Source organism: Ambystoma mexicanum, chromosome 6p (genome assembly GCF_040938575.1).
Source record: "Ambystoma mexicanum isolate Mex_15411 chromosome 6p, UKY_AmexF1_1, whole genome shotgun sequence".
Lineage (NCBI taxonomy): Eukaryota > Metazoa > Chordata > Amphibia > Caudata > Ambystomatidae > Ambystoma > Ambystoma mexicanum.
Window position 1 is genome coordinate 785,624,547 of NC_090935.1, and position 1,055,223 is coordinate 786,679,769.

Below are 1,055,223 nucleotides of genomic sequence, written 5' to 3' on the forward strand. Positions count from 1 at the left end.
ATTATATAAGAGTGACTCATGTCTGGGAAACAGGCAACTGTGCTTCGCATTAAAATGTGAAAACATGTCAATACTCTCGTCTTGCCATGGGTGTGAGGCACCTGACCAATCTGAAGCCCAATCGGTGCTGCAACAGTGCAGGACAAACGTCACAGGGATGAGGTGGGGGGACGCGGGATCCAGAGGGAATCCAACACTGTGACGAGGAAGAGTTGGCAGCAGTGTAGAGAAGATTACCAGTAGGTTATCAAAGCATTACCACTTCATCCCTCTTCCTCGTCACTGTCCTTATCCTATGAAGGTATAGGATGCAGCGTGTCCTCCACCGAAACTCTTCAGAATTCCAACATGAGCTATTGAACAGCCGTGATCCACCAGGAAAGCCAAGATTCCTCACCACTAACATGGTCAGGGGGGGACTGAGGGACCAGCCCATCAATTAATGGCGAAGGAAGAACTGTTAACACAACACAGCTTCTAACAAAGCAACAGTGTCCCTAGCACGCTGATGCAAAATGAGGTGTCAAAGAAATAGTTAAACAACTGAAGAGAGATGAGGCATTTGGAGAGGTCTGAATCATGTCAAAACAGCCAAAGCCCCTCTAAAGAAGCCCAGGGAAGGTAGCAATTCAGACACACAAACCCCTCTTAGATATGAAAACTGGGGTACTCCAGGAAATAAATGGGGAGGGAACGCCACAAAACGCTAATAAAAATCAAAACATTGTAAGAACCTCAGAGGAAGACACGTTGAACTTCTGGAACACACGCACAGAATAAACCTCTCAGTGGATCATGATGCACAAGCCCAGCGGGCGCTGGCCTCTGCGTTCCGAGAAATGTCATCCATTTAAACAATTCTGTTTGAACATGGCGCATATGCCGGATACTGCGTGTGATCTTGGGTGCAATAGTCAGGTATCTCTGTACTGTATGGTGGCGGATACGCTGTCCCTCCTCTTGTGTCTTGCCAATTCTGTTGCATCCCTACCCTGCTTCTGCATTCCCATTTTCCTGCATTTCCAACATTGCTGCCTTGGTCCTGCGACCCTAGGCTGTCCCCCATTGTACCCCCCTCGCCTTGCAGAGCTTGAAATCCCACCCTTCATCCTCTGGGTGCAACCCCTCTCTCATGTGGCCAATAGTTATACTCACCCCCCCATCCTGCAAAGCTCCCTCCTGCCATTGGCTGCACACCTTGTGTAATCACTCCCTCTCCACTTGTCAACATAGTGTTGGGAAGGAGAGAGGGCCTTCCCACCCCCTAGGTGATACTGAACGAGAAATAGATGCTAGAGAGCACATCCAGAGAGTAGGGGGTGCACACAAAAGAGGGTGCACAATCACAGTAATATATGCATTCTCCAGCATGGGGTCTGGCATGGATTCACATGCTCATGAATATTCCCTGTCGTCAGGCTGGGAATCCTCGGTAAAGAAAAATTCAGTATCAGTTTCGTTTCTGATCTGTCTTTCTTAGTAGTAACAAATCACTGGTCTCTGGGTCATACTGCCCCTAGCCAATGACTGCACTCTCCCTAAGCCCCGCCCCTGGCAGCCATCCTCAGATTTTTACTGCACGTTCAAGTGTTGGGAGTCCTCGTGCTTTAGCTCTCGAGCTTTTACTGCGTTTTGCGTTTTTTCAAAGAGTTTTATCTCATTTTTTTCGGTCAATCGAGCCTCAAGCTCCACCGTTTCTACTTCCGATCAACGAGGATTCCAGAAGTTTCTGAGGCCTACCTCCTGGACATGGCCCAGGAAAAAGGCTCCACATCCGGATCCAAGCTGTTTAGGAACTGCCCTGGATGCGGGTTACAGAATGTGTTCAAGGAGGACGAGCATTCTAGATGCCTCTAATGCCTTCATGAAGACAAAACGCACATGGAGAAGGACTGTGCATTTGCATGAACATGACGGATCGGACTATGAGGGATCGTCGGACCCGACTCACCAATTGGCTGGAAGGAAAGAGCCCAGCAGGTGAGAAGAAGAAGAAGTCCGAGCGGTCTTCTAAGTCCTGTGAGGGCGCTCCCGCGACGGGGGCCCAACAAATAGCAAAGCACCGCGAGTCCGCGGGCACGGGGAGTGCCGAACGGTCGGGCTCCTCGGCTGCCAGGCAGGGCGCACCTTCACCGGCGCCATCAACCACGAGCCAACGCTCTGGCTCGGGGAAGAGAAAATCCGAGAACCCGGCTAAACTTCTGGAGAGGCCACCTTGTGCGCGCTTGAGGCGACGAGGTTCCCTTGGAGGAGGAGCAACCATCGCGCCCGTCGCAACCCGAGCCACAGGACAGCTCTGTGGCCATTTTGATGGCAATCCAAACCTTATGCACGGAGATAAGGACGAGATTGCCCCTACCCCCAACGGACGACCCAGCAGAACCGGGCCCGTCGGGGAGTCCTCCAAACAAGAGGAGGAGAGTTCATACACCCCCGCCCTTCCAGCCCTCATGGCCCTCTCAGCCTTTATCTCCTTCCCCTGTCCCTGGGGATGACACGGGAACAGATATGGCCACGACAGGGACGGATGATGACGGTGGTGATAACGGGATGGGCCTTACATCACCACCTCCTCGGGCCTCCCCGCCCAACGAAATTGGCTCCTTCCACGCCATGATTGCCAGGGTATCCAAGCTTTTCCAGCTCTGCCCCGAAGAGCAGAAGAAGGAAGGCTTCCTCTACCAATGGCGCGAGGCCAAGAGGAAGACGGTCCTCGCGGTGCCATTGCTGGATGACATCTGGGACGAGGGACTTGCTCTTCTGAAGAACCCATCCACGATGCCTGCCAAGAGGGACCGGTATGAGAAGAAGTACCGGGTCCCCTATGCCGCCCCTTTGTGCCTTAGGACACAGCCAACCCTGGATTCCGTCGTCTCGGCGGCGGCCAAGAAGAAAGCGGCAGGGGCGTCGGCTTCAACTTCAACTTCCCCACCGGACGGCGAGGGAAACAAACTGTACGCCTTGGGACGACGAGTGATCTCGTCTGCGGCGACGACGATTAAGGCGGCCAACGCCCTAGCGATTGTGGCCCACTACGACAGGGAGTTGTGGTACAAGATCGCCCCCCTGTTGGACTTCCTACCGGACAAGAGGGCAGAGGCCCTGGCGATCCTACAGGAAGGTGAGGTGGCGTCGGACCACGTCATAATGGTGGCCACGGACATTGCCGACAGCGGTTTCTTCCAGTTGGGCAACGGCGTTTGCCTTCGGCAGAGGGGATGGCTCAAGGCAACAGATTTCCGCCAGGACGTGCAAACCAGAGTTTTGGACATGCCCTTTGACGGGAACAACCTGTTTGTAAAAACAGTGGATGAGTCACTTCAGGCCATCAAGACCGACACAGCGACAGCTTGGGCCTTGGGAGTTTTGCAACGACGACAGTCGCCCTTTTGGAACTCTGGAGGCAAGCAAGTTGCCTCCAAAGGATTTGGCGGTGGCTCCTCGACGTACCGGCAGGCGGCCTGCTCCTCGTTGCAAGAGGCCTACAGAGGATGAGGCAAGTCAGGTGGATCTCGCCGTCATCGCCAGGGAGGCCAAGGCGGCAAGGCCGCTGCCAAGCAAGATTGAACCGGCCGTAGTGTCGGGCCCCCACCTGAGCACCCAAGTGGGAGGCCGGCTGGCGAAGTTCGTCAGCGTGTGGGAGTCCATCTCCACCGACCGTTGGGTGCTGGATGCCCTGGCCCATGGGCACACTCTCGAATTTCTAAAAAAGTGCCCCCGCATTCCTCCCACGGCCAAGAAGGAAAACCACGTCCCTCAACTGCTATTAGAAGTAAGGGCGATGCTTAAGAAAAGAGCCATCGAGCTTGTCCCAAACAGGGGCGCCTCCAAGGGGTGGCCAGGGGGGGCCATGGCCACCCTTATAAAAATGCTGGCCCCCCCCATCGGCCACCCCATGAAAAAGCAAAAAAATACACTTTTTTTTCTTCCCCTCTGAACTGTGCATGTACAATAATCACATGTGCAGTTCAGTGTGAACACATTTTTTTGTTTGTTGCCGCAGCTCACCACCCGCGATGGACTGGATCAAGCCACGTATGATGGTGGCCCTACCCCCATTGATCGCACAATAAACACAGCCTGAGTGCACGCATTTCTGTTTTGGCTTGCACTTGCAGGCTTTGTTCACTTCCAGGCACTGAAAAGGAGACCTGGGCTGCGGCGCTGAGGGATCGAGTGGTTGTCCTAGGTAAGCACTTCAGAGTTGAGGTATGTGGCACCAGGGGTGGTGCCAGGCATGGGCGTGGGAGGGCTAAAGTCCCCCCCTTCTGCAGCTGCCTATTTGCCATGCACAGGCCTGCTCGCTTGACCTCAAGCCGGCGCTCTCCACACCGCTTTATTTTCTCCTCACAAAACTGATTGTGGGGGAGGGAGGAGGCGTTAAAATGTAACAAGCCCATTATTATTAAATAGAACAATTGTGGAGGTGAGACGCCCCTGGAAGAAGAGAGTACCTGCTGGCTGCGAGATGCATGCTGGCCACCTTAGCAGGATAATCGGTGTCTCTTTCAGTGAGGCCATTCTCCTTGTACCCATCGTGAAGAGTACACCCTTTGTCAAAAACGTGTTGCTGCGGTGCCTGCCAACTGAAAGAGCAGCTCTTTAAATTGTATCTGGCCTACGTGGCCAGACCATGTCGTATGCGAACCCTGCCACGTCGTCATTTGCCAATCGGCAAAGAGCAGTGCTGCCATCATTGCTGCCTATCCAAAAACAGGGCCCCTCCTGTCACAGCCGTCCCCTGGACTAGAGGCCCATGTTCGGTGACCTTTACTTTCTACCCCCAAATACCTTTGCCCTTCTACCTGCCCATTCGACAGGTGGGAGGCATTTCACTGCCCTACTCTCCACACAAGACACATGATTGCTGCCCACCTTCACCCCACCCTTGACCGAGGCCAGCACTGCACTGCCCTGATCTCCCTACACAATTCTGCTCTCCTCACACACGCAATTTCTTTATACTTACACCTCCTTACGCAATCCCGACCATTCTGTCACCACCCAGAACAAATGAGCTCCTAGGCCTGTTGTGCACAGCTAGATTTGGTCCCTCTATATAGGACTTCTAGAAACATTTAAATTAAATAACTATCAACTTTCCCACTAACAGATGTGACTCCCCTCATTCTTGTGTGCACTTCAGAATGCTGCATTAAAATAGAAACGAGCACCCCTCTCTAATGCTTCAGAGGATGACAGTGTCCATATTACTTGCCAATATGCTTCAATACACCAAGTCCTTCCCTTCCTTGACATAGTCCTTACAACTTGCGGCACTTTCACCTCTCGAGTCATCTTATATAAGCAAATAGCTTTCAAATAATACTTTAGTTTAATTCAAATGCGGACTCCAAATAGCACTCCTCCCACTCCCAGAATGCTCTCTTTGGCTAGAAAGCTCCTAAGCATGTGCACAGGCTGGCAGCATTACTTGGCAGGGTAGCAGGAGCATTGAGAGTGACAAGAAAGAGTAGGATTTGGAGTAACGCGAATCCCCTGTGGACACTATAGCACCTTCCTCGCCCCAGTTGTAGATATATGAGGCTATAGCAAGCACCATTAAACACACACACTGGAAATGCTGACACGTTTGCTGAAGACCAGATCCTTAATGAGCAATGCTTTCTGAGCTAAAATGAAGTCCAACAAAGTCTACAACATGAAATGTGTAATGCTTAATGAATGTTAAGGGACACATGCTTACATTGTGGTCCAGCAGATTTTGGGCACTGATACACACCTCCTTTCTGCCCATAAAGCTGCAATGCCACCCGAGTAATGAAATTGGATCACATTAAGTAGTAGAACTTTCTGGTGTCCTTAGTCCAACACAATCATTTGCTTTGCCCATCTGCCTTTGATAGTAGTTGCATGTTTCCAGCTCCATTTCCCTGGAACAAAAGCTACTAACAGTGTGCCAACAGAGCGAAAAGGAGCAACCCTGTGTAAATAGATGGCCCTCCCTAGGTAAAACATATGAGGCAGCCCATCAGGGCAGTTTTACAGACTGAAAGTAGGGAGAATATGCTTCAGTGATATATGAAAGGGCATTTACTTACGAACAAACCCAGAGTAGAAGTCATTTCAGATGAGGCTCAGAGGAAAGAAGGGCCCCCCAATTTCCCTAAGCAGTGAGTTGAAGTAATAGCCACTAAATAAAAAGTGCCATAAATGACAAAAGCTGCAGGTGCACCTTTTGCAGAAGGGTCTAGTCGGGAGACTCACACTCTAAGTGCATGGCATGTTTTACTGCCATTTTTGGGCAATGGAAAGCCTACTTGAGTGTTTGTATGTGATGGTGGGGTTGGAGTGGGGATGGGTGGGGGAGAATACTACAGTGGGGCTGGCCTGGCAGGGTCTTACTGTGGCATGGAATGTTGTACTCGCATTAAGGCCAAAGGCAACATGAGTGTTCTTACATTGGGAGCACATGCTTCCTTATCTTGACTTGGGTCTTTATTATTTTACTGGTGTTTAAGGTCAAAGGCAACATACATATTGTTACATGGGGGAATATAACATGATGTGTGCAACATAAATGTTCTTATATGGGGGGATTTGTGTGATGGTATGCTATTTATATAGCGCTTTCACCAAAGCGATTTTCAGAGAACATATTTACATCAAATGTATCACCCAGCCGAAGTTTGCACTCATTTAATGAGCTTTATTTATTTATTGCATTTATTGACATTGCGCAAACCCATACGTATCACGGCGGTGGTACAACTTGGTGAGCAGGGAAAACAGTACAGTACAGAGTAAGAGAGGTAACAAGTTGCAAAAGCAACATAATAGTACGAGGTCCATATAGGAGGGTAGAGATCACAGAGATCACATTGAAGTATGAAAGACAGAGTTGGCCTTGCCTGGATTTGAACCTGCGAATCACACCCGGTGAGCTATTTTACCGGCTTGCCAGCAAGAGCATGTTTTCTTTCTGTGGCATTGCAGTGTATTACTGGTGTTAAGGCCAAAGGCAACATACGTATTCTAACATTGGGGTGGGGGCAATCGTGCTGCCTGCAAGGCTATATGTTTTTTTACTGTGGCATGACATTTTTTATTGCCGTTAGGGAGCAAATACAACATGATGAGTGTTATTATATGTGGAGTGGGGGATTTTTGTAGCCAGCAAGGATATATTTTCTTAATGTGGCATGGCTCTTTTTTCACTGGCATTAAGGCAAAGCCAACAGGAGTATGTTCTTACATGGGGATTCTGGCGCGTATTGGGAGAGCTAGCATACACATGCTTTGTTATAGTATCGTTACTGGCATTATGGACAAAGCAAACATGATTATTGTCATATATGGACATATTGGCATATATAGGTGCACCAGAAAGGACATGTGTGAGCACAATCAATATGAAAATGCTTTTTTACACTTGCAGAGTACTGGCATATAGCGGACAAAGGCATTATGAAAATGTGTTTGAAAATGCTCCGGTGCATTGTTGGTGGCTTGGAATCTAACATACTTTTCATGTCTTACCCTACAAAATCGATTGTAAACTGGGTGGTTTTTACCTAATTTATCACAAAGTGTACTGTAAAATGCACTATATTTTAACACATTATTTAAAACCTTTTCTCAAGGGGACAAACCCCCTTTGATTGGTTCGCCCTCCCTCAATACTCTGTCACTCCTATGTATTTGGCTGGGGGCAGAACAAGTGCCCTTCCTTCTGCAGGCTCTTCTTAATGTGGGCCCTACTACATTAGCTCCAGGCCCCACTTGTTACAGAATAACGGCTACGCCTCTGGTGAGTTGGGGTGAAAGATGGATCTAATGGGCCAAAGGAAGGCGTGATATCTACTCAGCCTACTGGGCTTGCAAAGCGGATGTTAGGACGAGGGTGGTTCAGTAGCCCAATAGGTTTAATGTCCCGGCTCACTAACAGTTTTCAAAACTGCCATCCAGCCCCGCCAAAATGTTGAGGCTGGATCCGCCCCTGTTTGGCACCCTGTGTGCCACCCCAAGATTTCCTGTGGCCTCATCAGGCCACCCCTATGAAAAATTTCTGGAGGCGCCACTGGTCCCAAAGAGGCTCCAGGGCTCCGGAGTGTACTCAAGATACTTCCTCGTCAGAAAGAAGACAGGAGGATGGCGTCCCATCCCTGACCTGCGTCGATTAAACAAATACAGAAAGGCACAGAAGTTCCGGATGGTCACCCTCCAGCACGTGCAGGGCCAGCTGGAAGAGGGCGACTTCCTATCGTTGTTGTATTTGGAGGATGCGTACTTTCACATCCCCATTCTAAAAGGACACCGAAAGTTTCTCAGGTTCGTCGTCCAAGGACGACACTACCAATTCAAGGCTCTCCCATTCGGATTGAAGTCGGCGCCCAGGGTATTCACCAAGTGCCTAGCACCAGTGGCGGCACGGTTCTGCCTGCAAGGGATCCACGTCTACCCCTACCTGGACGATTGGCTGATCCGAGCAAGAACAAGGGAACTCGCTGCCGAGCACACAGCGAAGACCGTCCAGCTGCTCACAGACCTGGAATTCTCCATTAACTTTCCCAAATCCCACCTGGTTCCGTCGCAGGTCGCACTGTTTCTGGGAGGCAGGCTCCACACAGTAGCGCGATTGGCCTCGCCGTCGGAGGAAAGGACAAAAGCCATCCTGGGCAAGGTGCAGCATCTGCTGGCCACGGACGTGGCCAGGGTGAGGTCCATCAAGTCCCTTTTCGGGATGATGTCCTCATGCATCTACCTGGTGCGCCTATGCAGGCTTCTGATGCGTCCACTACATGAGTTCCTCGACGCCCGTTGGATGCAAGCGGCGGGCAGTTTTGAGGACAAGATCCCGCTCAATGAAGTTTTCCGCCAAGCAATTCGGTGGTGGGGCACCCGCGTGCATCTCCCGGCGGGCACGGACTTTCAGACCCCAGCACACCAGGTGGCGGTGACAACGGATGCCTCCCTGGAAGGGTGGGGAGCGCACACAGAAGATCTTCACGCTAGAGGCCTTTGGCTCCCGGAGGAGAGGCCAATCCACATCAACATCCTGGAACTCCGAGCAGTGTTCTGGGCCCTCAGGTCATTTCTCCCGTCCCTCAGGGGCAAGGTGGTGAGGATCTTCACCGACAACACCACCACGATGTTCTACATCCGGAAGCAGGGAGGTACCAGATCCCCAGCCCTATCCAAGGAAGCCCAGGGTATGTGGAGTTGGGCCGTTGCCCAGGGGATGTTTCTGGTACCCTTTCATCTAGCAGGGATAAAGAACACCATCGCCAACTCACTCAGCAGGGAGCTGCGTTTGTGCCACGAGTGGGAACTACGTCAGGACCAAGTGGATCGACTCTTCCAACGATGGGGCAAACCCCAGATCGACCTGTTCGCGGCGGCGACGAACTCCAAGTGCCAGAGGTTCGCCATCAGGTTTCCCCAGCCGAGGAGCATGGGCGATGCTTTCTCGTTCCCTTGGGACGGCCTGTTCCTGTATGCGTTCCCTCCGTTGCCGTTGCTACTGCGACTCGTCAACCAACTCAAAAGGTCCCGGTGCAGGATGATCCTTGTCGCACCGGCGTGGCCGAGACAGATCTGGTTCCGGACCTTCTGGACTTGTCAACGTCCCCACCAGTCAAACTGTTGATGGACGCAGATCTTCTCTCCAGAGAAGGAGGTGCCATCCTTCATCACGACCCTGAGTCGCTGAACTTGCAGATCTGGCTCCTGCAGCACTAGAGTTTGGAGGGTACGATATCCCGGCAGACTGCAGAGAGGTTCTTGCAAATGCCAGGGCGTCCTCAACTCTCAAGTGCTACGGACACAAGTGGAAGAGGTTCTCTGGCTGGTGCCGTGCACAGAAGATTAACCCACTACGGATTATGGCCCCTCAAGTGCTACCGTACCTACTGTCGCTGGCCAAGGCTGGACTGGCTCACACCTCCATCAAGATACATCTGGCAGCGATTTCCCGATACACCAGGACTGCAGGACGGTCATCCCTGTGATCTCATCGCCTGGTGAAGGAATTTATGAAAGGATTGTTCCGATCGTTCCCACCGGTGAAGGCTCCAGCCCCGGCGTGGGAGCTCAACGTGGTGCTGACCAGGCTCATGGGGCCTCCATTTGTGCCTCTGAATTCGGCACCATTGAAGTTCCTGTCGTGGAAAACAGCGTTCCTGGTGGCAATCACCTCCACACGATAGGTGGGAGAGATCCAGGCCCTTTCCTGCAAGCCTCCATACTTGACTTTCCAGGAGGCGAAGGTGGTGCTGAGGACACACCCCTCCTTCATGCCCAAGGTACCGTCCGACTTCCACCTCAACAAGCCCTTGGTGTTGCCAGTTTTCTTCCCGTCACCTTCGTCGCCAGCCGAGAGGACTTTGCACTCGCTGGATGTAGCTAGAGCGCTGAAGTTCTACGTGGACCGCACGAAGAGTTTTCGGAAGACATCACACCTTTTTGTGAACTTTGGACCTGTGAACCAAGGGAAGGCCCTCTTGAAGGCTTCCATTTCCAGATGGCTCTCTGGCTGCATCATGCACTGTCACCGGTTGGCAAACCGACCGTTGCCCGGCCGTCCGAGAGCCCATTCGACCAGAGCGATCGCTGCTACCACAGCGTTCTTGTCTGGTGTGCCTCTGCTGGATATATGCAGGGCTGCTACGTGGAGGTCGACGCACACCTTCATGAGATTCTACTGCGTCGACTGGGATTCCAGGGAGGAGTCCAAGGTCGGCCAAGCAGTGCTGCGCAACCTGTTCGCCTGAAGGTGGGCCTGGTGAGGTGGTAAGAGTTGCTTAATGTTGAGTTTATGTAATGCTTAATGTTGAGCCTTTGCCACCTCCCGTGGTTGTGCATGTGTGTACTGCTATGTATTCTTATATTCATGAGCATGTGAATCCATGCCAGACCCCATGCTGGAGAAGGAACACGTTACTTACCTGCAACTGTTGTTCTCCAGCATGGGTCTGGCATGGATTCACATGTGAACCCTCCCTCCTACCCCTCTGCGGCTCTTCACTTGGTCATACTGCCACTTTACGTGCTACCAGATCTGAGGATGGCTGCCAGGGGTGGGGCTTAGGGAGAGGGCAGTCATTGGCTGGGGGCAGTATGATTGGTTACTACTAAGAAACACAGATCAGAAATCAAACTGATACTGAATTTTTCTTTACCAAGGATTCCCAGCCTGACGACGGGGAATATTCATGAGCATGTGAATCTATGCCAGACCCATGCTGGAGAACAACAGTTAAAGGTAAGTAACTTGTTCCTTAGAGGCTATGCAAGTATGAACGCCATCTTAGTTAGTGGCTGCCATATTGCAACGCAGGCCCAAGCCCGGCAAAAAGCACTAACTAGATTAGCATTAGATCCACTGCCTGAATGCGGACATCATCACCACTCTGGGTGGGTCTCAGAGATTTAGAAACACTTCAATGTCTTAGGAGTTACAGGCCTTTGTGCTCTGGGAAGAATGTGCTCTGTAAGCTCATGAGAAGGGAGCAGAGTGCATCTTGGCAGTTACCATCCCACGGAACAGATAGCAAGGTCCTGCTGCACCTAACGACCCCCACACAAGAAAAACAGTTTTACAATGTTTTTAATCCTTAAACCCCCACATACCACCGTATCAACCAAACCCAGACCACCGACCATAAAACTGTCAACCCCTCGATCGATCACTAAGATCAGAAAGCAAGGCTATCTTGGGTCACGTGATTTGTGCAGCAAGGATCAGGGTGGTTTCAAATTATAGTCTAAAATGAAGGTGGAAGACCTTGGAAGTTGCTGACTTGTCTGGGAGTGAGTTAAGTGTGTGAGTTGGCGTGACCTCAGCTCTCCCTCGGGCCCATCTCTGTGCCTGCCAGGTGCACTGTTACAATGATAAAATAACATTGTTTTTCCAAGTAGCAAATTTATTGTTAGGCCAACCTCACCGCGGATGACGAGCCCAATAGCACCCACGTGGACGAACATAGACAGATGAAGATGGACCAATGGCCTGGCATCCCATATGGAGCAGGCCCTACATGTATAGGGATCCTCCTTCTGTTGTAGTAGAATTGTACTGTATGTAATTACATTATCAGTGACATCGTTTGAGCTTATAACATGCTAGACATGTCTACGGAGCCCAGAATATTCGTGGTAGCAGAGTTCTTTGCTGATGCACTTTTATTTTGTAGAAATAAATACCCGTTATCCTTGCAAGACGTAACTTGGTCCTTTTCCCCTAGCGGGTCTTATTTTTTCCGGTGTGAGCATGCAGGGGCGGGCCTTCATTTGGTGACCCCGGCGTGATCCGAGTGACCCCGTGCTGGCAGAGGCTTCCAGGACACTTCCTCAGAGGGGCCGGACCCACCTGCAGCAACCAGTCCCAAAACATGCATACTACCAAGTGCTGTGCAGGAGCCACCTTTGCAAAATTCCTGTCTGCTCTTTGGAGCGGGGCGCAGCTACGGGGAGAGTGGAGGCCAGTATTGGGAGTTCGGGAAAACACGCACATGTGAGTATACCCGTACAAGTGATAACAGTATTTGGGGAAAAGTGTGCTGTGCGAGTGAGTGGAGGACGAGATTGTTTGTATGACATAGGTGGGTTTTTATTTTCATTATTATTGTTTTTTAAGGAAGATATTACAGAAAGGAAAATAGGAGTGTAGGTAGCCTCCCCGAGTGAGGGGAGAAGGTGGTACCACTTATTTTGTGTTACAGAGAAGAAATGGAAATGAGTAGAAGCCCTGCATAATTAGTGGGCTTGGACACACTAGTGAGTGGTTGTGGTTTTAGCTTGTTATTTTAGCTTGTTGTTTTAGTGTCTTGCTATTTCTGGATACAGTGAAGGCCCAAGGAGGGGCGTTGTTAATAGAGTGGTTTCCTGGAGTGAATGGAGTTTGACATTAGGTGTGCTTGAAAGGGAGGCGAGGGAAATTGACTTGGGCTGACAGGGAGGAGGGGACAGTGGACTGATTTTTTGACTGTGACAACTGCAGCATGCGCAGCACACGATTAGAAGCACGATTAGAAGCCCAGGGGCATTTTAGAGCATGCACATTTTTAGAGCATGCACATTGCTATAATGGGAGGAGAGAACCCTCTAGAATGCATGTATGAGGGGGGATGCCCCGTTCCTGGCCAGAGCACGGCAAGCCTAATAAATGAATTTAGGAACATATGACTACATTCTTTGCAGCTAACTATAAAGGCAATCAACTGCAGAACCGAAAGGACATTTTAGAGTTGTGGAAAATGGTGGAGGATGTGGAAGACCCCGATGGGGGAGGGTGCAGAATACCCATGAAGGGGATACATCAGTATAGGGGGGTGGGACACAGGCAGAATATAAGGGATTATATCCATTGGCAGCTTGCCCTGCAACAGGGTAAACTAACACAACCTATGTGCCTACACCAGCCACAGCCCCTCCACCCCCATACTACCCACCACAGTAATCACCTGCCCCAAGATTCCAAAGGGCAGAAGGAGTTAGAGAAGCAAAGAATCAGTGCGGGTAGAGTTTGCGTAGCTATGAGCAGCACTGAATGAAGGGAAAGCAAAGGAGAGTGGGTTAGACAGTTGGAAGACGGGGACATTTTGTTTAGATTGGAGAGTACAGCAATACATTATATGCATATTGAGAAGAAGGAAGGCGAGGGAAGGAATGCAGGCAGCACAGGTTATTGGACAGTGAGGTCCAATAGAGGTCCAGAGATGGATCTGGGGGAAAATGGGTGGAGTACCGTCTATGAGTATGAGGATGATGATGAGGAGGAGGAGGCACAACAGGCAAAGGAAATAACACCTAAGGTGGAGAGTTTGTGGGGTGAGGGAATACGGAGCAGGTTTGGCAGATTGTCAGTAGCGAGGAAAAACTGAAGCACCGGAAGGAAGGAGGGAAAGCAAACAGGCTTGCAAATGCCCCTGATACACAAGTTCATGGGTAGGGTGCAGTATGTGCCTTGTGTAAAATTGGATTAAAAAAATGTGATTAAAGCACTCCCACCTTTAGCAGTCGGGGCGGGGAAGTGGATATACGCATTATAGAAACAGACAGCGGGCGTACCCAGTGATCTCAAAAGCTTGTTGGTGGACATCGAGGGAGATCAGGCTGGGGTTGTGTGGATTAAAGCGGGGTACCCGGGAGTGAGGTTGGACGACAATGCGCGCAATGGTGTGGCATTCACCAACATCAGGGCGGAGGTGTGGGATGCTCTTTGGATGACATATCCTGATACCTCAGACTTATAATCCATCATGCAATACAGTATGAGTGATGATGAGGACCTCTCACAGTAGGACCTGAAAGTAAGCCCCTAAATGCTCACACCAGAGAAAATACAACCTACTAGGGAAGAAAGGCCCAAGTCGATCTTGTAAGGATAACAAATTTTAATCTCATACGCATATGATAACAACAGCAAAGAACTCTGCTGCTAAGAACGTTCTGCCAAAGAGAGATACAAGCAAAAACATTTAAAGTAAAACATTGTCATAAGTGACGCAATGCATACAGTGACAACCTGTGCGGCTGATTGGATGGACCCTATACAGGTGCTGCCTTTATCCATATGGGTGACAGTTTATTGGTCCCTGCCCAGTCCGTCCATCTTCCATCACGTGGGCGCTGCAGGGCTCATCTTCTACTCTCCGCGATAGTCAGACAACAAATTAATTATACTCCTACTATACAGTTTGTTTATCACTGCTACTGTGCACTTGGCAGGCTTCAAGACGGACACACGGGAGGTTCTATGGCACGCTAACCTTCACACACACATTTCACTCACTCCCTCTGCGCCATGCGGCCCCAAGGTGTCTGCCCTCATTTTGAACTATAATGTATCCCTCCCAGCACCTCGTAAAACAAATCACATGATTCTTGCTTCACTGAAATTTGGGGATCTTAGGGTTCAATCAATTATATGGGCTATAACTCGTGGTCACTTTGAAATGGGCCAGGTCATGCTTTGGTTCAAAGTGCGATAACATGCACACCAGGCGCCAGCCTCTGATTGCGGCCCTGTCAGGCACATTCCTTTTGGGTGAACGACACATCTTCGCAACACTTTCAAGAACAATGACCCAACAGTGTGGCGGGTGGGGGTGCGACATACCCTCATGGGAGCTCGGGCATGACTGGAGATTTGTTGCCTCGTGGATCTGTGCCTTTACCACACAAGCCTTCTCTTCCACCTATAATTGTTAATATCTATGCAAAATAGCGATGCTGCCCGTGCCTTAGGCCATACCATATGAATAAACTATAACTGGTTATATTAGCATATGGTCCTGCTGATGGGGAAGGCTGCCCTTTCACTGTCCCCCCTTCTCCCTGGCTCATCACGGTGCCTCAAATGCATCTTGCTAACTTTAAAGTGCCTATGGGGGGATTCGGCTGCCCCTTCCCAACATTCCCCCCCTTTCTTTACTTCTACAGTAAAAAATTCTGGAATAGTTCTGTGCTCCCACTCCTCAGTTTCTACATCCACATATGGCGTACTCCTTTTTACTGGCACCCACGCCATGCACACTGATTGCAAACTGATTGCAAAAAGGTGCAGCTTGGTTCCCTATGGCACAGAGGGTATGCCCAGACGTGGGTCCCTTGCTCGCTGCGCCATAGGGAACCAAGCTGCACCTCACTGAGGAGGCCCAACAAGGCCGAAACATGTCTGGGATTGCTTGTGTTTCCGTGCATAGGGAACCTGGCCTAGCAGTTCGGGCTGGGCTGCTACCATTGGTGGCACTACCTGACTGATTTGCGTATGGCTGGACCCCTTTTGCAATGGCGCAGACGGGCTACAAAACGGTGGTGTGGAAGGTTGCCCAGAGCAATGCCAGTGATTCAGATTCATTCAAAACCTTCCACCCATCACTTTTGTGGTCACATACCATCTATCGGCCACCTGGTCAGATCTCCTCCTTCCTCTTTGAGTGGGTGGACCGCTCCTCTTCCCTCGTTGTCTCAACCACTCAACTACTCCTTCTTGGAGATTTCAACATCCAGGCTTCACGTCCTTCCACTGTAATCTTTTGCGACCTCTGCGACTCTCTTTCACTCTCTATTCTCCCCTCTGGTCTTACTCACTCTGCAGGACACACTCTGGATGTTCTGATCTATTCAGATTGTCCCCTTTCGAACCCTCTCACCACTCCTCTCTCCTGGAGTGATCACTTTCTCCTTTCCTCCCATCTCACCCTCTCTACCCCTCAAGCCAAACCAACGTCAGCACTTCCACCTACCTTCTCGGTTATCCGACCCATGACGCGTGTGTCAGTTGAGGCTTTCACCGCCACGTTCTCCCCCCTATCTCCCCTTGGCTGACTCACACCCTGACACAGCCCTTTACATGCTCCACTCTGCTGTATCTGATACCCACAATGTTCTTGCCCCCGTCATGAGGATCCATTTGAAGCCTAAAGCCAAGTGCAACTCTTGGTACGACTCAGACCTCATCACCCTTAAATGGAAGTTGAGGGTGGCTGAGAGGAAATGGCGTGCTTCTGGTACATCCTCTGACAAACTGGCCTACCGCCTGCTCCAAAGGCAATACCGGCTCTCCGTCCGCACCAAGAAGAGAGCCCACATCCAAGCCTGCGCTTCCATGGCATCTAACAACTTGGCCAAACTCTTTAAAATCTGCAAGGAGCTGGCCAATCCTGCTGCAGCCGCTACCTCTCCGGTACCTCCCAGGCCCTCTGCACGGCCCTGGCTTCTCATTTCAACTCTAAAACTCAGGACATCCTGTCCTTTCTCTCTTCTTCTCCGCCTCCTCCCTCTACTCCCTGCTCTTCCTCTGCCCCTTCTTCAGCCACCGCTCCTCCCTCCTTCTCCGCCTTTGCCCTGTTCTCCTCAGACAAAGTTTTTAGACAAGTACGATCTTTGAAAGTCTCATCAAACAGGTTCACCCCTGTTCCTCCAAAACTATCAAGGACCACATTGACACCCTGGCTCCTGCTCTGGCTGATTTCTCCAACCACTCGTTATCCACTGGAGTCTTCCCCTCCCCCTGAAGCACTCCCTTGTGCACCCTCTTCTTAAGAAACCCTCTGCTGACCCTTCCTGCCAAGGCTAACTATCGTCCAATCTCCATCACTTCTTTCCAGGGCAAACTCCTGCAAAAGCTGGCCATCTCCCAGCTGAATCTTCACTCTGAATCTGTTGGTTGTCTCCATGAGCATCAGTCTGGATACAGAGCTTCCAGAAGCACAGAAACCGCTCTCCCGAACATCCGTGAAGACCTGCTCTCCAACCTCGATTCCAACACCCCTGTGTCCTCATCTTACTTGATCTCTCTCTGCCTTTCACACGGTCAACCATGCCATACTGCTCAACCATCTCTGTGATAACCTGGGTATCACCTATCAGGCCTTGGCTTGGCTGACCTCCTTCCTCTCCGATCGACCCTCCCAGGTCCACCTTGGGTCCTTCCTCTCCTCCATCTCTATTTCTACCTGTGGTGTTCCCCAAGGGTCTAACCTCTCTCCCTGGCATTTCAACCAATACATGGCACTTCTTGCCCACCTCATTGCCGCTCTCGGCCCCAACTTTCAGTGCTATGCGGATGACACTCAACTAATGTTCAGGCTCCCTTCTGCTACCACTTCATCTTCTCTCATCTCTGACTGTCCGCCATCCAGGAGTGGTGTGCCGCCAATGATCTCTGCCTTAATGCCAGTAAGACCGAGATTCTCCACATCGGCACACTGGCTCCCTCCTTTCCTGTCACTCTCTGGTCGGCCTCTCTTGACCCTCTTCCTGCTCCCACCTATGAGGCTAAAAACCTTGGGGTCATCTACGACTCCACACTTTCCTTTCTCCTCACATGTCTGATGTCTCTAAGAAGTCACACTACCAGCTGCACCTCCTCAGAGGTATTCTTCCTTTCCTCACCTTCTCCCAGAGCTCACTGTTTCCAGAGCTCTGATTTTCTCTAGGCTGGACTACTGCAACAGCCTCTTCCTAAATCTACCTGCCTCTACTCTCCGCCCTCTACAACTCATCCAAAACAGGACTGCAACACTTGTCCTTGGCCTCAAGCCCAGGGATCGTATCTCTGCAGGGCTGAAATCTCTGCAATGGCTCCCAGTGTCGGTGAGGATCAAGTTCAAAACCCTCTGCATTGTCCACAAGGTCTTCTGGGGCCTGGGACCTCAAAACCTTCACCTCTCTCTTCCTAAATATCTTCCTTTTCGAGCTCTTTGCTCATCCGCCTCCAACTCCCTCAGGGTTAGTCGCTTATCCAAGCAGCGAGTTGGTGGTAGATCTCTTTCTTCTGCTGGGACCTCCCTCTGGAACAGCCTCCCTGCCTCTCTGAAACTTGAGGAGAACCATCTCCAGTTAGTTCCAGAAGCACCTCAAGACCTTCCTCTTTGCTTCTGCTTTCTCTCCTCCTCTCCCCTGCTGATCTTCAGGCTGAATCTGAAACTGCACTGGTTACCGGGCTACCCTCTGATCTCAGGCCCAGGTCCCCTCCCAGCCAATTACACAAACACTGCCCTCCTGGCAACCCTTGCACTCTGGGACTGTTTCTGTATCCCTCAACCCCTACTAGCACTTGACACCTGATGTCTGCATTTGCCACCAGCTGACTGCACTTGTATTTATTGTCTTCATTTATTTTACTGTTATCCTATGCACTGCACTGCCCCCTCCCCTTTCCCCCTGCATTTTTTCCCTTCCCCCTCCCCTGCACTTGCGCGATCTCAAGGTCACCTGGCCTAGTAGGATCATTGTCTCTGTCTTCCCTCTGTTTCCCCTCCCTTGCCTCGTTGTGCCTTGAAACACTTGTGTATAGGTGCGTTATATATGCCATATCATATCATAACCCCCTCTTTACAATAAAATAAAATAATGGTATTGATTGATCCCACAGCCTCTCGTCTTAGCTCTCCATTTCTCTTGCATTTTAAGAATAAATCCAGCTGGATCCTCATCATCACCCATGGTATACTGCATCAAGGACTTTAAATCGGGAGTATCCAGAAAGGCCATGCATAATGCACCCCATACCAATGCTCTAACTCCATTAAACAATGCCCCATCAAGTGCATCATCCCCCTGTCATGATGCCTACCTCCAAGGAGCCAGGTCCGACCCAGCAACCCCAGAGGCAGGCATCATTCCCCCCAGGGAAGTGCCAGCGGGCCCAAGCTGGGGCCCTTTGGACACAGTCCTGGCGCCTTAGGCGCCAGGCTCATGTTGGACCCCTGTCCTGGCGCCCTAGGCGCCAGGCTTATAAAGCTAGACATGTGTTCAAGTGTTTTAATGTGCACTTACCTGATGCAGACCATGCTGCTACATCCAGGCCCTCTTGAGGCCTGAATGGAACTACTTTGCCTGTGGGACTACTTTCCACCTGGGTGTGGTCGGGGAAGGATACATACCTGATCGGTGGAAGTATACATGCCTGGAACTTCTTCCAAAGCTATTTAAACCACGCCCGATCAGCAACTCACGCTTCGCGTTGTTCTGCTCCTCGCAGCTGGACGCTCACCGTGTCAGCTCCTGCATCTGGACTTCAGCCATGCCTGTCAGCATCCTGGGTTGCCTGCAAAGGGAGATAAGAGAGAATTGGAGAGAAAGAAGACCTTACCTGCTAAAGCTGCATCACGGGGACATCACACCGACGATCCTGAAAGGGAAGACATCATTTTAAAAGCATTTCGCTTCGATCGCTGCAGCGCTGCATTTCACTCACCTTTCCTGGGCGCCTCCATCTTCAGCAGCGAACATCCGGATCCGCATCCACTTCCCAGAGCCTAGAGAGAAAAGACAAGAAAACAAGGTGAGAGAAGGAAGGGAAATAGGAAAAGCTCAGTTTCCTTCTAAGACTTACCTGTTGGGTCATTCCCATTTCATTTCGGGTCCTGCCGCTTCCTGGCATTCCGGCCCCCGGCCCCAATGGGGAAAAAAGACAAAGACGTTGAATGAGCGAATGCAAAGACATTACCTGAACGCTCATCCAGAACTTACACTTCGGGTCGGCGCCATATCTCCGGCATTCCGAACCCCAGCCCCTAAGGGGAAAAGACATAAGCATTAGCGCTTGCTGCAATAAGACAATGAACATTATTATTAAGCTTGAACTTTTGAACTTGCAACAGAACTCTTACAGCGCCTCACCTGAATAGTCAAGCTTATTTTGAACTCCCATCAAACCTCAATCCAGTGAAGTAACTGGGTTTCAACGCGCCCCTGCATCAGAAGCAGGATGGAGAACTCATCCTTCCAGACCCTAAGGTGAGACTTCACAGGGAATCGTGGAAGGGTATCGAGGAGGGTTGGAAGGGAGTGGGAGGCTTGAGCATTATTCCGTCAGTAGGTAATACTCCCTTTTCACGCACAGGGGATTATTCCTGCGAGCCAGAAAAGCCAGAGTAGAGGGGCCCTTCCTGTCCATCATCAGAGTCCTGCGCTTCACCATTGAAGAAGCATCAGCACTCGAAGCCAGACCTGCGCCTCCGTGGGAATCAGGTGAGCGTGACAGAACGCGAAGCCTACCCACAATTTCCCACCCGGGCGCTATGGAGACTTCCGAGACATATCAGCTGGCCCAGCTTTGGGGGGAATTACGGGCAGAAGTGCACTCAGCCCGCCAGGAGACCAACGCTCTCAAAAGAGAACTGATCCTATCCAAGGAAAGAACTGATGACCTGGCCAAAAGGTTATTGCAGGCCCAGGCAGGGCACACTCCTTTACCTAATTCCGGAGGTACTTCCACATCAATGGGTTTGAATAACCCGGTACAAATCAATCTACCTGGACACATGCCTTTGGCCCCGCCTGAACGTTTTGTGGGGGATCCCAAGAAATATGCCGTCTTTATGAACCAATGTCGTTTACACTTTCTATGCAGACCCGGGGCCTTCCCTAACGACCAGACCAAGGTAGCCTTTATACTATCTTACCTCAGTGGCAGTGCTGCCGATTGGTCTATTCCATTGGTAAATCAGGATGATCCCATTCTCCAGGATTTTCAGGGCTTCCAGGCCAGCATGGACAGATTGTTTGCTCGACACTCTCAAGGACAGGCCCTTGATAACGAACTGCTATCCTTACGACAAGGTAATCAGGATCTCCTGTCCTACGTTGCCACCTTTAATAGACTGGTTGTGGAAACTGGATGGCCAGAAAACAAAAGGATCACATTGTTTCATCGAGGCCTGCGCGGAGAGCTTAAGGATGTTCTAGCTCAGATAGTAGATCCACCCCAGGTCTGCGCAGACTACATAGACTTGGTGGTTCAACTTGATCACAGACTTCAAAATAGAAAAGCAGATCGGTTCAAGTACGAAACCCGAGTACCGATCAAAACCCACGCTAACTCCAAGAGTACCGACGTATCCGAACCTATGCAAATCGGCGGTGTTAAAGGACCATTAACGCAGAAGGAACGAGAGAGAAGGCGGCAAATGCAACTTTGTCTGTATTGCGGGACTTGCGGTCACTTTCTTCGAAATTGTCGGGTTAAACCACCTAAGAAGGTAGTTGGAGCCACTGATAACGATTTATTGACACCTGATTCGGGAAACGACCTAGCCCGACAAGCGTAGGGGTCCGCTTGCCGAGCTTGAAAACAAACTCTTTGACCTCGCATTTTGTCATGCCAATGGTGCTCGTGGACCCAAAACAGCCTCAGCAGTTGCATGCTGTAAAAGCATACATCGACAGTGGAGCTATTGGAAACTACATAGACCGTGAATTGGCTTCCAGGATTAAGCTCCCTCTCCGCCCGAAAGTAACCTAAGATGTCATTACTACAGTAGATGGAACCGAAATAGCCTCAGGGCCTGTAACGCATTCCACTGTTGAATTGACACTGGTGGGTCAGGATGGACATCGGGAAGCAATCGTGTTTGATGTGATCAAGGCCCCACAATTTCAAGTAATTCTTGGAATTCCTTGGTTAGAAACACATAATCCCAGAATCTACTGGCGAGCAAAGAAGATAAGTTTTCCTGATTGTGAACCAACTTGTTATCCAAGAAATCCAGTTATGGGTCTAGCCTCAGCAACTTCCACCCCTGTACAGCTACCGTCAGAATACCAAGAATTCCAAGACGTTTTTCAGAAGGAACAGGCTAACACATTACCTCCCCATCGGTCTTATGATTGCCAAATCGATCTGGTACCCAATGCTCAACTACCTTGTAGTAGGATTTATGCTCTTACCGAACCTGAGAACCTGCATTTGCGTCAGTATTTAGATCAGTACCTAGACAATGGTTTTATTCGCCCGTCCAAGTCTCCTGTCTCCTCAGCTCTGTTCTTCGTGCCGAAAAAAGAGGGCGACCTTAGAACATGTATAGACTATCGCGCCCTAAATCAAATAACGATTAAGAATCGTTATCCTCTGCCCCTGATCCCTGAGCTTATCGACAAGGTGAAAGACGCTTGTGTGTACACCAAGTTAGATCTCCGAGGAGCTTATCACCTGGTGCGTATAAAAGAAGGCGACGAATGGAAGACTGCATTCCGCACCAAATTTGGGCTCTTCGAATATCAGGTGATGCCCTTCGGTTTGTGCAATGCACCTGCCGCCTTTCAGTACTTTATGAATGATGTTCTTCGGGAACTTATCGATGTCTGTGTCATTGTTTATATTGACGACATCCTGGTGTACTCTTCTTCAGAATCCGATCACAGAAAACATGTTAGGGCAGTTCTTGAGAAATTGCGCCAGCACAGACTATTTGCAAAGCTCGAAAAATGCGTTTTTCATACCACAGAAGTTCAGTTTCTCGGATTCATCCTGACACCTCAAGGAGTCCGAATGGACTCGCGAAAGGTGGACGCCATCCTCAAATGGCCATCTCCTAGCTCGGTGAAGGGAGTTCAGAGCATGCTCGGCTTCGCCAATTTCTATCGAAGATTCATTCCGGAATTTTCCCGAATAGTCCAACCCATCACAGCTCTCCTAAAGAAAAACAAACGCTTTGAATGGACTCTTGAGGCCGAACAAGCCTTTCAGGACCTGAAAACCAAATTCACCTCTGCACCTGTATTGAAGCACCCGCACCCAGATCTCCCTTACATTGTGGAAACCGACGCATCCAGTTCGGCCATGGGAGCTGTCCTGTCGCAAAGAGACCCAGAAACTAACCAACTACACCCTGTGGCCTTTTGGTCCAGGAAATGTTCTCCTCCTGAAATCAACTACGCAAATACCGACAAGGAGTTACTGGCTATTAAATCTGCTTTCAAGGCTTGGCGTCACTACCTTCTCGGGGCAAGACACACCATCACCGTAATTACAGACCACAGAAATTTACAATATTTAAAGACGACCAAAGCTCAATCTTCACGACAACTCCGATGGGCTCTATTCTTTGCGGAATTTGATTTCCTAATTACCTATCGCCCTGGCTGCAAGAATGGTAAAGCGGACGCCTTATCCCAGATTGGCATGGAAGAACCCAATTCGAGTTTAGAACCTGTGCCAATCATACCTGAACAAAGAATCTTAGGCCTAACTTCATTGCAAACTATTGAGGACATCCAAACGCAAGTAAAACAACTTCTAGACTCTTCAGCCTTACTGGAATGGAGTCAAAAGGGTCCTCATTACACCGTTAAGGATGATTTACCCTACTTCCAGGAGCGGTTGTTTCTGCCAAGTAAAGAATTGCAAGAACTTGTTATTGCCCATCATCATGAATCATTAATGGAAGGACACCCTGGTATCGCTAAAACGGAGGAAAAAATCAAACGCCACTGCTGGTGGCCTTCTTGGAGAAAAGACATAAAGTCTTTTGTATTGTCTTGCGGAATTTGTGCCCAAAACAAGGGTCAAAAGAAAAGGCCAGCCGGCCTACTTCAACCCTTGGATATTCCACCGGCACCATGGCACACCTTGTCAATGGACTTTATAACTGACCTGCCTCCTTGTGCTGGTTACAACACTATCCTTGTAATTGTGGATCTATTCTCCAAAATGGCCCACTTTATCCCTTTAAAAGGTTTGCCTTCAGCTTCCACCTTGGCCAAGGAATTTCTGGAGAATATAGTTTGCATACATGGTTTTCCTTCCATATTAGTCTCGGATCGTGGAAGTCAATCTATCTCCCATTTTTGGAAGAAATGTTGCCAACTAGCACAAATAGATGTGCGGTTATCCACCAGCCACCACCCCCAGACCGACGGACAAACCGAGAGAACCAATCAGACTCTCGAGCAATATCTTCGGTGCATGTTACACCAATCCGAGTTCAATTGGGAAGACATCCTTTGGATCGCAGAATATGCATACAACAATTCAGTGCATTCTGGAACCGGCCAAACTTTTTTTATACTTTGTATGGTCACCATCCTCGGACCTCTGACCTAGATACACCTCTGACCCTGGAAATGCCCGCAGTAAATCATCTGCATTCCACAATAACCCGTGCCTTCAAAGAAGCTGTAACTCATTTACAGCAAGCCAAGAAAAAGTATGAAGAAAATGCTGATTTGCACCGAAGTAAAACTCCTCCTTACCAAGTAGGAGACCAGGTATGGCTAGCAACGAAACATTTACCCCTCAAGGGCCCGCGAACCTTCAATCCCAAATTCATAGGACCTTATACCATCAAGGCTATAATCAATCCCGTGGCCTTTAAACTGGATTTACCGTCTAACATGCGTATTCATCCAGTTTTTCATGCATCACTTTTGAAGCCAGTACAACCAGGGACCCGACTGTCCAAGCCTCCAGACCCAGTTCAAATTGAAGGGGAATTAGAATTCGAAGTTAAAGACATTTTAGACTCCAAGGTGTTAAAGTCGAAACTCTTCTATCTTGTTGACTGGAAGGGATATGGACCTCAGGAGAGATCGTGGGAGCCTAGTAACCATGTTCACGCACCTCGATTAATACAAAGGTTCCACCGGAGATTTCCGAACAAGCCAAAACCCCCGGAGGGAACAACCTTGGGAGGGGCCTTGAGGGGGGGTACTGTCATGATGCCTCCCTCCAAGGAGCCAGGTCCGACCCAGCAACCCCAGAGGCAGGCATCATTCCCCCCACGGAAGTGCCAGCGGGACCAAGCTGGGGCCCTTTGGACACAGTCCTGGCGCCCTAGGCGCCAGGCTCATGTTGGACCCCTGTCCTGGCGCCTTAGGCGCCAGGCTCATAAAGCTAGACATGTGTTCAAGTGTTTTAATGTGCACTTACCTGATGCAGACCATGCTGCTACATCCAGGCCCTCTTGAGGCCTGAATGGAACTACTTTACCTGTGGGACTACTTTCCACCTGGGTGTGGTCGAGGAAGAATACATACCTGATCGGTGGAAGGATACATGCCTGGAACTTCTTCCAAAGCTATTTAAACCACGCCCGATCAGCAACTCACGCTTCGCGTAGTTCTGCTCCTCACAGCTGGACGCTCACTGTGTCAGCTCCTGCATCTGGACTTCAGCCACGCCTGTCAGCATCCTGGGTTGCCTGCAAAGGGAGATAAGAGAGAATTGGAGAGAAAGAAGACCTTACCTGCTAAAGCTGCATCACGGGGACATCACACCGACGATCCTGAAAGGGAAGACATCATTTTAAAAGCATTTCGCTTCGATCGCTGCAGCGCTGCATTTTACTCACCTTTCCCGGGCGCCTCCATCTTCAGCAGCGATCATCCGGATCCGCATCCACTTCCCAGAGCCTAGAGAGAAAAGACAAGAAAACAAGGTGAGAGAAGGAAGGGAAATAGGAAAAGCTCAGTTTCCTTCTAAGACTTACCTGTTGGGTCATTCCCATTTCATTTCGGGTCCTGCCACTTCCTGGCATTCCGGCCCCCGGCCCCAATGGGGAAAAAAGACAAAGACATTGAATGAGCGAATGCAAAGACATTACCTGAACGCTCATCCAGAACTTACACTTCGGGTCGGCGCCATATCTCCGGCATTCCGAACCCCGGCCCCTAAGGGGAAAAGACATAAGCATTAGCGCTTGCTGCAATAAGACAATGAACATTATTATTAGGCTTGAACTTTTGAACTTGCAACAGAACTCTTACACCGCCTCACCTGAATAGTCAAGCTTATTTTGAACTCCCATCAAACCTCAATCCAGTGAAGTAACTGGGTTTCAACGCGCCCCTGCATCAGAAGCAGGATGGAGAACTCATCCTTCCAGACCCTAAGGTGAGACTTCACGGGGAATCGTGGAAGGGTATCGAGGAGGGTTGGAAGGGAGTGGGAGGCTTGAGCATTATTCCGTCAGTAGGTAATACTCCCTTTTCACGCACAGGGGAATATTCCTGCAAGCCAGAAAAGCCAGAGTAGAGGGGCCCTTCCTGTCCATCATCAGAGTCCTGCGCTTCACCATTGAAGAAGCATCAGCACTTGAAGCCAGACCTGCGCCTCCGTGGGAATCAGGTGAGCGTGACACCCCCAAGGTTATTCCTGGGTATCCAACCTTAACCCATACGTCTCGAGCCTGATCCCGAATTACGGCAACCAATAGGCTCTTAAGATCCCCTATTGCCAGAGACACCCCCGTCGTTTGTTTTTCGAATTTGTATATCCATTTGCTCGCCCCTGCTGTGAGCTGTGGGAGGGCTTTAATTAAATTATTCTAATCCATTTGGGGCCAAGGCATATACTGTGTCCTCCCTTCCCCTTATGTATGAGGGGCATCTGCATTTTTGCTCTACTTCCCAACACCCTTCTTCACACCTCTCTGTTTTACCAATGCCATCTGGCCAGCCCTGTTCCTCAACCTGCCCCTACCCATATATCTTCTACTTGGGGGGTGTGTTCAGCCGCCTCTTCAACCCTCCCCTTCCTCCACATTTGCTCCCAACACAGTATTCTCCTCTCCCAAAATGATCCACCCACCCGGGCCCCTTTCCTTTTCGATGCCTACACGTCATTTACCTTCAATATCCATTTTAAGCAATATTTCCCCTGACTTCCACTCTCCCGATCCTTCTCTCACTGCACTTATATCCCTTTCTGTTCCTGGGGATGTCTGTAGATGTTTCAGTTCTGCTAGTGAACCTGTCAACCTGTCCTCGAACTCCCTAGACATGTACTCCGTTGATGTCGGTACTTTGTATGGACAAGCATACAGGGGAGGGGGAGCGATAGCCTGTGGTACTACTGACACTGTGGGGGACCCTACTGCAGCAGAAGGGGTCCCTATCACAGCAGGAACATAACTTGGATTGGAGTATCCTTCTGCAGGATATGGTCTTAAGGGATATAATCCCCTAGCCCCCACTGGTGCCCCACCTTCTCCTTCTCCCTTTCTGCACTTCTCATTTTTCTTTCTCTGCACCTCGCTAAATTTCCTTGATCCTCTGTATCTTCAAACATACACCAAAGATCGATGATCTCTTTTCTCTTGTGTAGCTACTGCCCCTTATATTGCGCTACAAAACATTTAGACATGTGTTCCAAAATACTCTTATTGTGCGAGCCCTGCCGTGGCCATGGGCAGGGCATCCCCCTTCCTCCTGTCTCCATGATCCACTGCTTATGATACTTCTCCACCCTGTCATGATACAGTGGCAGCGGCTTATACATATGCTCTCTTGGTGATCCTCCCCTCATGCCAGGGACGTCTATCTCATGCTAACCCTGCAAAGCCCACCTAATGCACCGCGCACGTTGCCTCTTGCTTGTAACAAAAAACAAGAGAATCAACTCCCACCCTTTCTCTCACCCTTCCATATGCACACACGCCGCTCCAAAAGATCGGGCGGCACCACACCACACTGCAACTCACACAATTACTGCCCCTTCTAGGGCCTACTTTTTCACCCACAAAACACAACTCCCATAAACTAAAGCAACGAACTACCCTAACAACCACTACTTTTTCCAGGCCTGCTACTTATATGAGACCACTACTTTGTATTTCCATAGACCTCCTTTAAGTATTATTCTGCCTCATGGTACCATATTCCCTCCCGTTCCAAAGAGGGGATCCCTGCCTTACCTTTGCCTTACCTTATAATGTACTTGTGTACTATAATGTACTGATTATTTTATACTACTTTACCAAACCACTCATTCACTAATACAAATTCTATCAACAATAACCCTACCCTCATCCATGTCACATCAATGAGCTCGCTTTCCAAGTGCTCACACCTCTCACACTTCCCCATGCATCTTTCCCCTACTTGTTATCACTTACAAGAGTTTACTCACATGTGCATGCTCACCACAACTCCTCCATCACAGGGTTCCAAACCCGGCCTGCACTCTCCTCTAGCTGTGCCCCACTTCAAAGAGCACAGAGGACTTTTCTTAAAATGGCTCCTACTAAACCACTCAAAACACGTGTTTTTTCGGGGCTGGTCGCTGTAGGTGGGCACAGCTCCCTGTGGAGAAGCGGCCTGGAAGCCTATGCAAGTACGGAGGGGGAGCTGGGATCACATCGGGGGTCACCAATTGAAAGTAAGCCCTTAAACGATCACACAAGGGATAATAAAACCTGCGAAGGAAGAAAGGCCCAAGTCGATCTTGTAAGGATAACAAGTTTTAAATCTCACATGCAGATGAGAGCAACAGCAAAGAACTCTGCTGCTAAGAACGTTCTGCCAATGAGAGGTACAAGCAGAAACATTTAAAGCAAAACATCATCATAAGTGACGCAATACATACAGTGAGAACCTGTGTGGCTGATTGGACCCTATAAAGATGCTGCCTTTATCCATATGGGATGACAATTTATTGGTCCCAGCCCAATCTGTCCGTCTTCCATCAAATAGGCGCGCTGCAGGGCTCATCTTCTTCTCTCATCGAAGGTCAGACAACAAATGAAGTATACTTCTACTATACAGCTTGTTTATCACTTATACCCGGCACTTGGCAGGCCTCAAGACGGACACACGAGAGGTTTTAGGGCACTCTAACCTTCACATGCAAATTTCACTCACTGCCTCCGTGCCATCCAGCCCCAAGGTCTCCGCCGTCGTTTTGAACTATAATTTATCCCTCCCAGCACCTCGCAAAACAAATCACATGATTGTCTCTTCAACGACGCACCCTGTCCATCCTCTTTGAACATTTCAGGACTTGTTACTTTCGGGTTGATGTTCAAAGGGCACCTGGTGTCATGGAATTCGGGGATCATAGGGTTCAGTCAGTGTACAGGCTATAACTCATGGTCACTCGGGAATGTACCGGGTCACAAAGTGAGATAACATGCACCCCAGGCGCCGGCCTCTGATCGTGGCCTTATCGGGCACATTGCTTTTGGGTGAAAGATACATCTTCGCAACCCTTTCAAGAACAATGAACCAACAGTGTGGCGGGTGGGGGTGTAATCTGCCCTCAGCGGAGCTCGGACATGACTGGAGATTTCTGTTGCCTCGTGGATCTGGGCCTAATGCATGCAATGCCGCCTTTTCCGCGCAAGCCTTCTCTTCTACCTATAATTGTTAATATCTATGCAAAATAGTGCTGCCGTCCATGCCTTGGGCCACACCATATGAATACACTATAACGGATTATATTAGCATACGGTCCTGCTGAATGGGAAGGCAGCCCTTTCCCTGTTCCCCTACCCCCTGTCTCATCACAGTGCCTCAAATGCATATTGCCTTACTTTAAAGCACCTGGGGGGGACGGGACTGCCCCCTTCCCAACAGACCGCTCACAGTAAATTTTTAAGGTCCAGGAGATGTGAAGGGCAGAGACAGGGGACCAGTGGCACCGATAAGTTCCCCTTTTTTTGCTATTAAAAGGGGCTTACCGAAGGAAGTGCAGAAGGCACTAGATAAAATAGTGGGTATTGAAGCGAAAAGGTGGGTGGAAATTCAGACAATAATAATACATCACTGCAAAGTAATAAAATAACATGAAAAGGAAACAGTGCAACGACTGCAGGAAGACCAAGCTAAACTGGTACAAAGAAAGTTACCTAAAATAGCTGTAGACGGCACCCACACCTGCACTGACAGAGACAACAGGGAGAATGCAAGCACCCGTGGATGTCAGAATAGTGGCTAGGGGGAGGAGGACAAGGACAGTTAGGAGGGGGGCCTCAACACCCTGGCAATTTCTGGCAGCAAGGAGGTCAGCAGCAGGGAAGCGGTGGGTACAGAGGGGGAAAGGGGAATTTGGATGGTTTGGAGGGATGGGACCACGAGAGGGTGGTATGGGGCCCCCGCATTGTTGGAGCTTTGGGAAATGGGGACTTTTTGTGAGAGAATGGGGTGGGATCTAGCTCATACAGCAACTATTACCCACCACCCTGTCGCAGCAACAAGGGCAACTTACAATACCAAATTCTGTACCCTATGAGATACATCAGGCGTACAAGCAGGTATCCCCTCAGCCCCCAGGTGCACAAATGCAAAACACACAAGCTGTTCATCCTCAGATTGGCAAACGTTGTTGACGAGTGCCCACAGACTTCATATTCTGTCCTGTGGTGTCCCCCGAGTTGGCAGCAGGCACAATACTGTCTCTAGACTTGCATGGTCTGGTGGGTTCTAGGAAGAGAATTGTTGTGATAGGAACTGACCAGGATGGGTGCGAGTGGCGTACAGTGCTTTGCATTGAAACCACGGTACCTCTGAGGGAGGTGACTGATTCTGAATTGTTTAAAGACAGGCCAGACGACAGTGAGATCAACTTGGTAATTTGTATAACTTGTGAAATAATGTTACAGTACCAAAAGGTCCAATGTCCCCCGATGGCCCTTGAGGCCTGACCCCCTTCATTGAGGCAGATTTGGAACAGGTGCCTGAATGGCTGTGGACCACTAACCCACATGATGTAGGGCTCCTACAGGGAATGACTCCACTACACATAACAGTGAAACCAGGAGCAGTACTGCCACAAGTGAAACAGTGTCCACTCGCCAGAGAGGCGGAAGAGGGAATTCAGGATGCAATCAATGCCCTACTGAACCAAGGAATAATAGTACCATGTACTTCCCCATGCAACACTGCCATCTACCCGGTGAAAAAGGCAAAAGAGGGCAGTTGGAGGATGATACAGGATTTGCACCCTCTTAATGATGTAATACAGCAGGATTTTCCTGTGGTCCCTAACCCTGCCACAATCTTGTGTAACATCCCCAAAGAGGTGACACACTTGACAGTAGTGGACCTGAAAAACGCATTTTTCCCAATACCATTGCATCCAGACTCACAATACCTCACGGCCTTTACACAAGGGGGGAGGAGATTTGAACACATGAGATCACCTCAAGGGTACTGTGAGAGCCCCAGCACTTTCAACAGAATACCCCATTCATATTTGGGAAATATCAAGGTGTTCAGCACAATCATTCAGTACGTGGACGATCTGCTGGTGTGCAGCGACAATGAACAACCTTGCAGTCCGGATTCCTTTACTCGTTTGCAGCTCCTGGTCCGCAAAGGGTAGAAAGTTGACAAAGCTAAACTGCAGTACTGCCTACAGGAGGTGTTGTATCTAGGGCAGGTAATATCAGGCAATAGTAAAATAATAATACCAGACAGCACCGCATTTGTGCGCGCCACTCTTCACAGCCCGAGACAGTGAAAGAAATGTATGAATTCCTAGGGAGGTGTAATTACTGCAGGACATGGATCCTTGACTATGCAGCATACACCAGGCCGCTCTTACAGGGCCTCAAGGAGGCACAAAAAACTGACAATAAAATTGTGTGGGGCAGAAGAAATGTAACAAAACTTTGATGACCTCAAGGTGTTGATGTCGACTGTCCCTGAGTTAGCTACCCCAGATTACACACAGGAATATTACCTATTCTCACACTCGAATGGCCAACTCATGACTGCGTCGTTGACACAGAAAAGCACTATGGGCCGCAATCCATTGGGCTATTACAGCGATATGCTAGACTCAGTGATGCAGGGGCAGTTAGCATGTGAGCAGGCACTTGCGGCTGCTACATTTGCAGTTGAGAAATGTTCCACCATGGTAATGGGTTGCTCCGTCACACTCTATGTGGGACATGCAGTCTTTGCCATTTTGGAAGGGTCAAAATCTACCTTCACTACCCAGAAAGCATCGGCAGATGCAGTTATTCTCTTCAGCCCAAATATTGATATTGTATGGTGCAAAATACTTAACGCGGCCACGTTTCAGACAAAAATGTGCACTAATGAGGACCTGGCCAGACATAACTGCGTCATGTAGGAGTGGGAGGAAGATGACATTCCCAAAGCAAAAGACAGCCCACTCGAGGGGGGTAGGTCCTTCTCATCGACGGTTCAGCAACAATTGACCAGGACATGGGTCTGAGACATAATGGCGCAGCATTGGTGAATATGAAACATAGATCCAAAATAGACTACCCATGCATTATTTGGCTCAAGAAGCAGAGCTCATAGCACTTATTGAGGCACTGCAAGCATCACATGGATGCCACATGACCATTTATTCTGCTTCAGCATACGTCACCACAACGGTGCACGCAGGTCTCTCACGGTGGAAGTGGACGGGCTTTAGGAGGGCAGGCAGGTCCCCAGTACAGCACACAGAGCTATTGGGCAGACATATTTTAGCGCTATTGCAACCTTCTGTAGTAGCGGTTGTCAAATGTGCCACCCATACTAACAATGCTGATGAAGTGTCGCTTGGGAAGGCTGCCAGAGACGCAGCAGCCAAAATTGCAGTATACCTTCCAGTACCCACACCAAGTGAATGTGTTGTAACAACAGCCACCGCTGAACAGCCACCTCTTTCGTACAATGCATTGCCCATAGCGCAGGTCACCGAATTACATGGGAGGGCCCCCGAAGAGGAGAAGGAGCTGTGGGTCAGGAGAGGGTGCAAACAGTCCCCTACTGCCCCATTATGGAGACAGGAATGCACAGGGGAAAGTATTAATGCCCTATTAGCACTAGTTTTTGATCATCTTCATCAACCCTCCCACAGCTCGAAACACATTGCTGCTGACATCCAGGAAATTGGTTTATTCCAAACCTCCAGGGACATTTGACCAACATGGTTATTCACTGCACCACATTTCAGAGCTTTAGGACAGGCATGACTGTACGAACACTGAGAGGAACCCTGCCCCGCCCTACTGGGCCATTCTGCGAGTTGCACATCAACTACGCAGACATGGGAGAAAGAAGCAATGGGTCCCTTTGTGTCCCTTCTCATGATGGGTGGAAGCGGGATCTTGTGCATGCCCAGATGCCAAATGCGCAGCCACATTTTTGGTACGCAAGGTTTTAGCTCGATGGGGAGCATGTGATGTGTTAAGGTCGGATAATGGCACACACTTTTACACTGAGATATTTGAAGAGATCAACGCATTACCCGGCATTAGGTACCAGTTGTGCACAATTTATCCCCCCCAGGCCAATGACATTGTGGAGAGGGTAAACAGACTCCTTAAACTTAAACTGTCTAAGCTTTGCACCACGTTGGAGATAAACTGGGTACACTTCTTGCCCTTGGCACTATTTAGTTTGCACCCACAGCCCTGCAAGGACCACCATTTTTCACCCCATGAGGTGGTTACTGGTCACTACAGCCCTGTCTCCTAAGAAAAGGGCATCAGATGCCCATCGGGCAGCAGCTACTTTAGGAGAGGAATTTAAAGATTACTTCACAACCCTAACACCAGCCATTAAATGTGCTTCCCGACAGATTGCTCCACCCCGATTAGAAGACATACCGGGTGCCGCAGCTGCCACAGCAACTGATTCCCCGCCCACTCAACCACTGCTGTCAGGAGAACTCATCTACGTGCGGAGCTTCGTCCACAGGTGGAACAACCTCAGGTTCAATGGACCCTACGAGGTAGCGTTTTCTACTCCTCTTGCTGTTAAGGTCAAGGAACTGCGTTATTGAATCCACCTGTCTGACGTTCGGAGAGCACCCCTGGATATTATCCATGTACCCTGAAAAACGGATACTTCTGACCTACCTCACCCCATTCTAGTATCAGCATTGCAGCTTTCACCTGCCCAAACCTGTGCACACGCACAGCTGCTATACATTACACTTGCACAAGGGGTGCTCTCTTGCCCCCTCTGTCTCTCTCTCTCTGTCTCTCTCTCTCTCTCTCTCTCTGTCTCTCTCTCTTTCTCACCCTTTTGTGTGCATTCGTTTTTGCCTTTCAGACAAAGAAGAAAATGGAACCAGCACTCTCAAACCACTCATTGTTTATTTAAAAAGTGATCATTGTAGCATAATATATATAGGTTTTCTTATTCATACATATGTGCCATGCATTTTATTGCAGGAATTGTTTCAATATCAATGTTTATGTTAGGAGTTGACATATACAAGAGGGGGTGTGGGACAGACATCAAAACCTCACTGTATATAATATATCAAATGTATACACAAATTAAACTAGGTATTTACCTTCCCTAGTGCACAACACTGAGCCTTAACACGATAACAATTCTATCCATGATACAACTGCACCCCCTCATACTTGATTGTTAAAATACATTACTAAATCCCTACTGTTTTCAAGATTCCCTAATGCTTTCCGTAATACAAGTTTTACTGATGTCAATAGTATTAGTAGTATTATTAATTTATATATAGGTGGACCCAAAAGTACAAAGAGACAAGCATGAGGGTGAAATATGAGACCTACCACGGGCTCGGTCTCAACGTCATAGAAGATGTGCGTCACCCAGAACTGTCCAATAGTTGGTATACGGTGGGGCAGAGAAATTTAATGGCAGCTGTTACGTCTGTTCATTAAATCGGCATGCATTAGGGGCCCACAAGGTCTTAATGCCACAAGAAGTACCAATTCTAGAGGCACAGTGCCTAGTCCATCTTGCGCTATGTAGGCTCAAGGGCACCTTCAAGGCACAAAACGTGAGACTAGAAGTAGTTGATTCAGATCATCTACAATGCAACAGCAATCCAAAAAGCAACCAATGCCTAAAACAACCATGCCTAGTAATACAAGGACTTAAATATGTGAACAACAAATGGCAAGATACTACAATCAGCTGCATGGTGGAGGGTCTCATATGATATGAAGAAGGGATCCTGGATCGAGTGGAAGCAACCTGCTCACTGTTCTGGACTGAGCATATCAAAAAACTGACATGGATTGAAGCAATGGAGAAACCAGTGAAAGTGCACAGAGAAGAAATGTACAAACTTTACTTTTATAGTACTGGAACTACCTTTGTGGGGGCTAATGAACATTGCAACAAGACCCTGCTTATTCCTGATATTAATAAAGGCACAGTCGCTGTGATGGATTACTATTGGGTGTGCAGCCAGCAAGCGTACTTGTACCTCCAACCATCGTGGGGGGGCTGCTGTTCGCTAGCAACGCTGCACTCAGCCTTACTCGTGATACAAGTTGAACATTTGCAAGGGTTTTGCCCCGACCACCTTTCCGACTTCTGAAGAACAAACAAAAAACCCTTTGCCAGCACCAGAGTTTCCCATCCTCCCTGGGAAAGAGAAATATGAAAATTTGCGCAAGAAGAAAAGAGCTAACTACCTGTCAAAAGACTCATCTGAACTGCTCAATGAAATACCCAATGAGTATAGACTTTTCAGCAAGGCAGAGACATTCTTCGCCTCACTATTGCTACCTGGTGTGCAAGCAACAGCCAATGCCAAATGGCTGCAAATAGTATGCTGGGAGCTGATACAGGTGGCAAATGACACCGAACAAGGGTTCAATGTCATAAAGGTGGAATTCCGTGCCCTGAGATTGATAACAATCCAAAACAGGTACCTCCTCGACCTGCTGACGGTGTTGGAAAGAGGCATGTGCAAAAAGATCAGGGACTCATTATACACCTTCGTGCCTACCTAAGATGTGGAAAACGGCTGCCTCTTACAAATAATAGGAGCGGTACACAACTTAGGAGTGCACATGAAGAAGGAAGCTGGCATACAAAGTGACGACTGGTTTGACACCATTTTTTCCCGGGCACCATACTGGTTGGGGGCCATGTTGAAGATGTTAGTACCGATCATCATCTTCATGTTGGTCATCTTTTGCACCTGCCAAATGGGTCTCCGATGTTGTACCTAATAGCGCAATGATGATGGTTTATATTGGGGTATCAACCAAAACACCTTGCAGCACCACAGAGAGCAATACCCAGACAAGAGATGCAAGTAAGCCCTTTGTGGTACAGATTGAACACATTGCTTCACGCTCCTTAGTACAACTACCCCCTCTCCCCTGGATACTGGATACTGAGAATTATACTGAACACTGGGTCGATTTAGCTGGAGATGGGGGATGCATTTACATGACCAGGGTGCAGAGTGGGGAAAAGAACAGATGCGCTGCAGGGCAATTAGTTAATTTGGGATTAACAAAAGGGTGGAATGTTGGGAAGGAGAGAGGGTCTTCCCACCACCCCCTAGGTGATACCAAAAGAGAAACAGACGATAAAGAGCACATCCAGGGAGTGGGGGGCAGTGCACATAAAAGAGGGTGCACAATCACGGTAATACATGCATTATAGGCGATGTGAGTGTGAACCCCATCTTAGTTAGTGGCTACCATTTTGCAACGCAGGCCCAAGCGCTGCAAAAAGCACTAAATGGGTGAGCATTAGATCCCCTGTCTGAACGCGGACATCACCCCAACTCTGTGTAGGTCTCAGAGATTCATACACCCTTCATTGTCTTAGGAGTTAAAGTACTTCATGCTCTGGGAAGAATATGCTCTGCAAGGTCAGGAAACGTGAGCAGAGTGCATCTTGGCAGTTACCATCCCACGGAACAGATAGCAAGGCCCTCCTGCCCCCAAAGACCCCCACATGAGAAATACAGCTTTACAAGGCTTGTATCCTAAGACCCCCATATACCACTGTACCATCCAAACCCAGACCACCGACCATAAAGCTGTCACACCCCTCGATCCATCACTATTGAGTCATTTGATATGTGTAGCAAGGTGCAGGGTGGTTTCAAATTATAGCCTAAAACGAAGGTGGAAGACCTTGAAAGTTGCTGACTTGTCTGGGAGTGAGTGACGTGTGTGAGTTAGCGTGACCTCGGCTCTCCCCCAGGCACATCTCTGTGGCTGCCAGGTGCATTGTTACAATGATAAAATAGCATTGTTTTTCCAAGTAGCTAATTAATTGTTAGGCCAACCTCGCTGCAGAGGATGAGCCCAGTAGCACCCACGTGGACGAAGATAGACAGATGAAGATGGACCAATAACCTGGCATCCCTTGTGGAGCAGGCCCTACATGTATATGGATCCTCCAATTAGAGTTGTAGAATTATACTGTATGTAATAACATCATCAGTGACATCGGGTGTGCTTATAATGTGCTGCACATGTCTACCAAGTCCAGAATGTTTGGCTGCAGCAGAGTTCTTTGCTGATGCCCTTCTATTTTGTAGAAATAAATACCTGTTATCCTTACAAGCAGTGACTTGGCCTTTTTCCCTAGCAGGTTGTATTTTTTTGGTGTGAGCGTACAGGGGCTTGCCTTCATTGTCCCCTTCCATTGAACATTTAGACTGTTTTTTCTGAACTAAATTCGCTTTTTCTAGCATTCTTTCCTCAGGTTTCTTTCTATTTTTCTCTTGTAACAATCGACAATGGTGAACTATAGTCAACTGTATCTCTGGCCAGGTTTTCTCTTCCATCACCACTAGTTTCTTCAATTGTCTCTGTACTGCCTCGGGTAATACCTGACATAATATGTGATACAACAGAGCTACTGTCTTGCCTCATAGTTCACGAGTCTCAAGGTGCCAGCACTCTTGAAGCTCTTGAATGTAAACAACAGAGTCTTCGTCTTCAGGCATTTTGCATGTCATAATCAAACTCATGTTTGATGTGTTGCGATATTATACTCTGAGCAGCCTCCACCTGGCTTCCCTACATTTATTAAAAAGTGCTCCATCATAGGCTGTGTTCTATGCAGTCACCACAGGGTACCCCGCTCGTTTCCAAATGTCATCAGCCATCTCCCCAATAATGGCAGCAAGTAAGCTTTTTATGTCACCACTGCAAACGCCTTTCCTGCTGATAATTTGGGGGATTAATCAGTGTTGTGGGGAGGAGGGGCAGTGGGCGCTTCACCCTCTCCTTCATGCAGATTAAGCATCCACTCCATCTGGGACGGATCCTCCAACTTGTCCCTAAACATCTTCCATAACTCTAAAATTGACAATCTGGTGCGTAGTTTCTTCCCTTGTATGTAGTATGTAATTATGTGGTGATGTGGTGCAGCACAGATTTCGAAAAAAAAAAAGACTTCCCTTCTGGGGCCAGGCTTTAATAATTTTTCCTGTGGTTTCATCAGCCCATTCCACATTATACTTGCAAATGTTGACCTTATACCGCAGAAAGGACTTGCAACAAATGCATAAGGGGAGTGTCTCCCATGATGGCACGTCACTCTCTTGACTGCCGATACTTACCCGACCTTTAAAAGATTGACCTGACTCAATATGCGCCACTCTATCTTGACAATATGCTGATAAACAATATGCTCTTCAGTTCTTAACACTTTTTGAATTTCTTCTCAAGCCTCTCCAGCTTCAACACCACCAAAATGGGTGCGCGCCACAAACACTGCCCATACCACAACTCCATCCCTTGGGCCTAAACCAAAAATCCACATGCTCCTATGACACAGATCAATATTGACAGAACCTTGTGTTCACAATTGCAACCACACTTTTCACCTCAGCACTATTACCAAACAATGCTGATAACCACAACTTCCAACTTCTTCTGTCACTTTTCCACAATCTCCTACTGGTGGACACCCATTCCGCCAATGTTACAATCCCCCTCACAACCTCCTATTGGAGGACACCCCCCCACCAACATTACAATCCCCCTCATACCCATATGACAAGGCATCTTTTATAAATAATCTTCCTTTCCTAACTTCCTCTCCTGACTGCGACATGATATCCTTCATAAATAATGGCCCCCAGGGCGTGGCGCCCCCTTCGGTGTCCTAGACACACGATAACTCTTTCATGTTTTGTGTTTATTCTTTTTTTTTCTTTTCAAAGTATTCAGTACCCCTTCTCTGGGTTTAAGGCGCCACCTTCCGTAACCCTGGCTACAGATAAACTTCTCACAAATAACTCTTATCTCTCTTTTCAAAACTTATAACAACATCTTCAATACACACAAACAAATCCCTCCCCTTGTCATTTGTCAAATCAATGTTCTCATACTTACATCTGTGGATCGGCCGAAGCCTTCGGAATCACTCCTCCCTCAATTCACCACTCTGCCTTTCGGCTCGCACAGCGTCCCACGGGGAGCAGACAGGATTTGCTCAAAGAGTACTCCTGACGACCGTCTCAGTTTGGTTCAACCATGATTATCTGGTCCTCACGGGTCTCACCGCAGACTTCAGGCTAACGGCAGGGAAAAAGTGATAATGTTCCGAGGACATTGGCCAACCATCCTCTGCTACCACATGAAAAGGAGGGGTGGAACGCTTGGGTAAGCAAACAAGACAGGCCAGCAAAATCCCATGCCCAGAAACCAAAAAAGGGAAGAGCCCAAAGAATTTGACAAAACCTGTTTTATTAACAAACACCATAAGACAGGGACGGCTCTGGATATCATGAATAATTCTGAGCTCTCAACAGGCTTCACTCATGACAATGGCTTAAAAGTAAGAGTGACATCACAATGGACGTTTCATAGTAAGAAACCTACAAGGGGATGGGATTGGTTAAGGGAATGAACTACATATAGGTTCCATATGGGTTAATGCATTCATTGGATACTGTCTATGTGATGGCTCTGCCTGAGACCACCTACAAAAACTTTACAGGTGAAAACATGTCATCATAGTGCAGTACTACTGGCCGATGCAACATAGTGCAACATAGTGTGGGGCAATGCTGTTGGTGAGTAGGGATTGGTAAACAGTGTCTTTCTCAGCCTTGGCAATTTCGACAGTTGTGAGCACATGAGGAACAATAGGGGCTGGTGAGAATAGTACCAAGGTGCTACTTTCACAATTTGGATACCTTTCTCTGATTCTCTAGTGCACAAGCCAGGACAGGACATAGTATTTTTGTCTTGAGCTTCTCTTGGGAATGAAGGCATCAGCCTGTCTGTACCTGAATGTAATGAATAGTCCCTATTCTCTAGCTATGGATCACATGTGCGATGACCACAGTTTTAATTATTTCTCAGTATTTACTAGGATTTTAGCTCTTATTAACGCAAGTGTCATGCTCTTCTTAGCCTCTAGAGACTTGGTCACGCTACTGTCTCCTAAATATTGAACCTTAGTTACTGGGAATCTGACCTTGCACCATAATTTGTTTCTTTTGCTTACTCTAAGCAAAATGTGTGTCATGCCTGGGAACTGTTACTGTCTGGTCTCTTAGGTGCTGATCCACGCCTTGCCTGCTCACGATATACTTGGCTAAGGCTGCATGATTGTTGTCGGGCCTTGGTCAAATCTGCGTTTTCTGCTAACTCAGTGAGCCAGGTCCCCCTGCAGCCTCGAGGCTCCCCGACGTCCCCCATTCGCTTGAACGTGGCTGCACCTTCCATTTTGTTTAACATGGCCATTTATTCCTACTGCGTTTCTGCATCAAGCATTCTTTATGTGTGTTCTTATGTGTCTTGCATTTCAGCATATATGTGAAACATGTTTTTTCTAGCCTATTGGATGCAAGCATGTTCTCCATGTCTAAGTGGAGTTTGATCTATTGGTCGTGTACCTTCATGATGGATGCATATGTGCTTCGTGTCTAATGCACCTACATGTCAGTTTCAGTGGTAATATCATTGGTCTGTAGGTTACAGCATATCCATATCCTCCATAGCTTGCAGGTTTATCTCCTGTTCGACTGATCCAGGAAAGGGCCAGTAGGGTTACCTCAGTGAGTAACGTCTCTCGCACCTGCAATATGGTGGTGGTGAAGAACCTGTCGTTATAAGTGATGTGCACCTGCCATTTCTATGGCATCGAGACAGGGAGGGGCTGACATAATGAATGACACATTAATTTGCCTCTCAACAAGTTCCTTAGTCAGAATCACTGCCTGTCTCTCCTGGAAGTGGGTGGGAGGGTTAGCATGACAATGGTCTGAAATATATGCCATAGAAATCGGGGGTTCGCAATAACAACGTCCAAATTAGCAAAATAACCTAGGCCCATCAAAACTCCCCAATGCAAAAACAGAAGAGTTTACTGTCTCTATTTCTCCAATAGACAGGGATCATATGGTGAAACAGAATTCTCCAGCAAACTCAGCTCCTGGACCTGTGTCACAAGGGATCATGTCATAATGACTTCACAAAACCCAGGTCCACCCAAAAACCTATGAGGTATCCCCATTGGTTAGTTGTACTAATCACCTATTATTGTAGAGGTCCCATATATTAATCTATCCCATTGGTTAGCCATGGCAAGGTAGCTCCAGCTGAGACTACCCCAAAATGTGCCCACTACATTGTGGCAGGGTCGCAGGAACACCATTGGCGTGTACAACATTTTATATCACCTTACAAATGGAGCTTCTGGATTGACTAGAGTGGGTCCTCCCAGGCCTGGTACCCTTTTATCTTCACAGAGCTCAGTGTACCTTTTCAAGGCAATGGGAATTCCTATGGAGTGCTGTGTGTTCCAGATTGTTGCTACTGGTCTGATCACCTAGCCTGAGAGAGTGCCTGTAGGTTGCAGTTTCGATGGGTAACACTTGTATCATTTCACTCTGCTTCATTGGGAACAGCTTCTCTTCTCACCACAAGCCAATGGGCATTGTCTTGTTCTGCTGGGTCACGTGTGAAGAGACCACAAAACCAAACTCTTCGGTCTGTAATTATGAGGATTTTATTCTGAATTCTTGTAGGCGGCTGGCTGCCTCGGGAACCAGGAATCTTCCACCCGCCCTTGTCCTTGGCTGTGAACACCAGCTATGCGCCTCATGCTGCAGGGCCCATGCCTCCCCTTCCATGCAACTGAGCCCTGTGTTTCCAGCCTCATTCACTTTAGTCACCTAACAGGTTCCCTATATGTTTCTATAGCTTCCTAAGGTTAGTTGCAATAAAGTATGTGCAAGCTCGGTCCATGTATAGTTTTCTGTCTTGTGTTCCTGCTTTGGTGAAAGAAAGAAAGGTTCAAAGCATTATGTAAATGTATCCATCCTCTACCTACAGGAGTCATAAGTATGTTTTTCATGTTTACAAGTAATAGAACCTAGTGTATGTCTGTGTTACTTTATGCATGAGTGCAGATTTGCTTCATGACTAACGCTGCTATGTCATGATGTCTCTAGTGATAGCATCACTGCTTGCTTTTGCTGACAGTCGACCTGGTCCATTGATGAGACCCCTGTCTCCTCGAACCAATCAACTGGATACAGTTAAAATGGCTGTCTGAGAGAATATCTCTTGTCATTTCTTTGATATATTGGTGCACTTGGTGGCTGCCCAAACAATGAGTTACACCTTTCATTCTTCATTCTGCGGGTTGACATTTGCCTAGGGGACATGAGGACCATTCCAGGGACCATCTGTTCAATCCCTCCTCTGGTCGACCAGTGGACCACTCCTCCAACCTTATTTAGCTTCAACTTCGGGAGCCATATCTTTGTCACTCCCCCTAGGTGTCCATAGAATCTTGCATGATCATCCAAACTTCATGTCACATAACTGCAGTCTCCTCCAGGAATGCACCAAACCCATTTTCCCCAATATTCTTTGGTGTCATAGCAATACACCAGCTGGTAACAGAGGACAATCTGTTATCTGGGCTCTGAATGTATCTGAAGCTTTTATTATCTTGTTGTCTTCCGAGTCTATGTCCACCAGTACTTTCATCCCTACAGTCTTTTCAGTTGTCTTTCGGCATTGTGTAATACATTTCCTCTACCTTGATAGCATTCTGGGGTATGACCAGTGCTGGTATGTTGAGGTGCACCAATGAGCACATCCCTCCCCAATCAGATGGTGGCTTCACATACGCTTTGGATCTGCAGGCCCAGTATTGATTAATCAGTACAGTTGTTCCACCTTTCATACCTGGAACGTTTACCGTCTGCTTATATTTTTTGTTTTCGCCAACTTTTACTGGACCATCACTCTGGAAACATAATGCTCTCCTTTGCTTGGTATCATGGGCAATGGTCCAGCTTCATTCTCTACCCATTTCAGTAACTCCGCACTTGCTTCCCATTCTTTTAGACATTTGTCATTTTCTTCTGGCACTATTCATACTGGAACTGTTAGGAGTGCATGTGCCTTGCTCCCCACCATACCTTCTTTCCAGCTGTCAGCTGTGTATATTTGACAATACACCAGCATCTGGGGTCTTTCCCAGCATCCTGGTTCTCCTCCTATCTCCACTGGACCTCTCTTGGGACATGGTAACTCCTTTAGTGTCATCGCTCTTGTTTCTCCATTTTGTGGACCTTCGGTTATGTATTCTATGGCCTGATCTTTTTTTCAATTAAACTTCCATCATGTCTAGAGTCTTTATATGGTGGTCTTCATATGGAAAAGTCTTTTTGGTCATCCATCTTAGAGTAGCACTTTTCCCTTGATATATTCCCCTTGTGGTGCACAACGATAGGCACATAAGGCATTGTGCTCTCGTTGCTGGAATTTCAGTTGCCCCAAAGTTTTGGAGGCACTCATGGCATAGGGGAGGAGAGAGCAGACATAACAGCTCTCTCCAGTGGTTTGTTTGCCTACCTTGGTCATATGCTTGTAGCACATATTATTAGATACCCGGGCTGAATCATTTAGGTATGAATCAACTCCACCTAAATCTAGATCAGCATTGCACCTACTTATTTTTAATGATTTGGCAGTGCTTATCGCCTGACCTGACATGGTGGCCATTCCTACCTGGACTGGGATTACCTTAATATGGGTCACAGCCTTTGCATCTACAAAAAGTAGTCTCTGAAAAACAATGAGGGTAAAGAGGTAGAGAAAACAAAAGACACGAAATACTGCAATTACGTTTTTAATAATGATGCCCATCACCTACTCCACTTCAGACTCTTGTGTAGCTCCAAAGGTTATGTAGAACATGCCTGAAATTCATCAAAAATGCGTGGGTGTAGTATTATGCAAGTGCATTGAAGAATAGTCGCTCCCACACAACACGGATTCTGGGATCCCAAAGTAATTCTATGACAGAGGGACTTCCTTGGCAAAGTTGTGGATACGTTTGGCCCAAATGAATCAGAAAGGCACGAACAAATAAACTAGAAGGTAGTCTTCTCTCTCATTCAGAACGTTTGAAAAATAAGACAAATTGGCCCTGAAAGGTGGGAGGCCTAGTGTCCTGGGAAATCATAGGGCATGGGGAAATCATGGGACACAGAAATAACAGTTGCCACTTTCACGATTAATAGTTATGTGTAAGAAAAAGACTATGGGCCTCAGTACGACCTTGCCAGCCCGGAGACAAGGGTACAGATAAGCTTGCCGGCACCCATTGTTTCCGGACCGGCAAATTACAAGTTAGCCTGCCGGAGCCGCTGCGCCTGACAGGTCTGACCCTGCTGGGTGCATCGGCCCCGGTAGGCATACTTGTCACAGGAGCAGCGGTCCATTGACAACGGTGCCCATGCGCCCATGTTCCCATAGAGTCATGTGTGGCGCAGTCAATGTGTGGTGAATTATTTTTCAACTTTTATTCAGGGTTGCCTTAATCTTGGCTATCCTCTCTTTAAGCAGGCTGTTAAGGTGTTCACACACCCTGTTCGCCTGTGGGTGATAAGCACAGGAAAATGTATGCTGGATCCCCAGTACAGCTGCGATATGCTGGACCATTTCGTTAACAAAGTGAGGTCCATTGTCAGACCACAGGACCTCACACACACCCAGCATGGGAAAATCTCCCTAACCTGGAATTTTGCTGCTCTACGGGCAGAAGTGTGTGTACATGAACCGGCTTCGATCTATCTTGAAAATGGGCATACACCACTATCATATAGCGGTAGCCTTGACATACCTGAAGCATGTCTACATAATCAACGTGGAGATGTTAGAATGGACCCAACGGGTGAGGTATTCTCCTCTCAATACCTTTAATGTATGCCCCGCAGTGAATCATTTACATGTCACACCGGTTTCTATAAACACAGCCACATGTTCCATTAAATTGGGACAGAACAAGTCTTCTCCAATGTGAGCAGCAATTACATCCTTGCCCTTGTGGGTAGGATGGTGAAGTTGTGTAGGTGCAGTCTGTAATAATGACAGTGGCATCACCAGTTTACCTGTGCTCTCCTGTCGCCATAGGGTGGCTGAATGAGATAAAGAGCATCCCCTTTTCACCCATAATTCTCTTTCTTCCCTTGGCACACTTCCCTGTAACTCCATAATTTGTGTCACTGATAACACGCTCTACCTTCTTGTAGCACCCTTGTGCGCACACGAGTATGTGTTTGAGATGCGTTATCGACATCTAAAATGTTACCCAGGTATGCTGTAGGCTTTGCTTCTGGTCTGCCGTCTCGTTGCCCCTGGAGACATGGTCCTCCCCTCTCATGTGGGCTTGGCACTTCACGACTGCTATGCCAATTGGGAATTGAAGCGTCTCTATTAGTCTGCCCAATAGGGGCGCATGCTGCACCGGCCTGCCATCAGCATGTCGGAAGCCTCTCCTTTGCCAACGTGACCATCCAGAGTGGACTGCAGACGTTGTTGCCTGCACCAAAAAATGTGACGCTAATCGTGCTCTTGCTACCACTTCAGCTGTCCCATCTGCCTTTATTTTCACTACCGCTGTCCCCATATGTCTCTCCCCGGTGGTCTGGTCTATCATTGAAGACTTGTCAATGTAAAGCACCTCTCCCCCTCAAGTAGCTTTTCCCTTACTCTTGGAATGTCATCATGTTGCTGCGTGTTTGCGGTGCAATCATGTACATAGTCTCCCTCATCTATTGGTTCTGCGACAAATGTCGCTGGTTTCAAAGTCCTGCATCTCACTACCTTTATTGCTGGATTTGATAATTTCACTTCATACCCTAAAGCCCTCAGTGTAGTCAGTGTACTCTTGGGCCTTTCTAGTATTGCAAAGAGAGCACGCTCCATGAAGAGAGTGGTGCTGCTTCCGATTGTGATTCTCACTGATTTCTCCACTGCAAAAGCAGCAGCAGCCAGTGCTTGTTCACAAGAGTAATGTCCCCTCATTACTGGATCTAATTTTGCACTATAGTATGCCAATTGCTTATGTCCTAGAGTTGTCTTCTTTGTGAGCACTACAGTCATCATTACTCCATTGGAGTTTGAGAACAAAAAGAATTAATCTTGATAGTCTGGGATCCCTAGTACAGGAGCTGTGCATATTGCTTCCTTCAGTTCCTAAAATGCACCTGTAATTTCTTCTGTCCATTATGTTCCCTCCTCTCTTTGTGGCTCCTGAAGTGCACTTAAAAGAGGCCTTGCGTATGTGCTGTAGTCGAATACCCATACTATGCAATAATTACAGCAACCTAAAACTTCCTGCATTTGTCTCACTATCGTAGGCTTGGACGTCCTGTGGATTGCCTCTGCCTTTTCTGGTGTCACCCTCCACAGCTCCTGTGATATTAACTGTCCATATACTGCACCTCTTTCTGACAAAACTGTATTTTAGCCTTGTCTACCTTGTACCCTTTCTCTGCTAATGCTATGTACTGAGTCATTTCTGCACTGTATCTCTGACATGCTGCAGATCAAAATGTCGTCAATGTACTGTCCATCTGTAGGACCCTATTAAATATGGAAGGGGACTCACAGTATACCTGTGGGAGCCGAGTGTGTTCCCAATTTTTATTTCTTTATAGAAGTGATGTTAAGTCCTGTGACTCTGGGTGAAGTGGTATAGAGAGGAAAGCATTCTTCAAGTCTAATACCGTGAAGTGGGTAGCTTCCGTGGGAATGCTACATAAAATTGTCACTGGATTTGGAACTGAAGGAAATTCTGTCTGTACAATCTGGTTCAAAAAGTGCAAATCCTGTAGAAAACGCCATGACCCACCTGTTGCCTTTTTCACAGGGTACACTGCGGTATTGCACTTGCAATTCTGATGGTACTAGAATGCCCTGTGTAACTAAGGCTGCAATCGTCTCATAAATACCCTCATCTACCTCTCTCGACAAGGGATATTGTTTTTCCCTTGGTAAGGATGCTACTGGTTTAAGCTTTATCTTCACTGCCCCTATCCTCTTCAGTGGCCCCACGTCATTTGTTAGGTTATGAGAATTTATAACACGCATGTTCACCATAGATATCTTGGTACGAGGAAATCACCGGCAAAAACAGTAAGCAACCAAACTAGGAGTTAAAACAACCAGGTTTTGAGAAGGTGGCAAAAAAGAAGATGATTAGGTGTATACCTAAGATCAACTGGAATAGAATTCCACAATTTGCTCACCGCTACTGAGAAAGCACAACCTCCAACTCTAATCAACCGAACCTTGGGTACCACAAAGACGCAGTTGTTCCAGAAGGACCTAGTAGGTACATAAGGAACAAACATCTCCTTAAGAAAGCTAGCACCGAATCCATAATAGGCATGGTGAACCAAGCAAAGTGACTTGAAAGCTGTCCTTTTCTCCACTGGAAGCCAGTGGAGAGCTCTCAGAACTGGACTGATGTGTGCCCTACAGAGAGTAGCAGTAGCTGCTAAATTCTGCAACAGTTGGAGCTGATGGATAAGGCCCTTTGGCTGTGCAAGATAAAGCACATTACAGTAGTCGAGCTGACTCGGAACCAGAGAGGACACAACTATAGGATGGAGGTGAATTGGAAGAAATGGGAGGATTTTATGTAGGACCTTCAAGGTAAAGTGACCAGCCTTGCAGACAGCGCTGACCTGAGGTGCCATAGACAGGGAAGAGGAAAGGTAGACTCCCAGATTCTTCACAACTGATACTGGGACAGGAGTGGTGCAAAATGAGGCCGGCCAGAAGGAAGAAGGCCAGGGAGCAGTATCCTGAGAAGAAGATGGAGCGCCCACTATAAGGACCTCGGTCTTGTCCCCATTAAGTTTAAGCCAATTGAGGCCCATCCACTCCCTAACACCGTCCAATGGTTGGATGTACAAACTAAATAACAGCGGGGACAAGGCAGAGCCTTGAGGTACGCTGAGGTATGCTGCATGACAGAGGAAAGGAGACAGAGTAGAATGGAGGTAGAGAAAGAGTTTGGCTTCTATTTCTCAAGAAAGATGTAAACAAATCCAGCATGGGTCCTGAGAGACCCGCCAGTTACAGGCATGTGAGGAGGATGGCATGGTCCATGGTGTCAAACGCTGCTGGCAAATCAAGCAGGATTAAGGCCCCAGTGCCACCCCCATCAACTAGACGGACAAGATCCTCCATCACAGAGACTAGGACACTCTCAGTGCCCGTGCCTGGCCGAAATCCCGACTGAAATGAATCAAGTCTACCAGACGATTCAATAAAGGAAGAGAGAAGAGGAGAGACCAAAGATTCAAGAAGCTTCATAGAGAAAGGAAGCAAGGTGATTGGGCAGAAATTAGACAGGTCAGATTCATCTAACAAGGTTTTTTATAAAGTGGGATCACTGTAGCCTGTTTTAGTATAGAAGGAATAACACCTGATTGGCAGGACACATTCACTGCTTGGGTGATTTGGAATTAGGCCAGGAAGAATGTTTTTGAGAATGCCAATAGGAATAGCATCAGAGGGAGATGCTAATTCCAGGTGCATAGCGTCTGAAAGAACATCATCTTCTGAGAACACTGGGAAACTAGACCATTCGGTGGAAGACTGCAAACCAGCTTGCCACATTCTTGCTGACATGGCACTTTGATCCAACTGGATTCCATTACGAATGTTCTCAATTTTTGTGTGGAAAAAATGTGCCCTAGCATCACAGTGTGACTGGGAGGATGGAACCGTAGGCAGAAAACATGATGAAGAGGAAAAGGACTTTACCACAGAGAAAAACTATTTAGAACTATTAAGATAGGACGTAATTTTCATAGTGAAAAATATTGCTTTGCCACTTTTATAGTTGCATAATAATTTTTAGATAGAGCTGCAAAATGCACCTTCGAAACAGTTGCGTAGGTGTTGCTCCAATTGCACTACGCCTGCCGTAATTCATAGTTCTCAGGTGCTCAGAGAACCAAGGCTGGGAGGGAGATTTCTGAAGTACCATTGATTTAATGGGTGCGAGTTAATTTGCTGTTTGCAGCATGGCATTAGAAAGAGTTTCAAAAACAACAGGTTGTATCAACCCACAGTTGGATTTAATCATGGCTGTCATGTCTGTTAAATTAGCAGTCTTAAACAAAGAAAAAGTGGAACCCACAATGAAAAACAGCCCAGTTATCTGTCACTGTTTATTAGAATTCCTCAAGAACTGATCCGTGCCGAAAGGGAGTCAATAGCAAGAAAAACATAGAAAATGTCCAGAGTTTAACAACATTTAATAATGCAGAAATTAACAACAAGTTACTTCATTGACAACAATCAAAAGATAGAAACTAAAAAGAGAAGAAAACGTATCGACTTATAACAATTACATATATATCCAAAGAAATTGTGAATACACAAATAATCAGAATTATTTTGAAAAATGGAGGATGCATAAACACAAGTAACACACAAACATTAATGTGCCTAAGTAATAGACTTTTCTTACTATTTTTAGCAATCTCAGAGACCCTATTTCTTGTGTTTCTGATTTGCTTGTCTATTCAACTCCAGGATCAATACATGATCATGCTTCTAATCTGCCAACGTGCAAGTTCATGAATCTAGACATTCTTGATCAGTGCTCATGTAAGCTTGTTCAGGAGAGTGGGCACTAAATACACGTTTTGGCTTGCCAGAAGTTAGCGGCATCTATGGTGCGCCTTCCTCAGGGCGAATGAACTTCATAGTCCTAAAAGGAGGAGGGAGGCAGATACATGTATATATCAGTATTTCATTAGGACATATTCATACATTATCTCACAGAGAACATTCTTAACAAACAAAACTGCTGCTGAATTTGTAAACAAATTTCCACTTAGTACTCATCCTGTGCCTTGGACAGGGGTACAATAAACGTGTGGCTTTTGTTTCCAGAAACAAAAGGTCCTGTGGGGTGGGTGGACTGAACCTTATTGTCACTTAATGGTTGTTCAAGCACTTGGGCTGACCACTGTGGGGCTAAAGATAGAGGCAATCTTTAGGTTTGCTATAGTTTATTTAGCCTGCTATAGTTTTTTTTTTATTAAAGATAGTCAGGAATAGGCGTACTACATGTACAATACCTTATTGTTGGTCTGAATTCTGGGTGTTCAGTGGTAGGTCTGTAATCAGATCTCATCTGTTGGTTTTTACTTTGCGGGCTCTTATTTCAAGTTTTGTTGTGTCAGCAATGGCGCTGAAGGAACCACTTTCAGATTCCAGATTTCTAAAGAAGCCAAAAAAGATATTTTTGTAACTGGATTGTTTTGGAAAAAGTTATTAAGAATATACAGGACTGCTGTTCAACATTATTCTGTTATTTGGGTCGTGAGCATGTACAGTGAGTGAAAACCCAACAGTTTTTGCTTTTATTGCCATAAGGCACGGTATCTAGATTGTTTTTGAAAAGCTTATTCCTAAATAATATATAGCACTGCTGCTAAGCATTCTTCTATCATTTAGGTCATGATCATATACAGTGAGTGAAGAAAGAGCCCAGCTGTTTTTTCTTTTCTTGCCGAGAGGCATCTTACCTCATATTGTTGCAGAAAGGCGCGAAAAGCACGTAAATCTCATTAGGTAAACAGAGTTAAGGCTTTGGCTGGAGCTTTTGTTTAAGGCTATGCGTTAAAAAGTAAATCACATACCTGAGTGGTATTGCAGAAGTAGAGTGTTGTTCAAGAACATGCTGTCATGTTGGGACAGCGGGTGTGGCACCAGTTCACACAGGGTGGCATGTACATTAAGTGCGCACAAGGCTGTGGATACAAGTGTAAAGAGGTTGCGTAATGTGAACACCTCGCTTTTACATTGTTCAAAGAAATTTAAGAATCGAAGCCATGCGGCTTGCTTACGGTTTAGGTCGGGCTCTAGAAGCTGCAAAAGTTCAACAATCTTCACAAAATCAGAGTCAGCCTAAGAAAAAATTGGTTTCTTTTTCCAACACAAGCAGCAGTGGTCAGACGACCAGAACCGTCAAAACAGGTTCCAAGGATATGGAAACTATATAAAACCTGAATAACCTCTACAACATTTTTTAGGAGGCAGTGGAATGATGGGGGGACCAGGATGGGGCCCTCCATGGTTCTACCAATTTACCCCAATGAAGCAGGCACGAGTTTGCAGACGGGGAACTCGTTAAAAGAGTCCCCTATCCCGATCTTTAACTTGGCAAACATTGTTTTAACTCTAGCACAGACATCTCTATTATCCAAAGGTTTGTCATGCGTCCCAACTCACAAAACAGACTGGTTCAATACATAGATGGAAATTAGAAAGTTCTTCAGAACAGTACATCTGAAAGTATTCTTCGAGGACCAAATCCCCAAGGAGAATGAACCTGACTAGGGACTGCATGTTCCCTTCACTTTCTGCCCAAAGGACAATCAAATCCCTCCAGAAATTGTTGCCTTTGAAAAATGTGTGATGGCAGACCTTAAGAAACTAAAAACAAGTAAACAACATCATACTCATAATATCACCAGAGAGGAAAATAAAGCCATCACTGAACTCGCAAAAATAGGGCTTTAGTAATAAAACCGGAAGATAAGGGTGGAGGCATCATTCTGATGATCTCAACACAATACAAAGCTATGGTCCAGGCACTATTAGCAGATGGAGTAAGTTATAAGAAAATCAAACAGGACCCTATGAAAGGTATCTCTCTAGAAATTACTGAGATGGCGTCATATGCCAGAGACCGCAAGTGGATCACTGTAAAAGAATTCAATTTTTTGACTACAAATCAAGGAATAATACCGTCTATATACGCACTTCCCAAAATCCATAAAGATATGGAGAACCCACCTGTACGACCAATTGTCTCTGTGTGCGGTTCAGTTCTGGAACCCATATGTAGATTCATTGTTTCCTTTCTGAAACCGATGAGTATCAAAACACCCACATACCTCTGAGATACAACATAAACTATCCAGGTCTTTGAAGGAATAAGATTTGATGAAAACATTCATCTACTTGTAACCTTAGACATTTGTTCTTTGTATACAAGTATACCACAAACCGCAGCAATGGAATGTATGCGCAAACATTTGGCACACTTTAATTTACAAGACAGAGTCCCAGAAAACTTGATAATTGAAATGTTGAATCTGGCCCTCTCTAAGAACTATTTTGAATTTGATGGCCAATTCTACTTCCAGATTAACGGCACTGCAATGGGAGCCACTTTTGCACACAGCCTGCCAATATTGTTCATGGCCGATTTTGAAGAGACCAACATTCTGTCAGAGACAAGCCCTTTCAGGAATCAGATCAAACAATGGAAATGATACATTGACGACATTTTGTGTATCTAGGATGGTTCAAAAGCAGACCTTGAATCTTTTTTTCTATGGTTAAACAATGTAGACAAGAACAGCCAGCTCACCATGGAGTACAGTAATACAGTCAACTTCCTGGATTTAAAAATACAAACGATAATGGTTTCTTAAAATGCAATCTTTTCCGAAAACCGAGCAGCAGGAATACTTTATTACATTTTCTGAGTGACCATCCCAAACATCTACGGGAAAACCTCCCGTATGGTCAATACCTTCAGATCAGAAGGAACTGTACAGACATATGTGATTTCTATTACCATGCTTCAGACCTAGGCAACAGACTAGCAGAAAGAGGATACCCATACCGCATTATCTCACATTCAAAGAAAAGGGCTAGATTCTGTAACAGGGAAGCCCTCTTGATCGAAAGAGAGATTGAAAAGGAAAAAGAACCAAGAACCACTTGTGTAATCACACATGGGACACGTGTTGCCCAAATTCAGAAATCAATAACAAAACACTGGTCACTTATGAGGCTCAGTTTACCCAATGAACCACTACCACGGTTCGCCTATAAATGAGCAAAAAGCCTGAAGGACCAACTGGTCCACTCTATATTCACCAGACCAGCCCCAATGTTGGCCTGTGGAATTTGAGGACTACCATTGTACACTTTCCCTGTGGAAACTGCATGTCATGCAGATTCTCAAAAAAAATAAAAGAATTCACCATTAAGGACAAAACATGGACACTGCGCAGTCTGACCAACCGCAAGACAAAACAGGCAGTGTATGTAATTGAATACCCATGTGGCCTGAGATACATGGCCAAACACTAAGACCGATACACATAAGAATATGCAAGCATAGATCTAGGATCAGGTGTAAAAACCTCAGTGCCCCACTTGTAAATCACTACATCGAGACCCAACAAACAGCGGATGATCTACTCTGGTGGATTGTGGATACTGTTGAAAACTCAGCCAACACTACCGGGAGCCTATTACAAAAAGAGGCCAGATGGATCCATAGATTGAATTCTTTTCATCATGGTCTCAATGAAGAGTTCATTTATTCTACTTAAAGGGTCTCCCCCAGAGCCAAACTAGGTTATGGCTAATGCAGACGGATCTCCCTCAACCAGTAAAAAATGACCGCCCTAATGTCAAGGTAAACTTTTTACCTATTAACCAGGGTACATTTTCAATTTTCCACACCAGATTTACACCCATAGGCAATACGGCACATACCCCTAAAAAAGTCATGGATGTAGATACTGGCCTGGGTGACTAACATACATTTTCCTGTCACCCCACAAAAAACCATTTAACAACTCACACCTGCCACAGTGAGACCTTATCTGTATACCAGAGCATACTCAGAGCATACTCCCTCTGCATACGGCATTCTGCCCCTGCGCATAACTGTCGCCAGTCCAAGACCCAGGACATTACACAATACATCGGGAATACAAAAAAACACCACAATCCTGCCTGGATCTTAACTTTGGCAGGTTCGTCGAATACACATTGTTCTCACTCATGTCAACAACTGATAATCTCACACCTGCCGTCATGAGATTTTCTCAGTGAGACTCTTTAGGCACACAATAATCTACCGCTGTCAGAAGCCCCTTTAATAAGTCTACACGCAACGATTTAAGATGAGACGCTCCCCTGGTCACCTAGGAAACGTCAGGCACATCCCATTGTGAACTCACAACGGGAATCACACCCAACAACTCTACTATCTCACTGCATGTCTCGATGCGACCCTCACATAGGTCCACCGACATGCAGTCATTTAATATTTGTTTTCTTTGTTGCTCCAAATCCAAAGCTCAAACAATTCCCACTCCACGGTCCATACGTTCTGAAACACAGACTCACTTCACCCCCATCACGTCCGCCTAGGTGTTGTCCCGTTACCATAACAACAAGCTAAACCAGACGCTTGTAAGATTGTGCTGCAGCTATTCAGCTCCAGGACGCAAGCTGCCACTGTGTTCTAGACGCCCGGCCTAAATTGTAAGCAAGCCGCATGGCTTCAAATCTTACATTTTTTTTAACAATGTAAAACCGAGGCGTTCACATTATGCAACCTATTTACACTGGTATCCACCGCCTTGTGCGCACGTAACGTACATGCCACCCTGTGTGAACTGGTAATACACCCGCTGTCCCAACATGACAGCGTGTTCTTGAGCAACACTCTACTTCTGCAATACCATCTTCACTGTTGCAGTCAGGATTTCTCTTAAAGATATGTGACTTACTTTTTAACGCATAGCCTTAAATAAAAGCTCCAGCCAAAGCCTTAACTCTGTTTACCTAATGAGATGTATGTGCTTTTCGCGCCTTTCTACAACATTATGAGGTAACATGCCTCTTGCAAGAAAAGAATAAACAGCTGGGCTCTTCCTTCACTCACTGTATATGCCCATGGCCTAAATGATAGAAGAATGCTTAGCAGCAGTGCTATATATTTTTTCTGAATAAGCTTTTCAAAAACAATCTAGATATCATGCCTTATGGCAATAAAAGCAAAAACAGTCTGGTTTTCACTCACTGTACATGCTCATGACCCAAATAACAGAATAATGTTGAACAGCAGTCCTGTATATTCTTAATAACTTTTTTCCAAAGCAATCCAGTTACAAAAATATCTTTTTTGGCTTCTTTAGAAATCTGGAATCTGAAAGTGGTTCCTTTAGCGCCATTGCTGACACAACAAAACTCGACATAAGAGCCTGCAAAGTAAAAACCAACAGATGAGATCTGGTTACAGACCTACCACCGGACACCCGGAATTTAGACCAACAATAAGGTATTGTACATGTAGTATGCCTATTCCTGCCTACCTTTTATAAAAAATAACTATAGTAGCCTAAATAGGGCTCCACGCTCCCACAACCTAAAGATTGCCTCTATCTTTAACCCCACAGTGGTCAGCCCAAGTGCTTGAACAACCTTTAAGTGACAATAAGGTTCAGTCCACCCGCCCCACACGACCTTTTGTTTCTCCAAACAAAAGCCACACATTTATTGTAACTCTGTCCAAGGCACAGGGGGAGTACTACATGGAAATTTGTTTACAAATTCAGCAGCAGTTTTGTTTCTTACGAATGTTCTCTGTGAGATAATGTATGAATATGTCCTAATGAAATACTGGTATATACATGTATCTGCCTCCCTCCTCCTTTTAGGACTATGAAGTCCATTCAGCCTGAGTAAGACGCAACATAGATGCCGCTAGCTTCCGGCAAACCGAAACATGTCTTTAGTGCCCACTCTCCTGAACAAGCGCACATGAGCACTGATCAAGAATCTGTAGATTCATGAACTTGCACGTTGGCAGATTAGAAGCATGATCATGTATTGTTCATGGATTTAAATATACAAGCAAATCAGAAGCACAAGAAATAGGGTCTCTGAGATTGCTAAAAATAGTAAGAAAAGTCTATTACTTAGGCACATTAATGTTTGTGTTTTACATCAGTCTCTGATAGCCCCCTGAAAACCCCTCTGTGCCTTGCTGCATCTGATGTCCATACCCTCTTCATCTGGGTGCTCCTCTCTCTCTCTAAAACCCTAATGCATGTCTCCCTGCCCCCCTCGGGTAGCAGCCTGTACTATGCATGCAGCGCACCTGCTCCTTCTGCACTGGTCAACATTACACCTTCAATTGGATGCTTTGATAACTTCTTCTGAACTAGCTTTGCTTCCTCCTGTTTTCTGTCCTCACGCTTCCTTCTTGCATTCTCTTGCCTTAGCCTACAGTGGTGTAATATAGTAAGTAGAATAGCAGTATAAAATTTCAGACCACGATTTGGCCTCCATCCCCACACATTTTTTGAGCTGCCTTTGCAGTGGTTCAGTTAACCCTTGACACAATATATGATAAAATAATCCTACTGTTTTGTCCCACAGTTCAAGTGTCTCCAGCCTCAATTTCTCTTGAATAGCCTGAATATATTGAATCAGATCTTCATGTTCCCCCAAACTGATTGCCATAATCGTGCTAATATCCGGGGTATCCTGATATTGCACCCTCAGAGCGTGCCACACAGCAGCTCGACAATTATTGAACGGTGAACCATTGTGCACCATGTTTTGTACTGTTACTCCGGGGTAACCTGCTCTTTTCTATACATCGTCTGAAACCTCCCCAAGAATTTCAGAAAGCAAGCTCTTCATGTCACCCACTGCTAATATCGTCCCTGCTGTCCGTCTCTCTAGCTCATACATCCACTTCCCAACTCCTGCAGTCAACAATGGTAGCTCACACCTTAGGTTGTCTTTGTCCATCTGCTGCCATGGTATGTATTGAGGTCGCCCTCCTCCTTTCAGTAATAATGGGCGCTGAGTCCCCCCATGTCTTTGGTGGCAGTGAAATTTCTCCCTTCCCTCGCCCCGACAGATCTCTAAGCATCTGTGTATATGGGGTGATATTTTCTGCACTGTGCGATGTGTCTCTAGAATGCGGCAGCCATCCCCCTCTGTCTCCCCTTAGTCCATTCATTGCTTTATCATCTCCCCACACTGTCCCCCTATCTGGGATTATCCGGCGGAAGCAGTGAGAGGTCCTCTCCCTTTGTTGTCCTCGCTTCCCAATAAATCGTCATCGGACCCTGTATACCCTTCAGTACTGTCAATATTTTCCTGGAAGCTAAACCTCCTCTATACTGTGCTTCCCCGCTGCTTTGGCCCTCATGGGTAGATCAATCTCATCTTTGTCTATCCCCAGGGTAACCCTGCAGCTCTTCCCGCTTTTGTCTCATTTCCCTCTCCCTTGTGTCTCCCTTTCCTCATCATCACAAAAATGTGCTAAACCCATATTTACTTACGCTTCCTTTTGAGCGTGTCCTTCTCCTTCCTTGCGTCGTTGCTCCCTAAGGAGCCACTCTACTTCTAACTTCCTCTTCTCCTTCTTTATCTGCACTTGCCTTTCCCTCTCTTCTTCCGCCTTTCTCCTTGCTATGTCCTCAAGCTCTCTCTGTCTTCTCGTCTCCTGCCCTTTCGCTCTTGTGTTTCTGCCTTCTGTTTATGTTTCTCTCTGCGCACTCTTTCATTCTCTTCCTTCTCTTCCCTTTCCCGTCTTTCTGCTTCTTCCATTATAGCTGGTCATTCTCTTGCCTTCTCTGTGTCTTTGTTGCCTACAACTTCTTTGTTTGCACCTACTGCCTCTCCTGTGACCTTCCCATCTAGTTTAAGCAATATCTGTCCACATACCCATTTGTTCGGGAGTATGGGCTCCTGCCCCTCAAGGCTTCCCCCTTTTCCCAAGTAATTTCCCTTTATCCTCACCTGAATGTCACTGCGCTCCTTCTTTTTACCGCCTGTGCTCTGTGTTCCCTTAGTTGCCTGCTCTGCCTCGCTTTGCCCCTCCCTCTTACTATACGCTGGAGGTGCAAAAGGGGGATTGTGTACCCTGCCGCTGCTCTTGTGGGTGTCCCCGCTGCTGCTTCTTCACTCTCTATTTGAGGAGGAGGAGGAAGAGCCAATGGCAATTCACCTTCTGCCTCTCGCTGGCTCAGCATCCACTGCTGCCGCAGCAGGTCTCCTTCCTCATCCTGAAACATCTTCCATAACTCTAATATGGCCCGTTGTTTGCTTAATTCTTCCCCTTGTAAGCCTTGTGTACATACGTGTGTAATTGTTGCTGCGCATATTTGGAGAAGCTCCCTTCTTTTGGCCAGGGCTTCACCAATTTGCCCTTTGTGCCGCGAGTCCATTCTGCGCTATAGACGGATTTTGTCCTTATATTGCGGGAGGGACTTGCACATGTGCGGTAAGGCGGGTCCCTCATGATTTTACCTGAGTACATTATATATCAATACTTACTTGATCCCAAATTGGGATTTCGACACATCCACAATTCAAATAAACAGTTAACAAATATCTCTTATTGACCATAAAAATGCCACATTAATCTCAGCCTCTCCGGCTATCCACTAATACCAGGGGTGTTCTCTGTGCACCGCCCTTCTGCAGCTCTCTGCCCCAAAGGCTCAACTGACACCTCTGCTCATGCGCTGTCCACGCTCTCTGCCCCAAAGGAGCGACCACTGTTTAAAAGCCCCATTATTATTCACAGACCACCGAAAAACACTCTGCACCGCTCGAGTACCATATGTCCTATACAGCAACCTGACTGGTGATGTCATCTCTAAAGTAAGGAATTAAAAGAAATCACTGATATCTGTTCCTCCAATATGTTCACTTAAACACTCCCTGACCACAACGACAAACTTGGCTAAACAAAAGCATAGCCATCGTCCTGCCCTCCAACAGGGAATACCAATAATTCACGTGATTTACCTTACCTACAGCATCACGTTGTAGATAAAACGCCTACACTAGCCTTAACGAGGAGAACACTTTCCGTGACACAAGCTACCCTCACCTGCTAAGCCCTTTACACAGGGATACCTTCATCCATGACCCGTGCTACAACGCTCAACACACAGGAAATCCAATATTTACATAACTTCTGTCATCCATACCCTTAAGTCAATCGTCTAAGCTGACTGCCAAAACTGATCGCCCCAAGACTGAATATTCCGTAACCACAAGCAAAAGTCAACCAACAACACTCCTTGCCACCCCTAATATTACAACACGAACACCAATCAACACTGATCCACCACTACCCGGTTTGCTTTATAGAGTTTATACTTAGACTCTGTGATCCGCAGATTTAGTTTGGACACCGACTCTTCCCCGAACCTGCCACACTGCCTTTCCGGTCTGCTGACCGTCCCACAGAAAGCAGGCAGGAATTTCTCAAGGCGGTTCCTGAGGACCTCTTCAAGGTGTACACTCTCCGTGTAACTCTCGACTTCCGTGGGTCACCTCACAGCCTTCCAGTCATGCTGCGGGACGTGGCAGCCTCTTTCCAAGAAAACTGTCCTCTGCTACCAATTGAAGTATGCCAGAGGAATCGGGGGTTTGCAGTAACAATGTCCAAATCAACAGAGTAACTTAGGCCCATGGGCCATTGTTTACAATCTTTATTTCTCCAATAGACAGGGATCATACAGGAAAACAAAATTCTCTGCCAATCACAGCTCCCGGACCTGTGTCACAAGGTTTTATGTCCTAACGACATCACAAAAACCAGGTCGCCACAAAAAACTACAAGGTATTCCCATTGGTTAGTTTGTATCAATCACCTTTAGAGGTCCCATACATTAATCTATCGCATTGGTTTGCCATGTCAGTGGCTCCGTCTGACACTACCCCAAAAGATGCCCACTACATTGTTTCAGGGCCGCAGGAAGACCATTGGCCCTGCAACATTTTATATCACCTTACACCTATTTAAAGCCAGTTTTGAATGTACGGGCTGTGAGTCCATTCAATTAAAACTGACCTATACACCCAACAATTGTCTGAATATTGTTGTGGTTTATAGGCCCCCAGCGCTAACCTCAGACTTTCAAAATGAGGTAGTCAGTCAAATCAATAAATTAACCTCGGCAAACTCCGCCACCATACTAGTAGGCGACATGAATAGGTGGAGGGGGGACCCGGTGGACAAAGAGGCATTGGCACTAGAAAAAGCCCTGAATAACACAGGTTTCTACGTTGTTAACAATGACCCGACTACACCACAAGGGAACCAGCTGGACTGGGTGTGTACCAATAATGTACAATCAGAACATGTCTCTACTGAGCCATGCATCTGGTCCGATCACAGTCTAGTTACCCTGGAACTAAAATTAGACCCCCCACCCCAAAGACAAGAAAACCCACATATAGGAATTCAGAGTAGAAATTTCAAGAATCTAGGGCCAGAAGTTCTGGCACCGTGCCTACAGCAAGTCCTGAAATCTTTTTTCAGAAAATGATAGCTGTGAGACCATGCTAGAGAAATAAACCTCCGGCTTGCAAAAATTAGCGGACAAGCACGCCCCACTAACAAATAAGCTAGTCAGGAAAAATAACAATCACGGCAAATGGTACAATGATGAAATAAATAAATTGAAACAAGAGAAACGGGCCAAAGAAAGAACATGGCTGCAGAACCAATCACTAGAGAATAGAATTGACTGGAAACGCAAGGACCTAGAGTACAGAAAGGCAGTCAAAAATGCCAAACTCAATTATTACAACAGAGAAATAGAGTCAGCCGTTAACTCAACGAGTAAACTTTTCGATATCCTTAAGTCAATTGAAAAGCCAAAAGCACTCTCAGTACCACATAATCCATCTAAAGAAGATTGTGAGAAAGTACAAGAAGCCTTTGCAGCTAAAATTCTAAAAGCCAGAACTAATATAATTCAAGCAAGGGAATCCGCTAGTATTGAAATTTGTTCCACAGCAGAGCCTAAACCAGGTAATAGGGACAGTTTCCAGTTCAAAGCCATAACAGAGGAAGATTTCTGCCAGGTATTAGCTAAAATGAAACCTACATCATGTGCTGAGAACATCCTGCCCACAAAAATTATTCTGGACAATAAAGAAATATTTGCACCAACTCTCACTAAAATAATTAACACCTCGTTTTCCGAAGGGAAAATTCCCAACAGCATTAAAAAAGTTACAATAACCCCTCTGGTCAAAAAACCGGGCTTAGATCCGAAAGACCCTAGCAATTTACGGCCAATAACAAACTCCAATTTTGTTTTGAAGATTCTGGACAAAATCGCCACTAATCAGCTACAACAGCACGTGGAAGCACAGGTGATGCTACACACACAGCAATCGGGCTTTAGAACAGCCCACAGTACAGAGTCAGCTATGCTTGACCTACAAACCCACATGTTAGAGCTGATAGAACGGGGCAAGTCTGGGATGTTCATGCTACTAGATCTTAGTGCAGCGTTCGACCTAGTGGACCATCAACTACTACAAAAGGCCCTAGATAAAATCATAGGCTGCTCTCCAACAGCACTGGCCTGGATAGTTTCCTTCTTAAGTGACAGGAGGGCACGCATTCATTGGGGAGACACTTTCTCAGAAGCAGCTCTCATCCTATTTGGAGTACCGCAGGGAGCCAGTCTGTCCCCTCTGCTTTTCAACGTCTACATGCGTAGTTTGTGTGAATTATTGGAAAACATCGGTGTGTTTTTCACCAACTATGCCGATGATACGCAGCTGGTCATTGAAATGACGGGAGACTACACACTAGATAGTGCGAAAGTAGAAGAGGTATACAAAACCATCGATATCTGGATGCAGAAGCATTGGATGTGCCTCAACAACAGCAAGACTGAGCTCATGATCTTTGGAGCTCAGCATGCCAGAACCAAACTAGGCGATCAATACAAGGTTTTCAGTATAAAAGATGCCAACATTTCAGTCCTACCCCAAGTTAAAACACTTGGGATGTTGGTAGAAGCCTCAGTAGGGGCCGAAGCGCAAGTAAACCATTTACACAAAAACAACATTTATTACTTGCGCTTGCTGAGAGCCATAAGACCCTACATAAGTGAAGCAAACGCGGCTAACATCGCAAGAGCGATCATACTATCCCGTCTCGATTATGGCAATGCACTATTGGTGGGGGCCACCAAGAAAGAGCTGCATCGCTGCCAGGTCATGCAAAATGAGGCAGTCCGTATTGTTAAGGAAATTAAATTTGGAAACCACATATCGGCTGCAAGGAAAGATCTTCACTGGCTCAGAATCGAAGAAAGAGTCCATTTTAAGGCCATGACGATCATGCACAGATGCCTATATGGCACGGTGCCAGGATACCTCAAAGAGAAATTCGCACTTTACACACCTAGAAGAAACCTGAGATCAGCCGACTCAGGCCTCCTGGTTATCCCCAGGGTGAAACGAGCAGCAGGGGGGGGCCGAGCCTTCCCATTCATAGCAGCCAAATTTTGGAACAACCTCCCAGGGATTCTTAGATTAGAAGGTAATTATGGTAACTTCAGGAAACTTCTGAAAACATACCTCTTCCAATAACCTCCAGATATGTCAGGACCTCCCACTAGTATCTAGACGACCACCTGTTCTTTCCCCGAACTGTTTTTTTTCTTATGGCGATCTACAAGACTCTTCTCTCAGATGTTCTCCGCGCCCTGATGCCCGCGGGCTGTCGGCGCGTTACAAACACATAGACATAGACATAGACATAGACAAATGGAGCTCCTGGATTAGCTAGAGCGGTCCTCGCAGGCTGTAATGATCTGAGTTTTTTTGTTTATATGCGCTCGTGTTCCAGTTTCACGAACTACATTGGAAGTTCTGTGGGGCTCGTGAAACTGGAACGCGGCATTGAAGAGTTGACGGCTGGGCATCACAGTTCTGGTGGCCCGCTTTGAATAAAGACTTACTTAAGCATATCTCTCTGCGTTGCGTAATTCTTTACATTGGCGACGAGGTGCTGAGGTGGGCCCTCCACTCATTGATACTGCTGCTCCAACCGCATAGCCTGCGTCGGCAGGGAGCCGACAAGAGGTTCATGAAGGCGAGGCTGCAACGGCTGTATCTGAGTGGCCTGGGCCCATTGAAGAGAGCAGGCTCATCTCGAATGGACCCCGTGCCGTGCGAACTGGCGAACTGCTGACCACAGATAAGCCGCTCCGCCCTTCCCCTGGGTGTTGCAGTGGCCAACAGAGCACAGTAACACTGCTGCTAGCCCCTTTCCTTTTGATTCCAGCCGCGAATATCGCCCCACCCACTTCTTGGCACCAGGCTGCCTCCTCCTACCATAAAGCCTGGTAGTGAGGCGCAGGGACTTTTTGTTGGGCTTTTCTGCTCTGACTGCGAGCGTGGAAGGGGGCAGTGTGTCTTCCCAGGAGAAAGTTCTGGTCATGGGGCCCAAAGCCAGCTTGTTGCAGCTGAGGGGCGCTTAGCCTTCCTGATTACATCCACATTGAGGAAAAAGGCTCAATCTGAGAAGTATCTTAACAAGAAGGACAGTGTACTTAATACAGGGAGCACAACAGTAAGTGAAGTTACAGACAGAGTGCACCTTTGCAGCAGTAACCTGAATTATCACAGGTTAAATCTAATAGTTCAACGTAAAAAATATTTAGTTCAACAAGCAAGAATGTCGGCTGCCAGCATGTCTCCCCCTCCACATTTTCGGACAGAGCCTGGTACACCACTCATTAGATGGGACAGATGGAAGAAGTTATTTGACACTTACTTGATTGCTTTAGGGGGGATAAGTTTGCCCCTGCCAGGAAGGAGGTTGTAATATTGCACGATTTGGGAGCTGAAGGACGCAGTGTCTTTGATGGCTTGTCAGAACCTACAGAGGTAGGACAAGGAGATGAAGATCAGTTTTCAGTAGCGATCAGGAAACTACAACTGCACTTTGAGCCGAGGAAGAACGTCACCTTCGAGAGGCATAAATTCTTTTCAAGGGGCCAAGAGCTTCAAGAACCAGTTGAAACATTTATTGCTGCACTTCGGACCCTGAGCCACTCGTGTGAATTTAGGCCTTTGGCAGATTTGCTCATTCGTGATCAGCTGGTATGCTGCACAAACAACAGTAAGGTGCAAGAAAAGCTGCTATCAAAGGACTTACCTCTTGAACAAGCAGCAGAAGTAGCGAGAGGTATGGAAGAAACATCCAGGTATATGGTGAGTATGAAGCCAGACAAGTCAATGAAGTTGCAGCAGTCAGAAGTGGCAAAGAGTTTAACACTGGGAGAAGTTTAAAGTGTTTTAAGTGTGGCAGTAATCGACATGTTTCTTGAAATCCATTTTGCCCTGCCCGGAATGCCAATTGTCTTAAGTGCAAAAAGAAGGGGCATTTTGCCAGAGTTTGCAGGGAAAATTCTTCAGTAGAAAACAGAGACAAATGCTAGATGTCCTGAACAGGAAGAAAATGTGGGAGTGTTTCAAAAAGTTAAACATGTCCTGGAAATTGGAGACGTGTCAAATGGTGAAAAGGGGCCTACTGATGTCTTTATGGTAAATGGCAGAGTAGTCACCATGAAAGTGGACAGTTGTTCCCATGGACAATAATGTCTAGACAGACCTTCGAGAACTGTGCAAATGGCAATATGGAGCAACTGAAGCAACCCGATATTGAACCCTATGCATATGGCAACGTCAAGATAGACGTACTAGGAAAGTGTCCTGCTACTATCAACTTTAAGGGAAGGAGTTGTGAAGCTGAAATATTTGTTACCAGAGAAGGGTCATTGCTGTTAGGATGGAGCGGACAGAAGAAGCTGGAAATACGAATACAAGCCAATGCTGAGTTCACAGTTACGATTGCAAAAGTGAGAGACCAGTGGGAAAAGGAGTTCCCGAATGTGTTTACAGAGGATCTAGGGAGATTGAGAGGCTATGAGCATGAAATCAAGTTAAAGAAAAGTGCTGTCCCAAAAGTACATAGGGTCACACTAGTTCCACAGAACCTCAAAGACAAGGTAAAAGAGGAGATTGAAGCTTTACTCTAGCTGCAAAATCCAGTGGGGACATAAGACTATGTGTGGACTTGACGGATCTGAATAAGAACATTTTGGTAAACCGTCATCCCCTACCCATAATCAGTGAAAAGCTGGCTACATTGAGCAAGGCGAATAACTTTTCAGTAATTGACTTGTCGCAAGCATATCATCAAGTCCCACTCTCAGAGGGGTGTCAACATCTGACTGCTTTCATCACCACTGAAGTCACATTCAAATATTGCAGGATGCCGTTTGGCTAGGCATCGGCGGCTGCCGTTTTTCAGAGAGTGATGAAGATGGTGATGGATGGTGTTCCGAATGTGATCATTTTCCAAGATGATATTTTAGTATATGCAGAGTCTAGTGAGGAACATGACAAGCTGTTGAGAGTTGTACTGTCAAGGTTGGGTGAGGCTGGACTAACAGTAGGGAGGAGCAAATGTAAACTGTCAGTAAATAGTGATGAGTACCTAGGTTGTGTTGTGTCGAGTCAAGGTATCAAACCCAAGTTGAGTCTTGTGGATGCCATTGAGAGAGCTCCATGTCCTTCTGATAAGGATCAAGTTAGGTCATTCCTTGAGTTAGCAGAGTATTACCACAAGTTCGTGAAATATTTTGCTAGCATTTCCACTCCTATAAGGGCTTTATTAAAAAAAAAGGAGTGAACTTTCAGTGGTCCACTTAATGTGAGAAAACATTTAAAAAGATTAAACAAGGAATTGTACGGGCTCCCTCCATTGGGAAATTTGATGCCAATGACCGGACTGTACTAGTGGTTGATGCCAGTATGTTAGGTTTAGGAGCTATGTTAATACAGTATGACGCCAATAAGGTTGAGAGCGTTATAGCATTTGCCTCCAGGACCCTCGGAGGAGCTGAGGAGAATTATTTGGTAATAGAGCGTGAAGCGTTGGCCATGTTCTGGGCTATCAATCATTTTAAATACTTTCTGTGGGGAAGAAGGTTTATCGTGCGGTCGGACCACAAGCCTTTGGTACAGTTGTTTGATAGTGGTAGATGGGCTGTGGGATCTCCAATGATAAGCAGGTGGGGTCTCAGTCTTCAGTTGTACAATTCTGATGTTAGCTATCTGCCGGGGAAAAAGAATTTGGTGGCAGATTGTCTTTCAAGATTGCCTGTACAACCGGGTCAACCAGCACAACCTCAGGATTGTGAAGAGTGTATTGTTGCCGATCTAGCAAGTGTGGACCGTGAGGAGTGGGAACAGGCAGAGCTTGTAGATCAAGATTTTAAACTTATTAAGCAGTGGACTGTGGATGGGTGGCCTGACAAGGAGGTTCTTGAAAAGAGGTTTGAGGCCTGGTGGGAAATAAGAGAAGAGTTGAGTTTGGTAGGAAACAGTTTGAGAAGGGGGAGCTGCATTGTTCCACCAGAAGGAATGAGAAGAAGTTTGTTGGAGTTGGCACATCAGGGACATCTGGGTGAGGGAGCTACCAAGAGGAGAGTGAGACATAATTACTGGGGGCCCAGTATGGATAGAATGGCTGAAGAATTTGTAAAACAGTGTAACGCATGTCAACTGAGTGATAAAAATAAGGTTGTGGGAGAAGTGCCTTTTATTCCTAATTCTGTGCCAGTTCAACCGTGGTACAAATTGGCTGTGGATATTTTGGGACCTGTGGCGGGTTTAGGAGATGGATTCAAATAAATGTTTGTTCTTGTTGATTTTCATTCCAAATGGGTGGAGTGGGAAGCAAAAAGAGAAGTGACGGCTACAGAATTGGTTCCTTTCTTAGAAAGAGTTTTTCTCAGGGAGGGTTGTCCTTCTGAATTAGTTTCTGACAATGGTGTTCAATTTGTTTCCCAGTTTATGAGGAAATTCTTAGAGGGATATGGCATTAAACACATTAGAAGAGGGATTTATCATCCAAGGGCAAATGGATTGGTTGAGAGGGTCAACAGGTATATCAAGGGAGGTATTCAGCCTGCAAAGCATACGGGTCAGTCATGGAGAGATGTATTAAATCACATGATGTGGTGTTATACAACTACTCCTCATTCCTCCACTAAGGTGTCTCCCTTTGTGTCACTCAAGGGTAGGGAGCCAGGAACTAAGCTTTGTCCCGGTTGGTTAGAATTGGCTGGGGCAGCTGTAGTAGATAGAAACGATATTATGAGATTTATAGAACAAGGGCAGAGAATCAATAAAGAGTTGTTTGACAGGGGAGAGTGTGTGAAGAGTAGAGAGTGGGAAGTTGGGGACTGGGTGTTAGTGAAAACCCCAGGTCTTCACAAAAGTGTGTGGATAGTAAATTCATTGGACCAAAGAAGATTGCTGCGGTGCGTGAAAGTGTTGTCATCTTGAAAGGAGGTGAAGTGTGGTCTCAGGGCAGGTTGGCAATAGCTGAGACTGTGAGGGGTGAAGATTGTGAGGAAGCTCAGGGTGAGAGTGATGAGCAAATTACATGTGAGGAGGGGGAAAGTGATGCCTCAAGCACATGTTCTAAAGTGATCAACAGTAATGCTGCAAAGAGACTTACACGTAAACCGATTTGGATGAAGGATTTTGTTCAGTAAAAATTTCATATTTGTATTTCCGTTATTCTGGTTACTCAGTATTTGTTAAATTTTGTTATCCTGATTTTGTTGGGTTTTTACTTTCTGTTCTGGGGAAGGAGATGTGTAACGATCTGAGTTTTGTTTATATGCGCTCGCGTTCCAGTTTCACGAGCTACATTGGAAGTTCTGTGGGGCTCTTGAAACTGGAACGCGGCATTCAAGAGTTGATGGTTGGGCATCACAGTTCTGGTGGACCCGCTTTGAATAAAGACTTACTTAAGCATATCTCTCTGCGTTGCGGAATTCTTCACACAGGCCTGGGACCCTTTTCTGTTCACAGAGCTCAGTGAACCTTTTCAAGGTAATGGGAATCGCTATGGAGTGCTGTGTGTTCCAGATTGTTGCTAGCCTGAGAGAGTGCCTGCATGTTGCAGTTTTGGTGGGCAACGCTTGTATCATTTCACTCTGCCAGCTGGCAACAGCTTCTCTTCTCACCACAAGTCAATGGGCATTGTCTTTTTCATCTGCTGGGTCATGTGTGAAGAGACTGCAAACCGAGTTCTTCTGTCTGTATGAGGGTTTTATTCTGAATTTTTGCAGGTGGCTGGCTGCCTTGGGAACCAGGAATTTTCCACCCGCCCTTGTCCTTGGCTGTGAAAACCAGCTCTGCGCCTCACGCTGCAGGACCCGTATCTGCCCCTCCATGGATCTGAGGCCTGTGTTTCCAGCCTCATTCACTTTAGTCACCCTACAGGTTCAGATATTTTTTAATTTTTTACATGTGTTAAATGTTTCTATAGCTTTCTAAGGTTAGTTGCAATAAAACATATCCATGCTTGGTCCCCGTATACTTTGTTGTCTTGCATTTCTGCTTTGGGGAAAGAAAGGTCCTTAGCATTATGTAAATGTATCGGTCCTCTACCGACGGGAGTCATAAGCATGTTTTTCATGTCTACAAGTAATAGAAACTAGTGCATGCCTGTGTTACTTCATGCATGAGTGCAGATTTGCTTCATGACTAATTATGATACATTGTGATGTCTCTAGTGACGACATCACTGCTTGATTTTGCTGTCAGTCGACCTGGTCCATTGATGAGACCCCTGTCTCCTCGAACCCATAAACTGGATACGGTTTAAATGGCTGTCTGAGAGAATATCTCTTGTCATATCTTTGATATATTGGTGCACCTCGTGGCTGGCCAAAGACTTACACCTTTCAATCTTCATTCTGTGGGTTGACATTCATACAGGGGCCATGAGGGCCATTCCAGGAACCCTCTCTTCAGGTCAGATAAAGAATCGCCCCCAAGCAAAAAAGAATAAAAAGAATAGTCCAAGAAGGGGGTGGGTGAACCGGCAAAACACAGTCACATGCCCCAACTAAAAAAAACAAAGATACTCTATCCAGTGGGAGCTTAGTCTACAGCGACTAACAAGCTGTAGGCCCACCAAGACTAGGATTTTTAAATGGGGGATAAGGGACTTCACAGGAAGGCTTTCATTCCAATGCAAACCGAGGGGTTTGATAATTCATCTCCAAGATTTCATAAGGGGCAGTGCCAAATAAAAGCAAGCACTGAGGCCTCGTCTTTTCAGAAGTGAACAAAAAGAGGTTGGGTCTACAGCTCCTCATTAACAGCAACCCCCTCCCATTCTCTTTCAACTCAATGCAAATAGAGAAGGGAAATGGAAAGATATCCTGCATTGCAGACCCAGACACAGAAGGTTGTTAGTCTGGAAACATGCTCTATCAGAACCTTTCCCAGTCGCTGGAGTGCCAGGCCCTGTATGTCTCACAAGCACTCAGAGGGACAGCCCTCCAGGAAATCAACCTTCAGGCCAGGGCAACCCTGTAAAATAAAACTACTCAAACCAAAAGGCCTTCTGGATGTCCATTTGAGAGGACGGCATAGGCAGAACTCTCGAAAGCACATCAACAACTAACCCCAAGACCAGAGAGCAGCTGGTCATGGTATTCAAAACAGGTATAGCATACTTGATCGTGGCCCATTTTACCACATTTTTTTTGTTCAAATGTTTTAGTAATTTCGGTCAATTTGAATTAAATATATATGTGAGGTGGGGTAAGGGAATACGTTAAGGTGGGGCAAAGTGGGGGACGGCGGGGGAGTGTCCCCCCGCATTTTAAAACAAAAAACGAATAAAAGAAATTCGGTCAAATCGGCAAAGGTCAATTTATTTCGATCAAATAGACCTAAACCCTCAAAACAACGCTAGTGAAGGTGGGAGGTCAGCAATCAGTCCCTTAAGAACCAAAAATGGACTCATCTTAGAAGCAATGGCGCAGAACCACATGTAAGAAAGATGCCAGGCTGCCTGACCTGCAAGGTCTTGGTATCTGAAGTCCTTGCGAACCTTCCCAACTTGACAATCTACAAGATGCAGCAATCCTGTTTGTGTACCTGCAGTCAAATGAAAATATATAATATAAGGGAGAAGGAAACTAGACACCTTTATTTTGAGAGGCAAACCCGGGTATATCCACCTGCACGTGGCAGTCTGTTCCAAACTCCTAGGGAACAAGACCTGAACAGACAGGCTTGGACTGAACTCTACGGCTATAGGGCAATGCCCGAAGGGCCGGCCCATCTCGCAAGTGGGAGCCACTTCTCTAGAATGATACCTCGTAGTTTTGAGCAATTCAATTGGCCCAATATGCGTTAAAAGTCACTATTTTCTCTAAATGTTACACTTGCACAAAATGCCCCAACAAGTTCTACTCGAACAGATTGCAGCAAAGAGAAATGAAAAGTGGTTTGCAATTGTGGGCCACTCTTTCATTGATTCTTGTGTCTATTTCCTGTCCCAATCCAGCCCTGTGAACAGATGAAGAGAAGCTCTGAGTCCTGCAGTAGAAGACAGTGAATCTAATGCAAAATGGAATGGCTGCCTGAAGTGCATCAGCTGGACATGAATGGCTGCCTGAAGTGCATCAGCTGGAAATGATTGGCTTGTCCAAAGAATCACGGCGCAGAAGAAAGCTTTGTCAGGCACTTATAAATGGAGTCACTACATTAAAAAGAGCAGGGTCCATCAATCAACGGCAGACTGCATCCTAGTACAGTATTAAAGTTTTAAATGTTGTCCCTACTGTGTTCAGAATCAATACACAGTATTAGGATCCCCTGCCTTAAGTTTTATTCTGACTTGGGTCAAGCACGCAACCCTCTGGTTACAGATTCACTGGTTTACAAGGGTCCCAGCCCACCTCACCAGCATACGCCCTACTCCGGAAGCCTCATTACAGAAACTTTGCACCAGTCCAAGAGCAATTTTCCACAGTATTAACATTAAGGCAACAAATGCCCTAATACAAAAAAACATACTTTAAGCTACTTGTTGCACCAGGCCACTGTTTGCCCTAGTGCTAATACAGGACATTATTAGCACCAGGGCAAACATTGCCCTGCTGCCATAACACATTGAAAGAAAATGGCGCCATATTGCAGAAACTTTGCATATACATTCTTTCACTACGTTTTTGCACAAGCTCGAATTCTGTCATAGTGCTAGAACTAGGGCAGAAATAGATCGGGTGGGAAGATGCATGGAAAGAATACGTTATTGCACTAATGCAAATTATGCCCCAAAACTAATTGCACTTCCACCCAGTCAACATTACTGCAATATGACTCTATGGGCAGTATCACAGCCATTTCATACCAGTGCAACATGATTTAACACTAAGGCACACATTGCCACAGTGCGAATAACATATTATTTCAGTGCATTTTTGCACCAGGTAAAACCTTTGCCTGAATGCAAAAATGAAATGAAAGAAAAGGTTTTTTGCACTGTTTCAAACATCCTCTCTTCTGAACCAAAAGCTCTTGACTCCCATAACCCAGAGCAGGTAGCCTATGGTAACTTTTAGACTGTCCCTTTCCTCAACTGCAAACTCGCAGATGCTTTTTCTGTTCATCATAAGACACAATCGGGGTTATCAGAAGTTGGGCGGGATCCCGGCGGTAAATCCGTCGGGATACTGCCCGATGCTAATAGCATTACTGCAACTCGGTCTGGCGCAATTAGCGCTGGATCCAGAGTTCCGTGGGGTGGGGAGGTAGTCCCCATTACCACTGGGTCCATTGGACCCAATAGGTCATATTGGGCGCAATTACCACAGCGTAATTACCGCAGTGCAATTTGCGCTGCAGAAGTAGGGCCGCAAATGGACAGAAACTCACAAAATTTACCTCCAGCTCAAAGCCGGAGGTAAAGCTGGGTGACTTTCCGCTCAACTCACAGTTGGGCAGAGCAGTATTGCCGAAGTAATAGCGTTACCACCGCATTTTTACTCCTACGCCCAACTTATGATGAGGCCCAATGTGTCTATTTGAGAGAGAGAGAGAGAGAGAGAAATAAAGAGAAAGAGAGAGAGAGAGAAAGAGAGAGAGAGAGAGAGAAAGAGAGTTAGTGGGATTGACAGGTGGCATTGTGATCTAGCAAAATGGGACCGTCCTGCAAATGACCTGGGGTAGGAGTGCAGGGCTGCAGGTTGTTTTGACTTATAAGGCCTACTCCTCCGCATCCCCCGACTAACTGATTCCCCTGTACGATCTTTTACCACCTTACATCAAACACGCATCCCCCACAAACAGCCACTACTTGCCTTGCCACTACTATATTAACACTAAACGAGCCACGACTAAGCTCTCGTTTTTAGCCCCATCACACTATACCACATCAGCTAACCAGGCCCAAAGTGCTGTATGCTATCAGATCATGGGCTCTTCACCATGGATAGGATACTGCCATGGTTCTCCGTCAAACTCCTAGAAAGCTGGTTGGCATTCAGGAACCGGGTACTTCCGACCTGCACCCATCAACACTACAGGTTTTGCATCTGCCTCTCCAACTGCCCCACTAAAGAACCCCACCCTTGTTTTGTTCTTACAGGGCCATGCGCAGCATAGCCACCAATAGTGGCAGACAGGTGCTATACAAGACCACTTACATTACATTACACTAGAACAATTTCTGGCTTAATGCATTTGCAAAATTTCTGTAATATGGCCCTATTGTTTTGTACATGGGGCATTTTTTCGTTCAAAATTACACTTGTACCCATACAAGGTTTTATAATACACCTGTGGTATATTAATGCCACTGTAGACAAAGCCAAACTCAACACTCGGTCATTTGGAAAACAAGGGAAAAAGTGGAGCAAACAACGCTAGGACATGCATGTTCCAATGATATTCAGGCTTTTACACATTGAAAAAAACCTTTTCACTGAAATTGTAAAATTGTATTGTATTGTATTGTACTTGTAAATCATAGAAAATGCCACACTTAGATAGAACTGCGAAGGTTAGCAAATGCCACACTTAGATAGATTTGTGAATGTTAACAAAGGCTACATTTGGTTAGAATTGTTAATTTTAGCCTGCGTCCCTTCCGGACAGAATTGTGAGTGTTGGCAAATGCCCCATTTAGTTAGAGTTGTGAAGATTGGCCCGCGCCGCATCCAGACAGAGTTGTGAATGTTAGCAAATGCCACATTTAGTTAGAATTGTGAATGATAGTAAAAGCTACACTTGGATAGAATTGTGAACTCTAGCCTGCATCACATCCAGACAGAATTGTGAATATTAGCAAGTGCCATATATATTAGCAAGTGCAGGGCTGGGACTGCCCCCGTATTATGTTATGCGCCAATAAATGTGACCTTTTGTTTCCAAATGTATAACATTTGTCTGTGTTTTATTAGTAGAATAGTAATGGTATGGTATGTTGCCTCACTTCCCTCCCTGAAAGGGAGAAGGGGGGCAACGGAGGATGGCACTGCTAAGGGGATATCCTGCCCCCACAGGGGGCACTTGAGGGACAGCCCACTTGCCCCCTCAGGGGAAAAGGGGGCATCCACCGGGGCAAGCACATCCGGCACGTGCCCCTGTGGGACGGGAATATAAGGCGGGGGGACTGGTGGCCAGCCTCTTTCCAGTGCCCCAGGCCTGAAATCCCTGCCACCCTCATCTTTTGGTTTGGTTTTTGTCACATACAGGTAGCCATTTCATGGGATAAGAATTGATAAGTTTCTTTCTCCACTATAGCACAAAGTTACCAGGATGCTCAGCTATGTTAATATTTGGTTTTCAGCGGATTTGTGGTTGCAAGTCAACATGTGCATGTGTGGATTTTGCCTGATACACAAGTGATTGAAGTGATGGGGTATGTAATTGGTCGAGGTTTCTTCTATCATAAGTGATCAACTTTATCAGGGCATACAGCTATTACATTTTGTTGCAGAGGATTTCGAGGTGTAAGTTTCTGATGACTGTGTTACTTGTTTTACTGTTTGTTTGTACCAGCTATTCGTTGTTCCATTTCTGTCACATGTGGAGTTACGGGGCAGTCCTAACCAGGGAGGAGAAGCATGCAGCGGTTTCAGCCGTGGGCAGTTTGCCGATGGCTGCACTCGAGCCATATTCGGACAATGGGCACTGAGTCCCTTACGGGACAGTTGAGACTCCTTGTCCACAAGATTCAGTGGCCCGAGGAAGAATTGCTGCGTGCAGTACAATCTGGAGCGTATGTCCGATGCCTTGCTAAAGCCGTGGGCAGCAAGGGGACACCGTGAACATTCAGAAATTGGACATTGCCCTGCTTATGGGCATGCAGTACAATCTGGAGCGTATGTTCGGTGCCTTGCTAAAGCCGTGTGCGGCAAGGGGACACCAGAACATTCAGAACTTTTACATTGCTCTGCTTATGGTCTACCCTAGAAGTCTAAGGCTGTGAACTGTGATGTTGCTCAGGGCTGGGACTGCCCCCTGTATTATGCTAGCAAGGCAGCGGACATACGCTCCAGATTGTCTTCCATGCAGTACTTCTTCCTCGAGCCACTGAATGTTGTTGGTGAGGAATCTCAACTGTCCCTAAGGGACTCAGTGCCCATCATCCGGATTAGGCTCGGGTGCGGCCATCGGGAAACTGCCCACAGTTGAAACAGATGTGTCACACTCCTCCCCGGCTAGGACTGCCCCGAACTCCGCCTGTGCCAGAAATGGAACAATACATGATAAAAGAAAAACAAGCAAAACAGCACCTTCAAACTTACACCTCGAAATGGATATTAGCAAGTGCAACATTTGTTTTTAGAATTGTGAAGATTGGCCTGCGTCGCATCCTGAGAGAATTGGGAATGTTAGCAAAGGCCACATTTAGTTAGAATTATGAAGATTAGCATGTGTCGCATCCAGACAGAATTGCAAGTGATAGCAATGCTGCACTTAGATAGAATTGTGAATGATAGCAAATGCCACACTTGGTCAAAATTGTGAATGTCAGCAAATGCCACATTTAGTTAGAATTGTGAACTTTAGCCTGTGTTGCATCCTGACAGAATTGCGAATGATAACAATGCCACACTTAGGTAGAATTGCAAATGACAGCAAATGCCACACTTAGATAGAATTGTGAATTTTAGCAAAGGCTACATTTGGTTAGAATTTTTAACTTTAGCCTGTGTCAGCTCCAGACAGAATTGTGAATATTGGCAAATGCCACACTTAGAATTGTGAATGTTAACAAGTGCCACATTTAGGTCCCTGGCAAGGCAGGTGAGTGTTGTGCAGCTGTCACTCAACAGTAGCAATCAACCCATCATAAATTTACTCTCAAGTATAGATATATCAAACCTTTGGTATATGCTATAAACTAAACCCACTGTATTATATCCTGAAACCTGCTGCATTATGATGCCTAGGCCTTCTCCGACTATACAGGACTCTCATACCTAGACGTAGCCCCAACCTTTATATATGGTTATTATACCATTGACCATTAGCCTGCGTCACACCGAGACAAAATTGTGAATGTTGACAGGTGCCACACTTAGATAGAATTGTGAATGTAAGCAAATGTCACACTGAGATAGAATTGTGAGTGGTGGCAGGTGCCACTTGTGGGATGTTTTTACCCATGCATTCCAGCACTACCATAAAACTGTGCGTACTGGCATTGAAAACCTCATGATGGCCAGAACTCCCCAGAGAGTGCACAGGGAAAACATGAAGAATAGGCTGCCACCCATTTTTGCCAATGTTGTGAGCACAGGAGGGCACTGCCTAAAACCACCATTGGGCTACACACACACTAGCCTGAAAACATTGGGAATGGCAATGCTGATTGCCAAAAGCAACCCAGAACTGTGGGGAATTCATTTTCTTAATGTCAAAAATGGATGCAGTACGGGTGCTCACCACTATCAGAAAGCCGACATTTTAAAACCACCAGACTTTTGTGTAAAACTGAACAAATTAACCCAAACCAGGCCAAAGAAAGACTTGCTAAGAGGTGGATACAATGTAAAACTATATTCTGAAATGACTTGAAGGAAGTAATTATTTAATGTATATGTAAAAAATAGCTGCATGTAAGTTGGATTTGAATGTAGAAAACTGGGAACTAACAGGACATTTAGCTGAAGCTGGGCTTAAAGAAATTGAATTCTGCCTGACAACTACCCCCGACAGGAGTTGAACTGGCTCAACAACTCTTCCCAGGCCTGGCTGCATCTTGCCCCCACCAAAAGGAGATCACACCTCTCTGATTGAATTAAGGGAGGGGTACCTGCAGACTGCAGGAGGTTGAACAAAGCCCTGTCCTGGGCTCAGGCAAATGTTATATTGGGGGGGGGTCATAAAATGGCTGCCTCTCGGGAGAAACTGGGAGGGGCAGTGCCTGTGAGAGCCAGCTGAGCTTGGGGGAAGTGGATAAACCAGTTATTCCACCATGTGATGTGGGGAGCCACACCCCTTTTTGACCAGGGCATACTTTTTGATGACACTTCATCAATTAATGTCCATACTCCTTGCGCACATTTGTGTAATTTTTGGTAAATGTCCGATATTGGTAAACCGACCAAAAAGCGCAAAATGTTGTCATTTCTGAATCCCAGCTCGCAGGAACATGGGGCTTGAACAGAGACCTGTCTTAATTCATCTGTAATATATACATGTAATGTCAACCACTTGTGTATCTGGGAAATATGTATTTGAATCAAATATAGATTTGTGGGCAAATTGACCAGAGGAGGATCCTCTGACCCATAAACAGACCTCATCATGATGACAATCCATTTCCTTCCGCAATCATGGGAGAGGGGAGAATTGGGCCAATGACAAGTAGAGAGGGGCAGGCTCAGTTATGCCACGCACACACCCACTTTCTAAACACATAAAAGCAGACAGTGCAGGACAGGCAGGACATTCACTTTCCACTTTCTTGCGGGACGATTTGCTGGGATACTCCAGACTTCAAACCCATCATCCTCCAGAGACCAGAGATCCAGAGAGACCAGAGATCCAGAGAGACCAGAACTGTGCAGTTTTGTGAGCAGAACCGGTGCTTGACAGACCCAGAGAGCAGAGCTGACCCAGGTAGCCGGGACTTCAGAACCACCCGCCGGAAGTCCCGTCCAATCTGACCAAACCTTGATGGCTTATTTCAAAAAGATAGTGTGAGTACTCTAGGACTGTGCCAGACTAATCTCTTAGTTTAAAATAATCTAATTAAAACTATTTTAACCTATTTAGAACTACCTCATAGGAATCGTGTGTCATTCTGTCCTTTTTAAAGCTGAAAACTGTCACCTGTCATTTTGAACTTTTAAATTTCAAATCCGAAAATCTACTTTCACAAAATCGTCCGTATCTCCGGAACCGTTTGTGCTAGGAACGAGAATTAACTTTCATCTTAAACTTAAAGCTAAGATTCTAGGCTTTCCTACTCCATATAGTGCCTCTGTAATTACGCTCGACGTACGCGATAAAATTTGCTGGAATTTGACATTTTGCACAATTTCAGCCACGTGTAAAAATCAGCAGCTCCTTGCTTTCCTTTGCTAAAATTTGTTTTAACCTGCTAGTTACTCATAGAGCATTGCTAAAGTGAGCCTGAACTAATATAAACTAGATATCACCCACCCTGAACCTCTAGAGGGAATTAAAAGCATTTTTAGCACATTTCTCACTTCATTGTCATCACATTCAAAGCATTTTGGGGCCTGTGTTTCAAACTTCTACCTGTTTTTCTCTAAGCTTGCTGGGGGGGAACTGAATTTTGTATTGTATTTGATTGCATTCCTGAGAACTGTGTGCTCCTCCTTCCATTTCTTACATTGCATAGGGGGGGTGAATTGCCAGAGAAAAAGTGATTATATTATCTTTTGCTAAATCATATCAAGTTATTTCTGTACTGCAATTTCATTCCTCATTGCTTTTCCCTTGAAACCATAAAAGTATTTTCGCTGCCTTATCCATCCTATACCAACTCCTCATTGATTGTAAAGAGGTGTGCTAGTGTCAGGTTACACATTGTTGATCAACATTATATTCATAAGTGTGATATCAATTATTAATTTATTATAAAAGTGTGATATATATATATTGTTTAATTTTTCAAATAAACCTTTTAATTTGCGAAACAAACCTACTTCTTGGCTCAGTGGGGTCAGGGGGATTCTAAGAGAGGGGTGTGACATAAGGGTTGTCATCCAGAGTACATGAACTGGACATAAAAATATATCAATAAGGGTTTCCATCAGCATCCCAGACTAGGCATTGACTTAGCTGTAGTGTTGAATTGAATCCGCTTACAGAGTGGGGGCTCGTCCGGGATATTCTGGATTAGATTTACCACTTGTGCAGCTTAATACAGTGTGTCAACTGACCGGTTACACATATCCGGTTAGATCACCACGCTGTTTTACACTTTGAAAGCACTCCTCAAAGGAACCCTCTAAGGAAACGGTCTGTTTTGCAAAATAAAATACACACTTCTGTAAATCAGGAAGGAACTCAAATTCCAGAATGACGACCTTGGTAGATATGAAGATAGCTAGGGAGCACCTCTTACATAAACTGTTTGTGAGAGGTGAATGGTCTGAACAGGACCAAAATGTATGGTTGCAGGCGATCACACAACAGGTCACTACAACTGGGTCAGATACGTGGAGAGATCAGGGTCCCTTACATGTGGCCCTGAGTGAACTATATATGGCCCCTAAGGCCAAGGATGAGCACAACAAGATTGCCAGGGTAGCAGCATATTTATATTTACATATGGGAGCCATGCAGGACAAATGTGCTGAAGGGCAAGAACTGGCAAATAGGCAACAGATGGCGTTAGGAAAGGCCCAACCTGACCTGGTCTCTTCTGAGCAGAGGCTGCACAGAAGCCAGGAGTCAGAAAACGAGAGTAGACAATACATCATTAAAATGAAGGAGGAGATGGATATCCTGCAAGAGGAAAAGGCTGACCAGGATACCAGAATTCTGGCTTTGCAGAAGGAGCACCAAGACAGTTTGGACTTCTTACTGCAGAGCCAGAAAAAGCTGGAGCAACAGATAGATTTCAACAGGGCATTCACGAAGCAGGTAGCCACCCTGCAAAGCCAATTGGATAGAGAAAAAGAGGAGAGCAATAAACTGATTCTCTCACATGGGGCAGGACCTCGGCCAATACTTGAAGGGGTGTCTTGTGTGTGCACAATATTTCAGCCATCATCCCTCACACACCGTGCACCTCTCCAAAAGAGGGGGATGACACTGCCATGGTCAGATTTGCAAATCGACTTTGTAGGCCCTGTAATTCGCTCGTCTAGAGGAAACAAGTACATGTTGACCATCACATGCTTGTTTACCAAGTGGGTGGAATGTCTCCCAGCCCCAAACTGCAAGGCAGAAACAGCAGCTGCCCTGATGATTAACCACATCTTTTCCCGTTTTGGTCTACCTCAAAGGATTGAGTCAGACAGAGGTAGCCACTTCACCAGTGAAGTAATGACAAAGATGTGGGAGATACTGGGGGTCAAAAGGAAGCTACATATTGTTTATAGGCCAGCTTCTTCTGGAGCAGTGGAGAGATACAACCGAACCACTGTGAGCATCTTAAAAAAGTTTGTGGCAGATTCTGGGCCAAGTTGGGATATCCGACTACCTCTGGTGCTAATGGCCATCAGATGTACCCCTTCATCTGCAACTAAAATGTCACCATTTGAGTTGATGACCGGGCGCAAGATGGTGCTTCCCCAGCATTTGCTCTACAGGACCCAAGAAGTAGAAAACTGGGAACAAACAGGACATTTAGCTGAAGCTGGGCTTAAAGAAATTGAATTCTGCCTGACAACTACCCCCGATAGGAGTTGAACTGGCTCAACAACTCTTCCCAGGCCTGGCTGCATCCTGCTACCCCCACCAAAAGGAGATCACACCTCTCTGATTGAATTAAGGGAGGGGTACCTGCAGACTGCAGGAGGTTGAACAAAGCCCTGTCCTGGGCTCAGGCAAATGTTATATTGGGGGTGTCGTAAAATGGCTTCCTCTTGGGAGAAACTGGGAGGGGCAGTGCCTGTGAGAGCCAGCTGAGCTTGGGTGAAGTGGATAAACCAGTTATTCCACCATGTGATGTGGGAAGCCACACCCCTTTTTGACCAGGGCATAATTTTAAAAAGATAGATAACTCATAGTGCGGACTGGTCAAAATTATATAAATAATATCATTATTCTTGTGATTTTTCCGTGCACATTTTAAGAGGTGTTAGGACCCTGTGGTGTATTCTGGGGGGTTGCTAGCGGAAAATAGGGTCTTACTCCAAATGTCTGCATGTTAAAAATCTGACACTTCATCAATTAATGTCATACTCCTTGCGCACATTTGTGTAATTTTTGGTAAATGTCCGATATTGGTAAACCGACCAAAAAGCGCAAAATGTTGTCATTTCTGAATCCCAGCTCGCAGGAACATGGGGCTTGAACAGAGACCTGCCTTAATTCATCTGTAATATGTACATGTAATGTCAACCACTTGTGTATCTGGGAAATATGTATTTGAATCAAATATAGATTTGTGGGCAAATTGACCAGGGGAGGATCCTCTGACCCATAAACAGACCTCATCATGATGACAATCCATTTCCTTCCCCCAATCATGGGAGAGGGGAGAATTGAGCCAATGACAAGTAGAGAGGGGCAGGCTCAGTTATGCCACGCACACACCCACTTTCTAAACACATAAAAGAAGACAGTGCAGGACAGGCAGGACATTCACTTTCCACTTTCTTGCGGGACGATTTGCTGGGAGACTCCAGACTTCAAATCCATCAACCTCCAGAGACCAGAGATCCAGAGAGACCAGAGATCCAGAGAGACCAGAGATCCAGAGAGACCAGAACTGTGCAGTGTTGTGAGCAGAACCGGTGCTTGACAGACCCAGAGAGCAGAGCTGACCCAGGTAGCCGGGACTTCAGAACCACCCGCCGGAAGTCCCGTCCAATCTGACCAAACCTTGACGGCTTATTTCAAAAAGATAGTGTGAGTACTCTAGGACTGTGCCAGACTAATCTCTTAGTTTAAAATAATCTAATTAAAACTATTTTAACCTATTTAGAACTACCTCATAGGAATCGTGTGTCATTCTGTCCTTTTTAAAGCTGAAAACTGTCACCTGTCATTTTGAACTTTTAAATTTCAAATCCGAAAATCTACTTTCACAAAATCGTCCGTATCTCCGGAACCGTTTGTGCTAGGAACGAGATTTAACTTTAATCTTAATCTTAAAGCTAAGATTCTAGGCTTTCCTACTCCATATAGTGCCTCTGTAATTACTCTCGACGTACGCGATTAAATTTGCCGCAATTTGACATTTTGCACAATTTCAGCCACGTGTAAAAATCAGCAGCTCCTTGCTTTCCTTTGCTAAAATTCGTTTTACCCTGCTAGTTACTCATAGAGCATTGCTAAAGTGAGCCTGAACTAATATAAACTAGATATCACCCACCCTGAACCTCTAGAGGGAATTAAAAGCATTTTTAGCACATTTCTTACTTCATTGTCATCACATTCAAAGCATTTTGGGGCCTGTGTTTCAAACTTCTACCTGTTTTTCTCTAAGCTTGCTGGGGGGGAACTGAATTTTGTATTGTATTCGATTGCATTCCTGAGAACTGTGTGCTCCTCCTTCCATTTCTTACATTGCATAGGGGGGTGAATTGCCAGAGAAAAAGTGATTATATTATCTTTTGCTAAATCATATCAAGTTATTTCTGTACTGCAATGTCATTCCTCATTGCTTTTCCCTTGAAACCATAAAAGTATTTTCGCTGCCTTATCCATCCTATACCAACTCCTCATTGATTGTAAAGAGGTGTGCTAGTGTCAGGTTACACATTGTTGATCAACATTATATTCATAAGTGTGATATCAATTATTAATTTATTATAAAAGTGTGATATATATATATTGTTTAGTTTTTCAAATAAACCTTTTAATTTGCGAAACAAACCTACTTCTTGGCTCAGTGGGGTCAGGGGGATTCTAAGAGAGGGGTGTGACATAAGGCTTGTCATCCAGAGTACATGAACTGGACATAAAAATATATCAATAAGGGTTTCCATCAGCATCCCAGACTAGGCATTGACTTAGCTGTAATGTTGAATTGAATCCGCTTACAGAGTGGGGGCTCGTCCGGGATATTCTGGATTAGATTTACCACTTGTGCAGCTTAATACAGTGTGTCAACTGACCGGATACAAATATCCGGTTAGATCACCACGCTGTTTTACACTGTGAAAGCACTCCTCAAAGGAACGCTCTAAGGAAAGGGTCTGTTTTGCAAAATAAAATACAAACTTCTGTAAGTCAGGAAGGAAATCAAATTCCAGAATGACGACCTTGGTAGATATGAAGATAGCTAGGGAGCACCTCTTACATAAACTGTTTGTGAGAGGTGAATGGTCTGAACAGGACCAAAATGTATGGTTGCAGGCGATCACACAACAGGTCACTACAACTGGGTCAGATACGTGGAGAGATCAGGGTCCCTTACATGTGGCCCTGAGTGAACTATATATGGCCCCTAAGGCCAAGGATGAGCACAACAAGATTGCCAGGGTAGCGGCATATTTATATTTACATATGGGAGCCATGCAGGACAAATGTGCTGAAGGCCAAGAACTGGCAAATAGGCAACAGATGGCATTAGAAAAGGCCCAATCTGACCTGGTCTCTTCTGAGCAGAGGCTGCACAGAAGCCAGGAGTCAGAAAACGAGAGTAGACAATACATCATTAAAATGAAGGAGGAGATGGATATCCTGCAACAGGAAAAGGCTGACCAGGATACCAGAATTCTGGCTTTGCAGAAGGAGCAACAAGACATTTTGGACTCCTTACTGCAGAGCCAGAAAAAGCTGGAGCAACAGATAGATTTCAACAGGGCATGCACGAAGCAGGTAGCCACCCTGCAAAGCCAATTGGATAGAGAAAAAGAGGAGAGCAATAAACTGATTCTGAAAGACCTGGACACCCAGACAGAATTTCAGGAAGAGCGCCAGAAAGCTGGTGCCTTTCAAAGGCAGAGGGAGGACCTGGCGGCACAGATGCAGGCTCTTAGTCAGGAAAGGGACACCTTAGGCCAGGAAGTCTGCCATTTAAAAAGGAAAACTGCAGAAAATCACGTGGCCCTCCAGGGGCTGGGTGACCTCCAAAAAGAGCATCAGAACTTGTTAGAGCACACCAGGAGGGTGGAAGAGGCTCTGGCAAGACAGGAGCAGGCCAGTTGGGATGGGACTCAGGAGGAAACCCTCCTGCAGCAAAGACTGGCCCAGTACTCCAGGACCAATCAGGAGGCACAGAGAGAGAATGAGGCTCTCTGCCAGCACAATGATAGGCTCCAGACACAGGTAGCGATGCAGGAGAGACTGATAGAGTCTAGTAAGGCCTTAACTGAGGAACTGAAAGCGCAGGCTCTTGCAATGCAACAGGGAACAGGGGCTGACAGAGATGAAGTTCGCTGGGAAAGGGAAAAACCTGAGCATAACCTCAGAAGCCCTAGTACCAGAGGCCTTCGTCTCTCTCAGTCCCTGGACTCTGCCACTCCCATGTCCCCTGGCGCGCATGAGCACAGGGCCACAGGAATGGCAGATTACTATCCAGCCAAAAGTATGGGGCTCATAGGCCAGTACCACCCAGGAATGGAGGGGCGGGCATCCGGGTATGGGCACCCAAACACAGTGCAATTTAGTGGGGAACCCCAGGAGAGCAGGCCCATTAAGGGCATCCTGAAAACCTCTGCCCAGTTAGGTCAGTGGGGGGGGTACCCATCAAATCCTGGCAGCAAGGAGGGATCTGAAGACTCCTCTGAGCGTTACAGTACACAGGAGACCAGGTCCCCACATTCTGCCAGCCATTCCCAGGCTCGCAGAATCCAGGACAACCTGGAAGATCAGACGGGCACCTCTGGGAGCAGTGCTTCGGAGTCAGAGGATGAATGGACCAGGGTTACCCGAACCAAAAAGGCCAATAAGGCAAAAAAGGGCCTTGCTTAAGGACCCATTGAAACAAATAAAGGCAATAAGGAGTGTCATCACGCCTTATCATAAGAACGCCAAGTATTCTGTTTGGGAACACTTGGAGCTCTATGAGCAAATGATGGAGACTTTCCATTTGAAGAACAGCAATAGCTGCATCCAGTACGTCAAATGGACATTCTCCCCAGAATACTCCAGTTGGAGAACCAAAACCATTCAAGATGGTCCGCATATAGGGCGGCCATCTTGAAACATTTTTCTGTTCATAGAAATCCTCAAGAGGCTCGCAAGGCAGCCTACAATTTGCAATGTGGGGAGGATCAGGCCCCACAAGAATTCGTACAAGAATTGAAGCGTGCATTTGCGTAGACCACCAGAAGGGTGCGCACGGATAGCAGAGAATTTGTCAATACTTTTTTCCATGCCTTGCCCAAATACATCATGACCCAGCTAGTGAGAGATTTTCACGAGAAGAGGTCACTAGACTGGGTCATTGAACAGGCTACCTAGACCTATGAGGTGCAGAAGCCCATAGAAAATAAAAGTAATGCGCAGAAAAACCCCAAAACCAACAGCACCCCTGCTGCTGCCAAGGTGGCGGAGGTAAAGGTTGCCCCCATTTTAGATTTGGAGATGGGGGGGCATAAAAACCTGCCTGCACCAAATAATTCACAGCCCAGAAGGCCCTCGGGCCAGTCACAGACAGGGAGTCGAGGAGGTAGTCCCACAAATGGGGTCCCCCGCTCCCCTGATTATGTAAGTCCCCGCTACAAGGGAAACCGACCCATCCTGGGTTATGTGTGGACTCCTCCAGCCCAAGGGGGGGATCCAGCCAAGCACCTAACCCAGGGAACTTCCCTCATAACTTCTCCCAGGAGGGCAGAAATTCACCAAATCCTGGGCAGAACTTTTTTCCCAGGTATCCACCCAATTTCCAACCCCAAAACCATCCATCCTTCTTTCCCCAATTCCCTGAGCCCAGACCACCTAATCCGGGAGAGGGGAGGCCAAGGGTGGAGGGGTACCCAAACCTTCCCAATCTGGGGTATTACCAGAGAAGGGATAGCTACCCTTCCCGGAATCAGCCCAGGGGAGAAAATAGAGCCCCGTATCAACCTGAGCGGGTTTCACAACTTGAGCGCCAGGTCCAAAATATGGCACGGGATCTGGGTCACATACTGAGGGCTCAACAGAACCCTCAGATAAGCATGCCACTGCAGAATGCCCCAAACTCTGGACCTGGTGCTCCAGAACAATGACGGGGGCAGCACCCCGATAACCCACCGGTTCCCAGGGAGGAGGCACAAGGGGAAGGGGGGGTGTAAAGCCTTGGAGAAAGCTTCCTTCCCAACTTGTAAACAGCCCCTGGAAAACCAGGAACCGGAAACAAAATCTCCTGCCCCTGAAAGCCTGCCTCCCAAGGAGCAGAGGGGGGTAGGAGAAACAAAGGACCCAAACAGACCCATTTTGTGGAGGAGGCACAGGTCTTCCAATTTGAGGGAGAGGGATCCTCAGAGGATCCTGGGGAAAGGATCTTCTCCTTCAGAGATGGGGGAACTCCTCCCAAGGAAAAATGGGTCCCAAGAGATTCCAATCCCGACTGGGTAGATGTGGGGATTGAGCTGTCGCTGCACATCAACCTATCCTAGAACCAACAAAACCAAAAACCCCTGGTTCAAACCCATCCTGGCGACTGCCTCCAAAAAGGCAGGGGCGGCCCAGAACCGGAACCAGGGGAACCTAAAACCGAATCAACCGACTGGGGAGATGTGGAGACTGAGCTACCACCGCCCATCATGTCATCCCAGAACCAACAATACCAAAACCCCATGGGTCCAACCCATCCTTATGACTGCCTCCAAAAAGGGGGGGGCAGCCCAGAACCCGAAACCATTTCCAGTTGCCAACTTTCAGATTCCCCAGGCTCTCCACAGAATTCTGCCCAAATCTCTTCGCTAGCAATGTCCAAAACCAGAAAATTAGCCCACCAGTTGTCCAAAAATGTGCATTATCTGTGCCTGTCATGATGCCCGCTCCCGGGGAGCCGGTTCAAGCCCGGCGTCCCCGAAGGCGGTCATCCAGTCCCCAAGGAAGGACCCAGCAACCCCATATAGGGGCCCTTTGGACAGTGTCCTGGCGCCTATGGCGCCAGGCTCATTATGGGAATGCTTGGGTGCACTTACCTGATGCAGACCATGCTGCAGGATCCCGGCCTCATTGAGGCCTGAAAGGAACTACTTTACCTGTGGGACTAATTTACCATCCGGGTGTGGTCGGGGAAGGATACATACCGGATTGGAGGAAGCATACATACCTGGAACTTCTTCCAAGGCTATTTAAACCCCACCCGAACAGCCACACGTGCTTCGCGTTGTTCTGCATCTAGCAGCTGGACGCTCACCGTGTCTGCTCCTGCATCCTGACTTCTGCCACGCTTACCAGCATCCTGGATCACCTGCAAAGGAAGAGAAGAAGAGAACAGAAGAAGGAAAAGTCCTTACCTGCTAAATCTGCATCCCGGAGACATCTTGCCGACAATCCTGAAAAGGAAGACTTTAATTCAAAAGCTCATCGCGTCGATCCCTGCAGCGCAGCATTCCACTCACCTTTGCAGGGCGCCTCCATGTTCAGCAGCGATCATCCGGATTCGCAGTCACGCCCCAGCGCCTAGGGAGAAAAACACCAGAACAAAAGGTGAGAGAGAGAAGGGAATAAGGAAAGCTAAATCTCCATGTTAAGACTTACCTGTTGATTCATTCCCTCTTCATTTCGGGTCTGCGCCGCATCCTGGCATTTCCGGACCCCGGCCCCTATGGGGAAAAAGAGACATCAGCATTAATGAGCGAATGAAAAGACATTACCAAAAAACGCTCATTAAAGACTTACCTGATTTCTACAAGGATTTCACCTCTCATCTCGGGTCGGTGCCTGTTCCCCGGCATTCCGTACCTCGGCCCCTATGGGGAAAAAGACACCAGCATTAGTACATTAATGCATGGACACAAGGGGAACCTCTTATCAAAAAAAAACTTACCTGGAAGCCAAGCAAGTTTGGTTCTCACCAATCCGAAAATCCAGTGAAGTAACTGGATACCAACACGCCCCTGCATCAGAAGCAGGATGGAGAGCTCGTCCTTCCAGACCCTAAGGTGAGACGCTACGAGAAATCACAGAAGGGTTTCAAGGAGGGTGAGAGGTGAAAGTGGGAGGCCGATTGCATTACCCCGCAGACAGTTAATCCCCTATTTTCGCCTACAGAAGGATACTTCTGCGAGTCAGACAAGCCAAATTTGGGGGCCCGGTCCAGTCCGTCTTCCGGACCCTGCGCATCACCTTAGAAGAGGTCACAGCAGCGCGAACCAGGCCAGCGCCTCCGTGGGAGTCAGGTGAGCGTAACAGAACGCGAAGCCTTCCTACAAATTCCCACCCAGGCGCTATGGAAAGTTCTGAGACTGATCAGTTGGCCCAATTACTGGGGGAATTACGGGCCGAAGTACATGCCGCTCGTCAAGAGACTAATGCCCTCAGGAGGGAATTAATAATATCAAAGGAAAGAACTGATGACCTGGCCAGACAGCTTTTGCAAGGTCAAGCTGGGCAAACTCCTCTACCCGGTTCCGGAGGGAACCCCGCTCCTGTGGGTTCCAGTAACCCTGTGCAGATTAATCTACCTGGAAACATGCCGCTGGCCCCACCCGAATGCTTTGCTGGGGACCCCAAACGATTCGCCGTATTCATGAATCAGTGTCGTTTGCGCTTCCTATGCAGACCTGGGGCCTTCCCTAATGATCAGACCAAGGTAGCCTTTGTATTGTCATATCTCAGCGGCCGCACTGCCGATTGGTCAGTTCCACTGGTTACTCAAGATGACCTGATTCTCCGTGATTTTCAAAGGTTTCAAGCAAGCATGGAAAGGTTATTTGCTCGACACTCTCAAGGGCAGGCTCTGGATGACGAACTTCTATCCCTGCGACAGGGCAATCAGGACCTCCTATCTTATATTGCAACCTTTAATAGACTAATTGTGGAAACGGGATGGCCAGAGGATAAAAGAGTCACGTTGTTTTATCGAGGCCTTTGCGGAGAACTTAAAGATGTCTTGGCCCAAGTTGTAAGTCCGCCCCAAGAATGCACAGAGTATATAGACTTAGTGGTCCAATTGGATCACAGACTTCAAAACAGAAAAGCAGATCGGTCCAGTTTTGAGACCCGGGTGTTGGTCAAGACCCATGCTAATCCCAAGGGAGTTGATGTCTCTGAGCCTATGCAAATTGGAGGGGTTAAAGGACCCTTAACTCAAAAGGAACGTGAAAGGAGGCGGCAGTTAAAATTATGTCTTTATTGTGGGAATTCTGGACACTTTCTACGAGATTGCCCGGCAAAACCACCCCGAAAGGCGGTAGGAGCTGCTGATAAAAACCATGAAGACTCTGTTTCGGGAAACGACTCCGCCCGACAAGTGTAGGGGTCCGCTTGCCGAGCTTGAAAACTAACTCTCAGATCTCGCATTTCATTGTGCCAATGGTTCTCGTAGATCCAGAACAGTCTAAGCGGTTGCATGCAATAAAGGCATACATCGATAGTGGGGCTATTGGAAACTATGTGGATCGTGAATTGGTCTCTAGGATTAACCTCCCTCTCCGTCCTAAAACCAGCAAAGATGTCATCACCACAGTCGATGGAACTGAAATTGCCTCTGGACCGGTAGCACATTCCACTACTGAGCTGACTCTTATTGGTCCCGACGGCCATCGGGAGGGTGTTGTGTTTGATGTAATCAAGGCTCCACAGTTTCAGGTTATTCTTAGAATCCCTTGGTTAGAGACACATAATCCTCGAATTGATTGGCGAGCTAAGAGAATAACCTTCCCGGATTGTACACAAACCTGCTACCCAGAAAACCTGAAGATTAATCTAGCATCTGTAACCTCTGCCTCCATGCAACTACCTCCGGAATACCAAGACTTTCAGGACGTCTTCCAAAAGGAACAGGCCAACACGTTACCTCCTCACAGATCGTACAATTGCCAAATCGATCTGGTGCCCGGTGCACAACCCCCTTGTAGCAGGATTTATGCCCTTACCGAACCTGAGAATCTGCATTTGAGACAATATTTGGATCAATACCTAGCTAATGGTTTTATTCGCCCGTCAAAGTCCCCGGCATCCTCGGCTTTGTTCTTCATGCCCAAAAAAGAAGGCGACCTTAGAACTTGTATCGATTACCGCGCATTGAACTAGATAACAGTTAAAAACCGTTATCCTCTGCCTCTGATCCCTGAACTCCTTGACCAGGTGAAGGACGCTTGCATATACACCAAGTTAGATCTCCGGGGGGCTTATCATCTGGTACGAGTTAAAGAAGGCGACAAATGGAAAACTGCCTTCCGTACTAAATACGGATTATTCGAGTACCAGGTGATGCCTTTCGGATTGTGTAACGCGCCGGCTGCCTTCCAATACTTCATGAATGATGTCCTTCGGGAACTCATCGATGTTTGTGTTGTCGTATATATCAATGACATTCTGGTGTACTCCTCTTCGGAATCTGATCACAGAAAACACGTCAGGGCAGTACTTGAAAAGCTGCGCCAACACAAACTATTTGCTAAATTGGAGAAATGTGTTTTCCATACCACAGAAGTCGAGTTTCTAGGTTTCATCCTGACAACCAAAGGAGTCCGAATGGACTCAAGAAAAGTGGATGCCATCCTCAAATGGCCATCACCTAGCTCTGTAAAAGGGGTTCAAAGCATGCTCGGCTTTGCCAATTTCTATCGCAGGTTTATCCCGGAATTTTCACGCGTGGTACAACCCATTACTGCACTCTTGAGGAAAAATAAACATTTTGAATGGTCTGAAGAAGCCGAGCAGGCCTTTCAGGATTTAAAAGCTAAGTTTACCTCCGCAACTATATTGAAACACCCGCGTCCAGATCTCCCTTATGTCGTCGAGACTGACGCATCCAGCCTAGCCATGGGAGCTGTCCTGTCCCAAAGAGATCCCGAAACCAACCAACTGCATCCGTAGCATTTTGGTCCAGAAAATTCTCGGCACCCGAGGTTAATTATGCAATCACGGACAAAGAACTGTTAGCCATTAAGTCCGCTTTTAAAGCCTGGTGGCATTATCTGCTTGGCGCTCGACATACCATCACAGTGATCACTGATCACCGGAATTTACAGTATTTGAAAACCGCCAAGGCTCAGTCATCTCGGCAGCTCCGATGGGCTTTGTTTTTCGCTGAATTTGATTTCGTGATTACCTATCGACCTGGCTGCAAGAATGGCAAAGCAGACGCCTTATCCCGAATTGGAATGGGAGAATCTGATACAAACTCAGAACCAGTACCAATAATTCCCGAACAGAGGATTCTAGGCATGACTTTGTTACAGACGCTTGAAGACATTCAAGCCAGAGTGAAACAACTCCTGGACCCTACAACCTTACAGGAATGGATACAAAAGGGATCAGACTTTACCATAGATAATGGTTTACCTTATTTCCAAGGACGCTTATTCCTGCCACATAAGGAATTACACAAACGAGTTATTTCCGGTTATCATGATACATTAATAGAGGGACACCCCGGTATTGCCAAGACAGAGGAAAAGGTGAAACGACAATTTTGGTGGCCCTCTTGGCGAAAAGATGTTAAATCTTTTGTGATGTCCTGTGGTGTTTGCGCCCAAAATAAAAGTCAAAAGAAAAGACCAGCCGGTCTCCTTCAACCTCTAGACATACCAACAGCACCCTGGCACACCCTATCAATGGATTTTATTACGGACCTGCCTCCTTGTTCGGGGTACAATACTATTCTGGTAATTGTGGATTTGTTTTCCAAAATGGCCCACTTTATTCCTTTGAAAGGTTTACCTTCAGCTTCTGTCCTAGCCAAAGAATTCCTCGAATATATTGTTCGGCTACATGGATTCCCATCTATACTAATCTCTGACCGGGGAAGCCAATTCATTTCCCACTTCTGGCGCAAATGTTGTCAAATGGCGCAGATCGACGTAAGATTATCGACCAGTCACCACCCTCAGGCCGATGGTCAGACCGAGAGGACAAATCAGACCCTTGAACAGTACTTACGGTGCATGTTACAGCAATCTGAAAGCAACTGGAAAGACATTCTTTGGATAGCCGAATACGCATATAATAATTCAGTACACTCTGGAACTGGCCACAGTCCTTTTTATACTTTGTTTGGGCATCACCGTCGAACCTCAAACCTTGACTCACCTCAGAACCTCGGAATGCCTGCAGTAGAACATCTGCATTCTACAATTACCCAAGCCTTCAAAGAGACAACTACGCATTTACAACAAGCCAAGAGAAAATACAAGGAGAATGCTGATCTACATCGGAGTGAAGCACCTCCGTATCAGATTGGGGATCAAGTGTGGTTAGCTACCAGACATTTACCACTCAAAGGGCCTCGAACTTTTAACCCAAAATATCTGGGACCTTATTCTATTACGGCAATAATTAACCCAGTGGCTGTTAAACTTGATTTATCAGCTAGTATGCGAATTCACCCTGTTTTTCATGTGTCACTTCTGAAACCAGTGGTACCCGGAACCCGACTACTCAAACCTCCAGAACCTATTCTAATAGATGGGGAGCCCGAATTCGAAGTGAAGAACATTTTAGACTCAAAACTGTTTAGGTCAAAACTGTTCTACCTAATTGATTGGAAGGGGTACGGACCTCAGGAGAGGTCGTGGGAACCCAGCGACCATGTGCATGCACCTCGATTAGTCAGGAAATTCCACCGACTCTTCCCAGACAAACCAAAACCCCCGGAGGGAACAACCTTGGGAGGGGCCTTGGGGGGGAGTGCTGTCATGATGCCCGCTCCCGGGGAGCCGGTTCAAGCCCGGCGTCCCCGAAGGCGGACATCCAGTCCCCAAGGAAGGACCCAGCAACCCCATATAGGGGCCCTTTGGACAGTGTCCTGGCGCCTATGGCGCCAGGCTCATAAAAAACATCAGTCCTGGCGCCATAGGCGCCAGGCTCATTATGGGAATGCTTGGGTGCACTTACCTGATGCAGACCATGCTGCAGGATCCCGGCATCCTTGAGGCCTGAAAGGAACTACTTTACCTGTGGGACTAATTTACCATCCGGGCGTGGTCGGGGAAGGATACATACCTGATTGGAGGAAGGATACATACCTGGAACTTCTTCCAAGGCTATTTAAACCCCACCCGAACAGCCACACGTGCTTCGCGTTGTTCTGCATCTAGCAGCTGGACGCTCACTGTGTCTGCTCCTGCATCCTGACTTCTGCCACGCTTGCCAGCATCCTGGATCACCTGCAAAGGAAGAGAAAAAGAGAACAGAAGAAGGAAAAGTCCTTACCTGCTAAATCCCAATCCCGGAAACATCTCGCCGACAATCCTGAAAAGGAAAACTTTAATTTAAAAGCTCATCGCGTCGATCGCTGCAGCGCAGCATTCCACTCACCTTTACAGGGCGCCTCCATGTTCAGCAGCGATCATCCGGATTCGCAGTCACGCCCCAGCGTCTAGGGAGAAAAACACCAGAACAAAAGGTGAGAGAGAGAAGGGAATAGGGAAAGCTAAATCTCCATGTTAAGACTTACCTGTTGATTCATTCCCTCTTCATTTCGGGTCCGCGCCGCATCCTGGCATTTCCGGACCCCGGCCCCTATGGGGAAAAAGAGACATCAGCATTAATGAGCGAATGAAAAGACATTACCAAAAAACGCTCATTAAAGACTTACCTGATTTCTACAAGGATTTCACCTCTCATCTCGGGTCGGTGCCTGTTCCCCGGCATTCCGTACCCCGGCCCCTATGGGGAAAAAGACACTAGCATTAGTACATTAATGCATGGACACAAGGGGAACCTCTTATCAAAAAAAACTTACCTGGAAGCCAAGCAAGTTTGGTTCTCACCAATCCGAAAATCCAGTGAAGTAACTGGATACCAACGCGCCCCTGCATCAGAAGCAGGATGCAGAGCTCGTCCTTCCAGACCCTAAGGTGAGACGCTACGAGAAATCACAGAAGGGTTTCAAGGAGGGTGAGAGGGGAAAGTGGGGGGCCGATTGCATTACCCCACAGACAGTTAATCCCCTATTTTCGCCTACAGAAGGATACTTCTGCGAGCCAGACAAGCCAGATTTGGGGGCCCGGTCCAGTCCGTCTTCTGAACCCTGCGCATCACCTTAGAAGAGGTCACAGCAGCGCGAACCAGGCCAGCGCCTCCGTGGGAGTCAGGTGAGCGTAACAGGGCCCCCTTGAGGAGAAGGAGGGAAGATACTATGCCCCGGTACAAGTACAGGGGCAGGGTACAATTTTGGCACTGGTGGACACTGGCTCTCAAGCTACCCTTCTGTCCAAAAGGGCCTTTGATGAACTAAATGCAGGAAGGGGGGAGAATTACCGTATTCCTCTCACCTCTCTTCCTGGACAACTGCAGAACTTTGACGGGAAGGAAATTCCTGTCGAGGGGACTGCAGATTTGGACATCAAAATTAGGCGACACAAGGTGAAACACCCGGTCATAGTAGTGACTCCAGAGGGCACCCCTTGTTTACTAGGGAATGACCTCCTGAGAAGGTTGTCACCCCTAATAGATTGTGTAAACAAGGTCCTCTGGACCCAGACTAACCGACCAATAAAATTAAGACAGCGTGTCAACCATGTTAGTTTAAACGGCACGTGCCACATGGTTGAACAAAAATCTGACCAAGTAGAATTTCACTTCCAGAACAACCAAATTCCAGATGTGACAGTAATAGCTGTAGGACAACAGACTGGTGATGGGGGGTCCTCTCTATTTCTGAAAATCAACCTTCCTTCCAGTTTAAGGTGGTATTCCAAACTGGAAGGAAACACTCTGAAATTCTTTACCAATCCACAATCAGACACTCCCACTTCTATAGTCCAGAAAGATGTGAAATCGGCTCAGAGCCTAGCTGATATTCAGCAAATGGGAGATCAGTTGTTCATCCCTGTTCTGTTAAATGATGGGAAGGACTCTGTTCTCGCTCGAGTGTGTGTGAACAACGGTAAGAGCTTCATCAGCGAAGCCATGTTCTGCCAACTCCCAAAAGATCCAGCCATTCCCACATTCAAACTGATAGACAAATGGGAAATGGATCTGGAAACACCCAATTCCAAACATCTCCTGCCAAGCAGGTGTATGCTCAAAATCTCCATTGGCAACAAGAGCATAGTCCATAATTGTTGGGTCGTGCGAGACGTCACTGCCGCCTTTTACTTAGGCAGTGACATTCTCAATCGCTTCGCCATTAGTTTGGACCTAATAAACTTCAAACCTTGGTCCTGATTAGTGGATAATCCCTTGGGTTTTGATGATCAAGAAAAAGCATTTAGGTCAGCTCAATTGCTACCTTATGCAGTTGAAATTCAGCTTAAAGAGGAAGTCACCATCCCAGAAAGGACCCGACAATTCTCCCTGGAAGTGAAAGTTAAAAGAGGACAAAATGATGCTTATATTCATCTAAATGCTTCTCTCCAACAGCAAGGATTAGGGGTAAACCCAACACCATTAGTCAACATAGAACATGACACCATTCCAATAGAGGTGGATAACAGCGACTTACAGAGTATTACTCTAGCCGCAGGCACCATTATTGGAATGGCGGTTGATGACCGACATTTCTCCATTGATTTAGGAAATGAACTGTTAGGACAATACAACACCAGACAGGATTTTCACCCGGCATGGGGGGAACTTCCTGGTGTACACTTCTTGCCCTTATGGTAAGGAAGATGTGACTTGTGACTTCAGAGGGGATGAGGTGATTTTCTAGGTCCATGAGGGCTGCCTTTCCCACCTGAAGCCTCCGGTCCAAATCAGCACTCTGACCAGGGACTTCTCCACCCAGCTGGAGGAGGCCGCTGAGATAGCAAAACCAGAAGTCTTTCCAGGCTTCAGGCAGATGGTGGAAGAGAGAGTCAACCTAGCTGATGCCTTCCAAGATCTCTTTGCGGTAGACTCGTATGACTGTGGTCGCACCAACATCCACACAACAACAATTCCCACGGACCCTGGAATGACTCCAGTGTTTGTGAAGCAATATCGTTTGCCTCTCGCATCCATGGAGTCCCTTACTGAAACAATTAAGAACCTTGAGTCCCGGGGAATAATCCGTCCAGTCCACAGCACTTTCAATAATCCGGTGCTGGGAATATTGAAGCCAAACGGCCAGTGGAGACTCTGCGCCGACCTTAGGGAGCTCAACAAACGGGTCCATACTTCCCGATGGCCTCTACCCTACATTGACCAAGGGCTGGCCCAGATTCAGGGGTCACAGGTATTCACTGCAATAGACCTGACCAATGGATACTGGACCGTGCCTGTCAGTAGGGAGGACCAATACAAACTGGCTTTTACATTTGGGGGCCAGCAATACACATGGACCCGGACTCCCTTCGGATACCTCAACTCCGGCAATGATTTCAACATTTTCCTACATAAGGCCATGCCCGACCTGGGTGCGAGGGGTAACCTGGCTTATGTAGATGATGTCCTCATCAAAAGTTCATCTGTGGAAGAACACATAGCGGAGATACGTTATGTTCTGACACAGTTGAGGGCTGCCGGAGCAAAACTTTCCTTTCAGAAAGCACAGTGGTGCAGAACCCGCGTTAATTTCTTGGGGCATGAGATTACTCCTCAGGGTCTCTGTCCCCAAGAAAAGAAAGTGGAAGCACTTCAGAAACTGAAGGATCCCACAACTCTGCGGGAACTAAGGAGCCTCCTTGGACTGACTAATTACAGCAGAAAGTTCATTGAGGGCTACGCAGAGATCACCAGACCCCTGATTCATCTCTTGAAGGGGGGGGTCCAGTGGGAATGGGGTCCAGAACAATCCGAGGCAGTAAGACAACTCAAGAGAAGCCTCTCACAAGCGCCTTGCCTAGCGTACCCTGTCAGAAACAAGGAGTTCTTCCTGGAGACAGGGTTCTCTAATACGTGCTGTATTATACCAAAAGCATGACAAGGTCAATAAAGTAATCTCCTATGCGAGCAAAACTTTATCCTCTGTGGAGGAAAAATTCAACGATTGTGAGAAGGCACTCCTGGCAACGGTGTGGGCATTGAAGAATTACCACCCGTTTATCCAGGGTGAACACATCATAGTGGAGACTCTACACCAGCCTCTGCAATATCTCCAAAGTGACAGAACCCGGGCCGGAAATGTGCGTAATTCCCGAATTACTTCCTGGATTCTGTCAATGCAAGGCTTTCCTGTGGAAGTCAGATATGGCCAAAACAAGAAGAGTCTCCTTGCGCAAGGTTTGGCTGACTTGCATGATTGTGCCAGAGAAAACTGTCTCGAGGACGAAAGTCTAAAAATCAAGGACAACATGGAGGCATACCTTAATAACCCACACAAAGTCTTTGAAGAAGACAAGTGTGAGAGAATGCCCACTGTCTATGTGGATGGATGCTCTTACCATGTTGACAACAACGGGGAGAAAGAACTGGTGGCCGGCGTAGGGAATGCATGGGTGAAGGAGTTTCCAGAACCCTCCGCTGGATACAAAATTGGTCCCCGAAGTAGTCAGGTGGCAGAAATGATGGCTGTGCATCAAGCCATCCTCACTGCTGTCCAACATCAACTCCTCGAACTGGTCATAATCACAGATTCGGATTATGTACGGAACGGGTTCGTGGAGCACCTGGTTAACTGGAAAACCAGAGGGATGTTATGTGCTAATAACAAACCCCGGAAACATGGGAAGTTAATCCAAAATATTGATGACCTGGTCACCTCGAATGGGATGACTATCTACTGGAAAAAGATCAAGGGTCATTCCAAAGTAGAGGGACCAGACAAAACTGGAAATGACTTAGCTGATCAGCTGGACAAAACCGGGGCCATCCAAGGGGATCTAATAGAAATAGAGTCCCTGTTGGGGGAAATCCAGGTCACTGCTATCACTAGGTCCCAGACAAATGCTCACAATGATCTTTCAACTGCACAATGGAGTAAGGAGACCCCTGATGCTGATTTGATTACAGCTCAGAAGGGGGATCCAATAACTGGTAAGTTTTAGCAACACATTGAGGACCGTGAGAACTTTCCCCTGACGGATACCGATTACATTGGGAAAGAGGACCTAAGAGTGTTTATGAAATGTCCAAAAAGGTTCCGAATCCAAGACGGTTTGTTGGTAAGGAAATCCCAAGCTGGCCATGATCAGTGGGTGGTCCCTACCTCATTCCGAAGCCTGATGTTAAGTCACGCCCATGATGCGGCCACCGCCGGTCATAGGGGGTTTCACACAACACTGGAAATCTTAAGAGAGGTTGCATACTGGCCACACATGGGGCAGGACCTCGACCAATACTTGAAGGGGTGTCTTGTGTGTGCACAATATTTCAGCCATCATCCCTCACACACCGTGCACCTCTCCAAAAGAGGGGGATGACACTGCCATGGTCAGATTTGCAAATTGACTTTGTAGGCCCTGTAATTCGCTCGTCTAGAGGAAACAAGTACATGTTGACCGTCACATGCTTGTTTACCAAGTGGGTGGAATGTCTCCCAGCCCCAAACTGCAAGGCAGAAACAGCAGCTGCCCTGATGATTAACCACATCTTTTCCCGTTTTGGTCTACCTCAAAGGATTGAGTCAGACAGAGGTAGCCACTTCACCAGTGAAGTAATGACAAAGATGTGGGAGATACTGGGGGTCAAAAGGAAGCTACATATTGCTTATAGGCCAGCTTCTTCTGGAGCAGTGGAGAGATACAACCGAACCATTGTGAGCTTCTTAAACACGTTTGAGGCAGATTCTGGGCCAAGTTAGGATATCCGACTACCTCTGGTCCTAATGGCCATCATATCTACCCCTTCATCTGCAACTAAAATGTCACCATTTGAGTTGATGACCGGGCGCAAGATGGTGCTTCCCCAGCAGTTGCTCTACAGGACCCAAGAGCAGACGTTGATAAATGCCTCCACAACTCATGAGTATGTGGAGAATTTAAGGAAACACCTTCAACAGGCTTTTGCCTATGCTCAGCGGAATCTAGAAAGATCAGCTGATAGCATGAAAACCCACTACGACCTGAAAACCACCAGGAAAGTATACGAGGTGGGGGACCGGGTCTATCTATACAATTTCCAAAGGAACCAGGCCAAACAGCGAAAATTTTTGCCTAAATGGAAGGGACCGTTTGAAATTATAGACAAAATCTCCCCTGTAGCCTATAAGATCCGTATCCCCAAAGGTAGTCTGGCGGAAGGGGAAGACAAGTGGGTACATATAAATCAGCTAAAGTGTTGCCATCCCAGGCACACTCTGCAGCAACTGGAGGAGTCCTCTGCAATACCAGAGGGGACCGCTCCAGATTAATTCAGTTCCCATCCTAAAATATCCCACATATAGTCTCTAAAATATCATGATTGAAAAAAAAAATGTTTCATGATGATATCTTGTTTTTCAAAATAAGAATGCTATGATCTATTCTCGTGATTTATAAAATGTGTATGTCGCCCCACTATATCAATAGTGGTGGAAAAAGGTCTAGGAATGTGTGTTGCCGCTTTGCTTTGTCGTCCTAGGAGAAAGAAAACCCGGAGACTGACCACGGAAGGCGACCTGGGGACCGGGAGCGAAGATCCAAGGGGCCCGGGGTACCGCCCAATCCTCCCATCAGGACCAGCAAGGAGAACTGATTGATCGACTGGAGGGAGGAAAAGATGCTGAACTGTGCCATCTACGGAATTGGAAGAAGATGAGGCGAACATCCCAGATCTTGCGAATTCCATCAGTGAAAGATCAGAATGGCCATCGCAAGAGGGGGTGCTTGTGGGATGTTTTTACCCATGCATCCAAGCCCTACCATAAAACTGTGCGTACTGGCATTGAAAACATCATGATGGCCAGAACTCCCCAGAGAGTGCCCAGGGAAAACATGAAGAATAAGCTGCCACCCATTTTTACCTATGTTGTGAGCACAGAAGGGCACTGCCTAAAACCACCATTGGGCTACACACACACTAGCCTGAAACCATTGGGAATGGCAATGCTGATTGCCAAAAGCAACCCAGAACTGTGGGGAATTCATTTTTTTAATGTCAAAAATTGATGCAGTACGGGTGCTCACCACTATCAGAAAGCCTGCGTTTTAAAACCACCAGACTTTTGTGTAAAATTGAACAAATTAACCAAAACTAGGCCAAGGAAAGACTTGCTAAGAGGTGGATACAATGTAAAACTATATTCTGAAATGACTTGAAGGAAGTCATTATTTAATGTATATATAAAAAATAGCTGCATGTAAGTTGGATTTGAATGTAGAAAACTGGGAACAAACAGGACATTTAGCTGAAGCTGGGCTTAAAGAAATTGAATTCTGCCTGACAACTACCCCCGACAGGAGTTGAACTGGCTCAACAACTCTTCCCAGGCCTGGCTGCATCTTGCTGCCCCCACCAAAAGGAGATCACACCTCTCTGATTGAATTAAGGCAGGGGTACCTGCAGACTGCAGGAGGTTGAACAAAGCCCTATCCTGGGCTCAGGCAAATGTTATATTGGGGGGGTCGTAAAATGGTTTCCTCTTGGGAGAAACTGGGAGGGGCAGTGCCTGTGAGAGCCAGCTGAGCTTGGGGGAAGTGGATAAACCAGTTATTCCACCATGTGATGTGGGAAGCCACACCCCTTTTTGACCAGGGCATAATTTTAAAAAGATAGATAACTCATAGTGCGGACTGGTCAAAATTATATAAATAATATAATTATTCTTGTGATTTTTCCGTGCACATTTTAGGAGGTGTTAGGACCCTGTGGTGTATTCTGGGGGTTGCTAGCGGAAAATAGGGTCTCACTCCAAATGTCTGCATGTTAAAAATCTGACACTTCATCAATTAATGTCATACTCCTTGCGCACATTTGTGTAATTTTTGGTAAATGTCCGATATTGGTAAACCGACCAAAAAGCGCAAAATGTTGTCATTTCTAAATCCCAGCTCACAGGAACATGGGGCTTGAACAGAGACCTGTCTTAATTCATCTGTAATATGTACATGTAATGTCAACCACTTGTGTATCTGGGAAATATGTATTTGAATCAAATATAGATTTGTGGGCAAATTGACCAGGGGAGGATCCTCTGACCCATAAACAGACTTCATCATGATGACAATCCATTTCCTTCCCCCAATCATGGGAGAGGGGAGAATTGGGCCAATGACAAGTAGAGAGGGGCAGGCTCAGTTATGCCACGCACACACCCACTTTCTAAACACATAAAAGCAGACAGTGCAGGACAGGCAGGACATTCACTTTCCACTTTCTTGTGGAACGCTTTGCCGGGAGACTCCAGACTTCAAATCCATCAACCTCCAGAGACCAGAGATCCAGAGATCCAGAGAGACCAGAGATCCAGAGAGACCAGAGATCCATAGAGACCAGAACTGTGCAGTGTTGTGAGCAGAACCAGTGCTTGACAGACCCAGAGAGCAGAGCTGACCCAGGTAGCCGGGACTTCAGATCCACCCGCCGGAAGTCCCGTCCAACCTGACCAGACCTTGACGGCTTATTTCAAAAAGATAGTGTGAGTACTCTAGGACTGTGCCAGACTAATCTCTTAGTTTAAAATAATCTAATTAAAACTATTTTAACCTATTTAGAACTACCTCATAGGAATCGTGTGTGTCATTCTGTCCTTTTTAAAGCTGAAAACTGTCACCTGTCATTTTGAACTTTTAAATTTCAAATCCGAAAAACTACTTTCACAAAATCGTCTGTATCTCTGGAACCGTTTGTGCTAGGAACGAGATTTAACTTTCATCTTAAAGCTAATATTCTAGGCTTTCCGACGAACCTAGAACCAACTTCCTACTCCTTATATTGCCTCTGTAATTATGCTTGACGCACGCGATTAAATTTGCCGCGATTTGACATTTTGCACAATTTCAGCCACGTGTAAAAATCAGCAGCTCCTTGCTTTCCTTTGCTAAAATTCGTTTTAACCTGCTAGTTACTCATAGAGCATTGCTAAAGTGAGCCTGAACTAATATAAACTAGATATCACCCACCCTGAACCTCTAGAGGGAATTAAAAGCATTTTCACACATTTCTCACTTCATTGTCATCACATTCAAAGCATTTTGGTGCCTGTGTTTCAAACTTCTACCTGTTTTCCTCTAAGCTTGCTGGGGGGAACTGAATTTCGTATTGCATTTGATTGCATTCCTGAGAACTGTGTGCTCCTCCTTCCATTTCTTACATTGCATAGGAGGGGGGGGTGAATTGCCAGAGAAAAAGTGATTATATTATCTTTTGCTAAATCATATCAAGTTATTTCTGTACTGCAATTTCATTCCTCATTGCTTTTCCCTTGAAACCATAAAAGTATTTTCGCTGCCTTATCCATCCTATACCAACTCCTCATTGATTGTAAAGAGGTGTGCTAGTGTCAGTTTACACTGATCATTGTTGATCAACATTATATTCATAAGTGTGATATCAATTATTAATTTATTATAAAAGTGTGATATATATATATTGTTTATTTTTTCAAATAAAACCTTTTAATTTGCAAAACAAACCTGCTTCTTAGCTCAGTGGGGTCAGGGGGGATTCTAAGAGAGGGGTGTGATATAAGGGTTGTCATCTAGAGTACATGAACTGGACATAACAATATATCAATAAGGGTTTCCATCAGCATCCCAGACTAGGCATTGACTTAGCTGCATTGTTGAATTGAATCCACTTACACACTCTTAGAATTGTGGATGTAAGTAAATGCCACACTGAGATAGAATTGTGAGTGTTGGCAGGCGCCACAATTAGATAGAATTATGAATATTAGCAAATGCCACACTGAGATAGAATTGTGGATATAAGCAAATGCTACACTTAGAATTGAGAATGTTAGCAAATGTCACACTTAGATGGAATTGTGAATGTTAGCAAATGCCACACTTAGATAGATTAGTGAATGTTGGCAAGTACCACACTTGGATAGAACTGTGAACATTGGCCTGTGCCAGACCCAGATATCAGTGAGAATGATAACTATGCCCACACTTAGATAGAATTTATGAACATTTACCTGCGCCACATCGTGCAGGATTGTAAACGTTGCCTTGCATCACATCTAGATAGATTTGTGAATGTAAGCAGGCGCCACATTTGGCTGGAACTATGAACATTAGCTTGTGTCACATCCAGACAGATTTGTAGAAGCTGCCTTCAAATACATCCAGATGGATTTGTGAATTTATTGATTTATTTTAATTCTTCATAAAGCGCCAAATCCCCCGCAGGTCTCACGGCACACAAAAAACAGGAATGGACACACAAAGACAGAAGAAACTCAGGGATCAGAGAGTGTGTAGAAACTAAGGGGCCGTGAAAAGAAAGGTGTTAAGTTTCTTTTTGAAGTCAACCAGAGAGATGGAAGACTTAAGGTGGAGTGGAATGGAGTTCCACATTACTCGGGCAATAACATCAAACCTGGTTTTCCCAAATTTGGCAAGGCGGAAACGAGGCTGGCAAAGCCTAGCCTGTTCCACTGACCTGAGAGGTCCTCCCGAGACGCATCCCTGAATACGTTCCATGAGGTAACTGGGTGCAACAGCGTTCAAACACTTGAATGTGAGTGTAAGGATATTAAAAGAGATCCTGTGCCTGATGGGCAACCAGTGCAATTTCGTCGAGCTTCAGTGACAGGATGCCACCTTGGAAGACCCAGCACGACTCTGACCGTGCCATTTTGTGTGATGTGAAGGGCGGAAATGTTGGATTCAGCCGTGCCTGCCAAAAGACTGTTACAATAGTATAGCCTTGAGTTGACAAGAGCAGAGGCAAGAGTAGACATATTATTATCAGACAGGAACGGGCACAAATAGCAGAGCTGCTTGTTGATCCAACCGAATGAGGCATGAGTTTTGGCCACATGAGATCTCATGGTGAGTTCAGCATCAATGGTGACACTCAGAGTTTTTACGTCCTGGACAACAGAAATATAGATATTAGCAATCAGAAATTAAGCATAATCAGAAGAGAGATTCTTTAGCATATGGCTGGAGGCGGCAATGAGAATCTCTATTTTTGTCCATATTCAAGGCCATGGAGTTCTGAGTCATCCAGAAGTGAATAAGAGAATAGATGGCAGTAATAGCCTGCGAATCAACAGGGTAAGAACCAGAGAGTTCAAGGATGATCTGGGTGTCATCGGCATAGTTCATAAACAAGACACCCAGGTCCATCAAGCAGCAGAAGAAGAGTGAGAATATAAATGTTCAAGAGTTTAGGAGATAATGAGGATCCCTGAGGAACACCTCGTGTCAACAGGGAGGGACTGAAACAGGAGGCATGGATAACAACACAAGCATTACGGGGCCCAAAAAAAGAGGCCAGCCATTTTGTGGTTAAATCAGTTCAGCCAACAAGGGATTGCAGCTTGGATGCCAAGAGCTTGTGATCGACCAAATCGAAAGCGGCCGAAAGATCCAGCAACATAAGAAGTGCTGGATGGCCGCAATCGACAATGGGTGCCAAATTTGATTTTAAATGTTGGCAAGTGCCACATTTGGTTAGAATTGCAACCACTGGCCTGCGTCGCACCCATTCTATGTGACTGTCAAATCTAGGTATAGCTTCCTTCCCTGTCGTTGGTAAGGTGAAATGTAATGTATTATAAAACCAAGGCCTCTCTCCCACCTTACAAGACTCTGAAATCTAGGTATAGCTTCCATTTTTGTCTACTATAAGTTTAAATGTAATGTATCATGAAATCTAGGTGGGGCCTACATCCCTGCCTACTGTAAATTGGAATGCAGTGTATTTGAGACCCAGACCCCTCCCCACCATACAGGACTCTCAAATCTAGGTCAGCTTCAAGACATACAACCCACTAACCAAAAATCTCAAAATATCTGCATACTTAACTAACACAAAAACTCACAAAACCACCTCTCGCACACCAATTTGCACGCACTTCACCACACCACAACAACAAAGAAACAACACATAAATGGCACCAACAGCACACAAGGACTACAAGGATGTCATTTAGGGGTCACCAGAGGTCGCACTTGTGACCCCTGAGGGCTCCCTTGCTACCCCTAAAAAACAAATGTTAAAAAAAGATTATTTTCTTTTTACAAATTTGAAGCTCCTGGACTGTGGCTAATGCCATGTGCCTCTTTGTTTCTGGAGTGGCTGACTTTCTTGTTCAGGCTTCTTTAAAAAAAAAACAGGGGGTTCCACAAGTGTAACACTTTGAGTAGTGACCCTAAATAAGAAAGAATAGACATAACAAATCATTTGTCTTTCTGGAATTCAAAAACCTAATTGCTAGACCCATTAAAGGTTTATTTCAGGCACACACTTCAGGGGGTCACCGATTAGTCTGTTCTTAAACATCTCAAATTTACAATGCAGACAAAACCTTCCAAAAAGCATTTAGAGTAGAATACGCATCCATTTCGGTCTCTATATTTTGCTTTTCGCAATTTGCAGTTATAGCATGGTTTTAATGTTATCCAGTTTAATGGTATCCAGTACAGAGTGTAATTTGCTTTCTGACTCTGAGAACATTCAGATATGTAATTGCTCATTTTACTATAGCCAGTAAGATAGCTTAGTGGGTCGAGCTCTCGCTGCTGCGATGTATGTGTGTGTGTGTGATATGCAGGTTGCAAGTTCAAATCCCAGTAAGGCTATCTCAGCCTTTCATCCTGCTGAGGTTGACAAATGAGTACCAACACAGGTTTGGTGATATTGTATGTATATTTGTTCTATATAAAGCACTTAAGTGTAGTGTAGAGAAGGAGCCAAGTACCACTACTCCAACTGCCCCTCATGTATTACCTATAGAGTGGAAACCAGAGTAGGAGACATCCACAGAACAGTTGAACAGACAAAGAACAGAGCGTGGACTCTGTGTAGTACCAATAAGAGTACCTATACCTAAGAAGACGTGGGAGGCAAGGTACCCATTGAGAAAACCGTACCTGCATACAAGGCAATATGATGGCCATTTAAATTAGATTCCTGAAGAAGCCGAGAAGATGAAAGGCAAAGATGAATGGTGACGTAACATCTAAACTGAGATGACGCACACAGAAGAGATGCAGAGACCAGAGAATGCAGATATTCTATAAGGCATCAAGAAAGTACCATGGATAAGTGACATCTTGGGATCAAGGTGAAGAAGCTTTTGCCACAGAAACAGATGAAAATATTAAGCTAGTTTAAATGTGTACAGTTTCAACAGAAATGCAAGCAGCAAAGTAATCTTAAAAGCTAGCTTCAAGATTTATAGTAAATGAATTGCGGCAAGCGGCAATATATATAGATGCATAAGGATTAGTAAAAGATGATTGTTTCCATTACACATTATAAGCAGTGCTGAACGTTAACAAGAAGGCCTCATTTCAGGGTGTCGTCGTTAAAAAGTTAATTGAATTTGCAAATGAATCTCAGCAGAAGGAGTTAAATGAGCCAAGAAGCCAAGGTCTTATCAGAACTGGAATTGACTGACATTGGATACAAATCGTGTGAAAGAACAGAGAATCCTGTTCGGAAGGCGTGAGCAAAACAAAAGACGTCAGAGGGCTATTAGAAAATAATATTAAATACACTAAAAGGTTCAATTTCATGGTGTCCAGTCACGTGGAAGAAGGAAGTTGGCCCATCGAGGTGGTCACACCTACGCACAAGGGCAGGATGTTCCCGCACTCCTTATCAGAGCACCATACAAACTCAAGGCCAAACTTCAAAGCACTCATTGACACGGGACCATTGAGGTGATGATGGATTGATACATTCATTGGTAGGAAGCTAGTGTTCAGTCGAGCCCACCAGCACCTGGACGTTCAATCTGCATGCTGCTAGACGTAGGTGGAAAAGTACTGACAGGGGTTAGAAGCCAGCCAATTGTAAAGGACCGCGTAATTAAGGGTCCTATAGTTTGTGTAGCCAATGGAGCACTGTGTATATAGTGACGTTCATAGTGGCCATTTTAAGAGGAGGGCTTTGTTGCCCCACCTGATGTCAAGTACCCTATCACTCTCCTTCACGGTTCTATACTGATATGGAACTTATACTTAGATATTCACTTAGAGCCAATCACTCCCTCCGATAGTTTTTGTAGTTTGCCACATAGGATGACGTTGGTAATGACACAGGTCAGCACGTCACTGATGATGATTTTGCATGATATAACCTCAGTTTTTACTAAAGATAAGTTGAGTAAGAGGATCAAGCGAATGCTGATGTTCGTTGTACTCCCTGTTTTAGATACTTGATATTAAAACGGACATCCTTTTGACAAATTACCTGATTCGTCTTGATTATTGATGTATGAATAAAAGCTGCATACCCATCCATCTCCAGGGTATTGCCACTCATCTTAAAGGGCTGGTCAACCCAGTTCACTTGGTAGCAGAGAGAGGATAGTTTATTAAAAAAATCCATCGACCATCGACAAAAGTAAACTTTAGAGTCTTGGTATTATCGCACGACCTTTGCCATTCGGCTGACAGGACGTGAAGCTCCCCATAGATAGTGGTTAGTCTAATTGAAAAAACCCTTGCAAGGAGGGTGTGACGGGTCCCCTTAGTTTCCAAGAGAATCCCCTCCCACGTCTATGTGAAGCGGATCGGACAACAGTTTGAAGAGGCGGTAAACGGAGGCATAAGATCCTGAGGGTCCGAAGAAGAAAATATGCAAATGGTGAGTAGAAACTAAGGAGTATGGCAAATTGATGCGTGGTAAAATAAAGGAGAGTAACAGAGCGAGGTGGGATAAACATGACGAAAGAGTGTAATATATATATGGGGAATGAAATATTGACTTGAGTGTGGTCGAGCAATATAATAAGCAATATCATATGAGAGGTCACAACAAAGAGGATACGTCCATACCTAAGTTTTAAAGAACGTTAGAAGAAATTTGAACCCAGAGTCCCATAGTGGAACAACGTAGGAAATGGATCTGATTAAAGGCAGATCCAAAGGGGTTAATTTACACTTCGTATGAAGTACTTTTAGAGGGCAAGACGAGTCTTAAAGAGAAGATTGTAGGAGATGTATGTGACTGGTCAAGTTTGTCTGTTTGTTTTATGTGGTCTTGAAAAAATGATGACGTCATAGTTAAGAAAAAATTGACGATAAATAGAGAACTGTGAAGTTGAAAAAGAAATTGAATTGTTTTTTAATTTTAGTACCCGGCGAGGGCGCAATCGGAAGGAAACAACCATTCTGATTGGCCCTCGCCGAGGCATTACCCACCCAGGAATCCCTCAGTCAGGATTCCACGGCCATTGTACCCGGCAGGGGCGTGGCAGCCCCTCAGCCAATGAGGAGGCTCAAAGCAGGGCCATCCCCGCTCCGAGCCTCCCCACGGCTGAGAGGCTGCCTTTGCCCCCCCACCAGGGACTCAGGTAAGGCTTTTTTTGTTTTGTTTTCCCTTTCCTCCCTCCTCCCTGCCCTCCCCACCCAACTTACCTCCTGCCTCCTTTGTCCCTGGTGGGGGACGATGGCAGCCTCCAGCAGTGTGGAGGCTCAGAGCGGGGCCATCCCTGCTTCGTGCCTCCATACGGCTGGAGGCTTCCATCGTCCCCTGCCGGGGACGCAGGTACGTTTTTATTTTTTCATTTTTTTTCCCCTCCCTCTCTTGCTCCCTCCCAACCCACTTACCTTCTTCTCCTTTTTTTTGGGAGCAGACACCCTTGGAACACTTCTGTTTCTAGCGCCTCCACTCCCGATGGCCGCCATGGAAAGGGAAAACTGACTCTGTTTTCCCTTTTCCGGCGGCCATTTTCTTGGTCTTTTTTTTTTTCTGTCCCGAAATGTTTTGGGACAGAAAAAAATGCTTTAAGTGCCCCGGTCACGCAAATTTTGCAGGTGGAGGTACTAAAAGCAATATGACCCCTGTGGCGGGGGCATTACCGACTCAGGTAATGCCCCAGGGCCTTCGTTAAGGCCCTCCCTTCGCTCGGGCCTATAACTATCGTTCTGGGGCATTACCTGAGTCGGTAATGCCCCCGCCACTCGGGTCAAATTGCTTAAGTATTTGATGGTTGTTTTTTTAGCAAGATTAAAGTAAAACTGTGATTAATGGGATTGGAGCTTGCGAAGGTTGGTGCTCGCTCATATTTTGGTATTTTCTTGAAATCTGTTTCTAAACCTGTGATTAAAGCAAGCGAGTGTTAACAAGCTAAGAGTGAAGGGTTAAGAATGGAGGATGTTACTCCATTAGCGCATCTCTGCAAGCAATTGCCAAAACTTGGAGCTAAGCTTAGATAGTGCAGTGTGGAATGGGTTAAAGGAACTGCAGATAAAATGTTTATGCCATGGCCGCAAGGAGGGTCACCATCGAAGGCAGTCTTGCAGCATATGATGACATATTTGCATGCAGCATATACTGGGAAGAAGCTAGACAAGCGCCTAGCGAGCTTAGAGCTCTGGAAAATGTACCAGGAGGAGCGAGATGAGCCGTCTCCTTTACTTTGGATACTTAATGTATGCAAAGAGGGGGGTGAGGAGTCCTCTGCTCCCCCCATCCTAGCTGAAATAGAAGACGAGAGTAAGAAAGACGATGGGTTATACCCATAGAGGGAACGTAAAGCAGCGTATAGCAATCCGGCATGTGAGTCACCTACGCAAATTAGTGACGAGGGTCCAGAGAAAAATACTGAGAAAGATGTAATCTAAGGTCCAGAGCGACAAGGAGAGACGCGATAAGGAGAGAAGGGAGCGAGCAAGCACATGTCTAGATATAGGAAGAGAGATAAAGAGATCGAACGGAGAAAGAGATAAATAGATCTAAGGCGTCGGAGCCATTGACACAGTCACACCGACCTAGGGGGCAACTCCATGGTGAGAGGGGGAAACGGATTCACCACCTTATGTAGTCACCACCTTATGTAAGCAGGTTAAGATCATTGCCAGGTAGAAGGCGATGCAGGAGTATCGTCCCGCCGGTGGATAGACAAATGATGAGAGGTGAGAACGAGTTTGGAGTTTCACAGTTTCCCTTGCTAAAGAAAGGAGGAACGAGACCACAGTGTATACCATGGCCTCAAATGGGTAGAGGTAATCTAAGGTGTATACTCCCGAGTTTAACTTCTGGTCCTGGGAAATGGATACATGAATTAGAGAAAATGACAGGAGAAAATATATTGGCCATAGGGGACATTAATGATCTTTTAATCGCCATACTTGGTGAGAGAGCTGATGACGTGTGGACAAGGGCAGGGTACTCACACTACTCACGATGGAGCATCATTCAATAACTGCAGGGCGGCAATCTGGAAAGTGCTTAGACTACTGTATCCGGACACATCCGAGATGGGAGCTATAATGACGAAAAAGATGCAGGAAGGAGCTGATCCGTTGGTTTACATTCAAACTTTCCAGTAGGCTTGGGCCTTGGAAACACGTGAATCTTGGGGAAAATCTATACCGGTATTCTATCATATGTTATGCCAAGGGCTGCCAGAGCCAGTAGAGAAGCAGCTCAAGAAATTAGTGAGTATAGAAGCTAAACTGTGGTCAGAGATTCAGCTGACCATTGCCCATTAATGTAGACTAATGCAGGAAAAGAATTGCAAAAAGGACAATGCTTGCAAACGTCGAGGAGGCAAAGTTAGTGCAGAAAAAAATATCCAAGTATGCCATTGAAAGGGCGATGTTGACCAGCATAGACGGATCAAATTCACTGCAGATAGTGAACATACCACAGGTGAATAATCAAAGGAAGTTCGATCGAAACAATAGTGGATATGCTCCATGAGGAAGAGGATTTCGAGGAAGGGGTTGACAAGGTAATCAAGGGAATTGGCAGAATAATCAGGGATACTTTCAGAATAACCAAGATGGGTTTCAAAATATGCAGAATGATAACCAGAGTATGCAAAATGGGCAGGTTGGGAGACCACCGCCTATATGTTGGATGTGTGGAATGACGGGGCATTTTTCTCGCATGTGTAGAAGTCAAGGGTTGGTGCAAAATGGCCAGTTTTCAAGAGGGTGATGTCAAATCCACAGAGAGTAGCAAGGCTTGCAACCACAGCAGGTGGCAGTTAATCCGCCACAAGGGCAGTCGCAGCAATTGCCTATACAACTACAGCAAAACACAAACACAGGTCAGATAATGACTCCTGGGACAGGGGATGTCACTGCCAATGGAGGGAATCATTTCATAAGTAACGGGATGAGACTGTACCCGCAATAGGACAGCTCACTGGGATACCTGATGTGTTCCATACTATCCATGATGGTAAACCCTCATGAGGAACCAAGGGTGGGCGTCAGTATAGAAGGCAAAGGTTTTTCGTTTTCAGTAGACAAGGGTGCAACACGCTCATGTATACAAGAGGGAAAGTTTTCAATGTCTGGCAATGCCATGAATACTCAGGGGTTCACAGGAGCTACAAGCAGAGTTCCTTTCAGTGAAGAATTACCAGCTTCTATAGGAGAAAGTGACATGAAGGTGTCACTGCTATATTTGAGGCAAACACCTGTCAATATATTGGGACTAAGTTAAATATGACAATCTTGTTCACTGATGAAGGTATAGTGTGTTCAACACCAGGAATGCATTACTTAAACGTATGCAAAATGATTATGGCATTCGCAGGACAACTAGCTATGAGAGCAATTCCATTAGAACCAGAGGTTTTCCAGTATGGAGTACGCATTCTGTTGTCATGGCTACCAGGCCTAGCAGGCAGAACAATGAGAACTCCAGATGATTTTTTGTTTAGACCAAGAATACCTATGTTCGAAGAAAAGGGACACGTTTTTCCCTTAGAGATACAAGCAGCCATAGTGCCAGGGGAAATGGTTTTGCTTGATGGACACAATGATGAAGGAAAACAATGGTGCGCAGTAATCGCCATTGGGGAAGGTTACAGATTGACCGACGTCACTGATGAAGATCTGTTTGGAGATCATGCATCTGATGATGAAATGATATTTGAGATGTGCATCACTTACTGGGTAACAGTAATTAAAAGAGAAGTTCCTCGGAAAATGACGATAGCACAAAAACATCCCAAGTATTTTGATGAAGACATGGCAAAAGTGCCAGTTTCATTATGGGCCAACGGCCCCTATGACGTAGGCCTATTGAAGGGGGTTGGAGAAGTGAAGATTAAATTGAAACCAGGAGCAATTTTACCTCAAGCATGACAATATCCTATGTACCGAAAGGCAGATGAAGGTATTTTTAAGATGATTTCCGCCATGATGGATAAGGGCATCTTAGTGATGTCAGAGTCACTGTGTAATACATCAGTTTACCCTGTGAACAAAGTAAGGGGGGTTGTGGCATCTAGTGCAGGACCTTCGACCAATAAACCAGATCGTATAGGCTGAGTTCCCTCTAGTACCTAACCTGTCTGCGTTCCTATGTAATGTACCAGTTGAAGCACAATATTTCACGGTGATTGACTTGAAAATTTCATTTTTCTCAATCCTTTTGCACAAAGAGTCGCAGGATCTGACATCGTTTACGTTCAGACAAACTCGCCTGAAAAGCACTCATTTACCACAGGGGTATTGTGAGTCTCCATCGATTTTCAATATTGCTTTAGAAAGCGTTGTGTTGCAATACGTAGACAACATTTTAGTTTGCAGCACCTCAGAGGAAGAGTGCAGGCAGGATTCTGTCCAGCTGATGATTATACTCACTGAGAAAGGTTATAAAGTTGTCAAAGAAAAGTTACAATATTGTCAACAAGAAATGTTGTTTATTGGCCAATTGATTTCACATGAGGGAAAGAAAGTTACTCCTGAGAGAGCTGAGGTTATTTTAAAAACAGCCAAGCCACACATGATAAAGCACATGCAGCGATTTTTGGGACTATGTAATTATGTCAGAGCATGGGTCTTTGACTAAAGCTCATATATAAGGCCTTTTTGCAGGCTCTAAAGAAAGCACAGGCAACGCAGGAAAACATCATGTGGATTGAAGAGATGGAAGAAGGGTTTGATGAATTGAAAAAGCAATTTGCACGGCTCCAGTTTTAGTGATTCCTAATTATGCAGAGGAATTCTTTTTGTTTTCACATAGAGATGGCACTGTTATGACAGCAGTACTCACGCAAAGAATCATGTTGGGGTACAATCTCCTTGCATATTACAGTGGAATCTTAGACACAGTGATGAGGGGTCATTTTCCGTGCGAACAAAGTTTAGCAGCCGCCGCGTTTGCCATAGAGAAAACTGCAAGCATAGTGATGGGATGCTCCATGACGTTATTTGTTGAGCACGCACTATTTGCCCCTTTAGAAAAACCAAAAGGCACATTGACTTCTCAAAGGGCTTCTGCCTATTAGGTAGTCATATCAAACCCAGCGATTAAAATAGTTCAATGTAAAATAGTGAATCCTGCCATGTTTGTAGCTGAGCCAATGACAGAAGGAGAACCTGTACACAATTTCTCAAACTATGAAGAGTTCTATGATGAACAAAAAAAAAAAAAGAGAATGCATTAGCAGGAGGAGAGATTGCTTTTATTGACGGTTCTTCACGGGTCGATCAAAATGATGGACAGAGGTATACAGGTGTCGCTATGGTGCAGCACACAGCAAATGGGGAATTTCAGGTGCTTATTAGTACTCGATTGCCGTCTCATTATTCAGCACAGGCTGCAGAATTATTGGCTTTGATACTTGCAATCGAGAATCACGCAGACCAGGAAGTAACAGTGTACAGTGACTTCATCCATGTGATGTCAACGGTGCATGCAGGGTTAGCAAGTTGGAAAAGGAGGGGATACCTCAGAGCGGACGGCATGCCAGTGCAGCACATCGCCGTATTGGGTAGGCTTATTAGAGCACTACAACTCCCAGTAGGCATAGCAGTCGTTAAATGCGCAGCCCATACTAAAAGGGCAGATTTGATCTCACGTGGAAATCAAGCAGCAGACGCTGAGACCAGGCGCGTAGCAATTACAGATAAAGAGATGATGAATGTTGAAATTCCTAATGTGAATGAAAAAATTATTGTTCTGATGACTGTTTCTGAAGGATACAACCACTTGTCAAAAATGGAGTTAATAGAGGTCCAGGGTGAAGCACCTCAAGAGGAAAAGAATTTGTGGACGTGAATAGGGTGTTCTTTAAACCCCTCTGAAGCATTGTGGCAACAGGACAGCACTGGTAAACCGGTGATGCCTACAGCCTTATTAAGGGTGGCACTGGAACAGCAACACTACCACGCACTTACGACTAGGGAGGATCTCGCTGCAACTATTGCTGAAGAATGGTTTGTGCCAAATTTAGCAGAATATGTTACATTCTTTGTAGTGAACTGTATTGTTTGCCAACAATTCACGGCTGGGCATACACTGCGCACAGTTAGGGGAGTCATTCCGAAACCTAATGGCCCTTTTCAGCACTTCCATATCGACTATGTCAACATGAAACAGGTATGTAATGGATATAGATACTTGATCGTAGTGGTGTGTCCTTTACTGAGATGGATAGAGGCAGGTCCATGTACACACCCAGATTCCACTTGTGCAGCACAATTTCTAGTGCGTGAAGTATTTCCTAGATGGAGAGTATGTGAAATTATGAGGTCAGATAATGGCCCACATTTTGTAAATCAGACATTTGAACAGATCAGCTTCTTGCTTGGTATTCAGCTTATCATCCATAAGGAAATGGGATCTGTGAGAGGCTCAACGAACTGCTAAAAGAAAGAATAGCTAAATTGAAGCTTACCTTGAAAAAAGGGTGATTGCATTGCCTCCCACTGGCATTATATGCTTTAAGGAACCAACCGGGTTCTGACCACCATCTCACGCCCCACGAAATAGTGATGGGGGGGCAAATGAGAACACCTCTACTGCCTTCATCCAGAGTTAGAAGTGATGCTCAGCCAACTGCAGAACTGTTAGGAATGGAATTGTATGATTATTTGAACTGTATCAACAGAACAGTATTTCTGTCTTTTCAGGACATCTGCAGCGACACGAGTGTAGGGCAGTACAGAACACAGAAGGAGATGCTTCAACAGACCAATCTCAGAAACTTTGTGTTCCCCAAGTATTCCCTGGAGATGCAGTTCTAGTCCGCAACCACGTAAGGAAAAAGTGGGACGAACCCCATTTTAATGGTTCGTTCATTGTGGAAGACGTTACGCCATCTGCTGTCAACTTTCAGGGCAGGCGTGCTTGGGTCTTTCTTGGAGACATTAAAATCTTTGCTGGACAAACTCCTCTGCCCGCACCCCTACACAAAGCAAGTACAAGCATCGGGAAAGAACCACAGCACGTGCAGACAAGATCGATGACGAGGAAGAAGGACGCAGAAGCTGACAAGTAGAAAGACAAAGAATTTATCGGACTGTGGCTTGGTTCGGGACACTCCTATTAAGCCATTTATAAAAAGGTGAAGGAAAGTAAATTTGAACACTCTGTGCATATCAGTTGCAGGGTCAAGGGAAGACCTGTATTCGTGAAGCCACAGTAGCGTATTGACTTTGGACTGAGGCATGCTTAAGCCTTGATAAGAAGAGAATTATGCCAGATTTTGATTGTGAATACAGCAAATGGAAAAGGGTACAGTACCCAGATTCATTTGACACTGAGTTCCTGTTTGGATCTACCTATGGTGTCACCCAGTGATGACCTTCCTAAGCACCTTCTTACTTATTTCGAGTTGGTGTTGCGCTCTTTCCCTTCATTGGTGGGGAGAACTACTCACATACCAGGTTTCTTGCGAGATCCTAAGAATGGCCCAATTATAAGAAGATTGCTCATAGTCATCATTGAACAATTCTTGCAACTACCTGAGTACAGTGAGGAGAGTACAAAAGCCCCAATTAACTGATGCAGCTCATAGACTAGTCAGTTTGGTGTTTTTTCGTCTGATTGAGGAGTACTTGCTTCTTGTTGGAAGGCACACTGATATGCTCACCATTCTAAGAGATCCGAGAAACACTGCAAATCTGAATGTGATCTTGGAAGGCATTATTACAATACTATGCCGCCATCTTAAATGAGTATTAGGTCATATCATTAGTGTGCGCAAATAAGAAGATGCATGCTGTACATAATAGAAAATAATTACTGTCCTAAAATAAAACTTCTAGAGTTTAGATAAACAGAAAATATTCCAAACAGCTCACAGGACTCAATTCACTGTGTATTTGTTTATGTCAGTAATTGGTTAGTTCAATATCCTTTATACTTCGAGATTTCAAGATTTCCACACTGAGAGAATATTTTCTGTTTGTCTAAACTCTAGAAGTTTTGTTTTAAGACAGTAATTATTTTGTGTTATTTTCTATTATGTACAGCATGCATCTTCTTATTTGCGCACACTAATGATATGACCTAATACTCATTCAAGATGGCGGCGTAGTATTGCCGTCTTTTACATGCGCAAATCACGGACTAGTCAGACTTTTTCTTATACTTGAGAGTGTGAGCGGCTCGGCACTAGTGTGGAGATTACAATCCTGTCTGAGACGACCATCAAGGTAAGATCCTTGGCACACGGTCCCTAAGACCACCGCCCGTATGCAGGTTGAGCGCTTTGCTTAGAATTAGATGTGAGGTGCCAACGAGAAGTTCACCTATCTTTATATTTGTCTTTTACTTTTTCTCCCGTTCTCTCATCGGATCACTAATTGTTTCCTTCTACGATGCTTGACCGCGTACTCAAATCATTTTGGTTTAATGCACATGCAGTAATATGCCGCAACTGCAAAGCTAAAGAGATATGTCCATGCTAGTTCATTGGGTATTTCATTGTAAATGTAATAATGAATCAGGCACTTTTCAAATCAACGACTATACAGACCAAGTTTTATCAATGCCTATTACTTAAAGCAACCCTTGAGTTTTTGGGTTTTTTGTTTCGTTGTCACAGCACAACGCACACTTGACAGGTCTCTCAGGGTGTCATACCTGTCTCGCCCGACAAATGATCTGAAAAGAGCCTCTCCACATACAAGGTATTTTCATATACAATGATCTGCCCATCTGTATCTTACCCATGCACCAGTGGCGTAACACAAAATGTGGGGGCCCCCCTGCGAGCCATGCTGAGGGCCCCCCCCCCAACTCAGCAACAAATCACGGGTCGCGCCATACTCTGGACCGGCCTAGATTGTCATGCTTGCGCAATATGCACCAACGTGCTGCTGAAGGGGTATGCCTCACACTGCACTAGGAGAAAGATATAAATATGTATTTTAATACAATATACAGCACACTTTCTGAGAACAATTGGCTATAAAGCCACAGTGTTTGCAATTGTTTTGTAGGGTAACACCAATCCAATACATGTAAGTCACCAACAGTGCACAGGAACATTAATGCGTTGCTATTAAAAATGCCATGCCACAATGAAAACATGTCTAACTGGCTGCACAATGTAGACCAGTGTAGACACATAATAAGGTTACAGTAAAGCATGCCACATTTATACATACCTATACTGGTTGCACCAAAATGCCAGTGGAAGCAATAACACTCATCAAGAAGAGAACACACATTCGAGCATGTGGCCTCTAACAACACAGCCAAACTCTTTAAAATCTGCAAGGAACTGGTCAATCCTGTTGCAGTCTGTACCGTTCCTGTTCCCTCCCAGGCCCTCTGTATGGCTCTGTCATCTCACTCTCCATTAAAACTCAGGACATCCTGTCCTCCATCTCCTCTTCCTCTCCCTCTTCCTCTCTCAGCCCCCCTTTGGCCATCTCTACCTCTCTTCCTCCTTTCTCCTCTTTCTCTCTGACAACACCTGATGAGGTTTCTAGACAAGTCCGATCTATGAAAGTGTCACCCAAACAGGTGCTCCCCTGTTCCTACAGAACCATCAAGGACCATATTGACACCCTCGCTCCAGGCTTGGCCGATTTCTGTAATCACTCTTTCGCCACTGGAGCGTTCCATTCTCCCTTTAAGCACTCCCTTATGCACCCACTCCTTAAGAAGCCGTCTGCCGATCCTGCCTGCCCTGCAAACTATCGCCCAATCCCCATCACCCTTTTCCTGGGCTAACTGTTGGAAAGCTGGCCATCTCCCAGCTTAATCTCCACACAGAATCTGTTGGTTGTCTCCATGACCTTCACTACACCCAACGCTCTCTTCCAAAATGTCTTCCTTCTTGAGCCCTTTGCTCAGCTACCTTCAACTCTCTATGGGTTAGACGCTTCTCCAGGCAAAGAGTGAGGGATAGATCTCTCGCCTCTGCAGGTGCCTCTCTCTGGAATAGCCTCCCTGCCCCTCTCAAACTTGAGCCGGACCACCTGAAGTTCCGTAATCAGCTCAAAACTTTCCTCTTCTCCTCTGTTTCTCTCTCTCCCTCCCCTGCTGACCTACCTGACCTACCTGTCTTCTGCTGTACCGTCTGGTTGCTTGGCTACCCTCAGAGTCTCACTGAGTCCAGACTCTTTCTTGATCAGTCACCCTTGCACTGCTTCCGTGCCTACCATGCACTTAGGGGATGTAACTGTCACCCTGCAGCCCCTTGTTTGCCTTGCACTAACCATAGCCCACTGCCCTGGCTGCACTAACACAGAGCATTGCAGCCCTGTTTTCCCCTCCCTCTCCCTTGCACTTCCACCCTCCCTTTCCTCTTGCACCTCTCGTTCTCACAATGACACAAGGTCTAGTGAGATTGTTTGTCTTGTCCTCCCTCTATCTTCCCTCTCTTGTCTTGTCGCGCATAGAAACACTTGGGTACAGCCACATTATAAGTGACTTTTATCATATCATTTTATCACAGATGCCCAGAAAAATATACAATGCCGCAGTAAGAAATGGCTAGACTGGCAGCACCCAAATGCCAATCTAGCCAGGAAATTACACTTAGCAGGACTGCTTTATCAGAAACTCCCAGTTAAAAGGAAGTCATACCAGGAATGACTAGACTGGCTGCACCAAAATGCCTCTCTACCCACTAATACCACATATCATGCCTGCTAAGCCTGGACATGGACAACCATTATGATTTATCGCACAATCCCGCCCCCCCACACATCCACTCTCCCTCCCACCACTTAGCACAAACCTCCAGAATCAGCCCTTGGCCAGGAATTGCCTCCACGTCCCTCTTCCTTATCCCTGAGCTTTTGTATGACTCTCCTTGCCTCATAGGTAAGTACTGGGATGAGGAAGAGTGGGACTAGGAGTAATGAAGATTACAGGTAGCTAAGTCCGGCATTACCTCCATGTACCTCTACCTCATCCCAATACTTGTGTATGAGGCAGAGTACACAAGTACTGCCTCATACATAAGTACTGGGACGAGGAAGAATAGGGCTAGGAGTAATCAAGGCATTAACACAAGTAGTGGCGCAACACCATTGAGTTGGCTGTGCTTCTGCACTCTCCCCCCCTGACATTTTGGTCTATGTTGACTCTACCTGGCTGACCTTTAGAGCATTTGCTGGACAGAACAGGACACAGATGTTAAATGGCACCTGGGTTTTGCTGTTAATAAGGGCCCACCAATTACCAACGTAAAACATTTCACTGCTAGTACCTGTATTCAAATGCCACATTTTTAGGCGATTGAAATCGCGATGTGGGTCTAGTACTTGCATGCCAGGGGAGTGATTGGAAAGGTAGAGAGGGAATAGGAGACTTAAAGGAGAGAGTTAACTGCTTGTAACATTGAAGCTGCACTAGAATAGTCTCAATAAAACCTGTAAAGAAGTTAGATGCCCCCACACAAATAAGTTTGCGTCCCCCCACCACCCGTGAAGTTAGCGCCTCTCCCAACATTTGAAGGCTTAGCCCCCGAAATGTAGGTTTTGTTGTGCCCCTGTAGACAAGCACACACACCATTCACCATCTACACACGAGCCATCCATACATTTAAGTGTGCACCCTTTCACCATACAGGCACACTTAGGCTGCCACCCATACATTTAAGTGTGCACCCTTTCACTATACAGGCACACCCAAGCAGCCACCCATATATTTAAGTGTGCACCCTTTCACCGTACACGCACACACAGCGACCCATACATTTGTGTGCACCCTTTCACCATACACTCACACACGCACACGTCATGGGGTTGAGGGAAGCCCTATCACTTCATAAAGTGATTGGGTCTCATTACGGGTCTGGCAGTAACCGTGCTGGTGCTACCTCTGGTTGCCGCCAGACCCATAAAAGATGACCGCTGCCTGACTTCCCGGTGCCACTGGGCTCTTCCAAGTCCAGCAGCCGGAATGTCAGGCGCCTGTAATTTCTGTAATCCCCATTCCCATGGAGTCCGATAGGATTGGGGACACGGAAGCACCGGCACCGTTGTTAACAGTGCTGGTGCTTCCATGACGGGTCTGCCTACCGTAGATGCTGTGCCCGGTAGGGTCAGACCTGTCGGGCACAGCGGCCCCAGCAGGTAGACCTGTAATATGCCGGTCTGGAAAACAACGGTGTCGGTAAGATTACCAGCACCATTGTTTCTGGGGCGGCATGGTCAGAATGAGCACCATTGTTTCTTTTTGAAGTCACTCTAACTTCATTAAGAAATTATTCAGTTAAGGACCGAACCATAATGGAAATAATGGCCCTCATTCCGACCTTGGCGCAAAGGGATTACCGGCACCGGTAAGGACACCGGTGCTGGTAATCCCTTTGCGCCCTATTCCGAGGTCCCTTAGCGGGAGCCGCAAAGGGACCAGGAGTCATATAACGGTACCGCAAATTGGGGTACCGTTATTTGCACCTTCCCCATTCCCTATGGGGGCTCAAATGGGAATGGGGAATGGTTTGGTGAATGAGGACTTACCGGTCCCGCCAAGGTCGGACTGGACTGGTAAGTCCCCCTTTCACCAAACCAGAGTCGGAACCGGTATTGGAGGTAGTCATGGTGCTAATAGCGCCATGACTACCTCCAAACTCGGAATGAGGGCCAATGTCTTTATGAAGTCCGAGTGACTTCAAAAATAAAGGGCTACCCCCAGCCCATGACATGGATCCCGCCAGCCTGGGGTCTTCCATGTCATGGGTTGGGGGGAAGCCCTCAGCCTTCAAAAAGAAAGTTTCTTTTTGTAGTCACTCTGCCTTCATAAAGAATATCTGTTACAGAAATAATGTCTTTATTAATGCAGAGTGAATTCAAAACGATACTTTTTTTTGTGAGAAAAAAAAAAAATTTTTTTTCAAGTGGGTCCGCCTCCCAGGACATGTGCTGGCAGGGCCCCCCGCACTGCGGGGGCTGCGGGGCCCCTTTTAAGCCAGTGCCATGCACCTTAAATAGAACTAAACGAATATATACCTTTTTGTCTCTCCCTTCTAGTCGGATTCTTTTGTTTTTCTTATATATGATATAATTTTGCATTACTGTTTTTGTTAATCTATTTGCAATTCCATCAGTTTTATGTACTTTGAATCGATTTTGGTAATGATTTCTGTATGCTTATCTACTCTATTTTGTTGGTGCATTTTGGCAACCTTTTACAATGGAATGTCATGAACATGGTTGGCGATATTTGATGTGCTTGTCCACCCAGCCAATCTCTCTGCTGGCCTGTGACCATTGTAATTGGATATCATTTTGCTTTTCTAACTGTTTCTATATTCTATCAGCCTTAGAAGAAAAGCTTGTTTACGCTCGAAACACGTGGAAGCCTGTACATGTTCAATACACACTGCTGCAACCTTAGCAGTTTAAAAATCCAACTATTGGCGCTGTGTAACTCGAATTCTTGTCTAAACTTGGTACTTCTGTGGTGTACACTGGCAATGTACCCGCACCTGCCAGTCACCTGTAGCCTGGGTTACTCTTTCTAATTACTTGCAAGCGGATTGGACTTTATTGCCACTTGTGTTGTTGTAGTGTTAAGACGAGCCCACCAGCACCTGCACGTTCAGTCTGCATGCTGCTAGACGTAGGTGGAAAAGTACTGACGGGGGTTAGAAGCCAACCAATTGTAGAGGACCGGGTAATTAAGGGTCCTATAGTTTGTGTAGCCAATGGAACGTTGTGTATTTAGTGACGTTCATAGTGGCCATGTTAAGGGGAGGGCTTAGTTGGGCCACCTGATGTTAAGTACCCCATCACTCTCGTTCACGGTTCTATACTGATATGGACCGTATACTTAGATATTCACTTAGAGCCAATCACTCCCTCCAATAGTTTTTGTAGTTTGCCACATAGGATGACGTTGGTAATGACACAGGTCAGCACGTCACTGATGATGATTTTGCATGATATAACCTCAGTTTTTACTAAAGACAAGTGGAGAAAGAGGATCGAGCGAATGCTGATGTTCGTTGTACTCCCTGTTTTAGATACTTGATATTAAAACAGACTTCCTTTTACCAAATTACCTGAGTCGTTTTGATTATTGAAGTATGAATAAAATCTGCATCCCCATCCATCTCCAGGGTATTGCTACTGAACTTCAAGGGCTGGGCAACCCAGTTCAGTAAGTTCCATATAATAACAAATCATTATCATTTAGTCTTGGACGACTGCTTGCATTCACAGTAGTTTGGTAATATGGGCCTATACACAATAATATTAATGATACATATGGGGATCCATTCGTGTATGAAATGTATATCACATTGCAGTGATATCGTAACCATATTTTTCCTAGTGTACTTAGGAACAATGCTTCACGACATGAGCAGCATACTCAATTAGTGAGTCTTTGATCTGAGATCCGGCCCACTCACTGAGTGCGTCTGTGGTCCAAGGTGTTACCAAATGAGTAAAGAGTAGTCCCAGGTGTGAGGCCCACGACCAATGAGTAATACTTTACTAGAAGAAGTCCAGTAACATTTGTTAAAATGTTCATATCCATTGAGGGAGATAATAGTCGCAGGTTTGAGGCCCACAAACAGTTGGTCAGGTTGTGTTCCAAAATAAGACTCCTACCTTGTGAGTGAGGATGTGCTCCCAGTGGATCCAGTTTTGAGATTTCTACAATGAGCGAGACGCTCCTCCAAGTTGTGAGAGCCATGCACAACCAGCGAAACTGTGCTTTAAGTTGTGCAACTCTAGCATAACGGTTTAGACTGTGACAAGACTCACGCCACATGATTGCAATGTGCTCCCATGAGTAAGACTTGGCCAGTGCGGGAGACCGGCTTCTGATGGGGGTGTCTTGCACCCAAGAAGGCAGAGCGTTCTAAAGTATGGCCCTCATATTCTAAAGTGGCACTGCCATCAATGGCTGGCAACACACCAAGAAGAGGAGGGACTGCAGTGAGAGACTTTCACTCAATAGGTGTGACTGTTTCGCACATTATGAGATGTGAGTGAGACTGTGCTGCCAAGGGCGAGTCACACATCCAGTATTTTGAGACAGTACTCCCACAAGCAAGACTAATACCCAGTGGTTGAGACTGTGCTGTGAAGTGTGAGTTACTCCCAACAAGAGGCATAGCTCCATGGTTTGTTATCAATATGTGTGAATGACGCCCAATGTGCTTGACTGCTACATTTTGCAAGTCTCACACTCAATCAGACTGCACTGGCAGGAGACAGCCTTACATCCATTGAGCCAGACTGTGCTCTCACTTGTGATGCACATGTAAAGCTGTTGCTCATTGGCTGCCATGACTGATGGAGTTTACTATGTGGCGCTAAGCTTGAAACCTCATTTACTCCCAACCTTTACGTTTGCCACACAGTGATGGGCTCTCTCCAGCCAGACCAATTATAGGGTGTGGTTTCCTATGAAGAGAACATGATGGGAAGACACGAAGTTCACTGATGTGCAGGCGTCATGCGGCAGAGTTACCTTTGCCAGGACCTTCTGAGGCACTCTAGCAGTTAGAAAGCATAGTAAATGATGCACACGCATGCCACGGAAAGTATCTGGTGAGCAGTCATTCTGTAGCAGAGTAATACATTAGGGTGAAGCAGAAAAGGGAGGGATCATGGATTGCTGCCAAGCTGAATGAAGGTGCCGCGACGGAGCAGACCAAGATGGAGCCGCCTGCCATGTATGCTTTTAAAACCTTGCCAATGTCAAGTCTTAACCAATAAAACTATAATGTGGGTAAAGCCAAACGGCGAATAACCAATCAGAAAGCCCCTTAAAAATCCACCCTACCTACAGTGCATCAAACAGGTGGGGGGAAACGCAGAAAGAGAGGGAATCGTGGACAAAACAGACGTGTCAATCTGTGCTCCCTCGATCAGTGGAAGACTCCAGCAGAGAGAAACACTGGATGCCTCAACACTTGAAAGGTGAAACAACTAAACCGAGAAGTCGTTGAGAAGGCAGGCAGGAGGTCCTGGAAGCCTGCAAGCCTTGGGAGGAGAAAGTAATCAAGGGGATTGGGAAATACCTCGCAAATCTGTGGGCGGAACAGGAGGCTAAAGCCAATAGGCCTTCCACCCCTGACACCGCTGGGGGATATGACTCAGGGATCCCTGGCCCGTGGCAGGCGGACATTACAATATTGGCTGCCTGAAAAGGACCCCAATAGAACAATACCTTTTGAACTTCAATTTCGAAGCTGGAACAGAACCAAGATCCAAGAGGTACCTTTTGAAAATAAGGAATAGAACCACAGTCCATAAGAGACCTGTTGAGAATCCTGAACAGAGAAAAGGTCCGGGGGCACTAGCGGTAAATCTTGAACAGAGCCAAGGTCCAGGAAGAACTCTCTGAGAATCCTGAGGGAAACTAAGGTCCGGGAAGGACAACATGTTAATGCTCAAGATAACCCAAGATCCAGGAAAGGCCTGTTGTGAATCCTACCAGAACCTACGGAGAAGGAACCTGGTACAAAGGAGCATTGTCTTGGATCTTGGGACATTCCTTCCAGAAGTGGGAAGAAAGCAGGAAAACTGAGGGGCCTCTGGTCTGCGAGTGACCCAATGAAGAGCCTTCCCAGATGGTATTGTTGGATTATTCGTTTGATAGATTAGGGGTGGAGTTTCAAGAATAGGTTTTGAACTCTTGGGTTGGCCAAACCTTAAGAGATTACATTTATAAGATTAGGGTAGCATGGGGGCAGAGGACCTGTAAAGATTAGGGATTTTGAGACTTGACTTTGTATTAGCTATTGCCTTCTAGAGCACAGTGTTTCAAGGAAGAGACAAGGATTTATAAGACTAGGGTTTGAACCTTAATATTTAGAAAATACATTGGGCTGAAATGCCTGGTAGAATTCTTACTTTGTGTTGACCCACCCGACAAATGTTTTTTCGGATGTATCCTTATATGGTTGTAGGTAGGAATTACGCTAGGCATTCATGCAATACTTTCCCCAGAAAAATCAGTTAAAAAAAAGAAGTTTACATACAAACCGCCTGTTTTTAGTGTGTGATTGCTCATCCCTAAATATAACAAATATAAATGGGTACCACCCTTTAGATAGTACTGAATATTATTTAGCAATCAATACAAATGCTATATATGGTGCTAGCCAATACCTGAATCGCACAATCCAGAGAAACAATATGTATTGAAAGCTGTGCGATTTCCACCAGCATTTGGCTGAGCCCTTGTAGTAATCACTACGAACAAGTCCTTTCATTCAGCAAATGTCATCCAATCTTAAGAGAGCACAGACTCTCCGTCCTCCCTAAGAAGAAAGCCTACATCCAAGCCCGCATCTCTGCGGCATCTAACAATTTGGCTGAACATTTGTAAAATCTGCAAGGAGCTGGCCAATCCTGCTGCAGTCTCTACCTCTCCTGTTCCTGCCCAGGCCCTCTGCACATCCTTGTCTTCTCATTTCACAACTAAAACTCAGGACATCCTGTCCAACCTCTCCTCCTCTACTTCGTATACCTCCACTTCTACCAATCCTGGCCAGTCTGAGGCTGTCTCTCCTGCTCCTTTCTCTTACTTTCCCCTGTTCACCCCCGACAATGTTTCTAGACAAGTCCGATCTATGAAAGTCTCATCAAAGCAGGTTCTCCCCTGCTCATCCGGAACCATCAAGGACCACATCGACACCCTTGCTCCAGCCTTGGCCGATTTCTGCAATCACTCTTTTGCCACTGGAACTTTCCCCTTCCTGCTTAAGCACTCCCTTGTGCATGCCATGGCAAACTCTTGGAAAAGCTGGCCATCTCCCAGCTTAATCTGCATACTGAATCTGTTGGTTGCCTCCACGACAACCATTCTGGCTTCAGAGCTGCCAGAAGCACGTAAACTGCTCTCCTGAATACCCATGAAGCCCTGCTCTCCAATCTCGACTCTAATCTCCCTTCTGTTCTTATTCTCCTCGATCTATCCTCTACTTTTGACATGGTCAACCATGCCATCCTGCTCAAATGCCTCTGTGACAACCTGGGTATCACTGATCAGGCCCTGGCCTGGTTGACCTTCTTTCTCACTGACCGACCCTCTCAGGTCCAACTGGGGTCTTTGCTCTCTTCTATCTCTCTCTCTACTTGGGGTATTCCCCAGGGGTCTAACCTATCTCCCTAGCTGTTCAACCTGGCACCTCCTGTCCACTGCATCGCTACTTTCTGCTCCAATTTTCAGTGTTATAGGGATGACACCAAGCTCTCTTTCAGGCTCCCCTCAGCTGTCTCTTCCCCTTCTCTCATACAAGACTGTCTGGCCACAATTTGGGAATGGTGCGCCCCCAACGATCTCTGCTTTAATGCCAGTTAGACAGAGATCCATCTCATTTGGGACACCTGCTCCCTCCTTTCCTCTCTCTCTGGCCGCCCACTCTAGGTCCTCTTCCTGCTCCTTCCTGTGAGGCTAAGAACCTTGGTGTCATCTTCGACTCCACCCTCCCCTTCTCTCCTCACATTTCTGACAACTCTAAGAAGTCAAACTATCAGCTGCACCTCCTCAAAGGTATTCTTCCTTTTCTCAATTTCCCCCAGAAGCTCACTGTCTCCAGAGCTCTGGTCCTATCTAGGCTGGACTACTGCTACAGCTTCTTTCTAAATCTGCCTGCCTCAACTCTTTGACCTTTACAACTTACCCAGAACACGACTGCGAGACTTGACCTTGAACTCAAGCCCAGGTATTGTATCTCTCCAGCACTGAAATCTCTTCACTGGCTCCCTGTCACTGCAAGGATCAAGTTCAAGACCCTCTGCATCGTCCACAAGGATTTATGGGGCCTGGGACCACTCTACCTCCAACTTTCTCTTCCAAAACATCTTCCTTCTCGAGCTCTCCACTCTTCCACCTCCAACTCTCTGAGGGTCAGACACTTCTCCAAGCAGAGAGTTGGGGGCAGATCTCTCTCCTCGGCTGAGTCCTCCCTCTGGAACAGCCTCCCTGCTTCTATCAAACTTGAGCAGTACCGCCTTCGGTTCCGGAACCAACTCAAGACCTTCCTTTTTACTTCCACTTTCTCTCTTCCTCTCCCCTGCTGATGTACCCGACTGCTCCGGGGACTGGTCACCTGGATACCCTCCGAACTCGAGCCCAGGCTCCTGCTTGTCCAGTTGCCCTTGCACTGCCTCTGGGCTCCCCCAGCACTTAAGGGTCTGTTCCTGAAACCCTGCAGTCCCTTCTCGCTGCACCTATGAGTCACCTGCTGACTGAACTTATTGATTACCTGCACTTCTCCCTCCCCCTCCCCCTCTGGTACTTCTCCCCTCCCCTCTTCCTCGCACTTGCGCAATCTGAATGACAAAAGGCCTAGTAAGTTCATTGTTTTGTCCTCGCTTTGTTTCCCCCCTCCTTATCTTGTTGCGCCTAGAAACACTTGTGTACAGGCGCGTTATAAATGCCACATCATATCATATCATAATTATTTTTGCATCACATCCTTTATTGTTGTGGTTGCTGCATTTTCATAATTGTGTCAGTGGCAGAGACATTGGCATATGCATTTTGGACATTCAGTCCTTCGTCAGGGCAGTCTCTTAAAACAACATAGAATACGTACTTATCAATATTGTTCCTTTTTGTCAAAGTACGTGTGGCTATTAGCATACCAGATACAGTGCAATGAAAATCATACCTGTCGCCATGTGCATCAAAATTGTATACCTTAATGATATTAACTAAACAGAACATTCAGAGAAATTCAGAACATAGATACAATGTAACAACACTCAGGGAGTTTGGATACCATAATCATGAATTGATTGCATCTAGTTTGTTCTGTACCTTGTCTTAAAAGTGTGAATGTCCAATTTGATGGAAAATCACTGCTGCACTGCACAAGTGACTAAGCTGGACAAAAACTCAAACTCAAGTTACTCGAAAACATTCTCTCCTTCTTCCCCAAGGAGAACCACTGTACAGTAGTTGGGGGATCCTGATCAACCCATGACTTTGCTAAGTAGATGCTCTCTGTGCCAAGCTCCCAGACTACACAAATGCAGAGTCTATCGAGTACAGAATGCCACTGGACACCACATCCTTGTCTTGAAGAAACACATGTTGTCCAAACGAATAAGCCTCCATTGGCTCCCAAGTCATGCAAAGACTACCTTTAAAGTAATTTGCCTTGTCGTAAAGATTATCAATGACACAGCGCTTGCCTACTTCCAAAACGAAAGCCACAGATACTCCTGTGGACCACAAATGCTAATTCACTTGCAATTCTCAGAGAGAAATATCAAATCGGAGGCAGTAGAATATTGTGCATCAAGACCTCCTCTTTAACAGCCACCCACAAGCGTTCAGAGCTGCACAAACCCTCATGCAGTTGATAGCAGCTCCAAAACAGACCTCTCTTGAAACTGTCTCGGAGGATAGCACAGGGGCAACGTACTTGCCTTGGAAGCAAGACGACAATGAGCAACACAGGTTTGATCCCCAGGTCCGCGCTTAGAAACCTCTGGGTATTAAGCGTGTTATAAATAACCTATCATATCATATCATTCCTGACTTCCAAACACAGACCCGTTGAAATTCTACACCTCCTCTTCTCGTTAATGGATTGGCCATCGGCCATGCAAAGGCCGGTTGTTGTTGGAGCCCTGGCTCCCTCAGTGGGTCCCAGATTTTGAAAATAGCACTGCATCCTTTGACAGTTCCAGCTACTGTATTGCCCTGGCCACAACTCTATATGAACCCCAGATCTCCTGGTAAGCTCTTAGGCCAGGCATGATGGCAAGTGACCTCACAGTTTGAGTAGATCCCCATCACCATGCTCAAAGCTGAGGTAACGTTCCAGGTAAGGTTTGCAGGATTTCCTTAGTCATTGTGCTCGAGATATTATTGTGAGTTCACCAATGTCTGCATCCAGGTTGGCCAGTTGTGCCCTAGTGATACGTCCAGTTACTTTTTCTAGGTGTCTCAAATGGTCACTAAGAGGCTTGTCCAGTGAGGCACAGCTGTAAGGTCACTACTTGTCCCATCCCACTCCCTATCACCCAAATCTTGCTTACTTCTCTGAGACACCATCATTTCTTTCTGCTGTGCTAGACTTATTGCTGGACCTCAGGAACAGTTGGGAAATTTAGACATAGCCTGAAAGATAGACAAAGTCAGTAAAAAGGTGATTTCACAAATCTGTACCTATAATCTGACCTGATCTTTAGTCTGGTTGATATATCATAACACGCTTAGCTACGTTGGCCCCCTCATTCCTAAACTGTTTTGGATTCACAGGGTTACAGTTGTAGAGGAACACTGCAAAATAAGAAAAATGTTATCTTGCATATATTTGAAATTTGCTATGCATATAAATGGAAAATATAAATGAAACAATGTGGTAATCGCAAGAAAATGTATCATTTTATTTGGAAGATGCATGGTATATTTACCATTTAAAGATGGCCTTGGAGACAGCCATCCAAGATGGTCCCCACCATGGAAGAGTTTGAAGAGTTCCTGTGCTAAATAGTGTTTGGAGGCAAGATGGGTGGGAATGGGAGGAAAATCCAATAGCTTTCACTTAGAGATGGAAACATATCTAAACTACATAATTCCATTCTCATATGTCATCTGCATTGAAAATCATTATAAACCTACATTCAAAGACCCTGTTTCAAGCTCTCATTTTAATGACAATAGTTTCGGCTTTAAAGGTAGAGCTTTCATCGTCACCTAATAGCCAAAACTAAAAATGTATACCATGTGGCACCCTATTGTATCATAAAACTAAATTGCATGATATAGGAACGTATTTCGAAAGAGGTCTTAAAGGAGAAATTAATTTCAGTTGGAACTAAACCTGATTAGCATTTTAATTCATTTGAGTTTACTTGAGTTTATTTCATGGGTTCAGTGCGTTATTACTAAAATCACTATAAATGAATACACTGACAAAGAGCCCAAGCCTCGAAACACATGCTGACAGGTCTTGTAACAAAGGCAGGTTTTGTAATAAGAAAAATAAGGACATTTTTGTAATAATAAAAAAATATATAATCTTAAATCATGTCTTTTTGTCAGGAATCTAGCATACAAGCTTGTGCTTATAGAAAAACAATGACACTATTGAAGCTTGGATATTATTTTTGATAACGCAAAGTTCTAAAGAATCCAAGAACGATTTATTATTTTATTTTTTTATACTTGAAATCCTATTTCTCAGTTAAGGGTCGCTTCATTAAATGCCTGAACAGTGCACCCCCTTCAGTAGAAATCTCAGGGAAGGATGGGAGAGTAGGAGAGTTGAATCCTTACTCGGTATATCATGAAAACACAAAACTGACCTTTTCATAGCAGTGCATTTTGGGACACTTGAGCACCTTTGCTGCCTTAAAGGGACAGTGTATTTTTATTTATTAACCGCCTATTCGTTTCATTGCTGAAAATGTATTATTTAAAAGGCAGATAGGCATTTATTTATCTATTACGAAAATATGTTTCCTTGTTAAAAAGTGTTAAAAGGCCCCTCACATGGAGCGAGATATTCCATCTTGATTAAATGCAAATGGCTACAAGTAAGAAACATTTCCTGTCAGAGCTTAAAGTCAAAACAGATGCTGTTGAGAGCTTCGGCATACCACTTAAAGGGCAATCAGTACATGAGTGAATGAATGGGTGGGTTAGTGAATGAATGAATTCATGAATGAATACACTCGTATGGAGTCATGCTGCAAACTGAATCACCCCATGGCCCTTCCAAGTAAAGGGAGGACGTGTGCTGAAGGGATCGTTGCCAAGCAGAACCAATGGAGACCAATCCACTTCAATTGAAATTCACAAGGTACCGACCAGCCAACTGTTACACTGGGATGATGAATGAACATATACACTAGCGTAGCATGGTTCTGTAAACGGGGTCACGCCAAGGCGCTGCCCGATTAAACAGTGGAAGTGAAGGATGGAACAGGGGAGACAAAACTAGTGGCTCAATTCAGACAGACCTAGAGGACAGAGAACAAGCACAACACTGGAGCTAAGGTATGGCTGGCGGCATCAAGAGGAGACAAGTGCAGGCTTGCCGTCCACTCCCATATTATGGTTATATGTTGATCAACTTACAAATCGATCTGAACACAGAAGCACCCAACCAACTCTGGCCACACGCCACAAGGCTTCAGTTTGCATTAGTCTCCAGTATTGCTGTCGCCCGCTTTCCAGCACTGCTGTCGCCCGCTTAACTGCTACAAGCATCTCTCTGTGGTGCAGGACGGAGCGTACCCGTGTTGCTTTGAATATGAACTAGAAATGCTAGGTCTAATATAAACAACCTGGTGCAAGTGATGTGATGGCTGTGGGACCTTACAATTCTGAACAAAGGGAAAGGTACCACAATTGCTGAGAAGAGGGAACATGGTTTCCTATTCCAAGAATAAACAGTCAAGTTTACAGAGTTAAACACGTTTTTGCACCAATGAATCTGCGAATAACCACTGCAACAGGCCCAACAATGCCAACTAGTTGAATGTGAACTGTGCGAGGATAGATTGTGATTGGCCACAGTAAGAGGCTGCACGTGCTAATCACTAAGTTCCCTGTTGAGTGTGATTAGCTGGGATTCAGGCAGGGGTCTGCAACCTTTGGATCTCCAGCTGTTTTGTACTGCACTCACATCGGTCCTAAACTGCATAGTCAATGAAGAGGCATCATGGTACAGTACGCCAAACCAGCAGCAGGCTCGCAGGTTTAAACCCCTTGGATTCGAGCATATTTTAGTTCAAATCACTTAGCTGTCGCGGTGCAAGGGCCACAAATTAGCAGATGGCATGTGAACTTTGACGTCCTCCTCAGTTGAGAAAGATTATTTTGAGGACACACACGTCCTCCTCAATAACGCGTTTACAGCAATGTGGGCTACCTCTGGGTAGGCAAGACTATTGCAAACTCATTATTACATTTTTTGTCTCATGTTAGAGGTTTTGTGCCACAATACAATAGCAATCAAATGTAAGAATTCCAAAAATTCACAAACAGTGGTATGCTGTCTTTGTTTGCCATCATGAATTTGACATGACAACAAATAAAGGAAATTAACTAAAAAGATAAAGGACTGGTTGCAGCAACATCCCCCACGAGGGCCCGAGTCCTGAAAAACGTAATGTGTACCCCCCCATAGCTCTACCACTCCATAGCTCTACTTCCCCATAGCTACACCACCCCATAGCTCTACAACCCCATAGCTCTTCTACCCACAGCTCTACCACCCACAGCTCTACCACCCCATATTTCTTCCACCTATAGCTCTAGCACCAATAGCTCTTCTGCACACACCTCTACCACCCTATAGACCTACCACCCCATACCTCTACCACTCAAAGCTCCACCATCCCATATCTCTACCACCTCACAGCTCTACCACCCCTTAGCTCTTCCACACATAGCTCTGCCACCCCATAGCTCTTCTACCCATAGCTCTACCACCCATAGCTCTACCACCCCATAGCTCTACCACCCCATAGCTCTTTCACCCGTAGCGCTACCACCCCACTGCACTTCCACCTAATAGCTCAACCACCCCATAGCTCTTCCACCCGTAGCTCTTATACCCGTAGCGCTACTACCCCACAGCTCTACCACCCCTTAGCTCTTCCACACATAGCTCTGCCACCCCATAGCTCTTCTACCCATAGCTCTACCACTCCATAGCTCTACCATCCCATAGCTCTACCACCCATTATACTTCAGCCTAAAGTTCTACCAACCATAGCTCTACCACCCCATAGCTCTACCACCTGTAGCTCTACCACCCGTAGCTCTTACACCCATAGCGCTACCACCCCACTGCACTTCCACATAATAGCTCAACCACCCCATAGCTCTTCTACCCGTAGCTCTTATACCCATAGCGCTACTACCCCACAGCTCTTCCACACATAGCTCTGCCACCCCATAGCTCTTCTACCCATAGCTCTACCACCCCATAGCTCTACCATCCCATAGCTCTACCACCCCATTGTACTTCCGCCTCAAAGTTCTACCATCCATAGCTCCACCACCCATAGCTCTACCACTCCATAGCTCTTATACCCATAGCTCTACCACCCCATTATACTTCTGCCTCAAAGTTCTACCACCCATAGTTCCACCACCCATAGCTCTACCAACCCATAGCTCTACCACCTGTAGCTCTTTCACCCATAGCGCTACCACCCCACTGCACTTCCACCTAATAACTCAACCACTCCATAGCTCTTCCACCTGTAGCTCTTATACCCATAGCACTACTACCCCACAGCTCTTACACACATAGCTCTGCCACCCCATAGCTCTTCTACCCATAGCTCTACCACCCCATAGCTCTACCATCCCATAGCTCTACCACCCCATAGCTCTTATACCCATAGCTCTACCACCCCATTATACTTCTGCCTCAAAGTTCTACCACCCATAGCTCCACCACCCATAGCTCTACCACCCCATAGCTCTACCACCTGTAGCTCTTTCACCCATAGCGCTACCACCCCACTGCACTTCCACCTAATAACTCAACCACTCCATAGCTCTTCCACCTGTAGCTCTTATACCCATAGCTCTACCACCCATAGCTCTACCACCCATAGCTCTACCACCCGTAGCTCTGCCACCCCATAGCTCCACCACCCATAGCTCTACCACCCCATAGCTCTACCACCTGTAGCTCTTTCACCCATAGCGCTACCACCCAACTGCACTTCCACCTAATAACTCAACCACTCCATAGCTCTTCCACCTGTAGCTCGTATACCCATAGCTCTACCACCTCATTATACTTCTGCCTCAAAGTTCTACCACCCATAGCTCTACCACCCATAGCTCTACCACCCATAGCTCTACCACCCATAGCTCTACCACCCATAGCTCTACCACCCGTAGCTCTGCCACCCCATAGCTCTACCACCCCATAGCTCTACTCTGTGTATAGGTTCCCATTCTTCCAACTTACTACACGCTTTCCTTCATGTTCCTCTTTCATGTTATCACGGTTCCTTCAGTTGCAGCACTTTAAAGGTGTTGGCCTTCCCTTGGGGATTTACGGTCTGCTCCAATTTCCACTGGCTTGTTTTGAGATTCCAATGTGTAATATTGCTAACACGCAAAAAATACAACCTTCTACGTATGCCGTATGAACATATACTGATTTAACATAATCGCATGTACTTGTTATCTTCTTTTTCTTGTGCTTACTCTTGCAGAACATTCTAGTGTTTCGATAGAGCGAACAGTGCGTTTTCCGGTTTGGCTGTTGCTACTATTATAAGTGAGATATGAAACAACAAATATGGCGTCGATATGATGCCATTTGCAAGCTCGCCACAGACGACACTGCGTAGTCGTCGAAAATACTACATGGTACAAACATGGCACACACGCGCTACTTCGGGCTTGAAAAATGTACGCCTCTGTTTACTTTCCAGTTGTCCAGTTATTTTAATGGCTGTAGTTTTACTATACACTGGTACTTCATACACAAAAATTTAGTGGGAAAACGTCGATTGGAATCCCAGTAGTCCAAAAATGCGATGTGTTTCAACATTCACTCTTTATCTGGACTACTTATTGTGTGTCTTTTTACAATACAGCTCTACCACCAACGGCAAAGGGCTTCTGAAATGAAAATAATGAGCAATGCTATGAAAGAGTTAAGCTAGACAAGGGCCTCGCCCTGTACATTCCATGCATTGTGACTATCTGCTCAAAGGAGTGGCTTTGATTGCGGTAGATAAGGTCTATGAAAAGCTGTTTCACAGAAGGACACATGCTGAAATGACATATACACACAACTTTTGCACACTGTGCTTTATTATACATACCCCTGTGACGAATCATCTTCTGGGTCACCAGTGGTCCTGGGATGAATATCAGTTTCTAAACCATCAATTTGCCCCACACCTCTAGTACACCAGAAGGGATCCGAACAGATTGGCACACAAGTCAATTATAAAACTCCTTGTCCAATTTTGGTAACGTGGACGGAACAGCAGGCTTATCTCCGCAAGGTCGTGGATTCTTGGTTAGTTGCAACAAAGCAAAAATCCAATTATTACCAAATAATAAAAGGAACTGTCCAGTCAAGGTTGTATACAAATATCTACTTTATTATTACTACAACAGAAAGTTCTAGCACACTACATAATACAACCCATCCTGTAAAGGAACACAGAGGACAGACAGTTTCACAAAGGAAAGGGATACACTCTGGATACTGCCAGGAGGGTACCTGGTAAAGCAATTAGTCTTAATTGTTCAAGGTCATTTGTTTTCAGCACTAAGGGAGCAAGGGGTCGTAAATGTCATTAGGGGCCTTCGGAAAAGGGCCTGGTGGACAGAACCACAATGTACCTGGTGCTTGAGATGTTCTTCATGATCGACAGCGGCAAGTCGGTTCCATAATGTTTTGGAGCCCCTGCGACAGAGTTCGAGATGCGAGACAGCTGCGGGTATCAGGCGGCAGGCAGTTTGGCAAGTGAGGCTGGACGGAGAGCTACACGCTGGCCTAGGCAGCGGCTCTGGGTCAAGAATTGTTGTCTCTGTGCTGCTTGGTGGATCTGGAAAGCTGGTCGAGGCGTCTCGGGCAGCTTTAGTGACTGCATGATGACAACAGTCAGTGGTGCAGCTGGTCGCGGTGTGAGGGCTTGACTGCCTAGAAAATGTCCTTAAAAGATGGAGGCTGGATGATGAAATAAAAGGAAATTAAATTATATTTAATTTATATTGCACTCGTACACAAGTGTTTCAGATGCTTATTGTGGCCCTCCTAGCTTCTTCGCAGGGCTCGTGTCATCCTTTAAGGCGGACGGGCCAAAGCTTGGGAGAATGTTTAAACACAACAGCCTTGTCCTTTGTTCAGAGACTCTCTGGTACTTCCCACCTAGGAAGCTTGCTGGCAGAACCTAGCAGGCCGTGCTGTGGCCTAGCTGGGGAACAGTTCCAGAGCTGCTGGACGGCACCTCTGTGTCCGGTATCTCCCTCTGTTCCCTGGGAGATGTTTACGGGAGAGTCTTGCTTGCCTCTTGGAAATCCTGGCCTTCCTTCACTGGCGGAAGCTAGAAGGCAGACTGTACCTTCAGCCAGGAGCCAAATGAGTCCTTCTTCTTACTCCTTTCGAAGTCGTTGAATTTACGGGAGAGTCTTGCTTGCCTCTTGGAAATCCTGGCCTTCCTTCACTGGCGGAAGCTAGAAGGCAGACTGTACCTTCAGCCAGGAGTCAAATGAGTCCTTCGTCTTACTCCTTTCGAAGTCGTTGAATGATCTGCTAAGTGAGAGGCTCAGCCCTCTTTTAAAGCCAAATGGGCTCCAGTGATTGGTGCAGGCTAAACCACTCTTAAGGAACAAATCCGGGGTCCCCACCAACAATCTTTGGTCATGCCTGAGGTCAGGACCAGAGTGCTTTGCAACAGGAAAGATAAGAGGTGACAACATGTACTCCTAAATCCCACCCATCTTCCTGTTTGTTGTAGATCAAAGTGTTTCTCTGGTTAACTGATCCCTCTGTGGCACTTGATCAAAGCGCACGTCTCCCTTCAGGTTTGTGGTGAGAACAGACTTCTGTCTCGCGCAAATCACATACTTTGTCCCTCTGAAAGGAAGTTTTTCCTACTGTAAACAGTCGTCCCAGACATGACATTCCCTGCCCTCCGTAAAGAGGGATGGGAGCTAGCTTCAAGGTGACACAGTTCATATTAAAGAGGAGTTTGTTTTCCTGCCCATTGTTCAGCTCTGTGACCAGGCCTATTCGCAGGCCTGCTTCAATTAACTCTCATCAGTATGCGTGACCACCACACAGATCTTAGACAATAGTACAAAGCAGATCCATGGGGCCTTCGATATTTAATTAGGCTGGACATGGGAGGAGGAACGTGTTGCTCTTCTCCTCTGGATGTTTTTGTGCACCCCTAGTTGGCACCTGTCAAATAAATATAACAGCGAGGACTGTGCCTATAGGCTGTGTCCCCCAGAGTAAACTGGACTATGTGTTTGTTGTGTGGCGAGCATTAGAAAATGGGTGTGGATTAGCCCCACACATTTTTGGTGATTGATCTCCCATAATTCCATTTTCTAATCATTCAAAAAAGCCTAGGCGAGTGCACACTCCCCGTGACGGTAGTCGAATCCCTCACATGCCCCACAGCCTCAACATGTAAACCACCACCCTACTGAGGGTCTGGTTTGTCATCAAGGCGAAGGTACCGACTGGGCCATCTGCATTTCCATAATGGGAGCTTGGCTTGTGCTGGATGTCCACATCTATTCCCTGTAGGGTTATGGCCCAATGCAAAAGCTTAGGGTTCTCCGATTGTATAGCCATTAACCATCGCAGAGGCTTGTGGTCCGTCTGGATTGTAAAGAGGGACCCAAAGATGTAGGGTTTCAGCTTCTTTATGGCCCACACAACAGCATACGCCTCTTTTTCTATGACAGCCCAGTTCCTTTCCTGTTTTATCAACCACCTGCTAGCGTTAGGGAAAGTTTGCTCTACCCCTTCAGAGTTCAGCTGCGCTAACACTGCTCCAATCCCAAAGTCACAGGTGCTTGTCTGGATAATGAACTCCTGACCATAGTCTAGCACTTTCAGAACTGGGGCCCTGCACAATCCCTCCTTTAAACTCTGAAAGGAGATTTGACAAGTGGGTGTCGAAGTTACCTTCTTCGGCATCTTCTTGGAAGTTACATCATTCAGGGGCATGGCAATGGTCCCATACCCTCTGATGAATGACCCGTAGTACCCGGTGAGACCCAGGAAGGCTCTCATCTGCGTCTGTGTGGTGGGGATGTCCCACGCCTTCACAGCCTGTACCTTCGCTTCGAAAGGGTTGTTTCTTACGTCTATGTAAGTAATGGTACCCTGCGCTATCTGGGACTTCCTGCCCTTGATAGCCAGACCTGCATTCTGCAGCGCCTAAAGCATTTGTTTCAGGTGGGATACATTATCCTCCCAGGTGTGGCTGAACACAGCAATGCCATCTAAATAGGCAACACTGACGTTTTCCAGACCAGACAAAACCTGGTCAATCATCCGCTGAAAAGTGACAGGGGCATTCTTCAATCCAAAGGGCATCACAGTGAACTGATAATGTCCTTCTCTCTCGCTCCATCTGTCAAGCCAACCTACCAATACCCCACTGTGAGGTCGAAGGTACTCATGTATTTGGCAGCGCCAAGCTTGTCAATGAGCTCATCTGCCCGAGGAATGGGGTGAGCATCTGTCTTCGTGACAGAATTGAGCCCCCTGTAGTCCACACAAAAGCAAACTTGCGTCTTCCCACTGCTGGTATTTTTAGGGACCAGTACCACTGGGCTAGCCAGGGGCTGCAGAATGGCTCTATCACTCCAATGGACAGCATCTTGGAAACTTCCTCCTTGATGGTGCCCCTGATCTTATCGGATATCCTGAGAATCCTACTCTTCACTGGCTTATGGTCTCCAGTGTCCATATTATGGGTGCACCGATCTGCGTGACCTGGAGCCAGATAAAACAGACTGGAAAACTGTCCCAGTAACTGGCGACAGTCTGTCAGTTGCTGTTCTGACAGGTCAGTTGCAAGGTTGACACCTTCAACTGACCCATCTGTGGCTTCCGTCAGGGCCATTTGAAGCTTTTTTGGGGCCCTGGGCATGGAAATCTTTGGGGGCCCCCCTCAATCAAACCAAAGGAATTAAGTGATCAAGTCTATCTGGTGGCACCTCCTCTCCCCCACTGTGAGCAAAACCACACCTCGCAGCATTCAAAATAAGCATGTTTACTCCCTTTAAGTCCCCTTACCCTCTTCATTCTTGCTCTAATCAGATTGATAAACAAGTAGCATTTGAAGGCCAACATTAGCAATCTACAAGAGGTTACTTGTGTTCTAGTATAGAAACAGGATACTTTTTATCAATAGGATCCGGGAAGGTATGTAGCCTGTAGTATTAATGCAGGACTGTATCTAAACGGTATATGTAACACAGAATAGGCAGAGAACTCAATTTAGCTGCCTCAGAGAATGCAAAGGTGTTCAAGCATGGATAGAGTAGACCAATTGTAAGGAAGGAGAAAGCTACTTATACAAAGAATGGATAGTGGAGGCAGATTAGAAGCTACAGGAAGGTGCCTCTATCCAGACAGACTGAGATTAGAAGTGGGACATGGTTTTCAAGTAGCGTTGCCATTAGAGATCAAGGGAACAAGTGCCTGTGGTGTGCAGTATATCAATGCTCACTATTATAGTGGAAGCAACCCTATAACCAGTGAAACCATGAGTGAGGCTTTTATGAAGATCATACCCTGAGAAGGAAATCACACTGAGGGGCTTACAATTTTGAAAGGTTTAGGGACTGGCAACACTGAGAGGTTAGGCAATACAAGATTAAATGAGATGCCCAGGATCACATATTGCTTAAGGGGTGAAGCTGGGATTTGTGCCAACTCTGCAATTTCTGCATTTGAACACTTTCTTTCCCAGCTCTTACCATGTACTAAAACAATCTCATTTTATAAAACTGACTTGCAAAGTACACAATTCACATTTCCAAACCTGACCATTTTTAAAACCAAAATATTACACAAGGGTGTTACGGAAAATGGGAATGATTGTAGCTATATTCTATCCATCAACAAGGGAAGTATATAAGTACCAGCATACCAATAGATGTGATTTAACAGATTTAATCTAGGTATGTCTTTTGTACTTTTAAGCAATAAATACTTCCAAAACAATGGCTTGTGAAATTGTCATTCATAAACGTGCAGAAAAACCTTTCACTTTTATACAAAAAGCAAAAAGTTGTTTGTGTCAAACAAACAGACCTTAAAATATGCTTGCCCAATGCCTACACCATCTGGTCTGCTCTCTCCTGTTTACCACCCCTTCCTCTCAAATGGCCTACATAAGAAGAAAGATAAAGTAATGAGCTAAACGATGCCACCAGCATGCAAGAAGGCACACCTCACAGAAGACAACACAGTAATGCAAGATATATATGATTTAACCAGGATCACTGTATCGTCTGCTGGGAAAGCCAGGATACAAGCATGAACATTTTGGATCCACAGTCTTTTATTCACCTTTTGGAATAATCGTTTATGCTCATATTTGGAGGGGATTGCCTAGGTTTTAGAACGCCCCATCTGAACAAACCAATTTCTAGACCTTCACCATACGAATGACATGTTAGTTTCTATAGCACCCTCTATCTGGTGCAGGAACATTGATGATAATAGCACCTCTTATGCTGCAAAACCAAGTATATATACAGGTAGGTTTATAAACTTCAGACATAGGAAAGGTTCAGCCAGCCTTGCTGCAATGTGCTCTTCTAATCTTTCATATGAACACACATCTCTGCAATGCGTGCTTAACACACTGAGCGAACGTCTGAACCATTGTGGCACTTAATTTATCAATATCGATTTCAACTTTGGCTATTGCACATGATCAACATAATTCCCACAAGAAGGAAAGAATGCTACAGAAGTTGTGCAGTACGGAACACACAAACTATGTATTCCACAGTGAAGCATTACATGATTAATTGATCAAGGCAGAATGTACTTGTCAAAACAGACAGACAATAGGTTTAGTGCCTTGGGAGCATGCCATAAAATCTCCTGGCGTGTGCTATTTAAGTCTGGTGAACAATTCAGGCAGCCTTGTGGGGGCCCCCCTCCAAGGTGGGGGCCCTGGGCAAGTGCCCCTTTTGCCCTCCCATAAAGATGTCTCTGGCTTCAGTGTGCAAGAGGTCTGGGACAGAATCGATCTTCTCCTCAGTCTCTACGTCTGTCACTAATGCCATGAACAAGTCATCCTGGCCATAATGGGTTTTAGCCGGTTGATGTGAAAGACCCTGCACATCTGTTTAGGTCCTTTCACATCAATGAGATAATTCACTTCACTGACCTTTTCTAGGACACAGTATGGTCCAGTCCACTTGTCCTGAAGTGCACTGGGTTTGACAGGTTCCATAATCCACACCCACTGGCCTGAAGAACAGACTGTCGCAGTGACAATGGCCTTCTGGTCGTGCCAGTGCTCCATCATCTCCTGACTGACCGTTAGGTTCTTTGTCAACTGTTCCATGCACTTGGCCATTCTAGACAGAAGGCTGAGTACATAGTCCCAAATAACAAGGGGGGTCCTGGGAGGCCCTCTGCCAGACATTATTCCTGGTTACGAGAGCCTTACCGAGAGTCTTTAGCTTTTATTTGCGAGTACACAGTCCACTACATTTCGTGTAGGGAATGAGGATTTGCCTTCCCATCCCTCTTTCACTAGACTGAGGGGCCCTTGTACAGGGTGTCCAAAGAGAAGCTCAAACGGGCTTAACCCTACTCCGTTCTGTGGCACCTCCCTGTAGGTGAACAGAAGGCATGGGAGGAGAATATCCCATTTTCTCAGGGTCTTGTTGAATAGCTCAACAAGACAATTTGTTTGTGGATGGAAGGATGTAGAGAACCTATAGGTGACTCCACATGGCCTTCATATACACGGATATGAAGTTTGATCCCCTGTCAGAAATGACTTTCTTGGGGAATGCAACACATGAGAATATCCCAATCAGAGCCTTTGCAACCACAGGGGCTTTGATGCTACTCAGAGGGACAGCCTCAGGGTATCTTGTGGCGTGGTCTACCACCACCAAAATATATCTGTTCCCTGAGCTGGTTTGAGGATCCAAAGGACCCACAATATCTATGGCTATTCTCTCAAAAGGCAGCCCAACCACGGGTATTGGAACTAAGGGGGCTTTTGTGCCACTACCTGACTTGCCAGAAGCTTGACAAGTTGAGCAAGACCGGACAAATTCCTTAACTTTTACGCAAAACTGCAGCCAGTAAAAGTGCACAAACGACTGGTCTGATGTCTTAGTCAATCACAAGTGACCCGTTAAAGGAATCTGGTGCGCCAAATCCAAAAAGGAACTTTCTGTGGCATTGGGGAATCACCAACCTCCTGGTGTCCTCGCCCTCAGAGTCTTTTGGCTCACTGTACAGGAGTCCATCCTCCCAGTATACTTTGAATAGTCAAGTGGCCTCGCCCTTAGACTGCTCCTCTGCCTGCTTCCACAGAACCGCCAGAGTGGCACACCCTTTCTGGGCTGTGAAGAAGTCAGTCTGAACTGGGACCCCAGCTGATGTGAACTCATCCAGCTTGGGCAGACCCTTCAGATCTGTGCCCGCTTGGTCCTCCACCTCAGGTTCCTGCCCTGCGCCAGGCAACTCTGGGGTCACTGAGTCCCCTGCTACCAAAATAGGGTCCTTAGTGGCTACTAGCCCCTCTCCAGCAGGAGTAGGTGACTCAGTAGTGTGTGGAACTGGACTAGGGGCTACCGGCCACGCCAGTACTTCCAAAAAGCCCTCTGGAAGCACCCCAGGCCCTAAGATTCTGAGAGTGATCAATATGGTGATCTATTTGGGCCTTGATCGGGTAGCCGCTGCAACTATCTCGAGATTTGGAAGATCATTACCCAACAAACATGGGACAGGGATGGAGTCTTTCACCGCTACACGGTGCTGGGTCATTTCACCTTGCCAGCTGAACTCTACTATCGCAAATGGGCACTTACTCTGTCCATCAAACCCACTTACGCTACAATCAGGCCCATCAATATACTGGCCTGGCTGCACCTGCTGCTGGGTGACAGCAGTGATGCTAGCCGCGGTGTCCCGGACCGTAGGAGTTTTGTGTCCATTGATATACACATGTTCTAGATAGAGTTGAGTATTATTGCGAACTGGGATCTCTTCTGGAGACCCAGTACCGTTCCCACTCAGTGTAACCAATCCACATTCGGCTACTCCCTGGCCTAGTGGGAAGTCCTCCTCTAAGAGGCCCACACTAATGATGGCCTTTTCCACGAGTCCAACATTCACTATGGCTTGCTTGGGTAAGCCCTTGCAAGCAGGATCCCTTTTCCTATGGCCCAGCTCTTTACACACGAAAAAACCATTGGGTGGTGAGAACGCAGGTGTCCCATTGCTAGGGGTGCTTGTGCTTTTCTTTTCGCTGTGCATGGATGAACTAGAGTTTTGTGATTTCCCTTTGTTCTTTTGGGGACCTGACTTCAAATAGGATTGGGTTGGACCTTTGTCGTTCCCATGCTTGTTTACTTTTTTGTCTGCCGATTTCTCTTCCGGTTTGGGTGTGCGCGCCTGAGCTTTTTTCTGGATTCGAGTGCTCACAAACCTATCGACAGCCTTTTGAAAGCTACGTAGGGTCTGTGATAGTCTTTCCCACAAGATGTTGCATGGCCACATATAGACAGGAGCTCACAGGCTACGCAGCACACACTGGTGCCATCCAAATGACTTAAACAAAAAATCACCACGCTGGCTCTTCATGATGTCTGGCAAGCACTAAAGGGTTACAACAAATGTTTCACACACTACTCCCATGTTCACTTATCTATGACAAGGATCCATTACATATGGGTCTCCACTCGTATAGCGGGATGGGTAAAAGATGTAGAACTGGGAAATATTTTCCTCTCGGATCATGCCTTATTAACAATGCAGTTAGAGGTAGAGGGTGTTAGTAAATGGCAGTTCCTGAAACATTTGGTGCAGAACCCGATACTGGCCACCGCGATTCAGGATAAAATTAACACCTACTTTTCAGAAAATGACACCCAAGATATGGCACCCGAATCGGTGTGGGATGCATTTAAGGCAGTATTGAGGGGACATTTAATAGCTATAAAGTCGAACCGGGACAGGCAACAGAGAGGTTGAGAAGAGGAACTAGAAGCTAAAATGCGAGATATAATAGCAGAAATAGCAAAAGGCTCCACTAGGAGTCTACAACGGGCACTGAAACATGTGCAAGGCAAACTTGAGACACATCACACTAGTACATGGAAAAAACGTTACTTTTCACAAAGTAATTCTAGTATGTAAAAGCTAACAGTGAAGTAAAAAAAAATAAACACCACTATACACGGATATCCAGTCAAGGTGATTGACTGCTTGCAAGACAACTAAAGGATAGAATAAGATCTCAGACAATATTGAAATTAAAAAATAATTCCGGGGGCTTTGAAACTACTAACATGGGGATCCGTGGGATCCTTAGCGATTATTATATAGCGCTGTATACCTCTGATGACCCAGACAGGGAAAAACAGGAGATATATTTACATAGGGCCTCCTTATCGACTATTACACAGGGAAAGACGGATAGGGTGGAGGAGGAAATACCAGAGGAAAAGGTGAAAAAAAGCGATATTGTCTCTACCTCGAAACAAAGCTCCAGGGCCAGATGGTTACCCAGCAAGCTTTTACAAACGATACCGGGACGTCATAGCACCACGTCTTACTAAATTGTTCAACTCATTTAGCGAGAAAGATAGGATTACTTACTCAATGAATGAGGCAAAACTGGTGATGTTTCCCAAAACACGTAAAGACCCATTCTCCCCGAGTTCTTATAGACTAATAGCATTAATCAACACTGATGCGAAAATCTACACCAAAACCTTAGCTGCCAGAATGGGTGACCTCATGCCGAGATTGATTGGCCTGGATCAGTCAGGATTTATTTTACAAAGACAGACATATGACAACACTCACAGGGTCTGCCATTTGTTGGAAAAGATAGCCATAACACTCACACCAGCGCTCTTGGTATCGCTAGATTCTGAGAAGGCGTTTGACAGGGTGGAATGGCCCTTGCTGTTTAGAACCATGGAACATATGGGATTTGGGAGGGGATTCCTTCGTATGGTGCAGGCCAATGATCACTCCCCGAAGATGAGAATAGCGGTAAATGGGAATCTCTCAAATAGCACAGCAATAACATGGGGAACTAAGCAAGGGTGCCCCTTATCCTCATTACTATACGCCATATATTTGGAGCCTCTGCTCGCTAGACTCCATAACACGCAACATATCTGAGGCATTGGTATGGCAGGATGGAACACAGGACAATCAAATTCGCAGATGGCATGCTAATAGCAATTACTCAGTCAGAGACATCCATGCCAGCATTAATGGCCAAATTGGATGAATTTGGTGCAGTTTCTGGGATACAAATCAACAGGTCAAAATCAGAAATATTAAACTTCTTGGCCAACCCTGAAGCAGTAAAACGTATACGGACCCCTACTCAACTGGCACTGGCAGAATTCGGGTATCACATATTTGGGAGTTCTTCTTACAAAAATGTCGGAACAACTGTATGGATTTACTTAGATGGAATCCACTTGCTATATCCTGGTTAGGGAGAATGACGGTCATTAAGATGGTGCTCCTTCCAGGAATTCTTTACTATTTTCAAGCCCTTTCGATTCATGTTCCTAAAACATTCTTTAGCTCACTCACAAAACGTATATCGGCTTACATCTGGCAAAACAAACCGGCTAGAATAGCAATGGCCACCCTTATGGTGGCAAGAGATCGGGGGGGTCGGGGCCTCCCTCATTTCCATAAATATTACAAAGCTGCACAATTGTGGGTCATCAAGGAGTCGTTTGCGTGTGAGGGTCAGAAGATATGGGTTCGCCAAGATAGAGTGGTTGCAGGTACACACCTCTCAGGATTATTGTGGAAAGACCGGAATCATAGACCTCCTAATATTAGGATTAGTAACGTTGTAGGCATAGTGACGGATGTGTAGAACACTGTTATCAAAGGAGGCCTTTTATCTACATCCCCCTCCCCGTTCTCTCCGATATTTCAAAAACCCAGGGAGGCGGGGTGCATGAAAATACGAGATATGTTACAGGGCCATACCTGTAAAACATTTGAAGAATGTAAAAGGAACATGGGAGTCAGAGAGGGGGACAAATATCGCTTTCACCAAACACGACACTGGGTGAATAGCCCAGAGATAAAGGCAACGACCATGCGAGATCTCACTCAGTTGGAGAAATACATTACCACCCAAACTGGCTCCCGGAAACTAATTTCAAATTTATATAGATTACTACAGGAAGGTGCAACAGTAGTACAATGGCACTATATTAAGAAATGGGAATTTACACTAAAAACACTACATCGAGGGCACATTGGGAGCATCTTTGGAGGGCAATACCCAGACTCATCGGCTCCATTTAAACGAGGGAAATGTGGTAAAAGATAATGCTTCAATGGCATTACACTCTGGAATTACTACATTTAATGTATCTGACAATGTCAACTCTTTGTTGGAAGGGGATTGGCGGGAAAGGAGATTGGAAACACATATGGTGGGACTGCCCTATAATAAGACCATTTTGGGAAGAGATCTAAGAACACCTAGAAAGGATATTCCTGCATATTGGATCCAACGGTCTGGGGATTTGGCTATGCGGAATATGGGATCCAAAACAGAAAACACTTTCCAAAAGACACTAAAAAGCGTTATGCTTTTACTTATAGCGGCATGGCTGGTAGTCACCCATGAATGGAAACAAAAACAAGGCTCCACAAACTTAGATTGGCTTCAGAAAGTTTGGAACTTCATAGCACTGGAATGGGCTACCCATGTGGCACAAAAAGACCAAGCCACCTTAAAACGCAACTGGGAGGACGCACTGGGGTACCTTCAAAGTGACTATATGCCTCAATGGTGCCCTCACAAAAAACGAATTTTGGAGATTACGTGACTTTTCACAGAATACAATAAAGGAATCAACAGAGATCCTCTCCGGTGCGGCAGCGGGGGGGGGTCAGGAGTGGGGAGGGCTGGACATGTTGGAATGTTTGTGTTTTTCTATTATGTGAAAAGTAATAAAAACAGTATTAATAAAAAATAACAAACAGTTCCTTTTGCAAGCTTTCTGGGGTTCCCTTCTCCACGCTTCAATCCTCTGTACCAGTTTAACAAAACGTAACAAGTCTCTTACTTGGTTTAACCTCCTAGCGTTGCCTTCCCCAAGCTCAGGCCCCTTTCAACTTTGAAACACAAAACTCCGTTTTTTATATTGGGATGTACTTTGATTTCTTAAATAGGACTCTCACAGTCTCCTTCCCAGGCTCTAGGCCTCTTTCAGCTTTGAAACACAACACCTGATGTATTACAGTTCTGTCTTGAATTCATAAACCATTCTTTCCTGGGGTAGAATCAGAGGCTTTCGAAATAACACCAGGGTTTTTGCTTTTCCTAGGCGCGACCACTCTGGCCCTCTTGCCCCGCTCTTTGCTGTCACGTTCTTCTGTTACCTTTTTATTTCCTTTACATGTTCTTTGCATTCCTTTTCTTCTGCTTTCCTTTACGTGCACACTTGCACCCTTTTTAACATGCCCCTGGCACTTTGCTTTCTTCTGTTTTCCTTTACGTGTACACTTGCACCTTCTTTATTAATTTGCTGTCTTTTCCATGCACCCTTGCACCCTCTTTTGGTTATGTGCACACTTGCTACTTCCTTTGCATTCCCCAGGCACTCTTCTTTACCTTTCTCATGCCCCTCTTTTATACCGACTGTTTACTGTTTCTTTTCCACTTTCTCTCATCTTTCACTTGGATTGGGCTTTTCTTTACATTTCGCCCCAATCTGCTTTTCTCGCTGCTTTTCTTTTGCTTTCTGTCTCCTTGCTGCACTTTCAGACTTTTCACTTTTCTTTCACTTTTAACTTTCACACTTTTCTTTCTTTCCGATTCTATGCTGCTTTTCTTGTTTGTGCCTTTCTCCCGCTCTGCTCTCATTCCCGGGATTCTATTACATTCTTTCATGAAACTCAACGGGCAGTGTCCAAGGGTGGACTGGCCTATAGGGAACTCTGGAGATTTCCCGGTAGGCCCCTGCACCCTGGGCCTCTTTTGTGTCGTATTTCTACATTTCCCCATCGGAAAAGGGTTGGGGTTGCTGAGAATGTGTCTGATATTGGTGAATCCATGTGTTAAAATCGAGGCAAAAATGGCTGTGAACACAAAATATTGCTGCAAAAAGGCTGTGGTTTTGACACTGCAATCCATGTAAAGGATGCAGGGGACACCCCTGCAACCCCTGGACCCATTATAACATTTAAGGGGAGCGGGAGAGACCCCCACAATCCCAGCTCCACTTAAATGGTGTAATGGGGTACACCTTTAATGGGTCAAACCCCAGCATTTCTGCCACAATATCTTTTACAGGCAATATTTTTGCTGCAATTTTATCACTGCATACCATATGGGTCCACATTTCCAGGGCCTCTTTTGGTTCCAAGTCCACCCATGGCAGTGTCGTGTCGAGAGGTGGCTCCTTCAGGCAATGCAGGATGAAGGTCTCACATCCTTCCCCTCAAACACCCTTGGGGTCGGCACTGGCACCAAAGGAATAAGGACTTTGCTGGTCCTCGCCTGTGGAATGCAGGCAGCGCTTCTCAGGCTCCCTGAAGGCACAGCTCCCTCGCCACATTGCAGCCCACACACACCGGACCAGCGTCTCTGTGTGCTGTCTTTCTACTGCCTGCAGCTCTTGCTTCTCTCCACTTCTGGGCTTCAATGGACCAAACTGCATCCCCAGCTCGCTCATGTTTCTGTGACTGACTACACCTTTTATAGCTGAACACATAGTCAAGTGGAGTCAGATGTGAACGGTTACCTACCCATGCGTGTCTCTGTCTGACTCTATTAGTGGGACAGTGATTCTCTCTAAAGTCGGTTGCCCTTACTTTCCCCATGTTATTTTTATGGGTAATCCTCATTGATCTTAGTGGCCTCCTCCTCATCTCAATATTTCTTGGAAATGGGGAGGGGGAGATGAGGTGAGAGCGTAAACACCCCACGAAGGCTGAGGGAAAGTAGGTTAAGCTGTTTTTAGGATTGGGAAAATACCATGTCTCGCCCTCAGGCATTCTCCTCCCAATCCCCCATGACCCTCCACTCAGGTGATCCTCCCTCGCTTGTCCACCCCCAGGGTCGGGATCCAAAAGGGATGGCCCTAGGAGGCCACCAGGGGGCGCAGGAAATATGGGCGTCTGAGCTGATAGCTCTGTACCCAACCCCGGGAAACCTACGGAGTTGAGAAGGAAGAAGGAGCCCATTCCTCACAAGATCCTTGAAAAAGGCTGTGTGAACCCGTGGCCCCCCAGGGGGTCCAAACCAGGAGACTCTACGACACCCCTGAGCAGAGTTGACTGCCGGGAGCCATCGCGGCCCCTCCCCCCGTGGCCCCGAGCAACACGCAGGCGGCACTCACCAAGGCCGCAACAGAGAGCTGGAACGGGGAGGCACCGCGTCTGCCTGCGAGAGGCGCGTCTGCCTGGAGCGAGGAGAAGCTGTGGGCTGAGGACCTTGGAGGCTCTGCCCGCCGGACTGTGAGCGCCCGAGCCGTGCTTAGGAGTGCCTGGCGGTCCGGAGTGCCGCCCGCGGGAGCTCATCGGAGTGGTCCTCCGGGCCAGAGCGCGGTGCCCCCTCCCCTGGCCCACCGCCTCGTGGGCCTAGCTGCTCCTCTGGCTCACCGCTCCCAGGCACGGTGAAGCGGTGTGGGGCCGATGCGATGGCGCGCCCAGCACTGAACGGCAGTGCTTGAAGGGCTGAGCACGGGCCCTCACCGCACCAGCAAGAATAGAGGCACCCCATCACGCCATCTGTCCACAAGCGAAGTTGGACGGACCCACCCACCTCCACACCAGAGCGCCCCAGTCTGGGCCGTCGCGGGAGCGTGCCCATATTACATCCAACTGGGGGGCATAGGAGACGGCACGCTCCAGGTGAGGGGCCCCTGGGCCTGGAACTTTTGAATTAGCCCCCACGAGCGCTGCCTGGGCAAAGGGCCCCTCCCGCACCCCACCACAGAGGCCATTCTCTCCCCAATTACCGCGCTGCGGCCGCCACTGAACGGCGGCACTCGAAGGGCGGAGCTTGGGCCCTCACCGCATCTGCAAGAACCGAGGCACCCCAACGCGCCATCTGTCCACAAGCGGAGTAGGACGGACCCGCCCGCCTCCACACCAGAGCTCCCCAGTCCAGGCGTCGCGGGAGCTCACCCATATTACATCCGACTGGGGGGCATAGGAGACGGCACGCTCCAGGTGAGGGGCCCCTGGGCCTGGGCCTTCTTGAATTAGCCCCCACGAGCGCCGCCTGGGCAAAGGGCTCCCCAGTCTGGGCCGTCGCGGGAGCGCGCTCATATTACATCCGACTGGGGGGCATAGGAGACGGCACGTTCCAGGTGAGAGGCCCTTGGGCCAGGACCTTTTGACTTACCCCCCACAAGCGCTGCCTGGACAAAGGGCCCCCCCACGCCCCACCACAGAGGACATTTGCTCCCCAACAACCACAGCCAGCCACCTAGTGGTTTCCCTAACCACGTGGGGGAGATAAATCCGCCCATCCACTGGCACTGAAGCGCTAGAGTTACTTGGCCTGCGCATCCATAGACAGTCATTCCGAGGGTGCCTCCCTGCCTTAAATAACTCCGGTTCCTCCTCTTACACGAGTCCTACCGCGGCTGCAGGTCACAGTGGACAGGTGTCACACCCTGCCGCAACCAACACCCCATGAGCTGGAAGGAGGCCCTTTCCAAGTACCAATTTGTGGCCGGAGAGGACAAAATGGCCACCGGGAGCCCATCTATATCGCCCCCCGACCTGGGAGCCATTCAAAACAACATCCAGATGATTCTGGAGGAGATTCGTGGGATTCGGACCGACATGGGAGCTAAGCTGGCTGACCTTACTACCAAAGTCACCACCCTGGAGGACCGTGTGGAGGGAGTTGAGAACAACCAGCTCTCTACGGCGCTCCTGGAGACTCAAATGGAGGCCAGGTTTCAAGAAGTGCACCGTCGTGAGGAAGAATTACGGTTCAAGGTGGATGACATGGAAAACAGGGCAAGGAGGAAAAATCTGTGCATTTTTGGCCTAGTAGAATCAGAAGGGGAGAGCCCACAGGGGCTGGAAGGCAAGGTTCACGATATCAAAAGAATTGTCCTGGGGTGGAGGCCAAGACCGAGATTAAACTTGACAGGGTGCACCGCGCTGGAGGAGGGGGCAGGGGTCCGCGGTCGGTGCTGGCCCGACTGCATTACTACAAGGACAAAGCCAGGATCCTGGAGAAAGCAAGGAACAAGGATATTCAATATGGAGACTCCAAGGTGGCAATCTATCAAGACCTCTCAGCCCTTACCCTTGCAATGAGGAAGAACTGCGGCAGCCTTACCAGATGGCTGCAGGGAAAGGGGGTCAGGTATCGCTGGAGGCACCCCTTCTATTTCGCATTCAAGTGGTCGGGGGAAAGACACCATCCGGTGACTGAAGAGGACATTCAACGGGCCACTAATGACCTGGTGGGTGACCGCGCCGGTCACTCCGGTGGACAAGGAGGAGAGACCAGGAACCCCCCACGGGGCCCCGACAGACTGGGACAACTCAGTGGCAAGTCCAAGGTTAAGGGGGCTCGCAAGTTCCAAAAAAACAGGCACCCATCATCGACTTCTGAGGACCATCTGAAGTGACAGCAACATCACTTCATCACATGAGCATGAGATTTCCCAGTGACTAAGGCCACTGGGGGTTACATCAGTGGCTCCGTAGGGCCGGAGACCGGGGGTCATACGGAGGAGCACCACGTTGGCGTCAAGTTGGGCCCGCAGGGACTTGGGTCTGGTTATTGTTCTTTCACAATGTTTATTATCTTGTTCGACGGACCTGCACAGGGGGTCCGTGCCTGAGGACACAGTGGGAGGCGGGGGGCCTTGGATGCAAGGTCACGCCCCACATATTTGTTCAAAGGTTTAACACGTATACACTGAAAAGAAGGGAATGGGATATTCACATGCTTATACTACCCGGGGCTGGGGTAGAGTCCTTGGTGGTTCGTTGATCATCCCCGTAGGAAATCGGGCGACATAGATGAACGCCTCATGATGGAGGGGAAGGGGGGAATGAACAGGGGGGGTGGGGGGGAACGACCACTACAAAGGCCAAAACGGTATCACCTAGAGGGGTCTGTGGGGGGAGGGGGACTAGCCAGATCGAACGAGAATCTTTTATTTTACAGCAGGCCGCACATCAGCATTACATTAAGGTGCAGATAGAGATGGACTCCCTAGACGAAAATGGTTGAAGGCAAGATAGGCACACTCAATGTCAAGGGCCTCAACTCTCAAAACAAGAGGTCATTGACCAGTAACATGTTCCGCAAACAACAGCTAAAGGTGCTTTTTCTCCAAGAAACCCACTACAAACAGGGGAGGGAATCGCCCATCAGGGGGAGGGAAATTGGATCCGATTTCTGGGCCTCCCACAGAAGTTCGAAAAAGGAAGGGGTGGTGATCCTCTTGAGTAAAACATTCCACCTCGCAAACATTGAAACCAAAAGAGGCTTTGGGGGGAGGTTCCTGGGGATCAAGGGTACCTACAAAGGGGAGCGTATAACTCTGGCCACCCTCTATGCTCCCATTTCAGGCCAGATAGGGTTTCTGACCCAAATCCTGGGGGTAATGGACGAATGAGCGGAAGGGGCCATGATACTGGGGGGCGATTTCAATCTTATAAAAGACCCCAAACTAGACTGGTGGACGGCAAGAGGGGTTGAACTGAAGGGGATAGCTAAAGATAACCTAGCGCTGCAGACCCTTTTGAGTGAACACTACTGGGAGGACGTCTGGCGAGTGGTGCAGCCTGAACCGGGAGGATACACATTCTTCTCCCCCCACACCACACCTACACCAGAATCGATTTCCTTTTAACTTCCAAGGAGGGGAGTGGGGTGGTTACAGCCCCAATGGTTGAGGCAATAACGTGGTCCGACCACAAGCTCCTGGTGGCGGATTGGTTGCTCCCCCTGTCCTCCAGATCAACCCGTTGGCGGTGCAATGACACGCTTTTGAGGGATCCAGTCTTCGGGGACTTCCTAAGAGGCGAAATGGTGGCGTACTTCGAGACGAATGACAATGGGGAAACAGATATGGTGACAGTGTGGGAGGCGGCGAAGGCCACCTTTCGTGGTCTTCTCATAGGTGAGGGTTCCAGGCGCAAGCGGGAAAGAGGGCTCATTGAGGCCAGGATATGAACGGAGCTTAAGAGTCTGCGGGGCAGGCTTACCCAGGAGGGGGCAGACAGGGAGTCCCTCCTATCGGAAATGCGAGAGAAGCGCCGGGCCCTACATACGGTCCTCATAGGGGAGGTGGTCAAAGAAACTGAGATATACACGACAAAGGTACTACGAAAAAGGAGACAGGGTGGGGACATTATTGGCACGTAGAGCCAGGGGTTGTAGATTGGAGAGGAGGGTTGGGCCTATTAAGGACAGGGAAGGTAAGGTGCTCAACAAAAAGGCAGAGATAGTAGGCTCCTTTGCAGACTTCAATAGGGACCAGTACGCAAAACAGGGGGGGAATCATTGGGGAGATCCGGGCATTCCTGGAGGAACACCAGCTACCCCGTTTAACAGAGGCCAAATTGCAAGATCTTGAGGGGGACATAGCTGTGGAGGAGGTGGAGGCAGCCATCAAGAGACTGAAAGTAGGGAAGGCCCCGGGGGGAGATGGGTACATGGCTGATTTCTACAAACAATTCCGACCCACATTGATGGAGCCCTTGGCCAAACTGTTTAACCAAATCCGAAATAGAGAGATGATCCCCCCCACATTTCTACAGGCCCTCATCAAGGTAATACCCAAGCCAGGAAAGGATCTGACGGAGTGTGGTTCCTATAGACCCATCTCCCTCTTGAACCTCGATGCCAAAATCTTTACCAGGATCCTGGCCACTCGCCTGGAGAGATGTCTGCCCCGCCTGGTTCACCCAGACCAGACGGGCTTCATACTAAAAGGACAAACCTCGGACAGCATGCGCAAAACCCTCCATGTGATACATTCAAGGGAAACTCGGGACGAGGTGGCCCTACTGCTGTCCCTGGATACAGAGAAGGCCTTTGATAGGGTGAGCCGGGCTTTCATGGGAGAGGTTCTCTCGGCAATAGGGATGGGCCAGAGGTGGTTGGGATGGATGGCAGCACTATACTCCGCCCCCACGGCCGGGGTGGTCGCCAATGGGATGGAATCGGAGACCTTCCCTCTGGGGCGAGGAACAAGGCAGGGCTGCCCACTATCCCCCTTGATATACGCCCTCGTCATGGAACCCTGGGCGATCTCGGTGCGCAACAATGAGGCTATCACTGGAGTTCAGATGGGTGGCTCCCATTGTAAGATCAGCTTGTTCGCCGACGATGCTCTCCTCTATGTCACTAAACCGTCACAAATGATCCCCCACATGTTGCAGGCCTTGGAGTGTTATGGGGACCTCTCGGGGTATAAGGTTAACGTAAGCAAATCGGTGCCATTCATAGGGGGTCGACTGCCGGAAACCAAGATGAAGTACATGGAGGATCTCCCCTTCCAGTTGCAGAAAGAGGGGTTCCGACACCTGGGAATCCAAATCACATCTAACCTGACGGACCTCTTCCCAAGCAACTTCACCCCATTGTGGACAGAGGTCAAGAGAGATATAGAGAGGTGGGCGGTCTCGGGGTTCTCATGGGTGGCACGACTCAACCTGATCAAAATGGTGGTACTTCCTAAATTTCTGTTTCTCTTCCAGATGCTCCCCACTCAGGTCCCTAACATTCCTACATTCAATGAAGCGCACCCTGCTCAGGTTCCTTTGGGCGGGAAAGAAACCTAGGATTTCCTATGATGTCCTAACGAGATCTAAGGAAGACGGAGGGGTGGGATTTCCAGATTTTGACACGTACTACAGGGCTTCCCAGTTGAGGATTCCGGTCGATCATTTCAACCCTGGGTCAGAAAAGCAGTGTGTGGCCCTGGATAATAGGCTACTCACCCCGGTCACGCTCGACGAGTGGTTATGGGTTCCGAGAGCACGTATCCCCAGGTGGGTTGTGGACCACCCGGTGCTGGAAGTTCTATGGTCCGTCTGGAAGGAAGGGAGCTACTACAGATGGCTCACAACCTGGCCCTCCCCGCTGAGTTGCATTTGGGCTCTGCCGTTCCTGGCTAAAGTGGCAGAGCCCGCCACCTACCAGAAGTGGTACGAGGCGGGCCTCATTAGGGCCTGCCACCTGTGGGTGGGGGGGTCCTTTATGCCCCTTCTAGATCATGAGGAGGCTCTGGGGCTGGGCAAGCTATCAACTTTCTGCTACCTTCAACTGAAGGGAGTTCTCTCTGAACACTCATGGGGGGACACCCTCAGGAGGGACCTCACGGACTTCGAGAAAATGATCATCTCCACTCGAGATTCCAAGGGGGTCATATCCCGTTTGTACAGGCTCCTCTTGTTCTCAATACCAAGGGACCCCCCACCGGCACTGACACAATGGGAAAAAGACCTGGGTATGGCAATAGATGACAAGAGGTGGACAAAGATGTGCATCCGGGCCCACCACTCCACAACCTCCCCCCAGTATAGACACCAAGCTCTAAAGGTCCTACACAGATGGCACTACCCTCCACAGTTGATAGCCAGAATGAGCCCGGGCTACGACCCTCACTGTTGGAAATGCCGAAAGGTAAAAGGGGACTATATGCACATTTGGTGGTCTTGTCTAAGGGTGCAGTCATATTGGGGAAAGGTCCTGTCCTGGATCAGGGGGGTGGATGGAGTCAGTAGACCCCTGTGCCCCTGGTTGCTTCTCTTTGGCATCGAGATATGAGACGATCAGGAGGACACCCAGGGTCACATGCTACAGGTTATGCTGGTGGCAACCAGGAGCTGCCTGGCCCAGAAATGGAAGAACCCGCACATGCCTGAGGAGAAGCAATGGGTTGCAAAGGTTTGGGCGATATACGACATGGAGTTTCTAACCCATGTCCTGGATGAATCCAGATGTAACATTGAGGAACTCTGGCTCCCCTTCTTTGAAAAATATGAGCGTCCGGCCTGAGGGGTGAACCTTTGACCCGCCGACTTGTCCAAGTTCCAGGGCAGGACGACCTTGGGGTCATCATAGGTACCAATTGAACAAGGCACGCGCCCCCTCATGGGGCGCCATTAAGTCGGGCCCAAGACTATGTGTGCAAAAGACTATTTGACAGTCCGAACTTGAAAATGCATGATGCGAGCCAAATTTGAAATCGATACCTGTTCACTGGCTATGGGGGGTGGTGGGGGTAGGGGGGGGAAGGATTATTGTTAGAATGTTCTTCATGGGAATGGAATCGAATTGAAACGATATGTTGTAATAACCTAAAAATGCCAATAAAAATTATATTTAAAAAAAAAAAAAGCGGATGGCCCTTCCCATGCCACCTGAATAGAAGATCCAGAGGGAGGGAGTGGAAGAATACTGTCAGGTTTCTCACAGCAGCCATTTTGAACATATACTTTAACCGCACTTTCTGACTTGGCAATGGTGTGACATTCTTTTGCATTGCTACCCTATCTTACCACTTCTTGAGGCTTTAGGGGCTTTTTCGCCAATGACCACAAAACGCCATTTACCCCAACACTAAGCAGCGACAAGCGCTTGAGACAATTCATGCCTAAAAGGAATAGCATCTCCTCAATTGGAGTGACCACCAATTCTTGTCTTAATTTATGTTTCCCTACCTTAATGTTAATCTCGGTAGCACCTTCCGCAGGTATTTCCTCACCATTGAAATGATGCACAGTGCCCTCAATCGGTCTTAATTTTAAAGTGTTTTGTTGCTGTTTTCCTTCATTTATGCTATCCAGCAGTTTCCTTGATATTACAGTAGCCTGTGCTCCTCTATCCAACATTGGAAAACCATTGCTTCTTCTACTGTGATAGTGGCATCATATCGATCCTCACATTCCTCTAGTATACATAAGAAATGAGAGTTGTTACTGATTATAGGACTGATCTTTCTTGAGACTTCTTGCTAAACAAAGGGGCATGTGGAATGATGCCTTACCCCCTTTGTGACCATCTCATTTTCTACTTTCCTGTCTTCTTTGCTTATGTTTCCATCTGAAGCTTTGCTATTGACTGGCCTCCCTGCATAATGGGTCTGCTTGAATTCTCACCCAGTTCCTTATCTGCTTTCTCCACATTGTTTTCAGTGTCATCCCATACCTCCTCTATTGTCCACGATTTATCTGTGTTTTCATTTACTTCTTTTTCATTTGTTAACACCTGTTGTGCTTGGAACATACCATGCACTTGTACTTTACCTGTTAACTGCACCTCATTGAATATCTGTGACAATGAAATAATCCTCTGGGGACTCACCTGCCTGTGTCCTTTGCAGAGGTTTTACTTCTGTGGAGATATGAACAGTATTAGATTCATCGGACAATGGAACCCCATCTCCCTTTTTGTGTTTACCCTCTCCTTACTAGTCATTTAACTGACTTCGATTTCACTTGTTTCTGACGTTTTCTGTGCTCCCACTTGTGCTTTTTGGAATGAATCATTCAAAGCATTAAACATGTGATGGCCCTTTTCCTCATCACACATTTGAACACTTTCTTTTTCACCCCCTTGTCATGAGTGTCCTGCACCCTTAACACTGGGGGGGTATTTGTTTATTGGAACTCCCCTCATTCTTTCCATTTGCAATGTACATTTTTTTAGTTTGTTTTCTTTTCCAGTGTTCGTTGGGTTCACCATTAAAACTAGTGTAATCATGTGTATTTTTCTTTTGTCCTTCACTGTCCTCACCCATGTGAATGGCGTCATCAGTTTGGTTTAACTGCAGGTTAAACCACACCCCTTTCTTGTGTGTGTTTCTATTTCCAATGTCACTGCATATCTTATTCTCAAAATCGAAAATACAGTGCATCCTGTGTGTTTATCCAATACTGTGACATTTTGTACCTGTTCTCCAGTCCTGGGTGTTCGCCTGACTAGTCACTTACTGGTTCCTTGGGCAGTGTCACTCTAATGCTCTTCATTCTGATTTGTCATCTGTTGGTGATTTCTTTGGCTATCATACAGTCTTCCTATCTACTCAGAGAGCATCTTCACTTGTGCGTCTAGGCTCTTAAATCTTTCCTGATCCCTAAAGTCATCTCTCAGTGCTCTATGTCTGTGCTGATTTGACTCAAACTGACCTGGCCTGTTTTGGTCAACATGGTTATGTGGGAAACCAAAGGGTATCTCACCTGTTAGTCCCCAGGAATCCCTCTCTCAGATGGCCAGGGCACGGTCATAGCTTTTGGATTCAGACCCTGGGTTTGGACCAGTGTGGGAGGATCACCTGGGTGAGGGGTGTTCGGGGAGTTGGGGTGAGGTGACCGATGGTGAGATGCTGTATTCCCCACTTTGCCATACACATGACCCATCCTATTTTATAGGATTCTCTACTGTCACAGCCCCCCCCTTTTCACACAAACACTGGGCCAAGGAAGAGGGCGACTGAAAGTTAAGAGGCTAACCCTTACATATCTCATTGGACATGTCCTGTTAATCAGATCTGGCAAAGTCAGGCACTAGAATTTAAGTGCATACTTCTGATACCAATTAGCTCTCCTCCAACAGATAAAAGGCGGAACATAGAGACACACTCTGAGCAAGGTGGAACACGAGCAAAAGCAGAACTTCCAGGGTGAAGGCGTACCTACTGGAGCAGAGCGATGGACCGAGGGATGAGAGCAAAGAGTAGAGAATTCCCAGGAGTTCCCTGCAGGAGGATGTTGCCTCCAAAAGGCTGTGAAAGACACGTGGAGAAGGACAAATCCCAGACAAGACTGCATTGTGTTTCAAGGACGCCAGCGACCCTCCCATGTGAACGGCAGAGTTTGGGAGGCGAGGCCAAGCCTGTGGTATAAACCTAGACTCTTGAATTAAAAACTGCAAAGACAAGAAAGAAATGCACAAAGCCGGTGAGATGGCAAGCACCATGAAAGAACAGTATGTGTTAAAGGAAGATTGAAGTTGCAACATTATATCGAGCAATTGAAGGCTGCACACGTGTGGATGAGACGCAAAGGAAGGCAGACCTGTGATGAATTTTGAATTACAGATAGCTGTAAAACCAGCAATACTGAGTAGCGGAGTGGTCCGGCGAAAGGAAGTGTCCAGTCGAAAGTCTCCACGAAAGGTAAAATATAAAAAGCAAAGTGATCAAAATTAACCCCGGGAAAAAGGGCTGGGGGTGAAAATGTGAACGTTGAACTTTTGTGTTTATGACATCGAACTACCCAGACCAAGAGACACTGGGGCAAATAACACAAGAGTATGAGCTGAAGGGAAAGTTGAAGTGGTCCTCCGGAGGTCTATGGTAAAAGCCACACACATTCAAAAATGTACGACATCAGGGAAAGGTCTGACTGAGTGAGACCGGAAGTGTGATAAGTTAGGGGAAGGGAACCCCTACAGGATGTGAATTAAGCTTGGGGAAGTGAATCCCTGCAACTGTTTTGTACATTTGAAAGGTCCGAGCCCGACTGAGGGAGACCTACATGAAACTTTGCTTTGAAAGGTCCAAACCCGACTGATGGAGACTGGCATGGACTTTTTGTTGAACTGTGTTTTGAAAGCTTCACAGAGAGACTTTAACGTGGAAGGCCAGTCGGGCTTCGATACATGATAGATTTTGAACTGACTTTGTTTTGAGAACCTGAGCCAGAGTGTATCATCCTGTCTACGGGGAACGCCTTACTCTGTGCTGTCTAACGTGGGGAGGAGAGCTGACTCAGCCACATTTATTCTTTATCTTCTAACACTGATTTTCATTTGCATACATATTGTCATTTACACATTTTTTGAACAGGAAATAGGGCAAGCATTAGGTTTTGTTAGTGTAGGCCATTCTGATTTGATGGACTCAACTAGGACTGTTTTATACTACTCCCATTCTAGCTATAGGGCAAATTAGGAGTTTTTCCAAATTGTACCTTTTGTTTCAGTGTCATACTTGTGATACCATGCCTCTCTTACACCTACCATCAGGTGACTGCATACCAGCTGGTGTCATCTTATGGGCAGTGCGAGAAACCTGAAGGTGTCCCACCCACTAGTCCCCTGGGATCTGTCATCCAGGTGGCCAGGACACGGCCATCATTTTTGGATCCAGTTCCTGAGGGTGGACCAGTGCGGGAGGATCACCTGGGTGAGGGGTCTTTGGGGAGTGGGAGTGGGACACCGGATCATGAGATGCAGTATCCCCTTCCCTGTAACACCTTTACCCCATCCTACTGGTAGGATACTTAGGAACTCTACCCCCCCTTTCATAACACAAACACTTTCTCATGGACATCTCGCTATGAGAGAAAACGGACTAACGCCTGAGCTGTATACCTAACATGTCCTAATACAATGTTCCGGTAGGGTCAGGCAATTACTGACCATCACACACACCTGATATCCATTACACTTCCCCACATGGATAAAAGGCGGAGCATGGGAGTACACTCTGAGTGAGGCAAAGCACACAAGGAAACAGCAGTTCCGAGATGGCAGTTTAACACAAGGAGAAAGAGGATCACGAGGAGGGAAGTGCCCTTCACCTTTTTCACAATAAACTGATACTTTCAGGAAACCTCGAGAATAGAACACGTAAGACCGGGAAACCAGGCTGAAGAAACGTGCATTGTGTGTCGGAGGTACCCAGCCCTCCAGTGTCGATAATCAAGGTGGGGAGAATCGCCTGCTGACATGGTATTGTCATTGGCTCCCACAACAAAGCAGCGGCAGTGAAAACAACACAGCCTGTGAGTTGGGGAGGCCAATACCAGACTGGTCTGTGTTGAAGCCAAGGTTGCAAGTGGCAACATTGTATGGTGAGAGCTGAAGTGAACAGTGTCTGAAATGCATGTGATAACCAACCTTAGTAAAATTGAACAACAGATGAGTGATTGAACTTTGAAACCAAGATACAATACCTTCAACAGAGTGGTCCGGCACCATGTGCATGCTCATTCGAGGGTCTTGTAAGGTATCCAAAGGAGATGTGGCAAAAGTGAAAGAGTGGCAAAGAATTGTGAATCAAAGTGGTCCTGCAGCAGGTCAAGCAAAATCCTGTGCACTATCCTTAAGTCATTGATGTTGATACTGTCAATAGATTTGAAAACAAAAGAGAAAAGGTTGGTCTGAGCCTGAACCAGGGATCAATCGAAAGATTTGGGGTAAAGCAAATTTGTGGTAAAGTGAATTAAATTGGTCCTAGCCCGGCGGAGGGAGACTGATTGAACATTGTGTTGAAATGGATGTAAGCCCAGCTCAATGGGATTCAATGAATCACCTGAGAAATTGAATACATGGAAATCCTACAAGCCTTGTGTTGAAAGGGATCTGAGCCCAGCTGAGGAAATCCAGGGTGAACCATGAATCATGTGAGAAATTGGATACATGGAAATCCTACAAGCATTGTGTTGAAGGGGATCTGAGCCCGACTGAGGGGGATCCGAGGTGAATAGGGAATCACCTGAGAAATTGAGTATTTGCAAAGTCCTAAGAGGAAATGAACCTATTGTTTGTTTGTCGCATCAGGCCCTCTGAAAGAAGAGACTTTGAAAGACAAAGAGACTTGGGCATACAAGGCCCCGACGCTAATGTTTGAACTGCACCCTTGTGCTAAAGAAGCCAGAGTCTGTGCCAAGCATGAGTGTGTCGCCTTGTCCTGTGCTGAAAATGTGGGAAAGGGAGGCAAACGCCCTGAATATCCTGACGTATAATTTATTGAACACTTCTTTCTATTAAAAAACATTGTTTCCTACACTATTTGTATTTAGAGGTAAGGATTGGTAATATGTTTTAAAGTATAGGCCCTTTCATTTTGACAAGACACCACTAGGACTGCGTTATTATTATTTGATGGGCGTAGCTTGCTCCCATCTTTAGATTTAGGATTAGATGGCTGTTTTTCAAACCCTTTTTGAAGTTCAATAAACACCCTTGAACTGTGGTCATTTGTGTCTGTCTTTCTGTTGATACCATGCCTTCCTTACAACAGGTACTGCCATAATAGGTGCAGGGCCTAACACCATTTGTCATCTGTTGTCATTTCGTGGACAGTTATTGCCATTATGGCAATGCCTGGAAAATGCCAATTCCAAGCAGTGTTGTCGTTCACTTGTTAGCTCACCTGTTCCAAAAGCACACTATTCATTCTTGCATACAATCTACATGAATGGGGTGTGGCCATGCAACACACCATGTAGGAAATGCCTACTTCTGGCTCACATTAGTGAGGGCGTTTCAGAGGACACTTCCCCAGAGGAACTGGCGCCCACGTTATGGTGGCGTTATGGTGCGGATGTTTGAGGAACCACCTCCATTTGTTACTGTTGAAGAGATGGCGCGGCCTGCAGCAGCCAGAGCTGAAAATGGTGGGGGCACTGGAGCGTCCAAGGATGTGATCTGGATTGTCATCCAAGTGCTGCCCTGAGATGCCACATTCAAACAAGCAAAGCACCCGAATGATACAGAACCTGCAAGACCAAGTGATTGCTTATTAGTACCCGGTGAGGGTCAATCATAATGTTACAAACAATCTGATTGGCCCTCACCGGGGCTTTACCTGACTGGGAATCCCTCACCCGGGATTCCTTTCCTTTGTTCCCCCTGGGGGGCGTGGCAGCCCCTCAGCCAATGAGGAGGCTCGAATGGGGCAATCCCTGCTCCGAGCCTCCACACGGCTGGAGGCTGCTATCCCCCCTGTCAGGGATTCAGGTAAGTTTTTTTTTCATCCTCCCCCTCCCCTGCAAACAATCCACTCCCCGCCTTCCCAACCCCACTTACCTTCTTTTTTCTCGTTTTCCGGGAGCGAACAAGCTGGGAACACTTCTGTGCTCAGCGTGTCCGCTCCCGATGGCCGCCACAGAAAGGGAAAATGGAGTCTGTTTTCCCTTTCGATGGTGGGTATTTGTTTTTGCTTGCCATGGAAGACTGGCAGACCTCGCTTACTGTAAGGACATTCCCCATTTATTGGTCCTGAGGATGCTGATTGAGCCTGTTCAGAAGCAAAGCAATATATCATTTGAGTAAAACAGCAAAAACATCAGAAAGGGTAACATCATGTCCCTCATGAACAAGAAGGAAAAACATAAAATGTATGAGATAGAGACAACAGTGGTAAAGAGTTATACAGATCAATCCTCTAATGTAGACTTAACTGCCCTTCAAAGACAAATGGGACATTCAGGGCAGTGTCATGGGAATTTTGGGAATTATTTCAGAAAGTCTCAAGGCTGGGCTCACAGATATTAGCGGCTGAGAAAGGTTTTGACAAGGTTGAGAAATGGGCAAGCGGACAAGGATATGAACTTTCGGAATTGGCAAACAGAGTTGAATTTCTGGAATCACAATGATTGGCGAAGCTACTGAAGCCAGAAGATCTGGCAAATAGGCGAAGGTGTAACAGCAAGGAAGAGAGTTTAAATCCTCTTCGAGCTCTGTACCTCTTTGACTAAAGATCACAAAACCTATATAACAAATCTACTCAAAAAAGAGTCTGGGTGGCTGATCTGCAAGCAATGGTCGTCGGAATATGATCCTAACCCTAAATCACCAAGTAAAGTAAATAGTAATCCATCAACCGTTTTCTTGCTGCAATCAATGCTGGCATTTGAAATTCTATTTTTATTCAATGAATTGTGATGGATGTAACTACTCAATTGGATCATATACTCTATGTGATACTGTATATATTCATGTTTCATTTTTGATATTATTGTCTTCATTTTATTATTGACTTCATGTGGTAATCTACATGTTCTTGTTATATTTTGATACTATTGTCTATATTTGATTATTGTGTTGTTTACTTTCAAAATGTATGGTATAGCAAAGCCCTAAAGACAACCTGTGTCAAAGTGTTGAACCACGTGTCGGCAGCATACCAGACTAATATGACATGTTTGAAGATACTACGCTGGAACAATGAGATATTTACTTTTGAAAAACTGATTTTGAGTTGTGTCCGTTTTTGATGAACACGTTATTGGTAGTGTATTGATGTTGCAGGGTGTAGCGCACATGGTCAATGGATTACTATTTACTTTATTACAAAGGTGTAACAGCATTCAGATTCATGAAATTCCAAAACACTTTCCAGATGCTGAATTCAAGGGTTTTGTCCAGGAATTGCTCCATCATGTCCTACTGTGCCAAAATGGTCCTGGATAGAATATACTCAATATAGTCCTCATTTTAACGGCAGTCGGACCGTACTCCTGACGGTCTCAGCAGGGTGCATTACTACAGAATAAAAGAAGACATCCTGACTGTAGCCCACACAGCAGCTGCCATTCTTTTCAGAGGAGGGCAAATTAAGTTGTTTCAAGACTTGTCTCCTATTACGTCACCTAGATACAGGGCTTTGTGTAACGTCAGAACTTGATTGAGGAACAAGGAGGTGGATTATTGATGAGTCTATAGTTATCCATTTCTACAGCAATTGAGGCCAAGTCCCATTACATCTGGCAGATCAGTGAGAGAGTAGCCTACCACCGACCTCTGGGAGAATCTACTGGGATTCATGGAACCACTCACTGGGTTGGTCTAGGGTGGGTAGATCAAGAGGGAAACGCTGGCCTCGTAATGCTGCACCTACAAAAGGATGTTCAAATAGGACTTCACAAATAGAGATTATGATTGTACGAGGAGGGGTGGCCTCAAGGTGCGTATGGCGACAAGGGCTTAGTATAGCTACCGGGTTGGAACAGGAAGAGTTCCCCTTATTTTTGTCTGTTGGATACATAGTTTAATTTTTCTTTGGTAACATTCACAGGGGGTAGGTCGTGTGGGGGCTACCGAGGGCCCCTGGTTGTTTTGGATAGTATTGCAGTCATGAATAATATGTTGCTCAGAAGAGGGTTCTGACACTTAAGGTTACCATGTATAGGGGTTGTAGTGTGGGGGGTTGTAAAGACTGGTAGGGGGTGTCTGTACTTCCACTCTCTATATGGTAGAGGAGAGGCACAGAAGACCCCAGCCAAGATTCTCTATAAGGTAGCAATGGACGAGCAATCAAGGCCTAGCTTCTCAAGAGGTGATGCATGCTGGTTCTTAAGTACAGTGTAGTCCCCGAACCCCCACAAAGGAATGTCCGCACACTGTATTACTGAAAACACAGTCTTTATATAATTAATATTCAAAGGTATGTACACGATCACAACAACGCACTTTGTACTCGGAAGTCCAGAATAATAAATATATACAATTCTAAAGTGGTACCACTAATGTTATCAAATCTCATTAAAGTGCATCAACTGTACGGTTAAAATGTCACACAGATCAATAACGAGGAAACCAGCAATAGAGATAGGAAGGAACGCAAGATGGTTAAACAGTAGGCAGAATACTGACCCCTACCACGAGGCACAGTTCTGAGTGGAGATCCCCCCATCTGGGCAACCTGTAAATAAGATATATCGCACAAGGCCAGTCCATATGTTCAATAGTCTCACTTCTTCCTATTAAGGTTTTACCCCCCCAATGTACCTGGTGGAGTAGAGTTCTCCGACGATGCGTCGACCGATCCTTCTGGAGGGCCTCCCTTTCAGGCGGGAGCCACGGATCGTCGAGAGGTGTCGGGGAACTTGGCGTTCGGTATCAGGGAATCGACGGCCCTTCTTGAGTGCCCTACCTTTAAGGCAGGATTAACGGGTCGTCGAATGTCCGACGGTGAACAGGGTGAACTACGGCAGGAAAGTGGCAACTTTGTTCCTAGCGGTGCTCGTTGACGACAGAGCATTGGTGTCCTGCAAGGAAGAGGCGTGCGGGGCACCTCAGTGACGATAGTTCTGGACCACAAAGAGATGATGAAGAACTGTGGCCCAGCAAAGGCTTCGAGTCGTCGGCGTCTCTGGGGTCTTTAGGTGGCGGGAAACCCACCAGTGGATGCTCCTCGGCGTGTCGACGGTTGGGCCTTCTCCAGCAGGAGACAAGCGGATGACGATGCAGACGAGAGCGTCCGATGAGCAATTAAAATTCTTAGGCAAACGGGAGCATGGCGGCTCCGGTCAGCGATGGCGGTCGTCGACAGTGGCGGACAACAGTCCGAGGGCTTCTCCTTGGAGTTCCGCTGCAGTCCCTGTATCGGGTCGGCAGCCTGTCGAAGGTCTGTCTACCAGGGAGCGTTGGCAAAGATCAGCTGTGCATGATGGTCCCTCGTAGCTCGGGAAGAGGGCGCCTTACCAGGTCCTCTCTGGGTCAGTCCTTGGAAACACAGCAGCCTTCAGATTGCGAGGGAGAGCCACAGCACTCCTTCTCGTTCAGCGGGGGTTTCAAGGTCAAGCGTCAGTTACTCCAGTTACTCGTCGTAGTGGACTTCAGCTTCTGAACATGATTCCTAGCAGTGAGAGGTCCCCAGATGTACTGTTGATCTCCCATTCATTCCGCTGGGTCACACTCAAGCATCCAATCACGACTACGGGCATTCATGCAGGCAGGCAGCCAATCAGGCACACGAGGTATTCAGGCCATTCACTTCTCTCCAGACACTCACAACAAGTTATGTGTATTGGGACAAGTACCGAGCCATTCAACACTCCAAGCTGCATTCATACCGGTTTCGGGCAGGGTTGTCTCAGTCATTGTGTCAACCACCAGATACTAGACACCCACAACACAGAATGCATATTCGTCACACACTCCATTCACCCAGGTCCCACCCACAGGAGGTACCCACAACATACATCACCGGGAAGGCTCCAGCTAGTCTGGCCGGGCCTTCACAACAACACCATATATGGCATTTCCACCCAACAGCCAGTCAGGGGGAAGGGACAGAGTCAGGGCTTCCCAGGACTTTGGGAAAACAAGGTAATGGGTAATAGAAAGCAAGAGGCCACCGGGGCCATCTTGTTTTCCATCAGGAATCAACTGATCCCAATGGCAGGGCCGGGGTATCCCAAAATGGAGGATACTCCGCACACCTGTCAAACTCAGCATGGAGCTGCCACCAGACCCTACCCTGCTCTGCGGGCCACCCACAGGTGCCCAAAAACATACACTAGGTGCACAGGGTTGTACCCCCACCAATGGGTGCCATAAGGGTATCCCACAGGTCCGTTCACCAAACCAAAAGAGTGCTGCACCGCCAGGAGTCCCACATGAACTCCTGCGCGGAAAACACCACAGAACACACGATGAAAAGCATCGACAAGGATACGGGGGCCCTGTCCCTCCGATGCATTTCCAGCATCACAGTCGCCCCCCCAGACTGAGGTGGAGGGTGCCTAATCTCCCACGGGATAGACACCCTCATCCAGACGGTCAACATACCTTCTGGAAAGGCCATCTGCATTATCGTGACTCTTCCCTGGTCTGTGCTCTATGGTGAAGTCTAGCCCTTGCAGGCTAATGGACCACCTGAGCAGTTTCGGGTTCTCACCCTTCATCTGCATAAGCCACTTCAGGGGCTTATGATCTGTTTGGACCTTGAAGGTAGACCCCATAAGGTAGGGCCTAAAATGCCTAAGGCTCCAAACTATACTAAAACATTCCTTTTCAACAGTAGCCCACCTAAGTTCTCTACCCTTGAGTTGTCTACTGATGAATATGATAGGATGTTCTCTCCCCTTGTCATCTAACTGGGACAAAACAGCTCCAATTCCGGTGTCGTAGGCATCCGTCTGGACGATGAAGGGTCGGCTGTAGTCAGGCGCACACAACACGGGTGCCAGACACAGACTTTCTTTCAAGCCATCAAAGGCCCTCTGACAGTCTTCAGTCGAATTGACCTTCCTAGGCTGCTTGGGTGAAGTCAGAGCTGTCAGTGGTGCAGCTATTGTTCCATAGTCCGCCATGAAATTGCGATAGTACCCGGTGAGGCCCAAAAAGGCTCTCACCTGGGTTTGAGTAGTGGGAGTCTCCCAGTCCTGTACATCCTGTACCTTACTGGGGAGAGGTTGGATTTGACCCCCTCCTACCTCATGACCAAGATACGTGACTTTCCCCTGAGCTATCTGGCACTTGGTGGCCTTGATAGTGAGGTTAGCCCTTTTTAAGGCCTGCAACTCTCTACCCAGATGTGTCAAGTGCTCTTCCCAAGTGGAACTGTAGACGGCAATGTCGTATAGATAAGCCACACAAAGGGCGTCCAGCCCACTGAGAGCATGATTGACCAATCTCTGGAAGGTGGCAGGGGCATTCTTCAACCCAAAAGGCATGACCCTAAACTGGTAGAGTCCCTCTGGTGTTGAGAACGCCGTCTTTTCCTTGGCATGGTCCGTCAGAGCTATTTGCCAATAGCCTGAGGTGAGGTCAAAGGTGCTCACAAATTTGGCAGCACCTATGGTGTCCACGAGCTCATCAGCCCTGGGCAATGGGTGCGCGCCGGTTTTGGTGACGCATTGACTCCTCGGTAGTCCACACATAACCTCCAATCCTTGGTACCTGCCTGGGAACTTGCCTTGGGGACCAGGACCACGGGACTGGACCACGGACTGGTTGAGGGTTCAATAACACCCAGATCCAACATCTTGGCGACCTCAGCCTGGATGTGGTTCTTAACCGTATCTGACATTCGGTAGCTCCTGCTCTTGACAGGCACGCTGTCACCAGTGTCAATCTCGTGCTTACACCACGGTGTAAGGCCTGGCGTCAGCGAAAACAGAGAGGCATACTGCTGGAGCAAAGTCCTGCAGGCCCTCTGCTGCTCGGTTGTCAAATCTGGAGAGAGCTGCACTCCCTCCACTGAGCCATCCTGAGGGTTGCTATGCAGCAAATCAGGAAGGGGCTCACTCTCATCCTCTTCTTGCTCTAAAGCTAGCAAGAGACATGAGACTTCTGCTCTCCGGTGGAAAGGCTTGAGCCTATTGACATGGAATACCTGAGGGGCTACCCCTGGGACTCCCATGTCAACCAGATAGTTGACCTCACCCATCTTGGAGATTATCTGGAAGGGTCCAGTCCATTTATCTGCCAATGCCCGAGGCTTGGTAGGCTCCATCACGAGGACCTCCTGTCCCGGAGTCCAATCCACTTGCGATGCTTTAAGGTCATGCCAGTATTTGTTCAATTCTTGGCTGGCCTTGAGATTCGCCGTTGCTTGACCCATCATCTGTGTCATCCTCCGTCTGAGGTCTAACACATAGTCCCCCACTTGCTTGGCGGGACCGGGAGGGGTGGCTTCCAAACCTTCTCTGATCAAGGCGAGGGGCCCCCTCACAGGATGTCCAAATAGTAACTCAAAGGGGCTGAAACCAATGCCTTCTTGAGGTACCTCTCTGTAAGCAAACAGCAGGCATGGCAGGAGGAGATCCCATTTCCTCCTTAGGGGCTCTCCAAAGCACCTAGCATGCCCTTGAGAGTTTTATTAAATCTCTCAACCAGACCATTGGTCTGGGGCTGATAAGAAGTGGAGAACTTGTAGGTTACCCTGCACTCTTTCCACATGGTTTTCATGTAACTAGACATGAAGTTGTACCCTCAATCGGAGACAACCTCCTTGGGGAATCCAACACGGGTGAAAAAGCCCAGGAGAGCCCGGGCAACCGCCTTGGCCGTAACAGTCCAAAGGGGTATAGCCTCAGGGTACCTGGTGGCATGATCTACCAAAACCAGGATGAACCGGTGCCCACTGGACATGGGAGGGTCAAGGGGACCGACAATGTCGATGCCCACCCTCTCAAACGGTGTGCCAACCACTGGCAATGGCTGCAGTGGGGCAATGATACTGCCTCCAGTTCTGCTAGACAACTGACAAGTTGGGCAGGTCCTGTAGCAGGACCCCACTTCTACTCCCATCCGAGGCCAGTAGAAATGGGCAGAGAGCCTCTGCTTAGTCTTCTTGGTACCAAGATGACCAGCCAAGGGCACCTCATGCGCCAACTGCAGTACGAAGGGCCTGTAAACCTGGGGTACCACCAACCTCTTGAGGGCACCAGGTTCAGGCTAAGTGGGCTCACTAACAAGGAGCTCACCCTGCCAATAAATCCGGAAAGTCCTAGGCACCTCTCCTTGTGCCTGGGACAGGGCCTGTTTCCTCAGACCCTCGCGAGAGGGACACTCTCTCTGTCTTTTACAGAAGTCTGCCCGGCAAGGTCCCCCTTCAGCTAACAAGCATTGAAGATCGGGAGGATCCTCCGGGTTGAGAACCTCTCCCACAGGAGAGTCTTCTGGCTCTCCTCCCACAGGAGTTGAGACGGGGTTTACCACTGGACCCAGCCCATCCAGAGCATGGATCCCAATGGGTGCTGGAGGAACAGCAGGGAGAGAAGGAGCTCCCTCCACAGAGGTGGCCTTCTTGCTCTTCCTTCGTCGTGCCTTAGGCCGCGCCTTAGGCTCGGGTACCTGACTCACAGCCAGACCCGGTGTCACCTGTGATCTAGTGACCGCAGCAGCAGTCATGGGAAGACCATCCGCGATCAATCCCAACTCGACTAGATTGTTACCTAACAGAATGTTGGCAGGGACATTGTCCTGAACCAGGACAGGAAGCTTTGCTGACTTGTCTCCAATTACGAGTGTGACTCAGGCTACAGGCGTTAATTTGGGAGGCCCACCAGCTAACCTGGTGGTTCTTAGAGGAGCATCTACCTAGTCCTCTGGCTTGAGCAGGGTCCTGTCCACCACTGTCATGCTTTCCCCAGTGTCTCTCAAACCAGTAGAAGGCTGGCCATTCAGGAGGACACTTCTCAAAAATCTACGGGTGGTCTGTGGGATAGTCGCCAGCACTTCCACGTACTGGTCCCAGGCCCCAAGGGACACTAAGTAAATCTCTATGGGAGCACCAAAGGTGATCCCTGTAGAGGAGGGGAGGACAGTGGCCTCCACCTCAGACAGGGGGTAAGGGTAGGTCAGGCTGACAGCCTGTACTCCGAATGCCTTACCGTTACACTTGGAGTCACCCCTTTTGTGATCCAGAGCCCCACAGTCCCAACAAGTGCCGGGAGTGCGGGGTACGGTACTGGAACCACCGGGAGCCTGCTTTGCAGCAGGTGGACCGCTACTCTTATTCCCACCCACAGATGACTTATCCCCACTAGATTTTTGGGTTTTAGGAGAGAAGGGTTTAGGTTTATTCGACTGTGACTGCTTTTGGGACTCCTCAGCTTTCTGAGAGGCCCCTTTTTCTTTGTCCTTGTCCTTCCCACTGGAGTCCTTAGGGGACACCCAGTGGGAGACCCACTTGTCAGCCAACCTAGCAAGCTTAAAGGGATCCAAAATGTTCTGGTCAGCAACATACTGACGCAGCTCCGGTGAACAGGCTTCAGAAAAATGCTCAAAAAAACAATAGGTGGGACAATTCAACGAAAGTTTTCACCTTGTAGCCATCAATCCACCCCATCATATTCATGTGCGCAGCACTCACCGAGTCAACCCAAGACACATTCTCTCTTTTCTTAAAATCCCTGAACCTTTTAAGGTATTGGGTAAGCGTCTTGCCAAACTTGGCAATCAAAGCAGATTTCATACACTCATACTGACCCCTTTCTTCCACACTCAGCTTCAGAATACAGTCATATCCAGTTTGAGGCACTCTGCTTAGCAAACACTTAGCCTAATCTCTTTTGTCAACATCATGAATTGCACACGCCATTTCAAACGCTTCAATCCATTGGAGGATATCAGAACCCTCCGAAAACACACCAACCAAATCCTTCATAAATTTAGTTGCTGGGGACCTGACACTCTCACTGGGTTTCGCTGAAGTCTCCACTCAAGCTTTCTCTAGCTGGATTCTCTGACATTCAGTGTCCTTGTCTTTGAGTTCAAGATCCCTATTCTTGAGTTCAACTTGTTGAGCCAGCTCCTCCTTCTTAAGTTCAGCATCTGTTTCCAACTTGCGATATTCAAAGGCCAATTTCATCCTTAATAACTCAAGTTCCAAGGAATTGCTGGGGTTCGGAACAGAGGCAGCAGGAATGGCAGCATTCCCAGAAACAGATTCAGTAGAAACCCCAGGGACAGAGTCCTCATTGGTTGTATTCCCCCCCCCTCATCAAGAGTTTCACCATCGGTCTGGTAGTCCACCAGGGCAGCTATCAGCTCAGCCCTAGACATATCCACAAAGTCTAACTCCCTGGCTTCACAAGCACTCTGGAGAGCCTCTAAGCTCATCCGAGTCAATTTACCATTTGCAATAGACTCCATTGCTTGTAATGCAGTTATTTTGTACACACCCAAACCTTAATCTAATAAAGTGCAGATATTTTATAAGTGGCAAGGTTATACACTGATTCTTAAAACCATAAGCATCCCACCGCTGCCACCAGTGTAAAGACTGGTAGGGGGTGTCTGTACTTCGGCTCTCTATATGGTAGAGGAAAGGCACAGAAGACCCCAGCCAAGATTCTCTATAAGGTAGCAATGGACGAGCAATCAAGGCCTAGCTTCTCAGGAGTCGATGCAGGCTGGTTCTTAAGTACAGTGTAGTCCCCAAACCCCCACAAAGGAATGTCCACACACTGTATTACTGAAAACACAGTCTTTATATAATTAATATTCAAAGGTATGTACACGATCACAACAACGCACTTTGTACTTGGAAGTCCAGAATAATAAATATATACAATTCTAAAGTGGTACCACTAATGTTATCAAATCTCATTAAAGTGCATCAACTGTACGGTTAAAATGTCACACAGATCAATAACGAGGAAACCAGCAATGGAGATAGGAAGGAACGCAAGATGGTTGAAACAGTAGGCAGAATACTGACCCCTACCACGAGGCACAGTTCTGAGTGGAGATCCCCCCACCTGGGCAACCTGTAAATAAGATACATTGCACAAGCCCAGTTCATATGTTCAATAGTCTCACTTCTTCCTATTAAGGTTTTACCCCCCCCAAAGTACCTGGTGGAGTAGAGTTCTCCGACGATGCGTCGACCGATCCTTCTTGAGTGCCTACCTTTCAGGCGGGAGCCACAGATCGTCGAGAGGTGTCGGGGATCTTGGCATTCGGTGTCGGGGAATCGAAGGCCCTTCTTGAGTGCCCTCCCTTTAAGGAGGGAGTAATGGGTCATCGAAAGTCCGACGGTGAACAGGGTGAATTACGGCAAGGAAGTGGCAACTTCGTTCCTAGCGGTGCTCGTTGACGACAGAGCGTTGGCGTCCTGCAAGGAAGAGGCGTGCGGGGCACCTCGGTGACGATAGTTCTGGACCGCAAAGAGATGATGAAGAACTGTGGCCCAGCCAGGGCGTTGAGTCGTCGGCGTCTCTGGGGTCTTTAGGTGGCGGGAAACCCACCAGTGGATGCTCCTCGGCGCGTCGACGGTCGGGCCTTCTCCAGCGGGAAACAAGCAGATGACGATGCAGACGAGCGCGTCCGATGATCAATTAAAGTTCTTAGGCAAACGGGAGCACGGCGGCTCCGGTCGGCGATGGCGGTCGTCGACAGTGGCGGACAACAGTCCGAGGGATTCTCCTTGGAGTTCCGCAGCCGTCCCCGTATCGGGGGGCAGCCTGTCGAAGGTCTGTCTACCAGGGAGAGTTGGCAAAGATCAGCTGTGCACGATGGTCCCCCGTAGCTCGGGAAAAGGGCACCTTACCAGGTCCTCTCTGGGCCAGTCCTTGGAAACACAGCAGCCTTCAGATTGCGAGGGAGAGCCACAGCACTCCTTCTCGTCCAGCGGGGGTTTCAAGGTCAAGCGTCAGTTACTCCAGTTACTCGTCGTAGTGGACTTCAGCTTCTGAACACGATTCCTGGCAGTGAGAGGTCCCCAGATATACTGTTGATCTCCCATTTATTCCGCTGGGTCACACTCAAGCATTCAATCACGACTACGGGCATTCATGCAGACAGGCAGGCAATCAGGCACACGAGGTATTCAGGCCATTCACTTCTCTCCAGACACTCACAACAAGTTATGTGTATTGGGACAAGTACCGAGCCATTCAACACTCCAAGCTGCATTCATACCGGTTTCGGGCAGGGTTGTCTCAGTCATTGTGTCAACCACCAGATACTAGACACCCACAACACAGAATGCATATTCGTCACCCACTCCATTCACACAGGTCCCACCCACAGGAGGTATCCACAACATACATCACCGGGAAGGCTCCAGCTAGTCTGGCCGGGCCTTCATAACAACACTGTATATGGCATTTCCACCCAACAGCCAGTCAGGGGGAAGGGACAGAGTCAGGGCTTCCCAGGACTTTGGGAAAACAAGGTAATGGGTAATAGAAAGCAAGAGGCCACCGGGGCCATCTTGCTTTCCATCAGGAATCAACTGATCCCAATGGCAGGGCCGGGGCATCCCAAAATGGAGGATACTCCGCACACCTGTCACACTCAGCATGGAGCTGCCACCAGCCCCTACCCTGCTCTGCGGGCCGCCCACAGGTGCCCAGAAACATACACTAGAGGCACAGGGTTGTACCCCCACCCATGGGTGTCATAAGGGTATCCCACGGGTCCGTTCACCAAACCAAAAGAGAGCTGCACCGCCAGGAGTCCCTCATGAACTCCTGCGCGGAAAACACGACAGAACACACGATAAAAAGCAGTAAAGGACAAGGATACAGAGGCTCTGTCCCTCCGATGCATTTCCAGCATCACAGGGGTTAATGGTCATAATGGATATTAAAGGTTCAAAACTATGATTGAAACAGGTTGTTGTCATTCAATTGATTTGATTTGATTTTTATTTATATAGCGCTATACGCCAAAGCGCTTTACAGGTAACAAAACAAATGGTACAACTCATGGGAAGAAAACTGAAAAACACAATTTGACTGGAAAACAGGTGAGTTTTTAGACGTGAGCTGAAAACAGATAAAGAGGAGAATGATCGAAGAGGTAGAGGAAGCACGTTCCAGTGTTTGGTGGCCAAGAAAGAGAAAGAACAGAAGCAGGAGTTAGCACAAGGTGGACAAAGACCAATAAGAAGAAAGAGAGATTCAGAGTAGAGAGAGCAATGTGGGACATATAAAAAGAAATGAGGAGAAAGATAAGGAGGGGCAAGATTTTAAAGACATTTAAAGACCAAACAGAGGGAATTAAAGAGTAAACGTGATTCAAATGGAAGCTAGTGAAGTGAGGCAAGAACAAGAGTGATAGAGTTGTTGGAGGGTAGAAAAAAATGAAGACATATAGTGTAGCATAGAGAAGGAAGAGGAGTAGCAGGGAGGCCAACAAGAAGCAAGGAACAGTAGAAGAGACAGGAAAAAATAAGAGATGAAACAAGAATGTTCGTGGCGGTAAAAGAAAGAAAATGACTAGCCATTTGAATATAAAAAAGCTGCAACTGACATGAGCAGGAAAAAATAGTAATATGAGACGAGAAAGAAAGTGAAGAGTCGAGATAACACCAATATTCCAGGCAGAGAGAGTATAGGAAGAGTGGAAGGGGGAAAAGAGATGAAAGGGAGAGATCAGGGAATGGGTACGGCAATGGCAGTGAACAAGAGAACTTCAGCCCTGGAGAGATTAAGTTGGAAGAAGTGGGGCAACATCCAAGACTGAATAACAAGAAGGCAAGTGGTGAGAGTAGAGTGAACAGACAGAAAGAATGAAGAAAAAGAAAGAGCTGGGTATCGTCATAAAGATGGAGGGAAAGGGTATTGTCATAAAGATGGTGGGAAAGGCCAAAGCAGGATATGAGAGAGGTGAGAGGAATGGCATAAAGGGAGAAGAGCGGGGGGCCCAGGACAGAGCCCTGGGTTACACCATACTGGAGAGGAAGGGTAGAAGAGGTAAGGCCAGCCCAGGATACAGAGTAGGTGTGATTAGATAGGAGTAAAACCAATTTAGAACAAAACCACAGAGACCAAGAGTCGGAAGGGATTGGCGCAGGAGGGAGTGATTATTGCTATCAAGAGCTTCTGATAGATCAAGTAGGATCAGGAGAGATGGTTACTTGGAGTGAAGAGCAGAAAGAAGTGTGTCATAGGCATAGAGAAAAGAAGAGAGGTTTTGGTGGAATGCTCTGGTTTATGAGGGCTCTGTGTTCTGCGACAATCCCGCCTCCTTCCGCTCTGCCTTCCACTCTGCTACGTACTAGGGAGGTGAGCCTGCTGTGCAAAACCGTCCCTCGGGGTTTGGGCAAGTGGGACCTCACTTGGAGTGACTCCCCTTTAGGGAACAAGGATTCCCATTCCCATGGGGAACACCCTATACCCAAAGTACTCTCTGCCTGTATGGGAGTAAGAAAAAAGGACAAGACATTTATGTGTTTGGTTAAAGATCATGATGAACTTTCCTCTTACTTGACAAACTGTAATGAACAGCATGCACCATCTCATTACAGGAGTGAGAATAAAGGATCACAACCCTTGAATGGAGGAGGAGAAACCCAAAGCCAAGGTGAGACTCAGATGTGAGATTATTGGCAATGGGCAGAGCGGCACAGACAAGTCGCATGGACGCAGGCAGATGTCCGAGGGAGACGCTGTCGGCCAGAAAAGGACGCACTCGGTCTTAGAGGTAGAGACTGTGTGAAACAAGCTGGACTTGGAGGTGCGACCATGTATAGGACATGGCGGGACAGGAGCCAGCAAACAGCTACCATATCCAGGGATGCAGGGATGACTGGGTCCTCTGCTCTCAGACCGAGAGCCATCAAGAGAGAGAGAAACGAGATGAGCGGAACGCAAAGTCGGCTAGCATCCAGTGCGGAAGAGAGGCAAGCAATGTAGAATGCTGCCGTCGCTGATGAGACGGACTCCCACTGGAGCAAGCATTGTAACATAGCAAGTATCAGTTTGCCAGAGTGAAGGATTACCCTAGCCCCGTCTGAGGGTCACAGAGCCCTGAGAGAATAGAAAGCATGACACAATGAATAGGGTTGCAGGAAACCAAGAAACCCGAGCAGCAAAAGCCTTGAAGAGGGTCACAGTGATCTGGGAAAACTAATAGAGCCAGAAGGAGACAGGGGTCATAAGAACCTTAAATAACTGCCTAAGACATTTTGTCAAGGGAACTTAAATGAGCCACAGGGGCACAATAGACAGAGTGAAAAGCAGATAAAATGGGAGCACAGAGGCACCTGAAAGTTGGTTGAAGTGTGGCGAGAATGATCAGGTTGGTGGAAACAGATCAGGGAAATATCCATGCACCTAAATAATTTTGTCATTTATTTTTTCCAGGAACTTGAAACTTCTTGTTTCAACTATGGGAAACTTTGTGGAACGTTTGATAGACTGACAAGAACAGTTTTCTTCTAGAAGAACTGCTGCTTACCTCTAACCATTAGATTCAGACCCAGGAGGGATTCCTAGGACAACCAGAGAACCTTTGGAGAACACCAAGAGTGCAAGGCACACCACTTATTTTCTTTTATGTTTTGCTAAGTGATAGGGCCAGTTTAGTGGATAGGTTTGGACTGAGCACTACTTTTAATTTTGAGTATAAATGAGCACCTTAGTTTAGTTTTGTTAGGAATGGAACTTCCTTTAAGTAGTAGGGGCAGGGAGGTGTTTTCTTTTAATTTAAATAAGAACTTCGTACAAATATGTCCTATGGACCGAGTCCTTCTTCTGGCTTGCCGCAGAAAAAACATCTTCTATCTCCAACAAGTTCTCTTCTTTCTCAAATGTGATTGTCATATGTTTGTCTTCACTGAACTTCACTTTCTTGATTTTCTCTCACTTAGTATAGAGGGGGCCTATAGGCCTTTACCTGTCATTCCAATTAAGAAATCTCTTCCCCACCCTCCTGTCTGAGTGATGGTCTTTGGCCATACCTCTGACCCTCCTTTGAAACATATTTGTTTCTTCTAGGGGAGTAATTCTGATAATTCTGCTAACTGTTGTATCTATTGCTCGGTCTCCACTCATCCTGATAATGGGATCTAAATTCCTGGAACGTAGGAGGAGGAGGAGAAAATGTGTCTTGGTAATTGGTTCTAGGAGGAGATGATTGGTTTCTTTCCTGAGAGAAAGTCTGTTTCGGATTCCTCTTTGAACATGATCCTGAGTTCTAAGTCATCTACCTTTGGTGGGAGAGTATATTTGTAGCCCAGGATAAGCCTAGAACCTACGTATTGTGGTACAATGAAGGAGTACTCTTTACCTCAGCTACATTAATGGTGGCTGGTGCGGGTGACTGGTTGGGGTTCTTGTCTTTGTTTTTCAGGGGTTGTTGGGCTCTGTACCTCATAGATTTTTGTAGCTTGGGTCATAATCCATTCAAGTGATCTTCAATCAGAAAACTCATGGTCTAGCAACGTGTCGAGAAATGTGGTCAAAGGCATGCTTGAGTTCTTGAGCAAACCTTCTAGTATAGTGATTCTTAGCACACTGTAAATTATAGGCTCTTGGGTGGTTCTTGGGAGTTTTGATGTGTTGAAAAGAAAATATAAATAGCCACCTTGCCTTGGAAGGGGCCCATTTATACTGATGTTGGTCTTCCAGTCCAGCAAAGAGACTAGAAAACTCTGGGGGGGGGGGAATCAATTTTATGTATTCAATATTGTTTTGCTAATCTTTCAATCTAAATAATGAAGTCATCTGTTCGATCAATTAGAAATGTTCCCAAACTGAATATTTTACATTTTTATGAAAGGGGGTCATAAAGCTTTTATGACCTTAACCTGTTTGATTGGGCCTTTCACAAAATATGATTGTAGCTTTCTTTACTCAAATGTCCTTCATCAGAGTGCGAACAACTATTTGAACCCCTCTCTCTATTTACATATTTACTCTCCCAGTCATAATGACCGTAGGAAGGTTTCCTATGTGTACAGTACAGGGTGATCCTCCCTATTCTCCATTGTCATTTTGGGTTATGGGCCCCATATCTTTTCTGAGAGATTGGATAATATGGTGTGTCTTCCGGTTGTTGCTCTAAATCAGTGTTTCTCTGTCTACCTAGAGGTTCTGGGGGCCCTCAGAATCAGTGGTGGGCTAAGAAGTGGGCTAAGAGGCGCTAGGATGACCTTCTTTCTCAAGATTATCCAGATCGGCTAAATTGTTGCTCTGTTTGTTCATACATTGTAATTCTTGTTCTCTAAAATCATTTTATTACATTTCTTCATTGATTTGCTGTTTGAGAGAACTCTCATTTCCTCTCCTGTACACTCCTGACATACTAAGTGGATAACTTCCCCATCCTCTCGTACGAAATTCTGAATATTTAACCTATCATATCAAATAAAAAAAAGAACAACATTTTAAAAATGTTCGTTAATCTTTAACTAAACTCAAAATGTATCTTGCCAGTTTTGTATGATCCCCCAAAAGGAGGACAATTTCTACTAAAAAGGCTACTAGTGCAATATAATGGGAAATAAAAACATTACTCATCAGGGCCGACCATAGATTTTCAACAAACACATTTGGGATAGAACCAAAAATGTGTTGATGTGAAACAATCTCCTGGGCAATAAACTCTCACATTTTAACACAAAACGGAATAAAGATTCCTTCACATTTTATTTACATAGTTGACAAGAATAGTCCACCAAACCAGGGACCAATTACTTCCATGGTTGGATAACAGTTAATTCGGAACCTTATAAGTTGATCTCTAAAGGACCATGAAGGGATTTCAATATGTATGTTTGGGGAGAACCTACAACTTTGTTTGTTTCCATATTAAACACAAACTCTTTAAACAGTTAAGGTGCATTAAAGCATTGTTTCTGTCTAAAGCACAAAGCCTACGTTTCACTGAAGTACGATTAACTTCCATTGTTGCCTCAATCTCCCTTAGGTAATGTTCACAGTCGGTGACAAAGGAAGTAAATGCCAAGTTTGATCTGACCATAACCGCCTCCCTTACTTTGGTAAGAACATTCACAAAACCATTATCCCGCAATTTATAGTAAAGACCCAATGAAAACCATTTATAATAGAACCACCAGGAACAGAGACCAAGCTCTAATCTAATGGCCCCAATCGGAATATGCAGTGGCAGGTTAAAAACCCTTTGCCAAATGATCCCCTCCTTTATACCAAGCCACCTCTTAATCGAAGCCAGGAGCAATTAACACCAATATAGAATTGATATGATATGATATGATAAGTAATTTATAATGCGCCTGTACACAAGTGTTTCTAGGCGCGACAAGACAAGGGGGGGGCAGAAGGAGGACAAAGCAGCAATATTATTAAGCCTTGTGTCATTCAGATTGTGCAAGTACGGGGAGGTGGGAGGGGAGAAGGGCCAGGGGTGGGGGGGGGCAGGTAACTCAATAAGTGCTGTCGCAGGTTGGCTCATAAGTGCAGAGAGGAAAGGGACTGTAGGGTTACAAATACAGACCCTTAAATCCTAGGGGAGCCCAGAGGCAGTGCAAGGGCAACTGGACATGCAGGAGCCTGGACCCAAGTTTCAGTGGGTGGCCCGGTGAACAGTGTGCGGAGCAGTCAAGGACATCAGTAAGGGAGAGGAAGAGAGAAAGCTGAAGCGTAAAGGAAGGTCTTGAGTTGCTTCCAGAACCGGAGTCACCTTTGCTTTAAAAACTGAAACTGGGTAGTAGTGAATAAAAACACAATTTCTGGTGTATAACCTCGCCTTCCTAATATGGGCTTCCACTTTAATTTTTAGCCTATTTTTCACCAAACATAATTGATTTCGAGGAGCAAACAAATATCCCAACTATATAAATGAAGATGATAAGGGAATAACATTCCCCAAGGCTGTTCAAACAAAACTTCTACACTTCTTAGTAGCATTGTAACACAGAATATTCAATTTCTTGGGATTGATCTTCGCCCATTTTCTATTATGTAACAGGAAGTAAGAGTTTCCTTTCTCTGTAAACCTATATGGGTAACATCCATGAGCAGAAGATCATCCGCATAGGCTAGCCATCCCATTGCAAGTGTACCTATTCTAGGGGGAAAGAGCACAGTTGTCAAAAATACCTGGGAAAGATCAGAGATGTATAGATTAAATAATACTGAGACCAAAACACAACCCTAACGTAAACCGTTATTAACTGGAACTTCACGGGAGAGGAGACCCTCGGAATTGATCCTCACTCTCACTGAGTTATTCGTATGAAATGCAATTAACATGAATAACAGGCCCTCTGGTATCCCCCAACTACCAAGTTGTTTCCACAACCTGCATCTATCAACCTTATCAAAGGCGGAGGAGAGTGCTAAACTGGCCATTTACAGGGGAAGTTCTTTACTGCTTTAAGCCATCAACTGTAACCAGTGCTGGACTGGCCTATAGGGAACTCTTGAAAGTTCCCAGTAGGCCTCTGCACTCTGGGCCTCGTGTATGTGGTATTTCCAAACATTCCCATACAAAAATGGTTGGGCTTGCTGAAAATGTGTAATGGGGGGCCACTTTGTAAATTATTTAAAGGGCCTCTTTTGGTTCCCAGCCCACCCCTGGCTGTAACAAGGACACAATGAAATCATTAGAAATTGGTCTATCATTTGTCGGGGACATACAGTCTCCCTTTTTACATATTGAAACAACTATGGCTTCAGACAATGAAGGAGTAAATTCCAATGATTTCACCACCTGTGGAAACGGGCACTCTAAAATGTTTGGCCAAACCACCGGGTTACTTCACAGACAGAAATTAGACAAGCTGTCAGGGCCGCAAGCTCTAGACTGTTTAGATTTAGCAATAGCCATTTCTAAGTCCTGCCGGTCAAAATTAATCAGCCAATGTGTCATACCATAACAAGCCATGTGATCCAAAGGGGCTGCATCATCCACAGTGAATTGATTTGCATAACATTCAGCCCAAGTTGCTTCTTCAATACAGTTTGTCTGTACAGCTCTTTGGTGAGCGTCCATACTTTTAATAACCACCAGTCTTTAGTAATCTCGATCAATTTGTTTTCTTAACACAACCTGATTTTGGGTATGCTACTGATGAACTTTATATGACTTAAGCCACTTTTTAAAGCATAACCTCTCTTTATTATTGGCACTAATTGTCCATTCTGGATCCCCCGTCCCCTGTATTTTTATGGCTCTAAGAAACTGTCTCAGGCGGCGTTTGCGACATCAAAGGAGACCTTACACTACGTGGTGAAAGGTCTCTGCTTCCACTGCACCGAAGAAACCACTTTCTCCTTCCAAAGTGGCAGTGTTTTCCAAAAATGACTCTGAGCAGAAGAAATTTGCTCCTCCTCATTAGACCATTCTTCCCAGTCTAATAGCACCTTTGCTTGGAAACGCGCAAGAGTCTTAACCCAAAGTCTCCTTGTATTATTGTTTTGTTAGCTATCATGGCAGCACAATTAGAGGTGGAACTGGATCTTACAAGATTGGGAAGACAGAGTGCAAGAACTGAATACGCATGATCACTGGGGTTTTACGGGTTGACCGTTAATGAGACAACCTGGTCAAAAAATTATTTAGAAATATAAATAAAATCAATGGTTGATGAGGAAAAGGGTCCAGTCCACGCATGATGCATGTGGATGCACCCTTTTACCTTCCCATTCACTCTACCCAGACCCCATTTTAACATTAATAAAGGCCGCCCCACCCCGCTTGGAATCTTCCCCTTTTCTGTCTTGGCTTTCTGATACTGGCATCTGGCTTGCCAGTAACCCAAGCAGGTCGAGATCCACCTAATTCCACCCATATTGCATTGTCCTTGAACGGCAAGTGGATTGCAGTACAAATTAATTAATAGGAGATAATGCAATTCAGAATACATGCTTTCACCACAATAACGCCTCTGTATCTGTATGTAGTTCCTCACTATGTACACAAACAACAGTTTGAATGACAATAAGGAGCCCGCCAAACGGTCTGCCCATCATTACCTTCTTGGTATTTGTGGCGAATACCTGGAAGTCATCCAAAAAGGGTGGATCCACTATCCACGTTTCCTGAGAAAATAGAATATCATTATTCTTACATGTGTCAAACATGCCCTAATTCAAAACATTATTGAAACCTTGAGTGTTCCAGCAAACAAGTCTGAATGTTTTACATATAGAAACCTGGTCGGTTACCCCTAAAGGTGGAAAAGGAACCAGGTAACCAACCCCAGGTCCCTTTTAAATCATTACCCTCTTTTACATAAAAAAAAAAACCTGCCTAAAACCAGTGTTCTCTACTGACTGTACAATGAATATTCAGGGACCCTTGCCCCACCTCCAATGTTTTCACAGGAAGAGAGGCAATGAATTCAACACTAGTCATATAATCCAGGTCAACAGAAACAATGTCATAACTTCTCATAATGAGCTCCTAGGGGCTTTCACCACCAAATTACAAATTAAAACTGAGTAATAATGAACAGTGCAGAAATCAATTCAATCATCCTCATCCAACCCAACCCATCTTAAATCCTTAGAGGTAATCTCAGACAATGATGGCGTCCCTTTCAATAGGACCAGAACTCTGCCTCTATTCATAGAGGCCTTCACTTTGTCTCTAAAAATTGTATTCCTCTTAATTGATAACTCGTGTTTGCACTGCCAACCTGACCCTCATCTTCAGGCCAGGCCTGGGATTTTTTGTCAGATTGCTCTGCGATAGGGTGGCCTGGCAAGGACTACTAATATCCTGATAGAGAGATGGTTTGCTCCTTTGCCTAATGTCTATATCACCCCAATGTCCCCTTATGGGAGGGGGAACCTAGCAAAACCAACCACCCCACATTTTTCATATTTTATGGTAACTGATCCAACTCTGCTTTCAAACCACATCCTTTATGGCAGGATTTACAGCTATTTCTTGGCTTTCTTTGATTTCCATTTTTATAGTCAGAATGTAATTTAGTAGACTATTGCCATAAGCAGTATGGTCCATTAATTCACGCTTTAATTTGTCATGTGTCTGTAATCACGGTCTATGAGTCTAATTCATATTTAAAATGTCTCTTACTAAGTATTGTTTGGATTTTTTGCACACGTTCAATTTGTCTTGTGTTGCCTCAAAGAGTCTGTGTTATTTTTGTATTAACACCTAGTTGTTATCCAGGCCCTCTTTCAATTGTTTTATTTTCCTGTTCTTGTTGACCTCTAACTTATTGAGTTACTGTTAAATATGTTGATGTCTTTTGAGTAATGTCTGTAATAGAGCTCATGCGAGTTTCCCGTTCATCTAGTCTGTCTTCATCCATCTTAAGGTAGTAAAAAAGAGATCAACTGAATGGTTCACAAAAGCATAAGTCACTCTTCTTTCTTAGGAGAAGTTATGTACAGCTTCTACAATTGCTGGTCTAATAGATTCTGTTCTTCTCAAATGTTTGCACCTACTTTCTCCACGTTTTCCCTCATTTTGCATTTCCATGATTTTAGAACTTGCATCACTCATTGCCCATGCAGAAAATATCTAGATTAGCTATGCTCCTGGGTCATTTTAAAATTAATTGCTACCCTTTGAGACATTTTTAGACTGGCTGTTTGAACCAAATAACAATTGATAATTACTGGGAAATGGTCAACCTACCAGAATTATATTTATCACTTTCAAAATACCAAAGTTTTATCAAATCACAACTCCACAAATATACAACTCAATTCTCGTTTCAGCTATCTACGTCTTATTCTAAAAACAACCTTTATTCTTTGGGAGATTATCCAGCATTGACCATCCAATTCAGAATATCAATGTAACATCACATATATCTGTGATCTTAAGCACACTCTGTGTTACAAAATGCATCTATGTGTTGACATCAGTGTCCTTGTAATTTCCACATCCCAGCCAAAGCCCCCATTTTAGTATTACACCACGCCAAACCCATCCTAAAATCTGGGACAAGAAACATGATGTTTTAAATCTGAATATTCTGTTTTATTTACAATACTAGCTGATATACCCGGCATTGCCTGGGCTTTAATTCCCTCATAGATACAGTTAACTGTACGGCAAAATGTGAGGCAGATTGATGAAACTGTGTGGAATTGTATAAGAAACAAAGCTTTGCAGGCCACAAACCCACAAACAAATGTTGACTATCGCTGAAATCCAGGGAAAGGGGGGGGGTGGTGTCCAAATGTCATGTGGTCAGTAATGGTGACTGTGCAATATTTGGTGCAGATTGGTGAAACGGTGTGAAATTGTATAGAGAACATACACAGAGCGAAAAACCCACACACACATTTTACCTTTTGCTGAATTGTATAGGGAATATGTGCTTTGCTACAAACCCACAAACCCACACATTTTCACTTCTATATATTTGTCTTTTTTATGGGTATTATTGTGCACATTAGGTGTCACAGGTGTGGGTATGCTTTAATTATTGTAAACTGACATTACTGTAGGCAATTGACAAATAAGATCCCTTGTTTGTATAAGATACAATTGTTAAATTACAGGGTATTCTCGGGAGAGATATGTACCATTTGAAGTATTTGAAGCTTCAAGCACTAGGCACTTTAAGTAGAGTGGAGGTTGGTTACAACCTCAGCACTGGCACTTTAATCAGTTGCAGGCACTATGCACTTTATGGATAATGTCCAGATTGAATGTTAATGCACAATGCACTTTATGCATGAAGCAAAGGCACATAGCACTTTAAATAAATGGTACTAGGAGAATTAACCTTAAGGTTTATGGTATTGCCGAAATTGGGTCACGTACATAGTGAATGGGAGATGGAATGGAGAACAGTAATATGAAATAAGGATGCACGCGGGGCAGCCATACTGAAAGTAAATGAATAGTGAGCAGTACATGTATAAAAGCATTAGATATGATGTGAGTCTGACATGATCATTGAATCAAGGACCATACATAGACTGTACAATAATACATTGCAGGAACTAAGCCTGTTATAAGATGGCCGCCGGCGTGATGAGTGACTTTGAGTCCTTTCTCCATGTCTATCTCCATGTCCCATTTTGATGTCTAAAGTCATGCCTCTTTGTATTTTAAGCACAGTGGTGGCAGTATGTCGGTGTTGTGAGCCAGCGGCAAGTTATGCCACGAAACATGTCAACTTTTCTGGGAAAGGCCGAGATGAAAGACGGCTGTATGTTATGGAGCCAAGGTTTTTAACCAATAAAGAAGTTGAAGAATATATGCTGGTGTCGTCTATATATATATATTAACACATGGAGGATGGAAAAAACCTGCACTCCATGCACGAGGTCAATAAATCCCAACAAAATGAGAAAAACCGAGTTTAATGGGAGGTAAAAAATACAAGGCAAAAACACACAGCAAACAATACAGGACGCCTAAACAGTGTCCTTAACGACGCGTTTCGCGCTGCCCTGAGCGCTTGATCACGTTAGGAGGACGTGTAGAAAATGAAGGTAGATATTACAGATTGGTCCTTCTTCCATGTTACCAACAAACCTAAGCTCACAACCTTGCATGACACCATGGCGGCCATTTTAGAATGTGGTCAAAAGCTGCATTAACCATAAAGAGTGCAAGTTTAGACACAGCAGTAAAATGCAAAGCACATTAAAAGCCCACATTAGAAATGTGGAAATGTAAAGTAAATAAATGAAAGGGGCAGGCAATATAATGAATGTCAATAACATTTGCTGTACAGAAATGAGTGCACATAAGCAAAAATTAAAATTCATATAAAGTCCGCAGCTGTGACATGAAGTACAAATATCTTCCTATGGAAGCTTAGAAGCTAGTCGTACTGGTAGCTAACAAATATAGATACAACAATGTAGATGTATGGAATGCAAGTGCATATCTTTGCTAACCATGGCAGTATATAATATATAGTACATGATAAGAACACAGCTCGGACAAACCTATATGGAACCTTCAAGATAAAAACATATAACAAACTACAATATAAAGTGCAAGTGCATTAGGCCGTGAGCATATCACTCTAACCAAGTAGCCTGGTCAACAAGGTTAACATAAGCATATCAATGAGGATTTAAAAATAATCTATGAATACAGCCTCAGTAATAAAACATGTAGCAAACTACAATGTAAAGTGCAAGTGCAGTGGATAGTAAACCTGTCACTCTAGCAACATGGCCTAGTTAGAAAGGTTGAATGATCATAAAGTGCAAGTGCACTATTCATTGAGAGTTTATATATATATATATAGATTAAATCAAAATATTAAGGTTTGTCTTCTAATTTTCAATGCTGAGGAAGTCACCTTCAATGCACAATATTCCACACAAAGAAAGGCAGCTTGTCTACAGAATACAATGCAACCTGCCTGCTATTGATTCGTTAATGTTTACATTCGCAATACATGCTAACATCATATGTATGAAAGCAAATCTGAGTAATTATTTTATACAGGAATATAATCCTCTCCAACATAAAACATTTACATTGTCATTTGTTGTCAGATTGAAAAAGACAAAACTATTTTTAGAGTACATTGTACAATACAATGCACTTTGTTTTCTCTGAAACCATCAGCGAGTTTTGGAATCAGAGAAAAATATTGACTTTGCTTTTCTAGGGCTGATTCAATTCTAACATGTTGGGCACCATTGGTTTCCAGCTTGGTCAGAGATACAATAATGTTTGGTAGGGCTTACTTGGTTACACTTATTCTAAAGGTTTGGATTCAAGGTAGAAGCTTTTACTTTAGAGAGTAAAATACCATGATGTAAAAAAGGGCCACAGAAACATGAGATTATAAAATTGAAATAGAAGAGGGATCATTTTAATTGGCGTGAAGGCAGAATACTTCTATTTCTGTGCAATGTCCCTTGGAAAAATGGCTTTGGTTATTTAAAATGATATTTTGGGGGTGGGGGAGTGAAGTGGGGAACTAACCTCATTCCTATTCCATTTTAAAGAGTTGAAAACTCGCTTCAGAACCTTTCTTTTATGTTAACTAAGGTTTTCACAGGTCAATAAATGTATCAATCCCCGAAAATCTGTGAGTCACATTGTACACCATGTTCACAAACAAAGATATATTTTGCCACTGTAAAAACTCAGAGAATTAATACTTTGCTTTTGTCAGGGACTAATATATGTGAGTGGTCTGAAATGCGAGACAGACACATAAGTAGAGTTTTCTGATATGCTGCCATTAAATGATAGGGGATGAGACAAACACCCATCTTTCCCTAGCCTAACAAGGATTTCCCCACCTGGCAAACTAAGGCTAAAGGAAAATGACATAATGTCCAAATGTATCTTTCCCTCACACTAATACATACAACAAACTCATGCAGGAATTATTTGGCTGTTTAAACTTCACTAAATAACATATAAATTCAAACACAAAGGTTATAAACAGACATCCTTGTGACCAGGCTTGTATCTCCTTCCCCTGGATCCATTCAGGATGGTTCAAACCAAAGTTTAATTTCAAGAAAGTTCTTTTCACTGGCCAAGTTCCACTCTGGGTAGAATATAATGTTTTTGCATTCAATGTGTTCTTCACTTGGCAAAGTGACTATCTTAGTTCAAAAACGTTTGCTCACACTTAAAGACAATTGTTAAATGTCAACAACTTTCTGCTTGGCAAGCCAAAAAGATTTTCTCTTCACATATCAAGTCAGAAGTCAATACAAATGTTCTTTTCTGTGAAGAACAATCACTTTTTATCACATCGTATTTCTCCTTCATAAGCAACACCTTTGTCAGGATGGTTCAACACCTTAGTCAGAATGATACAACACCTCAGTATTTTTCCATCATAAGCAACACCTTAGTTAGGATGGTTATTCGAAAAGATATACTTTAGTCAGGATGGTTATACAACAGTTCGTCAAAACACTGCAGTGGAATTGCCACTTCTTATCCACCACAACCTTCTACCACATTTACAGTACTTCCAATTATCTTCTTGCTGGTCCACTCGCCTGCCAGGACTAACCACTATTTGTCCCTTTCCTAGTTTACTCGCCTGCCAGGATACAACACCTACTTGAATCCTCAGTGCGGAAAATTGAATCCATACTCTGGCGAGAACTGGCCTCCCCCCTCATTTACCTGAATGGGGAGGAACAGCTGTTCACCCTTTTTCTGAATGTCAGCCAAACTTTGACCTGGTTTTTCATTATCTTTTATCATGGGATTTGGGTTTTCTTCAAATTGTCCATCGGTATAACATTTCAGGGTATTTCCTTCCAGTGTGGAATGCCACTTAAAACTGGGAGGAAGGTTGATTTTCAAAAATGAACCAGTTTGTTCTCCTACAGAGATGACAGTAATGTCAGGGACTTGATTGTTCCTAAAGTGAAATTCGATTTGGTCTGACCGTTGTTCAATCATATGGCATGTGCCATTTAGATTCACATAATTTGTGCTTTGTTTCAATTTTATTGTCCGGTTAGTCCGTGTCCAAAGGACCTTGTTCACACAGTTAATCAGGGATGATAACCTCTGGAGGATGTCATTCCCCAGGAGACAAGGTGTGGGTGTGCCCTCTGGAGTGATGACTATTACCGGGTGTTTCACCCTATGTCACCCAATTTTAATCTGCAGATCCGCAGTCCCCTCGACAGAAATGTAATTTCCATCGATGTTTTGGAGTTGTCAAGGAAGAGGTGTGAGGGGAATTTGGTGACTCTCCGCCCCCTCCTGAATTCATTTGGTCAAATCCCTTTTTGGACAGAATAGTGGCTTGGGATCCTGTATCCACCAGCGCAGAAAATGCACCTTGGCCCTGTACCTTGATGGAGGCATAAAATCTGCCTTCCCTCTCCTCAAGAGGGCAAAGAAAATGTGCATTTTTAGCCAGCTTGGCAGTCAATTTCTTTATTTTGAACTCCAACACTGTGCGATCTTGGGCAATTTTCTGCGTCAGAGTCCAGGAATCTGCAAAGAAGATTTGGCACCCAGATATTTGTGGTATTTGGGAATCCCCCTTTTCCCCTGATTCTTTGCTGCCCCCCTTTTCCTGGAGACAGTCACTGGAACCGGTTTGGGGGAGGATCCCTCATTTATTTCAGAGTCATCTGGGTGACATGGTTGGAGTTCAGGAATTGGTGGTTCTTGGTCAGTCCCCATACTTACACAGTCTAAGTTAGGGTATTTTGCTACCCATTTTTCCTTGGTAGGAATCCCCCCATCCCTGAAAGAGAAGATTTTCTTCCCTGAATGCTTGATGGATTCTTCCCCTTCAAACTTGATGATGCGGACTCCCTCCACGGAATGGGTTTTCTATGTCGCTTGGTTTCTCCTACGTACCCTCTGTTCTCTAGGTTGCAGCCTTTCGACGCTAGGTGATTTGGGTTCAGGTTCAGAGGTTTCTAGGGGTTTTTCTCGGGTGAGAAAGGAAGTTTCATCGAGCTCTTCTGGACATCCATGATATGATGTGATATGGCATTTATAACGCACCTATACACAAGTGTTTCAAGGCCATGTCCATTTGAGGGCTCTACAGGACCCTGAACATACGACCCAGGTCTTGTGTCAGACTTTGGACCTGGCGCTCCAGTTGCAACATGCTTTCTGGTTGGTATGGGGGTCTAGAGTCATACCTTTGCTGCTCTCGGAAAGGGTAGCTGTCCCTTCTCCCAGAGTAGCTCGGGTATTGAGGGTTTTCCTGATAGCCCTCCATCCTGGGTCACCCTTCTCCCTGATTTGGGGGTCTAGAATCCTGAAAGCGGGCAGAGAGCGAGAGAGGAGGATTGTTCTGGAAGTTGGGGTTTGGAGGGTACCTGGGAAAGAAACTTAAGTTGGAGGGTGGAATATTTCTTCCCTCCTGAAGGAGGTTTTGTGGGAAGTTGTGTGGGAGGTTTGGAGGGAAGTTTTGAGGGAGGTTTCCTGGGGCCTTACTTACCTGATTGGACCCCCTCATGTGCCGGGGGAGTCCATACATACCCCAAGATGGGTCTGTTACCCTTGTATCTAGGGCTAATATAGGTGGCAGAGTCAGGTGGTGCATTTGTTGGATACCCTGCCTGGCTACCACCCAATTGTGATGCATCGGGGGTCTCCTCTGCCTCTTGTTTGGCTTATTACAGGGAGGAGTATTTTTAGACCCCCCATTTCTAAGTCCAAAATGGTGTTATTCTTCACCTCCGCCACCTTTGCAGCAGCGGGAGTGATTGATGGCTTTGAATTTTTGGGATTATTTTTGTTTTCCTCTGGCTTTTGGACCTCATAGATCCGGGTAGCCTGTTCTGTTACCCAATCCAGGGTCCTTTGCTCATGGAAGTCCCTTACCAATTAGGTAATTATATACTTAAGGAGGGCATGAAAATAAGTATTAATGAACTCGCTACTATTGGTGCACACCCATCTAGAGGTCTGGGCAAATGCCCGCTTCAGTTCTTGCACAAACTCTGTAGGTGCCTGGTCCTCTCTGCACTGCAGGTTGTAGGCTGCCTTGCGAGCCTCCTGAGGGTTCCTGTGAACAGAGAAGTGTTTCTAGATGACCGCCTTGTAGGTAAGTAAGACATTTAGAACTGAAACATGTCGAGATGAGCTATCTCTGTGGAAGAACAGAGCGAAAATAGAGACATCAATTGTGAAAAGTGATTTATGATCGTGAAATATGATGTATCATTCTTTTTGCCTTCTTTCCATGCTCCAAATTGAGTTCTAGCCTATGAATAGGCTTTATATTGGAACATTGTATTCTGAATTTATTTGATTTAATATTGGTTTCATATATGTGATTGTATTATTAAACTATAAAACAGTTTTATTTCACTGACCTGCCCTGTTAGTTCTATTTTCTTATATTTAATACGTTATTCTACCCAGAATAGATAGAACAGACACTTTTAGCAGGCACTTATATAGTGTCTACTGGGTTTCCTTCTCCATTTTCACACACCTTGTAGGTAGGCCATGTTTGATGGTGTTGATCCTCCAGCCCAGCAAAGAAGCTGGAGTATTCCGGGGAGAATCTCCACTTGACAAACTCCATGGAATTGTGATCATTTGTGATGCCAAATAACGTTGTCATCTGGTCATACAGCTCCAGATGCTCCCAGACTGAGTATTTTGCATGTTTGTGGTAGGCAGTCATGAAGCTTCTGAACCTGTGTACCCAACACAAGGCTCTTTCAGACGAGGTAGCAATACTCTGAGGTAGATGGGGATGCAGAATATACTGAAACATCAAAAATCAGACCGGCTCAGGAAGTTGGCAAAGTAAATCGGTTTTATTTTCAATTGTCTAAAACAGGGAGTACAACAAACATCAACGAAAACGCTCACGCTTCTCACTCAGCGAGTTTCCGAAAAAAACACATTATACAGTAAAAACTCGTCATCATTTACGTCAATCTACGTGGCAAACTATAAAAACTTACTTGGGAAAGTGATTGGCTTAACGGGAACATCTAGGTATACGTTCCATACTAGTCAGGAAAGTGATTGGGTTTCTAACATCAGTTGGGAAGCTAAGACATCCCCTAGTGCAAGTCACTATGAACGTCATCAAGTAAACAACGTCGTATTGGTTATACAACTATAAGGCTCTCTTTTACGTGGTACTCTATGATTGGTTGGCACCCTCATACCACTTAATAATATTCCACACAGGCTAGCAGCACGCAGGATGCCACCCAGGTGCTGGTGGGCTGGTCTTGACCATAGCTTCCCACCTAATTAGCCTGCCACCTATCATCACCCTTGCTGTCTGCCAGTCAATTAGTCTTTGAACACTGACCATGTGAATGTTCTCTCTATCTGGGAATAAAAGTATAGGCACACTTGTCTCTTAGTTTCGATACAGCTCAACTTCAGTATCTATTTTCATCTGAGCATGTGACTGGAGACCATGTTTCAGAACCTTTTGCTGTATTAAACCCTATTAAATGAAAACCCTCTGATGTCTTAAATGTTCTTGAACCTCACTTCAAACAGGAGTTTGTTCTTTTTTTTTGTAGCTTCTGCATGAATATCCAGGCTCACAGTGTCCTTGACTTCCTGGTGCTGAGCCAGCCAAGCCTTTCTTGAATTCATCATCGCTCATTAGCTAATTTCCAACTGCACCACACTGAAAAAAAGTCTTCCTGTTCATGGGGTCCAGACTCTGCTAAATTGCGCTGTGGAATCATCCATAGTCCATACATTCCTATACATATACATTGGTGCATCGCTGTAATCTATTTTACTACGTACTCAGCCTCAAGAATACATTGTCTGCTTGCGTTACTGTGTCTCTACAATTGTAAAATGACTTGATATCTTCTTCATTATTTCTATAGCATGAGCATCTTCATATCGAGCCCGAAATGTTGCTCGCCTTCTATACTTCATCTTCAGTTTCTTTAGAATATCTATACTTGTCAGCTTCGTCTGGGTGCGTCAGCTTCACTCCGCATGACGTCACCAGTCTTCTTCTTTGTTCACTTTTCCCCCTTCCTCCGGGATTTTATTCAAATGGCTACCATAGATTCGCGTATGCATATATGGTTTTCTTAATGGGCACCTTGCTTCCATTATCCTTTGCGGTACTGGTATGTTCACTGGCACTGCATGTGTTTTCACACTCTGGCTCGCAACGTATAGGCAGCATGGGGGCAGATCTTTTAGTGGGGGTACTTGGCTCCACCTCTACACTTCGGATGGCTTTGATTTGTCGAATTGGGTCTTTTACAAGAGCGCTCTTTTGTTTGGCAGTCTTCTTTTTCGCTGCACCTAAGTCCATTTGCACTCATACTCATAGCTTCTACTATTTGTGGTGAACTCCCTGTCCTCTAGGTGCTCCCTGCCTCCCCGGGACTGGGAATCCCTCCCAGAATGATAGGGTCTGGTCTCTTCTCCCCTGTGGTGCTGTGGGCTCCCCGGGTCAATTCCCTTGGGCCCCCTCCCTTAGGCACAGGGGAGTACTCATCTTCCTCCTCCCTTCTTCTGGGTGTGGTGGAGAACTCCCTCTACCCCCGACTGGGTGAAGGTTTTCAAGATGCTATTTTGAGGCATGGACTCTGATCCTTCTATGTATGCAAAGCAGACCAAGTGGTCCCTTTGTAGTTTATGTTTCTGCCCAGTTCAACTCCCTAATCCTCTCATCATAGGAGCCCTCCTGGTCAGAAGCGTCTGCTAGTGTATTTTTAAATCTGGATAAAGATGAATATCCATCAATATCTACTAGGGACTGGCCTTCCAGTTCAGTTGTACTAGGCCTTATTGAGTCCAGCTGCCTCATGTTTCCCTGTTCTTGTAAGCTAATAGGCATGAGGTTAGCAGCGCCATGTGCATATAATGTGGTAAGTTGGCTTGAGGCTCCTGTTAAAGATGACATCACCCTGTGGTCAGGGGTTGCCCTTCCATACCCTAAGTGTTTCGGGGGTTCCTCAAGGCCTGATTGTATCCAGCCATTTCCTTCTCCAGTCCCTCTGATTTATCTTTTTCAGCTCCTATCGCTTGGTAGTATTCAGAGGCCTGAGATTTGAGCTCTGCTACGAGGGCTTGAATAGCTTCTATGACCTTTCTTTGTGCCACTACTTGGCCATTGAGTCCCTTGTTCTCCTCACAGAGGGTTTAATGTTCCCGCTGTGCGGCCTGTATTATCTGGGTATACTCAGACCTCTTCTTTTGCAGGAGACTAATCTCCTCACTTTGTGCACTTTTGGTCTGTGTTGTCTGCTCTAGTTCCAATTCTACTTGTCTCACATGTCCCATTAATTTTTCATTTTCTACCCTCATGTCAGTCAGTTCCTGAAAATATTACTCGCTTTTCTCCATGTCTGTCTTTAACTGGCACACTTCCTGACACAGGGCACTTTTCTGCTGACGCAATTTGCTATTCTGTTTGCTGAGGTGATCCCTCTGACATTTCATAGCACTCAAGTTCTGGCGCTCCTGATCGAATTACGCCTGGGAATGGACCTCCCTTATGGTCATCTAGCTATTCTCCTCTTTCAATTGCTTAATCTGCATTTGAAATGCACACATGTCCTCTAAGCAGACCCTATTGTGAGCCACTTGTTGACTCAATTTTAGTTGACTCCCTCTCAGGTTCTCAACACCTTCTTGACATTCTTCTCTCGGTGCAGAAAATTAGGACTCTCTCTCTAAATTAATTTGTTGCTGTGCCGGTAACTCATACTTTAGCTGCTGAATCATGTTTTCTAATTTTAACTCAGCCTTTTGTCTCTGTTGCCCTTTCTCCTCTATTTGCTTTAACTCTCTCTGTGCTTGATCCAAAAGCTCAGATTGATTTTGAGGCTACGCTCTACTGGTATCTTTCTTCCATGATCATCATATGGAAGTACATATATGCTGTGAGCTGAGCCATTTTAATTTGCTCATCTCTGGTGGTCTGCGTCTTATCAAAATCTGTCAGGGTTTGATGTAAGAGGCCATTATCCTGCCACACACCCATATTTATAGAGTTAACATCCTGTTTTATTCTAGATTGCCATACTCCATGCTCTTGTTCTACCCATTCACCTTTAATGAACAATTTGGATAGAAGATGCTTACTAGCCATATTCATTTTTAGGGTGCTCATTATGAAATGTGTTCTGCACCTGATAGGTTCTCTATGCAAGGGCAAAATCTCAACCCTGCTCCTGCTTAGCTTGTATTCACAATATTTTATTTACACACACAGCCCTGAAACCCAGGGTACAAGTTTGGATGGCGCCTTCACAATGCGACCCAGCTTTTTACCCACTAAATGTATCAAAAGCTTCAATGACTAGTCTGCTCTGTTGCACTGTCACGGGTGAAAAGACTTTTCTCAATCCCGGACCAGCACCCAATCGGTCACAATTTATTCTATGCTCACAAGCAAGTAAGGGATCTCCGTCCCCAACAATGAATGTGTCACACAATAAAAACACTTTTATTTCTACAATTTTGGATTCTTTCTTAAGAAGGCCTCCAACGCGTCTCGCACCCAACCTCTACAGACACCCTGTGTCACAATGGACTAGGAACCAGGCCGGTGTGTATCGATAAGATATTTATTAATATATTATTTAATGTCAAATTAGTATAAACAGATTACATCAGCCAACAATGTTGTGGGAACACACAATAAAATATCCTTTTTGATGAAGCAGTACACTGAGATAACTCAAAATATTCAGTGACAAGAATTTCCTTTTACTTCTTTCACCACTACAATCAGAGAACAGTTCAAAACATACCGAGAAATTGAATACAAACAAACAGGAAAGTGCATGCCTGGAGTCATAAAGGCTGAGAAACAGATCTCCTTTATCTGGTTTACCACTGCAAATTTGATCTCTAATGGAATTTAAAGTTGTATTTTTAAAGGAAGGCACTAAGGTTTGAAGTGAGCCAGACCTAAGTCCCCATGACAACAGGGGCCTTGGAATCCAGTTTCACATCTTGGAGAAATAAGCAGCCCACGGCCTTCCCCCACTTAACCCAAAATTGTCTTTTAACTCACATGTCTCTTTAAAATGAACTCTTGAAAGGCACACAATTTTAACATGTATAAGTGTCACTGCAAAGTTGTTCCCTGCATACAGTGGTTAAAGAAGACATCATAATTATATTTATGGGGACTTTGGTGCATATCTGGCTTTGCAGATTGTCACTTTAGAGGCAACATCGAAATGTCATTTTGTTGCTTTCCCCCTCAAATGAATCCATCTTAAACCCGTTCAGCTTCCCATTACAGATTCTGTATACTGCTGTTTCCTCTGTGATGGACTCATGATAGACAGAAACCAAGTTCATATTTAAAAGTTTTGCACACATTTTGATGAGCATATTTTTTTAGTTTAAAGGGAGAAATGGAATTACTCATTTTATTTAATGTTCACACAATGCTGACATCCCATTGAGGTGAACTGAATAACCTCAGCCCCTTTACGAGTAGCAATTAGCCTGGAGATGGATGGGGATGAAGATGTTATTCATACATCAATAATCAAAACAACTCAGGTAGTTGCCAAAAAAGGATAACTGTTTTAATATCAATTATCTAAAACAGGGAGTACAACGAACATCAACGAATTTGCTCGATCCTCTTACTCAACGAGTTTCATAAAAAACAGTTTACATATCAAAAACTCGTCATCATTGACGTTGACCTACGTTACTACCAACGACATCCGATGTGGCAAACTACAAAAACCTACGAGTAACTGTGATAGGCTCTTGGACGATCCATAATAACCTAAAAAGTATGAATATGTGATTGGTTACTTATCATTAGCTGTGGCAACTAAGCCCTCCCTCTAAAATGACCACTTATGAACGTCACTAAATACACAATGTCCCATTGGCTACACAAACTATAGGACCCTTAATTACGTGGTTCCCTACAATTGGTTGGCACGCTAACCTCCATCAGAACTTTTCAATCTATGTCTAACAGCACGCAGGCCGGCCTTTCAGGTGCTGGTGAGCTTGCCTTTACCATAGCTTCCCACCAATTAGCATATCAATCCTTCATCACCTCAGTGGTCTGCTTAGTCAATTAGGCTTTGCAGCTCGGCCTTGAGTTTGTTCTGTACTGTGGAGAATTCAGGGGAGTGAAGGCACGCTCTGCCCTCATGCGTAGGCGTGAGCATCTTGTTTGTCCAACTTCATCCTTCCACGTGACTGAAGACCATGTAATTGAGCTTTCACTGTTTTTAAAATACTATATTTTAATAGACCTCTGTCGTCTTCCTTGTTTTGTTCATGCTTTCTGACCAGGGGCTGTTCTTTCACACGATTTTGAATATCAGTTCACTCCAGCCTGATAAGACCTTGGTTTTTTGGCTTGGCTTCATGGCTCATACAGCCTCGCCTTTACGAGATTTACTTGGTAATTCATTTGTTTTCTTACTGCGACACACTAGAAATGAGGCCTTCTTTCTAGAGTCCAGCACTTCTATAACAGGTAGTGGAAACATCCAGCCTTTACTCTTTATGCATATATGTATATATATTGGCGCATGCCGCAATCTATTCACTATAAAGCTAGCCTCGGGATTACTTAGTCTGCTTGTGTTTCTTTTGCATCTGTACAGGTGTAAAATTACTTGATGACTATCAGTTCTGTAGCATACGTTTCTTCACCTTGATCCCAAGATGTCACTTATCTTTGATTCTTTCTTGATGCCGTATAGAATATCTGCATTCTCTGGTCTCTGCATCCTTTCTAGGCACGTCAGCTCAGCTCTGTGTGTTGTCACCATTCATCTTTGCCATTCATTTGCTCTGCTTCTTCTGGGAATTTCATTCAAATGGCCATCATATTTTCTTGTATGCAGGTATGGTTTTCTCAATGGGAACCTTGCCTCCAGGATCCTCCTAGGTATCGGTATACCCACTGGTACTGCACGGTTTTCACATTCGGGCTCCCAACATATAGACAATATGGGTGAGGTGGTTGAGGTGGGGGTAGTTGGCTCCTCCTCTACAGAGTGTTCTGTGGACTTCTGTTTCGTGGAAAAATCAGTGCAGATGTCCATGTGTGTTTTAGTATCTTCAGATGTTAGGCCCACTTTCTCTCCTTTTTGGCTTTGATGTTATAGGCCTTATGTTCCACATTAGTTCAGGGCAGGCCTTTCATTTATGGGGAGCCCTCATAACTGATTCTGGTCTTTAATTATGGCATCCAGGGCTATTTCACCCCATAGTGCGGGAGCAGGGAAATGGATCGATGAGATGGAGAAGATGGCAGCTGCTCATAGGCTAGCAATGGGTGATGCAAAGGGACTATTTGTATCGATACTAGGGGACGCAGCTGATGAAATATGGAAAAGGGTGGAGTTCCCAGCGGTGACGACACAGAACACAGATCAGGGCGGGCCACCATTCGCAAACTGCAGGGCAGCAGTAGGGCAAGCATTACAAACACAATACCCAAACATGTCAGTCATTGGGGTGATTACGTTACGCAAAATGAGGGAAGATCAAGATCCTGTGCAGTATATTCAAGAAATTCAAGAGCTTTGGTGCCTCTGAAACTTGAGAGCCTTGGGACAAACCCATAGCTATATTTTGACATATTTTAGTGCAGGGTCTACCAGAGCCAGCACAGAAGAGTTTGAAGAAATTGGTTGGGATGGAAGCGAAGGGTTGGCCAAAAATACAGCTCACAATAGTGCACCATTGTAGATTGTGGCAGGAGAAGGTTAAGAAAAAGGCAGAAGATAGGAAGACAGATGAGGTCTAACTAGTACAGCGGAAGCTATCAAAGTATGCAATGAAAGCGGTGGTTATAACCAGCCCCACCCCACAAGCACTGCAGCATTATCAACAACCACAACAATTTGCACCGCACATGGGAGGTGGGTACATGGGGCGGAGCAGTCCACAGCAGGGATTCTGAGGATGGAGAGGCTTATCAAGTGGCTTCGGGCCACATATGCATCATAACCAAGGGGGATTTTCAGGAGGTTTTCGATGGTATGGGCAGCAGACACAGCAGAAGCCAGGGGAGTTTTCAGGGGGTTTTCCAGGATAGGGGAGGGAATCACCACACTGCAGGCAGCTAGGACACATTTCAAGAGTATTCCAATTTAGAGGGACGCAACAGAATTGGGGAGAGCAGGGCCAGCAGCCATATCAAGGGAGACAAGGGGATTATTATCTACAGGATCAATAGCCACAAGGGCAGATGCAAGGCACATATCAGCAGATGCCACAGGCACAAACACAAGCACAACCAGATGCACAAGAGCAGCCACAGGTGCAGGTGCAAGCACCACACATGGCAGCACCAACACTGCAGTATTTGCAAGCACCACAAATTAGAGGGAATAGCACAACAGTACAGATACAGGACGATGACACACCAGAACATGTGGACAAGGAGGAACCTCGCATAGGGGTGGCGATAGGTGACAAAACGATTTCCTTTCTTGTTGACATTGGGGGCAAATAGGTCATGTATTAGGGAAGGAACATTTAAGTTGTCAGGCGATGACATGAACACTCAAGGATTCGCTGGGGCTCGAGAAGTGGTTCCTTTTACTGATAAAATCTCGCTATCTATAGGAGGTCACGACTTGTCACTACCTTTACTTTACTCTCGATAGACACCTGTAAATATATTTGGACGAGACATCATGAGCAGACTAAACATGACCATTTCATTCACAGACAAACTCATAGTGTGCTCAACACCAGACATACACATGTTAAATGTAAAACAGATCGTCCAAGCATACTGTGGATGTACGGTACAGAGGGGGGTGCCATTGGATTACAAGATGTTTAAATATAGGACTTACATTGCCATAGCATGGCTGCCAGGCATTGCAGTGAAAGTGTGCGAATACCAAACAAATATCTGTTCAGGTCAGAGACACCATTGGATGAGCCAGAAGAAACGATAGTGTCCACAGAGATCGAGGCAGTTTTGGCAAGGGAGGAATGGATTGCAGTACATGCAATGAATGATACAGGAAGGACACGGTAAGCAATAATTGCAGTTACAGAAGGGTGCAGGCTAACCACAGTGACAAATGAGGAGCTGTCCAAGGAAGAGAGATTGGAATTGGAGACAGTGTTCAAAATGAGTGTAACATTTTGGTTACAGATTCATTACAGAGAGGTGCCACAGAGAATTGTGATGGCGCTGGAAGTGCCACCCTCATTCTGGGAGGAGGACGTGGCCAAGCCACCAGACATTTTATGGACCACAAGTCCTTATGACATGGGGTACATAAAGAGCATAGGGGGAGTGAATATTAAACTGAAACCAAGAGCAATTTTGCCAAGAGTAAAACAGTATCCACTCACCAAGGAGGCAGACAACGGCATTTAAGAGACAATCAATGCCCTCATTGAATGAGGCATTCTGGTACCATCAGAATCTCCATGCAACACAAAAGTGTACCTCGTGCGCAAGGCCAACAGTGGGTCATGGTATTTTATTCAGGATTTAAGACATTTTAACCACATTGTATGAGCAGAGTATCCTGTAGCACCAACCCCAGAAACAGTTGTGTGTGGCATTCTAGAAGAAGCTAACTTTCAGTGCCACTGCACCCAGACACACAAGATCTAACAAGCTTTATGTACCAAAACCAGAAGTGGAAAAATACTTCTTTGCCACAGGGGTACTGCGAGTCACCACCCATCTTTAACAGAGTGATACAGATGGATCTCAGTAACATACAGACAGATAGCACAATTTTGCATTATGTGGATGATATTTTGATTTGCAGCGAGACAGAAGAGCAGTGCAGAAACAACTCAGCACACATGCTGACAATGTTAGCTGAGAAGGGGTACAAGGTCGACAAGGCCAAATTACAGTACTGTCAGAAGGAGGTACTTTACATTGAACATGTGATATCTAAGGATGGCCGACATATTGCTCCAAAGAGAGAAGAGACAATAAGCAACACACCCCAGACCAAGACAGTAAGGGAAATGCCACAGTTCCTGGGGTTGTGCACTTATTGCAGAGCATGGGCATTTAGCTACAGCACATAAACAATGCCATGATTGGGTACACTGAAAGAATTAAAGAAACACAAAAAGGAACAAAGACACTGACATGGACCACAGACATGACTGAGGCCTTTGATAAATTAAGGAAGCCATAAGTACAGCTCCAGTGTTAGGGCCCCAGACCACAATAAGGAGTTTTTCTTGTTCACACAGAATACGATGTAGTGATGAAGGCGGTATTGACACAGAAGACAAGCATGGGCCATAAGCCAATTGCTTATTACAGTGGACAACTTGACCCAGTGATGAGAGGACATTATCCGTGTGAACAATCATTGGCAGCTGCAGCCTTTGTGGTGGAGAAATCATCAACAGTGACAATGGGGTGCACCACCACTCTTTACGTGGAGCTCACCCTCTTTGTGATACTGCATAAGCCAAGGAGCACACTGACCACACATAGAGCACCAGGGTATGAGGTGACAGTATCAACTATAGGACTGAAGATTTTAAGGTGCAAGACTGGAAACCCAGCACTATTTCTGGCAGACGTTCTCAAGGTAGGGGACTATGCATACAACTGCACAAAGAAAATAGAGATGTTCAGTGAGACATGTAAAGTGGAGGAAGATGCACTTGAATGGGGAGACTTGCTCTAAGTTGATGGTTCGTCGACAATTGATCAAACTGATGGGATCAGGTGTACTGGGGCTGCAGTGGTGAGACTGAAAGAGGACTGAACAAGTGAGGTGGTTGTAAGTGCATGACTACCATCCCATTACTTAGCACAGGCAACAGAATTAGTGGCTCTTATACTAGCACTAGAACATGGCGTAGATAAGTATGTGACAATTTATTCTGATTCAGTATACATGATGTCGACAGTACACTTAGGACTGGTGCATTGGCTAAGGAGAGGGTTCAGGAAGCAGATGGGACCCCAGTGCAACATGTGCCTTTATTGGGCATAATAATTGATGTGATCACATATCCAAAACAAGTAGCACTAGAGAAGTGCCAGGCCCACAGGAAAGGGGAAATCCCTATCTCAAGAGGGAACAAAGCAGCAGATGATGAGGCAAAGTGTGCAGTGTGTTTAGGGAAACTGTGAGAGCTGGAGGAGAGACCAAAGGCTCAGGGTGGAGTAAGGATCATGGTGATGAGGGAGGGTTACAATGCACTTCCAGAGACACAGATTATGGAACTGCAGGGAGCTGCACCACAGGAGGAAAAGTAGCTATAGATAAAGAGAGGATCACCATGTCTCCAACAGATGCCTTATGGTGACAGAGCAACACAGGGAAAGTGGTCATGCCATACAGCATTAGCACAATTGCATTATCCAACACACGCAGGGAAGGAGGTCATTTCTACACACATTTGAATAATGTGTTTTTTTCCGAATTTGAATGAACATGTAGCTGATTTTATTAGCAACTGCTTGACCTGCCAGCAGCGTACTTGAGTTGTGAGAGGGCCATACCAAGACCCATAGGCCCATTTCTGCATCTGTACGTGGACTACGTGGACATGATTCAAGTTTGCCACGGTTACCGCTACATGATAATGGTTGTCTGCCCATTCTCCAGATGGATAGAGGCTGTGCCCTGTTTCCACGCTGATGCCCTCAGAGTGCCTACGTTTCTGGTCAGGGAGGTTTTTCCAAGATGGGTTATATGTGAGGTCATACGGTCTGACAATGGCCCTTACTTTGCCATTGGGTTGTTTTAGCACACCAAGACCCTGCTAGGCATCAAACACAAATGTGCCTGTGCGTACCACCTGCAAGCAAATGGGTTGTGTGAATGCCTGAATGGACTCCTAATGGAGTGCGTAGCCAAATCTCAGCAGAGCACCAAGAAAACCTGGCCCCACTGCCTAACATTGGCCTTATTCGAATTGCACAACAAGCAAGGGTCCGACCACCATTTAACGCCCCACGAGCTGGTGACAGGACGGCGCATGCATCTTCCCCTGGCTCCTCCCACAAGGGCACTGAAAGATTGTGAGAACAGAGCATATGTGTTAGGACAAGAAATCTATGAATATATCACTTCTCTGGTTTCTAGTGCTTCTTTTATCTCTCGCCAGATACAGCAGATTCAGGGAGGGTCTGAAGGCAACAAAGGGATTGACTGCAATGACACAGTACAGGATAGTGAACAAAGACATTTAGTGAAAGTGGGAGACATTGTCCTCCTGCGTAACTTTCTCAGGCGCTGGAATGTGCCTCGGTTCACCAGCCCTCACATGGTTGAGACCATAGCGGACAAAGCCATCAAACTCGTAGGCAAGTCCATTTGAAATCATCTTAATGATGTCAAGAACTACAAAGCAGTGGTCTCACCTGGCAACAGAGTTCTAGTGACCGACAGGGCCAACATTCAGGACCTCGATGAACTATAAATGTGAGCGGACCTCACTGAGTTAGGGAGACCAGGTCATCCCATGGTTCGACGATCCCAAGCAGCAACAGCAACTGAAACACTTGTACAGATTGATGAATGAAACACTATTTGTTATTTTTCTTTTTGCACATCCTGGTCTACGTGAATGTAGAGAGGGTTGTATAGATTTTTGTCCTGATGTTACCTCCCATCCATCACCCTGAAGGTTTCTTTAACCAGTTTCTGCATTATATAAGAAGACCCAGACGATTTAGAGCACTATCCCCTGAAGTATATTTCCTTGTTCTTGTAGAATATTTGGCCCAAGCATTCCCACAACTTGAACACAGCGAATTCCCCGTTCTGCCCACATCGAGAGACCCCTCAGTAAGAGAGGTCTGGGAGGAGGTATTTGCCTTCGCTATCAGTCACTATTTCGTTCACAGGGCTTGAGGGTTATCACAAATACTAATACAATAACGCCATTCTTTGCAAATGTTTTGCTGCAACTTTATCATCAGGCTGCAAGGATCAAGCAGAAACCGCAAGAAGCAAGAGATCCTAAATAAAGCTTGCAGTGCTTATGTGCAATTAACCTTATGGAACTACAGGAGCACCTATGGGACCTGACAGAACCATGCGTGACTAACATATGGAGAATATAGAATAGCATGGACACTGTATGAACCTTTCACAAGCCTCTCAGCAAGAGCTGAGCTGAGGCGAGTTCAGGCTGGACAAGAGCAAACATGTGAGACAGGACCCACTGCCAAGGCCACCAGATACGAACGACATTCCATTCCCTGAACGACAGTAACACCAGCTGCAGTAAATGTGAATAATTCCTCATAATTCAGAGTAATTCAGAGCTACAAAAGCCCCAAATCACGGTCTCCGAACACGTAACCCAGCCGACTCAGATGATGAATCGAAACCAGAGCTGGGAAAGAGAGTTGATCTCACGCCGCCAGACAGAAGCTTGCATAAAAAATGTTACAATGAGAGACAGGTGTTGTACGATGTGAACAATCACTCCCAGAGTCTATGGTGATGAACACAAGATACAATGCAGACACATTGTCATTCTTATTACCTTGAGAAGGTACTCCAAGACCCGCACACTACAACATAGTGTGGCGTTAGTAATTTGGGGATGGGCTAGGCTAGCCACCTGACATACGAGAGCCAGTATACTAACATGTATAGTGTCCACTATGGATGGACTATTACTTAATATCCAATCCAATAGTGCGATATGTTTTCTGGAGAGGGACCTAGATTGTAGCGTCATTCTGACGTAATTTGGGTACAAAACTGGCCTGCAAGCCAAAGAATGTTGCAACGTCTTAGGATTTCTTCGATCCTTGTACTTATCCCTTTTGGGTTCGGCTGTAATAAACCACAGTTTGAACTTGCTGTCTGACTGGGCTTACGTTCCTTTTGAGGGAAGGTGTTGGGCCCTTCGAAGAGTCTGAGTCTTCCAAGAGTCTGCAAACTCCTAGTATCCCTCGGACCTACCTGGGAGTTTGTCCCCAAAGGCGTATGAAAATCTGCCACCTGAGTGGGGAGGAGTTTGCTCATTGGTACACATCAACATGACTTTGTTGGTTGTACCCAAGAAGGATAGTTCCCAAAAATGAACAATAAGAGAAGGAAGAGATCAGTTGGGGTGACAGCAACAGCCCAGGCGGAGAAGCTGGAAGGATTGAGCATAGTGAAAAGAGGGGGGAATTACTTCTCAGAGGCATCAGAAACCGCTGCACTTCCCTGGAATTCCATTATCTGTGTGGCTGGTAAGGTATTATAGCCTTCCTTTAAAATCATATTTCGCACAAGGATACGTGTGTTTGGTGGGTTGTCAAAGTCTGTTAATTCAGAGAAATATGCTGCGCGCCTCTGCAGTTCTGGGCCTGCAGCTTCATTGCCCAGGGAAGCTAAATCCTCCCCCCTCCTGTGGGCCTGGCACTTCACGACCGCTATGGCTGATGGGAGTTGGAGCGCGTCTATGAGCCTGCCCAAAAGGGGCGCCTGCTGCACTGGTGTACCGTCAGCATGTCGGAAACCCCTCCTCTGCCATCGTGACAGCCCAGAGTGTACTGTAGATGTCACATAGGCCGCATCCAAATACACTGTGACTTCCTGGTCACTGCACACTTGTATTGTAATTATGAGAGCCACTAATTCTACTGCTTGCACTGAAAGATTTGAAGGCAATCTCGCGCTGGCTTAGACTTCAGCTGTCCTGTCTGACTTTATTCTCACCACTGCCATCCCTGTATGTCTTTCCCCTGTTGTCTTGTTGGAACAAACTCCCAGGTATGCCGGAGGGCCACTAGGAGTTTGCGGACTCTCGGTATGCCCAACACCTTCCACAGGACAAACAGATGACTCATTCAAAAAGCAAGTTCAAACTGCGGTTTATTACAGCAAAAACCAACAAGGATCAGTAGAGGAACAGAAAAAAATCCATGGACGTCTCAACATCTCCTGGCTCGCAGGCCAGCTTTGACCTAACATTGCATCAGAGGGACATCACAACCTGGGCCCCTCTCCTGAAAACCTACTGGATTGGTCGTCAGGAGCCTAATAACCTATATAATCACCTATATGTATTATTCTACTTGCTCTTGCATCTCAGGTGGCTGGCCTGGTCTATCCCCAAGTCACTATATCTATAACAATTTTGCAGTGTGGGGGTCTTACCATTGGTTCTTGCCCGTTGATTCGCACCCCTAGGATACTAAACTGTGATTGGCTAGCACGGACGTCCCCAGGCCTGGGATCCGCAAAGGTTCTCAGCTCTTGGTGTACCTTCTCAAGGTAATAAGAACGACTATGTGTCTACATTGTAACTTGTGTGTACCACCTTAGTCAATGAGAGTGCTTTTGTGCTCAGTACAACACTTGTCTCACATTGTAACATCTTTGTTGGGAGCTCCTGTCTAGCGGCGTGATATCGGTTCCCTTTCCCATCGCTGGTTGCTGTCCATTGTCTGAGTCGGCTGGGTCACGTGTGCAGAGACCATGATTTGGAGCTCTGCAGCCCTGAATTATGAATAATTATTTGCATTTACTGCAGCTGGGGCTACTGTTGTTCAGGGAATGGAATTTGTATCTGGTGACCTTGGCAGCGGGTTCTGTCTCACACGTTTGCTCTTTTCTCGCTTGAATTCAACTCAGCTCAACTCTCACTGGGAGGCTTGTGGCCTGCTTTAATTTTCCTAAAACATTATGTGGGTTCTACAGTCCATGCTATTCTAAATTTTCCATAGGTTAGTCACACTTGGTTCTGTCAGGTCTGTTGGGTGTTCTGACCCACGTTTGGACTATTATGCTACAACATTTGGTGCTGTGGGCTTAGGAAATCCAAGATGGCCGAAAAAGCCCACATGTGCGCCAGAATCTATGAAAACCGCGCAGTTTGTGCGCACACCAAAATGGTCGCCTGACTTGCCACCCCCCGGTGCGGGTGTGCTGGGTCAGAAGAGCCATGAGTGAAATGGGGTGCCAAAGAGAAAAACAGCAGTGCCTGTTCGCTAGAAAGCACTTTAAAAATCACCCTTTGTTTCTCTGAAGGCAAGCTCAGAATGCCCATTTCAAACATTGCAGAATATCCAACAATCTCACTGAACAACAGCAGACATTTGACAGAATAAAGTCTTGTGGGCATACAAAATCTGGAAAGAGGATGAGCCTAAAATAATGTTCATAGCAAAACTGGCTGAGCTGTGGATTTCAGCAGTTTAAGTAAATTTGGACTGAACTACAGACACTAAAAATCCAAATGTTAAAATAAATGAGTGACCTACTTTTGAATGTCACATAGTCTGTAACTGTTGAAATGTCATAGTTTTGCACTTAGAATCAGCATTGTAGCTACATGTGTAAAAATTGTATGTTTGATTTAAACTGGGAACAGAAATGACATGTAGCTAAAAACTGGCTTAAAGAGATTCCAATTTTGCCTGGCAACTACCCCCATCAGGAGTGAAACTTGATTCACAGTAACTTCCCAGGCCTGGCTGTTTCCTGATGGCCACACTAAGGATATGCCATCTCTCTGATAATTGAATTAAGGGGAGCCCCTACAGACTGCTTGAATAATGGGCCTTCTAGGACCCAAGCACATGGTTTATTGGGGGTGTCATAAAAATGGCTTCCTCTGAACAATGCAACCCCCTTCACCCAGGCAGATGGTTTATTGCAGGGGTCATAAAAGTGGCTTCCTCTTGGCAGAAACTGGGAGGGGGAGAAACTGGAGACAGAGGCTGAGCTTGAAGAAAGTGGAAAGACTGGTTTCTGTACCATGTGACCTGAAAAGACACACCCCTGTAGCCAGAATATGGTTTCAGAAAAAGATGAATAACTCATAGTACGGACTTGTCATAATTATTTAAATGATACCATAATTCTTGTGATTTTTCTGCCCACATTTTAAGAGGTTTTTAGAACCGGTGGTATGATCTGGGGGCAAAATAGCAGTTAAGAGGGTATTACTTAAAATGTCTGCATGTGAAAAGTCTGATACTTCATCAATTAATGCCTGCATGCTTTGGGAACATTTGTGTAAATGCGGGGACAAATCCAATATTGGTAACCCGACCAAAAAGTTAATTATGTTGCCATTTTTTAACCCAAGCTCCTACAAACGACAGAATTGGAACAGGGGCTACCATCAGTAAATGCATGATGTGTGTATGAAATGCCAAACAACTGTCTATCGGGGAAATATGTCTTTAGGTCAGATATAGATTGTGTGTAAAGTTGACAGGGGTGGGTTCTCTGTATCATAAACAGACCTCATCATGATGACACTTCATTTCATTCCCCCAATCAAGGGGAAGAGGAGGAAGTGGCCAATGACAAGTGGAGAGGGGTAGGGCCTAGAAAGCTAGCCTCTTCACCCACTTTCAAAACACATAAAAGCAGACAGTCAGGACAGATAGGGGGATTCTATTCCATCTGCTGCGGGACGCTCTGCCGGGAAAATCCATACTTTACCTCCATCAACCTCCAGAGAGCCAACATAGAGACTTCAATCTATCCACCGTCAGAGACCAAGACTTTACTTCAGAATTTGTAGCAGAGAGGTCAACTACAAGCTAAATCCCTCCTTAGCAGGCCTCAAATCATTGCCACTATTCACAGCAAGGCAAGCTGTTTGAATTCTTTGCAAGAACTCTGGCCATTTGCCAGGGAGCAGTGTTGTATCCAGAGAGAGACCAGCTGAACCAGAGACCGCTGTATCCGGACCCACAGACCTGATCAGAACCAAAGACCCAGACCAGCAGAGTAGAGCTGACCCAGACGCTGTGCGCAGAAACCGTCCGTGGCGAGTGCAGAAAACCTGTTGACCAGATCCGTGGCGAGGCCCATTCCTTTTAAAATTATATTGTGAGTACCTAGCAGAACTGTGCAGAACCAATCTCTTAGTTAAAATAATATAATTCAATCTATTTTAATCTAACCAGAACTGCCTCCTAACTGTCACCTGTCATTTGCAAAGCTGTCACCTGTCATTTTCTAGCTGCAAGCTGTAACCTGTCGCTTTGAACTTTTAAAATTTCAAATCCGAAAAACTACCTTTATTTAATCGTCCGTATCTCTGGAACCGTTTGGGCTAGGAACCTGGTTTAACTTTCCTCTGAAAGCTTAGAATGTTAGCTTTTCAACAAGCCTAGAACCGACTCCCTACTCCTTATACATTCTCTGTAATCACGATTCTCGCACTCGCGAATTTTACCACGATTTGCAATTTGGTTAAAAATCCAGCCACGTGTGAAAACATCAGCTTCATTGCTTTCCTTTGCCAAAAATTTGTTTAACCTGCTAGTTACTCCTAGATCATTGCTAAAGTGAGCCTGAACTCATCCCAAGTATATTTCACTCACCCTGAACCTCCTAAAGGGAATTAAAACCATTTTCAGCATATTTCTCACTGCATTGTCACCATATTCAAAGCATTTTGCCTGTGTTTCAAAACTCCTATCTGTTGTATAAGCTGCTGTGGGGGAATTGAACTGAATTCTAGTTGATTGCATTCCTAAGAACTGTGTCATCTTCATCTCCTTACAGTGCATAAAAGGGGGGGTGAACTGTCCAAGAAAGTGATTACATTGTCTTTTGCTGAAATCCTATCAAGTTATTTTCTGTACTGCATTTCATTCCACATTGCATCCATTTGAAACCATAAAAGTATTGTTGCTATCGTATCCATCCTATAACCACTCATCATTGATTATAAAGAAGTGTGCTAGTGCCGGACTATCCATTATCGATTACTGCTCAGATTAAGTGTGATATTCAATTATTAATTTATTATAAATTGTGATATATATATATATATTGTTTAAATTATCAAATAAACTGTTTAAACTTGCAAAACAGAACTACTTCGTGGCTCAGTGGGGTCAGGGGGATTCCAAGAGAGGGGTGTTATATAGGGGTAGTCATCCAGAACGCATGAACTGGACGTAAAGATATATCAATAAGGGTTTCCATTCAGTATCCCAGACTAGGCATTGACTTAGCTGTAGTGTTGAATTGAATCCTCTTACAGGTCCCATAGGTGCTCCTGCAGTTCCATAAGGTTATTTCCGTACAAGCATCTGCAAGCTTTACTCAGGATCGCTTGCGGTTTCTGCATTGCTGCGTTTAGCTAATGGCAAAATAATAAACTAATGATAGTATGTATATGTATCTGTCCTCTATCTATAGAACTGTATGCTTGTGCTCTCCATGTATTCAAGTGTATGTTTATGTCCCAAAGTGCGGATGGCACGTGTGCTTCATGTCTAACTGTGGTATCCTGGTATGACTGTGATAATGGCTGGTATCCTGGTATGACTGTATTGAATGGCTGAGTGTGAGCAAGGGCCTCCTAGAATGTTTAAGTGGAGCTTGGAGTGTGGGGGGGCCTGAGGATTCTAGAGAGTGACGGTTGGGACTGGGAGATGGACTAGGAACCAGGGCAGAGGCTTATCACCTACTCTCCCACCTCTTATGACTATGCTATGTAACTAAGAAGAATAAAGCCTGTTTCCTTTTACACTTACCTGAGTCAGCCTGGTTCCTGCTCCCTGTCATCACTAGCTCAGGGATACATCACTAACGCGGTTAAGTCATGGTGTCTCTAAGGACATCAGTAACTTGGCTTCTTGGTGCTTTAGTCAATACTGTCAATTGAGGTGTCTTTGGTTGCAGCCTGGGGCTCCTCATCCACTCTGGGGTAGATATGTACTGTATCTGGCCTGTAGGGCTGGCTGCAGGGGTACCTTTCAACATACTTGTCTATCATTGGCTCACTAGGAATCGGTCTGAAATAGTATGGGCGCTCGCTGTGTCTTCTGGCCTTTCACGTCATGTATTTTATAGGAGGGGAAGGAGGGTGTGAACTTACCCATCCCTCTTCAGTCCCCACTCTGGTCCATTTGCGCTGGGCTGCCATATCTTTGTCATTCCTCCGAGGTGTCCGTAATAGTCTGGGTGGTCATCGAATGCACGCGTATTCATGGAATTTACAGCGCAAAGTAGCCGTATTCGCAAGTCGGACCATGAACGCCCCCGGCACGCCCACATGCAAAGCATGAACATCCAGAACAGCTACCTTTGAGTGCTCCCTTGGGCACGAATACATGCACCCTTCAAACAATGCGTGGTTCCCCGTAAGCAGGCCTGCAAATCTGGGACCCTGCGCTGGGTCCCCCATAACTGTATCTGGCACCCCGACAACATGCGTATGAAAAATCATAACTTGGCAATAACTCAGTAAATCTGCATGTGAACCGCCGTAAAATGTTCCTGCACCCCGCTACACTGCTTACGCGCACTTCAAAGTTACATCGGAACCCCAATTGAGTACACACACCTCAAATCAGATATGAGACCCCACTTGTGTGCTGCAAATCCTAAGCAAACATGTGCTTACGCCTGCCTTCGGGTGGCGGATCGTATGAAGGACTTGCATGGTCACTACCTAGCTGAAACATTGCGTGATCTAATCCATTAATAAGTCTTGTGCCGCTCAATTGTGGTCGTCCCTTGGAACACCAACTTTTTCACAAGTTCATCCCCATTTTTGGTGTTCCGCCCCTACCCAGCCCTCTGTGCAAGCCACGGCCACACTCTGCTTGGAGTTTTGTGAAAGGCCCTCGACGGCTCGCACAGACGTGCCATGACTGTGTGAACTACACACAAGTCCAGGAAAAGTACAGCACATTCGATTCCATGAATCGACAAAGGCAGATTTTCCTGCAGTTTCGCACGCAAGTACCCTGTTTTCCGGGCAGATAATTCCATGAATCGGTCCCACAGTCCGCAGTGGATGCTTATTCTACTCTAAACGCTTTTTGGAAGTTTTTGTCTCTTCTTAAACAACTAAAATTCACAATGCAGACTACATCAGTGACTCACCCCCTGAAGTGTGCCTGAAATAAACCATTAATGAGTCTTGCAATTATTGTATAGAATTCCAGAAAGACAAATTATTTGTTATCCTTATTCTTTCTCATTTAGGGTCACTGCTCAAAGTGTTACACATGTGGAATCCCCTGTTTATTTAAGAGTCCTGTACAAGAAAGCCACCCACTCAAGAAACAAAGAGACATATGGCGCTGGCCACAGCTAAGAAGCTCTCATTTGTAAAAAAAAACACTTTAAAAAAAATATTTAGGGATAGCAAGGGAGACCTCAGGACTCGCAACTGCAACCCCCAAATGCAGTGAGTTAATCACTAGAATAGGGCTCTCATGCTAATGCATGAGCGCCCTATTCTAATGAAAACCACTGCGCTTGCGCGTTGGAGTTGGTGGGTAATCATCTAAATAGGGTGCTGATACTTCCATGCTTCACGGCGGCGGGTGAAATTTTATAACAAAGACTCCCCCAAGCTGGCATGGCGGGGGGCTAAAGGTGCCCGGGGGGACTAATGGTGCCCCGGGCGGTCGTCCGGCCTGCCCTGCCCTAAGGTCAGCCCTGCATGGCGAGTTTGAGCGGACCACTGTGCCCCTCTCACACTGTGCTTCCTTCACTGCCACACCAGCTGCGTTTGCTTAATGCAGGTCCCTCGCTGAATCTCTATTTCCGCATGGGCAGTCTTAAGCACGGGTGCGGAATGTCCGCCTCGTTGCCAATATTATCTCATTACCCCCGTGGGAGCGCCATGGGGGCCCATTTGTATTCCCCACACGACACCACCTGCCATAAGAAAGATGAGTGGCCTGGAGTCAGGTTGCCCCATACTTTATTCCTGGATGCTCACTGGAACTCCCTGCGCCCCATGTCATTTCCCTTGATCCCCCGCCCGTGAGCCCCGCCCCTTCCCTCACAACCAGACCATCCATCACGATACCCCAGATTCTCACTTCATATGGTAGAAGGGTTTTTCTTTGTATGTTTTAAACACACCATAACATTGGTGGTTGTTAGATCTGCCTTACGTCCTGCTACGTGGTGACGTAAGGCGTCTTGAATAAAAGCCTCACCCCCGCTCCACCTGGGCAGTTCCGGGGCAAGACAGCAACACTGCGGTGTCCGTGTCATCATTGCTCCCACTGGAGCTGCGCAGCAGGGCCTTGCAGCCCGAGGCCCTCATCTCCTGTTTCCTGCCGACGCATCGGCTGTGGAACTGTACATAACACTGGCGACGAGGGAAGCAGTAAGAACGGCACACACGACGCCGCCTGGCGAATACAGCCCTCTGCAAGGGCAACATTTTTGGAATCACGGTGGGGGCCCAAATTTTCTCCAAACATCAATAAACAAATATTGGATCACTCCAGATTTCCCCACAACTACAACTACCTCAGCACCGGGAGGCCCAATACCAACGTGCAGACATTTGGGGGCCCACCAGGCACTGAAAAAGTGGAGACAAGTATAAGCCTCATGGCCAACACCCTGACACACGACGTTGCCAAGGTGAGGGGGGGATCGCATCACGTGCGCACAAACAGGCACCAGATCCACGCACCATGGCCACTGGCACATCCACGCCCAGGCCCGGCACTCCCTTGAGAATGGCCACCAACTTGCCACCATCCACGCCACACACACGCCCACAAGGAGGGACAACAATCGCACTCAGCCCTTTCAACCCATACACCGACCCATCCTCGGTTGGTCCTCGGTGGAAGCTGTGGATACAAAAATTTGAGATGGCCATGGATTGCAAAGACATTACCACGTCAAGGAAAATGAGGTTGCACCTCCTACTGAATGTCGGGGATGAGGGTCTACGCATATTCAACTCGCTGGTGATCACAGACGGCCTCGACGTCTACCAACAAACCAAGGACGCTCTGACGGCCCACTTCATGCCCCAGCTAAATCCAGACTATGAAATGTTCATCTTCTGCACCACCATCCAGCTGGAGGACGAGACACTGGATGCCTATCACACCAGACTCCGGAAACTCGCGATCTTATGTGAATTCACCGACATTGAAAAGGAGATACAACGCCAGATTATCAATGCGATACACTCAGAGAAGCTAAGGAGAATGGTGCTAAGCGAAAAAGGCATATCTCTGACCAGAATCCTGGAACTTGGCCGCCAGAGGGAGTTGGCACATGCCAGAGCAGCACACATGGGCACGACCCTGCAGAAACTCCAGCCGGCACTTATGATGGCGACTGTGGCCCAAATCACGAACCGCCAATACACGAGGGACGAGGCCAGCGGAAACAGCACGCACCCCAGATGGCAACAAAGGATCCCAGGACCTACGGAATGTGGTGCATGTGGCAGAAAAGACCACTATGCAAAGGTATGCAGGTCGTCGGGGCTGCCACAACAACCCCAAACACCACAAGACAAAACCTAGGGAAAGAAGAAGAAACAAGCCAGTGCTCGCTGAGTTGACACCGCCAATTCGTCGACCGAAGAGGAAGGGGATGACGTGACACACACCCAGCAAGAAGCTGCAAGCGATCAATGGAAAAAAGGAAAGAAAGTGTACCTGGTTTCAGCACTAAACTACAGAGACACGACACCCAAAAGGAAACTGAGAAGATGGAAATGCCAAGTAGCAATCCAAGGACAGGACACACAAATGACCATAGACACTGGGGTGTCCATTAATGTCATGCCACTAACCGCATTCAGAAGATTACGGCCCCAACCAGTCCTGAAAACAACAGACACACTATTGTTTGCGTATGGGTGAAAAACTCCACTGTCCATAGTAGGAAGATTCCGGACCACACTCAGCAGGGGTGATAAATCACTGCAGTCCAAAATCTACGTTGTGAATGCAGGAATTGAGTGTCTACTGAGTGGAAACGTGGCAGAGGATCTGGGGCTCATAAGTTTCATATGTGAGGTGACCGAGTCACAAGACATCGACAGCATCCTCGGAAAGTACCCAAACCTTCTCAGGGGATTGGATGCCTCAAAGGAAAGTCCATCAAGCTTCATATCGATGAGTCCGTCCAACCACGAGCAGTGCGACACCGGAGAACGCCATTCCACATACGAAACCAGGTGGAGATAGAGCTCCGGCACTTGAAAAAGCAGGCATCATTGAGGAAGGGACCGGACAAACACCGTGGGTGTCACCCATGGTCGTCAACAAGAAACCCAAACAACCTGGAAAAGTGAGAATATGCATTGACATGCGCCTCCCCAATGCGGCAATAAAACGGGAGCGACACATCACCCCAACCCTCAATGAACTCCACCGGGATGCCAGGTACATCACAACGTTCTCCACTCACATAGGCCTACGCAGATACAAGCGGCTCAGCTTCGGAATCTCCTCTGCGGCCGAAGTATTTCAGCAAACTATCCAGAAGGTGATAAGCAGCATCCCAGGGGTACTCAACATCAGTGATGACATTCTTATCCACGCAGACAGCAAGGAAGAGCACGTACGACGGCTCCACATGCTACTCAGCAGGCTAGAGAGTGCAGGTCTAACAATCCACAAGGACAAGTGTGAGTTCCTAAAGGAAGAGATTTCATTCTTTGGATACACTTTCAACAGCGCAGGCATCTCGGCAGATCCCCAAAAAGTAGCGGACATCCAGGCTGCCTCGCCCCCTACCACACCAAAAGAGGTACGCAGTTTTCTAGGAATGGCAACCTACTGCGGAAGGTTCACCCCCAACCTGGCCACACTATCGGAAACCCCTAAGAGAACTCACGAAGGCCAGCACGAAATGGGTTTGGGGCCCCACCTGCCAAGAAGCGTTCGAACAAATCAAGGCATCACTCTCGGCAGACACCACCATGGCATATTACGATCCCACATTATCGACCGAACTGTACGTTGACGCCAGCCCAGTGGGTCTAGGAGCTATCCTCATACAAGTGGCCAACACAGGAGAGTCAATGCCGATCACATATGCCTCCCGTGCACTGACACCGACGGAGCAACGGTACTCCCATATTGAAAAGGAAGCGATCGCAGTGCTGTGGGGCTGCCGCCATTTTCATCTATATCTGTACGGCCGAAAGTTAAAGGCCTACACGGACCATAAACCACTCCTCCCCATATTCACTGGCTCTTCATCACACCCCCCAGCAAGGATCGGAAAGTGACTACTACACCTACAACAATATGACTTTGAGTTGGCATACCAACCAGGCAATGGAAACCCGGCAGATTTCCTGTCCAGGCACCCAAGAGCGGCCACGCTGGGGGAGATACACGTGGCGGAAGAATACATCTGTCAGGTGGTCCACACAATGAAACCAAGAGCCATCGGCATTGAAGACATTGTAGAGGCCATGCAAGCTGACCCATTCTGTGACCAAGTAAAAGACACAATCATCTCTGGGGAATGGAAATCTTTCCTACGGAATATCCACAATCGAACGGCTGAAGCAAACGAATTCCTCGCTGACATCTTCTCAGTAAGACAAGATCAATCGAGCACAGAGAAGGGCTCATCCTAAGAGGGACACGAATCATCATCCCCACAAGCATGCAGGACAGAGTCGTGGCATTGGTGCACGAAGGTCACCAGGGAATGGTAAGGAGCAAGGCCCGGATCGGACACTGTGTCTGGTTCCCACACATTGATGAAAAAGTGGAGCAGCTCATCACAACATGCCTCTAATGCCAAATAACGGGGGCCCGCCCAATCCCGAGTCCATACTATCGGCTGCGCCGGGGTCCTCTAGATGGGACACCATCAGCGTAGATTTCTGCAAGATACAGGAGGGCACGTACCTATTGGTGGCGATCGACGACCACTCCAGGTACCCTGAGGTTGAAATCGTAACCTCCACGGCAGCAGAGACATACTGCAATGGAGAAAATGTTCGCCACTCACGTCCTTCCAAGGCGGATTAGGAGTGACAATGGTCAACCGTTCCAAGGAGAGGAATTCAAGAAGTACCTCACCAACCTCAACATTCACTACCACCACATAATGCCCAACGGCGACGTGGAACGTTTTATGCGAACAATCCACAAAGTTCTGCGCCTGTCTCACGTCAACTCAAGCCCCTGGAGTGTGGACTTGTACAGATTCCTGAGGAATTACAAAGTAACACCCCAAGCACAACGGGGATACCTCCGGCGGACATTATGTACGGAGCCATAATCAACTGGTCCATCCGACACCACCCGAGCAGGGGTACGGACATGTATAACAGGGCACGCACGGAACAAAGAAGGACCGTAGCGAACGAACACATGAGCATCAAGAGAAATGCCAGGAGGTCCCATCGCCGAGTTGGTGACCAGGTGGTAATGGTGAGAAACCCATCCAAGTCAAAGTTGGACACTCAGTACGACTCCGTCCCATGGACCATAACCCAAAGGCACGGTACCATGATAACAGCCAAGAGGGGACAAAGACAAGTCACAAGAAATGCGTCTTGGTTCAAGACAGTACCGAAAGACCTGTGGACTGACGGTGAGCTGCAACCAGTGGAAGAGTGGAAGAAGAGGACCCGCAAAATGAGGAGGAGCGCTATCATCAGCAAGACGACGCACCCGTGGACGGCAGAGTGGAAGAGCCGCTGAGAGAACCAGGAGGTGGACGAGGCAGACAATGAAGGTGAGCGACCCAGTGGGAGTCAGGGAATAGCACCCAGGGGTGGACGGTATGCCCTGAGAACTGCACACAGACCCCCTGAAAGACTCAAAGACTGTGAGTGGTAAAAGACCAGCCCACAAGGCTATCAAACTCTGTTTAAAATCAGATGTTAAAATAACTATTGTTTGTTAATGTTTTGTTTGGGAAATAAGGAGGAATGTTAGATCGCCTTAAGTCCCGCTACGCGGTGAAGTAAGGAGTCTTGAAAAAAAGCCCATCCCCCGCTCCGCGTGGGCAGTTCCGGGGCAGGACAGCAACACCTCGGTGTCCGTGTCATCATTGCTCCCGCTGGAGCTGCGCAGCAGGGCCTTGCAGCAGAGGCGTTGCTAGGGGGTGGCTAAGGGGGCTATAGCCCCTGATCTTTTGGTTGTAGCCCCGGATAGAATCTCAGGAGCTACAACCAAAAGGCTGGCTAGCCCCCAGTCCCGACAGTTCTGACATCAGCATAGCCCCGGGTCTTTTCCAGACCTAGCAACACCCCCGCCTTGCAGCCCTCATCGCTGTTTCCGGGACGCATCAACCGGGGAACAGGACATAACAGTGGTGTTTGGCACACCACTGATAAACCTTCATTTCAAAGTACAAACCAAGTTCAATGCATGCGTTCCAATGGCCCTTCCTCCTGCAACCATGCCAACTATAAACCCCCAACAAGACAGAGGGAGTGGCGGGAGGGGCGAGGGAGTTGCCCGGGCACTGCACTGGACAGGAATGCTGCACGTTCTGCTAGACCTGTCGCTCTGTGAAATCGCAAGGCACTGACTGCGGCGGAAAAACACACATGACTTTACAGAGCGAGCAACGCCTAGCCCCTTTGGCAATATGAGCAAATATGCCTCGACAAGCATACAGTAATCCCCCAATCGCGGGACACGTCAAGGCGCAGTGAGGCCGGGGAGAGTGTGCGGAAGCTCTGACAGATCCTGGCACTCGGGCGGCAGCAGGCGGAGGAGGAACGTGTGCAGCGCTGGCCAGCCTCTGTGTCGGAAAAGTTGCTTCATGCGTGGGAAGCTGCGTCGTAACTTGATTCTGTGACTTCCCTGCTCCCAGCGTACCCCCCCCCCCGAAAGGATACTTTGTAATAATACAGCAGAAAGGCATCATGTCTAAGCCACATAAGGGGAGAAAGCGAAGCACCGGGGGTGGCAAGGCATCCAAAGAGGTAAGGGCGCTGGCGACGGCAAGCTGCAAACACTGCGCACTCATTTCTGTGTTTAGCCCTAAGCATCACAATAATAAGTCAACTCAGGGCGTTGTGTCACTCCAGCCCTTCGCTCTGCGCCGCCACTCGTCCCTCGGGGTGGGCACGGTTTGCTTTGAAGGTGCCGTGAAAAACTTGCACGGCAAGCGGGACCTGCGCGATGGCATGGCGGCGGGGGCTGACTCACTTGAACTTGGCACGGGCTGCGAGAAGGGAAATCACAGCAGACCGAAGATGCAACCAGGCCTCGGGCTAAAAAAGGGAAACAGCCCGAGAGCGGGTCAAAGGGGGGGGGGGCGGGGCGGGGAGAGTCCGCGGAGTGAAGTTAGGGGTGAAGCCGCGATGTGTGGGAGCGGGGCAGGCAGACACTGTAGTACCCGTGCCACCCCCAAGAGGCGGGCGCTATGCCAGGTCCAAGGAGCCAGCTCGGGCCCACAGGTGACTCCCAGTTTCACAGGAGACAAGACAGTGAGGACGGTGTGAGGAATTCCGTTCCAGACAATTAAAAAGGGAGGGACGGCGTGTGCAGGTTGGGAGTCTGCAGCGAATAGACGCCTCTCCACCCTGTGTAGATAAGACACAGGGAGCGGCCGCGGGAAGCGAGAGGCACGGCGCTCTCTTCAGTGCTCCTCCCAGCCGCAGCGCGCACCACAGCCCGAGCCGCCGCCGCCGCAAAGTGCGCACTCAAAGCAACCGCCGCCCCTCACCAAAGAAGCTTCAGCATGGCCTTTGCAAGTTGGTGGTACGCCACGGTAAATGCTCCTTTTCTCTCTGTGTGTATTTTGTTATTTACTTCGAGCTTGTTCTTCAGCAAGTTCTCTGCTTATGTTCGTGGGGGAGGAGGGGGTTGGAGTCAGTGGGCAGCACGCCTGGAATGTGTGCTGCTCTGCCTGGAATGCCTCGACTTTGTGCTGAAGGTTATGTGTGCTCTACCTGCAGAAGCCAGTCCCGTTTTTGGCATGCGCGCGAGCCCAGCTGGGCTCTAGCGTGCTCCCCTCCCCACCCTCCACCCCCTGTGCATCTGCAGGACGATTTATCATATGCGCGAGCGAGTTCAGGCAGAGCCAAGTATCAGAGCAAGTTTAGCAGGACTGGAGTCGAGGCTGGGGTATTCTTCATAACTCGCTCTCTGGTGTATGACCAGTCTGCACACGTTGAGACGTGCATTCACTAAATTAAGGAAATCGAACAGTGAAATCATATTAAGTAGTGCAAAAAAGTGTGCCATGATAATCATTGCTTCCGTATACTAGGGCAAAAAAGTGTGCCATGATAATCATTGCTTCCGTATACTAGGGCAAAAAAGTGTGCCATGATCATCATTGCTTCCATATACTAGGGCAAAAAAGTGTGCCATGATAATCATTGCTTCCGTATACTAGGGCAAAAAAGATACTACGGCAAAAAAGTGTGCCATGATAATCCTTGCTTCCATATACTAGTGCAAAAAAGTGTGCCATGATAATCATTGCTTCCATATACTAGGGCAAAAAAGTGTGCCATGATAATCATTGTGTGCCATGATAATCATTGCTTCATATACTAGGGCAAAAAAGTGTGCCATGATAATCATTGCTTCCGTATACTAGGGCAAAAAAGTGTGCCATGATCATCATTGCTTCCATATACTAGGGCAAAAAAGTGTGCCATGATAATCATTGCTTCCGTATACTAGGGCAAAAAAGTGTGCCATGTTAATCATTGCTTCATATACTAGGGCAAAAAAGTGTGCCATGATCATCATTGCTTCCATATACTAGGGCAAAAAAGTGTGCCATGATAATCATTGCTTCCATATACTAGGGCAAAAAAGTGTGCCATGTTAATCATTGCTTCATATACTAGGGCAAAAAAGTGTGCCATGATAATCATTGCTTCCGTATACTAGGGCAAAAAAGTGTGCCATGATCATCATTGCTTCCATATACTAGGGCAAAAAAGTGTGCCATGATAATCCTTGCTTCCATATACTAGGGCAAAAAAGTGTGCCATGATAATCATTGCTTCCGTATACTAGGGCAAAAAAGATACTAGGGCACAAAAGTGTGCCATGATAATCATTGCTTCCGTATACTAGGGAAAAAAAGTGTGCCATGATAATCATTGCTTCCGTATACTAGGGCAAAAAAGTGTGCCATGATAATCATTGCTTCCGTATGCTAGGGCAAAAAAGTGTGCCATGATAATCATTGCTTCCGTATACTAGGGCAAAAAAGTGTGCCATGATCATCATTGCTTCATATACTAGGGCAAAAAAGTGTGCCATGATAATCATTGCTTCCGTATACTAGGGCAAAAAAAGTGTGCAATGATAATCGTTGCTTCATATACTAGGGCAAAAAAGTGTGCCGTGATAATCATTGCTTCCGTATACTAGGGCAAAAAAGTGTGCCATGATAATCATTGCTTCCGTATACTAGGGCAAAAAAGTGTGCCATGATCATCATTGCTTCCATATACTAGGGCAAAAAAGTGTGCCATGTTAATCATTGCTTCATATACTAGGGCAAAAAAGTGTGCCATGATAATCATTGCTTCCGTATACTAGGGCAAAAAAGTGTGCCATGATAATCATTGCTTCCGTATACTAGGGCAAAAAAGTGTGCCATGATAATCATTGCTTCCGTACACTAGGGCAAAAAAGTGTGCCATGATAATCATTGCTTCCGTATACTAGGGCAAAAAAGTGTGCCATGATCATCATTGCTTCATATACTAGGGCAAAAAAGTGTGCCATGATAATCATTGCTTCATATACTAGGGCAAAAAAGTGTGCCATGATAATCATTGCTTCCGTATATTAGGGCAAAAAAGTGTGCCATGATAATCATTGCTTCCGTATACTAGGGCAAAAAAGATACTAGGGCACAAAAGTGTACCATGATAATCATTGCTTCCATATACTAGGGCAAAAAAGTGTGCCATGATAATCATTGCTTCCATATACTAGGGCAAAAAAGTGTGCCATGTTAATCATTGCTTCATATACTAGGGCAAAAAAGTGTGCCATGATAATCATTGCTTCCGTATACTAGGGCAAAAAAAGTGTGCAATGATAATCCTTGCTTCATATACTAGGGCAAAAAAGTGTGCCATGATAATCATTGCTTCCGTATACTAGGGCAAAAAAGTGTGCCATGATAATCATTGCTTCCGTATACTAGGGCAAAAAAGATACTAGGGCACAAAAGTGTACCATGATAATCATTGCTTCCATATACTAGGGCAAAAAAGTGTGCCATGTTAATCATTGCTTCATATACTAGGGCAAAAAAGTGTGCCATAATCATCATTGCTTCATATACTAGGGCAAAAAAGTGTGCCATGATAATCATTGCTTCCGTATACTAGGGCAAAAAAGTGTGCCATGATCATCATTGCTTCATATACTAGGGCAAAAAAGTGTGCCATGATAATCATTGCTTCCGTATACTAGGGCAAAAAAGTGTGCCATGATAATCATTGCTTCCATATACTAGGGCAAAAAGTGTGCCATGATAATCATTGCTTCCATATACTAGGGCAAAAAAGTGTGCCATGATAATCATTGCTTCCGTATACTAGGGCAAAAAGAGTGTGCCATGATAATCATTGCTTCCATATACTAGGGCAAAAAAGTGTGCCATGATAATCCTTGCTTCCATATACTAGGGCAAAAAAGTGTGCCATGATAATCATTGCTTCCGTATACTAGGGCAAAAAAGATACTAGGGCACAAAAGTGTACCATGATAATCATTGCTTCCGTATACTAGGGCAAAAAAGTGTGCCATGATAATCATTGCTTCCGTATACTAGGGCAAAAAAGTGTGCCATGATAATCATTGCTTCCATATACTAGGGCAAAAAAGTGTGCCATGATAATCATTGCTTCCATATACTAGGGCAAAAAAGTGTGCCATGTTAATCATTGCTTCATATACTAGGGCAAAAAAGTGTGCCATGATAATCATTGCTTCCGTATACTAGGGCAAAAAAAGTGTGCAATGATAATCCTTGCTTCATATACTAGGGCAAAAAAGTGTGCCATGATAATCATTGCTTCCGTATACTAGGGCAAAAAAGTGTGCCATGATAATCATTGCTTCCGTATACTAGGGCAAAAAAGATACTAGGGCACAAAAGTGTACCATGATAATCATTGCTTCCATATACTAGGGCAAAAAAGTGTGCCATGTTAATCATTGCTTCATATACTAGGGCAAAAAAGTGTGCCATAATCATCATTGCTTCATATACTAGGGCAAAAAAGTGTGCCATGATAATCATTGCTTCCGTATACTAGGGCAAAAAAGTGTGCCATGATCATCATTGCTTCATATACTAGGGCAAAAAAGTGTGCCATGATAATCATTGCTTCCGTATACTAGGGCAAAAAAGTGTGCCATGATAATCATTGCTTCCATATACTAGGGCAAAAAGTGTGCCATGATAATCATTGCTTCCATATACTAGGGCAAAAAAGTGTGCCATGATAATCATTGCTTCCGTATACTAGGGCAAAAAGAGTGTGCCATGATAATCATTGCTTCCATATACTAGGGCAAAAAAGTGTGCCATGATAATCCTTGCTTCCATATACTAGGGCAAAAAAGTGTGCCATGATAATCATTGCTTCCGTATACTAGGGCAAAAAAGATACTAGGGCACAAAAGTGTACCATGATAATCATTGCTTCCGTATACTAGGGCAAAAAAGTGTGCCAAGATAATCATTGCTTCCGTATGCTAGGGCAAAAAAGTGTGCCATGATCATCATTGCTTCATATACTAGGGCAAAAAAGTGTGCCATGATGATCATTGCTTCCGTATACTAGGGCAAAAAAGTGTGCCATGATCATCATTGCTTCATATACTAGGGCAAAAAAGTGTGCCATGATAATCATTGCTTCCGTATACTAGGGCAAAAAAGATACTAGGGCACAAAAGTGTACCATGATAATCATTGCTTCCATATACTAGGGCAAAAAAGTGTGCCATGATAATCATTGCTTCCGTATACTAGGGCAAAAAAGTGTGCCATGATCATCATTGCTTCATATACTAGGGCAAAAAAGTGTGCCATGATAATCATTGCTTCCGTATACTAGGGCAAAAAAGTGTGCCATGATAATCATTGCTTCCGTATACTAGGGCAAAAAAGTGTGCCATGATAATCATTGCTTCCGTATACTAGGGCAAAAAAGTGTGCCATGATAATCATTGCTTCCGTATACTAGGGCAAAAAAGTGTGCCATGATCATCATTGCTTCATATACTAGGGCAAAAAAGTGTGCCATGATAATCATTGCTTCCGTATACTAGGGCAAAAAAAGTGTGCAATGATAATCATTGCTTCATATACTAGGGCAAAAAAGTGTGCCATGATAATCATTGCTTCCGTATACTAGGGCAAAAAAGTGTGCCATGATAATCATTGCTTCCATATACTAGGGCAAAAAAGTGTGCTTCCATATACTAGGGCAAAAAAGTGTGCCATGTTAATCATTGCTTCATATACTAGGGAAAAAAAGTGTGCCATGATAATCATTGCTTCCGTATACTAGGGCAAAAAAGTGTGCCATGATAATCATTGCTTCCGTATACTAGGGCAAAAAAGTGTGCCATGATAATCATTGCTTCCGTATACTAGGGTAAAAAAGTGTGCCATGATAATCATTGCTTCCGTATACTAGGGCAAAAAAGTGTGCCATGATAATCATTGCTTCCGTATACTAGGGCAAAAAAGTGTGCCATGATAATCATTGCTTCATATACTAGGGCAAAAAAGTGTGCCATGATAATCATTGCTTCATATACTAGGGCAAAAAAGTGTGCCATGATAATCATTGCTTCATATACTAGGGCAAAAAAGATACTAGGGCACAAAAGTGTACCATGATAATCATTGCTTCCATATACTAGGGCAAAAAAGTGTGCCATGATAATCATTGCTTCCATATACTAGGGCAAAAAAGTGTGCCATGTTAATCATTGCTTCATATACTAGGGCAAAAAAGTGTGCCATGATAATCATTGCTTCCGTATACTAGGGCAAAAAAAGTGTGCAATGATAATCCTTGCTTCATATACTAGGGCAAAAAAGTGTGCCATGATAATCATTGCTTCCGTATACTAGGGCAAAAAAGTGTGCCATGATAATCATTGCTTCCGTATACTAGGGCAAAAAAGATACTAGGGCACAAAAGTGTACCATGATAATCATTGCTTCCATATACTAGGGCAAAAAAGTGTGCCATGATAATCATTGCTTCCATATACTAGGGCAAAAAAGTGTGCCATGTTAATCATTGCTTCATATACTAGGGCAAAAAAGTGTGCCATGATAATCATTGCTTCCGTATACTAGGGCAAAAAAAGTGTGCAATGATAATCCTTGCTTCATATACTAGGGCAAAAAAGTGTGCCATAATAATCATTGCTTCCGTATACTAGGGCAAAAAAGTGTACCATGATAATCATTGCTTCCATATACTAGGGCAAAAAAGTGTGCCATGTTAATCATTGCTTCATATACTAGGGCAAAAAAGTGTGCCATGATAATCATTGCTTCATATACTAGGGCAAAAAAGTGTGCCATGATAATCATTGCTTCCGTATACTAGGGCAAAAAAGTGTGCCATGATCATCATTGCTTCATATACTAGGGCAAAAAAGTGTGCCATGATAATCATTGCTTCCGTATACTAGGGCAAAAAAGTGTGCCATGATAATCATTGCTTCCATATACTAGGGCAAAAAAGTGTGCCATGATAATCATTGCTTCCGTATACTAGGGCAAAAAAGTGTGCCATGATAATCATTGCTTCCGTATACTAGGGCAAAAAAGTGTGCCATGATCATCATTGCTTCATATACTAGGGTAAAAAAAGTGTGCAATGATAATCATTGCTTCATATACTAGGGCAAAAAAGTGTGCCATGATAATCATTGCTTCCGTATACTAGGGCAAAAAAGTGTGCCATGTTAATCATTGCTTCATATACTAGGGCAAAAAAAGTGTGGAAGGATAATCATTGCTTCATATACTAGGGCAAAAAAGTGTGCCATGATAATCATTGCTTCCGTATACTAGGGCAAAAAAGTGTGCCATGATAATCATTGCTTCCGTATACTAGGGCAAAAAAGTGTGCCATGATCATCATTGCTTCATATACTAGGGCAAAAAGGTGTGCCATGATAATCATTGCTTCCGTATAGTAGGGCAAAAAAGTGTGCCATGATAATCATTGCTTCCATATACTAGGGCAAAAAAGTGTGTCATGTTAATCATTGCTTCATATGCTAGGGCAAAAAAGTGTGCCATGATAATCATTGCTTCCGTATACTAGGGCAAAAAAGTGTGCCATGATAATCATTGCTTCCGTATACTAGGGCAAAAAAGTGTGCCATGATAATCATTGCTTCCGTATACTAGGGCAAAAAAGTGTGCCATGATAATCATTGCTTCCATATACTAGGGCAAAAAAGTGTGCCATGATAATCATTGCTTCCATATACTAGGGCAAAAAAGTGTGCCATGATAATCATTGCTTCCGTATACTAGGGCAAAAAAGTGTGCCATGATCATCATTGCTTCATATACTAGGGCAGAAAAGTGTGCCATGATAATCATTGCTTCCGTATACTAGGGCAAAAAAAGTGTGCAATGATAATCATTGCTTCATATACTAGGGCAAAAAAGTGTGCCATGATAATCATTGCTTCCGTATACTAGGGCAAAAAAGTGTGCCATGATCATCATTGCTTCCATATACTAGGGCAAAAAAGTGTGCCATGATAATCATTGCTTCATATACTAGGGCAAAAAAGTGTGCCATGATAATCATTGCTTCCGTATACTAGGGCAAAAAAGTGTGCCATGATAATCATTGCTTCCGTATACTAGGGCAAAAAAGTGTGCCGTGATAATCATTGCTTCCGTATACTAGGGCAAAAAAGATACTAGGGCACAAAAGTGTACCATGATAATCATTGCTTCCATATACCAGGGCAAAAAAGTGTGCCATGATAATCATTGCTTCCATATACTAGGGCAAAAAAGTGTGCCATGTTAATCATTGCTTCATATACTAGGGCAAAAAAGTGTGCCATGATAATCATTGCTTCCGTATACTAGGGCAAAAAAAGTGTGCAATGATAATCCTTGCTTCATATACTAGGGCAAAAAAGTGTGCCATGATAATCATTGCTTCCGTATACTAGGGCAAAAAAGTGTGCCATGATAATCATTGCTTCCGTATACTAGGGCAAAAAAGATACTAGGGCACAAAAGTGTACCATGATAATCATTGCTTCCATATACTAGGGCAAAAAGTGTGCCATGATAATCATTGCTTCCATATACTAGGGCAAAAAAGTGTGCCATGTTAATCATTGCTTCATATACTAGGGCAAAAAAGTGTGCCATGATCATCATTGCTTCCATATACTAGGGCAAAAAAGTGTGCCATGATAATCATTGCTTCCGTATACTAGGGCAAAAAAGTGTGCCATGATAATCATTGCTTCCGTATACTAGGGCAAAAAAGTGTGCCATGATAATCATTGCTTCCGTATACTAGGGCAAAAAAGTGTGCCGTGATAATCATTGCTTCCGTATACTAGGGCAAAAAAGATACTAGGGCACAAAAGTGTACCATGATAATCATTGCTTCCATATACCAGGGCAAAAAAGTGTGCCATGATAATCATTGCTTCCATATACTAGGGCAAAAAAGTGTGCCATGTTAATCATTGCTTCATATACTAGGGCAAAAAAGTGTGCCATGATAATCATTGCTTCCGTATACTAGGGCAAAAAAAGTGTGCAATGATAATCCTTGCTTCATATACTAGGGCAAAAAAGTGTGCCATGATAATCATTGCTTCCGTATACTAGGGCAAAAAAGTGTGCCATGATAATCATTGCTTCCGTATACTAGGGCAAAAAAGATACTAGGGCACAAAAGTGTACCATGATAATCATTGCTTCCATATACTAGGGCAAAAAGTGTGCCATGATAATCATTGCTTCCATATACTAGGGCAAAAAAGTGTGCCATGTTAATCATTGCTTCATATACTAGGGCAAAAAAGTGTGCCATGATAATCATTGCTTCCGTATACTAGGGCAAAAAAAGTGTGCAATGATAATCCTTGCTTCATATACTAGGGCAAAAAAGTGTGCCATGATAATCATTGCTTCCGTATACTAGGGCAAAAAAGTGTGCCATGATAATCATTGCTTCCGTATACTAGGGCAAAAAAGATACTAGGGCAAAAAAGTGTGCCATGATCATCATTGCTTCATATACTAGGGCAAAAAAGTGTGCCATGATAATCATTGCTTCCGTATACTAGGGCAAAAAAGTGTGCCATGATCATCATTGCTTCATATACTAGGGCAAAAAAGTGTGCCATGATAATCATTGCTTCCGTATACTAGGGCAAAAAAGTGTGCCATGAGAATCATTGCTTCCGTATACTAGGGCAAAAAAGTGTGCCATGATAATCATTGCTTCCGTATACTAGGGCAAAAAAGTGTGCCATGATCATCATTGCTTCATATACTAGGGCAAAAAAGTGTGCTTCCATATACTAGGGCAAAAAAGTGTGCCATGTTAATCATTGCTTCATATACTAGGGAAAAAAAGTGTGCCATGATAATCATTGCTTCCGTATACTAGGGCAAAAAAGTGTGCCATGATAATCATTGCTTCCGTATACTAGGGCAAAAAAGTGTGCCATGATAATCATTGCTTCCGTATACTAGGGTAAAAAAGTGTGCCATGATAATCATTGCTTCCGTATACTAGGGCAAAAAAGTGTGCCATGATAATCATTGCTTCCGTATACTAGGGCAAAAAAGTGTGCCATGATAATCATTGCTTCATATACTAGGGCAAAAAAGTGTGCCATGATAATCATTGCTTCATATACTAGGGCAAAAAAGTGTGCCATGATAATCATTGCTTCATATACTAGGGCAAAAAAGATACTAGGGCACAAAAGTGTACCATGATAATCATTGCTTCCATATACTAGGGCAAAAAAGTGTGCCATGTTAATCATTGCTTCATATACTAGGGCAAAAAAGTGTGCCATGATAATCATTGCTTCCGTATACTAGGGCAAAAAAAGTGTGCAATGATAATCCTTGCTTCATATACTAGGGCAAAAAAGTGTGCCATGATAATCATTGCTTCCGTATACTAGGGCAAAAAAGTGTGCCATGATAATCATTGCTTCCGTATACTAGGGCAAAAAAGATACTAGGGCACAAAAGTGTACCATGATAATCATTGCTTCCATATACTAGGGCAAAAAAGTGTGCCATGATAATCATTGCTTCCATATACTAGGGCAAAAAAGTGTGCCATGTTAATCATTGCTTCATATACTAGGGCAAAAAAGTGTGCCATGATAATCATTGCTTCCGTATACTAGGGCAAAAAAAGTGTGCAATGATAATCCTTGCTTCATATACTAGGGCAAAAAAGTGTGCCATAATAATCATTGCTTCCGTATACTAGGGCAAAAAAGTGTACCATGATAATCATTGCTTCCATATACTAGGGCAAAAAAGTGTGCCATGTTAATCATTGCTTCATATACTAGGGCAAAAAAGTGTGCCATGATAATCATTGCTTCATATACTAGGGCAAAAAAGTGTGCCATGATAATCATTGCTTCCGTATACTAGGGCAAAAAAGTGTGCCATGATCATCATTGCTTCATATACTAGGGCAAAAAAGTGTGCCATGATAATCATTGCTTCCGTATACTAGGGCAAAAAAGTGTGCCATGATAATCATTGCTTCCATATACTAGGGCAAAAAAGTGTGCCATGATAATCATTGCTTCCGTATACTAGGGCAAAAAAGTGTGCCATGATAATCATTGCTTCCGTATACTAGGGCAAAAAAGTGTGCCATGATCATCATTGCTTCATATACTAGGGTAAAAAAAGTGTGCAATGATAATCATTGCTTCATATACTAGGGCAAAAAAGTGTGCCATGATAATCATTGCTTCCGTATACTAGGGCAAAAAAGTGTGCCATGTTAATCATTGCTTCATATACTAGGGCAAAAAAAGTGTGGAAGGATAATCATTGCTTCATATACTAGGGCAAAAAAGTGTGCCATGATAATCATTGCTTCCGTATACTAGGGCAAAAAAGTGTGCCATGATAATCATTGCTTCCGTATACTAGGGCAAAAAAGTGTGCCATGATCATCATTGCTTCATATACTAGGGCAAAAAGGTGTGCCATGATAATCATTGCTTCCGTATAGTAGGGCAAAAAAGTGTGCCATGATAATCATTGCTTCCATATACTAGGGCAAAAAAGTGTGCCATGTTAATCATTGCTTCATATGCTAGGGCAAAAAAGTGTGCCATGATAATCATTGCTTCCGTATACTAGGGCAAAAAAGTGTGCCATGATAATCATTGCTTCCGTATACTAGGGCAAAAAAGTGTGCCATGATAATCATTGCTTCCGTATACTAGGGCAAAAAAGTGTGCCATGATAATCATTGCTTCCATATACTAGGGCAAAAAAGTGTGCCATGATAATCATTGCTTCCATATACTAGGGCAAAAAAGTGTGCCATGATAATCATTGCTTCCGTATACTAGGGCAAAAAAGTGTGCCATGATCATCATTGCTTCATATACTAGGGCAGAAAAGTGTGCCATGATAATCATTGCTTCCGTATACTAGGGCAAAAAAAGTGTGCAATGATAATCATTGCTTCATATTACTAGGGCAAAAAAGTGTGCCATGATAATCATTGCTTCCGTATACTGGGGCAAAAAAGTGTGCCATGATCATCATTGCTTCCATATACTAGGGCAAAAAAGTGTGCCATGATAATCATTGCTTCCGTATACTAGGGCAAAAAAGTGTGCCATGATAATCATTGCTTCCGTATACTAGGGCAAAAAAGTGTGCCATGATAATCATTGCTTCCGTATACTAGGGCAAAAAAGTGTGCCGTGATAATCATTGCTTCCGTATACTAGGGCAAAAAAGATACTAGGGCACAAAAGTGTACCATGATAATCATTGCTTCCATATACCAGGGCAAAAAAGTGTGCCATGATAATCATTGCTTCCATATACTAGGGCAAAAAAGTGTGCCATGTTAATCATTGCTTCATATACTAGGGCAAAAAAGTGTGCCATGATAATCATCGCTTCCGTATACTAGGGCAAAAAAAGTGTGCAATGATAATCCTTGCTTCATATACTAGGGCAAAAAAGTGTGCCATGATAATCATTGCTTCCGTATACTAGGGCAAAAAAGTGTGCCATGATAATCATTGCTTCCGTATACTAGGGCAAAAAAGATACTAGGGCACAAAAGTGTACCATGATAATCATTGCTTCCATATACTAGGGCAAAAAGTGTGCCATGATAATCATTGCTTCCATATACTAGGGCAAAAAAGTGTGCCATGTTAATCATTGCTTCATATACTAGGGCAAAAAAGTGTGCCATGATAATCATTGCTTCCGTATACTAGGGCAAAAAAAGTGTGCAATGATAATCCTTGCTTCATATACTAGGGCAAAAAAGTGTGCCATGATAATCATTGCTTCCGTATACTAGGGCAAAAAAGTGTGCCATGATAATCATTGCTTCCGTATACTAGGGCAAAAAAGATACTAGGGCAAAAAAGTGTGCCATGATCATCATTGCTTCATATACTAGGGCAAAAAAGTGTGCCATGATAATCATTGCTTCCGTATACTAGGGCAAAAAAGTGTGCCATGATCATCATTGCTTCATATACTAGGGCAAAAAAGTGTGCCATGATAATCATTGCTTCCGTATACTAGGGCAAAAAAGTGTGCCATGAGAATCATTGCTTCCGTATACTAGGGCAAAAAAGTGTGCCATGATAATCATTGCTTCCGTATACTAGGGCAAAAAAGTGTGCCATGATCATCATTGCTTCATATACTAGGGCAAAAAAGTCTGCCATGATAATCATTGCTTCCGTATACTAGGGCAAAAAAGTGTGCCATGATCATCATTGCTTCATATACTAGGGCAAAAAAGTGTGCCATGATCATCATTGCTTCATATACTAGGGCAAAAAAGTGTGCCATGATCATCATTGCTTCATATACTAGGGCAAAAAAGTGTGCCATGATAATCATTGCTTCCGTATACTAGGGCAAAAAAGTGTGCCATGATAATCATTGCTTCCGTATACTAGGGCAAAAAAGTGTGCCATGATAATCATTGCTTCATATACTAGGGCAAAAAAGTGTGCCATGATAATCATTGCTTCCGTATACTAGGGCAAAAAAGTGTGCCATGATAATCATTGCTTCCGTATACTAGGGCAAAAAAGTGTGCCATGATAATCATTGCTTCCGTATACTAGGGCAAAAAAGTGTGCCATGATAATCATTGCTTCCATATACTAGGGCAAAAAAGTGTGCCATGATAATCATTGCTTCATATACTAGGGCAAAAAAGTGTGCCATGTTAATCATTGCTTCATATACTAGGGCAAAAAAGTGTGCCATGATAATCATTGCTTCCGTATACTAGGGCAAAAAAGTGTGCCATGATAATCATTGCTTCCGTATACTAGGGCAAAAAAGTGTGCCATGATAATCCTTGCTTCATATACTAGGGCAAAAAAGTGTGCCATGATAATCATTGCTTCCGTATACTAGGGCAAAAAAGTGTGCCATGATAATCATTGCTTCCGTATACTAGGGCAAAAAAGATACTAGGGCACAAAAGTGTACCATGATAATCATTGCTTCCGTATACTAGGGCAAAAAAGTGTGCCATGATAATCATTGCTTCCGTATACTAGGGCAAAAAAGTGTGCCATGATCATCATTGCTTCATATACTAGGGCAAAAAAAGTGTGCAATGATAATCATTGCTTCATATACTAGGGCAAAAAAGTGTGCCATGATAATCATTGCTTCCGTATACTAGGGCAAAAAATTGTGCCATGATAATCATTGCTTCTGTATACTAGGGCAAAAAAGTGTGCCATGATCATCATTGCTTCATATACTAGGGCAAAAAAGTGTGCCATGATAATCATTGCTTCCGTATACTAGGGCAAAAAAATGTGCCATGATAATCATTGCTTCCGTATACTAGGGCAAAAAAGATACTAGGGCACAAAAGTGTACCATGATAATCATTGCTTCCATATACTAGGGCAAAAAAGTGTGCCATGTTAATCATTGCTTCATATACTAGGGCAAAAAAGTGTGCCATGATAATCATTGCTTCCGTATACTAGGGCAAAAAAGTGTGCCATGATAATCATTGCTTCCGTATACTAGGGCAAAAAAGATACTAGGGCACAAAAGTGTACCATGATAATCATTGCTTCCATATACTAGGGCAAAAAAGTGTGCCATGATAATCATTGCTTCGGTATACTAGGGCAAAAAAGTGTGCCATGTTAATCATTGCTTCATATACTAGGGCAAAAAAGTGTGCCATGTTAATCATTGCTTCATATACTAGGGCAAAAAAAGTGTGCCATGATAATCATTGCTTCCGTATACTAGGGCAAAAAGAGTGTGCCATGATAATCATTGCTTCGGTATCCATTGGTTCCAAAAAGACTAGCAGGAAAGCCAAACTCCCCGGGACTTATTCGCAGATCTCTCGGCCAAACCAGAAGGGAGCCAGCAGCAACGAAGCCCTTACCGCGGGCATCCCATGTTTGCCACGCCCTGAAGATGCCGTGCTGTTAACGTAGGCCTGCGATAACACATGGGGACGGATATTCATCATAGCTGTTGTTGGTCTGTGGTCTTCAAACTGTGGGGCTGGTCCTCTGGGGGGCATGGGGGGCCTGAAGGAGTACTCTAGGGAGGGACCTGAAGGATATCGGGAGAGTTGGATTATAGTTTGAGGGGGAGTGGAAACAAAATAAATGTACTCAACTGCAAGTTCAGTATAAACACGTGTGAAGACCACTGCTGTAGGCATTGAATGCTGGGCTTCAGCCAGCGTGGGCCCCTTTCCTAGACTATAAAGTACCCAGCTTAGACTCCCATGCTTTTAATAAGTGCCATGTTGTTATTATAAGCGTGGCTTGTCCCATAGGAACATGCATTCATGGCCCCAGCCCCCCTGCTGTAGACACTGCATGTCGGAGCTCAGTCAAGGAACCACTGACCTGGCGGCTGACGTACATTCTGAGTGGCAAGCGGCATCAGACATGAATAATTGCCATCATTAAGAAATCACCCAGCCGCCCGTGGGGCACAATTATGCCACTGCACCTCGCCCATCACATCAGGGTGCAGGGACACGTCCAGGCGCTCTTTTCAGGTACTGATGTGTCCTCGTCCCTCCATTCTGTGTGTTTCCGGCATTGTGATGTGCTGATTCGGCGGTAGTTGCAAATGGTTGCCTCTGCTAACAGTTTAATAGAACGTGCCCCAGACGTCCCAGGATCCGCAGAACTATTGGTTTGTTCTGGTCTACTGTTTTGTGTTTGCCTGTTTTGTGTTAGGTCCTTTTACGCTGTGAACTTCATTGATGGGGTGCAGGCATACTATAACTTTCCTGGGCCATTTGCTGCTGCTCTTGAAACGTGAAAACCCAAACCTATTGACTTTGTCAGTGTTTGCTTCATCATGAGGCTACTGTACAGTCCGTGCTATAGGTGACTTCAGAGAACATTGGCAGCACCCAACCGCTGACGAACAACAGCAAAGATTCACTGGCGACACACCATTGCTCATGGGTGCACTGGGAACCAAAAGAAGCCCTGGCAATATTATTCAAAGTGGCCCCATATTACACACAATCAACAAGCCCAGTCCTTTTCCTATGAGAACATTTGGGAATAAAATAGGTCATCACATAAAAGAGGCCCAGGGTGCAGAGGCCTACCGGGAATTTCCAGAGCTCCCTATTGGCCAGTCCACCCCTGATTTGAATTCCCAGCAGCCCGCGAGTGTCGCTAGATATCGCACTATCAGAGCGAGTGTTTGCCTGGCACGCTGCTGTGGCGTGAAGGAGCTGTTTTGGAGGACTTCCCCTTGCTCCCCCAACTGTTTTATAGGATTCTAGGCACATTTAACAGGGCCCATGGCTGACAGTTTCACAATCTCACACAGGGACGTGTTCATGATACACACTGGACCTGCGATAGTACACACGTTGCAGGAGGCGCCCTATGACTGAAGTATTGCGTGGGCATGGATGCGCGAGAACATGAATCCGTTATTATTCATGTACTTAGCATAGTATCATTAATCAAACACACATATTCAAAAAGAAAGGAAGAGACACACTCTTTACATTCAACTTACCTGCTACTGCTGAACACATGGCAGGCAGATGTAGACGTAGGAACTATAGCGGATGCCTGAGGCTTTGCAAGTGTTTTGTGTGTAAATGTCCTGGGCGTGCCTACCACAGGATACCCCCATATGCAAATGATGTGGTGTGATGCACGGTGCCACCAGATAAAGTGAACTGCCTCCCCAACTATGAGACTTGATGTGCCAGGGGTTGGATGAGGTTTATGAAAATGGTCCTCACGGCACACAAAGAGACATGTCCCTGGGAAGGGCGTTCAGCAGTGTAACTCCATTGCAGACTCTATTTAATGGCGTAACTGTCCACTCGCTTAGTTATCCACCCATAAACCTTTAATAATAGGGATGGGTATATAGGTCCACGTACAAAGGAGAAATGGTAATGTTCAAGAAATCATAAATCCATGTTTTTAATGTTCAGACTTTTAGGGCTGTGTGTTACATATAAATAAATAAGTGATGTTCAATAAACCATCGGTAGGTAGAGTGGAACTATGTGGCGGTGCCTTGACTAAGCCATGACTAGTTGGAATCTGCTCACATCAATGCCCTCACTGGCGTTTGTTGTGGGAGGTGTCTCGGATGTGAACGAGGGCAGAGGGTTGGTGTTGGATGGATGAGTCATGCTCACTGCAATATTCAGTCTGAGCAGCTGGGGATATTTGGAAGGAAGGCCTGAACACCCACCACCTGAAGTAATGGGGCAGTCCAGGCTCTTGAGATGCCACATGCAACTTGACCGTCCAGTAAGTGGGAACAGCCATCAGAGCGGTCTGCGGTCAGGCAGGAACCTGACCTGATCATCAGGAAGCAGAATGTTGGAGATTTGTGATGCGCTAAACTCCTACCAAGGGCCCAACTGTCCTTGACCAAGCTTCACGAGTCCCTTGGGCAGAGCCACCTCCTTCAGGGGCAGATGCAGGCCTCTAGAGAGCCTGAGTGTCAGAGTGTGTCTGATAGCACCCATGTGTGTGCGTGCTTGCTTTTCACTGTGCTCGGAGACTCGCCACTTGAGCATGGGACCGAACATGGAACTTTGTCACAGCAGTGATACTGCGGTAGATTCCAGGCTCTTGTAGCGGCCAGAAGGGTGGCATTCCCTTTCTCCTTAACTCACGCTCTCAATGGTTCTGTGCAGACCACACCCCGCTTCATCTACAGTAGGGCACACAGACCACCACAGAAACATCCTCTCGTCCAGGTAGTTCAAAAGTTGCAAGTACTGCTGGCATTCAACCCCAGCTCCTCCTATTAACCAACAAGGCATAGCAGAGGAAGGGTCCAGGTTTGGTTAGACCGCTAATTTGAAAGTACTGCCAAGCAGAAGAATGCTTGCTTGGTAAAGACTTTATGGAGAAATGTATAGCTAAATCTATGGGCCTTATTCCGAGTGTTGCAGTCTAGAAACAAGGGTGCAGGTAAGCTTACTGGCACCCTTGTTTCCGGACCGCCAAACTATGAGTCTACCTGCAGGGGCCATAGCGCCTGGCAAGTCTGACCCTGCCGGGTGCATTGGAAGCACCGGCACTGTTAGCAACGGTGCCAGTGCTTCTGTCTCCCCACTCCCATGGAGTCCCATGGGACTCGATGGGAATGGGGTGGGGGAGTTACTGAACCTGCCACCTAACTTCCCCCTCTGCCGGGACTTGTAATATCCTGGTGGCACCGGGAAGTCAGACGGCAGATTCGCGGTTGCGGCAACTCACCGATGGTACCAGCGGTTTACCGCCGACCTCGTAAGAGGCCATATGTCTCTTAGCAGTACTAGGTCTACATATAAGCAATCATAAGCACCCGGCTAAAGATCCACCAGCAGGGGGCACTGTTAGGGAGACTGATCAGTTTTATGCTTAATCCCCTCTCCTAGTGAGACCCTCCACCACTTTTTGCTGACCTTCTGGACCCTTTTCTACTCCTGAATGAGGGGAGCCTTTTTCCCCTCTTTCATTCTTATTTGCTCTGACTTTGGGAGCTCTGTTCTTTTGGTTTTAAAATGATTATTTTATAACAGGCTTTATAAGCGCGGGATCAAGATTCAAACCTATGTTCCGGTGCATTGTCTTGCTTCCAAGACAAACGCGTTGCCCCTGAGCCATCCCCTTGCACCAAACATTATTTACATTATTCTATGCAGTCTGCTTTCCTCGATGTCTCTTTAAAGGCATCTGTGTTTAACTTTTGCAGCACACAACACCCTATCTGCAGTGTTGCTGGGCATCCTTTGGGTTCTCCTTTGAGATTCTTTCATTTTCCCTTAGAACTACTATTCTTAAGGAAAGAGGGATACTTTGTATCTCCCAAAAACTTTATGAAACATTAGCACACACAACCTTACAGTGAGTGCTGAGGGGACACCTAGTATCCCCCTTCTCTCTGCTCCTGTGACATTTTGGTCACAGTAACAACTCTCTAGCTATGGCTGGTGGCAGTGGACGTGTTCTACGAACTTTTGTGCTATTTTCTACCGCAGACTGTAGTCACAGCATGCACAAAAGGGTCACCTATGTTCTAACATGGTGGCTCCTTTATTTTCTCACAATTTCTACGGTTGTCCTTTGTTAGCCCTTCGTCTACCATTCCGGGAAGGGGAGGTCTGAATGTGTGTTTTGCCTTTGACTGGAACCCTCTGGGTAGCCCGCCCAGGCTCCAGTGAGTCTGTGAGGACAGGAAGCAGGGGATGAGATTGACACTCCCTTGTCCTTTGTCTGCTGATGTGCCTGAATTGATCCAGTTCCCACTAGGGGGCTGGCTGCCCTGATTGGACAGCCACCCACCCCTTTCTGTAAACTGCAGGGTGAGTTTGCAGAGAAATGAATGGGAATTCTGAATCAAAGGTGAGGTTACTGAGGCAGAATGCAAGTCGACCACTGGACGACCAGAGATGCCTGCAGACCCTTCCAGTAACTGTGAAGCGACCACTGCTGTCCTGACCCCGTTTTCTTATCGACCTAGGAACTCTGAAGAGGACGACTCCTTCCCTTTAGCTGGCGGGACCAACCAGCCCTAAGACGATCTACAGATCGAGCCATCCCCTGAGGTGCTATGCCCTTGCAGGGCTGCAAACCGCGAATACCAGGGGAGCTCTGACACATTTGCAGTGCAACGTCTTTTTGCGTGGACAAATCCTCCCAGAACTTTGGTGAGCTCCAGTTGGACATCCAGAGGTACGATTCCACTCATCAAAGTGCCCTTAGCAGAGTGCAGGACTGCAGAATCGAGGCAGATAGACCGAGCTGTAACCGTTCATTTTTGCAGCTGATAAAAAGGCACCAGAACCGCAGACCGACGTGGGAGACCGAAGAAATCCTTGCAGCAGGTCTTTTCTCACGACTGCTGCTATAACATCCCATTCAGAGTCATCCTTTCGTCACCAGACCAAGGAATCAGTGGACCGGGTCTGTTGCTACTGAACAGGAAAGAATCCAGCTGCATTTTCTTCAACCACCCTAAAGTACTTTGGGGCTCAAGGTAAAACTTACCTCAAGCCAAATAGTCACTCCAGTTTGACTGGGGTGCGATACCAGGTGTTTGGGTGTACACCCATACCTCTTACCCAGGCTTTACAGCTTGTGCGCTTTTAGGGAGTCCTTTGCAGGACCCTTATAACTCGTGTTATTCTTCAAAGGATTTTTATTTAAGTAACTGAAAGTTCTGAGGAACTTTACCTTTTCTGCTGCTGTATAAGACCTTTGCTCCTATCCTACACTGACTTTGATGAACTTTTGAATTGTTACGGATTGGACTGCCAAAGCATTAGAAGCCTATAAGGTGTTGCTAAGAAGTGTTGAATATCCCTTCTTTTCCTTCCTACAGACTTTGTCTGAGTGACCATAGCAAATTAATGAAACTTTAATTTCTCTGAAACAAATGCGGGTGAGCGCCACTATCATTAATACGGTAAAACTGCCATTACTGTCATTTTCTGTAACAATTGTTAAGTGCAAGCAACTACATTTGAAGCAGTCACCTAGGAAAAGTATTGTTGATAATTCCTATGTGTGTTGGTTAGTCTAAATAAGTATGTACCTACCTTGCCTTGTGTATATAAAAATACATGTATATTTTAATATAACTTTCAGTGTGTAAGAGTTTCTTTGGACTATTGTGCTGACTGGGTTCATTGCAGCTCACATTCCCATAAGATAAGCCTGGCTGCTCAGCCATTGTACCAATATTTTGGGTAGTTCAGATCTATATTAGTAGTTGGGGACCTGTATCCAAAGGGATAGGTTTTATAGAGTCTTATCTCCAGGTGGACCTTAGGAAAACTCCCCTAACAGGCACCATGGGGCACTGGATAGGAATTGCAAACTTCAAATCTGGCCCAATTCCAAGGGCATGGATGCCAGCCTAGGATTTTTCCTGAGGCAGCATGAATTCTTACACCAACACTGACTCTCAGTGATATCTGGGTAGGACTGATCTTATCCGTGAAGTAGGAAACATCAAACATATGTGCTGCCTTCTGCTGAGGTGCCCGCCACATGGGGCGTGGTTTCCTCCAGCTCTAAAGATGGTTCCAAAGATGGCATGCGTGCAGTCATTACCCTGACAGATGGGAGCTCTATGCTGCAACTCTTTTTAAACTCTTAAATCATTTAGATCCGACTAGGTGGTTGAGCAAGAAAATGGAGGAACATCATAAAAGTTGTACGTAACCTAACAATGCCAGGAAATGTGGGATCAAGCAGTCAAGCTTGAGGCCATGCTTAAACCGTGTCTTTGCTCCAGTGATAGTATATTGATTAGAGCCCTGCACGTTTGAGGGAGGGAAGTATCACAATTCAGTTTTACCAAAAAGCATAATGACTAGGCAGTACAGATGATAAGGCCCAGGATGCATAAAGGCTCCAAAAAGCAAAATTATGAATATGTATTTAGCTTTTCTATTAAGATCTGTGTATGTGAAGCCTTTCATAAAAAGGTGCAAATGTAAACTCAGTTCTTAATGCCGTCATGAGATTATTTCAATGCATAGGGCCTACTCGAATTTTACAGCCTTTTTTAGTGTCGCTTTATAGACAAAGTGAACTCTATCTAACAATATAATAAAAGGCCAGATGTATGTTTGTCCAATGCAGTAGCTTTGCCTGTTGTCACCGCTAGAGGGAGCTGTTGGCTTAGGATATAAAGTGCTTCTACTGTATCAATGAAAACCTGCACTTTTGCAGTGTACACGGCCTGTGCACTAGTTTATATATAATCCCTCAGTATTTGATAGATTCAATGAATTTTTCCATTTGCCAACGTGTATTTCTGATAGCTGGTGTGCAGCGCTTTACGATTTAAACATAGATATTAAATAAGCACCACTAGTTTGAATGGAAACAGTGTAGATTTTCATTAGACTTGTGATTGATCACATTTCGTTAAATGGGCGCTGCAGTGCAACATGGCCGAGAGGATAGCTCAGAGGCAACGCGCCTGTCTTGGAAACAAGAAAATGCTGAGTAGCACAGGTTCGAAATCGGTCCTACGCTTAGAGGCTGGACTCTAGCATGAAGCGCGATATAAGAACCCAATTTAATATATTTTTTCACGCAGCTTTGTTAGTGTTGTCTCGTCGATTTCAAAAAGCAAAAACTAGTGTTGCCAAAATGGAATGGTATGAGTCTGACTAGAGAGGATCGGATTTGTGGATGAATGCTTATATGACAGTGCTATCGAGGGGGGGGGGGCATGTCCTCATCTGGCCAACACTGATGCTATGCACACATTGGTGGCCCCCGTCACAATAAGAAATGGTGATCGTTTGCAATTTGCCTGTGCATGCTTATGCTGCATTCAGACTTTGCAAGTGCAAGCTCTTGACAAAAGCCAGAGGGCTAACATTCACCTTCTATCTGAATCCTGGACTCATTATGTTGGTTCATGTTAAGCGAATGTGCTGTAGAAGTAAGACAAGTGTGTGTTGCTGGGTCACCTAATACCCCTGCAAAGCAATACTTCCATCTTTTATTGCTTGTGTGTGGGTGCTTTACTTTAGTTGCCTGTTCTAGTCAGTGTTCAATTAAAATAAAATGTATAAAGAGTTCAAATGTTCCCTATTCATTTTATGTTTAGTAGAATGGTTGGTTTTGCCAATTTCATGTTAAATGTTGTTCATGGTTCTGCTTGGATAATGCATTTGACCTAGTTTGTTATAGTGTAGTATCATGTTCGCTGGGCCGGCTTATATGGCATAATAAGTGGGCTGGCTTATCAGGACATTATTCTACAACATTTTATCTAATTAGATCGTAATTTAGCTTGAAATATTGTCTGTGTTTATTAAAATGTGCACTTGCCACGATCCACTTGCTAGTGATAATTGACTCTTGGCAAGTAAGAAATGGTGTCCTTGGGTCTATGTGGAGGGCAAGTGACTTTCTATGCCTGCCTAGTAGCTTAAAACGCTACATTTATACGGCAAAGGACTCTAGGCAGACTGTAGACCAATAAAGTTCCTGATCTTCTTCTTCTGATGTCCAAAGAGAATTCAATTGAGGGGGGGAAATCCCTCTGTAGTTAGTCAATAACAACAGGGTTCTGTTCCATTTTAAGCCTTCTGTAGTGGTCCAATCCGGGCCACTGTGACAGGAGTTTTTATTTCCTGGTGATGCCATTCCCAAAGTGCATTGTCCGTGGAAGTGGGGAGGGGTAAGAGGAAGTATGAGTGGCCTAAGAAATCTCAAGATGTTGGAACCCCTCTTTTTGCTGCACTTACTCCCCTGGGCTACTCTAATTCCTCCCTCTCCCCTGCCTGCCCTTCATCAAAGAGACTCCAATAATTACCACCCTGCTGTGATCCTCCCTTTGTCCTTTGAAACGCTTGTATATTGCCGACCCCCGCCGGGTATATCCTATCCTCTGTGGAGTGCAATACGCCTTCCCAGAGGGAACAAATGCAGCTTCTAGGGCTGGACCGACATGGATTTTTTGGGTAAAACTCAGACCAAGAGGGCTAATCCACAAATGGCAGGACAGCTGAATGAGTCATAAGAAACTAGGTTGGCAATAAAATGACATCATCTGGGTTTGGCCAGTGTTACTGCATATTCCCATAGACCTTCATTTCAAACCGGATATGGTTTATATTTATTCATCCGCCACCAGGTCTTGGAGGCAAACAATTGTATGTAATTTGGTTTTGGGTTGACCACAGTTAAAGGCAGGTCCTGGTTGTTGAACGTTTGCTTCCAGCAAGCTGTTTGCTGGAAAGCACATGCTTCTCTGTAACTGCCATGTTGCCAAACAATAGGCCAATTGCTGGGCGTGTCAGTAGATAGTCATAGCAGGGATACATGTGTTCACTCTACTGTTGAGCACGGAGCATTATGAAAGTGAGATTTGATTAGGAGATAAAATATCCAGCATATTATTTTTATTAAAAATCAAAAAAGCTCAGGCTACCGTGTCCTCACAGATGGCATTCTGTCACCAGTACCTCCGTTCCCTGGACTAGCTGGCTTGACACTCAGGTGACCACTTTCTTCCTTTGAGGTACCAACAAACAGGCCACGTGGCCTCATTTACTACTGCTCACGGGTGCCTGACCAAACCCTACACATGCTCCAGGTACACATGGGGCACCTTTACTAATGCTGAATGACTGGGTCCAACATTCACTCAACTTGTGGTCCCATTCTTTTCTTATGCCCTCCACTGGCTTGGGTGACTAGGGTGATCACTCATATCTAAACATCTTTGCCTCCACAACCTTCACAACTAAGCTCAGTTTTCGTTATGTTCCCACTTTGGACATTATACTACTAGGACTTTTCCCCCATCTGCAGAAACTCGACTTTTTACTGTGATAACATCCATGTTCATTTACTTTGCTAGGCACTTGCCTATTGCATCACTGGCTGCACATGTATAGCCGTATATATCGACCTGGTGTCGCTGGCTCGTCTATCACAATTCACCCGATTCTGAATTTGACTCCAACTTCCTCTCGTAGACATAACATGTACAATCACACAAGTGCTATCGAAATGTGATACAAACACACACACAGCCAGTTTAATTGCAGCTGCTGGCATGCTGAGGTCACACAGACTTCTCATCCTACCTTTGTTCCCATCTAGCCAATCATTAACTCTGTTCTTCCCTTTATTTGCATGCAACATTATCAGAACCTTCTGTGTGGGAATCACAGAGCTTGATATGCATGGACGCTGGGCTGATACATATTTGCTAAATGCCCCTGTATGGACGCCTTCGATGTATTTACCTTCACTGAGATTAGAACCGAAAAATATTCTGCACAAAATGACCAGCCGCACCCAGGACACACTGCAGTGGCCATACACGGGCAGTAAGGCGGGAGGGACAAAAGAAGAAGTAGACCATAAGCGAATTCAGAAACATTTAGCAAAGGTAAATATGCGGGGAAATGCGCAAGATGGTCAGTCGCACCCAATGGGCAGTAGGGGTTGTTGTGCATCTTCAGTAGGGCTGGACAGACCAAACTAAATGAGAAATTCAAATGTCCCACAAATTACACATGTTCCACGAAATACACAGATGATTGGCGGCTGAACAAGCAGCAGGGTCATCATGCATATGCAGTAGGCTCGAGGGATAAAACGAAATGAAAAACAGACTGCATAATAAAAAAACAAAACAGACATTGATCAATATTCCTAGAAAACATAGAAGATGTTACATCTCACCCAGCATGCATGGGGTTGCTCTGCATGCATAGAAGATTTACATGGATAAAACAATGTGACAAACATACAGTGACATGAAAAGAAGGATGGCAAACATACAAGATGATTTGCCACGCCCAAGACACAGTTTGGCCACCGTTCATGTGCTATAGGGTCAGAGGGACGAAATGTAATAAAAAATATATAACAAAATTAAATATATGCACCTGGAAATGAAAAACATATCAACAAAAAGAAAAATGTAATCGACAACTTCAAATAAAATATACCACGAAATTAAGTGCACAAGATAAGATGCTCTGTCGCACCGAACACAAATCGGTCAACATAACTCACAAGCAAATCATACAATACTATATTTTTAAAAATGCAATCAAGGGGAATATGTTTTAAAAAAGTTGCACTCATATATTATAAAATATTAAATGTCTACACACATTGGGAATGCTAACATTAGGGTTTAATCCATTATTAAACACTAAACCTAAAATAAAATCAACATTGTTTGAGCCTTCACTCACACATTATACACATTACATGAAAGAATTAAAAGCATACACCCATGCCTACACAAAAAAGCTCCCCCACAAATATCCTTCTACCGTCCTCATACTACATTTCACACCAAACAATAACTAACAACCACATGCTATTGACAAGCAACAACACAAACAACAGAACTATCCAGACACAACACGATTAACATATTAACAACAATACAAAGCAAAAGCTTGAGTTAAGTTGTATGCACTATTTTATGTTGTGCTTAGTGTTTATTAAACCTTAATATTGGCATTCCCAAAGTTTTTAGACTTGAACTTTTTATAGGTAGCAACCTTAACTTGTCTCTCACTGCACATATTTTCTTAAAGGTATGTCGAGATTGCAACACAAAAAATCCACACTTCACAAATAAACCACCCAGTTGGTAAATGAACCTTAACCCGACCATCGCTATGCACTGCACCTGCATATCATTGCAGAGATGTTACGGTTCAAAGGCAAACCAAACGCTGCACAGATCTGGCAGTTATGGTATCAAGGCAACATTTCATCGCCATCCAGCGCCCGTGACTTCACACATGGCTTCATAAATGGCCTACATGTACCCACATGGCATGAGGAACAAAAGCAGCTAAGGAGAAACAGTACGATCTCATAATGCCTTTTTTGAGTTTTACTTTTGTTTTGAGGGCTAAATAAAAAACCTAGCATACACGAGTCACATAGTTTATTTTCCATGTCAATTAAAACCAACGTGTGATGTCATGAGAATTGAATGGTTTGACTGAATTGTGAAACCTTCGTAACAATAATTGATGACTTTCTGTCGTTTCATATTTTGAGCTGCATCATAGAATCCCTTCAGATAAAGATTGTGGGCCTCATTGTGAATTTGGTGTTATTCTGGCAGTAAATCCGCTGAAATGCCACCCCATTCAGTGACTCTTCCCGTCACTTGTTCCCGTGGAGTTACCATGGCACTGCAAGTGGTGGTAATTCCCCATTTGTGTAGTCCGCAGCACTCCATGGGGATGTTTGGCAGATTTACCATGGGCAGAGTTACTGCACAGGAAATTGAAAGGAAGCGCCCCCAATTTCAGCACGATCCTCCCCGCAATGAGAGACAATAAGGGACTCTCCCGTAGTGGGAATAAGACCAAGACAGAGTGCGGGTGAGCGTAAGTAGGAGTTTATCCAAAGATTAGGGCATGCAAAGAACTCTGCAACCTCCGAGAGCGCTCTGTCTGACAATAGCAAAGACAGGCGTATTTCTAATACAAAAAACGTCATCAGAACCTACACACTATAGGGGGCACAAGTTAATTGGGATTGGGTGGCGTCGACTAACTATAGGTGTTGCTGCAGCGTGGTTGGTCTCGGCGTGAGGACGTCACTGGTCAGCCTCGTAGGTTGGGTTGGGCCTGGCAGGCCAGCTTGAGGTTATCCGAGCGGTGTTGGTATGCTGGGGCAGCCTGTGACAAAGATGAATACCTTTCCTGACTCGTTTGCCCTAGGCCATGCACACTACAGTTATTCAAGAAACGACATCTAAGTTCATCAATAAATCGCTCAGTAGTTTGTCTTATAAAATAAACGCAACACATGAGGAATGCACCTCGTGAGAGGTCCGGTGGTTGTCGGTTGGGGTGAGATTTACCTGTGTCTTATTGACCGGTATTTTAGGTCGAGGGGCTGGGCTCTGGGGCCTGGGCCGAATGGTACATGTCTGTCTGCCGTGTTAGAAGTTATTATATAAATGGGTCTCTGTGTCTTGTCCTAGTGATGGGGGTCGTCTTTGCTTGGGGTGGTCTAGGGGGAGGGTTGTGGAATTTACGAGAGGGTGCTGGTAGATCAGTGGATTCAAACGTGGGTTTATTACCGTGCTGTAAATAACACAGGTGGCGGGCTGTGGCCTTGGGTGCGGTACCGGGGCCTCTAACTCTCTGAAGCGGCTCCAGCTTGGTTGGGGGAGGTGAGGGAGCGCGGCACATGCCTTAGCTTCTTTATTTGGCAGGCTTGGTAGGGTGGGAGGTTGAATGGCCTTGCATGTATTCACAAAGGTTTTTTCCTCGTGCGTTGCTAACTTTTGAATGCAGAACTTTTATAATGTTCCGCCTTATTTTGATGTTATTTAAACACACATATATATTTCAATTTCGTTACACATTTCTTTAATACAGTCGGTCCGAGTACCTTTTCGTTACCTAACATTATATTTACTACATGGTGTGATTATTTTATGTACATTAGACGTTACACGAGGTAGTTCTAGGTTATGGCCTACAGAGATTAATGCTCGCTGCTTTAGGTGATTAAGAAAACATATATGAGTTCAGGTTTCTACATAAAGTTGTAAGAACACTTATACAGATAAAGGCTACACATTTGGTCGACATCTTTCTCTGTGGTTATAGCAGCACTAGTCCAGACCTGGAGTGGTATCATGTAACGTTGCATCTTTATAGTTCATTCACAGTTTACAGGATCTGTTTAAACAGAGGTAGTTCGTTAATACCAATACTTGAATTATTTTCTACTTTCTTCAGCTAGTAATGCTTCAGCTTTTTTTTTCCGTCACCCTGGCCTCGCGGACCAGGTCGTGCGGGGTGCAATATTACATTGTGAACGATGAAATGTTACAGTGTTAACATCTCGGGTTAGCTCATACCCGGCTTTCTCATGGGAACGCGCTCGCAGCGGATCTACCAGGGCTACTGCGGCGGCTGAGATGCATGAAAGGCCCTCCAAAGGTGGGGGCCTCGTTACAGTGTGCTGAACTCACGCCATGTTTGCTAAACAAGATGGCTTCTAGGCCTAACTGAATTTTGGTATATGCAGGGAACGGATATGTGTGGGCAATGTCGTCGGCGGGTGACCCCTCCTCCACCTGGGCCCGGGTGGCATGAGGGGACGGCCACCGAGTCATGGTCCTCACCTGGGGAGAAGGCTGCAGGTGAGGAGGGCCTCGCGGCCAGTCCTCCCCTACATTTCCCCCCTTTCGTTACTAAAGTAACGAATTCTTTAGCTCTTCTAATCTTCTACATTCTTGCTCCTCCATCACTGCGTCATCCCATGCAGGTGTTCCTTTTCTAGGCATCCAGGCTCTGCATACCCCCCTCAAGCTCTCACCTCTTCTAGCATACTCATCTGGGGTACAGGTTAAATATATACAGTCACCAGTCCCTTCCAAGTCTACCCAGACCTCCTCATACCATTCCAGTTCCACATCTCGGGGCTCTTTGATAGTGGTGTGCCATAGTTTATCTACTATGTACTTATCACGGCACATAGGCACTAACTGGTATCTGGGAGTGTTATCTGTTCCTGTCTGTACATGTGCCTCTTGTGTCGCCTTAATTGTACCACCAGAGTTGCCCATTGTCACCATCATCATCGCACCGTTAGGGACTGCATTAGCACAACATCGGAGGCCCACCTGGCATAGGCAGAACACCACGAGGAGGACCACCACAACTGGTATCAAGAACTTCATCGCCAGTCCAAGCCATGAGGGAACCCAGGAGAAGATATTGTCGAACCATGAGCTATCTTTAGCCCCACCTTCCAGCTTCATCTTCTCTCCCAGGTTATGTACCGCTTCAATGACGTGGGACAGGGACCCATTTTCTGCGTCTTCAGAAGGTACGAACGTGCAGCACGCACTTCCTATTTTTCGGCAAACACCTCCATCGATCGCTGTTAGCAGGTCCAGAACATACCTGTTCTGCATGGTCATTAGTCGCAGAGCTCGTAGTTCCACCTTTATTATGTTGAACCCCTCTTCAGTGTCATTGGCCAGCTGAATCAGTTCCCACCGTGTGATCTGGAGCCATTTTGCATTTGCTCTTGCTTGGACACTTGAAACTAGTGAGGCAAAAAATGTTTCCACGGAGCTAAACAGGCGATACCTGTCTGGGATTTGTGCCAATAAATCGGATGATGCTTGTGATATGTAGTTTGATGCTCGCTTGTTCCGTGATAGCTCCTCTTCTTTCCCTCCGGAGGACAGGACATAGAGGTGCGCTTCTGCAGTGGGAGACGTCGCATCCTTGTTCACGTTTCCTTGCGTCCTCTTATTTTCGTCGACGTGACTTTCTGGAATCACCATTAAGGCCGAATGCAAAGTGGCCATTGAGCAGCTGCCACTCCATGCCTGGGGAAGGTGCAAGTAAGCCTGATTCCCGCATACCCAGTATGTGTCCATTAGTGCTGCTGTTCCTTTTTTCATGTCTGGGATGGTAAGAGTTTTGTTACAGTTTTTGTTCGCTCCCATTGCCACTTTTCCTTCTCCCTTGAAACATAGTTCGTTTTGTATTTCACTTTGTAGCTTGAAGGGTTTCTCCATCGCTGTTACCCATGTTAGTTTAGAGATGTGTCCTTTCCATATTGGTAAGCACGTTTTTTCCATCCACCGCAGCTTGTCTGGTTGGACACCTCTCAGTGCTTCCGCTTTGCACAGTACTTCTTCATCTTTCCATTTGTTTTCGGAAAACAGCGTCCCTTGTATTGCAAAGAAAGGTTCTTTAAGACAGACCACTCCAGACGCTTTTGAATAGCACGTTTTGTTGTCCTGTATCATTTTGAAAGAGACATCGTGTGCTTGAAAGGTGTTCTTTATTCTACACAGTGTGAGATGAAGGAGACACTGGGCATCCACAATGGGCAATTCTCTTGGCAACAACACTTTGGGCGTACCTGATGCATGGGGAATGAGCGAACAGACATAGCAGCTTTCATTGGTTGTCTGTTTAGCTGTTGTACTCATATCTGCATACCATTTATTTGCTTGGTGGGGGTGTCGTGGGTCTTCCATCTTATCTAATCCTAACCCATAATACTCATCATACCCCTTCCTGCTTGTCTCTCTTCTTCGCCTACTTCTCTCCCCCCTCCTATACCTTTTAGTTTCGATAGGTGAAAGAATAGGCCCCCCTTTCTCATTCCCTCCCCCCTTTTCCAATTCCTCATATATGAACTTGTGTTCTGTCATCGTAATTACTTTTCCATTTTCCTCAATAAACAACAAATCGCTGTTCTGTATCGGGGCGGGAAGGGTAGTGGGGCTGTTATATATTTCAGGTAGGACCATTGTGTCATTTTTCATATCTTTATCTCTTGATTGTAACGGGGCAGCAGTGGGTGGTGTAGTGTAGTAACCCCAAACAAGACGTGATCCATCCCAGACCAAAAAATCACCTTCTTTGATATTCATACTTGTAATTGAATTCGTGTCAGGGGCAAGGGTGGTGTTACTCCCCCCTCCCCCCTCGTTCATCTCGGTAGAGATGAACGCTATGACCCAATATGTCACTAGGCAAAACATTGAGATGAAGAACACAATAACACACATTGATAAACCACATTCGTATGAATATGTCAATCTATCTGCTAACATTTCTCTAAACCTAACAAATCTATTAGTTGCAGGCTGCCCATTCGATGCCATAGTAAATCCTGTTTGAAACATAAAAGTGCATTAAGTACAAGCATGTAAACATTTATAACGTTGTGACATTTTTTTTTTTTTTTTTTTCGACAAAGTATGGGAGTGGGTGAGGGAGGGGGTGTGTCCACAGACAAGGTAGCTTTGCAATCATTATTATCCGTACATTATTTCTCATATGAAGAGGAAAGTTGAGAGAAAAAACTTTTCTAAAAAAAAAACCCCTACAAAAACCTTTAAAAAGTTGTAAAAAATTATATATATATATATACACATATTTATTTCAGTACACTTGTTGTGCGCCAGTCGCGGTCAATGTTCATCACTTAATGCACACAAAATTCCCATCATTCATTCTGCACCACTTCATTGTCCGCAGTTGCCTGTGCCTCGTCCTGTACCTCACCTTCCACGGCGCTATAGGCTCTGCGTACGTCTGTCAAATGTACCCAGTATCGTAGGCCCTTCACCTTTACTGCTGTGGGTGTGCAAAACACTACCTCGTAAGGGCCATGGAAACGTGGCGCATTCCACCTTCGCACAAAACTTCTGACATATATGAGGTCACCAGGCATTAGTTGTAATGGGTTTTCAGGCAGTGTCTCTGTTTCTGTTGTGTTCCCCTCCTCTCTTGTAGAGGGGGGGGCTAGTTGCTTTGCAATTACGCGCGCTGCCCGTGTCAGTTTTTTCAAATACTCTGTGAACTCCTCTCCCAATAACGCTGCACTTCTGTGTGCATCAGAACGTTCACGGAGAGGCGAATGCGCTGTGTGCATTCTCCTTCCCGTGACGATCTCATGCGGGGACAAATGGTGGTCTTTACTTGGCTGGTTTCGTAACTCGAACAGGGCCAAAGGCAGGCAGTACATCCAGGTCTTTTTAAGGGAAAAACACAGTTTTGACAATCTGCTTTTTAACAGACCGTTCATCTTTTCCACTACGCCATTACTTTGAGGATGATAAATCGAACATAATTTGTGCTTTATTCCCAATAGCGTAGTCACTTCCTTGAATAGTTCATTAACAAAATGTGTGCCGTTGTCTGAGCGAATAACGTCGCAAATCCCCCAGCGCGGGAACACTTCCCGCACTAGGAACTTCGCGGCGCCCTTCGCGTCTGGGCGCGCACAGGGGCCTGCCTCCACCCACCTCGAAAATGGACATACAACCACAATCATGTAGCGAGCATCGTTGCATCTTTCTCCCATGTCTACATAATCAATGTGGAGCTCCCTAAATGGACCATTTGGTTTTGGTATCGTTCCTCTCAGTGTGCGCAATGTCATACCTGAGTTGTAAATCTGACATGTCGTGCATTCTAAAGCCAGCCTTGTGATGTGTTCATGGAGGCAAGGTGCAAACCAATCTTCTTGTATGTCTGCCATTATGTGTTGCTTTGCGTTATGTGCAGGAAAGTGTAGTTGTTGAAATGCTATTTCTAACAGTTTAACTGGCATTACCGCTTTTCCTGAACTTTTTTGTCGCCACAATAAATCAGTCGGCGATTTGCTGCATCCCCTCTTAGTCCACAGCAATTTTTCTTCTGCACTAGCTCCCTCTTGCAGCTCTATTATTTCCTGCGTGGGCATCATGTTGTATCCTGTGGGGACCTCTTGGCTTGCTGTGTGGTGCAACATGTACTCTCCTACTGCACCTTTCTGTAAATACGAAGCTTCTTTGGCAGCGGCGTCTGCTGCCGCGTTCCCCAAAGATATAAAATCTGTATTTGTGGTGTGGGCTTGGCATTTTACGATGGCCACTGCCGTGGGCTCTTGCAGGGCCTCAATCAGTTCTTTTAATAATTCTGCATGTTGAACTGGTGTTCCATCTGCTCGTCGAAACCCTCTCCGCCCCCACCGTGCCAACCCGCCGTGTACTGTTGTTGTCATGTATGCTGAGTCGGTATATATTGTCACTGCGCACCCCTTGGCGGCATGCAAGGCTTCTATTAGCGCTATTAGTTCTGCTGCTTGGGCTGAATAGTGTGATGGGAGGCGGTGTTGCACTAGTGTCTCGTATTCATCTTCTTCTAATCGTACAACTGCCATACCCACATGTTTCTCTCCTGTCTCCATGTCTATTGATGCTGACCCGTCCACGAAATACACCTCTCCCTCGTTCAGGGCATTCTCAGAAATCACTTGATCCTGACCTTCGTCACCTGTGTATGTAGCGCAATTGTGGTTCTGCATGTCCTCTACGGTGCACGCCTCTGTGATGAATGTGGCCGGGTTCACTGTTTTACATCTTACTATATGGATGTTTGCGCTGGACAGTATTATTTCATATGCTGTGGCTCGTTGTGTCGTCAATGTGCTCTTTGATCGCTCTAATATTGCAAATAGTGAGTGTTCCACAAACAGTGTCACAGGACAGCCCATCACTATTGTGGCACTTTTCTCAATTGCGAACGCGGCTGCAGCTAGGGATTGCTCGCACGCGAAATGACCTTGCATAACTGCGTCTAGGGTGCCACTATAGTAAGCCAGTGGTTTGTGCCCTAACGATGTCTTTTGTGTCAGTACTGCCGTCATCAGTGTTCCTTTGCAGTGTGAAAATAGGAAGAATTCGTGCCCATAATCTGGGTTTGCCAGTACTGGGGCACTTGATATCAGTTCCTTTAGTGAGTTAAATGCTGTGTTCATCTCTCCTGTCCATTCTATGTGTTTGTTGTCCTGCTGTGCCTCTTTTAGAGCCTGTAACAAGGGCCTTGTGTATGCTGCATAATCCAATATCCATGCTCGGCAATAGTTGCACATACCCAGAAATTTCTGCATCTCTTTTACTGTTTTGGGTTCCCCCACTGCTCTAATCGCCTGTGCCCTGTCTGGTATGATCCGCTTGCCATCCTTTGATATCAACTGTCCCAAGTATAGGACCTCTGTTAGACAGTATTGTAACTTCCCCTTGTCCACCTTGTACCCTTTATTGGCCAATAATGTCAGGAGTGTTATTGAGTCCTTTCTGCACTCTTCCTCAGTTTGTGCACAAATCAATAAATCATCAACATATTGAATCACTGTGCTTTCTACAGACAAATTCCCCAGATCTTCGTGTAGTACCCTGTTGAATATGCTTGGGCTCTCGCAATATCCTTGTGGTAGTCTGCAGTGTTCGAACCTCCTCCCCCCTAGTGTAAACGCTGTTAAGTACCTGCTCTCCTCTGCTAAGGGAATCGAGAAAAATGCATTTTTTAAGTCAATGACTGTGAAGTGGGATGCCGTTTTCGGAATGTTGCACAGTATTGTCGCCGGGTTCGGGACTAAAGGGAACTCCTTCTGAATCACATCATTGAGTGGGCGTAAATCTTGTATCATCCTCCATGACCCTCCCTTCGCCTTTTTAATCGGGTAAATGCATGTGTTGCATGGGGAGTTTGAGGGCACTATTATTCCTTGTGCTAGCAGTGCATCTAGTGTCTCTCTGATCCCTTCTTCTGCTTCGCGTGACAATGGATATTGTTTTACCCGGGGTAGAATTGCTCCCGGCTTCAGTTTTATTACCACAGGAATAACCCCACATCATGGGGGCCATTTGTCCATATGTTAGTGGGTACTAACCTCATGTCGTCATCAAAAAAGGCATGTGGTGCTTCTACTACTGCCATCAATTCAACTTGAGTTTTTCTGGCTGTAACTACAATGTCACACGGCATTGCCAGTTCCATCACTATTTCGCCATCTGTCTCAGTGTCAGAAAATAGCTCCTCGTCCGAGAGCTCCCTCAGTGGGATATTTGCATTTATACACAGTACTGTCCGCCACTCACATCCTTCCATGTCAACGCCAATCACACATATTCTGTTTGCTGACACGTGTACTGCGTGTAAATCCAACGATAGCACTGACCCGGGAGCAGTGTCGGGGCTTGCTATGGGGCGGAAGAGGAACTCGGCTGGAATCCTCCAATCCATCCTTTTTAGTTCTGGTACTATGAGAGCCAATGTTCTCATGCCCTCAACAAACATCTCCTCGTTTCTTGGTAACCCTCTGATCTCTTGCATGATTGTGTGGCCGTGTATTACTGCTAATATGCGGAGGGGGCATATGCCTGGCGTCGAACATACGATACCGCTCCCTGTGAATGATATTGTCATATTTAGTTTGCTTAAGAGATCTCTCCCCAGCAAATTAATGGGAGAGTGTTCATAGTACAGTAAGGGTGCTTTCACTGTTTTACCCCCCACTGTCACATCCAATGCCTCTGTGTAAGGAACTTCAATTACAGCCCCAGAGAAACCCTGCGTCTCTAACGTTCTATTAGATAACGGGAACCGGCCCTCTCTAATGCATGATTTCTCCGCTCCCGAATCCACCATGAATATGAACTGCTTGTCTCCTATCTGCGCTCCTATCAATGGTTCCTCTGATGCATTGTGGGTCGTAGATAGTACTGGACACGCAAGTGCTCTCTGTGGGCTGTCCTATGCGGGGTGTCTCATTGCCCCCCCTTGATCAAAAATGTTCCCCGAAACTACTGACACCCCGCTGTAAGGTGCGGGAGCAGGAGCTCCGTTAGCTACTGTGGCGAAAGTGTTACCTGGCGTGTATTGCACATTGTCATTGTTCTGTGGATGATTTTGTGTTCTGTACTGATGTCCGTGTAGTTGTGTGTTACTTCTTTGTCCTACATTTTCCGGTTGTTGGTATTGTCCCATGGGGAGGCCATAGGGGCTTCCTGGGTGGGGGTGACCGTACTGTTCTACCTCCTGGAACCCGTTGTTTTGTCTGCTCCTGCACTCTCTTGAGTAGTGCCCCCATCTCCCACAATTCCAGCAGCTCCCCTGTGGACCTCTGGGACCCTGCCACCCATTTCCTCCCATTCCTCCATACCCTTGTCCTCCTCTTCGGCCCCTGTACCCACCTCTTCCCCCTCTTGGGGCCCACTCTTGCCACGTTGGACCTCCGTTCTGCTCCTGCTCAGTCCACTGTCGTTGTCCTTGTCCTGCCCAATTTGCTGCTATTCTTCCTTGTATTGCTATTTGCCCCTCCTCTCCTTCGTCTCCCTCCCTCATGAGTGGGAGCCCTGCTACCGCTGCTGCAACCTTCACCAGTTTTGATTGTACCAACTTTGCCTCGTCTGCCAACCTTTTCTGTGCTACTTCCTTCTCTCTCTCTTTGATCCTTTTGCAATGGTGCACTATTATACTTTGGATCTCTGGCCACCCCTTTGCCTCAATGCCCGCTATTTTATCGAGTGCCTTCTGCACCTCTTTTGGGAGCCCTCTCTTAATGATGAAATAGAATAGAGATGTGGATTGGTGCCAGGGCGTGCCCGTTTCCGCTCTCCACATCTCCTGCACCCGGAGAATGTAATCCATAGCATCTTCCCCGTCATTCATGGTACATTGCATCACTGACTGTAAGTCAGGGGTATCTGGGAATGTCTCCCTCAGTGCGTCCCACACCCTTGCTCGTACTGTATTAAAGGAAGCCCCATCATGGCGATCACAGTCCAACGTCACTGCCGGGAAACCAGCCTTAGCCCATACTCTGTCCGCTTGATCTCCTACTGCCGTTACTAGTAGGCTTTTCACATCGCCTACTGCCAACGGTATGCCGGCGGTATGTTTCTCAAATGCATATATCCACTTGCTCGCCCCTCCTGACAGCTGGGGCAATAATTTCATTAAATTAGCCTTATCCATCTGAGCCCATGGTATATAGTTTGGTCTTCCCCCCCCCTATGTATCAATGGAAGTTGTAGCTTCCCTTTTGAGGTTGCACCCTCCCTTTCCTTAGTCGCTGCGGACTCCAACGACGCCATCTTCCCCACCCTATTTCTTAGTCGTCCCATCCATTCGTCGTCTATAGTCCCTAGCGAACATGCACCGTCCACCTCCTCGCTTTCCCCCCCTACTGCCATACTCAACCTATCACTCTCATCCAATCCTCCTCTGACATCACATAACAAGTCCTCTCTGATCCCTCTCTCTCGTGATACATCACCAATGCTCCCTTCTACTGCTCCTATCTCTATTATTCGTGTCGGCTCTTCCTCAATTCTGAACAGTATTTCTCCCTTTTTCCATCCTTCCTCAATGTGTCTACTTTCGCTCGACGCTCTAGACGTGCGTCCCGATTGTATAGGGGTGCACGCCGTGCGCTCACATATGTCTTTTATTCTTGAGAGTTCATCCCTTGCCACAGTAAGCCTTGACTCTAAGTCACTTGTTAGCTTCTCTATATCCACCCTCTGTGTGCTTCCCTGGGCGCGCTCTCTGGTGCTTTCGTATGGCGGGGGGGCTGTTGGTCTTTGTAGTGTACCAGTTGTGGGGGGAGGCACATAAGTAGGGTCGCTATATCCTGCTGCGGGGGCTGGTTTAGGTAATATCGGGTACAAACTAATCACCTCTGTAGGTTGTTCCGTACTTAGCTGTTCCTTTTCCTCTCTTGGAATCATCAGTGGATTATCTGTGGTGGGAGGGAGATCACTATTTGGTGCCGGAGCTTTGGGTGGTGGTACTTCCTCAAACAATCTCCAGAGGTCTAATATCTCCTTCCTATTTTGCCACTGCTTCCCCTTATACTTGAGGCTGATGCATGCTCGTACCATGTCAAGAACGCTTTTGTCAAAAGACCCTCCCTCGGGCCAAATCTGGGGCAGACCCTCCCCTTTCAATTCTGTCACCCATTGATCGTGATATTTATTTATTCGTTCAGCGTATCCCGGTAAGCTTTTACAAATATGTGACAAGGGAGTTTCGGCCCCCATATTCTAAATCTCTAACACAGTCGTGTCCACCTTTTTTACTTTTAGTTAGGTGTAGATATGCGTATGTATACCTGGATGGCACAGACAAGAGCGGACGTCTCAAAAATTATCACCCAATTTTATTCACTGCGCAAGTCCTTTCTCACTTACCATAGCTCATCTCCTTCCCATTCCCATATACTCTCATGGGATTTCACTCGCAACTGATCAAATACCAGTTTTGGTCAACACTCTCTGGCGCCACCTCGCGGTCAACCGTTCGTCTCCAACACTCACACGGTGCGCGCACCCTTCACAATGCTTTTCCACTCACACCTCGTCTTTTTTCCTCCCTTTCCTCCCTGGCCAGCTGTCCCTGTTTTCCTGCTAAGGTTACTATGTTCACGTCTGTACGTGCTACTACTTAATCCCCACTCCTAAAAATGTGCTCCCTATTTTATAGTTCTTCTACAAGTATGTTTACCTTATACCCTTTTCGCTTTCTCCCCCTGCCCCGTGGAATGGAAAAAAAAGAAATAGAGAGAGTAGCAATCACTAAAAAATATTCCCGGTGTCTCCTTTTGCCAGACACCAATAACTTATTTCTTACTTCTTCATATATTCCCAGTACTAGTTTAGATAGCACTATGCGGCGCCGCCTTCCACCCCCTTTCGGAGCTAGGTTTCCGTCACTTCTACCACTTCACTTATTTCTTACTCCTAATGGCCATATGCAAAGAAAAGATAAAGAAAGTTTCAAGACCCGTCTTTAGTAGACCCCCGTTATTCTTCTCCTCTACCTGTCCCCGTTCCTCTGTTCACAATTTCCCCTCCCTTCCCCTTTACGATCGCTCGCACTCAGTACTCACGTGCCCGTCTTGAACCGATAGTCTCCGAAACTGGGTCCGTCCAGGCGGTGTCACCGGTAACTCAACGGTCAGCCCCTGGCTCCGGCGAGCGGCACTCAAAGGGGATTTTTTTCCAATCGGGATCCCGTACCCTTTCTCATTGAGTGCGCACTTCTTATTGTGCCAGTCGCCGTTGGCGGGCAGCCTCCCGGAGCCGGCTCACCGTGCGTATCCCTTCTCGACCGGAGATTCTCGTGCTACAAGGGGGTCGTTAAAAGGGAGTTAGGAAAAATAATTTGGAGATATCACGCTATCGGGGTCACCACTGAAAGGAAGCGCCCCCAATTTCAGCACGATCCTCCCCGCAATGAGAGACAATAAGGGACTCTCCCGTAGTGGGAATAAGACCAAGACAGAGTGCGGGTGAGCGTAAGTAGGAGTTTATCCAAAGATTAGGGCATGCAAAGAACTCTGCAACCTCCGAGAGCGCTCTGTCTGACAATAGCAAAGACAGGCGTATTTCTAATACAAAAAACGTCATCAGAACCTACACACTATAGGGGGCACAAGTTAATTGGGATTGGGTGGCGTCGACTAACTATAGGTGTTGCTGCAGCGTGGTTGGTCTCGGCGTGAGGACGTCACTGGTCAGCCTCGTAGGTTGGGTTGGGCCTGGCAGGCCAGCTTGAGGTTATCCGAGCGGTGTTGGTATGCTGGGGCAGCCTGTGACAAAGATGAATACCTTTCCTGACTCGTTTGCCCTAGGCCATGCACACTACAGTTATTCAAGAAACGACATCTAAGTTCATCAATAAATCGCTCAGTAGTTTGTCTTATAAAATAAACGCAACACATGAGGAATGCACCTTGTGAGAGGTCCGGTGGTTGTCGGTTGGGGTGAGATTTACCTGTGTCTTATTGACCGGTATTTTAGGTCGAGGGGCTGGGCTCTGGGGCCTGGGCCGAATGGTACATGTCTGTCTGCCGTGTTAGAAGTTATTATATAAATGGGTCTCTGTGTCTTGTCCTAGTGATGGGGGTCGTCTTTGCTTGGGGTGGTCTAGGGGGAGGGTTGTGGAATTTACGAGAGGGTGCTGGTAGATCAGTGGATTCAAACGTGGGTTTATTACCGTGCTGTAAATAACACAGGTGGCGGGCTGTGGCCTTGGGTGCGGTACCGGGGCCTCTAACTCTCTGAAGCGGCTCCAGCTTGGTTGGGGGAGGTGAGGGAGCGCGGCACATGCCTTAGCTTCTTTATTTGGCAGGCTTGGTAGGGTGGGAGGTTGAATGGCCTTGCATGTATTCACAAAGGTTTTTTCCTCGTGCGTTGCTAACTTTTGAATGCAGAACTTTTATAATGTTCCGCCTTATTTTGATGTTATTTAAACACACATATATATTTCAATTTCGTTACACATTTCTTTAATACAGTCGGTCCGAGTACCTTTTCGTTACCTAACATTATATTTACTACATGGTGTGATTATTTTATGTACATTAGACGTTACACGAGGTAGTTCTAGGTTATGGCCTACAGAGATTAATGCTCGCTGCTTTAGGTGATTAAGAAAACATATATGAGTTCAGGTTTCTACATAAAGTTGTAAGAACACTTATACAGATAAAGGCTACACATTTGGTCGACATCTTTCTCTGTGGTTATAGCAGCACTAGTCCAGACCTGGAGTGGTATCATGTAACGTTGCATCTTTATAGTTCATTCACAGTTTACAGGATCTGTTTAAACAGAGGTAGTTCGTTAATACCAATACTTGAATTATTTTCTACTTTCTTCAGCTAGTAATGCTTCAGCTTTTTTTTTCCGTCACCCTGGCCTCGCGGACCAGGTCGTGCGGGGTGCAATATTACATTGTGAACGATGAAATGTTACAGTGTTAACATCTCGGGTTAGCTCATACCCGGCTTTCTCATGGGAACGCGCTCGCAGCGGATCTACCAGGGCTACTGCGGCGGCTGAGATGCATGAAAGGCCCTCCAAAGGTGGGGGCCTCGTTACAGTGTGCTGAACTCACGCCATGTTTGCTAAACAAGATGGCTTCTAGGCCTAACTGAATTTTGGTATATGCAGGGAACGGATATGTGTGGGCAATGTCGTCGGCGGGTGACCCCTCCTCCACCTGGGCCCGGGTGGCATGAGGGGACGGCCACCGAGTCATGGTCCTCACCTGGGGAGAAGGCTGCAGGTGAGGAGGGCCTCGCGGCCAGTCCTCCCCTACAAAATCTACCGATTTTTGGTGGTAAAACTGCCAAAAAGTATAATTTGGCAGTGCAGGAAAAGCGGCGGCCACGGAATTACTGCCACTTTTTTCCTGCACCGCCAAACTTGTAATGAGACTCTTTCAGAAAAATTCTAAAGGTTTGTTTGACAGAAGGCCAGAAGGTTACCCATAATTGTCTCATAGCTTATCTAAAGTATATAGTGATAAAGTCCTGTGCCTGATTCTAGGGACATCTAGTGGGGCGACCAAGGGGGCCGGCTACCTCCTCCAGCTAGCCCAAAAGCGGTACAGAGGGATCCCCTTCACACTATCTCTTAGTCCCCTTCATGGGGCAGCAGGCAGTCACTTGATGCCAACTGGGGAGAGGGACCCTTTATTGAAATAGCCCTTATAAATAAGGAGCAGAGACCACCTTGGATCAAGGAAATCAGGATTTCACTAACGCCCAAGCACATTGCTTTTGTTTTCACTGAAGGGGGGATTGCCTGAAAGGAAGGACAAGCACATCCCAAGTACCTGCTATAGACCATCAATGGTGGTGGAGCCCAACAGCAAAGCGCTATCTAAGCTAAAACAACTCAATCCCCTTTCACCAGAGAGAGGCTGTGTTCTAGGTGGGAACACAGCACTTGAAAAGCAGACAGCTTTGGTCTGTCAATGTAGGTTTGGAGAAGGAGCTGGATCCTAGGGACAGAAGCTGTTTTGAACATGGCTGGAAGAAGGAGCGGGAGGAGTGTGAACATGAGCTGGAAGGAGTTATGAAAGTAGACTGAAAGGAGCAGAGAAGAGGTGTCCATAGGTAGAACACATCAGTTATATGAGAGAGGTTTTTATCAGAAGGTGGGGAGAAAGAGATAAGGGAAGATCAGTGAAGATTGCAAAAAAAGGGTAGTGAGATTGATAAGGCAGCGTTTAAACACAAATGGAGGCTGTTGATTTGGCCAAAAAGGAGATTGGTGCAGAAAGACAGGAGGACATTGGTGAAGGTTTTCACAGAGAGGTTGGAAGATTTGGTAAGGTAGCGAAACCTCATGAGGAGGTTGGTGATATTGATATGGAAGATAATCTTATATGTCAGGAGGAGATTATTGAGGTTATTAAGGAGGCAGAGATTAAACAACATGATGAAGTTGTTCAGACTAAGGTGGAAGGGGTTAAAGCTGAGGAGGTTGGGCATCGGTAAGTGGTTGGTAAGGTAGACAAGGTTGGTGAAGTTGATGAGGAGGAGGTTGCGGGTGAACATCAGAAAGATTTTGTTGAAGTTGAAAAAGAGGAGCTGGTGGATCGTCAGAAAAAGACTGTTGCTAAAATTCAGAAGACGGTGGAGAGCTAAAAGTGAAAGAAGTGGAGACCAGTGGAAGGAGGTTGTTGAGTATCAGGAGGATGAAGGTAGAAAACATCAGACGTAGGAATAGTTAGTGAAAGTAGCCATCCAGATTAGGATGGTTGCAGTGGGCCAGGTCAGCCCTAGAACGCCACAGAAGATGGAAGGAGGAATGAGAATGAGACAGGGACATTATTGGAGGCACAGACAGTGGGACATAGAGTTTGTAGACCAAAGGTGGTTAGAGAGGCAAAGAGCTTTTGAGGAGAGAAACAGAAAATTGGTTCTGGAGCTGATTGCAGAGGTTGACCGCTTGAATTCAGGAGTAAGGACTGCCAAGCAGATCTGACATCAGACACCACTGAGGAGTAAGAGAGGCCAGTTTATCAAGCCAGAGGGTTTATTGAATCCGAGCGAGCGCAGCTGAGAAAACCCCCATTTTGCCAACCTTCCCTGGTCCACACACTATACTCTGGGAGCTGCCATGCATGACAGCCAAGGGTCTCCATCCCTGGATTCTCGAGACAGAAGACTGTCTGGATAGGACCTCCCTCAGGAAGAAGATTGTTGGAATCCCCAATGACAGTAAGAAACAGCAGGCCTGTAAGAAACAGATCAAAACAAGGAAAAGAAGAAAAGGGGAAACATCTCCATTTCCTCCTCCTAAAACCAAGGCATCTGGGGAAAAGGAAAGTCTCAGAGATTCGAAAACTACAGGGATTTTGATGTTTTGAAGTTCTCTTTTTTGTGCGCCCCACACTTCTGAGAGGAGTACCACGGAACCACCCGAACCTCAAGAGATATGGTGAACTTTGAATTTCTCAGAATGTTCATTACAGATCAGCAAAGTATCCTGATACCTAAGTTGCTATTAATGCCTTCTCTGTTTATTATTTAGGCCTTGCACTGTAACTGTTCACATTTAAACCACGCCAGCCTTAAATTGTCTAGTGCATCTGGTCTGCTGATCTCCGTCACCTAGGTGACAGACATGTATATATGGAGGAAGGTGCATGTCCTTAAACCATAAACTCGAACTGGATCCAATAGAACCTATTTCTAGATGCCAATTGGAAGTCACTCTAGCATGAGCTACTCACAGCTGACTTGGAAACACTGGAGGTTTACCCTGTTCCTACAACCAGCCTTTGCTGCCTCAGGTGTTTCATTTGAGGGCAAGTGCCCCAGTGAAACTTCCACTTGACCACTGCCAGATTTAGTGGTGTTTTCTCTGCATCCCTATGCACTGCACCACGCTGCCCCTGCCTGTGTAGCCATCTGCGAGAGGGTGCCTGTGAGTCCCACACTTTCCCTTTGACCTTGCTGCATTTTCCCTTGCTTCTAAATGTCCCCTCTTACCCTTACTCCTCATTTCATATTGAGGCAGGATGCAGCTCCCTTGAGGGCTCTATTTATTATATTTATTTATTTGTATTTGTAAAGCGCACGAGCAGCCCGCAGGCATCGAGGTGCTGTTGCAAAGATTGTCTTATATGAACATATTTATCTTAGTTACGCAGATATAATTCGCTCTTGGTTACATTGAGCTTGAAAAACAGTGTTGCCTTAGTTACAAGTGGAAAAATTGGTACAGGAGAATGCAATAGCTATGACGTCATGCCCCTACAGAAATGTAAAGCGATAATAGCAAGGTTGTTAAAAACACACACACACACCACACAAGCCACACACAAAACACACCATTTAATTCGCAGTTTGGTCGTCAAAAAGGAGATTTGTTTCTTCCTCTGACTCAGTGGGGTAAAAAAAACATATTGATTTACAAGAAAGGAAAATTTAAAAGCAAACTGAAAAAATGTGTTTCGTCATATAGTGACAAGATATTGTGAGGTAACAATGCAACAGTAGATTTCCTGAGAAAGGGACCCTTGTGTAACTCAGCGTACGCAAGGATTTTCTGTATGACTACTTATGTTTTTATTTTTGTCTTGTCTTTGAAAGTTGTATAGTGTACATTATTGGGGCGGCCTTTAAGGCTGGACATGTCATGTGAAGGCAGCAGCTGCACATGTGGTGTTATACCTTACCCTATGGCAGCAATGCCAGGAAGATGATGGTATCATTGGGGCATCTGTGGCTTCCAAAATGTCTTGGCTTTGCCAATGCTAGGTATCATTCTATCTCTCTGCGTCACTGGTTTTTATGGATAGCGAGTGCGTGGTGAACTGATAACACAGATAAGAAATGAATGAAGGCCCGAAAGTGGATGTATATATCTGACATGGCATATTTCAATTTGTGACTTTTGGCATGCTAGGCAATTATTGGCTTCCTGATACTTCATGCCTGCTTGCAGCCTACTGTTGGGTGTTTGGCATCGTGGCCTCCAGCCGGGATCGAAGCGAAACATGAAAGCTGGAGCGTGCAAGTATTGGTTACTTATATATATCTATACTTTACTCCTTCTCCCCTCTCCTAACCTCACAAGAATGTAAATGGGGCATTTCTTTCCTGCCTGAATTTCCACAATAGTCTCCCTTCAGCCCTTCAAAGAGGACACCGCCGCGCAGGCGCATTGTCTTAAACATTGGCACCGCCACATCGAGTGCGGTGCCAAGTCTGTACTTTAATGCTGGGACTTGGCATTTCCGTTTCGGGGAGCCTTCAGTTGAGTGTTTCCTTGTGCATTGGCATTTTTACAGCTGGAGATCAGAATACGGGTCTCTGGATAAGTTCCTATGTTAGCTGATGACGCATCAATCACAGCAACACCACACTGTTTCACCAACTGAAAGTTCCGAGCTCGAGGGAGAGCGGGACACACATAAGAAGGGGCTTCTGGTCCATTTTATGAATTCAAAAGCTGTTATACTATATGTTTCCTGGAATGATAAATAGCCAGGGATGATCATTTGGAATGATTGTCTAGGATCCCAGATCCCTCCCCCGTCTCGGATCCTGGGAAAGTAGGTGTGTTTATCTCGAGCTACTTTTGTTTCCGAAGCTAGGATTCGAACCTGCGTTACAAGGACCAAAGTCGTGTGACTTACCCAACAGACTACTGGAAGATCTAACTAGAAAATATGTGAATATTCATGATAGGATTGTATTCTTCAGAAAATATACAAGTACAGCTTTGTAAAGATGTGCTCCTTTTCTAATTTGCTTGCAACATTACAGGAAATGCTCCTCCTTTCTTTAATTATGTATTAAAATGTAATCCATCCTGAAATGTAAATGTCTATTTGGGGGCTGAGAAGAACCTCCTGTCCCCCACCCTTGTAACCACCCCCCACCCATTCCCCTGTGGGTAGTGGGAGCCCACAGTTAATAATTTCCATTTCCAGCAATGTCAATTGCTGTGCTGTTTTCTGTCTTGCATTGGCTACCACTTGCTTACAAACTTTGCCAGAATGAAGACATTTGAGTGAATACAATAGGTTGGTGCTGCCGTGACTGCTGCAGTTCATTGGAAACGCTCTGTGTTTGAAAGGGCAACATAACCAGGGTGGTGCCCATTTGCCTTCTGCATAACTTATGCATCACTCCAAACCTCCGAACTATTTTCTGGATATAAAGTTGAGCAGAAATGCTGTAATGTCACATTCACAAATTGTCTTCGATTTGCTCAACTATGAGTGGGCGATCAATGGTATTTTTATGTGATTTTCAAAGATGCCCAGAAAGGGAATTGTTTTTTGGGCTGCCACAGCTGATAAATATCAGTCACACCTATGAGTATGTGGGCGTATTAAACACATGCTAATCAGAATAATTGCAGCTATTTGTAGACCACTTAAGTACTGACAGTAGGTGAAAAGGGGCCTTCATTTCACATGAATCTAGAAGTCTTTGGTTGGGGTTTTACATTAAAGGTTTGGCTATAAAGCTATGCTGATAAAGGCTGGTTAGGAAAAAACCCACACCCCACCAAATTGTAAAGTATATGGATTAATGTGTATTTGCATGAATACCTCTTTCTTTTACACGTAATCTCAATTTGTTAGTACATTAGTGCACTACTACTTTGAGAGAAGACAGTAGATCCTATAAGAAAATTGCTTTTGAGCGACTCATAATTTATTCAAGGATTCCAGGTATGACTACACACACACATTTGTCCTCCAAGCCGATAGCTCATGAGTCAAGTGCTGGCCACTGACATGACATGCTTGTACTGCACACGTTCAAATACCATTGCAGGGCCCACTCAGACTTTCATCCTTCCCAGGCTGAGAGATTGAGTACCATTAATATGGGTAATTATGATTGCAGTGCTTCACAGTAAGAGGAATTCAGCTTGAAGCCCCATATAAGAGCACTCATTATTATGAATCAACTGTCCAGTAACACATGCCATCTAAATAATAGTTGTGTGTAAGCCAATAAAGTAGCTCAGTCGGCTAATGCACCCATTGCAGAGGTGTATTTGTAACTTTACAGTCACAGGTTACAATCTTAAAGGATCCACTCAGCCTTTCACCCTTCTTGGGTCAATAAAGCGAGCACCATTGAATCGGGTAACAAGATACACTGTTATTTGTCTAGGAAGCGCTAATATACTGCCAGTAGGGGGAATGTATCACACTATGCAAACATGCTATTCACAAATGTTCTCATATATATTTAACTTGAATACATGAAAAAATTAAATGCACAGCTAAAAAAAGTAATAGTTGTTGAAGCTTTAAGGGCACCTCCTCCATGATGTGAGTATTAAGAGGTAGATGCCTGACGTCTGGGGACTTCAAACTGAAGTTTAAAAGAAGACAGTTCATTCCAATTTGTAGGATAACAGATCGACCCTACAGAGGTCACAGGCTACTTACGTTTCAGTGTGCATGTGTTCGCACAATGTAACAAACAAATATGTATGTTGATGCATATTCAATTATTAATTCCGGCTCCGGACAAAAAAAGTTACTTTGTAGAAAATTCCAACTTTCTTTTTAATATCCTTTTAGTAAAGCTTAATAAAAAGTGGGCCATGAAGCAAAGGCAAATTGTTTTCCCCCTGACGGTGGTTTGCAAGGCTTAATGTCCAAGACAACAGTAACAGTCCCCATTGTGATAACTGAGGTTTCCAGATACAGTATATAGCAACTTTGTCAAATGGTGGCCATGACTGTTTGGGAAGCGGGTGACGTGCTGTGTCTGCCAGCTCATGGGCCGAGCAACAGTGGATCCTGATGCTGAGACATTTGCAATGGGGGTATAGGCATCACCGGCACTCTTGATTGTGGGCTCCGGCATAGCCGCTGGCTGCTGTATCCCTCCCGGTCAGGTTCTCACAATCCTTTTGTGAGAGTCAACCCCTCGAAAGAAGGTTTTGGGTGAACAGACCTTTTTCAGTGGCGTTTCATTTTGGTGACACCTCATTGTGAAGGAACCTGGGCTTTTCTTGCGGTGCTAGCTACCATGTATTAGGCCTTGGGTAGGTTTAGGGATTCAGATGATATTCTAGTGGATCCCAGAGTGGTGTTTTGCATCAGAATCAACTGCAAGTGGCTCTGTCTGGGAATTGGGAGCAGCTGCAAGACACTTCTGAAACCGAAGTATGTTATATGGAGCATTCTAGTCCAGCAGTGGCGCAGCCCCAAGGATGGGGGGTTGCAGATGGGCACCGGGAATGGCAAGCATGTGACTAGTTACTTATGAAAGTGTGGTCCCACGGGAGAGTGGAAATCATTATTGTTCCAGATTGTAAAAAAATCTGATCCTGTCAAGAGAGAATGGGGACCCCCCTCATCCTGGGGCGTTAGGCCCACCAGGATCTTTGCTAGAGCCAGACCTGCCCCAGAGGCAGAGTGTGAGAGTTGGGAGGGCCGCAGTCTCTTTCCCTTCTACCTGCGCATGGCTGAGCCAACTGTCTAGCACATTTTCTTGCCCCATGCCTGTTGTGCCCCATGCTGGGCAGATCCTTTCTATTTGTCTTATTGGCCTGCATCACCCAGAAGGCATGTTGGTGGAGGAGATAGCGAGCAACCCAACCGGGAGAGAGGCAGCGATGAACTTCAGGACATCAAACCAGCAATTCCTATGCTCTATGCTACATGTATCGTGGCATTGATCCTATCATCAACCAGACCGCAGAGTGGTCTGCATATCAAGCCAGCACTCCAGATGCTCAGAGCCACGTGAACTGTGACATTGTTGCTACCTTCAGCATGCTCTGTTTGGTCCTGAGACGAACGTTGACACTGATTGTGATCTGAACAGGCCGCCATTACCACAGGGGGCGTGGGAGCTTAATCTCATTATATGTGTTTGCTTACCTGTAACCCAACCCTTGGGCAAAAGTGAGACAGTAGTTGGCCCAGGGAACCAGCTGAGGGAAGGAACCAATGGAAGGGAAGCATAAAAGGGGACGTGTCAAGACAGTGGGGGGTTGTTCAGTGGGGTCAAGGAAGGAGAAGGAGGACCAAAAGACCAATTAGAACCAGGACAGTGCAGAGGAGCGTGGAGGAGGATTAATGAAAGCATGTGCAAGGTGAAGTGTTGGTTGGTGCGAGAAAGTGGTGCTTGGGTCTGAGAGGCCGTGTAAGGAGAGTGAGTGAGACTATCAGAGGGAGAGTAGACAGTAAATGAGAGTGAATGAAAAGGTGACTGGCGAAGTGAAAGGGAAGGTGACTCGGTACGCAGGTGTGGGTAGAGTGTAGAGTAGTAGTTTGGAGTGGGGAGAGCAGTATTGCAGAACAAGTGCTTTGGTATTTGTTGAATTTCCTCTGGAAGTCTACATCCAGCTTTCCATGCCACAGTGAACAAGTGTCACACAAGCTGGCTTGTGGACACACTCCTCCTATTGTGCTTTATGGAGCAGACAAGCAGCTCACAAATCAGCCTGCACACCTCAGCGGCATCCACCCCACATATCCCCAAAGAGCAGATCCAAGCAGCTTGTGAGTAGGAAGAGAGCAGAGAGCTGCCTGGTCTGCAGACCTGCAGAGGTGGCATATACGTTCTGTCTGACCTCATGATGGGAAATTCGTGTGCTCACCATCTTCCAAAGAATCAGGAAATTGCTAAGCACAGCAAAGAGGTGGAGTTAGAACACACAAGGGGAATAGGTGAGCCAATCATCCTCTGCCCGAGAGCTAATGAGGAACTAGTTCCACCAATCACAGACCTTATTGGGGCAATTATCCTCAGCCCCACAGTACAAAAAGAGGCAGAAGCAGACAGCAGCATGGGAATTAAGATGGCATTCTGGAGAGCTGGTGCTGTGTGAGAAGGGAAGCAGGATTTGGTAGAGAGAATGAGCGTAGACGAGAAGAAGCGTTTGATGAGCTGGATTGTTCAGTCCTTGACCCTGGAAGAGGAGGACATTGCACAAAGCCTGCTGTTGGTGCTAGCCCAAATGCTGGTGGAGGCCAGAGCCTACTGAAGTACAATTCTGTCAACCTGTTGGTGGCCACATTCTAGACCCTGGGGCAAGACCCAGACAACCAAGAAGGAAATATGTCAGCCTGTTGGGGCCATGCATATCAGGAACTTAGTGTAAGACCTAAAAACCCAAAAGGAATTTTGTCAGCCTTATGGGGTACGTGTTTCTATACCCCTGAAATACCCAGAGACCAAATTCTGAGTTTTAGCCAGGCTGCAGGGGACCATGGTGAGGAGATCTAATGCAAAAACTGAAGGAAGTAAGAAAGAAAGGTGCACATAGCATGCTTCTGCAGCAACGTAGGAGCGCCAAGAACCAAAGATTTCTGCAAAAGAGCAACTTGATGTTCTTGCAGGGGGGTTATAGCCCAAATCATGGTGCGGCTCCTGAGTCAAAAAAACACAAAGGAAAACCAGAGTTCGAAAGAAGGAGAGACGGACAGAGAGTGTGTCCCTTGACTTGGAGGGGTAGAGGGTAGGGGCAGGTGGTAAACATTACGCAGGTGGGATTTGGGCAAAATCCTTCCCAGAACCATTGAAGATATCCCCATGACAAGGGATAGAAGAAGCATAAGGGTTTGCCATGAGAGGTGAGTGGGGGACCAATTGAAGCGATCCCCAGTGGGAGGAAGCACAAGGTCTTGCCCTGGTAGGATATTTTCGAAACTTCAGGAGACTGATGCAACCAAGAGAGAAGTGTCTGGGGAGCTTTAAACACCCTAAGACTCTAGTTGACAAAAAAGAAAGCCATAGAGAATGCTTTGTCTGTTAGACTAGAGAAGAGACATTGGTACTCAGATACTAGGGCAGCTTAGACTAGGCCCTCTCCAACTGTTCTTGTTTGCACCCCACCCCCCTGACTCATCGATATCCTGCCTTTGTGTTTTAGTTTATACCTGTAAGTGTTCACTCAAGCCACATCCGGAAGATCATAACCAAAGGGTTACATTGACCTTTAGGACGAGGGGTAGTAATCCCCACCAGGGAGTGACCGGAACCTCCCAGGAATTGTTGCGCAAGAACATTCCCCACACTGGCTCTTTTCCATCCCTTCCGGTTCACTCCTTTCTTCTGTCAGCCAGTTAGGACTTTTTGTTTTGTTTTTCCCTTGTTCTATAGTCCTTTATCCAGTTGTCCCAGTTGTGAATATGAGATAAGAGTTTTTAACCTTACCTTTTTTGTGTCCTGTGTATTCTGTATACTCGCGTCTTCGTGACAATACCCACGTAACATGTACATTTCCAGCTGGTGAGTCAAGCCCCTGACCTGCGTTGTATGGGGAAGTACTGAAGCTTCAACTGTTAGGTCTTGAGTAGTCAGGCAGCATGTAAGAGCCGAGGAGTGTCCTGTAGGGGACCCTAAAGGAAGACACTGGCTGAATAAGTGCGTGTGGTGCTGGGAAGTGCATGTTTATTCATGTACAAAGCACCCAGGGTTCTACTGAACTTTCAAATAACAGCAACGCCTATTACTGAATTTGCATGTGTGAACGTGAGGAGAAATATGACATAACTGGTGTCTGTTTCCAGATATTATGCAAGAAACGTTGCCATGTACATAAATAGAACCCAGTTTGTACCATCAAAATGTATTTTAAATGTATTCAACAAGCCAAGTCATGTCATCTTTTAATTTCGTAATCCAACATGCCGTGTTTTAAAATGAAGCAAAGCTGTACGTTAAACAGGAAGAAAATTACTTTTCTTCAAAATCCTAAACATCCGAGGCTACGGAAAGCTTTGTGCTGCAAACTCGGTCCCTATGCACCCCTTCAACTCCCAAATTTCATTCAGTGCCCTCTGGCCATCCTCCCACCTCTTCCCTGACGACAATTATATGTTCTTGACCTACAAATAGCTTTTTTACTGCATTTCATTTTCCCATAACCTCGGCTATAGCTGCGAATATCTCTTGCATCGAGAGAAAAACGATATTACCCAAATTGACCTTTTACAATTGACCTTTTGCACAATTGACCTAATTATAGTGGGCTTAATTGACCTTCTGCACAATTGACCTTTATATTATTTTAGTTATTTCATGTATGTATTGGGTTGGTTTTAGATTATAAATAATATAAGGGGATTGGGTGGGGAATTGTGGGCGGTTTTGGATTGGGTGGGGGTTGCGGGGGGTTCCCCCCCACATATATGTCCTTATTGACCTTCTAAATTAGGTCAATTCCCCCAAGGTCAATTGTGAAAAGGTCAATTAGTATACAACCAGAAAAACAAGATGGCGGTCGTTTCATGCACCATGGGAGATATAAGTATAATTTTTGTGGGGACAGGGGCAGCCCCTTCTCTGTTAAATAGCCACTGCACGGAATAACCCCAAACCACAAAACGATTGCGAGTCAATGCTTTGTGCCCAAGTTGTTTTTCGGACCTGGTCCAAATCCATCCAGCAATTTAGGCTGTGTGGTTTGGCATAAATTTACCTTTTTTGCCTATGGGAAAATGAATGAGAAGTAGGTTGCTCTTTTGGAGACAAAAAAAATTTGACGTTTAATAACTTTTGCATTTTTTAGCGAATCTTTATGAAACTTTGCAGTCTGGGGGCGGGCGGGGAGAGGGTGGGGGGTCTGCAGACTTTTAATCACTTTCAAAATTCCGGCCAAATCTGTTACTCCAATAAAGTTATTAACAATAGAATCTTGAGGGGTTCCTATGTGTCTCCGACTCATCAACTTAATCATATATATATATATATATATATATATATATATATATATATATATATATATATATATATATGGCTAATACAATATACAGATACTTATTATTGTACATTTTAAACCAACTGCAATCTGTGATTGCTTGTACACTGTATGACCAGCACGTGTTTCATGCTATGGTCTGTAGTAGCAACCTTAACGCCTTTTCGGAAGGTCTGTGCAAAACACAGAATTAAATATATTGCGAAATGTATCACTAAGTAAATTGGATAACAGCATTGGTGATCGTTAAGACCATCATTCTATGGATATGATCAACGGTCGGACCTGGCAGGCAGAAAGGCACCCGCGAGCACAGCATGTCGGATGTGTACTTTCAGGTGAATGTAGTGGTCCAGCTGGGTAGGTGGTGGGGACCATTGTATTCCCGGGCCATACCGTCACCCCCATAATTGGAAAAGAGGAGTACAGAAATGACGTTGAAAGCACCCAGTTTGTGTTTGACTGGACAAATACTGTGGGCCTCATTACACGGTAGCCGGTAAGGGTTAACGGTCACCGGTAAGGGTACCGGTGACCGTTAACCCTTACCGCCTTATTACGAGGTCCCTTTGCGGGCTGGTAAAGCAGGCGTTAAAAAACAAACCCGCAAAGGGACCTTGGTGCTAATTAGGGTACCGCAATTTGCTGTACCGTAATTAGCGCCTTCCCCATTCCCATTATGCCCTATGGGGGCAAAAATGGGAATGGGGAAGGGCCTTGGTGAATGGGGAATTACCGCCCCTGCTCACCTTGGAGTAGGGCGGTAATTCTGCCATCCACTAAGGCAGACATGGTAAAATACCGGCGGCAACCATGTCGCTAATAGCGCCATGGTTACCGCCTACCGTGTAATGAAGCCCTGTATGTTTGGCCTGTCAGGTGGGTGGCTTGCCACAATTATTACAACATGAAAGATAATACAGTCATACAATAGAAAATGGAATAGTTCATAAGGCCTGAGAGCATCCCACAAGACTTCATCGCATTGGCAATAACCACAACTGATAACAGGAGCAACTGAGAGGACCCAAGACAGATTATGTGGAAGGAGTTTATTGACAAAATGGATGCATTGATGTAGTGACGCAGGTCTCAAAATATGCACTTGCCACTAGAAATTGGTGAGTGATAACGGACTAGCCAATAAGAAATTGCGTGCTGTGTGTGTATATGGGGAGTATATGGGGCAAGCAGCTTTTTCTGCCTGGGTAGGTTGGAGGCTTTCAACTTGAAATTGTTACCCTTGGTGATGTCACGACGCAAGCAAGTATCAGTGAGGTCGTTTTTTCCACAGTATGGGAAAGGTTGAACCTGGAACTCTGGAAGACTTGATCCTGCAAACAGTAAACCCTATACAAATACTTGCAATAAGTCTTGTTTAGGTATACAGCGATTATTGAGGATCTAGAGAGCCAGCACATGTGCATTCCTCTTTGAATGCCATATCTTCCATAGGCAATGAGCAGTGCAAGGTGATGTTTTCATCAAACCTCTACCCTGGGTCCTGTGTAATCTTCAAGCCGCAACCTTTCTATGCTGGGAAAGAAGGTTTTTGCTGTACCCCTCTCTGAACAATCAGTGCACGTTTCCTGGATCACATAGTTAGGAATATTTTTCTTTCAGTGACTGGAGTGGATTAGGACAACTCTCATGAGAATGCCATTGTTTCCTTCTTTCCTGTTTTCATGGTGGCATTACAGCAAGGTATACAACTCCTTGATCTTATCACGCAAGAGTTGTATGTGGAGAACCCTGAATTATAACATGATGCCCTCATCTGCACAGGAGATTCTAGCTGGCCGAATGGCCTTATCCGTCATCATTCTAACAGAGGAGATGGCCTATGCTGCATCCATTGGTGGAACTCAATTTGAGGTTCCACTCGGCTAGCGTAAGGTTGTCATAGGTGCAGGGTAGCTGAATATTGTTGATTAAATGGACCTGTGCACTGCGATGGATAGAGTATCACAGGTTCTGATGTGTGATTCACTGTTGCGCTTGTGTAAGGAATGTTCACTTGCAGTTGAGTATACAATAGTAAAAGTGGGAGAAGGATGGGGGAGTGATAATTGGAGTTAGATGAAATTCACAAAAAATAGAATTGTAGAAGCGGATGAAGAGATTCGGAGGATATACAGCTTCCACTAGCCACCTCTGCTGTGTTGTTTGGTTGAATTTCCAGTTCTTTTTTGGAATGAAAACAGGATGTGCATTCCTAAACCCTGTGAAATATACAAATTCAAGAAGTGCGTGTGGAGTCGAGGTGCAATAACTGTCTCAACACTGCAGTGATCTGGACTGGTGATGCCATACCAGCCCACTCAAGACAAAACCAAGCAGGCATTGTGGCAACCTCAATCACCCCGACTGTTCAATGGGCTGCAAGAGTATTACTACTTGGGTGGAGGAGGATATGGGTACGCAAATATGACAGTTCCTTTTACCAAACCCTCCATGATCTCTTGCCTCATATTGAATTAAAGTTCTTATCTGGAGGAGATCTTGGGCCTTGTCAGGAGTTGGGGTGCGGTGCAGTAGAAATGCCGCGCATTACCGCACAGCCCAACAACAGGTTTGGGGGACAATTGGAGGATTCACCTCCAGCTGTGTGCTGCAGGTGAATTTGCTGACTTTCTGCCCATTATCGGTGCAATTACTGCAGCGCAACTACTGCTGCAGTAATTGTGGCGGAAATGCCCCATTGAGTCCTATGGACTCAAATAAAATGGAGATTTACACCACCACCGCCACTGGTAACCTGACGATAATACCGCCGGACCAAGTGGCAGTAATTGCGCTGGCCGGTATTCCGGTGGATTTACCGCTGGGATACCGCTCAACTCCTGATGTGGCCCCTTGATTAACCCTGCCACTTGAAGAATCGATGCTTTGTCCAGTGTCTCCCATAAAGACCTGAGACCGCAGGAGATGGAGGGATTGCTCTGCATTGGCCTTGTGTGAGTATTCATGAATTCTGATGAAGCGAGAGTTCACCTAAAAGCCAAGTCCATTGTCCTGCAGGCTTCCAGAGGGGTTGGTTCTCTCACTATTGCTTTTCAATGTGCATCTCTATTCAGTGACCAGCTGGAAAGGATCTTTTTGCTTTACATCCTTTGACTACGCAGATGATACCCAAGTCCTACTTTTAGTACAACCACACATTTCTGTTGATGCAGTATCTTTCCCCATCCATCTCCTGACACTCCAAAAGTGAATGAACAGGACTTCCGAACCTATGTTAAAACAGACATTGGGCCTCCTTACATGTTTGGTAGTATTTCTGTGGTAAATCTGCCAGATTACCACCAAACAGAATTACCATTACTGCCACTTGGTCCGGGGGGAATACAGCTGGATTACAAGTGGTGGTTTGGCGGCATTAGGCCCCATTTGTTGGATTCTGGTGGGATTACCGTTGGCTGTATTTCCTCCCATTTGGTCATTTTTTGGTGGTAAGGCGGAATTACCTACGGCATTTTGCTGGATGTTTTTCTCCATCTCACCACCAAAGTTGTAGTATGGCGGTGCATTTATGCAGCGGAAATGCAGTTTCCACTGCATTACTGCCGGTTATTTTAGTGCACTGCCGTACTTGCAATGAAGCCCATTATGTTTGTAGGCAAAACAAGGAACATCTCCATAGAATAGTCATTGCTGGTGGAACAATGGTACATTCAAGAACCTGGTCATCTAGATGAAGTCAAACATGTCACTGCAGTCTCAAATTGTGAATATCTAGAAAACTGTTTTATTCCACTTAAAATCCCAGAAACTGTCTTTCCTGACTTAACATTTTGGCACCAAGTACAAGCAAAACTGGTATTACGCCAGACTCGATTGAACTATGCCAACAGTCTTTGCATGTTACTATTGATTTGCTAAATCTGCAGAGTGTAGCAGTGATCTATAGCCCAATTTCTCCAGTTGTGACTTCCATGCACTGGCTCTCGGTTGCAAAATTCCACTACGTATTCATCATACACCGTTTCAACTCTTTGGATAGTTCTATGGAGGAGCTACTTGACTCCCTAAAACACTGGTCTTGTCCTGAGTAATGACATAGCATGAGGATCCAGCCCCTCATGATTCTCTTAATCGCTTTACAGATGGCACACACTCTTTTGAAATGATGTACACTTCTAAAAATGAATATCTAAATCAATAAACCACTATTCAACAAATGTAGGCTTTAGTGCCTAGAATCCAGACTAGTGGTAACAGCTGCAGATTGGAAGTCTACATAACACACCATACCAAGTCTGGTAATTGGCATTCCACTGGAAAAGGCTGGATTGAATGGACTCTTCATCACTTTCACCACACATACAACTCCAGAGCTATTCACACTTTAATCTCAAAGTCCTGGGGATATTCACCAAATAAAAAGAAAGTTGTTGAAAAGGATAGGCTTGTGGTTAAGATAAACTGGAAGAGAAAGAGTAAGTGCCTGCGATGTCTATGCACCACACAAGGTCACCTCACACTTTTCCAGTGAACTTCTTTTGGTCATCCTGCAAGTAAACTGTGACAATATCATCTTAGCTGCTAACTTTAATCTAGTATTGAACACAAACTTGGCCAAGTCCTCAACAGGGAGATCCCATAACCCTACCTACAGAACAGCAGTACTGAAAGGGATGCAAGAACATGACCTTCAGGCTGCCTCAAGGCTTTGGACCCACACTGCAAAGGGCTACTCAATTTTTACGCAGAAAAGGCCCTCCATCCTATACTTCAGGAAGTAACTCAAGACCACCTCTTCAAAGAACATCTCACCAATCACTCCGTTCATCCCGCTCGCCGACCTGTGGAGCTCCCCGCTCCCATTCTCCCCCTCTCCATGCCATCTCCTCTGCAACTCCTGCACCTTTACTTGGAACCCCTTGGTTACCCTCCTACGTACACTGCCATGTTGCTCCCCAGCTAGCTTTGTGCTTTCATATATACATGCATTTATGTGTGTCCACGTGGTATTCTCAAAGATAGAAAACACCATGCTGTCTAAATCCCTGCTCCCTGATCGTACCAATACGTTCACCTCAATTTTACTTCATCGGACAATGCAGTGGTCTCTGAAATGTTATCCCCGGAGGAATGTACATGGAGCATAGTCACGGCGGAGATTTCACATAATGCTACTCTCCAACCAGGTGGGTGTATAAATAATGAACCAACCCCGCCAACAACATGCCAGCATTGGCCAATGGACAGCTGAAAGTAGCCCCGTCACTACCCTTCCTCCCCTCGACATTCGCTAAACCCACCAGCAGAAAACTGCTGTTCAATTGAGTCAACGGCAGAGTGTTCGCTGGCAGGTGGATATAGCAAAGCTACGGCCCAATCTCCCACCAGGCATCTCCAGTTGCAAAGGGATTCCCTCCATTCAACCATAAATGCAGGTTATCCACCTGGATGATGTGTTTCAGCCACATGGGTAACTGCCATTGGTTCATTGCTGGCAGCCGATAGAAAAATCGCGCAGCAGCTCTGTCTCCCGGCTAAGTGAGCATGAGGCAGACAGAGACATGGAGGAAGCACGGCTCCCACCATGCCTCCTAAATAGAGGCATATAAAATAGCCATGATAAGTTGATTGCTGGATGATAAGGCTGATTAACAGACAACATTTGTGCGAAGGCACTGAATGAATAGAATGATCTCAGTCCCACTGTCTGGTGCTATCTTACCTCACCAGGAAGATAGCCTTGTGCCTAATGCAAGACCTTCCTCATGCACTCTAGAAGGATGTCCAGAAAATTGAAATGTTACCTCCCAATTCCACAGCAAGGTAGCAAAGCGGTAAATGCTTGTTTCCACTGACATCCAGAATTTTCTTCATGCTCAACTTTCTTACAAAATATTGGTAAAAGACATTGCAGAATACGTTCCCTTGATTTAGCCTATTGTTATTTAGGGGAGTAAAAATTGGACATTGGGGAAATACCTTTTTCACTACATAGCACTTGGCCGCATATCGATCCTCGTTACAAGTTTGGTGGTGCAATAAAAAAATGGCAGGAAATCTGTTACCACCAATTTTATTTTTGGCAGTAACAGATTTACTGCCAATTTTTACTGCTTCGGCCAATTCCAAGAATTGAGGATTTACGACAGGAGGAATTATCACCCCTTATATATCCTCTAGAATCCAAACGAAGCCCGTTGGACTAAAGAAATGGGGATTAACAGTGCTTTACTGCCACTCATAACCTGGCAGATCCGACAGATTGTGAGTGGTAGTAATGGTCATCAAGTTTGGCGGTATTCCTGTAGAAATATTGCAGGTCTACCGCCAAACTTGCAGGCCTATTACACTGTGGGAAATGAAAGCATTTCTGTTTGAAATTATTTTTTGTATGCCACTAAAGAGTACTTTGGGATCCATTCAAAGCCCTAGGTTGTTAATGTTTAAACGGCTTTGCCACTCGTCCCATAAACGGTGGCAATTACAATGGCAAAGCCGCATTGATGATTATGACTGTGGGACTGGAATGAGTTCATAAAGTGTAACTGTGAGATAAACATATTTAGAAGATATTTTAAATCACTGCGACAGAAGGGGTCTATTATTCATCTAGTCTTTATTCGTTAGAAGGGCGATTGCAGGCCTTAATTGGACTCCTAAGCATCTTGTCTGTGGAGTTGTATTTGTCCTATGATTATAAGTTGGTGGATTTTTGAACGTAGTTCCCTTTAAGATACCAGCCTTTAAAACAGTCTTCTTTTCATATACAGAGGCAAAGGCTACTGTACATGAGGAGCCTGCTCTTAACATTTAAATATCAGCTAGACCTCGCTGAGAGAAGAATAAAGGAAACACCCCCTTGTTCGAGGCATAGATGGCCAGTAATGGCCCACCTGCCCGGGCCTAGGCATGACCGTACGAAGCGAGGGCCTCGGCGAGTGCTGTGGGTCGTTACTGGCCATTTTACATCTCCCGACAAGGGGGTGATTGCTGTTCACTCCCTGTGGTTCGCCCGGAGTGCAAATCGTTTATTTAAATTTGTATGTATTGCACAAGCCTAAACTCCCTTAAAAATCAAGCTGGCTGTCGCCATAAGAAAAGGACCATAGTCCCTTTTCCATTTACATGGTGACTGCAGATGGGAGGAGCACCAAGACCAGTGCACAAAGTTCCGCTTCAGCAAGTAAGTGGGGGGATGAAGGGAGTGGGAAAAGGGAGCATGGCGTCTTTGGGGGTGGGTTGCCTCCCAATAATCAAGTTTCTGCCACCCGGGAAACAGCCTTGATGGCTGGAAATAAGGCAGTAAACTATGTGTTCTTGCCTGCATTTCCAACCACCTGATTGGCTGAGCACCCGTCCCTGTGTGACAATGTCCCTTTGTTATGCATTGGAGGGGTAGTGATAGGATAACCTACCATTCTTAAAATACCAAGCAACCGAGATAGGAGCAAGTTCATCAATTACAATGACAAGTGGGAGGCATCTTTCATGTAAACCCATTTGTGCTAAATTCATCCAAGAAGGCGATTTGATCAATTTCTGTGGCATCCATGCTCACTTCAGTTAATTGTTTGAAACGTCACCACTGCTGGGTTGTCCTTTACCTTTTGTGGGTCAGTCTTGTTGAACAGAAACTGATATCTTAAATCTTTTGACTTCACTCTTTCTCAAGTGCTCACAAAGACTGTTGGCACACGATTCCTGGATGGTGTTTCAGCTTTTCAGTGTCATAAAGGAGACGTCTGGGCACCAGGGCATGGTCAGACTGGTGCTCCAGAAACCCTGAATCTGTAAGTGCAAGCTCTAAGTCAGAGTTTCACCGCAGATGCTAAGGCTAAGAAATCCTCATTACAGAATTTGCATATTGACTACAGCAGAACAAAAATGCATTCCTATGTTTGCGTCCAAGAGTAAATGTTGTCAGTAGGCCAGCAAGAAGCCTATATGGGGATGTCACACCTTAATTAATGCCCTCAGCACTAGTCTCCACTCTGAAGACATGGAACCTCTGCACTCTCAGCCAACAAGTCTAGGAGCATTCGGGGGCAATCTCAAGATATCGCACCATCATTCGATATCCTCAGTTGCCAGCTACCACGCACGAGAGCAACAACACCCAAAATGCCAACGTTCCAACGTAGCACTTACCAATGCCTAACCTTTGCTGCCAGGCAGCTCAGCCACAGTGCTTTAATTGCCACCCTAATACTTCCAAACAGCAACTTTGAGATTTGTACACTGGCCAATGACTTTATCAGCCTCTCCATCTTCATCCCCTGAAGTAGTCAAAGCTTGCTTGTGGCCAGTCTACCAAAAAAGTGAGTTAAGGGCAGGGCCTTGCAACTGAAATCTGTGTTCAACCAGACTGGTTTGAAGGACCAACGTAGCCTTATGACAATAGGGATTGATACATTGGGTATGGTCTGTTTCTATCCAGCAGTCAGTAATGGCAAAGCTGCAGTGGGAGGACCTACATTCAAAAATAGTTATTATAAGCGAACATTGTCTTTTATCTCGGTCTATAAGCCAGCTGAGTCCTAATGCTTCCAGATCCAGCACCATAGGCCTTTCTCTCCCTTCCCGGCGAGCATGCCAGTGAGATACTCATACACACAACCAAAACAATGACAAACCTTCAAAGTGACTATCGAAGAAAGCGTCTCTCCGTTGTAAATACAGTTAATTTAACAGATGCACAGCCAAAAGACCACAGTCCTTGAATTCTAAGAAGCGAAGAGAAATGCATGAACTGCAAAATGTGCCATCAAATTTATGAATGATCCAAACAAAGCATTTATCGAAGGTAATACCAAAATGAAAAACTGGCAAGAACCTGCATCAAATCCTACCACAAGGTTTTCCAGGTGGTTCAGTGCACAAACTATGATCGAAAGAAAGTAGCCCAAATAAATTGCCAGATAAAGGTTAGCAGATAACTCCATCTCACCAGGACTCCAGGGCCCAGACCTAGGCTTTCATTTCACTATCAGCAGCATTCTGAGAGATGTAGTCTTGGTTTTCTTCAATTGGCTGCTACAGAGTAGCCAGCACCAACGGAAAAGCAAAAACCATGGCTGGAGCATACTGTCGCCAGTGGCTAATAGTTGAGATAAACACCTGTCCTTTATTTGCAGTTAACTAATACAAAAAGGTGCAGAAAACTATACGAAAAGTTATAAGGTGGATATATTGGGAGCCGTCAGTTGTACTTCTTGGTATGGGAAAAGAGCTTGGATGTTAGAAGAGGTCGGTGATCTTTTCCAGGCGCAGATTCCTTTTTTTAGACCTTCCATGTCATTACCAACGTGAAAAACTGCATTCAAATGAGTCATGGGCCCAACATGGGAGAGACTGGGCCTTACAGTTGTTATAATGATTTCTAAGCTTTCTACCCATTTTATTTTTCTGTTTTCAGCCAGTCGCCCTAAGTGGCATGATTATTGCTGTGCCTCTGGCCCCAGGTTCCTGGCACTGATGATGCCCTACATGGCTGAGACGTGCCTAGGAGATTTCCCAGTTGATAAAATGACTGCATCTATCCCTTTTTGTGGGTTTTTGCTGACTTCTGGGCCTCACAAGCAGACCTTCAAGGTAGCAAAAGAAGTGTATTTATTGATCGCAGCAGATATAGCTGGCTAGATGTTAGCTTTTCTTGGGCGTTTTCCTCTACGCATGGCAGATGGAAGCATATCTTGACAGATTTCTAGGTGCTGTACAAACTCAGAGGAAAGAGGAGTGCCCTTTTCAATGTTTTGTTTGAGTACCTGCAATTAAACAGATTGTGATAAGTGGGCTTCTTAGTGTTCAAGGGTCAAACTCTTAGGAATAAGTTACTAAGCTTCTGCCGGTGCTCCTCCTGTTTACTCTAGTGGGCTGGCCTTCTTTTTGCCGTGGTTGTACATTGCATTTACCCCTAACACTGTTCCTCTTGGGCTGGAATGCAGGAAAGGACTGCCTGAAACAGGTAGCAGTCAGCTGCGCATGCTCTGAAGTGGGAATTGCCCTAAGCCTTTTTATGTCGCATCTGAAATTAACATATAAGAAGGAATATTCCAGAAGCCGAGGGCAATGCAGAATGTTGTCTCATACTGAACGACATGCATGAACAGAGTTTAGCATTTAAAAATGCTGTTATTCTGATGCACAACGTTGTTTTACTTTCCCCAAAAATAGTTTGTTTGTTTTATTAAGGTGTGCAATTTGTATTTTATGTCAGAATTCACTATCTTCGGAGTTAAAGAGCACAACGAAATATTGCATTGCTTTCGTGAGTTTTTACAGGCTCTGTATAAGAAAAAGACTATGAAATTGTGGGCGCTTACTTTTTAACATTAACATATTTAAACATTTTCGTTTTAGTTTAGTTTGTTTATTTGTATAGCGCAGCCAAACCTTGGGGTAACTGGGCGCATTAGACTTATAGAACAACATAGGTTACAGACAGGTGAACATATAGTACAGAGCAGATGACAATAATAAATACAATAATAGCATGAAGGACCAGGTTACAAGATGGCCCCATTCAATGGATAGCGCCAGACTTACAGGATGGGCCAAATTACAGAGTGGTCCGTGTCTGTGGATAGCGCAGCTACAATATGCCAGCGTATAACAAATTATTGCTGAGTTGTGAGCAAAGCCTTCATCTTGGCTCTGAACGACCAAAACAGGGAGTCAGATCTGATTGCACAGGGAAGCTTGCTCCCCCTGCTGTTTTCAGGTTGAACTTAGGGATGTTACATTGGTGCAGATATGGGGATCTCGTCGGTCTGGATGTATTTTGTCTGATGAATTTGTCTGATAAGTAACGTGGGGCTATCATGGATAGGCATTTGTGTGTAATGACAAGAGAGCGTAATTCGATCCTGTCACGAATAGGGAGCCAATGAGCTTCCTTTCTGAAGGTGGAGATGTGGGCCTTGCGGGGAAGATTGAGGGCACATCTGAGGGTGTTATTCTGGAGAACCTGTAATCTATTCAGATTGTGATTAGAGGAACCAACAAATAAGAGTGTGTTGCAATAATCCAATCTGGACAGAACCAGTGCTAAATGGTTTACAGGCGTTGATCAGATTATTAGTGTAGGCAGTGGATGAGATAGTGGCATTAATTTGTTTTTTAAGCGAAAGTGTGGAGTCAAGATACACACCCAGCATTTTGACTTCTTTTGAGACTCTTATAACATTTCCATCAATGGTGAAAGACTGGTACCAGGATTCGAGTTTGTTGAGACGGACCTGGGAGCCCACAATCAGCAGTTCCGTCTTGTCATCATTTAAACAAAGGCTATGGGTTGCCACCCATGCTTGGATTTCAAAACCTTGTTTTATTTAATTCCCCTAAAAGTCTATAAAACATATCTACTTTTGTGCCACTTTATTAGGCATACGCCCCACTTATCTCAGACCCACTTCACTTTAAGCCCTAAGCATGTGCTTTTTCCCCCACCCGGGAAATGCCCCCAAACACCCAGGTAACCGCTGTCTCCTGCCCCCAGTCCTTGCGATGGTGGTTAGCCTGGTCATCTTCAATTAACTTGGAGCCCATCCCTCATAAATCAATATACTTTTATTCATTGTGCTATCTAGTAGGTGAACCGATTTGTTTGCAAGTCTTTTCATCAGCGATCTTTCCTGTGCTGGTCTGACTTTTCTTTGTTTTGTTTTTTAGTTCTTGTTGCCAGTTCTTTCCCAAGAAACTTGTTCAAGTATGTTGCAGACATGTTGCTATTGATTTCAACCGGTGTAGATTATTCACTGCATGTTGTGATAGCTCATATGCATGCCCATGGTTTGGGGAACTGTGATTGGCTCATACGTCTTCAAATAACTTCTGCCAGAGAGATAACACACGCTCAGCTAGAATTACATGATGAGAGCTTGGAGGCATACATGAAGCACCACTGTGTCAGTAATCTATTAGGATCATGAAAGAGAAAGCAGTTGTTGAATAAAACATCTACATTTGCCAATGTGCTTCCTTCTTCGTTTTACCAATAATAACATTCTGACTCACACTCTGGGTCCAGAGCAGATAAGATGCATGTTGGTTGTGAATTGTGTATTACAGAAAGCAGACAGTCAACTGAACATGTTCAGAGTGTGGAGCAACCCATTGTTTATTACCCTGTGGATTGTGGCAATTCCCTTTTTGCAGTCTTCCTAAATATCCGCTCCTTTACTTTAAGTCAGAAATCAAAAGTTATGTTGATTATAAAGCGAAGCATATATTGTCATATCACAACAACACTTACACAGTTAGCTTGGACTGGCAGAAGAATGCATCAATAGTAACATGCCAACAACAAATAATAAAACAGCAGATAATATTGCTTGGAAGACGACAGCATCATTGGAGGGCATGCCAACAAAACAAATAGCTTGGACCAAGAAAAGACAGCATCAAGAGGTGCACGGCAAAAACAATTAAAAATCAAATGCCTTGTTACAAATAAGGTTGTATGGGCAAGGTTTTATGTCCGAGAGGGTGCCCATCTAAGTTATGTTATCTTATTAGGCATTTGTGCAGTGCCCTTCACCACTGCAGTGGTCGTTCAGCGCCTACACCTTGTCAGAGAATAGAGTGTATTGTGATCCCACATGGGTGTAACTTACCCTTGGTCTGAGGGCAAAGAAGGGTGAAAGCAGAATCCGATGGACTAAGAGATATGACTGGCGAGATTAGCAAGAATGGCAATAGGAAGACCAAAAACAGAAACACATTCCAAGGGGAAAGACACAAAGGGAGAGAGAGGGTGGTGGGATATGGTTGTGGATCTGTGTGAGATATCCAAAGGTAGTTATCATTAATACGTGAATAGAGGATTCTGGTATGTGCAGTTCAAATTACTCTGATGGCATACTCTAGGCCATTATCAACCTTTCCCAACTCCTCCTCACCTGAATCCTCGCTGGAGATGGAATCCAGAGATTCTTCTGGTATTAAATCTGTTCCTCTTCTCCTGGCAGATTTCCAATACTTATAGAGTTAGGGTCTGTTTTGAGAGGTAGCCACCATGCCTGTCGGTAAACAGCTATGGCTAAGAGGCCCGCCGCCAGAAACAACTGGAATGGTAAGGGAAAAAGCTGGTATGGCAGAACAAACCCTTACAAGGAAATACAACCCGTAGGTAACAGGAGTCTTCACAGCGTATGGTATGTAGTGAGCATGTTGGAGGTCAAATGTAGCAGACAATAACTGGATAGCAAGACAGAGGCTCGAAAGCCCCAACAGGAAGACAGGCAGAGGCAAAGGAAAAAGATCCAACGGTAGGCTGAGTGGCAGAAGTCAGAAACAAGAGGGAGTCAGCGAGAGCGAGCAAAGAGTCCATAGCAGAAGAGCTGAGCAAGGAGTAGTAAAACAGGGTGACGCAGGTAAGCAAAGTAGGAAAAAGCAAAGGAAACTTTGTTCGAAACACAGTGTTTTACCCAAAGAGAACAGAGCAGGGTTGCAAAAACAACTTGACCAGCAAAAGAAGGAACGCAGAAGACGTGTCGGCACACTAATGGCTGCGTATGCGCCACCTATTCCACAGCCTGCAGGCAGGGCGAACGCTGGCAGCCAGTTAGGCCTGGTTGCAAGACCAAGTTGGTGATTGGTTGAGTGATGGTCTTGAGAGGTACTCAAGTGGACCCTAGTATATGAAGGTTAAAGACAGGGGTGTGTCTTGGCCCCCTACCCTTTTAATCTTTATATATCTGATCTAGAAGAGCTCCTGGGTAAGGATAATTCATTTTCCTCTAGATGGGGGTACCCTAAGATTACACTGGCTGGCATATGCAGAATATTTGGTGCTTATGGACCGGACACCTGTTGGCCTCCAGAGGTGTTTGGTGGCCTTGGAGAACTAATGACTATCAATAATTTGACGATTAATACTGAGAGAACAAAAATCTTGATCTTCTCAGGTCATAACAATACGCACCAATTAATGTGGAAGTTAGGTAATACGTTATTTCACCTCTCGGGCCTGGAAGGAAATAAATACTTATTGAAATCTCCCTTCAAGCTAATGCTTAATTCTTTCATGAGGATTAGAATTAATGTTTGCCGCAGCAATGAAGTAATAGGGCCCAGAACCCACCTCCTTAGGGTAAATATATTTTGTACGAATTCTAGTGTGATGGAAAACCGGAAAAAATGTGTTTTTGAGTGCCAAGCATTGAGAATGGTTAGAGGTCACTTTTTTAATTGCTTTGTCCATAATGATATTTGTACTTATTGTGAACGTTTTTGGTTGCGGCTTTTAGAAGGTAATCAAATTACACTCATCATTGCTACTATTAGATATATAAATTGTGTTTTGTCTTGTATTGCAATGAGAGGTGTGACCTTTCTATTATAGAAAGTTTACTTTTGTCTGCTCTGATGTTTGTGTCTGCATGTGTGAAAAGATTGTTTTAAACTGATACACACAATATAAAAATAAAAGGCAAATAGCTTGGACTGGGAGAAGATATCATGAATGGAGTGAAGCCAACAACAAGTAATATCAAAATAGCAGATACCTCGGACTGTGAGAATATACCATTGATTGAGCACGCCAACAACAAACAATAACAGATGGCAAATAGCTTGGACTGGGAGAAGATATCATGAATGGAGTGAAGCCAACAACAAGTAATATCAAAATAGCAGATACCTCGGACTGGGAGAATATACCATTGATTGAGCACGCCAACAACAAACAATAACAGATGGCAAATAGCTTGGACTGGGAGAAGATATCATGAATGGAGTGAAGCCAACAACAAGTAATATCAAAATAGCAGATACCTCGGACTGGGAGAATATACCATTGATTGAGCACGCCAACAACAAACAATAACAGATGGCAAATAGCTTGGACTGGGGAAGGACATCATCAGTAGGAGCAGGCTACCAAACAGATTATAACAAAATAACAAAAAGCTTGGACTCAAAGAATATGGCATCAATGAGGGCATACAAGCAACAAATAATAAACAAATGGCAGATAGCTTGGATTGGGGAAGGACAGCATCAGTAGGAGCAGGCTACCAAACAGATTATAACAAAATAACAAAAAGCTTGGACTCAGAGAATATGGCATTAATGAGGGCATACAAGCAACACATAATAAACAAATGGCAGATAGCTTGGATTGGGGACGACAGCATCAGTGGGGACACAACAACAAGACATTATTACAAAATGGAAGATAGCTTGCATTGGGAGAATAGAACACCAATGGCAGCACGCGAACAAAAAATAATACTAAATGTCCGGTAACTATGTTGCAGTAATGCGAGTCAAGGGTTGCGGGAATGCGAGTGAGGGGTTGCGGGGGTGTACATTATAGTAAGCGGGTGAACAGGAAAAAGAAAACCCTTTTTTTTAAAAAGGACCCTGCGGCGTCAGCACCGCCCCACGTAAGTGGGAGGAACTGATGCTGCAGGGGTACAAGGGAGTTTGCGGTGCACACAGAAGTGTGCTGTGGTAAAGGTAAGTGGGGTGGGGGAGTTGCATTATTAGGGGGAGTGCTCTATCTGATCACTGTGCTGCAGTGTAAATGGTGTCAACATTTTCATTGGCGCAGTTACGGGCAGCGTAGTGATGATATAGATTCGAAGTCGTTATCGACGCTTTTTGGGGAAGACAGATGGCGAGCCATGATTCAATGGAGAATTCAGAAGCAGCTGATTGACACCCCTACAGCTACCACTCCACTTCTTTAGGTGTAGGGGGCTAATTCTGTTATAGAGCCATATTAAAAATTGTGCCAGTCTGTCTCATTGTGTGTATGGTTCTGTGTTTAATCACTCAAGCCAAACCAGATGTCTCATGCAGTGTTGGGTTAAATGAAGCATGTATTTATGAATGTGTACCTGGGGAAGGGCACTCAGCCAATTAGGTGGCTGGAACAGCAGTTGAGCATAGGCATTCTCCACCCACTGTCTTAGCCACCCAAGGCCCTTGCCTGGGTGGCAACATTTTTGCTTTTGTTTTGTTAATGTGGAGGCAACAGGGAGCCTTAGTCCCTTTACCATATGGCGGTGGACCTCATTTTTTCACTTTTTTCCTCAGGCGATTGCCTATGCAAATTTTCCAATGAAAAATAATGAAAGCCATTTGCACCCTGGATGAACTGCGGGGTTCAAATGGCTTTCATGGCCGCTCAGGAGGGCAAGCATGGCCAGTAACGGCCCACAGCCCAAGCTGAAGCCCTCGCTGCGCACTTAGCTCAGGCTGGCAGGACGTTACAATCCAAGTCAACCCTCCTGAGTGGACATGAAAGCCACATTCTACAAAGGAATCATTAGCTCATAACACTATCAGGAAGGAGGGGCCAGCACAAAGCGAGTTTCAAATCTAACTTCCACATGAGATGCTCCCTGTAACCATTTGTCCAATGTATAACATTTTGTAGAGATTATTTCAGCAATTTGGTTGAGGATCAAACGTGGCTCCGTGGGAGTGCAATCCCGATCGTGTCTTATTACGCTTTTTCATACATATATATGACCTGATATGGTTTAAATGTATTCTACATTTGTTCTAATACTCCTTTATACGCATTCTCAAATGTACAGAGTAAATGTCAGGGAGGTATGTGTGTGCAGCTCCAGTTAGACGTAGCCTGGGGAGCCAAACGTAGCTCCTGGTTGCCGTTTCTGTTAATCTAGCCAGGCTCTTCTGGGCTACAACATGAGCTAAATAGCTTCCGGCTCCTGGCAATTTAAAACCCTGCCATTGTTCAGTTGCAATGTTATCAGTCTATATGTCAATATGTGCACATATTTAGTGTATTTTTAACCTCGCCTGACAGGTCATCCCTGTGCTTACTTGAGTGAAGGGTCTGTCCGGGGGAGTACACCCTATAGGGTTTTGTGTAAATAGTGCACCAAGGCGATAGTTTAAAAAGACTGATTTTTAACAGGCTAATTGGCATTTCATGTTTTTTATGTACAGTCCTCATGACAGTCTGGAATTTTCGGTTTTGGGCAAGGGGCGTCAGGGTTCATAACGTGGAGCTCCTATCATGAATTGCCACCAATCCGGTAGTTTATGTCTTGTACATGGTAATGAAGGGAGGCAGTGGCACTTGAAAGCGTTAGTTGTCATTCTATTTCATCGTTATTGGTGTTTGCTGCATGTTCTTATCTAGTCATCTGAACGTGCAAGTTTCTATAGAAGAAAAGAGTGTGGCGAGAGGTTTTCTTTTTACCATTCACCCCCGGCCTTTACCCATTGCTGCAAGTACTGCTGACTAAAAGGAGGGAGGCCGTCGGTTTTATCACGCATGAGTGAGGTGAGTGCATGTGGTATGGTGTTCTGTTGTCTCACTGCTACGCCATGCCTTTTGCACAGTGTTGCTGCATGTGACTGAGTGACAGCTCAGAGAATGTCGGGTCAGATTGTTGTGCACATGGTTCTAAGAATCACAGGTAGACTCAAATTGTAACTGCCAGAGGACAGACCGTTGGGGGTCTCCGCTGTCTTACCGTCTTCTTCAAGAGTACTTTGAAGTAATTATTGTCCCTGGATCTGCTGACTCCTGAGTGGGCGAAAATGGCTAATTCCGTTCCGCTGGAAAATTGTCAGATTCCTGGCAAATTCTGCCCAATCTGCCAATTAAAACCGGTGCAGCAGAATTGACGGTTTGGGGCATTTTCCTGGCCGAAATTTCGGATTTTTTTGCAATTTCGTTTTTTCTTGAGATCTCATTTTTGTCTATGTTTCGGGCCAGGCAAAAAAACGAATTTTGGCAAAACTCAAAATTTCCACTGGAAAAAAGCTCGTCCAAAAGCATAGGAAATTCGCCCAGCCGATGGAACCGGTGGGATTTTTGCCCACCCCTACACTTGAGCCTTTTTACGTGTGGAGAGACTTTCTTCGGTATAACACTCGCAAAGGGTTCTGAGATAAACAAGCCTAACTGTGCTGTGGTGGGGGCACAGTGAAGTGTGACACCCACCATCCCCCACAAGATGCTCACCTATCCTCAGGCAAGCAAGCTGTTTGACTATCTTGCCTTATTCTGCCTAACACCCTCAAGTAATCCTGGTGCACCAAAAGCCTGTATGAAAACTATTTTAAAAGAAGTTGCGCATTGAACCTTCTTTTAAGGCTAAACTGTGAAGCTAAGAGGTTTTTTCAAGGTGGCACTGAGGTGGACCGCTCTGAAGTGATAAACTTCGGACATGGCCATTGCAGAGGGCGCTATGAAGTTAATGACACTTTGTGACGAATCAACTTCCGGGGCACCAGTGGTCCAGGGATGAACATCGTCAGCCCCACACCTCTAGTACACCAGAAGGGATCCGAACAGATTGGAAACACAAGTCAATTATACACCTCTTTGTCCAATTTTGGCAATGTGGACGTAACGGCAGGCTTATTTCCGCAAAGGTCGTGGATCGTTGGTTAGTTGCAACACAGCGAAAATACAATTATTACCCAAGGATGAAAGGGACTGTCCAGTCAAGGTCGTACACAAATATCTACTTTATTATTATCACGACAGACAGTTCTACCACACTACGAAATACAACCCACCCTGTAAAGGAATGCAGGGGACATACAGTTTCAAAGAAGGAAAACGGATGCACTCTGAATACTGACAGGAGGGTAGTCGGTATAGTAATGAATCACAATAGTTCACAGATACTTGGTTACAACACAAAGGGAGCAATGGGTCGTAAAATGTCACTAGGGACCTATGGAGAAGGACCAGGGGGACAGAACCACAATGTACCTGGTGCTTGTAGAGGATCTTAGTGCTAGACAGAGTTCAAGACGGGAGACAGCTGTGGGTATCAGGTGGCAGGCAGTTTGGTGAGCGAGGCTGGACGGACGACTGTAGGCTACACTACACGGCGGCTCAGGGTCAGGAATCGTTGTTGCAGTGCTAGCTGGTGGTCCTGAAGCACTGGCTGAAGCATCTCGGATGGCTTTAGTGACTGCCGCCTATCAACAGTCAGCGGTGCTGTCGGTTGCAGCTCAAAGGGCTCGACTGGTTCGAAAATGTCCTTTAAGGCGGTCGTTGGTAGATGCTTGTTGATGCATGTCTCCTAGCTTCTTCACTGGGCTTGGGCCGTCCTTTAAGGCAGACGTCCCATAGCTGAGGAGAGTGTTGCAGGCAGCTACCTTGTCCTTGGTTTGGTTCAGAGACTCTTTGGCACTTACCACCTGGGAAGCTTGCTGCAGAGCCTAGCAGGGCACACTATTTGCTGACTGGGTACCGGTTCTGGAGCTGCTGGAAGGTCTTCTGGATTCAGTATCTCCCTCTATTCCCTGGGAGACATTTAGGGGAGGGATATTGCTTCCCTCTTGGAAGTCCTGACCTTCCTTAAATGGCTGAGGATGTAAGGCAAACTGTACCTTCAGCCAGGGTCCAATGCAGAGTTCTTTTTGCTACTCTTTGCAAAGTCTTCAGATGATCTGCCCAAAAGAGGGACTCGGCCCTCTTTTAATACCAAATGGGCCACAGCGATTGGTGTTGGCTAAGCCTACCTTAATTAACCAATCCTGGCTTCCCTCCAACAATCTCCTGTATGCATTAGGTTATAACCAGAGTGCTTTGCAACAGAAAAGGTAAAAGGGGTGAACACGTGATACTAAGTCCCACCCATCTTCATGTCTGTTGTGGATCAATTGAGCTCTCTTTGGTTCCTGATTATAACAGCAGGTCTCCCTTGAAGCTGCAACAAGACCAGACTTCCTGACTTCTGCAAACCACATTCTCGTACCTTCTGAATGGGGTCCTGCTGCAGAGATTAGTATTGTGAACAGCTGTGTCAGACATGACAGTTCACTGCCCTTGATACTGAGAGGTGAGAGCTGGCTTCAGATTGACACAGATGCATATCAAAGGTTGTTCGGGTTTCCTGTCTCCTTTGTTAACCTCTGCAGCCAGGCCCCATGTGGGCCTGTTTGCAGTATACTCTATTAGTATGTTAATTGCTGCCACCATCTGCAGAGGGTAAACAAACTGACAGGGCGGATCCATGGAGCATTTGATAGTTAATTAGGCTGGCCATGGCATGAGCTACCCCTTCTGAGATACATCATGTACTCCACCTGTCAGATCCCAGCTAAATATGACAGGCAGGGCTGCGCCTGTAGGCTGTGTCCACACAGAGTACACAGGTCTATCTGTATTTTGTGCAGTGGGAATAGGAAAATGTTTGCGGATTAGCCCCTCACATTTTTCAGAGGTTGATGTACCATCATTCAATTTCATACAAAATTTCAAAAAAGCCCAGGTGAACCGCACACCCACCATGTGGATGGTCGAATTCCTCACACACTTGGTGCTGCTTTCTATATGCAGTTGTATCTCCACAACAGTTAAGCTTTAAACGTTCTGCCCGTGCCCTTATTTATAGCGTCTATCAAACTGGTGTTTAAGAAAGACAGCTTCTTGGTTTGTGGGTCGTAATTTAGCGGCTTCCCCCTGGATTGCACTGCCACTTTTCTGACGCTTCTTGAGGAGGCCCGACTTTCAGCGTATTAAGGCACCTGGCCAGCTTTATTTACATGACTCTTTACGATGATCAACAAAAAAAGATGTACCATGGCCCTGTTTGTGATTAAATGACTTCTCTTCTGTACGAGTACCAGTGATCCCAATAAAAGGGAAAACCGACACAGTTAATAGATATACGTCCTTTGCCTTTTGTAGTAGCGTGGGCTGAGGTAAGTCTATACTCTCAGGAGAGATGTATGATTGGTAGTTATTCTCTTCTATCCTGCAACCAGGAATGCTTCAGGTAAGGTGTGAGAAAAGGCAATATGTGCCTTGCTGGTGCCCGGGGATAGTTCAGGTGTAGTGTGATAAGCGATAGATACCTTTTGCTATGCTGTCAATATGGGATTGTTACCTAGGGTGGCTCTGGTAAGGTGAGACTAGTCTGCCAAACTCCTGTGATTCACAGAGTGTTAGTGTCATGACAAATACCTGAGCTTAGGGCCCTTTTGGAAGGTGCATATGTAATGGATGGGATCACACAGAATACATTCTGAGTCCAAATAACCGAACCAATTCAGGAAGATGGCAAAGTACTATTTTATTAACAATTATCTAAAACAGGGAGTTTACAACGAACATCAACGGACGGACGCTCAGTCTCTCAGCGATCTTTTCACAAAGCATAGGCTTTATTCCAAAAATATGTTAGAGGTGACGTCATACTACGTGGCAATAATGAAAAACCTATCAAGGGTTGGGATTGGCTAAGGGGAACATCTAAGTATAGTTTTCTATAGAAGCTAGGATTGTGATTGGCTGCCCACTATCAGGTGGACAACATATGCCTACCTCTAAAACATGTAGTCTTCAGAAACATTAGATATGCTCTTCAAACTATAAGGTCCTTCATTATATGGACGAATATAATTGGTTGCCACGCTTGTACCATGTCTGGAACATTCAGTTAATTTAGCAGCACATAAGCCCAGACCCAGGTCCAAGAAGATGGGGCATGACACTACCTCCACACCCAATTAGCCCAGCATCTCTCATCGCCCATGCCTTCTGCCATGAACATTGTCTTTAAACTTGGCCTTCTAGAATACATGGGAGTGAGAGCACTCACTATCGTGTACTGGGACTCCATGTTCGAACTCTATTTTCACCCTAGGCTCACGTGACAAGAGACCACGATTTGGTCCATTTTGCAGGTTTTAAATGTTTTAAATGAATTAAACTTGGTACTCCTGGTGTTCTTTCTTTGCACCTTAACAAGGGGTGGTTTGTCCTCTGCATGTTCGCTCCTTCCCAGAATAGATAGCTGACCTTGGCTGCTACAGTCTTGACTCCAGGCCAGACAACCTCGTCTTGCAGCTCCACGATTCTGCTTTTTCTTACTGCAATACAGTTTTCCCTTCCCGCTTCATGGGTCCTGGCTTCATGATACTGATGTACAGCTTTTATATAATGGCAGCTTTGCCTGCGTTCTATTCACTATGTATAGCCAGCTTCTATGACGCCGCTTATTTGGAGGCAAGGTACTACGACTGTGATTTTTGTGTGACACTGAGACGGGCGTGGGGTCAGTGTTTTAAGAGGCTAGGGAATCGAGGGCCGCCTAACAGGTCACCAAAACAATATTTGACATGGGGAGAAGCAGAGGAGACGGTCGGTTTGGAGAATCTACAGTCTATGGTGATTGGAGAGAGGTAATAATGACTGTTTATGTAACACAAACCAGGGGTAACAAATTCGAGTACAAAGCTGTAAGCCAGGCATAAAAATTCACTTGCCCCCACAGGTCTTTACATACACCCAACACAACATTACTTACTCGCCAAGAATCATTTATCATTATCCAATGGCTAGTGGCGAGTGCACATTTTGAATCTTTGCGCATACCACAAACTAAATTGTTTCTTAGGTATTGGAATAGGCATAATTAAGCCTTATTGACCGGCATGAGAGACAGACATGTGATATGTGTGTACACTGGGTAAAAAGTTTGTGCATCAAATGTATTGCTTTTGGTGTGTAGAGTTGAAAACATTTGATAGAGACCTCTACAAACTGATGTGCCGAAAACCCTATTTATATTTCCTATGATTGTTGGTACTCCATATTTGTACACATGGCTTTGGGTTGGGGAGTAGGATGAAGTGGTCTACCGGATGGGGGGAGGGGTTGCAAGAAGGAGTTGAAGCTCCCGTTGGAGGGAAATGCTATGCTGGAGACATGGTAGGAGAGGTGCAGCTACATGAAATGTCTATAGGGGAATACTAGAGGTATGCAACATTTATTTTATTGGTAGGAAAGTTGAGATGCCAATGAAAGAGATTAACAAAAGAAATCCAGGAGAATAGTCCTGCCTTTTAAAGTCTTTACTCACCGCTGCAGCTTTTCTATGTTACTCTTGGACCACTGACCATGGTGTATGTAGAGGAGCAGCTGCATAGCTCTGCAGAAAATCCTGCCCCCCTTTCTCCCATATGTTGGAGACATGAGACCGTGCCGTGTTTGACAACAGCCATTGTGCCAATAACGCAGCGTGTGTTTGAAAGAAGATACCCGTTGAGACAACCCTACCGAATGTATCCCTGAAGTGATGGCAACCTAAGGGACAAACTCCCTGAAGGAATATGAAAAAGAGCAGAGGAAAGAAGCTAGTGACATCATAAAAAGAGAGGTAGACATTGGAACCTGCATTGGTGAAGGCAAATAGGCAACTAGTTAGTGCAAGTCTGAACAGGAGGTGGCCTAGCCAGTTTGGCCACACTTTAGATCAGGACATATTTAGTTGAGTGTCTAGATTCAAGAGCCTGCCGAAAGCCTGGGCCAAGAGACTGGTTGGAGCAGGGCCTTGAAGGAGAATTCCCGGCTGGGGTTGTTAACCCAGATCTTGGTGGAAGGTGCAGGGCAATTCAAAGTTTGAGAACCGAGGGGTCAGTGGGGAGGTCAAAATCCTATCGGAAAGTTTCCAGACAAGTGGTGGGAAGGTGGATTCCAACCTAAAAGCTCAGTAGAGAACCACTAGGGCAAGAGGAGTGCATTACAGGGCTTGCACAGCTCTAGCAGATTCCCAGCCAGCACTGCTTCCAGGAGATGGCGTACGGAAAGACTTATACCAAGTAATGACAAGGCCAAGACAAAGTAGCGTGCCGGGGCACTCAAAACATCCCTGTAACTGCGAGTGAGTTGGTGAACTCTGTCCTGGGCAGACGCGCAGGGGTTTCATGCTTAGAATAGAGATTGGACGCTATCAACTGGAAAACTGCACAAAAATTGTCTTACAATCTATGGTGGAATTCCATTTGCTCATTTCACAGAATTGAGAAAATGTATGCACAATCCTGTAGAAATCTACCTAAATGTAAGAACAAATTGAATATTTTTACTACATATTTGATGCCGAGTTTTTTTTAACTTGATTTTGGATTTTGCAATATACCTGCTCCCCCTTCTTCCCTATTATGTTTCTCAGTTTGTGTAGTTTGTCTTCCACTGTAGGCCTCATTACGACCCAGGCGGTAAGTTACCGCCTGGGCCGTGACTTTACCACCATGGCGTAAACTACGTTTACGCCATGGTGGTTGGCGGACTTACCGCCCCATTCCGACCTTGGCGGGGCGGTAAGTCCCCAATCCCCATTTACCCTTCCCCATTCCCATTTTTGCCCCATAGGGCATAATGGGAGTGGGGAAGGCGTTAATTACGCCACCGTAAATTACGGTGGCGTAATTAACTCCATGGTCCCTTAGCGCCATGGATTTTAACACCTGCTAAAAGCAGGTGTTAAAAGCGCCATGGCGCTAAGGGACCTCGTACTCAGGCGGTAAGGGTCGGCGCTGTTAACGCTGCCGTAAACCCCTTACCGCCTGGGTCGTGAGTCTTAACTCAAATCTAACATTTTCAAATAGATCATTGTATGTTAGTAATATAATGGTTTGTTTCTGAAATATACTTGGTACTAAGAATTACTTTCAACTATTATACCATACTCTATGAAACCTTCTGTGTGATTAACTTAATTGTGCACCAATTTTTTAAACCCGTTTATGACATTTTCAACAACAAAATCATTTAAAAGAACAGAGATTGGACTTGTGACACTAGATTCTTTTAGAATAGGCTGTCTACTGAGTTTTCTTTTCCCCACGTCCCTTTATTACCTTAGAAGCTCCCTTTTATTTGTGTCCCCTACCCTAAAAGTCGTTCATCCAACCAGTCATCCAGACCTGTGAAAATAAAGGTATTCTCCTTTATTTGTACTGTGTGTTTGGTGGCATTCACCTATGACAGTATGTGTAGCTGTACGTCAGATCATCCTGTGAAAACGTGCTCGTTTTGTCCAGGTTAAGAATATTTATATATTTCTCTTCTAGATTTATTTATTTTTAAATAGATAAAATGCTCAATCGATAGATGATTAATGCATGGTTGTTGGACAGGTTGCCATTCTTGCATAGGATACATAATAAAAGGTATTATTAAATAATAATAATAATAATAATCACAATAATAACTAATGTATATAGTTATTCATGCAGATCTGCTTCTAAGTGCTGTAATAATCGGTAACACAATTATTACTCGCTTGCGGTACTCAAGAAGTTATACATAAAGAACTAAAAACATGCTTACACACAATCCTCTCAGAGCCTCTTGTATGGGTCTAGGAGCTTGTGGTTGTACTAGTATCTTAAGGCCATAGAGGTTAAGGTGGATGAAGTATACTGGTTACAAGCCAGCCACAATTATTCATCAAATTATTTTCAACATGCTCATTTTGTTTAATAATCTTGAGGGATCGGAACGCCTGACTAAGGACTAATTACAATGGATGCACAAGCCTCCACTCACACTACTGTGCTACTGTTAAAAGATGCCAGGCAAAATGCTAGCTGCCCACACTCAGTAGAACTCGAAATCAATGTTGGCTACTTGTATGACTTTTGAGTTACTTGCAAACACACTTCCCCTCTATTGTCAACAATGTAACCCACGCCATCAATTCATTGCACCATACAGAGCCAGCAGTTTCCTTTGCATTCTCTGTGTAAGCCTGAAATGGATAGCTGTGTGCTGCAGGAAAACTAGCATAGTTAATCTGAGCGTTTTATGGGCAGATGCAACTACGCGAATATGCATAAACCTATTTCGAATTATTTTAATCCAATGCATCAATAACATGGTTGCTTCCTTTATTTCTAGCATGGCGATAAAAAGGCAAGTGGAGCCACTGCAGCAGCGGATAAGAAAGCGCCTGATGCAACAGAGGTAAGTGGAATTCAACTTGTTGCATTTTGCGTGAGCACTGTTGTTAATGATGGAATAGAGAGGAACTATTGCCCTAGCTGAAAAATTAAGAGCCCTCTTACTCTTGGCTAATGATACTCCTTGGATAAAATCCATAATTAACATTCTTAGAGTCCCTCATATTTTCCATCTATACATTTTCTCATAAGAGGTTGTCAGCTGAGAAATGTTTCACTTAATTAGCCCTTCTTCAGGGCTATTTCATGAATTTCATGTATTGCAGCTGGGTTCCTTTGAAGATGTGAATCTATGACATTTCCTGACAGCGAATATTCCCCTGCATTTTGAGGCAGCATTTTTATGGGGTCATCCCCCAAGTCCTACCGTGCCCCTCCTTAATCCCCTACCCCTGTATTCCCTATTTCCCTACCCTGATCCTTACCCTGTAAAAATAGAGCTGTAAAATGCGAGGAAATGACCGTTTCAGAAATGCGGTAAACGGTGCAGTTAATGGTGGGCGCGGGGGCGGAGAGGGAGCAGAAGACGTCTCCTGTCCGGCTTTCTTGATAACCATGGAATATATCTATAGCCTCAGGGATCTGTGGATCCAGCCCAGTGTTTAAACACCAAGAAACTGAAAATGGTATTCTGCAAAGCCGTGCACTGCTCCATCCCGTGCATCCAGTGCAGTCCCTGTGCCGTGCACTGCTTCTCCACCAAAGCAAGGCTGCTCCTTCTGCTTTCCGCATATTTTTTCTTCCTGGCATGGTGCCACTTTCCATGTCATGTGACCCTGAAAAGGTAGTTCAGACCCACTATTTGATCCCTCTGTATTTCTTCTGGTTCAAACAATGAGGAAAGTGCCCTGGACATGGAAGGACTGAACTAAACAGACTGTGGTGGAGACGAGGAATCAGAACCAGCACGGGCTAGAAGGTGGAGGGCGTGGGAACGAGAAGATTCCTGTCTTGAGTTTCAAGACTTTCTTGCTGATCAACAGTAAGATGACCGGTTGACTCCATGTCCTCAGTGACGCGATCCCCCGGTCCTGAAATTTCGCTTATCCATGAAATGCATTCTGGGAGTGTAATCTTGAGTCACTTTAAATGATTAGGCGGATTTCAGTTAAACTAAATTAAAACTAAAGGGTGCGCTTGGTGACCTGGAGTCATGTGATAATCGGAGTCATTTGGAGATATCTCACATCTTCTTCTGTTTCATTTCTTGTGTGTAGTGGAGGTTTGTGTGGTGTTATTTGTAAATAGTGCAGGATTCTATGTGCTGAATGAGTGAATAGGATCATTGATATTTTCTGCACCCCAATAAACGTTCCCTCTTGGTAATTAATTATGGGCGTCATTACAGATTTGCCGGTATCCTGGCAGTAAATCTGCCACGATACAGGCTAACTGAAATATTTATACCGGCGGTCTTATTGCTGGATTGCGAGTGCCGGTGTCAGATGTAAATCCCCATTCCATGGAGCCCCATTGGACTCCATAGGGGAATTTGCCGGTATTACCATCACTGGTAATAGCAGTGGTGATAATACCAGTGATTTTTGCCGGTAAGGTGCCTGAGATACTTCTGGAACCTCACCTGCAAACTTGTAGTTGGCCGGTGCAGAAACATGCCGGCATATGCTAATACTGGCATGCTAATTCCGCACCGACCAACTTATAATAAGGCCCTATCAAACGTAAATGGCAGGGTTATTGGTTTTCCTAAACTCAAGGTGAAAGGGCAGGCTTGCTCTTAGCAGAACAGCCAGCATTATCTCTTAGAAGGTCAGCTGGAGCGAGTAGTAAAGAAAATGCTGTCTGTGAGATGCACGTTCTTTTTTTGTGTGGATCTCTGTATTCTCAGCACAGTATAAAGATATGACTCCATGTTGCTTTCTGCAGGTGCTTGTTCTAATAATAAAGGACCTTTATACAGGTTTTTGTGGCTGCCCAGGAAAAGGGAAACATGGTTCTCTTTGATGAGCCTCTGGAGTGCACTTGGGCAGAATGTGGAGTTCCTCCCCTCCCAGCAGCCCTTTATTAAATCTACACATATACTGTTTCTTATATGTAAACATTATTTTCATTGTACAGTCAGTGGAAGTGAATTTTTCGTTTTATATCTGCCTAGATTTATTTATTTATTTATATACAGGAGGAACAATGCTCGTTAAATCACTAAAGAACATACAATAGATAAGAAATCAGATGTGATCGGAAGCAGTAAGATTCTTACAATGGGGTGAATTGGAGGGACATTCTGACCAGGTTGTGGAGGGGTGTAAATGGAACAGCCACCGGGGACAATACATACGTAGGCATACATAGAAGAAGGACAACCAACAATGTAAATTTTTAGTGCAGGTAGGCGGTACGGCCAGCTGTGCTCACGATGAGACCAAGATGAGTGAAGGGCTAGAGTGGAGGCAGAGGAAGTGAGGGACAGAGGCAGGTTAGAGGCGAGGGAAACATTTGAGCTCACAGGCAGTTGAGAGGTAGGTTAACTCAGAGGCAAGGAGGTGGACGTTTAGTATGGTTTTGAACAAATCAGTGTGGACTGTTTCTCGGATGTCCGGCGGAAGAGAATTCCATGCAAGTGAAGCAATAAGAGAAAAGGAGTGGAAAAGAGAGGAAGCCCAGGGAGGGTGAGGAGCCAAAGGGTAGTTGAGGAGCCAGAGCAGAGATTACGAGAAGGCTTGTTGAGTTGTACAGAGGAGGATAGATACAGTGGTACCTTAGCGTGGATAGATTTGTGAACCAGCAGAACACATTTTAATCTGGACCTGCTTTTCATTGGCTGCCAACCAGCTTAGTGACGGTACAAGGACATAGGTGTGAAGTGAGAGAGTTCAAAGAGAGTCCTGTTATCGAAGTTGAGAGGACAGAAAGCATAGTTGGGGAGAACAAACAGGATGCTGGCACTTTAGTCCAGTTTAGAGATGGCAAGAGTGGTTAAGAGATGCTTGGCAGTGTTGAAAGGAAGGAGGTGCCTGATTTTCCTAATATTTAGGAGGTTGAGGCGAGCTGCTGTACCAGTTTTGGAGATGAACGTAGAGAAGTTGTGAGAAGGGTCATAGATAATGCTGAGGATTCTCGCTGAAGAAGAGTAGGTGGAGTGTCAGGTGGCAACTGGATAGGCAGCGAAGAGATGAGAGAGAGCTTTTGGCAGAGAAGAGGAGCACCTCTGTTTCGGTAGAGTTTAACAGAGTGTGTGAAGCCATCCAATATTTAATGGCAGAGAGACAGTTGGAAATGTTGATAGATCACAGGAGAATTCAGTAAAAGATAAGAAGATTTGTGTGTCGTCCGTGAAGGGTTGGTACAAGAACTCAAAGGAGGAGATTAGTGCTCCAAGAGCAGAGGTTTAGAGTGTAAGGAGGAGTGGACCCACGACAAAGCCTTCTTTGTAGAACACCAACAGATAGAGGAGTGAGCTGAGATGTGGTGTTGCTCCAGGAGACAGAGAATTGACGCGGTGCAAGGTAGGATTCAATCCAGGCAAGGGCTCCATCATGAATCCCAGGAAGAAAGAGTATTAAGGAGATCAGAGTCACCAACATTGTCAAAGGCAGCAGACAGGTCAAGGAGAATTAGGATACATTGGCATGCTTAGCAGAGGCGATGAAGTTGGACACATTCATGAGAGCAGTTTCCGTGAAGTGACAGAAGCAGAAATCTGCTTGTAGGAGTTGTCGAAGTTTGTGGATGACTAAGAAATTAGTAAGACAGTTGAACACAATCCTTTTGTGCACTTTAGAGTAGTGTGGAAGGAGAGAAACAGGGCTAAAGTTAGCTGGTAGGTTCAGGTCAGTCCCTTGCTTTTTAGGAGAGGGATGACTGTGGCTGTTTTGAAAACAGAGGGAAAGTAAGCAGAGTTGAAGGACAGGTTGAAGAGTTCAGCGAGGTAAGAGGCCACTAAAGGGGCAATAGGCTTGACGAGCTGAAGAGCAAAAGGGTCTGATGGGGCACACGAGGAGTTGGCCTTCATCAGTTGAGATAGCACTTTGTCATTATTAGTGTGAGTAAAGTGGGAGATAGAGGCAGAGGATGGTGGTAGAGTAGGCAGAGTGTAAAATGTAGGTGGATGGAGTGGAAGGAAGGTCAGGAGAGAGTCTCTAGTTTTAGAGGTTTTTGCAGCAAAGTATTCAGCGAGTTCATTAGATGTGAGAGTGGAATTGATAGTCATAGACTTAGGAGGAGTGAGGAGTGAGTTTAGGGCGCCCTGTAGCCAGCGAGAATAGTCGGAGTGAGAGTCAATGAGGGTTAGGTAGAATTCCTTTTTTGCTCTATCAAGAGAGAACTTGAGAGAGTTCAGGCAAGAGAGGTAGAGATGCAGGTCCTCATGCAAGTGGGTACGCTCCATTTGCACAGCAGCCGATGCATGTCTGTGCAGAGAGAGTGTATGCATGGGGTGGCCCCTGGCTGAGGATGCTGAGATTTAGGGGTGAAAGTAAGCAGTGGGAAGTGAGAGGAGAATTATTAATTCAGTAGGGATTGGAAGCAGGAGAAGGCAGTGTTGGTGACAGTTGCATCGGGTGTGAAGGAGGAGAGCGAGAACTGTAGGTTGGAGAAAAAGGGAGAAATAGAAGGATTGCATTTCCTTTTAGTAATGGGTGAAGCAAGCGGTGAGTAAAGCTCAGAGGGTGAAAGGAAATGGTGGTGGAAACAATTGAGTGATAAGATATGGACGGTGTGACAGTAGTATTTGTGGCTGAGAGAGAGGTGGCAATGAATAAGAGATCCAAAGAGTTCCCTCCTCTGTGGGTAAGTAGGTTATGGATAGAGTGGAGAGCATGGTCACTAAGAAAAGACTGAAATTGAGATTTCTCAGAAGCGGTTGGAGAGAGAAGGTTAAAGTCACCTAAGAGAATGAGGTGATGTTTAGTGGAAAGAGAATCAAGGAGTTGCCCAAGATCATCAAAGAATGGTCCAGTGGGACCAGGAGGACGATAGGTGGAGATGATGTGAACCAAGTAAGGCAGAGCGATAGAAGAGATGGTGAATTCAAAAGAGGTAGGAGAGGATGCGGCACTGGAGGTTTGTGAGGCATTGAGGAGAGAAGAGAGTAGGTGTCTGACATCTCCACCTCAGTTGAGGAGAGTGAATGAAGGATAGTTTGGAGTCGTATAGGGCCACAAGAGTGGCAGTGTCATGAAGACGTGAGAGGCGGCATTTAAGTCATGGTATGGATCTAATGTTAAATTACGCCATTAAAGCCGACTCGTCAGTGCGTGAAGAGGGAAGACGGGCCTTCCCAGGTAAGTGAAGGAAGAGCAGCGGTCACGTTCCTGTGGTAGAGATGCAGCAAACACATGGATCTTGGAGGAGATGACTTAATTGCTGCCTTTCATGTCTTTAGGTCACTTCTGAATGACACTCAGTGCCCCTGTAATACCATTCTAGTGCGCCCAGCATTGGCCAGAATGTTGCAAGGGGCGCAAAATTACAACCTAACAACGAAGACAAATGTGTATAATAGCTAGATACATGACTAGTTAAACTATGACATGCAACACTGCTGGATTGTTGTCCACACCTTGCAATAGTTTCAGTTTCCATAAACCGATGTGCGAGATCCCGGCACGCCGTGAGCTTATTGTATCGTCCTGATGTTTGCATCAGCATGTGCAGTGTGGACAGATGTTAATACTTCGAGCGGCTTCTGTGTTCTGTTATTCTTTATTCGTATTTGAAGTGCACGGCACATTTCTTTGCATGCTGTGTGCGTACTTTGACATGTTTTACCTGCTACAAAGAACAGAGTAATTCCTGTAATACGTGTGTTTCGGACATTTGTTCCCTGAGAGAAATAATAACGAAATTGTCTCTTTGGAATTACGATGTGGTCATTTATTCATTGTCATATGCAATCTTAGCACACAGGGCGGGTGTGGCAGCCAATCAGATTGCTCCAACTTTAGGCTGAATCTACCTAACTTAGCCCGGGTTCGGAGCACGCTGCGTACTGCTCACAACCGCCCTGCCATCTTCCCACCCGCATCCCACTAGCCCGTATTAACCCCTACCCTCACTGACTCCCATCCGCTCCCCCTCTCGCTTACTTGTCAGTTTTGCAGCACCACTTCTCTGATGCTCAGAAGGGCTCCGCACGGCGCCCCACCTTCCGTTTCCCTTGTGTCCATGTTGGGTTAGTATTTATCTGCAAGGACGGGAGGTGGTGAGAACGCAACCTGTTCTTTAAAAATAAATAAATTGCTTTCAGCACCCGGGATGAAAACCTGGTGTGCTCAGTAATCACTGGGCATGCGAGCTTCACGGCCCGGTAACAGGGCCGGGCCGGGCCGTGTGTTCGTGACCTCGCTTCGCCCAGGCCCGAGTGACTATTGCTGCAATTAAAGTAATATATTACATGGCAGCCTGTAATGCCAATCTAAAAGTCTGTAAATAATGTTCTTATTACAGGCGAGTTGCGACACCACTTCTGGCCTGTCATAAGAAAATGGCATGACTACCACACTGTAATCAGTTACTACAGTTGTGTTACTCACCTCCTTGGTGACTTTCGATATACTTAGAACGTATGATTGGGGCTTATTTTTGTGATACATTCGGGGGTCAAGTCCTAAAAGAAAAGTGGGGGGGGGGCTCATTAACATACCAATTGAATGTGGTGTCACTAGAAATTAGCATATCAAGAGGCCCTCTGAAAAAAGTGGGGGGACTTCTGAAACAAGTGGTGGTGACTCTGTCCACCCGCATCTACCCTCGACTTGAGCCCAGCATATATTATATTTTTATTTAACCTCTCGTGCCACATTCCTCCCACTTCTAAGCACTGTATTCTAATGGGTAAATATTACCCAACTTAATGTTAACCCTGTAGAGTGCCATTTGATCCACAAAGCAATTAATATCAGTAACTCTCACTACTGACTAACCCGGAGGAAGTCAGGAGGAAGCAAGAGTTACTGCTTTGTGAACTGCGCTCACAATCTATCTTACAGGGGCAAAATACATATAAGCTGAATTTAAATTTGACCTCCAAAGTAGCTTTTCTTAAACATGATGTCTGCCTACTTAAGTAACGTAAAATATTAAATGTCAAAAAGGTTCTAATCAATTTTGGGACGAAGGCTACCTTCATGAGCACCTTCATGTGATGACTGTACCTTGAAGGCCCCATCTCGGCGTGATATGTTTCATCCTCTTGAAAGTGGTAGTTCCACGGTAGGTTCTTCTTGGAATGACCAATCAATGTCTTCAATCAAACAAAAAGCATCAGAAGGCGACAACGCTAAACCTTTCAGGCTCGCAACCATGCGTGCAATCTATTAGGTCCCGGTCAAGTCACCGTACAAATAGACATAAATAGATGGGGGCTTTCGTACAATCCCCTAATGTGTTGCCAAACATGAGCAATAGTGGTGTGGTGTATGGTTATTTGGAAAGGTTGCTTTTTTCATAAACATGATATGATATATATGATATGGTAGTTTATTTATATAGTGCCTATACACAATGTGTTTCAAAGCGCTTCAACATGTCATATACAATCTGCAGTCGCAAGGACCACAGTGTCAAACAACCTCAGAGGTCTCCACTTCCTTCCCTCGACACAAATGGGTTCACTGACCCCGCTCTCAGTTGCTTACACAAAAGAACAGGTGTGACATTGTCACTGAAGTTAGACTATCACATATGCATGGACCTCCACTAATGTCGGGCTCCTGGTTGCAACATGTCTGGTTTTCTTTCTACCTCCTTTAAATGACACTGTGCACTCATCTAGCTGTTCATCCCCTGGTCTTTTTCGCCTCCCTTTAAACATGCTTTTACTGAATCAGGTCCTCTTTGCAAACCAGAGACTTAGTGGCTTGTTAGGTGGAGTCTTGGTTGCTTCTGAGTTTTGGGGTGATCTGTATGTTGAAAACTGGATGACGTTTTGTTGGCTCCACTTAAATCATGGAAACATGAAGTAGCACTTCCATCCTCCTTGTCCAATAACTGGGAATTATGGACGGCTTCTCCTTAGAGGTGACACTCACATTGCACCCCCTAAGGATCCATGCTGAGCACAGCCAAACATGTCACCATGGTCATCTGTCCCGTGACATGTATCTGCCTGTGCTTAAATGACGCCCCATGCCCATCTATTCCCAGGTTTTGCCCCCCTCTGCCAGGTCAGTGGGGCCACCCTTTATCTTGGTCCATTGAGAGGATAATTTACGACCCCCATCTAAATCAATGTAGCGAGGACAATGACTGGTTTCTGAAAAGTAGGTCAGCGTCACTCACATCATAATGCGTGGTCCCTGCTGGCCTGCGTTACATGGGCCAACCAATCCCAAGACGATGGCTGCGTTCTTTAGAACCCTTCCCAGATTGGGCCTCTCCTATAGGAGACTGTCGCCAGTGCAACTTCCTGCCACTCTTCACACCACTCCGGGAACGTGTACCGCCCTTCAGTGCGAATTCAACCAAGTGTTCTCAGACTGGTAGACTGTCTTGCGTCCTAGTGGTGTAGGCTTGCCCTCCATAATCCCCCGTTGTCGGTGTTGCTATGTCTATCTTGGTGTGTTGTTATGCTGTTCTCCAGAAGGTTCTGATGCCTGCCCCTCTTGAAAGAAGAGATACTAAAAAAAAGAAAGAAATCAGGTACGCACACGGGTCCAGAGGCCATTTTGTGGTGCCAACGCAGCTCTGTTGCCCTTGCGGTTGGAAGGTGGCAGGAGGCCACTTCAGTAGGGGGGAGGACTATGTGAATGGCACTACATGTTATTTAGAAAGCCATTGTGTCAAAAAACGTATTTACTACCGCAGAACACATAAGGTGTGTGATATACATGCAGAGTCAGGAATATCAGCACATGTGCCCCAAATTATGGGATGGAATCACCTCACATTACAACCAGAAAGAACCAAAATATACTTACTTGCTATGTCGTGCAGGCAGTGGTGAATACATTGCCACAAGAGGGTTCATTACAAAAGCAGTCAGGGCAGATGTGTGCCTGAGCCACACCTAAGCGAGGAATCACGGCGTGCAGCGGCACTTCCTGACTCTTCCCCCACACTGCTGGATTTTGAAATTCATGCTTTTGTAAAACACTGTCAGTACAGTTTGACAGTGCTCACAGTGCCTCGTGATCGAGGGCGAATCGGGGGTCCCGCTCTTGCGTTGGATGTAAATGATGGTGTTGCTTTCGTTTCTCACATGCTCTTATCTGCCTCCTTAATTTAAGACCTCTGTGCTGGAACTGATATTCGTTGTCAGGGAGCGGGTTGTCTACATAGTCCTAAATATGTTTACATTGCGTTGTTAGTGCAAACCTTTGAATTCTATTTGTCAGGAGATTGGCTTGGAAACCAATCTAGCCAAAACCAAGACCAAGGACTTCCATCCAACGTAGAAGAAAGCACCAAAGATGTTAATTAAAATAGGGCACACACTGCTTGAGCTCAGGTTCATGAGTAAAGGCCCCTAGGCCAGGCAAATAGAGAGAGCAAAGTCTACACTGGGGAGAATTGGTAATGCACTATGTAAATTTGCTAGAGGAAATTGTGCTGTGCGGTCTTCTTTTCAAGTTTATCATGCTAAGGCCGGGTCAGTTACTGTGTTTATTGCGGAGTCACAGGATCATATCCAAAATCATGAACTGCCCAACATGGATAACTTGCTTCTAAAGAAACTCCTATGTCTTCCAAAGAGAACTCCAAATGTACTGCTCAAACTAAAGCTAGATTGGAAAGATGTATCGCAAGATTTGGCGCTTAGACCGATATTATTTTGGATTAGATTTTAGTCATACACATCCCTCTCTAAGTATCGGGAAGGCCTACTGGATGTGTTGCACAAAGATGGGGGTCCAGCTTTGCCCTGGCGTAGTCACATTAAGAGTGTGTTGGGCAGATTGGAACAAACTGATCTTTGGAAGACTCAGGCTAGTAATAATGGCAAAACAAAATACTTGATCAAATGACTTCACAGGGAGAAGGCTTCTCAGCACATTATTGCAGGTTGCCATCAGTCACGGTACAGCCGTGCATATTGGTTAACAAAAACCACCCTGGTTTTCAGCCTTGCCTAGGCCTCATAAATCCACATTATGCAAGGTCACCACATATAAGATTCAGGATAGGGTCCTTTCCTCTGGGATGTGTACAGAACACCTGGAACATGCATTCAGTGCTCCCTGCTTGATTTGTGTGGCTGTTCCAGTCATTTTATACATTCTTGTTAAGGATTTTACAGCTGGTTATTTGATTCCACTGTTGGAAATGCATGCTGCTAGGAGCATTAGCGAGGCACTACTGCTTTGCAAAACATCAACTGAAGCCCAGCCAAGTTCATCCTACCCGTTGCTAACTGTATACAAAAAGCAGCGCTATGTAGAGGTAAGCAGACTATAGCCCCTCCTTCATAGTGATGAACGAATGCTATTGATTTTATCAATTGTTCATGTGGCTTTCATCTGTATCTTAATAAATGATATTTTAACACTTATTGTGTTGTTAGTGCTGTGTTACTTGAATGATGGTTGTCGAAGTAAAGCTACGTTAGATTAAATGATATTCCTTTTTTGGGAGGGGTTTGCAGAACGTTTTAAATAATGACCGGAAGTATGTCGATATCAGACGCTAGAGCAGCACTAAGCACTTGCACCTTGTGGCTAATGGCACCCAGTGATTTATAGTCTGGAGGGCAGCAAACCCTCTCGCAGGCAAAAGTGACTGCAGTGGCAAAGCACTTGATAGCGGGCAATCACGCACAGTCTACTCAACCATGGACATTATCGGTAAGAATAAAAAAGCCAACACCGGGCAGAGAGACTCGGAACTTAAAATGAAAAATAAAGGATTACAGGCTACATTACCACCCTGTGCCGTCAAGGTTTAGGGAACATAGGTTTTATTCACTGATATAACACCTGCGTTCCATGACTAGACGGCTGCCTGAATGTCATGTCACCACCGTTCTCCCACTACCTGCCACTTTCCCCACTGCCGTTATGAATTCCAGCAATTACCGCCTGCCCCGTTACCCCCTCCACACCCAAATGGCCGCCCCTTACAGTGCAAAGGGCCTAATACTCTAGCGCTCTTTCCTTCTGTCTTTGTGGCCATCTTACATTGGGCTACATTTCCCTATCGTGTTATGCCATTAGCCGGTGTGATCAAGCCCGCTGGGCTGCACTGGCATGATACCAACCTGACACCCACAGTTACAGCCCGCGCTTCACTCACGCTATTAGCTCAGTTCAGCAGACCATTACCAGCCAGTAGTGCCCAGCTGAAAGGCCAATATCACCACATTCCAAGAATGCTTTGGCATTGTGGTTCTTGCCGATTGGTAAACCACGGCAAGCCTAGGAAGGGGATAGTGTAGCTGAGGGTCGCAGTGCCTATAGTGTGAAATGGAGGAATAGGTGTGGGCGGGATGACAGGCCAACAAGAAATGGAGAGGTTCACTACAAGGCATTAATTAGTTTTCAAAAATTGATTAGCAGAATCCGCTAATTTAAATTTTCTTGAGTAGCAAACACACTTAATTGATGAGCAACGTTGTACTAATATTATTTAAATATCACCAGAAGGTATTTGTACTCAGACACAAAATTACCAGCAATACAGCATGTATGTGTACCGCAGAAGTAAGACATTAGTGAGAGGAGTGTCTGTAAAATGTAAAAGATTAGGTGCAAGAATGGACACAAAAATAAATAAATATGATAAAAAAGGCTTTGAAATTATTTTTCAGTGCAAGGCTCTGCTGCTGGGTGCAGTCAGTGTTGCACAGGGCAGTGTCCTTGATTTTGTATGCTTGACCCATCATTTGCTGTACAAGGTGAAGTTCCGAAATTTCATAAAGCTAATGTTAAAGGAAAGCCATAGTCTGGGAATAAGTACATAGTATGGTTTTATGGCAGGCAGGGTAATTGTCAACTTTAGGTGGACAAGATAGCCCTTGCCTGTCATTGATATCAACTGTTTTTAATATAGTGTTAATTGACACTTTCAGGGGGAGGGCAGAGGACCACTAGCGGTCCTCAAGCCCGAGTCAGGTAAGTACAAGTACAGCAGTCCCGCCCTTTTCAACCATGAAAGCGGTATTTATTCGCTATTGGCACTTAGAGTTGGCATCTGAGGTTCTGATACTTTCTTTGGGATGTTTTTAAGGGAACCAGGCTTTGCACAACTCATGCTTGCCTTAAAGAGAAACTCCCCATGACTGATGATAAGTATTTCCAGGATATAAATTTGAGAAAGGTGGTGTGCAGGTGAATGCAGGTGAGTGGGCAGTTGGTTGAGGCGTGCCGCCCCACCCCGCCTGGCCCCCCAGTAGATACTGGGCCTGCTGCACCGTCTTCAAGGACAGGGGGACGTTTAGTTTACACTGTGAGATTTAGATACACTAACTTAAACTTTACTGAATAACAATGCAGTGTTTTACTGCAGCAATACTTAATTATTTTATGCCCTGTGCTGTATGGCTGGGGTTTTCTGAGTTTGATGATTTAAAGGTGTGTATGTGTACAATAAACAGAACTCACAAGTGTGCCAGGCTATACGCCTCTATACGAAGGCACAGCTGAGAAATTCCTACTACCCGGCCTTGCACCCTCCTTCAGTTTCTGGGTGTACCGAATAGCACATTTAACATTCTAACAAATCAAAAACCTTCACGGAGCTAATCAGGCGGGTATTTCTTTTTCAAGACTGGTGTTCATACTTGATGAACACACTTGATAAAAATGGTGCGACATATTTGGTATTTTTTCCCATTGGATGTGGCATTTGCTTTAGAGATTTTCAAAATGAACTCTCACAGGATTATTTTTCCCAGTAGGGAAGGCTTTCTACGTTGTTTTCGTCCATACGCAAATTCTTTGAGGTTCACATGCCAGCCGCATTGTGCCCACGCGATCACGCCAAGTCTGCAATGGAATCCACACGTGGCCGCTCTGATGGGCGGCAGCTATCCACCCCGCACCCGCCCGACTCCTGTCTCCATTCCGGGCCACGTGCTCCACCTGTTCCTCTGGAAAGGCGCGCCGCGAGGCCAGGCGCGAGGTCCCTAGGCACCAACAATGGGCGGCTTGAGAACAGAAGCGGTCGCAGGTTCTCTGGGTTGGAATGCGAGGCTTGGCTTGTGCTGGCCGCTTTCACTCCACGCCCCCGAGTGATCCTGTTTATCAGCATTGCTTACGGTGGCCCAGCCCCTTTGACAGGTCTGCTGTCAAACCAGTGTATTGAGATCCAAGACAGGATTGTGTTGGCGGGGTTGGGTGTGAACGGGGGGCGGGGGGTTGTGTGTGTGTGTCTTTTATTTTTTTAACTTTGCATTGCCCAATGGTACTTTACACGTAGATTGGGCATTCATGTCTACAAAGTAGGATGGCAACGGTCTATGTGGCATACAGAGTCACCTTTCTTTCCACATTCTGAAATTTGCAATGAGCCTAGACATGTTCCAGGTTTTTCACATGAGCAGATAAAGCATCCCCTTATAATATGGGGGTGCCCTGCAACACCGGCCCATACAAGCACTGTTCTGTCCTATGAGGTTTTAGAGAACCCCCGAACTTCTCGAGACAGGACATGGTCCAGGGCCTAGGAGCCACACTATGCAACGCTTCTGGGCAGAGGCGACGAGGGTCATAAAGTTACACAACATGTGTAATTTGATTGGGGTTGCCCCCGTCTTGCCCCTAATCACCTATGAGACAGTTTGTCTATTCACCCTCCCTACGAGTCAGATGACCAAGACCAGACTGAACACAAGTTCCCCTTCGTGTCCAAAAGCTTTATCAACCAACACACACGCGCAAAGAATGCCATCACTGGCAGAATACAGCACACCATACCCAACTTCTGAGGAAGTGACCGTCTGATGATTTTCATGGTGGACTACCGTACTCACCTTATACTGTTGGCTGGATATTGTGTCGGAAGCAGCTGAAATGATTTGCATCAGTGCGGCTTGATACCTTGTGTGCAAGGACATTCGAAGGTCCTTAGTGGTGGTAGGACTGGGTCACGGAGGCCTCGGGATCTCCTGGGTGGGCCTTTTGGTCGGCTGCCAGTGTGCCGCTGAGTTTTGGCTCTCCTCAAACCCCTGTTGATCCAGAACCTTGGGGTGTCTCTCTAGCCAGCCTCTCTGTTCCTCGCCCGGCAGGCTGTCTCACTAGCCCGCCCTCCATTCCTTGCCTGACAGAAGCGGTTATTAAGTTGCCGGAGCTGTCACAGCTGTTCAGGTGAAGTGGTTGCTCATTACTCGTACTATTACTTTAATTTCAGCCCCTGTTGACTCTTTGTGTGCCTTCACTTCTCCCAAGCGATCTCGCCCTTCCTTCTTTTTCCTTGCCACCCTCTCCTTTCTCCCCGTAGCGTTGCCGCCTTGGGGGGGTCTGGTATAATAGACTGTTTGATAGTTATTGATACAGTGGAGTAGTTCCGCAGAGGTCTGCAGTCCTTGGAAGCATCTACTCCCTCTGAGTGAAGCTGTGAGAGGACTGTGTGAGGAGTAACATCGGTTATGGTTAAAAACTCCCTGTGTAAGCCACAGAGTCCTGCAGGGGTCTGCAGTTTTCAGCAATACTCAGCAATTTGTAGCTCGTGGACTCATGCTGGTGCAAGGGAGATTGTTTCTGACGGAAGATGGCAGGTAAGGGTTTGTACAATTTACGCAGCAATTTTGAACCCATACACCACTTTGAAGTAGGCTCACAAATAAGTTTGGTTATGGACATCCCGGTGAAGAGTGAGTTGGGCGTGCAAACTATTCAGCCAAATCAGTCCTCTGCTCAATGTGGAAACAACTATTGCCTCTAATCCATCCCTACTGCCTCCTGCACCTCCCCCAAAATTGAAAAATGTTGCTCAAAAGGTCAAGGAGAAATTGAAGAATGTAGAAATGATTCCCATCATGCCGATAGCAGGCCAAACAATCACAGACTTCTTTCCTCCCCTTAGGCAGTAGTACTGAGATTCGGTCTGTCCATCCTCGGCCCTCAAATACATCTTATGAGCAGGTGAGTATAAGCGATTCAAGTCTGCTTGTGGTGAATTAAGCTGTTGATTGCCACTCTTATATTTTTGAATATATTGAGCAGGGTCGCGTTTATTCGGACATGGTTCAGAAAGCTCTGTAATTCTCACTCAATGAGAATTACTGTCGTGCACACCTTTGATGCTGACTGACTGTTGACGTCTAATAGCTCCTGTACCTCAACCTTTGGACTCAATGAGGAACATGCTCCTCTAGACCCTACCCTATGAGATGCCGATGAAAGGATAAAACTGTCTGCTCCAACTATATCGACCCTAAACTCGGATTTAAGTGCCTTTGTAAAACTTAATGACAATATTTGCGATGAAGTAAGAGCACATACCATCACGTTAAGTGAAATTAATTTAAAATCAGAAATTATGAGTAATTCATCTCAAAGAGCTTTCCCAAACAAATTGTGTAATAAGGAATCAAGGCTGGCCAAAGAGAACATTGAACTTTCTGTGGCGCCTGAGGCGGAGTCTTCGGCCCCTGATCTGATCGTGTTTGCTGTCTCACTAACGGGCCTAAGGAAGAAGCCTGTGATGTAAAGGGGAAAATCAGGATTAATTGCAGTATTAAGAGCACAAAAGGTAACAAGCAGTTGGAAAGGATGGGGTGCCTAGGAAAACAAAAAATCTAGAAAGGAAATGTTTTAATAAAAGGAATTCTCGTGGATGTCTTTGCTCTTTACATTTAACTGAGGCTGCAGCCGAGGAAGCACTTGAGAGAGCTGAGAATAAATCTGTTATTGATAAGGTTTCTAAGCATGCTCAAACAGCCCCCTCAAAGGTAATTCAGAAGGAGCTACATGGTAGCAACAAAGTCACAACTGAATCCGATGCCAGGAACTTAAATAAGAGTTGCAATCAAACGATGCAAACAACATCTATTAGGGCTTCAGAAGATAGTGTTCCGGTGGCTTGTACATCCAAAGCTAACCCTATAACCAAATCCACACACACTGCATGTGTTAATTACCCCTTATGCCCGGGTGTGATCATCCCAAGTAAGACTGATGTCGCTACGCAACATTCTTGAAATTGTGAGCCCAGAGCTATGGCAATAGTTTCCAGTAACTCTTGCTCAGACCCGATACACCTTACATGTCTGATGTCAGTATGCTCCATTCTCGTGACCGTATGCAAAATGCCTACAGGAGTAAAGTTACATTGCAGGAGTGATCCATCTGGTGAGTCTCCATTCTTAGTTCTAGATTTGTATTACGCTCTGACAGTCAGTTGCAGTTGAATCGCTCAAATATCTTAACCCTGTTTAGCAAAATTCTGCATCTAAGGTTAATATCTACTAAGGAAATTGAGTGAGTTGGCTTTTTCGATGAGAGAAGAACTGACATATTTGCCTTGAAAGTCCCCTCTAAAGCTGTGTATGCAATTCTATGAGAAGAAGCGGAAGCACTGAGGAGTATGGGATATGATCTTCCACCTAGTCCCTTGAGCCCTTCATCCTCAACATCTTGGGTCAATGCTGACAATGTTTTTTGTCAGATATTCTGATGGACATAGGAATCTTGGAAACAGAATAAAAATATCCTGCTCTACAGATAACAACATAGGGAAGGTTTGCTTTGTGGAATCATCTAAACTACAGTTGCAAAAAACTGAGGATTGGTTGTGGTTACCAGCAGCCTTGTCATTACATAATGATTTGAGGTTGGGAGGATGACCCTTTTGTCATGGAATGTGGGAGGATACAATACATTCATCTGTAACAATAAGCTTTGTACTGATTTGACTTAGCATTCTATATTCTATTTGCAAGAGACATTTAAATAATAACCAAAGCCATACTAGTGAACTTATTTCGAGCAGATCAAAGGGCATTTTGGCCGTCAAAACTAGTTTCCCAGACGGGGACAAGATTCGTGAATGTTTGCTAATTAATATTTATTGGCATTCCCTGATTGATGGTTTCATCCTAGATCTTAGGACCTTTCTTGGCACCTCTAAGGTCAACTCTCCAAATGGGGATGTTATATTGGCAGGGGAATTGAATTCCATCTGTATTTCTATCAATATTGTTAAGGATCAGGGCTACCTTAATCGTCAAAAGGAATTTGGTACGTATTGGTCCAAAGTTTGTAAAGAATGGGGCCTTATGATGCTAAATTGAATCGTTAAGGGTGATATTCCCAGCAAGCCCACTTGGCATAGAGGAGACTCATGCTCTTGGATTAATTATATTTGCTTATCAGAATCCCTTTTCCATAGGTGTGAAAATGTATCAATTAGGCGTAATAGTGAGAGTGATCACTGCATGTTGATAGCTATTTTAAAACTGAATATCAGGCCATTTCACCTAATTTCGTGCAAAATTCTTGATATGGAAAGTCTCATGCCATCTGGAAAATTAAGTTGATAAACGCCTTTAATGAGAAAAACACTAGGTTCATGAATATTTCTACATTGTCACAAAGATTTGCTGTTTTTCTCCAGATATATTTTCCGCCTTTATTCTCAATGAAATATCGGAAATTTCCAAGCGAATGCGCCACGGTAGCCCTAATACCAGTTCACATATTTATGATAACATTTCACAAAATCTGAGAAAGAAATTATTGCAAGAGATTAGATCAATAAAGTTGATGTCCTCTACCCCGGGGGATACAAAGGAAAAAAAATCAGAAAGACTAAGCAAAGGTATAAGAACTGGGTTAAGGCATACCGATATCTACGGTCTCAAAAAGATGGAGAATCTATGCTGGAGGCTATCACAAAAAGATTATGTAAAAATCTTTTGCACATTGGCTCAAAATAAGGTTAACGTCCAGTTGAATGCGCAAAGTAACACCATTTTTTAAGACAATTGTGTAATTCTTTTTTGAGATCTGTATGGCATGCCCATATAAGAGTTTTAGTAAAAAGCCATGGTGTCATGCCAGTTTCCGACGGTAAAGTATTGGAGATCATTAAGAAAATATCCAATGTTCCGCAGGCTCAAATGGCCTACGTAATAGAGTGATGAAGAAAAAGCCCCAGCAATTTGGGCTCTAGTACTCTCTACACTGTTTACTAATATCTTGAGAACAAGAGCTGTACCACAGACTAGGAAAACCGCCATTCAGATCCGAGATTGCACTAATCCAGCTAACTACCGGCCAACACCCTCCTGGTTGCGGACAACTAGATTTTTTATTCTCATATCCTTAAAGAAATAGAAGAATGGTTGGAATGGTTGTCCAAAAAGGATCGGCTATCAAAGTTTAAAACTGGCTTCAGGAGGGGTATTGGCACAGGGTTAAATGGTTTCATCATGAGCACACCTATTGAGAAGGCCTGTGGCAAAGATGTACATCCACTGTGTGTTGCTTATTTAGACCTGACACAGGCTTTTTGGCATGGTTGATCGAACCCGCCTGTGGTTATAATGTCAAAAATGGCACATCCCAGACACATTACTGTCCATTTTGGTTAATCTGCATGCTAACACAACACTCCGGATCATACTCAAGTGGAATGGTACAATCACGAGGGAAATACCAAAAAGCGGTTGGCTCAGACCTGTGTGCTGGACGCCTGTTTGTTTAATTTGTACCCATCAGATCTGGAGGACCACTTGAATCCTATAGCCTTCATCGCCCCAAAAATTGCATGGGAGAAAATCATTTGGCTAAGCTACGCAGACGATGTTTTATTACTACACCATGCTCAATTGGGTTTACAGCATCCCATCACCAGTTTCAATTCCTATACAATAATAAATTAATTAAAAATGAACCCATCAAAAGGAAATATAATGTGCATCAAGAGTAGCAGGGTTAAGGAGGCAGGGTACTATTGGAGGCTGGGTTATGTAAAATTGGAGGTGGTACAAAACCTAAAGTGCTTGGACTTTGTTCATACTAAGGTAACTCATTGTGCGATGCATTATCCCAAGCTCTATGAGAAGGGTGAGCAATTTGGAGCACAAATACAGTACATCGCACAGAAATATTGTAGCTCAGGGGCAACGTACTTGCCTTGGAAGCAAAACGACACGGAGCAACACAGGTTTGATTCCCGGGTTCCGCGCTTAGAAACCTCTGGGTATTAAGCGCGTTGTAAATAACCTATCATATCATACCTTAGTTCCACTGATAACATTTTATAATATTAAGGTACTCCCAGCTATTCTGTATAGGATAGACGTCTCCAACCTTTATGTTAGCAAGAGCTACCTATAGTTAATGGCCAATAGGCAGGTGCTACTGGCAAGAGCTACTGGGGTGGTGATGTCCATGAGTATGAGAATTTGTACCAAGATTGTTTGGGTGATTGTGTGGCTCTTTTTATAACAAAGGAACAGTATATGCATTTACCATGACATTTACAACTTGAAAAACATCTTTATTTAATTATCTTTTGTTATAAGCTGTCTTCTAAACATGTTCAAGCATATAAGAATGGTGGCAACCGATTGAGACATTCAACGTGAAGGCTGACAATGAATGCTATCCACCAGTGCTCATAATCTGGTGTGCAGCTTGAACAGGAACAGCACTCGGATGCTGTCGGACAGGATCAACGTTTAGATTTGAGGAAGTTCATGTCTGAAAAAGCGATTCACAGAGATAGGCAATCAGGTTAACTGATAGGGCCTCATTATGAGTCACCTGGTATGGAAATAATGGTGGCAGTAAATCCGCCGCCACCGTTGTTTCCATACCGGATGATCTCGAGTTCTGCTGGCGGAGGTGTCATTCCCGCCAGGTCTGGCCTGGCGGGTTTAACACCACCCGCCTGCAGGCGGCCGTGGAAACACTGGCACCATCACGAGATGGTGCCGGTGTTTCCACTTCCCCATTCCCATTGAGTCCTATAGGACTCAATGGGAATGGGGATTTACTGAATTCCACCTCCGGAATTCCCGGATCACCGGGTTTGTAATGCCCCGGTAATGTCGGAAATCACGAGGTGGAATGGTAATACGGAATTTCAGGCACGGTTACCGCCGGACTTGTAATGAGGCCCATAGTGTGCATAACCTCCATGCTATAGTGACATGGCAAACATAAATTCAGGACAGTTTTTAAAATCTCTCTTAAAAAAGACTTAGCCACAGAGTCACTGCGCCTTTCACAGTTGCACCATCTGTAAAAGTACATTTGTTTTCCGTCAAATAATTAGCAACTTTCAAGGAATTCCTCTGTAACATCATTTGCACTGCAGCATATAGGGTACCTACATTTTAGAATTACAGACAGGCTCCTTTGGGAAAATGTGTTTAATAATGTGTGTGTATTATTGCAAAATGCCTCTCGCCGTTATTGTATTTTCCTCACTGTAACTTGAGCACTGTAGATTAAATATGCACATTTTCTTTTTAATTTGGAAGAAAACAAATTAGTTTACCCCTCTGGGTGGAAATGGTACATCTTTTGCTTTTTGATGGATGGTGCGTCTGCGTCTGCATCCAGGATTTCATCAATGGAAATGTATTTGTTTCTTTTGGGGCTGCATGTGCAAAAACAATCTTGAGGGTGATTTCAGTGTGTTTTTAAAAGATTCAGCATATATCACGAGCTGCTTTGTTAAAAAATAGCATCCACTGCCAGTTCAGTTTATCATATCCCCAATTCATTCAAAATTGCTCAAATGCCAGGTTACAGAATTCAGGAAAAGTAAGCCAAAGCCGGCTTAGCGGACTAACCTTAAAAGTTGTTATGTCAAAATAATTGGCAAGATTGAAAACATGAACATGTGGAAAGAATGTGATCAAGGTATATGCAGACAAAGTGCAAATCACAGGGCTAATATCTATTCAGTGTTATAGCAATGACTTGAAAATTGCACGAATCATATAACAAACCATCCAGACAATATATGAATCGTTAGATTAACATTTTGAGCAAAGAGTATGGTTGTAGCGAGGGGCCACTTATTCCATCGGGTGGATACCTGCCACGCATCTCCCCTTTATGATGGAGGCAGTATCACAGAGTAGCTGGTGCATGACCAATGGGCCATGCCTGGCTTGCACATACAGCTTTCTCAGACACATTGGGGGCTCCAGCATCAAAGCAATGGTTTAAAATGACAATTTTCAGTTCAAATGACATATTGTTAGCGAAGGCATTAACATGTGTTTTAAAGTGGCAGTGCCGGCATATCCCATGAACTATTGCAGACCGGGAATCTATTGGAATCTTCCATGTGTTGGAGAATTTCTAGTAAATTGTATGTTGTCTTGCCCAATATTTAGCATGTGCATTGTACTTGAGAGAACACAGGACTCATGCTTGAAAACCTAATGCACGATGACTGCCCCCCCCCCGCAGGAGGGACCCCCCTAACTCGGCTGGAGAGGAAAAAAAATACCTCATAAGCACACGTGAATTCATGAATCCATACATGGATGAATGAATGATGTGTGAACGAAGGAATGAATTACATTCTTATTCAAGACGACTCTGCAAAGTGATTAAACTCAAAGGGCCTCCTGCTAAGGAAGGAGACTACATCAGTGGTCAAAGTGAGCGGCAACTGTCGGGGGCAGCGTTCCACTACGTTTATTTTTAACTGTTAACAGTTCCACTACTTTTTTCATACTTCTCCATTTTAACACTCAATAGCAGTTTCAGATAGAATTAGATCTGTTTCCACTGAATTGGCTGTCAACCAGCATGGCTGCAACCCTTTAAAAATGTGTTGCACGTTGCTCCATTTCTGCCTACTCTGTCTCCTGCCGGGCTCACAGCTGCACTACTTTTTTTTATACAGTTCTATCGCTGGACTGCATAAAAAGCGCTTAAGAGAATCAGGATGCAGATGAAATGGTTTGGGAGTCGGCAAGACTCTGCAGGATAATCAAATTGGCATGGGGACACTATACACCCTGGGTGCAAAGAAGCAACCAAACGAGCATGCCAATTATTATTAATGATATAGGAGTGACACAGGCGCCCATTTGTGTAATGTGCCCTTCGCTTCCACGCCCAGCTATTTCTGGCTGACAGTAATAATGCTTTTGAATATTTCCAGCCCTGCACTGTTGCACTTGTGACCTGATGTTGCTCATGCACTCATGGCCCAGATGCCCGTTCAGTCCGCGGACTGTTGCAGAATGGCAGCTCCGCCCACTGACTTGGCAATCATTTACAATGGTGCAACTGACTTCTCTAATAGTGTATATTATTGCTGAATAGCCAGTTCTGGGAATGGAAATTGGTAACTGTGGGATCTGACCAGCCACAGGCGGGGTGGTGACCGGTCGGCGGGTGGTGCCTTTGGGGGTTGTAAGTTAGGGGAAGAGGGGAACTCATGAGATATTTCTCAGCCTCCCCCCATCTCCCCCGGAATCAACAAATACCAATACATTATTAAAGAATGCAGGAGCGTTTCCTATAATGCTGCAAGAAAATTAAAAAAGGTGCACATCTTTGAAATGTTCAAAGCTGTACTTGAATATTTCCTGCAGTGTACAATCTTGAGAGGAATATTCACAACTCTGCTAACTAGATGTTCCAGTAGTCTAGTGGGAAAGTCACTGGACTCTGGTCCTGATGACCCGAGTTCGAATCTTGTTTCTGCAACACAAGCTGCGATGCATCTCGGATCCGGAAAATACCAGCCCTGGGAATACCAGAAACCACTTCTCCTGTCCATATCTTGCATCGTGTGGGTAGTCCAGGGTGCCTACATTGATCTGAGGAGACCGGTTTTTAAATGGAGAGCTCGCAGCTTCTCAGAAGATCACATGTTGTGGAATTGCTTAACTTCCAGCTCCTCAACACCCTCTCCGAGAATTATTATAACCACACAGATCTTGCGCCACCCTCACCTGTTTTCCCAAATGCTCTTAAATCTCACTTCCCACTTTTATTTCCCATCCTCTTTTGTAAATTCCTTGCTTTACATTTTCCTACGTTTTTAACAAGTAGCTACTCAGTAGAACCTAAGGGATGACACCACCTGAACATTTGCCAAGTATCCCTCAAACACCTCCTGCTAGACCTGGAAGAGTCCCCCATCTGCCTGACACCTCACGATGGATGTCACTTCCACTTCCTCCCTGGATTGGAAAGTCTTGGAATACCCTACCATTGGCCCAGCACCGGTATCCACACACTAGTGCCCTTCCCGCCAGAAAGAACGGTCACAGTGCTTGCAGTAGGGCTGCTCCCCCGGCCCCCTGCTGTGCCCAAGCCCCCACCTCCCAGCCAGAGGCTTCCCACACCCGTGGTCTCCTAGGGCCCGGTGTCCAGATTCCCTTGGCATTACGGTCTGTATTTTTCTCACTGTTCTGAACTGCTGAATTGTTGCGTCTTGTGCGTCCGTCTTCCGCTATTTAGTCTATACTAAGTGAAGTGCGCAAAACCCTATTGACCTGTTCTGGGCTATATCATGTCCTTGAATAAAATAAAATAATGTTTGATGTAACTGCTGTAATCGCCTTATAATCCACGCTCCCTTCCATAGTGGTTTTTCCTCCACTACTAATTTGCTACGCGCTGTTTGGTCCACCCCCCTCTTCAGTGTTCCATGTGAGATGTTCATCCAATAAACAAATGTAAATGAACACAGGTACCTTGTTAGCATATCAAGGTATCCACTTGCAGCAGCCCCCACATTTAGCGGCCTAACTGGAACTTTCTGGGGGAAGCCGTGTCTCGTGGTATAACCCCCCCCTCCAGCCCCACGTCTCGAGGTCCCAAAGTATAAAACGACTAACAGTCCCTACTAGCTTGCGGAGTAGCCTACCCACCTCCCAATGGGTAGACACTTTGCCCTTTCAACGTCATTTGAAGACATTCAGATCTCCCCAAAAAATCTTTTAGACATTGTAGCTGTCAGGGTTGTATACTGCTGTATTCATGATCATATATGATAATGTAAGAGCTAGGGGTTCAGGGAGCATTGCCAGTTTAAAAAATAAATAATGAATTACTGGAATTCATATTATATTTTTAAATTGCCTGGTCAAATGGTTGGATTGTTTAGCACTCCACCAACCATTTCTTGTAAGGTTTTCTGCTTTTAAATACTAGTAAAAAATTAAATGAGGGTTCGCTCATAATGAGAGCACCAGTTAACATTTGTAAACGTTTACAAAATCCTGAAAGGTGAAGATGCTATGGTGTAGAACTCGATTTCTGCTAGAAAAAAGGACGTAAAGGGTCGCAAAGACATTTCTAAATGTAGAGGAGCAGACAAATATGTCACTGTTAAGCTCCGTCCCTCACCTCTGTCATGTTGGAACAACAGTGAAAGAGTTGTATGTATGACATCAAGCATTGTCCCGATGCTGCATCGAGTGTAAGAGAGACATTATGCACTCAGACAACCGTATCGAATGTACTCTCGTACTGAGACAGTAGACAGATGTCAACATACCACAGCGAACATTGAAGAACTGTAAAGAAAATCTAACAGCTGCAGAGTGATGTTTTGAAGTAAAGACACATAGACGTACTGAAACGATCTATGAATATTCAAAAGAATAAAAGATGTAAGTGAAGCAACAGGAGAAACGTAATCAAGTCTGAAGAACTCATGAGTATCAAAGAAACAAGTGAGAAGAGGCAAAGTGAATGTCTATACGCGCAAATGCAAGGTAGAGGAGACACATAGAAGCTTGCTGCGATATAACCTATAATGTAACTAAAGCGGCTATGATGGAAAGATGGATGTCGGACTCGTATTGAATCTAACCGAGCTACCTTAGAAACAGACCAAGGCTGCAGGACGGGAGACGCTGGAAAACAGCTCTGTGTGAAGGATGGAGAGGGGCCTCTTGTCTTGGGATCAGGGATGCTACTTCAAGGAATAATTGCAAGGCACAAGGGTAGTCAAAAGGATAACCATGTACATAAGACATATTTATCTTAGATTGAGTATTGGACATTTTAAGATGCAAAAAGTATTTGCAAGGAGGAGTGAGCAAGTCTCTAAAAGCAGAGGAAAGTAATAGCACCTAGTACAATTAAATCAAATATCAGTAAATATGATGTCAAAATGGACAAATGTGTGGTCTTATCACACGTAACTCAGAGGGTGAAAACAAGGGTGTACCCACACTCCCTGAAAGATCCCAGAGTGAAGAACAGACTGTAAGGTCAACTACAAAGGAGAAACTTTGGCTAAAAGCCTGACCGATGAGACATGATGGACTAATTGGAGCAAGTGGATAGTAGTCTGACATTGTTCCTGGCACCTAAAGTCGAAGGTTGGGAGAGAATGCCAACCAATCATATGGGTCCATGTAGCAATCTGCTATACAAGGTTGCACAGGTCAATGTGCTATATTCTGTTATAATTAGTATTAAAAGAAATTATAGATAGTTCAAGGCTTGCCTACTAGATAAGGGGCAGCCAATGACGTTATTAACACTTACATATAGTATCAGTACATATTCCCATAAGCAACCCCTCCCTTCAATAGATTTTAAGTTTGCCACATAGAATGGCGTCATAGCTGACACATATTGAGGCATAAAGCCTTTGTGTAATTAAAATCGTGTCTGAGTGTGCAGACTGCTGCTCGTGGTTCGCCAGATTGCCCTACTTTATTTTGAACCGACAATAAATTAGTCCCTTGCCATATTCTTTGGGTCTGTCCGGTTATTTGAGTCTGGCGTCATTTAGTATGGTAATTCCACTCTGCGCATAATACACGCTTCAAGTTGCTATTGCACATAATACTCTGTGGTGACAGTCTAGTCAACGACTTGAGGTCATTTGTTTGGTAGATATCGGAGTTATTCTGCACCACTCTCAGTAATGAGCTCGATGGTTCAAGTTTCTTCGTGCAAATGGCGCTGCAAGCTTGTCACAGAGTGCTGATGCCGTGCTGTGTGTGCCAGGTCACACTTCTCACAACTGGCTTCAGCAATGGCCACAATCGCCTCTTTCTTTTCACTTGCAATGCAAGGCGTATTTGTTTCTCATACACAGTTCTGGGTAATTTGCTTGCAGTTATCTTGGGGTGCATTGACTTGTTTGCACAGCACATGAGATCAAGTCATCTACGGCACGGCTGCTCACGTGATCAAGACATCTAGAACCTCGCCAGAGGTTCTGCAAAGATCTACTCTTTCAAGGGCTTTATGAAAGAAACAGCTTTTTTTCTTTTTGCTACTTAAAAAAATACTACCCGCGTGGAATTCCACTAATGAGAAACTGCTGAGATGCGCGCAATGTCAGCCTTGTGCGACTCATCACAAAGTTCTAGACTCTGACCCAGGAAGCAGAGGGCTACGCCTAACACTGCAAAGGTCACCCGCTCTCTGGTAATCTTCCGGAAAGACAGGTACAGCTTGAAAGATGGCGAGTTCGTGTGGGGTGCAGTCATCCTAATCCGTGCCCCGCCCACTAGCCGTCACACCCCCAGTCTCGCTTTGAGATGACTTCCACTCGCTTGTACAACAGGTCACTGCAGGTCACTTCAGCACAGGACAGGCACTTCACATTTTTTTTTTGTTGCACCAGTATCTAAATAATACTGCATGCCTCTTGGGAGAAATTAGAAGGTCGTGATTTCAAACTGATGGGTCGCACGGTCGCACATCTTCCTCACAGAAAAGGATTTCCTTTCCTCAGAGATCTAATGACGTTTTCACCTCAGGGTTTTAATAGTAAAAAAAAGTGACCATATCTCAAATGTTGAATCCTAGACTTAAAGGGGAGTGAACGTTAAGATGTTTAAAGACGTCCAATCCCCCACTGGCCACGCCTGGCCACACGTCTTCTCCCTTCAAAGAGGGTCACGTGATGTCCCCAAGTGTCCTTAACTATGGACAACTTCTGATGTACTATCTGCATTCTGCTAGCAAAGGCCTTCTGTCTCTAGATAGTTTTAACAATATGTTCACTTTAGCCTTCATTCTGTAGGGAATTCACTAAAGATGTGGCTATCCTAGCACCCAGGAGGCCAGAAACTTCATTACCATTTGTCTCTAATGGATGACAATCTACTCAGAGGTCAGTAGTAGCCAATCACCAGCTGGCATTGAAGGCAGGCTCTGTTAAATCCGTAAACGTGGGATCACACCCTACAATACTTTGGGGCTCTATTGGATATAGGTTCCATTTAAAAATGAAAGCGGATGGATCGGCTGTCACATACACCTAATAAGACATTTGCACTTCAGGAAAGTGTGCTGAGTACGGAAAACTATAATCTTAATGTGAGTGCAAGTACAAAACTGTGTTCCGTGCAAAACCTCATGTGCAAAATTGTGTTCCGTGCACAACCTCATAATGTGCAAAACTGTGTTCCGTGCACAACCTCATCATGTGTAAAACTGTTCCGTGCACAACCTCATCATGTGCAAAACTGTGTTCCTTGCACAACCTCATCACATGCAAAACTGTGTTCCATGCACAACCGCATCATGTGCAAAACTGTGTTCCCTGCACAACCTCATCATGTGCAAAACTGTTCCGTGCACAACCTCATCATGTGCAAAACTGTGTTCCGTGCACAACCACCTCATCACGTGCAAAACTGTGTTCCATGCACAACCGCATCATGTGCAAAACTGTGTTCCGTGCACAACCTCATCATGTGCAAAACCGTGTTCCGTGCACAACCTCATCATGTGCAAAACTGTGTTCCGTGCACAACCTCATCATGTGTAAAAAACTGTTCCATGCACAACCCCATCACGTGTAAAAAACGGTGTTCCATGCACAACCTCAAAATGTAAATTCCATCTTACTGCTTTTCCTGCCTATGTTTCCTGTGATGGATGTGTTCTCATGTCATGCTTCTTTGTCAGATCGCTTTTACGTGGCAATCGTTGTCTCTTGGTGCGGGTGAAAGATGTATATACAGTCTCTAGGTCAGAAGTCTGTAACCTTTGGCTCTCCAGATGTGTTGTACTACAATTCCCATCAGCCTTAGTTAGCATTGCCAATGGTGAGGATCATGGGCATTATAGTCCAAAACAATCTCGCAATACAAATGTTGCAAACGACTGCTTTTGCTTATACACACTGTTCACCTGTACATGGCCTGTTTCCTTCAGGGGAATGGATGATAGCTTGGTGATTGACGGACACGCATTTGGACAGAGAATCGCCATTACCTGCGGTTGTGTGTTGGTCAATTTCTTTGAGGAGAGGACAAGAAGTTGTTAGTCTTACAGAATAAGGGAGGGGTCAATACCAGTAGTTATTGACCAGCAGTACCAGTAGTTATTGACTGCACTATAAACATTATGATTGGCTCCGAGCAGGTCAATAACGATTTACATGTGCTAATATTCAGGAAGCCACTTTGATATCTGCAATACCATCCTCTACATATTTCTAGTTTCCTTTTTAACTGAACTTTGCATGCGATTCCTAGACATGCATTAAGGTCGCTGCTTCTTCAAAAGGTGTGTGCTCCACGCCACACTCTGGCTCAAGTCTGTTGGAATTACTGTGCCAATGAGATGGCTGTCAAACCTGCAATTAACCCTTCCACTCACATTACAATTCATGCTAAAGCAGTGGTCTTCAAACTTTTTTGAAAAGGGCCCCCCTGAGCAAAATTTGGGCAGGTCGGGACCTCCCAGAAATGCCAAATGGACAGTATATATTGCGCGCCGTCACCTGCTCCCATCAAAGTCGCTGGGCTCCCTCATCCCACTCCTACCCAGTCGCTGGTCTCTCCCCACCCCATCACACACCCAGGGCTCTCCCCACTCTGCTCCCATCACTATCCCATGGTTCCCGCCCATTGTGCTCCCACCATAGTCCCTCGGTTCCCCCATCCCGTTCCCAACACAGTCTGAGGGCCAGTGGCGGCTGGTGAATCTTTTTTAAGTGGAGGGGCATTAAGGGGAGGTTCGGGGGGGTTTCCCCCTGTGAATTTTTTTTTAAATAATAGGTTAAAATGTTGCATTGTAGAGCATACTTTTAACAAAAAATGGGTAAATAGCCAAACAGTTTGCAATTGTTGCTGGGAGTCCAGGGGGCAGGCATTGATATTTTATTTCTATCGCGCTCGTACACAAGTGTTTCAGAGCGTGACAAGGCAAGGGAGGGGAACAGAGGAGAATAAAACAGCGATCTTACTAGGCCCAGTGACATTGAGAACGCGCAAGTGTGAGGGGAAAAGTGCATGGAAGGGGGGAGAAGTGGAAAGTGCGAAGCAGAGGAGAAACAGATAAATAACAATAAATAAATAATAAAGGCAACAAACAGTGGTAGTGCAGCCAGCAATTTGCAAGTGCTACGTTTAAGGCAGCAGACAGGGTAGGTCTGATAAGTGCAGGAAGAAAGATGGTTCTCCTCAAGTTTTAGAGTGGCAGGGCGCTGTTCCAGAGCCCCAGCCGAAGACGGAGATCTACCCCCAGCTCTTTTCTTTGATAAACGATTGACCCTGAGGGAGTTGGAGGTAGAGGAGTGAAGAGCTCGAGAGGGGAGGTATTTGCGGAGGAATAGCTGAAGGTATTTTGGACCCAGGCCCCAGAAAGCCTTGTGGACAAGGCAGAGGGTTTTGAATGATAGATGTCCGGTAAAAAGATACCATCCCTGTCCCCTGGGCCCCACTGGTCCTGGGTGCTGAAACGGCCTGCTCCAGCTGCTCTGTCCGTATGTGCGAGGAGGCGCAGGAGCTCCCCCTCGGACATACAGACATGCAGTGCCCCAGCCAGCATTTCCAATGAGCTATGCAATGCTGGCGAAGCAAAACGCCCCAGCACTTGCATGGCTCAGTGAGCATGTGCGGCTGGGGAACTAAACTGAACTGTCAAAGGGAAACAGTGTTTCCCTTTGACAGTTCAGCCAGCCCAGGAGCACTCCATTAGCTGGATAAAGCAGCTGAGGGAGTGCTCACTGTTTCACTGGGCTGGCTCCTTAGCTCCTCTATAATGGGTGAGGGGCCACTGGGTGGGCGCCTCTTGCCATTATGGATGAGCCGCCAGGCTCGGACAGGCCTATAGGGCAATGCCTGTACCAAAAATGTAAAATGCTAGTTTGGGCCAATCAAAATGGGCCACCATTTTGGCCAATGTGGACCATTTTGATGAGTTACTTAACTATGCAGTTAGTAATGTTGACCATTGTTGCTGAATATATCACAATTTACTTACATTTTAACACAAAGCACCCCTTTGGGTACTATTGAAACAGTGGGCTTCATAACTACTCTGGCGGTAGCTGTGCCGGTAAAACCGGCACGGCTGCCACTGGAGTTGCATCCGGGTCTGGCACCCGCGAATGGGCAATTACTAGGTCATGCCGAGTTAGGCGGACATGATAATTGCCCTTTCGAAGGTGCCGGTAGATCCCCATTCCCATTTGAGCCCCATATGGCTCAAATGGGAATGGGGAGCTCGGATGCACCGGCACCGTTAATAACGGTGCCGGTGCATCCGACGAGCTGAGGTCAGACCTGGCGGGGGCTGTCAAGCACCCACGAGCACAACTCTTACTATGGCGGAACGGTAGCAACGGTGCCGGTAGCTTACCAGCACCGTTGTTACTGGTCCGCCATAGTAGTAATGAGGCCCAGTCTGTGACTAAAGGAATGAATATCCATTTACAACTGTGGGCCACTTTTTCATTGTTGCCTGAGACAGTTTCATGCGTCAGCCCGCCCATGTGGGCCACCCCTGCCCATTTCTTCCAATCTAAAAAAAAAAAAAAAAAAAAAAAAAAAATCTTTTTTCATGCTGAGCTCTCAGGGCCCCCCTGGGATGCACCCGCGGACCCCTAGGGGGTCGCGACCCACAGTTTGAATACCACTGTGCTAAAGAGAAACGATGAGATGCTATGTGGGAGTCTCTTCCCAAGATAGCAGCTCCCTCGAGCATGTATGGTGCTGTTTCAAAGCACTTTATTATTCAGGTGGAAAATCAAAAATGTGTTTTCGCGCAGGTACGAACTTTTTCCAAGAAAGTAAAAATTGGAACTGACGTGACACTGGTAAAGGTTTAGAGTGATGCTATGAGGAACAAAGTGAGTGCACACTCACTGGATTGCCAAATCCTCCTCTCTTGGTAACTCTAAACTCAAATGGAATTAGCAAAACGCCTGATCTCGTCAACAGGGCGGGTGCACAGCCTCTCTGTTGTGGCAGCAGTGTGGTTGTTATGATACACCCACACAATGGTTTGCATCAGCTATAATTCCATGAAGCAATGACTGCATTTAGGCTGAGTGAGCACTTTTACCACTCGGCTGAAGCATGCATCGGTGCCTCCCGGTGCATAAAATACCACATTTTGAGTCTGCGTAGAAGTACAGGGTGCGCCAAACCTAAGAGTTGCAAACGTCCTCCCAATCATTATTGCTTACGGCCTAGTAATACCAGGCATGCTGCTAGTCAAGCAATGGTGTTTCCAAGGGAAAACATCATTTGATGGATTTGTTTATGCACTTGCGACCTGATACAGGAGCAAACAAACAATGAACGAGCCAATAGGTGTTGGTTGCTTTATGTCACATGCAACCTGCTCGAATGCACCAACCAACGGCAGGCCCTGATTTAAGGCCAGCAGTGAAGTTCAGATCATTACCAGAGAGAACAGTCATTAAAGTACTGAACACAAAACAGCACACACTTCAAAAAAATGTAGAGCAGAACAAACACAAGAGCCAAGCCTGGGGCGATTGCTTTTCTATTGAGTTGACAGTGGAGGCAGCCAATTGCAACCAGAGCACTCCCAGAATGTTTCAGCTTCAGCAAATCACAATGTCAGAAACCTAGACTAAGTGGTGCTAATGGTGTATTCTACACTATCCATAAGAATAGCTCTGGCTCCACTACATGTCGATGAAGCGACACCTAGGAGCCAAAACCTACCAAAAATTAATGAGTTGTTCAATGTGTACCTTTGAGTGGGCAAACAAATATATCTTTCTGCTACATCCCCAAGAGTGTAATATACAACACGCTTACTGGTATAAAAATTACATGCAATGGCCACCAGGCCTCCCATTTTCTCTCCCACTGCTTTAAGAATATGAAACATTCATCGACCCGGACAGCCTGTGGGTGTAAACTGGATTAGCACATGGAAGTCATCATTGGCCTCCTCTCACTTAATGAGAATGTTTGGAATGCAGTCAATAACTGCTGGTATTGACTGTGATCCGAACATTCTGATTTCAAAAGCAGCCAGGCAGAAAGCGTTTCTCTGCATTCAAGAAACAGCAAAGCAATTTCCCAGCGAGATTTGAACCTAGTTGTTTAAACATTAAAGAATGATACCACATTTAATTTACTGACAACTTTTGTGTGTTTTACTCATTATTAAACTAGCATGTTTCAGTCCACCACTGCAATAGGGATTGGGTTATTATCCTGCGATAATGACCCCTCCCCCAATCTATACGGCTATATTAAACTAGAGTGTGTTCACCACATCTGTGCATTGTGACACCTGTGGGCTTCGGTGTGGCAGTGCACTGGTGGTATCAACAATCCTTAGTGAAACTCATGCAACACTCACCTTCGAATATATTGCACTGGTCATTAGGAAGATGGATTTATAACCCGTCTAAATGTCAATGCCATGAACGCATGTCTCCATTGCCTATCACTTTTATTTAAAAGATATAGGGTCTGATTAACAGAAGGTTTTGTGCAGCGCATAAGCAATTTGCACCAAAAAAAGGCAATATGCGTTGCACAAAACTTTATCCACTGATTTACAGATTGGCCTCTGTGCAGGTTCCCAGCTCCGTGTGCCATGTCCGTGTGCCCTGCCCAAGTCTTGAGGGAATGGCCAGTGCAAAGTCCAAGAAGGGGGCAGAATATGCAAACATCCTCATTCAAGTACAGAAATGAGGGATAACATGGCATGGGGAGGGAGGTACCATGCAAATGTACAAACACGGCCTATGAAGTGCTAACAAGCCCGTATTTACAGATTCACTCATGCATCTGCGCTAACTAAAAAGGATACAAATTCTATCACCACTCATGACCAGGCGCAAGGAGAGACTGTGCCATGCAATCCCAGGTTTAAAAACCACCTTGCAATCGTAGAGAAACATCGCCACCATGCCCGCTCCTGCATTGCTTACATACCTACTGCTTAATCGCAGCAGGAGGAGAAGGAGGAGGAGGGCCAGAATCTACCATACACGCACAACAATATTCGGCATATCTGATGGGGAAGTATATGGCACATACCGCCCCCCCCTTATGTCATCCTTGAATTGGTAGTGAGTGGGGGAATGACCTGGTGTCCCCAACCATATGCTCACAGCCAATACCACCCTTGGTGAAAGTCCTAACTTCCAGGGCACTGGCGCATTCAAAAGACCACAGCCATTAGTTGGGGGTATTTCACAGTCTGCACAATCACGCTGCCTCAAGCCGGTCCTAAACTGCATCATAGCACGTGTGCACAGCCACACAGACATGCTATGCAACATGCAGGCAAGGCAAAGAGTTGCTCACAGGGTTGGATTGGCCCTTTTGCCTTTCAGCCTATGGCCGGGCCAAAATTGTCCCTGGGGAGTGGGGGCCGGTTTGGAACAAAAAATAATTATCAGGTTGCGCTTGAAACACTTCATGCACTTACACTAGGAGAAATGCCTTCAAGCCTAGCATGCTAGGTACTGTTTTGTTAGATCATTCGGAAACCTGAAGGCCTAAGAATGATTACTGTATTCCCTTGCCCCCTTCCTGCCTTGAAGTGCTTTGGCGCACCTCACTTGTGTATAAGCGCTGTACAAATAAATAATTACAATTGTTACAATGAGGATAACGGCACTTCTCCTGCAAATGGGCTTCTTGGTGAGAAATGGAGACTGGCATTTTTTCCTTTCGAAGCGCTTCTTTGCAGTGAAGTCAAGACAGAAATGTTTTTATTCGACAATTTGTCTTATCAGCACAATAAGTAAACTAGAGTAGAAATAAACCATTACACAACCTATTTCATCTTAAAACAATAATCAATACTTCCAAAATACAATTACATTAATTATTCAAAAGAATCCATTAAAGGCTTAATAATCAACGTCCTCAATATCAAAGGGGGAGGGTCAAAGTGCTTAATGTATAAATACTTACGGTGCATACAACTTGAGTTTAGATTGAAGGCACATCTGCAATCCAACCTTGAACAATACATTTTCATTAGGACTTCAGATGCTTATTACAAAGGGAATACTTTAGCTCATGCATTATTAAATACACAACTAGCCGGTTAGGAACTTAAAATGCACCTTTTCCTGTGAAACCAAGCCTTGTGCACACAATTTGAAACTTGAAAAATGATAATAGTCTATGAGGCAGCATGAATTAAATATCTTACCCCAAATAAATTCAAGACTGGCTCCAGATGTAGCTGTCTTACATCATCAAAATCTCGGGAGGATAGTTCAGGGGCAACGCGCTGGCCTTGGAAGCAAGACGGTGCCAAGCAACACAGGTTTGATTCCCGGGTCCGGTCTTAGAAACCTCTTGGTATAAAGCACGTTATAACTAACCAATTATAATCATACATGAAGCCAAAAAAAAAAGAAGCGTTGCAGGGTTTCCTCCACCCCCTCACTCCTCAGACTTGAACTGGATGACAAGGGATGCCATTTTCTCATGAAAGTAGGTAGAGTATGTAATCATAGTTTTGCAAATAGGGTGTGTTCAAAGGGAGTTTAAACTAAATCCAGGTATGCTTCATAACCCGGCCCTCCCTCAATCATGCAATATGCCTGGGCCAAGATGTTCCACAACAAGACTCTACCGCAGCCTTTGTGACCATCATAGAGTAGGCATGTTTGACTCTCAGTTTACTGGTTGGAAACATGCTTTAGGGTTTCTCCCAGATGTCCCCTAGGTTTACATACATTATTAGCACCCGGCAGAGGAAGGGGAGGAGGGTGTGGCGGCCTCCCAGCCAATTAGGAGGCTCAGAACGGGGTCTTTCACTCCTCGGAAGCGGGAGGCCATATCTTCCCCGCTGGGATTAAGGTAAGTGTGCCCCTGCGCATGGACTTATCCCTTTATCCCCACCCCCAATTTTCTTATCCTTCACCCACCCCCAAACCCGCTACAATTACCCTGTCCCTCGCTGGCGCCGGGAACACTCTGTGTTCCCAGCGCATCCCCGTTGCAGCAATGGCCACCATGGAAAGGGAGAGGGGATTGCGTGTAGTTACCTTCTTCCCAGTCTCTTCACACTAGTCCATGGCGACCATCTTGGTTTTCAGTCTTTTAGAAGTTGCAAAATGGAAAATATGCTTTTTCTCAACTTTAAAAAAAGCATGCTGGTGTAACATTCTGGGATTCTAACTGGCCCATTAATGCCCCCGCCCGTCGCGGTTTTTTTGCTTACATACTTATATGCATTCTTTATATGGCTTACTCATAGCAGAGATCTAGGCTCTTCCTGGCTAAAGGTATGAATGAAGGCCTTCTTGTACATGTCTGGTGTGGATTCCCCCATAACCAAGAAAGCACTGGTTTTACAGAAATCACTATCGGTTCCCTCCAAATTAAACTCGATATACAAAGTCTTAGTAGGGGCACTCTTGGGACGACCTAGAATGTGTATCTCATATACCTCCAAAGCAGGGGGGACCAATTGGGAACCTATCTACAGCTGAGCTACTGTGTCAGGGTCATTGTACCCGTCTCAACTTGTTCCCTAGGTAATCGCACATGTCCACTTTGTTTCATTTTGCCTTTCTCTCGCCGAGGGGCAGATCATGAGTTTGGTCGCATCATAATTTATTTTCAGACGTTCATCAAGGTAAAACTGTGCCTGCAAGTCTTCACACCACTAGGTGGTTCCACAATGATCATGGCATCATCCGCAAAAAGCGGGATGCTGATTTGATCTCCTTCCAGACTAGCGGCGTGTGCGTGTAGAAGTGACATTTTGTAACCTGGCTATTGATAAAAAGGCAGAATAACTCAGGGGCCAAATAGTCATGTCCGTCTGACCCCTTTTTGCACAAGAATGGAATCCATATGCGCCCCCACCACACCACTTGCTGAGCCTGGATTGTTAGCATACAGCTTGCTAAGTGCCCTTAACACAGTGGCCGGTAAGCCTTGGATCGCGAGTGAATGCCGTAACTTGTTTAAGGAAACTCCATCAAATGCATCCTTAGGTCTACAAAGACGGAATAGAGGCCTTCTTTACTTAGCACAGCATATGTTTGCCATAGGAGATGAAACATAAAGGCCTGGTACACTGTACTTATCCCCTTATGAAAGCCTTCCTATGGTTGACCAATGATATCATTATCCTCCACTCAGGCCTCCGGCCAGGTCAGTAACACCCACCCATAGAGCTTTCTGGTCCCGTCTGACAATGGGTTGGGCCTGCAATTCAACAGGTTTTTTCTTTCTGCTTTCTTAAAGGGAAAAGAGAAGAGCAGTCGCAGTACTGTATTAAATCATATGTCTAAGTGAGGAGTCCATGTGTTTGTTCCTTACTTAAGCAGGTCAGCTGGGATTTTATCTGCACAGGGAACCTTTCCTGCCTCCTGATGTTCAGTCACAGATCCCCCTCCACTCCCTGTGGAATGCATTATTTGGCCATCTGTCTTTCTACCTCTGCTAATATCTTTCTCATCCGGCTCTAATTTGAAGGCTGACCTATCTTCGGCATATAGCTCATTAATGTACTTACACCAGGCATCTTTGGAGACACTACTTACTAGTAAACTACTTCTGTCTACCAATCGCCAGAACCCTATGGAGTTTTAGGTCCTGTATCCCGGATCAGATCTTCCCATTTCTCCTCTATTTAAATTGCATCCTTACTCTTGATTAATTCTTCCTCTCTAGGAAGACTAAACCCTTATTCTTGCCCCACCCTAATAACTGCATCAAAATAGAGCATTATTTCTATGGCACATTCTGCGTCATACCACCTTTTTATTTTGTATTAAATACCTTCACTTTTACCACTTATGAGGATTAGTTAGAAAAGTTTGGATAATACGGATAATGGAATGCCTAATGAATGATTGCACCACAGTGGCGTCTCTTTGAACTTTCTCAATGAATTGGCATAGATTGCCGAGACAACCCTCTCCAAAACCAACAAATTCCATTTGAATCTTCTCATGTTCTTTTGATCAGTTACTGAGGTGCTACCACCCATTACATCCAATGAATCATCAACTTTTGGTAACCAGGATTAAATGGATTGAATGCAGGATTATAGGGTTATGATCACTCTCAGGTCTTGGAACAACAGAAAAGTCCTTGGCACTGACCCATTCAGTTAGATTTATAAGGACAAAGTCTATATGGCTCTTTGTATTACCACTAGGAAATGTGTGCACCACTGCACTAGCCCCGCGCGCCAGTGCTGCATTTGTAAGATAATAAGTGCCAGTACCACAAATATATTCTAGCACGCCTGTGACACGACGGGGCAAACAGTGTCCCGCCCTTTGTTGACACCACCCAGGGCTGCTCCATACAGTGTCAACATATTTGAGGTTTAAGCTGCAAGTCCCATCGGTTCATTCAGGGTGATTGATGCACTGAGCAATTTACAGCTATCAATCCACGTAACATATTAGCTGTGTCTTGAAACATAATAAAGGTTTAAGTCATCGTTAACATTATGCTCTGATCCAATAGGTGGCAGGTAGAACATGTTAACCATCTATACACAGTATACATGAGCCAACGTGCTTTCCTCCTATGGTAAATTGATGGACAAATGCAGGAAAAAGCATTACTAAACTGATGAACTACCTGTTAAACACTGGAGCAAGATCTTCCTGTATATAGGGCCACTCATGAAAGACACTTCTCTTTGATATGGGCCTTTTTTCGCTGACCTTGCCCATGTGTTGGGGCTGTTGGCTGGTGACTTGCCTGTTGTTGCCAATCCGGCCTGCCAGTTATTGCAATACAGAACTTCAGCAATGTCATGCAGGCTGAGTGGAGCAGTGTGCCTGCACACATCAGTGCCCAGCATTGCCACCTTCCAACTCATTGTTATTTGTGAAATTGGATAAATAGCCCGGCTCTGCCAACCTGAGTCATCAGGTACATGATGAATAACAATGAGCCGGCCCATTGTGTAGAGACCCGTGGCCAGTGCACTTTGCTGTTGATTGTTATATTACTGGGACTGACTGACAGTTACAATAATAAAGGCGCCAAAATACTGCAGCATAATTAAGCTGGAATCGGAAATAAGTGCCAGGGCTCAGCAATAAGCGTTGGGCTGAGCGCTGGCAAGCCCCCCCACCCACAAATGAAGCACTGCTGGGTGCCCAACATTGCAAGCTCTAAGTCCTGCGTAAGCCACAGCTGAGTGGGTTTCCGGTGCACATATGTGCTGTCTGTATGAGGGGTCTGCCGTAGGGTCAGATATGCCCCAGGCCACACCCTTCTCCACCATTAAATTACTGGTAGGTGCTAAAACCTTAGATTCAAATCTCCCCCCATAGTGTTAACAAGTCTACAAGAAGATTCACATTTTCCCACTGTGGAGTCGATTAAATGTGCTGCTCGATTTAAGATCGACATCCCTATGTTAACCTTTGGCCTACTGTATACATGCGAGGCTAACCATTAACAAATGTGCTCAAATTCTAAAATATAAGTTGTTATTTTCTATACATTTGCTCAGGCGTACGCCCTTTGTTTGTCCTCTGAACTGGTTGCATTAATATCTTCGCGCATCGATGATTTTAATGGCGCACTTTTGGGCGTTCGAAGGTCTTCGTTGCAGAAGTCAGAGCATGGTCGAGAGTCTACGTCTTGTTTGCTTCACAACACAGAAGACTACTGGTCCAACAGTGGCAGACGTGCTAGTCAGGGGGAGTACACTTGCATGAGACCCGGCTCAAATCCACGCACTTCGTGTGCATTCCTCCATTTTGTGATTGTGCGGCTGCGCCAGTGTTCGTTGTCTCCATAGAAGCTCTGCGTTTTGCGCCAACGTGCTTTATGGGCACGGAGCACACAATCAAACAACAGGAAAATCAATTTAAACGAGAACGATTGTATTCCCTTTTCAGTGTATATATATATATATATATATATATATATATATATATATATATATATATATATATTATAGGCTGTTATAGTTAATAACTCAAATAGCGATAACTCGTATACTGAAAGCAAAGGTCGCGTGTTAGGGAAGTGCACATCACCAGGCAACTATGCGTGTTGATTTTGCAAAGAACCCTGCGATTTTTAGACAATTCTACGTTATCTCTTGACATGTTTGGGGAGGGAGTTGTGCTTGGCGTGGCAGATCCCCATAGACCGCGCCCTTCCTTGGAACTCTTGACAGACGAGCCGCCAGGGGCAGCCTAGGAGTGCCAGAGGTGCTTGGCGTGTAGTGTGTGCCCATTATCACAGCTACACAAGTTGCTGGCATGGCAGCACCATCTCTCGAGCGGCCCCATCAACGGTGGCGACTCAAAGCAGTTTGTTTTTTTAAAATCATTTGGTTTTAAAATGTTACTCTGTGTTTGAAAGTGAGATTGGAATACTTTCTCAGCTAGACATACAGCTCGGTGTGTTGTGTGAAAAACAATGAAAAAACACAGGATATTGCAGAGAAGGTACCGTGTTTAACTGGAGAGTCAGGAGTGTTCAACTGGTGTTAACCATCGCTTGCAAGCAAACTGTTTCTCCATGTAAGTGAATGCTTGCTTTCCATTGTACCTCCACTACTTCCCAGGGAAGAGGCGCGTGTGCCCTTGGAAGGTAGCAGACAAAAATAAGTGTTGGACCAATCTCCAGTGAGCATTTAATGATCATGTATTTCTTATATAGCGCTGCACAGCCGTAGGCCTCAGAGCGCTCATTATCCCCAGCATGTGTAGTCACGCAGACATGTCCTGCCACCGTACTATATAACATGCAGAGGCACCCACCTTTCTGTGCCAGGGCAACACACTATGCTGTATCGGAGGCAGCTTTTGGTGCCGTTGGGGGTGGATAATAGGGCACCAGTGGGAGGCTGGGGGTGTGCACTGGCACCAGGGGGGCATAGGGGTTTGGCTGGTCACTATGGACTGTGTGATGTTCTGGTACGTGGACCACCTCACGCTGTCATGTCACTCATGCAACACATCACTAAAGATGAGCCGACACAGAGCTGGGGTGCAACACGTCTTTATTCATCAACTGCGTATTTCGAACTCACGGTTGGGCGGTAACCCCGCCCCTTAACTTCCCGTGAGTCACAGCCCACTAATCAATGGCAACAGACAGAGGACTCGTCCTCTAAACGCAACGAGACTGGCGACACCACACCCTCCTGCCACTAAACATTTAGTCCTGCTATCAGTTCATCTCTTCAATGAGACAATGTGGTTTCTTCCTTGTTGTCTGGGGTCGACATTCCAATCTGGCTGGTGAGCCGGTCTCGGCTCCTGACGCCGGGTCACCTTCAGAGTCTTCTCTGTCTCCTTCATAGGGAGCGTCCCATTGAGAGAAGGTGCTATCCCTGCTCATGTGACCTGAGGGTGGGATTCCGGGCACTCGCCTGAAGTGAGATGAGTTTCGTGTTACAGATCTGCTGTCTCCTTCTGCGGTGATGAGTGATCCCTTCCTTTTGACGATGATGAGAGGTTCTTCGCTGAATGGTGCCCTGTTTTTGCTCTGTTGGGGTTGGCGGACCACAACCAGGTCTCCTGGTGTCAGGTCATTCTCCTTGGCCCTGCGAGTGGCGTCAGCAGCCCTCTTCATGTGCTCTTTCATGAGTTTGTCTCTGTGTCTCATTTCGGTGTCCCTTTTATATTGATCCTCCTCAACCGCTATGTGTGGTAGTCGTGTCCTAATTGTTCGCCCGAACATCACCTCTGATGGTGTTTTCCCGGTGGTGCTATGTGGGGTGTTTCTGTAATCTCGCATGAGTTGGTATAACAGCTTCTTGACAGGTTCTCCTGTGATGCTTGCAATCTGAGTCATGCGTTTAACATTGCTCATGAACCTTTCGACTGTCCCATTTGCTTGTGGCCACAGGGGTGTTACTTTCCTGTGGCGGAAACCCATGTATTCCGTGAATCTTTGAAAGTCTTGTCCAGTGAACGGAGGTCCGTTGACGGACTTTACTACCTTGGGCACTCCGTAGGTTGCGAACATTCGATCTAGGGCTGGGATGGTGTGATGAGCCGATGTGGACGGGACTATCTGCAGGTCGGGATATCTCCAGTATTCGTCCACCGCCACCAATATGTATTTTCCCCCTTCCATGTGTCCGAAGTGGTCGACAGCTATTTCCTCCCAGGTGCTTTCTGGCAGTGCAGTCATGTTCAAGGGTTCAGGTGATGTGTGGGGCTTTACTAGGGCACACGTAGGGCAGTGTTGAAGTAGTTCTTCCACTGAGGTGTCTAATTGGGGGAACCACAGTTTTTGCCTTAGCATCCTCTTGGTAGACACTATCCCTCGGTGTCCTTCATGGGCCAGCTCTAGTACTTTCCGTCGCAGGCTCCGCGGAATTACGAGCTTGGCGCCTTTCAACAGTAGCCCTTCATCTGATTTTGCCAGTTCTTCCTTCACGGCCAGAAAGCAGGTGATGTCTTGTTTCGTGTCATCATTCATCGATTCTCGGATTTGTTTAGCATGTTTCCATCGTCCCGTTTCTAGGCACCTCAGTATGGTTTCTATTCCTTGGTCGGTGTTGTATTCTCGAGCTATCTGATCCATGTCGAGCCCTTGGGGTGCGTTGCTGTGGATGATATATTTTATTTACTGGTCAGCGATGGAGGGTTCTGGCCCACATGTTTCCTTTGGGTGCCGTGAGAGGAAGTCTGCAGGGTTTTATTCTTTCACTGGTCTGTGTGTGATGGTGAATTGGTAATCTTGTAGTCGAATTGCCCATCGGGCTATTCTGGGCGGCATTTTTGCCTGATGGTAGCCATATAGAAAAGTGAGAGCCTGATGGTCCGTTACAACCACGAAAGGTTTTCCATACAGGAACAAGTGAAAATGTTCACAGGCCCAGACCACTGCCAAACCTTCCTTCTCCGCCTGAGAGTAGGCTTGTTCAGTTTTGGAGAGGCTTCGACTGGCGTATGATACTATGTGCTTTTTTCTCTCTTCTTTGTCACCCAGTTGCGTCAGGATGGCACCTAGGCCACACGGACTGGCATCAACGATGAGTTCCATTGTTTTCTTGGGGTCGAAATATGCCATGTTCCTGGCATCGGAAATGCGGTCCTTGATGATCTGGAAAGCCTTTTGGCATTGAGGTGACCAGACGAACTCTGTGTTGAGCTTGGTGAGAGCTCTGAGAGGTTCGCTGATAGAGGCAAAGTCTTGTATGTATCTTGTGCAGTAACTTGCGAGTCCTAAGAATGATCTGAGGTCTGAGGTGGTGGTGGGTGTCTCCGCTTCTCGGAGCGCGCTGACTTTCTCTGGGTCTGGTGTCATGCCCTTCTCGGAAAATATGTGACCAAAAAAACAAAGTGTTCTCTTGCGGAACTCACATTTTTCCTTGTTTAGGGTGAGCCGTGCGTCTTCTAGCGCCATACATACTCTCATTAGCGTGTCATCGTGATGTTCTTGATTCTGGCCGAAGACCAGTATGTCGTCGCTGTAGTTCAAGCAATTTGGCACGTGCTTGATGACGTTGTGAATTTCTGCTTGAAAAATTTCCGCTGCAGAGGACACCCCGAAGCTTAACCGCTTGTATCGGAAGAGCCCTAGGTGGGTTGCGAACGTTGTTATATATCGGGAGCTCTTGCAGAGTTCTAACTGGTGGTACCCTTTGTTTAGGTCGAGTTTGGAGAACACGGTCGCCCCGTTCAGGAGTTGTACCATATCTGTAATTCGTGGGGCTTGGTGACGTTCCCTTAGAATGGCTTCATTTGGTCTCCTCATGTCCACACATATTCGAATGTCAGAGGAGACTCTTTTAGGTACGGGTACTCTGGGGGAGACCCATGGGATGGGGCCTTCGGCGTGATCAATGATGTCTGCATCCAGTAGTTTGGTCAGTTCATTTTCAATTTGCTTTTGAATGTTGATGGGGATTCCCCGGTAGTGTTGTGCTATGGGTGGGACGCTGGTGTCGATGTGGAGCTCGATCTGTTTGTCCTTCAACTGGCCAAGGCCTTTGAATAGTGACGGTAAGACTTGGTCAATGCTTGCCGTTGGGTCTAGATATTTGTGTACCATGAGACGATATAATATGTGGATGAGTCCCATTTCTATGGCTGCCTGATAGCTCAGTATGCATCCGCTCTCGGTGGCTGCTCCTAACACGTGCATGGGGATGTTTTTTTCATGTTCTTTGTATCGGCACGACGCCATGAAGAATCCTTTGCATGCTACGGGGGTCTTTGAGCCGTATGGGTAGATGAGTGCTCGTGCTGGCTGGAGGTGGGGGGCGTTTGGTATACCTTCATAGACTTCCTCGCTGATTACATCTATGGTTGCCCTTCTGTCTATTAGAAATTCGGCTGCTGTTTGGTTGACCTGTATCCTGAGTATTGGGCTATGTTCTTTTGCCGTGTTGTTTCCGAGGGCATATAGGTATCCCTTTTTCCGAAGTGTTTCTTGTTGTTTGTCGGTTCGGCAGGCTCTCTCGTCCGATGAAGCGCTTGACACACTGTCAGATTGTGACTGCTCGATGAGACATCGTATGTACCTCTGGGGTCTTCTCCTTTTTTTTTTTTTGTTTCTTTTTTTTAAATTAATGAACACCTTTATTTTAATGGTTTCACCATAGCTGCTGGTGTGTGCATGTATTTTTTTTTTAGTTTCTTTATTAACTTTACAACAATGATATAAGCAGAAAATCATTCATTAATCATTGCAGTATGTATAATTCAAGAGAAACATATAACATGCCCCCCTCCTCCCTCCCCACCCACTCCCTCCGAGACCACAGTTAGAACTTCAATCTTCTTTTTGGCCCCTTGACGGGCCTGGACTGTCTGTGCTGTCTGAGGCGCTTTCTTGCCCTGCTGGGTGGAGCAGTGGCACAGTTAACGCCACCCAATGGAGTAGTTCCTCGCTGGAATCCAATATCTGTACTTGGATCGCTGTTTCCCATGCAGCAGTCTCAGCAGATATCCATCTTTTGAGGTCTGCCCACCAGAGGGCTTCGCTTAGGTCTCTAGCGCTTTTCCAACCCATGGCTATACGTCTTTTCACCGTTATATATATCAAGTCTTTGAGCTTATTAAGGGACTTGTTTTTGCTGCTCCGCTTGTAACTCCCCAATATGCAAGCTGCTGGGTCGAGAATTTCGACTACTATCTCCACATTCGCCACCCTTTCCTTCACCTGGGCCCAGAACCTTTGAATCGCAGGACAACCCCAGAACATGTGGGTCATTCCTGCCTTTGGCATGTTGCATTTGGGGCATGTTTGGACTGTGGCTCCTTTGAACCTTGATATGGCTTCGAGTGTAAGGTAGGCTCTGTTGGTAATGTATAGTTGGATGAGCTGTAGGCAGGCATTCCTAGAGATTTTTTTGTGGTAATGGGTTATCTTCTCCCAAGCTTTGTCTTCGAATTCTATTCCCAATTCGATCTCCCACCTTCCCTTGCATTTGAGTTCGTTCTTGGTTATGCCCTTCAGCAAGGCTTCATAAAGTCTAGAGATTTCGTGGCCTCCCTCAGCAGTGTCTAGCATTGACTCGATGATCTCGTTTTCTATGACCTGGTCGGTGGCCTCAGTCCATCTATTCTTTATGGCCTGGATTACTACTCTGTGGAGCAGAAACTGGCCCGTGGGTAGGCCTGCAGACTCACTGAGGTCGGTGAATGACATTAGTTCCTGCTCTTGAGTGAGGTCCCCTAGCACCGCCACCCCCCAGGGCTCCCACTGGGAGCGTGTTCTATATGCCCCCATGGATGCTTAGCCATGATTGCCGCAATAGGGATCTGCTGGGAGAGTGGGTCTGCCAACCCCACTTTCCCACAGGCTCGCCTCCAGAGTTGGGTCCCGAGCTTAGCCAGATAAGTGTAATGCCGTAGAGCCTCCTTCTCAACCCATAGTATATCCTGAAGTGACAATCGAGGCAGGGCTGGCTGGAGTAGTCGGGTATCTATGGTGGTTTTGTTGGCCATCCATTGTGTCACATGCCTTAGCTGGCTAGCCAGGTAGTATAGCTTGAAATTAGGGACTTTCAGTCCCCCCTTCTCGTAGGGTCTTTGGAGAATTTCCAGCGCCACTCTGTGCCTACCTCCCTGCCAGAGGAATCTCCTGCAGTGTTTGTTCAAGTCTCTGAAAAATGAGGGGGGGAATGTTAAAGGGGACGTTGGAAAAGAAATGTAATAGTCGGGGGAATGCTACCATTTTGAAGAGACCCGCTTGCCCGGCCACCGAGAGGGGGAGTTTACCCCAAAAAACCATGGACTTCTCAAGGGAATCTCTGGCCTTGACTGTGTTAAGGATATGTTCCGTGCTGGGGTTGCGGTGTATGGTGACACCCAGGTATCTAAACGATGTCACCTGCCATTTAAGGTCTAGTGGGGGTAGGGATCTAAGTTCCTCCCTGTACAAAGCAGCCAGGGGGTAGAGGCAAGACTTGTCCTTATTAATCCTAATGCCCGTAAGTCTATGGAAACAATCTAAGGTCTCTAGTATGTAGGGCAGGAGGTGCTCTGGATTGTGCAGGTACAGTAGCATGTCATCTGCGTACATGGACACGAGGTGAGTCACCCCATCTAGTTCAATGCCTCCGTCATTGTATTCTTGTCGGAGATATGTGGCTACTGGCTCGGCGGCAATAACGTAGAGCATAGGGGACAGTGGGCAACCTTGTCGGGTGTCTCTGTAAAGGGGCCATTTATCAGAATATGTTTTGTTGGTGCGCACTCTGGCGGTGGGAATGGCATAGACCAATTGGGTCCACTTCAGGAAGGCGGGTCCGATTCCCATCTTAACCATAGTGGCATACAACCACTCCCATCTCACCGAATCAAAGGCCTTGGTGGCGTCCGGTGATGCCACTGCGTATTTTTGGGGCCTCTGTTCTGTGCCGTATATGATGTGGTGTAACCTACGCAGGTTTTCAGTAATAGAGCGCCCCGGCACGTAGCCAGTCTGGTCTTGGTGGATCAGCTGGGGAGCACTCTGCGTAGTCTATTTGCAAGGAGTGCTGTTAATATTTTGCAATCGACATTTAGCAAAGAAAGTGGTCTATATGACCCACAGTCTATCCCATCCTTCCCAGGCTTCAGCAAAGGGATTATTGTGGCCTCACGCATGGAGTCCGGGAGGTTGCCGCGCTCATAAGCCTCATTGAATACCCGTGCTAGCATTGGGGCGAGGGTCTCTTCATATGTCTTATAAAATTCCCCAGGTATGCCATCTGTGCCTGGCGCTTTCCCAGAGGGTAAGGATCTCATTATTGCCATCACCTCGTCTGGGGTAATTGGGTCCTCTAGGGTTTCAGCCACCTGTGCATCTAGTTTAGGTAGCTTTATACTATTCAGGGTGTCCTCTATCCCAGTGTCGGTGGGGGGCGGGGTCTTGGGGTAGAGTTCACGGTAGAACTATGAGAAGACAGAGTTGATCTCATCTTCGGTATGTGCTGTGGTGCCATCAGGTCGAAGTATGCTGCAAATGGGTGTTCTGGGGATTTCTCTCTTGTAGAGCCAAGCTAAGAGTTTACCAGTTGGGGTTTATCCCCAAGTGCGTGCGTCCTTTCAGTGTGTTTACCATAGCTCAATTTCCCCAGAGACTCCCAGTGAGACAGACAGGCCTGTCGCAGTTCAGTTATTTCCTGTATATGTTCCGGGGTCGAGTCTGCCCTATTCTCCAGCACACTCAGCTTTTTTTCTGCGCTCTCTAGGGAGGTTGTCATGGACTTCAGGGTGCCCCCGATTGTAGCTATCATCTCTCCTCTCATAACAACCTTATAAGCCTCCCAAGCTGTACTGATGTATTTTACGCTATCTAGGTTGTTCTGCCAGTATTCCTCAGTACTGTCTCTTATATGTTCTCGGAAGGCTGTATCTAGTAGGGCCTCAGCTCTAAGTCTCCAGTGGGGACTGGGAGTTTGGGTGGGTATATCTCCGAGGTGGCCAGCATGGGGGAGTGGTCTGACAGCACCCTCCGCAGGTAATGTGCGTCTCTAAACATAGCTTGTTGCCCCTGGCTTATCAAGAGATAGTCCAATCTAGTATGGACCTTGTGAGGCGGGGAGAAAAAGGAATATTCGCTTTTCTCAGGGTTCTGTTCCCTCCACAGGTCGCAGAGTGACAGTTGGGCTATTAATTTAGACAATATTTTGGCGGGGGGGATGGGCGGGAGTGCTTATAGTCAGACCTGTCTTTCAGGGGGGGTCTAGTGTGCAATTGTGATCTCCCCCCCAGATCATGGCGCAGTCTACATAGGGGCCAATCCGAGAGAATAGGGAGAGGAAGAAAGCTGTGGTGTCGTGGTTGGGTGCGCAAGTGCTAATCAGACATAGCTCCCTACCATGCACCAGTGCCATCCTGCCTTCGTTGTCTGTCTTGGTGTTCACTACCTTGAAAGGGACGGTTGGGTCAATCCATACCAGGACTCCTCTAGCGTATGAGGAGTAGGAGGATCCAATCAGGGTTCCTCGTCATGTTTTGGCCATTGTCTCTAGTTTATTCCCACCTTACATCTTCGCAGATATGCGTGTATCCGGCGTTGCTTAACAAAGCTATTCCTGCCTCTGACGTTCCACGTCATTATGTTAATTTTTCCAGCCATGGGCGTCGTGGTATCCGTTGATTGTCCTCTGCTTAGGTCCGGGCCTTGCTAATGATGTATCTGTTATGGAGTTTTCCTGTGGTCTCGGTGTTTTTCGATTAGAGTTCTTAACATGGGCTCTAACCTCTCGTGTCCCTCCTCCCTTTGTCTTCGAGCCCTCTGTAACATAGGGTCCCCAAACTTGACCCCGTAACTGTGAATTCCCTGAACATAGAACAAGTCCAGCGAGGTTTCCCTCGTTATGACAGTCCCGTTTCCGCTCCGTTTGACCACACATTGGTCTCCAGGTGCCCTACGGGTGGATATATATACCCTGAAGGAAACTTCCAAGGGGTGGAGTGTCTTGGCTCCGATGTCTCCGTACGGAGGATCTGTTCAGCTGTGTTGAGGCTAACTCTGTCAGCCGGTGGGCTATTACATATGGACGGCCCCTTGGCACCTGGCTCGATGGGACTCAGAGCGGTTTCCGCCTTTTTGCCTCAATGTCAGGGATCTGTTGCTCGTCCATCCAGTCTCAGGCCTGTGTCGGTGTGTCGAATAGGTGGGCTCTGTTATTGTGTAGTACCTTCAATCTTGACGGGTATAGGAGCATGTAGCGCAACCCTGCTGCCTTCAGCCTGGCTTTTGTGTGTATAAACTGTGCCCTATTCATTTGGACCTGGAAGGTGTAATCTGGGTAGATGGTAATTTTGGCATATTCCTTTGGAGCTGGCCCCCAGACCTAGAAAAGGCCAGTATGGCCTCTCGGTCCCTGTAGTTTAGAACCTTCGCTATCACTGGTCTAGGTGGGGCTCCTGGCGGTGGTTTCTTGGCTAGAGACCGGTGGGCTCTCTCAATGGTGAAGCCTTGTGAGAGCTTCCCTACTCCGACTTCCTGCAGCAGGAGATTTTCGACATAATTGGTGGGGTCGGGGCCTTCGATACCCTCCGGCAGGCCGAGGAGTCTTATATTATTCCTGCGGACCCGTCCCTCAGCCTCTTCAGCCCTATCTTCCAAATTATTAACCCTTTGCTGCAGTTCATCCACGTCGCGGAGGAGGTGGGTTTTTGCGTCAGTATTTTCCCGGACTTGGGTTTCGAGTGCTTCTGTCCTACCGGCTAGGGATCGGACATCTTGGCGCAGGAGGCCCAGATCTGTTGCCACAGCATCTATTTTGTTCTCCATTGTTGCCTGGAATATCTTGATGGCTTCAAGTATCTGGGTATTGCTGGGTTCAGCCGCTGCGTCGGTGTGGTCAGGTAGCTTCTCCGGCGCTCCACCATTTGGGCTTACGGGCCTTGTAGATCCGCTGGCCGTGAAAGTGTCTATAGTGGTCTGGCGCTGTTTGGACCTCGCTCCTTTCGCAGACATCTTGTCGGGTGGCGATATCTCCCTGTCCTAGGCACAGGTTGTGTGGGTTGGAGGTTACCCCAAAGGGGTCTGGTACGACAGCCTGCTCTCTTGGGGGTGGCGGGTGAAGATTTGATCAGGTGCAGCAAGGCGAAAACGTTGTGGACACAAGCGACACAGCAGTTTACAGTAGGTAGCTTGCGCAGGTCTTGGGTAGCTGCACAGGTTAGTCTGTGATGGCTTGGCGTTACGTGCTACAGCGCATGGAGCGTATGTTCAGTCCTGCTGCCGTTGCGTCTGCCAATTGCAGATCCAAGCTGTGTGCCGTGTAGGCTGAGCTATGGCTATCTACTATCTGAATGTGGCAGCCAGTATTTCAATGGCTCACAGTGCAGGAAGTGTGCAAATCGAATTAGTATGCAGGCGCATAGAAGGATCCAATCAGTGGGCCCAATCCAGTGTAGGGGAGGATTGGGATCCTATCAGCAGGGGGTTTCAATCAAGTGAATGGGAGGATGGGGGGGCTTCCGATGCCCAGGGTCGGTGCCTGCGTTCCTTCACGACCCCGCCCTTCTAAAGGTCTATGCAAGCCGGGGATGGGGGTGCCTGATTTCTGGCAAAGTCGAGTGGTTTCTCTTCTCCTGCGCTGATAGTGAGGTAGAGCCGGGGGGGAAGGGAGGAACACGGCCCTGGGTCGCTGCACCCGGCTCAGTGCCTCGGTGTCAAGCCTGGCCCACACCCGCCCCTCTCACCTCTGCGGTGCTGGCTTGCCACCGGTATCTCCCGCAATCCAAGCTGCTCCCCCAGGCGGGTCCGGCGTTCGCGTCTTGCAGATCCCGGGCTCGCACACACTCCAAACGGGAAGCAGTGCGCTTCAGCTCCTCCTCTCAGCAGTTCTCCCGGTCTGATGGGGCCCTCCGAAGCGGGATCTCTGGGTGCCTTTGGGTCTCCGACTTCAGCGAGTCTGCAACAGCTGCTGCAGCGCTTTAGCCGGATCAGCTGTACCGCGGTCTCTTCTTTGGGTCCCCGATGAACTCAACGGTGGCGTATATGCGCTCAAGCCCCTCTGGGGGATTAGCGCGCGGGAGCCGCCATCTTGGCTTTCGGTCTGCCGCCTCCAATTTGTGGCGTAGAGGCGCTTATCGGCTCTCCCAGGTTCGGGAAAAAGATCTCACAGCATCCAAAGGGTGTCCGCTGCATTCAGGGTGGCTCACAGGGTCCAGGGGTTCCAGGATTCAGCGAAAAAACAGCTTATTTTGGGCACATCTAGCGGAGCTCACCAGAGACACGACCTCACTACATGGCAGCTAGCCACGCCCCCCTCCGGGGTCTTCTCCTTGTCTTGGAAGGTGTGGTCTTGTTGTCCCTCCAATCCTTGTTGTCTTGTCTCCTTACCAGTGGCTCTTCGTAGTGTCTGTGGCACGTTTGATGTTGGGGCTGGTGCGCGGTCCGGTGGTGATGTGGCAGTGGGTTTTGTTCCGGTTCTGTTGTGGGTTTGTTACTTCTTCCTGTCCCTCTCATTTTGCTGCGGAATATGAAGCATACGGCCTTATAATGGTTTTCACCGCCACACGCGGAGCAGGTCGGACCCATTGCTGGGCATGTTCCTTCGTGAGGATATTCGTGTCCACACCGGTAGCAAAAGGGGTCACTGTTGTTTCTTGCAGTCCCTTCTAGTCTTTTGAGGCTTTCGTGTTTTCCATGGGTGATCTTTTTGTCGTCCAGGCCCTCTACTTGAGCCGCGAGAGCAGCATCTGATCGCGCCAGGCGTAGAATTTCCTCTAGGTTGCGTGGCTGTTGCAGTAGTCGTTTGCGGAAGTCAGCGCTCTCGCAGCCCACTATGATTTGTGACCTGAGGGCCTCGTCGTTGGAGTAATTGTTGAAATCACAGTGTTTCATTTTTGATCGTAGTCTCATGACAAACACATCAATGGTTTCCCCTTTGTTTTGCTTTGTGGTGTGGAAAACGTGTCATTCGTAGTCCACATTGGTGTGGGGTGTGAAGTACTCAGTGAGCATTGTCTTCAATTTGGTGTATGTGTCTATGTTGTTCTCAGGTATTTCTTCTAGGATGTCTCGCACGTTTGACCCTAACGCATGGTTTAAGAGGTTGAGCTTCTGTTCATCCTCCAGTGGGCCAGCTGCTTTTAGGCACACGTCAAAGTCCCTCAGCCACCTTTTCCATCTAGATCCAAGGGTGCCGGTGTCTGTGAGATCGAAATTTGCTGGTAGTTGAGCTAGGAGGCTGTCCGTCATTTTCCGGTGTTCTGGTCTGGCTGGAGTTACTGGAACGGTTAGTGACTCTCCTTCCGAGCAGCTCATGAGCTGTCGCCACTCGTGCCCTTCTTTTTGCTAAATGTGCTGGAGAGAAGTTTTGTCGGGTTTGGATGAAAGCGGAGCTGGTTAAGGGCGCAGCACTAGATGTTGGTGGCTCGTGAACTTCTTTCCGCTCAGCGTTTTGCGACGTTTCGCGCCAAAAGATGGGGGCGCTGTGCTGCGTGTTAGCGAAGTCTGTGAGGCCTTGTGTGTGGTTTCGTGTTGGAGCGGGAGGATCACGCCTCCACCGCTCGTCTCCTGATCGATTCTTTTGTCGTTGCCGTCGGCGGGAGGCCAGTGCTTCTCAACCACCCGGAATGTGAGCAGGGAGTCGCTGCTCCACCTGCCAGTGCTCCGCCGTGCACACTCGTGCACAGGTCGGGTTTCTTTGCTTCGTTGCCGTTGGCGGGAGACGTTCACTCTCCACCGCCCGGATGGATCACTGCACGGGGAGCTTTTACAGTTTGCTCCACCCACCGGAGGTATGTGCGCCGAAGCCTCGTGTGGTGCGCACAGTGTGGGGACGCCTTCACATTCCACCCACCTCTCCGGATCATCCCAGCAGGATGGGGCCCAGTGCAACCAGCGGCGCCGAGTGATACACCACGCGCGCGGTGGGCCCGAGATGGCAGGCACGGTGGTACTTCGTGCCCGCTTCGTCGCCAATGTGATGTTCTGGTACGTGGACCGCCTCACGCTGTCATGTCACTCATGCAACACATCACTAAAGATGAGCCGACATAGAGGTGGGGTGCAACACGTCTTTATTCATCAACTGCGTATTTCGAACTAACGGTTGGGTGGTAACCCCGCCCCTTAACTTCCCGTGGGCAACAGACAGAGGACTCGTCCTCTAAACGCAACGAGACTGCACTAAGCACAAAATGGGGCGACTGTGGCACTTTCATAACAAACACTGACAAAGCCAATCGTTTCGACTTTCAAACAGTCAGAGGAACCAAGCACAGGCATTAATTTCGGGTGATGGCAAACAGTCATCTTTATTCATTGTCTTGCTAGCCAAGGAAACAGCTTCCTACACCTAACAAGAAAGGACCGTACTAACCATAACTGCCCTCCAGACCCTTCACCTTTATAGATCACTGGTCACCTGACAGAATCAAAACTCAAGAGCAATTGAGATCCGACTGCTAGGAGTTCGGCATACTCATCCCTCCTTGCGCCGAAACAATGGACCCATTCAATATCTCACAGTCCATCGTTAGCCTACACTTCTAGTTAGGATGTTATATGATGCGATCTGCTACCACCAGATGTCAAAGGAAGTGCTTTTGTCTTAGAAGGATAGCTCAGCGGCAACGTGCTCGCCTTGAAAGCAAGAAGACACGGAGCCATGCAGGTTCGATCCCCGGGTCCGCGCTTAGAAAGCTCTGGGTATTAAGCACATTATAAATAAACAATCATATCATACCCCCTTTCTACTCAAGAGTCCCAATTGCAACTCTTTATTCTGGTTTCACCCAAGTGCCCGAGCTAGGGTGGGGATGAGGAGGGATGTCCACCCCCTTCCCCACAGGTTTCCTTTCAGATCCCGATGCCACCCCTGCCCCCCTCCCACCTTCCACAAAATAGTGAAATGGTCAAGTCTCTGGAGCCTCATAAGTAGCCCTTCACCCCTATGGGACCAGAACATGCCCTTACTGCTGTTTTTTCTGATCACTTGCCAACAAACAGATCAATCACTGGCACGTGTGTCCCAAACAAACCCACAACTATTCTACAGAATCTGTCCACCTCTCACGAGTACCCTAGGAGTAGTGGTGCACTGCTGTGCAACCTTCGTTCACAATATCGCCAATGATGACTTTTCTTCAAGGCTCCATCGGCATTGACTGGAAACACTGGTCACACACAGTACGTACATCGCCGTCATTGACGAGCCAATTAAAATATTTATTTCTCTGGGCTTGGGAATTGTTCTACTCGAGAAAGCCCTAATCACTGCATTCCATTTGCAGAGATCAGTAACATGCGCCCCTGGAGGCACGTGCACACCTTATGCAAGAATTCATGTCTGGATTCCTCTGCTGGGATAGCTACTGTGAAACCCGTCGGTTCTGGAAAACCGGTTTCTCTCGGTCAGTGTCGCATCTCCGCTGTGGCTGTGACTGGTAACCTGCTGCGGCAGCAAGATCCATTCTAAGTGTGGCCACAGATCCAGTAGATGCCTGAAGGAAACCACAGCTCAATAACCATTTGCTACAAGGTGAGCGCCGCAGGCGAGTCAAAAGCAGGGGTCTGCAACCTTTGAATTCAATTCCCATCATACTTGTTGTACATAGTCAATGGAGAGCCATCATGGGAATCGTAGTCCAAAACATCTGATGAGGCAAAGGTTGTAGAGCCCTTCTCTAAAGCAAGAATCTATGTGGTCAATGTGTTTGATACTAGCTGTGGAAAAAGCAGGCAGTACATCTATCAGAACCCAGGAGAAACCAGTTTGCGTTAAGCTATGATTTGCAGTAGTTGTGCTTTCGGTTAATGTTTATGGTTGGTAAATGGCATTGGAGCGCTTTCTCCGAAAGAAGCCACAGATGAAAGAAAGCGGATGACAGTTCCACAAAGCAACCAATTCTTGAGTTTGTTTCTGTAATTCGTAAGATTCTTAATGATGACAAGTGGGCGGAGTTATAGAAAGAACTCATCAGTAGCCGGGAAAGCCTCTGCCAGTAGAAGGGCCCCTATGCATTTGGTGTTATCAATCTCATAGCCCTGAGAGAGGCGAGGTATTGATTGGGGTGGGGACGGTGCACCTCTTATTGAGATAGGATGGTCTGATGGTCACAGGAGGGCTTGACGAATGCGAATAGATGCAGGCAGCAAATGCTAGATGCAAAACTCTGGCTTAGTGGGGCTCTATGGAATTATGGCTAAAGGATCGAAGTCTTTACGGTTAATTTCCACCAGTAAGATAGCTTAGTGGGTTAATGCCTCTTGTGCAGAGATCTTTTTGAAATTTGGTCATAACGTACATTATAAATATTGAATAGCATAACTGTTTCAATCCCTAAGGGGGCTCACATGATCAATACAATTAATTCCATTGAGTTTGCAAAGAATAACATCTCTTACATACTATTGACGTGGGAAGTAGGATTCTGGGAGGTCGCTTTACAGCAATGTATATATACACACACACACACAGGACCCTAGTATTAAGATGGGACAGTGGAAATATCCAGGCTAAGGTGAGGTCACCCCTTGTATTGCTCAGAATGTCACCATAGGTTCAAAGTGCCATTTATAAAACCAAGGGAATTGTGTACCACGCCGTGCACTACTTGTATGCGTCCCAAGAAGTCTTACAGATAAGTGGGGTATCGGACACTTTTACTCCCTAAAACAAGCAAATGCTCTCATCAAAAACAAAAAAGGGAGTAAAGAATACTGCCAACAAAAGATGGAAAAGGATGGAGACCTCTGGGCCTGCACGTGGGCTCCACTGATTTGTTGGGGGAGCAGTGGCTCAGCAGAGGGGTGCCCGGGAAGGGGCCCTACTATCATTAATGCCCGATGCCAACAGGAACTTAACAGTGAAAATACATCTTTCAATTTGCAAGAATTCCTAACTTCATTGAAGTATGGAATGCAAAAGGACACCTGTTTTAGAGTTTAAACATGTATTTTACTTGCGTAAAAATACTCCCATTTTGAATGGAATCACTGTTTTTCTCCCTATAAAAAATCATTTTACTCCCAACTTCTAAACACAGGGCGTCAAATACTCCAAAATCGTGTCAGGTGCTGGGCCACCAAGTAAGTATATCTGTGTACACCCCAAGACCCAGGCTGCGTGGCAGTGTGGACCAACACTGTGCAAGTGGCACACTGGTATGGTTTGTCTGAGCACCCCGCTGCTCGCTTCCTGACACCCGCGCAGCGCTGCACTGGGGCCATGTTCCTGTGTGGACGGCGGGGCCTGCGAATGTCAGGCTTATCTGCCGTTTGCTTTGCTTGGCGGGAAACGCCCTTCGGTTTCCGGACCGGAATGCTGGGAATCGCCATTCCAGCTGTGCTCGGTACTGGGGTTTTAGTTCTCTTTTGTTAGCGGCTCTGTGTGTCGCTCTGGGCATGTGCAGAACATGACTGGAACACACCCGAGCGAGCTTGAACTGGCGGAGCGAGCTGCGCCTTGGAGGCCGCTGTTGACACGCCCGTGAATCATTCCTCAGAACTGGGCCTAGGCCCTGGCGGGGCTCTCGGGAAGGCAGGCGGGCACGCGGGGATTTGCAGGCCTACATTCTACGGCCACGTGGCTAATAAATCACTCTCCAGGGAGGATGGACCGAGTATTCACTCCGAAATCAATCCCTGTACCTGCCGAAGGATGAACCTTTCCAAGTAAAACATGCGGAAAGACACAATGGTGGTAAGCGGGCAGGTGCAGCATTATCGAGATGTGGACATGCGCACCGTCACATTCGGTGTTGTGTTGGCATCTAGGGCTTCATTCTGCAAATGCTGCCAGCTCTGGTAAAATACTGCGCTGCCTTGTATACCACTTTGCCCACACATAAAATGTGGTAATTTGGTATTCCATTTCACCACCGGAGGTTTGAAAGTACACCCGATCCATTGACGGTGGTGAAAACCACAAATGGCAATTATCACCGATACAAAATATACAACCGCCAAAATACATTTTTCAGCAGTGTCTGAAACGCCATCAATTCTGCCAGTGGTCAAGATTTACTGCCAGCAGCAAAGTGACAGTGAAATACCAACAGTAAATACAAATGCTAATTTCTAGGAAGTGGGTTACACCCCTACAAAAAATATATGAATTCCTCGTGATGGCATGTTAGTTATGGCTCCCCTGGCTACACTCAGTGGTAACGACCCGGGACCCGAGTTAATAATTTAACATGGGGCCCGGGACATGATCATCTGGTACAGCCAGGTGAGCCCGAGATAATTGCTATTAGCACCTTGGATTTACTCCCAGAGTGCTGATAGTAATTTATTAATTTGGTCGCAGTGGGCGTGCAACCCCCTGTTTCAAATACTTATTAAACATGGTTTCCCTTTGACATTTACCCTATATGGCTCATTAGGCCAAATGAGCCATGCAAGGCTGGAGGCATTCACTTCTCCAGCCTTGCACGGCCCATTGGGAATGCAGGCTAAGGAACTACATGCCCAAATGTGCATAGGGGGCTATTCTGCTCCTGCCCACACATTCAGGCTGTCTGGCGTGTTGTGCTCAGATCACTCTGTCCCCTGCGCTCATGTACAGGGCCCAGGAAGCACTGCCTGCTTCCTGGTTTGTTTTTGTGCTTTGGACGAACCAGTGAGCCTTCATGACAGGTGGAGTGGGGAGCAGAGTTCGGACTAGGGGTGAAAGTAAGAAAAAAATAAAAGTATGATTATATGCGTGTGTGAATGAGGGAGTGTGTGCTGTCTGTTGTGCATGTGTGCATGACAGAGTGTATTGTCTATGGGTGTGCATGTGAATAACTGAGTATATGGTGTATCGGTGCACATGTGAATGAGTAAGTAAATGCTTTGTGAATGTGTACTTGAATGAGCATGTGAATGATGCATGTAAATGAGTGTGTTCACTTGTTTTTGTTCCGGCTCAGAGGGAGCAAGTTAGCATTGGAGGGGAGGGTGTATTTTTCAATGGGCATCAATGCTAAATTGAAGCAAACATGGTAAGTGTTATTACGTGGCTAGACAAGCCTACTTCCGCAGACCAGTCTGACCATATATTATTACTGTGGGATGGTGGTATTTTGTACTGGGCATCAATGATCAAAACAAACATGATAAGTGTGATATCATGGCTAGACTGGCCTACATTGGTGCAGCTAGTCTGGACATGTGTTCTTATTGTGGCATGGATTTTTTTCACAGAAAGCCAACAGGATTATGTTCTTACATGGGGATAGTGGCATATGTTGGCAGAGACAGGGTTGGCATGTTTTCGTATAGTACCATAGTGGCATTATGTGCAAAGGAAATGTGAGACTGTTCTTATATGGCAATACTGGCATATATTGGTGCAACCAGCATGGAAATGTATGGGCACAGCCAGTGTGAAAATCTTTTGTATACTGGCAGAGTGTCTGGTGGCCATTCCGGTGGTGATGGTGCACGGTACAAATACCATTAACATAAACATATATTGTGGAAAAAGCACCTGTGCAGTGTTGGTAACTTCCATCCATTGAATTTTTGCACGAGTTACCCTTCAACCCTGATTGCAAACTGTGTGGCTTTTTAACACATTTTTCATAGAAAGCGTACTGTAAAATGCATCATTTGAACACATGACTTAAAAAATATTTGGTTGGTTTTGGCTTCCTTGCTACGCATAGTGGCTCTGGCATATTTGGAGGAAACTTTTACACCCCTCCAATTACAAAAATCACCAGCCACCACTGCTTTAAGGAATACCAAGATGAACCTCCTTGTGTTATCCGTCTTTGCCACAGCTTTACCCCAATGTATATTGATGTGCCTGAAAATAGGGGGTGTTAGAGGGTAGACGAAGAGGCAGATGGCAAACCTGTGCTGTTGATCAATAGAAGCTGGAGGACCCTGAAGGCCAGTGTGATTCTATGTGATTTGTGAAAGGGACAATTGGTAAATATGTTTTATCCAGAGAGGGGAAACCCAAGGTTTAGTAGCTGCCACGTCTCTCGGGCGGTGAAATCTGTGCGAAACGTAAATGTGCCCAATACTGGCTCAGACATTATGGCCAACTCTACGCCAATATCAGGTGGACCTGCCTGAAAACTGGTGGCATCCTGATTCTGGCCCCGTCTGGAGCATAAAGGGCTCTTGAACCACTGCAATTTGGAAGGAACGGGCACTACTCTGACCAGCATTACAGGAGAGCGTAGTGTGGCCTCACTGCTTTTGTCAATGATTATTTACTACTACTCTTAGAAGGAGTCTGGCTTGAAGAGCTAAATGCAATCATCCTATTATTATTACACCAGCGCCTCTGCGTGGCTGGAGGCATCAGTGGCACCACACTAAAGTGGTCAGTGTTCTTTCTGGACCTTCGCCATCTGCAGGTGACGGTCTCTACATTTCCCTCTGAAATGAATGACATCAAGTGCAGGTTGGCACAAGCGATCCTGTGTAATGTGTTCATAAAGGTATGGAACACGTGTGCCACTTTTGACACAGGCTTTTGATTTTAATTCTTATTCCTACAGGAGCAAAAAGTATTCCATGCTTTATTCATGAGACCCCCCGCGCCCTCCCTTGTGCTGGTCCGAAATAACCACATTGCCCGGGAAGTGACTCTGGTGATGGTTCATGATATGATATGATATTTTTATTTGTATCTCGCTCATACACACGTGTCTCAGAGTTCCATGTCCTTGGATCTTTCCACTAGGACACTGCGCAGAGTGCGGAGGGCCCGCGAGTATGCAGCCCGTCTCGTTTGTGGCATGGGACATTCTGGTCCCATTCCTGCTGCCTGAAAGATGTGGCTTTGCTTCTCCATCAAGCAGCACTGAGGCCTTTGCTTAGTGCCTAAAGCAGTGCATGGGGCAGCCCAGTCATGCTGACAAAGGTTTCTCTGGCAGTCCCTCCGAACAGACCCAGAACTGTACATTTGCATTCTCCACCTGCCCCTCTCCCTACTCTCCACCTCTTCTCGCTGCATTCTCCCCCTTATTTGTACAATGTTCTGCGTTATATGTACTTTGGTGACCTGCGGCTCCCCAACAGCTTAGAATCATGGCCCCATTAGCAGAACGTGGACTGCACAGTGTGATAATGCACAGTATTTATCATTCTGCCAACCTGGCAACCTTTTGAATTGTTCATCACCACGGCCACTGTGTCCATGTGACACACGTGTGAGTCGGATGAGTTTACTCACTCTAAGAATCATTTGTATTTGTATTTATTTGGGTTTTATATAGCACTTTACACCAAAGCACTGTACATAAGGTCAAAACAGTACGAACAATAAATGAAAAAAAATATACGGAAACACAGACACCATCTGCATTTACATTGACATTGCTAAGCAGAATGGAGTAGGTGAGACCACAGTGAGACTCGGAATGTAGAATAGAGAGAAATTGAGCGAAGAGAGAGAGAGAAAGAGCATTCCAGTGTAGAGGAGCAAGCAAGCAATTGGCTAGAATAACATTGATATCAGAAGTGGAATTCTATATGTGTAGTATCTATGCACACAAATTCACAAGGGGGTTCCTGGGAGTCCCTCTGCCAGACATTAGTCCTGGTTACGAGAGACTTACCCAGAGTCTTTAGCTCACTATCTTTCACAGAGAAGAAATATCCCAAACATATCAGTCTTTGTCCTGCCCTGGGGCAGTCCAGCACCGAAATGCTAGGCAATTTTTCTCTGAACAAGAGTACCAACAGCATCCCCAGACACGTGTTCCGGTCTGGTTGGACCTCATCAGAGGAGAATTGCCTAGCATTTCAGTGCTGGACTGCCCCAGGGCAGGAAAAAGACTAATATGTTTGGGATATTTCTTCTCTGTGAAAGATAGTGAGCTAAAGACTCTGGGTAAGTCTCTCGTAACCAGGACTAATGTCTGGCAGAGGGACTCCCAGGAACCCCCTTGTGAATTTGCATATTTAAGTAACTTTGGGTCTTACCCTAAGTTACTAGGGGAATCAAGACGTGGACCCCTTGCTCACTACTCTTAGAGAGGCACAGCTCCTCCCTACTGATGAGGTCCAACAAGACCGAAACACGTGTCTGGGGATGCTGTTGGTACTCTTGTTCAGAGGAGAATTGCCTAGCATTTCGGTGCTGGACTGCCCCAGGGAAGGACAAAGACTGATATGTTTGGGTTATTTCTTCTTTGTGAAAGATAGTGAGCTAAAGACTCTGGGTAAGTCTCTCATAACCAGGACTAATGTCTGGCAGAGGGACTCCCAGGACCCCCCTTGTTAATTTGTATCTATGCACACAGAAATGATTTACTAATTACTGCAGTTCACAGTGTTGTGCAGGAATATTTTCTTTTTGCTGTTGCAACATTTTGAATTGATTACCATTGCGTCCTTCATGGCAGGGGCGGCATATCGATAATGGGCAATGGTATTCCGACCCGCCGTCCATTATGGAGGAGCTAGCCTTTAGCCAAACCAGACCACTGCAAACAGTGAGCGCGTCCCCAGCTGCTTGTTGCTGCTTAGGACGTGCTCATGGGCTGGCTTTCACAGTACTAGTGCCCAAGCATTCATGCTCAATGGGCCATACAAGACACAGTGTGTTTGGCTTCCCCAGCCTTGCATGGCCCTTTGGGGATGCAGACTTGGGTACTGCAGCGATAAATGTCATGGGGTGATCCTGCACCTCCCTGACCATTCAGAAGCACAGGCCTGGCACCTGCTTTCTGGTTCCCGTTGTGTGCCGTACAGGATCTGAAGTGACATAATTGCAGGCAGCTTCTGAGGTCCATTGAAAAATGCTTCTGTGCGCTGTTGTTGACTTGGCATCTATTGGACCTTTTCATGTTGTACCCTATAAAACTGATTGCAAACTGTGTGCCCATTTTACATACATTTTCACAGACAGTGTACTGTCATCTACACAATTTTAAACCAATATTTAAAAAATATTCTCGGGAAGCCCGTGGTTGGTTCGGGCTCACTTGCTAATCTCCCTTGCTCATATACTTCCACAGGAAATATGTATGTCCTTTCAATTTAGAAATTCATCAGTGGTCGCTGTGGCTAGTGAACCACGTATCTTTCTTTGCAGGAATGTTGCGCTGGGTTTATTCATTTATTTGTTGGGCATTTGTTAGGCGCTTATACAACAGAATGGTGTTTTCAGGTGCCACAAGGCAAGGTGGGGGAGGGAACAAGGGGAGTAAATAACAGTGGCAAAGCAGTAAATATACAATTGTGGTCCTACTAGGCATTGTGGCATTCGGACGTGCACGTGCTGTAAGAAAAGTGCATGGGATAGGGAGGGGAGGAGTAGGTATCGACAAGTGCTAGTGGGAGCCCAGAAGGGACGTTCCAAGGGGAGCCAAAGTGGAGCCCACTGGCTATGTGTAGGGCAGAGGCATCCCGCGGATGGGATGCAAAGCCGCCATGGAGGGGGCCCGCAAGGGTAGTGCTGATGGGGGGAGGTGGGGTGAAAGGTGTACAAACGTAATGAAATTATAATAAAAAAAGGTGTGCATCAGCATTTCCGCTAGCAGAAGATGGAGCACAAACGTTGGACTCTGTGTGGTACATTGCATTTTACTAATGTGAATAAAGGCCTGCCAAGAGGACAGGCACATCAGCCTCCTACAAACAGATTGGCTCTCATTTACAACGCGTTGAGGTTTTCCCATTGGAACACGGTTTTGAAAATCAGGCCCATACTCTTTTAAGATGTCCATAAGGTAATTGTATGTTGCCTTTCCAGCTCACACTCGGTTTTACTTCGAAATGTACATTTACTGGCATGAAGGGTAAAGCCAACAGGATGAGTGTTGCATTTTGGCCTGTGTGTGTGCTGAAACCCAGGGCTTTGAGTGGGCCGGGGCCATGCCCCGCAGTCTCCAGAAAGTGCTGCTGAGCCGGGGCCCACCCCCGACTTGCCCCAGCCAACCAACACCTCAGGCAGCCCCTGTAGGGGCTACATGGTTACATGAGTTTAGGGTGACCAGCCCTCCTCCTGTTTCCAGTACATAGACTTCAGGCAGCCCGCAATGCACGGTTACGCCAGCTGCTTGCAGCTGTGAGTACTTCGGTTTAGAAAAAAGAAAAGACGAGGCCTTTTCTTTTTTCTAAACTGAAGTGCTGACACCTGCAGGCAGCTCATGTAGGGTGACCAGATTTTCAAAACAGAAAACCGGGACGGCCAACAACATAAAAGAGGGACTACCCCATCGCAGCCCACCAATTAACGCCCTCCCCCAACACGCCCCCACAACCACCCCCCAACCATATTTCCAGCATGATGCTCACGCTTTTTTTTTACTGGTGGAGGGCGGGGCGCACGCAGTTCGTGGCGCTTCGAGGCCTTGAGTTTCGGAGGCGGCAGACGGAGTGCGGGCCCCCGGGGGTTTGGGGTTTGAACGTTGGAGTGCGGTCGGCGTGTTTCGGGTCGGTGGTTGGACTGTTGAGGGGTGTTGCGCGGGTGGCGGATGCGTTTTAGTAGTGGCAGGAGTAGCGGAGCTGGGGTCGGGGAGTGAGTTGGTGGGAGGCGTTTGTTTGTGGTGGGGTGGCTGTTGGTGTGGATTGGCTGGGTGTGGTTTGTGGTAGGGTGGCTGGTGGTGCGTGTGGTAGTGTGGGTGTCGCTCGGGTTGGTCGCGGTGGGTTGGCGGCAGCGCGCGGTGCCTCGCCTGAAGCGCATGTGTAGGCGTACGGGCTGGGGTCTCGCGGGTCTGCGCACCGGTCTCCGGGCTCCCTGGGTGGTGTGAGTTTGGGGTGTAGTGTCTGTTGGTGTGGATTGGTGGGGTGTGGTTGTTTGCGGTGGGATTGCGGGTGGCTGGTGTTGGATTGGTGGGGTGTGGTAGTTTGCGGTAGGGTTGCGGGTGGCAGGTGTTGTTTTGGGGTAGTAGTCGTTTGTGGCTGGAGGTTCGTGTGTGGGTGTCGCTTAGGTTAGTCGCGGTGGGTTGGCGGCAGCGCGCGATGCCTCGCCTGCAGCGCATGTGTAGGCGTACGGGCTGGGGTCTCGCGGGTCTGCGCGCTGGTCTCCGGGCTCCCTGGGTGGTGTGAGTTTGGGGTGTAGTGTCTGTTGGTGTGGATTGGTGGGGTGTGGTTGTTTGCGATGGGTTTGGGGGTGGCTGGTGTTGGATTGGTGGGGTGTGGTAGTTTGCGGTAGGGTTGCAGGTGGCAGGTGTTGTTTTGGGGTAGTAGTTGTTTGTGGCTGGAGGTTCGTGTGTGGGTGTCGCTTAGGTTGGTCACGGTGGGTTGGCGGCAGCGCGCGGTGCCTCGCCTGAAGCGCATGTGTAGGCGTACGGGCTGGGGTCTCGCGGGTCTGCGCGCCGGTCTCCGGGCTCCCTGGGTGGTGTGTGTTTGGGGTGTAGTGTCTGTTGGTGTGGATTGGTGGGGTGTGGTTGTTTGCGGTGGGATTGCAGGTGGCTGGTGTTGGATTGGTGGGGTGTGGTTGTTTGCGGTGGGGTTGCGGGTGGTTTGTGTGGAAGTGTGGCCTGTGTGTTGATTGGTGTAGGTGGTGCACATCATCCTTTAGGATGGGGAAGCGCCTGCGTGGGTCCGCCCACGCGTTCGTTAATTAAGAAGAAGAAGAAGAAGCATGATGCTGGCTGATGACTAGTTACTTGAAAACAAAAGGAGAGGCTGGGCCCTCCTCCTGTTTCAAGTACAGACCTTTCATTCAAGGAGCCCCTGGTTAAAGCGGGCTCCTTGAATGAAAGGGCTGCCTGCTGCGTGTGAGCTGGGGCACAAGGGCGTCACACCTTTTGGTGCACACAGACCCTTCTTTTGTTTAAAAGGAGGGCCTGGGCGCATCAAAGGTAATAATGCCAGTGTGCCCCTGCTCCAACTTCTACCAGCCGCTACCCCCAGCCCTTAATCGAGGGGGGAGCTTTCATTATGCGGCGTGTCCTTAGGCCACACCCCCTAACTAGCCGCCCCCCCCCTCGCTTCCAATCCCACTTAAAAAACTGTGAATACCTGTGTAAGAAATGGTCAATGAAATATTCAGCACACGCGATTTTTCCAAGTTGTACTGAAATTGTGAATTTGTAGAAAAGTATACACTCGATGCCCTTTTTTTCTCAGCTTACACTTGCGAACTGGTTCTGATGTCCTCAGCGATAAATCGGGAACCTCCCAATGTATGCTGTGCTGTGTTTCTTCCGTCGCAGGAGCTGGGTGGAGTCAGTGCCCCTCCTTCCGCAAGCCGTCACCAAGCACGTACTGTAAATTATGCCTTTCCGCCCGCCTCCTTCTCTACATGATTGTTGCTCGAAGGGGAAACATAAAATACCTTACAAGGCACCGCGCCTTATAGGGAGTCCAAGAACTTACTGTGCACGGCATGTGATTCTACTGACACCAGGAGGCTTCTTCAGGTAGTACAACAACGTAAAGCCTAAATACATACGCTTCTGAGACTTTGGGAGCTACCTCAGTCGGATGAAGCTTAAGCAAATGTTTCTTCGTAAATTCTCAGTTCAATGCCGTGAATGACTCGGGAGGTGCAGACTGAGCCCTTTAAGCGAAAGGTGGGTAAGGCAGTTTCATGCTGCGCTATTTTCTTAATCCTATTGGCTGGCAGCCCGCAGTATGTGCCGTCCAGTCGTTAAGTCATTGTCACATGAACACAGCGAGGTAGAGTGCTGTCACGTGAGGGGAGGATACCCCCAAAAGGAGCTTCGTAGGTAAAAGCCAGTGTTGAGGCAGAACCAGTGCTTTAAGTGGGGTAAGAAATTGAGAGGGGGCCCTCGTTTAGGGGCGTGGCTTCCATTGTGGGCGTGGCCTAAAACGTTCACAAATCACTGTAAGGTGCGCAAACAAATATATAAATGTATGTGAGCATTTATATATTTGTATGCGTACTACTGTAATGTCCTACCTCTATTGCCGTTACGTGTTCAGAGGAGTAGTCCTCTATCTATGATGGTAGAAAGTGGGCTGTGCCCCACGTGGTATGAGAGGAGGGGTTACCGCCTCGAGAGGTCAGTTAAGATTGAATAAAGAAAGATATCAGACGTATATTGCCTCCGCTCATCATTTCATTGCATGCGCCTGGCTGTAATGATTTATTGCTGAACCCTGCGCGCAGTCCTGCTTTTTAGTCCGGTAGCAACAATGGCGACGAGGTTTATGTAATTCGATGCCGGAGCACGCATGAAAGCCCTGCCAGCCGGCGGCTCGAGACTCCAGGTGTTCGGCTGCCTACTCTGCCGATCAGGAGCCACTCACGAAGCACGCGAGACTCCATCGCCGACAAGTAAGAGCCCCTGACCGCGCGACAGCCATTTCTGCCGGCAAGGAGCTGCCGACCCACGTGTCACGCGCGCCGCGTATTACACGCGGTGCTCAGCTGAAAGTGCACGCGTATGCCGTTCTGGCCTACACTCCGGCCCAGCACACGTGCGAAATCGCATCGCGTTTACTACCGTTCTGCCTCAGGCCTACACTCAGGCTCAGCACGCGAGAAGTGCATTAAAGGCCAACCACGTGCACAATCATTCCAGAGCACGCGGGGGGGGGGTTGGAAACTACACGGCAAGCCTCCAAGACGTTTATCTGGGCATAGACAGGAAACAAACATGTCTGAAGACAACCCAGACAGTGGCAGTTTGAGCCCCTCTTCCAGTTCCACGCCCCGTCAAGCCACCCACAAAGATGACTGTGGCTCAGAATCGCTACAACTAATGGCCGTGCCACCTTTCGACATGTCAGACACAAGTAGCCTTGCCCCCAGATGGGCCAGATGGCTCAAAGAACTACATGTTTACATAGATGCATCAGGGGTGAGGGAGGAGCGCCGACTGAGAGGAATCCTACTCCACTCATTAGGACCAGTGGTACGAGACATCGTCTTTGAAATGCCTGAGTCCACCACAGCCACCTTCCAAGGTATCATCAACGCCTTGAATGCCTATTTCGCACCGTTGCGAAATGTTGACTACGAACGTCATATCTTCCACACTTCCACACAGGACAGCAGCGAAAACATGGACGGTTTTGTAATGCGTCTTAGAAAAAGAGCGAAATATTGTGATTTCGATAGATATTCAACGGAAGAAGCAATAAAATCCCAAACCATCGCCGGCTGTGCCTCTCAAGAATTCAGGAAGAAATTATTACAAAAGAGCAGGACATTAGAAGAGATACTGCAACTCGCTCGAGCGGACGCTGCCCTCACGCAACAGACAGAATCACTGGACAACATCAAAATCACCCAGTCTGCCTCCACGGCTTCAATATGCCCCATCAGAACATCCAAAGAAGCACCACGTCCCACAGAACAAAAAAAATGCTATAGGTGCGGTTTCAAATATCCTCACGTTGGTCCATGTCCTGCCATAGGACACAACTGCGACAAGTGCGGAGGTGAAAACCATTTCCAATCTGTATGCAGAAATATCAAGTTCTTTCCATCCACTGAAGTGCACCGGGACACGAGGAGGTCAGACCGACTTGCAACAAAAGAAAGCCCGAGATCTCGCAGGAGACAGTCACCCACAGCATCCAGACGTCAATCTCAAAGCTCATCCCGTGACACGCCACGAGAGGGGAGAAGGCGGGAAGAAAGAAGAGAATACGCGAGCAGGAGACACTCCAGACAAAAGATTAGACATCTAGAAAGTTCGCCTCTCAGAAGGCGAGACTCTCATTCATCCTCATCCAGTGGGGACAGGAAAAGGGGATACGTGCATGCAATTGGAAACAGCATAGCCACGGAATACAGTCCCACGCTGCTACTACAAATAAACGGACAAAACAGAGAATTCCTGATTGACACAGGGGCAACAGTCAATGTCATAACTGCCAAGGGATGTTCATGGCACACTGTCAATACAAAGATAAGAGTCAGACGATCAAAATATACGTCATAAAAGGAGATGTACCAGGTGGCAGCATTTTGAGTTTCAAATCTGCGATTCAAATGGGACTCATCCAAATCATGTATCAAATAATGTCGGCCTACACTACCAGCCCCAAAGACATGATAAAACAAATGTTTCCCGCTCTGTTCAAAGGGTTAGGCAAGTTAAAGGACAAACAAGTAAAGCTACATATCAACCCCCAAATAACCCCGACAGCACAGCACTACAGAGGCATACCACTAAACATACAAAGGCATGTGGAGGACGAAATCCAATCCTTATTGCAGCAGGACATCATAGAGCCAGCATCGGGACCAACCCCCTGGGTATCTCCCATTGTACCCGTGCCGAAGAAAGACAACAAAGACAGCATTCGCATCTGCGTGGACATGAGGGCCCCCAACGTAGCCATAGAGCGGGAACGACACCTGGCCCCAAGAATGACTGATATGATGCATTTACTGCATGGATCCAAAGTGTTCTCTAAGCTAGACCTGAATAAGGGATACCATCAGTTAGAACTACACCCTACCTCGAGGTACATCACCACCTTTTCAACGCATGTAGGTCTGTTCAGATACAAAAGACTCAGCTTTGGAGTATCGTCGGCCGCCGAAATATTCCAAAATGAAATACATCAAGTGATAAAACACATTCCCAACTGCCTAAATTATTCGGATGACATTCTGAGATTCGGCATCACACAAGAGAGTCATGATGACACACTGAGGAGAGTCTGCATGGCACTAGAAAATGCGCACCTCACACTCAACCCGGACAAATGCGAAATAAGCAAATCCACTCTCAAATTCTTTGGACACATTTTCTCAAAGGATGGTCTAAAACCAGACCCGGAAAAGGTGCAAGCACTGGTTGAGACACCCACACCTACGTCAGTTTCAGCAGTACGCTCCTTCCTGGGAATGGTGAGCTATTGCACCCGATACATACAGGATTTCGCCTCCGTAAGCACGCCTCTTCGACTTTTAACCGGAAAACATCAGGAATTCCAGTGGTCAAATGCCTGCGAAGAAGCATTTCAAGAAATCAAAAAAAGAATTGCAACTGCCTCCTGCATGGCTTATTACGACCCCGACTTCGACACAGAACTCACAGTAGATGCGAGCCCAGTTGGATTAGGAGCAATATTAGCACAATCCAGGCGTGGTGCACCCCCTGACTCACCAAGAAGAATTGTAGCCTATGCCAGCCGCAGCCTCTCCAAGACAGAATGCGCATACTCTCAACCGGAAAAGGAGAGCTTAGCGGTAGTGTGGGCATGTGAGCACTATCACCTATTTCTGTATGGACGCCCATTCACCATAATCACAGATCACCAGGCCCTCACCACCATCTATGGGAAGCCGACCGCGAGAATGCCACCCCGGATCGCCAGATGGGGTCTAAGACTACCAGAATACTCCTTCAAGATAATACATCAACCAGGCAAAGACAATAATCCCGCCGACTTCCTATCACGTTATCCACTCCCGGCCCATGACGAGCGCCAATCACACAAAGCAAATCAATATCTAAGATGCCTGATCAGCAGTGCGCTACCGAAATACATCACCACAGCACAACTGCTTGAAGAGACCCAAAAGGACGGACTACTCCAGAAGGTACAAACCTGCCTCAAATCGAACCAATGGCAGGTCAACACGAAAGGAGCATCCTCCTTGTCTACGGAAGAGGAACAACATTTCCGCACATTCAAACTAGTTCGTCACACGCTATCTACATCACCGGAAGGACTACTACTGAAAGAAAACAAAATAGTCATCCCAAAAACCTTGCAAGATCAGATACTAGACATTGCTCATGCCGGACACAGAGGAATCGTGTCAACCAAGAGGCAGCTAAGAACCAAGGTATGGTTCCCATCCATAGACGAGCGAGTAGAACAGCTACTACGGAAATGCCTAGCATGTCAGGCGGTGGCACCGCGCACGTTTCCAGAACCACTCAAAACCTCGGAGATGCCGCTGCAAGTGTGGGATGAAGTAGCTGTAGATATGTTTGGCCCGCTGGCAAACGGCAAATACGTCCTGGTAATCATCGATGAAATGTCACGATTCCCAGAAGTACATTTGGTTCACTCGACCAGCGCACAGTCCATCATACCTGCACTGGACAAAACATTTGCTGACTATGGCATACCATCCAGAGTCAAGTCGGACAATGGTCCTCCTTTCACGAGCCACGACTTCGCAATGTTCGCAGAACATCTCGGTTTTCAACACCACAAGGTCACGCCACTGTGGCCCCAGGCGAATGGAATGGTAGAACGTTTCATGGGAAACCTTAAGCGCACCCTACAAATCTGCTCCATCACAAATGGATCGTTCATGCAAGCCATCTGCACTTTGCTGCGAGAATATCGGAACACACCGCACAGCTCGACGGGTGAATGCCCATCAATGCTAATGTTCGGACGTGTTATCAAGACACGACTTCCCCATCATGTGCAAAAGAGGGATGAGTCCTCACACACAAAGAAAGCCAGAAGCAAAGACCAAGAAAGCAAGGATAAGATGAAAAAATACACAGATGTACGAAGAAATGCCAGACCCAACACCATCTGCATCGGCGACCAAGTACTAGTACGACAAAAACAAGTCACGAAGGACATGCCTGCTTTCAAGCCAGATCCCATGAGAGTAACTCACATTCAAGGGTCAATGATAACCGCCTCTAGCCCCAATAGCACGATCACTAGAAATTCATCTTTCTTCAAGACCTTCAACAGCACCGACACCACCGCCACCGCATCAACAACATCGGGAAGTGACTCCTCGGACACCGACTCTAGCTATCCTGAAGAAGAAAGGGACGCGGATGACAGCGGCAGTGAAAGTGACAGCACGCTGGCAACATCAGCCCCACTGGTGCGCAGCCCGTCCAAGAGGGTCATCCGCAGACCCATCAGATGGATTGAAGAATCCAACTGAACACCAGCGAAGTGTTTGTTCAAGGAGGGGGAAGATGTAATGTCCTACCTCTATTGCCGTTACGTGTTCAGAGGAGTAGTCCTCTATCTATGATGGTAGAAAGTGGGCTGTGCCCCACGTGGTATGAGAGGAGGGGTTACCGCCTCGAGAGGTCAGTTAAGATTGAATAAAGAAAGATATCAGACGTATATTGCCTCCGCTCATCATTTCATTGCATGCGCCTGGCTGTAATGATTTATTGGTGAACCCTGCGCGCAGTCCTGCTTTTTAGTCCGGTATCAACAACTACTATGGTTTGTGTACCTTTCAAGCCTTATAAACATACCAATGTTACGTATTTCTATGTTTATAAAAAGGTGGCTTGAAAAGTGCACAAACCATAGTAATTTACGCACTCTTGTGTGCTTACCTTACTATGGTTTGTGCACTTTTCAAGCCACCTTTTATAAGCATAGAGATTTATAACATATTTCTATGTTTATAAAAGACGGCTTGAAACGTAAACAATTCAAGGCATCTTTTATAAAGCGTTGAGGACGGACAAAACCCGAGGTGGCTTTGTCCATCGACAAAGCTTTATAAAAGATGCCTTGAATTGTGCACGTTTCAAGCGGTCTTTTATAAACATAGAAATATTTCTACGTTTATAAAAGATGGCTTGAAACGTATACAATTCAAGGCATCTTTTATAAAGCTTTGCCGATGGAGAAAGGCGCATCGGCTCTGTGATCTCTGCTCTAAGCAGAGATCACTGAGGCGCCTTTCACCCTCTGCAAACCCGCGGGCTCCGTGATCTAATCTGCATATTCGATCATGGAGCCCGCAGGTTCGCTGAGGGTCAGTGACCTGGCAAGGGCAAACAAAGGAACTGTAACTTCCCTGATGACCCCTCAGGCGAGGGGTCATCAGGGAAGTTACAGTGACTGACAGAAGTGCCAGCCAGCCTCAGCGACGCTGTGCCTGGCTGGCACTTCTGTCAGCTCGCCTGAAATTAAACTGGCGGGCGCATCTCCCGTTGCGGCTGCGGCGGGATAATGCCTCCCGCCAATGTTGTGTGGGATGGGGTGCCCCAGCAGGGCCCGGCTCAGTCCCACTTTTTGGAGACTGCCGGGGCCTGGCCCCGGCAGGCCCTGGCCCACTTTAAGCACTGGGCAGAACTGATTTGCGGTATTCATGTCATGGATCACTTACCAGTAATCTTCATTACTCCGAGTGCTACTCTTCCTTTTTAGAGTACTTACTTGTGATGCCGCGGCCTTTATGAGAGGAACCTTATTAAATCTTTTTAGCTCTACTTGACTGCCCTTTCCTGCTGTGAGAAGACCCATAATGCACCAGGTATAGTCTTAAGCACATTATGGTCCCGTAGATCCTACACAGGAGGATGTGTTGGTTCTAAGCACAGTGACGAGGAATGGTAGGACCATTTAATGGTAAGTAATCTCCACATTACTTCCACATCACTCTTCCTCGTCCCAGTACTTTATTATGAGTACACCAAGGCTTAAAAATGGATGGGACTCAATAATGACTCAGAGCAATGAAGTGCTGCCAGCACACCCTGCCATCATGTTTATTTGGATGCACACTGTTAACGTCACACCCTACTTCCAACACTAAACACCCCTGTACCAGTTGTCATGAAACTGTGACCTTAAATGTTCAGGTGATAGAGCCTCATTATGAGTTCGAAGGTTTGGCCAAAAATTGTGTAAATGCAGTTATCATCACATTACCTCACAGGTGAACTATGGGTTTGGAGGTTAGATGGTGTAAAAACCAGCAGCAAAATGCTGAAGGTAATTCTGCGACCCTTACCACCAAAAAAAGCCCATTTTGGTGGAATTAGCACTGGCGGAATTACTGCCGGTGGTAATTCCGCCTAAATCCCCATGGAGTCGTATGGGGATTAACACAGCCACTTGCAATAACAGTAAATCTCTTTGGTGGTATCCGGGCAGATTTACCACAGAGATACCACCCAACTCATAATGAGGCTGATAGTGTTGAATAAAGGTATTCGGGTCGGCCCATGTTGCTGCCTGACTGTTGTCCTTTATGGGAACTCCATGGGTCTAGGCCCAGGATGCTGACATTCTTCTGGTTAATCTTCCTAGGGTGAGTGGTGCTAGTGGTTGATCCGTCGCCAAGTAGCCCTCTGTTATTTTCCAATGATTCCACCTTGTAATCCACCTGCTAACCAATGGCACAGATGCATTTCTACCTGCATCTGACCCTCCAGCTGCAATCAATAGGCTGTCACACCTGAACATTGCACTCTGCACAGATATGTCAAAACGGCCCTCTGTGTTTCCAGCATAAGCCGCTTTTGCTCTTCTGGGACTGGTGGAATTTAGGCAGTGCCCTGGGTCTACCAGAGAGTCCAAGAGAATCTGCTGAAATGGGGGTCTGCATAAGAGTGCCCATGTCCCCAGTCTATGAGAGGATGTCACTGCTTCTAGGAAGGCTGCCTTCATTGTTAACACTCTTAAACGAATTGATTCAGTAGGCTCAAACGGGGCGACCTGAAACACTGTCAGCTTTTAAGGTAATTCCCAGGCTCGCACCGCTGCCGGGATGATTGGACAAAACCGAGAGAACCTTTTTAGACGTTTTGCCACCTTCCGATTCGAGGCTCCAATACTTCCTGAATGCTCTAATTCGGGCCGTTTGCTCCATTACAGAAGAGGCTGCCAAACTCAGTTTGAAACAGTCTTGGAGAAACTCTTAAGACCAACAGAATTGAGTTCTGCAGGGGATGTGTGGAATTCTTCCAGCACCAGTCTGAAAAAAAATCTTCCAATGCAGCACATTTTTTTAACGTAGTGGGCTGCGTAGCATTTTTGACTACCATTGCCACCTGTGGTGCTAGACCCTAGTTCTGCCAACCTAGCCTTTCAGGTAGAAGGCCATGGCAACGTTGGTGTGGTTGCCAGTTCTAGCCAGTGGGGAAACCATTTCCTTCTAGGCCACACTGGGGCCTGTAGAATCACAATGGAGTCTATCCCTGTTCTTGACTAATACTCTGGGAATAAGAGGGAGAGGAGTAAAGGCATAGAGCAATCGCTTGGGCCCCCTCTTTGGCAAGGCATCCACTCCACTTTCGCATAAACCTGATGAGAGAGTCTTCCAGTTGCGGAAGAACCAGTGTAGCCTTGCTCCCACTGGACTGGCATAGGGACCTCTGGTTGCTTGCAGGTGAGAAAGGTTTTACCAGCTCCTGCTGTAAGTCTTGTTGGGTTCCGTAAGCTTTGCCAGAGCCAGTCTTACTGTGGATCTGGTTCTGCCATGCACTCTCTCGGCCGATTGTACTGGCTGTCTTGACATCTGATCTTCTGCGCCATTCGCCCAATTGTTTATCCGCCTTAAAACCTTTATGGACTCTATGCTCTAGAGTTTCCATATAACATCTGGCCCTCAAAAGGAATTCTCATCACTGTGGTCTTTTGGTGAGTGTCAATGGGCCAATCCTTTAGGTGAAGGTACGGTCCACCACCCACCTTTGCCCCCCATGTTTTGGTTTGCGCTGAAGCCATTTTTCCATGGTAAGTGAGGCCGGATAGTAGCTCCACCAGTGATTTTGGTTTTTCAAGGAGTGTAGTGAAAACTGTTCTTTCTTCAGTAGCCTAAAATAGTCATGAAAAGCCCCTAAAGCGGTTTCCATCGTATAGGATGCATATGTACTCGTTCTGAGGGACAGGTGAGCCCCTGCAGATGCCTTTCTTGTCTGTCCTACCCTACACTGACGCTTTCTCTGCAGCCATGGAGGCGCAGCCCATCAGACGTGGCAGAATCTCATCAACCCCGCCTGATTGGGGCAATGGCTTGTCATCCTGCTTGGGAGGATCAGGCTTGGGCATGAATCTGAGGCCATTTATTCTGTCCGACTTTACCCATTCTTTAGGAATTTCTCCTCTTCTGGCATGAAAGGTTGTCCCCGTCTTGCTGTCCTTTTGAATCGCTTTGGAAGAGGGCGCGTCGCTTGCGCCCCCGACGCTGATGCAGTCTCTGGCTGGAATCCTAGCAATTCTGCTCCCTGGGCGATCTCGTTCTTCATTGCCCCCTTATGCAGGTGTTTCCCTCTTTCCCCTTTGTCTTTCCTCTGGGCATGGCCCTAGACTCCAAAGGACAGTGACAATGAAGATCCGCTAGGCGAGCAAGAAGAAGTGGGGGAGGCCTGTTTCTTCGCCTTTTTCTTCTTTTTTCTTCCATCAGTGCCTTTTCCCCCCAAAAAACTGCATCAGTTCTTTCTCTATTTCACCATGAGCTGATGTGTTTTTCTTTGCTGTCGTCCTTCTTTTATCAGTTCATGAGAAGATAGAAGTTGAAGAGTCTTTTTCCTCCACAGGTTTTCTCTTTGTGGAGATCATCACATCGTACCTTTCGTAGGCATAGCTTCACATGCTATGGTAAGGTTAATGGATGTGCTTTTGGTCCTGTTTCACCCCAAAGCAACATGACTGAGCAAGGTCGATGCATATGCCTCAGAGGCCTCCTACAGCACAGACCTCGTCTATGCAGTAGTTGGTAAGTGTTTGTTTTTTGCCTACCCTACTCTTACCTGAGCAGATGCCGCATACTCCTGCCCGCTGCTGCGGTGCTGCCGAGTCGGGCCACGCGGCAGTTTTCCTCTTACTCAAACGTGTAGACCGTGCTGTGACTAATGGTGCCGACCCTGTCGGACCCTTCCAGCTTACTCTCCATACTCAACCGGACTCTCCTGCCTCGCAGGGTGCTGGGAGCTTATCAACCCCGGTGCCAGCTCCAGGGGGGGAGCAAGGGATTATCACCTTGGTTGCCCTTCAAAGTCCTGCGGCGGGAGGATCACTGCTGCACTGTGAGGCCCTGCAGCATTCCAAGGTCTCTGACAATAGACAGGACATTTTTTAAATAATCTGTTGTGAGTCTGAGGGAGTGTTATCCTCCCCGGAGGAAAGGAGTGGGGTCAAGTAGGGCTAAAAAAAGATTTAATGTGGTTCCTTACCAGTGACGGCTGGTGACTTTGAAAGGTGGTGGGGCGCAGAATTAGCCAGCAAACGAGCTCATCAAATGGGTGCAGGGGGATTTTCCCTTGTGGAAATTTGGGAGAAAAGGCTTCCAAAATGTGTAATTTACTGTCCAAACCCACACAAACATGACCTAAAAAGCATTAGGTTTTAGGTACTAATAATGGTACATTATTCTTAGGTGTGTAAGTGTGATGTTGTATTTTACAGCAGCTTGTATTGACAATAGCTGGTACTATGTTGTATGAATAAATACATTAATTATATACATATCCAGTAATCCTGGAAAAATATCATTTTCTCATGCTAGCCAAATATGCATTGTATGTGGAGGCCTGATGATGGTTATAATGAATACATACAGTGCACATTTACACAATACACACTTCAAATGTGCACTGCATGCGTTCATTATCAGTGGCGGAACCATGACCTAGGAGGACCATGCTCTGGTGGTTCAGGTCATGAAGCACTGCATATGTTTAGTCAACTTAGAAAACTGTGTGGTCTGACAAACATTACAGAGGCAGGGGAGAAATAGCAGACCCAAGCATGCTGCGATCTGTGTGTGACTTGCAGGTCGCAGGTTCGAATCCCAGCCAGACTAACTCAGCCTTCCTTCCGAGGTCAATGAGAACCAACTTCAGTTGGGTGATATTGTATGTAAATATGTTCTAAGTAAAGCGCTCTGGCAAAAGTGCTATATAAATAACACATAATTAAAATAAGATAGCAACAGCCAGAAAATGGTGCGATTACCTGGGCATATGATAGCAGTGACTGGCAAATGCCTACCTAGTACTATGTCAATGCCTATTGAGCACTATGTCCATGTCAAAACTGTGGATTATTTTTACAGGACTTCAATGCACCAGTGCACTTTTATTACACCAATAGCACATGTGTATAGGTGCGTTATAAATTCCATATCATATCACATTTACAGCGACAATTAAGTCATGTACTCTTAGCAGAAGGCATGCAAATAACACTGGCAGACCAAGGTTTAATGTTACTGCTTGATTGAATAAGCTCAAAGAGCTCCCGGCAGGACGTGTGTTGGTTGGGAGGGGCAGGTAGTGAGTTGAAGTGGCCATATGGATTAGGAGGATTATGAACAGTCACCAGGTGGGTAAATAACCAAGCAACACTCACAAACTGTGGGTTCCTCCTCACTGACATCTTTCTCCTAGCTGTACTAAAAAGAACAGCAGAAATATGAGGTCAGTGGGACATGTTGGGAGGGGCACAGGCACACAGGAAGACCAAGAGGGGAGAGCAAGAAAGAACATATGTGACATTGCAAAAAAACATGCCATGTCAGGGCACTAACCTAGCAGGTCGTGCAATAGTTCTGTGAATGACCAAAAGCTTTTTGTAGCCAAAACAAAAATTGTACCAACCCAGTGTTAACGTCATGACTATAAATAAAAGATGAGAACTTGAGACATGATGGTCAGCTCGAGGTGGTGTGTTTAGAATATGCAATTCTGAAGAATCACCATTATAAACCAATTTAGAACCGTCCAATGTATAAGTCACAAGTAAAAGCCTTGAATTACAATGCCAGGCTTTGCAATTGCCTTTGCATTTCACATCAACAGCTTTTGAATCCAAAACTTCAAAAGCCAGAGCCCGGAATTTCTAATCTCATCTACCAGTTTGGCGTCAGTGCTGCAATCCCATCCATCATAAGTCCTTTTTTTGACAAATAATATGGCAGCAATTCATTCTTTTTTTGAGATGTGATGAACAGCGGCCTTGAAATCTGCAATGGCTCCTCCATCAGGTATCGTAGGTGGCGGCTGTGTGCATTCGGCACGCTCCTTCTAGCTCAGTGCTTATGGTGTGGCAGCTCTTGACTCTAATTCTCCTGCTGTTCTAATTCTCCTGGACCTCTCTTCCGACTTTGACACAATCAACCACTCTCTCCTCATAAAGTGGCTCCAAGATACCTTGGGTATCTCAAACTGAGTACTGGATTGGTTCACCTCCTTCCTCACTGACCACCCCTCCCATGTTATCCTGGGTTCTTTCTCCTCCTCCACCACTCTCTCTACATGTGGTGTTGCCCAGGGCTCTATCCTTTCGCCTTGGCTTTTCAACATCAGTCTTGCTCCTCTGGTTCACTCGATCTCTGCCTTCACCCCTCACTCCCAGTGCTGCGCAGATGATACACAACTATTCTTCAAACTCCCCTCCTCCTCCTTCTCTTCCTCCTCTTTCATCCCTTACTACCTTTCTGCTAGCCGGTCTTGGTGCACTTCCAACGATCTCTGTCTTAATGCCAGAGAGACCGAGATTCTTCCTATCGGGACACCTGTTCCCCGCTTCCCCCCTGCACTCTGGCTGCCTTCTTTAGGCTCTCCCCCCTTCTTCCACTGAAGCCAGAAATCTCAGAATCATCTTCAACTCGTCTCTCTCCTTCATTCCTCACATCTTGGACCTTGCCAAGAAGGCCCACTTTAAACTTCACCTCCTTAGAGGCACTCTCCCTTTCCTCACCTTCCCCCAGAAGCTCAATGTCCCTCGAACTCTGGTCCTCTCGAGGCTGAATTACTGCAACAGCCTCTTCCTCAACCTGCCTCTTTCTTCCCTCCGCCCTCTTCAACTAATCCAGAATAGGGTTTCAAGACTTATCTTTGGCCTCAAGCCCAGAGACTGTATCTCTCCAGTTCTAAAATCTCTCCATTTGCTCCCGGTTGCTGCAAGGATCAAATTCAAGACCCATGCATCATCCATAAGGCTGTCTGGGGCCTGGGACCATGCTACCTGCAACTCTCTCTTATTAAATACTCTCCTTCCAGATCCCTTTGTTCTTCTTACCCCAACTCTCTGCCGGCCAAATGCTTCGCCAAACAGAGATCCGGGGGCAGATAGGTCTCCTTCACTGGCTCCCTCCTCTGGAACAGTCGCCCTTTCTCTCTCCATCTTGAACCAGTTCACCTCAAGTTCTGCAAACAACTCAATACTTTTCTCTTCTCTTCCTCCTACCCTCTCTCCCTCCTGTGCTAACGATCTCCAGAGTTGCTGAGATTGATGGCCATCTGCCCAATTGCCACCAGCATCCGCCCCTCTGCACTGGCCTCCGGGCCCACACCTGCCTGTTTGGTGGTTTGTCCCAGGCATGCACTTACCTGATGGCTGGTAGACCCCCCTCCTAGTTTGGGGAGTCTCCGACTTCGCACATAGTTGCCTCCGCAACAGGAACCTTCTGCACTTCAGCACTTCCCCTGGGGAGACCCTCTAGCACCTACCCTCCTGCTCCCTCTCTCCCTCTTCTCTCTCTTTGCACTTGCACGTTCCAAACGTCACAAGGCCTAGTAGGACCGCTGTTGTTTTATTATTTTGTTGTCATTTCTATGGTTTATTTCTTCCCTTGCTCCCTACCCTTTTGCCTTGTGGCGCTTTGAAACATTATCTTGTTGCATAAGCCCCTTATGTCCGATAAGTGAATTAAATAAAGTAAAACATCAAAAATAGAACGTGAATCGGTCTGTCACGGACAGGCGGTAACACCAATGTGCATACCTTTAATACCACTGGGTTTTATTCTTTCATCACATCAAACCTGTTCTTTCCTCGCCAATGGCAAGCTCACTTTGACAAAAGGTTCAACAGCAGTGCTCTCAGTGACATGTTCAAAGTATATTATACAGAATGCATTTCTGTGAACTCTATATATGCTACTGTTTTTCCTTCTTGTCTCTGGCGCACCACTTATCAGATTAAGTGCTTCAATCAAAGTTAATGCCAACGGGTCTCTTTCAGGAGCAGATTGAAATATTTCTCTGCACAGCAGCAGAAAGCAAAGTTCAAAAGAGCTTTAACCACTTAATCGATGAGATGAAGGATATCTGTATAATTTCTAACCCTTAATGCGACAACGATAATTAACCACCCTTCATAAAATCCAAATATAGCCAATACAAACAGGTGTAATCTATCTAGTCAAGTTTTTCCCTTTGTATTCTGGGAGCTTCAGTCCTGCATTGAAAAAAAGCAAAAACACTTCTACTTGAATGCAAAGGATAAAAGCATAGTGTGATTACACACAGCTGATAAGGTTGAGAGCTCTGCCGGTCACAATACGTGGAAGCATTGAAGGAGAATGTAAGCAGCTAGAAGGGGTATCACTGAGTTGCGGTAAATGACGAAACGGATAACAACCTTGTCTTAATGTAAGAAAATTCTAGCAGTTTGTTCTCTGGAAATGCAAGCATTTACGTTTGCAAAAAGAAAAACCAACAAAAACAGAAAATAATGCAATTTTTTGAACGGTTCAATCTGAAATGAGTCGACGGCGGGCGCGCTAATCCAATAGGGGAATATGGCCACACCGGCAAATGTGCAGAAGATTCAGCACTCAAGGAGTTAGATGTGCTCATTTGCTCTATGGAATTCAAATAACTATTTGTACTAAATTACAACTGTTTGATACCTGTCCAGCAGTTATCCGCGTGTTAGCAGACACTTTGCGATCAATTGCTTGAATGATGACATTTAAGAAAGAGTTGTTTTCAATCTCCAGTGGTGTTAGGAGAAATCCCAGTCTTGCCTCTGTGCTTATATGGCTGTGACCCTTATTGAGTGAACCAACAATATTACAGCTACAGTCCTCTCTTCTCCAGTGGCGTAACACGTGGGGGCCTCCTTGCAAAACCTGCCTTTGAGGGCCCCCCAAAGCTTATCAAAGAAGCAGATGGCGTGCCAAAGACTCCAGAGGCCGACCTCAGCCACCAGTCATGGCAAAGCACAGATGACTGTGCTGCTGCCAGGAGGCACTGAGCACTGCATTAGAAAAAAGATGTATTTTTTAAAAATCAAACCCTACATCATTCACCCAGTTTTAAGAACAAGGGAGTGGTGCAGTGTCTGTCGCCTGGTGTCCAAAAGTACCAGCCACCACATTGCGCAAGCCGGTACAATTATTATGCACGTGCTAACAGTAGAGTCAACTGATGCCGGGAGAATGGGTGGATCCTGGGGGGACACTGGCATTGTAAACAATTTCGAGGTCAGTGGTGGCAGGTGAATATTTTTAGTGGAGGGCCATTAACATCTCCCGGAGTAGCCACCAAGCGTAGCGAGGGAGCCCAAGTAATGTAGGAGGTATATAGGTGGTGCTCTTGCTGAGAAAATGTTTAAAGCTATGTTTTGAAATGGTCCATTATATGGCAAAATTCTTGAGAAAATGGGGTAAAAAGCCATGTAATTTACTATTCTCTAGGATAATACATGAAAAACAATTGAGTAGATGCTATTTCATCAACACTACATGGGAAGTATTTTACATTTTCATGACGCCTGTGTCCACAGCATATGCAAGCATTGCCACTGTAAATCACGTTTATGAAGCTTAGGCCACAATCTATCTATGCCAGTATCTGTCACTATAAATACATTTCAGAAAGTTGAAGACACAATCTATGTCAGTATAGTCACTCTATATCACTTTCAGGAACAAGCGGCCATAAATGATGCCAGTATAGGGACTGCCAAATCACATTTCCATGAACATGTGCACACAATATATACTAGTGTAGTGACTGTAAAGCTCTCCTAAAGCTGAAAACACAATCTATTTCAGAACCGGTCAATAAAAATCACTTATTTTTTCACCCTCCTCATAAAAAACATGCATGTAGTTGTCATCTATGTATGGACGGCAACAGTGCATTTGAACCTTTTCAGTTGAAATGGGCTCAGACCAGCTGCCCTATGTTGGAAGCTGTAAGACACAGCAACATATTCTTTTAATTCAGGACATTAAATTTGTGCTTTGCAGTGTGCGCGCTCCAGACTGCCTTTGCTGGTGTCCTAAGCCCATCACCGCCCTCAGGCCTCTTGCAATATCCAGCAATGGTTTTAGCATCTTGTTGCCTTTTTACTCTGGTATCCTCTACATTAGTGCCCTGCTGTCAAAAAGTGATTAGTACATTTTCAGTGAACATTTAGCATTCAGCTCCCGCTGGTTGTCATTCCCTTTATAATCTGCAGTAATTACCCCCTTTCTGCATTCTTTTCACTCCATTATTATAAGCACCTCACAGGTGCCCTGGATTGTTCTTTACAGCTGCAGGGTAGGACCCATACCCCCAAAGCTAAGATGTGGCTGACACACAGGCCACTAAAATTCAAACTATGACCAAATGATGAACAAGGCCAAACAGTTGTTTCCCGATTTGTGGATCTGATAAGGGAGACAATGCAGTCCATGGCCGAGGCCATCAATACCTACCCCGAAGAGGCAGCCTCACTGAAACCCCCCTCAAGTCTGCAGAGGCTTGATTCAACAATAGGACACATTGTAATGTATCAAGAAAAACAAAAAAGCCTTCTGTATATGAAGCGGCGCAGGCACGCACACACTTATTAGTATATACTCACACGAATAGCCTTCTAGTTCCAGAAACATTTTGTTTTGCTGATATTAATTTAGCTGCTAATTGTTGACAGAAATTGTGAAACAGATGAGGGCACAGACTGCGAGAGCTTCCACCCAGAAAATTGAGAACAATAGTTTCTGATGCTTGTTAATCTGCTTAGAATCACATGCTGTGCATATGGTCTGACATCCAGTGGTAACCGCGGAGTATTGCATCTTGTCTTTTGGGGACCGAAAGGGGACGTTGGCATAGGCGTGTCTGTAACACTATCCCTATCGTGACGTGTGTAGTACCCAAAATCCCTCACGCGTCAAGGTCCCTCAGATTGTTTTTTTCCGCCTAGATAACTGGTATCCCTATAGCAGAGCTCTTACTAGAGACATTGTTTATCTTTACCGAATTGTCGGTTTATTCCCCGTTGTTAGGAAAGATTTCTTAATTGTGGGTAATTTTCCTTCCATGTGGCAACCCCTAAACCTTTTGCTGTTGTTTTAACCATGATCTAGACTTTGCCAGAGAAGTGCAGCCTTCTGCCGCACTCCTCTGGGCTTTCGCTCCATTCTTACGGGGAAAGTTACATGCCCTTAAGACAGTCAGTACCGGGAAACGTTGTTTTCCGTAGTTTCTTTATCATGTTGCAGCTTTCAAGCAACATGGTACAAGAGGGCACTGTAAGCTAAGTTACTGCTCTCTTGGGTCTCTAGTCTTCTACAGGCCCTAAATACTCTCTTTGGATTGTAAATGAACGGTGCAGGTGAATCACGGACGGGATTGGTGGCAGCGATCGTTTATTGTGTTTTTTCGCTCCTTTTGGTGTTTTAAGCGCGTTTCTCGCGCTTAGCCCAAAATGGTGGCCTGGCTCCCAAAATGGCCAGACCACAAGGCTCTTTGTCCTGTCCGCTGACCGTCTTGCCCCCTTCATCTCCCTCAGGTCGAGCCGACCCGGGGCCTTCCTTATTTGGGCATGTACTTTCCCACGAAACACAGATGCTTTCACTGGCTTCTACAGGCCTGGTGTGTGCCTCAAGGATGGGGGCTGGGATGTCTGGTCCCAATACATATCCTGGGCGCCAGAGAGTCTAGGGTGGTGTGAATGCCCGGGACCCCGTGGTCCGTGATAAGGTCCACAGATGGTGTGAGTGTTTTATGAGCGGATCTCCCATTGGGTCCCCTCTGTTTTGGCGCGAAGGGAACCGTGGATAAGAGGGGGCTGGAAACGCCACTACCGGTTCGATTTCCTGAGTTCTCACGAACAAAGGAATACAGGAGCCAAGTATCCTGCAACCACGAGGCTGAACCGAGGAATCGCTGGTGACCCGCTGAAGGACTGCTCCTCTGCACTGCTGTCGCTGCGTGAAACCCTTTCTACCTCGGATCAAACTAGAAGGCCTGTACTGGTACTTCGACCCTTGGAATAGTGGGAACAACTATTCTTGGCATCTTCACCATCTCCTGCACGTAAGCCTTTGGAAGTGTCTCTGGGCTATCCAGCAGACTGCCCAGCCTACCCAGGAGCCTTGCTCTGTAACCGCTGTCAGGTTGTGTTGTATTACGAGTCCTTGTCACTCTCACTAGATTCATACACTTGGCATTCCCGGGTCTGAAGTGAGTAGTGTACCTTTGGCTGTAATACACACGGCCGCTCCGTTGCCCTGCTGTGGTAACAAACTGTGCGGGTTCACTGCGTTTGGGACGTCCTCAACTCAACTTCTGCTGCTGCGGAATCTACACGACGACGAGACGTCCCCTGCTCCTATCTGAACCTGCCAGCACTGAAACTGACGCAGAGAAGCCTGGGTCTGCTTGCATCGGGGACCGGTGAGTAGCATCGCTAGGAACTGGTCGCCCTCCTGCAGGAGCCCATAGCTTTTCCCAGCTGTGTCTAAAAGCACGCCTTTCCGTACTCGCGCTCTGCTTCTGCCCACAGTGGAGGCTGCGCTTGAGTCGCGGAGCTCTGTTCATCTTCATTTGTTCACCGAACTAAACTGCCTGATTCCCTCGAAGAGACTCCCCTTTTTTCCCGTTGGCACCAGCGTGTGCAGGTACTTTTGAGCACAAGGCTCCACTCTTCGTAGGGCTTGGACTTCCTTTTAGTTAGGTGCCTCTGAAGGCAGACTGGGTCTAATTATTATTCGCACTGCCTGTTTTCCTCCCCTTCTAGGTGGTCTACACATTTCGTGTGTCTAACTCGTTAGACTCGTTTGTATTTGTATATATATTGTATTGGTTTGGTATGTGTTGGTCTACTTGAGTTTTATTGTGATTTCTCGCTACGGTCAATGTTACAAAGGCCTTGTAATAAATGTGTATATATTTTTAATATAACACCTGTTTGGAGTAATTTGTAAGTGTCCTTGCTTTGTGTGCTCATTGCAGGCTTTCAGTCACCCTCACCCCTCTTGAGACCTAGTCTTGACCGCCGCAATCGCTACCTTTTTTTTAATAACACATTTTATTGGTGTTTTTAGGAAAAACAAGGTTAAACAAATAAACAACGTAAACAATCAATACATGCGCATTGCCGGAGAGGGTTACTGGCTGTTTCAGATGTTGTACACATATGTTTGCAAAGGAAAAAAGGGGGGGGGGGACAGCTTTAATTGAGCCCGCAGGCAGCGTCCAGTTGTTTTATAATCCTCATTGGGCATCTTCCCATTTCCTCCACACTTTCAGGGCTTTTGCCGGGCATCCTCTGGCCGCGTATACTCTGTATTCCGTTGCGACACAGATATCCACATCCGTTCTCCATTGTTCATAGCTCGGTATTTGGTCCGAGCCCCATTTTTGAGCAATGTTCCTTTTCAAAAGTGCGGTGGTGGTGAACAAGAGCAGTTTTTCATATCTAGATAGGTCAATTTCATCATCTATCCCCAATAGTAGTAGCTTAGGGTTTCTGGGAACTGTTTTCCCCATAACTCTAGAGAGTTCCGCACAGCATGCCTCCCAAAGTGGTTGTATATGTGTGCAATCCCATATGATGTGGAAAAAGGTACCCTCTTCCGTTTTGCATCGCAGGCAGTTCGGATCATCTATTCTTCCCCATCTGTGTAGGGCCACCCTGGGATAGTATACTCTGTGTAATATCTTTAATTGAACCAATCTAAGCCTTGATGAAATCGCTATCTCCCTAGGGAACATCAATGTCATGACCCATTCCTCCGGCAGTATGGCCCCCACGTCCGATTCCCACTTGGTCCGCAGTGACAGTAGATCTGGTGTGCCAAAGGAACTTATGGCACTATATAGAACCGATGTCACTCTCCGGGTAATTGGTTCCGGGAGTAGATTTCTCTCAATGGGGGTGAAGTCCGGTAGGGGGCTCACTTCGGGGAGGATGTTTCGTAGTGCGTGTTGTAGTTGAGCATAGTGGTAATGTTCGGTTTGGGGAAGTCCAAGTCGGAGAGCCAGCTCTGCAAAAGGGACCATGGTGTTATCTTTCACAACGTCTCCCAAGATGGGCGGACCTTGCCGGGACCAGTTCGGCCACCTGGGGAGCGTGTATACACCTGGAAGGTTCTTGTTGTTCCACAGAGGTTGGGCCTGCGATAGTTTGTCGCCCCATCCCACGAACTTGTGTGCGTCTGTCCAGATTTGTGTTAGCTGTGCGCGCATGTTGGGAGTAGCCGCGCGGTCTCTTTTCTTATAAAGGTACAGCATGATGGGTTTTCCAGGAGTGTCCGACTCTAGAGATTTGTTGTGTGGTGCATCGGTGTCGCCGTGTAGTTGGTCATTCACTTTCATCAATTGACTGGCCCAATAGTATGTTTGCATTCGGGGTAGTCCTATTCCGCCCTCCCATATGGATCTTTGGAGTGTAGCTAGGGCTATGCGTGGATGACCGTTATTCCACAGCAGTCTGCGGAGTGTCTGGTCTATTTTCCTAAATATGTTTGAAGGGATGTGTAATGGGGCATTTTGTAATATGTAGAGTAGGCGGGGTAGGGTCATCATTTTGAAGAGTGCAGCTCTACCCAGTAGTGTCAGCGGGAGGGATGACCAGTGACGGGCATCCTCTGCAAATCTTGTCATGACTGGGTACAGGTTTCTGGGCACATAATCAGTCAGCTTATTTGTTATTAGAATACCTAGGTATTTGAATTGTTCCCTTTCTACCCGGTAGGGACATTGGGGCGGGATCGAGTCTCCCTCTTGTTTAAGTGGGAATAAGGTGGATTTGTCCCAGTTTACTTTCAGGCCACTGAAGGAGCCGTATTTCTGCAGTAAATCAGTCACTATGGGGCAGGATCTGACCGGGTCTTGTAAGTAAACCAATAAGTCGTCCGCGTATAGGGACACCTTATCTTCCCAGGCTTCAGACCATCTAAATCCCTTCCGTGTTTCGTTTGTTCTTAACAGTATAGCGAGTGGTTCAATCGCTATTGCGAATATCATGGCCGACAGTGGGCATCCTTGTCTGGTTCCTGTGCCGATTTCAAAGGGGCCTGACACGTGACCATTCACTTTCGTGACTGCTAGCGGGGATTTGTACAATAATTTAACCCAGCTCATAAACTGGGGCCCGAATCCCATCCTTTGCATTATCTCCCAGATCGCATCCCACCTGATAGAGTCAAAGGCCTTCTCGAAGTCTACGGCCAACAGGGCCAACGGGTCTCGGATGGTGGTCGCATTCTCCATCGCCATGAATAATCGATGTATATTCATCCGCGTGGATCTCTGCGGCATAAAACCACACTGATCCGGGTGGATCAAGGAGGGTATAACTTGCTGCAATCTATTGGCTAAGGTTTTCGCTAAAATTTTGGTTTCTGTATTGATAAGGGAAATGGGCCTATACGAACTGCAGCACTCTGGGGGTTTGTCCGCTTTGGGTATGACCACTATGGTGGCCTGTCTCAGGTCTTGTGGGAGGGACCCTTTGTTTCGGGAGGTTTCATACATTTTCAGCAAGTGTGGTGTAATTACGCTCGTGCCTATTTTCTTCCATACCTCGACCGGAAGGCCGTTGGGTCCCGGGGCTTTCCCGGGTTGAAGGTCGGCTATGGCTGCAGACAATTCATTCTCCGATATGTCGGTTTCTAGCAGGGCTCTTTGTTCAGGTGTCAGGGAGGGAAGGGTGATTCCCGAGATGGGTGTAGTGTCAATGGGGGAGATTGGCGGTCCATAGAGTTCCTTGTAGTAGCTTGCGAACTCTTCCGCTATGTCACGGTCCGCTGTCACTAGTGTATTCCCCTGTGTTCTGATCGCTCTAACATGTCGGAGCCCCTCGTCACGCCTCTCCAGCCACGCCAACATTTTGCCTGCCTTATCCCCGGTTTCGTACACTCTGGTCCGCATCGCTGCGTGTGCCTGTTTGGCATTGTCCAGGGCGACGTTTTGAAACTGTTTTTGTGCTAGCTGTAATTCGCGATGGGATTCTGGGAGGTCTTGGGATAGATGAGCTACCTCTGCCTCTTGTACTCGCTTTTCGGCCGCCCGGATCGCCGCGGCGTGTTTTTTCCTATGGGCTGCGATCTGGGATATGAGTTCCCCTCTCAGTACGGGTTTGTATGCCTCCCACAATGTTACAGGGCTATCCACTGAGGTTGTGTTCAGTTCAAAGTATGATTCTGTTCCTTTTTTGATATGTTCGACTAGGTCGGGGAAGCCCAGATAATAATTGTTTAGCCTCCACGTGGGTGGGGGAATCGGCCTGTGTGTATTGAGCACCATTACGAGCGGGGAGTGGTCCGATATACCTCTGGGTAGGAGGTGTGCATCGGTTGCTAGATGTAATTCGGAGATCGGGAGAAAAAAGTAATCAAGTCTAGATAATGAGGCGTGTGCTCCGGAGAGGAAAGAGTATTCTCTCGTGCCAGGATGCAAATGTCTCCACACATCTTTCAGGCCTATTGCGTCGGCGAACGTGGCTAGTTTGGTATGCGTAGCTGGATTTCTCGAGCGGATGTGTGTTCGGTCAAGTTCTGGGTGCATGACCTCGTTGAAATCTCCCCCCACCACCATCAAGCTCGAGGAGTCCGCCGCCAACATTGGCGTTATATCTTCAAGTAGTGCAGTGAGTAAGGTAGGTGGTGCATATACGGCTAGCATGGATATAGGCCGCTCCCAAAGAGTCGCGGTTATGTGAACGAATCTACCTCCTGGGTCCTGTGTGACGGATGAGAGGGTCAGTGGAAGTCGTTTGTGCACGAGGATCAGCACCCCCCTAGCTCCCATGGAGAAACCTGAGTGTATCGCGATGCGGTAATTAGTTCGCTTGAAGAGGTTGCAGTTTGTGCCCGCCAGGTGCGTTTCGGTTAGGAAGGCTACATCGGGCGTATAACGGTTCAAATATTGGAGTACAAGGCGTCTCTTGATACTGCTGCCTAGCCCATTCACATTCCAGGTCATTATCTTAATAGACCTGTTCTTGCTTTCAGCGGTGTGGTCAGTCATGGTGGTCGGGAATCGGACATGCCGGGTAATGTTGTGTGTATCTCCGGGCATTGCCCCTTATCCGCCCCCCTGGAACCCGACCCCAGCCTATTGCGCGCATTGATCTTAGAGCAGCAAACCAAACAAATAAACTCTGTCCTAAACACAAACTCCCTCGTACCCTCCCCATACTCCACCCCAACTGGAAGTACCTGTCGCCCCAACATTAGGCCGAGCCTGACAAGGGTCTGCTCGGACCGAACAAACAATCAATACATTCGATATAACTTCTTTGCGATTCTGTCGCCGTTGCTCGGCGCTGGTCCTATTACCTTTGTTGAGGGGGGGGGCCCCCGCTCGAGCCGCCATTTCTTCAATGTGGGGGGGGGGAAAAGCTCTGACAGTGCATTGCTATCAGCATGTGTCCGCACACTTCAGTCGGCTTCTCTTGGTGGTAGTCCATCCTGGCCTTGTAGTGGTTGTGCATTCGGGGATCTGTCCGGGCGCGGTCTGTTTCGTTCACGTTCCCTTCTATTTGTGGGGCCCCAATCTCCCTCCAGGTTATTTTCTGCCCAATTCCATGCATCCTTTGGGTCATTAAAGTGCACGGTTGTGCCATTATGGTAAATTTTCAGCTGTGCCGGGAACAGGAGACCATATTTGATGTTTTGGGTCTGTAGCTTCTTCTTAAGCTGGTCAAATGATTGGCGTGCTCTTTGTACTTCCCGTGTGAAATCCGGGAAGAAAGCGATTTTCGCGCCGTTGTAGGTCGTGGCTCCCTTGGATCTGGCCATTTGCAGTATCGCGTCGCGATCTCTGTAATTTAGGATTTTGGCAATCACAGTGCGGGGTGGGGCCCCAGGCGTTGGTCTGCCTGTTGGGACTCGATGTGCACGTTCAATGGAGAAAAGTTTCGAAAAATTCTTTGGGGCGTATAGGTCCATGAGTAGTTGTTCAAGGAATAGTTCCATGGAGGGGCCTTCACTTTTCTCAGGTAATCCCAGGATTCGTATATTGTTCCGTCTAGAGCGCCCCTCTCCTTCCTCCACCCGTTCCTCTAGAGTCTTAACACGTTGCAGTACTCTGGTCATCTGTTGATGGATGTTTCGGAGGCCATCTTCCGTGTTGGATATGCGGGTTTCCGCCTCTCCCGTGCGGGACGTGAGTTTCTGCAAGTCATGGCGTAGGAGGGACACTTCTGTGCTGATGCCGTCCATTTTAATCTCCATAGCGGTTCTGGAGTTGGCTATGGCGTTCATAATGTCTTTGAGAGAGGGTTCGGGTTCCTCATCTTCAGTAATTGCCGATCTTTCCTGTGTCGGCTCCGTGGCCAGTGTGGGCACCGCGTATTGTTCCATTTTGCTTTGCGTCGTGCCTCTCCTGCTCTTGTCCTTGCCCATGACCGTTGCAGTCACAACTTCGATGAGGATCCGCCTTGATGATTCTAGTAGCGTTGTGCGTGGGCCGGGGCACGGATTTAACTCTCGATCTAATCACAAGCGATTTTCTGGGAGCGGGCAAGCGGGAAAGCTGCTCGCAACCACTGCCTCCCGCCCACCCTGCTCCTCACCGTTTCGCGTGCCCAATCACGTGCCTCTCCGTCGCTGTCTGTCGCCCCTTGTTCTGAGTTGGCGGGCGCTCAACGCGGAGCGGAGCGGAGCGCGTACGGTTGGTCACTGCCTTCCCATCAACCGTTCGCTCCTCCTGTATGGCGCTGTTCTTCGTGCCGGATGTCAGTGGCGCACTATCCCAAGTCACTGTCGGCCATCTTGGATCGAGTTCGGCGGGTGCCACGCTCTATCACCTTCCACCGCAGTTATCTTCGCCTCCGGCCTCCGTTTTGTTACGGGAGCAACTGCAATGTGTCGTGTCGTCTGTCGGCCAACTTTTCGTAATTTTGCAGGAGTGTCGCAAGTCAAATTCCCCCAGGATTTGGCAGGATGTGTTGGCGGCACCGGGAGCTCAGCGAGCACGCGTCTACATCGGTCGCTCGTTGGCCACGCCCCGCCGCAATCGCTACCTTGATTGGTCTGGCTTGTCCAGAGGTTACCCTGTTCCAAGAAACTAGGCTGGCCTTCTAAACCTCTGCGCCTCCAGGACAGAGTTCAGAAATCCGTCTTAACAAATTGGTGTACAGCGGTGGGATACGACTGAAGGTATCCAGTGTTGCGCACGAGCGAAGGCATTTCAAGTTATTCCTACCAGGACACCTAGTGAATTGTCGTAGTATAACTTTTAAAAGGCCATAGTCCTATCTAACAGTATGGAAACAAATACCTTGTTAAATTTAAATGCTTCTAAATCCGAAACATTGAAAAAGATGTGTGCGGAGAGAGGTGTCTCCTCTCAAGGCACCAAATTGAAAATGATCCAAAGAATCGTGGCGTGGCAAGAAGCGCAGCTTGACGCTATATCTTCTAAGGACAGTGCGGAAGGAGGTGGGGCTGCTCTCACTGGTAGAACCGACGGTTCTGCCGCTGCACTGATCCACCGCGACCACAAGGAAAGGGAGGATGAGATGTCTAATGTTTCCTCTGCCAGTGTCGATGGGGAGGCTATGCTTGAATTCAAGAAGCAAGAGCTGCTGTTTAGGCAGAAGATGCTTGATTTCAACATAACCAAACTAAGAATCGAACAGGCAGAAAAACAGAAAGACAGGGATCACCAGTTGGAACTGGCCAAGCTTCAGGTTGCACATGGATCCAAGGGTCCTGGACATGGGTCTGGGGCCTCCTCTCATCCACGGTTTCCAAAAGATCTGCTCAGTGTGTATGAGGAAAAGAATGACATTATGTACTGGCTGAATACGTTTGAGTATGCATGTGAAGTTCAACAAGTTGACAATGCTGATAAAATTGCCTGGTTACTCAGCAGACTGCCCCATTCTGGCTGTAGTGACATTATGGAAATGTCGAAGGCTGAGCGAGCGGATTTCGCAATGTTAAAGCAAACTCTCATTTTAAAGTTTGGAAAGACTCCTGCCCAATATTTAAAACGATTCTGAGAGTATAAGAAAAAAGAAGGTGGTACTTGGGTATCTTATGTAACGAATCCTTAAAAAACTTGACTGGCTGGGTCGAAGGTTATAAGGTTTCTACCTTTTGAAGGCATGATAAGTCTTGTCATGCTGGAACATATTTTTGCATCTTCTTCCCCGGAGCTTAAGCAGAATTTGGCCGATTCGAAGGAGATAGGTCCTAAGAAGCTGGCCATTGCTGCAGATTTATGGGTGTCACATCGAGTGTCCCATACGGACAAAACTCATCCTGTTGATCTTGTTTTGCTTGTGGAGCAACTGACCACGTGAAGGGGGATCCCCGGTGTAAGGTTAAATCTTTGGGGGTCCACTCCGCTAATCTGGCCATCTCCTCCTACGAGGAAGAAGAGATTACAGGAGCATCCTTCTCCTCAGACTCCTTCCCCAGCGGGATAGAAGCTGAGGTAGTTTTAGTGTCCCTGGGTTCCTGGGAGCCTAAAGTCGCAGAGGCTTATACTAGGATTCCAGATAATACCAAGCACTACTTTAAAGGCAGTGTGCTGATCAATGGAATGGATACTCCAGCTCTTAGGGATAGTGGGTACAGTCGAAATGTAGTGGATTCTACCTGGGTAGACTCAGAGGAAGTTGCCAGAGCTACTCTGATGCCCACTAAGTTGGCTGACGGCCCACCTCGCATGTTCCCAGTAATACCTGTAAATCTTACTTTAAATGGTACAGCAGTCAGGATTCCAGTGAACATTCAGAGCAACATCCCAGGAAAGGTCTTATTAGGCAATGATCTCAGGACTTTAGGGCTCGTAGGAGACACTGCCGACAGACCCTGCACACAGTCTCAAACACGGGCAGCATTGGCCAAGACCAATACGCTGCCCCAGCCGAAGGGGAAACCCAAGGCGAAAGGAGTCAACAAGTCAAGACGAGGGAAAGAGAGCATTCCCCCGAACTCGCCTACCACTGCGGTGGAGGAAGTTGGTCAATCGCCCGGGCCTGACGAGGAGGTGGCGATGCCTGAAGTATTTGACCCCAACAGCCATCCTGAACTAAAAGACTTGTTAGTAGAAGGTGGTCCTGACAGGGAAGAATTCAGTAAAGGCCAACGTGAGTGCCCAGCTCTGGAAGGCCTAAGGAGACAGGCCTGCTCCCAGCTTGAGGGTGAACCTCCTGGGACGCATCAGATTTATTGGGAAGGTGGACTCTTGTATAGTGAACCCACAGAGTCTACGGAAGGAGACCATAGGAGGTTGGTGGTTCCCCTTGCTGTAAAACCATTCCTCCTGCAGTTGGCACATGAAGTACCCCTTGCTGGTCACCTTGGTATTAAGAGGACCAAGCAAAGGTTATCCATACACTTCTACTGGCCCAAGATGGGGGTGCAAGTAGAAAGTCACTGCAGGAGTTGTGCCTCCTGCCAGTTATCTGGTAAGAGTGGCTCAACAATCCAAGCTCCATTGGTACCACTCCCAGTAGTGGGAATACCATTCGAAAGGGTAGGGATCGACATCGTTGGTCCCCTTGACCCGCAGACATCCTCAGGCAATAGGTTTATCTTGGTGCTAGTCGACTATGCTACCAGATATCCTGAGGACATCCCATTGAAAACTGTAACTGCCAAGTCAGTTGCAAAAGCGTTACTTGGCATTTTTACTAGGGTTGGCTTCCCTAAAGAAGTTGTGTCTGACAGAGGCAGCAACTTTATGTCAAAGTATATGCAGGCTATGTGGAAAGAATGTGGGGTCACCTACAAGTTCTCTTCTGCATACCACCCCCAGACCAATGGTCTGGTGGAACGTTTCAACAGAACGTTAAAGAGCATGATTGGGGCTCTGGAAGAACCTCAGAGAAGAAAATGGGATCTTCTTTTACCATGCTTACTGTTTGCCTACCGAGAGGTACCACAGGAGGGTGTTGGCTTCAGCCCCTTCGAACTTCTGTTCGGTCATCCTGTACGGAGAGGTTACCCTATTCCAAGAAACTAGGCTGGCCTTCTGAACCTCTGCGCCTCCAGGACAGAGTTCAGAAATCCATCTTAACACCCCTTAAGTCACTTCGCCCAATAAGAACATCTTCGACGAAGACTATAGGGGAATCGTCCACGGCTGTGGATTTCGGCACCTAAGATCCGGCGGCCGGATTTTCCACGTGGACGGGCAATCTGGCCGACCTATACAGTAGGGAGAGTGGAGTCAGGGTGGCCATATTGTTTAGCATGTCTTTCCTCCTTCCTCTCTTTTCCATGTTGGTCTGGTCATCCTTCCCTTTGGCTATGGAAATGACTCCTTTTAGATTCTGCCCTAAGTGTTGGGTCAGATATCCTTGGAAGGATGAACACAGGACTTGTAATGCCTGTCTCCCCCTAGAGCACGACGAGAAGCGGTGTGCAGCGTGCAAACTCCTTCGGCCTAAGACACTTAAGGAGCGCCGTGTAAAGCGGTGGGCCGCGTACAGTATGTCACATGTGGAGCCCCCACTGCCACGCCAGCTGAAAGTGACGGGGGTACTTTGGATGACCAAACGTCAGTTTCAGATGTTATAGACCTTGAGGCGGATGCTTCTATGCTCGCCACGCCCGTCCCCAACCCTTTTACGGCTCGACTCCAGTCTTGCTACAGGGACCACACACGGCAACAGGGGCGTACAAGCGCATCGCACTAAGCACACAACCCCTACACGAATTTAGACATCCTCGTCGAAAAAAGCGAAAGCACCAACAGAGCCGCCAAAAAGTTTGCCGGTTCCCTCAGATCGTTCAGATCCAAACGCTTCCCCGCATCCGCAGCAGCGTTTTGCGACTAGGCAATCCAAATCAGCTAAGGGCGCCACTCTGAAACCTGCACGTGTCAACGTGCGGGAGTCCGACGGTTTCTAAGGCCTCAGTAGGCCCGAAAAGTACGACTAGGCCTCTACCCGGAAAACCGACCGCTAGGCCCTCTAGTGCCGTGGAAGTTATTACAACTGCTGATAAATCATCAGAGCCTTTGTCTCACGACGATTCGGCGACTATCAAAAGTAACATCAGAAGTATTACAGCGGCGGTGGGCCTTACTCCGGTTCCACCTAAGGTTATGGGCCAATCCGCAGAAATGTTTTTGGCGGATTGGGTTCCCGATTCCGATGAGGCATATGTAGATAGTTGAGAGCCTCTTTCCGACACTCTGAGGGGTTCCTTTCGACGCTGTAGTGCGGAGAACTTCATTTTTCCTCACGTAGGCCCGTTTGGTTCCTCTAAATGGACTACAGAAAAATTCGAAGGGCGCATGGATCGGCTGGAGCAGATTATCAGTTCTTCTGATCATCCGCCTCCGAAAAAGGCTTGTGTAGACCGGGGCCTCCAAATTCAGGAAGTTCAGTCTCAGGTTTTCCAACAGGAAGCCGTGGTCCAGATGTACACATATAGAGACATCTATAATGAAGAAGAAGAAGCTTCTTTTCTGCAAAACTATGAGGAAGATCAACAGGATACTACGGACAACTGGGAGAAAACCCAGTAGGAAGGTCAAGACCCATGTACACAGCAAGATCAGGACACTGATGTTTTGTGCCTAGACTCTCCTCCGCCCACCCCAGCTCACCAGGCCTCTCCTGTAGATGACCAAATGGCATTCAACTCCATGTTGAAAAAAGCAGCTGAATACTTCAAAATTGCCACTCAAGAGGCGGTACCTGAGCAGGATTTTGTGGAGGATATCATTAAAGAAAAACCCCCAGCTAGTCAATCCATCCCCCTCCTTAACTCTGTTAAGAGACGGTTAGCTCCCTCATTGGTGTCACCTGCTCAAACACGGGCAGTGAACCCGAGAGTCGAAAAATGATTTCGACCTTCTCCTTCCGACCCTCTATACATCAAAGGGCATGCCATCCCAGATTTACTGGTAGTGACTACCACTCGAAAGAGGGCAGGGGTACCCCTTGCCACGGGAGAATCACCACCAGATAAGGATTCTAAGAGGCTGTATGCCCTGGGCAAACGCGTCACGTCAGCAGCTGCATACACCATACGGGTTGCTAATACTATTCTATTAGCAAGCTATGCTGATGCCCAATGGAATTTACTCCAGGAAGGCTTCCAAGAGGTTCCCGAACCCGCCAAATCAAAACTTCTCGCCATTGTAACAGAGGGAAGACTGGGTAACCAGAATGTGGTGAAAAACACACTGGACACTGCGGAAACTGCAAGCAGGTCTCTGGCTCAAGGGACTCTACTGAAAAGACACGCTTGGCTGCGTACATCAGGATTTAGACCTAAAACTCAGGCCTCCCTCATTAATTAACCCATTGAGGAGACTAACCTCTGCGGGAAAGCAGTGGATGAGGCGTTGAAGACAGCCAAGAAGGAGCATGAGACTATAAGGTCTCTGCATCAAATTACACGGAATCTCTCCTCCCAGAGGGGTAATAACTCTTGGCGGTCCTTTCGAGGGCAAGCCTGTGAGGGTCAAAACAACTATGGCACGGGTAACACAAATCAAACATCTGGAAGCCCCACTTACTACCCCTCAAGGGGTCAGAAACGTGGCAAGGGTAGAGGCAGAGGCCCCAATCCCAGAGGAGCCACGGCCTCTGATCAGAAATGACCACCAGGTCCAGGTCCCCTCCCATGTCACCCTGGTCGGAGGGCAATTAACATCTTTCCTCAGGGCATGGGAGGGGATAACTTCAGACCAGTGGGTCTTAAAGACAGTTGCCCACAGTTACTGCGTGGAATTCGCCAGACCTCCACAGTTCAGACTGCCGAGCTCACAACGCCTTTCACCGGACCATCTGGAAATCCTGATCTAAGAGGTGGAAGCACTGGTGGGAAAGGACGCCATAGAAGCTGTCCCTATTCTTCAGGTAAACAAGGTTATTTATTCAGAGTACTTCTTTGTATCCAAAAAGGATCTCACCATGCGCCATGTTCTAGACCTGCACCCAGCGAACAAGTTTATAAAACCCCAGAAGTTTTGCATGGTAACACTGCAGGAGGTGATACCATTGCTGAAACAGAGGGACTTCATGGCAACACTGAACATGAAAGATGCATACTTTCATATTTCAATGTTGCCAGCGCACAGAAAATATCTGAGGTTCATGATCCAGGACAAACATTACCAATTCAAGGTACTCCCCTTCGGCATCACCTCGGCGCCAAGTCCGGGCAGTGTCAGCAGCATACCAGCGCAGACTATCAGTCCCAGTTTACCCTTACCTCGACGACTGGCTCATCATGGGGGACTCGTTCGACGCTTGTTTTTCAAACACCCAAAAAACAGTAGATCTCCTCTTCAGCCTGGGTTTCTCGATCAACGAAAAGAAATCCAGTTTAGTCCCCAGCCAAGTAAAACAATTTCTGGGTGCTCTAATTCGGACGGAAGACGGTTTCGTCTTCCCCTCCAGCAAGAGGGTTCAGAACATGCTTTCACAGATCCCTCAATATGTAGCCAGTCGGGAGGTGACGGTACTCCAAGCAATGCGCTTGCTAGGAATGATGGCGTTGTGCATATACTTGGTTCCCCACGCGTGGCTGCGCATGTGTCCCATGCAAGAGTGGCTCAACAGCCAGTGGTGTCAGGCCAGCGGACAATGGGAAGATCTGGTAGTTGTCTCGCCAGCCCTCACTCTCTCTCTGCAGTGGTGGTCAAGAGAAAACCTATTGAAGGGGAAGGCCTTCACCACCCCTGCAGTGGAAGCCACTCTCATGACAGACACATCTCTCAGAGGGTGGGGAGCTCATCTGCTTCAACAGACAGCACACAGAGTTTGGTCTCCTCAAGTAGCGTCCAATCATGTAAACTTACTGGAGCTGTTAGCGGTGTTCAAAGCTCTAAAAACCTTTCAGGTGCAATTGCAAGGGAAGACAGTGCTGATTCTGACGGACAGCACTACAGCTATGTATTACCTGAACAAACAGGGGGGCACTCACTCTCCAGGGCTATCCAAGCTGTCCCAAAACATTTGGATATGGGCTCTCAAACACAAGTTGTTTTTGTTGTCCCAACATGTTCCAGGGGAATTCAATCTTCTGGCAGACGTACTCAGCAGAGATTTTCCTCTGCCAGAAGAATACGAATGGCGACTGCATGAAGACATTGTGTCCAACGTCTTCGCAGAATGGGGTTTCCCAGAGATCGACCTGTTTGCTACTCAGGAGAACACCCAATGCCAAGACTACGCCTCCAGGTACCCCCAGAACTGATCCAAGGGGAACGGTCTCTGGATAACTTGGTTGGGGAAATTTGTCTATGCTTCCCCCCCCCCCGACTCCCCTTCTCAACAAGATAGTGCACAAGATGCACCAGGAACCAGTTACCATGATACTGGTGGCCCCCATGTGGGCCCGCCAACCCTGGTTCGCTCACCTGATGGAAATGTCCCTCTCCCCACCAGTCAAGCTGCCATGCCCGTACAACATGCTGTCTCAGGACAGGGGGGAGACCCTACACCCATGCCCACAAACTCTTAATTTAGCAGCCTGGCTCCTGAGATCATAGAGTTTGGACACATGCAACTCCCTCAGAGGTGCATGGACATACTCAGGGAAGCGAGAAAACCGAATACACATTATTGCTATGCCAGCAAATGGAAACATTTTGTCATCTGGGGCAATTCCAAGGGCGTCAATTCCATCGATTGCTCACCCTCACATTGTGCTGTATGTAACCCACCTGTTGGACACTGGGTTATTCTTCAATTCCCTAAAGGTTCATCTGGCTGCTCTCTCAGCCTACACCACATCACAACAAAAGGTATTGTGGTGGAAAATACAGGTGATTAAAGCCTTTATGGAAGGGGTTAAGAGGATTTATCCTCCCATCTCTGACCGCCCCTGGATGGGATCTGAATGTAGTTTTGACCAGGCTCATGGGCGCTCCCTTTGAGCCTATGCATAAAGCAAGTCTGAAAGACCTGACTTCTATCAGAAGGGTTAGCGAACTACAGGCTCTTTCTGTTCTAGACCCCTTTGTTACAGTCCACAAAGATAAGGTAGTTCTGCGCACACATCCCAGGTTTGCGCCTAAATTCATCTCGAAGTTCCATGTGAACCAATCAATCGAACTACCCACTTTCTTCCAGAAACCTACGAACATGGCCGAAAGAAGCCTTCACACACCAGACGTGCACAGGGCAGTCATGTTTTACCTGGAAAGAACTAAACCACTAAGGAAGACTAAACAATTCTTCGTTTCAGTGGCAGCTGGTAGAGAAGGGGATCCTGTCTCTAAATCGGCTATCTCAAGGTGGATCGTCAAATGCATCACACTATGTTACACTCTTGCTAAGAGAGAACTGCCCTTCAAGCCTAGAGCACACTCTACTCGAGGCACTGGGGCATCCATAGCATTCATTGCAAATGTTCCTCTTGAGTCCATTTGCAAAGTGGCAACCTGGAGTTCTGTACACACCTTTACAAAACACTATTGCCTAGACACTCAATCTAGGTCTGATTCTCAGGTGGGACAAGCAGTACTAAGACATCTTTTCTCCACTGTTCCTTCTCACAACCCACCTCCAACTCCAGTTACTGCTCGCAAGTCTATGCACAGCATGTGATTCTAAGCAGATTAACAAGCCTCAGAAGACATGCATTACTTACCGTAATAGCATTTCTAAGGATTGTATCTGCTTAGATTCACATTCGCCCTCCCTACCTCCCCGCTCGGGATGGAAGGAACATAGACGTCTTACTACTTTCTCTCTTTATGTACCTGCTCACTATAGCCTTGGGCTCCCTCATGGCAGTAAAAATACAATTGGAGGGACCTCGGCTCCTGAGGGATTTTGGGTACTACACACGTCACGATAGGGATAGTGTTACAGACCCGCCTATGCCGACGTCCCCTTTCGGTCCCCGAAAGACAAGATGCAATACTCTGCGGTTACCACTGGATGTCGGACCATATGCACAGCATGTGATTCTAAGCAGATACAATCATCAGAAATGCTATTACGGTAAGTAATGCATGTCTTCTACAGACATTACAACGCCACAAAAAACAAACCGAATAAAGGAATGGCGCAGGTATTACAGATTTAAAGCATGTGTCAGCTGTCGCCTTGCCTGCACGCAGGAAAGGCCTCTGGGCCTTTCAACCCTTCCAGTTAAAATGGGCCCAGTACTTAGGGGGCACCCCTGCATCTGCCCCTACATTGGCAATCAGCAGTCCTATGAGACTACAAGATACTCCTTTCATTCAGGACTTTAAAGGTGCCTTTTGCAGTGCACATTCTAAAGGCAGCATTTGCTATAGCCCTTCAGGGGCCATCAGCTCGCTTGGTAGCCAGCAACACTTTATCACTTTGTTGCCTTTTTACTCCACTTTCGTTTACATTAGCCCCTTGATGACAAAAACTGATTCATTGCGTTTCAGGGGACATTTGGTGTTTTAGCTCTCTGCTGCCTGGCCATCTCATGATAATCTGCAGCTAACATCCCCCGCCCCCCCTGACTGTATCCATTATAATGTATGCATGAGAGTCTGTGGTGGCCATGCCCAAGCCCTCCCATCCTTTACCATGGCCAGCACAATTTTGCCATTCCCGCTTTTCAGAGGCCCTGCTCGTTTTCATATCACACTTTAAAGCACTGGCTGGCCCCTTCATCAATCAATGACACGTCTTCAGCCAGCCCTGCGCGTGCACACACACACACACACACACACACATGCATGCATGCATGCATGCATGCATACATACAGGGACGGCGTTGAGGCCTTTCAATCCTTTCAAATGAAAGGGGCATCTAGTCTCAGGGTGCCCCCCAGCAACTGCTCCCATGTTGACAGTCAGCAGACCTATAATGCAAAAATAAATTCCTTTTTTATATAATGTTCGTGAAGGGGCTTTAAATGTGCGCTTAGCAGCGCTTGCGTTCCAAGCTTTATTTGCTGGAGCCCTTCATTGCTGGAGCCCTACAGGCCGTCACTTGGAAGTGACGACCTGAAGGGCTCCAACAAATGAGGTTTGTAATGCGAGCGCTGCAAAACACACATTTAAAGCAAAGAACAAGACCCAGCGTTAATAGCCACCGACTATCACTAGACGGCCAGGCAGCAGGGAGCTGAAACACTAAATGGCCACTAAAAAGCTGTACATTCTTCTTTGTCAGCAATGGGCTGATGTGGAGGAACTGGTGTGAAAAGACAGCAAGGTGACAATCAGTGGGCATTTAGTGTTTCGCTCTCCTGCTGGTTGACCATCTTGTGATAAGTTACTATTTTTAACCCGTAGCTTTATTTGTCTCTGTTAGGAAAGATTTCGTAATTGTAGGTAATTTTCCTTCAATGTGGCAACCCCAAAACTTTTTGCTGTTGTTTTTCACCTTGTTCTCCACTTTGCCAGAGAAGTGCAGCCTTCTGCCGCACTCCTCTGGGCTTTTGCTCCTTTCTTACGGGGAAACTGACATGCCCTTAAGACAGTCAGTACCGGGAAACGCTGTTTTCCGTAGTTTCTTTTATCATGTTGCGGCTTTCGTGACACAAGAGGGCACTGTAAGCTAAGTTACAGCTCTCTTGGGTCTCTAGCCTTCTACAGGCCCTAGATACTCGTTTAGGATTGTAACTGATCGGTGCAAGTGATTCCCGGACGGGAATGGTGGCAGCGATCGTTTCTTGTGTTTTGAGCTCCTTTTGGCGTTCTAAGCGCGTTTTTCGCGCTTAACCCAAAATGGTGGCCTGGCTCCCAAAATGACCAGACCACGAGGCTCCTTTGTCCTGTCCGCTGACCGTCTTGCTCCCTTCACCTTCCCCAGGTCGAGCCGACCCGGGGCCTTCCTTATTTGGGCATGTACTTTCCCGCGAAACACGGATGCTTTCGCGGGCTTCTACATGTCTTGTGTGTGCCTCCAGGATGTGGGCTGGGATGTCTGGTCCCAATACACATCCTGGGTGCCAGAGAGTCTAGGGTGGTGTGAATGCCTGGGACCACCATGGTCCGTGATTGGTCCACGAATGGTGTGAGTGTTGATGAGCGGACCTCCCATTGGGTCCCCTCCGTTTTGGCGCGAAGGGAACCGTGGATAAGAGGGGGCTGGAAAAACCACTACCATGTCGATCTCCTGAGTTCTCACGAACGAAGGAATACAGGAGCCAAGTATCTTGCAACCAAGAGGCTGAACCGAGGAATCGCTGGTGACCCGCTGAAGGACTGCTCCTCTGCACTGCTGTCGCCTTGTGAAACCCTTTTCACCTTTGATCGAACCAGAAGGCCTGTACTGGTACTTCGACCCTTGGAATAGCGGGGACAGCTATTCTCGGCATCTTCACCATCTCCTGCTAGTAAGCCTTCGGAAGCGTCTCTGGGCCATCCAGCAGACTGACCAGCCTACACAGGAGTCTTGCTCTGTAACCGCCGCTAGGTTGTGTAGTATTTCGAGTCCTTGTCACTCTCACACGCTTCGTACACTTGGCGTTCCCAGGTCTGAAGTGAGTAGTGTACATTTGGCTCAGATACACACGGCCGCTCCGTTGCCCTGCTGTGGTAACAAACTGTGCGGGTTACTTCGATTGGGACGTCTTTTACTCAACTCTGCTGCTGCAGACTCAACACGACGACGAGACGTTCCCTGCTCTTCTGAACCTGCCAGCGACTGAAACTGACGCGGAGAAGCCTGGGTCTGCTTGCATCGGGGACCGGTGAGTAGCATAGCTAGGAACTGGTCGCCCTCCTGCAGGAGCCCATAGCTTTTCCCCGCTGTGTCAAAACAACACCCTTTTCCGTACTCGCGCTCTGCTTCTGCCCACAGTGAAGGCTGCGCTTGAGTCGCGGAACTTGTTCTTCTTCATTTGTGCACTAAACTGAACTGCCTGATTTCCCTCGAAGAGACTCCCCTTTTGCCCGTTGGCACCAGCGTGTGCAGGTACTTTTGAGCACAAGGCTCCACTCTTCGCAGGGCTCGGACTTCCTTTTAGTTAGGTGCCTCTGAAGGCGGACTGAGTCTAAGCCTTATTTCACACTGCCTGTTTTCCTTCCCTTTTAGGTGGACTACACATTTCGTGCATCTAACGCTTGAGACTTGTTGTATTTGTATATATATTGTATTGGTATGGTATGTGTTGGTTCACTAGAGTTGTATTGTGATTTCTCGCTAAGGTCATTGTTTTAAAGGCCTTGGAATAAATGTGTATATATTTTTAATATAACACCTGTTTGGAGTAGTTTGTAAGTGACCTTGCTTTGTGTGCTCATTGCGGGCTTTCAGTCACCCTCACCCCTCTTGAGACCTAGTCTTGACCGCCGCGATCGCTACCCTGATTGGTCTGGCTCGTCCAGAGGTTACCCTGTTCCAAGTAATTAGGTTGGCCTTCTGAACTTCTGCGCTACCAGGACAGAGTTCAGAAATCCGTCTTAACAAATTGGTGTACAGCGGTGGGATACGACTGAAGGTATCCAGTGTTGCGCACGAACTAAGACATTTCAAGTTATTCCTACCAGGACACATAGTGAATTGTTATAGTATAACTTTAAAAAGGCCATAGTCCTATCTAACAGTATGGAAACAAATACCTTGTTAACTTTAAATGCTTCCAAATCAGAAACATTGAAAAAGATGTGTGCGGAGAGAGGTGTTTCCTCTCAAGGCACGAAATTGGATATGATCCAAAGAATCGTGGTGTGGCAAGAAGCGCAGCTTGACGCTATAACTTCTGAGGACAGTGCGGAAGGAGGTGGGGCTGCTCTCACTGGTAGAACCGACGGTTCTGCCGCTGCACTGATCCACCGCGACCACGAGGACAGGGAGGATGAGATGTCTAATGTTTCCTCTGCCAGTGCTGATGGGGAGGCTATGCTTGAATTCAAGAAGCAAGAGCTGCGGTTTAGGCAGAAGGAGCTTGAATTCAGCATAGCCAAACTAAAAATCGAACAGGCAGAAAAACAGAAAGACAGGGATCACCAGTTGGAACTGGCCAAGCTTCAGGTTGGAAATGGGTCCAAGGGTCCTGGACATGGGTCTGGGGCCTCCTCTCATCCACGGTTTCCGAAAGATCTACTCAGTGTGTATGAGGAAAGGAATGACATTATGGACTGGCTGAATGCGTTTGAGTATGCATGCGAACTTCAACAAGTTGACAATGCTGATAAGATTGCCTGGTTACTCAGCAGACTGCCCCATTCTGGCTGTAGTGCCATTATGGAAATGTCGAAGGCTGAGCGAGCTGATTTCGCAATGTTAAAGCAAACTCTCATGTTAAAGTTTGGGAAGACTCCGACCCAATATTTGAAACGATTCAGAGAGTATAAGAAAAAGGAAGGTGGTACTTGGGTATCTTATGTCACTGAATCCTTGAAAAACTTAACTGGCTGGGTCGAAGGTTATAAGGTCTCTACCTTCGAAGGCATGATAAATCCTGTCATGCTGGAACACATTTTTGCATCTTCTTCCCCGGAGCTTAAGCAGCATTTGGCCGATTCGAAGGAGATAGATCCTAAGAAGCTGGCCATTGCAGCAGACTTATGGGTGTCACATCGAGTGTCCCATAAGGACAAAACTCATCCTGGTAAGCAGGAGGAAGGGAAAAAGTCCAAAGATAAGGAGGGTGGAGAATCTGATAAATCTTCTTCTCATAAGGGCCACAAAAAGAAAAATAAGGGTAAGACACAAGAGAACTCACAGGGTAGTGGAGGTCAGCCTCCGAAACAAAACTCTGGTTACAATAAGCCTCCCTATGTAAACAGACCCAATGGATCTTGTTTTGCTTGTGGAGCAACTGACCACGTGAAAGTGGATCCCCGGTGTAAGGTTAGACCTTTGGGGGTCCACTCCGCTAATCTGGCCTTCTCCTCCTACGAGGAAGAAGAGATTACAGGAGCATCCTTCTCCTCAGACTCATTTCCCAGCGGGATAGAGGATGAGGTAGTTTTAGTTTCCCTGGGTTCCTGGGAGCCTAAAGTCGCAGAGGCTTATGCTAGGATTCCAGATAATACCAAGCACTACTTTAAAGACAGTGTGCTGATCAATGGAGTAGATACTCCAGCTCTTAGGGATAGTGGGTGCAGTCGAACTGTAGTGGATTCTACCTTGGTAGACTCAGAGGAAGTTGCCAGAGCTACTCTGATGCCCACTAAGTTGGCTGGCGGCCCACTCCGTATGTTCCCAGTAATACCTGTAAATCTTACTTTAAATGGTACAGCAGTCAGGATTCCAGTGAGCATTCAGAGAAACGTCCCGGGAAAGGTCTTGTTAGGTAATGATCTCAGAGCTTTAGGGCTCGTAGGAGACACTGCCGAAAGACCCTACACACGGTCTCAAGCACAGGCAGCATTGGCCAAGACCAATACGCCGCCCCAGCCGAAGGGGAAACCCAGGGCGAAAGGAGTCAACAAGTCAAGACGAGGGAAAGAGAACATTCCCCCGAGCTCGCATACCACTGCGGTGGAGGAAGTTGGTCAATCGCCCGGGCCTGACGAGGAGGTGGCGATGCCTGAAGTATTTGACCCCAACGACCATCCTGAACTAAAAGACTTGTTAGTTGAAGGAGGTCCTGATAGGGACGAATTCAGTAAAGGCCAACGTGAGTGCCCATCTCTGGAAGGCCTAAGGAGACAGGCCTGCTCCCAGCTTGAGGGTGAACCTCCTGGGGCGCATAGGATTTATTGGGAAGGTGGACTCCTGTATAGTGAGCCCACAGAGTCTACAGAAGGAGACCATAGGAGGTTGGTGGTTCCCCTTGCTGTTAGGCCCTTCCTCCTGCAGTTGGCGCATGAAGTGCCCCTTGCTGGTCACCTTGGTATTAAGAGGACCAAGCAAAGGTTATCCATGCACTTCTACTGGCCCAAGATGGGGGTGCAAGTAGAAAGTCACTGCAGGAATTGTGCCTCTTGCCAGTTATCTGGTAAGGTTGGCTCGACAATCCAAGCTCCGTTGGTACCGCTCCCAGTTGTGGGGGTACCATTTGAAAGGGTAGGGATCGACATTGTTGGTCCCCTTGACCCGCAAACATCCTCAGGCAATAGGTTTATCCTGGTGCTGGTCGACCATGCAACCAGATATCCTGAGGCCATCCCATTGAAAACTGTAACTGCCAAGTCAGTTGCAAAAGCTTTACTTGGCATATTTACTAGGGTTGGCTTCCCTAAAGAAGTTGTGTCGGATCGTGGCAGCAACTTTATGTCGAAGTATATGCAGGCTATGTGGAAGGAATGTGGGGTCACCTACAAGTTCTCTCTGCATACCACCCCCAGACCAATGGTCTGGTGGAACGTTTCAACAGAACGTTAAAAAACATGATTGGGGCCCTGGAAGAACCCCAAAGAAGAAAATGGGATCTTCTTTTACCATGCTTACTGTTTGCCTACCGAGAGGTACCACAGGAGGGTGTTGGCTTCAGCCCCTTCGAACTTCTGTTCGGTCATCCTGTACGGGGACCCTTAGCCATAGTCAAAGAGGGATGGGAGATGCCCACTCCCCCTGTTACTACCAACGTAGTTGATTATGTGCTAGGGCTCAGAAAACGGATGGTACTTCTGATGGGCTTGGCTAGTGATAAATTGAAGGCAGGACAAGCGCTGGTGAAACATTGGTACGACCAGAAAGCTTCCCTCATCAACTTTACACCTGGTCAGCAAGTCCTGATCATGAATCCCATAAGGCCTCGAGCTTTACAGGACAAATGGTCAGGCCCTTACACAGTGGTTGGGCCCCTGGGTGAGGTTAACTATTTAGTGGACTTTGGAAGGCCTGGACAGGCTCCAAAAGTGTTTCACGTGAATAGGCTGAAGGCTTTCGTCCCAAGAGTCGAAATCGCAGCACTGCTACTGGCTTCAGACGTTGAGGAAGAGGAGTCTGAACCTCTCCCCAACCTGTTCCAGAGCGGTCCTTCAGATAGCTCCTTTGAGGGTGTCCGAGTGGCTCCTCACCTGACTTCTGATCAGCAGGCTGAGATAAAAAGTTTGCTTAGGCAGTTTTCCCCCTTCACAGTCACCTGGTTTGACACCTTGGTGCAAACATAACATAGACACAGGAGACAGTGTACCTACCAAAAGTAGGGGATACAGGATGTCAGACAAAGTACGGTCTTATATTAAGACCGAGGTCAACAAGATGTTAGACCTTGGGGTGATTGAACCCTCTAGTAGTCCTTGGTCCAGCCCTGTGGTTTTGGTTCCAAAGGCAGGCACTTCTGAATTGAGGTTCTGCGTGGATTACAGGGCTCTGAATGCTGTCACCAAGACAGATGCACACCCCTTGCCTCGAACAGATGAGCTGGTGGATACTTTGGGTGCCTCCAAGTACCTCAGCACGTTTGACCTCACTGCTGGCTATTGGCAAATAGCTTTAGCAGAACATGCCAAGGAGAAGACAGCATTCTCCAGCATGGGGTCTGGCATGGATTCACATGCTCATGAATATTCCCCGTCGTCAGGCTGGGAATCCTCGGTAAAGAAAAAACCAGTATCAGTTTCGTTTCTGATCTGTCTTTCGTAGTAATAACCAATCACTGGTCTCTGCGTCATACTGACCACAGCCAATGACTGCCCTCTACCTAAGCACCGCCTCTGGCAGCCATCTTCAGATTTTTACCGCACGTTCATGTGTTGGGATCCTCGTGCTATTGCTCTCGAGCGTTAATGCTATTTTTTTCACGTTTTTTCTCAAAAACTTCGTTTTTTCGGTCAAAAGAGCCTCAAGCTCCACCGACTCTCCATCCGATCAACGGGGAACCGTGTCGGATTCGTCTGCGCCCCTCAAGGGTGAAGATTTCGTCGAGCTACGCTTTTGGAGGACTCCAGAAGTTTCTCAGGCCCGGACATGGCCCAGGAGAAGGGAAGCTCGACGCCCGGAAAGCTGTTCAGGATCTGTCCTGCATGCCAGCTGCAGAACGTCTTTAAGGAGGACGAACACTCCTTTTGTCTCTACTTCTTACATGAGGACAAGACGCACGTGGAGAAGGACTGTGCGTTTTGCGGCAATATGTCGGAGCGGACCATGAAGGACCGCCATCAACGTCTCGCCAACTGGCTGGAAGGGAAGAGCCCGTCAGGCGAGAAGAAGAGGAAGAAATCCGAGCGGTCTTCTAAGACCTTTGAGGACGCCCCGGCGACGGGGGTCCAACACAAGGCCAAGCACCGCGAGTCCGCTGGCACCGGGAGCGCCGAACGGTCGGGCTCTACGGGCGCCAGGCAGGTCGCACCCTCCCCGGCACCTTCAGCCACGAGCCAACGCTCTGGGTCGGGTAAGAGGAAGGGCGAGCACCCGGCGAAGCTCCTGGAGAGGCCCCGGTCGAGCTCGAAGGCCCCATCGGAGGGGGAGTGAGGCAGTGTCCCCCCGCTCAAGGATAAGGCGGTGAGCGCACCTAAGGTGGTGAAGGCCTTAATCCATCCGGCCAAGCCCTCTATCGATAATGTCGCGGCGGCCCTGGCTCAGCCGTTGGAGGCTACACCAGTGGAGGCGACCTCGGGGCTCAGAGTCTCCCTGCCACCTCGGAGGGAGTCCTCTTTTGTGCCCATCGGTAGGACCCCCGTGAAATCCCCGGCGGGGAAGAAAAAGGGGGAGCAGGGCGTCGTCGTAGATTCGGCCTCAACCTCAGAGGAAGAGCTGATTGAGGTCTTAAGCCACGGCCTTGGCGTGGAAGAAGACCGGCCCGTCGGGATGGATCCCGACGCAGGTGACGACGACATCGTCGAGGGTGCCGACGGGGCCCCTGATCGCCCGTCGGATTCCCCTCTGCCAGCGCCGCAAGACAACTCGGCGGCCATTTTGTTGGCTATACAGTCCTTATGTTCAGAGATAAGGACGAGACTACCGTTGCCGACGGAGGAACCTCTCCCGTCGGGGGATCCTGAACCGGGACATTCTGGTGCTCCCCCGCCCAAGAAAAGAAGGATTCACCCTCCGCCTCCTTTTCAGCCGTCGCGCCCCGTCCAGCCCTCCTCCCCGTCCACCCGAGGGGATGATACGGGGACTGACACGGCAGCGACGGGTACGGACGACGAGGTATACGACGAGGATCTACCGTCGTCACCTCCCACCAGGGCTTCTCCGCCCGACGAGATTGGATCGTTCCACTCCATGATCGCCAGGGCATCCGAGCTTTTCCAACTCTGCCCTGAGGAGAAGAAAAAGGAAGGATTCCTTTATCAACGGCGCGAGGCCAAGAGGAAGACGGTCCTCACGGTGCCTCTACTGGACGACATTTGGGATGAGGGCCTCGCCCTCCTCAAGAACCCTTCCACGACGCCAGCTAGAAGAGACCGGCACGAGAAGAAGTACCGGGTCCCGGACGCGGCCCCCCTGTGCCTCCGGGCGCAGCCTACCCCGGACTCCGTCGTCTCCGCGGCGGCCAGGAAGAAAGCGGGGGGGGTGCGGCCTCCACATCGACTTCCCCACCGGACGGCGAGGGAAAGAAATTGGACGTTATGGGACGCAGGGTCATCTCGTCTGCAGCGACGACGAATAAAGCGGCCAACGCCTTGGCTATCGTGGCCCGCTACGACAGGGAGCTATGGTACAAACTGGCTCCCCTGCTGGACTTCCTACCGGACGACAAGAGGGCGGATGCCCTAGAGATCCTACAGGAAGGCGAGGTGGCGTCGGACCATGCCATCACTATTACGACGGACATCGCCGACACTGGGTTTCGCCAGTTGGGCAACGGCGTGTGCCTTAGGCGGCGTGGATGGCTCAAGGCTACGGACTTCCGTCAAGACGTACAGACCAGAGTCCTGGACATGCCGTTCGATGGGAACAACCTGTTTGGGAAAACAGTGGACGATTCCCTTCAGGCCATTAAAGCGGACACTGAGACAGCCCGGGCCCTTGGGGTTCTGCAGCAACGACGGACGCCCTTTCGGAGCAGCGGAGGCAAGGGCGCCTCCAAAGTTTCTGGCGGCGGTTTCTCCACCTACCGTCAAGCGGCCCGCTCGTCGTCTCAGGAGGCCTACAGAGGACGAGGCAAGTCTGGCGGACCCCGCCGTCGTCGCCAAGGAGGTCAAGGCGGCAAAGCCTTGTCGAAACAGGATTGAACCGGCCGTGGGGTCGGGCCCCCACCGAAGCACCCCGGTGGGAGGCCGGCTGGCGAGCTTCGTCAGCGTGTGGGAGTCCATCTCCACTGACCGTTGGGTGCTGGACGCCTTAGCCGGGGCCACGCGCTCGAGTTTCAAAGAAGGTGCCCGCGCGTCCCCCCCGTGGCCAGGAAAGAGCTTCACGTCCCTCAGCTTCTCCTGGAAGTAAAGGCGATGCTCAGGAAGGGCGCCATCAAACTCGTCCCAAAGAGGCTTCGGGGCTCCGGAGTTTACTCGAGATACTTCCTCGTGAAGAAGAAGACGGGAGGATGGCGCCCCATCCTAGACCTGCGACGTCTGAACAAGTTCATCAAGGCGCAGAAGTTCCGGATGGTCACCCTCCAGCACGTCCTGGGGCAGCTGGAGGAAGGAGACTTCCTGTCGTCGTTGGATTTGGAGGATGCCTACTTCCATATTCCCATCCTAAAGGGGCACCGAAAATTCCTCAGGTTTGTGGTCCAAGGGCGTCACTACCAGTTCAAAGCCCTCCCCTTCGGACTACGGTCGGCACCCAGGGTATTCACCAAGTGCCTTGCACTGGTGGCGGTGCAGCTGCGCCGCGAGGGGATCCACGACTACCCCTACCTGGACGACTGGCTCATCCGAGCCAAGACGAGGGAGCTCGCCGTGGAGCACACGGCAAGGACCGTCCAACTTCTCACGGACCTGGGATTCTCCGTGAACTACGCCAAGTCCCACCTGGTACCCGCGCAAAACGCACTGTTTCTGGGAGCGAAGCTCGACACAGTGTCCCTTCTGGCCTCCCCGTCGGAGGAAAGGACCAGGTCCATCCTGGGCAAAGTACAGCGGATGTTGGTTTCCGACGCGGCCAAGGTGAGGTCCATCAAGTCCCTCCTCGGAATGATGTCTTCTTGCATCTACCTCATTCCCATGTGCAGGCTCCGGATGCGCCCGTTGCAGGAGTTCCTGGACGCGCGCTGGATCCAAACGACGGGCGGCTTCAAGGAGAGGATCACACTCGACGAGAGTTTCCGCTGAGCGGTCCGGTGGTGGGGCAACCGCGCGCATCTGACTGTGGGCATGGTCTTCCAGACCCCAGACCACCAGGAGACAGTGACCACGGATGCCTCCCTGGAAGGGTGGGGAGCGCACACTGAAAATCTGCACGCGAGAGGCCTTTGGCTCCCGACGGAGAAGTCCCTCCATATCAACGTCCTGGAGCTCCGTGCAGTGTTCTGGGCCCTCAGGTCTTTCCTTCCGTCCCTCAAGGGCAAGGTGGTGAGGATCTTCACCGACAACACCACCACCATGTTTTACATCAGGAAACAGGGCGGAACCAGGTCTCCAGCGCTGTCCAAGGAGGCGCAGGACCTGTGGCATTGGGCCGTCGCCCAAAGGATGTTTCTGGTGCCGTTTCATCTGGCAGGGATAAAAAACACCATCGCCGACTCACTCAGCAGGGAGCTGCGCTCGTGCCACGAGTGGGAACTACGGCAGGATCTAGTGGATCGCCTCTTCCGACGGTGGGGCACACCCCAGATCGACCTGTTCGCGACGGTGACGAACTCCAAGTGCCGGAGGTTCGCCAGCAGGTTTCCCCAGGCGAGGAGCATGGGCGATGCTTTCTCGTTCCCCTGGGAGGGCCTGTTCCTCTATGCGTTCCCTCCTTTGCCACTGCTAATCCGGCTCGTCAACCAGCTCAAGAGGTCACGGTGCAGGATGATCCTCGTCGCACCTGCGTGGCCGAGGCAGATATGGTTCCCGGACCTTCTGGACTTGTCAGCGTCCCCGCCAATCAAGCTGCCGGTGGACGCGGATCTACTCTCCAGGGAAGGAGGCGCCATCCTCCACCACGACCCGAAATCGCTGAACTTGCAGGCCTGGCTCCTGCAGCGCTAGAGTTTGGAGGATACGACATACCGGCCGACTGCAGAGAGGTTCTTGCAAAGGCCAGGGCGTCCTTGACTCTTAAATGCTACGGACACAAATGGAAGAGGTTCTCTGTCTGGTGCCACGCACAGAAGATTAACCCTCTACGGATTACGGCTCCCCAGGTACTGCTGTACCTGCTGACGCTGGCCAAAGCTGGACTGGCACACGCGTCCATCAAGATTCATCTTGCTGCGATCTCCCGATACACCAGAACCACGGGCCTGACGTCCTTGTGGTCTCATCGTCTGGTGAAAGAGTTCATGAAGGGACTGTTCAGATCGTTCCCGCCGGTGAAGGCGCCGGCCCCGGCGTGGGAGCTCAACGTGGTGCTGACCAAGCTCATGGGACCTCCGTTCGAGCCTCTGCACTCGGCCCCGTTGAAGTTTCTGTCGTGGAAAACAGCGTTTCTTGTGGCCATCACCTCCGCACGACGGGTGGGAGAGATCCAGGCCCTTTCCTGCAAGGCCCCGTACTTGACTTTTCACGACACGAGGGTAGTGCTCAGGACGCACCCCTCCTTCATGCCCAAGGTACCGTCGGACTTCCATCTCAACGAACCCTTGGTGTTGCCTGTGTTCTTCCCGTCGCCTTCGTCGCCGGCTCAGAGGACTTTGCACTCGCTGGATGTGGCTAGAGCGCTGAAGTTCTACGTGGACCGCACGAAGTGTTTTCGGAAGACGTCACAACTCTTTGTGAACTTTGGACCTGTCAATCAGGGGAAGGCTCTCTCGAAGGCTTCCATTTCCAGATGGCTCTCCGGCTGTATCATGTACTGTCATCGGTTGGCAAACCGACCGCTGCCTGGCCGTCCGAGAGCCCATTCCACCAGAGCGATCGCAGCTACCACGGCGTTCCTTTCTGGTGTGCCCCTGCTGGACATATGCAGGGCTGCTACGTGGAGGTCGACGCACACCTTCACGAAATTCTACTGCGTCGATCGGGATTCCAGGGAGGAGTCCAGGGTCGGCCAAGCAGTGCTGCGCAACCTGTTCGCCTGAGGTGAGCCTGGTGAGGAGGTAAGATGCTTAATGTTGAGTTTGATGTACTGCTTAATGTTGAGCCTTTGCCACCTCCCGTGGTTGTGCATGTGTGTACTGCTATGTATTCTTTATTCATGAGCATGTGAATCCATGCCAGACCCCATGCTGGAGAAGGAACAAGTTACTTACCTGTAACTGTTGTTCTCCAGCATGGGTCTGGCATGGATTCACATGTGAACCCTCCCGCCTACCCCTCTGCGGCTCTTCACTTGGTCATACTGCCACTTCACGTGCTTCCAAATCTGAAGATGGCTGCCAGAGGCGGTGCTTAGGTAGAGGGCAGTCATTGGCTGTGGTCAGTATGACGCAGAGACCAGTGATTGGTTATTACTACGAAAGACAGATCAGAAACGAAACTGATACTGGTTTTTTCTTTACCGAGGATTCCCAGCCTGACGACGGGGAATATTCATGAGCATGTGAATCCATGCCAGACCCATGCTGGAGAACAACAGTTACAGGTAAGTAACTTGTTCCTTTTCTACTCCAGACGGCCTTTACCAATTCCGGGTAATGCCGTTCGGGTTGAAGAATGCACCTGCCACTTTCCAGAGGCTTGTGAATCATGTTTTGAATGGGTTGGACGAATTCTGTCTTGCATATCTGGACTATATAGCAGTTTTCAGTGCCACCTGGGAAGACCATGTGAAACACCTCGGGATTGTGCTCCTGGCTCTTCAGAAAGCACACTTGACCATAAAGGCTAGTAAATGCCAGATTGGACAAGGCTCAGTGGTTTACCTTGGACATGAAGTAGGTGGAGGGAGGATACAGCCTCTACCCAGTAAAGTACAAGCAGTACAAGACTGGCCTACCCCCACTACACAAACCCAAGTGAGAGCCTTCTTAGGACTCACGGGGTATTACCGCAATTTCGTGGCAGACTATGGCACCATAGCTGCCCCTCTGACTGCCCTCACCACTCCGAAGAAACCCAAGAAGGTAACTTGGACCGACGAGTGTGAGAAGGCCTTCAATGGCTTAAAAGACTCCTTGTGCCAGGCCCCTGTCCTCAGGGCCCCTGATTATCAAAGACCTTTTATCGTGCAGACGGACGCCTCTGACACTGGGATAGGAGCTGTACTATCACAAGTAGATGAGAAGGGTAAGGAACACCCTATTGGTTTTATTAGTCGCCAGCTTAAGGACAGAGAGCTCAGATGGTCCACGGTAGAGAAAGAATGTTTCTCTGTTGTGTGGGCCCTAAGGAAGCTGAGGCCCTACCTCTATGGGACCCACTTCACTGTGCAAACTGACCATAAGCCCTTAAAGTGGCTAATGAACATGAAGGGGGAGAATCCAAAGTTGCTTAGGTGGTCCATAAGTCTACAAGGCTTCGACTTCACTATTGAGCATAGGCCAGGTGTCCAACATAGCAATGCTGATGGGTTGTCCAGAATGTTTAACCAACCTGAACAAGAGACTCATCCAGGGGTGGATTAGTTCCCCCTGTCCATAGTCTGGGAGGGGCGAGTGTTAGGAAAGATTTCGTAATTGTAGGTAATTTTCCTTCCATGTGGCAACCCCTAAACTTTTTGCTGTTGGTTTTCACCTTGTTCTCGACTTTGCCAGAGAAGTGCAGCCTTCTGCCGCACTCCTCTGGGCTTTCGCTCCTTTCTTACGGGGAAACTGACATGCCCTTAAGACAGTCAGTACCGGGAAACGCTGTTTTCCGTAGTTTCTTTTATCATGTTGCGGCTTTAGTGCAACATGACACAAGAGGGCACTGTAAGCTAAGTTACAGCTCTCTTGGGTCTCTAGCCTTCTACAGGCCCTAGATACTCGTTTAGGATATTAACTGATCGGTGCAAGTGATTCCCGGACGGGAATGGTGGCAGCGATCTTTTCTTGTGTTTTGAGCTCCTTTTGGCTTTCTAAGCGCGTTTTTCGCGCTTAACCCAAAATGGTGGCCTGGCTCCCAAAATGGCCAGACCACGAGGCTCCTTTGTCCTGTCCGCTGGCCGTCTTGCTCCCTTCACCTTCCCCAGGTCGAGCCGACCCGGGGCCTTCCTTATTTGGGCATGTACTTTCCCACGAAACACGGATGCTTTCGCGGGCTTCTACATGTCTTGTGTGTGCCTCCAGGATGTGGGCTGGGATGTCTGGTCCCAATACACATCCTGGGTGCCAGAGAGTCTAGGGTGGTGTGAATGCCTGGGACCACCATGGTCCGTGATTGGTCCACGAATGGTGTGAGTGTTGATGAGCGGATCTCCCATTGGGTCCCCTCCGTTTTGGCGCAAAGGGAACCGTGGATAAGAGGGGGCTGGAAACACCACTACCATGTCGATCTCCTGAGTTCTCAGAACGAAGAAATACAGGAGCCAAGTATCCTGCAACCAAGAGGCTGAACCGAGGAATCGCTGGTGACCCGCTGAAGGACTGCTCCTCTGCACTGCTGTCGCCTTGTGAAGGCCTGTACTGGTACTTCGACCCTTGGAAAAGCGGGGACAGCTATTCTCGATATCTACTGCTAGTAAGCCTTTGGAAGCGTCTCTGGGCCATCCAGCAGACTGACCAGCCTACACAGGAGTCTTGCTCTGTAACCGCCGTCAGGTTGTGTAGTATTTTGAGTCCTTGTCACTCTCACACGCTTCGTACACTTGGCGTTCCCGGGTCTGAAGTGAGTAGTGTACATTTGGCTCAGATACACACGGCCGCTCCGTTGCTGTGGTAAAAAACTGTGCGGGTTTCTTTTATTGGGACGTCTTTTACTCAACTCTGCTGCTGCAGACTCAACACGACAACGAGACGTTCCCTGCTCTTCTGAACCTGCCAGCGACTGAAACTGACGCGGAGAAGCCTGGGTCTGCTTGTATCGGGGACCGGTGAGTAGCATAGCTAGGAACTGGTCGCCCTCCTGCAGGAGCCCATAGCTTTTCCCCGCTGTGTCAAAACAGCACCCTTTTCCGTACTCGTGCTCTGCTTCTGCCCACAGTGGAGGCTGCGCTTGAGTCGCGGAACTTGTTCTTCTTCATTTGTGCACTAAACTGAACTGCCTGATTTCCCTCGAAGAGACTCCCCTTTCGCCCGTTGGCACCAGCGTGTGCAGGTACTTTTTTTGGGCACAAGGCTCCACTCTTCGCAGGGCTCGGACTTCCTTTTAGTTAGGTGCCTCTGAAGGCAGACTGAGTCTAAGCATTATCTCGCACTGCCTGTTTTCCTTCCCTTTTAGGTGTACTACACATTTCGTGCATCTAACGCTTGAGACTTGTTGTATTTGTATATATATTGTATTGGTATGGTATGTGTTGGTTTACTAGAGTTGTATTGTGATTTCCCGCTACAGTCATTGTTTTAAAGGCCTTGGAATAAATGTGTATATATTTTTAATATAACACCTGTTTGGAGTAGTTTGTAAGTGACCTTGCTTTGTGTGCTCATTGCGGGCTTTCAGTCACCCTCACCCCTCTTGAGACCTAGTCTTGACCGCCGCGATCGCTACCTTGATTGGTCTGGCTCGTCCAGAGGTTACCCTGTTCCAAGTAATTAGGTTGGCCTTCTGAACTTCTGCGCCACCAGGACAGAGTTCAGAAATCCGTCTTAACAGTCTCCATCATTGCCACAACGGCCATTGAGCAGAACAGGCTTTAGCCCTCCTCCCCCCGAAATGTTGGGTTATGTTGCCTTGACCTGGCTGACCTAGAGAGCTGTGGCAGGACAGGGCCAGAGCAACCTTCCAGAAAGGGAGAGCAAGGCATGAGCTCAGCGCGGAAAGAAAGAAAATGAAAAAGATGACTTTTCCATTCTTTTATTTTTTTAAAGACAGCCGGGACCTCCGCTCGCATCTTTAGGTTTTCTTGGGGGGTTGCGCATTGGCAACACAGGGACCACCTGCTCCGCAGTGGATGTGGGGGCCCTTGTTACGCCAGTGATCTTCTCTACACACACTCCTTCAATGTGGACCCCGGGCCTCGCACCGTCTACCCTCTGATGATCCCCTGTACCCAGCCCGAGCCACTGACCCCTTTCCCTCCCACTACTCCTCAGAACTTGAACTTGAAGCCCCCTCCACCCTACAGCCTGCCGAACCCTGCAGGGGTCATTGAGCTCACTGCTGTTTGGGGACATAGCCCAGGGCTCTGCAATGCCAATCCACATTCCCCAGCACGTCGTGCCCACCTGCCTCCCCTCTGCCATGGCTCAGTCTGCAGGATGATCTTGGCTCTGACTGGCATCCAATGTCCACATGCTTAGTACAGGCCCTCAATGTCTGATACTCTGATAACACTGCTGTCATTCTGTCACAGGTGCACGAGTTGGACACAGGCAATCACTTATCACTGTACCCTTACCGTTCGAACTTCTGAATTGGACTGTCACTCGGGTCATTATTTTCAGCAACCCAAGGCCACACCACGCACGTGGTGCCCTGTGCCTCTGGTATCTACTTCTTGCTCAGGCAGCTAGTCCCACCATGCCCTGTCTCGCTTACTGTACTGCAACAACTGAACTGAAAAGGTGGCGCACACTCATCATTAACGAATTTCATTGGCTGACAAATAGTTAATGAAAATTAATTATTTATTTTGTAAACATTGCAGCCACGCAGTGCTGCGCATAATAACATAAAGACACTCAGACAAGTGAACAATGTATTCTCTGGAGACTTGGGGGCGGCACCCCAGCATCCTGAATAAGCGGCCGCCACTGTTCCTTACATGCAGGTTGGGGCCTCACAAGTAAGTACTGGGACAAGGAAGAGGGATACGGAGTTAGTGATAAGTCTTCATAAAAGGTTACATCCAGGTTCTGGACCTACTGCTTGGGGTGTAGGGTTTGGGCCACAAAAGAAAGCCACAAGAAATTAAGATGACCAGAGGCCACAGTCCGCAAAGGAGGCACTCTGTCTTGTATATGTTTACCAAGAGACTGTTCACATGAATTCAGCCTCAGATATGCATGACACATTCAGCTTTAAATGGCGATGCCACTGTAGCGACCACGTGGCTTGATATGGGGATGAGTAACATCAATGTGCAAGGTGGTAACAGGTATTGAACCTGTGTATGATTTAAACCATTTGGGTGGGGGGCTCATCCATAATAGGCGACATGGTGTCGAACCACCCATTTTGGATGAGTAGCCAGGGCAGCCCAGTAAAAACACTGCTGCCGCTGAGGGAGCGCTCTGGGGCTGACTTAACGGTCAAAGGGAAACATGGTTTCCCTTTGGCAGTTCCTACCCCATCACGCATGTCCAATGGGTCGTGCATGGCCAGCTGTGTTTTGCTTCCCCAGCCTTGCATATCCCACTGTGGATGCAGGCTGGGGTACTGCAGCTCTGAATGTGGGAGGGGGCGCTTTTGCACCTCCACCCTCATTCAGAGCTTCCGATTGTCCTCCAGGGGGCGCACCAGCTCCTGCACGCATATTCAAGAACCAAGAAGTGCGCTTCGACTCCTGTTCATATTAGCAGAGCCAGAGAGCCTATGCAGGAACTGGAGGAGCGGATTCTACCCTGAGGCTGCAGGCAAGAATAGAAATATGTGAATGTGTCTGTGGCTGAGTGTGCGATGAACGAGTCTATGTTTGGGTGTGCGCATGATTGAAACCGTGTATGTTTTGTGGGCACGCGTGTGAATGAAATAAATGCGTGAAAAAATGCATCCCTCCCGTACACACTCAAATCAGAGGCCCACTCACCAGCACGGTGAGTGCTGCTCGCCGTGCTGTTGAGTGGGCCTTTGATTTGAGGGTGAATCAGAAGTCTGCTCACCAGCACAGTGAACTGTGCTCACCATGTTGGTGAACGGGCCTCTGATTTGGGGGCATCCTCCACCCCATAACTACTCTCTGATTTGGAGATGCTGGGAAGAGGAGGCAATTTTTACTGGTCATCAATGTTAAAGCAAACATGATATCATGTTTGCTTTAACAATGATGGCAGTAAAATAATTCCATGCCAGAGGCAGAAAGCGTAACCAGACTTGCTGCAGCAATGCAGTCCAGTCAAGCCACCCAACAGCACTTATTTTTGCTTGATGTGTGTTATTAAGTGGCTAGGCTGGACTGAATTGTCACAGCCAGTCTGGTTACTTTTTCTGCCTCTGGCAAGGAATTTTGTACTGGCCATTTATGATAAAGCAAGCATCATAAGTGTTTTTTCAAGGCTAAACTGGCATTTTGGTGTGGCTAGTTTAATCATGTTTTTACTATGCCATGTCATTTCTTACTGGGTATTTATGATAAAGCAAGCATGTTAAGTTTTATTACGTGACTAGACTGGGATTTTCATGCAGGCCGTCTAGTCATTTATTTCTGTGGCATGACATGTTTTACTGGGCTTCTACGATAAAGTAAGAATGATATGTGTTATAACGTGGCTAGACTAGCATTTTGGTGCAGCCAGTTTAGCCGTTTCTTACTGTGGCATGGTATTTTTACTGGGCAGCTATGATAAAGCAAACATACATGTCATTATGTGCCGTGCATGTTTTCCTATTGTGGCATGGCATTTTTAATGGAAAAGCCAACAGAAGTATGTTCTTATGTGCAGGTACTGGCATAGATTGACAGAGCCAGCTTGGACATGTTTTCTTATAGTATCCTTACTGGCATTATGCACAAAGCAAATATGAGTATATACTTCGATGTTAATATCGGCATGTAGGGTACAGCCAGCATGGAAATGTTTTTTTACACTGGCATATATTGTGGGGGAAAGCATCATGAAAATGTGTTGGGAAATGCACCTGTGCACTGTTAATGACTTGCATACATTGTTTTTTCCCGTGTGTTACCTACAAAACCGATTGCAAACTATCTGGCTTTTTTACCCAGTTTTTCACAGAAAGCGTGCTGTATAATGCCCCATTGTAACTCATTATTCAAAAAAATCCTTTCTTGGGGAAGAGTTCCTCAACCCCCTTTGTTTGGTGTGCTACGCTCACTTGAACACGCATAGTTGTGGCAAGTGTTTATTTCCCTGCAATTAAAAATGTCACGAGCTGCTACTGCATTAAAGTCATGTAGCAGTGCAAAATAATCAGTGGTAGAGGCGATCACTGTGGATCCGACAAGTGATTTGTATGTATGGGCAGTGTACAAGGTGTAAAGAAATCACTAGTGGTGCCTTTGAGGCAAGGGAGGAGTGTTGAAGGCAGGGGCAGTGGGCGTGCGGGCATTTGAAATGGGCCTGTCACTAGCAAAACGTAGAACTCTTTCCCAGAAGTACGTTTACATCCAGACAAGCCTCTCCTCTGTTATTCCCACGAACAGTGACATTTCAGTACTTGACACCACTGGGTAGGTGCAATTAGAGATGCTGAAAAGGTGGTAGGTTTGCCAGGGAACGGCTGGCGGTTTTGTTTTTCATAGACTAGAACAGCGCCTTGCTTCCCCACTAGTTCTGCAACTGCTGCTGACCCAACAGAAGCCAGGGCTGGTCACTGGGCTGAATTTCCCCGGATCCGATATTTGGCAAAAAATGGCTCACTGTGTCTCAGATCCAGGAAAACTATTCGTGCTCATTAATATAACAAACATGCTTTTTTTGTTCCCGAGACCAGGATTCGAAATCGGGCCATGTGGACCAAAGTCAAGTGACTTACCCACTAGACTATGGGAACGTCCGGTTAGAAGACTTGTAAATATTCCTGTCAGGATTGTATTCTGCAAAAAATATTCAAGAACAGCTTTGTAAAGATGTACACCTTTTCTCATTTTTCTTTCAACATTACAAGACACGCTCCTCCTTTCATTAATGATGAAATGTTTATTTATGGGGGTGCTGAGAAAAACCTCCTGAGTTCCCCCATCCAATAACTTACAACTCCCACCCTCCTACACCTGTGGCTGGTGGGATCCCCCATTTAATCATTTCCATTTCCAGCACTAATAGAAGCAGTTCTAAAACTATAGGGCAATAGGCCCAGGGCCGTACCAAAAACACAACATGCTGGCGTGGGCCAGTTTTATTTGGTCAAAGTGGGACACTTTTTTGGCCAATGTGGGCCAGTTTGATGAGTTACTTCACTATGCGTGTGGCTGATAGTTTTGACCAGTGTTGCTGAATAAATATTCTTTTAAATGCACAATTTGGAGAAAAAAAACTCCCAATATTGAAACACTGTCACAAAAGTAATGAATAGATATTTGCAAATGTGGACCCCCTTTTCATTGGTGCCCGAGACAATTGTATGGCCCAGTCCGACCCTGATCACTATGGGAACAGCTTTTATGGAATTAAAATGTAAAACATGGGTTGCAGAAGTATTTCTGGATGAGAATTCCTGTATAGCCAGAGAGTTTGCAGTTATCTGAGTCGGCTTTAGTAATTGTGGAAGTGTATTTGCGTGCCACTGCTTATATTATTTATGTTAAGGACTATTTGCCAATATAAACAGAAAAGGTTGTGAAGCCATGCCCGTGAGGCTTCATAAGTACCCCCAATGTATTATTTCTGTGCCGTTTGGCACCCCAATGGTGTACTCGGTGTGAGAACTGACTTGCCTTGGCAAAAGCGTCAAATAACACTGCTGCAATCTTCCTGATGGATATTCATGTCATTATTGCCTTCGTTGTTATGCAAAACTGAGGTATGGTATGGTTAAGAATGAGCAACAATGAAATGCATTTACTGACAATTTAATATACTGAGAGACTAATGTTCGTATGCATGGATTATTGTATTTAAATCAATGTCGTAGCTAGATTAGGTTTCAGTGAAGATCAATGTTTGTCTATGTAACATACATGGTTTGCCACAGTAGGGAAATCAACAAACAAGTGAACAAAAACACACGGTTTTGAAGTCAATATTGAAGGTGATAAATAGATAGGCATATTTGGCTGAACAATAGAATACACAATTAATCACAAGGTGTCTTGGTAGCTCAGTGCACAGGGAAGACATTACGACTAGTTTCGGCTCCAACATGTCACAAATGCAACAATAAGAGAAGCATCTCATTTTGAGTTGACACTTCTTGATTAACAAAGAGTTTTTTTATTGGATTTTTCCATTCAAAAACACTTTTATAAATCAGGCCCTTTCATGTTTAATTAAAGTAAATGAAATTAAAGTAAGCAATTATAAGTGAACAACTTCACCATGGAAACAGCAATGTGGAACCCAACTACCTACCGGTGGGCAGGTTTAGTTCAGTAGAACTTGAACCACGCAAACTTTGGTTGGATCAAGCTCCTAGAAACATTAGAACATTTCCGGACATTGCTCTGGAAAAGTGTGAGTTGCTCCAGGTGTGAAACATGAGGGCATGGCAGGAGAGGCCTGGAACATGTCTCACTGCTCATCTTGGGCCTAGAACTTCCCTGCATGGAATTGGAACATGGTGACCTTTTTTTTTCTATTTCTAGCGCGCTAACGAGTTGAAAACCTTTCTTAAGGGGTGGTCGTGGTGGGGAGGGGTGGACATGAGAAGCAGTGAGGGGCGCTGAATTGCACGCACAAATGTGGGACACATTTTGGGTGCGTTTGGACACTATTCCCAAATTAGTTTTCTACAGACTGAATGGGTATTTCAATGGCGTTTCATCATTCTCAAAGTTTGCTGGCTCCCATGAAATGAACTGGAAAACGACAAGTGCCACCCTAAGTTCCTGATTACGAGTTTGACGGTATTGCCTTGGGTGATGTGGCCAAACTCATTTACCGGGCATAGTGCAGGCAGTAATTATCCGGTGCCTGGAAAAGTCCACATGATTCCAAGTCGTGCAGAACTTATTATTCCCCATTTTGGAGTCCAGTAAGACTCCATGGAGCGGGTTAAATAACCCCAATGCGTAAATCACTGTACCCGATAATTACTGCATGCAGTACTGTTTTTGTTTGGTGTTAATTACCTCCACACAAATGTAGATAAGTAATACGTTAAAAAAATGAGAAGTAATATGTTAAACAAAGGATTTTCATTCATTGAACGATATGCAGCGCGCGCCCCATTCAGTGAATGAAAATCCTTTGCTAAAATGGCTGTCATGATAATGGAAAGCAGGGCTCCATACAGCACCCTTCTTCCATTACCATAGCAGCATGAAAAAGAGAGAGGCAGTGAAGCGGCGGCGGGGGCAGCCGCTGCAACACTCTGGTAAATGGGGCATGGGAGCGGGTTGGGAAATAGTGTAATAAAACAAACGCGGGCAGGAAGCAGGGAGGGGAACATGGCGCCGCGGGGCGGCCGCCGGTGGGGTCAGTGGAACGCGGGCTGAGATTAGAGGTTTCAGCCTGCGATCTGTGGAACCTGATTGGCTACGTCCCCCGCGCCGGGTGCTAAGGTGAGTTATTAGTCCTCTTAATTCATCCATGGTGGCGATGTCTAGCTTTCAACCGATCACAGATACCTACCATTAGCAGTAGCTAAGAGAAATTCATAGAAGCATACTATATGGTTTAACTGGGGGGGAACTTAAGTGTATTTGCATGTGCACTTGTGTGACCTGGCCCCATGATCTCGGTCTCCCGAGCTGGTGCCTTTCTATTGGCGCGTTGACTCCCATGGTCTAATGGCGGATGCGCCAGGGAGTGCCCTTGACCTTTCACATGTGACCGGCGAGGCTAGTTTATATTGACCATAGCTCTTGCCCGATCATGGTGTAATACTTTGTGGCAGAACCTACACAATCCTGCGTGGGAGCTGCTAAGTTTAATATGATATGGTAACATGACCCAACCAGATCCGTGTGCTCAGAAATGCATAGGTGCATGGTTTTAGTAACATTTCACACGTTTTAGTAGTGCCAGTAAGCTTTTGAAATTTAGACTGCCCTTAGCGAGATACAACTGCATTTAGATCTTGCGCAGGTGGGGAAGATATGCCCCTCCCCGAAGAGTCCTTCTGTGTTCATTCTCTTCCCATCTCCCCTGAAGGGTAAAGATATGCGCCCAGGAAAACCCCCTCATGATCAATGCTCCATCTAAGCTGTGCGCATGTGCGCTTACCCAGCTTCCTTCTGGGTGCCGCTCAGAAGATTTTTAGCACTGCACCCAGACCATTCTCACCTATTCAAAAAGATTTAATAAGGCACAAGCCACAGTAATCACCTGCAATGTTCCTTCTCTTAAAATAAGCAACCAGTCTTGATATTCTGCTCATTTGCATTACACTACTATGCAAGGATGACCCTAAACACCTCAAATCCCGAACAGAAAAATACACAAACAAGAGGTAAAAAAACTATATGAAAAACTGGCTCCAGGAACAGAAGAAAATAACCGAGATATGCCTGCACACGTTAACCAAATAATGTTCCCTCGTCACCCATGACTCCTAAACTTGACTCTATCACACTTTTACCTTATGACTCTAACTTCTGCCACAGAACTCATTAAGATACTACCAGACAACCTTGACTCTTCCTCACTTGGCTCTGCAAAAGGTTTGCAGACGTGTACCTAAATCCACCTGCTTTATGTTGTAATATGAATAACGTACACGCGCCAGAATTTCTGTTACTCATTGTGTCTCACCAAAAGCGGCACCCACACTGTACAATCGAACTACTAGCTCAAATATCAATATAATGACTGTAAGTAAGAAGGCTACTTGGATGTGTAACATTATCCCATACTTCCTCTTCTTTGTACATATGTCACACAAGTGCTTTGAAGCAGCTCCCTTGCAAGTTAACACATTATAAAACTCAAATATTAATTTGTCCTCTAAGGTTTTTGAGAAGACAAATGTGAGGCTCAGCGTCTCCTACTTTAGCATCACTAACATTACCCTATAAGTGGAGAGCAACATTGCAATATCATTTACTTTGCCTACAATGGATAATGGGTATGGACTATGCCTGGAATTACTCATCCATAGTATCACGGCACAGGACATTCAGACATGAAAATGCTTTTCACACAATCTGCATCGTTTCCAAGTGTTCATAGTTCATTTGGGAATAGACCTTCACACATTATATGGTAACTCACTGCTATACAAAAATGGTTTCACTGAGCACTGCATAATCCTAAACAATGATATATGGGTGGGGTATGCTGCAAACAATCTTGTATGCGCTGCAAAATAATTGTTTACATGCAGAGTCATGACATACTTAGAAATGCACATAATATGTTGAGGCCTTAAAGATGCCTTGCATACAAGTATTGTGGGTCTGCAAATATCCCAGTGAGTGTTTACTGCTACAATCCCTCACTTTATACAGTGATCTAGCAACTAGTATTGGAAGCTAGCACAGAGGCCGTTGAAGGGTATGATTGGAAGAGCACAGGTCATCACTCCTTGTGGGTGATGAACAAAGCAGCACATTTTAAAAACCAAGTCATACGTTTCGGCAGTACACTGAAGAAAACGTGTTGCTTGTTTGCTAGAGGATAGGAAAGTCTAGTACCCGTCTAGACAACAGCTCCTTTTTTCTTGCTATGCTCAGCTGCTGAGGGCTTTTCAATATAATCATGTGTTCTGTGTGTATCGTTTCTAGTATCCCCTTCCATCTTATTTAACTGATGATAAAGAATTACAGAAGAGGGATCCATAGTTACTGAAGAAGGCACTCATTCAGTTGTATCTCTGATGAATTGATGCTATTAACTTCAAAGGTATATATATGTTATTTTCTTCAGCAGGGCTCCATAATAAACCTCAGTAAAGCTCTTGCTTAATTTTGTCTAGGCTGTGGTGTGGAAGGGTCGGCAAAACTATAGACTTTATTATGTGCCCAGTCATTTCACTTCCTATGTCAGGGGTCTAATCAGATTCTGCTCTCTACTTGGAGTCAAATTATTTTTCAGGGAGTAAAAAAGTAATTAGCTTTGCCAATAGGGATACTTTCTGAAAGATGTTCTTCACCTTAAAATTCCTCTTGAAATCGGGCATTAATATTAGAGTTCTTTCCTATGTCAGAGCTTTACTGGTCACTAATTTCACAAAATAGCGGTGGAGCTTTGTGGGTTGAATCAACGATATGTTCATTGTTTCTCGTTTTTGTTAGGCACATTTTTCAATTTTTTAGGGGGGAAAACTTCATGGTGCATATGTCTCTTGGCTTTAGGCTGGTGTTATAACTACCTGCAAGAGAACGTAATGTGGATAGTAAGCAGAGGCACAGGAACTTTTGATCATATTCCGAGATGCAGTTATTCTGATGTAATTTTTATCCTTAACAAATTATTAGAAGCATGTTCTCCTGGCCCTTGGATTACTTCATTAAAGTGGCACTTCAACTCCTATCAGCATGTTTGACACATTTCTTTTAATTGCTATTAATCGATCTGCAAATGTTGTATTCTGTCTGAATTTCTTGACGGCCACATCAGTTATGACAAGAGTTATGTGTGTTTTGTAGTACACAAGTGATTATCCAGTGGCATAACATGTTTGCAAGGTACTGTGGCAGATGTTGAAGTCTTGGACTGGTTGATGAGTTGTCTGTATAATCACATATGCCATATTTTATTTTAGCCTGTGTGTTTGGAAAAATTGTTGCAAGATTTATCAAGAATTGCAGTTGCTGGGAAGAGGAAATTCCTTTTCAAACTCTCTTTGCGACGGTAGTTCACTAAATATATATGCTCACAAAGTGGCTTACCTCAGTCAGTTGCGCACATGGAAAATAATGTGCGCACAGCAGCCAACCAGTTCTGCACATAGAGAAAAATAATTAGAGGGAACATTGCTCATGATTCAAAACTATGCAAGTGTACTCACTTTTTTCGGGGGACACAGTACTGGAATATTGGCTACATCATACACCATGAACTGGTGAGCCTTCTTTATTGTGGAGCCAGTTTAAGGTGTAAGCTTTTAGGCCAGGATTCAAGTCCTTGCAGGTTTGACTCGGGTCCATAAAATGCCATTGCAGTGGAAACTAAAACAAGTATTATTCATGCTCTAAGAGGCAAATTCTGTTGGGTGGGCACAGTATAAATAGTTAATATTTGATTTGAAATAACTTTCAGATTTTATTTTTACTAGTTTCAATTTTACAAGCCTAGTAAACGTTATTATAGCTTTTCAAGCACTGCCAGCATCAAGGCATTCCACCCTTTTCAACTGAAATTCACTCTAACACCTTGAAAGGTCCCCTTCCAATTCCTTTGGAGAATTGCAATTACTTTTCTTCAGTGGTCATTTGGGGTTTCAACCCCCCTGCTTGCCGGCTTTGTTTGTTCTGCTGTGCAGAGGCCAATTAACGCAACCTTTATAATCTGCAGATCACCCACACTTTGCTTTGCTTAAACAATTTGACAGAATCCAGACATGAGCCGAGGCTGTAGGCAATGCACATATTTGTGATGGAAGCCAGATTGTTAGAATTATGTTCATCTAGCAGACGTGTTATCCAGCCAGGAAGATAGTTAAACAATATTGTATTAACCTGTGAATCTCCAGATGTTTGAGACTACAACTCCCTTGATCAGCTACCATATACTGCTTGCTAGGGCTGATGCTAATTTTAGTCCAAAACATCTGGAGAGCCAAAGGTTGCAGTCCTCTGCTCTATGCCAAAACTATAGTGTGCACACATGCTTTTGCTGAGACAATCTACAGGCAACTTCAGCTCCAGCTGTGAAGTGGCAGAGAGCAGGATCAACGGGTACATCGGCATACCTCACTGCTACTGGGTCACAAAGTTCCTGCAGGAAGAAATGGTATTTTAATAATTTGCTCCACTGATCTAAATTCTTAATTTTATTTATTTATTGCGCTTAGTTAAAATTTTGAACTTTCCGCAAAAAATAAAGAAACCCAGAAAATAGACAATAAAAATGAACAGCCAATGAAACATATCTAAAGTAAAATTGCATACACTCCATATCAATACAAACAAAAACTTCTGAAATGTAAACATTTCCTACCATTAGAAGTAGTAAAGAGAAATTCATCGAAACCTACTACAATTTATCCTAAAAAAAATTGCATATCAAAAACATGTCAAAAAGGATTAAAATCTTTATCTAATACAAGCAGTTCCTGAGAAATTTATATATAAAAAAGCTTTCCAAAAAATTGAAATATATATGAGCTTCAGTCTCATGCTAAATAGCAGTTAAAACATATTTTTTATTGTGTACGTAGTTCTCCTCATTTAAACCTTACGCAAAAACTCACCGTGATCATAAATCCATAAATGACACCAATCACATAAAAACGAATATAGATAAAAAGCAAAACAAACAGTAAAACAATAAAGCATTCAAACATCCAGATTTTCTTTCTTTTTTCTTTTATTCCTCCCAACCAAAATATTAAAATCTGATCAAATTCAGCTTTCAAGATATTTGTGGACCCTCGAGCATAGTAATCCAAAGGTTTCTAAGGGGAGTCGCCTCAAAGGTTGGGCACTCCATGGCCAAATGTAATAACGATTCCAGTACGTTAGTTCTGCAAAACCTCTCTGACCGTGGGATGCCATCCTCACACCAATAATTTCACAAGCGGGTAGAAGATTAAATCTGATTTTTAAAAAGAGTCTTCCGCTGTCAGCATCAGCTAATTTCGTAGCAATTGAGATAGAGGTTTACCTTCTAAAATAATATAATGCTTTATGAGAGCTGCTGACATTCATTAATAGTTTGTATCCAATCCATTTCCCAAATCTTTTAATGCTCCCGAGTTTCTCTTGAAGTATATTTAAAAAGGCACTTGCTTGCGCTAGAATCTCCAAGCAATTATCATACCAAGCACTTAGAGCCTCCACACTGCATTTGTTTAGGGCCCTCTTAGTTATTTGTTGGAGCGATTTGTCAAGTGCTGTATATATCTTTCGCAGAAGTGACAGGGCTTTCCAAGACGCTACTGCATGCTATGAAAGAAGGCCCAATTCAAAGAGCAATAGAGTCTACCCACGTGTAGACCTAAACAATGTTTCCAGAAAGGGCTCTCAAAAGAGCGCCATTTCATTTTTGGCCATATAAGTGAAATTTCCACCCCAAATCTCAGCACCAGAACAACTTTGACTTTGAAAAATGCAATTAAAGGCAAAGCTCACATGATTAGTCAGTGTTTTTAAATGTTTCTTTAAGAATCAATCTAGGGCAGACAGACCAGAGGTTTTCGATATTAAAAACCCCAGGTAAACAAATTTAGACTATCTCCAGGGGTTTGTTTTCTAAGGTCCATCTGAAAGATGTCACCCTATGTTTATCTGTTGGGCGCATCACCATAAGTTTGGTTTTATTAATATTAATCTGCAAGTTGTTTACTTGTCCATAATTAAACAATGCGTTCATTTGGCGCTGTAACCCCAACTGTGCTTGATCGAATAGTATTAAATCGTCCGCATATAGCAGACAATTAATTTTGCATTTGCCCAGTTTAGGGGGAAAAGCATGTGCCAGAGCGAACGAGTTACCTATGTCTGCAATGAAAGCATTAAAAAGAGTAGGGGCAAGGTCCAGCTTGCCTTAACCCACAGTACCCCTTAATAGAAGGTGAATGTTGACCTTCAGAATTCAATCAAATTCTTACAGTGGAAAACAATCTCAGACATTACTCTTGCTTGTCCAGCTTCTCATTTTTTGTTCACTATCATGGAAAAAACCTTGCCTGCAATCGATTGGTCTGTAATTATGGCCAAGCAACAACCCCCTTTTTAAAAAATCGGAATAATCACAGACATTTTCCAGGATGAGTCAAATATCGAGTAGTACAGATATTACAAAAGACCCAACATTGTATATCAGCCTAAAGAATCGGGTTGGCTTTCAGTGCCACATTAGACAACCCATTGGGTCCAGGGGTTCTAGATCTTTTAGCTTGTTTAATACATTTCAAAATATCCTCCCACTCGATCCTTATTGACCAATCCGCCTCATCTATGATTTTAGAGGAAAAATGCTCTGTATTTATCGGAATGTAGAGATTAGAAAAAAACTCACCCAATCTGACTCCACGATCGGGTTAATCTGGGCTTGGGCTAGGGGATATAATAGGTTGTCTATAATTCCCCATTATTGTTCGAGTTAGTACTGGCCAGGCTTTTTAACATTTTTTCTGCATCTTTCTGAGCCAAGATTTACAGGTGATGACAAATACAATTATTATTTTCTTTTAATAGCTTTAGTGGCTTGCACCCTGGTTTCTAGCGGTGCTCATTTCAGTGCACGATTGGCCTTCGAGAGGTTTCTTTTTTTACCCTTAACCTCCTTATTAAACACATAAAATGGCATCTAGCAGAATTTGGCTTACCTAATCTATTATATTGAGTTTCAACTAATACACCATAGCAATACGTGCTAAAATACATGTTTAAATCTTCCCCACTCAAAGCCTGCATCTTAATTCTAATGATTGTATATCTTAGTCAACCTGGTGGCATGTAGATCTTTAAATGTATTCCATGCCTAGATGTGGCATGGTGACTGATAAGAGCACACATTATACTGCCACAGCAATTTGATATCACACTAGTGTAGGCTTTTTTAGCAGGGCCAGCTATAACAAGACTTCTGTAAATTGGTGTCTGATCTGATTGTCTTCACTACAGCCCTGTTGAACTATAACCAGGATGCTGCCTCTTTCATTCTGCTGCAGGAAGGGTAACATCTTCCCCAAGGGCATATGAACGTCTGTCAGGGGGCCTCCTGGGAATCGGTGTTCAAAGACAGCACTGACATAAAAGCCACTCTCGCACACCAGGGTGGTGACCACTGGAGTACCTTTGAAGTAAGCAGGCATGGTAACGGGTTGGAGATAGAGTTGCCAGGAGGGAAAGGTGGGCTGAAGCAAGGCTTCCACCATCTTCATTTCTGTTAGGGATCTCTACATTATCCTGTCCCCCCCATTTCCTGCAAGCAACAATGTCATAAGACAAAGGGTACTTTTTACAACAGCTAGGAGTGGACCCCTCACTGCAGGCTTTCTTGGACCAATCCCCTGTGACATAAAAGGAGTGGAGCACCTCCTCATTCTTTTCGGCACCTTTTTAGCTAAAATAGTAGAATGATAGACCTGTTGACCTCTGTTGAATTGCAGTCCATTCCAAAGACCTCTGCCATAGAGGTGAAGAATGAAGGCATCCAAGGCAGAGGAGAGCTGTCACCTAACCATCCACAGAAAACACTGGCATTGAAATGCTGTCGTATCAAGGCCTCTCTGTTGGTTGCACTGGAACTAGGCTCCTTGCTGGAGGTGGTGAGTCCTCTGTAGGTGCAAGCCAAGTAACCTGGAGTGAGAATGCAGAACAGAAGGACTTATCTTGTCCTGGAGTCCTTGGGACCTCCTAGCCACCTAGAAGGCCATAAGCAACTGGACTCCTGTTTTAGCCACCTAGAGAAATCCTTGAGCTGGAATGACCACGCTTTCTACCTTCAAGCTGCCACCAGGCCCAGGGTGTTGCTTTTGGCACTTGACGCCGACTTATAGGCATCCAGATGCTGATTCGACGCATTGAACTGGATCAACTAGTCTTGCCATGAACGTGGGCTTGACATCGAGGGATCAACTAACTTGAGTGCTGGCCCGGCTGCTGGAAGCCATTGAATTTGCCTGTATCGAGCACCGACTCAACTCAGCAGACCCATTGTCTCGCTACAGTCTTGGCTGCTGCCATGAATCGTTGGAAGCCATTGTCCCCCTTATCACAGCCGTCAACTTGACCCATTGGGAGCACCATACCCTCGAACCAACAGGACACCTGAAGGCAAGAATAAGGTACTGTGGAGAGGCACTGTCCCCCTGGTCCACTTTTGGGACCAGTGATCATTGACATTGTTGCTGAATCAGATTTCCTGAATACCCCTGTTCACCTACCCAGAGTGCACTTTCTCAAAAGTCTGCATTTATATATATCTTTTATAGTGGCAGGGGATTTACTTGTGTTTTCTTGTTAGTTGATTTGATTATTTAATTAATAGTCTATTTTTATAGAACCTTTATTTGACGTTTTTAATCGCAGAATCTTTGTTTTTTTGCTGTTTGGGTAGCTTCTGTTAGCACTCCCACTATACCTATAGAGTATAGCGTGAAGGAAGTATACCTGTTGGGCGGTGTCTGTTTCACCTTTATGATTAGAATCACTGCTGGTTTAGTAGTAGTTTGGGGGGGGTAGGTGAGTTAACCACACCAGTAGTCATTTTGTCACTCATATGTATACCCAGAAGGGAGCTATCAAATGACACATATGAAGAACAGGTCTGCACATCATTTGGACACGCATTGGGTGCATCCGGCCACATTGACTGAAATTGAATTATCACAAGTTACAGATAATGATTGTGGGATCTTAGATAGGGAAAGACTATCCCTGTTCAAGAAACTAGTGTGGATCCGAACTCCTTGAATCCCGGATCAGTTTAGTCGATTTAAAGCACATTAGTTCCCTCTCTGTGTGAACTTCACAGGGTTCCTGCACATCTTGTGTCTGGAACTCATGCTGGGGGACAGCTATTAAGGTATAGCCTAAAGTTATTGTCTCTGCTGGTTTTTCCTTCATAGGTCAGTGTAAGTGGTAATAAGCCAAGTACCTTGTGTCCAATGCCGGGGGCACCTTCTAAAGTGCACCCAAGTATTGGGAACACCCTTCCACCGGAATCGATTAATGAATTGCCTTTTCGGTTAGTGAATGCTTCAGCAGCTTATGTTCAGACAAATGTTTTATGTGATTTTGCGTTGCGTTTAGTCTATTGCCCTCTGGTTTGACTAACTCTTTTGTTGCTATTTTAACTTGTTTGTTTAATGTTAATGTTATTAATGAAAGAAATGGTGCATGCAATACAAATAAACAAATGCATGCAAGTAGAGCATATGTCCTTTTTAGGTGATTAAAATAATGGAAATGTCTGTGGTCGTTTCATATTCTGTTTCACAAACTAATTGATTGAGAAACAGGGTAGTGTGCCCACAACTTTTCTATTCGATCAAATTCACCTAGGATCTTCTGTCTGCACGTATGTGTATATTCAGGTAAGGGTTGCTGTGTGTTTTGTGTACGGCAACTGCTAATATAGTCAAACCAAATATCACAATCCAGGTCTATATCACAAAACTATCCACTTCCGTTCAGAGAGATTGAGTCTTGCACTCTACGGTTCGTTTTACTTGCAGGTTGTGGCCCTTAACTGTGTGTTGTGATGCTTTCTTTCCCATTTGAAGTATATTTTGTACCTTCTTGATAGTAATGTGTGGTTATTAGGAGTAATTGACTCCATGCTTGGGGTCAGTTCTGGCACATCAAATAAAGGCTAAAGCTCATAATGGCCTTTTCTGTTCTAGAAACAAACTACAGGCCCCACGAGCCCAACAAGTTCTGTAAGCCCTACAAGCACGACATGCCCTGGCACCAGTCAAACATCAGGGGCGCAAGCGAGCGCAGCAGTTCCACCAGCAAAGGTAAGCCTCTTCATGTGACGTTTATAAATGATAAAAGTGGCTCTGGTACCTAACCTGGGTCAATAATTGGTCAAGCTGCAGAGAGCGTCTTCTGTGTTGCATCTTAACCCGGACTCTTTACAATAAGCATATAACATGTTTGCCTCTTCCCCCTGGCACGCCGTTAAGCGCAGATCACCCACCCAACCAGTCTGGCATCTCAACCACAGCTTTTGACATTCCACATGCTTGCCAAGTGCCATCACAGACGTAAAGATATGGAATGATAATAAGGACGTGGCACCAACCAACATTTCAGATGGCATAATGTGCCCAGATATTCCCCTAACTGCATGCAGGTGCTGAAGTCCTGCAAGGCAATGGGCAAAGGTTTCTTTGGTTCCACGGAGCCTTGAAGAATGATTGCAATTGAGTATTGCGATTGTGATTAGGCACTAAAGCTGCCATTATGTTAAAGGTGCTAACGGTAAAAACGTGGCATTTTAAATAACTCCTCTTTGGGACGTGTATTGTACGGTCTAATGTTAATGGGACTTGTACCACGCACCGTCACCACATGCGTGGTCTCTTGGCGCTCTGGCAATGGAAGTGGGGTTGCAGGGTCTCTTAGTGGGGTTGAGAGGGAGAAGAGCAAGAGAGCTTTGATGTGCTGTTGGCAGCTTCAGTTCAGAGAAAACAGTCACTGGGCCTCATTACGACCCTGGCGGTAAGGGGTAAACGGCACCGTAAAAGGAGCCAGCGCCGTTTACCCAGTACCGCCTCATTACGAGATCCCCTCGCGGAACCCAGGAAGTAACTCCTGGTCAAACCAGGCATGCTTACCCGGTGCCGCGAGGGGAAGAGGGAGCAAACAACGGGCCAACTCGTAATGGCCCGTTGTTTGCTCCCTCTCACATTCCCATTCAGCCCTTTGGGGGCTGAAATGGGAATGGGGAAGGACCGGGTCCGGGTCCTTGGAGGGAGGAATTACCGGGCCTTCCGAACTCGGAATGGCCCGGTAAGTCCTCATTCTGAGGACCCGGACGCGATTTCGGCGGCAGCCATGCCGCCTATCCCGCCGAGGTCGTAATGAGGCCCACTGAGCGTAGGTGCGTTTTTGGTTAGTATCCGTCGTTGTGATGTTGAGGTGTAATTGTGCGTGGTTTGCTTTCATGTAGGGTGTTGTGAACTGCGTGTGGTTTGTGGTGCGGTAGAGGTATAGTTGTGTTTATTTGGGAGTTTGAGGGTGAGTATGCAGGAAGGTGAATATACAGGGTATACATAACATACCACATGGGGTTTGTAACCTATATTCACCCCTTTCTGTGCTCCATGCCGTAAATATTCCATGCAGTCCAAACTCTTTATTAGGAGGTATTTTAAAAATAGAAGGTATTTAAAATACCATGTTTCAGGCATTGCCACCACACTCTTTATGAGACCCTCCGTAGCGCATCATTCCAACATTCCTTGCAAAGTGCAGGTATTTCTTTTTCTGACATGGAGACATGGCTCGGTAAGTACAGTGATGAGCCACGTGATCCCAAACCTTGAGGATCGCTGTGCCTTATCGTATTATCGACAGATGTGGCACTGAGGCGCTACATTTGTAAGAGGCCAAAGAAGCCTCCCCGCTTACTGACTTCGTATGCTTTGCTTGATGGGTGCCACCTGTGTGCATCATCTGGAACTCACCATGAAATGTGGCGGCCTGCATAGAGTGCAGTGCCATCACTTTCACACAGGGGTGAAAGACAGCACGAGATTGGGAAATAACCAAGATACTGCTGAGTCATAGAACTCGGAACGCGCGCACGCGCGCACTACAAAGTAGTTTGCAGCATTCTTGCCTGGCTGCATCGGCATGCTCAGAACCTGACCCCCGCCTCCTCCCCCAATTGCTTTGGAAGGGACAAGCTCCCAATGGCAGATAAACCCATTCATCGATGTGTTTCTGAGGTGCTCTTAAAGTGAGCTGCCTGGAGGGGGGTGGAGGGTTGGCATTGTGATTGTGGCTGAATGGCAGAGCAAATGCTAGGTCTCATTACCACAGGAAATAGTAGGTCCCATTACCAGAACAAATAGTACGTACCATTACCTTATGCAGTAATTTGATGATCACTACCTGACTACAAGTTTACCGCTGCAAAAGCAGAAAAAGAAGAATGCACATGCAAAGTTCCTGCATGCAGTAATTAAGGTAATTCATTAAGGTAAGATAGCTGAAGGGGTTCAGCACTCGCTGCTGTGATCTGTGCGAGATCTGCAGGTCGCAGGTTCGAATCCCGGCACGGCCAACTCAGCCTTTCGTCCTTCCTAGGTGTATAAATAAGTACCAACTTCGGTTGGGTGACATTGTATGTACATATATTCTATGTGAAATACTTTGGCGAAAGCGCTATAAATAACTCATCATTACAGTATGTGGGGAGGTCGCCAATTTAAACACAGGAAACTGAATCCGTTTAGAATCTGCCCACTGAAGAGCCATTCAGCAAATAAACGTCAGCTCAGCTGCAGGTGTGGTCCCCATCTGCGCATACTCAAATTCACAGACCACAAACTCGATGTTCATGGCAGAGTGGCAAAGGAGGTGGCAGGTTTTCTCGGCAACCGGGTAGCTAGAATCAGGGGCGCCGAGTACGGGGGGCGCTCCGGGGCCTGCCCCCCCCCCCACCCCCCGCCGGAGAGAAGTGATGCAGCATCAATGGCCTTTTCTCTCTGGCCGGGTATAATCGCGAAAATATGCGATTAAGCCCTCCCCTCAAGGACTCATATTGGTGTATGGTCCTGGAGCGAAGGGTTTAGGCGCAGCTGTATTCAAACTGTGGGGCGCGCCCCTCTGGTGGGCCGCAGCCTCATGCCCAGGGGGGGCGCGCATCCACAGTTTAAAAAAAAAAAAAAAAGAGGATAAATGACCAAAGGGTCGGGCTGTTGCTTCATTAACAAACAGCAGCCCGATCCAGGGCCCCTGCCACACATGCTTAGTGCGACAGGGGCCTGGCCTTTGTGAGGTCTCAGGCTCCATTAGGAGCCTATTAATGAAGACAAAAGAAAAAGCGCACACCTTCTTTTGCCTTGATGATGGTCATTGCAGCAAAAGAATGTGTGTGCTTTTTTTGTCTTCATGAATAGGCTCCTAATGGAGCCTGAGGCCCCACAAAGGCCTGGCCTCTGTCGCACTATGGGTGGTAGCAGCAGGGTCTGATTGGCCCCTGCCCTGGCTGAAATCGTCCCTGGGGAGTAAGGGCCGGTTTCAGGCCATGCTTGGGCCGGTTTGAAAAAATTCATTTTTTTCAAATTTATTTTTTCATTTTTTATTCTTCAAAAACCTTTCATCCTTCTTGGGTCGATACAAGTACCAACACAGGTTGGGTGATATTGTATGCATATATGTTCTATAAAAAAGAGCTTAAGGGTAAGTGCTATATAAAACCGTATTATCATGTGGCCTTGGACGTCTGCTTGGAGTACCAGTATTTTGACAATAAGGATCTATACACACAGATATTAATGATACGTATGGTGATCCATTCTTGTATGAAATGTATATCACCTTAGTGAAATCATAACCATATTTTTCGTAGTGTAGTTTACTTAGGAACAATGCTATTTGATGCCACTTCCTATTTTGTCAAGGGGTGAAAGGTTGTGTTTCATCGCTTCCCGGGATGTCACTTTGGTGTGGGGTCAAATTACATCACTTCCGGTGATATCATCAGAGGTCAAGTGTCGTGAGGCGAGGGGTGGGCCACTTTTTTGAGACGAGGGGTGGGCCACTTTTTTTTGGGTGACCGGGCCTTTTTCTTGTCCCAGTCCGACCCTGGGTGGCAGCAGTGGTGTGGAACTGCCCAAGTGTCACAGAAGTGCTAGAACATATTTGGGCACAGGCACCTACTGTTTTACAAATTAAGCACTTGGTATACACATGCAGTTGCAATTAAATGTTCATTAAAAAAGTATGCCCTCAAGAGTATGCTATCACAGAGAAACGGGGACCCCAAAGCCAGTTCAACTACCCACTCCCAGGTGTGCTACTGAACAGGTAGATGTAAGTCGAGAGCCAACCAACCTCTTTCTCCTATCTGTGCTACTGTACCATACAAATTAGGGGGACATCGCTCTCCTGCAGCCTCTCTCCCAGTCATCGATTCTTGATGATTTACTGGTGCAGTCACAAAAAAAAGATTTTTTGGGGGTTCATTTTGTTTACAAAAGTAGCGCATTGCTAAAACCCCCTGGCTGCCAGTTCATTGTCCTTGGATCGTCCCAGGCTCCCTACCCCCTGAGAGCCACCAACCATGGGTGCTGTTTTATAACAAATGAAAGACGCAGACAGAACAATAACTGTGTGAGTCAACTGAGAGATGAATGCACTCATGCTCCATTCAGAGAGAGGCTTTGAAAATGTAGCTCTGACAAATCAGAGAATCAGGGGGCAAAGAAGCACTGCACATCTCTGCTCCCTCTTCATGGGTTTACGGTTGCCACCTGAAAGGTTGCCAGCAGCTAACCTGCCATCCTGTCCCAACTCCATGCCTCGTGTGCTATTCCCTTGTCAACCAAACCCTGTGAACTCATAGGCCGCATAAGACCCACGGAAGTCTTTTTACCGCCCGTCCTGAACGTTTCTTGCACTAGTGCTATTAACGCGTGCAGCTCCAAGGTATAATATTAACAACCAGTGTTTGTGGGTAAAGGGCCGGCATAAAGTCTCTATTTCAGAGCCAGAGTCAAATGATAAGGTGCTTGTGGCAGTATGGAGTTCCAGGCCTCTGCTTGGACGCCGGGTTCTGCAACCTTTAGCTCTGCAGATGTGTTGGACTACAATGCTCATCAGCCCCAGCCAGCATAGTCAATGGTGATGGATCATAGGAGTCGTAGTTCAAAAAAATCTGGAGAGCCACATGATTAAGACCCCTGGCTTTAAGGAACAGGAAGTAAAATAATCCATGAAAGTAACAGGAGTATGACGTTCCTGGATCTACATGGGTAGAATAAAAGTAGACTAGAAGAAAAGCCTGGGGGCATCAAGTTTATGTAGGATGGAATGGTGGGGGTCTGAGTCACCTGAGGAGACAGGGGTATTTTACAGGTCTGAAACCTGGTAATCCACTTTACAATAAAAGACAACATGGAGAGAGGTGATGTCTCTGTGTGGCCTGTAAATCTGCCGAGATACCAGCAAACTGTACTACCATTACTGCCACTTGGTCTGGCGGTATTACTGCCGGATTACAAGTGGTGGTAGGCAGTGTTAGTCCCCATCAATTGGAGTCCATAGGACTCCATGGTGAATTTCAGCGGTATTACTGCTGGTAGTAATTTTGCTGGTGGTAATATCCCAAATTGTTCTATTTTGGGCAGTATGGTGGAGGAAATACCTCCAGCTTCTTGCTGGAGGATTTTCCTCCACCTTTGCCCTCAAACTCATAGTTGGGCGGTGCGATAATGTCGCTCTATACGGTATTACCAGTGTTGCAATGTATTCAGTTCTCTGTTTTTTGTCCTGACGCTTGAAATGTGCAATTTGCATTACAAGCTGTGTGCCACAGACTGCTTCCACTCTAAGCGGAGTTAGGACTGTGGGGACTGAGACGGCAGGACTTTTCAACCTTTTGACACGAGGGGCCTTAACTGAGTCTTGGGGGGGCATCACCTCCCACGGGATATGGTACAGTATAATCACCTCATTGCTTTCTATCACTGGTTCCTCTACATCAGCCTCTTGCTGACATAGAAGGGTTTATAGCTGTTCAGTGGGCATTCAGTGGTTAAGATCTATGCTGGCCTGCCATCTTGTGATAATATTAACCTTAAATTTGTCGCCATTGCAAGTCTCACTTCTCCCACAGCAATAGCAGAGTCCGCTTGCCAGTGCCTGATAATCCCAAAATTCTCTGTAATTTTATGCAAAGCTGCATTTTATTTTTATAAGGTTATTTTACTCACTGAATGCTGATCAAGTGTTTTAAGTCTGGACTTTATTAACTGGGTGCTTGTAATTGCAACACAAGCACTCTTTACAATCTAAACTAGAGGTGTGTTTACAATGTTGATTGATCCAAAATACATCTCCAAGTGTGCTGCTTTGGGCAGGGGGCCCCCTTTAAAGGAGAGTTCCGGGACTTTTTTTTTATTGTCCCTACGGGTCGGCCATGTGTTTGTAAGCATAAATCGGTAGATCGTAGGAAACTTTCCTATGGACCTTACCCGACTTTTCGCCCATTATCGCACTCGAAATCAGCCTCCATTTTGTGATAATCCTATCATTCCGCCGCATCGACCTGGCTCACCTGCCTTTGCGGCACTAAATCAAATCCCCCGCCCCTGAGCCTGACATCAGCAGACGCGTACTGCCCATTTCAAGCACGTCTCGTGTCAACAATCGCTGCGCCTCAGCTATTGACGTGTTGCCATGGAAATGGCAGGACGCCTCTTTCCCCAATAAGTATAAACAGACCGTTTCACAACACACAGCAGCAGATTTTCGATTCCATTCCTCTCTCTGTGTTACTTTGAGTATTCTGTGACTCGTTTCAGTGCTCTGGTCAGCTACCTTCGCCGCTTGTAGCCCGTGTGAACACCTGTACCATCTCTGTAAATTATTTTACTATCTTTACCGCACAATGGCCACAATAATGCCGTATATGTACGAGCCCGAGTACACCGAGGAAGAACTACTGGAAAGTCAAGCACGCGAAAACGATGGGGATTCGGACGGCAGTTGGGAGGACCAGTCAACGGATGAAGAGCCTGGACCATGTCGCATGGACGGCGTCTCCACCTGGTGCACGTGCAATTGGTGCGAGCTAATGCCAACTGAGGAGGAGAACTGCTGCTGCCGTGAAAATTCCGGGTGCTTGGCCTACATTTCGGAAAGCGAGCAAAGTCTGCAGGAAGGCGAGCAAAGTCCGCAATGCATCACCGAGCTGCCAGAGTTCAGGGAAGCCTGCCTCTCATGGACCGTGTTGAGGATGATGATGGTGCTTATGCACGAACTTCGCGGCACTGTTCGTCCGCGTAATCCGAGTAACGAGTAAGTATACTCTGTTTGTGATGTCAGTAATGCCACCACTATTTCATGGTCGTCTCCCACATATAAAATTACATTTACATATCATTCGAACGCATGTAAATTTGTTCCATATAGTGCATTTTCTAGATATAATTTTTTTCTAAGAAAAATGACATGTGTTACCTGAATCGACATTGATAAGAAAGTTTGGTCAGTTTAATACAGTTTGCATCTTTTTTTTTCACAGGTGGTACAGGCTGGTGGCCTATCGTTGCTTCACTTGGTGGCTTCACGGGAGGCTCGGACACCGCGTTCGGAGAGTAATACCTGCCTGTGCGGTACTTGCCATTAGACAACATTTCCCCAGTGACAGTGGACAATACCGCGGATTTTCCCTCGATGTGCTGCAACCTCAACTTTACAATGTGTAATGTTTATTATTTATGTTTAATTAAAATCTAAAATAAAGCCCAACATATATTTTAACAATGGTTGTTTTGATTTTTTAAATGAATCTAGTGTATATTCTCCTGGGAGGGTGAGGTATTTATAAACTCACCCCCCTGCATTCCATGTAGTAGATCCTGCAGCCATCCTCTTACATTCAGTTAGATGGCCTCTCCTTGGTGAGGCCCTGCGGCAAACGGGTCTTGTCTGCACGACCACCGCCCCGATCCACCCCCCGCCCTATCAAAGGCAGTTCGCACCGGGGTACTTGTGCTGGCAAGTGGAGCTGTCAGGGAGCGATAAAGGCCAAGAGGTGCCAAAGACCATGTACACTTCAAAGTGGTCTATAGAGCATGGGTTGTTGTTCCCATGTCTACCTCCAGACCCCGTGTCTCCTGCCAAGCATCCCCCCTCACGCTGGACGGCCCCCTGCAATCCACATAAGTGTGTCTCCATTCACGAGTCTTCCTGTGTCTTGTCTGCACGACCACCGCCCCGATCCACCCCCCGCCCTATCAAAGGCAGTTCGCACCGGGGTACTTGTGCTGGCAAGTGGAGCTGTCAGGGAGCGATAAAGGCCAAGAGGTGCCAAAGACCATGTACACTTCAAAGTGGTCTATAGAGCATGGGTTGTTGTTCCCATGTCTACCTTCAGACCCCGTGTCTCCTGCCAAGCATCCCCCCTCACGCTGGACGGCCCCCTGCAATCCACATAAGTGTGTCTCCATTCACGAGTCTTCCTGTGTCTTGTCTGCACGACCACCGCCCCGATCCACCCCCCGCCCTATCAAAGGCAGTTCGCACCGGGGTACTTGTGCTGGCAAGTGGAGCTGTCAGGGAGCGATAAAGGCCAAGAGGTGCCAAAGACCATGTACACTTCAAAGTGGTCTATAGAGCATGGGTTGTTGTTCCCATGTCTACCTCCAGACCCCGTGTCTCCTGCCAAGCATCCCCCCTCACGCTGGACGGCCCCCTGCAGACCGCATAATGCCACGACATATACACGTCATTCATTCACAAACACACCCCTGTTTCGAATTCTTTATAACCCACTTCATATTTCTAATGAGAACTTCTTTGCGCTTTGCTAGTCAACCCGTGAAGGTGCTGGTTATCTGCTCTTCGTCTCTGTGAACTTCCGTGACCACTTTGAGCAAACTCGTCAGTTTGCAACCTGTGAACAGCTCCCTGTTCTACGACAAGAAACTACTCTGATCCCTGCATCTAACTGTTTGTTCGTCAAGGTAAGTCCATGTACCATAATCATTTTGCGTCCAATTTTTTAATTTATATCTATTTGCTAGTAGTCATCAAATTGCATCCATGTTTTCTTTTCGTTCACGACAGTACATGCAAGGAACTAGTCACATGTTCTGAGTTTAGTCAAATTACTTTTTCTATTTTTTGAAAGTTATTGAAATACTTATCCGCATGTGAATAACATGTATAGTTCCAAGAACCAAAACGGACCTTGCATTGAACCTTTTATGTGTCATTTAATGTTTTAACACATTGGTATTCATAGAGAATTGTTGATCTTTACTTTTCAGAACTTTCCATAATGCCTGCCTGTTCCATTGGCGGTTGCCCTTCGAAGACCCATAACAAATCTGAAGGTACTATAATGCATGTTTTCCCTAAGACAATAGATCAGATAAGAGAATGGGTCCGATATTGCGGATATCCAGCCTCTGAGATAGAAAGTAGAGTCCTAGAAGTCTTTGCGGACAAGAGGGGTGATCGATACCGCATCTGCAGCAGGCACTTTAGCCCAGACATGTACTCCACATCATTGCTAATAAGGACGAAAACACCGCGAGCGAGGCGAAAATTGCTCTCAACCGCTATTCCCACTCTATTCGTCCACATCCCTCCACTGGTGAGTCAAGTTTACGTATTTATCTCTCGGCATTGCGGTAGTGTGTAGCATTAGCTAACAATAATTTCCCCATTTATGTATCCACTCAATATGAAGGCTGAAGATTCTCCATCCGTGTCGTTATTGCAGTCATCAGCCACTTCAAGCGCCTATCGGGTAATCTTACTTAGCTATTCTGACACTGACTTGTTTTAGGCATGTAAATCAATAGTTTTAATTGATCGTGTAATTATTTTACCTAATGGTACACCACAGTACTCGTCCTCTAGTCTTTGTTTTCAGTTATAATTATTGTTATCCAAAATAATGCAAGTACTGTCTTTCAGGGAGATGCTGAGGAGTCCAACGCATTGACGACAACCGTAGATGTCACTCAGATGCTCGAGGTACGTTTCCGGACAGTTCCATCGATGGAGATCATCAGATCTTGCATTCTTGTAGCGTGATTGTTACACACAATGTTTCTTTCGTTTTTAGCCATTGGTATGTCCTTCTGTCGTCGCCCTCCTATGTGTCTTCTTTTTTCAATATTGTGTTCATTACTAATGAAAGTCCTATGTTTCAGGGAGTCGATGGAGCATTAGTCCAAGAGGAAGGGGGAGCATGCAGTTACGGGTCGGCGCAACAGCTTGCAGAAGTGTGCACCGCAGTTACAGCGTCCCTTGATGTTCTTATGCATTTCGAGGTATGGATACTGACAGATCAATCATGCGAGATCAAATGACGTGATTACATCCGCTATACTTCCTTCTTTATTAACGCAAGTACTATGTTTCAGGGACCTGACGGAGCTTCTTCAACAAGAACATCACCCCTAATAGTTGATGCAGATCTCTGGGTGGTGACACTTCCAACGATGGAGCAAATCGAATCATATTTAGATATCCATTATTTATTTTAGACAACTGATCATTTGTGCAGGTCTATTTAGATGAGCCGTTGACGCCTGCAGAAAGTTTATGTTCTTTTAAACAAAATACAAAACCGTACTAATGCAATTACTGTGTTTCAGGGAGTTGCTGAAGCCTCATCTTCAATAATATCATCAATGGAAGTCTATGCGGAGCCCGAGGTATGGATCTTGACAGTTCAATCTAACTAGATCAACAATGCGTGAACTATTGTCGTTTGAATGTTCTACACAATGCGTTCATTCGTGTTTTGCTATTGAGATGTACGTATGGGTATTGGTCCCCAAGTACATTTTGTGTTTTCAATATTATTATACATACTAATGAAAGTTCTATGTTTCAGCGAGTCGATGGAGCCTCAGTGAGTGATGGATGTGCTTATCATGAAAGTATAGTCGTTGCAGCGCGAGAGGAAGTGGAGACATGCACACACGAGTCGGAGCAACAGCGTCCAGATGTTGAAGTTCGAGGAAAGAAAGTTTCAAAGAAAAGAAAGCAAAAGAAGGTTAGTGTCCTGTTCACTATATTATGTTGTCTTTCACTGTCAATAGTTCAATACTGTAAGTTGTGTTTAAACTGAACATCCCTTTTCTAATCTGTCCTCTAGTTGCGAGTGGGTGTAAGAACTAGATCTACACAGACAGTGAAGCGAACGAGAGATGTTGCTTGTCAAACCTTTTGGCAGGGACTTGAGACTGGAGATGCATCGTGCCAATGGGAAGAATATGAAGTGATTGACAACGGAGCTATACCACCACCAGCCATTGATAGTGAATGTCCTCCTGGTAGTTTGGATGCAGTCGTAGATCAATTCACAGAATCCACACCCGCAAAAAATAAGAGCACGCGAAAGTTGAAGACATTGTTTTTTTCTCCCATCTCCGGACAAGGAACAGATGTTGCAATGGAAGAGAATGAAGTGGACGACAATGAAACACCATCAATATCACTCAGCATAGCGGAAGACGATATCAGAGATTGTACCTTTCATGCGAGTGACATGTCCTCAACGTTACAGGCCGAACCAGCTGGGATGCAGAGTGACAGTATAAGGAAAGAGGCCAAATTCATTGTATTCGATAGCTGTTTGATGGATATTATTATGATGATGAAATGTGGGCATTGGGTTGGTGGGGAAGTATGTGGGGAGCCATTGATTAATGTGACTCGTGCAATTCGAGGCACTAACCTTAAAATACATGCCACCTGTACACAATATCATCCGTTCGCATGGTCTGCACAACCCATGCTGGGGCAACTGCCAGCAGGCAATCTACTTTGTGCAGCGGCCGCACTTTTTAGTGGTTCAAGTTTTAAAAAGTTACAGTATTTCTTTCAGTTTGTGGGAATCCATTTCATTGCGAAAAGTCAGTTCTACAAATACCAAACCGATTATCTATTTCCAGCCATCAGCGAAGCTTGGAGAATGGAAAAAATGTCAATGGAAAGTACATTCGCGGGCAAACGCTTCAGGCTAGCCGGTGATGGACAATGCGACAGTCCAGGATTTTCAGCCAAGTACTGCACCTACCACTTTCAGGACATGGAAAGTAAGAAAATTGTGAGTTCGGTGGTCGTGCAGGTGTCACAAAGTACATCCTCAGTGGCCATGGAGAAATTTGGCTTTGTAGCATCATTGCAAGAACTACAATCGCGGGGAATGGTGATCGACCTGATAGCCACGGACAGACACGTTTCAATTGCCAAGACAATGAGAGAACAGTACAAAAATATAAATCACCAATTTGACGTTTGGCATCTTGCAAAATCAATCAATAAAAAATTGTCGGCTGCAGGAAAAAAAAAAGATATGCAAGGTATTTCACAGTGGTCCAAGTCAATCAGCAACCATCTTTGGTGGAGCTCAAAAACATGTGAAGGGTCGTTGGAAATTCTACTGGAAAAATGGCGGTCAGTAATGTTGCACTGTAGCAACGTACATCGATGGTCGACAAATGAGCATTTCCACAAATGTGAACATGGCCATTTGTCCACAGAGGAGGCACGGAAGAAGAAGTGGTTGATTCCTTCATCACCCACTCACAAGGCCATTGAAAAGATTGTATTTGATAAAACTATAACAAAAGCTTTGAGGGGACTCACGGAATTCTGCCACACAGGAGATTTGGAGGTGTTCCACAATATGTGCCTCAAGTACAGGCCCAAAAGATTGCATTTTGGCATGGAAGGCATGATAAATCGGACTCTTCTAGCGGTCTTGGCACATAACCATAATGTTGGCCGTCAACAAAGTAGGACGACCGGAACTTTAGGGACGCTTCGCTACAATAAGGCCTTCACTAAAAGAAGTAAACAATGGGTGATCAAACCAGTGTTTGAGGATATGCAATATGAGTTTATTGAGAGACTTATCGTAGATGTCCTCGATAGGCACATACATGGAGTGGTGAACGAACCTATGCAGGGGACAACTGCATTGCCACCCAACATTGCCTCTGTTCCATGTCCACCTAAAGCAGAGCTCATTGAGAAATACACATCACGGTTTAAATGATTGTAATTCGATTGTCTGTTCTCTCGAGTCTCCTCATGTTGCAGGCCCATTGCAATTAAACCAAACAGTAATATAAATCATTTTTACAAAAATTATAGAATGTTTCCGTATTACAAACACATGGCCGACCCATAGGGACAATAAAAAAAAAGGCACGCAGACAAGATGCCCTTACACTAACTGGAGCTAACTAGAAATGTGTGCTCGCTCAAAGTGAAGGTCAGCTGCTTTGATGTTTTGCTCGGGTGGCGGAACGGCCCACGACCCAATATAAGGTTCTATTGTGATTTGACCTTGACAGGCCGGGACCATCCTGAAAGACTAAGAAAAGATAATGAATAAAATTTCAGAAACGAAACGATGAGCCACGTTCATTAGAAGAAGTAACGTCGGCAAAGAAGGAGTGGTGTTTCGGGTCTGCCCTACACAGAGACACAATGGAAAATGCAAATATAATGTAAGTAACTTTTGATGAGTTTATACCGCAATTTCATTACTATACAGTGGCTTTAAAGACGGGTTCAGTTGTACTTGTTCGTTCTATGTGGCATAGTGTTTTCTACCGCGCACTATCTGGAGGAGAAACATCTGCTTTTACTGAAGCACCTCAAAACCTTCCTCTTTGCTTCTGCTTTCTCTCTCCCTCTCCCCTGCTACAACTGGTCCACTGTCTGCGACCTCGGTCCTGGGCCCTTCCACTCTCCACCTGCACTGCCTCCCTGTCAACCCCTGCACTGGGGGACTGTCTCAGTATCCTACAGCCCCCCCTTCCCAGCACTTGTTCTGCACTTACCTTGCACTTGCCACCAGCTGGCCCTATTTATTTATTATTTTATGCTACTTACCTTGTACTCCACTCCCCCCCCCTCCATGCCTCGCCACGCCTTTAAACACTTGTGTACACCCAGTAGCGCTGTCCTCGCTATGAAATGAATAATTTTAATAAGGATCTGATGGTGAGACTAATTTCATTTTTTATGTTTTTAGGTACATCATTCACTACTGTCTGTGTCACGAGTACCAGACACCGGCGGACGGCTTCTACAGCCGCCAGTTGCTTCTCCGCGTGAACAACGTTACCACCCTGACCATTTTATGGGACGATCGCCAAGTACAAGTATGCCCTTACGCGGTACTAACGGTTAGATGCAACATACCTACCGTTGTGGTGGCCTAGTGCCTCGTTGTTGGAACAGCCATGCGATTATCAGTGCGACAGAAGAGCTTATTTTTATCGTAAACCAACACCCTGTGTACTGCACACGAACATCGCTTGCCTCAAGACGAACTAATTTGGATCGAGAGCAAAGAAAAATGCAAATCGCTGAATATTCTCTAAACATTTGATGTCCAATAAACGTACTTTGCCAAATGTACAATCTTGCCGTTTGCTTTTAAACCACGGTTTCACATTCCGAATTGTGGTGCTGTATTGTGAGATGCTCTAAGACCCTGTGTACAGCAAAGGACCATCGCGTTCCTCAATACGAACTTTTTGGAACATGAGCAAATAAAAATGCAAATCGCTGAATATTCTCTAAACATTTGATGTCCAATAAACGTACTTTGCCAAATGTACAATCTTGCCGTTTGCTTTTAAACCACGGTTTCACATTCCGAATTGTGGTGCTGTATTGTGAGATGCTCTAAGACCCTGTGTACAGCAAAGGACCATCGCGTTCCTCAATACGAACTTTTTGGAACATGAGCAAATAAAAATGCAAATCGCTGAATATTCTCTAAACATTTGATGTCCAATAAACGTACTTTGCCAAATGTACAATCTTGCCGTTTGCTTTTAAACCACGGTTTCACATTCCGAATTGTGGTGCTGTATTGTGAGATGCTCTAAGACCCTGTGTACAGCAAAGGACCATCGCGTTCCTCAATACGAACTTTTTGGAACATGAGCAAATAAAAATGCAAATCGCTGAATATTCTCTAAACATTTGATGTCAAATAAATGTACTTTACCACATTTACAATCTTGCGGTTTGATTTCAAAGTACAGTTTCATATTCCGAATTGTGGTGCGCTGTATTGTGAGCTGATCTGTGTTGATTTCCGGGGTCTGTGTGGAGTCGCGTAGAAGACGCCTGGGCGCGTTTGCCTACGCAGCTCAGTCACGTCACGGATAGAGGCGGGGAATATGAATGTTTTGATAAAGTCTGTTTCAGGGGCGGGGGATTTGATTTAGTGCCGCAAAGGCAGGTGAGCCAGGTCGATGCGGCGGAATGATAGGATTATCACAAAATGGAGGCTGATTTCGAGTGCGATAATGGGCGAAAAGTCGGGTAAGGTCCATAGGAAAGTTTCCTACGATCTACCGATTTATGCTTACAAACACATGGCCGACCCGTAGGGACAATAAAAAAAAAGTCCCGGAACTCTCCTTTAAGCTGTACACAATGATACATTGTCTGGTTGACATACTATGTGATTGGTGTATTTTATAAAGGAAACTAAGACCACTAGAACTCACCACCCCAGAAACTCCCAATCTCACCTTTGGGGCTGTTATGATGGATTTCTGAACTCTGTCCTGGAGGGGCACAGAGGTTCAGAAGGCCAGCCTAGTTTCTTGGAACAGGGTAACCTCTGGACAAGCCAGACCAATCAAGGTAGCGATCGCGGCGGTCAAGACTAGGTCTCCAGAGGGGTGAGGGTGACTGAAAGCCCGCAATGAGCACACAAAGCCAGGACACTTACAAATTACTCCAAGCAGGTGTTATATTAAAAATATAGGCACATTTATTACACGGCCTTTGTAACATTGACCGTAGCACGAAATCACAATAAAACTCAAGTAAACCAACACATCACAATCAAATACAATATATATACAATTACCAACGAGTTTAACGAGTTAGACGCACGAAATGTGCAGACCACCTAGATGGGGATGAAAACAGGCAGTGGGAATAAAAGTTAGACCCAGTCCGCCTTCAGAGGCACCTAACTAGAAGGAAGTCCGAGCCCTATGAAGAGTGGAGCCTTGTGCTCAAAAGTACCTGCACACGCTGGTGTCAACGGGCAAAGGGGAGTCTCTTCAAGGGAATCAGGCAGTTCAGTTCGGTGAACAAATGAAGATGAACAGAGCTCTGCGACTCAAGCACAGCCTCCACTGTGGGCAGAAGCAGAGCGCGAGTACGGAAAAGGTGTGCTGTTTAACACAGCGAGGAAAAGCTACGGGCTACTGCAGGAGGGCGACAGCAGTGCAGAGGAGCAGTCCTTCAGCGGGTCACCAGCGATTCCTCGGTTCAGCCTCGTAGTTGCACGATACTTGGCTCCTGTATTCCTTTGTTCGTGAGAACTCAGGAGATCGACAAGGTAGTGGTGTTTCCAGCCTCCTCTTATCCACGGTTCCCTTTGCGCCAAAACAGAGAGGACCCAATGGGAGATCTGCTCACAAAACACTCACACCATACGTGGACCTATCACGGACCACGGTGGTCCCAGGCATTCACGACACACTAGACTCTCTGGCACCCAGGATGTGTATTGGGACCAGACATCCCAGCCCACATCCTGGAGGCGCACACAAAACCTGTAGAAGCCCACGAAAGCATCTGTGTTTCACGGGAAAGTACATGCCCAAATAAGGAAGGCCCCGGGTCGGCTCGACCTGGGGAAGGGGGAAAGACGGTCAGCGGGCAGGACAAAGAGCCTCGTGGTCTGGCCATTTTGGAAGCCAGGCCACCATTTTGGGCTAAGCGCGAGAAACTCGCTTAAACAGCCAAAAGGAGCTCAAAACACAAAGAAACGATCGCTGCCACCAGTCCCGTCCGTGATTCACTTGCACCGTTCGTTAACAATCCAAAGAGAGTGTCTAGGGCCTGTAGAAGACTAGAGACCCAAGAGAGCAGTAACTTAGTTTACAGTGCCCTCTTGTGTCATGTTGCGCGAAAGCTGCAACATGATAAAAGAACTACGGAAAACAACGTTTCCCGGTACTGACTGTTTTAAGGGCATGTCAGTTTCCCCGTAACAATGGAGCGAAAGCCCAGAGGAGTGCGGCAGAAGGCTGCACTTCTCTGGCAAAGTCTAGATCATGGTGAAAACAACAGCAAAATGTTTAGGGGTTGCCACATGGAAGGAAAATTACCCATAATTAAGAAATCTTTCCTAACGGGCATTCCTGTGGACATGGGAACACAGAGGAAAGAATGAACAAAAAAGTATTTGCCTTCAAGAGGAAGCTAGACCTTTGCAAAAGAACGGTTGGAGCTGGGCAAGCCACCTAGCAACATTAAGGTCCAGCTTTGATGAATACTTCCCTGAAGTAAATGCTGGCATTAATGACTGGGTGATGCAGACTTTTCTGACAAAGGAGGTGGTGCATCATCCATTTGATGGGCAGGAAGAGCTGATTGAGGTTCAGTCGGACACTACTCTGCAATCTGAATTTAGGAACATTGCAGTGGGTAAATTTTGATTGAAGGTAATCTTGGAGTATCCTACATTGGCATGGTCTGCTATACAGTCACTCATACCCTTTGGGTCTTACTACTTGTGCGAAATAGGCTTTTCATTTTTTGAATAAGGGGTGTTTCAAATGAATGTTGAAAACCCGTAAAGTGGGAGTTTTTCAAACATGGAGACAACCATGGCTACAACATTTAGACGCGAGTGCTTCCATCAGTCCCAAACATCACCTGGGTGCAGGGTGAGCCTGGGTAACTGCTTTTTAACATTGTACACTACTTTACCATACAATGTTAAAAGCAGTTAACACTCTTCCCCCAAGTCTGAAACCACACTTTATTGCATTATACTTCAGCCAGGATTGCATTATACTTCAGCCAGGATTGCATTATACTTCAGCAGCACATCTGATGTGTCCACTGAAAGGTTTAAGATTAAGCTACATCCCTAACTCTATCTGGTTACCCAGAGGTAACATCTTAGCAAATTTCACTTGTGGCTGGCCAATCTACAGCAGCACTATTGTAAGTTTGAATTGTTGATGTTTTACTGAACTATGGAACCACACACGTCTTGCTTGGTATTTTATAATCGGTAAACGTCTTTACTTCTCGTTTCCCTTGAATTGGGAACTTTTTTTTTGTTGGTGGTACTCCACCTTGCAGCTGTACCTTCTCTTTAGCAAGCATTTCATTCTCCCATCCTAGTTGTGTTGCTGGACGATTATAGATCGGTGGAGTAGGGGCAGTGATGTCTTACTGGAATGCAACTCGAAGGCTTGAATCTCCTTTCTTGACTTTAGTATATGCAGTGCATGCTAGCCAATGTTTCCACTGTTCTGCGCTGCGCGCGCCAACACCGGCCCCCCCGCGCGCCGTTGCACCAAGTTGGCGACTACATGCAAATTTGCGGTCATATAACTGCCAGTGATGTCACTTCCTGTTTCCCCCCCCCCCCGGGAAATTCATAAATCGGCTTCCCTGGCTAGAATGGCACCCCAGAAGTTTTCAATACTATGGTAGAAGTGCATGTGGCAGGGCCTCTGTGGTCTCCGGCAACACCAGGGTGATAGAAAAGATAAAGAAACGGTGGAATGACATGGAACACCCATTGAGGGGAGGTTACTTGTAGAACAGCCGTGCCAAGCCATCGCCACTGGGATTTCGCCTCCCTTCGTCATGAATTCCCCTCGGATGCCTCGGGGGTGTTGAACGCTTCAGGAGTCCTCTCACACCACATCCAGATATGAGTGCACACTCAGTATAAACAATGCACATAGTGAGTGTACCACAGATGTCTTCGCAACATGTGTGCACTTGACAATATGCCACGTAAAAAGGACCTTTGCACGGCGCTAAAAAAATCCATTCATTATTAATTTGGCCCAAAGTTTTCATCTTTCTCCGACTTTTGAATTTATTGGTGCAAAATTAAAAATATTGAACTACGGCCGGCTAAATGTTGAAACCTTGGAACACTTGTTTGTCAAGGCTAAATATTTGCATTTTATTAGAATTCATTGTTTTTCTTAGTTTGCTTATGATATAGGTGTACTGTCTACGAAGGATTTCTGCTATAGAATCCTACCTGGAAATCAAATATCATTGATTATTGCTGTTGTGAGATTTTTACAGAGAATCTTTTCAAATTTTTGTGTATTGTATATATTGAATTAATATTCTTTTTTCTTTTATGTATGGAGCGAATTATATAAGACTGATTGAATGTGGAGGTTGTAATTTCAACCATATCACAATAAACACAAAATAAACTGTAATAAGTTATATCGATTTTTCATTGATATTCAGGGAAACTGGGGAGGATGACATTTTCAGTGGATTTTCTATAAGAAAGTGTGTCTCTCTAAGCTCTGCTTGCATCAAAAGTGGTGATAAACAGCGGGGCGGGCCAAACTATTTAAAATACTCCCAGGCCATGAGAAGGATGCCCATTTTGTCCCTTATTAAATTGAACTCTTGGCAAAAACAATTTGCAACGATTGAGAAGTTGTAGTTTCCCTGGATTTTCAAGGAATTTTCTCTGACCTCAGTGAATGAAGAGAAGACACTGGTGATGCCTTGCCAGGGCAGATCCAGAGGCAGCCACGTTGAGGTATCCATGCATACAAGTTCAAAAGCTGAGAGAAGATGTGAAATGGCAGGAGTGTCTTAGCATGACCATTTGGAAGATCAGGAAGGAGAACATGCTGATGAAACAGCTTAAGATATAATTTAAAATCTGCTATGCAAGAACTTAATGTCACATAATATATGGTTACACTGTACACCAGCCAGAAAAATCGAAATAACAGTGTGTGATTCAGGTGCTCAGCTGAGGGCGCAGTGGTGCCTGTTTTAGAAACTTGTGACATACATTCATATTTTTGCCATTGGGTAGCACAAGCAAGGGAAACAGGGAAAACCTCATGGGGATTTTTTGATGTGACGTGGCTGTGGAGGAAATCTTAAAAGCTTAGTTTATGAGGCTGGAGCAAAGATGCACATCATGGGAAGCCCACCTTACTTTGAGACTTGCTAGAATGAGTTGGTAGAATGGGCTGTTATCATAATGGGGATATACACCCAAATGAAATCTGGGGGATGGGTATGATGAAATCTGGAAGCAACTGGAGAAAGGTAGTTTAGGCACTTAACTAGACACATATTGAATTATTTCATATACCTATACTTGCTGCATCACCGTTTCATGCATATTGTTCCCAACACAAATGCATTTTAAATACACTTATTTGTAACCAAATTAATTGGCAACAATTACTGCATGGAGTTTGTCCGTCCCCCCAATTATAAGCGTCACACCAATATACCTGTTTATATAATTCAATCTAGCGCTCTCTATGAACAATCTCATACCACGCATATCCCTCCCCTTTAGCAATAGATAAGCCAGGAATCAGGCCGGTGTGGAAAAAGAATATATATTTATTAAGAAATAGGAACATTAATATTTGCACAAATCAAAAGACACGTCACTTCACTCCGCAGCCCAAACACTTTTCTTTCCTGACAATTCACTTTTTACACACATTGAAAACACCAGTTGCTTTAGGATAACACAGATCACAGACTGTTTAACCACACAAAAGGTACAGTTTTCCTTCTTTGGTTATTTCCACCCTAGTTACATAGAAACACAGGTTTATAGAATACTTCAGATACCTGTGTCACTCCCAAAATAGCCTTAATGTACAGAATTGTGCAGCACCCTGGACATGACAGAATCATTTAACTTCAGAATATACTTTGCACCGGGTTTACTTTATAACATGTAACACTTTTCTATTGGCAAAAGCAATTTCACACATGCAGTGCTCTTTATTTTTAATCTCCCTGCGCATTGCCCAGCAGTGTTGGAGCACAACAGACTTTAAGAACAAAACACTTTTTAGACAGATGCAACCCTTTTTTCTCCACCACTATGCAATGAAAAACTCTCTTTTATCAGGGGTCACTTTGTCGCCCTCTGTAGAGGGTATGCCTTGAAATCTGGTACTTCACTCTATTTAAGTTGGCAAGACGCTTTTCTGCCCCAGCACAACCCCAGATATAAGTTGACTTTGGAAACCCCTCTGTTTTAAGGCAGAGTCTGGGGAATGGGGAGCAGTTGGATATTTCATTTTTATGCACCCCTCCAAATTAGGGGGTTTTGGAGTTGGCAAAAAGAAATAGGAGTACCTAAAAATGACTAAACCTTTAATCAGTGCTAGGAGAGAAATCAGAAGTTTCGAACTCCCTCGAGCTCACCCCGCGTTTCTTGACTAAATGGGAGTTAATAAAATTATTATTCAGTAAAATTGCTAAGGATCTACTTGGCCTGCCCACCCAATCAATAAGGGGAAGATATTAATTCAATCAGACTGATACCCACAAGACTTGGTTTAGTTGGACAAGTTTACTTATAGAGAATATCTCTGGGTTTTGTGCTCAGGAAAAGACATCAAGGCTTCTGGATACTCTGGAGAAACATAGGAACCTGATTAGACGGCCTCTCCAGGTACAATCACAGAGACCTCCAGATTGTATACCCTTATTTGCCACTCAAGGTTCCCTCTAGATTTTTGTCTCCCTCCTGGTCTAATCCACCTCTCAGGCAATGTTTGCTTTCCATCAACTTTTTCGTCGGTTCCCACTCCGATGATTTCAGCCAGCTTTCCCCTTTTCCCATTGTATGTCTCCTTATAAATCTTTTTCCACTCCCCTCCCCCAAACTATCCAAATTAGGAGAGAAAGTATAATTAGCTATTAATTCCAAATGGGCGTCTATTTTTCTCCCTTTAAACACGGCTTCACCTCTTCTCTTGGATTGGTTCTTTTAGTTACTAAGCCTCATTCTTGGGAGTGTATGACTCCACCCTCTTGAAATATCTTTCGCAACAATGTTACAGCTGCAGTTAAATCTACAACATAGCATTTTTTTCAATTTACAAATAAGCTTGATAAAATACATATATGTCTGATTTTGTCTAGCCATGCCGGACTTATTGAAATTAGTCTGGTCTCGGCATGATATTGCAGGTTCGAATGGCAGGTTTTTCTAATTTATTCAACAAATATAACAGTTATCAACACGGGATTTTCTATACAGATATCTAAATCAATAAGCTATCATCTTCCCAAAACTCCACTTCATGACATTTTCTGGGAAGGTATATTCAGCTTATAACTTCAGTTTCTGAATTCCCAAGGGCAAACTGTCATGGGAGTTCAATCATTGGATGGAGCTTTCCATGATATTTTCATAGATATTTGAATAATTTCTGTGAGAGTTACGGACCCCGAGATAATGACCAAAGTATGATCCTCCATACAATCCCATGTAAAAATAATGACATGCATATTTTAACTTCAATTGCACATTACTTTTCTTTTCTTCAAACGTAGACATCGTTCTTGGCCATCTGCTTCTTTGTTTATTCTGCCGGCTCTTAAGTCATTTACATTCTTTTGCCAGGGCTAATGCCCATTTGGGTCCTTTCCTTCCTTGAGCAGAGGGTATAACTCTGCCCCTTAAAGTTTCTGTAACATGTCAGTTGTCAGTCAGACCCTGGACTCTACCAGGAATCACATTTTAATTCTCTGTATTTTAAGAGTTCACCACTATTAGCTGGGTCTTTTGTTTTCACAGTGTCATCTGTTCACCTCATAAAACCTTCGGCTGGCACAAACTCTGTCCCTTTCTTAGCTCTATGAAATTCAAAGAGATTCTCAGATAAAGAGAAGAGCCTAGCTTGACCCTTGAATCTGATGGGGGGAAAGTGAGCAGTTCTGGGCCTTCGAATCTCATGAGAAAAATGTCTTCTGGGCTAAGCACAGCTTTTCGTCATGCACAGAAGACTGGTCTTTTTTAATGTTGCAATTCCTTTACAAATGAGGCCTGCTTTATTATCTCATATCAAGCCATCAATGTCCAACTTCCCATTATAATATACATTTGAATGGTTCAGGCAAGGGAGTTGCCTCTGTAAACAGTTCCTTTCTACCCAAACTGCCAAATGTATTCATTATTCTATGGAAGCTTTATTTTTGGGAAAAATGCATTTCAGTGTCTCGATAGTCTGTAATGGAAGGTAGGCCTCATTTCTTTTCATGTGGAAAAATCTAAGGGCGTTCTCACATTGAACCCGCTTAAGACCCCCTTCAGAAAACAAAGAGAAGGGCAAGACTGCCAGATTGTGACCCCAGGGGTTAGTCTGTGAAGAAGTAGTCCAGGAATGGAGGGTCCTTGAAGAATGGGGGTGGGATGCCTGAGGGTGAGACTTGGTATCCCCCTTAGCTAATTCCGAACTATCCTATCTCCCTTCTGCTGTAATAGAATATTGTCACACAGGTCCTATACTACCCCAGGACTTTACCTCAAACACTAACCTTGAGAAGGGTAAGAGAATTTTAACAGTAATACCATCTTTATGTCATAGAGACAACCCTAGAATTGAGACACAATTTACCCCTTTTATGACAGTACCCTATCGAACCCCTCCTCAGCCTTTAGAAGATATATTAAGAAATGCAATCTTCCTCCCCCCAAACAACGCTTAAGTACTGTGATGAAGAAGAGGAAGTCAAGAGGAATACAGAATTCCTATAATAAACACCATTAATGTACTAAGAAGAAGATGCAGATCAAGGCTCATCAACCTCCTCACTTTCTATGTCCCACTAATAAAGCCAGGCAGGGTCAGCCAATCGACATTAACCATACACACCTGCAGCTTATCAGGGAATTAGGACAGTATAAAAAGCACCCCACCACTCAGTGGTTGGAAGGAGTTGGGAGGAGAGCTGTGGCTGCCCAGGACCAGCTAGAGAAATCCAGGATGCAGAGATGCTGAGGGCTTACACGAAGGAGCACACTATAACTACGAGGCGAGAAGCCTGCCACTCCAGTTGCAAGAAAAGGTGTGGAAAAGGGAACCTGGAGGTGTGCTAATTCCTTATGCCTAGTGCTCGTTCCACTAGGCTGAGTCAGAGACCCAGGAGTGTCTGAGGGACAGGTGGAAATGCCCTTTTTCACCTACAACGATACTGTCAGTAAAAGGAAGGAAACCCAATTGGAGAGGCAAGCGATGTGAAAGCCCAGTATGTTTGAGCAAGATACAATCTTATCACTCAAACGTGTATAGTCAAAGACTCTTCGGGTGAAATGGACAAAAAGTATTCTGCTGATACAAAGTAACAGAGTGGTCGCGTGCAGAAGTACACGTTATCGAAAGACTCTGTAGCTGGATAAGAAGCTGCTGTGGATAAAGGGGAGCTGTGCACGGCCCTGAAGTCAGAGGACAATAGAGATCCAAAAAGGGGGAGCGGTGCGAAAACCAGAATTGGAACAAAATCCCAAGAACGTTGAGAAGATTTGGGGTGGACCCCAGGCAGGAGGCTGATCCAGGAGGGCGGCAGCAACCCCACCACAAGCAAGAAAGAAAGTGTATTGGCAAGTAATGGGGTGGCCCCCAGGCAGGTGGCTGATCCAGGAGGGCAGCAGAGACCCCACCACAAGGAAAATAGTACACAAGTAAAATTTAAGGCACCTAGTTGCGTGACCTGTAGTGGGTGGACCATGCAGTGACAATTGCGCCACGACCAGTGAAGCCCTAGCTGATAGGAAGGAGCTACATGAACAGTTAAAGTTACAAACTACAAGGAACTTGGTTAAGATTACAGAGGTGCGTCCTGACAAGGAAAAGGTACTGTGAACTTTTGTTGAGCCAAATCTGAGTTACCAAGTAAATCCAGAGGACCTGTGGGACTTTCTAACCTGTATTCTTCCTTTTTCTGACAATACTGTTAGGGTAGTTGGCAGTGTTGACATTTCCATGCTGGCCTTTTGGTCTGCCAGTCAACAGTGTGCTTTCAAATTACAGGAAAGTATTTCTGCATTTTAGGTCCCAGACAGCCAGTCGCAGTTTCCTTTTGTCTTGGGGCTGAAACGAACCCACATTCAATATCACAATAATATAAAATTAATGATTACTCAGATGTCATGGTGAGGTACCTGTGTCACCTTTTCCCTTAGAGACAACTGAGTAGAACTTCTTCTGTTGTGAAATTCATCAAGGGTGAAGCACTCACACCACCTCTCAACATTATTAACACATCCCTCACACATGACACCTTCTCAGATGCACTGAACAATTGATAAATCCTCCCCATGCGTAATGCGCAAGACACCAGATAGCATGTAATGCAAACGACATTGGTTTAAACTTGTGAAACTAGGGCCTTGCTAATAATATCTACTTTCATGGTACATGAGAGATTGGCATCCAGATTTTGGGGTGCAACGGTGCCACCCCCTGTTTTCTAGATGAAAAGATGTCAATTTACATTTAGATTCTAAAGTTACACATTTCCCCAGGCATGACACTGACGGAGGACTAGTACCTGCCTCTGAGCAGAGGTGTGTCACTTGTTATATAAAAGATGTTCTTTTCAGTACAGATCCTTAGGACAGCTCAATATTGAGAGGCCAACGGGGTGTTGGAAGACTGGTCTTGCCGCTTCTCATCTGTGCGCCAAGTGCATAGGGCTGACTGAGAGGAGACGGTGTGGCACGGATCTGAAGCCACACAGCCAGGAAAGTGTAGGCAAATGTGTTTGTGTGAGTATGCATTCTCTGCTCTCTGGCAATAATGAAGCAATTATTATATCTTATTCCCCTCTAGATTCAGCTGGGCTCCCTCATGCTTCCCTATTCAGCACAGCAGAGTAGCTACCGGGCACAACGTAGCCTTCCTTCCTCTGTTTCAGTCTACTCTTCAGCACAACAGGGTAGCTACCGGGTACAAGGCAGCCTTCCTTCCCCTGCTTCAGGCGTCTCTTCACTGTTTTCCCCAAACAAGCGAGATATGGAACGAGACCCCAGCTGAGACAACTTCCAACTGATCGGAGTCTCCTTATAAAAAGTAATTTCTCCACTAGCCAACTCCTGATTGGCTGAACTGTCTGGCTTACCCATTGTAGGAAGTGGTGATTACATCATAGGCCTCCCAGAGTAGTTCATCCCTTCATTGGGCAGTTTGAAGAACGGTTGAGTCAATTAAGAGTTCCAATTAACCTTACTAATAAGGGCTTTTCGCCAGTTTATCTGATTTGCTCCTCCTGGTTAGGTGGTAGGTATGGCTCTCTGTCGTCCTCTTGCTCTGTTAAATCAACTTTAATTTTATTTCACCATGTTCTTGTGGTTTTTGGTTTTATTTTACTTATTGAAATTCAAGTTACCCACGGTCCTTAATGGGAAATTGAATTCAGGTCTCTTTACGTGGCTGGTAAGAATTCTAACACTACGCTTATTCAGCTGTGCTGATACTCAGTTGTGAGGGAGGCTAAAGCCTTTCTCCTGCAGCTGAAAGTGTTTTTCTCTCTCTCTCCGCGTTGGCAGCACATCTCGCTGCATGTTGCTGGCTTGACCTGCTGCTCGTTTCTTCCACAGTACACGGTTCGGCTGCCACTAGTCTCCGACTTTGCCGCCACAGGGCGTCAGAAGTATGTGAGTCGAGGAAAAACCTTGATTCATCAGAGAGCATTGGTGACACAGCCAGCGTATTCCCCTCCTCAGGCACGCCAGTATTCCATTTACACACCCGAGACCTTGTCAACAAATTTATCGGGGTTGGAGCCATATGAACAATGAATGCATTCCCCTTTTATCTGGTGGCTTGCTTCTATCCTATTGCTGCTTCTCATAGTTTGCAAGAGCTAGGTTCAGTGGTCTGGGTGATTTTTCTAATAATTTGTCATCTGTTCCACCTCCAGATCCTTCAAAAGGCCCGATATTTATAGTATCCAACCGGTCATCCACTTTTTATCAAATTAAATGCTGTAAACTGATGCACTTTGCTGTCTGTCATTCAGCCATTTGTTAACCCAGTTCAAGAAATGTACTCCCATTCCAAGCCAGCTCAACTTGCCTATGCTTTATCAGTGTGAATCTGCAGCAAAAGCTCTGCCGGAGTCTACGTAGATCGCATGCATTGTACTGACGGCGTCCATTTTCCTCAGACTTCCACCCTCTGCGCTCTCGTGCGTCCATGTGGTTCTCACAGGTACCTTTTTTTTTCGGCTTAACGGAAACAGCCTATCCCGTTCCCCTTTTTACCCACATGTAAAATCTCATCTGATCCTCCTTGCTTTTCCCAATGCATTGTAACCCTGTTACTTCTTTTTCACCAGATTCCATCCGGCTCTCGTCTCTTCATGAAACAGGAGTCTGATTTGTCTTTCCCTTATCCTCCTCACCTGGACAGATTGTTACCTAAGTCTGCATGGTCCCTTCACCCATACATTATTTAAGATGTTGAATAATAAGTTACAGGTACTCTGACATATGAAAACATTGGAGGCATTAGCAGGTGTGTCCTCGTTACGCTACTGGTGAGCTATTAACAGCATATTCACAATGGTTTAGAAAACTATATTTTATCAGAAAACTCATAAGAAATGACTCCACCAAATTTGACTGAAGACCAGCCACCCGACCCCTTACTGTCAGAGAAAAGCCACGCCCCTTGGATATAAGCCTCGTTGAACTGGCATGCAATGGACGTTGCCCACACCCAACATTGCCATTTGGAGCATCAAACCCTGTCTCGAAGAACCATCTGTTTACCAGATATTCTTGCCCATTGAACAATATGGCAGACCTAGAACACAGCCTCTTAAATGTGCCAAACTTTAGTGGTTTTGCATTAATTACTGGAAAAGGTTATAGAACACTTTCTGCGTTTAGTGAGATGTTTTGTTATGTTATCAGGATGTATACTGCTCTATAGTGTCATTTGCATCGCCTCGAGGCACTCTGGCTGCTCTGAAAGAGAGTGGGGTTGGTAAGGTTACTAAGGCGGAAGGGGAAAAAAGCAAGACAGCTTTGCTGTTGTGTTGATAATTTTAGACCGGATGTATCCTGACCTCTGTATGCGGGTTAGTTTATAGGGGATCTATGTTGAGAGCATAGGCATGTGTGTCCAAATGGGAGCTTGGAGTGTATTTGGTGGTATAATATATTTTGGCCCTGGGTGTGTTGTGTACATTGGTTTTAGATGTGTAGTGATCTGATGTTTAAAATCTGTCGGGAGAGCTCTTCAATTGGCATGTGTGTGTGGCTTAGTTGGTATGCGAATTGTGTGCTGGAACGTAAAACTTGAGCGTGTTAGTGCAGACAACAGGGGCAGACATCCTAAACACAGCATATAGTTGATCATGTTATTGCATAGCCACGGTGCAAAAAGACATGGACGTCCTAGAAAAAGAGAAAACAAAGCATTAGAAGTCATAGAAACACATGGAAAGGCCTTACAACCTGGTGTCTTCCCCTTGCTCCCACCACCACTAACCTCTTGCAGAAAGGGCCCATTTCACTTACTCACGTTGCCACAGTCAGACCGTGCTTCCCCTCCTCACTCTTTCTCTCCCCACCTCTCACTCTCCCTTAAATACGTTGTACTCTATGTGCTACAAGAATCAGGGTTTTGGCAGATGAGGGAAGGGGCAGTATGCATGCACTGCTCATTAAGATAAGCACAGTGCTAAAGATGCATGTATACTTCTAATGTATAAAATGGTGGACCAAACTCTCCTGAGAAATGCCCTTGGTAGACTGGTAGACTTATAGACTGATCCTGCCACCAAGAAGGCTTTAAAGAAAAATCTTTGAGATCTTCGGAGAAGCCCTGACATGACACCAGACGATAGAATGTTTGCACTTTACTGCAGATTTCTTTCTTTTAGTAGAAACATGATCGTGAGAATGTTTTTCATTATCCCACTTGTTATCCACAAGGTACATCCAAATAACCACCAGATGTGTTTGAAAGGTGTTGAAGTAAAAACTCCACTCTGCGATTTCGGTTTGTACCAGAGTCAGTATATTTTCATTGAAACAATCCAATGGAGTATCCCTGTTGAAAAGAGGGAACCCCTAAGCAAACAGAGCAAGCCCTTTGGAAATCTTGTTCATACACTATTGCATCAGCTAGATAATTGTTCTAATGACCTAGGTATGTATATTTTATCAGGAGAGAAATGTCTATGCTTGCATGTCTTTGCTTTATTTAGTCATGTGTATCATCTCCCTCCTACTCATCATTGCCTCCATCTAGTCACATGCTATGAGCCCCTCTAAACTCCTGTCTCCACAGTGCCTTATAAGCCCTGCCACTTTCTAAACTCTGTACCTTGTCGTCCTTCCTGCTCTCCTATGCCAGCAAACACGGCAAAACATCTAACAAGGTTATGCCATTGCTGTTCATTTGACATTCGCACTGGGTGGCTGGAACAGCGGGCGAGAATGCACATTCTCCGCCCGCTGTTTCCAGCCACCCGAGGCCCTTCCCCAGGTGGTGCCATCTTTAATGTGGAAGGCAACATGCACCCTCTACCTGTTGCCACCCCACCACCCCAAAACAAACCCCTTGCCCTCCTCCTCCCTTCCTCCCCACTTACCTGCTGGACGGGAGCTTTGTGCTCCTGTCCCAGCGCTCCTCACACTCCCAACTGCTGCCATGGACTTAGTCCCTTTTCCCTATGGCAGCGGTCATCGTGTTTTTTTTTCCCCTCTGGTGATTGGCTGCATAAGCAACGCCAATCACCCGAGTAAAAAACAAATAATTGCACCCTGGAAAAACCCTGGGGTGCGAATGGCTTTCATCCCCGCAGTCGGGGACGTACATGGCCTTTAACAGCCCAGAGCCCTCGCTGAGGCCTGAGCGAACTAGACTCGGGCTGGCAGGCTGTTAAAGACCCGGCCCACCGCCCACTGCGGGGGTGAAAGCCATATTCTGCTTCTGTAAGTCAATTGTAGATATGAATGAAGTCGGGACAGCAAGCTCACAAGTGCACTTTGCAGGTCTTGAGGTTTAAGGCTGTTTTTTTGTACATGTGGGACAATGAACTGAAATGCAAATATACATCACACAATATAGAACAAACATATTGACGAGTTAAGGTTCTGCACATTTCAAGATAATTCATGGATGACCTTGTGTATATTTGATCAAGCGTAGAATTGTGCATGGATCTATTAATTTGTTTTATTATTTAAGATAATGTAATGGGGTTTGATTTTGCACAATATATTGCAACACTCCATATCCACATGCACTCAATAACATCATAGACAGGTAAAAACGATTAGGAAACTGCACACTTGTAATCCAAAAAAGGATAGCAGCACTATAGGCTGCATTTACTGAACATACAGCTAAATGTGCCTGTGCAGTAGTCATGAACATGACGGGGCTGGAGGGGCGTGGCCAGTTGCATTTGCCCTTCAGTAGTTGTGGCACATAGATGCAAAGAGTTTTTCTTCCTTTCCAAAAATAAGTCCCACTGGCTGGAATTGTCAGCAATAGCTCTTTTCCCTTCTCTCTTGTAAAAAAAGATGGAAGCCACAGCATCTGGATCACAGAGCAAAAAATGGACTCCCTGTCATGTCAACGATAATGTGCTGCTTACCTCAGCACCAAAGGTTATCTCCAAACACCTGTAGGCTGCGGTGTATCCCCCTGGATGGCAACAGGTCTTACAGGATGTTTGCACATTTTCATTATTAGCTCGTACACTCCTTATACAGTGGGGTTACTATTTTCATAACCTACGGTCCATTATTCCTTCCTGTTAACGTATGCCCCATCAATTCACTGACTTGTCAGTATATGACAGACAAAATAATGTGCAAAATAAGATTGGGCTATGGATATTATTGTGCTTGGAATAATGACACTTTTCACCAATGATTTTTTTTAAATAAATCTTTTTGTCGATTTGATAATAAGCGAGAACAAAACAGTAATTAAAACAGAATATTCTGAAAAATCAACTTCCAAGGCAAAATGTACGTTAGCACAAATGAAAATATCGACAAGAAGAACAAAAAGGTCTGCAGTACCACATTAAGAATAGGGTGACAAAACCAGTTAGGTGGAAAAGTGGCGTGTGTGATGGCAGTTTCGGGATTACAAATAACCGCCCAAACGCCTGCTAGTCCCATATCTTAACGAATTTGTGGGGGCAGGGCCTAGACCTGATATCTATTCCTCTATCGCCATGAAGTTATCCATAACCAACACCCATTTGCACAACCTGGGCACCTCTCTTGCACCCCAGTTGCCTTTATTCCTTTTGGCCATTATCAGAGCATTGAATATGAAAAGGGTTTTCATAATGCAAGTAGGCTGTCTCTGCCCATATTTCAAGCAAGGCAAACTTCGGATCCACAGGGATAGGCTGCGATACCGTTGTTGACACCCTTCTCAGGATCTTAAGCTAGAAATTCTGAATTTTCGAGCATAGCCGTAGTGTATGATAGAACGTACCCAGAATATTGTGGCAGCATAGACACTTGGGATCTGCAGCTCATCTAAACTTACACAGTCATTCCACGGTGTAATATATTCTGTGCAAGGTTTTTAATTGAATTAATCTAAAACGGGCTTGGATTGATATCTCTCGCGGAGCCATTGGGGCCTCCTGGCACTCTTCCGCCACTATGGGGGCCATAACAATTTTCCATTTATGTTGAAGTTTTGTTAGGGGTTGTGGGGTAAAGCTCCAGAGGATTTGATACGAGGTAGAAATTGCCATTCTAGCAAGGGATTCCATCTGTTACGGACATTCGTACTTCCCCAGGAATTGTGACCACATGACGTGCCTGAATTGGATATATTGATAACTGACCAAAGTCGACAGTCGTGAACCTTGTTGAAGTTCCTGGAACTAAAGTAGGCGGTCTGCTAAGAGCACATCCCCCAGGACTCGTATATTCTTGGCATGTCATTGAGGCGCAAACGTCAGCTTCGTAGTTCAGGCATTTCCCTGACTTTTCACCAATTTCGCTTATTATATCTAAACTTCCTTTTATCAATTGCCTGCATTACCAAAATATAACCTGTGCAGACGCCCCAATGGTTTTCGGCCACAAACTATGGAGTGCATTCCATAGAAGCCGCCATTTTGCCATGCTTGTATTTCCTTCATTCTTTACTTTTAAACACACCAGAACCTGTTATGGTGCCATCTGTGTACCCGTTCATTATTGTACTGGCATAGCCCACTTCATCCCTGCAGAAACTGTTACGCCATCTTCCCAACATCTTAGAAAAGCCAACTGACTCAGTACGTCAGCTGGCCACAATAAGGAAAAAGCTGTGTTTCAAATTATGTGATGGTAGTAGCTGATAACATTGGGACACATTGAGAAAGAAACAAGTTACAAATCAGTGCTTTGCATTCATTCCTATGTGGGTGTTTTCTTGCCTCCGGCTTAGGTTACGCTTGAGCATCATGTATATCCAACTCCCCTTGCCTGTTTGGTTGGGCATGTGTATCGTTGACCTTTAAACTCAACCAAGTGGGCAGCATACTGAGGCCACAGGACCAGTGTTGCCAACTCCTCAGTGAAGAAAGTAGCTATTGGCTCCCCTAGAAGTCGCCAGAAGTAGCTAGATGACGTCACTGCCTAATTTACATAATTACCTCCTTGTTCCCCCTACGATTTATGGCTTTTACTGTGGCCCCCTCCCCTTTTAACCTTTTTCTTTAGGTCCATCCCCTTAACATACAGTTCCCGCAGAGCGTTTCTGGGGGCGGGCTGGCTACTTTAAGAGCAATAAAATAGCTCTGATTAACAGTAAACACCTCCCTTTTAAGTTCACAGTGTGTTTTTACATTACTCCCGTTAGAAAACGGGCGAATGACCACACTTTTTTCAATTTGTTTGGAAACTTGCATATATGAGCAAGTCTTCAAACCAATTGAAAAAAGTAGCTAGATTTCTCGCTAGCCGCTTTTTAATGAAAAAGTCGCTAGGGGGGGGCATACTTTCTCACTAAATATAGCGAGAAAGTCGCTAAATTGGCAACACTGCACAGGACGCTGCCCCGGCTCGTGTCCTCCATCCCCAACTGAGCACTGAGATTCTCCATTTCCTATGCAGAACCGTTTCCATGGTAACTGAATGATTGTGGGCGTGCTAACTTGGACTAGCGGTGTCGGGAAGGGGGGTATTGTTTGCACCAGACACACCCCTTCCGCTTTCTTATTGGTGCTACTTCCAATCCTCTTTCAAGAGCATTACAAAATTCAGAAAATCCTTACAATACCTTTGAATTTGTCCTATTTGATCCTGCCATCCGTGTCGCACAAATCGGATGGAGGTGTCTGGGATATACGTTAAGTATATATATTGTCTGTCAAATGAATTGTCACATTTACTTTATTCATTTATTTTAAGTTTTTATGTAGCACAACCTGCCCTGAAGGCAGTGACATGCTCATGCAAAAGAAAGAAATATTGTCAAACAATGAAATACAACAATTAGTAGCAAAATATTTGCTTCTATGCAAAAGCACCACAAAAAATATACAAAACCATATAAACAAGAATTGTTGAAAAAATAACACAAATGATGAGTCTTTAGAGCCTTTCTAAACTCCAGGAGAGATGGAATAAGGCAGATGGCAGGGGGGAGCATTCCAAGTACACAGGGCCGCAGATGAGGAGGCGCGATTGGAAAAACATGAAACCGTCTGCGCCAGGGGGTGTCAAGCAGTAAAAAGATTGGCACTTCTCATTAATTTAGAACCTCCAGAGGCCGAGAGTTTCTCTGCAGCACAGGAGGGAGACCCGAGGACCACGACGTTATATGTAATGCGGCAGCCCATGTATATAAAATGTGAAAGCGAATAGGAAGCCAGTGCAGTGACATTAACGTCGTCAGAATATTCTCAAAATTCGAACATCAGAGATGAAACGGGCCCCTCAGCGAAAAATAGCTTTTTGCTCGGCCTAAAAAGAGGTAGGAAGGCCCATACAAAGAGCATTGCCCCGACTCAAGTGACACAGAACTAATGCCTGCAGGGCAGTGGCGGATTTAAGGCAAAGGGCCCTATGGGCAGCACCTGACACAGGGCCCTAGGTGGGCGGGTGATGGAGGCAGAGCTTTGGGTGGGCGGAGTTAATTGGGGTCACAAGTGCACAATGGCAAACTTTAGGGACAAAAGCTATTTTTATTATTATGTTGTCTTTATTACAGTTACATAGGGGTCTGGCTAATTGGAAACAGCTGGGCCTCCTCAGCAGGCTTTGCTATCAATGGTAATATTGGAGGATGAAGCCTGAAACTAATGTTGAAAATGAACATGTTTCAAGGCTAAGGGCGAACGAGAATTACTTCAAGCTTTTCAAGAGCACACAATTGAGTGGTGAGGTCTCGCTGTGGGTGGTGGTGTTACCGTGGACCAGGCATATGTTGTAGGGCAGTGTCATCCTGCGTCACCAGGTCACTTCAGAGAGCTGAGGGCCCGACCACTGAAGCACGCAAAACCGAAAGGCCAAGTTGATTGCCTTTAATTAGAACAAGCTCATAAGTTGCCAACATAGATGGTGTGCCTCGTTTCTCTGGGCTTTGTGCGTGCTCGGTTTTCAAAATATATGCACCCGCCTACATACGGCAGTGACCTGCATCAGGTATATACGGTCACGTCTTACTCTTAGTATTAAGAGTTCATTTTAAAACACAATTCGGGTGCAAGCATAAAAATAACTAGCAACAAACAAACGATAACAGTGTTAAACCTGGAAGAAAATGCTCGCAGTTACATCTGTCCGTAAATTAAACGTCCAGTCTTAACTGCTTGTTTTTTAATTGCTGGATTGCACATTTACCATGCATGCAGCTGCTTATCTGGCGCATGCGGACGCCTCTGAGGTAAGGAGCACTGCAATAATGAAACCACTGAGGGCAGAGGTCCTGGTGCTTTCTCTGCAGCAGCCCCCACACCACCTCCAGGGCACGCTTCAGTGCAAGCGACACACAGCACGGGGCCGCAGCCTGTGTTCACTCCATCCAGCCCCCATCCCCACAATAGATTACCTGTTGTTTTAGTTTGCAGCAGCAGACAGCAAACACTGCTCGACAGCCTCGACTCGACAAGCACGCAGCACCTTCTCTTCTACAGATAGGCCTAGGCAATGGCGACTCCTTCTTCTTCTTCGTGGCACCGTGCCGGCACATAACACTGAGTCACCTGAGATGACGACCGTGACGTAGACACGTCTCATTCCTACACTGGCCCAGGATTGGAAGGGAAAAAGAAACTAAAAACGTGGAGACTGGAGTGACATCCAACAGAAAGGGTCCTGTGATGTGTGGAAGGGCGGGTTTGGCCCAGGGGCCCACTTGCCATTTGCCTGCCTGGCGACTATTAGATCTGCGGGAGGAATAAATGGTTTACTCGTCTGAAAAGGAGACCATTGAGAAAACAGGATGGAGAAAGATGAGAGATTAACTTGATTAAATTCCTACTGCTCTGATGAGCAGTGTCTAAAACGCCTTCTTAGACCAACAATATTGCTAAACAGCAGTGATCCCAATCATAAAGGTGAAGACACAGACCGACATGTATACTTCCTTCGACTGTTCTGGTAACATGGGCCGAGGGGGCACTGTGGGTGAAGATGGGGGAAAGGGCAGTTGATTTCAGCAGCAAATGTCAAAACTTGAAAGTGTCTTAAAAAGGCAGAGTGGGGTCATATAAGTCACTAGGGCCCTTTAAGGACCAGGGAGACAGGACTGCTGTCAATACCTTTATTGCTTGTCCTGGAGCTCAACAGTGTAGAGTTGGTCTTTTTGACACGTTCCTGCAGTCGAGCTGGTGTCCTGACAATCGAGTCACGTTGTTCCAATGAGGAGTCAGCATTGAGGCAGCTTCAAGATGGAGCTCTCTGGAGATCGAGTCAACATTCGAGTTGGGTGCAGTCAATGACTCCCAACAGGTCAAGTTTGAGGGTGAGCCAGGCTCAGATGATGCTTGCGCTGCATCGAGTCGGTGTTCGGGACAGGCCAGTCAATGGCCTCCAGATGATTCGGCCCAAGACAATGCTTCTTTTGGGTCAAGGCAGCACTCAGGATGAAGATAGTTGAGTGCTTCCACAGCAGTGGCTGGCAGAGTTACTGCGGCAATGCGTTTCACATGGTCGAGTTAGCGTTGAGATAGCTTGAACAAGCAGGTAAGCGGTTCAAATTTCTTAGAGTGCCAAAAACAACACTGCAGGTCATGTCGTCGTTCGAAGTGTGTCGAAACAACTGAAAGATGCCTTGAAGTGGTAAACAGGGACCTGAGCTGATTCTGAGCTTCCTGAATCGCTAGGTTGCATTATCCTGGATCTCCCGGGACAAGGTGACCACTTTGTTCCGCAATTTCATTCTTGGAAGATTTCAGGGGACCTTCACCTCCAGTGACCAGGATCCTGGTTCCAGTGTATAAGCAGCAGAGATGCCTTGGTTGACAGCAGTGTCACTCAAGTAACCTTAAGGTGGGTAGGAAGAAGAGCTTTCCTCTTCCTTAACAAACTTTGTTCTTTACCTCTATGGCAAGGTACTATGGAATAGACTGCATCCCAAACAGTGCTCCAGGTAAATCCCTCTGGTCTTGAAGCTAAAGATTAGTCAATTAAGGGTAGGGTTTCTCCCCTTACAAAGGTACACTGCTACAGCAGATTGTTTCAAAGTAAGCCTGTTGTCAGGGGTCCGGTTGAGGCTGCTGTAATAAATGTCCTTTGCCTTCTGGGGTCATATCCAGAGTGATTTGACTGCAGGAAGGAGGGATGGAGCAAGATGTTTACAGAGTCCTAGCAAAATCCAAAATGGTGGGACCCCTCTCTGGGTTAAACCTCTTCCTTGGGCAACTGTAACTCCAGCCCCTTCCCCTGTCTGCCTACTTCAAAGGGACTCCAGTAATCAGCATGCTGCTGTGATAGTGCCTTTGTCATGTCAAGACTGTCTTTTTGAAGTAACAGTTCCCAGTAGACCTCCTGGGGAGAGTTCCTGTGTCCTGGAGGGAAGTGTTGACCTTTCTCAGGGGCAACAAATGGGCAGCTTCCTGGGAAGTGTCCTTGTGATTGTTGTAGGTACACCCAGGCCAGACGGCTGATACACACCGAGCCCTATCATTAATGAATCACCTCACCCAGCTGACAAGAATATGGCATCCAAATTCTGTGGCTGAATAATTTTCTAACTTCAGTAGCCTCCATGCCATAACTAAACATGCCTTATATTTAGAGTTTGCCATGCCACCAGGTGGCTGGGGTGCATAATTATTATGCTGGGTGCAGACAATTAAAAAGCTACCTATGCCTCTTGGAACTTGGTGTTGCAGCAGCTGTTTAGGAATGTGCATGCAACCTTTGATCTTGCCCTACTGCACTGCATAGCAGCTGCTAGGGATGCCTGTAAACTCTTGCAGCAAGGAACTTGGTTGCATTATGCTTTTTGTCATAGAGCATTATGAAAGTGGGATCTGATCAGCAGATCTCACTTTCAGAAACAGAATAACTGCATCATTGTATTGCTAAAAATCCAAAAATGTTCAGGCTATCCTGCTCTCACTAGATGGCATTGTGACAATGATATTTATAATTTAAATCAGAGTCAAGTATGAAACAAATAAATTTGACAGAGGACACCACGGAAGGGGTAACACCCAAGGGGACGAGTGGGGTAAGCCATTCCTGGAAAGGTGCTGGAGATTTTGTGAGAGTGGATACCAAAAGAAATTCTGTTTTTTGAAGGATCTAGTGTAAGATAAAGTAGGGCCATACAGTCCTCAATAGCAGTGAGACACGCTCCCATCTGGGCGATGTCAGTTGGAGAAGACTTTTTGAGATAAATCAGTGTGTCATCCGCGTACTAGTGAATCCCTAGACTCATCTCAAACACAAAAACTCCCAAGGGGTCCATGTAGAGGTTGAAGAACACGAGTGACAATATTGAGCCTTGGGGGGGGGAACATCACAGTGGACTGGCAGGGGGTCCGAATTGGCAAGGCTCATCTAAACAAACTGGCTTTGATTATACAGTTAAGAGGCAAATCAAGCCGGGAAAGGGCCAACCGAACATAAAAGTGAGGATAAGATATCAATCAGTTCCTCATGGCCTACAGTGTCACACGCAGCTGAGAGATCAGGGTACACGAAAAGACAGGTCCCCCAGGAATCCAGCACATGCATGACATTGTCCAACTCTTGAAGAGTAGCTGACTTAGGATAAAAGCCAGAGTGAGAGTCACTAAGAAGAGGATGTTTGGACGGGATCTGGTAAAGTTAGAGAGCTGCACAATCCCCACAAAAAGAAGGCGGTGATCGGGCGATAGTTGGCATAATCAGGGGAGTCTAAGCCAGGTCTTTTCAATAATAGTAGCAACTACCCACTTTTAAGATAAGAGGGAAAAACGGTTTTGGAAAGAGAATCATTCACCAAAGAAAGCCAGGAGGCAGAGATCACCAAAGGAATGGATTTAACAATGTAGTCCTGGAAGCGGATAATCAGTGTGCAACGTGCCTTCAATCAAGACAGAATTGTAAGAAAATCTGAGTCAGAAAGGGGAGAAAAATTGTTCCAGGTTGGGACTGTGTGGAGAAAGAACAGGAAGGCTAGTAGATTTCGAATTTCTGCATTTGGTAGAGGGGCACTTTTTAGTGTAAAGTATTTTCTAGACGAAGTAAGCTGTGAAAGTGTTGGCCTCTGATAAAGAAAAAAGCTTATCGGTGAAAGGTCAACACAGTGTTCCATTACCCTAAACACTGTACGCATCAGACCGTCGTGCCAGATATCTTTCAAAGGGTCTTCAGAGCGTAGCCCATTTTACACATTTGTGCCTTGTTGGCATCTGCTACTTTTGATGAGCGAAAGGTCGCAGTAAGCATGCTCAGGAAGTGCCAGAGAAATCACTGCCTTTGACTTGAATGGTGGGCCAGTTTGCATACTTTGAGAAGATGGGAGCATTACATTTTATGTCATGATGCTTGGCATATGCAGGACAACACGGCTTAGCAGTCGGGGGATGGTCTGAAATATGGGTTTCATGCAATCCTGCTTTTTTCTTTTCAATTGAATCACCCAAACAATGTAAAGGATAAAGAACATGATGCGTTTACCCCTCCTTTAAAAACGTCAAAGGGAAGGGTGGGGGGAGCAGTTAGTGGCATCATCTCTCTTTATGTGTAGGCGGGTTAACGCCACAGAGGTAGAGCACTGCAAGAAAGCACGAGATATTTGGGAAACACCTCATTTCAGCTACAACCCAGTGTTTTATTAGGGCAGTGGCAGATTTAAGGTAAAGGGCCATGTAGGCAAGATTGACAACAGGCCCTGGGTAGGCGGAGTTTAGAGTGGATGGAGATAATGGCTACCACAAGTGCAACGTGAAAAATGCACTAGCTTGGCATGGGTCTTTGGATTCGGCCAGAGCACTTGTATGCCAAATTTGGTGAACTTTCGAGGATGAGATCAAACGTTACAGAGGAACGAATTTGTTTGTATTTTCCTATCTAAGGTTTGATGTAACGTTCACTTTACTGACCAGGCAAAATAGGGGTTGCAACGTACGCTGTTGCCACTGGTTTCAGTCTTTTTCATGTTTTTGTTTTGGTGGCTGTCTACTAAATGTGTTCAGGGTGCCCTGATGCAGTGTCAGATTAAACACTGGGACAAGGGACAAAAGCCCACATGGCAGGGGGTGGCCTGCTCTGCCTTTCTCACTTCAAAGGGAAACAGTGAAGGATGCACAGGGCCTCCCACTGAGATCTTGTCCATTTAACATGTTCAGCAAGCAGACCATTTACAATGGGAGGTGATTAGTCATGTTAACAGGTTACTGTACATGAAACGTGTACCTAAAGTTAATTAACGTTGCACTTGTGGTAGTCATTACCTCCCTCCACTCTAAATGCCGCATATGCAGGGCATGTTGTCAATCTTGCCTACGTGGCCCTTTGCTTAAATCTGACACTGCCCTGATGATGCACAGGGTTGTACCTGAAATGAGGTGTTTCCCAAGTATCTCGTGTGGTCACATTCTTGCAACGCTCATTAAAAGAGATGATGCCACTAAGGAGGGGTAAACACATCATGTTCTTTTTGTACTTTATTTGTTACATTGTTTGGGTGATTCAATTGAAATGAAAAAAGCAGACTTGCATGAAAACCATTTCACACCATCCCCCGCCCGGTAAACCGTGTTGCCCAGCATATGCCAAGTGTGTGAACACGGCAATTTGAACAAATGCTAACTAGAGACTTCCGCCTGTGAGTAGACCCACTGCAGTAGTTCAGAATTACATATCCCCCCGCCCCCCGCAAGAACAATGCCAAATGTAAGCGACGCACAAGCACTTCCGTCTGTCCTCAAGAAACCTACTGTATGGGATAGTCCTGCTGAAACGTCGAGGCATGCCTGCTCACTTCCTGCCAGCGCGCGCTCTCTCCCTCGCACAACTTCCTTGTTTTTCTAGCTCACAGATGACAGCTGCCCAGTTCGGTGAAGTACAGCACACAACCCCCCATGTCAGCTGGTCTTCACTTGTGTGCAAGCCGCGAGACGTGCTAAGTCTCACACGCCTGCATTGTATCATACGTCACCGACTTAGACACCCGCTTTAGTTTTGGAAAATAATAAACGAGACTATTCTGCTTCCAGTTTGGCGCGTGTTTTCTCTAAACCCAGAGGTGAACCCAACGGGGCACCGCTACAGTTTGCACTCGTGTTGCCATACAACTTGCCACAAATAAACAACTTTCTCTGGGAGCGTGCAGGGCACTGCGTCACGAGACATCCGATAACTCCACAGACCTTGTAATTGCAATGAGAGGCAGCTCGCAGCAGAGCCGCCTTCCAGGAAGTGATATTATACACAGACACTGGGCGCTCTAACAAACGAATGCACATATTGCTAAAATCTAGGTGGAGCAGCAGAGGGCCCCGGGGTGGGGAATGCTGACGCCGTGCCGGGACTGGCTGGGGCACGTCATGTGCGCCAACAGGGGGGTTGGTCAACACTTCTCCAAACTGAAGGCAGAGCGAGCGACGGGGAGGGCCGCCGGCAGTCACTGCGATGGAAACGACCTAACGCAGGGGACCTGCTATACACCGCACTTGGGTTCACCAGGATTTGGGAGGGCGCTGCAGCGGGGTTCTCCACCCGGCCTCCTGCACAGTAGGTACTTGGCCCCTGAGGCACGCTGCTGCCTGCGTCTTCACGTCGCCAGCGCTAATGCGTCTGCATTTAACTTTTAGAAATTCGCCTTGCTAACCAATTGGAGCTGCTGCTGTCTGGGGATGGCGGAAGCTTTGAAGGCTATCCCTTCCCGAGCTGCTTATCTGGGAGGCGCAGTTTGCTTACAGCCCGGAGTAATCCCAAGCATGCTGTCACCTCGGTCTGCTGTTTTACGTTACTCTGGCAAATTGGATTTGCCCAGCTGCCTAAATATTGCCCAGCTGCCTAAAGGGCAGGCCTTGATTCTTTAAGTACCCAATTCTGCACAGTGCTGATTAAGCCGAGCTGCTTATCACCATAGCGCCTACCGCCAGACGTTGCTTCAAGAAGCGGTGGCGTTTTACGCCGCCGACCTGGCACAGTGTAGCGGCGTTTGACGGTCTTGGCCTGGCGTGGTGAATTTTGCAAATAGTGTTCCCTGGAAGCTATGGTGAGATCGCAGTTGCATGAAAATCCCCCCCCTCGAGCCCCGCCTGTCCGGTGGGTTTCCATGACTCGCGAGCGCCGGGGGGAACTCTGCCCAGTCATCAGCTGCCTGGCCGGGGTCCAGGTCTCTGCCTGATGATGTGGGGCGCTCTCAGTGATTCTGGAAATTGTGCTTTGGGCACTTAATATGCCTGTTTTTGTATAATGTTTGGCTATGTCCTAGGCTTTTGCAATGGAGCATTAACGGACCTGCGATAATAAAGCGCTTATTACTGTGTCTGCAAGTGACTCTGTTTTTGGCAGCCCGCGGGACTCTACGCGTAAGTCCTGGAAGAATGTTGGGGCTGGGCTCTGCCCAGGCGGTGGGATTCCAGGCCTCTCTAAGCAAATAGAACATGCCAGTGCAGAATACAATGGACAGAGAGACAACATTTTGAGCGCTGTGTGTCTTCATCGACCTTCAATTGTCCTATATCGTGTATACAGTCTGGGGCTTGCAGTCCTTAATTTATCATGCGGAAAGTAAAACTGCAATTGCCAGAACGGCCATAAAACATCGGGATTGGGTGTAATACTGACGGCTGCCTTTTGGAGTAGGGGTTGCGCAGCCCGTACTCGCAGGACAGCTCGGGTGGTCCCGTGCCGCTCGGAGCTACACGAGCTTTTTACCATAGCAGCCCTGGGGCAACAGTACATTATGAATGTGTGAGTATTGCACTAATGTGGCTGTCGATGAATCGTCTGCTTTTACCTTGTCCCTTGTATGTAGTAAGATCCCCAATGGCCCTGATATTTTGAGGCTCACACTATGAATGTTGGCGTTCATATTTAACCATTGTTCTGTGATGTTTCATGTCACCTAGCAAAGACTATTTTAGACACTTGATCTGCCTGTTATTTTAATGTTAATCAGTCTTTGCAGTGCACTGGTCGTTTGCTACTGAAGATAGTCTCCTGTAGGAGAAGAGCTTGGGTGGTTGGCGTCTTACTGGTAGGAGTTGTGGAAACTGGCGGGGACGGTGGGTGCCAATTGCCACAAGTAACATTGGAGAGGGGCACTGTCTGGTGGTGTTGGTGTTTTTTTGTGTGTGTATACAGCAGAGACGTTTCTGTGTGCTTCATATGGGGTGTTTGATGTCGCGTATGTGAGAGCCAAGGTGCTGTGTTGAGTCCTAGGTGAGCCAACCCAAGTGTGAAGTAACATGAACAAGCTTCTGCAGGAGTCCTGCGGGAGGGCTGCCTGGGTGTGAGGCGTGTGTTAGGTGCAGCTCAGGATGGGTTCAAGCACCGCGGATCATAGCTGCTTGTAACTCTGAACAAGTTTCAAGGCCTTAAACTGAGTTGGGGCGGTAGCGCCAAGCAGCGAGAATGTTAATGTTAAAGGTTATTTATACCGCGCACTATCACCACCGGAGTGGTCCTCTGGCGACTCTGAAAGAGGGAGAGGGGAGGTGAGTTAGTGGGAATAAGCTGTAACAGTGCAAGGGTGCAATGATGTGCTGTTGGCAGCCTCAGCCCGGTTGGTCCGTTGGTTGGGCTTGGGGTGTTTTACGGTCGGTAGTCGTTGTGTGCTGTTGCGCAAGTCTATGTGCGGTATGTTTTGTTGTTGCAGTGTAGTGAAGTTTGTGCGGATTGCTGCATTTTAGGGTTGTGGTTGTTTGGTTAGAGTTTGAGAGGTGTATGCAGAGGGGTGAAATTGTTAGTGGATTGGTTAGTTGACATTGCTGTCCTTGCAATTATGTCTAGGTGTGATGCTTGCTATCATTCACTGTTCGATCAGAGTGTGGCGGTTGCTAAATTTCAATATCTGTCTAGATGTGAGGTAGGCTAGTGATCATGATTCTATTCAAGTGTTGCACTTGTCGTCATTCACAGTTCATTTAGGTGTGGCATATGCTAACATTCACATTTCTATCTAGATGCGACACCGGCCAGAGTTAAGAATTCCATCTAAGTGTGGCACATGCTAACATTCACATTTCTATCCAGATGCGACGCCGGCTAATGTTAATAATTCCATCTAAGTGTGGCACATGCTAACATTCACAATCCCGTCTAGATCTGATGCAGGCAAAGTTAAGAATTCCATCTAGTTGTGGCACATGCTAACATTCACATTACTATCTAGATGCGACGTCGGCTAAAGTTAAGAATTCTATCCAAGTGTGGCACATGCTAACTTTCACAATCCTGTCTAGTTCTGACGCAGGCTAGAGTTGAGTTTGCCATCCAAGTGTGGCAAATGCTAACATTCACATTTCTATCTAGATGCGACGCAGGCTAGTCTTAAGAATTCCATCTAAGTGTGGCGCATGCTAACATTCATATTTCTATCTAGATGCAACGTCGGCCAATGTTAAGAATTTCACCCAAGTGTGGCATATGCTTGCATTGACAATCCTGTCTAGCCCCGACGCAGGCTAAAGAATTCCATCTAAGTGTGGCACATGCCAGCAGTATGACATCTGTCTAAGGGTGAGGCAGGCCAATCTTAACCCTTCTCTATAGGTGTGGTATTAGTTTATATTGGCTAGTATGTTGGTGTGTAATGCAACGTAACATTTACAGTACAGCCAAGAATGATTTAGGGTGGTGGTCACAAATCTCTCTAAATATGCATGTTGTAATTCTATGGTAGTTTACGTTATGGAGAGATAAGGTAGAGTGGCAAGGGCTTTCTGGAGTAGAGTAATTGCTCTACACCCCACCCATGCCACACTCACAGTTTTGTTGGTGTCTGTTGGGTGCTGGCTTCCTTTGCTTCTCCTGCTGACACTTCCTGGAGCCGCCTCGTTGGAGCCGCCCTTTGCCTTGGGGCCATTAGCCTTGGGGCTGGAACGGGCAGAGGGCTGCCCTGGGTGGAATCGTTAAGGCCAGGGAACTAGCCAATCATGGGCGAGGGAGGGCTGGGAGGCGGGCTTTGGGCAGGGAAGACCACGAGAGGGAGCCGGGGCTGCAAGGCAGCGTGCAGGGGCCTGGGGGCAACAAGAGCGAGGCCCAAGAATTTACAGAGTTCCAGGGGACTCCAGGGACTCACCTGCTCACCGGGGGACACCAGATGTTAAAGGCATGATCCACCGGTGCAGTGAATGTGGTTCCAGTGCCTGGGTACAGGCATCCAATCACGGGCGAGGGAGGTCTGGGAGGCGGGCTTTGGGTGGAGAAGACCACGAGAGGGAGCTGGGGCTGCAAGGCAGCACGCAGGGGCCTGGGGGCTACAAGAGCGAGGACCAAGAATTTACAGAGTTAGAGAGGATCATGACATGAGTGGTGCGGCCCAGCGTGTATTTCTTTACAAATAGAAAGGTCTTAAACTTCGTGGAGAGGGAGTCCGATTTTTTAAATTCTTTTCTGACCCAAAGTGGATCTGCGATGAAACGCGTTTTCCTAGGCATGCCACTGTAAAGGCCTAGGGAGGAAGCAGCAGTGGGATGTAGCGCTCCAGTGAGCAGGCAATGGCGCAGGATTCTCTTGGCGATTTCTACTGCAAGTCAGGTGCACGCTCTGGGGGTGACACAGAGCTTGGAAGTACACCTTTGGTCACTTGGGGCCATTGCAGGGCGATTTGGAACACGGAAGATGTGGGAGTGGGGCAGGTGTTTAGACACAATGGGCCTCATTACAAGTTTGCTGGTACAGTAACAACGGTACCAGTAAGCTTGCCGGTACCGTTGTTACCGTACCAACAAACTATGAGTTCTGCTCACGGGTACCTGACCTGGCGGGCAGACCAGCACCCGCGAGCAGACCATGCCGGATGCACCAGCACCATTCTGAATGGTGCTGGTGCATCCGCCTCCCCATTCCCATTGAGCCCCATTGGGCTCAATGGGAATATGGAGCATTTTTACCAGCACCCGGGAATTAGCAAATACCGGGTCCGGCAGGGCTGCAATGACCAGGTAATTGCCCATTCCAGGGCGCCGTTAAAAAAACGACTCCGCCAAAGTTGTAATGAGGCCTATTGTTTTATAGCCTGGAGTCCTACATTTAAACAGCAGCTTAGCTGAGATGTGGCATATCCAGCCCCACAGATAAGGGGTATATCAGCCACTTTTACTCCTAAAAATAGGCAAATACTCCCCAAAAATAAAAATGGGGAGTAAAAATACTCCCAATAAAAATAGGCACATAGGAGCACATCCCCCCTCTTTTCATCCACATGGAGCCATAGATTTGTTTGGACCAGCAGTACACATGGTGACAGAGGACACAACTACTATTATTACTGTTAAATCTAAGTGGTAAATGTGTACCTTTTAATGTGCATAAATAACTAGGTGCTAAGAAGTGTTTATTATTCAAATATTACTGCTTTACAGTTAAAACATATTTTCACTCGCTTATTAAACACTCCCATTAGGAATGGCACTTACTTTTTTACTCCATGAAATACAATTTTACTCCCACTGCAAAATCTTATCTGGAGCACTGGCCGTATCCATGAATAGTTGTGCCAACCCCTTTGATGGAAGGCGACCTAAGCATGGATGCCGCTCCAGATCTGCATATAAATGAAGCGGGATGCTGCCACATGCGGCTCGTGTACTCCCAGGTTTTCTGATCTTGGTCTTGTCCAGAACAGTCGCATGGTAAGATTCAGTTACTATTTTTGTAGGCAGCACCTCGTCAGTAGGCAGGCTTGGTTACCTGGTTTGCTAATCTTGGGTGTTGTCTGCATACTTGTTGAAGGTGAGCCTGTTTAGTTGGATCAGGGTTGCCAGGTGATGGGCTTGTTGTAGCAGAGGTGGGGAATGGTGAGGCTCCTCTGGCAATGCCTCGGGGGCTAGAAGGATGGGGTTGTGGGTACCATTTCTGCCCCGTTTGCGTGGATTCACTTGAGAGCCTGTCCTACGATCGATTCCGTTTAGACTGAGAATTGTATAAGGAAGTCCTGATTTACACAGTGGAAGTCCATATAGAAGTCAAGGCGCCCGTTCCTCCTTTGTCAACCGGTCCACCATCCTGCTGAGGGCCACATGTAAATGAGTATTGTCTGCACCCCCATGGCTGGCCAAAAACTCCGTGCATGGCTAAGAAGTACATATAGTATGATAAATGCGTGTAGTTCCTCAGTGTATCCTGAAAGACTCACAAGAGGAAAGGATCTTTATGGTCTTTTTTTATAATTTAGTCTTTAAAAGGCAAGAAGCGATTTAAATGGGCGCAGCTTGAAGGGACATGCACGCAATTCATGGTCTTCAACAGAACGCGTGTGTACACGCAGAAAGACACCGTCTTCGATTTTTCACCAGCGAAGAACCTTTTTTGAACACCTTTTTGTGAGATGGGGTCCATATCTGGATGACTCTAAGAAACTTGGGGTGACTAAACCTAAGTCCCTCAAACAATCAAAAAAATTGTCCATAAGTGCCCCTCTGCGAGAACAAACCTGGCTAAATGACCTTTTCTTTGGGAAGGTACCCACTCGAGAGTCCGCAGCCACACTTTAGCACACTGTACCTTTCACAGAAAAGCAATATTCATTTGCATATCAGTCTTTGTACTGCCCACATGGGCAGTCGAGCACAAAATGCTATGGCAATTCTCTTCTGAACAAGAGTACCAACAGCAACCCCAGACATGTGTTTCAGCCTTGTTGGGCCTCATCAGTGAGGTGGAGCTGTGCCTTTCTGTTGTCTGATTGGAACGCACAGAGGTGTATGTGGTACATTAGCTGTCCGTTTGTATGAGGACTCAAAATGTGCACTATCCATTGGCTAGTGAGGATTTACTTTTGGCGAGTAAGAAATTGTGTGCTGTGTGTAGAATTGAGGTGATGAGTGACTTTTTTTGGCTGGTTAGTAGCTGGCAACTTTACATTTTTACACCTTTTTGTGTCTTAATTGACCACACACTTTACATAATGTCATATTACCATGACGTGTTGCTTTAATAGGTAACATTGATGGATTTGAAATGCACACATTTGCCATAGTGATTGCATTTTTTTTTATACCATCTCAGTCTGCCCTGTGCCAGTGCCAATTTGGCACCATAAAGTCCCAGTCGAAGCTGTTTCTTGGTATGTGCAAAGCAGGGCTCTGTCGAGGGTGCAAGTGAGTTGTAAGGGTGCAGGATCAGCTGTCCCAACCAGTGTTTGTATACCATTTTCCAAGCTTGGCTTTGTTTGTGTTTCTCTTTGCTTCACAATTATAAAGCAAGAAACAAGGTGGCGTGTTGTCTGTCAAATGTTTTTAACAAGTCTTTGTTTCAGTAGAGCATTTTAAATGTGAAGTAGATGGTTGCAAACAAATCGATGAGTAGGTAGTTGGTAGTGGATTGTAGGTGTGCACGTTGGATGATTAGAAATAGGGAGGGTAGATAAAGTTTCATGCTGCATTAAACAATGACTATCATCAGCGCTCTTCATGTATTTTTCTTTTACTGCATTTTTTAAGACCTGGTGATGTTAAACCTGAGGTATGTGTCAAGGAGTCCCCCCCCCCCCCCCTTCTCACCTGGGTCCGTTCTTTGCTGGAGTCCTTGGTCGCTGCCCTCTTGCGGACGGACCTGGTTTTGAACACGGCTGCCCGAGTCTCTTCCGACTCCAGAGTGCGTTCAGTTTCTGGGACGCGGGTCCAGGAATTCGGGAAACTAGGAAAGGTTCAACTAGCACACAAGTCCAGGAAATAGGAGGAAAGGAAGGGGCAAGGAACGGGTAGATAGACAGGTACAAGGAAACAATACCGCGAGCTACGGGACACACGTCAGATCGCTACTTTACAATAGCATTGAGACGCGCAGAGCTGCGGAAGGCGTGGTCTATTAATAGAATACGTCACGTCCAGCGCGTGGAGCGAGAAAGGGGTTTCACGCTGGACGACCATGTTGGGAGTATTATGGAGTGCAAGCCCCATTGTGACAAGGACCAGGAAGTCCAGAAGGGACGTGTTCTGTGGTTCATGACAGCATGCCTCCTCCGAAGACTCTTTCCTCCAGGTTTGCCCGAGTGTATGAGGTGAAACCTTCTGAGCAACCGAGGGGCCTTGATATTAGAAATAGGTTCCCAGGTTCTTTCACTAGGAGGGTATCCTTTCCATTCAATCAGGTATTGACGCTGGCCCAGTTTATACCTGGAATCGCAAATCCGGGATACCTCATATTCCAGTTGGTTGTCGACCAGCAGAGGAGGAGGTCTACAGGATTTCCGGGAGGATGGAATGTAGGGTTTCAATAAGGAGGTATGAAAAACTGGATGAATTTTCTTCCAGGAGTCTGGTAGTTTGATCCGGTATGAGACGGGATTAATAATTTCCTTGATGGGAAATGGACCATAGTACCGGGGGGCCAATTTGTTTGGTCATAGATGTCGAGGGTAGTCATTTTGATGACAACCATACTTGGTCATCGACTGCATAAGAGGGGCCTGGTCTTCTTTTGGAATCCGCATATCTCTTGATCTGCGTTCTGGCCTTCTCTAAGTATTCCTTAGCCTCCTGGTGTATGTTGATGAGGGTTTCGATCCAGGAGTCAACAGTAGGTACCGGTGTAGAATGAGGAAGAACAGAGGGTAAAACCGATGGATGGAACCCTTGACTACAATAAAAAGGACTGGTTTTGAGCGCTGAATGTTCGGAGTTGTTGTAGGCGAATTCAGCAACGGGTATTTCTGTTGTAGGCGAATTCAGCAACGGGTATCAGGAGTGACCAGTCCTCCTGGACCTTGGTGGCGAAACATCGAAGATACTGTTCCAGGGTCTGACTCGCACGTTCTGTGGCTCCGTTGGTTTGGGGGTGATACCCTGAAGAGAGTGAACGTTGAATTCCCAGAATTCGACAGAAATGTTTCCAGAATTGTGAGACGTATTGAGGTCCTCTATCAGATATGATCTTGGAAGGGAGTCCATGCAGGCGGAATATGTGTTCCAGAAAGATTCCAGCTGGTTCGGAGGAGGATGGTAGTTTACTGAGGGGCTTAAAATGAGCCATATGAGTGAACAAGTCTATGGTAACCATGAGTAGTGTATCCTCGAGATGGTGGTAGTTCCACAATGAAGTCTGTAGCGATGAATTCCCATGGCCTAGTTGGCAGTGTTGGTTGCAGTAGAATACCGGCCGGTCTCTTGTTATCATGCTTATTTTGAGCACAGACAACGCAAGCTTGGACGTAGTGCTGTACGTCAGTCTTCATTTTAGGCCACCAGAACTGTCTCTGTATATGACGGAGGGTATTGGTGATGCCACGATGCCCGGAGTGGAGTGTGTCATGACAGAGGTTTATTATTTTCTGTTGTAATTTCTGTGTAGGAATGAGCAGTGCATTGTCCTTGAATAAATATCCTTCCTTGGCTCTTAGATTCCATTGATTTTTCCTTGACATATCCTTCCATAACTCAGAGGTTTGGGTTTGCGCTCGGAATTCTTCCAGGAGGTTGACTGCTTGAGCTACGAAGATTGTGGGGCAAAACATCTTAGGATATGCCTTATCTTCAGTGGTTATGTAGTCAGGACGTCGAGACAAGGCGTCAGCAGTCAGGTTATGTGATCCGGGGACATGAGTGATGTGGAACTGGTACTGGGCAAAAAAGTAGGCCCAGCGCGCCTGACGACTATTTCTAGAATCTGAAGATTCCGATGGTCCGTACGGACTTGGACTGGATGTCTAGCTCCCAGAAGTAGATGCTGCCATTCAGTGAAGGCTTGGCGGATGGCTAACAATTCCTTTTCCAGGACAGAGTAGTGTGTTTCACTCGGAGTCAGGGTTCGTGAAAGATAAGCAATGGGGTGTTCCAGCTTATCTTCTAATTTCTGTTTCAACACTGCTCCTATGGCGTAATTAGAGGCATCCGTTTCCACTAGAAAAGGTCGGCTTATGTCGGGTTGGGCTAAGATAGGAGCTTGTGTAAACTCGGTCTTCAAACGCTGGAACGCTGTGTCTTGCTGTGTGGACCAGATAAAAGGGGTGTCCTTCTTTAAGAGAGCAACGATTAGTTGAACAATCTCGGAAAAGGTGGATATGAACTTTCGGTAGAAATTGGCAAGCCCCAGGAAGGATTGAACTTGTTTCACGGACGTGGGAGCAGGCCATGCCAGAACGGCCTTTACCTTTGAAGGGTCCATACCAATTCCCTCTGGGCTGACGATAAATCCTAGGTAGTGAACAGAGGTAACATGAAACAAGCATTTTTCGAGTTTGGCCAAGAGTTGGTGTTCACAGAGTCTTTGTAGTACTGCCTTTACTTGTTCTTCATGCTTTTGAGGGTCTTTGGAAAAGATCAATATGTCATCCAGATGGGAATAGTTTCTTACCTGTAACTCCATTTCTCCAGCATTGGTATCTTTCATGGATTCACATGCTTAGAATATTCCCCGTCGTCAGGCTGGGAATCCCCGGTACATTATATAGACCCTTTCCCGTAGGAAAACTTTTTCGACGCTTATGCGTCCTATCCGCCTCGTTTTGTATCATGCGTGCCCGCGGCGTCAGGACGCCTTGATATAAATACAGGAACCTCCCCCGCGCTCCCTCAGATTTCGGCCCCCAAAGTAGTGGGGGAACCGGTTTGCATGTCCAGGGGAGGCAGGAGGGCGCATGTGAATCCATGAAAGATACCAATGCTGGAGAAATGGAGTTACAGGTAAGAAACTATTCCCTTCTCCAGCATTGGATCTTTCATGGATTCACATGCTTAGAATAGATTACATAGCAGTACCATCCCTAAAAGAGGAGGCGTGCATGCAAACCCGCATACTTCTCACAATGCCCGTTCCTTATGGTCGTGTACACATCATTAATCATTAGCATAGAAAAGCGGACAATAGCATAGAAAAGCGGACAATATTGAAACACAATTGCAACAGGATCTAACCCCTCAGCCGGGGCTTACCTTATTGGAATAGGTGTCGAAGCACCGCCTGTCCCATCCGGGTATCTTCGGCATGTTGTTGCGACAGGCAGTAATGGCGGGTAAAAGTGTGTGTAGCCGCCCAGGTAGCCGCCATGCAGATGTCCCCCAGCGGGACTCCAGACCACAGCGCCGTCGACGATGCCGCCGCTCTAGTTGAATGAGCTCTTGGCCGTCGTAGAAGAGGCTTCCCTGCCTTGGAATGGCAGTACGAAATGGTAGATGACACCCATCTTGACAGTCCTTGCTTTGAAATGGCTTTGCCTTTAGCACCCAACCCATAGGCCACGAACAACTGTCTCGTTTCTCTGAAAGGTTGCGTGCGATGAAGATAGAACTTGAGAGCCCTTTTTACGTCCAGTGTGTGTAACGTACGCTCCGCTCCCGAGCTTGGTTCTGGAAAAAACGTAGGTAAGACAATAGAGGAGTGTTTATGGAACACTGACGGAGCTTTCGGTATGAACTGTGGGTTAGTGGCTAGGACCACCTTGTTCTTGAAAAAACGTGAGTACGGTGGGTCTACCATTAGAGCTTGGATTTCTGAAATACGTCGGGCTGAAGTGATGGCGACCAGGAAGGCCAACTTCCACGACAAAAACTTTAGAGACGATGATGACATTGGTTCAAAAGGAGGTTTCATAAGAGACGCTAACACCAGATTGAGGCTCCACGCCGGAGGAAATTTCTTCTCTGGAGGAAAACTCCGAAATAGGCCCTTAAGGAAGTGCTTAATCAGGCGGTCGCTGAATAATGGTGTGGAATGTCGTTGACGTGTAAACCTGGAAATGGCGGCCAGGTGTACTTTTATCGACGATAACGATAGGCCCTTTTGAGCTAAGAACAGCAAGTATGGAAGGAGCTGTTCCGGCTTGATCGACTGCGGAACCAAACCTGGTTGATCCGAGCACCACTGACAGAACCTCCTCCATTTGTACGAGTATGAGGTGTTCGTGGAAGGTGCTCTTGCCGCTTGCAGAATACGCCGACATTCCTCCGGAATCGTTAGCTGACCAAATTCAGCGAAGTCAGGAGCCAGGCCGTCAATTTGAGGCTGTCCGGGTCGTGATGCCAAACAACCCCCTCCTGTCGAGACAGAAGGTTGGGGGTCCTCTGGAACCTCATCGGTTCCGCCGCCGCTAGGTGCAGTAGGTCTGAAAACCACACCTGTCTGGCCCAGTACGGGGCCACCAGAATCACACGACATGGGTACTTGAGGATCCATTGCAACGTCCTCCGGATAAGGGGAAATGGAGGGAATGCGTACAGGAATTTGTTCGTCCATGGAAAGGAGAACGCATCCCCCAGAGAGCCCTGCTGAGGCCATCTGCTTGCATACTGCAGGCATTTCCTGTTGTCCCTCGTCGCGAACAGATCGATGGAGGGATGTCCCCACTTCTTGAATATGTGTTGTATTTGCTGGTCGTTCAGCACCCATTCGTGAACATCGTTCAGTTCTCTGCTGAGGGCATCGGCCTCCACATTTCTCACGCCTGGCAGGTGGAACGCCAAGATCTGCATGTTGTGTTGCAGTGCCCAATGCCAGATTTTTTGTGCCTCTGTCGACAGGGACCTGGACCGTGTCCCTCCTTGCTTCCTCAAGTAAAACATTGTAGTTGTGTTGTCCGTCATGACACGCACCACCGAGTTCCTCAACTGAGGAAGGAATGATTTTAGAGCCCATCGCACTGCTCTCAGTTCCAGCAGGTTGATATGCAGGGAGGACTCTTGTAACGACCACCGGCCTTGTACCTGCAACGTATCCAGATGAGCTCCCCATCCGCTCAACGATGCATCCGTCACCACCGTCTTCTGGAACTCCGGTTCCACCAGAGGCATTCCTTTCGTTAGATGAGAAGACGCTTTCCACCAGCAGAGTGCTTGTACTAGTTGCTCGTCGACGACCAGTCTGTCGGACCAGCGACCTTGACTCTGTGCCCAACGGTCCGCTAGAAATTCCTGGCAAGGCCTCATAAACAGACGGCAGTTGTTTATCAACGGAATGCAGGATGACATAGTCCCTAGCAGGGACATGTATTTGCGCACCGATACCCTGGTACCGCATTGCCATTCCGACGCCTTGCTTTGTAATTTCTGTACTCTCTCGCTGGATGGTCTTACAAGGTTTGTTTGCGTATGAAACTCCGCTCCTAGAAAAACCAAAGTCCTCGAAGGCTCTAAGAAGGATTTGCTGAAGTTTATCGAGAAGCCCAGTTTCTGTAAGAGGCACAACGTGGCCCCCAGACTGTTTCGTGTTTGTTCCGTGGACGAACCTCTGACCAGCCAGTCGTCTAGATAGGGAAAGACGTGGTGACCTTCCTTTCTTAAATGGGCCGCTATAGGCGCCAGACACTTGGTGAACGTCCTGGGGGAGGACTTGAGACCGAGCGGGAGGACCTTGAACTGGAAATGCTTTCGTCCGACGAGAAACCTTAAATATCTCCTGTGTCGTGGACGTATTGGGATTTGAAAATAGGCGTCTTGAAGGTCCAGCGACGACAGATAATCCTTGGGTTGCACCGACCTGATAACCTCCTGGAGCTTTAGCATTTTGAATTTTAAGCTCTTTAGCCATTTGTTGAGTACCCTCAGGTCGAGAATGGGCCTCCATTTTCCATTTGGATTCTTGACAACGACGAACCGGGAATAAACTCCGTTTCCTTCCTGTGCCACAGGAACCTTTTCTACCGCTCCATTTTTTAGCATAAGCTCCACCTCTTGTCGTAGGACCCGAAGGTGGGGCTGGGCCGAAAACACCGGCGGAAGACGTGGAGGCTTGTCTTTGAATTGTAGCGCATGACCCATGCGAATCGTGTCCAGAACCCATCGATCTGTGGTGATGCATTTCCATTGGTCGATATGATGAGAGACTCGGGCCCCCCAGGACGTTCCGAAGGCCGTCATTGGTTGCCGGTTTGCTTGCCCTTCGTCGAAGAGGAACCCGAGCCACATCTTCTGGAGGCTTGATAATCTCTACCTCTTCGTGCCGACTGGGATGCACGTCTGAAACCTTGTGAAGAGTACGAGGACCTGTTAAATCCACGGTCCCTAGAGGCTCCAAAGCGGGAGTTTCCAGAAGCACCCCTGAATGGGCGAAAGGAGCGAAAATTTCTACCTGTCTGGAGGGCTCCCAGAGACCTAGCAGTATCCGTGTCTTCCTTCATCCCCTTCAAGGCTTCATCTACCTTTTCTCCGAACAGATGTTCTCCTTCACATGGCATGTCAAGGACTTTGTATTGGACTTTGGGACGGAAAGTAGTACATTTGAGCCACGCTTGTCGACGAAGTACTACGCCATGATTGATCTGTTTGAAACCAGACTCTGCTAGGCCAACTGCAATATTAATTGGGTGGTTCGAAGCCTCTTCGCCATCTCGTACAAGTAACATTGCTGCTTTTCGGTGTTCTTCTGGCAGATGTTCTAGGATAGGGGCTAGTTTGTGCCACATTTCTCTATCGTATCTTGATACGATAGCCAAAGAATTGGCTGCCCTTACCGTCGTCGCGCCAACCGAGAGCACCTTTTTTCCAAAGGCGTCCTGCCTCCTGGCCTCGCTTTCTGGTGGGGTCGAACATTTTTGCTGTTCTCTGGCCTTCCTAGCCGCTGCCGCCGACACCACGGAGTCTGACAGAGGTTGTGCCGTTAGACATTTTGGAGTGGACTCCGGAGCTTTAAACTTTTTCTCAATACGCCCCCTTGATAGCCGGCTCCGAGAATGGATGGCGCATCGTCTTGAGGCCTTCTTGCCACATGTGGTCCAGAATTGGGATGGCAAAAACCGATTTCCTCCTTTGACCCATATGATCAAAGAGAAAACAGTCTTTCTTTTGTTCCTCAGGAATCAAGCCAAACTCGGAACACGCCTTTCCCATCATGGCGTGGAAGGCTCCCACATCATCCGGAGGAGACGGTTGTGCCTGGCTCCTCGTAGACTCTACCTCCACATCCGAATTCCATGTTGGGTCTCTCGACGGTGACAGGGAAATGTCTGACCCTGAGTCACCCTGGATACAATCAGACTCCGATAGCTCACCCTCCTCCTGCACTCGAGGACGATCCTTCGCCACCTGGGAGGCCGATGGGCTTTTGGTCGTCGAGCGGGCTGTTTGAGCTTGTTCGTCGACGGAAGGTACAGGAAATAGCGACAATGAGGTCCCAGGTTGAGGGATCTGCGTATCCAGACGCTGTAGGAGCTTCTGCAGCGTATTAAGCACATCCAGAGACAAGACCGTCTGGGGGGTCAGCAACGTCGAGGATAGAGGGACCACACCCCCACTCGCCGTCGTCGAAGTGGAAGGCCGTAAGCCCAAATCCGACGGCTGTAAAACCATGCCACATTCCCCTTCCGCCGACAAGGCCGTGTCCGGCTGCAGTAAGACTTCAGGGGGTACCGGGTCGTAGACCTCTGGTTGCCAAGCCATAGACTGAGTCGCCGTCGACGAAGGAATCCCCACCGCTGCAGCCTGAACAGTAATAGGCATCGTCAACGACACCGGTGTCGACGAGCAAGTAGCCAGCGCCGAGACTTTAGACTTGGAAGCCGATTTCGATGCCGATTTCCCGGCTGAAGAATCCCGACTCACGGAAGACCTATGACGGTCCCCTGAGGAGGATTTTGACGTCGCTTGCCTCACCTTCTTAGATAATGAGGAGGAGGAGCACTTTTTGTGTGATGAGGAAGACCCAGCATGCTTCCCCGTATGCTTGTCATCCGGGAGGTTGTCGACCGGCCGTACCTTCTTCGAGGGAGGTTCCGACTTGCTCCTGGAGGTCGTTGAGCCAACTTCTGATGCCGGATAGGCACCCGCTCCATCGTTAAGCCAGTCGACCAACCTTCTTTTTCTGTCTTTAAGGGTTTTTTGGGAGAAACCCTGGCATATCTCACATGTATCCGCCGTGTGGTGCGGGTGGAGACAGTAGATACAATCCACGTGGGCATCACCTTCATAGACTTTTTTGAGTCCACATGTCGCACAAGGGCGAAATTACGCTTTTCCGGACATAATTCTCCAGAATATAACGTCACCGAAGCGAAAGAAAAAACAACCTAATTTCTACTAGTAGTAACCACGAGGATCCCACTACTTTGAAAGACGGTTGAAATCTGAGGGAGCGCGGGGGAGGGTCCTGTATTTATATCATGGCGTCCTGACGCCGCGGGCACGCATGATACAAAACGAGGCGGATAGGACGCATAAGCGTCGAAAAAGTTTTCCTACGGGAAAGGGTCTATATAATGTACCGGGGATTCCCAGCCTGACGACGGGGAATATTCTAAGCATGTGAATCCATGAAAGATCCAATGCTGGAGAAATACAATGACGAAGAGGAACAACATGTCAGAGAACACCCTATCCATAAAACATTGGAAGACTGCCGGGGCATTAGCTAGTCCAAAGGGCATGACCAGGAATTCGTAATGGCCAAAGGGTGTTCTAAAGGCGGTTTTCCACTCGTCTCCTTCCCGGATACGGATCAAATGATAGGCACCCCGGAGATCCAACTTGGTGAATATCACCGCGCCTCTTACAGCTTCCAGGATATCTGAAATCAAGGGTAGTGGGTATCGGTCTTTGAGGGTGCATTGATGTAGGCCACGATAATCGAGGCAGGGTCTGAGTTCCTGGGTATCCTTTTTGGGAACAAAGAATAACGAAGCACCTGCTGGAGATTTTGAAGGTCTTATGGTGCCATTTTCAAGGTTGGTATCCAGGTATTCTTTGAGGGCCTTTTTCTCGGGTTCAGAAAGGATGAACATCCTGCTGAAGGGAATCACTGCTGAGGGTTCTGCTTCTATTGCGCAGTCTTAAGGCCTGTGTGGGGGTAAGGCCTGGACTACGGCAGTCGAAAACACATCAGCGTAACCTTGGTAGGCCTCAGGGTCTTGTATGATATTGGAAACCATGAGTGGTGTTTCTTGGTCTTTATGCGGTTCCTTAGGGGGTGTTAATGAATGTTCCAGGAATAGGCAGTGAGACATACAAAACTCTGAGCCTAGGAATAGTGATCCTGCTGTCCAGTTGATATACGGATTGTGTTTTGTAACCAGGGCATACCCAATACCATGGGGTAGTGGGCTGACTTAATAATGTCGAACCTAATCAGCCCTTGATGGCGATTTATTGAGAGCTGGATCTCCTTGGTCTGCAGACTTATGGGCCCTGAAGTGAGGGGTCTTCCGTCGATGGCTTCCACAGGCTGCAAGGTACTTTGTGTCTCATATGGAATCTGGTGACTAGCAACCCAATCATAATCAATGAAGATCCCCATAGCTCCGCAGTCTACCAAGGCCAAAATGGGATAGGTCTTGCTCTTGGAGGGTGATAGAAATGCCTGTAGTATGACCAATTTGTTTTGTCCAGGAGAGTTCAAGGATGGAATTGATGTGGAGCAAACATCTCTCTCCCGAAGCTCTGCTCCATCTAGGAATGGGAGCTGGCATTTCCCGAACGCCGAGGGGGGGGGGGGCTAGAGGACATTCCCTAACCAAATGTTTGTCCGAAGCACAATATATACACAACCCCGTATGAATCCTTCTCATCCTTTCTTGCGGGGATATGGGTCCACGGAAGGCTCCTATGTGCATGAGTTCTGGTTCTGTGACTGAGCCTGGGTTTCTGTCCGTTCTGATGGTGCTCTCAAAGGACACCTTGGAAGGATTTCCCCTGGATTTCTTCTGTTCAGCCTTTCTTTCCTGGATACGGAAGTCTATTTGCATGGCAAGGTCCATTAGTGCCTGGAATGAGTTTGGTCGAGCCACTCTGGCCAACTCATCCTTAATCTCATCATTCAGTCCTCTCCTGAACAGGGTGAAACTCGCCTCAGAGGACCAATCAGCTTCCTTGGCCAATTGTTTGAATCGGGTCACATAAGTGAGCATATCCTGGGAACCCTGCTGAAAGTCTTAACGGACGTTCCTGGACACTAAAGACCTGCTCAGAGCGATCAAACATGTTTTTAAGGGCCTCTATGAACCCATCCTAGTCATCTAGGAGGGCATTGCCGGAGTTAACGAGGGGTGTAGCCCAGGTTAAGGCATTCCCGGAAAGGTGGGAAATTATGAACCCCACCTTAGCCCTGGGAGTCGAAAAGTAATAAGGCTTAAATGTAAAGTGGAACAAACATGAATCCAGGAATCCACGAAGGGTTTTTGCCGACCCAATCGTGTTTGTCAACAATGCCACCCAACAAGATGCTTTCTTTCGTAGCCGAATCCCCGGATAGGACCAATTGTTTGAGTGCAGCGTTTTCCGCCTTTAGATTTTGGACCTCGGTTGATAGTTCTTGCATGCGACGCATCAGGTCCTGAACAGCGGCTTCCATGTCGCTATCGAGTTCGGTCTGGTGGCGTCTCAAACTGTCAAGGAGTCCCCCCCCCCCCTTCTCACCTGGGTCCGTTCTTTGCTGGAGTCCTTGGTCGCTGCCTTCTTGCGGACAGACCTGGTTTTGAACAAGGCTGCCCGAGTCTCTTCCGACTCCAGAGTGCGTTCAGTTTCCGGGACGCGGGTGCAGGAATCCGGGAAACTAGGAAAGGTGCAACTAGCACACGAGTCCAGGAAATAGGAGGAAAGGAAGGGGCAAGGAACGGGTAGATAGACAGGTACAATACTGCGAGCTACGGGACACACGTCGGATCGCTACTTTGCAATAGCATTGAAACGCGCGGAGCCGCGGAAGGTGTGGTCTATTAATAGAATATGTTACGTCCAGCACGTGGAGCGAGAAAGGGGTTTCACACTGGACGACCATGTTGGGAGTATTATGGAGTGCAAGCCCCGTTGTGACAAGGAGCAGGAAGTCCAAAAGGGGCGTGTTCTGTAGTTCATGACAGCATGTTTTTTTCCGGATTCATATATGTATAACTGGACTGGCTAGATCTGGCAAGATATATGGTCCAGTTCTTAGATTGGAGACTGTGCTCAAATCCCAGATTCACCACATAATCAAAGTGTGTGATCTTGGCAAAATCATTTAATCTCACTGTTCCTTATCTACCAAAATTATAAGTTTGTAGAAGTGATTCAGTTCACATTATGCACAAGTATGCTTCTGGTTTACCAGACAAATTGTAGCATTGACAAAGCCAAGAGGTATGGATTGTAGTTAAGGAAAAGGTGTTCTTTGTTGTAACGTATTCACCATACAAATAATCATTGTTGTTTCCAAATGAGTGGGTTCCCCTGAGAAACTTGGTTACAGTTGCAGTTTCTATTATTAAGAGGAGTTTATGTAAGTTAAAACTGATGCAAATATATTTAGACTTTTAAGTGCTTGAAGAGAGGCTAGGATTTTAGTATTCAGAGCAAAATGATCAAGAAAACGGAATACATAGCAGCAGTTAATGCTGTGCTTTAGAAAATAGACATGTTCATGAAAGTGAATTATCAAGATGTTGGCTTATTGCTTTGTGACTGGATAGCTAGGGCCATGGCGCTTCTGCTCTCCCTCTACATAATTGTATGATTATTTTCAAAATGAATTGTGCAACGATGTCCAAATGATTGTGGCGACGTGTGTTTCGACCTATGAAAGGTCTTCCTCAGGGCAATTCAAGGAACTTGTCTTAAGTCTTTCAAAGCAATTGGTCTTCCTTAAAAGTATTGTGTACTTGTGTTTCCTGACAATGTCAGCCCATCCTTATGTCAAATCGCTTAATTGCTTGCCAGATCAATTGATATGTTTTCCCAAAATCTTCCAATACAATGCAAGTCCAAAGTGTGTGTGTGTGTGTGTGTGTGTGTGTGACTGTGACTGTGACTCCTGGGTGAACACGCTGCATTGTCAGGAAACGCGTACACTATACCTACAACGAAGTATTGTTCTTGATATTGATTCTTCCCCTTACAGAGTGCAAAAAACACATATGATGTTGGGTGAATGCGGCCCATCATTGGAAAATATTGTATCACATGGACACTCTTATTGTAGTTTCCTAATTGTGTCTCTTCGAGGACCCAGATCCAGGGTGTTGCGTTCATCTTGCCAGTGGGATGACCGTGAAGTCGTTCCAGCACAACCCCATAGGGTGGACCAATCTTACTACCCAGATGTTCAGGTAATAATAACCCAGTGGGTTCCCTTTGCGCGGAATAGTGCACTGCCGAGGGATCACTAATCACTTTCAATATGTTTTGTCATTTAGTGTTGTATGGGTTCTTGATAACCAGCATGGTGATTCTGAATAACTTCCTGTTGGAGAAGTAGGATTCAATGTATTTTCTTTTTTCTGGAATTTAGGTGAGTTGAGGGCATTTCTGCTGTGGGGGATGGTAGAAGCAACACTAATCAGACGTGTGGTTATTTTTTAACTAAAAGCCGAGTCAAAAGTCAAAAATGACTCGAGTAGAATTTCTCACTGTTGCTGGGCAATCTTCGATTTTTGCATTTGAAGTGGTGTTACCACAATTATGCCGTGCCCAGAGTTCACATTTGAGGGGAGCTGGGAGCTTTTCGCTCGTTTGCAGCCTAGAAGAGCCTGGTTAGCTTGACACCAACTACTACCACAAGTTACTTTTATTTCCGCATGCCAACTGATACTGAACTGTGTTTTGGTCAATTTATAAATAAACATTCAGACACATCTATGACAAAATGATACATTCCATTTTATGTGGAAGTTAGATTTTCAGAATGCTATATAGAAGCCCCTCGCTTCTCAGCGTTCGCTTCTGGTCACTGGGTAATGCTGGAGTCCTAGGAACTGCTTTTAGCTCCTCCTTATCCAATCTTGATTTTGATCCCTGCGTGCCAGCATGGAAATCCAACAGCTAGGATAACCATCTCCACTGTAGTTTGCCAATTCCATGGCTACCAGTTTGCTGCCATGCAGGTACTGCAGTTTAACTGACGTTTGCATTTTTGTTTCTTTTGATCTGTTTAGAGATTTTGCTGGCCTTCCTCAGGAGGATGGCATTTTTTTACATCATGGGATTTGAGCTTCTGTGCAGATCAGGCTTCTAGTATCTCTCCAGCTGAGGCGATCTTTTCTAATCTGTCTGATGAAACCTACATCCTGGGCAGGGGGTACTCTTCCACCTTCAATGGCCACTGAGCGAATACTTGGGGCGAAGGGCCCTTCCTCAGATAGAAAGGGGTACAGGTGTCGCTGGGGAGGGATGATCCTTCTGCTGGCAGTGAAGCAATGCAAAACATGTCAGTTTGATGTGGTCTTTCGATTTATATTGATTCCTCAGGACTTTGGCACACAAGTGCTGACAGCATAGGCATATCTGCAAGAACTGTATGCCTGGCCTTTCAATGGACAAAAAGGAGAAATTCCCCCATGCTCCATGAGCTGTAATCCATTTCAGGGAGAATAGGACGGGAGGATAGCTCTGTGGCAACGTTCGGGTCTTGGTAGCAAGACCACACTGAGCAAACACAGGTTTCGAAATGCAGACCCACACTTGGAAAAAAACAAAACAAAACTTAAAAAAAACAAACACGTTATAAATAAACTGGCCTTTCACAATGAAACTAGCGCCTAGATACCTACCGGTTATGTGCGCTGTAAATAAATGCAAAAATAAATAATGTATAACCTTTGCACCTTTTACTACAGCACAAGAGGTGTTGCACTAACTCGATAACCAAATGCTTTTCCATCGTATCGCTTTTATTTAGTGCCTGCACCAATTAATTTTGTCCTGTGACCTATCTGGTTATCAACCTCCCGCGTAGGCTGTATTTATGTTTTTCAAACCCTCAAGAGAATAATTCATCGTTTTTAAAAAGCTCTGAAAATGTGTTGAACTGGCCTTTATCACCAGTGTAATCGCCTCAAGTAGACGTCCATCGCATCATGTCATATGACATGTATGTAAGAGGGTGATCTGAAATGATGCGCCTAGGACAAAACCGGTCCTACAGCAAGGCATTGCCAAAACAAAACATCAGCTCGCACTTGGGCAATTAAAACGCATACAATAAATCAACCTTCTGTCACCCATTCCTACATTGTCTTTTTCTTTTTTTTGTTGGCCTACATTCCCCTTGGTATTATCAACAATTATTGTGCGCATTTCACAATCCAGGAGACTCTAATTAACCACACAAATATGCTTGTGTGTCCCTTAGGTAGGGAGGATAGGCCATCGCATTGAAAATAGGGCCCCAAGTTAAATATGTGATGGAGGTTTGCAGCTGCGATGTGCTGCCCGTGGAACTTTTTTTTTTTCTTTTCTTTATTTGTAGCTTATGGCTTACTAGCCTCCCCTAGGCCTCTATTGGCCCTCCCCCTACCATCCCACCTGCGAGGATAAGAACCTTGGGGTCATCCTTCTCCTGCCACATCTCTGAGGTCACTAAAAAGTCAAACTTCCTACTGCACCTCCTCAGAGGTACTCTGCCTTTCCTTTCCTTCCCCCAGAAGCTCACTGTCTCCAGAGCTCTGGTTCTCTCCAGGTTGGACTACTGTAACAGCCTCTTTCTAAATCTACCTGCCTCTACTCTCTGCCCTCTGCAACTAATCCAGAACAGGACTGCAAGACTTGTCCTTGGCCTCAAGCCCTCGGATCGTATCTCTCCAGCGGCTCCCAGTGGATGCAAGGATTAAATTCAAAACCCTCTGCATTGTCCACAAGGCTTTCTGGGGCCTGGGTCCAAAATACCTTCAGCTATCCCTCCGTAAATAACTCCCCTCTCAAGCTCTTCGTTCCTCCACCTCTAACTCCCTCCGGGTCAGTCGTTTTTCAAAGAAACGAGCTGGGGGTAGATCTCTGTCTTCGGCTGGTGCCTCCCTCGGGAATCGCCTCCCTGCCACTCTAAAACATGAGGAGAACCATCTCCGGTTCTGAAAGCACCTCAAGACCTTTCTCTTTGGTTCTGCCTTCGCTTCCCCCCTCCCCTGCTGATCTGTTCTCTCTTGGCACTGTGCACCTGGCCACCCTCTGTCCCTTGGGCCCAGGTATCTGCTCACCCTGCCACCCTCCTGCACTGCCACCTGGCCACCCCTTGAAATGGGGGCTGTATCTGTACCCATACAGTCCCCTACACCCCTCCTTTTCTGCACTTATTTAGACTTACCCAGTCTGCTGCCGTAAATGCTGCACTTGCCACTTGCTGGATGCACTACCACTGTTTATGGCCTCTATTATCTATTTATTTGTATTTATTATTATTTATCTTTTCTCCTCTGCTCCGCACTCTCCTCTCTCCCCCGTCCATGCACTTTCTCCCCTTTCCCTTTTCCTATGCACTTGCGTGTTCTCAATGTCACTGGGCCTAGTAAGATCGTTGATGGGTTCTCCCCTGTTCCACTCCCTTGCCTTTTCGCGCTCTGAAACACTTGTGTATGAGCGCAACACAAATAAAATATCATATCATATACCCCGGGAGGGTCTAGGGCAGCAAAAGGGTCATTGCTTTCTAGTTGGGACACGTTACTTTATTCTGGGAGTGTGCACATGTGCCGGACTCTGCGCCCCATCTTTACTGCTTCCAGAGACAGGAGTTGGGTGCCCTAAACTGCTTTTCTAAAAGCTGGGCAGCTCATGCCCTTTCATACATTTTTTGTAAAAAAAATCTTCTTTTGATATAATTGGTTATTTATAACGCGCTTAATACCCAGAGGTTTCTAAGAGTGGACCGGGGGACCGAACCTGTGTTGTTCCGTGTCATCTTGCTTCCAAGGCAAGCATGGTGCCCCTGGGCTATCCTCCCGAGCCATTTGATGAAATGATTAGTGCTCTGCAGGAGTACAGGGATGAATAGTGTCTAAACCACCTACTCAAACAGCAGTGATCCCAATCATAAAGGTGAAAGAGGCCCGGCCTGAGCCAACTTTACCTCTTTTGTTAACATGGGCGGAGGGCAGGTTAACCTCTTCAGGAGGAGTGTGATCTGATACAGCTGCAATACAAACAACAATATTAAGGTGGTACCGGAATAAGAGCAGGTCGAACTAGTCCCATAAATATTGGAACTTTAATAAGAACTAACAGTGAATAAAACTAATTTAAAAATACTAACCACCCATGAAAAGGAAACCGAGTACAGACTTTGAGAACAAAAGGGACACTCTGCGAAGACAGAGATGCAGGCAGTGGGTTCAAGCAGCTAATGTCAAATGTATTTGGAAATGTCTTAAAAAGGGGCAAATAGTAAGGATTTATCAGCCACATGGGCCCTTTAAGGCAGGCCAGGGGAACAGGCTCTGCAAAGACCTTTCTCTATTGTCTTTGATGCTTGACGGCATCGAACTGGACTTCTTGGCACTTTTACTGGGTCAGGTAAGCGTGAAGCCGTTTCGAATAGCTGGTCCCCAGTTGATCAGACGTCAACACAGGTGCGGTGCTGCCTCTGCAGCGATGATCAGATTGGTAGTCAGTCTCTTGAATCCATCAAGTCAGCTCAAGGAGGTCCAATGGGGAGTTGTGGTACTTCAGCGGCAATAGTTTAGAAGGTGCTGGAGTGCAGGCAGGCGATGAAGTCAGTAGCTTGACAGCAGTTCAGAAAGAAGAAGGGATCAAAAGCAGCTCCTGTTTCTTCCGGAAGCTTGAAAGATGTCTTGAAGCGATTGAGCAGTTTCAAACTAAACAGGATCTAGAGCTGCTCCTTGACTTCTCGATGCTGGGAATACCCAATCCAGGATCTCTTTGGGCCAGGTGAGTCCAATGTTTCTGCACCTCCCAGCCAGGAGGGTTGCAGAGCACAATGGTCAGGGTCTTGGGTACCGGTGTCTCAGATGCAGTAAGTCTAGTGCATCAATCTGGTCACCCCAAATGTGCTCTTGATATACTTTCTAGGTGGCCTAGGATAGTGCACCACCAATCAAACCCTGCTGACCTGCAAAGCTTGCTTACACCAGCTAGAATTCGATGCAGAAAATCGATCGCTGCAAAACCTGGAATGTAGGGGGCATGCGCATCAACTGTGAGACTCTTCTCAGCATTAGTGCTGTTCAGCTGTGTGCGTTTTTGGAGCTACGTCGTCAAATGCCAAGGATGCTTCCCACTTTCCTGAAGTTGAAGCATATTGATACATACATGTACACTGAGGAATCATTTAAAAGATGCTACAAATGCTGTGACTTGCATTTCACACTCGGTTTAGGGCGGAGGCATTGCTAGCGGCAGGCTGGGGCAGAGGGGCTATAGCCCCGGGTCTTTTGATTGTAGCCCCAGATAGAAGCTCAGGGGCTACAACCTAAAGGTTAGCTAGCCCTGAGTCCCATCAGTCCCGGCATTAGTGTAGTCCCGGATCTTTTCCAGACCTTGCAACACCCTTGGTTTAGGGTATCATTAGAACCCACAAAACACAACAGCTCCCAACATGCCAAAAATCTATCGATTAAATAAAATCCAGTGAGCACCCTTTATAAAAAAAAAAAGTCAGCCTTTCTGTCGTGCAAACCCTTTTCCACCATGGTAGCACTGGGAGCGAGCGATGTGCTGTGGAAGGGCAATATGCAGGCCCCGGAAGACCGTTGTGGGGGACGATCAATAAAATTCATGCAAAACCCAAGTGAGAAGATGTCAACGAGGCAGAGCTTATGCTCCATGATTCTTTATTAGGAATTCTGTTTTTGAGAGGTGGCTGGGGATCTGCTGCACCAGGTCTCGGAAATAAGGCACCAGAACGCGAGAAGATAGTAGTTGGGCAATACTTATTTGTGTTAAAGCAAAGTAAGTCCACTCATGGTGGACACACTGTCACGCGCAGTAGGGAAATGCTTGCTGACCTGCTCAAAAAGAAATGATCTTTACCGATGGTGTCTCAAAGTTTCACGAGTTGTGGGATGCAGGCTGGCTCTCCCATTGCAGCCTCCTCTGCATGAGTGGCAGACCCAACATTAACGAGAAAAGAGAACTTTACGAGTTTCAGTTGGGTGTGTTGCATCCAGACATACAGATAAGCTGCGCCCTAGGCATGTTTACTCCCTAAAACAGGAAACCATTCCCAACAAAAAACCTGAGTAAAAATACTCCCAATAAAATATTGGATAGGACACACCCATCAGGGCCTGCCCAATGCTTCCACCCAAAAAGGTCCATGTTAGGATCAGTGGTACCAGTGGAGGAGTGCCAAAGGAAGGGGCTCTAATCTTACCGCCTGATCGAAAGAGGAACTTCATGGTTTTCTGGTGAATGAATTACTAAGGGAAAACTAGTAGGGATTGCAGAAGGATATGTTTCACACTTTAAATCTTTTTGTACTCCCTTTAAAAAAAAAAAAAAAAAAATCTGGTTGGGAATGGGTTTACCAGACCATAGTCTGTGGAGGAAGAAGAAAGGAAAACTGGGGAAAATATGGGTAGAGGGAAGCAGGAATAGTATCTGACAGCACCGAGCTAACGGACTGGGAGCGTACTACGGTACTATGTTAGAGGGAATATAATTGTATACATTGGGGTGCGTGTGTAATGGAAGGCAGTGGGTCACGCAGAATGCTGAACTAGACGTATGGAAAATAAGAAACCTTCTGGTGAAAAGCATTTACTAGTGATGGCATTTTCTGGCACTAGGAAGAAGTACTAGATTTGGGGACGCATGGCTGTGCAATGGCCCTGAGAGATGCTTGAAAGTGTGGAGGCCAGCAGTGTCGGGTAGTGTTGCCAGCTGCAAATCCCAGGTAGATCATTTTGGAATGTCAAATCAACTGTCAGAAGTGTCGGAGCTGAAGATAAGCTGTGTACAAAGGTGAGCGCGCGGAACTACGATGGGAAGAAGGAAGTAGAAACCACCCTATGAGAGACGTGCGTGCACAGCCTGTGAATGGGGTCAAATTCACTGATGCGCGCTGTAGGAAATGTGGATATGATTTAGCCTCTGTGCAAAGTCAACTCCACGACTATAGACAAATGCTTCATGTAAGCGACTATGCCAAGTTTAAAGGATGCTCTACTTGGACATCCAATAGCAAAGCCAGGCAAATAAGTCATGAAACGCATGAAAAATATAAAAGAGGTCATGGAATATGAAGAAGACACCTCTGGCAATTACGTTGACGTAAATCTACCAATTAAATGGTTCTCCCCAAAAAATAATAGGTTTCAGGACCTACTAGGATTGCGATAGTTAATAGGAAAGGTCCACACGAGATGGTGCATTTAAGGTCTTGATAAGTGATGCCTGGATCTCTGCCACGTCATGTTTTGATGGGATTTATATCTCCCCCTGATATGAAATGGGAATATGGTTTGCATTTTCAGACTCCACATCAAATTCCTTGTGAGAATATACTTTTTGTCCTTTTTAGAGGAAGTTAATATTTTTTAAAATAATGCTGCCTCCTCGTTACTTATGCACATTTCACACTTACCATAATCACATCTTTAAGGTGTCCTTTCAAATAGTCATCCACCACTGTAGATAGGGGATACCTTTGGGCCTCCTAAAATGGCATCTAACGGGGCTGCCTGTGCTCTTTGTTACACAGTTTCGCATTAATGCGTATTTCACCAACTCCAACCTTTAAGATGTCATTCTCTATACTCAACTGATGCTGAGGAGTTACTTTTTGGATCTCTCCAATGTCACCTTATTGGGATCTATCACTATTCAGGTCATATTACGTCATGTCACTCGACTTTCATACTGCACCAATCACCAGCGTGAGACCCGAGTCTTGGTGGACGATGAGGACAAGATGTAAAGGTAGCAGCAGCGAGATGGACTGAGGAAGCCATGAGAGACCGAGGCAAGCGATTGGGTAGGGTGCAGGATTTAATCCTAACGCGCAGAGAAATATGTATGAGTAGGCAGAAACCGAGCTGTTGAAGGCAAGTGGAAGAGATTGAAAGTGAGGATAGAGGAGGGACAACCAGACGGATGATGCAAGAGGCAGCATTGTGCAGAGAGAAGGTTGGTAAAAATATAGAGGGATAGAACAGTGGTCTGACCGGTGCCAGGGAAGTGCATACTAGAGCCATGAGACCGCCATCAAGTGAGTGGGAATTCAAGAAAGGAGATTGGTAGACGAGGCAGAGGGAAGGGCCAGACTTCTACAGCGAAGGGCAGAGATGTGTGCGCCTAGAAACACTGGTGTGCAGGCTCGTTATACATGACGTATCATATCAGATTGAGAAGTACAGTGGGAGGAAACCTGTTAAGGGTCAGGCATGTACCGAGAGAGGAGAAAGTGACGCTGGTTGGGAAAAGGTATGTTTTTGCATGTTGAAATGTCTGAAGTCCACACTGTATGGTGATCTCTCGGGTGGGGATGTGCACTCGTCTTAGTTGTGCCTTGTGGCTCACACAGGATGCAGTGCTCTGCCACATCTTCGAGTGGCAATAGTTATCGACCAGACCCATAATGATCCGAGTAAAGCATTGGAAAACAGGGGTTGTCCCATTAAGAAAGCGTCCAGTATGATGGCTCAGCAGGTCACTCACTCACTGCTGGGGTGTGTGTGTGTGTGTGTGTGAGAGAGAGAGAGAGAGAGAGAGACAGACGGGATCTGTTGGTCACAGTTTCTAATGCCAGCAAGGCCAACTCAGCCTCTCATCTTTCCTAGGTTGTTAAAAGGGTACCAACCTCTGTTGGGTAATAATTGTCAATCATTTTCTACGTTCAGTGCTTTAACGAAAGCACTCTATAAATAACTTATTATTATTATTATTATTATTATTATTATTATTATGCTACGCACGCTTCACTACTCGGGAGCTAAACCCAGAGCTCTACATTTTGCCTACTGATTTAGGCGTATGTAAGAAATTGCAGATTATTTTGAACTCCCAATCTTTGCTCTGAATGGCCACCAGGCTCCAGTTTCATTCTTGACCATTTTGCATACTTCCATCTGGGGCAGTGATCGGGTGGAGGATAGTGAGGGGCAGTGATCGGGATAGAGGATAGTGAGGGGCAGTGATCGGGGTGGAGGATAGTGAGGGGCAGTGATCGGGGTGGAGGATAGTGAGGGGCAGTGATCGGGGTGGAGGATAGTGAGGGGCAGTGATCGGGGTGGAGGATAGTGAGGGCTGCGCTGGCATCTGAAACCCTTGCAGCGGTGTCGTGCATATCGACTAGGTCTTCACACACGGCTGCTGAACATCAGCTAATACTCCATCCTCTGCACACACTAATGTCATGCAAACACTTTGCCTCTCCTCCGGGCTGTCACGCGGGCTTCCAGCAATTCGCGACCTATCCTCACTCTCTGGGTAGACCTTGCTAGTGGCCAAACCCACCGCCCATCTAGGAGCATGAACCAGGGTAGACAACTAACTGCCCCACAGTATTGGGCTGAAGAGCAAAACATCAGCGTGTTTTTGGCCTCAATTATCAATACATTTTGTTAAAGTATAATTAATATGTCGATGTGAAAAAACAGCTTTAATCCAATTGATTACAGATCAAACTGCTTCATTGTGACCTTCTGATATTATTTTAATACATATTCTTTAAATATTTTAGATAAAATGTGAAGTAAGGTATATTGAATAGCATATAATGAAAAACAACTTAAGGTGAGCGGTGTGCAGAAGTGTTATGCTCTGGCCAGACTTGCACAAGAATGAACTCCTCTTTTTCCCAGCCTCAAATCCTAATCCTACTCTCACGCCACTTTATTTTGCAACTTCTCCTCTTGACACCCTCGCTCGATCACCCACTGCTCGCAACCTTGGGATCCTCATTGATATAGACTTTAAGCTCTATTATTTAATCAGGGTCACTTCCACCACAACCAGGATTCACCTTCCAAACATCAAGAAGATGTACATGCCCCACTCGGCTAAAGCACTAATCCCTGCACTAGTGCTGAGCAAATGTACTGATGTGCACTCTCCCTTCTCCTGCCCCTCAACTCTTTTACTTCCCACAACAGAGTTCTCATCTTTGCTACATACACCCTTCAATACCGACCTAGATCCTCTCCTACCTCAGTGTAACAAGCTCATCCTGGGTCGTTCGCTATGCAAAATGGCTCCCTCTTTAAGTTCCCACTCTTTAAATGAATTGCCTCATCCCTCACTACTTTGCTGACGGTATATCTCCCTGTTCTCCCTCATATCTCAAAAGGCCCACCGCCCCCTCTACCTGTGCCTCCTCTCTGCTTCTTCTCAGTGGAAGCCCCTCTGGACTGTTATGCTCTCACCACTCCCACCCCCCTCAATCAAAGCCTTTGAATCCGTGGAACTCTTCAGGACCAGGATCAAGCTCCACTTGCTGTCTGGCGAAGGCACATCCTCAATACCCACTGTATCCCTCAACAGATGACGGCTCAGCTTGCACCTGCTGCAAGTGATACATTTGTATCAATATTTATAAACTGGACCTGTGTCAATACTGCATAGATATCGATCTTATTCATGTTAGATTCCCCAGTCATTGTCCCCGGTCTATATTGCTTTGCGTTACTCCTGCATCACCTGATTTACTCCCAGCCACATCATCACTGTATCTTGTGATGGTACCCCACTTGCGGACTACCTCTACCATATGTAGTGAATGTTTCCTCTGTACGGCATTCCTGATAGTAATATCCTCCTTAATGTAAGAAATATCCTTCTTATTGTAAAATAAAAAATATATATATAATTTCCTACAATCTAACAATGACCAGGGACTAAATATTCTGAAAGTAATGCTTCATCTAGCAACAGTGACATGCATGTTTCGATGACCGATGCATCTTATCCGTTGTGTGTGTCTTCATCTATACATGGAAACAATTCCACAGGATGTTCGATGAATTTGGGGGTTATGAACCGTGCGGCCTAAATATAAGCATACCCATGGCACAATTAATGGAAAAGAAAACTGCTGCATCTCGAAGGGATCCTCTCATGCTGCATAGTCGCATTGGGGGTCGCATTGCTGTGTCTGCATTGATGGCGTGCTTGACAAGCCGGCTAATAGCCCACTAAATGGAGAAGACCTGAGCCTCATCTCTGGGAAAGGGGGCATCTTCTTCTTATACTGAAGTGTCCTACATTGTACTGTTAATCTATGCTCATCGGGGTCCAACTACTCTTATAAATCCGAATTTCAATTTCAAAGTGGGCTCAAGAAGTGTTCAGAATAGAGGTTCCATCAGCTGCGTGCCCATTACATGGAACATAAACTTAGAAACATACAAGCACATGATCCTGTTTCCTTTTGGAATCACTGTGATCTTGCACTGCTCCCTGCTCTCCTTAACCAAACCTAATCCGTAATCCTGCTGGTCCCACAGCCGCAAGAGACCATGAAAATGGCATCCACGCACTATACAAAACCCTAGCATTAGAACACGCAGATCCAGTACAATGTGATGCTTCAATTCAGAGTTGAGTGATTGCTGGGTCCGAGTTTATTACATGTATTGGAACATGGCCTCCACCACACGGAGATGCAAGATAGTAAGAATAAGAGTCAGAGTTGAGAGCGTTTTCCTTCTCTGGGGCCATAGTCCTTCTTACTGCGGTGTTACAAAAACATTACAAATAAGGTACTATCAGCAGTACTTTGATTTAACATTGCGCAAGTAAATTTTGCACTTGTGAAGCACTGTGGAAAGCGGTCTGCAGCTGTCGATTCTGTCCCTCCAGTGTGGTACGTGTCTATTTGCTGTTTCCAAGGAAGGAAGGCAGGTGTGACCATTGGCACAGAGAAGCACTCAAAAGGCTCCAGTACGCACATAGTGTCGCGCGTGTGAGGCTGTCTGCAGCGAAAGCGTGAAAGTGGGAAGGTAAGCCTTCTTTGAACCATCACTATGCCCAGAAAAAATCTCCCCGTAAGAACAAACATTACACCTTGCGTAAAGCTAAACCATATGGCAAATTAAATGGATATAAAAGGTCTGAGAGGGGTGAAGGCAGATCTGCGAACAAAGGAGGTACGGACTCGCCTCAGGAACCTGTAACTAAGGAAATTCCCCACGAAACTCAACCGGCAGGTTATATTACTGTCTATGTTAAGCTTGGAGGAAAAACTAGGGCGGGGAAGGATCTTCGGCCCGGCAAACTGATTGAAGCTCGGGCATCAACTGAAAATGGGATTAGCATCGATCCTGATGAAGCACTACGTTCTCAAAGACCATCAGCCTCCCAGATTTAGTTTCCAGCTACACTAAACTCACCGCCTCAAACGTGTTCAGAGGCGTTAGTAGCACCGGAAACAGACCAACTTGCTGCCGGTGATGAAGAGGCACCCTCGAGAATGCAGTAAATGGGGGCAGAACATTCCGTTGTTACAGGCACACAAATGGCAAATGAGATTTTAAATTTTGCAGTAAAAATATTATTGAAATTGTGCAAATTATTAGACATTCTAAGTGCTCACTTAAAATCTAAAACATCCGATGGCGCACCTGTTATTATGTCACAATCCACAGAACAAACCCAAAGCTTGTCTCTGATTGTTAGGAAGAGTAGGATGGTAGGATAATACCCACTAAAAGCCGGATGGGTTTCCCCTCACGTATTTAACCCACAAACAGCGATGTAGGAAAAACAAACTAGGAGGAATAAAAGAAAAAAGAAACGAGAAATGGAATCCTCCCGATATAGAGCCAGAGATCCAACCCTCAAATTCCACAATTTCCTTGGTTGTGCATTCTCGTGGGAAGACAAAAAAGACAAGGAAGAGGGAGAATAGAAAAAAAGAAACTACTACTGGTTTTGAATACATGTGACCTTGAGTTTTTAGAACCGACGAAAAGAGGGCTTGGCGCAATGTCACGCATCCATTGTGTACTACCTGCGACCGCTGCATTAAGAAGGAGCTAACATGATTTGCTTGACTATTTACGGTATGACCTGGATAAAGAAATAGCATATGTGCAGACAACGTCTTTCTGTGAACATTGCAGTGGCACTAAGCAGAAAGAAGCAACAAACCATGGAAAAACTGCGACTGTAACCATGGAAGGATTAGACAATCTAAAAGGGTGGCAATGGTTGAAATCTCTAATACAGAGTATGGACGGCCTGGCCTAGAAAAATGAGAATTCAAATTGGCCTTGTGGAATACTAGGGGCCACTCACGTTTTTTAAAGAAAGGTCCATCTTTGAATGTCCTTGCATCTTGCCCATTGTTTATGCTACAAGAAACATGGTTAATCATTAATTTTTATATGGACAACTATGCTCACCAGGTGAAAGCAAAAAAAGGGGCAGAAGTGTCGGCCCTATGGAGGTTTGTTCATTGGAGTCAACCAGGAGTTCACCTCAAGCAGGGTGGGCCCTGTTGACTCTAATGACAAGGTGTTAGCAGTCGAGGTTAAGTCCAAGGGGCTATTAATCTTTCCCACATACTGGTGAGAAACATATATGATTTCCCCACAAATAAAAACCTCTCAAATGAAATATTGGATTATATAGATTAAATATTAACTACGTGGGGCATGGTGCCTAATAACAACTCGATATTGTTCGGGGGAGACATGAATGCAAGTTGTGGAGTAACCTCCCTGGAAGGAATATACCAAAATGTTGCAACAACAAACGGTCTGTCTTGCACGAAGATTAATGGTAAGGGAGTGCAGTGTCGTGAGTTTATGGCAGAGTGGGATCTAGGGATCCTAAATGGCAGGAGCCCTAGTGACACACCAGGTAGGCCCACGTGGTCCAACGGTAAGAAAAACGCTATGTTGGACTACCTTTGTGGTAATAGTTCCCTTCTCCAATACGTGAAAGATTATAAAATCTACGCCTCGCGTTTAGTGATCATGCTGTCTTTAGTATTCATTTGAATATATTTGTATGTAATACGATGGCTAGGGGTCCAGCCAACTTAGGAAATTGCATAAAATGGTCAGTTGCAAGTATTACTTTTAAAAAGAATTCTTTATTTTCATTCACTTAAACATACAAAAATATCAACATTTTATTTTTTATGAATTCCTTTACAATCACAATGTTTAATTCACATTAGTAAATCATGAACTAATAAAATATACTTAAAAAATTAAAGGTAATTCCTACAACTTTCCCACTATAAATATTACATCTAACAAATCCTTCCCCCTCCTCTCTTTCATCCACATACCCCACCACTCTTAAATAATTACTTAAAATTCAGGGCTAATACATATCCAGGAATTGCCCCCCAAATCTTCTAAAATAAGATTTGCTTTAGCTCACGACCATAAATCACTCTTTCCATTTCTGCTAATTTCAACATTTCATCTGTCCAAACCTCTATTTCAGGTGACAACCTCGACTTCCAATCCCCCAGTATTAATTTCCTTGCTATTGATGTCTCCCTAATCAACCATTTTCGTTGTGAGGTACTCAAATACTCCAGGAGTTCATCATCTCCTAGAATTGGAGTTTTAAAATCATAATTTAGATCTTGACCTAACACATTTCTAAAAATTCCACATATTTCCCTCCACAAACCACTCACTCACGCACACTCTCACAGTATGTTCTAATGTTTCACTCCTATGGACACAACCCCAAACTCATTTGTATCTGTTGCGACATTTCGCCTGGACTGATTGAACACAGACAGATATTCCTACACATAGTCAACCATTGTTCTGTCGTAATCTCACACTGTAGTCTCCTACTCCAATCCTCCATCAATGACTCATTGCCCTTAGATCTAGACACAATTAGTTTATTGACTCGCCAATCCTCCTTCATTCAGCCTATTACTAGTTGATATGGCTAGAAAATCCATACCCTTCTCAGATTCCACTTCACCAACTGCCTTTTTTTAATCTCCCGTAATCAGTTGGAGTGAAATTCAGAATTTCCCATCTGTCCTTCACTTCATTTACCATCATCTATTTCCCATAGTGTCTCAGATCCCCAATTTTCCTTTTTCTTTAATTTTTGGGTTGTACCATATGGAGGCATCCAGATTCTTAAATGCATTCTCCCCCAATAAATTCAACACCTCCTTCCATGGATTCCTCAGAAATACAGTTGTTGGATTCAGTTTACTTCCTGGTCTTGATGTAGTAGTCAGAATTGTCTTCAGTGTCATTGGTCCTAAAAGAGAAGCAAGTATAACTAAGGTGTGCCGAGAAATACGGCAGATCTTAAACGACACAACGCATGCACTGACAATACTAACAAGCGATGAGATGGAATTGTTGTTTGAGAAACTATCCACCTGCATTGTGGTGACATAAGCGGGGCACCTGGTGGTGATGGGAAAAAATAATCACAAACAATTTGATTTAGAGATCTTGGTTGTAATGAGGAAATTACGAAAAGAACTGTGTGAAGTTAAAAGGATTGCAGTGTCACCCAGTAAGAGAAAGATAGAATGCAAAGGATATTGAATCAATACAGACACTGGATTAAAAGAAAGCAGAAATTGAGACTGAATATCAAATGGCAGCACATGATGGGGGCCTTGAAAGACAACAATTCCATCTCCATATGGAAACTATTATACAAAGCAAGGGGTAATACAACACAGGAGATTATCAACCCTATTACTGAAGACACTTGGGTTAAGTTCATAAAGTCCAAAATGTATGAGCCCTCCTTGAACCAGATAAAGAAGATTAAAAGCATAGCATGGCCACTAAACCTTACTCTAAATGGCATTAAGAGAATTATAATTAAAATCAATAACTCCAGAGCCCCTTGCCCAAATGGGCTTGCTGCACTAGTATTGAAAGAAGATCAATATGCTTGGGCAGAAATATTATTGATGCTGTTTAAAAAGGTGTGCACAGAGGGAAAGGTCCCACTATCATGGAAGAGATCAAGTCTGGTACCTGTCCACCAATCTGATGACCGGTTAGTCCCCAAAAATATGTGGTTACTGTCACTCATAGATACTATTGGTAATTTGTAAGTATTTCCCGCTATTGTGTTAGAAAATCTCCAATCCTGGGTAAACCAAAATAACCTACTACATCCCTTTCAAACAGGATTTAGACCAGGTTCAATTACAATCCACAATATCAGAATGTTAGACGTGTTAATATCGAAAGGTAAATTGTGGAATAATCCTCCGTTATATGTGGTATATGTGGATTTCCATATGGCATTCAATGGTGTTGATCGCAGTATTTTTGTGGAACAAACTGAAGCAGATCGGCTGTCCTAACTGGCTACTTCAGTTTATTATAGCACCGCACACAGACAATGTCGCTCAAATCTGCTTAGACAATGAGGGACTTTTGTCAGTACTGATAAAGATAAGTCGAGGTGTGAAACAAGGTTGCCTGTTAGCGGCATAATTGTTTTATCTATATGTAGCAGATTGGCCCTCCCGTCTGGAAAAAGAGGCAAACTGTTAGCCGAAAATAAATTTCTCGGGGGCGCTGTTGAGCAGCCGGAAAAATGGCTGCCTAGCTTGATAGCTCCGTGCACTGCCGTACTACATCCACTGACATCTGCGGTATTTTGTATCATCCTGCATTTATACTTGTTCCCCTGCACTGCTGGCAAATTGGGCTTTCTGTGAGTGCAGTCCTGGACGAAATCGATGGACTGGGATCGTTTCTTGGCCCATTTTCTTCTTGCCGTGGGGGCGCGCGGCGGGCTGCAGGGAGCCGCCCCCTTCAGAGACGGAGACCCTCTCTTCATCTGCTCGCATCGGAGCTGTGACCGTGCTTCCTGGCTGCCTCCTCTTGTGGACCTGCGCTTCAGAGCGGGGCCGACCGGTGTTGGGTGCCACCCCCGCCTGGGACATCTTGCGCTCCTGAGGGGTCCTGTGGCCCGTGTGAGGGCCGTCTCCTGGCGGCTGCTTGGTCGCGTGCTCCTGGACTTGCAGCGGCCCGCCTGGTGACTGGCGTGCCCCGAACTGCTCCCTCCGCTCGGCCGGCGCGCCTCTGTGTCCCGGCGGGGGCCGTGCTCGCGGGAGCGTATTGCGGCGCCTCGGCCCATCGGAGGCCCTCCGCGCTACCTGCTCGGTCCCGGCGGGCCCCGGGGGGCTGGCTGCAGTCGCGCGGCCGCCCGGTCGACCGCCCAACAGGTGAGGAGGCTTTGGGGGGGTGGACGCTAGGGGGCCTACCGGATCCCCCTGCAAGACATTCTTGACCATCTGCAGTGCCTGGCCCCCATACCCTACGGCCCTGAGCGTATCATCCGGGCTGGGTCCAGGCTACTGCAGCACCAACTTTGAATTATCTGGATTGCAGCCTTGGCTTGCCTGCACCAGTAGGCTATAGCACCACCACTACTAGTAACCCTCACCAGTGTACTCTGTGGCCCCACTTCTAATTGCAGTGACAGACCTCATTCACTCTCTGGGATACCCCTATGAACGCTTGAACGCTGGCGTCCTGTTCTTTCTTCTGCAATTTACCTGTGTGGCTGTGGTGCTATCAGGTTTGTAGCCGGGGCTCGCCTGTTCTAATGGGCTGCAGCACTTGTCAACACCACTGGCAACCTTCATTTGTGTGCTCTTGTTCCCCGTTGCTAACTGCAGTGACAGAACTCATTTACCCTTTGGGTACATCTACAATCCCTGGTGTCCTGCCCTTTCTTCGGCAACTTGCCTGAGCTACCGTAAAGGACTCCTCGCTCACTGACCTGGTCCTGCTCTTGAATCCTTGTGTCACACTCACACTTTCACTTCCCTGCCAAGGCGCCTCACCCCTGCGGCCTGGGTTCAATCTTGTAGGATGCCAAATAGATCCAGAAGTGTAAATAAGTCCGGCGCAATGGACAAATTTGCCAAGGCGACCCCTAGGGTGGAGGCAGTCTCAGCATCTGGTGGGCGGTCGGATGAGGCGATCCCGGCGGAGGCATCCACGTCGAGTTGACGGTAATGATGGAGTCCATGGCCAGAAATGTTGCATCATTCCATGAGAAATTGGATGATATTAATGCAAATGTTGCATCCCGCAGAGCCAAGCTGGACCATCATGGCTCGAGAATCACTGAGGCTGAAACCAGGATAGGCGCTAGTGAGGACTGTATAACCGCACTGCAGGACACGGTGACCACGCTTACACGGGATATGAAGTCAGTCAAAGCTAAATGTCATGATTTGGAATCCAGGTCTCGAAGAAACAATATACGCATCTTTGGGGTCCCCGAAAATTCACTTAGGGGCCGGCTCGAACTGGCAGTTGAAGATCTGCTGAAGGACTTACTGGCCAATCCTGACCTATCCCCCTTCTTTACTATTGAGAGAGCTCACAGAGCACTTAGTCCACGCCCCAAACCGGGAGACTTCCTGCGGCCTATTATTGCAAAAGTTCTAAGCTTCAGAGACCGGGATCTGATCCTCCGATTGGCGAGGGAGAAGGAAGAGCTTAGGCTTGAGTCACAAGTGATCAGGATATTTCTGGACTTTTCTACTGGAGTGCAGCAGGAGCGCCCCCAGTTCCTGGGGGATAAACAATTGCTTAGGGAGAGAAATATTCCCTACGTCATCTTGTTCCCGGCACGACTGAAGTTTACATTTAACAACAAACTGTACCTCTTCATGGTACCGGCGGAGGCAGTTAAATTCATTGAGGCGCATATCCCCATACATACCCCCACTGACGACCACATGGACAATGAGTGAGCTCCTCTCCCCCCTCATTCTTTGAGCTCATTGCTTATGTTGTGGCTGGACACCCTTTTTGCTGTGGATGCTAAATCCTTGACTGTGATCACCTTTGCATTATACCTCGCTTTACAATTTCTGTTGGGCATACAGCATAAATCTCAGGGTAGGCTGGCTGCTGGACTCATACGGTATGGACCTATTCCCTGAGTATACCTACAACTCATAATTGGCTAGTTACACTACCTTGTGCTCCAGTTCTTATGGAATCCTATTTGCTTGTGTGCTAAGAGTCTGTCCGAATATTGGTCTTCCTTCTACTTATCTTTTCGATTCACGGCCCTATGATATGGCTTCGGCTATGTATATACTGCTTGCCTTAATTGTGACACACACTGCTGTAACTGCGCATTGCTGAACTGGTCACCATGACCTCACCTCTGTTTACTTGTGTTAAGCTCTTAAGCTCTAATTGTTGATTGCACTGCTAATCTCGGGTTGGTGGTGAGGGAGGGGGGTGGGAAGGGGGTGTTACGAAAAATTGTCACACAAGGTTCCACGGCACATGCATTAAATGGCCACAAGATCATCCTCATCTCTAATGCTGGGAGCTCACACTATCAATGGATCTGAGACGTCCATTGAACACCTATATGGGACTAGAATTTTGTCACTGATATGTCCACCAAAATAATGTCCTGGAACGTCCGGGGATTGAGCAATCATGCTAAGGCCCGCAAGATTATGGCCTATGTCAACAGGCACGGCTGTAAGATACTATTTCTACAGGAAACCCATTCTCAAGACTTTATGTCAAGGGCGATGGCTCCAACGTGGGGCCCTGCTAGGTATTTCACCTCCTATTCTACCCAATCCAGGGGTGTCCTCGCAATGGTTCATAAATTCATTACATTTGTGCTCCACAAAAGCTACATAGACCCAGAGGGTCGCTATGTTGTACTACACTGCACGCTGGTCAATAGGGAATATTTACTTGTTAATACCTACTGCCCCAATATTGACTCCCCGAGTTCTTCGACACTGTCACTACTATATTGCTGGGCTACGTCAGAGTTACGGTTATATGGGGGGGGGACTTGAATCTTATTCTGGATACCACCCTAGAAAGAACTGGCACTGCCCCTCGAGCCCTGTCCACTGCTGCGCACAGGCTAATTGCCCATATTAAGGCGCTCAATATCTGCAATGTCTGGAGGGCGCTGTGTCCCCAGCGGCACAAGTACACTTACCACTCATCTGTACATGGCAGTTCATCCAGGATTGATTTGTTCCTGGTGTCTTGCAAGATCATGGGCAGGGTGGAGGAGTCCCGAATCCTACCTCGCACACTGTCAGACCATTCCTCTATCACGTTCACTCTGGGGCTGGGAATACCGGTTCCTACATTCAGCACCTGGCGCTTTAAGGCCGAGGCCCTCAAAGACAGTGTTTTTAAGGCTGAAATACTGGCTGACATCAAATCCTTTTTTGAACACAATTCCCTCCATGATACGTCAGCTGCGATTAGGTGGGACACCTTTAAGGTGTTCATCAGGGGAATGTCTATCTCCCGCGAGGCCGGGGTGTTGAAGGCGATTAGAACTGCCCTGGGTCGCTCTGAGGCCAGACTGAAGCAGCTGGAACTGCAGAGCTCCACTGGGGCTGACCCTGCCACACTCTCCCAAATTAGCGATGAACTCCAGACATATAATACACTTGCTGTCAGTGAGGTTCGGTACTTGAGCCGCCCGCGAGCTGCCAGGAAATACGGTGAGGGCGACAGACCGGGGAGAACACTGGCAGCACTTGTCAGAGGGGAGGCTCGCCGGACCCAGATTGCTTCTATCAAAGATGTGAATGGTGAACCACAATGGGCAGATCAACGAATCCTACATATATTTACCGAGTTCTATAAATCTCTATACTCCCAGTCTGTTGAGTACACCGAACAACACATGCGTGAGCTTCTCGACCAGATTCCCACCACAGAAATCTCCCCCTCCACACGTGACACGCTTGACTCCCCAATGACATTAAACGAAATCGTAAAGGCCATCTCAGATCTCCCTAAAGGTAAAGCGCCGGGCCTCGACGGTGTTACCACCGAATTCTATCTGGAACACGTTGCCATTTTAGCCCCTAGGCTCCTTGAGATGTGGGATGAATCACTCTGAGTCTCTGTCCTTCCCCCATCAATGCGGGAGGCTGTCATTACGGTTTTACTAAAACCTGGTAAACCTGAGGACGAATGTGGGTCCTATAGACCTCTCTCCCTCATGAACCTCGACACTAAGATCTTTGCTAAATAGCGAATTGTTTCCTGCCTATTATGACATACTTAGTTCATGAGGACCAGGCGGTTTCATCCCAGGTAGATCAACCTCCCACAATATTAGAAGACTATTTAGTGTGATGTCCCGGATAGACCAGGATGTGCAGGCCGTGGCGGTCACACTGGACGCGCAGAACGCCTTTGATATGGTCTCCTGGAGATATATCTGGTTAGTTCTGGAGACAATGAACGTTGGCCCAAACATGATTAGGTTCATTAAACTTTTATATACCTTACCGGTGGCGTGAGTAAGCACTAACTCATTAACATCGGATCTCTTCACGCTTTGTAGGGGTACCCGACAAGGTTGCCCCTTCTCACCGATCCTTTTTGCCCTAGCAATAGAGCCGATGGCAGATTATGTCCGGGCATGCCACGCCCGCAAGGGAATTAGGCTGAAAGATAACCCCAAAATGATATCCCTGTATGCAGATGATGTACTATTATACATTAGAAACCCGGCACCCCACCTTGACCCTATACTGAGGTATATCACCCGCATCGGCACCCACTCCGGTTTTACAATCAACTACTCGAAATCCGAGATCTTCCCATTTACTAAATCTACCCAACAGCCTGCCACTGAATACCCTCTCCGATGGTCCCCGGACGGGGTCAAATATCTGGGTGTTTGGATATCCCTCACCAAAGCCACGCTGCTTGCTGATAACTACTCTGCGGTGGCACAAATAGTCGAGACTAAAATTTCACGGTGGCGGAAGCTCCCATTGTCCATGGCTGGTCGGCTGTTTTTAGTTAAAATGATACTACTCCCTAAGCTCCTCTATACCTTCAGTAACATACCCGTGTGGCCTGGGAGGGAATACTTTGCCAAACTACACACACTATGCGCGCAGTTCCTATGGCACTCTGGTGCGGTCCGCAAGAAGTGGACTGACATGGCGCTTCCATATGAACAAGGTGGACTCACGGCCCCGAACCTATCAGATTACTGGACCGCGGCCCAAGCCCAACATGCCACCCATTGGTACCCCGGATCCCTGGCACATTTACATGTTAAATTAGGGCTACTGGCAGCCGCTGGCACCAACATAATGTCCCTTATACTGCATCAACATTATTCACCCGACTCTCCTATTGATCTCATTGCCACTACTCTTTATGCCTGGTCACGCCTACTATATTCAACCACCGAATCCTCCCCATACTACAAAAGGCTTCCGGTGTGGGCCTTCCCTGGCTCGGAACCTACGCTGGATGTTGCCCTGGCCCGTTATTGGGGGGCGCTGGGATATCATGCATTGGCTGACTTCTACCCCGAGGGCAAGTTCATTGACCCCCAAACTTGGAAACAAGGGCACACCGGATCAGGCCTAGAGACCCTCCAATATTATCGACCCAGGGCTGCATTCCGTACTAAATGGCCATCCTTCCCAGATGAGCCCCCGGACGATCCAGCTATTGCATACATTGCTAACTCTGGTGGCGCCTGTGGCGTTCCTCTCCTCATTGTATTTGATCATTCAGGATGCTGCCACGATACAAGTCCTCAAGGCGCGTGATGATTGGGCGGCTGAACTGGGTCTGGAAATTACTGACGAGGTTTGAAGGGAGATGTGCCGGCATACCAAAAGGGTCTCCCTTAATTTTCGCTACCCGGCTATGCAATATAAGCTCCTAAACAGGCTATACTATACCCCACATAGGACCTCGCGGTTCAACCACAATATACTGCGCCCCTGTCCCCGCTGTGGTGCAGAAGGAGCCGATCACTTGCATATGTTCTGGGCCTGCAATAAACTGTTTGAGTTCTGGAACAGTGTTTTAGGAACACTCAGCACAATCACCGAAACTGTGGTGGATCCTGATCCCTTAGCAACTCTGTTCGGTGTCTGGAGGACAGATGACTCTAGACATCTGATCAAATTCCTGAACATAAGTTGTGTGATAGCAAAAGAATGCATACTCCAGAGTTGGAAAAGCCCTTCCCCTCCGGCCCATCACAAATGGCTGCACCTGCTCACCTGGTCGCGAAACTGTGAGGAGGAATATCTGGCCATGCTCCCGGCCCGATCACGTCCCAAGAACATATGGGGTGAATTCAATACTTATCTTAATAATCAGAGTGAAAGTTCACCAAGGCCTGGCTCGTCCCCTGACTGGCTGGATCCTATCTCTACACCATGATCACTGTTATATTCTTATTTTATGGGATGTTCTGCTGATACTGTTGTGTTCAATGCACTGTGACTACTGTATGGTTCTGTAATTGGTTCCTATCTCTTGTTTGCCTTGATGTATGTGCCTATTGCAAACCTTTGCCACCAAAAATAAAAGTTTAAAAAAAGAAAATAAATTTCTCTCGGGTAGTGTCCATGTTATATGCGGACGATCTAGTCATTGTAGAACTTGCATTTAGAGGCATGAAAGAGGAGATGTTAGAAGAACCTCACCTCTAAAAAAAAAAAAAAAAAGAAAAAAAGTCCCGAGGCACAGCATAATGACCTGTAGGGGGGTGGGGGGAGTAATAGAATATACCGACAGCTACAGATACCTTGGAATTGAGATGTCTTGTCACAATGACTATGATCATATAATTGAGACTAAGATAAGCAGAGCTAAGCAAATCACGTTATTGATTTGAAGATCATTCAATGATTTATTCAATGTGAGGCATAACAATACAATACACACAAATGTCCTGTGGTACTATATTTGCTGGAGGCCCTGGGTATAAAAGACTTGGGATGGGTGGACAAATTTCAGGGCTTTTTCTGGCGGACCATCCTAAGACTACTTCGATCTTGTTCCATATGTGAGATTAGAGCTGGGGTGCACCTCGCTCAGAGCACAGGTACTATCGCGTAGAGGTCTCCTTTTCCTGAAAGCCTTAACATTTCCAGAGTGCCAGATACTGAAAGTACTGGGGGAAGGTTTCAAGTCACAAGGAAACCTGAGTGACATAGATTGATATAGGGTGTATGTAGCTGAATTGTACTCTAAAATAAATTGGTCCCTAGACATGGCTTGTTGTAGTAACTATAATACACTGAAGGCAGCGTTTGGAAGAAAATTTAGGAGGTGGGATTGGGTATGCAAATATGACCATCTAAGTGGATTGCACAATTTTGTGTGGGTCGAGGGAATTGTGCATACATATCTGTGGCTTTAAACCTACCTCCTAAAGTGCTCTGACCCTGCTGTGCACAAATGTAGGTTACTTTTGCGCACAAATCAGCTTCCAGTGCAAGCGATATGGGGAGTTAAATGGAAACTGCCAAAAGACAAAAGAATATGTACAATGTGTATGTGCAGTACTAACCTCGAAACAGCTTAAGATGTCTTGACTGAGTATCCATGGTTAGGTTCAATCTATATGACCCAGTTCGATAGATTCATATACAACTACGACACGATTAAATCCATGGAATTCTGGTAATATTGCTTACTGAGTTAGGTGCGATGGACATTGCACTTTTTAGGGTATGGCAAAATGTAGTATTGCTTTTAGAAAGAAATCTGTAAAGAACATAATGAATTTGTACTGTTCTGTTGATTGAAGATGTAAAGGTATATATGGTTTTATTATATGTTTTGTAAGAATGTACATAAAGTGTAAATTGTAAAAGTGTACTGGTTATACTCTGAACAAAGGAAAACGCATGGATGGAGTTTGGTGGAGCTAAGCTTGTAAAACCCTGGAACGTCCTTTGTGAGTTGCAGAAAGGGAAGTTTCCCCATTATCTCTCTTCCTGAAGTCCCCAGGCATATCAGGGCGAAGTTCTGGGTTATACTGCTGCTTTGGTGGGCCCCGCTGGAGGGGCGCGCGGAAACGCACTGCAAAGGCGGTGGGTGAGAGAAAGCCTGAAACGGCACTGTGAGCGGTGGCTGCCCTGCACAGGCACTCCGACTGTCTGCCCTGCATTGAGGAACGGAGCGGCTGGCCATCCCTGGCGGAGAGCGGGCGATAGTGCTGGAGTGGTTGCCTCGGAGGCGGAGGGGCACAGTGTGGATGCCGCAACGGCTTGCCTGAAGGGACACTGAACGACCGTGAGACGTGGGCTGGTGATTCCCGCCTTCCTCTCGCTGACAAATTCTTCATCTCCTGCCACAGGGTGCAGATCTGAACTGGCCCGGGAGTGAGCTTGCACCCCTGTGGCGCTGCGGATCCATAGCGGCAGAGGCTCTCCGGGCCACTGTGGTCAGCCCGGGTGTGGAGCTGGTGGAGCTGCGGCGCGCTTTGCCCCTGGGACTGGCTGTCAGGATGGCAGATGCTGCGTTGGGACTCCTGCCGGGGGTGGTGTTGTGCTTTCATGTGCCGGCTGCAGTCCGGTTGAGGTGGCAGATCGGTCCCCCTCTGTTTCCTTTCTGGTGCGTACTGCCGGAGGACAAAGCGGACCCGCCAGAACCTCCTGTGCGTGGGCGGCTGAGTCCGCGGGTTACCTGCTGCTGCCTGGAATCATCCTGCGCCTGCGGCTCCCCTCCGGATCGTCGGGAGGCCTGGCTCTGTGATTGGGGATGTCTGCTGCTGCTGGGGCCGGTCTCGCCCCCTGAACAGAACGGATTGGAGGGGGGGATAGTCGGTCCCCCTCCGTTTCCTTTCTGGTGCGTACTGCCAGAGGACAAAGCGGACCCACCAGCACCTCCTGTGCGTGGGCGGCTGAGTCTGCGGGTTACCTGCTGCTGCCTGGAATCATCCCGCGCCTGTGGCCCCCCTCCGGATCGCCTGGAGGCCTGGCTCTGTGATTGGGGGTGTCTGCTGCTGCTGAGGCCGGTCTCGCCCTGGGGGCAGTGGGCTCCCTGAACAGAACGGAGTGGAGGGGGGGGCGAGTGGTGCCTCCTTGGGGATCGAAGCCTGCGCACCCTGGGCAGCAATTAGCTGGAACATACTCGCAGATCTTGAAATATGGATACTGGGGGGCCAATAATCAGACGCAACCTATGCAGCATTGACAGCTGGTGCGGGGACAGATCAAGGCAATTTAACCTGGTGGCAAGAGGGGAACCTTGGCACGTCGTGGGGTGGACTGAGTCTGCATCCAAAATTGGGCCTGCATTATTAACCACTGATCATCATAGAGGCCGCCGGGAGGAAATATAAGCGTGCTCCCCACTGGTGATATTTTTCAAAACTTCGGCTAGCAAACCGGACGGTGGTACGAGCGGTGGTGTGGGACGGTGGCCGGGCTCGGCGGCGGCAAGCGGTACTGGGTCAACATTCACAAGATCAGAACTTGTCATAGCAGGTACAGGCTGGGTCTCCCTATTCTTGCGCCAACATTGGCAACCAAAATAAACAGGCAAGAATGTAGCAATTTCCACGCACTCAGCCGACCCAAGGCTCGAGCCCTAGCCCACAGCCCCAGGCAGCGGAACAAGTGGACATATCGGCCCTGAATCAGACACTCCTGGCATTAGGGCAGCACTGATAGCCTTGGTGCCAAGATAGACGCCCTCACCAGCAAAGACATTTCCGCGATCCAGATAGAGAAGCTCTGCAGGCGCATGGGAGAGGCGGAACAGAGAATTGGGACAACGGAGGACAACGTCGCAGTGCTGCAGCGTGAAGTGTCCAGCCTACAACAGACGGTTAAAAAAATTGCGGCGAAGAATGAGGACTTGGACGGCCGCTCAAGGAGGAATAATATTCGAGTTATAGGGGTTCCGGAATCTACAAACATAGACAGTATGGAAAAATGTTTAGAGCAACCCCGTGTTGACATACTGGATATTCCTCCATTGTCGGCCATGTACATGGTGGAACGAGCACACCGCCAGAATCTTCTGCCATGGGACAGGGATGCCATATTGCGCACGGCCCGAGAGAAGAGAGAACTAAAATGGGGAGGCTCCACTATACGCCTGTATCCAGACTTTAGTCCAAGACCACAGGAAAACCTTTCAAGGTGCGATAAATATTCTGCGGATTAAAGGGATAACGTACTCCATGATGTAGCTTTGAGTGCAGCACAACGGGTCAACAGTATTCTTCACCACACCGGAGACAGCGGAACGGTTCGCCAGGGACCTACCAGAGCCGGGTGGCTCGCCTGGTCTCCCACCCTGAGCCATCAATGATATCCTTTCAGTGGTGAACCTTGAGCCGGGAGAGCGGGGTTCTGGTATATCCGGACCCCCAGGAGAAGGGAGGGAGACAAATTATACTTGGCCCGTTGTCTTATGGAGCATTGGGTCTGCCCTCAGAGCCCCAACGGCCGCAGATACTGTGATACAGTTTAGTTATGGCTGAGGGGGGGATGTCGGTAGGTGATTTGTTTTTTTCTGGCGTGGGCTGGTGGGGTGGGGGGGAGTTCTGGGCCGTTGCTGTTTAGGCCCGAGTTTAGTGGGGATATATATTGGTGCTAGTAGCAACACAACTTGTTTAAAGCTTACACTTTATGCCGTCTCTCTAGACGCCGGGGACATGTCCTCGGGGGGCACCCTTAGACACAGACCATGGACAACCAACACCCCTGGCATAACATGGCCACTCTAGACCCCAACAGGATGCGGGATGGGCCTGTTACAGTGATGCCATGGAATGTAAGGGGATTCACGAATCAGAAAAGACGCGTGCCATACCAAATTTTAGTAAGGTCCATAAGGTCAATGTTCTATGTTTCCAGGAAACACATTTGGCCCGAGGCGCCCCCCTCCCTAAAATCCCGGGTTGGGGAGTGCATAGATATTGCCTGTTGTCTTATGGAGCATTGGGTCTGCCCTCAGAGCCCCAACTGCCGCAGATACTGTGATACAGTTTAGTTATGGCTGAGGGGGGGGTGTCGGTAGGTGATTTTTTTTTTCTGGCGTGGGCTGGTGGGGTGGGGGGGGAGTTCTGGGCCGTTGCTGTTTAGGCCCGAGTTTAGTGGGGATATATATTGGTGCTAGTAGCAACACAACTTGTTTAAAGCTTACACTTTATGCCGTCTCTCTAGACGCCGGGGACATGTCCTCGGGGGGCACCCTTAGACACAGACCATGGACAACCAACACCCCTGGCATAACATGGCCACTCTAGACCCCAACAGGATGCGGGATGGGCCGGTTACAGTGATGCCATGGAATGTAAGGGGATTCACGAATCAGAAAAGACGCGTGCCATACCAAATTTTAGTAAGGCCCATAAGGTCAATGTTCTATGTTTCCAGGAAACACATTTGGCCCGAGGCGCCCCCCTCCCTAAACTCCCGGGTTGGGGAGTGCATAGATATTGCCCGTTGTCTTATGGAGCATTGGGTCTGCCCTCAGAGCCCCAACGGCCGCAGATACTGTGATACAGTTTAGTTATGGCTGAGGGGGGGATGTCGGTAGGTGATTTTTTTTTTCTGGCGTGGGCTGGTGGGGTGGGGGGGGGGAGTTCTGGGCCGTTGCCGTTTAGGCTCGAGTTTAGTGGGGATATATATTGGTGCTAGTAGCAACACAACTTGTTTAAAGCTTACACTTTATGCCGTCTCTCTAGACGCCGGGGACATGTCCTCGGGGGGCACCCTTAGACACAGACCATGGACAACCAACACCCCTGGCATAACATGGCCACTCTAGATCCCAACAGGATGCGGGATGGGCCTGTTACAGTGATGCCATGGAATGTAAGGGGATTCACGAATCAGAAAAGACGCGTGCCATACCAAATTTTAGTAAGGCCCATAAGGTCAATGTTCTATGTTTCCAGGAAACACATTTGTCCCGAGGCGCCCCCCTCCCTAAACTCCCGGGTTGGGGAGTGCATAGATATTGCTCGTCCTACTCCACCCATTCCAGAGGGGTTGCCACGTACATACACGGATCCCTGCAGTTCAGATTACACGAACAAATAGGGGATGAGGAGAGAAGATTCCTAATCCTAGCGGGGGAGATATATAGCACAAAAATTCTCATTATAAATATCTATGCGCCCAATACGGAAGCGCCTGACTTTTTCCATCAATGTGCATGCCATATACATAGATTCCCAACACATAAGATTATCTGGGTGGGTGGGTGATTTTAATCTTGCTCTCACCCTGGAGTTAGATAGATCATTCCTGACACAACAGGCATTTTCCCAAGTGGCGAAGGCATGGGCTACCATATCTGCATACAACATTTTGCATGACGTGTGGCGAAGCGAGCACCCTGTGAATAGTGAATATACCTTTTACTCGGGGGGGGGGGGGGCTACACCATAGATCAAGAATAGACTATATTATGGTAACCAGTCACATGGCGAGTGCGGATATGACTACTAGCATACTCCCACATACCCTGTTGGACCACTCGCCGGTACTGGCTTGCTTCTCGGGCATTGCAAGCGCACCTAGACGGCTCAGATGGCGGTTCAGGCCCACGGCGTTGGAGGACGTGGCGTTCAGAGAGGAGATAAGTCAGGATATAAACACCTACTTTCAAATCAATGTCGGATCTGTCCCTGACCAGAGTACGATTTGGGAGGCTTTCAAAGCATACATCATGGGCTGTTGCATTTCAAAAGAATGCAGAGTGTTGAAAACGATTCGCAGATCCATTGGTAGGCTTGAGGGGGTTATCCGGGAGTTAGAGAATGAACAAGGCAGGGTAGATTCCCCTGAGCTCAAGCAGAAACTTCGGGACCGTAGGAAGGAAGTTTGGCAATTGGCTGAGAGTGAAGAAAAGTTTCTGGGTTACCCAATAGCTGCGACAAGATACGTAGAGGGGGACAGGCCAAGTAGAACCCTGGCCTTTGCCATACGCCAGGAACACCATAATACCCCTATTATGGAGGTCGAAGGGCGGGATGGTAACATGATCAAAGACCTGCATGGGATAAATAGGGAATTTTGGGAATATTATACCCGTCTATATGAATCCCGGCACACTTGTGGACATGACACTGTGACGCCATACCTGGATGAAGTCGCATTGGGGTGGCTGGATGGGCAACAGGGGGAGGCTTTCAATGCTCCGATCACAGAAGAGGAAATTCACAAAGCCATTAGGGCTCTCCCCAATGTTAAACCTCCGGGAATAGACGGGATGACAGTTGAATTCTATAAAGAGCATGCAGATATTCTAGTTCCCCAGTTATTGCAGATGTACGAAGGGGCCATTGCAAAAGGTATCTTCCCAGAGACTACTAGATCTGTATTGGTAACGGTACTTCCCAAACCGGGTAAAGTCCCTTTTCAATTAGCGTCCTATAGACCATTATCTTTAATCAACACTGATAATAAAATTCTAGTAAAAATCTTGGCCGATTGGCTGTTACCGTGTATGCCAGCTCTGGTACTGCTGGAGCAGGCCGGCTTTATACTGGGCCGATCTACTCAGAATAATCTGAGACACCTGTTCCATCTAATGCATAATGTGAATTCCGAAGTCCCAATACCGATTGCAGCTCTTGATGGTGAAAAGGCCTTTGACTTGGTGGAGTGGCCCTTTCTCTTCGAGGTGCTCCGCCGATCCGGAGTAGGTCTCACATACATCGCCTGGATCAAACTATTATGCACAGCCCCCAGGGCGTCCGTATACACAAATGGATGGTTCTTGGAAACTATATGCCATACGCGAGGAGCACGACCGGGCTGCCCCTTTTCTCCTATCTTATTCACCCTGGCCATGGAGCCGTTAGCCTGCCACATTCGGGAAATCCACATGCAGAAGGGCATATGGGTGAACGCTTTGCGCACCATTATATCTCTATATGCCGATGATATCCTATTGTATGTTAAGCACCCTAGAATAAACTTAGGCTCTCTAACCCAAGAGGTGGTACAGTTTGGCGAGCTGTCGGGACTTGGAATCAATTGGAACAAGTCAGAGATTCTCCCTCTGACCCCGGGGGTGAAACGGGGGATGTAGGTGGGGCCTTTCGGTGGTGCCCACAAGGCATCCGGTACCTGGGTATCATGGTCTCCATGAAGGTAGAAACTCTGTATAATGAAAATTACATGAAGACCCTGGAGACTCTGGAGCAGAGGGTTGAATCGTGGATTCTCCTTCCTATCTCACAGGCCTCCCACACAGCCTTGGCCAAGATGGTCATTCTACCCAAAATGTTGAATATTTTTAATAACGTGCCCCTGTGGCCCCCGGTCAGTTTCTGGGCTCGCATTCAGAAGATGATGGTTAGACTTCTGTGGGCAGGTAAACAACCGTGCATTGCATATGAAACCTTAACGGGTACATATGAGAAGGAGGCCTGGAGAACCCGGACTTGCAGCTATATTACCTGGCGGCTCAGCTACAGTATGTTGCAGGGTGAAACGACATGCAATCTAACGTGCCACACGTCAAACTCGCCATGGCTGTTTCTTATCCGAGCAGCCTCTTGGGCCTGTTGTGGGGAAAGAGAGACCTGATCCCAAGGGATGAAATTCATCTAATCTCTGTGACATGCAGGGCCTGGGTATGCTTTGCACAATTGCTAAAGTTCTCACCGAACTACCACCCTGACCTCCCTGTATATGACATAAAAGGTATTCTGCTCACACATGAGAAGTAATTTTAAAGATCAATTCCAGAAGCTGGGCGTAATGAAATTGGGGGACCTGGTAGGGGATGGGCGATTTAAACAGTGGGATGAGTTGCGGGCACAAGGGGAGCATAATGCAGTGACTCTACTGCAGTACTACAGACTTGATAAGCGGCTGCTCAGCATGGCAGTAGGGGTGGCCAGATATGTGGTGGCTAAGACTTGGGGTAAGAGCAGTCCCCCAACTTTCGCAGCCTAGCTCGAGAATATGAGAATGTGTGAACTTAAAGAAACCAGATATGCGATGACGCTAACCTGCACTAGCCGACTATTGGTCTTCTTTTAGGCATTACATGTCAGACAAGGCCCGGCCAGCGCAGTCCTCAGTAGCAGAAGTATAAAACTGTAGATTGGGGGGATGATGAGAGGTGGATGACAATGGGGACAGTGATTGATTGAGGGCAGAGCGGAGGATATAATTTAAAGACTGAATTGAGGTTTTTTTTTCCAGTGGCGGCGGAGAGTATTGGACCTTTGCAGTGGAGATTTACGAGTCGTGTGTAGGATACAAGGGTTAAGGAGTGGGTAATGGAGTGGGAGAGGGTGGCGGGAGTTTGCGGGGTGTTTAAGGTTGCTGTATGTTAAAATCAATAAAGAAAGTTTTTAAAAAATAAACACTTTTCTGATTGTCTGCTACACAATGTTACACAGTTTAATCTGGAGGCAACCACCGCAAGCAAGTTTAATTTTAATGGGTGGGCTGCAGAAGGGAGAAAGATAGCTTTTATCGAGGGTAGATGTAAGAATGCATTCCTGGGGACTTAATATGAGCTCACATGGGGGTTGAGAGACAAGTAATCGTCAAACATCACTACCAGGTTTCAAACTGTTTGTATGAACGTAGCTGGGGGGCTCTTTACTCTGCAAGAATCCATGACAAACCAAGAGAGGCAGGTGGGTTCTTGGATAGCTTGACCCTTACTATTCTTTTTAAGCTCCAGAAAAATCAAATGCCCTTTGCCTAGAACTCGAAAGCACCTGAAAATCATTTAAGCTTGCAGAGCAACAATATTCAGTAGTTCTGTATGTGCGCCCAGACCCAGGGCTATTCTACACACTCTCTGCCGCTTCCTCGGGCGAAACAAAGCAGATGACAGTTTTGTAGCTGAATAGAATGTGGAATGTAGGCAAGGGAGCCTGGAGAATGGAATGTAGGCCTGGGGACACCTGGAAGGTATTTAAGATGAGATATTAAAAGAAGTAAGACCTAATCCATGCCTCAGCGTCATCATTAATGTTATGGATGATATGTATGAAATAGGGGTCACAACAACAGTCTTCATATCTTAAGAGTTAAGGCTTCCCTAGTTGAAAGGCAATAGATACATCAACCCATTTACCAGAAAGCTTAATTGCTCTGAACTCAAGAATACCCATCACATCTGAAGTCCTAATGGCTACTTATCCAGGCATGTGGGCATCACTAGAAACTCCTTCTACCCTCCATCAGGGGCAGCTAGTCTATAATGGGCAAGGGGGCAACCACACGCCAGAACCCTCATCCATCATGGAGGAGTTGCGCCAGTCCAGTGGAAACACAGAGCCATCCCGTAGCTGCTTGTTGGCTTAAACTATCAACAGGAAACTTTGGTTTCCCTTTGACAGTTCAGTTTCCCAGCACACATGCCCCATTGGACACACAAGGCATGGGGATGTTTTTCTTCCTTAGCCTTGCATGGCACATTGGGGATGCAGGTTGGGGAACTGCACGTTTGTATGAGCGAGGAGGTGCTCCTGCGCCTCCCTGCACATAAATTGGGGCACCACGTCAGAAGCATCCTGGCTACTACACACATGTGCCGGAGCCAGGAATTCATCTGTGCTTCCTGATCGTGCTGCACTGGAGGTGGCGGAGCAGGGTCCAGACCAGGTTGCTTACAGGTAAGCATGTTTTCATGAATTATGATTATTAATATGTGTGTGTGTGTGTGATGTATGGGTGAAGATGTGAATGGGAGTGTGAATGTGTGTGTCCATTTGTTTGTGCTGGGCCGGGAGCTGATTTTGGCGGGTGTAGGGTGAGGAATGGGGTGGGGATAGTGGATGTGGGACCATGGGAGCCACAGCATTTTTTTCTGTGCATCTAGCTTAAATGCCCAACAAAAAACGCAGTTTATTTAACAAAAAGAATTAAAATTATACTTGTTTTATAAACACGCTTAATACCAAAGAGGTTTCTAAGCGCAGACCCTGGATTCGGACGAGCGCGTAGCTATACTACCTGTGTCATGATAAGCATGATAAGTCTTGTACTTGGTTAGAGTTTCATTTTGGTAAGGCCAGTCTTGCTATATCTTACTGTGGCATGGTATATTTTACTGGTCAGCTTTGATACAGTAAGAATGATGTGTTAATGCATGGCTAGACCTGCACTTTTGTAAAGCCAGTTCCGACGAAGTTTTCATATTGAGGCATGGCATTTTCAATGACAAATGACCCAAAGTACTATTACATGGGTGTACTCCAATGTTATAAGATGATTCAAAACACATTGAAGGACTATGGATTACTAAATTCTCTGTGTTCAAGGGAGGCAAAAACAATCTTGGCACAAAAACTGTACAACATATAAAGAGAAATTGTATTAACGTCTAAGATTCGCGTCCCCTGAACACCCGTGCACTGTAAAACAGTTGTATAAAGGTAAACAAGGTTACAAGTCAAAGACCAATATTATGCAAAAACCACTAGTTCAGAGGAAATGTGTTCACAATCAAATTTTGTATTTGAAGCAACAACAATACTTTAAATGGCAGCAATAAAATGTACATTTGTATTAATGTATACGTTGTTGCTGCAATTTAAATAATTGCTGTTTTTTTTTTGTTTCAAATATACATGTTGATTGTGAACACATTTTGTCTGAACTAGTGGATTTTTCATAATATTGCTGTTGTACTTGTAACCTTGTTTATCTATTTTGTACACAACCAACTGTTTTACAGTGCATGGGTGTGAAGGGGATGCGAGCGTCTTAGACTTTAAGACACTTGTTCCTTCTATTTTTAATGACAAAGGCAACAGGAGTATGTTGCTGCTTGGTTATACTGGCATATATTGGCAGAACCAGCGTAGACATGTTTTCTTGTAGTATCATTATCGGCATTATGCGCAAAGCAAAAAGCAGTATGTTCTTATTTGGGAATACTGGCACACATTGTTGTAACATTCATGGGCACAATCAGCGTCAAAATGTTTTTACACCGGTATAGATTCTGCACAAAGGTATCCTGAAGATGTATTGGAATATCCTTTTGTGCATGATCAGTGACTTATATCTATTGCATTTTGGATTGGAGTTACCATACAAAATCACTTACAAATGGTCTTGATTTTTACCCAATTTTTCCCCGAACGCATGCTGTATAAACCACCATTTTAACCCATTATTTAAAGAATACTCTCGGGTGGAAATCTGACCCCCTCCCATACCTCAAAATCATCTTTGGCTGTTTCAGGCTCCCTTGCTACTCAGCCGCTCTGCCAGATTTGGGGGAAATTTGACACCACTCCAATTAAAATTATTTGCCAGTCGCCACTGCCCTCCATCCTACTCGAGAGCTTCTTTGAGGTTGTGCTGGGCTACCGCAGGCCGATTACCCCACCCACATGGCACACATTACCTGCCCCTGTGCTTACTGCCTTTACCCTGCTGCGCAAACTTGGTGCCCATGCTATGCATCACCATGCCCTAGTTGTTAATATTGTTTTGCAAGTCACGGTAGGTCCATTTTTTGCAATGTTCCCAAATGTCACAAAAGCTGCAGCGTTATAACAGAGCGGGCGTCTGAGCACTTACATATGCTTAAACGTGTCACAAAGCATGAGGGACAGAATGTGAGAGAGAACACAGGAGATTGAAAGTGAGTGAGGGTGCCAATGAGGGAGAAAATCATCAAAATCATTCTTCTGCTCTACAGTGTGGGCACACATGCTTGTAAGTACTGCGAAATCATTCTCAAGTGCATGGAAAGCTAAACCTCAATTCATATGTTAAATTAAGACTTTACACCTGCAACTTATCTTCTTTCCTAGCGTCTGTCAGGGTTCCTAATGCTTCCCATAGAGACTGCGCGGGATTACCCGCACATTGAAGCTGCTGAAAGGCAGGGGTAAGGCAGTTTTCCACTCCCCCTTTTTTTTTTTGCTGAATGCCTCAACAAATTCATTACTGACTCCATTGTTATAAGATACACCTGATCTCAACAGGGTGCCCACAACGCACCATGGATATCCACTTTTTATGCTGTTAAAAAGCCTTGTTTCTTCATCACACTTACTTGCATTGCTGGCATCCATCAGTCCCCCGCATTGTCATGCATGCACTCGAAGATAACCATTCAGATATTCTGCCTTTTTCAAGATTATTTTTTACCTGCCTTGATAAACACCTTATGAAGGTCGAAACATGAATACCCCATCAATAAACACTGATTAATACTCTATGTACTATTTTAATTCTACTTTGTTCAAACTTGTATTCTTTTGTGACCAGCACAAGTAAGCCTTCGACTCCAGTGTTCCCATAGAGCTCACTAGGGCCAGTTCTATGGAGCCCATTATCAAACAACATTAATGCTTGTCAACTTTCTCTCTAGTTGATACTGGATCCTCAACAAACATTAAGAGCTTCCGTTACGAATCTCTGCTCTCTGTGTATATTGTTTATATACTGGGTTCTTGTATTCATTCAAATACAAACCACTCGATCATACATGGAGTAGTGCAGTGCTGCATCAAGGCCAACTCCTGCTTCTCCTTTATGCAGAGTACGACCCCTCAAGGTACAATAAGAACTTCCTCAATGACTGTCTCAACTTGATGACAATCGCTCCAGTTGACACTGACAAAATTATTTAATTCTCTTTAGCGATGATATCTCTAACACACCAGACCAAGATCTCCTCGACACACTGGGTATGTTGTTTACGGTGAACACAGTTCCCAGAGGCATAACGACAACCCTTTATCTCATATCGGCAACCCTTCCAAAGCCTGGCTGTAAACTCAAACCCTTTGTGAACAGGCCTTCACCTGCGGTAGCATTCAAAGATGTTAACAATCTCTCCAAGAGAGCCTTCACACTCCCCGTCACTTCTCTCAGTTCAACCAGTGCTCAAATTCACAACGTCTTCCACGCTGCAGTTTACTTAATCGCATATCCTCCAGGCCTATTACGTATGCAAAGGATAACCTCACTGATTGCGGCTATAAATAAATGGTTACTTTGGGGACTTTTGGATATGAAAAGAACAGGCCGTACATTCGAACAAGGGTGCAGAAAGACACTGGCAGAGAAGGATGTAAGGGCTTGCAGAATACATTCACCCGCTTATCAGAGTGTTATTCTATATAGGAACCAACTCAACTACCAAACCTACATCTCAGACACACTCTATAAAACTTCAGTGCTACTCAACAAAATAACCTGAATCACTAAATCTGCCCTCTACCTGACTCCAAATGTGGCCAATGACTGCATTCGTTTGCAGTGAGATTAATGATTTTAAACTGTCCATTAATCCTGGAACGCGTGGCACTATCACGAGTACAGGCATTCACTGAGGAAAACTGCCTTAGCCATGATCTCCAGTCTGGGTTCAGACTGGTGAGGGATATAATGTCGATCCTCCTATACGATAAACAAAAGCCTTGCCAGAAAAGGATTGAATACACAATGGTGGTACCTATCCTCTCTGACTTGTCCTCTGCCCAGGGAACATTTGCGGGAGCTTTTTAGCCCATGCTAGTAACCTAGAGAAGCCTGCTTACCTTGACACACACTGCTTCCAGGAGATCCATTGTGCTCTCCAAGACAGCTGGTGCTATACAGACATGCCCATGTGACATTCCGGTGTGCATTTGGGAGTGTGTAGTAAGGTGCATTAGAACACGTCTAGGTGACATTTGATAAACTCGTCATCTGTAATGTACATGAAGTTATAGTCTGCATCTCCTGTGTGTGTTATATTTGTGGTATGGTGTGTATACGCTCGATGTGCCTCAAAGGAAGCTCCTGCTTACTGGGCAATGCCCAGAAAATGCCTTCAGCTACTGCTAATCAAATCTTTATCGTGTAATGGGAATAAGAGGATCTACTCTTAAGTGTATTGAATCATTCCTGTAAAGCTGATTCTTTCGATTCACTCGTCAGTTCCAAGCTGACCCCAGCACCTCTTCATGATAGTCCCCCACAGCTCGTCTGTGGCTCTTCAACCTCTACCTTTGCAGATGATGCCCAGATCCTAATTTATTTGGGAAAGGCAGTGACTGATATCACCCAATCATCCTAAAAATTCAAGAGTGGATGTCGGACAGCAGTCTGCCTGAATGTATATACAAACGAAAATGCTCTTATTCTGGGCCTCCTGGTCTCCATTGTGTGATTTTCCTCCTCACACTCATTACTTCCTCTCACCGCCAGCAACCTGTGTGTCCTTTTCATTGTTCACATGACAGAACCCCCGCAATCCCCTGGACTTTCCTCACAAGACTGATCCGGCCAGGGCCCTCGTCCACATTCACTTGGTCCATTGTGACAGTGGGTTTGTGGAATCTGAAAAAAAATAGATTGGACAACTGCACCGAATATATAATAGAGCAGCTACTGAGATCCTTGGCCTAAGAAACCAGGCATCTATTAAGTCACTCCATTGGCTTCCATTGGCCTAGAGGATATCGTTCAAGTCTGACACTCTTGCTCACAGGGCCTTCTGGAGGGCAGGGTCAAAACATTTGTCTAGGTGCATCAAGTCCGGTATTCTAGCTGGCAGAAGTGAATGCCTCTGTTGAATATGATTAGCAGTGGCGTGTCCCAAGTATGGAATTGTTTTCCTGCTGATGTGCGATCCCTTGAGGACCATTTGAAATTCGGAAACACAATTAAGACCACCTTGTTCAGGCAGGCCTTCTAAGTCCCCACTGCTCTATCCATTTACGAGTTGACTTCAATTCAACTTGCAGGTAAGTATTCCAGTACTCTGGATGCAAATTGATCACACACATGTGTATGAGAGGACCCGCAAACAATCCTTCTCTTGTCATGCACCCACCGTCTGGAACTAGATCCCGGTATAGGCTCAGAATACCCCCAAAATTCTCCAATGTCGCAAATCTCTCAAAAGATGGCTCTTTCAACAACACCTGACCAAGGACTAATTCCAATGGACGCGCATGCAGACGCACAGAGCTCACAGTACTGCGCTACTGTTAAAAGTTGCCAGCCCAAATGTCGGTTACCCACATTCTGTACAGCGCTCGATTTAAACAATAAAATATGTGCTAAAATATTTGTTAGACATGCAGGATTGTGATTCACGTTTTAGCATTGAAAAGAATCTCTTCTCGACTCTCCAGCCTCATGCTTATCGATGTGTGCTTCATGCATTGCACTGACTTTGGAGAACTATTTTAAAAGAATAAAAATGAGTAATGGTTTTCAGCATTTTAGAAGATATTACTCTTTCCTTGTCCTTCATTTGCTTCTAAAAAAAAAAGCACAGAGAAACCATTCAGCTCATAATTCCGCAATGTACAAACCTCCAAAATGAAGTGTTGCGTGACTACCCATAAATGGCATCAACCACGCAAATATCACTGCTGGAGGTTTCGTGAGATACCTTATGCTGCTCTTACAGCCACTTCAAAGCCGTAGAGGAGGGATTACATAGAAGGATCAGACAAAATCATCAGAAGACAGTCTTGGTTCCTCACTGATCATTTACAATTCCATGGAATACAGCTAGGTCAGTTGTTCCGTCCTCAGAGGGAACTCTGCAGAAATGGATACAAGAGGGACCCATGTTTAGAGGGAATGCACCACACAGGCCGTGGCCTAGGCAAAGAATTACATTTCCGACAGCCTGGAATAGTTTTAGGTTGTGTACCATCTAGAGAGTTTCCGCCTGATTTATAGACCGAAAACATTGATGGAGAGGTGAGTTTTTAGAGTGTTGTACCTTTTGTAGGGCATCTACTTCAAGTCTTTGTTGAGAAGAGATTAGTTTCAATAGGTATGCACCTGAGACCTATAGAATTTGCCTTAGAAATTAGGCTCAAGCATCATGCAACCTACAGCTAATGGGAACTGATCGCACTAACCTGACCTGCCCACCAGATGACTTGTGTTTATAGGTACTTGATCACCTGACCGAATCGAAACTTAAGAACGTTCGATAACGGATCAATAGACTTTTCAACTCACTTATCCCATCGACTGCATAAACGATGAACACATTCCTCCCCACATAGTCCTTCTTTGGGAAGTGCCGGGAGGATGGCTCAGAGGCAACGCGCTTGTCTTGGAAGCAAGACACTGCAGAGCAACTCTGGTTAGAATCCCGGTCCCGCGCTTAGAGACTGGTCTCGGTATTGAGCATGTTACAAAAGATTAATTAATTCGTTTGGTGTTCGTTTGCATTTAATGATGTCATATGACAAATTTCATTCTGCTGATCTCTTCCAAGGGGGCACCGGACTTCCACCGCCCATGACAATCTTTGGCACTTATGAGCAGTTCTATTGTCCATTCCATTTTAAGCTTGTTATATCCACCATGCAGGTGCCTTCATGCATGGCATACTAACTCTGCCGATCAGCCTTTTCCAGTTCCATTCACGCAGCGCATGGTCAAGAGAGTCCATAGGGGAACAAGCAGTGGCAAAGCTAAATGGAATCTGGGAAAATCGAATAATCTAGAAGTCTGCTAGAAGAGAAAACCCTAAGGGAAATAATGGGGGCATGGATATTGTAAACCTGCAATTTAATTTGCTTTGTATTCTAGTCACTTATTTATTTCTGTCGAGCTGTATCACTAAAGTGATTGTATCTTGGGGGGCAGGTTGTATGAAGCAGGTCTCTGCTGTTGGGCCAGCGTGAGAGCTCTGGAGAAGTAAGGAGTGGTGCAGTAAGGCAAGTTCTTATGTACCAGACGTGCAGTTCTGAATGGCATTCCCTCCTTAACTAGCAGCCTCTGAAGTACATGTCATTGTGCCATAAAATGGTTGACGTGTTACAGACCAGATGTCAGTGGGGCAGTGTAGCTCTGGCCTTTTGAAGTTCTGTTAGTGTTTTAGAGGGAATGCCTGTGTAAAGGGCATTGCAGTAGATGGCGTCCAACTTGCCCTGTGCTTTTCAGTCATAAAATAAATAGGTTAGGCACGCCATGGTGTAATTGGAGTTCCGCATGCCCTTCAACACCACTCTAAACTGTGAATTGACAACCACATTGGCAACAGGAGTTATGTCATACATTGACAACATTGTTCAGTCCTGGGCAGCATAGGGTGCAGTAAGAGAGCTATACTAATCATGCACACAGCCCAAGTGTTGCTGAAGTTCAGTCAATTGTCTGGTCGATTGGCCAACAATGTGCCATATGTGTATATTGCCCCCAGGCGACCTTGAAATTGATCAAGCAAATACAACACACCCACCAGTGTGAGATCAAACATGTAAGTTAAATGGGAGCACATAATGTCACTGGTTTAACGTTTTGAATGAGTGTTTGTGCCAATTCCACCCCGACCCACCGGCGTCCAGAGCTATGGGGCATAAACAAAGTTATAGCCCTTCGTCTCTTGCACTTGGGGGTTTTGAGAGGAACATGATTTGGAGTTTTTCAGTAGCAGCTGGTGAATTTGTTTACGGGCGTATTATTTTCCTCTGGATTGTGCAAGTGACCACACAAGTGCCAATCCAAACTGTTTGAGTATTTGGGATAAGGGACACATTTCAGGAAAATTGGGTAAAAAGCCATACAGTTTAAAATCTGTTCACTAGAACAGAAAAAACTCCAAAAGATGCTCATTCATCAGAGCACACAGGAGGAGGTTGCAAAATGTTTTCATGTGGACTGCACACAAAGAGAAACTGAGTCCTCTCCCAGCAATATAAGCGAGCATTACCCTTTAAAATAAATTTTCGTGCTGCTAGTGCAGAGCGTTGTATGTATTGCTTGTGTAAAAAAATAATTCTGGCTTTGTTCCAGTATGCCACGGTTTGAGCATTTTTGTGCTGTCTGTGCCCATTGTATGGTTTTCCAGTACTGCCACTGTAAGAACACGCGGACTGTAAGGCCTTATCTTAATTTCCAAAACAACACGTGCTCGCACACACACACACACGTGTACACTAATTTAAACTCCTATTATTCAAACACAAACACACCATTTGCAAGGATGCAAACAAGCATTATTTTCCTCAATGTATCTTTCCACAAAGTGATTGTTTTCTCTCGTCCTCTGCATTGTTTCTCTTGGCAGCAGGAAGGCAGGCAATGAAGGTAGCATGAGGCAGGGGGTGAAGGGTCAAGTGCTATTCTCCCTCCCCCTGCTTCAGAATCAGGCAGGGGTGCTGTCCGTTGGAAAATTGAAATACAAGCATTATGACTGTGCTATGACTGTGCTTCTGTGACACTACTGGCCTATATTGGAGCAGGTAGCATGGATATGTTTTCTGAAAATGTCTTGTCATTTTTTACTGGCATTGTGGGCAAAGCCAACAGGAGTATGTTATGTGGGGATACTGGCATATATTGGCAGAGCCAGCATGGTTATATTTTCTTCTAGTTTCATTGCTGGCATTATGGGCAAAGACACCAGAGTATGTTTTTACGTGCGCATGCTGGCATACATTTGTGCAGCCATTATGAACATATATGGGCACATTCAGTATGAAAACAACATTGGCGAAATACTGGCATATATTGTGAACAAAGGCATCATGAAAAAGGAATAGCTGCTAAGTCATCGTTGGTGACTTAGAATCGATTGGATTCTTTCATGTTACTCATCCAAACTAGTTGTAAACTGTGTGGCTTTTTACCTATTTTTTCAAATGCACCGTTTTAACCTATTAAATAAGTTCACAGTGGAGAGGAGCCCACCTTTGGTCGGTTGGGTTCTCTTGCTGTACTTAGTTGTTCCTACATAGTCCTGGGAAATGTTTACACCCTTCCAATTAAAATGAAATCACCAGCTGCCGCTTTGAAGCAATAACCTGGGACCTCATGGTCTTTTCAAGAGCTGCAAAAGGTGACGAGATGACTGGTATCTACTTTTTTTATTTTTTAAAAAGAGGATGGTTATCTCTCGAGAACTGCAGAGACTGCATGCCTTTGGTCTTCGGTTTTCTGGCATCTCTAAAAGAAGAGTTCTGGATGTTTCTTTAAGGTATACACTGCATAAATAGATTCCCTTTGAGGCAATCAGAAAATGGAATTTTATTGAACGGGGCAGGGCACACTGTATATTGCTCGGGAACTGGCTAATGGCACATTCAGTAGAAGGAAGATGGCTCCGTGCCTTTGCTGACTGCAGAAAGGGTCAAGTGTGCTTGCTGAGAAGGGCTTGGACTTTCAGCATTTTGGCATCACGTGGAACATGCCTCCTCTGCCCCATAACCCTGCCTTCTCAGCCATTCCAAAGAATTCCAAATGGCACAACCTGGAGTACTGAGCGAACGTGTTCGCTTGCTGGTGAATTGGTCCTCAGTGTGTGCTTTAAAATGGCCCCCTCCCTTCAGTACTCTTATTGGTCAAGAACTGAATAACATTGCATTACTGCATATTTATATCTGGCCAGGGATCAAGATACTAAGGGGCGTTGACCGGCAATGCACATTACTGTGTTGGGAGACCTATTGGAATTTGTATGATTATGTTCTAGTAATACTGGTAATAGTATGAGTACTTTCTGTAAGTAATGAAGATTCATTCGTCTTGGGGAGAATATGTAATGTATAATACAAATGCTTCTTGGCTTTGAGCACTAGTGTAGCACCACTGTTTGAGTGCACCATAGGTGCGCTGTTGCAGTGGTTTTGCTGCAATTGCAAGTTCTTCTTCGTGTCCTACAGGTGCTTCCATTTGGTTCTTGTGTGGAAATATGTGTTCATTTGTGAATGCAAAAAGTAATCCAGTCGCATAACCTGTATGCCGTGTATTGGTTTGTTGGCACTTGGGCAATGTGTTTCACGCAGCTAGCGTGCTGTCTCACATCATTGGCGGTCTTGAGAATTGCCCTAGTAGTGTGAAACAAGTTAAGTGCCAATAAACCATTACACTGTATATAGTTTGTATGACTGGATTACTTCTTACATCTGTGTGGTTAGGCATCTACTCTGCAGGACGCCCTTCAGATCGCGGCCCCAGAGACCGGCCTCCTCTGCGCAGAGACTATACACCGTGCTTACATGTCTGCATTGAAATGGCGAGTGCCTTCATGGGTGTTCTATTTTGTATGCCAGAACATGGCAAATTCCTAATCCTCATCTTCAAATCTTATAAAGGATCTGGCTCCACAATACCACGCTCACTGCATCTCTGTTTATTCTTCTTCTCGGAGGTCTTCTGTCCTTCCCCATCTTATTTGACCCCACCCTTGCTTCCCCTTCTGTTTCCTCCTTGCCCCCTCAACTGGAATGCCCTCTCTCTAGCCATCAAAACCAAACCATCAGTCTAACGCATCATAACCCAACTCGGACATCTACTAGCTAGTGAGGGAGCATCTCTCCCCCTCCCTCCCCATGGCTTCCCAAATGACACCCATAACACCTCCGATGTTGTCACTCAGGAATGTAGATATGTCAATACGGATATTGCTCAAACATAGATCATGGCCCTTGGGTATGCATGTTTTGTCTATCACTTTATTAAAGCCTCTAATCTTTGTTTCTTGTTCAGTCTATCTCCCCGTCACCAGGCTTTCTACAACCCACAAACCACGGCATATTTCAAAGGCCCCCACATCCTGGGGCTGTCCATCTTCTGAAACTTTGTGCTATGCAAGTTCTTTCTGTTAGAAATGACATCCTGATTGTCTGAATAAATAATTATCTTGAAATCAAATTTCATATTAACCAAGTTCAGGTCAACTCCTCCCAAAGCACTGTGTTTCGACTCTCCAGTCTTCCAAAATTTGCAAGTGAATTGAACTCGCCTAAGCATTATTAGAACATGGAAAAGGACCATTAACACGTTTGTATCTGTAACTTGAATTATATTCTTGTAAATTAGAAAGTACACCTTTGCGCCATCATTGTAGGGTTCATTACTACTTTTTGACCTCCCCCACACTTTGTCATCCATCCTTTTCCCCCTCTTTCCTCCCCTTGGTCTCAATCTCGACTGCCCTTCCTCCTGAAACTTCAACTTTCCTCAAAGCATCCTGAAGGAAATGTGATGCAAGAAGGCACTTTATTAAAACATTTAATCGGGGTGATGTGTGCAGAGAGAAAATGTGTCAGCATTAATGGTGCAGACAGGACTGTGCATAGTTTTTGAGGTTGAAGGGTATCTGACATCTTACATGATCATTTACAATAAAGGTGGGGTCTGGTATCTGCCCGACACTCGCCTCTTAGCCTATGGTTGGGGGCCGGAGGGCAGGAAATGTGTCTGAGTCTCAGCCCTTGACATCTGAGAGGGGTCAAAGTGGGCAGCCAGGATATGGTGGGTATTTCCTGTGTATTCTGTAATAAGTTGCATGTGCAGAAAGGGCTCTGCTCCATCAAAGCTCCAACAGTGAGAACCCTCCAATGTAGAAGGCATCTTTAGTGTTGCTTTGAGAGTGAAATGGCACCAAAGTCAGCAAGAGCAAGATTTACTGCCTTCAACTGAACAGTGAGGGTGCAGTTGTAGTGTTAAATGTTAATGTACAAGATCCCTTTCTTTATAAGGTGTAACTCCCTTTCTTGTGTTCTCTAGGCTTTCATTTGTGGTTCATATTACCTAAGGGTCGATTGTGTTTGTAAGTGCCAATTAAGTGACAAGGAGTAGGCAACAAAAGTTATCTGAATGCGAGTTATGTCAATGAGTGATAATAGGGGGGGGGGCATCACTCGACTTGCAGTGTTGGGGCCCAGGCAATGAGTCACTGTGAAGAACCCAGATCATCTACACAGCACTGAAGAGGCATAGAGGTTTGCCCCGTTTTATTGTATTCATGTGCAGCGCCATGTAAAACGAGCATTGACGAGTGGGTAGTTTTGACTGATATACCAAGTGGTGCCATGATGGTTGCTATAGACATTTAATTAACAGAAAAATAAACTCTATTGGGGTTTCCCTACCTAAACTAAAAAAACTCTGGTGCTCGTCAGGAAGTCTGTGTAAGTCCAAATTAAAAGGGACCGTCCCAGTGAAAAAGGATCCTATGCTATCCCTGTCACTACAATAAAATATAAAGTTCTATTCCCGCTCATAGTCCAGGAGAATGACTCCCTTCTCCTCAATGTAAAGTGTGCCAAAGACTCCCAGGTTGTTCAAAGCAAACGTTCTGGGATCTTTGTAACACAAAAGAAAACTGCACAGTTCTACAGGATCCTCGTGGTGGTAGGAGAATGCTCTCTTCTCCTAGCTGGCTCCCCAATGTATCTTAAGTTCTCAGCAATACTTGTAATTCCTTTACAAAGGTTTTCAAAGACTCAACTTTCTTTATATTCTTTATTCTGCCCCCACTGGGACGACGAAGATACTCCCTGAGTCCCTCTTGACTCTCCAGCACCAACCACTTTTTACAAAGTGTTTACTACTCCATCTGCTTCCTTACGGTATACAATCTCACATCTTCCTGGCCCCCTCCTGGACTTCTACCTGTTCCTAGTATCTTCTGCCAGGGGAACTCTTCACCGGTTTCGCTAGGGGTCGCGGGTCCCCTCTTTCTACTTCAACTTCTTCCTACACTCTTTTTCTGCTGTCTGCTACTCTACACAGCCAGTTACGGCTGGCGGTCTCAGCGTAGTTGTCGTACCCCTTGGTCCACCCTTGACCTGTCATGCCACCACCACATTCTCATGCCCTCTCCACACATATGCCTACATGGCTCTGCTGTTGGCTAGTGTAGGCAGTCTCAGCACCGCTGTCCTACCCGACGGTCTACCCACTACAGGTCGCGCCACCACCTTTCTATCTCTCCAGGTTCACTATGCCGTTTCCCAACCGACTCGCAAGACACTTCTCGGGCATCCCGCTGCTCCTCTCTTCAGCTTTGGAGACTTGCCGCGCTGCTCGCGGCAGTCTCCCGAAACCCAAGTACAGCCTTATTGGCTTTGATGCGGTCCCCTCGGTTGCCGGGTCTCCCTCTGGACATACAACAGATCGCAGCATACCCGAACTGCACTGGCCATCACTGGATGGGACGGAGGATGACCAAGAAATCAGTACTTCTTTGCTGTTCAGTTTAAATAGCAGCGAGAACCCCACCATAATGTCAGTCCAATTGACAGCAGCTGATCGAGTCTTCGTCCCGCTCGGTTGTATCATTCTCAAACTCTTCTTCGTCCCTGTACTTCTTTGTTTCTGTACCTATGACGACAGTGTGGTTTGATATTTAACAATAACACATAGTTTTCCACATGAGCATATGGGCATTAACATCAGCGGGTGGGGTTGAGGTTTAAAGAGGCTGTCTCTTTCAATCCCGTCCTTCTTCCCAGGAGTTGAGTCCCTCTCTATGCGATCCTTCCGCATGTTACCACCCCTACGGGGACTATTGGTTAGCAGCCTCACCTTCCAAGCCTCTTGGAAAGGAGTTCTCCCCTGGGGAGAAGTGACACTATCTGAATGATCGTCGCAGCACCTATATCATTCGCCACACATTGCCATCTTGAAGTACCATCACTTATCAGGTAGACACATAATATACTCTGGCTCTCACATGCCAGGCATTACAAAGATATACCAATTAAAGCACCGAAGGCCCAGGCATTCACAGAACTTCAAGGTATTGACTGAAACCATTGTTAAGTATTTCAGTCAAAACCCAGATATTTCCTGGTACTGAAACCATAGTCTGGATGTGTGTAGTTGGCAGAGCACTGCCAGGTTCCAATATCTTCGACACATGTGGAAAACTAAAAAAAAAAAATCAGTTGAATGAATGCAGGGCATAGTGTCTATAATGCGTAGTGCTAGCAAGATTGCTGTAATAAAAAAAAACAAATGCCCTTACTTCTCACTCAAATTCAGCCCTGAGTGAGAACGTTGATTCACATTAAAATCAGATCAGTTCGTTGTGTGCACTGCAAGCCCCAGACGTTGACAGCAGCAAAGTGATTACTCAAGGGGAGGACAGCTGTGCAAGGGCGTGCCTTTTGCGGCCTATACTATTGTTAAAGTCGTGACTGAAACCAGTTATGCCACCGAGTAAAACTCCTAAGGCATCGTGAGAGTATGATGTTCATTTTCGACATGAAAAATCTATTTCGGGCCTGTCTTCTGTGCTCCTAAGCAGGCTGTTGGACAGCCTCACCCTGCAGGCCGTCCCGGTTGGTACCGTCCGGCAGTTTGCTCTTCTCTTTCTGTCAGGGTGTGCCGCTGACATTCTGAGTGCGCTCCAGTCCAAGTTTGAAAGCATGAGTCAGAGAGCCATTGTGCAAGTTGCTAGGCAGCCTCTTAATATTTGCAGCCCGGCCTTGTTATGATTACATGTGCTGCATCACGGTCTCGAATGGCTGCGGGGTCTACCCAGCAGTGTGGCGTTTTTGACGCTTTAAAACTGTTCTGAAATCTTCAAGTAAACAAGTAAAAGAGAAGCTCAACTAAAATCGTAAGGAACTAGGATGACCAGCAGCACCCAGTGTAAATCATAAACCTAAAGCTAAGAAGGACAACATAAAAAAGGACATGCACCACAAAAAAATGACTCCACACGACTCAATACCGGCATGTACTGTCATGCCGGTCAGTGCCGCAAAAAGTAGTACTACTCCACCGCAAGAATAGAAACATTGGCCCCTCCTTATACAATGGTTCAGCAACACATTCCTATATAATACTGGAGCCAGTGCACTGAAAGCTGGATGCAAACGAAACGGGGACTACAGAGAGCAGCATGAGATGACTGCTACAATGCTTATTCCACCAACAGTCTTGTCCCCTAAGTGTCCCTTTGGGTAACACTGGATTATTTTAGAGAAAACCTTGTGAGCATTGAACAAAAGCAATCTTTAAAAACCTTCTGTTAAGAACTGACCAGGAAATAAAATCTACTTGTACTGTCATGTCGTTGGCTCCTCATATAAAGCTGGTGTTGTAGGCAAGATGTTGGTTCGTTATAAAGAACGTTTCTATGTATCCACAGTAGGGCCTGGGTGCAATGGTCCGTACTCGCTACTTCTCTATGGTGCACCTACGGACTTGCCACTTAAAATGAGGGGCATCAGTAGTTTGACCTGAACATACAGGTCCTCTTCTGTGTGGTCTCCGACGAGTACCTGCAATGACGTGTCCTGGCCAGGATCCATATTGGATCCCCACCGACTCCCCTACCTTCGACCCTTACACATTTTTTTCTGTCTATGTGACAGTCTCCCCTCAGAAGCGATTGTGGGCCGGTGAGTGTCTTTTCTGTGGGAATTATTGCAAGTAACGGAATCTCACTTTTATTTATTTATTTATTTATATTTATATAGCGCGCAAGAAGCCCAGGGGCATTGAGGCCCTGTTACTTGCAATAACTTAGTTACATGGTACAGGCATGAAAGCGATTGATAACACATTATGAATACTACAAGATATCATACTGTTCTTACAGATATTGCATTTTATTACAACATATATGATAAGTATTCGTGCTGGTGTGTCGGGTCTTATGTGAAGAGGGTAGTTTTCAGAGTTTTGCATAATTACTCTTGACCAATAGCCCTCATACATTAATTTCATATGAAATGGTAGCTGCTTTTGTGGAACCCAGAGAAAAAGAAGGGGAAGCTTCTACAGCACTTGGACTACCTCTCTACATAATTTGCATAATTGTTTAGCTCGTCTGTGCCATTACAGAACGGGAACAAACCTATACATATCAGTTCAACAGTGGCTCAAAGGGAAGAGACTAGCCAAACTGCAAGGCCAGATCTTGGGACACCAGTTAACGAGCAAAACCATGCACGCTTCAGCCACATTCGGCCATGTCAAGTGGGCAAGTATGGCTCGGATCTCTAGTCGCACGTGGTAATGTTAATGGGCAGTCCTCTCTATCGAAACCATGATATGTTTTCCTTTACTGGTGGTATAGTAGTATAGACCTAACATCTTGTGGCAAGGAAAGGGATGTTTTTTTCCCACCATATGTACATTTTGGGACTTTTATTCTTAAAATACTAATGGTTCCTAAAGTTACAAAATTGTACTTGGGATGTCCTTATAGTGACCCCCGAATGAAAACCAGCTCTTGCAGACGGAGTATATTTAAATTGAACCTTTTAAATGATGTGGGGGGCTTTAAAACATTGATGTGGTGGGCATTGGAAATTGGCAGACTAAAGGAATTGTAAATGCCCACCGTTTGTACTTTTTTTTTTTAACAGCATTTCAGGAATTTGTTGACACATTTGAAAATATCCAATTGTGTGCCTTTTGGGTGCGCATGTGGAAGTTGTGCATTTAGTGCCCTGTTATCTTGTGTACGAGTGTGGTGCATTGGAACGCCAGAATCGTGTGGCAATGCACTTGCAGACAGCCCACAGTGGTACAAGTGCTTAACAATGTCCATGTAATTCCACAACCAGCAAGTGGGAAACGACTAGCCTCAGGAAAACGTGATTACATCTGCAATTTGTTGTTGATGTAAATATATTTGGGAATTGATATTGGAGCAGTTAATCCCATCTAAATTCGTTATTGCATTGTGATCGTCTTATTCTTATTTTTCATCGTTTGTAGTTTTAGATTAATGTAATCACTTTTTCAGGTTATTTTGTCAGACTCTCAAGCTCTTACTGTGGACATATATACACTCATATCTTCATTTAAGAAAGAGGATTATTTAAACAAAAGAGATGCAAAACCGGTTCGAAAGTGAGTCATTTGTTACTTGCATTGTGAGCATTGGAAACTAGGGGTAAGGCAAACCTGTTGATTGCAAAGGTCAGGCAAAAGAAAGGGTTTCTTAAATGACAAGACGCTTTGCAGACAGTAATTGTTAAAGGTGCATTTGTATATGTTAAATATTGTAAGAAACTATACCCACAATGTAGTGAAATCACTTTATCTTGAACTCACTGGTACGTCTACGAATATTTTTAAGAGACATTGCAATAGTCATTTGTTAAATTGCTCTGTAGTATGGGAGGCAGTGTTCATGCAACCTGTGTGACTTAGTTCTTCCAGTCCTAGGAAGGTTCTGTAATTAGTAATGTATCCCAAGGTGGGTGCAACAGGATTTACTGCTTTTGTTTAATCGATTTAATAATGCAAGCCAATTTCCGTGGGTGCCAATATGTTGCAGAAAGTGTTTGAATCTCCTTGTTGGATTTTTTTGGCGGGTACAGAATAGTCTGTCAATAGAAATGTAATTTGGACGTGCTTTGATGCTTGTCTTTTTAAAATGTGTAAGCTACTATTTTGCAGTTAAAATATCCAATACACATCATGGTTGCATCATGCAAATTAGTTTGAAAGAGTAAAATGTGTTTGGTTGCAAACTATCATTGTGATCGGCGCTATTATTAGAGAAAGTTTAGTGGAGAAACCATGTACCTGAAAAAGAGTAAGGGCCGCAAATTTGTTCTGTAAATGGCATGGGAACAGAAGGTATTTGCAACTGCTGTATATTTGAACTCCCATATTTGATTTTGAAACACGAAAAGTGGATTTGAACCCTGTTTTTATGTCGTTACATTGAAAGGTGGAACTTCTTGGGGTGAATATAGTGCTCCTCACACCCCCCAATTCAGGGGTCTGCAACTTGCGGCTGTCTGAATGTTTTGCACTGTGACTCTGCTGATTCCTCACCATTGCTGTGCTGGCCCGGCTGATGGGACTTGTAGTCCCAAGTATCTGAAGAGCTAAAGGTTGTAGACTATACGATTGTTACATTATGAGTGCAGCAGGTCATCTAATTGTGTGAGCTCCTAATCACTACTGGACCCTATGAACGCCTTCCAGAGCAGCTTAGTTCATAGGTGGGTGAACCAAGGGCACAAATCATGCAAAGTCTGTTTTAAAGGGGAAGATAGTGAAAAAACATGTGCAATTAAGTGCAAAGAGTCTCAGTGAGGCCGACGCTGAGGAGATCCAGAACTGTTGCTGAATCCACTGTGGTCGTTTTGAGGGGACCACCAGCTATATGGTGCAGAGTCAAGGCCCACTCTCAAAGTAGGCCAACCTTTTTTAGAATCCTCTGGTACTACCTTGCACCCTGTGGCTCAGGATTGCTGATAATCATCCGTGGGATCGCCAATGTGTCTTCCCAGGCCTCCAGATTAGCGCCGTACCAGGCCTTTTTGCGCATTAATATCTTGCAAATATGACTGCTTTTATCTTTCTGTGCATATCATGAACGCACTATTGGGGAGCAGAAGGCAGATGACTTGACCGAAACCAGAGCATCTTGATAGTTCTCTTCCTGAATTAAATTGCAGGCCCGTAGGGAAGCAGTCTGGAAACAAGACAGTTGCTCTCTTAGCTGCGTGCAACAGGCCTTTCTGAAACACACAGCAGACTGTGGGATAACAAATGGTTCCTTTTGATTAAGTTCTGCTGTGTTTTGTATCTAGATGCTCATGGAGAGAAATATGCATGCATAATTATTATGGTCCTGTCAGTAATAAGATGGAACACTTAGTAACAATTGGAAAGTATCCTTTGTAACAAAGAAATTACTTTTTTTTGTGAATGCACCACGCTTGCATTGTACAGATATATTTTTCTGCGTTTCTGCATTGTCTGCATTTATAATCAGTCTACGTCTATATGTTGTGTTCATACACATTAGTGTGTAGAAGAAAGCTTTCCACAAATATAATGCATTGTTTAAATTCAGACATCTTTGCTACACAACTATTTTCACTCAAATGTGTCATATTTATTTTCAAGTTGATTAATAGATGGTTGCCTGTCGCATACATTTTGCACTTTTTTGCAGGCAAATCACTTTTACTCTTAAAATTTCATTTACACTCTAATTACAAAAAAGTGTGTAAAATACTCCCACCTCAAAACCTTATCTGAGGCACGGGTGAGTAAGAACTGTCTACTTTAAACATCCATCAACCTTAACTTGGAGCCAACATGATAAATGGTCGGTGGCTGGAGGGCCCTTGCTCAAGTTTGAGCGATGCCATTACACCAATCACAGGTTTCACAGCCTCTTTCAGAACTTCAAGACTACAATTCAAACCCTGACTCCCGAACCTGTGCAAGCACTGTGGCAAAACAAACAAAAACAATGTTTAGATTAGTAATGGGAATAAATCTAAGCAAGTCATGTCCCAGTAAAAGGTAATCAGACCGGTTTAGGGGTTCATGCAGTCTTGCTTCAACCTCTAAGCACTGTGATTATTAATGCCTCAGTCAATAATTTACTGACCGCTGAAGGGTGCAAGGTTAACTGTCCAGCCAGCATTTGACCATGAGATTCGTTACATGCAAGGGAAGCTCAGAGTGTTAGTTTTCATCTTTTCCACTGGTGAGAGGGTGCTTGTGCTACTGCGCTCTGTGCTTTATCTATTACTTGGGAGCACAACCTGCTTTTCTCTCAGTGTGGACCGCTATCGCTGGAGAATGATTTCCATACAGTTAACATTTTGCACGAATCATCTGGATGGCACATGCTATTTACGGTAGTACTCAAGTACTGTGAGTGCAAAAATGCTGAATGCCTTTGTTTTTTCTTCAGATATCGCTCCACTTACATGTGGGGGTGGTCAAGGGTCAATAATTAGGTTAGTGGCATGTGGGGGGCATACAGGGGGTCTCTTCTCCTCCCTGCATATAATTGTGCAAAATGAAAAAAAGAAAATCGTCATTTCTGCATTCAGTATTTTTTTTGCAATATATTCACAAAGATCCCTTTTTACATTCTTGCAAAGGAGAAAACTCATTTTTACTCCTTTGAAATTGCATTTACTCTGAGTTTAAATATAGGGAGTAAAATACTCCCACCTCAAAAGGTTATCTGGAGCACTGACCACACAACAGCCGCTGTTACCTTTTACAAAATGGACGCTTGGATATTCTTGAGGGTTAGGTTTAGTTTAGGCCCAAGGTGCTATGTATGGCTCGTACCGTGTTGGCAGAGTTTCACTTGTGATTTTAGATGCCACCATTTACTGTTCCTCTCCAAGAAGGTATTTTTAAATGTATGCATTGTGATGAAACAGAGATCAAATCCATGTGTCACTGCAATCATTTTGTTCATGTCCCCTTTTGTTTTTCCAGAAGCCGGCCGCAGCCTCAGCTGCTACATCTGCAACAAAGGAAAGCACGATGAAGCCTTCAGAGGCAAAGGTAATACATGTTGCACCATATTGGTTGTGCTTTCCAGATGTTTCTAAAGCAGTCTAGTGGCGGCTGGATTTGTTGCATTGTTTTTACCCATGGAGACAATTTATGGAATTTACCTGGTTGTCGTGCCAACCTGTGATGCCAGACTGTTGGCATCAAACACTCTTTAGTTCTGAATGTTATTGTATTGAAACCCCCATTGTTACGTAAGGAATGCCCCCTTTAATATAAGTCTCATGCCATTGTTTTCTGATGTTGTTTGATGCCTGGGTCAGTGAATTCTGGCAATTTCCTGTAACCCAGTTTCCAAAAGAGAGTGTGGGTGATTGGGAATTCAAATCTCTTGTTGGCCCCAGGTGCCCCAATATTTCCGCAGAAGAAGGGCAAGCATCAGAATAAAGAGATTACAGAAGATAGGAAAATGGAAACTACATCTTAAACTAAACAAAGTGAAGCTAATCTTCTGCTCCAAAAGATCCACTTGGAAGCAACTACAACTGAAGAAGTCTCAGACTGCAGCTAACTGCGGGTATGGGCGCATCCTTCCATGATTCCTTATGGGTTTTCAGGATGAACATGCACACCCTTGGCGCTTTAAACACGAACGGTAGCAGGTAGGAGAGAAGTGAGCAATTGTGGGCTGAAGCAGCACGGGACTCCGGGAGGGGAAACCATATGAGCCTCATTGAAGTAACCGGCATTTAGGACTCGTTCTAATCAAGAAGGCGATTTCCATATCCAGGCTGAACTGGGTGAAAGACTTAGCTCTTGCCAATTGTTGATTATAATTATGGGGAACAAATCCATTTCCCCTGTACTCCAAGCCATTCAGCTTATTAAATCCATGCATTTTGGCACATGCTGAAGACTTTAACCTGTACCGCGGCCCAAAGACTAGTCGCTGTTCTGTGCAAACTAGTGTGCCAGCCCAAATCGCTTTAGGGTAGAAGAAAGACTTAAACTAGTTTCTAGCAAATAGAATGTCAGTCACATTGCTGCCAAGGACGTGGTGGCATTTGAAAATGACCCTCTCTTCATGAGCACAGTCAATAAACTCTCATTCCTGACGAGCGTTTTCCCCAAAAACTAAGAAGTAGTGGAGGGAAATGCTTGAGCCCTTTCCTTAACCGCATGAAACTCCTCAAGGAAGGACTCCATTCTGTTGCTTTTAGCTAGTCCGTGGCATTAGGGAGAGGACCAATCATATACAAATCATATGCTGGAATTAAGCGCATTATAAAAGAACAATTAAATAAATAAACCTAGCAGGGCAGTGTGAACTGCTAAGCCCAATTTCCTTCTCTTCAAGGGAACATAAGCAGCCCCAGAACCATTTCCCTCTCATTGGGCCTTATCATTGAAGTGCAGCTAGGGGGGTGGTGGGGCTAGTCTGAGCAAGTCCAGAGCCTTGGTATAGGCCTATTTATGCCAAAGATTTGCCTTCCTTTGGTTTACTTAACTCAGTAGTCTTCAACCTTTGCTATCTAATTGTTTTGGACTACGACACCCCCCTCCCCAACCAATGACTAGTCTGACTAAAGTTAATGGGAATTGTAGTGCAAAGCATGTGGTGAGACAACGTTTGCAGACCTGACCCATGTAAGCTGTATTCTGAAGGCATGGTATCAAAGTAAGACAGCCACAAATGACCACAGTTCAGGTTTTTATTTTATTGAACTTTATTAAGGGTGTGATAAACATCTATCCTAACCTAAATCTAAGATGGGAGCAAGCTACAACCATCAAAATAATAATAATGCAGTCCTAGTGGTGTCTCGTCAAAGTAAAAGGACCTATACTACAAAAACCTATTGCCAATCCTTACCACTAAGTTACAAATAGTGTGGCGTAATGTTAATGAAAAAGAAAGAAGTGTTCACAAAATGATAAGTCAGGATGTTCAGGCCATTGGCCTCCCTTCCCCACGTTTTCAGCACAGGACAAGGCGGTTCACTCGAGCATAGCACACTCCTGGGCTTCTTCGGCACGGGGACACAGTTCTATTACACGCATCAGGGACTTGTAGGCCCAAGTCTTTTAAGTTATCAAAAGTCTCTTGCTCCAGAGGGTCTGATGTATCAAACAAACAAAAAAGTTCCCTTCCAAGTATTCCATTAGGGTGATTCACTCTTCACCCTGGATCTCCCTTAGCCGGGCTCAGATCCCTTTTCTACCACAATCTTTACTTTGGATCCCCCTCTTCCGGACTCAGATCCTCTTCTCCAATGCTTATAGAATATCTTTTCTCGGGTGACTCACGGGTGTCCTTCAGCCCGGCTCAGATCCCTTTTACACAATTAGTCTCCCTCAGCCGGGCTGGGACCAATTACAGTTTCTCAGACGACTCACGGTTCACCTCGGATCCACCCCCCCCCCCCCCGCCAGGCTCGGATCCTTTTTCACAATTAGTCTCCCTCAGCCGGGCTCAACCCAATTACAGTTTGTACTAGCAATCGAAGACTTTCGAATGTGCACAGGGTTTTGGCTTGACCCTTTGCAGGACCACTTCGATTTCACAGTTCACAATTTTACACCCTCAGTTGGATGCCTAACAGAGTCCTTCGAATGAGCACCCACGTGGCTCCGGACTACTTACTCTGTATATGGAATCTAGCGTTGGTTCAAAAGTTCAATCACTCCTTGGATATTCAATTTTATTCACGTCGCTCGTCACATACGCTGTACATTCTGTTCTTTGCAGATTTTATCATACAATGTTGCTGCTTGCAACCCTGGTTCTAACGCAGACCGGTCTGCTATCAGTCTCCCCAACGCACTGGCTGTTCAGACTTTACTGGAGCGGCCTTGTTGTAGGAGCCATGGACAGTACCACAGCGGCAATCTCTCCTCCCTGCCTTGGCTATCGATGCAGGAGAGCCATGGGTACGTTCGACACACAATACACCTTTCTGCAGCTTTAATTCCCGGTCTTATGTTTCTCCAGCATGGGGTCTGGCATGGATTCACATGCTCATGAATATTCCCCGTCGTCAGGCTGGGAATCCTCGGTAAAGAAAAAATCAGTATCAGTTTCGTTTCTGATCTGTCTTTCGTAGTAGTAACCAATCACTGATCTCTGCGTCATACTGACCACAGCCAATGACTGCCCTCTACCTAAGCCCCGCCTATGGCAGCCATCTTCAGATTTGGTAGCACGTGAAGAGGCAGTATGACCAAGTAAAGAGCCGCAGAGGGGTAGGCGGGAGGGTTCGCATGTGAATCCATGCCAGACCCAGGTAAGTAACTTGTTCCTTCTCCAGCATGGGGTCTGGCATGGATTCACATGCTCATGAATATAAGAATAAATAGCAGTACACACATGCACAACCACGGGGGGGTGGCAAAAGGCTCAACATTAAGCAATACAAAAAACTCAACATTAAGCATCTCTTACCTCCTCACCAGGCTCACCTTAAGCGAACAGGTTGCGCAGCACTGCTTGGCCCACCCTGGACTCCTCCCTGGAATCCCGATCGACACAGTAGAATCTCGTGAAGGTGTGCGTCGACCTCCACGTAGCAGCCCTGCAGATGTCCAGCAGGGGCACACCAGATAAGAACGCCGTAGTAGCAGCGATCGCTCTGGTCGAATGGGCTCTCGGACGGCCTGGCAGCAGTCGGTTAGCCAACCGGTGGCAGTGCATGATGCAGCCGGAGAGCCATCTGGAAATAGAAGACTTCGAGAGAGCCTTCCCTTGATTCACAGGTCCAAAGTTCACGAACAGCTGTGATGTCCTCCGGAAACTCTTCGTGCGGTCCACGTAGAACTTCAGCGCTCTAGCCACATCCAGCGAGTGCAAAGTCCTCTCGGCCGGCGACGAAGGAGACAGGAAGAAAACGGGTAACACCAAGGGCTCGTTAAGATGGAAGTCCGACGGCACCTTGGGCATAAAGGAGGGGTGCGTCCTAAGCACCACACTCGAGGCATGGAAAGTCAAGTACGGTGCTTTGCAGGATAGGGCCTGGATCTCTCCCACTCGTCGTGCAGAGGTAATGGCCACCAGGAATGCAGTCTTCCACGACACAAACTTCATCGGTGCGGAGTGCATCGGCTCGAATGGGGGCCCCATGAGCCTGGTCAGCACCACGTTAAGTTCCTGGGCCGGGGCCTTCACCGTCGGGAACGACCGGAACAGTCCTTTCATAAACTCTTTTACCAGTCGATGGGACCACAGGGACGTCCGTCCTGTGGTTCTGATATATCTGGAGATCGCCGCCAGATGAATCTTAATGGAGGCATGGGCCAGCCCAGCCTTTGCCAGCGATAGCAGGTACGGCAGTACTTGAGGAGCCGTAATCCGTAGGGGGTTGATCTTCTGTGCTCGGCACCAGATAGAGAACCTCTTCCACTTATGACCGTAGCATTTGAGAGTCGAGGACGCCCTGGCCTTTGCAAGAACCTCTCTGCAATCGGCCGGTATTTCATAGTCTCCAAACTCTAGCGCTGCAGGAGCCACGCCTGCAGGTTCAGCGACGCCGGGTTGTGGTGGAAGATGGCGCCTCCTTCTCTGGAGAGAAGGTCCGCGTCCGCCGACAGCTTGATGGGAGGGGACGTTGACAAGTCCAGAAGGTCCGGGAACCAGATCTGCCTCGGCCACGCCGGTGCGACGAAGATCATCCTGCACCGGGACCTCTTGAGTTGGCTGATGAGTCGAAGCAGCAACGGCAACGGAGGGAACGCATACAGGTATAGGCCGTCCCAGGGGAACGAGAACGCATTGCCCATGCTTCTCGGCTGGGGAAACCTGCTGGCGAACCTCTTGCACTTGGAGTTCGTCGCTGTTGCGAAAGGTCGATTTGGGGTTTGCCCCATCGTCGGAAGAGTTGATCCACCTGATCCTGGCACAGTTCCCACTCGTGACACGCACGCAGCTCCCTGCTGAGCGAGTCGGCGATGGTGTTGCTTTCTCCTGCCAGATTCTCCTGCCAGATGGAAGGGAACCAGGAACATCCCCGGGGCGACCGCCCAGTGCCACAGATCCTGTGCCTCCTTGGATAGGGCTGGGGATCTGGTGCCTCCCTGCTTCCGTATGTAAAACATTGTCGTGGTGTTGTCCGTGAAGATCCGCACCACCTTGCCCTTGAGCGACGGGAGGAACGATTTGAGAGCCCAGAACACGGCTCGGAGTTCCAGGATGTTGATGTGCAGGAGCCTCTCCTCAGGGAGCCAGAGGCCTCTTGCGTGGAGATCTCCGGTGTGGGCGCCCCAACCTTCCAGGGAGGCGTCCGTCGTCACCGTCTCCTGGTACGCCGGCGTCTGAAAGTCCTTGCCCGCCGTGAGGTGCGCGCGAACGCCCCACCACTGAATTGCCCGCCGGAACACCTCGTTGAGGGGGACCCTGTCTTCGAAGGTGCCTGTCGCCTGCATCCAACGAGCGTCGAGAAATTCTTGAAGAGGGCGCATCCGTAGTCTGCAGAGGCGCACCAGGTAGATGCAAGAGGACATCATCCCCAGGAGGGACTTGATGGACCTCACCCTGGCCACGTCTGTGGCGAGCAGGCGCTGCACTTTGCCTAGAATGGTCTTCGTCCGTTCTTCCGACGGGGCCGCCAGGCGCCTCACTGTATCGAGCTTTGCTCCCAGAAACAGGGCCACCTGCGACGGCACCAGGTGGGATTTTGGTGATTTCATGCCAGACCCATGCTGGAGAACAACAGTTACAGGTAAGTAACTTGTTCCTTCTTATTCTCGAGGGCTTTTGAAAGCAGCATTTTTCTTCGTCTGAAAAGGTCAAGGGCAAGTCCCTTCTTGCAACCCTTTCTGGTCTTGCCACCTTTCTCCTCGGGTTACACTGCCTTCTCCATACTGCTGCTTCCTCATGTTTTGCCTTGCTCAGAGTGTGCTTTCGTGCTCTGCCTTTTATCTATGCGGGGAAGTGTGATGGAAATCAGGTGTGTGTAATTATCAGTAATTGCCTGACTCTGTCTGACCCTTATTTTGGGACATGTCAGCTATACGGCTCAGGTGTTAGTCCGCTGTCGCTCACAATGAACTGTCTGTGAGAAAGTGTTTGTGTCGGGAAAGGGGGGGGCTTGAGCTTTTAGGTATCTACCTAGTAAGATGGGGGAAAAGGAGTTGTTGGGAAGGGGATACCCCGTCCCATCCTGCAGTTTCCTACTTCCACTCCTCGAGGACCCCTCTTCAGGGGCTCCTCCTGCACTGGTCCACCCCCAGGAACTGAATCCAATAGCGATGGCCATGTTTTGGCAATCTGGTTGACAGATCCCCGGGCACTAGTGGGTGAGACACCTTCAGGTTTCTCACACTGTATGGGTTTCATGGCTGTTCTACCTAAGTGTATGAGGGGATGGAGTTTGCAGACCCCAGCCAAGATATGCTCTAAACACCTTTGCCTTCAAGAGTAACTTGGTAATATTTCAGAGATTAGAATCTGTTAACTTGCCGCATACCACCAGGCTCCGCCATTCACTATTTTATTCTGAAAAGCTTGGGTTATCAATGTTAATCGTCTTGGGCATTAGACCGGGGAAGCACAGGGATGCAACGCCCATTCATTTCTTGGTCAGGTTATTTCTTTTTTTCTCCAGTGGCTAAGGTTAGGGTTTTTGAACACTGCAAAAGTTGGGAGGGGTGAGTCATAAGTCAGTTAGGCATTTCCACTAACCAGTAGCTGGCATCTTATGGGTAAAATCTGTTTTGCTTGGCATGCTCCAAAAAAATATATTTCTGATGCTTGAGATGAGTTAATTTTAGGGTCATCAAATTCCCACTAATTTCGAAATGTCAATCTCTCTCTCAGCTGGACACAAAACCTTGGTGTTTTGGAACCGCCACTCTTTAAAAAGAATCTAAACATTATTCCAGTACGAGACAAGCTTGTATCCTGGATAAGTAAACTATTTTAACTCCAGGCATTTTCATGGAGCCTTAGTTCCATTCACCTTTGCCTTTTTTGCTCAATGCCACTGTTTACAGAGATGTGAGTGCCATTCCATTCGGCCCAGCTCCCCAGCGTCCTGCGCAGCATCCTGCGATGGAGAAGGCTACACCGCCTCAGTCGCAGGGCTACAGTGGAGCAGCCATTCTGTGTCTTCTGGAAGCGCTGAATTGGGTTGTCCTTTGGCGTGAATTGACTAGGATTGTCCAGGTCTGTAATTTATCATTGGTAGCAGACTGACCATTGATGGCCAGGTGAATGCTGATTGCATGCTTTATTCTCAAGAGCTCTGAGACGAGGCAGGAATGTTCTGTTCTGGTGTCTTACAGGGGTGGAGGTACAAAAACCAGTCCACATCTAGTGATAAGCACACCTATTATGTTTTTTTTTCTGAATATGCTTGAGGCGTGTTGTTAATCCTATTAGAAAAGGTTGTGGGTGCAGGGGAGAAAAAGCAGCAATTACACTACAAGCTGCTGCTAAATAACAAGAACGAACAGTGTCCCTATTAGTGGACACTCCCGCCCCCTGCACACCATTAATGTCTGAGCTAGCTCAGTCAAAGTTTAGGAGTATTCAAATACAATTAGACAATATATGCATTTTTGGGTTTTAGTTGTGATACACGTCAGATTTTAGTTTGTGACATAAAAGGTAATAAATAACAAACATAAATCATGTGGTCTACGTGTTTCAGTATATGAATCCCTTCATCGGGAGATACACTTCTTAAATACAGTGACAATTTCTCTTCAAACTTTGGGTTACAAACAGGTAAATGTGAAAAGAGTATTTTCAGTTCAAGGGATTTTCACCCGAGTTTGTCTACATTGTATATTGTCTTCATTATTTATATAGCGTCCTTTCCCCATTTGTATGGCCTCAATGCGCTTTGTGGTTGGAACGGCTTTGGTGACCGCAGTTCATGTGCAGGAAGTTGTAAGAGTTTATATAAAAAATGTTTTTGTGCATTTATGCCGGGTTAGGACTTAGGTGGGCAGGCTAGACTCCAGGAAGCAGCCCGGAGGTCGGGCACGTGGGTGGGTGCTGTTGGAGGTTTAGGATAGAGTTCTAGTGCTGAAGATTCAATGTGTGCCCAGCTAGACCAAATCTTTTTTTGTTGGTTGTCGCTGTATACTAATGGCAGAGGAACGTTAGGGGTTTCAGTGTGGACGTCTATGCAGGCTGCTACACCGGATACCATAGCCATAGCTGCATTCCAGGGTGCATTGATGGGTGGCTGTGCCTGTGGCCTGTGTCCACATAATTGGTTTAAGGTATACGTGCCGTAGACTTGGCTGGATTTCAACTGCAGTGTTCTTTTTCTTGGTCCAGTGTGATTGGCTGCTTGCGCTATTTATGGTCTCCCTGGAACAAAAGACTGAGCTGTGGGAGAGTGGCCTGCAGGGATGATGGGGTGTAGGGTGTGGGGAGGATGATAGTTTGTTACAGTGTGCCTCTGTGAATGCTGCCGACATTTGTGGGTATTGGTGGGTAGGACTGTTGTTTTGTTTGATGTGGATGTTATTTGCAATAGTGTCCCTCTGCGAACACTGCCGCCATCTGTGGGGACATGGTGGGATGGAGTGTTGTTGTTTGGGAAGGAAGAGATTGCCACGGTGTGCAGCTGCAAATGCTGCCGTCATCCGTGGGGTGTTGGCAGATAGGAGTGTTGCTGTGTTTGGGTCAGCATTTCTGTGCACCTGTCATGATGCCTACCCCCGGAGCACCAGGCCAGGCCCAGCACCCCCGGAAGCAGGCATCATGCCCTCGGGTAAAAGCCCAGTGGCCCCTTATAGGGGCTCTTTGGACTCAGTCCTGGCGCCTTTGGTGCCAGGCTCATGTTGGAATTCAGTCCGGCGCCAGGCTCATAAAGGGAGGTGTTTTGTGCACTTACCTGATGCAGACCATGCTGCATGCTTCAGGCCTCCCTGAGACCTGAAAGGGACTATTTTTTCATAGGGACTATTTTTTCACTCGGGCGTGGCCAGGGAAGGATACATACCTAGTTGGGGAAGGATACATACCTGGGACTTCTTTGGAGGCTATTTAAGCCACGCCCAGACAGCAGCTCATGCTTCGCGTTGTTCTGCTTCCTGCAGCTTAACGCTCACCGTGTCTGCTCCTGCTCCTGGACTCCAGCCACGCCCGCCTCGAACCTGGAAGACCTGCAAGGAAGGAAGAGAAGAGAAAGGTGAAAACCAAGGACTATTTCAAACTTCTTACCTGCATCCGGAATCTTCTCGCCAGCATCCCTGAAGAAAGACTTCCATTTAAAAGCATTGCGTTGCTCGCTGCAGCGCCACACTTCACTCACCTGTCCTCGAGACATCTCCCGGCTCCATCGCGGCTGTCAGCATCGGACGCCATATCTCTGCACCTAGGGGAGAGAGGAAGAAACAAAAGGTGAGCAGAAGGAACACAGAAGGAAAGCCTGATTAACAGCCATAATACTTACCGGCTTTTCTTCCACATTTCGGGTCGGCGCCGCCCCGTTGGCAGCTACCGTACCCTGGCCCCTACAGGGAAAGGACAAGAGACATTTCTGGGGAATGATAAGGACATTTAGAGGGATCGCCCTCATCACTACTCACCTCGGCAGTTTAACCCCTCGACGCATCGCCTTCATTCTGCACCTGAAATAAAGGACAGATCACAGGTTAGAAAGACAACATAAAGGGGGCCTCATTGAACTTTGAACTTTCATACTTACGGCGCATCGCTCAGGAAAGTCAGTGGATTTTGCCAGCGCCATTCTGAAAACCAGTGAAGTAACTGGACGAACACGTGCCCCTGCACCAGAAGCAGGATGGAGAGTTCATCCTTCCAAACCATAAGGTGAGCTTAAACCGGGGTTTGGAGGAAGTTAGAGAGGAACGAAGAGGGAAGGGGGAAAGAGGGGAGCTAGCACACTATTCTGCAGACTGTTAATCCCCTTTCTCATCTGCAGAAGGATATTCCTACGGGCCAGGCAAGCACGATTTGGAGGTCCTGTCCAATCGGTGTTCTTGGTCCTGCGCATTACGCTCGAAGAGGCCACAGCAATCCAGACTAGACCAGCGCCCTCGTGGGAACCAGGTGAGTGTTACAGAACGCGAAGCCTTCCTACAAATTCCCACCCAGGCACTATGGAAACTTCCGAAACTGACCAGTTGGCCTTATTACTGGGGGAATTACGGGCCGAAGTACACGCCGCTCATCAAGAGACTAGTGCCCTCAGGAGGGAAGTGATTGTAATAAAGGATAGAGCTGATGACCTGGCTAGACAGCTTTTGCAAGGTCAAGCTGGACAAACTCCTTTACCCGGTTCCGGGGGGAACCCCGCTCCTGTGGTTTCCAGTAACCCGGTGCAGATTAATCTACCTGGAAACATGCCGCTGGCCCCACCTGAACGCTTTGCTGAGGACCCCAAACGATTCGCCGTATTCATGAATCAGTGTCGTTTGCACTTCCTATGCAGACCTGGGGCCTTCCCTAATGATCAGACCAAGGTAGCCTTTGTGTTGTCATATATCAGCGGCTGTGCTGCCGATTGGTCAGTCCCACTGGTAACTCAAGATGACCCGATTCTTCGTGATTTTCAAGGATTTCAAACAAGCATGGAAAGGTTATTTGCTCAACACTCCCAGGGACAGGCTCTGGATGACGAACTTCTATTTCTGCGACAGGGCAATCAAGACCTTCTATCCTACATTGCAACCTTCAATAGACTAATTGTCGAAACTGGTTGGCTAGAGGATAAAAGAATCACGTTATTCTATCGAGATCTACGCGGAGAACTTAAAGATGTCCTGGCACAAGTTGTAAATCCGCCCCAAGAATGCACTGAATATATAGACTTAGTGGTCCAATTGGATCACAGGCTGCAAAACAGAAAAGCAGATCGGTCCAGGTTTGAAACCCGGGTGTTGGCCAAGACCCACGCTAAACCCAAGGGGGCTGATGCCTCGGAGCCTATGCAAATCGGAGGTGTTAAAGGACCCCTAACTCAAAAAGAACGGGAAAGAAGACGACAGATGCAATTATGCCTTTATTGTGGGTCCTCTGGACACTTTCTACGAGATTGCCCGGTTAAGCCGCCCAAGAAGGTGGTAGGAGCCGCTGATAAAATCCATGGAAACTCTGTATCGGGAAATGACCACGCCCGGCAAGCGTAGGGGTCCGCTTGCCGAGCTTGAAAACTAACTCTCAGACCTCGCATTTCATTGTGCCAATGGTCCTCGTAGATCCGGAACAGCCTAAACGGTTGCATGCTATAAAGGCATACATCGATAGCGGGGCTATAGGAAACTATGTGGATCGAGAATTGGTCTCTAGGATAAACCTCCCTCTGCGTCCTAAAACCAACAAAGATGTCATCACCACAGTAGATGGAACCGAAATTGCCTCTGGACCGGTAACACATTCCACAGCTGAGGTGACACTTGTAGGTCTGGATGGCCATCGGGAGGCAGTTGTGTTTGATGTAATCAAGTCTCCACAGTTTCAGCTTATTCTCGGAATCCCTTGCTTAGAGACACATAATCCTCGAATTGATTGGCGAGCGAAGAGAATAACCTTCCCGGATTGTGCACAAACCTGCTACCCAGAAAATCCAAAGATTAATCTAGCATCAGTAACCTCTGTCCCTGTGCAACTACCTCCAGAGTACCAAGACTTTCAGGACGTCTTCCAAAAGGAACAGGCCAACACGTTACCTCCCCACAGATCGTACGATTGCCAAATCGATCTGGTGCCAGGTGCACAACCCCCTTGTAGCAGGATTTACGCCCTTACTGAACCAGAGAATCTGCATTTGAGACAATATTTAGATCAATACCTCGCCAATGGTTTCATTCGCCCGTCAAAGTCCCCGGCATCCTCAGCTTAGTTCTTCGTGCCTAAAAAAGAAGGCGACCTTAGAACTTGTATCGATTACCGCGCATTGAACCAGATAACTGTTAAAAATCATTACCCTCTGCCTCTGATCCCTGAACTCCTTGACCAGGTGAAGGACGCTTGCGTATACACCAAGTTAGATCTCCGGGGGGCTTATCATCTGGTACGAGTAAAAGAAGGCGACGAATGGAAAACGGCCTTCCGTACAAAATATGGACTATTTGAATACCAGGTGATGCCTTTCGGGTTGTGCAATGCGCCTGCAGCCTTCCAATTCTTCATAAACTATGTCCTTCGGGAACTCATCGATGTCTGTGTTGTCGTGTATATCGATGACATTCTTGTGTACTCCTCTTCGGAATCTGATCACAGAAAGCATATCAGGGCCGTCCTAGAGAAACTGCGCCAGCACAAACTGTTTGCCAAGCTGGAAAAATGTGTTTTCCATACCACCGAGGTTGAGTTTCTCGGATTCATCCTGACACCTAAAGGGGTCCGAATGGATTCACAGAAAGTGGATGCCATCCTCAAATGGCCATCACCTAGTTCGGTGAAAGGTGTCCAAAGCATGCTTGGTTTTGCCAACTTTTATCGCAGGTTTATCCCGGAGTTTTCATGTGTTGTGCAACCCATCACTGCACTCTTGCGAAAAAATAAATGTTTTGAATGGACCGAGGAAGCCGAACAGGCCTTTCAGGAGTTGAAAGCTAAGTTCACGTCCGCACCTATTTTGAAGCACCCGCGTCCCGATCTCCCATATATAGTCGAAACCGACGCGTCCAGCTCAGCCATGGGAGCTGTCCTGTCTCAGAGAGACTGTGAAACCAACCAACTGCACCCCGCAGCATCTTGGTCCAGAAAGTTCTCGCCGCCGGAGATAAATTATGCGATCACCGATAAGGAACTATTAGCCATTAAGTCCGCCTTCAAGGCTTGGCGGCATTATCTCCTCGGCGCCCGGCATACCATCACCGTGATCACTGATCACCGAAATTTACAATATTTAAAAACTGCCAAGGCTCAATCGTCTCGACAGCTCCGATGGGCTTTGTTCTTTGCTGAGTTCGATTTTGTAATCACTTACCGCCCCGGCTATAAGAATGGTAAGGCGGACGCTCTATCCCGAATTGGAATGGAAGAAATAGACACAAACACAGAACCTGTGCCGATAATTCCCGAACAAAGAATTTTGGGGATAACCACTTTACAAACCCTTGAAGACATTCAAGCACGAGTGAAACAATTCCTGGACTCTTCAGCCTTGCAGGATTGGATCAAAAGGGGGTCTAACTTTTCAGTCAAGGATTGCTTACCTTACTTCCAAGGACGCTTATTTTTGCCAGAAAAGGAATTGCAAGAACTGGTTATTTCCGTCATCATGATACCCTGATGGAAGGACATCCTGGCATTGCCAAAACAGAGGAAAGGGTTAAACGACAATTCTGGTGGCCTTCCTGGCGAAAGGATATTAAATCTTTCGTGATGTCCTGTGGAGTTTGTGCCCAAAACAAAGGTCAAAAGACAAGACCCGCCGGTCTTCTTCAGCCCTTAGACATTCCACCAGCACCTTGGCACACCCTGTCACTAGATTTTATCACGGACCTGCCCTCTTGTAATGATTACAATACTATTCTGGTCGTGGTGGATTTATTTTCCAAAATGGCCCACTTTATACCGTTGAAAGGATTACCTTCAGCCTTTGTTCTTGCCAAAGAATTCCTCGAAAATATCATCCGTTTGCATGGATTCCCGTCCATACTAGTCTCCGATCGGGGAAGCCAGTTTATTTCTCATTTTTGGAAAAAGTGTTGTCAACTGGCACAAATCGACGTAAGACTTTCGACCAGCCACCACCCACAGACCGATGGTCAGACGGAGAGAACGAACCAGACCCTTGAACAATATCTACGATGTATGTTGCACCAATCGGAGGGTAATTGGAAGGACATTTTATGGGTGGCAGAATATGCATAGAATAACTCGATACACTCTGGAACTGGTCAGAGCCCCTTTTATACCCTATATGGACATCACCCTCGTACTTCAGACTTGGACTCACCTCTGAGCCTTGAAATGCCTGCAGTGGACCATTTACATTCTACGATTACTCAAGCCTTCAAGGATGCAACTGCACATTTGCAACATGCGAAAGGGAAATACAAAAAAGATGGCGGATCTGCATCGAAGAGAGGCGCCTCCATACCAAATAGGGGATCAAGTATGGTTGGCTACCAAACACCTATCACTCAAGGGGCCTCGAACTTTTAATACAAGGTATTTAGGCCCTTACTCGATCAAAGCTATAATCAACCCAGTGGCAGTCAAGCTCGATCTACCAGCTAACATGCGGATTCACCCCGTTTTTCATGTGTCACTTTTGAAACCAGTGCACCCAGGAACCAGATTAACAAAGCCACCAGAACCGATTCAGATAGATGGGGAGCCTGAATTCGAGGTGAAGAACATTTTGGATTCTAAGATCTCAAAATCAAAACTTTTCTATCTAATTGATTGGAAAGGGTACAGGCCTCAGGTAAGGTCTTGGGAACCCAGTGATCACGTACATGCACCTCGGCTGGTAAAAAGGTTCCATCGGAATTTCCCAAACAAACCGAAACCTCCAGAAGGAACGACCTTGGGAGGGGCCTTGGGGGGGGGGGGGGGGGGTGCTGTCATGATGCCTACCCCCGAAGCACCAGGCCAGGCCCAGCACCCCCGGAAGCAGGCATCATGCCTTCGGGTAAAAGCCCAGCGGCCCCTTATAGGGGCTCTTTGGACTCAGTCCTGGCGCCTTTGGTGCCAAGCTCATAAAGGTAGGTGTTTTGTGCACTTACCTGATGCAGACCATGCTGCATGCTTCAGGCCTCCCTGAGACCTGAAGGGGACTATTTTTTCATAGGGACTATTTTTTCACTCGGGCGTGGCCAGGGAAGGATACATACCTAGTTGGGGAAGGATACATACCTGGGACTTCTTTGGAGGCTATTTAAGCCACGCCCAGACAGCAGCTCATGCTTCACGTTGTTCTGCTTCCTGCAGCTTAACGCTCACCGTGTCTGCTCCTGCTCCTGGACTCCAGCCACGCCCGCCTCGAACCTGGAAGACCTGCAAGGAAGGAAGAGAAGAGAAAGGTGAAAACCAAGGACTATTTCAAACTTCTTACCTGCATCCGGAATCTTCTCGCCAGCATCCCTGAAGAAAGACTTCCATTTAAAAGCAACGCGTTGCTCGCTGCAGCGCCACGCTTCACTCACCTGTCCTCGAGACATCTCCCGGCTCCATCGCGGCTGTCAGCATCGGACGCCATATCTCTGCACCTAGGGGAGAGAGGAACAAACAAAAGGTGAGCAGAAGGAACACAGAAGGAAAGCCTGATTAACAGCCATAATACTTACCGGCTTTTCTTCCACATTTCGGATCGGCGCCGCCCCGTTGGCAGGTACCGTTCCCCGGCCCCTATGGGGAAAGGACAAGAGACATTTCTGGGGAATGATAAGGACATTTAGAGGGATTGCCCTCATCACTACTCACCTCAGCAGTTTAACCCCTCGACGCATCGCCTTCATTCTGCACCTGAAATAAAGGACAGATCACAGGTTAGAAAGACAACATAAAGGGGGCCTCACTTGAACTTTGAACTTTCATACTTACAGCGCATCGCTCAGGAAAGTCAAGTGGATTTTGCCAGCGCCATTCTGAAAACCAGTGAAGTACCTGGACGAACACGCGCCCCTGCACCAGAAGCAGGATGGAGAGTTCATCCTTCCAAACCATAAGGTGAGCTTAAACCGGGGTTTGGAGGAAGTTAGAGAGGAACGAAGGGGGAAGGGGGAAAGGGAGGAGCTAGCACACTATTCTGCAGACTGTTACTCCCCTTTCTCATCTGCAGAAGGATATTCCTACGGGCCGGGCAAGCACGATTTGGAGGTCCTGTCCAATCGGTGTTCTTGGTCCTGCGCATTACGCTAGAAGAGGCCACAGCAATCCAGACTAGACCAGCGCCCCCGTGGGAACCAGGTGAGCGTTACAGCACCTATCGAGAGTAGAGTGGGAGAAAGCCAGGCTTTGAGGGCCTTTCTGAATGCCAGGTGGTTGTCAATATTTCAAATGTGCAGGTGTAGGGAGTTCCAGATGATCGGAGCTTGGACGGAGAAAGAGGATCCACCAAGTCTGGAGGAGTTGTACTGTGGGTCTACTAGAAGAGATCCTGTGCCAGATCCTGTGCTGAGAGTCCTTGACAGGTGATTGCAAGTGACTTTGTTTTGAAGGAATTCTGGCCCTGTGTTGTGGATGGCCCGGTGGGTGATGCACATGGCTTTAAAGGTAGTGCATCGGCCAATAGGGAGCCAAACGAGGACTCTCAGAGTAGGGCTGATGTGTTCTATGGGGGGTAGATTAATGAGCAGGCGGGCTGCAGCATTTTGAATTCTTTGCAGTTTCCTTAGCTGAAACGCTGGTGCGCCTAGGTAAAGGCAGTTTGAGTAGTCGAAGTGAGAGAGGATGATTGAGATGATGGCAAAGAAATGTTGAGGATAGGTGAGGTAAGGGAAGATACGCCTTAGGATGCGTAGGTAGAAGAAACACGTTCTGGAAAAAGAGTTTACTTTTTGGGAGAGGCATAAATCTGTGTTCAGTGTGCATCTGAGGTTTTTCACTGTGGTGGAGGTTGCGGTGGAGGACCTAGGGCTTGCGGCCAGGGAATTGGTTGGGCGAGGAGCACTGTTTTCCCACAGACTGGGATCTCAGTTTTCGCAGGATTGAAGATGGGGTGGTTTGTCGTAATCCAGTAGTCAATATCCGAGAGGCATGATGACTGATATGGACGGTAGGGGCCTGGTGATTTGGGGATTTTACGGATGATCTGCGTGTCATCTGCATAGTTGTAGAAGATAAGATTGTGGGAGTCGATGAGTGCGGGCAGAAGGTTTAGATAGATTTTGAAGAGCAGGCGAGATAGGGATGCTCCTTGTGCAAGCCCTTTTGTTACTGGTCGTGAGGTGGAGGTGAACGGGTGGAGGAGCATGATTTGTGAACAATTAGAGATGAAAGAGGAGATCCAAGAGAGGGCTGTTTCTTTGATTCCTAATGAGCGTAGCCTGTCTGGGAGGATGGTGTGATGATGGGATCGAAGGCTGCAGAGAGGTCAAGAAGGAGGAGTACAACACAGCCTTCTGCAATTCTTTGTAGGTCTTCCCAGACAGACACTAGGGAGGATTCCGTCCCTCAGAGCAGTCTGAAGCCAGATTGCCCAGGGTCCAGGAGGTTGTTGGCTTCAGTGTTTCGGCAGGGGTTAGGCTGTGGATGGGTGCGGTCTGGGGGCATGTGTTCCAATTTAGAGACGATGGCAGAGTGTCTGTTGATAGCGACATTGTGGAAGTGTCCTGATAAGGTGTCACATAGGGTGCTGCAGGTGTTGGATCAGGCCGGGGAGTTGAATTGGGAGATGATTCGCTGATTCAACATCCTGCTTCAGAAATTGAAACCCACACAGAGCGCCATTCTAAGGAAGATTTAACAAGTGGATTGAGTCACATGATGGCACTAAGGTGATATTTATTGCAGTGTGACAATCGCAAAGAAGATAAAGCAATTGCCAAGAGTTTAACTTGTGATTGGCAGATCACACATAGATCTCAGCAGTGGATGCTTATCTTGCTAAAGATCTTAGGCAAACTAGAGAAACCTGACCACTTATTCCAAGCTGCCAGCAGCTCTAGTGGCAAATTGGAACTTTAATTTTAAGACAATGAAAATCTGTTTTTGGATCTGAATCCTAAACTAGAATCGATTAGGAGTGACTGTGGACACAATACTAGGGCCCCCAGCCAGGAACACCTATGTGATCTCGGTAGTTGTTACCAGGAACTCCTGCTAAGCCAAAAATGGTCAGTGGAACCAACTGTGGCTGCTAGATTACTAAACATCAATATCAACAGACTCCGAGCCTAGTCCCGCTAAATGTTTGCTATTGACTGGAGCTTGTGGCAGTCGTTCTACACACTCTACTGGCTTGCAGAGGCAGAGCATTTATAAACTCCTATTCTCGCGGTGTGCGCGTAATGTATTTGGTGTGTTCAGTGAATTCAGAGCAGGGAGAGGTCCCAGTGATCATCAGCTACTCGCAGGAGGAAGCTCTGCAAGTAAGGACGTTTTGGTTGTTGTGATGGCCTGTGGTTCCTTTTCTTTTAGTGATCGATCATTGCCAATCACTGCCACGTGGAAACCCAGACTTTCTGTAACTATGCGTGGAACTCTATATTCATAATGGCGTCAGACTTGAGGAGTAAAACCAGCATCGAGGTGCCGGAGCCAATTAATGAAAGGCCAGAAAAAGTTGCAAAAGCGGTAGTTGAGGCTTACAGGGGATAATAATAGTTTAACTACAGTGGCACAAATGTACGTGTCATGAGAGAAAACACAAATGTACGTGTCATGAGAGAAAACACATTCACCGCAGGCATCAAAAGAAGCGTTCTTTGGATAGGCCCCACCCAACACAAGATTGCTCTCTATGCAGATGATGTCCTCTTGACCATCACCGAAATTGAAGCCTCCATGAAGGCGGCCCTAGCTGAAATTCATAACTTCGGGAGAGTAGCAGGCTTCGCCATCAACTTTGGAAAGTCGGTGGCCCTGGGGGTGAAAGTGGGCCCAGGTGAATTGGAGTCCCTAGAGCAGCAATGCTCAATCCAATGGAGTGCCACACCCATATCATACTTGGAGGTCCACATCCCTGCCCAACCAGCAAGAGTATATCAGACAAATCCCACCTCCCCTCCTCTTCGCAGAATTGGAACGAGACCTTAACCGCTGGCAATCGCAGGAGATCTCCCTTATAGGCCGCATCACAGCGTGCAAGATGAACCTTCACCCCCGGTTCCTTTATGTCTGCTCTTCTCTCCCCACCTCAATCCCGCTTCCCCCTCTGCAGCGGCTTCAACGGAAAATGGTTGACTTTATCTGGAAAGGCAGGAAAGCACGTACCCCTGTAAAACCATGATGACCAGTACGAAACTGGGTGGGCTGGGGGTTCCAGACCGCCGCAAATACCAAATTGCGGCACAGCTGGCCCACTTCCAAGCATGGGGAATCGCTTCGGAGCGCCCAAAGTGGGTGGAGATTGAACACTCCCGTCTTCCTCTCCCCCTCCACTTCCTCCCGTTCATCCCCACGCGCTGCGCCGAACCTGGCCAGACGTTCTGACCTCAACGAAACAATCATTGAGGGCCTGGGACTGGGCCCGCAGACACAGAGGTATCCCAGGGGACTTGTGCACATTCTCCCCAATCTTCGTTAACCTAGCGTTCTCCCCAGACGCCTGCCCAAGGAACTTTAGAAACTGGGTTGCGGGGGTCTCGAGTCACTGGGGCAGCTCTTCGTGGAGGGCGCCCCCACACTTTTGAACAATGCAAAGCACCCTGTCAACTCGCGGAAACTGAAAGGTTTTCCTACGCACAACTGAGGCACTGGTGCTCCCACCCACAAGTCCGAGCGGCGGCACCTCGAGCCCCTGCCCCCCTGGAACTCACAATAAACGACATGCCAGCCCGGGGGAAGATTTTGGGGGAAGATTTTTGTAAACTATTGCAGGAGGACCCTTTCCTCGCTAAGCCCGCCTACATGGCCCAATGGGAGGCGGACCACTCCTGGACGGACATCTGGACAAGAACGCGCATGGCCTCGCCCTGCATCACCAATTGGGAATGTGCCCACAAACTGTTGTTACGCTGGTGCTACCCCCCTGATCCCCCACACCCTCTTGCGTCTCCACCACTTCCAGCCGGCGCTGGACCCACATTGCTGGCGTCTCTGCGACCTCCCAGCATCCTACTTCCACATGTGGTGGACATGCCCAAAGGTACAGGTGTTCTGGTTCCACTGTCTTGCCGCAATAGAAGATATCACACAGGTGACGATTCCGCTGGCCCCCGAACAGGTTCTTCTGGAGATCCCGACCCCTGAGTCCTACCGAAGGTGAGGACGGATGGCAGCACTGATAACCCAACTCCTGCTGCCAGCCAAAATCACGGTGGCACGCACATGGAAGTCCGCCGATGGCCCCCTGATGGCCCTCTGGTGGATCAAAATCTGGGATATCCTAATCGCCGAAAAGGTCACGGCCGCCAAGGCGGTCCTCCTTCACCACTTTATAAACATTTGAGCCCCGCTGTTAGAATATGATCAGAATTATCCGGCTCTGACCGGCAAGCCACGCTTGTTCACGAGAGCCCTTCACACCACCAGCGAACCCCCGGTGCCTGATCTGACCCATTGAGACTGGTATGGAGGCCCACCTTGAGATAAGAGGGGAGGGAGGGGGATTATGCCAATCTGTATTCTTAAGGGGCTGCAAACAATTGTTAATATATTTTCTCTCCTGTGTGTTACAAATAAACAAAGTAAAAAAATAAATTAAAAAAGCTTTCTTTTCCAACATGTGTAAAGCATGCCAACCACGATCAGGAACGAGAGAAGAGAGTTTGAATGCCCCACATGCATCTACACCGATTACAACCAGGGACGGGCCACAATTTCAGCAACCTAATCACTTTCGAAAAGATTCTGAGGCCCACAATCGACAGAGCACGGATCCGCTGTTACAGACAATTGGCACGCTGAGGGTGCATAATTTGGACACTTCATGTGACCACACAGTATTTACAATGAAAAACTTTCTAAAAGAAATAACAGGTGTGGAGTTATTGGCCCTGCAACAGTTGTCGACCTCCCATGTGCTCAGTGGAGAATAGTGGTGGGGAGCGGTGTTGGGTCATAAGCAGACAGTGGGGACCTGTGTGAAAGCATGGTGATCTTAAAGAGACTTCCTGTTAGTGGGTTTCAGTCCGTCCAACAGTCTGTGAGTAAAAACAATATTGGAGAACACTGTGGGTGGACAATTGGGACCAATCAGCAAGGCCAGAGAAAGGGTGGATAGGATTGGACCTTGAGTTCAATTATTTACTCACTTTAACCCAAAGTGTGGAGCTTAAGGTCCAACTTGTTAATGGGGAAAGGGTCAACGCTATGGTTACTGAATTGGGTGAAATAGTCTATGAAAAATCTAGGGACGAGGTCCAGGTAGGAGAATTAGAAGCCCTATCTCCACCGGAAGCAGTGGCTAATAATACAAGTGTGCCAGTGTCGAGGCAAAACACGACGCCTGTGTACTTTCCTATTCCTTCAGAAACAACTCAAAATACTAGCAAATTTGTGTTTACTAAGGGAGTGACACTGAGGGCACAGGCGGGTCGGAAACCCCTGATAGCAGGGGACCAGAACCTAAAGCAGAGGTGGCTGTTTATTGCAAAACCTGTGGTGAGAGAGAAATTTGGGACACTTAGAAAGCGGAAGGCTGCAACTAGTTGCGACTTCCCGACACCCCAGAAGCCCACCATAATGTGTAATCTATTACCTTGTGAGCATGTCCCACAGCCGTTAATCACAAATTTAGGCTCAGTTTCTAAGGCTTTGGATACAGCTCTGCCAACGTTGATAGATACCCAAAGATCTCTAGGAAGAGCTGTCTCTAATCACGGAGAAGCCAGAGTGCTCTTTGTGTCAAAAATAAACTTTATTGAAGGCTACATAAGGGGTAAAAACGGTTCACGGCAAATGAGAGGGGTCGAGGGGGCGGAAGGAGATTGTGTGGATATAAGAACAGCCCCTAGCGTTTGCTCCATGTTCGTGATTGATTTTGAAGAGGAATCAAATAGAGCAATGTGCCATGTGAAGGAACCAATAGATAAGGAAAGGCTGGAAGGTTCATTGCCAGTGCAACCCATATCACCAACTATCCTCCAGGTGGCAGAAGAGCTAATGAACAAAACTCAAGAACCACCAGTAACCAGGAAGGGGAGTTTAATTGGCGATAGGGGGAAAACATTGTGGAGGACAATAGAGAAGGTTTTGAGAGATTTAATTGTGGAAAAGGTAAAAAAAGAGTCCGTCTTTTTTTACTGGTCCGATAGCACAACGAGTAGAGCGCTCGCTTTGACATCTGTGCAGAGACTGCCGATGCAGGTTCGAATCCCCGCAGGGCCAAACTCAGCCTTTCATCCTTCCGAGGTCGGTAAATGAGCACCACACACCGTGGGTAATAATAAGCAGCGCTCAGATACCTGAGGGTTCGTAGATCTATATAAATGCTCAATTATTATTATTTTTATCAAGGAATATCAATGAACTGAAAAACAAAACGTGGCAAAGGCGAAATAGCCAAAGCGGCACTCGGCAATTCATTCAGAATTGTTCAACTCCTCTGGCTCCAAGACATCCTCCGAGGAGTCCTAGGAAAAAGGGAAAAGGCGGTGGGAAAAACTACAGTAAGAGTGGTGGAGATGGGGTCGGGGTGTGCGCTATGAAAAATTAGAGGGTGCAAGCAAAGACATGTGGGAGTGGCCATAAGGCCAGGACCAGATTGACCTTAACTCGTTTAATATAAGTAGGACAGACAACGGGAGAGAGAGTAATGAGGGGGAGGTTTTCCTTGAGATGGGGAGGAGACTTATGAGCCTGTCAAAGGACCTAAAAGGCCAGGCCGTATGCAATATATGGTGGTAGCTACATGAATGGCTATGGGGTTAAGTATGAAGGAGGGTCAAAATCAGAGGGGGGGAACAGCCGCAAGGGGGTAGTAGCGACTTAAATCTTAGGGCAGCTACCTTTAGAGGACCTAAGAACAGCAATGGAGCAACCACACTTTAAGTCGGATGGAATACTTTCTAAGGAGGAGGAGAGACAGAGTAAACCCTTTAATGATTGTAGAGTGCTGTTACAGAAACTGCCACTGGACCAGGAGCAGACTGTTCTAAACAGAATGAGGGTCTTAGCCATATTGAGGAAAGCTCAGGCCTTGGCTGATTTATCTTCAAGCGACATTGGTCGGTGGAATTTTGGAACAAATATAATATGGATAAAGTAATACTCCACTTTAATTTGAGTTTAATGAGTAATCGGGTGCTGGCGGAGGTCGATGTGATCAGATCCTGGGGTTATGACTTGTATAAACTACCGTCTGCCAAAGTGATACACACACAAACAAACTAGGAGTACTACCTTGACAGTGACCCGGAAGACTGTTCCCATGCTTGCAAATGCTAAAATAATCATAAAATGTTCCGGGGACAGCTTCCAATCCAGAGAAATTGGGGACATGGGAAATGATCTGGACCTTTCAGAGAGAGGGAGATTGGGCTTGGGTGCTTGCCACCTTAAATGTGAGACAACGAGGTAGGAATGCTTTCATGGAATTGTACGGGATACTCCCATTTGTTCCATAAGGAGAGTGTGGATTTTCTAGGAGCTGACCTGTTCTGCTTGCAAGAATGCTGGTTGGGAGTGGCGCCCATTGTTGATGGGTTCTCTGCATTTCTATCCCCAGTAATAAGGGGAGAAAGAGGTTGCCCCTCTTCTGGTCTGATGACAGGGGTCTCCAATATAACCTGGGTGAGGCTCTGATGTTTGCACAGCCCAACCCATGCGTGCAAAGAATAAAGCTTTTATGGAATCACTCGGGTTGCCCGGGAAGGACGGATAGTCATCTATTGAATATTTACTAGAATCACTTAAAGATCATGCAAAAAGAGTTCCTAGAGTCAGTGGAAGAGATCCTGTTCAGCTGGCATTCTCTGGGTCAGATATTTATTATCATCTGTGGAGATTTAAATAGTAGATACCTGGACTGGGCAGCAGGCAAAGAGATTTCTGGGCCAGAAAAGCCAGCTCGAAAAAGGGGATGTTTTTGGGGAGCCCTTATGGAGGATTGGGATTTAACTATTTTAAACAGAAACGCCAAGGGGGATCAGATGTCCCATCATACGTGGGTGAGGGGCTCCCAAAGAAATAGCTTGGATTACTGTTATGTCTCAGAAGATATTTACCCTCCAATTCTTTCAATGAATATAGAAGAAACAACGGTGAGCGACCACTTCCCTCCTAGAGTAGCTTGGGCAGTAAATCGTGGCGAGCAGTCTCTTGAAAGATATGCTCATGGCCTGGAAGTAAATACGGAATCCAACAGTGTCCGTTGACATGAGTATAGAATAAATGCATTCAACACAATCTTGTTGTCAGAGGAGTAGAATAAATCTTTTTTTCTTTTAATTAATACTTGTGTTTTAGTTTACATTAAACTTTTCACACCAAGAAAAAACATTGAATACAAAATCTTATAAAATCCTATTTTACATTCAATCTTTCAAATGTATCTCTTCCAAATCAACCTAACACATAATAACAACATCTATCAGAATAATAACCTTTCACTTTGCATGTATAAAATAACTGTTTTCATGTGTTCTCAATTTAAAACTAAATTTAAACAAAGAAAGGAGAATGTCTGTGTCTCTACACACCTTACAGAAAGTTTCCCGAAATTTCTCAGAATTATGCACCACCCTTTATGTATTCTGGTAATTCCAATACAATTTGGCACAGAGTTCAACCCCATAACAGAAATAAAGCTCAGCAAAGAGACGCTTCCATATACCTACATGTAATTACTATGCCACTGCTTAAGCCGTGTTCCACAACATTCCTAAAGGTCACACGCCCCCCTGCATGCGGTCTAGTAATACAGCTTCAATTTTAATAAAAAGTCGTCCCAATGAGCACAGGGTCATTGGATAACAAATCCTTTAAGGAGCAGTTTAAGTGTAATAACTACCAAAGTGTATGGGGTCAAATGTATAAGAAACGCCCTAAAAGGAAAGCTGCAAAAGTGGTTTACTGACATAAATATGATGGGGAAATACTGCTTAAAAAAAGAGATTTGCAGAAATCTCTTAAAGGGCTATCACAATGGGATCTTTTGGGTAAAAAACGATGTAAAGCCTCCTACAAGACCTGGCTATGGCACCATCATCATCAGCCGGTATTGAAGGACGCGTGAGAAATGATGGTAATAATGAGTAAAAACTCTTATGATTTTTGGAATATGGTTAAATTCCACGATAACTTGCATCCTATCACAGAGGAGTCGTGGAAATAACATTTCTCAGCAATCTACCAAGCAGATAGTGACAGTGAGTTTAAGCAGCTAAAGAAGGATGGGGAAAAGAAAAAGGAGTTTAAATTGGGACAGAGAGGACTTGCATGAGCTAATTAGATGTAGTAAAAAATCAATGGCGCCAGGGCCAGATGGTTTAGCAATGATTGTACTGAAGAATAATCCAGAAGTCTGGGTCGAAGTTTTAGATAAGATCTTTATGGTGGTGGTGAGGCAGAAAGTGTTACTGGCGTCATGGTCAATGGCCATAGTGGTTCCAATATTCAAAAAGGGTTCCAGGTTAAGCCCCCCGCCCCCAATTATAATTGCATTATTGGACAGCCCATTGAAGATCTTTGCATGTTTAGTCTTAGAAAATTTGAGAGGCTGGGAAAAAAATACTGGAAGGATGGACATCTTTCAGACATGGTTCTGTCGAGGTTTAGGAACCAAGGTGAACTGATTTATTTTGGAACTGCTAAAGAATGAGGCCATTAAACACAAAAAACTCTATGTATTGCATTTATTGATTTTTCTATGTCTTTTGAAACGGTGTCCAGAAATAAACTGTGGGCCAGATTAGACAACTGGGGCAACCCGCTCTTACCTACTGGAGATCTTAATAGCATTACACACAGCCACCTCTATGCATGTTAGGTTGGATGGATCTGTGTGATTTGGCTGTGGCAGAATTGTTCGCAGCGGAATTGATCGTAATCAATGCTGCTGCAAAACAAATTTTGCTGTGGCCAAAATTCACAAATCTATGCCCCAATACATCCGCACCCTACCCCACTTACCTTTTGCACCTCCTCTCCTTCAGACCCTGCGGCATCAGTCCCATCCCTCTTACGCGAGTCAGATCCGACGCTGCAGGGAAGCTTTTCTTTCCTCCTTTTTTTTCTACCGTCCCCCGCCTCCAATCCTAAGGAAGAGTGGGACTCCCCCCACCCCGCACAACCCCACAAGGCTATCAAAAACGAACATGGGGAGCAGGGACATCCCTGCTCCCGATGTTCGGTACTGATTACCCAATGTGATCGATTTTAATCGATTGAGGGCTCAAACAAAGGTGTCTATTGGTTCCGATTTTATTTAATTTGTTCCTATCAGACATTGGGGATGCATTTTCTCACATTCGGTGTTTTCCACCCAAAATAGATGGCACTTACCTTAATTATTTTCTGTATGCCAATGACATGATTTTAATGGACCACACGCCGATGGATCTCCAGCATTAGTTGACGGTGCTGGAGAACAATAGCAAGAAGAAGAATTTGTGTATTAATGCTGAAAAATCCCAAAATAGGTCAGGTAAAGTAGGAGGACAACTCAATTGGTTTTTAAGTAAGAAACCTTTGGAGAAAGTGTAAACATTTACATACCTGGGCTTCCCATTTTTCAGCAAAGAAAACAGATTGCAGTTGTTTACAGTAAAGATGCAAAAGAAGACTACTTCAGCCACTCAGGCAGTATACATAAATAAAAAATTCGGCCAATTCTCTATAGTGCCAGCGAGGGAGTTTTATTGTAAATAAGTGGTTCCTGTAATGACCTACAGAGCGGAGACGAAAATGTTTGCTCTAAAGGGGAAATGGTGTAAACTGGAAGGTGTCTTCTGGAGGAGAATTTTGAAGTTGCCAATAATGTACCAGGTATGAGTTGGGGCATCCTTGGAAGCAATAGCGACATAAACTTCATACAAAAGATTTATTTTGTGGAAGACAAGGATATTTGGGGGCTACTACAACGTGGTATTAAGAACAAACCCCCAGCATCTCTGATAGGATGGCAGACACAGTGCTTTGACATTCTAAGTTCCCTTGACACCTCATGGAGTACTTACTACTAATCAAGAATAGGTAAAAAAGAGAATCGGGGAGAGAGATTGGATAAGGACCATTGAGTGTGTCAGGGAATATCATCTGTTTGCAGCACTACTTCTGGATGTTAGGCCGTATAACATCATGCCGTGCTATCTTAGTAAATATCCAGGGGAATATTGGCGTCACAGTGTTTACGCTTACGTTTGAACCTGTACGCTACCAATGAAACTATAGGAGCAACTGGGGGACTGGGCCGTGGTTTAAGGCTATGCAGGTTTTGTAAGAAAGGGAAGGCTGGAAACAATGTACCACTTGATTGTAAATTGTCCCTTTCTTAGCGACCAACTGCAGACACACTTCGCTCACTCCTTGAAAGAATTTAGAAATGTTCAGCAGGGTTGGTTATGACAACGAATATTTTTAGATAAATCTTTTTAATGGTCTATGGTCGTAATACGTTTTTTACAAGAGGCGTTGGCAAAGGTCGACGTAGGATGAAACAAGAAAATAGAGCAGTACAGCTGATGACCTTTTAATAATAACTTTTTAGCATTTGTTACGTCTCATGTTTTATACGACGTGTACAGTAAATGTAAAGTGACCTGGTTTGTTTTAGAAGGGGGAAAGTTAAATGTTATAAAAATGTAAACTAGAAACTTGCTAAATACAATGAATCAAGCTCTGCCATGAAAATATATTTTTTTATTTTTCTTCTTCGTTGCTTTTTTTGCTTTTTATGAGTTGTAAATAGGAATGTTACATGAAATATTTTAAATCTAATGTTTTGTAATGTGAAAAGCTCTTTGTGAACTATAGCACAACAAATTGAAAAAATGTTGGGGTTGTTAGCCTCCGATCTAGTTGGTAAGCGAGCTGCGCGTGATCCATTTCTTTAAATCCGAACCAAGTGTCCATGCATTCTAATTAGGCCCTCATCCTGATATTGTGAAGGTGGAAAAATGGACTTATGCAGTACTTCCAGTCCAAAGCAGCGATTAGTTCTCCAGTCTGCCTCCTCCCGAAACCTGCAGCAAATCCACGAGAGCCTTAGAACATGGTAGAATACACTGCTCCATGGTTAACTCCATCACCTCCCCCTGTTGAAAGACCCCCCTGCAACATCATCATCCCATCCCCTAGCACACAAAGTACGCCATGCAGGACGTTCCCTACTTCCAGCTCTCAAGATCCACTTGTGCATTGCCTCTTGTGTGTGCCCCCAGCACAATGCCCTACAAGCGCCCACCAGAATATACAAGAACCTCCTGCAACATGCCCCACCCCCGCACACAGTGATATACTGCAGAATGACTTCCCGCCTCCCCAGAACACAAAATGGCACATTGTGGAATGGACCTCCCCTACACCAGCCCCACCACTCGCCTAACAACCTCCTCTCCCACGCCCTGTGGCAAATTTGGTGCTATAGAACTATCCTATAAAGCATCTTCTGAGGTACCAACAACCGCATGTGTGCTGGTGTTAGTTAACAAAATCCCAGCACAACGCAAATGTCGAAACACATGCTCATCAAGGGATGCTGTAATGTATTGCTGGAGTCACAAACCCAACATTTGGTGTTGCACAGTGCCATGCCACAACCTCATTGAGGCCCTGGATGGCCGCTGTGGCATCAGTGGTGTCTGCCCTTGCGTGCCTTGTTTTCACTTCTCCGTTACGCGGCCCATCCTACCACAGTGCATGACCATGCTACACGGCAACGTCCTCTGAGTTCATCGACTTCACCTCCTTTAAAATGGCGCCATGCTCTGCAGCCGGCTCCCACCCTGGTATTCAAGGTGAGAGGCTCTGCAACTCCTTGTGTCGCAATGCTCCTCTCGAGTTAGACATCCATGCTGGTTGTTGGTTTTCCTGCTTCCTTCGCTCCTCCTCCTCCTTGCCCAGCCTCGCTCTTCCTCGTTCCTGTCCTCTCCTTCATTACCTTCCCTGTTCTTCATCCTTCCTTGCTCCTGCATTGTTCTATGCTGAGGCTCTGTGCATGCTGTCTTCACCTCCATCATGTTGTATTCACTTGTTCTAAAGCCTATTTGGAATCTTTAGTTCCAAAGGTTTTTCTTTGGCTGCCACTCTGGGAGCCCACTAGTAGCGACAGGTCGTTTCTCTACTCACAAAACCGGCGCCAGCACGAGCAGGTACGTCCCATTGCTGACACACAGCCTGAACAATACATTTTCGGACACTTTGTGTGAAGTTTGAGACTGCCGTAAAAGTGTAAAAATAAATAATAGTTCAGCCACAGGAACGACGTGCAATGGGACGATGGAGAGTGGATGCGTGCTGGTTTGTCCTTCCATGGGATACTTTTTGCGTCACTTAGCTAAAAGTAGGGTCTTGTAATATTATTCTTTCCGTTTTCTTTGTTTGAATGTTAAGTTCTTCCTGGATGTTTTGGATTGCATTGTGCTGACTTGCAACTCACACTGGGGTCAAGCTTACAGGTTGAACCAAGGTAGCCAGCCCATGAGCCAAGGATGCCTTCAGATACACGTGCTTCATATTTGGGGAAAATGGTGTCCAGTTGTGGTAGAGGACCTGGGTAGAACATCTGAAACGTTCACTTCACTTCCAGGAGCGCCAATGATTTCCTATCAGCTGCCTACATTACCAGGGAAGTAGTATGTATTGTTGCTTCTAATGTGCGCGACAGTGTCTCAATACTGCAAAGCTAATGCTGACCCATTGCAATATGAAATTGAGGGGAGCTGGGAGCTATTGATCTCCTGCTTGTGGCCTGGAAGAGCCAGGTTAGCGTGACACTTTTTGCCCCACAAGCCTTCTGGTGGCAAAAAAGCACACCTACGTGAATTTAACTCTGTACTTTTGGGGCAATCGATAAATAAACATTGGGACATATGTTTACAACATTTAAAGCATAAGGGGTCGTAAATGATGGATAAAATGATAGGTGGAAGTTAGTTTAGCGCAACGCTATGTACTAGCTTCTCATCCCCCAGACGTTGCTCCTGGTCACTGCTTAATGCTGGATACACAGGAGCTGCTTTTAGCTGCTGCTTATTCAATCTTAGTTTCGACCCCTGTGTTGGCCATGGCTAGATCCCTTTCAGCACTCCACCCGGTCCCTATTTGGAGGTATTGAGGGATGCTCTTGTTCTGGCCTGAAGCATTCATGGGGCCCTTACCCTCCGGATTAGGTGCTTACTTACCCCAATAGTGCAATAAACTAGTTTTAGAGCTGTGTTATGCCCAATATTGTCTCCCAAATGATCACCATTCCTGATGTTGTATTCCACAGCTCTTGTTTCACATTTTTATTTACATTCCATTTTATTTGACCATTGACTGTTTAGTGATGGGCTCCTGATGTAAGAGCTTTATTACTTTTCCCCCCATGTACCAGCCATAATAGAGCGCAGGCCCACAACAAATCCTTCGTAATTGGCTAAAACGGGTCACTTGCGCAAGTTTTTTTAAGTAGATAAATATAAGTTATGTCCAATACAGTGTGGGGCATGCTTCTAGGCACTTGCAAGGGCAGACCGGAGCACCCAGGTGTGAAGATCTTTTTGTAAGTGCCGAATGCTTGGGAGAAGAGCCTGTCTTGAAATCGGTTTAAGTGGCCATCACTGGAAGAAAGCTCCATCCTCTCGCTACTTGTTCACTGAGAACCCCTCCCATGTGTCTTCTGAAACAATACGAGCAAAGTGCACTCATCATCGGTTTGGCCTGATTATGTGGAACTTTGTTCAAGAGTTGTGTTGCTACTAGAACACAAAGTGCTTTGTATTATGTTACGCAACATTTGCAAAGTGTTCAGCTGCCGTTGTAGGTCCTCCAAGCACAGCAGGTCGTCCGGGTGTGTATTGCTGCATTGGTTACGTGTTTCCAGCAGACTCTAGTCTGACAATGCATTACATGGTGAAAGAGTATATTACCTGCTAAAATAGTCATTCTGGCAGGGATGACGAATGGGTGAGCTTTACGAATGTGTGATACGTTGTGTGTTCAGCTACGTCATTTAAAGTCAATTGGTTGTAAGAGGAGTTGCGAAGAAGACCACCGCCACCTATATTATGCTGTGCGACAGAGTTGTACCTGCGCTATGAGTTGATGTTGTGTTGTGTCTAGCTGTATGTTTGAGAGACCCTCACCCCTACATTTGCAGGCGTGGGACATACGGGAAAGTAGGGGCCAGCTGAGAAAGGAGCAATGGCATGAGAAGACTGAACTTCCATGGAGATGGAATCTGGCATTTCCTACAGAAAGTGTAAGAATCTATAACCAGGCAATATAACTCAGGTGACGCTCATAGAAGCAGATTGGGAAGGAGGAGTTTCAGGTGTGCAATATTATGCTTTAACTGTCTTTTAGGTGTGCCCTAATGCTGTTGTATACATGTTCCCAAAACAGTGTTCATGTCACATGGGTAAGCTTCTATGGCACCAGTTGGACTGGGAAGTCAAAGGTAGCTGTTGGTGTCCACCTCCCCAGGCTCTAGCAATCCACAAGCAAGATCTCAATACATCCCAGCAAGTCTGATATTGCTATACATGTATGTATGGGGTGGGTGTCTGCTAGCCAATGCCTTTCTCAAAGCCAATCCTGCCGCATCGAAGATTCAGATGCCAAAGTTATCACAGGGTTGGGCTCCCATCCCAGATTGTGGCTGTTGGGTCACTGCTGAGGGAAAGGAACAGTGCATTCTTCCATCAGGCCAGCCACAACAATCTTTGCACCAGGGTGTCAATGGTGCTTTAGGTTAACCGAGGAGCCAATGGAGACTTTTCAGTTGTTGGTTGGTGCTATCATGTCTGCTCGTCCTGCTGATCAAGATGGATGCACCATTCTGGGTCATTTATTGAGTGGGGACAATAGTAGGCAGACCTTGCCTTGTGTTACTTTTAAAATTATGGGATCGGTACAGCATCTCACACAGTCATCCGGTCTCCGTTAATTACAAGGAACGATGACCATTTGTTTCTTCACATGATGTTGCTCTGGGCATCTCTTTTGTTCAGCGTACAGGTGTGTTGTATGATTTATTACTAGACACTGTTTCAATTTAAAAGGTTGGCCCCCTCTCTGGGGAGCCTGCATCCCCATTAATGTAATGTATTTGCATTCAAATTGCCATCTCCTGTACCACTTGTGTATATTCAAAGCGATTCTGCAGAGAGTTTGGTTTGTGCTTCGTTTTACTGCTCTATAATCTCAGTTTCAAAGGTGAGAGCGTCTTGCGTTCAGCGGTAGGTGATTGGAAGTCTAAGGTAGTGGTCTTTCATCACCCCTGAACTGTGTTGTGATGTGGTCTTCCCTTTGCTGAGTCTGGAGTTAGCAGGATGGCAGTGATGAGTAGTCCTCATCTCAGTTAATCGTCCTGGTCCGGTGCCTCCAGTCGAGAGAACTGGTTGCTTTGAATTGGTCGCTGTGCTGAGAATTTGATGTCTTCTATTTAATGCTTTTCGGAACCTATTTGGTAAAATTGTATGAAAGGAATAAAGGAAACCTTTAGGAATGGCATTTGGGTCAAAAATGTAAACCACTTGAGTGGCAAATATCAACACTAATCAGAACTGTTGGCAGTAAAATGAACTAATTCAAAATGATTCATTTGAAATCTCAAAATTTAGCAAAAGCCTTGTCCTTCACTTGTAGCTTTCCTTTGTGTTGCCATCACCCTTAGTGATCTGCACTGAAATCCATCTACCGCCTCATCCTTACCTTCAGTGTGCCATTTAAACTCCTCCCTTTGCAATTAACAGTTTCTTAAAAATGCAAAATGTAGCAAAAGCTTCTGAGATTAAAGCTTTGGGGGACCAATTTAAAATATTTAAGTGTCTCTCGCCCACATCGTCATAAAATATTTTGAAAATCCTAGTCCATTACGAAATTGCATGAGAATCAGAAAAGGTACAGGGCTAAGTGAACTTTAATTGGGGTGGGAATGGGAATGTGACAGGGCTCGAGGAGGAGGCTCATGCCCATAAATACAAGGGAAAGGTTTATAGATTTTATTTGAGCCCATGAAAAATGATTGATCAGAAACATACTGAAGAGAAGCGGTCAACGTGTCCATCATTGCATCGTCCCGTGCCCTGTTTCGACGTTAGACATGAGCGATGCAATTCGCTCCCTGCACTTACCCCCTCACCACCATTGTACTGCCGGATTGAGAGACGCTACTCACTAAGGCAGCCCTACAGACTACTCGGACGGCGTCACTGAGGCAATAAACCTGCAGACGATGGAACAACTGGACGAGCTGTAATCCTGAAGAGGGCAAATGACGTCATGGCTGAGGCCAACACACGTTGGTGCATTAGACTCGAAGCACATACATATCGAACGCAAAGATGTACAAACACTAGGTCAAATTGCACTTACACGAAGAACATGCTTGCATCCACTAGGTTACAAAACAGATGCTTTTTCTATGCTGAAACAGAAGACGCATGACAATACATATAAAGCTTGCTTAACGCAGAACGCAACCAAAATGAGTGGCCATGTAAACCAAGATGCATGACGCAGGGAGACATCGAGAAGTCTCATGACTGCGTATGGACCCTGTCTCGCTGAGCCAGCAGAAAAGCCAAACCTGAACAGCTCATACAGCGAGTGCACAGTTTGCCAAGGTTATCAGGGAAGGAAAGGTGTGTATTAGCACCCAAAAAGTACAGACGGAAAGAGGTTCCAGGCGTGAGATACAATCCTTTCAGAAGAAGCAACGAAACAAATGTTGCTGAAAGGTCTGCTTCCGCCACCCAAGGCCTGGCATTGAAAGGAGAGTAGCTCGAACAAGTCTCTAGAGGCCAAGGGAGGTAATGATACTCACAGTAAAAGGGCTAAAATCCCCATAAAATACTGAGCAGAATAATTTGAAATGCAGTCTCTACGCACAAGGCTTGCAGCTGGCAGAGAATGCCTATTCATTAGAGCCAGACATGGGCAGACAGAGACCTTTGTTCTCAGCCGTTCCCACCCATTTCTTTGGGACAAAACATATAGGGCAGTGTAACGTTGAAAGCTAAATGTCCTGGCTCGTGGCCCAGGAATCAGAAAATGGTAACCTTATTGGGATAAACTGTATTTAACTATTGCTTCCATATAACCATCTGACACGTGCATGATGCAGCAACCAGCAACAGTGCAGGAAGAGTGACAAAGCAGAATTGCCAGTTCGTGTCTGATGAAGCCTTTCAATCTAATGAGGTAGACCAGTTGGCATTTGGTTGTAGCTTTCAAGAGCCTAGTGAGGTTCACACATACCACTGCTTGGATCCACTTTTAACCCCAAAGCAACTAGTGCCATACAAATACACGCACGTGGCGTTACACCTGGGTTGGCTATCTTGGATGCCCAAAAACCTGCTTGGTTATCACATTTCTAACTGTAAATCCATGTGTGTATGTTCACATTGTTTGAAATAATATACTTCAAGTGGTAACACCTGCCCATTTGTCATTCCCTTTACTGTGCGTCATTTTCAGATCTAGGCTCCAAAGTGTTCCCTCTATTTTTACTTTACCTGACTTTCTAATGCTTCAGTACGTTTGAAATAAAACTAGACTGAAAAAGACGCATTGCTGGACTGTCGTGTTGAGGTTGCGTATATATACTGCTCGCTGGGCGAGGCCCTATATCCAGGAGCTACTTATAGCTCTACTTATGAACGCCTTATGCTGATCCCTGGTAGACTATTCACTACACTTTGCCATCCCAGGAGCAGGGGCGGAGCCAGCCACAACATTTTGGGGGGAGGCTGGATGGCAGTTATGGAAGCTGGTAGCGAGTGGGGTCATTAAATCTATTTCGCTCCTGATTCCCACCTGGAGCCCAGCAGGCTGAGTAGATATTGCACCTTCCTTTGGCGCATCAGGCGTATTTTCACCGACAACTCACCAGGGGCGTAGCAAGGATTGTGTAGCAAGTGGGGCCTTGATCTAACGTAGTAGGGCTCCCCCTAAGAGGAGCCCGAAGAGGGAACTAGGTTTTTTCTGTCCCCGACAAAATCTGTAGGAGCTACCAAGCGTAGCGAGGGAGAGTGAGCCAACCAAGGTGGGTTCAGAGGGGTTCTCTCAGACAGAAAAATGTTTAAATAAGGGGTTGAAATGGTGAATTTTACAGTACACTTTCTGAGATAGATTGGGTAAAAGTCACACGGTTTACAATCGGTTTTGTAGGGTGAGACATGCAAAAGGTCCATTGTTTGTCAAGTCATCAACAATGCACAGGGGCATTTTCACACACATTTTCATAATGCCTTTTCCTGCTGCATGCCAGTACCCCGCAAGTGTAAAAAACATTTTCATACTGATTGTGCCCAAACACGTCCATTCTGGTGTTCCTATATATGCCAGTATTCCCACATCTGAAAATGCTCATGCTCATGTTTGCTTTGCACATGATGCATGCCAGTAATGATACTATAGCAAAACATGTTCATGTTGACTCTGCCAATATATGCTGTATCCCTACGTGAGAACATGCTCTTGTTGGCTCTGCCTTAATGCCAGTTAAAACAAAATCCATGCCACAGTAAGAAAACATGCCTTTACTGGTTAGCTGGTACAATAGCTCAGTGGGTTGAGCCCTTGCTGCTGCAATCTGTCTGATCTGCAGATAACAGGTTCAATTCACAGCAGGGCCCACTCATCCTTTCATCCTTCTAAGGTCAATAAATGAGTACCAAATTTGGTTGGGTGATCATTTTATATTAATATATTCTCTATACAGTGCTTTGGCGAAAGCGCTATAAAAATAAAAATCTCCGATATAAGAACACTCATGTTGTATTTGCCCCCTAATGCCGGTAGAAAATGTCATGCAACAGCAAGAAAACATTGTTTTATGTGCTGCACTAAGGCCGCCCCGCCTACTTAAGAACACTCATCATGTTGACTTTGACCTTAAAAACAGTAAAACAATGTCATGCCACAGTAAGAAAAAATGTCCTCCCCATATAAGAACGCTCACAAAGCTGGCTTTATCCTTAATATGAGTTAATAATGCAATGCCACAGTAGGACCCAGCCAGCCCTATTGCAGTACCCTTCCCCTACTGCAACCCCTCCTTCTCATCATATCCCTCAAGTTGGCTTTGCTTTGCCCAAAAATGGCAGTAAAACATGCCATGCTCCTAGCAAAAAAATGTTCTCCAATGTGCGCGCCAGGCTCGGACTGGCCAATAAGGCAATGCACGAAGCAAAAAAGCAAAATGCTGGTGTGGACCTGTTTATCTTGGTCACAGTGGGCCACTTTTTTGGCCAATGTGTGCCAGTTTGATGAGTTCCTTCACTATGCAGATCACTCGCTCCACTCCTCTCATCTCTCTCTCTCTCTCCCCCCCAAGCCGAGCCTACCCCAAAACGGTCACCTACCTTCTCGGATATCCGGCCCATGAAGCGTGTGTCAGTTGAGGCTTTTGCCGCCACTTCCTCTCCCCCACCTCCACCTTTGGCTGTCTCACATCCTGACACAGCCCTGTCTCTGCTCTACTCTTCAATTTCTGATACGCTTGATGCTCTTGCCCCTGTCATGAGGAGTCCAAAGCCAAGTGCAATTCCTGGTATGACTCTGACCTAGCTACACTTAAACGTAAGGGTAGGGTGGCTGAGAGGAAATGGAGGACTTCCTGTTCATCCTCTGACAAACTGGCCTGTCGCCTGCTACAAAGGCAATACCGACTCTCTGTCCTCACCAAGAAGTGTCCACATTCAAGCTTGTGTCTCTGCGGCATCTAACAACTCGGCCGAACTCTTTAAAATCTGCAAGGAGCTGGCCAACCCTGCTGCAGTCTCTACCCCTGCGGTTGCCTCCCAGGCTCTTTGCAATGCCCTTGCCTCTCACTTCATTTAAAAAACACAGGACATCCTGTCCACCCTCTCCACCCACACTCCTCCTCTCCTCTCCCCATCTGTGCTTGCTGATCCTCCTTTAGCTACCCCCCCACCATCCTTCTCGTCCTTTCCTCTTTTCTCCCCTGACGAGGTCGCTAGACAAGTCCGATCTTTGAAAGCCTCATCAAAACAGGTTCATCCCTGTTCCTTTAAAACCATCAAGGACCACATTGACACCCTCGCTCCGGCCCGTGCTGATTTTTGCAACCACTCCTTTGCCTCGGGATCCTTCCCCTCCCCTCTGAAGCACTCCTTTGTGCATCCTCTTCTCAAGAAACCCACACCTGATCTTCTTGTCCAGCTAACTATCGCCCAATTTCCATTACTCCTTTTCTGGACAAACTCCTGGAAAAGTTGGCCATCTCTCAGTTTAACCTTCATTCCAATTCTGTTGGCTGTCTCCATGACCAGCAGTCTGGCTTCAGAGCTGCCAGAAGCACGGAAACTGCTCTCCTGAACATCCGTGAAGATATGCTCTACAACCTTGACTCTAATATTCCCTCTGTCCTCATCCTCCTCTATCTCTCTTCTGCCTTTGACACGGTCAACCATATCATCCTGCTCAACCATCTCTGTGAAAACCTGGGTATCACTGATCAGGCTCTGGCCTGGCTGACCTCTTTCCTCTCAGATCGACCCTCCCAGGTCCAACTTGGGTCCTTCCTTTCATCTATGTTCCTCTCTACCTATGGTGTTCCCCAGGGGTCTAACCACTCGCCCTGGCTCTTCAACCAATACCTGGCAACTCTCGCCCAATGCATTGCCACTTTCTGCCCAAATTTCCAGTGCTACGCTGACGACACTCAACTCATTTTCAGGCTGCCCTCTGCCACCTCCACTCCCTCTCTCATCTCTGATTGCCTAACTGCCATTCAAGATTGGTGCGCCACCAATGATCTTTGACTGAATGCCAGCAAGACAGAGATCCTCCTCATCGGCACACCTTCACCATCCTTTCCCCTCACTCTCTGGCCGGCCTCCCTTGGCCCTCCTCCTACCCCCACCTGCAAGTCTAAGAACCTCTGTGTCATCTTTGACTCCACCCTTTCCTTCTCCGCCCACATCTCTGAGGTCTCTAAAAAGTCAAATTTCATACTTCGCCTCCTCAGAGGTATCTGCCTTTCCTCTCCTTTCCCCAAAAGCTCATGGTATCCCAAGCTCTGGTTCTCTCTAGGTTGGACTATTGTAACAGCCTCTTTTTAAATCTACCTGCCTCTACTCTCCGTCCTCTGCAACTAATCCAGAACAGGACTGCAAGACTTGTCCTTGGCCTCAAGCCCTGGGATCGTATCTCTCCAACCCTGAAATCTCTCCATTGGCTCCCAGTCGATGCAGGGATTAAATTCAAAACCCTCTACAATGTCCACAAGGCTATCTGGGGCCTGTGTCCAAAATACCTTCAGCTATCACTCCGCAAATACCTCCCCTCTCGAGCTCTTCGCTCCTGTACCTCCAACTCCCTCAGGGTCCGTCGTTTTTCAAAGAAACTAGCTGGGGGTATATCTGTCTTCAGCTGGGCTTCCCTCTGGAACAGTCTCCCTGCCACTCTAAAACTTGAGGAGAACCATCTGCGGTTCCGGAAGCACCTCAAGATCTTCCTCTTTTCTTCTGCCTTCGCTCCCCTCTCCCCTGCTGATCTGTTCTCTCTTGGCACTGTGCACCTGGCCACCCTCTGTCCTCCGGGCCCAGGTACCTGCTCACCCTGCCACCCTCCCGCACTGCCTCCGGGCCACCTCTTGCACTGGGGTCTGTATCTGTACCCATACAGCCCCCCCTTTTTCTTCCTGCACTTATCAGACCTACCCTGTCTGCTGCCTTAAACCTAGCACTTGCAAATTGCTGGCTGCACTACCACTGTTTGTTTCCTTTATTATTTATTTATTATTTATCTGTTTCTCCTCTGCTTCGCACTTTCCACTTCTCCCCCCTTCCATGCACTTTTCCCCTCCCCCTCTCCCATGCACTTGCGCGTTCTCAATGTCACTGGGCCTAGTAAGATCGCTGTTTTGTTCTCCCTTGTTCCCCTCCCTTGCCTTGTCGTGCTCTGAAACACTTGTGTACAAGCACGATAGAAATAAAATATCAATATCAATATGCGGCTAGTAGTTTTGACCAGTGTGGCTGTATAAATATTCTTTAAAATGCACAATTTGCATCACATTTTATCAAAAAAACTCCCCCTTGGGCACTGTTCAAACAGTCTGTCACAAAGGAATGAATTGTCATTTGCAACTGTGGGCCACTTTTTCATTGGTGCCAGAGACAATTGTATAACCCAGTCACACACACTCATTCACACACACTCATTCACACTAGCACCCAGAACATTCACACTTCATTCTCATTCACATGCACACTCGCACCCATGTACGCCATTCACATTGCATTTATTCATACGCATGCACGTAGACTCCCCCCCCACATACATACACTTATACACACCTTCACATGCATGCATATCTACATGCATACAATCAGAGCCGGCCTTGTGGGGTGGGGGAGCCGGGCGACCGCCCAGGGTGCCGGGCCCCCCAGGGCGCCATTAGGCCACACCAGCTCGGGGCAGTCTTTCAAGGGCTCCCCCGAGCTGGCGTTGTGGGAGAAGGGGCAGCAGGTGGCCTTTTATTGTAAAATGTGCCCGCCGTGGGCACTTTTCATAAGAAAAGGCGCCATTAGCCCTGCACCACGCCAGCTCAGGGGAGTCTTTCAAGGACTCCCCCGAGCTGGCGTAGTGGCAGAAGGCGTGGCAGGCGCTTCATTGTCATTGAATGAACCCGCGGTGGCGGGCTCATTCAATGACAATGGGCTGCTGATGCGCCCTATTTAACCTCCTCGCTTGAGCGAGGAGGTTAAAAAAACAATAGCACATTTTTAAAAAGTGGCCCATCCTGGCCCTGCCCCCTTCCGCCCTGTCCCCTGTTCACCAGGGGCGCGCGGTGAGCGAGGGGGGAATTCCCCCAGGGCGCTGTTGCCCTTAAGGCCGGCCCTGCATACAATCTACACATACACACAAACAAAAATGCTTTTTTTCCCTTACCTGTTTCCCTCTGGACCCTCTCAGGCCCTTACCTGTGCACACCTCTGCATCTCACAGGCTATTTAGTTATACAAAGGAACGCTAATCATTGGAGTCGTGGCCAACTAAAAGTTGAGCCCCATAGTTGATCATTTAGCTTCCACATAGGGGTTCTATCCATAGCATCCCCTGAGCAGGCTTTTGTCCTCACCACGTTTGCTGACGCCCTAGTCATGGTAAGACTATTTCCCCACCTTGGAGAGGTGTGTATTTACTTACTTTTAAAGTTTAAAAGTACGTTTAAAAGTAAGTAAATACACCGCTCTCCGAGGTGACAAATCTGACCGCTTTTTGCCGTCTGAGCCCAGGCTGGGCCTCGAGCATATTGATGACTTCTGTTCCCTGGCCCATGCCTGGCACCGCCCATGCCCTGGAGAACTCATTTATCACGTATGGGTCACGTTGGACGCTATGGCTAGGAATGATTCGTTGGGTGCCTCCAAGGAGTGACTTTCACCTGTAAGAAATCCCTGCTGGCATATCTTTTGGGGAGAAGGCGTTGGCTCGGATTCAGGAGATTATGGACCTGACTAAGCACTGAACCTTTGCCCTTCATGTTGTTCACTGGTGAAGCACGTGACAGCCGAGTAGGAAAGCGTACAGCTTTCTTGGTTTCTCGCGACTTTAAAGCATTTCCATGGAGTCGGGTTCTCTGCGCGCGCGCTAGTGTACATGTGCCTGGCGTGGACACCCGGAGGTTGCGGGGTCTGAGCTGTCTTCCAGAGAGCAATGGTGAGTGTGTACCTTTCCTTGCCCGGGCACAGTTTCCTCCATGGACCAGTGCAGGCATCCTCTGCTCGCAAATAATTCAATTCAATTAGCATTTTCAGAAGGACTGTACACATATCCAAATAATTTCCATTTAAATAAGTTGTTCACTTTTTTAAAGGACATTTTAATTGTTTGCGAATGGTGAAATAACATACAAATAATCCAGAACTGCAGTATGCGTTTGGTAGGGTGGCCAGGTGTACCGGCTTTGCCAGGATTGTCCTGGAATTTAGACTCTGTTCCCTTCTCCTGAGAATGTTTATCATTGATCATTCCCATCCCGGGTTTCAGGATAGGTTGGGTGATTTCACAGAATCCCAGCTGTGACCGGTGAGTATGAATCTGTGAGTATGAATCTGTGATCCGATCTCCGGGCAAAGCACAATGCTCGTTTACCAATAATTCAACATAATCGTTATAAACCAAGCAAATGTAATGATTGTTTGTTAATATTAATTTAACATTGTCCCCAGATCTCCCGCCAAGCACTGACCTTTCGGTTAGCAGCCACGCGTATTAACAAATTGCGCCACCGAGGTTACTCTGGGAATGATTGCCTGGCTAGGCCTGGAGTAGCAATCCCAGCACAAGCGCTTTTGTGTTTCACTGGCTTTACGGTCGCTGCCAAATGTGCACAGTTTCTATTATGTAGGACGACCAGGCTCGGACTGGCCTATCTGGCAATGCCCGAATCAAAAAACACAAAATGCTAGTGTGGGCCAGTGTTTTTGGTCAAAGTGACCTATTTTTTTTTGGCCTTGTGGGCCAGTTTGAGAAGTTACTTCACCATGAGGCCTGTAGTTTTGATCAGTGTTACTGAATAAATATTCTTTAAAATGTACAATTTTCATCACATTTTATCAAAAACCTCCCCCTTGGGCACTACTAAAACATTCTGTCAGAAAAGGAAAGAATTGCAATTTGCACCTGAGAGGCACTTTTCATTGGTGCCCAAGACAATGTTATGCCCCAATCCGACACTGCCCGGATCCCTTACCCCATCGGTTTGCCACTACTGGAAGCTGTTGTCAATTTAATTTTATGTTGATAGCCTGCCCAGGGATTTTTTCGGACAGTCTGCTCACCCTAGAGTTAGGTAACCAAATGGGCAAGGTGCGATTGATGGCACCAGGAGCAGGATCCCAAAATATGCCCTCGCCACACTGTACACTATACCACTCTGAGGAGGGGAAGACTCTAGGAGCACCACACAATCCCTCCAGCAACAGGAAGGAAGGTTCAAACAATGGTGTTTAATGCTTGCAAGCAAATCACTTCACACACGTTCTGCTCAGTTGTATTTGAATTGTAAAAATTGTGTTTATTCAAAATGTTGACATTGTTTGAGAGCAGCCAAACGCTTCCTTTCCTGGACTAGAAATCCTGTGCTGAGGTTTCCACTCGGAATGACACATGCCTGCCTGCCTGCCTGCCTGATCTGAAGTCATAGTCGATTTTATAGCCGCAACAGGAGGGGGCATTGTCGGGTTATAGTAGTTGGGACACTTCTACATCTGGAAGATGGCTGACCCCTGTCTCCTCTGTGGTGTTAATATGCTGTAGCACACACCCTGTGATAAGAACTGTGTAGTGCTAGAGTGCATGTTCCTCTGTTTGCTTGAAGAGTTTTATGCACCGAGCTTAGCTGCCCGGGGAAAGCCCTGCGGCAAGAGGTGTGTAGCGAGGGATCTTTGTGTTCAGCCTTCACCAAACTCTCATTTCTACTTTTTGCACAGGGGGGATTATTTTCAAAAACCGAACCTGCGAAAACTACACAGCCTGCCAAGGTAAGCCGATTGCTGTGATGGAGTAATTAGACCAATGTTTGACATTTTATGACTGCAAAGAAAATCCTATTGCTGTGGTAGTAGAAGTGTTACATTTTCTTCTCTACCAAACTTTCCCTGTATTTGTGCATGTTACTTTTCCAAAGCTTATCTAAGGCTAGATTCAAGTGAGCCTGTCTTTAAATTCTGTTTGCAGGCTATACACCATTTCCCCCCAAAGGAGCCGTATACTGCCCCCTGGTGGATGCTGCTAAATAATGAGCCAGGGCCCCATTTAGCATGCCCGTTCTGCCCATGGATCCAGGCCTTCCATGCGTCCTTAGTGGGATGAGGGACCTGTAGGCCAGGGTGTAGGGCATCAGTGACAGCTGCTGGCATAGGCTAGGAGCACTAGTGTGCATTTAAGTGAATGGAGTTGGAAGGCTCACTGAACAGAGTAGGCACGTTCACAATGGGTTTCTGCAGAAAAGCCAGCCAGCCGGAGAGGCTCAGCCTCACAGCTGAGGCACTTTCCTATATTCGAGGTTGTGGGGGTAGCCTGCATGCTCTGCCAGGGAATCCCCGGGAGACTCGAAGCTTCCTCCTTATGTTCCAAGCAATACACTCAAACCCCAGTCATCTTGGTTTAACACATCCTTGCACCCTGGCTTTATATAATTACTGGGCCATGTGAACCTGCCACCAAAGGGAGATAACCGAATAGTGGATTCATTTTTCCCCACACTAAAAGCCCTCACTCTATGGTCCAACAATACTCCTACATGCGTGTATGCTCTGCCATGCCATGCCAGCGGTGTACCACTTCAGGGTTTTTTCTACCGGCATATTTGAGAGAAAATATTCCTTATGCTACTTCAGATATGTAATGGAGACTGACTTCTACTGGTGGCCTTGATCAGAGCACTGATGAATAAGCTCTTCATGTTAGTCATTGCATATTTGTTAATGTCGATGATGTATATTTTGTATATATGTATAATGGCTTGCACGTGGGTTCGCCTATTAGAGGAGGCCATTAGCAGCGATTAGAGTGGCTCTGAATTAGTGCTATTACTTCCTTTGATTGGTTAATATATTAAGCTCTTTTATCTCTGTCTACTTACTATCCATTGGAGTGTCTTCTTGATTTCTAGATGCTCGTCCATGAATCGAGCCGCCATTCCCGATTGCTTCTCTACCCATCCCAATGCAGCCTACCTAAGTGTGCAAGGCGAAGTCTTCTGCCACCGCCTCATCCATACTTGGGTTGTAACATTCAGCAGTGCACCTGCTCAACCTGCTTTATCCCCTGCAGACGCCTGTCTGATATTGCTGGCCTGCCTGCTGGGGTGTTGCACCTCCTAGGCTAGCAGACCGGGAGACCTACACGAGCAGTGCAGGCTCTGAGGCCCACACCCGCTACAACTCCGACCAGCCCTGCCCTCTATCCTCCCCTGTGCTGAGGAAACCACGACGATGGACACAAAAACAAAAAGGGAATGGCCCTGCAGCAGCCTCCGGACTCGCTGCTCCGAGACCCCTGCCCTGCTGAGCAATGTACCATACTGTTCCCCATTTCACCCAGTGCCCCTTGCTAAATTCCTTGCAATAAGAGATTTTGCAGGGCATGTGGCACACAATGGGTCATCGTTTGCATGGCAATGCTGCCATATTCGTTTGTGGAATGGTCCTTCTGTATAAGCATGTTCTAGCAAAAGCAACCCATGTTCTCCAGCACGATAGGATATATCCTTTGTCACAATGAGTAGAGCCGTTTCCTGGTCCTATAGCAGCAGTGGTCGAAGTGGGTGCGAGTGGTTGTGAGCGGTGTTCCTCTACTTTTTTTAATTATGTTTTTCTGTTCCTATACTTTTATTTTCCAAATAAACAGTTCCAGAATAGTTTGGTTTTACAATAAAAGTGTAGGAAGAATTTGAAATGTGCAATTGAGTGCACTGCACTAACGTTCCCTTAAACAGCAGGGACATTTGTTTAGGGGTTTGTATGATGCGTGGCGATGGTGTTTGTGGGGAGCGGCGACAGGCCAGCAGGGAACATGGTTCCACGACTTCTTTTCATACACTTCGACCACTGTATAGCATGGCTTGAAATTGCTGAGAGCTATTTAGCACCTGGTTAGCTTGGCACCAACAGCGACCAGGAACTACATTTGTCTCCACAAGTCTACTGGATCATATGAACATATCCGTATGACATTGGGGTCATTCTGACTTGGACGGTAAGGAATACCGGGCACCGGTAATCCCTTACTGCCCAATTCCGAGGTCCCTTAGCGGGAACCGTAAAGGACGTGTGGTCTGACCACACGTCCTTTACGGGTCCCGCTAAGGGACCAGGGCGCTAATAACGGGCCTGCTATTCGCAGGCCCGTTATTAGCGCCTTCCCCATTCCCATTGAGCCCTATAGGGGCTCAATGGGAATGGGGAATGGTTAGTTGAATGGGGACTTACTGGGGGCTCCAGGGTCGGAATGACCCGGTAAGTCCCCATTCAACCAGACCGGTGCCGGACCCGGTTTTGGAGGCAGCCATGGCGCAAATAGCGCCATGGCTACCTCCAAACTCGGAATGAAGCCCACTATCTCTGTTAGTTTAGTAATGTGTATGAAAGTGGATTAGGACACTTCCAAAAGACATTTAAAGTATATTGGGTCATATATAATTGGCAAAAAGATATAGGGCATCATTCCAAGTGTGGCGGTCCGGAAACAAGGGTGCCAGTAAGCTTACTGGCACCCTTGTTTCCGGACCGCCACACTTACGAGTCTTCCTGTAGGGGTTGTTGCTCCCGCCAGGGCCAGGCCTGCCGGTTGCAACGGCCTCTGCAGGCAGACTTTTCACAGAAGCACCGGCACCGTTAGCAACAGTGCTGGTGCTTTCGTCTCTCCACTCACATGGAGTCCTATGGGACTCAACGGGAATGGGGAGTTAGCGAATTTGGCACCTGACTTCCCATGGCGCCGGGATGCACCGGGAAGTCAGGGGGAAAATTCAGTGTTTCCGGTGGCACTGGCGGGTTACCTCGGATCGAGGCCCATAATGTCCATCTGATTTAGGGGTTACATTCCAAATGTGCTATATAAAAGCCCCTGGATCCTAGAGGTAGCTCCTGCTAATCAAATCCTTATGTTACGGCAAATTGTATGTTTTTAAGTTCAAATGTTCATTTTTTTTCACTTTAATTGTGCTTGTTCTCACAACGTAAAGCTCATTCTTTGACATAGATCATCATATTCACTGGTATAGTTGAGAGCAATTCAGGAAAGGAGAAAGGTTCCCATTAAATTCCCCAAAGACAAGACACATGTGGGTGCCCAAGATCACACATTTTGCACAAAATAGCACTCTCCCAGCAGAACAACACTGCTATGCGCATTTATTGCAATACTTTGTATATTTCTATTCATTGGGGGTAGCTATGCATTTTTAGTATACATTGAATGGGTATATTTCTATTCATTGGGGGTAGCTATGCATTTTTAGTATACATTGAATGGATTTAACTGTGAGGATTCTGGTTAGACTGCAATAAATAGGATTATTTATTTGCTTTGTGTAATTTTTTTTAAAAATGTAAAATTTAGGTTAGCCTCTATTCTCTATTGAAATGATTTTTGACTCCATTTCCCCCTTTTTTGTTTGGATAGTTGAACTCGGTGCTTCGCATAATTGAGTTTATTCCCTCCCACAGTTCTTATTTTCTTCTATAGTTTCTTTTCCCCTGGTGTGCTCTGGATCTGGTGTCCTAAACCTCCGGAACAGTCCAAGTTTTTCTTTGCATAAATTGTGTTTTGATCCTGTAACCTTTTGACTTTTTCTCTGACACGGTTGCGCTTTCACTCTCGCACATGTGAAATTATTTTCTGTCAATGTTGTCTTTTTCTGCAGCACAACTGAGCATATTTTGCCATTTTTAAGGATGGTATGTGTGGAACTATAACTGTTATGTATTAGTAACTTTTGCAACCTGCTCAGTCAGGAGTAAAAATTAGTCACCATAAACAAGCACACTGCCACAAAGCGTTACTCCATGGCAACACTCCTCTTTCCATCTTACTTTTCACACAAGGGAAACTGCAACCAAATGCAAATCACAATTTTTTATTTTTTTTAATTATCAATGTATGTATTTTACAACACTAAGCAGATACAATATACAGTCAAACAGGTCTTAATACGTCCTCCTCCTGCCCCCACAAACCCACACAAAAACCTAAAGAAAGTATAGCTAGTACATGTCCAGGAATCTACCCATATCTTCTAAAAAAACACAATTGTTTTGTTCCGATGATAAATCAATCTTTCCATGTCAGTCAATTTTAACATTTCGTCCATCCAAACATTCACTTCTGGAGACGATCCCGATTTCCATCCTCCTAATATCAGCTTTTTAGCCACTGAGGCACCTCTAAATAGCCATTTTCGTTGAGAAGTGCATAGATCATTCAGCAATTCGTTATCACCAGGAATTAATGTATTAAAATCGTAATCCAAGGTCAGTCATCAACACATTGTTAAAAATAATGCAGTCTCCTCCAGAAATCACTCACTCACACACACTCCCAAAACATGTGTGACAAGGTACCCAATCTGTGAACACAGCCCCAAAAGTCACGCTAAAAACACAAAATATTCACCATTTAAACACGTGTGCAGTGCCGCTGACCAGCACAGTGGTTTGTCAACGTGAAGACCACAGCTGGGCTGAATGGGTGGCCAACCTTTAAATTCCCTTTTATCCCCACTTTTAAATGACGCACACTAATGATAACCCAAGAGCCACGAGATCCGAGCTAGAAATGGAAAATTGAAACGGGTGTACCCTGCAAACCATGACAACTTTATCGTCACCTTTCTTATCGCACGTACCATGAAGTCACTCATCGCCCAGTTGTGACTCACTGACAAGTGTCATCGTCGAGCTGGCTCAACTCACCATCAAAAAATGATATCATCTGTTTCATGGTCTTCATCAACTCTAAAAGACAAAGTGAAACTCTGCAAGCTTAAGAGAGGCACTGGTGCATGATAGAAACAATATCAAAGCAGCAAAGACCACATGCATTAAGATGCAAATTGATAATGCGACCAACCGCCCAAAGAAAATGTAGGGGGTCATCAAGCATATAAAACCAATTCTCCAATACGCACAGCAAACCCAAGCCCCTTAGAGAAATACAACGTTTCTTTTCAGGTAACCGTCCCCTTCCATATGCTTACACTCCTTGCCCGCTACTAGCATGTTTAATGTTGTATGACAGGAATGTAATCCCTTCTCCTCTCTGTTACCTGCAAATGTCCATCAAATCCTCCCATGAACCCTCGTTATGAAATCTATAACCCGTATAGGCTGCGCTTGGCTGAAATGTATGCAGCATCCGAGTGTAAATAGGAGACTAACTCAATGGCCGGAAGCTTAGTAGGCTACTGTGCTTCTTACGAAAACAAAAAACTAATCCCTGCCAAGCCAAATAAACTAAGCACACTTTACCTCATGCCACGACTCATTCTAGAGAAGTGTACCTCCTAGCAACTCGAGCATACCCCACACGCCACAATACTCACGGAGCTATCACTCTGTACATCGTTCTGCATGGAGCGCTGAACCCTGCAACCCTCCTGCAGTAATGAAGACGCCCACCTACTCCTCTTCCCAGGCCTCTCGGCAACCTTAGATACCATTGACCACATGACGCCTAAACACCATGACAAATAATTTGGGCATGGATGCCTTGTGCTGTAATAATACACCCCTTGCCCTCACAACCTGGCCCAACTGGCCAGAATCAACAAATCAAAATGCTAGTGCAGGTCTATGCTGTGTGGGATTCCTCCAGACAGTACTACTTGACCACATTCTACCTTTTGAAAACAGAAATCCCCTACCTGATGAAGGGCATCGCTGCCCGAAACGCGTCGTACCACACACAAGAAGACATAATAGGACACACCAACTTGTCCCAAAGAAACTATCTTCTTGACAGTGATATCTCTCTCCGTTAAGGAATGCATTTGATTGTCATTGTAGATTGATGATGATTTCGCATAATAAGCAAAAATATGTTTGCTATTGAGATTAATATGTAAATGTTTTGAAGATTTGCCAACAAATTGTTATGTTCACCAATGAAATTGTTTGGTAGTTTTTTAATTTCTTAATTGATGACTATCCTATTGTTTTTGTGGAACTAACCCACTATTAAATATTGTATTTTGTTGAACACCTTTGCTTGTAATTGCTGTTGAATGTGATTTGGCAAGGTTTGCCAAAAGTGTGCGCAGGTCCTCTTCTTCAATCTCTAAAGAACCTTCTCTGTTAAACTTTGCTGTATTCCTGCCTGAGTGTACTTGGACACAGTCGCAGACTACATAACTCTGTAATGGGCCTCGAGGTGATCTCAGACACAAGCGCACTTTGCACAGCTCTATACAGTATTGAATATCTATACGCTGTCAAACACAGGCACACTGCACTGCCCTCCATTGTGCTTCTCTCCCTGTATGCTCCCAGTCACGTGCACAACGCACTGCCCTACATAGTGGTCTACATTGAGGTGCTATCAGAAGTGCAGTGCACCGCGCTACACAGGCGGTTCCATGCCATTTCTCCGACAGGCATTTTTACGACTGCCTTTTTAACGTTGACGTAATTATGAAAATGTCATTGATGTATTTTTTGGGGGTCGGGGGCTCCCTCATCTCCACCTATATTTAAGTATTCACGACCCGCCCCAAACTCTTATCTGCCCTTTCCCACCTCCCCCCCAAATTTCGATGACATTTTCTTAATTAATCCACATTAAAAAGGCAGACGTAAAAATGCCTATTGATGAAACGACGGAATACCACACAGGCAAGCGCCTTGAATTGCTTAAAATGGAGAACACCATAACAGCTCCCAAAGCGCAATTTACTCTGCTATATTTGGATCTGCACTAGATATCCCAGTGACAGATGCAGTGTTCCATACCACACTCTATACACGGGTACCACAGAGACTCCAAATGCGGTTTTTGTCCCAGGATTTGGCATGTAGGAGCACAGGCACCCAACAAGTTGAAGAAACCCATGGTGCCAGAGCAGCCACCTGAGGACAGAGGGATGTACAACATTTACCACAACAAATACCGTCTCTTATCAGCAAATAATATCCAGTTATTTTGGATAGGTAAAAAATCGGCTTTGATCATGGCTCCCTGCCAATCCCGCTCTTGCTGTAATGATTTGCAGTCCTACTTTTGGGATAAAATATCTAGGATCCCTAACAGCATTAATCTTGTGCATTCTGCCTCCTCTCGGAGCCCAAAGTCTGTATGCTCAGGACACACGAGTTCCTCGCTAACTAACTTGAATGCTCTCCATAAACAAGACCAGTTTGAATTACAGCTTGTTTCGGTTTGTGAAGGAATAGCAGTCCTGGCTAGTCTAAAACCGACAAGTTGTCCTAGAGACCCTTGTCCTGCGAAAGTCATCAAAAATGATGCGGATCTACCAGTGCCATGGATTTATAAGATCTTCAATGTCTTTTTTCAGAGACAGCACTGTTCTAGACATTCTCAAGAAAGCCTGGGTTACGTCATTATTAAAATAAATGTACCCATGACCCTCTGGACTGTGCAAGCTCTCGTCCCATTACCAACTCGCCCTTTTTGTTAAAAGGTCTAGATGATGCTGCCGCTATTCAGCTATAGGCCTATTTCCAACGCTACCTACCCATCCCCAATCCTGGAAAGCTTTGCTATTAAAGGAATTATCAAGCACGTGGAATAAAAGGAAATAACGGACCAATCCCAGGTAGGGTTCAGACCAATGAGCGGAGCAGAATTAGCACTTCTTACCTTCTGGGATGACCAGAAAATCAATGAATACCAGGGGCGTTGCTAGGGGGTGGCTAAGAGGGCTGTAGCCCCTGATCTTTTGGTTGTAGCCCCGGATAGAATCTCAGGAGCTACAGCCAAAAGACTAGCTAGCCCCCAACCCCAACCGTTCCGACATCAGCTTAGCCCCGGGTCTTTTCCAGACCTAGCAACTCCCCTGATGAATACAATAACGTATTCTCTGCACTTGTTCTCCTGGACGTATCGCCAGCTTTTGACAAGATTGCCCACGCAACCTTACTGAAGGGCCTGCAAGAATCTGGCATTCGCAACACTGTACCACGATGGAAAGAATTGTGCTTCACAGACGGAACAAACAACCTATTTATCCCCATTAACGTCAGCAACAGGAACCCTGAGATGTGGCATCTCACAAGGATGAAGTCTCTCCCCAATTATTTTCAACATGCACATTGTATTCCCCCTCCCATGAAACTAATTAAAAAAACAAAATGTAACATGCAGAGGACACCCAATTCATTTTCCGGCGGATACAGACACAAACAACTCCCTCACTTGCTACCTCAACGAGATAAACTTCTGAATGACCAACAACAAACTGAAACTAAATCCAAACGAAATCATGATTGGCCCACACAGCAGCAATGGAACACACGCAGCACTTCCCTGGCCCATAAAAATGGAAAGCAGACTGGAAACGTCAACAATGCAAATAAATCTTTGCATTCTCATTGAGTGCTGGTTCGCACTAGTACCACAAGCCAACGCAATAGTACAGAAATGCTTCCACCACCAGGCTCAATCAGATGCATCCTTCCATACCTTAGCTTGCCAAATGGGACCAGGACGCAACATCTGCACTCGCCACCAGCTATTGGTTAGCGATATGACTTTCGGTGAGTAAGAAATGGTGTTCTGTTTGTATGTATTGCAATTCGTACATTTTTTTTAGGTCTCTTTCCCCATTAACAGTTTCTTCATGCAGTTTTCTTCTTTGCCTCTTTCACCGATTTTTCTTTTCTTTTTATATATATATATATATATGTGTGTCTATGTTTGTGTGTGTGTGTGGGGGATAGATGGTTGGAGGGTGGCGGGGTCAGGAGGGTGGGGAGTTAGAGATGGCATGGAGGGGAACTTGCCCATTTAATACAAATCTAGAATGTGGTGAAAACAATGAAGAAAAGTGCACTAAGAAAGTGGAAACGAGAAAGTGACCATGAAAAATGCACATAGAACCATATGTATCGAATTGAGGTGGCAAGTGACTTTTTTTTCTGGCTGGCTAGCAGCTTGCAACTTGAATTTGTGCCCCTAGCAAAGGTCCCTTGTCAGAAAAGCACTTACATTGTCACAAATAGACTACACAAATAGCTTATACTTGGGTATGCCTGGCTACCACACCAAGAAATTACACTGCATCTAAAACATGGCGGGAAGACTTCTCCTTAGATTATACAGAAGGAACAATATAATTCCAGCCCTAAGAAGCCTCCACTCGTTACCAGTGAAGAAAATAATTATAAAGCAATCTTCATCGCCCACAGAGTACTGCATGGTCAGGGGGTGGAATGCCTTCAATTGAAAACCACAGAGGACACTTCCATCGAGCAATGACACTGATTGAACGCAGATGCTATGAGAAAAAACAAATCTGGAGGGGCCACGTTCACCACCCTTGTAGCAAAACTATGGAACTCCATCCCAAAAGAAATACGGACAACCTAATACCACTTAACATTTAGAAAACTGTTAAAAACAGATCTCTTTACTAGACCAGGCTCGAGGACTATGCAGAACCGGAAGAAAACAAATGGACTATAAAATGCTGCCGCAAAATTCTCAGCATCACATGGCCTGGCACTCCGTCAGCAAATGGTTCCCTACAAAAAACAAAATAATCAGCAACACAACAACAAGCTTGCATGCCATACCACGCAGCCCTTCCGGCAACACCACTAGAAGCAACAACTCAAAACCTCTAGAACAATAAACTCCAAGATCCCCAAGATAAGACAAACCGCAACAAATATTGTCACAGACCCCATTTGACTATTTCAGTATGCAATGCAGGCGCAATCATCAAGAATTGCCACCATCGAATAAGGCAACACCCTACAAAGACGAATCCCACAGAGGTAGAACACATGGAGTATAATTGAAAACAGGATGCTACAGTAATACTCAAAAGAAGCAGATCCAAAACCTCTGGATCAGAAAATTAAATTTAAATCTGAATAGTCTGTATGCTTTAGTAAAATTACCCAAAGCCTGTAAACTATCCCCATCGCCTAAATGAGAAACTCAAGCCTGTCAAACTAACGGGCTTGCATATAATGCACTAAAAATGTAACCAACCAACAACCTCATTTTTCAACCACCAGACTCGGCACTAACCGATACAAACTGTTAAAGATACTCTTATTCCACACCAATAGAATTTTTAAACTCTACACCTCTCCAACCAGCTTGTAAACCGATCCTCTGGCCAAAAACGCAGCTCACCCCAGAACCCAAAGGGATTCCATCTGGAAACAAAATGCTGCAGGGATACATATCACAATCCACCTAGAGAAAACAACCACACAGATGCCAGTTGCTCCTGGCTCTACAAGCATCAACAGTTAAGCATACCTTGTCTTTTCCCTATGCTCCCTTAACCACCCCCATTTCAGATCCATGCAAGTGCCTGGAGTCCATAGAAAGGGCAGCCGTGCATGGAACAAATCCAAATAGCATACCATAACTTGTGATCAGACATAATCCTTGCTCCCCTCCTAAATTGGCTTCCTGGTGAAGCCTCTTGTGCCACTCATATGACAACTAATATGCAAATCCATGCACCTAAGCAATACACAAGAACCGGCCTATAAAGTGCTAACATTGGAAAAATTGTTTGCACTGCACTTCAAGGGGGACCACTGCCTGGAAATCTCACACTTCAAAAGCAACAAACTCTCATAAAAATTTCTAGAACTTTGACCAAAAACCAGAAAACTTGGAGCATGGTCCAGCCTCCAGTTTTCTTCTTGCGCCTCCCTCTCCCTGAGAAAGCGTAAAGCCTTACTTATCTAAACAAGACTTTGAACATCACATGTAAGCATCAGAACCTTATACACTCGTCTGCCACCTCTTTCTTGACTCCGGTTCTCTAGCCCAGCATTTGTGACCACTGTCAAGTCTGCCATTTTAAGGTTTGCCTTCAGGACCATATCTTGGCCTAGGGGTATGTGAATGTGCTCTTCTTATCCCCAATGTGAGGACATCCTTACCTTATGCCAAAATCATGGCCCTCTAAGGTTATCAAATCTTTGTTCCACATTATTCACAGGTTACAACATATGCTGCCTTTTCTCTCCATTAAGGCCATACTTATCAGAGGGCTCACCAATATTAGGCCCAAAGGCAACCGTGCTACTTCTGTTCCGTTTTGCATATTGTGATGGGTCATGAGTAAAAGTCGGACACAGAAGGATATTTGGATTACTATATACTTTGATTCAAGAAAAAGGGGTTGCAGGAAAACCTATCTTTCCCTATAGCCACGAGGGGTGTCCTGGCTTCAACCAAAATAATTAGTATCCAAGTCATGATGTCCAAACGTGAAGGTCCTGTGTCCAGAACATAAGCTAAACCTCACATTCTAAACTATTCATTAAGTAAAAGGGTGAATGTTCTTTTGGCTGCGTCCTTGCAGCTTTTCTTTGCCAGTTAAACGTTAAGTTCCAAAATGGTGCAAAAAGGAAACAAACAACCAATGTTCCACAAGGATATGAAAGGTGTCCCCTTCCCCTAGAATTCCACAGTTCCTTTAAAACACAGTCTCAAGATATCAACAGGTCCCCTTTCCTTCTTGGTTTTCCAATGCCGTCATAAAATAAAATATCTTTTTCTCTTGTTCACAAGGCTTGCAGCTTCAAAAGATATAGCTTCCCCTCTCTTCACAGCCACAAGTTTCAATACATCGGTTTATATGGTTCATAACACCAAGAGATGTTTCCTTCTGTCTCAAAGAACATAACATCCTCTGCCCTGTATGCCGATTTCACAGGGTCATGAGATTTTCCTCTCTTGATGGAACAACCCAAATATGTACAGTTGTAGTACCATTCAAAATAGTCTATCTGGTGTACTCTCCGGCCAATGACTTATCATATCACATCATGAGAAGCAAAAAAACAGAAAACGTAAATGGCATCAATCCATTTACGTTTTCTGTTTCTTTGCTTCTCATGATGTGATATGATAAGTAATTTATAACACGAGTGTACACAAGTGTTATACAAGTATAATTAATTCAGAGTCCCCTCCCCATTGATTCGGGGTCCCATACCAACCCACCCCCTCCTACAGTTCGTCCTCACAATAATGCAATTTTGCATAACCTGGGCATTTGTCCATCCTTGTACCTCCTCCATTTCCCAACAAAGTCCACAGTAGGCAAGACTCCCCCAACCCTTCGTGTCTGAGCCCCGCCTGCCCTTGCAGGTGTTCCTGGGCTGCGAGAGTGCCATTTATTCGGGGGATGCTGAGCCCTCATTGTTACCACCAGACGCCCCTGCCTCCTAGGCCCCCAAGAGGCGCTGGTCCCGGGAAGAGCGAAGACCCTTCCGGCTTTCCCATCGCTCATTCGGAGTCTGTCTCTTGTCACTGGTCGCCAAAACACTGCCACCCCAAAGGTGGGCTACCGCCCACCACGGCTCCCCCTTTCCTACTTCATAATTCCAGCGGCTTTGTGCACAACTCCAGTAAAACATCCATGCCCATTACTGACAAATGCATTCCGTCCTTGTTGTAGTCTACCTGGGACTACAAATTGATCAGGTCGTGCCAGATGTGAAAAACCTCAGCCCCTGCCACATTCTCCCATTGCCCCATCCCGCTTCATCCTTGACTTTTCCACTGCTGCATGGCTTTCAGCGCCCCTCCATTCTTGCCTTGGAACAACCCCGGACCACCGGATCTTGGTTTCCCCCCACTGTGAGGTTAACTTGTTAGCCATACTTCATCCTCAATATGTTCCTCTCTGCTTTTTATTAGGCCAAAACTCCCCAACCAACTTATCCTTGCTCTGCCTGCCCTTGCAGGAGTTACCATGCTGGTGGAGCGCTGTTCCTGACGGGTGAGGTTGAGCTTTATTCCTTTGTTAGAATTTCAGACACCAACTTTGCTTTCCAACCCCCTTGCATCAGTCCTCTCCATTTTTTATCAGGCTAAACTCGCCCCCCACAAGAATCCTCGGTCTGCCGGCCCTTGCCGGAGATCTTGTGCTGGCCGAGCGCCGTTTCCGACGAGGGAAGCTGACCTTTTAATTCCTTTAGTAAAGCCCCCCTCGCCGTTCGGCTTTCAAAGGGAGGTGCCACACTTCCATTTTTACTTGTCAAGTAGGCCCAATCTCCCCTCCACTAATCCTCTTCAGATTGCCTGCCCTTGCAGGGGTTTTACCGGGCTGGAGGAGTGTCGTTCATGACTGAGAGGTGCTGGGCCATCCTCTTTTTAAAAAGACCTCCTTCCTCTCCTCGATTCATTATGTAGGCCAAAGCTCCCCAGCCATAGTCCCAGCAGACTGCCTACCCGCAGACGATCCCAGGCTGGGGGAGTGCCGTTCAAGACCTGGACAATCTGAGCTTTTCCTTGTTTCCTTTAAGCCTCCCTCTGCCATCTTTCTGGCACTTAAGTAGCGTCTTACTAAAACCTAGACTACTACCTACCAGATACACCACCACCACTGCTACTTGTTTATCGACCCCGGAAGGATGAAAGGCTGAGTTGGCCTTGCCGACCTGTTAATCTAAAACCCCACTCCCAATGCTAACGATTTACCCCCATGCATTGCTTAACACCTTATTTTAGAGAATGATGTCTTTCCCAATTTACCTTGCAGCTTTGGTAATGCCTAACACATGGCCCCCAGTCATAACTTCAGAAATCTTGCTATCCCCTGGGTCAGCTGCAACCTTACAAGAATCCTGTTTGTCTTAGTTGAAAGTCGCCAGGGGAATACCTACGATGCTACTTAACCCAAACCCCTGATGACCTTATTTCTACTCCTGTTCCTTTCCTCCCAACTTAACCCTCATCGATTGAAATTTATCCAACCTTTAGTTTTATACCCATGGTGTTCTATTGTTCCAATTTAACCAGTCCCAGCGCACAATCAATAGTTAGTTGAGTTATTCCCCACTAAATTGAAATCTGGCCTTCGTGAGAGTTAACTTTTCCCAGAGTCCTGCGTGCTTCAGCGTCCCTCCAGTTCCATACTGTTAGTGTGAACTGGCGTACTTCACCCAAATTTGCACCCCAACACTTAACGCGATCAGTGAAGCACTTACACAATAATATCCTCAACTCTGTTTTAATCTCCTACTGACCGCCTCTGTCCCCGTTAAGGAACAGCTGACCCCTAGCGGCATCCGATGTTGCACAGCTGCCCCCTAACAGCATACCATGTCGAATCTGGGGTCTGCAGCAATCGCATCACCCTGTGTGTTACTGGAAGGAAGCCCCTTAAAATCTGGAATAATTCAGCCTTTATATATGTGCAATGAACCCTACGGCATCTGAGCGTTGCTCCTTTCTACCCCCGTCGTGTGAGATGAAGGGCTGGGTTTGTCACAACCCTTTAACATAAAACACATTTCCCAGGGTATTCTAAATGCGGCATAACCGCCGATCGAAGCTGCCTAGTCCTCATTCACCGCTCATTTCCCGGCATACCTCTTCCTGTTACAGTACCCTCATCGACCCTTCATAGTGACTTAGCCATGAGCAACTAGCCCATTACTTCCCCAACCTTAAATACCTTCCTGTAACAGCTGACTAAAGCAACACACCCCTTTCGAGCGACTGCCTCAATCCTTTTGCGGCAAGAAGTTCAGGGGACCACACTTCCAATGCAAGAAGTGCTCAACCAGGCCCATTCCTCTTCCCGCTACCGTGCACTAACCATGTGCCTCTGGTAAGTACCACAGCCTATCATAACCACAGCCCCATTGCCATCCCTTTTACGCATAAAACTAAGCTTACATACACTGAAAGTGTCTGCAACGGGCAAGTACTGGCCAAACGTATTAGCAGGCATTCTGCACAAATAATGATGGGACACACTACCCCAAGCTTGGCCACTTCTAGAAGGAAAGATGAAAACCTGTGCTTTAACTTCCCCATTATACAGCGCAGCTGCGTCAATACGTTGCACTACACCCCCAAAGCAAGAACCGCTATACCTGGCCCATACCTCTACCCACTACCGTGCACTAACCATGAGCCGCTAGTAAGAACTTGTAGCTGCGGATATATTGGCCTGGAGTACTGCCCTCGGTCAGCTCCCAGCCACCTCGGCTGCATTTAAACTCGTCGCCATTGCAATGCATCACCCACTATTGGCCTCGCCTCATAAAGCACCATAGCCTGCCCATGCACCACAAATTATAGGCACAATGCCATCACCAATAACAGGAGCACTCTTTCATGCTACATTGCCACCCTTTAAAAAAACCTGCATAGTTCTCCTTCTGAAAAGTATCGGAAGTAAGCCGCCATTTGTACCGCCATGTACCCTGAATAAATTGTTAATACCGAGCCATGTTTCCACTCCATAGTTGCAAGTCGAGTCGTGCACCATGACGCTGAAAGCTACCTGAGGCGCCGCGTGGCGACCCCATGCATTCCTCACAAAGTCTCCAGAGGGCATGCCCACGACGTTACCGTGCTGCAGTTGCGCCATCTGTGCGATAACCGAGATTACAATTATTTGCGACAAACCCCGCAGTCTAAACCAAACCCCATGCCACCTACCACCGCATATTCACAGTAAACCGCGCCATCGCATTCAACCTGTCTGTTTTCACAATTGTACACTGCATCATCAAGACTGTGGTTCGGCGGCCGAAACCACCTCAACATTCCACTCACTGAGGCGTGTTGCCGGACCCGATGCGAATAATCCCATTTTGTATGACATAACTCGCTTTTGAAATCGAAATGTTTTATATAAACGCATTTCTAAAGCCAATTAGGGCTACGTGTACGCCGGTACTCCTGATCTACTGTACTCTCTGAACGAGGCCAATATCTATACCCTGGCTGCCTGCTGGAGGTCCCATTACCCCCCAATGTTCCATGCACGGCTGCTGCAAAGTCACAAACCCCTTCTAACCCCCTACATTAAACTCAATCCACACCGTGTGTACTGGGTGAACTGCAAGCAGTGGCAATATTTGTAAAGTGTGTTAATTCTTGATTCCAGCTCCAACCTAACCTAACCGGCACCTGGATTTAATAAACATTAGAGACACCTGCCATAAAACCGTTACATTACAAACCCTATTATATTATATACTCCTTCACCCATCTGCTGCCCCATCATGTAAGGGTGCCGGGAGGACCCAGTCTGAAGCCAGCAGCCGCCCCCGTACTGACCCGCAATCCGCTCTGCACCGAGGCAGACACCCGGTATTTCAACATAACCTTAGAAGTGTTTTTCCCCTTGTACTCATCCATGCTGCAAACGCGCGTTCACCACACATACTTTGGAGAACATGCACAGCCGCTGGCAGGCACTTCATGGCAGGCCCTGGTTCCTACGCATCTGCATATCTTGTTATTCCACAGACCCCGTCGCAGGACAACCCCTGCTACCATTTTATGTGTCACCTATACCGGCCACCAATCAACACCACTAGTCGACCATGCAACAAATTGAAAACTAATGCAAAGAACACTTTCCTTCCCCCCCATAACTCTGCCACAAAACAACCCCCCGCCGCTGTGCAACAAATTCAAAACAAATGAATAGAATCATTTTCTTCCACCAAAGCTCTGCCCTGAAATAACCCCCCGTAGCCGAGCACAAATTCAAAACTACTGCGTCAAACAATTACCTTCTAGCATAGCTTCGCCATGAAACAACTCCCCGTAGCCGTGCAACCAATTCAAAACTCGCACTCGCAAGGCTACCACCCGCTGAAACGGTATCCACCTTGCAATTACCTCCCGTAACTGCCTAAGATGTCGACAAGACCAGAGCCCTATCCCGCCTGTGAATGCGTTGTCCCCAATCTTTATCCTTGGACCAAGAATATTCTCCCCCGCGGCGGACCAGAGTTTCTTAGCCTGCCACCTTGCTTCTTCGATACCCTGGTTAGTGCAGCGAAATTGTATGTGTGTTTACCGTCACGCCTCATACTTTGCGGTATGCATTGCTCACACCGTGGCCTACCAAGCACTGCATGTTCCCTGCTCCTCCTCTGCTCTCTCTAGGCTCCTCTTTATACGACGGCCCTGCACCGCTACGTCTCCCGGCTCCTCAGTCATCCTCTGCTGCTTCTGTTAGCTGGAAAAAGTCCTCAGTCAGCCAAACCGCTGCAGTGCCATGAAGAGTGGGCAGTCCGGCCGGCGACACCTCTCCCAATCCACCGTTCCCTTCTCTCACTTGCTTCCGTTTGCTGGGCACTGCGCTGCTCCATTCCTTCACTTCGGGCTCCGTCCAGCGGTTGGTCCAGTCCCCTTACCGCCTCAGCCCTTCCACCTCATCTCGCGCCAGGTCCACTCCAAAGACACCTCCTGTTCACGAACGCTATTTCGTTCCTTACGGTGGCCTCCTCTGTGCAGACATACTTCCTCTCCGCTCTGTCAGCTCCACAGCAAGCTGCTTCTTCCAACGTGAGTGGTTCTGCTCCACTCAGCGACCCCCTGGCACATGAACAGCAGGTCTCCCCAACAGCACTCGAGCTTCCTCTTCTCCTTCAACCAAAATGAAACTCTTGTCCTTAGGTGCGACAGGCGTCCTTCTGCTTGGGGCTGGATGCTCCTGCAGCAGAATGCCGCCGGCTTATATGGGGCTTGTCACACCCCCTTCCTTTGTTGCCCTTCGCTGGCTTTCCATGCGCTTTGGCGTGCCTTGCACCAACCCTCCCTCTTACCCAGGGGGGAGGAGGAGGACCCTGCCTGGGTTATCGGGGTGCCTCCTCCATTGCTCTGCGTCGTCACCTTCATTACATTGTTCATCACTGTGTAATTTCCTGACGATATTTCAAGCTAGCGATACAATTTAGGCTCTATTTCTGACAATCGCAGCTTGACTGGATTTCGCCTTGCAGTGTCCAATAGATGTTTTATGTTTGTTTGCTAACACAAGTGCTACATCTGTTTACGTGTAGACATTTGGGGTTAAATGCATTAAAATGCGTCAACTAACCCACGTGCTGTTGCGGGGATTCTGGTAACAAGGCCCCGATGAAATGCCTGCTTCAACGATGCAGTGTTTAAGGCTGTGCTCAATTGGGTATGGCCCCCACTGTGACTCTGGATGTGTGCACTACTTCATGCAATTAGTCCCATCTGTACTGTATTAAAATAGTCTTCTTTGATGATATTAGGAGGCTTCAATGTCGATTGTATCGATCCTAATGACTCGCAAACCCTGTACAATTTTCTGTGGTTAACTGACATTGCCTTTCTTTTTCCAAGTACTTTTCCGAATCAATATGTATCACACTCAAAGTTGAATTAGAATGTGGAATATTACGCCAACTTCCCCAGGTGCATTACCCATTGATAAGTTAAGACTAGAAGTGAAAAGGAAGGTGGCTGATTTCATTTCTCTTTACAACGCTGCTGTTACTAAAATGATTGTTGATTTTCAATCTGGTTGCTACACCAAAGTCAAAGTGAAGTGATAAATAAATGGTTCACGATAGAATTAGATTGCCTCAGGAAATCTTCAAAATCTCCTCTCGAACCTGCATTTTGTAGCTAATCCTGGCATAATAATATTTAGACTTTTTTCAGAGAAAAGATTCCTAAGACTAGATTTAAGATTGATTCCTTGCAGTCCTCCTTTTGCCTCGGCCTCAAAAAAGTGGTCTACATCGAACATAGCCTCACCAGATGACCGAGATGTTGTTCGATTTGCATCCTGTTTACCAAATTCTTGTTGGCCTCTCTGAAGCCCACCAACTGGCCTATTGACCCATACCCTTCCTTTGTTGTGAAGGAATGTGCTGAATCTCTAAACCCCCTAATTATTGCGTTTTTGAATACTTCTTTTGGTAAAGGCCATGTCCCCAAGGCCTTTAAGCAGGCACGGGTTACTCCTCTTATGAAGAAGCTTCAATTGGACCTGGAAAATTGCGCTAGCTATCGACACATAACGAATGCACCCTTTCATTTGAAGATTTTGGACAGGGTAGCCACTTCCAGTTTCCAAGCCACCTTGAAGAATTCTCCCTACTAGGAGATTGTCAATCCGGGTTTCATCCTGGTAGGGGAACAGAGCTGGCTTTGGTGGATATGAAAGATGCCCTCTCACAGCTCTGGGATCCGGGCCAAGTCGGTGTGCTAAGTCTCCTCGACCTATCTGTGGCATTCAGCACCATTGCTCATACTATTCTGGTACAAGCGGTTTAGGATGTCGCTCATGTCTCAAAAAAAGTCTGCAGATTGGGTATATTCATTACTTTGTAATAGATCAATTCCAATCAAAATTAACAATCATGTTTCCCAAATGGAGACTGTGGAGTGTGGCGTTCCACAATGTGCATGTATCTCACCAACGCTTTTCAACATCTATCTGCAACTTCTCCATGGCCTATTTTTAGATCAGAGTGCAGTGTTTCCAAATAACAGGTTCCATGTAAAAATGTCCCTGAGATAATGTCTCCATTACAAAAAATCACTGCGATTTGGCAGTGTTAACGTCATTTAGTAATAAAAAAATTATTATCCTTTTAGATGAGGGTTTTATATCAATGTTAATAAGCAGTGAAAGTGAAATTAAAATACAGTGAGAGAGCAGCTTGTCCATTAGTAGGAAATCTGCAAGTGACGCGCATCTCGACTTCAAGGAAAGCTATGAGAGCGCAAGCAGCCAACCACGAAAGAAAATGGCTGCTGTGTCAGTTAATTATCTCGACAGGAGTTGAAGGGAAGAAAGTTACGAACAGCAAGCTTGGCACAGAACAAGAGGCTATTTGCTTTTAACAGTGAGCTTGACATGTCATATTTGTAATACAAAGGTTGATTTATTGTGATTTATAGCGGCTTGATGCTCTTGGGCCATAGTTCGTGCTTTACAAATCATAAATAAATAAATTAGACAATATGAAAGAATTATATGAAAGGCTTTTATTTTTATGTGCAGTATTTCCCGACTGGATAAAAAAGCAGAATAAATAACCTTGCAGAAAGGGAATAAACAGTTAATTAATGAAGGTTACATCTATTCAAGGGAAAAACAGAAGGGTGCCAAAATGATGTGGAAATGTGTTTTAAAAACGGGAGAGCACAACCATGGCCAAGATTATGTAAAAATAGAGGAAAAGGAGTGAATAAGCAAACTTAAAAAGATAACTTTGACAACAGAAGCCAGTACAAGCAACGTGATAGCAAGCACATGTTCAAAAGTTCCTTTTCATGTGGCTAGCCAGTTACCATCTGTGGAATTACTGAAAAGAAAATTTATATCAGACGAAATGAAAGAGACAGGCTGCACAAGCCACCAAAAAAAACAGTGAAATAATTATTCCAGAAGAATTTAAAACAACTTTCCTTATTTTTGACATAAAAAAATGAAGGCTGGATTATGATGTTTGGCATTAAGGAAAATATTACTTTAAGCAAAACGTGGCATGCAGATGGAACGTCCAAGACAAGTCCCAAACCTTTCAAGCAGGTGTACACTATACACGGATATGTGAAACGCACAACATACCCATTACTATTTTGCCTGCTGCCAGATAAAACATTCAAATCTTACAAAGAATTATTTCAGGTGATCAAGAATGTAATAAGGGGAAAAGAATCCAGAAAAAGCAGTTAAAAGCAGGCGATAAAAGCAGTCAAAGGTATCTTTCACAATATCGAAATTCAGAGTTGTTTCTTCCACTTCAACAATGCATCTGGTTCTGAGTTTGCGTTTAATATAAAATGACTGTGCGTGCTCGCTTTTGTGCAAATAGACCAAGTGTGTGCATACTATGAACTTATTACAAATGCTGATTACTACCAATCAACTGAAGGGAATAGGAATCAAATATTGGATTACTTTGAATTGACATGGATGGGCATTTTGAACAGCAGAGGGCAATGAAGGCCACCAAAAATTCCCAAAACATACTGGAACTGCTATGAAGCAGCACTAAATAGTGAGGCAAAAACATACTATTCAGTAGAGGGATGGCACAATTCTTTCCAACATTCTATGGGTATTTACCACCCTAATTTATGGAGATTCATAAAGACAATTTTAAAGGTGCAAGCTTATCAGGAAACAAGAATTGCGCAAACAATATCAGACGACTATGAGCAGAAAAGTAGAAAAACCTACAGAGACACGACAGCAAGACTAAAATAAATAGTGAGTCAGTTAGACTGAATAACAGAAATGCAGTACTTGCAAGGACTTGAATTCAATATATCAATATAAATGTGATCCAAAATCGTACAAGTAATGAACAAACTCAACGAAAGCAAGGCTTCCACTCTTGATTGTCTGTCTCTCAGCCTGCCTCAGAAAACCAAGAAACAATTATCAAAACACGTGTTTTGATAGAAATCGTCACCTAAAATAGTTTGGATTTGAAATTATCCAATAAATGATCTAGAGAGTTAAGTTCATTTTAGCAAAATGACTCTGACATCAAGGTGTGGATGAGTAACTTCTTTAATCAGTTTCCAAGTGTAACATCCAGTTTCTAGAGTCATTATTCATCAGATGGTAAAGTCCAGATCTCATAGACAAGCACCGGCATCCTCTCTCTCAGGCTACATCTCTCAACTCCCCCAAGAGAACACCAGTCACACATAAACATTCTAACCAGTAACATTCCATTGTCAATCATAACTCTCACTCCAGATTCCATTAGGATGCAGGACAAGACCAGATCCTTACATATCTCCCCTCCTTAGAGATATCAAAAAGACAACCAGTTAACTCAAGCATAACAGCTATATGCAGCACACACACACACAAACACCCACAAGTTTGACGCACCTGCATCATCTCTCCAAACTAAGAACATTCTGCTAACCACTTCCTATATTCCATGAACATCCACACCGCCTTGTGACACAATTACAACCAATGTCCCTTCCTCTTTCTACTAAGTGAAGAAGAGGCATCCAACTACTGAAAACCATTACTACACTTTACAACAATATGGGCACCCATCCCTCTCAACCAAATATTAACTCCAACGTCCCCCAATAGAACACACACACAACTCCCTCACACCCTTCAATCTCAAACCGGTATGTGCCTCAACACATACCACCTCCAACTATCCCTGATACTTGGGTATCTACTTCACTACTCAGTGACTCCATTACCCCAATTGTGCCCATGTTGAAAGTATTCCATCAAGCTCCTTTTTGGGAGAACCACACTTCATGCACACAAGCAACACACAAACATCAATACCTCTGCTAAAGTCCTCATATCATCATCACAACTACTGTAAAGTTTCTAAGCACAACAACCATTAGCTTTGCTTAACCATCAGCACATATACGCTTTAACAAAACCAAACTCTCATTAATTCTGCATTATAAAAGTCCCAGTTTTTCTCCTGTGGAGAAAAACATTAGTGCAGAAAAACTCAACTTTAGTTTCCGCATACCAAACTCTAGCAATACTGACTACGCAACCTATACTTCAATAAAAAGTCCATCTGTGGAAGGAAATGTATGTTAGTTAAACATGCCAGTAACACTCTATTCCACTACTAAGCATTTGTTAAGAGGCCACGACTTTTACACTCTATCCGTGCACACCAATCGATATCATACGCCACCACTTGCAACAGGCCCCCCATCACAAATGTTCTTAAAACACAAATACTGATTAACATTTCAAAATATCACTGGAACTACGTATCTTGCAATCACTTCTTCAAAAATGTCACTTTTAACCTCCTTTAAAACCCTTCACATCAGGATTTAAATCCCGCACGCCCCTGGCTGACTGAGCACAAACACCTTTGAAACCTGAACTCAAAACAAAATTTGTAAACAAAAATTGTAAGCCTTGTTCTCTGTTCCTCAGCATTCGACCACTTTGATGGAGCACACAAATATCTGGACAAGATATTCCACAAGAAACTACAACCGTCAATTTCAAGCTCACACTCTCACGCACCAAAGCTCTTTAAATGTTATACAGGCCTCACATGACATTTATCATCAAACTAAACTTAATCTGCTATTTCACTAATAAACAAATCCTCAAAAGCAAAGAAAAACAAATAACTCTGTTTCTTGCTCCTCGTGTCCACATCTTTAAACAAACAGTACCTTCGGGGACACGGCCCCTCCTTGTGTTCACTTCATTAAACTAAAATACTTTCAGGGACACGGCCCCTCCTCATGTCCACATCTTTAAACTAAAAGTAACTTTGGGGACACAGCCCCTCTTCCGGCTCAATGGTGCAGTGCTCTGCATCTTTGCGATATTGCTTTCATAACAATGCGACAGCAGCACACCATAATCCAATCTCTAATTGAGAGCGCAGACTTGAAAGCGCAGACTCTTCCAACTTCTCCTTTTTGCACAAGGAAACCTCCTACACAGCGCAGGCCGCTCCCTGCACTTCTCGCTGGCACACATTTTGCAAGTGTGTCACTCCGCCTGAAAACAGCCGGTTCCAGAACCTGATATATGCAGCCTTTTCTCCTCAGCAAAGCCAGAATTAAGAGCCCCTTCCAGCGCTGTAATGGGCTCTAACTCCCTTATGGTGTTGCTGCATATTGGCTCCGAGACCCTTCATAAGCACATTTGTGACTCCGAATACCTCCAACTGTGCCATGGGCTCCAAGCCCCCAAGTGTATTCACAGGCTACAAGTCCTTTGGTTAAGGTATGGGCTCCAAGCCCTCTCAAATGCTTGAATGGCCCCCAGGACCCTCCTCAACTCCAGGCGCTTTGTACCTTAGCCCAAACTCCTTCAAACAACTTCCCTGTCACTTCTTGGTGCAGCTTAGGTTCACAACCTCTTCTGATGCTGCTGCCCTGGGCTCCAAGCCCCCAGCTGCGCAGCATGGCTTCCTAATGATGCAGGCGTAACCTAGACCCCATCCTTCCTCAAATTGCTACTGCCTTGGGCACCAAGCCCTCCATGTCGCAGCTTGGGTTACCAACCCCTTAAAACAGTCTTTGGGTCCTCAGCCCTGCCAAAGTCTCTTGACTTTCTCTGTGCTTGACCTGTCTAACTGCTGACAGACCAGCTGGCCCCTGGCTCTAGCACAGCTCCTTGTTTCCTGCGCCTGTGCCCTTTGCGCTGGGCCCTTCTGCGCCTACAGCATTAAGCGCTCGCCCTACCTGAGAGAGAGGGTCTTCCATGGTTTGGGCGGGTGGTGCTTGTCTCTTCTTCTGTGCTGTCACCCCAGCACAGCCAGCATCCTCGTCGCCAATGTGGAGTTCTATGTTTTAGCAAAATGACTCTGACATCAAGGTGTGGATGAGTAACTTCTTTAATCAGTTTCCAAGTGTAACATCCAGTTTCTAGAGTCATTATTCATCAGATGGTAAAGTCCAGTTCTCATAGACAAGCACTGGCATCCTCTCTATCAGGCTACATCTCTCAACTCCCCCAAGAGAACACCAGTCACACATAAACATTCTAACCAGTAACATTCCATTGTCAATCATGACCCTCAATCCAGATTCCATTAGGATGCAGGACAAGACCAGATCCTTACACAGGATGAGGACCGTTTCTGTTGTTTTTGTCCCCATGGAAAAATAATTTTGTTGCTGTTCAGTCAGCTCCCGGACCGTTGAAACATAGGTTGTTTGCCGTTCAGTGAGCTCGCCAGACAATTGCCATTTTCATTCCGTTTATCAAGACAAGGGAAGTTTCTGTTGTTTTGAAGTAAAGCGGAAATATAAATGAAAGGGAATTTGCCGTGCAGGCAGTTTGCACAAGTTTTTCCCCAGGTCGCCATTAAACACAGACATTGTTTGTCTTTCAATCAGACCAGAAATGCAAACGTGTATGGAAAAAAGACTACTCACGTTTGTAATTGCAATGAATAAACGTGTTTCTGTGGGGAATAAAAGTCTACTTGCGTGTGTAAATGAAATTAATAAACTTGATCCTGTGGCAAATAAAAATGTGTGTGTGATGCTTTTTTCACGGCGACATTTTGTAAAAAAAAATGTAATACGGGGAGATAATTACGTGATACCGAATTATGCTGATCACAGCAGCTGGACCAGGATCCAGAGGCCAATACAGTCAGTATACAGCACATTTTTGAGCTTATCGAACATTGAATGAACGAAAGTTGTTTTGGGCAAAATCAAGATAAATGGAGATAATGCTTGGTGCCGTTTCTGCCAAAATCCATAAAGCAGTTACCTACCAGCACTTCATTTTAGCAGGACATTTATTAAAAATCCAAATAAGTCGAAACACTTGTGGTAATCCTAGGCTCATCTTTGACTCTACATCCTCAAATAAATAGTCATCAGCACACCACATCACGGTTTCTATTGGTTATCCTGAGGCAGATTAGACCGCTACTCCCAGGAAAAACGTGACCATAGCTCAGGCCATTGTCACCGGCGCTCGCCTGGATCGCTGAAATGCCCACTATGCCGGCTCCACAAAATACGCTTAGCGGAGGCTGCAGCTATTGCTGCATGCATAGTTACCCCTAGGCATGCCCCTATATCTCCTGTGCTAAGAAGACTTCACTGGTTACTGGTGAAAGCAGGGGTTGATTCAGCGCACAAAGCCCTCTATGCCTCTGCCCCTCTTTTCATCCTCAATCTCTGGATAAAAGCTATCCGCCTCATTAGTAACCTGATGGCTTTCAGAAAGAAAATCAAAACTGGTTTATTCTAGTTAGACTGGTGGCTTTTTCTTCCGGCTTTAGGCCGTTACCGATGCATGCTTCAATACCTGCGGGTAGTGGCACCTCCTCACCTCATCACGCTACCCTTGCAATGTGATCTAGCATTTACTGGAGCCTCGAGGCTCAGGCCCGGCTCCAGCAGGGGGGCCAGAGGGGCCAGGGCCCCCCAGAGCCAGCCTCTGCCCCCCCTTTAAAGGATGCCATGTCAGTGGCGTTATACACCACTGGTAACCGAGAGAGTGGGGGGTGGATGTCACTCTAAACATTCAGCAGCAACCTCAGAGACATCATTCCGAGAGGCTGAATTGCAGGAGGTTCAGCCAGAATGTGTTTTCTTACCCCAGACAATGATTTATGCCCCACAGCCATGAAAGTACAAATGACCAGGGAGATGGAGGTCCATTCAAACCTCTAAGTGAGGTAGCACACTTATTCAAGCAAGCTGCCTACAACTATTTTCTGAAGCCTAAAATCACAATTTTGGTTCCAGTAATTTAAAGTATGTTTGTTTTTTGTGGTAATGTAGTGGTTTTTCACATCATGCTTAATAACATGGTAAAATATCAAACAACAAATGACAGGTAAAGTTGCTTGAACACAGATTTCTGCAGAAGGTGCATCAACTGACTGGGGGCCCTTGCAAATTACATTCAAAGTATTTATTCTGCTGCATTAACTACTTTAGTTTAAGTGAAAAGATAAGGTTGGTAGTAACACAAATTTAATTCTGGAGGGGAGAGTGTAGTAAAATCAAAACGTGATAGATGCAAGGCTTTGAATTAAACATTTCCACTACCGTTGCTCTGTGCAAAATTCCATGCCAGGATTCTGTAGAATGTGTGTGCGATTAGAGAAAGGGACAAGCCATTAGCAAATGACTGTTGATGCTGCCACTTAAAGGTGAGTTCAATCTCAATTGCTAGGCTGTGTTCCATCTGCACTGGAACACAAGCAACCACATGCATTTTTTAGGCCCTGTGGTGTAACAGTTTTGGAAGGGCTTCTGACATTAGTGACAGGGTCAAGGCTGATATGCAAACAATGATATGGAAGGCTGGCGAGAGCAATGACGTTTGTTCTAATTGATTCAGAGACTTTTTACCTATTAGGTACAACCAGAACGCATGCTGTGGAACACAGATAGTATGGAAATAAAATGTGAGGAGAAACACACAACCTATGGGTGTGTTGGCTCATTGACCCACCAAATGACTAGCCATGGCTATATTAATGCCTCACCACCAAAACCTAACCTTTCTAGAACTCTTTGAGCAAGCTCTACACAAAGTAACACCAAACGTGGTGCTGTATAGTGCCTGCCACTGTTAAACCTAAGCATTCTTTTGAGTGTTTAATTACTTAATTGCCTCTGCAAATGAGGTCCTGGTGTAGTAGAATTCTCTTAATGGGTGTCTTCAGCCAGTTGATTTTATGAGCAATATATTTGTCAATGCCTCTGTGACTTGCACTGAAGTCCTGTCTTAAACAAGCAATCACAAAGCAAGCAGTTTTGGCTTGCGTATATTAGCAGACATTTGCCAGGAAATGCCATCTTATGCCCAGTTACTGGTACCATTTTCCAGCTGTTCCTATCTTATGGCCAGCTAGTGCCAGGCAAATGCCTATCCATTCCTAATCAAAAGCCCAAGCTGTTGGCTTTGCCAATGCATGTTGGCTTCCATTTGTCTCCATGCCCAGATGTGAGTGTCTTGCTTGCTACGCCTAGGGATACCTCACTGAGCCGTTCCAATAAGGCCATACCTGAAAATGATAAGGCTAGGTTGGCAAGTATTGACCAGTTTCAGAATGTTCTCATGCATACTTACCAGTGTGGCTCCAACCTAAATAGAATGTATCTTTGTTTGGAAGCCTAGTCTCCTCTGCCACAACATTTCATGATTAAAACTGATAAGTACTGACTTGATAACCTCATTTTGTTTGAGTAACGTTACAGAGTTTGCATGCAAACAAAACAGGTCATGTGTGTTGTGGGATTTGTTTGGAAAGTATGATGTAAATCCTGGGTGCTGGGTGTTTAGGCAGTGCCAAAATTTAAACATCAACACCCGTAAAATAACGAAAAAGAAGAGCGTTTTCTATAATGTTACGGGCAAAGAATAAAAAGTGTACGTCTTTTATAACTAAAAAGCAGTATTTCAATATTTTCTAAAGAGTGCAATCGGAGGTGAATTTTACATTTGGACAAGGGACACATGCCAATGCCCCCCTGCTCTACACTCTGCCCTCAAATACAAACAGCAGTTCTGATTAGGCCCTAACAGTGAGATCCTATATTTTTAACGTGTCTCAGCAGCAGATTATTTACAACAGGAAGTGATTAGAGATGAGAAAAGGTAAAAAGGCAGTGACCATTGCTGAGGCACTTAAATTAAAAAACATATATATATACGGTTTTAAGTAGCTATTTAAGTGTGATTGTTGGGTGATTAGTAATTAAGGGGATACAGAACAAGCTGTGTGAAACAATAACCTTGTCATGCATTTCATTTCACTTTGTGTCTGTATGAGATTTTTTGCAAGTTCTTATTAATTGCTATGCTGGAGCTTGTAGGCTTCCATTCAGGATGGGGAAAATAAAGCTACAGTCATAGGGGATCATTTTCCAGGTCAAGCGGAGAGGAAGAAGTGGCGCTAAATGCATTTAGCTCCACTTTTTATGAGCTGCAGGATTTTGTATGATTTGACAGGTGAAGTTGGAGAGCAGATCGGACTTCCACCAGTCTGTATTTTTACGTTGGCAGAAAACCAATGGATTCATATGGGATCTGCCTGACTTTACACCTGGTAAAAGCAGGCAGAGTCCAAAGGAATCCATTGTGGATGGCTCCCATAATCGTTAATCGTGAAAGTGATATACACTTTTCCAGACACGTAGTGGTAAAGTAAAGAGCAAAGGTGGTTTTTACGTGTGTTTTACTCTTTACTTTTCCGGTAATTGGTGGAAATAATTAAAATTAATGAAGGGCCCTTTTGCAAAAAGTGCAAACAGGAGAATTCTGCTCTGTGCAATTAAGGATTCAAAACATATTGCATCCCTACATCTTTTCATCAACATGTTTCTACAATGATGAATACATTGTCAGGTTCATTTATCATGCGACTTGTGCATTTATAAAGTAATCTGCATAAAATATAGTGCTATTTTAGGTATTGAAAACCAAACTTCAATACATATTTGTATCAACTTGAGCTCGGAAGATGTATGGCCAATTATCTAAATTTCCGGTTCGGCTCAAATTGACCAACGTGGGATCCTGGGCATATTTTTTAATTTCACTATGCTTTACCTGTTAAAATTAGGTGCCCCTAGAAGTGATTCAGTTCACATTATAAGCTATTCCAAAAAGCCTCACTCATGGTTTAATAGATGGGCAGCACAGGCATTAGGACACACATACACACATCAAACTTTGCAAATATCCGGGCCACATTTATTGAACAAAATTGTCATTCAAAGTCAAAATCAAAGTAAAAACATCAAACAAAGCGTCATCATGGACAATTGCATATTATAACCAGTATGTAAACAGTATGTACCAGCCAATGATGTACAGGGGCAAGTCCTACCAGGAGCGATACCAGAAGGTCACAAACCCCTCAACCATCACCATTTGCCTCCTAATGCAGCCCTTATAACCCTAGCACTCCCTTGCACTCTCAACACAATTAAAATTTGCTGCTGAAATGCAACAAAAAATAACATTTTGAGTTTAAAATGTATTTTTGGACATGAACCATTGATGGGAGACATTCGGAATGGGACTACTGTAGGGGTTCAGTTGGAAAGGAGGACGGGAGGGAAGAGGAGGTTGTGGAATGGGGGTGAAGGGAGGCTTGTATACATGTGTGTGTTATTGGAGGATATGTTGTTGGCTCGAAATATTGTTAATGTCAACAAGACTTCCTGTATTGATTGAACATGGTATGTTCTGTTCTTGAAATTAAAGTTTGAAAGTTTGAAAAAAAAATGTAACTTTGTAGGAAAGAAAATCTCCCATTTGTTGCTTCAGTATTCTGGGGGGGGGGGTCTATCTTTCACAACAAGATGGAGGGAGAACAAACATCTCCTCCGGGGCATGCTGGGAGTAGCCACAGTGCTCAGGAAGGTATTGTTGGGCGGACACCATCTGAGATGGTACAAAGACTTGGGGCCTCACAGCTCGGCCTCTCAGAGGAGGAGTAGGAGGCATCACCCACAATTCTCCCAAGCCAGGCAAGGCATGATGAGTGCTGGTGTGAATAGGTTGGGGTAAAGGGGAACGGTGGTTAGGGCAGCTGAAGGAAGGTGACTGGATGGTGAAAGGTGAAGGAGGATCAGATATAACAGAAAGGGGGGAGCAGATGGCATGGGAAGATAGGTAGATTGATGTTGCAACACTATTTTCCTTGCTTCTCTTTTGCTATGTACTGATTTTTATAGAGCGGTGCAAATGTATTTTTGCAGATCTGGGAAGACATTTCTTGCTGGATCATGGACGTGGGAAATCTGGATCAACACCAGCACTTTGTTTAGGGTACTCTTAGACCCACACCCTATGGAATGTGGGCCCCCCTGGTCACAACCCTGGCCCACCCAGATGAAAATACCTGGAGCGGGCCTGTCGAGGCTGCTGGCAGGTTAGAAGGGTGGCCTGTGGGTTGAATGCCTTTCTCCCCTCGGGGCAAAATGCAGTTGCACTGTTGTCCAGTTTTACGCTCCCCCTGCAGTTCACTGTGCCAGAGTGCCACACTGCATGATGCATTGCGAATGGGTCATTCCATTGGTCCAAGAATGTCTCCTTGGCAATGAAGTCCACCTTTGTATGCAACAGCGAATTGTGCAAAGCAAGCATACTGCGCTCACACAGACACCCCCATTGGGAAATGTGCGGAACTCGCTGGCCTCGCTCTCTGCTTGGCATGTGCCTGAAGTTCCATTGCTTGGTGCTGGCTTGCTCCAGACAGAGAAACGAGCTTTGACATTTAGTAAAGGAATTATCTCTTAGCTAACCTAGTCATCGCACACGTGTAACCCCGGGATATAGCTCTCTGAAATGATGTCCTCAACCTATTGATTTTAGAGCATAGTTCTGCGATCCCACTTTTCCAAGATTTGTTCATCTATGACTATTTTACTTGCATTGCTGATATCACCTTTCAGACATGCTTCTCATTCTAAGCCAGGGTTGTCCAACTAAAGGCATCGAAGGCCAGATCCATGTTGGGTTTCCAGGATACCCCTCATTACTATTGATGAGAGAAATTTACATACAATGATTCTAAATGTGTGCACATTTTTCCTCATGCATATTAATGAGGGATATTCTGAAAACCCATCAGGATTCCGGCCCTCAAGGCCCGGAGTTGGACAACCCTTTTCTAAGCAATTGAGGCAGTTCTTTTTAATGGGTGTTGAAAGGGCTCTGCCTATACCACCCAATTAGCTGCCCATGCTGATCACTGTTGCTAGGAGACGGGGCCGCACAGTTCTGGTCACCTGGTGCCGCAAACAGGCCAGCATCTCAGGATGTCCACCGTGAACGTTTATGAATTAAATTTGGATCCAGTGGATCGTAGTGGGACATAACTTGCATATTCCTGTTCATAATGAAAAGCACACCACTGGCCTAAGGCTCTTCTCTCCAAATCCTGCATCCAAGTAAGGCTGCCTTTTCTCCAAACATGTGCTGTAGGAAGTGCATACTATGACACCGCAGCGTTATGCCTGAACGGTCTTCGATAGTCGTCGATAGTCTTCACCCCTGAGACCAACGGGAGCTGCACAGCTAGCTCCCCTCATCCACGCCAGGGGACCACTCCGGTGGTGATAGTGCGCTGTACAAATATCCTTAAACATTAACATTAACTAGTTGGGGTTGGCGCGATAGTGATTTTTACTGCTGACCTTTCAAAATCTTAAACTTAGCGTTACTTGGTGAGCAACCAACGTATTCATCGTCAGGGTATTCATATCGTTGTCGGGGTATTCGTATTGTCCTTCACCTGTCCAGTCAGGGCTAGTTCGAGGTAAAAAAAAGTTTGATTTCTACCACTCGGTGGCTGGCTTCGCAGAATGTGTTTTTTCAGGAAAAGTGTGAACTCCAGCTTCATCCGGCTCCAGACGTGGGAGCAGTCACTCGTGGTTTGGTAGTTTCGATTCATGATGAGCAGGTTTCCTATGGCAACCATACTACCATAGCTAGGGGTTTCCACTCACGCTGTCTGCAGGTCCCACACTCTCAAGGAGCCTTTAGCAGAAGTAAAAAGTAGGTTCTTCTTGAACAACAAATTTGACAACTCCTCATTTGTGCTTCAAAATAAACCAGCATTGGCAAATGAGTTTTTACTTTTGTGTAGACATGGCATAGGCATTTGCCAGGCTCTGCCACATTGGTACTACCTTCCCATAAAATGTCACTGTTGGCTTTCCCAATGCTTGTTTGTAGAAGGCATTCAGTACAAGGAACAGATGTGAAAACACACCTAATTGCTAAAAATCAAGTGGCCGGTGACACACTTGGTTAAGATCTTTTGATTACACTGGGAGATGATTCACAACTGCAATTAAGCCATTATCTTTCATACGACTAATTAGAACAAACACTGCCAGCCCCGTAAAGGACCTTTGTTTGATGTTACCCATTGAAGAATAGATTCAAGATCGCAGGGGGGTCTGAGGGTGGGGGCAGAAGGGGGTTGATTGCGGTGTGATGGGTAGTGGATGAGAATGGCATGGCCAGGGGTGGTCACTGGGTGGGTAAACGCCAAACATCACCTAAAGATCGCGTCTCCCCTTCCTCACATACCAACTCCTTCGTATCTTCTCTGCCCATGCCAATATTTCATGCTGTATGCAGCACTTACAGGCCCACTTAATAGTGAAAACTAAGCGCATTGGCCCCAGCACAGTTGTGTTTTTCTCTGTGCCTGGATTCCGACAAGGGAAACCGCCACAGGGACGAGTGCACAACAAAACGTCCACCTTGATTTGCGTCATACGTTTGTAAGGCAGGCACCTGCCTGCAAATTCTACGGTTGGAGCAAAGAAGCGTGCACTATCAGATTGACTAACAGAATACAGAAGGTGGGACTTCTCCTGCCCTGGGCCTACAAATGGCAAACACACATGCTAGAAAAGAAAGCTCTGAGTCGGGCCGTAGTAGCCTGTATCGTTGCACCTAAGCAGTGAAAAGAAACTTGTGTTGCTGTGGTAGTCCAGTTTTCATCAGATGGTTCAGAGCGAAGATTGGAAAAGAAGCACCCACTGGAAGTTCAAAGCAAACACAGAGCATGTTCGGTGTAAACTCCATTGGGTGAAGGTATGGTATGTCTGGAATGGCTGCTACATTCCATGCACGCGATTTCTTTAGCAGTATAATCCAAAAATGCTCCTTTTTTAAATCTTTTTTGCTTTGAGAATGAAATGACCAGTGGTGCTGCGTTTCCAGTCATTTCACTCTGCACCATCTGATCAGAAGTCTAAGGCACTTTGGAAGCTAATGCATTGTTCTATCTCTGCATAGTAGTTCCGGTTAGTGTAATAACATGTATCAGAACCTGCCTTTCCTTTCGTGTGAACCTACACACTGATTTCTTTTGTATCTAAAATGCATCCTTATGTGTTGCTTTTGTGGACTTGCATGCACTTGTTTACACCGGGCAGGTGTTACCGATCCCATTATTGAGTGTTGGTTGTATAAATGAGCCACTGCGATGTTTGTAGTAGTTCTGAGGCCTTTTACGCCATCCTTCGAGTAGGTATATGCTAATGAAGTGGGAGAGAACTAATTGGTCTATATTGTGAAAGTATCGTCCTTGGCAATTATCTCACATTTGCCCGAGCCTGAAATGGTGTTTCTTAAGCTTGCGCTTTTCAAGTGTGATTTTGTTTTGTTTACTAATGTGAGAATGGATGGATTCTCATTGCATGTTGTCTTGGACATAGCATGAGCTGAACAGGTATGCAGGTGTGCAAGGGATATACGCAGCCATTGCTATAATATGATATGGCATGTATAACGTGCCTGTACACAAGTGTTTCTAGGCGCGTTGTCAGGGGTTGCATAAAGTTAGAAAATGGTAAAGTGGAGAGTGGGGAAGGAAGGTAGAGGAAGGAGTAGCGGGCAGGTGCTAGGGCCACAGAAGCCTGGAGAACTTCGAGCCTTTTTTCTGATCATTGTGTCGAGTGTTGCTTGCAAATGCGTCCAGCCACAAAACCTTCTGGCTTCAAATGACATTGCCATTAGTACGTGCAGGTGCAGCAGGCAAAAAAAGAGAGGGATGCATGCAGCTTCGACCCTGCTAAGCAGTAGGAGAGATGTGCACAAGGTGGGCTACGGGTGGCAGGGAGCTCAGCCAAGGACTAACCAGGTGAGTGGCAGATCAAGCCAGGGCAGTTTTTAGACAATATTGCTCCCAGGGTGATACGCCCTCCTCCTTCTTGGTAGGGAATGAGAATTTACAACCCCAACATGAGAAGGTAAAAGCTGTCTTAAAAACACCAACCCTCAAGACCAAAAGAGATCTTAGATCTTTTCTCAGGTTAATAGGATATTAATGTAGGTTTATCCCCAACTTTTTGGTTAAAACTGCCCGGCTAACAGATAAACCTAAGAATACCGAACCCCAGAAACTTAATTGGAATGACAAGGAAGGATGAGATATGCTGCAACACCCTGAAACAAACACTGTGTCAGAACCCGATCCTAAAGGTAGTCGACTTCTCTATAAAGAGTTCATCTTACGAATGGATGCCTCCCTTACAGGGTTAGGTGCAGTCCTGTCCCAGGTTTGCAATGGATTGCAACACCCCATATTTACCAGCCGCAAACTGTTCCCATGGGAAATAAATTATTCTGTTAGCGCTAGAGGCCCTGGCCATCAAATGGGCCATAATCTGTCTTCGAGACTACCTCTTAGGTTGGAAATTCTCACTTGTGACAAATCACTCATCCCTAGTTTCGATTAGCCAACGCAAAGACTCTAACCCTTGGGTCACGCAATGGTTTCTAGACTTACAACCCTATTGTTTCACTTTGGAACACTGAAAAGTAAAAGATAGGGAAATGTAGATTTTCTTTCCCAGTTCCCCTGTGAAACAAATGTGGCTACATCGCATGGAAGAAGGGAATGTGAGAAAACTGAAAGTGTCTCATTGACTTGTCCCCGGGGGTCTGTCCTCCAGGTGGCTAGGACACGGCCATCGCTATTGGATCCAGATCCTGGGGGTGGGCCAGTGAGGGAGGATCACCTGGATGGGGGTCCTCAGGGAGTGGGAGTGGCACACCAACAGGTGAGAGGTGGTATCGCCCTTCTTATGACACCTTTTCCCCTTCTTACCATGTAGGATACAGAAACACTCTACACCCACCCCTTTTCTATCGCAAACACTTTCGCATATCACGAAGGACGACAGACTAACACTCGAGCCATTTACCTGACATGCCCTAACACAAGGGTCAGGCAAAGTCAGGAAATTACCAGAATCACACACACCCGATGGCCCTTTTCCTTCCCCACAGGGATAAAAGGTGGAGCACGAGAGCACAATACGAGCAAGGCAGACCGCACGACGAGAGAGCTAACTCAGCACGGCAGTTTAAGAGGAGGACAAAGAAGGCACAAATTCGAGAGGGTGACGAGGAGAGAAGCGGCCTTGCCCTTTCTGAGCAAGGCCTGTGAAACCACTGCAGAAGGAATCGTAAGACTGCGAACAATAGCCAGCATGCATTGCAGCCGATGTCAACAGTACACAGGGCCCACCTGTGCTGATAACCAAGTCTGGGAGAAACGCTTGTCTCCATGGTACCAACCTTGACTCCAGAGAGAAGAAAAGCCAAGCGGTTCATCACAGCCGGGGAGCTGAGGGGAGAGCCGATAAAAAACCGAACTGTGTTGAACGAAAGTAGCAAAGGGCTAATTGAACTGTGAAAGAGTACAAAGAACTGTTTATACCAGAAGGGGAAAAACCCAGCAACACCGGAGTCCGGCACAACATCGGTGCTCACTCGGGAAACTCTGGGCGATTACCCGATTGTTGAACCTACCGTAGCCAGAAAGCCTTGTGAAAGGCGAGAAGGGGTCTAAGTGGTCATACAGGGGTCCAGTAAAATCCTCTGTACAGTCGAAAGTATTTGACCGACAGATGATCGGGAAGCTAAGGGTAGTGAATCCTGCATCATAAGAACTGGTTTAGAAAATCTATGATTGGCAAAGTTGACAAGAGTGAATCCAAAGGAGGGATGCCGATAAACAGGGGGCGAAGTCTAAAGTCACAATATACAGTGTGTTGACAAGAGTGAACCCGGCAGAGAGATGTCCACAGAGAACTGTTTAAAAAGATATTAAACGTATGTTTCTTATGCACCATGCTGCTTCTTACCTAACTGTATCTGCATATTTTGATGTAGCACCCCGTACATACCATGAGGTGAGGCTTTCCAAATTGTGCTCCAAACATATGTCTGCGTGTAACTGATGTAACCACCTTAAGCTGAAACAATTTATGAAACCCAACTGTAAATTTTTCCACTGTAAGCAACCTATGTAACCACTTGCTTAAGAATAAACGCCTAGATGCCTTTGGGTTTTGCGCGCTATACAAATGGCTAATTAAATAAATAAGAGTTGTGAATCCCACAGAGGAAACTGTGTTGAAAGCAGTAGTCAACCCGACAGAAGGAAGCTAACATTCTAGAAGGGTCTGAGCACAGAAGAGGGGGACCAAGGGGTGAAAAAGCATCACCCAACGTGCAAGCAGAAAGGAACATTTGTTTATTATTTTTGGGAAGACATCAGGTCCTCGTAGGCAAGATACTTTTTGTAGAAAAGAGACTTAACCACCGAAGGCTCTGCTTGCTGAGAGTGGAACTGTTGGCTTGTGCTGGTAAAGCTCGAGTGTGTGCTGTGCTCCAGAATCCTACCTGGACCCGTGCTGAAAACGTGGCGAAGGAAGACCCCGACTACCGCTTCCTGACTTATTACTTGTGAACACTTCCTTCTTTCTTATGAATATTATCCCACGCTTCTTTTTGTGTTTAGCGTAAGGATTGGCAATAGGTATTTTTGGTATAGGCCCTTTTATATGACAAGACGCCGCTAGGACTACCTTATTATTGTTTGATGGTCGAAGCTTGCCCCCATCTTAGATTTAGGTTTAGATTAGGCATTTTTCCAACCTACCTATACAATTTAATAAACACCCTTGAACTGTGATCACTTCTGTTTGTCTTTACTGTTGCCACCATGAGTTCCTTACAGTAGGCAGCGGGTTAACGACAACCCCGTAACACCCTTTCTGCCACCTGACTTCCCGGATATTATTCCAGGCGAACGGTATGGTAGTCAATGAAGTACCGGCACCATTGCTAACAGTGCCGGTGCTTCAGTGAAAACCCTGCTGGTAGGGGCCTGAACTCCTGGTAGGTCAGGCCTGCTGGGAGTTCCATTCCCCTATTGGCAAACTCGCAGTTTAGGCGGTCCCGAAAGGGTACCAGTATGTTGCTACTGGCACCCTTGTTTCCGGACCGCCAAACATGTAATGCAGGCCTTTGTGTGGTCTGCTCAAATTTACTTGTATTGTGCCCGATTCTCGTTTTCCAAAAAGAAACTTTCAGCACTCTAAAAAATAAAGGGGGTTCTTTTAAATTGCACGGATGGGTCACAGGTCGCCTGCATGCAATTTTAGACATTTGCACTCTGAAGTGCAAAACAAGGTGTCAAATGCAGGCTTAATCACCTTTATGCCTTAGTTTGTTCACTTTGCAGGGGAAATTATGTCAATGCCACTTGCCATTTGTGCATAGCAGGCGGTGTTTGTAATGAATTCTTTTGGAAACTGCCTGCTTTTAGCTGGTGTATAAAGCAGTCATATTCCATAAGAATCTGAAGCATTTGCGCTAGCATGAAAATATCATGCTGTCATAAATGCCTGTGCCTTTGCAGGAGGAAGAGGTTGAAGGTTGCAGAAAAGTCAATTTTGTTATGTGCTCCCTCTACGCCATACAAATAAATGAAAATATGGCATGGCAAGAAAATCAAGCGTACAACTTTTCTGTATACATTTTATTCATGCTTTTTATGTTTCGTCATAATAAACATGCCCCTATTCTAAAAGGAGTTGTGTAAAAAGGTCACCTGGTATATGCCATAGGCTTAGCTAGCTATAATACATGATATCAAGAACATATGACATACACATAAAAGTGAACCCTTTTTGCATGTCAAGCTAGTGAACAACATGGGTACAAACTAATCTTGTAAAGGAATCTTTTCTGTTTTGCACACATTGGGCCTGATATACAAAGGGTTTTTCCCATCGCAAAACACTTCTGTATATCAGGCCCTTTGTCTTGGTAGCAGATATTCATTCATTCATTCATTTTGTCATTTGTTGTAGAGCCTTTCACTGTATTTACGGTCCCAATGCTTTTTTGGTTGAACGCCCTTGGAAGGACCAGAGTCCAAATTTTGGGAGAATTTGGGAGGTGCGTGCATGCATTTCAGCTATTGAAGTTGTGCACGGGTGGTCAAGACCCTGCTAGCCACCCATGTCTGAATGGTGGGTGGAATGGCACAGCGGAGGTATACTATGGACTAAAGGGGGGGCTTGTGTTTAAGAAGATTGAGAGTTATGTGGGAAGCTACAGTTTGAATTGTTGTCATTAAAAGCAGCTTCATTCTTGTGGCACAGGTGATGTGCAATAGTGTTTGTGTTATATTTGAGTGCAGGGTGTGTAGAAGGGAGCCTGTGCCTTCCGCTAAGTTACGAAGGTTCGCTGTGCAAGAGGAGAAAAGGGTTAGCTGTACAAACAACGTCTACTTTCCTGGGTTCCATCTATGTAGATGGAGCAGAGCTACGTTTCACAGGCGATCTAAGTGCTAGATGAATGCAAAATACCTTACACGATTAGGCTAATGCGAGGTATGGCTGACTCACACAGATGCTCTAAAAGGAATGTGAGGCTAATTTACACAATTAGGCTAAATGTTAGATGTGGCTACCTTAAACAAAAGGGCTAAAAGCAAGGTAAGGCTTGCATACACAATTAGGTTACATACGGGACATTGCTGACTAACACCAATGGGTTAAAAGCAAGGTAAGGCTAATTTACACAATGGCTAGTTTATTTGAGCTGTAAGGAGGGGGGTCTTAACGTTGGAAATGCCCCATTGCAGTGCCTGTTACCTAACCTTTCATGCCTAACAGCACAGCTGAGAGCAAAAGGAAAGTAAGTACGCAGACCTGGACCTGTCTGCTTGACATGACAGCTCTGGAGGTCAGCAGTTCCCATACGAATGGCCCAGAATTTGGGGGCGGGTGTTGGTTGGAGCCTAATTAGCCCAATGGTGTTCTGCCCATGATTAACACTCATTCTTATGAGCAAAACATTTAAATGGAGAGGCTCATGGTTGATTGGCGTGACCATTGTTTATGACAAGACCCTAATACGTTTTAATATTTAAAAATTGTGATGGATGTAGTTTTCTTATGAAAGCCTACAAACATCTCCACTTAGCTACCTACATTTGTTCTTTCTTTCAATTCAATTACTGTGTTGCACAATAAAACTTTCTAAACTGTCTCCCTTAGTTTCATGTGTGCCTATTTGACACTCCAAAAGCATTTGCTTTATTGGAACTTCACATTACGAGTCAAACCATGACTACAACCAGGTGATGTTTTCACACGGTATCTTTTGTTGTAAGTCTTGAAATCCTGAAAGACCAACTTTTAACCTCCCACTGCCTTGCATTCTGGAACTTGTATTCTTCCATTACTAACGGGGGTAAATAAAACTATAATTGTGATTTTGGTTTAACATAGCTCCAGGATGATTTATATATTTGTCTGATTGGTGTCTTCTTATTTGTATGCTTAACAAGTCCATCTCTAAAAAAGGGTGTTCTTGAAAGCCAAACAACACATACTTTGACTAGTGAGTCCTGGGAAGATATGTGGTCAAGTGTCTATGCTGTAGACTGGTCTCAAATCCCATCTTCACGACTGAAATGAAGAGTGTGTTCCTGGGTACATCGTTTTATCGCACTGTGCCTTATGAGCCAAAATTAGAGGTCAATAGAAGGCTTAAGTTCACCTTATATGTGATTGTAAAGAAAGCCTCTCTAATGGTATTGATCCATATATTATATCAATAATATTCGTGATTATTGATCATCTACACATGAAAGTGTGTCTGTCTCTTGACTATCTCATGGTCCCGTCTTGTAATGGAGCTTGTAATCAAGCACTTGTGTCGCTCACTCCGTCTTTTTCTGTGATGGCACAGAAATGGCAGTACATATGCACGTTGGGGGGCCCTGCGTGACTTTTGACACACACAGCTTCGTAAATCCAAGAACCAGCCTTGTGGGCCTCTGCAGACGGTACATGCCGAAATGTTCAGGTTGGGCTGTGGCAGGTTGCGGCAAAATCAGGTCTGATATTCTTATGCTTTGTCGCTGAAGCACCAGTAGATGGCGTAAGTTCCCAAAGATAAAACGTTTGCTGTAGGGCGGCAGCCGCGATAAAAACGCTGGTCTTCTTATTACAGTCCACACCTAAGCCGGTAGTTGCCTATGTGAACAGTCAATGTATTGATATCATCTACTAATAAACTTGTTTTATTGTTTGTTCTCTTGCAGCCAGCTGACATTTCCACGAAACCTCAAAAGGATTCTGCTGTGGTAAATATTCTTCCCAATGTGTGTGTGTTACAAGAAAAGGCGTGTGTTCTGCATGATATGATATGATATTATAATTTATTTGTATCGCGCTCGTACACAAGTGTTTCAGAGCCCGACAAGGCAAGGGAGGGGAACAGGGGAGAACAAAACGGCGATCTCACTCGGCCCAGAGACACTGAGAACACGCAAGTGCATGGAGAGGGAAAGTGCATGGAAGGGGGAGAAGTGGAAAGTGCGGAGCAGAGGAGAACGGATAAATAGTAACACATAAAAATAAATAGATAATAAAGGCAATAAACAGTGGTAGCGCAGCCAGCAAGTGACAAGGTAGCAGACTGGGTATGTCTGATAAGTCCAGAAATGAAGAGGGGTGGGGGACTGTATAGATACAGTTCCCCAGTGCAAGGGGTGGCCCAGAGGCAGTGCAAGGGTGAGCAGGTACTTGGGCCCAGGGGACAGAGGGTGGCCAGGTGCACGGTGCCAAGAGAGAAGCAGATTGGGAGGGTGGGGGGAGGACAAAGGCAGAAGCGAAGAGGAAGGTCTTGAGGTGCTTCCGGAACCGGAGATGGTTTTCTTCAAGTTTCAGAGTGGCAGGGAGGCCGCTCCAAAGGGAGGCCCCAGCCAAAGACAGAGATCTACCCCCAGCTCGTTTGTTTGGAAAACGACTGACCCTGAGGGAGTTAGAAGTAGAGGAGCGAAGAGCTCTGAGGGGAGGTATTTGCCGAGGGATAGTTGAAGGTATTTTAGACCCAGGCCCCAGAAAGCCTTGTGGACAAAGCAGAGGGTTTTGAATTTAATCCTTGCATCCACTGGGAGCCAATGGAGAGATTTCAGAGCTGGAGAGATACGATCCCAGGGCTTGAGGCCAAGGACAAGTCTTGCAATCCTGTTCTGGATTAGTTGTAAAGGGAGGAGAGTAGAGGCAGTTAGATTTAGAAACCGACAAGCTCGTGTTTTTCTCAAATGTAATGCACCTGTGTCTTGTCTGCTGTGGTGACAACACGCATCCTTACAATGTTTCATCTTTGTATAGCCGAAAAGTCCCACCAAAACATCTGGGGCTGCAGCCCAGCCCAAGCAGCCCAAGCAGCCCAGCGGAGGGAAGTCCGCCCCCAGCCAGGATGTCAAAGCCAAGCAGACAAAACAGAAAGAGGAGCCAGAGGTAAGGCTCGTTAATCTGCATGCCGGGAGCCGCGGCCATCTTATCTACCTATGCATGGAATTTATGTTCAAGCTTATGCAAGAGTATCCTGCCCCAACTTTCACCAACATTAACTTTTTCTCTGATATAAACTGGACATGTGCCCTTTTTATATTTATTTGATCGAAAGAGATGGCAAAGTAGTGCTTCGATCATAAACTATGTATATTAGAGCATTTGGGCTGATTGCACAAAATACCCAGACTCGTTGTTAGTGGAAAAGGTCGCTTTAATGTGACAGGCCGTGGCTTACAAAAAAAATGCTAACCTGGCTCCCTGGCCTTACAGACTAACAGATCAATTAACAATCGCCAAAAACAACTAAATAGAAAAACAATTCAAATTCATCACTTCCTGTCCCTTGCTCCCTCCCCTCAATTCCTCTCAACCTTCATTCCCGCTTTCTCCCATCTTCTCCCCGAGGCCACGCCCCTCCTTCCACAATACCTCTTTCCCATCTTTGTACCCCCCGGGTAACCTGTTCGTGCAAACAGCACTACCCACCCTCCTTACCGCGATAATACTCCTTCGGCTTCAACCAAACATCATTTACCCAACCGCTCCCCTATCCCCAATCTCCCCAATGTCTGCAGATCCCCAAACTTACCACCAATCTCCTCTTCAATGAAAGCCAGGCTGACCTGCCACCTCAGAAACAAGAAACACTACTGTACAAATATTCCTTTGTACTGCCCTGCCCTGTCAACAAAAAGAAACATTTTATCAGAGTGGATGGGCGGGCAACACGGAATGGCGTTAACCGCCAAAAGTTCCCAGACCTTCGCCGGCACCCGTATATATCTGCTAAGGGGGATAATCCTTCCCCGCCCGACTCGTTGGTCGGGTGCAGCACCCAAAACCTCCCCGGGGAGCAACGCGTACCGCATGCTCCCCAGCAACCCCCTTTGGGCGCACGGCACAAAATACCCAGACTCGTCGTTAGTGGAAAATGTCGCTTTAATGTGACAGGCCGTGGCTTACAAAAAACATGCTAACCTGGCTCCCTGGCCTTACAGACTAACAGATCAATTAACAATCGCCCCTAATGTGTTAATTTTCTGATGGTGGTATGGTGTGTGTAGGTTCCTGAAACGTTAATACAATTTTGGGAGTGTCATTCAATTGAATGTTACTGCAATGGCTAGGGGTGTGCTGGTGGCAATTGAGTAGACTTTGGTGCTCGTCACTTGCTGGTCTTATTTTGACTAGCCAGATTTGTTTTCTTCTAAATGTCAGGTGGTCCTCTGTGCACAGGTGTTTGGGCCAAGAGTTGCAGAGTTGTGTTGCTAGGAGGGAGACAGGAGATCCTCCATGCCGTTCTTGTTGAAGATTGGCAGCGGACTTGTGCATTGTTGCTGGATTGTAGTTTTCTCGATTACGGGTAGCATCTGAATTTCCTTCAGTACATCTGCCCTGGAAGGCACGGTGGGTGATACTGAGTGATAGATTTGTAGTGAATCTTCCTTTGGATTGTAAGCCAGTGGAGTGCTCGGGTGATGAGTTTGTATCTTTTTAAGCCTTAGAAGCAATCTGTCTGCCTTGTTTGGAACTCTTTGTAATCTACTGAGTAGATTTTCCTGCAGTCCAAGATAAAGGCTGTTGGTGTAGTCAAGTCGTCAAAGTACTAATGAGAGATCTGCCGTGGTCCTGTGCAGGAGTGGATGACATTAGATGGGCAGTTAAGCATGTTGCCTGTCCAACAGGTGACAATTTCGTAAAACACTGGAGCAAATCTATTCTTTGTGTTGTTTTGGCATGCAAGTACTGACCCTGTTGAGCGTTGTTTTATGGCGAGCATTACAGGCAACATGTTGTTTGACAAAACATAAGAAAAAAGAGAGCAGGCCTTGAAGCTTCTGGCGCAGTCTCTCAACTTTGCATGGTAGTGTTTATGTTTTGCCTTGTAAATATCATCCAATCACAATTTTATATTTTCAACAGTTGGCATTCATGATTTCTTTGTATATCACCCACACATCTATTGATCAAGTCTTTACCCCAAAATCCTTTTACTTTATTCCACCTTATTTTAAAAAACGTGCTTTTTTGTGAGGTCAGCCATCTTGTCTGTCTGTCTCGCTCCATTCCATCCTCTCTCCTCTCACGCTCTCTCCCTCGCTTTCACCTCTCTCTCTCACTTTCTCTGTCGCTCTCGTACCGATGTAAAGTTTAAAAACACCCAGTAAGGGGCGCTGTTGCTTGCTGTGCCCAAAGCTGCATTCACGTGTACTGTTTGCATTGGCTTTTCTAGAGCGATATGGCTTCAGGAAGGGCATTTGTATAGTTCCTCTGTCTGTCTGGCTTTAGAGTACTGCCATTGGGCATCTCTCGTTTGGGGCTTTGAGTGGCATCTAGCACAGGCTGTGGGTTCATTTCCTTCTGGTCAGTGGCACTAAACAGTCATGTATGAAACCCTCCCCAATTGTGTGGGCCACAAGTTCCAACCTGGTTAATTTTCACCAGTAAACACCAATCCCTATTGAGTTATGGTTCCTCTACAGTACCGTGTGGAATGTGGATTCCCACTCATGGAAAGTAATGTGCTGACCCTCCTGTCCTTATGAGTTGGAATGCATTTGGTTAATTCATAAAGGTCAAAAGGTCTGATTCAACCACACAGTGGCGTACTCGTGTACTTCAATATTACCACAAAAGCCAGAAAACTATATTTTATTGCAGCTGGAGCAACACCTGAACGTGCCCCCATATTACACGGGTGTACATTCCCCATTGGTGCAAGTAGACTATTGATTCTATATATTGGAGAGCTTGTAAACCTATGGTTGCAATTACCTTGAGAAAAATGACCAACGCCTCTACATGCAATGACACGAAAGGAACGCAAAAGTTGCCATGTAGAATACCCCACTTTAATTGATATCCTAAACCCACTCAAGTAGACATACATGTCATGTCACAGGCGTTGACCGTGAAAGAGCATTTTCTCTTTGAATCTGAGATTCGTGACTTGCAGGCCGGTGCAGGCCTTGAAGCGTGTGTGTCAGTCTCTCAACCACGCATGGTAGTGTGTAAGAATGTATTGAATTTCTTACTGGGAGAAGTAGGAAGCCAGCAGCAAGTGCCAACAAGACGTTTGATGTGGAACGAGGGGCTGCAGAGGCGTAGACAGAGTAGGGCAGGGCCCACCCAAAATCAGTAAATGCCCTCTCAGTAGTACCATGTGGACATTTAAAGGTGTTAACGTCACTGCAGTGGGCCCAACTACGATCCATTCAGGCCCCACTTGTTAGGCAGTTCTGCACAGAAATTAGTTTAGTGCATGAAAGGGCAGCTGTATCAAACATTCATGTCGTCTACCGTGTGGCTGGATTGGCAGAGTGCGTGCAGACGTTGTAGATGCAGTAGTATCCTGATGGCATAATGGGGTGCCCTGGCACTAATTCATGCCTAATTTCTTCAGGCATTCCCTGTTTCTGCACCACGACATGGCAAAGGAGGGGCTCGTTTATCCAGCTGCTTTCCATCTAGGAGTGTACCAAGTGAGCCCAATGCCAAGTCTCCTCAGCCCCCCACCTTCTGCCCTGAAAGTATTAAGAAAAAAAGGACATATTGTGGAGGGATGGTGGGAGGGTGTGCAGCGAGGAAGCAGGGAGGCCAAAACATCCCAAAGCACAGAGAGGAAATGGACTCCTGGAAATTTGCTGGAGCCTGAAAGATGTTGGTGTCCTACCCAGGAAGGCAAAGGAAGCGGGGAGTGGACAAATGGCAATAAAAACATATGATTATGTGATGCTTTTTCAAAATGGTTGTATCCATCAGGGATCCCTTCTTTTGTGGCTCTTGCTTGGCCTTTACTTAAGCCCACTTGTCTCTTCTGATTGATCTTCTCCTCTCTGGTTCCCTGCAAACAGTTTTCTCCATCTGGGTCACTTGTGTTGAGAGCACGGAATGAAGCCTTCTCATCTGTAATTATGAGGGTTTTAGCATGAATTTCTGCAGGTGGCTCACTATCTCGGTAACTGACATTTTCCTGCTTCCACTTTGTCCTTGGCTGGGTGTCCTGTTTCTGCTCGCCTCGGGCAGTCATGTCAGCTTGTCTGTAGTCAGAATCTGTCTCTCCTTTCTTGTTCGTTTCAGAGGCCTAAAATGTCTCTAGTATTGCTTATGGCTTCAACATGTTAGCAGCAGTTAGGCATGTGCAAGCTAGGTTTATGAATTATTTGCATCTTGCAGTTTCAGCTTTGGCAAAAGATATGAATATACAGATATGAAGCATGTGCTTCGTGCCAATATGCAATAAACGAGCACATGTTTATGTGGCTTCATGAATGGATGAATATGTAATGTACTTCATGTATAAGCGTGGCTACATTGTGATGTAAGTGACAGGGATTGAAATTCAGGGGCACTGAGCGCTATTTAGCTCCTGGTAAAAAGGTGCTCCTGGAAATCGCTTTGAAACTCCAAGGCAGGAGCTTGTTTCAGTTCCTGCTGAATTAGCCTCCTGGGAACATGCATAAATCGCCCCTGTGAGCCTCAACCCTGAGCTAAAACAAATGTTGCTTCTAAATAAAACAGAGAAAGTGTGCCTCCAGAACCCATTCCTTTAAAGTAGAGGTCTGCAACCTGTGGCTCGCCAGATGTTTTGGACTACGACTCCCATGATCCCTCACAATTGACTATGCTGGCCAGGAAAGGTGGGATTTGTAGTTTACATCATCTGAAAAGCCAAAGGTTGCAGATCCCTGCTTTAAAGATGCACACACCAAGAAAATATATAAATTATAGAAACAGCTTGTGCATAAGTGACACTTGCCTTTCTAGCATTGAAAACGTATGTACAATTTTTTAAACTTTTTTCTGTCAGCCATTCTTTTGAAAGCAAGTTAAGTCAATTTCACTCCTTTTCTTATAGGAAAGCAGTGACAGTACTGATATTTCTTGTAAAGCCTTTCTTTTAGAAGGCCTAATAACATTTTCTTGCAACACTTAAAGGCTGTAAAATTATATTATAAACGGTTGCACAAGGCCATCCAATTACTTACTGCAGAAAACTCCACTGTTTTTCTTTGTTAAAGATTGAGCGCACTATAGCTCTAAATGGAGAATACAAATTTTAAAAAGTAGGTGTAGGTTTTGCTTGCAAATCTCTCCACTTACACGTTGACTTTTACATTATTGGAATGTACTGTGAGGTACAGATAATGCCAGTTACAAAATAGTTACAAACTATGACTGCAATTACAGCTGGACAGTGGCCTTAACAAGACCTTTCACTGTAACATTAAACAGAGGTTACTGATTAAGTGGTCTAGCGTTTGTCATTTTGTTTAAAAAAAGTGTTCTATTCTGAAAAACATTCCTGCTGCTGTAAAACGCACTTCGCCAAAAATGTCCTGTTTCCTTTTAATCTCTTAAAATATGCATTAAGTCTCATACATGTCTCATAAAGTTCAATACAAATCTCAAGTCAGACCAGGATCTTAATGTTAGGGCAACACCTGTGCAACAGGTTGACGGCTATAATAAAAAAACTTCCTTACAAGTATGCTGTATATAGCTCCTAAAAGCAACCACATAATGCATTGGGCCAGATGCCTTTTCTAAATTACGGTTTACTAATGTTTTGGTGTTGTTTAATATTCTTAGTGGGCTGATGCAGAGGTCTTAAATCTGTAAAATCTATGCATCTCAGGTTGGAGTCACAGCAGGTATAACAGCCATTCATCCTCCTGAGGTCCTTAAAATATGATCAATAACCCCTGCTATACACTGCGGCTTGAGTCATGTAGCGCCTGTGGCAAACATCTTGGCATCTAGTATATTCGACACCTGCACCATAAACCCATTTTTCAGTCTTAGCCAAAAGTACAACCAGTGTTACTTTTAAAACCTTACCCTATTTCTTCACCTAATAAGTGAAGGCATAGGGAGGGGTAGATATAGGGTGCAGTAGCAGGAGAGAGAGCAAGGTGGTAGCAGAGAAAGAGGCAGCAGAAAGAAATGTGTCTGTGAGGGGATAGCAAAAGCAATCGATGTAGCAACAGAAACGGTGTCCTAGTGACAGTCGTGGGTGTAGCGGCAGACATGAATAATGGCCGTGTGAGGAAGGAACAGAGACAAATCGGGAGGCCGGCATAAGAGTAACTAGAAGGGAAATAAATGTGAGGCTGCATTGCACAGGATCATAATAAGAAGATACAGTCTGTAACAGAGTGCAAGACCGAGCATTTTATCGTGCTTATCACAGATTGGAAATAAAAGCAAGTTCAACCATTTGTTAGGCATTCCAGAGTGAATAAAAAGTGGAATCCTAGATCTAGATCTATAAGTCATTTTGTCTGAGAATCTTTTGATCTTCTGCAGAACTTTTTTTCAACACATTTTTTATGCGTACACTATCCTAAGAAAACCTTTTAACATCTCCTGGGTCAGATGAATAACTCCTGGTCAGACGGAAGCCCTTGGCACCCAGGAGCTACTTTCAGCTCCTGCTTCTGGAATATGAATTTCGACCCCTGCTGTGATGACATCATTGGTTTCCGATCACTCAGTCGATCTGATTGATCAATGCCAGTTCCATGTCGTCCAAATCGTCAATTGATCTGAATGGTTGTCTAAGAGAATATCGCTTTTTTTTCTCAACTGCAATACATCGATGATTCTGGTGATGGGCCTAAGAATGAGGCACATCTATTGTTTTGCTGTCTACGCCTTGAGAGTCGTGCGGGTGGACCCGAGGGTCAGATTTTACCCCTCATCTAGCGATGTATGTCTTTGTTTTCATCTCTTTTATATTTCTTGAGGATTTGTGTATGTTGTAAAGGTTTGTAATAAACCAAATGCAAATAATAAAAAATACTAAGAAATGTTTAAAACATGCGTCTCGCTCTTATGCACCCATACATACATGCGCACACTCATTTGAACTCTTATGCACACGGAAACACGCATTGCATAACATTCAAAACATGCAAGCATTGGGCATTTTTTTTTTTTAAATCGTACCTTTCTACCTTATGATCAGCTCTAGTCTTCTCTTTGTCCATGACAGCAGGATTTGGGAAACCGGGCGGGCTGTGGAGGGAACAGGTGGGGTTTGGGGATCTTACCTTGGTGTTGTGCTAAGGAACCTGTTGGCGCAGTGAGCAACGCCTGTGCGCCAATTTCCAGTATGCAATTGTATTTTATTCATTGAAATCCATTTGTGGTTAAGCTGTCATCTGGGGTTCCATGTGATGTTACTGGGTCATTTTTTTTACTGAACACAGGTATACCGAGTAGATTTTTCAGAGAAACAAATCGGTATCAAACCCCACCCCAACCACCACCCTTCCTGTTTTACCCGTTTCCCCTACCCCCCATCTATATATTTAAAATACCGACATTTTCTCTCGGTAAAACCTACTTGTTGTTCCTGTGTTCGGTAAAACAAATTTGGGAACATCACTGGATAGCCTGTGAGCCAGTGAAGCCCATGCAGGGATGGGCAGATGTGGAAACACCCAAAATAAACGAGGACCAAAAGCCCGACCCCATTTTTCCGCATATATATGTGTGGGGGCTAAAATAAATAAAAAATGCATAGGGGTAAGGTGTGGGGGTCCCCCCTGCAAATATATATGTCGACAAATGGGGGGTGGGGCAATCAGGCTTTTGGGACTGGCGTTTTCCTTCGGTCTTTTCACAGATGTGAGGACTCCTCACAGTACAGCAGCTTCACTCCACAGATAAAATGCAGGACTGTTCAGAAAGGGTAGAATTCTGGGTGTGAAGTCACAGCACTCCAATGCATTTCTTTGCTGCAGATCTCTTGCTTGCCCATTACATGTGTCCATTTTCTCAAAGTACTTAATTCTAGAAGCAACAAAATATGAGATATGTCTGGTAGTGTTAACCAGCTGCACACAGATTTACATGCATGTGTGGTACTGAGGAATGTGCATTTGCTCCATACTTGGTGTCCGCAGTATAGGATTGGGAGTATTTGCCCCCTTGGTCAGTGGTCGCTTTTTAACCTTTTGCAATTGTCTCTGAACGCAACTGCCCTCTGCTAGTTTGCAAAATCCTTATTTCTCAACTTTTGTCTGAGTCATTCAAAACATTCTGCCGACATTAATGTTATTTTCTAACTGCAGCCTGTGCTGTCATTTAAAAATACTACTCGCAATAATGCAAGGAATTACAGAATAATTCTCTCGTTTTCAGGTCAAAGGAGAAAAGGCATCTGTTGCGGCAGCCTCAAGTAAACCCACCGCCGAGGTGGGTATTTGCACATCTTTTTCTGTGGTACTTGTATGAGATATTGCATTGGTAGTGGAAAGTTCAATTTGTGGCAATATTTAAAGGTCAGGGGGAAATATTGAGCTAGGCCACCCGCCCTAACCCCCCTCGGCTCCTTTTGTGGCTCTCGCGGTGTTCCGAATTGCCTTTTGCCTGCATGTCAGTGTTCTGCAAAAGGTGCATAAACAGTTAAGCTACCCAGCCACCTCATTGGTGTTCATGGTCTTCTGAACACTGATCTAGGGATACCCTTTAATCCTAACTCCGAATCCTGATGAATTCAATGTTCGTTTAAAATGCATAAAGACAGGTAAAACACAAGCATTGGCAATGCCAATAGTTTTTGCGTTTTCAGTTGATCACATTTTACATTCATAGGTAAGGATGCAGTAAGTACTTGGGCTATGCTTATCTAGTAATTCCAAGTATGCATTCAATGTAGCATTTGCTGACACAACCATTAATAATAGACTAAGTAGAATGAATTGTCTTCACTGCTGGCCTATGGAAGTCTCTTACTAAAATGGGGACTCAATGAGCAGGAACTAAAACCAGCTCCTGGGTGTCCGGCATCACCCAATAGGCAGGAGCTACCACTACACAGTGCACCGCAAATTAAATTCAACAGAAGAGGCAAACTTGAACTGTTGCCCATTATGTATGATCCGTTCTGCTTAAATGTGTCCTAATTGTTCTTTATTAAAATTCTCAAGTGCCCATGGTTAATTTGACATATGCCCATTTATCAAAGATACCAGTTGGCCTGGGGAGCCAAACGTAGCTCCTGGTAGCCTGCTGGATTCCAGCTAACTAGGCTCTCCTATGCTAGAAGCAGGAGGCAAATAGCTGACAGCAATTTCGAACCCTGTAAATAGAATGTAGGTATCTAGCCATTGATGAGCATGCATGGTGTATGTTATGTATGTAATGCCTGGGCATTTGATGGCAGCAACTGGCATCTGATGTAAGTATTGGACATTCATTGCCAATGCATGGTATGGTGCCGGGTACCTGTGTGTTTGATGGCAGTACCCGGGATGTGATGCTAATACCTGCTGTAGTCTGAGTTTCTGGAAATATGAACACAGATACCTGTTAATGACCCGGGAGGATAGCTCAGCGGCAACATGTTCGCCTTGGAAGCAAGATGACACGAAACAACACAGGTTCGATCCCCGGGTCCGCGCTTAGAAACCTCTGGGTATTTAAGTGCGTTATAAATACGCAACTACGACAAAAAAAATTAAAAATACATAATTACGCAACCATTCCTGTAACAGCGCCTCGATGCCCGTGGGCTGTGTGAGCGCTTTAGAAATGCAAATAACTAACTGAGACAAAAACACGTTCACTAGACAAAAGCCAAATGGGTTGGCTTTGCCACGTACTTGTTTTTCTTAATTTATTTGACTGCTTGTATAGCACACACCACGCAATGAAATGCGGCTAGGCTCTCAGGTGAGCAAGAGGAGGAGGGAAACGAGGGAAGTTGAAGAGAGCACAGAGGAAAGAGAGTGGGTCAGGTCCATATAGGAGATTGGAGACCAGCAAGTTAGGTTGAGAAGCGAAGTCTTCAGGTAGTTTCTGGACAGCAACAAGTAAGGCGCTCTGAGAATGTGAAAGGGGGGGGCTGTTCTAGAGCGCCGTGGGGTGCAGCAAAGGCAGCTGTCGCCTCTACTGAAGCACCTTGATAGGAACGGATGGAGCGGAACCTCGAAAGTATTTGTAAGTCAGAGACAGTAGTTGAGTTAGCTGTGTTTTTTTTCTTCTAGGAGACAGTGAAAACTTCTCAGGAAGGGTGAGATAGGTACCTTGTTCTGGATGAATTCCAAAAATGCTGATCATAGGGGGTGGGGGTTGTGGGGGTGTCCCCGCTAACCTTGATCAACATTCAGGGACTTCGTGGGTGACAAGCAAAGTAAAAAAAAAAAATAGAGCTTTAAAAAAAAAAGGAAATGACCCTTTGGTGCCGGTTTCCCTTCTATGTGCGTGAAGCGAACCGGCGTCCCAGAGGGATTGCGGAGGCGGCGGCACACTTCACAGTGTGCGAGCGGTGATACGAAATGTCCCTGGGAGACAAAACCAAAAGTTATTTTCGAAAAAATAACTTTTTTTCCGCCCTCTGTCATTTCGGATTCGATCTATTCATGGTAAACCTTGCCAGAGAGCCAATTATACAAGTGTGGCAGATTTTGACCTGTGGTTGGCACTTGTGGTAATTCCCGGAACCGCATGTGGACTTCTGCAGACTATTGAGAGCTTGCCGCCCTACCGGCCGCAAAACAATCAGATTTTCTGCAATACTGCACGGCCGCATTGTAGTATCTGTTTGTGGATGGAAATTGATGTGGTGCTGCAGTAGTTGATCAAGCTGACACGATGCTATTTAAAATAATGCACAGGAGGGTCTGCAATGGGCGTTCTGTGCATTGTACAGGAAAGGGGGCGAAACCAGGGGCATCTGAACTGAAGATGTGCCGTTTCATTATGCTGGGAGGGGAGGGGCGAGACCCCTTCATCCACCATTTGGGAGGAGCTTTAAATGTGTAGAAATCCTAGACAGATTGTCAAATTATACAGTATTTACTGCATGAAGCATTCCCCAAAATCACAGGTGAGGTGAATATCTCATGACCTTCATAGTCAGGCAGTCAATAAAAACAGGTGGTATTTGAAATATTGCCAGTTTTGACCGTTAGCGCAAATCTCATGCGTCCGAAGTTGCAAGTTGCAATGTTCCATTCATCTGATGTGTCTTTGAGATTATTCTTGTAAGGCATTTCATCGCGACACACTGTGCACTGTGAATTCAGGGCTTTAAGTGGCCTGGGGCTATTCCAAGCCACTCTCCCAAAACCTTGATCGAGCAGGGGCTCTGCCAGGCTCACATTACCCCAGTCTGCCTGAGCCAACACTTTTTTTGTTTTACTTTCCGTGCGCAGGATTTGAACCCACGCACTCCCGGTGACTTGCCAATGTCACGATGCACTGTGCTATTACTTAGGTGGTGGATTTCATTTGTTTCATTCCTAGGCTGCTTGACACACAAAGCCAGTGGTGGAAGTGGGCGGGAGCGGTCGGGAGAGGTGCTCCTCTACTTTATTTGCTTTAAGTTTGACAGTTCCTATACTTTTATTTTGAAAAGAAAACGTTCCGGAACAGTTCAGTTTAAAAATAAAAGTACAGGAAGCACTGCACTGAACATTCTCTTAAACAGCAGGTGTGTTTGTTTGGGGATTTGGATTGTGCGTTGGATGTGGCGTGGCAATGGGGTTTGGGGGCAGCAGGGGCAAGACAGCAGGGAGCTTAGTTCCACTATTTCTTTTCGTACGATTTGACCCTTTATGTGGCTTTGTGTCAAGCAATCAATTGTATAAAACAAAAGAAACTGTCCACCTTTGAAATAGCACAGTGAGCTGCAACACTGGTCTGTCAGCTACAGGGCTCGGGTTGGAATGCCTAGCACGGCACAGTCAAAAAAGAAATGGTTTTTATTGTCCAGTGCTGGGGATTCAAACTCGAGCCCTGCTGATGACAAGCCAGTGTTGCATCACACTGTGCTATTTTGTAGGTGATGGACTCCGTTGGCTTCACTCAGTTGACTACTTAACACAGTGTATTGAATGAAACAATGAATTGAGCACCAACGAAACAGCACAGGGCAATTCGACACTGGCTTGTCACCTGCATGGTTTGGGTGAATCCCCAACGCGAGACGAGTAAAATGGCAACATTTTTCTTTTTTATTGTCCTGTGCTGGGGACACTTCAGGCCACGCCTACAATGTAGGCCATACTCCCTCGTTGCAGCCCCCACCCCCTCGATTTCTCACTCCACTTAAAGCACTGACTGTAATTCTTTTGACGGCAATACTACTGCAATCATAGCCATGTGTGTGGCCATGGATAAATGTAAGGAAGCTTGTGGTGTCACCAATGTTGTAACTCCTTAACCGTGGCAAAACCTTCGACCAGGTCTACAGCGATGAAGTTAGTGGGTGCCGAGACGTGAGATGGCCATGTGCTCGCGAATGAGTAATCCTTCATGGCCCACCCCAGTACTAATAAAACCGACCGACCAGGCTTGCTGGCTTGGTAAATGCAGGCTGAAAAGTTGGCAGGAGGTGCTCCTGCTCATCCCCCATTACTGCCCATCCTGAGGCTGTTCGTTCCTGCCGCTTTGCAAATTCCAGGAACAAGAACTGGGGACACCCACCCCCTGCTTGCAGCTTGCCGGGTGCACAGTTGTGCACCAGTAAGGGCAAGCAAGAGTGTGGAGTTGAAGGACACACAGAATTAGGTAAGTGAGAGAAAAATGATGGGGTGTGTATGTTCGCTGGCGCTTGCATGGCTTTATGGGGTGGGGCAGAGTTCTGGCCGTCTACCCAAAACTGATTTTGAATGGGTGCTCGCTCTGCCTTGGCTCCGCTCACAAGCCCACTACGACTCAATTTCAATTTTAAGCGCAGCCTTCCATCGCCACCATGTGGCTGAAACATGAAGTGCGGTTAGGTTTTTTTGTGTCTCCCACTTCCGGTTGGGGACGCCATTTTTGACACCAGCAAATGCGCGAAGGCTGCAATTTTTAGCCATGCATTAGAGGAGCTTATTATAGCTCAGTGTGCTCTTTTTCGCGTTTTGTTTTGCTCAGTCAGAATTAATTGCGCACATTATCAGACAAAGACGATTCTTCAGTGGTGTGGTGGTGCCATTAATGGGTCAAAGTTGAACCCCCCCCCAACTTGCTGAACACGATGTTAGCCGCAGTCACACCACTGAGGATCCTGATTGGTCGGCTGCAGGCTACAACTGTTCTGCTTTAAGAAATTAATGTTACTTTATCATTTTAGTCCACTTCTTTTTTAAGAGGTTGGAATATGTGTTATCAAGTTATTTTTTTAAAGCAAATGCAGTATGTTCTGTCCACCTTTTACAAAAGGTATTACAACTCATCTAAGAAATGCACTGAATTACAATAGACTTATGAGTGAAACCCGCTGTTGGGGGCTGCTCCGGTCCACCGGGCAGCCCCATACTCGTGTCGGGCAGCGCCCGACACCACACGCTGCAGTGCGGCGATCACGCCGCACTAGGAAGGGTGGGGGTTCAGCCCACCCGCTCCGGGACACCGGAGCGCCACACATGGCCGGCTGGCAACCGGCTTACCGCGGCCCCGGCTCTGGGGGCACCCAGGCCGGGGTCGCCACCATGGCCCAACTCACAGGGCCATGGGGACACACAGGGATGGTGTTGCCCGGCAGGGGCACCATCCGGACGGCGTTGCCCGGCAGGGGCACCGTCCTCCAACTGGGCCCCGTCCTTGGGCCCAGCACACACAGCGCAGCACCAGCATGGTGCTTCTCAAAGAACGACGCTGGAGCCAGAATGGGAGTGACTGGCGAGCCGGAAGCAGCTCGCCTATTTTATTATGTTGGTCACGTGGCTACTGCCACGTGACCCATTACAACATCCTGGGAGCTACCATGCTCCCAGGAGGGGTTCACATGCAACACCCGCCATGTTGTATTTCGGTAATTTACAGCATATTTAGTGATTGGTGGAAATACGTGTCCATCACTCTTTCGGCCACGCCCCTTCGTAGAGCCTCCACGCTGATTTAATTCCAGGTGTGTGAGGGGAGGGGCGATCGTGTTTTCGTGTTCAATGTGTAATTAACGTGTAAGGCTGGGCCTGCTACATGTGCTTAGACAATGTCAAGGTGAGAGAACATGCCCGACTTACCCCATAGCATTTGTCTTGGGGGGCCTCCTGGATTCAGGCACCTCCAGTACATGCTACTCTCCTCAGCCCTCCGCTCACCAGCCTATCCCCCCCCCGCGCACATAGAACCCCCCACTCCCCTCCCCCCCCACACACACACAAGGAGAAAGACACGTTTCTATGCCGGAGTGTAATCGCATTTTTGGCTGAAATTATGTAATGAATTTATCGCAAAGAGCACAGGTTCCCTTGCATCCTCGGAAATCTTGAAAATTAGTAACTGCAATACGTGCTATTTTAATGAAATAAAAGAAACATTCTCGCATATGCGTTAAATGTACACTTTTGGTACAAGGTAGATCACTTCGTGAGATGACCCTGCCAAGCGGAGGGCAACTCCGCTACCCCTGCGCTTCATTTAAGGAAGCCTTCAACTATGCCCTCCCCCACCCACACGCTCCCCAAGACCCAACCCCCTTCCCATCTGTTCATTCTTAGTGGGTGGGAGTTTGGAGTCATACGCGTCTTGAAAAAGAAAAACTCCTGGACGTGTCGTGTGCGGATGCCAGCTGCGCATTCTGTGATTTTGCCATTCAGCAGCAGATTGTGGCGTGTACACTTCATGATGGAAATCTGCGAGCTTAACAAAAAAACACTATTTGGACCCATTGCTTTTAAGATAATCTTTTGGGGGATAGACCCCTGCACCACTCTTAGCTCTGTCTGGTCCTTTTCAGGGAATAATTGACACCCCTCAAGTTTAATATCATAGCAAATCAAAATCAGTATGTTCATGTTTGGGGATCCTGGCTTACATAGACGAAGCCAGCTTGAACATGCTTGCTTAATGGTATTACTAGCATTATGGACAAAGCGGACAGGAGTGTGTTCTTACATGGCAGTACTAGCAATCTATTGGAACATGCACATCTTTTCTTACAGTGGACACAAAAAATGAGGTTGTTCTTATGTGGGCATATTGTCCATACATTGGCTCGCCAGCATTAATATGTTAAGTACAGTGGCATTACTGGTATTATGGGTAAAACAGTGTGTTCTTACGTGGAGCTTCTGGCATATATTGGTTCAGCCAGCAAGGACATGTTTTCTTAATGGTATTACTAGCATTATGGACAAAGCGGACAGGAGTGTGTTCTTACATGGCAGTACTAGCAATCTATTGGAACATGCACATCTTTTCTTACAGTGGACACAAAAAATGAGGTTGTTCTTATGTGGGCATATTGTCCATACATTGGCTCGCCAGCATTAATATGTTAAGTACAGTGGCATTACTGGTATTATGGGTAAAACAGTGTGTTCTTACGTGGAGCTTCTGGCATATATTGGTTCAGCCAGCAAGGACATGTTTTCTTAATGGTATTACTAGCATTATGGACAAAGCGGACAGGAGTGTGTTCTTACATGGCAGTACTAGCAATCTATTGGAACATGCACATCTTTTCTTACAGTGAACACAAAAAATGAGGTTGTTCTTATGTGGGCATATTGTCCATACATTGGCTCGCCAGCATTAATATGTTAAGTACAGTGGCATTACTGGAATTATGGGTAAAACAGTGTGTTCTTACGTGGAGCTTCTGGCATATATTGGTTCAGCCAGCAAGGACATGTTTTCTTAATGGTATTACTAGCATTATGGACAAAGCGGACAGGAGTGTGTTCTTACATGGCAGTACTAGCAATCTATTGGAACATGCACATCTTTTCTTACAGTGGACACAAAAAATGAGGTTGTTCTTATGTGGGCATATTGTCCATACATTGGCTCGCCAGCATTAATATGTTAAGTACAGTGGCATTACTGGTATTATGGGTAAAACAGTGTGTTCTTACGTGGAGCTTCTGGCATATATTGGTTCAGCCAGCAAGGACATGTTTTCTTACAGTTGAAATACTGGCTAGTTACTGAGTATAGGCAGCATGAAAATGTCTTCTGATACCAGCAGAATAACTGCATATATATTGTGGGCAAAGGCATCATGAAATTGTGTTGGCAAATGCCCAAGTGTGCAGTTAATGACCTGGTATCTATTGGGATTTTCACACCTTACAAAAGCAAATAATTAATTGGATTTAATTCCAGTGTAAAACTTCAAATCGAAATAATGCAAAATCCTAAGAAAAAAAGTGCTGGCATGCATGTTGATTCATAAGAAAGAAGGTTTTTAAATTGAATGATAAATGAGGAATGAAATCACTGCATTGTTTACTCAAGAATCTATTTTTTATCAGTATAGCCAAGTGGAATCATCCGGCCTGTGAAACCCAATATATGATATTCTTGGCTAGGCACTGCTGTAATGGAATGCAACTAGGAGGAAGCTTGCACCCTGAAGGAGACCCCTATGAATAAACCTATACGGGGTGAAACATGCTTGTCTGTGCATTTGTTCCTCCATTTTGTATTCTTTATATTTTAAGTTTTTAATTATTATGACTTACTCTCCAATATCTCTTGTCTGTATTAATGTTATAATAATGTTGTCTATTAATTTTAAAGGGATTACATTTTGCATGCAACACATAATGAAAGATCAAATTAATTTTGTGAAAAGACCATTTATATTTTAAGTTATAATGTTGAGCTCTATAGTACAAAGGTTTTGGGAGTATTTTCTTTATGGTTTGGGTCGATTTGACCTAAAACATTTGACCTAATCATGTTTGATTTGATCGAATTTATTTGACCTTTTGTTTCACTCTAAAATGCGGGGGGAGACCACCCGCAGCCCCCTCACACTTACCCTCAACCTAATCTATACCCTTACCCACCCCCATATATATATATATTTAATTACATTTGACCGAAAAAATATGTGGAGGCAGGGAGTACTTACAAAACATATTTTTGATATTTCATCTGGGAAATCAAGGGATCTGTCCTATGTCTAAAATAACCAAGTGCATTCGCCTTATTTGGGATACCTGTCCCAAATATATCAAGTCTGTAACTTTCTCCAAGGGGAAGCCAGCCATCGCACAATTTCTTCCATTGTTGTTTTCTTTGCTGTGAAGGTCAATACCTTCGTTTTGTTAACATTGATTTTTAGAAAATTAAAATTGGCAAAGCCATCAAAAGCAGTCCGCAAACGCTGCAAACCGACCGTTCCTGGCACATTGACTAGTGAATGTTGACATTATCAGACTTTTATCAGATCCTCCACTGCAAAATCTTTCTACAAGTCACAGAACTTTGGCACACCCTGTACATCTGTTAACCTGACTCTTTTATATCAGTGTTGTAAAAAGCTTGTATTCCTTTTCTTTCAGACTAAAGGAGAGAAAGTGTCCCCTGCTGCTCCTCCAAGTAAACCAGCTCCAGAGGTATGGACTGAACACCCAACACAAGGGGATGTTCTCGCAACATCTACAGAAGCTCTACCATTACTGCAGCACTATGTTTGTCTAAGAATCCCTTTATAATGGTAGTAACTGTTTACAATTAATCCCATATGTTGGGAGTGCCATTTTAAACATAGATCCAGGAAGCCAAGAAATCCAACCTCAAGCACGTATGAAGTGCCTGGCCTGCACTGTCCGATCCTCTTCCTGCAGACTGTAACACAGCAGGGGAGATCCAACATAGTCTCCAGCTTTGTCTCCCATGTTACTGCTACTCTGCAGGATGTTCATTGATTTGTGTAATGCGGCCTCTTCATGCATGTACTCCCATTTTAAGGAGGTGTGCTTTCTTAAGATACCCTCGCCGTCCTGAATGGTGCAGTTGAGTTCCTCTATCCTGTTGTATTTATCGCACCATTGTTATATATTTAAGTCTGCCATATAGCTTAGTGGACTGGGTACCAGACCAGAGATGTTCCGGGTGCACACTGCCAGCCTCCTGACTTTCAGACCTTAGATTGGTTAGTATTAGTGCCCATTAATTAAAGAACCTGCAGACTATTCAATTTCTGAAGACTCAATGGAGGCGATAATGTGACTCATTCTAGCAGTGGGCTAAGAAGATCTCAAGGTCCACCTATTCCACTGAGGAGATAACCTCTTGAAGTAGAAGGGGAAGGTTTACTTTGCAAGAAAATGAAAAAAATACAATGCTGTCGAAATAGAGAACTATTCTTCTGTGTAGTAGAGCATGGGGTATTTAATTAATGTTTAGATTCAATCCACTTCTAATTCTGAAAACGGTTGGTCCTAGGCTTAACATATCTGAAGAAGGGAGAAGTTGTAGATTGTGTAAGAAATTGGATTGCAAAGAAACACTAAAACATGTGATTCTTTCTTGTGACTCCATAGTATCTATAAAGCACAAGCACTTTAAGTCTTTGCAGGATGACCACTCGGTTGATTCTCATGAGATTTGATGGTCCAGCTTGATGGTAGGAAATGCTGTATCACAATTATTTGATCTGTATAGGTTTTTATTACATGGATTTGGTCTGCTAAAAATTCAAATTGAATTACGATTGAAATGGTTTTCAGTGTACTATGGAAGATGTTTTGTATATTGTTTTAAACTTTATGGTATTAATGATATTTGACATTATTAATGTCTGATTATGACAAACTGTTGTACTTTGTTGTTTGCAAGAATATATAGCACGTTTCATTCTCCTAATAAGTGACTCCACCAGCCACATAAGTACTTCGCCCCATGTCCCCCCAGGTAAAAAGCGTGACAAAACCAGTGGCATCGGGTGCTGCCGTTGCTGCGGTGGGAGCCGCTGGCGCTGTCGGAGCCGGAGCTGCTGCCGCAGTAGCTAGTAAAACAGGCGCAAAGGTGAGCATTCAAAGCACCTGCTTGTAAAGTATGTAATTGTTGCTAAACCTATGAGAGTTTGGCTGTTAACTGCAACAGTTGATGGTGATGTAAACTTCAAAGGGCAGATTTACAAACCTCACGTCAAAACGGTATACTGTGTTAATGCATATGCTAGTTACAACTGTTTCTTAATTCACATAATTACCTTATGCCTCATGCATACGTTGCCCGTGTAACACTAGAATGTTCACGCAGAATGTGGATGTTACAGCTACTTTCTTAGCAGTATGCGCGGGTGTGTACACAGTACACATTGACCTGTGCTATAACTTTATTTCCTCATACCTTTATGTTAGTTCCTTGCTCTGCATCACTCACTACACGCATCTTGCACGCCTTCACAACTTAAGGCAGGTCCTTCTGTGTAAGTGAGGTGTTAGATGAGCGAAGCACATGCAATCGGAAACCATTCAGGTGTTGACAAAGGTTTGTAATTTGTCAGTGTGAAGCACATCTACTTGGCTTGAATTGACCACTCCTCGGAGTGCTCCTCTATATCCACGGTCATTCATAAATTGGGCACACACTTGGAACACATGTTCATCCATACATTTACATTCATCTTTCTTTTGTTCATGTTATACTACTGGGGTTTACACTGTTCCTATCACTGCTGAGGTGGTCTTGGAGCAGTGATGTTTGTTCGCAGTGTGGTGTAATATGCTTCCTCCAGAGGAGGGAAGCTGGTCGCCTGCAGAGCAGTGGAACACAGAATGGGAGGAGAGGTTATGCGGGAGCAGATTTTAGACCCGCATGAAAGCTTTGGAACCAATGAAAGGAGGAATTGGAGTCTGTGGGAGTTTGAATGCATGTGGCCTCCGTGCAGAAAGATCCAGGGATACAGCTGATCAGCTAAAGGGCTTCCTCATAGTGCTCCTGATAGTAGCAGGAGCTGCCTTCATGGGCTACACAGTCCTACCACCCAGGAAGGCAGTTTATAGCATTTTCAAGAAGTACTAAAATATTCAGTGAATGGGTCGCTTTTTATCTTGAGTTGTCCTCCAAGGCACCCAAGAAGTTTTTGTCTGTTGGGTTACAGTAATCACCCACGCCCCACACAGAAATAATCTGGGATTGCACAGCCAGGTATCGGAAGTGACCAAGGCGAGAGCTGACTGTGTGTAAGATGAATGCGGTGGACACAACAGAGAAGAGGAATAGGGAGTGCAGACTATCGCCCAGTGTGATGGGGTGAGATGGTACAATGTACTATTTCACTGTGAGAGAATTCACTTGGAGGTAAGGCAAACTATTGGTATTCAGTTAAAAATAAAAGGGGGGATAAATGAATACACACAAATAAAAACTAAAACGAGATGCAAAATTGATTTTGGGAAGAAAGAAATAAAAACACAGTGATGGAAGAGGGTTGGGTAAAGGTGCAGAGCTGGAGGAGCGGGTGATGTGTGAGTTTCCGTACAAGCAAGAGGAAGGTGTACACATTAAAAAACACAATTTCATGCAATGAGGCATTTTGTAACAAAACGTCATACCTGTGAAAGCACACTCGCACACCCTGCTCCAGACCCACCCTTCAAGATTTCATGAACACCTTAAGCGTGCCTACAGTGATTCTTTTTCCAAAAGTGCTCTCTACTCCAATAAAATGCTTATTTCTTTCAGACTAAAGAAGACGAGAAGCCTTTAGCAGATGAAGCATCATCAGACGTAAGAACGGTCTTCAGTGTGCTAAACGATAGAGCTTTCAGACCACTCCGGCATTGCAATGTCCCGCTCATCCGGTTGCATGCTTGAGTCCTAGCGCACGTCCTAGTACACGTCACCCTCCAGCCATCTACAGGGGACTTCACAGAAGCAGAGGTCACGAGATCACCCAGCGGCTAGTGTTGATCATTACAATCCTGTGTGCTTTTTTCCCCTTTGGGAATGCATTTTTGCATAACTCACAACAATGGATGTTTTCACATGTATTGCCCTCGCCATATAATTGAGTTTTTTCACTGTATCATGGATTCAGTTTCCATCACTGCACAGCGGGGGAAAGTGGGCAACTTGGGGCCGGCATGTTGGGTAATACGGTCGCTCTCTTGACCAAATTTGCTCAGCAGAGTGCCATGAACTACTTCCCTTATTGAACAGCACTTGCATTCTGAGTGTGTTGTTACCTTGCCACTTGTGGTGCTTTGCTAGATAGCCAATAGTAGACCAGGGAAGAGGGAGCAGTGTGGCACTGCTGAGGAATCCCTTGTCATCACCTGGGAAGCGTTAATCAAATGATTGATGGATTCCCTTCACTCTTAAATCTGTGGAGTTCTGGTGTAAGATGATGCTGATTTTGGATTGTAGTGAATCGTCACTCTCTACATTTGCAATAAGGGGGAAAGCTGTACCAGGCACTTAAAAAGTACCACATTTGAGCCCTTTAGACCCTTTGGACTCTGGGACTGCTAGTTGTTACTTTCCTAAGTCCCAGAATTCCGAGCAAGCACAGGACTGGATTCCCTTCTCGTGAATGGCCAAGGGAAACTTGAGAACTCTGCCACATGAGTAAACCTACAACAAGTTGATGCCCAATGGGACGGGCATCTTTTTCTAGACTAGCATCAATAATATGTTTGCAGAATTGCTGCAAAGCCAGTAACAAGAGGTTATGTAGAGTGCTGTTACCCTTTACAGATGCCACTTTGATATCGCCCGCCCCTTTCCTGGAAACACTGCCTCGAACCCGTCTCTAAAAGCAGAGACAGCGGCAGGCGACACAGCACAGAGATCATTAGGATTCCCAGCACAAACCTGATACTGCCCACCGCAAGACTCCTTCAATCGAAACGGCGAGTGCTCTTCTCTGTGGCTCAGAACTCTATGGCTTACACAATAAGGCCATGGGAAAACTGGTGGGCACCAGCAGATGTTCTGACGGAATAGCCTAAATAAGCATTCCATAACGTAAACATCTACCCTAATGTACGCATTGGTAAAGTACTCCTTAATAGCCCATCAGCCCTGGCATAAACAAATGCCCTTTTCCTCCTCTGGCCTCCTCCAGGTTTAATTATCTGCAACCCTCCCCTCACCGCAACTCATGCTTTCTGCACAATGGCAATTGTGGGGTGGGGGAGTTAATATAATAAATACAAATGGGCCTTTAAGCATTTGTAAATTCCCACTTGGGTTCTATAGCTAGAGTTCAGGCATTCAAGGTGACCTTTTAACCGGCCAGTGTAGTTTGGTGTAGTTTGGTGGTCCTAGCATTCGCATTTGACGCGTACAGCGGTACAGGCTGATGATGTGTGGTTGGCTGCTGATTTAGTGCTCAGGAGTTTCTGCCCTGATGGTTCTTGGATGCACGAGTAAACAGGAGGGAAGGCCCTATGTATTGGGAAGGTCAGGTAAAGGGCATAGAAAATGCTATTATACGAACAAGGAACTGACCTCATCCCGACAAAAAATATTTTTACACACACTATTACTTCCCGTGTGGTTCTTTACAAACAGAAGGCTTAAGGCTAATTCGCCTGTATAACAATGAATGTAGAACCCAAATACTCTGGATATCTGATTAGTTTGATATCTCAGGCTACCCCGAAGCATCCAGTGTTACCGCCTTGGAGCTAAAAACAATACATAAAGAAAACTGCTGTAATAGCTTAGTGGCTTTTTATTAATTTTGCAGTTATTGTCTAACAAGTAAAGATGATCTCCAAAAACGAGTATTTACAGAAATGACACTTTCAAAAGAATCAGTGACCATTAGCGTGCATAATAAATTACATCAGCTAGTGTAAGACATACACTCAAGTGTTGGCAAGGAATGAACATTTTCAAACAAAAACCATCCACAAAATATATAGATGAATAAACAGTCTATCCAATAAAAAACGGGACAAAGGAAGAAAAAAGAAAAACAAAACCCCAACACGTCCTGATTGTATGTGGTAGGGAAAAGCAACCAAATGCGTCCCCCACCAGAGTCTAGTGTATTTGTGGCCACGGCTAGTGAACCAGGTGTCAAGTCCTATGGTTCAGGGACCAAGGTGTTCGTGATTCCAAACCAGTGCCAAAGGTAAGGTCCTCCTGGTAGCTTGGAGGATCAACTGGTGGGAGTTGTATAGAGATCAATCCTAGGATTGACCTTACCTTTGGCACTGGTTTGGAATCACGAACACCTTGGTCCCTGAACCATAGGACTTGACACCTGGTTTACTGTTTATTGTTTTTTGCTCCAAGGCAGTAACACTGGATGCTTCGGGGTAGCCTGAGATATCAAACTAATCAGATATCCAGAGTGTTTGGGTTCTCCATTCATTGTTATACAGGCGAATTAGCCTTAAGCCTTCTGTTTGTAAAGAAGCACACGGGAAGTAATAGTGTGTGTAAAAATATTTTTTGTCGGGATGAGGTCAGTTCCTTGTTCTTATAATAGCTGGTTCTTGGATGCACGGCACCGCTGTTGCTGTGCAACAGCACCAGTTGCACGGGTCGCTTGTGCTGCTTTTTAGAAACCACTTCCAACACAATAGAATGTCCTGCATAGCTGTCCTGCCCCGGGTAGTCAATGGATGCTGTCTCATGTTGCCAAGCAGAATTGTGGCACTTTTCCAACACTTTTGCAATTGTCTGAAGTTTGACGCTACTCCAAAAGTGGTGGGAAATGGATGTGCATCTGAATGAGATCACAGTGAGAACAGGCCTTGGGTCTGTAGTAAGGCCACAGTAATTATTGCAATGATCTAATCATGAATGTTTTCATTTTGTTAGAGTGGACTCGATAGTGCATTGGATGAGCTGATGGGCACCCTTGAAGGGCCAGAAAGTGTCCCAGAGTCGCCAAAGTACACCGGTCCTGAAATTACGGTAAGTCGGACCCTGCTCTGGAAGGAAAGGCTCCTCCCCAACACACACCCTACACTCCCTTCCTGACCTGAGACTGGTTCATCTGCTCCCCCTACATCCTCCCGATTGCTAGTAGATCCCTTGCAGTCAAATTGCCCGTCCTCCCCGTTGTTCGCTCGCTGCTTCCTTGTACCTGTTTCCTTCCCGCCACGACTACGACCAAAGCTAGGTCCACGCTCAATAAATGCCCCAATGATACCCACGCCAGATAATAAAAAGTCAGACTGCTGAAAGGCTGTTACCGGGCAAAAAATGCTATTGATATAAAGTAACATATTATCTGCATAATAATGGCCTTGCAGGGTTTTATTGTGCATGAGTTTGAAAGAAAGATCTTTAACAGACTGCTGGGTATGTTTTTTTAATGCTACACAGAGACAGTTACCTAATCAAATACCAACAAACTGCACTTTGTATATATTTATTATGAACATTACAAAATACTACAGTAAAACTAGTCCAGCAACTGGTTGTACCACAATTCTGAGGGAAAATGGGTCAATAAAATGTAATGTTTCCGACACAACACCTCTCTCAAACAAAATCACACTCCACAAGTTTGTTCCCGGCTTTATAAATTGAGCTGCTGGTAAGGCCAGTTCCCTCCCAACGTTATCATAAGTCTGGTGCATGGATAGGCATTGGGAAGACGGCATAACCCTAGGTATTTTGCCCTTCTTGACAGTAAAAAGGGGAGCGCTGTCCCGGGGAAGAGGAGAGACAGTTCTCCTCTTCTCTCTGCTTGACAGGAGTTTCCCCTTGTTGATAAAAAAGGAAACCCATCTGTCAAGACGGGGACATCTTGAAGGAAACATGTTAGGATACAGCAATGTTTCACAATGTTTCTTTAGTGTAACCTAGTCTAGACCTAGGCTCCCATCAGTGAGGATAAAATATTACATTTCCAAACGTTTCTTAGGTTTGCTCGTGCACACACATTTTGACTGAAATGCCACTGTTCTGTTTTCTTCTTGCGCGATTATTGGGGCAACACCCAAGAGTGGATGGCCATCTTGGATGGCCATCCTGGATGTAGTGGTGTTCCGTCAGATGATAAAGAAGCATGAAAGAGCTGATGGCGCTCCCCGGGGAAATGTCCCATTACTAATGAGGTTCTAGGAAGATAAGTTGTTTATGAAGGAGCGCAATGTTCAGACATTGACTTGACTTGTTGCTCTGCCAGGGACCACCGGGTTGATGTGTTCCTGGCAGTGGACTGTGCGTAAGAAGGTTGGCAATTTGACCTGGAATCCCTAGGCCGGTTAACCAGGGGTAGTTGGTCTTAGTAGTCCAAAGGCTTGGAAAGGATGACAAATGTAAGCTTGTGGAAGGTGTCAGGGGGTGGGGGGAGAAGCAAAGAAAGATGGGTTATTCGCATGATACTGACTTACAAGAGCAGTGCTTCTTAAGAATGGGGAACAGGCTTTTTTCCCAGCGCTTTGTATTTTTAAAAGTTGATAATCTGTTTTATTCTTTTGTGGTTTGATCCCTTCTAAATCCAATGAAAGATGAAAGACGTTTTTAGGGTCTTGCATGGTTTTAAGGGCGTATTGGCGTGTCAGTCATTTGGTTGATAATAGCACTGTGTGATGACCAAAGCTTGGTAGTCTATACTGTTGTATGTCATGGGGAGTGAGCCCTAGCATTGAAAACCCATCATGTTAATATATGCTTTTTAGTATATGGGTCATACCTCTTGTCATCAATGACCATAGGAGGTGTAATTATGTCCCCTCGGTCTAGGCTGATGATGCCTATTGCAGAGGTTTCCACCATTCTGTATTTGTGCAACTGTCTGAAGTGTTTCTTCTTAACAACCCATCAGTGTTACAGAGGCACACTGACTCTGCAGGAAGGCCTCTCCAGATTGTCCCAGCTTTGCATGCTTAAGAAAAACAGTTTTAGGCCCTGAAGTACAGACTTTAAGCGAATTCAAAGAGTGACAGAAAGAGCCCAGTTTGGTCTGGTATGTATTTCATAACCCCTTCCTTTGTTGCACTGCCCAGAGGAAACACTGCTGTACTATACACACACAAATGCTGAAGTATGTGTTTCTTAAACCCTTTCCTTTGTTACGCTGGCCAGGGGAGACAACAGTATGCACACACAAATTTTGAGATTTGTATTTCCTAAACCCCTTCCTTTGTGTCACTGCCCAGGTGAGACGCCAGTGTATAAACAAACGCTCAAGTATGTATTTCTTAAATCCGTACCTTTGCTACACTGGAGACACTGCTATATGCACACACATGCTTAGTGCTGGGTAGATTGTCATGTTTATGTGAAATCCACGTCACATGTGAGTCCCCCAGCACTTTTTGCTGGACTACTGAGTTTTCTGTCAGGTCTCCTGAGTGAATGTGAACCCTTTTCTTTTACCCTATCGTTTGGGATACTTTCATATGTCGTTTAATACTATTTTCTTGGAGTCATGCTTTCCTCCAAGTTGTGTGGCATCTGTCATTGACTTTTGTAGCACACAGCACTCTCTGAGCAGTGTTGCTGGGAGCCCTTTGAGCTTCCCTTTTTATATTCCGGTATTTTCCTTATGGCAGCACATGTTCCCACGGGCCGGAGGCATATTTGTATCCTTCCTATCTTTTTCTATTGTGAGATCAGCACACCTCACCTTATGTGGAGTGCCGAGGGGCTACGCTGTATCCCTTTTATCACTGCTACTGTAACCTTTTTGTTACAGTGACGAGCGATTCTGAATGTCTGGTGGCAGTGGTTTAATCCTACCTACTTTTGTGTAATTCCTACTCCCAGGTTGTACTCACAGCTGCAGTAAGGCACAGAAGGGTCACCATTGACCCAAACTGGGGACAGTTTTCTTTTCTCGCCAATTCAAGATGGCTTGTCCTTTCTTAGTCCTTCTTCTGCTGTGCAGGGTAGGGGAAGGTCCTTGTTTGACTTTTGTCTTCAGTGGGATCCATTTGTGAAGCCCGCCAAGACACCAGTGTGTCTGTGAAGACAGGAAACAGGGGAGGACTCCGAATCTGTGCTGGTCTTTGTGTTCTGTGCCTGCATGGAACCAGTTTCAACTGGGAGGCTGGCTGTCCTAGGAGGACAGCCACCACCCAGAGTTTTAATGGCACAGGTGTGCTGATTGGCTGGGAACCTGCATAAAAGGCATGGATCCTGAGGCTGAAGGAGAGCAGACCACTTGAACTGAAGAACCAATGAGGAATAAGAGGAGAGACATGCGCAGCTCCCTCCAAGCGACCAGGCATGTCTTCTGAGTAACAGCTGCTGTCTGACCCCTCTTTACAAGCATCAGGAGAACTCCAAAGAGGACGACTCTCCCTTAAACTGGACAGAGCAATCAGTCTCAAGGTGACCTGCATTTGGAGCCATTCCATGATAAGCTGTGACCTTCACCGACTGCAACCGGCCATACCCTGGGACCTATGGCCTTGTGCAGTGCATCACCTTACAAAGATCGAATCCTCATGCAACTTTGGAGGACTCCTTCCGGATATCCAGAGGCAGGATTCCACTCCTTAAAGTGCTGGACCAAAAAAGCGAGACGAATCAACCAGAAAGTAACCGTTCTTCACTGGTGCTTTGGAAAGGATGCCAAAATCACAGAACCACGATGAATCCGTTGCCTGGAGCCTCTTCACTTGACTGCTGCTGCGAGATCCATTGCAGTGTCCCTTCCTTCATCTGCCTGACCAAGAATCCGGTGACCGGGTCTGCTGCTGCATCACAGATGCACCGTGCTGCATCCTCTTCTTCAAGTTTGAGGTACTGAGAGATTCTTGGTAGAAGTTAACTAGAGTTGCTTTGCTCCTCCTGTGTTGCCAGATGGCTGATTCGTGTGTTTGGGAGTTCACCCGTTTGCCCAGGCCCAATGCCTTTGTGCCTTCAGGGAGCCTTCTCTGAGGTCCCCGAACCCATTTTACAATAGAAAAGCTTTACTTGCTTGTTACAAGTCTCCTGGAACTACTGCCTTTCTGCTGCTGCCTTGCCTGTCCTGCCCTCCAATCTGACTGAGACACTCATAACTAGATAGGGATGGACTTCTCAATTGTTAGACCATTGAGAAATGTATTACATGTGTTGACAAAGTTTTTACCTGCTTTATGTTGGTTGTGTGCCATCTTACCTGAAAAAATTATTACAGAAGTATTTTACTTACCTTTTGAATTCCATACTGACATTCTACAAGTATTACGAAAATTACTTGCTTTGAATATTGCATTGGTTTTTCTAGTACTTACTGTGAGGAAGGCATGGTATCAATAGTGAAGAAAGGCACAAATGATGAACAGTTCAAGGGTATTTATTTAACAGTATGCATTAGAAAAACGCCTATCTTTCATTATATCTAAAGATGGGAGCACGCTAAACCATAAACTAATAAATAAAACAGTCCTCATGACGTCTGTCAAAACCAAATAGCCTATACTAACAAAACCTATTGCCTGCCCTTACACTATTACAACAAATATGTTCTGGGAACATATGTATGTAAAAGAAAAGAGTGTCCAAAAATAATGCATCAGAATGACTGAGTATTAAGGTTCCCTTCCCCACGTTTTCAGCACAGGAAAAGGTGGCACACTCAAGCACTAGAACACACTCTGGCTTCTTGGGCATGAGGATGCAGTTCAGGACACAGTTGAGGGCCTTCCACAGCAAAGACTCTTATTCACATAAGAAGTCTCTGGGTCGCAGGATGCCTTGGATGTATACAAAACAAAGTTCCTTTTCTCCAGGGTAAAAAGTTCACAAACTAAGACTCACAAACTTCATGGCCTCCCTCTGCCAGGAGGGGATCTTTCAATTCACAGATTCTCCTTAGTCCACAGGTCTCCCTCAGCCGGGCTCGGACCGGTTGCTCACACTCCTTTTCCAGGTTCAAGCAATCGAAGACATTTGAATGTGCGAGGGGTTTGACAAATACCCTGCATGACCACTCTGAGTACTTATTCCTTTTCCCCTTTCGGTGTCTCTTGTCGACAAACCAAAACACAGTTCAATCTTTCTCTACGGCTTGCATTGAACTGAGACCTTCGAACCGACACTTTCACTGTGCCGGATCACTCACCATCTATTCAGTTCATTACTTCTCCACATTCCATTATTCAAATTGAATTCGCTCTTGATACTGTTTTTCCGCTTGCAACCTTCGCTTCAACACACACCTGCCTGGCACAGTTTTCTTAACTCACCGGCTGTGTTGACTTCTGGGTCGCGACTTTTTATCAGGGGGCCAAGGACGATACCACAGCGGTTGCTCCACATTCCCAACTCTTTCACTCATGCGGGAGGGCGTGGGTATCTTGAACACACAACATAGGATTCACCAGCTTCTCTCTGCCTTTCAGGGTCTCCCTCAGTCGGACTCAGACCTCTCCTTTAGTTTCACATGAATCTCCCTCAGTCGGGCTTGGGCCCTTTTAAAGTTCACCGATTTGTCTCCCTCATTCGGGCTCGGACCCTTCTTAAGGGTCACAGATGGGTCTCCCTCAGTCGGGCTCGGACCCCTCGCAATTTTCCAAAATAAATGTCTTTGGACTTCCAGTCCCAGAATGCACATTTATTTTATTTTGCTCCTACTTCGTTCCCTGAAAATGGATTTCTCACATTTTTGGGAGCAGTAAATGCTCAAGGGGATGTTTGTTGAGGTCAGGGTCCTACCACCTGCCCTTCAAAGGCCTGGGCTCTCCTGTTTGCCCAGGGGTGGAGCTGTGGTGTGGGTTGTGCCAGGTGACCCCAGCTGCCCCTGGTTTGGCTTCCTGGAGTTGGCACTCCCTCGCCACACTGCAGCCTCCACTGTACTCGCAGGCCTGGCATTTAGGCAGTCATTGGTCCTCCTGGCCTCTGTGCTCCATTCAGCATCCCCAGCTCGCTCAGTGTGCACCTCTGTGTTCCACCTTTTTTACTCCCTCGGAGAGTCAACTTGCAGCCTGGCCTCATTAGCGGGACAAACTTGAGACTGCCCATAGGAACACATTGTGCATTGGTTCCGATGGGTAGTCTTTGTGGCTCAGGGTTTCCTCTTCCTCATCCCAGTGGTTTTTGGAAAAGATAGTGTGGAGGGATTGTGGGAGTTGTAGTTTTTCCGAGTGATTATTGAAAAATGATGTGGGTTTTTGTCAGGTTGAAGGGGGTAAGTGTACTTTTTACAGAAAATTATTGGGGCATAATGGGACTTTTTCAACAGTATCCTATTTCAAATGAGGGAATGTCGGGTGGAGTTATTTTGGAAAAAGGTGATACCATGTCTCGCCCAAGGGCACTCCTCCCGCAGTCCCCAAGGACTTGCAGCCCAGGTGATCCTCCCTCGCTTGTCCGCCCCCAGGATTGGGATCCAAGAGCAAGGGCCCTCCCCTGGCCACCAGAGTTAGGGATCCCTGGGAATAGCCTGGGAGAAACGCCTCAGGTTTCTCACATTTACCTTTCTGAAGAATCACCTTAATGTATATATAAAAGAAACAATTTTCTTGTATATAACGTTTAGTGGTCATTGTTTCTTTGGCCTATGTTTATACTCTAAGTTCTTTGTACCTTCCTACAGCCCTTCCTCCATCCTAAGATAAGCCTGGCTACTCAGCCATTGCTACCAACATAACTTGTGTGGTTCAGACCTATACTAAGAATTGGAGCACTGTGTCCCAAGTGTGAGCCTTCCAAAGTCTTAACATAGGTGGTCTTTTGTAAAATTCCCTAACACTTTAAGTATGCATTTCTTAAACCCCTTCATTTGTTACGTTGATCAAAGTAGCCATAAGTATGCACACAGCTGTTCCGGTGTGTATTTCCTAACCCATTTCCTTTGCTGCACTGCAGGAGACGGCCACCTCAATGAAGATAAAGAAACTAGGTGAAGATGACTGGACCATTCCCCCAGAGTATAGGAACTTACTGGATGTAAGTCACACATAAAGAGGTGTTGGTAAATGTGCTGTGCCATTTCTGGAATTTAAATTGAGTATTTAATATTTTCTTTTCTTCTAGGGTAAAGATAGCAGTGGAAAGCTAATAAAGCCTGAAGAAGCCCCAACGGTAGGGCTTGATGCCTTTGTGCGTTTTTCTCTTGTACATGGAAAATGCTAACCTTAGCCATTAACTTCTGTAAAGATGCACACCTGTACAATGCTTGTTGCCCAAGCATGCTGATGTGTGGCAGTGGCTGTGTAAGCTTTAACCAACTCTGTAACACTCAGTCGATCCACCTCTCAAGGACAGAAGTCTGGATTGACCTTACATAATGCATTCTGTGAGTGAGCGAACAAGAGGATCCATAGATGTCACTTGATGAGCGCAGAAGCACTGACTCTTAGTACAAAATCCAAAAATCTCTTGTTCCAGGATTGCAGCCTTCTAAAGAGGGTCCATTCCTCATTCGCTGTAAGGAATGGCTGCCCATGTGGGAAGACTTCAAGCCTATGCCTTTTACATTCAAAAACATTTAAGGTCCCTTAAATGGAAAGTTATTTTCTTTCTTTCCAATTATTCCTATTTTCTCTAGGGTCTTGTTGTGCTGGCATTCGCCAGGAGTGCTGTGGTAGTGCTGCTTGTGAGCCAGCATGTCACTCCTACGCATCGTCTGCTCGACTGAGGGGCCATGGGCAAACAGTTTTCCTTAGGCGGGATGCATTTATCCTCACCAGATCGAGGTCCTTCATGTTTACCTGACCACGGATGTTAATAAGTCACACACATCCGACTTAATCTCTAACATCTGAGGCTGCTCCTGGCACCTCATAATACAAATGTAGTACTTGTGTGCATACAATATTGCTCTTTGCATCCTGGTTCCTGAAAATGTATTCACCTATTTAGTACCTACCCCTCCATGGTGCACCAGATCTTACTGAAAAGTCCATTGAGGTCATGAATCTGACATTGAAATGTATTGTTGCTCAGGCTGCATCTTTTGGGCCAGCGGTAATGTGGCTAGTGATAAAGTCCTTCAAAAGAGAGTCTGTTACTTGTGATGATGAAAAGGGTGCTGTGTCTGCAAGGTGCCGCTAAAAAATGATGTTCTCTCCCATTTGTCTATGAAATGCGTAAGGGCAGACACCTTGCCCATGTCTCCTTACCTCTTTGATCATCTTGCACTTCTTTGTATAATGCCAGATGTGCAGGTATTCCTATTTCAAAGTATTCCTATTTCTATTCTTTCCTTTGCACTTACACCCTTCCTTATCAGGGGGGCGATCTCTAGGCTGATGCTTTGGACTCTCCTCATGCCTGGTTCTTTATTAAAATGCTTCTTACACTTATGGGTTTTACTCTGTTATAAATTCTCCTTGCCCTTCCAACTTACTTTGATTAGCCAAACGGGATAAAAACAATATGTTAATGTGATAAACTCTGATCTTGTTAGTTTAAGGCCTCTTGCCCACAAATGATGTGGGCTTTCTCCTTCCTAGTCATTCCTCAACTTTCCCGTTTTGATTTGGTTGGCTACAGTTGGTGAGCATCAAGGTGAATGCAGATTTAGTAATGTTATGTTATTGAGGTTTATACTGTGCACCTCTGCCATTTTCATGGTCTCCAAGAGCTTGGGAGGGCTGGGGTGAGGGGTGGGCAAGGAAGGGGTTGAAGATCTGAAATGGAAGGAAGAAGGTCTGGAGAGAGTTAGTTAGTGGGACATAGATATGGTGCAAGAGAGCTTTTTGCTATGTTGTTGGTAGCTTCAGTTCAGAGAAAACGTCAGTGTGTGTTGGGTTTGCTTCTATATGGTATGGTGTAGGTGTTGGTTTGGTATGTGAGTTTATATGGGATTGTTTTGTGCGTCTGTGGCGGATAGCTGGAGATTTAGTGTGTTGGGTTGAGTGATATTACAGTGGGGGTGTACTGTTTGCGGTGTCATTTCCCGTTTGTGCTGTGGTAGAGCTATGTGTGTGTTGTATTTGGCGTGGAGTTTGGAGTAAAATATAAGATTTTTAATAAAGTAGAAGGTTTTAGTACGGTTAGTGGCGAGGGAGGTCCATGAGTTCTTGAAAGTTGCATTGTTTCAATTAGGCTGGATTCACTTTTTTTGCGATTTGTCGCTATTGTACTTTCCTTTCATGGGGTCAGTCCAGTTTATATAGTGTGGGGCTGTCGAGGAATCCTGAGGTTTTACAGTCCCTCCTGTCATAACATCAAAAGTGTTTATGTTCAAAATATTGCCATTCCTCCTGCCTGACATAATTTGTCTAACCTTGTCACTTCGAGAACGATGTTAACTATGGCTAGGGAAAATCTGCCTTCCCGAGCAAATTCCACTCACTTGACCTGCCTTGGCTCCCACTCAGTTTCCGCCATTAGCTCCTCGAATGTCTGCTCTGGCTGCCCTGGAAATTCAAGAGAGACTACTTCTGGAACCTCTTGCCAGATGATAATGGCCCACCACCGCTAATAAGGGCCTATTATTTTGTTGCAGTGGGCCATCTCTCTGCAGCATTGTTGACAAATTAGCCTACTCGTTTGAATGTTAGAACAGGGCAGCTAATGAGGTTCCCCAGAATGCAGTCTGCCATTACTGCTCTAAGCCTCTGAAACAGAGCTCATTCCAAGTACTGACCCAAGACCTTTTAAACAGCACAGCAGAGAGAGGCAGACGGTGGGATGTCTTGACCGTTAATGGGAGTTATTCGGCACCTGGTAAGTAACCCCGTCGTCTCCTAGCCAGTTTACCCTCCACACTAGCATTTCAGGCCCATGTGTCTGTGTCTTAATAGGCAGTCATGTTAAGTTAACCAGCCCTCACAATACATTTTCATCCAAAGCTGTACCATTGGTTGGCATTTAGCATGCACTGTTTCTGGCAATGCAACATCTGTCTTTTCCCTCACATTCGTATGATCCCATGCTAAGAATCGGAAAGGATAATAAGGAATAGGAACGGCTTCGAAGCACAGACTTGAGTGCTATGCAGTGTTGAGCCTCTTCCTTCTCACCCATAATAGGTTGTTACCCTCAAGGTTTCGAATAGATCTCAATTTGGATTGATCGTAAAAAGGGAACGCGATCTTAACAAATGTCCTAACTTTAGTTTACTAATTGATTGGTATGATGAGCATTAACAAGTCTTTATTGTCTTCTCAGCAACCTCCGATGGGGGAGGAGGATGCACTTGCCGCCTTATCGGCTGGCTTTACCTGCGCCACTTCTCCCGATATGAAGAAACCAAAGCTGGAAGCGTCGAAGGTGGAAGACACCAAGCAGGAAGGGGTACTATTGCATTGCTCTTTGACTAGTAACATATAGTTCTCAACATTGAGTGTCCCTCAACACTTCCTAGCGGATGTGTTGTGGCTTTTTGCATCTTTTCTTGAATCAGAGACATGCGTTTTGCATGTCAGATTTAAGGGGCATTCTCATTTCTCACAGACTAACTCACTTGTATGCATCCGATCCATTTTTGTATGTTTTGAAGTGCAATAGTTTACACATTTATAATGCACATTTACTCACATAAACATGCTTGTGAATATTTCTTGATTTGTGTAATATCTAATTTACTAATTGCTTTGCATCATTTCTGTACAGGACTACAGGGACTACATTTTATAAATAAAATAACATAACATAACAGGGAACACAAACACTCAGCCTATTATGAGCATTGAAAAATGCACCCAAGCCTACATTTTAACTATTTCAAATTAAACATTACCTAATGGAGTACTGAACATTTGACACTTCCATTGTGTGTGTGCACCTTGACAGAATGTACTTCAGTTCCATCGAACAAAGGTAGAAATCTATGCAGAAGGCCAGAAGAGTAGTGCCTCGAAGCAGGAATTCCAGCTTGGTTTCACTTTTAGCCAAAAAAGATCCACGTCTCAGCAGCCTGACAGGGACTATTTACTAATGTGTTAAAGGCCCAGAGATTTGTATGTATTGAAGCAGTGAGCATATCTTCAGTTCCGGGCCCTGGCTTCACCACAAATACACCACCTCTTTATTTCAGTGCTATATTGTATGAGGCTGCATACAGTGATAGGTGGGTATTTTGTGTGGCAGATGATTAACCTGTCAAGCAGTCCTACCCAGTCTGAATTGACGATTTTGGCCCGTGCTATTACAGTGAACAGAGTTCTGTCTGTTTTTTGCAGATTACTTTGGTGGCCTCTGGGGCTCTTTAAATGGAAGTCCAAAATGCAGCCTAATGGCTCCTCTGATCACCATCTAGGAGACACCTCTGCATGGAAGACGTAGCCTTGTGCAAATTACAAAGCAATTATGAGTGGTGTAAGAACAAGCTGCGTGTTGGGAAGCATCGAAGCATAGTTTCGGGTGATTTGCCATGTGATCCAACAGAGAGAAGGTGAATCTCGTTCTGCACTAGGGCTTACCTCCATTACCTCGGCTTTGCACGGGGGTGGGGGGGGGGCTGCCAGAGTTCTTTCTTTGGTCAGGCCCGCCACCTAGTTCATGTGGTCCTGACGGAGGTGAATAACACTTGTCCTTTTGTATAGGTGTGGCCGGGGCTCTCTAGCAGTCACTCCAATTATCAGCAGCAAACACTTGGGCCCACCACACGAACGGAAGACTCAGCCGTGGGGAAAAGTTACTGGGCCTCATTACGAGTATGGAGGCAGCCATGCCCTTTATAGGGCATGGCTGCCTCCATACCGGGTTCCAGTAACGGGTTCCTCCAATGAGGACTTACCGGGCTATTCCAACCATGGAGGACCCGGTAAGTCCTCATTGGAAAAACCCATCCCCATTTGAGCCCCCATAGGGCTCAATGGGAATGGGGAGGGAGCTAATAACGGGCCCGTTCATAACAGGTCCGTTATTAGCTCGCTGGTCCCCTCGTGGGAACCGCTAAGGATGCCTGGTTTTACCAGGCGCCCTTACCGGGTCCCGCAAGGGAACCTCGTAATAGGGCGTCCCGTAATGAAGGGTGCAGGTCCCGTACCGACAACCTTCATTTCGGGAGCGCCATGGCCGTAATGAGGTCCACTGTCTTTTATTAACAAACAAAATGACAGGGATCACACCAGAAAAACAAGTACCTCCGGAGCTCTCGTCTTCTAAGCATGTGTCACCTGGTTTTATCCCGGTATGATGTCACAAAACCAGGTTCCATCCCAGAAACCTATCACACATTTACGTTGGTCAGTTTGGGTAAGCTACATATGGTAGCAATACAGATTAGCTCTACTATTGGATAGCCATATCTAGTGGCTCCTCCTAAGACCACCTCTACTAATATCAATCTTCAATATTGTAGGGTCGCAGAGATACCATTGGCCCTTGCGACAAATTATATCCCTGTGTGAAAGGTGAATCTGGATTGGGCAGAATGTGTCCTCTCATCGCTGGTGCACTGGACAGTTACCAGAGTGTACCCTTTCAAGGCAATGGGAATGAACATGGAGGTGCAAAGCTTTCCCTAATGTTGCCTCTGATCACCTAAGCCTGGGAGAGTGCATTCAGTTGGCAGTTTGTGGGCAACATTTGTAAAATTTCCCCTTTGGTTTGATGGGAACAGTCCTCTTAGTCCACCTTGGTTGAATGGGTATTGTCCTGTTCAGTTGGGTCAAGTGTGTTGAGAACACGAGATGGAGCTGTCCTGCTTGTAATTATGAGGATTTAAGCCAGATGTTCTGCAGGTGTTCTCATTGTCTAGGTAACTGGAATTTTCCTGTCTCCACTTGTCCTTGGCTAAGTGCCTCATTTCTGCTCGCCTTTGGCTACCGTGATCGTCAGCCTTTCCATATACCCAAAGCCTGTCTCTCCTCTGTCACACATTTCAGAGACCTAAAGCTTCAATACCATTCCCTATGGCATCTCTATGTTAGTGGCAATCAAGCATGTGCAAGGTAAATACATGAACTCTTTGCATCTTGCGGTTTCAGGTTTGGCGAAGGATATGGATATAAAGAAATATATATGTGTGTCCGTCCTCTACCTTTGTGGGTGATAAGCATGTGCTTCGTGCCTATATGCAATAAACTAGTGCATGTTTGTGTATCTTCATGAATGGATGAATATGTACTTCATGTATAAGTTTGGCTACGTCGTGATGTCAGTGATGACTTCATTGGTCTTTGGTTTTCCAGTTAGTCGACTTGCTCTATCAATGTAATTTCCATTTTGTCCAAATCATTGATTGGGTATGGTCTGAATGGCTGTCTGAGTGAATAACGTTTCTCACACCTGCGATACATCGAGGATCGCGGTGATGGGCCTAAGAGTGAGGCACATCTGTCGTTTCTCTGCCTTTGTGTTGAGTCGTGTTGAACACACAAAAAATAATGCCCCAGTCTGTAATTTACAGAATTTGTGGGGAAAGCCAAAAAACATGGATCTTAGTTGCTGCCCATGTCTTGTTAACAACCACAGTGGCATTTCAAAAACAGCCATAGTTATGGTATACCAATCCATGTGTCCACCAGTGACATTTAAGAAGAGAAAAACACTGTGCCCACCGAGGATAACACCCGTGGACCATGCCGGGATTGTGAGCGTCTCAATGATGAACCCTTTGTGTTAGGGAAGCAGGGCGAGTGAAGAGGGGGTGTGCGGGGTTGGGTGGGCAGAACAATTTCATTGCCAGGAAAGGGAGGGGGGATAGACTCACTGGAGGCAAAACCAGTTGAAAAATGGCTGAATTCAAATAACAGGTTGAGTCAGACCATGCGGGAAATGCTACGACAACAACCACATCAAGGCATAGGTATCCAGCCATCTTGGCGATGCATCTGTAAACCAAGGAATAAAGCCCTACATCAGATGTCATGAAAGGTCGACAAAGCACCATCGTGATCTCAGTACTATGCGTGGCTAAACTAGGGTGCCAGGGTGGGTTGGTCAGCCCATGTGTGCTCGAAGTACATAAAGACCGCGCCTAGCTGGGGGTAATGTTCCTGATGTAGACTAATAACCGGTCAAGTCGGTTGGAAGACGCTGCAAGGCACAAGTGGCATAGTGCGTCGCTCATGGGTTCATGATTCATGATATTAAACAAGGCTGCTCTGAGCGCGGATCTCACACCATGTGTGATGAATAGAACACATTGCCAGCAGCAATGGCAGAACCCTATATGGCGGCCATGTTGGGTGAGTGAAAAAGGCCTGTGATTGACTGTGTAAACAAGCATGGTCAGTCAGAAATAGACAATTATAAAAGTAATTATAAGGATGGAACAAAGCCTCCGAATAAAAATGAAAATTATATTAAATTACGGGACCCTAGTCTCAACAGTTCGAAATCGACATAGATTGGACACGGCTGGTTTAAGTGAGTAAAGACAACCACTGTACTTCATCATTCAGGCCATATAAATGCGTACAGAGACGCAAAATATATTGTTGTTCTAACTTAAGGAGCCTAGTTGGTAGCGAGAAATCATTTCTGTCATGTTTCAATTGGTCAATGACCCACTGTGGAAACAGAGAAATTGACATGAGGCCGGGAAGCCCAAATGGAAACACACCAACACAGGTTACAAAGAACCATATAAAGCGCTTTATTTCAAAGTTACAAAGTTACCAAGTTATCAAAGTCAATTGACATGCGAATAGCTATTCGGCCCTCTGACTAACACACGAACCTTCAACGTTAGGTTCGCACTGAAAGTGGGAGAGACCGATCATCGGGATGCTTGGGTTTTTATACAATTTGTACCACATTGGCCAGCCCTCTTGCGAGTTAACCATTCTTGGAACCATGGCTAGGGTTCGTAGCCAGGTCAAACACACAATTTACATACATTAGATCAGTTCCGCTGATACAGTTACATATTTACACAAAAGTTGAACAGAGGACAGGGTCTTAGTTCATGACCCTAACACGTAGCCTGCGGACATATTATTTATTCACGTGTGCGGAGGTCACCATGGCCGAAGTCTTACTTGCAATGTCATTCGGCCTCCATTTTGTGATTCGGGGTGACTTCCACACTGCAAGAATACCTAAAATGGCGGCTAGATCCAAAATGGCAGCTTACACGATACATTAAGGTCAAGACCTTGCCGCGGAACCTATGTACATAGTATTCTTTAGACAGCTTGGCGTAGGCCAACATACATTTAAACAATGCGATTGGGGTCACAATATTATATCGATTTCCACAGACCCTCCTTTTGGCCTATGCCAAGTGCTAAAACATTTTTCTAATACTTTTGAAAATACTTGAAGGCATCAACATCCATAGGTTCCGCATCATTGTCTGAAATATCAATAGCCAAAAGGTCGTTCGTAAGAACTTCTTGCAACATGAACTCTTTAGATGCTGTCTTCGGGGTATATATTCTACACCCTATTGCGCTCATAACTTGGGCACAACATCCCCCTATCATTCCGCATATACTCGGGAGGCATTGAAAACAGCAGCAAAGGAATAACAGAGTCCCTAAAATACCTAAAATGACAGAAAGCACCTTCCACCCCCAAGATCGTAGAGAATCCCAAAACCAAGTACTAAGGCTCCAGTCTCCTACAGGGATATGGACTTCAGAACTAAGAGTGTGTAAATTCTGAATTGCTTTAAATATTGTTGGTGAAGAATCTGGTACGAAAACGCAACAAGCGGACCCCACTAATTTACATACTCCACCTCGTTCGGCTAAAATGACATCTAATGCCATCCGATTTTGCAGTGCTACCAATCTTATCGCCTTTTGCTCTAAGGTCATATTGTAAAGTATGTCCGTGGTCCGGTTGATCGTTTTCTCCAATACCCTCGCTAATCCCCTGATGTTTTCTGAATTTGCTATTTGTCCCCAAAAGGGGACTACTGATTTGGCTATATCCCCGAACACTTGTCCGGGGGTATCTCCATCACTATCTCGTCGCGGGCGAGCCTTGGATACCTCTAAGGTACTGGCTATAAATACACCTGGTAACAATATCCCTAAATAACAAGTCCCCTGCCAATCCTTGGGCAACCAGGGAAAAGCTAAACTACCACAAACAAAATAAACGGGTCCCCCTACATACAAAGGCCTATTTTCCCCAGTCAAATTTACAATATGTATACAAGGCTCAAAATCTCCCATTGGCCTAGTGCCATTTCTTTGTACACAGAAAGGGACAGGATCAGGATTGTGATTTACAGAATAAGAAGGAGGCATGGCATCCTTATTGCCTATCGGAGCCATCTTGAAAGAAACTAGATTTTGGAAAGGAAAGGAAAGTTTATCAGACGGCCTAATAGAAGCGATATTAGGTCTACTCCTATTTGCGAAAAGCGAGCATCCCAGGGGAGTCAATTCACGTCTTTCAAATTCATTCAGATTAGTGCCATCGAAGTTCCCTGAGATGCTATCATTCCATCGGCCAAAGAAGAGTGCTCTAAGAGAGGCATAGCAGGAAGTCGTTAGAGGTAAGGGATGTATATACCATCCCAGTCCCTTGTTCCCATGCTGTGGTAAGTGAGTGCAAATCCAACAATTACTCCTATTAAGAATAGCATGTGTAGCATTCATTACTATCATCAAAGTGTTATTATGATATTTCTGTCTATGCCAAGAGTCCCTAGGGGACAGAGTATGAAGGTGTACAGAGGGAGTCAAAACAGTTGGTACAATTTCGGTCGGTAACAAAGGCTTCAAAGGATAAATCTCTTCAAAGTACCAAAGTCCCACGGCAGCAGTTGCAAAACTAACAGTAATCAAAACAAGAACACAACAGTACGTTTTCAGGGCCCAGGCACATTGTCCATTGTTCGAACTGGTCACCTCCTTATCTAAAAGTTCAATACGAGGAGCAGCGGTGAAGGCGGCAGGCATCATGGCTATCCCGATCGACGCCCCCAATGTTCGTTGCTGGCGGCACTTCGGCCGCGCGACTTCTTAGTCCTCTCCAACCCTAGCCAACAGAACCCCCCCCTTTCTTTGTTCCAAAAAAAAGGGGAAGACAATAGTATTTCAATCACTCCTTCTTCCTTTCAAATGCACTATACTCGTGCAGCGCGTGGTCGAAGGTTGTACCTGATGATACCCAAGTTTGAATCCAAAAGCAAAGTATCGTCGCTCCCCGAGGGGGGCGTCACGTCGGTGGCGATGGAAGTCGCAGAACTTGAATCAAGGTTTTCCGGAAGTGATTGATCAAGGGAGTGCGGAGACAAAATGGACGGCTCCCCGAGCTCCTCAGGCTCAGAGAACTTCTCCGACGCACTCACAACGCTGCCTGCTACTCCGAGATCAGAGAGTGCAGCACCAGCGAGGGGTTCTGTTTCTTCTGTAACGTGTGGCGTCGGGTGAGGGATCTTCTTGATGTGAGTTGCATGTATCCAGTTCTTCTTTCCTGCCACCCGCACTGCCGTCCTGGTGACCAATAAAACCTGGTAGGGTCCCCGCCAGCGAGGCGCGAGACAGGAAGACCTTTCGTAGGCCTTTACCAGGATCCAGCTGCCAGGCAATATATCGTGTCCTGGGCCCGTAAACCGTACAGGTAAGGCGGCATTCACCTGGTGGTAGATGAAATACAGATTTTTAGTCAATTGATTACAATAATCTACAAGCAATACATTCTCCACATCCCTCAGGGCTTTAGGTTTAGGGAGGCCCCAAATATTAGCAGGCCTTCCCATCACTACCTCAAATGGAGAAAGCCCAGTTCTAGTCTGGGGTGTGGTGCGCATAGTTAACAATACAATAGGTAAAGCATCTGGCCATTTCAATTTAGTCTCAGCACATGTTTTCGCAAGTTTGTTTTTCAAAATACCGTTGTGTCTTTCTACCAACCCCGCACTTTGAGGGTGCCTAGCTGAATGAAAACGTTTCTCAATCCCTAAGGCAACACATATTTGCAATATTACAGCTGCGATGAAATGTGGGCCGTTGTCCGACCAGATTATCCTCGGGAGCCCAAATCGAGGAAAATATTCTTTCACCAAGATCTTTGCGGTAGTCACGGCGGTAGCTTCTTTAGCAGGGAAAGCCTCGACCCACTTGCTAAAAGCACAAATGATAACAAGAACATATTTCAAGTTATTACAACGTTCCATTTCAATGAAATCAAGGTGAATGGTTTCAAAGGGGACAGAGGGGGGCCCGAAACTTCCCCTTGGAGTCACTGTCCCTTTACCCACATTGTGTTGTAGGCAAATCATACAACTACTAACATGTCTTTTTGCAGTTTCCAAAATTCTATCATTCACCCAAACCTGCTGTAATATCGTCGCAATTTGCTGGGCGCACACATGTGTTGGACCGTGTGCCATTGTGACCATTGCTAATACATAAGAATCAGGAAGCAACCATTTCCCGTCAGATGCGTCCACCCAACACCCTTCGTCATCCAATTTCCCCATGCCTTCAGCCCATTTCCTAGATTCTTCAACAGAAGCATCAGTCTGCATATCTCGCACAGACCCAATGCCTTCATCTATTATACAACCATCTCTAACTTCCCTTGAGGTATACATGTCTGTGCTAAGGTCTGTAGCTGTTTGTCTAGCTATCGAGTCTGCAAAAGCATTCCCTTTGCCCACATCATCTATGACCTTGCGATGGGCTGCACATTTCATAATCGCTAGTTGTTTAGGGAGTGAGAGTGCTGAAAGTAACTGTACTATTAAGGGACCATGCTGAATCTTGGTCCCATGTGAGGTCAGAAACCCTCTTTCCGACCACAATTTTCCGAAGTTGTGAGCCACCCCAAAGGCGTACTGACTATCCGTATAAATATTAACCCTATGCCCTTGGGAGAGCTCACAAGCACGAGTCAACGCTATAATCTCTGCGGCCTGCGCAGAGTTATGCGGAATCCTTTTAGTTTCTACGATCTTGTTCAAAGTAGTAACTGCATAAGCAGCTGTAGATGTGCCATTCGGAAGTTTAAAGCAGGAGCCATCACAAAACAGCTCCCCTTCCGCATTCTCCAAAGGAGTATCTGAGAGGTCTATTCTGCCCTTTGTTTCTTGTTCGGTGGCGTACAGGCAGTCATGTGATCCACCATCGCCGCAAGCAGAAGTTTGCGGGAGAGGCAAAAGTTCAGCCGGATTGAGAACACAACACCTTTTAATTTGGATATGAGGAGCGAATAGAACTAATTCATACCTGGTCAACCGGGCAGAAGTAAGGTGTTGTGTTTGAGTTTTATTCAATAGAATATCAACAGAGTGAGGTACCATCAAAATCAAATCGTGGCCTAGGACCATCCCCTCACTCTGTTTTACAGACGCAGCAGCAGCAGCAACAGCGCGCAGACATCGCGGCAAAGCGCATGCGACAGGATCGAGGGCGGAGGAATAATAGCCGCACGGCCTATTCTTCCCTCCATGTTCCTGCGTTAACATAGACAAAGCACATCCATTACATTCATGCACAAACAACACAAAGGCCTTATCGTAATTTGGTGTACCCAGAACCGGTGCTGAACACAGCGCGGCTTTGAGAAGCTCAAATGATCGTTGATGTTCCGATTCCCATGGCAGTGGCAAAGAAATGCCCTTCCTCGTCAAAGCCAACATCGGTTTTACCACTAGGGCAAAGTTCGGGATCCACAGTCTACAGTAGGACGCCATCCCTATCAGGGCTCTGACTTCCTTCTGTGTTTTTGGGACAGACATGCCAGAAATGTGTTTTATTCGTTCAGGTGTCAATCTTCTCCCCTCTTTTGACAGGAGGTAGCCTAAATAGGCAACCTCCTGGCAACAATATTGAAATTTCTTAAGTGAAGCTTTGTGTCCATGTTCAGCTAAATGAACAAGCAACAATATAGTGCCTTCTTTACAAGCTTTCTCAGAGTCTGCAGCTAAGAGCAAATCGTCTACATATTGAAGCAGCGTGCAAGTAGGTGGCAGTTCAAGGGTGTCGAGCTGCTCTTTTAAGGCTCTACTATAGATACTAGGACTTTCAGTATACCCTTGAGGTGCCCTTGTAAATGTAAATGAGCGTCCCCCCAAGGTGAACGCAAACAAATACCTGCTCTCCTTGTGTATCGGAATACTAAAGAAGGCGTTTTTCAAATCTACGACACTGAAGTGCGTAGCCGTAGCAGGGATCATTGTTAAGATTGTTGTTACATCCGGCACGATTGGAAATTGTGGGGCCACTACCCGGTTAATAGCACGAAGATCTATTATAAACCGGTACGGAATTGCATTGTCGCCTTTCTTATATACCGGTAAGATCGGACTATTACATAAGCTACCTGTAATCTCTTCGATCACTCCACGATGTACAAAATCGGAGACAATGCATTTCAGAGCGCGTTCGCCCTCAACTGAAATTTTATATTGCGGAATGCGCGGTAGTTTAACCCCATGTTTCAAGACTATCTTAACGGGCTCAACGTGCAATATTCCGACATCATTGTCGTCTATTGCCCACAAACATTCCGGAACAATACCAAACTCGGGAGGTAGAGGTCGGGTCAAGTACTGGGAGTTAAAAGGTTGCTGTGGTGAAACTGTCAATCTTATTCCGTCAGGGGTACAATGGATCACTGCATTCAGTTTCTTCAACAAATTCAACCCCAGCAAGTTTTCTCCACAGTTTGAAGTAAGAAGAAAAGGGCACTGGTCTGTAAAAGGGCCCAACGAAACGGATACCGGCGCAGAGACCGGACAAACAGTTGGTATACCAGAGAACCCTATAGAAACGTTTGTTTGCCCTGACAGGGGAATGTTTGGAACCCGAGAATGGTCAATGGAGCACTTCTGCGCTCCAGTGTCGATCAAGAACTGATGTTTCCTATTCCCTACCAATAATTCAACATAGGGGCCCTTCTGAATAACGGGAATAGGTAAAGGTTCCAAACGCTGCTTCGGGCAATCCTAGTAAGGCAGAACTTCATCAAAAGGAAGTTCCTCAGAAAGATAGACGGCGGAAGGGTGATCAAATATATTCTTCGAGTCCATACTCGAAGTCTGATTTTCCTGTGAAAAAGGTTGCTGGGGATCTCGTAGAAGCTGACCCCTATCAGGACCCCTTGCTCCAGGGCGGCCCCGTGGTCGCCTACCCATACCTCCGAATGTGCCTCCTGACCTCTGACTGAGGGCAGGGCACTGTGCTCGCCAGTGACCTTCCTGGCGGCAATAAGCACACTGATTAATATTTATAGAATTTAGAGGAGTATTTCCTCTTGGAATGTACTGACCTCTAGTTTGTGTCGTACCTCCTCTGGGGTGCCTGACAATTTGCTGCAACAATACCTTAGTTTTTAGGTCACCCCTTCTTTTTTCGATTTTCTCTTTTTCGTTATTAACCCGATTCTCATAATACTGAGCCATATGCAAAACCTCTGACTGAGATTTTGCCTGCCAAGCGCTCTCTGAGGACATAATTTGTGACTGGATGTCGGGCAACAATCCACGCACAAATTTGTCCACAAACAACCTCTTCCCCGACTCTGTACCCAAATCCTGTCCACTGAAGTCGGAGAACACCTGTTCAAACCTATTAAAGAATTCAGTGGTACCTTCAGTTTTTCCTTGGACACAGGCCGTAAGCTTGTCCCAAATAATCCTTTTTTCTGGAATTATAGTTTTCAATTTGGCAACTATTCTATCAGGTAAAGTGACTATTACCTGTGGTGGTTTCTCACCAGCTGGTCGTTCCCCATCTATTCTAGTTAGATTTACCCATGTATCCCCTAACCCCGGCACATCATCTACTGTCCGTACCTGCTTCCATACATCAACAGGTAAAAGCACTGGGAACAATAAATCCATGTCACTTAAGGTGAACACGGAAGACTGCAAAACGGATTCTATTTCTTTATAAAACCCTGTCGGGTTCTTCCTAATATCAGGGACTGATTGTCTGATCGTGTTCACTTCCTGTCGAGAGAACGGGACGTGAACAAACTGTGATACGTAGTGTGCTGGGATATCCACCGCGGGAGCACCAGTCGCCGCGTTGGCGGGGATTTCTACTTTTGGGACAAGGGTCGGAGGGACCTCTCTCATAGGCAACTGGGATATAGGGACCTCCGACCGCTTACTGAGTAATAAGGCCAAATCAAGCGCTAAAGCAGCTGTGGAAGTGTCAGGCGAAAAAGCTCTTTTACAAATACCTAATAAGTCTGTGGGGCAACCAACCTTCTTTCTTATACATTCTTCCTGCAAGTGCTGTACCATCACTTGAATTACCTTCCTTTGCATTTCTACCGTATATTGACTATATGTATCGTATACCTCGTCCGGCGGTATTGATGAATCCGAGATCCATCGAACCGCATCTCTAGTACAGATCCGTACTTCCTCGGGTGCTGATCTTCGATACGAAAGGAACCGTTTCTGCAGATATATCCTATCGTCCTCATCATCCTCATTTTGTAATCTTTCAAAATCCTGTCTAAACTCAAACAATCTATCAACATGTCCATATACTTTCTGTTCGGTATCCCTTGAGAGTGCCAAAGCGTTCAGATCTCTCACCCCTTGTGGGAGGTCCGAAGTCTGCAATCTACCCCACATTACACCTAAATGAATCCCCAGTCCTTCAATAAAAACGTTTTTCTCGGGAAAATCGTGCAAATTAGATAATGTTGATAATACCTCATTTTGATCACCTTTTTCCATGCAATGTTTAGCCCAAGCAAATAGTTCCTGTTTCCTGCCCGCAGGAACAGTACTACGAGTCACCATCCCCGACCCTGCACCAGGATCTGATTTAATAAACACAGGACTCCCCGAAATCGAAAGTGTGGGTGAACCTAACATGGGTGCAGGGGAAAGAGGTAAAGTAACAGACGAAATAGACGGAGGAACGACAACTAAGGAACTAGGGGTAGTAGGCTGTGTAAGAGGAGTAGGAATAACGATAGGAGCAATAGCAGGAATGGGAAGAGCGCCCACAACAGGAGCATACGGAGGTGGCGCTGAAGAATCAGGCCTCCGTTCGTTTAATATTTTCTCAATAAACTCCTCGGAAACATGGAAATCTTTAGAAGGATAAATTTTCTGGACTCCGAGCGAAAAAGCTCTGTCCATTTTTTGGGTTTCATCTAATCGTTTTTCCTTGTCATATAACAATGCCTTTTCGGCATTCGTTTTATGACGTCGTGCATGTTTATCCCTACTTTTAAGCTGCTGTAATGCTTCCTTTTTCCAATTTTGTAACACATCAAAGGCTGCTGGCCTAGCCTTCTTCTTAAGCAAAATCGACTCTAAGTATTCAATACGGGGGATCTCAAAACTACCATTGATTGGCCACTGAAATTCGGAGGCATTTCTGGTCTGTCTGTGCCAAATGTCATTAAATACAATACTACCAATGCCATACTTACAGTACATAGTACACGCCGGCGACCCCTCCTGTGGTGCCGGACGGCTAAATTCCAAAGATTGTCGATCGCTGCGGAATAGAGCCCTAAAACAGCTAGACAATTTCCCAGGCATTTCTCAAAGAATTGGTGTTACCTGGTCCAATAATTGTGTCTGCAGATACAATACGCCAAATTCAAATTGTCAGGGTTAAATTAAGAGCCGGGTCACGACTACACCTGACCAAACCTAAGGAGGACCGTACGGTTTTCAAAGGACTTCAACTAACAAATTTTACCTGTGTTCAGTGGTTTCGGCAAATCTGCCCGCCTCGGATTTGGACCCTCGTCAAGATGCCGTGTCAGACCGCACGACTATCGCCCAAGGATCGGGTCGTGCAGCGCTGCCGAGGTATCGCGTCTCGATCGGTCGGGCCCGCAGAATCACACCGTCCGATCCCGATTCGATAGTCTGCGTCAACCTTCAATGATCCGGCATCAATCTTGAGGGTCCCTATTCGGGCGCCAACTGTGGAAACAGAGAAATTGACATGAGGCCGGGAAGCCCAAATGGAAACACACCAACACAGGTTACAAAGAACCATATAAAGCGCTTTATTTCAAAGTTACAAAGTTACCAAGTTATCAAAGTCAATTGACATGCGAATAGCTATTCGGCCCTCTGACTAACACACGAACCTTCAACGTTAGGTTCGCACTGAAAGTGGGAGAGACCGATCATCGGGATGCTTGGGTTTTTATACAATTTGTACCACATTGGCCAGCCCTCTTGCGAGTTAACCATTCTTGGAACCATGGCTAGGGTTCGTAGCCAGGTCAAACACACAATTTACATACATTAGATCAGTTCCGCTGATACAGTTACATATTTACACAAAAGTTGAACAGAGGACAGGGTCTTAGTTCATGACCCTAACACGTAGCCTGCGGACATATTATTTATTCACGTGTGCGGAGGTCACCATGGCCGAAGTCTTACTTGCAATGTCATTCGGCCTCCATTTTGTGATTCGGGGTGACTTCCACACTGCAAGAATACCTAAAATGGCGGCTAGATCCAAAATGGCAGCTTACACGATACATTAAGGTCAAGACCTTGCCGCGGAACCTATGTACATAGTATTCTTTAGACAGCTTGGCGTAGGCCAACATACATTTAAACAATGCGATTGGAGTCACAATATTATATCGATTTCCACACCACCATCTGACTTCTTCGGCCGAATGATGCATAGCTGAGTAGTGGGCGACTAAGGGAGCCGTTAACAAGTTGTCACGTGTCCTTGATCTATGTTCTATGATCCGTATGCCAACCTTTCTACACTTCATACCAACGTAGAGAAGGTCACAAGGATATTTAATGATCTAGATCCAATTTTTGGATTGACAGTTTGTAAACTAAGGTGCCAGATGAAATCATGGTGTGAAAGGGTCATTGTTTGATGGTAAACTGGCAAACCACACACGTGACACAAGGGAAATGTCCCTTTACCGGGCTCCATTCTTGAGTCCAAGCTGCCTGTAAACTGTTCTGCACAAGGTCAATGGTCAGTGTAACCATACGAGAGTGCATCAGCTTGTCCTATATATTGTTACCCCTTTTCAGGTCAAACAAAGGGGGACCATTGGTACAACCAGTGCTGCTGACCAAATTCCAATGTTTACGGATCAATTTCTTGAGTGGTGTGGTATATTTAGAGAAAGTCGTGACTCACACAATGCGGTAAGAGTCTTTCTGTCAGCTTTAGGTGTCAGGAGGGAATCGCTATCAGTGTATTTTGCTTGTTTGGCTGATCTCTTTATCAATTTTTGGGGATAACCTCTGGCTGCCAATTTCTCACCCAATGTTAGTGCATGGAGCTCATAATCATGCGTTGATGAACAATTATGTTGGATACGTAAAACCTTACCATATGGTAAACTGTCCCGTAATGATCTCGGATGCTGGCTGGAGTATAGTAGCAGTGTGTTGCGATCCGTATCTTTTCGATATAGAGAGGTGTAGGTACTTGCCATTTGGTGGTAGACTAAAAGGTCTAAGAATGGCAATGATTGTCTGTCGCAATGTCTAGTGATAGATACATTCGAGTTGCGTTGGTTAAGCCACATCAAGAATTCATCTAATCTTTCTTTGGTGTCCTTCCATATGAAAAACATATCATCAATATACCTTCGCCAACTCAAGATGTAGGCATAGGGTTTATGGTCATTTAATCTAAAACCATTGCATCTAATGCCATTCCCCCCCACCCAAACCGCTGTATTTTACCCTTTAAAATGCACCTGAAGAAATAATAACCCTTTACCCCCTAAAAACATGCATTAGATGGAAATTATTTAGATGGAAACATTTCGATGGAATGGTATTAGATGGAATGGGTTTTGATGAATTGACTAGATACCAGGCATAGTATGAGTTATTATGAAAATTCAAAGAAATTGTCACATAGTGCAATTTGCAATAATTCCATGATGAAATAAGTAGAAATGTGGAGTAGGCGACCATCTAGCCTCTGTTTAACAATGTTGCATGCCTCATTTTGGGGGATATTGGTATACAGTGCTGATATATCAAGCGTAACCAAATAATTGTTAACGGCATCAAATGGCAGACCTTCAAAGGCATTAATGACAGCCAGGGTGTCCTTGAGAAATGCTGGTGAATTCTCAGCCACATCATGACTGGCTAGTTCAATATATTGGCCACAGGGTGCCAGTGCTGACCCACAGAAAGATACGATGGGTCTGCCAGGCGGGGTTCATACAATCGTTGTGGATCTTGGCTAGGGCATATATAGTGGCTATGCGACAATCTCGCAGGAGTCAAAAAACGTGCTTCCTGCCATTATGAAAACCTTCTTCAATGACAGAGGTGCAATGAGCTTGAAGTGTGATCATCAGTTCATCCGTGGGATCAACCGAAATTTGAGTAGTGGTTGGCATTGTCAGGTAGTGCCAGAATAATCATGAGATATTGATTTTTACCCAAAATGACAATACCTCTGCCCTTATCTGCCGGTTTAATGATGATGTCTTAGTTTGATGACAAACATTTGAGTGCAAGGTTCTCCGCTTTAGAGAGACTGTAATGTGTGTAACCTTGGTGGTTGTGCCGGAAAAGAGAGGGCAAGGCCTGTATTATCATATTTTCAAAAGCCACAATCTGTGACGGGATTACACTGTCGCTAGGTATAAAGGATGATTTTGGTCTGAGTCCTGTGAAAGAGGACGGCAGGCTGTCTTTATTGTGCATGAAAAAGGTTCGTAGTCTAACCGATCGAAAGAATCTCCTAAGTTCGAGTTCTGTGTTGGTGACAGAAGTTGTCTAGGTAGGCATGAAACTAATACCCTTTTTAAGGACTGATTCTTCAGCATTGCTGAGCTAGTAGTCAGATTAAATATCGAGACTTCTACCTCGGGTAACCCTGTTGCCTGGTGTTGAAGGTTTGAAGTCTCCCCACCAGTGGACCGCCTCCTCGGTGGGGTAGTCGTCTGCTCTGTGGTTGACCCAGTCCTAAAAAATTTAGGGGATTACCAATGGTCAAAGGTACATTGTTGGAATAACCGGGGTCGTCACCAGAGGAACTTGTGTCCGAGAATGTCACCCAGAGTTTATTCTTCTGAGATTTATTGATAAACCGCGTGTTCCAGCATAGAGGTTGATGGTCTGCTAACAGATACGGGTACACCTTTTCTTTAGAAAAATTGGTTACATCCGTCTGTAATTTAGTCGATTTCTTTTGCGAATATTGACGTTTTTTAACGTCTCCCACTCCTTATTGACGGCATTCAGTTTTTCTAGAGCTTCAGTAACTAGGGAGGTCGCTAGAAAAGATGCCTCTTGGGCATCTAGTTCCTGCTTATATTTCACAGACAACCGCTCTGCTGTATTGATGGTCAGCAGCATGAGATCACAGCTGCACTTCGTGACAATGTGACTGAAACAAGTTTTATACTCCTGTTCTTTGAGAAAAACGCGTGGTGGGGGCATGAGTGTTAGATTTGACCGCCCCGTCTAAACTTCCATCTTGCTAGACGTGTTGGATACGCTTTTACACATGGTCCTAAATTCATGAAAAGGAAATGCATGTTATTTTACAATGTAACATGTATCTGCCAAATGGTGAATGTATTCTCCATAGTTGTGATATTAGTACCCTTTTGTTTTATGAAGGTGAAGGATCTTTGTTAGAGAGACAGAAGCAAGCCTGTATGCATGCAGCAGGATATCGAAACTCTAATTAATAATAATTATGAACCTCCATGAGCAATTCTCTTTTCAGTCATTTGCATAAGGAGGCCACTGGTGCATCTAGTGATGAAGTGGGCCGATGTTGAGTGCCTTACTCAATGTGGGCAGGTATACATAGATAATGAGCCAATTCCTGCTTTCTTCATAAGCATTCACAGTGGTTGAAATGGACTGTTGGTGACCTAAAATTACAGACTAGAAATGAAACAAAGTTTACGTTAAGTAAATGTATGCAAAAATAAATACACCTGAGAATACGACTGGGACGCATATCACTTGAGACGTCTTTCCTCTTTATAAATATTTGGAGAGACACCATGAACCCATGGCATATGATGTTTCATAGGAATGTGGATGATGGTGTTATAACATGGATTTGTTTTGAAAGAGACCTTGTAAAGTTGCTTTTTAATTTTCATGCACAACTAATGTAACTTAGTACCATTCGAGAGGTGTGTGGTGGTCTCCCAGCTAATGAGGAGGCTCGAAACAGGGTCTTTACCACACAGGAAAAGACATCCTCAGAGCGGGAGGCCATGATCTTCCCTCATTGGGAATCAAGTATGTGTACCCCCCGCCATCCACCCCACTTTTCCTCATATGTAAGCCCCCCAACCCCTCCCCACTTACCTTGTGCCTGACGCTGGAACGGTAGTGTTTCCGGAGCATCTCTGCCTCGCCAATGGCTGCCATGGAAAGGGAGAAGGGTCCATTCTCCCTGATTTTCTCAGCAACTGGCCTTACCGGAGAATGCTTGTGGGAAGCAGACGAGGAGGGATGAGGCCGATCTCCACGAGAAGCCACCACGCCCCTCTGATGTTAAAACAGAGGGCTGGGAGCTTCCCCAGGAGCACAGTCCCAAATTCAAGGAGGAAACCCAGACAGGGAAAAAACCTCCTTACACAAAAACGTCCAAACTGGATGATGAGAAATCCGGATGGCACCACAGAATGAAATATCCAAATCCACAATCAGGCAAGATAAGTATCCACTTATGCAGCAAAAGGATATTGCTTGAAAATACAGCACACATGTTGCAAGCAGCTGATTCCACTGATACAGAAGAGTAGGAGAAAAAGAGCTTGCAACGGGACAGAGCAAAAGCAAATGGAATACAAAGGACAAACCGAGGAAGGCTGCGCGAGGCAGACAGACTAGGAGAATATAGCCAGGAGCTGGAAATTGAAAGTACGAACTACGGAGCACATGCCACTTGAAAGGAATTCCGGCAGGGTTGCGACATGCTGCTTACCAGCCTTTGCATCGTTTTTATATAGCTACCAGGCTTCCGTGAGTTCCGATGCTCCGTGCTGCTTTCTGATGACGTGATGGATGTAGGATGCCTGACGAACATGGTGTGCACTCCCAGGAACTTACAGCGCCATCTTGGAATGGCAAGCTGCCTCCCATACTTCCATCTATTCCAAATGGAGAGTGAAGGTGCTACTTTCCACCTGTGCCGAAAAGTGGGTAAAACCCTAACAAATTAATGGCAGCCATTTATTTAGCTTTTTTTTCTCGACTTTAGAGATGGTTTACACGTTGTTTCTCAACTTGAGAAAAATATTATTAGTTCCCTTGTACAAAGTGCCAGGGAACTAATAGCAATTGAACCCGGGCTACTAATAGCAATTGAACCCTCAGAAGGAAGGTCATTACCAGGCCCCAGGGCATCAGTTGCATTGGTGTTTATGGATGCCGGCCAAAAGTATCTGATTGGTGGTATTATTGTTATTATCATAGCACACACCTAGTGCAAAAGCAATGGAGCAAATTTGGTTATGAAAATGTAACCAAGTCATCATGTAAACATTTGTGATAATTGTCACAGCACAATAGATAGCTGGGGGTATGGACAGATACCTGGAATCTAGGTAACACCTGGTTACGGTCTGTCAGTATGTTTATGCTAGGTGGTTCATGGTAGTGATACTCATATATCTGTCTATCCATAAGGGATAACCAAAGACCGATTAACTATTAGCGCTAGATCACTGGGAGACTGCTGATCTAGGTGAAGGTGTGCAAATGTGGGTGTGGTAGTGGGTGAAAGTGCTGCAGGCGCTTGCAAAAAGAGCTATTCGCGGGTTCATAGTAGTAAGTGTATGGTGGTTGGTGTTAAAATGGATTTTGAGACTCTGGCTTGGAGGACAGATTCTAGGCAGCCACTCTAGTTATAGTGAACAGGGTAACTCTGAGAGGTTAGCCAAAACCCAATAAAGTTAAACATGGGGAACAGTCAACGATCTTCTCAGGAGAGTGTGAGTGGAGTCTGGAGTCCACAATGGTTCCACACAGTGAAACACACAATAATTCAATTTAGACAGGAATTTACAAAAAATACTATATTTATTCTAGGCCTTAAACACACACCAAGAAATTAAATCAGCCATTAATAATAAAAGGTATTCAATGACTTAAATCAACAAAGGTGATGCAATTGAGATGGAACCAAGTCACAAGTGATCTTCCCTAACTTCAGTCCAATCCCTGAAAAGGATAGTGCCTCGTGCTCAAAAGTCACAGGAGCCACAACGCCTCTCACCAGAATGTATCAGTAGCCGGTAAGTTACTTGTGGGTGATTGTTCAAAAGAAGAGATGCAACAAAGTTACTAGGTAAGTAAATTGTGTTATCTTTTAGACTGTACTTCCCAGGTTCGATGGTCAAAAGGCAGTGGAATTAAAGGATACAAAGATACTTTTTCTCAATGTTATCCTGTGGAAGACAGGGGACCACAAATGCTTTGTGCTTACTTAACCCTCCCCCGACTCAGATTTTCCCAGGTGACTTGAAGGGTCAACTGGAGGTTGGATTTACGGCCACTGGTTCTGGTGAGAGGTGCCGAAGAGCTGCGTGTGCAAGGATTCTTCCGATCGGGACCAGGAGCAGAATGCAACCCTTGGCGATGGAGAAATGCAAGGTTCACTGATGCAGCCCTCTTCAGGAAACTACACAGGATGGGGAAAGGCGAGTTCCAGTGATGGCCACCGTACACAGATGACAGCAGGCATCCTTCCAGTCGCGGTTGTAGAAGTCATACCAAGAGAGGATCCCTTGAGGTGGGAGTTTCCTCAGGAAGGCGACTTCTTCCATAAGCAGGGGACCACCAAAGTTCTGCCTGAAAATGCACAATGGTGATGGTTCTAGTGTGATGGCCCACTAGAGAGCTGGACAGTCCACAGTCCACCGGCAGGTCCAGGGGCACTTCCGCAGGCTCAGAATGGCTGGATCCTTGAGAACACATTGAGACTGGCTGGTCCCACCAGTCACGGCGTGAAGAACCGCACAGGTCCTTCACAGGTCAGGTAGTCCAACAGGGCTTCATCAGGCCAGACGCAGGAAGGGATGCCAAGCCTCTTTGGGTGTCTTCTTCAGATCTTCAGTCAGTTCTTCTTCTATGAGGGATTCTTGGCTTCAACAATGATCTGAAGAAATAGTAGCGGGGGGAGTCATATCCAAAATCCAGTCCGGAAGCAAGTCCAAGCACACAAGGATATGCGCCATTGAAACAGCCAGTAGTTGTCCAATCAGGGACCACTATTGTTTTCACTCATGCACCATAACCAGATTTCATGGCACCACAGATGTGAAGTCGGAGCAGACAGTCCAATCCACTTCCTGGGCCTCACACACACAATGGCATCACTAGCCAGTGAAAGCTGACGCGTCCCGGGCAAGCTTTTCTTTTTTATTCTGTGTTTGCCCGATTATCCATGTTTCTGGGAAGGTTTACTTTTTTCCCATGTTCTCTCTGTTTAGTTTTCACTTTCTTTCCTTTTGGTGTTGTCTCCTCCTCTTGCTCTCTGGCGTTCTCCTCTCTCTTGCTCTAATTATTCTATTCTCTCTCATTAGTTTCCCCTCTTTAGTTTGCCCCTCTCTGAGGTACTGTTTTATTTTTTAATCCCTGAGCTTTTTCAGTTTTCTCCCCACTTGCAAGTGCTATTCTGCACACTCTCTTTGGGGTTCTCTCCAGTATTCCCCTTGCCGTGATTCTCGTCTTTGTTCCCCTCTAAGGGACTATCTATGAGTCTGCACTTCCCAGCGTTCTATCCTGCTTTCCCCGGATTCCTTTGTAGACACCTTCTTTTCTATTACACTTCCGTCAAACTTGGTCTTTTTTTTCACTATCTTTGTTTAGTGAAACCTTTACCACTCTTCATCTTCACCTCCATTTTCTTCTGTATTCTAAAATCATCCACGCCACACAAACAAACTTCCTCTTGGTTTCATTTCCCCCCTTCCACTTTTCCTCCTTATGATATCAGTTCGATACCCGTCTGGGTGCCTCCTTTTCTGTTGCCACTTTCTTTTCTCCTCATCTCCTTCGCTGTGATCTTGTCTAGTTTCACCTCTTGGTTCTATATCTGCAACCTTCTTTTTTTTCAACCTTTTTTATTTCTCTGCTTCTGTCTTCCTGCTTCTCCTTTTCAAAGGGCAGTTTCTTTTTTCACATTTTCTTTCAGTTGCTGCCTTTATTGCCACACTTTGGTCTTCCCTCTCCCTTCCTCCTCTCCTTTACTGTTTAGGGTTCACTTTCATTCTCTTACCAGAATCTCCAACCCTCCTCCTGCCTGGGTCAGCCCTTTCTCACTTCTTGCTCTCTCCTGTTACCATCTTCCCTCTCCATAGTTACTGTTCTTTACTGACACTACTGCTCGCACCATCCTTGTTTTCAGCCTTTGTAGTTCTCCCTTGACCCCTTCCATTTTATTTCATTCTCCTTTACTGTAATTGTTCACTGCAGTGTATACTGGGGATCCCAAGAAGAGTCACAGCAAAAGGAGACTCCTTGCATGTTTGCAACGTGTTCTAAAACCTCAGTATTTCTGGTTTCATGTAACAAAAAATATCACACATTACTAACAAGAATATTACAAAGCTCAATGTGAAATCCTATTTGCTGTACATAAAAAGGTATGGGCATCTCCTAACCCTGTAGAGAGTACTCAGCCTTAACACACACTCCTGCTGTTTTGTCATTTCTAAGGGTGGACTAGACAGCGCTTTGGATGAACTGATGGGAACACTTGACGCACCTGAGCCAAATGTTCCAGAAACGCCAACATTCACCGGGCCAGAAGTTACGGTAAATGCTCTTGCTTTCATGTTATGAAAAAGAATGGGGCTTTTTATGTGGTTACTGCAGTCGTGATTGGGTCCCCGGTGTCCTTTTATAAATCACAGTAGGTTGCTTCTGAAATAAACATTTTTATGAATGCTTCTAACGTGCAAAACTCAAAGTCAGGGGTCTGCAACCCTTCGCTGTCCAGATGTTTTGGACTCAAATTCCCATCAGCCTTATCCAGCATAGTCAATGGTGAGGGGAAAAGGGGAGTCATATTCCAAAACATCTGGAGATCCACAGGTTGCTGACCCCTGTATAAATTAATACAGTACTGTGTCTCTTGAGCTGAAATTGGCTCCCACAAAGACAATACGCTTGTGATCCTGGAAGGAAGGGAACATTGTGAGTGTATCTGAGCTGTTAACAGGAAAGGATGTTCTAGAAGAAGGTACTGCTGGCTCACCATTTGGTACCTTAGGTGAGTTCAAGTCCAAATCCAAAAGATCCAAATTGTTATGCAATGAAAACCTAATGATGTTACCACATGGAATGTTGGCAGTTATCGCTCTAGTACTCTCAGTGGTGGATTATGGCAACAGCTTTTATCCATCAAACGACCCCCCCTACCAAAATATGCACTAACATTCTACAAAGAGTGTAATTTGTAGCAGCACTACTCCTCCTGTGACTGTAAAGATGGGAACACGCCACCCCGGCACTCCTGAAACTCCACTGTCTCCCAGGCAATCACAGAATCCAAATTCGAAACCCTTGCTTTGGCCACACCTTCCACAGCACAGGAGTATTGCCTTCGACTCTTTTCTTTTTCAGGCAGTGTTTCTACTCTTTGTGTTGCCAGGTATGCTGACTTTTTTTTTGTAATGAAAAAGAGTCTTTAGATCTTTACGGGTATGTCTTCTTGGCTTTTCAATTCATGTCCCCATAAATCAAATCAAAACTTTGGCTTTCTTGTAAGTTCACTTCCCTTACATTACGTGGCAGAGCGTATGGTAACTTAGGGTTAATGCGACCCTATATTTAGACTCCAGTTCTATTAATTGTTTCTATCCTCCTAAACAGTTAGGGTGAAAGTTATTCTCTGATCCTCGCATATCAGTTCCCCTTCTCTTTGCTCTTCATGCTTTCACTGTAACTTTCACGCCGCCGTACAAAACCCGGCACTTCCTGCTTCTCACCTTCTTGTAGTAGCTCTCTGTCTCTTCCGGAACTCCTCCAACGAACACCGGACCCTCCTCGACTCGGAGAAATCAGCTGTTCACTGCGGTCGACTCCTTCACTACACTGGGTCTGGATCGGAGGTGCTCTGAAACTCACTGCCGGTCTGACGTCTTTGAAGACTTCGGCACCGGCTCCTCCCCCGCAACGGTGGGGGCTTGAGCGCCGCTACGGGACACCTCTCAGCTGTTCTTACAGCTGCGGAGGACTTTGCCGAGCCGTCTCCTCCTATGCAAGGGTGGGGGCTGAAACGGGGCTGCGTTATCCCTCTTAGCTGCTCTGACAGCCTCACCCTCTGCAAGGGTCGGGCCAGAGCCGTCAATAGGGCGGTTACAGCTGGATTAGGTTTCCGGCCTTCTTAACGCCTTCTCAGCCTCTTCGCTCACTTCGTTTCTCTCGACCTCTTTTCAGTTCACCTCAAACAGTCTCTAACTATATTTTCACAAGACTCTCAACAGGAGCATGTCTTGGCTTAATTCTTAGGGCAACCTTATCTCAATAAGCCCATTCATAAACAACATCCTCTTCAGGGGAAACCTTTTCCTCCTCACTCTTCTGCAAAGGCTAAAAAACAACACAGAAGTCCAGTATTAAAGAAAAGCACCTTATTGAAAATATCTCTTTATCTCTCATTGGACCACTCAAATGTCTTTCCAAGAGTTAGGACCCCCCTTCATGACACTTTACGAGATCATCATCTTACTCTTCCTGATTTGCTTATGACACAAAGGAGATTTAATTATTTAATTGGCTCTGATCTGACTCATCCTCCTGTGGCATCATCACACCAAGTTTTAACAGCCTCGCGAAATATCCAATAGTCTGCACCACACATTTCTGTAAGAAGCCTATTTTCACGACATCACCCGCAAAGGACCGGCTCATTGTTACGCACCGTTTGAATTGTGGGTTGTGTCTTTTTGGACACTCTACGTTATTGTGCAGGACCATAGGGGGCTCGCCTGTTTGCTAGGTTGTGTGGTTCCCAGTTTTTACCCCACCCCCTGCTATTTTATGTTGGGTGCCTACCGCTGGTAGTAGACCCACTTAGACAGTGGGATTGGGAGTGTCCTTTTATAGACATTACTGTTTTTATAATGAGCTTAATATATTTTCTGTACTGTGTATTATGCCGAAGTACTTCATTTTTGCTCGATATTATGTGTGACTTAAAGTATAGATTTTTCAGTATATCAATGTGGTGTATTTTCTAGAGATGTGTGTGGACTAATTGTTCCTTTGTGTCGACTTGCTACTCCTACCTGAGAGTTAAGACTTGTCACTCAGTCCACGTTACCTCCCCTTAAGAGGTTTGGCTTCCCTTTCTGATCAGATGTGTTTAACCTGCATTAAGGTCAGTGGTTGTATTGTCGTCAACAGACGACGGTAGAAAAACTGCCTTAACTGAGAGATTGAATTTCCTCTTAGAAATACTCGATAAGAGGATGGCGTCTCACGGAAATGGTTCAGATCCTGGGCTATCCCCAGTGCACTTTGAGCACAGTTGGTTCGGCATGACCGGTACAGTACTGTGGGGCATTTTAGGGTGTGGGAACAATGGGCGCAGGTTGTACACCTTTGTAATGTGTACTGACCTCTGATGCATTAAACTTGTTCTGAGTTGCAATTCGGATGTTACATTTTTTAAGGTGCAATTCTTAAAATACACTCCCCTTTAAGAGAGACTCAAAGGCATGAGTCTCAGTACTAAACTGTGTTTTAGCAGTTTCTGCAGTCACCCAGTTGGACGCAATGCCCCACTGAAAAATATATTGTTTCATACCTTGACAATAATGAACTTGGTTGCACCAAGGGGACGTGGACATGCAGCTCTCTCCTTTTCCGGCCCTTAATGCAGGTTGCCTTATTGCTTAGCATTGCCCCCTTCACAGCTGGCCTGGGGTGGTGGTAGGCCCCCTCCGGCACGGTGGAAGTGGCCCGTGTAAAGAAGGCATGATATCAAACAGTGTAGATAGACACAAGTGATCACAGTTCAAGGGTGTTTATTGAACTTCATATGGGTTGGTTGAACGCCTATCTAAACCTAAACCTAAATCTAAAGATGGGAGCAAGCTACGACCATCAAATGATAATAACGCAGTCCTAGACAAGTCTCTGTCAAACAAAAGGGCCTACACTAATAAACCTATTGCCAATCCTTACTTCTAAATACAAAATAATGGGGGGCAATGGTGTATGCAAACAGAAAAGTGTTCAAGAAATAATATGTCGGGACTGTTGAGCAGTTGGCTTCCCTTCCCCATGTTTTCAGCACAGGGCAAGGCGGCACATTCGAGCATCGCACACACTCTGGCTTCTCGGCCACAAGGATACAGTTCCAAGTACAGGCATCAAGGCCTTCTGCTTAAGCCTCTTTTCCAATGACAGTCTCATATTGCAGAGGGTCTGTCGTAACAAACAAATCCTCTTTCATGCTGAGACACCCTTTTTATCACAATGTTCACACTTGGTCTCCCTTGTTCAGGCTCAGGCTATGGATCTCCCTCATTTGGGCTCAGATCCCTTTGATATGGATCTCCCTCGTTTGGGCTTGGATCCACTTGATATCAAGATCGAAGACTTTTGAATGTGCGATATGTTTTGCTTGAACCGTCACAGGACCACTTCGATTCACTTCACACAATTATTCTCATCAATCTTCTACTTTCGTTTCTATTGGCGGGATACCTTACAGAGAACTTCGATTGAGCACATTCACAGTGCCGGACCACTCTGTCAACGGTATCATATCTTCTCAAAAGTTCAAACAGTCATCAGCAGTTTAACTTTACTCGCGTCTTTATCACACGCGTTTAACAATGTTCGTTCCAGCGCTCGTTATACAATGTAGCCGCTTGCAACCTTAACTTCAACACAGACCGCTCGTGCATCAGTCGCCCCAACTCACTGGCTGTGGTGATCTTTCTGGGGCTTCTTTGTTCCTGGAGCCAAGGACGATACCACGGCAACTGCTGCTGCTCCTCCCCGCTTGAGTCAGTTATCCGGGAGGGCCTTCGGTATCTCCAACACACAATGCAGGATTCTTCAGTCTGGTTTCCTGGCTTTATGCTTTCAGCCTGGAAGGTTTCTTGAAAGTAACGCTTGCTTGAAAGGTCAAGAGTAATTTCCTTCTTACGAACCCTTCTTTTTTTTTAACGTCTTTCTCCCCTCGTTCAGCTGCTGACTCGAAACTGCTGTTCCTTTGTGTGTTTTGCCTCGCTCAGAGTGTGCTCTCGTGCTGCACCTTTTATCCATGTGGGGAAGTTTAATGGAAGTCAGATGTGAGTGATTGTCAGTAATTGCCTGACCTCGCCTGACCATAGTAGCGGGACATGTCAGATACTATGCTTGGGTGTGAGTCTGTTTTCTTCCAGAGCGGGCTGTCCGTGTGAAAGTGTTAGATAATTGAAAGTGGTGGATAAGGTTCCCACGTATCCTACCTGGTAGGATGGGGTAAATATGTGACATGGGAAGGGATACGGTGGCTCGCCATCCGGTCTCCCACTTCCCGAAGACCCCTCACCCAGATGATTCTTCCACACTGGTGCACCCCCAGGGTCTGGATCCAAAAGACGATGGCCGTGCCCTGGCCCCCTGAGAGAGAGATATCCGCGGGGACTAGTGGGTGAGACACCTTCTGATTTCTAACACCCGCAACTGGCTGGAGGTAAGATACCTCGGCTATGCCTAGAATGAATAAAGGTGATTCTGATGATAGTGGCCCAACTCTGGATTAGCAGGCCACAACTCACTGACGGTGTGGGATCCTGTGGCAAAAACCATTGAAAGAATCCACATGTGGGTCGGTTTGTTACAGGCTCCTCAATCTGTCTTTCCCTATTGGGGAACCCCTAAAGGGCAGTCTCACCATTGTTCACTCAGAGGTAAAACTGTCCCTTACTGGTAGGTTTGCCACATTGTCCCTTCATGCACAGCCACTCTGAACAGCCTAGATCTGCCTTGAGGTACTCTCTTACTACCCACCTGATGGCTTCTCTTGTGGCCTGTCAATCTGCCCTTGTAAGACAGTCTGCTCATCAGGCTATCAGAAAGCGAAGAAAGCAGCCCCTTCCATGCAGCCATGTCATGAGGCCCATGAAACGTCTCACAAAACGGCCGATCCACTGCAGGTTTTTGCACTTGTCAGAAAATTGTAATTTGTAAGAAAAACACATGGACATTATTGTATATATGTCCAAATTACATGTGCATAATTTATGCAGTCATTGTGTTCACCACCATCATAGGAGTAAATTATGGATGATGTAATTCAAGCATAAAATTGTTATGTGAATTGGTCCATCGTATTTATTCTCATGATTCCTCCGGTTTGTCCTGACATGACTCGCATCCAGCCTCCACCTAAGCTGAATGAAAACTTGCCACTGTGCCCTTCTTTAGAAACCAGGTTGCAGTGCCTTGTTTGTGTCCGTGTCCAAAATCCAGTCTTTCTTTTATATTCCTGAATAACCATGGCACAGCATTTAGTGGACATAGGAGCTGTTACAATTGTAAACAAAAAAATAACCATTGAATAGGTTGCAATCGCAGTCATATTTAAACATACAACAAATGTCATGAAGGGTGACATGCTTCTGCCATACCAGTCACAAATGTGTCCGAAAAAAAAAGCCACTGTTGTCGCTGCTTTTAAAAGCTCTTTACACAGAGGCAACAATCGCCCATAACAAGGGCTGCACCAGTGAAAGGGCCGTTAACGAGCGTCCACGGGCTGTTTCCAACTGGTACACATATGGGAACAGGTGATTTATTGCTATTAGAACCCCAGCTTTGCTAACTGGGGTGCTGGGCTATTATTTTGTCTGAATTCATGGGCCACAGCGATTGTGCGACACTTTGTTTCAGAAAAAAAGAAAAATCACTCAACAGGGCCGCCATTTTCATGGTGGGCTTTTCTGGTCAGAGATGGGAAACGACAAGGTGACTGCTGTTAATGTGAATGGCGGCTGGGTGTTGGCTAGGCTGTGGGAGTAGCGGACCAGTGGGGAGAGTGCAGGACTTTGGATAGGCGGGTGGGGGGAGGTTGCACAGTTAGTAGCTTGCTCCCATCCCGGCCTTAGATTGTTGCATTCTCTCCTGGTTGAAGCAACATGATTGACTTGAGCACTTGCCCAGGGTGTTTCATTTAAGAAACAAAGTTCTCATTCAATATCACTAAGCAGCAGCTAAGAGGATAAAGTATTGTGAAAAGGCATATGTTAAATAAAACTAGGCTGCCCTCAAGCTAACCCACCATGAATTTACCAGGAAAGTGAGGGGGAAGCACGGTTGGGTAGAAAATGTAGAAAACAGTGAGAGGAAAAAGCTGAAAGAAGGCCGGTGAAGATGTGAGAAAGGGCTATATCAGGTTTGTCAGTGAGGCATCCATATGGCATTTTTTATCCTTTGAATCCTCCCATTTGTTATTGTGAAGTATTTACCACCAGGTAAGGTTGCTGTCTAGATGTTCTCGACTGAGACTCACATGGCCCCTTAATGACTCTGTGGCTAGGGCTGATGGGATTTGTAGTCGAGAACATATGGAGAGCCAGTTGCAGAACATAGATGTAAGGGGGCACATTTAAAAAAAAAAAAGGTTGTATTCATTGGAATGAGTTGGTCCTTTTAAGGGAAACCATCATGGAAGCAACTCTGTATAAACAAAAGAACAGGTGGTGATCAGCTACTTGTGCAGAAGCAACAGGACGTTCTGGATCTAGTTCACTACACCGAAGAAGTGGCAACCTCCTAGCCTCTGATCTGGTGGGTGTCTGCATCTTTGTGTGTATGGGGTGTTCTGTAGTAGGGTATTATGAGAAATGCATGCATCTATGTATTCACAGTAGGATTTGTTGCATACAGTGTGGTAGTAGTGATGTGAGCATACAAAGATAGTGAAGCGTTTTGATATATGGATTCGAAGTTGCTACCAGTGTGGGTGGGGGTGCAAGTTTTATGTTCTCATTTGAGGTTAGTGTTGCATTCTAGTCAAGAGTGTGGGTGTGTATGAGTGTGGGTGTGTATAGTCATACAACGTATCCTGCTGGGTTGATACATAGCTTGTGATTGTAATTTGTCTGGGGTGGTTGTCCTAGTCTGGAGATGTTGCCTGCAAGGGAGGCTTGTGGATATATACATCGGCCGTTGCCCTGAGGAGATGGCAGTGCATGCTAAAATGGCACAAGGTTGATTTGATTCTTTATTGTTTTCTTGTGGGTTTTTTTTGTTTTTGGTGCTAGGGAGGCATACCGAGAGCCACTATTACTTAATCTTTGGTTGAAATTAAGAAATATTTTTTGGTATATCCTAGTGGAATTCGTTCAGCGAGTTCGGTGCTATTGATAGTGTTTTGGCAGTTGCAGATTGGTACTCAAATGGTTTTAGATGATGTCATGGTCAGACGTACTTTTTAATTTATTTATTTTATATATTGGTTATTTATAATGCACCTATAGACAATGTTAGGAGTTTGGTAAAAGAACGTATTGACTTCTGATCACTTACCTTGACTTGTCTATTCTTGGTCTCTCCACCTCTCTACTGGTTTCCGTAAGGTATGGTGGTCAGAATCCACATATGTGTGAGTGCTGTGAGGGGGGAGTACTGGTATCATGGATGGCGTGGAACGTTGTTAGGCAAGATTGTGTGCAGTTTCCTTTGGAAGACTACAGCAACCTTGACCTCCTGGCAATATGAACCCAACCTTTGGTATAAGCCTGTACTACACAGGTTGGTAGAGTGGCTGAGCAGCCAGGCTTATCTCAAGAGGGGTCAATGTGAGCAGTAGGGTTGTAACACAGTGACAGTTATTCAAATAAATAATTGCACTCAAGGTTTCTTGATTAAACAATTATAAATGTATTTAACAGTCAGTTATACAAGCCTTCAGAAGGGAGCCAAACATGTAACAATTGTAATACACTTCAAAGCACACTCTGTTTCTCTAAATTAGATGATACCCATTTGGGATGGCACACGGACACTCCCTACACCCTCAGGTGACTTAAATAGCTAGGACACTGTGGACATTGATTTATCACTGGTATATTTAGGGCAATACTGAGTTTGGGGTACAAAAGATAGAAAAGAGGAATAAAACAAAGGTTAACAAATAATTAACTGGTAAGTACTTTTTAAAACCTTCCAATGCAAATCACTCTTTCCTGGGGTAAAGGCAAAAGCACAAAGTCAGCGGCAGAAGGGTCTCTTAGGGAGCCAGGACAGTCAATGTTACTTCAGCAGAGTCTAGGGGAGCTGAAGATCTTCTTTGCAGGTAAGTAAAAGTCTTGCACACTGTTTTTAGAAATGTTTGTAGAAATAAGATTCACTTGAAGGGCCACAAGCTGGGAGGCTTGTGAGGGGCAAAGCTGCAAGCAACGCTGCAAGGGCAACCAAGACAAGTCTCAACTGAGAACAAGTAAGGCTACACAACAAGAGGTAAATCCTCTTAGGTTTACAGTACCTTTGGTTAGAAGAAATGGTTCCAGCTGGCTTCTGTTCCGTTGTGGCTCTGCAGATCCTGTTGTTCCTGTGCCTCAGTCGTGGGGACAAGAGGGAGGACTTCTGGGGACTCCTGCGACACAATGGGAAGGTCGGCGGCAGCAAAGGTCAAACTTCAATTTAGCGGCACTTCGTGGTTTCAGCTCCTCGTGTCTACAGCAAATAGCAACACTGCTACCACTTCAGACTTTCCTCGCATCTGGGGTCTAGCACTCTGTTGAGCTGGCTCAGGCTTGGTCAGTCCTGCTTTAGAGCGGTCGGGAGGATCTTCCTGGCACTCGGGTCTGACTTAAAAGCGATGCACTCGATCTGGTGTTCCTCTCCCTGGCACTTCGGTTCTAGCAGCAGCAGCAGTGGAAGTACAGCCAGCTCTGAGAGGATGTCCAGACAAGTTCACTTTGGGGTTGATTGGTCCCACCAACCCAAGGGTAGAAGGTGTCCTTGCAGGGCTTCTCTGGTCGAAACGAATTTGGAGCTTCAGCACAGCAGTAGGGCTTCACCAGGCAAACCAATGGTCCAGGAGTTGCAGCAGACGTCTCTTCCAAGTTCTTCTTCGGATTCCTTCGTCCAGTGGTCGACACTGCCTTCCAAGCCAACAAGCATTGCCTTTTATGCAGGGTTCTCCTATTCATTCCAGTCTAGCTGTCAATCACACAGCAGGGTGGCCGTCCTCCAAGGACAGCCAGCCGGCCAATCACCATTGGGTGCATTCCAGTAACCAAGGGGATTAAGCACAGGGAGTTTCGGGCACCTCCTGCCCCTGCCAGACATACTGGAGCCAGAGGCGTGCTTCACTCGTGAATCCCGCCAAAGACAAAGTGAACAAAAGAGCCAAACCTGGTTTGGCGCGCAGAGTAAATCTCAAAAAGGACCTTTCCAACAAGAAATGACGAAAAACAAGACCAGGGCCATTTTTACAAAATGGGCACCCATGAGTGCCTTAGTGCAACTGTGAATGCAGCCCGCGGTAAAAACATACACTGGTAGTAAAAAGTAAACCACTGCCACCAGCCATTAATTGTAAAAGGCATAAAAATGTTTCATGAGAAACAAGACAAAGGGGATACTAAGTAAACCCTCCAGCAGCCTATGGTAAAATAGTTTGTGCTAGGTCTAGAAAGTTACAAAATATAAGTAAAATCAATTTCACTTCACTGCTCTTGGAAACAGAAGGTATTTACCTTTGGGAAATCTAAGACTTCCCTGTGCCACTGCACTGAAGGTGCTGTGTGCATCACACTGTAAAGATGATCCCTATAGAGTTTGTCAGACTCCAAAAACCAATGGAAACACAGAAAACGGATAGAATTAAAAGTACAAAGTCCCAAAGTTCAGCAAAAGAGCTTGGGGTCTCTAAGGTGGGAGGAATTAGGCACTAAACTGAAATTTCTCCCTAACAAACTTTAAGAGATTTGATGCCTTTGCGCAGCAGATGGAATGTTGGGAGTGGCAGTCAAAAGGGTGGTTGACTTGGGTATGGCTGTAGGTGATTGTAATGTTGTTATGGATAAAGCTACTGAAAATACTTCTCTGTAACTGGGAAATAAAATAGGGTTGCCATTTCTACATTTTACTACCATGTGTCTCCGGGCTCACTATTTTAATCATTACACCTTTCTGGTCAATATCATTTTGAGTGATTAACAGCATGTTAAGCGCAGCATGCTGCTGCAGAGCAAGCTGCTTCCAAGAAGAGTGGGTTGTTTGAATGAACATTAGGGTGCTCCGTTAAGGGATGGAATGAGATTGAAGCTTCTAGTGGCAATCGATGCTCTGGAGCAAATGGTGAGAAGATGTTTTCTGGTGATCGGCCGGTAGCTTTTTACTTCCGAGGACAAGCACTAAAAATGGGTGTGGATAGCTAAGGTCTACCAAGATGAACCTTTATCCGTACTTCCTGGTTGTGTGTCTCTACCTGCTATTCTGACTGCCAACCATTGACTGTGCAGGGCTTTTAGGAGGCATCTCACTCCTGTGTTCAGGGCATGGGAGTATTTTCCTAATTCTTTAAAAACTGGTTCCTTAGGCTTTCCTTGGCTCACTTATTCATAGCAATCAGCGAACAGTTAGGGCGAAATACCGATAAGGGTGGGGAAAGACTTCAAAACATGATAACGCATTACGTTGAATAAAGGAATATGCACACACAGGTATTCTGAAAGTATACTTTCAGATGTTTTTCAGGATGATAGTTTGGTGCTGGTTGCAAGTAATAAAGGTTCAGCAAGTCCCTCAGAGCACAGGTTACTCATTATACACATGTCTTGAAAGAGCACAGGGACCAGCAGAGGCACATGACAATTCCTCGTCAGTTTGTTGTCTTCTGTGATTCTCGAGTCATCAAGTTTAACAGAGTAAGTATGCAGACATTATACGAACATGGGTGCAGAGTGAGAAAACCGTGCTCTTAACCATGTAGTTTTGTCCATTCAAAGTTTTAGTAGCCAGCCAATCACTAAGGAGGCTGTCAAATTCACCTTTCATGTGTTTCCTTCCGGGCTTCCCCTCGGGTGTGGATGCAGAATATATATCTAAAACACCATTCAGAAATGGTACATTTCTTATTTATGTAACTGTGCCCTTCTCAGAGGCGGGCAGTATCCATAACCATATTTCTGATGTTTGTTAATCTGCTTAGAATCACATGCTGTGCATAGGTCCGACATCCAGTGGTCACTGCAGAGTATTGCATTTTGTTTTTCGTAGTCGAAAAGGGGACGTCGACAAGGCGTGTCTGTAACACTATCCCTATAGTGACGTGTGTAGTACCCACAATCCCTCACGCGTCGAGGTCCCTCTTATTGTTTTTTTCCGCCCAGCTAATGGTCGCCTTTACGCGGAGCTCCTCGAGAGACATTGCAGATTTCATCTCCTCGACCTTTGGTCGTTTTCCTATATTAATATAGAACATATCGATCCCCCCCTCGACGCTGTTGTGAAGCTGTCTCCGCCGAGCAAGATCTTCGACGGAGGGGACGAGCGGAGGAGATCCTTCGGCGTTGCCGAACACGTGGCCTGGCCTCGCAGGCCAAACACAGTAGGGAGAGTGGGGGTCGTGGGACATCTCTAATTCTTTTCTGAGAATGCCTTTCCTTTTCCCCTTCCTTTCCCTTGGGGTGGTTATCACGTTTTATTGCCTCGGCTATGGAGAGGACACCCTTTAGGTTTTGCCCGCTTTGCAAGGGCAAGTTTACTTGGAAGGACAAGCATTCACGGTGTAACCGCTGCTTGCCCCTCGATCACAAGGAGGAAGGTTGCACGGCTTGTCGGCTTCTTAAGCCGAAGACTCTAAAAGACCGTAGGGTCAAAAGGTGGGCGGCCTACGCTATGTCGAAGGCCGACGCACCACCCACCGTCGCTACCTCCGACAGTGACGAGGAACGTGATACCACGACCTCCGCTACGGAAGTCGTAAACCCCTCTAGGGAGCGCACACGCGCTTTGTCGTCTGTCCCCGGCCCCGATGGGCTCGGTTCACGCCCTGCTTATGGGGATGAACACCCCGGCGACACTGACGCACACAAGACCACACATAAGCACACAACCCATGGCTCTTCTTTGCCAAGGGCAAAGAGAGCATCAGCCCCCAAGGAGACGCAGGTTTCACCGGCGGCCTCCTCGGACCGTACGGGTTCGAAGCCCCTCTCGCAGCCGCGACCAGCGACTGGGCTTTCGGCAAATAAGGGCGCCGCCCCCAAATCATCGGCCGGAGCGCATCAGCAGAAAGCGCATACCGCCGTAGAGCGTTCGACACCCATAACGTCGAAACCACAGCTCTCCGCTGACAAACGAGTCGCTGAGAGCTTGGCGAGGATCGTGGTAGCCGACGCCCACAAGCGTACGCCGAAAGACGCGTTGAGCGTTACGCAAAGGTCGAAAGACACGCCGAAAACACAGGGACAATCTCCTTCAGTCGAAGGAATTTCCAGCACACCTGAAGGCTTTTCGGAGGACGACGGGACACTTTCCTCGACGTTATGGGAGAGGTCGAGCCGTTTTCAGCTACAAGACACCAATTTTCCCCCGCTAGACCGCTCAGGGGTACCCCATGAAACCATGGAGAGGCTCCATCTATGCATGGAAAGAATGGAGAGGTTTATGAATGCCCAAAACCCTCCCACTCCAAAGAGAATAAGAGAAGGGCCTCAGGAGGACCCCAGGGCCAAAATTCCAAGATTAGGCAATCCCCACCAGGACACAGCCTCAGCCTTCCACAGTGTGTATGACCTCACTGGGGAAGAACATTATTTTGAGGAAGAGGTAGAGGATGAGTTTATGGACGAGGAAGACGGACGGAACCAGGAGGAAGGTCTGGAAGGCAGCCCAGACTTGGTAGGGGAAGGCTTCGGAGAAAATCCAGAAGAAGGACCTTCTCACCCCTGGCAATCACCATCAATATATTCCGACACTGATGCCCTGAACCTAAATCCTCCTGACATCTCACCTGGTAGAAACACGTCTCCCATTGACGATCAACCCACATTTAATGCCCTGTTGCGTAGAGCAGCAGCACACTTCGAACTGGACACTGGGGAGCTCTCCCCTGAATTAGACTTTGTAGAAAGGGTAATTAAGGAGAAACCCCCAGTTAGTCAGACAATTCCCCTCCTTGCTTCTGTGAGGAGAAGAATCATCCCTTCGCTGTCCACACCCGCACTAATCAGAGGGGTCAATCCTATAATTGAAAAACTTTTCACTCCTTCACCCTCAGACCCGCTGTACATCAGGGGACATTCCATTCCAGATTCCCTGGTAGTAACCAACACAAGAAAGAGGGCAGGGGTACCACTTTCCACCAGTGAGGCACCACCTGACAAGGAGGGCAAGCGGTTATATGCCCTTGCAAAAAGAGTTACATCCTCGGCCGCCTTTTCGGCAAGAATTGCCAACAACAATTCTTTGCTCGCTAGCTATGCGGACGCGCAGTGGGCCAAACTGCGCAAAGACGCCGAAGAAGCGCCGGAACCATTACGTACACGCCTGCTTTCAACTATTGGCGAAGGAACCCAGGTCAACCAGAGTATTGTAAAGAGCTCTCTGGATGCGGCAGAAACTGCGGGACGTTCCCTAGTTCAGGGAATAGTCCTAAAAAGACACGTATGGCTGCGCAACTCAGGGTTCAAACCGGAGACACAGGCGTCTTTAATAAACAAACCTGTTGAAGACTCAAACCTCTTCGGGAAAGCGGTGGATGAGGCTTTGGAGATGGCTAAAAAAGAGTTCGATACTATCAAAACTCTGGACCAAATCTCTAAGCCCTCTACCAGGCGCGGATATGGCAACAAACGCTTTTTACGTGGCCAACGCCAACAACAAAACCAGCAGCAACAGTACCCTGCCACCAATTTTCAGACCAATAGTGGCCAGTACAGCCAAAGAGGACAGCGCCGGGGCAAAGGAAGAGGGCGAGGGTCCACCCCCAGAGGTTCCCAAGCCCCTAACAACACCAAGTGACGCGAAGATTCGCGTCCCCTCCCATGCAACACCGGTCGGGGGCCGGATAACATCCTTTCTTCCAGCATGGGAGGGTATAACGTCAGACCGCTGGGTACTTTCCACCGTAGCCCACGGATACTGCATCGAATTCAACAGTTCCCCAACATATAAACCCCGAGGGGACGACGCATGTCACCGGAACATCTTGCCATCCTTCTACAAGAAGTACAACAACTGCTGGAAAAAGGAGCCATAGAGGTCGTGCCTCTATCTCAGGTAACGGAAGGTATTTATTCAGTGTACTTCCTTGTACCCAAAAAGGATCTAACCATGCGCCCTGTATTAGATCTGCGCCCAGCGAACAAGTTCATCAAACCCCAAAAGTTTCGTATGGTGACCTTACAGGAAGTGATCCCACTGCTATCACAGGGAGATTACATGACAACATTGGACATGAAAGATGCATACTTTCATATTTTAATGTTGCCAGCGCACAGAAAATACCTCTGGTTCATGATAGAGGACAAACACTACCAGTTCAGAGTGCTACCCTTCGGCATAGCATCAGCACCGAGGGTATTCACGAAGGTACTGGCAGTGGCAGCGGCCCACCTGCGCAGGTTGTCCATCCCAGTTTACCCTTACCTCGACAACTGGCTCATAACAGGGGATTCTTACGAAACATGCTTCTCCAATACCCAAAAGACTGTAGACCTTTTGTTCCAGTTGGGCTTCTCCATCAACGAAAAGAAGTCCAGCCTAGACCCCAGCCAAATCAAACAATTCCTAGGGGCTCTAATTCAAACAAAGGACGGCCTCGTCTTCCCCTCCAAAGAGAGGGTCCAAAACATGTTGTTTCAGATCCCTCAATATGTGACCGGTCGAGAGGTGACGGTACACAAAGCAATGCGCTTGCTAGGCATGATGGCGTCGTGTATTTATTTGGTACCTCACGCGCGCCTGCGCATGCGCCCAATGCAAGAGTGGCTCAACAGCCAGTGGTGTCAGGCCAGCGGACTATGGGACGACCTAGTGGTGGTCTCGCAGGCCTTAGTTCTCTCGCTACGGTGGTGGACAAAGGAAAACCTAGAAAAAGGGAAACCCTTTGCCACACCCGCGGCGGAAGCCACTCTAACCACAGACGCATCCCTTACAGGATGGGGGGCTCACCTATCCCATCAAACTGCTCACGGAGAGTGGACTCCGAACGTAGCATCCAAACACATCAATCTTCTGGAGCTACTAGCGGTGTTCAAGGCGCTAAAAGCCTTCAAGGAACACCTACAAGGCAGGACAGTGATGGTCCTTACAGACAGCACCACAGCCATGTATTACATCAACACGCAGGGGGGAACCCACTCTCCAGGACTGTCCAAACTGGCCCAAAACATATGGAAGTGGGCTCTCAAACAGAATATGTTCCTTCTGTCACAACATGTACCAGGGGAACTCAATCTGCTGGCAGACAAACTCAGCAGAGATTTCCCCCTGCCCGAAGAGTACGAATGGCGACTGCACGAAGACATCGTCTTCGACGTCTTCACGCAATGGGGGTTCCCAGAAATAGACCTGTTCGCAACCCTGGAGAACTCACAATGCCAAAGTTACGCCTCCAGGTACCCCCAAAACCAATCCAAGGGGAACGGTCTGTCGATTCAATGGTCAGGGAGATTTGTTTACGCTTTTCCCCCGACTCCCCTTCTCAACAAGTTAGTGCACAAGATGCACCAGGAACAAGTAACCATGATACTGGTGGCCCCAATGTGGGCCCGACAGCTATGGTTCGCCCACTTGATGGAGATGTCTCTATCTCCCCCAGTGAAACTCCCCTGCCCGTACAACATGCTGTCACAAGACAAGGGCAGGACTCTGCATCCATATCCCCAGAACATGAACTTAGCAGCCTGGCTCCTGAGATCATAGAATTTGGACATCTACAGCTCCCACAGAGGTGCATGGACATCCTCAGGGAAGCCAGAAAACCTAACACTCGCCACTGCTATTCTAGCAAATGGAAGAGATTTGTCATTTGGTGCAGAGGAAAGAGCATCAACCCAATTGACTACTCTCCCACACATTTTATTCTATACCTGACCCATTTATTGGATTCAGGTCTAGTGTTCAATTCCATTAAAGTCCACCTAGCGGCACTTTCTGCATACACCACTTCCCAACTCAAATTGTCGTGGTGGAAGATCCCTGTTATAAAGGCCTTCATGGAGGGAGTAAAGAGAATACACCCCCCGATAGCTGACCCAGCTCCTGGATGGGACCTTAACGTGGTACTTACCAAACTCATGGGCTCACCATTTGAACCCATGCACAAAGCATCTCTTAAACACCTCACCCTTAAGACTGCTTTTCTAATAGCTATCACCTCCATCAGGAGAGTAAGTGAACTACAGGCTCTTTCTGTTCTAGACCCCTTTGTTACAGTTCACAAAGATAAAGTGGTTCTACGCACTCACCCAAGGTTTGCTCCAAAATTCATCTCAAAATTTCATGTAAACCAGTCTATAGAACTACCAGCGTTCTTTCAAAATCCTTCCAACTTGGGAGAAAGGACTCTGCACACACTAGATGTGCGCAGAGCAGTTATGTTCTACATGGAAAGAACCAGACCACTGAGGAAGACTAATCAGTTCTTCGTCTCGGTGGCAGCAGGAAGAGAAGGGGATGCAGTTTCAAAGTCCACTATTTCTAGATGGATTGTACAATGCATCACGCTCTGTTACACTCTTGCTAAGAGAGAACTGCCCTTTAGGCCAAGAGCACATTCTACTCGAGGCACGGGGGCGTCCATAGCATTCATTGCAAATGTTCCCCTTGAGTCCATCTGCAAAGCGGCTACCTGGAGTTCTGTGCACACCTTTACAAAACACTACTGTCTAGATGCACACTCTAGATCTGACTCCCAGGTGGGACAGGCAGTATTAAGACATCTTTTCTCTACTGTTCCTTCTCATAACCCACCGCCAACTCCGGGTACTGCTCGCTAGTCTATGCACAGCATGTGATTCTAAGCAGATTAACAAACATCAGAAGACAATGCATTACTTACCGTAAAAGCATTTCTGATGGTTGTATCTGCTTAGATTCACATGCGCCCACCCTTCCTCCCCGCTTGGATGGAAGGAACATAGACATCTTTCTATATTTCTCTCTTTTCTGTACTCACTCACGTCTAGAAGGCTCCCTCAGGGCAGAAAAATACAAACAGAGGGACCTCGACGCGTGAGGGATTGTGGGTACTACACACGTCACTATAGGGATAGTGTTACAGACACGCCTTGTCGACGTCCCCTTTTCGACTACGAAAAACAAAATGCAATACTCCGCAGTGACCACTGGATGTCGGACCTATGCACAGCATGTGAATCTAAGCAGATACAACCATCAGAAATGCTTTTACGGTAAGTAATGCATTGTCATTATTATTATTTCTTTATTGTGGTATAGTTTTATGCAAAAACTTTTCACAAATCGGAATAGATAAAGTTCTTAAAGCTATGATGTTATATGATAGTTTATTTATATAGTGCCTACACACAATAAACAATGTGTTTCAAAGCGCTTCAAGGCAAGGGAGGGAACAAGGGAAAATACAATGGCATTCTTACAGGCCATGAACAGTAAGGATGTGAAATTAACTATCGTACTCGGCCTAATGACATTTCAGATAGTGCAAGAGCTAAGACATAGATAAGGAAGGGTGGGGGAGAGTGGCAAGGAAATGGAAACAGACAGGCGACTACCGTACTAGGCCTGACAACATTTCTGGTAGATCTGGAAGGGTGGCGGGGGGGGACAAGTAACGGGAGAGGGAAGGAGATACTAGGTCCAGTGACAATTCTGATAAACTGCATAGAAGAAAGGAAGGGGAGAAGATAGAAAAGGGGAGAAAGTGAGAGAACGGAGAGTAAGCAGTCAAAAAGAGTGGAGACGCAACGGGGGAGAGCGAATACAATTGCAGAAGTCAGTAGTAACACATAATGTTGCAAGCCAGAATACAAGATGAAGATGGGAACAGCATGATTCAGGGCCACCATGAGTACAATATGCAAAGGAAGTCCAGCATGAGAGTTGAGAAAGGGTGACGCACCCGTGAATCAATGAAGTCCATAAAAGTCAAATCCAGAACTGGCCACGAGACGGTGATGGTGAAACCAGAATGTATCAGGACAGACTCCTGGAGAAGTAGGCTGGAGGGGAGGAGGGGGAGCAGGGTAGAAGAATCGAGGCAAAATGGGCAACACCTGTGTGCGAGAAGGGGTGGCACAAGGTAACATCACGGGGGGACCATAGGGGGTGGGGATGGCCTGTGGGGACAGAGGGAGTAAACACATGTTGGTGCATGCTTACCTGCTGTCTGCACAGGGGGTCGGGCCCTGGGTCCTCCTGGTCCTCCAGGTCCAAACGGGAATTGCCCTATTCTTTGTCTGCCCTTTGCTTTGGATGCCAGGCCGAGAGACGTCTTTGATCTAAGAGTTAAGAGCAGGAAGGGACAGGGCTAAGAAGGTGGGTTGTGCTTAGGCCAGGTGACCTAGATCCACTTGCACCTGCTCCTCATCTGCAAAGGAAAAGAGGCTGGAGGGCTCCTTACGTAGGGATAAAAGAGTGGCAACCAGGAAGGCACTAGGTGGGCGGGGCTTGCTAAGTGGGGAAAAACAGCAGCAACCTGGAAGGCACCGGGCGGGCGGGGCTTAGGCCAGGTGAACTAGATCCACTTGCACCTCCTCCCCATCTGCAAAGGAAAAGAGGCCGGAGGGCTCCTTAAGTAGGGAAAAAGAGTGGCAACCAAGAAGGCACCAGGTGGGCGTGGCTTGCCAAGTGAGGAAAAAGAGCGGCAACCACGAAGGCACCAGGTGGGCGTGGCTTGCCAAGTGAGGAAAAAGAGCGGCAACCTGGAAGGCACCAGGTGGGCGGGGCTTAGGCCCCGTGACCTAGATCCACTTGAACCTGCTCCCCATCTGCAAAGGAAAAGAGGCTGGAGGGCTCCTTAAGTAGGGAAAAAGAGCGGCAATCAGGAAGGCACAAGGTGGGCGGGGCTTGCTAAGTGAGGAAAAAGAGCGGCACCCTGGAAGGCACCAGGTGGGCGGGGCTTAGGCCAGGTGACCTAGATCCACTTGCACCTGCTCCCCTTCTGCAAAGTAAAAGAAGCTGGAGGGCGCCTTAAGTAGGGAAAAGGAGCAGCAACCAGGAAGGCACCATGTGGGCGGGTCTTGCTAAGTGGGGAAAAAGAGCGGCAACCTGGAAGGCACCAGGTGGGCGGGTCTCAGGCCAGGTGACCTATATCCACTTGCATCTGCTCCCCATCTGCAAAGGAAAAGAGGCTGCAAGGCCCCTTAAGTAGGGAAAAAGAGCGGCAACCAGGAAGGCACCAGGTGGGCGGTGCTTAGGCCAGGTGACCTAGATCCACTTGCACCTGCTCCCCATCTGCAAAGGAAAAGAGGCCGGAGGGCTCCTTGAGTGGGGAAAAAGAGCGGCAACCAGGAAGGTGGAAAGAAAGAGAAGAAATATCCACATGCCCCTCCCTCTCGTAGGAAATAGCTCCTGACTGCTGGGCTACATAATGCATTTACACAGATGATCTCCATATTGGCACTGTTGGGAAAGATTTCATTTATGTGCAATTTTCCCTCTATTTATGGACCCCCAAAACCTTTTTGCTTTAGTGTGGCTATGCTAACCTGACTTTTTCCAGTGGAGCCCAGCCTTCAGCTGAACTCCCCTGGGCTTTTGCTCACTTGTTATGGGGAAACTGACACGGCCTTCAGACTGTCAGTACTGGGAAACTGTTTCCCTTAGTCTATGATATGTTACCATTACTTGGTAACTTTTGAACAGTGCACAATGTACCTTCCGGTACCGTGCACTGGGGTCCCTTTTTGTTTTATGGCCCTAGACAACCTCGAAGTATTTTTAGGTGATTGTACACGTGTTCCTGGGATGAACCGTTGGCAGCAGTTAGTTTTGATAATGTTTTACTTCTTTTTACTGAGTTAAACTATGTTTGCTGCGTTTGGCTCAAGACTGTGGCCAGGTCCGAAAAATGGCAGAGCCACAAAGTCTTTTGTTCTGTCCCATGGCCATTTTGTCCCTTGCCTTCACCCAGGTCGAGTAACCCGGGTTTTCCTTATTTGGGCATGCAGCCTCCCGTGAAAACAGATCTTTTTCGCTGGCTTCTGCCTGTCATGTGTGTATGCCCAGGAAGCGGATTGGGACTGTCTTGTCCCAATCCACAATGCTGGTGCCAGAATGCCTAGAGTGCCTGAATGACTGAGACCACCCTGGACTGTGATTGGTCCACATCTGGGATGCCTGCAAGAGAGCAGATCTTCTATTGGAAGTCCTTGATTTTGGCGCAAAGTTAATCTTGGAAAAGAGAAGGGCTCTGCATCCATTCCAGGTCAATCACCTGAGTTGTCACTGAACTTCAGAAGGAGCCAAGCCTCCTGCACGATGAAACAGACTTTTGAAACAGATGAAGATGCTTTGGAAGGTTTTGGCACCTTCGCCCTCTGCTGTCCTGCCGGATCCCCGCTTTTTTCATCAAACCAGAAGGTCTGCCAAGATGCTTTGCCGCTTTAGAGTAGTCGGAACAACTACTCTCGGCGCTCCCTGCTTACCCACTGAACAAGCCCCTTCGGAAGTGTTCATGGGCCATCCAGTGAACTGTCCAGCACTACCTCAGGGTATCCTACAGAACCGCTGTCATCTTGGAATATCGCTTGCTTGTGGTCCTGTGCATTCTCCCACCAAATTTCACAGGCCTATCTCCTCTGTGTCCCGAATTAGGAGATTGCGTAATGCTACCCGCACTTGTGATTCCTGCATCACTACTGATTGGTGACGGTCGCTATAGACCCCTTGCTGTTCTGCTCTCCTGTGCCCTGAAGCTTGCTGCACTGGAATATTCTTCAGACCTCATTCGGAAGTTGGGAAAAGGCAACTGTCCTGTCACGGATGATCGTTCTCCCCCGCAGCTGCTGAGAGCTGGAGAAACTGCAGAACTCGAACCTACGAGCAACTTCGACTAAACTGGCAAAGCTTGGTCCGAACTGTGCCGAGGGTCGGTGAGTACTTGCATCACTTCCCGGTGGCTCCCTGGTACAGCCGTTCATTTTTACGCATTAGTATCCCTTACAAGGTATTTGAAATTGGCTGGGCTAGCCTGCGCTCCCTAGCTATTCTTGCCATTTGAACACTGCTTTGCCGCCCAGGGTAGGGCCTACTCGAATAGTGGGAACCAGTTCTTCATCCCCTCAAGCCCCTTCCTGACTTGCTACAGCCCTTCCAAGAAGACCCACTTTTTGTTTCATCTGCACGATTGTGCCTATTTGCGCACATCTGTACTGTTGAGCACAGGGCTCCACTCTTATTAGGGTTGAACTTGAAAGTTAGGGAACAAACTCTGAAGAATTACCTAATGCCATTTGTGTACTAAACGTAACCCTCTCTTTACAGTTTGTGGTTGTAGCTTATCACTAAATTGCACTAGTAAACGTAATGTATATGTATTGTACACTTTAAGGATTTGTGTGATAATTGTTTTCGTATTGCTAAAGTTACTGGTGTCTATTTGGTCCGGCCGACAATAAATATAGATATTTTTCATATGCACTTGTCTAAGAGTAATTTGTGGTTTGTTAATGTGTGTGCTCATTGTGGGCTTCCGATCACTCTCACCCCTCCTGAGACTTAGTCTTGACCGCCTGCCAAGTTATCTAGATAGGTCTGGCTTGTCCAGCAGGTTCCCCTGTTTCACTAAACCGAGGGTGGCCTCCTAAACATCTGCCCACCAGGTCAGAGTTTAGAGATCCATCTTAACAGGCACCTCTGGGGCACGGCAGATTGCACGCCACAAAAATCATTCACAAAAGTGCCCACCAACCAGTGGAGATCTGGATTTTGTCCTAATTGCATGCGTTTTCTTTTTCAATATATAATGAGATGCATTGTTAGAAACTATGGCTGTACAGTATCTCTCCTTTGTAAGCCACTATAGCATGCAGAAATAAGGATTACACAGATGAAATTGATGCTGAGCCTTGTGTGTCCTTTTATTAAAGGAGAATACAGTTGCAGCTTCTAGCCAGGACCCACTGGGTATCCACGATGGCACGATACCACCGGCATACAGGCACTTGTTGGATGTAAGTACAGTGACCTAGGAATTTATTTTCGATGATTGTAAAGGAAACGCGTGTTAATGGTCCAAATTGTTTTGTTTTTAAGTCCTTAATGAACATTTTTCTTCTAGGGTAAAGAAGATGGCAAAGCTGTGCCACCACCGAAGCCGGAGTCACCTGCAGTAAGTATGGCAGCCATGTTATAGAACCACATAAACTTGAGTGGTGCTGGAACTACTTGTGCTGTAGGGGTGCAGCACACCCTCACTTCCAGAAGGGACTTCAGCAGGAGACTAGTTGACAATGCTGCCTTTTTGGAAGTGTTTTTTAAATTAAAACATCTGTGTGTCTCCTGTTTGTGAATCGTCGGGCAGAATTAGGTAGTGTGCAGGAAACCTTTTCCTATGGAAGACTTTAGCACATTCTTCTATTAAGCATATCTTGCTCTGTTTTTGTGACGGCAAAATAAGGACATTTTGGTTCCTGAACCTGTCGACTTTGCGAGCGGAGGACCTAAACTACTCGAATGGGGCAATCATTGATGAAGCCAATGTATGTTTATTTTATTCTGCAGACGATTTCTATTTTGAGCATAAAGAAGTGTTCTACCTGCAATTTTTCAATTCTGCGGGTCTATGTGGTATTCTCTGAGGGGAGCTCAGGGATTGACTGGGAGTGGTATAACGCACACTAGTAGGCATTGTGAATGGCAATCTGCATTGATCAGTGCTCCTATATTTTTGATGGCACATGTCGGCCCACTTTTCAGTAGGAGTTCCATTAGTTTTTCATTGGACATTATCAGCACATCAACTTAGGACAGCACCGCAGCCTCCTAGCAGGTCTGCCCCACTTAAGTGGAACAATAACAGTATTTCTCAAAAGCGTTGATGTATATTAATGCCATGTAACCAGCAGGCTGCCGGGCTGTGGGGCAGTACCTAGCCTTATGTGAAGAATTGTTGTAGTGTTAATGGCACACTACTGGCACCTTCTGGCAGTCTTGGCACAGAGTCCATTAATTGAATGCCCATATTGTCTTAATTGTCCTCTTCGCATCATGAGCAGCTACAATGCATTCTGGCGGAAAGTGTGAGGAGCTTTCTTTGGCCCTTGAACTTCATGCCACAGGGTTGCTAGTCTGGCAACTTCCATGGCCACGCCCATACTCGACAAGTGACTGACACCTTGCCCAGTCTTACCAGCCTCATCAGCCTTTCTGAGGCACTGGTTTGTTTTTATAAATCTGATGGTTTCTCTTAAGGAGATCCCTTCCAGAAGCCATTGGGCACAGCAGTCATAGGTGGGTACACCATGCCTGTCACTGCTATAGTCCTGTAGACTTCCAAGATGAATCTGCACACAGGAAGGAATCCCAACAGACTTGGTCTCTTGGGCAGGACAGACACAGAAGGTGTAAACAGGACTGACTTGGACGAGTTATGTGCGTTCCAACACTGATCTATGGTTCTCCCACTTGCTAATTAAACATCCCAGGCTGATATTCCTTTCAGTTTTGCATGCCCATACTCTTACACAAAAAACAAGGAGTGGTGATTTTACTGCTCTTTCTCCAAAGGCTTAACCTCTAGTAAGTGTAACCGCCTACCCCTGAGGTGTGCTGTTGCACTGTTTAAGAGAAGAACACAGGCTAAACGCCAGGAAAGTGTATACGCTTATATGACTGGAGTTCACTATCTGTCATAGATTTCACAAGAATGATAATTTGTTATTTATAAGGCACTTTCGCCAAAGCACTTTACATAGAACACATTTACATACATTTATCACCCAACCGAAGTTGGTATTCATTTATCGACCTCTGAAGGATGAAAGGCTGAGTTGGCCTTGTTGGGATTTGAATCCCTGGCCTGCAGATCACACACAGATCGCAGGTTTGTGCGCTGAACCCGCTGAGCTATCTTACTGGCTGCACCCTAATAATTTTGTTCTTAGCAATTGGTCATCCTTGCCTAAAAAGAAGAAAGCTTGCCTTTTTTATCAAGAACAGTGCCCCCACAAAAAGATCAAAAGAAGATAGATCTGAGGCAATATCGTGAGCAGATTTGTGTTTGAAATGCAGGGTTGGACTGGGAACTAAAACAGGCCATGGAAATAATTTTCAAGGTGGCCCCATATTGCACATTACATACAACCCCTTTCTTATAAAAAAAATGTGAATAGGTAGCCACACAAAAAAGCCCCATGATGCAGAGAACCAACTGGAAATCCCCAGAGCTCCCTGTAGGCCAGTCCTCCCCAGGTGGCATGCAAGTCTTCTCAGGAATTAACTCTAAAGGTGTACGTGTGTTATTAAGAGCATCCATCTGAATAAGTCAGAGTTTCAGGAGCAGAGACTGAGTATTATCAAGAGCAGGTAGGGCCTTTGCGACTAGAGAGATTATCAAGAGCTCAGTTCCAGGTGAGTCTGGAATAGAGCTCTGAGTGAGTCTGGGTATTTGGAGCAGAAGTGAGAGAGAGTCTGAGTATTCTGAAGAGCAGGTCTTTGAGTGAGTCTGCTGTTATAAAGGGTGGAGTCTGTAGCGACTACATATGTTATCAAGTGACCAGTCCTGAGTGAGTCTGGGTATTCAAAGCAGAAGTATTATTACTACAAGAAGCAGCTCTAGGCGCAAATTCCAAGGCAAGCTTTAGCACCAGAGCAAAATGTTTTCATACAGTTTAGTTTGTGTTTTTGTTAAGACGTTTAGCCTCCATCCTTTCATGAAGTAAGTACACATCATTTGATTACTTATAAAAAGCAAAAGAAATGGGACATGAAGAGAAGTAAAATACTAATTTAAGTCAGCAATGTACAGCTGTTGGAAACTCTATGCTGCAGACCCAAGTACGGGTCAAGCGCCAAGACGCCTTCGGGTATTGCGCTATATCAAGTTAGGATATCATAAGATACGGGAAGTCATCTTTAAAAAAAAAATGGATTGATCTTATTTCCGGTATATGGGTTAACCTAGCTTTGGGAAGTAAGAGTATAGGCTACAAGCATGAATTAGATGGCTGCAAAGGAGAGGAGTCTCTAATACATCGCAACTGGGCTGGGGAAATTATGGGCCTATTTTTCATAAGTGCTTGACTTGTGTGGCGAAATACTACAGTGGTTAAGCTTGTCCTGTGCTTGACGTGCATCCATGACTTTTCCACGGCTTTCAGTTTTTTCTAGTCATAGATGAGTTTCATGTTCAGTATTTTGTGCATGTCATGCTGGTGAATTGTGTTTAGTATCATCTGCCACGTGTGAATCCGGCATCTCTTACAGGTCAATGCCATTTTATACATAGATTGTTCAACCCAAGACCCACCGTTTTTAAGGCTGCAAACAACTGCATGCCTACTTCACCCTTATTGGGGATCTTCCATGCAGAATAGTCTGACAGCTTAGTGGTTGGAGCATTGGGCATGTATAGCAAACACTAGCAAAGTTATGGTAGGTTTAAAACGGTTTTGGGAAGAAAAAAACTTCCACCTGAAATGTGAAAGTAAAATAAGCCATTTGAGCCAAGTCAAACATGCCACAGTGCCACACAGTAGCAATAGCTGAAAGTTAGCCTACGGTACAGAGAACTGCCTGTCTTGTGTTGAAAAAGCTGTGTGCAAAATAGCACTGCCACGAAGAACAGAAATATTTCTGGAGCTAAAGGTTTGTATTTGGGCTAGTTTGCAAATCAGTGAGCGAGTGAACCCCCCATAATCTATGGTTTTGAATGTTATAGATTAGAAACCACTCCCTTGGTCAGATTATGTGATTGGGCAGTGATCCAAAAGTGGCATCACACTAAACCATCACCTCCATAATTATTGATCATATTAATGAAAAGGGCAGACTAATGGGAGTGACTTCTAAACCCAGTTTACCTCTCATTTCATGTGATGTCATCTTGGAGATGTCTACATTAAGCCGTTTTTATTTTCTGGAACATCATTTTCATCACATGTGATTATGTTAGTAATCGGTTCAACAGATTGCCCTCACTCAGGCGACTCACATGATGGTAGGCTTATTTCGACACAACGTGTGGTGTATGTGGGATAGATTTTTGTCTTTCGCTCTGATACTTTTTTATACAAAAATGATTTTTGTATCTCGGAATGACAGACTTGCTTGCACGGATGCTAGGATATATGAATCACTGGTACTCCGTTTCTGCACAGAAATATCTACATTAGCCTAATTTACATAATTAACATAATATCTAAAGAAAAATCTTTTAACATTCAGCTGAAGAAAATAACTTCACAACATTCTGACCAAACGTTATTAACAAAAATGTGATTCCATATCTAATTTTTACATAGTAGTTTTTTCTTACATATAATGAGATGACTCACAGTCTGAGCTGGCATATCATCCCCTGCCTCAAAAAAGCAGAATATCAGGTATCCTATCATGTTAGTTCCTTTGAAGCTGAGAACTGCTCATGTATCACTGCTGTGAATGCAGGTTTTCACTGTGTAAGTATCTGAAGACTCTTTGAAGTTACAGTTGCTGCTTAGTTGTTGGGAAAGAATGTAATAACGCTGTCCTGGCCATGTTTCTGGCTTTATTTACAAATGCAGCCTTTAAGTCCTTTTATCCACTACATTTCCTCATTGTAATTGCCACTTTAAACAGCGTAACATAACCTTTTCATTGCACTCATTCGGCTGTCAAATATTCACTTTTTATACTCTGTAGGTTTAATGTTCTAATACTGATTCTTAGTCATGTAAGAAAGTAAACAGAAAGAATATAGGCCCAATTCGATTTTTATTTTCTTATGAAATGCTGTGCTTTTCATCCCAGATTGGACTGTTTTTCCATTTAACAAAAGGTTGCTGAATACTTTCTGGTAACTGAACAGATTTCTTTTTGGGCCTCATCATATACTTTCAACAGTTACTCTTGTTGGAGATGGGCTGCCAACATCACACATTTTTACGCACGTGTTTTTTTCAGATGCTGTGCACACATGTTGATTTTTTTAAATGTAAAGTTTTGCTTTGCATCCTTTTCTTATGCATAGATTTCCTTACAGGTTGGTGAGAAGCTACGGGAGTAACCCATGGCTTCATTGCATGAATTGAAATAATATAAATAAAATGTATGAATATAAATGTTTAAGAATATACAAAAATAAGTTATACTTAACTGCTGCTCAAGTAGCAAAGAAAGAGGAAGTTCAGAATGTGGGGAAACCAGTTATGGAGCATAGTCGGACTGTGATTGGTGAAAGGCACATTGGTAGCTGAGTTGGACTACACATTTTTCATTTCAAATTGAGTAAATGTAGTTTTGTGTCATGTTTTGGTTTCTTGTTTGGATACTCAAGTAAAAGTAAAGAAAGTAAGCATAATATGAGTCTCCAGTCTTGACATATAATCTGCAGCTCTATTTTTAAACTCTCGCCCATTGTTTCAAACTATGGAAATGCCAATCATGGTGAACATTTCTGCTCTGTTGGAGGCCTGAAGTGTACATGTGAAGTGCTGAGTGTGAAAGGGGGACTGGTCTGCTGTCATTCGAGGTTGCGATCATAATCTTAGCATGTTCACAAAGACCATCTTGTAGTATCAGTCTTCTTAGGTTGCTCGCTGTTTTATACCAATGTGTGTTAAAGATACATGTTCTCTGTGATGGGGAAGTAAAACATGCAACTTTAAAGGGATTTCAGTTATCAAACATTTTCATTTTTTATCTTGGATTATAGGGTAACTGTTCTATTTTTAGGTTTGTAAACACAATTATTGATTTCTTTCTGAAAACCTTTAATAGCTTGCATTTCCAATCCCTTTTCAGCCCATGAACTATGATGACCTTGCAGATGCATTGTCAATGGATTTTGTTTGCTCGCCCTACACTACTGTGCAGCCTGCACTCCCTGGCTATCTTGAAGTAAACCTGTCTTTTTCAAAGTGCACTTGTGATAAATTAACATTGAGTGCAGCATGGTGTGGCAAAGCCGTGCAATGTGAACAACTAACAAGCTTGGCTTCACACTTGCTTTAATTACATGCTAGCATTGCATAATTACCGTAGTTGTGATGCATGAATCTACAAATGAGGGCATGTCCATGCTCATGGTGTGCAGGACCATGAAATAAATTGGCATTTGTACTGCATCTGTTACCAGCATAACTTTATGGTAATCTACTATGCAATAGCTTGTGTCCTAGATAGTGCTGTAAAGGGTAGCAGGCGCTGCCATGTTTGAGGCATTAGCACCACAGGTGCATCGTTGCAGATAAAAATGGCCTATATGACGTATCCTGGAAGGAAGGGAGTGAAGGGGATGCAGCTATTCCAAATCAAACCGTACCTAGCAGCCACGTTTAATGTAGGCAGACATTTCAGAGCCTCATAGTGTGACAGTAGCCTGCCTAACCAATTTGAGTGACATAGGAGAATGCATTACACAATACAAATTGCAAAAACGCATCAAGCCTCTTATATAAAGACACCCCTACCCCATGAAATAACTTTACAAAAAAAACGTTATGTAACATTGGCAGGTACAGCACACAACACCGAAAACAAACTCAGGAGCATAGTACATCATTATACATGGGTAACAGTAGGTAAGTACAGACATGGCAGTGGATCAACAGTTGGTCTGCGGTTTATGTGGGTTATAAAAACAGTTATCAAGTGGATTATGGCTTCAGTCTGTTCAACTTGTATAGTTCAACTCCTAAGCTCGCGTGGCTAGGTAGGAGTGGAATTCCGCCCAAGTGTCTTTAGGACTGGATGTAGTGGGCAGTGTTTCTATGTAAGCCTCTTCACAGTTTTGTGCCCATGTTAAGTCCACTAGCCAATTTGCCATGGAGGGTGGCCATCTGTCCTTCCATCTCAACAAAATACAACATTTAGCAATCATACAACCCCCAATCATCTTATTACTGTGATTAGTTCTTCAACTGTGAGGGGGCCACTCAGGCTTTCTGTCACCTGGGGGCTGAGTCTCGACAACGTAACGGCCTCTAGCAAGGCCATTATGCCCGAAGGGTCATGACGAGGGTCCCCACCATATAGCGATCTCTAAATGTTGCGGAACATCTCAAGGATGTCTTGATCGTTGCATTTTGCTATGCCCAGCTTGTCCAGTACACTATTTACTCGATTTGGCCCCCGCTCAGTTCTGACCACTCTTGCAAGCATCTTCCCAGGACATTCACCATCCCCAAATTTCTTAGCCACCACTGGATGAACTAGGAATCGGACCTCTCGTTTGGCATGTCCCCTGAACAGTTACAACTCGGAGCGGATAACTGACAGTGTCTTGCAGTCTAGTGTTTGGGAATGTTCCCCTTCAAGAACCTTAAGACGGTCCTCACTTTTTTGCCAGCTCTTCCTAACTGTTTTGAGAACACCCGCCTCCTTGGAAATCGAAATACCATGTATGAACACTTTAAATGCCTGCCAGCGGGTGCCCTGGAATGTATCCCCTTCTCTATTGTTGGAAAAGAAGGACTCAGCGTCAGATTTTATATCCGCTTTAAAGACAATGGGCCTCACTACAAGCATGCCGGTCCAGAATCAACAGTGCTGGTAAGCTTACTGGCACCATTGTTTCCAGACTGGCATACTACAGGTCTGCCTGCCGGAACCGTCATTCCCGGCAGGTCTGACCCTGGCAGACACAGCAGCCACGGTAGGCAGACGGTCACGGAAGCATTGGCAACGTTAACAACGGTGCCGGTGCTTCCGTGTTCCCAATTCCCATAGAGTCCTATGAGACTCTATGGAAATGGGGAGTTACTATTTACCAGTGCCTGACTCTCCGGCCCGGCAGGGTTATAATGTCCCGGTGTTACCGGCAAGTCAGGTGCCGGTAAGCATTTAAGTGTCCAGCGGCAACCAGCCTAAGGGGCTTGTCAGTTCTCATTTGTAAGAGTACTGGGGAATGGTCAGAGTATGTGGTTGGATGTCAACCTTAGCTATCTTGCCCATTAGCACACTGGAAACCAGGAAAGTGTCAATGGGTGATGCCATGTCATGTGCCCGCGAGTAGTAGGTGAATTCTAGGGCTGTCGGGTGTCTAATGCGCCAGGCATCCCTTAGTTGGAGGTCTTTCATATGTATCAGTAGCCGACGTGCCTCTCTGGAGAGTAGTCTGGGGGCTCTGCAAATTCTATCAAGGCTCAAATCCAGGATCATGTTCATGTCTCCCCCCCCCAAATTATCGGTACCCCGGGATATGTAGAGATAATACAGCAAATGTATTCGAAGAATTCCGGGAGTCCACATTCAGAGAGTAGGCATTTACAAGCAAAAGGGCTGCCCCGTCCAATGAGCAGTGCATAATAACATACCGTCCCTTCGTGTCTATGTGGGTCTTCCAAGTTGTGAGGTGTAACGATTTATGTATAAGTGTCAGGACGCCGCAAGACTGTATTGAATAAGAAGTGTAATATCTATTTCCACCCCAGGCAGGTGCAACATTCTGACAGATATCTGCCTTAGTGTGGGTTTCTTGTAGTAGTAGGACATTAACCCTATGTCTGTTCTCATATGGCACGTTTGAGGGGATTGGGTCCTCCGACGTATTCCATATCTATGACAGTAATCACCACAGCTGTGCTGCTTCAGAGAATCTTTCGGCGTCTGCGTCCTGCGTCAATGACGTCGATACGCCGTCCTCGAGGACCTCCTCTGACGGCCGACGTCACCAGATGTTATAAGTAGAACGCACAACGCCCGTAGCCTCAGTTCCGTTTTTTCCGCGAACGTGTTCGCTTCGGAGATCTCAGCGCGCCTCGACTCTTTGGAGTTTCTGTTCTTTCGGTTCTTCCAACCGGTTTGTGAAGTATTGTACAGGATGTATTCCTCTTCTTCCACCCCGCGCCCGGGCTTCAAGAAGTGTGGGGACGGTGGGTGCAAGATGTCGGTGACGGACTCGCACGACACCTGCCTCTGGTGCCTCGGGGAGGCCCACGACACGGATGATTGTGTCGACTGCCAGTCGCTTACGTCCAAGGCCTTGCGGGAACGTAAGAAGAAGCTGTCGGTCGGTAAAGTGTCCAAACCCCAGAAGGCGAGGTCCACTGGGCTTTCGACGAACAAATCGAGGGGCGACTCTCTGCATCGTAGTTGTAAGTCTAGGGGGTCTCGGTCCCGGAGTGGGTCCCGCCACTCCTCTGCCTCTTCGAGGCACTCCCGGAAGCACCGTCATCGGTCGCCTTCCCCGTCCTCGTCCGAGGACTCCGCCCGTCGGCGAGTTTCTTATCCCACCAGGCGTTTCTCTCCGGAGGAATGGGCTTCCTTCGGGAAGAAAATGTTGGCGATTCTTGAATCGCAGGGCTCCGGTCCGTCCACGCTTCCGAGAGGGGTCGGTCGTGACCGTACTGGAGACACTGCTCGTACACCTTCGGGCTCGGGTGGTTGGCACGATTCGCGGGAGAGGTCCCGCTCGGACAAGGGGAATCGTTCCAGTCATGCCCGTTCCAGGTCCCGGTCCTCGATGCGCTCGAGCCCGTGTGCACCTGTGAAGTCTTCAAAGAAGACGTCGACGCCAGTGGCGGCAAGGTCGTCGACGGACTCTCTCGAGGCTCCGCCTCTGAGGAAGTCGTCGGCGCCCAGGCTGTCGTAGGACACGCTCGGGGCCCCACCCTCGAGGCCTGTGTCGAAGCCGTCGATGTTGTCGGCGCTGCGCTCGACGTCAACGCCGATTCACTCGACGTAGACGCTGTTTCACTTGACGCCCTTGTTAGACAGAATCCTGTGCAGTTCCCTTGGGGAACACTGCAAAAAGATTAAGACTACAGGAGTAAGCAGTAAACCCAATTGGGAGCAGTCCGCACCACCCAGATTTACCTGGTAGCTGTGGCTGAGCAGTCAGACCTCTCTCAAGAAGAGTAGGGCAGTATATAGAGTGTACACAATAGGGCTAAAAACACAGTAGAGCAAACAAACACTGACCAGAGCTTTGTATAAAAAGTATATAATTATTTATTTAAAACACACTTTAGGCAATATACTAGCACTCCAAATCAAAAGCAAGTTAAAACACAGTCAGGTAAAGTATACAGACCTCCCTTGATAACTATCAAACAAGTCAGAGTTAAAACACCACGATTTGTTAAAACAGATGTGAGCGCATAACCTGATGGCACTCCAATAGTTCAGTTAAAGGGAGAGAAAAAGGCAGAGCATAGAAATAAAACAGGTCCCAACACTTTTAGGAGTTCTCAGCAAGGGAATAAAGGCAGTATATACTCTAGAGCCAAAGTTCATAGGCCAGGCCCACTTTAAATGGAGCAAAGCGAAATGTGCCCAGGATCACACGGTTTAAAATGCACTAAAAGTCTTTGCAGAATGTTCAAAAGAGGTTTGGGCGATTCAAGAAGGTAAAGTTAGAAGGTCTGGGGCCAACCCAGTTGGAAAGCCAAGGATTTAAGGGTCACCTTGGGCAAACCGAAGAAAGGGAGGCCAGGCAGGACACAGTACCTTAAAGAGAGAGGAAGCTCCAACGGTGGCAGTTGTTGCAGTTCATTGTTTCGACCAGGGGAAGAGAGGATCGCGTCGAGGAGGAAACGTGGAGTCGTTGCACTGCACAGGGATGAAACCAGCCGCGGAGCTTCGTCGGTAAAAGGTGCGTTCCTTTTATTCGCGGTCAAAGTGGTGAAGCTTGGCTATCCGGCCGCCGGGGTGCTTGGCACGGGCGATTCGACCAAGAGACGTCTTTGGAAGGCGAAAGGGGTGAACTGGTTGGTCCCACCAGCTCAGAGGAAGAAGATTCGTCCAGCAGAAGATCTTCTCTTGTCGTTGGGAAAGTGGTGAGGTAGTAGCAGCAGGGCTTCACCAGTGGTGTCATTGTTGCAGATGGCTCAGCTTCTTCACTCTTCGGATTCTTAGGTCCTGTGGTGACTTCTGAAGTTCCAGTCCCAAAGGCCCTACTTTTATGCAGAAAAACCCCCATTCAACAGCCTAGCTGTCACTCGCACATGCTAAGTGGTGAGCCGGGCGGCTCACCACTGGCCTAATCAGAACAGAGTGCGACTTGAGTTGCTAAGGCAACGCAGTCCAGGGTACCAATTCCCCTCCCCACCCATCCTGTGGAACCCAGACAGAGTGGCACCATTTGGAGGGCTTCTGTGGAGAAGCCCGCCAAAAAGTGTAACAAAGGGCTCGACCTTGGTCAGAGTTACAGATACAGACACGAACACCATTTTAGAAAAGAGTTCTGGCAAAAAGACCCAACCGTTGATTTAATATTAAATAAATAAACCAGTGGTATCTTTAACATTGCACCAAAAAGGGGGCCGTGGCCAACATCGGAGCGATGAGGACGTGAGCCCCTGGAGCTCCGGCGGCCGCTGCAAACATCCTGATTGAATAGCCTGCTACGAGAGGCTAATCGACCCAAAACGCTCTCCTCCTGTGGGTAAGCGCCTCGGGCGCACACGGACAAAGTTGCAGGCCAAAATGCGACATCCTGAGCAGGTTTGGTGTGGCGGAGTAAAGACTACACGAGCGCGGCACTATGCGAACAAAATGGCCGCGCCCTTAGGAATGGAACCGGGAAGAGGAGAGCCGCGCTGAAAGAGACCCGCGACTGTGCCCACCCTGGACGGTGAGTGGATAGGCCGTCGACCGCATCCCACTACACCACCCGAACTGTTGCACGGGAGCCCCGACAGTCTCTGGCTGGAGAGACGAAGCAGGCGAGAGCCTCTGCAGGCAATGTGATGAGCCGAGACGGCCTCAGCGCTGGGAGAGGACCAGGCTGTGTGCCGCATCAGAACGACCCTCATAGACTTCCGAGTCTGGGAACAGACGCTGCGGTTTTCGGGAGAGGGGGAGCTGCCTGCCCGATAAACAAGTATAACCCCAACACCTGGTGTGGACGGCGCAGCTCAGGGGTGCAGTCCTCCCAGACAGCGGAGGTGTCAGCGGAAGTGAGGGCCCAGCGGACGCGTGACCTGAAACGCACCGGCCGGACTCGGCCACGATCTAGCCTGGGGAGGCTGCTGCAGACCCCCTGTCCACGGCCAACAGCCGACCCCATGGTCATGGGGGGAAAACAGACGGTCCAGAGCACGGCACAGTACCACAGGCCCACACCCACGATACGGCCCAGAGAGCTGCCATAAGAGGCCTCGAAGCGGAGAACAGATACGCGGAATCCACCGCATGCATACTTGAATGGTGGGCTGTAAACTGGGGGTGGACTGCCAGTATTTGGAAGTTACCCGCGACTACAGGTGCAAGAAACAGGATTCCTTTATCTCCCCCCCACCCCCCGACACATTGGCGCAGCATCCGCGCTGAGCGGGAACGGTTCACCTCTCAGACTCGGCAGGAAAGGTGTGACACAGGACTGCCGCACCCAAAGAAATTAGAACACAGAGCAGAATCATCGACAGCTGCATCTGCAAACCTGCAACCCGGCCGCAGCGGAACAAGAGAATCAGGACGGGAAATCACTGAGGACAGCGGGTGCCCGCATCAGTCAGACCACACGCCCGCCACCGACACATTGAGAGTCACCTTCAATCCTTGCAACCAAATAGCATCACAGGCAGATATCCAGCATGGGCAAGGACAAATCTAAAAGGCTGATCTCACAGAGCAGGATAGACCAATTCACCACGCCATCAATGAACAGCCAGCCAGAGCAAGATCAACTAGACACCATGGCAGACATGGAGAGCACGATATCATTAAAGGACATCATGGCAGCCATAGCGGACTTGCGTGCCTCTATGGAACAGAAAATGGACGGGATCAGCACAGACGTCTCCCTCCTGCGCCACGATCTCCAGAAGTTGACATCACGCGCCGGAGAGGCAGAACAACGCATATCTGGCACGCAAGATGGAATAAGAAACATAGAACAACAACTGGCTAGAGTCACAACGTGCCTGAAAACCATGGAGGAGCGAGTGGATGAGAGCGAGGGAAGATCTAGGCGCAACAACGTTCGGATCCTGGGATTACCGGAGAAAGCAGAAGGCCCACAGATGGAGCTATTTCTGGAGCAGCTGCTCACAGATATGTTCGAAGCAAATACGTTCTCTAACTTTTTCTCCATTGAACGAGCCCATCGTGTACCAACGGGTCGTCCATTGACAGGCGCCCCACCCCGAACAGTGATCGCCAAACTATTGAACTATCGTGATCGCGATGCACTGATTCAATCCGCAAGGGCGAAAGGCACTCTTACCTACAATGGATCCAAAATAGCATTTTTCCCGGACTACACCAGAGAAGTACAGAAGGCTAGACAATCGTTTGACCAACTGAAAAAACAGCTGCAGTCCCTCAAGGTGAAATACGGCCTAATGTTCCCTGCCCAACTCAAAATTTACCACGGACGTACGACGGTCCACTTCACCGACTCCAAAGAAGCGTGGAAATGGGCGGAACAACACATCGAGGGAGATTGGACGGTGACAAGGGGCAACAGAAACAGAGACAGACCATTCCGTGCTCGACCAGGTCCAGAACCGCCAGACCAACGGCCACCTGCACTGGGACTCGCACTATAGCCGCAGGAATGAGAGCATCGACTCCTGAAATGTATGAGAGAAGGAACACTTGTGACCCTACTATATGGGGTTTAAGGTACTGTATATCAACTCAATGCTGAATATGGGTACAAAACAGCCACGTAGAAACATACAGCTAAGCGGCCAGCCCAGACGGAAGCCCCCCCCATCCCCTGGGATGTCACTGTGCGACATCACACCGCGACATGTCTGGAACTTACGCACAGGGACACAGGTCCGAGCAGTTTATTTGTTAGCAAGCTCACTCAGCTGCGGTTAGCTGAGGTTTACAGTTGAATGTTCGGGCGACAGATGCTTCGAGTTGAAAGGAGTATAGGGTGGGGGATGGGTAGTTTGTTAAACGTTAGTACTGTTAAGAAAGGGGTCCAGGGTCCACATCCAGAACGCTTTGCCACAACACCACCAGCAAATGACACGTGTACACGGTGCTATGAACCAGTGTCTAACCCTTACTCCTCGCTAAATGGCCTCCACTAACGTAGATGGCAGAGCCCTACGACTCCTAACCTGGAATGTTAACGGGATGGGAGGTGGGATCAAAAGGCGACTCATCACACAGCTCCTAAATCGGTACACACCTGATGTAGCCTTCCTAACTGAGACCCACTTAGCAGGTACTACATGTAATTTGTTCAAACGCACGGACTACAGAGCTGCAATACACGCTGGGTTCACCACAGGCTCTCGTGGGGTACTTATATTAATACACAAACGCCTGCCCCTGACCATGACACGGGTGATCCAAGACACTAGTGGCAGGTATACATTCATTTCGGGAACACTATGGAACCAGACGATAGCCCTGCTCGGGATCTACTCGCCACCAGCACTGATTACCACATTGCTACAGGATATTACACCTCTGATATTGGGAGATAACTCAGACCTAATGATAATTGGGGGCGACTTCAACGAAGTCATGGAGGTGGGGATGGACCGCTCACACTTAAGAGGTAGAAACCCCACTGCGCGAACCAAGTTAGCAGCGTTCACCGCGGCGATGGGGCTGCGAGACGTGTGGCGTGACCTGCACCCCGGCAAGAGAGAATACTCCTTCCATTCAGGGGTACACGCCTCCTTATCACGACTAGATTACTTATTTCTGCCGGGGCCAGAGACCCACAGGGCCGCAATGGCAACTCTACTGCCGCGTGGCATATCAGATCACTCCCCCTTGCTAATCGAGCTTAACATGACTAGACCACGTCCGCCTCCCTCCTGGCGCTTAAATAACTACTACTTAGGCCTCCCAGACTTTCTGGAACAAATACAAGAAGCGACTAAAACATACTTCGAGTTAAACACGGGATCGGTGGACGATCCCGAGACCCTTGGGAGGCGCTCAAACCGGTGCTGAGAGGCGAGATTCTGTCATGGTCTGCTGCACATAAAAAGAAACATCAACAGAAATTAAGAGAAGCCGAAGACCAAGTGACACAGGCTGAGCTAAACCACTTGGCGGCAGACCAACCGGCAACAAATCGAGCATTAATACTTGCCCAAAAACATTTACAGAACGTGGCACTTGAGAGAGATATTACAGAGGAGGAATTGATAGCGGCCATGTCGGAACTCCAGACAGGGAAAACACCAGGGCCAAACGGCTTCCCGATTGAGATGTGGCGTAAATTGGGTACGAACGAAATTGCCCCCCACCTTCTACGAATGTTCCTACAATCCAAAGAGCGAGGATGCCTACCGGCAGACCTCCGGAAGGCCACAATAATTGTGATCCCCAAAGCTGACAAACCGCTGGACCTCTGTAGCTCATATCGACCAATTTCACTCATAAATAGCGAGACCAAAATATTAGCAAAAGTGCTAGCAAACCGCTTGCAACGGGTCATCACGACATTAATCCACTCGGACCAGTGCGGTTTTATGCCTAAACTGTCCACCCGCATGAACATTCACAGGCTACATACAGTAATAGAGGAAGCGCCCACCACCCGAGGTCCCCTGGCCGTACTTGCGATTGACTTTGAAAAGGCCTTCGACTCTGTGTATTGGGAGGCAATCTGGGAAATAATGCGCAGGATGGGGTTTGGCCCCCAGTTCCTGAGCTGGGTACAACTCCTATACAAATCCCCTGAGGCACAAATGAGGGTGAATGGGTGGCCGTCGCATACTTTTAATCTTGGGAAGGGAATCAGACAGGGGTGCCCACTGTCCGCCACGATATTCGCCCTGGCCATAGAACCGCTAGCAGAGGCATTGAGAACGTCACCGGCCTGGCCCGGTATTCAATGGGAAGACGGACGAGAGGATAGAGTCTCCCTGTACGCGGACGACCTGCTTCTTTACTTAAAAGACCCAAACCACGCCTGCCCTGTGATTGTAGACATACTAGAGGGCTATGGTGCTTTCAGCGGGCTGCGAGTAAACTGGTCCAAATCAACTCTGTTCCCAATAGGCACCACAACCTCTATACTACCAGCCAATTGTCCCTTTCGCTTGGAAACTGAGCAGTTTAAATACCTCGGCATTCAGATAACTAACGACTTAAGCAAATATGTGACCAACAATCTCCACCCGATAACAACCAGATTCACAGAAGATACCAGACACTGGGTCTCTCTCCCGTTGACCCTACTAGGAAGGGCAGCATTATTCAAAATGATGGCTCTCCCACGTTTTTTATACATACTACAAAACGCCCCATTACACATCCCAGCGAAAGAATTCAAAAAGATAGACAGCGCACTAAGGAAACTCCTCTGGAACAATGGGCATCCACGCATTGCACTGAGCACCCTGCAGCGCTCCATATGGGAGGGAGGAATAGGGCTCCCCCGCCTCCAGTCCTACTACTGGGCCAGCCAAATGGCAGTGGTCAATGACTTACTGCACGGGGACACCACGTTGCCACACAATAGACTGGGGAGCATCGGAGGACGCGACAGACCCCGAACTGAACTCCTTTACAGAGCAATAGGTAATCCAACCCCACAGTCTATGCACTCACACATTGCCCGAGTTTGGAAAGACACACACAGGTTCCTGGGATGGGAAGGGAAAATCACCCCACTACAACCACTGTGGAACAACAGGAATCTACCTGAGGTGAATAAGCTTCTGAGGTGGCGCACATGGTCACAACATGATATCAACACAGTGGGCGATATTGTGGAGTGTGGTAGACTGGTATCCTTTGAAACCCTTGAATCCAGATTTCACCTCCCAGGCACTGAACGGTTCCAATATGCGCAGATGCGGCATGCCCTGCAAGCACACCTCCCAGCAGTAGAAGACATGGCTGAAAGCACTCCCCTAGAAAGGAACATAGTTGAGGCAAACATCAAGAATAAAGTAACGTCCACCATGTACAATGTAATTACTTCCTTTGCCACCACCGAACTAACCAGCCTAAAAAACAAATGGGAAAGGGATATAGGGCATATACAACCGGAAGACTGGGTGGGGGCTCTCATGTTCCCTCGGGAGGTGGCCATTTCGGCCAGACTCAGACTAATCCAGCTCAAAATACTACATAGGATCTACTACCCAAGGCTGGTGCTATATCGCTGGGGGAAAACAACTGACCCACACTGTCTACGGTGCAAGAGGGAAGAGGGCACCTTCTTCCACATACTGTGGGACTGTAACCATATACAACAGTACTGGCAAAAATGTTGCGATGAACTCTCGCGGGTACTGGGGAGAACAATACACAGAGATCCGAAGCTATTCCTGCTTGGGGTGGAGGAGGAGGGAGAAATGTCTAAATACAAGAGGTTGCTCCTATCGACGACATCAGCAATAATCAAAAGGAACATTGCACAATTGTGGGGATCGGAAATAACACTGCAGTATGAACAATGGGTGAGGGACGTCAACATTTGCATTGCAATGGAACGAAGGGTATATACAGCCAGGGGGTGCCCGAGGAAGGCGGACAAGGTATGGAATAAATGGGAGGAGGCCCAGTGAACGACTATACCAACATGAATAAAGGACGATAAGGCACAGTGTACAAAAGTAGTACAAAAGTAATCCAATCTGGCACATAGCGTGAGAAACAATGAACATTGCAAGACCCTTTTCTTCCCTTTCTTTCTTTTTTATTTTCTCCTTTATTCTTCTATCACCTAACCAAGAATTGTTTTATTGGTTATATAGGTGGAATGTTCATATGAAGAATGTATGTTTAATGTTGTTAAGATGAAAAACAATAAAATGTGTTATCAAACATTGCACCAAAAAGGGGTGCGTTTAAAATCAATGGGAAAATCCCATAGAGAATATTCTGGTGGAATATTTTGCGTGGTAACCACTGCCACCAGCCAGAAACTCGACAAGGGTGGACTGGACAGAGCCCCCTTGAAAACAGACCCAGGGGCCATATAATTAACCCCTCCCAGTACTTCCACAATATGATGGTTTCTTCTGGTTCTGTTCACAATTTAGGACTAGTAAAGTCAATGGTGACTTTACATGCCCTGGGAGACAGTGGTCAGTCCCAGGGTATGGAGTCCATGTTTGGGGGTCCCTATGACACCCTGTGTTACTGCACTGAGGGTGCTGTGTAACACACACATAAAAAATAGATGATACCCTATGGAGTAAAATGAAAACCCCATAGCCCATAAGCACACAAAGAGTGAAAGACATGCCTCAAATCATGCCTAAGAGTGGGAGGAAAAGAGTCTCACTCTTAGCAGGAGAAAAAAACAAACCCCAAAAATCCAGCAAAGCTGCTGGGGGGCTCACTAGGTTTGGGAAATTAGCCTTATAAGAGAATTCTCCCTCGACGCCTTTCGAGGCAGTGGTGGCGGAGGTACCCCGTGGCACGGGGGAACCCCCTAGAAAGGCTCTGGCCAAGGCAAAACATGTCTTTCTCCCATATTCTTTGCCCCCTTTCAAGCCTATGGAGTATATTTCTGAGGTGGAAGAGGGTTCTGAAGATGGGTTGGTTCTGGACACGGTATCAGATGAGATTCTTTCTGGTCATAGCCAGATTGAGGACTTGCGTCAGTCACTGCATGACGCCAGTGGTCTGGACACCTCTCCGGAGGTGGAGTTCTGTAGGCCTGAGCCTGGCACCCATGCCGAGTCATCGTACCGGCGCCTTATATCGTGGGGTCACGGACTACTTAGGGTGGTCGCGCCCCCTGTTGATTTTGTGCAGGATGACCTAACGGATATCCTCGACCAAGGTCCACCCACTGACCCGGTACTGCCATTCCATATGGCTCTGCAAAGAAGGGTGGCAGCGGCTTGGATTGCTCCGGAGAGTCTCCCGGAAGTGGGCAAGTCTTTGCCGCAAAAATACCGCCCAGCCAGTAGTGACCCCTGCTACTTGACCACGCACCCCACTCCGGAGAGTTTGGTGGTGCAGGCGGCTACGGCCCCAGCAATGCAGGCGTCGTATCCTACCATCCCTCCTGATAGGGACGACAAGCGTTTTGATGGCTGGGTGAAGAAAGTGTTTTCTTCAAGGGGTATGGCTCTTCAGGCGGCCAACTCTGTATGTGCCTTGTCACGTTTCACGCACACTCTGTGGAACTGTATTTCATTAGCGGCTGAACATATTCCCGAAGGGGGCGAACGGGATGGTTTTCTTGCTATTATTCAGGATGGCAAGGATGCCATGTGTGAGTCCTTTCAGTCGTGTTTGGACATGGCAGACTGTGTCAGCCGGTCCATGGCGGCGAGCACCGTGATGCGCAGGTTTGCGTGGTTGAGGAAGTCAGGGTTTGCTCCTGATGTGCAAGCCAGGCTCCTCAGCATGCCCTTTGATGGTGAACATCTTTTTGGCAGCAAGGCTGACGAGAGCCTTGAGAGGTTGCAGACCTCCAAAGCTGCAGCAAAGTCGTTGGGCGCTGCAGTCCGCCAACCTCTGCCTTTTCGTCCTTGGGGACAGCAGTGGAGGGGAGGTTCCTTTCGTTGTTACTCATCCTTTAGTAAAGCGAGAGGAGCTGCAAGTCAAAGGGGCAACCGTAGGAGTGCCAGAGGTGAAAAACAAGGTACGCGAGGTGCCATGGCCGCGCAAGCAGTTGCCTCTTTGCCCTCAGGCAACGCAGCAGCCACTTCTGCTCAGTCATGAGGCCCATGCTTCGCCAGTTGGGGGAAGGCTGGCGCAGCATCTTGTAGAATGGCGTGCCATTACTTCAGATGTGTGGGTTCTGGAGATCATAGCCCACGGCTACTGTCTTCCTTTCCGGCAGAGGCCTCACGACAATCCACCAGGGAATCTCTCTTTGAAGAGTCCGATCCGCTCCTTGCGCAGGAAATTCAATCCCTGCTGGAGAAAGGCACCATAGAACTGGTGCCTGTAGCAGAGAGGAACAAGGGATGGTATTCCCCTTATTTTTTAATTTGGAAGAAAGACGGGGGATTGAGACCCATCATGGACTTGCGCGGTTTGAACAAACTCCTCAGGAAGGACAAGTTCAAGATGGTTACTCTCTCTCAAGTCCTCCAGGCCCTTCAACTTCAGGACTGGTTGGTGTCTCTCGACCTCAAGGATGCTTATTTTCATGTGCTGATCCATCCCAAGCACAAGAAGTATCTGAGGTTCGCGGTTGGCGACTCGCATTTTCAGTTTCGGGTCCTGCCGTTCGGATTGACCTCCGCCCGAGGGTTTTCACCAAGCTCATGGTGGTGGTGGCAGTGTATCTCAGGAAAGGGGGTATTCACGTCTACCCCTACCTGGACGATTAGTTGATCAGGGCGCGCTCTCCCGAGCAAGTCCTGGATCATCTGTCCGTCACCTGCCACTCCCTTCACAGGCTGGGCTTCTCCCTCAACTGAAAGAAGTCCCACTTGACGCCAACTCAGCGGCTCCAGTACATCGGAGCAGTGCTCGACACGTCCCTGGGGCAGTGTTTTCCTCCCCAGGTGAGGGCTCATCACATTCAGCAGATGGTGCACAAGTTCCAACATGCCCAGAGTCTCCCTGCATTCGAGTTCTTGAGATTGCTCGGCCTCATGGCATCCTGCATTCTTCTGGTGCCAGAGGCCAGTTTGCGGATGAGATCTTTGCAATGGGCACTCAAGCTCCAGTGGTCTCAGTCCTCCGGCAGGATGTTGGACCCTGTTCGGGTGCCATCCTCGGTTGCCCAGGACCTTCTGTGGTGGGCCATCGAAGGCAATCTGATGAAAGGGGGCTCCTTTTTGGCTACCCTGGCCGGAGGTGACGATCGTGACGGACGCATCCCTCACGGGATGGGGAGCTCATGCCAACGAGTTGACAGTCCGCGGTCGTTGGTCTCCGTCGGAGTCCAGACTCCATATCAATCTGTTGGAGCTGATGGCCGTCAGGTTTGCCCTGAAGGCTTTTCTGCCGACTGTGCGAGGAAAGAATGTCCTGATTCTGACGGACAACACTGTGGCCATGCACTATCTCAACAAAAAGGGGGGGGGCAGGGTCACTTCCTCTGGGCAGGGAGGCGATGCAGCTCTGGTTCTGGGCCATCCAGCAGGAAATTTCAACTTTGGCAGTTCATCTGGCCGGAGACGAAAACAAGACGGTGGACGCTCTGAGCAGGCAGAGCACGATCTCTCACGAGTGGGAGCTGGCACAGGAGATTCTCCTGGAGATCTTTGCCCTTTGGGGGACCCCTCAAGTTGATCTCTTCGCCTCCAGTGTCAACCGGAAGTGCGAAAGGATCTGCTCGCGGGAATTTCCTTCAAACGGAGCCTTAGGGTCCTCCCGCTGCTGTACGCGTTTCCTCCAGTCCCCGTCATTCCGCAAGTGCTGAGGAGGTTACGGAGGTTCGGTTCCCGGATGATCCTCATTGCTCCGGTATGGGCTTGGAGGACGTGGTACCCGGACCTTCTGGACTTGTCCATCTGCCCTACACGTCGTCTTCACTACCGAGACGATCTGCTCTCACGGGAGGGGGGTCAGGTTCTCCATCCAGAGGTCAGATCCCTCAACCTTCACGCTTGGCTTCTGAAAGGTTGAGGTATAAGGATTGGGACCTCTGTGAAGACGTGATGGAGGTGCTGCTTTCAGCCAGACGGCCGGCAACTAAGTCCCTGTACCGTTGCCGTTGGAGGAAGTTCTGCGACTGGTGCAGGGTTCAGAATGTGGATCCTTTTTCATGTGACATTCCTGTCGTTCTGTCTTTTTTGCTTTCTGTGGCCCACAAGGGCCTACAAAGTGGGTACCATTAAAGGTTACCTGGCGACGCTGTCTATATTTAAGCACTCGTCTGAGGAGTGTTCTTATTTTTAAATCCCTTTGATTTCTCAGTTTCTGAAAGGGCTTACTAATGTGTTCCCTCCGTCACCTTTCCAGGTGCCAGGTTGGGATCTGAACCTTGTTCTCAAGTTTCTAATGGGTGCTCCCTTTGAGCCTTTGCATTCTTGTCCTTTGAGACTGTTGACACTTAAAACTCTGTTTTTAGTTGCGGTCACTTCCACTCGCAGAGTGAGTGAGTTACAGGCACTTTCAGTTAAGCCACCCTTCACTGTGTATCATAAGGACAGGGTTGTCCTTAGAGTTCGTCCTTCCTTTCTTCCGAAGGTGGTGTCGGAATTTCATTTAAGCCATTCATTTAAGGCATTTTATCCTCCTCCACATACGGGTAAGGAAGAGGAGAGGCTCCATAGGCTGGATCCTAGGAGAGCTTTAAGCTTCTACATTTCCTGCATGTCCCGGGTCAGAGTGGACGATCAACTCTTTATTGGTTACGCTGGAAGGCGTTTGGGACAAGCTGTTACCAAGCAGACTTTGTCTCGATGGATCATCTTGGCAATTTCCGAATGTTACCGCTTGGCGGTTAAGGACCCTCTGGTAGGCTTACGGGCCCATTCTACCAGGGGTATGGCTCCCTCTACTGCCTTTACTGCCCTGCAGAGGGGTGTTCCCATTCGTAACATCTGTGATGCAGCCACCTGGGCTTCAGTCCATACTTTTGTACGTCACTAGTCCCTCGATTCTATCCGGGGGCAGGATCTGGCCTTTGGCAAGGCGGTCCTTTACTCTGCAATTTGATTGGGCATTCTAAATTTGTATACTCTAAATTCTTTTCCCTCCTTCTTACGTTGGTACTGCTTTGGGAGTCTGTCATAGATATGGAATACGTCGGAGGACCCAATCCCCTCGAAGAACAAGTTACTCTCTTACCTGGTAACGTTCTTTCGATGGGATGGTCCGACGATGTATTCCCTGCATACCCCGCTACAGAATTTCTTATGCGATTGCAGCTTACGTTTCCGCAAGGCTTTCTGTGTTCATACTCGCAGAAGATTGGTGCCACACATTCTGGGAAAAAACTACAACTGAGGCTACGGGCGTCGTGCGTCCTACTTATAACATCTGGTGACATCGGCCGTCGGAGGAGGTCCTCGAGGACGGCGTATCAACGTCATCGACGCAGGACGCAGACGTCAAAAGATTTTCTGAAGCAGCACAGCTGTGGTGATTATTGTCATAGATCTGTAATACGTCGTCGGACCATCCCATCGAAAGAACGTTACCAGGTAAGAGAGTAACCTGTTCATCTTCCTTGTTTTCAAGTAGTTCCCCAAACCCCTGATGTTGCAGCTCATTAACTTAATCATCATACTGCAGACCGGACAGCTTCTCCTTGGGCCGCCATCGCCTAGTCCCACCCCTCTCCCCTCAGTTGTTTAGTGTATCGGGTGTATGCCACCCGCCATGGGTTTTTCAAATGTTTCCACCAACATAACTTTGAATATACCTCCCTTCCCCTCCCCCCTCCCTCTGACTGCCACCCCCACCACACTGCTCTTCCCCAACTCGCAGTGTAGTGTTCGCCCATATCTCTCCCTTAAGCAACCCAAAAACCCCAACCGGCCCGTAGATAACAACGGGCAACCATGTGGACCAGAACAGAGCAATCGCTTGGGGGACAGCTGCCACCTTGGCGGCACACAAAACTTGTTACCATAACTATATATTACCCTACGTCAGGTAGGTTAGGACACTTCAAGCAAACCATGTTAGAGCAGTGGTATGTAAGTTTGCGCAAGAGTTCAGTCCGGTGGGTGAATTTCAGGCGGGTGCTCGCCTGGAGTGTCCAACAGGATTTGAGATTCAATGAATTTTAGCGCTTCCTCCGGAACACTGAAAAAATAGTTTCCCCTGGAACTGGAACCGTAGATGTGCCGAGAAAAGCATGGCGTATTGGATATTTTGTTCCTGCAGTAGTTTCTTGATCCCGTTGAAGTGGCGTCTCTCTTGTTGAACAGCTACCGAGAAGTCTGGGAAAATTCAAATGATGTGGGATCCCATTTGCAGTTCTTTATTTCCCTAGCTAGTTTTAATATGTGGTCTCTGTCTCAAGTAACTTAGGAGCTTAACAATAAGAGGCCTGGGAAAGTCTCCCGGTTTCGGGCATGGGGCCAAAGCCTGGTGGGCCCATTCGATTGCAAAGAAGGGCGAGAGTTGAGGGTTGTCCAGTAGTTCCCGAAGCAGTTGTTGAACCGTGGTTTCCATTCCACCCCGCTAGTGCTTTCCCGGGTACTCGCACAATACAAATGTTATTTCTCTGCGACCTGGATTCCAGGTCCTCGCATTTATTCTTGATCTGCTTGACATCTGTGGTTAGTGAGGCCACTGTGGTTTGCAGGTTATGCACATTATCCTCTGTGGTTCCGATCCGCTTTTCCGCTTCATTTATCTGCTGGACCTCTTTCACCAATTGTGAGTGGATTGATGAAACATTAGCTGTGATGTGGTCAGGTTTTTCGTGGACAGCGGTGAATATCCTGGTCATAGCTTCCATCATTTGCTTGAGGTCTGGGTCCGCAGGGTCTGGCAACTTTTCATTAGCGGCCTGGGAGGGGGCTGCAGGTTCCAGTTCGCCCTGGGCGGTCGCCTTGGCAAATTTGTCTGTAGCTCCTGTTTTTGTCCCCCTTCCTGCCCTTTAGTCTTGACTAGGTGAGTAAATGCTGTCACAGAGCAGGAGTGCTAGTGTGCGAATAATCCCGGGACCAGGTTATCTGGATGCTCTCTGTCCCGGTTGCCTCAGATTATAAGGCCTTCTGGAGTATAAATTGGGGCAGGCAGCGTCTGGGGCTCCCAGAGGCGGAGACGGACCTCTGCAGTAATTTCAAGGGTGTATAAGACCAGAAGAGTCAGCAGCTCCAGTGAATCAGTGTTCCAGGGTAGTGTGGATGCCCCTCGTTTAGTGTCTGGCACCGCTCCTTCGCCTCAAGGTACATGAGGATATGTGCTAATGAATCCCTAGGGTGGCTTGCACCGTCTTAGTGGAGGGGAGAACGTTTCTGCAGGCCTGTCTCCAAATGGGCCCTAATAGCTCTGCATCCAGCTGCAGGTAGCAATGTACAACTCTGGGTTGTGCCCAGAACGGTCAGCCTGTTAATCTGGGGCCAAGAGATGCTGCCAGGTTAGCTGTCCTGGTTCAAGGGATTGTGGGGTTCCCCTCCAATTATGGGTATTTTGTGCCACTACATGTGGTGACCAAAGTCGCAGGAAGCCAGCCCAGGGCAGTTGAGGGTTGGTTGCAGTATTATGTGGCCTGGCCCCTTCCCTGAGTTTAAGGGTCCCCCAATGCAGGACCAGGTTGTTGCGTGCCACCCCCCAGGTCGCTGACACCTACGACGACCGCTTGGCCTATCACAGGGGGTGTATAAAACCAGAAGAGTCAGCACCAGTAAATCAGTGGTGTTCCAGGGAAGTGGCAGTGTGGATGCCCTTCGTTTTGTGTCTGGCACCGCTCCTTCGCCTCAAGGTGCCTGAGGATATGTGCTAATGAATCCCTTGGGTGGCTTGCACCGTCTTAGTGGAGGGGAGAAGGTTTCTGCAGGCCTGCCTCCAAATGAGCCCCAATATCTCTGCATCCGCCACAGGTAGCAATGTACCACTCTGATAATCTGGGCTGCGGCCAAGAGATGCTGCCACGTTAGCAGGCTGGGTGCCAGCCCAGGGCAGTTGAGAGTTGGCTGCAGTGTTATGTGGTCGGGCCCCTTCGCCGAGGTTAAGGGTCCCCCAATGCAGAACCAGTTTGCTGCGCGCCGGCCGCACAGGTCACTGGCACCTAGGATGACCGCTTGGCCTATCACAAGGGGGAAAGGTGGTGCCTGGGATCCTCACCTTGGAGTGATCGAGGTCCAGTGTCAAGCCCGCAAATGTGTCCCTGTGGGTTATGGATTGTGGCGCGTTCCGCACCATGAATGTCGCAGGCCCCCACCACAGGCTGTCGGGTGATGGCGGGTCCGAAGAGCCAGGGGCCACCTGCCCGGGCGAAGGCGCCTCACGTTTTGGATCAAGTCGGTGCTGATGTTGCCGATGGGCCAGGCAGCCAGCGCCCCCCTGGCTCTGCTCATGCAGCACAAGGCTTGGCTCATTGTAAGCCACCACCTCCCAGGTGGGGGGTCAGGCAGTGCAACTCAGTCCTTCGATCAAGTGGCTGTGTGGGTCGGGTGCACCCCGCAGTCAGCAGTGTTGCAGCAGTCCCGGACAAAGGACCCAGATGAAAGCCAGCCTGGCCCCTGGGAAACTGCTACACGCCAGGTCCCAGGAACAGCCAGAGAGTCCAGGCAGCTCCGGGGGTTAAACCAGCCGGTTTTTAGTGTGAAATAGGGTCTTGGGACAACGTAGGGTCAGGATTTTCATGCCGCCATCTGGAGCTCTGCATTTAAGCAGCCATCTTGGTCAGCTGCTCATCAGCGTCCCACCCCCTTCGCCCCCAAACCCCTGGCAACCTGAAATAACTTCAATGCAGCAGCTGCGTTTACCACGCTTCTCTGCAACTCTGGCTTCCCAAAACAGGATGAAAGTTATTTTCTACATGGGACACCTTGTAACCTGCATCAGTTTTGATATTGAAGGCCTGACCTTTAAAAAGCAAGCAAACTTTGGCCGATTTTTGCCTAGGTAGTGGCTCTACTGCCTTCGGTAAAATGTAATGCTGGAAAATATATTGTGCGTGGTATCATGGATCTCTGTGAGCTGGAGGCAATGAGCTGCAGGCAACTTCATCAGACAGCGCTAGAATGGCCCCACACACTCCACGCACAAAGGACTGGGGATTGTAAGGAACTCAGGGTGGCAACAGTAAAGACAGATCACAGTTCAAAGGTGTTTATTGAATAATTAATGCAGGGTGGAAAAACGCCTAACCTAAACCTAAATCTAAGATGGGAGCAACCTTCGACCATCAAATGAAAATAAGGCAGTCCTAGTGGCATTGTGTCAAAATAAAAAGCCTATACTAAGAGAAAAAACCTATTGCCAAATCCTTACAACTAATTACAGAAAGAGTGTGGGATAGGGTTTCAATAAAGAAAGAAGTGTTCACAAATAATAAGTCAGGATGTGACTTGCAGGTGTCTCCCTTCCCCATGTTTTGAGCATGAGACAAAGTGGATCTCCTGAGCACAGCACACGCTCGAGCTTTCCCAGCACGAGCTGACAGTTCCATATCACCTGTCAGGTTCTTCAATGGCCAAGTCTCTTTTCAATAAAAAGTCTCTTGGCTTCGAGGCCTACTGTATCCAACAAACAAACACAAAGTTCTACTTCACCTATAACTTGGGTGATGGCTTCACCCTTGGGTCCCTCTCTTCCGGGCGCAGACCCCTCACAAATCGTACTCAACAAATCAACTAAACAGTTCCTTTTTTCAATGAACTTTGGGTGTTGATGTACTAGCGAGTTGTATTGATTCACTGAACTGTCCCCATAGCAAATGAAAATTTTTGGCCTTTACATAGTAGGTGTATAGTTTTAGATAAGGCACCATATGTCAATGAAAGATTTAATTATTTTATTTTTGCATATTTCTTGGAGACCAGTAGGAATTATTTCAAGAGTAGATCTTCTGTTGTTCAGAGTGTTTGTGATCCAGTGCTGCCTTGTCACATGATTTTGCTTTAATCTCATTGCTAACTTTTGTGAGCTCTGCATGCATGATTATATAATAAGAACATTCCTGTTGCCTAATCTTGCCCATGCTTAATACCCTTTTTTACCTTGTATTATAAATAGCAATCCCTGGGTGAAGAGGATCTGGTGGCTGCCCTCTCCTCAGACTTTACCTGTTCTGCTCCCCCTGATGAAAAGAAACAAAAACTTGAAGAGGTGAAGAGATGCTGCAGTAATGAAAAATCATCACGTTATAACACCCTTCTACAACAGAGCTTGCACTGGTTTTTATGTGGTGGTGTTACTCTGTTGCTTCTACTGCATTGATCTATTTGCTGCTCTGGAAGTTGTCTCTCTCACTGACTGCCTCTACATTTCCTCTCATCTGATCATATTCATCACAGCAGCTGTTCCCTTAACTGCAGCCTGCGACTTAGTCTCAGATATAATTGCTCCCTGTGATCTTGGACTCAGTGATTCCATTTTGGGTAGTCCTCTAGCATGTGTGCGAGTCACCCCCTTTCACTGAGCTGTGTATGGTGTCTTTCACTGGGGTTCTCTATCTTGTCAAGAGGGTGCCCAGTTCTCTGCATTGGCCAAGGTTGATTGTGCTCCCCTACCACACCACCCATCATGTCAACCATTATTCATTGATCTTGTGCTTGGAATTACCTTATGATCTCACTCGTTATTGCTGCCTATGTAATACAGAGGGTGAGCCCCTCTTCTCCAATTGTATCCCCTCATTAACTGCTCCTCTTGCTCTTATTATGCAAGTGCTTTATAGAGTGCCACACTTTAGCCTCTCCCCAGAGCCAACTACTTGCTTGTGGCATTGCAGATCACCAGGCAAGATTACACATGACATTAACTGTCCAATTAATTTCATACTCCCTGAATATGTGTGATTCCTAATGCAATTGTCTTTGGGTGTATTTCTTCATGGTCCATTATTTCCTGCTTTTTAAAACTTTTGTGAGCTGTTGCCCAAGATGAGTAGGGCTTTAACCGCTAGTGTTCCACTTTCAGTATTTTTTCTATTTATTCGCTATTGAGGGTAACGGTTGTTTCACCCTGAACTGCTTAGAAAATCAAATGGCAGACATTGGGGCAGTCTCTAGCCAGGTGCTATACATAAGTGGGATAGATACTGAGCAATCTACGTGATGTAAGTGAGTAAATGGTACATAAACCATGGACAAGGCAGACATGGTACACACCATAGTCTGGTTGGACTGGCTAATTAGGTGCCAGGTGGTCGGGGAGAGAATGCAATGTGAGAGAAGGTAGATGGAGCCGCTGCTAGGTTAAGGAGGTGGTACTTGAGCGAAAATGTGAAGAAGTGGAGTGTAGTAGCATTTTTGACATGGCAAGGAGGGGAGTTACAATTGTGTGGAACAAGAAGAGAGAAAGAGCCAAAGCAAGAGGAAGCACGGTGTGATTGGTGGAACAGCAATTAAGGAGTGTGCTAGAGAAGAGGGTGGGTAGAGGACTGTAGTGTAGTAGTAGATCATCTCAGCTAGGTTGCTTCATATATACAGGAATGTGAAAACATGCAGTAGGAATTTAGAGGCGCTGCTGATGCATGGAAATGCAACCAGCATGGAAGTAATATTTGTATGTGAAAGATGAGCAGGGAAGATTATATCAAGGGTACAGGTGGCAAAGTTGAGTAATTTTTCAAGTGCAGAGAAAGACTAGAGATGGAGGCCAACAATGTGGCTGGCACAGTAGTCAAGGTGTCTCATTACCGTAATCTTCATTCTGAACTTGGTTGAGTTCTTGTTCAAGAGGATGTAGATTACTGTAATGTCAATTTGGTGGATCCTCGCCTCATTCAAGACGGACGTAATAAAGAGGTGAAGGTTAAGGTCGCAGTCAAAAAGTGCTGTATGGTAGAGGGAGCATTAAGTCAGGTGAGAACAAGACTGGTGAGGGATTATGGCAGAAAGATAGATTAATTCATTCTTGCAGGAGTTCAATATAAAACAAAAATGTGCCACCTAGTTGCAGATCACAGCTAGACAGTTGGATATGTGGGCTGAAAATTCATGGGTCTAAGTGAAGGAGAAGCAACGTTGCATGTCATTGGCAAAGAGGTGACAGAAGTATATAACGGAGGATATGAGGTGCCCAAGGGAGGCAGCGTAAAGGGTGAATAGTAGGGAGGCTAGGATAGAGCCTTGAGGGACACAAACAGTGAGGTGGGGCTAAAGGTGCCGTGTTTCATAAGATAGAAAAGGAGCCATGTGAGAGATAGGAGGCAATCCATTTGGGTGGTTATCTGAATGGCATGTTCTGTCAGTATCAGGTGGTGAGGGCAGTGGTCAACAATTCCAAACACGGCTACAAAGTCAAATAGGAATCATATGGGTGACCGCTTCCAGTGGTGTGCAAAGTTTAGACAGCTATATATGTGGGGGTGGAGAGATACACAGCAGTAGTTGGTGGGATGGCCTGGGTCAGCTGAAAGCTTCTTTAGGCTAGATGGGGGAAGTTGCTACTTTGAAGCCAGCTGGAAAGAGTCCAAGGGAAGGAGAGGAGCTGAAGAGGGAGGAGAGATAGGAGCAGGTGAGATGAAATGGGAGCACACGAGAGGGTAACAGTCCTGGTGGGTGCCAGTTCATAGGGAGAATTTGGTGTAAGGAGCAGGAAGTGGAGGTGGGACACTGGTTGTAGCAGGAGAAAAAGGAAGTCTGGGGAAGGGACAGGTGGGTGCTCTGGATTTGTTTTGTTATTTTGCAAGAAAAGTAATTGGCAAACGCATTGGCGGAAAAGGAAGAAGAGTACCCTTGAGGTGCAGAGAATCCAGAATGGCTTGTAGTGCGGAGGAGGGGTTGTTTGGCAGAACGGTAATAAGGTTGGTGAAGTAGGGGGTTTTGACAGTATTCAGGCTAGTATTGGAGAGGAGTGCATTCTTGAGGGAAAGTTGAAGAGGAGGGTTATAATCTTAAAAATTCTTTTAAAAAGGTGGCAGTGCATATCTTGTTAAAGGCATGCTTGGGAAAGGAGCGGTATAAGGGTTGACGGTACAAGAGGGATAATGGAGTTCAATATGTGAGCGGAGAGTTAAGTAGAGAGATAATGGTGTTCCAAGGCTGAGTGGAGAGTCAGGTTGAAATCCGTGAAGACTAGTTCTATGGAGTTCTGGGGAGGTCCAAGGGAGATCAGGAAGGACTTGGCTTTGGCTAATTAGGGCTAAGAGAGTGAATTTGCACCCGGGGGAGGGCGCTCAACCAATCAGGTGGCTGTAACAGCGGGCAAGAATACACAATCCCTGCCCACTGTTCCACCCACCCATCGTGCTTATTTTCATTCCTTTTTTCATTGCGTGCAGGCAGCAAGGAGCTTCTCCCTGTTGCCTCCCAATCCCTACCACTTATCTGTGGGGCCGGAGCATTGCGCTCCGGTGCCAGAGCTCCTGCCGTCTGGCTGCTGCCATGGACATGGAAAAGGGACTTAGTCTCTTTTAGAGATCGGCTGCGCTAGCAGCGCGGCACTCCCGGTGAAATATTGTGAAAGCCATTCACTCCCTGTACGAACCCTGGGGTTCGAATGGCTTTCATGCCCTGCCAGGAGGGCGGACATGGCCTATAACGGCCCGCCAGCCTGAGCTGAGGCCCTCGCTTTGCTCAGGCCTGCCTTAGCTCTGGCTGGCGGGCCATTACAGGCCATGTCCGCCCTCCTGGCAGGGCATGGAAGCTATATTCGTGTTTGTAGATAGTAGAGATGGGAGGGGAGTGAGCAAAAAGGGGGGATAACCATTCTGAAGTGGCGAATAGGGGCCAGAAGGGGAGGGTACAAGTGCAAGAGAGTTGCAGTGAGAGTGAAAGGGTAGATTATGAAGGGAGATCAGCAAGGTTTTATTAAAAAGGTGAGAGTCAAGTTCAAACTGGGTAATGGGAGAGATTTTATGGAGTTTAGCGCTATTGAGGGCTCAGTGGGGGATCCTGGGCAGAGTCAAGGAGGAGGTCTGGGATTGATAAATGAGGATGGTGATAATGATGTTGATAAGGGCAGATGTTGAATGGGGATGAATTCAAAGGAACAGGTAAAAAGTCAGAGGTTGAAAAAGGGGCTGAGAAGTGAGCCTTTTTTTCTTTAGGTCAACTCCACCATCTCTTTTGGAGGAGCCAGAGGAGTGACAAGGTAGCACAATGAGTGTGAATAGCTATAGGGTAGTGTAACGTTTTCGTTTTTTACAATGCTTTCTAGCTTAATAGTACATTGTGATGTATGCTTTAACCCATAGTTCATTTTAATATTGTCTGTAATTTTGTATTTTATTTTGTTGATTTGTGTTTTTTTGTGACTTACAGTGTGCATCTTTGAAATATTTCATTGTTTGTGTGTTAAAAAAAAAACAAGCAGTAATCAAAAGTACTTCACATTCTTTAAAGTGAAACTGAAGAACAATGCCACGCTTGAGTAATTTGCAATGTTTTTGTTTGATCTTCCAGGGGGCAGTGGATGACAGTGCATTAGATGAGCTAATGGGTACCCTGGAAGGACCTGGAGAAAATGTTCCAGCATCTCCAGTATACACCGGTCCAATAATTACAGTAAGCAACACTAAAACCCATTGCATTTGTTGGCATGTTGCATAGTATGCCCACTTCACAAAGAGCAGTGTTCTATTCTCTCCTGTTACATCCAAGCAATGGTGCGGTTTGCTTTATTAGATTTTCTGCATATTAGTGTGAATGGATGAATAAACACAGTATATGTTTTAAGTATCACATGGTAATAGCAAAACAAAACCTTCCACTCAACATGCCAAAATTATTTTTTTTAAATGCAAATATTTGTGTCCAGCAATTGAGCAGGTGAGCTGTCACTGGCCATGTCCATCGCTGAATGTTGGGATTATTGCTATAATAATGAATACATGTAGGTAGACAAGCACACCAATTAAAATGGTCTCTGCATCGATGAACAGGGCCAGCGATGTATTTTCAAGTTCTCCCGCTGCTGAGTGCCTAGGAATGTAACATTCCTTTCCAACAAGAAAGTTGAGAAGATGATTCTTCGGGTGTGGTACTCCCAAATGTTGAAACAATTTCCAAAGAAGAACTGTGGTAATCTCCTACAGCCATTGACTTGCACAACACCATGGCACCTCTGTTGCCACCGGCTGGCTTCACTGTTCTTATCAGTAGTGGCAAAGACTGTCAAATTATACAGACCACAGCCCCTTAATTCCGCCAAACCTTCTGGAACAGTCTCAGAATAATGGACCTTTTAAAACAACGAAATAACTCCAAACCAAATGAAACAGGTGGGGAAAACATTTAAAATAACACCCTTGTGTGTTTAGGATTTTAAATAACCAAATTTGTTACAAAAGTCAAAAGGACTAATCTAGCGCTGGTATGGCAGACAATGGATGTTTGGAAATTACATGTATCTTTCCTAAAAGGAACTAATTGTAAAAGGTACGGCCAGTAGATAAGCAAGTACTGAACCCAACCTGCTATCGCTTGTAATGTCCTAACCTAACATAAAGTCAGAAAATTGTGCAGGATGTACATCAGAGTGAAGAATTTCAAATATATGCCACAGGTAACATCTGTGCCACAATGCAGTTGGAGAGTCTACATCAGTGTTGGGCAAACTGGAGTCCTGCAGATGTTTTGGCCAACTACTCCCATGACCACTCACCATTGCCTGTGCTGTCTAGGGCTGAGTAGAGTTGTAGGCCAAAACATCTGGTTGGTTGCAGATTGCCCACCATTGATCCATATAATACCATGATCTATTTAAATCATGAGCAAAATTATGATTACCTAGTGTGTCCTTTTACCCCAAATTTAACTCAATAGATGCTCCTTTTTGGGAGTGTCAAAGGAATCTACTTAGATGAGTAGGAGAGATCCCAGATCCAGCAACTGAGCCACACAAGCTGAAATCGCCCAGCAAACTACATCTAGGGATGGTGCCCCAATCAATGCAGTCAGATCCAACAGATTAAAAACAATAAACTGTATAAAATTCTTCAGTTTTCTGTCACTATAGAAGTCCCTTACTAAAAACAACAAACATAGGGCCTAAAATAAATCAACACTAAGACGTTAAAACATTGGCAGTCCAGTTCCAAGGTGGTGGGTGGAAGAATTACTAGCCACATGGTGCATCATGCACTTAAGCACAGGATCCTATTGATGGACCATTGGATAACCCTACAATATCTTTCCCTGACATTTCTAAAACACAAGCCTAATGACAAGTGGTGGTCACGGATGGGGTTAGCGAATGCTTTCAATGTATTCAAGTTGAATGTTCGATGTCAGGGTCATATATCTGCACAGCACACCCATGTCCGAACCCCCATTCTGCAGCCATCATAGATGATGCATTTACTTAGAGAAATCATGTGTGGTGAGTATGAACAGTTAACAGGTGCATTCTGCTCAGGCTCCACATGTGCCCCCTTCAGGAATTCCTACAGGCTTTTTAAAATGAAGTCTCCGGACATTGGGTCGACAAGCTCATTCTAACCAGTCCCTTCTACCTTTCTACTTCTATATTGGTGGAAGGACATTGCCAACCTTACCAGCGGGGCTCCTTTCACAGTCACGTGTCATCTAGTGACTGTAACACATGCTTCCATGGAGGGCCGGGGAGCACACACTACGAATCTTCATGCTAGAGGACTCTGATGAACAGTGGAAAAATCTGTACATAGCTATGTTTAGAGCTCAGGGCATTATTCTTGGCCCCCAGGTCCCCTGTCTACATTGGAAAGTGATACGTGGTATGTGTGTTCATGGACAATACAACCACAATGTTCTACAGTCCCCTTTCTACATTGGAAAGTGATACGTGGTATGTGTGTTCATGGACAATACAACCACAATGTTCTACATTCGAAAGCAAGGAACCACCAGGTCTGTGATCCCACCCTACAAGGCCCAGGCCCTGTGGCATGGGCTCTAGCCCAGACAATGTTCCTGACTCCTTTTTACCTTCCAGGAGGCATCCCCAACTCTATTGCCACCTCTCTCAGCAGGGAACTATGCTCCTGCCACAAACTGGAGCTTCTGCAAAGCCAACTGGAAGGCCTATTCCCTACATTGGGAGGGCCAGACGGCGACCGGTTGGCCACAAAGAAGTATGACTCCTTTGCCAGCAGATTCCCTGGACTAGCCAGCCTGGGAAACGCTTTCATTTTTTTGTGGAACGTGGGGTTTCTGTATGCCTTTTTCTGCCAATTGCACTTACTGTTAAAGTCCTCCACGCAGCTAAACAGCAGCTATGTGGACTGATCCTTGTGGCGCTACCATGGCCTCTGAGTTCTGGTTCTCAGAGCTTCTAGCTCCCCTCTGCCTCACCCATCAGTCGTCTGCCAGTGCACAATCTTCTTTCCAGAGACAAGGGACACTTGTTTCGCTCAACCTCACAGCCTGGTTCCTATATCTCTAGTATTTCAACCACATCGACATGCCCCAGAACTGCAGGAATTTCCTTGCCAAAGCTCTTACCCCTTACGCCTTTTCCTGTTATAACAATAAAGCGAAGAGGTTCACCATCTGGTGTTCCTGCCACAGAGTGGATGCCCTTCATTTGCAACCGCTACAAATCCTGCCATACTTGTTCTCGTTGGCTATCAGTGGCCTTGCTCTTTCTTCAAACAAAGTTCATCTGGCTGCCATTTTCTGCTTCATGTGCATATCTATGGTGCCTTCGCTGTGGTCACACAGACCGGGGTAGGGCATTAAAGGCACTATTTTTTCAGACCTTGCCCCTGCCCGCCAGCCTGCCATTCATGGGAACTGTACCTTATTATCTCCAGATTTATAGGGCCCTCCCATTCGAGCTGATGCTTAAGTACAGTCTCCTGAAAGACCGTGTTTTAGTGGCTATCTTCTCAGCCATAAGAGTATGTGAGATTCAGATGCTCTTCTGGCAGCCACCTTTATCTCACTTCCACAAACACAAGGTTCTTTACTGGGCCAATCCTAGAATCATGCCTAAAATGACACCTCAACAAGCCCTTAGTCCTGCCTATCTTGTTCATCTCTCCAACAACACCTGCTGAACACTCTCTAGAGATCATGAGGTTGCTCAAATACGTTGATCATACATTGGTGGCAGTGGAAAGCGAATAGTGGTGCTTGGAGGGAGGGGGCCAGAGACAGACCTAGTGTTTTTTGAATGGGGAAATGTGGGGGCGTGGCCGATAGGTGCGAGTGCCAGAGGCGCACAAAGATGTATTAGCCAAACTTGACTTAAGTTTAAATTCCGCACCAGCTGCTGCACTGCCACACCAGGAATTGCTCCTGTCCCAGCCAATCAGTGAGTAGCTGGGGTAGGACAGGAAGTACTTTCCGCAGCACCTCAGGAGCGTGGTTTTTCCAAAACATGTTTTACTTTTTTTCCAGGAAAGGTGGGGGGGCAGCAGGTAGAGCTTGTGGTCGGCCACTGATTTGGGCAGGTATTGAACCAAGAGGGTCTGGCCAGAGCCCCAGTTTTGGCCCGGGCCAGCCCGAGTTCTGCCGGACTGGCTCAGCTCTGTGCCCTAGAGTGTCTGCTATGTTAAAATTCAGTGCCAGTCCCTCTGCAAAACTTAGCTCACTTTTGCATGAATTAAAACAAATCAAGCCATATAGGGTCATGCCTTCTGCCTGTGCTGGACAGATGCATGAATGATGACTGGGATCCCCTATTGGAATGAACATTGTGTGTTTGTCCAGGAAGCATCCTAGAAAATGTTGAGGGTGACTACCACTGGTGATTGTGTAGCTGCCAGATGTTTGAAAGAAGGCACCTTCCTGTTTGTAGGCAGAGCATTCATTCCTCTGTCAATATTCCAGTCCCAAAGCACAATAGATGAAGAAAACCCATCAAAGACTGAAGAAGCTTGGAAGCTGCATTTTTCCAAGATCAGGATGATGTTCACTCTACCTGTGGACACCAGACTTCTAAATACCGATGGAATAGTGCCCCAAATGCTCAGCTAGGTTGAAAGCCTTGCTGCTCAACCCTGCGCCAATCAGACATGAAGAGGCAAGAGCACCGGAGAAGCCTGAGCATTGGTAACATATAGACCCCAAGGCCTATTGTTAAAAATCTGGAGCATAAAAACTGTAAAAGCACCATTGGGTCTCGTAGGAGTTCATCTTTTATCTGAACTTTGATTGGTGGGCACCGACTGCGCCTGCCAGTACTGAACAGCAGAGATATGCTGTGTTCGAGCTGCAATTGTTCATCTCTCCTCTGGTTCAGCACCTCCTCCAGGGGGTCTTCTGTCATCCTGCTTGCCTGCAGCACTTCATTGTTTCCATCAAAACTGCGGCTGAATGACCGGATGCTGATGGAAAGATTTTCTTTATAAATTTGTGGCTGATCTGCCCAATCCCATAATGCAGCCTCTAGTCTCTGAACAGCGGCGTGGTTTTGAGACTAGCAGAGACATAACTTTTAATATAAATCTTGCAATAGTCTCTTTTGACTCTGTCCTTCTCTGCCACAAGCCTTTTTGCATAAATACCATTAGATGCAGAAAAAGCATTTGAGCGTGCTCTTGTTTTCTTTTTTAATGTGCCGTGTTGAACATGGCATCCGTAAGGTTTTCCCGCCCTCCGCTATCTATACCCTTTCCTCCCAATTTAGCGCTTGTTCTACAAAACCTTGAAAGGGGCTCAGAAATGGAACATCTTTTATTAAACTCGAAAGAAACAAAGGTCGAATGGAGAAGGGCTCCAAACTCTCTTGATATACAAGATGCAAGGCTGGAGAAGACCCCAACCCACCCATCAGGAATCATGCACTGTTGAAACTGAGTAGTTATCCAATCTTGGATAACCAGCTTAGAGGCACTTGTGACATCAGTCAAGGCGAGGATGTGCCTTAGTGTATATGGACCCTAAACCAGTCCTCGCCAGGTCCAAGCAACTTTGTCCAGAACCCTTCCCATGCTGTGGACAAAGCCTTTGAATAGACATGGCCATATTTGGGCCTTTCCTACCCTTGAACAGGAGAAAGTCATCCAAATGGTCGGAAAAGACAGGGCTGAAACACAAGGGTGGGTAGCCATTTTGGCTATTGTAGTGTTAAATAAATAATAAATTAAAGGCATAGTGTAGAGCAGTAGTAAAATATAGAAAATGCGAGATATGCTGCTTCCAACCTGTTATGGTGACACTGGAAAAAGACTGAGAAATACGCTTTAGAGGAAAAAGTAGTGTTACACAAAAAGGTAGAAGTGGGGACAGGGTCCCCCGCTGCAAAGGACTGACGAGTAATTGTCAAAGATGTGAGCTGCAGGGCCATGTCGGGTGTAGTCAAAAAGGGTCAGGATAAAAAGAAAGGGGCCGCCAGATATATAAATATGAAGAGTAGCTCTGAGGAGGTGCAGCTGGTAGTGTGACTTCTTAGAGACGTCGGAGATGTGAGGGAAGAAGGAGAGTGTGGAGTCAAAGATGACACCGAGGTTTTTAGCCTTGCAGGTTGGAGCAGCAAAAGGGCCAACAGTGTCAGTTTCCCTCTGAGAGAGAGAGAGAGAGAGAGAGAGAGAGAGAGAGAGGGAGAGGGGGAGGGAACGTACGTGTACACACACACACACACACACACTGTACATGTACTCATGCTCCACTGGGTCCACGCCATCTGTTGATAGAATGCGGGCTGTTTGACTGCTCGCTGAATGTCTCAGGCCATGTACACATTATTCTGTGCCCCTGCAATTCTGCCCACATAGTGCGTGAATATGTTCTCAAGTGCCGAACTCCATCAACCATGTAATCATATTGTTGTAGGCCAAGGGTACATTCTGCCCACTGCTCATGAACTTTAAATTTCGAATTAAAAAGAGTTTTATGGTTATCCCACTATTGCTGCTTTGCACTGTCACCTTACCATCTGTTTGTTGTCTATACTCTTTTTATGTATCATCCGCAAGTAACTGGTTCACTGTAACAGCACCTCGATGCCTACGGGTTGCTGCACACTCTATACATGAAATAAATAAATAAACCAATGTCAATATTAAATAAAGGAATTGCAGGCAGCATAACACTTTTTCTTCTGAACATTTAATGGGTCAACATTCTTAGCAAAAGCAGGCATTGACGGAAAGTCAGTACAATACAACATGGAGGGCTGTCGATAGGTGTTAGATAGTTTGAGTGAAAGCCTTTGTTGATCTCTGTCCTGCTCCTAGTTCTTAAGTTGTTACTCAATAAAAGGCAGCATTGAAGCTTTCAGTGTTTGGAGGACCTGGTGTCAGTCTTCGCAGAGAAACCACGCACTGAATGTGTATGGAGTCCAGTCTTGCCCAGTCGAGCCAATCTTTGCCGAGCAGGAATGATGCATATTGGCGTGGCATGTGGACATGTTTGCCTGATGGCTAGATTAATGAGGGACATCCGTTTGAGGTGCCATTTCATTTTCAGAAAAGTTTACAAAACATATATTAAGAATGTTTAAAGGAGAATTAACATCTGCATATGTTATATTCTAGGAGAAAAACACTGCCACGCACATAGAAGAGCTGGGCAAAAGAGAAAGTACCATCCCGCCAGAGTACCGAAAATTGTTGGATGTAAGTAACCAAAGAAAATTGGTTCTTTCAAATATAGAGTATCGCCCTTATAAACACATTTGTAATTAATCATGAAATACTTTTGCTATGTTTTCTAGGGTAAAGTAGATGGGAAAGTTGTGCCTCCACCAAAGCCGGAATCCGAGAAGGTAAAACTCAATGTTTTCTGACATAGCAGTATTGCTAAGGGTGGGGGTTCTTTTACATGGTTAGAGCTTCGTTTAGTCCAAAAGTAAGACTCCAAATGGCTCATGTCGCACTTTGAACTTCCTCACACACACTCCTCGTCGCCTCCCTGCGTCAAAGGTCTACAGCACTGCAGGCACTGCATGCCTCTTGTTCAGCTAGCTTTACCTCAGAGCAACAACCGTGAAACCCGCAACAGCCCTGGCAGAGTCAGCAACCCAATGATCACTACATTAAATGGTGTATTCACTGACATGTCTGAACTAGCCTTTATTGCAGTGAAAGTAGGGTATTCTGCCGGGTAGTGTCTATTCAACACCTGTGGAGTGCTGTGTCTGGAAATGCATGCAAGCCCTCATTCTAGATGGGCACCTGATTAGAGACCTGGATCCACAACCCCTGACCTTTCACCCCACTTGAAGCTTGAATATCTTAGTTCCCGAAGTCTAGCTCAGGGGCAACTTGCTCGCCTTGGAAACAAGACGACACGGAGCACCCCAGGTTCGATCCCCGGGTCCGCGCGTTATAAATAACCTATCATATCATATCTTCATCCAAGTCTGCATCACCCTACTATAAAAGACGTGACGTGGCAGTCATCATGAAGACAACCCACACCTCACATATTCCTAATGGCCACATCACACCCTTCAGAAACCCAGCCTGTGCGATACAACCTTTCCCGAATTTACATTGCACTTGCCTAATGCTCCACTTTTGGCCACAATTGAATGGAGCTGCTTTCAAATCAATTCACTCCCTCTTTTCGCATCAAGAGATTCTGAAGCACAACCTTTTCATTGAATAATAAAGTCAAAAATTGCAATTTCCATTTGTATTTACTGTTGGTTAAAAAGAAAAAGGTGAGCTTTTTTATGGTAAATGTGATGAAGCTCTGAAGGGTGGTGTGCCGCTGTATCTATTCATATTTTTGATGTATATCACTTATCCCTGTTTATGTCAGACTCACCAGCTTCTAGCATGTAGGAGGCTTTACTGGAATGGTGACCTAGTGCATAGGATCCAGCTAGGTCAAGATGCATGCAACGAAACCGTATAATCTGAGCAAAGCACGTTCTCTCGAAGCACCTCACAATTCGGGGAATAGACCCAACCTGAATATTCCCTTTGAATTACTGCACTTTTATATTTGATGGGGAGGTGAAGGAGCTTTCAGTGTTTAGAGGTATTGTTGATCTGTAAATAAGGCTGTTTAGCATATAGAAGTTGACCCAGAATTGTATTATGAAAAATATTCCCCACAGTAATTTGCAGAGCACAATCTAGATCTGCGCTTACACACACTGAAAACACACACCTACAAATGTACAGCTATAACCATATTCGGAGGTCTATATAAATGTGGAGAGAGAGAGAGAGAGAGAGAGACGGGGAGGAAGAAAAAAAAACAATCTGGCCTGGTGGCTTTAGTTATAAGGAACAGGGGAACTCTGAGAGGTTAGCCTAAACCCAATCAAGGTAGCAATGAAGAGCAGTGAACTCTATTCTCAGGAGAGTGTGAGTGGGCTCAGGGGGCCACAATGAGTCCAGGCAGTGAAGCACACAATAATTCAGTTTCGACAGGAGTGTATAAAAATACAGTATTTATTATAAAGCAAGCACTAGAAAATGAAACAAGCAGGTCATATTGTACAACACTCAATAATAATAAACCTATATGCAGTGACCATACATTTGAAAGTGCATTCAATTACTTAAAATTAATAAAATAAGTAAATTAAGTGATAGTAAGATGGAACCATGTGCACGAGAAATGTTCTCTAGCTTCAGAAATCCAATCACTATGAAGAGTGGGCCTTGTGCCCAAAAGTCATAATGCTTCTCACCAGAATTATCTGATGCAGGTAAAGTACTTGTGTTGGTGCTGGTTCAAGAGAAAAGATGTACCAAGGTTACTGGTAAGTAAACATGTGTTCTTATCTTTCAGGTAATGCTGCTCAGGTGCGACAACCAAAAAGCAGTGGAATGGAAGGATACAAAGAGACTTGCTCTCAATGTTATCCTATGGAGGACACTGGAAGACAAATGATTTGTTTATTTACCCCTCTAACTCCACTTTCCCCAGGTGACTAGATGGGTTGAATGGGGGTTGCTGGAGGTAGGTTTTCACACCTTTGGTTCAGGCTCGAGTGAAAGGATTCTTCCGGTCAGGTCCAGGAGCAGAGCGCAATCCTTGGCGATGGGGACATGCAGAAGGCACCGATGCAGGCCTCTTCAGGCCACGTCACAAGATTGGGGCAGGAGAGTTTCAGTGATGACCACCATAAACAGGCGTTGGCAGGAGTCCTTTCAGTTGCGGTTGAAGAAGACCTAGCAGAGCAGGATCCCTTGAAGCTGGGTGGCTGAAATTCAACAGGAAGCTGCTTACACCACAAGCCGACGACCACTGAAGTTACGGCTGCAAAGACGGAACGGTGACGGATCTTGCGAGGTAGCCCACTGGAGAGCTGGTTACCCCACCTGGTGGTCCAGGGACACTTCCAAAGGCTCAGGACGGCAGGATCCTTGAGAACACATTATGACGGGTGGGTCCCACCAGTTCAAAGGTTGAAGCATTGCACAGGACCTTCACAGATCAGGTAGTCCAACAGGGTTCACAGGGCCAGACACAGAAAGGGATGCTGGGCCTCTTCAGGAGTCTTCTTTGGATCTTCGGTCAGCTGTTCTTCTACACAGGATACTTGGCTCCGATCTGAAGAAATTGCTTCAGGAGTCCTCTTCTTATGCAAAATGCAGCTTGGAAGCAAGTTCAAGCCCAGCAATGGTAAGGATCTGCACCATTCAAACAGCCTGTGGTTATCCAATCAGGGACAACTACTGGTTTCACTCATGTCCAACACCTACACTCACTGGTACCACAGATGTGGAGTGGCACCAGACAGTCCCACCCACTTCCTGATCCACACACATATACAAAAGCATCACTAGCCCATGAACTTTGGGGCTTTCCGGAGCAAGTGCATGACCTTATATGGGATGTCCTGACCCGGCAAGGCAGGAAGAAGGCCAAACAACAATATGGCCAAAACAAGCAAAATTCTTGCGGCAAGGCCATTTTAGGGCACTTGCCACGTTTAGTAGCCATACGCATTAAATACGTATGTGCACACTAGACATAAGACAAAAATGGTAAAAATGTAATAGCTGCCACCAGTTTGTCTTTAGGCACATATAAAAGTAACCACAAATGCCAAGTGTAAAAGATTAGGGTGATACAAAAGTATCCTCATTGCACGTGCTGTGCAGAGTGTCAAAAAGTTACAAAAGTGTGAAAGTCAAAAAGGAAACAGTTTCCCAGTACTGGTAGTCTGAAGGACTGATCTGTTTCTCCGTAACAAAATTAGCAAAAGACCAAGGGAGGAGTGAAGCTGCAGGCTTCGCATCCATGTAAAAAGCCAGGACAGGCTCAAAAGCAAAAATATTGGGTGTCCTTAGAAATATGGAGGGGAAGTTGCGAAGAGAAATCTTTCCTAACTTGTTCTAAAGATGTATACATCTCAAGGGTTATGAATAGAGCTACATATCACATAGATAAAAGTATTGAATCAACGACATAAACTCCACCCAAAAGTTATTGAATCATTGGGTGAGCAACTGAAATGATCAATTATAATTCGAAAAATATGCTGCCTTATATTGTACAATAAGTAGGCCAACAAAATGCAAACGTGTCTAAAATATTTTGATCAATTTGAGACACTGGATCTGGGCATTTCTACAGGCCATCTGTTCCAACTAATTGGAGCTTTACTTGAGAAGGCCTGGCACACAGCACTATTCAATCTTGGGATATCCAGTAACATGGCATTGTCTAAGCCGGCTCTGTCCCTTTACTGACCTATTATATTCCTGCGTAAGATGATGCATATGGGTGAGCAGTGTACATGTATAGGTAAGGCACAAGCTCTTGCATAACATTGGAGTCACTGACATATTTGTTACAGAAACATGATTACAATTAGTAGTTTCACAATCTAATCGTACAACACGTGGGTTGGTTGCCCTAAATCTCTAGATCACACCTAATCCTGCAATTGTATTATTCCATTTCAGTAGAGAACAGGGAGTGCAGATGTGCACATGTTAACTGCAGAAGCCTGTTAGATTGCAGGGTCCTTGTCAGAGATGTCATGTTTTTCAAACCAGCTCGCCAATAGCAGGTGGGTTGAGCCCTATTCGGGCTCCGTCATCCTGAAGCAGTGAGCATGCCTAACAAAGCATTTTATTCCTGGCCTTCAGCCAGGTTTATTTACTAGTGTACAGCATACAGAAGGAGCTTTTATGCATTGTCATTATTCTGATATTATCAATGGTGTAGTGCCCATTGAGAAATTGGTATTCGTCTTTTTTTAATTTTATTGGAGACAGCCGGCAGTGTTTTGACAAAAACACTGCACATAGGAAAACCATGTAGTAGCAATCCCATTTGTTCGTATTTTGCATTTCAAAGAAATGATGGACTTTGGGGGAGCATACACTAGTGGGAAGAATTGCATTTAGTATTCGTATGAATACGCATGTGGGGTGGGCTTGGAGTTGGATGGAGCACGATACCAGCACATCGGTGAGGAAGGGGTAGTAGGTGGTGAGGATTGTAACCAGCTCATTGGGAAGAGGAGGCTGGGTGGGTAGAGAGATCCTAGCGATCAGTTCACGGTTGAAAAGGGGAGGATAGAAAGGAGTGGGAGCCTAGTGAGCAACCCAGAGGTGCCGGGCGGTGGCGGAATTGGGTGACGTGGCGAGTGGGAACATTGAGATCAACCAGATAGGGAAGGCGTTTGAGAACAGAGTCCAGTGGCTAGTTCAGGGGTGAAGGGGTTTGGCAGGGAAACCTAGTGACAAGCCGGGTAGCAAGGGAGGATATTAGGACCGGTGGGGATGCCCAGTCAACCACCATGGGTTGGAAGGCAGTTATGATTAGATGGGGTATATGGAGATCACGTGGCAGCCTCTATCTTGCAATTTGGTGAGCTGCAATAAGGACAAACAAGCCAACAGGTTTTGCCATTGTCTATGTACTCTTCAAATGGCAGCCCAGCAAATGACACCCTTGTCTCTTGAATCAGAAGCGCAAAGATAAATCACATGATCTCTGCTCAGCGCCCAATCGATGTTTTTGGAGACTTCAGAGTGGGTGAGTATTGAGTCCTGTGGAGGCAGTTCATACTACAGCTTTGCTGAGCATGGGTAATGGTATTTCAATGCCCCAGTTCTGCATATGTGGAGTGATCAATGTGAGATAACGACCAAGACCACCAGCCGGAGCAAAGTTTCTTGACCCACTAAGGCGTAACACATGATCCTTCACTTGGTCCAATTAGAGCCATTGGAAACTCTGAGGTGGGCGGGTGTTTTAATAATACAGTTCTCAACCAAGAGATTATTTTGAGACATAACAATTCAAGGCGCTGTTAGTCACGTTTGCTCTGATATGATATGATATGGCATTTATAACGCGCCTATACACAGGTGTTTCATGGCCCGACGAGGCAAGGGGGGGGGGGGCAATGGGAGGACAAACAACGATCCTACTAGGCCAGGTGTCATTCAGATCGTGCAAGTGCATGGGAAAGGGGGAAAGGAAAAGTGCGCAGGGGGAAGGGAGAGAGGAAGTGCAGTACATGGGAAGTGGAATACATATGATACATAAATAGCCAGCTAGTGGCAAGTGCAAGGAAGTGCAGACGTAAGTGCTAGTAAGGCGACTGAAAGGATACAGAAAAACGGTCCCCAAGTGCAGGGGTTGCCAGGGAGGCAGTGCAGGTGGGTAATTGACGGGGCCTGGGCCAGAGATCAAAAGGGTGGCCAGGTAACCAGGGCAATTACGGTCAGGAATTCAGCAAGGGAGGGGAGGAGAGAAAGCAGAAGCAAAGAGGAGGGTTTTGAGGTGTTCCCGGAAACGGAGATGGTTCTCCTCAAGTTTCAGGGAGGCAGGAAGGCTGTTCCAGAGAGAGGCCCCTGCTGAAGAGAGTGATCTGCCACCAACTCGTTGCTTGGAGAAGCGACTGACCCTAAGGGAGTTGGAGGCAGATGAGCGAAGAGCTCGAGAAGGGAGATATTTAGGTAGAGAGAGTTGAAGGTATTTCGGTTCCTGACCCCAGAAGGCCTTGTGTACAATGAGGGTTTTGAACTTAATCCTTGCAGCCACTGGGAGCCAGTGCAGAGATTTCAGTCCTGGAGAGATACGATCCCTGGGCTTGTGGCCAAGGACATGCTTGATCTTTTGATGAAAATGCGGCCCAATACTAGAGAAATGTGGGTGAAAATAATGATGCAATGGCACTATACCCCGGAGAGGTTGGACACGATGTTCACCAACTCCCCGAATACATGCTGGAGGGAATGTGGCGGGAAGGGGGACTGGCGGCATATGTGGAGGGAATGCCCGAAGATAAGTTCCTACTGGGAGGAGATCAAAAATCAAATGCATAAAATGTTTCCGGAGACAGAACATTTAGGGGATGAGGTGTGGCTAAGGGGGCCTGTGGGACCCCAGGGACAAATGCCTAAATACCACACAAAAGCGGAACTTTATGGGATTATTAATAGGGGCATGGCTGGAAATTGCATACAATTGGAAACATAAATCCCCACCACTAGCAGTAGACTGGACGAGAAGGATTTGGACACATCTAACTATGGAACTATTAACCTATAACATCCAAGGAGAGCACGAAAGGTTTAGAAATGACTGGGGGCTCGTACTGAATTGCCTCCAATCGGACTATAAAGAACAATGGCGTCCACACAAAATAAGGATACTGGACCTATTTATGTGAAAGGCGAATGGAACTTCCCTGAGAAGACTTAGATAGACGGAGATTACCCTGGTCGGGGGTTAGGGGGCTGGGGGATTGGTATTGTTCTTGGGTTAAATACTTACAATGTACGCTGAAAACAATAAAAATATGTTTAAAAAAATAAATGCAGCCCAATGATTCCCATATCAAAATCACAAGTGTTAAATGTTATTCATTGAAAAAAAACGATTTTTAATAATGTATTATGTTTTCAGCCTTTGAGTGAAGCCGAGCTTGCTGATGAGTTGTCAAAGGACTTTGCATGCTCTCCATCCCCCACGACAAAACCCACAACACCTGCCAAGCCTACAGTAAGTTTGTGGAGCTATAAAGAGTCAAGTATGTTAATACAGACAGTAAAACTGTGTTTTGAGTGTTTGTGACCCAAACAAATGGCGTACAGATTTTCTACTCTCCTCTTTTGGCAGCTTTTCAATCAATATTGGTGTAAAACGCTATATGTAGCAATGGAATGAACAACTGCAAGTGACCAAAGCATAGTTAACCTTTGCTCGGTCCAAGGTCTACAGCTGTGGCTCTAGCGAAAGCCTCTTGAACCAGTCTATGTTAATGATTGCCAAATCTGGTCTTAGCTCCCCCTGCCACCTGCCCTCTGTTTCCACGGCACAGAGTAGCCAAAGGTCTTATATAGACTACTCTGTATCCTTTAACGCAAAGGAAACAAAGCTTAGCTGTGCAACTCCCACCAAGCCTCCTAGGAGTTCCCTGCCAGTTGTTTTATTTTTGCAAGTCATCGCTGAGAGTGTAGGCTACTGACAAAGCAAGGATGTTGTTCGGGAAAAACACAAGGTGCCTTTGGAGCATCTCACCCTGAGAGGCTCATGGTGTCACAGACGCACAACCCAGAGATGTGAGGCTTTGGATTAGGATACACTAGTGGGGTTGGGGGAGAGTAGAGGAACCAGCACAGGGAGGTCCCTGGAACTAGCACAGGGAAGTCCCTGGTCCCTGTTCCCTCTACCACCCCCCCCCCCCGACCCCACTAGCGTATCCTAATACGCTAAAAAGTAAAAACTAAAAAGTACTTGGGGCCTCACTAGGAGAGGGATGAAGCATAAAACTGATAAATCTCCCTAACACTTGTCACTGGATTGCAAGTACATTGAGCGTTCCTGGTCTCAAAAATAAGGGTCCCAGTTCTTACAGCTCAAAGAATCACCACCTAGGCGTGGATTTCAATTGACGTTTTCAAATGGGGTTTTTCATTTGTATTTTTATCTGGCACAAACCTAACCTTTTCCGTGACTGTTCCAGAGCCCATACAGTTAGTCCTGCGAAATGACAAAAATAATACTTGTTAGGCTTTGTTGCACTGTATTGTAAGTGGGAGTTCCCAGTGTTCTTTGAACATTACTGTGCAAATCCATTGCAAAGCGCTTTTCATTAGATACATTATGGATGGGGCACAGCTGCTCAGGAGGAAATCAAGCTGTCTGTGGTAGCCAGTGTTGTGGCTAGAATCAGCAACGATATCAAGTCATGTGTGATGTGTCTCTGGTTTCTAAGCATATGTTGTGGTGTCGAGATGCACATTCACAAAAGGGACACTCATTAACAATGTAAAACAAGAAGCTGGTAAATGATATCCAAGAAGGTACACGAACAAAGACACGAATTCCAGTGTGGAACAAGTGAGAGAGCAAAAACAAAAGACCAACAATGGAGAGAACAAGAGTGAGCCAGGAACAGACCAGATAACCGAGAGGAAGGGAAAAATAGAAAATAACATTGGTGCAGCAATTGTCTCTGTTGCCTACTAGCGCTAATTTCAGAGCACTTCTTCAGTTAACCCATGATGTTGTCTCCATTTTATATCGCAGCATATCACATTTTCTCATGCCTTGATGACTGAGAAACAACCAGAAAGATGAGGAAAATGGTTGGACACCATAAGCTAAATTGTCTTTTATTACCGAGCTCAGTGTTGCTCACTTTTTCGACCTCTGGAGTATGAATGGCCGAGTCAATTTGGTGGGCATTAAACCTGTGCGCTGGTGGTTCTTGTCCCACTGAACTGTATCCATTGTCACCATTTTACCGGCTCTTACAAAGCCAACCATTAAAGTTGTCGCTTATTAAAATAAACTAATTAAAATATATTTCTTTACAAAACATTATGTAGCTGAAAAATGTAATTACCTTTATTATCGGATCCTGCTTCGTTGGATCATTGTAACCATTCCGTATGTTAATGATGTCTTCTAGGACACTCTAGGAAATGATTTCTGAATAATCTAAAATGTCATCCTAGTTTTTTTGTTTGATTTCCATAACCTATTAACCCATTATCTTTGGGTTGCATTTCGCTATATACAGAAACTCACTTTCACATTGGAAAATGGATATGCTGAGGCTACAAATGTAAACTGCATTTTGTCCCGGCAGGAAAGTGCGGATAAGGGAACACCAAAGTCTGCTCCATCTGAAGAAATCACAACCTGTGCCAAAGCTTCCGCCGTCCAATCTGCCCCTGCACCTCCCAAGATCGCGCCTGCACCTGCCAAGCCTGCGCCTGCACCTGCCAAGCCTGCGCCTGCACCTGCCAAGCCTGCGCCTGCAGTAAGTAATCTGTGGAGCTTCCGGGTAACGTTGGAATCCACCAATCATCACCTTTCTAGTAATCCTAGCCACATTACCAAATCATTGGGCTCTCTTCTTTGGTCCATTGTGAAACAGTGAAGTGAAATAAAACACTGACAAATCACCAAGTTACATTGAAATCTTTCTCACCCCAAGTTTCATCTAGTGTTGTATTCACACACAACCATTATTCTCTTCCAAACCTATGACCCTTGATACCTGCTTATGACTGCAGCATTGTTTGCATTTGCGATACCAAACTCCCTGAAAACCGCGCGTGTCTCTCTTAGCAACATTGCCTTTTAGAATTAAACGAGCAAACGTGTGTGAATGCCAACCTTTCACTTGTCTTAGGCACTTGGGACATTGTCTTTGCCTTTTGTGAAACTCATTTGAGTTGTCCAACCTTTTTGGTCACTTTTACACTTTTTCATTTGTAAATTCACACTACCTAGATACACACGCCAGCAAGATGATTTGCTTGACTCGCCATGAGGATCAGCCTCCTATCTGATATTGTAATGCTATGGGGTATAGATAACGTATCCAAAAGAAACTACAATGCATGCAAAAAAATTCTAATCCTGGAGAAAGTTATGAAAAACGTCAAACCTTCCCACCTTGATAGGCCTCAATCTATCACATTTCTTTTATGGTAAACCATATCCTAAAACATTTTTATATTTAGATGGCACTTACCAAAAGCAGCATGCCCGTGGTAATTGGGGTCATGGACACCATAGTCCCTTTAAAAACTCCTTTGCACAACGTAATCTTCAGTTCCACAATATGCACGTGTCACTTGGTATTGTGCTCCATTGTTTAATGGCTAGTAATTTTAGAAAAAGTACAAATACATTTTATTTATTGGACATTTGTATGGCGCCTATACACAAGTGTTTCCAGGCTCTGTAGCAGGTCATGCTCAGACTATTACTCCCTTTGTGAAATCTGTAATCAATGGCCTGAAATTCCTTGCTTGGACAGCGATACCAATCACGCATAATTGATTTGCTCGCAAGGACAAGCAATCGGTCTTCTCATGTCAGGCACTATTCTTATTAAGGAGGCCGGTGACGGGGGTTGTGTGGTGCTTCAAAACAGTACACTGCTGATTGAATTTGAAATAGAACGGCAATTTATGGATTGTAATTGCTATCCCGAACTTGATAACAACCCTTTTGATAATCTTAGTACCTTCCAGCACCTGTTGCTGGCAAGCTTAGCAAAGAATTTGATTTCTGATTTCTAAGTCTGAATGTGAATGTCTTTGGAACCTATGAGCTGTTTCACCCCACTGTAAATGTGGCCAGAAATTGGCAAAGGTAGACATGTATTTCCCATCAAAAAGTATCTGCTATGGATAGAAAAAAAAACTGATTCGGTATGGCAGGTATCAGAATAAGGATGACGAACAGAAAAGGCCAAGGTTTATAAAGGCTCCTCTCACTATGTGTAAATCTTTACAGTGACATTGCTATCTTTTGGAGGATGATGAGGTCTTTGCATGTTCTGATGGCCATCTTGTCACTTATCTCAGATTATCGAATATTGATATTTGATTTCTATCGCTCTCGTACACAAGTGTTTCAGAGCGCGACAAGGCAAGGGAGGGGAACAGGGGAGAACAAAACAACGATCTTACTAGTCCCAGTGACATTGAGAACGTGCAAGTGCATGGGAGAGGGGGAGGGGAAAAGTGCATGGAAGGGGGAGAAGTGGAAAGTGCGGAGCAAAGGAGAAACCGATAAATAATAAATAAATAATAAGGGCAACAAACAGTGATAGTGTAGCCAGCAAGTGGCAAGTGCTGGGTTTAAGGCAGCAGACAGGGTAGGTCTGATAAGTGCAGGAAGAATAGGGGGGGGGTGTATGGGTACAGATACAGACCCCAGTGCAAGGGGTGGCCCGAGGCAGTGCGGGAGGGTGGCAGGGTGAGCAGGTGCCTGGGCCCGGAGGACAGAGGGTGGCCAGGTGCACGGTGCCAAGAGAGAACAGATCAGCAGAGGAGAGGGGGAGCGAAGGCAGAAGCAAAAAGGAAAGTCTTGAGGTGCTTCCGGAACCGGAGATAGTGCTCTTGAAGTTTCCGAGTGGCAGGGGGGCTGTTCCAGAGGGAGGCCCCAGCCGAAGAAAGAGATCTACCCCCAGCTTATTTCTTTGACAAATGACTGACCCTGAGGGAGTTGGAGGTAGAGGAGCGAAGGGTTCGCGAGGGACGGTATTTACGGAGGACAACCTGAAGGTATTTTGGACCCAGAGGTGATACTATTTCATAAGTCATAAACATAATTATAAAAACCAACACAATACTATGGTATGCAAACTCTAAGTATAACCTTATTCAGAATAGAAATAAGCAGTTCAAGGTCAGTCAAACCTAATGTAACACATTTAGAATGGCATTAAGCTATTCTTGCAGAGGAAAACCAGTATTTATAGAATACATTTTTTCAAAGGCAGCAGAACCCAGTGGTCATAACCTACAGTGTTATTCAGCTTCAAGAATCCATTAATTATACCAACATGGTTAGAAGTATACACCTTGCAGCTAAGATTTTGAAGTTGGAGTATTTTACTCCCTATTTTTTAAAGTTGGGAGTAAAACTACTTTTTTAGAGAATAAAATTGTGTAAGTCAATTTCCCAATGGGAGTATTTAAAAAGCGAGTAAAAAATGTTTTAACTGGAATATGGTAATGTTTTTGTAATAAATATGGCACCTACTTATTCATGCACATTAAAAGACAAATGTTTGCTTCTTCCAATCAGGTAATAGTACTTAAGTACTATGGCAATACATCCACTGCTGATCCTAACACATCCATGAATCTGTGGGTGAAAGCAGGGACACAAGGTTCTATGTGACTGTTTACTACTTTTTGTTGGGGGGTATTTTTACTCCCTTTTTAAATTTTTGGGGAGTATTTGCCTATTTTTAGGGAGTAAAAGTTGCTGATACACCCCTTATATGTAGGGCTGCAGTTCCACCACTATTACTTTTTAGAATACAGTTTGAAGCTAGTAAAATAGGGCAGACAAGTAAGAACTCATTAAGACCATATTTGAATGCATTAAGCAATTCTAGGTAAGCATAACGCAATGTTATAGTTTTAGAAGAGCAGCAACTATTCAAGTTAAGTAACCCTATTGATATATAAACTTTAACTCTATTTCTAACACAGGAATAGGCAGTTTACCAATGATACTTTTCAGAAGTGTGGAATATAATTTTAAGCGAAGTAAGAATTCTAGCAGATATTTAAGAAAGGCAATCAGCAGTTCAAATTGAGTAAGGACCTATATACTTTTCACAGGGGCAGTATGCCACTCACTTAAGCAGTTCAGGGGAAGCAAAATCCAATGGCACTTTAAGAATGGCAGTATTCTATTCAAGGTTAGTAAACACTGTTGGTAAGCTTTTACACTCATTCAGTTTCAGAATAACAAAACAATAGCAACTCAATTACTTTTTAGAAGAGTGAAACACAGTTCAAAGTAAGTAAACTAATTAATTATAAGCAACCCAAAGGTAAGTAATAACTTCAGGACACTTTGGCCCTCATTACGAGTCAGGCGGTGGACCATGGTGCTGTTAGCACCATGGTCCATGCCGGTAACTCACCGACTCCGCCATGGTGGATGGCGGAATTACCGCCCCATTCCAAGGTTGGCGGGGCGGTAATTCCCCATTCACCATGGCCCCTTCCCCATTCCCATTTTTGCCCCCATAGCGCATAATGGGGAAGGCGCTAATTACGGCACCGTAAATTACGGTGCCGTAATTAGCTCCAAAGTCCCTTTGCGGGTTGGATTTTTAACGCCTGCTACAAGCAGGCGTTAAACACCAACCCGCAAAGGGACACTTGCAATCAGGCGTTAAGGGTTTAACGGCGCCAACGCTCTTTACGGCGCCGTTAACCCCTTAACGCCTGACTTGTAATGAGGGCCTTTGTAACATATTCTGTTCAGGAATCAAAGTTACTCACTAAAACATTTACAAGTAAGTACTTTTCAACACTTGTTATATTTTCCAGTCAGAGGCTTATACTTTTAAAGCCCTTCCCTATTCTAGGGCATGAGTTATCTCAGAGGCAGAAGAGGGACCCTACTGGTCTAGGAGCAAGCAGTAGGCAGGTCAGGATAACACTCAGATACAGGAAAGTCAGAGTTCTAGAGTATATCTCCTTCAGCAAGTAAGTACGGACTTCAAAGTTAGTAGAAAGTGTTCAGGGACTTCGTGGAAGGCTCCCTAGATGCATTCCTGCATTAGGCCAGGACAAACAGTATGGGTGAACTCCCAAACACACAAATCTCCCACTCAGCCACACGGGATCAACACAAGACTTAAGGAAGTATTACCCAAGCCCAAAAGTAACTCAGCAGAAAAGAAGAGCTTATCGATGGACGCCTTCACGATGCAGCAGCACAGGACGTGGTACCTGGAATTTCGGTCGGGTGGCGAAAGAAACGGACACTGGATGGGACCTGGCAGCAACAGTCAACAGAAGGGGCTTCCAAAAAAGGATTCTTCAAGGCTTATCGCAGCTCTTAGGATTTGGCGCCCTTTTACAGGAACCAGATGAAGAACAAATATCGCCAGTCAGATTCTCTTCACTCTCTTGGTCCAGGACTCTGGTGAGGGGACTTCAGGGATTTGAATCGTGTCTCTTGTGCAAACTCTCCCTGCAGTTTACAGAAAGGGGCGGGTTGCTGCCCAATCAGGACAGGCAACCTCCCCCAGTAGGCGACTGGATTCTCTCCGGCACACCAGACAACAAAGATGAGCTGAGTTTCAGACTCCTCCCTCACTTCCTGCCTTCACGGGCGCTCTGGAGCCTCTGCGGGCTACACAAATGGTTCCTGCCAAAAAGAAAAAGTACAACCAGGACCTCCACCATCCAGGACGGCAGACCGTCTGTGCATTACTGCTGCTGGTTTGACAGCCTGCAATTAAAAATAACAAAAGTCAGTTAAGTATGTCCACTGCCACCAGCCATAATAGTAAGCTTGTCACTAACAGAAATGTTACAGGAGCAGTGAGAGAGGGGATACCATGTATCTTCCCAGCACTCCACGTAAGGTGGGATGTGCTGGTCTCACAATATAAAATGTAGAGGGGATGAAAATCCCCCTCTACACTTGAGAACAGGTGTTCTGCAAGGTAAGTCAAGAGAACATAAAAAGGGAAGCCCAAGGGGCAACCCTGTACAGAAAGTGCTGTGTGCCGCAATGATAAAATGTAGATGACCAAAACGTTATAGGAAAGTATGGATTGGAGCGTCCGAAGAATGACGCCCATAAAAAAAGTAAGGGGGATTGGGGAAAAAGGTTCCAACTCACTCAGGAACATAAAAAAGAATCCACAAGTACAGCAAAAAGTTCAGGTTTCTCACATGTGAAAGTGGTTTGGCATATAAATGAAAATCGAATCTAACAAAGGCAGCAAAATGTGTCATGGTGGCACACCTCCCGTGCAGTGTGGCTCATATTGTCCTGTGTCCCTGTTGAATGTGGAGTTAATAGGTGTTGTCGGAGGTAGTTTTCAATGAGCAGAACCAATTGATGCTGGCTAGGTCCATCTGGCAAAATCTTTGAAGGCTTTATAATGGGCTAGACCTGGCTCAGGCTGTGGAGTAGGCCCTTTCCATAGCCTTGTTGGACATAGAGAAGATTTTAGACTCCATGAAGTGGGACTCAATATTTGGAGTTCTGCGAAATATGTGGATGCGTATAAATTCATAGTTACGTGATCTTGGTCTGTCTGGAAAGGAAGGCAATTGTTAAGCTGAGCGTCGGTCACATGAAAGATTAGTCACGGAGATTGAGTGGCTCTGTTGACCACGGATGCCCAGTGAAAGTTCTCCCTGGAAGTGGTATGTGGGGGCTTTCCCAGATCCCCTTCGTGCCTTGCCGTTCCTCGTGTTTAACATTTAAATAAAAAGGCATAGATCACAATCCCTGAATTTAGCCCCCTCAAAGCACTTGGGGTCCAGATGACACATCCGCTTTGCAGTTGGGAACCTCTCCGATAGACCGTTGTGTTCCCCTCAGCACCACATACAGGTAATTGAATCTCCGAACTGGGCCAGCCTCAGTTACGGATACGGAGCACCATTCCCTGTGATCAGAATACCCTACAGAGTTTTATTATTCCCCCTGAGAACCTTACATTAACTGGGGAAAAGGAAGTGCTACCACTACTGCTATCCATCACCAGTTGTGAGAACTAGTCCCCTTCTCAGCCGGGCTTTGGAGGGAGAAACAAGGAAAGGTGGCACTCGCCAGGCAGTGATCAGAACAGGAGCTGGAAGTTGTTCCTCGGTGTCGGGAGCTTCTTCCAGGAGTATGTGATAATGACCCAGGAACCTATTGCAGTCCAGTCTCACGAGTGAGTGTTCAGGACGGTGCATGTTTAACTGATGACTGAAAATGTGCGATCACCACAAAAAGATTAAAGTAGCAGAGAGATGGAAAAATATGCTACTTATTGTAACATTGTGCCCAGGACAGATGGCCTGTCATGCTTTAATTGCTTTCAATTACAATTTCCAGACACCCAGAGTGAATGTTACATAATCCTATTTGTGAAGCACCCGTTGGCATGAGGGGCCAAAAGTAGCTGTTGGTGTCAATCTAACCAGGCTCCTTAAGGCGAGATCCACGAGCTAAATAGTCCCAACTCCGAGCAAATTCGAACCCTGACTGAGGAGAAATCCAGTATTGCAGTGCCACGCATGCAAGGTTAAAATGCTGGTTCCACATGACTTCAAAATGGTGGACTGCCCTTTTAAAATCATTTGTCTCCACTCCGCAGCCCCGGGGTTAGTAGTCATTGCCAATAGGGAGGTCCTAATTGAGCACAACAAAGAACACAAATGAAAACCGGAAAAGCACCAGAGAAAATACACATGGGAAAAGGGAATAACTTCTCTTTAACAGAGAAAAAAGTGGGGCTAACCTATCAGACACACGAGTGAATAATCACCTCAAGCAAGGTGACTACAGAAGCTGAAGGAAGGAAACAGACAGGACTACGCGCCAGGGAGCATAGAAACGAGAGGAGGATCTTAAGAAAACTAAAATGCTGTGGACTGTTTCTCAGATGCTGGAAAAATACCAATTTAAGAGAAGAAGCCCAGAGCCTACACATCACACACTTTATAGACCAAATTAAGAGAGATTTAAGAATTTAAGAGCTGGCTGTGGCCTACATCTCAGACCTTCGGAAAGATTAAACTCAGAGAAGGATCAGCAGAGATTGTGGAGGGTTGCCAGGGTGACCTGTGGCTGGTGAGTGACCATATCACAGCCTGACAAAGACCTCTAATCAAGAGTATCGAACACCAGACTGATAAGAACCAGTATTGCTATTGGCTCAGGAGGCTTGTAGCTGGAGGGTGAGAATATCTATGCCCGACACGCGTGGTAGGTGAAGTCAAGAAGCATCTCGGGCCCTATATATCCCTGGAACTGTGAGTAATCAAAAAGCAAACTGTGCTTTTTTCCTGGCACTGTAAATTGGAGACAAGCATTGCTGGGCGCTATATATACCAGGGATTGCATATTAGAATTGGAAATCCTATGGAGGATCGGCCTTTGCATAGTTAATTTTGGAACCACATTGAGTTTTGATAGTGTAACGTCTTGTTTGTAGATTGCTCCCCTTAGAACCTTCAGGACTTTAATCCTAACTCCATCCTGACAAAGGTTTGTGGAAGGATACATTTCTGCTGTGTTTTCCATTGATCTTTCATCCCAATAGGCTCCTGGCTATTTTCCCTATCCAGTGGGGTAGCAGAGAGGGGTCCCCGTTACTTTCCCTATGGTTTGGTCTGATTTTGGAACCACAGGCTTATTGGATGAGGCTAGGCGCAACATTGAAAGGAAGATGGAGGAGGCGCTGTCCTTCTAGGCAAATGACATCTTGGTTTATATGCGGGACCCCAGCTGGAACCTTTCCGGACAAATGGCCGTGCTGGATGCGTTTGGTAGACAATTTGGATTGCGGGTGAATTGCAGGATGTGCATCTTGTTCATGGTGGTGGGTGGGACAGGAGATCTGCCCTGGAAATGCTGCTGGTAGCGACACCCTCACTTCTCAGATCTGGGAAGTCAGGTGTGCATGGTGTGTAGCCAGTTCATGTCATTGAACCATGAACACGTTCTTGTCAGGTGTTCTAGCAGTGGTATGTTTTGGGATATGTTGCCTGTCTTTCTGATGGTGCAGGCATCTTCGTTCAAAATATCACTTTTGAAATTTGTATCCGTCCTAATGAATACCACTCCCACAAGAGTCTGTGTAGTTATCTCAATGGGGTGTGCAAGCTGCTTCGCTTTGGATTCTTTTTGTTTAGTGCAGGGATCCCTAAGATCTCCTTGTGCACACAGGTTGTACTGGGGTTTTTTGTTCTCCCCAACCTTAGACATGTTTTGTCCAGCTGACTATAGATAATTTATTGAGAAGGACCAGGCGGATTCCCTTTGGTGGTGTGAAGGGGCCCGAGTGGGATCTGTGTCGTGCTGAGTGTGTCATGGGGTGCTGCCGATCATGGTCCTGCCGGCAACGAACACGCTGGTCATTTGTTTACAGGCCATCAATGGTTTGGATGGAAAAGAGAAATGTACACTTCAGACCATGGTATAGGAGGGTAGTTCCTTTTGGTACACTACTGTATTGGAGGGTGGTTGGCGACTGGGAGAAGATGGGGATTGAATTGCTGGGGGACATTTGGGATCATAACATGAAGTCCTTTTCAGACTTGGAGGCAGAATTTGGGCTGGGAAAGGTTTGTTATGCAGTGGAGGGGTCACTGAGTATGTATTGTGTTCTGCCAGTGGAGGGCGTAGTACTAGACCCAGAGATGGATAGTGAAGCTAAGGAAAGCATGTGATCCCTCCTGATCATTCGAACACGGGAGAGGGACTTTGTGCGGGGAAGGTGGCACTGGAGGAAAATTAACCAGGTGGTTGGGGTGAGGGGTTTGGGTGGTAGGGTGCTGGGGGATGATTGCCATAGATGCTGGAAACCTTGACATGTCCTTGGGTTGCCTGGCAATAGGTCTACTACTGGAAATCTGGGCACTTGGAATCCATTCTGCAGTGTTTTGTCATCACCGCTGTCAATTGTCGCCAATAGATTGAAAACAGTCTGGCCATTTACACTCTTGCCATCTGCAGAAACAAAGCAGCGGAGAAGACATACAGATTCTGGGCTCTTTCGTGGACGAAAGCAACTTCAAAATAGGTTCAGCAGATGGTGCGCCTCGATGAACAGATATAGTTCCTGATTTACGTCCAGTGACTTTCTTTGGCTATGAAAAATTAGAAAATTATCAGCACTATCCTGGAATAACATGTCAAGCAGTTATGGAAATGGATCCAGCCTCAGTTTAATCGTGGCTTTTGTTATGTTAAAGAGAAATTAATTATTATGGAGTGTTTGCAAATTAGGAGAAACTTTAGCCGCAAGCTGCTTTTGGAGTTTAAGAAGGCATATAATATGAGAGCTTTATTAGAGAGATTGTGCCAATAAACTAAGTGGTTGACACGTGATGTTGGGTTTATTAAAATATTGATGACTAAGTAAAACACAGATTTCAGAATGGTCTACCATTCCGATCAAGCATAAGGTTGAACCAAATAGTTCCAGCCTTTTGCTGCAACCGTGTGCCTTTGTGGGTTATAGAATAAAATAAGCTGATCTGAAATCCAAAGAGTGCACGTCCACTGGAGTCCACCCCCACATCACAACAAGCACTGGTAATGCCAACAGCTTGGGCTTTTCTGTAGGCATGGGGAAGGCACTTGCCAGGCACTGCTTTAGTGGTATTAACTGGTTATTGATGGTAGCAGCTGCAAAGTGGTGCAAGTACATGGGCATCTAATAGCGGTGCCTGGCAGATGCCCAACACTTAAATACAAACCAAAAAGGTTTGCTTTGCCAGTGCTTGTTTTTAACACGACTTCAGTGAAGGACACGCATTTTGCTTATAGAGTGGCTGAAGGCAGACCTGGGTAAGACATTTGTATTAAAGCAGTAGTGCCTTTACGCCTCCAATTAAGTCATTAACTCTCAGAAGATGGCTTTGAAAAAACACTGGCACTTTGAGTGCAATGTTTGATTGTAAATGAGTGCAATGTTCCCATGAGGAGGTGTTTTAGATGGGGGGGGAGGGCCAGGAACTGGGTGGGGCGTGGCCAAAGGGATTAGTAAGGCCATGGGCAATGAATGGGTGGGCAAATAGCCAACAAAGACCTACAAGCTTTGTGTCCCTCCTCAAATGCCCTTTCTCCTTAGCTGTACTCTAATGCAATAGTTTCGACTTATAGTTGACACTAAAGCATCAGTTAGTAGCTCAATCTAAAAAAAAAAAGCTAAGCATTTCGTTCGACTTAATGCATGCCACTTTCCTTGCCCCAGACTGATGCCCAATACAGGGAGGTGATGAAGCCGTGCTAACTGGACTGGCATCAGTGCGATACTGTTCAGAGTTGTTTTGGGCGCACCTAAATGCCTTCCAGGTCCGCACCATGAAAAACCGGTTGGGCATGTTATTAGATATCATGCAAAAGTACAGTACTGTTGACATGAAAAATAAAACGAGGGAATTCGTTTTTTTGTTTACCATCCACTATTGCATTTTTCAGAAGATTACTCAATTATAATCCACAAATGGGTATAGTATTGCATGTTAGCATGACGTTCTTCACAGGAAGCCCAACCCTCTGATTTTAGAAGCCCCTCCTGCCTTTTGTGTCACTGTGTGGTGGTTGTTTAATGGCATTGTTATAATGCACCTACCTGCCTGTTGTTAACTGTGGTATTATGCACTCTTTCCAGAAAGCGTGTGATCCCCTGGATGCCCTGTCTGAGACTCTGGGGAAGAGCGAGCCAAAGCCAGCAGACACAAAGCCTGCGGTGGATAAAGTGAAGGTGAGGACACTGCAGCCTCCATGCATTCTGTGCTCAAGGAGGGTCCATGCATTCTGTGCTTGAGGCTCGGAGTAGGTTGCATTCTGTGCTTGAGGCTCAGAGTAGCTTCTCTGGGGAGGGTCCATGCATTCTGTTCAGGTCCATGCATTCTGTGCTCGAGGCTCGGAGTAGCTTCTCTGGGGAGGGTCCATGCATTCTGTGATCAAGGTTCAGAGTAGCTTCTCTGGGGATGGTCCATGCATTCTGTGCTTGAGGCCAAGAGTAGCTTCTCCGGGTAGTGTCCATGCATTCTGTGCTCGAGTCCCAGAGTAGCTTCTCCGGGGAGGGTCCATGCATTCTGTGCTCGAGGCTCAGAGTAGCTTCTCCGGGGAGGGTGCATGCATTCTGTGCTCGAGGCTCGGAGTAGCTTCTCTGGGGAGGGTCCATGCATTCTGTGCTCGAGGCTCGGAGTAGCTTCTCTGGGGAGGGTGGCACTGTGACATATTCTATTATTGGGAGTCTGCAGCGGTTGATCACTAACATATTATTGCACCTTTTTGACTGCAGTCTGGGGATTACCCTCTGAATCTGGGTAGAGTACATCTCCAGGCGGGCACCTCTGTGGTGCCATGTGATGGTCCGCCAGATTCACTGCATTCCCTGGTCTTTAACTCTTTCACTGCTAGGGTAGTTTTCGAAATTTCACCTGGGGACGCACCCTGTGTTTTGAGACATCAAACTGAGGATGTCAGACCCGGTCTACACCACAGATGTGAAGGTTAAACATGGCTTATGCCTGTATGGAGAAGTGCTCCTCTTTCGAAGCCTCCATAATGCTGAATCAGCTTGCTGCATCAGCACATTCTTCATATCCTGTGACTTAAGATATTGTTTCTTTTTCCCTGAGAATTGTTCCAAATCATTTTAGAGTTCAGTTCTTATATTATGTTCAGGATTCTCGCTTTTTGTTTTTAGGAGTTATCTGCAATTAACGTCCATCAAAATTAAATTGTGAATGGATTTGAATTAAAGTGAGGGTTGGTTAACTAGTTTCCAGTTGGAGTGGGAAGGGTTTCTTGTCCCCCCCACCCCCTTTCTCTCCCTCTAACTCCTGCTGATTCCCAGTTCTAACCTACTCTACGGGCGCCTGTACGGTTATACCTCTCCCTTGCAACCCTTGTGTCATTGGCTGTTGCATCAGTATTCAGCCACCCCCTAATTCTACGCAGGCTACTGAACTGTGCCTTTCCCAAGTTAAATTACACTCTCAGTGAACATGTGGGTGATGGGGCCATTGTCTGCTGCATGCTACATAACCGGTGCATACAGGGTCTTCGTGGCACACAGTGACGATGAGGGGGCTGGGCCGCGGGGGGGGGGGGAGACATACCCTGCACATGGGTGCAATGGGTGGATCATACAGAAGTATATGCTCGAACTATTTCTAAGGACATGGAGGCCAATGCCCACAGTCGCTCGCTTGACAACAGGGAACATGACACAGTATGGTTTTGTGCAGCCCTGTACAAAAATAGGTGACAAAAATGGTTACATTGATCCAGGAATTTTTCATTATATTTTTCTGGCAACAATCTAACACACTTTGCACCCCACTAACAACCTTCTCCACCAAAAAAACTCCCTATGGGTCCATCATTTCTTCAACCCCTCTTTTCCAGTACCTTGCACAGGGTGGGGTGGGGAGTCTTCTGAGGGGCTGCTGGTGACCGTCCTCGGTGGGGTGTGCAGCTGTAGAGGTGGTCGAATCGCCATGTTACACCCGCTGAGCCAGAGGGTGCTGTCAGGGCTGGAGGATCCACAGACAGCATGAGACTGTATAGCAGTTCACTTTCTCCTTCAGTACCAAAGTACACCAGGGATTCTGGCTTAACTGAGCCCACAGGGTGGTTTTAGGGTATTTACAACTGAGTAAAGTGTTTTCACGACCGTGGTCCTCATTATTTCCCTCCTTCCTTACATTAGGTCTGCTTTCTTGGCAGTATACAGTCTACAGAATTTATAGTGTACTGCACTGCTTTAGTATCCGTCATAGATTTTCTTGGTTGTCTCAGGATGTCATGTTGGTAATCCCGGATTTACCAGGGTGCTTTCAGTTACCTTGCTGGGGGACACTCTTTAGCATTTGTGGACCCCAGGTGTTAAGCTTCCCCTCCTGTTAGTGACAGGAAACCTCGACTAGCTGGCCTTTCAGCCGTTTTGGGATATTGTGAAGTGTCTCTACGACTGTAGATCCTTCTTAGGAGCAAACTTCTGAAATCCTTGTAGCCTCACTCTTAGTTATACTTGCACCCCTTTTTCTCTTTTCCTTCTCTCTAACCTACTCAGTGGTGGTACTCCCTTTTGCTTCCTTTCCTCCAGTCTCGCACTTCCTTCCCTCTCTTCCACTCTTTTCCTTGTTCCCTTTCCTTCCTATGCTCTCCTGTTATTGCTCCTCCTCTCCCACCTCATGTTATCATCTCACTCTTCTCTGCCTCCTTCACACTGTGCCACATTATCGTCCGCCTTCTCAGCTCCTTATTTTCCTCTCCTCTTTCATCCCTCCCTCTCTTCTCACAACTCTTTCTCTCCTCTCTTTCTCTCTCCATCCCCACCACTCTTTCTCTCCTGTCACCAACTCTTTGTGGCATTGCCACTCTACTCAGCCATGCACCTCTGCACACCGAGTCCCAACTCTTAAGCAACTCGGCCTCTGGCTCCCGGTCACGCAGGGCTGAGGGGTTGAGCCAAGCAACTGTGTGACCAGTGTCAGTGGTCAGGCCCATTTCTTGGCCCGGGTAGGGCGGGCGACTGCCCAGGGCGCAATCGCCCCAGGGGCACAATAGCCCACAGAGGTGAGGGCTCGACTGGCCCTGGGGGCGCATTCGCCGTGGGGCAAGCTCAATTGCCTTGGGCTGTGCGCGATTGCTCGAATAGAGGCAGCAGGTGCTGGCGCTGCCTCTGATGTGCTCACATTAGGTTTCTGCCCCGGCACCTAATGTGAGCACATCAGCACGTCAGCTTCTCGAGCAATCGCGCACAAGCGACCTCCAATTGACATCCCCGGCCCATTAGCCTTCTTCCTTTCAATCCCGCTGCGGCACCTGGACACCTACTGCTAAATTTCATTAGCAGCAGGGGTCACTATCAGACTTGGCGCCACAGTGGGTGAAGTGAAGAAACAATAAACCACGGGGAAGTTAACTCCTTTTACGTCCCGTCCCCTTTCCGCAATACTGTATGGGCGTCCCTTCCAAGGGACGGAAGACAGAACCTTTTTCACCAGAAAAACCTTCTTCCCCTTTAAATTTAGAGGTGTGCGCTGGCGCTTCCCAGTGAGCATGCGCTTCCCTGACTTCGACCTCCGGCGCCACACCCTAGTCCCCTTTTCTATGTCGATGGGAACGGGCCGAATTCACTAGCGCTCCTGGGATTGGCTTCGGCCATGTAATTCCACACGTGGGTACTTCTTCTCTTTGTCTTTTTTGTCATTCAGGAACTCGGTCCTCAGGCGTCACGCTCCTCCCCGGCACATGTCAACCTCTACAGTTATCAGCAGGTGTCCATCCTGCAACAGGCTCTTCCAAACTTCAGACCCCCACGCCCTCTGCCTACGTTGCCTTGGCCCAGACCACAGTTGGCAATCATGTTTGGCGTGTGACTCGCTGTCTCGAAGGCACTGAAGAACAGACCAGCCAGGTGGAGGGAGCTTTTCCAGAAGTCGCCTCCAGGGGATCTCAAGAACTTTGTGAAACATCGTCCCAGGTCCAAGGTAGGAACAATATTTTCCAGCGCACCCCGCAAGGCAGACTCCTTCCCAGGGACCGGTCAGGTTCTTCCACCGGCACGTGCACCGGGGCTGCTTCAGCTACCGGCCTTCAGGTCGAGGTGTCCTCGGATCCTCCCAGACACAGTGTCGAGGGACCGGAAGGTTCTTGTACTGGGTGTACACCCGATGGGCTACGCCGTCTTACCGGCGCAATGGCAGAGGGGCTACACCTTGACACCAGCAAGCCGTCCGAAGGGCTACGCCCTAGTACCAGCAATACGTCTGAAGGGGCACCTATACACAGCTCTACCGACCCCCCCAGGTCGAGGGTGGCACACTTACCGGGCCAAGGCCTGAGGAGCAGGGCAGGTCTCGTAGTCCACACGCAAGAGTCTTGGATGAGGCCGGACCCAGCGGGCTGGGCAACACATCACAGGCACATGGCAGGCAGCTCGACAAAATGGCCACCACGCCAGACAGGAACAACCGTCCAACGCCATTCCACGAGTTTGGCAAAGAACGAGTGTCAAGGTGGAACTGGTCGCAAACAGGTACGTGGCCTACAGTCTACCCTTCATATGCACAGAGCAACTTTCCCATTCGTCCATACGGACTGGGTACGCAGCCGCTCCAGCAGTCCCCCGCTGCTCCGTCGGTACCCCTTGCCACCTCTTCGGCCAGCGAGGAGAGGCTCTTTGATGAAATTCCTCAGCCTCATGAGGTCTCCTCATATGGGGGTTATCATCAAGGACGCAGTCAGGGATGTCCTCCTCGCAATGCTAGCGGCACCACAGATGCCTCCATTAGGCTCCCAGACCCCGGTGCATCCAGCTCCACAGCCAACTCCGCAACGTCTGTCGCGTTCGCAGCCTCTCGCTGCGGTCTCCGTACCCCAGCCTCCGGCGCCATCTACTCCTCCTCCACAAGATCCTCCGGATCCGCAGGACATGGACAAGGAGGAGGATCCGGACAAGCCATCCTCAGCCAGGGCCATCCACAAATGTCTTGCTGGCCTGGTGGAGTACCTAGGCCTCCCTCAACCCGACGTCGAACAGCTGGCAGAGGGGGTTCTGGCCAAAGTCCTCACAAGACGCCTCTCTGCCAACACAGGGATTCCACTGCAAACTGATGTAGTCTCCCTGGCCAAGAAGGGTTGGCTCAAGCCCCACTTGGTCAAGCTGGTCAACCGACACCTGGACGCCAAGTACAGGCAGATGGAGGGGGACACACTCTTGCTCTCGACCCATCCTCAGCCACACTCCTCTGTGATTGCTCCAAGCCTCAGTCGTCCTCAGCCTGCTCCTCTGCGGCGCTGCTAGGTAAGGAGGAGAAGATCTTGGAGGCCTACGGCAAGAAGATCTACTCCAACGCCTCCCTGCACCTGTGTCGGGCCAACGCAGATGCCATGCTGGCTGCCGCCAACCAATGGTTATGGCCGGAAATTGCGGACTTCCTCCCTGAACTCCCCTCCCAATGCCAATCACGCTTCAAGGCGGAGCTAGCGGAGGATGACCTCATGGAATCCACAGTGGGTCATATCGATACCTCGGGCAGAGCCATCTGCATTGCCACGGACATGAGGCGCAAAGCCTGTCTCCGGGCTACGAAGTTCAGCCCGGACGTCCAGGAGCATATTCTAGATATACCGTTCGAGGGGGGCACCTCTTCCACTCCTCTACAGATGAAGAGCTGGACAAAAAGAAGAACAGCTCACAAACGGCAAAGTCTTTGTCCATTCTTACAAAGTCGACACCAAAATCTTACACCCAATATCAGCAACGCTCAGAGAAGGGTCGTACATATGGAGGTTTCCGTGGCTTCCAGCAACGCAGATCCAGGCAGCTGGACAGCTCAATGTCTCCAAGCCGGCACAACCAACAAAAAGGGTGTGGGGGGAGTAAGGGCTTTTTTCAGTCCCCCTCCTCAGGCTCCGGGGGGAAAGAAGACATGACACACCACTTCGGGTCCACGTGTCTCCGGTGGGGGGCAGGCTTGCTCTCCATGCACATTTCTGGTGCCAGAATTTCACGGACCCCTGGATCCTATCCGTAGTATCCACGGGGTACCGCCTACCCATCCCAGCCCCTCCTCCCTCCTCCCCTCCACTCCCACACGTTGGGACAGCAACTCTTTTGGCGGAGATCCGGTCGCTCGTAGAGAGCCAGACAGTGGAGGAAGTTCCAGCCTCCCAGCAAGGTTTTGGCTTCTACTCCAGGATTTTTGCCATTCAGAAGAAGAACCCGGTGGGCCTGAGAGTTGTGCTGGACCTTTCCACCCTCAACTTCTCCTTACCCCTGCAAAAATCCAAGATGGTTACACCAGCTTTTATAGCAGAGACATTGGACAAGGGACACTGGATGTTCTCCTTAGACATGATGGGCGCGTACCTACACGTCCCGATTTCGCAGCCCCATCGTTCTTTTCTACGGTTCAGGATCATGGGCTACCATTTCCAATACAAGGTCCTCCCGTTTGGCCTCAACTCGGCCCCCAAGGTTTTTACCAGGCTCATGAATGTGGCGGCGGCCCTCCTCAGGGAGCAGGGCCTTCACATCTATCCATATCTCGATGACTGGCTCGTCAGGGCCACATCTCCATAGGCGGTTCACCCGTCCTCCCATGCCCTTATGAACACACTGCATGACCTGGGCTTCTCGCTCAACCTCAAGAAGTCACAGCCGCTCCCTACGCAGACTCGGATGTTCCTAGCACTCATTTGGGACATTTGCTCCGAGAAGGTCTTCCCGTCAGAAGACAAGATCTCAGCCATCAAGAGGGCCACCGCCCACTTCCTCAGCAGAGAGGTGACTTCGGCTTGGTGGTATCAACATCTCCTGGGTATTAGCGGCGGTTCTGCTAGCCGTCCCGCACACAAGACTAAGGATGAGGAGGATTCAGCTGCACTTTGCAACCTCATGGAGTCAGGAACGGGGCTCTCAATCCGAAATTATCAACATTCCTCCCATCTCTCCAACCGGACCTAACTTAGTGGTCCAGGCTCTGCAACCTACGGACAGGCAAGCCCTTCTAGCCGCCTTCTCCGCAGGCCACCATCACCACAGACTCCTCGCTCGGGGGCTGGGGAGCCACCCTGGACGATCTCTCTTTCCACGACACCTGGACTCGGCAGGAGCGGGAATACCACATCAACTGGTTGGAGCTGAACGGCATCTGGCTAGCACTCAGAGCATTCCTACCACTCCTCAAGGGCAAGGTTGTCCTCGTCCACACAGACAACTCGACCAGCATGTACTTTGTCAACAAGCAGGGAGGCAACAGATCCCCTCATCTGTGCAGACTGGCGATCAGCATGTGGGAATGGGCCTTGGAAAACGAGATTTACCTCTCGGCAGTCCACCTCCTGGCAGGCCTAACACAAGAGGGAGACGTGGCAGAGGAAGCATTAGAAGAAGAAGAGCCATCCGACAGAGTGAAAACAAGATCAAAAGAACAACGCAAAAAGAAAATGTGATTCTCAATTTATCAGATAAACAATGCACATCACAACTCTGCCTTAGTGAAAGGTCTCTCATTCTGTCCAACAAACAAAATTGATTATTTCAAAACTAGAGTGGATCTTTTCAAATTTAGTAGGAAATTGAAACTTAAGAAATATTTTGTCACAGGTTTTGAAAGTGTTAAACAAAAGCCAGAAGAAATTGTTGTCCCTTCAGATCTATCTATAACTCATTCTATGCAAACAGTTAACCTTCTGAATTTATCAGAAGAGGAAAACATACACACTTTGGAAACATTTACAGATGACCTGGGTATCACAATGGAGCTAAGTTTAACAACTAAACTTCAATCTAAATCGGCTTTTTATCCACATCTGTACAGTGACAATGTGATAGACTTGTTTGAAAAAGCAGTAGCAGAGGATATCACAAAATTATACATCAAATCAACAAAATTTTAAAAAATTCACTTCAATCTCACTATTGAAGAAAGAAAATCACTAATGGATCTGGAAAATGACGAGTCGGTCATAATAAAAGCAGCTGATAAAGGAGGTAAGATAGTGTTACTAAACACATCAGACTACATTAAAATGGCGGCAAAACATTTGGATGACAAAGATACATATGAAAAACTTGCCAATAATCCACTTTCTAATTTGATCACAGAGTGGCATCTTCTAAGTAAACACTATCTGGAAGAGGATCTAATCACGGAAGATGAATATAAATTCATGAATATACAACATCCTACGCTAGCAAGCATCTACTTTTTGCCCAAAATTCACAAAAAATATGACCAAATACCATCTAGCAGACCAATTATCAATAGTATTGGGTCTTTAACGGAGCCAATCTCAGCATATATTGATCAGCATTTACAGCCTCTGGTAGCAAATCTTGCTTCATTTATTAAAGATTCAACTGATGTCATCAAACAACTTGACTCGATAGAGTGGGAAGAAGACTTTAGACTAGTCACATTCGATGTGACAAGTCTATACACGAGCATTTTACACCCAAAAAGCATGGAGACAACCAAAGAATTCCTTGATACCAGATCCATTTCATTTAGAAACCAAAATGAAATTTTACTTGAAATGTTGAACTTTACACTGGTAAACAATATTTTTTTATTTAACGGAGAAATTTTCAGGCAAATAAGAGGAACAGCAATGGGAGCGAAACTTGCACCAGCTTATGCCAACCTATACATGGGATCCTTCGAATTACATCACGCATGGAAACATGAAGCCTTCATTGAACAAAACCATATAGTATATTGGTCTTGTTTCATAGACGACATACTAGTCATTTGGAAAGGTAATAAACAATCCCTCAAAGAATACCATCAGTTCCTGAACAACAATTCATACAACTTAAAATTAACAATGGAAGAAAGCACCAGTCAAATTCATTTTTTGGATTTACTACTCTATATTCACAATAACCTCATCAAGACTACTCTCTTCATAAAACCAACGGCAGGTAACAGAATTCTTCATGCAGAAAGTCACCATCCACCGCACATAAAAAATAACATCCCGTATGGAGAATTTTTAAGAATAAAACGAAACTGCACTGAGGATCAAGAAATTGAGAAACACTCCAAAGAGGCTAAACTAAAGTTTCGAGAAAGAGGATATAAAAAAGATGTCCTAACCAAAGCTCTCAGCAAATGTCAATCTCATAATAGAAAGGACTTACTAAGTGGAAAGTCAAAGAAAAAAAAGCATTACAGAGTCAAGCCAAAGCATAAGATTCATAACTACTTATAACACAGAGGCTACACATCTGAGAAAAATTCTCAATAAACATTGGAATATTCTTACAATGATGATGACTTAAGACCTTTCATATGAAAAACCCCGTGCCTAACTTTCAGAAAAGCACCAAATCTCAAGAACATGCTATGTCCATCGCATTTTGTTGAACATAGAAAACGGAAAGGCCTACAACAACTGTGGACGACAGAAAACCTAAAGGTTTTCTACAAATGTGGGACCTGCAAAATGTGTAACTATGCAATCAATGGCTTAAAGGAGTGCCCACTAGCCAATGGCTCACTACATAAAATCAAAGACTTCATGAACTGCAACACCAAATTCATAGTATTTGCCATAAAATGCGCATGTGCCAAGACCTATATAGGAATCACAATCAGACCCCTGAAGACGAGAATATATGAGCATCTACGGTCAATCAAACTACGTGACATTCGGTATCCATTGAGTAAACACTTCCTAGAGAATCATAAAACACCAGAAAACAAGATCTTTTCTAAAAAATTGAGAACACACCTCCTGATGAGCCACTATACCATTAAGTTTTGAAACACGTGTAGAGGATTGTAAATGAAGTGAATAAGTCGTAATAATTGGAGCGCCATTCTAGGTGTTTTGGAAATTCTTTTTCTTTTCACCTCCCGGGGGAATACATCCTGCAGGTGGACAGACTCAGCAGGCTGGGAGCGGACAATAACGAGTGGCAGCTAAACGACCTTGTTACTCAGGAGATCTTCAACAGGTGGGGTCCCCCCCAAGTGGATCTCTTTGCCACCTGGCACAACAAGAAGTGCCCCCAGTTTGCATCCTGGCAGGGTCAGGGCCCCAGCTCTCTGGGCGACGCAATTCACCTCCAGTGGACAGGCATGAGGGCTTACGCCTTTCCGCCCACTTCCCTGATCCACAGGGTACTTTGCAAGATCAAGGAGTCGCACCGGCTCCGCATCATTCTGATGGCTCCATGGTGGCAGGCCAGACCATCGTTTTCGGAGCACCTCAGCCTCTCGGAGGTGCCCCCGATACACCTCCCGACGGGCCCTGCACATCTTCTGGCGCAGCAGGGGGGCAGGATCATCCACCCCGTGCCAGGGAAACTAGCCCTCACAGTGTGGTACCTGAGCAGGTGACGCTTCGGCACCTTAGCCTATCACAGGCCAATCTGGAGATCATACAGGAGGCAAGGAGCAAAACCACCAGGGCCAGTACAAGAGCAAATGGACCAGGTTCTGTCTCTGGGCAAAGTCCAAGGGAATAGACTCTTTGGCCTGCAATTTGGACGACGTGCTCTCCTTTTCGGCGCACCTCGCTCATTCGGGCTTACAGGTCGACACCTGAAATACCTACCTCGCAGCCATTACGGCTTACAGGAACTCGGAGGAGGGCGTTTTTTCCTCCTCCAACCCTATTGTCAAGAAACACCTGACCGGTCTTGCAAGGCTCTATCCGCCCGTGAAGAGACCGCACCCAGTGCGGGACCTGAATATAGTCTTGGGCGCCCTGGCGCACAAACCATTCGAGGCAATGGCGTTGGTGGACATTAGGCTTGTCACCATCAAGATGGCCTTACTAGTCGGTCTTACCTCGACTCGCAGAATTAGCGAGATTCAGGCGCTGGTCGCCTCTGAACCATATACCACCTTTCACAGGGAAAAGGTAGTCATGCGGATGCACCCGGCATTTTTGCCCAAGGTTCCTTCTGCGTTTCATTTGAACGAGGAAATAGTCCTTCTGATGTTCTTTCCAGATCCCAAGAACGAAGCACAGAGGCGTGCCCTGAAATTCTACTTGGACAGGACCAGGGGCTTCCGCAAGTTGGACGCCCTGTTTGTCACTTTTGGCGGCTCAAGGCCAGGCTATCAGGCTTCGAAGGCTTCCATATCCTGCTGGATGGTCGTGGCCATCAAAGATGCGTACGAGGGCCAGCACAAGCCGCTCCCGGCCAACACGCATGCCCACGCAGTCAGGGCCAAGGCAACGGCCATTGCATTCCAGCGGCATGTCGCTTGGCAGGTCATAAGCCGAGCGGCCATTTGGGCCTCTCCCTCGGCCTTTTGCAAGCACTACTGTTTGGATGCCATCTCTAGATCTGATGCGGCTTTCAGACAGGCGGTTCTCAGGTACCTATTTGCTTAAGGACGGTCTCCTCTCCACCCTGGGGCTACAATCAGTTGTAATCGCCCATACAATATGGAGGAAAGAGGATGGGACGTAAGAGTAATTATGTTACTCAACGTTGTGACTAACGTACTCTCAGTCCATAGTCCCCTTTCCTCCATACGTCCCACCATCCTCCCCCTAATAATCCTGGTGTCATTAGGCAATGTTAAATCTATTGTCGACCCGTTAATGGGGACTGGGGTGTGGCGGCGGAGTCAGGGCAGCGCATGCTGCCTGGGCCATGCCCCTGCGCCTCTAACTTTAAAGGGGAAGAAAGTTTTTCTGGTGAAAAAGGTTCCGTCTCCTGTCCCTTGGAAGGGACGCCCATACAGTATGGAGGAAAGGGGACTACGGACTAAGAGTACGTTAGTCACCACGGTGAGTATTTTATAATTTATCATGTTAGGAGTTAACTTCCCCGTGTGTTATCGGCAGCGCTGAGCTGCTGGAAAGTTTCATGGGCCCGGCGCTGCAGCCTATGGACTAGAAACTGCCCTGTACCCAGGCATAAAGACTCCCTTCCCCCTCCATTGTCCTCGTATTTACAGGACACGATTTACAGGACACGATTTCTCACTCCGCCCAGAGACGGTTCTCGCTAGCATGAAGATGTTTAGTGCGCGTTCTGTTGCCTGTTGTAGCATATACAATGATTTGTAGTGGAGGCAAAATAGAAGGGGGACAGCTAATTTCGCTGGTGAAAAGCGAAAGCAACCAGGGCCTGAAATACTGTATGAAACTCACAAGATGTTGGCTTTCTGTCAGTTTCATATTGTACAGTTTGAAAGGACCGTACTGGGTGCATTTTGTTCCCCCAAGACAATGGTGCATACATTTCAAACAGACTCTAAAAGTGAACGGAAAAAATAAAAATAAATGCGGAATACCTACATGAGCATGGCAAAGAAAAAAAAACGTTACATTTTGAATAAGTAAAAGAAGGTGAACTTAGCCACTAAAATTCAGTCTTCAAATGATTTCACTTAAAATATGCATGTTGAATAGCATGGATGTTATTGACCCCTGGGACACACCATGATCTACTCCACAGTAATGCGGTCCCAGCTTCAGAGGATGCATCTGTGCGAATAGAGCATCCATTTTAGGGTGATGAAACCTGTTTTAAAAAGTAGCCCATAGTTTTCCATGTTGATGAATAGAACCTTTAGTAATGCCCCATAGTCAACAGTGTTGAAAGCCAATGAGCGACCTGGGATGACTGATGGTGCCCCCACACAGTGCCCCAACATGTCCGATTAAGCCCTCCCCTCTAGGACTCATATTGGTGTATGGTCCTGGAGGGGAGGGCTTAGGGCAGCGGTATTCAAACTATGGGGCACGCCGCTCTGGTGGGTCGCAGCCTCATGCCCAGGGGGGCGTGCATCCACAGTTTGAAAAGAAGACAAAAAAAGAGGATAAATTACCAAAGGATTGGGCTGTTGCTTCATCAACAAGCAGCTGCCCGATCCAAGTCCCCTGCCACACATGCTTAGTGCGACAGGGGCCGGGCCTTTGTGAGGCCTGGAGCTCCATTAACAGCCTATTTATGAAGACAAAAGAAGGTGTGTGCTTTTTATTTTCTTCATGAATAGGCTCCTAATGGAGCCTGAGGCCCCACAAAGGCCCGGCCTCTGTCGCACTATGGGTGGTGGCAGCAGGGTAGTTTCTAGCTTATTTGGTGCCCAGGGTGAAACACTAGGAATGCGCCCTCCCACCTCGCGCCCCACTCCCACCGCACCCCACTCCCACCGCACCCCGCGCGCCACTCCCAAACTCAATATAACACTGCACAACATTGGGACACAGGGACCAGTAGGGGCACAACAGTGGGACACAGGGACCAGTGGGGGCACACATTGGGACACGGGGACCAGTGGGGGGCACACATTGGGACATGGGGACCAGTAGGGGCACAACATTTGAACAAAGGGACCAGTGGGGGCACAACATTGGGACACTGGGACCAGTGGGGGGCACAACATTGGGACACGGGGACCAGTGGGGGGCACAACATTGGGACACGGGGACCAGTGGGGGCACACATTAGGACACGGGGACCACTTGGGGCACACATTGGGGCACAGTGGGACATGGGGACCAGTGGGGGCACACATTGTGGCACGGGGACCAGTGGGGGCACGCATTGCGACACAGGGACCAGTGGGGGCACACATTGAGACAAAGGGACCAGTGGGGCACACAGTGTGAAAAGAGGACCAGTGGGGCAGGGGACCAGTGGGGGCATACACTGGGACACGGGGACCAGTGGGGGCACACATTGGGACACAGTGGGACACGGGGACCAGTGGGGGCACACATTGTCACACAGGGACCGGTGGGGGCACACATTGAGACACAGGGACCAGTGGGGGCACACAGTGTGAAAAGGGGGCCAGTGGGGCAGGGGACCAGTGGGGGCACACAGTGGGAAAAGGGGACCAGTGAAAACACACACTCTCATACTTTCATGCTGACACAAACACACACTTAGTACACGCCCACCCCCACCCCAAGTGGCATGAAAGTCAAGGGAGGGGGTGGGTTGGGAGCCTGCTCTGACTTCCGTAATGTCACATACGACTTGTATATTACGTGACATTACAGTCAAGAGGCAGCGCCTGCACCTGCTACGGCGCTGCCGAACTCTCTGCCCTCGGCAATCGTCGCCACTAACCCAGACATGTGAACCCCTCCAGCCAGGAGCAGGGACCGGGGCAATTGCGCCCCTGGAGCAATTGCGCACCGGGCAGCTGCCCGCCTCACCCGGGCCAAGAACCGGGCCTGGGTGGCAGCAGTGGTGTGGAACTGCCCAAGTGTTCGCAATTTGGAATATTTCGGTAAATGCCGTTTTTTATTTTGCACACTTTTAATTCTCTCTTCATCCGTCTACAGTAACCTCAAACAAGCATTGGCAATGCCAACCGTTTGGGCTTTTGTGTAGGTAGGGGAAAGGCACTTGCCAGGCACAGCCATAGTAGTATTAACTGGCCATTGATTGTAGCAGGTGCAAAATGGTGCGAGTACCAGGGCCGAGGGCCGGGGCAAGGAATTTTGCCACCCTAGGCAAACTGTCAGATTGCCCCCCGCACTCCAGATTCTAACCGTTCTCAATCAACCGTCCTCCCACCAATCCCCGCCCCCCACAGCCTTGTGTTCACGAGATGTGTATTGCCCTGCAGGAGGGGGTGACTTCTAGGCCAGCATGCATAAAAAGAAATCAACAAACTAATGTGTGGCAGCTCAAAACAGCAGCTCCAGGTGCCCTGACAGATTTGGCACCATACCACGAAAACAAAAGAAACCAGCATTAGCAATGCCAATGGTTTGGGCCTTTTTGTAGACATGGGAAAGGCATTTGCCAGGCACTGCTGTAGTGGTATAAACTGGCCATTGATGGTAGCAGGTGCAAATGGTGCGGCTACCTGGGCATATAACTGCAGTGCCTGGCAAATGCCTAGTACCTATATACAAGTCAAAACTGTTGGCTTTGCCAAGGCTTGTTTTAACAGGACTTCATTGAAGGACACCATAGTGCTTATAAATTGAGTGGCTGTGGGCAGGCCTGGTAAGACAGTTTTATTATATCAGTAGCACGTACAGCGCAAATTAAGTGAATAACTCTCAGAAGACTCCTTTGAAAAAACATTTGCAGCCACTACAAGTACAAAATTGTATGGTAAGGCTTGACTAAAGCATGCTCAAAGTCATGGTATGGTATGCTAATGTTTATTTATAAAGCGCCTATACACAAGGCAAATGCTTCAAAGCGCTCAAGGAAGGTGGGAACATGGGGACAAAACAACAGTCGTTCAGAGCCCTTGAAATTCTGAGACGATAATAGTCTTCACAGGCAGAGTAAGTGCAAATAACACAATTAACAGTTGAGACACAGCAAATAGGCCTGCTGACGATTCTGCAGTTTTACCAAGTGTAATTAAGGGGGGTAGACAGGGGACAACAGACAGACAATCTTCAAACACGGTGCATTCGGATCGTGGAAGTGCACAGACCGTTCCAGGGGGGGTCCAAGTGCGCCCAGTCAGTGGATACTAGGATAAGTGCAGATAGAGCCACTCTCTTGGGTCCTTTCTCAAGTGCATTGAGGGTGGGGTGAGTGCAGGGAACTGAGGCAAGTGCAAGAGAGGACTGGTGGGGTGCCAGGGACCTGTGAGACTTTGAGGTACACCAGGCGGCCAGTCAGCAAGCTGTAGAGAAAAGGAGGGAGAGAGAAGGAAGAGGAGAAAAGGAAGGTCTTAAGGAGTTTCCGGAACTTAAGGAGATCAGGCTCAAGACAGAGGGTGGCAGGGGGCTATTCCAGAGGGACGCCCCTGCTGAGGATAAGTATCTCCATCCAAATCTCTGCTTGGAGAACCGGCTCATTCGCAGAAGGTTGGAGGTAGATGAGTGGAGGACTCGGGAGGGACAGTATTTAGGTAGGCAACGTTGCAGGTAGGTAGGTTCAAGGCTCCAGAAAGCCTTTTGGACAATGCAGAGGGTCTTCAACTTGATCCTTGCAGCCACAGGGAGCAAGTGAAGGGATTTCAGTGCCAGAGAGATGCAGTCGCTGGTCTTGAGGCCAAGGATAAGTCTTGCACTTCTGTTCTGGATGAGTTGCAGAGGGCGCAGGGCAGAAGCAGGGAGGTTGAGGAAGAGTCTGTTGCAGTAGTCCAACCTAGAGAGAACCAGGGCTCTGGAGACAGAGAGCCGCTGGAGGAAAGTGAGGTAGAGTACCTCTGGTGGTCGTCGCACTGCACTGCAGCATTCATACCATTGAGTTGACGATCGGATCGGTCAAGGGGGCACTTGTGGTGCTTGGTGACGTGCTAATGCACATTGCATAGGTGTCAGTGCTGCCACCATGCCCATTCACCCATCGTGGCCCTGACTCGGCCCCAAGTCCCAACCTTCACTGCGCCAACTGGTCTGCTGCTGCAGCCAGCCTTGCTGCAGACAGTAACTAACAACAGGACAGGTGCGATCACCAGGCAAGGCAGTAGTGTGGGGGTGTTAAAAAAAGCCTTTTGCAGCTCTAACATTTCCAACATATAGGCAAACGCCTAACCTTGCCTAGTGATAGCACCGGCCCTGCCAGGGCCTCTAATAGCTGTCCCTGACAAATGAGGTGTATGCTCGTTTCTTGGAAGGTAAGACGTTAAGCATAAGTGGGATGTACTTTTTTTACTGACTCCTTCATTTTTTGAATAAGAGGTGTTTCAAATGAATGTTGAAAACCAGGAAAGTGGGACTTTTTAAAACATGGAGACAACCATGGCTACAACATTTAGACGCGAGTGCTTCCATCAGTCCCAAACATCACTTGGGTGCAGATGAGCCTGGGTAACTGCTTTTTAACATTGTACACTACTTTACCAGAATTTCTGGTAAACTACAATGTTAAAAGCCGTTAACACTCTCCCCCCCCCCCCCCCCCCCCCAAGTCTGAAACCACACTTGATTGCATTATACTACAGCGAGGATTGCATTATACTTCAGCAGAACATCTGATGTGTCCACTGAAAGGTTTAAGATTAAGCTACATCCCTAACTCTATCTGGTTACCCAGAGGTAACATCTTAGCAAATGTCACTTGTGGCTGGCCAATCTACAGCAGCACTATTGTAAGTTTGAATTGTTGATGTTTTACTGAACTGTGGCACCACACACGTCTTGCTTGGTAGTTTTTAATCAGGAAACGTCTTTACTTCTCGTTTCCCTTGAATAGGGAACTTTTTTGGTGGTGGTGGTATTCCACCTTGCAGCTGTACCTTCTGTTTAGCAAGCATTTCATTCTCCCATCCTAGTTGTGTTGCTCTGCCTTTTGAGGGAGGGCTACTACAACCTGGATGATTATAGAGGGGTGGAGTAGGGGCAGTGATGTCCTACTGGAATGCAACTCGATGGCTTAAATCTCCTTCTTACTTGACTTTAGTATATGCAGTGCATGCTAGCCAATGTTTCGACTGTTTCCACTGTCCCCCCCCCCCCACGCGCGCTGTTGCACCAGGTGGGCGACTACATGCAAATTTGCAGTCATATAACTGCCAGTGATGTCACTTCATGTATGTGGGCCCCCAACCCTCCAAAGAGAAAATCATAAGTCGGCACCCCTGCACAGGATATAGTTTGGGAATGGCGTGCATGCCGAGGAATGGGGGGTGCAGTTTAGTGTTTTGCCCTGGGCTCCAAATGGACTAGAAACTGCCCTGTCAGTGGTGTGCAACATTTGAGCGTGCCTTTTGATGGCGTAAGGGAGCCACTGACTAATAACTCTCTAGGTGTCTTGCAATTTGCACGTTTCTCCACAGCACAGGCAGCCTCAGAAGCACTCACTCGGCTGTTAGCTGCCGCTGAGGGTGTACTCTGGCTACACTGGGCATGCCCGCTCTTCTGGAATTGGTGTCGGGCGTCCCTCTGTCGCCGCTTATGGATGAGCCGCCACTGCACACGAGGACAATTGAAATGTTATCTATATTTCTTTTTGTGGCTTAAAAAATAGCATAATGCATTTCTGGCCTCATGCTGACCATACAGCTGAGGCTAATGGTTCCTGTAGTCCGATCTGCAGCTGTCTCCTGTTCTAAATGATCCCCCGCTGCGAACAGTAAGTGGTTTTCTGTGGGTGCGCATGTTACTGGATTCCATCTGATTTCTCCACGCAAAGAAAAGGGGTGCTGCAAATCACCCGTTGGTCCTCTCTGGGTGCGCCGTTTCCTGCGTGCTTTTCTTGCTCGTGCAGTATGTGTGTATTGCCTCCAGTTGAGTTTGTGTGTTTACTGCCCCTTTCGCATTGAAATTCACCAGACCAGCTGTGTTTTTATCACCTTGTAATGTGTACTCATCTAATCTGTTTTGTAAATTCCCTTTCGCCCAAAAAACCAGGAGAAAACCGGGAAAGAAAACGTGGAGAAGCTTGGCGAGCGAGAAGACACGATTCCTCCAGAGTACAGGCTTGAAGAATTAAAAGTGAGGCTCCATTTTGTATGTTCATCTCCAAGCTCTGGTGGTGGACGACAGGGTTTTGGGTGAAAGTGTAGGCCAATCTTTTCTAATGGCTTTTAACAACTTTCTTTTTTGCTGCAAAAAGGCACTGCCCGATATTTCTTTTGGCTGAGTTTGGTTAATAGCGTAACATTAGGGAAGAAAATTAATGTACAATACATTTTTTGAAATATACTCGGGTATGTTTTTTTTTCTTTTTCTTACATCTCATGTAAAACATCTTCATGGCTAGATTTGGATGACTAAATACATCTGGAGAATGTAAATACCCTGCATGATGTATATATCTCAGCACTGGGGCTTTTGCCACCTTTAGTCATTCACAGACATGGGTGGGCCAAAGTCTTTGCCATGAGATGATGCAATATGCAAGGCACACCATATGCGGCTGAAACTAGTTATTAGAGAATCTAGTTTTCACACAAAGGCATTTAAAAGGCATTGAAAGTAACTCCCACAGGATAAAACCATATTCTCCCGCATCCAGCTGAGAATTGGAATGTAAGATCTTTAATGACACTTTAAAGTGTCCCATGTAAGTCTATTGCATGGGATGGAATTTTTCCGAAAAATGATTGCCTCTAAACCCCCATGACTCGACTGGGTTCAAATGGACCTAGAGGGTATATTGCAGAGTTTACCTGCTGATCAAAAAATAAATTTGCTCCGCTAAATCCAATTTTTTTCTCAAGCAGCAGCTTGAAGCAGGCTCTAATCCATTCGTCTCAGCAGCTTCACAGACACAGTTGTGAATAAGTCTTGACATTCTGAAAATGCTGTGGGTGGGAGAAGGCACCCCTGGAGCCCTGTTGCGAAGTCCTCTGTCAGATCGGCACAGTGGTGCATTCCCGCTGCGGTCGCTGGATATGGCGCATCTGCACCGGAATCTTCTGTGTATTCACACACATCTCTAGCTACCACACATTCTCAAAGTGTTTAACCTTGCACCCTGTGGGCGATAGTAAGGATTAGTGAGAATGTGTTTTGATGAATGTTCTCTTTAATGGCCCCTGTGAACATGCATACATTCGTTTACAAGGAGAAAATGTTGAACTCCCCAAAATATTGTGGATTATAGTTCTCACCAGGGTTACCTCATGCATTGTTGCGTGTGACACTGCATGGGGGCCAGATGGGCCCTACATCTGGTGGCGAGGGAATGTGTGCTTTCATTTGCGTTGCGTGTGATTTTGTATGTATGTGTTTGTTTGGTGATCCTGTGACTTGTTTCCACTTGGATATTTAGATGTTTGCATATGCACGCGGTATTGTCATTTTGCAATATATTCCTGGAACAATATTGTGTTTGTAGTCACTGTGGCATTTGAGTTAACTGGACCCAATTAATATACTGGTTCTTTATTATGACCAAAGGTTATCGTGGCAATGAGGGTCCCATGTTATTTGCTAATCTTTCTGAATTGAGAGTAGGAGAAAGTGTGGCCTTGTTTCATTTCAAATATGCTTATGGAAACTTCAGGAACACTTTACCGTATCTAACGCCTCACCAGAGATATGACAACCGGTTTTGCCACTTGATGCTGCTATTCCCCTCCTAAACTACCCCTTACAAACATATATGCTAGAAACATCTAACTTTACTTCTTCTAAGAGCACTTCACCGCTCATCTGGATTGTACTATTGGCCTTTGGGTTATAGAAGACAATAGCCTTATGCCCCAAACCATTCAGTCCCGAATATGATTACATTTCTCTACTAATACACTGTGCACCATAGTCCATGTCAGGAAGAATCGTCCAATCCTAAATGCAAGGCCTGACATTACATTTACAAACCTGAACAGGCTTTCCTGAAACTTTCATAGGTTCACTTAATGGCAGATATATTTGGGTTAATAATAGTTCAAAGGGGGGCAGCAGGGTAGACTAGGATATAGGGTAACATTATTCATTTATTCAAATGAACATCTACAAAAATGCATAGGAATGTGCACTTCCTCCCTAGCAAAAAGGTAGGTAAAATGTTGATGCATGCTTGTCTAACAGGAAATAGTGAGAGAAGCAAATAGGATTCCAATTGGATGAGCGGGACACTGGTCCCCAATGTTACATATAGGACCCAAGGTCGAAGAAGGGCCAAATGTTAAAGATAGAATCTCTTGCTTTCGAAAAACATGGGTGCCTTTATGAAGGTGATCTGAGGGCCGAGAACCGTGGGCAGGTCTTCTCAACAGTTTGTGTATACCGTCAGTAAACATTTTGGTTCCAGCAGCGGTGGAAAGCCAACTACAGTGGTTTCTGTGGTCCAGCCGGGGGAAGGGGGGGCCTTAGTTTCTTTTTTCCACGCACCCTGCTCGCATCAGGAACACCACTTCATTGAAGTTTACCGTTATGTGCCAGGCCAAATCAGTCAAAGACCTCTTGAGTTCAAGCCTTGCACCGACTTAGGACACCAAAGGATTTGTCTATATTCTTTGGCCGAGGCACATGAAACGCAGGACTGTGGCATGCCAGTCAATGCACCCTAAGGAGCTTCAGGAGCGGCCCGGAAAAATACCTTTTTTCTGCAAGGAAAAGGGATCTAGACAAACCCATTCAAGGTCACCCAGTGTGAAGGATTGTACTGAAGAGCTTTCCCCAGGCCGTAAGGACAAAAAGAAGAAAAGGCATTGCAAGAGGTCACACTCCACCAGACAGTTTCTCCATACATTATTCTCCTAAAAGAGAAGTTACAGATCCAGCAACTCCTCTGAGGAGAAGGCACAACTGGTACACTTCACAGCCCAATCCTCCACACTGGAGGAATCGGTGGCCTTTCTGGCTTACAATGCTAGAAGCCTTTGTAAATGCCCCCAGTGGCACGGTCGGGTTCCACTGTGCTCAGACGAGCAAGCCTAGACCCTACTAAGGTCCACGACTGTATGCCTGTGGGTTCGGCCGTAGTCCGTACAGATGAAGTACCATCATTATGCCATACCACTCCATCTTCTGAAGTCAGTCCTCCAGCGTTAGCTCCATCCTCCACTGCGCCAGCGAGGCACCTCTTGAATATGCCCCACTTACTTCATGTCAAAGATTGAGGGAATCTTTGATGAGGAGGGTGATCCCATCCCCTTTGGCCTCGAACATGTGTGCCACCGCAAGGTACGGGACTTCCCTGAAGAGTTCTGTGGGGAGGATGAGGATCTGTCAGAACTTGGCACCAATCTACAGGAGGCAAGTGGGCTGGACACGTCACCAGAACTGGAAATGCTTCCTATGCCACCTCCAGGGAGACCTCAGGCTTTTTTTCAACGCCTGATGGCTAAGGTGGTATTTGTCTTGGGGTTATCTACCCCTTTCACACCCAAAGTACAATTTGATTTGATGGACTTCTTGTTAGATGCCCCTGTCCTGGAATTGTGGGCAAAGCCTGCTTTAGTCCAAACTGTGAACATGGACTTGGTGAAAAACACAGATTGGCGCTTCGACCATCTCATATTTCCTTGCATGCCTCAACTGAGAGCCTGGTGGTTCAGGCTGCCACGACTAGTTGGAAGACCACATCCTTTCCCTCCTTATCCCTGGACGGACCGCGTAAGAGGCTAGATTCTTGAGGGAGAAAGGTTTTTAGCTTAGGCCATTAATATCGACTGTGCCACGGCAATACTTTCATTAGATCTCTGGCCCGTTGTAAAGTCTGGTGGGGGTATCTGTAGTTCTGCCCTCTACATGGCAGAGCAGAGGCACAGAGCACCGCAGCCAAGGTTCTTCATATGGTAGTTGTGGACGAGCAACCAAGGCTTAAATTCACAGGAGGTGATGCAGGAAGGTTCTTAAGTACAGTGAGTCCCCAAGCCCCCACAAAAGAATGTCCACACACTATTTTATGTGCTAAGGTTCAGGTATATATACACGTCAGGAAAGAAGACAACCTTTTTGTCAAGAATGCCTGTGCTTGCAGGGTTGTTACCAAGCCCACCGTGTCAATGTGGAGCATCCTCTGCATCTTGGAATCCTACGGTCTGGTACATAAGAATGTTCCTGGGGGCCTCAGAGCTCATTTGAGCCAATGCCTAGGCGACACCTCTGCTTTACAGAGTGGAGTCCTGGTTCTGGACATTTGCCAGACAACTTTGTGGTCCTTGCTGCACACATTACTGCTTGGATTCCCAATGGGGACAGGACTCTCGCTTTGGGTAGAGTGGTCCTTCAGAGTTTTCTGTTTTAGGTGGTGTCCTTTCTTTCCTCCAGGTCGATGTACTGCTTTGGGAGTCTATCATAGATAAGGAATCCGTGGGAAGAAAAAGCCAGGGGGAGAACAAATGACCTAGCTCTCGGTAATGTTCTTTCTGATGGATGTTCCTCCAGCAGATTCATCATCGCCTTCTCAACCTGCCCTTCTTTGCTGATAGCTACTACACCTTTCAGTTCTGCGGTCCCTCAGCATCGGAGTACTAGGGGAAATGGATGGAACTAATCTATACTGGCCCTGACGTTCTATCCAGCTCAGGACATGTGGAGGCATTGAGTGTAGCTGACACAGGGACGTACAGCTCCACCTGGTAGCAGAAAATGCTTCAGAAGAGCAGCTGCGCTCAGAGATGGATATCATAGATGAGGAATCCATGGGAGGAACATCCATCAGAAAGAACATTGTAGAAAGGTAAGTCATTTGTTCTTCTAGGTTTCGTGATGAGTTCTGAGTTGCCAGTTGAAGGAACAGCTCTGTAGAAGAGGTGTTAACCTTGGTATGAGATCCCTTCTTTCGTCCTTAATGAAAAAAGAGTTTGGAATAACACTTGGGCAGACTTTGATGCCACCAAGACACATTAATTTAATTAGTTGAAATGTTCACATATTCATAATTAAGGAATCGAGAAATGCTTCTGCAGAAAGAGCAAACGACTTCAAAGGAACAAACTATCCAAGCATGGCAAAAGCCGCAATCCAAGGATGTTGAACCATTGACCACTCGGAGGTTAAGTGATATTTTACTGGAAGCTCTTAGAGTATTGAAGAGGCCTCTTGGAGAAAGAGGGTGCTTAGCTGTCAAGTGGGCCTGGTACCTTTTTATGATTGCTTCATTTCTCTTGCCGCTAAATGCAACAATAACTGATCTGCGTACCACCTAACAAATTACGGGTGATGCATAGGAGACCAAATAATTTAATAAAGAAAGTGCTCACCACAAGCTAGTGGGGTGGTCCTTCTTGTCTCCTGGTGGAATAGTAATGCTACCTACTCTGCATCTTTAGAAACTGTTTGGTTCCTCCTCTTGCTTTCCTCATGGAATAATAGATTCCACGCATACTATGTTAGACAAGTCGTCTCCACTTCAGCTCTGAATTGTGCATTCGATTTTAAAATATTATCCTTCATTGGGTATCTTTGAGAAAGCTAAAAGGGGGTTGTGCTCCGTGCAGCGAGGATGTTTTGGCCAGCTCCAGTGGTACTGTCAAAGAGGTGCACAATTCCTTTCTGGCTAGACACGCCTCTTTTACAGATTCTCAGTTGCTACCGTAGGTAGCACCTCAGACTCACATATTCCCTCTGGGCTCTCTGAGGATCTAGGTTCCAAAACTAGAGAAGGTTTTAGCAAAGCAGTGCCACACTTTGTTTTATTCTTTTGCCAGGGGAACTATGGCCCAGCCTCTATAGGGCACCAGCTTAAAATATCTGCATCCATATACATCCCCATTAATAGGGATTGATGGCTAAATTGGGGCTTCTGTTGCATCAATCACATCAGTGGGACCTATGGCCAATACCATACTTCTATATGTAATCTCTAACACAGACTATGACATAGTGTATGACGAATCCCAGAGTATCGTCACTGCTTCCATGGGGAGAGCCACTTTCCATGAGACCAGGGAAGTGAGGCCGCCACCCATTAGTGGGTGGGTGGTACTCAGTGGGGGGATCTCATGGGAAGGGAAACCCCCTAAGGGACCAGTGATGACTATTATGGGAGAACACGAAATGCCCGCCACTCACCTGACCCTAGGCCCCCTTACTCCAACCTTAACAACAACCCCTTCCCTAATAGATGTATGAGTTATTGTCACCCTACCATTCCCCTATTAGGTACTGGGACGAGGAAGATTAGGAATTACCTAAATGAAGATCCCTTTCCCAGTTTTGTGAAGAAGAATTCCATTGACTCGCAAGAGAAGAACCGATCAGTACTGTGACGACGGAGAAGCATGAGGATCATCTTTGAGAACCATAAGGAACAGTCTAGTGGTTACTGGTTTCCGATAGGTCCAACTAGAGTAGAAATAGAGGAGGGAAACCAGAAAGTGTTGTGAGGTTCTCCCTGGAGGAGCAAGGAGCAGGAAGGCTGTGTTCTAATGAGAATGGGCTGTGGACCGGTTTGCCTACCAGAGAGAGAGGGGGAACCTTTGCAAGCTTGCGAAAGTACAGAGAGCTGGAAGAAGCTGGAGAGTTCCTTATTGGTGGAACCAAGGTCAAACCCTCCTACAAGGAACAGGGAAGCTGTGCTGTGTGAGAAGGGGTTGCAGACCAGATGGCCTACCAGAAGGACAAAGTACCACTGCAGAGCTGCTGCGGACCTGCCGCAGACCCTCTAACCTGTGAGAGACGCAGAACGGGAAAAGAGCCCCAAGGGCAGCCGCAAGAGACTGGTGAGCACCAAGAGAAGGGATGGAGGACCGTAATGGCTGTTGGGGACCCTGAGAGACATAGAGATGAGAAAGTAAGGGTCTGGGACCCATGTGTGATATTGAGAGGCAATACCTGGGACGTTAGTTCACCAGGTCTTCCACATTCCTAAAGAAGGGAAATACGGGTTTGGGGACCCACAGAGAGCCACCAAGAAGGCTCAAAGTATCCAGGGATTTGGCAGAAGGGTGCCCTGAGTAAGGAAAAGTTGAGGACTGCATGATCTGCTGCAAGTAGAGTAGCTGAACGACGACACATGCTGCGGAGCCGCAGACCAGAGAAACAGGTACGCGGAAGCAGCCCGAAGCCTGCTGAGAAGTCCTCGGTCAGAGAAGCGCACAAACACATTCCCTGAAGCCAGGTAAGTAAAAGGGGCAGACTAAGGGTCAAGGAGTGGGGTGTTGGCAAGAGGAGGCAGAAGCAGCCCAGAGCCTGCCGAGGGGTCTTGGTGGGGGGCGGGGGTCAGATAAGCCAGCGTACATGTTGCCTAAAGGCCGGGATGCAAAGGGGCAGACCAAGAGACAAGGAGTGGGGCGATGGCAAGACGAAGAGAACTGTGAGAGCCAAATATATAACAGTATTTGGCAGGTTAGTGAACCACGCCAGTTAAGGAGCGGAAAGAATGGTTTGGGACACCTACATGTTGTGAAAGGAAGAAACCAGTGTTACTGGAATAAGTGTTTGGCAAGAGAGTACACCAAACCTGTTAATGTAGAAAGGTGTTTGGGACCCTGACACGTTGTGAACATTTTTGGAAAAGTCCAGGGCAAGAGGATTGTCCCCCCCTTGGCATTTTGGACCTGTAAAGGTTAGGGGAACGGAATCATCCCCCTAAAATCAAGACTGGTGAGATATAGGTCTATACTGGAACTGATACAAAGCAGACTACCCTTAGAAGTCAAGTGAAAACCAATTGGAAGTTTATTTTTGTGCACCATTTGGAACTTTGATTTGGGAATTGAGAAAGAACTTTGTTATAAACTTTGAAGAAACATTCTCCTCTCACTTCAGTTTGAGTTTATTTATTGTTTGCTTGTTATGGCGCTTATACAAGGGGCCGTAAATAGGTTTTTTGTAGTGTAAGGGCCAGAAATAGGTGTTTGACACAACGGTGGACTTCTATTCATTTGACTTCCTAACAGACACATTAGTTCATTATTTCGAGGTAGAGAATAGCTTAGCCTTAGGGAAAGAGAGGTTTTTTCCCAACCCTATTTTCCTTAAATAAGTCTTTGGCAAGAAGCCTACTTACGACCTGTGTTGATCTTCTTATTTCTGCACCCTTACATGTGGCAGAACCTGAAAATGCAGGGGATAGTGGCATTGAAAACTCTAATATATACTCTCAACACTGCGTTTTTATATTTCGAGAAACAAAAATAGAGTTTTTACAGCGCACTTGTTACTAATGTTCATATTGTGTTTCCAAAAGGGTGACCACATTAATCAGACTTTGTTTACTTATAGGATAAAGATGGGAAGCCAATATTACCGAAGCCTGGAGTGAAACCAAAGGTTAGTAAATACATTTTTGTGAATGGATCTTGTAAATATTTGTATTCACAAAAAAACTGCGTTTGATGCCTTTTGAGTCCCTTTAAATTCCGGTCTGTACCAAGTCTTATTTGTATGTAGACTTTGGCTACCCAGTTTTGGAAATGGCCAGCAGAGGTTAGGCAATTCTCTAATGCCCATTGCTTGATGGCCAATGATGAGCACCAATTCCCGGTGATCCCTTGGGAATGCAGTACGCAATATTGCACTAGCCTAAAGCAAGAGTAGCACATTTGCTTCGGTCTGCCTGCTAAGCAAATGTGCTCTGCCGCCAGTGGCTGTTGATGGTGTAATCCACCGTCAGATTGTCTTATCGATGGAGGTGCAACCTGTATCATCAAAACCATGACCAGTCGCTGGGTATCTTATTGTTTGTGCTGATGGAGGCCTGCAGTGGAGTTCAATAGACATATCTCATCCTGGACTCTGACAATTAAGCAGTCACCCACAATCTTTGGGGTTTCAAGTGCCCCCAACACTTTCTTTTTTGGCGCAACTGAGTGGTCGATCCTCAATCAGTGTTCCCAGGGGGAGGGTGTTCTTGTTGACCAATTTCACTCTTTAGGGCTCAGGGCGGCCCCAGGGCCTCGGTCAAGATTCAAAGCTTGCATAAATGTAACAAAGTGCCCTTGGCAGCCGAAAAGCACTATGATAGTGGGAGCCCTATTGGGTGGGTATCTTGGGATGTACCCCCTCCTTCTGGGTCTCCTTGCTCGCTTCTTTATCCTAACAATTCATTGATTCCCCACAAGTGGATTCTTTTAACCTCGTCTCGTGGCTTCTAATCCTCACCCCTTCATCCTCTTACTCTCAACATCCTCCCTCCTCTCCATGTGTTGTTTCTTCTGGGTACTGTTTCCTCTCTGGCTTCCCTCCCTACTCTTTGTTCTTCCAGGCCTCCTTTCCAGTGAACTAAAACAATGTCACAGATGGCCTCAAGAACGCAACCAACCAATGCCTCATCTTTTCTATAAATCACCTTCACGCTCCAGTACAGTGTCCTTCCTCCTGCTGGTCTCTTAGTCTGCCACCACCAGCTCCTCTGACCTCACCCGAACAACCCACACCTTCCTGTTGTCTACGGTCCCTTATATCCTCCCTTCTCCTGCCTCCATTGGCTCTCCCATACAGGTTCACTGGGCCAAACCTTACCTATTTACCCTTCTGGTTGGTGCTACAAACGTCTATGTATATATAAGGTGGGGGGCTAAGCTTTGCCACCTTTCCTGTGTGCGAGTCTGCCGCAGTCCAACAATGGCGGCCCATTACGGTAAGCTTCCCAGTTTGTGTTTTCAGTCTATGTGGTATCACAGTTTTTGCTGTTGATTCGCTCCGAATTTGCACAGTGACAATTGTTTCTTTCTGGAGCTGATTGTAGCTTTCCGCATATTTGCGTACACTCATTGTAATCAGCTGGGCAGCATTGCATAGTGGTTCTTCTTTCTGGAGTTGAAAGCAGGGGGCGTTGGTACATAGTCCCATTCTGGAGGCTGCAATAGGTTTAAGTCTTGCTGGTCCATCGCTCCGCTGGCTGGGAATGATAGTTTTCTAAAGAAAGTAGAGAAAAACTGGCCTGCATCTTGTAGCTCAGGTAATGGGTGATCAAGAGTCTTAAGGACATTGCTCTTTTTTATGCTAAATCCCCTTTACCTGTGAGACCTCGAGCACTTTTTGCTGGACTCCGGGATCTTTTTGTCTGCTCTCCTAAATGAGAGGAGCCTTTTCCCCTCATTCATTCAAATACCCTGGAAATATGAGTGATTGTTAACAAAAGCGGGTTACCATAAGCAATCCATTCTTGCAGAATCATATGGTCCTAATGCCCAGGTCTACTGAGCACATGCAAATGTAAGGACTTATTTGCCGACAAATTGCAGACTACTGACATCCAAAGAACATTTTGCCAAAGAAGAAAAAAAAGATGTTCAGCTAACCTCTATCGTTACATTTGAATTGTTATTTTGATTTAATTAAATAATTCGGAAGTCCTCCTTCATTTCTGTCTTTTATTGGTCAAATTATTACTCACAAACGTATTTCTGTCTATTTCTTTCAAAGAGAGCACTCAATACCAGGCCTGAACCAGCCATTCCAACCCAATATTCCTACACCATCAGTTACATCCGTCAATCTAGCCATAGATCTCAGATAGTTATTTTACGAAGTGGGCATAGAGGTTATGGAGCTCTGCAAAAGATAGCAGCCATGCAGTGGGGCTTGTGGGGGTCTTAGTAGTATCTCTGAGTGACCAGTCACTCTCAACCCACCATCCCCATAAACACACAGGCCCTGTTATGAAAATGATCAGTCTTTCACAATTTAGCAGGTACCAAATTGTTGTAGGTCTGTTGATAAGGGGGGCCCGTGCCCAGCAAGGCACTGGCAGCATGGTAGGAACAGGAAACGTCTTTATTAAGCCCCAGCTTCAGGTACAGGGCACAGGAATACATTTAGACAACATCAGGTAAGTAACCTGGACCGCCATCCACCGGCATCCTCTCGGTCAACCCATCTTCTCAACTGACATTCACAGAACCATTCAGAACAGAACTTTCTCATACACAGCATTCCATGTCAGTCACTCTCAGCATTCCATGCATACATGGCAAGGTGCATGGAAAGGCGAGACACAACATATCTTCCCACTTTAACATCACAAGACACTCCCAGAAGCAACAGACATACATTCACACACAGCCCCACACATGTACATCTATCGGCTCCATATATCAGTTTTCATAACGCAACCAACACCAACTGCGCCCCTCTCTTTTTCTACTGAGTAAAAGAGGGACCCATCAACAGGAAAACCACCAATCCGCTAAACCAGGCCTCACTTATTTTCTACTGAGTAAGAAAGCGACTCTCACAGCTTACTCCAACAGTGCCCCTCTCTCTTTCTACTGAGTGGGGGAAAAACACCAAAAGCAAAAATCCACAACAATGTTCCTCTCATCTCCACAAACGCCTAACCCAACAACCTAGTCAGGCACACAACAACTGGGCAGATAAGCATGCAAAATCAGGAAGCCATCCACTCCACACACAGAGTACCAAAACAGAGATCAACCTCCTAAAACCACATTATTTATTTAAACTGCAACCAACAGGCCGCCACACCATAACATGAGTAACATAACTAACATGGCAGAGTACTACAAGTATTCGGGGTATCCAACACCCCTCCAGGCTGAGCACTCGAAGTACTCTGGATGTCTGCACCCCCCAATGCACCTGTGCAAGTGGAACACACATCACCCTCTAAATGGAGAACCAACAAACGACCACACATACCAAAACCACGCCAAGCAAACACCAACTTGTTAAACAGCATCACTGTCAAACTTGCTGCAAATAAAGAATTATTAAAATAGTAACAGATACAAAACACTAAAAATAGCAACATTTCCTTCTTTTCTAAAATGTGCTTGGTGTGCACTTCAAAACAATACATTTTTCTCTGAACTGAAATGTCCACAAAGAGTCCAACCTGTAAAAGAAAATGTTTTATCATAGCTAAAGTCAGTGCACCTAAAACGCAGCATTTTTTAACACAAGCGCGTTGTGTTTCTGCCTGCTGTGGCTATCACTTTGATAGCCACAGCAGGCAGACTCAAAGTGAAAGCCCGGGAGACTCAAAGTGAAAGCCGTGGCAGGCAGAAACACAACGCTGGTGTGTTTTGAAATGCTGCAGTGTTTCTCACTACGGTGGCTTTTGCGTGGCGCCTCCTGTGCTCCCCCAACCCGGAGGGAGTTCAGGAGACTCCAAGCGAAAGCTGCCGCAGTCAGAAATACAGCGTTGTTGTATTTGTAAATACTGAAGTATTTACAAATACAACAACGTTGCTATTCTGACTGCGGCAGCTTTCGCTTGGAGTCTCCTGGACTCCCTCAGGGTTGGGGGAGCCCAGGAGACTCCACGCAAAAAAGCTGCCGCAGTCAGAATAACAACGTTGTTGTATTTATGATTGCCGTGGTTTTCCAACCACAGCAATCACAAATACAACGTTGTATTTTTAATTGCTGCGCCTCTGCTTTTTGCCTTCATTTTACGTTTTCTGTACTTCTCTGGGCTTGGGGAGCACCGAAAACGTAAAATGAAAGTGAAGGCAGCCTTCACAGCTCTGCTCTGGCTGCAGTAAGCAAAATCTCCCAGTAGCGGGCTTTTGCTGCTTGTTTAGTGCTGCCAGGGCAGAGATGAGGAGGCTGCCTGAAATGGCAAAATGGATGCTCCCATGTAAACGCTTTGAGCCTTGTTTGCTCAAAGTGTTTACATAGAAACTTTCATTCAAAATATATTTAAATTATGGTTTAGACTATTGCCCATTGTTTTAGCCAATCATTTTTTGGAGCGCACTATTCCTTTAAGTAAAGGTCTTACCTGCAGAGTGGCTCCTGACTCATCTGCCCCATAGCAGATCTTTTGACAAAGCTAAACATAATTAGTTGGCCCCCCCAGGGCAATGACTTGCAGTGGCATCCTTTAGTGTTGCCTAAATCTCTTAAAAGAAGTCCTGGATGTGATGTCTAAGAGGGTGTCTACTTGCGCGTCTCGTTGAGTGTTGATAACTTGCCACCAGTGCAAGGAGTGCACTGCCTTGTGTAACAAAAGTTACTTCAGTCTACTAATGTCATTGATGTCTCCAAAAAACTCCTGAAAACAATCCAGGGAATCTCTCTGATGGCCATAGCAATGATGAGAGGCTCAGTCGGTGTCTGTAGTGTTACAGAGATTTATCCTTTTTATGCTTCATCCCTTCTCCTAGTGAGACTCCCAGCACGTGTTGGTGGACTTTTTTCTTTACCTATCCTGAATGAGTGGAACTTTTTTCCACTCATTCATTCTTATGGGATCTGTCTTTTGGAACTCTGTTCTATGTTTTACCTTTTAAACTGGTGTCTACTTTCCTCCATATCTCTATTAAGGCATTCGTGTTTAACTTTTGCAGCACACAGCTCCTTATGGGCAGTGTTGATGGGAACCCTTTGGGTTCTCCTTTGAGATTCTTTCTTTATCCTTACTAACTACAGTTCTTAAGGATCGAGGGATACTTTGTATCCCTCCTAAAACGTTATACCCTGAGAGGTTAGCACACCCCACCTTATGTGGAGTGCTAAGGGGATAGCTAGTATCCTCCTTCTCCCTGCTCCTGTGACTTTTTAGTCACATAGACAACCCTCTAGTTATGGCTACTGGCAGTGGACGTGTTCTACCAACTATTGTGCTATTTTTTACTGCAGACTGTATTCACAGTCTCGGTTGTGCACAATAGGGTCACCTATGTAGTAACATGGTGGCTCCTTTCTTTTTTCACCATTTCTAACTTGGTTGCCCTTCGTTAGCCCTGCCTGCTTCGATCATTCTGGGAGGGGGAGGTCTGTGTGTGTCTGGGCAGGCAGGAAGTGGGGGAGGAGTTTTTCACTCCCCTGCCCTTTGTCTACCCGAGTGCCTTAATGGAACCAGTGCTCACTGGGTGCTGGCTGTCCTGCTTGGACAGCCATCCGCCCCTTCCTGTAAACTGCTGAGAGATATTGCAGAGGAGTGTGTGCTGAAACTGAATAAAAGGTGAGGTTCCTGAGGTGAAAGGCAAGTCGGTCACTGGAACTTGAAGTAACTGAAGAAGATGACCGGAGGCGGCTGCAGACCCTTTGCAACACGGTGAAGCAACCATGGAGGTCCTGACCCCGTTTTCTATGCGAAAGAGGAGCTCCAAAGAAGCTGACTCCTTCCCTTTGTCTAGTTGAACCAAGCAGCCCTGAAATGAACTACAATCTGAGCCATCTCCTGTGGTGCTGTCCCTTTCCAGAGCTGTAGAACGCAAATACCAGGAGACCTCAGATCCAATTGCAGTGCATTGTCTTTGAAATGCCGAGTCCATCCACACCTTTGCTGAGCTCCAGGTGAACCTCCAGAGACAGACACAATCTGACTCATCCAAGTCCTCACCAGAGTGCAGGACTCCAGGAATCGAAGATGATTGACCCAGTGAATCGTGTCCTTTGTTGGGGCTGCAGAAAAGGCGCCAAAACCACAGACTGACCAGAGAAGACAAAGAGATCCATGCCAGAGGTCCTCTCTCTCGAGACTGCTTCTGAGACATCTTGTTCAGTGTCCTGCCTTTCGTAACCAGACCAAGGAATTCGGAGACCGGGTCTATCATTGCTATAAAGGAGAATCCAGCCACAAACATTTCTTCTAACCTAAGGTACTGTGGGGTGAAACACTATTGCTTACCTTAAACCAAGAAGTCGCTCCAGAGCGTTGGAATGCACGAAGAGGTGTCCAGGGTGTCGGCTTGTGTCCCTTTTGCAAGTGCTTTTACAGGGTCTCCAACGTTGTGTTAATTCGTCTAGCATCCTTAACTAGAGACAAAATATCCACAGGAACTTTTGTTTACCTGCTGCTTCATAAGACTTTGAGCCCACTCCAAAATGACTTTTGCATAAACTGACTTTTGCCTAGAGTTAGGGATCGGAATTTTAAAGCTTTAGTGTGCCGAGAAAACGTCTCTAGAACCTTAAATTTTGCTACTGTATGACTAACCAAACTTTTACCTTTTATGGTTTTGCTAACTTAATACAATTACCATATATCTTTGTCTGTGCGCAAGTGTGTCATCGTACTGATAATATGGTAGAGCAGTCATTAGTGTCAAACTCTTGAATTGAATTGATGTTTTATTTATATTGCGCTCGTACACAAGTGTTGCAGAGCACGACAAGGCAAGGGAGGGGCACAGGGGAGAACAAAAACAACGATCTTACTAGGCCCAGTGACAATGAGAACGCGCAAGTGCATGGGAAAGGGGAAAAGTGCAAGGAAGGGGAGGAAGTGGAAAGTGTGGAGGAGAAAACAGATACATAATAACAAATAAAATAAATAGATAAATAAAGGCAATAAACAGTAGTAGTGCAGCCAGCAAGTGGCAAGTTTAGCAGACAGGGTATGTATGATACGTGCAGCAGAAGAAAAGGGTGTGGGGGACTGTATGGGTACAGATACAGAACCCAGTGCAAGGGGTGGCCCGAAGGCAGTGCAGGAGGGTGGCAGGTTGAGCAGGTACCTGGGCCCGCAGGAGAAAGGGTGGCCAGGTGCACAGTGCCAAGAGAGAGCAGATCAGCAGGGGAGAAGGGGGGCGAAAGCAGAAGCAAAGAGGAAGGTCTTGAGGTGCTTCCGGAACCGGAGATGTTTCTCCTCAAGTTTTAGAGTGGCAGGGAGGCTGTTCCAGAGGGAGGCCCCAGCCGAAGACAGAGATCTACCCGCAGCTCGTTTCTTTGAAAAATGACTGACCCTGGGGGAGTTAGAGGTAGAGGAGTGAAGAGCTTGAGAAGGGAGGTATTTACAGAGGGATAGTTGAAGGTATTTTGGACCCAGGCCCCAGAAAGCCTTGTAGACAATGCAGAGGGTTTTAAATGTAATACTTGCATCCACTGGGAGCCATCCACTGGGAGCCAATGAAGGGATTTCAGAGCTGGAGAGATACGATCCCAGGGTTTGAGGCCAAGGACAAGTCTCGCAGTCTTGTTCTGGATTAGTTGTAAAGGGCAGAGAGTGGAGGTAGGTAGATTTAGAAAGAGGCTGTGACAGTAGTCCAACCTAGAGAGAAACAGCTTGGGAGACAGTAAGCTTCTGGGGGAAGGAGAGGAAGGGCAAAGTACCTCTGAGGAGGTTCAGTAGGAAGTTTGACTTTTTAGAGACGTCAGAGATGGAAACTGTGGAGTCAAACTCTGTACCAATTGTACTGCGAGCAACTACCAACTAAGCAGTGGCCTTTGAAAAGTATTAATAAGTAATCCTATGGGTGTTGGTTAAGTGATCTAAGTATTTTAAGACCTTCCTTGTGTAAATAATAAATATATATTTTAATATAAGTTTACTGGTGTGTTTCCTTGGACTACTGTACTAACTGGGTTCAGTGTACTAACCTACAGCTCACATCTTCGTCCTATGATAAGCCTGACTGCTCTGCTATTCTACCAAGGTTCCTTGAGTAGTACCAGCGCATACTAAGAGTTGGGGACCTGCATGCCATTGCGATAGTTTTATGAAGTCTTTCTTCAAGTGCACTTTAGGAAAACTCTCCTAACATGCGTGTAGGATTGTGCATGATGTCCTCAGTCCGTGAGTGCAATCTGGGGTGGATATTGCATGCTGCTAGTGACACACGCTTCTAACACTTGGACACAGCTATAGAAAGCTACTGGCAAGATTGTGTTAACGATTTATGCCACATAGGTTTGTATATACATCTTGTTGGGGCATTTGAAGAAATAAAGTGCCTTCTCCTTATGACGTGATGCACTGAGAGAAGCGTGACATGCGATGGGAGACGGGAGGGGTGTTTGGGGAGGGGGGGCACCTATGGGGAGGTCATGTCAGCAACGTCGTCAAGCATGAAAGAGATGATGATGCGAGAGAGGAAGGGCATGTGTCATTGCTATTCCAGATGCACATGGATGGAATGCAGCAGTGACCCTATAATGCCCCAGACAAGGGCGAACTTACTCTTCCCCAAGCATCTCTAATCTTTGCTCTGCCGCCGGGCTTTAGCATTCGGCTCTATATCTTAAGAGTCGTGTAACCAGGAACTAGATTGTGCAAAGCAATGGCACATAAAGGGGCCATCAAGAGGCCGCCTCGCAATGGTGCCACTTCCTGCGATGTTTTACGTGATGGTGCTCGTGGGTCTGTGTTGTGCAGCTCAGGCGTTGTTTGCAAGTGTGTGCCGGCCGACACCGGAGGCCAGCGGCGCTGCTTTCTTGGCGAGGGGGCAGGGAAGTCCCAATAGTCTTTGCTGGGCGCCAGGGGAGTTGCTAGGTCTGGAAATGACCTGGGGCTAAACTGATGTGGGAACTGTTGGGACTCGGGGCTAGCTAGTCTTTTGGCTGTAGCTCCTGAGATTCTATCCGGGGCTACAACCAAAAGATCAGGGGCTATAGCCCCCTTAGCCCCCCCCCCCCCTAGCAACGCCCCTGCTGGGCGCTGTTCTTGCAGCTTGGTTTGCCTGTCTGCGGATCTGCGGTGTGAAGTCCCCCCGTTTACACCGTACACTCACAGCTCACTGGACGCCTCTACCGGCCCTGCGGACCCTGAATGCACCAGGCCTCGTTGCTCGTGCAGTTCGTGGCCAAACAGACGTTAGGTCATTGTGACCTGCACTGGCTATTGTATGGTAAACTGCAGACGTCACCCGGTGTGGTTAGAAGGAGTTACCTTTGCACTGCTGATGTAATGAGCGTTACCACTCCCCATTGTCCTGTCATTCCGTCAGGCGAGGCACCGCACGTGATCGAGGGCTACACGCGGGACCTCTTCCAGCCTTGAGCACCAAAGCTTTTAAGCCGATTATCTGACCCCTAAGGGTTTGGCCATACCCATGTCTGATAGAGAAGGTCAGAAGAGTGCTCATCAGTCAAGTCAGTCAACATGTTTTATTTCAGAATACACTTTTATTACTTCACACAAAATACATAGCATTCATGAGCATTAATATGATACCAAATTAAGCTACCATTCTCTTAACGTGCGGATCCTAGAACAAAGTCCATGTTTTTAAGAGTGTTTGCCATTAAGATATAGTGCATAGCTAGTCCACACTGCGTCAAATTCAGATTCCCCAATAAAGGGATCAGCGTGTGCTTACGAATGCTCGAATACGCCGCGCAAACGAACAGAAACTGCAGTAGATCTTTCCTTGATGCGTGACATAGCACGCAGGTGACGCAGAGGGCCATTGGGCTGTTATTGCTCTCCACGCTAAAACATGAAACCAGGCTCTTGTTAACAGAGAAGGCTCATGAATATACCTTGACCAGAGTAAATCATTTTACATATAATTGGTCATTAAGACCACAAAAAATCTGCCAAAAGGTTTCCTAGTTTGTCATGTGCCAGGCGTTGATGCAGCCTAACAGAGCAACCCCTGCCCACTTCACCCTTCTGCTCGGCCTGTGCTAAACCCGCCGCATAGAGTTCACATCTGGATCTCATGGCGGGCACTCAAGGGCTATTCGGGCCTGTTTTTTTCTTAACATTCTGGATTTGAAGCTCTGCATTTATAACTAAAAATGCAAAACTACAAGCATGTGAATGGAAATCTGAAAACCTTCCCGCATAGGCCACCCCCACCTGAGGTGGGACATGATGAGAGCTTGCCCCTGATAGGCTACCCCCATCTGAGGTGGGACATGATGAGAGCTTGTCCCTAATAGGCTACCCCCACCTGAGGTGGGACATGATGAGAGCTTGTCCCGGATAGGCTACCCCCACCTGAGGTGGGACATGATGAGAGCTTGTCCCTGATAGGCTACCCCCACCTGAGGTGGGACATGATGAGAGCTTGTCCCGGATAGGCTACCCCCACCTGGGGTGGGACATGATGAGAGCTTGTCCCGGATAGGCTACCCCCACCTGAGGTGGGACATGAGAGCTTGTCCCGGATAGGCTACCCCCACCTGAGGTGGGACATGATGAGAGCTTGTCTCGGATAGGCTACCCCCACCTGAGGTGGGACATTTTGAGAGCCTGTGCCGGATAGGCTACCCCCACCCGAGGTGGGACATGTTGGTAGCTTGTCACGGATAGGCTACCCCCACCTGAGGTGGGACATGATGAGAGCTTGTCTCGGATAGGCCACCCGCACCTGAGGTGGCACATGTTGAGAGCTCGTCTCGGATAGGCTACCCCCACCTGAGGTGGGACATGTTGAGAGCTTGTCTCAGATAGGCTACCCCCACCCGAGGTGGGACATGTTGAGAGCTCGACTCGGATAGGCTACCCCCACCTGAGGTGGGACATGATGAGAGCTTGTCTCGGATAGGCTACCCCCACCTGAGGTGGGACATGTTGAGAGCTCGTCTCGGATAGCCTACCCCCCTGAGGTGGGACATGATGAGAGCTTGTCTCTTCTCTGAGCTCATCTGTCCTCGGGACCTTAAGCAAGTTCCACATTTTGAATCCACCTTGAACTAAAGCTAAGTCTTTATTGATTACATTGACCCTCCTCTTACTGAAGATTCAAGAAGGAAATCTCAGTCACGCACATACGCTCCCCGCCCATAAACTAAGTGCTTGCTTCTATCCTTAGCGGGTGATGTGCTCTAGATAATGCTTTTTTGACTCGCATGAGGAGATCCCGTTCTTTGGGGATTCCATGTTGGAGGACCGCTATGATATGAAGTTGCTCTGCCTGTCCTAATTGTTCACCTTCAGCTAGTGGTCTCCGAGATACCTTCCCTTGGTGGTTGGTTGGCTGGTGGGTGGTTGTGCATAGTACCATTGGCAGATAGTGGTCTCTGTGCATTAGCTCCGCGCATCTCTTTTCCCAAGTAACCCTTTGGCCTTCATGGTGCTACCACTGTTAAGGGGAGCAAAGGATGTGGTAAGGGGATGACTCTCCCATGGGGAGACCACCTCGCGCCCCCCCCTCCCACACCCACACACACAGCTGAAACTTGATTACATCAGTCTCTGTTTGCCAGAAAGATTTCGAACTTGTTTACCCCTACACTCATAGCACAGTGGGCAAAGTAACCTTATTTCCCCTTTGGCTGCTTCTGCTCTGGAGGGTCGATCACAACCTTTCGCCAAATGCCTGGTGTTAGACAGAATGGCAATGCATTCGAGGTGCAGAGCGATTGCATGGCATCGCATTAACAATCACAGGACACAATAAGCAGGAGGTGTTAATTGCGCTTACTTTATAAAGATCTGCTTGTGTGGCCCATTTCTTTTTATTGCATTTAAATGTATGTGTTTGCCCCGCAGCCCCTGAGTGATACAGAGTTGGCTGACGCTTTTGCAGGAGACTTTGCAACTTCCACCGCGACAACAACACAGTGCACGGCTCCACCAGCCAGCAAGGTAATGCATGATCCTGACCAGCAGCACCCCAGAAGTCTACAACCTCTGGCATTACACTTTCAGGCACATTTTGATCTTTCTTTTTTTGTTTTACTTATTTATGTTTTGCGGAATCGAAGGCATGCAACTGTTTATGCATTTAAAGAAAATCTACTCCAAATCACGATGCTCTTGAAATATGCTGAGTGTGGGAGGTCAATGGGATCAGCACTTCACACCATAAAGAGTTCAGCAGCATCCTGTTGTCTTAGACGATACAAATTGAACCAGAAGTCACTTTTAAAAAAGCTCCTGGTGCATTTAGCAATACGTGAAGTAATTCAGGTTGATGTGCATTGTTAGGTTTGTTCACAGGTGGCCAAGTAGCACCACGTGCAGTTACAGACTAAACAGCAGGAGTTTGCATGTGGGGCAGGGGGTGGATTGCTAGAGATGCGCCAGTGCTTTGGCCTGGGCTCTGTCCTCATTCCCTGCAGGCATAGTTGGTGCATGTTGCAAGCGATGGACCGGGTCTGTGAGTTGCTCTTTCATGCCATCACGCAGATGTTGCAAGTGCACGTTATTGAAGAAACCTGTAATTGCAAGTGCACGTTATTGAAGGAATCTGTAACTGGAATTCGGCTTCTCTTTTCTCGTGGACTTTGCTCATCATCTTCATTTGTGTCTTGCTAATGGGCTGCAGAAGGGTGACATGTTTTCTTTGCTGCATATTGGATCCACTTTAAACATGGATGCATCTGTGTTTTTATTGCATGGTTAACTTTATTGCCCTTTGTACCATGCAGTCTCCTAATCTGGTCAGTGTTATTGAAAGCAGAGCATGCCTAGGCAGACAGCATTGTGGCCTCGTGCCAGGCATGAAGTCTTGTTTGTGATGATTGTCAAATGAGCCATGTGCTAGGTGTTCTAGAATAAGAGTGCAAGAGGCTGGTGTTGAATTAAGCCAATTGCTCAATGACATCAGGGACTCTGAAACCAGCGGATCTAGTAATTGGTGATTGGTTGTTGATGAGATACATCCTAGTTTATTGTGGGGCAATCAGCATAAGAGATAGAAAAATTATACCTCTAGCATGGATGTGACTTGTTTGTTGCATCCTAGTGAAGGTTAATGTCAGTGACTTTTTTGAGGGAACAAGGAGTGCGCAACAGAGGAAAGGAAGCAATTCATAGTCATGGTTGGTTTATCTGACAGTTACTGTTGCCTATTTTAAATAATGTCCTTTGGTAAGATATATTTTTACAGCGTGCTTACTTGGGTGCCAGGGAAGAAGTGATATGGCTGCACTAACTCCCTGAAGAAGGGCCCTCACACAGAAACACATCTCAACAGTGCCTTGGTTATTCTCTTTGGGAAACTTGCAGGACCTTGGATGGATTCTGCTGGATCTGGATGCTCATATACCGGTTATGTTCTGGTCACACATTACTATGATGGGGATTTTTTAGTAGCGATTGAATTTTCATTGTTTATTAACTGGGTATATAGCTTGTCTAATGTCTCAAAATCCAGGTGGCACAAATGTCTTTAGTGGAAGCTGACTTTGTGCACTTTTGTAATTCGCCTGTGCTGTCTTATGTTGTTCCCTCAAAGGCAGGGTGCCCTGGTACAAATTCCAATTGACTGTTTCCATCCATATGGTTTCTAGTGGGTGCAGAGTTGCCCAGATCTGGGTTTTTGTACGTCTATTGAATTGGCCATCACACAAGTTCCAGGTGTGAATGTATTTTATAATGTGCAATTCAATTAGTTCTACTGCATAATATATATGTGTAACCCAATGTCCAAAATCCCACATTCTAAAACTCAATCCAACAGAAACTGTTGCTTATGACAACCGGCCATTCCACTAGCAGCTGCCATGGGATGTCCCACCGCTGCTGCATCCCGCCTCTACACAGGAAGGATGCCCTGCTGGAAATTCCACTTTATGTCAGAATGGTTTCTACTGAATGCAGTTTCTGCCCTAGGGGTCTTGGTACATCCCTTGAACCACTATGAACAAGGCTTAGCTGGTGATATCTCCCCTCACTCTGCCTGCCGACCGCTCCCCGTGTGCCTCCCTTGCGCCCTCCTTGCCCTTCTTTTCCTTGCTACTCATTGCCTTCCCTTTCCTGCCTACATTCTCGTTTGGTGTGTGGCCAGCCTGCTCGGGTATGGAGCTGCTTAGCTCTGTTACACCGCACACCTTTTGAAATCCCAAACTTTAATAGTGAGAACATGGCGCACACAGTTTAGTTGCCATGTTGGTGGTGATAAACAGGTGTGTTTTTTCTTCTGATGTTTATTGATGTATGGAAAAAGAAGCTTTAAAAGCAGACTTAAAAGTGAGTTGCGAAGTAGTCACTAACTATGCAGCTGATGTCCTGGATGGGTCAGTGTTCCGTGATGACACGCGCAGTAGAACACTGCCACTGGTTTGAGAGTAAGTGTTCCACTAGGGGGCAGTTACAGAGAGGCTGAGAGAGAGAGTCGAGGCCGGTCTGGGTGGTGGTGTGCCGGTTGCTTGCCATGTTATCTGCTTGGTACCATCTGCCTACACAGAGATATGTATGTACAGCCATGAAAAGGGCGTACCTTACATCCGCTGTGGCTCCGTGTCCATCATCACACCTCAACAAGTTTCTTCCTCGGTTTTCTTCATGATACTGTCAGTCACGACTTACCCAATGATACCCTGCATGATTACACAAGCATTAAGAAGTTGTGTTTGGTGCATTAGTAGCTGCGCAGGGCCTATGGTGGCAGCCGCCGCACGTGTTTACTTAACACGAAAAAGTAGTTTAGTCCAGTTGACAAAAACTCTCCAATTTTTTTGTCACTTCATAACAAAGTCGTTTTCATACATGTATCAAACAAAATGTCTACCAACTACTGCTAGGAAGATGTGCGCTCAAGTGCCTCCAGTGACTGATCTCCAGTCCTCCCTTCACCCCTTAACCCAACATCTGTGTGCTCGTAGGCAAATGATTTTATCACACTGTGTCTTATCTGCTAAACTTAGAAGCCCCTATAATTGATTCAGCTCACACTGTCCACTACTCCAAAGAAGCGTCACCTCTGATATTGCGCTATAGACAATGACACCAGTGACCATTTATTCGTATATTGGACGTCACGAAGTTGTTGACTCCTGACTTACTCTTGGCAACTTCTTGTAATGTAACTTCCCATGATCCCCTGCAGCATCCGCCTCATTCTGTGACATCATTTTCGATGTCACTGATGTGCCTGAGTATGCAAATTAGAGGGGCGGGGGCACGCATGGTATTCCATGCAGGGACGCCCAAATCCTGGGTCCGGGCCTGCCCGTATTGGCGCCATTTGTCCCTCTCCACTTTCTTATAGGTGAGGTATTGACAGAATGAGTTGAATTGTTTATGTAGTAAGTGAGGCAATGCTCTAGTTAGTTACCAACCAAGCCAGAGAGATGTAAATACAGCATGCAGAATGGATGTGACTGGCCCATCTCAAACCACGCGGGGTGGCCAAAATACATATTAGCAGAGTCACACGAGCTATTGTTTGGGGCAGGTGACCCTTGCCTAAGCTGCCTGCCCCCCACCCCTCTAGGCCACCGCCCTTACTCTTTAGGCCACAGGCAGCACTCGGGCAAAGCCCCTTGTTGGAGCCCCCTCAATGTTTACCTCACTCTTTGGTAACTAGTGCCGTTATTGGTGCATTTGAGACTGAGGTTAGTTAGGATGGCACATCCAAAACGTACTGGCTTTGCCAATGCGTGTTTTAACCTGCTGGGTGCAGCAGATGTTATCTTGAGCACTAGGTTTTCTTATAAAGCGGCTCACTAGTTTGCACAACAGTGAAAAGGCCGACCGAAGAAACCGGTTCCAGATGCCGACAATATATGGGGAGGGGGTCTTCAAATGCGGCCTTCATCTTTCGTGTCAGAGGAAAGCAGCTGTATAATTGCCACCTACTGTAGTTTAAAGGCACAGAGCCCGATTTAGAACTTCCCACACATGGTTCCCATAAGCACCCACGATTCACATAATTGCCAGTCTGAGGTATATATCGGGAGCCAGCAATAGCACACGCACACACTGGCAGCAGTCAGGGGAGTGGGGAGGTCTCCAGATGAAAAGGCGGGGGCGGGGGGCTCGGCGGCGAGGGATGCTTGTGGGCTGGGTCTAACTGGGCGGTGAGCTTAAAGCAGCGAGGTCCTATCCCAGGCTGTAGAGAGCAGCTGGCGTGTGCCTGGAGTGAAGGGACTGCAAGCAGAACGAGCTACGAAGCAGAGCAGAGACAGGTGAGTGCTGTCCTCGCACCCGCCAACGTGCAACTGAAAGGAGGTGCGCAGCGGCGGCGTCGCGTGTATTCCTTCTGTGAGGGGAACTGTGGCTAACGTATGTCTGTAAAAAGACAAACACAGACGCGGTCATTCCGTGACTTTTCCTTATTTTCTCCTCTTGTTGCTGTTTTTTGGATAGTCGCCGATTCTGTATTGCGTTCGTATGATGTGATTTTTACCACCGCCCTTTCTCTTGATATCCTTTAAGTTTATTTTCCGCATGCCGTTATTCCTCTAGCAACCACCATTCAGGTGTTTATTCATTTGGAGCTGCGTCACTTGTGTGTAGAGGTGGGGTCCGCTTCTCCGCTCCTCTGGCGTGCGCTGGGTGTGTTTGACTTATTGTCTGTGCATGTTTAAATGCACAACACACGTGGGAGGCTCAGTTTTGACAGCGTGCCCTTGCCCCACCATGTTAATTTTCCTAGGGCCCTACAGTCAGGGCGCACACGTATTAAACGAAATATAAACTGTTCACCCGAAAAGCATCGTGCAGGAAAACGTCGTTTTTACCTTTTACGTGTAGGGCTGATGGATTCTTAACTTCTGTTGACTCACACCGTGTAGGGTGTCAGGAAGTAGGCTCTAGCATTCTCTCCAAAGGCCTGGCCTCATCCTAGCAACCAGGAGTTACAATATACAGCCCGGGTCTCTAGTCTGCGATCCCAGCTTTCGGGAAGTGGCGTAAAAGGGCACCAGTGCTCCGGGAATTAGTTTGAATAACCAGGCTACTGCCACGGACCGTTTCTTGCATGCTTGGTTTTCACATTTTCCACAGGTGACGGGTACCAGAGACGCTAGGGGGCGGGAGGAGGTCACACAGCCCCCCAGGGCGGCGGGCCACCGTGTGTATGGCAGAAGCCATAGGTTAGTGGCCGTGTATAACAGCGCCTAGATGTGATCCTGGGAGCCCCCCGGAATGCAGTGTGGATTCATTTGAACAAGGGAGGGGGGGGGGCTCGGGGAGAGGTGGTGATATGTGTAGATCAACCAAAATAACTTGGGCCTTTGACGAGAAACATCAAAAATGTGCTTGTAAATGGAAAATGGTATTTCTGTGTTTTTAAGCTTCTTCGCTCCATCTGCTCGTGTGGCGAAAAAGCCTCTTTCGGCTCCAATCCGTGGCTATTTGGTTCCAGAATAGAAACCCAGCTCCGTAATTTGTGTAGGCCGCAGACCGTGCTGCGTCACGCGCTCCTGTTACAGTCTGTGAAAGGAGGCGCCCTCCCCAGCGTCCCTGGCGGGTAGTGTTACCATTAATAATGCACGGCAGCAAGGGGAGTGAGTGCTGCCGGAGCAGGGATATCCTGGCCAGCCCGGGCTATTGATGCTGCCGCACCCAGTGATGCAGCAACCTCCTTTTTAAGGGGCTAGGCTGTTTATTTATAGGGATCTGAATAGCACGCCATGCTGTGGAGGTCACTTGTGCTTTATGTTTGTTTAGCGAATTTCTTAATCGTATAGAAACAAAGCACTCCATTGGTATCGATGCTTAGGTTGAGTTTTTCATTGGAAATTAACCAAGACGACAGCTCTCAGGTTTTTTGTTACATGTAAACCCAAGACTGGAAAAGTTGTCTCTCGGTGACGAGAAGTGATTTGGCCATCTTACTAATGGGGCACCAGAATGGTGATTAGAGAGGGCACAGGCGCACAACGTCATTTTGCTGAACCCCTGCCCGTCCCCGAAATGTTAGCTGAGGGGCTGGGCTTCCGTGCCCTTTAACAGTTCAAAGGACCAGGAACATGCTTCTGGGCGCATTTTGTTTTTCCGGGGCAAATCTACAATCTGCTCGGGTCGTATGCTCAAGCAATTGAAGAGGGAATACCAAAAATGAAGCAGTTCTGAGGTGAACACAAGGCAAAGCAGTAACACACCAGAATGCACACTTTAGGTAATCCGCATGCAATTCAAAAGTGCAGTTTTGTAAGCAAATGTGTAGTAAATATATCTAGTTCGATTCTAAACACTTTTGAGCAATTTTCAATGGCAAATTAAAAATCGAATCTAGGCAGGAGTTTAAACAGGTTTTTCAAGCAACTTCAGGCAAATATCGGGGACATCTGCGCAGTCAGACATTTAATCTACAATGAACATGCATACCCCTAGGCATGTAGACTCTTGTAACCAAGGCACCTACGCTCACAGGCCAAATGTATACTAGCGCATAGTGTGTTTTCTAGAGGGTCTGTTCTGCTACCAGGCTTTTTCCCACCTGTGCCTGGTGAGCTTGTGCTGTCTCCCAACCCCCTGCTGCCCCCCCACACCCAATGTGCCTGTGTGGCCTGGGGACAAATCTTCCACCCCCCACCTCCTCTGCATTAAGTAAGGTGTCACAGATTGGACATGTGGGATCAAGAAGTATGCCAAGACCAGGTACTCAAAGTTGAAGATTTTTATTATGGACTCCATACAAGAGTGGGGAACTTAAATATAAACAGAATCGTCATCAAAGAAATGATAAAACATGGGATGAACTTCTTTCACAAATGTCTCTTATGCTGTCTGAGTGATCAGGCTTTTGAGTCTCAGCCTTCACCATTCCAAAGCCCCAGATGAGTTACCTCACTCTTCTTTATTGGTACAGGCTCCAGAATGTTCTGAACCCTACTTTTGAGCCTTAATGCAAGCTTTCTGAGGTCCTGTTCACCAAGACTAAACTAGTCCTTGATGCTCTGCAGGACCCTCTGGGTTCTCGTCTAGATGTTGTTGGGGTCAGCTAGGAGACAGACAGACCAATCCGTGCTAGCCTTCTTTCCCGACTCCGGTCCCCCCATTGCCTTTCTAAACTGGCACTAGGCTCCCTGACCCCCTACTGGAAACTCCTCCCACCAGTTGGACTCCTAGAGTCACCCAGCTCATGGCCTCCAGACCTGTTCTAGGCAGGAAACTTCAACTCATAGGTCACAGCAGGAGCAGCACTTAACACTTCAATTGGTAGCGTTTATAAGGCATCATAAGTGATGGCTCAATCAAGTAACCTTTGTTTCCTACCAGTATTTTTAGAAAATGTCAGTCTGTTGCAAATGTGGCGAGCTTACTTTACTTTAGATCTGTTTGGTTATTTAGATCTGGTTGTTTGCTGCACATGGAGCTTGAGACACTGCGACTGACCAGTGTCAAGTATAACACAATGAAAAAAGACACAAGTACTCCATTGTTGCGCTCCAAATTGATTGTATTTAAAGTGATTCAATCATACAATTCATTCCATTATTTGGCAATTAGATTCACTTATACAGTTCGTTCCATTGTTTGGCAATTGATTGTCATTCACATTAGTTCCATTTTCTCTTTAAGCCCCTCTACACGTGTTTCCCCATCCTTTTATTGGGATGGTTCTTCAGGAGGGATTTTGATGTACTAGTCCTGAATTGCAACTGTCTTGTTTTTTTGTTTTTTTGAAACTAGTTGAAAGGGAACAAGAAATTGGGACCAAATTATTTGCGTGCCCCCGTACAATATATACCAATCTCCTGCCAGACCTTGAGCTTCACTGATAAGAACTGCATTCAGGGTTTCAATGGATTTCCTCATCAGATAGATATCCCTTCCGGCATTGGCTGCTCGGAAAACCTTTTGACGGTGGAGGTAATGCACCTTGACTCAGCCGTGGATTCATCTTACTTGATGCAGTGGTCGACTCCAGACATGACCTCGCTCATCGTACATATACTACCTCGCTACCCCCCATAGCTCAGCACGCTGCTCAAGGAATGACTCTTGTGAGAAGAATTCTCACTGCATTTTTGCATCAAATTGTTTGAATAAATTCAACATTAAGTGAACATGCCCACTCCCAAACAGTCAGATTTTAAAAAGTGCACTGATTGCAACTCCAAAATGTCTGACAGTGTCTACGTGTGGTGCTTTGGGGCCGATCACATCACCAAAGATTGCGGGTTGTATCAAAAGATTAACCCAGTCATTACGGGAGCAGGCAGCAAAACTGAAAATGAGGCCCGAGTTGCCGGTCCAGTCAACTACACGATCGTCCGAACAGAAGATGGAGGACCCCATTCTGGAGAAAGAGGGCAGGTGCCACAAGAAGGCCAAAAAGCAGTCCCACTCCAGAAGCCACTCGTCTTCCTCTTCTCACAAAATTGAAATGTAGTCATTGACACCGGCATTACTCTGATTGTTCAGAGGAGCGAGGTAAGTCCCAATCTGTCGAGGGCCGAATGGGAAGCCTTTAAGGAGCAGATGCTCCAGATGATGAAGGTGGCCACTGCGGGTACATGGCAACCCTCGCTGAAGCAGGCCAGGGAGGTCCCAGTTATGCCCGGTCCCACCAGCGTTGGGGAGACCGCGTCGAGTTCGGTGCTTTCGTGCCCGACATACACCAGTGCTAATTTGACGATGCCTTAAAAGCTGAAGTCAGTACCAACTATCTCGATGCCATTGAGGTTGATCTCGGCGCCAATGTTTGAAAAGACGTTTATCCCAGAGTCCGGAACATTGTTTTTCGAGACTATGACCTCTATTTTCAGAGCTGATGGGGGTTCAGGCTGACGAATTTCATTCTGCGCCAGGCGTCGACGATTCTTTCACCAACCTCATCAACTTGGCCGAAGGCCTGCATGACGCCATTGGCTTAGATACCTCCCCCGACCGGGAGACACAGCAGGCAGAAACATATGGCCATGCAAATGCTCAATATAGAAAAATGCTGAAGAGGGTGGTGGATGCCCTAGGCTTGTGTGCGCCAGTGAAACTTCTGTCAGCCTCCGAGCTCACAGATATCCTTGATAAGGCCCCACCTACTGAGGGCAATTTCATTCAATGCAGCATTTGCAGACCCCATTGCCTTCATATGGCAAAGACCCTGCTCTGCCCCTGCAGTGGATTCAGAGTTGACAAAAGAAATTACCTGCGATGGGAGATCCCCTCTACTTGACTCATATTGCACCTGAAGGATTAGTGCTCTAGGTAGCCACAGTTAATACAAGGCTGTCTACGTCAACTTGCAACTTGCCGACCGATAGGGAGTCGAAAAAAGATGACACTTTAGCCAAGAAGGTTTTTTCGTCCCGTAGCATGGCTCTCGAGGCTGTGAACAATTTGTGCTCTTTTGCCAAATACACTCATGGCCTACACGCATGGCCTGTGGAGAATTATATATGAGGTGAAAAAATGCAGATTCCTCATGGGAGATCCAGCGGTCATGTGTTTCGATACCTGGACCACTGGCTGATCCGGGGAAAGTCATTGGACGAGGTTGTCTCATTTTGAAGACACCTGTTCGCTGCTGCACAGACTGGGCTTCTGAAATGCAGGATGGTTTTCTGCATTTGGTAGACGATGGCAAGGAGGTAGCCTGTCAAAGTCTGCAATCGGGCCTGGGTATTGCAGATTTTCTGGGCAGGGATATGGGGTTGGTAACTGTAATGCACAGACAAGCTTACCTGCACAGTTCGTGCCCCACCCCCCAACTGTCAATCAAAGTTGCTCAACATTGCCTTTGATGCAGAGCATCTGTTCGGCCCCAGCGCCGATGAGTGCCTAGAGAAATTCATGGACTCAGAGTTGGCAGTTGCTTGTAAATTCACCGTGCCTGGCTGTCCAACAACCGCCTAAACTATCTTTTGGCTTCTCCAGATATAGAGGCTTTTGGCAGTTTGTTCTTTTCGGGAGAAAGGCGCAGCCCCCATAACCCAGGCATGGGCAGAGGCATTTCCTGAGCTTCGGAAGGGGATGGGGGGCCGGCTCTAGGGTCCAGCAGACAACCACGGCAGCGGTGAGGACGGTACCATCTGCAAAGCTGCTTTGCGTTATATCCCCATGTTTCCCCGGTTGGACGGACGATTGGAAAGCCCGTGCCACAATGGCGGGAGATAAACTCTGGTGCCTGGGCCTTGCAGCTTGTCCAATGGGGGTACTGTCTACCGTTCTTGCAGGCAGACCATGCCCCGCTCCCATACAACAGAAACAGGAGCTTCAGGAAGGACTGCAAGCCTTGTTGTTGAAGGGTGCTGTGGAAGAGGTGCTTCCCGAACAGAGGGTCGGGCTGGTATTCCCGGTATTTCCTGGTACCCAAGAAAGGGTGAGGGCTGCATCCCATTTTGGACCTCAGTACCTTGAACAAGTTCCTGAGGAAGGACAATTTCAAAATGGTGACACTACGAGAAATTCTCTAGGATCTGCAGTCGCAGGTCTGACTGGTGTCGTTGGATCTGCAGGATGAATATTTCCACATGCCCATCCATCAGAGGTACAGAAGATATCTCTGATTCCTCATAGGAGATCCAATGGTCATGTGTTTCCATACCTGGACCACTGGTTGATCCAGGGAAAGTCATTGGAGCAGGTTGTGTCTCATTTTCAAGACACCTGTTCGCTGCTGCACAGACTGGGCTTCTCCTTAAACCTTCAGAAGTCACACATGACACCAACCCAAAGGCTCCAGTTCATCGGGATAGTCCTGGACACTCGGGATGGGAAGGTCCCCATCGCCCCTCCATCCCCTGAGGAGAGAGTCACCAGTGGGTGACCGATGGTCGTACTACTCCAGAGCCGCACCTGCTTGCCAGAAGCCTCCTTCCTCTGCCTCTTAGGCCTCATGCCTTTCTGCATTTTTATAGTGCCAGAGGACAGGTTGCGCCTGAGATCGCTGCAGTGGCTACTGAGGGGTCAGTGGTCCGAGTATTTCAGCACCCTGAAGGATGTCTTCTCACTTTGCGGGCCAGCAGAGACAACATGATTGCAGGGGTTCCTGCTTCGGTGGCCCCAGGTCAAGGTGGTCACAGACGCGTCCTTAAAAAGTTGGGGCACTCACTGAAATGATCTGCAGGTGAGCAGCCTTTGGTCCATAATGGAGACCCAGTGGCATACCAACAGGCTGGAGCTGCTTTTGCGCCTTCTCTGAAGGGCGAAACACATCCTGATCATGACGGACAATACAGTGGCCATGCCCTATTTGAACAAGCAAGAAGCTGTACGGTATCTTCCCCTTTGCAGACAGGCAATGCAGTTGTGGTTCTGGCTGTTAGACAACCAGATCTCGGCCGTGGCAGTCCATCTGGCGCGGATGGAAAAAAGGGCTGGTGGATGCCCAGAGCAGACAGAGGACAGTCTTGCACGAGTGGGAGGTGTGCCAGGAAGTCCTCGAGGAGATCTTCGCTCAGTGTGGTACCCAAACAGGGGCTCGGTTTGCCTCACAGTCCAACAGGAAGTGCAGACAGTTCTGCTCAAGGGTAATCCCAGCGAGAGGCACACTAGGGATGTATTCCGAGTGGAGTGGGACTTAGACCTCCACTATGGCTTCCCTCCGATCCCTGTCATCCAGTGGGTTCTCAGGAGGTTCCAAGCGACCATGATCTTGATCGCCTGAATTGGGTGAGGAGAATGTGGTACTCAGAAATCCTGCACTTGGCCATCTGTTCACCTCTCTGACTGCCATGTTGGCCAGACTGCCTATCCCAGTCACAGGGTCCAGTGTTGCACCAACACCCGGAGTCCCTCAATTTAAATGTATGGCTATTGTGAGGATGAGATATGATGACTGGGACCTCATAGAGGAGGTGCTTGAGGTGCTGCTGGCTGCACGCAGACCATCAGCAAGATCGCTGTACGCGTTGTGCTGAATCTAGCATATCATCACTGATTCTCTGAAGAGAAGCTTCTCCTATGTAGCCAAGGAAGGGTAGTAACTACCTAATACTGACCCTGGGGGTGGTTATCTGCGGCAGGACCACATGGGGGAAGACGAACTCCAGGGAGGCAAGAGAATATTAGATCTAAACAACCCTTCCGTGGTATATCCTTGTAACACCCAAGGACCTATACCACACTGCTATATGAATATTGGAATTTGGATGATGAATTCCCAGGCTTTCTTAGCCAACAATATTATGCACCCACCCTTCTCTAGTACTGAGACAAGATGGATGCAGTAATGAGGATGACTGAACACAGCAAACCAACGCTGTGTTCTAGTCGTTGGAAACTGAGTAAGACCGGGACATATAAAATGCACACAGCTGAGCGACCAGAAAGAGGGAGACTGAGCTTACCACTGTATTATACTTGTTCTGACGCTGTTTGGGACACTTGAGGAGAGCGGCATGCTGCTCAGAAACTAACAGACGGCGTGCAGCCAAGACAAGCTGGGAGGAGTTGGTGCTTCCAGACTGAGGAAAGCCAAGCGGGAATGAAGGGGCTCACGAAAGGCATTGCCAGTCAACGGGCGTGGAGTGGAGTGGAGAGGACAGAGAAGCACGAAGAATGCAGAGACACCTAGAAATACCAGGGAGAGCACTTGGGTTACGGGGCACTTCAGGGCAAATACTGCACGCCAGCCCCAATGCAAGAGAGTCCAAACAGAGAAGGCAATATAATTAACACAGAGACCAGCATTGCGAAAAAGCCTAACAGAACGCAATATAATTGATACGGATATGAACACTGTGAAAAGCCTAAGTGAAAGTAACAGAAATTATACAAACATTGCAAAAATACTAAGTGAAGACAGTAGAATTGGTACAGAACCAAACAGTGTTGAAAACCTAAGACAGTACAATTGATGCAGAGCTTGCAAAGAAAGGGCCAGTGACCCATTATTGGAGAAGTGTTCTTTCTTGGATACAAGAGAGTGGAAAGAAAGCGATGAAGCCCAGGCAGGATAGTGAACCAGGCAAACAATGAGTCTTGGACTAAAACCTAAATCAGAAAGTTGTGACATCCTGGCAGGAGAGTAAACCAGGGGTGAAAGAAGAAATTAGCAAAAGGGTTAAGAACCCTACTTTGAAAGTATGGCACATTGATCAAAGGGAGGACCCATTCACCTTGGTAAAGAGAAGTTATAATTCCCTGGCAGGGGAGTATACCAGGGAGAGGAGCAGGATTAAAGCAAGAAACCATAACGGTCAATGCAGTAAGGAAAGAGCCTTAACACTTGGAGTAATAAAGGAAACGAGAGAAGTAGCAAATCAGTGAAGCCATGGCTGGAAAGTAAATCGAGTATAAGAAGATAATTGAAAAAAACCCGAAGTTGCGGAATAGTGACAAAAGGGGAGTCATACCCCTTGAGAGGGGAACAAGGGTAAGAAAGAGAGAGAGAGAGAGAGAGAGAGAGAAAGTAAATATCTCAACTGTGACAATGAAAGGAAATCCCTGTTTCTTCTGAGTAACAAGAAGACCATTGAACCAATGAAGACTGTAGGGATTCAAGGGTGGAATTGTTACCCATATACCTTTTTAAACTGTGAGATAACAAAGTAGATAAAAATGAATATTCGGGGAGAGAGTCATCTCCTGGCGAAACATTGGAGCATTTTTGACTTTATCAGAATTTCCTGACAAATTTGTGATAAGCCAGAAAAAGCATAGGGGAAGGTAGCCCCCTCTTTTTCCTGGTCGAAAATATATTCCTGGTTGTATATTGTTTCTGCACTCTAGAACTTTGTTTGAAACTTCAAGAATAAGCTATACGTTTATAGTTCCGAGAAATCCCCCTTTTCAACTTGTATTTAGTTTAGAATATAAGGGTCAGTTTAGGGTTTTGGACACAGGTCAGAGAACGCTTTATTTTTTGAACAACCTGACGCAGATGTTCATTTTATTGAGCCAGGAAAACCTCCCATAGACTTAGGAACAGGTAGGGTTTTCCCAGCCCCTCTTATTATTTTGACAAAAAAGTACTATTTCAAACCCAAAACCTTCTGTGTCTGACTCTTACTCTTGATCCCGTACGCATGCAGATGGAAAAGATAGGAGGCGTGGTGCAGGGAACGCGAGATTGACCCTACCTCGTGCGCCACCTTTGCAGTGATGGAGTTTGTCAGCCCTGCAGGTGATACTTGGTGCCTTTTATCTGTTTTCAAAAGCTCTCGGGATCAAGGGTCTTTCTTTACAATCCTGGTTATGGCCCAATTCCTAAAAGGCCTTGTGAATAAGTTTCTACCTGTTCCTTTTTAACTTGGTACTCTTGCCTCATGGCGGCTCCTTTTGAGCCTCTGCATTCTTGCCCAGTTTGGTTGCTCACTTTGAAGACTGCCTTTCTACTGGCAATCGCCTAGGCCAGAAGGGCCAGTGAGCTGTAGGCTTTGTCAGGCAAGCCTCCATTTCTCTGCTTCTTTAACGAGAAGGTATAGCTGAAGGTGTGACCGGGACTTTTGACCGCAATGGTTATCTCCCAGGGCATAGACCTGCATGTGTTCTACCCTCCTCCCCATCCTTCGAGGCAAGAGGAGAGGTTGGACCCTAAGAGGGCTCTTGGTTTCTATGTTGCAAGGACAGCAGTGTTCAGGGGGGGCTGAACAGCTGTTTGTAGCTTTTTCCGTGGCTGTTTCTAAGCAGACCATATCTAAGTGGATTACGTTCTGTATAGCGGAGTGCTACCAACACGCAGGGGGCTTGTGCCGGGCATCAGGGTGTGGCTACTCCAGAGGAGTGTGCCGGTTAGAGAGCTCTGTCGGGCTGCAACATGGTCATCTTTGCACACCTTCACCAGACATTACTGTTTGGATGTGTTGTGTGGTGCTGATGCTAGCTTTAGAAGAGCGGCGCTACCGAGCTTCCTGGTTTAGGGACTTTCATCCCGCTGCCAGACTACATACTGCTTTGAGGGTCTATCCGAGGAGGAATCCGCGGGAGAAAATAAATCCATTGAAGGAGAAATGACTTGCCGGTAATTTTCTTTATAAATTGTTCTTCCGCAGATTCCTCATCCCCCTCCCATCCATCCCTGCTATGAAAGTGCCTGCATTCCTTGATGTCTGACCTTCTCTTGGCTTGGGAGAAGAGGAGATGAGTTTTGGCTCCTTGCCCTGTTTTGTGGGAGTCCTTCTACAAATTCTTGCAGTTCTGTTCCTCATCCTAAAAAAGAGTTGTGGCTGCTTTCAGCCGATTCCAGAATCTTCTTCCGCACTAGCTGAGCTTGGGTATGGTGGGACTGAGGTATGGGTTGAGTAGTGATGTAGTATATGTATGACGACCAACGTCACTTCCAGAGTCGGCGACTGCTGCATCGAGTCAAGATGGATCCAGGGCCTAGTCAAGGTTGCACTACGCCCCCTGTCGAAAGGTTTTCCGAGCATCTGACTCTGGAACGGATGCTATCTGATGAGGAAAATGTGGGAGAAAATTCCGTAGAAGGAACATTACCGGTAATTCATTGGTCCATTCTTAAGCTGGAAGCACACACAAAGCACTAGTTAGCTTCACAAATCTGTCTTCTAACAAGACGTTTACAATGTATGTCACAGAAAGTTTCATGCCAGTAAAGCTGAGAATCTTCTCATTCTGACCCCAACTCGCTCCTCCCCCCCCTACTCTCTGGCCACCCTCCATGGGTCCCCTCACCTTACCCTCTTGTGAGGCAAAACACCTTAGTGTCCTCTTCGACTCCTCTCACTCCATCTCTCCAAACACGCGGACCTTGCCAAGAAGGCCCACTTTCAGCTGCACCTTCTCAGAGGCATTCTCCCTTTCCTCACCTTCCCCCAGGAACTCCATTTCTCCATAGCCTTGGTCCTCTCTAGGATGGACTTTTGCAACAGCCTCTTCCATAATCTGCCTAAATCCTTTGCCCCCTTCAACTAATCACGAATAGTACTGCAAGAATTATCCTTGGACTCAAGCTCACGGACCACATCCCTCCAGCCCTGATATCTCTCCACTGGCTCCCGGTTGATGCAAGGATCACGTTTAAGACCCTCCACATCAATCCACAAGGCTTTCTGGGGCCTGGGACCCTCTACATCCAACTCTCTCTCCCTAAATACTTCCCTGCTACAGCCCTTCCATCTTCTAACTCCAGCTCACTGCAGATCTGACGCTTTTCCAAGCAGATAGTGGGTTGTAGAGCTCTCTTCCACAGGAGCCTCCCTCTGGAATGCTCCCTTCCCCTCCCAGTCTTGAGCCCAGATCTCCTTATGTTCCAGAAGCTTCTGCAGAACCTCCTTTTCTCTTCTTAATTCCCTTTCCCCTCCCCAGGTAATTTCCCCACAACAGAAACGTGAATATTGGGATAGATTTTTTTACTGACATTATGGGCAAAGCCAACATGTGTGTTCTTACGCGGAGAGAGTCCTGTAGTGGCACAGCCAGCATGGACCTGTTTTCTTACAGTACATTAGTAACAAAGCCAACATTATTTGGTGTATTACGTGGCAATACTGGCCTATCTTGGGGAAATCAGCATGGACACGTTTGAGCACAGCCATCATGTGTTTTTTATTTTATTTAGACTAGCAGAATACTGGCATATAAAGTATTAGGAGTGCTCCTGCTGCCTCCTCAACCTCTAATAACCCTTTAGTCACCATAAGTGATCTTACAGATAATTTACTTAAGAACATATTCTTTTAGTTTTTAGGGGACAGTGCTTCACAAGTCTGCCAGAAGGAATGGTCTCCCAGAACACACTCGTTCACTTATCATGACAAAGCACTCACAGGAAGACCTCGCCTCAGGGTACAAACTGGCTAATACTGTTTGACCTAGTCACGAATAAAGCTGGTGTCCAATGCCTGGAAAGCTTTATTAACTATGGAAAGAAATGTGAACATAATATTGCTTTCCACAGGATACGAGTGTAGTGTGATTAAAGCAGCACAAATGAAGACGCAAGCTGGCGGCTGCATCCTGCGCCTGCCCCCCGCCCCTTTGAGTCGATATTAGAAGTCCAGGAACTTGATGTCCACGTAATCGAGATGCGACATGTCAAGAGCCCTTAGTCCAAGGCGTATCCTGGGAATGCAGAGATCATGAAAAATATGCTTAAGCATCTTTCAAAAGACAAATCTTTTTTTTACACTGGTTGAGGTTCGATGACTCATTGATCATTTATAATGAGTCTACCTCCAGATTTCGGGCCACTTAAGTTGATTTTGGTTCAGGCCCTAATTGATCTGCCCATTGATTGTGGCCAAGTGCCAGGAGGTTTGCCACCCTAGGGAATTTCATGTTTTAATGATTATTATTTTAAACTACTTTGGATCCTCTTTTGGTAGATGGGTAACAGTCATTCTGTATCAGGGTTAGGATCAAGTTTGATGATGAAGTGCATGCCATCTGCATAATTTTAATGGCAACATCGAAGGTGTGGCTGAGTCCAAGCAATCGTTTGGTAGATAATAAAAGCAGAGATGATAACCGGGATCCATGTGGGAACCCGCAGTCCATTAAGCATATTAATTTATATGGGGATAAGCCCACTGATTGTCATTGGTCAGACCGAGGGGTCTAATCCAACCAAGAGCATGGGCACGAGCCACATTTCAAATATACAAAAGAGGAATGTGCTAGTTGACTGTGTCAAAGGCTGCGGAGAGGTCCAGTAGCAGCGCCCCAACACTGCCTGGACCTGCCCCATGTCTCAGCTCATTTATTCTGGAACTAAGGGTTTCACTTCCGTGACATGGTTGCATGCTGGCTTGCATCTGATCCAAGAGTTGGACATCTTTAAAGTGCTGCAGCTGAAGCACCAACGTTTTCTCCAGAAGCGTTACTGAAATATTTCCCATGGGGGAGCTACACGGACGGAGCACATGAATAATGCACGGAAAAGAAACACCTGTCTACAGGAGGTACTAGATGCGATAGTAGACCCCCCCTCGCCCATCCCCTCCACAGGAAGGCTGCACCTGGCGGGAGTAGCTCGTTTAGAAGCAGTTGGGGCAGTCCAGGTAGATGCATGCTTCCAGGGGCACTGGAAACTCTAGTGATGTATAGGGCTGGGTCTGGTCATGGTCCTGAGCAGGGCACATGTTTGTAATGAATGCACGCAGAGTTGTGATGAAGAGGGGTTTTTTTTGTTCACATGGCTTTAGGAGCGTGCTTTGAAAACACGGTAATCAAACAGTTTAGGAGGAACAGAGCAGTGCATCTGAGCGGGAAAGAAAAGCGGAGCAAAGCGAGTCCCGTAAAGAGTGGGGAACAGTAAGTAATTACAAAGGGGTACTGGATTAGAGCTTCCCATAGAAATATTACGAGCACGCTACATCCCTCGGCCGGGGTTCATGTTTTATTGTCCGCCTTTAGCACTTTATCGTTAATCTTCCCTCTTACGTTAGTTTATTTTGGAAAAGCTTCGTCTTGTTGTTTAGCCTAAAACACCTCTCTCATTCTGTGTCCTCTCGATCATGGTCCCTCCTCTTTAAAAATCTTTTAGTGACTGCTCTCCTTTTATCTCCCTCGTGCCACATTTTTAGTTTTGGCTATTTGGTGGTGCGCCACCTATGTGTACACAGAATTTGCATTGGAGTACTGCTAGGAGGGGGGTGGGATATGAGGAGGGAGATCCACCCATTGAGTGGCCATGGGCATGCTAATCCCTATGGCCACCCCCACCCGCTTCCTGCCCCTTCTTGGCCAAAAGCTTTATCATGCAGTAACATCATACTTAGTGCTCGTTATTTCTCAGCAGACGCATACGGACTAGCAGCTTAATTGGAGCTGTCAATAAGCTACTGTTGTAATAAAAATGCCTTACCCAAGTGTGCCTTCGGCCACTTGATTTTAAAGCAGTACACTTTTCCTTCATTGAAGTCCGCTCAAAATAAGAATTGACAATGCCAACAGTTTGGCACGTGTGTAGGTATTGCAGGCACGGCTATTATATGCCCCAGGGCCTGCACCATTGTGCAGCTGTTACCCATCAACGGCCAGTTGGTGCCATTATCGGCAAAAGCATATCCGACACATACACGAAAGCCAAAACTGTTGGCATTGCCAGTGCTTGTTCGTTTTGCCATAGTCCCCACCATACCCATCCACTTTTAAGCCATCTGTATAGACGATAGCTGACTTTCGCTTTGATTAGAAAAGATGATGCGTTTTTCCATTTTGAGGGGTCCTATTCTTTTACTGATGGCGTCTGCATTTGAACGGCACTACAGACCACATTACTGTATCGGCCTCTTTTGAGTGCAATGTTTTTGACAGCCGTATTCGTTGCAAAAATAAAAGGGCAACTTTTGGGCAGCTGCGTACTTTTCGTAGCATCCTATTCATTCTGTGGCTCTGATCTGTTGCGAAGATCTGTGATGTTTTAATATTCTGCTTAACAAACAGTAGTGACGTATGCATAGCTGTCACCCGCCTTGTAAAGGTCTGACTCGCCCGCCAAGCCTCCTGCACGCCCATTCATTCCAATGGGCGTCTCACCCGCCAAAAACAAAATCGGGTGATTTCACCCGCCTTTGTGACACAAATGGTTGAGAGCTATGCGTATGTGTACAAACGCTCCTAAGAAACAAATCCAAGGAGATGCGTGGAGTTCAGAGACAGGTGATTTGGGCCTCGGGATACCTGCTTTACCTGTGTCGTGCTTGTGCCCCTCCTGAGACCTGTGTTCAGACTGTAAATAGTTTGCACTCTTTGCTATTATAATATGCTTTTCTTCTGAAGTTGGGCCAGCCTGTGTCCTTCAGAGAAGTGATAATGTGGTTTCACTGGGAAAACCCAGGCTGCGTTGCCATAGTTTTGTGAAGCCGCTCTCCTGGGTCTTACGTATTAAACAAAGCGCCCTTGCAGCCAGGCAACAAGCATTCATGTTGTGTCATCGACAGTGAAGTCAGACTTGGGAGACGGCTTGGTGCCTTTGTCAAACGCTGTCTTTCTTTGCAGGGTGCCGAGAAATCGAAAGACGTTCCCGCTAAAGAGGTGGTTTCTTCCTGCGCTGCTTCGACCGTTAAGTCTGCGGCGGCGCCAGCGCCTGCTTCAGTAAGTCCCTCAGTGCATCATCGCGCGTAAGACATTTCTAGTAAATGCTTTTCGAAGCCATTGGTTCCATACAAATAATTGATGTGCGCTGTGCAGAAAAGCCCCGGGGTTTGTTTTAACCACAGTTTATGCCTTGTTGACTCTCCTACCGGAAATGACGTCGGAGCATGACTTGGCATTTTCCGTTCTGTCGCTTATATGCAGTGTACATTAATGGGGACCTGATTCTGCACTTTATAAACTCTCGTTTTATCCCCACACATGATTTACAATGACTGTTTCAACTCCATGTCCATTCTTGAAGGCAGATCCATGGAGTGTCATGACGCACCCTTTCTGCTTTTTTCCCCCAGAAAAGTCCAAAGTCGGTTGACCCTCTGGATGCGCTTTCCAACACTCTAGGGACGTCTGATCCAGCACCAAAGGACACCAAGCCAGCGGTGGACAAAGTCAAGGTAAATGGCATGTGTGGTGGGATGAGTGGCGGGGGGCTTATGTGAGGGTATTTTTTTTTAACCAAAGAGCTCAAGGGCACACCCCTTTTTGCATTTGAAATGTTTTGTACAATACATTATTTTTTGCAGTAACATGGTGATTTTTCATTGTGGCAATTTGGATGGAAGATGGAGCTGGTGTTTAGCTCGGTGAGTTCTTTGATCAGAATGTGGGTTCCTTACTGAACTGCAGTAGTTTAGAGACTTGTCTGATGGACATTGGTCTGGTTCCTATGCGCATAGTTGGAGTGCTTAGCTTCTACTCTTCTCCTTCTTGCACATCTCAGAGTCTGCCGTTTTACGTGGCTTTTGGTGCAGGGGTTACTTGTACTAGCAGTTAGTGGTTGTGACGGCCTTGTATAGAGTCCAAGAGGGTTTCAAGGTATGTAGTCCTGCATTGGCAGCCCATGTAGGCCTATTAGGGTATGGCTGATGTATGTCCTGAATTCTTTGACTAATTGAGTATCCACCTGCAATTCTTCTTTGGGGCTAGTCCCCTGCTTGTTGTGCCTCGAGGCCCAAGGTGTACCTCACTGATAATGTTGAAATATTTATGGGGTTGCAAATGGACTTGTGCAGAAGAGGTGTCCTAGCAGTTTGGTCTGGTCTTATTTCCCCTGTCATGTCGTGGCAGGATGAAAATGGTGGTCTGGAGGGCGTCCCAGAGCAATGCCTATGTTTGATTCAAAGTCTTCCCATCCTTCACTCTCTAGTTTTGGAGAAGTCACCCTAATTGGGAGGGTTATGCCCAGATCTGGGTCTCTAACTGTTATGCATACAGTCCGCAATTAGATCTCACTGAGGCCCACTGATGCTAAACAATTGCAGTGATTGTTATTTCTTTAATGCATGGCGTTGCTGTCATCTTGATGAGAAACGTGTCCAGAATAGTGGTTTTGAAGTTAAGTTGGGCATAGAAAAGATCTGTTGTACCAGCTTTTCTGCAATATTTTGTCGTCGTGCATCTTGAAAGAGCCTTTTTTTTCTTCCCAGTAATGAATCCAAGTGATTTGGGTGTTGAGGAGTGATTGAATTTAAAACAGTAATGGTTCATCTCTGAAAAAACTCTTGGATTGGAGTTTCCAAGTTTTGGCAGTGAACATGATTTCAGTATTAGTCGGAAAGATCTCCAGATGTGCCCTTGATCCCCTTGTTTGGTCAAAGGTGAGGCAGTCTCTGACTCGCTGCATGTCCTGATCTGTGGACCTCTTTTTTTAGGTATAGCAAAGTGTCGTCCCCTTACTGGTAAATGGTTTGCAAAGCAGTCCACGTAGGGAGAGGGTCTGCAACATGCAGTTCAGATATTTTGGTCGAACTCTCATGATCCCTTTCCATTGACTGTGCCGGCTAGTGCTAATGGGAGTTCTAATGCAAAACTAGAGCAAATGGTTGCAAATCCTGGGCCTAGGGGTGCCATATAGACAATGAAGAGTGTTAGGCTGGATCCAGATCCTCGAAGAACTCTGCAGGTCATCGGGTGGTGCTTATACCTGGAGGGTCTATCTGGACAAATTGGTTTTGTTTGCAGTGGTATGAAATAAGCCCTTGTAGAATTAAATTGTTGCTGCCAATTCGAGGTTAATTGGATGGCAAGCAGTGTTTAGTGGTCATTGGTTTTATACACACCTAAACAAACTAACGGCACCAGGGGGAGTCCGTTCTCAGGATGGCTTTCATCATGCCCATAGAGGATTGGCCTGACCGTTTATGATGGACCCCTCACTTCTGTGTATAGCTGAACTATGTGACAACCTTCCCGCCCCTTTCTACATCGCTGGGAGTCTGTTGTGAGGGGTTCACAGTCTACCCACTCTTTGGTTCTGCTTTTTCTACTCAAGCAGAACCAAAGTACATTTCTGCAACTAGATGGTACTGTTGGCACCTTCTTGCTAGCTCTGTCATTTTGTAAGTAAATTCCATGAGCTAAAGACCTGCACTGTCAAAGATGAAGTGGCTCTAGTAGTCTTGTTTAATGAAGGTTTGTACAGGTTGGGGATTTTGGCTGATGAGATGTTCCTTTCTTCTCAGAGACCTGGCTTGTCTGCTTAAAGAGCAGCATAGATGAGGCGGACTCATTGATTCCCATTTACTATTGTTGGACTAAATCATTTTTCTCTTCCAAATGGGTGTAGTGTTTGAATAGCTCAACTCTGCAAATACAGTGCAGTTGAAACAGCTACACTTTATTTCATTTTTTTAACGATTCGTCCTTGCAGGTGATGACCTTCAAACGATCTTCAGCCACAGTCAAGTAATTTGCGTTTACCATGCAAAACTTTCAATTTTCCACCTTGAGCTCAACCGAACTTTGAACGGGTAACAGGAGTGCAGTACATGAAGAAGTAACTTGGGTCTAAAACAGATTAATTATTGGAATTTTCACAATGTGCAAAACATACATTTATTAATGACCACAGCAAATAAAAAGTGGTGACAGTACAAAGTAAAAAACTACAATGGAGGCTGGGACTGATCATCTACTTTGGGAAGGCAGCCATGAAATGTGTCAAATGTTGTCCTTGAAGCCATAGGGCTATTGAGAGGTGCATTCTGGAGGATAGACTATTCAAGGGAACTTGAGTATCTGCTTAAGCTGCCTGCAAGGGAAATTCAATATGGTGAAATGGTGAATCCAATTCTGCCTGCTTCTAGCTGGCACCTGAAACTGGTTCTGTCTGTGTGTCACAAAAAGGTGGGTGGCTTCTAAAAGGGCACAAAGAATGGTTGTCTGCATACCATTACTGTTTCAAAAAATATATATATTTTGGCAAGAGGGCTACATTGAACTACTTATTTTTTGATAAGCCTTTGCCATTTTTGTCACAAGATGCTGAATCATGCCTTCCTCGACTTGCAAGGTTACTGCTCTCGAAAGAGTGAGGAAAGGAAACTAGATGCGCTCTGAATGACCATGACTTTACGGCGCTATTGTCTCCTCATACTACAAGAAGGCTCAACAGAGTTTACCTTTCTGTAGTTTGGAGTTAATTTTCTTGCCTATTTGTTTCACAGTTGTATTGTTCTAAGATTGTTTGTTTTTAGCGGGTAATGCCACCACTAACGGCAGGTAATGACTCTGGGGCCCTCGTTAAGGCCCTCACTTTGCTCAGGCCTGTAACCTGGGCACAGAGGAATTACCTATGAATAATGCCCCCACCTCAGGAATTATTGCTTAATTAAGAGTTACTAACTGTTCACGCTTAACATACGACTACACCGTTCTAGCATATCTTGAAGGTCAATTTCAGTCGGGAATTCATAGGGTCACTTTGTCCCCCTTCTTAAATATCGGAATTGCCTCCAATCACTTCCAGGAAGGGGTCCTAGGTCTCTGTGACTTATTAACGGTAATTGAAAAGGCTAAACGTATCAGATGGAATGAGAGATATAATACACATTATTTTTTTATTTATTTTGTTCAGCTAATATATCAACCTTTCAAAAAGTTTTTTATATTTCAGTTGATTAAAACTTTATAAAATTACAGATTAACATTTAATACACATACACCTTCCATCTGTTATATAAAACCACTATGATTACATGCATCTTATTTCATAAAGCATTCATGATTATTTCATTGTTATTTCAATAAATCTTAATACATTCTATGCATAGGGTTATGAAAATTATGCACAGTATAAGAACAGTATCGAAGTTCCATTGATCACACAGGCTCGATGATGTGTCTTTGTAGTAGACACGTAATTGTCAATATTGTTCCACTGCAGAGTCCCTGAGATGGCATAAGATTGCGTAGTAGCATAATTACAGCATCTACTTTCAAATTTAGCTTGTCGGGAGGCACACATCCTACAGCGTTTCACACTGTTTGTTGAAATGGTTACTGTTGTTGAAGTGGGTGCACTTTGCCATTTGAACAGCAGAGGGCAACCTAACGCTGATAAATTGCATCAGCTGAGTACCAAAACATACCTAAGCATTTTATATAGATAGATGGATCAATAGGTAGATGGGTCCCTGCTGCCAATGCATTTACTGTCATTGCGGGGTTAGTAACATATCATTTCCAGTCAATCATTGTTCAGATAACCTTGTTGAAGTGATGCTTGATGAGCTTAGTTGAAGGTCTACATCTAGCAGCAAAGTGGGCAATCTGAGTTTTATTTCTTTTATTTGTGCTTGCAGGAGAAAACTAAACAAGAAAAAGGGGAGAAACTTGGTGAACGAGAAGACACCATCCATCCAGATTATAGGTTAACAGAAGTAAAGGTGATGAAATGTTTTCTATTATCTGATAACAGAACACTTTATTTTGCCTGGTAGGTTGAGGCATCATAACATTTCTTATTTTAAATCTGGATCAGTAGAGCAGAAAGGACTTGCTTATGCCATTGTATATAGCACCTCCTTTACATTGATCCCATTGCATTCAGTATGTTGGATATTTGTAGGTGTTTTCTGTTGGGTCACCTCGAGTCAAAGCCACATCTGGGTGGGCAGGACAACATGTTTGGAGTACATCCTTGGATAGCTCAAAAAGGGAGTTCAAAGCCCGGAGTCTTACTATGCCCCTAAGAATTGTCTGTTGCTTTTTCAGAATGATTGGTAAAAATGTGCAAATGTATGTTAAAATTGTTCATTTTATAGTGGAATAGAGTAGTCGTGTCCATTGTACTATTATAGACCACTATCATCCTTTATTTTGAAGGACAAACCATTATATATTTAGAGTGGACTCCAAGCATTATTTCACTATTTTAGTTACCTGCTCCCCCTAACCTAAAATGGGATTTTTAAATTATGCTCGTGTTCCCCCAACAAAACATGGCTATCATAAGAGCCTTTTCTATAGCATGCTAGAACTGAACACAGACGCCAAGTATGGATTTCCAAACTCTTAAATTTCGCATATCTCAAGGGCTAGCTGTGACATGATTACTGCTCTGCAGGAGTAGTGTTGAGGAGTGAATACAACTCCTACTCATCCCTACAATACTGCTAAAGCAGTGATCCCAATCATAAATGTGAAACCAGCACAGCCTAACTAACTGGTACATCACCTTTGCCCCTTTAAGGGAGCATGGGCCGAGGGCATGCTGTACTCTTCAGGAGGGGTGTGAACTGGTACAGAATTAGACCCAACAATAGGACTTGGGCCCCAAAATAAAACGCAGTCCAACAAAAGTTCTATTAAATATGATTGGTGAAAGTATATTAGAAAGTATACCAGGGATGGCTCGTCTATAACTGACAAGGGGGCACGGGACGCACCAGTACCCTGGCCTTCATGGGGGGAGCCGCGCCAGCCCAGTAGAAACTCGCTTTTTGCAGCGGAGGGAGTGCTCCTGGGCTGACTTAAACTCTTTCCCGTTGACAGTTTAGTTCCCCAGTACGCATGTCCAATGGACCGTGCAAGGCTGGGGGTATTTTGATTCCCCAGCCTTGTATGGCCCATTGGGGATTCAGGCTGGGAAACTGCATGTTTGTATGTGCGAGAGGTCTCTCTCTCTCTCTCTCTCTATCTCTCTCTCTCTATATATATATATATATATATATATATATATATATATATATATATATATATATATATATACTCCCATTGCTTTTCTTTATGGGCATCAATTATAGATGCCCAGCAAAAAACAAGTTGTTGAAAAAGCAAGGATGATGCATGTTATTACGTGGCAAGACATTCTAGCCCCTTAATAACACTTATCATGCTTTTGCAGCCAGTCAAGCCATTTCTTACTGTGCCAAGAAATGTTTTACTGGGCAACTGTAAGCATGTTAAGTGTTATTAATTGGTTCGATTGGCATTTTAGTGTAGCCAGTCCAGAGATTTCTTACTGTGGCATGATGATTATTATTATTATTTTTTTTTACTGGGCATCAAGGGTAAAGCAAATATGATAAGAATGATTACATATGTAGACTGTCCTACAAACACAAAGCCAACAGGAGTATGTTCTTATGTATATTGACAGAGACAGCATGGTAGACCTGTTTTCTTATAGTATCATTACTGGCATTTATGTGCAAAGCAAACATATGCAGGGCTAGCAAAGTATACTAGAGAAGTCGCATGGGCAAAGAGATTTTATGAAGGGCGAGTAGCTTTGCATGGTAACTAACTTGCTGCTGATTATGGGGATTGTTTAAAATTATATCTGACGTTTACTGCAAACAAGTGGCAGAATTGCACCAAATATGAAGTATGCTTGTAGTGGCATGCACTATTATTTTACAGAAAGCACTGGAAAATATTTTGTCACCCGTCACTATAGGTCGTGTGCATTTCTCTTAGGTAGAGTATGTAAACTAAGGAACTCGCCCTACAGGTCTAGTGGTATTTCTAAGAATTTGTGAGGGCAGGATGTTCTTATACAGGAATACTGGTGCATTGGTGCAGCAAGCATGGAAATTGTTTTATACTGGCATGTGTGGTGGTCAAAGGCATCATGATAATGTGTTGGGAAATGCTCCTGTGCACTGTCGGTGACTTGCAACTGTTAGATTATTTGGATTGTAGTTATCCTACAAAACCAATTGCAATTGGCTGGCTTATTCCCCAATTTTTCTCAGAAAATGTTCTGTATAAAGCACCATTTTAACCCATTATTAAAAACAACTGTGCAGGGTGGTCGGAGGGCTTCCATCTGTATGCTAGGTCGTTCTGGCATATTTGTAGAACATTTTTTCACCCCTCCAATAAATAAATCGAGCAGCCACCACTGAAGTGCACTCCCCTAGTAAATCACTAAGGACACAGCCCTGTAAGGGAAAAGACAGAGAATAAAGTCTGTGAACCAAAGGGGGCCCTCTGGATTTGGATAGGGGTGCTCAATTGCAGCAGCAATTGACACATTGTTGAAGAATGTTAGGGGAGGTTTCTCAAGTCCTCTGGAAGGAAGGACTTTCACAAAACTATCCCAATGGTTTGTAGATGCCCAACTCTGTATCAGTCTGTACTACACACGGTACCTTGGTATAGTGGCAGAGCAGTGAGGTTTATCATAAGAGGAGGATGTGAGCTGTAGGTAAGTACACTAAACCTATCAAAGAAACACACATTCATTTATATTAAAATATCTATTTATTATATTTACACAAGAATCACTTTTAAATACTTAGGACAATAAACTAAAACACTTCGGAATACTTTAGAATACTTTTCAAAGGCAACTGCTTATTTGTAGTTGCTCATGGTTACATTTGTTACAGCTTTTGACAGTTATGACAGTTCTATCGTATTATCGGTAATAACATACACTGTGACTTTTAGCAACAATACAGTGAAGACATTTACTCTGCATACACATATAGGATAGTGGCTTTTGGGAAGGAAAATAGTTGGTTAGTGTTATACTAGCAAGGTTTACGGTTCTAGAGGCAGTTTCTTCGCACAACAAGTATTTTAAGTTTCAAAACGCAACCCTAGCTAAAGGCAGTACGGAGAGGGCACAAAGTGTTGACAAGCAGCATAATACAACAAAAGTTCCTGTGGATACTCTAGTCTTTAAGGTGAAGTAAGATTAAACCAATGTTGGAGACCCTGCTAAGGACTCGCTAAAAGGACACACGCAGCAGCTATGTGCACTCCAATACTCTGGAGCGACTTCATGGATCAAAGTAAACAATACCCTTTTCCCCACAGTACCTTAGGTTTGAAGAAACGATTGTGGCTGGATTCTCCTTGATGTGGCAGCGCTGGACTCAACCTCAGATTGCTTAGTCTGATGACGAAAGGCAGGACAATGGACGGGATCTCTCAGTAACAGTCTCGAGCGAGGACCTCTGTCACTCTGTGGTTTTGGTGTGTTTTCTGTAGCACCAACGAAGGAGGCGATTCGCCCGCCAATCTTCTTTGCTTCCTGAATTACTGCACACTGGTGAGGGGACTTGGGTGGGTCAGATTGTGTCTCTGGAGGTTCATCTGAAGCTCATCAAAGACTTTAACAGATTTGGCCTTTCCACATCAATGCACTTTAATTGGGCCGGAGGTCTCCTGGTATTGGGGTTCTGCAGCTCTGGAGAGGCACAGCACCTCGGTAGATGGCTCTGATTAAAGTTTGTCTTGGGAAGGGAAGGAGTCGTCCTCTTTGGAATTCCTCTTGTCAAACAGAAAACTGGGTCAGGACAGCATGGTTGCTTCATAGTGTTGCAAAGGATCTGCAGGCATCTCTGGTTGTCATCTCCTTCGGTTACTTCAGTTTCCAGTGGTCAACTTGCCTTTCACCCAAGGAGCCTCACTTTTTTATAGAGTTCCAGCACACATTCCTCTGCAATCTCTCTCAGCAATTTACAGAAAGGGGTGGGTGGCTGTCCAGTCAGGACAGCCAGACCCCAGTGGGAGCTGGTTCCATTCAGGGACTCGGGCAAAGGGCAGGGGCGTAAAAAAAAAAACACCTCCCCACTTGCTGCCTACCCAGACACACAGGAGCCTAGGCGGGGACAGCGACAGGTTGCCACCAAAGGAAAAACACACACGGGCATCCCCCTCGGAGGATGATAGAGGAATGGCTGACCAAGAACCACGCTAGTAATGGCAAAAAAGAAAGGAGCCACCAAGTTAAGGCTTAACCAGTGCTATGGACATAGCCTGCGGTAGAAAATTCACACAATAATAATTGTTCTTGTATAACATGCGTAATACCAAGTAGTGGTTTCTAAGCGTGTGGTTTCTAAGCGTGGGGATCGGGATTCAAACGTGTGTTGCGCTGCACTGGCTTGCTTCCAAGATAAACGCTTTGTCCATGAGCTATCCTCTCACTGCCAAAAAATAATTAGAACATGTCCACTGCCACCAGCCATAACTCGAAGGTTGTCTATGTAAGGTGGTATGTGCGGTATGTGCCAATCTCTAAGGCTATCACGTTTTAGGAGAGATACTAATAATCTGTCTATCCTTAGGAACTGTAGTTACTCTAGGATATGAAAAAGCAGCTCAAAGGAGGACCCAAATGGTCCCCCAGCAACACTGCCCATAAGGAGCTGTGTGCTGCAGTAGTAAAATACATATGCCTTATAAGAGATATGGAAGAAAGTAGACTCCATAAGACAGTAAAATACAGAGTTCCAAAAGACAGAGCCCATATGAATGAATGAATGAATGAATGAATGAATGAATGAATGAATGAATGAATGAATGGAAAAAAGGCCCAGAAGTCCAGCAAAAAGTGCTGGGGGTCTCACTAAGAGAGGGGGTGAAGCAGAACCATGATAAATCTCCCTAACTAAGACCTCCTTACAAAGGTAGGGAGTAAGGTCTTAAATCACGAGGGCAGTTTAAGGCAGGACAGGGGGACACAACCAACGAAAATACCTTTGAATGCCTGTCTTTTGGCCAAACAGCATATAACCAGGCTTTTAGGCGCTTTTCTACCATTTAAGTCGGCATTAAGCTGGGTCTAGAAGATTGGTTCCAGGAGGATAGGTAGGCATCCAGACAGGTAGAGATGATTGCTTGCAGCGGTTTAGGGCCCATTTTGGCTATCCCTCACAGATGGTATTCGGTCACACTAATTATGAATTGCTCGCGCTACTATTAATTAAGCATAAGCATAGAAACCAACTATGAAAAGCAGCACTTGCCTGGCGGAAATGTTGATGACCAATTGTACAAACATGGGGTTTGCCCTGGATCCAGCAGATTGCAGATGGATCTTAGAGATCTTTGTAACAACAATGGACACACTTTTGTATTTGTCCTTCATAGTTGATTTATGGATCCGTAATCGTGTCTATTGAAATTCTTTTTTATAAAAACCAATACACTGTACCTTGGTTTTTCACTAAAGATGCATAGTTCAACATTTAAACACTGGATCCAATAGAAACAATTTGTAGCTGGTGAACTGTAATTCCCAAAATGATGTAATAAAATGTGTTACCTCGATGTAATCTCATTGCGTTAGTAGAGGTCTGACCCAGTGTCAGTGTTTCTGCCCCAGAATGCCAGACTAATTATGACTGTCTAATATGTCTGCTAATATGTCTGCTATGCCTTATTCTCTTTACATAATCTTGGATGGTTTGGGGTCACTTCCACATTGAGAAGTAGGGACTGTGCTGCCAACAATCCTAAAATGAAGGTGTGCTGTAAATGAGGGCAAGATGAAGAGCTACTCCCTCTTGGTGTTAATAACATTTAGTACCCAGCGAGGGCGCAATCGGAATGAAATAGCCATTCTGATTGGCCCTCGCCAAGGCATTACCTGGCCGGGAATCCCTCGGTCAGGATTCCACTGCCATTGTCCCTGGCGGGGGGCGTGGCCTCCCCTCAGCCAATGAGGAGGACCGAAGCGGGGCCACCCCCCACACCCTCACCCCGAGCCTCCCCACGGCTGAGAGGCTGTCTTCGCTCCCTGGCAGGGACTCCGGTAAGTGTGTTTTTTTTTTTTTTTTTTTTTTTTCTTTTTCCATTTCCTCCCTCCCCTGCCCACCCCACTTACCTTAAACTCTGTATTCTTTCTGGAACGGATGCGCTGGGAACACTTCTGTTCCCAGCGCGTCCGCTCCCGATGGCCGCCATGGAAAGGGAAAACGGACTCAGATTTCCCTTTCCTGGCAGCCATTTTCTTTTTTTTTTGTTTTTTTTTTTGTTTTCCTGTCCCGAAACGCAGATCTTGCGGGCCGGTGTACTAAAAGCAATATGACCCCCGCGGCGTGGGCATTTCCGACTCGGGGGGATGGGGGGGGGGGCCTTCGCTCGGGCATATAACTATGGGCCCTGAGGCATTACCTGAATCGGTAATGCCCCCGCCGCTCGGGTCATATTGCTTAAAAAGTGGGGGATTATGGATACAGCTTCAGTCTTTCTCTGTCCTCCGATGTAATGCTATTTATTGGTGTGGGCCTACTTATCAAAAATCCTCTCTTATAGTTTTATTGACCAACCTGTCTTGTGCTTTATTTGTGTGCCTGTAGCAGAAATGTATCCTTCCTTCAAGCTGAGAAATTACTTACCAGTAATGTTCTTTCTATGGATTTTTCTCCCGCAGATTCCTCATCAGATAGATTTTCCCCATCAGCTGCTCAAAAAACATTTGAAAGGGGGAGTATCTCGACTCGGCTGTCAATCCAACTTGACTCGACGTGGTGCTCGTCAACTCCAGGCATGAAGTCGGTCACCATACATATACTACATAGCTACGCCCCTGTACCTCAGTTCCCCATCCTCCCACCCCTCATCCCCCCCCGAGCTCACCCACTGCAGAGGATGAAAATAGCCGCGACTAAAAATGATCTAAAAAAAAAGTAAGGAACAGAACCCCAAGAAGCTGTATAGAACAGCACAATTAAACTGGCATGACAATCCAACCAACACATTTCTCATCTTCCCCTTTTCCTAAGAGAAGGTTAGTAGTCAAAAAGAAAACTACATGCACTTTCACAGCATGGCTGGATGGGAGGGTGATGGACAATCTGTAGAAAGAACATTACCGGTAAGTCATTTCTCCTTCAATGATTGCTTTTCTCCCACAGATTCCTTGTCAGATAGACTCCTAAAGCAGTACCTAGTGCGGAGGCTGGACGAAAGTACCCTACACCAGAAAATTATGCAGAACTGCCCTCCCAAACCGGGCGTCGGCGCCATGGGACACATCCAGGCAGCAATGCTTGGTAAAGGTGTGCAGTGATGGGCATGTTGCTACCCGGCATATGTCTCTTACCGGTACGCCCCTTTGTTGTGCCGAAGAAGCGGCCATGCTGCAAGTGGAGTGGGCTCTGATGCCCGCTGGTAGCTCTTTCCTTGCCTTCTGATAACACCCGGAGATGCAGAGGGTTATCCACCTGAAAATGGCCTGTTTTGGCACAGCCAAACCCTTTCTAGATGGGGAAAATGCCACAGACTCCTGAATTCTGCTGTCCTGGCTACATAAAAACAAAGGGCCCAACCTGTGCAACTTCTCCTCTTCATTAGAAGGGTGTAGAGGCATATAGAGCACAGGCAGGTCTATGCACTGGGACACATGAAACTCCAAGACGACTTCGGGCAAGCAACCAAGTCGCACTTTAAGCAACACCTTCTACTTGAAAAACCGGAGAATAGGTGGCTTGCTGGACGGCGTCTGCAGCTCACTAACCCTTCTGGCTGACGTAATCGCCACTAGAAAGGCAGTCTTCAATGTGAGCAACCTAATGGGACAAGAGTGCACTGGCTCAAAAGGAGCCACCATCAAAAATGTAAGGACAGGGTTAAGCTCCCAGTCCGGAACCACAAAAGGAACAGGCAGAAACTTACTTACAAAATCTTTCAGGAATTGGGCCAACACTGGGATCCTAAAGAAAGCCCCTTGATCCCAAGACCTATTGAAAACAGACAAAGCCACCAACTATACTTTGACTGTTGAAACCTGCAGGCCTGACTAGGCCAGTAACAGAAGGAACTCCATCACTGAAGTGGTGGGGCAAGCGATGGGATCAATCTCGCATTCCCTGCACCACGCCTCAAATGTTCTACACCTGCACGTGTACAACAATCTTGTACACGGTCTGCGTGCAACCAGTAGCACCTCAAGTACCTCTTCCCAGAGGGTCCCAGTCATCATACCTCATCCTCTCAAGAACCAAGCATGTAGTGACTTTGAGTTCGGGTGCAGCACCCGACCTTCCGTTTGGGATAGGCGGTCCGGCAGCCAGATAGGTGGACAGAGACGTCACCTCCAGAAGCTACAAGTACCATTTCCTCCTCGCCCAATCCGGAGCGATCAGCATCATGGTAGCTTGGAATCTCCTGAGAACCTGCAGGATGACAGGGATTGGGGTGGAAGCATAGTGCAGGTTGAATTCCAATTCCACCAGGAATGCATCCCCCAATATGCCACAAGCAAGGGTGAGAGGAGGTGGAGAGAATGGGGGGGGGGGGGCTTTGCGGGGGAAGTCCAGCCTGTGCAGAAGCAAACCAGTGTTGATGATGGCTTTCCCCGGATCAGCCAGTCATCCAGCTATGGGAAAACATGAACGCCGGATCTCCTGAGGTGAGCTGCCATTAGCTTGGTTGAAGACCTGTGAAGCGAAGGTCAACCCAAATGGGAGCACTATGAATTTGTAGTTCCTGTCCCCTATGAGGAATCAGAGGTATCGCCTGTGCCTTTGGTGGATGAGCACGTGGAAATATGCATCCTGCAAATCTAACAACATCAACCAATCCTGTGACTGTAGAGCTGGAGAATCTCTCACGGTGTCACCATTTTGAATTTGTCCCATTTTGAATTTGTCCTTTTTCAGGAACTTGTTCAAGGCCATGAAATCCAAAATGGGACGCAGCCCTCACCCTTTCTTTTGTACTAGGAAAATGCCAGAAATACCAGACCGAACCTCTGCTCAGTAGGCACCTTTTCCACTGCACCCTTCAACAGGGCTTGCAGTTGTTCCTGGAGCTCCTGTTCCGGTTGCTGGGTAGAGGGGTGGTAGTTTGTCTGGGGGTCTTTGCAAGAAGGGTAGACAGTACCCCCATTGCACAAGCTGCAATGCCCAGGTGTCAGAGGTTATCGTCTGCCATTGTGGCACATACCCGTCCAATCCTCCCTCCAACTGGGGATGCAGGGAGCAGGGGGGGGGGCACCTCAAAGCGGCTTTGCGGCTGGTACTAGCCCTGCCACTGCTGCTGGCTCCTAGAGGTCTCCCTCCCCCTTCTAGAAGGAAACGCCCCTGCCCTTTCCTGGGTTGTGGGGGCTGTGCCTTTCCCCCAAATGGGCCGAACCACCAAAAGCCTCTACCTCTGTAGGAGAAGCTAAACAATGGTTTTGGTGGTTGTTGGACAGCCAGGCTCAGCGACTTCGCAGCCAACTTAGTCCTTGAATTTGTAGAAGAATTAATTGGCTCTTGGGCCGAACAGATGCTTTCCCTCAAAGGCAATGTTCATCAACTTTACTTGAACATTAGGGGGAAACCCTGAACTTTGCAGTTATGCTTGCCTGCGCATCAGTTGCTGCCCCCATAACCCTGCCCACACAATCCGCAACGTCCAGGGCCAACTGCAGGGCTTGGCAGGCTACCTCCTTGCTGTCATCCACCATGTGAAGAAATGCTTCCCACTTTTCCCCTTCCGGAATGTGTTCAGCCGCCTCCTGTATCTTTTGCCTTACGCTCTGTGTGTATTTGCCAAAGGCACACAAAGCATTCACTGCCTTCAGAGCCATGCTACTTTAAGAGAAGACCTTTGTAGCCAGAGCGTCATACTTTTTCAGTATCTACCAGTCAGCAAGTTGGAGGTGGACGTGGATTGCCTCGTATTAACCTTGGCTGTCTGGACCACTAGTCCCGCCGGCCTGGGATGGATCGACAGAAGGGAACATCCCCTTGCAGATTTGTATTTCTTTGTCAACTCGGAAGCCACTGGGGGTTGTGGGAGTGGGGGCCACAGGGTCTTTGCCACTAGGAGGCAATGGGGTCGGCAATGGCCACATAAAATGGCATTGCTCTTGTCAGTGGGCCCCTATCAAGGATATCTTTGAGCTTGTAGGCTGACAGCAGCTTCACTGGGGCACACAAGCCTAGTGCATCCACCACTCTCCACCAGTTTTTTGGTATTGGGCATTCGCATGGCCATAGGGGTGGGCCTGCTGTGTCTCAAGGTCGGGTAAGGTGTCCAAGCTGCTGCCATTTTGCAGAAGTTCTGCCAGAGCAATGCGGTCGGCCTGATAGGCGAAAGAAATCGCAGCCGCCTGACCCTTCTGGCGCCGGCACGAAATAGTCTCTGAAAATCGTCTCAAAGAAAGATGTCTTTGACTCTCGGACAAACGACCTCTCGAGTATCCGCGCTGATATCTACCTCAACGGCATCGGCTTCGGTGACATCATCCGCTTAGCAAAGGTCGGTGTGTGGGGCCGAGGGCATCAAACTTCACTCGGTCTCCCTGACGTCGGAAGCACCCGGTATGACTGGGACTTCCTTGGCCTGCTGCCTCAAGGGTTGACACGTGGCCGCCTTTATCTGGAGAATCTGCTCCTTAAAGGCTTCCCACTTGGCCCTGGAGGTACCTTACCTGGAGTGGAACTTACCTCGCTCCTCACAGGAGTTCTGTCATGCCTGGGTCGACGATGACGCTTCTTCTAATGAAAAGAGGAAGTTGACGGGTGGCCTCTGGAGTGTGATCTCTTTTTAGCCTTGTGGTGCCTCTCCTCTTTCTCTGTGGTGGGATCCTCCCCTAGCTGCTCGGACGATCTGGTGGTCGATTGAGCCAGCGACTTTGAAGGTGGGCACCCCAACATTAGCTTTGCCACCCGCTCCCGCAATGACTTCGGGTTCATCTCAATGTCTTAGGACTGGACATATCGCAAACAAGTAAAATTTAGATTGAAACAAGCAAAAAAAACGCAATGAAAATTCTCTCACAGGAGCCATTCCTAAAGTAGCGTGCTGAGCACTTGGGGGGGGGGGGGGATTGGGGGAGGAACTGAGGTACATGGGCGTAGTATATGTACGGCGACCAATGTCGCATCTGTAGTTGACAAGTACCATGTCGAGTCCAGATCGATCGGCGGCCGAGGCGCAGTATGCATCCTGTCGAAAGTTATTTTGAGCAGCTGACGCTGGTAGGGATATCTATCTGATGAGGAATCTAAGGGAGAAAAGCAATCCATTAAAATGTTATCATGGGCAAAAAAAGTAGGGCCTTAGCCCAGGGCTCTGACTTTGTGTGGTGCATGTGATAAGGCGGAGGAAGAAAAGGAAGAACAGGGCCAGTCAAAGCCTCTTGATATGAGTCCTAGAACAAGGAAGGGTTAATGGATGATGTCAGCAGGGAAGGGTGTCTTCTTTTATGAAGGACAGGCGATTCCTCCAATGAGGAGATGATGTTTTTCCCTCTGTAAGGTTCTTTTTTCTAATACTGGTTTGGTTTGTTTTTTCGGTATGTTTTGAAAAAAAGAATGAACCGGAGAAGTGTTTTTCCGAAGAGGAGACCACATATGAGTGGGTTTATTGAGAAACAAATTTGATGTGAAGAAATAGTTAAGAGCAGCACCTGTTGTGCAACTCTTATGAGTTCTTGTTGGCCAGTGGCCGCCTGAGTTGAAGTTTAGCGGGCCGAGAGTAAGCTGGGCGCCTCAGCAAACTGAGAAACTCACCAGTGGCAGAGTAAACAGCCGAGAGTGTGGCTGACTTCCTGCAGGGCCCCCACCTTTCCAGAGGAGGAGCCACAATGAGGAAAGTCTTCGCCGGCATCCGATCAGCTGAAGGAGTCTGTATGGGGCCCCCACCTACCTGAAGGAGGAGCCGCCTCAACGCACCCTGGCGTAGTGGAACCGGGAAGGAGAGGGGCTTGGCGGAGTAAACGAATGAGGATCGAGAAACCTGGACAGCTGACTGCCGATCGCGACCGCATAGAGGCGGCCGGAGCTCTTCCGAGGAAGTCGGGGAGCGTTGAAGGTGTCATACAGGTGAGCACTGCAAAGGCCTGAACAGTACCGTCTGGAGAAGGGGCTGATATCTCTAAGACAGCGTTAGAGGAGGGCCAGTCCTGTTAAGGAATAAAGTGAAGGGGCTTGAAAGTGGAAAGGAGGAGTAGAATACCGAGACCCTACAAAGAAGGGATGATGGTGGGGAAAGCACCTTTTGATTAAGAGACTTGAGACATTCGCCAATAACTGAAGGTGGACACTGGGAAGATCTTCTTCAAGCTAGGATCAGTGAGAAGCTAAAAAAAACCTCAAGAAATCCCCTAGTCACCCTGGTGTAGGAAAACTCTGAAAAGACTCTAAGACTGTGCAACGTGTTAAACGAAAATAGCCAAGGTGAAAACTATAGTCATACAGCCCCGAGTAATTGAGACTTCTAAGGCTTCCCTTGTTTTAATTCCCAGTTCACGTTACCGAGAAGAAAGGTCTTCCTTGTTATAAATAGTCATATTTATTCAAGTTAACAGGGCTGTTGTGTGTCTGTCCCATCCGCATTATAACATTTGGTGGCAGCGTTGGGATAGGCCGAAACAATGGAAGAGCTGATTAAGACATTAGCCGAGGGACAACAGTTGTTGCAACAAGTCCTGCAACTTCAAAGTCAACAGGCGCAAGCTGATAGGCAAGCCTTCCAGCAAGTGCTGCAGGTACAACAGGCTCGCTCAATTGCTAGAAACATGAAATATGAGGAGCCATACCCAGGTACCCAGTTGTCATGATGCCTACCCCCGGAGCACCAGGCCAGGCCCAGCACCCCCGGAAGCAGGCATCATGCCCTCGGGTAAAAGCCCAGCAGCCCCTTAAAGGGGCTCTTTGGACTCAGTCCTGGCACCATAGGCGCCAGGCTCATAAAGGGAGGTGTTTTGTGCACTTACCTGATGCAGACCATGCTGCACGCTTCAGGCCTCCCTGAGACCTGAAAGGGACTATTTTTTCATAGGGACTATGGCCAGGGAAGGATACATACCTAGTTGGGGAAGGATACATACCTGGGACTTCTTTGGAGGCTATTTAAGCCACGCCCAGACAGCAGCTCATGCTTCGCGTTGTTCTGCTTCCTGCAGCTTAATGCTCACCGTGTCTGCTCCTGCTCCTGGACTCCAGCCACGCCCGCCTCGAACCTGGAAGACCTGGAAGGAAGGAAGAGAAGAGAAAGGTGAAATCCAAGGACTATTTCAAACTTCTTACCTGCATCCGGAATCTTCTCGCCAGCATCCCTGAAGAAAGACTTCCATTTAAAAGCATTGCGTTGCTCGCTGCAGCGCCACGCTTCACTCACCTGTCCTCGAGACATCTCCCGGCTCCATCGCGGATGTCCGCATCGGACGCCACATCTCTGCACCTAGGGGAGAGAGGAAGAAACAAAAGGTGAGCAGAAGGATCACAGAAGGAAAGCCTGATTAACAGCCATAATACTTACCGGCTTTTCTTCCACATTTCGGGTCGGCGCCGCCCCGTTGGCAGGTACCATACCCCGGCCCCTATGGGGAAAGGACAAGAGACATTTCTGGGGAATGATAAGGAGAGGGATCGCCCTCATCGCTACTCACCTCGGCAGTTTAACCCCTCGACGCATCGCCTTCATTCTGCACCTGAAATAAAGGACAGATCACAGGTTAGAAAGACAACATAAAGGGGGCCTCACTTGACCTTTGAACTTTCATACTTACGGCGCATCGCTCAGGAAAGTCAAGTGGATTTTGCCAGTGCCATTCTGAAAACCAGTGAAGTAACTGGACGAATGTGCGCCCCTGCACCAGAAGCAGGATGGAGAGTTCATCCTTCCAAACCATAAGGTGAGCTTAAACCGGGGTTTGGAGGAAGTTGGAGAGGAACGAAGAGGGAAAGGGGGGAGCTAGCACACTATTCTGCAGACTGTTAATCCCCTTTCTCATCTGCAGAAGGATATTCCTACGGGCCAGGCAAGTACGATTTGGAGGTCCTGTCCAATCGGTGTTCCGGGTCCTGCGCATCACGCTAGAAGAGGCCACAGCAATCCAGACTAGACCAGCGCCCCCGTGGGAACCAGGTGAGCGTTACACCAGTTCGGTCTTACAAAAGTTCACAAGCTGCGAAGATCCTGCTCACTTTTTCGTCAACTTTGAAAGAGTCGCTAGGAATGCTCAGTGGCCCGCCGAGAGGTGGTGCCACTATATTGCCCCCCTCATGACCGGGGAGATGCAGAGCGCCTATCAGGCAGCTAACCCGGCTGGAGATACCAGGTATCTTGAGATGAAGCGAGTTGTCCTAGAAAGGTTGGGCCACGATGACTAGGCCTATAGGATCAAGTTCAGAGACACAAAGTTGTTGGCGGAAGAGACACCCAGGCAGTTGTTTTACCGGATAAAGGAGTTGGGGGATAAATGGTTGCAGACCAACTCATCCAGCAACCTCGAGATGGCCGAGAAGGGGATATTAGAACAATTTGTGGAATCTCTGCCTCTACCCATGCAGAGGTGGGTACGACAGCATCATAGACCCACCTTGGTCGAAGTAGTCAACATTGCCTCCGCAATCAGAAGTCATTAACCTACTAAAAAATCCCAAACCCTCCCCCTGTAAAGGCGATATTTGCCCATCAAAACTCGTCAAAGACTGCGCAGACTGCCTTGCGCCGCTCTTCACGGCATTCATCAACGCGTCCTTTAAAATAGGTATCATCCCAGCTAACCTCAAAGAGGCTTGGGTCCGGCCGCTCCTAAAAAAAAAAAAAACCTACTCTCGACCCCTTACAACCAAACAACTACAGACCAATAACCACAGTGCCATTCCTGCTGAAACTACTGGACAAAGCCGCACACTGCCAAATCCAATATTTTCTGGAAACCCACTCCATCCTCGGGACTAGGCAATCAGGCTTCCGGAAAGGACATGACACAGAAACAGGCCTAGTAGATCTGAAGAGCCAGATCACCCAAATCATGGACAAAGGCAAGCCTGCTCTCCTGCTCCTCTTAGATCTCTCAGCCGCTTTCGATCTGGTTGATCACAAGACTCTCACTTCACACCTCACACACTCAGCCAACTTCTCCAAAGAAGCAGCCCTCTGGATCACTTCCTTCCTAGAGGGAAGAGCCATGAAAGTCTTCTCGAACATCGCCAACGACATGCCCACGACAATCCACTGCAGGGTCCCTCAAGGATCTTGCACTGCACCCACACTCTATAACTAACTTGTTCACCAAGCCCCTCTTTGACAAACTTGACTCATACGGCATCACATACACGAACTACGCGGACGACACACAAGTACTCCTACCACTTACAGGATCATACAACAAAGACACCAAGGCACTCCACACAATCTACTCCATCATCAAGGCATGGATGGCATTTAATGGCCTCTGCCTCAATGGTGACAAGACTGAAATCATGATACTAGGTCAGCAGAACACCATAGACAAACTGTACGCTAACTTCTCCATTGACAACTCCATAATCCCTGTATCCACAGCCGTGAAGACACTGGAAGTATACCTTGACTCTTGATTATCTATGACTAGACAAGTCAGCGCAATCACTTCCGCATCCGCACACACCACCAAACTCAAACGCCATCAAACCCTACCTCTCTAAACCCAACTGCCTTTCTATAGCGACGGCAACCATTGGAGCCAAACTGGACTACTGCAATGCACTCCTAGCAGGCACATCAGCCAAAAATATAAACAGACTACAAGTCACACAGAACAATGCTCTCTGGGCTGCTCTTCGTATCCCAAGAACAGAGTATTTCACCCAGGCCAGGCACTCAGCCCAATGGCTCCCGGTCAAAGAACGGATCACTCTCAAAATCCTCACCCTCACTCACAAATGTCTCTCTCTCTCCACCCCGTCCTATCTATCTGAAACCATCCTCAAACCCTCCTCCTCCCGTCCCACCAGGACGCAATACTCCAACCTAATCTGCATCCCAGGCATCAAAAAATCCAAAGCCGGAGGTCTAAGTTTCCCCTAATTTGCAGCCAAGACCTGGAATGCTCTCCCTGCAGACATTAGAGCGGAAAACTCACTAAAATAAGTAGGAAACTCTCAGGAATCCATGTAAATATACTGCGTTGCTAATGTACATATGTCTGCTGTAAATTCTGTACTATATGTAATTACTGTATCCTATGTAACTAAGATTTTGTCTGTAACAAGCGCCACGATGCCCACGGGCTGACGTGCGCTCTACAAATCTGAATAAAAAATAAAAATAAATATCAGAAGGCAGGACAAGGGAAGTTGATGTCCTACTCGTCGATCATCAAAACAAGGGGAAACTCTTCCACCACAGTGACCAGACCATCCGGTGGTACTTGATGGCCGAATTCTATGATCCGAATGGGAGGGTACAAGGTTCCACCCCAGAAGTGAAGGATTGGGAACTTCACACATTATACGAACTCCTAGCCTCAGTGCCCGCACCCACAATGTTTTAGTTGTGGAGAATGGGGGTATTTAGCCAGACTATGCCCGAAGAAAGTTAAGGCGCAGCCCATGGGTGTTGGGAACCTTGAGCCAGCTAAAGAGGTCAACCAAAGTGGTTCTTCTCCAGTCCACAAACCCACATATCCATTTATCTGTGAAGCTGAGGTAGAAGGTCGCCCCACCAGAGCGATGCTAGATTCATGAAGTTTACAGACCGCCGTCAACCCCGACCTGGTAGGTGATGTGGAAGAATCCCTATTAGGTGTGTGCATGGGGACGTCAAAGTATACCCTGTCAAAGATATCAGGATTAAGTTAACCGGGGAACAAATGGGGGTAAGAGCGGCAGTAATGCCTGCCCTACCTGAACCGCTACTGATTGGCTCTGATGTTCCGGATCTTCCTCGCCTTATTCAAAAAGTGGAAAAACATTGGTTAGAGGAAACTCCTTTCCATGACCAAGAGATCAAGTTAAAGATTAGTAGAGTAAAAACACTAAAAGGCTAGAAAAGAGTACTTGGCTTGAACAGAACATGTGTCCAGTGGCCGTAGACTGGAAGATAGATGAGCAAGGGGATAGTGCTCGGGTAGCTCAAGAACTCGACCCCCTTCTGAAACATGCAAGAGACTCAGTTGGGGAGAAGCCTACAAAACAATTTCCTCACTTCATAAAGGACAATGGTCTGTACTACCGGATAACTGTCAGTCCGGACAAAGAAGAGGTCCGCCAGCTATTAGTACCTAACAAATATTATCATCCCGTGTTGGAAGTTGCCCATCTTCAAGTGGGAGAAGGTCACCTTGGCGTTGAGAAAACCATGCAGAAGATACTCGCAAGGTTCCATTGGCCAGGCATATGTGGCCCGGTTCTGTCAACAATGTCCAGAATGTCCAAAAAAGAACCGGGTTAATGTTCCTAAGGCTCCCCTCCAGTCTATGCCATTGATACTGGAACCTTTCCAACATATTGGGATGGATATAGTGGGGCCTATGGATCCAACAAGTAGAGGACACAAGTATTTGTTAGTGATTGTTGATTATGTGACAAGATATCCCGAAGCTTTCCCTTTACGCTCCACGAATGCCCAACAGATTTGTGACGTCTTGGTTCCTTTTATGACAAGAGTGGTCATTCCCAAAGAAATCATCACTGATAGAGGTACTAACTTCATGTCAGCTGTATTAAAACAGGTTTGTGAAACATTACATATCACTCAACTCAAGACTGCTGTTGATCATCCCCAAACGGACGGTTTTGTTGAGGGATACAACCAGACGATTAAACAGATGTTGAGGAAGACAGTCAGCCCAGAAGAAAGAAATTGGGTTATAGTATTGCCATGGATCCTGATGACACTCAGAAACACTCCTCAGTCCTCTACAGGATTTGCCCTGTTTGAATTGTTATTCGGCAGACCAGTTAGGTCGCTGCTGGATATCCTAAAGGAGAGTTGGGAGGAACAACCAAGTTCTGAAATCACACTAACGTAATACGCTTCCCAGCTAAAAACAAGGATAGAGAGACTACATTCAGTATCGCAATCCCATCTACAAGAAGCTCAGGGTAAACAAGAACAGTATTATAACCAGAAGACACACATATGGAATTTTCAAGTAGGAGATCAGGTTCTTGTTCTCTTGCCTACTACTGAAAACAAGATGCTGGCGTCATGGAGAGGACCCTATACCATAGAGGAGGTACTGACCTATCGAGTTCACTAGCCTGAGAGCAAGATTCCAATCCAGACTTATCATGTTAATCTATTGAAGAAGTGGACGGAGCCTGAGGTTACAGTGGCTATGATCAACGTGGAGGAAACATCCACGGAATATCTGCCGATGTCAGAGACCCCGACAGGGAAAGAAGCTCTGAGTATAAATTCAGAGCTGGGCCCCGCTCAGGTGAAGGAGCTTTCTGAGTTAGTGGATCAATACGAAGATATTTTTTCTTCAATACCAGGAAGAACATCACTGACTTGCCACCACATCCAGACTGCTTAAGGCACAAAGGTGAGGATACGGCCATACCGAATTCCAGAATCAAGGCTGTAGACGGTCAACAAGGAAGTGCAGGAAATGCTTCACTTAGGGGTAATTTAGCCGTCACACAGCGACTGATGCTCACCCGTAGTGGTGGTCCTAAAGCCGGATGGTAGCACCTGTTTCTGCATGGACTTCAGGAAGCTCAACGAGGTCTCCCAAGTTTGATGCTTATCCCATGCCTAGAATTGATGACCTTTTAGAAAAGCTTGGTAAGGCAAAGTTCCTAACAATTGATCTGAAAAAAGGCTATTGGCAGATCCTGTTATATGGCCCCGACAAGGACAAAACTGCCTTTGCTTCGCCTGCAGGATTATATCAATTCACTGTACTTCCATTTGGTCTACATGGTGTACTGGCTACTTTCAAGCGATTGATGAACTATTTAATAAAAGGTCATGAAGACTATGTGGGTGCTTATTTAGATGACATTGCGGTGTATAGTCAGATCATCTGAAGCACTTGGCTGCAATTTTTCAGACCTTAAGAGGGGCAGGATTACATGTTAACCCAAAAAAAACACACTTGGGAAATGCCTACACAAAACATCTGGGATACTATGTTGGTCAGGGGACAATCAGGCCTCAACAAGAGAAGATGGAAACCATCCTTCGCTTACAGTTTCCTGTGACTAGCAAACAAGTGAGGGCATTCCTTGGCTTTGTGGGTTATTACCAATGGTTCATTCCCCATTTCTCAACCATTGCAGCACCTTTAACAAATCTTTTAAAATCGACTGCTCTGCCTAAAAGGATCTGGAGAAACGCAGAGACCAAAAAAGCGTTTATCACCCTGAAAAATGCCCTCTCAGACAAGGCCGTCCTCCAGTGCCCTGACTTCAACATGCCTTTCTATTTACACACTGATGCATCAGGGTCAGAACTAGGGGCTGTACTATTCCAAAATCGTGGGGAGGAGGAAAGACCCATCCTGTTTATCAGCAGGAAGCTTGTTGCCTCATGAAAAGGGGCTATGCAACAATGGAGAAGGAATGTTTGGCAGTGAAATGGGCCATAGAATCATTGAGGTACTACCTATTGGGCAGGACATTTACATACGGATCATGCTCCATTGGTATGGTTGTCCAGAAACAAGGACGCTAATCCCCGAGTTCCGAGCTGGTTCCTATCTCTGCGACCATATGCCTTCCAGACCGTTCATCAACCTGGACGAAAAATGGCCCAAGCTGATTTTCTATCCAGGATACATGCCCTTCCCGAACGTAAGGGATTAAGGGGGAGGATATGTGAGAAGGCGGAGGAAGGAAAGGAAGAACAGAACCCGTCAAAGCCTCTTAATATGAGTCATAGAACAAGGAAGGGTTAATGGAGGATGTCAGCAGGAGAGGGTGTCTTCTCTTATGAAGGACAGGCGATTCCTCCAATGAGGAGATGATGTTTTTTCCCTCTGTAAGGTTCTTTTTTCTAATACTGGTTTGTTTATGTTTTTTCGGTACGTTTTGAAAAAAAGAATGAACCGAGTGTTTCACCGAAGAGACCACATATGAGTGGGCTTATTGAGAAACAAATTTGATGTGAAGAAATAGTTAAGAGCAACACCTGTTGTGCGACTCGTATGATTTCTTGTTGGCCAGTGGCCACCTGAGTTGAAGTTTAGCGGGCCGAGGGCTGAGAGTAAGCTGGGAGCCTCAGCGAACTGAGAAACTCACCAGTGGCAGAGTAAACAGCCGAGAGTTAGGCCGACTTCCTGCACGGCCCCCACCTTTCCAGAGCAGGAGCCACAACGAGGAAAGTCTTCGCCGGCATCCGATCAGCTGAAGGAGTCTGTACGGGGCCCCCACCTACCTGAAGGAGGCGGCGCCTCGACGCACCCTGGCGTAGTGGAGCTGGGAAGGAGAGGGGCTCGGCGGAGTAAATGAATGAGGATCGAGAAACCTGGACAGCTGACACTGCCAATCGCGACCGCATAGAGGAGGCCGGAGCTGCTCTGAGGAAGTCGGGGAGCATTCAAGGTGTCGTACAGGTGAGCACTGCAAAGGCCTGAACAGTACCGTCTGAAGAAGGGGCTGATATCTCTAAAACAGCGTTAGAGGAGGTCCAGTCCTGTTAAGGAATAAAGTGAAGAGGCTTGAAGGTGGAAAGGAGGAGTAGAATACCGAGACCCTACAAAGAAGGGGTGATGGTGGGGAAAACACTTTTGATTAAGAGACTTGAGACATTCGCCAATAACTGAAGGTGGGCATTGGGAAGATCTTCTTCAAGCTAGGATCAGTGAGAAGCTAAAAAAAAAACCCTCAAAAGCCCCTAGTCACCTTGGTGTAGGAAAACTATGAGAAGACTCTAAGACTGTGCAACGTGTTAAACGAAAATAGCCAAGGTGAAAACTATAGTCATACAGCCCCGAGTAATTGAGACTTCTAAGGCTTCCCTTGTTTTAATACCCAGTTCACCTTACCGAGAAGAAGAAAGGTCTTCCTTGTTATAAATAAAGTCAAATTTGTTAAAATTAACAGGGCTGTTGTGTGGTCTGTCCCATCCGCATTATAACAGTGCATTACATAATTAATCTTAGATGTTCAACACACCTCAGGATCATGGGTTTAGTTCGAAGATTGTATTGCTTAAAGCGCAAACCTAACTGAAGAGCAGCAGAGAGCTTTACAACAGGAGGGTGCCAGAATTGGACTTGGCATTTTATAAAGTAGCAAAACAAGAGCTGGGTAAACCTCTACTTTGCTGACAAAGAGGAAATAACAAATGTAGTGAACAGAGAGTGTCAGCGGAAACCAAATTCAAGTTAAAGAGGTGACCGGCAATGAGTTGGGGGAGAGGGGGCCCCCGAATTCGGAATCACAGATCAGGCCATATGAACCAAACAATAATTGAAAAGCATGAATATTTTATTTAAATTTCATTTGTTTAAAACCTACATATTAAATTTTAAAATTTGTTATGAGCTCCTCTCTAAATAGCAGCATATTGTTGTTTAATAAAGTGAATAGTAAAACAAAGTGCTAATATAAAACAAGACTGAAAATTCAGTCAATGCTAACTTCATGTTGCCAAGCTGTCTGAACCTCAAGTCGGCTGAAGGGGATCACCCGGCTGGTGGTAAGAGGCTATGGCCACATTTAACAATGTAGAGAAAACCACAGTCAGGACAGCGGACCTTGTTAGGATAGTTTTTCTGAAGTCCTACTAAGGGCTTAGTAAAAACATTCAACTGAGACAGTACAAGACTCCACTCTGTACCACCTCAGTTCAGGGTAGCGTAGACAGAGCAGCCAGGTTTATTTTAGGAGGGAGAGGGGGCTGTATAATCAGTACAAAGAAATTGTATTGCACATATGGTCCAAAGAAATACTGATGCTATGTTTTGTAAAAATAAAGGGTTTATTTTATATGCAGGCAGACCAAGAGATTCTTGGGTAAGTACTATCATGTGTAAACGCATTATAAAAACACAGCACTATGCTTTAAATACACATATCAAAGCGCAGATCTTCTTGTAGAACACCTAACAGTATTTCTAGGTAAGTGAGACCTTGTTATACACATTCAGTATAGGGCACACCTATTCTTGGGGAGTAAAACCATAAGTTACTTTCCGATTACTTCACAGTAATACAAGGGTAGTAGACCCCATCAGTTGTACTGCGATGCTCAGCAAGAAATCACATGGTAATATCAACTGGACAATATACTTTGTGTGAATAGTGGAACACTTATTCTAGGAACAGTAAAACACCTATAGCTCTGATTCAGGGTAACGGTTATTCTAGGGGAGTTGGACCTTTGGCTGTAATATTCAATTACAGTTGCTTTTCAGTTCACAGACTAAGGGAAGCAATAACTCGAACTTATTTTAAGTACAAAGTTATACTCCAGGTAAGTAAAACCTATACACTTCTTACAGGAGTTATAAGCAACTTAAAGGCAGGTATAAACCTCAGACTGTTTTTGTGTCTGTCTACAACAGACCAGGGGAAGAAAAACACAGTGTTATGAATGACTCAAAGTTATTCTAGGTAGGTAAAACCTAAGACTGACTTATTCTGCAGAGGCTAACAGCAAGTCAGGGGAAGGACGACCCGTTGGGAAACATGTACATCTATTCTCTGAAAGAAATAGTTAGTGAAGCCAACAGCATTACTTTTGGGAAAGAGGCACAGCCAATTTACAGGCGAGTAAGATAACCTTACATCTATTTTCTATTAGAATGGCAAAACGGTTTCGAAGGAAAGAAAGATGTTACATATACTTTTCAGAATGGCAGAACATTTCTAAGCTAAGTAATAACTTCTTTTGCAAGTAACTTTTAAACACTTATTTTCTTTTCTAGGCAACAGGCCCCATCCTTAGTCTTTCCCTTATTCTTGGCGCATGAGTTTTTTTAGTGGCAGAAGGCGGGTCACTAGGGTCAAGTGTCCCAACATGCAGGTCAGGATAGGTTCATAAGTAGCAAAAGTCAGAGTTCCTAAGGGTGACTGTTAGAACAAGTAAGTACTTTACTTTTAGAGTTAGTTGAGGGTCCATGGGCTTCAGAGAAGAGACCCTAGGAGAATTCCAGCAGGGGCATGGGTGCACTGGATGAGAGGAACACGATCACAGAAAACACCTCCTACACAGGAACCAAAGAAGACTTAAGGTAAGTTAATGCCCAAGCCAGCACAGAAGAGTTTGCAGCAGGAGGACTTCGGGATCGGCAGCCAAATACTCAGTAGTTGAATTCCTTCATCCAGAAGACAGGCCACTGGAGGGACTTTGCAGCAAGGATCACAGGGCACAAATTTCCTCACGGCTGGTAGAAGACAGAATATTGCCAGTCAAATTCCCCTTGTTTGCAAGGTCCAGCACTCTGATGAGGGGACCTTTCGGACTGGAATCGTGCCTCTGGCGATCCAGCAGCATGCCCACGAAGTTTGAGCGAGATTCGGGAATGTGGGAAGACTGTGTACTGCACGATGGCTCGAGGTCCCAGGATATTGGGGTATTGCAGCTCCGCAAGGTCGCAGCACGGCGTGGGATGGCTCAAAATGCAGGTCTTCTTGAGTCTAGTGGGTCTCAACAGGCTGAGGGTCGGGGTTGTCATTTTCAGAGTCCCCAGGTTGATTGGAAGGATGGGCTACAGCAGGCTCCGGTTACACAGCAGGCTCTCCAGTCAAAGGAAATCACCTCAGCTGTGGTTTCGTAATCTTCTTCGGTTCCAGTGGTTAACTACCTCTTCAGCTTCCAGGATCAGACTTTTATGCAGGAACCCAGCCAATCAAACAGCCTTGCAACATGGAAATGTGGGGGGTTAGCAATCCTTTCAGGACAGACAGCCTCCCAGTTGGAACTGGATTCTCACACTTAGGCTGGAAGACAATGGACTGCAGAGTTGTGGACTCTTCCCTCGCTTCCTGCCTTCACAGACACTATGGAGCCTGGGCGGGGAAGTCCATAGGACTCCTGGCGGAGATAAAAATCACACAAAGGAATTTCCCACCCTGGGTGTCGGGGGAAGGAACAAGAAGGGACAAGAAATGCTAAAACGGCGAAAAAAAGACCAGCAACTTTGGTAAAATTGGCAACCGTGGGTGCCTTTACAGGTGCTGTGCAACCAGCCTGCAGTAAATGTGCACATAATCAATAAAAAGGTTCACTGCCACCAGCCATTAAAGGTAAGTTTGTCCTTGTAACATGAATGTTACATTTAAAATGAGAAAGGGGATACTCAGTATCTCCCAACACTCGGCAGCTGGTCTCACCTAATAAAATGTAAAAGGGATCCACAGATCCTTTCTACCCTTCGGAACTGTAGTTCTCACAAGGTTAGCCAAGTGGCGCCCCTAGGGCAATCCAGCAACAAGAGACACGTATTGCCAAAAAATTGTCAAAGATGATAACTTTTAAAAGACACTATGGAGAGTCTTAAAAATGGCACCCATAAAAAGAGTAAACAATTCTGTGACTGTGGAAAAAGATTCCCACTTAGTTTTATAAGGAAAAATAATCCACCAATAAAAGCAAAAATTCTGGGGTTGACCCAGGTCAGGAAGAGTTTTCATTACTATGAAAATCTTACCTAACAGAGCCATGGTGATGGCGGTGGTGCTGGAACTATAGCTGCTTTGTGCCTAGTGGTGCATGATTTGGGAGGTGGATTGCAGCTCCCGTAGGCTCAGCCTGCTCATGAAATGGACTGCTTTGCCACATCCTGCTTTAATTACATCTTGCCTTAATTAAATCAGCCTGCACAAAATAACATGTGCTCTTAACACCACTGAGTGATGTGTGTTAATTAAATGCCTGTTTTTTTTAATGAAAGGGCTAACCAGACTGCGAGTAGCCCAGAAAGCAAAACGTAAATGGATGACCCACATGTATATACATAGCTTAAAAAAACTAGTATTGACAAAGGAAGTAGGTCTGGGTCAAGTACATTGCATGCACATTACACATACTGGTACCATTGCACACAAGCCATATCTCGCATTATGCCTAATTGTGTATGGTAGCTTACCTTGCTTTTAGCCCATTTGTGTTAGCTAGATCTTGCATTTAGCCTAATTTTGTAAGGTAGCCTTACCATGCTTTAGCCCATTTGTGTCAGTCAGCCATATCTCACATTTAGCCCAAATGGGTCTGTTACACAGATGGAACCCAGGATGTAGGCATTGTTGTTTGTACAACTAACTAATTCTCCGCACACCACACCTTCGTAACTTAGTGGAACGCACAGGCTCATCCCACACACCCTGCACTCACATGTAACACAAACACAAATGCGCAACACTTTTGCCATAAGAATGAAGCTACTTTTAACAAACTCGAATTGTAGCTTCCGACATTCTCTGTCTCCTTAAACACAATCCACCCGTAATAATTATATAGTATACCTCTGCTGCTCCCACCCATACACCATTCAGACATGGGTGACTAGCAGGGTCTTGGTCACCCTCACATAACTTTAATGGCTGAAATGCACACGCGCATAATAGCACCTCCCAATTTTACCCAAACCTGGACTTCAGTCCCTCCGAGGGCATTCAACTAACAGCGTGTTGGGACCATAATTATGGTGAAAGGTGCTATACAAATGAATGAATGAAATCACCACTGAGGCTGCTAGGTACGTATATTGCACCACTCCAGTGGACACTAGCCACAGGCATGGCTACCCACACACCTCAGAATACAGCAAGGACTATGGCAAAATGTGGTCGTGCTGGTCACATACTCTTACATCCCGTCCCCTTTCCTCCATACTGTATGGGCGTCCCTTCCAGGGGACCGGAGACAGAACCTTTTTCACCAGAAAAAACCTTCTTCCCCTTTAAATTTAGAGGTGCGCAGGGGTGTGGCCCAGGGAGCATGCGCTGCGCTGACTCTGCCCTCTGGCACCACACCTCAGTCCCCTTTTCCGCATCGATGGGAACGGGCCGAATTCACCAGCGTTCCTGGGTGCTTTGGCCATGTAATTCCACACGTGGATACTTCTTTTTGTCTTGTTTATTATTCAGTTACTCGGTCCTCAGGCATCACGCTCCTCCCTGGCGCATATCGACGTCTACAGGGTACAGCAGGTGTCCATCCTGCAACAGGCTCTTCCCAACTTCAGACCCCCACGCCCTCTGCCTACGTTGCATTGGCCCAGGCCACGGTTGGCATTCATGTTCGGCGTGTCACTCTCTGTCCTCGAAGACGCTGAAGAACAAACTAGCCAGGTGGAGGGAGCTCTTCCAGAGGTCGCCTCCAGAGGATCTCAATAACTTCGTGAAGCATCAAACCAGGCCCAAGGTAGGACCGATGCTCCATTGCACCCCACAAGGGAGACTCCTTCCCAGGGACTCTCCCGCCAGGAGGGACCGGTCAGATTTTTCTACCAGCACGTGCACCGAGGCTGCTTCAGCTACTGGCCTTTGGGTCGAGGGATCCTCGGATCCTCCTAGGCACAGTTTTGTGGGACCGGAAGGTTCTTTTACCGGTTCTACACCCGAGGGGCTCTGCCCTTTTTACCGGCACGATGGGCGAGGGGCTACGCCCTAATACCGTCAATACGTCCGAGGGGGCGGCTAAATGCAGCTCTACCGACCCCCGGGTCAAGGGCGTCACACCTACCAGGCCTAGGCCTGAGGAGCAGGGTAGGCCTCGGGATCCACACGCAAGAGTCTTGGAGGAGGCCGGGCACATAGGGCCAAGCACCACATCGCAGGCACCTGGCAGGCAGCTTGAAAAAATGGCCACCGTGCCAGAAAGAGGCACCCGTCCAACGCCATTCCAGGAATTCGGTGAAGAACGAGTGTCAAGGTGGGACTGGCCTCAACCAGGTACTTGGCCCACAGTCTACCCCTCATTTGCGCAGGGCAGCTTTCCTTTCCGTCCATATGGACAGGGTACGCAGCGGCTCCAGCAGCTCCCCGCTACCTCGTTGGCACCCCCTGCCATCTCTTTGGCCAGTGAGGAGCTGCTCTTCAAGAAATTCCTCGGCCTCATGAAGCCACCTCAGATGGCGGTTATTATCAAAGAATCCATCAGGGAAGTCCTCCCCGCAATGCTAGTGGCACCACAGATGCCTCCGCCGACACCCTAGACCCCGGCGCAGCCACCTCCTCCAGCTTCCCAGCCGACTCCACAGGGGGCTTCATCGCAGCCTCCACTGTCTCCGGCTGCGGGCTCTGTACCCCAGCCTCCAGCGCCATCTACTCCTCCTCCTCCACAGGATACTCCAGATCCACAGGATACGGATGAGGAGGAGGATCCGGACACGCCATCCTCAGCCAGGGCCTTCCACAAACATCTTGCTGGTCTCGCGGAGTACCTGGACCTACCCCCAACCCGAGGTCGAGCAGCCGGCAAAGGGGGTTCTGGCTGAAGTCCTCACGCAACGCCCCTCTGCCAAATCGGGGATTCCTATGCAGACCGATGTACTCTCTCTGGCCAAGAAGGTCTGGTTCAAACCCCACTCGGCCCAGCCGGTCAATCGATGCCTGTATGCCAAGTACATGCAGGTGGAGGGGGATACACTCTTGCTTTCGGCCTATCTTCAGCCACACTCTTCAGTGATCGCTGTGGCATCACTATACTCCAAGTCCCAGTCGTCCTTGGTCTCTTCCTCTGCGGCGCTGCTAGGCAAGGAGGAGAAGATCTTGGAGGCGTATGGCAAGAAACTCTATATCACCGCCTCTTTACATCTACGTCAAGCCGATGCCATGCTGGCTGCCGCCAACCAGAGATTATGGCAGGAAATTGCGGACTTCCTACCGGAACTCCCCACCAAGAGCAAATCGCGCTTTAAGGCGGGGCTGGCTGAAGCCAAGCTGGTGGCTCACGACCTCATGGAATCCACAGTGGCTCATATTGATACCTCCGGCCATGCCATCTGTATTGCCACGGACATGAGGACAGCCTGGCTCCGGGCAGCAAAATTCAACCCGGGTGTCCAGGAGTGCATACTAGATCTACCGTTCGAGGGGGGAGGGCGGGCCTCTACCACTCCTACAGACAAGGAGCTGGACAAGAAGAAAAAGATCTCACAAACGGCAAAGTCTTTATCCATCCTTACAAAGACCACGCCCAAATCGTAAACCAATCTCAGCAGCGCTCGGAGAGGGGTCATACATATGGAGGGTTCCGCTGCGTCCAGGAACGCAGATCCAGTCAGCCGGACCACTCTCCGTCTCAGAGCCGGGGCAAGCAACAAAAAGGTGGGGGTAAGGTATTTTTCTAGTCCCCCTCCTCAGTGACAGCCTCCGAGGGAAAGCAAGCATAACACGCCCCTTTGGGTCCACGTATCTCCGGTGGGGGGCAGGCTTGCTCTCCATGTGCATTTCTGGTGCCAGAATTTCACGGACCCCTGGATCCTATCCGTAGTATCCATGGGGTACCGCCTTCCTATCCTAGCCTCTCCTCCCTTCCCACAGGTTGGGACAGCAACTCTTTTGGCAGAGATCCGGCGCTTGTAGAGAGCCAAGCAGTGGAGGAAGTCCCAGCCTCCCAGCGAGACTTTGGCTTTTACTCCAGGATTTTCGCCATTCAGAAGAACCAGGCGGGCCTGAGAGTTGTGCTGGACCTTTCCACTCTCAACCTCTCCTAACCCCGGCAAAAATTCAAGATGGTTACGCCAGCTTTTATAGCGGAGACATTGGACAGGGGAGACTGGATGTGCTCCCTGGATCTGAAGGACGCATACCTACACGTCCAGATTTGGCAGCCCCATCGTTCTTTCCTACGGTTCAGGATCATGGGCTACCATTTCCAATACAAGGTCCTTCCTTTTGGCCTCAACTCGGCCTCAAGTCTTTACCAGACTCATGAATGCCGTGGCAGCCCTCCTCAGAGCGCAGGGCCTCCACATCTACCCATACCTCGACGACTGGCTCGTCAGGGCTACATTTCCGGAAGCGGTTCACCACTCTTCCCATGCCCTTATGAACACACTGTACGAGCTGGGCTTCTCGCTCAATCTCAAGAAGTCACAGCTGCAGCCCACGTAGACTGACATTCCTGGGCCTCATCTGGGACACATGCTCCGAGACGGTCTTCCCGCCGGAGGACAACATCTCGGCCATCAAGGGGGCCACCATCTACTTCCTCAGCAGAAAGGGGACCTCGGCATGGTGGTTCCAACATCTCCTGGGTCTATTGGCAGCGGTCCTATTAGCCGGGCCGCACACAAGACTAAAGACAAGGAGGATTCAGCTGCACTTTGATCAATGTTCATCCATCTCTCCACCAGGACCTAACATGGTGGTCCAGGGACAGCAAATCTTGGCCTCTCACAGGTCAATCTGGAGATCATACAAGGCGCCAGGAGCAAAGCCACCAGGGCCCAGTACAAGAGCAAATGGACCAAATTCTGCCACTGGGCAGACTCCAAGGGAATCGACTGCTTGGCGTGAACTTTGGACGTCGTTCTCTCCTTTTCGGCGCACCTCGCTCATTCAGGCGTGCAGGTGGACACCTGCCGCACATACCTTGTAGCCATTGCGGCTTACAAGAACTCGGAGGAGGGCATTTTCTCCTCCTCCAACCCTATCGCCAAGAACCATCTGACGGGTCTCGCTAGGCTCTACCTGACCGTCAAGAGACCGCACCCAGTGTAGGACCTTAACATAGTCTTGGGCGCACTGGCGCACAAACCGTTTGAGCCAATGGCATCCGTGGACATCAGGCTGGTCACCATCAAGACGGCCTGTCGGCCTTACCTCGGCTCGTAGAGTCAGCGAGTTCCAGGCGCTGGGCGCCTCTGAGCCATATACCACCTTTCACGAGGACAAGGTAGTCCTGTGGACATACCCGGCATTTCTGCCCAAGGTCCTTCCTACGTTTTTTCCCGATTCCCAAGGACGAAGCACAGAGTGCTGCACTGCCTGGATGTTAGGCGTGCCCTGAAATTGGACTTGGACAGGACCAATGGTTTCCACAAATTGGACATCCTGTTAGTCACTTTCGGAGGCTCAATACCAGGCTATCGGGCCTCTAAGGCTTCCATATCCCACTGGATGGTCTCGGCCATCAAAGAAGCGTATGCGTGCCAGCACAACCCGCTCCCAGCCAACATGCATGCGCACAAAATCAGGGCCAAGACAACAGCCATCGCATTCCAGCGCCATGTCCCTTGGCAAGTCATAAGCAGGGCGGCCACTTGGGCCTCTCCCTCGGCTTTCTGCAAGCATTACTGTTTGGATGCCGGCTCTAGATCTGATGCAGCTTTCGGACAGGTGGTTCTCAGGACCCTATTTGCTTAAGGAGGGTCTCCTCTCCACCCTGGGGCTACAATCAGTTGTAATCGCCCATACAGTATGGAGGAGAGGAGAGGGGATGGGACGTAAGAGTGATTATAAGTTACTCACCGTAGTGACTAACATACTCTTAGTCCCCTTTCCTCCACACATCCCACCAAACTCCCCCCTAATAATTTTGGTGTCATTAGGCAATGTTAAAACTATTGTCGACGCGTCAATGGGGACTGAGGTGTGGCACCGGAGGGCGGAGTCAGGGCAGCACATGCTCCGAGGGCCGCTCCCGCAAATTTAAAGGGGAAGAAGGTTTTTTTCTGGTGAAAAAGGTTCCGTATCCCGTCCCTAGGAAGGGACGCCCATGCAGTATGGAGGAAAGAGGACTAAGCACTAACAGTACATTAGTCATTGCGGTCAGTAACTTATAATTTTCCACCGACTTACACCAGACTATACCTCTGACATCAGCATGCAGCACAGACCTATGTAATTTCAGGCATGCTGAACACAGTCTCTAGCACTCGCGCCATCTCCGAACTCCTCATCAGCACCATCCACATACCTGAACTCATGGGTTTCTCTCTACCAAAGCATGGCTAGCCTCACTAAACCTTTTTTGGCCAAATGCACAGATTCATTGTAATCTTACTCTGTGACCTTAAACATTATGAACTTCGATCCCCAAGGGCATTCCCACCAGAAGCGCATTGAGACTGTAATAATGGTAAAAGGCACTATATAAATGACCATGCGTGCGTCCTCTGTGTAAATAGGTGCTTGTATGTATTGTACGTGAGCCAGACCTACACAACCCTACTAGGCGGCAACAGTAGGGCCACCATAGGAAGTCAAGGTGATACTGTGCACAGCCATTGGTTTGTTGCTTGTTTCCCAAAAGGCATCGAAAGCTTTGCAGCTTGGATGAGAATGCAATACAAAGGGAGCTGCTTCTCAGCTTGTATGTATGCTCTTTGAACATTACACAGTGTTTTAAATAACTTGGCACTTGCTCACCATACCCAATGTCTTTCATGTCATTAACGAGTCCAACTGTCAACCCTGCTCTCCCTCATCAACTGCCAGCATCAAATAAAGTCATTATTTCTGCTTGCAGATGCACAATTTGTGCAAAGTCTAGTTGCCACAGTTGGAAAGCTATAATTCAATAGACCAGTCAATATCAAGGTGGGATGGACCAAGTTTAAAGGCTGTCACCGAGCAGCAGAATCCAGTGTACAACAGGTTTTGCAGATGGATGAATGGACCTCCCACTTCCTCTCACGTTGCTGCAGACTGAAAGGAAATGGAAGCAAAGTAATTGTTGGGCAAAAAATCTAAAGATGTGGCTGAATGTTGTTCTTTTCTGAACTGGTTCGCCAAACCTTTTGTCTAGACCAAATTGTAGGCCTCTCTAGAGAGGTGCCTCTTCTTTATGGGCTCCCTGAGGGACCAAAAACGTCTCGGGCAGGGGTGTCCAAAAGGCACCTTGCCTGTTTGCCATTGTATAGTCCACATAATTCGGTGTTAGTATGATTTTGTAACAGTGTGTTTGTATCCTTTTTTCAAGTTGGGGAACAGAGACCTATGGATGCCAGTCTCGGGTTGGAAATCTTGTGTGGGCTTTAATGGGTTGTTTCCTCTTTGTGGAAGGATGCAGATCTGGCCATATACTCATGGCCATTGTCTGCTCAGAAAGCAGAGGCAGGCAGGAGTGGCCAGGATCACATTTCTTTGAATAGATGAGATTTGGGATTCAAGGTTTAACCCACACCCAGTGTGTGCGCTACGGAAGAAGACCTTGACAGTTTGCATGTCACAGCCCCTGAGCGATTGCTGCCAAATTACAATAAAAGATTGAAGACTGTGAGGAGCTCTGCAGGAACATCTGTCTAAGATTTCACTCCAAAGGTGAAGCTTTCTTGGAATCTGCAGATCACTTCCCAAGACCAGAGTGAACCTACAAATTCAGTGTCCCAATTCGCTGGTCTGTCAGGCACAGTTGGGTAGCGATTCTCCAGCACCCTCTGCTCCCTAAAGACATAGTGTTGCTTGAGCATGTGTGGCCTGTGATGAGCAGGCAGGGGCACCAGAAGCGAAGAGTACTGGCAATGGATGGAGCATATAGTTACAGAATGACAAACTCAATCTATGTTGACAAAGACCTCTGCAACTCTTGGGCAACCCCTCGTTTATCAGACCTGTGCCGCTAGATCAGTGTCAGCATCTCCCAATAACTGGTCCTGTGACATCAGCTAACCGTTGCATCCTATCCTACCACCTAGGCCCAGATGCGTTTCCAGTTGACCTAAATGTGTAGAAGTCTTCATTGGAGCAGTCTGCACCAAAACCTGTGACTTGCGCAGCCTCTGGTGAAATTTGACTTTGCAAAAACTCACTTTTAATTTTGTAGAACTACAAAGGCAGAACTGTTTTCTTTGTACCTTTTAACTCTGGGCCCATTGAGAGACTTCATCTCGGTTAGACAGATGCTATTCTAGAGGTGCTGCTAGACTGTAGCTAGCCAACCTAGGTACCTAGAGAAACTAGCTAGTAGGGTCATGCACCAAAAATGTGGTTTCATGCAGTTACTCGCCTGTAACATGCATTAATTTTCTTACCTGTACAGCGGATACAGATATATTTTGCATTAATATATTGAGTTGAAGTCCTATGATTGAATGTTAGAAGTATTCCAGTGTACCTTTCCCCAACCTACTCCCCTCTAAAAGTTTAGCATTGACTGCTCAGCCATGCTGATTGCTCAGAAGTCGGGTGGACTTGAAGGAAACCCTGTTGCCTATTTGTGGTAGGTCTTCCTGGCACCCCAAAAACAGGGCAGTGGAAATCCTTTCAAACAGTTATTATGTGCCGGGGTTGAGACAAGGCTTCCCTCAATGTCACTTTCCAGGCTTCACAAGGCGATATGGCTCAGAAATGTCTTATAGCTTGGAAATTAACCAATGAAGTGAAATGGCCCGAGTGCCTCAGGCCTTGCCGATATGGCCCAGGAACAACACTCAGCTCCCCCACATCCCCCACCGCTTTTCCATACCTTAAACCCAGGTTCATAACATTGCCCTCACTACCCCCGAACGTCACGGCTGAACTAAATCTTGCTGGGTCACACCTGCCAGACGCTACCCATCCTTAACCATTCGTCCCTTTCTTTGTTGGGGGGCACCCAACAGATGAAGCCCAGCAGAGTGTGCCAAGGCACCCCTCCCAATCCCCCTGGGCTCCCAGCCAGTTCACTCATTTCCTTGTAACCATCCCAGGCAGATTGCTATATTTGTATGTGTTTTTTTAACGCACATAATGGCTTTATAGAGCCTGCGCTTGGGCTTAACTGGGAGTTATCAACTTGTAAACCTCTTTAAACACCTGGTCCTTAATCTCGGTCTTCCAGACCCATAACTCCCAGTACAGCCATCGCACTATGTCTATAAAGTTCAGTTATGCCTTCTCTCCTGCAGCCGGGTCAAAGGAAGCTGAAGAGAGAAAGGTAGAGGAGCCCATTCGTTATGGACCTAAATGTGTTCATCTAGTCTCTTATTTTGTACAGAGAATTCAACTGGTTTCGTAAAATATAACCCGTATGGGGCCTTCTCTTAAGTATACGTTGGCACCTGAATCTAAATGCAGGTCGCCTTAGTTTGCATTCTAGCATTGCCTTTATGTGGGCGAGGACCAGAAAATATTCTCCCCTTTCATCTACTTGAACAGCTGCTTGGTTAAACATTGCAAACAATGCACCAAGCAAAATATTTATGAATAGACCGAATACCAGCTCTAGCCAATCACACTCTTCTGTTTTTCCTGCAGGACAAAGACGGCAAACCAATGTTACCAAAGCCGGAAGAAAAATCCAAGGTGAATAAAAGAAAAGGCACAACACCTATCCACACATTGTTGTTTTTTGCCAATCTCCTTTGAAGACTCTTGACATGATTACTCTTGAACACAAAGCCCAGTTGCCCCATTGTTGTAGCTTTTACTTCAGCATTCATAGGTTTTTGTAGTTTATCTTGTAGGATGGTCATCCACTGGAGAGGAACAAAAGATCCTGCAAGCACTGATTAAATAACATTAATGTTTGTTTCTCTTGTAGCCAATGACTGATGCAGAGCTCCTAGATGGCTTAACTGCAGGCTTTGTCACTAGCCCGTTACCGAAAACATCTGCACCATTACCGCCGTCTAAGGTTAGTGGGCAATCTAATTTTTTCTTGTGGCACGGGTTCCTGTTCAGTTTTCTGTAACTATGAAGGTGCTCTGATGGTTTGTGATCCATAGACTAATCTGCACGACTGTCTCCCATCACCATGAAAGCGTAACTGTATTCATTTCACGTCTGATGTGCTGTTTTCCTTAGTTTGTCTTGCTGTAAACCTATGGAGTGACTGTTATTTTTCAATATTAAGACACACACAGCACGTTGTTTTTGTTGAGTTTAGTCCACAAAGGCCATTACAGTGCCAGGAAAGGGAAAAGGGTGCTAGTGTGGGTCTATGCTCTGTTGAATGTTGGATATCTACTCAATTTCACTGTGTCGGATTATGTATTTCTAGAACTAAGCATAGTAGTTCTCAAAACCATCAACTTGTAAATCTTGTGGTCAGTGTGCTGTACACTGTGCTGCATCTGGTATCTCGAGTGACCCTTAGAGGATAGTAGGCGGTTATGATACCTACTGCTTTGGTGTTTCCAAGTGGCTCTGCAATGTTTGATTGGTGAATTTAAACCTTGTAACAGTTTATTTTTTTGGCTGAATGAAAGCCTTGGGCAACTAAGGCAAACATGTGTAGGCATCCTTGAACTGTTTGTGAGTTTATTGGGGTACAACTCTGAAATTCATCTTTTTGGTTTCAATTTTAGAAGGATGTGAAAAAGTCTGCAGGTGGGGAAGAAGTGATCTCCTGCTCTGCTGCTTCTGCAGTACAGGCTGGTGCTCCGGCTCCTGCTGGCTCGGTAAGCAAACCATAACACCTCAAATGCACCTTAAAATTCCTAGGGCTGTGGATATATTTTTCAGGCAGAATTTCAGCCTTGAACAGTGTTTGGGAAGAATCATGCTTCATAGTTCACACTTTGTGTTTCATTGGTTCAGGGCTTGGGCTAATAGAAAGTTCTGCGTGATGGTTTCCCATGCGGCTGCCAACAAGGCCTCGGGATGTCTGTTAACTATGTGCATGCAGGGATACCAAACCCCCAGACCACACTATTGCTTGTGAAAACCAGCACTCTACACTTTGTTTCATCTGTATCTACACATAGCAGTAGCCTAAAATCTGCCCATAGCAGATTTGTGTCAAGTGTCTGTGTCTACCTTTTTGTTTATATTTAAGTGCTCTATATTTCAGCAACAGCGCTCACTACACAGAGCTGGGAGAACTCTGTGTGTGGTGCCATGTTTCTCCCTCGGAAGTGATGCCACTGCATCACCACCTAGGAAGAAACTGCTGACCGTATTCTGCCGGATGTCAACTGAAGCTTTGCAGGAGTAACTACATTCTGCAGCAGAGTAATGATACACGTGCTGCTGTGTGGGGTGTGGGGGGGACATTCCTCAGCCAGGCTCATGGGGGTGGGAGGAGTCAATGTTAGATTTGTTAATCGTGTAATCTATTGACAGTTGCAAAGGCAGCCCACAAAGTCAACTGGTAAACCAGGTTGGCCAAGATATGGGTATGTTCAGAAAGTCACTTGCAGGATATAAGAACCAGGACAAAGGTCCAGGAGACCACCATTCACACAAAAATACATGTATTATGATCCTGGCTGGTTGATGGAAGGCGTACAGAGGAATAACGTTTTGCTTGAAGGAAGCTTTGCTTAGCAACCTCAGCAATCTGGACAAAGGGCATTTGCATGAGACATGCAAGGAAGGTATATGGTAGAGCTCAGGCTGACATGGACGAAAAAAGCACAAATCGGGAAATGTAACATTTCTAAATACAAAAAAGAGAGCACAAGGATCGAACTGTATGACTGAAAGGAATTGGAGCACGTTTGTGCAGGTGGATACTATTTTTGCCTCCAGAGGAATGTCTTTCTACTGTGTAACATTTTTCAAAATGGCCCACCAGTTCCCAAAAATCTCAGTTGTGGGAAGGTATTTAAGACAGTTTTTTTTTCAAAATGATAAATGTTTGTTTATTAATTTGTATGGCGCACCTTACAAGTAAGCTGTGCGGAACAGAGAACAGAATACATGGATACTTTTAAACTTAGTTACAGAGTAAGGTACATGAATAAGTAAAAACATTGCAAATAAGTAATAGAACAAATCAAATAAAAGAATATACATATGTACAAACAGAGAGGTTAGAGTCGGGCCAGAAAGCAGAGGCTGAGGTGATTCACGGTTAGTCTTGGGAGTCATTGGAATGTAGCCATTTGAGAATATTACATCTGAAACTGTAATAGGATTGATCTGTTCTAACATGAAGTGGGAGAGCGTTCCAATACTGGGCTGCCTTAACCGGGAAGCTGCTGCCTCCTGTTTTTATTTAGCCTGAATCTCGGTATCTGTAGGCAGTAAGAGTTGCCAGCTCTGTTAGGGCGGATTGATGTTCTTCTCACTATTCTCTCTGCCAGGTAGGGGGGAGCTGTGTTGTTGAGGCATTTGTAGGTTAGTGAAGCTATTTTAAGTGAGATCCTAGCCACTGTTGTTCTCTTCTTATATTAGAGATGTGTTTTCTACTAGGCATGCTGAGGGCAGTTCTAAGGGCATTATTTTGCAAAATTTGCATTTTATCAATGATGTGTTTGTTGGCTCCCAGATACAGGGCATTACAGTAGTCGTGTTTGGAAAGTATTAAGGCGTTGGCAAGGATGATGCAGCTTGCTTTTGTTAGGAAAGCTTGGCATGCCCTAATTAGCTTGCAGGTATAGGAGGTGGAGGATGCTAGGGAATTAACCTGTTTCTTCAGTGTCAGGGTGGAGTCAAAGTGAAAGCCTAATGTTTTCACTACTTTGGCTACTGTAATTATGTTGCCATCAATGTTGAAAGCAGAGTAGTTGGGGCTAAATTTCTTTAGGTTAGCAGCAGAGCCGAGGAGCAGGATTTCGGTTTTGTCATCATTCAGGCAGAGGCCGTGATTGGCCATCCATGCCTGAATGATGAGGTATATTTCATTTACCAATGCCATATTGGAGACAAAATTGCCTGAAAGGGGTATTAGGATCTGGGTGTCATCTGCATAGTTAGTGTGGGTGACAACCAGTCTGTCCAATTTGTCAAATGGGGGCTTAGTAGAGAGACGCAAGATCCTTGGGGTACGCTGAAGGGTATTTTGATGGGGTCTTCTGATGCCGATGTAGAGAACTCTTATAGTCTGGTTGTCCAGAAATGATTGAACCCAGGCTGTAGCCTCACTTGAAAAGTGGGCCACCGATTCCAAGTGTTCACACAATACTGTGTGGTCCACCGGGTCAAAGGCACCGACAGGTGAAGGAGGAATAGCATGGCAGTATTTCCCTTGTCGTTGAGCTCATCAATTTGGGTTTTGAAATCAATTAAGGCTGTCTCTGTGCCATGTAGGGGTGTCACGGTATTAGTTTTATGACGGTACGATAACCTTCTTGCCAAATGACGGTATATCATGGTTATCGCGGTATATTAGATGGAGTTAACTAATCTTAACAAATATTTTATTTTCTAAAAGATCATAAATTGTCAGATTTATCATCACAAACAAAACCAGGCACCCAGAGCCAGAATTAGGCTTTTCAACATAATTTCCACTGAAATGCCACCCCTTGCTTCCACCAAACACACGTGTGGAGAGGAGGGGGAGGCGGAGCCCTGCTGCGACTGGCAAAGCAAACTGAATAGCTTTTCTTAAGTGGTCATTTAGGCTTTTAGCTCCCCCACTGGCTACTGGTGAAGATGAACATGTTGCCATCTTGATAACCTGCATGCCACAGATCTATGGAGGCTGATGGTAGTATACGCTTGTGCGCATACACACACACACTCTCTTTATGTTACAGCCTTTAGTTTACTTGCCGGGCCAAAAGGTGTTCAGTAATCACGGACATGTTACCCTTTGGTATGGCAGCAGGGAATACCCACAGAGCTGAGTGAATTTCGCAGTGTGACTTATTATATGTAATTTCAATGATGGAACCAGGGAAATCCCCTATTGTCATATGTTTAGCAAACATTATCCATTACAAATATATAAACGCTAAAGCCGCCATCTCAAAGTAAACCCTTTTCCTTCTTGGCATTTTATTTATTCTTCCCATTTCTAACATATTGATTTCATGTCAGGCACGTGTGGTTTATGGAATGGCATTAAAAACTGCTCCAACTGAAACTACTTGGCAGACGGCACATCCAACAGTGTAAGAACAAGACTGTGCAGCACTTGCTTACTGCAGCCTTTCCAAATCAGATTGAAAAGCACACTTAACGGTATAAACGGTATACCGGTATAAACAATGTGACGGTTATTATTGTTCAATTAAGTGGTTCACGGTATCTTTAACGGTATACTGTTATACCGTTACATCCCTAGTGCCATGTTGAACCCAGATTGGCGGACACCTAAGAGTTGGTTAGATTCAAGATTACGCTGAATTTGTAAATAGGCTACTCTGTCTACTATCTTGAGAAGAAAAGGTACCGTGGTAATGGGCCTATAGTTAGTGGGGATAGAAGGGTCTAAGGTTTGTTTCTTGAGAAGAGGTAAAACCCATGACTCTTACTTGGTATTGTGTTAGTGGAGAAGGAGGCATTCATCAGTTTAGTTAGGCTAGGTACCTTGCTGCATCCTTAATCAGTTGTGCTGGGCAGTTGTCACCCTTACAGTTGGTAGGCTTAATGGATGCAATAATTTTGTCGTTTTCCTGGATGGAAATGTTTGCGAATTTGAAAGGATCCGGGCTAGGGGTTTTAGTGGTGGGGCTGGGGAGTGAGCTCTCATAAGGAGGTAGGGAGGCTTTTTTTGTTGGAGATGTTAGTTTGAAGTGTTATCATTTTATTAGCTAGGGCATGTTGGATGCTGGTGCATCATTGTTTGTCTTTGGGTGTATTGTCAGGTGGGGGTACAGGGGATTCCAATTCCCTTAGGATAGCAAATAGTTCCTTGGTGTTAGAACTTGCGTTAGAAATCCTTTCGTTGGAAAGGTTTTTTTTAGTGAGTAGGATTTCTTTTTTGTAATTGTTGGCGAAGTTTTGAAGTTGCAATTTCTTTTCTTCAGAAGGGGTGTGTCGCCATTGAGATTCTAATTTCCTTTTTTGCATTCTTAGTTCTTTTAAGGTGAGGGGTGAACAAGGCATTGAGGTGAGCTTGTTGTTTGCTTTTACGTGACTTCACAGGTGCAATAGTATCTAGGGCTTTATTCATAGCGTTGTTGTAGCTTTCCACACGGAGTTCAGTATCCAAGTTGTTGGGGAGAACATTGATGGTGGGGAGTAGGAGTGGCAGGAGGTTATCTGGTGTGATATTTTTTTTTAGCTCTGGTGGGTAGGGGAGGAGCCACAGCTTTATCTTTGGTAATCTGTCTAGAGTTAAGGAAAAGTCGATTAAGTAGTGGTCTGTCCACCGTTGAGGGGTAATTTTATTGATAGTGGTATCGCAGTTAAAAGTGGCAACCCAGTCGAGGGTCCTTCCTTTGTTGTGCGTATGGGTGAGGACTTTTTGGGTTAGGCCATGTTCAGCTAGAATGGTGGCTATAGATTGGGATGGTTTATCTTCGGCGTCATTGAAACGTAAGTTAAGATCTCCTAGTAATAAGAGTTGTGTTGAGTCTTTAGTATTAGCTATGAGGCTGGATAGGTCCTCCTCGAAGGTACCGATGGGGCCAGGTGGCCTATATATCAAATATATAGTTAGGGTGCGACAATTGGAGATGGGCCATTTGGCTGTGAGCAGTTCACATGACTTAAGAGGAGGTTGAGTATAGCAAAAACCAACCTTGCTTTAAGACCACTTAATGGCAAGACCGACTCATTTACAGTTAGGTCTGTCCATTATAATTAGTTGGTCATTTTTAGGGATGGCTAGGGAAAGCGCTGGGCCTGCTGCTTCGTGCAGCCAAGATTCCGTGAATGCCAGAAGGTCAAGGTCATCAGATAAGATGTCAGCTATTTCTGTTGCATGGGCTACTACGGATCTGATTTTGATCAGGGCTCCAGATATGGTGGTTGGATTAGATATATTCTGGAGTTTTATGGGAATACGTTTAGGACTGGGAGGTGTTCAATTTCAATACAACGGTACAATGGCATAAAAGTTTCAAAAATAGGATGGTAGCTTCGGGGAGAGGTACTGAACATGAAAAGTGGAGAGTGCGGAGGGTCAAGCCGTGTACAGTGTGCATGTATATTATGCAATTAGTATTTACCTGCTTAAGTGATAATTACAGGCGAGATTACGTGGTGAGGAATTTACAGAGCACTTTGTATGCCGAGAGTGGAGACATAGCAAGCACGTGGTAGGATGTTATAAGCAATTATTCATAAGAGTAGAGCTCACATTTAACAATGTGCAAAACTGGGATATGACAATGCTCAGGCATAGTATATGAGCGTAATAAACGGTGTGAAAAGCTATGCAGTGAAATCATGTGCAGTGACAATCACGGGAGTGGCTGTAGGTGAGTAAAAACGCTTCTGTGGGGCGTGTTAACTGCAGCGTGATACTCGTTTGCATGAATGGGCAGTTGCAAACTTGCTGGAAGGGTCTGCTTACCGTACACGAGGGATAAACATTGGTGAATTGCTGGGCTCGATAGCTTCTTAAGGTGCAAGAGTGCATATGCAATGTCTGGCTGATGGAGAATGGGCGTAGGCACGTCCCACGGCCCTCCCTGCTCCAACAGGCTGGGGACAGGAAGAGAGCCTTTGTGTTGTGGGCCGGCTTAGAGCCTTCCGGCTCACAATTGGTGCAGAAAAGCACCAAACAGCCAATCAGGGGACAGGCTGGAAGGCTTGCAGGAAAGCCAGGAAGAGGGTGTAGCTCAAATTAGGTGAGCGGCCATCTTTAAGGTTTCTAGCCTCGTGCTTCTCAATGGTGGCTTAAGCACTTTTGTACTTTGCTGTGCGGCAGTTGTGATCCCATCTGATGGGGGGGTCTTAAATACAAATGGGGGCCCATCATCCGTTGAAAAATATTGTACTCAACGTTTTTGGGATGTTGTTAGGCAAGATTGTATAAAGTACCCTTATGGTGCACTACAACAACCATGACCTCCTGGCAATAGGAACCCAACCTTTGGTATAAGCTTGTACTACACAGGTTGGTAGCGTGTTCAGCAGCCAGGCTTATCTCAAAAGGGGTCAATGTGAGCTGTAGGGGAGTTACACAGAGATTCACAGTGACAAGTATTCAAATAAACACTTACACACAAGATTTCCTGAATAAACAATTATTAATTTATTTATCGTTCAGTTAGAGTAAGCCTTCTTCAGAAGGGGGCAATATAATATTAACACTCAAATACACTTCAAAACACACACTCATAGTTTCTAAATCAGTAAAGACCATTTTGGTATGGCCCCCAGTCACAACCTACACCCTCAGATGACTTCAATAGCTAGGGTGCTGGGGACATTAATATCTTACTATTGTATTTAGAATACTTTTAGAAATTGGTTAAAGGAAAAGGTTATTAGAACAAACAAGAGATCACAAATATTCTTAAGCAGGCAAGTACTTTTTGATCCACTAAGCAGAGTCATTCAGTTGTAACCGGTTAAGCCAAAGTCGGTGGGCAAAGGACTTATATGGGCTGAAGCACCTCTGGTAGGTAAGTCTTTGCACAATGTTTTAGAAGTATTTAAAGACAAGAATCAAATGTTGGGCCACAAGCTGGTTAGACTTGTGAGTAGTAGAAGATGCAATCAGCTCTACAATAAGAGGAAGTTCTCTCAGACTTTACAATACAAAGTATTGAAACCGTATAGCCAGGGAGAGGAACACCAGATTGTGTGTGTTGCTTTTAAGCTGGCCTAAAGCTTTTGGAAGATCCTGCGGACTCCCAAGAAGCAGGACTGACCAAGCCTGAGCCCCCTCAACAGAGTGCAGGACCCCAGAAGCAAGGAAAGTCCATCTCGACAGCCAGGAACCGTGGTGTTGCTCTTTGCGGTAGACGCGAGGAGCTGAAAAACTGAACAGCCACTGAAAGTGAAGTTTGCCGATTGCGAGTTTTGACCGTCCCAGTGCATTGCAGGAGTCCACCGACATCCTCCCTCTTGTCCCCACGACTGAGGCCCAGAAACAGGGAGATCTGCAGAGCTGCACAGGAACAGAGGTCATCAGCTGCATCTTTTTCTTCATTTCTAAGGCACCTTCTACAACTCACAAGCCTAATCATCTTGTACCCCTACATTTGATTCTTCTTTTCATCAAACACTCCTTAAGAACTTCTGAAGTGCTTCATCCTATACAAGACTTTTGCCCATTGACTTTGGTTTAGCCTATTGAATTGTATGACTCTTCTTGGAGGATCCGAAAGTATTTGCCTGCTTAAGAATATTTGTGGTCTCTTGTTGTTCTAATAATCTTTGCCTTTTGCCAACTTCTATAAGTATAAGAAATGGGAATGGGGAGCATGCTAACAACGGGCTCGTTAATGACGGGCCCGTTGTTAGCATGCTGGTCTGCTCCCGGGACCCGCTAAGGACGCCTGGTAAAACCAGTCGTCCTTAGCGTGTCCCGCAAGGAGACCTCGTAATGAGGCGGTAGGGGGTTAACAGGGCCGGCAGCTCTACCGGCCCTGTTAACCCCCTACCGCCAGGTTTGTAATGACCCCCAATGTAAAAGATGATGCCTATGGAGTTTGTCAGGCTCCATAACCAAAAGAAACTGTGTTAAAAAATCACATTAAAATACATGAGTAGGAAGAAGGGTCTCACTCTCTCCAGGTTAAAAAAAAATCAAAGTCCTCAAAATCCAGCAGCTCGGGGGCATCTAAGGTGAAGGGAATTAGCACATTTCTGAGAATTCTCCCTAACAGATGTCAGACAGAGTTAATTTATTTCCTGGTTCTTAGTTCTTTCAATTTTTGCATGCTGAAATTGTGGAATGTTCTGTACATTTACAGGCGTCAAATCTCTAGATGTGTGACATGTTTTTAATAGGCATGTTTCTGCAGATGTATATGGAAGATACATGCTTCTAGTCCAAGGAAAATGCCTCTAAATGCCCATTGTCCTTCTGCAGGAGGTGCAGATTCCAGATGATGCTTTTGATCTACTGTCTGACACACTGCCCACAAAAGAGCCAGACCTTGAGGACAACAAGCCCATTGTGGATAAAATAAAGGTAATCTGACAGACATTTTAAATACGAATAATGAAGGAATCATTTGGTGTTGGATAAATATCTACTGACAGATCAGAATTGGAAGTGTTGAAGATGTTCCAAAAAGCATTGTTTAAGTGTTGGAGCATCCTGGCCCTCTAACTAGAACTAGATTCCTGGTCCTACGTTGATGTGTTATTGTCTCAGCAGATCACTTGGAATACTTACCGCTTACATTGCATAGTGTAAGTATTGCCTTCACATCCACCTCATTAGTGGCCTCTTCATGGTGGATCATTCTTTAACATTGTTCCCTATAGACCACATTTACCTCTAAAGAAACCTATATGCGCCAGACATGGTAGATGCAGGAGGCATGCATAACGCACATGTGGCCGCTTTCATGCAATTAATATGTAGCGTTGTAAACTTAAGTGCTGTTGTAGTATTAATAATGAGGTGTCATTTGTTTTCTATTGAAGTTGATTTGCTTTGGATATTGTGCAATCTGGGAAAACAAAGTAAAGGCTACCACTCGAATGTCTGCAACGAAATCTGCTTGCGGGTGGGGAGACTTTGCATCTCTATTTCTTACGGATTCTTTCCTCCCACGGATTCCTCATTCATGATATCCCTATCCCAGCACAGCTGTTCTCTGAATCCTTTCCACTGCCAGGGGGCAGCAAGGCTCTGTGTAGGCGCTGTCTGACGTCTCTAGGCAGCTGTGCCGGACATGGTGGCATATATAGTGGTGCTGCACCCCCATGACCACAGTTCCTTTTTTCAGTAAACTCTGTTTGCTGATCGGAACACGCTCATTGAGCTTAACTCATTTTTCGAATACACTATGCCTACTGCGCCCAAGGCCTCAAGCTGTGTGCGGACGGGCGATGTCGGTCTCGGATCAACACTGGATTTGTTTATGTAGACAGGGCAAGAAGCATGACACCCAGGGTTGAAGATCATGCCAGTCCATGCACCAAAAGGCCCTCTAGGAGAGAGTGGCAAAGATCTTCACATTTGTCCAGAAGGTGAAGGGTGAGGCTCTGCAGCCTCGGTTAAGGTTGCAAGGTGTGGAACGATGTTCGGAGGAGCAAGCGGCTCTGTGCAAGGAAAAGGACGAGAAGCCGAATTGGAAGAGTCCCTGTGCGAAGTCCTGCTCCCTGAGTAAGTCCTTGCACCGACATTAGTCTTCCAACAAGAGGAACCACTCCAGCGGGTCCCTTGATCATCCAGGACCGGTACCTTTTCCTACCTAATCCTCAATACTGAGGAATGGGGAACTTCCACCTGAAGATGTTGGACATCTTCGCCATGGCTGCTTCGGCATGGACACCTGTGGCACAGGCAATGTCTGCTCTGGCTATGAAGCAGCAGGATCCCGCCGCTTCTGCTGAGACTGGCAGGGTACCCTCTGGGTGACCACTCCTGCATGCCTATGGGCTTGGTCCATACCGAGATAGGTCTCGGCGCAGACAGGCCCCACCTTCGGGAGTGGCGGCCTCAACACTGGCTTAGTCTGCAGCATCATGGTCATCGTGCCTCTGCAGCAATATGTCCCACTCCATAGGGACGCCTTCATGTCTAGGATGTATGGCATCTTTAATGAGGAGGGCAACCAGGTTCGTTTTGGGCTTGAACCTATGGGTTCTAGAGAGGTGAGGGATTTTCTTAAAGAATTCTATGGGGAAGGGGAGGATGTGCCAGGCCTGGCAGAGGGCCTGTAGGAGACTAGTGGCCTCAACACCTCTCTAGAGATGGACTTTGTGCCAGTTCCCACCCCAAGAAAGCCTTGTGCTGCCTTCCAGTGCTTGATGGTGTCCAGTACTCTGGAGCTATTTGCTCTGTCCAGGTCCAAGGTTCAATATGAACTTTGCAATGTTCTGGATAATGCCCCCAAAAAGGAGACACTCCTGCACTTCAAATGTGGCAGTGCAGACCCCCGTTTTGTAGGTGGGGGAGCAGCCTGCCACTGTTCTGGCAGTGGACCGGGATCTGGCGAGGAAACCTGTTAGGCAAGATTGTATGCAGTACCCTTTGGGTGCACTACAATAACCTTGACCTCCTGGCAATAGGGACCCAACCTTTGGTATAAGTCTGAATTACACAGGTTTGTAGTGTGGTCGAGCCACCAGGCTTATCTCAAGAGGGGTCAATGTGAGCAGTAATGTTGTGACAGAGTTTCACAATACAGTTATTCAAATAAACACTCATACTCAAGGTTTCTTGGAAAAACAATTATGAATCTATTTCACAGTCAGTTATATAAGCCTTCTTCAGAAAGGGAGCAAAACATGCAACACTTATAATACACTTCAAAACTACACTCTTAGTTTCTCTAAATCGGATGACACCCATTGGGGATGGCACACAGACACTTCCTAAACCCCTAGGTGGCTTAAATAGTTAAAACACTGTGGACATTGCCTTGTCACTGGTACATTTAGAGCAATACTGAGTTTGGTGAAAAGGATAGAATAGAGGACTAAAACAAAGGTTAATAAATAACTCATAAACAGGTAAGTACTTTTAAACACCTTCCAAAGCACAAAGTCAGAGGTAAAGAGGAGTCTCTCAGGGAGCCGGACAGCCAATGTTAATTGTACAATGTCAAGGGGAACTGGAGGTCTTCTTTGCAAGTAGGTAAAAAGTCTTGCACAATGTTTGTAGAAATGCTTGTAGAAAATAGAACACTTGATGGGCCACTAGCTGGGAGGCTTGTGAGGGGCAAAGCTTTAGCAACTCTGCAAGGTAACCAAGACCGGTCTCAGCTGAGAGCAAGTAAGGCTACACAACAAGAGGTAAGTTCTCTTAGACTTTGCAGTACCTCTGGTTAGAAGAAATGGTTCCAGCTGACTTCTGTTCCTGTGTAGCTCTGCAGATCCTGTGATTCCTGGGCCTCGGTCTTGGGGACAAGAGGGAGGACGTCTGGGGACTCCTGCTCTGCAATGGGACGGTCAGCGGCAGCAATGGGCAAACTTCAATTCAGCTGTCCTTCGGTGTTTCAGCTCCTCGCGTCTGACAGTAAATGGCAACACTGTGGTTTTCGGATACCACTTCAGATTTTCCTTGCTTCTGGGGTCCAGCACTCTTTTGAGGTGGCTCAGGCTCAGTCATTCCTGCATCCGGGAAGTCGGGAGGATCTTCCTAACGCTCAGGTCCGACTTAAAAGGAACGCACACAATCTGGTGTTCCTCTCCTTGGCTCTTCGGTTCCAGCAGCAACTGCAGTGGAAATACAACCAGCTTTGAGAAGATGTCCATACGGGCTTACTTTGGAGTTGATTGGTCCCACCAACTCAAAGGGCGAAGTCGTCCTTGCAGGCGAATTCGGAGCTTCAGCACAGCAGCTGGGCTTCACCGGGCAAACCAATGGCCCAGGAGTTGCAGCAGGTGTCTCTTCCAAGTTCTTCTTCGGATTCCTTCGTCCAGTGGTTGACTCTGCCTTCCAAGGCAAAAAGCCTCGCCTTTTAATGCAGGTTTCTCTCATTCATTCCAGCCTAGCTGTCAATCACACATCAGGGTGGCTGTCTTTGCCAGACAGCCAGCCGGCCAATCACCTTTGGGTGCATTCCTGTAACCAAGGGGAATTAAGGCGCCTCCCTCACTTCCTGCCCCTGCCAGACACACTGGAGCCAGAGGCAGGCTTCACTTGTGAATCCCGCCAAAGACAAAATGTACAAAAGGACCAAAGCTAGTTTGGTGCGCAGAGTAAACCTTAAGAAGGACCTTTCCGGAGAGGGTGAGAGGGGTTTTGCTGGTGATCCCAAGCAAAATGGCTGCGGGTCAAGATGTAATTATCCCTCTTCTACCCCCGGTGTTTGGCAGACATTTCACCCGCAGGCAGCGGAGCCATGCTGGACCAGCCCCTGCAAGTTTCAGATGCCTGCCTGGCCCACAGGGCATCATCCGCCGTCTCCAACGAGGGCGGCCTGCAGCAGATGCGGCCCTGCCACTGAGAATTCACAGGAAGATCTCCACCCCGAACGCATCACTCGGCTTGGGCTAAGGGCTGGGAAGCTGAGGAACAGCGCCCCTGCCGATCCGGTGCTGCGCACAGCCCTAGCGGGGTGCCGCCCGCCATGCCTTCAACCCACCAGCATTGCTAACCACTGAGTGCGGGGAGGACACGTTCCGCGTGGCGTCCCGCTCCATGACCATCCTGCCAGCTGGAACACCCTCATACAGATTCTGCCGCAGCAGGGAAGCTCCTGCCAGGACGTGTACGGCATCTTTTCATGTGCGGTGGTGGGGTCCCCATTTCACCCGCCATGTGCCGGATTCGAGAGAACGTCTGAGAATGCTACAGAGGTGAGGAGCAGCGCCACAGGGTGGGTCCCAGTCGCAGGGAGATGGCGGACCGGTCCTGACCTGTGGGTGGAGTATCCCCAAGTATGGCTAGGAAGCACAACACAGCATTTGGAACATTGGGGCAACAATCACTCCCAGGCATTTAAGGCCCCTGACGCGAGAAGAACCACAGTCCTGAGTTGCCATGCTCACTCCCCCACCCTGTCTCAATTACGCGGCCGCAGTGGGCTACCCAAAAGAGGGCCCAGAAGACATCTAGTCGGGGTGCTATCCTGCACATGGGGATCGCCAGCCGAGAATGTGGGGGGCGAGGCCCTATAGCGGGACGCAGATTCACTGAAGACACCTGAGGCCACGGCTCCACTACAGGAGGGAGGAACGGCACGGGACTGAAGGGCACGCTTAACTACGATACCTCATTGCCGCCCATTGGTCTCAACTTTCAACCTGCATGGCCTATGGACATGGACCCGAGGGGCTAACCACACAGACCCACGCCCTCATAACGTATACCCTGGGCAGTGGGGCGAGCACAGATCAGGCGTGTCTACCTCAACCCATACCGATGCACTGAAGACCCCCTGCGCAGTAAGACACACGCAAAAGAGCAGCGGTAGCGGCGGCTATCCATACCAAGCTGCTGGGACCACTTGAGCCATTGGAAGCACACCTTCACACCACCACGTACCTAGAAGCCCGGACTCGGGGGGGGGGGGGGTCAGATTGGACGGGGAGCGGACCCTACCCTTGTTGCAGCATACACAGGACTTTTGGCAGAAAAACTGAATGCGTTCGCCATTGGGCATCCTCCTCCCAGACGACCGGCCTGGTAGGTGACTCCGTCCGACACGCTCAGCCCCCATCTGCACAGCCGCATAAAGGCCTATATCTCGCCAACCACGTTTGGGCCCAACCTTTCAGACACAAGGCCTCGCAGGGACAAGAACTTAGCACAGACTGCGAATAGGGGACACACCCCGCCCGAGCCAGACCCGCATTCACAGCTGCCAGGGGCTTGTACATCACCCCTGACGGAAGTCGCTTGGAGGGCTATGCTAGAAGGGACCACAGACCACCAGCCAGGTTCATCAGGTAACTCAGTCATCACAGCACCCACACCAAGGCGCTCTGCAAGATGGCAATGGATGTCCCTTCGCAGCTCCAGGCCGTCCTAGCTGAAATGAAGCTCATCGGCCAAAGCACTCAGGAGACCAATACTATGGTCGAAGATATTCAACGGGATCTCCAAGATGTTCAGGCAAGACTTATCATCCAGGCAGAGAGAACGACCGACAATTAGCAACGCATCAGTTAGCTCGAAGACAACCAATCCTCGATGGCTACAGAATTGGATGGTGTCATCAGGGAGGTCCAACGCCTCGGTGCAAAGCAAGAAGACCAGGAAAACAGGTCCAGACAAAATAATCTCAGGATGATCGGCCTTCCCGAGAACTCAGAAGGCCCGGAGCTAGAATAATGAATGTACAACTTTCTACAAGACGAAACCCCAGAGAACTGACAGAACGGATCCATCAGGCACTGATCCTGAAACCGGCACCAAGAGAACACCCTAGGCCGATCACACTCAGACCCTTAAACTTCCAGCATAAAATGGCAATTTTAAAAGCGTATCGAGCAGTGGGGCAGGTGAGCATCGAAGGAGTCCCCATCAGACTATTGAATGATTACTCTGCGAAGGTATCTCGTTGCAGGAAAGGATTCAAGCCCCTGTTCGAGGCACTGAGGGGCCGTGAGATGAGACATTACTTGAAATTTCCGTCAGTCTGGTGAGTCCAGATAGATCACCAATGGCACTCGCACTGAGGACGCCTGGAGATGCCTCCAATTCCAGAATCTAGTCACCAGACTATCCAAAGGAGATCGGACAAGGACCACCAGCGATGTTGGCAACGTCATGGTCTGAATTTCACTTGCCACGGAATTGGGGCAGAAGGCAGAAAATGGGACGAGGCTTAAGGGGACCAGACCGAGGTCAGAAAGAACCCACTACATGAACCTTTGCATACGATCTGCCTGACACCCTGGGCTCCCTGCCACAGACCTAGAAGCCCCCAGCAGCTTTAACCATGAAGATGACCTGCTCTGACCCATCTATCTTCTGGGGCACATTAGATGCTATACATCACACCTCATGACTATCGCCAACACCATCTTCTCTCGGGGGGGAGAGCTTGCAAACTATCTGCTAGGAGAATGGTTACGGGCTCGTGCGGCCGGAAAGGCCTCTTGCTGAGGATCCCCTTTACTCCTACACTGACAAGTATGCCCGGCTCACACCAGGCGACTCAAGTCTCACCCCACATACTGACAACGCTACAGAGATCGCCTGGAGCGGGCTACCCGGCTCACCTCTGCAACCCTAGGTCTGGTGTAAAGGGATCCGCGCTATGCATGGCAACAGGTGAGGCCTTGGCGGCCTACACTCTGAGACACCATGCATGGGCTATATTGCCTAGTATTGGGCGTGGCGCACCCATGCCCAATGTTTTAAGGGAGATGTTGCTCCCTACAGTTTTCGATTCTGTTCAAAGTTTAGTTCACACCTCGGGGTCGGAAGCTACAGACTACTATTGGGAGCACATGCTATGCTATCCCACTATAATACTTCAGGGGGATGATGTGGGAATAGGATATTACCACTGGGTCGACAGGGAATGAACCACCTTGGCACACCAATGGTTAAGCTAACATTATTAACCCTAAATGTGCAAGGGATGGGGCACCCCATAAAACGCAGGCGCGTTCTTTATCACCTGAGGGACCTCCAAGGGGATATCATTTTTCTTCAAGAGACACACCAGCAATAGGGGAATCAAGGAAATTGGAAAGGGGGTGGGTTGGGGCAGCGGCTCATGCCCCCTTTCGGGGTAAGCGGGGAGTGTCCATTCTGATCCATCGCCGGGTGCCCTTCATAACACAAAACACTGTCGCGGACAAATAAGGGCGATGCATACTGATGCAAGGCCTATTCCATCAACATCCAATCACACTTATCAACATATATGCCCCGAAGACAGACTTCCCCGCCTTCTTTACCCACACCTTTGCTACATGCGCACCATTTATGAGACGACTCGCATTGGATGCGGGTGGGGGGGGTTCCCTGAATGTGGCACTCGACCCGGTCCTCGACAGACAAAGTACGAATCCCTCGGCCAGATATAAGCCAAAGAAATGAACCACCCTCACCTCCCTCCTCCTGGGCCTAGGCCTGCAGGATGTGTGGAGGGCAGAGCATGGCCCTGGTAGGGATTACACCTTCTACTCATTTAGACACCAGAGTTACTCGAGGATCGATTACTGGTTTGCTCTGCATACAGCAGTACTCTTTCTCGAGGAATGCACCATACGCCCTACCACACTCTCTGATCGCGCTCTTGTCAAGCTCAAGCTAACCCTACCTGACACGCCCCAGAATCACCCAACCTGGAGACTTAATCTGCGAGCCCTGGCGTAGCCAGATTTTGTTGCACTTCCCACGGGGTACATGGCTATGTTCTGGGACACAAATGTCAGTCCTGCATACACGGTTCTTCTGTTTCAGGACGTTTTCAAGGCCTTCATGAGAGGCCAATGCATCTCCAGGTGGGCGCATAAACTCAAACAGTGGAATGCCCAGGAAAATAAACTAATACTTGCCCTTCGAGCCCTAGAAAAACAACATAAGACAACGCCAGGACAGCGAACTCTTACAGATGCGCAAATTACTAGCGGATATCAAAGATATCATGACCATTAGTCCAGAAGTCCTTTTCGAGTGGGTTCCAAAAGTATTACCTAGAAAACAATAGGGCCCTGCGCCTCATGGCACTCACCCTGAAACAAAGACAAGCAGCCACGACAATCACCTCCATCCGAGACCGAGAAGGGAATCTTATTGTAGGGGACAGAGTTGGACTGGGACAAGAAATAGGCCCGGACACCAAAAATAAAGTGGCCCACCCCTCACCTCAAATAAAAGTGACCCTCAAACCATTATCTGTGAATCGCGTCAATGCACGGCTTTACAGAAAATTCTACGTATGGAGGGTTCATGTCTGTTACATCACAACACAACTCATAAAATAACCTTACTTTGCATACAGTTCTGTGACAGGGTCTGTCCACGGTATGTCCTTTCGTCGCGGGATGTTTTTTTGCTTGGTTTTTTTACGGTGATTTTTTTTCGGAAAACCCCATCTAATTTTTTAGAAAATGGGAGGGGGGGTGAAGGGGAACCCCCCCCCCCAAAAAACAAAAAAATAATTTGATGGCTTTTTTCGATAAAATAAATTGCGGTAAAAAACCCAGCGAAAAAACATCCCGCGATGAAATGACATGGAACCCCGGTCACAGCTCCGAGGCGCAGGAGTGGCATGAACCAACCACCCCCACTGTAGTTTTGGGACCTGCTGCAAGTCAATGCTTATACAGGGCTCCGCAACCCCAGCAGGGAAGGAGGGTTAGGGTGACGATGGTTGGATAGGAAGAGGGGAAGTAGGGAAACCGGAATGAGGTTTAGGGAGAGGTTGGGGGGAGGTTATGGATAGGTTGGTGATGTACGGCAATAAAACACACACACAGCAGGATAATAAAATATAAAACCGCAGGTGCCCCGGTGCCTCCTATCAAGGCAGCCCCTGTGCTGTGTGGATCCGAAGACCTGCTTCTTTCAGGCCCGCGCCCGCAAGCTATGCCATTTGATTCACTGTTTGGTTGGACAATTCAATTCCCCAAAGTCCAGTGGGGAATTCACCATTTAATCCTTGACCAGGTGCTCTTCCTTGTTAGGGATTAAATGTCTAATTGTCCCCATGAGGGCATACCGGGGGTCATTCTTGAATCAACTATGTTCACCCATGTTACTTAACTTCATCAGACACAATGTCAAAAAAGGTATGTGCAATTTAGGGGATCCTTTCGGTAGTTCAAGTGGGTCTGCCACTCCATTTCCTAGAAAATCTGCTGGTTCAGCTCTACACTTACCAACACAACCCAATGTTTGATGTGGAGTTGGGATGGGGTAATGCAACAGGAAGATGTGCTGACAGTTTTGTACATTGAGGTTGTGGTGAAATGTGAGAGTGACACAAAGCGAAGATTGGCGACGGAGGAGTCGGCCAGCCAGGGTGAATGTTACATAGCCTTTGCATAGCAGTGAGGCAATGCTAAACTAATCAATGATAGTAGGTGACCGGCACATATGCAAAAATTGAGAAGTCTGGTAACGGAGGTAACCTATAGCGCAGCCTCAGGTTTCTGGCACAGTTATCTTCACAAAACATCACACTCACAACAACCTTACAGTTTCTGGGGGCTGCTTATATTTCATCTATATTGCCATTGGTCCACACGTGATGACATTGCTGTACATGGGAACAGATCTGTATAAACGTCAGTTGTGTGCCCAGTGGGGAGTAACGCACAGCAGCACTCAAAACATATATAGTCAGTTGCGTGCAGTACAAAAGTAACGTCTTCAGTTGGTCGGTCATACAGCACAAGGTTGTTAGTGCAGTTTGGAAGGACATCTATCCTCTCTTATGGCAGACCATATGGGTTCTCGATCTTTTTGATTGGGCAGGATGCTTTGTTAACTTACAGATCTGTGTGCCTTTTAGAGATGCGCATAAGGGACTGTAAACCGCAGAACCGGGGATCGAACCTGTGTTGCTCCATGTCGTCTTGCTTTCAAGGCGAGCACGTTGCCCCCCTAAGCTATCCTCCCGAGACCTAGTTCGTGTGTTATTTTCTTTGGGCACAACTTGCAGCAACCTGTGTCGGGACGAAGCCATGAAGGGGCAGTTTGGGGAGTACAGAAAGCGGCATGCATGGGCAGATATTATCTAAGCTCCCTCTACCTAAGAGCAGAATTGGAGGAATAGAACTGAGGGAGAGCCGCATGAGGTGGACCGGGCACTGGGGCACAATAGAATGAAGGGGACAGTGCTCAATATATTGTGGCAGAACCGTAACCGCAATGTAAAACGCATACGAACAAAGTCCTATGTTAAGGCAATAAAACACACACACACACAGCACAGGATAATAAAATATAAAACCGCAGGCGCCCCGCCCACCCTGTGCCTATAGTATCAAGGCAGCCCTGGCCCTGTGCTTTGGTGGACGTGGATCCGAGGCGAGGACCCAACCTGCTTCTTTCAGGCCCCCCCACGCCCCAGGCTATGACATGATGGGTAAAGTTAAACCGCTGACCCGGGGTTCGAATAAAACCTGCGTTGCTCCATGTGGGGCTCATCTTGCTTTCAAGGCAAGCGCGTTGCCCCCCGGTCCCCTAAGCAGCTATCCAAGAGTTGGAAATGTGCACATGAAACCGTCGCCAAACACGAGCTCGCCCCCACGAACCATTACCTTACTTGACAGTAGTGCTGCAGCACATCACAGCTCCTAGGAGTGGCACTGCACTCGGAGAGCCATGCAGGGACTACAGCCCATTCATGCCAGCTCTGGTACTAATACCAACCTGCGCCAATTAACCCGCTCGGGCCCCCTAAATCCGAGAACTGGGTAAACATCGAGACACCTGAGAGATCCGGCCCCAGCTGCTTGCGGAGATCAGGTGCTGCTCGCCCTAGGGTTGGGCTTGGCCCCCAGCCCTGCTGCGTCGCTGTGAGTCTGACCACCACTACCCCCCGCATGAAGGGGGGGTCCCATAGTACATTTTGGCCATTTCCAGCAATGTGCACATTTGCATGTTTCAAACCATTCCATTGAAGGCATCGAGTGCTTGCTGCTGTGCGCCCTCCCTTGTTGGCAGACCTCCCCAGAACACCTAGTTCATGATTCGTATGTGATTTTCTCTGGGCACAACTTGCGGCAGCGCAGCCTGTGTGCATGCGGGACCGACGAAGCCACGGGCACGAAGGGGCAGTTTTGGGGGAGTACAAGACTAGTACTGTCCATAAAGCGGCAGGGGCAAATCTAGGCTCAAGAGCAGAATTTCAATAGAACTGGGGAAGGACTAGAGCCGCATGGCATGAGGTAGAAGGCACCGAGTGGAATTTGGGGTAGAATTGAATGAAGGGTAGTGCACAAGAACCTACCTAACCTATGTAAAACGCATATACGAACTCGAAGTCCTGTCCTTACCTGATTGTGCAGTGCACAGTTCGAATCAGTGGCAGGCTGTGGACTGGCCTGGCATCCCTGGGCACTGGCAGCCGGCTTCCTCCGACTCGCCTGCCCAGCTGCAGCCCTACTGGCCTCAGTGGCTGTGGGCAAGGCACTAGTGGGCACTAGACATGGGCAGGCTGGCGGCCTCCGACGAGTTGTGGTGGTGGTCGGCTGCAGACGTGTTAAGCTGGCTCAGGCTTTCTCTGTCTCTAGAGACTCTAGACTGTTGTCTCTCGTCTGTGCCCGCTCTGGTATGCGCCGTGTTGTGGTGCACTGGTGTGGCCGCCAAAATCATGGCCAGGGTCGAAGAGGCTCCGCAAATATCCTCAATCATCACGTCACCTGGTTGGGTGGGGGCGGGGCAGCCGGCCCTGCAGCCGAATTTTCATTGGCCCCTGCTTTGCTCCGCGGCGGCCGCCAGGCCCCAGGCACAAGTTGCTGTTTCAACTTTGCAAGAAGTGCAACAAATTTGTTGTTACTTCCTGCAAAGTTGAAGAGAAGCAACTGATGTGTGTGAAATGTTAATGTATGTGTCTGTCACTGCCTGCCGTGCTGAAGTGCCGGAGGCCAGGCCCATGCCCAGCCCCAGCCCAGCCCCAGGGTCAGGAGGACTCGGATGTGACCATGGTGTTAGAATAGAATTGCTTTTAGTTTGCAATTCATACAACTCAGCCGGCCAGAGCGAGCTGAGCAGCACACCGCACGGCACGGTGCAGGTGGCCCCCCTCGGAACGCCTGCCGGTGGCCACTGGCCACCGAACTTGATGATGCATATGCATCTGCATGCATCATAAATCATGATGCATGCATGATGCAATCATCAAAGCAAGGTACTGCGACATCCCAGATCTGTAGTGTTACCTTGCTTTGATGAATTATTCATGCTGCTGCCTGCAGTCTGACTGCAGACACTGTGCCGCCTGCTGCCCAGTGGCCCAGCCCAGCAACCCCCTCATGAGTCTTGACACTGGACCACCGGCAGCGCCCTCCTGCGAGGCGAACTGCTCCGCTTCCGCTCTCGGGTCACGCCGGATTCGGGCGGGGCCGCCTGCCCGCAGCAGCACCGCGAGCCGCATCACATGGCCGCACACAGTCTCATGACAGATAGAGACTACTACATTTGATTACTAATACACATTTATTTTTTTTTATTTAAAAAAAAAAAAACAGCCCAGGGGTGGCTGCCGAAAAACCGGCCACAGGGGACCCAAAATTCGTTCGACCACGGGCCGAAAGACCAAAAGGGCCAGTCCAACCCTGGTAGGGGATGCTGGCATTAACTCCAGATTTTCTGAGTTTTACGCAAACCTTTACGCAAAACCCGAATCACTCCCCCGCAGGCGATGCAAGGCTTCATAAGTGCAATCCGTCTGCCTAAAATCTCCCGTGAGCAATATGAGGTGCTGGACACCCCCCTGACGTAGGACAACATCCGACAGGCGATCAACGCTCTCAACTCGGGCAAAGCCTCGGGTCTGTATGGGATATCGATCGATATGTATGAATGCGTAGCCGATGATATTGCCCCAAAGCTCCCTGCGGTAGTCTCGGAGGCAGCCACCAACGGCCCAACAAAGAATGTGGATCATATAGGCCCATATCATTGAAAAATGCTGACGCCAAAGTCCTCGCAAAATGTCTGGCCCAGAAACTAGACGCAGTCTTACCCTGCCTGATTCACAACAACCAGCCAGGATTTATACGCAAACGGCACTCAGGAGACAATGTCAGTCGGCTATTGCATGTAATGGCGGGATAAGCAGGGCGAGAAGACTCGATCCTTACAATCGATGCCCAGAAGTCCTTTGACAAGGTCCAATGAGACTTTGTTCCTCGCTTTTGCTGCCTTTTGGTCTCCCTCCCTCTTTGATTAGATTGATCCGACTGCTATATACGGATCCTGAGGCGACGGTAACCACCAACGGCCTCACTTCATATTTAAACAGCATGTGAATCTATGAAACATACCAATGCTAGACAACAGGAGTTTCAGGTAAGTAACTTATTCCATGTGGATTAGGAAGAGAAATATGGCTTTGAGAAATAAGTAATAAGATTATGTCCAGATGAAGAGCGAGGAGCTTGAAATACTAGTTGACAAAAAGAAAACAGGAATAAATATGCAGGTTGGACAGGATCAGGTTTTTCTGTTTTTCTGTAAAAGTAAGCACAGTGTACATATGGGATGTGGTTTAAAGGGATGCACAGACGTAATAACCAAGAGGTTCATGTAATTATTATTTTGTTTAAAGGCATTCTATTTTTGTTTGGCTCATACACAAGACCTAAGGAACAGAACACTTTGCCTCATCTGTTGGTCAGTGGTTTGAGCCAGTGTATGATGAAGCAAGGCATCTTCTGTTGGTGAATGCTCCTGTTTAGATTTCACTTAGCACAGGAACATTATTCACCCTCTTCCCAGCAACCAGTGTAAAACATGGGGCCGATTTATATATTAAAAGATATTTCCTCAGTTGAGTGTTATCAAATGCACGTGCAAATCTGAAAAATGCACACATTATGCAGCTGGCCCCATTCACTACAGGGAAGATCCGGTGCAAATGTATTTTTTCTTGCAGATCTCTGACACTGGCATCATTTATAGGCATGTCATAACGGAAATGTGGCTGCCCACATCAAAGTGCATTCCTGTTTCACAGAGGGATGCATTTTGATGTGCGGCAGTCCCTGTGGCAGTTTCCACTGCAACTTATCTTTTATGTCACTGGCCAGTCGTAGGTGGCACACTGTTGACCAGTCACAGAGACATTATTGCATTTCCAAGATGGGACAATTTTACAATGCTTAAGTCTTTCGGTCATTATTTTAACACATATTCACTATTAATAATGGGCTAGAAATAGAAAAACTGCAATTGAGTGTCCGGTTCTTTAAGGCCCAACAATGCAGTTGCACTGCCTGATCTAATATGGGAAGTAGGCTGACCCTCACCCCCTACTGATGTGGGTTCAGTTGCCAAATACATATGTAAATGTTGAATGCTTCCACGTTTAGATGCATGGAGGGGCTAGCTGTACTTTTCTTGCGCCTGCAGCAAGCCTCTCTCCCTGCATGCAAATCCATTTTATGCATCAGAAATGTGCTTAGAGGAAATGTACCTCTAGGGAAATGTGGATGAAGAAAGAGGTGTGCTTTGCACCTTCTTATTTTCCTTCAGTGTGGCTTTGTGAATATTGGGAATGCATCTACTGCTTATATTCTGAGTAATATCCAATTGAAACCTTATTTCTAAGGCTGTGATCATAGGTTTTGTGTGCATCCTAGCTATGATTCTAATGTCAATCACAGCTTGCACAAACTTGAAATAAGTTAAGTACTTGTCATAAACATATGTCATGATTTGTATTCTATGCTTCATGTATGACTATAGACCACGTGTTGGCGTGGAGGAGGTAACTGACATGACCTATCACACTGTTCATTCTGTAGGCATGTTTCCCTTGATTATTGTAGTATTGCTCCCCCACATGTGAATTAATATTAATGGTTTTGGTCAGGAACCTTAGTCTTATGGTGTTCATGTTATAGTATTTTGTTCAAAAGAACACAAATACCTTTTTAGTATTTGGCAATTCTACTAACTGTAGAGAAATTATACTTCCCTTTTCACAGCCTTCTAGAGTGCTAACACGTGTTTTGCCCACCTGTTTTATGTTCGTTGTAAAGTGGCAATGTTGATAGTATCCTATTTCTGTCATTGTGTTTCTCAAAAGTAATTGTGCATTGATAATCTGCTTACCCAGTACTATTGAATGTGAAAGACTCCACTGCAAGACTCACATCAGCAATAATAGATTGATCTTCTCTGGTCTCCAAGCGTAAGCTATTTAATCAGTACATCGGTGGAAAAATATATTTTATAATGTATTCCATCCGTGTTCTCAAAGTTTGACTTTTTGTTGGGGGAAAAAATGCAATGCAATGTAATATATTTTCCCTTAACAATTTCTAGGAAAAAGCTAAGGCGGAACACATAGACAAACTAGGGGAGCGAGATGACACCATTCCACCAGAATACAGAGCTCTTCTGGCAGGCGATGGAAAGGTAATGAGAATTGGCATTATGTTTAGCAGTTAAAAGTTTACTGCTGTGATGTTTTTTACTGTGGGACTGTGGGTGCTTTAATCAAAGATGAAAGGAGAAAAGCCCTTTTCCTTTTATATGTGCAATAGGAAGAATATATTGTCACCGATCATCTGTGCACTGAACTGCTCCAGGGAAACCCTTGATTCAAGCATTCCAGCCAAGAAGCTGAGCTGGAGCTGTCTATTCAGTTTTTATCTTAGGGACATTGATATATGCACTTTGAGATTTCTTTTTTTAGCAGATTGTGAGTTGCATCGACATTAGGGCTATTTAGTTGCATGCAATAGACCTAATATTTGAGTGAGTGAATATCTTGAGGAGTCTATGAGCCCTTTATTCACGTTTCCTGAAAATGCCTAGTCTAGGTGCATCACAGGTCTAATGTTGTCAGGTTATTCTTTCACAGTTCCACCTCTGGTAGTTGCTTCAATGTGCGTAGATCTCTGAGTATATATAGAAATAAAAAAAGAAAAAGTATGGAAATATTTACAATAATTATTCTTATCTTCTAGGGCAAAACTGTTAATCCTGTGATTCCTGAAAAGCAAAAGGTAAAAACAATTACTACTTACTGATTTGCTGCAAAGCCTCATAAACCTAAGTAGCCTGCTTGAATAAACTGAAACCTTCTCATATAAGGTTCTAGCAAGAACTCCTTATAAGATTGCACTTAGTCAGGTCCCCTTCCCTGCTTTAAGATTCTCTTTCCCAATCACACTTTCTATGAAACCTTTAAATATTGGAGAGGAGCGAGAGCTATTGGTTTTGCCAAATTCCTTGTGATAGGTGGAGATAGTGGATGTTTGGCGGCTGTTCAATGCAGGCTCACACAATTACAGATTCTACTCCCATGTCCACAAGGGCCTGTCACAAATAGACCTAATCCTGTGGACTACTGAGCTTTTTCCTTGTCTGGAGCTGGGTCTGTATTTTGTCAAGGGTGATATCGGACCATGCCCTGTTGTTGGCTCGCATTCAGGCAATCGGCTTTCCAGAACGGCCTCTGAGGCCCTGAAAGCTGCAGGACTCCCTATTACAAGATGCTGCAAGTAGGGAGAGAATATTAAACGCCCTACCCAACTACTTCAGGGAAAATTCCTCAGTGGGCTGTTCACTGTCAAGGGTCTGGGATGCTATGAAGGCGGTAATACGGGGGGAGCTGATAATATGCGCTGCAGCAATCGGGAGAACTGGGCGAATAGAGACAGCTCATTCCCAAGGGAGGGTGGAGGAGCTAGAAAAGATACATAAATCCAACCAGTCCACGTAAGTGGGGAGGGATCTTAAAAAGGCAAAGTCCATGCTGGAAATGCACCTGGCCGACAAATCTTCTTGTGCCCTAGCATACACCAAACAGTTCTATGTAAACAGCAACAAAGTGAATCGGTTGCTGGTACATAAATTGAAGAAAATACACGTTTGCATTAATATCCAAGCATTAAGAGGCCCGGACGGCTCCCTATTGGTCTCGGAGGGGGACAAACTGAATGCTATGATGGACCACCATAAAGGCGTAATGATCGTGGCCCCAATAGAGAGTGCACTGAAATCTAGGTATTTAGAAACTATCCCCCGCAGGAGTCACACAGGTTCAGTTTGACACCCTCGAGCTTCCCATCACCCTTTAAGAGGTCACAGAGGCCATCAAGACCCTAAAAAAACACTGCTCCGGGCCCAGACAGATTCACGACTCCATTTTCCAAAGTTTATGCATGCATCTTGTATCCCCCCGACCCCCTGTCTAACAGACCTTTTCAACTCCTTCCTAACCACTGGCTGTATTACACCATTGATGGAGGAATCCCTTACCGTGCTCATACCAAAACCCGGGAAAGGCCAGGAGGACTGAAGCTCGTACAGGCCCATAACACTAATGAACAATGACACAAAAATGTTCTCCAAGATATTGGCATCCAGGCTCGCTAGGGTCCTACCCCAGTTGGTACACCGTGATCAAACGACGTTTATCCCGGGCCGCTCCACCCAAGATAATATATGATGTATCCTCAATTTATTTGAGTGCGCTTTGAGCGAGGGAGTGGAACTGGTGGTGCTCTCGCTAGACGCTCTCAATGCGTTTGACCTACTTGATTGGGGGTATATAAGCAAGACACTGGCCCACTACGGGTTTTGCCAGAAGTTTACAAAATGGGTTTGAGAAGAAAAGTGGGGATGCGATCAGTTGGACCACATTGTTTCGATTCACCCCATCAGTAGATCACATGTTGCATAATTATTGTGATCCTCAATATTGAATGTATATGAAATAGGGTTGTTTGTGGTGACAATTAGAATGTTCCACTACATAATGTCCCACCAGTTTTGGTATTCGTTTTAGTGGTTAGGGGATGAATGTTTGGAACTGAATGTGAATGAATGGCTCACTGAGAATGGAGTAAAATGGTATGGTTTTTATGGCTTATGTATGTTCAAATTTAATTTGCGTTACAGGAAAACATGAAGTGTTCATTAATATATGATTGACTCAACTCTGTATCATGCTAAATACATTTGATACTTTATTAAGAAATAACGTCCTCTGGACACTTTTTCAGTATACTCTGGTACAGTAATACCATGGTCCAGAGCGTAGGGTTTTCCTGCACCTTTCAGTTACCCAACTATCAGCAACCCACCACGTCCCTGTGAATTAATGGCATTCGATCGCCAAATTTGGAAATCTCATGGGGCACTTGTCAGGGTTGCCACCATCACCTCTAATATTTGCACTATCGATGGAGCCATTTGCCACCAGGATATGTGCCGATACACGGAATGCAGGTGGGAGGGCATAGCTGCAAAGTCTCTTTATACGCTGATGACGTCCTACTCTCCCTTACTCAGCTGGATATATCCCTAGAGATGCAGTGGCGTGAAATTTCGAGTTATGCAACGTGTCCGGCTTTAGGATTAGCTTTTTGAAATCTAACGCCATGGGAGTAAATGTCCCACAGCGGCGAAGGGAAACACTGGCAAGCAGTGGGCCAATCCCATGGGGGGGGAGGGGAAGGGCCATATCACTTATCGAGGGGTCAGGATCCCGACTAAACCTGGGAAAGTTGATCAGGCCAATTTCCCACACCTTTTCAGTAACCTTTTCGATGATTTAGACAGACTGACTAACCCTCTCTAGTGGTCCTGTGAAGACACAGGATTGGGTGCGGAGAAACTGCTTACTTATGCAGACTGAACACCTTATGGGAAAGAAATAATTTCAATTGAATGCAATATAGCAAAATACAAAATCACTTTAATGATTAATAGAGGTGCTCTCCTGTTCCGAACACTGGAGAGTAAATTACATATCCAGAAAACCCAGCTCAATGGTCCTTACTAAACGGTGCTGATCACAGATCTGGCATTTTATGTGAATGGGGAACAAAATTAATTCGCTAAGAAAAAATTAATGTCCTGAAGATGGCCCAACATTTGTTTTACTGACCACCGCAGACAACAGTGGTACTCCATCAAGGGCCGAAACATATGTCGACCTAAAAGGAAAACCAAATGTGTTTTATTTTTTCTTTCCCTATGTCATGCTTATTGTAAACAATGAATATGCTAGAAGAACATTCAAATTGTAGAAGCCCTTGTTTGTAAAACGTATGAGTGGAATGAAAGGTATGACTGGTTCACCTAGAAGCCAATAATGTTTTTAAGATGTTTTTATGAATTAACATTAAAGTGATTTTGTATTTTGCTATATTGCATTCAATTGAAATAATTTCTTTCCCATAAGGTTTTCAGTCTGCATAATAAGTAAGCATGTGTTTGACAATGGTTACTTTACTGTTATCTATTGCCTCCCCGTCGTGTTTGTTTTCTTGTTTCAGTTGTGTTTTTCTGATTTCAACCATAAAAATGACAAAGGATATTGAAAAAATAAATATTGGAGAGAGGATGGAAAAATGTAAAACTATATATTCTAGGATCATGTTTAAAATACATCACTCTTCTTTAAAATGAAGTGCGGGGTAGGCAGAGCCTACAGTGATTCTTTATGGGAATTCAGGACCAACATGCTCACCCAGAGAACTTAAAGGGTTATTAAGAAGATACATTGAATGTATAGAAAATGCATTCTAAGGTTATATGCCTTTATACAATAACCGTTTGGTACAAGTCCTATTCTCTCAGTAGTTGGGTTCTGGCTGGGGGTTCGTGGCATGGTCGTGCTCTTCTAAATATTAGTGAAAGTGACAGAACAGTTTAAATGTTGATCATCTTGTGGCAACTAGGTGTGTTTGACTATGGTCTAGCGCTGCCACATTCTGCCCCATTACTGTCAGTTCTTTTTGAGCAGTTCATGATGGTTGTAACTATGACAAGAAAAGGAGTAATGTGACCGTCTCCCATTATACCCATCCCCCGTTAGCATCATTTGGGGTCAAAAGTGTAGGTCAATATTCTTCATTTCCTTCATTTGGCTTAGTATTGTTTGCCAAAATATGTTTATTATATTTCACTCTGCCATTCTGCGATCTGGCATTGATCAGAAGTCTCTAGAAGAGCATCCCTAAATCCATCTTGGATGAAGTGCCACCTATAGCACATTTTTCATGCATCCTCCACACTTATGTGCATCCATCAGCCATATCCCACCTCACTGGGCAGCTGAATATGTTCAGCTGGTTCCCTAGTTAGTTTACGAGTGCTTACCTATTGCACATACTCCTAATATATCGATGTTGGTGCATCCTCCCTCTATAAAGAGTTTAAGCTCTGTTCTAGTGGAATCAAGGCACGAGGACCGCAGACAGGTTGAGGGTGTTTGTTCGGGTACAAAACAACCACCTCACCTGGGGCCTGGCATGGCTGCTAATTTCTTTGAAACCCATTCTACATGGCGAACGAACCCAGCAACAAGTTCAAATCTCATGACCAGTGCCCTATTAAGGACAGGTGAGGACTCTCCTGGACTTTTTCTGAGCATTGGAGTATGGGCAGATGGTCGGCGGGTGAGGCAATGGGGGGGGCCTCCCTCTTGTGGGTCTGTTTGCGTGTTAGGCACAGTTAAGACTCTGTTGTTACTCGGAAGAGGTTGGGGCACTGTGCTACTCACTGACTGCTTTCGTGAGCCCTGCTGACTGGGAGTGCACTGAATTCACTGCAGTCGACCACAGCTGGAAAAGCCGTATTTGATAGGGAGTCGGATTGCATATTTTCAGTGTTTCACAATGGAAAATGGGAGGGTGCCAATTTGTTAGTTGAGACGGTAGTTGCTCTATGGAAATGAGTGCCAGTCTCGAAGACGATACCAGAGTGCAATACTGGGAGTTCATCAAGCTATCCCCTTATCACTGATGGTGATGCAGGAGGGCATTGTGACTGTGGGCAAGGTTAGTTTGTGCTCCCATCTGCTTTGGAGCAAGACTGTGGGCGATCGAGTGTGGGCAATGTTAGTTAACTATTTTACAGGCCAGTGGTATCAGTTTGTTTAATAATTCGTGTATGTGCCCAGATTCAGAGAATTGTGCACTTTCTTGCCTGCTGAAAGTTCAAACTATTGGAACATTAAGGCAGTAAAACACATTTGGGCTCGATCAATGTTTCTTGGTTATGGTTTTATATGGGACAAAAAACTAGGAACACCTGGAAAGAAAAAAGATACATTTGCTGATCTGGTCGTCTTTGCACCCCACTGTCCCTCCAGAAGGTCTGGACAATTTATAGCTAAACCTAGGCAGCAGTCGTGCAAACCTTCCTCACCTTTCAAGGGCCCCTGTTTTAGCCACATTGAATAATCTGCATCAGCTTGAAAATACTTTTCATAAACTCAATGCAAAGGTAGCCCATCTGGAGTCCAGAACTTGTCACATCGAGCAAAGGACCACTAAGCTGGACCGGCAGTGCTCCCAAACAATCCCAACCAGATGGGCAAAGAAATAATGGCAGTAATGAAAGGAAATAGTGCTATGGAAGGCAGGCTTGAATATCTGTTGAAAGTGATGCTGACGAAGCAAGTTGGGGACATTTGCCTCCATCTTACTCCCATCTCACCTGGGTAGAAGGTGGCGATCTTATTTCCTTGATGCCAAACTGGGTATCTCGGTTACTCGAAGTGGATGACGATCCTATATACTCCTATGTTCCGCCCCCTTTCCTCTAAACTGCATGGACTTCCCTCGCAGGGGAAGGAACTGAACCATTTTCACACAAAAAAGCCTTTCCCCTTTAAAAATGTAGCTGCACACTGAGGCATGGTACCAGGAGCATGTGCTCCCCTGACTGCGCCTTCTGGCGCCACACCCCAGTCCTCTTTTCCACGTCGACTGGTGCAGACCTGCTTCACCTGCGCTGGTGGTTGAGGCCTGTTCCCTCCTAATTAAAACCAAAAAAATGATGGGTGGAAGGTTTCAAATGAATCTGAACCACTGGCATTGCTCTGGGCAACCTTCCACACCACTGTTTTTTAGCCAGTCGGCACCATTGCAAAAGGGGTTCAACCATTTGAAAATCAGTCAGGTACTGCCACCAATGGGAGCAGCCGTGGTCGAACTGCTAGGCCAGATCCCCTCGGCATGGAAACACAAGCAACCTCAGACATGTTTTAACCTTGTTGGGCCTCCTCAGTGAGGTGCAGCTTGGTTCCCTATGGCGCAGCGAGCAAGGGATCCACGTCTGGGCATACCGTCTCACAGTGGCCAGACGTGGGTCCCATCCCTGCTGGGCCTAGAGACCCAAGCTATTCCTCACTGATCAGGTCCAACAAGGCTAAACATGCCTGGGGATGCTTGTGGTCTCGCGCAGAAGGGATGTGACCTAGCAGTTCGGGCTGGACTGGGGTGGGATTAAGCCCGATTTGCATATATTTCCCCTTCTGTAATGGCTTAGCAGGTGGAAAATGATGGCCTGTAAGGTTGTACAAAGCAATGCCAGAGGTTAAGATTAATTTTAAACCTTCCAGCCATCACCTCTTGTTTTTGCTTTTCCCCTCCTAATTCCATGCACTTCAACTTCCCCTGGGACCTTGTGTCCCACTCATTTTTGTAATTTTTCTTCACTTCTTCGTAGCATCAGTCAGACACCGTCCTCCTGAGCCTCGCCCTCCCCCTGCATGTCGGCTGCGGCGGGCTTCAGTAGGTGCCCTTCCTGCGACTGATCCTTTCTGGTGTTGAACCTGCATTTGCTGTGCCAGCAGTGCCTCATTGAGGATCACAGTTGGGACGGCTGTTCAGCATGCAAAGCTCTTACTGCGCAGTCACTCAAAAACCGGCATGCAAGGTGGAGGGAACTCTTCTCCAGGTCTCTGTCTGAACACAACGTGTGCAGGAAAGCAAAGGCCAAAGTAAGTACTCTCCTTTTGAAAGCACCCCACAAGGGTTATTCCTTCCCTAGGAAAACCCAGAGTGGGAGGGACTGTTGAGGTCCTGCTACCCCAAGGCTCCTAGCGCTATTAGCCTCTGGCCAAAGGATCAACGGACTTTCCTAAGACTGAGGGGTCCAAGGGCTCTCGTTCTGGGAAATCTCCTGAGGGGTTTTCTCTGTTACCGGTTCTAGGGCGGTCAGCCTGCCAGGTCTACACCGTAGGTGCAGAAGCGTCCCGAACCTACGCTTCAAAGCAAACGGGTATAGGCATGTGCAAGTACCTCGACGGTTACGCAGTTCCCGCGCTTGTCAGTCCAGGAAAAAATGGCGACACCGACTGACCAGTTGGAGTCGTGTACAGAGGCACGCCCTTCCAGTCGAAAGGATCCCAGAGGGTCATTCCTCCAGCATCCAGGCAGTAGTTTGTGCCAAGACTGGAATGATCACCTGTGCATACACCACAGATGCTGTGGTATACCGCCTACACTCAGGCGAGTTACATAGAGGCCAGGCACGGCACAGGTAGAACTCAGCCGACCACAGCTACTACCCTGGCTACGACGACAGGTCATGAGCGCGCATCTCCAGCATGTGAGGAACGCTTCTTAGACAAGTTCCTGACTCTGAAGTCTCCACAAATGGCTGGTATTTTGAGGGGCATAATAAAGGAGATGATTCCTCCTACACCTCCACAACCGGTACTGCCACAGCCTCCACCAGGTCTGGTGCTACCCTCCACCGCTGTGTTGTCTGCATCGGGCCCGGCTCAACCACTGCCGTGGGTACTGCTCACACCAACGCCGGCTCCTACGCCTCTTATCACTGGGTAGTCTCCACCGCCTCATACTCTGCAGGCCACACAGATCCTGCCGGCTACCCCTTCCTGTGATACTGAAGACCAGGCAGACACAGATGAGGATGCCAACACCTTGTCATCAGCGAGAGCCTTCCATGACAGGTCAGCGGGACTGGCAGAGGATCTGGGCATCCCACAAATGCATAAGGAGCAGCCAGAGGCAGGGGTCCTCGATGAGGTGCTTACTATCAGAGCATCGACCAGATCAGGCATTCCTTTGAAGAAGGATGGGGAGGCACTTGCCAAAAAGATCTGGGCTAAGCCCTACTCCAGTCAGCCCACCAACAAGCGCTTGGATGACAAATATAGGCAGGCCGAGGGGGACACACTACTGCTATCTGTTCAACCTCATTCCTCTGTTATAGCGGCGGCTTCCATGTACGCCAAGCTGCATGCCTCAAAATCGTCCACCTCTGCATTACTTGGTAAGGAGGAGGAGAAAACCTTGGAAGCTTATGTGAATAAAATGTATCAAAATGCCGGGCTTCACGTTTGGCAGGCAAACACGGATGCTTTGCTGGCCACAGCAAATGATAGGCAATGCAGGGAATTTGCGGACTTCCTGCCGGATCTGCCAGTGCACAAGCAGGCGGCCTTCAAATCGGGCTAACCCAAACCGTGGCCCACATTGACAAGGCAGGCAGGGCCATTTGCATTGCCAACGACCTGCAGAGTATGGCTTGGTTTAGGGCTACCAAGTTCAACCCAGACGTCCAGGAACGCATCCTAGATCTCCCCTTTGAGGATGGGGTCTTATTCCATTCATCGACAGAATAGGACCAGCTCTGAAACCACAAAGTCATTAACCATCCTGGCAAAACCAGCTGCTTAACCTTACGAACAGGGGAAGGCACGGTCTGACAGTGGGAGAACATTTTGCGGCTTCAAGGGCTAGCTTCCAGCAGCATAGGGCACACCAGCCGATAGGTCTCCCAGCCTCCACAGGCGCAAACCGCAAAGGACCTCAAACAAAGGTTTCTTCCAGTCCCCCTCCCAGGCACCAGCCTCTGATGGAAAGAAACAATGAAGTTGGTATCAAAGTCCACAGTTCTCCAGTGGGGGGCAGGCTTACTCTCCACATTCAGTCCCGGTGTATCCATGGATCTCATCAGTGGTCGCCCATGGATTCCGCCTCCTTCCTCCAGCCCCCACCTTCCTCCCCTCATCTACCCTCACTCAGATCGGACACCGGCCGACTCCCCTTGCGGAAATCTGTACACTTGTACAGAGTGGGGCGGTCATGTAAGTCCCCCTTTCCCTAAGAGGCTCAGGATTTTATTAGCACATTTTCATAATTCAGAAGAACCAGGCAGGCCTGCGAGTGGTTCTCGATCTATCCTTACTAAATCTTTCCCTACCTCTCCAGAAGTTCAAGATGGATATGCCAGCTCTGAATGCAGAGACTCTGTGTGGACGTGCTCCCTGGACCCCAAAGATGCTTATCTTCACGTCCCGATTTGGCCACCTCATCTGGCCTTCCTACGGTTCAGGGTGATGGTCTGTCACTGCCAGTACAGGGTTCTACCACTCCGCCTGAATGGGGCCCCATGGGTATTTACTAGGCTAATGAACTCGGTGGTGGCAGTGCTCAGGTCAGAGGGTCACCATATTTACCCGTACCTGGATGACTGGATGGTCCGGAGGAGGTCTCCAGGTGCAGTTCAGATTATGGCTGCCAGACTTATGGACATCCTCTATGAGCTGGGATTCTCCATCAACCAGAGCAAGTCTCGGCACCAGCCCACCCAGACCCTAGGCTTCCTTGGCCTACTGTGGGATACCAGAGAGCAGAGGATTTTTCCCACTGCAGAGAGGATTGGTGTGCAGAGACAGCTGCTGGACATTTTCTGCGCAGATCGACAACTATGGGCTGATGGTTTCAGCACCTATTGGGCATTATGGCGGCATGCCTGCTGGCCACCCCGAATACAAGGCTCAGGATGGGGAGGCTCCAGTTACACCCAGCGGCCTCCTGGAACCAGGAAACAGACTTCCAGGCAGCAACAGTCTCCATTCCGGAGGAATTCATCAGGATTTGGTGTGGTGGACGCAGGAGGACAATCTCATGGTTGGCATGCCGTTCGAGCAGCCCGTTGGACTATCATGACAGACTCCTTATTGGATGGCTGGGGGGGCACTCTGGGCGATCCCCCTGTGCATGATCTGTGGTTGACAAGAGTGCAAGGCGCGTCACTTCAACTTGCTCTAGCTGCCGGCCATACAGCTGGCACTCAAGGCTTGTCTAATGATGGTCAGGGATAGTTCAGTTTGCATTCAGATGGAGAGCTCCACTTGAATATACTACATCAACAAGCAAGAGGGCACCAGGTCCCTTCCCCTGTGCAGGCTAAACTATCAGGATCTGGCAATGGACGATTGCGCACATCATACAGCTGTTTGCAATCAGTCCAATCTAGAGGCGGACAGGCTCGGCAGGCTGAGGGTAGACAACTACGAGTGGCAGTTGGACCCACAAGTCCTGCTGGAGATTTTACAGAGATAATTTATTTGCCAAGAAACAGAACAGGTGCAGCCAGCAGTTTGAATCCTGGATGGGCAGGGCATTGCTTGGGGATGCACTGCATCTGCAATGGGACAAAATGTGGGCATACGCTTTCCCACCAACCCCACTAATTCAAAGGGTCGTCTGCAAGGTCAGGGAGGCCCAGGGACTGTAGTTAATTCTGATGGCGCTGCAGTGGTCAGCCAGGCCTTGGTTTTCAGAGCTGCTGTGGCTGGCGGTTCAGGGGCCTGTTTCACTTCCAGTTATGTGATCTCCCCTCCTCTCTCAGCAGGGGGGTGGGTGATTCAACCCACTCTGCAGAAGCTATTCCTAGCAGTTTGGTTCCTGAAAATGTGGCTCTGCAGCACCTGCAGTTGCCCCAAGAAAATCTATGGATTATACAAAGGGCAAGGATTGACTCCACTAGAGGTCAGTACAAGAGCAAATGGCCAGGTTTTGTCACTGGGCAATGGACGAGGGCATAGATCCTATGGGTTGCACACTCAATCAAGTACTATCATTCTCGGCACACCTAGCTCACTCGGGCGTGCAGGTCAACCCATGCCGGACTTACCTGGCTCCCATCAGAGCCTACAGGAACTCGGACAGGTTGTCTTACTCCATATCAAACCCGGTGGTCAAGAGGCATCTTGCAGGATTAACAAGGATGTACTCCCCCCCCCCCCCCCCCCTGTCAAGTGTCTGCACCCGGTCTCGGACCTCAATGTGGTGCTTGGAGCGTTTGAGCCCATAGCATCATTGGACATCAGACTGGTCACCAAGACGACCCTCCTAGTGGGGCTTACATCAGCACGCAGGGTCAGCGAGATCCAAGCCCTGGTAGCATCAGAACCATATGCCACTTTCCATCAGAACACAGTTGTGCTGCACACTCATCCTTCCTAGGTGGTATCTTCCTTCCATTTCAATGAGGAGATCTTTCCTAATCCGGAGTCCGAGGCAGAAGAGGTCCTACATTGTTTGGACGTGTCAAGGACATTGGTGTTCTATCTGGACCGGACTAAGGGCTTTCGGAAATCAGATGCATTGTTCATCTCCTTTGGTGGTTCGAAACTGGGTTTTCAGGCTTCCAAAGCCTCTATCGCAAGGTGGATGGTGGCTGCCATTCAGGAGGCCTACAAAATGCAGAACAAGGAACAACCAGGAAATGTACATGCTCATGTGGTCAGGACAAAGGCTATAGCTGTGGCCTTCCAAAGGCATGTTCCCTGGCAGACTTCCTCCCCCCTAATAAGAATGTACTTGGGCTTTGAGAAATCTGTCCGACACGCATAAAAGGGAACTGAAGAGTGGCAGAAGAGGGCAGAGTCAGGGGAGTACATGCTCCTGGTACCACGCCTCTGAGCACGGCTACATTTAAAGGGGACAGAATCCCCTCCTCAAACGCCCCCCAACAGAGTCGAGGACAGAGCAAGCAAGGTGAATCGTTCGGCCATGAACTGTTCTCCCTTGGAGCCTGTGCAAAGGCATAAAAACTGCAGACCGACATTGGAGCACGAACAATCCTTTTCTGTGAGTCCTTTCTCTCGACTGCTGCTGAGACATCCCTTTCAGAGTTTCTCCTTTTGTTACCACGACTAAGGAACAGGAGACTGTGTCCACCGCTGCTGCACAGTGAAAGAATCCAGCTGCATCTTCTTCACAACTCCTCAGGTATTGTGGGACTTGTGGTACTACATACCTCAAGTCATTCTGTTGCTCATTTGCTGCTGGAGTGCTGATTCCGGTGTTTGGGTGTTTGCCCATACCGTTCTCCCAGGCCTAATGATTGCGAGCCCATAGGGAGCCTTTCTGGAGGTCCATGAAACCTTTTTGACCCTCTAATGCAGTCTACTTACTTGTAATTGAAGAATCCTCTGGAACTTTGCCTTTTCTGCTGCTGTGCCTTATCTGCTGTACCACCAATCGGACTTTGAAGAAATCATACCTATATAGGGATGGATTGTTAAAGCCTTAAGGCCTCTGAAAAGTATTACACGTCTCTTTAATACTGACCTGCTATTATTGGTTTTGAGTAACTCTTTTTACTCCTACAACAGAACATTTTCTGAGTTGCTACAAGTTATTTTACTTACCTTGAACTTTGTTCATAAGTATAACTCCTAACTACTGGTTTACTCGCCTGAAATATTGCATTGGTTTTCTATTGTGTTTATTAGTTTGAAATAATAATTACTTATTTGAAAGAAACTTTATCCTTGTGTATATAAAATAAATAACTATTTTACTATAATTACAAGTGCGTAAGAGTCTGGCCAATGTATTTACTGAATTCATTGTACTTGCCGACAACTCACATCTCTCTTCTAAGACGAGCCTGACTGCTCTACCATACTACCAAACATTTGAGTAGTACAGACTCGTACTAGAAGTTGGGGTTCTGTATACCAACGAATAGTTTTATAAAGTCTTACCACAGGTAGACTTTAGGAGAACTCCCCCAACCCTGCTTCATCCTGCAAAAATGAGGGGTACATGGAAGGACAAAGAATACATTGTTGGGTCATTGAAACGAGCGAGGTCCCTGAAAGAGTCACTCTGGATATAGGCAAGGGTTGATGAAACATGCATTCTTTTGGATTCTGTGCTAAAGTTGTTTTGCAGCAGGGGTGAGCTAGGAAATCAATGTTAATGTCTTGTTAAGATCATTGATATTCTTGTAAGAGTTTGGTGGGAACGTATGTTGTTCTCAAAGACGTCTTTGGTGAGATTTCACATTTTAAGATTCCGAGGATCCATGCTCCTATGATGGCAAGCTGGTCAGTGGATAGTATATGTTACCAATGAAAATCCAGTAAATATTCTCACAGGTCTATAGGCTCTAGATGAATCTTGGTTCTTCATAGACTTATGACCCGCTTGGATGAGTGATGGGACCAATATAGCCAGTGACTTACTGGCACTTAGCAGGGATAGCATCTTACATTTTTAGGGTTGTTACATGGATGATCTTGGGTCTGTAAACTCTTCCTTTTCTTTATTACTTGCCCTTTCTTTGACACAGCAGCCCGGAGAGTCTATTGGATGGACTGACATTAAAATGCTCCCCTCTCAATTTTTAATAGGTCTTCCAGAGATACTGCAAGATCTGATTGAAGTAGACATATATAAACGTGTTCTGTGTCTGCATTTGGTGGTGGGGTCTCATGTTCTGGGCCGTGCTGTGCAGTTTTGCATTTACAAAACTGCAATAAAAGAGGTATTTATTTAAAAAAGAAAAACACGGAAACACCTTAGATCAACTCTCCTCTAGCTCAACATTCACTCACAGAATCCTGAGCATTCTGCTCTGATATAGGTCCAGGAGGTCACATGCTCCCATTTTCCTGTCTTCACTGGAGAGTGAATTAAGTAGCACATTTGATTAAAAAATATCTAACTCAATTGTGGTCTGTACAAATATGGAAAGCTACGCCCATTGCACACCATGAAAGCTTTAATATGGTCAGCAAATGTAGATTTTCCCATCTCTGGCAAGCTCACATGTTTCTTAAAATAATGCTCTATTAGCTTTAAAAAATATATTTTTATTAATAAGAACTCTAATAACACGAGACTGCTATTTCTATTTTTAGAGTTCCAACCATATCCTAAAACCAAGCCCCTCCCCCCTTTCTGAAACTACAGCGATGTTGGTCTCCGGTCCCTATTAACAAGATCTCATGTGCGGTCTCTGATTATATGATATGATATGGCATTCCATTTATCATCACAGAACTAATGGCTTGAATGCTTGTAATGCTCTGGTCGCAGCTTTTACAGATTCAGCAGAGGCCTTAGCCCCACTTCAGCTTCACCCTTCGCCCAGCGCTCCCTCTGCCCCCTGGTATTCCTCAGTACTGCGGCTACTGAAACAACAATGCCGCCTTGAGCGGAAATGGCAATTACTACCAAATCCTGAAACCAAATTGGCATATGCACATGCAAGAAACCACTATCAAAAGGTGGTTAAAACTGCCAAATCTCAACATTACCCTGATCGAATGATCAATGCCCCATGCTCTTCTAAGGAGCTTTTTTTAGTGGCCAAGGAGCTTAATACTCCTGTCCTAACCCACCAACCCCCCGCTGTGGCCTCTCGCTCCCAGTCTCGATGCAATCTCATAGCCTCATTCTTCCAAAATAAAATGTGGACGATTAGAGACAACATTCGTGCTGAGAAAAGCATTACACCCAAGACCACTAAATCTTTGTACTATCCGGTCTCTAAATGTTCCAACACGTTTCAGTTTGCCCCATCTCAGAGAGCGTGGTTGCAGAGGCGCTCCACAAACTTAAATCGGTCTCACCTATGGCTCCTATTCCTTTGTATATCTTACAGGACCCGGCGTTGAATTTGAACCCTTCTATTACCGAGGCACTTCCATTTTCATGCAACACAGGATCCGTTGCCCCTTCTTTGAAGCATGCAGTTGCCTCCCTACTGCTCAAGAAGCCCCATCTAGATCCTGAGATGGTGGAAAATGATCGTCCTATATCACTTCTTCCTGCTCTGTCTAAACTGTTGGAAGCCATTGTCAATCCTCCGCTTTCTACTCATTTTGAGGTTAATGACATTCTTCACCCCTTCCAGACGGGCTTCCGTCCTGGGATGGGTACAGAATCAGTAATGGTGGCTCTCCATGACGACATTGCACTGGCATCAGACCACAGAGAGACGAGTGCTCTCATCTTACTCAATCTCTCTGCGGCCTTCAACATCATTGACCACCCGAGACTGCTGCAGTGTCTCTTGGATGCCGGTGTTTCAGGAATGCCTTTGAAACGGTTTTCTTCTTTTCTATCAGGGCACACCCAGGTGGTGTCTGTCCCTCCTTTTACTTCTTCTTGCACAGTGGTTGACTGTGGAGTCCCCAAGGGATTGGCACATTCCCCTTTGCTTTTTAATTTATACATGGCTGCCCTGACCCAACTTATTGCCAGTTTTGGTGTTCATTTCTACATGTAGGCGGACGACACACAAATCTTCTTTCGTCTTAATGTCCCGACTGACTGTCCCCCAATCCTTCTGAGGGACTGTCTCTCTATGCGGTTTGCCAGTGGATGTCTGACAGCTGGTTAAAACTAAACAGCGACAAGTCAGACATACTTGTTATCGGAAAGTCAACCACTGGCTGGACTCCTGATTAATAACCTACTTGCCTTGGGCTTTGTCCTCAGCCTGCCAGCGTAGTGAAAAGCCTGGGCATAAAGATTATGTCGTCTGGCTCCAGACAGGCACAGATCTCTGCTGTATGCCGTTGCGGCTTTGCTAAACTCAGGGTACTGAAGAAGGTGCTTCCATTCTTTTCTAGTAATGCTAGGAGTAGAATTGTCACCGCCGCCATGATGGGTGCCATTGACTACTGCAATGGCATCTACAAGGGTCAACCGGCGGCTATAGTCCAGCGACTTAAAATTCTACAAAATGCGGCAGCCAGGTTGGCCATTGGGTGCCCCTAGATTTGCTCACTCTTGTGACCTTCTGCGGCGCCTTCATTGGCTCCCGGTTAAGTCTCGGCTAGAGTTTAAAATTGGATGTATTGTCCATCAGGCTATCCATGCCACAGGGGCCTCATTCCTTCAGTCAAGATTGGCTGGCTATCAACCTAAGAGAAACATTCGCTCAGCTGGTCAGCTTCTGCTGACTGTTCCCCGCTTTCGGCGCACCCGGATGGGTGGCAGATCCTTTTCAGTGCTGGCACCCACATTGTGGAATGCGCTTCCGCCGCATGTTAGGAGTACTCGGCATTATCTGCCTTTCGTAGGCATCTGAAAACCTGTTTGTTCTGAGTCTGTTCTCCATGCCTCCCTCTCTGGCAGCTCACTGCTTCAGAACCTTGATGCCTTCGGGTCTTTGCCATGCTTTATAAGTTAGCATACAATACAATACAATACAATTCTTTCAAACAAGGCCAAGTAGTATCTTCGTATGAGCTGGTGGGTTAAACACTGTTGCAGTTGAGTTATAATCTGTGCTCTTTTAGATATGCTATGTTACTGGGTGACCTAAAATGTTTGAGTAGATTAGACCTCCCTTTCTTAGGAATAGCAATTGGACGCTCATGACATTATAGATTTTCTTTGACCGTTGATATATTTTATTGCTATTGATATGTCCCAACCAACATTTTTTTGTCTACAATGTGCGTGCTCTACTCTAGCTATCCTTCCTATTATTTTGTGTAGTTCACTGTATTTAAGCAATATTAGGAGGGTAGATATTCTGATTTCGTAGTGCGCTGTAATGGAATTTTACACGCCAATGTCTCTACTTTCAGGGGGTGCTGAATCACAGCTTGCCTTATAATATGGGCTTATCAGTGCCTATTGTAATGGAGTGTGTACATCCTTGCTGGCTACATGAATTCATTCAATATCACTTTAATCCAAAAGATCTGGGGCGCCCAGCATAATGGCAAATATGATGGGGTGAAAGATGGAGAGCATCATCCTTCTTTGCGTGGTTGGATAGTCCAAGCACTGCTCATGTGCTTCAAATAATATTTCTGGAACAGTAAGTTGACTGTGCCTGTTTATTAAATGAAGGCCATATTCATTTGATGCCATTTTGAGGACGGACTAATCCACAAAAATGATTGATTTCACTGCATCAACTTTCAGTTATGATGTTAAGTTTTTACCTTTGAAGCAGTTTTAAATATCCATTACTTTACAGATGTTATCAATAGTATACCTTTCCAGTCTATATCCCAAATGTCAAAGAGAATCAGTACAGGTAGCACATTTCTCCTCTCCAATGCCTTTGTAGGATCAGTAATACTGAAATGCAGTGTCTCCATACGATGCACATTTTGTTATATTGCTTCTTGGCTTTGCAAGGAAAGACGCAAAAAATGTCTCCATCACAAGAAGCATAACGGCATGGTTTGTCTTTTGGAAAATGTTTGCAAACAGCAGCATTAAAGCTATCGATGGCTCGCCCTTTGTTAATGGAGAAAGGAGTCGGTTGGTTTTCATTTCTTTCAGAAACCCAGGACACATTGTTTCACTCCTAAAAGAGGGACAGATCATCAGAATGTACATTCTGTGTCCCTATTGCAAGTGGTCCACTTTAAATACTTTTTTGTAGAACTCCTGAATGTCTTCCTTTTCTTCTTCCTTGTCTAGCACTTTTCCTGAAGTATGCTTTTCTTTATCTGATCTAAGGTACATTTTTGAGGAATTGTGGTGCAGCGGTTAGGTTTCTAAGCTTGGAACCTGTAGATCCGGGTACTAATCCAAGCTTTGGCATGTGTAGTGTACGTAGGCTGCACAAATGACTGATATCGTGCTATGTGGTATAACCTGTTTTTTTTTATTGCTTGATTTTTAGAAATAGTTTGATTTTGAGCAAATTACTTTTATAACACCTGTGTGCAGGCTAACAGAGAAACGGTCATTGTGCCACGTAAATCGATATGGGTTAGACCGGGATACCAGGTCTCTGCTAAAATAAATTCACTCGGCACTGGACAGGATGCAAACTCAAAATAGCAGCTGGCTTACATGAAGGATCTGACCGAGGTTACGTGCAGGAGAGGGGTGAGGCTACAGGGGCAGCCGAAAAGCAGTGCACTATTCTTGCTCAGACAATCTAAATTCGAGTCGAAAAACATTAAGCAAGGGCCTACCGCAGGTGCAGGGCCATGCTGCTTTTTAAACAGTGGGTTTCCTCATACTGGTGAGGCTGTTTAGCAATAGAAGAGAGTTGCTGGAGGAAAGGGGATGGCGAATAAAGATCTGAGAAAAGAAAGATTACAAGGAAGAGTTGGAAAGCAAACCGAAGATGGGGGTAGGGTGGGGTGGAAACGAAGAACACCAGAAGGAGTAAGGTTTCTAGAGGAAATATTAAAGAAGGATTGGAAATAGGAGGATATAGAGAGGAGGTTGGAGGTAAAACCCAGGAGGAAGAAAGAGGAGAGGAATTTTCTGGAGGATGTGGTTCAGAAAGATATTGGAGCGAAGGTGGAGCGTGGCCAGAATGCATTCTGGAGAAAGCAAGCCAGGAACACAGAGGTGATGTTTAAAGGGGGCATCAAGAGAGCAGGAGAGGCGTGAGCAGGCATGCTACAAGCCCGATGAGAAGAATAGCAGAGTGGTAGAAGTAAGACCTTGCAGCTTTTCATCAGAGATGAATGAGAAGAGTAGTTTAGAGAAGGGTAGGAGAAGCCCCTTGAGGCACCAGATATTTGTGCCTTGTGAGGAGTTCTAATAGAACAGTGTGTTGAGGAGTAAAGTCAGAGAGGTCGCATCACCAACCCCAGCCTCTAGCCAAGCATTGTAGTCAACATCTTAGTGGTTGTTCTGGGGCCCTGCTTACTGTCACTCAGCCCTATCCTCGAGGCTACCCCAGCCTAACATGCAAGCCCATGAGGGTCCCAAGATCCAGGTGGAAGGGTCTCCCAGGAATCCAGGATGAGAAGAGGACTTGAATCGACAGAACCAGAAGGCAAGAAAGAAGTGAGGGAACATGCCCCCAGACAACAAGTGACTACCGATTGTGAAACCCAAATACTTATTTTTTTTCTCTCTCTTTTTTAAAGAACCATAAATACTTTGTTGTTGGTACTTTAAGGAGACTCCATTCTGTTTTGTACATTTTCCCTATGTTGAAACATCTTTGTAATCTGTGTCAGTTAAAATGTCAACCTTTGTTTTATCTATTCCGCTCAGATTTCTAATGCTCCTTTGTAATTTATTTAAATGTATTTCTTTTTCAAATTCTTCCTGATACTGGCATTTTCATCTTTCCCGTTATGATAACCCAGCTGCTTTTTTTTCTGGAATTATGGTGATTGGAATATTGTGGTATAAGGTGTGTTCTAGGCAAACAATCATTGCCGGTCTGAGTAATGCCAAGCTGATCTAGTATAGCAGTGGCGAACGAAAAGGGTCACATTGAAAATAAAGCATTTCATATGTTGCAATTGTTACACTGAAGAATGGATTTTAAAGATATACATACAATATATTTCTCACAGTGGCTTGTAACCACCCTCTATGATGCCAATGGAACAGTGAAACCATAGCGTGTATCATCTGTTAATTTAACATTTTTGTCCATGTTTCCATATGGTGTGCATATAAAAGCTACTAATGGTTAGCTGGTTCATTCTTTTCTACTTATCAGTCCCTCTGTAAAATATCCTACAATTGCAATATATGGTAGCTGTTTCTGTTCAGAGTCTATTCTCACTGTGATTACTGTTTCAGAACCCCAAGGATGACACAGAAGCTATTGATGCTCTCTCGGAGGGATTTTGTGCTTCACCTCAAACTGTACCAACAAATCAGTCTGCAAAGGTAGGGAGGTCATTATGCTTTCTCTCATTTTACTATGCCTGTTGATGGGTGCATTGACATACCTGAATCAGGATTGAAACATCATGCTGGTAGTTTTTTTTAGTTCGCCATGCTTAAAATACAAACCAACTGTCTGAAGTCCATTAACAATGGAAAGAAACAAAAATGATTGAGTGCCGTTACAGCTATATATTGGGGTGGAGTAGGAGGAGGCGGGGGGTTCAGGAAAAGTGCCTGTGTGGCTCGCTCTGTGGAAGTCCTTGTTAGCTGTTTCCAAATGTCATCTGCAACAGTTTAGTTATGAGAACTGTGATGAATCCCATTGTATTGTCACTACTTCCATACAGAGAGGTGAGACTGCTACCCGATAGTCCCCCTGGGCGTGGTACTCAGCGGGAGGATCTCATGGGGAGGGAAATCCCAAATGGGACCAGTGATGACTTTTGTAGGAGAACTCAGTATTTACCCACTCCACCCCTCATCCTCCTACCCTAAACAAACCTATGTAGTTCCCAACACTTCCATATGTTTTTGTAGAATGGTGGACGCCATCCTCGTGAGACATACTGAGACGAGGAAGAGAGGGGACTACCCATATGGAATGCATAAGAAAACTGAGATGAGGATGAATCCCCCTAACCCAGTAGAGTAATCAAGTCAATACTGGGACGAAGAAGTGCGGAGGAATGAGGAAAGCCCAGCGGGAGCAAGGTACGCATTCCAGTCAATACGAACACTCTGAGGATACAAAAAGAGAAGGACTGCACAATAGTTTTGCTCCTTCCTGAAGCAACCGCAAGAGCTACCACGGTCCATGATGGAGGAAAGCAGACCGGGTGCCGAGAAGGGAGCAGGCTGGTCCATAGCTGGTTTCAGAGTGCAAGGACTGCTCAACAAGCCCGGAGAGAGAAGCTCCAGGCGTTCCTAAGGCCTGGGGAGCGCAAGTAGAGAACTGCACCGCCTGAAGTAAGCTTGCAACTTTGAAGTTGCTGCAGACCCGAAGAAGACCTCAAGAGTCTGGGAAGCCCTGCAGCTAGTCGCAAATGTCAGGGATGACCTCGACGTTGCAGACCATGAGAAAAGTTACGCACATTGCTAGGATGGTGCTGGGCCCCGAGAATATGGTGGAAAGCCCATAGGGGACAAAGAAGCCGAGAATACATGGTCTGGGACCCTGACCGAGAGATACTTTGGCATACCGTGGTCCGCACAATAGTACCTGGCAATACAGTGAACCAAGTCTATCCAGGAGGAAAGCCAAGCAAGAAGTGTCTGGGACCTGCACCCATAAGAGGAAGAAAGATCATTCTTTTTTATTGTCGCAGTACCTGGCAGCGTAGTGAACCATGTTGATTGTGCCTGACGAAAGCTGAGCAAGGCCAGGGGAAGGAGTCATTCCTCCCCTGGTATTGCAAACTGCCTAGAATCCTGAGCAAGGCCAGGGGAAGGGAGACATTCCTCCCTACACAGACTTGAGCTACCAAAAAACAGAAAAAGGTTAAGGGGAGGGAGACATCCCCCTGAAAATGTGAACTGGGGCTAGAGGGGAGGAATTAAATCCCCTGGTCAGGAAGGCTGAATGTAAGAATCTGGTGAACCTGGAACTCTGGGGAAAGGAGGAATTCCTTCAAAACAGTCTCAGTTTGGAACTATGGAAACCCCCTCAGTTATTTAGTTTAATTCATAGTGCAAGAGAATTAAATAGGTTTTTTGACACAGAACAGTGGACTTGTTACTTTGGCCATCCTGACAGATTCCATAGTACTTTTAGTTGAGGTAGGGAATCCCCTCTCAGAAATAGGGCAAGATGGTTGCACAGGGGTTTTACATATTTAGGAATACGTATTATAGGAGATTTAAATAAAATAATTCAATGTAATATAGATCAGGTAATGGCCAAAATATCATTAATAATTAAAAGGGAAAGATTGAATTTGAATCTGTAGGCAAAAATTAACGCAATCAAGATGGTTCTATTGCCTAAAGTGTTGTATGTTATTCAATCAGTCCCACTATTAATCTATAAAAAAAACAGCTGTTGAAGTTTGATAAGCTCTTTCAATCCTTTTTGTGTGGAATAGGAAAAAAACCTTGTGTTCCAAAATACATATTGATGCAAAAAACTGAAGAGGGCGGATTTGGATATCCGAATCTAGTGAAATACTATAAATGCCTTTATGCTTAAGAAGAGTTCATATTATTTTAGAGAAGAAAGCGTTAAAGAGCCAATCTGGCTACGTATGGAAAGAGATTTGTGCACTGTATCATCTAGAAAATATTTATACTATGGGAAAACTGTCTAATAAAAGGCTAAAGTTACAATCAATAGTGGCGGCCAGACAGGTCTTTGGGTTATGGTTTAGGGAAAATGGCCAGAGATACGGTTTCAGCTCAGATGCATCTATTTGGCATAATGAGACATTACAACTTAATAATAGATGTCTGAGTTGGAAGAGCTGGATTAAAAAGGGAATTTTGAAGTTAGGTGATATACTGGATGGGAACAGGTTGTTGCGTTTTGAGGAATTACAAAATAAATACGATCTAGGACAAAGAGAGATGAGTAAATATTTGGACTTGGCTTCCCTTATTAATCAAAAGAAAGATATGGCAGGTGGCTCACTTGGAATGAAACCAGAAATTAGTAAATTACTGATTGGACAAGAGTACAGTGCGCGGAATTGCATGCGTTTCATGCCCATGGAAATAGGACATCTTATAGCTTGGAATGGGTTGAAGGAAGCTTGGTCGAATGATGTCAATATGGTTATTTCTGAAAATGATTGGAGAGATATACTAAGGGTGAGTATGAATTTGGGGAAAGATATGAACTTGCGTCTGATCAGACAGAAAATTATTGGAAGAATATACAGGACACCAGCTAAAATGTTCAAATTGAAACTGATATTAGATGAGATATGCTGGAGTTGTGGTGCTGATAGAGGTACTCTTATACATCCATTATGGGACTGTCCAAGAGTACAAGTCTTTTGGAAGGGTGTAGTTGATAGAATTTATTTAATTTTTGGAATCAGTTTGCAAAGATCTGCGGCAAACATGATCTTGCTTTTACATAAGGATAGATGTGTGAACACTAGAAAACACAATTTCTGGTTTGACAGGGCCGTGATGGTAGCGATTAAGCTAATCCTTATGATTTGGAAGACTCGGAAGAAACCTAATATTGAAGTTTGGTTGGTGGAATTACAGGCTCTATCAAAGTATGATAAGGTATCAATGAAGAATAAGGGTAAAGAGGAAGACTACTTAAAGTTATGGGGATCGTTTGAAGCCCTGTATGATTGATTATAGTAGTGAGACTGTGAGAGGTGGGTAAGATATATGTGAGAAAATGCAAGTTTACTCCCCCGCCCTTTTTTATTTTTTTTATTTCTCTTATTTGTTCATTTTGTCTTTTGTGATGTTTAGTGTGGGTTAGAGAGTACCTATGCTTTATGTTTCACATAGAGTGGTTATGTTAATGAAGTATACGATGTGAAATGTTCAGAAACTTTGGTTATTGAATGCTTATTGCAATATTTTATTGGATCTATGTGACGTTATGGATTGCTGAAAATCTAATAAAGAGTTAAAGAAAAAATAGTGCAAGATAGGTTTTTCTTTACTTTTATACCACAGTAAAAGTCTTTGCCAGTCACCATTGTGTCAGACCTGTACTTCTGAACCCTTACAGAACTGAGGGCAATGCCAATCCATGCATCCAAAAGCTTTAAGGGAGTTTGCTGGAAGGCTCTTTAACTTTTGCCAAAGAGCTGACCAAAGGACCCATTGAAGTCACCAAGCGTGGAGTGGAGAAGAGAGTAAGGCCAATCCCCACCCCTAGAAAGAAGAGCAGATGAAGACCTGCAAGATATCCCACTCCATAAGTAATCCTTTGAGACCCCATTGTTGTTCCTCAAGAAAAGTCACAGTTCCAGGGACTCATCAGAGGATTCAACCTCACAGGTAATGTTTGCCCACCCAATCTACCACACTGGAGACATGGGAAAACTGGCTAAAGATGCTAGACCTCTTTGCCAGGGACCAAGCGCTGATGGCCTCTGCCTCTCCTCCATGTCAACGGTGCCCATCGTGCTTGAAGGAGCCGGTAGGTACCCCTTGCAAGACCACAAACGCGCCTATGGGCTCGTTCCCGACTCTAAATGTCTGACCCAGACCAGCCTTTAAGGTTTTTTGCCTTGGCATTGAGCTACCAGCGCAGGCTGTCTGTGCAGTTCAGCACAGAAGCCTCTTTAGAATGTGCCCTGCTTCACGTGGGCAAATTCATGTCAAAGATGTCAGAAGACTTTGATGAGAAGGGTGATTCTATCCTGGTTGGGAACCACATTGCTCCAGAGAGGTGAGAGATTTCCTAGAGCAATTCTACAGTGAGGATGAGGATCTGTTGGACCTGGCCTTCAATTTACAACTCTAAGTTAATGGAAGCCAGCAGCCACAATACCTCTCCAGAGCTGCACATCCTCCAGGCGAATAGTCCGGGGAAGCCACATGCTTCTTTCCAGAAGAGAATGGCCAAAGTGGTGGACACACACTGGGTTTGGCGGCACCAAGAACTGCCATTCTGGATGAGGGTCATCAAAGAATCCTTACTGCCCTTCACCCCGCCAGTGAAAGCCCCAGTTTTACAGGACTTGGAGAAGCCAGCCTCGGTCATGGCTTTGGACTGAGACCTCTCAAAGAAACACAACCAGGCACCCTCTTATTTGGCTTTTTTCTCTCTCCACCCATGCCACCCCCAGCCATGTTAGCCAGCCTTAAAATGGTTCATCTCCTTGCCACCTGGCAGAAGAGTCAGACGCTGGATGTTTGCAGGCACAAAGTGTTCACCTCTGGCAACTTTGACTTGAGGGCAGTTAATGTGTCTTGCTGACTTCAGCCTCCGATGAGTTGGAGCTCTGCCAGGATGTTTTGGAAGCGATCTTCTCCTTGTGGGGGACTCCTCAAGTGGATCCTTTTGCCTCCATTGCAGGAAGCGGGAGTTGTTCTGCTTCATGGAACTTCTATGACAAGGAGCTCTGGGGATGCATTGACAGTCGTGTGGGAATTTCACCTCCTTAGTGTGTTTCTGCCAATCTCACTAGTTCTCAGAAGACTACATCTTTTTGGATCCACTATGATTTTTATCGCTACACATTCGTCCCGTAGGACGTGGTACTGGGAACTTCAAGACATGTCCAACTGCCCTCCAAGGTACCTACCGAAGAGAGGAGACCTACTCTCCCAGTCGAAAAGGGGGTGGGGTCCTCCATCCAAACTTCAGCAGCCTGAACCTTCATGCTTGGCTGCTGAGAGATAGAGTGGAATTTGTCGGACGATAACCTAGAACTTCTACTTTAAGCTTGGAGGCTTGCCACCAAATCCATTTATGCCTGAGCTGGCATACATTAGTGATTAGATATCTGGGAAGAGGGCTGAACCCCTTCATCTGTCCTACCGCCTCTGTTCTAGTTTTCCTGCTTTTGTTGCACTGGCCGGCCTACAAATTGGCACTCTGGTGGGGTACTTGGCTACCATCTTGACATTCAAGAGGACCCCAGAGCTAAGTTCTTGCTCTACATCCCCACTTTCACAGTTCTTGTGGGGATTGTGCTACTGTTAAGATGGATTTATAGAATCGGCCTGGTGGACACATTTTAGGAAGCCACCCTAGTTATAGTGAACAGGGAACTCTGAGAGGTTAGCCAAAACCCAATTGAGGTATAATGGAGAGCAGTCAAGGATATTCTCGGGATAGTGTGAGTAGGGTCAGGGCTCCACAATGAGGCCGCACAGTGAAGCACACAAATTCAATCTTGACAGGAATGTATACAATATATATACATATATATATATATATATATACAAATACAATATTTATTCTAGGCCTTATACATTCACCATAGGTTCTTTAAATGCATTTAAATGACTTAACGCTACAAGAGGTAAGTAAATTAATGCAGTAAAGATGGAACCAAGTCACAAGTGTATTTTCCTAACTTCAGCAGTCCAATCCCTAAGAAGAATGGGGCCTTGTGCCCAAAAGTCACAGGAGCTACACTGCTTCTCCGCAGAATGTATCTGTAGTAAGTAAGTTGTGCATGGTGGATTCATAGAAGATATTCAACAATTGTACTAGGTAAGTAAATTATGCTCTTATTTTATCGTGTTCTTATCTTTCAGATGATACTACCCAGATTCAATGACCAAAAGGCAGTGCAATGTTCTTCTATTACCGCCTGGCAAGGCAGGAGAAGAAGGTCAGACTAAAATATGGCAAAAGAAAAGCGGAAATCTTGTGGCACAGCCATTTTAGAGCACTAGTCACGTTTAATAGCCATACGCGGTGAAGGCAAGCGTCCCCAGCCAGCACGATCCTCCCCGCAATGAGAGACAATGACGGACTCTCCCAAGTCGGGAATAAAGCCAAGACAGAGTGCGGGTGAGCTTAAATTGGAGTTTATCAGTCAGAATAGGGCCTGCAAAGAACTCTGCAAACTCCGAGAGCACTCTGTCTGACAATAGCAAAGAGAGGCGTATATATTTACAAAAAATGTCATCAGTACCTACATACTATAAGGGGCACAAGTTCAATGGGATTGGGTGGCGATGACTAGCTATAGATGCTGCTGCGATGTGGTTGGCCTTGGCTGGAGGACGTCACTGGTCAGCCTCGTGGGTTGGGCTGGGCCTGGCAGGTCGGCTGAGTTCATCCGGGCGGTGTTGTTGTGCCATTGTGGCCAGTGTCAGAGATGAATGTCTTTTCCTGACTTATTTGCCCTATGCCATGCACACCGCAGTCATTCAGTCATTGCAATGTTATCTTCTTTAGTAAATCTATCAATAGGTTATTCTATAGGTTAATGCAACACAGGAGGAATGCACCTTGTGAGGGGTTTGATGGAGATTTATCCGTGCATGGTTACCAGTGTCCTGTTTGACCGGTACCATAGGTCGTGGGGCTAAGTCTCCGGGCATGGGACGGGCGGTACATGTCTTTCTGTCTCGTTAGAAGTTATTATGAATGGGCTGTTGTGTGTTGCCACAGTATTGGGTGTCTTCGTTGCACCGGGTCATAAGTCTGAGGTGTTCCGGGGGGGTTGCAGGGTTTACGAGGGGGCGCCTTTGGATTTGTGTATTCAAGCAGAGGTTTACTGCTGGGCTGTAAATAATGCAGGTGGCAGGCCGTGGCCTTGGGTGCTGCAGCGGGGACTACAAATCTTTGAAGCGGCTCCAGCCTGGTTGGGGGAGGTGGAGCAGCGTGGCGCAGGCCTCAGCTCTCTTATTTGGCAGACTTTGCAGGGTGGGGGGGGGGAGAAAATGGCCTTGCACATATTCACAAAGGTATTTTTCTCGTGTGTTGCCGACTTTTGGTGAGAACATCATAAACATTTGAACATTCGTATAATACTCATTTGGATCACTTGAAAACATACAATTCGACTCACTACATGTCTCTCGAATATAGCCAGTCTGAGCACCTTACTAGTACATTATGTTTTAACAGCTACAGCATTTAGTAATATGCATATATATTTGCATTACGTGAGGTAGTAGTGTGGTTGGTGGAGCATAGAGAACGAGACTCGCCATTGTACGCGGCGGTAATGGCATATAAGGGCTGTAGATATGTACACATGACTGGCGCATTTGCCCGCGTCTTGTCACACGAGCCTTATGTATAGTTGCATTCGTCCTCCCCTGCACTCTAGCAGCATTAGTTCAGTTATGGCGCGGGACCGCGGGGTGTACGGTTTTCAATGATACATATAGAGAATAATCCCCCGGAATGCTTTTTATCATTTGCACACCCCTGCAGGGGTGTGGGTCCTTCATTGCTGGTGTCATGTAAACATGCGTTTCTTACAATAATTACACAATTTTACAGGTTTCTTTAGTAGAAGTAGTTTTATGGAAAGGATACACGTATTACAAGTAGGTTTTGACATTCGTATTTGGGTATTTTTCTGCTTTCATCGGATGACCATTCTACAGTTCTCCCCATCACCCAGGCCTCGCTGACCGGGTCATGCTGGGAGCAGTGATACACTGTGGACGGTGAAATGTTACAGTGTTGGTATCTTATGCTAGCTCATGTCCGTTTTGTTCGTGGGAACGGGCTCACAGCGGATCTGCCAGGGTGCTGCAGCGACAGGGATAATTGAAACTCTCCGAGAGTGGGGGCCGCGCTACAGTGCGCTGAGCTCACACCATCTTTGATAGATGAAATGGTTTCTGGGCCTAGCTAAATTCAATACATGCGGGCAATGTCTTCAGCAGGTGAACCCTCCACCACCTGGGCCCGGGTGGTCTGAGGGGACGCCCAATGAGCCATGGCCCTCACCTGGGGAGGGGATGTAGGCAAGGGGGGGTCTTTTGGACCACTCCGCCCCTACATTTCCCCCCTTTCGTTACTTAAGTAACAAATTCTTTAACTCATTCAATCTCCTACACTCTTCTTCGTCCATAATTGCCTCATCCCATGCTGGTGTGCCTTTTATCGGCATCCAGGCTCTGCACACCCCCCTTAAGCTCTCACCCCTCCTAGCATATTCATCTGGGGTACAGGTTGGGTATATACATCCGCTCTCTCCTTCCAAGTCTACCCACACCTCCTGATGCCATTCTAGTATACGGGGCTCTCTGATGGTGGTGTGCCATAATTTGTCTATATCCTTGTCATGATACCTAGGCACTAGTTGATACCTTGGTGTATCATCAGTTCCGATTTGTACCTGCACTTCCTGCATAGTTTGCATTGTCCCACGGTTGTTGCCCATTGTCACCATCATCATTGCACCATTAGGTACTGCGTTAGCACAACATCGAAGACCCACCTGGCATATGCAAAAAATTAAAAGGAGGAACACCACAGCTGGCATCAAAAATTTCACAGTCGTTCCAAGCCATGAGGGGACCCAGGAGAAGATGTTATCGAACCACGTACTGTCTTCTGCTCCACCTTCCATTTTCATTTTTTCTCCTAGGTTGTGTACTGCTTCGATCACATGGGACAGGGAGCCGTTTTCTGCGTCTTCGGAAGGTACGAAAGTGCAGCAGGCACTTCCAATTTTTCGGCAAACACCTCCATCCATCGCCGTCAACAGGTCCAAGACATACCTGTTTTGCATTGTCATCAGCCGTAAAGCCCTTAGTTCCACTTTTATTACGTTAAACCCTTCTTCAGTGTCATTTGCCAGCTGAATCAATTCCCAGCGTGTTATCTGGAGCCATTTTGCGTTTGCCCTTGCTTGGACACTTGAGATGAGTGAGGCAAAGAATGTTTCTGCTGAGCTGAATAATCGACATCTGTCTGGGATCTGAGCCAACAGTTCTGATGATGCCTTTGATATGTAGTTTGATGCTCGTCTGTTACGGGTTAGCACCTCTCCCTTGCTCCCGGAAGACAGGACATACATTTGTGACTCCGCAGTCGGCTGGGCTGCACTCTGTTGTATGCGTTCCTGTGTCTTTTTGCTCCCATCGATGTGGCTTTCTGGTATTACCATTAGGGCTGAGTGCAGAGTGGCCATTGAGCAGCTGCCACTCCATGACGGGGGAAGGTGCAGGTATGCCTGGTTGCCGCATACCCAGTACGTGTCCATCAGGGCCGCTGTCCCTTTTCTCAGATCTGGGATGGTGAGGGTCTTGTTACAGTTCTTGTTTGTCCCCATGGACGTTTTCCCCTCTCCTTTAAAACATAGTTCATAGTCTATTTCGTTCTGTAGTTTGAACGGTTTTTCAATGGCGGTTACCCAAGTTAGTTTTGAAATGTGTTCCTTCCACACTGGTTTGCATGTTTCATCTATCCATTGCAATTTCTCTGGTGCCACACCTCTCAGTCCTTCAGCTTTACACATTACTTCTTCATCCTTCCACTTGTTGTCCGAAAAAAGTGTCCCTTGTATTACAAAAAATGGTTCCTCCAGACATACCACCCCTGCCGTCTTTGGATAGCAAGTTTTCTCGTTCTGCAGCATTCTAAAAGTAACTCCAGGTGCCTGAAAGGTGTTCTTAATCCTGCATAACGTGAGATGAAGGAGACATTGGGCATCTATAATTGGCAACTCTTTGGGTAGCAATACTTTGGGTGTACCTGAAGCATGAGGAATGAGGGAGCAGACATAACAGCTCTCGTTTGTTGTTTGTTTCGCTGTGGCACTCATATCCGCATACCATTTATTTGTCTGATGGGGGTGTCGTGGGTCTTCCATTTTATCTAGTCCTAACCCATAGTACTCCTCATACCTCCTTCCCCCTGCGTCCCTTTTTCGTCTGTTGTTCTTGTTCCTCATGTACTTCCCAGCCTCCTGGGCGAGGGAAAAAATAGACCCCCCCCCCCCTTTCTCATTCCCGCCCCCCTTGGCCCATTCATCATATAAGATATCGTGTGTTGCTAGCATCTTTTCCTTTTCGTCCCTGACGTTATCTTGCAGGTTGTTTTTTAATATGGGGGCAGGTTGGCTGGTGGGGGTGTTATACAACCACGATATGGCAGACGGGTTTTGTTCATTTAAACTGTGAGCATCGTAATTGGATATCTTTGGTGGAGACACTGTGTTGTTTTGCATTCCACCTTGTGGCTCTTTCTTTTCTAAGATGACAGCATTGGATGGTGTATTATGATAACCCCATACAAGTTTAGTTCCGTCCCATACCAGGAAATCACCTTCCCTAATATTGACACTTGCAGTTGTATTGGTCCCAGTAGTGCTGTTAATCCCAGTGCTGTTAATCCCTCCCCCCTCGTTCATCTCGTTAGAGATGAACGCTACAAACCAATATGTAACCAGGCCAAACATCATTTTAAAAAACAACGTAATGCACACAGATAATCCACACTCATACGAATATCTGCATCTCTCATTTAATAATTCTCTCATTCTACTAATTCTATCCGTTGCAGGCTGCCCGTTAGATGCCATGGTAGCTCCTGTTTGAGATATAAAAGTGCATTAAGTGCATGCATGTAAACATTTTGTTGGCACTATTAGTGCCAATATATATTGACAGGGAACGGAAGCGGGTAGGGTTTGTAGGGACCGGGATGCACAGACAAGGGTGTAAACACTTCATTATTTGATCACTTCATTAATTACATATAAGTCCACAAAACAAAGTATAAAAAACGTGTTTTTTTTTTTTTCTTAGTTAATATCTAAAAAATGCAAGTATACTTATCAGCCATTTGCCCATTCAGGCGCATTACTGTCACACACACACACACACACACACACACACACACAGTTCATATTTAGACATTCTGCTCAGTTGCATTGTTTGCTGTTGTCTGTGCCTCCTCATCTACCTCCTCCTGCACATTACTATATGCTTTGGGTACATCTGTTAAGTGTACCCAGTATTTTAGGCCCTTTACTTTTACTGCCGTCGGCGTGCAGAACACTACCTCGTATGGGCCATGGAACCGTGGTGCATTCCATCGACGCACAAAACTCCTGACATAAATGAATTCGCCCGGCATCAGCTGTAGCTGTTGCTCATGCTCCGTGACAGACCCTGTTATGTTTCCCTCCTCTCTCGTGAAGGGTGGAGAGAGCTGCTTTGATATTGCGCGCGCTGCCCTTGTCAATTTCTTCAAATAGTCTGTGAACTCTTCTCCCAATATCGCGGCGCTTCTGTGTGCATCTGAGTGTTCGCGCAGTGGAGAGTGTGCTGTGCACATTAGTCTCCCAGTCACGATCTTGTGCGGGGACAAATGGTGGTCTTTGCTTGGCTGATTTCTGAGCTCGAATAGCGCAAGGGGCAGACAGTAAATCCAATTCTTTTTCAATGAAAAGCATAGTTTTGATAACCTGCCTTTTAACAGTGCGTTCATCTTTTCCACTACGCCATTACTTTGAGGATGATAAATCGAACACAATTTATGTTTTATTACCAATAATGTAGTAACTTCCTTGAAAAGCTCATTTACAAAGTGAGTGCCATTATCTGAGCGAATAACGTCACAAATTCCCCAGCGCGGGAACACTTCCCTCACTAGGAACTTTGCAGCGCTCTTGGCATCCGGTCGTGCACATGGTCCTGCTTCTACCCACCTTGAGAATGGGCATACAACCACGATCATGTACCGTGCCCCATTACACCTTTCCCCCATGTCCGCGTAATCAATATGTAGCTCTCTGAATGGGCCAATGGGTTTTGGAATTGTTCCCCTGTGCGTGCGTAATGTCATTCCTGAATTGTATATTTGACATGTTGTGCATTCCATCGCTAATCGAGATACGTGCTCCTGGAGACAGGGCACGAACCATTCTTCCTGTATTTCTGCTGCGATGTGCTGTTTGGTGTTGTGTGCAGGGAAGTGTAGTTGTTGAAACGCAATTTCCAATAACTTGATTGGCATAACCACTTTCCCTGAGTTGTTTTGCCGCCACAGTAAGTCTGTCGCCGACTTGCTGCACCCTCGTTTTGTCCACATCAATTTTTCGTCTGCACTAGCTCCTTCCTGTAATTCTAGTATTTGTGATATAGGCATCATGCTGTACCCTTCTGGGAGCTCTTCGTTTGTCTTGTGCTGCACCATGTACTCACCTGCTTCATATTTCTGAAAATAGGAAGCCTCCTTGGCAGCAGCGTCCGCTGCCACGTTTCCCAAAGACACAACGTCTGTGTTGGATGTATGTGCTTGGCACTTCACTATTGCTACCGCAGTAGGGTTATGTAGGGCCTCAATTAACTCTTTCAACAATTCTGCATGCTGTACTGGTGTTCCGTCTGCCCGTCGAAATCCCCTCCGCCCCACCTCGCTAGACCTCCATGTACTGTCGTCGTCATGTAAGCTGAGTCTGTATATATTGTCACTGCGCAACCCTTTGCTGCATGTAGTGCTTCTATGAGCGCAATCAGTTCTGCTGCTTGTGCGGAGTAATGTGATGGGAGGCGGTACTGTACTAGTGTTTCATACTCACCGTCTTCTAACCTCACCACTGCCATACCAACATGTTTTTCTCCTGTGTCCACATCAATCGATGCAGACCCATCCACGAAGTACACTTCCCCCTCGCTCAGAGCGTTCTCACACACCACTGTGTCCTCCCCTCGTTCTCCTGTGTAAGTTGCACAATCGTGGTCCTGCATGTCCTCTAGTGTGCATGCTTCTGTAATGAATGTTGCGGGGTTCACTGTCTTGCATCTCACCACATGGATATTGGCGCTAGACAATATGATCTCATAGGCTGTTGCCCGCTGTGTCGTCAGTGTGCTTTTTGACCTCTCAAGTATTGCAAATAGTGAATGTTCCACAAACAATGTCACAGGACATCCCATTACTATTGTGGCACTTTTCTCAATCGCGAATGCGGCTGCAGCGAGTGATTGCTCGCAAGCGAAATGGCCTTGCATCACGGCATCTAAAGTACCACTATAGTAAGCCAAAGGCTTGTGTCCTAGGGACGTCTTTTGTGTCAGAACAGCTGTCATGAGTGTTCCCTTGCAGTGTGAGAATAGGTAAAATTTGCGTCCATAATCAGGATTTGCTAGCACTGGAGCACTTGAAATTAACTCTTTTAATGATTTGAATGACGCGCTCATTTCTTCTGACCATTCTATTTTTTTATTTTCCTGTTGTGCTTCTTTGAGTGCTTGTAGTAGGGGTCTCGTGTATGCTGCATAGTCTAAGATCCATGCTCGGCAATAGTTGCACATTCCCAAGAACTTCTGCATGTTTTTCACTGTTGTGGGTTCTCCTACTGATCTTATCGCTTCTACCCTGTCAGGGATTATTCTTTTTCCATCTTTTGATATCAGCTGTCCCAAGTATAAGACCTCTGTCAGGCAGTACTGTAACTTTTCCTTGTGTACGTTGTACCCCTTATTGGCCAATAGAGTCAGGAGCGTTGTTGAATCCTTTCTACATGTTTCTTCGTCTTGTGCACACACTAGTAAATCGTCTACGTACTGAATGATCGTACTCTCAACTGATAGGTTTCCCAAGTCTTCATGTAATATGCGGTTGAATATGCTTGGGCTCTCACAGTATCCCTGCGGTAATCTGCAGTGTTCATATCTCTTTCCCCTCAGTGTGAATGCTGTCAGGTATCTACTCTCTTCAGCCAGGGGGATTGAGAAAAATGCGTTTTTCAAGTCCACTACAGTGAAGTGTGATGCCGTTTTTGGGATGCTGCATAATATTGATGCAGGGTTCAGGACCAAAGGGAACTCTTTCTGAATTACATCATTTAGGGGGCGTAAATCCTGTATCATCCTCCAAGGCCCTCCTTTCACTTTTTTGATTGGATAAATACATGTGTTACATGGGGAGTTTGAAGGCACTATTATCCCTTGTGCTAGTAGTGCATCTATTGTCTCTTTTATCCCTTGTTCAGCTTCACGGGACAATGGATACTGTATCACTCGGGGTAGAATTGCTCCTTGCTTTAGTTTTATTATCACAGGTTGTACTCCATGCAACAGCCCTACATCATGGGGGCCTGTTGTCCACAAATTATTTGGTACGAGTCTCATGTCATCATCAAAGAATGACGGCAGTGCTCCTACCACTGCCATCAGTTGAGCGGGGATTTCCCTAGCTTGAATCAAAATGTCACAGGGCATCGCTATTTCCATTACAATTTCACCATCCCCCTCTGCATCTGAAAAGAGATCCTCATCTGTTAAGTCTCTTAGGGCGATGTTGGCATTCGTGCACAGTACTGTACGCCACTCACATCCTTCCATATCTACTCCAATCACCGCAATCCTTTTCGCTGATACCTGTACAGCGTGCAAGTCTAATGATACCACTGACCCTGGTGCTGTGTCGGGGCACACTATGGGGCGGAAGAGGAACTCTGCTGGAATCCTCCAATCCATCTTCCTCAGCTCTGGAATTATGAGGGCCAATGTCTTTAGCCCTTCAATAAACATTTCCTCGTTTTCTGGCACACCTCGTACTTCTTGTGTGGTCGTGTGGGCTTGTACTACCAACATTGCACGCAATGGGCATATTCCGGGTGTTGAACACACTATACCTCTCTCAGTGAATGATATGGTCATGTTGAGTTTACTCAGGAGATCCCTCCCTAATAAATTTATTGGTGAGTGTTCATAATACAGTAAGGGTGTCTTTACAGTCTTTCCCCCCACTGTTACGTCCAATGCTTCTGTGTAAGGAACTTCAATTACAGCCCCAGAGAACCCCTGCGTCTCTATCTTCCGGTTAGATAACGGGAACCGGCCCTCCCTGATACATGATTTCTCCGCTCCCGAATCCACCATGAATATGAACTGCTTTCTCCTATCTGCGCCCCTACCAATGGTTCCTCTGCTGCATCATAGGTGGTAGATAGGACTGGACACGCAAGTGTTCTCTGTGGGCTGTCCTATGCGGGGTGTCTCATCGCCCCCCTTCATTAAAGACACTTCCTGAAACTACTGACACGCCGTTGTAAGGTGCTGGTGCGGGGGCCCCGTTTGCTGTTGTCGCGAAAGGGTTGCCTGGCGTGTACTGCATGTTGTCATTGTTGTGTGAGTGGTTCTGTGTTCTGGTGCCCCTGTTGTTGCTCATTATTACCTTGGCCTGGGTTTCTCGGTTGTTGTTGTCCCATTGGAAGACCATATGGGCTCCCCGGGTGGGGATGGCCATACTGTTCTACCTCTTGGAACCCGTTGTTGGATCTGGCTCTGCACTCCCTAGAGTAATGCCCCCATCTTCCGCAGTTCCAGCAACTCCCTTGTGCACCTCTAGGGCCCTGCCATCCATTTCCTCCCATTCCCCCGTACCCCGGTCCACCTCCTCTTCGGCCCCTGTACCCACCTCGTCCCCCTCGAGGGGTCCACTCTTGCCACTGCGGACCTCCGCCTTGCTCCTGCTCGTTCCACTGCCGCTGTCCTGCTCCAGCCCAATTAGTTGCCATCCTACCTTGTATTGCTACCAGCCCCTCCTCCTCTTCATCTCCCTCCCTGCTGTGGGGGAGTGCGGCTACAGCCGCTGCGACCTTCACCAACTTTGTCTGCACTAGTTTTGCTTCATCTGCCAATCTCTTCTGCGCCACCTCCTTCACCCTTTCCTTTATTCGCTTACAATGGTGTACTATTATGCTCTGAATCTCAGGCCATCCCTTCGCTTCAATACATGCTATCTTGTCGAGCGCCTTTTGCACTTCCTTTGGGAGCCCTCTTTTTATAATGAAGTAAAATAAAGATGTCGATTGATACCAGGGCGTGCCCGTTTCTGCTCTCCACATCTCTTGGACCCGAAAAATGTAATCCATAGCCTCCTCCCCGTCATTCATTGTACACTGCATTACTGACTGTAAGTCTGGCGTATCTGGAAACGTTTCTCGCAAGGCATCCCACACCCTTGCACGCACTGTGTTAAAGGAGGCCCCGTCATGGCGGTCGCAGTCTAATGTTACTCCCGAGAAACCGGCCTTGACCCATACTCTATCAGCCTGATCCCCCACTGCTGCTACAAGCAAGCTCTTCACATCTCCTATTGCTAGGGGTACCCCGGCAGTGTGTTTTTCAAAGGCGTATATCCACTTACTTGCCCCTCCCGATAACGGGGGCAATAGCTTTAATAAATTGGCTTTATCCATCTGAGCCCATGGGATATAATTCGGTCTCCCTCCTCCCCTATGTATCAACGGGAGCTGTAGCCTTCCTTTTGTCATTGCATCTACACCCGTTTTGGCTGCTGAGGTTCCCAGTGATGCCATTTTCCCCACCCTGTTCCTTAATCGCCCCGTCCACTCATCATCCAGTGTTCTCATTGAACATGTACCATCCACCCCTTCACTTCCCCCTCCCATTGCCATGCTCAACCTGTCGCTTTCTTCTAAATCGTCCCTTATGTCACATAGTAGTTCCTCTCTGTCCCCTATAGGCCTTTCTTCATTATCAATACCTCCCTCTCGTGTCCCTACTTCGATTATTCGTGTCGGTTCTTCCTCAATTCTGAACAGTATCTCACCTATTTTCCACCCGTCTTCAAGTGTTCTATTCTCACTCGGCGCTCTAGACGTGCGCCCTGATCTTGCTGCATTAAGTGCTGTTTGTTCACATATGTCTTTTATCCTTGCAAGCTCATCTTTCGCTATTGAGAGTCTTGATTGTAAATCATCTGTTAGCTTTTCTATGTCCACCCTTTGTGAACATGCCTGGGCTCGCTCCCTTGTACTTTCATATGGCGGGGGTGCCGTTGGCCGGTGGGGTGTAGTAGTTGTCAGGGGAGGGACATAAGTGGGGTCACTGTACCCTTCTGCGGGCACAGGCTTCTTTAATATCGGGTACAAGCTTATTACCTCTATTGGTGGCTCTACATTTGACGATTCTTTAGCATCTTTCTGTATCATCAGTGGATTGTCAGTGGTGGCTGGTAGGTCAGGATTTAATGCTGGTGCTTTAGGCGGTGGTATCTCTTCAAATAACCTCCGGAGATCTACTATTTCCCTCCTATTGTGCAACTGCTTCCCCTTGTATTTCAAACAAATGCATTTGGCCACCATATCCAGAACACTTTTATCAAATGACCCCCCCTCGGGCCATATCTGGGGTAACCCCTCTCCCTTCAGCTCTGTTATCCATTGGTCATGATATTTCTTAATTCGCTCCGCGTACCCTGGTAGGTTCTTACAGATATGTGATAAGGGTGTTTCGACCCCCATCTTTGTGTTTTCCTAGTACTTGTGTGTCTCTGTGTGTCCACAATTACAATGTAAACCTATTACCAATATGGGTTTCGTCTTCTACTTCACATTCAATAATGGGCTCCTTTATGCTCTTCCCCCTACCTGCGCAATACAAAACTGGATGTACAGTCTCTATTCTATTCTCTTTGGGGGGGGGGCACATACAAGAGCAAACCATCAGTGATTTTGACAATATTAACCCGGAAATCAAAAAGGTACACACTCACTTCACCTTGTCATTTTTGTCTTCACGAAGCTTTATCCGGCCACACTTACCATGACCATTCAATTACTATACATTTATAACCATTTTACACACCCACAGCACCAAATTGTCTTCTGACGCATACGAGGTCCACACACCTCTCTGTAACACTCTATTCACAATTCACGCTGCCCTCCCTTTCCTCCCTAGCCGGCTGTCCCTGTCCGTCTTATTCAGATATATGGATGCGCATATAGATATATATGTATATATATATATTGGTTTGCTCTTCCCTCTTCTAGTAGGACTCTCTCTCTTTTATTTTCTCCCTAACGTTTTGTACTGATCTCACTTTTATTTTCCCCCAACCCTAAAGAAAAGAATAGAAAGAAGAAATAGCAGTCACTAATATATTCTCCGTGTCCCCCTTTGCCAGACACTTTTATCTTATTATCCACTTCTTCATATATTCCCAGTACTAGTCAAGATAGCACTATGCGGCGCCGCCTTCCACCCCCTTTCGTAGCTAGGTTCCCGTCACTTTTATCTCTTATTCACCTCTTAATCCTAATGGCCATATGCAAAGAAAAAGCAAAGAAAGTTTAGGATGATTCTTAGTAGATCTGCATACCCCCCTTTTCTACCCCTCTTCGTTCTCTGTCCTAAATTTCTTCCTCCACTCCCTTTACGATCGCTCGCACTCAATACTCACGTGCCCGTCTTGAACCGATAGTCTCCGAAACTGGGTCCGTCCAGGCAGTGTTGCCGTCCGCTCAACAGTCAGCCCCGGCTCCGGCGAGCGGCACTCAAAGGGGATTTTTAAACCCGGGATCCCGTACCCTCTCTCTATTGAGTGTGCACTTCTTAGTGTACCGGTCGCCGTTGGCGGGCAGCCTCCCGGAGCCGGTGCACTGTGCGTATCCCTTTTCGACCAGAGATTCTCGTGCCAAAAGGGGACGGTAATGTTAGGTCGGGAAAAAATAATAATAACAATAATAATCACGCTTTCGGGGTCACCACTGAAGGCAAGCGTCCCCAGCCAGCACGATCCTCCCCGCAATGAGAGACAATGACGGACTCTCCCAAGTCGGGAATAAAGCCAAGACAGAGTGCGGGTGAGCTTAAATGGGAGTTTATCAGTCAGAATAGGGCATGCAAAGAACTCTGCAAACTCCGAGAGCACTCTGTCTGACAACAGTAAAGACAGGCGTATATATTTACAAAAAACGTCATCAGTACCTACATACTATAAGGGGCACAAGTTCAATGGGATTGGGTGGCGATGACTAGCTATAGGTGCTGCTGCGATGTGGTTGGCCTTGGCTGGAGGACGTCACTGGTCAGCCTCGTGGGTTGGGCTGGGCCTGGCAGGTCGGCTGAGTTCATCCGGGCGGTGTTGTTGTGCCATTTTGGCCAGTGTCAGAGATGAATGTCTTTTCCTGACTTATTTGCCCTATGCCATGCACACCGCAGTCATTCAGTCATTGCAATGTTATCTTCTTTAGTAAATCTATCAATAGGTTATTCTATAGGTTAATGCAACACAGGAGGAATGCACCTTGTGAGGGGTTTGATGGTGATTTATCCGTGCATGGTTACCAGTGTCCTGTTTGACCGGTACCATAGGTCGTGGGGCTAAGTCTCCGGGCATGGGACGGGCGGTACATGTCTTTCTGTCTCGTTAGAAGTTTTTATGAATGGGCTGTTGTGTGTTGCCACAGTATTGGGTGTCTTCGTTGCACCGGGTCATAAGTCTGCGGTGTTCCTGGGGGTTGCAGGGTTTACGAGGGGGCGCCTTTGGATTTGTGTATTCAAGCAGAGGTTTACTGCTGGGCTGTAAATAATGCAGGTGGCAGGCCGTGGCCTTGGGTGCTGCAGCGGGGACTACAAATCTTTGAAGCGGCTCCAGCCTGGTTGGGGGAGGTGGAGCAGCGTGGCGCAGGCCTCAGCTCTCTTATTTGGCAGACTTTGCAGGGTGGGGGGGGGGGAGAAAATGGCCTTGCACATATTCACAAAGGTATTTTTCTCGTGTGTTGCCGACTTTTGGTGAGAACATCATAAATGTTTGAACATTCTTATAATACTCATTTGGATCACTTGAAAACATACAATTCAGCTCACTACATGTCCCTCGAATATAGCCAGTCTGAGCACCTTACTAGTACATTATGTTTTAACAGCTACAGCATTTAGTAATATGCATTTCTGATGTTTGTTAATCTGCTTAGAATCACATGCTGTGCATAGGTCCGACATCCAGTGGTCACTGCAGAGTATTGCATTTTGTTTTTCGTAGTCGGAAAGGAGACGTCGACAAGGCGTGTCTGTAACACTATCCCTATAGTGACGTGTGTTGTACCCACAATCCCTCACGCATCGAGGTCCCTCAGATTGTTTTTTTCCGCCCAGCTACTGGTCGCCTTTACGCGGAGCTCCTCGAGAGACATTGCAGATTTCATCTCCTCGACCTTTGGTCTCTTCTTTGCCGAAGGCAAAGAGAGCATCAGCGCCCAAGGAGACGCAGGTTTCACCGGCGGCCTCCTCGGACTGTTCGGGTTCGAAGCCCCTCTCGCAGCCGCGACCAGCGACTGGGCTTTCGGCAAATAAGGGCGCCGCCCCCAAATCATCGTCCGGAGCGCATCAGCAGAAAGCGCATGCCGCCGTAGAGCGTTCGACACCCATAACGTCGAAACCACAGCTCTCCGCTGACAAACGAGTCGCTGTGAGCTTGGCGAGGATCGTGGTAGCCGACGCCCACAAGCGTACGCCGAAAGACTCGTCGAGCGCTACGCAAAGGTCGAAAGACATGCCGAAAACACAGGGACGATCTCCTTCAGTTGAAGGGATTCCCAGCACACCTGAAGGCTTTTCGGAGGGCGACGGGACACTTTCCTCGACGTTGTGGGAGAGGTCGAGCCGTTTTCAGCTACAAGACACCAATTTTCCCCCGCTAGACCGCTCAGGGGTACCCCATGAAACCATGGAAAGGCTCCATCTCTGCATGGAAAGAATGGAGAGGTTTATGAATGCCCAAAACCCTCCCACTCCAAAGAGAATAAGAGAAGGGCCTCAGGAGGACCCCAGGGCCAAAATTCCAAGATTAGTCAATCCCCACCAGGACACAGCCTCAGACTTCCATAGTGTGTATGACCTCACTGGGGAAGAACATTATTTTGAGGAAGAGGATGATTTTATGGACGAGGAAGAGGGACGGAACCAGGAGGAAGGTCTGGAAGACAGCCCAGACTTGGTAGGAGAAGGCTTCGGAGAAAATCCAGAAGAAGGACCTTCTCACCCCTGGCAATCCCCATCAATATATTCCGACACTGATGTCCTGAACCTAAATCCTCCTGACAATTCACCTGTTAGAAACACGTCTCCCATTGACGATCAACCCACATTTAATGCCCTGTTGCGCAGAGCAGCAGCACACTTCGAACTGGACACTGGGGAGTTCTCCCCTGAATTAGACTTTGTAGAAAGGGTAATTAAGGAGAAACCCCCCGTCAGTCAGACAATTCCCCTCCTCGCTTCGGTGAAGAGAAGAATCATCCCTTCGCTGTCCACACCCGCACTAATCAGAGGGGTCAATCCTAGAATTGAAAAACTTTTCACTCCTTCACCCTCAGACCCGCTGTACATCAGGGGACATTCCATTCCGGATTCCCTGGTAGTAACCAACACAAGAAAGAGGCCAGGGGTACCACTTTCCACCAGTGAGGCACCACCTGACAAGGAGGGCAAGCGGTTATATGCCCTTGCAAAAAGAGTTACATCCTCGGCCGCCTTTTCGGCAAGAATTGCCAACAACAATTCTTTGCTCGCTAGCTATGCGGACGCGCAGTGGGCCAAACTGCGCAAAGACGCCGAAGAAGCGCCGGAACCATTACGTACACGCCTGCTTTCAACTATTGGCGAAGGAACCCAGGTCAACCAGAGTATTGTAAAGAGCTCTCTGGATGCGGCAGAAACTGCGGGACATTCCCTAGTTCAGGGAATAGTCCTAAAACGACACGTATGGCTGCGCAACTCAGGGTTCAAACCGGAGACACAGGCGTCTTTAATAAATAAACCTGTTGAAGACTCAAACCTCTTCGGGAAAGCGGTGGATGAGGCTCTGGAGATGGCTAAAAAAGAGTTTGATACTATCAAAACTCTTGACCAAATCTCTAAGCCCTCTACCAGGCGCGGCTATGGCAACAAACGCTTTTTTCGTGGCCAACGCCAACAACAAAACCAGCAGCAACAGTACCCTGCCACCAATTTCCAGACCAATAGTGGCCAGTACAGCCAAAGAGGACAGCGCCGGGGCAAAGGAAGAGGGCGAGGGTCCACCCCCAGAGGTTCCCAAGCCCCTAACAACACCAAGTGACGCGAAGATTCGCGTCCCCTCCCATGCAACACCGGTCGGGGGCCAGATAACATCCTTTCTTCCAGCATGGGAGGGTATAACGTCAGACCGCTGGGTACTTTCCACCGTAGCCCACGGATACTGCATCAAATTCAACAGTTCCCCAACATACAAACCCCTGAGGGGACGACGCACGTCACCGGAACATCTTGCCATCCTTCTACAAGAAGTACAACTGCTGAAAAAAGGAGCCATAGAGGTCGTGCCTCTATCTCAGGTAACGGAAGGTATTTATTCAGTGTACTTCCTTGTACCCAAAAAGGATCTAACCATGCGCCCTGTATTAGATCTGCACCCAGCGAACAAGTTCATCAAACCCCAAAAGTTTCGTATGGTGACCCTACAGGAAGTGATCCCACTGCTATCACAGGGAGATTACATGACAACATTGGACATGAAAGATGCATACTTTCATATTTTAATGTTGCCAGCGCACAGAAAATACCTCCCGTTCATGATAGAGGGCAAACACTACCAGTTCAGAGTGCTACCCTTCGGCATAGCATCAGCACCGAGGGTATTCACGAAGGTACTGGCAGTGGCAGCGGCCCACCTGCGCAGGTTGTCCATCCCAGTTCACCCTTACCTCGACGACTGGCTCATAACAGGGGATTCTTACGAAACATGTTTCTCCAATACCCAAAAGACGGCAGACCTTTTGTTCCAGTTGGGCTTCTCCATCAACGAAAAGAAGTCCAGTCTAGACCCCAGCCAAATCAAACAATTCCTAGGGGCTCTAATTCAAACAAAGGACGGCCTCGTCTTCCCCTCCAAAGAGAGGGTCCAAAACATGTTTCAGATCCCTCAATATGTGACCGGTCGAGAGGTGACGGTACGCAAAGCAATGCGCTTGCTAGGCATGATGGCGTCGTGTATTTTTTTGGTACCTCACGCGCGCCTGCGCATGCGCCCAATGCAGGAGTGGCTCAACAGCCAGTGGTGTCAGGCCAGCGGACTATGGGATGACCTAGTGGTGGTCTCGCAGGCCTTAGTTCTCTCGCTACGGTGGTGGACAAAAGAAAACCTAGAAAAAGGGAAACCCTTTGCCACACCCGCGGCGGAAGCCACTCTAACCACAGACGCATCCCTCACAGGATGGGGGGCTCACCTACCCCATCAAACTGCTCACGGAGAGTGGACTCCGAACGTAGCATCCAAACACATCAATCTTCTGGAGCTACTAGCGGTGTTCAAGGCGCTAAAAGCCTTCCAGGAACACCTACAAGGCAGGACAGTGATGGTCCTTACAGACAGCACCACAGCCATGTATTACATCAACAAGCAGGGGGGAACCCACTCTCCAGGACTGTCCAAACTGGCCCAAAACATATGGAAGTGGGCTCTCAAAGAGAATATGTTCCTTCTGTCACAACATGTACCAGGGGAACTCAATCTGCTGGCAGACAAACTCAGCAGAGATTTCCCCCTGCCCGAAGAGTACGAATGGCGACTGCATGAAGACATCGTCTTCGACGTCTTCACGCAATGGGGGTTCCCAGAAATAGACCTAGTCGCAACCCTGGAGAACTCACAAGGCCAAAGTTACGCCTCCAGGTACCCCCAGAACCAATCCAAGGGGAACGGTCTGTCGATTCAATGGTCAGGGAGATTTGTTTACGCTTTTCCCCCGACTCCCCTTCTCAACAAGGTAGTGCACAAGATGCACCAGGAACAAGTAACCATGATACTGGTGGCCCCAATGTGGGCCCCGACAGCCATGGTTCGCTATCTTGATGGAGATGTCTCTATCTCCCCCAGTGAAACTCCCCTGCCCGTACAACATGCTGTCACAAGACAGGGGCAGGACTCTGCATCCATGCCCCCAGAACATGAACTTAGCAGCCTGGCTCCTGAGATCATAGAATTTGGACATCTACAGCTCCCACAGAGATGCATGGACATCCTCAGGGAAGCCAGAAAACCTAACACCCGCCACTGCTATTCTAGCAAATGGAAGAGATTTGTCATTTGGTGCAGAGGAAAGAGCATCAACCCAATTGACTGCTCTCCCACACATATTCTATACCTGACCCATTTATTGGATTCAGGTCTAGTGTTCAATTCCATTAAAGTCCACCTAGCGGCACTTTCTGCATACACCACTTCCCAACTCAAAGTGTCGTGGAGGAAGATCCCTGTTATAAAGGCCTTCATGGAGGGAGTAAAGAGAATACACTCCCCGATAGCTGACCCATCTCCCGGATGGGACCTTAACGTGGTACTTACCAAACTCATGGGCTCACCATTTGAACCCATGCACAAAGGATCTCTTAAAGACCTCACTCTTAAGACTGCTTTTCTAATAGCGATCACCTCCATCAGGAGAGTAAGTGAACTACAGGCTCTTTCTGACCCCTTTGTTACAATTCACAAAGATAAAGTGGTTCTACGCACTCACCCAAGGTTTGCTCCAAAATTAATCTCAAAATTCCACGTAAACCAGTCTATAGAACTACCAGCGTTCTTTCAAAATCCTTCCAACTTGGGAGAAAGGACTCTGCACACACTAGATGTCCGCAGGGCGGTCATGTTCTACATGGAAAGAACCAGACCACTGAGGAAGACTAATCAGTTCTTCGTCTCGGTGGCAGCAGGAAGAGAAGGGGATGCAGTTTCAAAGTCCACTATTTCTAGATGGATTGTTCAATGCATCACTCTCTGCTATACTCTTGCTAAGAGAGAACTGCCCTTTAGGCCAAGAGCACATTCTACTCGAGGCACGGGGGCGTCCATAGCATTCATTGCAAATGTTCCCCTTGAGTCCATCTGCAAAGCGGCTACCTGGAGTTCTGTGCACACCTTTACAAAACACTACTGTCTAGATGCACACTCTAGATCTGACTCCCAGGTGGGACAGGCAGTATTAAGACATCTTTTCTCTACTGTTCCTTCTCATAACTCACCGCCAACTCCGGGTACTGCTCGCTAGTCTATGCACAGCATGTGATTCTAAGCAGATTAACAAACATCAGAAGACAATGCATTACTTACCGTAAAAGCATTTCTGATGGTTGTATCTGCTTAGATTCACATGCGCCCACCCTTCCTCCCCGCTTGGATGGAAGGAACATAGACATCCTTTTCTATATTTCTCTCTTTTCTGTACTCACTCACGTCTAGAAGGCTCCCTCAGGGCAGAAAAATACAAACAGAGGGACCTCGACGCGTGAGGGATTGTGGGTACAACACACGTCACTATAGGGATAGTGTTACAGACACGCCTTGTCGACGTCCCCTTTTCGACTACGAAAAACAAAATGCAATACTCCGCAGTGACCACTGAATGTCGGACCTATGCACAGCATGTGAATCTAAGCAGATACAACCATCAGAAATGCTTTTACGGTAAGTAATGCATTGTCATATATTTGCATTACGTGAGGTAGTAGTGTGGTTGGTGGAGCATAGAGAATGAGACCCGCCATTGTACGCGGCGGTAATGGCATATAAGGGCTGTAGATATGTACACATGACTGGCGCATTTGCCCGCGTCTTGTCACACGAGCCTTATGTATAGTTGCATTCGTCCTCCCCTGCCCTCTAGCAGCATTAGTTCAGTTATGGCGCGGGACCGCGGGGTGTACGGTTTTCAATGATACATATAGAGAATAATCCCCCGGAATGCTTTTTATCATTTGCACACCCCTGCAGGGGTGTGGGTCCTTCATTGCTGGTGTCATGTAAACATGCGTTTCTTACAATAATTACACAATTTTACAGGTTTCTTTAGTAGAAGTAGTTTTATGGAAAGGATACACGTATTACAAGTAGGTTTTGACATTCGTATTTGGGTATTTTTCTGCTTTCATCGGATGACCATTCTACAGTTCTCCCCATCACCCAGGCCTCGCTGACCGGGTCATGCTGGGAGCAGTGATACACTGTGGACGGTGAAATGTTACAGTGTTAGTATCTTATGCTAGCTCATGTCCGTTTTGTTTGTGGGAACGGGCTCACAGCGGATCTGCCAGGGTGCTACGGCGACAGGGATAATTGAAACTCTCCGAGAGTGGGGGCCGCGCTACAGTGCGCTGAGCTCACACCATCTTTGATAGACGAAATGGTTTCTGGGCCTAGCTAAATTCAATACGTGTGGGCAATGTCTTCAGCAGGTGAACCCTCCACCACCTGGGCCCGGGTGGTCTGAGGGGACGCCCAATGAGCCATGGCCCTCACCTGGAGAGGGGATGTAGGTAAGGGGGGGTCTTTTGGACCACTCCTCCCCTACAGCGGTAACGGTGATTGTGCACACTAGACATGACGCAAACATTTTAAAAATATATGTGCTACCACCAGCTTTAGGCAGATATAACAGTAACCAAAAATCCCAAGTGCAAAAAGATAGGATGATGCAAAAGATAAAAAGGGAAACCTAGTTTCCCTGTACTGATATAGTCTGAAGGACTGATCAGTTTCACCATAACAAATTAGGCAGGGTATGTGAAGCTGAAGGGTTTACTTCCCTCAAAGTCAGAACAGGCTCAAAAACAAAAGATTGGGGGTCAGTAGAAACTATTGAGAAAAAGTTGCCAAAAGAGAAATCTTTCGTAATAGCAACCAGTTTCCGCCATGATAGTTTGTTGTTCCTGCATGGGAGTTTAATTTAGTTATGACCTGTGTCATGGGCGCTCCATTTGAGCCCTAGCGTTCCTTTTAATTGAGGTTGCTCAACCTTGAAGTGAACTTTCTGATAGCCATCACTTCCATGGAAGGGTGACTGTGCACCAGGCATTATCTGTTAAACCTGCCCACATAGTGTGTTCCGATTGGAAGGCGACTTTGAGACCTTCCTTCCTCCCCAATGTGGACTTTAATTTCTCTCAGAAGATCTATGTCCCTGTTTTCTTTCCTCTGCCAAACCCTTCCAAGATAGAGAAGCGATTCCATCAGCTGGGCCTGGAGCCGGGGCTTCCCTTTGTGGATATGTTTCAAGCAGCCACGTATGCCTCACTGCAGGCACACATTTGTTCAACATTACTGATTGGACTCCTTGTAAGACACAGACCAGAAGGTAAGCCACAACTTATTATGTTGCTACAGGAACCCGCAAGTGGTGACGGAACTCAATTCACAGAGGTCCCTGTCGCTTTTCTGTACATTGCTTCCAAAGAGTTAATGAAGTTGAATACATTGATAATTTTAATGAAAAATATATACTTTTATTCACATTTCATTGTGATGCACAATCCCATCATATGGCGCAAACTCAAATCTATCATCTCAACTTTAAATATACAGTACATTTTGATTTGAGGAATTTGTAGCGCAATCTAAACGGACCTAACCGTATAATGGCGCAGATAGTAGTACTTACTCAGGAAGGCTAGGACAAAGTCTATTCGTAAGTATATTTAAAAGCAAGATGGAGCTCCAATTATTATACAATGGTCAAGTTTTATTTGAACAAGAAGGTCTTTAAGGCCTTCCGTAAATTTAGCAGGGTGTCTGAATTCTGTATTTCCCTGGGTAGACTGTTCCAAAGTCTGGGACCATACACCGAGAATCTTCTGTCCCCTCTAGAAACAAATGTAGATTGGGGGGGGGGGTGGTTAACAGTGCTTGGTCGCTTGAGCGAAGGGGTCTTGATGGTTGATAGTATCTAAACATATCCTTGAGATAGTCTGGTGCCATATTATTTAGACATTTAAAAATCAGGCAGGCTATTTTGAATTTTATGCAGTCTTCAACTGATAGCCAATGGAGTTGACGGCGGAAAAATTAAACCTGGGCTGTTTTTTTGAGCCCATAGATCAGTCTGACCGCTGCGTTCTGCGCCCTTTGCAGTCTGCTGATTTGTTTTTTCGGAATGCCCACCAGTTGACTATTGCAGTAGTCCAGGTGAGCATTCGTAAGTGCACCCACTACTTGAGGTTACTCTTCCTGTGGAATGTAGGGAAGTGTTTGTCGTAGGAGCCACAAGGAATAAAAAATAGCTTTTACTTTGGCTCTAGCCTGGCTTTCGCTACCCAGATTGGCTTGCCAAATACAGCCGAGGTTTTCCACCTTTGTGGAGAATGTAAGTTCCACTCCTAATAGCTTGGGAAGAGGTTGAGTTTTTATAGTAGTCATGAGGTGTTACGGACCAAACAAAATGAATTCTGTCTTGGAAGCATTCAGTTGCAGTTGATTAGAGGCCTGCATTCTCCGATTTTAATAATGGTTTCTTTAACCTTATTGATTGTGATGAAAATCTGAGTGTCATCGGCGTAAGACTGGAAACTGATTCCATGACGTCTCAGGATTTCCATAACTAATCGAAGGTACAGGTTGAACAAAAGAGGCGACAGTGAGGAACCCTGTGGGACCCCACAATCCACACTATATTGAATAATATTGAAGCTGACTCTTTGCATCCGACACAAATGTGCCCCCCTCCACCCACAAAAGCAGCACCAGTCGGAGATGGTGCTTGCTATTACAGAACAATAACAGTATATAAGACAAGACAACTGTTACTAAGTTATATACAAGTAATTTTTTTACTAACACCAGAATACATTCTTAGTTTAGATATCAATGTAAGCCTAGCGCACCTTAATCTAACGTGTTGTTATTTACAAACAACCAGATTGTGCACTCAATTCACATAAATCCAAAGGAGTAAAATTGCAAATCTTTCATTTAGATGCAAACCCAAGTTTTGGCTATATAGGCCTAGTTCTTTTCTCTACCCAGCCTTCTTCAGGGCATATCAGATTTCATTCGAGGTGATATGTTAACATGTCCACAGAAATGTCTGCGATACTTCAAATTTCAGTGGCTGAGGTAATTTCCCCTTGGGATATTTTTGTCATTACAAATCAGACCAGGTAACCTCTCCACGGCGCTCTCTAGCCTACCGAGCCAGCCAAGTCTTCTCTTGTATGTGCATATTCCCAGCGCCTCCATTTCTAATCCCATGGGTATGGTGGTACAGTACTCTGTTCTAGTGATTTCCCTTGAGAAATCCCAAGTTGATATCTTTAGAGACGCCGAATTTGCATTCTAAACGCAAAGCTGGAACCTTGACGCATCACACGTTATGACCACACAATGTCGGTCCACGGCCATATTCACTCTTTGTCAGGGCAGGATACTCAATTCAGTTGAGCAGTGCTCCAGAGTTTTCTGGTTTACCTGGTGTCTTTGTTCTCTTCCCTCCTGCAGGTCTAAGTACTGCTATGGGAGTCTATCATAGATGAGGAATCCATGGGAGGAAGGAATCCATTAGAACAGCAAACTACTTACCTTTCAGTAATGTTCTTTCTGACGGATGGTCTTCCCACAGATTCCTTATCGCCCTCCCAGTTTCCTCCCCACCCCCATTGACGGTTACCCTGTACACCTCACCGATCCTGCTGTCCTTCCGTAACTGAGTGCTAGTGGAAAAGCCAGAACTGAAGTCGTGGGGCGTGGCGGCTGCATATATACTGGCTTCTGGTGCGAGGTGCTTAGTAGAGCAGATGTGGAGTTGCTGTCCATCCCATGGGGGCAAATGTTTCAGAAGGCAGCTGGTGCTGGAGAGTGAATATCATAGATGAGGAATCTGTGGGAGGAAAGTTGAGGCAAAGGGGCATGTGAAGGGCTATGGGGAAGATATTGAAGGAGAGATAAATGTCTGCAGGTGGAAGGGTAATGGGTGAAGAAAAGGAATGCTTGAAGTGCACAATATAACACATTTGGAGGACTCTACATCCTTGGTATCTATTAGCCCATTAAAATGCACTAGATATTTTTGGTTTCATTCCAGGGGGGCTCATTCATAGTAAAGTGGGCACCCGTCCTTCAACCCATTGCACACCTTATCCACGCCAACTATAGGGGAAATTGACAAACATCAAAACAGAAAATGCTGAGGAGTGTTGCATTGCACAGGAACATGTGCATTACATGCCCACAGAGCTTTTGTTCAAAAGGTAGCTTTCTGTTTTTTAAAAACGTTTTTATTGACACTTGGCATATGCGAAACAACATCTACATATATTGAATAGTGGAGCATGACAAAACGTAATACAATCATACAGTTTACATTAGTATACCCCTGGAGTATTATGGTGGGTTATGTTGGATGTTCAGTTCACAACAAGGGGTCTTCCTGGGCTAGAAACATACTGAGGTCAGACCATATGTCCTTTGGGCAGCTGGCATTTGGCAGCAGGGTGATGTACAGTTCCTCCATATCGTTTGCCCAGACAACGTCACTCATCCACATCTCTTTCGTGGGAGGTTGTTTGTGTCCATCTCATAAGAATATCCCTCTTGGCCAGCAGCAGTCCCATGTTTGGGAATCTACGCTGAACTACACCCAGCCCGCCAGTATAGCCAAGTATACAGTCACAGGCTGACAGAGCCAGCAGGTGCCCTAATACATCAGACAGGGTCTTTTTAACAGCATCCCAATATTCATAAAGCTTTTGGCAGGACCATAGCATGTTCAGGAAATTTGCATTTTCATCCCTACACCTGGGGCACATGCTTAGCTTGTCGGTCCAAAACAGGTTCAGCCTTAATGGGGAAGGAGGGGGTAATATAATCTATTTAAAATCTTGAAATGGATGAGTCTGAACTTAGAATTCAACAATACTCCCTTCATTAGTGAGCATAGTGCCCTCCAATGTGTCAGTGAACTCTACTTGAAGATCCCTACCCCATCGGGAGCGTATAGTTCTAGTAGTACATGCATTCATAGATTGCGCCAATTTGTATAACACACATACTTTTCTTAACTGCAGATCTTTGTAAGATATGACAGACAGAGATGTGTTGGCAGCTCGTCCGGGAAAGTAGGCCATTGCATCTGAAATGCAGCTCGCATGTGCATATAATACAGCGGCTGTAACCGACCATCCACCACTGCTGACTTCAGTATCCCCCAGTCCACAAAACGACCCTCTACATATAAATCACTGGCTGAGTGGTTGCCCTCTGCACTCCAGTCTTTACGATACTGCCGTCCATGGTGGGAGGAAGCAATTGAAATCCCCATAGAGGGAGAAGCTTGTCGTATACTGGGGCCTGTACAACCCTAGCGTTCAGCTTCTTCCATGCTCTCCAGGTTGCCCCTATAGGGTCAAGTTGATGTATTGCCTGATAATCACCTCCGACTAACAGTGACGCTAAAGAAATGGGTCCAGCATGCACCCTCTCTAGGCGGGTATACGGGAGGGTAGAATGTGTTTTTGGACGACTGTGTAATACAGTTCAAAGTCGGTGCATTGAAATCACCCTTCCCATAGGGTCTGGCCAGATGTGACCACTTCAAACGTGCCATGCCTCCCGCCCAGATGAAAGAGATGCAGTCCACAGTGATGTCATGAAACAGCGCACGGCCAGGCCATAGCGGGGTGTTGTGGAACATGTAGAGTAATTTTAGCAATACCACCATTTTGATTAGGGATAACCTCCCTGCTAGCGACATCGGTATCTTTTTCCATCTTTCAAGCTTGGGCCTTAGGTCCTCCATGTACACCCCATAGTTCAATTCTCGAGTGAGATCAGATGTCCGCGATATCACTATACCCAGGTATCGCATAGATTGTGCAGCCCATTTTAACCCCATAGTATGCGTGGGCTCTATCATACTGGTTGTCGGGAGGGGAATATTTCTGATTTATTGTTTAGGTGCCCCAAACCCCACCACTGTGTTGAGTACTCCAGCTAAGTTACTGTCGGGATCCCTAATATACAATAGAATGTTGTCTCCATATAGTGATATAACTTCTGCCTTCCTCCCTATCCTTATACCTGCACAGCTATGCTCAGCTCGTATCCTGTCTGCCAGTGGTTCAATAACTAGCACAAATATTAATGAGGACAGTGGGCACCCCTGTCTGGTTCCCCCACCTAACTGCAAGAGTGGAGAGTCGCAGCCATTAGGGTGTACTCCAGCATAGGGACGTACGTAAATCAGTTTCACCCAGGAGATGTATCTAGGCCCAAACCTGTAGTTGGACAGCACCTGGAATCGGAACGGCCTGACAGTGTCGAATGTCTTTTGCATGTCCACTGAGAACGCCACTGCCTGTAGATCGGGTGGCATCTGGGCTATAACGTTATACAGACGTCGGAGGCTCGGCGCTGTCAACTGGCGAGGTATAAATCCTGCCTGGTCAGGATGAACCATATGGGGCATGTAGGGGGATAAACGCGACACCAGTACCTTGGCAAAAATGTTGGCATCTGTGTTTATGAGAAAACGGTCTGTAAGACCCACATTCCTCCAGTGCCTTGTCAGGCTTGAGTAGGAGTATAACTATGGCTTTACGTACCGTATCCGGCAATACTCCCTCCCTGAGTGCCTCGTCTCAGATGCAGTAAGTGCAGGGATAGCAAGCCGGAATATTCATTGTAAAACTATGCTCCGAGCTGGGGCCTTTCCCCGGGGCAAATCTACTATGGCTGACTGGATTTCTTCAAGTGTTCATTACCTCAAGTGCGTCACGGGTATCACGGAACAGTAGGGTGTTGGGTAAGCCCATTCAGATACCGCTCAGTGTTGCTCTCAGTGGCACTCCCCTTAGGTTGGTATAGGGCCCAATAGAAGTCATAAGAAAACGTTGTTTATGTCTGTGTTGGTGTATGCTATTGATCCATCATCAGGCTCTCGGGCATAGGGTATATGGGCACTCCCTGATGCCGACTTAACTAAGCAAGCCAGAGTCCGGCCCGGTCTGTCCGCTTCCCCATACCTCCTGGCCATTAGTGGTCTGTCCATGAACCTCAACACCCTCTGTGCCATGTACCTATATGCCTCGAATGCTTTTTTAATCTCGTGGTGTAGGCCCAGAGTTGGGGATAGCCCACGTTGCTGCTGCAGTGCCCCCAGCTCAGCCTCTTTCCTAGCCAGATCTCTCCTTAAACACTTAAGGACTCCAAATTCAGCTGACGAGGCTACTCCCCGGACATACACCTTAAATGTCTGCCACAGAGTCGCCACCGATGAGGCAGACCCCACATTGTTATCGAAAAAGCATGCCACCTGGTCTCACAAATACAGCAAGAATGCCATGTCCAGAAGTGCAGCCGATTTGAATCGCCACGCGGGCGGGGTCGACCCCCTTCGTCAGGAGATATAATGTTAAAAGTACCAGGGAGTGATCTGCGAGGGTGCAGGATAGTATTGAACACTGCACAACTGTGTTAAGCAAGGGGGCAGTTACCAACCACATACCGAGTACATATTGTGCACAGAGGAGTAAAACAAGTACTTCCTATCCTCGTCATGCAGTGTCCACTAGACATCTAGGAGGCCCTGTGTCTGCATACCACGCAGTATTACCTGAGCTTCCTTGGATAGTGATCGAGATGAGGTGCCAGAGCGATCAGCGTCGCATCCAGTATAGTGTTAATGTCACCCCCAACACAATCTGTGCCAAAGAGTATGAGGCGCAAAGCTCAAACTCAAACTTGCTATAAAAGGCTGGGTCATCGACGTTGGGGCCATATACATTAAGCAAGAAGATTTCCTTCCTGTGTAGGATTCCATGGAACAGAACATATCTACCATCAGCGTCTACTTTGGTGTCTAGGTGTGTAAAGGGCAGAGTGCGGTGTCAGAATAAGCGCGCCTCTAGCGTTAGTGGAATTGGTAGTATAGTAGCACTGGGGTCCCCAGCTTGGTGCAAGGCCAAGAGCTTGTCGGTGTAAGGCATGCGTTTCCTGCTGGAACAGGATATGTGTGCCCTTCCTATTAGCATATGCTACGAATTTGGGGGGCTTAATCGGATTACCCCACCCCCTGACATTCCAACTGAGAAACAAGACCTTCTGGGTCATCCCCACCGTTTAAACCAGCAGTGTACGAACGATCCCCTCCAACCTGGGCAACTAAATATATACAGTCTGTGCTCCATCCCAAGCTTCGCCAAGTGTAATTTTAACAAACCCAACATTGAATCCCCCCTCTCCCTCCCTCACTGTGGCAGTGCCGCCGCCCCCCGTACCCCCCCAACATTAACCAACCCTGAACAGTACATTTACACTCGCTAGGGGCACTGCTATTATCGCTCGGAGAGGGCAGGCCATCCACAATGCATATTAGCCCGAATCAAAAAGCTTAGCCGATCATTAAAAGCATTACTATGGCCCTGTATCACGCAATATCAGGATTACATAGAATTCAAGTGGGAGTAAAGCCCCCTGGTCGGGAGCCACACACGGGTATATGTGTCTCTATAAAGGATACCGCCTCAGCCGGGACAGTGAAGAAGTACATCTTATTTTTGTGCTGAAACTTGAGACGCGCCGAGAACAGCATAGCATAGTAGATATTTCTTTCCTGCAGTAGTTTCTTTACACTGGCAAATGTGCAGTGTTCCTGCTGGACCGCTACTGTGAAGTCCAGGTAGATCTGGATGATATGAGACTCATACCAGAGTTCCTTCAGTTCTGTGGCCCGTCGCAGGATCTGGTCTCTCCCTGTAGTGCATGACTCGGGTGATGATGGGCCGGGGGTAATCTCCAAGCTTAGGCTTGGCTGTTAATGCCCGGTGGGCATGCTTGACTGTGAAATGTGGGGGATAGCCCTCTGTCACCCAGGAGTGATCTGAGTAATTCTTCTACCGCTATTTTCAAGTGGCCTCCTCCGTTAGTCCTATAATGCGCAAATTGTTCCATCAGGACCTTAATTCTAAATCATTGCACATCCTTCACCGATTTCTGGTCTTTCACCAAAGATGCCACGGTAGTCTGCAGAGTAGTGATGTCATCTTCTGCTGTGCGAATTCTGCATTTAGCCTCCATTATCCTCAGTGTTTCCTTCTCGACCTGGGCCCGTATGAAGGGGACAGTTGTAGTGATGCCATCAAGCTTGTTAACTGCGCCAAACCCCTTTGAACCACGAGTATGCAACAAATACTTGATACTATGACAATCATTGCTGAGAGACTGGAGACAGGTGCTGCAGCAATCGCTGCAGCGCCCCCTTTCTGAGGCCTTGGGGGTGGCCGTCGTGAAGCGGTCCATACTGCCTCTCTTCTTGTTCCTGGCCCCTTTCGTCATGTTCAGTACTTCTCTGCGCTGTGTCAGGGGAGGATCTCTAGAGCCTCAGCCCCGGCCGTGCGTGGTCGTGGCACCAGATTGCCAGTGGCAACTTCGATAGTTCAGTCGCAGCCCCACAGTGCTCCAGTTCACGTCTGCATGCTGCCAGAGTGCAAGTATCAAGGCAGCGCAGCAACAATCATCACCAGTTCCAGCAAGCTTACGGTCACTACAATGATGTCCAGGTTCCCCATACACTGCAAAAGGAAGATGCCATCTGTGGGCTGATCGCCACTCTGAAGGGTGCTAACGTGCATTGTTAATAATTCTCAGAAGCAGGGAAGGGGGCACTGGTAAATCAGGAGCAGCGTGCCAGTATCATCTGCTTATGCCATGAAAGCCCATAGTACTCTGCATAGGGACATTATGTTCAGTGTCTGCCAGCTTTCATTACTGGCCGCAATATAGTATTGCCCAGTGAGGTAGTTACAGGTCCTTCTCCCTCACTCCATGCCAGGCCCTGTCCCTTTCTGCACGCACACTGGCCCGGACTCCATCCCGAGCCCTCCTACACGTACACAGGGCCGCCAGATTTCCAGCAGAATTTCAGTGCTGTTGCGCACTCACTGCCTGTATGTGTCCCGCAGTCCCTGCTCTCCAGTCAGCAGCGTCGTCACGTTGGTTATAGTGTAGTGGCGGCACGTGAGCAGGCAACCAGTCTCGGAGCCCCGGTCTACGGGCCTGCAGTGCTCTGAGGGCGGTCTGCCACTTTCCGTAAGATGACCGATGAGTACTACCTCAGAGCCCCTCACCTCACAGTGGCCGGGTGCCCAATCTGCCCGCAGCCCACCACTGCAGGGGATCTCCTCGCCGCTTTGTGGGTTTCCAGCCCAGTCCGCGCCCAGTCCGCTTCCAGTGCCCTCGACGGCCACCAGGTCGCATACGGCTCTGTTTTATCTCCTGCAGCCCTGGACAGTGTCCATTCCGCGGCTGGCGAACAGGACTTCGTTCATGGGATTCTGTGGTCGTACAGGAGCAGTTGTTGGACATGGGCTCAGCTCACAAAGCCTGTCCTTTACATGGCTGTATATGGAGATGGGCTTGGCAGGTGTCCGAGCTGCCCCCCGCTCCGCACGGATTAGAAAGCTAACGTAAGCACAAAATCAATCCCGACCATGGTTTCTCCAGCATGCGGTCTGGCATGGATTCACATGCTCATGAATATTCCCCATTGTCAGACGGGGAATCCTCGGTAAAAAAGAAAAACCAGTTTCACTTTCACTTTAAAACTATATTTCTCCTCCAAACCAATCACTGTGCTCTGGGTCCTAATGCCCCCATCCAATAACAGTTCTCTCCTTAAGCTCCACCCCTGGTGACCATCTTCAGATTTGGTAAGCATGTAAAGTGGCAGTATGAACCAAAAGAGCCACAGAGGGGAAGGTTTGCATGGGAATTCATGCCAGACTCATGTTGGAGAACAATAGTTACAGGTAAGTAACTTAAACCTTCTCCAGCATGGGGTCTGGCATGGATTCACATGCTCATGAATAACGATTACACAGCAGTACATATACACAACCCTGGGAGGTGGCAAAGCTAAACAGAAGCAATAAACGCTCACCTCTGAAACAGACTCTCCTCAGAAAACTGGTTGCATAGCACCGCTTGCCGACTTGGGACTCCTCCCTGGAATCCCTATCGACGTAGTAGGACCTCATGAAGGTGTGCATGGACCTCCACGTAGCAGCCCTGCAAATGTGGAGCAGGAGCACACCAGAGGGAAATGCTGTTGTTGCTGCGATGGCTCTGGTGGTGTGGGCTCTCGGCCGGCCTGGCAGTGGCCTGCTAACCATTCAACGACAGTGCATGATGCAGCTGGAAAGCCACCTGGAGACGAGGACTTTTTTGAGATTCCCATTTTTCTTTCACTGAAGATTCCCAGCCTGACAGGGAATATTCATGTCATGTGAATCCATGCCAGACCCATCATGGAGAACAATAGTTACAGGTAAGTAACTTGAACCTTCTGATAGTTTATCTCAAGCATAAACAACAGTGTAAAACCTCATAATCTGTAAAGGCTAAAGGTTTTATCTTTGGGTGTCCTGTCTTTCTATCAAGTGGCTTGTAATAGTAGGCAATGGCGCAGTGCTCTAAGTGGGATGCATGGCCTTAAACTAAGTCGGGAGACTCTATCCTATAATATCCCAGGAATTCCAGGATATCTGACGGTGGGAACGGGAATGTCGTTTGATGGTATGCCGCCAGATTTGCAGGCGGGATACCACCAAACACCTAATGACCCCAGTGGCCAGTTTATGGAAGCATTGAGAGGGCCAATAATGATTTGTTATTTATATAATCGCTGTTCATAGAACATACATTTATCATGCCAACCGAAGTTGGTACTCCTTTATCGACCTTGGAAGAATGAAAGGCTTGAGTTGGCCATGCCGGGATTCAAACCTGCAGATCACAGATAGATCGCAGCAGCAACTGCTCAACACGCTGAGCTATCTTACCCGCTGATGTGACCCATGTCTTTACAGTTTTGTTCACTGGTTGCTGGTACGATAGTTGAGAGGGAGGCCATTAGAAAAGATGGGCTGTTTGGGATCAATGCAGTATGACGGCTGTCAAATGTGATTTGTCACTATCTCTGCTGAAAACCTTCAGAGGTCTAGAGTTGGTACCGAGTTTGCTTGCTCTGACTGTTGCAACTGTTTGTGAAGTTAATGGCAGAGCACGAGAATTTGTAACTCACGAGAATCTCGTGAGACTGGGCCAATCGCCTTCTTTTGTGCTTGTGTAGACAATTGCAGACTATTTTACAGTGGGGTTGAATGGTAAAGCTAAGAGCAGTAATGGAAGAACACCATAGTCCAGATAGGGATATATTTAGGGAAATATGTCAGCCCAAACAAGAAAACACACATGACTTTCAATTTTTTGGGCAATTTCTGTACTGAAATCAACCAGTATAAATAACATGATGTAGCACTCACAAACTGTTCAACAATGTCAGTGTTGGAAGTTTCAATCTTGGAATCCATTATATAGTCAAAATATATATTGGTTTTTTGGTAGGACAAGAGTGGAAAGGATGTAGCAACCACGAGATCGGCCACTAATAATGAAGTGAAAGCAAAGGGCCCAGAAAAGGTATGAATCAAAAGTATAAAACATAAATTAGAACTGGTAATGCTCTTTTTGTTTTGTTGTTGTTTGTAAGCACTTCTGTTATCTCACAGAAATCACAAAAGCTATGCACAGGCAGGTTTGTCTCACCCATGAAATGTGCAGCATGGAGGGCCTACCGGGAGAATGGCGGATTCACGCTAGAGAGCGTTTATGATTCTTGAAAGGGTGCATGCTAGGATGTGCCTTTTCCTGCAGATGTTTTCCTTGCACCTGGTCTCTCCCATCGCAGGCCAGGCATAGGGGAGAGCACAGTGGGGAAGAGGAGCCTTATCAGGCTGCTCTCTGGATTTCTTTGACCCGGATAAAAACTCATGCAATGCACGCACTTTTCTTACATTTTCACCTTGAATCACTGAAAATGAATTCGTGCTGATGGGCCTTTATGGTCCATTGCTGCCATCCATATGAGTGCTGGGGACCTGGATCATATTGGATGTCGGGTATGTGCCAGGCACTTAACATGCATGATGAGGATGGCTGCAGGTCCCTTGCACTAACAGCGAGTCCTTGCTTGTGCACAAAAGTGCAAAGTGCTCTTAATGAATCAAGGGACTTGTATGAAGAGATTTGGGAGCAGAATGCAAGGAGCACTTGGCTTTCCTCAGATTCCATTCCTGCATCTTAAGTGGAGTCTATTTTGATGTGTCGCAAGCCAATTGCCATGTTTTTGTAAAAAACAAGAAACAATACTACTCTTTAGGATTTCCCAGCCTGTCCAGGGACGACCAAGACTTTGATGTTGGTGCATAACAGGGGAGGAATGTGTGGAAGATGACAGGCGCATCTTTGTGTACCGTCTTGGACCGCCCAAGACAAAGTAAGTTATTGGAGTGCAGGCAAAATGGCGCCTGCGACAAGTGTTGGTGAGTGGATGCTGATCTGCTGTGAGTGCCGTGCTCTAGCTCGGATGGGAAAACAGTGCGCAAGGACAGTGGCACAAACAATGAATGGCTGTGGTGGAACTGAGACTGTAGGCCAAGTGCCAATTGTGAGGGTGTGGTGAGGAAGAGGGGCTACAATAACACCTAGTGGCAAAGAGGAGAGGAGACCCCACCTGTCACTTTGACCGTACAGAGAATCCTGCTGTGTGACGAGAATGTCAGCCTTGCTGGTTACTGTGAGGAGGCACAAAGACCCTTTGGTGTAGAAGAAGCCCAGATGTGTGGCCATAAGTAGACTATCATCCAAGGGGTGGTTGAGCCGAGGTCTCTTAATGCCTTTATATGAAGGGTTTGATAGTCCAGTAGGTGTTACAGTGCACTGAAGTTGAGCGATAGTGAATGGTGTTGCTCTCACTTTGTCTAACTGGAGGATTGACAGTCCCTGCAGTTGAAGAGGGTAGTCCCTATGAGATGGGATCTGAAGGAGTGCACTATACTGCACAGAACCTGTATCCTCGACACACAATCATGATGTGGAGGTTTTTACAAAAGCGATTCCTAATGAGGTATGAGTTGCTGCTGAGGTGACTGTTGACTTCAAAGGCCCTCATTAGTGGGGAGCAGTTACTGGCCGAGTTCCTGGGTGTATTACAAGTGGCTGTTATCTTTCTGGGTTCCGCTGTTGGAGGTCTGTCAGGAAAGATTGTTTGTTTTTGCTTTTCCCTCAATATATATCAATGGGCACCCTACCTTTTGCTATTGTTTTGATCCTTTCCTAACTTTTGGATGTAAGTGAACCCTTTTTGCTCCACTTATCTTGCTTAGGTCATCTGTTTTTGGGGCACTGATTAGTCCCTAGGGCTCGGTTCTCTATAGTATAAATCCCTGTTTCTTTATCTTCACACATCTCTTTTGAAGTGTGGTAGAGATACTTTGTGTCTCTATAACCTTGTTTTTGGTAACATTGTGGTTACTTGCATGATGTGTTCTGGAGGGGCTGATGGCAGCGGATACATTTGCAGTGTTTTCTTTTCTATAGTCTTGCACACTTTACTGCTTAATGCCAATTAGAGTACCATATACCCTAAAATGGCTGTGCCTCAGAATTGTAGTTTGACCTTCTTCCTGTCCTGAAGTGGGTGGATTTTCCATACATTGTAAGCCCTTTCTGGTGGAAGTTCCATTTTTGCCAGAAACATGGAGGTCTATGTGTGTGAATCCTAATGTTGGGGGGGGCTGCGTCTGTCTGGACCCAGTCCACATTTGTGTCAGAATGTGTCTGTTGCTGGGAAGATGCAGTAGCCAAGGCTATCTCAAATTGGACAGCCCCTGCCATTGTTTAAATGGTGTAGTAGATCCTTGCTATTGGTGGACTGGGGCAACTCTAGCCCAGATTCTGGATTAGAGAGGGAATCCTGCAGCCATTATTCAGTTCATCATTTGAGCACAGACCCCTACGAAGTTGAGCAGCTCGCTGAAGCCCGGGACATCATCACTGGAAGCTTGCAGGCAGAATTTTATTGACTTGCCCGGCAAAGCCCTGTCTCTGCAGATCTTCTGAAGACCTTCATCAGTGCCTTGTTTGGTTGGAACATTCAGTCCTGACTTTTACTCGAAGATCCAGTCAATGGAAGCGCTCTAAACAGTCCCGGAAACCTTCTTTGGGCTAGCCAGACATCGTCCTGGGCTACTTCTCTGCAATGGTCGCCACCCCGAGTTGAACCTTGGGACTCTGCAGATTCCCAGCTTGTGGAACAAGACACATTTCCCTGACGTTGCAGGTCTCTACCATGAAAAGGGGCCTTGCAAGACCAATTTCTTTGTTTCTGCCCTGAGGGTCACCTCCTGCCATGTTCTTCCAGTTGCCATTGCTGTACCCTGCTTGCATCGTGTCCTGGGACCCCTCTGAGTGGGTTGCCGGAGTGGTGGTGAAGTAGTCGGTGTGTCCCAAGAGTTCTGCTGTACATTGTCCAGAAAGAACAGCTCCAACGGAGCATGAAACGCAAATTAGTCGACCCAAAAACCCAATGCATGACGTGTCCTCTGCACTCAAGGTTTCAGGCCTTCCTCCATTGGGATCAAGGCACGAATTTAGAAGGCCCCTCAATTTCAGGAACTCCTACGGGGGTCCCTGAGTGAATCTGATTACAGGGAGTGAGCACAAATGTACCTGTTTTGCCCCCACCCCCATGTCTAGTTAGGGTTGCATGAGCGAAACTGCTTAGCCCCATCTCTTTCTTGCCTTACCTAGAACGGTGGTATTCTGGCCTGATTATCCTCACCTGAGGTAATTGGATTGGACTTTGCTCATGTTTTTACTTAAGCAATAGAAATCACTTGGGGCCTTACCTATGGGCCCCGGGGCATTACCTGAGTCGGTAATGCCCCCGACGTGAGGGTTCTATTGCTATTAGTACCCTGGCCCGCATTATTTGTGTGACCGGGGCACTAAAAGCATTTTTCTGTCCCGAAACCAAGTGTTCCCAGCGCGTCAGTTCCCGAAAAAGGATCAAAAAGAAGGTAAGTGGGGTTGGGAGGGCGGGAGTGGGATGGAGGAAGAGGGTGGGGGGACGTACCTGCATCCCCGGCAGGGGACGAGGGAAGCCCCCAGCCGTGTGGAGGTGCAGAGCCGAGTCTCCACACGGCTGGAGGCTTCCCGGGGACGCAGGACCAAGAAGGTAAGTTGTGGCGGGGGGGCAGGTGGGAAGGAGGGAAGGGAATTACATTTTTTTTAAAAAATTACCCGAGTCCCCGGGGGAGGGGGGGCGAAGGCAGCCTCTCAGCCACGGTGAAGCTCGGAGCAGGGATGGCCCCGCTTCGAGCCTCATCATTTGCTGAGGGGTTGCCACGCCCCCCGCCGGGGAGAAAGGCCGTGGAATCCTGACGGAGGGATTCCCAGCTAGGTAGGGACCTGGAGAGAGCCAATCAGAATGCTTGTTGCATTCAGATTGTCTCTCACCGGGTACTAAGATTTAGACCCCAAAAAAAATAACAAATGCTGGGCGCCAGATATGGCTTTATGTAACAGTGTGGCCTTCACCAACCGATCTATAAACCTTTCATTGATAATTTTCCCTGTTACCGACAAGTGGACTACTATAAGGCATGGCACTGCAGTTAAAGGTTGTTACATCAAGTCTGTTGTCACATTATCTATTACAAAAATCAAGATTCAGTGCAGACCAACATATCATGTTATGTAGGTTGTGTTAAATCTAATTAGGATTGCGGGGGTGAGGAGAGCATCTTCATTTTTATTTATTGTGGAGTAGAATGCGATAAAGTACCCTAACCATACGTTGTTTGATTTGTTTACTTTTTGTAAGAGGCTTTAAAGAAAATTCTTGTCGGTATAATTTTAGCGATTAACTTTCATCTTTTCAAATACCCTTGCCTCTTTGTGTATGAAGGATGCAGGGTATTTCTATAATAAATCTTTGGTAACTGATGAAGACAGATACTATGTTCCTCCCATGTTGACACAATGTAGCTACATGCTAGGAATAGTCTTTTATTTCACTGAGCATCACAGATGGAAATGGTGTACAAAGTTTACGTAAACCAGTGTAAAGGAAATTTCAGTGGATAACACAACCAATATTTGAAAGAGCAGTTGGGAGTAGGTGGTTTAGCATTGCAAGACTATTCCAGGAATTGCAATGAACATTAGACATAAGTCCAGGAAGTGCTCAAGATGCACCGTGTACATGTAACCTTGAGAGAGCATTGCGTGGGGGATTGTGGAAATAGAGTGGGAGACATCTTTATGTAAGGTTTTTTTTTTTATTTGATGGCTTTTATTAAGATGCTCAAGCAAGTGTCAGACTATAGATTGTGGTATAGGGCATTCTATTAGATCTGCACAAACGGGTCTAATCCTTCAACCTGAAAGTTGAGACAGGGAAGGATGTGCATCAGGACATCAGCATTGTAAGGCGTTGTTTGTAATGAAATGGGGCGCACAGGGGTGTAAACATGATCTTCGGGATCCTTTGAGCTAAATTGTATAAAGGGAGAAAATGGGAGGGCCAAAGAGAGCCTTATGGGAAACCCATTTGTACTAGGCTGTAGGCAGAGCTAGAGGACTGCTGCAATACTGGGTAGAGTAGTTCAGTGGGATAGTATAGTTCGGAGAGTGCTGCTTCAATGATGCCAAAATCTGACACCATTGTCAGCAATAGATCCTTATAAACACTGGGAAAGGGGCAAAGAGGTTGCGAGAATAAGGATGAGGGAATAATAGCAGGAGTCTGTGTGGGAGTAGTGTGTTTGCGGGGAGGGGGGAGCTGGTGGGGATAGTCTTTCAGCAGTGAACAGGACAAGCCCTTTTTGAGCAGAGCGTCTCTCCTTTCTTAAATGGATCAGTGAAATGAAGATTGGGATGAGTGGCTGAAATGTGAAGTGTATAGAGGGGGGGTGTGTGTGTGTCAGTCAGGAGGAAGTATATATTTTTAATTTTCCTTTCCACTGTGAAAGTCACCTCTCAGAGCTTTCTGCATTTGCTCTATTCGTTGGCGGCAGCCTTCATTGTAGTGGCAGGCCTCAACATGTTTGCTCCCCTTTGGTGAATGTTAATTCACTCATGGCGAATAAGAAATGGCATGCTGTGTGCATGTGGTGATTTGGCATTCATGTGAAGGAGTTGGTGACTTTTATGCTTGACTATTAGCTCCATTCATAGTGTTTAGCATGCAACACTTTATGGTGCCCCGAGGTGTTCTTAACAGGAGCCTCTGCTGTAAATCAATACTCTGTTCAATGGGTAGGCATTGTTTCTATCAGAGGTTGATTGTATATGGTTGTGGTCATAAAGGGTCATGGCTATTGTGAAAAGGGCTATAATTGCCAAACATACATATAACCTCTGTGTGAACGATGTGAATTCAGGCTTGAATGCCAGACTCCCAAGGAGGAGTTGAATGAGGCAGCCCCCGCTGATTGTGTGGCCTCTAGAAGGACTGAATGGATGCAACCATGTGGCTGTGGTGTGGAAACCTATGTTCCCTTCCTAGCACTTTAGTTCTTAAAAGAAGAGTCCTGAAGCTCGGAGGATTACTCTAACCTGAGCACTGATTATGAAGAGCCCCATTGTGAAGAGCACCAGTCTAAGTTGCTTCCGATGACAAAGCTCTGTGTTGTTTCAAGGCAGTCACGTCCCATTCCCTTGATCTGCCCCTCCTGACACCAGCTGCATCATTCCTCCACTCCAGCAGTTCCTTGTTTTCTTTGGTATACCTGCAACTCAAGAGCCCCTTGATTCCTCGTTAATATCATATTGGTCCTTTCACTAACATTGGAGGACTGCATTATCAGAACCAGTGTCCCATTTAGTAAATCAAAAGCCATCCTATGGGAGACTGAATCCCTGTTGATTGAGTATAATTCTTAATTATGCAAAGGGTACCCTCTGATAAACTTGGTACCATAAGGTCTTGCTGACAATGGACCTTGTGGTGATTAATGCTACATGACAGGATAATGAACTAGGAATGCCCATCTCTACATTTTTGATTTTCTGAACCTAAATTATTTACCTGTAACCTTCAGTCACACCTTACTTTAAAATATACAGAACATTTTCATAGGTATATTGCGCTCATCCCACTACACACTTGGACTTAGCCTTGTTTCCTGACAACTGCTACCATTAGGCTGGTTCAAGGGAAGTTGAATTTGTATAGACTGTACAAAGTGTTTCAATGTATTTCCAGCCACTCATTCTCTCCACTTGCCAGTCCTTTGACATAATCCAATGCATATTGTGTCCAACAGGTTTTTATGATCGCAGATAGCTGCAGCCAATTCTTTTTCGTGATGGCAGTAATTTACATGTATTGGACCAAGTTCTGGACATTTGGAAAATATGTAATCTTGTCACATGATAACTAGGTTTCTGATGTTTGTTAATCTGCTTAGAATCACATGCTGTGCATAGGTCCGACATCCAGTGGTCACTGCGGAGTATTGCATTTTGTTTTTCTTAGTCGAAAAGGGATGTCGACAAGGCGTGTCTGAAATACTATCCCTATAGTGACGTGCGTTGTACCCACAATCCCTCACGCGTCGAGGTCCCTCAGAGTGTTTTTTTCCACCCAGCTACTGGTCGCCTTTACGCGGAGCTCCTCGAGAGACATTGCAGATTCCATCTCCTCGACCTTTGGTCGTTTTCCTATTTAATATAGAACATATCGATCCCTCCCTTGACGCAGTGTGAAGCTGTCTCCGCCGAGCAAGATCTTCGACGGAGGGGACGAGCAGAGGAGATCCTTCGGCATTGCCGAACACGTGGCCTGGCCTCGCAGGCCAAATACAGTAGGGAGAGGGGGGTCGTGGGACATCTCTGGTTCTTTTCTGAGAATGCCTTTCCTTTTCCCCTTCATTTCCCATGTGGTCGTTATCACGATTTATTGCCTCGGCTATGGAGAGGACACCCTTTAGGTTTTGCCCACTTTGCAAGGGCAAGTTTACTTGGAAGGACAAGCATTCACGGTGTAACCGCTGCTTGCCCCTCGATCACAAAGAGGAGGGTTGCACGGCTTGTCGGCTTCTGAAGCCAAAGACTCTAAAAGACCGTAGAAGAGGTGGGCGGCCTACGCTATGTCTAGGCCGATCCTTCACCCGCCGCTGCTACCACCGACCGTGACGAGGAACGTGATAACACGACCTCCGCTACGGAAGTCGTACACCCCTCTAAAGAGCGCTCGCGCTCTTCGTCGTCTGTCCCCGGCCCCGACGGGCTCGGCTTACGCCCTGCTTATGGGGATGAACACCCCGGCGACACTGACGCACACGATACCACACATAAGCACACAACCCATAGCTCTTCTTCGTCAAAGACGAAGAAAGCATCAGCGCCCAAGGAGACGCAGGTTCCACCGGCGGCCTCCTCGGACCGTTCAGGTTCGAAGCCCCTCTCGCAACTGCAGCCGCGACCAGCGACTGGGCTTTCGGCAAATAAGGGCGCCGCCCCCAAACCATCGGCCGGCGCGCACTAGCAGAGAGCGCACGCCGCCGTAGAACGATCGACACCCGTAACGTCGAAACCACAGCCCTCCGCTGACAAACGAGTCACAGAGAGCTTGTCGAGGATCGTTGTAGCCAACGCCCAGAAGCGTACGCCGAAAGACACGTCGAGCGCTGCGCAGAGGTCGAAAGACACGCCGAAAAAGCCCGAAGAAAGACAGGGACTACCCCCTTCAGTCGGGGGGACCCCCAGCACACCGGAAGGCTTTTCGGAAGGCGACGGGACACTTTCCTCGACGTTATGGGAGAGGTCGAGCCGTTTTCAGCTAGCTGACACTAATTTTCCCCCGCTAGACCGCTCAGGGGTTCCCCATGAAACCATGGAAAGGCTCCATCTCTGCATGGAGAGAATGGAGAGGTTTATGAAGACCCAGAACCCTCCCACTCCCAAGAGAACAAGAGAAGGGCCTCAGGAGGACCCCAGGGCCAAATATCCGAGACTAGTCAATCCCCAGCAGGACACAGCCTCAGACTTCCATAATGTGTATGACCTCACTGGTGAGGAACAATACTTGGAGGAGGAGGATGAATTTGTGGACGATGAAGAGGGACAGAACCAGGAGGAAGGTCTGGAAGACAGCCCAGACATGGTAGGAGAAGGCTTCGGAGAAAATCCAGAAGAAGGACCTTCTCATCCCTGGGCAATCCCCATCAGTATATTCGGACACTGATGTCCTGAACCTAAATCCTCCTGACAATTCACCTGTTAGAAACACGTCTCCCATTGACGATCAGCCCACATTCAATGCCCTGTTGCGCAGAGCAGCAGCACATTTCGAACTGGACACTGGGGAGATCTCTCCTGAAATAGACTTTGTGGAAAGAGTAATTAAGGAGAAACCCCCAGTCAGCCAGACCATTCCCCTCCTCGCTTCAGTGAAAAGAAGAATCATCCCTTCGCTATCCACACGCACTAATCAGAGGAGTTAATCCAAGAATTGAAAAACTTTTCACTCCTTCACCCTCAGACCCGCTGTACATCAGGGGACATTCCATTCCGGATTCCCTTGTAGTAACCAATACAAGGAAGAGGGCACGGGTGCCACTGTCCACCAGTGAGGCACCACCTGACAAGGAGGGCAAGAGTTTATATGCCCTTGCAAAGAGAGTCACATCCTCGGCTGCCTTTTCGGCAAGAATTGCGAACAACAATTCTTTGCTAGCTAGCGACGCGGACGCGCAGTGGGCCAAACTGCGCAAAGACGCCGAAGAAGCGCCGGAACCACTACGTATACGCCTGCTATCAACTATTGGCGAAGGAACCCAGGTCAACCAGAGTATTGTAAAGAACTCTCTGGATGCTGCAGAGACAGCGGGACGTTCCCTGGTTCAGGGAATACTCCTAAAACGCCATGTATGGCTGCGCAACTCAGGGTTCAAACCGGAGACACAGGCGTCTTTAATAAATAAACATGTTGAAGACTCAAACCTCTTTGGGAAAGCGGTGGATGAGGCTCTGGAGATGGCTAAAAAAAGAGTTTGATACTATCAAAACTCTTGACCAGATCTCTAAACCCACTACCAGACGCGGCTATGGCAACAAACGCTTTTTTCGTGGCCAACGCCAACAGCAGAATCAGCAGCAACAGTACCCTGCCACCAATTACCAGACCAATAGTGGGCAGTACAGCCAAAGAGGCCAGCGCCGGGGCAAAGGGAGAGGTCGGGGGTCCACCCCCAGAGGCTCCCAAGCCCCCAGCAACACCAAGTGACGCGAAGATTCGCGTCCCCTCCCATGCAACACCGGTCGTGGGCCGGATAACATCCTTTCTTCCAGCATGGGAGGGAATAACGTCAGACCGCTGGGTACTTTCCACCGTAGCCAACGGATACTGCATTGAATTCAACAGTTCCCCAACCTACAGACCCCCGAGGGGACGACGCATGACACCGGAACACCTTGCCATCCTTCTCCAAGAAGTACAACAACTGCTGGAAAAATGAGCCATAGAGGTCGTGCCTCTATCTCAGGTAACGGAAGGTATTTATTCAGTGTACTTCCTTGTACCCAAAAAGGATCTAACCATGCGCCCTGTATTAGATCTGCGCCCAGCGAACAATTTTATCAAACCCCAGAAGTTTCGTATGGTGACCTTACAGGAAGTGATCCCACTGCTATCACAGGGAGATTACATGACAACATTGGACATGAAAGATGCATACTTTCATATTTTAATGTTGCCAGCGCACAGAAGATACCTCCGGTTCATGATAGAGGGCAAACACTACCAGTTCAGAGTGCTACCCTTCGGCATAGCATCAGCACCAAGGGTATTCACGAAGGTACTGGCAGTGGCAGCGACCCACCTGCGCAGGTTGTCCATCCCAGTTTACCCTTACCTCGACGACTGGCTCATAACAGGGGATTCTTACGAAACATGCTTCTCCAATACCCAAAAGACTGTAGACCTTTTGTTCCAGTTGGGCTTCTCCATCAACGAAAAGAAGTCCAGCCTAGACCCCAGCCAAGTCAAACAATTCCTAGGGGCTCTAATTCAAACAAAGGACGGCCTCGTCTTCCCCTCCAACGAGAGGGTCCAAAACATGCTGTTTCAGATCCCTCAATATGTGACCGGTCGAGAGGTGACGGTACGCAAACCAATGCGTTTGCTAGGCATGATGGCGTCGTGTATTTATTTGGTACCTCACGCGCGCCTGCGCATGCGCCCTATGCAAGAGTGGCTCAACAGCCAGTGGTGTCAGGCCAGCGGACTATGGGACGATCTAGTGGTGGTCTCGCAGGCCTTGGTTCTCTCGCTACGGTGGTGGACAAAGGAAAACCTGGAAAGAGGGAAACCCTTTGCCACACCCGCGGCGGAGGCCACTCTAGCCACAGACGCATCCCTCACAGGATGGGGGGCTCACCTATCCCATCAGACTGCTCACGGAGTGTGGACTCCGAACGTAGCATCCAAGCACATAAATCTACTGGAGCTACTAGCTGTGTTCAAGGCGCTAAAAGCCTTCCAGGAACACCTACAGGGCAAGACTGTGTTGGTCCTTACAGACAGCACCACAGCCATGTACTACATCAACAAGCAGGGGGGGACCCACTCTCCAGGACTGTCCAAACTGGCCCAAAATATATGGAAGTGGGCTCTCAAACAAAACATGTTCCTACTGTCACAACATGTACCAGGGGAACGCAATCTGCTGGCAGACAAACTCAGCAGAGATTTCCCCCTGCCCGAAGAGTACGAATGGCGACTGCACGAAGACATCGTCTTCGACGTCTTCACACAATGGGGATTCCAAGAAATAGACCTATTTGCAACCCTGGAGAACTCGCAATGCCTAAGTTACGCCTCCAGGTACCCCCAGAACCAATCCAAGGGGAACGGTCTGTCGATGCAATGGTCAGGGAAATTTGTTTACGCTTTTCCCCCCGACTCCCCTTCTCAACAAGGTGGTGCACAAGATGCACCAGGAACAAGTGACCATGATACTGGTGGCCCCAATGTGGGCCCGACAGCCATGGTTCGCTCACTTAATGGAGATGTCTCTATCTCCCCCAATGAAACTCCCCTGCCCGTACAACATGCGGTCACAAGACAAGGGCAGGACCCTGCACCCATGCCCCCAGAACATGAACCTAGCAGTTTGGCTCCTGAGATCATAGAATTCGGACATCTACAGCTCCCGCAGAGATGCATGGACATCCTCAGGGAAGCCAGAAAACCTAACACTCGCCACTGCTATTCTAGCAAGTGGAAGAGATTTGTCATCTGGTGCAGAGGAAAAAGCATCAACCCGATTGACTGCTCTCCCACACATATTGTTCTATACCTGACCCACTTATTGGATTCAGGTCTAGTGTTCAATTCCATTAAAGTCCACCTAGCGGCACTTTCTGCATACACCACTTCCCAACTCAAGGTGTCGTGGTGGAAGATCCCTGTTATAAAGGCCTTCATGGAAGGAGTAAAGAGAATACACCCCCCCGATAGCTGACCCAGCTCCCGGATGGGACCTTAACGTGGTACTTACCAGACTCATGGGCTCACCATTCGAACCCATGCACAAAGCATCTCTTAAAGACCTCACTCTGAAGACTGCTTTTTTAATAGCTATCACCTCCATCAGGAGAATAAGTGAACTACAGGCTCTTTCTGTTCTAGACCCCTTCGTTACAGTTCCAGAGATAAGGTGGTTCTACGCACGCACCCAAGGTTTGCTCCGAAATTCATATCGAAATTCCACGTAAACCAGTCTATAGAACCGCCAACGTTCTTTCAAAATCCTTCCAATCTGTGCACACCTTTACAAAACACTACTGTCTAGATGCACACTCGAGATCTGACTCCCAGGTGGGACAGGCAGTATTAAGACATCTTTTCTCTACTGTTCCTTCTCATAACCCACCGCCAACTCCGGGTAATGCTCGCTAGTCTATGCACAGCATGTGATTCTAAGCAGATTAACAAACATCAGAAGACAATGCATTACTTACCGTAAAAGCATTTCTGATGGTTGTATCTGCTTAGATTCACATGCGCCCACCCTTCCTCCCCGCTCGGATGGAAGAAACATAGACTTCCTTTTATATCTCTCTTTTCTGTACTCACTCACGTCTAGAAGGCTCCCTCAGGGCAGAAAAATACAAACAGAGGGACCTCGACGCGTGAGGGATTGTGGGTACAACGCACGTCACTATAGGGATAGTATTTCAGACACGCCTTGTCGACGTCCCTTTTCGACTACGAAAAGCAAAATGCAATACTCCGCAGTGACCACTGGATGTCGGACCTATGCACAGCATGTGAATCTAAGCAGATACAACCATCAGAAATGCTTTTACGGTAAGTAATGCATTGTCTTACTAGTATCAAACTGAGGAAAATTGGGCATTTCCAGCAAAATGCAGTGGGGAAGATAGGCTTATGGAAATGGTATCAGATTAATGGTGAAGTAATTTCTTTGTGGCTTATGGTTTAAACTATAAGCAATAAAAAAAAAAGTACGCCAATAAGTAGAGAATCATACTGACTGTTCATATCTAGCTTGTGGGCTTTGGGAAAAGAACATTGAATGTTAGTTGTATAGAAGGAGGTAAAGCGGAGAAATGTTTAACTTGAAAGTGTTAAGAACACATTCAGAATACACTGTTAATTTTTGGTCTTTGCAACACTGTAAACTAACAAATGTGAGAAGACTCCGAAGGGTGACCTACTAATGGTTATGACAAATGAAGTAGCACTGAAAAAAACCTATTAAAATGAGTGCACTCAATTCATCAGACATCCTTGGAAAAGTAATGTGAGTGTTCATTCATCAGTTGTTCCCGCACAACATCTGAGGGTCACAGGCCCTATCACCTTTATAATTCTGTGGCATGAGTCCTTAACTTTTGTTAGTGCCAAAATTGAGCAAATTAACTGTTTTCTTTTTGCAGACGAAAGAGCAGTCTTCACCGGTGAAAGCAGATTCCCAGAAGACAAGTAAAAGATAATGAAATGGGTAAGATTTAAGCTCAAAGCATTCAAAGTGCGCACAGATAGCCTTATCAAGCATGCTGTTTGCATCTTCGATACCTTTAAGGTGAAAGTGACTACCCTTAATAATGAATTTTACTTTATGAAGATATGAAGGCTGTAAAGACACAACCGGTTTAACAATAATTGGAAAAACCCAGATGAGCTGCATACAAATGACAGCCAAATCAAATTACTGTTCTGTTCAGTCAATCATTTTGAAAAAAAACATAAATTCCTATAAAATTCGCCTTTATGCTCCTGGTTGTTAATCATCTGGTATTCGATTTGAAGTTTCAAAATTTCATAAAATGTATATTTGCATGTGAGATCAAATATAAACAGTCCTTTATAGCTTCATATTATGTGGTGCATTTCAAACAATTGCGCCGATAATGGTTTCACAGATGATGTGCTTTATCACAGCAAAATGTCCAATCGGCCCCTGTGGAACGGCAAAACTACTTTTGCATTCCACAGGGCAGACAGTGAATTTTTAAATGTAAATACTTATTCTAGGCAAGATATTCTCCACAAGACCTAAGAAGTCTCATATGTCCCTAGAATTCTGGCTTTCACACGTCCGTTTCTCTATTAGATTGATAAGTATGCAGCTGCCCTCACCTTCTAACAATCTCACTAATTTAATAGATCCAGTAGCTGCTCAGCACTGCTCACCCTGTTTAGATTCTGATCATACTAACACATCTTGTATGCTCCACACATTTAAACACATGTACTAGGGCTTTCCAACCATGGAAATGGAATATAGGATGGGAGCATAGGGAAACAGTTGTGTGCCTATGTAAAATCCCTTTTTAGCAGACCCACCCAAAAAAAAAAACAGAACAGGGTCTCCGGGCAGCTTTGCAGTGGGGCAGTGAAACATTGCCACTTTAAATCTGTTTTGACAGTTGGTTAAATCATTAATATAGTTTGCCTCGTGGTCATTTTGATAAACTGATGTGTACATACCCTACTTTTTGGATCGTGATTGAAGAACTGTTGAAACAATTGGCAGAGTGATTCTGCCATAAAGTTATTACACCATTTTATAAGTGCGTGTTGTGAGAAACCTGATGGTATTCTCCCAATAAGACCTATAGAATCCCTTATTCAGGTGGCCAGGGAACGGCTGGTGCTCTAGGGGTGGATGAGTGAGGGAGGATCACCTGGGTAGGAGAACCCAGGGTCATGCTTGGGGGGGGAGAGAAGGGTGGGGGTGGATACCCCAGGTGAGACGCGGCATTATACAGGAGAAACGACTAGTAAGACTAGGTCTATGAAGCCTTTATAGGCTGTAGCAAATCGACCTCCCTTCAACCCAATAAACTTGCTCTTCTAAAAACCAACAACCCCTCCGCATATAACAAATCCTCTAGGATCCCAATTTCCATTGCTCCCAGAAACGAACTATCCCAGAATCCTTGCTTTTCTATTTCCTACCTAAAATGATTTCAACTGTTGTTCTCCACGTTCCTCCGATTATTGTTTCCCACACTCCCAACAGGCTCAGATAAAACACTATTGTTGCCACAACCTCCCCACCCCCCTTGTTTATTTTATGATGGCAATCGTGGTCAGTCCTGTTCATTTCACAAATCCTACCAATTTTCCCCTTTTAAGGACATCAACCCTCCTGACATGAGGGTTGTAATTCCCTATAACACCTCTTCCCCATCCTACTCTAGGATACTTTGGCACCTTTTCCCCATCCTTGCACGTAGGATGTTCAAAAATTCTATCCCACCTTTTCCGACACAAACACCTTCGGACGACACATCAGAGAACAGAATAAAACAAGAGCCATTTACCTGATATGTTCCAATAACAGGGTCAGGCAAAGTCAGGCAGTTGATTAGAATCACACACACCTGAAGGCCCCTTCCTTTTCCAACAGGGATAAAAGGTGGAGCAAGAGAGCACAGTACGAGCACGACTGACAGCACAACGGTACAGCTAATAGGGCACCACAGTTCAAGAGAATGAGAAAGGCGGCGTAAATCGAGACGGTGGCAAGGAGAAGTGACCTTGCCCTTTTAGTCCCAGCCCTGTAGAACCCTCATGGAAGAGGACATAAGACCGCGAACAATAGCACAAGTGTCTTACAGCAGATGTCAACAGTACACGGGACACGCCTACGCCGATGAGCAGGAGCGAGGAAGCTCCCGCAACCGTGGCACCAACCTTCACTCCAGGGAAGCCGAAAGCCAAGCAGATTCCTCACAACCAGTGAGTCGAGGGGAGAGCCGATGAGAACTGGGCTGTGTTGAATAAGAATCGCAAAGTGGCAAGTTTGAACCAAGTTCAATGAACTGTGAAAAGTGTTAAGGGGAGACCAGCTGCAGAGGGAATCTGGCACCACGTGGGTGCTAACGCGAAAGACTTTGGTGATCTCCATCTGAGAGAACTACAAGTATCAGAAGGCCATATGAGAGCTGCCAAAAGAGGTCAAAGTGGTCATACAGGAGGTCCAGTAAAATCCCTGTACAATCGAAAGACGTTGATCTACAAGCTGTGTGAAAGCAAAGGATGTGAATCCTGCAACACTTGAAAATAAAGTGAAGGTGAAGCTAACAAGAGTGAACCCGACCAAGGGATGCTGACGGGGGAGGGGCAAAGTCTAAAGTCCAGAGAAGCAGTGTTGACGGACGTGACCCTGGCCGAGGGATGTCCACTATGAACTGTTTGAAAAGACATTGAGAAACTAAGGGAAAGGAAAGCCTGCTAAAGAGAAGAGAAAGCCATAGTGAACCCAGAAGATTGAGGCTGAGATGTGAAGAGGGGTCTATCACCCAAGTATTGGCAGTCAAGAGGGGTGCGAGCCCAATCGAGGGAGATCCAAAAAGTTAATTGAGAAAAGAACAGTTACGTAATTTGTGGATGACGATAAATGAAGGGTCAGCGCCTAGAAGAGGGGGACACAGGTGTGAAGCCATCACCCAGCCAACATTGGAAACTGAACTTTGTTAAACAAACTTTTGTTTTTGCGTATTAAACTAAACTCATCAGGCTCTCGAATGCAAGAGACTTTCAAAGGAAACGAGACTTGCCCATCAACAGCCCTGAGAACTGCCATTGGAACTGTCGTCACTTGCTGGAGAAGCCCAAGACTGTACTGTGCTCCAAGATACCACCTTACCCCATGCTCAAAACGTGGGGAAAGAAGACCCAGGCTACCGCCTGCAGACATTATTTGAGAACACTTCTTTCTTTTCTTGAAAACTATCCCACACCCTTTTTGTATTAGTTGTAAGGTTTGGCGATAGGTTTTAGTTTAGGCCCTTTTTATTTGACACAACGCCACTAGGACTGCCTTATTTTCATTTGTTGGTTGACGCTTGCTCTCATCTTAGATTTAGGTTTAATATAGGCGTTTCTCTACTCTGCAAACATTTAAACACCCTTGAATTGTGATCACTTGTGTCTGTCTTTACTGTTGCCACCATGAATTCCTCACATTGTGAGCATTCCTTACCACATTGTAGCAGCATTTAAGCACCCTTGGCAACAAACATGTATTTGATGCAGGTTTAAAGTGACGCTAGTAATCTTATTTCGAGGGGATTGGGTCCTCCGGCGTATTCCATATCTATGACATTACCCGTCATAGATATGGAATACATCGTCAGACCATCCCATCGAAAGAACGTTACCAGGTAAGAAAGTAACTTGTTCTTCTGATGTTTGTTAATCTGCTTAGAATCACATGCTGTGCATAGTGTGACATCCAGTGGTCACTGCGGAGTATTGCATTTTGTTTTTCGTAATCGAAAAGGGGACGTCGACATAGGTGTGTCTGTAATACTATCCCTATAGTGACGTGCAGTATACCCAACATCCCTCACGCGTCGAGGTCCCTCAGATAGTTTTTTTCCGCCCAGAATCTGGTCGCACTAATGCGGAGCTTGTTAGAGACAAATTGCTAATACCATTTATTCGACCCTTGGTCGTTTTTATTTAAAATAACGTTAAATCAATCCCTCCTTCGACGGCTAAGCTGTTTCACCGCCGAATAAGATCTTCGGCAGTGATTTCGATGGAGGCGATCCTTCGGCGCTGCCGAACATGTAGCCCGGCCTCGCCGGCCTATACAGTAGGGAGAGTGGGGGTCGTGGGACACTTCTGTTTCTTTCTAAGAATGCCTTTCTCTTTCACCCCCTTTCCTTCGGGTCGTTATCACTTTTAACTGTATCCTCAGCTATGGAGAGGACTTCTTTTAGATTTTGCCCGCGTTGTAAGGGCAAATTCATTTGGAAGGATAAGCGGTGTAACCGTTGCTTACCCCTCGACCACAAAGAGGACGGCTGTGCGGCCTGTAAACTTCTTCACCCAAAGACTTTAAAGGACTGCAGGGTCAAGAGGTGGGCAGCCTACGCTATGTCTGGAACTGATTCCTCACCCGCCACCGCCGAATGTGATGAGGACAGTGATAACACTACCTCTGTATCGGAGGTTGTAGACCTCTCTAGGGAGCGCTCCCGCTACTCTGCGTCTGTTCCCGCCCCCGACAAGTTCAGCTTACGCCCTACTTACACCCCGGCGACACTGACGCACACAAGAAACAAAGATAAACACACAACCCATGGCACTTCTTCGAAATCGAAGAAAGCCCTAGCGCCTACGGAGACGCCGAGCCTACCGGCAGCCTCCGCTGACCGTAAGGGTTGTAAGCCCTCCCCTCAACCTGCGACTGGGCTGTCAACAGATAAGGGCGCTATGACTAAAACAACAGACGTGCCTCGTAAAAGAGCGCCCTTTGGCGACAAGGCCTCGGCGCCTCCCAACACGATACCAGTTGAACCCTCGACGGACAGTTTAGTCGTCGAGAGCTTGGCTCGTATAGTCTCCACTGACGCTCAGAGGCGGGTGGCAAAGGATTTGCCGAGCCCCGCTCACAAAGCCAGGGAGACACTGAGACAATCGGAAGGCAGGCAGGACCCTCCTCCTACGTCGAAGGAAAGACCTAGCCCACGAGAAGGCTTCTCAGAGGGCGAGGGGAGTTTATCCTCGACGTTATATGAAAGTGCTAGACAGCTTCAGGCGGAAGAGCTTCCCTTTACGCCTCCAGACCGTTCTGGGTTACCCCAATGGACTTTTGAAAGATTCAGATCATGTATGGATTAGCTGGATAGGTTCATGTCCACCCCTGCACATGTAACACCCAAGAGATCAAGAGAGGTACTTCTTGAAGAACCTAGGTCTAAATAACCAAGACTATTTAACCCACTTCAAGAGGGGGTTAATACATATGACCTCACTGAAGAAGACTCTCACTTCCAAGAGGATGAGGAGTTCCTAAATGTTGATCAACAAAACCTAGAAGAAGAAGAAGGTTTTGAGGAAGACCCAGAAATTGGTGGTGGGGGCTTCGAAGAAGACCCAGATGGAGTTGTCTCACAGCCCTGGCAGTCCCCAGGAGCGTCGACAGACCCTGACGTTCTGGACCTGTCCTCTCCTCAAACCACACCAGTTAGAAATCCGTCATCTATAGATGACCAACCTACTTTCAATGCACTACTACGTAAAGAAGCGGCACATTTTGAGATTGATACAGGGGAAATTACTCCTGAAATAGATTTTGTAGAAAATAATCAAGGAGAAACCACCCACTAGCCAGGCCATTCCCCATCTCGCCTCAGTCAAAAGACGACTTATTCCATCGTTATCAACACCTGTGTTGGTTAGAGGGGTCAACCCTAGAATTGAGAAGCTGTTTAGTCCCTCACCCTCTGTCACATTATACATTAAGGGTCACTCAATACCTGATTCCTTGGTAGTAACAACCACAAGGAAAAGGGCAGGGGATCCGCTATCTACTAGCGAAGCACCCCCAGACAAGGAAGGAAAGAAACATTACGCCCTGGGAAAGAGGATTACAGCCTCGCCAGCTTTTTCCACCAGAATAGCCAATAACAATACGTTACTGGCAAGCTATGCGGATGCCCAATGGGGAAAGTTAAGCAAAGACCTCGAAGAAGTCCCTGAGCCCTTACGAACTCGCTTGTTAGCCACTGTAACGGAAGGTACCCTGGTTAACCAAAGCATCATCAAAAACACACTAGATGTTGCGGAGATGGCGGGCCGGTCTTTAGTTCAGGGGATACTTCTCAAGTGTCATGTCTGGCTCCGGAACTCAGGTTTTAAACCAGAGACCCAGTCGTCACTCATCAATAAACCAATCGAGGATTCCAACCTGTTTGGTAAGGCGGTGGATGACGCGCTAGAGACTGCTAAGAAGGATTTGATACCCTTAAAACTCCAGACCAGATCTCAAGGCCTCCAAATAAGCAAGGTTATGGCAACAGACGCTTTTTTAGAGGCCAACGACAGCAACAACAACAATACTCCTCAGCAGGCAAGTGGTACCCTACTCAAGGAACCAGCGGCCAATACGCTCAGAGAGGACAACGTCATGGCAAGGGAAGAGGTCTGGGCCCCATTCCTATAGGCTCCCCCGCTACCAACACCAAATGACCCGAAGGTTCGGGTCCCCTCCCATGCGTCACCGGTCGGGGGCCGGTTAACATCTTTTCTACCAGCATGGGAGGGTATAACAGACCGCTGGGTATTGTCAACTATAGCCCACGGGTACTGCATAGAATTCAGTTGGTCTCCTACGTACAGACCCCCAAGGGGAAGACGCCTATCACCAGAGCACCTCGACATCCTTCAAGAAGTCCAACTGCTACTAGAAAAAGGAGCAATAGAGGTCCTGCCTCTATCACAGGTAACGGAGGGTATTTATTCAGTGTACTTCCTTGTACCCAAAAAGGACCTAACCATGAGCCCTGTACTAGATTTGTGCCCAGCGAACAAATTTGTCAAACCTCAAAAATTTCGCATGGTGACCCTACAGGAGGTAATTCCCCTGCTTTCACAGGGAGATTACATGACAACACTGGACATGAAAGATGCATACTTTCATATTTTAATGTTGCCAGCGCACAGAAAATACCTCAGGTTCATGATAGAGGGCAAACCCTACCAGTTCAAAGTGCTACCCTTCTGCATAGCGTCACCTCCGAGGGTATTCACGAAAGTACTGGCAGTGGCAGCGGCCCACCTGCGCAGGTTGTCCCTTCCAGTATACCCTTACCTCGATGATTGGCTCATAACCGGGGATTCTTAAGAGACCTGCTTCTCAAATACCCAAAAGACCTTTTGTTCCAACTGGGCTTCTCCATCAACGAGAAGAAGTCCAGCCTAGACCCCAGTCAGGTCAATCAATTCCTAGGGGCTCTAATTCGAACAAAGGACGGCCTTGTCTTCCCCCTCCAACGAGAGGGTCCAAAATATGCTGTTATCCCTCAATATGTAGCCTGTCGAGAGGTGACGGTACGCACAGCAATGCGTTTGCTAGGAATGATGGCGTCATGTGTAAATTTGGTACCTCATGCGCGACTGCGCATGCGCTCAGTGCAATAGTGGCTCAACATCCAGTGGTGTCAGGCCAGCGGACAATGGGACGATCTAGTGGTGGTCTTGCAGGCCTTGGTTCTCTCGCTACGGTGGTGGTTGAAGGAAAACCTTGTTATAGGGAAACCATTCGCCACCCCCGCAGCGGAAGCCACTCTAACCACAGACGCATCCCTCACAGGATGGGGGGCTCACATATCCCATCAGACTGCACACAGAGTTTGGACTCCGAGTGTGGCGTCCAAACACATAAATCTGCTGGAACTACTGGCGGTCTTCAAGGCACTGAAGGCGTTCCAGGCACACCTTCAAGAGAAGACAGTGCTGGTCCTCACAGACAGCACCACAGCCATTTACTACCTGTACAAACAAGGGGTCACTCACTCTCCAGGACTGTCCAAGCTGTCCCAGAACATCTGGAAGTGGGCTCACAAACACAACATGTTCATGTTATCACAACATGTACCAGGGGAACTCAATCTGCTGGCAGACAAACTCAGCAGAGACTTCCCTCTACCCGCAGAGTACGAATGGCGATTACGAGAAGACCTCGTCTCCGACGTCTTCGCACTATGGGGCTTCCCAGAAATAGATCTGTTCGCAACTCTGGAGAACACCCAATGCCAAGATTACACCTCCAGATGCCCCCAGAACCGCTCCAACGGGAACGGTTTCTGGATAACATGGTCAGGGAAATTTGTTTACACTTTTCCCCCCCGACTCTCCTTCTCAACAAGGTAGTGCACAAGATGCACCAGGAACCAGTTACCATGATACTAGTGGCCCCAATGTGGGCCCGACAACCCTGGTTCGCTCACCAAATGGAAATGTCACTGTCTCCACCGGTGAAACTACCCTGCCCGTACAACATGCGGTCACAGGACAGGGGCAAGACTCTGCACCCATGCCCACAGGCCCTGAACTTAGCAGCCTGGCTCCTGAGGTTATAGAATTTGGACATTTGCAGCTCCCTCAAAGATGCATGGACATCCTTAGAGAAGCAAGGAAACCAGACACTTGTTATTGCTACTCCAGCTACTCCAGCAAGTGGAAACGGTTCGTCATATGGTGTAGAGGAAAGAGCATCAACCCCATTGACTGCTCTCCCACACAGATTGTGCTTTACCTGACTCACTTATTAGACTCAGGGTTAGTCTTTAATTCTATTAAAGTTCATCTAGACGCACTTTCCGCATAAACTACGTCTCAACATAAGGTCTCATGGTGGAAAGTTCCAGTTATTAAAGCCTTCATGGAGGGAGTAAAGAGGATCCACCCTCCTATATCTAACCCAGCAACCGGATGGGACCTGAACGTGGTACTAACCAGGCTCATGGGCTCCCCCTTCGAACCCATGCACAAAGCAACACTTAAGAACCTCACTCTTAAAACCGCTTTCTTAATAGCTATCACCTCCATTAGGAGAGTAAGTGAACTACAAGCGCTCTCTATACTAGACCCCTTTGTAACAGTTCACAAGGATAAGGTGGTTCTACGCACACATCCTAGGTTTGCACCAAAATTCATTTCGAAATTCCATGTGAACCAGTCCATAGAACTACCAATGTTCTTTCAAAACCCATCAAACCTGGGAGAAAAAAGCCTGCACACACTTGATGTGCGCAGAGCGGTCATGTTTTATATAGACCACTGAGAAAGACTAATCAGTTCTTTGTCTCAGTGGCGGCAGGAAGAGAAGAGATGCAGTTTTAAAGTCCACTATATCTAGATGGATTGTCCAATGCATCACTCTCTGTTTATCTCTTGCCAAGAGAGAACTACCCTTCAAGCCAAGAGCACGTTCTACTCGAGGCAGTGGGGCTTCCATAGCATTCATTGCCAATGTCCCTCTGGAGTCCATTTGCAAAGCGGCAATCTGGAGTTCTGTACACACCTTTACAAAACGCTACTGTCTAGATGCCCATTCTAGATCTGATTCCTAGGTGGGACAAGCAGTATTAAGACATCTTTTCTCTACTGTTCCTTCTCACAACCCACCTCCAACTCCGGGTACTGCTCGCTGGTCTAAGTCTATGCACAGCATGTGATTCTAAGCAGATTAACAAACAACAGAAGACATGCATTACTAACCGAAAAGCATTTTTGATGATTGTATCTGCTCAGATCCACATGCGCCCACCCTTCCTACCCGCTCGGATGGAAGGAACATAGACATCTTATTACTTACTTTCTCTTTTATGTACACTCAGGCCTAGAAGGCTCCCTCAGGGCTAGGAAAAAATACAAACAGAGGGACCTCAACGCTTGAGGGATGTTGGGTACACTGCACGTCACTATAGGGATAGTATTACAGACACGCCTATGTCGACGTCCACTTTTTCGACTGTGAAAAGCAAGATGCAATACTCCGCAGTGACCACTGGATGTCGGACTATGCACAGCATGTGAATCTAAGCAGGTACAATCATCAGAAATGCTTTTACGGTAAGTAATGCATGTCATTTTCGGGGAAAAAGAGACATCATTGCTTAGGCTAAGAATCCTTGGTTAATTTGTGTACACATTTTCAATTTTAAAAAATATATATATTTTTTTTATTACTCGATTCAATTGTTTTACAAGACTATTATTTTGTGGGAAAATCCCCCAATCCGTTTCTATAATCATAAGAAAAGGGCAAAAAGGAAATGCGAACAGTGGGAAGCCGATATCACAATGCAAAGTTCCAGTCCTGAAATTTGTTTGGCTCCTTCCTCTTCACTTTGTCGTGATGTCTACGACCACTTCGATTGTTATGCTCTTCCTTTCTTTTCCACTGGTTTGTTTCATTCCTCGCCTGGTTCCAGTTCTAGGCCAATGTTCTGAAGGAACAATGTGACGGCGATCACCAGAGATGTCTTATCGCCACTCATTAAGCGAAACCACCAATCCTCTTCGTCATAAGTCTAACTCCTTGAAGTGGCTACCCAGGTAGATGTTTCTAGATTTGTTAGTTCCCAAACAAGATAGAAGCAGGTGTCTACTGTTTCCACCTGGTCTGTTTTCTTTATTTATTTTTTTGCAGTATCAGCACTTGTTAGTGCTAGCTTTGCCTCTGATGGCCAGGATCTCCTTGGTTTTTAGAAGGTTCAGGCGGGCTTGCAAGCAGGTATTCTGAAATGCTCCATTCAGAAATTTTGCCAAATAGCCTGAGACTTTGTTTACTCTCTTTGTGTTTTTCGGAAGACTGTTTGTTTTTTAGATGCAACTTTAAGGGTCTTTATCCAATTCCATTTGTCCAGTTTTTGACTTTGGTTGAATTTCGCTTGAGTTCGTCTACTGTGCTTCCAATCTCTTCCAGAAGGCCTTTGTTCCCCTTCGACCAATTTGTTAGAATTTTGTTTTTTCCTCCCTCAATTTCTTGATGGATGATGTAGAGGATTTTTGGACGAGAGGGAAGCAGAGTCTTGGGTGAAAGACCATATGCAAATAAGGCTTGGCCCAACCCCGAAAGGGGAAGTCCAGCCCAAACTGCTAGGTCACATCCCTTCTGCACGAGACCACAAGCATCCCCAAACATGTTTCACCCTTGTTGGGGCTCATCAGTGAGGAGTAGCTTGGGTCTCTAGGCCCAGCAGGCACGGGACCCACGTCTGGGCATACCCGTCCCACTCGGGGTGACAAAGCAAAAACAAAGAGGTGATGACTGGAAGGTTTAGACTGAATCTTACCACTGGCATTGCTCGGGGCAACCCTCCAGACCATCGTTCTTCGCCTGCCAAGCCATTACAGAAGAGGAAAGACCATATGCAAATAAGGCTTGGCCCAACCCTAAAAGGGGAAGTCCAGCCCGAACTGCTAGGTCACATCCCTTCTGCACGAGACCACAAGCATCCCCAAACATGTTTCACCCTTGTTGGGGCTCATCAGTGAGGAGTAGCTTGGGTCTCTAGGCCCAGCAGGCACGGGACCCACGTCTGGGCATACCCGTCCCACTCGGGGTGACAAAGCAAAAACAAAGAGGTGATGACTGGAAGGTTTAAACTGAATCTTACCACTGGCATTGCTCGTGGCAACCCTCCAGACCATCGTTCTTCGCCTGCCAAGCCATTACAGAAGGGGAAAGACCATATGCAAATAAGGCTTGGTCCAACCCCGAAAGGGGAAGTCCAGCCCGAACTGCTAGGTCACATTCCTTCTGCACGAGACCACAAGCATCCCCAAACATGTTTCACCCTTGTTGGGGCTTATCAGTGAGGAGTAGTTTGGGTCTCTAGGCCCAGCAGGCACGGGACCCACGTCTGGGCATACCCGTAAGCCTTGTTGCTACTTTTACTTTTTCAAAATTTTCTGGGGAGGTTATTCTTCTCGCCAAGCACTTTATTTGCCGCAGGGCTCTTCTCGACCAGAGGTGTGCTGTATGTGTGGAAGTGCAGCTTTAACATGCTTTTCCAGTTTTTTTCTTTTTAGATTGGTAGGCGGTTAGTAGAGGCTAATATTCAACCCCTACTGTACCCAAGTCATTGCCATCCGATTTTCTGTTTGCCAAATACAGCTTTGTCATTTTGCTGATCGACTCTTTACTTAGCCCTAGGCGAGTGTCTGTCACAATCTTCCACATGGGCCTACATTTTTTGGTCGTGAGGTTTTCAGAGCTTTCCATGAAGTAGTCAGGATGTTATGATCACTGTGTTTGGTTCTCTTCACTTTAAATGTGATAATGAGGGAGAAGAGTTCTCTTGACACACATATATGGTCGATTGTTGCTCCTCGTCCATCACGTTCCCATGTTGGAATACGTTACTTAGTTTTATCTGTCATCAAATAAAGATTCTGGAAATCCCTGGAATCCATTAGCGCTCAACAATGGAGGCTCCTCTGAGCTGAAGCTGATGGTTTTATGGAGTGTTTTTTCTTAATTTTTTTACCAATTTCTAGACAAGTCGCATTTAGATCACCACATATTATTATGTAGTTTACTTGGTGGACAGCGTTTGCCTCATCAATTACTTTTTCCATCATTCTTAAGAAGGGTTCGTTGGTTAGGGCAGAAGGGTTCTAATAGGTGTTGACTATCAACATAGTGGCATCCCTGCCATCATTTTCCAAAGGCTTTCGCTGGCGCTAATAAACCAATAATGGTTTACTCTCTTTGTGTTTTTAGGAAGACTGTTTTTTAGATGCAACTTTAAGGGTCTTTATCTAATTCCATTCGTCCAGTTTTTGACTTTGGTTGAATTTCACTTGAGTTCGTCTACTGTGCTTCCAATCTCTTCCAGAAGGCCTTTGTTCCCCCTTCGACCAATTTGTTAGAATTTAGTTTTTTCCTCCCTCGATTTCTTGATGGATGATGTAGAGGATTTTTGGACGCGAGGGAAGCAGAGTCTTCCTATATGATTCCGATCGTAGCTTTTAGTGATACCAAACTCAATTCTCGACGGATGGAAGCTATAGGATTCGATGGTGGTAGTCCCAGTACTTTACGCCAAAAATAGCCCTCCAGCTTTTTGCCAGATTTTCACAGGAATGTAAGGTATTGCCTATACTCTGTAAGACAGTGATGGAATCACTTCTGCTTTGTAGAAAATTAAGATCGGAATGATTGAAAAGCAACCATATTTCTTGTTTACAGCTTTTGTCTGGGAAATTAATGCTTTGATCTTTTCACAAAGAGTTGCCTGCATTGGATTTTCAACGGGGCTGTTGTTCAGTGTTACAGCCAAGTATTTAAAGTCTTTCACTTTTTCAAACTGCACTCCGTCCAAGTTCCATTTTAGCTTTTCAGTTCTTAGTAGTTTTTTCAAAAGACATGATTTTGGTTTTGTCTGTATTAAGCTCCAGGTTGTTTTCCTTGATATATGCCGATAAGTTGTTTGTCGCTGGAGGCCGACCACAGTCTTATCTAATAGAATGATATAATCTGCATATAGAAGACACGTAACTTTCACCTCTCCTATTGTTGGAGGGAAAGATCTTATTTTTTGCTCATAGTCCTTGAAGTCTCCTATATATGAATTGTACAAAGCTGGCGCAAGCGGGCATCCCCGTTTTACCCCTCTAGCTGTCAAGATCTACTCAGACAATTGGCCCGCAGGACTGAACCTCACTCATCGATGTCCCGGAATAGAGGGCTTTTATGGGTTCCAAGATCGTTTTCGGACACTAACCACGTTGCCAGTTTTCACCATAGTATTTCACGGTTGACCTGGTCAAAAGCCTAGACCAGGTCAGCAAAGGAATGAAAACTCGGACTTCCCTCCATGATCTTTGCCTTCAGTGCGCTTAGTAGCAGAATGTTTGCTCCCATATTTTTGACAAAGCCCGCCTGAAAAGGGTCTGTAGATTCTGCCTGCTTTGCCCATGATTGGAAGTTGTTAGACTAAAGATGCGAAGACTTTGCCAATTACATCTAATAGGGCAATAGGCCGATAGTTCCTTGGATTTTCTTTTGTGCCCTTTTTAAAGATTTGCGGTTCTCCAGGATGTTGGTATTGACTTTGTACACATTTTTTAAATACTTTACAAGTGAAGTGGGCCCATTCTCCTGGATGGTTTTTCAGGGCGATCTTGGTAATCCCGTCCGGGTCGGGGGCCCTTGAACAGTTTAGCTTGGTGATTCTCCTCAAGATTGCCTCAGCATCGTATGGGATATCCCAAGTTGTTGGTTATTATTCTTGGGGAATGTGGAGTTTCACTGACAGTCTTCAGAAAAGGTCTGTCTTGTGTTCCACCCATCTCTGCTCACCTACATTGTTTTGCAGGGAGTCGTTGGTATCTTTTGAGATGGATTTTATTAATGACCAGAATTCTCTTTATTTATTTCCACATAACGCGCAGACCAGTAATTCAGAGTCTTCTTGGTACGTTTTTTATCCAGTAGTTTAGTAGCCAGTTTTTAATAGCAAAAACAAAGAGGTGATGACTGGAAGGTTTTAGACTGAATCTTACCACTGGCATTGCTCGGGGCAACCCTCCAGACCATCGTTCTTCGCCTGCCAAGCCATTACAGAAGGGGAAAGACCATATGCAAATAAGGCTTGGTCCAACCGCGAAAGGGGAAGTCCAGCCTGAACTGCTAGGTCACATCCCTTCTGCACGAGACCACAAGCATCCCCAAACATGTTTCACCCTTGTTGGGGCTTATCAGTGAGGAGTAGCTTGGGTCTCTAGGCCCAGCAGGCACGGGACCCACGTCTGGGTATACCCGTAAGCCTTGTTGCTACTTTTACTTTTTCAAAATCTTCTGGGGAGGTTATTCTTCTTGCCAAGCACTTTATTTGCCGCAGGGCTCTTCTCGACCAGAGGTGTGCTGTATGTATGGATGTGCAGCTTTAACATGCTTTTCCAGTTTTTTTTCTTTTTAGATTGGTAGGCGGTTAGTAGAGGCTAATATTCAACCCCTACTGTACCCTAGTCATTGCCATCCGATTTTCTGTTTGCCAAATACAGCTTTGTCATTTTGCTGATCGACTCTTTACTTAGCCTTAGGCGAGTGTCTGTCACAATCTTCCACATGGGCCTACATGTTTTGGTTGTGAGGTTTTCAGAGCTTTCCATGAAGTAGTCAGCATGTTATGATCACTGTGTTTGGTTCTCTTCACTTTAAATGTGATAATGAGGGAGAAGAGTTCTCTTGACACATATATATGGTTGATTGTTGCTCCTCGTCCATCACGTTCCCATGTTGGAATACGTAACTTGGTTTTATCTGTCATCAAATAAAGATTCTGGAAATCCCTGGAATCCATTAGCGCTCAACAATGGAGGCTCCTCTGAGCTGAAGCTGATGGTTTTATGGAGTGTTTTTTCTTAATTTGTTTACCAATTTCTAGACAAGTCGCATTTAGATCACCACATATTATTATGTAGTTTACTTGGTGGACAGCGTTTGCCTCATCAATTACATTTTCCATCATTCATTAAGAAGGGTTTGTTGGTTAGGGCAGAAGGGTTCTAATAGGTGTTGACTATCAACATAGTGGCATCCCTGCCATCATTTGCCAAAGGCTTTCGCTGGCGCTAATAAACCAATAATACTTGTATAATTGTGTTTAAAATATATATATTTTTTTAAATGTGTAAATCACTTCCAGAACATATAGCTGTTATTACCTGAGGTTGGGTGTCCTTTTGGGCCCTTTTGTGCTGGCGAGATGACAATCTTATAGCCGTCCAGGTTTGGTCTTGCCATAAGCCATGTCTCTTGCAGACATAATACATCGTATTTTCCCAAATTAACGTCACTGTGGGTAGTCAAATGGCTAAAGCCTTTCGTATTCCAAGAGCCCATGGTCAGTAGGTTATGAACTGACTGACAGTTTGTCATCCCCTCCGTATGTAACTATTGGTGCATGTTCTTTGATGGCTAATTACGTGATCTACTTGGTAGAGCCTCCAGGATCCAAGCCCACTTCTTTTGATCCTCTTCTTTTAAACCTTGATGAAGTATTGGTTGTTACTTCACGGTGGGCTACCGAAAGATCTTGTTCAAAGTTATTTTCAGTTTAGGTAGAGGCCCACAACCAATGCCCAAAGGATCACTGAAGTTTTCATAGTCACTAGGGCTGTATATGTAGGTGTCATCGTGTCTGTCCCTTATGTTGCGGCGGTTTGGTGAACATGCTGCCTGTTCTAGCACTCTTTTGTTCTTCTGATGGCATTGTGACGTGTCCGCTTTTGAGGACTTTATATTATCCGTTTTCTTTTTTCTTGATTTTGAAAGCTCCCTGAAGGTCAAAGAACGACTAGCAGGAAGTGGGGATCGCTGGTCATTTTCTCTCTCAATGGAACCTTGACGCTCACAATCTCTTTTGTCAAGTTTAGTTTCACTCAGGTCGTAGCCTAACATTAATAGTCTCACAGCTGCGTCCTGTAACATTCTCTTCACCACCGGTGAGACAATATGGATATATGTACTGTCCGTGCAGCCCTTTTGACCAAATTCCATGATCTTTAAGTCGTCTGAATGCAGTTGTCTCAAGTTTGGAATGTGGTTAAACAGGTTCATTATTGTTTTTCTAATTAGGATCAGTTTATCACATTTGTCCAATATTTGTTCCAAATTGAAGGTACGACTGCTTTGGTTTTTCTGATTAGGCGGGTTCCTTTCCATCGTTCGTTGTCTCTTGTCATGGTTTTTGGGAGCAAAGTCATGTTGTCTTGAAGGTTTATCGTAAATGCTTTTTTGTGATCACACTAGTAATTCGGATTTGGTGAAGTTTTTCGACGATTCATATTACTTTCACTTTTACGGTCGTCTATTAAAATGTTTACCAGCTCCCTTACTCACATGAGGCGGGGTGTGTGAGATTTGTGTTAGTGTTATAGAGGACTCGCCCCAATGCACACTTCTCATTCACATTACTGGCCACTGTGATCAATCATAATATCTAAAAATAAACCAGGATTCTCTTGTATCATTCTTCAGCATAGAAATATTGCCAGTGGTAGAAGTGTACCAAAAAAAGTAGTGGAACTGTGACCCCCCCCACCATCGGGGGGGAGGATGGGCAGTGTAGACAGTATAGGAGAAGCGTACAACACATTTTTCAAGTCTTGCAGCCATGCTATTTGACAGCCAATTGAGTTGAAACCGATTTCAGTTTAGCTGTAAGTGCTATCGGTTGGTAAAGTGGAGAAGAGTGCTTTAACTTCACAAAACAGTTCTGGAATGGTGCAAATGGTTGCAAAAAGTAGTGAAACTGTTGACAGTAAAAAGAATAAAAGTAGTAGAAGGACTGCTCCCGACCGTTCCCACTCACTTTGACCACTGAATATTGCATGTACTAGGTTTTACAATAATCTTTTCCACTTGTGTGGGCACAATCTCTTTGAAGGGTTTGGCATCTCTCTACTTTCAACCAAAACGTCATGTTATATGTGTAAATTCTGAGCTCACCAAGTGAAACTATGGTATATCATTTGAGTTGCCAAAAAAAAATCCCCAAATCAGTGGGTTTAAAAAAAAAAAGAAAATGTCAATTGTGGTAGGTATAAAGCAAACCATGACTCTTTAAAAAACATAGGCAAATTTTACAGCTCGATAGACCCAACATATTTGAGGACTATCTCAAGCTGGTAGGCCATATTTCAATTACCGTTACAAAAAGACATATGGAAATGGGTTCTGACTAGAATGCAATCAAGTTTTACTGAGAAATAACTTGTCCCACCTACCCTTTTTGCCCTACTCGGCCCAGCCCAAACCTGTAGCACATGTGAGCACTGCCAGTACATGCACTGATGTGCAGCACACATCCAGTGACTTCTTTGTAGGGTGACTCCTCCCCTTCTTCCCCTCTATATAAATATTGTTTTTTCACCATGCATGGATGAAGAGGCCATTTGGGCAGCGGCCTGTCCATCGTGCTTCCACAGTGAAGTTTGAAAGAGGACCTGGGGAAAGGTAAAAGCAAGATTGTTTTCTTGCTAATATACCTGCTGTAAGCTATGGAGTTGGTAATCCATCACTCGATGCTAACCATTAATGATACCAAATGCCACATGCTTTTGTATTTTGTCTATCTTGTTTTTGAACTTCTTCTTGTTTTATCTTTTGCAGGTCATCTGAACAATCTCCATCTTAAAGATGGAAAGTGAATTGTGAAGAACAAAAGTAGTTGCAGCAGATGGTTGTTTTTGGGTGGCTTATGTACAGCGGTGTCAGCATGATAAAATTCTATAATATTGCTCCAGGAACTTAGTTCTTAAAACTTTCATCTCCTTTTTGTATTAAACATTTGTTTTCTCCCTTTTTGTTGTTTCCATCAGCCCTTCAACGCAGAATATGCTTCATGTTTTTAACAAAATGTATATCGCAGGGACTTGCTTGAGGGGGAATAGATATCTACAAACGTTTGCACATAGTCTTCACGTTCTAGTTGAATGCCTGGGTAGTATTGACAAAATGCCCATGCACGGTCTTCAACAGAAGTCAATGCTTTGATCGTTCTGATCTGGAATTAGTTCAGGTTCATCCCCCTTTTTTTGGCTGGTGCACTGCACTTTAAATTTCCATGAGCTAATGTTGATTCAGAATTAAGGGGGCCTGCGCCCAGAATTGTATTTTAAATATTAAAACTATTGTCCGACACGTCTGCTCTGGAGTGTTTAAAAACTGTTTGAGAAGATTGATCCCGTTATCAGAGAGCCACCATGTTAGTGTCCCAGACCTCCCCATAGTGCCCTCACGCCTTGGAAATGCCAGATTAAAGGAAACCTTGAAGGGGGCTGAATACTCTGCCGTAGCCCTAGAAAGAGGGCTGAATCACCACGTAGTTGTTCCTGTATTTTGACTGGAGCAGTCCCTGAAGAGCTTCAAAATCTTATCAAGCACTGTTCGGGTGAGAAGGTACTTTGGAGAAGAACGTTTGTAGTCTTCTTCTAAAGTATATTCATTCAGGTGGTACTTACCTCGCTTTCTTCAGGAACCCGCTTGTGTCTTTTCTTATGTATTATATTTTTCATCAAACTCAGTTTTTTTGGCAGTGGAGGTGTTTAGGGGTTTTGGGTTTTTCACCCTGATGACCTTTACCCTTCCACAGAAATAGTTTTGCTTTTGTAACATGTATACTATTGGAGATCAGCCATGTGCTGACCAGACCGTTTTCTCTGATTTTCAGGGTCGCTCTTAGCAAATCAATTGCACCGCTATGCTCAAATACCTCTATTTACACATAGTTTGTAAAGATGTACTTGCATAACTATTTTGTACAAAAAATCTTTTTGGGTGAACACAGTATAAATGCTCTGACTGCAAGTTGTCTTGCACCATATGACTTAAAACGAGTCTCCCTTACTGAAAAAGCTTACCATGACAACATAGTTTATTCTTTAACTGCTGTGTGCACTGGTTGGCGCTGTGTGGAAAAACAGTTTACGTAGGGTTTCGGTGAATGTGTACATGAATAGGTATTTTGGTAATCATTGACAAACTGAGGGTGGAATGTAAGCACCGGGGATCTTGAAAGTGCCTTTCTTCGGAGTATCCTACAGCCTCTGCGTGTCTTGACTCTTTCTCACCCTAAAATGCCGTTCCTCTGTGCTCTTGTGCATGCACTTGTATATATTAGCTGAAGCCCAGGGCTATATTCTAGAAATCTAAGCTGGAGTTGCACAATTGCAAGTTAAATACTTTTTTAACAGTTTACCAAAGGCTGTAGCAATGGCAGATAAAACATCTGCACACCACGTAATAAAGTTAAATATTTTAGAAAATGAAAGTGTATGTTTTTATTATTTGTTATGCATATATAATGTGAACGTGCCTTACTTTAGACAGCATCTACAATTGGTATCTTGCTGTAGATTATTTCTATGTTACATGTTTGGTAATGTTTAGTGTACAAACAGCTGTCCTGTCACCCACAATTCTCAGATATGATGCATTTCCCATGATTTATGGATATTAACCAATGACAAGCATGTTGGGCGTAAGGTTTATCATTCTCCATGCACAGCAATCCCCTTGAGTAATGAAGCACCGCATGTAGTCCACTCTCCATGCAAATATATGTCCACTACTGCTCATTGGATGCTGGGCAACGCAGGATGTGAACCAATGGAAACAATCCTTTCTTTAATAAGCAAACTACCGTCTTGGGAAATATCAGCAAACTAATGGTGAGTAACATTCTGGGATTTACATTTTTCACTCCACTGCCTGCACAGAGTAGTTGTAAAACCGTAGCACTTCAACAGCATTTAAAACCTATTGAAACAAAACCAATCTTTGAGTGCAGCCCTACCTACTGAATGTGATAATCCCAGTAGCATATATGTTTTAAGTATAATCTGTTATCACTCATACGTCCCGTCCCCTTAACCTTCATCCTTGGCGTCCCCCAACATGAGTACGGTGCCAGAACCTTTGGCAGTGAACTTGAGCTTCCCATTTAAATTTAGTATAGCGCACGGGTGCCTGGCCTTGGGCATGGGAGCGCTCCACTTAGGCCCTGCCCCCCGGTCCCTCACCTCAGTTCCCTTTTCCGCACGGACGGTTTCGGACCTGGTAGCCAGTGCAGAGATTTTATTTAGCTTTCCGCTTGCTCCTTGTTTTGCTTTTTCAATCATATTTAACTTGCTTTGGTGCCTTGCCTCCCCGGCGCATGTCGGCTGCAGGAGGATTCACGGGATGTGCCTCATGCGACTGCTTGTTCCCTGCCTCAGACCCCCATGCACTCTGTCTTGAGTGTTTGGGGTCCGACCAGCTCTCTCGGTCACAGGGCATTCAAGAATCTGTTGTCGCTGTGGAGGGAGATCTTCCACACTTCTCCTCCACCACACCTTAAGCACTTTGTCTCCAGGACCTCTCGTCAAGACAAGGTAGGTCCTCGGTTCAGTACAGCAACTCCTTCCTTGAGTTTCCACGGATCAGGGTTCCCCGGATTCAAGTTCTGACGGGTCCAAGCCCTCTAAGGCTACCGGCTCCCAAGCCGAGGGGCCTGTGAGCTCTTCCGGGCGCTCCGGGGACAGACCTGAGGCTGTCCAGGCAACCGGCTCCCAAGTTGAGAGGCTCAGGGGCCCTACCTGGCTATCCTCGGAAGGGCAATCAAGTTTGTCCTCTTCTATGGCCCCAGAGGGTAAGGGATCGTCAAGTGCCACTTCCAAGAGGCTGTCCTCGACATGATTCAGCACAGGTACTGATGGCATCCAGCCTACCGCAACTCGCTCCGAGGTCATGAGTTAGGGCGTTACGACTGAGGGTTCAGCGTCTACCAGAGTGATCTCTGAGGTCGCCGCTTCTGCTTCACGCCCTCCTGCCCAGAGCATGGCTTCAAAATGGCAGAGAGGCATGTGGCGGAGCCTGCCACGGTGGTCATCTTGGATCCAGCTCCGGGCCCACCTGTGCTTTCGCCTTTTGAATGGGCTCTGCAAGGTGATCCCAGTCCCCTTCCCTCTGGAAGCGACATCAGATTGTACCGTACAGGCACCTGGTCTCTTCTGGGATATATCTACCCATCACAGCTTTACGGCTACACACCCCAGGCACTTCCGCGCTTTAACCAGGAGCAGAGGCCCAGCACCTCGGAGGCCCCGGCCCCTAGGGACCTGGCAGCGTGCGAGGATTGCTTCCTATTCCTCATGCATTCCCCTTAAGAGGGGCTCCTAAAAGATATAGTGTAGGTCATCCTGCAGTTGGCGCCACCCTGTACCCCTCCTCTGGGTACTCCTCCTGTCCCTCCGGTGCTGCCGGTTCCAGAGCCGGTCCCTTCCCCGGTCCAGGCCCTACCAGTTGTTCAGACCCCTCCACCACAAATGCCTGCCCCCCTCAACAGCCGTTGGACCTGTTTTTTGGCACTAGAATTAAGGGAGATCCCGTTGGCACCCGTGTCCCAAGGCCCGGATTCCACTTGGTCTGTGAAAAAGGGGAGGAGGGATGATGACCACTGCTCCCTACTCGCAACAACTGCTCCCTACTCGGCATCCCACCTTTCCCCCTCTTACAAGCACTTTCCACTCTACGCTCCCTCTAACAAGTTCATTTATTCACCTTGCATGCACGATCACACAATACCACTTGCACTTATTGTTTAAGCTGGTTTGGCACAATGCTCCAGTCACTGTGTGTGGCGGTGCTAAGGAAAACAAATATTCAGTAATTTCATTTAGTATGACATAAAACTGGCCAATGTATTTCGGAATATGCTTCCTATGAGCCAATCTAAAAAGCAAAGAAATGGAATCAGAAATAAACTAGTTCAGATCACCCTAATAGTGATGTGTCAATCATGAAATGAATTCATCCAAATCATATAAAATATGTCATACCTGTCCTTCTGGACTCTAGAGCCACCATAAACTATACAAATAGTGTACGAAAACAATATAATGACAAGAATGTAATGAGAATTATATGTTAAAAAGTTGGGTAACGATATATCAAAATCGGAGTAATAGTACAAATATATGAAAGCAATTAGGTACCTGTATCACCAAATAGAGTATAACTCCTGTTGAAAAGAGGAGTGAGACACAGATTGTGTGAATAATTAAACAAAATATTTGGAAATCAAAAGAACAATGTTCAAACAGGTGGTTGCTTACTGCTTGTAGATCAACAAAGTACTAAAGGTACAGCAAAAGCCAATCGGTTAACGGCGGGGAACCACAATAGTTTTCCTAATGTTTTAAAACCACCAGAAAAGGTGTCTACGTTGATGCAGTGACGTCATAACGTAAACCATGATGTCATTGCGTGTCATATGGTGACATCACTCACAAAGTGAAAAACTGGAACAAATCTGAATGTATAGTAAAAACTATGAATGTACAATGGTGAAATGAAAGAGGGGAACAAAATCAAACCTATGTATAATATTAGAAAATGCATGAAACTAGTAAAACCTGAAGCAAACAATATAGCAAAACTACCACTCTTAAGTCGCTAGTAAACAACCTGCAACAAAAGTAGCCAGTACATGGAGTCCGGCTGAGTCTTTGGTGGAGCAGCATGGTACGAGCAGTGTTTGATCTTTGTGTTCACTCTACTGACGTATTGCGACGGAGGAGCTTACCCGCATTAGACTCTCACTCCAAGCGGAGCGCTGCAGAGTCCGGCTGAGTCTTTGGTGGAGCAGCGTGGTAGGAGTAGTGTCTGCTCTTTGTGTTCACTTTACTGACATATTGAGACGGAGGAGCTTACCTGCATTTAGACTTGCTCGCTGCAGAGTCCGGCTGAGTCTTTGGCGGCGAGGTAAACATACAAGGGTTGTTCTGCTGCCTGTATTGGAGTACTGCTACGGTACCTATTGTGATTTGGATTATGGCTGTCTTTCCTCAGAAGCTGCCGTTTCAACTCCCTCATTCAGTCCAGTGGTAAGATCAAGTACTCCCTCTGCATATTTGAGCTTACTGGAGGAGCGGCTTGTGTTGACTTAATAACCCCCTCTTCTCATTATTATTTTTCTCCATGCTTGCTCCACAAGCTCTCTATACAAAACTGACATTGGCAACTAATATTGGCACATTTGGGAAGCTATCTCTTTACTGATAACAGCGGTTCACCTACCTTCACACAGAGCGCGACTGAGGGCCAGGGTTCCTTTGAGCTCTCCGACAGTACATCTTATTTGTGTCTACTACTTGCCCTAAGAGCATTTTACTGAGTAGGGCTTAAGGAGTGTGGGTTGCTGTATTAGCTGCTGAGTGTGGTGTACAACTAGTCCATTTTTTTCCCATTCTTTCCCACTTTTAGTTTCGCCTTCAGTTGTTTACGAACTATGACGGGCCTGTCCAGTGGCAAGACCACTACTTCTAATGATACTCATGTGAGCAGTGGCTCTAATACGCCTGATCAGCAAAATCTTTTGCTATCAATGAACCCATCTGATGTTCCACTTAACGTAGACTGCTCAATTTCTCTAACCCATGTTGACCCTGAGGATCTGACGGAACGCGTGGGCACTAACTTAATTTCAGACACATCCATCTTGGCGCTTGTTGTGTCGCCTGAATTCGCTAAAAGGGTTTGCCTCTCCTTGGGTGGTTCTGCTATCCAACCTTTGTATGGATCCCCGTCCTACCCGCAACGCATGGTGGAGGTTCAACTCTATAAAGCTCGGGGGGAGCGGATGTGGCCAGATGTGATGTGGGGCGGATGTGATCTCTGTGAGCTCCCCGCTTGATCCGGCACACTGTGATACTGTGTGCGACAGAGAGATCTGCTAGAAGCGGAAGAGGTCTCTAGAACCCCAGATCTCCTGGGGAGTGCGTTTCATCACTTCTCACTGCTAATGGAGAAGCAGAAGCGGAGGACGCGACTGAAATGACTGAGGAAGAGGAGCCTGCAAAATGGTACCTGAGAGAGGGTAAAGACGAGAAGAGTCCCGATTTGCAGTAGAAGGAGTCTGTTGATCCTCCAGAGAACCTGCGAGAGCCAGAGAAGAGCACCACTGACAAGAAAGAGGCAGTAAGGGCGACAATCGCAGCCGGAGCGTGAGAGCAGTCCCCATAATGAGAAGGGCTAGTGATACGTGGAGGCAGCGAGAAAGGAGGAGAGGAAATAGGAACGCCAGAGACCCAGCTCCCTGAGCGACTAGAATGAAACAGAGCACAGTGGCATACCGGAACAGCAGAACTGCAGCTGCCGCCTCCCACATATACCATTGTTACGTGCACCAGAGGAAGAAAGATAGACAAGGAGATCAACAGCTCCATAGCAGCCCCGAGGTGAATAGCGGCCCAACAACGATATAGCACTGCAGTATAGTGGCCCACCTGGCCCTCCTAACCACATACGCAGTGAGGAAAGAGCCTGCGACACGTGTTGCCTAGACACTACATAATTAGCCCACCGAAAGATGGAATAGACACCTGATGACCCACAGAACCCCAGCAGATGCGGGCAAAGTGTGCAAGAGGAATACAGGCTGGAGATCACTGGAGAACAGACAGGCTAATAATGATGATGAAGCAGGGGGTGAACAGCCCAGAGAGCACTAGAACACAGAGCTAAGCATACACTGCGGTCACGGCAGTAGCAACAAACTCTCCTGCGTAAACATTAATAAGTCCCTGTGCAGGTGAGAGCGCTCACCCAGAAGACCCCAGGAGGGAAGGGGTAAAGTAAGAGAGACCAACACCGCAGAATACACTCCAGCGCAAAGATAACCCACAAGGCTATTAAACAGATTGACAACTACAAAGAAGGTGAAATACACGACTGCACCCACATAGAGCGCATGTGAGACAAGTAAACTCAGACACCTCCCGAGCTACAAGTGATGCAAAGAGCAGTGCCAGCAGAAAGACAAGGAACACACTCACTGAGGAGCCAGGGAACAAACGGAACACTGTACCTATGAGACGTCTGTTGGAGGCTCAGAGCCCCTACAAGAGAAACACCCACTGGGGCAAGGGAGAACAAGCAACCTGGAGACCAGAGGACACAGGCGACCATCCCAAATGTCAGAGGGAAGGAGGAAAATGACGGCACAGCCTAAACACGCGACAATAGACACATATGCAAAGAAAAATGAACCAACAATGGATCCCACACCCCCAAGAGACCATCTAGGAAGCAATGAATCAGAGATCCAATGCATGGCTGACGAAAATAAAATGCTGGAAGTGATAGCGGCCATGCGGACATCCATGGAGGCCCACATAGGAGAAATAAAATATGATGTGAGTCTACTACGTTAAGACATACGTAACCTCGCCAGCAGAGTAGGAGAAACGGAGCAGAAATTAGACGGAACAGCATCCATGACCAAAGACCTGAAGGCAACGGTCCAGGAGCTAACAACTAAAGTCAGAATGCTGCAAGAGAGAGCAGAGGATGCGGAAGGAAGGGCGTAGAGGAGTAATATCAGGATCCTGCGACTACCATAGGGGGCAGAAGGCAGAAACCCTACTCATTTTATAGAACTCCTCCAAGAGATAGGACCTGGAATTCTTGTTAAGGATTTCAATCGGGTGACACACACCGGACCAGGACCCTTGCCCCTAGCCTTGGAGGTAGTGCTCAATTGAGATGCCTTTCTCTTAATTTTCGGCGAATTCAATTTGAGATGGTACACAACCCGTCTCACACCCCGTTTTCACAAAATCCTTTGTTCCTTTGTGTTGATCTTCTGCATCCATTAAACTAATGTGATAGAAATCAAATAATTGCCTTGTTTTATGAAGATAATGTTTTGAAGGTCATATGTTCAAAATACGCTTATTTATTGATTAACAAACACTTTGATATGAATAATTATTGAACCGTTTAATTTACGGACTAGCAATAGTGTGCAGGGGATGGGAGGGCTCCAGAATTTTGGATAGATGCACATCACAGGAACCATAGAGAAGTGAAAGGATGGCTATAGCTGAAGATTTGCAAGATAGAAAGAGGTTTGGTTTTGGAAAAATTAAGCCGTTAAAGAGAGAAATCGGTTTGGAAAGGAAAGGACAGATTTTGCTTATACTAGTTTTAATGGCTGAGAAAAGTGGAACGCTACCCGTGAATATAAAAGTTACGCTGCAGTTGTAACCCTTCACGCAGTGTACCTCTGTTCTTTAGGGAAAATGTATTTATTTAATCAAAATATTACTAAGGAGTTACAAGATGGGGAGAATGAAAGAATGGCGCTAACACTAGGAATCACGGAAAAGATGCACAGACAGTTCTGAAAGTAGGACAAATTACCAAGGCATGGGTAGGGTTGCTTAGAGAGTGGAACAAAGAAAAGGATCAGGATGGGGTAGGCTATGTGTTTCTAGAGGATGGGGAAATGCTCACAGTCCACGGTTGAGTTTGGGACAGTCAACCGGGTTCTGGTCACTGCACAGCTCGAGTCACCAGGTAGCGGCGGACTCTCCTAGCAGAACAACAGCTGGGCCTGTCTGGTCGCTGGATAGCAGTACAGCGGTCATGCAGCTAGCAGGCAAACAGCTGGTCTGGTCACAGGGTGCTCCTCACAGGGGTACCACAGCTTTTCCCCTTAGTGGGGTTTTTAGTGGGATTTTCTGGAATCTGGCAAGATGAATGTAGAATATCATGAACGCAGGTGCTGAAAATTCAGGAGAGTGTAGAGTTCTGTCAGCCACCCTTGTTTTATAAGGCATGGTGACATAATAGAATAATATGGTGAGGCAGGCTTCAGCTAGGCACGCCTCTAACAATTGGATTGGACAGGGGTGATCATTACTGCCTTCCTGTCAGCTGCTTGGACTTTTAGAGACATGCCATCAGCTTTATGATGTGGCTGCTTTACAATGCATAGGATCATACCACAGTTACTTTAGCTAAAATCCAGTTTTGACATAAATGGCACATTTTTACAGTTGTGGCATCTCAACAAATTACATAGGCAGATTACATATTTTATGCAGAGCATGGCAGTCCAATTCTCACGTTTGTATGCCATTTTTTCCCCCTTCTAATAGTTTTTTGCGATTTTGAGAACTGTTTCACCCAAAATCCCACACTTTTAGGTGTGTTTGCATATTATCATAGGGCACATTTCTATTAATTTTTAACGTTGCACCATATGTACTTTCCACATGATTTACATTCTCCTGGCGTTTGTGTCCCATACATGCTATGGACAGCCGCGATATCTTGTTTAGAAGCCACGAAAATCACATTTACACTACAACTTTTACATTTCTGCACTGTCCGGTTAAGAATTAACAGTCTTAAAAGTTTATTCCTCCAATAGTATTTTGAGACAGATGGTCAGCCTTTGTCCTTCAACTGGAGCCATTTTTTTCTTCAGCTACCACCAACTGTCAGTTTTGGCCCAGGGTGACCATGGGGGATTCCCAGTTTGATTGAATGTTTATGGTCACTTCCCCCACTTCACACATTGTTGTCCCAGATCTATTGTCTCAAGCTGAAGCCCAGACAAATGGCTGATGAGCGTGACATGTCTTTGTCTTCGTCTATTCAAAGTTTTCAAAGGTGGCAGTTAACAGGTAGGTGTCCTAGAATCTAGTGGGGCTTCTTTGGGGGGACAGGGGGGGTGTTGAAAGCCTCTCCTGTTTGTTAGCAACCCCCAGCAGAAAACCTGTTTCTGCAGATTTCCCCAGTGTAGCCAATGCCTTTATTTCTTGATTTGATTTTGTTTTGCATCAGAAGCAATCCTGTTGAATAAAACATCCCATGTGTATTTCCCAGCACAAACCCCTTTACATTGTTAGACAAGGGCAGGGCCTTATCCAACATACGTATTTAAAACAGGTATTTTTCTTATTTGCAAAAGTACATTTAAACACAGTGTGAGGTCTGCTGGCATGTTCCTTTCAAAAGGTTCCATCTGAATTTCCCACATTGTTCTGCAGCCATAGTCAGTTTCTTTTATACAGCAATTTGTTTGAAACACATATGCACTGAAATTGAGATGGGCCCAGAGAGCCAGGGCCTCTTTGAAGCATTCATTTTTGACATTTTGTAGCCCAAAAGTCAAGCGTTTTCCCGCACGGCTAAAAGTAAAACTTCTTTTGATTTCCCAGTTCTGAACAGCAGCCTGTCATTCAGGGATACTGCTCTCTTCTGCTGGAACACAATCTGAATATGGATGGGCATGGCAGGGTCTCACTGATAAAAGTAGTGTGATGATGAATAGATGACATGGCGTCAGGGCAGCATCCTTTTTCATGTAAAATATTCCCTTTTCAATGGGAACCATTTGCAAGCAGCTGAGCAGTGCTTTCCTTTTCAATTCACTTCTTTTGGTGCACACAAGAACACACACTGGCACTTTTCTCGGTATGCTCCCTGTTGCAACTCGCCAAATAGGTGTTTGGCAAGATGGTGCAGCCATCCTTTTATCGCTGCCAAATGCAGTTTTGATGCAATGGTGCTCCAAGGAGCCAGCGCAGCCATTTTGCTGTTGACTGCAGAAGTGCAGCTTGGTTATGGATGGGAATTCTGCTGAGTGGGTCAATGTAACCCACACTGTCACAAGGTTTGTAGTCGAAAGGGTCCACCGAGCCCTCACAAGATGAAGAAACCTGCCACAACACATGACGCTACCAAGCAAAATGACCACAACCATAAACCTGTCGGCACAAAAGAATGAAGCTAACAAAAGCGGGAACCCCATTCCTTAGGTCTATAGCACTCACAAGTAGGAGAAAGACCCCAGGCCAGTAGAACCACAAAGACCACGAAAACAGGAACCCCATTTCATCACCTTTTTCTGGCTTTCATGTTCCACTGGCCCAGGCATCTGGCCCTACACCCACACTCGGATGGACGGAGTACTCGGCCACCGAACTCCTGAGATGTATCAAGAATTACTGGTGGTGTCGCCTCTACGGAACTACACCGGTGGGCAACAAGTTGAATGTTTTGTTAGAGTTGAACTGGTAATACCACAGCTAAGGACATAGCACTATCAAAGCGGCAATAGAGGACGTGACTTGCAAAAAGTCCTAGGGTCAATGACACAACTGAGAACAATTGGGGGGGACCACAGAAAGAATGGGAGAGACACTAAAAGAAGGGAGCAGAGCAAGTCTCAGAAACTGCTGGGAGGCCAAGGGCGTCCACTGGAGAGAACACAAATACCCCAAATTAGCACAAAGACACAGAATGGAAACTCTGCCACCTAAGAACAGGGACATAGACTCAATAATACACCCCAGATGCCGTAAATCCTGAAAATCACCACGTGGAATGTGCATGGCTTCAACAACTATGTCAAAAGGATGAGCGTGATGGCATACTTGCTCCAAAAAGCTATCCACATTGCCCTGCTCCAAGAAACACATTTAACACTGGAAAAGCAACCACATATATTTAACAAATGGAGAGGTAGAGGGTATGGCTAATCATATTCAAATTATGCCAGAAGAACACTCATATGGATTACTCCAGGAGTACCGCTCCAGGTACTAAACACACACTCCGACCTAGAGGGGAGAGTAACATTAATACACAGATTATTAGATAAGAAAGACATCTGTATAATCAACACCTATTCGCCCAATTGGAATGCCACAGCATTCTACCGCTCCCTGTACTCTATCCTGACCCCCTATTATGGCATGCAGTGGATCTGGGGAGAGGACTTTAATTGCATACTAAATTCAGCCCTAGATAGATCAGAGAGCTCACCCTGACCACTCCCTCCTCCCCTGTCTCCCCCTGATGCAGAAAAGATGCTTAGGGCATTATCTTCACGACAAATGGTTAATTTGTGGAGACTTATCCGTTGGGGAGGGAGGGCTGCTGCAATTTTCACTGCAGCACCAGCCTATTCCAGGTCTGCAGTGGGAGGCTCATTTTAGAAATGTATATGCTTTTGAAGGCTCTAAACAGGTGGGGTTATTCCTTAAAACACAGGTTTGTTTTGGTGAAGATGCTTGGGCTTTATTAGATGTTGACTTAGCAGGAATATTAACTGCAATTAAGAGGGCCAAGTCCTCAAATACCACTGGCCCGGACGGCTTATCCAACCTAACGCTTAAATCAGAGCCTCTTTTGTGGGCCGCGGTTTTACTCCAGTTAAATCGCAATGTGGTAGGGCAGTCTTTGTGCCCTGACACGTGGAGAGAGGCCATTGTTATAGTAATGAATAAAAAGGGGGATAGAGCTAATCCAGGGAATTATCATCCCATCTACTTTTTGGATGTTTCATAATCAATCTTCTTGGTCTTCTTCACGCATTGGAAAGATGGTCTACCGCAGCCAATAAGTTGGTAATCAGTCCGGCTTTCGTAAGGGAACGAGTACAGCCCTTAATTGTCTGAGTATTTTCTGAAAAATCTGCTATTTCAAACAAAAAGGTGTATTAGTATTGCATTTGTGGATTTTTCCAAGGCTTTTGATTGAGTGGATTGCAAAAAGTTAAGGGCAATGCTTAGGCTATGGGGTTGCCCTGAGGCTTTAGTCTCTATGTTGGAATTTTTACATAAAGACTTAAAGATTAAGGTTAAGCTGGTAAGCGGAGTGGCTACTCAAGTTGGATCTCTGCTGACCCTAGCCTGCGACAGCCTGTATTAGCCCCGTTTCTCTTTAATTTGTAGAACATGGGAATTAGGGCTGCACTGGAGGGGCCAGGGGTTAAGCCCCCAAGGTTGTCTCGGGGAGTTCTTCAATATCTCCTTTATGCAGATGACCTTGTCTTAATTGATTACACAGTAGTTGGACTGCAGAGGTCTCTTCTGCGGGCTCAGAATTTCTTTAGGGAATTGGGCCTTTAGATGTGTCACCAAATCTAAGATCTTGATATTTAACCACAGGAAGATCTTTACGGGTAGATCCAATTTTGGATGGCATATTGATGGTACTAGGCTTCAGGTGGTGTCTGTGTTTAAATACCTGGGTGTTACTATCAGATCCAAACAAGCTACATTGCTGGCGACTGATGAAATAAGAATAGGAGCTATTACAGCGGTAGCCCAACTCAGTGATCTTGATGGAATGTATGGTCGCTTTTCAATGACACCGCTCTAAAATTGTATAGTCAGGTTATTGTCCTGAAACTTTTTTACGGGGCAAAGGTGAAGGATGTCAATCTAGATTGGGACAAGCAAGAGGCTTTTGTGTGGAAAAGATTTCTAAAGCTTCCTCGTGGTACTCCTCCCCCGGTAAAGCATAGTTTGGGCATTATATCATTGAACACAAAGGTAGATTGGAGAAGAGTACTTTGTTTCCTCCGGCATCTACCCTGTTTATTCAACTCAATGCATTGCTGTAGCATAGCAATTGTGCAGTTCTTGAAAAGTGGGTTAATTCAGTGTCACTGATGGCAGCTGATAAATCTATTTCTCTGGAGGAGTTGATGTTATGGGTGATCGATCTGGAGCGCCTTTAACTGATCGCCAATGTTGCTGCTGTAAATCAAATGTTGAAACCTTATTGATTGTACAGTGCTATCTGTTCATCGGTTAGAGACTTTTAAACTATATTTTAGGATTCGGCCACTTTTTACTTGGAAAGATCTGTAGTGGAATTTACTAAACAATCCGAATGATAGGCTAATTAGTGTAATGAATTTATGAAGGTTGCTGTAATTACTGTATGAAATTAATCTGTTAGATGTGTTTTAACCTGGATTATTGACTGTTTTTTGTGTGCATGTGTGTAAAGTTCATTTTTGAACTAAATCACACAATGAATAAACATTTATTAAAAGTAGCCAAAAGAGTAAGTTGGAAAGTAAGCAAATCGCTATGTCAAATCATAGGAAATCTGATGAATTGCGCTCTTCATTCATGCCACAAAGTCCATCCATCCGGTAAGTGTTGCTACAATTGAATGTGCTGTAACATCTTCATGTAGTTCAGAGGGTATGCAGTGATAAAATCGTGGCAAAAATGTCGCCTGTACAAAAATATTGCGGCAAAAATGCTGTGGTTTGACTTGTTAAATAGTGTAATTGGGTACACCTATAAGCTGAGCCGGAGTGACCGCGGCATCCTTTATATGGATTGCGGCAGCAAAACCACTGCCTTTTTGCCACAATATTTTGTGTCCGTGGCCATTTTTGCCGCGATTTTAACAAATGGAACCGTTCAGAGGATATGACCTCCAGGATTTGAAAATGTATCTTATGACCGCTGATGGCGATGTTCTTGGAAATGCCTCATAACCGCAGATTTCAGATTTCTTGTCTGATTGTTAGATCTGTACTAGTTCCAACAGAGTTTGGCAGGTCTCTTTGATTGTCCCACTTAATAAATTCTGCAGGGGCATTTTATAGAATAGATGATGTGCGAGGTATCCCATGTCACAAAATATTTTTCCTCTAAAGGATATTTTCACCCGTTATTGGATGCTAAGCAAAGTTACCCTTGATGACATTATTAGTTTACACAATGAAGGCATGGTTAAGTACCGACTCTGGTCTCGTTAACCTTATTGGGTTTACACATTTCTTGCTCCCACTCATATATACCAACATGTTTCTCAAATGATTGCTCTATATATATATATATATATATATATATATATATATATATATATATATATATATATATATATTCTGAGGCTTGTGGAATCTTAGATCACATGATGTGCATAGGCCGACATTTAGTGGAAGCTATGGAGAATTACAGTTTGTTTTTCGAAACTCGAAAATGGGCGTCGACACAGGGCATGCCAGTAATACTATCCCTAGTGTGACATCCACTGTACCCATGATCCCTCACGCGTCTAGGACCCTCAGATTGTTTTTTTCCACCAAACTGGTCGGAAGCATCCCGCGGAGTTCCCTGGCCTTAGCCATAATTTTGCAAAAATACATAATATCGAGTCGGCGAAGTTCGACACTCGACGCCGACCGGAGAAGAGCTGGACGACGGACTTGGGCCTAGGAAGGTTTCTGGCCTCGGCCCCTACAAGTAGGGGGAGTGGGAGGTGGTACATACTCAACAATATATATATATATATATATATATTACATGGCCACGGTAGTGGCCATGTAGTTATGGTTAAGTTGGTGTTTCCATAGGAAGAGCACTTTTTGGGCGGCTTATAACTTTGCTCTCCCTGGACGAATCCTCACCAAACTTTGCAAAAAAAAGTATTTGGGTGACTCTGAATTTTTTTTTCAAAGTTTGGTGAGGATTCGTCCAGGGGGGGGCAAAGTTATAGGGGGGGGGGGGGGTCCCAAAACTTTTTTTTTTCTCATAGACTGAATGGGAACAAAATTTTGCTCGCGTCTACAGCCCAAACCGCTGGACGGATTTTCACCAAATTTGGACCAGGAGCAGCGGCTTGGTCCCGAAAGCATGCTTTTGCAAATTTGGTGATAATCTGTCCAGTATTTTTTTTTTTAAAATGACCAAAAAGTAGGTAAAGAAAATATAGTGATATCTGTGTTCGGTCCGCGGACACACTTCCCTGTTCGCTCCGCGGACAGTGTCCGCATGCAACGTGTTCGCTGATTGGATGGCGTGGAGCGTGAAGCATGTCAGATTTTCGGTAGCGCCCGCCATCTTCGATTCGCGGTCGTCCGCGGACAGCATGGTGCAACTTTGTTCAAAATTTGTATTTAGTAGAGTGTGTTGGTGTGTAGGAGTGTTTGGGGAGGGTGGGAGTGTATGAGATAGGATGAAAGTTGTGTTTTTTTATGTGTTAGATGTTCTTTTTGTGTTCGATTTGTCTGCGGACATCACGGGTGTTCTGAAATGTTCTAAATAAACTGAATGGGGGGTGTTCTGAGGACTCAATATGTGTCTGTTTTGTTCGCAAGCAAACAAACTGTTCTAAGAACTCTCGCAGTGTCCTGAAATGTTCGCAAATAAACAAAATGGGGGTGTCCTGAGGACACTGTCCGTATTGTTCGTTGTCAAGTTGAATATGTTCTAAGAACACTCGCGGTGTCCTGAAATGTTCGCAAATACACAAAATGGGGGTGTTCTGAAGACGTTGTTGAACACTCGAGGTGTCCTGAAATGTTCGCAAATAAACGAAATGGGGGTGTTCTGAGGACACTGTCCGTATTGTTCGTTGTCAAGTTGAAAGTGTTCTAAGAACACTCATAATGTCCGCGGACATTAAAAGTTTCCATAGACCATAGTTGAAATGTTTGACTCTATGGTTGTAATAAGCTGTGGTGGTTGTTGCCAGGGCATAGACTCTTGGGTGCATGGCCATTTGGCCATGCACCGAAGACTCTATGCCCTGGCAACAACCACCGCAGCATATCACATTCATATTTGCTTAAAACTTTGGGTGAAAAACAAATGTATAAGGAACAAAGGTATTAGATACTATGGATGTGATATGCTGCTATGGTTCTCCTTATTAGTGTATACTTACTGTTTGGTCTAGTAACCGGAGTACATGTATTTCTTGCTAATTTCTGTGATAAAAGAAACTAGCATGTTAGTATTAGTATTTTGTAATGACGTATTACATTGTGTAATCAACATACTTTTTTTTTTTTTGGACCCTCATATTTAGTAGATTACAAATCAGAGTACTGTGCAATTTGCTCAGTTTCTGTATTTGTTGCTAAAATCATTGGGTCTGTGGGAGAAAAAAAATCCATGTTGGATTAAAAAAAAACCTTTTTCTGTTATGCTACAGTTTATTTGTTTGTTTTCAGTGTTCACTTGTTGTTTCTGGCTAATGCTTTATACTTTGGCTTGTTGCATTTTTTTGGAGGAGAACATATTTATTTGTTTTGATGTTATAAAATTTTGGAGCAGTTAGATACCAATTGGCGTATTCTAACTGTCTATTTTTTTATATATTTTAGTGGTATTGATTTATCTATTTGGATATTGTTAAATTTTGGGACAGTTAGATACCAATTGGCGTATTCTAACTGTGTATTTTTTGGTCTAATTTAGTGGTATTCATTTATCTGATTAGTTGTTGTAGAATCTTTGAGCAATTAGATAGCTTTTGGAGTATTCTAACAGTTTATATTTTTTTAACACAAGTTTACTTAGGGTTTAAATACAGTTTAGTTATCAAATTTTGGTTTTAAGAACATCAAATGAGTGTTTAGAGTAATGGTACTATCATTACATTCAAACCATCCACATTGATTTTTTATATATGCAGTGTAGTGCCCTGAATTGGTTGTGGCTCCTGCGTGGTAGATTATACCTATTGCTGTGAAGGTTTTCTTACCAAGTGATATTTGACCATGTGTGAATCCAGTCAGCTTGCAGTTGTTTTTGGTACCATCTGCATTTTAACGTAGAAGCATTAGTATTATGTATTTACTATGTGTTTGTATTACTAACGTGGAGCGATTATCTGAATTGCAGGTAGAGCATAATCTACCATGGTTTGCATTTTGTACAAGTCGCTGAAATGGAATGGATTCACAATTTGGTATTGATATATATATATGAAGCGTTCATTGGGGATTTCTTCTTGTGTCACATTGTTGCAGAGAGTGCATGTAGGTTTCACATGTATGAAATCTGGAAGATTTCATTTATAGGTATGTTTTTGTTTTCCAGTACTTGTAGTAAGTACATTAGAAATTCTTGTGGATCTTCCTGTGAGTTTATAGTGAATTTCACCATTCCAGCACAGTAGTCCAATGTTTTATTCCATAAACACTATACGTGTTGTCAGGATTGTTTGCTGCATTTCTGTGAAGTACTAACATTTGCAAACACAATGGGTCTGTACTGTGTAAGTAAATGGTGTCAACAATTGGTGGTAATTGAAATAGAATATTCATTGCTACATTTGCGTAGCAACTTAAACAACTCTATTTGAGAATTTAAATGGTCCAGGTAGTTCTGTATCTAACTGCTTTTTTTGGAGTTTGTCTTCCTTCTTTAAAGAAGTAACTGGTTTACTTTCCCTAATTGATTCTTTTTTGCTTGTGGTACTTGATGAAGTGTTAGTTTCTTTTACTCTCTTTGGAGGATTTGCAGTGACATCCTGTTGCATTTCTGTTTGATTTATTTTTCTTTTATAACGTTTTACTTTTTGTGCAACAGAATATGTGTTTAGGTGGGGGGTGTATAGTGAGCGAAGTCTATTGTATTCTAAAATGCGAGGAATATCAGCGTTTATTTTACTTGCATCAAAGTTGATTAGAAATAGGCCGTCAAGTGTACGTAAGCGTGATAGTGCTACATAGCTCATGCCTTCTTTAAAGACTATGTTACCCTAGACAAAGCAATGAAAGATATTGGTAAGACCTTGTGATTTATGAATCGTGACTGCGTATGCAAGAGTTAGAGAAAATTGTTCTCTACGTACATACATATCTTTGAAGAGAAGGAATCTAGCTGTTGAGCGTCCTATCCTTTTTACTTCTGAAAGTTTGTCAAAGAGTATATTGACAAACTGAATTTTGTTGTCGCGTGGGTATGTTTTAAAGCCAATAACTGTACCCAGCGCTCCATTAACTAGTCCTTGGTCCACGTCAAGGTTACGTTTAAGCATTACTCTGCCATTTAAGGATAATTTTAATATCTTTTCTAAGCCTGCTGTGTTTGAGATTGATTTTTCTAAACTATTTAGTCTTCTTGTGGCTTGGTCACACATGGGTAGTGTCATACCATGTACATCTAGTTTGTCTGTGGAGCGAATTTCCATGATTGGTTGCATTTCTTTACTTAGCATGATTTCATTGAATTTGAAACAGCTTGCAAGAGTTGGCATTAAGGCCATACAATTGACATTTTTGTGGGCTAATTGTTCCATAACATCTGTAGCACATGCATTATCGCCATAAAGTGTATTAATGTGCCGCGTTTTCAATATTGCTTCTGCTTCTTTAGAAAGTATACCAACGCTGATACTTTTAAAAATGTTGGCATAAGTGAGATCTGCAGATTGCCGCATGTTTTCTGTTAATTCTCTGTATTGGAAATGTTGCCAAAGGTTGACATTTCCATTACTGCCAACAGTTTTACGGCAGAGTTTGTGTCCTAATGTTTTAAAATAGGCTCACCTTTTACTGGTGTTAATTGAAGCAGATCTCCAAAAACAATAATGTGTTTTCATGCAAAGAGCTCTTCATAGTCTGTTTTGAGTACTTCTTGTAATCTGAGGTGAATCAAAGCTAACATCAGGTTGGAGACCATGCTCACTCCATCTATTAGTAGCATTTTCATTTGTTTCAATACTCTGCGTAATTCCATTGCAGCTTCTGTAGAAAGTTTGTAATAGTCTAATTTGTTCTGGTGTTCTACTGGTAATAGTAGTAATCGGTGTAATGTAACACCACCTATGTTGTAGGCAGCTAAACCTGTGGGGGCAGTGACAACAGGTGACAGTTTGTTGTTTGTCAATTGTTGAAGGAACTTACTAATGATTTTGCTTAGGAATGTTTTGCCAGAACCAGCTTCACCACTCACGTACAGTAGTATAGGTTTATAATTATGGCAGGAACATTCTTTATTTTCATGTTTTACACCATGTGCAATTTGTTTTGTTACTTCTTGAAAAATGCTACTTTGCTCATTGTTTAGTTTTGATTGTAGTATAGTTAAGTCTTCTTTATCTTCATACTGACACATGGTGTTTTCTACTTCTATCATAGCTAATTCTGCCTCATTTAATATTAGTGGTTCTCCCAGTGGTTCTTGGCTTCCTGTTACAGAAGGTTGACTACTGTCAGGAGTGTCCTTATCTAGTTTGCCTTGGAGTTCTTCTTCGTGTTGCTGTTCATTGTGCAACATTGTTTTGTACTACTGTGTAAAGTTTACATCAGTTATAGTGCTTTCATTTGCTTTGAAAGCATCCTCATATGAGTCATAGTTATCTAGTAATTGTTCTTCTTTTCTCCATGGTTTGAAGAGTTGTAGCAGGGACATGTAATATACTTCTTTATGTTGAGGAGTCTTTAATGACAATTTGATATGATTAATTAAATTTGGTTTAGTGAGTTTAACTAAGCTGCCTTCACAGTTTGTCACTCTAGATTCACCTTTTTTTCATCAGGTTTCATATTATTTTTGTATGTGTAGTTTTGGGCTATGTGGTATAGACACATGTTTTCCAAAGTATTACATAGGTTTGGGTAGTATGTGTCCAATAAATTGTTTTTTAAAATGTCTTGGCTGTTGGGATCATGTTTGGCTATTGTTTCTATATCTTCATATGATTTTAGAACTCTTTTTCTAGATTTAGCTGGACCAAGACTTAGCCATACTATATTTTCAGATTTACCATACAATGCAGTACCAGTTAAACGATCAGCTGCTTCATATGATCCACATTCTCTATGGGTGAGCATTTTTATGCCCAAGCTGTATAATTTCTGAGACACCGTTTTATCTGATGACAGGTCATTCCAGAGGTCTTGGAGCTCTGTCTTTTCTGCTTTAGTTAAGTATGCTGTGACATATCGTGCAACTGCAGTAGAATTGTCTGCAATGTACTGCACATCTATGTTTGCATTCCATAAGTGGGCAATGATTGCATTATAATCATTGATATATTTTTCTTCTTCTTTTCTTTTTATGCAATATGTATTTTTAGGTGACTTACCTTTAACACTATGTCTAACTGAAGACATGAGGTTGTTCACTTGACCTGTATTTGTAACTCGTCTAGGGAAACCAAATCGGCATTTGGTGCAGTATTTCCCATTGTTTTTGTATTTGCGACGACAATATTTTCCACATTTGTGTCTTTGAAATTGTAAAATGTGTGCATGAAGATCACTATTTGTGGCTTCTGATGGAATTTCACAAGTGACATATTTTTCAATAAACTGTAAAACAGTGGCATCACTGTCTTGACCAAATTTAGGAGCATCTTTAATCCATAAAAGCATGTGGCTATGTGGTGCTCCTCTGGCTTGGTATTCTTTTCTCCAAAAGAAGTGTTGCACTTCTCCAAGGGGAGGAACAGTTTTATTACAAATAAAATGTAGCATAGCAATGAAGCAATGGTGAAAATATCTTGAAACATTAACAGGATCCAAAGAACAAAGTTCTCCAGGTGTTAGTATATCTATGTTTGTTTTGTTTTTATTTGATATGCGTATGAAATCACGTAAATCTTCCCATGCATATTCTGCACAACTTAATGTAACAAACCAAGTGGGTGGGCCAAGGTTTCTGATCATACAACGTACATCTCCATGACGTCGAAACCAGTACTCTTTAGTACCACGCATATTTGCTAATAGATTTGTGATATTTGATTGTAAAATGCATCCTTTTGTTGCACTTTTTCTAATAATTGTGTAGCGGTCATATTTTGAAAGTGTGATCCTGATTTTAATTTGTGTGCAACTCCAAAACATAAAGTTGCTAGTTCACTTTCAAAGAGTAGGTGGAATATGTATTCCACATTTTGTCTAAGTCTGCTATCTTCAGAATAAATCCGTAATGAGCGGTATTCTGAAGCTGATATTTGAATAGGTCTATCATCATACCTTCCTCCTTTGCCAGTAGGAAAGAGTAGAGGAAAAGCACGTGCTTCTATACTTTTTTCCCATATGCTGATTGGCGATCATTTTGTTTGACGCATTTGGTAAGTTTCCAGTACATCAACCTACTGAATAATTGTACTCTCGTTGCCCCTCTTCTCCTGACAGCAAGTGGCATTACTTACAATGCTGTGTGCTTTCAAAGTTTTCTTTTAATGCCCACTTGCAGACCAGGTGCAAACCACATATTTAAATGTTATCAGCACTCTCTGTGTTGTTGTTGTAAAACAAAAAAGAAAACCACATTGGGAATATTTGCACAGCAAATTCAAGTGGCAGATCCTATGTTAAATGCCCCGTATGCACACAGAAAAGGGAAACTGCGGCCCTCATTACGACCCTGGCGTTGGACCATGGTGCTAAAAGCACCATGGTCCATGCCGGTAACTTACCGACTCCGCCATGACGGAATGGGGAATTACCGCCCCAGTCCGAGGTTGGCGGGGCGGTAATTCCCCATGCCCCCATGGCCCTTCCCCATTCCCATTTTTGCCCCATAGGTCTCAATGGGAATGGGGAAGGCGCGAAGTACGGTGCCGCAAATTGCGGCACCGTACTTAGCACCAAGGTCCCTTTGCGGGTTGGTTTTTTAACGCCTCCTAAAAGCAGGCGTTAAAGTGCCACCCACAAAGGGACCTCGTAATCAGGCGTTAAGGGTTTAATGGCGCCGCCACCTTTTACGGCGCTGTTAACCCCTTAACACCTGGGTTGTAAGCATGGCAAGCACATACATTGCAAAATTACCTAAATGCACCATTGGAAGGAAAGCAAAGAAATACATGTGTACCTTGGCAACAGTCCTATCTGTAAATTTGAATAAATTGCGAAAACGGGAAAGGATTTCTGCACTCATGTAGCAAGCATCTATGTGTGGGAAAGTTAATAAAATTCCACCAACGGTAACATTCTCCTTCCCTAATCTGTACATCTTTCTGGCCCTTTTTCTCACCCTACTAGGACTTGCACTAATCCATTTCCAAAGTAAGTAGTGCAACAGCATCTCACACACTTGCGAAAGTGCAGCCCGAATAGAGCACAGTTATCACTACACCCCCCCCCATAGCAACGATGCTGATGCTCCCAAGTGCCCACTCCTATGCAGTGCTGTACAATTGGACTCGCACACTAACTCTTCCTGCCAACAAATCCTCCTACAATTTAAAATAATGTGTTCTCCTAGTGCCATTAACACACATACCCACTAACTTCCTTCTTTCACAATTGCAGTCAAGAACAGCCTCATAAAAGCCAGTGACGTCTCTACTGGAAGATATAACCCAGAAGAAGTCTTAATTACTTACCTGTAACTGTATTTCTCCAGCATTGGTATCTTTCATAGATTCACATGCTTGAATATTCCCCGTCGTCAGACTGGGGATCCTCGGTAATAAAATAATTATATACATTTTTTTTTAAATATACACACATTGCTACATAGAAATGCATGTACATAGTCCATTATGGCCTATGAGCCATTCTATTGTGTAGTGCCTGCACCTCACTTTGGTCCTTTATGACCCCAACCAATGAGGTGGCAGGGCTTAAGCTTCGCCCCAGGCAGCCATCTTCAGATTTTGAACCGTAGTAATTACAGTATGATGGGTGCTGAGCGTAGGAGCAGCCTCTCAGGGGAGGCGGGTGGGCGCATGTGAATCTATGAAAGATAGTTACTTACCTGTAACTGCATTTCTCCAGCATTGGATCTTTCATAGATTCAGATGCTTGAATAGAATACCAAGCAGTTAAAAAAAAAAAACATGCCGCCATCATATAGATATGTGCATAATACAGAAAACATATCTGTGATCAAACTTTTACCATGCAGCAACACGACAGTTAAATACTCAAGGAAAGGTGGGAAAAGGAGGCTGGTCCTACCTTATGCAAAGAGGTGGCGGAGCACTGCCTGTCCAACTGCAGTTTCTTTGTTGGCATCTTCAGCCAGGCAGTAGTGTTTAGCGAACGTGTGCAGAGTGCTCCTCCACGTGAAAGCTCTGCATATGTCCTTCAAAGCCACCCCTGCGTGGAAAGCTGTTGACGCCTCTCTCCCTCTGGTGGAGTGCGCTGAGGGTGGTTTGGGAAGGGGGTCACCTTTCGCTTGATGGCTGTGGGTGATGCAAGAAGAAAACCAGCGCGCCAGACCTTGTTTGGAAATATGCTGGCCCTTTTGTGGCCAGAGAAGGCGATGAACAGTTCTATTTGAAGAATGGAATTCCCTAGTTCTTTGCAAATAAAACTTTAATACTCTTGCTATGTCCAGAGAATGCAATGTTCGTTCTGCTTCCGAAGAGTGATTCTGGAAGAAAGTTGGCAGGACAATGCGTTCTGTGAGCGTCATTTCCGATACTACCTTTGGAAGGAATTTAGGGTGTGGTCTTAAAATGACACGGTCCTTATGGAACAACGTGAAAGGGGGTTCAGAAGATAAGGCTTGTAACTCACTGATCCCCCTGGCCGAAGTAATCAAGAAAGCCATTTTCCATGACAAGAATTTTATGTTGCACCTGTGGATGGGCTCGTAAGGAGGCTCCATGAAGGCTGTTAGGACAGTGTTCAAACTCCAGGTTGGAACCGGCGTGGGTGTAGGCGGGTATGTACGCAAAAGTCCTTTAAGGAAGACCTTGACGGCCGGAAGGGAGAGTAAGGACTGCATCTCCGGGGCTGTCATGGCTGATATGTGGACCTTGATCGAAGACAGTGAAAGACCTGCTTTGGCTAAGTGTAATAAATAAGGAAGTACTTGCTCCACCGAAGCGGTGAGAGGATCAATAGCATATATGTCTCACACCTCTTGGAAAAGCGAGTCCATTTCCTAGTGTAGGTGATGTGTGTAGAAGCAGCCCTTGAGGCCCTGATTATATCCCAGCATTCTGCAGGCAGAATGAGATTCATCAGCTTACGCTGCTCAGGAACCAGGCCTTGAGAGACAGGCTTGCTGGATCGTGATGGAGGACCTTGCGGTTTTGTTGTGTCAATAGATACTGATGCACTTTGAGGCGAATCGGGGGCCATCGGGACAGGTTCTGTAGGGTTGAGTACCAGACCTGCCTCGCCCAGTACGGTGCAATTAGGATCATAAAACACTTCTGCTCTTTCAGTCCGCGTAATATCCTGGAAATGAGGGGAAAAGTGGGAAAGGCATATAGGAATTTCCCTGTCCAATCCACAGAGAAAGCGTCTCCTACTGACTGACTCTCTGGGTACTTGGAGGCAAACATTCTGCATTTCTTGTTGGCCCTGTTGGCAAAAAGATCGAGATGTGGATGGCCCCATAAGGCGAAGATCCATTGGGCTTCCTTCTCATCCAGCTCCCACTCATGAGAAGACGTGTAGTCCTTGCTCAGTTTGTCTGCTAGGACATTGTACACTCCCGAGAAGGTGTTCCACCTTGATTTGGACTCTGTGATGCAAGGCCCATGCTCATAGTAGTTGAGCTTCTTGAGATAAGATCTCTGACCTCGTGCCTCCTGGCTTGCTTGTTTGTGTAGTGCATGGAGGTCATGTTGTCTGTCTGTACAGTGAGTACCTGCCCTGCTGCTACCGGAAGGAAAGCTTTCAGTGCCCACCATATGGCCCTGAATTCCAACACGTTGATGTGGAGATTGGACTCCTGGGGTGTCCAGGAGCCCTTGGTTTGTAGGTCCGCAAGATGAGCACCCCAGCCCGAAAGAGACGCGTTCGTCCTCAAGAAAAGGGTCAACGTTGGTGCCTGAAATGGCATTCCTTGTAAGAGGTTCTGCGGAGTGTTCCACCATCGAAGAACCGCGTGCAGCGTCGTTGGAATCCTGACGATGTCCTCCCACGAACCGAGAGCTTGTTTCCATTGGTGGTCCAGTGCCTCCTGAACAGGCCTCATGCGAAGCCTGCAATTTGGTATGAGGAATATACATGAGGACATCATGCCCAGCAGGGATTTGTAAGAGTGCACCGATGTTGTTTCTCTCCCTAAGAACCATGAGGTCAAACAGAGAATTGCTGATGCTCTTTCTGCCGATGGTCTCACTCTGGGAATGTTGGTGTCGAGCTCGGCTCCCAGGAAAGAAACTGTCTTGCTGGGAACTGGGCAGGACTTCGCGTTGTTTATGGCGAAACCTAACCCTCTTAGATTTGTTGTCTTTGAAACTGCCAAGCGTGCGCCCGAGGCGGAACTTGCTCTTATCAACCAGTTGTCCATATATGGAAAGACTTCTGTTCCTGTCCTCCTGAGTTTTGCAGCCACTGGTGCTAGGCATTTTGTAAACACTCTCGGTGCTGATCTGAGACCGAACGGGAGCACTTGAAATTGAAAATGAAGATCACCCACAGTGAACCTGATGAATTTTCTGTGTGCTAGGTGGATTGGTACGTGGGAGTATGTGTCCTCCAAGTCTAGAGTGGCCAAGAAATTGTGCATGTTTAGCCAAGGGAGCACTCCTTGCAAAGTTATTATCTTGAATTTGATGTGCTTGATATATTTGTTTAGCGTTCTCAGGTCAAAGATGGGTCACCATTGACCATTCTTCTTTTTGATGAGGAAGAAACAGGAGTAAAAACCCTTCCCCTTAGAGAGTAAGGTACTGGCTCTATTGCGGCTTTGTGCAGCAGTTCCTGGGTTTCAGACATCACTTGCTTTAACATATGCAACTTGGACAGAGTTGGGGGCAAGGAAGGTGGCTGTTTTAGAAATTCTAAAGTGTGTCCCTCGCAGACCATCTGTAACACCCATCTGTCTGATGTTATCGATTGCCAGCATTGAAAGAACTGGCTCACCCTCCCCCCCCCCCACTGGGGTGTGACTTTTAGCGGGAGGAGCTGGACTGTCAGTTTTGTTTGCTCTGCGACTTCCCTTGAGCGGAGCCCCGCCTCCCTCTCTGGGCGTACTTGTTGGAAGATTGGTACTTGGTGTCCTGGTATGAACTACCTTGCGACTTCTGGTCGTAGGAAGGGTGGTTAAAACCTCTGTACTTCGAGGATGAACCTCGAAAAGGACGAAACCACCGGCGATCCTTGTCTTTGTCTTTCAAGGAGCTGATGGCACGTGCCGTGTCTGTTTTGATTCCTTTGAGGTGGTCATCGATCTTTTTCCCGAAGAGTTCTTGACCATCGAAGAACATGTCCAATATCTGCGCTTGGACCTCAGGCTTGAAATTGGTAGCCTTCATCCAGGCCTGTCTTCTCAGCACCGTGCCTTGGGCCATCTGCCGGAAACCTGACTCTGCCACATTGATTGCAGCATCAATCATGTGATCCGAAGCTGCTTCCCCATCGGCGATAATTGACCTGGCTTCCTCCTGGAGTTCTACAGGTAGCTGTTTGGCCAGCTTGGACATGCGGAGCCAAAGCTTGCGGTCAAATCTCGCCGTCATGGCAAGCATGTTGCCCGCTCTGATGGTAAGCGATGCTGATGCGGACACTTTCCTGTCCATAGCCTCTAGTTTGCGACCGTCCTTTCCCGGTGGGGCTGATAGAGGTGATGCTGGACTGGTCAACTTTTTCCTAGCTGCTACTGTGATGACCAAGTCCGGTTTTGTATGACTTTGTAGACAAAGAGGTGCAGACTCTGGGCCTTGTATTTTTTCTCTGGCCTGGAAACTAGAGCCGGAGTGGATAAGGGTGTAGCCGATATCTTGGATCCGGACTCCCAAATGGTGTTGAGGAGAGGAATGGTAGTAACAGTTCTCCTACATTTGTCCCTGTGCTCATAGAGCACCGATTTCTTCTCCTCCGATGTGACCTGTAACTGAAACAATTCTGCGGCTTTGCCGATGATAGTATGAAAAGAGACTAGATCATCTGGCGGTGAAGAGCCACCCGGAGAATCTTTCTTTCTGGGCTTTTTGACAATGTAATCATCCCTTGCGTGATCTCGCCTTCTTCTGGTTCAGAAAATTCTCTGAAAGGATCTTCTTGCCAGTCTGAGACCGAAACAGAGGATGGTACAATCGTTGGATCTCTAGTTGGAGACCTTGTCCTGTGTGACGATGCTGGAGAAGGGACACTGAGTGTTCTGCTCCTAGACCTGCGTGGTGGCTCAGGTGAACGCACCCTTTTCTGTGGCCTACTCCTGGAAGGCAAATGTCTTGGCGTGCTTTGTCGAGGTGAAAAATCCCTCTGCGGGAGGTTAGGCTCCTTCGGTACAGCTGACTTGCTTTTTTCATTTTGACGTCTGTTGAACTCCTCAATGATCCTTTGCATTGATAATATGAGCACATGATCATAAGGATCAGCAGGCACCTCTATAGTAGGTTGCCAAGGAGGGCTGTGTTCCATAGGTGTAAGACAATGCTGTTCCTCAACAATCTCAGTGTCTGAAAACTCCTCCTGCAGGATGACATCAGGTAGCTCTGGCATTTCTCCTAAGGGAGATATTTGTGTTCCTGTGGTTCCAGAGCATCCACAAACTGAGGCGGCGCTTCTATAGACTCAGGAAGACTCTCTTCATTGGATGGCATAACCGTGGCATCAGCGAGGGGCGTTTTGGGCCCTAATTCTTCTGTGGGTAAAGAAGCTTGCAGTGCTGTCGACAGAGCCTTGGTTGAAGATTTCGTGGACGGTAACTCATCCCTCGACGAGTGCTTCGTGGACTAATGTCTCATGGACAAGTGCTTCGTGGACGAATGATGAGCTTCCTTCATCAACGATTGCTTTGTGGATGATAAACTCGCTGACGAGGACTTAGTCGTGGACGATGCGGTTTGTCGCGTGGTGGTCGTCGATGAGGGTGTGGTCGACAGCTTGGTGGACGACGGGCCTCTACCTTTACTGCTGCTCATAGACAGCCTCTCCATGGACAACTGCCCTCCACCTCCTTGGTTTTTTGCAAACTCCTCCTTACCTTTTGGAGGTAGTTTTTGCCATAGAATGCTTCATCTTATGGCTTGTAGAATCCAGGGGGGGTAGGAAAGGTATAATTTCCAGCTTCTTCTTGCTCTTGGGAGTGGGAGAGGAGCTCCTTTCCACTGAGGAAGCCCTTGTTTTAAATGTTTGCTTCTCAGATTTGCTGGATTGAACAGGCGCTGTCTTTGCATATTCCTCGTCAGAAGAGAGCCCCTTGGCTTCCAAATGCAGGATAGGTCTTCTATGTCTGTTGTGTAGGGTCTTAGTTGAAAAGCATTTGCAAATGTGACATTTCTGGATGTCATGAGGGTAAAGACAGTATATACAGTGATCATGGAGATCTTTCATGTAAACCACCTTTCTCCTGCACTTTGTGCAATCCCTTAATAGGGAAGGCTTCTTGGCAGTCTGAAGGTCAACCATCTGAAGAGAAAGTTCACTCGACGAATTTTGCATCAAAACTATGTTTTTGAAACCCCAAAAACCAGTGGAGATAACCCCAAAAACCAGTGGAGATAACCCCTAACCAGCGGAATGTGGTAGAGTATATTAAAATATAGACTACTGTGAAAATTGAAGAAAATTTGAAAAAAGCTCAGAGCTTGAGGACTCCCTGTGTCAATTAGACTGTGGTGAAAAATCTGAAGATGGCTGCATGGGGCGGAGCTTAAGCCCTGCCACCTCATTGGTTGGTCTCATAAAGGACCAAAGTGAGGTGGAGGGACTACATAATAGAATGGCCCATAGGCCATAATGGACTGTGTACATGCATTTCTTTGTAGCAATGTGTGTATTTTAAAAAAAATATAATAATTATTTTATCACTGAGGATTCCCAGTCTGACGACAGGGAATATTCAAGCATCTGAATCTATGAAAGATCCAATGCTGGAGAAACCTGCTCTTCACATCCAGCAAAGTAAGTGCAGTACTGTAGTAGTGCATGTTACTCAGACAGTGCAGTGTTGTTGTATTGTACCTAGAAAATCCTATCCAACCCAACAGCACTTGCTTCACTCTTACTCATTGCACCTTAGCAGGTCAACTCTTTGTATTGTAATCTGAACACCAATATGGTAACACCCACTAGTTTTTTAAAAACATTGTTACTTATTCAGGCACAGTACACTGTCATACACACTGAAGCAAACCTTTCACACAGCAACATATACACATACCAGTACAACCTCCACAACCAAAAGTAACAGCCCTTTCCACAAGCACACACCCCTCTATGTATGCCTACCCTCATGTTCAGACACTCATGCACAGTGCACACAAATACATTGCACAACTTCCAAACCCACACTTATCTTTTTTCTCCAACAGACACAAGAGAATGACTACCAAAAAGCAGCTCCGTAGAAATCAATGCAGAAATAGAGCAGATAAAACTCAAAGCATGCAAAATAGCCATCTGCCTCTAGCAGAGTTTGTACGAAAAGTTCAAACAAAACAGCTAATACAGTCACTGAGCAATACTGAACCAGGTAGCAGGAAAGAAAGTGTGACCCCCTCTTCCAAAATGTAAAACTAAAAAGAAATGTATTAAGAAGAATGCAACTACCAGTCGCGCTAACACTGCACCTACCAATGTTAACGTAGCCACAGGAAAGCATTCCAAATAATTTATTTTACAAAATTATTTCCACCAGAGTCCTTCAGAACCTTATAAAAACAGAGGAGAAATCACGCTCAGCCCTTAAAACTTACCGCAGAAAACTGATCCTGGAAGCTCACAGACAGTGCTATGCTCCTCAAAAGGAAATTGTTTATATTAATTTTAAACAGAATGTAACCACTAACAAAATGAATTAGTAAACTACGAAAAGTACTTCACAATATACGCAATATCATCATAGATATCTTTTCAAATGACTGCAGGTGAGTGGATTCACACAACCAGCACAGAGCCATATTTCAATGAAGAGGAATATAAACAAGAGCAAACAAACCCAATTGCCATACATAGCAGTGGCTAAGGGCATGAAAAGGTAGATGGCACCTTAATGGCAGAAGAAACGCTGATTGAAAGAATATCCCCAACAAACTTACAATCAGCTCTCCATTGCACCGAACCAATCCGCCCCGTCTACAAATGGCTGTGTACCTCAATGTGTAACGTACGAAAACAATCCTTCAAATCTTTACGGCAATTCCTCAATCAGTATGTGAAAGCCAAAGACAAATTAAAAATGAAAATATTACAAACAATGGACTCCTGTCCAGTGCGCAAATACACAGGACTGCGAGGACATTCATTAGCCTGCATTTCCGGGCGTGCTTGTAGAAGCACCTTTCACCACATCAAAATGTTAGCAACACACCATTCTACTATACGAAATCTCCTTCAGAGACTGTACTATGCAAAAAGACCTGCTTTAGCACTGGAGCATTTAAATCACCTTCTCCTACATGGCCTAGCCAAAGAACTCCTGGAAGAAATAGACCACATCCAAAGCAAATATTTTGGAAGTGAATCCAGTAACAGTAGCGACAACCTTGCAGATGCCAACCTTCTATTACACACGTACAAAAAAGAAATAGCAAAGTTTAAAAGCACATCTGCTTAAGTAGCAAACCAAGTATGTCTCTGTTGTTGCAGAACTTTTTATACAAAGAGCACCAAAACTCTAGATATAGCATACAAAATACAAGACAATGAGGAATCCCAATGGTACCAATTAGCTCTCTACCTTGTAGCAGAAAACAAATACGAAATTACTAATCCCTCAATACTTTGCACCTACTGCACTGCAAAGCTTAATAATCAAAAGCCTTCACGGGCTATCACTAATAACTTGGAAATATTCCCACCTCCAAAACCACTGCAACAGCTTAATTTGTATGAGAGCATTGTTATCCAAACAATACACCCATTTCAAGCGATAATACGCCTTCAACTGAAAACAGCCAAGTTGCCTCCTTCTGAATTACTGAAAGGCATTCGTGGCAAAGTAGTTTATTTACCATTAGATCTTAAAGAAATTGTAGAAACTATGGGAGTGCAATGGCCAATAGATCAGTCTTTGATTATCTTAGTGAATGGTGTACCTACAAAAGACAAAAATATTTGGCAGCAACTAGTAGACTTAAACAAAGTTAGAGAAGCCCTAAAATACTGTAAAGAGAACAATGAATACTACAAAGAAATAACCATTGAAGAAAACCTGAGAGAAACCACTGAAATAATTCAGGATTCCTCATCAGTTGGCCAATTTGAATTTTTAGATCCTACTACAGCAACCAATATTTTAGACCAGTATACGATCCATGAAGCCCGCAAGGAGTAAAGGGTGCGCTGTTGACTGCTGTTCGGCTGGGAGTAAAGCACATTGCTGTTTGGTGCCGCTGCTGAAAAGTCTACCCTTGCTGCTACAGAGACATTCGTTATTTCTTGGAAGCATACTGCATTTGAAAAAACTCTGAAAGACGTTCCATCATCAGGAAAACAGTCCTGCTCCATTCGCGTAAGACTGTCAGCTGGAGCTGACAGCAGTTGACGCGAGCGGGCTGATTACTCGTTCGGCATTTGTCACGTGACACTAGCGACACACCTCCCGGAAGCCGTCTTCAAAAGCAGCACAGCGCGACCCTTGCGGCGCGAAGCCCGCGAGGAGTAAAGGGCGCGCTGTTGACTGCTGTTTACGGCTGGAATGGCATTTCTTCCCAGAACTTCCCTTCATATCCCTATTTGTTAATTGGAACGATAACTGTCAACCGTGATGATGCGGAAGACTACGGAAGAGGAAGGCAGGATACTAAGGAGTAAATGACAACGAGGAGACTCCAACAATGGGCTGGAGCATCGAAGCCCACTGTAACCGGCATCCCTCTTCAAATTAGGAGGTAAGTCGGTTTCCTCCAAATCATTTAATAACTCCACAACTAACATTCTTTTGCAAAGCGTATCGGCTCAATCTGAAATTGACCACTCTGACCCCCCAAGCTTAGTAACAATATGTACTCCGCTACCATCGATTGGTGAGGCCTTGCAGGATCAAAACATGGCCCGCCTCTGGGAGCCAAGCCAGTCACTTTGATCTGTGAGCATTGGGGGGAGACTAGTCTACTCATAGACAACTTAGGACCCGGTGGAAAAACGAACGGGTCCGTACAGAGACCCCGAGAGGGGGGAAGTCTGTTTAAGAGCTATATCGCAAGATTCACCACAACACCCCACACTTGATGATTCAAACTTGCCTATTCAGCGGATGAAGTCCCCCTGTGAGAAATCTGCTTCAAATATTCTGATGCCTGTGGTTAGTGATCGGGAAACCCAGATAATGGTAAATGCGGTTGAGAATGTGCAACTTAGAGATCCCCCGCCGTCCACTTTTGAGGTGGAATTCTCAGGGAGGGGCCAATTACCACCATTGGAGGGGGAGGTTTTATCAAATACAAAAAAACTACATGTGATAATTGATATTCATCCACCTCCCTCACCAAAAACCATCGAGAACATGATCCTTACTGATGGCGAAGAGGTTACACAGTATATTGATCTAACTAGCAACTCGGAGCCTCTGAAGGACTCTTTGAATTCCTTAAACAACACATTCGACCACACAGAACTCCTAGATGCTATTACAGAGACAGGAAATTGCTTAAACTCAATGGATATGGAAACTTCTCAACTTAATCAAGACATAATAAATTCGGGAAAAAAACAGATGAGCAATAACAAAGAAAAAAACTTGACAAAGAAACTAATTAAGCCAGGAAAAAAAGGAAAAATGCGGGGTACCCTCCTGGTACTTTTGAAGAAAAGGGAAAAAATTCAAAATCTATCAGAGAACAAAGATAAACCATTGAGAATCTTTAAGAAAATCACTTTTAAATCAAGTAGACTTTCAGAAGACTCAGCTCTCCGTAAGTTCTTCTTTAAAAAAAACAAAGACGAAAACCGCATTGCCTTAGGAGAATTATCGGATGTGGAAATTTTACAAGGAGCAGACTTAACCCCAGTTTGGAATCAAGAGATTCCGTTAACTTTTGCCTGGCCAGATATAAACCTACAGCAGACCAAACTGAGGAACACTCTAAACATTGATCTGCCTAAACATCAAAACCTGGAGATCCCAAATCTATCGGAACCCAATAAAGAAATAAGTATTAGGAAGCCACCAGGAGATTTAGCAAAAAATAATGAGAACAAAATCTCAGAGGTGTTGGTCGAAACACTAACAATGGATACAAATACAGAAAAACAATCTTCACGTAATCACCCTTTGAGCGATCCTCCGCTGTATGGAAACAGGAGCTGGTATATTACATCACCAAACAATCAAAGTGCTAATAAAGCTTTAGGAACATTTCCAATAATTGATCCATCCTCTTTAGAGCCCTTAGCCAATATTGGGCGAACACAGCCCCAAAAATTACAAGCGAATCCAAATATGGAGGATCTTCTCATTGGATCAGATCATACTAACTCGCCGACAATTAGTGACAATTGGCCCGAGGTCAATGACCCCAGTAAATCTTTGCCTAGACCGGCAAGTAACCCTGTCAAGGCCAATAACTCACTACATTCCTGGCCAAAAAGGCGTTCATCATTGAGATTGTCAGAACAATTGGAGAAGGAGTCTTCCAAAAAGACACCTGATTTGATGGCCTTGATGTCAACCTTTACAATTGCATTATCGTCCTTCGCCAAACTATACAAAGGGATTAATGACACCCTTAAGGACCATTTGTCACTTATCACTATGATCCACACGAAAATGATCTATTTGCAAGGCTAAATTAAGGCTTGTGAAAGACACAAAGATCATGTAAGGAAAGAAACCTTTCAAAATATAGACACAACCAGACCATTAACAAAGAATCAATGTGTGGAAACAGAAAACCCGATTAGTCTATCCAGAGCAACTCAAACGACTGGGACTAAGGAGACAGGCGGAACAGAGTTATCGGCAGAGACTGTTAAGAATAAAGATAAATGAAACAAGTCAAATAAATATAAGGACGAAGTACCAACTACAAGTAAAGTCCATACACAGAAAGTTAAGGGAAAACAGGAAATCTGAGGTTAAAGAAGGCGAGCAGGACCCTCAAAATCACAAAGAAAATACTCAAATGGTTGTATAGTACTGAAATTAAAAAGGGATATCTAAAGGTGACGATCTCGAGAAAGTGCTTCCGTGTCCATTACAGGATCTAAAACACACAGATAAATCTACGCAATCGGTCTTCAAGTCACAAGCGAACGCAAAGGGTCCTTCAGGAAGAACCGTAACTTTTGGCAAAAGATCAACCTCTGATATTGCAGCAGAAACATATCAGAAAGAAAGTGAAGTTGAAAGGGCTCTAGCAGCTTTAGCTCAAACGAAGAACTCCAAAAACCAAATCTCAGGGCCCAACATTAGACACGTAGATTCTACTAAAAAACAATTACCAGAATCTTTGGATGTTGAATCAGTAGTGAACGATTCTATAGACTTGATGGATTTGTCGACTTATTCGATCACAGACCAGGAGCCCACTTGCCACCTCCAAGAAGCTGGGAAGAAGCCACGAAAAGAACAGTTTTATGAATCAAACGAGGAGAGTCAGAGCCCCTCCTCTCCACCTTTCCTATCTATTGCTGACAGAAGAAAAAAGACGGTTCTTCTCCATCATGGAATTGTGCCAGACATAATCCACAAAAAGAACTGGGCATTTGCAGCTTCCAAGAATCAGGAAATCGCTATAATAGAAAACGGCGAGTACTGCAAAGAACATGGGGAGAACAAGAGGAACAGGACCCAGCTTCAAAGAAAGGAAAGGTTTAGCTCTGTCCACGAGGAAGAATCATGGAAAAGAAATAAAATTGATAAAAAGAGAGACTCTAAACATCAGGTACGGGCTAATTCAAGAGATAAAGTAAAACAAGCAAATAGGCTTACATACAAGGAGAAAATAAAGAGTGAAAGAAATTTTCATTTGAAGACTATAGAAAAATCAAGCAAAGTAATCCTAAACAGAAGGAACGTAATGGCCCTAGTCCAGTGTATCCCTCATCTAAGAGTGATTACAACAGAGGACATAAAATTTGTGGAATTCGGAACAAAAGGAAAATTGAACAACGTGTTCCTGCACGTTCCTTCGTTGGTAGTGCGTATGCTGATTATTCAAGAGACAGAGAGTCTCCTTATCCTGGGATATGATTTATCCAAATGCACCCCTAATCCAAGAACCCAGGAGTCCGGGCAAGCCATAGTCCCATTAGTGACTTCCAAAAGTAAATCAACTATACATTCCGGCGAAATATTACCCAATGACAGTGAAATGGTGAAAAGGAAACTTCCGCCAAAGGGGAGAAAAGAAAGCAATGATTCCACTATTATCACGGAAAATGAAAAAGTATGGTTCTCGGACGATCTAAAAAACCCTAAGAAGGTTTAAAAAAAGGAGGACATCAACCAACAACTTGACCTCGACAGTAGAGACAAAACGCCCGAAGGTCCGTTGAAGAAAATTACAACGACCTTTGCCTGCGACGAGCTGAACAAAGAAGGAGACGCCATCCAGCAGGGAGACAAAGAACAAGGTGTCCTAAAAGAAGGGAAACAGTGGACCTGGATCTCGTGAGCACTGGACTTAGATAACCAAAAGTAGCCATTCCAGAAACAGATAACCAAAGAAGACCCAGGGATTGCCGTTAACTCAAAAAACGGTCTTCTGAAATTTGGCTCGTGGAACACAAGAGGTTTTGACCATATATTGAGAAGGTCTGATGTCCACCTGGTCGACTATGACATATTATGACTACAGGAAACATGGTTCAGAGACCAACCATATATGGATGGATTTGCGGCCTATTTGGCACCGGCAGTAAAGGGACTTCTCGGTCGTCCTTCTTCGGGTCTTCTGACACTGGTAAGGTCAAGTAATGAATTACACGTGACTAAGGTAATCAAATCATCCTTATTTTTTCAGGTTTTGGAACTAAAGTGGAACGGAAGCCTTTCCAACCAGGCTAGACCCTCTACAGTGGAAATTATAATTATCAACTCCTATTGGAACCCGCTGGCCCAAAGCGATGAACAATTTCTTGACAAAGTGAACTTAATCTTCCAAAAAATTCATGAAGAATATGATCAAGCGCATTTGATAATATGTGGGGACTTAAATGCATCATTCCCCGACGTAACAGAGACAGAAACATCAGGCAGTTTTAATACCGCAGCAAGAAAGAGAGGCAGAAAGTGGATCAAAACAATGAAGGTGTACGATATGTGAACCTCCACCTCTTGAGAGGAGACAAAGCTCTCATAATACCAACATGGGAAAAAGGCGAGTCTAGCGCAACCCTGGATCATATGTTTGCCAACAGTGATTTCTTCCCCCTCATCATCAATTTTCGAGTTGTATCAACCAAAAACAGTGACCATAATCTTCTAGAATTCTTGTGGACATCTAATAAAGAGACCCAAACTCAAATGCAGGCAGAAATTGAAGTGTCAGGGGGAAGAATCAGATTAAAAGTTAAAGCAACGGATGTGGGAGACCTGTAAGGATATTTGGCGTGTTACAGCACAGAGTACAGCACTACTACACAGGTAGCAAACAGCACAGAGTACAGCACTACTGCATAGGTAGCAATTTTTTTTTGCAGCACCACGACAAGGGTGCGGTGCATTGCTATATGTGTTACCAGATTAACAAGAAAAGACAGGCTATTCAGTCAAAAACGATTTTAACATATAAGATGCAACTCTATTTTTACAGTTAAAAGCACACATGCTCATTTAAAAATGCACACTATTTTTCACCTGAAATGCCTATGGTGCGAGAGACACATTTGAAAATAACAACTAACATAACTTATAACTAACCTGACTAATGAAACATAATCCACTAATAAAAATGTGTCTCCACTGCAGAATTAGGCCTATTCTGAAAGTGAACTTTTAAACGCACATCCATTTTTTTTTTCTGTTCTCTCTGCTGCCCTGTCCATATAACTACAGGAAGCAAATGGGCTCGAAAGAACAGGAAATCAGTTGGTTACAAAGTATTACTATAAAAATGAGCCATTGTGTAGAGAAGGAGGAGATGGCGTGATTAATTCTGATTGGAGCAGCGTCATAGCAAGTATCATGCTAGAGGGAGTGATCAGGTTTTTGCTGGGGGGAGTTTGAGAAAGGAGAAAGGCAGTCAAGATTTGGCAGAGCTGGGAGGAAGACCTTTTCCTGGTTGGAGCATTCCTATCTGCAAAAGCTGAGAATTCCAGGCAATGACCCCGGTTTGAGAAGGCAGGCGTTCCTTTTTACTGGGGTTAATCTTCAAGGGAGCCACATTCAGAAAGAGAACAGCCAAAGAAAACTCTGAACAGATAAGGTAATTACATAAGTGTGGGAGCTGAGTGTGTACGAGACGATAATGTTCAGTCAGAGTAGGAAAGGGGATTCCGGTGCCTTAATCACACGTTAATGTTGCAAATGGTGTTCTGTTCTCCGCCAAGTTTTTTTTTCAGAGTATTACAGACAATGCTGTTAATGTGCTGTTTTATTTATTTCTGTAAAGAGTGAGATCGTGTTTAAATGCAACTTTTATAATACAGAAAAATACTTGAAAGCAGACAGGTGGTGTGTCTTCTATTTACCAATACAGTGCTGATGATGAGGGGAGATTTTTAAACAATACAATTGTCATTTTAAGACAGATGTGTGCATGACCTATTCAGTATGGAGAGTTGAGAGTGATTGTTTGTAGCATAGCTCGTTGGAGGTACATGAGCCAATGGGAAGAGAGACTCTCTGAACATAGTTCCCTACTGTATATAAGGTAGTGGAAATTACCACAAAACTACCACATATAGCTCTCTGTCGTAAATAAGTCAGTGAGATCGCCCATGGTGGCACACTAACACTGAAAATGTGGTATTCCTAAAATGTAGGTCTGAGGTCTCTCTAGTGATTACACGAAAAATCTAAGCAAAGATAAGGGATTCTGGACATTGGGGCCACAAATAAAACAAGGGAATTATGCTCACCAAAATACCACCAACCACGCATGCCAAATATGCATGTCTGGGTGCTGAAATAATGCATGTCCACTGTATTATTGTTGTACAGGGCCCAATCTGAATACGAGGAGTGATTATTGCTAAGTTATTTTTCGGCGGTAATAAAATACCGTCAGGCCCCAAATCTCCACAAAATACCCTACATATTTATGGTGCGTTGCAGGCCGGGAAAGTGATCATAGAGTACCTACTGGGCGTGGCAAGCGTGTCTCACACTGCCATTTGCACATTAAAGGGAACCCATTTTATAATAGCAGTGTGACAATAAAAACGAATTTCAGAATGTCACAAAGGGAAACCACATTCTCAGATCTAGTGCAATATTTAGAGGCAAAGTTATTTGCACATGGGAATTGGTCTTCGAATAGCACGTTAGAATGGAGTAACCGCATTCAGGGTGAGGTGCAGAAAGAAAAACTAGACAATATTTTTGCAGAAGGCAGCATAATTCAGGTCTGCCTTACAAGATTATTGAATGCAGCCGATAAAAGTGCAGAGAAAGACTGTTTAATACGGCTATGCGGCAAAATATGGTTTATTTTAAAGAAGTCCCTGCGAATGCAAGAGAATGATACTCCGCTAATTAACAGGTTAAAGACTGAATTAGAGGGGGCAAGTAAAAATCAGGAAATGTTGAGAGCAGAATTGGATGTATGCCAAAAAGACATGCAATTAAAATGCAGAGACTTTGATACTCAGTTATCCAAAAGCAAGAAACAATTTGAAGATAGTGAGCAAGAATTGGCACACTTAAAAGCCTTAGTGGATCACATTAGGCAGGATAAAGATGAGGTTGTTTCAGAAATGCAGATTTTACAAAAAGAACATTGTGAAAAAGAAGGTGATCTCCAGAGTGCAGAACAAGAAATGATTAAAATGATCCAAGAAAGAGACAAGAGAAATAAAGAGTTCAATGAATGCCAAATGCAAATGTGCGAAATGCAGGAGGTGATTAATAAAATGAGTGATAAAAATAATTATTTGCAAAATGAAGCAACCAGACTCCATAAAAAGTGTAAGGACTTAGAACAGCAAATGTGCATTCCCAGGTCCCAGGAGAGGCGGTAAGGTACCACATTCAATGGAGTGGAGGTGAATTCTAGCTCTGCCCAAAGAGCTAGTGCTCCAGTGACTGGGCCGGTGACTGAACTTGGTTGCAGCGCCCTTGGGGGATTTGATACTCCCATTGGGGGCAGCCACCAATATCATACACCTGAAAACAGGATTGAATCACAAAATAGTGCAATTCCATGTATTGCAACAAGTAGCCCCATAAAAATAATGAAATCCATTAAAGCCCTGATCAAACCATTTAAAAAGGGAGGTGAATGCTGCATTGAGGATCACTTAGAAGCGGTGCATGACATTTTTAAAGCACTCCAGATACCTAAGGAACAGTACAGACAATATTTTCATTTAACTTTAGATGCCCCGACGGCCAGCATCATAAGGGGATTAAATGAACAGCAGAATATGACATGGCTGGAGTTTGAAAAAGAAATTAGGCGTCATTTTTCTCCTTTTCAGTCATTGCAGGAGGCAAAGAAAGTCGTGTACACAATTACTGCTGGACCTAATTATATCCCCTCGCCAATTTTTACAAGACTTAAAAAGAGCATTTTCTCGCTTTCATGTATCTTTTGACTCAAATTCCAATGAGTTTAAAACCGCATACTTCTATGGGCTACAGAAAGACATCATATCCCAATTGGTCCGTGAATTTGACCGTGACAAGTCCCTTGAATGGATTGTACATCAAAGCACAAAACTATATGAGGTACTCTATTGTCAGGGTAGAGAAAGTGATAAAATGAAAGATACTAGACCTAAATCTAAAGAACCCTCAGCCACAGTAATGGAAATCAGGTCAGCCAAAATGTCCCTTGAGTCTGCTCAAAGCCAAGGTAAAAATAATGTGACACCTGAACAAAGGGGTAATCAATAAAGATCGCCATTTCCTGTACCAATGTTCCAATCACATGATCCTAGTAATAGAGAGAGCTACATCAGCCCTAGGTATTTAGGGGACAGACCCCGGGTAGGATACCGGTCTGATAGGGCAGGTATGAACAATAACCAGAGACAAAATCAAGATCAAAGAAATGATGGTCCCTACCAGTCATTGGGGACACAGAGCAGATTTGATCCCAGCACCATGATATATGGTAATCAGGATAGGCCCCGATATGTGGATCGATTTACTGATAATGGAAATCAACATAGGAGCCAGTACCCACCATCTGAGAGACAGGACATGAGGCAAAACGTGAACTACAGTCCATGCCAGTACAATGATTCCCCACCAGGGGACTATAATCAAAGGATGGGTGCAACCCGCTCCCCTCCACAAATGAATCAAGAGTTCAGAAACCATCCCAACCGACATCAATCACCTGAGAGGTATCAGAATAGATCCAATCAGGGGGAAAACAACCAATATCGACCTAGGCCACAGCAAGAGGATCCTAGAGAGATGGAAAGGTTCCAGTGCCTTGAGGCCCAAGTGAAAATGTTAGCTGAGCAAATAGGAAAGCTCTATACAGCGCAAAAACAACCTTCCAAAGAGGGGGCTGATGGCCATAGCAATGACCGGGGGGCTTCCGAAAAGTGACTAAGTACTCATGATAACTGCAGTACCAAGATGACAGATTGCTCTAATATAATTTTGCATAACGACTGCATAAGAACAAAGGAACAGATTTAAGAAACATGACTCATGCATGGGGAATACCAGTGAACAGGGAGTAAGTGGGGATGCTATAGCTCCTTCCCTGGGCAAGCGAAACAATGACCAAACACAGACAGAAAAAGGAAATACTCACAAGGAGGGTACAAGTCAATCACCTGAAGAATTCTTTGAGCCACATATTTTTGAAGAGGCTGAAAGGGCTGGTATTACACTAAATGATCACAAATGCACAGAATTAAAAAATGACAAATTGCTGAATGATGTTGTTACACATGTTCAGTTGGAGGATTGTAATGTGGTCTCTGATGTTACCCAGATGGATGGGCGAACAGTGGCCACACTCCAAAAAACCTCTGATCATGGAGAAATGAATAAAAAATCTCACGCAGAAATGGGTAAAAAGGAGGGAAAAATGTCTTTCCATTTACCAATGTGCTTAGCCAAAAGTGAAAAAGACCTGAGAAAGGTGAGCCCTGAAATCAGTAAGAATTCACATTTCTTATGTGTATTAGAGGAAGTTGAGGACAGATATTATGCACCCATCACTGTAGAAGAAAAATGCCACACCTTTGCTATGATTGACACCGGCGCACAGGCCACAATTATGTCCAAGGAGCTGGTAAAGAGTATCAATGAAGGGAGGCCTCTACAGAGTCAGATCACAGTGAAGGAAAATCAAGGCCCGGTGCATAACTTTAATGGGGAGGAGGTGCCCATCATAGGTGTAACTGAGGTTGACATAAAAATAGGAAAGCACAGAATGAAACAAGAGGTATTGATCACATCTATTTGTGAAATTCCATTTCTGATGGGGACAGATTGCCTGAAAAGATTGTCTCCTCTCATAGATGGGGTGAATGGAGTGCTGTGGTCCTTAACCAAAAAACCATTGAGGCCTAAGAAACTAAAATCACAAAACAGCAATATAAATAAATGTCACACCGTTGCCAAGACAAATGATGCTGTGGAGGTATATCTCCAGAATAGCTGCATACCTAGTGTCACTGTCATATTAATGTGTCAAGACAAAATACAGAGCGACAATGAAAAACTACCTGTACAAATATACTTGGACCCAAGGAAAGATTGGCAGACTGCCATAGATGAGCACACATTACGTTTCTATTTAAAAGAGAAAACATGCAAACAGAATATTGCTCCTAAAACAGATTCAGAAAAACACATTACCACTCTGGCAGAAATACACATGGAAGACGAGCAACCATGGGTTCATGTTGGTATAAATGATTATCTTAAAACAATAAAAGCCACTTTAGCGCTTGAACATGAAAGGAGTTTCATTAATGAGAAATTGTTGCAAAAAATTATGGAGAGGGAAGAAATCCCGAAATTTAGTATTAAAAACCAATATGTTTCTGGGTTGGACAGTCCAGACTTTGAAAACCGAATTGCAGGCAGATGCATGCTTAAAATTAGCATTGGGCAGAAAACAATTTACCATAATGTCTGGATAGTGAGTGGAGCACAAAATGAATTTTACATGGCAAATGACATCATGCACAGAATGTGTATGGTGTTAGATTTCCTTAATCAAAAAATATGGTCACGCATAGGTGGTCCGGCACCTGAATTTGAAGACAAAAGAAGGGCTTATCATTGTGCACAACTGGTTCCTTATGCAATCGAATTACAAATGAGGAAAAATACTATTATTCCTGCATTTACAAAACAGTTTGCAATAACACTGAAATGCAAAAATGGACAGCAGATGAAAGGCTCTGATGCATTTGTATGCCTGAATGAGTCCATAAAACAGCAAGGCCTGTATTATGAATACATTCCATTGGTAGACATTGGTGAAGGATCTGTAAAAATCATGGTAAATAATAAAGGTTGTCAGGATATTCATTTAGAGGAAAACTCTCCATTAGGAATGGCCATACAAAAATCACATTATACGGCAGATTTAAATAACATGGTGATTGGGAATATTCCTGAAAAATATGTAGATGCCAAGGGCGAGTTGCCAGAACACCTGGACTCTCAGCCCAAAGCAATATTTAAAATTCATTCTGTGTATCCTTATGATTCAAATGAGACGGTGTGCTGCCATCAAGAGGATTGCATAATATTTAATTTAAATGAAAATGAAACAGGAAATCAGTCCATTGAAGTGAAAGCTGATATGCCAAAATATTTAAAAGTGGCAGCTTTACAAAAAGACACAGCCACACAGTTAGAGGAAAGCGCCGAGATTCCCTTACCAGAAGATTTTCCAGAATTTTCCAAAATGGTAGAAGAGCAGATCTCCTTAGCGGATGCATGTGAAAGCAATGAAGAGAGGGACAATCTGAGGGAGATATTTATGGAGTTTAAGGATGTATTTGCAAAAGATGCTTATGATTGTGGTTTAACTGATTTACATGTGGCCACACTGCCAGAAGGGTGTAGCAGAAACCCAGTGTTTGTACGCCAGTATAGACTACCGCTGGCATGTTTAGAATCATTGGCAGAGATTATTAAAAATTTGGAATCACGGGGAATCATCAGGCCCATTCATAGCACATCCAATACACCTATTTTAGGTGTATTAAAGCCAAATGGTCAATGGCGGCTGTGTGCAGACTTAAGAGAGTTAAATAAAAGAGTACCAATATCTAGATGGCCACTGCCATTCATTGATCAGGGCCTAGCTCAGATACATGGTTCAAATGTATTTACCACATTAGATCTCACCTCTGGATATTGGTGCGTGCCATTGGCAGAGGAGATACAGAATTTATTTTCCTTTACATTTGACAGGACTCAATATGCCTGACTTAGAACTCTGTTCGGGTACATCAATAGTGGGAGTGAATTTGGCATATTTTTGAGAAAGGCCATGCCGGATGCAGCGGAAAGAGGAACAATAGTTTATGTGGACGATGTCCTGATAAAAAATGAAAGTTTGAAAAGCCATTTTGATGAAATAAGACATGTACTTGGCCAATTGCAGAAAGCAGGCGCCAAAGTATCTTTGCAAAAAGCACAATGGTGCAAGAAAAAAGTGAACTTTCTAGGGCATGAAGTGACTGAACATGGGCTAAATCCACAAAAGAAGAAAATAGAGGCCATACAAAGATTAAAAGATCCTAAAAATGTGAAAGGAGTAAAAGGTTTATTAGGGATGACAGGCTATAACAGAAAGTTCATTGAAAATTATGCAGAAATCACTCAACCATTGACTAAACTGCTTAAACTGAATACTCCCTGGAAATGGGAGAAAGGGCAGTCTGATGCAGTGGCTAAATTAAAGGAATGTCTTGTAAAGGCACCATGTTTAGCATACCCCATAAAGGACAGGGATTTCTTTATAGAAATAGGTTTTTCTGAACATTGTATGTCAGCAGTGTTATCACAAAAACACGATTTGAATCACAAAACCATTGCATATGCAAGTAAGGCATTTTCCCAAGTTGAAATGAAATTTAATGAATGTGAAAAGGCCCTATTAACCACTGTGTGGGCGCTACAACATTTCCGCCCCATTGTTCAGGGAGAAAAGGTGATTATTGAAACAAATCATCAACCTTTGCAATTTTTAGAGAGTAAAAGAATTAGATCAGGCAATCTAGCACAATCTAGAATCACTTCATGGACGCTGGCATTACAAGGTTTTCCCGTAGAAGTGAGATATGGACAAAATAAAAAGAGCCCAATTGCTCAAGGGTTAGCTGACTTACATGACTGTGCAGCTGAACAAATACCAAATGAAATGGAAGTGGAAACTAGTTTGCAGGAATTTGAACAATCACCACACAAAGCTTTTGATGAAAAAACATGCAAGGATTTGCCAACTGTATATGTGGATGGTTGTGCTTTTCACATTGAAAATGACAGTAATAAGAAATTAGTGGCAGGAATAGGAAATGTCTGGTTGAAATGTGAAGGCGTTCCCAGTATAGGGATGAGGATTGGAGATAGGAGCAGTCAGGTGGCGGAATTGGCAGCCATTTATAAAGCAATTGCTACTGCAGTTGATAAAAAGTTCAGTGAAATTGTCCTGGTGACTGATTCTGACTATGCACGGAATAGCTTTGTGGAGTATTTGCCTGGTTGGAAAGCAAGAGGCATGGTTACATACAACAAAAAGCCACTTAAACATGGGAAAATGATACAAGCCATAGACAAATTGGTGTCAGAAAATAATTTAACAATATACTGGAGAAAAATTCGTGGGCATTTAAAAGCACCAGGAGAGGATAAGGAGGGAAATGATAAGGCAGACCACCTGGCTAAGATTGGGGCTGTGATCGGAGAATTGCTACCTATTGATTATTTAATGGGTGAAATACAAATTGATGCAGTCACACGTTCTAAAGCACCAAAGGAGGTAGATCAACCGGTGGTGCAGTGGCGTCATGACACGCCAGACCAAGATTTGATTGAGGCATAAAAGAATGATCACATTTTGGGAATCTATTATAATCATTTGATAGATCCCGAACAAAATCCTTTAACAGAAAATGACTGTATGGGAAAAGAAGAGTTGAGGGTGCTATTAAAGAACAAAACACGAATTAGATTACAGGATGGACTCATGATTAGAGAGTCCATAACAGGGCAAATACAGTGGGTAGCACCCCTTTCATTCAGAGGACTAATGCTACACCATGCACATGATGCCATAACTGCAGGCCATAGAGGTTCACAAAAAACATTAGAAATACTAAAAGATTATGCTTACTGGCCACATATGTCCCAAAATGTGGAATTATATACTAGAGGATGTCTAGTATGCGCCCAATTTAAACCTGCTTCACCAATGCATAGAGCACCATTGATGAAAAGAGGCCTAACTCTCCCATGGTCAGATTTGCAAATAGACTATGTAGGTCCTTTAAAAAGGTCGAGCAGGGGACACCGTTATATTTTGAGCGTGGTATGTTTGATGCCGAAGTGGATTGAATGCATTCCTGCACCAGATTGTAGTGCGCAAACAGCAGCCACATTGCTGGTGAACCATGTGTTCTCAAGGTTTGGATTGCCACAAAGAATTGAGTCAGACAGAGGAAGTCATTTCACAAGTACTCTAATGAGTAAGGTATGGCAAATACTAGGTGTGAAAAGGAAACTACATATCGCATATCGGGCGGCGTCTTCAGGTACAGTTGAAAGAAGCAATAGGTCTGTTGTGGATATTTTAAAGAAATTTGTGGCAGAAGCAGGTTCCAGCTGGGATTTGCGTTTACCGTTGGTTTTGATGGCAATCAGGTCGACTCCTGCCAAAGCAACAGGTGTTAGCCCCCATGAGGTCTTAACAGGTAGGAAAATGGTGTTACCACAACACCTACTATACAGAACACATGAGCAAACTCTTGTGAGTGCATCCACAGTTCATGAATATATTGATGAACTGAGGAGGCATTTGCAACATGCATTTGCTTTTGTGCAGAGAAATCTGGAAAGAGCCGCTGACAGTGCAAAATCGTATTATGATGAAAAGACATCAGTAAAGGAATACTGTGTAGGGGATCAGGTATACAAGTTTCATTTTGGAAAAAGTAAACAGAAAAATTCTAAGTTTCTAGCAGCCTGGCAAAGGGCCATTTCGATTTATAGATAAGGTCTCTCCTGTAGTGTATAACATTTTGAAAAATGAAGGTGAAACAGCAATAGAGCAGTTTGTCCATGTAAATCAAATCAAACCATGCCATCCCAGACATGAGATCAGGCAGCTTGAGCATGTAGAAACGGATAGAGTCCCTTGAGAAAATAAATGGGTGTAATCAGGAGGCAGTAACAAAGAAGTTAAAAAAAGTTGATTGTTATGATGGTACATAAACACTGTAATATATGTAAAAATATATAAATAAATAAATAAATAAATAAATGCACATATAATAGAAGCTCATGGTTGGTGTGCAGAGAGAAAGTGTGTTAAATATTGAATATCTGCTTGTTTTCTTTTAACGTGTTTAATTTCAGGAAAAAAAAAAAAAAATGAAATATTTTTACCAAGCATGTTTTATTTTTGGCAAAAGGATGAAGTTAGTATTATGCTATGTACTTAATTTGTTTATTTTCTATTTTGATTTAGACAATTAACATTATTTGGTCGGAGGTTCCGGGATCAGAGGCCACGGGAGACGATGGAGTCCTGGAGTCCCCTGGATGAAGACCAAAAGATGCCTGCCTCCAGGTGGAGGTGAAGACAAGATAACCAGAATGCTAAAAAGGATGACTCCTATGGATCTAAGATTGCCAAGATGGAAGTGTACTCGAATGAACCAAATAACATCGCTGGTCGGGACATATCAGAAGCGGACAAGAGTCCTGACATATGGAGTTCCACGTATTTATTATTTTAATTATTTATTTTAATTTGTTATATTAATTATTTGTTTTAGTTGGTTGTTTTATTTCTTTGTTTTTAATTGACTTGGAAAATCTAAACTTAAAGTAATGCCACTTCAACTGAGAAGGCAAATGTAGAACATTTTGTAAACTAATGAACTCAGATGAATACTGTGTTGATTGCAAATTTTTCATTGATGCACATGAATATTCATTTTGTTGGATTGCTATATTGTAAAAAAAAAAGAGAGAACAAGTTGTTTTTAGGAATTGGCTTGGATTATAGCCAAGTTCTAAAAACAAAAGGAGGGTATGTAAGGATATTTGGCGTGTTACAGCACAGAGTACAGCACTACTGCACAGGTAGCAAACAGCACAGAGTACAGCACTACTGCATAGGTAGCAATTTTTTTTTGCAGCACCACCACAAGGGTGCGGTGCATTGCTATATGTGTTACCAGATTAACAAGAAAAGACAGGCTATTCAGCCAAAAACGATTTTAACATATAAGATGCAAATCTATTTTTACAGTTAAAAGCACACGTGCTCATTTAAAAATGCACACTATTTTTCACCTGAAATGCCTATGGTGCGAGAGACACATTTGAAAATAACAACTAACATAACTTATAACTAACCTGACTAATAAAACATAATCCACTAATAAAAATGTGTCTCCACTGCAGAATTAGGCCTATTCTGAAAGTGAACTTTTAAACGCACATCCATTTATTTTTTCTGTTCTCTCTGCTGCCCTGTCCATATAACTTCAGGAAGCAAATGGGCTCGAAAGAACAGGAAATCAGTTGGTTACAAAGTATTACTATAAAAATGAGCCATTGTGTAGAGAAGGAGGAGATGGCGTGATTAATTCTGATTGGAGCAGCGTCATAGCAAGTATCATGCTAGAGGGAGTGATCAGGTTTTTGCTGGGGGGAGTTTGAGAAAGGAGAAAGGCAGTTAAGATTTGGCAGAGCTGGGAGGAAGACCTTTTCCTGGTTGGAGCATTCCTATCTGCAAAAGCTGAGAATTCTAGGCAATGACACCGGTTAGAGAAGGCAGGCGTTCCTTTTTACTGGGGTTAATCTTCAAGGGAGCCACATTCAGAAAGAGAACAGCCAAAGAAAACTCTGAACAGATAAGGTAATTACATAAGTGTGGGAGCTGAGTGTGTACGAGACGATAATGTTCAGTCAGAGTAGGAAAGGGGATTCCGGTGCCTTAATCACACGTTAATGTTGCAAATGGTGTTCTGTTCTCCGCCAAGTTTTTTTTTCAGAGTATTACAGACAATGCTGTTAATGTGCTGTTTTATTTATTTCTGTAAAGAGTGAGATCGTGTTTAAATGCAACTTTTATAATACAGAAAAATACTTGAAAGCAGACAGGTGGTGTGTCTTCTATTTACCAATACAGTGCTGATGATGAGGGGAGATTTTTAAACAATACAATTGTCATTTTAAGACAGATGTGTGCATGACCTATTCAGTATGGAGAGTTGAGAGTGATTGTTTGTAGCATAGCTCGTTGGAGGTACATGAGCCAATGGGAAGAGAGACTCTCCGAACATAGTTCCCTACCGTATATAAGGTAGTGGAAATTACCACAAAATTACCACATATAGCTCTCTGTCGTAAATAAGTCAGTGAGATCGCCCATGGTGGCACACTAACACTAACACTGAAAATGTGGTATTCCTAAAATGTAGGTCTGAGGTCTCTCTAGTGATTACACGAAAAATCTAAGCAAAGATAAGGGATTCTGGACATTGGGGCCACAAATAAAACAAGGGAATTATGCTCACCAAAATACCACCAACCACGCATACCAACCACGCATACCAAATATGCATGTCTGGGTGCTGAAATAATGCATGTCCACTGTATTATTGTTGTACAGGGCCCAATCTGAATACGAGGAGTGATTATTGCTAAGTTATTTTTCGGCGGTAATAAAATACCGTCAGGCCCCAAATCTCCACAAAATACCCTACAGACCTGATAGATACATACAACAAGGCAGGTTCACCCAATACAATCACTCCCCCAGTCTTTATTCAGCACCTAAACATATACAAACAAACAGTTAAGAATCTTAACCCCAACTTGGCTAGCCATATTCACACATATGACAAGGATTTAGTCGAAATAAGGAGAAAATTAAGGAAAATCTGTCGTCTGGCAAAAAAACCCAATTACTTGAAAGATCTACAGGCCGCAGCTTTAGCAAAGAAGACCTATACAAATTGGTTTAAAGCCCACAAAGCGGCAATGTATCAAGCAGACGCCGAAGCACTTTTTCACCATCTAGATGGCCGAAACTCAAGAGAATTTTGGAAAAAAATAAATTCAGTAACAAATAACACTGCAAACATATTAAGTAACTGTGTTGGGGAACAGAAATGGATGTCCCATTTCATAGATCTTTTTAAAAACCCCAATTTGGCGGCTCAACACCTATCCCGGAACACGGAGTCAGAGTGGTCCCTACCCACCGACTTAACATCAATTGAAATGAAAATTCAGAGACTAAAAAATTCAAGAGCTCCTGGGCCGGATGCCCTAACGAATGCACATTTGAAACTAGCTCCAGAACAATGGGCAGTCTTCATCAAAGCTGTATTTGACAGAATCACACAAACAAAATCAGTGTCTCAGTCATGGAAAAAAGCTATCATAGTTCCTATTTATAAGGCTGGCCCCAGAGAAAACCCAAAGAATTATAGACCGATAGCTTTGCTCGATGTTATTGGCAAGCTTTATGGATCAACGCTACTTGACGCTTTCCAAACCTGGGCAAAAGACGCCAACTTCATTGATCCTTTCCAAGCAAGCTTTGTAAAAAATCTGGGCACGCTGGTAAATATCCTCTTAATCAACACTCTAAAAGAGAAAACAAAGGCTGGAGGGCCACCAATTTATGTGGCATTCATTGAGATGGTCCAGGCCTTTGACCAGGCCAACAGGGAACTTCTCTGGGAAAAGTTAGAAAGAAACAAATGTCCAGCCCCAATTCTGGAACAAATTCAAGCACTTCACAAGGAAACATCAATAGCGGTAAGATTAAACCAATTTGGAACGGTATCCAAACCGATATCTACTGCAAGGGGAGTGAAGGAGGGCTGCCCTTTAGCTCCAACTTTGTTCTGTGCATTCTTATGGGATCTTAAGGACTCAGAGCACCAGGTTAGATCATTTCCACCAAAACTGGGTGGTTCTTTCATCTCACGATTGTTATACGCAGATGATCTAATCGTCCCAGATCAAACTCCAATAGGTCTCCTAAGACAGTTGGACTCTCTGAGCGAGTATATACGAATAAGCAACTTGGAAATTAACACCTCCAAAACACAGATTTTGGGCCTCATTACACGGATGGCGGTGGACCAAGCTGCTATTAGCACCTTGGCCCATGCCGGTAAAATACCGGCACCGCATTGGTGGAAAGGGGAATTACCGCCCTTTTCCAAGGTTGGTGGGGCGGTAATTCCCCCTTCCCCCACTGCCCTTCTCCATTCCCATTTTTGCCCCATAGGGCATAATGGGAATGGGGAAGGTGCCAATTACGGCACCGCAAATTGTGGTACCGTAATTAGCTCCCTGGTCCCTTTGCGGGTTGGTTTTTAATGCCTGCAAAAAGCAGGCGTTAAATTCCCCAACCCGCAAAGGGACCTCGTAGTAAGGCGGTAAGGTTTTACCGGCACCGGTAAAATACCGGTACCGCAAACCCTTACCGCCGTCCGTGTAATGAGGCCCATTGACTTTTCAAAAATCGACAAAAGCAAAGGTCAATTTTACATGGCATCTGGAGGGTGTTAGACTTCAAACGGTGGAGGAATTTAAATACCTGGGGGTCACCTTAAGCAACAGTGTGTCATACAAAAATATGCCATCAAAAGTCTGGGAAAAAACGAAAAGGTTAACAGTTCAGGCAAAACAAATCGAATTTTTTTTGCAAATTCTCATTACAACCTATCATCGTGTTCTACAGAACCTAAGCTGTGCCAGCGATCTTATATGGAACAGGGGCTTTCCTGTCACTCCCAGAAAACCTTTGTCAGAAGTTAGAAAGCTATTTCTGGAGAACCGTGTTGAACTTGCCTCCATCAACTCCAATGGTCCGCATCAGAAGAGAACTCTGTATTTCATCTTTGATTTCAATTTATGACAGAAACCATTTGAGCCTCTTCAGAAAATTGATCATCCCCTCACGTCCGAAATTGGTAGATATCATCCACAATGAGTTGCAGGACTTGAACACAAGTTTTCTGAAACTGTGGGCCCAAAAAGCAAGAGATATCCTGCACGAATTAGGATACACAGAAAACGACCTGATAAACTACCCTACAAAAGGTATTTTTAAAACTTGAAACAGGAGATTGGATAAAAACGCAGGATACATCCCAAATGTACAAATCAGTCTCACATCTTCTTTTGACCAGTAGGAAACTGAATGACACTAGACCTTATTTGAGGGCTTTTCCCAACCGACAATCACGTCAAACCTTTAAGAGAGCACGACTAAACATCATCCCTACAAAAGAAATCAGAGCTATCAGAGGGACCTCGTCTTCCAGTGATTTTCGGTTTTGTAACAAAATCAACACAAAGGAAACAATCAGACACTTGCTCCTGGACTGTTTAGGATTGGAAAAAGAAAGAACAATCCACATGTTACACCTATTCCAAGGCATCTCTGAATATAACAAAGAGTTTTGGTGGAACTGTTTAATGGAGGGAGAGAGACGCCATGAGACCATCGCGGTGACCCAATTTTTGCAGAACATCGATCTAACAAAGGCATAGATATGAACGATAGAATGTTTGTTAGTTCCTCCTTTTTTTTTTTTACTTTTCCTTCCCTGTTCCCTCTCTCCTCATTGGGACTCTTGGGACATATAAGCATTGATATGTTCATGAAGGATGTAAGATTTCTTTCTTTCTTTTTTTGTAAAAAAATGTGAAAACATTTTAAATAAAACATTTTTTTTAAAAAAACAATCCATCCACTGCACTCCAAATACAGCATAGATGATGCACTAGACACATATCAAATGTGGCAAGCCAAAGGATCTCCAATCGGCATATGGGGAAAAAGTGTAGACGCACAAGCCTTTCCCTCTCTCTTTCCTACTGGAAAAGGTTGAAGGTATGATGAAAGATGTACACAAATAACAGCATCAGAATACCGCTCTTTACAAAGGTATTCTAAAGACCCCAAATTCAGACAAAACACTGAATACATATTCCACCTCCTGTTTGAAAGTGAACTAGCAAATCTGTTATGGAGTTGCACACACATTGAAAACAGGTTCCAATTTTTTAAACAAGTTTGCTTTGCAGCTACTCCAGAAGGTGCAAGACAAAGATGAAGTTTTGCAGTCAAGTATCACAAATCTCTTGGCAAACATGCATGGTATGAAAGAATACTGGTTCCGACGTCACGCAGATGTACAGAGTATGCTACGCAACCTTGGCCCACCCAAATGGTTTGTCACTTTAAGTTGTGCAGAGTATGCATGGGAAGACTTGCATGATTTCCTATGCATAGCAAACGAAAACAAAGTAGGGATAGACATGAAAACACCAGGAGAACTCTGCTCTCTTGGCCCTGTAAATGTGTCAAGGTACTTCCATCACCGCTTTATTGCCATGCTGCACTTCATCTGTAATAAAACAATTCCTCCCCTCAGAGAAGTGCAACACTTCTTTTCGAGAAAAGAATATCAATCCAAAGGTAAATACATAGTCAAAGGTTGTGAGGGCAGCCTGGTTAAATTTACCAAACGCAGCCTGATTAATCATATGAAGAAATCATTTAAAACTCCTGCAACTTTTTAAACTATGGAGAAAAGAAGATTTATTGGACACCCATGCCTCCTATGAAGATGCTTTCAATGCAAGTGAAAGCACTATAACAGATATAAATTTCAAGCAGTGCAAAAACATGTTGGACAATGAACACCAACAAGAGGAAGAACTTCAAGCACAACTAAATGTAGACACTCCAGAGAGCAGTCAACCTTCTCTTGAAGGAAGCCAAGAACCACTTGGAGAGCCACTCATAGTAAATGAGGAAGAATTAGCCATGACTGAAGTAGAAAACACCATGTGTCAGTATGAGGAATCTGAAGAAAACGTTGGTCTACTGAAATCACAACTGAATGATGAACAGCGTAGAATTTTCCTGGAAGTAACTAAAGAAATTGAACATGGTGTGCAGCACGAAACTAAACCTTGTACCTGTCAAAACTATAAACCTGTACTCCTGTATGTAAGTGGTGAAGCTGGTTCAGGCAAAACATTCTTAATAAAAATCATCATCCAATTCCTCCAAAAATTGACAAAAAACTAGATTTCAGCTGTTGTAACTCCCCCACAGGTTTAGCTCCCTACAACATAGATGGTGTTACTTTACACCGATTGCCACTCCTTCCAGTAGAACACCAAAACAAATGAGACTACTACAAGCTTTCAGCAGAAGCTGCTATGGAGCTACGCTGAATTCTGAAACAAATGAATATGCTCCTAATAGATGAGGTGAGCATGGTCTCCAACCTAGTGTTGGCTTTGATTCACCTCAGATTGCAAGAGGTCCTTAAAACAAACTATGAAGAACTTTTTGAAGGAAAACACGTTATTGTTTTCAGAGATTTTCTTCAATTAACAACAGTGAAAGATGAACCTATTTTTAAAACCTTACGACACAAACTGTGCCGTAACACACTTGGCAACATAGGAAATGTAAATCTCGGACAACATTTCCAATTGAGAGAACTAACGCAAAAAATGTGTCAGTCTGCAGACCTCGCCTATCCTAACAATTTGAAAAGCATTCGGATTGGTGTGCTTTCTAAGGAAGCACAGTCTATCTTAAATAGCAGACTCATCCATGAGCTAGACAGGCATAACACATCTGCTACTGATGTCATGGAACAATTAGCACACAAAAATGTATGTCCTTAATGCCAACCCTAGCAAGCTATGCACAATTCAATGAAACAATGTTGAAAAAAGAAATGCAGCCAATAGTGCAGATTAACTCCACAGACAAACTGGACGTGCATGGTATGACAGTGCCTGTGTGTCAACAAGCCAGAGCACGACTAAATAGCTTAGAAAACTCCATCTCCAGCACAGCTGGCTTGGAGAAAATTTTAGCATTGTGTTTAAACTGTAGAGTAATGCTAAAGTGTAACCTTGATGTGGAGCAAGGAATAGTTAATGTAGCACTGGTACTGTTGTTGGCTTCCAGACATACCCATGTGACAACAACATTCTTTGTCAACATCCACTTTGACAAAATTTCAGAAGTTAAAATGATAGGACGCTCAACAGCCCGATTCCTTATTTTCAAAGACATGTATGTACGCAGAGAACAGTTTTCTCTGTCTCTTGCATATGCAGTCGCCATTCATAAATCGCAAGGTCTAACCCTAGATCAGGCATTGATTGACATTGGCAGCACAGTCTTTAAAGAAGGCATGGGTTACGTAGCACTGTCACGCCTACGTACACTTGAAGGACTATTTCTAGTCAATTTTGATACAAAGTCAAGGCTGACATTCCTTGCATTGTAGAGTACAACAGACTACGTGCACTCTACACACCCCATCTCAAAATGTACTCTGTTCCTCAAAAAGGAAAACTTGGTAAAAGAAAACTAGTGCAAACACAACTTATAAGAGATCTGCGAACAGTACCACTAAGAAAATTGAAAGCAGGTGCTACTCCATCAATTAGCACAACCAGAGAGGGATTAAGTGAAATGGCAAATGCATTTCCAACTGTACAAACAAAGAGAAGTATCTCTTCAAAAAATGCAAGTGGAGTTCCATCAAATGACTCGGACACAGATCTCTCTGGTCCATTCAAATTTTGCAACACAACTGGTGTAAATTGCTATGCAAATGTAGCAATCAATGTTCTATTCCAATTGCCACCAATTGTTCAAAACATTTACTTGAACGGAACCAGTTTACTTGAACGGAACCAGTTGTCTTTGCAAATGCTACTCCTTCAAATAAATGCAAAAAACAATCCCGACAACACACACAGGCCGATTCATGGAATAATTAGCGCGGCGCAAGTGGCCAAAAACGTGCGAATCGCAGTGGAATAGCAAAAATCGCAGTGCAAGTGCGCAAATCGCACGAAAAGCAGCGCACATCGATTCATGGAAGGCCGTGCGCGAGAAAACCATCGGATGTGCGATAATAAAGTGCGCGGCGCACGTTAGCGCACAGGCCATCTAACTGCGTGCGCCAGGTCACAGCGAAAATCGCACAGGCCACAGCGAAAATCGCACATAGCGCGGCGCACGCAACAAAAGTAGGCGGAACACAGGGCGTAACACTCGGAATGGGGAACAACTTGCCAAAATGTGGGCGTCACGGGGGAAGTACAGGGTACAAGTGCGCGGAACGCCCACACGCTCGCCTACAACACGTATTCATGGAATAGAATAGGGCAAAAAAGCGCACGCTCAAGCCAGCGCACAGGCACAAACACGACCGCCACAAGAAAGCAGACGGTAGCGTCTCTGCGCCTGTAAGAAATGTGCGCCAAAAGGTGCGGCAAAAAATAGCACCTATATACTGCCATGATGAATGTCCCATACTGTGGCCCTCCAGGACAAATGACGTGCAAAGGGGTACCCACAAACACGGACACCAGCTGACACAAAATACATGTGCGTGTATACCGGGGTGCGCGGGAAGTCTCACACGCGAATTGGCAGGGCATGTGAATTCCATGGGTTTGCGGGAAGTTCCACACGCGATTTGTCAGGGTACGTGGATTACAGGGGTGCGCGGGAAGTTCCACACACGATTTGGCCGTGTACGTGGATTCCAGGGGTGCGCGGGAAGTTCCACACGCGATTTGGCTGGGTACGTGGATTTCAGGGGTGTGCGGGAAGTTCCACACGCGATTTGTCAGGGTACGTGGATTTCAGTGGTGCGCGGGAAGTTCCACATGCGATTTGGCCGTGTACGTGGATTTCAGGGGTGCGCGGGAAGTACCACACGCGATTTGGCCGGGTACGTGGATTTCAGGGGTGCGCGGGAAGTTCCACACGTGATTTGTCAGGGTACGTGGATTTCACGGGTGTGCGGGAAGTTCCACACGCGATTTGGCCGTCTACGTGGATTTCAGGGGTGCGCGGGAAGTCCCACACGCGATTTGGCCGGGTAAGTGGATTTCAGGTGTGCGCGGGAAGTTCCACACGCTATTTGTCAGGGTACGTGGATTTCAGTTGTGCACGGGAAATTCTACACGCGATTTGGCTGTGTGCTCCCAGGTATTCCCTGTACACCCTCCACAGCCCCTGCAGGCAGCACACACCACAGGGGACTACCCTGCACACCTGCTCATGTCACCCAGCACCCCCACCCCCCAGCATCCAGGGGCACCCTCCACCAGGCCCCCACTCATGTCTCCCACCACCCCCACCCCCCAGCCACCATGGGCAGCCCCCACCAGGCCCCCACTCATGTCTCCCACCCACCCCCACCCCCCAGCCACCATGGGCAGCCCCCACCAGGCCCCCACTCATGTCCCCTATCACCCCCACCCCCAGCAGTGCAGGGGCACCCTCCACCAGGCCCCCACTCATGGCCCCTATCACCCCTACTCCCCCGCCACCAGGGGCAGCCTCCACCAGGCCCCCACCCATGTCTCCCACCACCCCCACCCCCCAGCCACCATGGGCAGCCCCCACCAGGCCCCCACTCATGTCCCCTATCACCCCCACCCCCCAGCAGTGCAGGGGCACCCTCCACCAGGCCCCCACTCATGTCCCCCTGCACCCCCACCCCCCAGCAGTGCAGGGGCACCCTCCACCAGGCCCCCACTCATGTCCCCCTGCACCCCCACCCCCCAGCCACCAGGGGCACCCTCCACCAGGCCCCCACTCATGTCTCCCACCACCCCCACCCCCCAGCAGTGCAGGGACAGCCTCCACCAGGCCCCCACTCATGTCTACCACCACCCCCACCCCCCAGGGGCAGCCCCCACCAGGCCCCCACTCATGTCCCCTTTCACCCCCACCCCCCCGCCACCAGGGGCAGCCTCCACCAGGCCCCCACTCATGTCACACACCACCCCCACCCCCCAGCAGTGCAGGGGCACCCTCCACCAGGCCCCCACTCATGTCTCCCACCACCCCCACCCCCCAGCAGTGCAGGGACACCCTCCACCAGGCCCCCACTCATGGCCCCTATCACCCCCACCCCCCCCCCCGCCACCAGGGGCAGCCTCCACCAGGCCCCCACCCATGTCTCCCACCACCCCCACCCCCCAGCCACCATGGGTAGCCCCCACCAGGCCCCCACTCATGTCTCCCACCCACCCCCACCACCCAGCAGTGCAGGGGCACCCTCCACCAGGCCCCCACTCATGTCTCCCACCACCCCCAGCCCCCAGCAGTGCAGGGGCACCCTCCACCAGGCCCCCACTGATGGCCCCTATTACCCCCACCCCCCGCCACCAGGGGCAGCCTCCACCAGGCCCCCACCCATGTCTCCCACCACCCCCCAGCCACCATGGGCAGCCCCCACCAGGCCCCCACTCATGTCTCCCACCCACCCCCACCCCCCAGCCACCATGGGCAGCCCCCACCAGGCCCCCACTCATGTCTCCCACCACCCCCACCCCCCAGCCACCATGGGCAGCCCCCACCAGGCCCCCACTCATGTCTCCCACCACCCCACCCCCCAGCACTGCAGGGGCACCCTCCACCAGGCCCCCACTCATGTCTCCCACCACCCCCACCCCCGAGCCACCAGGGGCACCCTCCACCAGGCCCCCACTCATGTCCCCCTGCACCCCCACCCCCCAGCATCCAGGGGCACCCTCCACCAGGCCCCCACTCATGGCCCCTATCACCCCCACCCCCCGCCACCAGGGGCAGCCTCCACCAGGCCCCCACTCATGTCTCCCACCCACCCCCAGCCACCATGGGCAGCCCCCACCAGGCCCCCACTCATGTCTCCCACCACCCCCACCCCCCAGCAGTGCAGGGACAGCCTCCACCAGGCCCCCACTCATGTCTCCCACCTCCCCCACTCCCCAGCCACCAGGGGCAGCCTCCACCAGGCCCCCACTCATGTCTCCCACCACCCCCACCACCCAGCCACCAGGGGCACCCTCCACCAGGCCCCCACCCATGTCTCCCACCACCCCCACCCCCCAGCAGTGCAGGGGCAGCCTCCACCAGGCCCCCACTCATGTCTCCCACCACCCCCACCCCCCAGCAGTGCAGGGGCAGCCTCCACCAGGCCCGCACTCATGTCTACCACACCCCCATCCCCCAGCCACCAGGGGCACCCTCCACCAGGCCCCCACTCATGTCTCCCACCACCCCCACCCCCCAGCCACCAGGGGCAGCCTCCACCAGGCCCCCACTCATGTCTCCCACCACCCCCACCACCCAGCCACCAGGGGCACCCTCCACCAGGCCCCCACCCATGTCTCCCACCACCCCCACCCCCCAGCAGTGCAGGGGCAGCCTCCACCAGGCCCCCACTCATGTCCCCTGCACCCCCACCCCCCAGCCACAATGGGCAGCCCCCACCAGGCCCCCACTCATGTCTCCTACCACCCCCACCCCCCAGCAGTGCAGGGGCACCCTCCACCAGGCCCCCACTCATGTCTCCCACCACCCCCACCCCCCAGCAGTGCAGGGGGAGCCTCCACCAGGCCCCCACTCATGTCCCCCTGCACCCCCACCCCCCAGCATCCAGGGGCACCCTCCACCAGGCCCCCACTCATGGCCCCTATCACCCCCACCCCCCAGCATCCAGGGGCACCCTCCACCAGGCCCCCACTCATGGCCCCTATCACCCCCACCCCCCACCACCAGGGGCAGCCTCCACCAGGCCCCCACCCATGTCTCCCACCACCCCCACCCCCCAGCCACCAGGGGCAGCCCCCACCAGGCCCCCACTCATGTCTCCCACCCACCCCCACCCCCCAGCCACCATGGGCAGCCCCCACCAGGCCCCCACTCATGTCCCCTATCACCCCCACCCCCCAGCATCCAGGGGCACCCTCCACCAGGCCCCCACTCATGGCCCCTATCGCCACCAGGGCCAGCCTCCACCAGGCCCCCCACTCATGTCTCCCACCACCCCCACCCCCCAGCAGTGCAGGGGCACCCTCCACCAGGCCCCCACCCATGTCTCACACCACCCCCACCCCCCAGCAGTGCTGGGGCAGCCTCCACCAGGCCCCCACTCATGTCCCCTGCACCCCCACCCCCCAGCAGTGCAGGAGCACCCTCCACCAGGCCCCCACTCATGGCCCCTATCACCCCCACCCCCCAGCATCCAGGGGCACCCTCCACCAGGCCCCCACTCATGGCCCCTATCACCCCCACCCCCCCACCACCAGGGGCAGCCTCCACCAGGCCCCCACCCATGTCTCCCACCACCCCCACCCCCCAGCCACCAGGGGCAGCCTCCACCAGGCCCCACTCATGTCTCCCACCACCCCCACCACCCAGCCACCAGGGGCACCCTCCACCAGGCCCCCACCCATGTCTCACACCACCCCCACCCCCCAGCAGTGCTGGGGAAGCCTCCACCAGGCCCCCACTCATGTCCCCCTGCACCCCCACCCCCCAGCATCCAGGGGCACCCTCCACCAGGCCCCCACTCATGGCCCCTATCACCCCCACCCCCCAGCATCCAGGGGCACCCTCCACCAGGCCCCCACTCATGGCCCCTATCACCCCCACCCTCCCACCACCAGGGGCAGCCTCCACCAGGCCCCCACCCATGTCTCCCACCACCCCCACCCCCCAGCCACCAGGGGCAGCCACCACCAGGCCCCCACTCATGTCTCCCACCCACCCCCACCCCCCAGCCACCATGGGCAGCCCCCACCAGGCCCCCATTCATGTCCCCTATCACCCCCACCCCCCAGCATCCAGGGGCACCCTCCACCAGGCCCCCACTCACGGCCCCTATCGCCACCAGTGCCAGCCTCCACCAGGCCCCCACTCATGTCTCCCACCACCCCCACCCCCCAGCAGTGCAGGGGCACCCTCCACCAGGCCCACACTCATGTCTCCCACCACCCCCACCACCCAGCCACCAGGGGCACCCTCCACCAGGCCCCCACTCATGTCTCCCACCACCCCCACCCCCCAGCCACCAGGGGCAGCCTCCACCAGGCCCCACTCATGTCTCCCACCACCCCCACCACCCAGCCACCAGGGGCACCCTCCAACAGGCCCCCACCCATGTCTCACACCACCCCCACCCCCCAGCAGTGCTGGGGCAGCCTCCACCAGGCCCCCACTCATGTCCCCTGCACCCCCCCCAGCAGTGCAGGAGCACCCTCCACCAGGCCCCCACTCATGGCCCCTATCACCCCCACCCCCCCGCCACCAGGGACAGCCTCTACCAGGCCCCCACTCATGTCTCCCACCACCCCCACCCCCCAGCAGTGCAGGGGCACCCTCCACCAAGCCTCCACTCATGTCTCCCACCACCCCCACCCCCCAGCAGTGCAGGGGCAGCCTCCACCAGGCCCCGACTCATGTCTACCACCGCCCCACCCCCCAGCCACCAGGGGCACCCTCCACCAGGCCCCCACTCATGTCTCCCACCACCCCCACCCCCCAGCAGTGCAGGGACAGCCTCCACCAGGCCCCCACTCATGTCTACCACCACCCGCACCCCCCAGCCACCAGGGGCAGCCCCCACCAGGCCCCCACTCATGTCCCCTATCACCCCCACCCCACCGCCACCAGGGGCAGCCTCCACCAGGCCCCCACTCATGTCTCCCACCACCCCCACCCCCCAGCAGTGCAGGGGCACCCTCCACCAGGCCCCCACTCATGTCTCCCACCACCCCCACCCCCAAGCAGTGCAGGGGCACCCTCCACCAGGCCCCCACTCATGGCCCCTATCACCCCCACCCCCCGCCACCAGGGGCAGCCTCCACCAGGCCCCCACCCATGTCTCCCACCACCCCCACCCACCATGGGCAGCCCCACCAGGCCCCCACTCATGTCCCGTATCACCCCCACCCCCCAGCAGTGCAGGGGCACCCTCCACCAGGCCCCCACTCATGTCCCCCTGCACCCCCACCCCCAGCGGTGCAGGGGCACCCTCCACCAGGCCCCCACTCATGTCCCCCTGCACCCCCACCCCCCAGCCACCAGGGGCACCCTCCACCAGGCCCCTACTCATGTCTCCCACCACCCCCACCCCCCAGCAGTGCAGGGACAGCCTCCACCAGGCCCCCACTCATGTCTCCCACCAACCCGTCCCCCCAGCCACCAGGGGCAGCCCCCACCAGGCCCCCACTCATGTCCCCTATCACCCCCACCCCCCCGCCACCAGGGGCAGCCTCCACCAGGCCCCCACTCATGTCTCCCACCACCCCCACCCCCCAGCAGTGCAGGGGCACCCTCCACCAGACCCCCACTCATGTCTCCCACCACCCCCACCCCCCAGCAGTGCAGGGGTAGCCTCCACCAGGCCCCCACTCATGTCTCCCACCACCCCCACCCCCCAGGGGCAGCCTCCACCAGGCCCCCACTCATGGCCCCTATCACCCCCACCCCCCCGCCACCAGGGGCAGCCTCCACCAGGCCCCCACTCATGTCTCCCACTCACCCCTACCCCCCAGCCACCATGGGCAGCCCCCACTCATGTCTCCCACCACCCCCACCCCCCAGCCACCAGGGGCACCCTCCACCAGGCCCCCACTCATGTCTCCCACCACCCCCACCCCCCAGCAGTGCAGGGGCAGCCTCCACCAGGCCCCCACTCATGTCCCCCTGCACCCCCACCCCCCAGCATCCAGGGGCACCCTCCACCAGGCCCCCACTCATGGCCCCTATCACCCCCACCCCCCAGAATCCAGGGGCACCCTCCACCAGGCCCCCACTCATGGCCCCTATAACCCCCACCCCCCCGCCACCAGGGGCAGCCTCCACCAGGCCCCCACCCATGTCTCCCACCACCCCCACCCCCCAGCAGTGCAGGGGCAGCCTCCACCAGGCCCCCACTCATGTCTACCACCACCCCCACCCCCCAGCAGTGCAGGGGCACCCTCCACCAGGCCCCCACTCATGTCTCCCACCACCCCCACCCCCCAGCAGTGCAGGGGTAGCCTCCACCAGGCCCCCACTCATGTCTCCCACCACCCCCACCCCCCAGGGGCAGCCTCCACCAGGCCCCCACTCATGTCTCCCACCCACCCCCACCCCCAGCCACCATGGGCAGCCCCCACTCATGTCTCCCACCACCCCCACCCCCCAGCCACCACACCAGGGGCACCCTCCACCAGGCCCCCACTCATGTCTCCCACCACCCCCCAGCAGTGCGGGGGCAGCCTCCACCAGGCCCCCACTCATGTCCCCCTGCACCCCCACCCCCCAGCATCCAGGGGCACCCTCACCAGGCCCCCACTCATGGCCCCTATAACCCCCACCCCCCCGCCACCAGGGGCAGCCTCCACCAGGCCCCCACCCATGTCTCCCACCACCCGCACCCCCCAGCCACCATGGGCAGCCCCCACCAGGCCCCCACTCATGCCTCCCACCACCCCCACCCCCCAGCAGTGCAGGGGCAGCCTCCACCAGGCCCCCACTCATGTATACCACCACCCCACCCCCCAGCAGTGCAGGGGCACCCTCCACCAGGCCCCCACTCATGTCTCCCACCACCCCACCCCCCAGCACTGCAGGGGCACCCTCCACCAGGCCCCCACTCATGTCTCCCACCACCCCCACCCCCGAGCCACCAGGGGCACCCTCCACCAGGCCCCCACTCATGTCCCCCTGCACCCCCACCCCCCAGCATCCAGGGGCACCCTCCACCAGGCCCCCACTCATGGCCCCTATCACCCCCACCCCCCGCCACCAGGGGCAGCCTCCACCAGGCCCCCACTCATGTCTCCCACCCACCCCCAGCCACCATGGGCAGCCCCCACCAGGCCCCCACTCATGTCTCCCACCACCCCCACCCCCCAGCAGTGCAGGGACAGCCTCCACCAGGCCCCCACTCATGTCTCCCACCTCCCCCACTCCCCAGCCACCAGGGGCAGCCTCCACCAGGCCCCCACTCATGTCTCCCACCACCCCCACCACCCAGCCACCAGGGGCACCCTCCACCAGGCCCCCACCCATGTCTCCCACCACCCCCACCCCCCAGCAGTGCAGGGGCAGCCTCCACCAGGCCCCCACTCATGTCTCCCACCACCCCCACCCCCCAGCAGTGCAGGGGCAGCCTCCACCAGGCCCGCACTCATGTCTACCACACCCCCATCCCCCAGCCACCAGGGGCACCCTCCACCAGGCCCCCACTCATGTCTCCCACCACCCCCACCCCCCAGCCACCAGGGGCAGCCTCCACCAGGCCCCCACTCATGTCTCCCACCACCCCCACCACCCAGCCACCAGGGGCACCCTCCACCAGGCCCCCACCCATGTCTCCCACCACCCCCACCCCCCAGCAGTGCAGGGGCAGCCTCCACCAGGCCCCCACTCATGTCCCCTGCACCCCCACCCCCCAGCCACAATGGGCAGCCCCCACCAGGCCCCCACTCATGTCTCCTACCACCCCCACCCCCCAGCAGTGCAGGGGCACCCTCCACCAGGCCCCCACTCATGTCTCCCACCACCCCCACCCCCCAGCAGTGCAGGGGGAGCCTCCACCAGGCCCCCACTCATGTCCCCCTGCACCCCCACCCCCCAGCATCCAGGGGCACCCTCCACCAGGCCCCCACTCATGGCCCCTATCACCCCCACCCCCCAGCATCCAGGGGCACCCTCCACCAGGCCCCCACTCATGGCCCCTATCACCCCCACCCCCCACCACCAGGGGCAGCCTCCACCAGGCCCCCACCCATGTCTCCCACCACCCCCACCCCCCAGCCACCAGGGGCAGCCCCCACCAGGCCCCCACTCATGTCTCCCACCCACCCCCACCCCCCAGCCACCATGGGCAGCCCCCACCAGGCCCCCACTCATGTCCCCTATCACCCCCACCCCCCAGCATCCAGGGGCACCCTCCACCAGGCCCCCACTCATGGCCCCTATCGCCACCAGGGCCAGCCTCCACCAGGCCCCCCACTCATGTCTCCCACCACCCCCACCCCCCAGCAGTGCAGGGGCACCCTCCACCAGGCCCCCACCCATGTCTCACACCACCCCCACCCCCCAGCAGTGCTGGGGCAGCCTCCACCAGGCCCCCACTCATGTCCCCTGCACCCCCACCCCCCAGCAGTGCAGGAGCACCCTCCACCAGGCCCCCACTCATGGCCCCTATCACCCCCACCCCCCAGCATCCAGGGGCACCCTCCACCAGGCCCCCACTCATGGCCCCTATCACCCCCACCCCCCACCACCAGGGGCAGCCTCCACCAGGCCCCCACCCATGTCTCCCACCACCCCCACCCCCCAGCCACCAGGGGCAGCCTCCACCAGGCCCCACTCATGTCTCCCACCACCCCCACCACCCAGCCACCAGGGGCACCCTCCACCAGGCCCCCACCCATGTCTCACACCACCCCCACCCCCCAGCAGTGCTGGGGAAGCCTCCACCAGGCCCCCACTCATGTCCCCCTGCACCCCCACCCCCCAGCATCCAGGGGCACCCTCCACCAGGCCCCCACTCATGGCCCCTATCACCCCCACCCCCCAGCATCCAGGGGCACCCTCCACCAGGCCCCCACTCATGGCCCCTATCACCCCCACCCTCCCACCACCAGGGGCAGCCTCCACCAGGCCCCCACCCATGTCTCCCACCACCCCCACCCCCCAGCCACCAGGGGCAGCCCCCACCAGGCCCCCACTCATGTCTCCCACCCACCCCCACCCCCCAGCCACCATGGGCAGCCCCCACCAGGCCCCCATTCATGTCCCCTATCACCCCCACCCCCCAGCATCCAGGGGCACCCTCCACCAGGCCCCCACTCACGGCCCCTATCGCCACCAGTGCCAGCCTCCACCAGGCCCCCACTCATGTCTCCCACCACCCCCACCCCCCAGCAGTGCAGGGGCACCCTCCACCAGGCCCACACTCATGTCTCCCACCACCCCCACCACCCAGCCACCAGGGGCACCCTCCACCAGGCCCCCACTCATGTCTCCCACCACCCCCACCCCCCAGCCACCAGGGGCAGCCTCCACCAGGCCCCACTCATGTCTCCCACCACCCCCACCACCCAGCCACCAGGGGCACCCTCCAACAGGCCCCCACCCATGTCTCACACCACCCCCACCCCCCAGCAGTGCTGGGGCAGCCTCCACCAGGCCCCCACTCATGTCCCCTGCACCCCCCCCAGCAGTGCAGGAGCACCCTCCACCAGGCCCCCACTCATGGCCCCTATCACCCCCACCCCCCCGCCACCAGGGACAGCCTCTACCAGGCCCCCACTCATGTCTCCCACCACCCCCACCCCCCAGCAGTGCAGGGGCACCCTCCACCAAGCCTCCACTCATGTCTCCCACCACCCCCACCCCCCAGCAGTGCAGGGGCAGCCTCCACCAGGCCCCGACTCATGTCTACCACCGCCCCACCCCCCAGCCACCAGGGGCACCCTCCACCAGGCCCCCACTCATGTCTCCCACCACCCCCACCCCCCAGCAGTGCAGGGACAGCCTCCACCAGGCCCCCACTCATGTCTACCACCACCCGCACCCCCCAGCCACCAGGGGCAGCCCCCACCAGGCCCCCACTCATGTCCCCTATCACCCCCACCCCCCCGCCACCAGGGGCAGCCTCCACCAGGCCCCCACTCATGTCTCCCACCACCCCCACCCCCCAGCAGTGCAGGGGCACCCTCCACCAGGCCCCCACTCATGTCTCCCACCACCCCCACCCCCAAGCAGTGCAGGGGCACCCTCCACCAGGCCCCCACTCATGGCCCCTATCACCCCCACCCCCCGCCACCAGGGGCAGCCTCCACCAGGCCCCCACCCATGTCTCCCACCACCCCCACCCACCATGGGCAGCCCCACCAGGCCCCCACTCATGTCCCGTATCACCCCCACCCCCCAGCAGTGCAGGGGCACCCTCCACCAGGCCCCCACTCATGTCCCCCTGCACCCCCACCCCCAGCGGTGCAGGGGCACCCTCCACCAGGCCCCCACTCATGTCCCCCTGCACCCCCACCCCCCAGCCACCAGGGGCACCCTCCACCAGGCCCCTACTCATGTCTCCCACCACCCCCACCCCCCAGCAGTGCAGGGACAGCCTCCACCAGGCCCCCACTCATGTCTCCCACCAACCCGACCCCCCAGCCACCAGGGGCAGCCCCCACCAGGCCCCCACTCATGTCCCCTATCACCCCCACCCCCCCGCCACCAGGGGCAGCCTCCACCAGGCCCCCACTCATGTCTCCCACCACCCCCACCCCCCAGCAGTGCAGGGGCACCCTCCACCAGGCCCCCACTCATGTCTCCCACCACCCCCACCCCCCAGCAGTGCAGGGGTAGCCTCCACCAGGCCCCCACTCATGTCTCCCACCACCCCCACCCCCCAGGGGCAGCCTCCACCAGGCCCCCACTCATGGCCCCTATCACCCCCACCCCCCCGCCACCAGGGGCAGCCTCCACCAGGCCCCCACTCATGTCTCCCACTCACCCCTACCCCCCAGCCACCATGGGCAGCCCCCACTCATGTCTCCCACCACCCCCACCCCCCAGCCACCAGGGGCACCCTCCACCAGGCCCCCACTCATGTCTCCCACCACCCCCACCCCCCAGCAGTGCAGGGGCAGCCTCCACCAGGCCCCCACTCATGTCCCCCTGCACCCCCACCCCCCAGCATCCAGGGGCACCCTCCACCAGGCCCCCACTCATGGCCCCTATCACCCTCACCCCCCAGAATCCAGGGGCACCCTCCACCAGGCCCCCACTCATGGCCCCTATAACCCCCACCCCCCCGCCACCAGGGGCAGCCTCCACCAGGCCCCCACCCATGTCTCCCACCACCCCCACCCCCCAGCAGTGCAGGGGCAGCCTCCACCAGGCCCCCACTCATGTCTACCACCACCCCCACCCCCCAGCAGTGCAGGGGCACCATCCACCAGGCCCCCACTCATGTCTCCCACCACCCCCACCCCCCAGCAGTGCAGGGGTAGCCTCCACCAGGCCCCCACTCATGTCTCCCACCACCCCCACCCCCCAGGGGCAGCCTCCACCAGGCCCCCACTCATGTCTCCCACCCACCCCCACCCCCAGCCACCATGGGCAGCCCCCACTCATGTCTCCCACCACCCCCACCCCCCAGCCACCACACCAGGGGCACCCTCCACCAGGCCCCCACTCATGTCTCCCACCACCCCCCAGCAGTGCGGGGGCAGCCTCCACCAGGCCCCCACTCATGTCCCCCTGCACCCCCACCCCCCAGCATCCAGGGGCACCCTCACCAGGCCCCCACTCATGGCCCCTATAACCCCCACCCCCCCGCCACCAGGGGCAGCCTCCACCAGGCCCCCACCCATGTCTCCCACCACCCGCACCCCCCAGCCACCATGGGCAGCCCCCACCAGGCCCCCACTCATGCCTCCCACCACCCCCACCCCCCAGCAGTGCAGGGGCAGCCTCCACCAGGCCCCCACTCATGTATACCACCACCCCACCCCCCAGCAGTGCAGGGGCACCCTCCACCAGGCCCCCACTCATGTCTCCCACCACCCCCACCCCCTAGCAGTGCAGGGGCAGCCTCCACCAGGCCCCCACTCATGTCTCCCACGACCCCCACCCCCCAGCCACCAGGGGCACCCTCCACCAGGCCCCCACTCATGTCTCCCACCACCCCCACCCCCCAGCCACCAGGGGCAGCCTCCACCAGGCCCCCACTCATGTCTCCCACCACCCCCACCACCCAGCCACCAGGGGCAGCCTCCACCAGGCCCCCAATCATGTCTCCCACCACCCAGCCACCAGGGGCACCCTCCACCAGGCCCCCACCCATGTCTCCCACCACCCCCACCCCCCAGCAGTGCAGGGGCAGCCTCCACCAGGCCCCCACTCATGTCCCCTGCACCCCCACCCCCCAGCCACCATGGGCACCCTCCACCAGGCCCCCACCCATGTCTCCCACCACCCCGACCCCCCAGCAGTGCAGGGGCACCCTCCACCAGGCCCCCACTCATGTCTCCCACCACCCCCACCCCCCAGCAGTGCAGGGGAAGCCTCCACCAGGCCCCCACTCATGTCTACCACCACCCCCACCCCCCAGCCACCAGGGGCACCCTCCACCAGGCCCCCACTCATGTCTCCCCCCACCCCCACCCCCCAGCAGTGCAGGGACAGCCTCCACCAAGCCCCCACTCATGTCTCCCACCACCCCCACCCCCCAGCCACCAGGGGCAGCCTCCACCAGGCCCCCACTCATGTCTCCCACCACCCCCACCACCCAGCCACCAGGGGCTCCCTCCACCAGGCCCCCACCCATGTCTCCCACCACCCCCAACCCCCAGCAGTGCAGGGGCAGCCTCCACCAGGCCCCCACTCATGTCTCCCACCACCCCCACCCCCCAGCAGTGCAGGGGCAGCCTCCACCAGGCCCGCACTCATGTCTACCACCACCCCCACCCCCCAGCCACCAGGGGCACCCTCCACCAGGCCCCCACTCATGTCTCCCACCACCCCCACCCCCCAGCAGAGCAGGGACAGCCTCCACCAGGCCCCCACTCATGTCTCCCACCGCCCCCAGCCCCCAGCCCCCATGGGCAGCCCCCACCAGGCCCCCACTCATGTCTCCCACCCCCACCCCCCAGTCACCATGGGCAGCCCCCACCAGGCCCCCATTCATGTCTCCCACCACCCCCACCCCCCAGCAGTGCAGGGGCACCCTCCACCAGGCCCCCACTCATGGCCCCTATCACCCCCATCCCCCCTCCACCAGGGGCTGCCTCCACCAGGCTCCCACTCATGTCTCCCACCACCCCCACCCCCCAGCAGTGCAGGGGCACCCTCCACCAGGCCCCCACTCATGTCTCCCACCACCCCCACCCCCCAGCAGTGCAGGGGCAGCCTCCACCAGGCCCCCACTCATGTCTCCCACCACCCCCACCCCCCAGCCACCAGGGGCACCCTCCACCAGGCCCCCACTCATGTCTCCCACCACCCCCACCCCCCAGCAGTGCAGGGGCAGCCTCCACCAGGCCCCCACTCATGTCCCCCTGCACCCCCACCCCCCAGCATCCAGGGGCACCCTCACCAGGCCCCCACTCATGGCCCCTATAACCCCCACCCCCCCGCCACCAGGGGCAGCCTCCACCAGGCCCCCACCCATGTCTCCCACCACCCGCACCCCCCAGCCAACATGGGCAGCCCCCACCAGGCCCCCACTCATGCCTCCCACCACCCCCACCCCCCAGCAGTGCAGGGGCACCCTCCACCAGGCCCCCACTCATGTCTCCCACCACCCCCACCCCCTAGCAGTGCAGGGGCAGCCTCCACCAGGCCCCCACTCATGTCTCCCACCACCCCCACCCCCCAGCCACCAGGGGCACCCTCCACCAGGCCCCCACTCATGTCTACCACCACCCCCACCCCCCAGCCACCAGGGGCAGCCTCCACCAGGCCCCCACTCATGTCTCCCACCACCCCCACCACCCAGCCACCAGGGGCACCCTCCACCAGGCCCCCACTCATGTCTCCCACCACCCCCACCACCCAGCCACCAGGGGCACCCTCCACCAGGCCCCCACCCATGTCTCCCACCACCCCCACCCCCCAGCAGTGCAGGGGCAGCCTCCACCAGGCCCCCACTCATGTCCCCTGCACCCCCACCCCCCAGCCACCATGGGCACCCTCCACCAGGCCCCCACCCATGTCTCCCACCACCCCCACCCCCCAGCAGTGCAGGGGCACCCTCCACCAGGCCCCCCACTCATGTCTCCTACCACCCCCACCCCCCAGCAGTGCAGGGGCAGCCTCCACCAGGCCCCCACTCATGTCTACCACCACCCCCACCCCCCAGCCACCAGGGGCACCCTCCACCAGGCCCCCACTCATGTCTCCCACCACCCCCACCCCCCAGCAGTGCAGGGACAGCCTCCACCAGGCCCCCACTCATGTCTCCCACCACCCCCACCCCCCAGCCACCAGGGGCAGCCTCCACCAGGCCCCCACTCATGTCTCCCACCACCCCCACCACCCAGCCACCAGGGGCACCCTCCACCAGGCCCCCACCCATGTCTCCCACCACCCCCACCCCCCAGCAGTGCAGGGGCAGCCTCCACCAGGCCCCCACTCATGTCTCCCACCACCCCCACCCCCCAGCAGTGCAGGGGCAGCCTCCACCAGGCCCGCACTCATGTCTACCACCACCCCCACCCCCCAGCCACCAGGGGCACCCTCCACCAGGCCCCCACTCATGTCTCCCACCACCCCCACCCCCCAGCAGTGCAGGGACAGCCTCCACCAGGCCCCCACTCATGTCTCCCACCACCCCCACCCCCCAGCCCCCATGGGCAGCCCCCACCAGGCCCCCACTCATGTCTCCCACCCCCACCCCCCAGTCACCATGGGCAGCCCCCACCAGGCCCCCACTCATGTCTCCCACCACCCCCACCCCCCAGCCACCAGGGGCACCCTCCACCAGGCCCCCACTCATGTCCCCCTGCACCCCCACCCCCCAGCAGTGCAGGGGCACTCTCCACCAGGCCCCCACTCATGGCCCCTATCACCCCCATCCCCCCGCCACCAGCGGCAGCCTCCACCAGGCCCCCACCCATGTCTCCCACCACCCGCACCCCCCAGCCACCATGGGCAGCCCCCACCAGGCCCCCACTCATGCCTCCCACCACCCCCACCCCCCAGCAGTGCAGGGGCAGCCTCCACCAGGCCCCCACTCATGTCTACCACCACCCCCACCCCCCAGCAGTGCAGGGGCACCCTCCACCAGGCCCCCACTCATGTCTCCCACCACCCCCACCCCCTAGCAGTGCAGGGGCAGCCTCCACCAGGCCCCCACTCATGTCTCCCACCACCCCCACCCCCAGCCACCAGGGGCACCCTCCACCAGGCCCCCACTCATGTCTACCACCACCCCCACCCCCCAGCCACCAGGGGCACCCTCCACCAGGCCCCCACTCATGTCTCCCACCACCCCCACCACCCAGCCACCAGAGGCACCCTCCACCAGGCCCCCACTCATGTCTCCCACCACCCCCACCACCCAGCCACCAGAGGCACCCTCCACCAGGCCCCCACCCATGTCTCCCACCACCCCCACCCCCCAGCAGTGCAGGGGCAGCCTCCACCAGGCCCCCACTCATGTCCCCTGCACCCCCACCCCCCAGCCACCATGGGCACCCTCCACCAGGCCCCCACCCATGTCTCCCACCACCCCACCCCCCAGCAGTGAAGGGGCACCCTCCACCAGGCCCCCACTCATGTCTACCACCACCCCCACCCCCCAGCCACCAGGGGCACCCTCCACCAGGCCCCCACTCATGTCTCCCACCACCCCCACCCCCCAGCAGTGCAGGGACAGCCTCCACCAGGCCCCCACTCATGGCCCCTATCACCCCCACCCCCCCGCCACCAGGGACAGCCTCTACCAGGCCCCCACTCATGTCTCCCACCACCCCCACCCCCCAGCAGTGCAGGGGCACCCTCCACCAAGCCTCCACTCATGTCTCCCACCACCCCCACCCCCCAGCAGTGCAGGGGCAGCCTCCACCAGGCCCCGACTCATGTCTACCACCGCCCCACCCCCCAGCCACCAGGGGCACCCTCCACCAGGCCCCCACTCATGTCTCCCACCACCCCCACCCCCCAGCAGTGCAGGGACAGCCTCCACCAGGCCCCCACTCATGTCTACCACCACCCGCACCCCCCAGCCACCAGGGGCAGCCCCCACCAGGCCCCCACTCATGTCCCCTATCACCCCCACCCCCCCGCCACCAGGGGCAGCCTCCACCAGGCCCCCACTCATGTCTCCCACCACCCCCACCCCCCAGCAGTGCAGGGGCACCCTCCACCAGGCCCCCACTCATGTCTCCCACCACCCCCACCCCCAAGCAGTGCAGGGGCACCCTCCACCAGGCCCCCACTCATGGCCCCTATCACCCCCACCCCCCGCCACCAGGGGCAGCCTCCACCAGGCCCCCACCCATGTCTCCCACCACCCCCACCCACCATGGGCAGCCCCACCAGGCCCCCACTCATGTCCCGTATCACCCCCACCCCCCAGCAGTGCAGGGGCACCCTCCACCAGGCCCCCACTCATGTCCCCCTGCACCCCCACCCCCAGCGGTGCAGGGGCACCCTCCACCAGGCCCCCACTCATGTCCCCCTGCACCCCCACCCCCCAGCCACCAGGGGCACCCTCCACCAGGCCCCTACTCATGTCTCCCACCACCCCCACCCCCCAGCAGTGCAGGGACAGCCTCCACCAGGCCCCCACTCATGTCTCCCACCAACCCGACCCCCCAGCCACCAGGGGCAGCCCCCACCAGGCCCCCACTCATGTCCCCTATCACCCCCACCCCCCCGCCACCAGGGGCAGCCTCCACCAGGCCCCCACTCATGTCTCCCACCACCCCCACCCCCCAGCAGTGCAGGGGCACCCTCCACCAGGCCCCCACTCATGTCTCCCACCACCCCCACCCCCCAGCAGTGCAGGGGTAGCCTCCACCAGGCCCCCACTCATGTCTCCCACCACCCCCACCCCCCAGGGGCAGCCTCCACCAGGCCCCCACTCATGGCCCCTATCACCCCCACCCCCCCGCCACCAGGGGCAGCCTCCACCAGGCCCCCACTCATGTCTCCCACTCACCCCTACCCCCCAGCCACCATGGGCAGCCCCCACTCATGTCTCCCACCACCCCCACCCCCCAGCCACCAGGGGCACCCTCCACCAGGCCCCCACTCATGTCTCCCACCACCCCCACCCCCCAGCAGTGCAGGGGCAGCCTCCACCAGGCCCCCACTCATGTCCCCCTGCACCCCCACCCCCCAGCATCCAGGGGCACCCTCCACCAGGCCCCCACTCATGGCCCCTATCACCCCCACCCCCCAGAATCCAGGGGCACCCTCCACCAGGCCCCCACTCATGGCCCCTATAACCCCCACCCCCCCGCCACCAGGGGCAGCCTCCACCAGGCCCCCACCCATGTCTCCCACCACCCCCACCCCCCAGCAGTGCAGGGGCAGCCTCCACCAGGCCCCCACTCATGTCTACCACCACCCCCACCCCCCAGCAGTGCAGGGGCACCCTCCACCAGGCCCCCACTCATGTCTCCCACCACCCCCACCCCCCAGCAGTGCAGGGGTAGCCTCCACCAGGCCCCCACTCATGTCTCCCACCACCCCCACCCCCCAGGGGCAGCCTCCACCAGGCCCCCACTCATGTCTCCCACCCACCCCCACCCCCAGCCACCATGGGCAGCCCCCACTCATGTCTCCCACCACCCCCACCCCCCAGCCACCACACCAGGGGCACCCTCCACCAGGCCCCCACTCATGTCTCCCACCACCCCCCAGCAGTGCAGGGGCAGCCTCCACCAGGCCCCCACTCATGTCCCCCTGCACCCCCACCCCCCAGCATCCAGGGGCACCCTCACCAGGCCCCCACTCATGGCCCCTATAACCCCCACCCCCCCGCCACCAGGGGCAGCCTCCACCAGGCCCCCACCCATGTCTCCCACCACCCGCACCCCCCAGCCACCATGGGCAGCCCCCACCAGGCCCCCACTCATGCCTCCCACCACCCCCACCCCCCAGCAGTGCAGGGGCAGCCTCCACCAGGCCCCCACTCATGTATACCACCACCCCACCCCCCAGCAGTGCAGGGGCACCCTCCACCAGGCCCCCACTCATGTCTCCCACCACCCCCACCCCCTAGCAGTGCAGGGGCAGCCTCCACCAGGCCCCCACTCATGTCTCCCACGACCCCCACCCCCCAGCCACCAGGGGCACCCTCCACCAGGCCCCCACTCATGTCTCCCACCACCCCCACCCCCCAGCCACCAGGGGCAGCCTCCACCAGGCCCCCACTCATGTCTCCCACCACCCCCACCACCCAGCCACCAGGGGCAGCCTCCACCAGGCCCCCACTCATGTCTCCCACCACCCAGCCACCAGGGGCACCCTCCACCAGGCCCCCACCCATGTCTCCCACCACCCCCACCCCCCAGCAGTGCAGGGGCAGCCTCCACCAGGCCCCCACTCATGTCCCCTGCACCCCCACCCCCCAGCCACCATGGGCACCCTCCACCAGGCCCCCACCCATGTCTCCCACCACCCCGACCCCCAGCAGTGCAGGGGCACCCTCCACCAGGCCCCCACTCATGTCTCCCACCACCCCCACCCCCCAGCAGTGCAGGGGAAGCCTCCACCAGGCCCCCACTCATGTCTACCACCACCCCCACCCCCCAGCCACCAGGGGCACCCTCCACCAGGCCCCCACTCATGTCTCCCCCCACCCCCACCCCCCAGCAGTGCAGGGACAGCCTCCACCAAGCCCCCACTCATGTCTCCCACCACCCCCACCCCCCAGCCACCAGGGGCAGCCTCCACCAGGCCCCCACTCATGTCTCCCACCACACCCACCACCCAGCCACCAGGGGCTCCCTCCACCAGGCCCCCACCCATGTCTCCCACCACCCCCAACCCCCAGCAGTGCAGGGGCAGCCTCCACCAGGCCCCCACTCATGTCTCCCACCACCCCCACCCCCCAGCAGTGCAGGGGCAGCCTCCACCAGGCCCGCACTCATGTCTACCACCACCCCCACCCCCCAGCCACCAGGGGCACCCTCCACCAGGCCCCCACTCATGTCTCCCACCACCCCCACCCCCCAGCAGAGCAGGGACAGCCTCCACCAGGCCCCACTCATGTCTCCCACCGCCCCCACCCCCAGCCCCCATGGGCAGCCCCCACCAGGCCCCCACTCATGTCTCCCACCCCCACCCCCCAGTCACCATGGGCAGCCCCCACCAGGCCCCCATTCATGTCTCCCACCACCCCCACCCCCCAGCAGTGCAGGGGCACCCTCCACCAGGCCCCCACTCATGGCCCCTATCACCCCCATCCCCCCGCCACCAGGGGCTGCCTCCACCAGGCTCCCACTCATGTCTCCCACCACCCCCACCCCCCAGCAGTGCAGGGGCACCCTCCACCAGGCCCCCACTCATGTCTCCCACCACCCCCACCCCCAGCAGTGCAGGGGCAGCCTCCACCAGGCCCCCACTCATGTCTCCCACCACCCCCACCCCCCAGCCACCAGGGGCACCCTCCACCAGGCCCCCACTCATGTCTCCCACCACCCCCACCCCCCAGCAGTGCAGGGGCAGCCTCCACCAGGCCCCCACTCATGTCCCCCTGCACCCCCACCCCCCAGCATCCAGGGGCACCCTCACCAGGCCCCCACTCATGGCCCCTATAACCCCCACCCCCCGCCACCAGGGGCAGCCTCCACCAGGCCCCCACCCATGTCTCCCACCACCCGCACCCCCCAGCCACCATGGGCAGCCCCCACCAGGCCCCCACTCATGCCTCCCACCACCCCCACCCCCCAGCAGTGCAGGGGCAGCCTCCACCAGGCCCCCACTCATGTCTACCACCACCCCCACCCCCCAGCAGTGCAGGGGCACCCTCCACCAGGCCCCCACTCATGTCTCCCACCACCCCCACCCCCTAGCAGTGCAGGGGCAGCCTCCACCAGGCCCCCACTCATGTCTCCCACCACCCCCACCCCCCAGCCACCAGGGGCACCCTCCACCAGGCCCCCACTCATGTCTACCACCACCCCCACCCCCCAGCCACCAGGGGCAGCCTCCACCAGGCCCCCACTCATGTCTCCCACCACCCCCACCACCCAGCCACCAGGGGCACCCTCCACCAGGCCCCCACTCATGTCTCCCACCACCCCCACCACCCAGCCACCAGGGGCACCCTCCACCAGGCCCCCACCCATGTCTCCCACCACCCCCACCCCCAGCAGTGCAGGGGCAGCCTCCACCAGGCCCCCACTCATGTCCCCTGCACCCCCACCCCCCAGCCACCATGGGCACCCTCCACCAGGCCCCCACCCATGTCTCCCACCACCCCCACCCCCCAGCAGTGCAGGGGCACCCTCCACCAGGCCCCCCACTCATGTCTCCTACCACCCCCACCCCCCAGCAGTGCAGGGGCAGCCTCCACCAGGCCCCCACTCATGTCTACCACCACCCCCACCCCCCAGCCACCAGGGGCACCCTCCACCAGGCCCCCACTCATGTCTCCCACCACCCCCACCCCCCAGCAGTGCAGGGACAGCCTCCACCAGGCCCCACTCATGTCTCCCACCACCCCCACCCCCCAGCCACCAGGGGCAGCCTCCACCAGGCCCCCACTCATGTCTCCCACCACCCCCACCACCCAGCCACCAGGGGCACCCTCCACCAGGCCCCCACCCATGTCTCCCACCACCCCCACCCCCAGCAGTGCAGGGGCAGCCTCCACCAGGCCCCCACTCATGTCTCCCACCACCCCCACCCCCCAGCAGTGCAGGGGCAGCCTCCACCAGGCCCGCACTCATGTCTACCACCACCCCCACCCCCCAGCCACCAGGGGCACCCTCCACCAGGCCCCCACTCATGTCTCCCACCACCCCCACCCCCCAGCAGTGCAGGGACAGCCTCCACCAGGCCCCCACTCATGTCTCCCACCACCCCCACCCCCCAGCCCCCATGGGCAGCCCCCACCAGGCCCCCACTCATGTCTCCCACCCCCACCCCCCAGTCACCATGGGCAGCCCCCACCAGGCCCCCACTCATGTCTCCCACCACCCCCACCCCCCAGCCACCAGGGGCACCCTCCACCAGGCCCCCACTCATGTCCCCCTGCACCCCCCACCCCCCAGCAGTGCAGGGGCACTCTCCCACCAGGCCCCACTCATGGCCCCTATCACCCCCATCCCCCCGCCACCAGGGGCAGCCTCCACCAGGCCCCCACCCATGTCTCCCACCACCCCGCACCCCCCAGCCACCATGGGCAGCCCCCACCAGGCCCCCCACTCATGCCTCCCACCACCCCCACCCCCCAGCAGTGCAGGGGCAGCCTCCACCAGGCCCCCACTCATGTCTACCACCACCCCCACCCCCCAGCAGTGCAGGGGCACCCTCCACCAGGCCCCACTCATGTCTCCCCACCACCCCCACCCCTAGCAGTGCAGGGGCAGCCTCCACCAGGCCCCCACTCATGTCTCCCACCACCCCCACCCCCCAGCCACCAGGGCACCCTCCACCAGGCCCCCACTCATGTCTACCACCACCCCCACCCCCCAGCCACCAGGGGCACCCTCCACCAGGCCCCCACTCATGTCTCCCACCACCCCCACCACCCAGCCACCAGAGGCACCCTCCACCAGGCCCCCACTCATGTCTCCCACCACCCCCACCACCCAGCCACCAGAGGCACCCTCCACCAGGCCCCCACCCATGTCTCCCACCACCCCCACCCCCCAGCAGTGCAGGGGCAGCCTCCACCAGGCCCCCACTCATGTCCCCTGCACCCCCACCCCCCAGCCACCATGGGCACCCTCCACCAGGCCCCCACCCATGTCTCCCACCACCCCACCCCCCAGCAGTGAAGGGGCACCCTCCACCAGGCCCCCACTCATGTCTACCACCACCCCCACCCCCCAGCCACCAGGGGCACCCTCCACCAGGCCCCCACTCATGTCTCCCACCACCCCCACCCCCCAGCAGTGCAGGGACAGCCTCCACCAGGCCCCCACTCATGTCTCCCACCACCCCCACCCCCCAGCCACCAGGGGCAGCCTCCACCAGGCCCCCACTCATGTCTCCCACCACCCCCACCACCCAGCCACCAGGGGCACCCTCCACCAGGCCCCCACCCATGTCTCCCACCACCCCCACCCCCCAGCAGTGCAGGGGCAGCCTCCACCCGGCCCCCACTCATGTCTCCCACCACCCCCACCCCCCAGCAGTGCAGGGGCAGCCTCCACCAGGCCCGCACTCATGTCTACCACCACCCCCACCCCCCAGCCACCAGGGGCACCCTCCACCAGGCCCCCACTCATGTCTCCCACCACCCCCACCCCCCAGCAGTGCAGGGACAGCCTCCACCAGGCCCCCACTCATGTCTCCCACCACCCCCACCCCCCAGACCCCATGGGCAGCCCCCACCAGGCCCCCACTCATGTCTCCCACCCCCACCCCCCAGTCACCATGGGCAGCCCCCACCAGGCCCCCACTCATGTCTCCCACCACCCCCACCCCCCCAGCCACCAGGGGCACCCTCCACCAGGCCCCCACTCATGTCCCCCTGCACCCCCACCCCCCAGCAGTGCAGGGGCACCCTCCACCAGGCCCCCACTCATGGCCCCTATCACCCCCATCCCCCCGCCACCAGGGCTGCCTCCACCAGGCTCCCACTCATGTCTCCCACCACCCCCACCCCCCAGCAGTGCAGGGGCCCCCTCCACCAGGCCCCCACTCATGTCTCCCACCACCCCCAGCCCCCAGCAGTGCAGGGGCAGCCTCCACCAGGCCCCCACTAATGTCTACCACCACCCCCACCCCCCAGCCACCAGGGGCACCCTCCACCAGGCCCCCACTCATGTCTCCCACCACCCCCACCCCCCAGCAGTGCAGAGACAGCCTCCACCAGGCCCCCACTCATGTCTACCACCACCCCCACCCCCCAGCCACCAGGGGCAGCCCCCACCAGGCCCCCACTCATGGCCCCTATCACCCCATCCCCCCGCCACCAGGGGCTGCCTCCACCAGGCTCCCACTCATGTCTCCCACCACCCCCACCCCCCAGCAGTGCAGGGGCACCCTCCACCAGGCCCCCACTCATGTCTCCCACCACCCCCACCCCCCAGCAGTGCAGGGGCAGCCTCCACCAGGCCCCCACTCATGTCTCCCACCACCCCCACCCCCCAGCCACCAGGGGCACCCTCCACCAGGCCCCCCACTCATGTCTCCCACCACCCCCACCCCCCAGCAGTGCAGGGGCAGCCTCCACCAGGCCCCCACTCATGTCCCCCTGCACCCCCACCCCCCAGCATCCAGGGGCACCCTCACCAGGCCCCCACTCATGGCCCCTATAACCCCCACCCCCCCGCCACCAGGGGCAGCCTCCACCAGGCCCCCACCCATGTCTCCCACCACCCACACCCCCCAGCCACCATGGGCAGCCCCCACCAGGCCCCCACTCATGCCTCCCACCACCCCCACCCCCCCAGCAGTGCAGGGGCAGCCTCCACCAGGCCCCCACTCATGTCTACCACCACCCCCACCCCCCAGCAGTGCAGGGGCACCCTCCACCAGGCCCCCACTCATGTCTCCCACCACCCCCACCCCCTAGCAGTGCAGGGGCAGCCTCCACCAGGCCCCCACTCATGTCTCCCACCACCCCCACCCCCCAGCCACCAGGGGCACCCTCCACCAGGCCCCCACTCATGTCTACCACCACCCCCACCCCCCAGCCACCAGGGGCAGCCTCCACCAGGCCCCCACTCATGTCTCCCACCACCCCCACCACCCAGCCACCAGGGGCACCCTCCACCAGGCCCCCACTCATGTCTCCCACCACCCCCACCACCCAGCCACCAGGGGCACCCTCCACCAGGCCCCCACCCATGTCTCCCAACACCCCCACCCTCCAGCAGTGCAGGGGCAGCCTCCACCAGGCCCCCACTCATGTCCCCTGCACCCCCACCCCCAGCCACCATGGGCACCCTCCACCAGGCCCCCACCCATGTCTCCCACCACCCCCACCCCCCAGCAGTGCAGGGGCACCCTCCACCAGGCCCCCCACTCATGTCTCCCACCACCCCCACCCCCCAGCAGTGCAGGGGCAGCCTCCACCAGGCCCCCACTCATGTCTACCACCACCCCCACCCCCCAGCCACCAGGGGCACCCTCCACCAGGCCCCCACTCATGTCTCCCACCACCCCCACCCCCCAGCAGTGCAGGGACAGCCTCCACCAGGCCCCACTCATGTCTCCCACCACCCCCACCCCCCAGCCACCAGGGGCAGCCTCCACCAGGCCCCCACTCATGTCTCCCACCACCCCCACCACCCAGCCACCAGGGGCACCCTCCACCAGGCCCCCACCCATGTCTCCCACCACCCCCACCCCCCAGCAGTGCAGGGGCAGCCTCCACCAGGCCCCCACTCATGTCTCCCACCACCCCCACCCCCCAGCAGTGCAAGCAGTGCAAGGGCAGCCTCCACCAGGCCCGCACTCATGTCTACCACCACCCCCACCCCCCAGCCACCAGGGGCAGCCTCCACCAGGCCCCCACTCATGTCTCCCACCACCCCCACCCCCCAGCAGTGCAGGGACAGCCTCCACCAGGCCCCCACTCATGTCTCCCACCACCCCCACCCCCAGCCCCCATGGGCAGCCCCCACCAGGCCCCCACTCATGTCTCCCACCCCCACCCCCCAGTCACCATGGGCAGCCCCCACCAGGCCCCCACTCATGTCTCCCACCACCCCCACCCCCCAGCCACCAGGGGCACCCTCCACCAGGCCCCCACTCATGTCCCCCTGCACCCCCACCCCCCAGCAGTGCAGGGGCACTCTCCACCAGGCCCCCACTCATGGCCCCTATCACCCCCATCCCCCCGCCACCAGGGGCAGCCTCCACCAGGCCCCCACCCATGTCTCCCACCACCCGCACCCCCCAGCCACAATGGGCAGCCCCCACCAGGCCCCCACTCATGCCTCCCACCACCCCCACCCCCCAGCAGTGCAGGGGCAGCCTCCACCAGGCCCCCACTCATGTCTACCACCACCCCCACCCCCCAGCAGTGCAGGGGCACCCTCCACCAGGCCCCCACTCATGTCTCCCACCACCCCCACCCCCTAGCAGTGCAGGGGCAGCCTCCACCAGGCCCCCACTCATGTCTCCCACCACCCCCACCCCCCAGCCACCAGGGGCACCCTCCACCAGGCCCCCACTCATGTCTACCACCACCCCCACCCCCCAGCCACCAGGGGCAGCCTCCACCAGGCCCCCACTCATGTCTCCCACCACCCCCATCACCCAGCCACCAGGGGCACCCTCCACCAGGCCCCCACTCATGTCTCCCACCACCCCCACCACCCAGCCACCAGAGGCACCCTCCACCAGGCCCCCACCCATGTCTCCCACCACCCCCACCCCCCAGCAGTGCAGGGGCAGCCTCCACCAGGCCCCCACTCATGTCCCCTGCACCCCCACCCCCCAGCCACCAGGGGCAGCCTCCACCAGGCCCCACTCATGTCTCCCACCACCCCCATCACCCAGCCACCAGGGGCACCCTCCACCAGGCCCCCACTCATGTCTCCCACCACCCCACCACCCAGCCACCAGAGGCACCCTCCACCAGGCCCCCACCCATGTCTCCCACCACCCCCACCCCCAGCAGTGCAGGGGCAGCCTCCACCAGGCCCCCACTCATGTCTCCCACCACCCCCACCCCCAGCAGTGCAGGGGGCAGCCTCCACCAGGCCCGCACTCATGTCTACCACACCCCCATCCCCCAGCCACCAGGGGCACCCTCCACCAGGCCCCCACTCATGTCTCCCACCACCCCCACCCCCCAGCCACCAGGGGCAGCCTCCACCAGGCCCCCACTCATGTCTCCCACCACCCCCACCACCCAGCCACCAGGGCACCCTCCACCAGGCCCCCACCCATGTCTCCCACCACCCCCACCCCCCAGCAGTGCAGGGGCAGCCTCCACCAGGCCCCCACTCATGTCCCCTGCACCCCCACCCCCCAGCCACAATGGGCAGCCCCCACCAGGCCCCCACTCATGTCTCCTACCACCCCCACCCCCAGCAGTGCAGGGGCAACCCTCCACCAGGCCCCCACTCATGTCTCCCACCACCCCCACCCCCCAGCAGTGCAGGGGGAGCCTCCAC

At 46.8% G+C, this 1,055,223-nt stretch overlaps 1 protein-coding gene across 13 annotated transcripts; it reads left to right on the forward strand.

Moving 5' to 3' along the window:
* Positions 1-216,676: 216,676 nt before the first annotated feature.
* CAST (calpastatin) lies at positions 216,677-974,462 on the forward strand. Of its 13 annotated transcripts, none has more exons than XM_069627656.1 (42): positions 216,797-216,988; positions 294,722-294,787; positions 426,212-426,328; positions 539,620-539,688; positions 581,734-581,784; positions 622,120-622,161; positions 623,195-623,323; positions 631,532-631,585; positions 640,621-640,674; positions 641,975-642,088; positions 643,754-643,798; positions 646,850-646,945; positions 653,786-653,866; positions 653,954-654,001; positions 657,038-657,163; positions 679,368-679,466; positions 701,690-701,773; positions 701,881-701,931; positions 707,544-707,639; positions 729,183-729,275; positions 733,520-733,621; positions 740,521-740,601; positions 740,700-740,750; positions 747,824-747,919; positions 750,015-750,188; positions 761,049-761,141; positions 779,165-779,248; positions 787,379-787,426; positions 799,233-799,328; positions 819,210-819,305; positions 819,659-819,760; positions 823,949-824,032; positions 858,125-858,172; positions 858,411-858,503; positions 859,177-859,269; positions 867,477-867,578; positions 882,975-883,067; positions 883,622-883,660; positions 902,993-903,082; positions 941,394-941,468; positions 954,804-954,868; positions 972,803-974,462. In XM_069627656.1, the coding sequence occupies exons 1-41, from the start codon at positions 216,929-216,931 to the stop codon at positions 954,858-954,860; spliced, it is 3,372 nt and encodes a 1,123-aa protein (XP_069483757.1). In that variant the 5' UTR covers positions 216,797-216,928; the 3' UTR covers positions 954,861-954,868; positions 972,803-974,462. The 13 variants fall into 13 exon arrangements, with proteins under 13 accessions (XP_069483760.1, XP_069483762.1, XP_069483757.1 ...); XM_069627657.1 differs by lacking the exon at positions 216,797-216,988 and adding an exon at positions 217,421-217,779; XM_069627659.1 differs by lacking the exon at positions 707,544-707,639 and having other exon boundaries at positions 216,677-216,988.
* Positions 974,463-1,055,223: the final 80,761 nt, after the last annotated feature.

Excerpts from the sequence above, each read along its gene's own strand:
- CAST (XM_069627656.1), top strand. The coding sequence starts at position 216,929 with ATGTCTAAGCCACATAAGGGGAGAAAGCGAAGCACCGGGGGTGGCAAG. Across the intron at positions 646,946-653,785 it reads ACACCGGTCCTGAAATTACG|GAGACGGCCACCTCAATGAA; the intron begins GTAAGTCGGACC and ends GCTGCACTGCAG. Across the intron at positions 819,306-819,658 it reads CGGCGCCAGCGCCTGCTTCA|AAAAGTCCAAAGTCGGTTGA; the intron begins GTAAGTCCCTCA and ends TTTTTCCCCCAG.